The sequence below is a fragment of the Schistocerca piceifrons genome, chromosome X, assembly GCF_021461385.2.
Source record: "Schistocerca piceifrons isolate TAMUIC-IGC-003096 chromosome X, iqSchPice1.1, whole genome shotgun sequence".
NCBI classification, from domain to species: Eukaryota; Metazoa; Arthropoda; class Insecta; order Orthoptera; family Acrididae; genus Schistocerca; species Schistocerca piceifrons.
In genome coordinates, this window is record NC_060149.1 from 482,995,814 (window position 1) to 484,149,246 (window position 1,153,433).

The 1,153,433-nt window shown below is 43.0% G+C and overlaps 1 protein-coding gene and 1 pseudogene across 5 annotated transcripts; both read right to left on the reverse strand.

Annotated features, from left to right (window-relative positions):
• Positions 1 to 48,593: 48,593 nt before the first annotated feature.
• On the reverse strand, positions 48,594 to 593,566 carry LOC124721924 (carbohydrate sulfotransferase 5-like). Of its 5 annotated transcripts, none has more exons than XM_047247078.1 (8): positions 593,542 to 593,566; positions 208,549 to 208,654; positions 153,178 to 153,328; positions 134,401 to 134,546; positions 105,119 to 105,354; positions 96,768 to 96,966; positions 85,114 to 85,293; positions 48,594 to 51,371 (listed from the first exon to the last, which is right to left on the reverse strand). In XM_047247078.1, exons 1-8 carry the CDS (start codon positions 593,549 to 593,551, stop codon positions 51,053 to 51,055), a joined length of 1,347 nt encoding a protein of 448 aa, XP_047103034.1. In that variant the 5' UTR covers positions 593,552 to 593,566; the 3' UTR covers positions 48,594 to 51,052. The 5 variants fall into 5 exon arrangements, with proteins under 5 accessions (XP_047103034.1, XP_047103033.1, XP_047103035.1 ...); XM_047247079.1 differs by lacking the exons at positions 208,549 to 208,654; positions 593,542 to 593,566 and adding exons at positions 340,399 to 340,516; positions 360,528 to 360,697 and having other exon boundaries at positions 48,595 to 51,371; XM_047247077.1 differs by lacking the exons at positions 208,549 to 208,654; positions 593,542 to 593,566 and adding an exon at positions 185,901 to 186,618.
• On the reverse strand, positions 220,118 to 220,234 carry LOC124723936 (annotated as a pseudogene).
• Positions 593,567 to 1,153,433: the final 559,867 nt, after the last annotated feature.

Below are 1,153,433 nucleotides of genomic sequence, written 5' to 3' on the forward strand. Positions count from 1 at the left end.
GGTTCAACAACTTATAAGTGATCACAGATTTAAAGATAATGGGATTGGTAACTTTTCTACCAAGGAGACTTGACACATGGATCTCCTGTATAAAAACCTACAATTAATCCATTAGCTTCACCACTGATAATTACTGCAAATTATTACTGAACTTGCACATTAACATCATTACAGTGCACTATCATGAAGCCTTGTTATTTCTGTGTCACTTTTCTACTATAGCAAATGATCTGTACATAGCACTGCAAAAGATATCAAAAAGTTGTTCCCCCATAACGCCCTGCAACCTCAGGTTGGGCTCACTACAGAGTATACAGAGAATAATGACAATTTGTCTAGGCCATAATATCCCATAAACAGTGAGGTGAATCAATGTGGGACACTAGTCAGTTTTTACAGACGTAATACCAGGAACATGCCATGGCGTATGTTCATCATTATAATCTTGCCAGCATTCACAACCTAATTTCGGAAAATCGGACAAGGGCATCCTGGACGGCTGGACTGGAGTTTTTGCCTTAGTGTTCACAACCTCAAATGTCTTCCAGAGCCTCTGGTCACATCTACATTTGCCTGTCAGACTAACTCAAAAAATGCTTTGCTCAGCATTTTTGGCAAATGACCAGTTGTCCTTAATTGTTGAGAAAGAATTTATATGCTTCATATACTTTGTGATAAAAAACTTTAATTGAATACTCACAGTTTACCATGTTTACACTAACTGCAGCTCTGTGTCTACCAAAAGCAATTGAACTATTCAAGAACAGCAAAGTTTTGTCTAGTAAACTATAGTTAGGGAGCAGTCTTAATAAGTAAAACAGTTACTTTCCTAAAACAAAAAAAATCGTGTACTGAGTGTTAAAAAAAGTGTTGCATGCTTTGACAAATGGTAGTACTCATTGAGACAAGAAAAATAAGTGCAATAAACATGGGTCCAGAAATGCATAATTTCCGAGATAAGTACATGTTTATAGGAAGGGCTGCGTAACTCTTGGTTGTGGACATTAGCACAGTTGTTGCATTGGCGTCCAGTCAAATGTGTTGGCAGGGTATTATGATGTCTTACTCACAGTACTTTACCTACCATTAGGCTGCTTGCAGTCAGTTGTGTGGTTCAAGGTGTTTTATCTTCGTCCAAATGTGGATTAACTTACATTTTAGTGTTATTGTGCTGCTTGTATGTACAAATGGTGTAGTACATTTACATTTTCTCTCCTCCACCACTTGTTAGCAATGGAAGCCTATTACTCGACAAGTGAAATGGTGGATACGATTTTCTGCTATGGTTTAGCAAATGGACGTAGCCTGCATGCCTGTGCTCTCTGTGCTGAAAAGTATCCACAGCGCAGAGTGTCCTATGACAACATGTTTGGCAGACTTTTCCAGCATCTGAGGGACACATGTAGCCCTCCACCTCAAAAGACTGACAGTGGAAGACCCTACAGAGTCCACATGTGTGACATGGAGGAGCGTGTGCTACGTTCAGCGGAACAAACCCCTGGGACCAATGTGCGACATTAGCAGCGTCAGAATATGTATCTTACACTCTTATCTGGAAGGTACTTCATGAACAATTAATGTACCTATATCACTTACGTGCGTTCAGGGCCTAAGGCCACAGGAACATCATGGTAGATGGCAGTTCTGGCAATGACTGTTGTAGAAGTGTGCCGCAGATCCACTGTTCACATCTAAGATTTTATTTACTGATGTGGTAGGGTTCACAAGAGAGTGTGACTTTCCATAACCAGCATGTATGTGCAGATGTAAATCCAATAGCAATTCATTAAAGAGGGCATCAACACTAAATCTCAATCAACTTATGGGCATCAACACTAAATCTCAATCAACTTATGGGCATCAACACTAAATCTCAATCAACTTATGGGCAGGTGTACCTGCCAACAGATTAATAGGGTCATACACGCTACCACAAAGGTTAACTGGGCCATTGTTTGTACTTTCTCATTAAAGTATGGTCTACATTGCTGTAGGCTGTACCGTTGCAGCAACAAACACAAATGTGGTTCATACATGATGTCACACCAGCACACTTTCGATACAATGTGTGCGAAGATCTTGGGCAGACACTTCATCATTGCTAGCTAGGTCATGGGGGCCCCCACACCTTGACCTGCTCGTTCCCCAGACCTCAATCCCCTTGACTTCAAATTATGGGACACTTGAAGGAATTGGTCTACGCCAGGTCAATAAACAATGTGCCGACACTACAGGGTCATGTCTTCAATGCATGCTAATGAATACAACAACAAGGTTAGAGGGTCTCGGGAAAACACAAGAAGGGCTTCAGTCACAAAGGGTGCAGGCCGAACGCAGGAAGAACATCGATACAGGAACCATTGGTATAACAGTTGTAAATTGTCCTAGCTGTGTTTTGAAAGTACCAGAGCTCCAAGCGCTAATAGAAAACACTGATGCTCAAATCGTTATACGCACTGAAAGCTGGCTGAAGCCGGATATCACTTCAGCTGAAATTTTTCGAAGAACCTTACGGTGTTCCGATAGGATAGGCCAAACACGGTTGGCGGTGGCGTGTTTGTTGCTGTTAGAAGTAGTTTAACTTGTCGCGAAATTGAAGTAGATGCTTCCTGTGAGTTAGTATGGACAGAGGTCGTTGTTGGCAACCGGAATAAAATAATAATTGGATCGTTTCACCGACCTCCCAATTCAGGTGATACAGTTGCTGAAATGTTCAAAGAAAACTTCAGCTTGATTTCAAACACGTACCCGACTCATTCGATAATAGTTGGTGGTGACTTTAATTTATCCTCGATATGTTGGCGAAAATACATGTTTAATTCCGGAGATACGCATAAAATATCATCCGAAATCGTGCTAAACGCATTCTCTGACAATTATTTCGAGCAGTTAGTTCATGAGCCCACGTGAATAGCAAACGGTTGTGAAAACACACTTGGCCTCTTAGAAACAAATAATCCTGAGTTAATAACGAGCAGAAAAACTGATACAGGGATTAGTGAACACAGGGTTGTCGTAGCGAGATTGACTATAGTAATCCCTCAATCCTCCGAAAATAAGCGAAAAATACACCTATTCAAAAAAGTAGATAAAAATTCACTTAACGCCTTCCCGAGAGACAATCTCCACTCATTCCAAATTAATAATATAAGTGTAGGCCAAATGTGGCTTGAATTCAAAGAAATAGTATCGGCAGCAATTGAGAGATTTATACCAAATAAATCAACAAACGAAGGATCTGATCCTGCTTGGTACACAAAACGGGTTATAACACTGTTACAGGAACAACGAAACAAACATGCCAAATTTAAACAGACGCAAAATCCCCAAGATTGGCGACTTTTTACAGAAACTCGAAATTTAGCATGGACTTCAATGCGAGATGTTTATAACAGTTTCCACAACGAAACTTTGTCTCGAAACCCGACAGAAAATCCAAAGAGATTCTGGTCGTATGTGTAATATGTTAGCGGCAAGAAACAATCAATGCCTTCTCTGCGCGATAGCAGTGGAAATACTATCGAAAACAGTACTGCCAAAGCAAAGTTACTAAACACAGCCTTCCTAATGCCTTCACAAAAGAAGACGAAGTAAATATTTCAGAATTCAAATCGAGAGCAGCTGCCAATATGAGTAACGTAGAAGCAAATATCCTCGGAATAGTGAAGCAACTTAAATCACTTAATAAAAGCAAGTCTTCTGGTCCAGACTGTATACCAATTAGGTTCCTTTCGGAGTACACTGATGCATTAGCTCCATACTTAACAATCATATATAACCGTTCGCTCGACGAAAGAACTGTACCCAAAGACTGGAAAGTTTCACAGGTCACACGAATATTCAAGAAAGGTACTAGCAGTAATCCACTAAATTACATCTACATCTACATTTATACTCCGTAAGCCACCCAACGGTGTGTGGCGGAGGGCACTTTACGTGCCACTATCATTACCTCCCTTTCCTGTTCCTGTCGCGTATGGTTCGCGGGAAGAACGACTGTCTGAAAGCCTCTGTGCGCGCTCTAATCTCTCTAATTTTAAGTTCGTGATCTCCTCGGGAGGTATAAGTAGGGGGAAGCAATATATTGGATACCTCATCCAGAAACGCACCCTCTCGAAACCTGGCGAGCAAGCTACACCGCGATGCAGAGCGCCTCTCTTGCAGAGTCTGCCACTTGAGTTTGCTAAACATCTCCGTAACGCTATCACGGTTACCAAATAACCCTATGACGAAACGCGCCGCTCTTCTTTGGATTTTCTCTATCTCCTCCGTCAACCCGATCTAGTACGGATCCCACGCTGATGAGCAATACTCAAGTATAGGTCGAACGAGTGTTTTGTAAGCCACCTCCTTTGTTGATGGACTACATTTTCTAAGTACTCTCCCAATGAATCTCAACCTGGTACCCGCCTTACCAACAATTAATTTTATGTGATCATTCCACTTCAAAGCGTTCCGCACGCATACTTCCAGATATTTTACGGAAGTAACTGCTACCAGTGTTTGTTCCACTATCATATAATCATACAATAAAGGATCCTTCTTTCTATGTATTCGTAATACACTTTTACATTTGTCTATGTTAAGGGTCAGTTGCCACTCCCTGCACCAAGTGCCTATCCGCTGCAGATCTTCCTGCATTTAACTACAATTTTCTAAAGCTGCAACTTCTCTGTATACTACAGCATCATCCGCGAAAAGCCGCATGGGACTTCCGACACTATCTACTAGGTCATTTATATATATTGTGAAAAGCAATGGTCCCATAACACTCCCATGTGGCACGCCAGAGGTTACTTTAACGTCTGTAGACGTCTCTCCATTGATAACAACATGCTGTGTTCTGTTTGCTAAAAACTCTTCAGTCCAGCCACACAGCTGGTCTGATATTCCGTAGACTCTTACTTTGTTTATCAGGCGACAGTGCGGAACTGTATCGAACGCCTTCCGGAAGTCAAGAAAAATAGCATCTACCTGGGAGCCTGTATTTAATATTTTCTGGGTCTCATGAACAAATAAAGCGAGTTGGGTCTCACACGATCGCTGTTTCCGGAATCCATGTTCATTCCTACATAGTAGATTCTGGGTTTCCAAAAACGACATGATACTCGAGCAAAAAACATGTTCTAAAATTCTACAACAGATCGACGTCAGAGATATAGGCCTATAGTTTTGCGCATCTGCTCGACGACCCTTCTTGAAGACTGGGACTACCTGTGCTCTTTTCCAATCATTTGGAACCTTCCGTTCCTCTAGAGACTTGCGGTGCACGGCTGTTAAAAGGGGGGCAAGTTCTTTCGCGCCCATGTCGTTAACGCCGATATGCAGCAGGATTTTGGAACATATATTGTGTTCTAACGTTATGGATTACCTCGAAGAAAACTGTCTGTTGACACACAGTCAACATGGGTTCGGAAAACATCGTTCCTGTGAAACACAACTAGCTCTTTATTCACATGAAGTGTTGAGTGCTATTGACAAGGAATTTCAGATCGACTCCGTGCTTCTGGATTCCGGAAGGCTTTTGACACTGTACCACACAAGCGGCTTGTAGTGAAATTGCGTGTTTATGGAATATCGTCTCAGTTATGTGACTGGATTTGTGATTTACTGTCAGGTCACAGTTCATAGCAATTGACGAAAGTAATCGAGTAAAACGGAAGTGATTTCTGGCGTTCCCCAAGGTAGTGTTATAGAACCTTTGCTGTTCCTTATCTATATAAACGATTTGGGAGACAATCTGAAAAGCTGTCTTAGATTGTTTGCAGATGACACTGTCGTTTATCGACTAATAAAGTCATCAGAAGATCAAAACAAATTGTAAAACGATTTAGAAAAGATATCTGACTGGTGCGAAAATTGGCAGTTAACCCTGAATAACGAAAAGTGTGAGGTCATCCACATGAGTGCTAAAAGGATTTCGTTAAACATCTGTTACACGATAAATCAGTCTAATCTAAAAGCCGTAAATTCAACTAAATACCTAGTTATTACAATTACGAACAACTGAAATTGGAAGGAACACATAGAATACGTTGGGGGGAAGGTTAACTAAAGACTGCGTTTTATTGGCAGGACACTTAGAAAATGTAACAGATCTACTAAGGAGACTGCCTACACTACGCTTGTCCACCCTATTTTAGAATACTGCTGCGCGGTGTGGGATCCTTACCAGGTAGGACTGACACAGTACATCAAAGAAGGGCAACAAGTTTTGTATAATCAGGAAATATGGGAGAGTGTGTCACAGAAATGATACAGGATTTGGGCTGGACATCATTAAAGGAAAGACGTTTTTCCTTGCTACGGAATCTTCTCACGAAATTCCAATCACTAACTTTCTCCTCTGAATGCGAAAATTTTTGTTGACACCGACTTACATAGAGAGAAACGATCACCACGATAAAATAATGGAAATCAGAACTCATACGGAATGATATAGGTGTTCGTTCTTTCTGCGTGCTATAAGAGATTGGAGTAATAGAGAATTGTGAAGGTGGTTCAACGAACCCTCTGCCAGGCACGTAAATGTGATTTGCAGAGTATCTATGTAGATGTAGACGTAGATGAACCATATGTATGAGTACTTCAAACTGTGCGTCATTCCTTACAGCAGAAGGCAGAAGGGTCCATTGTCTTGAATGGGGGCCACATTGAACACCTCCCGTAAACATGTGTTTATTGCGGAACGTAAGCATTTTCGGATCCTTGTTTAGTGGACATATTTTTCCTGTTCCGATGAGTGCTACCACCTATCGAAGTATTCGACACATTTTTTTGAACACCTTGCCTATACAGACCACCTACAGTAATGGACCTGGACTTAAATCACAGTCATACCATGTCCCACAGTAAGCAAATGCCGATCAATATATTCAGATTTGTATTGGAGATTCTCATTAGCCACTACATTTCTCAAGAAAACATAGTAATGTTACAGTTCACTCCTTGTTATCCATTATGTGTATGCCCTACTACCATTTCATAATATTTAGTGTTGGCGTGTCCTCTGATCTACATAAATTTTATCTTCTTTCCGATATATTCGTTTTCTTTGGTAGCTTTCATGATGTCCATGAGCAGTGGATTCTTGAGATTGGCAGGTGTCTTCAAGTCTCGGAGCAAGCTTCTTTAGTCCGCTAAAATCAAAATGTTTCTTGCTGTGAGGGCCTGTGAATAAAATTTAAAACTACTAGTATAGCTATAGCTATTGCAGAAAAGCTACAAGTTTCACTGGAATGCGATACCAATTCCTTGTATTTTGTGCTTGATCTAAGGAAAGCACAATCCACTCTACTATTGTCTAATGTTTTGGAGCCGTCGGTATAAATCTGGACACATTCCGGTAAATTGCAATCCACTCTACTATTGTCTAACGTTTTGGAGCCGTCGGTATAAATCTGGACATATTCCGGTAAATTATCAGGAATGCAGGTTTTTACTAATTGTTCTCCACCATTAATTGTTGTTATTGGGAGGTAAAATACGTCAGCTACTGAAGTTATTTCGTTATACTGGTATTCTGAATTAGGACATGTAGGCGATCTTTGGAGGTAAGGTAAAATGTCCTTTAGGTTTCTGAACCTTGTACAGGATTCTGATTTTAGGGCAGAGTTTATGCTCTGTCTATTCATATCTTGTTGAAACCACTGTTGAGTTTCTGTACCAATAGGTGGTCAGTTACAGCAAGTCTTCATAAACGAAATATATCCGACATTAATTTCCATTGTAGGACATTGGGTATTTGTTGGCATGAACATCAGCTAACAATGCATTTGTTGGCATGGAGCACATAGCTCCTCGGCAGGTTCTGATGCAGCTACACTGGAGTTTTTCTAGTTTCCAAATTGATTTCCAGTTACCTCTGGTGAAGAACATGCTTCCACAGTCGATTTTGGATCGTACGAGACTCCTGTACGGTAATATGTTATGATACGCACCCCACCATGCTCTTGTGACCGAGCGCAGCACGTTTCACTGTCAATCATTTTGTTATTCTGACCTGGGTGTAAGACTGCGAAAACAAATCTGCAGTCTACGGCTATGCGAGTAATATACAAGGAGGGATTGCAGTATTTTTCTATTGTTTTACACCTATATTCGGGTCTGTCTTGCCTTCACTAAACTATCTGTGTCTTACTGGCCCCACATGTGCACTCAACTAACAGTGTCAGATTTGTTGTCAGCGGCAGTTACGGTAGGCCTGTAAATAGCCGCAATTTCCTGGCTAAAATAGTTTCTGAATATAGACTCTGTTACTAAAGCCTTCGTTGTGAGGGGTGTAGGGGTCATGCCGTCCTCATGGACATGGAATAGAGAGTATATGCATTTTATTCTGTGTCATGGATCTGCTCCGTCAGAAGTCTGTGGTTATGTTTCTGTCCTTTAGAGAACGGATTCTTGTACAATATACATCAGACGTCATTAGGGACGATATAAAACGAGTTCTCACACAAAAGCGTTGTCAAGTTGAATGATCAGTGGCGACTAAATCCTGCTTCAGTGCCAGAACACCTATCTTTCTTCCCCTGCGTATCTGTTTATACGGTGCGGTAGTTAATGAGTAGTATACATTTTCAGACGTTTTCGTTCATTAAAACGAAAAATAAAATACTAACTTTACAGTAAGAAACTCGTACCCCACGCTTTATCACTTTACGCTAAAATTTTGTTCACATTTAGACAGAAATTTTTAGTAGACATGTGAGATAAAATTTAGTTATTCAGTTTTAAAACCCATTAGAAAGTTAGCTTGCAACATTTGATGTATTTTTATAGTACTGAAGATCCCCTAAAAAGTGTTAGTGGTAGTGTTCAATCAATGCCCATTTTAGCATTCATATACCCGCAAAATCCACATTTGGTACTAGTATGTGGTCTGCATCCAGAGGAACCATGGCGAACATAAAATACACTAATCGTATGAGAGACATGAAATCCTCTTACAAGGAAATCTCCCCATCACACCCCCCTCAGATTTAGTGATAAAATGGCCCAGTGGATAGCCCGTCAAAAACTGGTCACAGATCAAGCATGAAAACAGGAAGAAGGTCTACTGAATTACGAAAAAAGAAGCAAAACAAAAACAGTGAACGATCCAAGCTCAAGGAACACAACATTGAGCGAGTTGCAAGAAGCATGCCATCGTGGTGTTGGACAGCAACATGGGCGATCCATATCCAAATCGCCTTTGTGGCCCTCTTTACTCATAAAATTATGAATTTACCATTCAGTCATTGATGTGTCTGTTCTGCTTCTGTAGTCTTGGTAGCTATCATACTATACACTGGTTATGGAATATGAGTCATATGGTCAGAGTATACATTGTGGAGAAAAATTGAGTCACGAAATTTAAAACCTGGATAGCTGATGCGAGAAGGAACCAAAATTACCAATGTTGTGTAGGTCAACAACGTATGATTTTTAATCTACAGAAACTTGGCGCCACACTCCCCAATTGGCAGTAAGATTGCCCTATTGGTGGATGCTCTGGACAACGCATGACTGCGAATGCATTGGCTGCCAGAGATCGTGATGTATCCAAGGCAGCTCCTAACCTCGGTGGCAGTGCACCAGCCTTCCACTCTGGAGGCCCGCGGGCAGAATCCATCGGGATCCCAACACATCCATTGTACTTCCATGATAAGCTGTACTAGGAACAAATGCGTCAACAGCTGTTAGTTCTGGTACAGAAAATCTTTTATAAACTGTGTCGGCCCTGAAAAGGAACTTTTTTGTAACTAGGACATTGTTTACTTAAAGCTGGTGCTGCAACTGGCGACCCTCTGACGCGACACAAGCTTGTTAACGTCGAACGATGTTTTGCTGCACTCTTTCAAAGAGTCCTGGCATTGCCCTGATGTGATTGGCGGCAAGTTGAATGTGATCCATTAATTTCTCTTCATTTCTAGCTGGTTCATGTCCAGGTGGGTGAAGTAGAACCTTGCACAATTCACACAGGACAAAGTGTGTCTCGTGATCGCAGGGGCCATGTCCTACGAGCACCCCTGCCGTTGAAGAGTTCATTTAAATATCCACTCACAACATGACTGTTATGTGTGGGCGCCTCATCATCCTACAACCACATGCGTAGCCATATGTCCAGGGGAACATCTTCCAGCAGGCCAGGTAGAGTTTCTTGCAAAAAGTGAAGGTAATTGAAACGTCCCCTTTGAACAATTATACATGACTGTCCTTAAACTGACACACAATATTTTTAGCGCAACGCAATCTGACTTTCAAAAATCCCTACAAAAGAATGGCCCTGACTAACATTAACCTATTCCTTTCACAAATCACTTACCTTACCAAAAATCTTCGTTACTCGAACTACTGCAATACAGCGAGCGCCACTACTGCCAGCTAAATAAAAGATTCAAACTACTGAAGGCACTAACTACTGATAGGCATAGTTAGCAAATGAAAGATTTTGATAGAGAACGAACAATGTATTTACCTTAATAGTGTTGAAAAATCATAATATACATAGCAGTTCATGACATCGAGTCTTACAAATTTCAAAACTCCGCCATTTCTCTCCCCACATCCAACACTGCTGGCGGCTCACCTCCAACTGCGCAACGCTATGCGCTGTTCACATCCAGTTGCCCAACACTACAATGGCAGACAACAATGCAAACTAGCCACAGACTGCACACAGCACAGCCAGTGATTTTCATACAGAGCGCTACGTTACTTTGCCAATAAGAAAACATAAACAGCCTACTTACATTATTTGCCCCGGTAAATCAAGGAGGTAGATGGACCAGCCCAAGCAGATGGTCACCTACAACCCCTGCCAAAATGTTGAGTGAAAATCGTTCCTGGTGTCCGCGGACGCACGTGACTTGAGGATTTCCCCTTGCCCAGTGATGAACATTTCGAGTGTTGTAAAGGCCATCCCGATGGAAGAGGTACTCGTCGATAAACAATACAATGGCGGGAAAGTCGGGATCTCACGCAACATATCGCAGAAACCACCGGCAAAACCCTAGACTGTGTTCAGAGTCTGCCACAGGATTTAGTTCTTGGACAGGGTGGAAACTAAGTGGATGCTGGCCGTCATCCATCAAAACCTCCCAGACTAACCGATGACTGACCCCCATTTTGTGTCCAAGTACTCGACTACTTGTTGTAGGTACTTCCTCGACGTGCTCGAGAACAGTCTCTTCAAACGCAGCATCCCATCATGTTTGAGGTCTTCCAACATCACCACGATATCCCGCTAACGAGCCTGTTTCCCCAAATCGCCCGTGGATTGCTGTAAACTTTGCCAGTGTGGGTGACATCTTGCTGGGTACCGTTCCTCATACAACTGACGAGCTTTATGCGTGTTACCATCGGTTAGTCCATAAACAAAAACCATATCCCGTTGTTCTTCAAATGAATACTGTGCCGCCATGCTTACTGTATGACTAAATTGCAGGTGACGTGTGTGTACTTCGAAGCAAAGCTTACGTGTGAATGCCTCTGACGTGAGGTGTAGACAAACAGCAAGACCTATTCAACACGTGTGCATATCACGTTGAGGCAGTGACTGGACGAGGGACGTTTGTATGTGTGAACCGACAACCGTGGCTCTGCCCTTCAACCAGCGAACGCCAACATGGCGATCCCACGGCCAATCAGAGCGCGCAGCACTAAGTTTCTGTAGTTAAAAATGGTGCGTTGTCGACCTACACAACATTAGTAATTTTGGTTCCTACTGGCATCAGCCATCCAGAGTTAAAATTTCGTGACACAATTTTTCTCCATCCTGTATTACTGTCACAAGCAAATGTGATGAATAGTGAGAGTAGGCGAGATGCTGCATAGACCTCACACTGATATGAAAACAACAAATAACGAGTGTGAATTATTTTCAACAAAGGAATTCAAGAGTTAAAATTTCCAAAACTGAACACAAGAGTCATGACATGTGGTTCTTGTGTAGAACGAATGGGAGGTACGTACGTCTGGAGGTCCCTTCCTTCCAACTCACTGGTGCAAACTAACATTACATTTGAACATACCGAACAGACATGTCAATGATCAGATGGTCAGTTCATAATTTTATATCGTACGGGACTTGTGACACTAGCAAGGGAAACTCCATCGCACCCCTCTCATATTTAGTGGTAAGATGGCCCAGTGGACAGACCGTCAAAAACTGAACACAGATCAAGCATGAAAACCGGAAGAAAGCATATCAAACTGTGAAAAAAAGGCAAAATCTAAACAGTGAACCATCCAAGTGAAACACCGAGTGCATTTGAATAGCCAAGGAGTTTTGGTCATACATATGGGGCATTAGGGGATTTAAACACGAATCTTTCCCTTGGCCATTCTAATGTGCTTGATGTTGCACATCTTGCACTTGGACGGTTCACTGTTTCGATTATGCTTTTTTTTTCACAGTTCAGTACAACTTCTTCCCGTTCTCATGCTGTGTTCACTTCTTTTTGATAGGCTGTAGACTGGGCCATGTTACCACTAGATCTGTGGTCGGAGGGGGGGGGGGGGTGCGATGGGGAGTTTTCCCTTGTTAGCGTCACAAGCTCTACGCCATATACAAAACCACATTTAGATTATAGTTTTAAAGAGATGCAAGCAGTTTCTCTGTAATTTCATCTCTAAAATTTAACTTCACTTCATGTGGCTACTGGGGGTTGGGGGAGGGGGGACTGAGGGTTAAATATCAATGCAAAACAAAATATTTGCCATTAGGAGTAATAACGATAGAATTAAGTTCACATGAATTGCTTCATATGCCCAATAAAATCCTTGACAATAAAAATCTCTCTACTTGAATCAGCAGGTGCCTTGGCCAGTAACATTATTACTTAGCAAAATGTCTTTTCCCTCTTTAAATATACTGTACATGGTTGTAATATATCCTAAGAAAAACGATGAAATTTTCACAGATACTTAGTGCGATATCGTCTCAAAACAGCATGTTTTCGTAGCACGTTATTTGCCAGAGCAGAGTGGTATCCTATAGATCACCTTCATGTATGACTTGCAACAATAAAATTTCCGTTCATAGCATTTAACTTGCAATTAGTGATATAGTGCTATAATTTCTCACGTGAAAAAATAAGAAGCCCTCCTCCAAACCGAAAGTCTCTTGTTAAACGAAAACAAAACTTTTGTAATAGATAGGGGCAACTTAGTAGGGTAATGCACATATGGAAAATACTGATCTAATTTTAGAATAGTGACAACTGATAAAAAATTAGTTTTCGTATGTAATAGTTTTTGACAGAACCAAGAAACCATCGCTTTTTTTGGGATCGAACACTCACATATAAAACAGCTTCAAATGTCCGATTACTCTACAAATGAGTTCAAGTGTTAAATATTTGACGTTAAGCTTGTAAACAAGAAATAGTTTAGAAAATGTTTGAAATTGTGTTTAAAGGTTGTTGGAAATCGCTTAGTGCTCTGATTAAGAAACGCTGAATGAGTAGAGTCTGGGTAATTTGGGCTCTGTTTTAAAGAAAAGCTACTCTTCCTCGCATCTAAATATTTATGACGTCATATCTCCTGAACGATAAATTCAAGCCTAGGCATAGGGCTGTGTGACGTTAGCAAAGTAGTTGTGTCTGTGTAGAGAGCCTGTACGTATATAGGCTGTCTATGTTTGTGTCAAAGCCCTTAGATCAATTCTTTGACAGAGTAGTAGGGAAGCTTTTAGTAAAGTTAGGGTGTGATCACTGTTTACTTTACACGAGTCTTCGGTTGTTTTAGTGCAATTTATAAAATGACGAAGCATATTTGGTTCATGGCTACCATCACAAGGATCGTTGCAGAGAATGCAAGTACGAATTTCTGCATACCAGAGAGCACTCTGACAACAAAAACGGTAACAAGTGGCTGCAGTCCTACAAAGAAATAGCTGCAGCAATCAGCTGCATTCGAGTTGGTCCACTGTGGATGATGTTAAGTTTACATACAAGGATGTGGAAAGGGATGGATGTGTGAAACGCCAAGTGTGTTCAAAGTACACATAAGTGAAATAAGTGTGTTTATTTTTCTCCAAAAAACCTAACATAACGTTCATGAATTCCTCATTGGGTGATATAATAGCTCAAATGATTCTGGACTAATACGTAAAATGGTACATTGTGGGGTCCGAGTACTGCGGTATATTGAAAGCTGGAATAACTTTCGCCTGTTGCTAAAAATCTGTAGCAGAAACAACATAAATGATTTAGGAAATGTAGCACTGCGCCTGTTACGTATATTTTTAAGATTTCCACAAGAGTTAGGGAGAATTTATTCTCATGGTCAAGTAAAAAATTTGACAGTGGTGTTTTAAGCGATATTTAGGAAAACCGCCCAAAAGAAATCTGCCATATTACAGTTGACCATAATAACAACTGCAGGGCAAGAGAGGCCGAACAACACTCATATAAACACCACATAAAACACCTAGACCTATGTGATTATTTCCTTTTGAAAATGAGAATAAATTATCTAAAAGCGTGATATTAAGCGTCAAAAATTTCGTATTACAGAGTTTCATTATTTAAATCATGAACAGCACTCTTGCAGACTTTCCAGAAACATCGATTGCGATGAATGAAATTAAGTAATGGAATTTTCCAATTGAGTATCCTGCATGCAAGTATGAGTGGCCACTTTCATGAGGGCGAACTGAAATGCTTGTTCATTCATTCTCAAATAATTTTTGTTGTTTTTTACGTTTCCACACTGTAGCTCACGAAGCAAACTCTGGCCTCCACTCTCTATCCACGGTTTCACCCACAATCGCTTCCACTTCTGTCTTTTCCAACAGTGCACCCACCACCAATTTATGCTGTTTTGAACTGTTTGTCATTCATTTCTGAACAACTACGACGAAAAATTTTACGATCGTGTAATAGCTAAAGTGAAGTAGTTTGATCAAAGAAGTTTCACAAAATCTTTGACAAAGCATGTGTTTCTGTCGGCTAGCTGTTAACACTACATTGCTGATGTCAAACAGTTGTGCGCTTAGGCCTGTATTTATCGAAGGCCACGTCCTGAACTACATGTCATACAACGAGACAACGTTGCAAGTACATTCAGTGCTGTGTAAAATATGTTGCAAATAGAGGTACTAGCCGAGAAGTAATAAAACGTCATGCCCAGTTCAAAAATTTTCTGAAAGAACAGCGAAAATCTTGTAAGTGTTAAAGTTCTTCCTTTCATCATTTTTTGGGGGTTGTCACTGGGAAAAAGAGTCATAAAGATTTGAAATTATGTTTAAAGTTTGTTACAAGGCACTAAGTGTTCTCATTGTCCAAAGCAGATGAATGTAGGTGAGGTAATCGGTATATCGTGAACAATGCTGCCTCAAGACATATATGCAGTTTCTAAAGGTTGTAATTGTATTACTGTGTAAAACGTTTGACGTCAGATTATACCTCTCAATGAGTAGTCCCAAAGTATGCCAGAAATTTAATTTTTTTTTAATTTCGTCAATAATTATAAGAAATATTGAAAATAAAATTTTTGTTGCCTCTGGAAGCTGGAAGAGAAGCAACGGACAACTGGTATTTTGGACCATCAACCGTGAAACAGGTTAGCTGGTTAGTAACATAGATTTTGTTAAATCACATATTTATAATTATACACATGAAACTACACAGGCCTCCAAAGGCCACGTAAAGAAAGTATTCAATTTAATATGATTTAATGTAGAGTTGTGTATTTATGTACGACACTAAAGTGTTAGTTTCTTTAAGAACATACTTGCCACTGTAAGGCGTTAGCATTTTGGACACCGTACATGTCAGGTGCCCTAGTTTTACGTGTCATATATAGTGTCGCAAGACTCTGGTTTTGCAACATGGAAAGGATTTTTATGAGCGTATTTCACTTGTATGAGATTTCATACACTGGGCATTGAGAGTGACGACAACAACCCCCTTATGTAAATTTGCATGTTTAAGTTAGGTAAAAACGGGGTGGAAGCATCACCAGAGGGGAAGCCAGTTTTAGTTAGTCATGTTGTGACACAATGGCCTGCAGAGCCATAGCCTAGTCAAGGTCAAGTGCAGGTGACACGCATAGCACAGAACTGGGAGAAGAACAGTATACCACGTGAGCAGCGCATGAGGATGTAACTTACCACTATTGTGGATGATGCAGTGTTAATAAGGAGGGTGACATACCTGGCAGTTCACTTGAAAGCCAGCCAATTATATGACACTCTACTTAGCAAGCCTTTTGCTGATTGGGCAGCCATGGCTACTAGAAATGAAAGAGCCACTGTAGAGGGAAGGGAAGTTAGGTTGAGGAGATGCACAACTCCCTAGTACAAAGGGCGCTTTCCCTTGAGACGTCGTCGAGTGTGGTCGGAGGACATATCTCTTTGACATGACGACAGGGAAAGGAGATATACTGTTGTGAACATTTTGTGCACCCGGCTCCAAAATTCAATCAAGAGCTGACTGAATTCTTCTCTCCTGAGCGAAGAATGAAGGGAGCCAATATAGTTAAATTCTTGCAAGATTAGCGAGGGCAGTGTAACACATGGCTGGACAGCCTTGCATGTGTGTTTAGCCATTAAAAGCAGACTAGGGTGATGTTAACATTTATCGCTTCACAAAAACTTAGGACAAGTTTGCTGATATAGAATCAGCCAGGCTCAGTGTAGGATTTTGATAGATTTGCAGATCCGATAACACATTGCAGCAGCCTAGACGACGATGCTGTGCAACACAAGGTAAAGAACGCAGCACACCACTGAATGTAAATGTTGTGTCACAAGCCAGTTTTTACTCCAGTGGTACGAAGCTGAAAGTAGAACGACCTGTTCTCTTTGTAGTATTTCCCGAAATTAACGTATTTCCTTCATGCGTTCGATGGCCATGTATGATTAACATTTGTGGTGAAAGAATAAAATTTGTTAGAGCTGGTAAAATTGTTCAGCTCGACATTAGTACAGTCTTCCACCAGAGTGTCTTTCTCTCAGTCAAAATAATTAACCATCCTGAATTTTGTGATATTATTGATCTTTTGTATTTTATGTTGATGGAGAAATTTAATAGCAAGATCCTCTTCTCTGAACAGGCGATTCCTGAGACTGCTCTTGTGTATTGTAATGACTCAATATGTGCAAATGTAATTCCAATAAATACAATTATAGAGAATAGTTGTCATCTGTTCTAAGATAGAGGTCCACTTCTTACCTCATTGGAATATTTTAGTAACACTGATGGCAGCTATTCTTCGTAAGTCTAGACCCTTGGTGAGTAAGAGCACATATCCTTACAGGACGGGTTCGAGCTGCCTTACACACGCTGAGTGGAATCGTGCTCACAGTGGAGGAACAGAATTCACTTATTACCAGCCAGAGGCGTGTTTAAATAATCGTGACCCTACCAGGATGGTTAATTATTGAATTAATTGACAAATAAAATGTTAAGAAAGCACTGAATTTGACTGTAGGCCTATACAAAATTCATACTTCGAGCTTCTATATGTCAGGAGAAGCATAATTTAAAGTACATGTGTGACACACTATCAGACTACACACATTTATCTGGATTAATTTAACTGAATTAAGACTATTTCACAATACTGAGTAATTTTGTGTATTTGAGCAGTAGTGATCCTAGTTAAGCTGGCACTTGCTACACGATATATAACAGCGTTGTTACGTAAGATTTGTTCCATCGCATGTGTTGACTGATATGGCGCTGCAAGGGGTTGAATATATTGGGAAATTGGACCAAGAGAATCAGAATCAGATAGGATATTCAAGCTTTTCTGGAAACACATGAAATCCTATGATCGAATGTTGACTAAATCCCAGGCAAGGCAGCGTAGACACAAACAGGGGTTACAGGGGTTGCAGGCTAGGACAGAAATGACAGAAAGCAACAGGATGGAGGCAAATCAGGGAGCAGAAAAACTTGATCATGACGAAAATGAGACGCAACACTTTGAAAGTTGTGACTCACGTGAGATACAGCAGGACAGAATGGTAGGCGAAGATGTTGTCATTTCATCACAGCCAATGCAGAGTGAAAGTCTTACAATCTTAGAGATACACGAAGTAATGGCGGTAGTGACAGACAGGCAGAAAATTCTAGCGACAGAGAACGAGAATCTAATAATACGCAGATGGAACAACTATTACAGAACGCGAGTAGATTCAATCCACATATGTCAGTGCAGGGAGACAGAAGGAGTGTCAGTAATCCTATAATTCAGTGTGTTACAAAAAGGTACGGCCAAACTTTCAGGAAACATTCCTCACACACAAAGAAAGAAAATATGTTATGTGGACATGTGTCCGGAAACGCTTACTTTCCATGTTAGAGTTCATTTTATTACTTCTCTTCAAATCACATTAATCATGGAATGGAAACACACAGCAACAGATCGTACCAGCGTGACTTCAAACACTTTGTTACAGGAAATGTTCAAAATGTCCTCCGTTAGCGAGGATACATGCATCCACCCTACGTCGCATGGAATCCCTGATGCGCTGATGCAGCCCTGGAGAATGGCGTATTGTATCACAGCCATCCACAATACGAGCACGAAGAGTCTCTACATTTGGTACCGGGGTTGCGTAGACAAGAGCTTTCAAATGCCCCCATACATGAAAGTCAAGAGGGTTGAGGTCAGGAGAGCGTGGAGGCCATGGAATTGGTCCGCCTCTACCAATCCATCGGTCACCGAATCTGTTGTTAAGAAGCATACGAACACTTCGACTGAAATGTGCAGGAGCTCCATCGTGCACGAACCACATGTTGTGTCGTACTTGTAAAGGCACATGTTCTAGCAGCACAGGTAGAGTATTCCGTATGAAATCATGATAACGTGCTCCATTGAGCGTAGGTGGAAGAACATGGGGCCCAATCAAGACATCACCAACAATGCCTGCCCAAACGTTCACAGAAAATCTGTGTTGATGACGTGATTGCACAACTGCCTGCGGATTCTTGTCAGCCCACACATGTTGATTGTGAAAATTTACAATTTGATCACGTTGGAATGAAGCCTCATCCGTAAAGAGAACATTTGCACTGAAATGAGGATTGACACATTGTTGGATGAACCATTCACAGAAGTGTAACCGTGGAGGCCAATCAGCTGCTGATAGTGCCTGCACACGCTGTACATGGTACGGAAACAACTGGTTCTCCCGTAGCACTCTCCATACAGTGACGTGGTCAACGTTACCTTGTACAGCAGCAACTTCTCTGACGCTGACATTAGGGTTATCGTCAACTGCACGAAGAATTGCCTCGTCCATTTCAGGTGTCCTCGTCGTTCTAGGTCTTCCTCAGTCGCGAGTCATAGGTTGGAATGTTCCATGCTCCCTCAGACGCCGATCAATTGCTTCGATCGTCTTCCTGTCGCGACACCTTCGTGCTGGAAATCTGTCTCGATACAAACGTACCGCGCCACGGCTATTGCCCCTTGCTAATCCATACATCAAATGGGTATACTGGATATAGGCAGAGAGATCCAAAGTACACTTAAGTACAATGAGCAATTAGACACTATTCGTAAAGAGGCCAAAGAATCACAAGAAGAAATCAGGTCGCTAATGGTGGAACAAAAGAAACACAAATGGAAGGAGAAAAAGTTAACCAATATCTTGATTCATTAGCATGGAAAGCTGAGATCAAAGTATGCCAGATACTTGAAGACAATCACATCCAGAAAAGAGTGACAAAAGCCGTGCTGAAGAGGTTTGACAGCCGTATTGGCAAAATAACCGCGAAAAATGAACAACAACTCATGCAGCTTTGTAGTGAACTGAAGCGAACAATAGAAGCACGTACGGACGTTGGCAGTGATATTGAAGAATCCATTGTGTCTGTAGACTTGGTGGTATAGCAAAAATGACCGTACTTAAGAAGGTAAAGGAACTTTCATTATCTTTAATGAAACAAGCCGAATGTGCGTCGAAGAACATAGAACAATTACAGGTTCGTGTAGATAATTTACAAGAAAAAGAGAGTACGGCACAAGAGCTTCCGTGGAACAAAATATCATCAGTACAAGGTGCACCCAAGCCACAAAGCAACCATGAGACGCCAGAAGAATATGGAAAACCGACGCGCCCAACACAGAATTTTTTGCACCCGAACGAAACTCACTAACAAACATCCAGCACAAGAGGGTGCCACCAAATACTACAAGACACAATATACATGTATTATAAACTGACGACATCCACACAATATATATTGTTCCACGGATGAATAAATAAAAATAAATAAAAACAAGAACTCAAAACATCAAGTGATGAGGCAATTACTGCCAATTGACAAGAAAACAGGACTAGATTACCAAGAATGAAACTTAATTACTGTTGGAACATTTGTTCAGAGTTTGTATCTCTTTGGTACAATCCCAAAAAGGCAAGTACTGCCTGCTTTGCACTTAGGAGATCTTTCTCACTGTACTGCTCCACAAACAAGATTGACAGCATACTTTTATCCAATCTGCCCTAGAGCATTTTCTTTCTAAGCAGTGCAGCTAAGATCTAAAAATTGTCCATTGTAACATTGAAATTCTAATACTTACATCCTAAACCATTTACTACCTACTGGTACTTATGATTAATAATAAAAAGTGAATTTACTAGACACTGATTTGATTTACGAATTTTCTGAATGTCGGGCGAGACATTCATATGAATACTTACCCGGTATTTCAGCATCTTGTTTTGCAAATGGAAATTTCCCACAGTATCTCCAGTTTTGCTGCAGTTCTCTTCCTGTTTTTTGGCGAGTTTCATCGCTATATACTTTAGTGACTAAAACTAAAGTTCAATAACTCCATTACTTAATATCTCAACATGTTTAAACGAGAGCTACCTTTGAAGAAGTCTTCCAACAACCACTACAACAGTCCTAAGTTGCAGACAACACAGCTATGAAACTAAATCTGCTATTTATAATGTTCATGAATAGGCTACAACACTATACGTGCAGCTTGAGTACATACGTCACAATATTAAATAAACCCTATACATTTCTATTCTATGAGAAAATATGTTATTCTAACTACAATCATTTTAACCGAACAGCTTATCTGCCAGCCAGAATGCAAATGTACATTACTTCTTTTGTTTTCTCTCCAACAATATTGCGTTTTGCCTTTCATCTCTTAGAAATCACAATAGCACACAACCTATTGCTGAGTTACTACAACAGTTCCATGCAACATCTACCAACTCGACGAAAACAATAACAAACACAGATCTTTCTGTCCGCCAAAAATTTCGTCTTCAAAGTTAACACTCGCAACGCCTTCAACTGGATGTGGTAACTTCTGTGAACTACGTCACTTACCGTGTTTCGCTGTCGCTAAAATCTTGTGTTCTGCCACAGGGTATATCAGTCATACGAAAAGAGATACCGTATATTGGTCAGTAAAATGCTTATAGTTACTTACGTGAAATTGAAATAACTGAATATTAATTTGACACCTCAGACCAGATTTTACGTGCAAAAAAATTTCGTACGTCGTTGAGTATTTTAACATGGGGTTCCCAGAACTCCTATGATGCTAATGGAGACGCTTTACAGCATACGGTATTTCTCCGTGCTGTGTCACTATATAAACCTATGTTTTCGCCTCACGCCTCATTATAATTGTACAACTAGGATAACTTTGGAGCTCTGTATCTTGGAATTGGATACAGATATCAAGGAAATTTTCAAGGCTGTTTGACATCGGAATCTTAGGAGCATATCATAAAAGTTTCAGCTGTTTGCTATGCATAGCCGTCTCGGAAGCCACAACTCTGTTTTGGTGTGAAAAAAATGTTAAAAAAGCGCTATTTTACAGGTTTGCTGGGCAACCGTCCATGAACTTGTGGCGGTCATTGACCACCGGAATAGAGCAGAGTGGTATCTCTGCGCACTGACACGCTCTTAGGACGTGGGTCTTGGCGCGCGCCTTTGTGCAGTGTGTGTTTATGATTCGACTGGTGACGCTCGCGAGGCTTGTTTATGTGTGTATATGTGTAATTGTGCAGTTAGAATAAATACGAGTTTCATACAAGTGGTGTTCATGTTATTACGGCAGCTAAGCGACCAGATTCCCATAGTGGTGATCCCGGACTTTTTCGGTACGACCACAGTATGCGCGTTTCTCATCTTTCCTCCTGCCACTGTTATGCACCGATGAACCATAACGTGGTTTGTGACCTGGGGCTCATCATGAGTTTGCTGCAATTTAATTCAGGGGGGAATTGCTGGTAATTCAGCCATCGATGGCTCCGACTACAGTGTTAAACCCGTGTGTACAGCATAACCGCGTAACCCCACTAGTACAGTCCACACACCTTGGGCCACACATGTTGCAGTGTATCCAAACACGTGGCAGTTTCCGGACTTCATACCGCAGGTGAAACAAGAACTTCCCTCACCACATTGCTCAGCAACATCCCGTATGAATATGTTACATACCAGCCCGACTCACGACCAGGTACTTTCGCCCTAAGCGCATACCAACATACATACCAACATACATACCAACAGCATGCAACCTCGTTTGCAGCAGCTGCGGCGGCCGCGCCTACCGCATTTGCTCTCGCGCCGTGTGTGTCGTGTGGTCAGAGGCCTAATTGCGCTACAGTACAGACACTCGACCCTATACCAGTTTCCGGGCCTCCGCTGCTCCCCCATCGCTATCTTCCCACAACGCCACAGCAGCCACCTGTAGGGTGGTTTCCGAAGCAGCCAAAACTACAGAAGGACAACGCTATATCATGGTTTGTGTTAGTGGACAATCCACGGAGTGTGGGGAGACGACACATGTTTCATTTGTTTAATTACCCACCTCCACGACGAACCGGACCTGGTCAGTGACGTATTGCTCTCGCCACCAAGCCAGCACAAACATGCCATCGCAAGAGCTCGCATCATCGAGCACTTATCGCGCCCTCCAGCAGAAGCCATACACTACATAATTCACGACGTGCCAATAGGGGACTGTACACCTTCACAACTTTGGCGCCATTTAAGGGCCCAAGTGGGCAAGGAGCAACTCCTCGACCTCGCACTCTGGGCGTTGTGGCTTGTGAAATTACCGCCAGACCTCCAACTACACCTGTTGGCTTACCAAAACGCCGCTCTAGAGGAATAACTACGACTGGCAGACCAGGCATATTCCATCATCAAACATCGCCAGGTCGCATCCTCCTGTTTTTCCGACACTCCGAATGTTGGCAACACTGCCGTCACATCTACTAAGTTTCACCGGCCGGCCGGCAGAGGCCGGGCGTGCAGCTCACAGCAACAGCCGATGGAGCCCACTGGTGGCCAGACAGCCGTACTTGTTATGGTTCCTCAACCGGTTGCCCCGCCTACCTCCACGCGGGTGCAACAGAACACACCACGTGACGTTGCCGTCTCGCCGGCTCTGGCACAACACCCAGCATACCCACTATGCTGGTATCATATCACGTTTGGCGACGCTGCGCGTTCTTGTCGCGCACCCTGCAGCTACCCAAACAGGAAGCGCGAGTCAGAATAGGCGCCACGGCTCGCACCGGCAGCTTAGTTCGCCAAAAACATTATCGACTGACCACTCCTGCTGCCCACCATGCCGGCAGACTGTACATCCATGACAGGACGAGCACACTCTATTTCCTCGTGGACATGGGTGCCAATGCTAGCGTCATTCCTAAGTCGAGTGCCCCATCTTCGACATTGACGCCCGCTGTGCTACTGCGAGCAGCCAACTATTCCGCAATTCGTGTCCACGGTTCAGCCGAACTTCAACTAAATCTCGCACCTGATTTACGCTGCACCTGGACATTTTGCATCGCAGATATCGACTGCCCTGTTATCGGTATGGATTTTCTGCATAACTTTGGGCTCTCGCCAGACCTCGAGGCAGCAGCCCTCCTGCAGCACGCTTCCGGCAACAGGATACCAGGGATTTTCGCCACCTTCCCACCGCCCCCTGCCACATACTGTGATACCTTGCCCACTGTGACAGCCGAATGCGCCCATCTCACGACAGAGCTCTCCGCCACACGACAGACCTCTCCGCCACCCGGTCGCGCCTGACAACCCAGCGCCTCGAGATCACCGACCTCCATGCCAAAAACATGCGCCTGCAACAGCTGATCACCGCCACGTCAGCCGAACTGTCATGCACATGGGAGGCAGCAGGGGACGCTTCCGCACCAAGGGGCTACACCCACGAGAACTCCACCGAGGCGCAGATACCTCCACAACGATGCATTTTCCCACAGGTCAGTGACATTCCTACCTCTAATGTAGTGCGTGTTACCCCACCTAGTCCCAGTGTGGCTTCCCAGGGTGTCCCACAGGTGATAGGCGCGATTACGAACGGTACCTGTCACCGTTTGAACACCACGGAAAGCCCCCCAGTACGCAATAAGGCTCAACGCCTTAATGCCACCAAATTACAGCATGCAATAACCGCTGTACAGGAGCTGTTAGATTCAGGTATTATCCGTCCATCCAGCAGCAATTGGTCCTCGCCTATCCATCTAGTGCCCAAGAAGGACGGTTCATTTCGTTTGTGTGGCGACTACCGACAGTTGAACGCCAGAACGATTTTAGACAACTACCCTATACCAAACATACAAGATTTCGCCCAACAACTCCATGGTGCACGCGTTTTCAGCGTACTTGATTGCCGAAAAGCGTACCATCAGATCCCCATGTACCAGTACGATATCTCTAAAACAGCAATTATCACCCCTTTCGGACTGTACGAATACTGTTATATGCTGTACGGCCTCAAAAACACAGCACAGACTTGGCAACGGTTTATCGACTCCACCTGTTCTCACTCCCATACTGTTACGTGTAATTGTCGACATTCTCATTTCATCAACTACCCTCGAGGAACACAAACAGCACCTATCAACAGTTCTTAGTATTCTCGCCGAGAATGGAGTCCAAATCACCGACGATAAATCTCAGTTGCGGTGCGCTAGTGTGACATTTTTTGACTATACTGTTTCCGCGGAACGGACCCGCCCCACGTCAGACAGAGTCGCCTTTATACGCGACCTCCCCCTGCCCCAGACTTACCGCGACCTACTTCGTTTTTTAGGGATGATAAATTTTTTCCGGCGGCACATCCCGCACGCCGCATCCCTAAGGCTCCGTTGACCGATGCACTCATCGGAAAGAATACTTCAGGGCTCCGCAAGGTCCTGTGGGGCGACGACATGCGACGCGCGTTCGACGCACTAAAAACGGCACTAGCGAAGGCTGTCACGCTCGCGCACCCGGTATCCGACGCCCCAACATCAATCACAGCTGACGCAAGCGACGCTGCTATCGGCGCTGTGCTCCTGCAGCAGGTGGCAGGCTCCACACAACCACTACGTTTCTTCTCGCGGAAGTTGTCAGCCTCCCAGCGTAAGTGGTCCACTTTCGAACGAGAACTCTTTGCTATTAATGAGGCAGTTCGGCATTTCCGAGAGGACATTGATGGTAGGTCAGTGACCATATATACAAATCACAAACCGTTGGTGGACGCTGTGTGTAATCCCACAACCGACATTCCCCCCCGCCGTTTCAGACACATGGACCTAATATGTAAATTCATAACAGACATCCTTTATATCAAGGGTGCGGACAACATCGTTGCTGACTACACGTCACGGGTCGGTACAATCTCGTTTTCTTCGGACTTCGACGACCTAGCTGCCCAGCAACAAGCGGATGACGACATTCAACAGTTACTGAATAGCAAGTCCACCTTGCTCTCCATTGAGCCCTGCTGAATTCCAGGTTTGGCCTTACCAGTCCTCTGTGACGTCTCCACAGGTACAGCCCGCCCCCTGGTACCGGCCACCTTGCGCCGTAAGTTATTTGCCGCCATCCACGACCTAGCACATCCCAGTATTTGGGCTACCACATGCCTCATAACAGAGCGATTCGTATGGACTGGGGTTAGAGCAGACTGCAAAAACTGGACACGAGCATGCATATCTTGCCAACGTGCTAAGGTCGGCCATCACGCATACCCACCGTTGGGCTCGTCTGAGGTACTGAAAGGCAGGTTCCGTCACATCCATCTTGACCTGGTCTGACCACTCCCTCCTTCCGAGGGTTTCTGATACATTTTATCTATCATTGACCGTGTTAGTTTGTGGATGGAGGCGATTCCAATAACAGACATTACCGCCGACTCTGTTGCACGGGCCTTCATCGACTGCTGGATCACGCGGTTCGGTTGCCCATCTTCAGTCACGACGGACCAAGGACGACAATTTGAAGCTGTGCTCTTTGGCAAATTATGCAATCTATGTGGTGCAAACAAATTACGTACAACCGCCTACCACCCACAAAGCAATGGGTTGGTCGAGTGCTGGCACCACAAATTTAAAGGCAGCGCTCATGTGCCACAACAGATCTTGGTCCGAAGTCCTCCCCTGGGTACTACTAGGTGTCCGTTCGGCTTACAAAGACGATTTGCAAGCCTCCCTAGCAGAATTGTTGTATGGGGAACCCCTCGTCCTCCCAACACAATTCGTCGAGGATTCCGATCCTCCCCCGCTGTCAGAACTTCCAACTCTTATAGAACGTGTCCAACACTTCGCCGTGAATGTACGCCCCCTGCCCCCATGAGCACGCATGGTCCCTTGTGTCTTCGTGCACAAGGACCTACACGTTTGCGATTATGTGATGCTGCACGATGATACAGTACACCCCACACTACACCCGCCCTACTCGGGCATACACAAAGTGATAAGCCGCTCGCCGCAGACCTTTGACATTCTGTGCAATGGTAGAATACAAACAGTGTCCGTCTCGCGCCTTAAACCAGCTTGGTGAGGCAACTTCAGAATACAACTTCCAACCCAACCACAGTCTCGTGCCACTTTCCATCTTTAATACCTCAAATGCGCTGAATCCCCCCTCTGGCACCCGTGACGCATGTGAGGATGCGTGTGATGATGCGTGTGACGCCACTGGTTTGTGTTCTCCCCCCAGCTCAGAGGTTGCAGGAAAGGTCGCGTGTGAAGGTTTCACCCCTCCCTCCCCTCACCTTAGTGTTTCCGTCGACCGGTCGACGCAGACCGACGACGCCAGCATCGCCGTTTTCCACGTTGATGTGTCACCTTTTTCGGTTGAGGACCTGTCTCTCCCGCTGCAAGATGGTACACTGTTCGTCCTGCACTCCCCCCCCCCCCCCCCCCCCCCTCGCACATTGGACGATCCAGCCACCCAGGTTACACTCCTATGCACGTTTGTGGTACCGACAGATGCAGAGGAGGTGGGAATCACTGCTTTGATTGACGAGGATGGCCACCTCTGCATTCGCGTGCCACGCACGGTACACCACACCCCTGCATCGCCGGGCCGCTTGATCCCAGTTTCCCGTTTCGGCCACCCGCTACGCTCACCGGCGTAGCACCGTGACTTCATCACAATGGACCGATCCCCACGCCAACCTACATCACCTCCTCTCACCGTGCTCCGCACTGGAAAGGGGGTGGGGGTGGGGGGGCCTCTGTTGCGATCATCGACCACTGGAATAGAGCACAGTGGTATCTCTGCACACTGACACACTCTTAGGCTGCGGGTCTTGGCACGCGCCTTTGTGCAGTGTGTGTTTACCCTTCGACTGGTGATGCTCGCGAGGCTTGTTTATGTGTGTATATGTGTAATTGTGCAGTTAGAATAAATGCAAGTTTCATACAAGTGGTGTTCAGGTTATTATGGCAGCTAAGCGACCTGATTCCCATAAACTAAAGGTTCCCCCTTAAGCTCATCAAAGCCCACTGTAGACCACATCAAATGCAAAAGGAACCAACCGATTTGCTCCATTTGCCTAAGCTCTAGGAAGGGTGTAATGTTCATATTTTGACCCCGTACTGTAGGACAGTGACACTAAGATGATCTCTCTGTTGGGTATACAAATAGTTCCTATTGCAGGGACCATACAAAACACACCACCAATAGAACCCTAGAAGAATTTTGATTTCATGCCCGCTGTCTTGGAACACATGGGTAACCATGTAACTACAAGCATACCGATTGCTTTTGAGCAATCTGAATTCTTTTTGTCATCTCTGATAGTCACATTGTTAAATATCAGGCACTTTGGCACTAGTATTTCAAAGTGCTTTACTGACAATACCAATGGAGGAATTCAGAAATCTTACCAGTAATCCACACGCTTACAAATCAAAACTGAAGAGTTTCCTCATGGGTCACTGTTTCTATTCTGTTGACGAGTTCCTTGAAAAATTAAGCTGTTTCTTATGTTATATTGTTGATTGCATTCACATAAACTTATGGCCTGTCTTTTTTGGTTTCATAAACATTTAATTTTATCTGTTATTACTTTCATGAACTGACACATTCCGTGACCTTGGAGATTTGCTCCTCAATTTGGTTCTACGGAACTTGAATTGGAAAAAGAAAAAGAAGGATGACCAATAAAATCATTTTCAAAGAGGGATAACACACCTTCATGAGGTTCTACGGAACTTGAATTGGAAAAAGAAAAAGAAGGATGACCAATAAAATCATTTTCAAAGAGGGATAACACACCTTCATGAGGTGATTTGAATATTTTCATCATTAAAAGTCCTATGAAGGCTTTCATTTCAGTATTGTCATTATCTCTGTAATTGGGTGAATTACTTGTTGCCTGATACTGTGCCCTTGTATTCAGTTCCACATTTGCATGTAAAACTGTTTCATCTAACTCGTCATCATCAAATAAATTCTCCCATATTAGAGCAATAGTAGCCCTTTGCCCAAAAAGTCAACTTCTAGCTGCTAGTTCACGCTTTCCTTCCTTCCAAATGTTGTGCTGAGGCGTTTATCTTGTTCTAGCAGGCTCAAAATGTTTCCATTTGAAATTATTTTGCCACAAAAGTACTGTTTTCACTGTAAGGGGTTATCTGTGGTGTAGATCACACCAGGCTCTTCTTTCAATAAAGCATTTTCTTTACTAGAAATAGTTGCTAAGATTTGGAAGTTTTAAGCATATGAAAATAGCAAAAGAACATTTTTCATTTGACCTCCTGTTTCAGGCTAGAATGAATACAATATGTGAGAACCATTACATGGACTCCTGAAGTATTTCGGAAAGTGTTGCAAAAATAATATAAATCGGGATAAATAAAAGCATGAGTCGCAGAAATAAACTGGTACTAATTCTATGATGTTTACTAATATAATAATATTTTGAGAGTGTTTTGTATGATTGACATTTGAGCTGGAAGTGATTTTTTTTATTTATTGGTGAATATGTTCATGATGTTTTACTGTTGTGAAACATGAGATCATATTCTGTTGAGAATAAAAGTACTGTGGTTCATCAGAGAAACCATTTACATACCACCATTGGAGGTTTGATAGGAACACAATCTGTTAGGAGCAGTGTCATACATATTGGGGATCACATGTTATGAGCTACTAGTTGATTACCCAGAATTGCCCTGTTACAAATTTATCCTAATTCCTAAGAGCCTAAGAACATTTATTTTAGTTCCTTCAGAGAGATTCTAGTGGTTCTAAACATGGCTTTTAATGACATTGGAACTGTCACCATTCAGCCTAGTGACCCCAAGAAATATGATTTCTAGAAAATAGAGACTTGGAAACCATTCAGCTGACCATAATGTGTAGTATTGGTGATAGTGTCACTGGTTTTTTTGTGGGCTATGGTAAAATGGATATTGTGTCTCTATTGTGCAGCATAGTCCCAGAAAATGATTGCTACAAAATTAGCTCTATTTGACCATTCAGGATTAGCTCCAGTTGATCCTAATTCCTGAAAGAAAAGGAAGAAAGATCTTTACAATATGTTAATTAGGGTATTTCAAGATATAATGATTCTTTAAAGTGCAAAGAAACACATTAATACTTAATTAATTGGGGGCATATTGTAGTGACAGGTACAGTGCGTCTCACCAACAGTATCGGAAGCTGGTGACTGCAGGTGTAAGTTAGACTAATAAATGAAGTGAAAATAATGACATAAGTACACTCTGGTTAAGTACATACTATGCTGAACAATCATAACACATTTAAATTTTATGCTGGGCTAAGACATCACTTGAATCTGTACCTTTCAGTGACATTACTGTTTCGAGAGCATCATTCACCTTCCAATCTATAGCTTCAACTAACTACTTCTTACTTTTTGCCCATTTTACTCTTAACAGAGGTTACCCTTCAAGTATTTTTTACCATGAAACTGAATAACTGAGTTGGTGTATGAAGTGTGTTCATTGTGGAAAGACAGACTCCAAGTGTGGCTCAAATTTTAACTGAAAGTAGCAAAGAACAGCAGAACTGAATACCAATATGGACTCAAAAGAAATGAGATTGGCAAGTGAACGCCTATTCACTTTAAAGTAACTCAGCAAATAAGCTAGCCACTTATTACTAGTGCCCACTTACTCTTCATAGCTTTAAAATAAAATCATACGGCAATATACACAAAATCACACATACTGAACATATTGCAAAAATTTCAGTTTCGTACTAGAAACAGGTGACCGACAAACATCGTACAAAGTTAGGACAAAGGAAGGTATACCTCTTAGTCTTTCAAAATTGATCTTTTTTCCTATCCTTATCAATAGGGTATCATAAAGTACGTACATGTATTTCTAAAAACATCAGCAGGAATGAGTAAGTGTGAGCTGAATAATACTCTCCCACCTCACCTGTGCAGGTAATATTTTACAAATAAGTGAAAAAGAAGGTAAAAGAACAGACACGCCAAATTAGAGACTAATTCAACAACAGTTCGCTGCAGAATTTTTTATCATATTCTAAGTCTGAATATAATAAATTTTGTTGAGAGAGAAAATCTTCTATCTACAAATCAACATGAGTTTAGAAAGCAAAACTCAACTTGTCCATTTCTAACATGATAACCTGTGAACCATGGATGGAGAGCAATAGGCAGATATCATATGCTTAGATTCCTGGACAGAGTTTACCACAGAGTCCCACTACTAACAGTTAACAAATCTTAATACAAAAAAGGTTCTTAGACATGGGAGTGGCTTGTAGATTTTTGAGTAATGGAACCTATTTAATTGTCTTGGACAGAGAGTGTACAGGTATCATCAGGATGAAACATGAAATAGGACCACTGTTGTTCTTTATATACAAATACAGTCTGACGGATAGAGTGAGCAGCAGTCTGTGAATTTTTGCTGTCAGGAAAGGGTTGTTGTTAGGTAACTATTGGTGGGTACTGGATGACTTGGTACAGAATTTCAATTTGGTGTGATAAATGACAGCTTGGTTGAATTGAGGAAAAATGTATGTTAATGAAGGTGGGTAGGAATTAAATGAATTGATCATGTGGCATTATATGGTGGGGTTGTCAACTGCATAATGCAGTGGTCAGCAAATTCATGACCAGTCAAAAGAGCCATGTGTCCACAATACAATAATTGAAATTTCTTTTGAGAGCCAAATTTTTTAAACTTAAACCATGTAGGTAGATATGTTGTTACTAATTTAATTAGGGTACTGTACTCCTAAGCAGGTGTTTTTAAAAACCTTCTCAGTTTGACTGAGATCCACACTTGTCTTCTATATTTGTTTCATCTACCTTCTTTCTTTCATCATCTCTATATGTCCAAACAATCTTAACATACCTTTCTCAATACTCGACACTAATGCTTCTTTCACTTCACAATGCTCCCTAAAATTAACTTAACATACTTCACTTAAAACTTTTAAATCTTAGTTAAAGTTTGGGTACATTGAATAAAACTGGATATCGTGCTTAGTAATTATATTATTTATTAGTAAAATTAGACTGTAAGGTAATCATAAAATTCAGTCATGGCAGTGTCTGGCAGAAAGTAATGTGAACAATTGCTTTGCATCTCCTTGGAAAGTTTGAGTAAATAAGGTTTCCATGTCCTTTTTTTTATTTAAGTTAAGATTCCTGGCTATATACAGAGTTTTCTTTACACTAGAAAACTTATGTTAAACTGACACATTCCACATCATCGCATAATGTCCTATTCATGATCTATGGAACAAGTACTAATGTAATGTACGTAATGAGAGTTATTGTTTACATGAACACAAAGACCTGAATGCAAATACTAGTCTTTTTGGCTGATTGTGTATCAGGAATACAATTATAGGTGTCAAAAATCAACATATCTTCACTTCAGAGCACTGGCCTAAAGATGTACACAAACACTAACTAAGTATTAAAAAATAGATTTAAGAAAACCAGTCGTATCTGAAAGTATATTTATTTTTTTGTTATTGCACAAGCTTAAATATCTTTGTCCCTATCATTCACTTATTTTTGACTCATAGTTATCATTAAATCGCTTTGCAAACGATCCCTTGTTAGTTCATTATCTCCTTTTTTTTAAAGTGAGGTTGCATGCTTTTTTCCCATGAGAAACAGTTCCACACTCTTTGATGGAATAGTTATTCCTTCCACTCCTTCATATTGCATTAACTTCGACATGTTAAAAGTACATCACATGCCTGACTTAGAAGCATTATTCATTCCCACATTTGAAAACATTGTGACAAGAGGAAAGACCAGTGCAAATGTCAGTGAGTGGAAATGGTCTTAGTCATCTACTGTCCTGTATGATGACACTTCTTCAAAATAGACTCACTCAGGTCGAAAACAGAAAATATCATTTGCGCTGCACATGAATGACTGCACATGGTATTTTGTAGAAGAATTACACTAACAGGCCAAATGTGGCTCCCGAGCCACAGTTTGCTGACCATGCCTAGTGCAAGTGTTTTTATTTGATGCCATTTCACAGACTGCATCAGTGATGACGATGACAATGCGACACCCAGTTCTCAAGAGGATAAAATCTGTGACCTGGGTGGGACTCAAACCCAGGAACCCCATGACCTAGAGGTGGCAATGTTAGTCACTAGACCATGAGCCATAGATTTGGGTAGGAATAACAATCTGGTAATATTCAAATACAGTGTTAATGGTGTGCTGCTTGACACTGTTACATCTATCAAATATCTAGGTATAATGTTGCAAAGCAACGGCTAAGATTTTTTGGGAGAATTCAAGGAGAGTGTTGCTCATCTGTAAAGTGTTTGGGATCCCCTCTGGGATGGATTCAAGGGAGATATAAAAGCAATTCAGAGATGTACAGCCACATTTGTTATCTATAGATTTGACTGACATGCAAAATTAATGAAAATGCTTCATAAACCCTAATAGGAATATTTAGAGGGAAGAAGTATTCTTTTCATGAAAAGCTATTGAGGAAGTTGAAGAGAACAGGTATTTGCAACAAACTGCAGAATGATTCTACTGCCATCAATATCCACTTTGCATAAGGATTACAAATGCAAGATATATCAGGCCTCAGCTGTTTTTCTATCACTTCATTTGTGAGTGGAACAAGGAAAGGGAATGATTAACAGTGTTACAGCATACCCTCTACCATGCACTGTATGGTGGCTTGCAGAGTGTATATGTAGATGTAGAAAAAAGGATACAACCACATCAGTTTACACAGAAAAATTATTGTGAAAGTGGAGCTACAAATTGAGGAGGGGATAACAGTTCGTAGTATAGTTGAACAATGAAAGCTGTCTCATTAGTTATCTGATATTCAGTGGAACAGAGAGCTTTAAATATTGGTAAAGAACATTTGTTGAAAGTAAGAGCTATTACATTAAAATTAATGTGAGATACTTGGCAGGATATTTTAGTTTTGCATGCATACTATGAAACAGATCATTTAGACAAAACTTCAAAATTAGATGCTGTAATACTTATGTAAAAATAGTTTACATGAGTCTTTCAGTGAAAGTGATTTCTACCAATCTTTCTGTACAGTGTATTGAATAAAATCTTTTCTGCAAAATACTGTAACTCTCAATAGTGGTTAAGTGTGCTCACAGTGTTCTACATCAAGGAAGACTACATGATCATTCATTGTAAGATTAGTGTGTTTTTCTGTGTAGCATTTTGTATGTTACTCATTTCTGCCTATTTACATTTGCCATCTTTTTACCTAGCAGTTGAGTTCCTGCTATCACACTCAAAGAAAGCAAGCCCTCCTTAGATGACTGACTGAGGTGTTCCCTGATGTAACCAGGTCACTGGCTGCAGGACAACTGCTCAGAGAAATACCAACAGTCATTTATTCACTCCTGTTCTTCCATAGAGTCACATTTCCAGGCAGGCTATGTAGGCTGTGCCCTAGGGGCAAACACCACAAAGATCTGAAATAAGTCTTTGTTTTAATAACCATAAGAGACATGGATGTAATTATTTTTATGGGCTTATTTGACTGAATTTTTCAGTTGACTGCTGTTATGAATTAAGTTAATATTCATGCCTCAAACTTCATGTCCTCTCGAGTTGAATTCTCAATGGAGTTCGATCAGATGTGTGATGCTGGAGATAGGCAAAGTAACTAATACCTGTAAAATAATCACTAACAGGATTTTTACAGTATAAATAGGCATGGGAAAAACTGACTGGTCAAATAAAACTGATACCAGTATTTTAGTTCTGAATAACAGATATATTTCGGTATTTGGTGGGACTCGATAATAACAGGTTTTATTCCATTTTTTCTTAATAACTCGGTAAAAAAGATCCAGTGGACCTGACTCACCCTTTCATTACTCTTCTCCAAAGGATGAAACAGACAAATGAATATTTGGTCGAACGGTTGGCAGCTATCACACAGTTGGCACTGGAGTTTACCAGACATCCCGCCCAGATTGACACTTCCATCTGCAACATCTGGCCCACACTGCCACCATTCCAACAGTTTGACAGAAAGGTAGAACCATGGTCCTGCTACATTGCAAGGATGGGACAACATATCCTGGTGCATTATATCTCAGGTGATATGCAACAATACACTTTCCTCCTTGCTAACACAGCCCTGTCTGTGTACCAACACATCCCACAACTACACCTTGAGGTGGCCCTCATACCCTACCTTATGCTATGCTGAAATCTAGTCTGCTTAACTATTTTGATTCACAAGTTCATGTGGTGGCAGCATCCGACAAAATGTTTAGCTGTCATGAACTTTCCTCTTCATTGTACAGGAAATGGATTGCATGACTCCAAAGTCATGGAATTGTCACTTCCATTTTGACAGCTCACACAGTAAACAGTTCTACTCCTCATTGTTGGTACGAGACATGGTGTTGGTCCATTCGCCTGATGAGGCTTTGTGCCATGACCTTCTGAAGCTGAAAGATCCCTCCTTGGAGGTGCATTTACCCATGATACACGCCTTTGAGTAGTCTACTTGATCATTGTTAGCCCACAACAGCCAAATTCCAACACAAACTGGCTTTAGATCGAGGCCAGTGTCATTTCTGGCTCCTCCCTTCCTGTCCACAATGCTTTATTAGCCACCAAGGGCACCATTGCTGCTTTTGCAAAGCAAAGTGCAGTGCGTGTGGTAAAACCAGGCATAAGGCAGAGGTGTGCAATTCTTCAGCAGCCATGAATGTCAACTGGACATATCTTTCACTGGTGTTGCTTTTGTCCAATCTATTCTCCCATTTTCCAAAAACATTAATGTCTATTTCCATTTATATGCATATTGTTCTGGTCAAGCTGCAAATGGACACTGGATCCTCTACTAACGTTATTGATTAGTCAACATGCTAACAGATTGTTCCCACTCCCTGCAAAATGTTGATACTCCATTACACAGTTTTGCAACGATTTGACGTCTGTCATGGGGGCTTTCACAGCTTCAGTCCCACATGGCCCGCATATTGGTGGTTGTGGCACCAGGGGCCTCCAGTCTGCTGGGTGTGGACCTTGGGACTGCAAATTCATGATATGGAAGCCACTGTCAGTGCCATCCTGAAGGGTTCATACAAGGCTGAACTTCTGTCCAGGTACCCAGCTGGTTTTTCGTCACCCTCATCAGACATCTCTGACTTCAAGGCCCATGTGACACTCCTCCTTTCAGCTGTGCCCAAATTTTGCATAGCTCGAACTGTCACTTATGCACTTCAGGATAAACTATGCGTGGAATTACAATACCTGCAGGATGACAGGGTGCTGACACTGGTGTCCAGCAGCCACTGGACAATGTCCATCATCGTCATCAAGAAGTTCAGTGGAGGACTGAGTATCTGTGGAGACTTTAGCACTACTGTCAACATCTAATCTGTGGCCGAGTTCTATCCTGTTACCAAACTGAAACATATTCTTGCTAAACTGGGTGGAGGTGCAAAGTTTTTGCCAAGATAGACTTAAAAGATGCCTACCTCCATTTATCATTCAACACCAAATCCCGTGTCATCTTAGTGATCAACACATCTTTCACACTCTACCCATACAACAGACTTTGCTTCAGTATTCCCAGTGCCCCAACTATTTTTCAAAGATATTTGGAGCAGCAGATACGAGATGTCCGAGGCACCATTAATTATCTTGATGGCATTCTGGTGGAAGGTCACTCTGTCGAAGATTTAGCCAAGAATTTGGACACAGTTTTTGCAGTGTTTGACCATGTTTGGCTCTGTTGTAACAAAAAAAAAAGTATGACTTTTTTGTGTGACATGCTGAATAGTCAGTGCACTGGGAATTTGATCTACACCCCACTATATTGATGCTATCCGAGGTCTGCCCAAGCCAAGAGACAGGTCTCAACTCAAAACCATCGTAGGACATTTAAACTACTACTGCCATTTTCTTCCCGAAACCACTGCATATTCTCCTATGTAAAAATGTACAGTGGAACTGGACACCCCAGTATGATACAGCATTCCATAATCTCTGACACCCCCTCCTCCACCCCACCTGCCTTACCACCTATGATCCTTCAAAGACTCGGAGTCTTGCTGGTGATGAATCAGACTATAACATAGGGGGCAGTATTCTCACATGTGGTTGACGGAGTGGAGAGGCTGATTGCTTTTGTGTCAAAAACTTTGTTATCAGCTCAACACAACTACAGCCAAATCAAAAAGGAAGCATTGCTCATTATCTTTGGTATCAAAAAGTGTCATGACCATGTGTACAGCTGACAATTCATATTGTTCACAGGCTACAGGCCACTCCCACCCTTATTGAAGTCCACTGTGCCCGTACCCACAATGACAGCTCACCGGATCCAGTGCTGAGCTCTTTTTCTTTCTGTGTACACCTACAACATTCAGTTTCCATCCACGGCTCAGCATGTTAACACCTGTGTGATGTGTTGTAGTTCATGAAACAAATTTGGTCCATGCATCAAAAGACACTCACATGATCAGGCCCATAGGCCTTTTTGGTTTGATGCTAGGAACTCTTTGTGGTCAATAGCATCATCCACCTACGGGGAGACAACAGCACAAAATGCTTTGTCATCCCTCGTGCATTCCACAACTGGGTCCTTGGCCATCTACATGAGGGAAGGGGATGGTCCTCACCAAACACCTCACCCACCAACGTGTATATTGGTGGGGCATGGACTATGCTACAATGCCCATGGTGGCTGCCTGTTATACATGCCAAAGCAAACACGCCACCCTGGCTCATTACTTTCCATGGCATACCACCTCCAATACTTGGTCCTGAATCCATCTCAACTTTGCCAGCCTCTTCCTCGGCACCTCATAGCCCATGGCTGTTGACGCAGGTACAGGTTTTCGTTATGTTACCTGCATGTTCTCCACATATTCTGCACACACCATCAAAGGCTGACACGAATTTTTTCCCTAGAAGCCCTCCCGGACACTCTGGCTACTGATAATGGTGCTCAATTCACCTGTTTGAAATTTATATCCTTGCAACCAGTGACATCACTTCAGTCCACACTGTGCCTTGCCATCCAGCCTCGAAAGGCATAGGCGGAATGATTTGTCCACAATTTTAGGACAGAAATGTCCAAACTTTGCCGTCACCACTCTCTTGATGATGACCTGATACATCAACATCCATGGAGGTTCCAGAGGCAAGAGGAATGAGCAATGCTGTCACCATAGACTTGCAGACATGTGCAAAGTGGGGAGAACCCCAATGCCCCCTCCTCCCTCCATCAGAGCATGAGATGACAGAAGTCATGATGTCCAAGTCGAGAACCATGACAACGTCCAGTGGTGAGGTGGGGGCAACACCACTGCAGGCTGTGGTTCCTCTTGTGACATTGAACCAGTATGGGGTTTTCACTACAGCTGGAGTGCCAACAGAGCTGTTGCCAGAGGCTGTGATGGCATAGGCTCCTCAGATGGTGGCATGGAACCCTCATGGGTAGTGGTATCCAGTGGGTGCAGTGACCAAAACCATGCACCCAGACTGCTGTCCCTAGTGTAAAATCTGGTACACCAGGACATGACAGTGGGTGGGATTCAGGATGGAGGAAGTGGAACAATACCCTTGGCTGGTGTCCTTGGAGAAGCTCTGCTGAGCTACAGAAACCAATGGGCCTCATCAGAAAAAAATTAATGCCCCTTTGGTGGGGAAGTCTTGCAGATATTTTTTCATCTGGGTCATAAAAGTATGAACTATGTGCTCAGCCTACCTGTTAGATTGTGGGTGAAAGGGAGGGGAGTGAACATGGCAAATGCTTAACCACATATAGAAATCATGAAACAGCAGAGACAGGAACTGGTGCCCATTTTCAGAAATGAGAGTAGCTGGAAGAGCATCCACAGAAAAAAATTTTGAGGGCTTGGATAGTGGCTTCAGTAGTGACCAAGGGGCACCAGACCATGTACAGAAAACATGAAAATGCATCAATAATAATCATCCAAAACACATTCAAAACAGATCAGCAAAATCAACATGGATGTGTTCCCAGGGCTGTGCTGCTGGAGGCCATGGAGAGAATGATGACCTGGAAGCTGCCTGTTGATTAGCACACTGAGGGCATGCAGCGACCAAATGTTCCAGCTCTCCGTCAATGCCAAGCCAGTAAACATTTCTGCTTGCCAAGGTTTTGGTAGAGAAACTCCCCAGAACCCATTATGTAACAGCTGTAAAATCTTCCACTGCAAATTCCTGGGAATGACCACCCGGGGAACTGCATGATCTGTGAAGAGGAAGAGGACCCCATCTAAGACAGAGATGATGGTGCAAGACGAAGTAGTTGTGAAGTGGATGAAGCGAGTGGCCTGGAGGACAAGAAGACCAACCCTACTGGACAAGGTGGACTAACTGCCTGAGGCTGGGGTCAGCTGCTGTTGCCTTGGCAACTTGAGCACTAGTTGTCAGAAAACTGTTTACAGCTTGGTGGGAGGGAACATCCAATAAAAACACCTCAGGGTCCATGTCAATGGACAGCCCAGATAAGACGTCTGCCTGTCATGGTGCCCCTTGTGGGGGAAAATCAATCTCATAGTTGTATCTGGAGAGGATCAAAGCCCACCATTGCAACCTGTGAACTGCCTTATTGCGGACCTGGGTGGATGGTTAAGGGCTTGTGGTCTGCAATTAATTTGAATTTGGTGACATACAAGAAGAAGTGAAATTTGGCTACTGCACATGCAATACCCAGTGTCTCCTCCTCAGTTTGAGAGTACTGGACTTGTGCTGGACTGAATTTTAAATGGAAATGCCAGTGGTTACTTTGAGCCATCTGGTTCCGATTAGTGGGGACCTCTCTCACACTGTACTGTAAGATGTCAGTAGCCAAAATGAATGGTTTGTTAGGTTTGAAGATAGTTAAACACGATGCTGACTGGAGATGTTCCTTCAGCTTGGTGAAGTCCTGGTCACACTTAGGAGACCAGACAAAGAGAGCACCTTTAGGTAGAAGGAGAGGCAGTGAATGTGCAATGGTGAATGCCCTGCAAATGAACAGGTGGTAATAGGCAATTTTACCTGAAAAAAGCCAGCAGCTCACGCAACAACAAAGGATATGGCAAGTCTGTAATGGCCCTGACAAGACTCTCAATGGGTTTGGCACCCTGCCTCAATCTGATGTGGCCCAGGTACTCAATAGTTGTTTGCAAAAATTTGGACTTCTGTAGGTTGCAGTGCGGACCCATGACCAGGAGGTTTTGGAAGATGGCCAAGAGGTTGTGCAAGTGGTCACTTGAAGTATGTCCTATAATGATGATATCATTTAGGTACTCAAAGCAGTGTGTAATATTGGATGTGACCTGTTCCAACTACCACTGCCGGCCGGTTTGGCCGTGCGGTTCTAGGCGCTTCAGTCTGGAACTGCGAGACCGCTACGGTCGCAGGTTCGAATCCTGCCTTGGGCATGGATGTGTGTGATGTCCTTAGGTTAGTTAGGTTTAAGTAGTTCTAAGTTCTAGGGGACTGATGACCACAGATGTTAAGTCCCATAGTGCTCAGATCCATTTGAACCAACTACCACTGAAAGACTGTGGGGACACTTGCCATTCCGAAATAGACTGTTGGTATTGGTAAAGGCTGACAGGGATGTAAATGAGCATGATACACTTGAACTCTTCATCCATGGATAACTGTTGATCTACTTCAGAAAGATCAAATGTAGAGAAAAATTCATCTCCTGTGAAGCATGTGAACAGTTCATTACAACATGGCAATGGGTATGTGTCGGCCACAGACTGTGAATTTATGGTGGCCTTAAAATCACTCAAAGGCACAATTTGGCAGAGGATTTCTTCACGAAGACAAATTGTGTGACCCATTCACTAGAGGAAATAGGAACCACAGTCCTGGGAGAGGTGAGCTGCTCCAGCTACTTGGGAGTGGAGGGCCAGTGGGATCTGACTGGCATGAATAAATCCAGGGTAAGCAAACTGCACCAAGGTTATGTGGACTTGAAAGTCTGTGGTGCATCTTAGGTCTTCCACAGAGATATCCTCAAATTCTGAGCACAGAGATTCCAAAGACTGATAAGGGACTTCAGCAGATACTAATTGTATGGAGTCCATGACCTAAAAGTCAAAGGCCTGATTGGCATCAAACCTGAGAATGTTTGCTGAACTAGCATTTTGAACAACAATAAAGGTAACAAGTCACTGATTTATGGGTAACTTCCACCACAAATTGGCCAAGCAAGGAGATTTGCTGTTCACCATATGCCCTGTGGCACCTGTTTACTGGTTACAACTGAAGACAGCCGAGGTCTGAACATTTTTGGGCATGAAGCAGCGAAACTGCTGAGCCAGTGTCTACCTGCAAGCACAGTTGTTGTGAGAGAACAAAACTTTGATGAAAAGCATGTTAGAATCAGGATCAGGAACCTGCCCTGACACCAACATTTCCTGAATATCCTTATCCATAATCTCTGATGCTGCATTCTGTGCTATTGAGTGGCAGACTACTGCAATGTGGCCTTTTTAACAATACTTACAACAGATAGTTGGAGACAATCTGATCTGTTGTGTTTGGTGTGACATGATGCACACTAAGGCAACAGGGAGTAGTGGTTGGAATGCTTATATGAACTATACAGGAACTGCAGAATTGGCCGGCTTGCACCACAACAATGTCATCCTCACCGGATGCAGTGAACTCAGCCTTGCCACCCTGTACCACTATGACATTGCCCAGGCTTCCAGTTGCTGACCAGTGCCTTGTGAGACTTCATACAACTGAGCAGCTGACAAAACCTCTTGAAGGGAGGGGTTCTCTAACTGGAGAGCCCATTGTCTGACTTCCTTATCCATGGTACAGTGGGTGTAACATCACCAACCATGGTGTCTGATTATGACTCTTGGATTGTCTGTGAAATGGCACTTGTGACGAAGGCTGGGGAGGGTCATATACCAGTCACAATAAGATATATGGGGCTGCTTCTTGCATTAGTAACATTTAGTCCTAGTGGCCACAATGTGCATGTGCCTGCGATAATAGGAAGATAACAATGAACATAGGGTCTCAAACAACAATGAGAAAAGTTCCATCAATGGGCCTAACTGCCGCAGCACCTGATACAAGGTGAGAGAAACCCATGACAAAAGCATGACATACCTCCACATCTGTAACATGGAAAGCATGAAAATGCTGCTGTAGGAGGTGCTCGTACACCTTCCACTTCTCAGAGAGCAATGCTGGCAAAGCCTCTTGCTTGACTATGATGAGGCCCTTCTGTTTCTTCACCTGTGTTTGAATCAGGGACTCCATGTCATGACAAGATGCAAAATGAAACTGCACAATGAAAAACACATGAAGATATTACCTTACTCATTGCCAATGTATTCTAATCCCACAAGAGAACACCACACAATGACTTTAAAAGTCTACAAAACAACTTATTATAATGGATACACTAGACTCAGAGTGGTTCACAAAGGCATTCTGATAACACGTATGCAGAGGTAAATGTTTAACTGAGTTGGAGCTGGCCAGGACCATCTCTAAAACCTTTCAGCTAGCAGGTAGAGTGCAGAGATGAGAGGCTGCACATGCATCCATGAGTGGCAGCCTCTGACAGTTGTTGAACCTCTAGCTGTGTCTATCAATTTCTGTGGTGTGCCTTACAACTGCACACCTAGATCTCGGGTGTGGAACTGTGTGGTTCATCACAGTTTGAATTTATTTTCAGAAGTCTTTCCCCAGTTAAATGTGTGCTTAACACACTGAGCATTGGACTGCTACATTCAATGCCTTGTGATCACTAATTTCAATCAGTTGGTTGAATTAAATGACTCATAAGCTTTACATTGCAATTAATTTCCATGTGGTCTATGTTGCTCCTGATAGGGTAACTCCCAGCTGAGGGACTCTATTGGGATTACAGAATTACAATAGAATCAAACAGCAGATGATCTTATGATTGCTTCTAGTAAAATAACTTATATTATAGATGAAGGAATACATTGGCAGTACACAGAGTTTCTTGCACATTACACAGATAGACAGAAGTACAGAAAAAAATGCAGGGAGGTGTACTTTCTGTTACATTTTAATATACTGGAACATGCTGAAGTATTTTATCTGTAGTTTTTGACTACATTACTCAAAATATGAGAATTTAAATTTTGCTTCAGTATAATACTTTATATTTGAAGAACAGTGTGCATGTTTTGAACAGAGGAAACTTGCCCATGTATTATGAGAAATTAACTCACTATACATACAGACATTCATGAAACATCCTGCACACAGTAGTCAATACGATCACCCTTCTAGTGGCTGCAACGAGGGTAGACTGGGTTCATAATCCTATTCATTTATGTGGTATCATCACCACCAATACCATGCCATGCAGTCCCCTTCTACAAGTTGGCAGTAACCCATGTAACTTCATTGCCAATCTGCAGCTGGCTCTGTGCACACCCTCCTCTGCTCTCATGTCCAGCACCACCATAGAGCTGACTTAAAGGACGCTGCACCAATCTAAGCTCATCTCAGTCTGTTAGTCAAGTTCTGTCTGTGTTCTCAAAGTGTTATCAGTTAGCATATATTGGTATTGTGTATGACAAACCTCCCTATCTCAAGGACATGTGTTGGACTGTATTCAGGATCTGCTGTTACTCGAATTAAGTAAAACGAATTACTTATACACTACATGTTCTTCTCATTACGTTTGCTCTCTGTCAAAGAACCCATCAACTCCTTGGAATCCACCACCAAGCTGACCAAATGCTTTAAGTACATAACAGAAAACGTTAATCACTGTTGTTGGTCACTGTTGTTTGGTGAACTATAAGGAAACTCGGATTGGGTTTATAAATTGTTGCCACTGTGTAAAACCACAGCCTGACAAACAATTAACCACATGCCCATCTTGGCTGTGCTACAATCTGAAGACAGCACTCTATCAAATTTTCCTCAGGAAATTGATACCTTAACTCCATTTCACCACATTGGCTCTACCAGGAATCTTCTCTCTCTCTCTCTCTCTCTCTCTCTCTCTCTCTCTCTCTCTCTCTCTCTCAGTATTAATTGTTACTTTCAATAATGCAGTTGTTGGCTACGTACAAATGATGTAAGTGAACTGTAGCACTGCTGGTATGTAAGTGCTAATTTTGTACATTATAGTGCCATAGTTTGTATATGTATCACAAGTTTGTATAACATAACTGCACCACTTTCTGTTTTGCAAGCATATTAAAATTTTAAAAATTCTGAAACAATCACTCACAGAATAGAATATAACACACTAAATTACATGTATACTAGATGTCACTAAGAAAAAGAAACCATTGGGAAAAGTATCATGGCATATTTCACAGACTTGACCATCCTTCATCAAAACATGCAATTAATAAAAAAATAAAATACAACAATTTGAAGATGAGCTCCAATCTTTGAACTGCACTGTTGTATGCATCACTGAGAAGTGGTGTTGAGACACAAAAGTCCAACATCTAGTATTATCATTGCATGAAAGGACAGACTCTCGTCATCGGACTACTTCAAAGAAAGTGAAGACACACACATTGAAATACCAGCTATTGAATTAACAGGGCTTGACAACACAAATAAGTTAATCATTTTCCATGTGTATCGATCTCCAAATGGTATTACGAACACTTTTTTCAATAAATTAACAGAAGTTCTAGGTACAGTCTCAAATCCTAAAGTTCGCAAAATTTTGTGTGGAGAGATAAACATAAATATCATAAACGTAAACACAAATATCATAAATGAAACAAACAGCACCCTCATAAATAGGGTTCTGAGTTTTGGCATGGTGAAGTGGACTGGCAGGGCGAGATATAACAGAAGAAGAGGAAGCCTGTAGAGATGAAGGTGCAATTATATAGTGACTGAAGTGGTATGCATGGGGACAGGGTGGAGATGGGTATTGGACAGAAGCTAGCAGAGACTGAAATGAGGAGTACTGTGGGATCAAATTATGTGATGTAAGGATAATCCCACCTATGTATTTCACAGAAGCTCAAATTTGAGTATGGAGATTCAGATAGCATGGCTTTGAAATCAAACACAATGTGTTCAGCAGCATATTCTGTCACTGGATATTCGACTCTGCTCTTGGCTGTAGTTTCGTGGTGGTCATTCATTTGAGTGGACAGCTGGATAGTAGTCATGCTCAAATGAAAGGCTGTGCTGAAGTTCAATAGAACTGATATATGATATGATTGCTTCCACAGGTGGCCCTGCAAGTCACAGGATAGGATATCCCTGTGGCAGAACTAGAATATGACATTCTGAGCGGGTAAATAGGGCAGGTCCTGTACTGAGTGATATTGGAGTAGGTGTGGACTTGTCTGCCTTAACTACTGTAAGTTGCTACTCTTGCTACTTCTATTATTCATATTCCACTTTTCATTGTCATATTCATTATAATGTGGAACATATCCCTATTTTACAAAGCCACTATACCACATTAGTCTTTCCAGTGTTCATTTCACTGATCATTTACAAAGCTATGCTGAAGCACATTAATCCAGTGATAGTGACCCCCGCCTGCCCCCTACTGCTCATCCACTCTTGTACGTGGACAATTGAGAAAACATTCTGTGGAGCAAAAAGGCTAATAAGGAGACGAGGTGATCGGAGATGGAGATGAGGCTAAGAATGGACAAAGTCTTCTTCTTCTTCACGCAATCAGGCCCAGAGGACCGCGCGCCACCACAGTTAGAGCTCTCCATCCGTCTCTGTCTTCTGCTATCTGTCTCCAGTTTTCCGTTACTCCCAGCTGCAACAGGTCTTCTCTCACTCCATCGATCCACCTCTTTCTAGGTCTTCGCACTGGTCTGCTGCCTGACGGGATCCAGTCCATTGTGATTTTGGGCCATCTTGTTGCCTCCATTCTAACAACATGTCCAGCCCATTGCAGTCTTTTGCTTCTCATCACTCCCAAGATGTTAGGCTCCTTGTAAAGCTCTTCTAATTCAGTGTTATGGCGTCTTCTCCATTCTCCAGTAGTCTGATCTCTGACTGGTCCAAATATTTTCCTGAGGACTTTCCTTTCAAATGTTAGCAGTCGCTTAAGGTCTTGTTTTCGAGTGCTCCAGGTTTGAGAACCATAAAGTACTACTGGCATTATTAATGTCTTATACAACTGTAGCTTTAGTTGTTGCGAGACACTTCTACATTTTAATATAGGGTCTAGAGAGTGATAGTATCTGTTTCCCGCCTGCAGTCATGCTTTTATCTCTGCTTCAATTGATGTTACTTCTGTAAAAAATGATCCAAGGTATTTGAACTCTTTCACATGTTTATACCTGGTGTTGTTCACAATTAAATCTTGAGAGTTCTGGATCTTTCTTCCTATGGTCATATACTCTGTCTTTTCAGAGCTAATTTGTAGACCGATCCTAGCTGCCAATAACTCCAAGGTCTGGATACTTCTCTTCAGGTCTTCTTGTGTGCATGCTAATAGCGCAATGTCGTCTGCATAGGCCAGATATGTAATGTGTTCATTACCAATTTGAATGCCCTTGACGTTTTCTTTGTTGAAATCCCGCATTACCTTCTCAAGTGCCAGGTTGAAGAGGACAGGTGATGCCCATCTCCTTGGCGTAATCCTGTTACAACTTGGAAGCTTTCTGTCATTTGATTGCCTACCTCAACCTTAAGTTTTGTGTCATTTACGCATACCTCTACCAGTTTGACCAACTTCTTTGGTATACCAAACTCTGTCATAGTTCTAATCAGGCTAGGTCTATGTATACTGTCGTAAGCCTTCTTGAAGTCTACAAACAGGAGATGTATCTCTCGTCCGTATTCGTACATTTTTTCACAGACCTGTTTTAGGACAAAAATCTGGTCCGTGGTTGTTCGCCCTGCCTGGAAACCTCCTTGGTATTCTCCAATTATGTCTGTTACTATAGGTTTTATTCGTTCTAATAGGCAGTTGGAGAAGATATTATAACAGGTGTTGAGTAGCACTATGCCCCTGTAGTTGTCACATACGGATTTGTCTTTCTTTTTATATATGCGGCATATCACAGCTACCTTCCATTCCTCTGGTATTTCATGTTTTACCCAAATTTGCTCGATTAGCTTGTGGATTTTGAAACAGAGGATTTCGTCTCCAGCCTTGAGAAGTTCAGCAGGAATACCGTCCTCACCTGGACTTTTACCATTCTTAAGGTTTTTTATCTGGTTCCTTATCTCTTCAATGGTGGGTGGAGGATATTCTGGGTCTACTGTTGCTGGTTCATCAAACTCAAGTAGTTCAGTTGGTTCATCAGAGTTTAGTAATTCTCTGAAGTATTCCATCCATCTTCTTCCAATTTTTTGATCTTCTGTTAACATTCTTCCATTGGCATCTTTTATAAATCTGTGTTGATGGTATGTCCCTCCTTTAAAACTTTTCACTTTTCTATAAAGTTCTTTATACCTATTTCCATGAAAGTCTTGTTCAGCTTCCTCCATGATACTTTTAACATATTTTCTCTTTGCTTTCCTCAATGTGGCTTGGGTCTGCCGTCGTGTTTCTTCAAACTTCAATTTTTCTTCTTCTTGCATATTGCTTTGTATCCACAGTAGTTTGGCCCGTTGTCTCTCGCTGATAGTTCCCTCACACTCCTCATTGAACCACACTCTTTTTCCCCTAGTTCGCTTTGGGATTACTTCTTGGGCTGTTTCTTTAATGGTCTCTGCAATCGCCTTCCAGTTCTGATCTACCACAGTATCTCCTTCCTCTTCATTCAAAGCCTCAAAACGGTTTGTTAGTGCTATCTTGAAAGTTCTTCTTATATTATCTTCAGTCAGACTCTCATGGTCATATCGAGTGACTCTTTGCATTCTTTTGTGCTTCCTGGCTCTCCATATTGCTTTCATCCTTCCTCTGACAAGGAAGTGGTCTGATCCACATTCCGCACCTCTTGCCGTTCTAACATTTTGTATCCACTTCTTTATTCTCTTCTCTACAATTAGGTGGTCAATTTGGTTCACCATTTTCCCATCTGGAGACACCCTGGATCCTTTATATATGGACAAAGTGAGGAAATAAATAACCCATGCCCTTGCCAAAAGAACCATCCTGGTATTTGCCTTAATGGATTTAAGGAAACCATGAAAAACATAAATCAAGATTGCCATAAAGCAATTTCAACACTGGCCTTCCTGAAGGCGAAACGATTGTCTTGATTACTGTGGCACCTTGCTCAGTGTTATCCATTAAATCATTAAAATCACTGAGTAAGTGGTTAAATCAAATTAAATTGTCAATATTCTTGAAGTGCATAAGCAATAAATGTGGTGTGAAAAGAAAGAGAGAGGCGCCTTCGGGGCCTGAGTAGTGTAAGCAGATGAAAAATAGAAAATTTTCAATATCTTAAAATACATATCACACTAAATGGTCTACAATAGCACTTAGGATGCTGATAATGGACTGTAGCAACACTGTGACTATCTTATATGTAAAACTGCTATAGCAAGAAGAAACACAATTTATGGAACATAGTACTTTATAGAGCAACACGTAAGATAGAATGAAGTGCAGGCTGTGCATAGCACTGAACACACCGACTGGAAAATAGTGATACAGGTAACAGGATAGCCAAGGACTCATTTGCAATTGTTTAAATACTACCGGTTTTTTGGCAGTTCAACAGAGCATGCCAGGGGGCCGACCTAGATGGTCCCCATAAGCGAGCCTGTAAACTATAGGATGCACAATCTCTGAAATTGCCCATGTCATGAGTGAAGGTATACCAAAAATAAACTATAGCAAGTAAAAGAAATAACAACTATTTATGTAAAAAAAATTTATTCTATTTCCAAAATGAAACTTAGTGTGTATTTATATTCATGTGGTGTACTAAGATGATAAATATCTATCATACGCAATGGATTTTGAGACATGAAATCACATATAATAGGAATGAACACAACATTTTGTTTTCAGTGTCTACTTTTATTTGAAACTGATCTCAGATAAATTTTGTTACTTGAGAAGAGTGTCTCTTGATTACAAAAGCATTCTTTTGAATTTGGGTAACAACAACCACAATAAAAAATTAACACATGCAGTTTGATAACAACTTCCTGTCAAAACCTGACATGTCAATTTATTCTCCACACAATAAAAACTTCTATGGAAAGTTTCTTCTAAAATCGACTGTACATAACCATTTATCATGGAATAACAACACAATGTTACACAAACACTTGTTTTGACAATATTTATTTTTTTCTTGATTTTGCAGGTTACACAAACACAACAAAAATTTAACAAATTATAGTTCAGAAAGCTTGAAAACATGAAATTTACATTGACTCAAACCAGCATATGTAGGAAAAAATAAAGTAACTCCCTAACTAAAAAAATGATTATCGCCAATGCAAAAAATAACATGCAAGTTATCCATTAAAAAAGATTTTTTTTCTAGACCAACAGTCTTTTAATATATCATTAATACTTTCATTATTGTGTTTATTGAACCTAAAATATTGAAGCCTATATTAAAAATCAATGGAAATGTTATTGAAGGCACTCTTCACACTATGGCAGTGTTCTATAAGGCAGGTGTGGATCTACATATACAACCAGAAGAGTAAAAATATGGAGGCTGCTTTATAAAAATCAACCCAATAATTCCTCACTTTTATTACATCTGAAATACTTAATTGGTATCTTGTCTTGCTAATAATGATGTTATTAGGTGGCTAGACATTGCAGTGTGTATCGAAGAAACACATTACAGCTCTTCTGGGAAACTGGAGTAGATTAAATACCTACTTCATTTGTCGCTTCAATTCCCTAAAGCATGTAGTACCTAATACTTTGAACTAGAGTCCTGGAAGTTACAGTAACCGTAAAATATGCACTAGTAAAATGACAAGGTCAGTGCCAGTTTTGGTAAATTCCTATGACATTAGTTTAATAGCTCCTATATGATGAAAAAACTGTCAATAAATCTCTTCCAGTATTGATAAAAACATGAGCAAAAATTGTAATTTATTCCAGTTACAATAAAACATTATACGAAATGCTAACAATGGGCCAGTCCACAGCTGTATTTCTAAAAAAACACTTGTTCAACAACAAATAGCACTGTGAAAAGTAATTCCTTTCAGTCTTGCACAACACTGCTAGTAACTGTACATATTGCTGTATTGTAATTGTAAGTATTGCTTATTGCTCTAGCAAGCATACAATATTCTAAACCCAGTGCTGATATCCAACTCCCAGATCAAAAATTTCATGAAAACTTTTAAGCTGTGTTTTACTTTTGACTCTATAATGTGTGGCATCCACTAGAGGATTCTGAGTGACAGTAAAAACAAAACACATGTCAATTCAATGTTTGATAAGAAAGGACAGAAAACAAAATCATTCTGCACTTTCACAAAGAGATACAGAATTGTAAAACTGAAGCTTTTACCAACACTCAATAATCTGATTATTAAAGTATCATTATACTTTTTAGACGACGTATTATATGATCAACTATTTCCTACGCAAAAAAATCAAGAACAAGAAGCCCACATGACAATTTAATGTCACAGAATAAAACTAACTAAAATCAGTGGAAGTAGCCATTTTATTTTGGCAGCTTTACTGTGTCATGTAAAAAAAAAAGGTCAATTAGGAGAACATCAGATCTGGAAATGTGTAAATATTTTAATAAAACTGCCATCCCTTCCATATCAATTGACTACCAGGGAGTACTATTATCAACTGTGAGAAAATATGACCAATTTAATTGCCCATACAATACAATAATAACATGTAATTTATATCTACAGCTGCCAAACATTAAAATTGTGATAATCAAATAAATAACTATGTCAGCAATGTAAAAATGGCCCAATCTTTTACTCCACTCTCAGACATTTCTTATGAGCACTGTATCATTAGTCTTTTATGTTTGAAAACTTAGTATAATAGTTCTGTTAAATAAGAACTACAAGAGAAATGATATAATCCATATCACATGACATGTCTCACAATATGTTCTAAATGCTAGCAGATTCCCTAAGTGCCATCACAGACTGAACAATTTTATTGCAGATTCCCTTTGTCAGTTTGAGATTGTCCAAAACAGAAAAAAGGACACCTCACTCTATGTTTACAACTACTCTGCTTCACATATAACACACAACAGTTCAGATAAAAAGAAAATTCAGGTATACTCAGACACGGAGGGAAAAGCTATTGGCTGATATCATTCTGACCAGCAAATATCTGATTATACAAAAAGAAGTTGTCCAAATAAAAATGTACTGGAATGCTCGCAGAAATAACAGTTCATTATTTCAACGCTATGAATTACCTTTCTTAGCAGTGTTCTAAGGCAATCTCTTCAGTATCACAACCACAAAATTGTGCAAGGCACTATGCAAGCTTGTAGTCACTCAGTGGATTAAACTCACGTTGATGTGTGGAGTTAAATGCCTCCACATATCCCCAAGAATCCATGGCTTGCTTGCAGTGTCGTTGTATAGCACGAACTTCCAGAAACGAAAGATCTTGACGCCAATGGAATGGAGCGGATTTCGAATTACGATATGTGCTGGAAACTCCACCAACATCCACTTTTGTATGTGTATCAAGGAACTTTTGAACATTTGGGTGGAAGTCCAGTCCGAAAAACTGGAACAGTTCTTTCACACTTCTGTAAGGTGTCACTGATAGGTCTTCATATCTCACAACCCTGCAGAACAAAGATTTCAGTAATATAAGTCTTCACAATTAAATTTACACAGTAATTTTGAAAGCTGTTGGTAATCAATATGCTCAATATGCTGTTACTGATTTGCCACTCTTTGTAAGGAACTGCAGTCTTACTGGGCCTAAGTAACGAAATACAACGTACATAAATTTCCTGTCTTTTTTTGGTTTTTTTTTTTTTCTTAAGATACATTGAATGATAGAGCAATATCTGACTCCCTTTCACAGCAATTAATATTAATCTAATAAACATTTGTAGACAATACAAAAGTTCTTATGAAATGGATGTTTGACAGATATTACCCATGTGCCCTGAATGATTGTCCCTCTCAACCTAGCTCTCTCTCACACATTTTGTATCAGTTAGGCACCACAGCATGAATGACATGTCTCCATTCCCTCAAATACTATTCTTTGCTTTAAAAGCTGAGAAGCTGAGACCTTCCTCAGGTCATGGTCATCTTTAACAGTATACTTTTTTTTCTTACCTGTACCATCTGGATTTTAGTTTTGGTACTGCAATTTAAAAAAATGAAAGAGTCAAAAACCAATGAGATACACAAGTGGGTAGTACTCATTAGAAATAATTACAATTTGAAAACTGATTTTTTTTAAGTGAGTCCAAATACTGAAGTTCTGGAGATACAGTGAATGATCAAAAGAGGAACAGTTATTGTGTTCAGAAGATTGTTGTTCATTTTCACTGATCTTCACTTTTTCACACTCTTTACTATTAAGTGTAAAACGTTGCTACTAAATAATATGCACATTGAATCCAACAATTTTCTGATCACCATCTTAACTATCAGGTAAAATGGAAATATTACTATTAAAGCAGTACTGGTACTATTACAGTTCCACTTTGTACCTTTATTTTAGTTGAAAATTTTTCTTCCCCATAGCTTTGTAAAGCTGTACAACATGCCGAACTATACAAAAATATGTTAGTCTGAACCTGATTTCATATTCTTCAATAAGCATGAAAATAAAAATCTTGAATGCTGGTGCTCTACAGCTTTTAGATATTTGTTAAATAACAGCTTCCAAACACCATGAGAGGCACTTAAATTGTTTATTAATCAAACCAGTACTTGGGTGTATAACCCAAGTTCAGTGATATCTGATACAGAGGAACAAACAACTGTATGTACTTCAATTTCTACAAAATAACAACTTTATACATAATAGCAGAAACATAAGTCTACTTACATTATGTATCTCTATAGCAAAAAGCCAGCTATAATTTCTTATGTTGTTCAGCTATGCATAAAGAAAGCAAACAACCATGTGGATACCTAGAACCTGATTAAAACCATGTCTGTGTCAATATGATAGGATATGAAATCCATTCTACCTCATAGTACACATGTTGATGTGTACGTTACTGTTGTCAAATCTTAGGCAGTGACAAGTCTTCATCACATCTGACATAACTTTCATGTAGTGTAAACATGGAACTGACACATCAAAGAGTCTATATTACATGTCTTTTGTTATTTCTAAGAACATACTGCCAACTCCAGCATCTCGGGCCAGAAGAATCTATATTACATGTTCTTAGAAATAACAAAAGACAAATAATAATATCTAGAAATGTCATGGATAAAATATGTATTTAACAACTTGGTACACAACACAGAACTCCACAGTGAGAGGAAAAAGACTGTTCCTCTGATTTGTCATATCAAGTACAGGTTTGACTTAAACTGAACTTTGCCCAACTATTAAAACCAGTTTCACTGATCTGGTGCTGGTATTTACTTCAATATGAGAAAAAATTGTGCACAGTGGTAACACCAGTTCCCATCAGATCACTGAAGTTAAGTGTTGCCGGGCTTGTCTAGCACATGCATGGGTGACTGTCCAGGTCTGTTGCCAAACTGGGGAGCATTTAGTCCTTGTGAGAACAACTGAGTAGTTACCCAATTGGAAAGTAGCAGTCTGCTCATGAAAAATGATAATGGCTGGGAAAGTGGTGTTTAGTTTAGTTTATGAAAAACAATTGTGTTGTGCTTCAACAACTTCAGTTACTGGTACCTAGGGTATGGCAAGGCTTAGAGGGTGGAAGATGGTCAGCAAGAGTGTGAGGCAGTTAATGTCATTGAGTGCCCAATGAGTAATCAAAGAGGATTTGTTTTTGAACAATCAAAGTGTTCAAACAATATTCTACTATGATGGTTCATAATGTTAAATTATTTCCTGAAAGGGAGAATTCAGAATGTTGTCTTGAATGAAGAGTCACTCACAGATACATAAGTAACATCTGGTGTGTTTCAGAGGAGTGCAATACAAATATTGCTGCGGATGTTACACAATAATGAGTTAGTGGAGCATGTTAAGTGTAGTCCAGGCTTTTCTCAGATGATGCAAAGAAAACTCTACCCATAAAAACTGCCATTTATATCAAGATAGACGTAAACAAAATATTAGGTTGGTGTACAGACTGACAGTTAGCTCTTAATGTAGAGAAATGCAGTCATATATTTTATGAAACATAACTGCATAGTATCATTTGACTATAGGATTAATGGATTACAACAAGACATGTCATACAATAGTTTGGTATAAAAATGTGTAGAGACAATAACTGGAAGGACCACATAGGCTCAAATCATAGGAAAAACAATTAGCAGGCTACAGTGCTTCGGTAGCATACTGAGAAACTAAACTTTATTTGTAAAAGAGGTTACTGTAGTAACCAAAACCAACTGCGGGAACGCCTTGGGCTGCGGATCGGAGCCGCCAGGCGGGGAACACGCCGGCGGTGGAGCATGCACCACCGGGTAAACACAGGACGAGTCGGGCGACAGACCAACGACAACTGACAACAACCGACCACAACTGACTACAACCGACACAACAATGAAGAGATAAACAACGGAGGCTTGTGGAAACCACAACACCAAACACCAACAGTAAATCCACTCAGAACCAGAGCCAGGCAAATGTCAACAATGAGCAACGACTAGAACGCAGTACTGCCGAGATAGAAACGAAATCCAGAGCGAGTACCAGACTGACTGGACCAGTGCAGAGCAGGTCCCTATATACGAAACCGGAGGGAGCGGCTATTGGCCGCTGTCTGCATGTGGCGTAGCAGTGGCGCCCTCGCTGCGCGAGAGCTGCTGCGCGGAATAGCGGCCGCGGAGGCGGAGCCCTCTATGGGCTGACCACGTCCATTTGTTCTCGCGCGTGTTCGATTTCCGCAGCGGAAGGTACTAGAGTTACATACAAAAAAAATTCTATAGCCCATACAGAATACTGCTCAAGTGTACGGAACCCGTATAGTTCAGACTAAGAGGAAACACTGAGCATATGCAAAGATGGGTATTACATAGTTTGTTTTAGTGGCAGAAATGTTGAAAAATGTTAACTGGCTGACACTCTAAGAAAGAAGCTGAAAAATGTAAGAAAAACTACTTAGAAAACTTCAAGAACTCTCTTTTGGGTAATAAACAATGAATATTCTTCTGGACCCTACTTATCTATCCTGTAGATATCATGCAGGTAAAATTAGGGAAATAATAGATGAGCCATCCATCCATCTGTAAATAGAAGATGAAAAACTCTTAATATATGGTGCCATTGAGAGTATCCTCAACCATGTACTTAACACAGACTCACAGAGTACAAATGTAGGTACAACAACTATAAAAAGATATCAAATTCTTGCTCATAAGGAGTCAGAATCGGCAGCAGGATGAAATTCAGCTACTGTGAGCCTTGCCAACAACAAGACTTATAATACTATCCCAAAATGTCAAAAATCATGTTGGGAAATCGATCACTATGCACACAATCTATAGAATGTAGCCCATTAAAAAATTACCAATAACTGTTTTGACTATTGTACATAAATGATTTGGTCTTAAAAAATTACCAATAAATTTCACATTTTCAGATGATGCTTTGGTTTGGAAATATTTTTTATCTAAAGTACAGTGTTCTGAAATCCAGACAAATGATGAAAAAATCAGTACTTGATGGAGAGTGTAGCAACCAGTCTTTAATATAGGCATTTAAAACTCAATGTGCATAAGTAGATGACAATTTCTCATATCATTTGAGCACAATATCAGCAGTCAGCCAACAAAATAAATTAAATAGAATGGCTAGTGAAACTAATATGAGATGGAATGAGAATACAAAACTTTTAGTTGTAACGATACAACTCAGATTCCAAGATGATCTGTACTAAAATTATAAAACTTAATCTAATGTCAGCTGCATCTTTTACAATCAACTAGCTGAGTACTGCGTGCTGCCTGGGTACATATTTATTTCAATTATAATAGTCCACCTCCTCCTACCCCCTCTCTCTATCCACCTTCTCCTGCCCCTCTCTTTATTCACCTGCTTCTTCCCCTCTGTCCATCTGCTGCTTCCCCTATGTCTATCTCCTCTTCCCCCTTTCTGCCCATCTTTTCCATCTCCCTCTCTATCTATCTCCTCTTACCCCCCTCTCAATCGCTCTCCTTTGTTCCTCCCCTCGATAACTGTCCATCTGGTACTCCCTTTCTTTCTTTCCATTTGTTTTTCCCACCTGCCCCTGTCTATCTGCTCCCACCTCTGTCAACGAGCTCCTTCCCCCTCTGTCCATCTTCTCCTCCCAACGTTCTCTCTCCATCTCCTCCTCCCCCTCTCTCTATCTATCTCCTCCTATTTACTTTCCCTGTCCATTTCCTCCTCCCCCTCTCTCTGCCTATTTCCTTCTCTCTCTTCCTCTCCCATTCCATCAGGAGATTGCTGGTACTAATCCCCACAGTATTTCTTTCCAGACAGCAAGTATTGTGTGTACCATGTTTGGTTGAAATCGATCAAGGGCTTTAGGAGGAGCTTTTTACTTATGGCTTTGCCCATATACACATGTCACATATATTTAATGTATTTCATACATATTTGCACAAATATTTCACCTGTATCCCTAGTGAATTTCATCCTGCAGTAATGTTTTCAGGCAGCTCAATTTTTGTGATGTCAAATCCAGTGAACTATGTGTCATACAACGATATAGTTTTGTGTGTACATCCAGTGGTGTACGTGGATACAGTCGGTGAAATGTGCTGCACACAGAGTTAATAGCAAACAACTAAAAAGTTAAAACATTGTGCCTGATGCTGCAGATTTTCACACATCTCAGTGTTTATGACATCATATTTCCTGAATCATGCATTGTACAGTGATATATTTTTGAAGATGCATTCAGTGGTATATGTGAATACTGTCTGCAAAATCTGTTGTTAATAGAGTGAGTAGTGTAGAAATAATAAAACTAAAGGGTCATGTCTGGTACTGCAGTTTTACTGCACGAATAGCAAAAGCGTAGCAAGTGATAAACTTTTTTCCTTTCACAATTTTGTGGTGGGGGATCAGTGAGATGAAGTTCTCATAAAGCTATGAAATAAGGTGTAAGGTTTGTTGCAAGTCATTAACTGCTCTCACTCACAAATACTCCATTAATATGATCTGCCTATTTGCATGTCATGAGCTGTGCTTCTTTTTCACCTCTGCACCCACCCCTTTGAGAGATAGGTGGTTCCTACCATTTACAACAGTTCTTTCCACACACTAGGTGATGCGTGTACCAAGTTTAGTTGAAATTGATCAATTGGTTTAGGAGATGATATGGAACATACATACATACATGCATTCACTTCTATAATATGGTTGGTTGGCTGATGTGTTGGTTGATTTGATTGGGAGGGGAGGGGGGTGGGGGGAGGAGACCAGATAGCAAGGTCATTGGTCCCACAATACAAGACAGCAGAAACTAAGGGAGGAACAACACCAACAGCACAGTCCAGTTGATGGGCAAGGAATACAGGCAAACAAAGAGGCAGAAGGAATGTCAGGGCAGCAGGAAGAGTAAAGAACAGGAGAGGGCAGAGGTGGGGAGGAAGGACAGCAGGGGTGCCCTAGAGGCACCAGTACAGTCGGTGACCAATCTGAATCCCCACACCATACCATGATCTTGACACAACAGGGTCAACACCAGGAAAAGAAGCCACATGGAAAGGGGAAACAAAATGGCAAAAAAGACTAGATAAAACTTACTGAAAAGGGGGGAAGCCTGGCTGGCATGGAGACAAAATTGAAGGACTCCCAGAGCAATGCCAGTGCTAACCAAGTCTAGAAGGAAATTCAGGTACTTAAATATGGGAGGATAAATCACTTTTGCAAAGAAAACTGAGGACAGATGTAACCACACAATGGTCATCCATTAACACCTAGTAGGAGAGCAGGAGGGCATGTACAGTGCTAAGCACCAAAAGATGGGAGCAGTCCAGCAAAATACAGATCACGGCCCCACAGTAGTTACAAGGGGGTGGGGGATCATTACAAAGTAAAAAACTGTGGGTCAACCAGGTATGACTGATATGAAGATCGCTGAGAATGATATATTCTTCCTGGGAAAGGCAGAGGGGAAAAACACCACATGGTTGGTGTCCCCTTAATCACATGACACCTATTAGACAGGGGGTTCCCCCCCACCCCAAGAGTTGGCTCCCAACTCTGTGAAAGTAATCTGATGTGAAGCTGCAAATCTGCCCTTGGAGGGGCCATGGAGAATGGATTGAGCTGGCTGCTTCCCCCAGCCTGATGACTGACAAGCCCATTAGGCAGGATACCCACATGGCCAGGAATCCAAAGGGAATCAGCCAAACAAGCAGCACAGTCAAGATCGGCAAGAAAGTTGTGGACAGCACAGACACAGGGATGGTGAAAAAAAACACCAGTCAATAGCCTGAAGACCACTCATCAAGCCAATACATAACAAAACTTGGGTAAGGGAGAACTGTTTAACAAAGCAAAGGGCCTGGTAAATGACTATCTATTCAACAGTGAACACCCCACACGTTGCAGGTGAGAGATAATGTTCCATGCCAACAGAAGATGTGAAGGCATATCCCATGTGATTGGTGAATTTAGAGCCATTGGTGGGGAGAAGAAGAAGAAGAAGAAGAAGAAGGAGGAGGAGGAGGAGGAGGAGGAGAAGAAGAAGAAGAAGAAGAAGAAGAAGAGGAGGAACAAACAATGAGACACCACTGGAGCGATTGAGATTTTTGGACACCAGAAGAAATTTATTTGAATCCGGGGCCAAGAACTAACCAAGATTGGGTGTTCAGGAGAGAATGAAGGGGCAAGACAAAGAGGGAAGATGGAAATCACAGCACAGAAAATCAATGTGGAGCCCAACCAGTGAACCCATTTGAGGGTGAAAAACAGGTGGATGACATGACGTGGCCACGAAAAGAATAGAATACGAGGGGCAAGTGAGGATATCAATGGCATAGGAAACAAGGAGCTGGAACAGCTGAACAAAATGGGGGGAGAGGGGTGGGGGGGGGGGGGGGGGAGGATCCCACAAAAGTCTATCAACAGGGTTAGCATGAAAGGCACTGCTGGCCAAACAGATATGATGATGGTGGACCAGGTCCAAGAGGAGCAGTGTGAAAGGGGCAGCTGAGCCATAAACTTGAGAACCATAGTCCAGATAGGAAGGAACTAAGGCTCAATAAAGGCAGAGAAGAATCGAATGATCCACACACCAAGATGGGTTGGCAAGGAAGCAAGCACATAAGAGTTTATGGAAACAGCCGGTCTTCAGAAGGCAGATATGGGGCAACCAAGTAAACTTATTATCAAAAAGAAGAGCCAAGAAATGGACCATGGTCAGGCATTGGGTATTGATGTAGAGACCTGGATCAGGATGGACTGTAGTAAGATGACAGAAATGCACCATCCATGTTTTAAGGGGGGAGAACTGAAAACTGTGTGAGAGAGTCCATGAGGAATCGTACCAGATGGCACCCTGGAGCTGTCCCTCCACAGCGGCCAATGAATGGGAACTAGCCCACATATAGAAATCATCCCCATACAGAGCAGGGGTGGCCACTGGTCTGGCAGAGGCCATGTGTCCATTAACAGTGATGAGGAAAAGAAGGACACTTAACACAGAACCCTGTGGAATGTCATTTTCCAGGATTTGTGGAGAGCTTAGGACAGTGCCAGCATGAACTCAAAAAAACTGGTGGGACAGGAACTGGTAAATAAAAACTGAGAGAGGACCTGGAACACCCCATTCATGGAGTGTAAGTAAGAGGTGATGGTGTCAAGCTCTGTATAGGGTTTACAGAGTTTGAAGAAAACTGCAACAAGATGGCGGTGTTAATAAAATGCCAGCCAAACTGTGGTTTCTAATCAAACTTTGCTCAAACTGATTGACTGGGAACAATTGAGGGATGAGGTATCCTTATTAGGCTTGAAGACAGGAACTACAGTACTGTCCCTCCAGTGAGAGAAAAAAACACCTTGGAACTAAATATGTCTAAACACCCAGAAATGATATTGTAGTTGTGGAGGACTGAGGTTTAGAAGCAATTGGTAATGGATGAGATTGAGGCCAGGGGCTGAATCGTGGGAAGAGAAGAGGGCCAGAAGAAGTTCCCATTTAGTAAAACATTCATTGTAAAATTCCATCTGACAAGGGGTGAAACATAAGTGGGAGGCTTCAGCTTCCTACTTCTGGTGGAGGAAAGCAACCAGATAGGAGGCTGACGTTGATGCTGTTGCAAAGTGGATTGCAAGATGTCCCATGAGAACTGATGGATCCGTACAAAGGCCACCCACGAGGGCAAGGCCAGGGATGGAAGATGGCTGCTGGCAACCTCGGAGGGTGTGGAGCATAGCCCATACCTGCAATGAATAAAAAGAAGAACCTAGGGAGGAGACGGACCATTCCTAACACACCAACTTGCTCTGTTTGATTAAGTAATATGCTTTGTCATGAAGGCTTGTAAAGCTAATAACACTAGCAAATGATGGGTGCTGCTTAAGGCATTTAAAGGCTTGAAAGTGATCATAGAGTGCAATGACAATCACCATACTTAACTACAGAGCCGAATGGTGGTGAAAGAGGCCTGTTGAGTACCAGACAATGCTGGTGGTGCGAATAATTGTATTGGACATGTCACAGATGACTGAATCACTACAACCTGACAAAATTTGATAAACACAACCTGGGGGTATATAGAGGCCAATCAGAATGATTCAAAGCCTGGTGGGGTAACACTAACAACATCTATGAGGGTAAGTCAATTATTATCCGCGAAGTAGTTATAGAATTTTATTGTAATCAAATAGTAAACTTTCAAGAACATCATTTTTTTGACATAGTCTCCTTGCATTTCAATGCAATTGGTCCATTGTTGTATGAGCTTCCTGATGCCCTCATAAAAGAAGGTGTTCAGTTAAGCTGCGAGCCAGGAATGCACCGCTTCTTTCACTGCCTCGTCCAAGGCAAATCAACAGCCTCGTAATGCCTGTTTGAGAGGACGAAACAAGTGATAGTCAGAAGGGGCAAGATCGGGACTATATGGAGGATGATCCAGTACTTCAAATTTGAGTTTCTGGAGCATTTCAGCAGTGTGGACTGCAGTTTGTGGATGGACAATGTTGTGCAACAACACAACACCTTTTGACAGCAACCCTCAGTGTTTGCTTCGAATTGCAGTCTTTAGCCTGGCAGTAGGCATCTCACTGTAATGTACACTGTTTATTGTTGTGCCCCTTCCCCATAATGTTCCAGTACTGGGCCTCATCCCAAAATACCGTAAGCATCAATTTTCCTGTGGACAGATGGGTCTTGAACTTTTTCTTGCACGGCAAATTTGGATATTTCCATTCCATACTCTGCTGCTTACTCCCCAGCTCGTAATGATAGATCCATGTTTTGTCACCAGTAATGATCTTGTCTAAGAAGTTGTCCCCTTTGTTACCATAGTGATCCAAATGTTTCTAGCAGATGTCCAAGCACGTTTGTTTATCCAACTGTGCGAGTTGTTTTGGGACCCCTCTCACACAAACTTTATGAAACCTAAGTCTGTTGTGGATGATTTCGTAGGCAGAACTGTGACTAATTTGCAGATAATGTGCCACTTCGTCAATAGTTAACGGTCTGTCAAAGAGAATCATTTCATGTGAACGCTCAATGGTTTCTTCATTTGTGGCGGTAAATGCTCGTCCAGCTCCTTCATCGTGCGTAACACTTGTGCGACCATTTCTGAGTTTTTCAATCCATTCGTAGACACCCCATTATGGCAAAACACTGTTCCTGTACCGTATCAAAAGTCTTCGATGAATTCTGGCCCTTGATATGCCTTCCAACCACAAAAAATGGATCACTGAACATTGCTCTTCTTTGGTGCAAATAGACAGCAGAGCAGCTACGATTAACAGCACGGCAGCGATAACGAAACTAACCTAGCAGCTTGAAAATTGCAAAGATATAACAACAAATAAACACAGCATGCGTCATCAACGTAAAATGACAATACTACCAAAATAAACAAAAATATAACTAAATTGCTGATAATAATTGACTTACCCTTGTATATGGGCCGACATGCAAATGTCACCAGAAACCCTCAAAAGACCAACCTGGTTCCAACAGAAAGCATGGAATCCATGAAGTGTTGGTGAGTGAGCATCAGTAAAATGAGATTCCTGGAAAATGACACCAACTGTGGAGTAAAAGGAAATAAGGGACTCTAACTCTGGAAGGTGACTGTAGTATGCAAGTTCCATTGAATAAGCACGGAATGGGGGTCCAAATGGAATTCAAATGGGCTGAAGCTGGTGACACCACTGGGTCACCAGCTATCACTACCAAGGACAGGGTGACGTCCACAAGCAAGAGATCAAACAGGTTGCAAGGGGGCAGTCAGCAGCTGTGGGGGCACTGGAAGAGCTCTGCTCCGGGACTTAAGCGTCTTCCTCTTCTTCTTTTTCTTCTTCCCTTTCATGGATCAAGGAGGGCAGGACCCAAAAAGAGAGCAGGCTTCAGCAAGATCTGGAACTGAGTAAGAGCAGGTGACCTTGGAGTGCACAGACTGTGGGTCCTGCAGCTGACTTGCAGGAGCAAGCCTTCAGTCTGGGAGATGCAGGGGCAAGAGTGGTCCAGGTAGGGTACCCATTACTGGTAGATGCTGAAGAAAGGGGACACTTCTCCAGTTGGGTAGGGGGAGCAGCATCTGGACGGGAGGGTGTGAGAACTGTAGGGGAGGGGTGAGGAGATGTGAGGTGGGCAGGACTGGGATAAGGACGAGGAAGGAGTAGGAAAGGACATAACAGACACAAACCTAGATGTGAGGGTGAAGATAGTTATATTTCTGGCAAGCCTCAGTGTAGGATAAATGATCAAGGGGATTCTATTCCAGTATCTTTTCCTTCCCATAAACTTGGCAATCCAGTGAGCATAGTGAGTGATGGTCATGATAATGCACACGGGCAGCATAACACAGAGCTGTCCCTCAGGGAGTGGATGTCCACATTCACCACATAGAGTGTCTGCTCTACAGCGGGAAGACATGTGCCCAAAATGCAAACACTGAAAACACGTCATGGGTGATGGGATGTACAGCTTCACATCACATGGGTAAACCACAATTGCCGCCTTCTCTGTGAGGGTATCCCTCACAAAGACCACAGAAGCACCAGTACTGATTTGATTGTCCTTACAGCCTTTCTGAACAAGCCAAACAAAATTAATATCCCACCATTTGAGACTAGAACAGAGTTCCTCATGAGTTTGAAAATGAGGTTTCTCTGAAAATCGACTCCCTGAACTATATCCAAAGATTGGTGAGCAATAATGGACATCAGGATGTTGGCAAGATGGTCAAAGGCATGAAGGGTCATAGACTGAAAGGCAGAAGTAGTTTTGATCAACAGCGAAGCCGACTACATCTTACTCACAAAAAACCCCTGGCGTGTGAGGTTGTAAAAGGCCAATGATGTTTACAGTATTCGATGCCCCACATAATGTCTACCAAGCAACCACAATGTTGGCTTCTAATGGCAACATGGGGCAGGACTGGAGGTATCCAATGATGAGCACAGCATGAGACTATGGAGCATAGCTTAACTGCTCAGTCGATGAGTAACTCACAACAGTGCTAGCAATATTGATACAAAGCAGAGCAATGTCAATGATAAAGAAGTAAATATTGCATTGTATCTACAACAGCTGTCAAAGTTGACATTTCACCAGAAAGTAACACAAGGAATTTTAGAGAGTGAGGAAGAAGTGGCTGCTAAAATATTAGCGTTTCTGTAGGATGAACAGTTAATGATGATGATACCTGCTTATCTAGTGAAAGTGATATTGAAACAGGTGTTGAGCTACACAGTTCATTACCCTTGTCGGACAGGGAGCCACAAATTCTGTCTCCAGTGAAACATAGTAAAGGACAATTGTTGTCCACGGAGCAGGTCCTACACATAATTAATGTATATGGAAAAAAAGGGGGGGGGGGTTATGAACAGATTTCAAATAAGTCTGCAGCTATATGACCATGTAGTGCATAAGAAAAACTATGGATATTCAAGTGAGGACAAGGTGCACTTGTTACAAAATCTGTGTTTGTGCATTTCAAGGATGCTTGATACAATTTACAGGATGTGCATGATCCTACTACATAATGCACATCAAACGGGACACAATACAAATAACAGTGATTTCAAGGAAAGCTATGGATGGTTGCAGAGATTCAAACAGTGCTACAGACTTGGAAGACATAAGATAACAAAAGTTCAAACAAAGCATCAACTTGACAATGCACAGTAAACTATGAAATAATCCCATCAGTCAATAAAGAACTTGTTTTCAACTCTGAACAATCAGGATTTGATGAGGAAATGCACATGAAAGGGATCCTGGAAATTAAAGGTAGCAAGACAGTTGTATCAACATCAATTAATATCAATGCCATAATGCATTCATTATGCTGACTGTTAATCTGGATGGCGAATTGGATGGAAGTTATTTATTGTGCTGTGAAAAGTTGGAGGTGCTCTGCCCCTTACGATTCTTTATGGTGTGTGTGATCTTACAAGGGCAGTAGGGAATATTTATGTCACAGCAAGCAAGAGTGGGAAAATGAGTGTAAGCAAACTACAGCTATGGTTTGAGCACTGCTTTTGGTGAACAGCTGGTCAAAATAATTGCTTTTGCTTGATATATGGTCTGTGTATAAAAATCATACTCCTTTAGAGCAACCTGTAAAGTGTGTGACATTGCAATTCATATCACCTGGAACTACTGGACAAATTCAGCCTGTGGATGCTTGTTTTTCTGTGCCTATAAAATATATCATCACACTAGCCACAGCTACACCTTAAAGGATAGCCAGTTTCATGATAAGCTCCATGACAGACCATTTCACAATTGGCTGCATGCCATCACATTCAATCAGTTCTCATACACTGTTAGTGATATGACTGTATAGGCATCTTTTAAGGGTGGATTCCTAGCTGAACAGCCTACATGGTCTGTAACTCATAAAGAGTTTGCCCTTGATCTTGATGGTGTGAACCTTTGTGATCACGGTAGCATGCCATTTTTCATTTGGTGTTGATGATGCAAGTTAATGGTTTGTTTTGAACATTTATTGAACGTTGATAATGTCCATTATGGGAAGTGTAATACATACATCACATAGAAGGTTGATCTGTCCCTCCAAGACACCCATTTCTGTCATCCCCCTGATGCACATGGTGAGTTGTTATTAGTTAATATTTTTCCTGTCATAACTGTTAACACAACACTTGCAAAGGAGCTTTACTAAAGATTGAACTTGTGACCTCGTACTCAATGGGTTACTTGTTACAGAGTCCACTTTGCCAAACTTTGTCTTTGATAGTTTCCATGAAAAATAATGGCTTGGCAGAGGTAGAAAAGTCCCCATCAGTCATGGTGCACAACAGGTAGTGGGGAAAGGGTTTCATCCCAAGCTGGAAAGCCTGGCCCTCCTCTCAGGGGGTAGCCAGGGAAGGGGAGGCTGCAGAGTCATAAGAAGCAACATTGAAAGATACATTCCCAAACAGAGAGATGGCCATGTAAGAATGGCCAGTTTTTTGAAGCTTAACGCATTTAATACGCACAGTGTTCACCCTGATGCCACCCACTCTGATCAGGAGTTCTCTAGGCATACAGAAGGAAGTAGCAGCTCATGTATCAGACGTGTGATTCTCCTGTTGTCAGGGGGCTCAATCATAAGGGTACATAACAACCCCACCACATGGACTGTCTACTGTGCTGGTTATACAGCATTAAAGGATGTTTGGGAAATAATGGATGAGGCAATAAGGCCATGTGCTGAAAATGCTAAATAAGGTGTTCTTCCACAGATGGTTCACGCTACAGAAACAAAATTTAGAGGGGGACGTAAAGCCCCAATGGGATACCAAAAATGCTGAAAAGGAATGGAGAAGAAAAAAACAAGAGGAACAAAACTGTAAGAGATAGCAGAAACCAGGAGGATAGCCCAGCTAGGACACCAAGAGAGGGAAAGAAGAGGGCAAAAGGAAAGGAAATGCATCTTGGGAAGGAAGAATGGGCTGTAATAGTTTGGGGCCTGATGTGTGCCATGCACGAACTTACGAAATAGCTGTGAGCCCTCAAAGGGCACTTTCATAATACATATAGATGCCAAACATGCTTAAGTATGGGCAAAGACTGTAGTATTCTCCAACTGTGTTTGGCCAGCCGGAGTGGCTGAGTGGTTCTAGGCACTACAGTCTGGAACCGCGCGACTGCTGCGGTCGCAGGTTCGAATCCTGCCTCGGGCGTGGGTGTTTGTGATGCCCTTAGGTTAATTAGGTTTAAGTAGTTCTAAGTTCTAGGGGACTGATGACCACAGCAGTTAAGTCCCATAGTGCTCAGAGCCATTTGAACCAACTATGATTTATGCCCATTCTCTGGATAGTGTTCATCCATGGCTGACTTTTCCAGCCCCCAGATGACAACATGCTTCCTCTGCAATGTAGAATAATATAATGTGATGAATGGTACACAACAAAACTATCACAATTTGTTTTGGCAAACCTGGTCATGGAGTAATATTATTAAGGAGCTCTGAACTCTGCACCACCTTGCCCATATTGTTTCCACTGACAGTATCTGATATGATATGATCTGATGGTGAAATGGTACTGCACCAGTTTGTGGATCACATGGGTAGGTTCACCCAAAAATTAAATTTAGTGTCAAGACAGAGTGGGATGGCAAACAATGTTTCGTGGATGTGCTAATCAAATGGAAGACAGTTGGCTGGCTTGACCATTTGGTATATAACAAATGTACCCATACTGACCAGGACCTGAACATGCACAAAACAAAGTTGTCTTGAAAATTTTAGCACATAATGTAAATATAATTCCTGAGGATGAGCATATATAGTCTGAACCTCAGCATTTGATGTTCAAGTACAGTGAAAATGGCTACACCAAAAAACATATTGTTGATGTTTCAGATGCAACTGAGGACGGACATTTCATGAGACAGCATAAGAAGACAAGATGGCAGCATTTTTCTCTCTACTGTGTGGTGACAACCCAAAATATAGAACTTTTCTTAGGTGACTGTCTACATCTGTTAAGTATTTTGAAAAAAGCATATTTGTGCTATCAGCTGTAAAACTGTACATTTACTCTCTACTAGTTTCAGTGGGTAGATCACATATCTAATGAGGAGGTATTGAATAGAATTGGGGAGAAGAGGAGCTTGTGGCACAACTTGACTAGAAGAAGGGATCGATTGGTAGGACATGTTCTGAGACATCGAGGGATCACCAATTTAGTATTGGAGGGCAGATGGGGGGTAAAAATCGTAGAGGGAGACCAAGAGATGAATACACTAAACAGATTCAGAAGGATGTAGGCTGCAGTAGGTACTGGGGGATGAAGAAGCTTGCACAGGATAGAGTAGCATGGAGAGCTGCATCAAACCAGTCTCAGGACTGAAGACCACAACAACAACAACAACAACAACAACAACAACAACAGTTTCAGTTACAACAACCACCTTTACAAAAGAAAAAACAGTATACATCAATGAATCAAAAATACATTTTTGTCAAATACAATGCAACCAACTGTAGAATGTGACAGTTATGGGGCAGTTGTGGGGCACAGAAATTCGTGATGGCAGGTGTTCCCAGCAACTCATCTTGTCCCCCCAGCTAGAGGCCAAAATTCCTTTACAAGCAGCAACTGAGAGCTCAACTAACATATCATTCGCCGAGCGAACACTGTTGATATCTTTCTTGTGAAAAGTTCTGGAACCTGCTTCCTCTCTACTGGATTGGACTATTCACTGCTATAAAGACTATCAATTACTGCACTGATAACAACTTTGTGACAATGAACTAAATATCTGGTATTATACTTACAATGTCAAGTTTGCTCACATTTGCTGACCCAGCTCTTTTACGTTACATGAATTTTAACTGTGTTCTGTTAGCAGTTTAATTGTGAATTAATAAAAGCTTTGCATTTTAGTAACAAGGAACTGGACAAGAATGTACAAAATTCTCCTCTGAAAGGCTCCATAAGCTTCTGCTATTTCTATATAGGCTCTTCTATCCTACTCAGTTCTTCTCTCCTACTCTGCATAGGCAGAACATGCTTTACAGTAACTTACACTGGTGGTAATGTAGAGACCAGTGGAACAAAACAGATGGCTCTGGAGGTAAATAACAGTAGAAACTAAGAAGTGAATGAGTAAAAAACACAAATGCAGAGTGCAGTAAAGTTATTTTAAGTCTATACAACAATCCAGGAAGCAATCCTAATCACAAAAATAAATCAGAGAAGGTCAAAACTCTACTACTCAATGGTGCATAACTAAAGGCTTCAGTGGCTAGCGAGAGGCTGACTAGCAATAGCCAGGGTGTGGTATTTAGTGGCAAACACTTCGTCAGACGATGGAGCCACCTGACGTACTTGCCGTGGCTGTTGATCATTGTACGGGTGCATGGGGTGGCTGCCTGCTGGAGGCTGAGTGCCTCTGATGTGTTGTCCCTATTGTTACTTGGGCTAAACAAGGAATCTGAATCACCATCAGGTACTAAAACTCTCCTGTCTTTGATCAGTACACAGGGCTGAAAATGAACTGGACTGTGCTGATTTCATCAAGGAAGGGGAGAGAGGGATGCAGAAATTCCTGCCAAAGGCTTCCACAGTAGATCCCCATCATGGTTGGCTGGGTAGGGAGGCAGCATTGTCTGTGGGGGTCCTAAAAAATGATGAAAACAGTCTGTGGGGAAGCTTGGGTCAGCCTACATGGGAGTAGACGTCTGATGTGGCAGAGATGGGACCAACAGGTTGGTCTATATGGACACCAAGGCCAATAATGACCTCCATCAATGTGGGGGGAGGGTCCACCAGTGGCAAGGGTGGGAGTCAGGAGCATCATACGGGGAGGAAGGAGCTCTACCTCCACCACCTCCCATTGCTAACTTCGTGTTGATGCCTAACATGATGGGAGAGGTTGTAGTGGTAAGAGGCAGGATGGAAAGTTGGCTTGTTCCTAGAGTGGTCATGGATGGCACACTCAACAGTTAGTGGTGGAAGTGAAAGGGAGGGGTAGGGGGTGGGGAGTAGTGGGTATGTCACACTGAGGATGGTGTGGATTCTGTTGATGGAGCAGCTTCTGCTTGCTGTTCTCAACCTCAAATATCTGCCTCCTCCTATAACGAATGATGACACCTTGGGTCCCGATAGGTTCTTGCTGAAAGTACAAGCCCAGATGTGGGAACCTACACTATAATATGTCTGTGTGTGTCTGTGTGTGTGTGTGTGTGTGTGTGTGTGTGTGTGTGTGTGTGTGTGTGTGTGTGTGGTGGAGCTAGGCCCAGCAGGTTGAGTAAGGTGTGGGGTCTGCATCTGTGTAAAAGTTTGGCTGGGTTACATCCATTTACAGGGGTGCACCAAGCTGATGAGTGCTTCCCTGGAGTCAGCTGCCAACAGTAGTATGCGGGTCTGCATCTTGAATAAGTTCGGCCTCCGAACTGGATGTGGAATGGAAAGGGGGGATGGTCAGGGGCTGACAATAGTCCTTAAATGAAATGCAGATGCCGTAAACTGAGGGCCATTGCCAGACACCAGAATGGGAGGTGCCCCCTCTATTGGAAATATGATGGCCATGGCATGGGTACTAGCTGCAGCAATAGTTATAGCCATCAATACAACATGTGGAAAGTTGGAGAGGGCATCAACAACTTAGCAACCGAACTGCTCCCCAGAATTGACTAGGGAAATCACCATGCACTTTTCACTGGGAGTGGTCAAGGCAGGGCTAAGGACTGAAATACTGTGCTGGAGCCATATGGTTGAGGACACAGGCATGGCATTTGTGGATAGTGCATACAATTGCAACATAAGTCAGAGGCCAACACAAATGATACTACAAGGGTTGACTGAAAAGTAATGCCTCCACCTATGTAACTCTTCAACAGTTGGCAGCATTGATATGCAGCAGGTACTGGCTTGTTTCGTAGCCTCTTCTCTACAGCTCCAGTTGGCAGAAAGCCTTAGCATTGAACGGTTTTGTTGTTACAGTGTAAAGTATGGAACATTGCATAGACGGTCGGTCAATGCGATTTAAGCAACGTACAGTCACTGAATTCTTGACAGCAGAAGGTATGACCCCAAAGGAGACTCATCAGAGAATGAAAGTAGTTTATGGTGACTGTGTTGATGTGAGTACTGTGCATCTTCATTCTCGTAATGCGAGAGGAGTTCCTGGCAAATTTCAAGTCTGTGCACTTTCATTTCAGGAGTCAGCATCCGGGTACCCGTCGTGCACAGATCTTCTGATAGTCAAGCAAATCAATAACGTGACCCACAGCTTCTTGTGAAATGCTGATTGTGCTTGCAATTTTTCTCTAAGTGATACAATTGTCCTGAATCAATCTGTCAACATTTTGCTTGTGAAATTCGGTGGTTGCTGTCACAGGACATCCAACTCTTTGTTTGTCACACAGGTCAGATGTTCCCACCTCAACATCTTTAAACTTACTCACCCAACAGTGCACAGTACTCATCAACACAATCACCATAAACTGCTTTCATTCTCTGATGAATCTCCTTTGGGGTGACACCTTCTTCTGTCAAGAATTCAATGACTGTACGTTGCTTAAATCGCATTGACCGACCGTCAGTGCAATGTTGCATACTTTACACTGTAACAACAAAACCGTTCAATGCTAAGGCTTTCTGCCAACTGGAGCTGTAGAGAAGAGGCTACAGAACAAGCCAGTACCTGCCAAATATCTATGCTGCCAACTGTTGAAGAGTTATCAAGGTGGAGACATTATTTTTCAGCCCACCTTTGTATGCTATTGCCTTCATTCTGCACATTCCCAAATGTACAGTGGCATTATGCCTGTGACATAAGGAAAAATAGGTGAGCCATTGTGGGTCAGTGTCCTCAGGCAGGTAGTGCTCCTGTCAACACCAGAACCATACAGCAGACAACACACTGTGGAGTAGCAGATCACAGGCCATTTCTGATGTCACTTTGTGTACCACAATTGGAAATTTTTCAAGGGTAATTTGCCGATTTGTGTCTACGGCAAAACAAAATGCCTCATGTCTATCAAATTTGGCATCTGGACTGCACGGCAAGTGGGAAAGTGAGTCATAGTTGGAGAACTGTGTCGTGGACCAATAATGGATCGCATATGTATAGTTACTGAGGAACAATGCCCACCATTACAGTTGTTGCATCATTTTATCATGAAGTTTTGAATGAGGACCAAAAAGTAACAAAAGGGGCTTTTGATTTCATGATCAGGTGAAACTTACCACCACAAAGATATATGTGAAACCTCCCAGTGCCATATCTGATAGCCACTGCTTTGTTTTCTATTTGTGAATTATTCATCTGCACCACATTTAATGTTTTAGGTACAAATGCAATGAGCTGTTCTGTGCCATCGACATATTTCTGGGGCAGCACGGCATCAATGCCACAATCCGATGCATCAGTTGCAGTCATTAAACATGTGCCCGGATGGAATGTTGGTAAACAAGGTGTCAACTTAAGGCTCTTTATAAATTGCATGAAAACGCTCTGGCATGCATCTGGTCACACAAATTTAACACCTTTTTATGCAGTTGATTGAGAAGATGGGAAATGTGGCTTACATTGGGAATAAACATGATGTAATAATTTATTTTGCCAAGGAATGACGGTGGTTCTTTGAGGTACTTAGGAGCAGATAAGTTAGTTATTGTGTCCACATGATCCTGTGTGGGTGTGAGCCAATCTCTACTTAATATATGTCCCAAGTACTGGATACTTGGCTCAAGAAAACTACATTTGTCAAGCCGACAACACAGAACACGTTATTTGAGAAGATCAAACAACATCTATAGCTGCGCAGATGCTGCTCCCGTAAGGCTCCAGTAACTAATACATCATCTAACTAATTAACACATCTGGGAATACCTTGTATGAGTTGCTCAATATATCTCTGAAATATTTGGTAGGACTTGCAACACCAGATGGCAATCTATTGCAACACCACATGCAAAATGGTGTATTAATCACCAAAACTTGTTTTGTCTGATCATTTATAACCAATTTAGAGTAGGTATCAGTGAGCCCCCAGCAAATTCAGCCAACAATTCCTCTGGCTGGGGAATGGGATACAAATCAACATTTGGTTTAGCATTAGTGGTAGACTTAAAATAACCACAAATGTGAAGTGATACATTAGGTTTCTTAGTGCAGAAGTGAACAAATAACCAAAACAAGTCCAAAGTATAGCAAATACAGCTTAAGCAGAGATGCTGAGTTGTAGACAGGTGACACACTAGTGTGGCTCCAGCTGCAACAGGCTGTGGTCATGTGTGTGTGAGTAGCATGTGCATGTGTGTGGGGGCGGGGGGGGGGGGGGGGGAGGAGGGAGGGGGGGTCTGTCATCTGTTTTTGACAAAGGCCTTGTTGGCCAAAAGCTTGTGACAGGCTTTTTGTTGTGCCTATCTATGACTCAGCATCTCCACTATATGGTGAGTAGCAGCTATCCTTTCTATAATATTGTCACACACCATCCTGGATTTTCCATTGTTTAAATACAGCCTAAGTGTAGTGAACAGTCCAGGGTGCACTCTAAATCACAAATGTAAATCAGGCAATGTCAAAACTGTTGGCACATAACTAACGGCTTCAGTGACCAGTGAAAGACCAGCTAACAACAGCTGGGCTGTTGTATTTCGGGACAACTATGAGCCAGAGGGCCACGCCACCTGACATGCTTGCTGTGCAGCAGCTGCAGCTGCTATGCCTTGTGTGCATGCAAGCAGCAGCTATTGCCAGGAGCCTGAATATCTCTGTCATGTTCCCCCTCTCAATGCATGAGCTAGGCAAGGAATCCAAATAACTGCCAGATACTAAATAAGCAGAACCTGTCCCAACCCCACTACACAATAATTTTAATCTTATAGGTGATGGCTGAGGCACCTGCCAATAGCTCAAGAAGTTGATTCAAAATGACATGACTTGAACACCAAGAGGATTTTATTTAGGCACTGTTCTATGAAAGGCTTTTAGGAATGTTAATGAGTTTGTTTCAAGACTGATGAAACACCACAATCGCAATATATGAAATTTAGAAAGAGCTAAAAAAGGAAGTTGTTATGCAATATAAAATAACAGCTCTTTTAAATTGCAAGATACTGCTTCTAAGGAAATACTAGTACTCTCTGTGAACATGTTGCACAAAGCTCAAAACTGCAAAATTAGAGGTATTGGGACTAGTCAAAAATGTCTGTGAATACCTCTCGCATAGAATTAAAAGGTAGGTCAGCGTTGGCCGTAATATTGATGTTTTATTGATAGCAGAATCAATTTTCGATCACATAGTGATCATCTTCAGTGCTGCACAAATTAAACTCAGACACTGGTATCAAGTTATCAATAACCAAAACTGAGAAGTGATAACAACAATCAAGTTTTGGTCGTTGTGCACACATCACTCCATGGAGTTGCCAATCAACTTCTCATGTAGTACACAGTGGATGGTAAAATCAAGTCTCATAAGAAGAGTAGACCAAGTCATATGCAGCACAAAAAACTGCAAAACAAAGAACAATGGGTATACAGCTGTGGGAATTTGCTTCTCTTGCAGAAATTTTCCACAGAAGTTCACAAAATGTTGCTGTAGCCAAATCATGGAGGAGATTTCTTCACCCTGGCAACCCTGGTTTCATCATTCACACAGTTCAAGGTGGACTCAAATATGACAGTCTAGGTGTCCTGATGAAAAAAGAAAATAAGATCATGATCAGCAGACTCCAGGTTAAGAGAGACCCTGGAGTTCCTCCTCACAGTACATCATCAGTCCATCTTAATCTAGGTTCTGAGAGCCCCAATCACACCCAATAGAAAAAAGGAACTTATGGTTCTGAAAGCCAGTAGTCATGGGCACTGACTGAAGGCCCAATATACTCATGACCCATTTTTTTCTATTTTTGAATGTTCTAATGCACTAATTTATGGAATTAATGAATTTTAATACTGGAAATTATACTGCATATGTTGACAAGTGGAGTAGATGGCCTATCAATGCACTCACTAAGATGAGAATGCTAAAAGAGAGGTCATTCTGAAATTCATTCAGAGAGTTTATTTTAGGTGTTTGGACCATAATTCAAATATGTTCTGAATGTAAAGGAAAATTGGAATTGCATGAAATATCATACTACACAATGATGTTCAGAATGAAGTATAGCACTTACATACACTCTGGATATTGATAAACAGGCAAATATCACACATCATCTGTAGAAAGTCCCAGTTGCCTTCTGACTGCTGTACAGCTTGTCAAATCTACTGTTGTACACTTTAGTTTATTATGATCATTCCATGCCCAGTGAACTGCCATTTTCATGCTATATGAGAGTGGAAAAGAAGCCCACCTTAGCAAAATGGGGTCTGAAGGATGAAGATCCTTTGCAATAGCAGTCAGGTTGAAGACATGCAGTGTATTTTAGAGTATTCTGCTTGTCCCTTCACGAATACCATCAAAGATCTGAACAAAGCAAATAATTTGTAAGTGATGTAGCCAGAAACAATGAGATATGTATGATTACCAGACTTAAGAAAAGAAAATTAAGTAATCAATGCGGAACATAAGTAAAATAAAATCAGCTGAACATATAGGTAAAACATAGCTGATTGATATGGAAAAGTACCATGCAGATACCTTATATTTATGTTTTGGGTGGACATATATTTAATTTTGTAACAGAAGTCACAACAGAAGATAAATAAGAGAAAAAGAGGGGGAGGGGGGGGGGGGGGGGAGAGAGAGAGAGAGAGAGAGAGAGAGAGAGAGAGAGAGAGAGAAATACAAAGTTACTGAAAAGGATGTTTGCAGCACAAATGGCAAAAAAGGCAAAAAACAAAACACAGAAAAAGAACAAATATATATTGAAATGAAACTACCAATATTAATTTACAACACACGAACATCTCTTGTATCCAACTTTTTTCCAACAATTTTTATTAGGTTTATGACCAGGCAACTGACAAGAACTTTAGAATTTTTAAAACAAAACAGCAGAGAGTACGCAATACAATTACAAAGTAGTTTCATTCATAAATGGTTATCCTCATTGTGTTTCCCTAAGAAATGGTAGTATTTACAAACTATCACACTGTTCGTAGTAACTATACCTGAATGAAAGCAAGAATTATGGACATAAAAAATTAGGCTTGGTTTACATCTGATGGTTGTCTACCCCTGCACAAATTCTTCAGAAAGTGTGCTGTATATTTGCAATGAGAGGCCTGTGACTATACACCACTGACACTCATCATTCTTTGCATAACAATGGTTATTCATTAAAGTCCTGTTTGTCCATCTCAGAAACATTTTCCCAGTTAATGAATGCATCCATGTCAATAACAGTTTCTACTATCACTTCCTACCATCCAAGTTTTAATATCATTTGTTGGGTTCATTAAATAATTTTCACCTCACTGTACACTGTTAGTCCTTTTTGCAGGTGATCAACTATTTTATCCAACCACGGCAAACAAATAAAAATTCATCACCATGGAAACTAGTAAAGGATGTTGTTGTAAAATTTAGTAACTGATTTTGCACAAAAGGGCTAGCTTTAAAATTAGGAAAAAATGTCATTCATCCCCACCAAAGGACACAACTGCTACTCATCATAAAGATGACATGTTGAGTTTTAGATAGGGCACATCGAAAAGACTGTAACACACTGAGCTTTTGGTCAAAGCCTTCTTCAGAAAGGAAACATATACACATTCATACAAGCAAGCACACCTCATGCATACATGACCACTATCTTGCTGGCCAGCCCCCATTCTGGCCAGACGGGCTGGAGTTTGCAGTCGTGTGTGCACAAGGTGTGCTTGCTTGTGTGAAGTTTCCTTTCTGAAGAAGACTTTGGCTAAAAATCCAATACATAACAGTCTTTTCATTGTACTTGTCAACAGATCAATGTGTCATCTTTGTGGTGAGTAGCAATCTATGCTTTTCATAACATTGTTGATATTCCAACCTGGACTTTTCACTGTTTAATAAACATGATAGAAATTTCAAAGTTCTTGGGTGTAACTTTTGATGAAAACATAAACTGGTAACACCAGTTGGTAGAGCACTTGCCGTGCAATTAATTTCCAAGTTCAGACATACAGAAATCAGTAAGTTAATGTATTTTACATATTTCAGTTCACTGATGAGCATACAATAACAGTTTGGGGCAAATCTGTTTGAAAAAATAATTAATTGCACAAAAGAAAGTAATCAGAATTGTATTACATATCTTAAGCTTGGGAAAGTAAACCACAGCCTCAAAGTGTATTTATTCAGTGGTGAAACTTACTGTCAAAAGTCAATTTGACTTTGACTGTAATAGAGCCTTTCAAAAATATGATACAATAAGAACAAATTCTCTCTGACATCCTCTCATCAACAAAAGTTTGCCACAGAATACAATGAACTACAATTTTTCATGCTTTTGGTTCTGTGGAAATTGCAGTGAAGAAAACTTTTACCGTTTATCCTTAGAAACCAAATATCTGACAGACATTAACAATATCTACAGTTGCATCTACATCTACATGACTACTCTGCAACTCTCAATTAACTGCCTGACAGAGGTTTCTTCAAAGCTGGAATGAGATTTTCACTCTGCAGTGGAGTGTGCGCTGATATGAAACTTCCTGGCAGATTAAAACTGTGTGCCGGACCGACACTCAAGCTCGGGACCTTTGCCTTTCGCGGGCAAGTGCTCTACCAACTGAGCTACCCGAGCACGACTCACACCCCGTCCTCACAGCTTTACTTCTGGCAGTACCTCGTCTCCTACCTTCCAAACTTTACAGAAGCTCTCCTGCGAACCTTGCAGAATTAGCACTCCTGAAAGAAGTTGGTAGCGCACTTGCCCGCGAAAGGCAAAGGTCCCTAGTTCGAGTCTCCGTCCGCACACAGTTTTAATCTGCCAGGAAGTTTCGTATCAGCGCACACTCTGCTGCAGAGTGAAAATCTCATTCTGGAAATATCCCCCAGGCTGTGGCTAAGCCATGTCTCCGCAATATCCTTTCTTTCAGGAGTGCTAATTCTGCAAGGTTCGCAGGAGAGCTTCTGTAAAGTTTGGAAGGTAGGAGTTGAGGTACTGGCAGAAGTAAAGCTGTGAGGACGGGGTGTGAGTCATGCTCGGGTAGCTCAGTTGGTAGAGCACTTGTGTGCGAAAGGCAAAGGTCCCGATTTTCAGTCTTGGTCCGGCACACAGTTTTAATCTGCCGGGAAGTTTCATCTTGAAGCTATTTCTCTACTGTTCCACTCTCGAACAGCATGCAGGAAAAATTAACACTTAAATTTTTCTGTGTAAGCTCTGATTTTTCTTATTTTATTATAATGATCATTTCTCTCTATGTACGTGAGAACTAAGAAAATATTTTTGTATTCCAAGTAGAAACAAAGACTACCATCCCAATTCACATATCATATTCATGACACTCTCTCCCCTATTTTGCAATAACACAAAATAAGCTGCTCTTCTCTGAACTTTTTTGATGTCCTCTGTCAATTATATCCAATAAGGATCTCACACACAGCAGAAATACTCCAGAACAGGATGGACAAGTGAAGTGAAGGCAGTCTCTTTAGTAGACTTGTCACACATTCTAGGTGTTCTGCCAATAAAATGCAATATTTGGTTCACTTTTCCCACAGCATTATCTATGTTATCACTCCAGGTAAGTTATTCATAATTGTAATTCCTAAATACTTAGTTGAATAGAGAGCCTTCAGATCTGCATGATTTACTATGAAACCGAAAGCAAAGAAGGGAAAGCAGAAAGGTGGAAGGAGTATATAGAGGGTCTATACAGGGGCGATGTTCTTGAGGACAATATTAGCGAAATGGAAGAGGATGTAGATGAAGATGGAATGGGAGAGATGATACTGCATGAAGAGTTTGACAGAGCACTGAAAGAACTGAGTCGAAACAAGGCCCCAGGAGTAGACAACATTCCATTAGAACTACTGACAGCCTTGGAAGAGCCAGTCCTGACAAAATTCTACCATCTGGTGAGCAAGATTTATGAGACAGGCAAAACACCCTCAGACATCAAGAAGACTATAATAATTCCAATCCCAAAGAAAGAAGGTGTTGACAGATGTGAAAATTACCGAACTATCAGTTTAATAAGTCATAGCTGCAAAATACCAACGCGAATTCTTTACAGACGAATGGAAAAACTGGTAGAAGCCAACCTCGGGAAAGATCAGTTTGGATTCCATAGAAATATTGGAACACGTGAGGCAATACTGACCCTACGACTTATCTTCGAAAATAGATTAAGGAAAGGCAAACCTATGTTTCTAGCATTTGTAGACTTAGAGAAAGCTTTTGACAATGTTGACTGGAATACTCTTTTTCAAATTCTAAAGGTGGCAGGGATAAAATATAGGGAGCGAAAGGCTATCTACAATTTGCACAGAAACCAGATGGCAATTATAAGAGTTGAGGGACATGAAAGGGAAGCAGTGGTTGGGAAGGGAGTGAGACAGGGTTGTAGCCTATCCCTGATGTTATTCAATCTGTATATTGAGCAAGCAGTGAAGGAAACAAAAGAAAAGTTCAGAGTAGACATTAAAATACATGGAGAAGAGATAAAAACTTTGAGGTTTGCCAATGACATTGTAATTCTGTCAGAGACAGCAAAGGAGTTGGAAGAGCAGTTGAACGGAATGGACAGTGTCTTGAAAGGAGGGTATAAGATGAACATCAACAAAAGCAAAACAAGGATAATGGAATGTAATCGAATTAAGTCAGGTGATGCTGAGGGAATTAGATTAGGAAATGAGAAACTTAAAGCAGTAAAGGAGTTTTGCTATTTGGGGAGCAAAATAACTGATGATGGTCACAGTAAAGAGGATATAAAATGTAGACTGGCAGTGGCAAGGAAAGCATTTCTGAAGAAGAAACATTTGTTAACATCGAGTATAGATTTAAATGTCAGGAAGTCGTTTCTGAAAGTATTTGTGTGGAGTGTAGCCATGTATGGAAATGAAACATGGACAATAAACAGTTTGGACAAGACGAGAATAGAAGCTTTCGAGATGTGGTGCTACAGAAGAATGCTGAAGATTAGATGGGTAGATCACATAACTAATGAGGAGGTATTGAATAGAATTGGGGAGAAGAGAAGTTTGTGGCAAAACTTGACTAGAAGAAGGGATTGGTTGGTAGGACATGTTCTGAGGCATCAAGGGATCACTAATTTAGTATTGGAGGGCAGCGTGGAGGGTAAAAATCGTAGAGGGAGACCAAGAGATTAATACACTAAGCGGATTCAGAAGGGTGTAGGTTGCAGTAGGTACTGGGAGATGAAGAAGCTTGCACAGGATAGAGTATCATGGAGAGCTGCATCAAACCAGACTCAGGACTGAAGACCACAACAACAACACAAAATTTAACAGATTCCTTTTAGTCATCATGTAGATGACCTCTCACTTATCATTGGTTAGAGTCAATTGCCACTTTTTGCACCATACAGACATCTTGTCTAAATATTTATACAGTTGGTTTTGATCATCTCATGACTTTAAAAGATGGTAAATGACAGCATCATCTGCAAACCATCTAACAGGGATGTTCAGACTTTCTTCTACATCATTTATATAAATCAGGACCAGAAAAAGGCCTTTCTTGGGGAAAGCTGTGTTTAAATTCTGTTTTACTTGATGACTCCATAGCCACACAGTTTGATAAGAAGTTGCTTGTGAGGGCTGGTGTCAAAAACTTAATGGAATTTTAAAAACATGGAATCAGTTTGATACCAAATGTCACCAGCACTCATTACTTCATGTCAATAAGCAACTAACCATGTTTCACAAGAACAATATTTTCTGAAACTGTGCTGGCTGTTTCTCATTAAATTACTTTCTTCAGGGTAATTCATTGTGTTTAAACATAGTATTTGTTCCAAAATCCTACTGCAAATCACCATCAGTGACATGGGTCTGGAATTCAGTGGATTACTTCTATTTCCTTTCTTGAATATTGTTGTGACCTGTACAAACTTCCAGTCTTTATATACAGATCTTTTGATGAACAAGCAGTTGTATATGTATATTGTATCAGCATACTCTTAAACGAACTGAAGCCTTGCATTTACTATGTGATTTAAGCTCCTTCACTACACCCAAGATATCTACTTCTAAGTTAGTCATGTTGGCAGCTGTTCTTGATTTGAATTCTGGAATATTTACTTCATCTTCTTTGGTGAAGGAATTTTGTAAAACTGTGTTTAGTAACTCTGCTTTAGTGGCACTGCCATTGGTAATGTTACCATTGCTATCGCACAGTGAAGATTTTGATTGTCTCTTGCCATTGGTGTACTTTACATACAGCTATTTTATCTTTGGATTTTCTGCCAGATTTCTAGTCAGAGTTTTGTTGCAGAAACTGTTAAAAGCATCTGGCATTGAAGTTCATGCTAAGTTTCAAGATTCAGTGAAACATGACCAATCTTGGAGACTCTGCATTCATTTAAGTGTGGCATGCTTTTTTTGTTACTTCTGCACCAGAGTTCTGACCTGTTTTGTGTATCACGGGGGATTGGTACAAACACTTATTAATTTATTTGGTATGTATCTCTCAACTGTCTTCAATATTATTAAAGTTAAAGATTAAAGTTGTTTCTGCTTAACAACTTCTTCTTTCCTACAGAAGAATACTTGAACAGAAATAAGCAATTAATACTTATTTATGATAACAAGTGTGTGTGCAACTTTTGTTCAATTGACACATCCCACATCATAAACCTTACTGCAAATATTGTCTGTAGGATACATAACTAAGAATGAAATTAACTAAACAACCTTCTGTGTCTATCTAGTGTAATTCCCTAGGTGAACTCAGCACTGGTTTTCGAAGCAGACACAGAGTGAGGTGACTCAGTGGTTAGCACACTAGACTGATATTTGAGACAATTGTAGTTCAAATTCCCGGCTGATCACCCAGTTTTCGTTTTCCAAGATTTCCCTCAATTGCTTAAGGCAGATGCTGGGATGGTTCCTTTGAAAGGGCAAGACTGATTTCCTTCCTCGCCCTTACCTAATCTGTGCTAGTCCTCCATCTCTAATAACCTCACTGTTGATGTGACATTAAACACTAATCTTCCACATTCTTTCTTTGAAACAAACACACTTCTATTTTTCAAAAATTCTCTCTCTTTTACATATAAAGGAACTCCTTGCTTTGACTGTCTTACATTCATTCAAAAGTTTATTCTTAACATTAATTCTACATTTAGATCTATACCTACTTCTGTACTCTGCAAATTACCTTGCTGCATGTGGTAAATGGTACTTTTTGCTTTGCATACTACTTTCATGTCACCCCTTTCCTGTTACAACGCAAATATTTTGTGGGAAGAACGATTGCTGGTAAGCCTCCATATCGGCTTGAATCTCCCTAATTTTCTCCTTGTGGTCTTCTCATGAGATATATGTAAGAGGGACAAATAGATTTTTTTATTCTTGTACAAACACGCACTCTCGGGGCTTTAGCAATTAACTGCACTACGATGCAGAATGCCTTTCTTGGAGCATCTGCCACTAGAGTTAGCTGATCATCTCTGTCACACTTTCATGCTTGCTAAATGAACCTGTAATGAAACGTGCTGCTCGTCTTTGGATCATCTCAATTTCCTCCATCAGTCCTATCTGGTACAGATCCTATACTCATGAGCAATATGCAAATATTGTTTGAACAAATGTTTTGTAAGTTATTCCCTTCAGTGATGGACTACATTTCCTGAGGATTCTGGTACCTTCTTTTCTGACAGTTAATTTTATGAGGTCATTACATTTCAAATCAACTCTTAAATATTTTATGGAAGTAACTACTTCCAGTGATTGTTCTGCAAGAGTGTAATTGCATAATAAAAGGTCTTCTGTCCATGTATTCATAATACATTTCATTTGTTTATGTTGAGGGTCAATTGCAACTCCGTCCGCAGCTCGTGGTCGTGCGGTAGCGTTCTCGCTTCCCACGCCCGGGTTTCCAGGTTCGATTCCTGGCGGGGTCAGGAATTTTCTCTGCCTCGTGATGACTGGGTGTTGTGTGATGTCCTTAGGTTAGTTAGGTTTAAGTAGTTGACCATAGATGTTAAGTCCCATAGTGCTCAGAGCCATTTGAACCATTTGAATTGCAACTCCCTGCACCATGCATTGATCGTCTGCAGGTCTTCCTGCATTTCACAACAATTTTCTAGCATTGCGACTTTCCCATATATGATGGCATCATACATGAAAAGCCTTCGGGAACTGTCAACATTATCTACTAAGTCATTTATATATATTGTGAAAATTAATGGTTCTATAACACTCCCCTGGGGCACACCCAAAGTTATTTCTATGTCTGAAGACTTCTCTCTGTTCAGAACAACATGCTGTGTTCTGTTTTCTAGAAACTCTTCAACCCAATCACACAGTTTGTCCGATATTCTGTACACTTGCATTCTGTTCATTAGGCAGCAGTGCCAAACTGCATCAAATGCATTCTTGAAGTCAAGGAGCATGGTATCTACCTGGGTGCTTGTATCTGCTGCTTTCTGGGTCTCACAGATGAACAGAGAAAGCTGGTTTCAGACAATCATTGTTTTTTGAACCCATGTTGGATTGTAAAGAGGACTTTTTGGCTTCTAGAAATGTAATAATACCTGAACATAAAAAATATGTTATAAAATTCTACAACTGACCGACATCAGAGATATAGGCTTTGTGCACCTGGTCTTGAAAATGGGATTGACCTGTGCTTTGTTCTAATCATCAGGAACACTTCACTCTTCCACAGATCAATGGTACACTGCTGCAAGAAGAAGGGTGAGTTTTTCACATACTCTACCTATAATTCTATTGGTATCCCATCAGATCCAGTGCCCTTTCCCATCAGATCCAGTGTCCTTCCTTCGGTTGAGTGATTTCAGTGGCTTTTCTATCCCATAATCACTTATTTCAATATTGGCCATTTTTTCATTTGTGTGACAATTTAAAGGAATCACTTCAGTGTGATCTTCCTCTGTGAACCACACTGGGAAAAAGACTTTTAGTAATTTGGTATTTTTGGTGTCATCCACAGTTTAAGTGCTATTATGGTCACAGAGACTCTGGACAGATGGCTTTGATCTGTTTACCGAGTTAAAATAAGACCAGAACATCCTATTATTATCTGTCAAGTTGGTAGACATAATTGTACTTTCAAATTTGTTGAATGGTTCATGCCTGGCTCTCCTTACACTAATTTTGGCTTCAATTAATTTTTGTTATCTGTAAAGCTTTGGCTAAGTTTAAATTGGCAGTGAAGGTCTCTCTGCTATCACAACAGTTTTCTAATATGGCTGTCAAACCACAGTCAGCCTTTCCATCCCTCTCAACTTTTCTCTGCACATACCTGCCTGCAGTCTACTGCATTATGCTCTTGAATTTTGTCCATTGATATTCAACATTGATAGTGTTGGAGATGAATTTCTTGTGCTGACTGCTCAGGTAATCTGAAATCCATTTCTTGTCACTCTTGCTAAGCAGAAAGATCTTCCTGCCCTTCGTTGTATTCCTACTTACAGCTGTACTCAGTGATGTTTTAATGGCCATAAGATCACTGATTCCCTGTTCTATGCTGAATTGAAAGGTTTGGGTCTCTTTGTCTCCAACAAGTCTAAGATATTATCTTCATAAGATTTTTCTCTGGTTAATTGCTCAAGGTAATTTTTGGGCAAAGCACTTAGAATAATTTCACGCGGTTTTCTGTCCCTACTATCATACCTCATCACTTCATTTCTCAGTCTATAGATGGCAAGTTAAAATCTCCACCTGGAATAAGGAAATTGATGCAAAATATTCTCCTAATGTCCCCTCAACTATTCTGCTACGGCTGCTGCTGAGGCAGGGGTTCGATAAAAGCATCCATTGAGCATGTTTGATCCACCTTTAACACTCGCCCCCACGCAAATTATTTTTCTCTGGTTATTTGCGCTAATCTCACTAGATGTTATTGTATTTTTTATGGCTATAAAAATGCCTCCACCACCAGCCTTAAACCTATCTCTGCGATATACCGGGTGATCAAAAAGTCAGTATAAATTTTAAAACTGAATAAATCATGGAATAATGTAGATAGAGAGATACAAATTGACACACATACTTGCAATGACATGGGGTTTTATTAGGACCAAAAAAATACAAAAGTTCAAAAAAGTCCGACAGATGGCGCTTCCTCTGATCAGAATAGCAATAATTAGCATAACAAAGTAAGACAAAGCAAAGATGATGTTCTTTACTCGAAATGCTCAATATGCCCACCATCATTCCTCAACAATAGCTGTAGTCGAGGAATAATGTTGTGAACAGCACTGTAAAGCATGTCCGGAGTTGCGGTGAGGCATTGTCATCGGATGTTGTCTTTCAGCATCCCTAGAGATGTCGGTCGATTACGATACACTTGCGACTTCAGGTAACCCCGAAGCCAATAATCACACGGACTGAGGTCTGGGGACCTGGGAGGCTAAGCACGACGAAAGTGGTGGCTGAGCACATGATCATCACCAAAAGACGCACACAAGAGATCTTTCACGTGTCTAGCAATATGGGGTGGTTCTAATAAAACCCCATTTCATTCCAAGCATGTGCGTCAATTTTTACCTCTCTATCTACATTACTCCATGGTTTATTAAGTTTTCAAATTTATTCTGACTATTTGATCACCTGGTACATTCCAATTGTAAATCAGAACTTAATTGCTACTGACATCTGGTTCCAGCCATTTTTTTTAAATCCCTGGACCTATGTTATCATTGTTATTGTTTACAGGCGAGATTAGTTCCAGGACCTTTCCATAGATGCTCTTTCATTTAACTAATACTATATTAACATTTTCTTTCTCCAGTCTTCTGTCACAAATGTTATTCTGCCTGGACTCAGAAGGTATCTTATCAGGCCTGTGGTGGGATGTCTCTATCCTAAAAGACCTATACTTGCATGCCAACATACTCCGCTACCCTATTTCATCTTGTTTCCTTTCAATCTGTTGGTAGGAAACACACTTACAGTCTTTGTTGCACTGAATATGAGTTTTTAGTATGTATCTATTCATTCAAAATATTTTTTACTTTGTTAAATAATTTTATGCATTGCGAGACACAACAATATTTCATGAACATGAACCTTGAAACACAAAAATAGCTAAATAACTGTGCATTACAACTTTAAATCAACTACTTACAAAACACTTCTACAGAGAATGCCATTAAATAGCAATTGGCATATTGTGGAAATCTGAGTTTATAAGCATGTCAGTATACTGATAAACTAAAAAAAGGGACAAACCTGAAATGATTGGGATATTTTACAGCAAACTCCTTAGCAGATTCATAATCAGCAACGAGATCACTGCACAGAATCCTGGGTTCACTACAGTCAGGACTTCCCGGACACCATGAGCGATGCTTACGAGACTGCAAAGTGCCACGAGGATCACGCACCAGCAGCAAAACTCGTACATTCAGACTTAAAAGGACAAAGAAGTGGCAATTAATTTCCTCTCTGGTACAGTAAAGAAAAGTTAAGGAAACAATGTGATAACAGGTTTATCTGATCAATGAGAGAGAGAAATTGTCATTAAAGCATTGGAAGCATCTTATAGACAACTGGTTATTTAAACTGCAACACCATGAAGGATAGAAAATAATAAAATTTCATTCATTGTGTGTATACATTGTGGTAGGAAGAATGCATGATTAATTTTTTTAGGTACAAAATTTAGTACACACTTCAGCCACATCTAGCAGCCACAAACAGCTCCAACTCAGCTAAGCATTGAGTCAAACTGAGCTTGGATGACATATACAGGTCTCTTCAATTCTGGCCCACTTCAGTTTTATGCAAGAGTTGATCACTCATAGAGGCTTTTGAATTGTGGTATGTCAGTCTTTTGCCAGCCCATTAGCACATGTTTTCAATGTGTGAAGGACAAGTAGAATTCGCTGGCCAGGGCAGCAGACACACACACACACACACACACACACACACACACACACACACTGTATTAAGATTGTCACGACAGTGTGCGCATAATGTAGTTCTGTGTTATTTTATTGAAAGATAAACCTTGAAATTGTGCAACAGCCACTGGCCTTAACTCTTCATAAATGTAACACCTGTCTCAAAATTAGTGGCTGTGTGAACCAGAGGTGATTGTGCTGTGTAACCAATGACATCCTCTAGCATCAGTTCAGGTGCTGGTCTCATGTGACAATGATGAACACAATCTGGCAATGTTTGTTCTCCTTGGAGCCTCTGCACAAGGATATGTCCACTGTGATGCTGCAAACAAATCTGGGACTCGTATGAAATATGATGTGAAGCCACTCATGTATCCAGTGATGTCATCGGCTGCACCAATGTTGTGTATCTCTCCCTGCTGCTGCGTGAATGGAAGCCGCAGCAACTCTGTGGTGCTCCAGAAGTCAAGAACACTTGTCCTTCCACAAACAAGCTCACTTCCTGACAAAAGATATCCGACATGACTGTATGATTTTGCACAGCCAGGCAATCAATATGTCTGCCCTCTCAAGTATTAGCTGTGTATGGCCATTGAAAGCCTGCATGACATTAACTATGGGTGCATCAACATTGTATCAGGATGAGCCAAGGGATTCCAATTGACATGAATGGCAATTTACAAGAATGATGACCATGGCTGCTGTTGAATTCTGGCATGTGCTAGTTGACATTTCTCGTTTTACATGAGGCATAAAATGATATTCTCACAAACAAACAACTTTCAAATGCGATTTTGGAATGAGAAATGTGCTGTGTAACCTTTCCTTACATACAAAACATAAATGGTGTAATTGCAATATATTATGTGCAGTTGTGCTGGAATGGCAATCATTTGCATATACAGGCACAGTAGTACACTTCATGCCAATCTGATGTTTGTTGCATGCCGTCTTCACAGTGTTGCAGTTTTAATGGCCAGCAAAGTATATTCCTATTGACACTTAACTCACATGTCTACAGCTAAACCATAGAATTATTGTTAAATCTCTTTCTTTAAATACAGAAATAAATTTAGTGCCATAATTGTATGGATGTTTGCTACATACAGGCACATATTAACAGACAAAGTGAGGAGTTAGAACACTCAAATCTTTTGTCTGCAAGTTCATAAATGAGAGCAACATAGACTAATTAATTAGTTTTGCTTTAAAAAATGGTGACACTGATATTTGTACACAAACACATACTTCAGTAAACCATACGAATCTTTTTCAGCTCTTGACTAATCAATATACAATCCATGTAATTGCAATGAAACTTTGGCGAGTTGTTGAGCACCTATCTACTTAGTTTTCCGAACTGGTGCAACCATTTTAACAACAGGTGCTCTGTGTCATTTCAACAACGAAATTTTAGCAAGTTTTTGTGTGTAGGCCCACAACAACTTCTGACTTAGTACATGCAGCTTACAACAGGTGGTGTGTCAGCCATTTTAACAAATGTGTATATTTCATATTGTTTAGCAGCTGTTCTTGTGTTGTCAGTGTATGAGTGTGCATGCATGGCATAACTGAATTGAATGAAATGCAAACAGCTACATTTCAGTTTGTGTGTGACATAACATGTGGGGCTGATCACGAAACTCCAATAGTCAGTCAACATAACATAACAGATATCACATGCATTTTATTTTCTTTGTCCAGATGATTTTGTATTAGTCATCACAAATTATTATTTTTACTGTAAAATCAATTATGGCAGCCACATAAAAAGTGAATGGCTGACCTACATCTAAAGCCTGAGAGAGAAAGACATCAAGAGCTTCAGTAACAGGAAAGCAACCGGAAGCAAGACTGGAAACATTTAGAGTATGCAATGCTGAAGTCCATTTGTCTGAAAGAAACAAGCAATGTGATGAAATACTGGAAACTGCTCGAGGAACACTGCATGCTGATTTACATCTTGGTGTGTTCCATTATTATGCTAACTATGACTGCGGTCTTCATCCAGTGTGATTACTGGAAAAAATGGAATAAATTGTGTGTGCCCTGCAGTGCTCCCAAATTTAAGACTGAAAAACAAGTACTGTGCTGCATGGTTGGGAAATTGGAGCTGCCAGAATCACATTCACTACCCAAATCATTATCAATGTTGGTATCATGTGACACAAACCAATTGAAACATTTCTTACCGAGCATACACAAGTAAAATTAATGTTTCTAAATGACATCATTTGGTGCAACAAATATCATGCATGAGAATTACATGACAAAATTCAAGGTGCAAGGACAAATTTTTCACCATCACTGATCACTACCACCATTCACAAATTTCTTCAAATTTATTTCACTGATGAGCAAATAAAGCAACATTATTGATTCAATACTGGCACTAAACAAGGAACTGCTGCTACATTAAAAACTTTATATGCTGAACACAATAAATTAATTCAGTTTTTCAGAACTGCAGTTGAGTAAACACTAGCTGATGATAACAATATTGTAATTAGAGCTGACAAAACACATAACAGGCAACATGAAAGATAGTTCAATGTACCAACATTTGATGAAGTGGCAGTCATTTCAGTTGGTGAAGAATTTAACTCACGTGGTACAATTCTTCATCACAGAAAGGATGATGTTCAGAAAGTTTCAGAAACTCATCACTCATATGTGGACTCCAGTATCCAATTTTATTTTGGCAAGGAGAAGATATCATTTCATCATCAAATTGAGGAATCAACAAATAGACAAGGGAACAAATAAGAAAGACAGAAGTATGAATTATTATTCATACTGATTGATGATTTCATGAAAACACAGAAAATCATATTTAGAAATGTTGATAGTTGTTTCGTCAATAGATTAGCTATATGTATGCAAAAATCAAAACCCAACAACTCATTTACATTCAATTAAATCAAACTAAGTTGTTCTCCAAACAGGGCATTCATTTAAGTGATGCAGTTGTTAATGATGGCAAAGTGAATCCAGGTGAATTGGGAAAAATCGTCATATTACTGGCCATTTTTACAGGGAGTCCATGGCTCATGAATGACTATGCATGCAGTGCAATGACATATGTTCATGCATACAGCCACCCAGATTAGATTATTTCATTCACATAAAATCATATGTGGGCTGATATAGAAGTACTTTTGTTAACTGGACAATCGTCTTCAGATGGTCATGATATTTACACATTTTTATTCAAACAAAAGTTGAAATCTTTAATTAATTTAATTGTCAAGCCTCATGTTTTTGGAGAGATACACTTTAGTATGTATTCCACTGAATGACCAAAAAAAGAAAAAAAAACGGGGATGGCCACATGCACACATTTTGATCTGGTTGATCAAAAAAGTCACACCACATCAAACTGATCAAGTCATCTCAGCAGAAATGCAAGATGTTAACACTAATGCTGACTTATTTGAAGTCATCACCAATAACATGATTCATGATCCACGTGGCTTACTCAACAACAATTCACCATGCACATCTGTTGGGAAATGCATGAAGTGATACCCAAGAGACTTACTTGATGAGACTATCAGTAATAATACAAATTGGTTGCACTGTTCCTGTCATACGATCAACTCCGCATGCTCGATGGAATTTCCAGAAAGCCGACTGGATGAAGTTTTCAACGGAACTGGATAAGACCATTCGATGGACACCTCCATCACATAATAACTATCAATGCTTCATTGGTGCAGTAACAGCAACAGCTAAAAAGTGTATGCCAAGAGGATACCGAAAAGAATATGTTCCAGGATGGAACGAGGAAAGTGAAACACTGTACCAATACTTCCAGCAAAGTGGTGACCCAGAGATAGCTACGGAACTATTGTCCAGCTTGGACATGTCTCGGAGGCAGAAATGGGCAGAAACAGTCAAAACTATGGACTTTACCCACTCGAGCAGGAAAGCATGGAGTCTTCTGAGAAAACTGGGAGGAAGTGCACCAGCATGCAGAAAAAATTCCAAAGTAACACCAGACCAAATTGCTTCCCACATCATTACTACCTCAAGAGTACCTCCTGACAAGAAACATACAAGACATATCAGACGACAGCTTTGTGACCTGAAAAAGAAGGCATCTCCCTCATCTGAGTATACCCATCCCTTCACAGTTTCAGACATTGACTCTGGACTGAAGGACCTCAAACCTCTTAAGGCAACTGGATTCGATGGTATCCATCCAGAATTCCTTATCCATATGGGAGGAAAAGCTAAGAAATGGCTGGCAGAATTCTTCATTGACATCTTGCTGACTGGTCAACTTCCATCTGAGTTTAAAAAGGTGAAGATAATATCTGTTCTGAAACCTGGCAAACCCAGCAACAAGGTAGAAAACTATCGCCCCATATCCCTACTCAGCTGCTGCTACAAGCTTTTTGAAAGGCTAATATATAACAGAATAAGTAGCACTATCTTAGAGAACGTTCCAGTTGATCAGGCAGGCTTCAGACCAGGGCACAGCTGCTGCGACCAAGTATTGTCTCTCACATCCTTCATAGAGTCAGGATACCAAATGAAGCACGAAACATCTGTGGCATTTGTTGATCTAACTGCCGCCTTCGACACTGTGTGGAGGGAAGGCCTTATCCACAAATTTCTCCACATCATACCCTGCAGAACAATGGCTCGACTGATTAACAGCATGCTAAGTGATCGGAAGTTCCAGGTAATCAATGGAAGCAACATAAGTAAGGAGAGGAAGCTGAACAACGGATTGCCTCAAGGATCAGTTCTCTAACCCTTACTGTTCAACCTATATCTATCTGATCTACCTGACACTTCGTCCAGAAAATACTGCTATGCCGATGGCCTGGTTCTAGCCGTCAAACACCAGGAAATGAAGACAACAGAAGAGATTTTAGCCAATGACCTGTCTGCATTAGACAATTACTTCAAAATCTGGAGACTCCAACCCAGTGTGAGTAAAACAGAAGTGTGTTGCTTCCATCTAAATAACCAGTTGGCAAACGTAAAACTGGAAGTAAGTTTCAGAGGCAGAATTATTCGTCACAATTGGAACCCAAAATATCTTGGTGTCATCCTGGATTGTACACTATGCTTCAAACAACACCTTCTTAACTTAGCTCAAAAGCCGAGGACTCGAAACAACATCCTCCATAAGCTATGCGGAACTACTTGGGGATCTTCAGCAACCACCCTGTGAACTTCAGCTCTGGGCTTGGTATACTCAAGTGCTGATTATTGTGCACCTGTTTGGATGAATAGTCATCATACAAGGCTTGTTGATACTCAGCTGAATACGACAATGCGCATAATATGTGACACAATCAGATCTACTCCAGTTTATTGGCTTCCACTGTTAACCGGTATAATGCCTCCTGATCTACGCAGATGTACTGCCCTTATGAGAGAATTCCACAAGATCTCCAGGAATTCTTACCTACCCGTGCATAGCGACCTGCCACTTTTAAATTGCAAGAGACTGAAATCACGTCATCCAAATCTGTGCGATGCTGCTGACATGGTTGCTAAGAATTTCAAACCTCTTTAAGAATGGAAAGGTCGGTGGGAAGCAGTGACAGATGTGCACCTGCATAACATCTTCTCAAGTGCTAAAGTTCCAAGTGGATTTGACTTACCACCAAGACCTGGTCTACTCTCAACAGAATCCGTACCAGCCATGGGCGATGCAGGGATGCTCTCTTTAAGTGGAAGAAGCTGCCTGATCCAGCTTGTGACTGCGGGGCTCCATACCAGACTGTTCACCACATTGTCAGTGAATGCAGGATTCAAGCCTATCACGGCGCCAAAGAGGACTTCCTGCTAGCAACTCCAGATGCAGTGCACTGGATTGAAGGACTGGATATTCAGTTGTTTGTTGTGTGTCAATATGTACATATGTATATGTAATTTCATGATAGGTCTGTATTAGCCATATGCTAAATAAAATATCAGTGACATTGCTGTATATCCTCTGTATCAGTGATGGTCAACTGAAGTGGTGGCAAATTCATCATTTTAAAAGTACAGAGCAATGATGCTGAAGTCAGTAATCACTGAGTTGTACCATAGTGACAGGTGCTCTTGAAAGTGTACATAGTACACATCAGTGTCAAGTATTGCAGTTTGGTGACATTGATCAAATACATTTGCAAATATGTTAATAAAGGATGTAATATGGCAATTTTGGAGTGATAAATTCAACTGTCTGTCTCAATGAAACTTATTGCTACTAACTGCCACACTACATTAGTAGCAATGGTGCAGTATAGTGCATTTTATCATTTCCAATCCATGCACAACATCCAACAGCTGTTTATGGGCCGAGCACCTTGATAATAGACAGATTTTTGCTTCACTACAGAAAACGCACATGCAATGGCATTGTCACCACCTCCAAGACTGTTAACTGCACTGTTCTCACTGTGTGAATATGACAGCATAAGATGCTACTTCATCCTGAAGTGTGAACATACAACACACGGAATGCACCGGCGAACAAGTTTCAATATTACAAACAAGGTAAAGCAGTCACAGAGCAACTCAATTATATTTGACCATCATATTAGGCCATCTGTATGCTATTCACGCAAACAATGCAGAATGCTACAACTTGCAATTACTATTAATCAACATATGTAGACCTACACTGAGAAGAACTGAGACCAGTAAACAATCAAGAATGTCTCACTTATAACGAAGCTTGCCAAGAAGTGAATGTCTGAGAAATGATGCAGAGTGGGACACTTCAGTCACTGATGCATCAAAAACAGCTGAACCACAACAAATATGCACATTATCTGCAATCATATTGAAAATGTGCTTCCCACTCATCTTTGAGAAAAATGCAAAGACTACATGAGTAAAGACATCTTACATTGTTTCCCTCTATGAATAAGAATCTGGACACTCAATTCATATGAAATGTATATAATGTGGCATTGGTTTGAATTAAGTAAACTGGCAATTGCTAACACAGCCCTTGTACATTTGGGAATGGCCATGCTGAATTGATCTGAAAATGGCCTTTTCAATTGTGGTTTACTATCAGAAACACACTTTGATCGTTAAAATGAAACTTTCAAAATTGGCTCCAAAACAATGCATAGCATATGACAGAATTATGGATGAAATTAAAAGCCAAAATTGCAGCTTGTATTTCCTAGATGTGCCTGGAAGCACAGGCCAAAGTTATCTTATTTCACTTATTTTGGAAACCATATGCTTATGAAAAACTATTGCACTGGCAATTGCATTATCTAAAATTGCAGCAATTCTGGATGATGGCCTAACAGTGCATTCAGCACTGAAATTGGAAATGAATATGAAAATCAATGAGACACCAACACAAAACATCAACAAAAATTCTGAAACAGGTTGAGTACTCCAATCAACTCACTACAAAGAACAAATGTACTGTGGTGTGCAAGAAAGCAGTGGAAGTGCTTCATCATGCACTCAAAGGCATGAGAGGAAATGAATGGCTCTTCAGTTGTGCATTCATTTTATTTTCTGGTAATTTTCAACAAACTACTCTAGCAGTCATACTGCATTCAGCAGCCACTGATAAAGCTACTGCATGTCTCACAAAATCTGTTTTATATGGTTACACATAAAAAATTGACTTTGAAGACCAATATACATGTATGACTACAACATGATGCATCTGCTGATTGTTTTGTAAAGCATACACGAGTTCATTCACAAAATTTTCCAAATATCACACTGAATTTAAAAAAAATCATGAGTGGCTCACTGTATGTGATATATTAGAGGCTAAAAACAATGGCAACACTGCCATCAAGCTCAATATTCACAATGAGATACCAAGCAAAGTGACAACATATTAGCCCATTAATACTGTAATGAATCAAAACTAAGTTGTTACTTATCCAACTGAATTCTTGAATTCACTTTATTTGTAAGGGGTGTCACCATCTATTTTAATATTAAAAACTGACATGCGTATCATTTCTGCGAACCATAAATCCACAACTTTGCAATGGTACCAAGTTTTCAGAGGGAAAGGTGATGAAAAATATCATCAAAACTACAATTTTAAGTGAAAAATTTGCAGGAGTAAATGTACTGGTGCCATGTATCTCAATGATTTTGACAGGCATGCCTTTTGAATTCAGGTGCAGTTCCTGGGGTGACTCTCATCTGCAGTGACTATCAAGAAAGCACAGGGCCAATTGCTATGAGTGTTTGGACTAAATCTGGCAATGCTTCTCACATAGGCATCCGTAGGTGGCCTGTTCACTTGTCAGAAAACCAATCTGATTTATTTTTGTATGCATCAGACAGACATACAAAATTTTTTGTGTACCCAAAAGGCCTTTGACAATCAGAATTTACACACACACACACACTTTCGTCTTTGACTGGAACTACAACACCTGCTGTGTACTCGCAAGTGGTGTATAAATATCTTACAAATTAAAATTATTATATGAAACATCTGTATGAATTGCCTTTGATAAAAGCAAAGAAGGTGTCTGGTTTTAATCTTGATAGTCTGTATGATTTTAAGTAGCAGTTGAAGTCACAGGCAAGGCCTAATCCAGTGAACTGAATATGTGTGCAAAACCAGTATTTCTTGATTTATATTCAGATTTACATCCCTCATTGTTATCTGCATAAAGTATGCTTATTGGTGATGATTTGGAGAAAGGAAATGGTATCCACTTCTATACTTTTCATTTTTGTAATATGTCAGTGGTAGAGATATTTCCCTCTGTTGGTTGTCAATCAATGTTTTTGTGTGCCTTCTTTTCCCTTACTTACTAGTTTTTTCTTCTGAAGCAGAATTCATTTATACCTAAAGATAACCATCTACCATATTTACTTTCAATGCTACAGCAGTGCGTAAGATTTTTTAACATTTAATTTTATTAGAAAAGACAGGAGTAACATTTCAAAATATAAAAGTCTATGGTTCAGAAACCAGGAACTTCTGCCAAGACCATTTAGAAAATCCCTGGCTGACCATAGAATTACCTACATATGTTAAGTTGCAGTCACTGTCTTTCTTCATAATGAAAAAAGGTCTTCACATGGATGAACTCAAATATATCTTTCATTATAGCATCCATCTACGAGGGAACAAATACAATGCTTCAAATCAAAAACATGCACTACCAATGTTAACAGCATTAACCAAGTTACTTTGTGTAAGCTGCACCTGTTTTGAAACCACAGAAAGCTAACAGATCATTATTTTACTTCAATAAATAAACTATTTAATACATCTCTTAATGTAAAAGCTGGGTTTTCTATTATTTATCTCCCCCTCTTTTTTTTTTTTTTTTAAAAAAAAAAAATCTGTTCGTCAATGAATTTATATTAAAAATGAAAAATTAAGTGCTCACTCACACCTTTTCATGGTTCTAAATGATATAACATAATTTTCTCACATGTGGCTCTTCAGGACCTTCATATTTTTATCCTGAGATTAAGGCACATGGACTAAAAGTCATCTCACTCAGATTTAATAAGCATTTCTTTTTGCATCTCTCACATTCAGAGTTCCAGAAATGTGAAGAAAACTGAAATAAAAATAGAAAAAGAAGACTCACACACTTAGATTTAAGCTACTGTATTAATTTAAAACAGTTATTGTGCTCTGAGAACCTACGTACAACTGGTACAGATATCATTAGTGAAGTTCCTGCAGCAAGAAGGTTTTTCCTCATTAGTACAGATGTAATACTCTTATAAAATTTGAAATATAAAAGACTTTTCATGTTACTTGTGTAGTAACACTAATATTTTACATAAGATGAAGCAAAGTAAATGTTGGTACCTCTGAAGCATGGCACATAAAAAGTAAACTAGATGGCAAACACTGTAATTACAGAACTTCATGTTCAGAAATGTGGAATCATGAGGAGTAACAAACTACCCACTTTCATGCAAACTTAGTATACAGTTAAAACAATTGTTGAAGTGCACAACATTGATGTAGTTAAGTTAATAATCTGTTATTGTAAAAATCTTCTAGAAGCAACTGATGCAAGACTACATGACAATAGAGTTGACAACAGTCTGCCTACACGTTCTCTCTGTATTGCATGGTAACTGTAGCTGTTATCCTACGTGTCTCACATTATCATTATTTTTCTCTTTTTTCTTTGCTGTTCATACATTTATTTTGACCTTTCTTAATAATTTATTCTATCTTTCACTTTTCTCCCTACAAATGACTATACTTTATAGCAGTATTGGAAGTGTTGATGGAAAAAATTGACCTAGAGGTAACACTATTCCTATTTTCAGTTATATGGGAACTTAATAGTCATGAAGTAATTACTATAATCGACCTAATGAACAAAGGTACTAGCTCATGTCTTGCGACATGTGAGTACTGAAATTTTTCATAAAGACGTTACTGTTCTACATGATGTCACTACTTAATGAAAACTGAATCACCAGACATTCTGTTCAGTGAATAGTAACGATGCTGGCAAAAAATAACCTGAGGAATAACATATGTGGAAATCTATTATTCCTAACTGGCATGCTGATTAACAGTTTCACTCTCTCATCAAAGCCTGGAAGGCAAAGACTATAAAAGACAACATCATGTTATTTATCGTTTGATCATGAATATCCATCACTGTATACTGTTTTCTGAGCTACTTAGCCTATGTTTCCTCTAAATTCATCTTTTGGGAAATTCTTACTTTTAAAAAAAAATAGAAAGAAATACCCTGCTGCCAATTGCAATCATATATGACTGATAATCTAGAAGAAGCTTGTTTAGGATTGCTACCTAAGAAGTTTCAGAACAAGCAAAGCAATATATGTTTTAAGATGATTATTTGGGAAAGGTCATATGGTCTCTACAGAAAAACTTTTAAAGTTACTATAAATTATCAAAATTAACTGTAATGTGTTGCCTACACTGCCTTTTATCAAATATTCTTAAAATGACCATACGATAACTAATGGCATTAAAAACAAACAAATTTATAAGAACGTGCTAGAACTCACCTTTTGTCAGCAAGAAGGCGTTCAGCAAGGCTTAACTTTAGTCGTACAGTCTTCATGCTCTGAAATGGGAAGAGTCGACAGAATGGGTTTAGGAATTCTGGCAGCCAGCACAATGAAGGGTGCTGCTGACATTGCTCCCACAGCCGAGTATTGTGGGTAAATAACCACACATGATATTTTCCATATTCGAGGTAGTGATCTGAAATTATACATAGAGTTTCACTGCACTGCTTAAGGAGGAATATTTTTTAAAGTTAAAACAGTTTGTAAACTATGACCTATAAAGACTTTTTTCTATGTTTTTATTTATTTATGTGATGCATGAGATGTAGTTATATTGAAATACCTCAGTATCTCAACACAGTAACATTTCAGTAGCACTTATTATCAGCATATAAACATAATATTCAAACCACAAAAAAAAATTAATTTTATATAGCAAGTTTTAGTGTTGGCAGTTTTTCTTTTTTCAGCAGATACATGCCAAGAAAGTGCATGAGGAAACATGTTGGCCGGCCGAAGTGGCCGTGCGGTTAAAGGCGCTGCAGTCTGGAACCGCAAGACTGCTACGGTCGCAGGTTCGAATCCTGCCTCGGGCATGGATGTTTGTGATGTCCTTAGGTTAGTTAGGTTTAACTAGTTCTAAGTTCTAGGGGACTAATGACCTCAGCAGTTGAGTCCCATAGTGCTCAGAGCCATTTGAAACATGTTGAAAAAGGGAAAATTAATGACATTCAATCATTGCAACAGCTATCATAGTATTCACATGACAGGGTTTGGAGGAAGCAAAAATATCCATATCAATATGGCCAGAAAATTTTCCGCAAAGCCTGAGATACAGTTATGATGAAATATTTAGGTCAACAACACAGTGATTTTAAATGTGAACGTTTTTGTTAATGCTTTACTGTGACTGTTCTTATATCAAATGATACAATGAATTTACTGTTATCAATAACTGTTTATTTATTTCCATGGTGTGTTTTGGATATTTAAACCTTCACCATCAGGTGAACTTATGAACTTATATGTATGAATATGGCACATATACCCTACGACTTCAAGAATAGTGATATGACACTGATTACAACACTGACAGGTGTGAATATCGAACCAAATGGAACAACAAGTTTACTGTTACTGATCACAATTTATTTAATTCACTAATGAGTTTCAGATGTTTAAACCTCCATCATCTCATGGATTCATGTGGATTAAAATGACATGTAAGAGTTGTGTGACGACTATCTTTCAGTACATGGCTCATAGTTTTTTATTTATTTATTTATTTATTGTTAGCCCTGTAGATCATACAACTTGTACAGCAAAGCATATCATGATAGGGGACAAGTCAATTTGAAAATTATGTTAAGATGGTGTATGATGAGAGATGACAGTAGTGGTACATAACTCGCGTAGCGGAACACATATAGGATATATAGACAAAATATAAAAAAGGTGGTGTGTGATGAGAGATGACAGTGGTGGTACATACTACACATAGCAGAATACATATAAAAGATACAGACAGAATACGAATAACATAAATAATTAAATTGTCTTTCTAAGTAGAAATGCCTACAAGTGAATAGACAGCTTATTACAAGTAATTAAAATTTTGTTTCAAGAAATTCATGTATGGAATAGAAACAGTGATTTAGTAGTAATTCCTTTGATTTAATTCTCATTATTTTTGGGTTTTTGCTTCTTTTTATGTCTGTTGGGAGGTGGTTGTAATTTTAATGCCCTACACTTAACCACATTCACATATAATTTTGTGTTGTGAGCTACAATTTGTAATTAGGTTTTATTTCTAGTGTCATGTATGGTGGTCTACATTTCTGTGGAGCGATTCCAAGTGCTGTACTGTAAAACAAGCTAGTTCCATTATATAGATGCATAGCAGTGACAGGATTTTTAACTATTGAAACAGTGGTTTACAGTGTTCAGTTCTTTTTTTACATTTCATTATTCTTACCACCTGTTTTTGTAAATTACGTGAGGATCAGAGCTATTTCCCCAAAAGATCAGGCCATAGCTCATGACAGACTCAAACAGGACATGGCACACCAGCTTCAAGGTATCTATACTGGCTGTGTCTTTCAATGATCTTAATAGATAACAGGCTTTATTAAGCTTTTGTGACAGTGCCTCAATATGTGGTTTTCAATTTAGAGTGTTACTGATGGTAAGTGCAAGAAATTTGGTGTCCTGCCTGTTTGTAATGTCATCTTTGCCAAAACCTGTAACTGCATTGAAGGGGTAACATTTTGTCTAGTGTGGACGTTCATACTTACAGATTTTTGAGTATTTATGAGTAGTCCATTTGCTTCAAACTAAGATTGTAATTGACAAGTAGTTTCATTGACTGCATCCTGCAATGTGTCACCTCTACTGGTTAACAGGATATTTGAGTCATCGGCATACAGAACAATATGAACAATAATAACAATATGAAAAGAGCAGGGCCAAGAACAGATCCCTGAGGGATGCCTTTTGTTGTATGTACTGTATCTGACCTTCAGTGCCTGGATGTCTTCGATTTTCTTGTCTCTACATTTTGCCTTCTTTCACTAAGGTAGCTATGGAACCAATTGTGGACTACACCTCGAAACCCATACATCTGGAGTTCCCTAAGAAACAGCTTGTGGTTGACCATGTCAAATGCCTTGGACTGATCGAGAAATATACCAACAGCAGGTTGTTTATGGTCAATGAAACTTGAGCACTTTTCTAGAAATGCATACAAAGCATGTGTGCTGGGCCTATTTTTCTGAAATCCATACTGGAAAGATGTGATTATGTTGTTAGAGTTTAAAAATATTTCTAATCTAATTAACATACAGTATTCAAATATTTTTGAGAAGGCAGACAGTATAGCAGTTGGCCTATAATTTGCTATGTCCATTCTCTGAGTTCAAATGGCTCTGAGCACTATGGGACTTAACATCTATGGTCATCAGTCAGTGTCCATTCTCTCTCCCTTCTTGTAGAGAGGTATAATTTTAGCACGTTTTAGCTGGTTTGGAAATGTTCCCTCTGGAAATGAGGTTTTTATTGATGGGGGTCCACTGATGTCATTTGAACACTTATGAAGTAAGAAGCAAAGTATCATATCATGCCCTGCAGAATAAATCTTTTAACCCTGTTCTTAATAATATCTTCAATTTCATACAGTCTTGTATGAGATAGGCAAAAGGAGTTCAAAGGTGTATTGTTTCTGAGAAGATAATGTACAATGTTTGGAGAGTTAGTCATGAGATTTGTGGAAAGAGAGTGTACAGTATTTGAAGAGTTGGTTGGGAGATTTGTGGAAATTTCTGAAAAATAGCTGTTGAATTTATTGGCAATTTTATGTTCATTTTCAGTTTTTTGTCCTTCTATATTTAGTGTGATTTTATCCTCTATCCTTAACTTTCTACCAGTCTGTTAATTTACTATACCCCGGATGGTCTTACATTTGTTGGAAAAACACCTAATTGTTTAATCATTATGAGCTTTATTAGCCCATTTGATAAATCTCTGGTGTGTGGTTTTGTAATTTTTATATTATACCTTGAACTCTTTGGATCTGCCACTGTCCAGTTTGCTAAGTGTGTGCAGCAGCCTCATCTTTTCTGATGGAGTTTTAATACCTCTTGTGACCCACATATTCTGTTTTTTGTTAGCAACAGTCTTTGTTTTCTCTGGGAAATGGCAATTAAAGAAATATTCAAATATCTGCAGAAAATTGTGATAATTTTCATTGGTAGTTGAAGAAGTAAATACACTTTGCCAGTCTTCTTTCTTTAAGCTAAGTACAAAGTTATTTATGTTACTATCACTATAACTTCTACACTTAAAAACTGTTTTCCTGTTGGGAGAACACTGAGTGGTGGATTAAAATACACTGTGATTTGAAAAACCAACATCTATAATTTTTACAGTGCAATCAGTGTTAGTAGGAACCTGATCAAGAGAGCTGTTTAATCTCATTAGACATATAACTTTCATATTTAAGTTGAATGTCACCATTAAATTTACTAATTGCAACTTTTGAGCAGATTCTTCAAGGAAATCGATGTTTACATCAACAAATATTACGGTATTATATTTTTTTTATTGTGACATGCTTTTTTTTAGCAACAGAGCAAAGTTTCTGAGGAAGACAGAAAATTTACCACGGGGTGATCTATACATACACATTATATACATATTTCGGTTGGCAAGTACTATTTCAGGGTCTTTGTCTAAGGAATACACTTCACAGGGATGGAAAGGTTCACAGCTAATGCTAGTTCTTATGTAGATACAAGTTCCACAACCTTTGTAATTTTTCCTAGAAAAGTGGTGAACTAATCTGAAATTTTGAATATACTGATAAGGTAATTCTGACTCCTTTAGCCAGTGTTCACTAATACACAGTAAGTGCATGTCTGACAGAACATTAGTATCACTCATAAGATTTTCAAGTTCACTTACTTTATTTCTCAGTCCTTGTATATAGTGACAGTATATGTTAAGGTTATCACATTCTTCTATGTGAGGAAGATTTATGTCTGCTGCATCCTCTTGCAAAAGAGGTGACTTGACCATACAAAATCTTCATTATTAGCTGACATTTTTTTCTTAATTTTTCTTGACTATCTTCTCGGAGATATTGAGATCTTGCTGCTTGAAGCTGTACTCCCATAAGAACGTGACTCTCCAATGATGAATATGATGTAGTAGGAGTATGTTGTAATCTTGTAGACTTTTCTTGTTGAGCTGTTGTTTGAATAGCGGTATCCCAATTTTGCCTGTGTAATAATTCGCTGCCAGTTTCTTGTGTTTTGTGGGCGATGTTTTCCTACCTGCTTCTTCATTAACTGCATGTGAATTTTTTGACGCACCTGTTTCTTTTTCACCCAATAGTACAGTTTCATTAGGCACAGGTGCTTTTAGTGAGATTGGTGGCATGGTGTTTTCATATAGTTTGGACGTTTCTGTTAATACTGCATTAGCAAGTACATGTTTTCCTTGGCGGTTTCTGTACATTCCATGGCGAGTAAAGTAGCTTCTTTCTTCGGAGCTAATGTCTAAAAACGTGACATGTTTGAATGCTTTACAGATTTTTCGAAACTTTCTGTTTGTGAAACTTAGTTCAGTATTTACAAATGAACTTTTTATTACGTCATGTCTGTATAGAATGCTAACAATGGTCGTTTTTTGTTGCGAAATTCTTTCCAACGTTTGACGCAATGCTCTGGCTGCATTTTTTGACTCAATTTTATATACATCATTAGCTCCAGCAATAACTACACTGACATCATTTGAGTGTGGATTGTAGTCTTTAACTATTTCCTGGAGGGGAGCCCCGGGTTTTACAGTTCCTGTAACAAAAACTCCCATTGCTTATTCATAAGAATAGTGGCCAAATCTCGCCCATGGCTATCAGAGAAAATGCGAATTTTTGGTTTTGTTGCTTCTTCTCTCAGTAACTTGTTTCGTCTATCTGGCCATAAATCAAGTTTTAAGCCATTTACCACACTTCCAATGCCTTCAGAGTTGCTCTGTATAGGCTACTATTTGTTTGCTTCTGTTTTGAAACTTTGGGAGGCACAGCTACATCACTTAAAATACTTGACCTGTTTGCAATTTCAGTCTTCTTTTGTGCATGTTTCTTGTGCACAAGGAGTTGAAATGTGTTTGTCGTATTTTTAGCATATACTGAAGCACTTTGTCTAGCGCAAACCGTTTCCGTACTGATGTTGTAAATAGCGCTTTGTTCATTTTCCATACATGAAGAATTTATATCGACACTCAGTCTATTCATTAGTGATTCAATACCTTTAATATAGTTTTTAGCCATTACGAGTTGTTCTTGCAGCGCATCTGAGACGGATTCATCAATACCGGCATTATGCTCTTTGATTGCACTACCTTGTCCATTGCACAGAACAAAGCCACATTCACAATGTGCGTTTATCACATGTACATTCTTCATGCACGATTTATGGATCCACAGATGTGTGAAAGAGCATAAACGAATACCACTGTAAACACTATTTTGACAGTTTATGCACTTTAAATCGTATGTAACTGGCTTCTCTACAGAACACTTTACTGTTATTTGCATACCCGACGCCATCTTGTCCATACTTTTTGGGAAGTCTTTGAAAGGGTGAACGAAAATATAAATGTGGAAGTTGAAGGGCCTCCAATGGTCACAGGCTCCCTTTGCTGTCACATTACATCACATACAGCTATCTTTTTAAACAATGAATGGAGCAGAGAGGCATCTAGAATCTAATATATATGGAACATACAGCAAAGAAAAACATTATTCTGATGAATGACTAAAATGAGTATGGTATAACTGATAGTAGGCTAAAATTGACTGATTAAATATGCTACAGACCAATCTGCTACCAGAACCTTTGTTTGGCATCAACATTCATTGGCTTCACCAACTCACAACCAAATAATCTCCTTTCAATCTAACTTAGACATGGGACTACACTACAGATCAGTCTGTCACCACAACCAAATCAACTGATTTCGGCTGAGTGCCAGTTCAGCTGTACTCATTTCAGCAACTCATTTCCTTTGGAGCAAGTATTAAAGCAGGGTTAAGATATTTGGTTGCATAAATGAACAGAAATATGTCCAGGAGTAAAATGACTCATTCCATATCATTACGATTTATCATGCAAAATGATCCATGGAATATAGAACCAACTAACTAAATAACTAGATTGTTTTCTGTCAAGTTTACATACCACAATATTTTTTGTCATTTAGAATGGACTCAGACTGTTTTATATCATGTTTATATACTTGGATCAGTTTAAGGATTTCTCGTTTCTTGCCTTTGGGTTGAATATGTATAATATGTAAAATGTTGATACTTTTGTTATTAACATGGCGTTTAATGTCATGCAGCTGAGTGGCTACTGCTGATGTGTGTGTGTGTGTGTGTGTGTGTGTGTGTGTGTGTGTGTTTGTTTTCTCTTCTAGATAGTGCCACAAGTTACCCCAAAGTTGTAACACAACACATACATGTCACATCCATTCACATAAATCGACCTGGTGATGGAGGTTTGAACCTCTTAAATACATCATGGAAATAAATAAATAGTTAAAGGTAACAGTAAACTTGTTGTTTCTTTTGTACACAACAACATGTCAAGTTTGCTTCCGCTGAATACGAATAAAGTGCCTTAAACATTGTGACTCCCTGTTCAGGAGGAGGATGTGAGATAAGACACAGCTTGATGAATAAAAAGATTATTCTCTCACTCAATAACCATTTAAATTATCATAAAAATAAAAAAAGTCGAGAATGTTGAGGTGTTTCCAAAAGCTGCATAGCCATACAAATGCACTTTATTTGCAACTATTAGTTTCACATCAGTACAGACACATCTTCAGGTTTATCTGTCAAGAATACAAATCACAGTCCAATTTTTTTTTTGAAATGGTAGAAGTACAGAACCACCAACAATGTTCGCATTCAACAAAAAACAGTGACATGTACTAACAGGGGGTTATATTTTTACAGTGTAGGTGGACAATTACAGAGTCCCAACATTCAGGAAGTTAATCATATTAAAAGTGAAATCACAATGGTGGGTCATCATAATAAAACTGAGTACATGCAAAAGGTATTTGTGAAGATGTACAAAGTGTGACTGCTGAATGAGCCAGGCTATTATTGTTGTTCACGATTCTTAAATTTCTGTTATCATATTTAATACTAGTAATTGTATGTATCCAATTGTTACCATTCGAATGTCTTAAACACAAAAATACTGCATAATTATCAAAAGGACAAACAAAAACACAAACCAGCAAAACAAAAACCAAAACATAACTATTTACTCGCCCCCAGTATTCTAAATTAAAGTATGTCTGTTCACTGTTATACTAATGTCTGTACAACTAGTGTTCTGCATGTTTTATTGTCCTAATTAAGGTCTGTGCTTATGTAATTTTTGAACTATGAAAACCACTGTAGATAAAAATTAAGTGGCACACAGCGGTACAGAATTATAGTTTACAAAATGAGATAAGTATTATAAGTAGGTGAAAAAATGATAATCTGCTGGATAATTACATTTCATATCTCAATATAAAGATTTCAGCAGTGTTAAAAGATAATCTTTCATAAATTAAAATCAGTTTGAACTCACAAAATTTTCTACGTAAGTTTAAAAATGACCACAGGACAAATTTCAATATTTGAAAGTTAGTTTGTTATACATAAGGCACTATAATGTTAAATGACTCATGTGAAGTTCAAACAGTTAATTGTTTATATTTTAAAGTTATTTATGTAATGTATTTAAATATACAGTTTAATAAGCAGCGAACAGAAAAAGTTTACATACCTAGGCCTGTGTAGTTACAGTTGAGCAAGGCCTTCAGTATTCTTACAGCTTCACTCGCTGAGGGCTCTTCTCTGATCCGAACAATGTCGTAATCAAGAAGTGGTTCATAATGGTAGAAGTTTCCAGGGTGACTGTTCAGAACATCCCCCAAGAAAGTCGAACCTGATCTCCAGGTTGTTATAACTAGGTTCCTAATTGGTTGGCCTCCCAGTTCTGGCACAAGATCTGCAAGCGATCTGAAAACAGAAGTACTTCTACAGTAACCTACCGAGTATTCTACTTCCAACCTGCAGGAGATATGTAATCTTTTTCTTCTCAGGCAGAGTTATTAAAAGACTGTACATATCTGCATGTAATTTCTTGACTGATTCAATAATAGATCCATATGAAACACATAACATCCATCTCAACGTAGGTAAAAATAATTGACAAGTAAAGACTGTTCAGCTCTAGGGATATGGTATGTGAAAGTTGTGTACTAAAATAACATATGTATAGAACTGATAACTGGTAACATAACTACATAACCAAGTAGCTGCTGGATTCAACCTCTGAAGTGGCTCAATAATTTTTCCCTTGGACATCAGAAACACTAAGATTTACACAAAATTGCACATTAAACTCAGACTCAAAAATATATGTCGAGAATTGCATGGAACTCAAATATATTAAGGACATTCTGATGATTTTCACATCATTTTTTTCATAATTTTCGCTATTTGGGGATATGAAAAAAAATGTAAATTAGAGAACACCTGAAACTTAGATGACAGTTAATTTCTTGACACCTATTCCTCATATGTGCCCATGTAACATACATAAAATCCACACTTGATCAAGGTGTAAGATAATAAATATATATAAGATATATATCTCATAACAATAAATCTACAATGGAGTTATGATAATACAAAAAATTCATTCACTGTTCTTAATTGTTCTTTGTCAGTGCAGATATTCAAAAAATTATCATAACATACACCATATGCTTTCTGATTTCTGTTTTAGCCTGCCCCTGTTACACTTATAATGCTCATAATCATGAAGGAATGCAGCTGTATTGATATGTACATTGTTAAAGGGAAGTCATGTATTTCTGAAGTTCAAGTCAATCACATTTTAGGAAAATACATAAACCACAAGTTCTGATGTTGCTAGTCCTAATACATTACTGTGGGTGTGCTGCTGGTGAGATAGGTTGCAAGATGCCCCCATGTCACAGTAATTAAATATTATATACATCAGTGCAAAATACATATCACATACAATAGCAATTGCTAAAAAAAATATCATTAAGTATATTATTTCTGAATACACACTGAAGTTAATGCATTAAATGTAAATATGTGTGGTGTGTGTTCTTTCAGACATGTCTGAAAGAACATACACCATTTTTTATCCACAAGCCACTATGAATTAAGACACGAAGGAATTACAGACACTGGTTGCAAGTGGGCACTGATTTAAATTAATGGGGAAAGTTGAAAATTTGTGCCAGTCCAGTCGAACCCAGGTCTCCTGCTTATTAGGCCTCGCCTTAATCATATATGTGTGTGTGGGGGGGGGGGGGGGGGAGGGGGGGTGGCTTAGTGGCCAGAGCATCTGCCTAGTAAGCAGGAGATCTGGGTCTCCATCCTGGTCCGGCACCAATTTTCAACTCTCCCCATTGATTAGGCAAGGACAGCCAATGATACCTTCAGTGTGGATGCACACCAGGCTAACACTCACGGGAATTGGTGAACATATTGCGAGTAATGAGGATAATGGGCAAGGGGCCATAAATTAGTAGTGTGTGGTTAAGTTGAGAATTTGGGTCTGATGGGAGGAGTGTTAGGCTAGTCCCTGCAGTTGTGATGGCCCTTGTGACCAGATGGATTAGTGGTCAGAGCATCTTCTGAGTAAGCAGGAGACCTGAGTTGGAATCCCAGTCCGGCACAAATTTTCAACTTTCCCCATTGATTTAAATCAATGCCCACTTGCAGCCAATGTCTTTAATTCCCTTGTGTCTTAATTCATAGTGGCTGCTTGATCAACCCCAATGGTGTCTGTTTTTTTGTACGTGTCTGAAACAACAGACACCACATATATATAACAAAGACAAGGGTAGCCAATGATATCTTTAGTGTATATGCACACCAGGCTTGAACTCTTACAGGAATCGGTGAAATGCCGAGAGTAATGAGAACAGTGGGCTAGGGTCACAACATTGGTAGTGTGTGGTTAAGCTGAGAATTTGGATCTGACAGGAAGCATGCTAGGATAGTCCCTGCAGCTGTGATGACCACTGTATCCAGATGGATTACAAGGGAAACTCCCCATAGCACCCCACTTAGTTTTAGTGGTAAGATGGCCCAGTGGATAGCCCATCAAAAACTGAACACAGATCAAGCACATAAACAGGCAGAAGTCGTAATGAACTGTGAAAAAAGAATCAAATAGAAATAGTGGACGGTTCATACTCAAGAAGGTCAACATCGACCATATTTGAGGAGCTGCCCAGTAATGGTTATGTGGTCACATTGATGACTGTGAAGGGGAAAATCCGTGTTCGAATCTCCCTCCTGCCTAATTTTTTTTCTCACTAAATTATGAACTGTAAATCTGGTCACTAATGCATCTGTCCACTGTATTCAGATTTGTGTCTGTGCTAAGGTGTGACGTCCATATGCAACAGCAAAGTGTAAGGAAGACACCTCCTATTGTAGGTACCTCCTATTTGTTCCCCACAAGTACCACATGCTATGACCCCTGTATTCCATTTTCCAAGTTTTGACTCTTTAACGCTTAACATGATTCACATTTTTTTTTTTTTTGTTGCTTTTATTTCTGTGAGAGGTCTATGCAGCATCTTGCCTGCTCTCACTATTCATCACATTTACTTGCAGTGATAATATATTCTTACTACATGACTCATATTCTATAATCAATGTATAGTACGAAAATTGCCAAGACTACAGAAGGAGAACAGACATGTCAATGACTGGACGGAAAGTTCATACTTTTGTGAGAAAAACATGGGGCACAAGGGAGGTCTCAACAAGATCTGCCACTTTGCATTCCAACACTGCAATCATACAACCATGATGCAGTGATTCTTCTAAATTGCTTGATGTTTCACATCTTGAGCTTGGACCATTCACTGTTACTATTTTGTTTCTTTTTTCACAGTTCAGTACACCTTCTCATGTTATCATGCTTTATCTGTGTTCATTTTTGATGGGGTATCCACTGGGCCATTTTAACACTAAATCTGAGGGGGGGGGGGGGAGGAGGGTGATGGGGAGTTTCCCTTGTTAGTGGTTAGAACACCTGCCTAGTAAGCAGAAGACCTGGGTTCAAATCTCAATCTGTGAAAAATTTTCATTTTTCCCCATTGATTTAGATCAATGCTCAATTGCAGCCAATGACTGTAATTCCTTTGTGTATTAAATATAAACAATTTTTAATCATTAATTATTTACTGCAGTTCAGTGGTTCTTATAATATGTCAACTATTGCACATATTTAATTGTTACAAACCACAGCACGTTTAATGTTCCAGTTTGTTTCATATTCCAGGGGTCATTTCCATGATAAATTGTAATGTTGCAGAATGAGATATTTTATATTCATATCACTAATATTTTGTAAGTATTGCTACCAGTACATGCTGACCACTATAAATTTTCTTTTTTTTTTTTTTTTTTTTTTTTTTTTTTAATGACCTACAGATGTGAGTTAGTAATTCCTATGTCACAGGGACAAAAATAGAATATATGACAGAAAAGGTGATTGTCCTCTGGGTAGAAAACTGTTTTTATTTTTAAAATACTTGTGTCCTGAGTATAAAATTGTCTGCAGAATATAATTTACGAACAGACTAGTGGGACCTATATGTATTACCTAGAAACTTCATTTTAGTTCCATACAATGCTCAGCATGATTCTTAACATTTACCAAAATAAAAATATTATAGTTAAAAATAAAACGTTATGGTAACAGTTACCAGTACTACCTTGTAATTGTGGCTGTGCCTCAGTTTTACAAAACAATTCATCAGATTAAAAATTAGCCATTTCTGAGAGAGAAGAGATTCCTCACATATATTTAGATACATCCCTCTCCCCTCAAGAAAAACACAATATCTCTCTCTCTCTCTCTCTCTCTCTCTCTCTCTCTCTCTCTCTCTCTCTCTCTCTCTGTCTCTCTCTCTGTCTCTCTCTCTGTCTCTCTCTCTCTCTCTCTCTCTCTCCCTCTCCCTCTCTCTCTCTCTCTCTCTCTCTCTCTCTCTCTCTCTCTCTCCCTCTCCCTCTCCCTCTCCCTCTCCCTCTCTCTCTCTCTCTCTCTGTCTCTCCATTTTCACTGTAAATGGTAGTGTGTTCTCTTAGCAGTGATACCATAATATGATTTTAAATTCTGAACAGAAAAAAACATCTACACAAAATATGTTGTTTTCAGTGCTTTTTATGAGGAAAGAGGACTGACATTTGCTCACAGATGACATAGTATGCAATGTCCGGCAACTGCAAATCTCCATATATAGATGTCTTGTCACACAAATGTGACCATCTGTCAAAAGCCTGAATAACCACCTGTTCCAGCGCAGACTGCTGCAAGACATGCAGCAAGAGAGTCAGGAAGGTTCTTGAGGTTACCAACAAGGATATGGAGCTATTCTGACTCCAGTAGTATGGCCAGCTGCCTAGGTCTCTCGGTTGAGGATCCATGGCACAAACAGTCTGATCGAGGTGGTGTCACAGATTCTCAGCTGGGTGTAGATCCAGGGAGTTTGTTGGCCAGGGAAGTATGGTTAATTGATCCTGGTGCTCTTCAAACCATGCATGTACACTACAAAATGTGTGACACATTGTATTGTTCTGCTGGTAGATGCCGTTGTGCAGAGGAAAAACAAACTGCATGTAGGGGTGGACATAGCCCCCCCCCCCCCCCCCAACACCACCCCAAGGGTAGAGGTATACTTGTGTTGACCCACTGTGCCTTCCAAAATGATGATATCGCCCAGGGAATGCCGTGAGAACATGCCCAGATGAAGACTTGCACGATGCTTGCTTTTAGACGTTTCATGCCAAAGACACCAATCCAATGTAGCATATAATATGATTCATCCGTCCAGTTGTGGTACTGGTGTGCAAATTACAGCCTTCGCCGCCGATGAAAAGCAGTCAGAATGGGTGCGTGAACCAGGCGCCTGCTGAAGAAGTCCATATGCAGCAACCTTCGCTGAACAGTTGTTGAAAAGACACAATCGGTAGCCCCTTGTTCCTTTGCATGGTCAGTTGCACGTCTATTCACACATACACATATCAAGAGCCGTCGTTCACTCCTGTCAGCATGAACCGTGGAGCACCACAGTTGCCTCAGCGCCAGTTTTGGATAGCGCCATTTTTCCATGCGCGGTAAGCTTTAACTACGGCGAAAAGTGAACAGTTTACATACTTAGCCATTTCGGAAATGGTTCCACCCTTGGTCCGGAAACCAATGATCACAGTATTTTGGGCGTGAGAAAAATCACTCACTTTCCGCATTAGGACAAAAACTGTTTTCCACGTCCCAGTGAAACAATTTATATACCCTCCACTGCTAGTGCTGCCATCTGCCCTCTGTGACTGGATGCATGTTGACGTCGAAGATAGGCGGTTGTCACATTAATGTGACTGGACACAAATACTGACGGAAAAAAGTCGCAACAATAAGGAGGAGTTGTGCGACATAAACGAAAGTTGGTCGGGTGACAAAAGATATCAATTCAAATTTCACGTTGTTCGCATGGGAGTTGCGCTAGTAGCGCCACTATGAGGATGCAAATCAGGTTTGGTTCAACTACACGCTGTAACGCTCGTGAGAGTTTGTTAGCTTTGGGATTGGACGTGGTGAGTTGATGTTAGTCAAGAATGCCTTTAAGGCGACAAAGACGCCATTACCAACACCTTACTGGATTTGAACGAGGTCATGTAATATGGCCACGAGAAACTGGAAGTTCCTTCTGTGCATGATTGCTGGCAGAAGTTGTCACGAGAATGTACGATCGCAAGAAGACCGGGCTCCCGACAGCCACGTGGCACTGCCGAGAGGGAGGACCATCGTGTTCTGCGTATGGCTCCGGTGCATCGCACTGCATCTACAGCAGCAATTTAAGCAGCAGTTGGCACCACAATGACACAACAAACTGTTACAAATCGGTTACTGCAAGGAATGCTCCGAGCCTGGCGCCCTGCATTCCACTGACCCCAAACCAACGCTATTTGCGACTTCAATGATGTCAACTTAGAGATGATTGGAGGGCAGGTTGGAGGTCTATTGGATTTTCTGATGAAAGCTGGTTTTGTCTTGGTGCCAGTGATGGCCGTGTGTTGGTGAGAAGGAGGTGATCTGCAACCAATCTGTCTGCGTGCGAGACACGCTGGACCTACACCTGGAGTTATGGTCTCGGGTGTGATTTCAGCTGATAGCAGGAGCACTCTTGTGGTTATCCTTCGCACCCTGACTGCAAATTTGTAAGTCAGTCTGGTGTTTTGACCGGTTGCGTTGCCATTCATGAACTGCATCCCAGGGGTTTCTTTCCAATAGGATAACGCTCGCCCACAAGCCGGTGCTGTAACCCAATATGCTCTACAGAGTATGGACATGTTGCCTTGGCTTGCTCAATCGCCAGATCCGTCCCCAGTCGGACACATATGGGACAGCATCGGACAAAAATGGTTCAAATGGCTCTGAGCACTATGGGACTTAACATCTATGGTCATCAGTCCCCTAGAACTTAGAACTACTTAAACCTAACTAACCTAAGGACATCATACAACACCCAGTCATCACGAGGCAGAGACAATCCCTGACCCCGCCGGGAATCGAACCCGGAAACCCGGGCGTGGGAAGCGAGAACGCTACCGCACGACGACGAGCTGCGGACAGCATCGGACAACTCCAGCGTCATCCACAGACAGCATTAACCGTGGTTGTATTGACCGACCAAGTGCAAGTAGCATGGGACTCCATCCAACAAACTGACATCCACCACCTGTACAACACAATGCATGCCCGTTTGCATACTTGCATTAAACATTCTGGCGGTTGCATCCGTTATTAATGTACTATACACTTTTGTGATCGCTTATCTCGCGCTTGCACTTACCTGTGATCTAGCAATGTTAATCCCTTAAATATGATACATAGACAAATGCATCCCCGAAATTTCATGACTCTACATGAATTATTTTTTGTTGTTGCAACTGTTTTCCGTTGGTGTATATTGAGGTTCCTTTCAGTTTCATTCACAGATATCGAAGACAATTTGAAGATTTCAGCCCAAAAACCGATTCTTAGACTTTTATAAAAAGAGTTTTTATGGCAAGATTGGGAGGATTTCTGCTTCCAGAACTTTTGTTTCGCTATTCTACAAGGAAAATCAGTACCCAAGTATTCGCGCTGTCGTCCTTTGAGAACACCTGATGTCTGTCGTCAGTCCGTCCTGATGTGGCTATCACACACCTGAACACTATCCTAATTCCACAGGCGCAGAGGAAGCGCATTGCAAGCAGTTTCTTTCGTAAAAAACTGCAATTTCCTATCACCGTACCGGTACGATAACTCGATGCCCATCGTATGTGTCGCCTGTCACTAAATCTAGGATCTTCAGCAGTTTTAACTTTTTTTTAATGTTTGCAAACGACTAATTATCCAAAGAACTTGGAATAAACATTTATAACAATGATTGTATCGTATTGTTTTGCACCCTTTCTCAGCGTCAGAACCATTTGTAGAATTTCTTCTCCGCGCCTTTACCTCTTTGATGACCTACTTTGTTCATCATATCTCTGAGACTCACTGTAGAATATTCAGATTTTAGCTTGAAAGAGTTTGCAATTCACCTGGACTGTGATGCGGACGAGATATTCTGGAAATGTGTGTTGTCTGATCTAAAATAAATACAAAATTGTCGGTAATGAACAACAAATATCTGCCACAAAATCAAGAGCACTTAATATAACGTCGGGAAAGAAGTGTGAAGATATAAACAATACTAAAATATACTTGGGTAATACGAAGTAAACACAACAAAAAAATGTAGACCTCCCCAAAGACCGAGTAGGAGCACGCCGTTTAGCTAGTGCGTACGTGTTCATTATTTAACGAAAGATGAACGAAGACATTTTACTGCCATAAAACATTTTGCTATTCTGGAAACAGCGGGTGTTTAGTGAGCACGTTCTCATCATGAGGCTTATACTTTACTACAAGGGTTGGGCAAAAATACCACACATTAGCAAACTTAAAACGGTGCATGAATCCCCTTGGCATTCAGAACAGCTTCCAGTCGTCTCGGAACGGATAAATACAAGTCGTGTACAGTTTTCAAGAATATCGTACAGCACTGTTCCTCCAAATTAGTGGCAAGTTCAGGTAAAGATAATGGAAGTGGCTAGCGATCATGCGCCCTTCTCTCCAAAGTAGACGACAAAGGCTCAGTAACATTGAGAGATGGCGACTGTGGCGGCAGGGAAGATGCGACAATTCATCATCGTGCTCACAAAACAGGGGCCCTGTCGTCTTGGAACAGAATATCACCATTGGGTAACAAACACTGTACCATGGGCTGGACCTGATCAGCCAAAATGGTCACATAACCCATGGCAGTAATGTGACATTGCATAGTAACCATGTTGCCCAAACTATCACCGAACCCCACTCCTGGGACGTGAACTTGACCAGAAGTTTTAAACGGTGTGAAAGAAGACATATCCGACCAAGTGTCATTCTTCCATTGCTCCATAGTCCAGGTTTTACGACTTCGGCACCACGTTTTCCTGTTACGGGCGTTTGCATCGCTGATGATTCGGAATTCCCGCTCGCCCTGAGATTCCTTGCTTCTGGAGCTCCCTTCATGTTGTTTTGGGGCTGACAGGGATCGCGACTACGACATTCAGTTCTAAAATGACTTTTACAGCGGTCGCCCTCGCACTTTTAGTCACAATCTTCCTCAATGACCGTCGGTCACGATCTCTCAACACACTCTCAACATACAGTTTCGTCCGCGCTGTGACTTGGGGGATGATGTTTTCCCGCTTTCCACGTATACGGTATAAATCTTCGATACGATACCTTGGTTACAGAAGCACTCACCTTACGAGCTCCAACAATTTGCCCACGTTCGAATTCACTTATCTCCGACATAATGCACTCATAACTGCACAGGACACTCCTCTGATCGCGACTGACACTTGCTACGTACTGTGGCTACCTTACAGGTGCCGTTCGTGCCCCAATACAACAGCGCAAGCTGCAGACTTGGCTAGCATCTGCATTTATGTTCAAGCGTGAATTTCTCGCGGTATTCCCATGTTTTTGTCAAACCACTGCATGTATAAATGGTAGCTACAACTTTGTGTCGTGAAAAGTCGTTCTGAAGAGGAAACTGATCGGAGAAATAAACAATATGAGAACTACAGTGTTCATAAATGTTTACGTAATGCAATAAGAAAATACAAAACCTTTTACGGCACACACATTAACCTGCTTAGTATTTCAGCATGTTGTTAAAATGCGGCAAGTTTTATATTGTTTTATTACTTGTTTTTGCACCTATGCAGCCGGCCGCTGTGACCGAGCGGATCTAGGCGCTTTAGTCCTGAACCGCACTGCCACTACGGTCGCAGGTTCGAATCCTGCCTCGGGCATGGATGTGTGTGGTGTCCTTAGGTTAGTTAGGTTTAAGTAGTTCTAAATCTAGGGGACTGATGACCTCAGATATTAAGTCCCATAGCGCTTAGAACCATTTGAGCACCTATACAACAAGCCCAAGTATGAAATGCAGGAGAATGCTTTACTGAGGACACGGGCATGCACTACTCCTTTTCACACTTCTTCATTTCCTTCATACAACAGACACTGGCACAGTGGTGGACCTCCTTTACCGAAATCTATGCTGGACATCGTGCAACATGTTGTTGTCTTCAAATGATTTTTCATTACAGATTCCATGACTTAATTCAATACATGAATTATTAGTATTCACATGTGCTTAATACTTCGTTGTACACTCCTGGAAATGGAAAAAAGAACACATTGACACCGGTGTGTCAGACCCACCATACTTGCTCCGGACACTGCGAGAGGGCTGTACAAGCAATGATCACACGCACGGCACAGCGGACACACCAGGAACCGCGGTGTTGGCCGTCGAATGGCGCTAGCTGCGCAGCATTTGTGCACCACCGCCGTCAGAGTCAGCCAGTTTGCCGTGGCATACGGAGCTCCATCGCAGTCTTTAACACTGGTAGCATGCCGCGACAGCGTGGACGTGAACCGTATGTGCAGTTGACGGACTTTGAGCGAGGGCGTATAGTGGGCATGCGGGAGGCCGGGTGGACGTACCGCCGAATTGCTCAACACGTGGGGCGTGAGGTCTCCACAGTACATCGATGTTGTCGCCAGTGGTCGGCGGAAGGTGCACGTGCCCGTCGACCTGGGACCGGACCGCAGCGACGCACGGATGCACGCCAAGACCGTAGGATCCTACGCAGTGCCGTAGGGGACCGCACCGCCACTTCCCAGCAAATTAGGGACACTGTTGCTCCTGGGGTATCGGCGAGGACCATTCGCAACCGTCTCCATGAAGCTGGGCTACGGTCCCGCACACCGTTAGGCCGTCTTCCGCTCACGCCCCAACATCGTGCAGCCCGCCTCCAGTGGTGTCGCGACAGGCGTGAATGGAGGGACGAATGGAGACGTGTCGTCTTCAGCGATGAGAGTCGCTTCTGCCTTGGTGCCAATGATGGTCGTATGCGTGTTTGGCGCCGTGCAGGTGAGCGCCACAATCAGGACTGCATACGACCGAGGCACACAGGGCCAACACCCGGCATCATGGTGTGGGGAGCGATCTCCTACACTGGCCGTACACCACTGGTGATCGTCGAGGGGACACTGAATAGTGCACGGTACATCCAAACCGTCATCGAACCCATCGTTCTACCATTCCTAGACCGGCAAGGGAACTTGCTGTTCCAACAGGACAATGCACGTCCGCATGTATCCCGTGCCACCCAACGTGCTCTAGAAGGTGTAAGTCAACTACCCTGGCCAGCAAGATCTCCGGATCTGTCCCCCATTGAGCATGTTTGGGGCTGGATGAAGCGTCGTCTCACGCGGTCTGCACGTCCAGCACGAACGCTGGTCCAACTGAGGCGCCAGGTGGAAATGGCATGGCAAGCCGTTCCACAGGACTACATCCAGCATCTCTACGATCGTCTCCATGGGAGAATAGCAGCCTGCATTGCTGCGAAAGGTGGATATACACTGTACTAGTGCCGACATTGTGCATGCTCTGTTGCCTGTGTCTATGTGCCTGTGGTTCTGTCAGTGTGATCATGTGATGTATCTGACCCCAGGAATGTGTCAATAAAGTTTCCCCTTCCTGGGACAATGAATTCACGGTGTTCTTATTTCAATTTCCAGGAGTGTATAAACGTTTCTGAAGAATGGTTCTCTCCTACCTGGTTTTATAAAGTGTGTGAAAGAAACGAAAAAAATCATTTATCTATTACTGTGGCTACTAGTTCTGCACTTTCCAAAATAATTACCTTCAGTACAGCACATGACACACCACTGGTATTTGGTTTCTCTGTAAACTTGTATGTCTCCACGATGCGCATAACTTCATTAGGATTCACTTCTTCAACTACATTATGGTACAGTAGCTATTTTCCAGTTTTCATACCAAAACTCGGACTCAGGGTTACAGTTGTTTCTCAGGTATGCTGCAGTATTGTTACACATATGGACTGTGCACCGTGACATGCATCTCAAGAAAATTGTCAAACTACTACAAGATTACAAACGTTTCCTTTGTCTGATACCAGCCGGCCGAAGTGGCCGTGCGGTTAAAGGCGCTGCAGTCTGGAACCGCGAGACCGCTACGGTCGCAGGTTCGAATCCTGCCTCGGGCATGGATGTTTGTGATGTCCTTAGGTTAGTTAGGTTTAACTAGTTCTAAGTTCTAGGGGACTAATGACCTCAGCAGTTGAGTCCCATAGCGCTCAGAGCCATTTGAACAATTTTTTTTGTCTGATACCCACTAGGATATGCAGGTAGCACCCATTCAATTATTTCCTACGTACAGATTACGGTCATTCGCAGCCGTGAGGGTGGAACTAAATTATGTTGATCGCCCGCAAAGAATCTAACTCCAAGAATAATTTACATGTGTGGTGTCTGTTCTTTCGGACATGTCCAAAAGAACAGACGCCATTCAAGACACTACTGCCATACACATGACGAAAGTGCAATTTCGGCATCAGCTGCTATCGGGCACTGAAATAAATCCAATGACAAGTGAAAATTCATGCCGGACCCGGACTCGAACGAGGATTTCCCACGTATTGCGAGCGGTCACCTTTAACCACTCTGGCTATCAGAGCACCCTTCCCATCCAACTCAAGTTTCCATAGGTGGCACACCACATACGTAGTGTGCAGTGTCCATTACCATCACTGCTCGCAGCCTCAAATAACGATAAATTCAGTGTGGATGCACTGTTTCTCGATCTCTTGCTGGAGTCAGGTGTGGCTGGGAGCAATGAGGATAATGCACAGGGGACACTACTTACGTAGTGTACGACATATGCGAATATGGGTTGGACGGGAAGTGTGGTCGGGTGGTTAAGGCGACCCCTCTCGTTAAGTGGGAAATGCAGGTTTGCGTCCCCGCCCGGCACAAATTTTCACTTGTCGCCATTGGATTTATTTCAATGCCCGATAGCAGCTGAAGGCAGAATTTCTCTTTAGTCACCCAAGAATAATGAGAACTTTTAGCTTCGATCCATGCCATCTGATATTACGAAACTTTAAGTATCATAGTATGTAAAAACATGTGCCAAGCAATAGTCGTCACATATTTTTGTACTTTACGTAATGACAACACATGCCTTATTGTTTTGAATGTTTAGAATATGTTCCCCCCGTGAACCATGGACCTTACCGTTGGTGGGGAGGCTTGCGTGGCTCAGCGATACAGATAGCAGTACCGTAGGTACAACCACAACGGAGGGATATCTGTTGAGAGGCCAGACAAACGCGTGGTTCCTGAAGAGGGGCAGCAGCCTTTTCATAGTTGCAGGGGCAACAGTCTGGATGATTGACTGATCTGACCTTTTAACACTAACCAAAACGGCCTTGCTGTGCTGGTACTGCGAACGGCTGAAAGCAAGGGGAAACTACAGCCGTAATTTTTCCCGAGGGCATGCAGCTTTACTGTATGGGTAAATGATGATGGCGTCCTCTTGGGTAAAATATTCCGGAGGTAAAATAGTCCCCCATTCGGATCTCCGGGCGGGGACTACTCAAGAAGACGTCGTTATCAGTAGAAAGAGAACTGGCGTTCTACGGATCGGAGCGTGGAATGTCAGATCCCTTAATCGGGCAGGTAGGTTAGAAAATTTAAAAAGGGAAATGGATAGGTTACAGTTAGATATAGTGGGAATTAGTGAAGTTCGGTGGCATGAGGAACAAGACTTTTGGTCACGCGAAAACAGGATTATAAACACAAAAGCAAATAGGGGTAACGCAGGAGCAGGTTTAATAATGAATAAAAAAATAGGAGTGCGGGTAAACTACTACAAACAGCATAGTGAAAGCATTATTGTGGCCAAGATAGACATGAAGCCCACGCCTACTACAGTAGTACAAGTTTATATGCCAACTAGCTCTGCAGATGACCAAGAAATCGAAGAAATGTATGACGAAATCAAAGAAATTATTCAGATAGTGAAGGGAGACGAAAATTTAATAATCATGAGTGACTGGAATTCGGTAGTAGGAAAAGGGAGACAAGGAAACGTAGTAGGTAAATACGGATTAGGGCTAAGAAATAAAAGAGGAAGCCGCCTGGTGGAATTTTGCACAGAGCACAGCTTAATCATAGCTAACACTTGGTTCAAGAATCATAAAAGAAGGCTGTATACATGTAAGAAGCCTGGAGATACTGACGGGCTTCAGATAGATTATATAGTGGTAAGACAGAGATTTAGGAACCAGGTTTTAAATTTAAGACCTTTCCAGGGGCAGATGTGGACTCTGACCACAATCTATTGGTTATGAACTGTAGATTAAAACTGAAGAAACTGCAAAAAGGTGGGAATTTAAGGAGATGGAACCTGGATAAGCTGACTAAACCAGAGGTTGTACAGAACTTCAGAGAGAGCATAAGGGAACAATTGAGAGGATTGGGGAAAGAAATACAGAAGAAGAAGAATGGGTAGCTTTGAGGGATGAAGTAGTGAAAGCAGCAGAGGACCAAGTAGGTAAAAAGACGAGGGCTAGTAGAACTCCTTGGGTAACAGAAGAAATATTGAATTTAATTGATGAAAGGAGAAAATATAAAAATGCAGTAAATGAAGCAGGCAAAAAGGAATACAAACGTCTCAGAAATGAGATCGACAGGAAGTGCAAAATGGCCAAGCATGGATGGCTAGAGGACAAATGTAAGGATGTAGAGGCTTATCTCACTAGGGGTACGATAGATACTGCCTACAGGAAAATTAAAGAGACCTTTGGAGAAAAGAGAACCACTTGTATGAATATCAAGAGCTCAGATGGAAACCCAGTTCTAAGCAAAGAAGGGAAAGCAGAAAGGTGGAAGGAGTATATAGAGGGTCTATACAGGGGCGATGTACTTGAGGACAATATTATGGAAATGGAAGAGAATGTAGATGAAGACGAAATGGGAGATAAGATACTGCGTGAAGAGTTTGATAGAGCACTGAAAGACCTGAGTCGAAACAAGGCCCCCAGAGTAGACAACATTCCATTAGAACTACTGACAGCCTTGGAAGAGCCAGTCCTGACAAAACTCTACCATCTGGTGAGCAAGATGTATGAGACAGGCGAAATACCCTCAGACTTCAGGAAGAGTATAATAATTCCAATCCCAAAGAAAGCAGGTGTTGAAAGATGTGAAAATTACCGAACTATCAGTTTAATAAGCCACAGCTGCAAAATCTTAACACGAATTCTTTACAGACGAATGAAAAAACTGGTAGAAGCCGACCTCGGGGAAGATCAGTTTGGATTCCGTAGAAATATTGGAACACGTGAGGCAATACTGACCCTACGACTCATCTTAGAAAATAGATTAAGGAAAGGCAAACCTATGTTTCTAGCATTTGTAGACTTAGAGAAAGCTTTTGACAATGTTGACTGGAATACTCTCTTTCAAACTGTGATGGTGGCAGGGGTAAAATACAGCGAGCGAAAGGCTATTTGCAATTTGTACAGAAACCAGACGGCAGTTATAAGAGTTGAGGGACATGAAAGGGAAGCAGTGGTTGGGAAGGGAGTGAGACAGGGTTGTAGCCTATCCCTGATGTTATTCAAGCTGTATATTGAGCAAGCAGTGAAGGACACAAAAGAAAAATTCGGAGTAGGTATTAAAATCCATGGAGAAGAAATAAAAACTTTGAGGTTCGCCGATGACATTGTAATTCTGTCAGAGACAGCAAAGGACTTGGAAGAGCAGTTGAACGGAATGGATAGTGTCCTGAAAGGAGGATATAAGATGAACATCAACAAAAGCAAAACGAGGATAACGGAATGTAGTCGAATTAAGTCGGGTGATGCTGAGGGAATTAGATTAGGAAATGAGACACTGAAAGTAGTAAATAAGTTTTGCTATTTGGGGAGCAAAACAACTGATGATGGTCGAAGTAGAGAGGATATAAAATGTAGACTGGCAATGGCAAGGAAAGCGTTTCTGAAGAAGAGAAATTTGTTAACATCGAGTATAGATTTAAGTGTCAGGAAGTCATTTCTGAAAGTATTTGTATGGAGTGTAGCCATGTATGGAAGTGAAACATGGACGATAAATAGTTTGGACAAGAAGAGAATAGAAGCTTTCGAAATGTGGTGCTACAGAAGAATGCTGAAGATTAGATGGGTAGATCACATAACTAAAAAGGAGATATTGAATAGAATTGGGGAGAAGAGGAGTTTGTGGCACAATTTGACTAGAGGAAGGGATCGGTTGATAGGACATGTTCTGAGGCATCAAGGAATCACCAATTTAGTATTGGAGGGCAGCGTGGAGGGTAAAAATCGTAGAGGGAGACCAAGAGATGAATACACTAAGCGGATTCAGAAGGATGTAGGTTGCAGTAGGTACTGGGAGATGATGAAGCTTGCACAGGATAGAGTAGCATGGAGAGCTGCATCAAACCAGTCTCAGGACTGAAGACCACAACAACAACAGTAGAATACGTTCTTCCAGATTACAATCTGGAGGATACAATAGTTGCCGAACGGGGTTAAAAGATGTTCTTGAACAGTTTTATGAATATAAAAGAATGGAGAATTGGTATGAGGTAGCATGTCGGTCGAAAACCACCTTTGCGGAATGGTGTGCCAGGAGGTGCTGCTGCTCCATAGTAATTCACATCCCCATATCCCAAGTGTCGTAACGCAGGAGTCGGAGACACTCGAGCACTCGCCCTGTAGCCCTGATCTCTCCCCATGCGATTACCACGCCACCAGTCCCTTAAAAAAGACCTTGAAGAGTCTACGATTCCTGTTGGACGAGGATGTACAGTAGGTAGTTACGGACTTCTTCACGCAGCAGGACACGGTGTTTTACCAAACGGGTATCTTCAACCTGCTGTGTCGGTGGGACGATTCCCTCAATCGTCACGATTTTGTGTGATTGGAATACCCACTTTGAATTGTAAAGACTTCAAACGGAAACTTTTTGATCGCCCTTTATATTTAAATACACATGAGAAGGGGTAAAAGCTAAACACTGTTGTTCAGTGACAATTATACATACATTTGCTTCACCAGCAATTTAAAAAGTTAAAGTTCCGCCTTCTGGCACTAGACGGGCCAATTGGTCCCGACCGACCGCCGTGTCATCCTATGCCAATGGCATCATTGGTTGCGGTATGGAGGGGCATGTGCTCAGCACCCCGCTCTGCCGGTCGCTGTACGGTTTCATGACCTTGGAACAGCTCTAAGCTGGTCGAATTGCACCTTAGTTGGTCTCACGAGGCTGAGTTGAATCCGTACCATTCATCCCAGCAGCATAAAAGTCCTGGCAGTACCGGGAATCGAACCAACCCCCCCACCCCTCTACCCCTCGCCCCATCCTTCCCAAGCCCAGTATAGCAGTTTGCCGTTCTGAGCACTCAGCTACGGAGGAGAACATACGATCGAATCATCGGAGTTCAACGCTTAATCCATGGCTCAGCTCAATAATACAATGGTCTCCTGGACTCGGCTGTTTCGTTTTATCAGAAAAATACAGTGTGGTGGCTACATTTTGTTGTTAGAACTTTGCCCCTCCTATTTTCTGACGCCTTTAAAAAACTAATCGCTCTGGTAGGCCAAGTTTCTCATTATTTCTTTGCTATTCTTGACTTCTAGCTCCTCAAGAACAAAACTGGACAGTGTCTCAGGTTTTATAATTTGTTTGTACCGTTCACAATACAGAGAGACAGCTGCCTCGTAGCATAATTATGTAGATAGTACGACAGGAAACTAAAATAACTACTATCCACCTTTTTTTTCCTTTCGGGAGAAGATATTCCAGTTCCATTTAGCAGGTTCGAATCTTGCCTCGGGCATGGATGTGCGTGATGTCCTTAGGTTAGTTAGGTTTAATTAGTTCTAAGTTCTAGGCGACTGATGACCTCAGCAGTTAAGTCGCATAGTGCTCAGAGCCATTTGAACCATTTTGAAGTTCCATTTACTAGTGAGCCGCATCCCATATCCTGTATTTTTACAAACCAACAATTTACGATACTGGAAGCACATTTCGTCGCTTTTTTCGCAGCCATTCTCCCTTTTCTTCTTCTGAATGTCGGTTACCTTAATATCCATCGACAAATCACAGTAACCTCATCATGTATTACTTTTCTGCTACCTCTTTCTACGCATGCATTACGAAGTAACAAACTGTACCACTTGTAGTGGAACAGAGATTTAACTATTCACGTGACTCAAAATGTTCCTTCATCAAGCTTATCCACAACTGACTTTTTACAGTAATAAACACCGACTTGTTTTGGAAGACGCATCAGCGAAAGTGCTGGAGAATTTTCTGTTGCTAATACTGCTTCATGGGATCAGTAAGAAGTATTCTGGTTTTCATACTATGAACTCAATGGAGACTACTCCACTTAAATACATCGCCACCATAATAATGAACGTGACTGGGGAGTCGGAAAAACAGTGGGACTACTCTGTGCTGCCCGAGGAAGCTGGAAGGCCGCAAGGTTTACATGGTAGCCTGAGTAGCAAATTCAGAAAGTAATATCCTCTAAACGGAAAATTGTAACCAAAGACTGCTTTTAGGAATCAAAACGTCATATTATTTTTCTGGTATTCTACGTCTACAGTTACAGTATGTAAATCACTGAAGTGCATACGAGACGGTTCTTCCCATTGTACCACGAAGTAGGGCTTCTTCGCGCATAGAACGCGGGAAGAATGACTGCTTGAACTTCTATGTGCGCCCTCTAATTAGTGTAATCTTCCATATTAAACAGAGAATAGGGAAGGAACGGGAAGGGCTGGATGGGAATTCGTGACTTCCAGCCGCACGGGCCATTGTGGTAATGCAATGGCGAAAGCTGAAAATTTGTGCCGGACCGGTACTCGAGTCCGCATTTACACTTCTCATGAGCGGTTGCCCTAACCGCCTTTTTTTTTTTTTTTAGGCTCCACCACACGCAGCTTGAGGAGACATCCGAAATACGATGGAAACAATGGGACCCAAGGGGTCTCAAACTCGCGACCCTACATCTCCATTTCGCAACGTTTACCACTTTTTTTTACTTTCCCTTTCCAGTTGCTGCCTGCAACAATTTTTTGTTTATTTTTTTAATATAAAAAAAAGATCAACAGGGCCACCGAAATGAAATAAACTTTGTAACAATACATATGAAAAAGGGCCATGACAAGGACTGGTTAACTCAACCGATACCTTGACGACGAAATACAGGATTCAACATTTTGGCGAATAATTCGTGATGCCGTGGCAGGTGCAAATACTTCCAATATGCAGTGACCATATATCGGCGGCAGGAGAGTAAGTTCCTGCAGCACCGCTTGGGGCCATCCGAACAAGGACCCTGACCGATTCAATTTCCAACCTTTCGCACGCTGCAGTGCACCGTTCCTCGTTCACTAATTCCCAATCGTCAATTATTGATTCCTGTAAGAGTTCGGACGATATTAACGTATCCGCACTCAAACAAATGTCAAGGAGCCGTCACGCTCCAAGAGTTCCGGAACCTGTACATAAAATTGGAATAGAGATCAACATAAACATCATTTCCGCCCCTTTTTTTTTATTGCTCATGAGAACCACACATTGCATGTTGTACCATCGTACAGCGAGACCTTCAGAGGTGGTGGTCCAGATTGCTGTACACACTGGTACCTCTAATATCCAGTAGCACGTCCTCTTGCATTAATGCATACCTGTATTCGTCGTGGCATACTATCCATAAGTTCATCAAGGCACTGTTGGTCCAGATTGTCCCACTCCTCAACGACGAATCGGCATAGATCCCTCAGCGTGGTTGGTGGGTCACGTCGTCCATAAACAGCCCTTTTCAATCTATCCCAGGCATGTTAGATAGGGTTCATATCTGGAGAACATGCTGTCCACTAGTCGAGCGATGTCGTTACCCTGAAGGAAGTCAGTCACAAAATGTGGACGATGGGGGCGCGAATTGTCCTCCATGAAGACGAATGCCTCGCCAATGTGCTACCGATATGGTTGCACTATCGGTCGGAGGATTGCGTTCACGTATCGTACAGATGTTACGGCGCCTTCCATGACCACCAGCGGCGTACGTCGGCTCCCACATAATGCCACCCCAAAACAGAGTACGTGATACCAATACTGAGCGGTCCATTCGGCATGTTGTTGGGCCCATTTGTACGGCGCTGCACGGTCTCGTGGTTGCAAAGATGGACCTCGCCATCGACGTCAGGAGTGAAGTTATGCATCATGCAGCCTATTGCGCACAGTTTGAGTCGTAACACTACGCCCTGTGGTTGCATGAAAAGCATTATTCAGCATGGTGGCGTTGCTGTCAGGGTTCATCCGAGCCATAATCCGTAGGTAGCGGTCATCCACTGCAGTAGTAGCCCTTGAGCGGCCTGCGCGAGGCATGTCATCGACAGTTCCTGTCTCTCTGTATCTCCTCAATGTCCGAACAACATCGCTTTGGTTCACTCCGAAACGCCTTCACACTTCTCTTCTTGAGAGTCCTTCCTGGCACAAAGTAACAATGTGGACGCGATCGAACCGCGGTGTTGACCGTCTGGGCATGGTTGAACTAAAGACAACACGACCCTTGTACCCCCTTCCTGGTGAAATGATTGGAACTGATCGGCTGTCGAAGCCCCTCCGCTGCTCATGCATGGTTGTTTACGTCTTTGGGCGGGTTTAGTGACATCTCTGTAAAGTCAAAGGAACTGTGTCCGTGATACAATATCCACAGTCAACGTCTATCTTCAGGAGTTCTGGGAACCGGAGCGATGCAAAGCTTTTTTCATGTGTGTTTTTGAGTGGTGTCTTTTCTGTTGGACAATCAACAATTCGCGAGCAGAATAAGTCGGAAATTTGAGCCGGTTAGGAACGGTGTCTGGATGGCAGAAGCGGTTAAGGCAACTGCTGATGAGAAATACTGAATCCTGCTTGGAGTCCCGTTCCGGCACGATTGTTCAACTTTCGACATTGCATTACCTCAATGCCCTCTGCGGCTGAAAGTCATGGATTGCCACCCACCCCTTCCCTTTCTTTCCCAATTCTCTGTTTCATATAAATGTATGCACCAGCCGTGTCATCACGAGTGGTGTCTGCAGGACAAGTCCGAAACGACAGACACCACTCAAATATATAGTCTAATCTCGTCTCCGCGTCTCTTATGGGAGCCAAACATAGCGGTTGTAGTACATTCCTAGATTCCTCACTTAAAGCTGGTTCTTGAAACTTTGTAAGCAGGCTTTCACCAGATAACTTCTTGGCAGGTTAAAACTGTGTGCCCACCGGGACTCGAATCTGAGAGCTTTACCTTTCGCGGTCAAATGCTCTACCGACTTTTATATATGTATATATATTAAGGAATGGACGGGTGGGGGCTCAGGGTGCAGAGTAGGCCGGGGTCGAAACCCGAGGCCTGGCCATAGTGTTCCTCTCGCCGCCACCAAGCCTATGGAGCACAGGAAAGTGAGAGATTCAGGAATCGACATAAATGGAACGTTTTGTTGTTTATTTATTTCCATGTTATGTCGTAACTTTCAATGTTATTATGAAATTATGTGGAACGTACTTCATCCACACAGAAAAAATAAAGTCTGTGCAAAAGAAAATGAAAAAGAAAAAAATTAATAAAATCCGCGCATTTACGGAGCGCTCTCCCATCCGCGGAGGTCGGAAGTAGAATCGATCATAGGCGGCATAAGCTCAGACACCGCCTGAGGAGGGGTTGGTGCCCTCAGCTGGAGGCACCCCCCCCCCCCCCAACCTGAGTGGGGGTCTAACAAAGAACCCTCGATGACAGCTGGCAAATAATGTTCGGTAGCATGGGGTATGTTCCAGTGCTGCATGGGCTGTTTGTAAATAGGTCCAGAAGTCGTGACGGGATTTAGGTCCCTCACGGAGTAGGTATCCTAACGCCAACCCCTTGACCCACGTAATGGCATGAAATTTGGTGGCGAGAAAATGTTTGTCCTCTGAGTATAGAAACATTCGCGGTTCGATCGTGTGTGGTGGCACTTGGAGATAGAAGGCAGTGATCTGCTCCACGAATCGCCAGACGTCGTGTGAAGAGGCGCAGGTTAGACAGTGGTCATCAGTGTCGAATTGCTGGCAAAGGAGTCAAAGAGGGGAATCCGACAAACCAATGTTGTGCAGTCGCTGTTTTGTGGCAAATTTTCTGTTGACTATATGATACCTCATTGCCCAGACATATGGTATTTCACACTATGGACTACTGGATGGTGGGATGTTTGGTCTCAATAACATTATTGGGAACACAGTGCAAAAGTAGGCCGCAAAAATCCTTGGTCCTGGGTGGACACACATCTGGGAGACTGGTGAGTTTGTCACTGTAGTCGACGAAGAAGGTCGAAATGTGAGGCAAATGAGGCACGATGTGACAGACACACACTGGTGGTGGGGTGGACGCAGGTAGGAGGACCTCAAGTAAGTTGCGTGTTACAGATGTGCCCCATCTGGTCCCCTGTCTTCTCATGGTACTCATATACAAAACCGCAGCTTGCATACAGACACTGATGAGTCCGAGGCCACCATTGAGAACCTTCACGATGTGGACCAATTGTGAGGCCACATACCCATTGAGAAACGTAATGCGTTGAAGTGTGTCCTGGTGGCGCAGGAGATTCTGGCGGATAATGTGTAACAGGCGATGGAAATTCGTTGCCACTGTGCGTGTGACGGTGGGATAAAGGTAATGCCGAGATACTGGAACGTTATCACGAGTGGTAGAGGTGCCACTTCACCTTTCTGGAGGCCTTGTCCAATGTACATTGCAGAAGATTTGGCGACATTCATGGCATTGCCAGCGGCAGCGCCATAATGTGTAATCAATTTGAGGACTGCTTGAATCTCAGAGCTCGAGAGGATGAAGAGGGGGAGGTCATCAGCATATGGGCGACAGCGGAAAGTACGATGGCGAAGGGTGAGGCCCGAGAGCTCGGTTGCCTGGCCCCCAATGAGGGGCTCTAGGGCAAAAGCATACAAGACTGTAGAGGGGGTCACCCTTGCCGAACTGAATGGCGGATCGGTACTGGACGTGGTAAATGTCCATTGACTTGGACTCGTGAACTAGCACTGCTGTAAAGTCGCTGGAGGACGTCGTTGAACGGAGGGGGGATGCCCATGCGGGCTGCCACCAAAAACATAAAACGGTGGTGCACTTTATCGAAGGCGCTATCGAAATTACAGCGACGACCGCTGCACGGAGTCTGCAGGCTGCCGCCATCACAACTAAGTGGCGGCATTCCCTTGTGGCAGTCTGTATGTTAACCTAGCCCCCCAGGGCGTCGTTTGCTCTGACGAGAGGACATGAGGGATTATTGTTCAGAGACGCATGACCAGTAAGCGGGCGAAAATCTTGTAATCAGCAATAAATAGGGTGAAGGGTCTATAGCTCATGACCATCAAATCAGAGGCTGGTTTGTGGACCAGAATGATGATGCCCTCAACAATGGCGGGGACTGCTTTGACATGTGTCATCTGGTCTTGAAACATATTCATCCACCACACTGCCATGAGTTCCCAGAAGGCTCAGTAAAATTCAGCTGGTCGCTCGCCTTAGTTCTTTTCCGTTCCAATTGGTTGTCTGGGGTTGGCCGCTGAGTATCCAAACCTTGGAGAATCATATACTAGGAGTCAACAGTGTTGCGATATCTGTCGGCCAAGTCCTTCCTGTATCTCATCAGTGTTCTCCAGATCGCTGGTTCGCCACAGTCCGTCCATCACGCCAATGATGAGCTGCACATGGGAAGGTGTCGTTTCCAGGCTTCACAAGTCTCGATGACTTGCTGGCGACAAGTCAGGTCATGCAGATGAGAAGCATTTAGTTTCCATGGCGTACAGCTGCGCCATACAGATTGGAGTGGAAGAAGAACCACAATGGTCAGAAGAGGCCACTGGACAGCGTTTGGTGCCCCATATCACAGATCTAAGATTCTGTGAGACATAAATATGCTATCTAGGTGGCTTGTGGAATGATTGGTAAGAAAGGTATGGCCAGAGCAGTCGCAATTTTGGACTTCCCTGGTATCTTGGAACAGGAGGTCCTGCACCACTATATGTAGTTCCTGACATGTAGTATAGTGTGTAACATGAACTTTTGGGTGCAGAACGCAGTTAAAATCACCTCTGAGCAGGCAGTGTTTGTATCGCCCTAAAAATAGTGGGGCGATGTTCTCAGAATAACGCTGGGCCCATTCATGTCGTTGGTCAGTGCCCAAATGGGGATAGACATTAATGACGCGTGTCCCCATAGCAGTGAGTGCCATGCCCCGAGCTGACGGAAGGAAGATGACATTGGTGACAGAAATCCCATCGCAGACGTAGATGGCCAGTCCACAGCCCATGGGATCGCTCATGGAGGAATGTGCATATAGCCACTGATATTCGGGAGACTGGCCAAGTGAACTTCCTGCAAGAGGGTGGTTCAAAATGGTTCAAATGGCTCTGAGCACTATGGGACTTAACTTCTGAGGTCATCAGTCCCCTAGAACGTAGAACTACTTAAACCTAACTAACCTAAGGACATCACACACATCCATGCCCGAGGCAGGATTCGAACCTGCGACTGTAGCGGTCGCGCGGTTCCAGACTGTAGCGCCTGGAACCGCTCGGCTACCCCGGCCGGCGCAGGAGGGTGAAATCAATATCAGAAGCCCAGAACATATCCTGCTTCTTCTTCTTAAGTTGCAAATCCTAAGATTGATTTGCAGCAGCTCTCCATTCAGTGCGATTGTCGGCCAGCCTCTTCAATTCCGTGAAACTTCCGCATCCTAGGTCCTGCATTATCTGGCTTATGTACTTTCTTCTAGGTCTGCCTCTTGCCCTTTTGCCCTCCACAAGGCCTTCCGTTATAGTGTGGAGAAGACTTTCATGTCTCAGAATGTGTCCCATCCATATACCTCACCTCTTCTTGACCGTCTTCCAAAGAACTGGAACTTCCTCCGCTCTCCGCAGGACTTCTTCATTTGTCATCCTGGCCGTCCATGGAATTTTTAACATCCTTCGCAGACACCACATTTCGAATCCTTCAATCCTTCTTCTTTCGTCCTCTCCAAGTGTCCAGGTTTCGCTGCCGTAGAGAAGCACACTCCCAACAAAGGTCTTTATTAACCGCTTCCTTAACGACAGACTTATCACATTTGATGTGAGGAGTCGTTTCCTTTTATAGAATGCAATCTTTGCCTGATTTATTCTACTTATTACATCTTTCCTACTACGACCATCTGATGTTATTCTGCTTCCCAAGTAGACAAAGTCTTGTATTTCTTTCAGCTTCTCTCCATTCAGCCTTATATTCGTAATTGCTTGATTATTTTGTTTGCTTGCAACTAAGATTTTTGTTTTTGACTTATTAATTTTCATGTTGTACCGTGTAGCAAGAGTGTTTTCCATTTCCTCCAACACTACTTGTAATTCTTCCTCATTTTCCGCTAGGACAGCAATGTCATCCGCAAAACGCAGCATATCAACTATTTTTCCCTGGATCCTGATCCCATTAGCTTGTCCTAACTTTTCTCTGACCTCGTCCATTGCTTTCTGTATGTACATATTAAAGAGGACAGGGGAGAGTGCACATCCCTGTCTCACACCCTGTTTAATTTTTGCTTGTTGTTGATGTTCCCCACATCTCACTATTGCCACCTCTTCTTTGTATATGTTCCATATCGTTCTCCTGTCCTTGTACTTAGCTCCAGTTTCCCTCAATATCTGGAATAGTTTTTTCCATTCAACCTTATCAAAGGCTTTTTCGAGGTCAATAAATGCTATGTAGGTGTCCTTTCCTTTTTCCATTCTTTTTTCTATTATGAGCCTTAGGGCCATAATGGCTTCTCGCGTACCTCTCCCTCTTCTAAAGCCAAACTGGTCTTCTGTGAACATGCATTCCACGTTCCCTTCAATTCTTCTGAGGAGGATGGTCGTCAACATTTTTGATGCATGTGATGTTAGGCTGAGGGTTCTGTATTGTGCACACGATTTTGCTGGCATTTTCTTTCGTAATGGAACAATAATACACTTTTTGAAGTCCTCAGGCAGCTCTCCAGTATCATATATTTGGCAGATTAATTTATACAATTTATCTTTTATTTCTGTTCCAGCTGCTTTGATGATTTCTGCAGGCAATGAGTCAATTCCTGGTGCTTTTCCGTGCTTAAGTGCCTGTAATGCCTGATCAAATTCAGACCTTAGTATGCTGTCTCCTAGTTCATCTTTATCTACTTCGTCCTCACTTTCAATCATGTCATCTTGTACGTTGCCTCCATATAATTTCTCTAGGTATTCCTTCCACGTAAGTGCTATATCTTCATGATTATACACCATCTTATTATCCTCTCTTATTAGGGCATTACATCTAATCCTTTGTCCTCCTGAGAAGAAGCGTTTCACTGTTTTGTATGCTAATTCAAGGTTCCCTTTCTTCAGAAGGTCTTCAACTTCTTTGCATCTGTCTTCAAGGAATCTTTCTTTTACTTGCTTCAACTTCCTGTTGATTTTGTTCCTAAGCACTCGGTATGCCGTTTTCCTGCATAAGGCGGATTTTCACCCTGGAACATATAATGTTGGTGTTGATGGTTGCTATCTGATAGGCGTGTTGGCAGATCACTGGAGGCTGGTCCACTCTGGCGTTGGCGGAAGGACGTGGGTGTCGTGGTGGAACGTCATCCCACTCGCCCCCAAGGGGTTCTGGGGAGAGTATGGCTAGTGGAGCAGCACCGACGGCGCAGGGTCCCGTAACGGCTCCTGCTCCTCGACCTCCTCGTCGTACCATACCGTAGAGGCGGGCACTGGTGTATAGTCTACTTTGTCGTCAGAAGATGGAGTAGTGGTTCGTGGTGTAGTTTCGGCTGTGCTATGTTCATCAAATAGTTCAACGTCCCCATGGTGCTTTGGGGGTGGATGTAGCTGTGCTTACTTCGACTCCTTCGGTAGTGGCGGATTCGGGGTATTGTCGGGCTCATTTGTGGCGTCCGGGCGGCATTGCAAGATGATAGGAGAAGCAAGAGCAGCAGCACAGGTCACCAGTAGCACCGCAGGTTGCGACGCAGACGGTTCTACGGCGGCTGGAAGTTGCGTAACACGCCGTTGTAGGCATTCGGATGTAACTAAGGTGGCCTTCTTTGCTGCACCGGGAACAGGTCTGAGGCTGGCCGTCATACATAATTATTGCACGGCATCCGCAGAGCTGAAGTATGATGAGACGTGACTTCGGAGATCAATGGTGACCTGTCGGGCGCCGTTTAGGACACGATATGTCTGACACTGTGTCCAATTCTCCGCAGTATGGCCGTGGACTGTGCCGTATTGCCAGCCGGGGTGGCCGAGCGGTTCTAGGCGCTACAGTCTGGAACCGATCGACCGCTACGGTCGCAGGTTCGAATCCTGCCTCGGGCATGGATGTGTGTGATGTCCTTAGGTTAGTTAGGTTTAAGCAGTTCTAAGTTCTATGGGACTGATGACCTCAGAAGTTAAGTCCCATAGTGCTCAGAGTCATTTGAACCATTTGTGCAGTATTGGTGGAGTGCTGCAGGAAGTTCGAATGGCAATTCGAAAATGCGTATCGTACGCATACCTAAGCCCGCGTGGTCGACGGTTACCGCCCCAACATTGCCATCAGCATGACAGAAGGCAACCCCTGTTTGGTCTCGCGTAGGATGCGTTCGCACGCCGCGTCATTAATGATTTTAACATAGACCGTGCGGCTGGTCCCGGCGGAGGTTCGAGTCCTCCCTCGGGCATGATTGTGTGTGTTTGTCCTTAGGATTAAAAAAAAAATGGTTCAAATGGCTCTGAGCACTATGGGACTTAACTTCTACAGTCATCAGTCCCCTAGAACTTAGAACTACTTAAACCTAACTAACCCAAGGACATCACACACATCCATGCCCGAGGTAGGATTCGAACCTGCGACCGTAGCGGCCGCGCGGTTCCAGACTGTAGCGCCTTTAACTGCTTGGCCACCACGGCTGGCTGTCCTTAGGATAATTTAGGTTAAGTAGTGTGTAAGCTTAGGGACTGATGACCTTAGCAGTTAAGTCCCATAAGATTTCACACACATTTGAACATTTTTGAACATAGACCGTGCTGCTCACAATCGACAAATGTATTCCGATAATATCGGTAGCCGGCATCTTCACTTCCTCTCGCACAAAACGCTCCACCTCGAGCGCTCTGGGTCAGGTATAATCGTTGCAGAAAGTAAATCGGGGTGTACGGTTCGCCATGTATCGTAGACAGTAAGCCGGCACGGAACGAACGGCCGTCAGAATGTAAACAAGACGAGCTCGCTCTCCGCACACGGAAACACTGGCGTGTCCGCTGTGTTGCCCTTACAGCTTTACTTCTGGCAGTACCTCATCTCCTACGTCCATTCATAGAAGTCCTCTGGCACACCTCAAATGGTTTTGAATGGCTCTAAGCATTATGGGACTTAACATCTGAGGTTATCAGTTCCCAAGACTTAGAACTACTTAAACCTAACTAACCTGAGGACATCACACACATCCATGCCCGAGGCAGGATTCGAACCTGGGACCGCAGCAGCAGCGTGGTTCCGGACTGAAGCGCCTAGAACCGCTCAGACACAGCGGCCGGCTCTTGCACACCTTCTCCGTCATATCTTTTCTTCCTCGAGTATTAGTTTCGCAAGATGGGCACAACTTTTGTGAAGTTTGAAAAGGGAGAGAGAGGACTGTCAGAAGTTTAAGCTCTGTTGGCGGGTCGTGAGTCTTGCTCGGACAGCCCAGTCGATAGAGTACTTGCCCACGAAAGGCAAAGGTCACAAGCTTGAGTCCCGGCCTGGTATACAGGTTTCATCTGCTGGGAAATTTGATGTCAGTGCACACCCAGCTGCAAAGTGAAAACTTATTCTTTCACGAGATTGTTTGCATCTATCTTGAAGCGTCTGCCAACTCCGTGTCGCTCTCCCACGCGCCCGACAAACCTGTGACCACTCCTGCTGCCATTCTTTGTCTACGTTCAATATTCGATATTGTATGATACTTAGCAAATTGCAGGTTATTGTCTGCTGCGAAACGATGGGTACCTCCTTTCAAGTCGTAAACGTGTAGAAAGTCATAAAGCAATAGTTTTTAACATTAAAGGCGAATGCTGTGTTGGTTCCCATCCAAATCAGTGAAGCATATCACTACATCACGAATTTCTTTTCCTGTGTATTTCACGTTTTTAGCTAGCCTTAAAGGTCTGGGATGAGCACACATCGACTGATCCTACACTGTAGAACAATGAAGTATTCTGATTAAAAATATCATCTTTAACTGAATCAGAATCACACTGCAAATAAACACTTACTATTCTAAGACACATATATTCTTTTCTGTGCTTGGTTATTATCAAGGACAAACGTCATGTAAAATCACAACAAAAACAAATGAGACTGTTCAGGATTCGCCTTGTCAGCGTCCATAAGCAGTTAATAACTGGTAATAACGAATTTACTACAAATAACTTCACAAATATGCACATATGCGATAGATCATCAGAGGAGAAGTTACCTTGCTGTCACGTTGTATAGTCCGTTTGGGTACTGGTAGTCCTCCATCTCTGCACCTATGATTTGCCTCATTTCTGAGACCACGTCACTGATCTCCTTCGTGTAGTTTACGGGTTCATCGATATCAATTTCATTGCTGGACCATTGCTGTACAGACAAACATGACAAAAATTAGAAAGAGATCTTAAAATTTCTTAAAAAGTTCTTGTCAGTCATCATATGATAATTTAAATTTAAAAAACGTTTCGGACCTCCTTAAGCAAATCATTTCTGAAATTTTTACACTAAGTGTCATAACAAGTATGGAAAGAAACTAATACACAGTTTGACATACTTTGTTTGATTTCTTTCTATAACGTTCTGCGGATTTATGTTCTGGGATTACTCATTCTTAAGTAGGATAAGGATACTGAACGGGTAATTCAGTACGTAAGGGGAGATAAAAATCTAATGGTCACTGGGGATTGAATTGCGGTTTTAGGGGAAGGAGAAGAAGAAAGGGTTACGGTAGAGTATGGGTCTGGCAGTAGGAATGAGAGAGGAGAAAGACTAATTGAGTTATGCAATAAATTTCAGATGGTAATAGCGAATATTCTGTTCAAGAATCACAAGACGAGGAGCTATTCTTGTATAAGGCCGGGAGATGCAGGAAGATTTCAGTTAGATTACATCGTGCAGAGATTCCGAAACCAAGTATTGGATTGTAAGACATACGCAGGGGCAGATATAGACTCAGATTACAATTTCGTAATGATGAAGAGTAGGCTGAAGTTTAAGAGACTAGTCAGAAAGAATCAATGCGCAAAAAAGTGAGATGCGTAAGTACTGATGAATGAAGAGATACACTTGAAGTTCTCTGAGGCTATATATACTGCGGTAATGAATAGCTCAGTAGGCAGTTCAGTTGAAGAGGAATGGATATCTCTAAAAAGATCAATAACAATAGTTGGAGAGAAAAACGTAGGTACAAGGAAGGTAACTACGAAGAAACCATGGGTAATAGAAGAAATACTTCAGCTGATCGACAAAAGATGGAAGTACAAAAACGTTCAGAGAAATTCAGGTATACAGATACACAAGTCACTTAGGAACGAAATAAACAAGAATTCAAGGGAAGTTACGTCGAAATGGCTACATGAAAAATGTGAAGAAATCGAAAAAGAAATGACTGTCGGAACGACTGACTCGGCATAAAATAACCTTCGGTGACATTAAAAGCAAAGGCGTTAATAAAGAGGGCGAGGGGAGTTCCACTGTTAAATGCAGAGGAAAGCGTATCTGTTGACGTGTTAGAAGAAGAACCAGGAGCCGACAGAAAAGAGATAGGAGATCCAGTATTAGAATCAGCATCTAGAAGAGCTTTGCAAGACTTAAATAAGCCACATGGAATGGATAATATTCCATCGGAATTTCTAAACTCATTGGGGTAAGTAGCATCAAAATGATTATTCACGTTAGTGTGTGGAATGTATGAGACTGGCGATATACCATCAGACTTTGGGCAAAACATCATCCACACAATTCTCAAGATTGCTAGAGCCCACAAGTTCGAGGAGTATCGCACAGTCAGCTTAACTGTTCGTGCATCCAAGTTGCTGACAAGAATAATGTACAGAAGAAGGGACAAGAAAATTGAAGATCTATTAAATGACGATCAGTTTGGCCGATCTGTAAGTAGGACCCAAGACAAGGCCAATTATTTCTGTAGTTGGCACGAATTCATCGAGATTGGGCCGTGCATGAATGGAAACGTGTCGCCTGGTCGGATGAAGCTCAGTTCCTGTTACACCAGGTCGATGGTCGCGTCTGGATATGCCACTAGCCAAGTCCGCTGTTGTTCGAAACAAGTACCGCACTACTGACGCAGGCTGGTGGGAGCAGTGTTACACTAAGGGGGACATTCACCTGGACATCCCTGGGAGCTTTGATAGTAATCGAAGGCACCATGACAGCTGTGGACTACAAGAACAATACCGTGTACTGCCTTTGTTCCTTCATTCTTGATGTCTTCACCAACAGTGATGATATCTTCCAATAGGATAACTGTGTGTCGCACGGCCAGAATCTTGCTTCAGTGGTTTGAAGAGCATAATAGTAAAACTCACGCAGATGTCTTGTCCAACAAATTCGCTTTATCTGAAACCGATGGAACACATTTGGGACACTATAGGGCACCAGCTCCATGCCCACAAACCACCGTTGTGTAAACAAATGGGACTGCATTCCAAAGGTGGACCAAAGTGGCTGGTCATAATGTTTTACCTCATCAGTGTACGTCGCTTATTCGCAACATTATTGCATAAACATTTTTCAAATTCTTTTCTATTAATATTTTATTTTACAGGGAAAGAATATAAGATACACCTTCATCTTTTACTTTCTTTGTATTTAAATTATCTAAAACAGTTTCCCAAACAAATTATTTGCGTAGTTATTCTACGTGAGATTTTAAGAGGTTTTACTTTCCCTAGTGGAAGTAATATGTCGTTGGACAGTTTCCTGATAACTTCATCAACATTCAGCTGTTAGTCATTTATCATTACGTTTTGATCTGCTTCAATAAAATTACACAACAGTCTTTTACACCTCAAAGCATCATTTCATATTGTTGTTTTTGGTGTGATCCAAAGAAATATCTTTAAAATCTTTGCGGCATATTGCAAATTTATACACTCTCAAGTAAAGTCAAACTTGTTATCAGAATGTCCACGATTACAACTGGTGGAAAATTTTGTAATAATTAAAATCTCTGTAGCTATCAGTACTGAAAATGTGATATTTCTATAGAGGATTTGTAGCAGTGGTACTAATAACAGTAGTAGCGGATCACTTTCACTAGAACATTTTACATGTCGTGATATTACAAAATAAGAGCAAGAAAACGTAAATGATATAAACAGGCATGGACATATGTAACAGCCTATTTGTTAATTTATTTACACACCAAGTTCCGTAGGACCAAGTTAAGGAGCAAATCTCCAAGGTCATGAAACGTGTCATTACATGAAATTACAACATATAAGTAATAACAAATAAAAGTAAAATGATTATGAACCCGAAAAAAGTCAAGCTGGATTCATTTTTAAGACGCATCGTGAGCTTTATATTAGGATGGAGAGAGTTACACGACCTCTTCACGCGTTTTAGTTCCATGTGTTCGCACCACTAACGTGTCGCCCATGTAAACGCAATCAACAATATAACAAGAATCAGCGTAATTTTTCAAGAATCTCCTAGACAAAATAGAAGTAGTGACCCATGAAGAAACTCTTCAGTTTCGATTTGAAAGCGCGTGGATTACTGCTAAGATTTTTGAATTCTAGTGGTAGCTTACTGAAAATGGATGCAACAGTATACTGCAAACCTTTCTGCATTCGAGTTAAGGAAAAGTGATCGAAATGCAGGTTTGATTTCTGCCGAGTATTAACTGAGTGAAATGACAGTAAGGAGTATATATACATATATATTGAGAGGCCAATGTCAAAATACCCAGACTCGTGAACAGGGGTCGACAAGAGGTTCGTGAACTTAACACCACCTATTGCCTCAACCGCCCATTTCTGAGCCAAAAATTTCTTTTTAGAATGGGAAGGGTTACACCAAAATATAATACCATACGACATAAGAGAATGAAAATAAGCAAAGTAGACTAATTTTCGTGTTAACAATCACTCGCTTCAGATACCGTTCGAGTAGTAAAAATGGCAGCATTTGTCTTTGAACACGATCCTGAACGTGGGCTTTCCACGACAGCTTACTATCTATATCAACACCTAGAAATTTGAACTGTTCAATTTCAGTAATCATATGACCATTCTGTGAAATTAAAACGCCAGGTTTTGTTGAATTGTGTGTTAGAAACTATAAAAGCTGAGTCCTGCGAATTAGCGAACAAATAGTTTAGTAAGGATAAGTCGACGGCGATGGTCTTATGGTACAATCGTCCTGGCATTTATTTGAAGTAATTAGGGAAACCTCAGAAAATCGGTATCGTAAGGGGATTAGAGCCTCCATTCTCCTGTATACAGGGCTAGTCTGTTAAGAACAGTACAGCATGGATAGATTTATTCCAAATTACAATACTGTTTCGATTATACATTTTTGCAATGAAGTTACACTCCTGGAAATTGAAATAAGAACACCGTGAATTCATTGTCCCAGGAAGGGGAAACTTTATTGACACATTCCTGGGGTCAGATACATCACATGATCACACTGACAGAACCACAGGCACATAGACACAGGCAACAGAGCATGCACAATGTCGGCACTAGTACAGTGTATATCCACCTTTCGCAGCAATGCAGGCTGCTATTCTCCCATGGAGACGATCGTAGAGATGCTGGATGTAGTCCTGTGGAACGGCTTGCCATGCCATTTCCACCTAGCGCCTCAGCTGGACCAGCGTTCGTGCTGGACGTGCAGACCGCGTGAGACGACGCTTCATCCACTCCCAAACATGCTCAATGGGGGACAGATCCGGAGATCTTGCTGGCCAGGGTAGTTGACTTACACCTTCTAGAGCACGTTGGGTGGCACGGGATACATGCGGACGTGCATTGTCCTGTTGGAACAGCAAGTTCCCTTGCCGGTCTAGGAATGGTAGAACGATAGGTTCGATGACGGTTTGGATGTACCGTGCACTATTCAGTGTCCCCTCGACGATCACCAGTGGTGTACGGCCAGTGTAGGAGATCGCTCCCCACACCATGATGCCGGGTGTTGGCCCTGTGTGCCTCGGTCGTATGCAGTCCTGATTGTGGCGCTCATCTGCACGGCGCCAAACACGCATACGACCATCATTGGCACCAAGGCAGAAGCGACTCTCATCGCTGAAGACGACACGTCTCCATTCGTCCCTCCATTCACGCCTGTCGCGACACCACTGGAGGCGGGCTGCACGATGTTGGGGCGTGAGCGGAAGACGGCCTAACGGTGTGCGGGACCGTAGCCCAGCTTCATGGAGACGGTTGCGAATGGTCCTCGCCGATACCCCAGGAGCAACAGTGTCCCTAATTTGCTGGGAAGTGGCGGTGCGCTCCCCTACGGCACTGCGTAGGATCCTACGGTCTTGGCGTGCATCCGTGCGTCGCTGCGGTCCGGTCCCAGGTCGACGGGCACGTGCACCTTCCGCCGACCACTGGCGACAACATCGATGTACTGTGGAGACCTCACGCCCCACGTGTTGAGCAATTCGGCGGTACGTCCACCCGACCTCCCGCATGCCCACTATACGCCCTCGCTCAAAGTCCGTCAACTGCACATACGGTTCACGTCCACGCTGTCGCGGCATGCTACCAGTGTTAAAGACTGCGATGGAGCTCCGTATGCCACGGCAAACTGGCTGACACTGACGGCGGCGGTGCACAAATGCTGCGCAGCTAGCGCCATTCGACGGCCAACACCGCGGTTCCTGGTGTGTCCGCTGTGCCGTGCGTGTGATCATTGCTTGTACAGCCCTCTCGCAGTGTCCGGAGCAAGTATAGTGGGTCTGACACACCGGTGTCAATGTGTTCTTTTTTTTATTTCCAGGAGTGTATTTCATAATGTAAAAAGCTAAAACTACACTCTTCATTCACTCCTCAACAACAGTGCCCAAACTACACACACTATTCGCTGATGCAAGAGTATGACGATGATTTGTTTTTATTTTGTGTACTGCAGTTTCCCAATTTGTTTTCTTGTAACTTAAGTTAACAACCTTAAATAGTGAGCGAGATGTTGAGCTGTGGAAGAGTTGCAGTGTAAAGGATATGTGTAAGGTTTCACTGAAGAAAACACTTTAGTGTGCAATATATTAGCATTACCTGTATCGGGTGGTAATAATTAAACTAACGGTATTCCGAGAGCTGCAATGCGGGATAATACATCGCAGGACACTGAAACATCGTACGTATGTTCATTAACTGGTGACTGTTGGTATAAAGCGTTACGAAGGTTGAAGTTTTCCGTACGAAATGCAATGGCTATTGAGAAGAAAAGTCGTGCACTGTTGGTAAAGCTGCTTTATCAGAACAACAGCAACAGCAGGGCTGCATGCGGGAATATGGCCGACAGAAACAGCTACGAAGAGGCTCCACGTGGATAAGTAGACTAAAGAATATGATCAAGAATACGCTATTGTAGTGCCTGCGTTATTCTGAATTACGATGCAAAGTTCCTTTGGACATGCATGCATGTCCAAAGGAACAGCCACTGCGGCGACTACAGCCGCTATGAAATACATTAAATGTAATCGTAATTGCGAATATGGGCAGCCATCAGCTCAGGAACGGAACGACAGCAGTGACAATAATTTGTGCTGGCCCGGAATCGAACCCGAATTTCCCGCTTATCGTGAGCCGTCGCCTTACCATTTGGCTATCCGCGCACGAGTCACGGCCAGACCCAAACTTCCGTATGTCGCCAGCCATGCATCTGCAACATGCATGCATGTCCAAAGGAACTTTACATCGTAATTCAGAACAACACAGGCACTGCAATATCGTATTTAGCCACCGACCCGGGCAAGCGACTTCCAAGTAAAATGTCTCACCTGTACGGGAATATGCGTAATGGATGTACGAGTACATGTTGTAGATGCATGGTTGACGACATATCGAAGTTTGGGAGTTGCCGTGAGTCGTGCGACGGCACACGATACGCGGGAAATCCGGATTCGAGTCCCGGTCCGGCACAAATTTTCATTGCCGTCGTTCCATTCAACAGCTGATGGTTGTCCTTGTTCGCATTTAGTGTGTGATCAAGAAGGTTGAAGAAAAAGATGAATCAGGTGGTGCAGCAGGAGAGCGAGACGGCCAATTTTCATGGCAGTTGTTGATGCAGCTGCTGTAGCTGCAATTCTCTCTCTCATTATCAACAGCTTAAAAGATTTTGAAGTACGTTTCACACCGGTATCCCTACAAATTTCAGAGTGTGCACCAAATGAAGCCCCCAAGATGGGCTGAAACACCGTGACTTTGCCCTTCGTTTTTGGCACACACGAAAATGGATGACATGTGGCCGAGGAATATCTCTGAATGAACGAGGCACATTTTACTCTGTACGGTACCGTGAATTCACAGAAATGTTGCATATGCGGTTCTGCTAAGACACATGTGCAGGAACATTCACTGCAGACAGCTTATGTGACTGTGTGATGTGGTTTCACAAGCTTCTTCATTCTCGGGTTGTTTTTCTTCCAGGAGATGACATCTCGCGGGCCTGTTACGTACACAGTGACATCTGTTGTTGTACCTGTCTCCTTGTGCAACACGTGATTCCAGCTTTGCAAGAGCGCAACTGTGTCCACATCACTATTTTCAGGCAAGATGGAGCGATATCATCTGTTGCTTGCCATGTGAAATATTTGCTTTGAGAAACCTTTACTAACGACCGCACTGACTCTAAGCAATTTCAGGATGTGTGGCCTTCCAGATGCCCCGACCTAAATCCATAGGACTTCTTGTTGTGGGGATATCTGAAAGATGGTGTCAATCAGGGATTTGTATGCATTCTTTCCGATCTGCAGCGTAGCATACGACGACATATCGCTCTGATTACACCGCATATGCTGCGAGCAACTGTCGACTATGCCGTGTTACAGATGAACCATGTTGTTGAGTTAGGAGACAGTGTTATAACTTAAGACCATATGCTCATAAAAGTGTCAGAACAACAGTTATCATTTGTTTGATAGTTCCTCCCCTTTTCCTGCACCCCGCACCACATTCTGACTGCCTACAGCGCCATTTTTTCATCTGGTTGGTTGTTTCGGGGAAGGAGACCAGACAGCGAGGTCATCGGTCTCATCGGATTAGGGAAGGACGGGGAAGGAAGTCGGCCGTGCCCTTTGAAAGGAACCATCCCGGCATTTGCCTTGAGCGATTTAGGGTAATCACGGAAAACCTAAATCAGGATGGCCGGACGCGGGATTGAACCGTCGTCCTCCCGAATGCGAGTCCAGTGTCTAACCACTGCGCCACCTCGCTCGGTTTTCACCTGGTGGCAGAAAGTGGAACTACTACTTATTTCAGCATACTCCGCGAGCGGATCGATTAATGAACATACCTACGATGTTTCAGCGTCCTGCTATGTAAACAGGACGCAATGCAGCGCTTGGAACACCGTCAGTTCAATTATAACCACCCGGTATTACGTTTTTTTACCATATCAAATCTCTTTGCTACGTTAACAATCTTTTATTGCATAGACTGTATTGTTTAAGAAGTACTTTTTAACTGCCTTTTAAAAAATAAGTTTTATAATCTCTTTATTCTACTTAGGAAATTTATTCTAAAATTTTAAGCACTGCTAGTTTTCTGTTTATTTTTCTCAGTTCAGCGTGGATTTTTTTCTATAGTCATAACTAAAGATGTGTTTCCAGTAATTATGAAGGTTCTTGTATTCATATGATGTAATGAATACCCTCAATATTTTCAACTTATCTTTACAATGGCTCTGACTACTATTTTTAGTAGTTTCTATGTTTAGTTGTTTCACCATTCTAATAGTGCTTCTTTTATAGTTTGAGGGCTGTGTTCATATCTGTCTATACATGTATTCAGTAATTGAGATTTGAGTGTGCATATGGACAGTATGTAACTAAAAGACACTGAATGTTACACAGTGAATATAGGACTCTAAATGAGTAAGGATATTCTATTTGCTAGTATCTTTGCAAAAAACCACAACTGACAATCTAATCAATGTTAATTCATCGATATTTTGTTTTGATTATGCAATCTACAGAATTAACATTTACACTTGATGTAACAGTGATGTTTACCTTCTATAAATTGAAAGTCACGGCATTTGTTTCCTTTGTGCTCAGGGTAACTTTACTGCATACTGAAAAATTGTAAACTTTCTCTAAGCTTTCATTTACTTTCTCTGGAAGGAATTCTCTTGTTATTTTGCAGTGACTATGTTTGCCATGATCAGCAAATTATAATTTTTCCCCATAAACTAACATTCTGGTTCTGATAAATGTTTCACCACGAATTGGACATTACTTGAGGCACATGTTATTTCCACTCTTTGTATTGCATCTCACAGGTATGATAGGAATCAATGAGCAAAATCTCTTATTCCTAAGGACCCCGGCTTATTTCTGATCAACAGTAAAACGTTATGATATTGCAGAGCCTGTGTTGTTCCCAATTACGATGCAATGTTCCTTCGGACATGCACGCTTGTCCGACGGAACAGGCACTGCAGCTGTTATGAAATACATGAAATGTATTCGCAGTTGGGACTATAGCCAACCATCGGCTGCAAAATGGAATGATGACAGTGAACATTTGTGTCTGACTGGGACTTGAACTCGGACTTCACGCTTAAGGCGAGTGGACGCCTTACCACTATGCTATCCGAGCATCACTCACCGCCAGACCGAAACTTTCATACGTCATCAACCCTATGTCTACAACCTGTACTTGTACACCCATTAGATATATTTCCGTACAGGGGACAAATTTTATTTGAAAGTCGCTCACCTAGTGTCAGCGGAGAAATACGATACAGCAGTGCCCGTGTTATTCCGAATTATGATGCAATGTTCCTTCGGGCATACAACTTAGGTACTGCAATATCGTATTTATCCGCACCGGGCAGTTGACTTTCAAGTAAAATGTCTCCCTGTACGAGAATATACATAATGGATATACGAGTACAGGTTGTAGACACATGGTTGACGACATACGGAAGTTTGGGTCTGGCTGTGAGTCGCGCTCGGATAGCCTAATGGTACGGCGACCTTTCGCGGTAAGCGGGACATCCGGGTCCACGTCCCAGTCCAGTACTAATTTTCATTGTCACCATTCCATTATGCAGATGACTGTTGTCCATATTCGCAAATGCGTATACATTTCAGTTAAGTACTGGACAGATCTGAAAGTATGTGAGATACACTTTATAGGTCTGGGATGATTTTCAAATACTTGATGTTACCCACTTGTTATGAGTTACTGCTATTGAAGTGCTTACTTTTGGATTTTTTTAAAGTAGCAAATATATGATGTTATTTGTTCCTGTTTTAAGAGTACATGAATGAAATATTCATAATTTCTTTTTACTTAAATTTCTGTTTTGTAATTATGGTATAAATTCATGTATTTTCTTTTCTTCTAGCTGAAATTTTCTTTGAAATTCAATGGCAAGGACTTGTGACTAAAATATTTTTATTTCTGTATATTAATTAATTATTTTGTGAAATTTCTGCCAGTTTTCCCTAAGTAGTAGGCAGGGCAACTGGGGCACCTTACTTCATACACTCCTCTGCTGTTGAATTTTTGGGTATCTGTTTTTATGTTGTGGACTAGTAAGGGTCCTAACTTATTAGTGTACAATGCAATAGCTACTTTTCTTGATGAGTTAGCTATTTTTTGTGATATGAGACCTATGTATCGGATATTGTCAAATATTTCCTCTTCTTTCTTAATGTGGCAATTTTTAGTCTTATTTTTGTGTGTTTAAATTATCAATTGTTTTGGCTTTGTAGCCAATGTTAATGGTAACACTTTTTATTGTGTCCAGTTCTGTCCTAAGGCCGTTACCTTCTAAGTGAAGTGAGTGTGCTTTGAGTAACATTGACCTACATGCAGCATGTTTGTGTGTGATGGCATGATGAGTTGTCTATTGTTACGTCTGTGTATGCGTGTTTTCTGTGGGAATTGCTAGCTTCAGAAGCTGCACGTAGTCTTACGCATATGGCAAATTCCAATCTTTTCTTGTCGTCACAAAGCAAATTTATCATGAACAGACATTTTTAACGAATCAACAGCTTTCACCATCCACTTTGCATGATGGATAGCCCTAGGAGCAGAGAAAGTTACTTTATGAGATGGGGCTATGACGAGAGAGATCACAGCGAATTCTAAAACTACAATATGATCTTCTCTAGGGTATTGTTTCATCCAAGTATCCTGAAAAAAAATCGAGTATGTGAGACATACCGACCTAGTGCAAGTTTTCCTTGACATTTCTATGACGCTGTCTGTCCAGTCATGACTGGTAAACGACACGGGTCTAGTAATAAAGTAATATGCTGTATTACAGTCTGGTATTCATTAATGCTGATCCTCAAGCAAAAGTTTTGACATATTTCTAAGACTGATACCTGTGTCTCTCAATTCTCATTTTTGAATCGACGCTTTTTCCCATTTAATCTCCATTTCCCACATATACAGAGTGGTACTTAGAAGCACGTTTAATTTACATATCCGCAAATTGTATAAGAAAACTACATTGACGGGGAAAAATCGCAACATTTGGAGGTCTGTTGTGTTTTCTGTTGAAAGTTGGTTCTGCCTCAGTGTCAGTGATGGTCATGTGTTGGCTAGAAGGAGGCAAGTTGAGGTCCATCAGCCAACCTATCTGCGTGCTAGACACAATGGACCTGCACCTAGAGTTACGGACTGGGGAGCGATTTCGTATGGCAACAGCATCACTGTCATGGTTATCCCATGCACCGGGATAGCAAATTTGTACATCTACATCTACATGGATACTATGAAAATCACATTTAAGTGGATGGCGGAGGGTTCTTCGAACCACCTTCACAATTCTCTGTTATTTCAGTCTCGTACAGCGCGCGGAAAAAACGAACACCTACTTCTTTCCGTGCGAGCTCTGATTTCTCTCATTTTCTTATGGAGATAGTTTTTACCTATGTAGGTCGGCGTCAACAAAATATTTTCCCATTCGGAGGAGAAAGTTGATGATTGAAATTTCGTGAGAAGATTCCGCCGCAACGAAAAACACCGTTGTTTCATTGATCATGTATCATTTCAGTGACACTCCCTCCCCTATTTCGTGACAATACAAAACGTGCTTCCCTTCTTTGAACCTTTTCGATGTACTCCGTCAACCCTATCTGGTAAGGATCCCACACCGCGCAGCAGTATTCCAAAAGAGGACGGACAAGGGTAGTGTGAGCAGTCTCTTTAGTAGATATGTTACATTTTCTAAGTGTCCTGCCAATAAAACGCAGTCTTTGGTTGACCTTCCCCACAACATTTTCTATGTGTACCTTCCAATTTAGATTGTTCGTAATTGTAATTCCTAGTTATTTAGTTGAATTTACGGACTTTAAATTTGACAGATTTATCGTGTATCCGGAGTTTAACGGATTCCTTTTAGCACTCATGTGGGGTGACCTCACACTTTTCGTTATTTAGGGTCAAATGACTCTGAGCACTATGGGACTTAACTTCTGAGGTCATCAGTCCCCCAGAACTTAGAACTACTTAAACCTAAGTAACCCAAGGACATCACACACACCCACGCCCGAGGCAGGAGTCGAACCTGCGACCGTAGCGGTCGCGCGGTTCCAGACTGTAGCGCCTAGAACCGCTCGGCCACTCCGCCCGGCTATTCAGGGTCAATTGCCAACTTTAGCACCATACATATATCTTTTCTAAATCATTCTACAATTTGTTTTGATCTTCTGATGATTTTACTAGTCGATAAACGACAGCATCATCTGCAAACAACCAAACACGGCTGCTCAGATCGTCTCCCAAATTGTTTATAATTATAAGGAACAGCAAAGGGCCTTTAACAATGGCTTGGGGAACGCCAGAAATCAAGTCTGGTGATTCGAATTGTTGTGCTGCCATTCCCGTACAGCATTCCAGAGAGTATTTTGCAACAGGATAACTCTCGCTCACATACCGCAATTGTAACCCGACATGGTCTACAGAGTGTGGAGGTGTTGGCTTCAATTGCTCGATCACTACATTTATTTCCAGTTGAGCACGTATGGGACATCATCGGACAACTCCAGCGTCATCGACTACCGGGACTAACCGTCCCTCTATTGACCGACCAAGAGCGACAGGCATGGAACTCCAACGCACAAACTGACATCCGGAACCTGTAGAACACACTGCATGAACGTTTGCATGCTGGCATACAACATTCTGGCGGTCACACCGGTTATTAATTAATAGCATTTCACATCTGCAATGCTTCGTCTCGCTTTTACATTAACCTGTGATCTTGCAATGTTATTCATTTAAATATGTCATACAGACAAATGTATTCCAGAAATTTAATTACTCTACATTAATTATTTGTTGGAGTCGAGATTTTTTTCCGTCAGTGTATTAATGTTTGTGTTTCAGATGGCAGTATATTTCCAGTTATTTGACGTGAGAATACAAAAACGAATAACTTACCAGAGCCGGCCGGAGGGGCCGTGCGGTTATGGGCGCTGCAGTCTGGAGCCGGACGACCGCTGCGGTCGCAGGTTCGAATCCTGCCTCGGGCATGGACGTGTGTGATGTCCTTAGGTTAGTTAGGTTTAAGTAGTTCTAAGTTCTAGGGGACTGATGACCACAGATGTGTTCGCGCCATGGAACCTAGCTCAGGCGGTCACGGCACTGGGGTCGGCACGGCTGAACATCCCTGTCGGTACCTTGCACGACCTGACTCTCTTTCTGCACGTCTCGCAGCGGTACACCTGCAATAAGTGGTTACGAAGGCTTCTGACAGGCAGTCATATTAATGTGACTGGGAAGTGTAAGCGATGCTTGTAATGTTATCCTTAAGGGTCACTAATTTTTTGACCGGTGAGTTTCTGTTATCTACCATAAATTAAATGAGGACATTATACTTGCTACATCTGCAAATTTCACCCAAAAGTAAAAGACTGCTGCGATTGTCCTCGTTGGGTCCTAAGAAGAAATGACTTGGCTTGCTCTGCCTTGACCCATTACATCAAATGAACAATGTGATCTGCAGAATGAGATGGCATTCTGTTACGATAATTCAATTAACTACCTATTTACATTAGACAATAAATGGATTTATCGTGCACAAGTAATATTTTGTAATATGAATTGTCTGGAGTTTCATACTGTGAAGGCCTAGAGGCACACTTTCCCCTTATCTTGTAGAAGCTGATTTCCACACAGCACATTTTTATATGGAATGGAAACAAACTGGGTTGTTTAATTTCACCTGGCGAGGCGAATTTGAAGTCTTCCATGGCTTGACTATTGCTTTGATTCAGGATCGTAAGCATAGCACCAAGTTTCGTTACTTTTGATGATTTTCGAAAAAAGTTTGAATCATTTCTGGACTTTTCATTCAAAAGATCTTGGTGGTCTTCTTTCAAAGCACAGCATGCTTCCACGCACCCTTGTTTTTGTTCATCAGTCATCAGCCGTGGCACGAATTTGGCAGCCATACTTTTCACTCCCAAATCTTCAGTCACAGTTCGCTGCACTGAACACAAAACATTTGACACTATAAATTCTGCCGGAACTAGTCCTGATTTTCTTCAGCGACAGCATTCGACTTAGACTCTGGAATGTCCCTTGTAAGGGCTCCTAGCAGCAAGACGAGTGCTACAACAGCTCTGCACACCCAAAAATTACCAAAAAGAGCAAGGACGATTAAGCGTTTAGGCTCCTTCAAAAACGTCATTAGAGACGGCACTTGAGCACGGATTGGACAAAGACTGGGAAGGAAATCGGCTGTGTCCTTTCAAAGGAACCACACTGGCATTCGCCTTATTCGATTTACGTAACTCACGGAAAACATTAGTTTGGATGGCTGGACGGGGATTTGAACCCTCGGTTTTCCCGAATACGGGTCCAGTGGCTTATCAAGTGCGCATCTCGATCGATTTTAACGAAAGGCAATACGTCTACGAACATAAAATGCAAAGTTAAAATTCAAATGGCCACTGCTGAGATACTTATGTGGTATACTATGTAACTGTTAAAGTAAATGGCATCAGTATTGTTGAGGAAATTAAATAAGTGTGTGAATATGCTCTGAAACAGTTTGTCTTGATTGAAGGGTAGTCCAACACATAGCAGAGTTATAACATTCAGAGATCCAATTACTGCTTCTCGTTCCGTCTCCGTCTTCTCTCCTGCCCTCTCCTCTGCGCAGCATTTTACGCTGGATAAAGGCATGGCTAGAAGAATGAGATTCAAGTGTGAAGACGATGGAAATGGAGCGGGCGGTGTGTGTACGGCCGTGGACTCCACTGCCGACACGGAATTCAGCCACTTGTCTAGCACATGGTTACCCACAGCGAAAAACGCCTTCACCAAGGGGGAAAAATGTTCAGAATTTTATTTACAGAGAAATTCTCAACTTATTATTTCAGGAGTTTTCTGAAATCTACGCAAGAAATAAGTATTGACAACATAAAAAAGAATGACTTCAACGTTCGGGTTTCTGCAAGAAGTTTCTGAGGCTGAGTGGAGGGGCACAGTAGTTAAGGAAATTGATTCTTACTCGGGAAAAGCGAGGTTCAAATCCCCGTTCGACCACATATAACCAATTTAAGGTTAAATTCCTTCCACGTCTTTGCGTGCCGCATTTTTGTGCACTATCTCAAACGATCTCGGTTTCATCTCTCATCGTCCTCGAACTTAAGTAGTTTTAAAGAATAAGGAAAAGACTAGATTTCTTCCTTAGGCAATCTGAAATAACTATAAGAAATCGTTTTCGCAGGTATTCACTTCAAACTGTGCATGCCCATTAGTATATAATAGCCCACCCTGCTGCTGTTCTTGCATACTTTAGATTTTGTTAACGAATAAGTATGTACAGACTTTCGATGGAGTAGACAAAAAAAATGAAGATATATCTTGCATTGAAGTGGAAAATACGATGTAGGAGATTGTATAGTAACTGTTACTGCAACGTATAACAAACAAATATTATGGATTTTCTAACTGAATCGAAATCTCCTATTCCGTCCTGAGTTATCCGAAATTTGCGATGGCATATAGTTTTTTTAGCAATGTTTATTCTCATTTCGGTCGTACAGTGCGAAATGGGTGGTCTTCATATAAGTACTTTCAATTCGTAAATATTTATGAAATTATACTCCTTTCCAAATTTGTTTATAATATTATTACAAATTTTTGTGAATTGTTAAAGCCGGCCGTTGTAGCCCAGCGGTTCTAGGCGCTTCAGTCCGGAACCGCGCTGCAGCTACGGTCGCAGGTTCGAATCATGCCTCGGGCATGGATGAGTGTGATGTCCTTAGATTAGTTAGGTTTAAGTATTTCTACGTCTAGGCGGCTGATGACCTCAGATGTCGCTTGTGAGCTACGAAAGAGACACCAATGTTTTCTTGTTTACCAAAATACGCATTCGTACATGTACTCGGCACTTAAAAATGGACGTGCGTCCGATACTTATCATCGCTTAAAATTAAATTAAATTCAGAAGGTATCCATTTTGGTCTTCAGTCCTGCATTGTCTTCTTCCATATTGATATTATTATTGTTGCAATAAAAGAGAGAAAATATTGCGCCGGCCGCGGTGGTCAGCGGTTCTAGGCGCTCAGTCCGGAACCGCGCGACTGCTACGGTCACAGGTTCGAATCCTGCCTTGGGCATGGATGTGTGCGATGTCCTTAGGCTAGTTAGGTTTAAGTAGTTCTAAGTTCTAGGGGACTGATCACCACAGATGTTAAGTCCCATAGTGCTCAGAGCCATTTGAACCATTTTTAGAGAAATTATTTTCAGGTGGCCTAGTAAAATGAAGAGGTACTAGTTTCATGGGATCACATGCCGCCATATTCAGCTAAAACAAAAAAAGAAAAAACTGCCAAATATTTGTATATTTGTGGCTAGGAGTGAATTTCTTCTATTATGTCTACACTGGAAATGGTACTGTTGTGTATGGCGACTCTTGCATGCACGCACGCACGCACGCACGCACGCACACACACACACACACACACACACACACACAACACACACACACACACACATACAGAATTGATTACTGGGCATAAAAGCTCGTAGTAGGCACTGAGATAATTATAAGCGTACAAAAGGATATTGAGCTGTTAATTATCACGTGCTATGATGATCAAATCGAGATAATCGGAATGCAAGTCAGTGGGAATAAGGGGAACTAAGACAAGTTTAAGTAGCATTAATTGTGACATTGAAATTTTGCAGCGCAATACACCTCAAATATTGCAACAACTTACACAAAAAGAATGAAGCACCCAGAAGACATGGTCGTGTGTCAAGGTAATTTTATACAACAACGTGAGAACAAATACACTCGCCGTAAGGCTTCCGGTCGACCACGTCTGACCACCACAGTGGAGAATCGCCGTATTGTGCACCACATACATCTTAACCTCTTCTTCACATCTGCACCTGCCATCCGAGAACAATGTCGGACTTCCTTCAACGTTTTGTGTCATCCTTCACCACTGATCGGAACTAGAAGCGGCATGGCAAGGCAATTACAGTCCGCCGCGCGGGGTAGCCGTGCGGTCTAGGGCGTCCTATCGCAGTTCGCGCGCCTACCGCCGTCGGAGGTTCGAGTCCTCCCTCGGGCATGGGTGTGAGTGTTGTCCTTAGCATAAGGTAGTTTAAGTTAGATTAAGTAGTGCGTAAGCCTAGGGACCGATGACCTCAGCAGTTTGGTCCCATAGTCCTTACCACAAATTTCCAATTTTCCAATTATAGTCCCATCCGTAGTATGCTGTTAGCACCATAACACAAACTGTTTTGTTTGGAGTTGCGCCGGGACCGGGATACGTGGACTGCTGATGAATGGCGTCGCATTGTGTTCAGCGATAAATCGCGGATCTGCATTACCCTGGATTGTCCGTCCCCGGTAGCTGAATGGAATCGATCAACAACGAACTTAAACGGATGTCTTACGACGTCCGCCCCGAGCAGATGCAACAAACAAAATCGAAAAAAATGAGATTTAAAAAAATAAAAAAATGGTCAGCGTGACGGATTGTCAATCCTCTGGGCCCGGGTTCGAGTCCTGGCTGGGTCGGGGAATTTTCTCCGCCCAGGGACTGGGTGTTGTGCTGTCTTCATCATCATCCTATCATCCTCATCGACTGCTGGTCGCCGATGTGACGCCAAATTGAAAGACTGGCGAACGGCCTGCCCGACGGGGGGCCCTATCCATACGATTAAATAAGTAAACTATCCTGGATGACTCTCGTCGAGGAGTATGGCGGCGATCTGGAGACAGATCCGGCTCTTCCAATTGTTTTGCCGAAGCAGTGCGGTATGACTCGTGGTGTCGTGGTGTAAGTCGCCATAGGATATGATTTCAGGTCGACGCTGGTAGCGACTGAAGGAACTATGGCGGCGTAACGGTATGTCACAGACATCCTGCGTTCTCTTGGGTTACCTCTCATGCGATTGTATCACGGTGCCACTTTTCTACAGAACAATGCTCATGCACACATGGCACGTGTGTCTATGAACTGCCTGCGTGATGCCGAGATACTCCAGTGGCCAGCAAGATCCCCTCACCTGTCCCCGATAGAACACGTGTGGGATCTGCTGCGACTTCAACTCCATTCGAGTGCCAGTATGCAGGATACCCAGGACCAATTACAACAGTTATGAGCCAGCTTGCTTCAGGAGAGGAAACAAGAGTTTCATGACACCCTTTTAAACTGAATTAGTGCATGCATCCTGACCAGACGGTGTGCAGCATCACACTGATAAGTGGGCTCATAATGTCAAGTTCTTTGTAAATTTGACTCGATTTTGTAATCACTGAAATAATATCACACATCCTCATAACCTGTGAAGTTTTATATCGTTTCTTCCTACCGCTCTGGGTGATTTACTTTTTCTCGGGCATGCAAATAAAAGTGGTCAGTTTCGGAACCGAGGACGTGATTGCTTGTAAAAATCATCCAGTTTGAAACTCTACCATGGCATCGTCACCCCCTCCCATCACAATCACCACTCCCCCTCTCCTCTTCCCTGTTCTCGACATTCTCCAGCCTACGGAACCGCTAATGTGGAGTGGGGACTGGCCTCACCTGAATGGTGCGTCCGATGTCGATGAAAGGGGTGCGCTCCATGTTGGCGGTGCTGACGAGTCTCTGGCTGGCCAGCAGCATCAGCACGCCGATGGAACAGATCAGCGCCACGCCGCACACGCTCCTGCGCCGCGACATCCCCTCCGCCTGCCTGCAACGCAAAGAAACACTTCGCTACTCTCTCTGGCCTTCTGCTAGACTGCTAAATCTTCGCATACGCTACTGATGAAAGGATCGCTTGTACCTAGCATGTAATTGATTCAATTTGATATTAGACTTCGATAGAATTCAAATACGAAATTGTTTTGGAGATGCCTGGTGAACTTAAAATGGGAAGCCGGAAAAAAGGAAGAAAATAAATAGACGATGACGACGAAGATGACGACGACGACGAGGTTCTACACGCGAGAGTGCTTCGGTAAATTTCAATCTTCTAAGTAAAGAAAGGAGGTTAAGGGTTAACGTCTTGTCGACAACAAGCTCGTTAGAAGTGAAAAACAGTCTCGGGTTTGACAAGGACGGAGCTGGAATTCATTTGCAAGATTTCAAGCAAACCATTAAGATATTCGCCGTACATTATTCAGGAAAACTGCAGTTAAATATAGACAGCCGCACCGATTTTTTGAAACCCGCCCATCACGTTTTGCGAGTCCATTATTTGTCACGTGGCTTCGTTATTACTGTACAAAACTGTAAAACAGCTTCAATGGCTCAATCGTCAGTTTCACACAGAGATCAAAAAGACGTCATGGAACAAATAGAATGGCGTAGAGAGAGTCATATTCTTTATTTACAGTCGCGAAAGAGCGAGGAAAGGGAACGACTAACAACTTTACGAAATATCTTCCACCAAATCAGGGCTGTGATTTAGTGTGAATTAGTTTCTTGAGAGGTAATAATGGGGACATTGTCTTGTTTTTTGCTCAATGCTCGTTTAGTAAACAATAGTGTAATATTTAAGCAACGTTACATTTATTGAACTTCGCTTAGATTTGCCTGTCATAGATAACGCAGAAAAAACTCTCTATAGTCTCTACACTCCTTTCCACAACGAATGAAGACACTTTTTTGTTAATTTTGCTATCGGGGAAACTTGTTAACAACTATCGAGCGAGGTAGTTCAGAGGTAAAGGCAAACGCAGTGTTCAGATACCATCTGGTCTTCCACATTTTGGTTTTGCGATGTTAGCGTTAAGTCTGTTAAGGTAGAAACCGGCATGGTTCCCCCGAAAAGAACTCGGCCGTTTCCTTTCCTAATCCTTGCGCGATCTGAGTTTTACTCCGCGTCTAATGACCTCATCGTCAACTGGACGTTAAACGACGATCTTTCTTCATGTCATGTTCTTCGCCACGGAAATGTAAACCACAGGGTAAAGAATTAACTTCTGGAGCAATGAATATCTTGAGACACATGTTACAGTCCGAAAAGGACATACACTATGTGATCAAAAGTATTCGGACACTCCCAAAAACATACGTTTTCCATATGAGGTGCATTGTGCTGCCACCTACTGCCAGGTACTACATATCAGCGATCTCAGTAGTCATTAGACATCTTGAGAGACCGGAATGGGGCACTCCGTGGAACTCACGGACTTCGAACGTGGTCAGGTGACTGAGTGTCACTTGTCATACGTCTGTACGCGAGATTTCCACACTCCTAAACATCCTTAGGTCCACTGTTTCCGATGTGACAGTGAAGTGGAAATGTGATGGGACACTTACTCCACAAAAGCGTACAGGCCGACCTCGTCTGTTGACTGACACAGACAGCCGACAGTTGAAGAGGGTCGTAATGTGTAATAGGCAGACATCTATCCAGACCATCACACATGAATTCCAAATTGCATCAGGATCCACTGCAAGTACTATGACAATTAGGCGGTAGGTGAGATATTGTGTGATGTCCTTAGGTTAGTTAGGTTTAAGTAGTTCTAAGTTCTAGGGGACTGATGACCATAGATGTTAAGTCCCATAGTGCTCAGAGCCATTTGGACCATTTGATTTGGTAGATGAGATAACTTAGATTTCGTGGTCGAGCGGCTGCTCATAAGCCACACATCACGCCGGTAAATGCCAAACGACGCCTCGCTTGGTGTAACGCGCGTAAACATTGGACGATTGAACAGTGGAAAAAGTTGTGTGGAGTGACGAATCACGGTACACGTTGTGGTGATCCGATGGTAGGGTGTCGGTATGGCGAATGCCCGGCGAACGTCGTCTGCCAGCGTGTGTAGTGCCAACAGTAAAATTCGGAGGCGGTGATGTTATGGTGTGGTCGTGTTTCTCATGGAGGCGGCTTGCACCCCTTGTTGTTTTGCGTGACACTATCACAGCACAGGCCTACATTGATGTATTAAGCACCTTCTTACTTCCCACTGTTGAAGAGCAATTCGCGGATGGTGATCGCATCCCTCAACACGATCTAGCACCTGTTCATAATGCACAGCCTGTGGCGGAGTGGTTACACGACAATAACATCCCTGTAATGGACTGGCCTGCACGGATAGAACACGTCTGGGATGTTTTGGAACGCCGACTTCGTGCCAGGCCTCACCAACCGACATCGATACCTCTCCTCAGTGCAGCACTCCGTGAAGAATTGGCTGCCATTCCCAAGAAACCTTCCAGCACATTATTATTATTATTATTATTATTATTATTTAGCGTATGTGGTTTTCAAGTACAAATGGTTTCATGCTTAAATACATACAGACAGATAAAGATAAAATCAACATACATTATAACACATAAATAATGTCTCGTCTCATGGACATTCAATTAAGGATAAAGTAGGCATACACAGGTTGTTACAATAAGGTATCTTGTCATAGATAAGATAAAATTATCATATAGAAATTGTTGCTATGAGGTCATCCAGGAATCACATATATGTAATCTATAGAGTCTCTTTAAAGTTCTACCACTAGGTTTTCCATTTACTCGACAGCTGCAGGGGAGGCTGCATAAAGTTCTCGAATAGATCCTTTAAACGCACGTTTAGGGCATTCCTGAATGATGTGCTGGATCGTTTGCTCTGGATGTCCACAACCGCACTGTGGTGAATCTCTTATGCCCCATCTGCAGAGCATCTCGCCACTGCTGCCATGACCAGTTCTGAGTCTGTTGAGTATAACCCAAGTTCTTCTTGGCAGGTCTGTACCAGGTAGGTTTCCACCAGGTGATATTTCATTGCAGTTCTTGCATAGTCCAGTCTGAGACCATTCATTTTTCCATGAATCCACAGCATCGTAAGACGTAGCCATAAGGTTTTCAGCTGTTCTCCATGGTGGTCTTCTAGATCTTAGTCGGGAAAGATTTGGGGCAATGTCCTGATGGATTGGAAGGTTGGTATTGGAGGAGATTTTACGCCATTCATTAACTAAGGCGGTTTGCCGCCTAAGATATTGTGGAGCTATACTGCAGAGAACAGGAAGCCAAGGTAGTGGGGTGGATTTAATGGTCCCAGTTATGGTTATCATGGTATTGTTTAGTTGAGTATTGTAACGGAACATATTAAAGGCTTTACTTTACCGAAGTATGCGATACCCTCCAAATTCAACCAGTTTAACGGGTATTTATGATTATAGAAAAGTTATTGTGTATGTTAACAATGATTGCACAACATGTCTCCATAAACAGTCAACCCATTAAATTATACTGAATAACTGACCCACACAAAAGTTAATATCACTAGATCACTGATACAGCAAATGTCATCATGTAAAAACACTAAGTTCATCTTAAATAATTAATATGAAGTACGAAAAATAGTGGCCAACTTAGGTATTTTGGATCTCCTTAAATAAAAATCACCCTGTGAAACCTATTTGTTCACTAGGAGCGTTTTCAATCAGTATTCACGTAATCAATCCTATTTTAGACGAAAACCAATGTAATTCTTAATAATTCATGTTACTTACTTATTTATGCAAATTAGAGAAGTCAACTGACAAACTTATAAAAAACGGCCTTTTTGTAACAGAGAATTATTCTGTCAAGTCAACAAATCTGTCATTTTCATAACATGTTAAATTATGTCACTCGATGCAAATTAATAACTTATCTGCACAAATTATGATAACAGATGTACATGTGACATAAACTATATCTCTTTTTAGTAGTTCTTTGACAAGGTTATAAATACGAGCAGCAAGAAGGGTTGAGGAGGCAGTCGGAATGTCACTTTGGTAAAGTGTGTTTCTGTGTTATTGTTTGAGATGGATAAACAATGCAAAGAACATGTAAAGGAAGTACTACTTTGTGTTTGGTGGACAGTGGAATTAAGATGGCCACCAAAGTAATAAATATTTGATGTTTACATATGTGTTGGTTTCGCTCGTTCTTTATCATCAAAAGCACATAAAAAACACGGGACCTCATGTTTTTAACCCTAGACAACCAGATTTAGAGCCAGCATCAGCATCGAGACACAGCAGCGATCCAGCAAGCAGCAGCGATTACTACAATGCATTTTAATGGCGCCCACCTAACATCAAGCGCTAACAAACTCAGTAAATGGGAGTGAAATAGTGCGATTACAGCAATTAGCAATATCAACGACTAGGCGACCATTACAGTATCCACTTTAGACGTGTGGCTGCTGTTAAGCCAAACAGGGCTGCAATACTCCGGAACAGAGTATACCAGCGCTACAAAAGAAATCTTCAGAGTATGTACATCAGCTCCCCAGCTAGTATTGGCGAGCTTTTGAATAATATTATTTCTTGTACGTATCTTAGCAGCAGTATCTATTAGGTGTGGTTTAAATGTAAGCGATCTATCCAATTTAATACCAAGATATTTTGGGTTTGGGTTATGCTTTAACTTTCTACCAGCAAGGGTAACGTCAAGGGACGGGGTTGCCTGTTGGTTGTTTAAATGAAACACTGTAACTTCTGAGTTTATTGGGTTAGGAATTAATCTCCAAGATCTGAAATATTTACCCATTACTCCGAGGTCTTGGTTAAGGGAGTTTTCACACTGTTCAAAACTTTCATGTTGCACAGCCAGGGCCATGTCATCTGCGTAACAGAACCTCCGCGCATTTGTTGTTGGTATGTCGCTTGTGTACACATTGAAAAGTAATGGTGCCAATACAGAACCTTTTGGTAAGCCGTTGTTTGAAACAATGGTTCGACTCTTCTTTCCTTCTAGATGAACTTCACATGATTGAACGTATGCCTGCGAGAGTGGGAGGCTACGGGTGGGCCAACACCATATTGAATTCCAGCATTGCCGATGCAGGGCGCCACGAACTTGTACCGATGCAAGGCGCCACGAACTTTTAAGTAATTTTCAGCCAGGTGTCCGGATACTTTTGATCACATAGTGTATAATTTCACCGTTTGTGTGCACCTGTCAAGCGTTGCGAGGTACCTCTAAAATGTGAAATCATGCATTTGGATAAGGAGAGTAGAAGCGAATGAACCTCAAGCCCCAGACGTCTGAGGCAGAGTTGGCAGGAAGTCATTGGTGTTATTTTGCTACTTGCTCTCCAGATTTGTGTGGCAGCACAGGAACGTCCCAAAGATCTTTCGCACATTCTAAAAACTTCGACTATGTCAAATGAATAATAAAGAAGATACGGAAGGGGGAGATATGGGGGCGGAAGTTTGCGTACGTGAAATACGAAATTCCTTGCTACACAGGATGTCCAGAGAGAAATTGTGAATATTGAGGAATATCACAGGTACGATCACTCGAAGCAAAAAATTCTCAGCAGAAGAGATGTGTTTCGCAGTAGCGAAGTATACTTTTTCTTACACTGAGCGATACTATGCTCTCAAAATATAGAAAGCAAAGAGCTTGCAGTAGAATAGATTTGTTCACAGCTCTTAAGATATGCATTTTACAGTCCCTGTTTACTAGACCTTTTGCTTCGAATGATCGTTCCCGTCATATCGCTGCATATTAACCATTCCTCGTAGGACACACTGTAAGACGGTGACGAGCTGGCATTCGTGGCGGCGGTGAAGGGGTATCAATGTTCATCTCCAGAATTCGACTGGTAAGAGGCGTGTGATGTGAACATACGGTACGGAGTATAATCTCATAGTCTACATAACGGACGGGGAATGGTTAGGAGAAGAACACCAGCAGGAAGTCATAAAAATAACACGGGCGCCGAAACTAGTGATCGCGTGAAATCTAACTCTTGTTTTCACGTAAAATTTAGGACTGTTCTTGTAAATGGGGAATTGAGAACTGTGACGTATATCGACTTCTGACGAGTCTCTCGCAAACACTACCACACATGTTACAATAATAAAAGAAAATACCTTCCAAATAAACATATTTGTCAAACAGTGAGACTGGATTGAGGATTCTGCAAGCAATGGAAAAAATGATCTAGATCTGCATTTGTACTCAGCAAGCCTCATTATGATGTGTAGCAGAGAGTACCTGGTACCACTACAAGTCCATTTCCTTCCCTGTAACACTCGCAAATAGAGGGAGAGGAAAACGAGTGTCTGTATGCCTCCGTACTAGCCCTAATTCCTCTTATGGTCTCTTTTAATCCTTAAACCAAATGTACGCAGACGACAGTGCAATCGTTCTGCAGTCAGCCGGTTCTCCAAATTTTCTCGACAGCGTTCCTCGAAAAGAGCGTCGCCTTCCATTCAGGATTTCCCATTTGAGTTCCCGAAGCATCGTCGTAATACTTGCGGGTTTGATCTTGCAGCCCCGTTTGAATTGCTTCAATGTCTTCCTTTAATCCGACCTGATGTGGATCTCAAACACTCGATCAGTACTCAAGAATGGGCTACACTAGTGTTCTGTTCGCCGTCTCCTTTACAGATGAACCATACTTTCCTAAAATTGTCTCAATATACCAAAGTCGACCATTCGGCTTGCCTACTACAATCCTTACATGCTCGTTCCATGTTCCCCCTGTTCCACTCAGCCGGCCGGAGTGGCCGAGCGGTTCTAGGCGCTTCAGTCTGCAACCGCAAGACCGCTACTGTCGCAGGTTCGAATCCTGCCTCGGGCATGGATGTGTGTGATGTCCTTAGGTTAGTTAGGTTTAAGTAGTTCTAAGTTCTAGGGGACTGATGACTTCAGAAGGTAAGTCCCATAGTGCTCAGAGCCATTTGAACCATTTTGAAAGTAATTGATTTACGTCACAGAAGTGCATGCCACGAACAGAATACTCACACTTGACCAGCTCGTGTTGTCTTCTGAGCTCAACAGCATTTGGTTCATTTTCATTTTTCGTTGTCTGCGCTAAAAACCCAATGCCACTCAGCTACTCACTAATAGACATATTTATTTTCATGTCAGATGATTGTAACAGCTGTCAAGAATAAACAAATGGCTTTCCTCCAGTTCTAGCTTCTTTGTCGTCTGAATTGATATCAAGATTTCTAGGAGGCTTTTTCTCCCATTCGTTTTCGTCACATATTCGCGATGTTTGTGAAACGACTGTGGAAACAAAGCCTATGTCTGTAAGGTAATACCAACATTTTAGTAGAACAAAAGAAACCAAAGTAGTTCGCTATTAGACCCGGGGGCACGCGATGACAGCTCACCGAACCTCTGGCGAAGGAGTTGTTGGCTTGCGGTATCGGGGGACATGAGTTCAGCACACAGCATCTCGAACGTTAGTGTTGGCTTTCGAGACCACAGCCATTACATCTCCTTCAGGTAATTTGAACCATTTGTTCCACTCACGAATGGCGCGTGGCAAGAATGCCTGTCGGTAAGCTTCGTATTAGCTCTAATTTCTCGGTGTTTCGCATAGTGGTCATTTTGCGAGACATATGTGGTCTAAGTAGCTTGGTGCACGATTCTTAAGGGAATGTACTATCTCTAAATTTCAATAGCGAACCTTTACGTGATGCACATCACCTCTCTTGTAGCGTCTGGCACTGGAATTTTGTTAAGCATCTCCGTTTTGCTCTCGCGCCGACTAAACGATCCAGTGACGATACGAGTCGCTCTTCGTTCCATCTTTTTAATATTCTTATACACACACAACAACCATAAACATAGGCACTGGATCTACTTCCGTGGAGTGTGACGAATGTCTTCTATGATCATATACGTAATCTAGTACAGAACGAGACTTACCACGAAATGTCGAATTGATTCCAGTAGAACTCATTGACGCGTTTTTTTTAACAAGGTAAGTAATTTTAATTCACATTTCTGAATGTCGCAAGTGATGGACATTAGTCCATTCTGAATTCAGCTTTATTACACACTGAAGCGCCAAAAAACTGGTGTGGGCATGCGTATGCAAATACAGATATATGTAAACCGGCAGAATACTGCGCTGTGGTCGACAATGCCTATATAAGACAGCAAGTATCTGGCGCAGTTGTTAGGTCGTTTGCTGCTCCTACAATGGCAGGTTATAAAGATTGAAGTGAGTTTGGACGTAGTGTTATAATCGGCGCACGAGCGATGGGACACAGCATCTCTGAGGTAGCGACGAAGTGGAGATTTTCCCGTCGACCATTTCAAGAGTGTACCGTAAACATCAGGAATCCGGTAAAACATCGAATCTTCAAACCTGCAGCGGCTTGAAAAAGATCATGCAAGAATGGAACTAACAACGACTGAAGAGAATCGTTCAACGTGACAGAAGTGCAACCCTTCCGTAAATTGCTGCAGATTTCAATGCTGGGCCATCAACAAGCGTCAGCGTGCGAACCATTCAACGAAACATCATTGGTGTGGGCTTTCGGAGCCGAAGAACTACTCGTGTACCCTTGATGACTGCACAACATGAAGCTTTGCGCCTCGCCTGGGCCCGACATTCGCTGTGGCCGAGCGATTCTAGGCGCTTCAGTCCGGAACCGCGCTACTACTACGGTCGCAGGTTCGAATCCTAGGGGATGGATGTGTGTGATGTCCTTAGGTTAGTTAGGTTGAAGTCGTTCTAAGTTCCAGGGGACTGATGAACTCAGATATTAAGTCCCACAGTTCTCAGAGTCATGTGAACTCTTTTTTGATGACCGAAAACATGTTGCCTGGTCGGACGAGTCTCGTTTCAAATTGTATCGAGCGGATGGACGTGTACGTGTTTGGAGACAATATCATGAATCCATGGACCCTGCATGTCAGCAGGGGACTGTTTAAGCTGGTGGAGGCTCTGTAATGCTATGGGGCGTGAGCAGTTGGAGTGATATGGGACCCCTAGTACGGCTTGATACGACTCTGACAGGTGACACGTATGTAAGCATCCTGTCTGATCACCTGCATCCATCCATGTCCATTGTGCATTCCCACGGAGTTGGGCAATTCCAGCAGCACACTGCAACACCCCACATGTCCAGAATTGCTACAGAGTGGCTCCAGGAAAACTCTTCGAAGTTTAAACACCTCCGCTGGCCACCAAACTCCCCAGAATGAACATTATTGAGCATATCTGAGATGCCTTGCAACGAGCTCTTCGGAAGATATCTCCACCTTACGGATTTATGGATAGCCCTGCAGGATTCATGGTGTCAGTTCCCTCTAGCACTACTTCAGACATTAGTCGAGTCCATGCCACCTTGTGTCGCAGCACTTCTGCGTGCTCCCGGGGCCCACATGATATTAGGCAGGTGTTCCAGTTTCTTTGGCTCTTCAGTGTATTTCTGTGGGCCAGTGACCTTCCTGCTGACGTGGCATGATGTTGTTCGTGTTGCAGTGTTTTAACGGGTTCGTGTATTGTTTTCTTAAAGACAGATAGTAAACAGCCCAACATTTACACAGGTGTGTATATAGAAAACTGCCTAAACACTATACTTCGGCTGGATATTGCACTAAAGCAACGGCTACTAATCCAGCGTGCAGATTCAACCCGAGTCTGGCACACATCTGTATGTCTGTTTATGTGTTATATTACAGGAGCAGTTCTTTGTTTACTAGGTAATATTTTGCAGATTCCACATTTCTGTATTCTGTTTGTACCTGGAGAGCTCTGTTGTCTGGAGTAGCAGTTCACGACGAGTAGATGGCGTCAGACATTCTGTAGTCGTACGATATTGCAGTGTTTGTGATGTTAACAAGAACGATGCAACGTTCCTTCGGACATGTATGTATGTATGTATGTATGTATGTATGTATGTATATCCGAATGAACAGGCACTGCGGCGATTACAGCCGTTATGAAATACCCGAAATGTATTTGCAGATGCAAATATGAACAACATCAGCTGTATAAATGAATGATGACAGCGAAAATTTGTGCCCGACCGGGACTCGAACACGGATTTCCCGCTTTACGCGAGCGGTCGCCTAAATCGCTTTGGCTATCCGTGTCGACTCACGGCCGGACCCAAACTTCCATATGTCGTCCTTCCTGCGTCACAATCCGTACTCGTACCCAAATTATGTAATTCCAGCACAGGCGAGGAGATTTTAACTGGAAATTGCTGCCTGGTATCGGCGCATAAACACGATATTGTAGTAGCTTAGTTGTTAAGGAGAACGATGCAGCTTCCTCAATGAATAGTGAACATATATCTGAGACTGGACAGTTCAGCTCAACGGTCACTGGTGTCAGTGTGGTTATATGGATACCTAAGAGTGGAAGAAGATCACATGGCTGATAAAAATGAGCTGAGGACTGACCCATCTGTGTGACCTAAGCTGTTTTTAGCTTTCGTTAATGTCGTTTAGAATTTCGGTGCCAAGCCTTCATCGAAACGCACTCAGTTCTTACAGGTGACGAACTTAAGCAGGAAAACCTCAGTCGCCATACATTTTTGAGCTATAGCTCAACTTACGACGCAAATGACCGCGAGCATTGCGCTTTCTGGCAAGTGAGAAAACTGAGGGCTAGTGTGCGCAGCAGCAACGTAGCCTACTTACACTTTAAATGAAGCAGGAGACAGAGCCTCGAGAATTCAGTGCTCTTGGGATTGAAAAGACGTCGGAATTGGCTCAGGAGAACCTACGACTAATAGTAAGATCCTGAAGCTCGTACTGTGACACTCTTTTGGCCGAACACCCTACTACTCGGCTCGTTTATTGATAACCGGGGACAATAAAATAATGGTAGTCCAACATGCAGTCGAATCATCACACAGCATATGAAACGTACTTCCTAATGCTGCATTTGCACGCTTAACGACAAATCGTCAGTGTATTGTAGTTTTACAGAAACAAATTTGTTTCAGATGTCAAGAGTAACAGCAGAAATCACGGAATTATCGGTGGAAGGCGAAATGTCAGACAGACTTGAATAGTGTTTCCTGTGAAAGAGAGTCTTCAGGAAGGCGTTGTTGCACATCGTTAGCCTCATGCAGGTCTTGTTACAAACCACAGACAAAATACTTCAGTAGACAGATCTAATTTCCTATGCTGCGATGCTGTATGAGGTGCATTTAAGTTCTAAGGCCTCCGATTTTTTTTCTAATTAACTAATCACCCGAAATCGATGAAACTGGCGTTACTTCTCGACGTACACATTTTTCACAACGCTGACGCCATGATTCCATGGCAGCGGCGAAGGCTTCTTTAGGAGTCTGTTTTGACCACTGGAAAATCACTGAGGCAATAGCAGCACGGCTGGTGAATGTGCGGCCACGGAGAGTGTCTTTCATTGTTGGAAAAAGCCAAAAGTCACTAGGAGCCAGGTCAGGTGAGTAGGGAGCGTGAGGAATCACTTCAAAGTTGTTATCACGAAGAAACTGTTGCGTAACGTTAGCTCGATGTGTGGGTGCGTTGTCTTGGTGAAACAGCACACGCACAGCCCTTCCCGGACGTATTTGTTGCAGTGTAGGAAGGAATTTGTTCTTCAAAACATTTTCGTAAGATGCACCTGTTACCGTAGTGCCCTTTGGAATGCATTGGATAAGGATTGCGCCCTCGCTGTCCCAGAACATGGACACCATCATTTTTTCAGCACTGACGGTTACCCGAAATGTTTTTGGTGGCGGTGAATCTGTGTGCTTCCATTGAGCTGACTGGCGCTTTGTTTCTGGATTGAAAAATGGCATCCACGTCTCATCCATTGTCACAACTGACGAAAAGAAAGTCCCATTCATGCTGTCGTTGTGCGTCAATATTGCTTGGCAACATGCCACATGGGCAGCCATGTGGTCGTCCGTCAGCATTCGTGGCACCCACCTGGACACTTTTCGCATTTTCAGGTCGTCATGCAGGATTGTGTGCACAGAACCCACAGAAATGCCAACTCTGGAGGCGATCTGTTCAACAGTCATTCGGCAATCCCCCAAAACAATTCTCTCCACTTTCTCGATCATGTCGTCAGACTGGCTTGTGCGAGCCCGAGGTTGTTTCGGTTTGTTGTCACACGATGTTCTGCCTTCATTAAACTGTTGCACCCACGAACGCACTTTCGACACATCCATAACTCCATCAACACATGTCTCCTTCAACTGTCGATAAATTTCAATTGGTTTCACACCACGCAAATTCAGAAAACGAATGATTGCACGCTGTTCAAGTAAGGAAAACGTCGCCATTTTAAGTATTTAAAACAGTTCTCATTCTCGCCGTTGGCGGTAAAATTCCATCTGCCGTACGGTGCTGCCATCTCTGGGACGTATTGACAATGAACGCGGCCTCACTTTAAAACAATGCGCATGTTTCTATCTCTTTCCAGTCCGGAGAAAAAAAATCGGAGGCCTTAGAACGTGAATGCACCTCGTACACTTCCTGTTTCCCTGCGGCAGGGATACAGCGGTCTAACTTTTAATAAAAGTTGCAACATTCGTAAACAGTAAGGGATTATACGAGGATTTGCTGAGAAGTAATGCCTTCGAATTTTCTATGTGAAAACTCCTACAGCTTTTTAAATAAAACATTATTAACATTCTACATCTTCGTTCTTCATGTCTACATATTTGCAGTCCTCTGCCGCTAGATGGCTTCGAATTGTAGTGTGCAACATGGCGATGTGTAACGGAATTATGTCGGTGCGCGTAATCGAATTTCGAATTCGAAGAGTTCGTCCACATATGGCGTCTCATACTTGGAGAGCACAATTCAATGCAATTCCGACTAGATAGTTTCGTGTGGAAATGGGGCCACATTATTGTTGGAAAGCTATGGATGATCCCAGGGCTGTTGACATATTCCGTCAGATATTTCCAAACGCATTAGTAACTTTGATAGTTTTTCAAACCAACGTGTATTAGAAAGAGTTTTGCTCTAAGAACTAGTCAAGAAATAAGAATACTACTGTAAATCAATCTGTTGAGAATAAGAAATTAGATATGCTTCACAAACTGTCCTAGTGCATCTACGCTTCGTGACAGCTATGTAGTATTCCTAATGACAGTTAATCGTTTTGTAGGATTGGTTAGTAATTTTCATATCAACCTTAGACAGGGCACCCTATTTAGTTTGTTGGTTCATTGCATGCTCCTTAGGTCACATTCACGGTAAACCTTACAATGCGCAAGTTGACGGTTGAAAAAAATATTGCATAGACAATTAAAAAAAACGTCTCGCTCTAATTTACAGATTTATGGCTGAAGACCGAAGTATTCCTCTATGGTATAGAATGTACTGGTAAAGACAAATAACTGTAATATTCTTTTGAAAACCCTTCTGCTGCCTGTTAGAAGTTTTATTTCCATGGGTAGATTGTCAAAAGTTTCATATTTGTGGAATTCACTCCTTTCTGTACCAATGCTAGATTCACTAGTGGGAAGCTAACATCATTTTTCCTTCTAGTATTGTATTTACAAATATCTCTACTACTTAACACGAAAGTTTTCTGAGTATGGTACAGTGTAATATTGCAAAAAGCTTTACTTTTACAGTATGAGTCGATACCATACCAAGAAAACTTCTGTATTAACTGATTCTGGCCGTCGAAGCCTAGGCAATTATCTCTCTATTAGGGAGACTGTGGTTGGTTGACATAGGGGGCTAGTCAGTCCACAGCTTCTATTTCCTGCCACCACGAGTGCTTTCAGCGTGATATTGGGGAATGTATATAACAGTGCACCATCCACCGAAAATTTAGGCGGCTTTGGAACGTCACGAAGGAAGAACCGTTATTTCATCGTTTTTCTGACTGCTGATTGAATTTTTTCATCGTATTTCTTTTTTTTTTTGTTCTGGTGAGCATGTAGATCGATTTGAGGTGCTAATAGTGGCGATTTTCGAAGAAGTGATTATCTGTGGTTGCACGCACGAATTATAACCTTTTGTATCTGATGTCTGGAATTGTGTGATATCCATTAAGTTTTTTGATACCACCGTGGCGCTTGTTAGTATAATTAGATATGAGGTCAGTTGGCGTAGCTATGACAGCTCGCCCCTCACCTATATGAACTAAACCCTCCAATATTGTTCATTAAAAGATATTTTCTGTAAGAAATGAATACAAACACATCACCCCAAAAGAAATTTGTCCTTTGCCCAATGTCAGACTACGACATCAAATCCCCCGTGGAAAAAAAGAGGAAGTTTAGTGCTGCTCTAACAGACAGTACTATCAAAGACAGAATCGCAGCTGAGTGGGTCAACAAGAAAAAAGCTATGTAAAGTCAAGAAGGGCGACATGACTAAGGCTGGTAAGTCGAAGCAAAAACAACTTCCTTCAAGTGTTATTTGGTCGTGAGGAAATATTCCACAAAAAAAAAAAAAATAAAATAAAATAAAATAAATAAATAAATGAAATTTCATAAACCAAAATCTATGCCCACTAGCCCCTATCTCCACTATTCTCAAACTCCAATGGATTGTTGACACTGATTTCAACAATGAAGAAATATATACTGGGAGGCTTTAATTAATGGTCACAATTGCTTAAAAAAATGCCTAGAGGATGTACCAGGTGATCAAAAAGTCAGTATAAATTTGAAAACTTAATAAACCACGGAATAATGTAGATAGAGAGGTAAAAATTGACTCACATGCTTGGAATAACATGGGGTTTTATTGGAACAAAAAAAGTTCACAAAATGTCTGACAGATGGCGCTGGACAGCAAAACGTCAGCGACTGCGCATGACAATCGTGTATGCTGTAATGAGAGAAAGAATCAGATGCGCCAGCAGTCGCAGCATGTTGACGTTACCTGAAAAGGCGCTTTTAGTGAAGCTGTATTATCAGAATGGGGAATGTGCTAGTTCAGCGTTACGATCCTATCGCCATAGGAAGGGGATTCGAACGGGTAAAGGTCCGTTGACAAATGCAGCTGTGGCGAGAATGATTTCGAGGTTCGAAGCCACGGGTTGTTTAGACGATACCCCGTAGTGGCCGACCGAGCACAAGGTGTAATGCTGCTGAGACAGTTCAGGAAGAAATGGAGACTGTAGCGGGTTCGTCTATGCACGGGGAAGTCAGCGCTCGTGCAGTCGCACGTCACACCGGCATTCCATACACTACTGTTTGGTTGGCACTGAGGCGTACCCTCTGATGCTATACGTACAAAATCCATCGGCATCATGAACTGTTACCTGGCGATTTAGTAAAGCGGAGGGCATTTGGGGTGTGGGCGTTTCAAAAGATGGCGGAAGATTGCGATTGGTTGAGTAACGTGTTGTGGATCGACGAAGCTCATTTCACGCTCTGAGGGTCTGTCAACGCCCACAACTGCAGAATTTGGGCTACCGAAAATCATAGAACTGTCGTGGAAACTCCATTGCACGACGAGAAAGTCACGGTATGGGTTGGATTTACCACATCTACCGTTATCGGGCCTTTTTTCTTCGACGAAATGCGTGATTCTGGTTTTGTAACTGCTACCGTGACGGGTGAGAGGTACGCCGATATGTTACAGAATCGCAGCATCCCCAGCCTGGCTGATAAACACCTGCTGGAACGTACGATGTTTATGCAGGATGGCGCTCCACCCCATATTGCTAGACACATGAAAGATCTCTTGCGCGCGTCTTTTGGTGATGATCGTGTGCTCAGCCGCCACTTTCGTCATGCTTGGCCTCCCAGGTCCCCAGACCTCAGTCCGTGTGATTATTGGCTTTGGGGTTACCTGAAGTAGCAAGTGTATCGTGATCGACTGACATCTCTAGGGATGCTGAAAGACAACATCTGATGACAATGCCTCACCATAAATCCGGACATGCTTTACAGTGCTGTTCACAACATTATTCCTCGACTACAGCTATTGTTGAGGAATGATAGTGGGCATATTGAGCATTTCGAGTAAAGAACATCATCTTTGCTTTGTCTTACTTTGTTATGCTAATTATTGCTATTCTGATCAGATGAAGCGCTATCTGTCGGACATTTTTTGAACTTTTGTATTTTTTTGGTTCTAATAAAACTCCATGTCATTCCAAGCATGTGTGTCAATTTGTACCCCTCTATCTACATTATTCCGTGATTTATTCAGTTTTCAAATTTATACTGACCTTTTGATCACCCGGTGCATATGTGAACCCCATCACAGTTTCTTTTTTGTAGTGAATATTTTTCGCCTGAGTGAGGAGTTACCGCATAATATCAACCCATAGGACGACAATGAACGAAAACTGTGAAATATGTTAACATATACACTCCTGGAAATTGAAAAAAGAACACATTGACACCGGTGTGTCAGACCCACCATACTTGCTCCGGACACTGCGAGAGGGCTGTACAAGCAATGATCACACGCACGGCACAGCGGACACACCAGGAACCGCGGTGTTGGCCGTCGAATGGCGCTAGCTGCGCAGCATTTGTGCACCGCCGCCGTCAGTGTCAGCCAGTTTGCCGTGGCATACGGAGCTCCATCGCAGTCTTTAACACTGGTAGCATGCCGCGACAGCGTGGACGTGAACCGTATGTGCAGTTGACGGACTTTGAGCGAGGGCGTATAGTGGGCATGCGGGAGGCCGGGTGGACGTACCGCCGAATTGCTCAACACGTGGGGCGTGAGGTCTCCACAGTACATCGATGTTGTCGCCAGTGGTCGGCGGAAGGTGCACGTGCCCGTCGACCTGGGACCGGACCGCAGCGACGCACGGATGCACGCCAAGACCGTAGGATCCTACGCAGTGCCGTAGGGGAGCGCACCGCCACTTCCCAGCAAATTAGGGACACTGTTGCTCCTGGGGTATCGGCGAGGACCATTCGCAACCGTCTCCATGAAGCTGGGCTACGGTCCCGCACACCGTTAGGCCGTCTTCCGCTCACGCCCCAACATCGTGCAGCCCGCCTCCAGTGGTGTCGCGACAGGCGTGAATGGAGGGACGAATGGAGACGTGTCGTCTTCAGCGATGAGAGTCGCTTCTGCCTTGGTGCCAATGATGGTCGTATGCGTGTTTGGCGCCGTGCAGGTGAGCGCCACAATCAGGACTGCATACGACCGAGGCACACAGGGCCAACACCCGGCATCATGGTGTGGGAAGCGATCTCCTACACTGGCCGTACACCACTGGTGATCGTCGAGGGGACACTGAATAGTGCACGGTACATCCAAACCGTCATCGAACCCATCGTTCTACCATTCCTAGACCGGCAAGGGAACTTGCTGTTCCAACAGGACAATGCACGTCCGCATGTATCCCGTGCCACCCAACGTGCTCTAGGAGGTGTAAGTCAACTACCCTGGCCAGCAAGATCTCCGGATCTGTCCCCCATTGAGCATGTTTGGGACTGGATGAAGCGTCGTCTCACGCGGTCTGCACGTCCAGCACGAACGCTGGTCCAACTGAGGCGCCAGGTGGAAATGGCATGGCAAGCCGTTCCACAGGACTACATCCAGCATCTCTACGATCGTCTCCATGGGAGAATAGCAGCCTGCATTGCTGCGAAAGGTGGATATACACTGTACTAGTGCCGACATTGTGCATGCTCTGTTGCCTGTGTCTATGTGCCTGTGGTTCTGTCAGTGTGATCATGTGATGTATCTGACCCCAGGAATGTGTCAATAAAGTTTTCCCTTCCTGGGACAATGAATTCACGGTGTTCTTATTTCAATTTCCAGGAGTGTATATCCCCAAAGTTGCAAATATTCTCATGGCAAACGTAGCTAAACCTAAACTTTTTAGTAGGCCTAGTATATGGATTTTTCAGTTTAATTTCTGAAAGGCCGCTCCTTTTCCTTAATTAGAACTTTTATTAAGTTCACACGACCCGTTTTGGCCTTTATGTTAGGCGTTTTCAAATGTATCTGAAAGTTATGCTGTAGAGAAACAAAATCAAGTCATAAATTTACTATTTGACTTTGGTTTTCTATACACAGATACAGGTGATATGCAAAATAATGTGAACAGTGGCAGTAATTGGATGGTCGTGCTTGACGGTCAACAATGCTCGTAAGGCACGTGTTGCGCTGGACTCTGCTTGTTCAGTACATACTAGGCATCAGTGTGGGATGTTTACGAGTAGTGCACACTTCGTATCTGCATTCAGAGGCCGAGATCGACTTGCAATGAAAGACCTAACTGAGTTCCAAAGAGGGCAGATTATGGGAGCCTGATTAGCTGAGCATCAGTAACCAAGACAGCCAACTTACTGAATACCTCAAGAGCAACTGTTTCAATAGTCATTACAGCCTACACGGAACATGGAAATACATCATCGTATAAATGTAGTAGTGGGCGCAAATCAAATATAAATGACAGAGATCGTCGTACACTAACACGACTTGTATCAAAACAAACAAAACTACGGCAGCTAAAGTGACTGCAGAGCTCAATAGCCATCTTTCAGACCCCGTATCCATCGACACTGTCCGCCGAGAATTCCATAAAGCGAATATTCACGGACGAGCTGCTATACCGATGCCATTAGTGACGACAACCAACGCAAAGAAGCGTAAAACATGGCAGAAGCATAAATCCTGACAGCTGATCAGTGGAAACACGTCATATGGTCCGACAAGTCAAATTTTTCGTTATATCCAACATTGGGCCAGGTTTACGTCTGGAGAACGCCAAAAGAAGCCTACAATCCTGATTGCTTGATTCCAACGGTTAAGCATGGAGGTGGAAGTGTGATGGTGTGGGCAGCCGTATCATGGTATTCTGCCGGTACGATCATTACTCTCAAAGGTCGTGTTACAGCCAACGCTTATGGTAACATTTTGGGTGATCAGGTGCATCCCATGATTGAAATGTTGTTCCGCAACAATGATCCCATATTCCAGGACGATAATGCACCCATTCACACAGCCAGGACAGTACAATCGTTGTATGAGGAGCATACAACTGAACTGCAGCGTCTTCCCCGGCCAGCACAATCCCCTGTGGGCGGTATTGGAGCGCAGACCCAGGAGCAGATTTGTTCAAAAATGGTTCAAATGGCTCTGAGCACTATGGAACTTAACATCTGTGGTCATCAGTCCCCTAGAACTTAGAACTACTTAAACCTAACTAACGTAAGGACACCACACACATCCATGTCAGAGGCAGGATTCGAACCTGCGACCGTAGCGGTCACGCGGTTCCAGACTGAAGCGCCTAGAACCGCACGGCCACACAGGCCGGCCCGGAGCAGATTTCCGCCTCCCTCTTCACTATAGGAGTTAGAAGAGGTTCTGATCGAAGATAGGCATAATATTCCACCGGAGACTATGCAATCATTCAAAAATGGTTCAAATGGCTCTAAGCACTATGGGACTTAACATCTTAGGTCATCAGTCCCCTAGAACTTAGAACTACTTAAACCTAACTAACCTAAGGACATGACACACATCCATGCCCGAGGCAGGATTCGAACCTGCGACCGTAGCAGTCCCGCGGTTCCGGACTGCAGCGCCTAGAACCGCACGGCCACCGCGGCCGGCATGCAATCATTCTATGCCAGTATTCCAAGAAGAATTGCAGCTGTGTTACGGTCAAATGGGGGTCGAACCTCTTTATTAATAAACCGTTCCCAATTAAGTACAGGTGCTCACATTATTTTGAATATCCCTTGTACACTTGATAATGGCCTAATATCAGGGGGAGAACATGTCGTATGAACTTAACAAAGCTGCAATTAAGCATCTGAAGCGTCTTTTCAAGTGAACAACAGCTGCGGAATCATCATCATCCAAATATGGAGAAACTAATAATTAATCTATATGAACACCTATGAACTTAGTACTGTATAGCCAGTTTATTTTATACATAGCGTTTTTTATACGTATCGGTAAAAGAGAGTGGATATTTTTGAGAGAACAAAATTGAATGATATGTATTTTTTCCAAGTTTAAAGGTAACCTATCTGTGCAAAACCAATTATAAATTTAACAAAAAGGTGATCATGTATTACACGGTCCAGTCACATTAATGTGACCACTGCCTATCTTCAAGGCCAGCGTGCAGTAACCACTCACAAACGTCAGGTGGCAGCACTAGCAGTGGAGGGTATATAAAACATCTCGGGGGAGGCGGATAACAGTGCAGTTGTAATTACGAAACGAAGCGATTTATCTGACGTCCAAAGGGCATGGTTATTGGATTTCGGGCCAAGTGTGAGGGTATATCCGAAACGACTTATTTTGCACACTGTTTGCGTGCCGCCGTCGTTAAAGTATGCCTTGCAGGGCAAAACGGCGCTAGCCAAAACCGGCGCTGAGGTAACTATGGTGCACCACAGGCCATAGATGACACGGGTGCACGACGGCAGCGGAGATGTGTACGGGAGAAAAGATGGGAAACCGCTGACAACTGACGGCCCAGATGAACAAATTGGTTAGAAACAGTGTCTCCTCAATGACTGTTCGTCGAACGTTGCAGAATATGGGCCTCCGCAACAGGCATCTGGTTCAAACACCCGTACTGAGTGCAGTTCATCGGCCTCTAAGGCTGGAAGTTTCAAGCCGTTACCGCAAATAGACGTCCATTGATAGATGACAGGTAGCCTTTTCAGATAAATTACGTTTTATGCTTCATCGGACATTTGGCCGTTGGCGTGTGCGGCGAGAAGCGTCTGAAAGCGGACACCATGCAACCAGGAGGGAGCGTTATAGTCTTTGTGGAATGTTTTCATGGGATGATCTCTTCATTTCGGGAGGCACAATGGCACGACGACATCTTCCAGCAAGCACCATGTCACACAGCCCGCTGTAAACGTCCCTCTCTAAGAGCACCAGGGTGAGTTTATCGTACACCCGAGGCCACCATAATCCTCGGATTTAAACCCAATCGAGAATTTCTGGGACCACCTCGATCGAGCTGTTCGCGCCATGGCTCGTCAACAGAGAAACCTAGCGTAGCTGGCCACGGCGCTAGAGTAGGCATGGCTTCACATCCCTGTCGGTACCTTCCAGAACCCCATTTACTCTCTTCCTACACATCTCGCGTTGCAGAAGGTGATTATTCAGGCTTTTTACAGGAGGTCACATTAATAAACCTGGGAAGTGTAGTTTCCTTGTTGATATTTATTGGCTTGGCCTACCAATAATGATTTTACCATTTGGAGAAAAGGATTAATTCGTCTCCTGATTCCAATGAAATGTTCAATCACAAAAAATATTTGTTTCAGTTTACAGCTGGACCTTTTTTGCCACTGACTACAGTTCTCGGTACAAGTACCATCATCAGGTCATCCTCTGGGACGCAGTCATCAAGCTCGCTTCCAAAGTAGGTGGGAGAGTAGGCAAAATAAAAGTGCGATTGTATACTGAAACAGTTTTTTCTGTTTCTGTTGGGGGTGTTCCAACCTATAGTATGTCAGGAATATGAAATCGTAGATAATTAAAATAGAGCAAAAACAGCAACAGGTTCGTATTCGAACACTTCAGAACGCCAATTGTGATTTGTGCGAATGCAGGTAACGTGGTGTCCCTCTTTTATTACCCTAACGGCGTGTTTCCGAAATAAGAAGTAAACATGGCATACACTGAACCATGTATCAGATAAAAACTTAACTTCTCTAACAGAACAGCATGACTGGTACTGTCAAATGCCTTCTATAAGTTGCAGAAGAGCCACAACTGACGATATTACACGATTTAAAATTTTATTATGTGCTCCGTGACTGAATAACAGGTGCATAGCTACGGTACGTTATACAAAATGAGACCAATGCTCAACAGTCCTCCTGCAATGCAAGTAAAATGCTGTTAACTTAGCCACAGAAGAGTATAATAAAATTAAGAAGGTGAATTGTTATAAAACAATAAGAGAAAGATCTCTATAAAGCCGGGATATAAAGTGAGGATGCTTTGTGAAAAAATAGGAATAGTAGGTGATACAATTTAGAAATCTTTTGAAGAGTTCATAATTTTCAGTCTTTCTCCTGAACTTGATAACAATTTTTGTCACCTGTACTTCGGTAACTGCTTCACAACTACAAGTCCTCGGCGCAAATGCGAGAAAGATTTATCAACGGTTGTGAGAAATTTCAGCCAAACAGGATATGCTTGCCAGAATTGAAAACTAGTAAGAATTTTAATAGGGATGATATTGTTTGACACGCCAGTGGGAAAGATATCTTATTTTTAAAATGAAAGGATAAAAGTCAGCTCATGTCTCGTCAAATTTTCATACCGCCGTCAAATTTCCACCATGGTGAGGAAAGAATGCAGCATAAAGTGTTTTGTGCAGCCCTAAGGACTATAGTGCCAACACGAACAATGTAGAGAAACTTGAGGAGGTGAAGAAATTCTGTTAGACAAATCGAAATAGTAAACATGGTGTCACGGATTGTTTTTTCATCTGCTTGATTCCAGTATAAACAAATTACATACAATGGAACGAACTTGAAGGTTCTGAAAAACAAAACGTCAAGTAGTCTGACAAGTCTCGCATCTGACAGTACATCAGTGAAACCAACAAAGACACCCAAGATGAAAGTTCTGTAGCGTTGTAAATACCTGCCAGATAGGACAACACTTCATCATTATGCTACCTGCAGCACTAACAAAAAGCATTTGCTGACTCACCTGATGTACTCATAAGGCAAGGTGCCCCTGTGCCTCAGTAACAAGAAATATTGTTTCAAGAGTTTTACAAAACAAAACCAAAAAAAAAGTGAAGCACCCAGAAGGGGAGGAGGAAACGAAATTAAACTTCACGGGTTATGAGCGTATTCGATGTTATTTCTATGATTAAAAAATCTAATCAAATTTACAAAGAACATTGCAGCACGAGCCCTCTGTCCTGGCTGCATTCACTGATTCGGTAGTGAAGGATGCCATAAAGCCATTGTATCCTCTCGTGAGGTAAAATGGCTAACAAATGTTGTTACTGATCCTTGGTATCATTGATACTGACACTGGGACGGAGTTGACGTCCGAGCTGGTCCAACATACGTTCTATCAATGAGAGATCTGAGGATCTTTCTGGCCAAGGGAGTACCTCAACATCACGCGGACAGTTCACAGGGACACCTGCCTTGTGTTTTCGAGCATTATCCTGTTGAAAAACAGCACTACGATACTGTCGCATGAGAGGTAACGTATGAGGACAGAGATTGACTGTGACGTACCGTGGTGCCATCAAAGTTCCCTCAATCACTGTTAGGACTGATCTGAAGTCATACTCGATGGCTACCCACACCATGGCAACCTGATTAACACCGTTGTGCCTCTTCTAAACATTGAAATAATGGCACCTCTCCCCAGGTATCCACCATAATCAATGATGACCGTCATCCGCGGTGGTGAAGACCAGCGATTCATGGCTTAATACGATAAGACGCTGTTCATCTGCAGTTCATGCTTCGCGATCACGGCACCATTCCAACGCAGCCGTTTTTGTTGTGGCGTTAACGGCAGACGACGTATGGACGGTAATTCCCTTATCTGGCTGCTGCTGATTTCCGACCAATGGTCAGTGATGGGATAGATTGTTTGAGGGTGTCTATTACTTGTTCACTTATGGCAGGTACAGGGGTTACGATGTGCTTAACGCACAATATAGCGATCCTCACTTGTGATGGTCAGAAGTGGCCGACCAGAACCTTGACAAAGAGTATGTTTGCTATTACGTTCCCATACAGTGTAAAACTGAGTGCCCCACATATCTACATATTGCACGATTCAACCAGCCGGCCAAATGGAGACAAAACTCTGTGTCACAGGAGAACGTAGCATCTCCATGTCCTTCACAGCGATCACTCAACATCTATACTGTTCCCGCCCCTCATATACTCTAACAGGCCTGTTAACAACACTGAACACGAACAACACTAATGTAACCGTTTCACAGAGACTTACAATGCTAACATTTACTTAACGGCCGGTAGTGTGTACGCGTGCAGAGTTACACTGACATCCGATCATATCTTCTGGGTGTTCACTATTTTGTCATGTAGTGTATATAAGAACGTTTATTCGCTGATCAATTTTTGTTAATTCTGTAACACAGTTTGCAATAAAATAACAATTCCTTTCAAATCTCAGAATCTCTAGCCCCATCTTGCACTATGATAACGCATATATACCAAACCCATTAAATACAAAATTCCCTATCGGAGGTTAATATAATTTCTACCACTCGATCGTAAATAATATACTCTTTTCGCAGAATACAGGAAATAACCTGTGCTTTAAATATATAACACTGTCTCCTGCACACTACCGGCGGCACCGACCGACTCCTCGGGTTAGCGAGCTGCTCATACCTCCACGACATTCTTTTCAAATGCCGATGTTTTGGCCATTCAACCTCCAGAACAGAAAGGCGCTGTGTTTGGCCACTTCTTGCTCATGTTCACAGTACTACCGTAAAGTGCTGCTGCCTGTCGGCCCTTTCAGAAGTTTGCTCCCCAGAGGGTACTAGGAAACACCAGCCTTTCTGTGTTGGGAAACACTTCTTTGAAGGTCATCTAGTCGGGACAGGCCACCACGCGTTAGCCAGGTTAGTGGAATCCAGTCGTCTTCTTACGGCTGCAGATTAACCGCAGTGTTACAGTCACTGTGCATCCGGCTCTGTCGCTCATTATAGCAGCCAGCACTCGCCGATAGTCGAGGCCAGCAAATGATCCGTTAAAGCATCATGTTTCACTACCATGTAACATAGCTAGATGAAACTTGGACCATAATAAAAAGAGCAATTACAATACAGAACAGAAGATAACTGAAAGAAATACGCAATGGGACAAACAGAAATGACACTTCTATTCAAATACAATAATTACACTGAAGTTACCGCGATTCATGATGTTCTCCTGCACATTAAAAAGGCGGGACACGTTTTTTTTAATAGGGTGTGTTATGACCATGGACAGCAACACATGCTCACCAGTGTCCTCCCACGCTGACCACAAGGTTGGTAGGGGGTTTTGTGATAGACAGTTCAATTACTCCACCAACGCTGTTAACAACTGCTCGACGGACATTAGTGCATGTGGACGTTCTGCAATACATCTCCCTAACGCGTCCATCATGTGATCGATGGGATGTAGGTTGGGGGAATGGGCAGGCCAGTCCATTCACCAAATATCCTCTCGTTCCAAGAGCTTCTTCACCTGCGCTGTTCGATGCAGTCGCACATTGTCATCCAGAACAATAAAGTCATGAGCGAATGTACCCCTGAAGAGACCAACATACAGAAGGTCAGTGTAATAATAAGGTTGACCGCTGAGTGTACCGCATTTAAAGATTTGGAGGTACGTACGCCGGTGCTACATTATGATTCCTCACACCATAATACCTGGACCATCAAAACGACCATTTTCGACAATATTTCTGAGTGCATTACCTGTTCCCACCTCTCTAACGAAGTCAGTATTAGTGGATGGAGACCATGCGTGAAACGAGTTAGGAACTGAAATCTCATCACTCGATCTGCCAGAAAATCCTAAGTGATTTTGATCTTACGTTAAACCAGTAAACGGATCAAAGTCAACTCTCTCGACACACTGTGAGCATAATGGCATCGAAACGGAAGGTGAAAGAAGGTGAAAATACTAACCTCATTTCCCCAAAATTGTTTGACTGCAGTTCCTCCTGTAAAACGTCGTCCGAACTTCAAAATAACAGATATTGTAATAAGTGAAAACGGGACAGAAAAGCAACTGAAATCGCTCAACAGGGGAAAGGTCGCTAGCCCTGATGGGACACCTGCGCGATTCTAAATAGAGCTTGTGAACAAACTTGCTCCTCTACTAGTAGTGTACCGTAGGTCGCTGGAGGAGCAAAGCGAGCGTTTCTAGAGTGTGGAAAAAAAAGGCGGCCATTTCGGTTTCAAGAACGGGCATCGAATATATGCACAAAACTGTAGATAATTTCACAGCAGGGAATATGAACCAATACTCACAGCTCTTAAGGTACGCATTTTAGAGTCCATGTTTGTTGCATATTTTTGTCTTGTTTTGGTCAAAACTACCACCTCTCAAACTACAGATAACATTTTTTAAACGAACTGGATAACGTAGGAAGTTACATGAGGTTTTTCGTGGGAGATGCTGTTGCACACAGAGAAGCTACAATACTACAGAACTGTAGTGAAATGCAAACTGACCTGCAGAAGATTTGTGCAGGGATTGGCAGTGAACCCTCAAAATAAACAAATATATCATATTGCGCATAAATAGGTAGAAAGAACCATTACAGTATGGCTATACGATCGCTGAACAATCGCTGTTGGCATTAACATCCATTAAATGTCTAGACGTATGGGCACGGAGCGATTTACACTGGAACCACCTTTAAAAAAAAACACAAAAAAAACAAAAAAAATAGGCGCACTAAGGCAGATGCCAGACAGATATTCATTGGAAGAATACTCAGGAAATGTAGTCCACCCACGAAAGAGGTAGCTTCCAAAATTCTCCTTCGACCATTACTTGCTATTGCTCATCAGTCTGGAAGCCGTATCAGATAGGTCAGAGAGAACTGAAAGAGTAAAGCAGGTTGTATTAGTAGAGTTAAAGTGTCGCTGAGGTGCTCAGCCAACTCCAGTGACAGGCGCTACATGAGACGCATCGTGCGACATGGGGTGGTTTACTGTTAAAATCCCGAGAGCTTATGTCCCCTGAAAGGTCAACCAATCTATTGCAACCATCTACGTATGTCTCATGGAAACACCAAGAAGGTAAAATCAGGGAGATTCCAGTTCACATGGAGGCTTACCGACAATCGTTCTTCCCACGGATCAATCACGACTGGAACAGAAAAGGAGGAAGTGACTGTAGTACAAAAAGTACCGTCTGCCACACACGTGTTTTGTTGCTCTGTGTTGTATTGCCCATGAGGCATTATTTACAGATAGTTTCTCCGTATTTGTAGAACAACGATGTTTGCTGTTTGATCATATTGGATGTTAATGAATGTGTTATCATCTTGATATGCCGTTCATCACAATTGCAACAAGATATAAGCTTACTGGAAAAATTACACTGGTCAGCTCCACTTATTTCCGGCGAATAGCTAATTATATCACTTCTGGTATGTTGAGGCTTTTCACCCTCTCATATTGCAACCAGTCTCACACCAGCGTCCAGCAGGTGGCATACACAGCAAGCCCACTGGTCACCTTTGCAGACGACAGAAAGTTTCACGTGCTTGCCTGGCCGGCAGGCGGAAGCTACAGCGCCACGAGGAGTTGGTGGCTTCATGGTCTTACTTGCCTCTGCAGGGCCACGTCACCAAAAATAGGTCCAACAATATCCTGGCGCCTCCACGGCACTTAGGCCTGCGCCCAGGCAGTGTCAGGCCAGCCCAGTCCTAGTGGGCTCTCTGGGCCAGGCGCCGAACACACTTAGGAACCATCGAGCCTCCAGTTCCTCGACGCCCATCTACCTGCCGCAAGTTGTCACTACGGGGAGCAGCCAGTGTCATCGTTGGACCTCGCCGAAATGTGGCCTCTTCTGTGTGGATTTGTGTGAGCGTTGGCACTAGGCCGCTGCTGTGTTGTGCTAATGAACCTTCCATTTATTTGTGAATCCAGAACTTAACTTTGCTGTTCTGTTACTAAAAACTCTTGTGCAAAGTACTATGAGTATTATCCATATTCTTGAAGTATGCGTCATTACTCAGAGAACATCATTAATATTCTAAGAAACTGACAAGTCACGGATGGGACTTTGATTAGTGGGATTTGATCTGTGTCTCAGAACAAACCATTAGTCACCTCTAATCGAACGCATGAAATAAAGTGCATTATCATTCATTGTTTTGCTAACTACACGAATCAATGGAGGCAGATATTTCACTGAGGCACGCATCAGAAAACAATCGGTTTCGTCACAGAATGCAGGTTGTCTGTTTGCGCATCTGACCTGCTGGTTCACTCAGCAGGAAACTGGACCACAGCATGCTACGTCATCGAGGCTCGCCCGCTATTCCGTGGCGTTCGTCACGCAGCCAACCACCAGGAACAACATTTGCACCCCTGTCGCGAGTCTGCCAGTAAGACTGCACGCGCCGATGCACACAGGTCGCCATCGGTTTACACATGAACTACGGCGGTTTATTTAGGCAGCTGCCCAAGCTTTAGAACTTCTGTTCATCTGCTGCATCGTTAAAATCATCATCTAGTACTCTGTGCACGAACTACCTGAGTGTTCAGCTGGACTCTGCTTTGGATTTACTGTTATTGGATTACTTGTATCGCCTGTGATCGTACTTGTGCTGCCAATAAAATAAATGTTTGTTTCGTATTGACTCACTGTGCAGTAGTCACTACAACCAGTCGCCTTGGCGCTTCTCGAAAGAAACATGTTTCAACCATTTCTTTTTCCCAGCAATAGCACATGCACAATAAAAAAGGTCTCATTACACCCACCCACTAAATAAACTAACTCCACGATCAGATCCAAAGGACCTCACAATGCCGAACGGCTGCCTTGCCATCCTTTACAATTCCCAGTACACCGAGCTCTCGGCCGACGTTAGCTTTCCACACCTTGGTCCGTTACTTCTCGATAGCTATTGCTTCAGTTATCATCACGAGGCTGAGAGAACTCCTTTTGAGTCCTCCGACAAAGGAAAAACCTCTGGCAGTACCAGGAATTAAACCTGCCAGTTACACGCACCGACCACTCACATAGAACCTCTTGAGTGCGAGGCTGCAAGAGACCAATGATGTTTAAGGCACTCGACGCGCCGCATATTGTCTACCTTGCAACCACAGTATTGGCTACTAATGGCAACAGGGGGCAGAACTGCAGGTATCCAATGGTTCCGCACAGTATGTGGCTACGGAGCGTAACTGAACAGATCAGTCGACGGGCACCCCACATCTGTGCTGCAGTGCTAGTGGTGTTGATATAAAGCAGAGCAATGGCAACGATAAACAAAGCAAACATTGCATTATATCTACAACGACAGTTACCGAAGTTGATATTTCGTCAGATGGGACCCAAGCAATTTCGCAGAGTGAGAGACAAGCGGCAGATGGAATATTAGCGTTTCTGCAAGATGTGTCAGTATAATGTGTGGTGTCGTAAACGCTTGACTGTGCGGACAATGTACATGAGTAGAACAATGATAACAATTCGTGCTTAGCAAGTGAAAGTGATACTGAAACAGTTGTTGAGGCATGTAGTTCATCATCCTGTCGGCTAGGGAGCCATAAATTCCATTTTCAGTGAAACGTAGTAAAGGACAATCGTTTCCAGAGAACGAGTACTAAACGTAATTCCGTACATGGAAGATCATCCGCAGCATAGTAAAAAAAAAGTTATGAACAGATTTCTAAAAATTCCGCAGCTTTGTGACCGTGTAGGACAAGGTACACTTGCTACAAAAACTGGTGTTTGCGCGTTTCAAGGATACTCGATACAATTTACAGGATGTGTAAGATAATGACCTACTACGTTATGCACACTACATTGTGCGCGGCATACATTAAAGTGATTTCAAAGGAAGCAGTGGATGTTTGCAGAACTTCAAACAGTGCTACAGACACGGTAAACGTAAGACAACGAAATTTCCAACGAAGTGTCAACTTGACGATGCACAGCAAACTGCAGAATCGGCCCGAATATTTGTAGAGGAGATAAAAAAACTTATCCCATTGTTCAGTAAGGAATTTGTTTTCAACTCCGACCAGTCGGGATTTGACAAGGAAATGCATATGAAAGGAATCCTAGAAATTAGAGGTACCAAGAGAGTCGTATCAGGATCCACTTACATCAATGCCTTAACGCATTCGCATACAATTATGCCGACCGTTAATCTGTATGATAAATTGGCTGGAAAGTTATTTATTATGCTGCGAGAAGTTGGAGGTGCTCTGCTCCCTACGATTCTTTCTCGCGTGCGTGATCTTGCAGGGGCAGTACGGAGTATTTACGTCACAGCAAGCAAGAGTGGGAAAATGAGCGTAAGAGAACTATAACTACGGTATGAGCACTGTTTTTTTCCAATAGCTGGTCAAAATAACTTGCTATCGCTTGATTCCTGATTTGAATATAAAAACCATACTCCTTTATAACATATTATCCCCCCTGAAATGTGTGTGACATTACAATTCATGCCAACTGGAACCACTGGACGAATTCAGCCTCGGGATGCTTGTTTTTTCTGTGACTATAAAACATATTATTGCACTATCTGCAGTTACGCCTTAAAGGATAGCCATTTTCACGTTAAGCCCCACGACAGACTGTTTCGCATTCGCTTGCATGCCATCACATTTCATCAGTTCTCTTCACCCTATTACACCAGTATGATTCTGTATGCAACCTTTAAGAGTGGATACCTAGCCGAACATTCTGCACGGTTTGTAACTCCCGAAGAGTTTGCCTTCCATCTTGATCGTACGATCCTTTGTGTCACTGCGGCGCCCCATTTAATACTCTGTACTCATGGTGCAAGTTAATGCTTTGTTTTGAACATTTCTTGAATGTCGACGATGTCCATATTGTGGAGTATAATACATACTCCCCATAGAAATTTGATCTCTGTACCTCCACGACACTCATTTTTCTGTTACCCTCCTGATGCACGTGGTGAGTCTTTAGCAGCAAATATTTTTTCTGTCATAATTATTAACACATCAGTTTCAAATGAGCCTTATTAAAGATTTAACTTGCGACCTCGCATTCAATGTGCTCCTTGTCAGCTACGGAGGCGCACTACAATCACCAAACTACTTCCAATGTGAGACGCTAGAAGAAAGGTATGGCTGGGCGGGTGGTAGGAATGGCGATCCTCCACTGCACATCGTAAGGTAGCTTTTGGAATACGGACTTGGATCCTACATTTATAACAAGCCAGTCATGCAAGCTCCGAAAGGGTTGCCAGTCAGAATATACATGCACCATGTTGTGGGAAACAAGGAAAATAATCATTTCTAGCCAGGCGGGATTAGCCGAGCGGTCTCAGGCGCTGCAGTCATGGACTGTGCGGCTGCTCCCGGCGGAGGTTCGAGTCCTCCTTCGGGCATGGGTGTGTGTTTGTCCTTAGGATAATTTAGGTTAAGTAGTGTGTAAGCTTAGGAACTGATGACCCTAGCAGTTAAGTCCCATAATGTTTCACACATATTTGAACATGTTTTGAATCATTACTAGCTGTTAACGGTAGCTATGATGAGTAACGGTAAGTAAGTAATCTATTTTACCCGCAATACCGTCAGCACGTCACACGTCTGCCTGTTCGCGTACGTGTACCATGATGCACCCCTCCCCACCCTTCCAACTACCCCAACACACGACGACGTTTAATGCATACAGCGTTGCGGCGCATGCGGACGTGAATGGGCACGTGTTCGCATCTATGTATTGTGCTGCTGAAGTAGCTATACATTATACAGAGTGCACATTATGCAACAAATTTAGTAATTGTTTAACATGGTTTGTGTTCACTGATGTAAAACAAAAGTGCTCCATGCCGTATTTCAGACGTTTAAGTGTCGACTTTATTTATTTATTTATTTTTACTTTATAAAGTAACCTACGTTCTTTCTCAGGGTTCAAGCTGTCTTCACAACAAGTGTCACGGAAATTGATTCAGCGGTTTAGTCATGAAAACGTAACAGAGTTACTTTCGCACGTATTATATTGCAGTGTAGAAGTGTGGATTAAACACGTTAAGGATTGCATAACCATTCTATTCATTATGTTGGAGAATCGTATTATGTACACCACATCAATCAATAAAAGCATTTTCACAAATATGATGTAACTCAAAAGCCAAAGAATGAATAGCTTTTTCAAAGAGTAAATATATTTCCGTAATTCGCGTAATATTCTACAAATCATTAAATATTTTGTACTATACACTTTCTAAAGTAGGCTATGTTCTTCCTCGTCGTTCAAGCTATCTCTTTGCCACATTTAAAGAAAATCCGTTCAGCGCTTTAGTCGTGAAATGGTAAGAGACAAATACACTTTCACGTTTATAAAACTTTAAGTTATATTTTTTTTGTGATTCGATTTTGATGAAATGAAGCCTATACGGTGCTCCAGGCTAAACTTATGTCACTTGTGAAAACCCCTGAAAATTCGTCAAGTGGTTTTGGATATCAGCGTGTCCCGACAGACAAACAGACAGACACGACAGTTTTACAGTAATATTATTAGCATAAAAGAAGTGTAAATAGCTTGAAAAAATAATTCTTTTTTCTTAGGACGTCGAGAAATTCTATTTGTATAAGTTTTCTGTACAATGATCACACAAGAGCAGGTTAAAAGTGCTTCCACAAAATTTCTATATGTGTTGTACAACAGCAGCGGCAATAAATAATAATTCAAAACCCGAGTCACGAGGCTGTCCTGCAGTTTTCGCTACCTGGACGGCAATGGATGAACTCAGTCGCTGCCAATTTAATACTTGCAACCTAGAATTTGAATATGGATGTTTCTGAAACACACTACATTATCAAGGTAGGATATTTACCCTTCCTTGAGCGTTGTGAGAAGTCGTTGGGATGTCTGAGATGAATTACTGTGTAGTGTGCGGCTGTGGTTGTACTGCTACGGAGAATTGCCAAAATGAAAGAAATGGATGGGATGAAACTTGTTGATGGCACATACCTCTCGATCTTGAATAGCACCAAGCAGGCGACGAATGTTGGAAGGACCAGCATTAACTGTGGTTTAGGCCTTATGATACAAGGAACAGTTGAGAGGTGTAGGATTTCTGTGCGACACTGTCCATTCATTTGGTAATCAAGGCACAGTGCGTCACCCCCTTCATTATCCTTGGTGGCCACACAGCTATTATAACGTAAATCCGCAATCAGGCCTCTGGAACACGTGCTGCGGACTGATGTCTGTGGGTGTTACTGGACGTCAGCAAAGAGTAACATGTGGTTAGCACACCGCTCTGTTAGTCATTACAGTACAGTTTACCAAACCTGAGGCCTAAATTTAGGTCCTCCACTGTCACCACAACGCAAAGTACACCCAAAGCCAGTCCTCCTAAGACGTAAAACTCACTGACGCTACCGTGAATCGAAGCTGTGTCCTACGCCTGGCATGCGGACGGCCAAACCGTTGAGTTAAGGATGCGATCACAAATCAAAGGAGGTGAAAGCTTCACCCTGGATTCGAATCTGTTACCACAAACCCGCGTGTCGCTGCAATGACGCTGGATAACGACCTCGGTTAAGTAGGTGCTGCGAGAAGACTGAGCTGGCGTAAAATTAATCAGCACCCAAGAACTGTTTCGCCCCGGCAAAGTCTTCCATTACGAAAACGAGCATATCCTAACACACCCCAGATTCCTTAGACACGGACGGCACTGCGAGCTAGACGGGTCTGGTCTGATGACGGAGTGGCTCCCGACCCGCCCGCAAGCCGCAGGAGACGTGTCCATTACAGCGGCTGCCACCTGCAGACGAGCTGGCGATCGCGCGGGAACCAGTTGGCGCAGGGCTTCTCTCCAATCCGGGCTGACCGGTCAGCGACTCGCGGCTCCGGGAATCAGAACCGAGGCAAGGCGGCTACCAGCTGTGCGCCCGCTTTTTGCCGCAGCCACCACCATATAACGCTATACGAGCCACTCGTTCCTCTCGGTTTTCTCTCGCATATGGCCGGTGATGGGGACGGCAGGTGTCCCAGCGGCTTTGACAACAGCCCCTTCCGTGTTCTGTCTCGGCATGGCTGCAACTGTTGAAAGCCCAGCCTGTGGGTTACAACGACTAGCTGCTGACAATTAACATAAACAAGTACAACATCTCCTGTATACTTTACTGGTCTAGCACTCCTTCCTCTAGGAGCGCTAGGAGAGCAAAGTATACAGAACGGCTTCCGTGAAGTTTACAGAGTAGTACAAAGGACTGGCAGAATTGATGCTGAAAGGGCGGATTGTGATTCGTGCCTGGATGTTCAGTCGGTAAGTGATTTGTCCGTGAAAGGCAAGGTTCCAATATCGATTTCGGATCCGGCATGTATCTTTCATTTGCTAGATAGTTTCAATTCTTGTGTATTGTTCGCCGGTTGGGACTCTTACCAAGATGGGTTAACGGAAGTGGTGTATAAGATTTAAAGAGGAGCTGAAAGCTTAGTCAGGGGTTTGGTTAGCTAGCGTGGAAGCGACAGAGAGAACTTCATCAAACTCCAGTGTGAGACGTTACAACAAAAGCACTGCGCGTCTTGGAAAGCGTCAGTCTCAAAATCAGGCCTTGTGGAACACGTGCTGCGGGCTGATGTCTGTGGGTGTTACTGAACGTCAGCAAAGAGTAACATGTGGTTAGCTCACCGCTCTGTTGGTCATTACAGTACAGTGTACCAAACCTGAGGCCTTCATTTAGGTCCTCCACTGTCACCACAACGCAAAGAACACCCAAAGCCAGTCCTCCTAAGACGCAAAAATCATTGACGCTACCGTGAATCGACGCTGTGTTCTCAAGAAATATATTGCTCCCTCCAATGCAAAGGGTGGTCCATACTTGTCGAATCGCCTTTCTAAAACTAACACAGGTGGATAAAACAAATTTAAAGTCAAGACTAAGGGTGAGACAAATGAAAAACAGATCGAGGGAATAAATTAAGTAAGTAAGCTGTTTACTACTTCACCTTAACTGTTAACACATGTATGCCAATATGAGACAAGAAGGTCAATGCCTTCATGCAAAAATGATTACCGTTGGCTATGGAACCATGATTGTACCCAGGAGTGCACCTTTTCGTCCGAACGAAATCGACGGTAAGGAACGTTTATCTTCAGAGCTCCAAAAATATGGAAATCGCATGGGGAGAGATCGGGACTGTATGCAGGATGTGTAAGGGCTTTCCATCGAAACTTCTGCAGCGCAGTCTGAACAGCCTTGGCAACATGTGGACAGGCAATAACCTGCAACAGAATGATGCCGTCCATTAACAATCCTGGGCGTCTGAACTTGATGGCGCGCTTCAATTTTTGCAAATTGTCCACGTACCGCTGTGCGTTAATTGTGGCACTATGTTCCAGAAAGTCAAAGAGTAGCTGGGGCTTGCAGTCAAACAAAAAGGTCATCATGACTCTCTTGGAGCTAGCGTGCACGGCCTTGGATTTTTTCGGTGGGGGTTAATCCACGCGCTTCCATATCTGGCTCTGACGCTTTCTCTGCGGCTCAAAATGGTAACACCATGTTTCACCTACCGCGACAGTACGGAGCAGGAAACGATAATCTTCATCGTCATACCATTCCAGGTACTTCAGCGTTATCGATATTCTGTTCAACTTCCCGTCAGGCCGTGGTGAACCCACTGCGCATTGACGTTCCGGAACATCAGATCTTCTGTCATGATAATGTGAGCAGTACCGCGAATGATGCCCAAAATGAGCTAAATGTCTTACACCGTCCGCTGGCGGTCATTTCTGACGGCAGCATCCACCACAACAACGAAAGAAGAGGTAATGACACGATGAGCCTGTCATGGTTGACTGCTGTCTTTCAGTGACACCCGACTTCCTCGAAAACGTTCAATCCACGCAAAAAACACGCGCAAATGACATACTGTGTTCGCCATATACAGCAGACATTCGGGCACGAATTTCACTTCCTGACACTCCTTCTGCAAACAAAAACCGTACTATATCTCCATGTTCCTCTTTCCCGGACTCCATAGTGACGCTGGATGTACACACGAGTCGTTGACCTCAGCTCAGACACATCTAACAAACAATTAGTACAATGGTGAACGTTCGCGCTGTTCCCAGGTGAGTCCAAATAGAAGGCACTTCTGCAGGGCAACTCAAACTTTTTTGGTCAAACTGAAACCGTTGGTAGTGGCGTCCACAAACGATTATATTGAGATAGGGAACCAATTGCCGGCAACGGATATTTATTGTGTTATGGACATACACAGTGTACGCCGCATACGAACAACGTAGCTCGTAGTAACTAAGGCGTTCAGATAAAAAACGGGACTTGTCATGATTTTTGGGGTGTATGAGTTATTACTGTAGTTGTTATTTTCACACGATTCCAGATCTGTTGGTTCTAAAATGGGGTTTGTTGAGTGTTTTTTTTCCTATCAAACCGAGTGCTGAAATTTCGTTTCGTGCAGAAAGAGGACCTGAACAGAGACAAGTCCCTACACTGCACGAAAGAACTCCGGGCGTGATGGCAACACTGTAGCGGGATGGAGTAAACAGCTGTGATATTTCGAAATGACTTCGGTGATAGAACCGTCAGACGAATCCGGAGACGATTTACATGGATTTATAAAGAAGAAACGATGCCCTGAATTGTGGGAGAGAAGTGTGATAAAACAAAAGAAGGTCAGGGTTTGGAGCGTATCAACTAGGAAGGACAGGGAGAGATTGCAGTTACATAGTCATATAATGTTCACTGTTTGTATTCTCTGCACTTAATACATCGACGGAAAAATGGTAATACCAAAAGATAATTAATGTAGAGTAATAAATTTTGGGCATGTATTTATCTAGGTAAAATACACTCCTGGAAATGGAAAAAAGAACACATTGACACCGGTGTGTCAGACCCACCATACTTGCTCCGGACACTGCGAGAGGGCTGTACAAGCAATGATCACACGCACGGCACAGCGGACACACCAGGAACCGCGGTGTTGGCCGTCGAATGGCGCTAACTGCGCAGCATTTGTGCACCGCCGCCGTCAGTGTCAGCCAGTTTGCCGTGGCATACGGAGCTCCATCGCAGTCTTTAACACTGGTAGCATGCCGCGACAGCGTGGACGTGAACCGTATGTGCAGTTGACGGACTTTGAGCGAGGGCGTATAGTGGGCATGCGGGAGGCCGGGTGGACGTACCGCCGAATTGCTCAACACGTGGGGCGTGAGGTCTCCACAGTACATCGATGTTGTCGCCAGTAGTCGGCGGAAGGTGCACGTGCCCGTCGACCTGGGACCGGACCGCAGCGACGCACGGATGCACGCCAAGACCGTAGGATCCTACGCAGTGCCGTAGGGGACCGCACCGCCACTTCCCAGCAAATTAGGGACACTGTTGCTCCTGGGGTATCGGCGAGGACCATTCGCAACCGTCTCCATGACGCTGGGCTACGGTCCCGCACACCGTTAGGCCGTCTTCCGCTCACGCCCCAACATCGTGCAGCCCGCCTCCAGTGGTGTCGCGACAGGCGTGAATGGAGGGACGAATGGAGATGTGTCGTCTTCAGCGATGAGAGTCGCTTCTGCCTTGGTGCCAATGATGGTCGTATGCGTGTTTGGCGCCGTGCAGGTGAGCGCCACAATCAGGACTGCATACGACCGAGGCACACAGGGCCAACACCCGGCATCATGGTGTGGGGAGCGATCTCATACACTGGCCGTACACCACTGGTGATCGTCGAGGGGAGACTGAATAGTGCACGGTACATCCAAACCGTCATCGAACCCATCGTTCTACCATTCCTAGACCGGCAAGGGAACTTGCTGTTCCAACAGGACAATGCACGTCCGCATGTATCCCGTGCCACCCAACGTGCTCTAGAAGGTGTAAGTCAACTACCCTGGCCAGCAAGATCTCCGGATCTGTCCCCCATCGAGCATGTTTGGGACTGGATGAAGCGTCGTCTCACGCGGTCTGCACGTCCAGCACGAACGCTGGTCCAACTGAGGCGCCAGGTGGAAATGGCATGGCAAGCCGTTCCACAGGACTACATCCAGCATCTCTACGATCGTCTCCATGGGAGAATAGCAGCCTGCATTGCTGCGAAAGGTGGATATACACTGTACTAGTGCCGACATTGTGCATGCTCTGTTGCCTGTGTCTATGTGCCTGTGGTTCTGTCAGTGTGATCATGTGATGTATCTGACCCCAGGAATGTGTCAATAAAGTTTCCCCTTCCTGGGACAATGAATTCACGGTGTTCTTATTTCAATTTCCAGGAGTGTATGTAAGTGATTAAAATTGCAAGATCACAGGTTAATATAAGCGCGAGGTAATCCATTGAATTGCTGGTACATTAATAACCAGTGTAACCGCCAGAATGTTGAATGCTGAGTCTACAAGTGATAATCGAAGAGATCGCTGTGTTATAGAGAAGTCTACGGATACCAGTGACTGTATGGTGGCCCCTCTTTCGATTGTACAAGAGGTGGGATTCTTCCCACACGTCGGTCAGGGGTCCGGAAGAGGTCGTAGTGTAACGGTGAAACTCCTAACAAAAATAAAGGAAAACAGGAAATTTACATGTTTGAAGGTGTTGTGATTTGACATGTTAACTCTCACATGTTACAAGCAAAGGCATTAAGAAGGATATTGACTTACATTATACTGTCTGTTTTGATACTTATGGTTTAATTATGAATGTTTATACAAGTAATAGCAATATGTAAGAACATGTTGAAATGATCAAAAAGAATATTTTGCTTGAAAATAGACTATTTTTTTAGTGGCATGATATTTATGATAAAATGAGTGTTGTTTAAATCAAAAAGAGAATATGTTAGTCATTTTCTATTACAGTTTTCTATTATTTGCCTTTTTCTATGATTACAGATTATGGCACAAAACTGTCTTCTGCTTGATGAGCATGAGGGACTAACTATAAGGTTAGTTACTGTCAATCCCTCAATCCTTCAAATGGGTGGCCGCCACTCTCAGTGCATGTATTTGTGCCGCACTCCCGCAAAGATCCCGGATGTCTGTTGTACGCAAGAACATGGGCAGGGTGTGAACAGCGTACACCCCAGACCACCAAGGGCTCATGCTGTCTCTCTCTTGATACAAATATACCAGGGATCTCTGAGAGAGTGCGGCAGAACTACTTGCGCCGTTGCCGTGCATGCACTGAGACTAGCGGTCGTCATTTGAACAACTTGAATTGGAAAGAACACACAGAAAATATTGTGGGGAAGGCGAACCAAACACTGCGATTTGTTGGCAGAACACTTAGAAGATGCAAAGATCTATTAAAGAGATTGCCTACACTACGCTTGTCCGTCCTTTTTTGGAGTACTGCTGCGCAGTGTCGGATCCTTGCCAGACAGGATTAACGGTGCACATCGAGAAAGTTCAAAGAAGAACAGCACGTCTTGTGTTATCGAGAAATAGGGCAGAGAGTGTCACGGACATGATGCAGAATTTGTGGTGGACATCATTTAAACAAAGGCGTTTCTCGTTGCGGCGGGATCTTCTCACGAAATTTCAGTCACTAACTTTCTCCTCCGAATGCGAAAATATTTTGTTGACACCGACCTACATAGGGGGAAACGATCATCACAAAAACATAAGGAAAATCACAGCTCGCACGGAAAGATATAGGTGTTCGTTTTCTCCGCGAGTTGTTCGAGAGTGGAATAATAGACAATTATTATGAAGGCACTTCAGTGTGATTTGCAGAGAATCCATGGAGATGTAGATTTTGATTACCATGAGCTACGTTGTCATTCGGTGTACGCTGTGTGTGTCCATAACACGATAAATATGACTTTCAGACCACTGGTTCTCTATCTCAATATAATCGGTTGTGGACCCACTATCACCTGTTTTAATTTGACCCAACAGGTGTGAGACACCCAGCTGACATACACGAAACTGCGTTACCAACGTCCGCGCCATGCTCGTTCTACAGTATGTCTCGTTTTCATTTCACTGCTCCTTACAGTATGACAGAGGAGAATGGGAAAACCTGTGAGGCTATGTTATTAACATGGCGGCCATTTTAGAGGACATCTAAGTAGCTAAAACCAAACCAATTACTGTTGCATGATTGGACTTAATTTGTAATGTTATAAGGCATGAAATCTCAGTATATGTGAGCGATTATTTTCTTCGCCGTCAACAGAATACGTTTTTCTTTGGTTCTTGATTTATGTCCAATTCCACGTCATTTACTTAATTCGTAATAGCATTGGTCTTGCAATTTTGAATAGCACTTTTTGGTGAGTTTAGCAAGAGAGTAGGCGGTATCTGAGCTAGGATAGGAGTCAGCAACAAATAACAGTTTCATGGAAGGCGGTTAGTTCGAGATAACTAATCACGATTGACTACAAATAAAATTCAAAGCTATACTAAAACTGTAGTTTTTAATCTCCAAACACACTAATGCTGCGACTATACACTAGGTACCTCTCACCTATAACGTAATGAACTGAGAGCGTACTTTGTATGGGATTTGTACATATTATTTTGCTGTCAGGTAGGTAACGTTCAGATACATGCAAACACTTTCTGTATTCTATCTGTCTCTGACGCTTAATAGTACGAAAGAAAAACATCTTGAATTGAAAGTGCAACAATATTGGAAGCTTTCAAACCCCGGAGCCTTCCGGCATTTTCAGTTGGTAGAAGAACAACAGTGAACGGTTATACAGTTTAAAGATTTCACGACAGAAGACATTGGGTACACTTGCTACTAGTCAATATCAATTGCGTGTTCTGGTTATATTGAAACTGATGCTAAATTGTTCCTCATGTTTCTATGTATCGTATAAATTTCATTTTATTTGTTTCCGAATTTTAACTATTTTTCTGTGTTGCGTTTCTGAGCCGAAGGCTGAGAACCAACCTAGAATTTGGCTACACGAGTGTGGAAAACCGCCCAAAAGCCATACTCGGGCTGCCTGGTGTACCTGACCTACAGTCGGTAATCTGGCACGAATCTCTTTCACCTCCCTGTCTTTCACGCCAGCCTATTTCGATTTAAAGCTATACGAATAGGTCAAGTCCAAAGTAGTCTGTGATAGAGCAATCTGTTGTAAAGATACGTTTCCGACCATTTCTCATCTGTGCGTTACCAGTGATAGACAGGAACTTCTGGTTTATCAAGTCTTGCAAATGGACTGCGTTTGACGAGCCTATTTCCCATGTTCGCCGCTGGCAACGATAAGCGTTCACAGCTCTGTCCTATATACAGTACGGAACATTGCTATATGGCGTGGGCAAACACATTTCTAGCGACAGTAAAGCGTGACAAACGGCCGTTCTTCAGCAGACCACAACAGAGCGACCGTAGGAGTCTGTCGATTCAGAATCGATCATACATACCGTGCCAGGCAATGACGCAAACCCACTTGCAAACGGACGCTGCCTACGCGGAATTTCGGCACACATAGAACTATGACGCGAATGACAAATGCTGAATATTGCCTGACTCAGACTTTCTGCGAATTACATCTATTCGCTTGTTTTCGGATGCTGTCATACGAAAGAGCAACAGAAAAGTTAACAACGGGCGTAGTGTTGAAGGAAGATTGAATAATTCAACTGAATAATTCACGTACGGTCAAATGGATGGGTATGACTGAGATGTACAGAGATACCAAGAATGTTGCGCTAACCTACAATCAACAGCGTCTTCTTGGAGTAGCCTCGACCACATACGACAGAACGTATCGGAATTCCTACCAAGGTCCGAAGATTTTTCTACTCCGTGATCTAGGAGCAATAATGGTCATTTCTCATATCTCACGTTTTTGAAACGATGTTGGAATAACTTCTTGTTGTGTAACCAAATTTTCTCTCCCTTAAGAAACGCAGGTGTCTAGATTAACTTCTCATCACGTGAAATACTGTTTTAACGGTGGCTTTGAAAAAATTACGAAAAAGTTAAAAGGACATACAAAATAGCTGCAGTTTTATAAAACTATGCAGGTTAATGAAAAGCCGCTCCAATCGCTTTTCATTAATTGAATACGCAGTTGCGGAATCAACACCCTTCGCACGTGGGGGAACTAAAGAATATTCATGCCAATGATTCTGCCTTTGCGATGGGTCTCATGAAATGTATTTCTTTTTTACTAAAACACAGAAATTTATTGAACAGTGGTCTTCTATTCTCTATCAATTTGACAGTTTCAAATTGTCGCTGACATTCACATCTAGTTTCCAAATTACGCTAGCATAGACTCAGATTAAGCATGGTAAGGATTCCTCGTGCTGAAGCACCGTTCGATGCTAACATTATACTGATGTTTAAGTAGTATTTTGCACCTTATGTCACAGCTGCACATGATTATACCTAGCTGTGTACTGCAAGAACTAGGACATATATGTAAATATACAGGCAATACGTAGTAATTTTCCCACGATAGCACTTCTCTGTAGACTGCAAAATTCCCTGTCAAAAATTCGAGAGATCAACTGACACTGTTTGCTATTACTACTCACATTGCGCGTGTTGTTATAAGGGCACACATAATTATTAGAGGTTCAGTAGCTGCATCAGTGTGTAACGTGAGAAGGGAGTCTGTGTTAAGCAGCTCTTCATAACTGTTTCTGTTTACTTTCAACCCAGTTGAAAATAAATTAAAAATTTACGCTTACAGCAACAATAGCACAGGATAAATTTTCTTTTCATATTATAAAATTTTACACTGGATCCCACACAAATCTCAGCGCCATAAATCTATCAAGAGATTGTCTTCGACTATAATTCCATTACCTTGTGTAGCCTCCTCTGGCTACAACGAAGTCCTGCAGTATTGCATAGTGACGATAGCAAGACGAGTCGGCTATACCGTTACTTCCACCTGTTGACGCGAATGGTCAGGTGGAGTCATGGATAAAGTAGATGGGACCAGACGCCGACTAATAATGCCCCACATGGACTACAGAGGGGCCAGTTCTAGTCATTGTCCTGGAGAGTGACACTGACGAACATATTGCAGAGCACGTTCAGTAACGCTAGTAGTGTGTGTGCTCAGACATTGTCCTACGAGGCGAGACTATCTCCCTGGTGTTGCAGGAACGGCAACAGAATGGTTTATTTGATGTGATGTAACCTACAGTGTTCAGTTTCCTCTCAAAAAACCCCAGACTTGCACCGTCATTGGAGACAATAGTGTTTTAAATATGTGCACTACTTCGCGTGGGTTTGAAGGGGGACTTGGTGACAGTGGCAGATATGGATAGTGCAAAAATCTCAGGAATTTTTCTTCTGTTTATTTTTTGTTTTGTTTTGCAGTGTTTTATACCGTCTCCAAAGTAATCACTTCATTATCAAACTGGCATACGTACACGACAATTCCGAAATACACATCGAAGTTGAGGCGCAGACTAATTAAATCCGTTGGCAATTTCCAAGAAACGCTGCCATTAAAGTCGTGGCCTGCTTGCGAGCGATATATATCGAACAGTCGACTCTCGATGCGGTTAATACGGATATTGTTTTCTGCTTTGACAATGGAACGTCGCGCAAGAGTAGTAAAACGTGGTATGAGAGTAAATATTTCTGTTTTTATATTTTCACAACTTACGACTATCTGGTAAATCTCTCTCCTGCTAGACTCTCCCAATTTTCCTAAAAGATGTGTAAAACGTGTATCATGGATACAGCAAAAAATGATTGGTGCCTACACCAGACACAGTATTGTGCACGACGACGATATATCTGATGAGTAAAGTAAACGATATTATTTATTTCACTGAGTGAAAAAATTGCGAATACTCACTCTTTTTAATGACTATCTGTTTTCAATGAGTTCGTCTTTTGTCGTCTCTCTTGTCAATATCTCGAGAGTCGAGCCTTCGCAACATATCGCTCGTAGTGAGGCAGCGGTTTCGATGTGCACCGCTTCTTGAAAATTACCAATTAGTTGAGCTCAGATAAAATCGCTCAAACTTGACCCCTTTTGATCCACTGATAGGTAATGACTTGCCTCTTATTATGTGCAACGTATTCCAAAAACATACATGAAATTTAATTAAATGTTAATGCATTAAGAGACTTTGGTAGATTGCTAATGGAGATGGCTCCACATGAGGCTAAGACAGTGTTCTTAATTTGGTGTCTAAACTTTCATGTTATGTGTAGACGGTAATGCAGGCCTATTCACGCTTGCGTTGTTACCGAATCAAAGTCCCCCAACCAACAGCTTATAGGGGACGCGAAGGATGGTTAACTGCAGCATCTGTGCGTTGGGAACAGCCGACTTTCTCCATTTGGCACATCTCTCCATATGCAATAAATTGTGCGAACTAACAGATGCCCTCACCATAAGCACTGGAAATGAAAATGAAGTGTGATCGGAGACATCACAGACTCCACAAGTAATGTCGCTATTGCAGTGGAATCGATAGGGAGGTGGCCGATCTGAATACTGCAGCTCGAAAAAAATTTCGACTTCAGTTGAGAAATGTAAGTTACCAGTTGTCATCCATCCAATTCATGATAATCTGATTATGAACCAATGTTCTAGTCTAAAACCTAGGTCTCTTCACAAAACCTCAGAGAGGGAGGGCATGTGGCACTACTGATGGCATTTCATCTGTCGGAGTAGAAATTCCCAATGCAAATCGTTAGTCTTACTTCTTTGTGCAAATATTAATAAACAAATAAAACATCCTTAAAATTAATGTCTAATGTACGTATAACACATCATTTTACATGGTCTTCATGATTCCTTTCATGTGTTGTGGTCTTCAGTCCAAAGACTGGTTTGATGCAGCTCTCCATGCTACCCTGTGCTGTGCAAGCTTCTTCATCTCGAAGTACCTACTGCAACCTACATCCTTCTGAATCTGCTTAGTCTATTTGTCTCTAGGTCTCCCTTTACGATTTTTACCCTCCATGCTGCCCTCCAGTACTAAATTGGTGATCGCTTGATGCCTCAGAACATGTCCTACCATAGGATCCCTTCTTTTAGTCAAGTTGTGCCTCAAATTCCTCATCTCCCCAATCCTATTCAGTACCTCATTAGTTACGTGATCTACCCATCTAATCTTGAGCAGTCTTCTGTAGCACCACATTTCGAAAGCCTCTACTCTTTTCTTGTCTAAACTATTTATAGTCCATGTTTCATTTCCATACATGGCTACACTCCATACAAATACTTTCAGAAAAACCTTCCTGACACTTAAATCTGTACGCGATGTAAATAAATTTCTCTTCTTCAGAAACGCTTTCCTTACCATTGCCATTCATACTGTATCATCAAACTACTATGCTCCACACCATTCATATGTAATTACTTTAATTATCCTATAAGAAACAGGCGAAATACCCTCAGACTTCAAGAAGAATATAATAATTCCAATCCCAAAGAAAGCAGGTGTTGACAGATGTGAAAATTACCGAACTATCAGCTTAATAAGTCACAGCTGCAAAATACTAACACGAATTCTTTACAGACGAATGGAAAAACTAGTAGAAGCCAACCTCGGGGAAGATCAGTTTGGATTCCGTAGAAACACTGGAACACGTGAGGCAATACTGACCTTACGACTTATCTTAGAAGAAAGATTAAGGAAAGGCAAACCTACGTTTCTAGCATTTGTAGACTTAGAGAAAGCTTTTGACAATGTTGACTGGAATACTCTCTTTCAAATTCTAAAGGTGGCAGGGGTAAAATACAGGGAGCGAAAGGCTATTTACAATTTGTACAGAAACCAGATGGCAGTTATAAGAGTCGAGGGACATGAAAGGGAAGCAGTGGTTGGGAAGGGAGTAAGACAGGGTTGTAGCCTCTCCCCGATGTTGTTCAATCTGTATATTGAGCAAGCAGTAAAGGAAACAAAAGAAAAATTCGGAGTAGGTATTAAAATTCATGGAGAAGAAATAAAAACTTTGAGGTTCGCCGATGACATTGTAATTCTGTCAGAGACAGCAAAGGACTTGGAAGAGCAGTTGAATGGAATGGACAGTGTCTTGAAAGGAGGATATAAGATGAACATCAACAAAAGCAAAACAAGGATAATGGAATGTAGTCTAATTAAGTCGGGTGATGCTGAGGGAATTAGATTAGGAAATGAGGCACTTAAAGTAGTAAAGGAGTTTTGCTATTTGGGGAGCAAAATAACTGATGATGGTCGAAGTAGAGAGGATATAAAATGTAGGCTGGCAGTGGCAAGGAAAGCGTTTCTGAAGAAGAGAAATTTGTTAACATCCAGTATAGATATAAGTGTCAGGAAGTCATTTCTGAAAGTATTCGTATGGAGTGTAGCCATGTATGGAAGTGAAACATGGACGATAAATAGTTTGGACAAGAAGAGAATAGAAGCTTTCGAAATGTGGTGCTACAGAAGAATGCTGAAGATTAGATGGGTAGATCACATAACTAATGAGGAAGTATTGAATAGGATTGGGGAGAAGAGAAGTTTGTGGCACAACTTGACCAGAAGAAGGGATCGGTTGGTAGGACATGTTCTGAGGCATCAAGGGATCACCAATTTAGTATTGGAGGGCAGCGTGGAGGGTAAAAATCGTAGAGGGAGACCAAGAGATGAATACACTAAGCAGATTCAGAAGGATGTAGGTTGCAGTAGGTACTGGGAGATGAAAAAGCTTGCACAGGATAGAGTAGCATGGAGAGCTGCATCAAACCAGTCTCAGAACTGAAGACCACAACAACAACAACATCCTATAAGCCCTGAAATGACAGTTTTACTATTTCATCTATGTGGAATATACTATGTTACGGTTACAATATTATTAAATAGTACTTAAATACATCACACGGTGCTGACTAAGCTGTTTGTGATGTTATTAGTTTTCCGCTCCTGACAGACAAGTTATTGTAAATATAGAATGTGTAGTTACATCAAAGAAACAGCATTGCTGAATGTTAATCTAATGATACTTCACTTGTTGCATCATATCTCTGCATTTATGAGAAATGTTCACATCAGTGTTTCTGTTAATTAGTAGCCTTTCAACGTTGTATTAATCATCGTACAAAGAAGTTTTTTTTTTAGGCAGGTGAATCGTCTCTCATTCTTTAAAACTGTGTATTCACATTCAGTGTATCTCAAATGGATCAACTACTTTGTTCGGTAAATGTAGCTACATTCATACACATACTCCAAAAACAATTCGTATAATACATGAGTTTATTTTTAAAGGGTGTGTAGATAGTGGAAAATTGTCAGAATGAAGTACAATAGGGACATGGACTTTTTACAGTGAAATGGAGATACAATAAAGAAACACAGATTTCCAGTTACATAAACATAGTAAAACATTCAAAAGTGCCGGCCGCGGTGGTCGTACGATTCTAGGCGCTGCAGTCCGGAACCGCGGGACTGCTACGGTCGCAGGTTCGAATCCTGCCTCGGGTATGGATGTGTGTGATGTCCTTAGGTTAGTTAGGTTTAATTAGTTCCAAGTTCTAAGGGACTGATGACCTAAGATGTTAAGTCCTATAGTGCTCAGAACCATTTGAACCATTCAAAAGTAGAGATAGGCAATTTAGAATGCAAAATAAGCATTTGTGTGCAACACTGAAAATGATACTATGAACATGGAATGTTTTGGATACTACTTAATAGGTCCTCTTTTCCTCTTTATCATCTCTTGCATTCTCCTTGTCACAGATTTCACAAGGGATTTTGTGGTTAGCTTTGTAATTTTACGCCATTCCTCTGGTAGAGCGTTCTCTGGATCATTTCAATTGGATGTTTGATGATTCCTCATATTTTTGTCGAGTACATTCCACAAATTCTCTATTGGCAAATTCTCCATTGGATTAATGTCTGAGGACGCGTTGGTGTCGGCATCCATTGGGGACTGTTATACAACAGCCAAAGACTTGCATATAGAGTTGTGTGACACTTCCTGGCAGATGAAAACTGTGTGCCGGACCGAGACTCGAACTCGGGACCTTTGCCTTCCGCGGGAAAGTGCTCTACCATCTGAGCTACACAAGCACGACTCACGTCCAGTCCTCACAGGTTCACTTCTGTCAGTACCTCGTCTCCTACCTTCCAAATCTGCCAGGAAGTTTCATATCAGCGCACACTCCGCTGCAGAGTGAAAATCTCATTCTAGAGTTGTATGTTTTGGATAATTATTTGTGTCAAAATATAATCCCCATAAAGATTCATATTATTCACACTTTTGGACAGATGTGTTTTCGGGATGTTTATGTAAACCTTGTGCTCCATAATTACATCAATAAAACACAGATTCTCAACACCTTTTGCACTCATGCAGTCCCAGAAAAGTACTGAACCTCCTTCATGTTTAACTAAGGCTGTTATATTTGTCTCTTCGAGTTCAGAATTCCGTTTTCTCTACGCTGTGACTCGCTCAGTTGGCTTAAACAGCTCAGATCGGCTCTCGTCATTAAATACATCCTTCTTACATAAATCAAACCAATCGGATTTATGATTTCTTGCAAAAGAAACTCGCTTACTTCTGTTAATTGAGACTGATGTATGGTTTCCTGCGTGCAGTTCGACCTCCACACCCAATTTCATAAAGCACATTCCTTACAGTCTGCGCTGAAACAGACTTTCCTGCGTGGATCTGAACTTCTAGGTTTGCAGCCCTTTGTTTTGGACTTTTCTAGATTTGCCTAAGTAGCTGTCCTTTTTCAATCTCCGACAGAAATGCGGAAGGACCGCTTTGTGATTAGTTTTCGTAGGTTTTGTTCTGATTAAACATTTGTATAATAGTCTTCACTGTACTGGTGGGTCTGCCAATAATTTCTTCAATTTCTTGAAAAGATTCTCCTTTTCGAAACAAACTTTTGTCGTTTCGCGGCATTTTCCATACGTATTACCATAATTCTTGAGTATCAATAAAGAGCTTTCAATCCAGAGAGGGAACTATCCAATACAATGGATGAAACAACTACATAAGGAAAGGGAGAGGATAGCGTGTTATCTATATCTATACTACTAATAAAAATGTAAAATCTTTGTGTCTGAACACAATAATCTCCAAAAATACTAGATGAATTTTCACGAGGTTTTCACAGGTAACTTGAGCGTAGCTTAGGTCAACGAATAGGCTTTATATCACCATAATCGGATGACGACAAAAAAGGTATCGTAATTTAAAGTTTTATCTACGTGACATAGAGTAACATATTTACTGTTCGAAAAAGTTGTTTACTCTTTGACGTTCAAACGATATATGTTGAAATGCTTTTATTGACATATGTTCAACGTAACATGATTCAACGTAATGAATACAATGATTATACAATCCCCAACGTGTTTAATTCGTACTTCCATATCATTATTATTAATTGAAAGTAACTTTGTTACATTTTCAAAACTAAACTGCTGAACCGATTTCGTTGAAATTTGGTACGGAAATAGTTTGGACCCTGAGGGAGAACGCATGCTATTTTAGAAAAAAAGAACCATAAGAGTGTGAAGCAGAGGACTGAAAATCTGTTTTTACATCAGCGATGCGCGCTCATGCCCAGTCCTGTTCGCACCTCTGCACGCACCGCTCGGCAACGATGGACAGCTGACGTTGAACTTACATCAGCTTACTTACTCATCATCATTCATCATCTCGAAACTACTACCATACACGCGCAGCCACAGGTAACGGCTAGTTTCTAAATATAGGTATTAACCTATGTAAGGGAATTGTTATTGATCGTTTCTCAGCTGTATTTTTATGATTGTGCTTGTTATATTCCATACGCTATGGTCGAGTGCTTTTTGGAGTCAACGTAGCTGCGGTCCAGAAATCGTCGAGTTTCGTTGCTGGTGGGGTATCCGTTCGCTGGGGACAACGAAATATACTGGCCCTGCAACGAACTTGTGACGTCAAACTAGTCGGCTTGTCCGCCAGCCTTCGCGAACCCTCGACTCCGTACAGAGCCCACAGGAAATCAATATTTAATTGAAAAGGTTCCCAGTAAAGGTCTCAATTTCGTCGTGTGCTATCGGGGCCTTGCATGCATTTAAACACACTGTCAAGAATTATTAAACTCGTCTGAAACAGGTAGTCGCTCTTCGCCGGAGACGATTGGTGGCACTCGTAAGACCTGCAGTGTCACGTGGTGTGACGTATGTGCCACGGCCTGTCTTTCTCGTGGGCCTCGCCGTTTGATGAGTGAGGTCACGCTCGTTACTGCGCATACTGGTCTCCGCCACGCTGCACGCTTCATCTGAAAGCTCATGTCCTATAATCACGCTCATTTATCAGTTCTTAAGGACTCAGTGAGATTCTTGGTGCTTACATTCGACGAAAGACGTACTTGGCTACCACATGCGAAAGAACATAAAACAAGATTGCCGAAACCACTGCACATACTAAAATCTTTAAATGGAAGGAAACAGAGAGCCGACAGAAATTTTTTGCTTCATTTTTATTGAAGTTTCGTTCAGTCCCCTCCTTTATTACAACCACACTATGTTCGGATCTGCATAATATTCATAAGCGAAATATTAGATACCTTTCATCTTGCGGGTATAATATTAGAGCGTGAATGCATGAGAGATCCATCAGCAGAGAGGTAATTTTGGATCGCAGCCAAGAGTTATCTAATAGACTTAGACGTAGCATGCATCAAGTTTTTGTGAAATGACTATAGTAGGTCTCCATCCTTATTATTGGAAAAGCCTTGGGTTTTTATGTAACAGAGAACATTAAGTCCTGTAACCAAAATCATATTTTAAAGCTGAGATTTTTATTTCACGAAGTTTTACGAAAATACCTTAAGTTAAAGTTTCATATACTGACACATTTAAATTGGACAACAGTCTTGTCTTCACAACAATATTCCATGATAGTGTAATCAAAATTCGTCTTCTGTATGAATTTACAGTCTTTGTTGGTGAACGTCATACAACTTTGAAGACACTCGATCAAATGCAGCCTGATCGAGATTTGAAATTTCTCGTCTGTTCCTATTCTCTGTTGTACAGTCGGTTCAGAGCTTGTACGCAGCCGAAAAATTATTAAAAATAACGAGGACACCTTTGGCAAGCTACATTAGCAACAGTAGCCAGTACCGTTCTGCTATGTACCTGGCCATGTGCGACTAGAAGGGAACGATGTAGCTGTTTAAGTGGTGAAGAGGCTTGTGGTGAACTGGCCATGGTGCACTGTGCCAACTCCGTGCACGTAGTTGAGGCAAAGAGTCTAATATCCATGGGAAATCACTTGCATGTGCATGAGTGACAATAAGCTTCGATTTTTGAAACACACAATAAGACCAAGGGCTTCCAGCACTCATTTGAAAGGGCGAGACTTGTTTGCCTGCACTTCCGCTTTGGCCACAAATAATTAACACACGATCTTCTGCCCCGGTTCGACAATTCACCTGTGTGTGATTCTTTCTTCTTATTTCACCTATAAAAAACTAAATTCGGCGATCAGGCCCTGAAGACCAGGCGATGTCGACTATTGTAAGGCTAGCTTTTGGTATAAATGGGAACTTCACCACCATTCTGAAAATGATACGAGGTTTGTTGTATATATTTTAATTTTTGTTTACTGCCAGATCCCTCACGCAAAACAGAAGGTAAGAGATTGTAACGTATTTCACAACGACTGGTCCATCCTCTATGTTGTCACAACCAGATAGGTGAACATTTTCTTTCTGACAGAGAGATAGCGTTGATATCAAAAATTTGTTTTTGTTTCGTTGGTAATTAATGAAATGTTGCAGGTCAAGTGTAAATTTGATCTGGTGAATGGTGTTGTTTACAAGGCTTTCCAAGAGGTCGGCTGCATGTGTTTAGTTGGAGAAAAAAAATGTGGACTACTATACCATAAAATTGTTTTGAACTCTACCACCAAAGAGAAATCATCAGACCTTAGTGAACGTTTGTAATAAGTCTGCTCCTTCAGCTTCAACAATTCGAAAATGACTGGCTGAATTCAAAAGTGTCCATAGGTCTCTTGAATATGACAGAGTCGAAAGACTACTCTCCCAGTAATGCAACTACAGTGGAAAGCATTAAATTAAACCATTTGTTTCCGCAAAACCTATTTTTATTTAACAATTATTATTATTATTATTAGTGGAGGTGCTAATTTCAACTACACTGTCATTTAAAAGTGAACCATATCTTCCAGGGGTATATTGGCAAGCATGTAATTTTATTAGGGAGTACGCAGTACTGGCCAAACATTTAAAAACATTTGAACTCCACATTAGAGAGTACACCAGAGTTCCATAAGGTCAGCCTTCGAGCAGGCGGTAAGCGGCACATCCACTGCCACTGAATTAATAGATTTTGATGAAAATTGTCACACCTTAAGAATACAGCCCACCGTCGAAAAACAGATTGCTTTTCCAATGGGAAATTAAGTCACTCTCCGAATTCCAAGTGTTATCACAGCTACATAGATGTGTATTTGAACAAAGTACAGTAACAAGAAAAGGTGGTGATGAGCTTGATGTCTACATTAACACATAAGCACCCTAAGGCAGTGCACGGTGCGTGGCGGAGGGTACTTCGTACAGATGACACCGACTTTGTGTCCTATTCCATTTGCGTACTGAACGATAAAAATATAGCTTTTTGCAAGCCTCGGTACGCGCCCTTATCTCTCTGCTATTATTGTTACTGCTCTACGTGAGATATATCATGGGGGCAGTACGAATGTCTCGTTTCTTCCGAAGATTCCCATTTAAGTTCCCTGATTATCTTTGTTACACTTACATATGAGCTGTACTGACTGATCAGGATCCGAGCAGAGCATCTCTGAATTCGCTTGATGTGTGCTGTAATGCCTAAGAACTTCCAGCGCTGGAACATTACTCTACAACAGGCCACACTAGCGCCTTGTACGGTACATCATTGACAACTACATGGAACTTTTCCAGAATCGCTCCAGGAGTTCTAAACGTTCCACTTGCCTCCTGATTTTACGTGGTTGTCCCATTCCATAATGTTTCGTAGTGCTACCATCGAATATTGAAACGATGTGACATGCTCTAAAAGTTTGCCACTAAACTTGTAATGGGGTCTCTAACATTGTCTTATACTTAACCACGTTTATAGAGAACTTCAGTTCACTGCGCCAGGTCAAGTTTTGCCCATATCGTCCTGCAGTTCCTTAGGATCATCCAGCGGCGATACTTTCCAGTAGGCAACAGCATCGTCAGCGAACAATCCGATGACGTTGGTGCTAGTCCAATCAGGTAAATCGTTTATCATTGTTGATAACAGTAGAAGTCCTTTCACACTTCTATGAGCACAACCAATATTAATTTAATTTCTATTGAAAATTTTCCCTGCAGTATGGCGTAATGAGTTGTATCATGTAAAACTTCTTAGATACAGTAACATATTTTTAAAGACAATCCGTTGGTTATCAGCTGATAATATGATACAGTGTCGAACGAATTTCGAAAATCTAGGAAGACAGACTGAACATGATTACCTGCGTCAGCCTTGCGTCATCTGCATGTATTCTGCAAGACGTCGTGTGCGAAATAAACCAGGTGCGCTTCAAACGACTGCTTTTCCCGAACTCCTGCTGGTTCTTTCAGAGTACCTTCTTTCCTGCCAGGAACGTCGTAATTTCAGAGCTCATAATATACTCTAGAATTCTGCTACGGATGTCAACGATATTGTGTTGTATATCTGTTCACCGCATCTTTGATGCTTTATAAAAACTGGAGTGATTTGCGAATCTTTGCAGTCACGCGAGACACTTCGCTGCGCGAGAATTTCTCAAGTTCGGAAAGGGACTAATTCCGCCTACTATTCCGTGTGAAATGTAACAGGAAATTCGTGAAGCCAAGAAGCCTTGGTTGCTTTATTTTCCATTCCTGCAAGGTTTTGGAAATATAATCACATAATTACCGCTTAAATTACCCTGTGAATTTTTCTATAGTTTCGGAGAATCAACAACTGAAACAAACAATTGAAATTAACTGGAACGCAGCCGTACAAGACTTTTAGTCAGACACAAGGGGTGATCAAAAAGTTTCTGTCGGCAAGGGATTAGTGTGGCATCCGTGTCCTTTCAACGTGTGTGCGGTCAGTACGGAAATGTGAGCTATGCGTCCAAACAGGATCAATGTGCTGTCATTCTTTTCTTGGCTGCTGAAGGACAAACAACGGTAGACATCCATCGGATAATGGAGAATGTGTATGGGGCAGCATGTGTACCGGAAACCACTGTTGTGGACTGGTACGCAACAAAGGCTGTTGCTGCTTCACGTTAACGCACGTCCCCATATCGTAAATGTCATAACACTGAAGTTACGCCAACTCAAGTGGGAGACGAGGTATCATGTATCAACATATCACTACGGGCGTCTTAAAGTTGGCAACAGAATTGCAAGTTCCTCTCAGACACCGAGAGCAGTCGTGTGAGATCCGGCGGACCCAATGGAGTACGCCCGCTGAGTCACACCTCCAGCGGCTCCCTACCATGAGCGCCCTCTGCCGCTGCAGTATAAGATGCTCAGTGACAGTCACACAGCCCACTAGTACTCTGAGCTATTTCGCTATGTGACATTTCGCAGACGCCGCCTAGTCGTGCTCTAACACCGTCATTTGTGCTTAGTTCGTGGAACCTCATCCTTGGTGCTATTGTATTGGCTGGACTCTGTTTCTTGCTGCATTATTTGTAGTAAGTCGTCGTTTGCTTGGAAATAAATCTTCTGTCTACTATGTTATCTTGTTCGATAATTATTTCTGTTCCTGTCCAACTTTTCTACGGCGACAATTGCCACACCACTCTACTACCAACCTCTCCTTACCATCTGTAGGGAGTCGCATACAACTGAAGACACTCAAGCACCCATCCTACAGTCTTTGTCTCTCCTCATGCGATTTAATGTCTGCGGTCCCTGAAAAAGGGCCATGAAGGGTTGATAAAGTATAGCAGGTAGTTACAGATTTCTTCAGGTAGCAGAACACAGTATTTTACCAAACAGGTATCTTCAACCTAGTGCGTCGGTGAAACGATTCCCTCAATGCTCACGGCTATTTTGCCTCACTGTAAGGCCTCCGAACGGAAACTTATTGATCGCCCCTTATTCTACGTCTGCTACTACTTTGTACAATGCGTCATTGATTTCTTAAGCTACATTCGTTGTTATTTCCATTAAAGGCATCAGCATATTGGAGTATCAACGTAACTGCTTCATATTGCTACAGAATGTAAACGTTGAAGCGCTAGATCAACTCTAGACCGTCATAAGAAACAGAAAATTCAAGAACGAAACCATTATAATGTAGCGAATTAGACAACAACACCAAACTCGCTACGAACACCACTGCCAGCATCACCACTGCCAGCATCACCACTGCCAGCATCACCACTGCCAGCATCACCACTGCCAGCATCACCACTGCCAGCATCACCACTGCCAGCATCACCACTGCCAGCATCACCACTGCCAGCATCACCACTGCCAGCATCACCACTGCCAGCATCACCACTGCCAGCATCACCACTGCCAGCACCTCCACCGCGAATGATTTATACTACAAGGAATAAATAATATTTAAGCCTACTAGAGACGACCGTCACCTCTCGGCAACTGTGGAACGGCTGCCCTTTACAGCTTTCTCCAGTACCGACACTACATCTAGCTAAATCGAAGCTTTGGCAGTCAGTGCGACGTGAAGAATCTAGGAAGCGGAGGCGTGCCGACTCGTGGACTCACCTCGCAGCGGTGGACCGGCGCCTGGCGTGGAACCTGAGGGGCGCCACGGGCGCGTTCATTTCTCCCGCGTGCCGCTCTCGCATCGCGAACGCCCTGCCGCGCTCATCTGCAAAACAACCACCACAGCTGATGCTTACGCTCAACCTCACCACCGTCACAGTCACCCACCAGCCCTCCATTACGGTTTCCTGCGCTTCTGCAGTCCCGTCAAAGCGTATATACCGATTCAGTGGTACAAACCCTAAAGTTGACCCCTAGCGTTGGTGGGATGTACTGAAACACAGAGGCGTGGATCTTCCTCTGTACTCGGCATAGTGCGCCAAGTGCGAATCTGTGATGATTATTTGCCCAACGTAGTGCTGCCTGTTTCATTATAGTTTACTGGGCGGATACTTTTCCATATTGAAGAAAAACCGCAGCAGCTGTTGTAAATCCTCTATCAACGGCATTTTTCAATCCTTTAATTAAAGATTTACAATATCTGCAGCGATTTTTATTCAGAAAAGTTGTTTGTTTCGTTAAGGATCATTAAGCAAATGACAAAAAGTTCCAGAACATTATATCAACACTTGTGCTCCACAAACCACCTTAACGGTGTGTGGTGCAGAGCGTTTCCGGTACCACAACTGCTTCCTTCTTCGTTTTTCCATTCACGAATGCTATGAAGGAAAAACGGCTGTCAAACCTCCATGCGAGCTCTAATTTCTCTAATTTTGTCGTCGCGGTCATTTCGTGAGAGGTATATGGGACGAAATAACATGTTGTCCGACTCTTCTTGGAACGCACACTTTCTCATTTTCATTAGTAGTCTTCTCAGTGATGCACAGCGCCTCCCTTGTAGCGTTTGCAACTGGAGATTGTTTCCGTAATGCTCTCCCCCTTGGTAAACGATCCCCTGACATTATGTGGCACTATTCATTGAATCTTCTCTGTCTCTTCTATTAATGCAACCAGGTAAGAATCCCAGACCCACCTGTGCAGTTGAGTTACAGTCTGCTCTTGGCAGCAGCGAGGTGTGGTCATCTCGTAAGCGTACTGCCAGTGGAGCTGTGTGTAGGCTGTCATTTACTTCTGAGCAGTTGCGGGTTGTTAGGTATACGTTCTAAATACGGCGCAATCCTATAGATCGGCCACGATCAAAACCACTTCTCAACAGGATAATGCCAGACAACGCTCATATGAGACTGAACGATTCCTATGAGACCACCTGTGTCTGAATCCCCTGGAAATCGTTGGCATCCACTTCTCAATTATGGCCAGTGTCATTACGTCAAGATGACAAATGCCGACGTGTGCACAACCGTGGTGAACAAATTCGCAAACTCACTTAAGTTCAAACAATCCAATGGTCACACTGTGGTCGTTACAGTGGACCAAGCGGACCTGGGCTTGCACACCCTTAGAGTCTTTGAACTCCTCTTTGAGATGGCAGCCGATGTCAAGACTGCAACCTTCTGACTGTACGGAAACGTGATAAGCCATGTGGTTGAGAAATGGCAGACGTTTGAGACTTACAAGGTGTACAATGGTGTTTACGCAATAAAAATCGAACCGACATAATACGTACCATCCTACCTGCTCATTGGCACTTGCTGTACTATAGTGATGTAGGACGGCCAACTGTGCACATATTCTGGGTGCAGCCAGAAAGGGCACGTCAGGTCGGTGTCTATTCAACGCCGACTAATACAAACGCTCATCGGAGAATCGGCGCCACCGGCTGCGGCGACGATCTTCCCCCTCACCTACATCACAGCAGCGGCAACAAGCCTCATGAACAAAGAAACCACCGATTACCTACGGGTGCTGACGTCCTGCGAATCCAACGAGGTCACGACCCAGATCACGCCGCCACCTCAGGCGAAGGTAACCCTGCAACACCCCCAACTGACGTTAATGGGTGAACCTCAAGAAAATATCGACGTCAATGCGGTGCCGACCTCGGCGTTCCGCACTGATGGAACAACAGTGACCGATCAACACCGATACTCGGACACGGAAACTCATGTTCGTAAGCAATGATCACCTCGCAAACGTAAAAGGCGACGGCGCGCGGCATCGAACTATTGCCTCTTCCTCACGATGGAACAGGAAAGCGACGGCGTTGAAGAGGGCATGGAGGACATGCCCACCGTGGGGGCGGGTCTACCTAACATCTTCCACGTTCAAGAGACATTAGCTGTGTAATAGAAGAGGTCGGGAAAACTGGCTACGTGAATCTCTTGCAGGAGAGTGATGTCTATGTGCGCGGCATGAAGCTTGTCTTGTAGCATGGAGAATATGGCGCGTACTGAAAGCGTTCAGGTTGATTTTTGCCAGCCTTCTCTCTGCCACAGGTGGTGTCGTCATGGACGACGATAGAATGTGATATCGTCGCCAAAACGCCGCTGACTCACTGCCACTTATTTGGTCACTGGAGCGGTAAGGGCACACTGGATGTCTCCTATCTTCTTCCTTCTCTTGTGAATGAGCGTCACATTCAACGTCGTCTGCGTCTATGCAACTTTCAGAGGTGATAGTATAGATCAAAACAAGAAAAAATGTCTAGTAAACGTGGGCTCTAAGATGCATGCCTTAACAGCTATGGGCACTTGCCCAGTAGAAGACATATGTTTCACATTAGCGAAGATGAACAAGTGATCATACCTCTCAACGTATGCACTTTAGGGCCTTTGTAGAAGAGATGTGATTCACAGTGGCGAAGACCAACAATCGTTCAGAGCTCTCAAGGTATGCATTTAAGAGTCCATGTTTACTAGACATTTTTCTTGTATTGGTTCATACTACCACCTCTGAAAGTTGTCTACCCAACATTCTCGGTAATAACAATACCGATTCATGCATTTCACTATCAGCGGTATCGGAACGATTTTCGCCTATATCTTTCGACCCGGTCGTTTCTGGTCCACGGCCTCTTTACCTCAACTTTATACATTTACCTTTCTCCATCATACCCGAAAGTTGGTAACATCGTGCCGCGTGTGGTAGCCGCATGGTCCAAGGCGCCTTATCACAGTCCGCGCGGCTCCCCCCGTCGGAGGTTCGAGTTCTCCCTCGAGCATGGGTGTGTGTATGTCCTTAGCGTAAGTTAGTTTAAGTTAGATTAAGCAGTGCGTAAGCTTAGGGACTGATGACCTCAGCAGTTTGGACCCATAAGACCTTACCACAAATTTGGTAACATCGTCACCATTCACCCTGCATGCTTCCCATATGTAGCATGAGACTTTTCACACCCATACGGCGTAATAACATAAAGAAACTACTAAAATATCAGGCATAAGTAATAACTTGATGACAGAAAACTTACGGTTTACTGATCGACGTAAGTGAAATCGAAACGCCTGCACGACGTTGACAGCGGCAGAGAGTGACACGATTCGGCATAGAGTCAGCTTCGTCGCCTTGCCTTGCTGGCTCATCTAGGAAAGTAACGTTCTGGATGCGTTCGACAAACATTTCTGCCATCTGAGGATTTGCGTCATTCTTCTGAGTTATAGGATTCTGGAGAGCTCTACGACATGAAGAGTCATACATTCGCTCCAGTTCCTAAAAATATCACAGCGCCGTCAGTGTTTCAGCTGTGGTCTGTGTCCGGATGACACCTGCATTCGACCTTAAACACCACTGATAACATTTAAAAAATATGCTGTTTCAAGGTATCGGAGCACTTAAGACCTGTCCTCAGAATGTTGTAAAAAGTCAAGCTGTGGCACGTCGATAGTTAAAAGTATTATAATGTCATAAAGTACATAGTAGGTTGGTTGATTAGTTTTAGGTTTACGGCGCTCAACATCATAGATATTAGCACACATCCTTTGAAGTGCAAAGGTATGGACAGAAATATAAACTATTCTAAATGTTTTACCCAATCAATGGCACTGTCCAGCTCCACTGATTATGCGAAAGTGAAAACTTTGTTTGCTTTCAACCATAGATACTCTTCGCAGAAAGTTCATAACAAAATTACTGCTAAAAGTTTCTCTTAAGACATTTTAAACGCACTTGAATCCACAGTTTTCTTCGAAGTCTTCATCGCAAGTCTTCGACAATTGCTAATAATATTAATATATTATTGTATGTTCATTTTCATGATGTATATTCTGTGTGGCTGCTCGACAGACATAGGCAACAACTTCTGCAGGAGAATACTCAGCCCGTAGATAACTTCGGCACGGACAATCTTTGTCATCTGACATGGTTACTGAACGAGGCAGCGCAGTGGCAGCACAACGTATTCTTATTCGGGAGGACCACGGTTCAAATCCCCGTCCAGCCATCCAGATTAAGGTTTCTTGTAAGTTTCCTAAATTACTTACGGAAATGAGGCAAATATACTTATAAATTTTTATAAAAGGGCCTCAGATGCAAGTACTATCAGCATATTGCAGCGTGGTATAATGTGGAATGTTCTAAGATATCTTACAGTGAAAAGAAAAACTTTGATAGAGTAATTCGTATGAAAAGCCACGGTTACGTAATGCTTTCCAGCACAGTCGCCGCAGCAGATTATCTTTTCCACACCTCCAATTCCTGTTCTCCTTGTACCTGAAAGTTTCCAAGAATCTATAAATGTGAGGTCAATTATTTGGGATTTTGCTAACATCAATAATTAAACTGTTCATAGACCTGAATCAAATTATTATCTCAGTTTGAAAGGTACTGCAGTTTATAAATTCCCCAACGTGATATAAACATCAAGCTGCTGCACAGAATTGTTGATTTAAATTTTCATACTGGTCTAAATTACTTTTGCTTAAATTACTGCTTCACTGTTTAACTTAAGTGCTACGCGTTTCTGTATGTGGAAAGTGCTACTAAAAGTGTTGAATGATATCACAGTCCTAGGGTCCCTATATTCTGGAAACTGTTTTGATCTGTGGTTGATTAATTTTCATTATAGAGATATTTTGTTTATTAAGCTAGTAAGTTAGTAAACGTTATACTTTGGAACGTTTTATTGCTTTGTTAATGCTTCACAGAAGCGAATTTTATAGAAGCTGTGAGTCACTGAGGTTTTTAACATAATCGCTCCCAATTCCAAGTCTAAGGATTTACATATTATTTCTGAGTTCTGAACGCAAAGAAGAAATCGGTATTGGCATGTACTCTCAAATTATTAGTTCGAGGTGGACTGGCGAACGTTTTTGTGTAGTCAGTTGGATATTCTTCCCATTGCTTAATGAACCTAGGTTCGAATCTCGTTTAAAGCTTTATTCTCTATTTCTATACAATGCAATGTTTTGAAACGAAGTTAACAGTTCGATATATTTAATCCTTTAGACACACGAACACATTCACGTAATCCTTGAAAAGGAGTAAGACTTATTAATTTGCATTTAATAAAAGAAGTGCCATAGGCTACTTTGGAGAGGAAACGGTCGGTTTCCGTTCCTAATCTGAGCTTTTCCTCCACGTCTAATGAGAACATTTACTTTCATGTTTTGCATAATGAAAGCTCGCGTGCCATGCGAGGATCGGCGACGGAACAACGAGATTGGAGACACAGTTCTGGGAGACGTCGTGAGGTATTATTGACATTGGTACTTTCAATCGCGTCTCAAATGTTGCCACCTCTTCTTACAGTGTAGTAAGAAAGGTCAGCGTGGCGATCAGTTCGCCGAACTTCACAGCATGCATTAATAAGGTTACTCTCCTATGTGGTATGACATACTGGTGTCTCAAAGTCGACAATAGAACTGCAGGTTTCTGTTAGACGCCTATAGCAGTCATGTGAGGACTCGGCAGTCATATGGGCCCACCGGGCGTCCAGTGGCTCTGTACTACGACCACCCTCTGCTATCACGATACAGGACGGCTGGCGGCAGTCATACACACATACCCACTTGGAGCCACTTCGGTACGTAATGCTTTGTGGGGCTACACAGACGCCGCCAGGTCACGGCTCCAAATCCAGCGTTCGTGCGTAAGTACAGAGAGCCACGTCCTTGTTGCTCTTGTCTTAGCTGGACTCTATTTCTCGCTGCATTATTTGTGATGAGTCTTTGTACGCTACGAGAAATACAAGTTAAGTAAATCTCCTGTTTACTGTGTTAACTTGTTTCCTAATCATTTCTGTTCTTGCCCAGTCCAAAACATTCTAGGATCCATATTGTTGCATGCTTTCTTACAATCGCCACGGAATATCGCACTAATATGAACTAATACTGATGGCGATACTGTCTTTGAACGTTGCTGCTTACGCTCAGCGCAGTGAGCAGAATTTGTCTTCTACTTCTATTTATGCTTATAAAATCAAACATGTCTTGTTTTTATCTGAATAATAAGAAATAATGATGCTGTCAATAAACTCGAATAAAAAGAATGCTATTTATGGAAAGCAATTTATTAGAGAGAGAATACCAACTCAACTGGAGGATGTAGGGAGGAGGCAGCGATGTCCTTGTCAGGGGAATAACCCGGTTTTCGCTGAAGTGTTGTAGTCACTGAAAACTGAATCAAGCCTGCTGTATACGGTTTGAGGCCGATTCGCCCCAACTGCAGGGAACATGGAGCCCAACTGTGTCTGGGTCCAGAAATTTTTGGGTGTTTCTAGTACAAAGGGCATGTTATAATGTGCGTCTCATAACGAAAAAAATTTCAACCAAGATAAGTGTCCGTACACAAAGATTTATATTTTAAAGCGATACTGTGACTTACTACATCGTAGTTCTCAGCTACAGTTATTCGAAAGAGTGAATGCTGACCTCTGGAAAGCCGGTATTCGATTACATCTCCGTAATTTACTTTACATACGATCTTTTTGAAACAGATGAAAATTGGAATTGCATGTTTTGAGCGATCAATTTTCTTTATTTTTAACGGTTAATGGGATCATTCATCTAAAAAATTACTAAAAATTTATTCACAGTTGCGAATATGATCCACCTTCGGCTCTACATTGGAATGACAACAACGAAAATTTGTACCGGATGGGCACTCGAACCCGGATTTCCCACTTCACGCGAGTGGTCGCCTTAAACGGTTCAGCCACCCGAGCACGAATCACGGCCAGACCCAAACTTCCGAATATCGTCGTCCATGTGTCACAACCTGCACTTGTACGTTACGTATTTTCCCGTCCAGGAAGGATATACTGTATTTATTGACAGTCGAGGGCCTAATATTGGCGAATAAATACGAAATAGCAGTGCCTGTGTTAATACGTATAAAACAGAACTCAATGTGAGGGATTTGTCGCAGCAGTTTATTTAGAACAACTTGGGCCATGCTTAAGCGTAATACTCAGAAACCTCCAAAAATATTAGGTCGAGTAGATTCAAACCACGAGATCACCTCGCTCTCCAATGACCTCAGTATCATCGAAGCGCTAAAATTAGCATAAAATTCAACAACAGCATCTACAGCACTTCTTACGATCCATTCTTAAAAAAACTTTTACAGTATTTGGGAAAAGGCTCGAGACGGAACACCACCTCAGCTGCTGGTGGGTGGGGAACCACTCGGGCGTTGTCTGCTCAAAGGAGACATTCCGGCACTGCATTGAAGTTTCTTGTACAACTGCAGCCCTTACCACACTACCATGAAGTAAGAAACCGAAGACAATCAGTGAAGCGCTCTAGGTGTGCTAATCGATCGAAGACACTACGAAAACGTTAGGCAGAGATACGGGAATCGCTTGAAGAAAAGCGAAGTTCGTGTCGTTAAGTGTTCACAGATAAATTCTGAGATTCACTGTTTCAGACAGACTGAGAAACAGATACTCTTAACACATCCTATACTTCATATTGGTGCTACAAGACAGGATGAGGGCGATAAAGATGCTTGCAGAGGAATAAAGAGTCAGTATTGTCTCCACGACATCGATCAAAACACAGAGGGCCAATAATAGTTTGAACAGCCCTCCACAATGTACTCCACAGAGCCTGCTCGAATGAGGTTGCAAATGTGGGAGAAATTTGAGGGACCGCCTGTATATTTCTGTATTACAATACACAAATGTTGTCACTGCCTTTAAAAATTATTTAAAACGGACAAACATAACACGTGAAAAATAAATGTAGATGTTTAGGCCTTCAACTACAACGCTCTGAATTTGGAGACACAGCGCCTTTCTCGTCAACAAAGGTCCCAAAATTCAATGAAAATTTCTAATGGCCGTTTCGTGAGCAGCACTTACCTGGAATGGTCAGAACCTCGTGTAAGGCCTGTTCTCACTAACGTCTGTTGGAAAAATACAGCAGCAAAATCTTTCTGTTCCGCTATCCGCTTTGCCAGTTTGCAGCAGCATCCTACTGGTACTGTCGCTGTACCACGTCACCCACGTCCGGAATAACAGTGACTCACACTGGCGCATTAGAAACTTGCAAAAATAAAGTATGCCGAGAAAGAAAAACAATGAGCTTTCGTAGCCTTGCATTAGCTGTATCAAGAAATGCAAAGCTTCTTCGCTCTCCCAAGGTCTCAGTTCGATTAAGTAAAACACGAAAGCAATGGACGTGACATTCAGCTTTCGCCTGTTGTGTCCAGTGACCCACACCACACCTGCTCTTGCACCACGCGTCTCTGCTACCGACTGTTCCTTCGTGCTCCACTTCTGTGAACGAAACCTAACGGTAACCTCAGTATATGGCTATTCTTAGTGTTGCTGCCCTCGGGCAATCTTTCCACCTCTGACTGTGGGTGTACATCAAACCTGGCCAAGATTTGCGCTTTACGATAGCAGCCGAGTGTGCTCAGCAGTCCGACTTCCCCATCACCGCGCCATTCAGAGTAGATGGGTGAATGAGACGGCTACGTGCCGAAGATTACACTCGCGCGAAACGTAGGTACATATTAAGTGATCGTAAATCCAGCATAAAAATATGGAGTGAGGAATAGCGGCCGGCCGAACTGTTGTAGAAATATATACCATCAGCTGTTATTTTTGAAAACTTTATCTATGGTACTAGTTCCAGTGCCACAGTAGCGTCTTCTTCAGGTTTCTATATGGTTACATAAAATACTTAAAACATAAATGTGTAAAATAAGTTCAATAATATAATAAAATTGTTACATCGAATAGATACAAGTAAATAATTAGGGTCTATGAAATAAAAATAATATGAACAACAGTATTTCATAGACATAACGTATGAGTACATCAGATCTATAAAATCAACTAGGAAACACAATGGTGTCATAGTAATGGGATGTAAAAAACCTACATATTCTACGTACAAGATGTGAAACACATTTAGTAAAATGTCAAAAATAAGAAATATCGTAAAGAAGGTGTAATAGGGACGGTGTAAAAAGATGTGGTTACAGTGTATGAAAAATATATACAAAGTAGTAGTATTGAATGATAGTAATTAACCGAAATATAGAACAGTTCAACGTAGGATTGTGTATAATGTGAGTGCAGCGTCAAAATGAATAATTCCTTACGTTGAAAAGAAAACAGGAAAAATCATGTACAAAAATAGGACAAGCCATGTCGTGAAAACCATATACAGTAAGATGGTACACATGCAAAGTAGGGTGAAAACATGTAAACATCCTATCGGTAAGAAAGGTATGGAGTACTTTTCAAGATATACACTGATCAGCCAGAACATTATGACTACTACCTAATAGCTGGCATGCGAACTTTAGCACGGATAACAGCGGTGACGCGTCGTGGCATGGAAGGTCGCTGGAGTTGGCACCACATCTGCACGCACAGGTCACTTAATTCCCGTAACTTCCGGGGCGTGGGACGATGAGGTCTGTCGCCACGTTCAATCACATCCAGATGTGTTTGATCGGGTTCACATCTGGCGAGTTGCGAGGCCAGCACATCAATTGGAACTCGCCACGCCGGCCGCGGTGGCCGTGCGGTTCTAGGCGCTGCAGTCCGGAACCGCGGGACTGCTACGGTCGTAGGTTCAAAAATGGCTCTGAGCACTATGGGACTCAACTGCTGAGGTCATTAGTCCCCTAGAACTTAGAACGAGTTAAACCTAACTAACCTAAGGACATCACAAACATCCATGCCCGAGGCAGGATTCGAACATGCGACCGTAGCGGTCTTGCGGTTCCAGACTGCAGCGCCTTTAACCGCACGGCCACTTCGGCCGGCGGTCGTAGGTTCGAATCCTGCCTCGGGCATGGATGTGTGTGATGTTCTTAGGTTGGTTAGGTTTAAGTAGTTCTAAGTTCTAGGGGACTGATGACCTAAGATGCTCAGTCCCATAGTGCTCAGAGCCATTTTTGAACTCGCCACTGTGCTCATTGAACAACTCCGTTACACTCCTGGCCTTGTGACATGGAGTATCATCTTGCTGAAAAACGCCACTGCCATCGGGAAACATGATCGTCATGAAGCGGTGTACGTGGACTGCAACCAGTGTACGATACACCTTGGCCGTCATGGTGCCTTGCATGAGCTCAACTGGACCCATGGTTGCCCACGTGAATCTTCCCCAGAGCGTAGTGAAGCCGCACCAGCTTGGCTCTGTCCTGCTGCACAGCTGTCAAGGAGCCGTTCTCCTGGAGGACGACGGACTCGCGCCCTCCCATCGGCATGACGAAGAAGGTATCGGGACGCATAAGACAATGTAACGCTCTGACACTGTGCCAAAGTCCAGTGCCTATGGTCACGTGCCCATTTCAGTCTTAGTTGTCGATGTCGTTGTTAACACTGGTACATGCATGGGTCGTCGGCTGTGGGGACCGATCGTTCAGTGTACTGTGTGTTGAGACACACTTGTACTCTGCTCAGGATTGAAGTCTGATGTCAATTCCGCCACAGTTCGCCACCTGTCCTGTTTTACCAGTCTGCCCAGTCTACGACGCCTGACAACTATAACGAGGGGTGGCCACCCAACTCCATGACGTCTGCACGTTGTTTCACCTCGGTTTCGCCACGTGTTGAAGACACCCATCACAGCACTCCTCGAACACCCGACAAAACGTGCAGTTTTCGAAACTCTCGTGAGGAGCTCTGGGCCATCACAATCCGATATACTGCGCGCCTTCCCCATTTTCTACACGGACATCACTCTCACTGATACTACATGCGCCTTGTGTGTGTCTGACAAGTAGTTATTCCTCTCCTTGACGGGTTCATATCGATAGTAGGTCGGTGGTCATAATGTTCTGGCTGATCAGAGTACGCATGCATGTTCTAAGTCTCTTCCTAAACCACTAGACAGATTTCAACCAAACTTTGTACACATATCACTTTCGGCCTGGAAAGAACCGCTACGGGGTAAGTACCACCTATCTACCAACGCGGGATGAAAAAACAGTGTAGCCCACGACGCGCGAATACCCATATTTTATTTATCCAGTACTTGAGAATAAGAGCACTTAGTGACTTGCAACATACTTTACACATAATTTCCTGCCATTATGAATCTTTCTCGCTGACATCTCCCACAAAATAGCACTCCGTCTTCAGGCCACAAGTGGCCCATCGGACCATCCGACCGCCGTGTCATCCTCAGTTGAGGATGCGGGTAGGAGGGGCATGTGATTAGCACACCGCTCTCCCGGTCGTCATGATGGCTTTCTTTGACCGGAACCGCTACTATTCGGTCGAGTAGCTCCTCAATTGGCATCAAGAGGCTGAGTGCAGCCCGAAAAATGGCAACAGCGCATGGCGGCTAGATGGTCACCCATCCAAGTGCCGGCCACGCCCGACAGCGCTTAACTTCGGTGATCTCACGGGAACCGGTGTATCTACTGCGGTAAGGCCGTTGCCTCTCCCACAAAATGATTAAACGAAAAAAGTTTATCAGTTACCTATTCGCTGTTCGTGAAGTAAAACCACCGCATGAGGCATGAAGTTTTAATTTACTACTTCTTTACTACTACATGTATTGGCACCAGGTTTTGGAGACAGTATTCACATATAGCACTAAATGTACAAATAAAATCATACAACATAACCACACATAGTTCAGAAGATATGACGTTGTAAACACTGAGCTGCGTGAAAATGAAACTGCAGGGCGAATTTCGCTAGAGATACGGGTGAAATATGTGTACAAACATGTGTGAAACATGTTAAATGTATGTAAAATAGGTTTGATATCTGCGTACGCCACAAATGCCACGGTTTATAAACTTACCGTAAACCTCTGGAACTGTTTCAACCTCATTGTTACGATCTGGAAAGAAATACGTTGAGGGTAAAAACCAGCAACCTCCTATTGGATTGGGAGTGATAACGTGGAGAAAGATAGGTGGAGGAGGAGACTGACAGGCAGAGAGAGGGAAAGAGGGGATGGACACAGATAGGGGGTAGGAGGAGATGAGCAGAGAGAGGGGTAGGGGGAAATGGACAGAGAGAGGAGAAAGGAGGAGATGGAGAGAGAAAGGGAAGACGAGGAAGTGGACAACGACTGGAGAAAGAAATGGGCACAAACTGAGAGGAGGAAGAGATAGGCAGAAGAGGCGGGAGGAGGAGATGGACAGAGAAAGGAAATAGGTGCAGATGGACAGAGAGAGAGAGAGAGAGAGAGAGAGAGAGAGAGAGAGAGAGGGGGGGGGGGGGAGGGAGAGCAGGTAGGAGGAGGGAATTAGTGTTTAACGTCCCGTCGACAACGAGGTCATTAGTGACGGAGCACAAGCTCGGATTAGGGAAGGATGGAGAAGGAAATCGGCCCTGCCTTTCAAAGGAACCATCCCGGCATTTTCCTGAAGTGATACAGGGAAGTCACGGAAAACCTAAATCGGGGTGGTCGGACGTGTTTTTGAACCGTCGTCTTCACGAATGCGAGTTCAGCGTGCTAACCACCAAGCCACCTCACTCGGTTAGAGAAGCAGGATGAGATGAATAGCGAGAGGGGGGAGGAGATGGACAGGGATAGAGGGGACGATGAGATGGGCAGAGATAGGGGAGGAAGAGATGGACAGATATAGGACGAGAAGGAGATGAACAAAGAAAGGGTGGAGGATCAGATGGACAGAGAGAGGGGTAAGAGGAGATGGACAGAGAGAGAGAGAGAAAGACGCAGGAGGAGATGAGCAGAGAGTGCAGAGTGGAGGAGGTGGACCGAGATAGAGCGTGAAGGAGTTGGATAGAGTATTAGCATAGCTGGACCATCATCAGATGGCTTCACAAAGTTCACAAAATTGTCAAACCACTTGGTAAAAACAAGTATCCGAATCCTGCTATTAGGGTATGAAGCTGAATTTATCCTAAAATGAGATACTGTGCCTAATACCCGATACTGTCATAAAACTCGTAATTCAACACTTTTAAAATCAGGGATTCTCGACCGTATCCAGCTTCGTAATGGTCTTATCATCACTTACCATCCCTCAGGCGCTGCGACATCTACCGATATTTCCCAATAACGCTGAGCACTTTGTTGGACAGAATCTACTTGTGTCACATTAGCGAACTCTGCCATAAAAGGCATCTTTCCTCTATATTCAAACTCATTTGCAATAATGACAATAGCTTCTGGGCAAATTAAAAGGAATGTCAGATCAGAACATATATTATCACCTGGTAAATGGAAATAAGCGAGTGGTATCGTTGCCGGGAGGCCCCATTCGGGGAAGTTCGGCCACCAAGTGCAAGTTTTATTTCTGTTGACGCCACATTGGGAGACTTGCGCGCCGGTGATGAGGATGAAATGATGATAAGGGCAACACAACTCCTAGTCTCCGAGCGGAGAAAATCTCCAACCTGGCCGGGAATCGGACCAAGATCCGCTTGCATGGGAGGCGAGCAAGTTACCACCCAGCTAAGCAGTCGGACTGTCATCTGGTGTCTGTAGCTTCATAACCACAGACTACCGAAATGACAGAGTTCTATTTTCCATGAAAATTAGGGAGCAAAGGAACATAATTTCTGTTGGAAAACCAGATTCTACGCTTGTCCTGTAAATTGGAAGGTACTGCAGTTTCGTACTTACGTACCTCATTCGGATCATTTTACATGTCCAAGCAGATTTTAAAAAATATTATCGGACAGAATTTGAACTTCTTATTCAGACTCATTACGCTGAGTAGTTGAACTTATTTTTCTCAGTATTTTCGTAATTTTACTTCGAGATCAAACTTCATGGGCTCATCGTCAACATTTATTCTCTCTTACTCTGTTTCATCTTAAAGTTGTTTTTTTCTACTGCATCTTCTTTCCTGATCAACCTGCTACTCCTGTGAAAAGTATTATGCATAAAATTTGGACTGATTATGTTTGAAATTCAGACGATACTGAACTTTAGTGTTCCCAAATAAAGTGGCAAAGATATTTCTCTTGAGCTTGGTGCTTACATTTGAGTGCGCAATTTGAAGAAAAGTATATCATTCCCAATTTCATTCGTGGCAAAGAATTGAATACTTACTCAACTAGTTGCACTCTGATACATTTTAAATACGAGCTTCGTAAAAGATAAAATTTTTCAATATATCTGAGTGATCTAAAATCACTAACTCCTCAAAATAACAACATTCTCTCACTGTTTTAAAACGAACGCCCTTAATGAACTTTTATCAATTTTGTTTAAATTTGCATGAGTTTTGTTACCTCGTACTACAATACTTCTCTTGCAGACAAAAAATAATATGCACCAATGTCGTACTCATCGTGACAAGAGTAGCTAACATAGAAAGTCAGTGGGCACCTACTACGACCTGAACTTAAAAAAGATTGGCCCGTAGGCGGAATCCAACTTCGAGTCAACTATAGACAACCAGGCAGTCTGACCGTGAGTTACTTGCACAGTAATTCTAAAGCCTCCTTCGAATCACATATTGCACTACAGGTCAACTCACTACACATTCCGCGATCGCTGTCGACGTCCTATAGTTCCGTGTACACACACATACAAAAAACACATTGTAGCAATTCAGATTCGGTGATGAAGTACGACCTAGAGAAAGTATGCCCATTAACAGGAAACATCACTGTCCCTGTACATCCCTATACACGTCGGCCAATTACACTCGAAGACAGAAAAACGACGCACCACGAAGGAATTATCCGAATGGGACGGAAATCGATAGAGGTGGGCCGGCCGGGGTGGCCGTGCGGTTCTAGGCGCTACAATCTGGAACCGAGCGACCGCTACGATCGAAGGTTCGAATCCTGCCTCGGGCATGGATGTGTGTGATGTCCTTAGGTTAGTTAGGTTTAATTAGTTCTAAGTTCTAGGCGACTGATGACCTCAGAAGTTAAGGCGCATAGTGCTCAGGGCTATTTGAACCATTTGATAGAGGTGGTGTACATGTACAGACAAACAAGGAGGGTAAACATTGGATGAATGAACTGTGGAGAAACGTTGTGTGGAGTGAGGATTCAAGGTACACAATGTGGCGATCCCATGACAGGGTGTGGGTATGGCAAATACCCTGTGAACGTCATCTGCCAGTGTGTGTAGTGCCAACAGTAAAATTCTGAGGCGGTGGTTTTATGGTGATGTCGTGTTTAAAGTCACATACAGGGTATTTCATAGTCTTTGCGAGAAACGTACTGTTAGCGACCGTTGTTTCGGACCTCTTGGTAAGTATGGAGGTGTGATTACGCATGTCAATCACATCGCGATTACGGGCAGCATGGGGTTCACGCCTGAGCCTCAGGACGTGCGCTAGCAGCGCATGTCGGGTGTTTCAAGCGTCAACTTCGCGTCTCAATATCTCGGGATGTAATGGGAATATTGCGATGCAATCGACGCCATTGTGTATGTGCTTTGTCATGCTATGGATTGCTGAAGAAAAAATATAGGAGGTCCATTTAAAAAAAACATAAGTTTGTGTTAAAAAACACATGTGCTTTCGTTTTAGACTGTTTCCAAATATGTACATTCATGGGCCCCAGCCCTACACTGATACCGGTGAAAGTCGTTTTCCAATAGCTGTTATTGTTCCAGAGATATTTTGGGTGGACAAGATAGCTGGGACACCCTGTGTGTACATATATACAGGGCTATTACAAATGATTGAAGCGATTTCATAAATTCACTGTAGCTCCATTCATTGACATATGGCCACGACACACTACAGATACGTAGAAAAACTCAAAGTTTTGTTCGGCTGAAGCCGCACATCAGGTTTCTGCCGCCAGAGCGCTCGAGAGCGCATGAGACAAAATGGCGACAGGAGCCGAGAAAGCGTATGTCGTGCTTGAAATGCACTCACATCAGTCAGTCATAACAGTGCAACGACACTTCAGGACGAAGTTCAACAAAGATCCACCAACTGCTAACTCCATTCGGCGATGGTATGCGCAGTTTAAAGCTTCTGGATGCCTCTGTAAGGGGAAATCAATGGGTCGGCCTGCAGTGAGCGAAGAAACGGTTGAACGCGTGCGGGCAAGTTTCACGCATAGTGATGTGAAAGATTCAGTGTTTAAACCTCCTCTACCAAGAAACGTGCCAGAACTGCGAGCTCGCATCAACAATGCTTTCGTACACATTGATGGGGACATGCTGCGCCGAGTGTGGGAGGAACTTGATTATCGGCTTGCTGTCTGCCGAATCACTAAAGGGGCACATACCGAACATTTGTGAATGCCTAAAAAAACTTTTTGAGTTTTTGTATGTGTGTGCAAGGCATTGTGAAAATATCTCAAATAATAAAGTTATTGTAGAGCTGTGAAATCGCTTCAATCATTTGTAATAACCCTATATATATATATATATATATATATATATATATATATATATATATATATATGTATGTATAATGGGATGGCGATATGCACCTATACAAATGTCGGTAGTAGTAGTAGTAGTAGTAGTAGTAGTAGTAGTATCGCATACAGAAGGCGTGAAAGGGCATTGGGTAGTGCATTGGCGGAGCTGTAGTGCGTACTCAGAGTACTCTGAATGCGGGATGGTAGTGGAGCTAGACGCAATGGACATCTGGACATTCCATTTCGTAAATCGTTAGGAAATTCAATATTCCGCAATCCACAGTGTCAAGAGTGTGCCCAGAATACACATTTTAAGCATTACCTCTCTCCACGGACAATGCAGTGGCAGATGGCCTCCACTTAACGACCAAGAGCAGCGGCGTTTGCGTTCAGTTGTCACTGCGTACAGACAGGCAACATTGCGTGAAATAACCGCGGAAATCAACGTGAGACGTACGACGCACGCATCCGTTAGAACAGTGCAGCAGTTTGGTGTTAATGACCATTGGCAGCAGACGACCGACGCGGGTGCCTTTGCTAACTTTTCGACATCGCCTGCAGCGCCCTTCCTGGGCTCGTGACCATATTGGTTGGACCCTAGGCGACTGGAAAACTGTGACCTGTCCAAATGAGCCCCGATTTCAGCTGGTAAGGGCTGATGGTAGGGTTCGAGTATGTCGCAGACCCGACGAAGAGACGGACCCAAGTCGTCAACAAGACATTATGCAAGCTGGTGGTGGTTCCATAATGGTGTGGTCTGTGTTTACATGGACTGCATCCTCTGGTCCAAATGAACCAATCATTAACGGGGAATGTTATATTCGGCTACTTGGAGACCATTTGCAGACATTCATGGACTTCATGTTATCAAATTACGATGGAATTTTTATGGATGACTGTGCACTATGTCACCTGGCCACAACTGTTCGATTAGTTTGAAGAACATTATGGACAATTAAAGTAAATGATTTGACCACTCAGATCGCCCCTACATTGGGAATAATCGAGAAGTTAGTTCGTGCACGAAACCCTGAACTGGCAACACTTTCACATTTATAGATGGCTATAGACTCAATATTTCTGCAGCGTACTTCCAACGACTTGTGAAGTCCATGCCACGTAGAGTAGCTGCACTACGCCGGGAAAAGGAGGTCCGACACGGTATTAGGCGGTAACCCATCACTTTTGTCACCTCAGGGAATAGCGTACTACACATTTACATTCTGGAATTACTCATTATCCAGTATAAAAGTTACCATTTCTCAAAAGATATATGGTGAGTATAACATGGTGTGTTGAAGTATGAATGTCTTGTAGACAACTGTGTAAAGAGTTAGGCATTTAACCCGAAAATACATTGATTCTCTCACAAAATCTGTGAGTAATATATATAAAGGGACAATGAAATGGGAACGAGACAGATGAGAGATGGGGAAAAGTAAGTAAACTGTTTACTATGATATATGAAAAACAAATCCTATCGATCGAATGCAGCATTAGTAGTATCCTGCCTGACAAAGTCACGTCGTTTAAATATCTAGGCAATACGTTGCAAAGCTATATGAGATGGAACGAACATGTGAGAATTGTAGTAGGGAAGCCGAATGGTCGACTTTGGTTTATAGGGAGAAGTTTAGGAAAGTGTGGTCCATCCGTAAGGAAGACCACATATAGGACTCTATTGTGACCTATTCTTGAGTAATGCTCGAGTGTTTGGGATCCGCATCAGGTCGGATTATAGGAAGACATCGAAACAATAGAGAGGCCGGTAGCTATATTTGTTACCGGTGGGTTCGAACAACACAGAAGTGTTAACGGAGTTTCTTGGGAACTCAAATGGGAATCTCTGGAGGGAACGCGACGTTCTTTTCGAGGAACGCTACTGAGAAAATTCAGAGAACCGCCATTTGAAGCTGATGCAGAATGATCCTACTGCCGCCAATATACATATCCCCGTAATGGCCACGAAGGTAAGATAAGATGAATTACGGCTCATACGGAGGCATATAAACAGTCGTTTTTCCCTCGCTCTGTCTGCGAGTGATGCAGGAAAGGAAACGACTAGTAGTGCTACAGGGCATCCTCCGCCACGCACTGTACGGTGGCTTGCGGAGTATGCGTGTATATGTAAATGTACAACTGTTAATACATTTATCCCACTGTGAGACAAAACGGTAAATGCCTTCCTTCGTCCGAAGCAAATTGACGGCCACGAATATCTGGGCTCCAAAAATACGCAAATGGCATGGGGAGGGATCGGGACGGTATGGAGGATGTGTCAGGATACCCAAGCGAAACTTCTGCAACGTAATCGCAAAAACCTTGGCAACATGTGGCCGGGCCCATATCCTCCATACAACCCCGATCTCTCGTCATATGAGATGATGGTTCTTCGTAATACGAAACTGATGTGAGGAGACACTCCTCTTTATCCGTAACTGCAACTATACGTTTAAAGGACTGTTACTCCTGGAAAAAGGGGTAGGTAAAGCTTGTGCGACGCCGGCCACCAGCGTTCCGCTGGAGGCAGGCTGCCACGTAATGAGGAAGTCCGGCTGACTGCGAGGTCACGCGACGAGGGCCTCCTTTCGCTCCAGCTGTGTTGCTGCTTCTTCCGACAGCTCACGCTACCTACCGCACCGGGAACACTATCGAACAGTTTCAAAGTCCGTCAGTGGGCGTCCATGCCAGCATGGTAACCTTTAGAGACAAGGCGTTAGCTTCTCATCAAGGCTACAGACCTATGGGACCTTTTATATCGTGACTTTCTTGCAGCTTGAAGAAAATCTGGGAATACGGCAGACACACACACACACACACACACACACACACACACACAGAGAGAGAGAGAGAGAGAGAGAGAGAGAGAGAGAGAGATGAGATAGTGAGAGAGAGAGAGAGAGAGAGAGAGAGAGAGAGAGAGAGAAAGAGAGGGGGGGCGGGGGCGGGGGCGGGGGGAGAGAAGAGAATGTGTAATTAGTTACACATTCCACGAGTCACCTGCAAGATATATAAGTTATTAACTTATTTTATATCGAAATACGTCTGCATGCTGGCCATTTACCGGTGAGTAGTAGTATTTTTGCACAAAGTAATCTGCAACTTTCTGTAACTAATAATTCTTTTGTGGTTTGGGACTCGATCAGGAATAAATCTGAAGAATGAGTTTTTCCATGAAATGTTCGCTATTTAAAAAAAAAATATTTTCTAGGTATTTAGAATCTCCCCTTTAAAATAATGTTCAAAAAAGTGAGATAACGGGCACAGATGTATTTTAAATCGCTTATATAGACAGCCCATGTGTGGTGTTCCCTCACAGTCTTAACGAATCTGGAAACAGACCTCAAGTCCTGCCTTACCAGAGATAATACAGACCAAAAGAGTGTTACATTTTGCCGGCCGAAGTGGCCGTGCGGTTAAAAGGCGCTGCAGTCTGGAACCGCAAGACCGTTACGGTCGCAGGTTCGAATCCTGCCTCGGGCATGGATGTTTGTGATGTCCTCAGGTTAGTTAGGTTTAACTAGTTCTAAGTTCTAGGGGACTAATGACCTCAGCAGTTGAGTCCCATAGTGCTCAGAGCTATTTGAACCAAGTGTTACATTTTCTGTTGGTTACACTGTAAGACACGTTTGCTATTGATTTTACGCTTATTGTATTTTCTTCATGAGTAAACGCATGTGTGCGTTGTTAAAATTATACAGGGTGTTACAAAATGGTACGGCCAAACTTTCAGGAAACATTCCTCACACACAAAGACAGAAAATATGTTATGTGGACATGTGTCCGGAAACGCTTACTTTCCATGTTACAGTTCATTTTATTACTTCTCTTCAAATCACATTAATCATGGTATGTAAACACACAGCAACAGAACGTACCAGCGCGACTTCAAACACTTTGCTACAGGAAATGTTCAAAATGTCCTCCGTTAGCGAGGATACATGCATCCACCCTACGTCGCATGGAATCCCGGATGCGCTGATGCAGCCCTGGAGAATGGCGTATTGAATCACAGCCGTCCACAATACGAGCACGAAGAGTCTCTACATTTGGTACCGGGGTTGCGTAGGCAAGAGCTTTCAAATGCCCCCATACATGAAAGTCAGGAGGGTTGAGGTCAGGAGAGCGTGGAGGCCATGGAATTGGTCCGCCTCTACCAATCCATCGGTCACCGAATCTGTTGTTGAGAAGCATACGAACACTTCGACTGAAATGTGCAGGAGCTCCATCGTGCACGAACCACATGTTGTGTCGTACTTGTAAAGGCACATGTTCTAGCAGCACAGGTAGAGTATTCCGTATGAAATCATGATAACGTGCTCCATTGAGCGTAGGTGGAAGAAACTAAAATGAGCTCTAACACGGAAATTATGCGTTTCCGGACACATGTCCACATAACATCTTTTCTTTATTTGTGTGTGAAGAATGTTTCCTGAAAGTTTCAAAAAGAAGGTACGTCCCACTGTAGCAATCAGTGATTCTTCCAGTTTCATTCTCGTGCGGAACGCAGGACGAATGACTGCATAAAAGGCCTCTGTGCGAGCTGCAATTGGTCTAATTTTATCTTCGGGATCCCTGCTGGAGCAAGGCGTTAGGGTTGCGGTATATTAAGAATGTTTCACAGTAAGTAGGCTTAGAGGGATTGCTTATGGCAGTCTTCAAGAGCGTACCAGTTCAGTTTCTTCGCCATGTTTGACACTCTCCAACGAGTTAAGCAAACCTCTAACTATTCGTGCAGCCGTTCTTTCTGTACGTTCAATATTCCCTGTCAGTCCTACCTGGTACGGGTACCGTATACTTGAGCAATATTCGAGGATGGGTTGCACGAGTGTTTTTTAAGCAATATCCTTTGTAGATAGATTGCATTTTCCTACTACCCTAGCAATGAACCGAAATCTGACACCCGCATTACCTACGACTGAGCTTTTGTGATCATTCCATTTCGTATCCCCACAAACTGTTACACCCAACTATTTGTATGAGTTGTGACTGATATACAATAGTCGCACGACACTATTTTTTCGTTTTGTGAAGTGCACAATTTTGCATTTCTAAGCATTTTAAGCAAGTTTCCTATCTTCTGAACAACTTTTTAACTCATGTATAGATCTAACTGAATATTTGCGCAGCTTTTGTCACAGAGTATTCCATTACAGATAACTGCATCATCTGCGAAAAGTTTGAGGTACTATTATTGTCTGCAAGGTCATTAATATACAACAAGAACAGCAAGGGTTCCAACACACATCTTTGGCGCACACCTGAAGGTACTTCTAAATCTGCCGAGATAACATTCTGCATCTGCATTTCTCAATCTTGTCACAAATTTCGCTTGATACCCATACAATCGTACTTTCGATTATATGCGTTAGTGCGGTGCTAAGTCAAATACATAATTAGGTAAACCACTAAATATTTTCGTAGCAGCATTAGTTAACACTTGAAGTAAATTTTTTCATTCTAGTATTGCAAATCGGCCTTGCCACAGTGGTAACACCGTTTCCCGTCTGATCACCGAAGTGAAGCGATGTCGGCCTGGCTAACACTTCGATGGATGACCATCTGGTCTGCCGAGTGCTGTTGGCGAGTGGGGTGCACTAAGCCCTTGTTAGGTAAACTGAGGAGCTACTTGACTGAGAAAATGAGGCTCCGATCTCGTAAACTGACATACGGTCGGGAGAGCGGTTTGCTGACTACATGCCCTCCATATATGAATCCAGTGGCTCCTGTGAGTGAAGACGACACGGCGGCCGGTCGGTAGCGTTGGATCTTCATAGCCTATTCGGGCGGAGTTTAGTTTTACAATTGCAATTACGTAATTGCATGGTACGCTTTTGTGCAATAACAATTTCCTTTCATGAAAGATGAAATACCCGAGAAAATATTCCCATCTGATGTTATTGAATGAAAACATACAAAATATATTGTCCTACTAATTTATTTCACCCCAAGACACACAATAACGTGAAGTACAAACAGAAGTCATTGTGATGAACTGTTTATTTTTTAGTACAAATTTCAGCATCTACAGCAAAACGTTTGAAAGTTCTGCCTTAATTACTAACTCTTGCCTGTTTTTTAAGTTTATCACCTGAGTAGTGCAGGTAAGCTTCTGGGCCACTGAGTGAAAGAGTGTCACTCTGAAAGAACAATCAATCATATCCGATAAATGTAAGGCTCTTTTGTCAAAAATATCAGCGTATAAACGAAATATTAAATCAAAGCACCACGTTGCTTGTGACAGAAACTGAGGTAAAGTTATGGGAGAAAACTTATCACAAACGTTCTCACGCCATTCTCTGCTCATTCACTGAGCGATAACGTCGAGGCTGTAGAAGGCAACTTATGTACGTTATCGAAATTAAGCGAACATGGATAATTTATGAGCAGTTTTTACACTAGTTCGAGGAAAATGTTCGAAAACGTATGGTAACAGTTATTAAAACGACAGAAGAATTATATCAGCACGATTGGAACTAGAGGGAAAGCCACGTGCTGTGAGAAAATTTATCACCAATTCCAAAGTGTTCTATAGATGATATCGAAATTGCTCCCTCTCATGCACATTCCAGCTCAATGGCATAGACGGATTATTGTGTTACGTAGTACAATGTAAATCCCTTATAACAACTGTTTAAAAATAAAATCCTATTTTAAAGTGCTTCCCACAAAAAATGGGGGGGGGGCTAGATACTGTACATACAGCATATAAACTCCTGGAAATTGAAATAAGAACACCGTGAATTCATTGTCCCAGGAAGGGGAAACTTTATTGACACATTCCTGGGGTCAGATTCATCACATGATCACACTGACAGAACCACAGGCACACAGACACAGGCAACAGAGCATGCACAGTGTCGGCACTAGTACAGTGTATATCCACCTTTCGCAGCAATGCAGGCTGCTATTCTCCCATGGAGACGATCGTAGAGATGCTGGATGTAGTCCTGTGGAACGGCTTGTTATGCCATTTCCACCTGGCGCCTCAGTTGGACCAGCGTTCGTGCTGGACGTGCAGACCGCGTGAGACGACGCTTCATCCAGTCCCAAACATGCTCAATGGGGGACAGATCCGGAGATCTTGCTGGCCAGGGTAGTTGACTTACACCTTCTAGAGCACGTTGGGTGGCACGGGATACATGCGGACGTGCATTGTCCTGTTGGAACAGCAAGTTCCCTTGCCGGTCTAGGAATGGTAGAACGATGGGTTCGATGACGGTTTGGATGTACCGTGCACTATTCAGTGTCCCCTCGACGATCACCAGTGGTGTACGGCCAGTGTAGGACATCGCTCCCCACACCATGATGCCGGGTGTTGGCCCTGTGTGCCTCGGTCGTATGCAGTCCTGATTGTGGCGCTCACCTGCACGGCGCCAAACACGCATACGACCATCATTGGCACCAAGGCAGAAGCGACTCTCATCGCTGAAGACGACGCGTCTCCATTCGTCCCTCCATTCACGCCTGTCGCGACACCACTGGAGGCGGGCTGCACGATGCTGGGGCGTGAGCGGAAGACGGCCTAACGGTGTGCGGGACCGTAGCCCAGCTTCATGGAGACGGTTGCGAATGGTCCTCGCCGATACCCCAGGAGTAACAGTGTCCCTAATTTGCTGGGAAGTGGCGGTGCGGTCCCCTACGGCACTGCGTAGGATCCTACGGTCTTGGCGTGCATCCGTGCGTCGCTGCGGTCCGGTCCCAGGTCGACGGGCACGTGCACCTTCCGCCGACCACTGGCGACAACATCGATGTACTGTGGAGACCTCACGCACCACGTGTTGAGCAATTCGGCGGTACGTCCACCCGGCCTCCCGCATGCCCACTATACGCCCTCGCTCAAAGTCCGTCAACTGCACATACGGTTCACGTCCACGCTGTCGCGGCATGCTACCAGTGTTAAAGACTGCGATGGAGCTCCGTATGCCACGGCAAACTGGCTGACACTGACGGCGGCGGTGCACAAATGCTGCGCAGCTAGCGCCATTCGACGGCCAACACCGCGGTTCCTGGTGTGTCCGCTGTGCCGTGCGTGTGATCATTGCTTGTACAGCCCTCTCGCAGTGTCCGGAGCAAGTATGGTGGGTCTGACACACCGGTGTCAATGTGTTCTTTTTTCCATTTCCAGGAGTGTACATTGTATAGTTTTCTACAGGTACATCCTATAGCAAAATGCTTCATCTGTCGTTTATAACCCCTTGACCTACAACCACGTGTAAGAATCGTGGTCCGGTATCTGGGCGAAATCTATCACGAGCCTAGCCCGTGGTACGTCGGTCGGGCGAAATGTAAACTTCACGGGTCTGGGCCGTGGTATATCGGTGGGGTAAAGTTTGTACGAAAAATGAAAAACGTAGCGAAACAATGTGGGATTGCAAGAGATGCAAAGTTCCATTATCTGTACCCATATGTTTCGAACAATATAACATCCTTGAAGATTATGGATTGGTGTCGTTGCTTTTTGTAAGAGTGCTAATTATGTGAAGGATGTTTTCAGGAACTGGATGGTTGGTTGGTTGATTCGGGGGAGCGAACGAAACAGCGAGGTCCTCAGTCCCACTGCATTAGGGAAGGATGGGGAAGGTTGTCGGCCATGCCTTTTCAAAGTAACCATCCCGGCATTTCCCTGAAGCGATTTTAGGGAAATTATCAGTACCTGGAGATATGCGGTATTGATTTATATTATATTGTATTAACTGACAATAAATCTTTTGTGGTATTTCTAACACAATTATTACATGAGCTAGTAATCACTTATAAAATATTTCACAAAATTAAACCAGCTGGATTCTTCACAAGTACATGCATTCCGTAAGTCGTGCGCGACTGGCACAACGTCGGATCGATTTGCCGAACCGTAGAATGGCTCGACGGCTGTGCGATCGTGTTTACATTTTGGACCCGCACCGTTGGAACTTAATTCGTAAGTTAAGGGGTTCACCGCTACATCTACATTCTGCAAAGCACTGAGAAGTACATAACAGAGGGTACCTCCTATTGTACCACGTATTACAGCTTCATTCCGTTCCACTCGCGTATGGAGAACGTGAAGTATGAGTATTGAAAAGCCTCTGAACGCACTGTAATTAGTCTAACACACACATCAAAATAAAGTTTTGAATCCCCCCGGTTCCCAGAACTCCTGAAGACAGACGTTAGTTGTGTATATTGTATCACACACACAGTCCCTTTAGCTGCTCAGAGATATCAGTAAACCCGCCAAAAGATGTAAACAACCATGCATGAGCAGCGCCTATTAGACAGAGGGGGTCCTACGGCCAATCAGTTCCAGTTATTCCACCAGGAAGGGGGTACACGGCTCGTGTCGTCTGTACTTCAACCATGCCTAGATGGTCAGTACCGCGGTTCGATCGCGTCCGCATTGTTACTTTGTGCCAGGAAGGGCTCTCAACAAGGGAAGTGTCTAGGCGTCTCTGAGTGAACCAAAGCGATGGTGTTCGGACATGGAGGAGATACAGACAGGAACTGTCGATGACATGCCTCGCTCAGGCCGCCCACGGGCTACTACTGCAGTGAGTGACCGCTACCTACGGACTATGGGTCGAGGAACCCTGACAGCAACGCCTCCATGTTGAATAATGCTTTTCGTGCAGCCACAGGACGTCGTGTTACGACTCAAACTGTGTGCAATAGGCTGCATGATGCGCAACTTCACTCCAGACGTCCATGGCGAGGTCCATCTTTGCAACCACGACACTATGCAGCGCGGTACAGATGGCCACAACAACATGCCGAATGGACCGCTCAGGATTGGCATCACGTTCTCTTCACCGACGAGTGTCGCATATGCTTTCAACTAGACAATCGTCGGAGACGTGTTTAGGAGGCAATGCGGCCAGGCTGAACGCCTTAGACACACTGTCCAGAGAGTGCGGCAAGGTGGAGGTTCCCTACTGTGGCATTATGTGGGGCCGACGTACGCCGCTGGTGGTCATGGAAGACGACGTAACGGCTGTACGATACGCGAATGCCATCCTCCGACCGACGACAGTGCAACCATATCGGCAGCATACTGGTGAGGCATTCGTCTTCACTGACGACAATTCGCGCCCCCCATCGTGCACATCTTGTGAATGGCTTTCTTCAGGATAACGACATCGGTCGACTAGAGTGGCAGCATGTTCTCCAGACATGAACCCTGACGAACACGCCTGGGATAGATTGGAAAGCGCTGTTTATGGACGACGTGACCCACCAACCACTATGAGGGATCTACGCCGAATCGCCGTTGAGGAGTGGGGCAATCTGAACCAACAGTGCCTTGATGAACTTGTGGATAGTATGCCACGACGAATACAGGCATGCATCAATGCAAGATGACATGCTATTGGGTATTAGAGGTACCGTTGTGTACAGCAATCTAGACCACCACCTCTGAAGGTCTCGCTGTATGGTGATACAACATGCAATGTGTGGTTTTCATGAGCAATAAAAAGGGCGGAAATGATGTTTTATGTTGATCTCTATTCCAATTTTCTGTAGAGGTTCCTGAACTCTCGGAACCGAGGTGATGCAAAACTTTTTTTGATGTGTGTAGTACCTTGACGGTCCCAACGGTAACGACACGTAGGGGGCTGTAATACGTATATTCCTAGGTTCCTCACTTAATACTACTTCTTTAAAGTTTGCAAGCAAATTTCAGCACGACAGTGAGCGTGTATCTTCAAGCGTCGCTCAGTATAGATTTTCCAGGCTCTCCTTAACACTCTCGCATCGGTCAAACAAACCTTTAGACCATTCGTGCTACTTGCACATTCCGGCATAATAACATGGACTGAATGGTGTGTTTTAGGTGATCGAATTAAAGTAGATTTGAGACAATAATTTATCAGACGTAAAATCTTGTTTAAGATGGATTCCGACAAAAATTGGGAAACTCGTTTAGGTGTTCTCCCACAGAGACTCCGTTTGTAACACAACTTGCTCTAAATTGAAACTACGAGAGAGAAACAGAGAGAGCGAGCGAGAGAGAGAGAGAGGAGGGGGGAGAGGAGGAGCGGGAGAGGGGAGGGAGTGAGTATTCTGTAGGCAGTTTCACTCCAGCGGTGATACATAAGGACACAAATTCTGTCATATAGTTTTTTTCACGCAGGTCCTCTTGTCACACCAACTTAGAACTTGGTAGATCACACAATGTTGATCATTTGTACACTAGCCTATCTCGGTTAAGAACTTACACTTCCAGATAGAATCATCATCAGTGACTTTCACATTACACGACGAACCCCCATTCTTTCTGATTTTCTGCCATTTTTGTTGCTGTGGCGTCATCTAAAGAGCGAGGTGCCAAGGGAAGGTCGGCACCTCGCGACGGAACCACAATGGACGTCCGCCTCGGTAGCTGCCGAGTCAGCACGGAAGACAAGCTATACGAAGGGGCCCGGGTTCGATTTTCTCCGCTCTGGGACAGGGTATTGTGCACTCCTTACCCTCATACTATCACAACTGGTACGAAAATCGCCTGCATGGCGTCATATGACAAGTCTGAGCCTATGAAACTTCGCACCAGCGTGTGGTTTGGCCCTAATGAATGTTGTGAATTGTCGAAACACATTATGGTATATTATACTATTGAGATGTCTGTACGGGCACGTCCTGAAAGCCAATAAAATGAAAAAAAAACACAAGGAAACGTAGTCGCTGCCAGAAGTGACGACAATACGCTACCGCATCAGCACGTTTGCTTACGTCTGACGAGGAGAACACGGCAAGTGCCATCTCCCAGTTTCCCACGAAATTCTCTCTGTGGAAGAGGAGTCAAAATAAGCGAACACGTGTCTCGGATTATTTGTAGATACTCGACTGTTTCTTTAAAAACGATGGTCAAAATTTTCCGGGTACTTCAGGTGCCTTTTGTCGCGCTATATGCACAGACGAAATGGCGACTCAGTGGTTAGCGTCGCAGTTACTTAATTTTGCGCTCCGTATTCGAAACCCGATTATTGCTTTTATTTATTTTGTTTCATTTTCACGCGTTGGTAATATTTTAGTGGCAAACCATGCGTAAAGGGTCACTTTTTCGAAAACTGGCGCTTTCAGTTGATTATCAATCAAGGCATACAACAGGAATTTCACGGAAAACAGTTTGTAGGGAAGCAGCCTACTCACGCCGTAGTAAATTCGGATCAGTCTTTCCAATGTGTGCCAGCCAGTCCGCTGTAACTAGCTCTGACGTCATAAATGTTGCGCAATACTTTAAAAATCAAGCAAATAACCTGAAACGGTTCTAGCATGTCAGGAGTAATACTAAATCAATATGTGTTGAATGTCAGTTCAATAACTTTAACCATTTTTGAAATTTGGACGTTTTTCTGTAAAAATCATTGGCGCAACAGAAAAGAGGTAGAGACTTAAAAATTTATATTTAGATTCCTTTTTCATAATAATTCAATAGAAACAGTACTTTGGACTTCATTAATTGAAATTTTAGTGGAAATTCATGATTCTCTGGTTTTTGTTTTAAAAATTAAGGAAGCAAGATAAATTAAGTAGGCTAATAAATAAGGCTAGGATGTTTAAATTTAAGTAGAAGGGAGATGCGCTATGATTATAAAGATGTGAGAAGTTTCAACTGAATGACTATAAAACTATAGCGATAGCATATCTCCAAAGGGCAAGTTCAGAGCTCGTCTACTGCGTTTAGTGTTGTTGTTGTTGTTGTGGTCTTCAGTCCTGAGACTGGTTTGATGCAGCTCTCCATGCTACTCTATCCTGTGCAAGCTTTTTCATCTCCCAGTACCTACTGCAACCTACATCCTTCTGAATCTGCTTAGTGTATTCATCTCTTGGTCTCCCTCTACGATTTTTACCCTCCACGCTGCCCTCCAATACTAAATTGGTGATCCCTTGATGCCTCAGAACATGTCCTACCAACCGATCCCTTCTTCTGGTCAAGTTGTGCCACAAACTTCTCTTCTCCCCAATTCTATTCAATACTTCCTCATTAGTTATGTGATCTACCCATCTAATCTTCAGCATTCTTCTGTAGCACCACATTTCAAAAGCTTCTATTCTCTTCTTGTCCAAACTATTTATCGTCCATGTTTCACTTCCATACATGGCTACACTCCATACGAATACTTTCAGAAATGACTTCCTGACACTTAAATCTATACTCGATGTTAACAAATTTCTCTTCTTCAGAAACGCTTTCCTTGCCATTGCCAGCCTACATTTTATATCCTCTCTACTTCGACCATCATCAGTTATTTTGCTCCCCAAATAGCAAAACTCCTTTACTACTTTAAGTGCCTCATTTCCTAATCTAATTCCCTCAGCATCACCCGACTTAATTAGACTACATTCCATTATCCTTGTTTTGCTTTTGTTGATGTTCATCTTATATCCTCCTTTCAAGACACTGTCCATTCCATTCAACTGCTCTTCCAAGTCCTTTGCTGTCTCTGACAGAATTACAATGTCATCGGCGAACCTCAAAGTTTTTATTTCTTCTCCATGAATTCTAATACCTACTCCGAATTTTTCTTTTGTTTCCTTTACTGCTTGCTCAATATACAGATTGAACAACATCGGGGAGAGGCTACAACCCTGTCTTACTCCCTTCCCAACCACTGCTTCCCTTTCATGTCCCTCGACTCTTATAACTGCCATCTGGTTTCTGTACAAATTGTAAATAGTCTTTCGTTCCCTGTATTTTACCCCTGCCACCTTTAGAATTTGAAAGAGAGTATTCCAGTCAACATTGTCAAAAGCTTTCTCTAAGTCTACAAATGCTAGAAACGTAGGTTTGCCTTTCCTTAATCTTTCTTCTAAGATAAGTCGTAAGGTCAGTATTGCCTCACGTGTTCCAGTGTTTCTACGGAATCCAAACTGATCTTCCCCGAGGTTGGCTTCTAATAGTTTTTCCATTCGTCTGTAAAGAATTCGTGTTAGTATTTTGCAGCTGTGACTTATTAAGCTGATAGTTCGGTAATTTTCACATCTGTCAACACCTGCTTTCTTTGGGATTGGAATTATTATATTCTTCTTGAAGTCTGAGGGTATTTCGCCTGTTTCATACATCTTGCTCACCAGATGGTAGAGTTTTGTCAGGACTGGCTCTCCCAAGGCCGTCAGTAGTTCCAATGGAATATTGTCTACTCCGGGGGCCTTGTTTCGACTCAGGTCTTTCAGTGCTCTGTCAAACTCTTCACGCAGTATCATATCTCCCATTTCATCTTCATCTACATCCTCTTCCATTTCCATAATATTGTCCTCAAGTACATCGCCCTTGTATAGACCCTCTATATACTCCTTCCACCTTTCTGCTTTCCCTTCTTTGCTTAGAACTGGGTTTCCATCTGAGCTCTTCATATTCATACAAGTCGTTCTCTTATCTCCAAAGGCCTCTTTAATTTTCTTGTAGGCGGTATCTATCTTACCCCTAGTGAGATAGGCCTCTACATCCTTACATTTGTCCTCTAGCCATCCCTGCTTAGCCATTTTGCACTTCCTGTCGATCTCATTTTTGAGACGTTTGTATTCCTTTTTGCCTGTTTCACTTACTGCATTTTTATATTTTCTCCTTTCATCAATTAAATTCAGTATTTCTTCTGTTACCCAAGGATTTCTACTAGCCCTCGTCTTTTTACCTACTTGATCCTCTGCTGCCTTCACTACTTCATCCCTCAAAGCTACCCATTCTTCTTCTACTGTATTTATTTCCCCCATTCCTGTCAATTGCTCCCTTATACTCTCCCTGAATCTCTGTACAACCTCTGGTTCTTTTAGTTTATCCAGGTCCCATCACCTTAAATTCCCACCTTTTTGCAGTTTCTTCAGTTTTAATCTACAGGTCATAACCAATAGATTGTGGTCAGAGTCCACATCTGCCCCTGGAAATGTCTTACAATTTAAAACCTGGTTCCTAAATCTCTGTCTTACCATTATATAATCTACTTGATACCTTTTAGTATCTCCAGGGTTCTTCCATGTATACAACCTTCTTTCATGATTCTTAAACCAAGTGTTAGTTATGATTATGTTGTGCTCTGTGCAAAATTCTACAAGGCGGCTTCCTCTTTCATTTCTGTCCCCCAATCCATATTCACCTACTATGTTTCCTTCTCTCCCTTTTCCTACACTCGAATTCCAGTCACCCATGACTATTAAATTTTCGTCTCCCTTCACAATCTGAATAATTTCTTTTATTTCATCATACATTTCTTCAATTTCTTCGTCATCTGCAGAGCTAGTTGGCATATAAACTTGTACTACTGTAGTAGGTGTGGGCTTCGTATCTATCTTGGCCACAATAAGGCGTTCACTATGCTGTTTGTAGTAGCTTACCCGCATTCCTATTTTCCTATTCATTATTAAACCTACTCCTGCATTACCCCTATTTGATTTTGTGTTTATAACCCTGTAGTCACCTGACCAGAAGTCTTGTTCCTCCTGCCACCGAACTTCACTAATTCCCACTATATCTAACTTCAACCTAGCCACTTCCCTTTTTAAATTTTCTAACCTACCTGCCCGATTAAGGGATCTGACATTCCACGCTCCGATCCGTAGAACGCCAGTTTTCTTTCTCCTGATAACGACATCCTCTTGAGTAGTCCCCGCCCGGAGATCCGAATGGGGGACTATTTTACCTCCGGAATATTTTACCCAAGAGGACGCCATCATCATGTAATCATACAGTAAAGCTGCATGCCCTCGGGAAAAATTACGGCTGTAGTTTCCCCTTGCTTTCAGCCGTTCGCAGTACCAGCACAGCAAGGCCGTTTTGGTTATTGTTACAAGGCCAGATCAGTCAATCATCCAGACTGTTGCCCTTGCAACTACTGAAATGGCTGCTGCCCCTCTTCAGGAACCACACGTTTGTCTGGCCTCTCAACAGATACCCCTCCGTTGTGGTTGCACCTACGGTACGGCTATCTGTATCGCTGAGGCACGCAAGCCTCCCCACCAACGGCAAGGTCCATGGTTCATGGGGGGGCGTTTAGTGTAATTAAATTAATTCTCTCGCCCAAAATATTTAACTTAGCCACGTCAAACTTTTATTATGATTACTTACCTGTGTGCTGAATGCGCATTTAAATTGAGAGCTTCATCGGCCATCAGCAAAAGAAGCTATGATTTATTCAGTAACTTAATGTGGTGCATTACTAGCCCAGCGGCTAGTCGGGAGAGCCGATTTGATCAGGCGGTACCTTAGCCGTCCGCACCGCGGCTTTATATATAAGAACGCTGCGCGAGGAAGGAAGGCCCCAGTTCTCTCCAGACGCTGTATAGCACACCATCTGTGTCGGGAGTCGCGCCGCGTCGGTATCATTGCTATAAACAGCCTCGGATGCCGTATTAAGTTACTCGGGATACGCGTAACCATGAAATCATTTTCGAGTGAAGTGTTAATTCTGGGATGACTTTAATAATCTATCTTTAGTTTGCGTGTGTCGTATTTTCACGAGCCGCCGCGGGACAGACATTCTACCATTATTTAGCGTGGCGTTTGATGAGCATTATCGTCAAATTATGGCGAGCATTCACTTAAACATTTAATTTGGACAGTTATAGTTGCATCAGCGCATTAGACTCTGAACTGCTCTGTTAGTCAGATTGTGTGGATTCCGTTTTTTTCATCTGTGACTTTCAGAATACAGAGAATTTTTACAAAATCGTTTTTTGATTATGAATCCCAGACAATCTCCTAATTTCTCAGAGCTATAAGATGTAGCTATAAGTGTATTTCTCAGATGAAGTGGGCAATAGGAATTCTAATTACCGACTTCACGTTTTGCTAATCACTTTCTGGTTGCCAATACTGTAGTTAGAGAGCCAGTGTTGAGAACGGCAAAAGACAGCATAAATAATAGGAACTGGTTTTGCATTCAGGAGCATTTATATAAACAATTAATTTCACCCGCCGTCCCACATATGGTTAATAGGCAGGGAATTGCATCTTTTCTACATTACAAACAAAACATTTGTATTGAATAACAACAATAAATATTCTACCAGCCGTCCCACATACGGTGCATCGGCCGTGAAGTGTTTCTACATAACATTCTACGTTTAAACAACAGATTAAATTTCAACCAGCCGCCCCACAAGTTTCCAATAATTTTCTTTTTTTTTAAATTCATTCACCTGACATACAGTTAGTAGACGTATAAGGAGAACGTTATATCAATATACACTGTAAATCATTCGTGCAGTAATCTTCTACATACATTGGTATATAAACGAAAAACAAAAATACAAGTAATACTCGGGTTTCGAATACAGGGCGCAACATTAATAAGGCGCGACGCTAGCCACTGTGCCATCACTTCATCTGAGAATATCACGCTGTAAAAGGTATATAAAGTACCTCGAAAATACCTAGAAAATTTTACCTTTGTTTTTTCACAAACGGCCCAGTATCTTCGGATAAGCCGAGATACATGTTCGCTTATTTTGACCCCTCTTGCACTGAGTGATGTTTCTGGGAAATCGGGTTATGTCACTTGCCGTGTTACCCTCGTGAGTGCTGTCTAAGACGAGAGCTTTGTCTTACTACCGAGCCGGCAGGGCGACAATTGTATTATACAGAACTCTGCATAGAAGTTTACAGTCAATTTTATTCTGTCAGAAGCAACTCGTTTCTTGTTCTGTATCAAGCGATACATTAATGTTCATTCACAGTACAAATACTCATGACGTTCCTGTGCACATGGATTTTTACATAGTTAATAACTTCATCTTGTTAAAATTGTAATAAATTTATCTGATATTTTAAGTATTGTAGTATCATATCGGAATCTCCAGGAGTAAACGTAAGATGGTTCAAATGGCTATAGGCACTATGGGACTTAACATAGTAAACGTAAGAGCCCACTACTGTAAGGACGAGTGTTATTTGGCTGGTATAAAGTTACCTTCTTGTTGCTTGTCTGGTTTGTGTTATAATACAAGAAAACAAAACCGTTGAGAATAAGTTACATACTGATTCCTAACGTCTGCTTTACAATCTTTTATACCACCAATTTTACAATCGTCTGATAGTGCTGCTATTGCAGATATACTAATAATGAATGACATGTAATAAATATTACACAGAAAAGTCATACAATGCTGTAAACAGACGACACTTGCTTCCCCAACGAGACGTTTCGGCCGTTTGGATACTTTTCATTTTCATCGGGAGTTTATTTATGACAGAGAACGACCAGTATAAGAGATTGTCTCGGCTGCTTCTAGTTAAAAGAGTAGAAAAAGAGAGGAATTTTAGGGTTGAACGTGTCACCGACATCGAAGGTACTGACAGTGAACAAGTTCAGTTGCATAAGAATGAGGGCTGAAACTAGCCGCGGCCTTACTGAGAGGACTATCAAATTATCATCTGAAGTCCTTCAGGAAATCAAAATAAAATTACGTGTATCTGGACGGTCTGACGATCATCTGCCTCTCAGTTCTTCTGAACACGAGTGGCTAGGTAGAAAATGGAGGGTGGGGGGACTAGGGAGTACAAAGGATTAAACTATGATGGATAAATGGTTAAAACCAATGTGAATCTGCTTATCAGATAATATAGTTTTGACACTAAAGTGAAAAATGTATTGGACAGCTAGAGAAACTTGATGGTGGGTGTGGGACATGAAGAGAACTATATGTTTTGGAGGACTATGGATTGAAAAGAATTTTCTTTGGCTTTTGAAGTGGGACGATGGAAACTGCAAGGATGACAGGACAATTAATAGAGCGTATGGTAACACCTATTTATGGGTTTTTGAAAGAAGATTTGGAACTGCATTTGTGAGAGCATATAGGATGGGGTTCTTTGCATGTTTACAGGTAGGCAGGCGCACCAATTGTAAGAGTGCTGAGACTTCAATGTCAAAAATTTCTTTTCATTGTTACGTTTGTTGGTCTGTCAGTTGGTCGGAGGAGAGGGTCATCGGTCTCAATCTAAGCCGGCAGAAATCAAGGGAGGAACAACCCAAATCGCACAGTCCAGACAAGGGGATGGGATAACGGGCAAACAAAGAGGGAAAGTGACGTCAGGCCAGTAGGAAGAGGAAAGAACAAAAGGGGTGTGGGTGGAAATGGGGAGAGCATTAATGCCCCATAAACTTTACACGTGGTGGGGCACAAGCACCGACACCGATCCATCCGGACACCCACACCATCCCATTATCACTATACAACGGCGACAACACCAGAGAAAGGAAACACAAGAATTGGGGAAACAACTGTACAACACACCAGACAAAACGTAGGGAAAAGCGCAGAGAGAACCTGACCGGTGTGCAGGCAAGGTCAAGGTCTCCATAACCAATGCCTACGGTAACTGAGGGACTCAGATTCCAGAGGAAAATTGACGGACTTAAACCTAAGAGGACAAACAACTTTCGTGAAGGAAAGAAAGGACAGACATAACCATGTGAGGGTCGTCCACTAACACACTAACACCCGAGACAAGGAAGGTAGGAAGGTATATTTAGTGTGAAGGGCCAAAAGATGGGGCAGTTCAGCAAAAATAAGGATCACCATGAGGGGAGCCCTGCAACTACTAAGGGGGGGGGGGGGTCACTGCAGAATAAAAAATTAGAGGTCAGCCTAGAATGGTCAACATGAGGACGGCAGAGTATGGCACATTCCCACCAGGAGAGGCGGATGGAAGAACGTCAAGTGGTGGGGTCTCCTTTACCGTGCAAAGTTCCAGGGAGAGGACGATGAGCTCTGAAGCCACGTTCAATCAAATCCCACATGTGTTGGATCGGGTTCATATCCAGCGAGTAGGGGGTCCAGCGCGTCAATTCGAGCTCGCCACTGTTTTCCTCGAACCACTCCATCACATTCCTGACCTTGTGACACGGAGCATTATCTTGCTGAAAAATGTCCCTGCTGTCGGGAAGCATGATCGTCATGAAGCGGTGTACGTGGTCTGCAATTAGTGTACGACACTCCTTAGGCATCATGGTGCCTTGCACGAGTTCCACTGGATCCATGGATGCCCACGTGAATATTCCCCACAGCATAACGGAGCCGCCGCCAACTTATCTCTGTCCCGCCGTAGAGGTGTCAAAGAGCTGTTCCCCTGGAAGACGACAGATACGCACCCTCCCATCGGCATGACTTAGAATGTATCGGGACTCATAATGCAATGGAACGCTCCGCCATTGCGTCGACGTCCACTGCTGGTGGTCACGTGATAATTTCAATCGTAGTTGCAATGTCGTGGTGTTAACAATGGCACATACACGGGTCGTCGGCTGCCGAGGCCCATCGTTAGCAATATTCGGTGCAATGTGTGTTCAGACACACTTGTACTCCGCCCAGCATTAAAGTCTGATGTTAGTACCACCACATTTCGCCGCCTGTCCTGGTCTTACAAGTCTGTCCAACCTACGACATCCGACATGTCTAATAAGGGGTGGGAGCCCATCCGTACGACATCTGGACGGGGTTTCATCTTTGTTTCGCCACGTGTTGAAGACACCACAGCACTCCTCGAACACCCGACAAGTCGTACATTTTCGTAAATGCTCGGTCCGAGCCTCTGGGCCATCACAATCTACCATCGGTCAAATTCAGATAGAACGGGCGCCTTTCCCATTCTACAAACGGACAACACGCTCACTGACACTACATGCGCCAAGCGTGTGTCTGACTAGCAGTCATTCCTCACCAGGTGCCGCTGCTTTCGCCTTGCCGGGTTTATATCGATAGTAGTTATGTGGTCGTAATGTATCACATGGTCTGCAGTAGTCTGAATGTCTGCCTGGTATCCTCTACGTTCTTTTCGCCAGAGATGAATGTTTGCAGCTGCCTACTCGGTTACTTTCTAATCATTATCCTTCTGCATTTGCCAAGCAGAAATAAATTTCTACCTTTCTTAACTTTATGTTCGACACCAGCGACCAGTGATGTTTTAAGAGCCTTGTCGTCGATTCCTGTATCTGCGTTTGCTGAATCGAGAAACGTTCAGGCTAGACCCAATACGATTCTCTGGCGGGAGGTTGCGTCACCAGCAGCTCTTAGTAATTTTTGGATAATACATTTAAAACAATGTTGCAAGATGTCTCGCGGTCTAAACTCGCCAATCTCCCAGGCTAAATACGACAGGTTGATATTACTAGGGAGCGTTCATAGAATTTTTGTCTGTACCGTTCCAAGCTGAGACTTGAGATGGGTGGTCGATAGTAACATAAGATTAGTATTTTAGTCCCGCGTCTAAATATAAAAAGCTTATTCGTATTCCTTCAATGCTGAGATACATAAACAGCACCAAGAGGATCGCCGAAGGACAGTTGAGTACCAACAGTATAACTTGTCCTTGTACCACGAGACCCTGCAGTGGGATATGGTGTTTAACTTGGGGTATCACGAACGAATGTTATTCCCTCTTTTCTTTAGGAGCTTACACTGTCTCCTCTCCTCCACTTTCCAATACTGCAGATGAAAACATCTTCCCACATCACGTTTCCCAGCAGCAACGTCCTTATTGTGCTAATGGCGTTGGCAAACTTATCTTTGAAGATTGCTTGACCACCTATAGATACTCTTAAAATCGATTTGCAAAAAACACTGTCGGACAGAGAAAAAATAAAACGATTTCTTTCAATATAGCAGGAGAAAACCATTGAAAACTACACTGAACTGACAAAAGATATGGGATAACTTCTAATACTGTGTCGAACCTCCTTTTCCCCGTCGTAATGGAGCAACTCGACTTGTCATGGACTCAATAAGTCTTTGGAAGCCTCTGTAGAAATACTGAGCTCTGCTGCCTCTATAACCGTCCATAATTGCGAAACAGTTGCCGGTGCAGGGTTTTGTGCACGAACTGACCTCTCGGTTACGTCCCATAAACGTTCGATGGGATTCATGTCAGGCAATCGGGGTGGGCAAATCGTTCGCTCGAATTCTTCAGAATGTTCTTCAAACCAACAGTGATTAATTGTGGCCCGGTGACATGGTGCATTGTCATCCATAAAAATTCCATCGTTGTTTGGGAACATGAAGTCCACGAAGGGCTGCAAATGGTCTCCAGGTAGCCGAACATAACTAGCTCCAGTCAATGTCCGGTTCAGTTGGAACAGAGGAACCAGTTCATTCCATGTAAAAACAATCCACACCATTATGGAGCCACCGCCAGCATGTACGGTGCCTTCTTGACATCTTGGGTTCATGGCTTTGTGGTGTCTGTGCCACACTCGAACCGTACCATCAGCTCTTCAGCCGTCGGCACACGGACCGTGCATCCGAACGTTGAGCATGCCGAGTTTCTGACGTCACAGCGTGAACAGCACGTTCTGGAGTCTTTCCGACCGTGCAGAGCAATATCTGGCATGTAGATATTCTGAGCGTGCGTCTGAGCGTTGACCAATAAGATGGCACAACGCCCCTACGTCACACGCACGCTGTCTCCCTTCAGTACAGAGTTGTGAGGCGCTATATTGGCATTCATTTCAAGCCTATATGTATATATGCCGTTTCTGAGCACCAGCAAATTGAGAATCACAGGAAAACCCGTTGTTAACTGTGTGATACGTTCCAATAAAATAATGAGAAACATCATAACGTGGCAAAAGAATTATTGTAACTTGCGTATTATGAGAGTAGGCTATTTGAAGGCAGTAACACACTGAAGATCCACTCAAAACGCATTGTTCTTGGTACAATTTGTCATAATTAAATTTCAATTAGTAACGTATCTACGATTAAGGTTTTAAGCAAGGGGTAACACACTATGATAAGATGCGATAGGTGTGTTGTTGGTTTAGCGTAAGGAGTAGTGTCACTGTCCATGTACTCAGTTGTTTGTTGGGGCGGTGGTTCGCGGTTTGACACTACCAAAAATTTTTTTCCTAACATTCGCGTTTTTTATTAGGTTCTGATACTTTATTATTAGTTTAATATAAGTATATACTATATTATTTGATGTTACGTAAACATAAGTTCACCTTGTTTTTAGGGGTGACTTTATTCCATTGGCTTACTCTACAGGACAGCTTGCGCTACTTGTATAAAGATATTTTGCTCCTTTTCCTTTTACGCTTCGTAATTCCCATGTTGCAAAGATTCTGCTACTGGGTAGGAACAGTGATCAAGTAAGACTGATCTTGGGGTTTTACTAAAATGTGGGAATGATGAAATAATGTTTATCTTATGCGGAGAAGTATTCCAAATTTGTACCGCACTGTTTGTAATGGAACTTTTATAAGCCTGTGTCCTTACTGATTGGACATCGTACTTTCCTTTTCCTGGACGACGAAGGAAATGTGCGTTTTAATGGAGCTAATGTGGGAATTTTACGTGCGCCCGTTGAGTAAACAGTGTGATTTACGAACTAGAAACATCCCTCAAGCGCCACTGGAGTGCGTTGCCATCGCGTATATCACGTTGGCGCACACGTACCGTATGCACAAGTCGCATCGTTCCTGAGCGTTCAGCAGCACGTTGAACTTGGCATGCTCAACGTAACGTTCGACAACACGGTCCGCGTGCTGACGGCTTTACCATCTGAAATCGAGCACAGTTCGCTTGCAGACGCGGAAGTGTTAAGACGTGCTACGCGGTCGCTCTTCCGTGTGACGCTTGTGTTTACCTACTACTGCACGCGCGTAACAGCTTTCGTTTGGAACGGTTTTCTGTTAGGCACATTAACACCTGACATTACTATCGGTGACAGCAAGCCCCGCCATGTATGGTGGGGTGTATGGAGAAGGGGGTGGTGACTTCGACGCCCCTATGGGACAACATCAACAACAACCACCTGCCCAGCGGCTATATCCAGATGCAGCACCCTTACCAGCTCCTCCAGGAACTACATTGGACAAAACGACGGCTGTGATCAGCCACTCGTTAGCAGTTGTTCGGGGAGAATCTGGAATACAGCCGGCAGAAGAGCATATGGATTTATCGGAACAGGATTCCTCCAGCTTCTGCGCTACGAGAAACAAGCGACAAAGTGAGGTCAGTCTGGATTTAAGAAATTCCACAACCTTCATAGCAGACGCTGATCAACTCTTACCTGTAACTGACGTTTCAAATGTAGCTTAACCCCCCTGTAGCAACTGCTTCTGGGCTCACTCCTAACCAATATGCTGCAACTAACACCCCTCCTGTGGGACCTGCACCTACTCCGAGGCCTCTCAACTTTTACAAACGTACAAATAGGCGACCATTCGTAGTTTATATGGAATATTTGGACAAAAACTTAGGCCGCTTGCACCCTATTGCACTAGGGAAATTATTGCATATTTCCTTGCCAGAAGTGAAGAATTCTATCCTTAACATCTCTTCAGCAGGAAAAACAAACGTTAAGGTGGAACTGAAAACCCCAGACAAGGCTAATTTCCTAGTTACCAGTGAGGTATTAAAGTCAAAAAATATAGAAGTTTACATTCCTTCCTTTGTTGTCCATAAGCTGGGAGTAATCAGGAAAGTAGACACCAACCTTGAAGAAGCGGAGATTTTGGAAGTCGTACAATCTCCCTTCCCTGTTGTAGGCGTTCGGAGGTTTACAAAGAGATATGGTAAAGACCAAATCGTTAAATTGCAGACCTGTTTGTTAACCTTCGACTCTCAAACCTTACCGGAAGCCGTGTCTATTCACGGAACAAGATGTCCCGTAGACCTTTATGTACCAACTGTCAGGCAGTGCTTTAATTGTCTCCGTTACGGGCACATCAGCAAACAATGTCGATCTCAGATGAGATGCATTAAATGTAGTGGTCCACATAATGTTGAATCCTGTGTCTCACCTATCACTATTTGCGCTCATTGCGGGGGACAACACGGACCATTCCTACCCGGAATACCATATACGGCGACGAGCTCAAGAATTAGCTACGTTCAACAACATTGACTTCAGGGATGTGCTGTCTATTGCTCGTATGCCAACCTATGCATCCGTCACCGGGGTTCAACAACATCACTTGCCGGCTCCGATCATTCCTGCTCCAACAAATTTGAGCTCTCCGGACTTTCAAAACCCACAACTCTTCCCGCCGCTGCCCGCCGCAAGCATGCAGAGTCAACAATGCGGAAGTGGGGACGCAACTCAGTGTGCAACTGTGCCCCATCAGACACACGTCGCTTACCGGCCTCCCCGGCGGCAGGCGCAAGTAAACAACCGAAGTAACGTTCGTGAGTGGTCTCAGTACCGCAGCCTGTTATATCCCATGCAACATTCATTCACTCCTATCAGCCAAAATCCATACCAGCCTGCTGCTCACAGATTAGCAACCCCACAAGCGCCGAATCAACGACAGCCTCAAGGTCATGCTAAACTTATAGATAAGATAATAAATGTGATTGATATTGTCATGCAAAACATGAGACAAAATAGTACTATGAACAATTCCGATATCCGGCACCTCGTTACTGGCATATTTCAATCTCTCTCTCCCTAAATTATGGCGGCTTTAAAAGTATTGCAGTGGAATGCGAGATTGGCTAATTCTAATAGAGAAAGCTTGCAACGAGAACTGTTCGTTAAGTCAGCCTGATATCGTTCTGTTATGTGAAACTTGGTTCAAATTCGAACGAACTGTTCGCTTTCAAAATTATTCTATAGTAAGAGAAGACCGTCTCGATGGGTGGGGCGGCGTAGCTATACTGGTAAAAACTTCGCTGCCGCATCGACCACACCCGTTACACGTACCTGTCACCAACCTTGAATTAGTTGCTGTGGAGATACGAACTGCCCACAAAATCTTTACAGTTGTCTCGTTGTATAACGCTCCCCACCACAGTATCGTGGAAGATGACCGGAGACAATAAGTCAGCTTCGTCCTCCCTTTATCGTAGCTGGAGACGTGAGTGCCCACCATGTAGCGTGGGGAGGAGACGTGACAGACAGGAACGGCAGGACCTTGATAAGCGTCATCGAAGGTAATAACCTAGTGATACTCAACGATGGCTCTCCTACTATGATAACTTCACCTCTCCGTAGACCCTCCGCAGTTGATGTAACTCTCTGCACCCCCTGCTTTACTGAAATATCTAATTGGTGCGTTAAAAAGGATTCAATGGGATCCGATCATCTCCCAATAGAGTTTCAAATTAACATCAACGTCGATACTACGCACATCTGTTACTCTAATAGTACGTGGAAAATCAAGGAAGCCAATTGGGCCTCTTATAAGGAAACGGTTCGCCGGGCACTCGCAAATACGAGACGTGAGTTACGGGACGAAGATGCATACCCAGTTTTACTCAATGCAATGAACGTCGCAGCTGGCATCAGCATCCCTAAGAAAAAAGTGTTTACAGTAATGAAGCACCGTTCTCCTCCTTGGTGGAATTCGGAATGCTCTCGGGAAGTTGCGAAGCGACGACGCGCCTTGAAAACCTATCGTCAGAATCCTTCATTGGACAACTTCTTGGCTGTACAAAAAGTGAATGCGCGAGTTACCAAATTCCTGAAGGAAACCAAGAAGGACAGTTGGAAACAATTTTGCCTGTCCCTAAATAATGAAACCAGTATGGCAAGCATCTGGCATAAAATAAAAGCTTTTAGAACAAGAAGACTGTCTTCCTCCCCTCCTGCTACCACGGCCTGGTTAGAGGAATTCATAGATACAATCGCTTCTCCCACGGTGCCATTTTTAAACCATCGGTTCCCTGCTGAAGAAGACCGCTATCATGTTCTCCTTCGTCTTTTCTCTATAGAAGACCTCAACGAAGCTATTAAAGTATCGAGCGACAGTTGCCCTGGCACTGATCACATACATTACTCTATGCTTGCACACCTGCCTACAAAAGCGAAAGACTTCCTCTTGAACATTTTTAATCAGTACTGGATGAAGAAAGACCTCATATCAACATGGACGACGCAAGTAATAATTCCAATTCTCAAACGTGGTAAAGATCCAAATGTCGGTACTAATTATAGACCTATTGCCTTGTCGTCGTGCGTTGGAAAAACACTGGAACGAATGGTAAAAAGGAGACTAGAATGGTGGCTTGAAAAAAGTAATTTGTTGTCTCGGAGTCAATACGGCTTCAGAAAAGGCAAAGGGACCATGGATAACCTGTTTTTGCTTAATATGAATATCACGTCAGCCTTTCAAACGAAAGAGACAGTAGTGGCAGCTTTTCTTGACGTTAAGGGTGCATATGATCACGTACAAATACCGAAACTCTTGGACAAGCTGGCAGGATTCGGAATTCCTTCACGGATGATCTACGGTATCAGTACCCTGATTACTCAAAGAACGATCTACGTCCGTTTCAAAGGTACCATGATCGGACCTTTTTATGTCTCCCAGGGCTTGCCGCAAGGTGCAATTTTAAGTTCTCTCCTGTATACTCTATATACGCACGACCTAGAACGCATACTTACTCCCCCCACAAAAATCCTACAGTATGCTGATGATATATGTGTTTATTCTACTGCTGCTTCATATCTTCAGGCCAAAACGGCATTAACCACAACCATCGCACACATCGATGAGTGGCTCTCTATCAATGGGCTGGAGATCTCGGCTGAGAAATCAGCAGTCGTTCCCTTCTCCAAGTCGACGACAGCTCGCACTGAAGATCACATTATCTGTGGCAAGTACACCTTCCAAATAAAATCTCACGTTCGATTTCCGGGGATGATTTTTGACTCTCGGTTAAGCTGGGCGCCCCACATCCGATCCACCGTTACCAAGTGTGAAGAAGGTTTAAATGTAATCAGATCACTCACTCGTGTCTGGTGGGGAGCGCACCAGAGTGTTTTACTCACCATGTACCGAGCGATAATTCGATCTCGATTAGACTATGGCTGTCAATGATTAATCTCTCCAAATTAGATACTCTTCAATATAGAGCCATTCGTACCTGTCTTGGAGCCATGCGATCGACGCCCACCAACGCCCTTTTAATTGAAGCAGGGGAGATGCCCTTGAGCATTAGGCGCCAAATGTTATCGGACAAATTCTACATTTAAGGCATGGCCATTATGGACAGTTCCGTCTATCAAAGTAGAGACTGCATTTAGCGACTGTGGATTGCATCCCACAGAAGGAATAAAGTGCCAGCCGTTTGTGCCAGCTTTGACACTTGGTCACCTGTCATACATTCTATACGGCGTTCAGCGCATCTACCTGTTTTTGAATATGATCTTCAAACGCTCTGCTCTCAGATCCCAGTCCATTATTTAAGTACGACCTGGCTGGACAGTACTAATGTCAACGTTGGCTTCAATCGTCTCGTTCAAGCACAATGGCCGGGTTTTCTCTGTGTATATACCGATGGCTCCTAAATTCCGCAAGAAGAGTGTACAGGATGCGCTTTTTTCTGCCCTCAGATCCAGATCCGCAAAACCTTCAAACTGCCTACGAACACTTCTGTTTTTGCGGCGGAGACAGTGGCAGTTTTGCAAGCACTTAAGTTTGTCTCTAGCACTTCCTTCCCCAAGATATTGATAGTATCTGACTCGCAAAGCGTTCTTAAAAACATTCAGTACAGTCGATGGAACAAAACGACCAACAGTTATATCTTGGATGTGATATCTGAATATATTCGCAGCACACGCACGGGCCGGACGATCCATTTGTTGTGGGTACCTTCCCACTCTGGTATCGTCTATAATGATGAAGTCGATGCATTAGCCAAACAAGCGGCAACGTTAGGCACCGTCCTGGATCTGCAGCTTCCTTATACAGACTACTTACGTGCAGTCAAGGATCACGCAAGACAACAATGGCAGGAAATGTGGAACGTTTCTCAACAGACAAAAGGCGGTTATTACGCAGTGCTACAACCTCGGATTCCTTCACAGCCGTGGTTCATGAGGACACATCTGGACCGATCCACGATTTCTACCATTATAAGACTCCGCTTCAATCATGCCTCTTTCCCACAGCATCTACATCGGATCAACGTTTACAGTTCACCAGCATGTGAGTGTGATCCTGAGTCGGAAGCTGATGTCAACCACATCTTATTTGTGTGCCCCAAATTTGACCGTGAACGGTTGGTCTTTTTGAAGATATTGCTGAGTATGGGCTACCATCTTCCTCAATCAGCTTCTTCTCTTTTGTGTGCTAAAGACGTTCGTCTATATAAAGTGATCGTTAACTTCATCAAGAGTACTGGTCACAATCTGTAGGTTTTAATGGTGTACGTCAATTATAAATATGTCTTGCTGATGAAGATATTTCAGAATTGGTGTGAATTGTAAGCCAAGACACTTTTAATTATTTTTCAATTCAATTCAATTTTTAAAACATTATGTACAAAACTGTAACAGTTAAGCTTTTTATTCTTGTAAATATGCATTTCTGTATTTGTTTATTCAATTATGTGTACATTGTCACTGTGTTGCCGATGGCTAAATTGAGTACACACTCAAAGGCCAAATAAAAAAATAAAAAAAAAACTGAAATCGAGGCTCATCTGACCGGGACATGGGGCCGCAGGCGAAGTTCTGTTGGCACAAAGGCACTCGGATCGGTCGTCTGCTGCCATAGCCCCGCCAAACTTCGTCGCACTGTCCTAACGGATACGTTCGTCGTACTTCCCACATTGATTTCTGTAGTTTCCACGCAGTGTTGCTTGTCTGTTGGCAGAGACAACCATACGCAAACGCCGTTGCTCTCGGTCATTAAGTGAAGGCCGCCGGTCGGTGCGTTGTCCGTGGTGCGAGGTAATGCCTGGAAGTTGGTATTATCAGCACACTCTTGACACTGTGGATATCGGAATATTGAATCCCTAACGATTTCCGAAACAGAATGTCCCATGCGTCTAGCTCCAAATACTATTCCATGTTCAACGTTTGTTAATTCCCGTCGTGCGGCCATAATCACGTCGAAAACCTTTTCACATGAATCACCTGACTACAAATGACAGCTCCGATAGTGTACTGGCCTTTTATACATTGTCTAAACGATACCACCGCCTGTTATATATGTGCATATCGCTATCCCATGACCTTTGTCAGTTCAGTGTCAACAAATCGTATAAATAGCAGGTGATTGTTTTTTATGTAAATAAGAGTACGGGTAATTTATTTTCTTCGGCTCTGTTGTGTGGTATTGGTTTATAGATGACACACAGTAGCACGAAAGTGCCTAGTAAGGGTCAAAAGTAGAATATTATATCGTTGTCTAAAAAGCCAAACATTATTGTAGTAACAACGGAATTGCATTACCCAAATGGTTGTAAACCTATTTAATGAAGTTTTCAGGGAACTTGTAAAAATAAAATTCGCAGCATTGTAAACAACATCTTTCGGAAACAGGTCAGTTGGGACTGCCCTGACTACAATCTCTTTGGTTCAAATGGCTCTGAGCACTATGGGACTCAACATCTATGGTCATCAGTCCCCTAGAACTTAGAACTACTTAAACCTAACTAACCTAAGGACAGCACACAACACCCAGGCATCACGAGGCAGAGAAAATCCCCGACCCCGCCGGGAATCGAACCCGGGAACCCGGGCGCGGGAAGCGAGAACGCTACCACACGACCACGAGCTGCGGACTACAATCTCTTTACTAAGTCAATTCAGACTCTGCGAAAGTGAGAGAATTCTCATACACAAGTTTGAGCAACGTGTCAAATTTTTTCGAGCTGGGTTAGTGGAATGGGCAAAAATAAAAACACATTGCATTCAAACTTTGCATTTTTACAACGTTATCACGGGAGAGGAAATGCAGTCGCGTCGTTGTTATCGGGACGTTGACGAATCATAAAAAGTCAGTCGACGTAGTTACTTTTAGTCAACAAACCGAGTAACGGAGCTAATTTGAAAAATACAGACAGCAATACAAAGCAATGGCGACTGTGCCCCGACCCTGGAAGAGACTGGGCTGGCACAGCACTAGCTGATTTCACTTACAAAGTCGTCAGTGAAGTACATTATTACAATGCAATTATTTTCACCCGGAAAGTATTTGCCAGGCACAAAAAGCTGCCTATTAAAATGCAGTATGGAGACTTAAACAAGGTTACCTGTCAACTTTCAGTGTTTTAAGCTTCATGGCCCTTTTTCGCTAGAGACCTGCTGGCATATTACGTTGTTCTGGACGCCCATCACGAAGACTTGAATACATTGCCGCTAATGTATTTTCAGGAAGTGAGATGAGACCTGCTCTCTGGCTTGCTTTCTCTCTCTCTCTCTCTCTCTCTCTCTCTCTCTCTCTCTCTCTCCCCCCCCTGCCTGCCTTTCCCTCTTCCTCCCTCCCTCCCCTCCATCCCTTTCTCTCTCTCACTCCCTCTCTCTCGCTCTCGCACACACACACACACACACACACACACACACACACACACACACACACGACTAATTACGTGATCGGGCGATGCCGGTGGAACAAAGAAACGAGCTGAGGAGCACAAAGAAAGCCCGCGATTAATTAGTGGCTTTAATAACGGATATGCCTCGCACGCTCGCCGTTATGTGTCAGCTGGGGCAGCCGGCATCTCGCCTCAATACATCCGTGTCCCCTCTGCTGCCTCCCATCGTTATCTACAGATATAACCTAAACTGGAGCGTAACACCACAGAAACCGAAAATCGCAACATATGATGAGCCAGATAATGTGTTGCGCGGAACATCTACACGTAGAAATTTTTTTCGAAAAATCTCCTGCCAAGTCAGAGAACGAGCTGCGTGTGTAATCAAATTATGTACCTACGGAAATACGACGGTATATGCAGTGAGCGAAAATAGTACACGTGTTTTTCTTTATCACTCTTGCTTAATGGTGAGAACTGCGTGAGCTCAAACGTAGCATGGTTCTAGCTCTCGCAAGTTCGGACATACTGACAGAGACTTCACAGAGCTACTAGACTGTTAGCGATGTTACTGTGAGGTGTAGATCTCAGGAAATTAATAGATGTTATCACCACTCTCGCAGACCGAAGAATATGACCAGTTGAGCTACTCTTCCGGAAAAGAATGCAACGCCCTCCACGGCAAGATCATTTTATTGACACGTGATGTGACAGGTAGCTCATCATTTTAGGAATATACGGTAACAAATTCAGACCAAATGAAAAACGCGTATCACGGAAAAAGATGCTGAAACAGTCGCAAAAGACGGCAACGTAGGCGTGTATTTTCACATGCAAATGATCACAAAGGTTCGAATGGCAAGCATATTGCGCCTTTTTTTTGCATTTCGGCAGTGGTTCTTGTAGGCTCTGAAGAACGAGTAAGTTCCCGCTTCATTATATCCCGGGTTCAACTGGCGAGAGATCTTGTGACCTTGTTGGCCGGGGCAGTTGTACACCACCAAGAGCACGCTGAGTCTCAGCAAAGGTATGTGGACGTGGTTTGTCGTGCTGAAAGAGCACATAACTTTCCTGTCGAAAAAATCTGCAATGTAGCGGGCACTGGTTACTTTCCCTTCAGAAACATCAAATCTAACCACGAGTTGCAATTGATGACCGCCCACGTGATGAAGCTTGGGGTGAAACCTGTGTCGTGGGCGAATGCAATGCGACATAGGCAGTCATGTGGACTACGCCGGACACATGTACGCCCGTCATTCGCATACAGACAGAACCCACTATTATCACAGATGATAACACGGTCACCAGATTAGCCATGTTTGGCGGCGTCTTGTTGTGTGGTAGCCTGGCCAGAGCTACACGTGGTCTTAATCGTACTGCAAGCAGACGGTTCCCAATGGTCCTTGGGGGCACATCGTGTGTAGCATGAATCCAGATTTCTATCCTGGATGTCGTTCGGTCGGCCAACGTTTCTCTCACAATGTGTCAATATTGATATGCGTCTGTACTGCGTGGACCTCCAGGATCTGGTCTACGGGTGTGGATTGGTCCATAGACCACTGGTGAAAGCAGCGACACGCCACCGATACATTGTGCCCAATATATGCAGCAATCCGCCGTTACGTCCCTCCAGCTCCCTGCAGACCAACAATGTGACCCTTTTCAAATGGTTTAAGTTGTTCAACAGGATTAAGCACTCGTCGGGGCGGCATGGTGTACCCTAGAGTGAATTTTGCACGCACTGTTTACATCTGTAGTCTGCACAGTTACTGCCTGCAGAGCCAAAGCAGAGGGTGCACAGTCAGGCCTAGAGAGCGCCGTGTGATTGTCGATGACCATGACAAATGAATTACTAACCCTGCGGCCCCTCAGTAAGCTCATATTCTACCATGGCGCCATTGAATTTTTTCCAGCAGTGTATGTAGTGCACCGTACTACAGAATCATCAGAAATATTTGTCACCTACTGTAGATAACTCTTCTGGATCATCGGTACAGAAAATTAGCGAGAGGACGGTCTACTGAAAGGCGACAGGATGCAGTTTTCATGGTAATGGTACTATCCAGAAGGCACTGATTCCCAGAACGAATGTCCAGCGTACTTAGAATGATGTAGACAAGACTGTCATTGATCAGTAGGGAAGCAAAAATAAGTGGATTTGCTGGGTGAGATTGTCATTTTAGTCATGTGGCACCATTGTTGGAGTTTCTCTATGGCTCTCTCAATTTTCGGTTCTATGTCTTCCCGGCTGCGGCCGCCGACCAACTTGAAGAGGTCATATGGACGAAGGTGGATTTGGCCAATGTTTGGCGAATGGTATTTACCGGAGTGTTTTATGGCGACAGCAAAATTCTATATTGCTGGTTTTATGACTTACGGCTGTTTCTCTTTTTTCTGTGTTTTAAGTCCGACCGTTAGTATTTATGTTTATGGAAAAATAAACGCCGCTCCTCAGACAACAGTATGCTCCCAAAATGGTGGTAACAACCTAGAACTGGTTCTTTTCCTTACCAGTGAGGTACTTTCACGAGAGATAAGGAATTTGGGAAACTAAAACATACTGAGTTATCTTGCTGAGACGATTCTCCTGCCCAATGGTTCGTTTCCTTTATCAGTATTATGACGTAACAAAGCCTGGATTTGTATATGTATTGCTTTAAGGTACTCGCGATGACTCTATACATTAGGATGACAAACATACGGCTAAAAATTGAAGGAATAATAACAAAGGTGTCCTTTTCAAAAGAAACGTTCTGATATTCGCCTTAACTGATGCACGTGGACCACGGAAAACCTAAATCTGGATGGCCGATGGAGGATTCGAATTACGCTACTCATGAAACCGATTCTAATGGCTTAACCGCTGCGCCATCTCTCTCGGAAAGAGAGAGATTTGGGTCGCAGATGTCTGCCAATTGCTAAAGGTAAAGGAGTACGTTTTACATATCCATCAGTCTTATCTTTTGAGGTAAATCTGCATGATAGCACAGGATACATGACTGTGACTGGGTACGGGTTGGGTATTAGGTGCATTTAGAGAATGTCCTCACTGTGTAAATGAGTTACGTAGTTGTATACGTTTTGCGTTAAGACTCGAAGTCTTTTAGGAGAGAATGTGATGTGTAATTCTTTTGGAAGGGAACATTACTTTACTGTTTAAAAATTCAAATTTAAGAACTACTGTTATATTACTGAAAACGAATAACATATTTAGGTTTTCACTATTTACGTCGAACTATTGAAAATGTGTTCACAGGGTCAATATGAGCAGTTGTCAATTGCTCAAATATACTTTCGAATATTCTTATTTAGTTCTTTTAACGAAAGAACTGTTAGAACTATTCTAAACCGCAGCTTTTATTTCCTTTGACCCTTATTGTACAAATTCCGCTTCTGTCTAGGTGGGCATGAGCAGCGAATCCACAAAGTACAACTAACAGCTTAATCTCGAACGTCACAGAGTTTAATGGACTTCTGTTACGTTGTAGAGTGCCAACAATAATGAGTCTCTCGTTATATTCATTTCACACACCTAAATAGCACGCCGTTAAATTAAGGAGAGTATGCAGAAAGTTGCCCTACAATTGTTAGCCCCTTTTGCTGGTATAATGTTGTAGCAGGATATCACTTGTTCAAATGGCTCTGAGCACTTATGGGACTTAACTTCTGAGGTCATCAGTCGCCTAGAACTTAGAACTACTTAAACCTAACTAACCTTAGGACATCACACACATCCATGCCCGAGGCAGGATTCGAACCTGCGACCGTAGCAGTCCCGCGGTTCCGGACTGCAGCGCCTAGAACCGCACGACCACCGCGGCCGGCGATATCACCTGTTACCGGCCTACCATTACGAGGGACTATCTTCAAGCAAAGTACACTGTCCAGTGTGAGAATTGCAGCCCACAGGAGACTCTTGTTTTTTCTGATACTACCTCCCAAATATAAGTGCGCATTCCCGATCTAGTGCTCGAATAGCTGTCTGACAGTAAACAGCACGTTATTTGACTTCGGTGCTTACATGGCAGCAGTCTTCACAAAATAAATTGTGAAACCATTAATTGCTTAATCGCTATCGCGTAGGGAACAAAGGTAACATAATTTTCTGTAAGCGTAGGCTAATATTTTTCATGCGGTGAGGTGGTGCAGGAGTAGTAGAGATGAGACACGGTGATAATATTGTCATCGGTGCGCTGTTGTAAACACTTTCCTGTGGAAACTTATAACACCACTTCGACTGATAGTTATCATGTGGCGACATGTGGCGAGCACAGTTATCACTACATTAAATAACGAATTTAAGAGGCGGTCCACACATTCTTTTGTGAATCACCAGCCACTGCTCACTTTCTGATCGATAAGAAAATCAGCAATATGGGTGATATGAAAAGTGCCAAACAACGTGGCTGAGTACGGCCTCTTCTGACACGTGTGGTGCCATGGCGCACTCGCCAGGTTTTTGACCAGAACATCGTATCATTACTCGCAGCAATGCTTAACTCCTGGAAAGGAACGTGTGTAACGAAATGGAACATGTTCCACAGAATGCGTATTCACAGCACAATATTCGGAGTAGAGATTCACGCTATCTGGAACGATTTATTACAGTGTGTCATCAGGCATACTGCGATGCCTACCGGCTGTTTTCTAAACGAGGGAATTTAATACTGTGTACTGGCTCAAATGGCTCTGAGCACTATGGGACTTAACATCTGAGGTCATCAGTCCTCGAGAACTTCTTAAACCTAACTAATCTAAGGACATCACAAACATCTATGCCCGAGGCAGGATTCGAACCTGCGACCGTAGCGGTCGCGCGGTTCCAGACTGAAGCGCCTAGAACCGCTCGGCCACCCCGGCCGGTACTGTTAACAACATTTTGGTATTGATTTCGTAATAACTGTGGCGGACTGCTAACTGAAACTGTAGTCAGTTCGCGTTACCGATAGATATTTTTTAATCTCAAATTTCACTCCATTAGGTGGCATCTTTCAGGGTGCCACTTCTTTTTGAATGTTTAACAGTATTTGTGCCGCCACTGTCAGAAAACTCGGACTAAGGTGCTGCTTTCTTGCAAAACTTTCATTAAAAATTATTAACTCATCAAAGCGAATGTTTGGTGCCTTACACGTTTCTGCCGTGTCACAATGAACATGTGTTACTCACTATGATTTGCTTATTCATTTTCACAAAGAGAAGCTGTTTCAGCCTTGTGAAAGTACTAACCTGACGTAGATTAGAAGAGGTACAACAGTCCAAATTAGGTTGTCTGGACGAAATGTGAAGCCCTTTACTCTCCAGAACGAACCGAACGCTCAGCGAGTATTATTGGACCTATTACATTCGTACCATCGGGTGCGTGGCGTTACAAGTTTCTACGTTCACAATGGACAGCAGAGTAGGAAGATGGTATGCGTCTAAACATAAGATACGGCATTTTGTAACCATGTCAACACAGGATGTTAGAGAGTTGCGATTTATCTTATGCGCTAGCACAATATCATTGGCTTTCATTCGTTAAGTTTCCTAATGGAGCAGTGTAATTTCTATGAGAGCAATTGAACTGAGAGTTGCTTTATACTTTGATTTTCAAACGTTCACAAAAAGACAGTTCAGAATATCGAATGAGTTATAGTATGATTTCTGTGTTGTTTCTCAGAACAAATGTAACCAAAAGTATGATGCATTTGGTAAATAGTGTATAATTTTATAATTTTTAATCATGGTAAATAGAACGGCATTTTTCTTCCATACGGTAAATTCCTTAAGAGAGTGAAACTACTCATTTTGATAATTTTCACAAGATTCACTTTATGCGGCGTTATTAAAATTAAATTCTCCACCTTTGCACAAGTTCTTTGGGTCTCTACACGAAATGTACGCGTCTTCGAATCAGTAACTATAGAATTTAGTGAACAGTGAACCGTTAGAATAGGGGGGTAATAGTGTTCCGAAAAGATTGAATCTGTCTTTCCTAGTCTCCAGCTCCTCTCATAGTCCGGTAACCTAACTGGGCCCATCCACATGTCACCAAGCGTATATCGAGTACACTGCAGAAATTTCGCTGGAAAGCCCTTAAACATTCCCCATACAGTCCTGATCTCTCACCATGCCATTTTCATACCTTTGGAGCCCTGAAGAAAGGGAATCGCACCCATTTCTGAATCAAGATGATTATGCTCCTGCAAATTACAAAGACCAGTGCTTCGTGGTTCGAACAAAACTACATCCCTGCTAATTACACTGACTTAGCGCACTGAATGTCTCTGGGATGACGTTGTGCGTTACTTGTACGCTAGATAAATTCATTCAGAACCCAGGTAACGACTATTCACCACGCTTCAGAAGGGATGGAAACAAAATTATGCCCTCAGTGTATCAGGACTCCATAGGTCTTACTCATTATGATTCTAAATAATTGGTGTCTTTGAAACGGCACAACGGGTGTCCGGAGATTCTGGCCACAAAAGGTACATCTCTATTTTGTTTTTCTGCTTCGTTGTAACGGTGTACACGTGCCTTGTGAAAAACGTAATAAAAGAAGTCAGATTTTTCCGACTGCGCTACTGCCGAACTGACACGCCGGATGAAATTAGCTTGTGCGTGAACGTAGCATCCGCCGAACTGCGGTTTGTGGTGGGCGCGTCCAAAATGTTTTGATGTGTGGTGCGCAAAGACAAGCCGCTAATAAACACGGCAGCGACTCTCTGTATTCAATACGCCGCCTCCGGACCCGCGGCTTCTGAATCCTCTGCCTGCAACACTAGCTTACTCCTATCGTACAGGCGTGCCAGTCTCTTCTGTTCCAATACACTCCGATCACCCATTTGTAACTGCGTAGAGTGCTAACAAATAAGACATTCGCATGAAAAGAGGCCAGAGGGAAACAAAAGATGCATTTATGTATATTTACATATGAGTAGTGTCTATGCTGTCGCACTTCTGTGATAGCGTGACGGCTCCATGATATTAGCTTCAGTGTGGATGCACTAATATCGTCCGAAATCTTACGGGTATCAATTATTAGCGAGTTGGGGGTTAACGGACGAGGGACGCTGCATTGCAGCGTGCGATTAGTTGGAAATTTGGGTCGGTCGGGAACCACGTCCGGATGGCCGAAATGGGTAAGACAACGCTCATGAGAAACGGTAAATACAGGCTCGAGTCCCGGATTGGCACAAATTTTCATCTTCCACCATTGCATTTCCACAAGGCCTAGTGCGGCTGGAAGTCACTGTTTCCCACCCTCTCTCTCTTTCTCATTCCTCTATTTCATTAGCATAAGACACATTGCTACTGTTTTACTATCAACTGGCAGTTGCAGCCTTCTAGCACTCATGCTACTAATTCCAACCCATGAGCATGTACCTAACTGAGTCAATAATAAACTGTTATTTGGTATGTGAAGAACGAACTAATTTCGACTGGCTAGGAGAAAATTATGTTAAGATATTTTTTTCGTGATATACTTCAGACGACAGCACTCGTTCAAAAACATAATTTCATCCTTACTTGGAAACTTAACGGATGCTTACAGCTTTTCACAAAATTAATGAAGGACAAAGCAGAGACGGCGAATTTCAGAGGGAAGAGTGCGGGACAATGAGGGAAGTAATATGAATAGACAACGGAGACGCTACTAGAGGGATACCTCTTACATTCTCAAACACAATGATGTAAGAGAGCAATCACACAATAGAAAAGAAAAAACAAAACAAAACAAAAAAAAAAACCGGAGAAGTGCGAGTAGTACTCGCGCTCTTAGGCTCCCGTACAAACTTAATTATGTATATAAATTGTTCATCTATAGTTTTTGATGAGTGAATTTGCGAGTATTAAAATATATGACAAAATGGCCGTATCTTTTGATTGCACTGACTTAAAAACTTAAACTTTTTACGCCGCCAAGGGCCTGTAGTCTTACGTAGTTGGCATAAATTTCAACTGAACACATCTACCCGTTCCGGAGAAAAAAGGGGTCTCAGCAGACGGACAACAAAGTGATCTTACAAGGGTTCCGGTTCTACCGATTGAGGTACGGGGCCCTAAAAAGGAAGCCAGGCATTAATAACTAGTAGACGACGAAGCTGTCACAGTTGGAGAAGCCGGCCGCGGTGGTCTAGCGGTTCTAGGCGCTCAGTCCGGAACCGCGCGACCGCTACGGTTGCAGGTTCGAATCCTGCCTCGGGCATGGATGTGTGTGATGTCCTTAGGTTAGTTAGGCTTAAGTAGTTCTAAGTTCTAGGGGAATGATGACCACAGATGTTAAGTCCCATAGTGCTCAGAGCCATTTGAACCACAGATGGAGAAGAAGCTCTGATTGAGGTAGGAATGGGAAAAATTCGGCCGTATTCTTTTAAAGGAACCATTGTAGCATTTGTCTTCGACGATTTTGACAAATAAAGTAAAACCTAAATCTGAATGACTGGACCTGGATTTGAGCAGTCCTCTCAAATTTCGTAGTTAGTTACGTGTTCGTGTTCAAATGGCTCTGAGCACTATGGGACTAAACATCTGTGGTTATCAGTCCCCTAGAACTTAGAACTACTTAAACCTAACTAACCTGAGGACATCACACAACACCCAGTCATCATCACGAGGCAGAGAAAATCCCTGGCCCCGCCGTGTTCGTGTTATCAAAAATTATTCTTTTATAACTGTCAAGATAATAGCATGTACATCAGCTACAGAATTCGACAACTACACTGGTAGGCACAGAAAATGCAAGTCTGCAAGGATCCATGTTGAACCAACTAATCAAAATCACATAGTACAGCAACCGGAAGCTGTAAATGATGGAACTGACGTCGCAGTGGGGGCAGTGGCGTAGTAGAAACGTGACAAATAATTCCATTTTGCAGGTCACAAAGGCCGTCAAGAGGCAATGTTCTTCCTGGAACCACATGCATTAATCGTCCTGCACAAATGATGGCAGAGAGGACTTCGTTCATCTCAAACAGGCGCTAACGGCGTCACGGGGACCTCACAAATATCGAACCAGGGACGTGGCTAGCTGTACATGAAGGGTGTTATAAGAAGTATTTCATATTTTAACAAATGGTAATATGAATCAAACCAAGGAAAAAAACTAGTAAACATTGGTTCTAAAATGCATAGCTCAACAGTTATGTGCATTTCTACATCTTCGCTACTACGAAACGCATCTCTCCTACTGCAAGCTCTTTGCTATTATGAACGACCTACAGAATGCAGTAACCAAATGTAGAAACATTCTTCAGTTAAAAATGGTTCAAATGGCTCTAAGCACTATGGTACTTAACATCTGAGGCCATCAGTCCCCTAGACTTAGAATTACTTAAACGTAACTAACCTAAGAACATCACACATATCCATGCATGAGGCAGGATTCGAACCTGCGACCGTAGCGGTCGCGCGGTTCCAGACTGAAGCGCCTAGAACCGCACGGCCACTCCCGCCGGCGAAAGCAAGTTATTTTGACTAGGTATTGGCAAAAAGCAGTGCTCATACCGCAGTTGTAGTTGTCGTACGCTCATTTTCCCACTCTTGCTTGCTGTGACGTAAATATTCCGTACTGCCCTTGCAAGATCACGAACGCGAGAAAGAATCGGTGATTCACATGAAAAGGCTCTGGCTCTGAGCACTATGGGACTTAACTTCTGAGGTCATCAGTCCCCTAAAACTTAGAGCAACTTAAACCTAACCAACCTAAGGACATCACACACATCCATGCCCGAGGCAGAATTCGAACCTGCGACCGTAGCAGCCGCGTGCTTCCAGACTGAAGCGCCTAGAACCGCTCGGCCATCCCGGCCGGCATTCTTCAGTTATTTTCCATGGATGCGGTACGCACTGAACATCTGTTAGTATTATAACTGCAAACGGTATTCACAGTTCTGGATAAGTGCAGCACATACATTAGTTCTAATGGAACCAGTTTGTGTTCTGATAAGTCTGTGAAATATTGTTGTGCCGTAGACGGCTGAATAACTATGCAGATCGTCCCCTTCGTCCTGGATATTTTGCAGGATACAGGCACGGGCTCAACGGGTGCATCCATTTGCCAGCCCATCACAGAATATCATCTCTCTTCCGTGGGGAGTAATAAGCTTCCATTAAGGTCCTAATTGACAATAGGACGGAAACCGAAGCGATCGAACATTATAGCCCGTTTTAAGTGCAGAACCGTGAAGCCGTAGAAGTGCGTGTGTTTATGTTCTCTCTTACCAGTACGCTCCTGGTACTGATCCCAGACACTAGACCAATACTTTAAAATTGATAGCGTAGCTGATTTACGTAAAATGCGTCGAACTCCATCCATCTGGAGCTCTATTATGCATAAAAACCACCCGTTTCTTGTTCTTCTTAATCGTCTGCTATTACAACACTTTCAAATCTGTTACTGCACACGGATAAGGGGTGCTAACTTCCTCCACATGGGCTCATCTGGAGAAATCTTGTGCACTTGGATGGGCAAGGACTCGCCAAGGTCCATTTATTCACGAGATGCGGACTTCAGCGGTCTAGTCCTGGTCAGCTGCAGATTAAATCGGTAATGGCACTGCAGGGTGGGTTGGTCAAAGACAGTGCGAGGGGGCCTTTCAGTCTTTAATTTTATCCTACGAGTGCGAGAATGCTCTGTGACTTCCATCCGCATAGAGATAGATAGTAAATTATGCATTATGCTTGAGGTGCTAGAAATATGTAAAGTCCTGTCTGGTATAGTTTGACGATGTATATGTTCGAGAATTAACAGCGAATATACGTACTGCACAGTCATCTATCTATATTCGCAATGATACTCGCAAAGTAGAGAATGGGCGGTTTAGCGATGATAACTGAAATTGGGAAACATCCTGTCACATCATTTGTCAGTGGTGAAATTATTGTAAAATTGCTAAAAATTGTTCGCATTATGCTTAATATTACAGTACATCGACGGTGTCTTTTCCATCCCATCTGTCCACTGGTACGCTGTTGGTCACCACATAATGATTGACTGACATCGTTTCTTTGAGATGGAGGGGCAACACCATCTGGGTATAGTTAGCACCAAAACATTGATAGTGTACATAACTGCAATATGAGGAATCAGTCGAAATGGAACGTCGAGGAATCAGCTATTCCGTCACTGTGACGGATGAGTTTAAATCTAAAGGTCATCCAAAATGGTTCAAATGGCTCTGAGCACTATGGGACTCAACTGCTGAGGTTATTAGTCCCCTAGAACTTAGAACTAGTTAAACCTAACTAACCTAAGGACATCACAAACATCCATGCCCGAGGCAGGATTCGAACCTGCGACCGTAGCGGTCTTGCGGTTCCAGACTGCAGCGCCTTTAGCCGCACGGCCACTTCGGCCGGCTAAAGGTCATCAATCACCTTCGGACTGCAGTTTGGAAACGCTCCACAACGCCGCCAAACTCTTAAAGTTTCCTTATGTTGTAACTGTCTTTTATTTAAAATCATCCAGTGTGTGTGGTGTGTTATGGTAGCAGCAGTAACGACATAATTTACACCATGAGATGTCTGGTTTTAGTCACATGTACTCGCTGCCGGCACGCAGGCGGTATTTGTTTTCAATATATGGGGGGAGGCAATGGATCAGAACGTGTTAATGTCAGTTTATAACCTGACACAGACCCCGAAGTGTTGGCGAAAATAACGAAATGTATGGCAGTGTACAAAGCGTGTTACAGTAGAAAAAAAAGCAATGTTACAAACAACAGGCCGGCCGCGGTGGTCTAGTGGTTCTGGCGCTGCAGCCCGGAACCGCGGGACTGCTACGGTCGCAGGTTCGAATCCTGCCTTGGGCATGGGTGTGTGTGATGTCCTTAGGTTAGTTAGGTTTAAGTAGTTCTAAGTTCTAGGGGACTTATGACCTAAGATGTTGAGTCCCATAGTGCTCAGAGCCATTTGAACCATTTGAACAAACAACGACACAGGGTCACAGGGAGCGTCTCTTGCGACTTACAATATAGTCTATGGGATACGGCCATCCTCCTACAGTACAGGTGATGCAACTTTAAACTGGTCTGTGCAGTGGTTCAATACCTGTATATTTAGTAACATCGTCACATGTACTCGATGCCAGAACGCAGACAGTATTTGTTTTCAATATATGGGAGGGGAGAGAGGCAGTGAAAATCTTATCAAGTTCTCTGTCAAATGAAGTTAGTGGAGCTTTCATAGTTCGTAATTTTTCTCTGTGGGATAGTAGAGAATAACGATCACAGCATGTTGGAGTGATAGAGGTGAATGGGCCCTGAGGGACACGAATCTGCTTCGACTGCAGTATCTGTATGTAGTTTGGGGACGCACCACAATGGTGCAGCAACATCCTCGTCCTTCTCCCAGTTCTCATACTGTCTTTTCTACTACCTTGTGCTGCAGGAGCAGGCTTCGTTTGGCGCTGACTTTACACATTATACACTCTTAGCGAAGCTACTAAAACTTCTTCCCATTTCCACCGAATGGTCAAAACACGGTCCTGTCACACTAACTCAGGTTTCTACATGGGTTGGATATAGCTCTCTCCTACTTCTGCTCAGTTCCGACTTAAATTGGAACGATCACGTGCGCAAAGTTTCAAGAGGCATGGGGACTACCTAAAATAGGAACAATAGGTTAACCTCTAGGTTAATGACATGCCAATCAAAGGCGAACAATAGGCTTGCCCCTGAGTGGACATCTGCCCCTGATGTAGGCAACCGGCACATAAAAAATGCGCCAGCTCTCTCTTTGTCTCAACTACTACCGTTTTCATCACAGTCACTTAAATTTTAAGACAGAACTAAGCCTCATCTTTTGCTAAAATAATTTATAGGCAGTTTAAAGTAGGTATGATTCAAGATGTCCAGTTGTGAGTGCTTTTGCTTTGATAATCACCCAGATACAGAAAAAGATGGAGAGGTCAGCGAGAATATTAATACGATACTTCTAGTAGGGCAGAACAGCTGTCGTGCGAAAACAACGAACCATTGTTTGAGCTATCTGACTACGCAATATAAGGCTATCATTTACCAGGTCCGAGATATATAAAAAAAAGAAAGGAAACTTAAGTGTTGGTATGAAACGTGACGAGAGTTTCGAGCCTTTCCTTTTTATTGGGACTGGTTCCTTTGGCACACTGTCGGGCAACAACGCGTTCACCGGGTACCAGGTGGGAGGGCTCCGCTGGGACACGCGTTCCTTTGAGAAAGTGCTGCATGGGGACTGCGTCGTGCTGGGATAGGGGTGTCGAAAAAAGTGAGACTTGGCGGCGCGCATGCAAATATATGACGTCGGTGGGTGTCGGAATGGCCGATTGTCGGCCGCTCGTTGACCCAGTTTAGCGCCTGCCGCCTGCGAAGGCGCTGGGGCGGGGCGACCGGCCGCTTCCGGCTCCAAGCTTCTGCAGCACCTGCCACAGCGCCTGGGCTCAGATGCAGCTTTTCGACTCGTATTCCTCAGACTACGTCTTCTACCCCTCGTTTCTATGTCGAATTGTCAAATATTACATTGGTATGACGCAACACTGACCCTACGATGTATCCTAGAACGTGTGTTCAAGAAAGGCAAATATAAGTTTGCAGCATTTATACATTTAGAGACTGTTTTTGACAGTGTTGACTGGAATGCACTCTTTAAAATTCTGAAGGTAGCAGGGATAAATACAGGGACCTAAAGGTTATGTACAACTTGTACAGAAAGCAGAGGCAGGCGTAAGAAATGAGGAATAAGAATGGGAAGCAGTAGTTGAGAAGGTAGTGAGATAGTGTTGTACCTTAACCCCCTGTTATTCAATCTGTACATCAAGCAAGCAGTATAGGGTACCAAACAGAAATTTAGAAAGGATATTCAAATACAGGGAGAAGAAATACAGACTTTGGCAATGACGCTGTGATTGTATCAGAGACAGCAAAGTAGCTGAAAGAGAGCTGAAAGGAATGGATAGTATGTAGAATGAATAATATACAATTAATACTGAAAAAAGTAAAGTAGGGTAATGAAATGTATCGAATCAAATTAGGCATGCCGAGGAATTTAGATTAGGGAATGAGACGCTAAAAGTAGTAGAAGCGTTTTGCTACTTGGGCAGCAAAATGCATAATGATGGCAAAACTCGAGAGCATTTAAGACGCAGACTGACAATACCAAAAAAAGGATTTATGAAAGAGATAAATATATTAGTATCGAATATAAATTTAAATCAAGACACAGAGGAATTAAAGACATTAGCTGCCAGCAGGCATTGTTTTATACTAACGACGAAAGTTGAAAATTTGTGCCATTCAGTGCACATGCACACCAAGCTCGAACTCTTATGGGCATCTGCGAGATGCCGCGAGTAATGAAGCTAATGAGCAGGGACACTACATCAGCAGTGTGTGCTATAAGTTGATAATTTGAGTATAACGGGAGGCGTGCTACGGTAGCCCGCGCGGTTGTGGTGACCACTGTCTGGATGGCATAGCGGACAGTGCATCTGCCCAGTAAGCAGGAGACCCGGGTTCGAATCCAAGAACATTTCGGGAACCGCACGAGTTGTCGGGTGTTCGAGGACTGCTGTGGTCAGTGTCTTCAACAGATTCTGAAACCAAGGTGAAACGAAGTCCAAATGTCGCCGGGCTGGGCGGCCACCCCTTATTACAGATGTCGGACGTCGTAGGCTGGGCAAACTGGTAAAACAAGACAGGCGACGAAGTGTGATGGTACTAACATCAGACTTTAGTGCTGGGCAGAGTACAAGTGTGTCTGAACACACGTTGCACTGAACATTCTAATGATGGGTATCCGCAGCCGACGACACATCCATGTGCCAATGTTTACACCATGACATCGGCAACTACAACTGAAATGGGCACATGACCATATGCACTGGAAGTTGGCACAGTGGCAGAGCGTTGCATGGGCTGGTGAATCCCGATACATTCTTCATCACGCTGATGGGTGGGCGCGAGTTCGTCGTCTTCCAGGCGAACAGCTGCTTGACAAGTGTACTGCGGGAGGGAGACAAGCTGGTGGCTGCTCCATTCACGTGGGCATCCATGGGTCCAGTGGAGATCGTGTGCGGCCAATGAGTATCGTATACTCGTTGTAGAGCACGTACACCCCTCCATGACGATATCGTCTTCCAGGCGAACAGCTGCTTGACAAGTGTACTGCGGGAGGGAGACAAGCTGGTGGCTGCTCCATTCACGTGGGCATCCATGGGTCCAGTGGAGATCGTGTGCGGCCAATGAGTATCGTATACTCGTTGTAGAGCACGTACACCCCTCCATGACGATCATATTTCCCGACGGCAGTGGCGTTTTTCAGCAGGATAATGCGCCATGTCACAATGCCAGGTGTGTGATGGAGTGGCTCGAGGGACAAAGAGGGTGAGTTCCAGTTGATGCGTTGGACCCCAGCTCACCAGATCTGAATCAGATCCATCACATCTGGGATCTGATTGAACGTGCCATCAGAGCTCATCGCCCCCCTCCACGGAATTTACGGGAATAAGGTGAATTTTGTGCGTAAGGGTGGTACCAGCTCACCAGATCTGAACCCGATCCATCACATCTGGGGTCTGATTGAACATGCCGTCAGAGCTCATCGCCCCCCTCCTCGGAATTTACGAGAATAAGGTGAATTTTGTGCGTAAGGGTGATGCCAGCTCTCTCCAGCAGTCTACCAAGGCCCCATCGCTTCCATGCAGACCGGCTATTAGATAGGTAGTCATAATGTCAAAATCAGTGCATATAAATTTAAATGTTAGATAGCCTTCTATGAGGATATTTGTCTGTGTAGCCTTTTACTGAAGTGAAATGTCGATGATAAACAGTTCAGATAAGTAGAGGATATACGCTTTTGAAATGTTGTGCTACACGACAATATAGAAGATTGCATGGGTATATGGAATAACCAAAGACGAGGTACTCAGCCAAACTAGGGAGGAAAGGAATGTATGGCACAACTTGACTACAATGAGGGAAGCATTCCGGCATCATCAGTTTGGCAATGGAAGGAAGCGCGCAGGACAAAAATTGTAAAAGATGAGCATGGCTTGAATACAAAAAGTAGATTCAAATGGGTTGCACAGGATCTACTAGCGTGGAAACCTGCATTAAACCAGAACAATGATATACTGCCAGAAAAAAATGCAACACACTCTAGGACTAAATAATTTTTTTGGCAAGTGATTAGGAAAATAAACAAATGACAAATTCAGACCAAATAAAACTCTTGCACAACTGCGTCGATATTGACGTGTGTCTGTATTAAGTGGACCTTCATAACCTGGTCTACGGGTGTGGGGATGGTCCACAGACCATCGGTGAAAGCAGCGACGCACCAGCGATACAATGTGGCCAATGCGTGCGGCAATCCACCTTTACTTTCATACAGCTTGCCTCATGCTCACAATGCAACTCCTTTCATTTGGCTGAAGTTGTTCAACACGACTATGCACTTGCCGGCGGGGATGGTTCTACCATAGAACGAGTTTTGCGAACGCTGTACACCTCTGAACTCAGCACAGCTACTGCCTGCAGTAGAAGTAGAGGGTGCACAGACAGGCCTTCTGAGCGGCAGCTAACCGCCGATGATCGTGACAATTGAATCACTAACGCTACAACCGCTCTGTAGGCACATGTTATGGCCTGGTGCAAATTACCGCAGTCCTTGAGGGTGTTGCATTTTTTCCGGCAGTGTAGAACAAATGATGTTGTTAAAAGAATCAACTCCCGCCTCTGTCGCTGTGGTGCCTAAAACTTGAAGACGTGGTTTAATCTCGAACGAGAGTGAGCGCTGCCCAATTTCGGTGTGGAAGTAATTTTTCCCACGGATAATTGGCAACTAATGTAAAAAAAGAGAGTACTGCTTACGTTTAACAACCACAACACAGTATGTCATTCTTAACGGAGAGAAATCTTCGACGTGTAAGTCGTTTCTGGCGTAGTCCATTGGGGAGTTACAGGACCACTACTGTTCACTTACCTCGTTCTACCGACATTTGAATACTGCTCGTGATCCTTGGACCCGTACCAGATAGGACTGTTAGAGGAAACAGAGAAGATACAAGGAAGAGAAATGTGTTTCGTCACAGGTTCAGCTAGTAAGCGCGAAAGCATTACAGAGATGCTCATACAACTCCAGTGGCAGACACTATGAAAGAGGCGTTGTGCATTACGGTGCGGAGAGCGACTGTTCTTAGACGAGTCAACCAATATGCTGCTCCTTCCTAACGTAGGTCTCACGAGAAACCCATGAAGGTAAAATCACAGAAACAGGAGCTCACACGGAGGCTTACTAACAGACTCTCTTCCTGCGCATCATTCGCTACCGGTAAAGGAAAGGGCGGAACTGACAGGGGTACATAAATCACCCTCCGACACACACCACGAAGTGGCTTGTCGAGTGGCGCCTAGATGTAGAAGTTTTCTAAGCACCAGACTGTCCATTTCCGAGTGATTTATTGTCTCTGAGAGCTCTACAATCAAGTCTTCAGAACAGTTTCAGAAAATAGTGCCTTCCACCGTAGCCAAGTGCGTTATTGCGTGTCCCAGTCGATCCGAGGGTAGACTGTTTCGACACTGGTGAACGTAAAAGTTGTCGCCATAGATACTTGGTCAGCAAGGAAGTAGAATAAAGTTTAAGAGTATCAGACGTGCGACAACGTCCTAGACTGAATTCGAAACGTTTTAACAGTGTCTGGCTGAGCGGGGGATGTGGCACTGTGGAGTGAGATTCGTCTGCCAGGTGGGGACGTTGAGCTCAGCGACAGATTGAGTACCATTCGAGAGGAGTAATCTATGTATGGACGTCTTTTTTCACCGTCTCCATTCTCTCTTACATCCTCATCAACTAAACCACTCTTAATAGTCATCTTCGCGATACAATTACAAGTGAGACACACTGATTATATTTCACAACGGAAAAGTGGCCAACGGGGCCGAAAAAAGAAATACATCGTATTGTATGTTACTGAATGCCTTAGAGACATCCTAGCCAATAACAATATTAAAACCAACAACTATAAACCACAAGCCACATTACAGTGCGTGGCAGAAGGTTCTCCGTGTATCACTGTAAGCTCCGTTTTCCGGTTCCAGTCGCGAATGGCGCGCTAAGGGTACAACTGTTGATAGGCTTCTGTGTGAGCCGAATCTGGAATTTTTCTTCCAAGGTATCTACATACGATATGCGTAGGAGGAAACAATATAAGGATTGACTCTTCTAGGGGCGTACGCTCTCGGAATTTTGAAAGTAAACTTCTTCACGATGCACATCTCTCTTGGATTGTCTGCGACTGTAGTTATATTTGCATCGCCGTGACAACATTCACAGCGCGTAAAACAATTTATAGATGTGTGTGGTTAAAATGAGCTAGAGGATATTTGAATTACGATAAAATGAATTGTTATTGTTTCTGGAAATATAGAAAGATGCAGAGTATAGCGAAAGCCTCAAACCAGTAACTCAATATGGCAGATAGATCGCTTTCAAAAATAGATGGCATAGCCATTCTGTACACGGCACAATCTCCGATCCGTCAGTTTAGAAAATTACTCTGATTTTATACAGAACTTTAAAGTTTGTTTGAGATTCAACTAATCGTCACCAACACAAAAGAGTAAGTCCCCTGTCAAACATGCGGACGTTTCCTTGACAGTCTATAAAATGTAGTTTTCTGATAACGGCACGTCAAATGCACCAGGAAATGGTAGGGCCTCTCGCCAAGACACGTGCTCTATTTCCAGTTTTGTTACAGTGTTTTCATACAATCTACGTGATTCGTTGGATCTTCTTCAGGGCCGAGTTGTTTATTTATGAGTCTTTTGCATAACTGATTTGAGATTCTGTAGAAAACAGGGGAGTGATTGAAAATGGAAAGCATTGGACCCTGTCGTTTTGCACTGGTTTTTCCGTGTAATATTACCTTAAATTTATTTTATATTGCTGCTGGGTGTCTGTTAGTTATGGTTCCCATAGACCATTTTCACGATATAGTTTTCATATGCAACCTGCCACGTGAACATGAGTTATGCATTTTTATTATTAAATATAACTGTGTATTCTACAAGTTCCCGGGCCAAAGATAGACGTATGTGAGGGCAAGCCGCGCGGGATTAGCCGAGCGGTCTGTGGGGCTACAGTCGTGGACTGTGCGGCTGGTCCCGGCGGAGGTTCGAGTCCTGCCTCGGGCATGGGTGTGTGTGTGTGTTTATCCTTAGGATAATTTAGGTTAAGTAGTGTGTAAGCTTAGGGACTGATGACCTTAGCAGTTAAGTCCCATAAGATTTCACACACATCTGAACATTTTTTTTTTTTTTTTTTTTTTTTTGGGAGGGCAAGGCGGAATACTTTCCTTTCTAATACTGTGTCTGTTAATACAATTATTACTGACACTCTTCAGTGTACACTACCTGAACGAGTGCTGCGGTTTGATCGTACTGAGTTTAACGTAGCGTTTCACTAAATCTCTGTTCAAACAGCGCAGTATTCCACTCTATAACAAGATCCTTCAAGCTGTCTGCAATAGTTGGTGCCGTTTGATAAAGTTCAACCGCGACATTGAGTTACGTGTATTTAGAAACATGTGAAGTCGGAGACCTTTACATGGAAAGTCGGCAACCCAGGCAATTAAGACTGTCCCGAGAGGCGTGCCAAGCCTTTGTCGTCTGAAGACGAATGTCTGCTTCACTGCGCGAAATGTTGTGCAGCTGTGGCAGCAGGCTGCTGCTGTGATGCGGAGGTGGGTGGCGATGAGAGGGGGGGGGGGGGGGGGGTTTAGAGGAGAGGGCGCTAGGGGGACGGTCGTGACAGACTTGCTGCTGGCTGTCTCATACCGCCAGCTTTCCTTTATGTTTGCTCCAAAGCGTTCGCGTGGTTAAGCAGAAAACACAGCGAATCATATTTATGATGTATAGCAACAGCTATTCACAGCTAAGTGATCTCCTTTTTACCTCTGTTCCATCTGTACTAGATAGGAAGGTGTAGAGTGCAAGTGAGGACAGTTTTCTATATAGGATATCTGGTATCCAGTCCCATTACGCCATTGCATTTTAACTAACACCTTTGGATTGAGGTTAAAGTACATCATCTACCTAAGGACGACATAATATCTTGGCGCTTAGGTCACGAAATCCAAACATCCGGCCTTTCCTAGCACACAGCTGATCGCATCGGGTTAGTCAAAAACATAGCAAACTCCGCCCAAGAATAAATGTTTCAGTCAGGGAGTAATGTGTGTTCTGTGGATTTCCTTATTTCATATTTTTGAATCTTTTGTTGTTTATGAGAAATCAACTTGCCGTTTAGCTAACCAGATGATGAGACCCCTAATATCCACCATCATGTCGGCCGATGAACAAGACCAATGACCGATAACCCGTCATCCGTGTTTGACTCGTGTCTAGTTCATTTCATTATAGCATGCTATTCGAGATGGCCTGTTAAGTAAACCCGCGTTAAACTGTATATGTTTAAACAAAGCAATTTCTATCGAGAGCTGGCAGCCGGGAGGAGCGCAGTTTCGTCTATCCTCATTAGGTACGTCATTGCTCCGCTAAATCATTTCAGATAACATCGACTCAGCAGGTTTCCATCGCCACGTGGTATCGTCGACGCCTCATTAAGCGGAAGTCCGTATTCAGAGATAATGAAACGCAGTGCATTAGGCTCACAACGTTTCAGTCGTGACTGCTATCCGTTTAGAATTTAATTCAACCAAGAGGTCTAGTGTTGCATGATAAAATCCTCCGAGCCCAGAAGACGATCATTAGAGACGAATCACAAGTGGCAATGTGACTAGAATAGGGAAGGAAATAGGTCGTATCCTATTGAAAGGAAACATCCCGGCATTCGGCTTACGCGATTTAGGAAAATCCCGGTCCTACGGTCTTACAATCGCGCCTCTTCGCTCAATGTCCGAGTTAAAGTGTCACCTCCTGAACGGGACTGTGGGCCCGCCACGGATCGAATCCGTCTGGCGGATTAACGACGACGACGACGACGACGAGGAGGAGGAGATTAGTGTTTAACGTCCCGTCGACAACGAGGTCATTAGAGACGGAGCAAAATGTCGGATTATCGAAGGATGGAGAAGGAAATCGGCCGTGCCCTTTCAAAGGAACCATACTGGCATTTGTGTCAAGTGATTTAGGGAAATCACGAAAAACCTAATCAGGATGGCCGGACGCGGGTTTGAACTATCGTCCTCCAGAATGCGAGTCCAGTGTGCTGACCACTGCACTACCTCGCTCGGTATTAACGACGACGGTTGGTCTCTGGATGAGGTTTCCAGACGGTTTCCGACAGTTCACTGTGTCAATACCGGGCTGGTACCGAAGTCCCGCCAAATTTACACGATTCGCAAATACTTAGAAAACTTTCAACCACTTTCATATGAATAATACTAGACGCAGACTGTTGATGTGCTCATATTCCGTCCAAGGAGGTAACGAGGTGAGGAGGCATCCGGCTGACCCTTAAATTAACCATCCTGAATCCGTTCATCACAATGCGGAACAAAGGCACAAGCAAATTAAGAGGAGGAATGTAGATCACACAATATATTCTTACTTTTGCTAGTGAAACTTTTAGTGAAACCATTTTACTTTACTCAGTGTTTTGGTGAAAGCAATGCCTGGCGTCTCGAGACATCTACGTGGCAGCAAAGCCAGTGTACTCGATTTTGGGTCTAAAAGCTTCCGTGACATTTAGTTGGCCAGTACGGGAGTTTTTCAAGGCCTACTGCACATTGGCAATAAATTCCAAGGCTTTGCTCCGCGTGTCTCGCCCCCGGCGTCACTAGAATGTTTGCCGTTCGGCCCCACACAAGGTTATCCCTGTTACGCAGAGCGCCGGCTCACGGAACACCGTGGTGCTACAATTTTGTCTGTTAGGCTTTGGAACAATTGAGCGCAGCAGTCACACCAACTTTGGTACGTATTGAGAAGGATTTTAGTCTCGAGTGGCCATTCTGCTTAAGCCTTTCTCCGACACTGAAGCGCCAAAGAAACTGCTATAGGTATGCATATTCAAATACAGCGATATGTAAACAGGTAGAATACGGCGCTGCGGTCGGCAACGCCTATATAAGACAAGTGTCTGACACAGTTTTTAGATCGGTTACTGTTGCTACAATGGCAGGTTATCAAGATTTACGTGAGTTTCAGCGGGGTGTTATAGTCGACACACGAGCGATGGGACACAGCAAATTCGAGGTAGCGATGAAGTGGGAACTTTCCCTCACGACCATTTCACGAGTGTACCTCGAATGTCAAGAATCCAGTAAAACAAAAAATCTCCAACACCGCTTCCGCCGGAAAAAGATCCTGCAAGAACGGTACCAACGACGACTGTAGAGAATCGTTCAGCGTGACAAAAGTGCAACCCATCCGCAAACTGCTGCAGATTTCAATGCTGGGCCATCAACAAGTGTCAACTTGCGATACATTCAACGAAACATCATCGATATGGGCTTTCGGAGCCGAAGGCCCAGTCGTATACCCTTGATGACTGCACGACACAAAGTTTTGCGCCTCGCCTGGACCCGTCAACACAGACACTGGACTGTCGATGACTGGATACATGTTGCCTGATCGGGCGAGTCTCGTTTCAAATCGTATCGAGCGGATGGACGTGCGGTGTGGGGCGTGTGCAGTTGGAGTGATATGAGACCCCTGATACGTCTAGACACGACTCTGACATGTGACACATAAGTAAGCATCCTGTCTGATCACCTGCATCCATTCATGCCCATAGAGCATTCCCACGGGCTTGGGAAATTCCAGCAGGACAATGCGACACCCCACACGTCCATAACTGCTACAGAGTGGCTCCAGGAACACTCTTCTCAGTTTAAGCACTTCCGCTGGCCACCAAGCTCCACACACATGAACATTACTGAGCATACCTGGGATGCCTTGCAACGTGCTGTTCAGAAGAAATCTCCACGCCTTCGTCCTTCCATCGATTTATGGACAGCCCTGCAGAATTGATGGTGTCAATCCCCTCCAGCACTACTTCAGGCATTAGCCGAGTCCATGCCACGTCGTTTTGTGGCACTTCTGCGTGCTCGCGGGGGGCGCTACACGATATTAGGCACGTGTACCAGTTTCTTTGGCTCTTCAGTGTATATTTTCCTGGCTCATATGAGGTAAACGTCATCGGCCATTGAGAATCACAGCATTACGTCCTCCCATTCCCCGGCAATAGAGTGTCAGTATTATATCATACTGGACAAGGGTAGTGAAGGAAATCTTTAGTGGCATTTATTAAGAAATCGTACGAATATTCGTCTCAAGTGCTCTGCTTAACCTCTCAATTGTGGTTTGGGTTCCCTTCGGTATTGCTGTCCCAAAACATCGCCGAAATAAATGGAACCTGTAAACGAAGACAACTGTCTAAGTACACTTACATGCAATCAGACAGCCGCCAGGATCGTCGTATTGTAAGGACAACAGTGTTAGAACTCAGAGCCACCACAGAACAGACAAGAAAGGTTGTGAGCTCAGACGTGTCAACAGAAACTGCTGCGATCCGGTTGTTAGCAGTGGGACTACGTGCACGCATACCTGTATCCAGTCTTGCACTCACGCCACAGCACTGACGTGCACTGCTCGACTGGTGCCGTCAGAGTATCACTTGGGAGATGGAATGACGCGCCGTGGTCTGCAGCGACGAAAGCAGATTCTGTCTGCACGCAAGTGATGGTCGTTTGCGCATACGACATAGACCTGGAGAGTGCTGTCTTGTAGTGTGCATTCGTCCGAGTCACACTGGCCCCGCCCTAGGCCTTATGGTCTTTTCATGGTTCAAATGGCTCTGAGCACCATGGGACTCAACCTCTGAGGTCATTAGTCCCCTAGAACTTAGGGCTAGTTAAACCCAACTAACCTAAGGACATCACACACATCCCTGCCCGAGGCAGGATTCGAACCTGCGACCGTAGCGGTCTTGCGGTTCCAGACTGTAGCGCCTAGAACCGCACAGGCCACACCGACCAGCTATGGTCTGTTGAGCGGTAAACTAAGACTCTCGTTCACCTTTGATGTTTCTGGAGGGACACTAACCAGTTCTCGGTAAGTGCAGAATGTTGTTAGACCCTGGTGGCCGAGCGGTTCTGGCGCTACAGTCTAGAACCGCGCGACCGCTACGGTCGCAGGTTCGAATCCTGCCTCGGGCATGGATGTGTGTGTTGTCCTTAGGTTAGTTAGGTTTAAGTAGTTCTAAGTTCTAGGGGACTTATGACCTCAGCAGTTGAGTCCCATAGTGCTCAGAGCCATTTGAACCAATTTGAACTGTCAACCTCTAAAAGGACGTACTAATTTTTTCGGCTGCGTATACGTATAGGTCCGTTGAACCAGAATGAAGAAGAAAATTAATTTACAGAAGTCATATAAAACATAAGTAAGGATGGTCAGAGGGAGCATTAACCCTCGTCCTCGAGTATGAGTCCAACGTCTTAAACGTTGCCTCATATCTCACTTTCTTCCCTGAGAAGTACAGAAACTAGTCAATAAATCTTCTACAGTCACGTTATCATGCGTAACGTTCTAGCTCAATAAATACACAACGAACGACATCCTCGCATCGTACAAGAGATTAATTTTTTCTTGGGTATAGGGTAACATGTAACATGTTACAGGGAATATGTCACCGGCTCACGCTCAAGAAAATGTCTTGATTCAATATGCGCTGCTCTTCGTTTGGAACTCAATCGCGTGTTCTCTTTCTGTCCCCGTTTTGCGGGTGTAAGTCCAAAATAAAATCAACAGCCTCACCTTTCTGAGCGAAACGAAGGACGGGGAACGGATACGCAAAATGTCCTTAACAGAACGAAAAGGAATGAATTCGACGGAAACACTCTAAATACGGCCTTTCGATATGGCTGCATCTTTCCTAGTTGAAACATAAATGCTTTTCTGTCCTTTGTATAATTTACTTTAGCAACTTTAGCAGTTAGAAGTCATTTGCAACTGAAAGAGTTTGTTCTTATAGAGAAACGGATTTCACCTAATCACTTAAAATATCTTCAGTGATTTCCTATTAATTTGAGACTGTGTCTAATCGAATGGTGCAGGCATCTTCCGCAGAATACCCCATGGAAAAATACAGCACAATTAACAGAAACCTCGGATGACGCCTGAAATGACCAGTTGAAACAGGTGTGGGTTGCAGCAAATAACAAATTTTCAGTTTCACATAATGACTAATTATCAAAAGACATCTGCATAAAGATATCTGTATGCATTCTGTTGTTGCGCGAATTAGTGGCCGCATTGTTCTAATGATGCGGCAAATGTTTTTGGATTGATCTGAATCTATAAACGTATCAAATGTCTACTTATAATATCCTGAAATACAAAAAGAAACTCGTAACCTGTAACAGCAGATGATTTGGCAAGTTTATGAGAAATGATTTCCAAATAACGATGCGAATTACCGTATCAAAAGCTTCGCTATTACTGTTCCGTGTGGCTCAATGGCCTTGTGCAAATCTTTCAACTGGATGCTGCTTCGGCGACTTACGTGTCCCTAACCTACCTCTTAACACTGCCACGGAAAGGGGGTGACCTACAGTAGTGTGGCGAATCTTCACATCATCGAGAGGGAAAGGCTAAGTTAAAGGTATTGTGAAATATTCCGTGGTCCGATCGGGACTCGATCCCCTTTCCCTGATAAGACTGCTGGAGTAGGTTAGGAACACGCAAATCCCCAATGTTGCGTCCAATTGAGAAACTTGCACCAGGTCGTTGAGCCACAGGGAATAATTATTATTATTATTACTGCTGAGTGGCGGTGTTGTATATGTTTGATCTGATGAACAATATCAGGAATATGTAGCTGTTTACAATGCAGTATTTACCGATGATATGTATACCGTAATCCCGGAAACCTTCGAAACACACATATATGCTAAGTTCATATAGCAGGATAACTCTGGGCAAAATAGAGTTTCGTAAGCTCTGTGGTTCATCTGAGACTTTCCACACATTTAACCAGGCTTATTTGGGGCTAGTTAACCATACAGAATCCAAATACATATTTAAGAAACGAATTTCTGAGAAGTTAATTTGGGGTATCGTCTTACAACTCTAGGAGGCTAGTTGGTGCTCACATTTTTTTTTTTTTTTTTTCGCGCAGTTAAACGTGTCAGTTGTTGAAACTCAAGTATTGCTTGGTACTGACACTTGGTTTAGACAATAGCGGTGTGGCACATCGTCCAATGTCTTTTCCATCGATTCATATCAGCATTCACTTTTTAGGTAATTTATGTAAATCACGGGCATTCTAAATCAGGGAGAACAGACGAGGCTTCCAGCCCCGTCAGTTTATCTGAACTAATACTACGCCTTTGTCGGCATTTCATGTTCAGTTGTACTTTGGGAAAGGTCACACAACTTCAGTAGTTGCGCACAAACGAGTTCAGTTATTGTGGCATTCTCAAAACAAAGAACGTTAGTTCAGGACGTGCATTTGGTTACGAAATACATACACCAAAAGAGTTTTGCATCACCTCGGTTCCGAGAGTTCTGGAACCTCTACAGAAAAACAGGCCAGATGGCGTACGATGTCATACTGATAAATGGGCGCTTACTATCAAGTTCTTTGTAAATTTGACTCGATTTTTTTAATTAGCGCAATACCATACATAGCCCTTTAATTTGTGAAGTTTCATTTCGTTTCTCCTCCCCTCCTGCGTGCTTCACTTTTTTGTCAGGCAGTGTAATACGAATTAACACTGAAGTCATAGAATCAATGAATGAGCTTTTATATCGAGAGCAGTTAAGCGCATTGATTGGATGATCGTGTGAATAAATCAAAAGAAGTGTTCAAATGGTCTGATGTGCTTCTACTAAACGAATTTTTTATTTTTTTTTTTAATGAAGCGTCCGAAGCGTTTGAAAATTAGAGTCACGATCGATTTGCACTACCAGTTTTGAGTTGTCATAGTGAGATATGGACTTTTAAAGCGAAAATTATGCAAAAACTGATGGATGCCGAGCAAACAATGGAAAAATTCCGCGTTGGGAATTAGTATGAGACACATACATAAAGATCAATGCGTTAAGGAACGGACCGGAGTAAAAGACGTAACTACAACTGCAATGAAATTTCAGTGGAGTTGACAAGGAAACGTAGCCACACGAATAGATGGTAAATGGACCAAGGGAATTCTTTGATGGATTTAGAGAGAGTAGGGAAGACCGATATGACGGCGTAAAGGGAGGTGGGTGGACGACGTTAGAAAACATGCTGCAGCGGCATAGATGCAGACTATATGCGTGGAAAAGTCTACATGAGGCCTTTATCCAGCATTGCACGGCAGGTGATAACGTTTATATAGCAACGAAGTACAAGGGCGTGCTGAAAAGTAAAAGAATTTTTTATATGTAAACTCTTAACGCTTTTTCAAATAATTAAACGTTTTCAACATTCTACATTTCTACTTTTCATGTACACACATTTATTTCTCAACATAGTCAGCCTGGAGACGAACATTTCTCCCAACGAGAGGCCAGTTTGTTGATACGGTCACTGTAGAGTGTTTGACTGTTGACGGAGCCACAACCTCATCTATGCTTGTACCTCTTTATCACTATCAATGTGAAGTCCTCGAAGACATTCTTTTTAGTTTTGGAAACAGACGAAAGTCGGAAAGGGCAGAGTCGGGACGGTATGCATAATGACTAATGACAGTGAACCCAAGGCGTCGGATTGTTGCACGTGTCGATGCGCTCGTGTGTGGTCTGGCCTTGTTATACTGAAGAAGAGTGTGCTTAATGTGTGGGCGAGCTCTTACAAATCTGAACTCGATTACAGCACGCCCCAACATAGTTACGTTACAAAAAAATGGTTCAAATGGCTCTGAGCACTATGGGACTTAACATCTGAGGTCATCAGTCCCCTAGAACTTAGAACTACTTAAACCTAACTAACCTAAGGACACCACACACAGCCATGCCCGAGGCAGGATTCGAACCTGCGACCGTAGCAGTCGCGCGGTTCAAGACTGTAGCGCCTAGATCCGCTCGGCCACCCCGGCCGGCGTTCCTAACAGTCCCAGTTATTTTGTATGGAATTAAGATCGGGTGATTTACCTGAACAGTTGAAGTGCGATAGGATAGTTGACTGTTCATCAATTCAGGAACGTATGTGAGTAGTCACGTGAACACAGCTGCTGACATCTTGCAATATGGGAGTGCCCACAGTGTACTCATCATATACACTCCTGGAAATTGAAATAAGAACACCGTGAATTCATTGTCCCAGGAAGGGGAAACTTTATTGACACATTCCTGGGGTCAGATACATCACATGATCACACTGACAGAACCACAGGCACATAGACACAGGCAACAGAGCATGCACAATGTCGGCACTAGTACAGTGTATATCCACCTTTCGCAGCAATGCAGGCTGCTATTCTCCCATGGAGACGATCGTAGAGATGCTGGATGTAGTCCTGTGGAACGGCTTGCCATGCCATTTCCACCTGGCGCCTCAGTTGGACCAGCGTTCGTGCTGGAAGTGCAGACCGCGTGAGACGACGCTTCATCCAGTCCCAAACATGCTCAATGGGGGACAGATCCGGAGATCTTGTTGGCCAGGGTAGTTGACTTACACCTTCTAGAGCACGTTGGGTGGCACGGGATACATGCGGACGTGCATTGTCCTGTTGGAACAGCAAGTTCCCTTGCCGGTCTAGGAATGGTAGAACGATGGGTTCGATGACGGTTTGGATGTACCGCGCACTATTCAGTGTCCCCTCGACGATCACCAGTGGTGTACGGCCAGTGTAGGAGATCGCTCCCCACACCATGATGCCGGGTGTTGGCCCTGTGTGCCTCGGTCGTATGCAGTCCTGATTGTGGCGCTCACCTGCACGGCGCCAAACACGCATACGACCATCATTGGCACCAAGGCAGAAGCGACTCTCATCGCTGAAGACGACACGTCTCCATTCGTCCCTCCATTCACGCCTATCGCGACACCACTGGAGGCGGGCTGCACGATGTTGGGGCGTGAGCGGAAGACGGCCTAACGGTGTGCGGGACCGTAGCCCAGCTTCATGGAGACGGTTGCGAATGGTCCTCGCCGATACCCCAGGAGCAACAGTGTCCCTAATTTGCTGGGAAGTGGCGGTGCGGTCCCCTACAGCACTGCGTAGGATCCTACGGTCTTGGCGTGCATCCGTGCGTCGCTGCGGTCCGGTCCCAGGTCGACGGGCACGTGCACCATCCCCCGACCACTGGCGACAACATCGATGTACTGTGGAGACCTCACGCCCCACGTGTTGAGCAATTCGGCGGTACGTCCACCCGGCCTCCCACATGCCAACTATACGCCCTCGCTCAAAGTCCGTCAACTGCACATACGGTTCACGTCCACGCTGTCGCGGCATGCTACCAGTGTTAAAGACTGCGATGGAGCTCCGTATGCCACGGCAAACTGGCTGACACTGACGGCGGCGGTGCACAAATGCTGCGCAGCTAGCGCCATTCGACGGCCAACACCGCGGTTCCTGGTGTGTCCGCTGTGCCGTGCGTGTGATCATTGCTTGTACAGCCCTCTCGCAGTGTCCGGAGCAAGTATGGTGGGTCTGACACACCGGTGTCAATGTGTTCTTTTTTCCATTTCCAGGAGTGTAGATGTAGAAGAAAGTGCGACACTTGGTCACCGAGAATTCTGAAAGGCATGGGCACATCCAAATAAAGCAGATCCTTTCTGCCATTCTGAAACGTCTGCAAGTCGACCCATCTTACTGCGCTGATTCCTACAACAAGCAAGTACATTAGCGCCACTTGACCGCTGTGGCTTACATCATTGGACGGTCACATGACCGTCTGGTTCCAGTTATACCTCAACTACAGCACAAAAAGCGACTAGTGTACTTCTTTTAAGTAAGTTGTTGGTATCTTGTCCGGTGAAGTTAATTTTCATTTCTCTCTTAACACTGCAGAAAAAATTGCTAGTAATTCCTTTAACAAAATCGTACTTTTACAAGTAACATGGAAGCTTTTGCGTGTGCAAGAAAAGTCAAGTGTAATTTGGACCACACACACACACACACACACACACACACACACACGACTTGGGTACACAGAAAACCGCAGACGAAAAGCAGACGCTGACACAGCCACAAAAACAAAACAATAGACGATAAAACCAAAGTGCACGAGCTGAATATGGATTTATAAAAACATCAAAAAGAAAAAGTTTGGTATGTCAGTGATGTGCAGTCTGCCAAGAATCGAAAGCAGAACGCATGGAAAAGATGTACGAGCCACAAGACTGTGAGTAATAGCACCAACTTTTTAAAAAAATGAGATGTTTATGACCTACATCTACAGGCATATTTCGTAAGCCACCGTATGGTGCATGGCAGAGAATACCTTGTACCACCACTAGTCATTTCCCTTCCTGTTCCAGTCTCAAATAAAGCGAATGGTCTGTACTACTCAACAGTGTTTGACGAAAAGAACTTCGTCTTCGCTCCAGAGACTTCACTTCAGTTCACGAAGCATCTCCGTACTACTCGCGTGTCGATAAAGCGTGTCGCTAACAAGTTTAGCAGCACGCCTCTGTGTTGCTTCGCTCTCTTCCTTTAATCCAACCTGTTGTGGAATCCAACAACACACCGAGCGAGGTGGCGCAGTGGTTCGACACTGGACTCGCATTCGGGAGGACGACAGTTCAATCCCGCGTCCGGCCATCCTTATTTAGGTTTTCCGTGATTTCCCTAAATCACTCCAGGCAAATGCCGGGATGGTTCCTTTGAAAGGGTACGGCCGACTTCCTTCCCCATCCTTCCCTAATCCGATGAGACCGATGACCTCGCTGTCTGGTCTCCTTCCCCAAAACAACCCAACCCAATCCAACAACAATTCTCAAGATAAGTCGCACTAGCGTCCTATATGAGTTCTGCTTTACAGGTGAATCACAGTTCCCAAAATTCTCCCAATAAACCGAATTCGACCATTACCCTTCCCTAACATAATCCGCATGTACGAGTTCCATTCTATATCGCTCCATAACGTTACGCCCAGATATTTAGACACAGTGACTGTGTCAAACAGGACACTAATAATGCTGTATTCGAATATTACGGGTATGTTTTTCCTACTTATCTGCATTAAATTACATTTCGAGCCAGCTGCCATTCATCACACCATCTAGAAGCCATCGTGTGTCACCCAACAGTCATTCAGCGATGACATCCACCCATACACCACAGCATCATCAGCAAAGGATCTGATGGTGAATCCAAACACTCGAGAAGACTCCAGATTGGTCGCACTAATGTTCTATACGCGGTCTCCTCACTAAACCTATTTTTAAGGAAAAGCACAATTGTTACAATGGCCACTGAAGATGCTTTGTAATAAAGCGAAACGCATCTGGTCGAAATAAGACTTTTATTACATTCGCAGTAGTTGAAATATCTTCCATATTACCTGTAAAATTGTGACTGCGGAAGGGAAGCAACAAAAACAAACAACAGCGTACTTTTAGCTTGTTTGCAAAATAAAAGGAAGATACACAACTACAGACAAGCTTAGCGGAAACTGGACGTGCTGGAGGTTTCTATATGTGTGGACGGTTCTACGGCAGTATGCTGAGGCGCAAGGCAGCTGCCCCAGATGTTCGACTTACCTAGCAGAAGCAGCGTCGGCCCCTGGGGCGCACGGCTACGTGGCGCTGATCCCTGCCGAAAGAACTGAGCTGGCAGACGTGTGCGGCGTTCCTTACGTTTAGGCGCTCCACCGCGCAGGGGATGGCGCCCGCCCCCCACCCCCCAACCCCACCCACACAGTGCTGAACTGAGGGCGCGTTCAGGTCCGCAGCGAATCTTCCACTTCGCAGCGGAGTGAGCGCTGACCTCAAACTTCCAGTCAGATCACTACGGCGAGCCGGACCATGACACGAGCAAAGAAACTACTATACAGGCGCGACTCGAATCCCGCCCCTTACCTTTACTTCGGCCAGTACCTCATTTCTTACCTTCCAAACTTCACACCTTGCCGTACTAGCACTCCCGGAAGAAAGGATATTGCGAAGAAATGGTTTAACCACAGCCTAGGGGATTGTTTACAGAATGAATATCGAGCGCTGCAGCGGAGTGTGCGCTGATTTCAGACTTCCTGGCAGATTAAAACGGTGCGCCGGACCGACTGCGCAACTCGACAACATAAAGCAGTCTCGCTCCACCCTCGTATATCGCACCGTTGATTAAGCGCGCATCGCATGATGCAATTTCTTAGTAGTGGCACATGGAGCAAAACCCGGGGATTGTTCTTTGTCCTACCTACCGTATAGCTAAACAGCGAGCCGAAATTAATGAACGACTGGACTCCTCGTATAAAAAGTATAAGAAAAGTTTTTATCAACATAGATCCGGTATTCTTTATTACATGTAGTATTTAGCAAGCAACTGCTCAGTACATTTTTCATTTACTGCATTTTGCGAATGGTCTCAACAACTCACATAGGTTCAAAAGTGCTCACCACTTCAAATCTACAGCTGGGCCGCAACTATTGGTGATCACTTGTTTACGACCTCAAGCTACGCCATATAGGTTCATAACAAAGAAACTAGGAGTGTTTCTAGTGTAACACATTACACGATTGGATGCATAACATTCCACACACTGTCACGAGATGTACTTAACGAGGGATGGCATCCCTACATATTCCAGTGTGCGTGCCTGATAACATCTTCACGTGCATTGACCTGGTCAGAGGATAGGTAGATATGAATGAAATTGCTTTGACTCCAAACTCATTTGACTTAAACACATTGTACGAGTTGCTGTAGGATAATCTTAAGTCGTGATTTTATGTAATACTTGTTAGTGGTGAAACATCTCTTCGTGGGATCGTTGTGGAAGCGCGGAATACAGTACACAATACGCAACGTATAATGGGGACGGGGTAGTCACTACCCTGGCTAGCTGAAGCCTGTATTCAATCAGAAAGAGGTTTCTTGGAACACTTTGTGTGAGGTGTTCTGAAATGTAGCAGAAATGCAGCAAGTGACTGTTCCTCTACCGACATATTATGCGTCACTACGAAAGGAGTTATTTCGGGACACACATTCTCAAAGGCATTTATTCCTATTTTTCATAAGAAATCCAATCTCTTAATACTGCACACTACTATCTGTACAGTAGAGACGTTCTCGCGTGCATATGCATGGATTGAAACGTCTGTGGCACTTACAGCAGTGCTAGAAACTTCAGTTATTTACAGAACCACACATAGATTCAAAACCAGACTGTACGAGGGCGTGCTGAAAATTGACGCCTGCGAATTTTTTTTGTGAAGGCACTTGAAGCGTTTTAAATAAAACAAACGTTATTACTATTCTACATCTTTATTCTTCATACCTACATATTTATTTCTCAACATAGTCATCCTGGTGATGAACACGTTTCTCACAGCCAGAGACCATTTGTCTTGTTAGTATACTTATCACTGTACAATGCTTGATTTGACTGACGGAGATAACACCTCATCACTCCTTGCATTGCTTCGTCACTATCAAAGTGAATTACTCGAAGGTGTTCTTTAAGTTTGTGAAACGGATGAAAGTTGGGTGGGGCCAAGGTGGGACTGGAAGATGATCGATGGCAGAACTTGTCCTCACAAGGGAACCTCCCCATCGCACCCCCCTCAGATTTAATTATAAGTTGGCACAGTGGATAGGCCTTGAAAAACTGAACACAGATCAATCGAGAAAACAGGAAGTAGTTGTGTAGAAGTATGAAAAAAATAAGCAAAATATACAAGCTGAGTAGTTCATGCGCAACATATGCCACATCAAGGAGAACGGAATCTGAGGTGCGCCGTGGCCCCGTGGTTAGGGTGAGCAGCTGCGGAATGAGAGATCCTTGGTTCAAGTCTTCCCTCCAGCGAAAATTTTAATTTTTTATTTTCAGACAATTATTATCTGTCCGTTCGTCCGTCCGATGCGATCACTTTTTTGGGAGTGATTATCACATCCAAAAGAAAACCTAAATCGGGCAAGGTAGAAGAACCTTTTTACCCATTCGCCAAGTGTACAAGTTAGGTGGGTCGACAACATATTCCTGCGACGCACATGCCGTCACCAGTGTCGTATCGAATATATCAGACGTGTTTTCCTGTGGAGGAATCGGTTGACCTATGACCTTGCGATCAAATGTTTTCGGTTGCCATTGGAGAAGCACGTCCTTTCTTCTACTAATCGCACGGTTTTGCGGTGCGGTCGCAAAATACAGACACTAAACTTATTACAGTGAACAGAGACGTCAATGAACGAACGGACAGGTAATAACTTTGCGAAAATAAAGAAAGTAAACTTTTTACTCGAGGGGAGACTTGAACCAAGGACCTCTCGTTCCGCAGCTGCTCACGCTAACCACGGGACCACGGCGCTTTTAAGCTCACCTTCTCCTTGATGTTGCTTATGTTGCTCATGGACTACTCAGTTTGTATATTTTGCTTATTTTTTCATAGTTCCACAAAACTTCTTCCTGTTTTCTCGATTGAGCTGTGTTCAGTTTTTCAAGGCCTATCCACTGTGCCAACTTATAATTAAATCTGAGGGGGGTGCGATGGGGAGGTTCCCTTGTCAGTATTTCATGGTGCGAGCACATGTGAAGCTATAGCTCGAATATAGTAACTCTGTTACTGACATCGGAGTGTTAGGGGAAGTGAGTGGTGGGAGATCATGTTACTGGCGTGCAGAAAGCCATGCTTGATACGGCTCTGCGTGTATCTACGAAACAGGAAGTACAGCGCGCAAGCCGCGCTAATTAAACCTAACTAACCTAAGGACATCACACACATCCATTCCCGAGGCAGGATTCGAACCTGCGACCGTAGCGGTCGCTCGGTTCCAGACTGTAGCGCCTAGAACCGCACGGCCACTCCGGCCGGCAAGCTTAGTTAAAACATTTTTCTAAGTATTTCAAAATCAAATTAGCGCTTCGTAACTCTCAACTTTAGTACAACCGTAATTATGATCTTGACAAAAAAGATATAAGTTTATATTTAAACATGTTACATGCTGTAATTTTTCAAATAAAATAATACTGGTGCCCTTATACAGCAATCAGTATTATTATTATTTCTAGAGCCGTAGTACACTGTCCAATCAGATTAACGTGACTACCTATAAAATACAAGAACAACCACCTTCTGCAGCGCGGGCGGCTGCGAGACGTACAGGTAGAGAGTCAATAAGGTTCTGGACGGTACCGACAGCGTTGTCGAGACATGTAGCCTCAAGTGTCGAGATCGGCTGCGCTAGGTTTCTCGGTTGAGGATCTATGGCGCGAAAAGAAATTCTCGGTTGGGTTTAAATCCGAGAGTTTGGTGGCCAGGGGAGTACGGTAAACTCATCCCGGTGCTCTTCGAACCAGGTACGTACACTGCGAGATGTGTGACGCGTTGAATTGTTCTGCTGATAGATGCCATCGTGCCGCGGATAAACACACTGCATGTAATGGTTAACATGGTCCCCAAGGATTGACACATACTTGTGTTGATCCATTTGTGCCTTGCGGAATGACGAGATCACCCAGGGAATGCCACAAAAACATTTCCTCAACCATAACTGTTGCAGGGTGTTTACTTACAGACGTTTCACGCCATGCACGCCAACGGTAATCTGTCGGATGGAGCATAAAACGTGATTCATATGAAAAAGGCACCTGTCGCCACTCAGTGGACGTCCAGCTGCAGAGCTGGCGTGCAAAATCCAGCCTTCGTCGCCGATGAACTGCTGTCAGCATGGATGCATGAACCAGACGCCTTCTGCGGTAGCGCATGCGCAACAACGATCGCTGAACGTTCGTTGAGGAGATACTGTTGGTAGCCCATTGGTTCATCTGGGGAGTCAGTTGCTCAACAGTTGCACGCCTATTCGCCCGTGTACGTCTCCGCAGTCGTTGTTCACCTTTGTTGTCGATGTCCCGAGGAACACCACAGTTGCCTCGGTGCCGGTTTCGGATAGCACCATTCTGCCATGCACATTATACCGGGTGATCAAAAAGTCAGTATAAATTTGAAAACTGAATAAATCACGGAATAATGTAGATAGAGAGGTACAAATTGACACACATGCTTGGAATGACATGGGGTTTTATTAGAACCGAAGAAAGACAAAAGTTCAAGAAATGTCCGACAGATGGCACTTCATCTGATCAGAATAGCAATAATTAGCATAACAAAGTAAGACAAAGCAGAGATGATGGTCTTTACAGGAAATGCTCAATATGTCCACCATCGTTCCTCAACAATAGCCGTAGTCGAGGAATAATGTTGTGAACAGCACTGTAAAGCATGTCCGGAGTTAGGGTGAGGCATTGGCGTCGGATGTTGTCTTTCAGCATCCCTAGAGATGTCGGTCGATCACGATACACTTGCGACTTCAGGTAACCCCAAAGCCAATAATGGCACGGACTGAGGTCTGGGGACCTGGGAGGCCAAGCATGACGAAAGTGGCGGCTGAGCACACGATCACCACCAAACAACGCGCGCAAGAGATCTTTGCAAACTGCATCAGGATCCACTGTAGTACTATGACAGTTAGGCGGGAGGTGAAAAACTTTGATTTCATGGTCGAGCGGCTGCTCGTAAGGCGCACATCATGCCGGTAAATGCCAAGCGACACCTCGCTTGGTGTAAGGAGCGTAAACACTGGACGAATGAAAGTGGAAAAACGTTGTGTGGAGTGATGAATCACGGTACACAACGTGGCGATCCAATGGCAGGGTGTGGGTGTGGCGAATGTCCGGTGAACGCCATCTGCCAGCGTGTGTAGTGCCAACAGTAAAATTCGGAGGCGGTGGTGTTATGTGGTCGTGTTTTTCACGGAGGGGGCTTGCACCTCTTGTTGTCTTGCGTGGCATTATCACAGCACAGACCTACATTGATGTTTTAAGCACCTTCTTGCTTCCCACTGTTGAAGAGCAATTCGGGGATGGCGATTGTATCTTTGAACACGATCGAGCACCTGTTCATAATGCACGACCTGTGGCAGAGTGGTTACACAACAAAAACATCCCTGTAATGGTCTAGCCTGCCCAGAGTCCTGACCTGAATCCTACAGAACACCTTTGGGATGTTTTGGAACGCCGACTTCGTGCCAGGCCTCACCGACCGACATCGATACCTCACCTCAGTGCAGCACTCCGTAAAGAATGGGCTGCCATTCCTCAAGAAACCTTCCAGCACCTGATTGAACGTATGCCTGCGAGAGTGGAAGCTATCATCAAGGCTAATGGTGGGCCAACACCACATTGAATTCCAACATTACCGGTGGAGGACGCCACGAATTTGTAAATCATTTTCAGCCAGATGTCCGGACACTTTTGACCACATAGAGTTAATCTGACTGGACTGTGTAGCACTGTTACGAGTATTTTAATTATAATAAGTGGAGTGTTCTTCTTTCGAAAAATTTACAATCTAAGAACCAACAGAAGAACTTTAAGTGTCTCTCTTAGCAAAGCTATTATCCGCAACCGGAATCGAGAGAGAAATAATTGACATTGAAGTGTATTTGGGCGTATGGTGACTGTAATCCAAAGGACACGATTCAACAACACGAAAATGCATGCATTCACTATATTTTTGTCACAGTTTCGAAGCTTGACGTGTTTCACAGCTAAAATTCCATGTTCAAGACGTACATTTTGGTTTTTAACGGCATGTCTCCTCCAGTTTTACTCCTTGCTCAAATAATTTTGAAGGAAATATTAAGTTACGAAAGGTGTCAGCATATATCAAATATTTAATTGCAGAGTGAATATGTAAATTAAAGGTGATCACTGCTGTCAGCTGCAGCAGGACATTACGCGGAATCAGTGGGGACGAGAGAAAACGTGTGCCAGTCCGGGATTCGATCCCAGGATCTTCTGCTTACTAGGCAGGTGCGTTAACGACTGCGCCATCCGGGACACAACCTTTCCGCAACTGCGTGGACTATCTCGGCACGCCTGACAGCCTATCCACATTCCCACCGAGCGCCACCTGCCCGCAGTCCTTGTGCATTTCACTCTCATTCGCTACTCTGAGATTCCCATAGGAAGTCGGACGTATTTGTGCATCCGCACTGAAGAAGGTTGATCCATTGCCCAGCTAGGTGTATCAATTAAATGAATGCGTGGTGTCTGTTCTTTCGGACACGTCCGAGAGCACAGACACCACGCATTCATATAAGGGTGATAAATATCCTTTATGAAACTCGCTGGCTGGTGAAAACTGTGTGCCGGGGACCTTCGCCTTTAGCGAAAAAGTGCTCTACTCACTGAGCTTTCCAAGCAAGACTCGCGAACAGCCCTCACAGATTTACTTCCGCATATGCAGAAGAACTGTGAAGTTTGGGACATAGGAGATGAGGTACTGGCGGAAGTAAAGTTGTGAGGACGGGTCGCGAGTCACACTTGGATACCTCAGTCGGTAATTCCCGTAAAGGTCGCAGGTACGGCTCCGAGTGAAGCGCACAATTTTAATCAGCCATGATGTTTCAAATCAGCACACATTCCGCTGCAAAGTGAAAAATGATTCTGGAATATCCTCTAAATTCCATAAAAAATTTCAAATTACGATACACAGTTTTCAAGTAATGCAAGTGTGCTAAGTGGCGAGATTTTTCAATTGGTCAATCGTTGTTACATTTTTGTCAAGAGACACACTGAAACAATTATGATTTTTATTTTGACGAAACAACGCACTTTTAATCTCATTCGTGTGTCACTATAAAGAGGAATGCACCGAAATTATTCTTGTTAAAGTTTGCAGTGAAAACCGTTGCAAAACGACGCTGGAAAATGTGTTATACTCGATCGTCGAGACTAGCGGCACAGTGCTGTTTCACCTATTTCGCTACATAAAAATCACGTCACACGCTGAACTTTGCAATTAGCATGTTTTCCTGCCTCGTCCTGTCATCAAACTCGTTTTAGAAGATCTAGACTGTCGTTATAAAGGGACATTTCGTTGAAAAAAGCCGTAGATGCTTCAATATTTCCGCAAAAAAAGTTTCAAGCATTAACCACACAGCAAAAGAATTGACTCTTGCCGTACTATGACCTGTCGACAGCCTTGTTTCGATATGTTAAACTATTTATGGAATCTACGTATTTCCATGTTGTACGGGACACTCAGTATACAGAGTGGAGACGCCTTATTATCATTAAATACTTTAAAAGACAGTAAACGAATATATTTAGTGGTTTTCCGTATTTTACATTTACATTTCACACGTACCGTACGTGAACAGAAACAACACAGCATAAATATCGAAAATGGTATCCTAAAAGCAGTAAACATCATCATTGGGTGTATGCATTACAGTTCTTTGCAGCTGTTTATGTCCTTAGCATCCATTTAGAATAACACTTCGGCGTAGGCAGTATTTACAAAGACATAAATTGCGCGTTTTTGGATATAGCACTTTGCTGTTCGTGCTAGGACCTTCAGTATCTTCACGTTGTGGCGTGACTCTGTGGTACTGTGGCCAGAGCATCATGAATCGCTGTCGCTAGAATACAGCACAGGACATCACTCAGGCTGTACACATGTAGTACATACTACGGTATTGCTCATGACCGAGACGGGACTCAAAGTAATGCTCATACAGCCATCGTTAACAGGCAAGGCGCAAAGAACCGATTCTTCCATCTTAACACTACAGATTAAAACACACAGGAACCGCTACACAAGATGCTCTTGGAAGCGAATAGAAACTGCTCTCAGTTCAGGACGTGCATGCTCATTGAGGTAATAGTTTTCCAGGTTCCTCTCTCGACGTTGTACACAGTCCGCAGCCTGTTGCCTCACCTAACCCTCTGGAACGGATTGAGACTGGCGCGTATGACACGATCCGGACGCCAAGAGTGCCCAGCACCAATCCCCTCTACCCTTCCCACAGCCAACTCCGCTTCCAAACACGTGCCTCCGTGATCGAGCTGTATCGGAGCATGGCTTGTTTCGCAAAAACGGTATTGTTGACTGGGGGGAGGCTAGTTTCCGTGTGTATGTTGTCCGAGAGAATTGCGTTCGATCGCGTTAGCGTGCTCGTGCCTCGTCGTATCTGGCCTATCTTCGGCACGCGCTCTGCATCTAGATATTGTCCCGCACAGAGCTAAATCCGGCCCGTTATTACGTGTTAGCCACCCCCTGGAACCTGACGTCATTTTTCCCTCATGACTAACATCATCGAAGGCGGGCAGAAGAGTGCAGGCGAATGTCATAGGTGAAGACACCATACTATAGATGTGGATTCGAAGTCACAATATGAATACTAAAACTTGACGTTGAAGAGCATGAGGGAAAAGAGAGAGAGAGAGAGAGAGAGAGAGAGAGAGAGAGAGAGAGAGAGAGAATCTGCGGCGTAATCGAAGGGTACGTACTGGAGAAAAAGTAAAAATACACATAAACTAGCTTAAGTTTCCAGAGTATGATGATAAATGCTTGACAATAACGTTAGCTGCTAATTTTTAGTCTTTAGGGCCAGCAGGACAATACTGTCTGATAACGACATGATTATTACAGTAGATGCACAAAATAGCTGCTTACAGTAAGTTATCTTTATTCTCGACAGGTTGCTTCGACTTTATCGCCATTTTCAAGTACGTGCGATTACAATCTTGGTGAGAACATGCATGAATGTGAATGTTATTTACAGTAAAGCAGCTGTATTGTACTCACGTCTAGACTGATGTGACGTCCATATTACGTCGTTAGTAGACTGTCTTATAACTGTTATTGTTTTAATAAGATGGTAAATGATGTCAGTATGTTGAAAATAAAATGTTACTTACGATGTGAAAACAGTTTGGCAGTTCCACTCTTACGACGCTATATGTTTACAAAGATTGCAAACATCTCTCTAGACGTGAAAAATCAAAATCACAATGCTGATACCATCGAAAATGCAATACAGATTCTGCATAGACACCAAAAGGGTCGCAATGAACGTTCTTTAAGAATTATAAATCTATGTGTACACGAGAAAATGCCAACAAGAAATATTAAACGAACGCACAGAATTTAGACGCAACTACTATCTCAGAAACTTTATTGAACTTTTAGAACACGAAAATGGAAAAATCGGAAGTAACATGGGCAACAACCAAAGGCAATCATAACAAATTTTAGTTAATAAAATAATATCGCTGTTCATCTGCACAGTCTGTCGTGAATAAAGATTACTTATTATAAGCAACTATTTCGTGCATCTACTATAATAATCATGTCGTTCGCTGCTAAGATCTTTCTCAATAACTTGTACTTACAACAAATAAGGAAATTTATGCAGCTTGAAAATTGCGTTGGTATCACGATGAGCAACTCAATTTATTAATAAAGGTTTCCCTCACAGCTGAATATGTTGTTTTATCGGTGACTAGTTTCGAATATTTTCGTTCAGTCTCAAACGATTACCTACACAAGAGGGCACAATATTATTAAAGAAAACATGAATGCAAATTGTTTGATTACATAAACAATCTTCCAGCATATGCACTCGTTACAGCAGTGCACTAAACCTTTTACCACATGCCTGCCTTTATAATGTTTGACTGTACATAATTTCGATTAAAAATATAATAGATTCGTTCTTAAATCAGATCAATATAACAAATTTGATTTGGCTGTAATATAATTTTCTTGGTATATTCAAAATCCGATAGGAGTCTTTGATTCTTTATACATTAAAATTTTAATGCATAAACAACTGAAGACGCCTATCGGATTTGTAATGTACCAAGAGAATTATATTACAGTCAAATCACATTTGCTATACTGATTTTATGTAAGAACTATTATACTGTATACTCCACGAAATTATATACAGTCACACATTACAAAAGATGGTATGCCATAAGATCTGTGCATACAAAGTACTTGAAGGTTATTTATCTAGTTAAACATTTTGTATTCCATATTTTTAATAATATTGTAGCTTCTAATATGGACAATGTTTTGAGAATGAACTAAAATGTTTGAAACTAGTCAGCAATAAAAATAGTATTTGTAACTGTGAAGGAAACCTTAATTACTTCATTAAACAGAAAACTGTAACAACTGTCTTCCAGTGACACTGTTGCAAAGAACGCAAGTTTCTCTATTCAAAAATTCTTAAAGTTTTTGAATAACATGTTTCTCTCATTAAATAAATTATTCTATCACGTGTAACGTGGCCTAAGCGATGCAGGCATTCGAGAAGGAGCTAAAAGTGAACCTTCGATTTAAATTGAAAATTAAAGACATAAAGAAGAATTTTTCAAACAGTGTTGCTGTAATACCAACTTGATAGTGACAGAAACTAAAATCCTGAACACACAAAAATACACGAAATTTTTTCTTTGGCAGATTTATCACACCGAAACGAATAAAAGAATGACATGCATGCATATATCCAGAATACAGTTATAGGAATACAGTGGCAGATCAGAGGTGAGTGAAGCCAGAATCAAAATTAAAAACCTCCGCTTTACGAGACTGCGACGATGCAGCATGTAGGCGAAGAGGACCGGCCGTCTCATTTTAGTACCTACCCTTATTTGTCATTACTTTGGATTGGCACTGCATGGCAGTCATAAATTTATTCACTTAAATAGCATGATACTGCTTTCATTTCTTGAACAGGTTCTCATCTTATTTCGAAAGATGAAAGACGAGATACTAGGGGTCAGGTCAAATGACATTTTCAGACCAGAGACGGCCCATTCATCAAACCGTTTCTGCTGCTTATCTCCAATTTACAGAAGCAGCAACAGTAACATTAACTATTGAAAAATGAGGAAGATCAAAAATCCTACACGTAGATGACCTGGGAGAAGAAATTTTACCGACTCTCGAAGAAGATACAGACATCAGTGCAAGATAGGTCCTAGCATGTGGTTCATCTCGTAGTACAACATGGAAGTTCATTAGCAAACAACTCTGCAGAGCGGGCAAGATCTTCCGCTGGCTTCCCAGCCACCACGAGAAAACTTTCGTCAACGATTTGCTGCTCAATTTGCCAACCCGTTGGTCGTCTCTTGTATAAATACTACGTGACAAGAAAGTGAAGCGCCAAGAAGACACTATGAAATATCAGTGCAGCTTCTTTCACGTACACAACAACGACAGATACGTATATGATTCGAGATGCAGAGGAAGAACAACTACCATAATGTCGCACTGCGTTCAGCGATGAATCACGGTTCTCTAGTACTCTACGTTACCATCGAGGGCGAATTTAGCGGCGGCCTGGGCATACGTCCCATTCTGGCAATGATTTGGAGAGGCACAGAGGTGTTACTCCTGGCATCATGGTGTGGTGAGTCATCGGGAATGACTTCAAGTCGCAGCTGGTAGTGACTGATGGAACTTCGGCGGCAGAATGGTACGTTACGGCCATCCTACGCCCGTATGTGTTACCTGTCATGCGACAATATCGTGATGCCGTTCTCGAACAGGTCAATGCTCGTCCACACATGGAGTGTCTCTACGAACTGTCTGCCTGATGCTGAGGTAATCTCGTGGCCAACAAAATTCCCAGATTTGTCACTGTAGGACATGTGTAGGACCAGTTCGCAAGTCAACTCCGTCCCAGTGCCAATATCCAGGATATAACGGAATAGTTACAACAGTTGTGAGCCAGCTTGCCTTAGGAGAGGATACAACTGCTATATGACACCCTTCCCATCCGAATCAGTGCGGTCATCCAGGCCAGAAAGAGTGCAACGTCATACTGATAAGTGTGCTCATACTGCCAAGTTCTTTGTAAATTTCACTCGATTCTGTAATTACTGAAATACTATCACGTTCCCTCTCACACCGTGAAGTTTCACTTCGTTTCCTTCTCCCGTCTGGATGTTCCACTTTTTTGTCAGGCAGTGTATATCACAAACATTTTTAAGTGGCGGTGTTGCAAAATTTCGCAGGAAATACTTGCAGACTGAAGAAAATCGTGAGGAGACAATACAAACTATTCATGAATATCATTTTAAGAAACGTCAATTGATTTGGCTGTGTAGTCATTCCATATATTTTCCCAACAGTCTCACAGGTCATATTTCCAAAAATATTCTGGAGAACACTCTTCCATACATTCTGCAGCATGTGTCTTTGCCAGTTAGGCAACACAGGTCTCTAAACTTTTTGTAATATTGTTAGAGCTGGCCAGTTACACGTTTCGACGTTAATACTACCGATATTTATCCGTGGGACCTCACGAAAGAATTAATTTATACAATGGGCATTCAAAATTTGGAAATGCTCTACTATGACACCGTCTCAGAACACTGAACATCGTTTCAGAGATTCAGATGGATGTTACAGTTGATAATTCGACTTGTTCATGGTGCGCGTAGAACATACTTCAAACTTCCTGGAGATTCGAACTGTGCGAAGCAGGTGGTCTCGAACGTGGAAGCTCACTTTTCGAGGGCACTTACCTGCTGAGCTATCCACGCACGACTCAATTTCACCAGTACTTGCCTCCGGCCGTCCAAACTTCACCTAAGCTGTGCTGCATATACCGTGGGACCGGTAGTCTTGGAAGAAAGAATAATACAGAGAAATGATTTACCCACAGCCTAGCGGTTTGTTTCCAGGTCTGTGGATGGGTCGTGTGTCGTACTTAGGGTCCCGATCTGGCATACAGTTATAATCTTCGAAGCAGTTTTACAAAGCCGCACGCTACGCTGCAGAGTGAAAGATTCATTCTGGAATGTTGATACTTATCTTTTATTGTCGAGGGGTCGACATTGTGAATAATTACTATGAGCTCACAATTTGAAGAAAATATGCAATGTAGCAGCCAGTAGCAACAAGCATATCTCAGAAAATTAGGAGGATGTAGATATTAAATCATTACTTCTACTGCGAAGTAATATAGAAGAATATCTTATTCACTTTCCAGCAAATAGAGGGAACATCTGCCACTCAGGTGGGTCCATTTTGTTTCCAGTTCAAAATATGATCGTCTAATCTTCATATAACTGAAGAGCCAAAGAAACTGGTACACCTGCCTAATATCGTGTAGGGCCCCGGCGAGCACAGAGAAATGTCGCAAAACAACGTGGCATGGACTCGAGTAACGTCTGAAGTAGGGCTGGAGGGAATTGACACCATCAATCCTGCAGGTCTGTCCATAAATCCATAGCAGTACGAGGAAGTGGAGATTTCTTCTGAACAGCACCTTGCAAGTCATTCCAGGTATGCTCAATAATGTTCATGTGCGTGGAGTTTGGTGGCCAGCTGAAGTTGTAAAACCGAGAAAAGTGTTCCTGGAGCCACTCTGTAGCAATTCTGAATGTGTGGGGTGTCGCATTGTCCTGCTGGAATTGCCCAAGTCCGTCGGAATCCCGTATGTGTCACATGTCAGAGTCGTATCTAGACGTATCAGGGGTCCAATATGACTCCAGCTGCACACGCCCCACATCATTATAGAGCCACCGCCGGCTTGAGGAGTCCCCTACTGATATGCAGGGTCCATGGATTCATGAGGTAGTCTCTATACCCGTAGACGTACATCCGCTCGATACAATTTGAAACGTGGCTCGTGCGATCACGCAACATGTTTCCAGTCATCAACTGTCCAATGTCAGTGGTGACGGGCTTAGAGGAGGGGTAAAGCTTTGTGTCGTGCAGTCCTCAAGGGTACACGAGGGGGCCTTCATCTCCGAAAGCCAATATCAATTATGTTTCGTTGAATGGTTCGGAGTCCGCAGCTCGTGGTCGTGCGGTAGCGTTCTCGCTTCCCGCGCCCGGGTTCCCGGGTTCGATTCCCAGCGGGGTCAGGGATTTTCTCTGCCTCGTGATGACTGGGTGTTGTGTGACGTCCTTAGGTTGGCTAGGTTTAAGTAGTTCTAAGTTCTAGGGGACTGATGACCATAGATGTTAAGTCGCATAGTGCTCAGAGCCATTTTTGAATGGTTCGCACGCTGACACTTGTTGATGGTCCAGCATTGAAATCTGCAGCAGTTTGAGGAAGAGTTGCACTTCTGTCACGTTGAACGATTCTCTTCAGTCGTCGTTGGTCCCGTTCTTGCAGGAAGTTTTTCCGGCCCCAACAATGTCGGAGATTTGATGTTTTATTGGATTCCTGACATTTGAGGTACACTCGTGAAATGGTCGTGCGGAAAAATTCCCACAGCATCACTGCCTCGGAGATGCTGTGTCCCATCGCTTGTGCGCCGACTATAACACCACGTTCAAACTCACTTAAATCTTGATAACCTGCCACTGTATCAGCTATAACCGATTTAATTACTATGGCAGACACTTGTTGTCTTATATAACGTTGCCGGCCACAGCGCCGTATTCTGCCTGTTGACGGATCTCTGTATTTGAATACGCATAGACAATTTCTTTGCGTCAGTGTACAATGTTCCTTGTGGTTTTCTTAACGAACTTAACTACCATACTTCTCCATATAGCTTAAGACAGATTTATCCAATCGCGTTTGATATCCCTATAAACGCTAGTATTATAATTGTAATCATTTTAATGTGGCATGTTATCGTATAATCGTTAACACTAATACTTACCTCATTGTCGTACTACTCCACCAGAAGGACTCGTCACGAAGTAGGACATTTGCTGCATTCCCACTATATAGACATCTCACTTTTCTATAATCAACTTGTTTTTCTTATTTGCTCTCCTATGCTACACTGGGGTGCCCTGTTGTTTAAAGATTCTGTGGTTGTGCTTTTGTATTGTGAAACTAATGTAACTGGGACATTTTGTGTTGTACGATTCAGTTAGCCTCTTTTTGTGGTAGTTACAGTTAAATTACAATCATGCTGTAGTGCTCAGTCACAATTAGGTCGGTTTAATTCTTCTGTAAAATAAATGGCCTTGAAGAGCAGGACACGATCTGACGAACTAAAACTTATCAAGTAGTATCCGCGATAAATTCAAATCTTATTGGCTCGCCATGGAACCGTTACGTCAGATATTAATGATAAGTTTGGTTTCAGTGGATGTTGGCCAGCATCGGGTTCCACCTTCAGACATAGTAAAACCTCTAAGATATTTTGATGATATATCAGAGTTCAAACAGCATTTCGAATCCCGTCTGTGTCAGTGGCTTGGGAGAAAGTCAAATATGTGCACCATTACATAGTCATCGGAAACGAATGGATATTCATACAACCGGTCATGCTAGGCATTGAGCTGTCCTGGCGTTTGGGTAATTATCAATGAACAAACGCAAATACGCACACTCAGGACACAAGAGCATTAGAAAACGCTGCAGCTACATTGCATAAATAAGAGAAAGTTTAGCTTACGCAATATGAAAATGGAAATTTAGTAATCGTTCCTTCATGTTACTTCACATATGGAATATGTTTATATTATTGCGAGTTAATCGTTAAATTATAGTATTAACCAAAAATTGCCTGCAAATATCTGAGGACAATACCTAAAACTTTGATGGAAAGCAGCGGATTGTACCTCTTACATATTGTTCCCACATCAGTCTAGTCACAATTCATTTCACCAATCTTTGCCTTTAAAATCTATACACTGAAGTGATGAGCCAAAACATTACGACCGACTGCTCAATACTGTGTTGTTCCACCTCCGTAACGCAGTACAGCAACGATTCTGCGCCACATGCAGTCGACACGTCCTTGACAGTTTCCGGTTGCGTATGTTACTAGATGTCTACACGCTGATCACGCAGTTCCCGCAAATTTCTGGACAGTGGTTCGTGGGCGTGAGCTGGCGCCCAATAGCGTCCCAGATGTGTTCATCGGGATCAGCTCAAGCGAATAAAGCAAATATTGTGTGCAAAGCATCGACGTGAGTTCACTAGCATGCTTGTAAGACCACTGTAGCACTATCCTGGCCTTGCAATACGGGCAGTTACCATGCTGGAAGATTCCTTTGCTATCGGGAAAGGCATCTAGCACGAATGGAAGCCGTCATCAAGGCGAATGGTTACTCGAAAGAGGCACAGCTTCACGACCGGAGGCCAGTAAGGACAGTATCTGGCTGGCTACCGTGGACACATCTTTGTTTCTCCATGGATCTACAGTCAATAAACCCGCAAGCACCACGACTGCTGAATTCTATGCTCGATGTTGGAAAGTTTTTGCTGGGTCGTCTGTGTAAGACACGATATTCTTAGAATTCACCTAAACCAAGCCCAGGGCCAAGTTGGTGGGCTGAAGGCATATATTTCTCTGACGTGTCATTCTGGAGGCAGAAATATGTTATTCGATAGGGCAGATGTTTGATATACAACATGGAGTAAATCAGACACCACTTGTAGACTCACGTAACATTTAGCTGAGTGAATGCTTTACAGAGTGGCTCTTACTTTCAAGTTTGATTTTTTTCTTTGTGCTACCTCCAGGTTTGGTTCCATTGCACAGCAAAATGAGTTGCGTATATTTTGGGTTCCATATGAAAAGGAGAAGCCTTGTTACGTGGCCATTATTAGATCACAAAATATTACACTGAAATAGCTTTTTGATCAATTACTTTCAAATAAATTATCAAATTTGTTGTATTAACTACAATAGTTCAATCTATGTACAATGTTTGCAAGGCAAATACGATGAGATAAATCAAACTTTCCTTCACAAATCCTTATTCTTTGATGAAATCTCTGTTTTGTACCCTGGAAACTTAAAGAGTGATATTCGGATACAACCTAACGCAAAAATTGCTTCTGTTACTCCTTTTTTTTAAAAAAAAATTATTTACTGTAGTCCTCCTTGAGCTTTCAGTTCATCGATCAGACGCAGGGCTTTGATGAGATCTTTGTTTTCAAGCCACTGCGAACGAACCGTCTTAAGGAACTCATCACAAATATCAAATATAGAAAAAAATAGTCTTGTTTTATTAGAAGCAAACTGTTCAACCCCAGTATTGGGGATTTTTGAGACTTGATCTGTCCTTACTTTAAACCTTTTAATATTTTCGTCTGATGTTACTGCCTCACGATTCAATGAACTGACAGTTGTTATTTTTAAATCAAAGGACAAATTAAGATCAAAGAATGAAAAGGCAACAGATTCAGGGGATAGGGACCATAACTGCAGTTCATATATCGTGCTTAGACTGCAGAAGTGGCACAGAACCACGCTTCGACATACACACTGACAGTGAAAATACAAATACCACAAAAGTGCATTCTCTTCTTGTGGTGTTAGTTCAAATTCATCCTACAATACAAACATTTTCCATCACTAAGTAGCTTTCGGCATCCACGTTACATGATGGACACCCCATGGAGCACGGGTATATATTCCACGACATGGTGCCTCGCCAAGAAAGATAGGAATGAACTCCAAAGAGTTCGTATAATCATCTCTAGGTTATTGTTCTCTCAAAGGATGTTGAACAAAATCGAGTATTCGAGACGCATGGACTTAAATCAAGTAGTCGTTGATTCTTCCGCACTAAACTCCAGTTCTGAACCTGTTAACAAAGATTTCAATCCAATAGTTATAAGTTTTTTAAAAAGATTTTTAGTGGCGGGTCTCTGCTTCTAGAACTAAATTCTTCTCGAAGACACTTTTGAGAATGATTTCGTATACGTGATGCCTGAAAAGTAAATACAAAGAGTCTTTTTATGCAAAGTTTTCAATGAAGTCACAGGCATCTCTAGAACTTCCCGTACATGACGCTGTTGTCCAAAAACTAATATTTTACCAAAGGACTGCAAAATCCATTTTTGGAAGAATTTAATACGAAGCTGTAGCCTGCTATTTTCCAGTCACAGATTGCAATGCAGGCACTGCATGCAGTTGTTTCAGTATCGTTACTTGTTAATTTAGGTAGTAATTTAGCATGCCAACGGAAGGCAGCAGCCTGCAATTTCTTATTCTTAAATTGGTTCATGATTTCAGTGGCCTTTTACTCGCGGGTTTCCTCTTCAAAGTAGTGAATAGAGCTACCACTGACTACAAAATCTTGCATATCATAAGCTACAGCCTAGACTGTAGCTATCAGGGTGTAAACTATTACACTGTCACAGTCCCTCGATTTATCAAAGGAAACTCCAAGCTTGACAGTTATTTCTGCTTGGAGTCGTCTTTTGTTTTTCACTTATGGAAACGGAATTTTTGAGATAGTGTTGCTAGTCTATATTCACGGAGCTACTTGGAACTCAAGTAATGTTGATTCAACACTACTTGAATCTGACCTCACCAGTTCTTCAAGTTGGTGAGAAAAAATGTGATAAGAAAAATTTGAATAACAGCAAGTTAAGCGACTGAAATATGAATAAAGTTGACAGCACTGAATGAACTACGAAGGTTCCTGTAATTTTATTTCCAAATATACTTATCAAGTGAAACTATATGGTTCCAGAGGTCTTGACAAGTCTCAAATATCTATGACTGAAAATTTGCACCAAGGTCGGGATTCGAACCTGGCTCGCTTGCTCACTAAGCAGATGCGCTAACCACCACGCCACACAGGCGCAGTGGCTTTGCACAACTGCACGGATTACCATAGGACACCTCCCTCCTCAGTCCAAATTCCAATTTACGCCTCAGCCCGCTTGGTATTCTCCCTAACTCGAACGGAATTGGTTCAAATGGCTCGGAGCACTATGGGACTCAACATCTTAGGTCATAAGTCCCCTAGAACTTAGAACTACTTAAACCTAACTAACCTAAGGACATCACACACACACCCATGCCCGAGGCAGGATTCGAACCTGCGACCGTAGCGGTCCCGCGGTTCCGGACTGCAGCGCCAGAACCGCACGGCCACCTCGGCCGGCACGAACGGAATTGCAGAGGCTCTCCAGTTGTACTAGAGTACCATCTCAGCAACGAATGATATGCGGTATCCTACCTGTAACCCAGTCATAGGTGCTTTAAGTGAAACTGTATGGTTCCAGAGACCTTTACAAGTCTCAAACATCTATGACGTATATGTGCAGACCCGGGTTCGAATTCCAGCCTTGGTACAGATTTTCATTCGTCACGGATATTTGAGACTTGGAAAGGTCTCTGGAACAACATACTTTCACTTGATTAAAGCAGATATGCCTGTTTTTTCCGGTAGGATCCAAATTTCATATTCCTAGATTTTAAAAACGCATTTGACACGGTGCCCCACTGGAGACTGTTAACGATGGCAAGAGCATACGGAATAGGTTCCCAGATATGTGAGTGGCTCGAAGACTTCTTGAGTAACAGCACCCACTACGTTGCCCTCGAATGCGAATGCTCATCAGAGACGAACGTATCGTCAGGAGCGCCCCAGAGAGGTGTGATAGGAGCACCGTTATTTTCTGTATACATGAATGATCTAGCGGACTGGGTGAGCAGCAGTCTGCGGCCGTTTGCTGACGATGCTGTGGCGCACGGGAAGGTGTCTTCGTTGAATGACTGTAGGAGTATAGGAGATAGACAAAATTTCTATTTGATGTGATGAATGGCAGCTAGCTCTAAATTTAGAAAAACATAAGTTAATAAAGATGAGTAGGAAAAACAAACCCGTAATGTTCGAATACAGCATTAGTAACGTGCTACTTGATACAAAAAAATGTTCAAATGTGTGTGAACTCCTAAGGGACTAAACCGCTGAGGTCATCGGTCCCTTGACTTACACACTCCTTACACTAACTTATGCTAAAAACCACACACACACACACACACACACACACACACACACACACCGATGCCCGAGGGAGGACTCGAACCTCCGGCGGGAAGGGCCGCGCAATCCGTGACATGGCGCTTCAAACCGCGCGGCTACTTGACACAGTCAGGTCGATGAAATATCTAGCAGTATCGTTGCAAAGCGATATGAAATGGAACGAGCATATAAGAATGTTACTACGAAAGAAGAAATGGATGTCTTCGATTTATTTGGAAAATTTTCTGAAGGTGTGTTCTATCTGTAAAGAAGATGGCATTTAAGACACTACTGCGACTCATTCTTGAGAACAGCTGGGTAAGGACCACTAAGATAAGACAAATTAGGGCTCGTACGATGGCATATAACTTGTTTTTTTCCCGCACTATTTGGGAGTGGAACAGGAAGGAAAATGACTAGTATTGGTACAGGGTACACTCTGCCAAGTATCTATGGTTGCTTGCGAAGTATGTATGTAGATGTGAAAGCGACTATTCCGGAACCTGGAAACCAGTACCCTTTGTAGGCTGCCTATCTAACAGCTTCCAGGGACAACAAAAAGTTGATTTTCAGTACTTCGTGTGATTATTCGCCGAATATAAAAATTTAAAACGCTTTCATAATCTACTCATTAAGAGGTATACTCTTACGCTAAAAGCTTAACACGACACATATTAGAAACCGTGCGTTTGTCTTGAGGCAGAGTAACTGAAGGCACGAAAGTACCCGGATTTTATTCATACGGTGTTTGAGAATGAGAGCATTTAGCGACTTCCAACAATCCTTAAACATAATTTCAAACCTTTACGAAACTTTTTCTCAGTGGAACTCCCAACAAAATTATGAAAGGATAAAAGTTTATCGCTTAATATATTTACGCTATTCATGCAATAAAACTAGAGCATCAGGCATGATGTTTCAAAATACATCATCTGATAAGTCAAAACGCGGAGTAAAATGTGTGCTGAGTTATCGTGACGGACGGTCATTGAAGGGTATTGTGACGAAAAGTAAGAGGACGGCAGCTATAAAAGTCACTTCATAACTGAATAGAAAATCGGATGCACATAATTACCGGCCAATTTCACTGACATCGTTTTGTTGTAGAATCATGGAACATATTTTGTGTTCAGACATAATGACCTTTCTAGACTCTGAGAAGCTCACCTGCAGAAACCAGCACGGTTTTAGGAAACAGCGGTTATGCGAGACACAGCTGGCCCTCTTTGTGCATGATATACAACAGGCTCTAGATACCGGCTCCCAGGTTGATGCCATATTTCTCGACTTTCGAAAGGCATTTCGACTCAGTTCCGCACTGTCACTTGCTACAAAAAGTGCGCGCTTTCGGTCTATCCAGTGACATATGCGGTTGGATTGAAAGTTTGCTAACAGACAGGGAGCAGTATGTCGTGCTGAACGGGGTAACTTCAACAGAAACAAGAGTACTTCAGGTGGCCCCTGGGGAAGCGTAATAGGTCCTCTGCTTTTTACGATTTACATAAACGATCTGGTTGATGGTATTGACAGCGGTCTTAGACTGTTTGCCGATGATGCTGTACTCTACAGGAAAGTAGTATCACACGAAAATTGTGAACAAATCAATGAGGATTTGCAGAAAATAAATGCGTGGTGTAATGACTGGCAGTTATCTCTCAGTATTAGTAAGTGTAACCTACTGCATATAACAAGGCGAAAATCCCCATTAATGTATGAGTACAAAATAAATGATCAGTCTTTGGAAGCGGTAACATCAGTCAATTATCTGGGTATGACTATTCGAAATGATCTCACACGGAATGATCACATTACACAAGTAACGGGTAAGGCGAACTCTAGATTGCGGTTTATTGGTAGAATCCTAAAGCGATGCAGTCTTTCAACAAAGGAAATAGCTTACAATACGTTAGTTCTTCCAGTCTTAGAGTATTGTTCGTCTGTATGCGACCCTTACCAATTGGGTCTGATTCAAGAAATTGAGAAGGTCCAAAGAAGAGCAGCAAGATTCGTGACTGGTACATTTAGTCATCGCGAGAGCGTTACAAATCTCATAGAACGTTTGAAGTGGGACACACTTGCAGATAGACGACGCGCTAAACAGAAGGGGCTGCTCACTAAATCCCGAAATCCAATCTTCACGGAGGATGTAGAGCATATATTATTACCACCAACTTTCAAATCGCGTAATGATCATCATTCGAAGATAATGGAAATAAGAGCTCTTACTGAGGCATTCAGACAGTCGTTTTTCCCTCGTGCGATTCACGAGTGGAACAGAGGGGGGGGGGGGGGGAAATATGACTTTGGGGCGAATTGTGCCCTCCACCACACACCACTTGGTGCCTAGCGGAGTATATATGTAGATGTAGAATCTCGCAGTCGCGAAATCAATCACCATCAAAACAACACGAAGGGTGGGTTCGAGACACAGGGAATAGCAGGGCGAGCGGGAATTCCAAATCATTAGCGATGCAAACACCCGCAACAGGAAAACGTGGTGCCGAAGCCATAAAACCTGGACTTCGGAGCAATGGAAGGATGGATGCCAGATGCTCGGATAAGTCTTGTTTGACGTTGTATCCAACTTCTGGCCCAGTTTACGTCCCAAGAGCGAAATATGGCGTGGATTTGGTGATGATTTGGGTAGCCATATCGTGGTATTCCATGGGCCTGATGTTGGCTCTTCAAGATCGAATTGCCCCCAAGGATTATGTGGCCATTTTGGCTGATCAACTCGATCCTATGGTAAAATATTTGTCCCCCAGTGGTAATGGTGTGTTCCAAGACGACAGGACATTTGTTCACAGAACTCGCATCGTCCAGGACTATTTTTGTGTGCACGAGGACGAATTCTTGTATCTCCCTGGCGACCATAGTCACCAGCACTCAATATTATTTATCTTATGTGGTCTACTTTGGAGAGAAGGATGCGTGAACGCTATGCACCTCCATCAGTGTTACCACCACTTTTCACAGTTTTGCGGGAAGAACTGTACAAAATTCCCCTGAAAACCACATGAGACCTATATTTGTCCATTCCGAAACGACTGTAAGCTGTATTGGATGACATCAGTTTTCCTATACCTTATTAGGCATGGTATGTTTTACGTTTTTGCTGATTCCATGTTTTTGGCCACCCCCCGTAGGACCGTTGCGATGTCTACTTCGAATACTGGCTGGCTCTGAGGTCATCAGTCCCCTAGAACTTAGAACTACTTAAACCTAACTAACCTAAGGACATCACACACATCCATGCCCGAGGCACGATTCGAACCTGAACCGTAGCGGTCGCGCGGGTCCAGGCCGCAGCGCCTAGAACCGATCGGCAACCCCGGCCGGCTTTGAATACTGATTTTCTAATTTAACCCAAAGGGTTTCACGAAAACACTGCCTCTTTCTCCAACGACAACCACTTTAGTTCCCTCATAATCTCTGGTACCCTTTAGTAAGGACAGTCTCAGTCTCTTACGGCTCTAGCAGCGTACCCACGAATTTTTTCGATAGCTCTCCCGTCTGGCCTACCTGCTAAGCGCTCCAAACATTGGAAAAGTACTTTAGAATATGTCATACTAGCGATAAGTATGTGTTTATCACAACAGGTCCGCTGCGCTTTCCTAAATTACTTCCACGGAAGCTACTTGTATGTGGCATTCCTCCTATGAAGTCAAACGATGTGATAGGCTGGACCAATGTTCCAGTCAGAAACTATCAGGTGATTCCTTTCTTTTATATAGGATTACAATCTTCGACTGTGTTTAGATCTAGTTCTGTTTCGAAGAAAAAAAAATATTTCACCTCGGTGTAATACGTTCTGTTTGCAAGATGGTCGTCTGAATCGAACTCAAACTCACTTGCATGTGCTGGTTCAAATGGTTCAAATGGCTCTGAGCACTATGGGACTCAATTGCTGAGGTCATTAGTCCCCTAGAACGTAGAACTAGTTAAACCTAATTAACCTAAGGACATCACAAACATCCATGCCCGAGGCAGGACTCGAACCTGCGACCGTAGCGGTCTTGCGGTTCCAGACTGCAGCGCCTTTAACCGCACGGCCACTTCGGCCGGCTACTTGCATGTGCCCCTAGAGTACTATACAGAGTGGACATCTTCATATCCCTTTCACTGACTTCGCGTAATAGTTCAGTACCTCATTTCCCGAGGAAATTGTCAACCGTAAGTGACACAGGGCAATCAAGGGATGAAGAATCCGCGACTTTAAAGACCCCTTCCTCCATAATGAGTGCATCGTTTCCATGCTGTAGCTCGTCGGTTGCTGAGAGGCGTAAGCGCCTGCAGTGGGCGTTATTAGAAGAGAGGAGCAGCCGTCCGCAGGCACGGCAGTGCGGCATGGAAATGAGGCCATCCCACACCTGCAGTTGCCGCTGCAGTGCTGGCGCAGTGCTGGCCCACCGCCGGCCGCTGCCAGCCCCCCCGCGGCACATCTCAGCTTAGCTTCAGGCTGCACCTGATTTACTTCACCGCGAAAACGCCTCTCTTTTTAGAACCGTGTGTTTCTTCGGTTTTACTCATCAGAAAAGGCGTATTCGCGACTGGCACGGGAAAGAGGATAAATCACACTGAGAACAGACGTACCCTCCACGACGTACAACGCACGTGGCTCGCTGAGATAAATGTAGATCTATATTTGATTTCGTTCTATTCAAGAACGTACCTACCTGTGATCTGTTACCGTAATTTGCCGTCGTTTAGATACTGACACTTGAGGAGATTTCTTACAGAAAACGAGATAGTAATGCACACTGTCATTTACTATTTACTAGTTGCCTATGACAGTAGGTACGCTATTCTTTCTGATGAAAACTCAAAACAGGGGGTGGCATGCATACACACTGAGTTCTTACAGAACGTGCTAGATAAATAAGTTAGTACATTATTTACAGCACACAAACTCCAAAACAAGCCAATTTACAGGTATAAATGAAGTCTTTTTTTTGGTTCGCCTTTGTGTCTTTCGGTAAAAACATCAAACAATTGTTTACTGCCGGAAGAAAATCTCAACACCAAAAAATAATTAATGTAGAGTAATGAAATTTCAGGAATACATTTGTGTAGGTAAGATATTTAAGTGATAGCGAGATCACAAACTAATGTAAAAGTTCAAATGTTCAAATGTGTGTGAAATCTTATGGGACTTAACTGCTAAGGTCATCAGTCCCTAAGCTTACACACTACTTAACCTAAAGTATCCTAAGTACAAATACACACACCCATGCCCGAGGGAGGACTCGAACCTCCGCCGGGACAATGTAAAAGTGTAGAAGCCACTAAAAATGTGAAATGCTGGTACATTAATAACTGGAATAACCGCCAGAATGTTGAACGGAAGCATGCAAACGTGCAATCACTGTGTTGTATAGCTGCCGAATGTCCGTTTGTGGAATGGAGTTCGTTGCCTGTTACACTTGGTCTGTCAATACTGGGACGGTTAAAGCCACTTGTGTATGACGCTGGAGTTGTCCAATGTGCCATATGTGGACAGATCTTTGTGACGGAGCAGGCCGAGGCAACATGTCGACACCCTGTAGAGCATATTTGGCTAAAAAAATGGCATGTGGGCCAGCGTTATCTTGTTGCAAAACACTCTCTGGAATGCTGTTCATGAATGGCAGCACAGCCGGCCGTTGTGGCCCAGCGGTTCTAGTAGCTTGAGTCCGGAACCGCGCTGCTGCTACGGTCGCAGGTTCCAATCCTTCCTCGGGCATGGATGTGTGTGATGTCCTTAGGCTAGTTAGGTTTAAGTAATTCTTAGTCTAAGGGACTGATGACCTCAGATGTTAAGTCCCATAGCGCTCAGAGCCATCTGAACCATTTGAACAAATGGCAGCTCAACAGGTCGAATCACGAGACTGAACTACAAATTTGCAGTCAGGGTACGTGGGGTACCCACGAGAGTGCTGCCACACGAAATCGCATCCAAGACCATAACTCCAAGAGTACGTCCAGTGTGTCTAGCACGCAGACAGGTTGGTTCAAATGGTTCAAATGGCTCTGAGCACTATGCGACTCAACGTCTGCGGTCATCAGTCGCCTAGAACTTAGAACTAATTAAACCTAACTAACCTACAGACATCACACACATCCATGCCCGAGGCAGGATTCGAACCTGCGACCGTAGCAGTCGTGCGGTTCCGGACTGAAGCACCTAGAACCGCTTGGCCACTGCGGCCGGCAGTTTGGGGTCAGTGGAATACATACTACAGGACGTCTGTCTCGAAGTTGTCCTTGAGTAATCGATTTGTTGGTTTGGTTTGGTTGTTTGGGGAAGGAGACCAGACAGCGTGGTCATCGGTCTCATCGGATTAGGAAAGGATGGGGAAGGAAGTCGGCCGCGCCCTTTCAGAGGAACCATCCCGGCATTTGCCTGGAGTGATTTAGGAAAATCACGGAAAACCTAAATCAGGATGGTCGGACGCGGGATTGAACCGTCGTCCTCCCGAATGCGAGTCCAGTGTCTAACCACTGCGCCACCTCGCTCGGTAATCGATTTGTAACAGATTGTTGTGTGACTGTGGCGCGCACTGTTGCTCAGCTTGCTGCTACAGATGCAGTACGATGCGCCAGAGCCTTACGCCGAACACGATGGTCTTCCCTCCCGGTAGTGCCACGTGGCCTTACGGAGACTGGTGTTCGTGCGACCGTACATTCTCGTGACCATCGCTGCCAACAATCATGTACAGTGACTACATTCCTGCCAATTCTTTCTACAGTATCGCAGAAGGAACATCCAGCTTCTCGTAGCCCTATTACACGACCTCGTTTAAACTAATGTGTTGATAATGGCGTCTTTCTCCCCTTAAAGGCATTCTTTAGCTTTTCTAGAAATTCTAGATCCACAAAGTGTGGGGACGCTTAGCTTTTGACAACCGCAAATGCTCGCCCAACAGAAGTCCGCAAAAGAATCATGACCAATGTGCAGTTCAAGCTGAAAATGAGACTAAACCAACAAAATACAAACACGTACTTAAATAATTTCGAATTCGTGTTTTACTATTTCTTCCAGTGTACAGAGTGCCGACTTCTTCCAGTGTACTGAGTGCTTATCAATTACTCGTTGATACAAATACCATGATAACTTCAACGAAATATGTAAATTATAAATTTGATGTTACACGAAACATAATAAAGTAATCGGGCTCGACCGACCGCCGTATCACCCTCCGCCAATGGCATCACTGGATGTGATGTGGAGGCGCATGTGATCAGCACACCGCTCTCCCGGTCGTTGTGCGGTTTTTGACCTAGGAGCCGCTACTAATAGGTCGAGTAGCTCCTCAGTTGGCCTCACGAGGCTGAGACACGTCACGTAACACAGTGAATAAAAAAACTTTTAACAATTACCCAGTACACTCTTAATTTAACCCCCTGGGCCGGCCGGAGTGGCCGTGCGGTTCTGGGCGCTACAGTCTGGAGCCGAGCGACTGCCTCGGGCATGGATGTGTGTGCTGCCCTTAGGTTAGTTAGGTTTAATTAGTTCTAAGTTCTAGGCGACTGATGACCTCAGAAGTTAAGTCGCATTGTGCTCAGAGCCATTTAACCCCCTCGTAGCTTTCACAGTTTCAAGTCCATCCGAGAATACATGCAACGTGCTACGGGTCGGTTCTACTTTTAAGGTCCTACCCTTCACAGTTCTAATACGTTCTTAACTTTCTCGCTGTAAACTATGTGTTCATTGTAATGCCACGTAAACAAACCTATAGATTAATATCCAGTACCCATTTCCACCAGTTCACCTGGAAAACAATAATGAAAGAGCCCTAGTGAGAGGGCTCTCCACCAAATTGAAAAAAATGTTTGTTTGCATTTCTTGTACGTTGATGATAGCATACAGTTCAAGCATATTAAGAAAATAATGTCCTGTGACAGTACTCTTACTGACAAAAGCCGCCTATTTGACGGTTATTTGTGAGAGCTCATCCACATGTAACGTGGTGCTGTTTCTAACGCCTTCTGGAACGACACGAGGATTCTCAGAAAATCCTAATCCGGCTGTAGTGTCTACTCTCAAAAAAAGATAGAAACTAAGCTGGCTTATTGTTAAAGAAAAGTTGCTGAGGACTTTTCATCTCTATTTATCGGGGTTACAATGTCTTTTGCAAATTTGACACGATTTGGATTATTGTCAGCTTTGATTTCCTGCAACATCCGAAGTCTGTACGCTTACACACTTGATCGTTTTTATTTTTTATGAACTCTTAAGTGTTTATTTTTGAATGGATAGTTATCGAGTAGTATACTACATTGGTTGCTATGGGCTAGTTTTTAATTTCCATAAAAACTTCAGCGACTGTTATTTACGTGGATTCTTAGTAAAATGTCTTATGTCAATTCTGAACCCTGGCATAGTTATTTTCCACGTTCAGGTGCTGATAAGCTCATTTTCAGTGCTCCTAAACCACAACCATTCAACAATTAGCGTACGCACGATACTTTCTCTTAAATGATCGACATTTATAACGTTTTCTCGCAAAGAATCACATAGCTCCATATTGTCAATTGCGCGCAACAAACTTTATGAGGTGTTCACTTATTTTATTTCTACATAAAAATATAATTTACGGACAGCTTGCATCTTTTTGCTGGGGCTGTAGAAGTTCAGCTCGATAGCGATTATATATTTGAGCGATATTTAGTTGTCAATCAGTAACTTTTGAGTCAATAGTTTACCTACTGGATGCCTTTCATTCGGATGTCACCAGATTCACGGTATCGTCATCACTGCGCGTCTCCTTACTTCCTCTTTATATTATACAGAGTGCGGCGCTTAATTCCGGACAAATGAAACTTTTTTATAAAAGCAAATTTATTCAAACAAAATACAAATGAAAACGGAAATCGTTTTACATATAAGTAGTGGTATCTTTCAAGAGTAACATTACCCATAACCCTTCAGATGCAAGGACCGCGTCCAATGTTGTCCTGAAGCGATCACACGAACTCTTTAAAACAGCGCTGTCCGCGAATACTGCTTCGATAGCGGTGCGTAGAGATGCGACATTAGGGAGCCTCATCTTACTGGTAACTCTTTCGACTACGCTCCAAACATAGGAGTCGAGGGGGTTCACATCAGAGATATTTGGGGCCCACAACTTCTTTGACCAGAGCATGTCAACGTTATCCGACAGCCGGTTTAGGAGTAAATGGCTCGTATGAGGTCCTCCTCTGTCATCCGACGCATTGTTCTCTCGCTGAAATTCAATACTGACGCCAATTTCCTTAGCGATTGCTCCGGGTCCTCCGAAATCAGCACTTCAGCCTTTTCGATGACCACCGCATTTCGTGACACGTGTTTTCTCGAATGAGGTTTCCTCGCCGGGGTGGCGGAACCTTCCTCAGGCCACTCCAAGGCATTATACTTCGCCATAACATCGTCACAGTTGATCTCGGGAATCCGAAGATTCGAACTATTTCAGTAGGCGGACGCCCAGTGCGAAGACTTTCGATAATCGCGGCTCTTCGGTTGTACTCCGCACTTTTCCGTAACATCCCGGCCATTTTGAGGTCCTGAATGTTTACTAGATGCCTATGGCTTTCAAGAACGCCAATCTGGACGTCTGGCGGAACTACGATATGTCGGGAAATTCTAATTGAAATTTGTCCCGATTTTAGTGGCTCTGAGCACTATGGGACTTAACATCTATGGTCATCAGGCCCCTAGAACTTAGAACTACTTAAACCTAACTAACCTAAGGACATCACACAACACCCAGTCATCACGAGGCAGAGAAAATCCCTGACCCCGCCGGGAATCGAACCCGGGAACCCGGGCGTGGGAAGCGAGAACGCTACCGCACGACCACGAGCTGCGGACTGTCCCGATTTTAGTGCCGCACGCTGTATATTGCGTATTCTGTTACATCAAATGGTTCAAATGGCTCTGAGCACTATGGGACTTAACATCTGAGGTCATCAGTCTAAACCTAACTAACCTAAGGACATCACACACATCCATGCCCGAGGCAGGATTCGAACCTGCGACCGTAGCAGTCGCGCGGTTCCAGACTGAAGCGCCTAGAACCGCTCGGTCACCATCGACCGGCTCTGTTACATCCCATCCATTTCAGCCGCACGTCTACAATAAACACGGTGAGATGAAAAATGTCGTGGGATACCTCCTAATGTCGTGTTGGATCTCCTTTTTCCTCGGCGTAGTGCAGCAACTCGACAAGGCATGGACTCAACAAATCGTTGAAACTCCCCAGAAGAAATACCGAAGAATGCTACCTCGAAGCCGTCCATAATTGCGAAAGTGTTGCCGGTGCAGGATTTTGTACATGAGCTGACCTCTCGATTGTCTCCCATAAATGTTCGATGGGATTCATGTCGGGCGATCTGGGTGGCCAAATCATTCACTCGGCTTGCCCAGAATGAACCCATACGGCGAACTGTCATCCATAAAAATTTTATCGTTGTTTAAGAACGTGAAGTTCATGAATGGCAGCAAATGGTCTCCAAGTAGCCGAACACAAACATTTCCAGTCAATGATCAGTTCAGCTGGACCAGAAGACACAGTCCAATCCATGTAAACAGAGACCACACCATTATGGAGCCACCAGCTTGCACAGTGCCTTGTTGTCAACTTGGGTTCATGGCTTTGTGGGGTCTGCGCCACACTCAAACCATACTATCAACTGAAATCGGGGTTCATTTGACCAAGCCACGGTTTTCTAGTCGTCAAGGGTCCAACCGATGTGGTCACGAGCCCAAGAGAGGCGCTGCAGGCGATATCGTGCTGTTAGCAAAGGCAGTCGCGTCGGTTGCCTGCTGCAATAACTCATTAACGCCAAATTTCGCCGCATTGTACTAACGGAAACATTCATCGTACGTCCCACAGTGATTTCTGCGGTAACTTCACGCAGTGTTGCTTTCTGTTAGCACTGACAACTGTTGGCAAACGCTGTTGCTCTCGGCCGATAAGTGAAGGCCGTCGACCACTGCGTTGTTCGTGGTGAGAGGTAATATCTGAAATTTCATATTCTCGGCACACTCTTGACACTGTGGATCTCGGAATATGGAATTTCCTACCGATTTCCGAAATGGAATGTCACATGTGTCAAGCTTCAACTATTATTCCGCGTTCAAAATCTGTTAATTCCCGTCGTGCGGCCATAATGACGTTGGAAACCTTTTCACATGCATGACCTGATTACGGATGACAGCTTCGCCAATGCACTGCCTTTTTATACCTCGTGTACGCGATACGACCGCCGTGTGTATACTGGTACAGGTACAGGTAAGTGCACATCGCCATCCCATGACTTTCGTCGCCTAAGTGTAAATCATGTCCTTGATGCGCTGGACCTTTTATAAGTCGTGTTACATGGGTCATTAGTCGTCTCTGTTGTTTTTTATTCTAACATACTTTTTTGCATTGTTTCCGTCGTACGTTTATGATTTCTAGCCGTTATTCGTTCTGCAGCAACCGAACTGCAATCATGTGATCCTGGAAATACTGTTGTCAAACGAACAATAACTATAATCGTAAACTAGTACGTGTAATACATGGCAAAAATACAAAAGTTTCAGTAAGAGACCAAAATAATTCTAATGACCGATCTAACAAAACTCTGAGTAGGTCCACTGCAACAACTACAGCAGTCCGCTTTCGTATAGGCGTCTGGCTAAAAGTGATATGTAGCCAGAGAGATCACAAAATGCAACCAAACGGAAAATAATTAAAAGCCCACTGATTATGCTACAACTATGGTGAAACATGTTTGGGTCAAGAAAAGAAACATAATAAAGCTCTGTAAATCTTTCACCTGTGATTGTACATAACTTTATTCTCCACAACTGAAAATGGTTAACCAGCCGGAATTGCAGCTGACGACAACAAACATATTAATGGTTTAATTTAGAAAATACAGCGAGTCTCTGGACCCAGTAAATAAGAAATGCTAGGAGGTATTTCCGAAACTTCCGCTACAGTCGGAGGTTCGAATCCTGCCTCGGGCATGGATGTGTGTGATGTCCTTAGGTTAGTTAGGTTTAAGTAGTTCTAAGTTCTAGGGAACTGATGACTACAGAAGTTAAGTCCCATAGTGCTCAGAGCCATTTGAACCAATATATACAAAGATAATTCTAAGCAATGAAGGTCGATTCTCATATCTGTATTCCAGTGCTAGCATTTCCTTATGTAAACTGGATTAATTTCCGACCTGCGTACTTCCGGATTTTTTGCATTCTACAGCAAGAAACTTTTGATGGTATTTACGAGTACAAGTCGACGCACTTTTTGGGTGGTTGTCGCCTATTGCTGATAAGTAGCATAAATTCGTATTTTTGTCTTATTCTTCAATTGAATTTAGACAAATCTAAGTACTTTAATGTTTTCAAGTAACTGTAGACGGTGACAGCAAGCATGCTCACACCTACAGACGATAGAGTCGGTTTAGCTGAATCAGAACGCAGCCGTCAGGAAGTCACAGAAGTCATTAGTACTATCTATTCGGAAAAATAATAAATAAAAAGAGAAGATGAAAATTTAAATCTTGGTATGTAAAAAAGAGCTAATAAAAGGAAAGATTAATATGACCCTACATCCGAAAGAAGGTGGTTGCAAGTATGTCGGAACGTCGGCACATATTTTATTATGTCTTGGTTGTGCTGTTATGTACGTTTACATAGGCCGCGGATGTCTATGGTTTCATGCAAATTCCATTAGTTACAGGTAGCTGAATAGGATGGTTGATACTGCCATGAGATTAAATACAGAATTTCACAACGTAAAGCATTTAATAAGTAGACCAAGAGCGTTAATTCAGACATCACCATGAAGAATGATCTACAAATTCTCTGATACCACATAACGATGGTTTATCGAAAATGATTGTGAATAAAGGTTTATTTTATCAGCAGCTCCTGGTGGTTCTTATATGTGAATTTCTTCAAATACGATTTTTACTACGCTGGCGGGAAAAAAAAACTCACTAGCAAGAAGGAGTTCTGCGATATAAACTAAATTTGGTAAGCGCATTTCTACATATGAAAGATGATGTCTGTTCACATTTCGCCCCACCCGCATAAGAGTGGCGCTAGTAGCGCGACTATGATGATGCAAATCAGGTTCGCTTTAAATACTCGCTGTAACAGTAGTGAACGTTACTTATCGCTGATATTGGATGTCGTGAGTTGATGTTAGTCAAGACAGCCCTTAAAATGATAAAGACGCCATTATCAACACTTGACTGAGTTTGAACGAGGTGGCGTAGCAGAAATACGGGAAGCTCCATGTTCATTCGGCGATAGTGTAGAAAGACTTAGCAGGAACGTAGCCACTGTACACGACTGCTGGGAGCGGTGGTCACGAGAATGTGCGGTCGCAAGACGTTCGGGCTCCGAACGGGCACGTGGCACTATCGAGAGGGAAGACCATCGTGTTCGGCGTATGGCTCTGGCGTATCGTATTGCGTCTGCAGCAACAATCTGATCAGCAGTTGGCATCACAGCGACACAACGAACTGTAACAAATCGGTTACTTCGACGACAGTTCCTAAACAGACGCCCTGTGTCGTGTATTGCACTGACCCCAAATAACCGCCATTTGTGACGGCAGTGGTGTCAAGCGAGAGCGCATTGCAAGGCAGGGTGGAGACCTGTTGTGTTTTCTGGTAAAAGCTGGTTCTGCCTTGGTGCCACTGGCGGCCGTATGTTGGTTAGTAGGAGGCCGTTTGAGGGCCTGCAACCTACCTGTCTGCGTATTACACACACTGGACCTAGATCTGGAGTTATGACCGGCGTGCAATCTCCCATGACAGCAGCAGCATTCTCGCGGTTATCGCAGGCACACGGACTGCAAATCTGTACGTTAGTCTGGTGATTCGACCTGTTGTGCTACCATTCCTGTTTTCCAACAGGACAACGCTCGCTCACATACTCTTTTGTAACACAACATGCTCTACAGACTGTCGACGTGTTGGCTTCGCCTGCTTGATCATGAGAGCTGTGTCAAATCGAGCACGTATTGGACGGCATCGGGCGACAACTCCAGCGCCATCCACAATCAGCATTAACCGTCCCTGTATTGACCGACCGAGAACAACACTCATGGAACTCCATCCGACAAACTGTCATCTGGCACCTGTACAGCAAAATGCATGCATGTTTGCATTCAATATTCTGGCGGTTACACCGTTCTTAATATGCCAGCATTTCACATGTTCAAAGTTTTATCTCGCGCTTACATTAACCTGCGATCTTGGAATATAAATCACTTAAATATGTTACCTAAACAAATGTATTCCAGGAATTTCATTACTCTACATTAATAATGTTTTGTGTTTTTTTCGTCAGTGTATTTCAGACGTCCGTGGTCACGCTCACGGATAGGAACTATGTAGGGAATGGCACTACTACATTCTGTCAATAGTACGTACGTAAATGTTTCTGAAGGTATGGAAAATTTACTTTAAAGTTAACGACAGATTTTTATCGCCGAGTAAATGGTACATTTTGTTTTTTTCTCCTAACTACCATTCAAAAACTGACAGAATAAAGTCATAAATAATGTTCATGTTTAAGCTTTATTACCAAGTAAAATACGGTTTTACAGTGGATTTTCAGGAATGGTAGGCCTAGATAGTTGCGATATTGTTTCATTACACCATCGACGATAAGTCCTGTAGTAAATCACAATCGTCAAACTTTTAAGCGTAACAGGGCCAGAGCACTACATAAATATCGGTGTGGGAAACAATTAGATGGGGGATCATAAAAAACTATCTTCGAGGGAAATCTGATACAAAATTCTCGTTCCGAACGATTCCTCGATGAATGTAATAACTACCTAAGGGTCCAAGGAAGAGCTGCGGTGTGGATAGTCACAACAAGAGCGTTACAACTGTGCTCAGCGAACTAAATTACTGTAACGCTACAGAAAAGGTTGCTGTGTACCATCTCCTAAAGTTACGAGAGCGGACTACCAATGCCGACTGAACAAGCATATTACTTTCCTGTCACGTACATGTTATATAAGGGCCATGACGCTAAAAACAGAGAGCTTAGGCTTCATACGGAAGCTTACCGACAGCGATTGTTCCCTCTCACCAACTGCGAATGGAAATGGGATGGAAGTTGGCGATGATACGGATAACAGTGTTTATCTTTTACTATACGCCCGAGCGGATTGAAGAATGTAGTTGTAAAGGTAGACATGACCTGATTTAAAATTTAGAACAAATTTTCGCTAGATTAATTCATGTTTCGCTCCTGCGGGTTTTGATTGTCCACACCAATAAAACGTCATTGACATTACTAGTTCATAAAAGAGCCAACGACGAATAAGGTTTTCACTGAACGAGGTGGTGCAGTACTTGAGGCAGAAGACTCTCGTGTTTTCCCTGATTTATTCTCATAACTCCGCCGGTTTTGGTGATGGATCCTTTCAAATCCCTGTCTTATTGAGCTAATGTAATTGACTAAATGACCAAAGATCAAATTGCAAGCAATCATGTAAGTACTTTAATTCTTTGTTTACACAACTACACGCCAATAAGCGATGAAAATACTTCGAAAATAGAAAAACCCCGAGAAAATAAAACAAAAAAAGATTCTGATATTCCCTTCATTTCTGTCTCAGTCAGATTTATAGTTTAAAATATTACTGCGAACAAACTGGGTTTCTGATTGCTCTTCGTCGTTTAAGAACAAGCTGAGAACGTCCTAAAATATCTGGAAAGGCGGCAGCACAGCATTGCGCGAGTGTGTTTGCTTGCGTGTCTCCATGAAAGCGTCGAAATGAGGCCAATGTCGCCGACTGCTGCTGGCGCAAAGCTGGCACTGACCCACGCTGGTATGAATGTTTGCCCTTGGCTAAGCCGCTGGCACCCGGAACGTTGGCAAAACGTGACCCAGGCAAGCTTCATCTTCGGAGACATCCATGCATTCGGGAGCATCGCACTGGGTTCGCCGTAGTGGCGACCATTTTATGTATACGTCTCTCCTATGCCTGCTAAATCGCGGGAGTAAATTTCTCAATGACTTCTTCACACATACACGAGATTCAAGGCACAGTGGCCTTTTCTTAAGACGGTGGCGAAGAGCTACAATGCATTATTATTATTATTATTATTATTATTATTATTATTATTATTATTATTATTATTGTCTGGCTAGCCATTAAAAATACTGTTACAAATTAATACCAAATTAATTAGAAATTGCAGCCATTCAAGTCAGGGTAGCAGAAATCAGAGTGACAGCTGGATGTATTAATGGCAAAGCAGAAACGTTTTCTCCCTTCCTATTAAATTCACAGATTACGCACAAGACGAAAGATTGCCAGTATCCGTCGGTATATTCCCAGATTTCTATATTTTCAGCCTACAGGCCATTACACAATGTGGAAGACTGACTAGTATTGGTACATGACGCCTCGAAATTATAACGTTAAAATTCTCCATAATAGCTTGCGATTTTCTTGTAACGTCTTCCACTGCACTTCCTCGACCGTTTATTTGAATGCTAATTAAACGAATCTGTGACGAATTTTCTCGTCCTCTTCCGTTATTACAAATCGATGAGTCCCGCCAGAATGAACAATAATCAAGAATCAGTTGTCGAACGTACCGCCACTCCAGTGCCATGGAGGCAGACTCTTGACAGTGGTGACGATAGACGGTTATTCATAAGTACCTCTGAGGTTTGAGAAGACGAAAACTACAGAACATACAGAAAAATACCTAGTCATGGTACAAAGTACGCGTAAACTGACGTGAAAGAGACGTTTGTGATGCGGCAGACACAAATTGTCCTGATAGACGCGATAACAACCCGGTTTGGACATCTGTTCATTCAATGTCTATCTGCAGGCGCGAACTAATTCAATGAGACAATACGGAACGCCGGCTGGAGTGGCCCAGCGGTTCTAGGCGCTTCAGTCTAGAACCGCGTGACCGCTACGGTCGCAGGTTCGAATCCTGCCTCGGGCATGGATGTGTGTGTCGTCCTTAGGTTATTTAGGTTTAAGTAGTTCTAAGTTCTAGGGGACTGATGACCTCAGCTGTTAAGTCCCATAGTGCTCAGAGCCATTTGAACCAATACGGAGCGGATGATTCGCCTACATGTTCTGAAATGCATCCTCCTAGTACAACTACGTCATGGCGCGTATTACGAATAGAAAGCTGGCGGGATGCTCTAGCCACTCGTATGTGTCATCGTCGTGTAAGTCCCGCAGCTTTCGCACTGTTTCTTCTGAAACCCCGCAGGTACTTATGAATAACCCTGTAATATTTCTACGGCTCATAGTTCGCCTTCGGCCGCCGCAAGCCTAGGGATGACGGCAAACACGTCACGTGGAGATGTCTGTTATGCATCTACCGGAATGATGACAATGAAAATTTGTGCCTGACCGGGACTCGAACCCGCACTTCCCGCTTCAAACGAGCTTTCGCCTTAACCGCTTCCGCCATCCGAGCACGAATCACGCCCAGACCTAAACTTCCGTATGTCGTCGTCCATGTGTTACATACAACCTGCATTCATATGTTACGTATACTCCCATCCAGGAAGGACATATTTACGGAGAGTCAAGAGCCTGGTGTCGGGGAATAAACAGGAAATAGTAGTGCTTGTGTTACTAATCAGTAAAATGCATGCATGTCATAAAAACACACATTGCATTGTAATTCTTAGTAACACAGTCACTGCTGTTTCGTATTTCACAGTATTTCGTTACCAAAGAAACAGTTACGTCGTTTTTCGAATACAGCTATTACCTAGCTTTATGGACCAGGCCGTTCATTTGGAATTCTGTTGTATTGTGTGCTGTGTGCGAAGATTCTGCCTTCGTTCATAGGTATTTATTCGGGCTAGTAGTCGTAATATTCGCATTCTATTGTGGTTGAACGTCGATCTTAGTTCCCAGTGGCTACTTAGTTCGCGATAGTTACGTGTCCAGTTTAGCGTTGGGCTACGATACTTAAAGGTCGAATGATAATTTTGTAAAAAACGTCCTATGTCGATTTTTCAAATTAGTAATAAATCCAAGTTACGCTGTAAGGTTTTGCACGGCAGAGATTTCTGGCTATGTCCGATGCCCAATTATGAAGAAGTCTATACTGAACGGAAGAACCGCATTCTCGCGCTTCATCAATATTCGCCATTATACACTACTTGATTATATTGAACTGCAGTGAACAATTTCCTTTGTAAACTGCAGAGTTTTCTTTTTTTTCACAAAGTCCAGTACGCTTTTAATATTGCTTTAGCCTTCAGTTTAGGGTATCTTTTCAGGAACTTGTCATATATGCTGTAACCTCTGTCGTGATAATCATTGTATATGTTATCTAGTGTGTTGTCATCAAACACAATGACGACACTTTCGACTTTAAGGTCCTTATTATGAGAATGTTGGCACTCACTTTCACTGCTTCCGTCGCCTCTTCTCCAACTTGCCGTACCACTACCGCTTGGGGTGAGTTGTTCGCCACGGTCATCACTAGCATTAGATTGTTATTTTATACCAGAATATATGCCAATATTTCATCATCTGCACCAATAGCATTTTAGAGAAGACGAGTTCGTCCTGACTTTATCTCAACTAATCGCAATACATAGCAGGGCTTGAGTCGAAACCAGCGCTGTATCATTGTAAGAGGTACAGAGGCAAGCGAATGTGCCGGTATTTACCCCAGTTCACTACCACCAGCGCCACGTTATCATAAAGCTTCTGTGCATAGTATAAAAAGGACTGCACCATAATCAAAAAGCGAAATTAAAAATTAAAGTAACTTTTCCAAACTTTGCTAGTGTATGCTTCAATATATTAATGTCAACATTGTGAAGTCTCAGAATGATCAAACGAATATGTTTCGCTAAATATACGAATTTAAGAAAAAAATAAGTGGCGCTAAATAACGAAGCTAGAAAGCTAAAAACTGCTCAAAATGTGCAAATGTACGTCACAATTAAACGTTACAAGCCTCAACTTGATCAGAGCCCTCTTTTGGTCAAATTCGGCGTTTTAAGGAAAAACTGAAGACGCTATACATCAGACTATGAAAGATGAAAATTCGTATGTAGCCTCAATTTGATCTTAGTCTTATACCTGTAACTACAATAAGCTACCTCTACTAGTGTTCAAGTTATTTACTAAAACACCAAATTTGTAATGAAAATGTGCTTTTTCATAATAGATAAAGTATCATTTCTATTTGTTATGGGAAGTTGTAATTACAACATTCGATTACATTGATGAAATAATACAACTGCACCAAGTTTCAGCACTTTATTGTAAATAACAATAATTACAAGGAATCTCACGGGGCAGTTCCGTCCGAGAAAATTGAAATGCAGCTACCTGTGCTTAGAGCGGTTGATAGCAGATGTTTCGTTCGGCGTTTCGCTGCGCCCATTTATAAACACAACCACAGACGCAGTGAGAAGAGACACTTCGCACGAGATATCAATCTGTCTGCGTCAGTCAAACGCCTGCGTGCGCTGTGTCTCCGATGACGTCAGAGCCAGGCAGCTACAAAAAGCGTTTTCTGTAAAGTCGGAGGTGAACTTGCGAGAACTGTACGCCGTCGTGAATCGTGTATCTTTCATGGAAGTTGCTGTTTGTGTGTCGCCCGTCATGTCGACAAAACCGCGTGGGAATTTGAGAAATTATCTTCACTTTTAAAGTGAGCAATTTACTTTTGGTGATTAGAAGTCAGGGCGATAGACCATTTTCCCTGGAACTTCCCGCAGAGGTCGCCTCTAAAGTGTTAATAGTGCTGTTTCCGACAGGGACCAAAAAATCGTTCAAATGGCTCTGAGAACTATGGGACTTAACATCTGAGGTCATCAGTCCCCTAGAACTTAGAACTACTTAAACCTAACTAACCTAAGGACATCACACACATCCATGCCCGAGGCAGGATTCGAACCGGCGACCGTAGCAGTCGCACGGTTCCGGACTGAAGCGCCTAGAACCGCTCCGCCACCGCGGCCCGCCGACAGGGACATTATTATTATTTCTTTCTTGTCTCAGACGTTATGTATGGTTAAAAATGGAAGGTGACGCGGACCTTGATCAAGCGTGACTTCCTTTTAACTGTACGGCATATGTTACATTGCATTTAGGAACTTTCGGGTAATTGAACAAGTGTCAATAACTACAGATTTCTGTAGTTGTATATATAAGTTTGGATGTAGCTGTATTGCATTGATGTACTGGTGGATATTGTGTGGTATGACTCCTGTAGTTGATAGTATAATTGGTATAATGTCAACTTTATCCTGATGCCACATGTCGTTGACTTCCTCAGCCAGTTGGATGTATTTTTCAATTTTTTCTCCTGTTTTCTTTTGTATATTTGTTGTATTGGGTATGGATATTTCGACTAGTTGTGTTAATTTCTTCTTTTTATTGGTGAGTATGATGTCAGGTTTGTTATGTGGTGTTGTTTTATCTGTTATAATGGTTCTGTTCCAGTATAATTTGTATTCATCGTTCTCCAGTACATTTTGTGGTGCATACTTGTATGTGGGAACATGTTGTTTTATACGTTTATGTTGTAAGGTAAGCTGTTGATGTATTATTTTTGCTACACTGTCATGTCTTCCGGGGTATTCTGTATTTGCTAGTATTGTACATCCGCTTGTGATGTGATCTACTGTTTCTATTTGTTGTTTGCAAAGTCTGCATTCATCTGTTGTGGTATTGGGATCTTTAATAATATGCTTGCTGTAATATCTGGTGTTTATTGTTTGATCCTGTATTGCAATCATGAATCCTTCCGTCTCACAGTATATATTGCCTTTTGTTAGCCATGTGTTGGATGCGTCTTGATCGATGTGTGGCTGTGTTAGATGATACGGGTGCTTGCCATGTAGTGTTTTATTTTTCCAATTTACTTTCTTCGTATCTGTTGATGTTATGTGATCTAAAGGGTTGTAGAAGTGGTTATGAAATTGCAGTGGTGTAGCCGATGTATTTATATGAGTGATTGCTTTGTGTATTTTGCTAGTTTCTGCTCGTTCTATAAAAAACTTTCTTAAATTGTCTACCTGTCCATAATGTAGGTTTTTTATGTCGATAAATCCCCTTCCTCCTTCCTTTCTGCTTAATGTGAATCTTTCAGTTGCTGAATGTATGTGATGTATTCTAAATTTGTGGCATTGTGATCGTGTAAGTGTATTGAGTGCTTCTAGGTCTGTGTTACTCCATTTCACTACTCCAAATGAGTAGGTCAATATTGGTATAGCATAAGTATTTATAGCTTTTGTCTTGTTTCTTGCCGTCAATTCTGTTTTCAGTATTTTTGTTAGTCTTTGTCTATATTTTTCTTTTAGTTGTTCTTTAATATTTGTATTATCTATTCCTACTTTTGTCTGTATCCTAGATATTTATAGGCATCTGTTTTTTCCATCGCTTCTATGCAGTCGCTGTGGTTATTCAGTAGGTAATCTTCTTGTTTAGTGTGTTTTCCCTTGACTATGCTATTTTTCTTACATTTGTCTGTTCCAAAAGCCATATTTATATCATTGCTGAATACTTCTGTTATCTTTAGTAATTGGTTGAGTTGTTGATTGGTTGCTGCCAGTAGTTTTAGATCATCTATGTATAGCAAATGTGTGATTTTTGTGTGGGTATGTTCCAGTAATATTGTATCCATAATTTGTATTATTTAGCAGGTTGGATAGTGGGTTCAGGGCAAGGCAGAACCGAAAGGACTTAAAGAGTCTCCTTGGTATATTCCACGCTTAATCTATATTGGCTGTGATGTGATATTATCTGAATTTGTTTGGATATTAAGTGTGGTTTTCCAGTTTTTCATTACTATGTTTAGGAACTGTATCAATTTAGGATCTACTTTGTATATTTCCAATATCTGTAGTAACCATGAGTGGGGTACACTATCAAAAGCTTTCTGGTAATCAATGTACGCGTAGTGTTGCGACCTTTGTTTAGTTTTAGCTTGATATGTCACCTCTGCATCTATTATCAGTTGCTCTTTACATCCTCGTGCTCCTTTGCAGCAGCCTTTTTGTTCTTCATTTATAATTTTGTGTTGTATGTGTCATTAATTTCTGTGTAATGACTGAAGTTAATATTTTGTATATTGTTGGTAGGCATGTTATGGGGCGATATTTTGCTGGGTTTGCTGTGTCTACTTGATCTTTAGGTTTCAGATAAGTTATTCCATGTGTAAGTGTATCAGGGAATGTGCATGGGTCTGCAATGTAACTGTTAAATAATTTAGTTAGATGTGAATGTGTTGAGGTGAATTTCTTAGCCAGAAATTTGTTATTTTATCTTTTCCAGGGGCTTTCCAATTGTGAGTAGAATTAATTGCTTGGGTGACTTCATGTTGCAAAATTATCACTTCAGGCATTTGTGGTATCATCTTGTATGTGTGTGTTTCTGCTTGTATCCACCGTGCATGCCTGTTATGTTGTACCGGGTTTGACCATATGTTGCTCTAGAAGTGTTCCATGTCTGTTATGTTTGGTGGATTGTCTATTTTAATGTGTGTGTTATCTATTGTCTGGTAAAATTTCTTTTGGTTTGTGTTGAATGTTTGGTTTTGTTTCCTTCTATTTTCACTTTTTTTGTATCTTCTAAGTCGTTTGGCCAATGCTTGTAATTTCTGCTTCTTTTCATCTAACTGCTCTATCGCTTCTTGTTGTGAGATTTTACCTAACCTTTTTCGTTTTTTTTCTGACATTTCATTTCTTATAAATTGTGTTCGCTGTCCGATGTCTTTTCTCAGTTTTTCTATTCTGATATGAAGCCTGTGTTGCCAGGCTGGTTTTGTGGGTTTCTTCTGTGTGTTGGTTGGTTCTGACCTCTGCCTAGTGTGTATATTTAGTGTAGTGAGTGCTCCTATATAAACCATTAGTTTTAACTCTTCCATAGTTGTGTTTTCATTTATTTTGTTGTGTATGATTGTGTTGATAGTTTTTATCGTTATTTCGACTTGTGGGTTATTTGGCGGTCTATGCAAGAATGGTCTAATGTCTGCATTTGTGTCTTTGTATTCTGTATATGTCAGCTGAAATTTTTCTTCTATATCTAACATGTGTGTCACTTCATGTTCTATTTGTGCTTGTACTGGCGGCTGTCTAAAGATTTCGTTTTCCTCTGATTGTTTAATGGATGCGTGTTGTTCTTTGTTTGTTTGCTCTGGGATGTTTGAGTCCATTACTGTATTTTCTTCTTCTTCTTCTTCTTCTTCTTCTTCTTCTGATTGCACATTATTTTGTTCCAGTATTTGTTGTACTTGTTGTTTGATGTTTTCTGATTCTGACTGGGGTATCCTGTTATTTTTGATTATTACACGGATCTGATCAGCTAGTCGTTGTTCTGTTAAAAATTTTAATTCTGGTTTATCTGGTAATAAATGTTGTGTATACTTGTGATCTGTATCCAGTTGTGTTGGTTCCTAGGTTTGTTGCTTGGTAATAACAGAACATGAGGTGTCCATTAACTTCATCTGACCATCTCATCCTCTGTCTTTGTTTTCCTTCTAGGGTGGTTGCAGGAAGCATATCCTGCAAAACACCTCTATTTGGATTTGAATCTTTTCCAGTTGGCTAGCAGTGTCGTTACCATTGTGGGCGGGCATAGGATTCAAGCGTCGTCCCCGACCATGACGGCGCTTGTCCGAGGCTTCTTTATTTCTGTCCTGAATCAACTAATCACACTAAAAGGGGGCTTAGCCCTATTAGTGGTTTGTTCTTTTCGTCGCCTTTTACGACTGGCAGAACATACCGGAGGCCTATTCTTTTAGTACTTATTATTATTATTATTATTATTATTATTATTATTAGTAGTAGTAGTAGTAGTAATTTTATTATACCCTATTTTGTGCGAGTGAAATTTTAGTGAACGTATCAATCAGTTAAAACTCGAGACTTTTATTTATAGTCATTGTTCCTGATCAAAAATGTCTCTGAGCACTATGGGACTTAACTGAGGTCATCAGTCCCCTAGAACTTAGAACTACTTAAACCTAACTAACCTAAGGACATCACACACATCCATGTCCAAGGCAGGATGCGAACCTGCGACCGTAGCGGTCTCGCGGTTCCAGACTGAAGCGCCTAGAACCGCACGGCCACACCGGCCGGCTGTTCCTGATCCCACTGAGTAAATAACGCAGGTAGGAACATTTTCTTTCATTCAGCACAATGAGTAATGTGGACTTGCAGTTAGGAAATTATGGTCAGTATGTTCTCCATCGCTTTTTGGCTGACAGTAAAAATAGTTTTCAGGCTCTTCTAAACGACGAAGATTATTTACGCGCCGCCTTGCAGGTTGATTGCCGAACTCTGGCCCACCTGAAGCTTCACAACACAATTAGCTTCACAAAATGTAACTTCATTTCATAGCATACTCAGCAGCCTTTAATGAACGACTGCAGAAGTTTGCAGATAAACGAAAATCGCCGGTGCAGTAAGGAACCTTTAAATGATTCCTCACGGAATTGTTGTGTAAATTTGTTTGTTCCAGCCCAAATACTTTCCCTATTAGAAAATGAATGGACATAATTTAATTCCAAAGTGATGGACGGAGAGGAATTATGGGAAAAGCCTAAACGTTTTGTCAATTGCTCTCTGAAGAAGTATTTGCCGAATTAAGTTTATTAAGGACGTAAAAGACACACCGTGGCTTAATGACAACATTTGGAAAATGCAGAGGTTGTTCCACTTTCGGCAAAAAAAGTGGAAATGTCGACAGGCAAACGTTAGTAGAAATGCCCGATGCATAAACCACCTGCCGCCGTCATACTCTTAGCGAAAGATCTTACTGAGCACGAGAAAATTCAGGTCCTATGCTAACTCACTGGCTTGTATCCAGTAACTCTTCGACCACTTTGGTGTGAGAATAGAAGACAGTGAAAGAAAAGTTGAAGTTTTAAATCTCGCTTTTAAAAAATCATTCACGCAAGAAGATTGTACAGACATGGGTAGCATCGTTTGATCGCCACAAAACCTCCATAAGGAGTACATGGAACATGTAAATAAGCATACCTTGCGTTGTAAAGCAGCTGAAAGTCGCCACGTCCAGATGGAGTCTCAATTCGGTTTTAAAGAGAGTACTCCTCGGCACTGACGCCATACATAGCCTGCATTTAATGCATTTCGCCCAGCAGAAAGTACTAAGTGACTGAAAAAATGCCCAGGTGGCTCCCGTATACAAGAAGCGTAGAAGAACAGACCCACAAAATTATATACCAATATCCTTAACGTCCGTTTTTTCAGAATTCTTGAGCATATGCTACGTTTCAATACAAGAAATTTCCCTGCGGTGGACAAGCTTATAACAACAACTCAACAAGGATTCAGAAAGCATCTCTCGTGCGGAACTCAACTTGCCCTTTTCTTGCACGATATCCTGCGGCACATGGATGAAGCGCAACAGGTGGATAGCGCATTCCAGTATTTCCGGAAAGTGGCACACTGCAGACTGTTAACGGAGGTCAGATCATATTGGTTCCCAGTTATGTAAGTTGCTCGAACACTTTTTAGGTAATAGAACCCAGTATGTCATCCTGGACGGTGAGTGTTCATCGCCAACAAATGTATCACCAGGATTCCCCAGGAAAATGTAATTAATCTGTTTTTGTTCTCTATGTACATAAACCATATGACGGACAAGGTCACAGCAGTCTGCTGCTGTTTGCTGATGATACAGTGGTGCACGGGGAGGTGTCGTTTTTGAGTGACTGTAGGATACGGTATGACTTACAACTTCTATTTCATGTGATGTATGTTAATGAAGGTGAGTTAGAAAACCTACGATGCATTGCTCGGAATACAGTGCTAGTAGTGTGCTGCCACGTCAGTTACATATCGAGGAGTAACGTTGCAAAGCGACATAAGCTGGAACGAGCGCGAAAGGCCGGTTGTAGAGACAGCGAATGGTCAACTTCGGTTTGTTGGGAGAATTCTAATACACTGTAGCTCATCAAGGAATGCGACCTCGAATAAAACGCTAGTGCAACCCATTCTTGATTATTACTGGAGTGTTTGGAATACCCACGAGATATGATTGAAGGGATACCTCGAAGCAATTCAGAGGCATGCTGTTACTGGTAGTTTCGATCATGACGCCTGTATGAAGGAAATGCTGCGTGAATTCAAATGGACACCCTTGGAGTGAAGATGAAGTTCCTCTCGCGAAACGCTATTGAGGAATTATGTTTATCATATAGACAACAAAATTACAACTACTGGAGAATGGCTGCAATTTTATCAGGAAAATGTAGAGAAACAGCATTTGCGACACACTGCAGAACGATCCTAGTGCCACCAACATAGAGCTCGCGTAAGGGTCGCGAATACAAGGCACGTACGGGAGCAAGCAGACAATCGTTTTTCCCTCGCTTCATTTGCGAGTGGAACAGGAAAGCAAATGACAAACAGTAGCCATGCACCGTATGGTGGTTTATAGAGAATGTATGTAGATGCAGAGTCTGTGAAAAAAATTTTAATTTCATCTTGCCTTTTTACAAGTCTACATCTACGTCTATACACATAATCCGCAAGACACCGTATGGTGCGTGGCGGATGGTACGTTGCACCACCACTGATCATGTCCAGTCCTGTTCCACTAACAACTAGAGCGAGGGAAAACGACAATTTATATGCCTCCGTACGAGTCCTAATTTCTCTTATCTTATGTTCGTGCGCCCTACGCGAAACGTACAACCTACATTGGCGGCAGTACGAACGTTCTGCAGTCAGCTTCGAGTACCGGTTATCTGTACTTTCTCAATAGTGCTTCACGGATAGAACGTCGTCTTCCGTCCAGGGATTCCCATTTAAGTTCCAGAATCGTCGGCGTAATACTTGTGTGTTGATCGAAACTACGGGTAACAAATCTAGCAGCCCGCCTCCGAATCGCTTCGATGTCTTCCGTTAATCTGACCTGGTGGTGATTTCAATCACTCGAGGTGTACTCAAGAATTGGCCGCCCGCCTCTGAATCGCCTCGGTGTCTTCCTTTAATCCGAACTGTTGGGGATCCCAGTCATTCGAGCAATACTCAAGAATCTGTCGCACTAGTCTTCTACATGCGGTCTCCATTCCAGATGAGCCACAGTTTTCTGAAACTCTCCTAATAAGTCGAAGTTGACCATTCGCCTTCCGTACTACAATCCTTACATGCTCTAACCCATTTCATATCGCTTGCTACATTACGCCTAGATATTTAATCGACCTGATTGTGTCAAGTAGCACACTGCTACTGCTGTATTCCAACACTACGGGATTGTTTTTCCTACTCATCTGCATTAACCTCCATTTTTCTACGTTTAGAGCTAGCTGTCATTCATCACATCAATTAAAAATTTTGTTTAAGTTATCTTGTACCCTGCTACAGTCTTTCAATGACGACACCTTCCCGTACACCACAGCATCATCAGAAGACAGCCGCAAAGTGCTGTTCCCCCTATCCCTCGGATCATTTATGTATATAGAGAATGACAGCTGTCCTATCGTACTTCCATGCGGCAATCCTGACGACACAATTGTCTACGATGAAGTCTCTACGGGAATCTTAGGGAACCATGGCCAATACTGACTCACTGAAGAAAATCGCAGTCCACATCAGCAGTGTATTTATTTTGGATAATAAACGGTTTGGCCGGTAATTCCCTGAAATCAGTTACACAGTTCAATAATAAGCGTTTTGTTCATAAAAATATGTATGTAATGTCAAGCTTTTTCTCATCTGCCATTGCGGTGCCATCATGACCACCGAGCATCCAGACAGATGACTGACCGATATTAAGTGGATCCAAAACTGTCTTAACGTTTGGTAGCAACTCGGTAGTTAAAATCTTGCTTTCAAATTCACTGATAATTTCCTGCATACATTCCTTTACACTTGTTTTGACTTTGTTCAGTTAATGTTTGTCAGCAATTTTTCTGTTTCACATAATTTGCTAAGCGGTACTTCTGTTTTTGCAGTATATCCCTGTAATATAGTCAGGAAACTATAAGCCCTTTGCATCCCTTAATATCTTTTAAGGCGGCAGCGTGTAAGCACGTGTCCTTAAATAATTCTCAATTTGTGCCACATATTCTCCTCTTACTTCTCCACAAAACTCAATGTCTGCTACTGGTTGTTTAGTTAGATTTTGATAATTTTATTGACGCCCTCGTTAAGCAGAAATATCTTCTTGTTTTTCTTAATTTTTAGTTTAATTCTAGCGATCTATCAAACTATAACAATCTATGATGGCTGATTTGCATCTAAGTATTCAGTGAATGGAAAGGTTTGACGATGTTTGTTACTAGAATTCGTATTACGCTTCCTTGCGAGTGTGTTGTCTCATCAACTAACTGTTCAAGACACATTCTGGAACATTTTTAGATAACAATTTTGCCCGATAGCAGAGGAGTTACTGATGTTTACGTCTGCTGAAGGCGGCTATTGCTACTGCAGTCGCATTGCGGGTTGATCCTGCAGAGCCTTACACAATGATATTTCTGTGGGACTTTAACATTCTTAACGTTTGTATCTCGGTTACTTTTCTTCTAAGATAATCAGGAGCAGTGCTTCTTAAAATAAGCAAACACTGTAGCGTCGAGGATCTCTCTATGGAGAGAAGTCTTCCGAAGTAAGAGTGATTTCAGGTGTGCCGCAGGGGAGTGTCGTAGGACCGTTGCTATTCACAATATACATAAATGACCTTGTGGATGACATCGGAAGTTCACTGAGGCTTTTTGCAGATGATGCCGTGGTATATCGAGAGGTTTTAACAATGGAAAATTGTACTGAAATGCAGGAGGATCTGCAGCGAATTGACGCATGGTGCAGGGAATGGCAATTAAATCTCAATGTAGACAAGTGTAATGTGCTGCGAATACATAGAAAGAAAGATCCCATATCATTTAGCAACAATATAGCAGGTCAGCAACTGGAAGCAGTTAATTCCATAAATTATCTGGGAGTGCGCATTAGGAGTGATTTAAAATGGAATGATCACATACATTTGATCGTCGGTAAAGCAGATGCCAGATCGATTCATTGGAAAAATCCTAAGTAAATGCAATCCGAAAACAAAGGAAGTAGGTTACAGTACGCTTGTTCGCCCACTGCTTGAATACTGCTCAGCAGTGTGGGATCCGTACCAGATAGGGTTGATAGAAGAGATAGAGAAGATCCAATGGAGAGCAGCGCGCTTCGTTACAGGATCATTTAGTAATTGCGAAAGCGTTATGGAGATGATAGATAAACTCCAGTGGAAGACTCTGCAGGAGAGACGCTCAGTAGCTCGGTACGGGCTTTTGTTGAAGTTTCGAGAACATACCCTCACCGAAGAGTCAAGCAGTATATTGCTCCCTCCTATGTATATCTCGCGAAGAGACCATGAGGATAAATTCAGAGAGATTAGAGCCCACACAGAGGCATACCGACAATCCTTCTTTCCACGAACAATACGAGACTGGAATAGAAGGGAGAACCGATAGAGGTACTCAAGGTACCCTCCGCCACACACCGTCAGGTGGCTTGCGGAGTGTAGATGTAGATGGTTTCAATGATACTTGTATTAACTTCGTTTAGCTGCACGTCAACCTAGCTACGCAAAAATTTCAAGCCGAACACATTATTTCCATGAGAGGTGATAATGACAGCCAAAAGCAGAGGACGATCATTTTTTTCGTCCGCATTTGCATGAAATGAGGCACAGAATGGTGAAATGGTCTGCGTATTGGTGAGTGCCGTTGTTGTTCTCGACAGTACCTGCATTTTGAACTAGTGAGGGAAATACTCTAAGGATCTGAATGAGTAGGAAAGACACTAGCGCTCAGTCCGGAACCGCGCGACTGCTACGGTCGCAGGTTCGAATCCTGCCTCGGGCATGGGTGTGTGAGATGTCCTTAGGTTAGTTAGGTTTAAGTAGTTCTAAGTTCTAGGGGACTGATGACCTCAGAAGTTAAGTCCCATAGTGCTCAGAGCCATTTGAACCATTTTGAAAGTAATTGATTTACGTCTCAGAAGTGCATGCCACGAACAGAATACTCACACTTGACCAGCTCGTGTTGTCTTCTGAGCTCAACAGCATTTGGTTTACTTTCATTTTTCGCTGCCTGCGCCAAAAACCCAATGCTACTCAGCTAATCACTAATAGACATAGTTATTTTCATGTCAGATAATTGTAACAGCTGTCAAGAATAAACAAATGACTCTCCTCAAGTTCTAGCTTCTTTGTCGTCTGAACTGATATCAAGATTTCTAGGAGGCTTTTACTCCCATTCGTTTTCGTCAGATATTCGCGATGTTTGTGAGTCGACTGTGGAAACAAAGCCTATGTCTATAAGGTAATACCAACATTTTAGTAGAACAAAATAAACCAAAGTAGTTCGCTATTAGACCCGGGCCGGCCGCGGTGGTCTAGCGGTTCTAGGCGCTCAGTCCGGAACCGCGGGACTGCTACGGTCGCAGGTTCGAATCCTGCCTCGGGCATGGATGTGTGTGATGTCCTTAGGTTAGTTAGGTTTAAGTAGTTCTAAGTTCTAGGGGACTGATCACCACAGATGTTAAGTCCCATAGTGCTCAGAGCCATTTGAACCATTTATTAGACCCGGGGGCACGCGATGACAGCTCACCGAACCTCTGCCGAAGGAGTTGTTGGCTGGCGGTATCTGGGACATGAGTTCAGCACACAGCATCTCTAACGTTAGTGTTGGCTTTCGAGACCACAGCCATTACATCTCCTTCAGGTAACTCCTTTTTTGTTGAATACATCATGGGAGTGAACAGTTATCAATGTGTTACAAATATTTACTATCAAATACAGTCTTGATCACAATTTATTTATTACGGTGACCGGTTACGACCACTACTGTGGTCATCTTCAGACCAATGAGTAAGAACCTCCTTCTGCTGCTTCTACTAGTGATTCTCCAGCAGGAGGAGGTTCTTACTCACTGGTCTGAAGATGACCACAGTAGTGGTCGAAAACGGTCACCGTAATAAATAAATTGTGATCAAAAAGTAAACTCCTTTTTTGTCCTATGGAAGCTGAGGAACCGTGTTTACAACCTTCTTACCAAGGAATACTGTTTGGCACGACAAGGGATGGAAGCTCAGGTATTCCTGTGGCACAAGAACATCTACTGAGACAGACCAGCGGCACAGATACGCAAATCAGAATTTAGATGTTTACTAAGAAGTGTTATTGCCAGTAATAACAACGGGGAATCTCTTAAAATAACTAATGCCAAGTTGGTTGGTATGGCCATTTTCCGCACCAGCTATAAAAATTTTGTGTTCCTTTACAATGGACAAATCTGCCTCTTTAGCACTGTAACGTCTATATTTTTAATTCTGATTCACGTTCGCAGCTACTGCACAGTAACGTCTCTCACAAGACGTAAGTATCTTCTTGGATATTTTGCGGCTCCTAACCGACGTACATTCCAGAAATAGCTTTAAAGCTAGAATTCCTAACATAGAAAATGTCAATAATGTTGTATATTCTTTGATAATAAACCGAACTGCTCTTTGCGTGCTACAATGTACATATTTTAACATAGACGTCTTCTGATTCAAAAGACACCTTCAGTCAGATTCTGGATATTACACAATTATTGGTAACCCTAAAATAATGACGCATTTGAAACACTTCACGTCTTGATTATTACTCAAAATGTTCAAATGTGTGTTAATTGCTAAGGGACCAAATTGCTGAGGTGATTGGTTCCTAGACTTACACACTACTTTAAACTAACTTACGCTAAGGACAACACACACACCCATGCCCGAGGGAGGACTCTAACCTCCGGCGGGAGGGGCCGCGTTATTCGATTCGTGATTATTACTCAAAACGGAAAAGTTCTCACAGTCAATTTTCTTTTTATCTGTCCTGGTGTGATCTTCAGCTAAGAATGTCATTTTCACTACATGTTCCTCGAACTGACGTTAAAATTAATGATACTGAACACGTAGCAAAATCTCACCGAAAAGAAAATCAGGCAAGTTCGATGTGGATATGCGGCAAATTCTCTACAGTGAAATCCGATTCTCAACCTGTGGACACATGTAGGAGAATCAGGGTAGTCGTACGGATACGTAAAAAGAAAATTGGCTACAAGTACCACTTAATTTTACGTATAAACAAAGACATGAACTGTTTCAGTTTCGTAATGAATGTTTTACATCTATAACCGACGTTTGGTAAAACCTAAAATTACGAATGTGTCAGAAAATACACAGACGATGTCTTTTAACCAAATGGTGAAAAGCGTCTGCATTAAAAGTGTTCACGATTCAGCACGAAGAGAGCAACATTCTTTATTATAAAAAAACCATATAAATTTAACAGAAGTTTTTATGTTAAGACTTCTAATTTCAGAGTTATTTCTAGAATTTACTGCGATCAGTAAGACGAAATATGCTACATTAATCTAGTCTCTCTAAGACACTTACCACTACAGTAGCTGTCAACGCATAGTTTGTGTGTTTAAGATTTTCGTGTACTTAGCTAAAGGTGAACATCCCATAAGCTGTATACATCTGCGAAATGTTCAGACCACAAATAGATATGATAAATGTAACAACCGATTACAAAACTCACCAAATTTGGAAGCAAGTAGTTGACCTCATTTGTGGGCAAAATAAGTTTCCTAACGGGGCGCCAAGCTACTTGCGTTTCATACAACCACACTTCGTAACCCGTGGCAGACTCTACTCACCTGAAACAAAGGAAAAAAAAAACATCAGCAAAAAAAATCTAAGGATAAGTGTTTTTATAGCCTCCCCACTTTCCAGGCTACCAGCGTATGTGCATGGTATGGTATGTATCTGTTATTAAACGCATTATACCACATAAGCATAACACGACTGTACTGAATCCATTACAGACTAAGATCCTAATTTGCACTGGAACCTTTTTAATCCGTAGCTTAAAACTTTTGCCGGCCGCGGTGACCGAGCGGTTCTAGGCGCTTCAGTCCGGAACCGCGCTCCTGCTACGGTGCTACATGGATGTGTGTGATGTCCTTCAGGTTGGTTAGGTTTAAGCAGTTCTAAGTCTACGGGACTGATGACCTCAGATGTTAAGTCCCATAGTGCTTAGAGCCATTTGAACCATTTAACAACTTTTAGTGTTGGGATTTACGAAGGATACAGTTTATTATTTGACTGCTTCTTATGCGCCTCAGCTGTTAACAAGGTCTTTAATCTTACTATATCAAATACTGTGGGTTCAATACATGGTTCCATATATGCTTCGATAGATGAACGCATGTCTGAAGGACACTGCACAGTACACCGTAAAAACACAGACGCTGCAAAATAGTGTTACATGTCTAAATAGGCCGCGACAATAATAAATAAGTGTCTCTCTGTGCGGCAATCATGGCAACTGTGGAAGTGCAGGACGTGGACACATGGTAACATGTGGAGATTTGGGTCGATCCAGGAGGCGTGTTCAGATAGCCAAAGTACAGTCTGCTTTAGGCAGTGGTCGCGTACGGACCGGCTCCACGCGCCCGACAGCGCACCGCAGTTGTTTACTTCCGCGTCGCGGTATTTCGTGTTGTGTAGCGTCCATTACTACTGCACCTCATGGCGCACTGTTAATGCCGAGCGACACTTAAAGTAACATACCAAGCCGAACATGCTGGACCACGCGCTATGAAATTGAACAATTCATTCGCGAAGAGTTACGTCTGGACCCCTAGGAAGAGATAGGTATTAACTTCTCTATCACTGTCAGTATAGTTAATATTAAGATGACTACGGAGGAAGCATCTGCTAAGGTAGTTCGACAACACGCACACGGACTCAAGTTCAAGCATTCTGATGGGCATATTCGAGAGGTAACGGTAGATCACGCTGGTTACGGTCTTCGAACAATTCGGGTTTTGAGCTCCCCTTCGAAGTGCCACAAGACGTGATCGTCGAAGCTTTCCGAGCCTACGGCAATGTTGCTGGGCACATTGCAGAAAAATGGCAGACGTTCACGACATACCACGTGTTGAATGGTGTCTGCCAAATCAAAATCTAACTCTCCAAACATGTACCATCCTATCTGCTGATTGGTGGCGTGAGAGCCATCGGTAAGTATGATGGCCAGCCGCGGATGTGTGCCGGTTGCCGACGTTTACTCCAGGTCCCGACCGGTGACGCAGCTCCCAATGCGACGGTCATTTCTTTACCAGATAGCTACGCCACAGCCGTACGCAGCCCCCATGCGTCACTTCAGGAAGCTCCTGTTCTCTCCTCCACCCCCGGCACTCCCCACTGGAAATGACGGTGCTGCCACGGCCTCACCGGCACCATCTCTTCCGATGGCTACAACACCACTAACTCTGCAGAGCTCAATGACCAGTCTGTCCGCTGCGACGGACATCGATGTGAGTGCGGTGCCTACCTCTGCTTTTCTTCAGACAGGCGCGACCTCGGACATTGAACGTCAACATTCTGATACAGAACAGCACCTCCGAAAGCAGCGGTCACCCCGAAAACGGAAGAAGCGAAGTCAAACTCCAGCCGACGACACACTTCTTCATGTGGCATCACAGGCAGTGGAGTGGATACAAGACAGTGTTCTCCCTTCGAGCGCCCTGCCAACAGGAGTGACCACTCCTGATGTCCCATCTGAGAAACGATCCCACCCAACAACGATGGATTCGATGGAGGGAGAGTCTCTGGACCCCGCTACAGCAACGTCACCACAACTCTCCCTCGATGAGTGCGACAGTAGCTTGCCACCTATTCCAATCTCCTGGGCTGGTGATGTCGACGATGGAGCAGATCGCGATGGTGGCCCTCCCGCCAGTCAGTGCCCCTTGCAGGTGCCTGACCCACCTTCCACCAAGTTACTGCGGCTACAGTGACTGTGTCGGATGTTACACGCCAGCCGGACATCTCTGCCGGAACATCTGTGCCAATGGTGGGAGCGCGCCCACAACACTACCGCATCGCGACGATGAATCTGGCCACCATTCGGGCTTCTCACGAACTGACAATGTTCGGAGAGACCATTTATGCTGCTGATGACGACATTGCCCTCCTCCGAGGAGTGATCGTCGCTAATTTCAACGCCCCCACTGCTACACAGCACAATCTCCTATGCTTCTGACAACGGTAGTGGAGTCGCCTTCATCTTCGGTTGTGGACTCCCTGCTAAAGATGTAATGTACCTTCCTAATGCTAGAGGCATGACTTTCACGCTGTTCGGCGTCCACATCCTCAATGAATATGCGCCGTCCGGCTCCAGTCGACGTCGTGACCGACACATTTTCTTTGCTGACGAAGTAACGCCGCTTTTTGAGGGTCTCCTGGATGAAATGGTCCTCGGTGGTGACTTCAACTCCACATAAGGTCCTGCTGACCAACTTCCGCATCATTCCTGTGTGCGGCCTTCTCCGTCATCATCGACAGACTTCAGCTTGTTGACACATGGACAAAGGTTCATGGCACCCTTGCAAGTTTCACATATTATACGGCGCATTCGTCCAGCCGCCTCGACCGTATACGTCTCACACATTCTCTTGCTGCCAACACACTACATGCCGAAATATGGCCTTTGGCTTTCTCTGACCACGACGCCTACATTTGCGATGCCGTCCTCGTCCGCCAACAGGTGTGGCACAGCCGCGGCCTGTGGAAATTAGACTTTTACCACCTGACTGTCCCTGAATGCCGACGGATCGTTGAGGATGCGCTGGCCCTCTCTCGTCGACGTCGCCCCGCATACACATCCACTTTATCCTGGTGGCTATCCTGCACTGATGGGATATGGAAAAGACATCAAAGCTTGGCAAGCGAGCACCATGGACTTTTATTATGCAGTGCTTCGCGGCTGCACTCTGATGGCATTCTCTCCTGTCCGTCAGACGATAGCGCATCGTGGTAAAGCGTAGATCACTTCACTCGTGCGACGACGCTTGGAAGGGACCCTTGTCAGATCCTGCACCCATGACCATATGCCTCACGAAACGCCATCGATGTACCACCTCCTCACAGAACGCCGTCGTTGTCGTGGAACTCTCATCTACGACCTCACCGATGTGGAAGGACGACGATACACTACGCAATGTCCCATTTGTCACGCTTTCTATTCTCATTTCCGCCGACTGTACGCTGCCGTCCCACATCCCTCGACTTTAACTGAGGAGGTAGCTGCACTGACTGTCAACACCAGGCCTGAGGATGTGGCTCAAGAACCTCAGGAACAAGTGACCTCCGATGAAGTCCTAAATGCTATCAAAGTGGGAGCTGCCAACAAGTCCCTGGACCTGACGGCCTCCCCATCGAATTTTACAAGTGTTGTAGTTATCTTTTGATACCTATTTGGACGTCCATCAGTCGTGAATTGATGTCACCCACGACGACGATCCCAGCCACCTTCCTTGATGGGGTCATCATTCTGGTCCCTAAGCCACATGGGCGATCACGGATCTATGTTTACTGGACCATCACTCTACTCAACAGTGACATGAAAATTTTTACCCGATTGTTGGCCTCACGACCCAAGAAGGCAGCAAGATACGTCACCTCATTTGATCAGACTTCGCTGGGCGGTGACAACAACATCCATACGGCCCTTTGCCGTTCCGGGGACATGATCGCGCTCGCGTGGTCGCAACATTTACCTGGCGCATTAGCATCGCTTGACTCCAGTCACGCATTCGACCGTGTCGACCATACCTTTCTGAAATCGGTTCTCCAACACATGGGTTTTCCGGCCCTTATAGTAACAATGGTAATGCGGTCTTGAGCGGGGTGACTTCAAGAATACTCTGTAATGGTCGCCTCACTGCACCTCTAGCGATCGAGCGCTCTGTCCGACAAGGTTGACCACTTTCCACGATACTGTATGCTTTGGTCCCTACTCGAGGGGCTTCGCCAACGCCTGGTCAGTATAACATTGAATGGGCACCGCTTCTGTTGTACTGCCTATGCTGACGATCTAGTCCCCTACCTCCGCAATGAAGACGATGTTCGCGCGGCTCTGACTTGGGTGGCAACGTATGGGGAAGCATCGGGCAGTTCTCTTAGCATTTCCAAATCGAAGGTTCTGCTCATTGGTGAGCGTCTAGTTGAGAGATATGTCGCTCTTCTAAGTGTGGCCACCAGTGTCCGCTGTTTGGGCATTGATTTTATGAATGACCTCCGTGGTTCAGCGGCAACCAACAGTAGAGGTCTCCTCCGAATGATCAGGGCTGACCTTGTGGACCACCGCCTTAGATCCCTCGACATTGTACAGCGTGCGCAATACGTGAATGTTTACCACGCCTCACGCATCCCACATGTGGCACAAGTGTTCCCGGTTCCGATTACCCTCGCGCGTTGTATGTTGGTGGCGATGGAATCCTTTGTCTTTACTGGGATGTTATTTAAAGTTCAATATTACTCCTTTGCCCTCTGTGGGAGCGTGGTGGAATGGGATTATTCTATGTGCCAGACAGAGTTACGGCACTTTTTGTTAGCTCCCAACTGAAAGTCTGGTGTCGCTGCCCGACAAGCCTGACCGGACTGCTTTTGTATGAATACGCGCCAGTCTCCATGTCAACCTCAGTGATGTTATCAGACATTCCATCCCCCTTCTATCACTGTCGGCACTTCTTTCTTGAATTAAGTTACATCCTGCACTCCTTACCCCTTCCACGTATACTCCAGACAAAGGCTGTACACGACACATTACACATGTATCGAACCCCCAACCCCATCGAACACAAGTTTCCCCAGATCATATGGCGCCGTGTGTGGAAAGCGGTGCATGCTGGTCATCTCGACACCAGCGTTCAGTCCACATGGTATATCACCGTCAATGGCAAACAGATCAACCAGTTTCGTTTGCACCGCATCCGCCTCGCTGACACACCCCTCTGTTTTCACTGTGGTGTGGAGGACACAGACGCTCATCGATTCTCATGTGGTCCGTCGTCTGACGTCTGTAAGCTCGCCCAGCGTATCTTGGCTTTCCTTACCCGGCAGACACCTGCTCAGATGACTTTCCTGACGCTTTTATTCCCGGATGTGATACATTACCCCCGCAACAAAAACTAACGCTGTGAATGGGATACGCGGTCATACGGTCCTCCACCTTTTTAGCCCCGATGAGAAATCAGAACTAGGCTATTGGACGTACTTTAACGATCGACACTGTGCAATTGTTCGCAACCCCAGATACAAGCAGTTCAAATGGCTCTGAGCACTATGGGACTTAACATCTGAGGTCTTCAGTCCCCTAGAACTTAGAACTACTTAAACCTAACTAATCTAAGGATATCACACACATCCATGCCCGAGGCAGCATTCGAACCTGCGACCGTAGCGGTCGCGCGGTTCCAGACTGTACTGCCTAGATCGGCTCGGCCACACCGGCCGGCTACAAGCAGTACTTTCCAATTTTCTACGGAGCGCCTTTCATGACCCGCCTTCCAGTTGGAACTTCCAAGCCATGAGATGCTGATGCTTTTTTGCTGACATGATGTTCGGAACATACTACAAACGGAGTCTTCATTAAAATTTCAAGAAGACACGTTTGGATGTTCCGTCAATCGGAAGGCCCTAGCGACTCCTGGAATTCTGGTACATAGACTAAAATAATTAAAAAACAATTAATAAATAAGAAGAATAAAAAATTACAAATAAAAAACAAATAAATAAATAAAAGGAAATAAAAATATACACAGACAAAACGCAAAAAGAAACAAAAAATGCAAAAAATAAATTAAAAAACAAAAGCCCTTACACAACTACTTCATTTTCATCGCTACATTCTATGTTCTTGCCCCCTACTTTCTTTTTTTCCCCTGTAATAATAGGTTAGTTGTTTTGGGATAGGCGTAGATAGGCGCCAACGCCTGAAGAGTTGCATTATATTTTATTTTATTTATTTATTTTCTTTTTTTTTAGGACACAAGTGGCAGTGGCAAGTAGAGATTTTTTTGTAGTTTCTCTTTCCTGTCCAGGGGCGAAAAAACAAAAAGTTCTTCAGACGACCGCCTGGGTAAAGTGGGAAAACCATGTTCGGGTCCTGGTCCGGCACAAATTTTTATGTATCACTAACAAATTGTGCAGATCATGTCTAATCATATTCGGAAATGTGAATACGTTTCTTCTAATTGTAAATGCCTCTCCTTGTTTTTCAGTAAACAGGTTCCTCACTGTGCCTTCAGCGTACAGTCTAATAATACAAACATAAATTCAAAAAAAAAAATGGTTCAAATGGCTCTGAGCACTATGGGACTTAACATCTATGGTCATCAGTCCCCTAGAACTTAGAACTACTTAAACCTAACTAACCTTAGGACATCACACAACACCCAGCCATCATGAGGCAGAGAAAATCCCTGACCCCGCCGGGAATCGAACCCGGGCTTGGGAAGCGTGAACGCTACCGCACGACCACGAGATGCGGGCAAACATAAATTCAATTAAGACACTAATCACGTACCGTTTTTCATATAGGAACAGATGCGTTCTTCATCAGCTTATTGCTTACAGTGCATGGTGAAACACAGATTAGAATAAAGGTGAGAAAGATCTGAAGCTAATTCCAAGTATATAAAATTCTAAATTTTCCCTCGGCTACCTTAAAGTTATGATTGCCCTTCCGGCTCGCCTCTTTTCGAAATGCATACAGTATGTGTGTGCATATGCACAAAACAAATGTGTGTGGTGAACTGGATCACTGGGGTATTTCATTGCCATACACAAAGAAGACGGAAGATATAACTGTTTAATGTCACGCCGAAAATTAGATGATTATAGATGGAATGCAGGCTCACAACGGACACTGACAGGGCAGGAAATCGCTGCAGTCTTTCTGAAGAGACATGCGCGCCGGATTAGCTTTCGATGGTTTGCTACAACAACCAGCGGGATGTAATGTAAGGTTTTTTGGTTCACTTGTCTCGTCGAGACTAATTCTGGGCTGGTTCCCATCGTTACGTCAAAGACCATACACTGAGCTAAATTTCGAAAACACATAGATCAAAGTTTACAAGCTTCGCAGACATATATAGCAAACGACTTTAATTTTTTAGGATAACAGACGAAGGTGGCCCTAGGTACGGTTTCGGCCCATAGAATTAAAATAACGTCCCCATGGTCGCTTGTGATGCATTGTTGGGCACTGTCACAAGTGGGACACCCACTGCAGAAGACAAATGTATCCATCGAGAACTGTTAAAGAAGCTGCGTCTTCCTAACATATGTGAACACCCCCTCCACCCCCCCCCCCCTCTCCCTCTCCCTCTCTCTCTCTCTCTCTCTCTCTCTCTCTCTCTCTCTCACACACACACACACACACACACACACACACACACACACACACACACACACACACAACATAGGCAAGGCGTGACCGAAAGTATCCAGTACTTATCCGAAATTGGACTAACTTTTGCCTTGGGTTTGTCTCGTGCTTTGTCCTTACTAAAACCTTCGAAAGTCACAGGCAAAGATGAGCTTCATTTTTCCTATACAACGGGTGTCTCTTCATAGTGGGGAGCAACAGTAAGAGAAATATTGGTCATAGTGCTCTTTCATATGGTCTACGTACGCTATCACTACGTTTCATGTGCTACATAACTTCGTTGTGTGTACATCACTCTTCTTGCAACATTTAAATGATTTTCAATAATATACACTGACGTGACAAAGGTCACGGAATGGCGATATACACATGTACACATGGCAGTAGTATCGCGTACAAATGGCATAAAAGGGCAGTGCATTGGCGGACCTGTCATTTGTACTCAGGTGATTCATGTGAAAAGGTTTCAGACGATTTTATGGCTGCACGACGAGAATTAAAAGACTGTACGGAGTATCCATGTAGATGTAGATGGAATGGCAGTTGGAGCTAGACGTATGGGACATTTCATTTCGGATTCAATATTCCAAGATCCACAGTGTCAAGAGTGTGCCGAGAATACCAAGTTGCAGCCATTACTCTCACCACCGACAACGCAATGCAGATGGCCTTCACTTAACGACCTAGAGCAGCGGCGTTTGCGTACAGCTGTCAATCCTAACAGACAAGCAACACTGCGTCAATAACTGAAAAAATCACTGTGGGACGTGTGATGAACGTATCTGTTAGGACAGTGCGACGAAATTTGGCTTTAATGGGCTCTGGCAGCAGCCGACCGACGCGAGTGCTTTTGCTAACAGCACGACATCACCTGCAGCGCCTCTCCTGGGCTCGTGACCATATCAGTTGGACCCTTGACTAGAAAACCGTGGCCTGGTCAGATGAGTCCTGATTTCAGTTGGTAAGAGCTGATGGTAGTGTTCGTGTGTGGCGCAGATCGTACGAAGCCATGGATCCAGCTTATTAACAAGGGACTCTTTCAAAGCTGGTAGTGGCTCCTAATGGTGTGGGCTGTGTTTACATGGAATGGACTGGGTGGTCCAACTGAGCCGATCATTGACTGGAAATGTTTATATTCGGCTAATTGGAGATCATTTTCTGCATTTCATGAACTTCATATTCCCAAACAACGATGGATGACAATGCGCCATTTTTCCAGACCAAAATAGTTCGCGATTGGTGTGAAGAAAATTCTGAACAGTTCGAGAGAATGATTAGCTACCCATATCGCCCGTCATGAATCCCATCGAGAGGTGAGCTTGTGCACAAAATACTGCATCAGCAACAATTTCACAATTATGGACGGCTATAGCGGCAGCATGGCTCAATATTTCTCTAGGAGACTTCCAACGACTTATTGAATCCATGCCATGCTACACTACGCCTCCTGAATGGAGGTCCTACACGAGATTAGGAAGTTTCTCAGGACTTTTATCACCTGCAGTGTAGATAAGAAGTTAAACAAATTTCTAACTATTAACAAAACAATACTAAAATGTGATGAGCAACAGAAATGTAAAACCACCCTCACGATAAGCATACACAGAGTAATCTCGCAATTAGAAAACATTGTGTAGCGCGATGTGGAGATAGTTCCTACGCCATTCACCACTCACTCAGTAATCAACCGAGGGCCCTGGCCGAAGTGCTCAGATAAAACGACAACGCCTCCAAATATAACAATCAAAACTATTGCGCGCCGTTGATTTTTTCCTCGAGAGCACGTTGGAATCAGCAACACATGCAGGAAGAAAACATATTTAGTAAGAGAACATGCCTATGGAGGCATGAGTTATCTTAGAAATGATACATGGGCACCAATAGTTGGATGTAAATCGGTGCTGTACTCAACGGGTAACGGAAAAGCCCTAAGGGAAAAGACGTGTGTATTGCTCTAGCAGGAGAGTTAGGGTGTAGTGTGCAAGGGCCGAAATTTAAGAAAACTGAGCTGTAGATCCTTCTTTCCCCGTATGCCTGATTACGTGTTTCACAAATTTGCAAATTTCGCTGAAATCTTTGATAAAAGACGTTATAATGTACAGCCTTTGACATGAAACCTGGCCGCCAGCCGGATGCCGCAGAGACTAAATGGATGAAATGGCTCTGAGCACTATGGGACTTAACTTCTGAGGTCATCACTCCCCTAGAACTTAGAACTACTTAAACCTAACTATGCTAAGGACATCACATACATCCATGCCCGAGGCAGGATTCGAACCTGGGACCCTAGCTGTCGCGCGGTTCCAGACTGTAGCGCCTAGAACCGCTCGGTTACTCCAGCCGGCGCAGAGACTAATCCGAGTAGTCCACTTAAGGTGTCAATAAAACTGGCCAACCCTCATAATTCAGGAAGTGGTGTCTTCCACTTGACGCGTTGTAATGTTGTGTCTGTTCCAGGTTTAGTGGCAAACGTTGCGCAACGTACACGCAAAATAGAGTGTTTGAGGACAATGTTAAAAGTATCGGTCTGGTGGAAACTAAAACGTGATGTGCTTCATTTTCTAATCTATCAGTAATACCAAAACTTTTCAGAATCGTTTCCGTGAAAGATCTCATGACTGAGAACGTTTTACACTGGAGTGTTCCCTCGCGATTCATCTGCCACCGAACACCGTTCCCCTAACGTCGGGCTGCGTCCACTCAATTGATCGGAACGCGGCGCACATTGAGCTCCTTTTTGCTCTCGCACTGGCAAATATAAAATTGTCTACTATTGTAGTTTGATTTTCCGTACGAAATAACTTCTATAAGCCTAGTTAACAAGGTGCAGTTACACAAGACACGTTGGTTGCTACGAGTGTATTTATCAATTGTCATTTTTTTATTTGAAGTTCTGTAAGGAGCAGTCAGGTGAAAACGAGATAGATAAAAAAAGCAAGTACACTGCTTATTGTTTCAAAATAATCGCCGTAACTGTTAATATATTTGTCCCACTGTGAGACAAGATGAGTATCCACTGACTTATCTCAGAACAGGACATGACGGAACAAGCTAGAAGAACTGGATTTCAAATCAGCAATGATTGCATACTGCCCTATATGTTGGAATGGAAGCATCTGATATATATAATGACATCAGAAAACTTAAATCGAACGAGGTTTCACACTTCTACAGGAGTATCTGTGAATCGATCCGAAATGACACAGCAATGCGACAACTCATTACAAGGGGATAATTTTTCGCTAACGGTGTTTGAGGATGAGAATCTTAAATCGCACCGATTCACATCAGGTACCGACAAATACTGAGATCACGGAACTCCAGTACTCACATACATTAGTATTTTTACAGAATAGACAGCGCTACAATAGGCAGCAACGATACTTGCTTCTGAGAACGTGAAGAAAATTTGGAACCAACCTCCGTCCTGGTACCCCTATGTCAGTTATCAATATTAATGGTAAAGGCACCAGGTTCAAAAATGGCTCTGAGCACTATGGGACTTAACATCTGTGGTCATCAGTCCCCTAGAACTTATAACTACTTAAACCTAGCTAAACTAAGGACATCACACACATCCATGCCCCAGGCAGGATTCGAACCTGCGACCGTAGTGGTCACGCGGTTCCAGACTGAAGCGCCTAGAACCGCACGGCCACACCGGCCGGCAAGGCACCAGGCATTTGAGCAAAGCCGGCCGGAGTGGTCGTGCGGTTCTAGGCGCTACAGTCTGGAACCGCGTGACCGCTACGGTCGCAGGTTCGAATCCTGCCTCGGCCATGGATGTGTGTGATATCCTTAGGTTAGTTAGGTTTAAATGGTTCTAAGTTCTAGGGGACTGATGACCACAGCAGTTAAGTCCCATAGTGCTCAGAACCATTTGAACCATTTGAGCAAAGTACGCTGTATTGTCGCTTCGAGAGAGCTGTTGATACTTACGTAAACGCTAAGAGTGAGACAATAGCAGACGGCTCCTAAGGAAAGGTAAGTCTTAAAATTCATCTACCTTTATGCGTCCACAAAACTAAAACGTGATTCAGCTCTGAATCTGCTAAAGCAAAGTAGTCAGTGGAAAGAGGACCATAATGCAACATAAAGTAATTCTGTTCGTTTCTGTGTTATACATGTGACAAGCTCCCTGTGCTTTCATGAAATACAGAGTTGTAATCATTTACACCTATAAATAAACAGTAAGGTGCACAGTGGAGGCTGCGTTGTACCACTACTAGTCATTTCCTTTCCTGTTCCATTTTCCCAGAATTCTCCCAACAAGCAAAAGTCTAACATTTGACCTCCCTACTACTCGTTCCACTTGATATCGCTATGCAAGTTTACAACTTGGTATTCGAGCTCCTGTACTGTGTCAAGCAGTACACTACTAATACTGTCTTCGAACAGTACAGAATTGTTTTTCACACTCATCTGGATTAACTTACATTTTTATTAGTCTGGAGCAAGCTGTCATTCATCACACCGACTAGAAATTCTGTATAAGTGATTCTGTACCCTCCTACAGTCACTCAACGTCGATACTTTCCCGTATACTACAGAACCGTGAGAAGACAGTAACACATTGCTGCTCACCCTATCCGTCAAATCGTTTATGTATATTGAGATCAAAAGCGACCCTATCACACGTGCATGGGTTCTATTTCTTAATAAGCCTTGGAGCCACTCACATATCTGGGAACTTATTCCATATGCTCGGACCTTCCTTAATAGTTTGTAGTGGGGCTTCGTGTAAAATGATTTTCGAAAATCTAGGAATGTGGAATCTGCCTGTTGCCCTTCATCCACGGTTCGCAGGATACGGTGATGGACAAGGAAAACCTGAGTTTCGCAAGAGCGATGCTTTCTAAATCCGTGCTGACTTTTGGACACAAAATTTTCTGTCTCAAGAATGTTTATAATACTCGAAGTCAGAAAATGCTCAAGGATTTCGCAGAAAACCAATGTTAAGGATATTTTTCTGTAATCTGCTGGTCTGTTCTTGTACTCTTCTTATGTTCAGGAGCTACCTGCACTTTTTTGCAGTGGCTTGGGATTTTGCATTCTGCGAGAGATTCGAGTTAAATGCAAGATAGCCGGCCGAAGTGGCCGCGCGGTTCTGGCGCTGCGGCCTGGAACCGCGAGACCGCTACGGTCGCAGGTTCGAGTCCTGCCTCGGGCATGGATGTGTGTGATGTCCTTAGGTTAGTTAGGTTTAACTAGTTCTAGGGGACTAATGACCTCAGCAGTTGAGTCCCATAGTGCTCAGAGCCATTTTTTTTAATGCAAGATAAGTAAGGAGGAAATGCCGTACAGTACTCCCTCTAAAACCGAACTGGGATTCCATCCGGATCTGGCGACTTATTTGTTTTCAACTCTTTCAGTTGTTGTTCTACGCCAGGGATGTCTGTTACCATGTTCTCCACACGGGAGTCTTTGAGACGGTGAACCGACGGTATGTATGTGCGGACGATCCTCCAGCATTAATAGTTTCTTAAACGGGAAATTTAAAGCTTCAGCTTTTCTTTTGGTGTCTTCTATTGCGATACCAGACTGGTCGACGAATAGGATCAACAGCTTATTTCCTCTTTCCAGCATAAATACTCTCCCAGCTTTCTCGAAGGATTTATTAACTTCAGTAACCATCATCGCTATGGTGACATAATGATCACCAATCCCTGTCTCTATACAGACTGCCAATAACGTCAGGCCTGTTTGCAGCTACATGGTGCAAAATATTTCCGTTGAGTGTCAGTTATTGAACTACCTGCTGAATACAGTTTTCGAAACTCATATTGACAGCTACTTCGAAGACTGTGTGTCCTAACCACCCGCAATAAATCCACAGACACCCCAGTTTATACTCGGCAGGTTAAAGTCGTCTCCCATTAATATTGCATGATACGTGTACTTCCGCGCTACTGAGCATAGACCTTCTTTGAATGATACCACGACTATTACGGCCGAATCAGGTGGTGGGTGGAAACATCCGATGATTAACTTGAGTTCAACTAGGCCATTAACTGTGTCCGGATAACTCATATTCACACTTAGTTTCAACGTCGATTGACAAGGTATTTTAATCGACTGCAATGAATGCTCCATCTCCTATGGCACCTAATGTGTCTTTTCGATATACGTTCCATGCCTTGTTAAAAATTTCGGACCTTTCTGCTTACGGTTTCATCTACCTCTCGATCCAGAGAATAATTTGAGCACAACTTTCCTGGAGGACTGTAAATTCAGCAACTATGATACGAATGCTTCGGCAACTCACTGTTAAAATTTTTGCATTCAAAGTATCTTCTGTTTGTACGCCACCTTATTTTGTTGTATGCATATCGACTGTCGATTTTTCATCAGAGGAGTTTATACTATTGCCATGCCTTAAAATACCCCATATATGACGAAAATTTATCATAATATAACATATCCTCTTCCTCCAGAAAAGTTCTTTACGCACGATACCCCGACTGTCAAAAAAACAAATCAGCACTGTTTTTATCGTTGATTTGCTCATTCGAGTCTTTTCCGGTGGAGGAGATGTCTCAGTGTCCCACTCCTCACTTTGTCGCTTTGTCTCAGGATCAAACTAAAAAATACAGTATTCATCACCTGTGAGCACACGACTCAACCATTCGAGGTCATTGGCAATCCTCTCAGGTAGATCAACGCACGCGTTTGTTCCATTGTCCTCCTCAAGAAGATCAACGCACACGTTTCTTCAATTGTCTTTCTGCTAAGGTGTGACGTTTTTCAGAACCATTTTGCCACAACCTTTCGCATGTGCGAAAATTCGGTCGAAATTTGATGTACGGTGAAAGTGTTTAACAGGTCACCTATAATCCTTACTGTTAAACGTCGGTCTGATCTCACAAGAGCACGCATACGTTCGACGTTTGAAGTTGACTGTCTCCTTGGGCAATGTTCATCTTTAAGTTGTTCTCGGTCTTCCAAAACCGATTTGTGCCAGAGAAAAACTTGTGGTTTTGATACGGAATATTCCACATAGGCCTGTTTCAACTTTTCAGGGGTCATATTCGCGCATTCCCTATCTACGTATGTATTAAACTGGGGACCTACAAAAGACGGAGGAACGTCGTCCCGCCGTAGCCCTCAGTGGTTCACAACTCCACAACAGGCCACATCCCCCCACCCCCTCCCCCCGGGAACGTCTTATACCAGACGTTTTGCATGGTAGAATAATTATGGTGCACGCATACGTGGAAACTGTGTTTGCGCAGCAATCGCCGACACAGTGTAACTGGGGCGGAATAAGGGGAACCAGCCCGCATTCGCCGAAGTAGACGGAAAACCGCCTTAAAAACCATCCACAGGCTGGCCGGCACACCGGACCTCGACACTAATCCACCGGGCTGCTTCGTGCCGGGGACCGGCACGCCTTCCAGCTCGGGAAGCAGCGCGTTAGACCGCGCAGCTATCTGGGCGAGCGGATTCCCTAAGTTAAACATAAAAATTGCTAGCATAAAGTTGCTCTAAATTCTGTTGCTCCATTTTCGTAACATATAACAAGAACACATCTTCACTGATGAATTTCTCAAAAATCACGCGATGACCGTACGGAGCTGAAACTCGGAATGAGCATCTGGATGGGATGAACACACCGGTCTACACAAGTAGAACAACATAGTGTTGCCAGATCGCTTGCAGTGTTGTTAGTCTCATTACTATTCTCACACACCTCGTGGCTCCGTACTGTCGCCTAATGAACAAAATAAGAAATTTCGGATTATCAGACCAGCTGCATGATTGAATTGCAGAGTTTCTGGCAAACAGAACCCAACATGTCATTCTCAACGTAGAGAAATCTTCAAAGGTTACTGTATCATCAAGTGTACCCCAACAGAGAATTATTCAAATGGTTCAAATGGCTCTAAGTACTATGGGACTTAACATCTGAGGTCATCAGTCTCCTAGACTTAGAACTACTTAAACCTAACTAACCTAAGGACATGACACAAATCCATGCACGAGGCAGGATTCGAACCTGCGACCGTAGTAGCAGCGCGGCTCCGGACTGAAGCGCCTAGAACCGCTCGGCCACAGCGGTCGGCAAAAGAGTTACAGGACCATTACTTTTAACAGTACTTATTAAATACCAAGTTCCATGAGGCTCTTCGTGTTGTTGTACACTGAGAAGTGCAATGGTAGAAAAGTGTACCGAAATACAAGAAGACCCACAGTGCATCGAAGCTTGGTGCAGAGACTGGCAGTGGGCCCTCGACGTAAATAAATGTAACGTATTTCGCATAAATAAACAGAAAGACCCATTACTGTAGATATTACGATTCCAGAAAAATCACTGGAAGCAGTCACATCCATAAAATGTCTAGGAGTATGCGTACCGAGCGATTTAAAGTGGAACGACCACATCAAACTAACCGTAGACAAGGAAGATGGCACACCGAGAGTCATTGTGAGATTGTGTAGTCTGCCCACAATAGAAGTAGCTAACAAAACCCTCTTTACGCCAATTTTTGAATACTGCTCGTCAGTCTGGGATCCGTACCAAGTAGGATTGATAAAGGGTACAAAGAAGATTCACAGAAGAGCAGCGAGTTTCGTTACAGATTTATTTAGAAAGCACGGTAGCGCCACGGAGATGCTCAGCGAACTCCAGTGGTAGACGCTCCGAGAAAGGAGTTCTGCATCGTGGAGTAGGTTACCGGTATAAGGCTGAGAGGGTACGTTCCTAGAAGAGTTAATCAGTATATTGCTGTCACCTAGGTGTATCTCTCAAGAAGATTAAATAAGAAGGTTAAATTACAGAGATGAGAGCTCACACGAAGGCTTACCAGCAACCGTTCTTCCCGTGAACCATTCACTACTGGAATACTGATACAGTGAAGTGACAGTGATACAAAAAGTAACTTCCGCCACATACCGTAAGGTGACTTGCGGACTACAGATGGAGGTGTGAATGGATGGGGTAATCTGTTTCCTATCTTTGTTGGCAAAAACTCACGCACTATACATCACCAATAAAGTGGCTCGGCCTAAGCAATTTCGAGGTAGTGAGAACATCACTCTGACATAGTTCATCAAAGTCATTCACCTTAACGTTGATCTACAGTTCCAACACACAACATGCCGCTTTTGCACAGCACCAGCAATTTCACTGCACTACACGGATAAGGAGTGCTAAATAGGGTTCCACAAGTTGTGAATACACTAACATCAATTCTGAAAGTGCATCACTAAACTTACCCAGTTACACTTAACACAGTTCTGTATATACTGATTTACTAGCGGCAAGGGAATATTATTTGCTGACCATTACTGAAGTTGTAGGTCCCAATAACTATATCGAGTTCTATTTGTGAATACCGCAATCGTACTATCGTTGATTCAGTCTTACGCGGTTGAACACACATTTCTGTCTGTCTAAACATATTAAGAAAATATGTGAGAGTTCGTGCTGTTGTTGGTCTGACAGTATCGTAAGAGTGCGTTAATATTTCTCCCGTATTCAGTCACTTCCTATTCACTAGATTTTATTACAGCGAATTACTCTAAAATAATTCACACGTTTGCCGGCCGGTGTGGCCGTGCGGTTCTAGGCGCTTCAGTTTGGAACCGCGTTACCGCTACGGTCGCAGGTTCGAATCCTGCCTCGGGCATGGATGTGTGTGGTATCATTAGGTTAGTTAGGTTTAAGTAGTTCTAAGTTCTAGGGGACTAATGACCTCAGATGTTAAGTCCGATAGTGCTCAGAGCCATTTGAACCAATTCACACGTTTCCGACTATTAACATTACATTAAAAACACGCTTTTCACTTAATAGCGGCGCCTGTGTTTGTACACCGCGGTCGTCCGCCCCCACGACAGACGCACAGACTCACTCAGACCAAGACTGCTAGCGCACAGTCGGCGATAAAGCCAAAACGCGGTTACCCTTCTACTTTAAGTACCTTGCGTGGTGACAGTGTCATGCAGCACGAAACAGTGTGGGCGCGTAATTTCAAATGTTCAAAGATAAGACTATGTCGGAACGGTGGTACGCTTACACCCTCTGCAAAGCTACAGTAACTTAATCATATGATGATTATTATGAGGATATGAATGTAACATATCCTGTGCTATTAAGTTTATCGTTGACGCAAACAATGCACTTCAGGAAGTACAGCAAACAAAGAGACTAATCGCGCCACTTCTGTGTGAGCCACAGCCTGGTTAGGACATAAATGTAGCTTATCTCTACTCGAAATAATTTCAGAATGCAATCGTGGAACACAGTAATAGTCCTGATGCATATTTATATATGTGGCGAGCAAAGTGAAGTTGCACTCTTCATTAATAAGTAGTGCGTCAGTTAATTTGTACTTCATCAACATGATCTACTCATTGTCCGATCCCAAAGTAGATTACCAAACAGTATAAAGAGGAAACCAACTACCGTCACCGCAGAAGGTGTAAGAGCAGGTGGTACGCTTACAAATGGCGACAGTTGCTCCAGATTGTTGATTCAACGCAGTCTTCGGATGAGTCCGGGAAATTAACATAGCAATACGCTGCGTGAAACAGCGGCACTTCGTGTAGAACTAAATGCAACATTGTTTAGGAATGATTACAAAAGAAGCTGTGAACTCTGTTAACAAGCTGTAATTCATCGATGACATTTCTAAATTACGTATAAATGTGAATTCTATTTTTTTTGTTATGGTTTTAGGGCGCAAAACTGCTACGATCATTAGCGCCCGGTCTGTGACTTAGGAAAAGGTAAAAAAACGAAACTGGAAACCAGCAGCAATGGGAACGAAACTTAAAAAATTATAGAAACTAAAAACAGAAGGAAAGCTTAAGAAACCACTATAAACGGGGGGTTGGTTGTCCCAAAAAAGAGCTTCAAATGACTGACGTCATCTCACTGGCACTAATAAACTCGAGAACGCGATCGGCTGAGCGCGTGTCATCTGCTAAAATGGAAGATATATCAGGCGACAGCTGTAGACGGGCGCTTAACGGAGTAAAATAGGGGCACTCAAGTAAAAGGTGTCTTACCGTCCACAGCTGAGAGCAGCGGGGACAGAGTGGGGGTGGATCGCCACTTAAAAGATGTCGATGGCTAAAAAGACAGTGTCCTATCCGGAGTCTAGTTAAAATTACCTCCTCCCGACGACGCGTTCGGGAGGAAGAGGTCCAAGCACAGGGAAGAGCTTTCACGTCCCGCAATTTATTATTGGGGAATGTCGATCAATGTGCGTGCCATAAAAGAGAAACACGACGACATAAAACACCCCGTAGATCGGCGAAGGGAATCATGCGAATAGCTGGCTGAAGAAGAGAGACTGCAGCCTTTGCCGCTATATCAGCCGCCTCATTTCCACAGATACCAACGTGTCCTGGGATCCAGAGGACGCCCCCCAAGTGAATTCTAATGAATGGTAACTACGGTGCACATTATTATAATAGCCGATGCAACGAAAAACTGAAGGAAATTGTTTACCAAGGAGGACAGCTGAATATTTCAGCTAATCCAGAACAGACGTTTAAATTAGCTGGTTCCACAAATTTTGAAACAGGAGCCAGTAGCATTTGTGAGTTAGGTTCAATGACAGCAGTTAGTCAGAAAATGAAAACGAACATTGCTACTGCCCGCACAAACCAAACTAACACTCGGCGCGGTGGGTGATGGGAGCGATAGGAAATGAGAAATAACATCAGCCGCCTCGCCGAGTGTCAACATGGTTTGCGCGTACAGTACCAACCAGTTAAATGTTCGAAATACTGCCAGAAATTAAAAACTACTGTCAGGAAATGAGTCAAGACATTAAATGGAGACGTCAAGAAATTGAAAAAAAAATGCAAGACTGTTACAGTAAACTGTGGATTGGAACTGGTAGTGTCTGATTGTAAATCACCAACAAATTTAATCGAAAGCACGATGATGCACGTTAGTAGCACCAATGCACTCTGGTGGCCGTTCTACCTGTCACAGTGAACTGAAACTCTAGTCATTTACATACCAGTCGATGGTGTGCACATGTACGAAGTTACATTGACAGCCGGCCATGTCTTCTGTGAGCTTCACTTTTTCTGTCAGGAAGTGTAGTTATATGATGAAATATCTATGAACGAGAATCTCACTCTTCAAAATTAGTCTCTAGCAGTGCTACGTCCTCCAGCTACTCCTGTACCCAACCAGGCAGGCAGAAACGCATACAGTGCGTTTGTACTGAAATTAATGTTATAGTAGAGATCATAAACATCCCAAACTGCACTGTCACGAGTTTAATATACACGATAAAGTTCAAGATAGTACAAACTGATACGTACAGTGCACTTCACATGCGAATGTGTTTGATGTAGTTAGTATTCAAGAGCCAGCAGATAGAAATATTATGCTACAATGAACACAAACTATAATTTAAAAAGTGTTGCCATAAAGAGTTACGTAAAAGATCATAACGTTTTCTTACTATGACCGCTTCTAACATACAGCACTCTGAAGGCTACACTGGCACGACGTGTTGGCAGGCAAGCGCTGGTAGCCTTTCGGAATTGTCCTCGTATGCTAACGTATCTTTACACTCCCTCCCGCACTACAGGCAGAAGCAAGTAAAGCAAAGTCTCTGAACGTTGCTCCTCTCGTGTCTGCTTACCAACTGCCAAGGGCGTCGGCACACGCATGCTTATTCTGTGGACCTCACGCGTCGCTCTTCCCCACACTGCACGAGGTCTGGCTGTATAATAGCAGAGTGTACCTCAGTTCTGCAATTCCTTTCAGGATTCAAAACAATGTTAGGGAGGTGTGGTAACAATACAATACTCTAAAGAACACAGGACTTAAGCAACAAGATATCGCCTGACGCTGCTTATGGACCCAGTAAATATGCTAGTGCAGTACAAAGACTTATCTCATGTATGCCAAACAGCAGATTGTGTATGAAACTGCCAACTTCTCCAAACGATTTACAACAGTGGAGGTCACTGCAGGTCCGATGTGAACAACCCACAACTTGTTTTCTATGATTATTGGACAAAAACGCAGGTCTGCAGGGTACTAAAATGGCTATCCAGGCAACGCTTCGAGTTTGGCACATAGCTGTATTTTGACCATTTCAATGTATACGGTAGTCACCTTTTAAGTTTTTACAGAAGATATATTTGTAGCGCTGCTGAGGTTTAACGACACAGCAATACCAAAATTAAAATTTGTAGTTTTCTTAAACAAAAAATGGCAGTTCATAAATTGGCCGAATAGTTTGTTTATAGTGAGCGTGTTGTAAAAAACTGTAAATTTCACTTGAAAGTTGCCGTTGATGACTTTTTTTACGATTTTCGCAAAGGCCAAATTCAATAAAAATGCAGCGAATCGCTTTGTTCTACTTTTGATAGCCAATCACCTTCAGAAAAATCTGTTTAGCACTGGATAGCAGAACTTCGTGGTGGCTGTGCATCCGTCAGCGATAAATTTCGTGAAGGTCGACTCTTCAGGGCCACATAGTGTATGAGAGGGAGAATCGCGCGTGCATCAACGCGCTCTTGGTTTAAGGGCTCTCCTATTCGACTGTCATGATTTATTTAAAACCCACGTCTGCACTTCGTGCCACCACCGTAAAGCTTATATTTTTCTTGTTGATGTTTATTTCTTCAGAAAGAAAAAGCGTGGGTCTTTGACACAGGATTCTTGGGCTGTGATTGGGCCGGCACCTGTTTTTGTAAAATCTCCGTAAAGATTATATTTTTCTTGTTGATGTTTATTTCTTCAGAAAGAAAAAGCGTGGGTCTCTGACACTGGATCCGTGGGCTGAGATTAGGCCGGCACCTGTTTTTGTAAAATTTGTAATTTGTACTTGTGCTCTGAAATGTTCTGATATGGATCTTCCTTACTTGTAATATTTCTTGACCTTTCGTGGTTCCTGGTGTAGTCACGTGGGTCTTATTTCAACTTGTAAGTTTTATATGCGTGTACATTGAGTATTTTCCAGATTGTAAAGTTTTAAATAAGCTTCTACTATCTTCAAACTATACAGTATAAAAATAATGAAATTGTAAGGTAGTTCCCCACAACGTCCACGTTGGCTACGAAAAGGGCGGTAAAGCAAGGGCATGCTTCAGGGCAATAAAGCAGCAGTATTGATAATAACAGCACCACATGAAACGCCCAAAATAGCTGCAAGGGTTCGCGTTACTTTCAGATCGATGCCAATTTCGCTGGCAAGTAAACGCTAGGATGCTTCATAGGATTTTCCAGCCCGGTCGCCGGCCGGTGTGGCCGTGCGGCTCTAGGCGCTTCAGTCTGGAACGGCGTAACCGCTACGGTCGCAGGTTCGAATCCTGCCTCGGGCATGGATGTGTGTGATGTCGTTAGGTTAGTTAGGTTTAACTAGTTCTCAGTTCTAGGGGACTGATGACCACAGATGTTAAGTCCCATAGTGCTCAGAGCCATTTGAACCATTTGAACCAGCCCCGTCTGATACAATGCGGGGGGGTGGGGGGTGGGGGGGAGGGAGGGGGGGGGGGGGGAAGGAGAGGGAGGAATGTTGAATTATGAAACCATATCCTAGCTGCGAGTCAAATGTGGCTGTGCCGCTCAAGTCTCCATGCATTCCGTGGACTGGAGGAACTAGTCGTGACCAGGGGATGTTGTCGAAACAGGTGTAAAATGTTCAAATGTGTGTGAAATCTTATGGGACTTAACTGTTAAGGTCATCAGTCCCTAAGCTTACACACTACTTAAGCTAAATTATCCTAAGGAAAAACACACACACACACACACACACACACACACACACACACACACACACACACACACACACCCATGCCCGAGGGAGGACTCGATCCTCCACCGGGACCAGCCGCACAGTTCATGACTGCAGGGCCGAGACCGCTCGGCTAATCCCGCGCGGCAAACAGGTGTAGCGAAGGCACGTGCACAGTGTCTTCGGTCTGATAACAAGGGTTGTTACTCGTCAAGATGATGTTCCACGGTACCACCTTCAAGTTAAATGTTTATTCTAAAATGCTGTAATAAATGCATCAATCAGTCCGGAAGTAAAATAAATAAATAAAGTCTTCAAAAATGATAAATAACAGATACTTCCACAGTATCAAGTCTGATACCAGCAATGAAGAGCTGCCAAGAGGTTTGCGACATGCTTCACAATTTCAGTTTCCTCGAAGTATGTTCCAAATGTTCATCTACTATATTTATGACCTTTCAGACAGCATTAATACTAATTTCAGACTTTTCGTATATATTGTTATTTGTAATTAAGTATTCACTGAGCAAGCTGGACAGATATTCATTCAGGTCCTGATAATATTTCACAGTGATACATAGATTGACAACTTGCTTTTAAATGTTCATACATGTAACACTGTACACTTCATTAAACCATAAAACGTCGTATCCTGTGGCTACAATACTCAAGAGTCACAAATGGAGTTAGTCCATGCATACAAATACGTAGGTATAATAATACTCGTATGTAAGAACATGAAATGGAACAGTCGCATTATCACAGTCGTAGGTAAAGCAGGTGGCAGACTGACCCTCCTTGATACAATTCTAGTGGAATGAGGTCAGCCTACAAAGGAGATTACTCACACAACACTAGTGACAGTGAACCACGTTGTATAAAATTGTTCAAATTTTGGACCGGTACTGAATAGGACTAAAATGGGATGCTCAGAGTGCACAGAGAAGGGCAGCTCAAATGCTCACATGTTTGTTTGACCCATCGGAGCTCATTATGGAGATGCTGAAAAAACTAAAGTAGCAGACACTTGAAGAAAGACGCAAAATATGCCGAATAAGCTTACTGACAGTGCTTCAGGAACACGATGAATCTAGGAATATACTGCAACCCCCTGCATATCACTCCAGTAGGGATCGCGCTCACAGGCGTTTAAACAGTCATCCTTTCCGCGCTCCAGACGTGAATGGAGCGGGAAGAAACGCTGAGACGTGGTACAAGGAGAAATATCCCCTGCCATCCACTTCACGGTGGTTTGCAGAATACGGATGCAGATGTAGAAAATCAATTGTAATTCCAAAAACATGGATTATTTACGCAACACGATTGAAGAGTATCGTCTTGAGACATAGGCATCCTTAGCCGTATTAAAGACTGCAGTATTGTATATTCCATTTGTCCCTGTCGTCATCTCGTGCTCTAGTGGCTAACGTTGACGCCTCTGGGGCCCGGGTTCCGTTCTCGGGCGGGTCGGGGATTTTCTCTGCCCGGAGACTTGGTGTTTGTGTTGTCCTCACCATTTCATCATCATTCGGGAAAGGGCGAGACTGGACAGTGTACAGATTGGGAATTTGTAAGGGGCGCTGATAACCACTCTGTTGAGCGCCGCGCAAAACCAAATGTCATCATCACCCATTTGTTCATGATGGATTCCTGACATTTTAACCGAATCTAAAATACAGGATCGTGTCAATCGGTGTAAGGAATGGTTCAAAAAATCCGTACACAATTTCGTAAGAAGAGATGAAACATGGGTATATTCATAAGAGCCAGAAACTTAAGAGTTTCGACAAAAATATAAAAACACAGCGAGAAATGCATGTTTCAACATAAATGCATGTGCTAGCCAAACCTTCTGGTTGTGCTGTTGTATTTGACCACGGAAGGAACCCGTTAAATATCCGCAATACGCTGTAAGTGACATTCGTGGTCATAACAGTGTTATTTGTAGTTGTGAGTTCATTTCGACGGAGCTAAATGAATTCATAACATAGCAAATTGTTGGTGCACGTATGGTGGGTGCTTTCCAAACGAAAGCAGCCAAAATATTTGATATTTAAAGGGCATCGGTTCGGAGATTTATATCGCATAACAGGGAAAGTGGAGAAACTTCTCCCACTAAGTCACAGCGCGGACGGAAGTGTGTGTTAAGCGACCGGTCACTGAAGAGAATTGTGATGAAAAGCAACAGGACGACAGCTGCAAAAGTCACTGTAGACCCGAATGTCAAACTCGCGAACCCTGTCAGCACCAAAACAACACGAAGGGAGTTCCAGAGTCAGGGAACTGGAGGGCAAACTGGAATTCCAGAACCATTCATCAGTGATGCAAGTGCCCGTAACAGGAAAATGTCGTGCCCAAGTCATCAAACCTGGACTTTGGAACAATGGAATAATGTCATTTGATCGGATGAGTCTTCTTGCACACCGTTTACAACTTCTGGGCGAGTTTATGCCACAAGAGTGAAACATGGCGGGGGTTCAGTGATGACTTGAGCAGTCATTTCGTGGTATTCCATGTGCCCCATGTTTCATATGCATGGTCACATTGCTGCGAAGGATCATGTGACCATTTTGGCTGATCAGGTCCATCCAATGGTACAATCTTTATCTTCCAATGGTTGTTCTGTGTTCCAAGAGAACAGGGCCCCAGTTCACACAGCTCATATCGTCGAGGTCTGTTTTTCAGAGCACGAGAATGAACTATAGCATCTTCCCTGGCCACCACAGACACCAGATCTCAATATTACTGAGTCTCTGTGGTGCGTGATCACTATCCACATCCATCATCATTACCGGGTCTTGCCGCAGTTTCGCAGGAAGAATGATGTAAGAATTATTTGAAAATTACACAAGACTTGTATCCATTCTGAGATCACTAGAAGCTCTTTTGAACGTCACCGGTTTTTCTACATCGTAGTAGGCATGGCAATTGTTTGTTTGTGGTGTTTCCACATTCTTGTCCACCCTCTGTAATTACCAATTAACTGTTTCATTGTCCCAAGAGGCAATGAAACAAGTGGTTCGCTCACAAAGCACAAAATGGTACATTGTTTCTTTGGTTACACTGCATACGTGGTATGCATTACTTTACAAGATCGAACAATAGTTAATATTGAATGGTATACTATTTGTTTGGTACAAGTCATCGGTGGGATTAGGGAATATCCGAAAACATTGTATCATTCTTCAGCATGGCAATGCCAGCTCTCACACAGCACGCCGAGCAGCTGATTGTCTAACTAAGAAAAGCGTAGAGTTAAAGTCTCTGTGCCTATTTTCACCTGTTTTATTGCATAACGACTTAGTTTTGTTCCATTATGTGAAACAAAATATGCGTGGGTAGATAATTTATCACAGCTAAAAGCTGTAGACCTTTTCTAAATCATGTTTTGTGGTACCAACATATGATTGGAATTTTTTTCCACAACAGGTTCGCACGCACTGCAAGCAATAAGACGATTTGTATCAAAGAATCTTTCCTTCATTGTTTTCGTAAAAAAATCTTAAAATTCAGCCTATGTTTATGACAGAAATCGGCTGTTGTATGTGCATAGACGAGTTTTAAAAATTTTATTTGCAAGTGACAGTACTTGTTTCAGACGTTCAGTTAACACCAGAAAAGAAATTATGTTTTGCAAGTAAGAAAGACGAAAGGACTTTTTCATGTGAAGCAAAAGGCTTTAATGGTCTTGTGAACAGACGAATCGAGTTAAATAAAAGTAATCAACTCAGTAAAACCGCCAAGAAAGGCTACTCATTCGGCATCTGATAGTGTACTGCTATCGTTGAAGTGATTTCGCCCAGACGCCGGAATTTGTCAGTTTTTTTTTATGGTAGCCTTCTCTTATCAGTGATGTGGAGATATGTGAGGAACGGCATTCCACGTTAAAATATGTGTGCCCTTTCGGAACACCCCTCATGAGGGACTCCCAGTCAATCATTTCATACGAATTTACTTTTACCCGAAACATACTGGGAGCAGCCGATTTACAGTCGCCATCCCGCTTTACATTTCCTCCATATTTAGCGAACCACGCCCACAGTTCCTGCAGACAAACCCACGGAATTCCTTTTTTCATTATACAGTAAGAGGTGGTTAATATAGGTGTCTTTAAGTTTCTCACCGACAGTCCAACACTGAAATTTGCCAAGGGAAATTTGTATGTCGTCGAACTGAGTAGGTTAACCTAGTGATCTGTACAGATCAGTTTGGTGGCGTTGGAAAAAGACCAAGAATTGAGAATAATAATTTTTTATATCTCAGAGTGACCTAAGTTAAATGATAACTGTATCAATTATAGTTATTACCATTTACGTATTTTTGAATTTTTTGCCCTTTCCTTTGGCTCTATAAACAGCTCCTCGATCCATTAGTTTTGTTCTCGTTGTTGTTCTTACCTTCACGAAACTTCATCATCCTTTCACTAGGGGTCTATCGTCTTTCTACTGTCAACATGTTTCTGAGTTCCATATTCCTTTGTGTCTTGTGTAGACGTGAACTTCTCAGTCGATCTTCTGCGCTGCGTGCATGTGGTCTGTTTAGATGCCAGAGGGTGAATAATGACTTTCGTGAGATCCTGTTGGGTGTGGGGTACCCATCGTACCGCGGTTTGTCAGGTCCTGGTAGCGGTGCGGAAGATGTTCTTCATCAGTCTTGAGATTTCGTTTCGTGCTAAACCTCTATAAGATTTCAGACATCTTTTTCATGGAATGGAATTGTATTTTTCATTCAGGCAATACAGTACTCCAGAGATTTTACGCATTCAAATACCGCCATGGATTTTGCATCAATATTTTCCTCAATATCTGTCGTTCCATTTTCCCCATGGTGGTTAATGACCTTTTCTTAACTGTATAGGGTGCTTCTGGGAAATCTGTTATTACTGATAGTAATACCATTATTATTATTGATATTAATATTACAATGATAATACGGTAGCAACGGTAACTACAGTTACGATTTTCTATTTCCACTGAGATTTATTTGAAATTGGTATGTCTGTCATCGCTACGCACATAACCACAGAGCAGCCTTCAGTTGGTATAGAAAGGAAGGGGAAATAAATCGGCAGTGCCTGTTGAAGTAATTATCCTAATATACTACGGAAGTGATTCCGAGAACCATGTTGTTGTTGTTGTGGTCTTCAGTCCTGAGACTGGTTTGATGCAGCTCTCCATGCTACTCTATCCTGTGCAAGCTTTTTCATCTCCCAGTACCTACTGCAACCTACATCCTTCTGGATTTGCTTAGTGTATTCATCTCTTGGTCTCCCTCTACGATTTTTACCCTCCACGCTGCCCTCCAATACTAAATTGGTGATCCCTTGATGCCTCAGAACATGTCCTACCAACCGATCCCTTCTTCTGGTCACGTTGTGCCACAAACTTCTCTTCTCCCCAATCCTATTCAATACTTCCTCATTAGTTATGTGATCTACCCATCTAATCTTCAGCATTCTTCTGTACCACCACATTTCGAAAGCTTCTATTCTCTTCTTGTCCAAACTATTTATCGTCCATGTTTCACTTCCATACATGGCTACACTCCATACGAATACTTTCAGAAATGACTTCCTGACACTTAAATCAATACTGGATGTTAACAAATTTCTCTTCTTCAGAAACGCTTTCCTTGCCATTGCCAGCCTACATTTTATATCCTCTCTACTTCGACCATCATCAGTTATTTTGTTCCCCAAATAGCAAAACTCCTTTACTACTTTAAGTGCCTCATTTCCTAATCTAATTCCCTCAGCATCACCCGACTTAATTAGACTACATTCCATTATCCTTGTTTTGCTTTTGTTGATGTTCATCTTATATCCTCCTTTCAAGACACTGTCCATTCCATTCAACTGCTCTTCCAAGTCCTTTGCTGTCTCTGACAGAATTACAATGTCATCGGCGAACCTCAAAGTTTTTATTTCTTCTCCATGAATTTTAATACCTACTCCAAATTTTTCTTTTGTTTCCTTTACTGCTTGCTCAATATACAGATTGAACAACATCGGGGAGAGGCTACAACCTTGTCTTATTCCCTTCCCAACCACTGCTTCCCTTTCATGTCCCTCGACTCTTATAACCGCCATCTGGTTTCTGTACAAATTGTAAATAGCCTTTCGCTCCCTGTATTTTACCCCTGCCACCTTTAGAATTTGAAAGAGAGTATTCCAGTCAACATTGTCAAAAGCTTTCTCTAAGTCTACGAATGCTAGAAACGTAGGTTTGCCTTTCCTTAATCTTTCTTCTAAGATAAGTCGTAAGGTCAGTATCGCCTCACGTGTTCCAGTGTTTCTACGGAATCCGAACTGATCTTCCCCGATGTTGGCTTCTACTAGTTTTTCCATTCGTCTGTAAAGAATTCGTGTTAGTATTTTGCAGCTGTGACTTATTAAGCTGATAGTTCGGTAATTTTCACATCTGTCAACACCTGCTTTCTTTGGGATTGGAATTATTATCTTCTTCTTGAAGTCTGAGGGTATTTCGCCTGTTTCATACGTCTTGCTCACCAGATGGTAGAGTTTTGTCAGGACTGGCTCTCCCACGGCCGTCAGTAGTTCCAATGGAATATTGTCTACTCCGGGGGCCTTGTTTCGACTCAGGTCTTTCAGTGCTCTGTCAAACTCTTCACGCAGTATCATATCTCCCATTTCATCTTCATCTACATCCTCTTCCATTTCCATAATATTGTCCTCAAGTACATTGCCCTTGTATAGACCCTCTATATACTCCTTCCACCTTTCTGCTTTCCCTTCTTTGCTTAGAACTGGGTTTCCATCTGAGCTCTTGATATTCATACAAGTCGTTCTCTTATCTCCAAAGGTCTCTTTAATTTTCCTGCAGGCGGTATCTATCTTACCCCTAGTGAGATAGGCCTCTACATCCTTACATTTGTCCTCTAGCCATCCCTGCTTAGCCATTTTGCACTTCCTGTCGATCTCATTTTTGAGACGTTTGTATTCCTTTTTGCCTGTTTCACTTACTGCATTTTTATATTTTCTCCTTTCATCAATTAAATTCAATATTTCTTCTGTTACCCAAGGATTTCTACTAGCCCTCGTCTTTTTACCTACTTGATCCTCTGCTGCCTTCACTACTTCATCCCTCAAAGCTACCCATTCTTCTTCTACTGTATTTATTTCCCCCATTCCTGTCAATTGCTCCCTTATGCTCTCCCCGAATCTCTGTACAACCTCTGGTTCTTTTAGTTTATCCAGGTCCCATCTCCTTAAATTCCCACCTTTTTGCAGTTTCTTCAGTTTTAATCTACAGGTCATATATAGATTGTGGTCAGAGTCCACATCTGCCCCTGGAAATGTCTTACAATTTAAAACCTGGTTCCTAAATCTCTGTCTTACCATTATATAATCTACCTGATACCTTTTAGTATCTCCAGGGTTCTTCCATGTATACAACCTTCTTTCATGATTCTTAAACCAAGTGTTAGTTATGATTATGTTGTGCTCTGTGCAAAATTCTACCAGGCGGCTTCCTCTTTCATTTCTGTCCCCCAATCCATATTCACCTACTATGTTTCCTTCTCTCCCTTTTCCTACACTCGAATTCCAGTCACCCATGACTATTAAATTTTCGTCTCCCTTCACAATCTGAATCATTTCTTTTATTTCATCATACATTTCTTCAGTTTCTTCGTCATCTGCAGAGCTAGTTGGCATATAAACTTGTACTACTGTAGTAGGTGTGGGCTTCGTATCTATCTTGGCCACAATAATGCGTTCACTATGCTGTTTGTAGTAGCTTACCCGCATTCCTATTTTCCTATTCATTATTAAACCTACTCCTGCATTACCCCTATTTGATTTTGTGTTTATAACCCTGTATTCACCCGGCCAGAAGTCTTGTCCCTCCTGCCACCGAACTTCACTAATTCCCACTATATTTAACTTTAACCTATCCAATTCCCTTTTTAAATTTTCTAACCTACCTGCCCGATTAAGGGATCTGACATTCCACGCTCCGATCCGTAGAACGCCAGTTTTCTTTCTCCTGATAACGACATCCTCTTGAGTAGTCCCCGCCCGGAGATCCGAATGGGGGACTATTTTACCTCCGGAATATTTTACCTCCGGAATATTTTACCCAAGAGGACGCCATCATCATGTAATCATACAGTAAAGCTGCATGTCCTCGGGAAAAATTACGGCTGTAGTTTCCCCTTGCTTTCAGCCGTTCGCAGTACCAGCACAGCAAGGCCGTTTTGGTTATTGTTACAAGGCCAGATCAGTCAATCAGCCAGACTGTTGCCCTTGCAACTACTGAAAAGGCTGCTGCCCCTCTTCAGGAACCACACGTTTGTCTGGCCTCTCAACAGATACCCCTCCGTTGTGGTTGCACCTACGGTACGGCTATCTGTATCGCTGAGGCACGCAAGCCTCCCCACCAACGGCAAGGTCCATGGTTCATGGGGGGGGGGGGGGGGGGGCATGGGAAATCTAAATTACCGTGGCAGGACAGGAATTTGAACTAGTTTCCCTCTTACAACATTTAAGTGCCTTAATTACAGTCCATTTCACGCGAAATGATTGTATTCGCTACAGCTGGGACCTTCTCAGTCTGTATAAGAATTAGAAACGGACTCAGTCGTTCATTTGTTAAGAAATCAGCCCTGCAATCCGAGTGTTTAATGCAAACCATGCAAAACCTAAATCCAAATATTTGAAATTGTGGTTTACACGTATAAGAGTTCGTTCTCTTAATTACACGCCATTTCATTCGTCATCAGTAGTTACTTCTTTGCTATGATGGACTGCGTTTGGGAATTAGTGGATTATAGAAGTGCGTTACAAAACAGGCTAGTCAGTCAGCAGCCACATATTTGCTGCACGTTTTGGGCTCCCTTCAAAGAAAATGTTACCTAGGGTCAAGATGTTTTCTGTATTACACTGCTGGCCACCGTAAATGCAACACCCTGAAGTAAGCATCCGAATCAAGTGAAATTTACACCATGGGTTTGCAGCGATGAGATATGCAACTGATTAGAATTTCAGCGCAGACGCACATCACGCGCGCCTGTGGCGCCACCTCATAGCGCCATTTAAGGCTTGGCGATTTCGACGTGTGTACGTTCGGCACGTGTGTTTACCTTGTGGTTGTTTCACAAGACGATCAGTTATGCCTCGTAGACAACAGCGAACATCGTTTGATCAAGTATCCGAGTTCGACAGAGGAAGGATAGTGGCTTACCGAGATTGTGGATTATCATACAGAGAAATCGCTAGTCGTGTTGGACGAAACCAAACAACTGTAATGCGGATATGTGACCGTTGGATGCAGGAGGGTACGACGGACCGACGTGGTCGATCGCATTCACCTCGGTGCACCACTGCACGTGCTGATAGGCAAATTGTGCGCATGGCAGTGACGGATCGCTCAGTGACATCCCGAACCATAGCACAGCACATTGCGTCTGTAACGCATCATCCAGTGTCTGCGCGTACCATTCGACGCCGTTTACAGCAGAGTGGTCTGTCCGTAAGACGTCCATTGCTTCGTCTACCATTGACGCAGAACCACAGACGTCTCCGTCGCCAATGGTGTGATGACAGACGGATGTGGACGGCAGAATGGAATGACGTTCTCTTTACTGACGAGGCACGCTTCTGTCTGCAGCACCACGATGGTCGGATTCGAGTGTGGAGACACCGTGGAGAGAGGATGCTGGACAGCTGCATTGTGCACCGCCACACTGGTCTTGCACCGGGTATTATGGTATGGGGCGGTATTGGATATTACTCTCGCACGCCTCTAGTACGCATTGCCGGTACTTTAAATAGCCGGCGCTACATATCCGAGGTGCTGGAGCCAGTTGTCCTTCCTTACCTTCAGGGCTCGGCCACAGCCGTATTTCAACAGGATAATGCGCGACCACACGTGGCACGCATTGTCCAAAGGTTCTTCGTCAATAACCAGATTGAAGTGCTTCCCTGACCGGCTCGCTCTCCGGATCTTTCGCCGATAGAAAACATGTGGTCCATGGTTGCTCAACGAGTGACCCAGATTACATCCCCAGCTGCCACACCAGATGATCTTTGGCAACGTGTGGAAGCTGCTTGGGCTGCTGTACCCCAGGAACACATCCAACGTCTCTTTGACTCAATGCCGATACGTGTGGCAGCGGTGATCTCCAACAATGGCGGCTACTCTGGCTACTGATTCTGGCAGGAACCACATGTCACAGACGTCTGTAAACGTAATCATTTGATACTTGGTCAACATGTTATCTACAAAATAAATTTTGTTGTGCTACCTCTTGTCTTTCTTGGTGTTGCATTTACGGTGGCCAGCAGTGTATGTTGATAAATGAACGATGTTGTGCAGTTTTAGGATAACTTGTAGCAATTAGAGCTAAAGGTTTTCTAAACATATATGTTCACGTACAAGGTATAGTTATTGGAAGAAAGGAAGGAACACAACGGTTTAACGTCCCGTCGACGACGCGGTCATTATAGCCGGACTGAGGAAGGATGGGGTATTAAATCGGTGGTGCAAAAGTTCAGTTTCAGAAAGAGTCTGATATTTTCACAGGTGTTCGAAAGACGCAGCGCAAGTGCTCGCGGATTCGACACATATTCACGAAGACTGGGACCCAAATTTCTATTCCACCAAATCACCATTCCGGTACTGGTCTTAAGCTATTTAGGGACATCACAGAAACATATATGTAGATCATCGGACAGGAAATTGAACCATCGTCTTTCGAAATACGACCCTAGAGTCTCACCACAGCGCCACCTTGATCGGTTACAATGCTTGGAGGAGAAGCACCTTCCCAGTTTAGCCAACAATATGCAAAGCAGACAGAAGTTATTTAGTTTAAGAACATTCCACATGTACATGAAATATCAAGGGAATGCAATTGAACACGTAAATCCGGACAGAGAACTGAAGATGATAATCACTATCATCTGTAATTCGTTTTCTCGCTTTTATCACTACGCCACATCACTCGATAAACATTTATTATCTACGTTATTAAACTATTCGGAAACAGGATAGCACCTAAGTGTTCAGTCTCAGAAAATGTCAGGTATTTTCACAGGTGATCAAAAGAGGTAGTGCAGGAGTTCGCAGATTCGACACATATTCGCGAAAACCGGGACCCAAATTCCTGTTTCACCCTCAGGAATTACCTGTCACAGGTATATTCTAATTCACTTCAGAAAATAGTGAGGTTTCTCCACGCTGCCTAGCCATTAGCCGGACGAATGCCACGCCCCCTGATCTGAGATGCCACAGGCGCCATGGGTCACGTGGAAAAGTGACCGCCCGCCTGCAGTTGTGCCTACTTTATACGGAATGGTAGACGAGTTCTTGCTGAGTTGTTGTATCGGTCCAGTCTAGATGTCTAGTATCGACAGAGTATAGTCGCAAATTTCTTTACGAAAGTAATACTTCAGGACTGGCCTCAAGACTTATGTTTATGTCTTCACTCTGAACAGTTGAAGTGTTTGACTTATCACTGCTTTGTCAAGGACATGGTTTTGGAATCCTTCAAGGAGTCACTGTACTGAAGCTAAGTATAATACAATTCGGAAAAAATAGTACACCTAGAAAGCCGACGTTGATTTTGATCCGGTGACAGCGTATGCCACCTGAGGGATAATGGATGTACTGAAAATGGTTTCAACGTCGTCCGCCCACAGATAGCGTAGTGGCATTACCTACCACAGCGCTGCCTGTGTCTACCCTTTAATGGGGAATGCTCACGGACAGAAAGTTCAGTGTGATACGAACGTATGAAGCAAGCAGTCAACCAGGCTACGGGGACGCACTCGTGCTTCCTACAGCCAACTGAGCGAGTTTGAAAGGGGTCCAATTGCGGCCTTCCGAGTGGCGGGATGGTCGTCTCTGAGAACTGCCACACAAGTTGGACGTCCTACGTCAGTTGCGCAAAGATTCTGGTATCTGTGGTTAGGTGAACATTCTCAAACCGTTGACGACGTTCTGGACGTCCACGGAGCGCAGACGAGCCCCCTCCCCACCCCACCCCCCCCCACCCCCACCCCCGCCGCTACGATCATCGTATTGTAAGAGCACCAGATAGTACAGCTACCACAGTGTAGATAAGAGAGCTTGTGAGCCCATTCGTGTCAACACAAACTATTGCGAAGCTGTTATTAGCAGAGGGACTATGACACGCACACCTCTAGCCCGTCTTCCACTCACGCCACAGCATCGACGTTCACGGCTCGACTAGAAGATGGAATGGCGCGCTGTGGTCTTCAGCTATGAAAGCAGGTTCTGCCTGCACGCAAATGATGGTCGTTTGCTCGCACGACACAGACCTGGTGGGCTATGTCTCGTAGAGGGCATTCGTCCAACACACTGGCCCCACTCCAGGCCTTATAGGTTGTAGGGCGATGAGCTGCAACTCTCGTTCACCTTTGATGTTTCTGGAGGGGACAGTAACCGGTTTTGCCGTCCTTGCAAAAGGAATGTGCCGTGTTGTTCCAACAGAATGAAGCTCGCCCACACACTGCCCGTGAAACTCAACGTGCTCCGAAAGATGTGCAGCAACTTCCCTGGCCATCTGTACGATCGACTGAATGCCAGATTCAGAGCCTCTATGTCTCCCGTGGAGGATACATCAAGCACTAATATGAGTGTTTCCGCATGGGTCGATACCTGGTACCCCAGAACCCCTTGTGCTATTGATCTGTAAATGTAATCATTTCGCATACTCCACACAACAGAGTGTACTCATTTTTTCCAGCAGTTTATATTAATTTCTCAGAGCTTACGTTGTTTCACTCCTTTTTCCGCCTCAGAACCCACACACTGTCCTGACAGGAAACGAGTACTTTTGGCAACGAGATCACTTGGCTTCTTCACTGCCGGGTTGAATGTCACCTGTTAGCGTTGCAGGCGCGTGACGCGCTAAGGAAAATACATAGTATAATTAAACCGGAGACGAATGGGGAATTTTTCCAGCAAAGATACGGGTCGCAGATTGGGAAATCCATAAGCGACTTTGACAAGAGGCAGATTGTTATGGATCGGCGACTGAGAACGATTATCTCAGAAATGGTGAAGCTAGTCGACTAATCGCTCGATACTGTCGTGAGCATATCTAGAAAGTAGATGGAGCAAAGTGAAGCAACGAGTAGGCGACTAAGTCTTGGACGCCCACGCCTCGTCACACAACTAAGAGTTCTGGGGCATGCCCGTTCCGTAAAGCAGAATAGGCGCCGATCTTTGGCAGATCTAATGACAAGAGTAGGTACAAGTGTTTTGGTGCACACCATTCAGCGCACATTGCTGAAAGTGGGGCTCCGCTGCAAATGACCTCTTCCTGTCCCAATAATTACCCAAAGACATGGTCAGTTGCGACTGTAGTGGGCAAGGGCTCATCGACGTTGGACCGTGGGACAGTGAAAAGGTGTCGCCTGGTCATATGAATCACATTTCTTGCTACACCTGGTCGATGGTCGTATCCAAATGTGTCGTCATCCAGACGAGCGGCTGCTCGAAACATGCACCGCGTCATGGACGCAGCCTCGTGGGGTCAGCTCGGCTCAGGTTTAATAAGACATATGGTAGTAATCGAAGGCACAGTGACAGCTTTGGACTAAGTGAACATTATTTCGGATCACAAGCATCCCACTATGCTTCATATCTTACACAATGGCGATGGCGTCTTCCAGCACAATAACTATGCGCATCACAAGGCCAGAATCATGCTTCAGTGGTTTGAGGAGTACGATAATAAACTCATCTTAACGTCTTAGCCAGGAAAATTGCTTAATCTGAACCCGATGGAATATATCTTGTGCACTATCGAGCGCCAGTTTCGCGCCCACAAACCACCAGATTATAAGTTAAAGGAATTGCGTGGCCTATGCATAGATATCTTATGCCACATACCACAGGATTATGGAATCCATGCAGTGCAGAATCGCTGCTGTGTTGAGTCTCAAAAGTGGACCAACACACTATTAAACAGGTAATCTAATTAATTTGGCTCATCGGTGAACTTTAAACAATCCACAATTAATTTCGTGATGCATTCTTGTGTAACTGAGCTCGGTTAATTACTAAAATTAAACATAAGATATGTGATAAGAACGCTGGTATGTAGGTATGGTAGATGGCTGTTTGATGAAGATCAAGAATCAATAGTAATGCATTCAAAGAGATGAGAGCTACTGACATGCTTTCGAACAACAATCGGCAGTATCCGATTGTAACATTATTCGTTAATTTCTGGAGTCTGTCATATCGCTTGGAGAACGATGATGAATACTTTAAGGAATCTGGGTATTTATCCAGTATTTGGGCCATTATGAGAGGCCTGACACCTGATATTGAACAAAATCGGAGACAATCCTAACTAGTCGGTATAGTCTAAACGAAAGTATGTCAGAAAAATTGAAGGAATTTAAAAAGAGCTCGTTTGGATAATAGGGATATTTAGAGAAGGTGGACTATGCAACAGTTCTATTGTCTCGTATAACCCGGGGTGGTGCAGTGGTTAGCCCACTGGACTCGCATTTGGGAGGACGACGGTTCAAACCCGCGTCCGGCCATCCAGATTTGGGTATTCCGTGCCTTTGTTAAATACTTGTACATTAAGGCGAGTTCTGGGCTGGTTTCCTTGAAAAGGACGCGGCCGATGTCCTCCCCTACCCTTTCCGAAACAAAGTTTACGTTTAGCTGCTATTGTCCTTATCAATTCCTTATCTTCAATATGCACCGTCTAGCACTGCGTTTCTCTACATTTCGTACCAGCTGGCTTTTCTCATCTCGGAAAGCCTTAGATGTCACGATGACAGTTCTGAAGAAATTTCGGCAGTGTGTCCTGTCTGGTCTAAGGTACATTTCGTCAATATCGACCTTGATACTGCTTTTCACTATCGAATTAAGGACGTTACTAATTAACTTATTCATTTATATTACTCCAGGGGCAACGGTTGCGCATTTGTCCGCGAACTTCTACGTCTAGGGGTTTCAGTCGTGTTGCACAAATCATATTTTTATAGTCTAGCCGAAAAATTTTGTGCAAGATTTCTTCCTGTTTTCGATACAGGTCAGCGAGGTAACATGTTGCGAATGCATGCAACGACACCGAGTTGGTGGCAGCTTCCTAATGGTGAATTTTAACATTTCTTGCAAATTATTTCTTTGTGCTTATCATATATAGTCTGGAATTTTGTCTTATTTTTCCTTCCTCTTTATTATGTTAGTCCTATAGGTCTACTCCATTTTACTGCGCCTGTACACCAACGTATTTCAGTTTATTTCCGCAATTTTTGTTGTATATTTGGCGTATATTTGAACTAACATTTCTTGCTTTGTTCTGCTACTTCTGCTAGCACAATAAGTATCTATTTTGCAATTACAAAAATTCTCTGGCATTACGACCAATCCATCCTTTATTGCTCGGCAGTCAATTAATAATACGCACATCTTTGTCCCATAACTTTGTGGTTGGAATATGGCACTTGATTCTAATATCTTATGCCACTCCGATGAAACACTTCAGCAAAGAACTGGCCACCCGAATGCTGACAGTCTATCTCATTGTGGAATTTCTGTTTTGATCACAAATGGGCACGCTGAAGCGTCCTTGTATTTTACAATTGGACTTCGCATTGTTTCAGAATTGAAGTTAATGTTAATCAATAACATATATGTGCCAGTTCTGCAAGAATGTTAAACATCACACCACAGTCGATGCCAACTACTACTACTGCTATTACTATTATTATTCTTATTATTACTTCTGGTGTAGTATAACAAGGCAGTCCCTGTAAATTAACCAATTAGTCATCAGGCGTCGAGCAATATTTCGTGTCATCAGCAATTTACAACATGTCACAATATAATTTCAACGTAAATTTGTCGCTCTGTGGGAAACACAGTTAATGAAACATGTCTTGTGAACAGTAACAATGCGATAAGCATTCTGTTACAGAATGAGAAATTTCATTTACGTCCTCATTATATATATGTGAAGGCTACATAATTTCTGGCGGGGAGGCGTATTTACACCTCAGGATATTCTCTACAAAACTTACACAAGATGTATTTTAAACCATACCAGAAAAGCAGAATACTAAATTTTTCGTAGTGTTATCTATTCTCTGGTTACAGTGTGGCGGCGGCCCATAAAGACAAAGTCTGCAGTTGAGCGACGAACCACTGGTTTCTTTTTCGTTCAGACCGCAAAGCGAGGCACGTGCTCAACTATCCACGGAATTACCAATTATCAGGGTCGGCTGCGGCGTCTCCGCTTCCGCGCGGGCGCTGCGCTTCGCTGTAATCTGATTTCCGGCTCTCAACGCCCACCGACCAAGAATTCCCCAGTTAGAGTTCGATCCACCGCTAGCGCGACACCCCGCTCAAGATGCGGTTATCGTCTCCTGGTTAGGACTTGCAAGGCTGCTCTCCGTTTGAAAATTTAGTTCCCTCCTTTCGTAATTTGTAGAACATTGAGCCGATGGAAAACTGCGAGAACCAGCGTCGGCTTTGCCGAAACTAAACGACGATCACTGCTACGCATAGTATAGCACACACCAGTAAGATGGTATAGTTTAAAATAATTAGTTTCCGAGTTTTCAAATTCGTGAATAACTCCTACTATCTCAGTTCCAATACTGTTTGAACAGCTTCATTAATAACCTTGCGCAGCACACTGCCTAATAATTTGGATAACATACTACCACTAGCAGTGTGTTGAGCGACGCAAGTCATGCACGTTTTACTGTGCGTTCACTAGCGAACTCAATGAACATTGTACTGATCAGTGGTGCCAATTTCTTGCATCCACGCTCGCCTGAATTAAGCCCATTATAATTCTTAATGTGGTGTTACATCAAACTGGTGATTTGCAGAACGTCTGTCGAAAGAAGCCTCTCTCTACACTCGAGCTGAGGAAATACGTGAGTGTACATACCACCTCAAATATAATCGAACACGTTCAGACCACATTATAATAGCGAACTGAAATCTATACACAAGTGGAAGAAGGGCGCTTCAACGATTTGTTTGATGTTTTTCTAACCACGCGTACAATGTAGGAAATAGCAAGTGTATCAAACAGTGGTTCAACTGATATACGAGTAAGTACTATGTACATTAACCTAATAAGTAGAAAAGTAAGCATTTCTGGACCCGTATTGATATAAGTTTTTCGTCTTATTTTTACACGAGGAATCCGATTTCTAAACTTTGCTCGCAATTTTTTTTTTTTTAAACCTCATACTGGTGCGGTGATGGTTTTTAACTGTTGCTGAGCCATCCCTATCTAAAGGACCAAATCTTCTGTTACTGATAATTTTTATGTTACAAAGTGACCAATCTAAGCCTCTCTGGCATGGAAATATTCTCAACCTGCGAACAGGACGAGAAATCCGCAACCAGGACCGTCAAAGAAACAAGTTTAGCATCTCCATTCAGCTCCAAACAGAAAATTACAATTGTTTCTTGGAACGATGCTGCAAAACGCTAACTGAACTTCCGTCCTGAGTGCGAGAAGCTGTCTTTACCAATTCAGCCAGTCGCCTGCTTGAACCGAGGACCACCTCTGAACTATACGACAACCGTCACTCCTGCCAACAGTAACAACGTTTTGCAGCCAACTGTATCAACTGCGTTCAATACCCGCCGGCAGAGCCTCCTTCACAGCAGATAATTTCCATGAGTGGTCCGCCTGACGTTGGATTTCCCGAAGACCAGCAAACCCGCCACCTGCGCTTGTACGGACTTTCCAGAGACATCAGGCATATTCCCAATATTACAGGCGTCTCGTACTGACTCAAACGTATTCTCATCTACGTGGAAGACCTCAAACCTGTAATGCATAAAGTGACATCCGAGAGACCAATAGCCACTTTTGCCTTCCGTCCAGAGACTCGAGACCTCACAGCTGTTCTACATTCACCCTCACGTGAGCGTGAACCGACAAGATGAGGCGTCTGCGACATCAGGATTCTAGATGACGCCAGACCAACCGGAGATGGCACCGTTTTCGTTGCAGTTACCTCAACGCGACAGCACCCCAGGGCAGTAGCCTGAAATTTGCAGACCGTGGCCAACAGCGCTTCCAACTATTTCGGAACAATGTCCAATTCCTCCTGCTTCCGTACACAACAAGTGCAAGCCATATCCATATTTACTTAAGTTTCTTCTGAATTTCGTGAAACGCGGCGTTTCTCGTAAACTTTCGTTTCAAAGTTGATCAGCATTAAATACTTCACTAGCTAAAGTTGATTTACAAGTACAAACTTGCAGAATACGACTACAGCATATCCTATTTAGCGCTCGACGATAGTGGGATACGTAATAGCTAATTTTGCTCTGTGATTTCATACTCTGATGTATCTGGAACAACACCAAAATCGGAAACAGCTAGTATCTTAACAAAAGCACGCCGTGTTGACTCCCACTTTCCGCAACGCCTTTGTACAGAAAATTCTGAAAGATAAACCTGGATTGATACAGCAATAACAATGCAGTGCAACCCTAAGAAATTCCATTTTCGTATGAACCATTCCACTTACAATACAGTCTTACATTAAGTACGTGACACCGTGAAGTTGTATGACATCTTGCGGCTGCATCATACCTCTGCGCAGCAATTATTTTATGTAGGATGTGTGTGTGTGTGTGTGTGTGCGCGCGCGCGCGGGGCGGGGGTCCTCCTGCCACGTAGTGTCGCTGTCGCTTTTTGTATGGCGGATCTCCGTAAGAGAATGCCGCCGTCTAGAGTTGCTGGATTTCTGCGAAAAGCAGACCTAAGAGGCCCCTTGATCCTATAAGTACACTTGGCGTTGCAAGTCATTCTCAAGCACCTGCTGACGCCAGATGAAGTAGCCTTTCTTTGGCATGATACATTGCCTATTTGCCAATGAACTCTACTATATCTTGACACTCAATCTCATTCCACGAATACTCATAAGGAGGTAAGAGTTCCTTTCAGTGAGTACAATGACGCAATGTCCAACTTACAGCGTGCTACCTAGCCTGTCCATTCTTTAAATTACTTCAAACTGGCCAAGTGCTGGTATGGTTCCTGATCCAACCTCTTCATCACTTTGAAAGTCGAATGCAGGAAGATTGTGGTTTAAAAGATCTTTGGCGATTAAATTCATTGAAGAGGGAGCACCATTCCCGATGGAGAACGAAATCGAGTGTGTCCTTTTGAAACTAATCATCTGGGCATTTGCTTCAAACGATTTAGGAAAACCATTGCAATTGAAAACAAGATGGCCGGACGGGCATTTCAACTGCTCCCCTCCCAAATGCGAGTGCAATGTCTTACCACTATGCAACCTCACTCGCCGAAACTTGAAATTTCAGCCATCACAAGACATGATGAGTTGAAATTGGTCAGTGATTTCTCATTCACTATTTGGAAAGAGGGGGTGTGGCTACAGCTGAAATAATTACATGTGTCCAAAAAGTTCCGAGACTGATTTTATTCCTAGCGTATAAGCGGCATCAGCGCACTAACTACGGTAGTAGCTTTAACTGACAACTAGCCGGCCGAAGTGGCCGTGCGGTTAAAGGCGCTGCAGTCTGGAACCGCAAGACCGCTACGGTCGCAGGTTCGAATCCTGCCTCGGGCATGGATGTTTGTGATGTCCTTAGGTTAGTTAGGTTTAACTAGTTCTATGTTCTAGGGGACTAATGACCTCAGCAGTTGAGTCCCATAGTGCTCAGAGCCATTTGAACCATTTTTTAACTGACAACTGTAAACAACAGATGTGCATTCAACTAGTCAGTTGTGAGCAGGCAGCGCAAAGCAGCTGGTGTGCGACAGCAGTGTGTCTATGTTGCGTCACAAATCGCAATGGAGCAGTATCTCTGAATCAAGTCTTCAAGACAACTGAAGAAGAAAATCGTGTTTGTAAAGTTTGTACCGCACAAATTGACTCCCGAACAAAAAACAACGAAGCGTTGATGCCAGCCGCAAACTGACTGAAATGCAAAACGCGGACAGTTGTTTTCTGAGAAAAATCATCACGGGTGACGAGACACGCTGTTATCAGTATGAACCTACCACAAAACGATAAATGGCGTTTTCTGGAAGAAATGATTACGGGTGACGTGACTTGGTGTCATCAGTACGAACCTACCACAAAATGATACAGCGCAGAAATTCATATAAAGAGTCAACACTTTGACGATATAACCGACATTCCAGCGAATGTAACATGCGAGTTTAACAACACCGCAAAGGAGAACTTTTCTAATATTTCACATGATTCTGAACGCTTTGTGTTGTACTCAAGGGGTGGAAGACTATGAAGAACACCTGAAGCATTAAAACTAACATCTTAACTTTTCAGCACACCCTCCTATATTTAATTTCTGTCCTCTCATAACAACTATAATCGGAAGCATTGAGTGTGTATGCGTGTATTAAACGGAATACGTACCAGTACATAACAATTCGATCTGAACGGACACAGGTGACATAATGGAGTGGTTTGTGAACAGCCAAGTTAGAAACGAAGTTAGGGCACACTGCGGCCAGGAGCAAGGGGCAAAGGTCATGAACTTCGGCCATTGAGGCGGCATTCACATGCATATTACACGCGAGGTGACAAGCCCTCGGCGACCGTATCCCAGTTTCTAAGGGAAACAATTCACGCTACACTACATAACTCGTTAATGTGTCGAGAGTTAGGATGATATGAGTAAATTTCAAAGGAGAACGTCCCTTAAATGATTTTACCAGTAAAACGTTATAATTGAAATGCGAAGTGTATAAAAAAAGTATTCGGACATGAATTTATACAGAGCTGCCAGCAACCATTCTTGATAGAGATAGTGAACGATCATAAATAGATTAAAAAAATTCTGCTCCACGCCGCTTACGTAAAACATAATAAAAGTCAGGGAACATATTCACGGCACATGTGTCAGATCAGAATTAATCTGAGTTAGAACGAACAAGCGAGCACTTTCGAGCGGGCGTCTTAGGGAAGACAGTAGTTTAAAATACAACACGGTCAATCTCAGTTGAATTTACAGTGATTTTAATAAACAGCTTCAGAGTGGGTCAGAGATAAAGTATCAGACTACAAACCCAAAAATCATTCAGGATTTCTATTTGTCATTTTTCACTTCTTTCACGTCTGGCATTGTTTGCTGATGTGGAAGATGCCGAGCTGCACGTGTTTCGGAGTCAATATCAAACTGTAGATCCCTCTGTATCTGGCTGAATAAGTCAGTTCAAATTTCTGAAGAAGGCAAGGACATACTGCCTCCAATATAATCATGGTTAGTGAAACAGTGTGGTGTTCAAACCAATCTTCCGCTTAATGGCAGATTTTCTTCCGCTTAATGACAGCTTTACTGTACTTCACAGACTAGCAGATTTGTTATTAAAGCAGACATCATTAATTAATTAACAGAAAAAATACTCGATATCCATAGCAATATCACGTCCGGCAAGCCTGTGTCCATTGGTAAAAGAACGAAAAGTTACCAGTCATACCGAAGGCGTTGTGCATCATGGAGAAGTTACTGTAGAAATTTTGAGTGAGTACTTTCCGGGAAGAGTCAGACAACATGTTACTTCCTTCCACATATATCTAAAGAAATGACCACGACGAGAAAACTCGAGAAATTGCAGCTAACACAGGGGCTTACCGACCCTCATTCTTACCACGCGCCATTTGCGAGTGGAGCAGAGAGGGGGGAACAGTTAATGGCACTAAGAATTAGTACCCTCCTCCACACACCGGTCGATGGAGTGCGGAGTATGACGTAGATGACGATGTTACGGATATGACAGTGGATATTAAACTGGCGTACGCTGGCGCTAGCACACCATGCGGCACAGAGGTTATGGGAGTATCGACAGAGGCCACTGACAAGACTCGCTGGAATCGGTGTCGTGGGGTTTCCTACCGTGGGGTTTGCTACCGTGGAGTTTCCTACCAGCAGTGGCGCGCTAAACCTGTCAGAGGCCCGGGCTGGCAAAACAAATTGAGGCTCCCCTTACTTCCCCCTCCCACCCTCCTCGCCATACAGGAGTTCCCCGAGAGTTTCAAACGCAAACGGAAGGAAGTCCCACATTGCTTATCATCTTCATTTTGTGTCGTGATAATTTACAAGGTATAATGTTATTTTGCGTAACACTGAAAGTGATTACTCTCGTAATCTCGTTGCTATTATTCAATAGCTATGTTGCCCCTTATACGACAGAAATCATTACATGATTTCTGTTGTTCGAATCTATTATTTATGTTTCGCAACTAAGTCGGCATAGAGGGAGCGGGGTGTATAAAAATGAATCCCTATTTCCCAAACCAAGAGGAAGGTCACTGTCTACATAAAACTTCGTTCAGTGCATGGTGGAGGGTACTTTACTTACGGATTTCACCAAAAACCACAGTGTTGCTCCGATCTTGATGAAATTTTGTTCATTTGATCTTCAAAACAAGGGGAACCTCACCGTCTACGCGAAATTTCACGCGGTGTGTGGTGGATGGAGGGTACCTTACAACAGAATTACACACCGTTTGACTGATCAGCTTGGGAATTGGCTCATGTAAGTATGTTTTCGTGGTGAAGGCATTTACAAAAGCCAACGTATGCTGGATGGCGGAGGGTTGGCCTACCTTTAAATAAATTCAACATCGTTTCGTCAATCAGCATGAAAGTTGGCAGATATACGTATTTTTTCATAGACAGTGGAAGAGGAGATGGCATGACAGGCGGAGGAGGAGATATACGGAGAGAGGAGAACGCGATGGGGGCGGGGAGCGCCGGCCGGTGTGGCCGTGCGGTTCTAAGCGCTTCAGTTTGGAACCGCGTGTCCGCTACAGTCGCAGGTTCGAATCCTGCCTTGGGCATGGATGTGTGTGATGTCCTTAGGTTAGTAAGGTTTAAGTAGTTCTACGCTCTAGGGGACTGATGACCTCAGAAGTTAAGTCCCATAGTGCTCAGAGCCATTTGAACCATTTTTTGGGGTGGGGAGGGGGGAGGAGGTGCATCCAGAGAAGTGAGAGAAGCAGATTAAAAGAGAGAGGGAGCAGCAGGTAAACAGAGAAAGGGGGAAGGTGGTGAATGACTAATGGAACACTGTAATAAATACATAAATTAGGGGTGTCATTGTGAATTTGATGTACTATTAGAAAAAGCAGAGGAGGAGGTGGACAGAGACGGGAAGATGGATGAAAAAGGAGAGGAGGACGGAGAGGAGGAGGAAGTGTTGCGAGAGAGGGGGGCAGATGGAGGAGATGAAATGAGAGACGGATGGGCGGAAGGAGGGGGTGGATAGAGAGACGAAATAGGACTAAATGGACAAGAGAGATGAGGAAAGAGGGGATGAACTGACATAAAACTGGGATGAATAAATATCTGGGCAACGCCGGGTTTACTGTTAGTAATTAGATAAAGATTTACGCGACAATGGGCGTGTTCATCTGAAAGAAATTACAGAATATTTTCCTATGGTTAGATGCGGCGTTTAAAGTCTCGATAACTAGAGTCTTGTTCTTTATGTCTACATATGATAAAATTCGTTGCTTAATATAGATGACTCCACCAAAGTTCATCTAGCTGGAATTTCATCTTTATAAAGTGAACTACATAATAATCAGCTGAAAAATACTCCTGTTGGAGCACAATAAAGGCAAATATGATCGCATTAAAAGACTCTGACAGAAAAGTGGGCAACCAGCTGTCTGAGTCTTCATTCCGCCTTCCTCACCAAAAATTCTGTGAGCTTCACAGGACGAGTGACCATGTTATGTAAGAAATTAGCCAAGTAAAATTTCAGTTTTGTTGAGTTAAAAATTCAGTAAATAGCAGATTTTGTATTAGAACTTCAGAAATACCGTTAAAAGCGTACTTTTGTGAATGAGATCCACCAAATACAAATAATTAGTTTCGTATGACATATATGACCACAATCGGCAAGTTAACTATGCGAAATTATTGATGCTGGTAAAATGTGTGCTTTATTTACACATACCGTTTTGAAACAACAATATTTTTAAAGCCCACAGCAAACTCCAGAATTTTTCACACAGAACATCACGGTAAATTTTTTATCATCCAACTTTTCGAGTCTCTAGACCCCCTCCATGGTGACGCTCGTGTTTCCGACTACAAATACTCGTAAATATCGTGACCGTGAACATTCCGACTGACATGAAAATAAGAACATCCCTTCACATTTTATCCAGGCTTAGGACTGGCTATGCACGTCGTACATAGGCATATTTAAATGTTTTTTTTTTAATTTTTTAATTTTATTTATTTTTATTTATTTTTTGTTATTTTTGTTGTTCAAAATTACAGTAGCAAATTAAAGACCTTTTCTCCTTATCAATCGTAATTCCTTATTCAATTTTTTGTAAAAAGGCTAGAGATTTTAAACACCTTTTTAAATCTCCAGAGTCTTCATATGTTTTCATAATGTCTTTTAATCTTTTGCCAAGATCTATGTACCTTTTCTTTCTTTTTTGATGAGGTAGGCCAATGGAATCTTTTTTAATTTCAAAAATAGCATTCACTGCCTCCTCCTCCAGCTTCTGAATCAGAACGTATACATTTGGATGTTTCTGATTTATTGAGGAGTCCAGTTTTCTATGCCAACCTTCGACAGCATTCGTCGTTCTGTCTCGTTGGTTAAAAACATTCCACATTTCAATAGATATGTTAGGATTTTCCATCCACTGATCAACCACATAGTCTGCAAATGCTGTGATCTTCTCTTCACTGGGCATTTGTTCCATTATTAAAATCCACGCTTCATCGACAGTGTTAAGTGGAAGATATGCCATTGCAGCACACATGCGACAAAACAATCAGACTTCCTCCTTACCCCTGTAGTCTTCCGTAAATCCCAGTTCCTGTATCTTCTTCCACAGACACTGGTTAAAGTGAAAATTACAACCGGAAAGTTGTGTTTCAGGGAACACTGAATTCATTGCTTTAATTGTAGCCATTTCAAAATCTAGCACTGTAGTTTTTGGTGACCGCCCAGGCATCTTACATTTCAATCCAGAAAAAAGTCTATCGTATGAATTTTGACTTTTGTCTGGCAGCAAAGCAAATAAAACAGGAAATATCTTAGTTGCCTCTTCTGTACTTCCGATGTCGACATGGATTGTGTACAATTGTTTGAACTGTCTCGAACAGCTGTCAAATGTCCCATCCATAAGTACAGTTCCATTGTCACAAAGGACTTTCTCTGCTTCTTCACAAGCAAATACTAGAAGTCTTTTGCCTGGAACAGAGCCATCATCAATCTTCAAAAAACTATTACCTTCCGTTAATTTAAAAAGGTCTTCGCTAAGGTGAATTTCCGAACTAGAGCCAGGGTTCTTGGTTGTCTCAATAGCTCCTCTTCTCGCCTTACACAATTGAGTGTTGAAGCTGTCATCATTCGGAATATTTGCCACGAATTCTAACCCTTTATCTTTCAAATCTTGAAATTCCTGCTTAAAAATTTGGGCTACAGGCACTGTCTTTTCTTCACGAGCTCTTTTTCTGCAATTATGACGTCTTTTCTTTATCTCCACATCTGTTTTGTCAGGTGGACAAGAATGTTGGTGTTGAGCAACGATTTCATCATTTGCAATTTTTAAACGACCTTTGCACCTACTCCGTTCATAATTGATGCACATCCAGTTCGTATATTCTTCATTTTTCCTATGAATACGGTAGTGATGACCATTCTTGATAAGACACGGCCGCCCTTTCGTTGTTGTTATCACTTCCATCGTGTACACTGCATAGAACAGAAGTCGCATAGGAAAACGCACGTAACGAAAGTTATCGACGACGACACTGTCTGAGAAACGGTGAGAACTCCTGCACTGAGGGTGAGCGACTGGGGTAGAGAAGCAGTGGGGGAGGCTCAGTTCGCAAACACCTCGTTAGGGAACCGGTTGCTCAGGACAGCTTCGCTACCTGCTGCACCCCTGTAGGAAACCCCACAGTAGGAAACCCCACGGTAGGAAACCCCACGTAGTCCTGGAACCATGCCGCCAACGCCCTCTCAGTCGCCAGTATTTAGGATCGGGTTTTAGTCAGTCAGATTAGCCAGTTAGTTCGAGCCTGTTACGCCAGTTCGAGTCTGTACGCCGTGGAGTTCCAGCGTGTCACCGAGACGGAGCCGAAGACTTAGCCTCAAGCACAGAGACAGGCAGCACATAGTAACCTTATAGTGAACACAGTGGACTTCAACAGCATTGAGGCTACGTGGGCTATACAGAAGAGACTTTGTACCACAGCACATGGAAACTTAAGTAGCTCTTCCTTTATGAATAAAGAACCCAGTTATTAACTGCGTGCAGTTTGTGTTATAGAACGAGGATACCGACCACCAACAACATCCTCTCCTTGCTTCCCATGGTACAACTCTAGAGAGACAATGAGATAACATAAAAGCGGCTAACGAGAATACAACAGATATGACAGTTAAACGGATATGAGAAAGCAGCTCAATAAAGATGTCAAAAAGTCGTGATTAGTGTAAAACAAATTGACATTTACGCTCTTTTTAGGGGACCCCGAGATCAAAATTCTACTTCATAATAATTCTTCGAACAGTAATAGCACTCGCTAACAGTATTCATTAATGACATATGAAGCTTAGCGTAACCTCAAAAATTTTGTTCGTGTTTCTGGGTAGTCATTGGCAGAAAAAGCAAATGAAGGGTAAGGATGAGAAGGACCGTTCGTCCGAACAGCGAGAAGCTGTTGCAGTTCATCATGGAATGGGGAAAAGCTGTCAGTACATCATCGACACGCTACAGTCAGAAGATTCGTTACAGTCACTGTGAAACGATTTAGGAAATTATATCGTCTGAAGTTCCCTCGCCATCCAGGAGGTTATACCATATTTACACCGCGAAATCATAAAGAACACTGTTTCAAGGAAAACCGAACATGGATCGCGGAAATAGAACTATAGGAGACAATTCATCGTTAAGAAATTCGGATGGTGCTACAGAGCTCTCAGTTTCATATTCACGATACTCAGCGCACGCGCTTCGTGATTAAAAATAACAATATGAAATGTTGCAAATTTAAGACATAGCGAGGTGAGAATGGTAAGGAGTGCTTGAGTCAAGAACTGTTTTCGCACAGCATGTTCAATGATTTCACCGGCAGTAGCATTTGTGAAAGAAACAGAAATCAAAGCTGGATTCTGCCAGTATGCAGGTCACTGTATAATACGAACACGTTGGTTCGTACATATCCAGCTTAAGTGGTTTCTGACACTATACTTAATGATGCAGGATATCTGGGTATTCTGAAGGGCAATTCGAAACGCAGCGCTCACAAAATAAGTTCTTCATGGAGGTTCAGATTTTATCACGACGGTGGATCTGAACACACCTTTTACGTTAAAGAGTTTGGGCTTCGTTAGGATTGAGATAAGTTGTCGTGTACGCTTCTCCTGTCTGCTGACCTTAGTACTACATAGCATGCATTGAAAAAAGCGGACAAAAGAACGAGTAAACGTTCAGTGATTTCAAGTAAACTTACAAGACATACTGCAAGAGGAATTGGCAAAACTGTATGGTGATTTCACACGGGAACTAAAACAGAATATGACATGTAGGCTACACAAAGAGCTCGAAGAGACTTCGTATTAATTTTAGTTTCTGTTGCACATTACGTCTTCGTTGGCGATTTTTAAAAAATAAAGTCATATAAAATAGTGAATTCTTTGGGTTGAAAACATGCGGTTTATATTGGATCTTTCTCTACACTGAAGTTGCCGTTTTCACTATGTCAGTATGCTGTTCTTTATTTCTACTACATTTTCCGATATATTGTCTCTCAAGCACCCCACGTCTGAATTACTCGGCGAGCCGCTGGAGGAGCGCGCGTAATGAGACAGCTCAGCGGGCCATATTGTACACCACGTAACGGGACATCTGTGACATTAGCTTCGGAATACATAATGGTCCACAAAGAAATGTAAGCAGTATCCGTGCGCATCGATTATCGTAGGAGCGGGAACTTGCGTGTCTGCATGGTAAAGCTCCGAAGTAAGAAAACGACGGAAAATGTGTGTGTATGGTCGATACTACTAGCTGAGCAAAGCCAACCATAAAATTGGCGTAGGCGATCCATAACTGCAGTAATGTTCATCGCTCGACGTAAGAAACGTTGTAGCATGGGTAGTAACGCAGAGACAGGTGTTTACTGGTGGTAGGTTTTTCAATGAAATTTTAAACTGTTTTACATGGCACTGGTCGACATTACTACTATAAATATTATCGAGTATATCTTATCTCATTTGCTGTGCGCGCTGCAATGTTAACACTCTAACGATTTCCGGTTACACTTAAGAGACGGCTTGCAGACATATCTTGACAAGTAAAATAGATACATATATTCCCCAGGCAGATACCGATCCATACTACTTTGGAGAAGTGGCATACTCTGAACACGAACAGTTCCGTAGTGATTAGTACTTTAGCATCACACTTCTGCGATACACGCATAAAAAAAAGAAAAAGTCAAGAAAATATTACCTCTAAAGACCTAACACTAATGTTGGAAATCTACTCAACAAAAAATATTCTCGATTGTTCATTCTAAAAGCAAATGAAAGCTTAGCTCGGATACGAGAGCAAATTATCGATCATGAGTCTTCTATTTCCTAAAACAAATAAGGCTTGGGAGCATTTTCCCAACCCTGTTATTAATTTTACACACAGTTATTTTCAACTGGTGAAATTTAAACCATGTGAAGTAGTAGCCCCTAAGAGTTTTCTGTAGGCGTTAACGACTCCTATTGAATAACACTCATAATAATAACCACGCATTCACAGAAAAGAAAAAGAAAATGTAAGAGATATTTTGTACGCTCAGTCACGACAGACCACGCAGTTTTCTAAATTTTTCAACGGTTTCTTTCATTCCTTTTCACATTTTGTTCGTGTCGCTCCGCCGTACCATGCCCACTCTTGTTCCGCTCTTCAAGGAAGAGGTAACATTCGTAAAGGCCAAAACAAGACTTTAGGCGCAGTGGGCAAGCAATTCTGAGTATAGTCTGTATAAGACCCATTGTATGTGGGCTGAAAATGGAGAACGAACACCACTGTCCTAACAAACTGTATGAAACAATTCAGAAAGACGAACCCCAAATAGGTCATCACGCTTGACCATCGATTGTTCATAAGATGCATTGCTTTTAAGTCAGGGTATATAGTCATTTTATACAGCAAGTTTCTTCCTCGAATAAACACATTTCGTTTGTTCTGTTTCTGCTCAAAGCAGAACCGCAACCATTCTGCTGCTTTATTATCTTCCAGAATCCTCACCAAAGAGCCCCATACCTATTTCAGTCTGTCGCAGGTATTCATACATACGGACGCAAAATCGAGGAAATTTTTGGTTACGAAATCATTGTACTACAGTGCATGTTAGGTCCAGAACTAGTCGTTAGTTCAACTTTGACTGTTATCATCTTTTTTAATTGGTGTTAGTGCGGCAGTCAGACATACTAAGCTAAGGTGTCTTGACTTATCACACTGAATGTCTTAAGTATAGATCTTTGTCTAATGGATAACCGTGATGAATACTTGTGCATTTTGTATTGTGCACTGTAGTGTCACAGGAAGACAAGGAAGATAGATATTTAACGTCCAATAGATAAAGTCATAAGGGAAACAACATAAACGCGGACTGGGCAAATAACGGGGAAGGAAATCAGTCGTGGCCTTTTTAAGGATACATCCTGGTATTTGATTAAGCGATTAACTGAAACCACGGAAAATCTAAATCTTTATGGTCCGACGGGAAATGGAATGGATGTCTTCCGGAAAGTGAGTCCATTGTCTTACCACCAGGCCATCTCTCTACGTTTGGAGAAGATTACAGATGTTTGACTCCGCTAGTGGATGGAAAGCTGCAGTCAGTTGTGACTTGATGGAAGAAGTTTGTATTTGAACTTGTGGCAGAATATGAGATTGGGAAACATCTCCCGAATGCGAGTCCAGTCTCTTGATTACTGAGCCGAGGAGCTCAACCAGTGTAGTGTCATCTACACTCACATACACTGACGACCCAAAACTTGACGACCACTGACCAACGCGAGATTCGCCATCTGCTGGCGTCTGGGCACATGACATGGTAGTGAAATTAAATAAGCACAGCAAAGAGGCAACTGGGGAAATCCACTAACATAAGCAACTTTGAGAAACGGCAGATTGTTATGAACCAGCGCCCGAGAACGAACATCTCGGAAACGGTGAATCTGATCTGCTGTTTGCGTCCTAACATCGTGAACATCTATGGATAGTGGTTGAAGGACGGTGAAACCACGAATATGCAACAAGGTATTGGACGTGCATGTCTCATCGCAGAACGTGGGGGGCAGAGGCTGGTCCACTCTGTAAAGCAGGATAGGTGGTAAATCTGACGACAGATTACAACGCTGGTGCAGACACAAATGTTTCTGAACACACCATTCAGCAGTGCACATTGTTGAACATGGGACTCCGCAGCAGATGACCCTTGGGTGTTCTCATGTTGATCCAACGATACTGTAAATTACGATTTCAGTGGGCACGGGATCATCCTTATTGGACCGCGAATCAATGGAAGCGTGTCGCCTGATCGGATGAATCATGTTTCTTGTTACATCAGATCGATAATCGTTTCCGGATCTGCCATCATCCAGACGAACTGGTGCTTGAAATATGCACCGGGTTACGGACGCAGGCCGGTGGGGGGCAATATTATGCTATGGGGACATTCACCTTGGCTTTCATGGGACCTATAGTAATAATCGAAGGCACCATGACAGCCATGGTTTGCGTGAATGTTATTGTGGACTTCCTACATACCTTCAAGCTTGATGTCTTCCTCGATGGCGATGGCATCTTCCAGCAGTACACTGTCAGTACTCCAGAGCCAGAATCGTGTTGCAGTGGTTCCAAAAGCGTGATGGTGAACTCACGTCGATGGCTTGGATACAATATTCGCAGGATATGGACCCAGTGGGAAACATTTATGACGCTATCAGGCGTCAGCTCACGCCCACAAACGACCGGTTCGTAATTTACAGGAATTTTGTGACATGTGTATAAACCTCTGGTGCCACATACGTATCTCTTTAAATCTACCAAGGATTCTTCGAACCCATGCCACACAGAATCACTCCAGTGCTACGTTTCGAAGGTGGATCAACACGCAGTTAATCTGGTGGTCATAATGTTTTGGCTCATAAGTCTACATCTATACTCCTCCAGCCATTTTATGGTTTGTGGCGGATAGTACTTTGCTTACTACCGTAATTTTTCCCATTTCCTGTTCCAGTGGTCAACGGTGCCCGGGTAGAAAGCTTGCTGGTAAGCCTTCATGTGATCTCGAACACTCTAATGTTACCTTCCTGGTTTCTTTCGCTAGATACACGTAGAAGGAAGCAAGGTATTGGTAACTCTTCTAGAAAAGTACGGTCAGGGAATTTTACAGTAAACCATACTATGATGCACAAAGTCTCACTTGTAAAGTCTGTCACTGAAGTAGGATGAGCGGATCCGAGGCGCTTTTGCAGTTCCAAAACGAACCTGTGACGATATGTGCTGCTCTTCTTTGGGTCTTTATTTCCTCTGTGAATCCTTTCTGTGCAAGTACCACACTGATATGCAATATTCAACTATCAGTAGAACGAGGGTTTTGGAAGCTAACTCTTAAGGGGTCCAGTACAGATACTAAGGATTCTGCAGATAACTCTCAGTGTGGCATCTGGCTTTCTTACGATTATTTGTTATGTGATCGTTCTACTTCAGATCGCTCTATAACGTTTGTGTCTGCATTGTTATGAACAGTCATCGACATAAAAAGTAGGAAGCAGACGAGCTTAGTGTCCACATACGATGAGCATATCAATGTCAAATGCGTCGTTTACTCCCACGCCGGTATAAACTGGTCTAGATCAGAGGATGCTGACGCACGCCTGTGCGGTAGCCTTCGACTCAAAGGTATCCAGTTCGAATCAGGGTGATTGGAGACATTTTCACTGTCAGTGTTTGGCAAGCATGGGGAAGAGAGGTGGTGGTGCATAGTTCCTGATGACTAGAATTTGCGCTACTGTCCAGGATTAAATTCGAGACCTCTCCACAGTGTCTCATAGAGAGAAGGTAAGGCAATCCGTCCGTCGGATGGGAAACGTTAAGGTGTTATTTCAGTTGAATAGTACTAGTTCACATACCATCGTATGGTAAAGCCTGGGCTTGGTGAGTGTCGAGCTATTATCAGACTACAATAATATCCGCAAACAGACAAACCAAGAAATAAGTAAACATGTTTCCTGAAAAAGTTATGGGAAAGAGAGTTGAACATGGTAAATATGTGCCAAAATGTGTAATTATAAAAGTTAAGAAACAGGAGATATCCATTCTTTCAAAGTAGAAAAGCAGAAAATCTCTTCCACATAGAAAAGGCGTTGAGAAGAGAGATGCATACAGCTAGCTATCACACATGCTTGGCAGTGACGGAGCATGCTCAGGATTAAACGCATGGGGTAAAGGTAATTTTAAAGTGAAATTATGTAGTCGGGATGCCGACACGTTTTATTGAGACAAACAGTGTCACTTTTAGAAATGTGTGAAACGATGTTATTTAAAATTCGCGGCACACAGCATCGCTCTGAACTAACACGAATTTATAAAACAACTTAGAACTAAAACTCATCAGCACTTTTGTTATTTAGGCAAAGATTTTTACTGATTCACAGCAGAATAAAGATTTGTACACCATTAGTTCGTCTGTGTCACGTGCAGACTTCCTCATCGCAACACGTAGGTGTTACTCGTATGGAGGCGTAACTCAGACTCCTCGTTGCGCGAGCCAGATCGGGTGTGAGGTATCACGGTAAAGTATGCCACAGCGTCTCCTGTAACGGTGCGTAGGCACATTCTCGCACTGCGATACCAACTGTCGTCCTACGTCATCAGCAGCTTGCTATACTGACTCCTGCATCACTCGTCACTTCTGTCTGCCCGAAATAACGCCTTAATAACGCATCGTTCCCACAAAGAATAAATGAAATGCTGGATGCATAATTTAGGTGACATGACGGCTAAATAAGTGAGAAATATTAGAGCTGTCCAACGGCCAACACGTCCCTCTTCCAGAGACTGTCAGCAAAGACCTGAAATACTTTCTGGTACATTCGTCGCTGTTGAGATAGCGGTATGTTACTGACCTTATCCTAGGCGTACGGAATGTGTGTGATGTCCTTAGGTTGGTTAGGTTTAAGTAGTTCTAAGTTCTAGGGGACTGATGACCTCAGATGTTAAGTCCCATAGTGCTCAGAGCCATTTGCACCTAGACGTACGAAGAATCTATCCTGCACATCGCGGCTTTGTAATACAGCGTCGTAAACTTCATCAGGAAATTATACTCTGCTCACAATGAAAACGCAAATATGCCTAAGATAGTATGAGACAAATAAGGTTTATTATCTCATGGACGTTTAAGGTAAATCTTCTGAAATGTGAGCAATAGAGAGGTCATATTGATTTACCGTTTAAGTAGTTTCTTTTGTCTTTAAAGTCTGATAATACTTTCATCCTCTGCATTACCATTTTTCCATCCCGTTGAAAACATAATAAAACGGAAAATACTCTTCATAAATCAAATAATTTAGCTCCTTACATTGATAACAAACGATAAAGTACTTTATCTTTACGTAAATTTAAGAACTTCAATAAAAAGTGCGTGGAAGATGTCACTCAAAATGTTACAGGAACCAGTACCTACAGACATTGCATAAAATATAACAAGTAAACTTACCGCTAGGAATAAAGATGAATTTAAATATCGATTCCAATGAGGGAAATCAGAGATTTACATAAAAAGACATGTGAGTTGTTATTTCAGCTAAGAATTTTTTGTGTGTTACGCTTTAGGAAGAATAGTAAAAATACCAAATGCTAACACAGTTTGCAACAGAAAATTACCTTGAAAAATGTGCTCATATTTCGTTCGGTATGAAGTTATGGCTGTCGGAACGATAATGGTGCAACATATGCATGAAGTAGATCTATCTCTATTATATAAATGTTGACCGAAACATCGCACAAGGGCTTCGTCAAATAATCAACTATTCCTTCCACTAAAAGAGTTTTTCTAACATTTGTGGACTATAGATCGACCGTGACTACCATATTCATTAGTATAACTGCTTTCTCTCGTTGATATTTAAGAATGTGATAACGAACGCGGAGAAGTGTACAGAGTAAGCTTAAATACCAAATACGAAGACGATCTCAAAACAGTGAAGAACGCTACTTGGAACAGAGCTGAAAATACCGTGAAATTGGTACTGAGGATTTTAAAAAATTAGTTTGAGCTTTAGATAACTGCCCGATGATTTCTGAATCAATAAACACGTTAATTCTGACTCTTAATCATGTCTGTGTGATTTCATTACAAGTAACATTTAAATCACTTTGACTTCCTGCCTATTGAAAATTGCGTAAATGTTTTAGTGTTGGTGCATTTTACCATGTCGTTACCCACACTGCTGGTTAATCATATATTACGAGGTAACGTCCGTTGGTAAGGGAAAACCTATTACAAGAACCTAAAATCTACTCTTTTTTATTACTATTCTATGTCACAGCTACTGTGATTTAAGTATTTCTATAATTCCCTCTCCAAACTAAACTCCGTCCCACAGAAGTCGGAAGCTCCAACTATACTTACCGACCGCCGTGTCATCCCAAACCTAATGTCATCAGCCGGCAGGTGTGGCCGTGCGGTTCTAGGCGCTTCAGTCTGGAAACGCGTGACCGCTACGGTCGCAGGTTCGAATCCTGCCTCGGGCATGGATGTGTGTGATGTCCTTAGGTTAGTTAGGTTAAAGTAGTTCTAAGTTCTAGGGGACTAATGACCACAGATGTTAAGTTCCATAGTCCTTAGAGCCATTTGAACCATTTGAACCTAATGGCATCATCGGATGCGATGTGAAGGGGCATCGGGTCAGCGCGTGCGCGCTCGTGTGTGTGTATGTGTGTGTGTGTGTGTGTGTGTGTGTGTACGTGCGATGCTTAAATGCAATGATGAGCTTCAAATCATAGCATGATCCGCGAATACGATGTTTTTATCTAAACGGATGAGTATTGGTTGATGTATAAAACATTTTCCTACTACATGTTGAATATACAACTTTTAATAGCACCACATATGTTTTTCAGAAGCATTCAAGGCCCCAGAAGTAGTAGCATTGTGCTATGATATTTATCAATGTTTGCAATTAGAAAATTTTTAAAAAATCAGCGGTGATGTGCTATATCAGAGTATCACGCATTTTCAATGACAATAGATTTCAAATCAGCACAGGAGTTGCTGCTGTCAGTGAGTTTAAGTCCATATCAATAGTCCTTGAATGAACATTGTAAAGGGATGCAATAGACATTTGATAGTCGAGTACCTCGCGAAATGCCATTTCTCACATCAGGACATAGAGCTGCATTTCTTCAACAATCAAACAATACAGGAACTGACTGGAGACGTTCAGTATGGCCGGCCGCTGTGGCCGAGCGGTTCTAAGCGCTTCAGTCCGGAACCGCGCTGCTGCTGCGGTCGCAGGTTGGAATCCTGCCTCGGGCATGGATGTATGTGTTGTTCTTAGGTTAGTGAGGTTTAAGTAGTTCTAAGTCTAGGGGACTGAAGACCTCCGATGTTAAGTCCCATAGTGCTTAGAGCCCTCTGAACCATCTGAACGTTCAGTATGGCACGACGATTTGCGATTTTGCCTCGTTTCAAATCACACTGGACTTTGAGTGCAATGACGGCCCAGTGAGCCGTTTAACCCGCAGTGCTGATGATATAGTTCAGGGCGGAAGCCTTCCTAATGTTTAGGGGGTGTTTTTCGTACCGTGACTAGGGCCCACCCAGTCAGGTTACTGTGGATATGAAATATGATGTTTATTTCAGCATTCTAGGTGACCACGTGTTGCTCTTTTTTCTACACATTCATGATGATCATGAAGTTCTCATTCTCGTATTCTAAGGTGACAGCAACTGTGCTCACAGAACTGCATGTAAACGTTCCTGGTTTGGCGAACACACCGGCATCCTGCCGCACCTAGATTGGCCCGCTAAATCATCCAACGTTCATTCCACAGAAAATGGCTGCTACTATTTGGAACAGCGGGTGCATCGTAACCATCCCCGCAATTTTGTTGGTCTGCAGGATATAATCATCAGCTGCACATAGTAAACCTGAAGACACTTGTGGACACTCGTCCTCGCCAAACCGAGGTCATTATCACGGCTAGATGTGTTGTTACGTGTTATTAACGTGACCTCTTCTGGAGGTAATAATTCTTTTTTCCGGTGTGCTAATTAGGTTCGTTAGTTTAAATATGCAGTTGGTTGGAAGAGTACAAATCCCAGTAATAGTAATAATAATAATAATAATAATAATAATAATAATAATAATAATAATGTCTAGTCAAAAACTGACATCGTGAGGCAAAGACTACTCGAAAGTTCAGGTAATTTTCTACCGGCAACAGAAACATCAACCAAGTAACCAGGCGGCTGAAATATTGGGAAGTATGTAGTGTGATGCTCTAAACCGAGTGTGCTTCGAATACAGGAGTGAATTACTGTTAGTTTTCGTTTATTATTCTGTGCAATATGAAGTATTTCTGTATTAGACGTCAGCCGTTTAGGAGCGACGCAGGTTCTCCGCGGTACCATGCGTCCAAGAAACTTTCAAATTTGGAAATTTGTGGTAAGATCTTATGAGACCAACCTGCTGAGGTCATCAGTCCCTAAGCTTATGCACTACTTAATCTAACTGAACCTAACTTACGCTAAGGACACACATGCCCGAGGAAGGACTCGAAACTTCGACGGGAGGAGCCGCGCGGACCGTGACAAGACTCCTCAGACCGCGCCACTACCCTGCGCGGCAAGAAACTTTGATCACTACGGGAAAGTTTCGATATTTGATTGCCAACATAACGAAAGACATCAAGCAAAAAAAAGAGTGTGCCATCTGATGGTAAAATAACCGGTTCGGAACTGGTATCAGATTTGCTAGTAATTGAGTATTAAACAATGTCTGGATTCTGTATTTATTATTAGTAACAAGTCTGTGTTATTAAGTGGCTAACCCAGTTCATGCTTCATGGTACAGGGTCTCAGTTGCAGGATGCCTTCCAGGGGCAACAAAAACCAAATTTTCAATAGTTCGTATAATTACTAAACGAATTTAAAAATTTTAAATGCTGTTATAATATGGTCGTAAGAGCTGTAGTTTTATATCAAAGATTTAACACAGTAACGAAACCATTACAGTTAAAATCAGTTTATATGTCATGAGGCAAGTGCAGTTCACGGCGTGCAAACTACCAGACTATATCCACCCAGTATTTGACAACGAGATCACTTTGCGGCCTAAAAAAAGTTTACACACAGTTTTACACCTTCAAGAAACTTTTTATCGCCGACCCCGCTCCGCTCCCCCACTCACGCCACCCCACACACAATGATGAAAGAAAAAAAAATGGCTCTGAGCACTATGGGACTTAACATCTGAGGTCATCAGTCCCCTAGAACTTAAACCTAACTAACCTAAGGACATCACACACATCCATGCCCGAGGCAGGATTCGAACCTGCGACCGCAACAGTCGCACGGTTCCGGACTGAAGCGCCTAGAACCGCCCGGCCACCGCGGCCGGCTGATGAAAGAAAGAAAGTAAGTTTATTGCTTACTACATTTTCGTTGTTCATGCAGTACAGCTTCAGCATAAGGTATGACGTTTTAATTTATCACTTATCACTTCTTTACTACTAACTCTATTCGCAACACTTTGCAGACAGTATCCACATATACAACTCCACTGAACATACCCGCAAAAGGCTATCGTTGTACGACACGTAGCTCAGGAGAAACGACGTCGCAAACACTGAGCTCCGTGAAAAAGTAGCTTTCGCTTGGAACGGAATGCAAATTATCCACAGTATACTCATCCAGTGTTCGATAATGAGAGCACTTAAGAGACTTCGAACAAACTTTAAACATAATTTCAAGCATTTTCTCGACTTTTTCTCGCTTGCACGCTTAACGTCAAATATTTGACACATTAACTCATTTGTAAAGTAATCAGACGTTTGGAGCTGTTTTATACAGGGGAGTTCGATTCTTTAAGGAATTGGGGGTTTACTGGTTGCTACCAGTAGCCGGTAAATTCCAGATTGAGAGAAAGTAACACGTGCAAGTGCGGATGGCGTGGATACCAGAGAGGTGCGGGAGCAGCGGCGTTGCGAGACAGGTTTCTGCGCTGCAGACGACAGGCGAGCGGCTCGTAATGGACAGAGATACGGTTGTAAGTAGGAGTCGTGCCTCCGCCTGGCAGCCAAGCGGCACCGACTCGATACCGGAGGCACGCGCCACCTGACATTTCGCCGCACGCTAATCTCGCGCCACGCTCTGAAAGCCATCTTTCTCGCCTCGTCCCTCTGCTTCTCACGGCTGAGCGTGCTCAAACCTGACTACACAGTGACTAACGGAGATATACGCTTGCTGGGTTTATTCACTCGGGTCTGTACTGCTCACCTTCTTAATTACTAACGGATTTTCCAAATCTTTAGTCTCAAAATAATGCAGACAACAGAGGATTCTAGACTAGTATTGTAAGGTGAGGAGCTAACGGCCGGAAATGAATATTTAATTTTTTTAGTGATATGAAACTCACATATACGTCTACATCGACTTGCAGACGCTGCAAGCCACCGTATGATGCGTGGCAAAGGGTACCCTGTGCCATTGATAGTCATTTCCTTTTCTCTTCCATTCGCAAATAGAGCGAGGCAAAACGACTGTCTATATGCCTCCGTACCAGCCCTAATCTCTCTAACCGCATCTTCCTGGTCCTTCCGCGAAATGTACGTTGGCGGCAGTAGAGTCGTCCTGTAATAGCTTCAAATTCCGGTCTCTAAATTTTCGCAATAGTGCTCCTCGAAAAGAACGTCGCCTTCCCTTCAATAATTCCCATCCGAGTTCCCGATACATCTGAGTAATACTTGTGTGCCGTCCGAGCCCACTGGCAACAAATGTAGCAGCCGGCCTCTGAATTGCTTCGCTGTCTTTCTTTAATCCGAGATGGTGCGGATCCCAAGCACTCTAACAGTACTCAAAAACGGGTTGCAATAGTGTCCTACATGCGATCTTCTTTACAGATGGCCGGCGGTGTGGGCGTGCGGTTCTAGGCGCTACAGTCTGGAACCGAGCGACCGCTATGGTCGCAGGTTCGATTCCTGCCTTGGGCATGGATGTGTGTGATGTCCTTATGTTAGTTAGGTTTAATTAGTTCTAAGTTCTAGGCGAGTGATGACCTCAGAAGTTAAGTCGCATAGTGCTCAGAGCCATTTGAACCAATTTTTCTTTACAGATGAACCACATTTTCCTAAAATTCTGCCAATAAACCGAAACCGATCATTCGCCTTCCCTACTACAGTCCTTACATGGTCATTCCATTTCATATTGATTGTTACACCTGGTTATTTAATCGACATGACTGTGTACATTATCGGTTTGTTTTTCACTACTCATCTGCATTAATTTATATTTTTCTACATCAAATAACCATCTCATTCATTAACAGTAAAAACGATCTACATAAACATACAAGCTCTGCAAACGACTGTGAAGAGTATGGCAGAGGGTACTTACCATGGAATAAAATGTCAGGACTGTTTCCCGTTCCAATCGTATACGAAGAGCGGGAAGATTGACTACTTAAATGCGTCTGCGCGTGGTGCACTTGGTTTCATCGTATCGTTATAATCGCAACTGGAGCAATTCGTTGTGAGGGCGACGAATATCTCTAGATTTTGATCCTGTTGATCCAACGTCATCGTCAATCACATTTGCACTGGGCACGGGATCATGAAGATAAGACCGTGGATCAATGGAAACGTATCTCCTGGTCATAAGAATCACACTTCCTGTTACACCAGGTCGATGGACGTGACCGGATACGCCGTCATGTAGGCGAACGGCGTGTAGAAACACGTGCCTTGTGATGGACACAGTTCAGTGGGGACAGTATTACGTTATGGGGAATATTTAACTGGATTTCCAAGTGACCTGTGATAGTAATCGAAGCCAACACAAGAGTTGTGGACTAAGTGAACATTATTTCGTACCACCTGCATCCCTTCGCCCTGGATGTCCTCTCCGACGAGGATAGAATCTTCCAACAGGATAACTGTCGACGTCATAAAGCTGGAATCTTGCTACAGTGATTTCAGGAGCATTATAGTGAATTCACGTTGACGTCTTTGTCACTAAATGCACCTGATCTGAATCCGATGGCAAACATTTGGGACGTTATAGGGCGGTAGCTCTGCGCCCAGAAACCACTGACCCATAGCTTATGGAAATGGCGTGTTCTGTACGTAGACACCTGGTGCCGTATACATCTGGAAACCAAAGAAGTATTCGAATCCATGTCATAGAGAATCACCGGCCCCTGGTCATCCTGATTTAGGTTATCCGTGATTTCTCTAAATCGCTTCAGGCAAATGCCGGAATGGTTCCTTTGAAAAGAACCATCCCTAATCAGAGCTCCTGTTCTGTCTCTAATGAACTCGTTGTCGACGGGACTTTAAACACTAATTTCCTTCTCCTTCTCCTCACAGAGAATCACTGCTGTATTGCGGTGCAAGGATATTAAGAATAATGCTTTGGCTCATCATGGTATATAGTACTGAATATACATTATGAGAAATGAGATGTCAGTTTTACTAACAATGTGTTAAGAAATTTCCTCATTCTTGCCGAATGTGGGCAATGACTTCTAGCAGAAACAAGTGGCAACAATACAGAAGGAATTTACGATGGAGAAGAAGTTGACAGGGCAGAGGAAGAACAAAATACATTAGAGACAAATTAGCGGATTAGATGGAAAGAATAAAACAGAAAAAATGGGAATGACAAAACAAAACTAATTTACATTGTGACAGAGATACTGGTTCAATGTTGGGCGGAAGAAAAACAGCTGCTATATGTCGAGAGCAATGCTACGCCGATAAAGTTTTACTCTCCTCTTGAATGTATGTGGCTCTGGATAAGACACGTGTTACAAAGTGGTTGTTACATTGGAATATGGCTGAAATGGGGACGTGGATAGATAAAGATTTTATGTTATGCAGAGGTAGAGCCAATTTTCTGCCAGTACTCTCCACACTGTACTCGTGAACGTGTGCATTTTACAGGTAAGCCTATGGGTGCTTATTCATGACTGTTCTCCCGCACGAACCACGTTCTACAGTATTATCAATTCTTTGTCTACGACCTTGGATTGCTGATTGCTGTCTGTAATAAATATCTACCAGTTAGGATAACATCTTCTGTGAAACTTTTCTCTGTACGGGCACTGCACCCCGACGCACCATACATGCATATCTGCTAGTTCATGAATGCGTAACACTATCTCCGAAAACCAGCAGTGAATACATCACATTGTATTGCTTGTCGAGGTAACTCCATCAACATCGATGAGATCGGCAGTTGTTTGTTATAAAAATAAGTAGTTTAGAAAAACACGCCTGACACTCCTAGGTCATCCTGCAGGATGATAGCTTACCCTCCGTAACGCGTGAAATACTCAGTTTCCGATCATGGATTCTTATCTCAAAATACTCACTTAACTTCAGCCGCCTGTATAGCTTTGTCGCTTCAAGTCCTGCGTGTACAAATAAGCTGTTTATCTACCGTTTGGGATATCGATATACTCAGACGGGTTATCCCTAACTTGTTATTCCTTATCGCGGGAAAATTTATTTACAGAAAGCGAAGTTATAAGCTGTAAAAAAGGGAAGTGACTGACACGTTTGCCACTTATTTAACGTCATAAACGGTCGCTTAGACAGAAATATGCTGTACGAGACAAGAAAAAAAAGCAACATACGAAATGTATTCGCAGATGCGAATATGAACAACCATCAGGTGTATAATGGAAAATTGGTGCCAGACCGGGACTCGAACCCGCATTTCCCCGTTATCGCGAGCGGTCGCCTTACAATTAGGCTATCCGAGCACGACTCATGGACAAACTCAAACATCTGTATGTCTCCAACCATGTGTCTACAAACTGCACTCGTACATCTATTACGTATATTCATGTACAGGGGAGACATGTTAATTAAAAGTCGCTTGCGCGGTTTCAGTGGATAAATATGATACTGCAGTGCCTGTGTTGTTCAGAAGTACGAAGCAAAGTTCATTCGGACATGCATGCAAGGACTTTCGCCGAAGAACACTGCATCGTACTTATGAACAACACAGGCACGTCAATATCGAAACGTAAGGAGGAAAATGTACTCAAAGGAAGCTGTTACCAGAGCGTAATGTACGGTTATATTATACCCCCAACGCCTTTTGACATCTATACCACTGATTTAGTAAGAATATGGACGGAAGACAACGCCCATCTTGGCACAAAACTTTAAAAACCACATACACTTACACTATTCGATGCATGTAGTCAAGTAATATCCTCAGAAGTGAAGATTAACTCCGAATGTCAGCATAAAAACAGCACCAGGTAAGAACCAATTACAAGTTGAAAATTACAGCTACTGAGACTAAAGTAAGTGCGTCCTTGGTAATTGACTGAATTCCATGCGTGTTTGTAATGGACGGGATAACAGTGTTATAAATGGTTGAAACAGCTCTGAGCACTATGGGACTTAACTGCTGAGGTCATCAGTCCCCTAGAACTTAGAACTACTTAAACCTAACTAACCTAAGTACATCACACACATCCATGCCCGAGGCAGGATTCGAACCTTCTACCGTAGCGGTCGCGCGGTTCCAGACTGAACGCCTAGAACCGCTCGGCCACTTCGGCCGGCGAACTACTACTCGTTGTTCTCATACCATTGCTCGGTAGTGCCCTCAAAGTAGAAAAATAATTGCTTGCATAAAGACCAGAAGTGAACCAGCGCGTTACTGACTTGTTCAATTTGTGAAGCTCTTTCTGCTGAATAAATTGTGCAATTTTTCTGTAGTTGCGGTTATATCTTTGCCTATACACGCACATAGCAACTGCAGCGGAATGCTGCGTGCAACTTCTAAAATTTTACTATTCGTACCACCTATTTCTTCACGTGTTCCATGCATGCAAATTTAGCACAAAATGCTTCTTGATGTAGAGAACAATGTCTGATAATCGTTGAAATGTTTCTCTTTCATTAACAACTAAATCTTTAATTGTTTTTGCATGGTAGTGTAATGTAGATTCATAGCAAATTTGCAATACCCGACGATTTTGCAGCTGCATAACAGATATTGAAAATTCTCATCCTGTCTTCCGTCATTTCCATTGAGTTTCAAACGCTTGTGACGATAGATCGCTAGACAGCCCGTGCTTGTGCTAACAGCCACTGAACCTGTGAACGACCGTCATACCTTGATCAAATAGCAGAGGGTAAACAGCGTGACACCACGATTCCGCCGAAATGGAGAGAGTTGCGCAGACCGAAAAATGTCACACCTCAGTACAAACCGGAAGTTGCGTTGTACTGGATGCTTCCGAGGAGGATCGAGCAAATCCGAGACAGGTCGTGCCTCAGCCCGGACATGTCCAACATATCCGGCTCGCGTGTGGTTTGCCGTGTGCTGGCGGGCCCTGCTATTAGGGTTTTGTTTCTAACGATACGAAACCCTAGAAATGATCGTACAGCTTCGCGCTGACGATGGTGCCGAGCAGTGCTGTCAGTCATTAACGTGTTCCCACCAGGGTGAAACACACTGAGGTGACAAAAGTCATGGTATACCTCGGACTTCCTTTTGCGTGGCGTAGTGGTGTAGCTCAACAAAGCATAGACTCAACAAGTCTGGAAGTCCCCTGCAGAACTGTTGGGCCAAGCTGCGTCTATAGCCGTCCATAATTGCGAAAGTGTTGCCAGTAAAGGATTTTGTGCACAAATCGCTCGAAATGTCCAGAACGTTCTTCAAACCAATCGCGAACAACTATGGCCCAACGACATGGCGCATTGTCATTCACAAAAATTCCGTAGTAGTTTGGCCGCAAATGTTCCCCAAGTAGCTGAACATTACCATTTCTGGTCAATGATCGGTTCAATTGGACCAGAGAACGCAGTCCATTCTTTGTAAACACAGCCCACACCATTGTGGTGCCATCAACGGATTGTACAGAGCCTTGTTGACAGCTTGGGTCTATGGCTTCGTGGGATCCATGTTACACTTTAACTCTATCATTGGCGCATGGTGTGACCGCGTGGTTGAAGGCGCCATGTCATGGTTTACGCGGCCCCTCCCACCGGAGGTTCGAGTCCTCCCTCGTGCATGAGTGTGTGTGTGTATTGTTCTTACATAAGATAGTTTAAGTAGTGTGTCAGTCTAGGGACCGATGAACTCAGCTGTTTGGTCCCTTAGGAATTCACACACAATTTTTAAAATATATAAAAAAACTGTATCATCAGCTCTTAGCAAACTGAAATCGGGACTCATCTGACCAGACCACGGCTTTCCAGTTTTCAAGGATCTAATCGATTTGGTCACGATCCCAGAAGAGGCGCTGCGGGCGATGTCGTGCTATTAGCAAAGGCACTCGCATCGGTCGTCTGCTCTCATTGACCATTAACGCCAAATTTTACCGTGTCGTGACCGGCCAACTCGTCCAATATAGTGTGCCTAGGAAGCTGTTTTCTCGGATAGCTTGATAGCTAGGCAACAATTCAAGCAAATCATATTGATGGAGTTCATTACAGGAAATGAATTGACAAAACTTAACTTAGAGGAGTTACAATGAGGTTTCGCAAGCAAAGGGCGACACGCAAATAATCAATGCCCTTCGACATATACAATTTACATGGAAGCAAATGATACTGTTCACAAGTCACTGCTCGTCTTCCAGTGAGGCCACGGCTAGTGCGGAGCGGCGCTTATATACTCTTCGTATAGGGGCCGCTCCTGTCGTGGTGCGGTCCTAATCAGCGTACTATTGGCTGACGTCGTCTCACAGCCTTCTCTGCTGTTACGTTCTAGACCACGTGCCGGCGCTTGATGTTACACCGGAACACACACACACACACACACACACACACTGACCTAACGGATGCGTTCGTCATACATCCCACATTGATTTCTGCGATTATTTCACGCAGCGTTGGTTGTCTGTTAGTACTGACGAATCAGCGTAAATACCGCTGCTATCGGTTGTTAAGTGAAGGGGTGGCCACTGCGTTGTCCGTGGTAAGAAATGAAATTTGTTTTTCTCCGCACACTCTTGACACTGTGGATGTTGGAATACTGAATTACCTACCGATGTCCTCAATGAAGTGTCCCATGCGTCTAGCTCCAACCACCATTGCCCATCGTGTGGCCATAATCACATCGGGAACGTTTTCATGTGAATCACCTGAGTACAACTGGCAGCTCCACCAATGCACTGTCTTTTTATACTCCTACCTTCTGTAAGCGCTACCACTGCTATCTGTGTATGTACATATCACTTCACCACTCCGCCGCCCCAAACCAAACCCAGGGTTATTATGCGGTTCGGCCCCCGGTGGACCATTCCACTTACAGAGGGCGGTTGCTGCTGACAGAACGTACAGTTCGTATTAACCAGATCGCCAATCTCGTGGAGCGCATGCCATTTCGTCACATCGTCTGTGGATTGTCTCCCACGACTCTTTAAAAATTATTGTAGCGCTCACGATAAAATGGAACTCTTCCAACAACACGACCTGCTGCTACCCCATGTTGGTGGAATCCCTGTGACGTATAGTATTGTTGGTTCAGAGTCCATGCAACCCTATACGAAATAATTCTTCTGGTTAGCAGATATTCTCTACGAATATCAAGTAATCCTTCCTCAGCTACTGAGATATCGATCCTCTGCTATCTCACAATTAGTTCTGATATGAATGTTCTCATTCCGAAATTCTAACTATCGTAGATTCCACTATGAAACTGCTGCAACATATTATCATCATAACAAATTGCTGAGTCTTACGAAGTAATAATAAAGACAAGTCGTGAGGATCCTGCGCGTAAGTATCTTGAAAAGCGGACCTATTTAACGTAACATCGAACTCGTACAATATTTCGGAGAATGCTGCAAAGCTAAGATAGGTGAATGCATATTCTGCTGTCTTTCCAGTCTTTACGTAAGGTAGCTGTAATTAAATGAGAAAAATGATGAGTTTATGAACTCTCTTGAAAACGAAGACAGTTCACAGACTTGTCATAATAGATGAGCCGTATACGCAATCCGACTAGGAAAGGAAGATAAGCAGTGCAAGTACCTACATCTGGTGACATTCAAACTATGATATATCGAATTCAAGTCTGGAGAACGATAAATTGTTTGCTGAGTCTTTAGATACTGAGTGCCGTTTTGTTAAGACGAATCAGCACTGCAATAAGGATGTCTGTACGCATTAAGGATGTCGTCTATACAGATATATGCAGCTACAGTTACAGGTAAGAAGACATGTTGGACTGTGCGTCCCCGCCCACTTCACGGCCGCGTCCGTAGCCCTCCCTTTCACGAATGTGATAGGCCGGATCCAAAAGCGTCTGTTTTCACTTTGCAAACTACATCGGGACTCATCTGTGAAGAGAATGGTTTTGCTCGAGCGGTGAGCAGTACAAATGTGCCTATTCATTTGCCATACATATTCCCTCCGTCAAGCCTTCTACGCACGATGTTCGACGGTATCACCCTTTCGGTTACTACAGTAAGTACAGATCATCGTTAAGAGCCGCGCGGGATTAGCCGAGCGGTCTGGGGCGCTGCAGTCATGGGCTGTGCGGCTGGTCCCGGCGGAGGTTCGAGTCCTCCCTCAGGCATGGGTGTGTGTGTTTGTCCTTAGGATACTTTAGGTTAAGTAGTGTGTAAGCTTAGGGACTGATGACCTTAGCAGTTAAGACCTATAAGATTTCACACACACATTTGAACATTTGAACTCGTTAAGATGGGTCACTGTGGTGTCTCTTGGAGCGTGTAACCGTAGCCATCGTACGTAGTAAAGCGGCCGTCCCCAGCAGAATTTTCTGCTTGTTCATTGTGTGGTTGGAAACTGTTGCCACAGTCCATGAACAACAGCAGATCGGAACATTTTGCCAACTGCACAACTCTGAATTGTAACGTCTTCCAATTTACCAATGGACATCCGTGCCAGCTCTTCCGATAAATGACGCGTGTACGCCACTTGAGGAAGTGATCTATACTAAGTGTGTCTTGTCACACTCACAGCATCAGCTTCTGGTCGTTTTACTCTTATAAACACAGACTGAATCTTTCACTCAGCAGCGGAGTGTACGCTTCCGGCGCGTCTCACATATACAGTCTCTGCTATTGAAGAATGACGAGAGTGGACTACATTTCCGCTTGTCGTAATTTTATGCGGCGCTACTCTTCTAGTAAGTTCTTAACTATCAAGCGTAAATTGCTGTGACGAGGGCTACTTTTTTCCAGCCTCCGATGTGTTGCGTAATGGAAACCACAGCGAAAATTAAAAAAAAATATTTATAACATTTAGCTTCATCTTCTAGCTACTTCTCAGTGGCTGTTTTGTACGAGAGCTATTCGAAAAATAAAGTCCGGTCGGTCGCGAAATGGAAACTACAATGAAAACCAAAAATATTTCATTTGCAACAGTTAGTTACACCTTCCAGCTACTTCTCTACATAGTCGCCGCTCCGAAGTAGACGTTTGTCGTAGCGTTGTACTAACTTTTCAATAACCCCGTCGTAGAAAGCAGCCGCTTGTGGTTTTCGCCAATTCTATACGTTAATCTGCTGCTCGTTGTCTGTGCCAAAATGCTGTCATAGCTAGCGGTTCATGGGAGCGAAGAGATGCAAATCAGAGGAAGCCAAGTCCGGGCTGTATGGTGGATGATCAAACACTTCCTATCAAAAGCGCTGCAGGAGCGTTTTCGTTGCCCCAGCAGTACGTAGCCGAGAATGGTCTTGAATAAGGAAACGCGTTAGAGTTTCGTTATGTGAGTTGCATGCAATCAGGCCAAAGCCCTCAGCAGGACTTCACACTTGGCGAGATACACTATCTCCTAGGAATCTTTACGTGCTCACAGTAAGCTCGGAACTGAAAAATGCGACATTAAGCGATAGACGGCCATACTAGAGACATTTCGCAACATCTGCGCAAAGCTTCACAGAATTTTCACCGAGGTTTTAATTTCGCGACCGATCGCTGGCTGGAAAAAAAGCCCTCGTACACTTTTATCAGTTATTGCTGTATTTCAGGGTTCTTCATAATTTATGAAAACACATTTAGGTAGGAATGTTCCCAGAGTGAATCTGAATATTTAAAAATTTACTTTGATTTGTATGAAGTTAGCGTACAATCCTGCTACCCGCTAGTGTGTAGAAGCAGTTCTCACAGTTTTATTGGTGTCTACTGACGCGTCACACGGATTAACTGATTCATTTACAGTCTATACAATTTCGGATGTATCTAGAGTATTAGAGGATGAAAGTGAGCGAAGCTCGTGTGAGATATTCGCACAGTTTCCGCAACAGGTTGGTGGGTGTCAAGGCTGTGTGTGGCTGTCTGATTACAGCAGAGCATAAAGCCGGGCTGCGGCATGCGGTCTGCGGGTCACACAATTCTCCCACACGCCGTTCTTTTTTAATCCAGCCGTCCGGCTGCATTTCCCAGCCACAGCCTGTACTTAATCCCAAGCCTATCTCTGGAAGCCGTATGAGCTCACTCGCCCGCAATTACGCACGCTTGTTTGACAAAGAGGCCGCCGTCGCTTGTGATCTTCGTCCAGTACAGGATAATCCTGTCGCTCTATTTTTTTTACCGTAGTTACAATGCCTTTCTGTGCGTGGCTGATGTGCCTTTCTGGTCATCGAATCTTTAACAGACAATAACTCAGTTGCCACGCGGAGTGGCCGCGCGGTTTGAGGCGTCATGCACGGACTGCGCGGCCCCTCCCGCCGGAGGTTCGAGTCCTCTCTCGGACATGGGTGTGTGTGTGTGTTGTTCTTTGCATAAGTTAGTTTAAGTAGTGTGTAAGTCTAGGGACCGATGACCTCAGCAGTTTGGTCCCTCAGGGGGAAAAAGAACCTCAGTTACGTTGCGTCCCGCATATATGGTTCCGATTTTGCGACATATAACCCAGACACAGATAGTAAATACACCCGTGTATCAAGCAGGGCTTAAAAATATAGCGATGAAGTGGCAATGTGTGTTTGCACATGAGGTCAAAGAGATAAGGAATGTGGTCTCAATTACGCAGTCCACCTACACGCAAGTGTTGACGCTATGCTTCAAATATCTGCTGTGTCTAGCGCATCAAAAGTAAAGTACTGCCCATGGAGTATTTGCAACTCTAGAATAGCACACCGACAAAAATTTCTCAGTACGCAAACTAGGACCCGTCAACGTCTATATTTATCCTGCGCGAATCACTGTTAAGTGTGGGGCAAGAGGAAAGAAATACCTCAGACCAGCCGTTCGGGGCCGACTGACCGCCGTCTCATCCTCAGCCAATGGCGTCATTTGGATGCGGTATGGAACGGCGTGCGGTCAGCACACTGCTGTAGCGGTCGTTGTTTGTTTTGCAGACTTTAAGGGCCTGGCAAAAATCACTTTTAAATGTGGCGTATGTTGAGGCTTTTTACCCTTCCATTTACGAATGAAACGTGCAAAGAATAACTACTTGAATATCTCTGTACGAGCTGTTATTTACCAAATTACCGCCACGGTTTCTGTGGGTTGGGTATGTACGGAGATAAAATATACGTGCAATTTTTGCTCTAAAACACGGTATCAGTTTCCTCAACAGCTGCTTACTAGGTGTACGGTGGGTTTATTCACACGTCTGCCAATGAAGATGTTTCTAAATTTATGGTAAACTGTCTCGTCATTAAAAAAAAACCTGTGATCATTTGCACTGTCCTTCTCTGCATACTCTAGATGTCACCTGTTACGTCTGAATTGATATTATTTCCGTAAAAGTGTGGGCGCTGCAAGTTATTTCTACGCAATACCGCTTTCTTTACCCGCAGTTGAGCCTATGTAGTCGTTTCACCTCATATCACTGTACATCGTTATTCCATGATGATTGCATGACTTTACTGATTCTGCTGCAGTGCAGTGTCTGAGACACAGCGTTGACGATCAACAGCCGCATTCAATTCTACAGATGATGCTGAACCATAATCACAGTCTGCGACTTCATTCTTTATTAATTTTCCTTGTGACTCATTAATCCTGTGGTTTCTCTCCATTAAGAGCCAGCTGGCAGTCTATGGAGCAGGCTAATATTTTCTCGCGATCTAATGGGATGTTATTGCAATTCTTATCACTTAGAATTTTCTGATGAACAGCTGCAGTAACTGCGAAAATCCGGGACTGATGAGCAGTGGTACACTTTGCCTAACTTCGATAACGGAATATGAGTGCGTCGAAATTACGTTAAGGGAATTGCTCCCTCTTGCCTGCAGAGCACCATTTAGCATGTGTTGAAGATATTCTGATGTGAGGGATACATGCGTGGGATGGAACGCGCCTCTTGGTACGTCACCAACCGTTTCTCACTGGTGAACGATATAGGAACCCAAAGTCGGTTTACGTGTATCCATTTGATCAGTAACAGCACTTTACAGGCATCCCTCAGTAACACAGTGCACCCATTGTTCTCGAATTGTGTCAAAATGGGTGAAGAGTGCGAGATCACCTTACCTCAATCTCACTGAGGCGCAGTACGGCGTGATGTGTGCATCTCCGGCCCACGTCCCATCTTTCTCCACGACCTGTGTTCGGCGGATGAGCGAACATGAATCACGTTGGCACCACAAAGCTTCCGGTATCTCTTGGAACCGCGCTATGAAGCGTCGTCTCGAAGTCAGTTTCAAAGGGGGGTGCGACACGTAACCATGTATATATATATGTGTGTGTGTGTGTGTGTGTGTGTGTGTGTGTAATTCAGCTGCTCATTAGAGTAAGTAGATAAATCACGTTTAGGCGGAGTGCTCTGAACTACTGAGAGGACTTTCAGCGCCGAATAAGAGATATGGAAATGTGTCACAAGGAAGCCTTACAATTTTATTTGTAAATTTGGGGCTTAGGGTTCATTCTTTAGACCTAGTGGAAGACTTTTCATAATGTAATATGCAAACGTGTCAGCATTTCCTGTACAGTGGTTTACGAAGTACTTGCTAGTGGAAATAGTTTTTCTATCTCGCGGTGTTGTACTTACGCACAGGACGAAGCTACAGCTTTGTACAGATGTAGTCATAACTTAATATTTACTAACAACAACACACCCGCAGCCTTTAACCACGACGCTCGGTTAACGCAAATACCAACAAGGTCTCCCAAAGCAAGCACATATATCCCCAGGCTTCCTTTAGCTAGATATAGGAGGTAACTGCGATAATCAACAGACGCTTGATATGAAAATAATTTCGTTACTGGCTTTCGATTTGGCGTCGCACATATGGTACGTCACACCATCTCCTAAACGCGCTTCTGTGGATTCTGATAAGAGTTCGCAGCACGCATAACTTATGGAATCCATGAGAAGACCATCAGGGATTAAATTAATCTCTTCCTTGACAGCTGCCGCATCAAATTATATGAGTGCGTAATTCGATATTTATGCCTGCGGTGTTTGTAGTTTCTAGGGCTCTAGCGTATTTACCTGCAGCATTTCTGGTCCGAAACGTGCAAGTTTTCCAACAGAAAACTTTTCGAAAGAAGAAAGTAACAAAAATCGGTACGTATAAGGTCAAAGCTAATGAAGTAGTACGAGACAACTACAAGACATAAAAAATGGTTCAAATGGCTCTGAGCACTATGGGACTCAACTGCTGAGGTCATTAGTCCCCTAGAACTTAGAACTAGTTAAACCTAACTAACCTAAGGACATCACAAACATCCATGCCCGAGGCAGGATTCGAACCTGCGACCGTAGCGGTCTTGCGGCTCCAGACTGCAGCGCCTTTAACCGCACGGCCACTTTGGCCGGCTACAAGACATATTTCATACACTTAGAAAGAACTTTTTTAAAACGAAAATATAAATTTGAACTTCACCATTGACACAGTTTTAATCTTATGCAATAGACTATTTAGATTAGTAGTACGTCTGTGCCAATTCTAGCATACTTTGCACTTAAATACGGTATAGAACTTTGAGACACCACCGGCATCAAGCAAAACGCTAGTGTGGGTTGACTACATGCAGGGGCAATAACGGCACAATTCACGATGGCAGTGAGCCGTGCCCATCCTTATCAATGAAGTCATCGTCATGCGACAAGCCACAGCCTCCCCCTTCCCTCCCCACCTTTCTCCTCAGATCAGAGGCTAGTATTTTAGCAGCCACTAAAATGAAACAGCCAATCACAGTGTAGCCCCAGAGCATTCATTTTGGTCAAAAGTACTCGAACAAACTAATTTTTTCCGCGATGTACAAAAATATTTTATCATGTGAACATTCAAAGATCGTTGTCTGTACCATACCTGACGTAAGGCACCCTCAAATTAAATATTTTCCACATCTAAATTGTTCTATGATGCTTATCAAGTGTCACAATGCTATTTACATACACATGGGTGCACAAAGACACTACCGCTGATCTAACTTACGACTTGAAGTGCACTTGTCAACGAGAATGACCAAAGTAGACAATGATATTCTCACGTCTAAATTTGTCAAAAACTCATCTCTAAAACCGATACCAAAAGAAGCCTAGCACTATAGTGACCCCATGCTAACAAATTACCTTCATCTTGCAGTTCAAAACGTTTGTCAGCTTCTGCTGTCATATAGTGGGAACTGCATGGCACTTCGACGAAATAGCATACTGAACAGTAATAATACATATTTGTACAGGTAAGAAATGAGAGTTGTCATACTTTCAACTATACTGAAACATTTATCTACATCTACGCGATTACTCTGCTATTCACAATACAGCGCCTGGCAGAGGGTTCAATGAACCACCTTCAAGCTGTCTCTCTACGGTTCCATTCTCGAACGGCACGAGGGAAAAACGACCGCTTGAATTTTTCTGTGTGAGCATAGATTTCTCTTATTTTATCGTGATGATCATTTCTCCCTATGTAGGTAGGTGCCAACAAAATGCTTTCGCAATCGGACGAGAAAACTGGTGATTGAAATTTCATGAGAATATCTCGTCGCAACAAAAAACGTCTTTGTTTTAATGATTACCACTCCAACTCACATATCATGTCTGTGACACTATCTCCCCTATTTCGCGATAGTACAAAACAGGCCGCCCTTCTTTGAACTTTTTCGATGTCATCCGTCAGTCCCACCTCATGCGGATCCCATACCGCACAGCAATACTCCAGAATAAGGCGGACAAGCGTGGTGTAAGCAGTCTCTTTAGTAGACCTGTTGCAAGTCCTAAGCGTTCTGCCAATGAATTGCTCCATCCACAACATTATCTATGTGATCGTCCAATTTAGGTTATTTGTAAATGTAATCCCTAAGTACTTAGGCGAATTTACAGCCTTAAGATTTGTGTGACAATATAGCAAACTCCATGCTAGGGTATTAACTTCATGTTGCAATACAAAACGTTTGTCATCCTCTGCTGTAATGCTGACGTACATCATCACGCACTGGAAGCTACAATGCTGAGCAAGCAAGACTTCACAGTTGACACGAACAGACAGGTGCTCTGAAAAGTAGTAACGTTCTAAAACCAGAAACTGACAGTGTCTGTGCCATAACGTGACTATTGTTGTCAGCTACTGGACTTTAAAACTACCGAAAACATGGCTGATACAATTGTTTGGGAACGATAGTTTACAGGGTGACTACCACCACCCCAGGTAAGTATACATACACATCATAGCACAGCCTCCCTTATGACACTCAGCAAGTTACAAAGAAGCCTGAGTAGTTCTAACTACTTCTGGCTGGATCCAATGAGTCACATCGTATTGTTACAGCAAAACTGTAGGAAATTGTCCTCCAGTATAATTACAGTACAATGTCACCGTTTCCAGTGTAACCTATTTCGGCAATACTTGTTTCAACGAGTAATAATTTCTGCAATAACATAGGTAGTTACAATTTTTCTTTTCTTTTTTTGCTGTAACTCTAGGATTTGTGACCTTAGGTGTGCATGTCAGTACCTAATCCATGATATCTAGCCACATCCCTTTTACTATGATTTCATCACGGCATGTAAGTAAATGGCCTTGACCAGATGATGTCAAAACCCAAGACGGAGGAATTCATGATGTCAATGTTGAGTTACACTCGTTATGAAAATTATACAGTCGATCAAAGCACTGGCCTTTAAAACGAACGCCTCCTTGACATTGTGGATTCCGCCACCTTAGATTGTTGTGTCATGTGTTAATCAAGGTCAATGAATCATGAATGATGTCATGATGACATTACAGTCAATGTGGTGTGGTTTGTGACATCATGGATAATGTAAAGACCTGCACATGTGGTGTCACGAAACTAAGTTTTACAGTAAAAACATTTTAACAGGCCCATGTTAAAGCAGGAATTGCAAAAAACTATGTTACAGAAAAGATGGAAACAATCCATGTTGCAGCAGAAAATGTGACTTGTCTTGACGAAACAGTTGCACTGGAAACGTCTAGCCCTGGAAGAGGCTTACACTGGAAAAGGGTTACACTGAAAAATGGTTACATTATAGGACAATTTGTTAGAGTTTTGCTGTAATGTGACGATCTGACTTGTCAGAACTACATGGGACTGTTCAGAACTTGCTGAGTGACATAAGCGAGGTCATGCTAAGTTTAGTATGTACAGCCCGTGCTAAGATGTGTACATATGTCAGCTTTGTTAATCATAGTCACCCTGTAAATTGACCACCATTGCCCCACCTTATAAACTGAACACCAATGCTCCACAATAGTATCAACCATGTGTTTAGGGTAATGGTAGTCACCCACTGCACATACACCCTGTCAGCTACTCGTGTTACTATACAGTTTTAAGAAACAGTAGCTGACCCCCCCCCCCCCCCCCAACCTCCTGTAATTGACACCCCCAGCAGCTGACATTCACTGAACATACATACTGTCAGCTCTGGTGTTAAAATACAGTTTCAAGTTCCAGTAGCTGATACCCACTGTCAAGTTACAGCATATACGCACTGTAAAATTATGGAATATGCACTGTCAGCTTCAGGATTCAGAATATTATTTCTGTTCTGAATGCCTGTTTGTTTGTGTCAACTATCACGGCCTTGCCTCCTTAGTACTGTAATTTCTGTTGTGTGACAGCTTAAGTTAGCATTATCAGTAGAAGATGAGAAACGTTTTGTACTGCAAGCTAAAGTTAATACCATAGCATACTGTTCAGTATGCTGTTTACTAAAGAATAATGCAGTGCCGACTGCATGACAGCAGACGATGACATGTGTTCTGAACCACAATATGAAGTTAATACCTTTCCACTGGGTCACTACAATGTTTGTTTGACTCTGATATCAGTTTTAGAGACCAGGTTTTTGACAAATTTAGACATGGGAATAACATTGTTTACTTTAGTAATTCTCAATGCAAGTGCATTTTAAACTAAGTTAGATACGCAGTAGTGACAATGTGTGTTCTTTAATGTTATAGAACCATTTCATATGTAATATGATGAATGCAATGCATGGTACAACGATCGAACTACGCTTGCCAATTAACACATAATTTATTTCAGTTCTGCCAATGTGTATTTTGATGAGTAATACAAACAAGTTAGATGTGGATGCTTGCAAAGTGTGGTACACATATCGAACACTGGTCGTCAGCAACTGCTGTTTAACCTACAAATTTTATCAGTAGTGCTAATAAGTCAACCACGTGTATTTTTTCAGGCTTCTAGAACAATTAAGTTAAGTCAGTAGAGTCACATGTAGTTTGTTGTCAAAGTCTTACATATTTTGAGAAATAATTTTGTTCTGGTGCAAAGTTCGAATTGCGATCAAAGTCTTAAGCAACCTACACATTTATTTGTAAGATAAACGCTTGGCGGTTTCCTGGGTATTACTCGAAAGGTGTATGTATAACAACGCTTGTGAAACTTGTAATATGTTTAAGAAATGTAACAGTGTGTGTGTTGGGGCTTATGGGCCCTCAAAATCAAGAAATGTAACAATGAAGCTAATCTTAGAAGACACAGAAAGATGGCGCACACTTACGCCCAGCAGCTTCTCTTCTTGGTGAGCGAAAATGTCAATACTGCAACAGGCACTGTGTGTGATTAGTCGTCACATAAAACAGAAACGTCAAAAAGCGTGATAGTACCCCTTTTTTACGTGCGAAAGTGTAATATCACCACGTGAGTGAGTTTGAACCCGAGAAAGTATTCGGTTTCCGGTAAATGATTGCTCCATACTCTTACAAGTATGCTGCTACGATAGAAAATAAGAACGTCGTATACAGCGACGTGCGGGTACATGACCACGAAATGCATCCGCCGGCCTCTGTGGCCGAGAGGTTCTAGGCGCTTCAGTCCGGAACCGCGCTGCTGCTACGGTCGCAGGTTCGAATCCTGCCTCGGGCATGGATGTGTGTGATGTCCTTAGGTTACTTAGGTTTAAGTAGTTCTAAGTCTAGGGGACTGATGACCTCAGATATTAAGTCCCATAGTGCTTAGTGCCATTTGAACCAGTTTTTGAAATCCATCCACTGCAATGGATAATATGCATTATAGCTTTCCTCTGCTTGACGGTAACGAAACGCACGTGCAGTTTCGATCATAGCGTTACCTCTACAGTGAAGTACTGTTACTGGGCTGGAGCTACGGTGTGACGTTGTCTGCTGGGGATTGGACTGTGCTACTGCGTCGGTTCCACAAATGTCTCAGGCTACAGTGGGTTCGTGAACGCTGTCACTGCAGTACTGAGTGGCAAAAACTTTGTGTTTTCGTTAAGTTGTCCGATATACCGCGACTGGAGGGAGATCTCGCACCCCTATTTCTGGAAACTACACATGCCATATTTCAGCAGGATACTATCCATTCACAAATGGTGAAGAATATGCATGCCCTCTTCAAATAGGCACAGTTACCACTGCTTTCCTGACCTGCACTGTGTCGCAAATCAACATACCAGCGTTGCAGTTGGTCAGTAGTTTGTTCGTCAGGTTTTTTTCCAGCAGACACTAATATTTTGTGGGCTTTTATACAAACAATAAGGACTCTGATTCTGCAAGAATGTATACTGGCCCTTTGATATTCCGTGCCACTACTTCCTAAACTCACTAATCACGATCTTCTGCACTACACTGTTACTCTTAAGATAATAGACTCACACTCCGCGAAAAATTGTGCCAGTGGGAACGAGTTAAAAATTATCTCCAACTACAGCAGCTTTTTAATATACACTTGCACATGAATCCTTATAATCAAGAACTGTGAACGAAGTCGTTGAGTCGGCATGTCTAGAAACAACAATGTGGGAAAATCTGCAGCATCAAGAAACCTGTACTATGCCTGAAAATGGAACAAAAGCTGCCATGAGAAAATGGTTCAAATGGCTCTGAGCACTATGGGACTTAACTGCTGAGGTCATCAGTCCCCTAGAACTTAGAACTACTTAAACCTAACTAACCTAAGGACATCAAACACATCCATGCCCGAGGCAGGATTCGAACCCGCGACCGTAGCAGTCGCCTTTATAGCGGCAGAAACGCCATTATCAAAACCTCACTGACTTTGGACGAGGTAACAGGGCTACGAGAAGCTGAATGTTCCTTCTACGATATTCCAGAAAGACTTGGCAGGAATGTCGCCAGCGGTGGTTACGGGATGTATGGTCGCAAGAAGACCGGGCTCCGGACGACCACGTGGCACTACTGGAAGGGAAGACCATAGAGTTCGCCACATGGGTATGGCGGATCGTACCCACGGTGCGAGTGATGGCCTTGTATTGGTTAGAAGAAGACCAGTTGAGGGCCTGCAACCAACCCGTTTGCGTGTTGAACACATTGGACCTACATGTGGAGTTACGGTATGGTGTGTGGTTCCGTTTGACAGCAGGACGACTCTCGCGGTTATCCCACGCCACCTGACTGCAAATCTGTACGTCAATCTGGTGATTCAACCTGTTGTGCTGCCATTCATGAACAGTGTTCCAGGGGGTGGTTTCCAACATGATAACGCTCGCACACATACAAGTTGTAACCCAACAAGCTGAACATAGTGTCTACATATTGCCTTGGCCTGCTCGATCACCATACCTGTCTCCAATCAAGCACATGTGAGACATCATCGGACGACAGCTCTATCGTCATCAACAAACATCATTAAACCTCCTTGTTTTGACCGACCAAGTGCAACAGGCATGGAACTCCTGTACAACGCAATGGAAGCACGTTTGCACGCTTGCATTCACCAATCTGGCGGTTACACCGGTTGTGCCAGCATTTAAAATTTGTAATGGCTAATTTCGCGATTACATTAACCTGTGATCTCGCAACATTTATCACTTAGGTACGTAATGCAGACAAATGTATCTCCAAAATTCCATTACTCTATGTTAATTATCTTTTGGCTTTTTTTTGTCAGTGTATTTTGGAGCCGGGCTGAATAATTAAAGGTCTGTGAAATAGCAAACGGAAAGTGACATATTGGAGTAAATATTAGATAATTAAGCAACCCATGAGTTGTAACCGTTCGCTACAGGAACTTAACAGGAGAAGAAAGGATGTAGAGCGTTGCTGGCCTCTCTTTTGGACACTGCGTGCCAGAGCAGAGTTCTGAGCCAGACCGCGGCCAGAGGAAGCAGCGTGACGGGTTGCTCAGCGCATCAACATCCACCGGACACACGCCACGCCACGCCACGCCGCCTCCCACCTACCCACGCCCCCACAGGCTTGCTGCAAACTGTCAAATAAACCACAAGTACGCGTTTCTTTCTAATGTCCACAGCACATACCGAGCCAAATCTGTTCACTATATAGCAGATCAAAACTGTTTCTGTGTTGCTAAACGGTTATCGTGAAATTTAGTTGATTCCAGCACAATAAATGATCATTTGTACCTGCTCCCACACACGCACTAGAGACAAATTGTACGTTGCTTTACAATAAATATGTTACCTATGTGTCCTTTAATGAAGCGCATTTTGGGGTTATTTACAGATTTAGGAGACTTCATGAGTTGGGTCTCGCGTAAGCTTCAACGACTCTACACCCAGTCAGAGTGCATGAAAACGAAATTGAGCAAAACAGTCGAAAGTGCAGTGAAAGTGCACTTGACGTCAAATAAACATAATAAAAGAAGTTAACACACAATACAGAAAAACCAACTAACATATCAGTTTACACAAAACCAATAAATAAACTATTGTAAATATGTAAATAACGTTTTGGATGATTAAAAACACATCTAAGACTCCAGAATTAGCTGAAGAGAAAAACAAAACTTTTTAAAACAAGTGTCTGCTAGGTTGTGGCGTATAATTTGTGTCTTGTAAAAAAGAATGCGATCATCTACCAAGTTACGGATGGCGGTGGAAGTGGCTCATCTTAGAAACACAGCAGCAGGATAAATGCCTCATAAACGGGCACTTTCTGCTGCGAAAATGTGCTTTTTTCGCAGCCTGTACTGTATACATGACTAGAAAGAGCTACTCTTTGCAACAGAGAGGGATTAGCGCCCACATTTTTCACGTAAAATTGATAATGATTTAGCCGGCCGCTGTGACCGAGAGGTTCTAGGCGCTTCAGTCCGGAACCGCGCTGCTGCTACGGTCGCAGGTTCGAATGCTGCCTCAGGCATGGCTGTGTATGATGTCCTGAAGTTAGTTAGGTTTAAGGGGAGCCGGAGGTGGTCAAATCCAAAAAATTATGAAGTTTTTTTTGCTACCGAAAATTAATTGGAACATTCCTCTTTAATGTAAACTTTGAATTATTGTTCTACTCGCCCTAGAAGTGGAGTTATTATCATTTTCCCCCACGCCTGCAGAGGAAATGGGCGGCCGCTGAATGCATCTAACACCCTCTCGTGACTTCCTGGCGAACTGCTTGGGATTTTCTCGGCCTGTTACGCATACTGCGCCGTATGTTACGCATACAGCGAGTGTGCAAGGTTGGCTACATTGTTTTCTGTGACAAATGAAGCGCTAAGAGCGCGGAACATCGTCTCTTTGCTGTTTACCGTTTCGAATTAGTTCAGTGTTGCGCCTGTTGTTGGTAGTATTATACTTCTTGTGTAAAGCGTTGTTCTGGTTACGATGCCACGTTTTAGTAACCGTGTATATAAGGAGAGGAAGAATGTGGGGAAAAGAGAATTAACACTAATACCAAGTTGCGAAACTACAATTACTGGAACAGTGCGTTCTTCTGCTAAGCAACACATGGCCGGCCATAGCCCTGTGACATCTTCTAGCAAGAAGCTGACTGGTGGAAGTGACAGATTTCGTGAATATGTTAGTGACAGTGATGATATTAACGAAGTACTGAATATTGGATTATTATCTTCTGTGCTGAAACAAAGTGTTCTGTGCAAAATGTGTTCAAGTGTAGGAGTGGGACTAGAGATAACAAAGCACTTTGGTTTTGCTTGTGAGATGAAGATAATCTGTGCATGTTGCAAGTATCAAGCGACTTTCTACAATTCACATGCCAGTCTCTTTGGTGAAAATGGACGATCTAGAGTGTTTGATGTGAATGTTCGACTTGTGTATGGTCTTCGATCCATTGGAAAAGGGTCTGCTTCTGGTAAAAGGTTTTGTGGTATTATGAACTTGCCATCTCCTCCAAGCAAATTTGGGTACTACTGTGAACTGGTAGGATCCTGTGTTGAAGATGTGGCTTTGAAAACCATGAAGGAAGCAGTGGAGGAATCTGTAGAAATGAATGGTGGTTCTAGGGATTTGGTAGTGGCATTAAATGGTTCCTGGCAAAAGAGGGGTGATAAATCCCTGAATGAGGTTGTAACTGCTACTTGTGGTGATAGTGCAAAAGTGATAGATGTTGCAATATTATCAAAACATTGTAGGTGCAAAAATAAAATCAAAGGAGACCACAGTGGAACCTGTGAGGCAAATTTTAGTGGATCAATGTAAGTGGATGGAGTGAAACAAATTTTTGAACGTTCAGTTCCCAGAGACAATGTTAGGTACAAATACTACCTTGGGGATGGTGACTCCAAAGGTTTCAAGACTATAGAGGAACTGAAACCATATGGAAATGAATTTGTAGTTGAAAATTTGGAATGCATTGGGCATGTGCAAAAGCGTATGGGTGCACGGCTTCGAAGGCTCAAACAAACTTTGGGTTCAAGTAAGCTCAGTGATGGAAAGACAATAGGAGGGAGAGGCAGGCTTACTGATGAGGTGATTGAACGTCTACAGAGATACTATGGGTATGCTACAAGGCAAAATACTAGTAATGTTAGTGACATGCATTGTTCCTTCATACTGCCTCTTCCAATGAATACCCTCAACACAGCCGGTGCCCAAAAGATTCATGGTGCAAATATAATGCAAAAAAGGACTATGACCACAAACATGGTTTGCCAGCAGCTGTGATAAATGCAATAAAACCAATTTTTCATGACTTAGCACAGCCAGAATTGTTACACAAAGGTCTACATGGAAAGACGCAGATCCTAATGAGAGTGTAAACAATTTGATTTGGAAAGTGATTCCTAAAAGGGTGTTTGTAAGCATAAAAACACTGCACTTTGGCATTTATGATGCAATAGCAACCTACAACCAAGGGAACAGTGTGAAGTGTGAAGTTCTGAAGGCATTAGGATTTACAACTGGGGTGAACACTGTACAAGCACTAAGAAATATTGACAGAGAAAGGATAAGAGTTGCAGAAAGAAGACAAAGGCATATGAAGTATGATGGAACAACATGCCAGAAAAGAAGACAGAAAAGGAAGCGTTTGGAGGATGAAGAAGAAGACCCTGATAATCCATCCTATAGTGCAGGAATGTATTGAGAAACTTTGATAGCCATTTCCCGTAAATTAGAATTTTTCGAATATAAGGAACATTTTCTCAAAATTCACTCAAGCTAGAGAGATGAAATTTTTATACAGCACTCCTAGTGGTCAAATTTACATTGTAACACAGCCATTTGACAATATGTTCAGTAGTTTCATTTCAGTTTAATTATAAAGCAATTATTTGTAAAAAAATGTGTCATTAATAAAAAAAATAATTGGAAGGAAACTAGAAAAGATACTCCAAAATCCCTCAGTCATAACTGCAATACTAAACCACTCTATATGTAAAAAAAAATTAAAATTTTTCTATTTGGTAGTTTATTCATAAATGTTCCTCAAACTTAGTGTTATAACATGGACAGCATAGGCACCTCCGGCTCCCCTTAAGTAGTTTTAAGTCTAGGGGACTGATGACCTCAGCTCTTAAGTCCCATAGTGCTTAGAGCTATTTGAACCATTGAGCAGAATGGGTCGGTCAGGACAGCTCAGTAACTTTGAAGGCGGACTATCATTCGATGTCACCTGAGTAACAAATACTTAAAGGACATTTGAGCTCTTCTAGAACTACCCAAGTCGACTGTTGGTGATATGACTGCGAAGTGGGAAGGCGTAGTAACAACTACAACTGAACAAAGACCACGCAGACCTCAGATAATGAGGGACAGGGACCGTCGAGCATTGCCGAGCGTGGTTGTAAAAAAACGCATGAAATCGGTGGAAGGAATCACACGTGAATCCATCTACCACAAAAGCTGTGCGAAAGGGGCTAAAGAGAAAGGGGTACATGAGTGAGTAGCTCACAATAAGCCATAAATTTATGAAGTCAATGGTGCAAAGAACCACGCCACTGGACAGTGGATGACTGGAAACGAGTGATTTGAAATGATGAATCACACTGTATCTTGCCGCAATCCGATGGAAGGGTTTCAAATGGTGAATGCCTGGAGAACGTCGCCTGACATCATGTGTAGTGCCAACAGCGAAGTTCGGAGGAGAGTGTGTTACGGTACGGTGGTATTTTTTGTGATTAGGGTGTGGTCCCCTTATTGCGGTTATGAAAACGCTAAACCGGAAGGAATGAAGACGTTTTACAGCATTGTGCACTATGTGCAGCGGGGTGACATTCGGAGACGTAAATGTCTGTATTAGCATGACAGTGGACCGTGTCATAAGGCAGCATCTGTGAGGCAATTGTCTGTGGACAATAACATTCCTCAAATGGGCAGGATTCCCCAGTGTCCCGACCCAGAACACATTTACGATGCGTTACAGCGTCGACTTCGCTACAAACCCAAGCATCCTACATCACTACCTTTTCTGGTTTAGGTTCTTGTAGAAGAATGGGCTGCTGTTTCTCCACAGACATTCAGACACCTCACTGAAAGTGTCGACAGCAGAGTTCAAGCCGCCATAAAGGCGAAGGGTGGACACATCACTTATCAATATCCGCTAATAGGTGTCCGGATACTTTTGATCAGATATTGTACGTCCCTGACCTCAAAGAAAGTGATTGTGGAAACCAAGATAAACCTACATATGGAAAGCACTGCCAAAATCTGAACCTCACTGCTCTTCAATAAGAGTCCAGTGGCTTATTAATCACTGCGCTATCTCGATTTGCAGCATCTTATTGGCGTGATCGCATGTGTTCTGCAAGAATTCATAAAGTGTCCACAATGTTATCTCATAGTTAATTCTTCATGCGGTTTGAAGAGAAGTACGACCACGTTTGGATTATTCGCCCGTTGCTTGATTGTTAAAATGAAGGAACCGATCCCTTATAATTAACTGCTAACTCAGTATGATTTTTCATTTACGAGAACCCATCAAAAGAAAAAAAAAAACGAACTTTATGATGACACGGTATTACACCTTACCCACTTAAACGAAACTCAAAAGACACGACTACTTTAAAGGACAGTATAACAAAAGTACTACTAAAAATGAATTCGGCAGTTGCGTTACCTTATTACGCAACATGTAAGAACATAACGAGAACAAAATGTAAGTTTTATCTCTGTCAGAGATCGATATCTATTCACTTTTCCTTTGCAACGGAAGTTCTGGCTGCTGCGTAAAACCCAGCTCAACACAGAACCTAATGCGAAGTCGTCTCATTAACAGAGCACAGAAGATCCTCTCTGATGATTAGACCGGTGCTAAACATTAAGTGGAGTACGTTTTCCTAATGCCAAACAGCGCTTTCGAAAATTAGCATGATTATTAACCATAATGAAGGAAGTTAATTGGATAGGAAAACAGGAGCATTGCTACGTGCTCCATTCTCTTCCCACTACTATCTCTGTTTACTGGCTGCCTCTTTCATAGTTAATTATAGTCGTGGGATTCTCTCCGCGAAATCCGGAACTCGTTACTCTTTTAGCTCATCCTGTGTTCTTCTAAAGACTCTAAAGCTGCTTCTGAATAAAGGACATTCTCCATGGGACGGAAACGAGGACCGTTTTAGTCTCGGGTCGTTTCTCGTGATACAATTGGCTCTTGTATCATGCTACAAAAAGTTGTCCATCTAGCCTGAGAAACGTTTACATCGCTTGCGGCTAGGTGGGTGGTTCGCTTTACAGTTTAAAGTAGAGCTGACACAGAACAGATGCTTTTCCCGTTAGCACCGGCTGAATGAAGGTGACTGAACAGGTCTTCGCTTGAACGACCGCATTTCCTGTTATATACAACAGTCACGTTTAACAATAGAAGAACGAGGCAATCTTACAGCGCAGTAGCCTGTATGGGAGTCACTTTTTATCACGTTAAGCACTATTTTCATGAGCATATTTCGGACAGAATCTTGAAAGCACTCCAGCATTCGTATAGGTACACGTGGATGTCAATGAAGGACTGACTGTACACTGCCGCACTTGTTCTGGTCCGACGGTTACGTATTCAGAAGCAATCTGTCTCTTACGCGAAATATATCGGTGAGCGCATAAAAATCGTTACTGAGAGTTTCGTTTCGGCGAAGAAAATTTCATCTTCTTTCTTAAATAACCATTAGAGAACTTCAGCATGTTACCTCAAATGGAAATCGCAGAAGATACTGACGATATTTCAGTTGCAAGAGAGATATGATACATTGTTGAGAGTTTAAAGGACAGCACTGAGCTGACAGGGGAAAAAAGACAAAAATAATGGCTTAGCAGAAACCCTTGGATAACATGGGAGATACTAAATTTCTGTGATGAACAGAAAGAAATATAAAAATGCAGCAAATGTGGTACTTAAATTGGAAAATAGATGCCTAAAAATGAAACTGACAAAGTGAAAAGTGGTACGACGAGACTGGCTACAAGAGAAGTGAAAGCCGCAGAAGCACGAATGACTATATGGAAGGTTTATTTATTTTCCGTATGCTGAACACCATACACTGAAATCTACTGTACGCCAACTGTAATAAAATTTAAAATTTAAATATGTTTTGTCCAATAATCAGCTACACAGATAGCATTATCATTAACTAGTTGTAAATCTAGCTTATGATGAGGTTGGCGCACGTCAGTAGGTGATCAACCGATTGGAGATTCCTTTAGTCACACAGTGGTTCCCCATAGAAGTAGCCCCATCGGGCAGGGTTTGATAAGCTTCCATGTTGTGAAGGATTTGTTACTTGCAGCTGTGAGTTCTTCCTTCAGCTCCAGGATAGGATTTGGTGTTGCCTCCTTCAAGTCTCATCTCTTCGACGGTGACGATGATTGCTCTGACGACCAAAGGAAGCACTTTCTTGAGCGAAACCACTGGGCTGTTGGAGCCTGTGTAGAGGGTGACGGTTATCTGTCATCCGTTTCTTCTCTCCACCTCGGCAGCTACTTGCCGCCGTATACTGGTAGGGAGATATCACTATGAGAGGGTAGATCCTCTCTGTCGGCGTGGGCCTCAAACATCCTTATATGATGATTCATCTACGGCCACATCACTGTGTTTTATGTGGGTCGAATTCATCCACACAACGCGGTATATTCAGCTGCCGACAAACTGAGAGCAGTGACTGTTGTTCGATGCAATAGTGGGTCAGCACCCCAGCTTGGGTTGGTCAGTTTACAAATGACATTATTCCTAGCACTTGTCTTTTGCTTAGTGTCCAGACACTGCTGTTTAAATGACAGAGTTCTGTCCAACTTCATATCTAAGTGTTTTGGAGTGTAACAGTGCTCTAGCTCTTGCCCTTTCCAACTCACATGGAAGGTAAAGGTCGCTTTAGGACAGTGATAACAAAAATTAAGTTTGAAGAAAGAGTAGCAGATGTATGAACATGAAAATCTCAGACGGCAAGTCAGTACTAAGCAAAGAAGAGAAGGCTCAAAAAGGAAAACTAAGGTTTAAGTTCCGTCGAAGACGAGGCCGATGCCAAGGGGCTCAAGCTCGGATTGATGAAGGATGGGTGAAGGAAATGGGGAGTGCCATTTCAAACGAACCATTCCGACATTTACCTAAAGCGATTTAGGAAACTCTCAGAAAATCTAAGTCTGGATGGCCGGATGGGGGTGTGAGCCGCCGTCATCCAGAATATTAATCGAGCCTCATCACTGCGTCACCTCGGTCTGTAAAATCTGAAAGATGGAAGGAGTTTTTTAATAAAAGGGCTACATAGTAGAAAGAAACTTTATGACAATATTATGGAAAGAGAAGTGGAAGAGGATGAAATTTAGATGGATAATGCGATACTGAGAATAGAAGTGGTCGAAGCTCTGAATGACTTAAGTCAAAACAAGGAAAATGGAGAAGGTGGGAGAACCAACCATGACAAATAAATAAATAAAATATGCCACCTGGTACGTAGGATATATAAGACTGGTGAAACTGTGTCAGACTTCACGAAGAATGTAATAATGCCAATTCCAAAGCAGTTGTGAAGATCACAGAATTATCAGTTCAATAAGCTATAGTTGCAAAACTAAAATCATCTGCAGAAGAATGAAAAGAGTGGTAGAAACTAATCTGAGTGTAGCTCAGTTTGGGGTATAGCAGTACGTAGTAACACGCGAGACGATACTGACCCCACGGCTTATCTTAGAAGATATATTGCAGAAAGACAAACCATCGTTTATAGCATTTGTAGATACAGGAATACACTCCATGAAATCCTGAAAGGAAACTAAAGTTTTGTGCAGAAATCAAACTGTAAGTATCTGAATCTAAGGATGTAAAAGAGAGGCAGTAATTAAAAAGGGCGTAGGTTATAGTTGCAGTCTGTCCCGTCTGTGCATAGAACAAGCTGTACAAGAAACATAGGAGGAATTTGGAAAGGTAGTTAAAGTTCAGGGAGGATTAATAAAAACTTTAAAGTTTACAAGTGACAAGATAAGGGAAATTAGGGCTCATATGGAGCCATGTAGGTAGTCGTTTTTCCCTCGCTCCATTTACGAGTGGGGTACGTTCAAATGGCTCTGGGCACTATGGGACTCAACATCTGAGGTCATCAGTCCCCTAGAACATAGAACTACTTAAACCTAACTAACCTAAGGACATCACACACATCCATGCCCGAGGCAGGATTCGAAACTGTGACTTTAGCGGTCACGCGGTTCCAGACTTTAGCGCCTAGAACCGCTCGGCCACAATGGCCGGCAGTGGGGTAGGAATGGGAATGACTAGTAGTGGTACATAGTACCCTCCGCCATACACCATACGGCGGCTGACGGAGTATGCAGATGTAGATGTACACTTGACTACATTAGGCAGGTATATATGGATGTAGGGTGCAGTACTTACGTACGAATGAAACGATTGGCACAAGAACGCAAGCGCGGAGAGCGCCTTCGAACCAATCTTCGGACAGATGACAACATGGTTGAAAAGGTCTACTCCCGGAAGCGACTAATATGAATAATATGGCAGATAATTAAGATAATAGAGTCCACAGTCCCTGGCATTCTATCAGGAGACAATTCAAAAGGCAGTTTAGTAGACGTAAGAGTTTCCATTCTCAGTAAGTCCGAGCGCTGTCTTCCAACCCAATAGGATGTGTTGGAAGCCTTATCGTCCCTCATGTAATCCCGTCGCCATTGTGATAAATGGTATCAGAAATCAACCCATAGCTAATAGCTCCAGTCTGATACCTATTGTGGGACAGTTCCCCACCAGAGCAGAATCAGACATAATAGATTTAGGGAACAGAATTGGGAGCACTATTTCGGGCAGTCGTTTCCAGAATCTTTCAGTAGAATGCTCATCTAGCCATAGCCTGTTAAGAGACCTCCAAACGCAAAACAGTTTTGCAGCTACCATTTTGGAAAAGTGACACACATATCAATTTCAGAGGGTTCGCTTTCGTCAGGTCTGATAGGTCAGACGGAGGTGTCGCTGTCCTACTGCATAAAGATTTTACGTTATGAGAAGTGCGGATCAAGTGGCCCACTGCAGAGTTACAAATAGCAGTACTGCGAATTAAGCTACGGACTATAACATTCATCGTGTTATCGGGATATTCCTTTACAAAAAGCAAGGTAAGAGGAGCGGAAAATCACACAACGACGTTCCTATCAAAGCTACTTCTGGTGCTTGCTGGGGATTCCAACGACCACAGTCCAAGTAGTCGGAATTCTTATACGGAAGGCTCAGGGTGAATTGAAAATAAGCACCTTGTAATTCTCAGTGATAGCTCGCTTACCCTTCTGTCTCTCCCCTACAAAAGCAGTTCTGTTGTACACCTCCGGTAGGCTCTTCTACATTTACCAATGTCATTATTACATAACATATTAGGATCAGATCATTTCCTTATTATTCTGACGATAGGAGCAACGACGGGAGACCTGAAAATTTTCCCCAGTAGCCATTAGCACGTCAAGAAAGGAAACTGGAACTCCTACAGAAAACAATGGATGATACAATCGGCGAAGTACTAGAAACGGATGTAGCGCACTAATCTACTTCATATTCGTCAAGGTATTAAATGAGGCTGCAGATCTCTTTATGCCAAAACGACATGTAAGTTCGTTTCAGATTAGGAGCTTAGTGACATAGTGGAATATAGAATGCTCATGAGTAAATGCCAAACCTCATCTGACAGGCTACAGTGCCACTCTAGCCCCCTGCACTAGGCATGCCGAATCGAAGGGTTTTCAAGGGGGTTGCTTGTCTGTGAGTGCCTACGGCTTCGTCAGAGTTTCTCTCTGCACCGGTACACTTTTACAGTGCTGAGCAAAGGCGGGCGGGCGACAGCGAGGGTGTTACCAAACTGGTTTTTTTTATAGTCACACATGTGTCAATTTCACACACTCCAGTGATCACCTAACAGGGGGGCGCGAAACAAGAGTGCCGAAAAAGCACAAAAACCCTTTGTTGCTTTAGACCATTTTCAAATTCCGATTGAACCGTTTTGAACGGTCCCTAGTGATTCCACCGTGTACACCACGCCAAAAATTGCAGTCGCGCTGCACTCAAAAGAGGCGCGATCACGTTAATTGGGGTTGCCGGGCCACGGTATTGTCAGAGAAGGATTGAAGCGTCCGGGGGTGTCAGCAACGTCAAACGTTGTCACGAACGCCGTCCTGTTGCTCATCGCAATGCCAATTGTCCTTTCCTACCGCGAAACGCGTGGGAATGAACGCCCCGCCACCCTGCGGCTTTTTCTGCATGGCAATGTCTGTGAAATGCTGTCCTCGGTCAGCCATAAGAAGAACGCGTGATTCCAACGCTGGGCGTCGCGGTTCTGAACTTCACCACGGAGGCATCAAAAGAAGGGATGAAATGTGGGAAGAGGGGTGCGACGATCTTCCCATCGTGTGACAAATCCACTGTGGCGGTGGGCAGAACTGTGGTGAAATTTGGTGCCCGTGTGACATCCTTAACTCACCTTACAACTCAGATGAAGTTCTCTGGCCTTTTTTATCGCATGTGTCGATACCATGCCGTTTCAAGCCCGAGAGTCACGTCGCAGTGTGTCACGCTTTTGCAGCATTACAGAGGAACGTTGCAGGCAATTTAGAGCCAAATTTCACACTTCTATGTCGCAATGGGAAACAGTTACGGGGTTTCCACAAAGTGATCCTTTAATTGTGTTGCGCAGCATACTTGAGAGATACGCATGATAGCTTGTCGGTTCCTTGCGTCTCCATTACTATTATTCCACCCCGCAAGCGTAGCATCCGTCCATTTCCTGCGCTCACAGTTTTAGCTGAAAGAGTACAGAAAGTGCTGATGTCTTCGATGAATGGATTATGTTCACTATCCCACGCTTTCTAACCTGCCACAGCGGGTATTAACGATAGTCTTACAAATCTGGATGAAAGTCGGCCCTGTTCTTGACTAGACAACTCAAATAATCGTTTTAGTTCTCGAATCTGAAGCAATGCCTGTAAGTCTATAGTTACCCGTTATCATTGCGTGTCGGGAAAACCCCAGAGGGGTTTATTCACGCACTTCTAGATAAGTGGCTGGAATCCGAAAACTTACATTCACAAAGTTATTTTGGTATTTGAAAGGGAAAAGAAACGCTAGACTGTCTCTCTATCTCACACTATGAAATTCGGGTATTCAACAATTGGTAAATTTCACAGCAGTAATTACTGACGTCAAGAGTGCATATGATAATAGCCTATTCATATTTCGATTCCATTCCAAAAATTAAGCGGTATGGGCATTTCAAATGATTCGCGTCTGACGTTCAAACATTCCTACCACACGGAACCACACAGGGTGTAAAAAACTACGTACACAAATTTGTGGAGTTACTAGACTATATAAAAGTAACACCTTAGTTATGTGACAGAAATGCCACACGTGTATCCCTTAGGGCAATTATTACAATTGTTTCGACTGCTTTGTATGCAACAACTTGACATCGGAATCTGATTTGCAACACTATTACATCTTACTGCTAGCAAAATAACTTTTCATAACTGACAGCAGAGTCTAGGTCGCTGCATTAACAATTACATTATTAGTGTTCATGTTATGTTGTGTTTACATGAAAGTTTCTACTGATGTTTACAGCTTCTTGATGGCTGAGTACACTCTAACCATGCTAGCTGACATGATTCTCATGTATGCATGCATTTTGCACGATGCAACATTCGAGCGGCAAGCGACCTGCATGCAGAACGATTTCCTGCGAGCAGGTTACCATATCATGTCACATCTAAAGATTTGATGCCTGTCTTAGAGAAACAGGAACCGTCGGACCAGACCGACGGGAAGCTGGTACACATCGCAGCATGCGAACTACTTAGTTTGAGGAGGCTGTGTTACAGCGAATTGAGGACAACCCCAGCAACAGCACTTTATTCATAGCCAAGGAACTAAATATCTCCACGAGACAGACATGCATCCACTGAAGTATCAAAAGGGGCAATACCTATCAACTGATGACTCTCCCCGGACGTCGAATTCTACCAATGGTATCTTCATTAAACTGTAAACATCCCTGATTTCCAAACATGCGTTTTGTTTATTGGTGGGGATGCCTCCACAAGGGAAGGAATATTCAATATCCATAGCAGTCACACACGAGAGTTGTAAAATCCTAAGGCAACTCGTGTGTTTCACCTTAAACGGAGATTTAACATAAATCTATGGGCTGGAACAGGTCACCATCATCAGATCAGGACGTATCTTCTGACTAACACGATCGGTGGAGAAAATTACGGTATATTTCTCCATGACGTGCTATAGGAAGGTTGGAGAATGTACCACTAGCAGTCAAGCAAGTATTATGAAACCGGCATCTTTGGCGTTGATGTCAGAAAACATTAAAAGTTTTCGCCAGTTGTTTGATAGAGAGGGGTGGGCCAGAACTCTGAAGGCTACCTTCTCTCAACCTCACTCTTATGGATTTCTTTTTGTAGGGGGAGATGAAGCGTTCATGTACCTGACACCGACAGACCTCCATAGCAGCTGGTTGCCCGTTTGGCTGAAGCTGCAGCCATATTCGTGAAACATTTCATTTTTGAGCATTTTAGACAATCATTATCACGCAGATGATAGCTGTGCATTAATGTAAACGGGCGCCATTTTCAGCAGCGTCTCTAAAACAGTGTTCATCAAATGGCCGTTTGAACACCTTCTCTGAGTGTGAAACCCCTATCATAGGGGTGTTCACCCAGCGGCTCGCGGGCCACATGGTGCCCAAAGGAAGTATCAATGTAGCCGATGAAGCGAGCATGTATCTCACGACTGGTATGAAAAAAAAATTCCATAAAACTCCCTTTATGTAAAATTACGAAAACTTGAATATTTCCGAACTGAAACTCCCGTCACACGATGCTATTTTCTCGTTGGTCCATCCTTTTTTTGTGTTGAGTATTAAGTATTACGTGCGGCCCAAAAATATTCCTCTTCTTCCATTTTGGCCCAGGTAAGCTAAAAGGCTGGATACCCCTGCCTTAATGGATCCCTAGAGCGGAAACGGTGCACCAGTGACATTTTTTATTACGTAAGTAAGTTTCTTTGTATCTCCTCAAGTCCCTCTAAAATTTCGTGTATGTAGCTTTATAGCACCACTCGGCCTTTTTTTCAGTTTCAACAATGTTTGAGTTTGATTTCGGCTTTCTGAGCAGGCACATTATTTGATTGTGACAGGCACATGTGATCATTTTATAAAGAGTGTTTTGCCATTTTGATGTTTGTTATTAAGATCAGACACTTTCAGTACACCCTCAGTAGGTCAGGCTTGAGAATAACCAGATGGTTCGAAACTAGTCGCCAAACATACGCACTCCAACAGTGACGCATCTGTTATCGAACGCTTCATGAATTACTAGTTCCCTGAACAGTGTCCCAAGGCTCAATTCCTTGCTCTATTCCATTTTTAATCTACCTGCAAGATAAGGCCGAAATCATTTCAACGGGAGAAAAAACTCTCCAGTAAGCAGATGATCTGTGAACTTTCTCTGCACATCGATAACTTTATGTAGTTCATTTCAGCCGCAGAAGGATACGATCAACCATCTGAAGGGTTTTATTAGGAGGCCTCTCCTTCCCGCTGATGACCAAAGTGAAGTTATTAGGTATAATTTTTGACAAGCGCTTAACATGGGCTGACGACACACATAATGAAGAAAACGTGAAACAGCAGTAACGCAATAAGATCTGTAGCTGGAACTTCGTGGAGCGCGAACTCTTTCATTCTTTTGATCATGTACAAGGATCTGGGCAGCTCTGACATAGTCTGTGGTTGTTTCATATAAGAAAACGCTGACAGATATACACTTTCAGAAATTTCACATGGTACAATTTCGTTGCCCGCGGACACCTCTTGAAGCAATGCGTTGGACTCCGACAAAATTACTAGCAGAAGCTGATGAACCACCGCTGAATTTCCGACGTCAGTACTAGACGAGAAAATTTATTTGCCACGAGAGTTTCTGGCCCCATAATGAACTTTAACCTACCATCCTCAAGATATGGGTATAGAAACCACCCGAGAAATAATTGCCAGGCGATTGACGCCTGCTGGCCGGTGTGGCCGAGCGGTTCTAGGCGCTTCAGTATGGAACCGCGCGACCGCTACGGTCGCAGGTTCGAATCCTGTCTCGGGCATGGACGTGTGTGATGTCCTTAGGTTAGTTAGGTTTAAGTAGTTCTAAGTTCTAGGGGACTGATGACCTCAGATGTTAAGTCCCATAGTGCTCAGAGGCATTTGAACCATTTGATTGACGCCTTTCGTTCAGTCATAAAGGTCAATACTGCACTGTGATCGTAGGAGTCATTAAAAACTCTCCTAGGTTTTGAAAATTTCATGTGTGCAGCAACTGCTCTGGCACGATTGCACACTAAAAGTGGTACAACTCTATCCCCTCTGCATCTGAAAGCCATCAAGGATAACAGTTTCTGCGAGGAAATGTAAACCACTCGCTAGTTTCTTGCAGTTATTTCGAAGAAAAGCAAAACCGCTTACTCCAAAACCTTCCAACAAGTACTTCTGTTTTAATGCCACGAAAATATTGAAATACAAAGAGCTATTTTGATTTTATGTGAGACAGTCACGTGTGTTTATAAAATTTGACGCACTATCAGTGGTTACATAAACACTTTCATCTCCAAGTGTATGCTGGCTTATCACTGTTAATTACCTTGTTTATTTTGTATGTAGTCGGTATAATATCAGGATCCTTGTTTTTGAAGGCCAGACATAACATTGCGGGCTGCACATAACGACATCTGTAGGAGCAGCTGAATCACCCAGTATACGGGTATCTGTATCAAGCTGATGGCAGTATGATTCAATAAATCCAAGCACAAAATAAACAAATAAAAATTCTGGAGGCGCGGGCAGCGCAGCGCAGCACGGCTCGGACTGGCCCGTTCGTGAGTGTTCCCCTAATCTGGAGCTAGTCTACACGTATGCAGTCCAGACAGATGAAGTCTGGAGGACTCGGGCCAAATGGGCCGTTGTGTGTGACGCCCTTCAATGAAGCCTTTTTTTTTTGTAATTACGGTAATTGTTACAGGAATCGCATTCTACAACGTCAGTTTCCTTTTCTTTCTTTCTTTCTTTCTTCTTCCTCAACTGTTCACTGTACAATATCTCCCACAGTATGAATCTGTGTTAAAATAGCAAATAAAAGCTTAAGATCGCATTTCTATCTCCATGGCTTTTGGCCTACAACTTGCTGATGTATGAGTTCTTGCAACTCGCTATTTGATTCGTTCATCGAACCGCTCTCATTTCTTTTTCTTTTTTTCAACTTAATTACTATTCACTATGCTGAACAGCTGCAAGGGAAAAAAAGTTAAAACACCCTTAGATTATAGTACTCATGTAGTTTCAGGATATTTAATAAAAGTATTAACCAAATTAATAAATACCTTTCATATTCGCGGTCTTCATCAATTTATCTGGCACCATATACACTGAAGCGCGAAAGAAACTGGTATACGCATGCGTATTCAAATACAGAGGCAGAATACGGTGCTGCGGTCGCCAACGCCTATGTAAGACAAGTGTCTGGCGCAGTTGTTTGATCGGTTACTGCTGCTATAATGGCAGGTTATCAAGACTGAAGGCAGTTGAACGTGATGTAGTCTGCGCATGAGCGGTGGGACACATCATCTCCGAGGTAGCGATGAAGTGGAAATTTTCCTGTACGACCATTTCACGAGTGTATCGAACATCAGGAATCCGATAAAACATCAAATCTCCGACAACGCTGCGGCCGGAAAAAGATCCTGCAATAACGGGACCAACGACGACTGAAGAGAATCGTTCAACGTTACAGAAGTGCAACCCTTCCGCAAATTGCTGCAGATTTCAATGCTGGGCCATCAGCAAGTGACAGCGTGCAAAACATCATCGATAAGAGCTTTCGGAGCCGAAGGCCCACTCGTGTAACCTTGATGACTGCGCGACACAAAGCTTTTCGCCTCGCCTGGGCCCGTCAACGCCGACATCGCACTGTTGATGACTAGAAACATGTTGCCTGGTCGGACGAGTCTCGTTTCAATTTGTATCGAGCGGATGGACGTGTGCGGGTATGGAAAAAGCCTCATGAATCCATGGACCCTGAATGTCAGCAGGTGACTGTTCAGCTCGTGGAGGCTCTGTAATGGTGTGGGGCGTGTGCAGTTGGAGTGATAAGGGACCCCTGATACGTCTAGATACGACTCAGATAGCTGACACGTACTTGAGCATCCTGTCTGAACACCTGCATCCATTCATGTACACTTTGCATTCCGACGGGCCTGTCCAATTCCAGGAGGACAATGTGAACCTCCACATTGCTACACAGTGGTTCCAGAAACACTCTTCTCGAGTTTAAGCACTTCCACTGGTCACCAAACTCCCCAGATATGAACATTATTGAGCATGTCTGGGATGCTTTGCAGAATGCTATTCAGATGAGATCTCCACCCCGTCGTACTCTTACGTATTTATGGATAGCCCTGCAGGATTCATGGTGTCAATCCCCTTCAGCACCACTTCAGACATTAGTTGAGTCCAAGACACGTCATGTTGCGGCACTACTGCGTTTTCGCGGGGCCCTACATGATATTAGGCAGGTGTATCAGTTTCTTTGGCTCTCCAGTGTAGTCAATCAGTTAATAACAAGATGTTTTTAATTAGCATAAAAAGGAAACTCTGTACAAATCAAGGGTCTTAAATTTTGCAGACACTGCAGTAATGTGAACAACGCGGTTGATAAATCTGTAAATAAAGGTAAATATACCTAGTATGGAGAGCTGCATCAAACCAGTCTCTGGACTGAAGACCACAACAACATACCTATTGCAGTGGTTGGAGGGGGAAATTCTCGTTCTGATTTCCTATGCAGCTACAGCGTTCGGACTGATGACATGGTACACATAGTCACCACTGGAAAGAGATTTAGTAAAAAACACAATGTGAGACACATGACAGATTACTGCTGTGTGTACAGCAGCTAGGACTAGAACAGATCTTTGTCCGTCAAAGGCTCCTTCACCAGCTGAGCAGCTTAAAGTCTCACATATTTCAGTTTTCATTACGATGCACTGGTGGCTCATTTGGATGCACATGAGAGGTGGAAACAGCTGCTGCTTTGTTGAAAGAATCATCCCAGCATTCACACGAAGTAATTAAAAAATAATAGATAATTTATATCACAGAGGCTGAATACGGATTACAACACCGCTCCACCAGAATGAGAGCTTTGTGTCTTATTTCCTTTCAAGGTTGGGAAATAGTTTTAGTCTGCAGGTGACTAAATATCAGAGAAATCTCCACGACGTATTGGAAATACCAGGCATCTTTTTATCAAGCAGTTTATCAGGTGCTATAAAGTATGTGACAGCTACGTGACTACTAACAAGGGGAGGCCACGACGGTGAGATCACGGGCGCACTTCAGAGTTTCTACACCCTTAATAGGCAATTACAACAACATAATTGGCATATGCACTACTCTGGCAATTCCGAGAAAATCGCAAGAAAAGCTTTACACGGCTATTATGTAAGTGATGCATCGTGCGTAGGTGCTTGCCGTCAGAGCTCGTGGTGGTCACGGGGTTAGCGTTCAAGGTTTGTAAGATGGATGTGTGTGAGACGACGGTTCTACTAGCGCTCAAACATTCAAAAAAATTTGCACCTATACTATTCCCTCTTGCTACATTAGCAACATCTCACCACTAAGTTGATTAACTGTCAAATAAGACTTGCCTCTGTGTCTGCAGCTCGAAGCGCCAAGGTGCATGTATGAGAGATTTCGCAATTCACGATAGGCATATATTTCCAGGAAAACTCTATGCCTTTCTTCATGTACTTGTCGACAGTTATAAATATGTTTGCTGTAATCATTAAATTTAATTAAAATGAGTAAGCAGTCAAATAACATGAAATTCAATAAAACCTCATTCAAGTACAGATGTCTTTTTTTAATTATATCGCCTCTCAAATGTGATATAAATTAAATAATATGACCAGTGATGACAAAAATACAGCTTAAAAATTAAGTTTGAGTGGGAACCGAACCGTCACCTCTAACGTTCGTCTTAGCAAGCTCGAGGTTTTCCGTGATTTCCCTAAATCGCGCAAGGCAAATGTCGGGATGGTTCCTTTCAAAGGGCACGGCTGACTTCCTTCCCCATCCTTCCCTAATCCGATGAGACCGATGACCTCGCTGTCTGGTCTCCTTCCCCCCAAAACAACCAACCAACCAGCACAACCAGCAAGCTCGAACGCTACCCCCCCCCCCCTCCTTTTTTAAGAAAACCTCCCGCGCCCAAAGGGAAGTGTGGAGGCAAAGCGGGCAGGGGTCGCAATCCGAGGCCTCGCCACGAAGTTCCGTACCCATCCTCTAGGAACCAATGAAAGTGTAGGGAATGTGGAGTAGAGGTGCAATGAACATCGTTTATTTATTTATTTTGCTTTTGGTTCTTTTTTTTTACTTTTATTTATTCATTTATTTTTGTCATTAATACCACCGAGAATATCAGGAAACCGGCGTCATGCGAGGAGCGGTTCGCAGCAAGTCGTCTGTCTAAGAACAACATTCCGATTACCAATGAATATATCGGTTCTAAGTGTGGAAGAGGCGGGGATCGACTCGTCATGACAGGAACATTCCATCTCTGCGGTGGGTTAAGGAAAACACTGTAGAAGAAATCTGAGAAAAATTGTCTGTATTTTGGATTGCGGACAACTGCACAGTGGCGTCCATTAAGGAACTGCCAAAAGTCAAGGACGCATGTCTCGCCATCAGCATACAAGTAGTGTGCTGCGTGTCCACAAATCCATCTCACAGAGGTCGTCGTTGCTTGCGGGAAGTATCCCGCTTCCGGAAAGAGGAGCAGTTGAGTAGGTATCTGATGAGAAGTCATACGGGTACTTTGGGACAACATCCGTCGCACCAAGAACCAGAGACATCTCGCCGATCTGCACACCAGACGGTGCTCGTCTGTGTCCATAACATCACAGTCGACACACAACCGAGTGTCGCTAGGTGAATCCTGTGAAGGCGTGACCGGAATACTTGCTTCCCATTGACAGCAAGGTACCATGCAGACTGGACGTCATTGTCAATATAAGGAGCGCACACCGATCGCCAAACGGCACGACAGTCGACGAGGGGAAGCTTCCCCTTAACCACATTCGGTGACCTGTGCTGCTGAAGGAAACCATAGATAGCCTTCGTGGATGTCAGCTGCGCCGGCAGTATCACAGTACGGACGTAGCTCAGTTCAAGGAAAATGTGGCGGAAGTAAAAGAAGAGCCGCGGGACTTCCTAAAGTTGGATAGGTGCTGCGAGAGGGCGAGTGCAAGGGCCTCCAGCAATAGGCTGGTTAGGCACGTAGGACTAAGGCGCCACAACGTAATGTGAGAACCAATGGAAAGGACTACCACTCTGTCACGCACAAGATACAGACCTAAACCGCGCCTGCACCGCGGGAAGTGAGGGTTTCGTATCTTATCTTGAATAGCAAGCCCTGGCAAACAGACGAACCCAATGCCGCTAGCATGCCGCGGGCCACGGATGGCGGAATAGGAATTGTATGTGCCACGTGGGGGATACGTGACGCCAAATATACATTTACGTATTGTGTGCGTTGCAAACGATCGAGTGCTCGTAAACGGTGATCTAAGAGCCCCGCTCGTACTTGGGAAAGTAGACGTCGGCAGTCGAGGGCAATTGTCCGCCGCAGATCACTTGCGAAATCGAGACCTAAGCATCGGAGAATATCAGCTACATGCAAAGGAGCAGCATTGTTCGCAGGAAGTCTCTCACCTATAGCCATGGGGCTCCATTTGCGGTCGTTAAGGCTGCTACCAGAAGCTTCGCCGTAGGTGGTAACCCATGCCAGTGACTGACTCCCTGACCTCAGCACCGCTACGAAGAACGATGACGAGACCGTCTGCATATGCAGTGCAGCTGAATACATGGTCACCGAGACACATCCCAGAGAGTCGTTGACGGAGGCCGCATAGCAACGGTTCCATGGCGAATTCATACAACAGTGCAGGGAGCGGGCAGACTTGACGCACTGATCGACGGATAGAGACGGGAGTACTAAGACTGCCATTGCAGAGTACACGAGACCTAGCTCCACGAAGGAGGCGCATTACGACGTCTACGGTTGTATCAGGGTAGCCCATGTTGCGGAGCACCCCTTCCAGGAAGTCGTGATCGATGCGCTCGAACGCCTGGCTGAAATCAAGAGCTACCGAAAGTCCAGGCATACGACGTGCGTGAGCAAGAGCGATTATGTCCCGATAGTGGCAGAGGGCAGTGCAGATGTTACTAGTACCTCCCAGAGCAATCTGATCGGGGAAAACCACGTACCAAGCTGTCCGTTCAAGCTGCGCAACCAACAGCCGGGTAAAGATATTTCTATCGCTTTTGAGTAACGTCAAGGGGCGGTAATCCCATATCCGTGAGGTACCCCGAGGCTTATGGACGGGAATGAGGAAACCATCGGAGAAACCGCCTGGAATCGGCACGAAAGGGGAAATAAGGTCCTGACAAATTTGCATCCGTCGCATCCACGGGAACCGAGACAACGCAGAGTATAGAGACCGCCGTAATGTTGGCAAGGCGGTGACGTTGTTCAGAATACAGTGTACTGTAATGTGCATGGAAGTCGGACCCGATATCCCGTTGGATATCAAAACTCTGCCCATCATCAGTCGTAAGAACGTTAATAAAATTCCTCCGACGGTGCCGGCGTTCCGTTATAACATGATACGTGGATGGACGTTCTTGCACTAAACCACCGTGTGAGCGCAACCTGACCATAGCTCCTTCAAGATGCCAGCGAGAGAGCGACATGGGCTGTGCTTTGGCACGATTCGTCATCGCCTTGCGCTCTGGCGAAAACAGCATCACAGTACATTCCCGGAGAATGGTGATATACACACATCAAAAAAAATTTTGCATCACCCCGGTTCCCAGAACACCTGAAGACAGACGTTGGCTGTGGATATTGTATCACAGAGACAGCCCCTTCGACTGTTCAGAGATGTCACTAAACACGGCAAAAGATGTAAACACCCATGCATGAGCAGCGCTTATTAGACGGAAGGGCTCCGACAGCCGACCAGTTCCACTCATTCCACCAGGAAGGAGGTACACGGCTCGTGTTGTCTGTAATTGAACCATGCCTTGACGGTCAGTGCCGCTGATCGATCGCGTCCGCATTGTTACTTTATTCCAGGAAGGGCTCTCAACAAGGTAAGTGTCCACGCGTCTCGGAGTGAACCTAAACGATGTTGTTCGGACATGGAGGAGATACAGAGAGACAGGAACTGTCGATGACATGCCTCACTCAGGCTGTCCAAGGGCTACTGCTGCAATGGATGATTGCTACCTACGGATTATGGCTCGGAAGAACCCTGACAGCAACGCCACCATGTTGAATAATGATTTTCGTGCAGCCACAGGACGTCGTGTTACGACTCAAACTGTGCGCAATAGGCTGCATGAAGCGCAAATTCACTCCCGACATCCATGGCGAGGTCCATCTTGGTAACCACGACACCATGCAGTGCGCTACAGATGGGTCCAACAACATGCCGAATGGACCGCTCAGGATTGCCGTTACATTCTCCTCACCGATGAGTGTGGCATATGCCTTCACCCAGACTATCGTAGGAGACGTGTTTAGAGGCAACCCGATCAGGCTGAATGCCTTAGACATACTGTCCAGCAAGTGCAGCAAGGTGGAGGTTCCCTGCTGTGGTGGCATTATGTGGGGCCGACGTACGCCGCTGGTGGTCAAGGAAGGCGCCGTAACGGCTGTACGATATATGAATGCCATCCTCCGACCGATATTGCAACCATATCGGCAGCATATTGGCGAAGCATTCGTCTTCATGGATGACAATTCGCGCCTCCAACGTGCACATCTTGTGAATGACTTCCTTCAGGATAACGACATTGGTCTGTGGCCAGCATGTTCTCCATACATGAACCCTATCGAAGGTGCCTGGGATAAATCGAAAACGGCCGTTTAAGGACGACGTGACCCACCAACCACTCAGAGGGATCTACGCCAAATCACCGTTGAAAAGGGGGACTATCTGGGCCAACAGTGCCTTGATGAACTTGTGGATAGTATGCCATGACGAATACAGGCGTGCATCAGTGCAAGAGGACGTGATACTGGATATTACAGGTACCAGTGATACAGAAATCTGGACCATCACCTCTGAAGGTCTCGCTGTCTAGTGGTAGAACATGCAATGCGTGGTTTTCAAATGGTTCAAATGGCTCTAAGCACTATGGGACTTAACATCTGAGGTCATCAGTCCCCTAGACTTAGAACTACTTAAACCTAACTAACCTAAAGACATCACACACATCAATGCCCGAGGCAGAATTCGAACCTGCGACCGTGGCAGCAGCGCGGTTCCGGTGCAAAAATGGCTCTGAGCACTATGGGACTCAACTGCTGAGGTCATTAGTCCCCTAGAACTTAGAACTAGTTAAACCTAACTAACCTAAGGACATCACACACACCCATGCCCGAGGCAGGATTCGAACCTGCGACCGTAGCGGTCTCGCGGTTCCAGACTGCAGCGCCAGAACCGCGCGGCCACTTCGGCCGGCGCGCGGTTCCGCACTGAAGCGCCTAGAACCGCTAGGCCACAACGGCCGGCTGAAGTAGTGGGTGTCAGCGAGTTACAGTTAGGGGTGCTTGTGGGAGTGTGAGATGAGTTACATGTGAAAAAAAAAGAGCGAAATGTTCGCAAGCCAAAACTTTTCGGAAATTTTTTGAAGGTGCTGAGAAGGGTAGAATGAGGCAGCTGTTACCCCACTTTTCCATCAAAGTCTTTCAATAAACAGCCGCATGTTCGACTTTTTGAGTTCTGATGTGGGAAAATGATGAAACACTGATACCGACTACACTTAGTTCTCTGCTTGTGTATGTCCGATAAGCTATGCAGTTTCCACGCCCTTTACCGTTTCACGTATGACAGAGCCCGGCTGAGATTCGAATCACGATTCCTCTGTGCGACACTCAAGTGTCCTGAGCTGCTACAGTACGTCCTCTGCGAGGAGTCACGCAAACCAGCACACTCACGCACACCACTCTGCCGAAAACGAGCTACACGGAGCATAGAGCACGGCACTTAACCCTCCAACGGTAAGGTTGGGGTTGGATCTGACCCCAGCGAGTCTGTTTTGTTTATAACTCCCCACTCCCTTTTCTGAGAGCGCTGTGGTTCCAGCTACCCTACCAGCCAGTCGTCCCGAGAACGCCGAGGAGGCCACGTCAGTCTGGTGAGGGGTCTGCAGCTACCCTCTCTATCCGAACCCTACATTACCCGCGCTCGGGTTGGATCCGACCCCACCTTACAAGGTTAGGTTAGGTTAGGTACGTCACACTTATTAGTTTCTTTTGTGGGGAGGATTTAGTTTCTTACTAAAATGGCGAATCAACTCCTTAGAACTCCTGAGGAGATATACAACGAGTTTCTCCGACAGGAGGCTGAGTCAGAGGATGGCGACAATATCGATGCAGAAAATTGTTCAGAAACCACCTATTACATTATGTGTACAAATACATTTATTATTGAGAACTTTATATTTCTAAACTGCTGACATTATAATTGTTTTCTACAAGTAGTAAGAGATGTTTCTCATTTAGTTTCTATCTGTAGAATTTCTAAAGCACTCAAGTTTCTAGTTGATGGCTGAATCTATTGATTTTTACTATGTTTTCAACAATTTTATAGAGAATATTTCTATTAAGGTATTTTTTTTGTAATCAAATTCCTATTTTTTCCAAAGTACTTTATATTCTTATTTATTGACTATAAAAATAAAAAACTTATTATAACAAATATTGTGTGTTTAATTGATAATAAAACTTTTTCCCATTATTCATTTTTTATTTTACCCCGAAAAATCGATATTTGGAGGGTGAGGTCTGATCCAACCCCACCTTACCGTTTATGTCAGGAAACTTCACCTAAAACGCCGCTTTCACACTATACGGTTTTGACCGTACGGCAAAAAGCCGTACGGCTGTAGGTGTGAAGAAATGTATGGCGCCTTTCACATTATACGGCGACGGCAAAATGCCGCTGCCGTGCCGTGCTGCAGCCGTGTCTTGCCACTACAACAGACGGTCGCCGTACGGCAAGTTCGACAACAGTGGCCTACGTGACTAAGTGCATGCTTTCACACTGGACGGTTTTGAGCCGTACGGCGTCGACTAGTTCGTTGTAGTGTCGTTTTATTCATTTGTGTTTATTCTTGTTTACTGAAAAGTGTAGAAGAATGGATGAAATTGATACTGAACTTTTGATAACCTTGGTGGAAGTAAGACCTGTTCTGTGGGACAAAACTCTAGATGCGTATAGAGATCGTATTGCTACAAAGAATGCTTGGCGGGAAGTTTGCGTAGCACTGAAGCAAGATTTTGATGAGATGGAAGACAAAGATAAAAATGCGTTTGGTAAGTATTTATTTAATATATTAATATTACATTTAATACGTTTTAAACAGTTTTTATTTAACGTTATAAATTTTATTCTAAAAGTAAATCGTTTGTTTATAAGTAAATTACTGCTACCAGTCACGTTTTTTTTGTTTTGTTTATATTTTGCACGACGCGTTTCGGGAAATAATTCCCATCCTTAAGTGCGTTTTTCTCTAAGTTTTCATCATGTGTGGTGTCTTTTTATGTGTCAGGTCTTGCATTCTGTTTTCTTTACTGTAATTTATAAGAGAAACACGCACAAGACCTCACAAATAAAAAAACACTACACATAATGAAAACTTAGAGAAAAAAACGCACTTGAAGATCGGAATTATTTCCCGAAACGCGTCGTACAAAATATAAACAAAACGATTAAAAACGTGAGTGGTAGCAGTAATTTATTTATAAAGAAAACTATTTACTATACAGTCGCAGGCTTTCACAAACAATCTACAAAAAGGAAAAGGCTTGTTAATTTATATCTTTGACATCTGCCATGACACGCTTCCAGCATTTGTCATAAAATATTTACAAAGAGTGTTCCTTATGGCGTTGGCTGTCAGTCCTCCTCTTATGTTGGCATCTTGGGCTAAGTCTTCCAAACCAGTGAAGGATGTGGTGTCTTCAATTATAAATCCATCTCTCTGACGTACAAAATTGTGTAAAACAATGCAAGCTTTAACCATTTTTACTGCAAAATCTGGATGAACATTTAAAGGTCGGTGAAACAACCGCCACTTATTGGTGAGGATGCCAAAAGCACATTCCACATACCTCCTTGCTCTGCACAAACGGTAATTAAATACACGTTTCTCAACTGTCAAGTTTGTTCCCCCAAAAGGCCGGAGCAAATGCGTGTGTAGGCCAAATGCTGCGTCTCCCACGAAGAAGTAGGGTACTTTTGGACCTTCCGTACCAGGCAGACATTGGACGTCTGGAAATTCCAGGGAATTACTTTCTATTGACTTCCATAAACTGGACCGTCTGAACACTGAAGAGTCACAGTCTTTGCCATAACTTCCTACGTCGACATAAATGAACCTGTAGTTGGAATCCGCTACAGCCATCAGAACCACAGAAAAGTATTCTTTGTAATTGAAGTACATTGATCCGCTATTAAATGGGGCAGTAAGACGGATATGTTTTCCATCCACCGCTCCTAAGCAGTGGGGGAAATTAGCAGTACGTTCAAATCCAGCCGCTATTGATTCCCATACCTCTTTGGTCGGTCTTTGTATACATTCTTCCCGCAGTGATGACCAAATTGCTGTGCATACATCATTAACCACTTTACTTGCTGTAGAAATCCCAATTCTGTACTGGAAATGTAAGTCAGTGAAGGAACAACCGCTTGCCAGATACCTGAACAAAACGAAAAAAAATCAGTGACATTTAGTTTGCAGTGGACATTTTTTGTTACAGTTTTGCTTTTTTCTATACAAAATTAAAATGTTTTCATACAGTTTTGTTTTCTTTTGATGTAGGTATAGAAGTAATACGGAGGTGGACCAATCTACGAGACTCCTTTGTGAAGTCAAACATAAAAATTCAAGCTGCGAAAAAAAGTGGCTCAGCAGCAAAGAAAATGAAAAAGTATGTATATTCTGATCAGCTGCAGTTTCTAAAAAAGCTGTATGATGCTCGAGAGACGGAGGACAGTTTTCAATCGGAACGCACCGCCAGACTGGAAGAAGATATAGAAACGCAGGGCTCCGTCGAAAATACTGAGAATGTTTCTGGGCCATTTGATACAGCACCCACACAACAAACATCCAAAAGCGAGTGCCATACAAACAGAAAACATAGAAAACCTGATGCAATCGAAATGAAAATATTACGAGCTCTGGAAGAAGACAAACCTTGCAGCAAAATGTCATTTTTACTTAGTCTGAAGCCTCATCTGGAAAAATTTGATGAACAGGATTATCTTCAGTTTCAGATGGGAGTCCTCAAAGTTATAGAAAATATATATGAAAGGAGAAATATATTGACAGCTCAACCTCCTCCATTTACCCATTACACACCTCCCATGCCCTATAATAATAGATTTCAAGCTTATTCTTATTCACCTATGGAAAATGCTGCTCCAATATCCTCTTACCATACGCATCAGATTCGTCCTCCTCCAGCTGCACCAAACCCAACTACTTTTCTCGAACAACCATTACAGACTTCTCAAGGTCGCAGTTCTTATCAACGAATTAATAAAGTGCCACCACCATACCCTTCGCCTTCCACAAGTAGCCATGAAGGCCCACCATCAACAACGCAGTTCTACAACGTTTTTGCAGAGAGCCTGTCGCCACAAAGTGACAGTACAGTCAGTCCTGCTACAAACTCTTTGGTTTCAACTGCTGATATTGATATTGACTTTTCTACTTCATAATCTGAGCGTAATAAAAATGTAAAACACAAATAAATAAGTAAATAAACAGAACTAGTTTTTATGTATTAAATTACCTTAACGTGATAGCCAGCATTTGAACAGGTTGGATGCAATTGCGGAATTGTGTGTTTTGTCGTTGTAACACATCCTTTAGTTTTCTATGTAATTCGTCAAACCAGGTAATAGACATTCGGAAATAGTTAAAGAATTTATTTCCGTCGTTCCTCAAATCTTCAAAGAGTGTATAAAATAAACCCACTTCGTCTCTTCTCTGGTTAATGGGGTGTACCCACAAAAGACGACCTTTTCTTTTGCGGCGACGATGAAGCAACCACAAAGCAACAACTCGTTTACGGTTCATCTTGATACACACATTAAGCAAACTGAATAGACACCAACAACTGGTCACGTCAAAAAGCCGTGTAATGTGAAAGCAACACAGGCACGGCTAAAACTCGTACGGCTTTTTGCCGTACGGTCAAAACCGTATAGTGTGAAAGCGGCGTAAGGATGTGCCGGCGTGGCTGCAGCCACAGCCGCAGCTGGCCTACTTCTCGGGCGCGACGACCTTCCTTGCCTGCGCCGCAGCTAACTGGGGCGTGAGAGAATCCGCCACAACTGAGAGCAATCCGGCCCGTTACAGCCACTTTACAACTTGACCCTCTAGAACATGCACGCTTTTTATTTCGTGAATGGTTGAAGATATACAGGGTGTTTCAAATTTGCACCGACAAACTTCGAAGGGATTTAGATGTTGTCTTGAGCAACAAAATAAGGACCGGAACCCGTATTCGGAATCGTCGAAGTTAAAGGCGCCAGCGCCTACATATCTCGTCTTTTTGCTTTCCGCGTTTTGGGCGAAGGTACTATGGACCAAAAAATGAAATAATGAGCAGTTAACATAGGTCCTAAAACGCATACGTTACGAATTATGAGCACTCGTTCAATACAGGAGGAGTCTTCCACAGTAGCGAAAACGAACAAGTGCTCATAGCTCCTAAGGTATGCATTCTAGTGCCCATGTTTACTCGACATTTTTTTCTTGTTTCATACCATACCTCTGAAAGTTGCCTAACCTACAGCCTTAGCAATAACAGTTCCGGTACACTGTCAGAGGTATCATAACAATATTCGCTTATAACTTTCGACTCGTTCGTCTCCGCACCAGGGCCCCTTACCTCAGATTGATACATTTATCCTTCGCCATCTTCCCTGAAAGTTTGTAACATTATCGCGGAATCAATTCCAATCCCAAAGAAAGCAGGTGTTGACAGATGTGAAAATCACCGAACTGTCAGTTTAATAAGTCACAGCTGCAAAATACTAACGCGAATTCTTTACAAACGAATGGAAAAACTGGTAGAAGCTGACCTCGGGGAAGATCAGTTTGGATTCCGTAGAAATATTGGAACACGTGAGACAATACTGACCCTACGACTTATCTTAGAAGAAAGATTAAGGAAAGGCAAACCTACGTTTCTAGCATTTGTATTGACAATGTTGACTGGAATACTCTCTTTCAAATTCTGAAGGTGGCAGGGGTTCAAATGGCTCTGAGCACTATGGGACTTAACATCTGTGGTCATCAGTCCCCTAGAACTTAGAACTACTTAAACCTAACTAACCTAAGGACATCACACACATCCATGCCCGAGGCAGGATTCGAACCTGCGACCGTAGCAGTCCCGCGGTTCCGGACTGAGCGCCTAGAACCACGAGACCACCGCGGCCGGCTGTGGCAGGGGTAAAATACAGGGAGCGAAAGGCTATTTACAATTTGTACAGAAACCAGATGGCAGTTTTAATAGTCGCGGGTCATGAAAGGGAAGCAGTGGTTGGGAAGGGAGTGAGACAGGGTTGTAGCCTCTCCCCGATGCTATTCAATCTGTATATTGAGCAAGCAGTAAAGGAAACAAAAGAAAAATCCGGAGTAGGTATTAAAATCCATGGAGAAGAAATAAAAACTTTGAGGTTCGCCGATGACATTGTAATTCTGTCAGAGACAGCAAAGGACTTGGAAGAGCAGTTGAACGGAATGGACAGTTTCTTAAAAGGAGGGTATAAGATGAACATCAACAAAAGCAAAACGAAGATAATGGAATGTAGTCGAATTAAATCGGGTGATGCTGAGGGAATTAGATTAGGGGATGAGACACTTAAAGTAGTGAAGTAGTTTTGTTATTTGGGGAGCAAAATAACTGATGATGGTCGAAGTAGAGAGGATATAAAATGTAGACTGCCAATGGTATGGAAAGCGTTTCTGAAGAAGAGAAATTTGTTAACATCGAGTATAGATTTAAGTGTCAGGAAGTCGTTTCTGAAAGTATTTGTATGGAGTGTAGCCATGTATGGAAGTGAAACATGGACGATAAATAGTTTAAACAAGAAGAGAATAGAAGCTTTCGAAATGTGGTGCAACAGAAGTTTGTGGCACAACTTGACTAGAAGAAGGGATCGGTTGGTAGGACATGTTCTGAGGCATCAAGGGCTCACCAATTTGGTACTGGAGGGCAGCGTGGAGGGTAAAAATCGTAGAGGGAGACCAAGAGACAAATACACTAAGCAGATTCAGAAGGATGTAGGTTGCAGTAGGTACTGGGAGATGATGAAGCTTGCACAGCACAGGGTAGCATGGAGAGCTGCATCAAACCAGTCTCAGGACTGAAGACCACAACAACAACATGAGAACTAACCTAAATTAGTTACAAACTACAGCGTGCACATTCTTTATTCAACATTTAAACGTCACTAAGATATTCGTATTTAGGTTATGACATGTTCGATATGCCTGCCATCATTGGCGATGATGTGGCGCAGACGAATAGCGAAATTCTTTATATTCCACTGAAGTGTCGGAATATCGATGCTGACGATGACCTCCTGAATGGCTGTTTTTTGGCTCAGCAATGGTTTTGGGGTTATTGCTGTACACCTCGTCTTTAATACAGCCCCACAAAAAGGAGTCGCATGTGTTTAGATCCGGATAATATTGTCACGTAGAAGACGGTGAATTAGATGAATGACGAAGACTAACTTCACTGAACGAAGGTTTATTCAGCACTTGCACATACAAGACCGCGGAGCGAGCTGCCTCCGGCCAGAACACATACAGTATATATACAGCTACAGAACATTCCAGTACAATGATATTTCACATTTGTGGATACTTCTAGAATGTACTCGAACCGAATATAGAAATTAAAATCGTACTGTCCATGTGAGTTTTGAAGTCACGACCCTCCATGCAACAGTTAAGTATCATAACCACCACACCACGGTGCTACTCAGCGACTACTGCGACACTGCTCCCTCCTTAAGAGAACAGCGTCTTGGTGTTAGTCATCCTAATCTGGGAACGAGTCATCGGTCTTGCATACTCCGACTCCCGATGACCGATGCTCGCCTTGGCGGTGATCTTCTTAGAACTTCTTTTACCGCTACGCTCTTCGTCACATTTCCGTTTGTTGGCTGTCGCTGGAGCTTCGAATTTACCATGGGTTACAGGATCCTTTTAGGGCCTCATTCGAAGGTCGTGGACCGTATCTCTGATCTTTCGTCGTCTTGTGTCGGGGTCGGGGTCGAAATCTTCAACTTCATAAGTAACATCAGATAACTGTCTTACAACCTTATAAGATCCAAAGTAGCGCCTGAGGAGCTCCTCAGAGAGACCGATCTTCCGAACAGGAGTGAAGGTCCAGACGAGGTCACCAGGCTGGTAAACAACAGGGCAGTGTCTCGCGTCATACATTCGGCGATCGTTTTCTTGAGCCTGCAGCGTGCGGAATCGAGCAAACTGCCGAGCTTCCTCAGCTCTGGTTAACACCTGGCCGATGTAGTCGTCATCCACGTCATCGAGATGTAACGGAAACACAGTGTCCATCGTCGTCGTCACCTTATGCCCATGCACCAGGAAAAAGGGCGTAAATGGTTCAAATGGCTCTGAGCACTATGGGTCTTAACATCTGAGGTCATCAGTCCCCTAGAACTTAAACCTAACTAACCTAAAGACATTACACACATCCATGCCCGGGGCAGGATTCGAATCTACATCCGTAGCGGTCACGCGGTTCCATACTGAAGCGCCTAGAACCGCTCGCCCACAACGGCCGGGTGAGTGGGACAGGGGGAACATGGAACGAGCATGTATGGATTGTAGTAGGCAAGCCGAATGGTCGACTTTGTGTCTTGTTTGGCGGTGTTGTAGGCAAACGTCACGAAAGGTAGCATCTCATCCCAGTTGCTCTGCTCAACATTGACGAACATTGATAGCACGTCGGCCAAGGTCTTATTAAGGCGTTCAGTTAGGCCGTTAGTTTGCGGATGGTAGGTAGTCGTCATGTGATGAGAAATGTTGCACCGACGGTTCATCTCTGTCACAAGATTCGATTGAAAAACTTTCCCTCGATCCATAATTAACGATCTTTGGGCACCGTGTTTTAATTCAATGTCTTCACGATGAATCTGGCTACCTAGGAGTGCTTCGACTGTTTTCACGCGTTATGTAATGGCTTAGCGTGTCAGATAATCAGTGCAAATAATAATCCATCTATTTCCACTAGCAGACATTGAAATCGTCCGAGGAGGTCAATCCCAACACGCTGGAGAGGTGTTTCGGCTGGTGGAATTGGTATGAGTCGGCCACGTGGTTTCTGAGGGACTGCCTTTCTCCTCTGGCACTCTCGACAGTGCGACACATAGTGACGGACACTCCTAAATAAACCTGGCCAGAAAAATCTCTTGCGAATTCCATCGTATGTCTTAATAAATCCAAAATGTCCGGCCTCAGGTGTGTCATGGAATTTCTGTAGAACATCTAAGCGCATGTGTTTAGGAATCACTGGTAGCCACCTCTTTCCAAACGGATCAAAGTTCTTCTTGCAAAATAATCCATTAACTACCTGAAATTGTCCTTTCACATCCTCTGACCGATTTAAGGCAAGCATTATTTGAGATATCTTGGCGTCCTGCTTCTGCTCACCAGAGAGATCCTGGAGTGCAGCGAAACAGTCACTATCTTCACCAAAGTCTTGATGGTCTTGTACAGGGTTTCTTGAGAGACAGTCGGCATCTTAGTGTTCTCTTCCACTTTTGTGCACTATAGTAATGTCATACTATTGAAGACGTAGTGCTCACCTGGCGATCAGCCAACAAAGTGAATGATGATCTGTAACAACTGTGAATGGCCTTCCATAGAGATACCGTCGAGATTTGCACATGGCCCAGATCACAGCAAGACATTCTCTTTCTGTAGTTGAGTAGTTTCTCTCAGCTTTTGTAAATGTCCTAGAAGCATAGGCTACAAGCTTCTGTTTTCCATCCGTACTTTGCATCAGAACAGCACCGATCCCATACCCACTGGCATCTGTGTGTAGCTCTGTAGGTGCTCTCTCATCACACACACCAAGTTCAGGGTCAGTAGTCAGAGCTTTTCGCGGCACATCGAAAGAATCTTGAGGAGCACCATCCCACATAAATTTAGCATCAGCTTTTAACAATCCTTGGCGTGGCCTGGCTTTGATACAAAAGTCTTTGATAAAACGACGGTAATAAGAACATAATCCGAGGAAGCTTCTCACATCTCTAATACTTTTAGGAATAGGAAATTCCGTTATAGATCTCACATTTCCTGGGTCTGGCCGCACACCTTTGTTTGACACACGATGGCTCTGAGCACTCTGGGACTTAACTTCTGAGGACATCAGTCCCCTGGAACTTAGAACTAACCTAATTAACCTAAGGACATCACACACATCCATGCCCGTAGCAGGATTAGAACCTGCGACCGTAGCGGTCTCGCGGTTCCAGACTGTAACGCCTAGAACCGTTCGGCTGACACAAGATGTCCAAGTGTTTTGATTTCTTTTGCTCCAAAGAGACACTTTCTTGGATTAAGTTTCATTCCGCCTTGTTGGAGATTCTTAAGTCAGTCCTTTTTATATGTTCATCAAATGTCTCTGAGAACACTATAATGTCATCTAAATAACAAAACCACATCGTCCACTTCAGGTGACATAGAAGATTATCCATCATCCGTTCAAAAGTTGCTGGTACATTACACAGACCACACGATATTACCTTAAACTCACACAGGCTCTCAGGGGTGATGAATGCAGTTTTCTCACGATCAGCCTCATCTACTTCGATTTGTCGGAATCCCGAGTACATGTCCACGGTTGAGAAAAACTTAGCCCCCTTCACAGAATCTAGTGTATCGTTAATTCGTGGAAGAGGGTAAACGTCCGTTTTTGGTTATATTATTAAACTTCCTTTAATCGACACAAAAGCCCCAACTGCCATCTTTCTTCCTGACGAGGACGGCTGGTGACCATCATGGGCTCTGCGAAGACTGAATGATGTCATTCTTCATCATTTTCTCTACCTCGTCGCGAATTATTCGACGTTCCGTTGCTGACACAAGGTATGCGCTCTGGCGTATTGATTGATGGTCTCTAGTGCTAATCCGGTGCTTCACCGTCGATTTGTCTAATGTGCTCTTCATCTGTGGATTGAAGCATTCAGAGAATTCTTGAAGAATGGCAAATAGCTTCTTCTGTTGTTCCTTAGTAAGATATGGTGATAGTCGAGCTAGAAGATCTTGTCTCGTAGTGGCAGCGCTAATTTCGCCCACATACTCGGCATGGGAGGTTTCTATGACGCTCAGCTGTTCTTCAACTGCCGGCCGCGGTGGACGAGCGGTTCTAGGCGCTTCAGTCGGGAACCGCGCAACTGCTACGGCAGCAGGTTCGAATCCTGCCTCAGGCATGGATGAGTGTGATGTCCTTAGGTTGGTTAGGTTTAAGTAGTTCTAAGTTCGGAACCTGCGACCGTAGCGGTCGCTTGGCTCCAGACTGTAGCGCCCAGAACCGCACGGCCACTCCGGCCGGCGTTTTTGTAGTGATCGACGGCGTAGGATTTCTCTCTTCGGCGGCCTCACCTCCAAAGAAGGTCGCACCCTTTAGTTTTCCAGGTTGCGGCGGCTAGGTGATTGGCTCGAGTTTTAAAAAGGCGATGGAGACCTTGATCGACGTGCTGGGGAGCGTCCTCTCCAGGGGCTAGCTTGCAGTGATGGTGACCTACATCGTCCTGCAACCACATCATCTTGTTTATCTTCGTCGTCCGGGAGTTGGCGTCGGCTAAGATCGGTATCCTGTCTTCTGGCGCGGGCGTCAACAAATATCCGCCGCCTTTCTCAACAACAACACACCACATGTCCCGGTCGTCCGCAGTGGAAACATACTAGTTGGTTATCCTGGGTCCTCCAGACGTCAGTCTTCCTTGGTGCTCAAACAGGTTCCTTATGCGGCACTGTAGAAACGTAACTTCGCCTGGGTCTCGACTTTTTCACCGTTTTAAAGGGAAATGAATGACGAGAGATTGGTTTCAATGTCTGTTCAACTTCCTCCCTTATGACCTCTTGAAGCGTCTCGGTTTTTTGTTCGCCGTGCAATCCAAGTGCCTTCTGAACTTCCTCTCTCACTATCTGACGAAGAACACTTGTGAAATCAGTTGCTTCCTCCACCACAGATATCGAGACGACGTTTGGAAGTCGTTCGAACTTCTTGCTTGTAATCCTTTTTTGATGCATTGTCTCGATATACTGTCACCATTTTATGAAGTCACTGCTGTCGAAACTTCCTTCAGGAGTAGGGTTTGACACATGTCCTTAGCAACACCCTTCGTGAGATGTGCAATCTTACCTTCCTCCTTCAGGATCCACTATTTTACACAGCTCCAAGACGTCTTGAATGTAGGATGCTGTAGTTTCTCCTGGACGCTGTGCCCTGAACTTTAATTTATCTTCAGCCTCGCACTTCTGTCGTTATGTGTCGCCGAAATACTTGCGCATTTCCGCCTGGAATACTTCCCAGCTTGTGAACTTCTCGTTGTTCTCATACTATTGCTTGGCAGGGCCCTCAAAGCAGAAAAATTTATTAGTGAAACACACGGTGTCATCCCATTTGTTAAATTTGGCTATACGCTCATATACCTTCAGCCACTTATTTGGATCTTGACCATCATCACCAGAGAACCCGGAAAGATGTCTCATGTGGTGACACACCGTTGCTGTCACAGTAACGTCCTCTTCTTCTTCTTCTTCTTCTTCTTCTGTCTCCGGTAGATTTCGATCTGTTGAATATGGCTCGAACTCGGGTTTCTCGCCACGTAAACGGCGGCTCTGTCGTGGCCTGATGGCAGCCATTGGGTCGTCGATAATGTGCGCTATCACAAGTTCCAATATCCAGCATCTCCAACAGAATAATGTCACGTAGAAGACGGTGAATTAGATGAATGACGAACACTAACTGCCGGCCGGAGTGGCCGAGCGGTTCTAGGTACTACAGTCTGGAGCCGCGCGATCGCTACGGTCGCAGGTTCGAATCCTGCCTCGGGCATGGATGTGTGTGACGTCCTTAGGGTAGTTAGGTTTAAGTAGTTCTAAGTTCTAGGGGACTGATGACCACAGCAGTTAAGTCCCATAGTGCTCAGAGCCATTTGAACCATTTTTGAACACTAACTTCACTTAACGAAGGTTTATTCAGCACTTGCACATACGAGAGCGCGGAGCGAACTTCCTCCGACCAGAACAAATACAGTATATGTACAGGTACAGAACATTTGACATCTGTGGATACTTCTAGAATGTACTCGAACCGAATATAGAAATTAAAATCGTACAGTCCATGTGAGTTTTGAAGTCATGACCTTCCATACAACAGTTTAGTATCATAACCACTACACCACGGTGCTACACAGCTTCTGCTGCGACAATATGGCGACAAATCGCGGCCCATGCCCGTGGCCTCAAGGTACTCCAGAGCCAGAATGCGGTCCCCAAAGTGCTCGTCTAAGACATCACATCAAACACTCTCCTGCTTCGAAGGGGTCGCGCTCCGTCTTCCATGAAAACTTTTTGTCGACATCAGGGTCACTTTGGATAACTGGATTGAAATCAGCTTAAAAAACCTTCACGTGCCATTCGGTAGTCAACGTGCCATCAAGGACTATCGCACTGAGTATTCCGTGACTGGACATAACACACCACATAGTCATCCGTTAAGGACGAAGAGACTTTTCGATCGCGAAATGCGGATTCCCAGTCCCCCCAAATGCGCCAATTTTACTTCTCGAAGAACCCATAAAAATCATACTGGGCTTTGTCGCTAAACCAAATCATATTCACATTGAAGTCCTGTTCGTCATTTCTGTGAAATTAGTGTTGGCGAAACACAACCGCTGTTACATCGCCTGGGGCTTAATGGCTGGAGGGTTTGAATTTTATATGGGAAGAGATGCAGGTCTTCAACAACAATTTGTCGCAGTGTCTCTCGGTTGATTCCCACCTGTTGTACAGCTCGTCTGATCGATTTACTGGGGCTGGTTTGAAACACAGCGCGTGTTTTCTCGATGTTTTTCACACTTTTTGGGCGACCGACACTGCCAACACTGTCATCACGATCTCTACCTGTCCTCTCAAACTTGCGAATCAAATTCTTCATTGTTAGCACACTTGGACCGGTTGTCTTCTGCTTGAACTCGGTCGCAAACTTCCTTTGAGCCGTAGTTGGGCTGTTGTTGCTCACATAGTAGGCCTTTACAAGCGCTATACGCTCAGGCACGCTGTACTGTGACATGTTCACGTACAAATGGCCGACAACAACAAATCGCGTGCGCATGAGCATACTAATTTCCATCATACCTAGCGGCCATCCGTGCAATTTGAACGTCCTAACGAAAACTGTACAGAAGTTATGACGATTTTATTTCATATAGTTCAGTAATTGTCACCCTGAACATGCAGATACGGGCGCCGCTGCATATGAACTAAGACGCTCTGTAGCTTCAGTGGATGATGTTTCCAGAGACGGGCTTCTATCCTCATTTTCTTCCTCAAGACACCTTCTACATCCCCTCGAAGTTTGTCAGTGTAATTTTGAGCCGGCCGTTGTGGCCAAGCGGTTCTAGGCACTTCAGTCCGGAACCGCGCGACTGCTGCGGACGCAGGTTCGAATCCTGCCTCGGGCATGGACGTGTGTGATGTCCTTAGGTTAGTTAGCTTTAAGTAGTTCTAAGTTCCAGGGGACTGATGACCTCAGATGTTAAGTCCCACAGTGCTCAAAGCCATTTGAACCATTTGTAATTTTGAAATATCCTGTAGAAACACGGTTATTGACAAACGATATTACCCGGAGGGGCACGTGATTTTATTGTATGGGTAATATTCTTATGTCTTGTGTCAACTCAGATACTGAAGTAAGTGTGATTTTCTTTCTACTGGAACAATAAGTTGTTGAGGAATTCTGTCGGAAGACTGGTTTGATGCAGCTGTGCATCCTAGTCTATCCTGTGCAAGCCTCTTTCTCTACTGAACCTACAGCGTGATTCGACTTCCCCTAGCGATGTAGTTTTCTGCAACCCAACATATTATACCTGGCTTTCAAAAAAAAACGACGCACGAGATTTCCATTTTAACTCGCTCACTACAGCCAAACTATTAGTGCCGCAAAAAAAATGAACCGGAACATTCTGTAGGAAATGTAATGCAGTTAATTCTGTACTGGGATACGTTTACGCTGGAGGCTACTGTTTTCGAGCTATTCAACAATAACGTACAAAGGTGACCTTCAAATGCAGCTCCACCTCCACACTTATCTCCACCAGTCAATACTTCTAATATGTTGTTCGTGGCACTCTCTCTTACCACAGCAGAAAAATTTCCGCCTACACGAACTATTTCCGATATTTGACCTTTTTTAGTCTCTTCTGTTTGGGCTGTAACGTCACCAGCATAGTCAGCTACTTCGTTAACATTGTTAATTTAAACGCGCCCATAAGGGTAATAGAAGAAAATTACTTCTGTAAACGTCATGCTAAAATTAATTACGTTGATAATTCGATCAAAACTTAATTCAAATGGCTCTGAGCACTATGGGACTTGACATCAATGGTCATCAGTCCCCTAGAACTTAGAACTACTTAAACCTAACTAACCTAAGGACAGCACACAACACCCAGCCATCAGATCAAAACTTAACCCCTACAAATACGGTAGTTTCATAGTCAGAAGGCCTGACGAATACAAGGCTTTAATTATTTATTTTGTGCTGTTAAAATTCACAAAAGTGTTACGTAAAATTTACACAAACGTCAATTTCATAATTTGTACGCGCTTAGCTAAGCCAGTGGCGCAATGAGGCCAGTGAATGAAGACCAAAAAAGGTCGAATATGGCAAATAATTGGTGCAGTTGCAAGTTTTTGTACAGGGGTAGGAGATAGTGCTATGGAAAACATACTAGAAATCCTGACCGGTGAGAGCTGAGTGTGGGAGTGGCGTTGCGTTTGAATGTCACTTTTGTAATTTTTTCTTGAATTACTCGAAAACAGCGACCTCTTGTGAAAACGTATCCCAGTACAAAATTTAACTTCATTAAATTTCCAGCAAAAAATCCTGTTCTTTTTTTCTGTAGGAATAATAGTTGGCCCGTAGCCAGCGACAGAATATGAAAATCTCCCGTGTTGTTTTTGAAGGCCAGATATTGCATTGTGGGTTGCATAAAACGACGTCGGTAGGGGCAGCTGAATCATTCTATATTCCATTTGAACATGCTTACTGCAGCTCAGCCTCGATCTCGCTCTACAACTTTTATCCCCCCCCCCCCACCCCCAAGACTCTTTCCTCCACAACCAAACCGACAATTTCTTCAAAATGTGTCTCAGATTCCTTCTTTTACTCAAGTTGACTCTTAAGTTCCTTGTTTCCCCAATTCGATTCAGTACCTCCTCATTACTTATTCGATCTACCCATCTATTTATTCTTCAGCCTTTTTCTGTAGGACATTTCAAAAGTTTCTGTTCCCTTCGTATCTGTACAGTCTGTCGTCCACGTTTCAGGCCCGTGAAAGGCTACACTCCAGACAAATATCTTCAGAAAAAGAGTTCCTGGTATCTTAATTTATATCCGATATTAACGAATTTTTCTTCCGCAGAGACGCTTTTCTTACCATTGTCAGTCAACATTTTATACACTTTCTACTTCGACCAGCGGCTCTTGTTTTTCTACCCAACTAACAAAACCCATCTACTTCTTTTAGTGTCTCATTACCTAATCTAATTCCTTCAGCATTGCTGGTTTAATCCCACTGAATTCCGTTATCCTTGATTTACTTTTGTTGATATTCATCTTACAATCTCTTTTCAAGACGCTGTCCGTTCCATTCAGTTGCTCTTCCAAGACGTGACAGAAGTACAATATCACCGGCAGACCTCAAAGGTTTTATTTCTTCTCGCTGCATTTTAATCCTCTTTCCAAACTTCTATTTCGTTTTCTTTTCTGCTTGATCAATGTAAAGTTTGAATAACATCGGCGAGAGGCTTCAGCACTGTCTCACTCCTTCCTCAATTACTGATTCCCTTTCAAGTCCTTCAACACCTATTAATTGCAGTCTGTACAAGGTATGGATAACTTCAGCCGGCCGAAGTGGCCGTGCGGTTCAAGGCGCTGCAGTCTGGAACCGCAAGACCGCTACGGTCGCAGGTTCGAATCCTGCCTCGGGCATGGATGTTTGTGATGTCCTTAGGTTAGTTAGGTTTAACTAGTTCTAAGTTCTAGGGGACTAATGACCTCAGCAGTTGAGTCCCATAGTGCTCAGAGCCATTTGAACCTGGATAACTTCCTCCTTCCTTCCACGCTATTTATTGAATTACAAAAAGTGTATTCAGGCCAACACTGTCAAAAGCTTTCTTAAAATACGCAAATGCTATAATCATACGTTCACTTGTCATCATCCTATCTTCTAACATAAGTCATACGGTTAGTACTGTTGACAGGTTCCTACATTTCTCCAAAACACTAATGTTAATGTTTCACAACCATGACTTATTAAATTGATGGTTCGGTAGTGTTCACACCTGTCAGCACCCACCTTCCTTGAAAATGGAATTAGTACATTCCTGTTCCAGTCTGAAGTAATTCCGCCAGCCTCATATATCTTGCACGGCAAGTGGAATAATTTTCTCATGGATGGCACTTCTACGGAACTCGATAATTAAATGGAACGATATACTATTTTAACTGCATTGAAAAGCTGTTGAAGAAACGAGTACAGCAATATAATGCATGTTAATGTTGCCGTCGAAACTCTTCACATAAATATTCGAAAACGAGTGTAAGTTAAAATGGTAAGGCAGTCAGACTTGCATGTTGCGATGTAAACATCGCTAACTGATGTTCTGATTCCAGGCTCTGCCGCTGTCCCATTCCTTTCAAATGTTCTCTTAAACATGAGTATTGAGAAAGATCTGAAATAAATTTTCCTGAGCACCTTGTGATACGCTGGATTTTAGCACATTTACAACAATCGTAGCTGACCTTGTATTTTTGTCGTACGAAGTGGGGACAGGGGGACATACACTTCTTTCAGTAGAGCAACCTATGGCCTTGCTACAGATATAAGCACTGACAACGGGACCATCACCGATTTTGCTGAGTCGGAGGTATGTTTTGGAGGAGTCTGTCCTGAGTACCTGGCTAGCAGCTTTTCGTGCGACGGCCCCTATTTTCCGAGAAAATCGAAGTTGAAGTTTTATGCGCGTCACTTACACTACTAATGTTAATTATATTTAGCCCAAACGAGCGTAGCGCAGTAAGTAAGGTTTGCAGTTATCACGCCGGCGGTACTGGTTCAGTCCTGACTGTATACTTTTTCTTTTCTTTCTTTTTCAATTTTATCGTACAAAATATCATTAAATATTATATGTCATACAAAATTACTCAAAAATAGTCATTTTCGCCATGGTAATTTTACTAATAAATGAATCATTACAGTACACTTACATCGATTCCCGTGCTTGAACAGAATTCCGGATGGTATTTGACACAGAAGCAACCGAAAAACATATTCGTAGAGCACAGCGCACCTTCAATGAAAGCTAGAGCGTTGCGGGCACGGATTTTCCGCATGAGATATCGGTAACCACTCTTCGTTTAAATTCAAGAAGATTGTTGTTTCTTCGACCAACTTCGACGTGAGTTACGTGTATTTGAAAATTCTTGTGGAAACATGCGCACAAAATCGATGAAGGGCTAAAGAATGTTCTGTTATGCAATCTTCCCTAGAAGCTATTTCTCTATTAGTGTTTAGCAGTTTTGAATGTTTTTCGTGAAAACGTTAACCTCTATGTAAAACCAAACATCACACGAATGGCACAGTGGAGAACATTTGGGTGGAAAAAATTGTACGGTGCGGACACGTGCTTTTCTTTTACCGACGAGCCGGCCGTTGTGGGCGAGCGGTTCTGGGCGCTTCAGTCTGGAACCGCGCGACCGCACGGTTCGAATCCTGCCTCGGGCATGGATGTGTGTGATGTCCTTAGGTTAGTTAGGTTTACGTAGTTCTAAGTTCTAGGGGACTGATGACATCAGATGTTAAGTCCCATAGTGCTCAGAGCCATTTGAACATTTTTTTTTTTTTTTACCGACGAACATTTGATCGTATCGTATCTGATTAGTCTGCCCTCCTCAGGTATGTAACAGGTAAAGAAATTTTTCTTGTCTCACGTACTGAAGAATGACGGAGTTTAAAAGCTGTTAGTACAACGCACTCGTGAACTTGCTTGATTTTGTGCAGATTACAATTACATTTTTGTAATTTATGAAACAACTCGTCAACTACTTTTTGAACAATCCGACCAAATTTTTCGGATGGTTCCGGCATATATAAGAAAAGGTAGGGAGTATCTTTCCTGACGCAGTTACAGCATACCGGGCTTTGAAGGGATGACTAAGTTTGTTCAAACCTTTCTTCTGCACAGGGACGGTTTTCGCTCCTTGTTCCGTAAGGGATGTATCGTACGTCAATTGATAGTGACAGCAAGGTAGCTTGGTATTAATTGCATAATCCAGGTCAAAATTACGGATGACTACTTTCGACTGTGTCTGGAATCCTCCCGCAGTTGTATATACTAGTTAATGGTATTCTGTACTATGAAACTGAACAGGAAAAGAAAAAAAAGCACAGGGAAAGGATGGGAACTCACACAGCCAGAGAGGAAGCCGTGAACTTTAGCCGCTGCGCTACGTTTGCTTGGTCGATATACACTCCTGGAAATGGAAAAAAGAACACATTGACACCGGTGTGTCAGACCCACCATACTTGCTCCGGACACTGCGAGAGGGCTGTACAAGCAATGATCATACGCACGGCACAGCGGACACACCAGGAACCGCGGTGTTGGCCGTCGAATGGCGCTAGCTGCGCAGCATTTGTGCACCGCCGCCGTCAGTGTCAGCCAGTTTGTCGTGGCATACGGAGCTCCATCGCAGTCTTTAACACTGGTAGCTTGCCGCGACAGCGTGGACGTGAACCTTATGTGCAGCTGACGGACTTTGAGCGAGGGCGTATAGTGGGCATGCGGGAGGCCGGGTGGACGTACCGCCGAATTGCTTAACACGTGGGGCGTGAGGTCTCCACAGTACATCGATGTTGTCGCCAGTGGTCGGCGGAAGGTGCACGTGCCCGTCGACCTGGGACCGGACCGCAGCGACGCACGGATGCACGCCAAGACCGTAGGATCCTACGCAGTGCCGTAGGGGACCGCACCGCCACTTCCCAGCAAATTAGGGACACTGTTGCTCCTGGGGTATCGGCGAGGACCATTCGCAACCGTCTCCATGAAGCTGGGCTACGGTCCCGCACACCGTTAGGCCGTCTTCCGCTCACGCCCCAACATCGTGCAGCCCGCCTCCAGTGATGTCGCGACAGGCGTGAATGGAGGGACGAATGGAGACGTGTCGTCTTCAGCGATGAGAGTCGCTTCTGCCTTGGTGCCAATGATGGTCGTATGCGTGTTTGGCGCCGTGCAGGTGAGCGCCACAATCAGGACTGCATACGACCGAGGCACACAGGGCCAACACCCGGCATCATGGTGTGGGGAGCGATCTCCTACACTGGCCGTACACCACTGGTGATCGTCGAGGGGACACTATAGTGCACGGTACATCCAAACCGTCATCGAACCCATCGTTCTACCATTCCTAGACCGGCAAGGGAACTTGCTGTTCCAACAGGACAATGCACGTCCGCATGTATCCCGTGCCACCCAACGTGCTCTAGAAGGTGTAAGTCAACTACCCTGGCCAGCAAGATCTCCGGATCTGTCCCCCATAGAGCATGTTTGGGACTGGATGAAGCGTCGTCTCACGCGGTCTGCACGTCCAGCACGAACGCTGGTCCAACTGAGGCGCCAGGTGGAAATGGCATGGCAAGGCGTTCCACAGGACTACATCCAGCATCTCTACGATCGTCTCCATGGGAGAATAGCAGCCTGCATTGCTGCGAAAGGTGGATATACACTGCACTAGTGCCGACATTGTGCATGCTCTGTTGCCTGTGTCTATGTGCCTGTGGTTCTGTCAGTGTGATCATGTGATGTATCTGACCCCAGGAATGTGTCAATAAAGTTTCCCCTTCCTGGGACAATGAATTCACGGTGTTCTTATTTCAATTTCCAGGAGTGTATGATTAACGTTACGGATACAGGAGGTACGCATATAACTTCAAGCTCGATTTTCTGGGAAACTAGGGGCTGTTGCATGAATAGCCGCTAGCCAAATACTCAGGATAGGTCCCGCTACAACGTAACTACGATTCACCAAATTCTGTGATTAACGGGTTTGATGGTACTCCTTGTGAGCTTGGAATTAGGGCCCTACTTGGCGAAAATTTTAACTCCAACAGTAACGCCAATACTATCACTGTACACGATTTTTCATGATTTTTCGGATGCCGTTAAAAATTCGATCGTTCCATTAAAAAAATAAAATAAGTCACACTTGCTTCTACATCTCTGGTGATACAAGAGTGAAGAATATTACCCACATCTTGAAACGTTCAGGTAATAACAAAATGGGTACTGATCTTCGGTGGCTCACCTGCACAAGGCAAGGTGTTGCTGTTGTATGATGAGGCAACTATGGTGAAATGAAGAGGACAGCTGGCAAGCGGTAGGCCTGAAGAACTGCATGAAACCTACTCTAAGGCTGATGACCGAAATAACGACCACACTCATTATAATTATTTCCCGACATTGTTATTCTTCCCCCCACCATCGTATGATTCACAAACAATATGGAAAAAGTTAAAATATTCCTACGGAACTTTTAACAGCTCACTGGCATATGGACGTTAACCAAACCTTCAGTATCTAATCAAAAGTATCCGGACACGCCTATGTAATTCGAAACTGACCACTGCATGTCACGAGAGACGAACCTACCAGATTAAAAGGAGGCGGGAAGTATTGTGTTGTCAGCGGAGAAGCACGAACGGGTGGGTCAGGACAGCTCAGTGACTTCGAACGTGGACTAGTGACAAATTGTTCAGGGAAATTTCAGCCCTTCAAAAGCTGCTCAAGTCGATTGTTGGTGATGTGACTGTGAAATGGAAACGCAAAGGAACAACCACAACGAAACAAGGCAATGCAGACCTCATGGACTGACGAATGCGGACCGTCTAGCATTGTGGAAGGTGTTCGTAAATTGCATGAAATAAGCGGAAAAATTAACTCTTAAATTTCAAAGTGCTACCAGGATTCCAGCTAGTACAGTGACGGTGAGTAGGGGGTTAAGGAGAATGAGGCACTATGGCCGAGCGGCTCCTCGTAAGCCAAACATTTCTGTTGTCAATGCTAAGCGACGTTTGAGACGGTGTGCAGAGCGGCACCGGACAGTGGATGACTGGAAACGAGTGATATTGAGTCATGAATCGCGCCATTTACTGTGGCTATCTGATGGGAGAGTTTTGGTTCGGCGAATGCGCCGAGAACGTTACCTACCATTTGCAGCGCCAACAGCCAACAGTGAAGTACGGAGGAGGTGGTGCCGTTACGGTATGGGGGTGTTTTTCGAAAGTAAAACGCTAAATGCGCAAATATATGAAGACATTGTACACCTTTGTGTACTACGGACAGTAGAGGAAAGAGTCCGGAGACGATGATTGTATCAGTATTACAATCGGCCTGTCATAAAGCAACATCTGTGACTCAACTGTGCGTGGACAAAAACCTTGCTGTAATGTACTGACCTGCCCAGTGTCCCGAACTGAACCCAATGGAACATTTTAGGGATGAGTTAGAAAGTCGACGTGACTCTAGACACTATCATCCAACATCAGTACCTTCTCTGGTTTCGGCTCTCGAAGAAGACTGACAGTCATTCCTCCACAGACACTCAGACACGCCATTGAAAGTATCTACAGCAGAGTTCAAGCCGTAATAAAGGCGAAGGGCTGACACACCACATATTAATGTCCACAAAAAGGGACAGCACACTTTTGATCAGACTGACTATGTAATTATCAACTAGCTAAATCCACTGTATAGCGCATGGCTGCAAATCGTGTATCCTTATTTCACTGGTGGATGTTACCTTAGAAAATGACCGTGAAACTTCCATAGAGATGCCGCCACAGGCTTTATTTGATGAAAACAATACGAGCGACAAATACTCTTAATACAGACTGTATGCACACGTGTAACTTCATGCATATATGAAGTCGAACATTAATATAAACCAGTTACAGTTATTCACAATAGCAAAAGCGAAGGATTAAATGTCGAATAAAGCTAAGGGGAATCCATTAACTACGTGAGGTTTTATTTTGAAAATTTGGACCTCCTCCCACCTTGTCGAGATCTGGTGAGATGTGGTGGGACCCCCGTTTCCCCCTCACGTGAGGTTTACCCTATTATTTATTAATAATGAAATTTAATATGTACTTTTTTTTGCTACCACTAAAAATATCTAGTAGGTGACACCTATTAGGTAAAACAAAATGTTACCCGTTATAATAATGGATCAACTTTGAATCACAATGTGCTAACAAACTGTTCACCATCGCGAATGCACATCTCCCCATAAATGAAGACTTTACAAGGGGCTTAGAAAAGGTGGAACGTTTTTGGGACTAACTCGATAATTTAGTTAAAAAAATTCCAGAAAAACACAAGTTCTACTTACGGAGGACTTCAGTGCCCACACAAGAAATGAGAAGAATCACAAAAAAATAGTTGGAAACTACCCGCAAGTAACAGAACTAACCAAAATGGCATCAGACAGGATTATGCCACGACACATCATCATCCTGAAATCCACAGCCTTTAAAAAGCTACCTCGAAAACAGAAAACATGGGTCTCACCAAATCTAAACGTAGATGAATTCTAACTCGATCATGTGGCCATCAAACTGAAGTTCCATAACGAAATACAAAATGTCAAAGCCCTCAAAGGAGCCAACCAAACTCAAGATCATCCCCAAAAGGAAAAAAGGAACCAACACCCGAAAACAAGGAAATACGATACAGGAAAGATAATAAACTCCAAGGAATTTGCCCTTGCAGTCGAAGATATGAAAAACCAAAACTGGGATGAAATAAAAGAAAGCCTAATAAGTAAAGCCGAACAATTAGCTCCCATAACGAAAGCCAAAACACATGCCTGGCGGATACAAGAATGTGATAGACTTCTTGAACTAAGAAGAAAATCATGGCAACAGTGGTGATCACGGAAAAATGAACGTAACAGATAAAACTTCTTAAAAAAACGAAATTTAGTGAGCAAAAATATCAAAATAACAAAAAAGCGAAAGGTGACCAACACTTCTTCCAGATCAAGGAAGACTTTATCAAAAACAACACAAGGAATTTTTATTTAAGCAGAAAGTAACCAGCTACAGCCCGACGATCCTACAGCTCCAAGACAAAAATGGAAATATTGCCCACAACAACAGGGAAACTTGAAAAATATTGACAGAATGTTGCAGAGACCCTCCCAACTGTGAGGAACCCACAGAAAAAATTGACTTTAAGTCCTCAAAAATAACCAACCCAAACTCTGATCCACCCTCTACCGAGGAACTACAGTCATATCAAATCCGAGAAACCATACAGCCTCGGGAGGAAACCAAACCACAGCTGAACTTTGGAAAAACGACAACAAAAATGCCATAGACCCTCTCCAAAACTTCTTTGAATAAATCTCGATTAATGAAAGAATGCCAGATATTTGGAAGACGGCTCTTATCCACCCACTCCATAAGGCAGGGTCTAAAACTGGCCTCAACAACTACAGATGGATTTCTCTCCTAGACGTAACGTACAAAATATTCTCTGAAGTCCTACTAAATGGCGCAGAATCCCAGTTACACCATAAACTTGGAGAATACCAAGCGGGTTTCAGGAACGGAACATCCTCCCCAGAACAAATCGTAAACCTCAAAAACCTCATGGCCTATTAAAAATCAAGAGCAAAATCGTATTTTATCACTTCCACTGACTTTCAGAAAGCATACGACTGAATAGACGGGAATCCGTCATCTCTATACTAAAAAAATTAAACCTCGACAAGAAAACCACAAACCAAACCGAAGAAACCCTTACGAACACATACTCTAAAGTCAAATTCATGGGAGTACGCTCCGACCCTTTCGAGATAAAAACTAGTGTACGGCAAGGAGATGCTCTCCCCACTGCTGTTTAACTGCGCCCTAGAAAAAGCAGTCAGAGAGTGGAAGACGAAGATCCGTAATGGAATCCGTCGGTAACACGAAAAAAGGTATCAAAGTCAACTGTCTGGCCTTTTTAGATGATATGGGCCTACTAGCCGAGACCTGGGAGGAAGCCAAGGAGCAGACCCTCAAACTACAGAAGTAAGCTGAAAAAATAGGTCTCAAACTCTCCCCTGAAAAGATCAAGATAATGACAAACACAAAAAACACCAAACCATATTAATGTGGGAGAACAAAAAATAGAGATCCTCAAAGAATACAAATATCTTGGTGAATTGATCAGCTGGAATGTCCTAGAGAAAAAAAGCAATGCAATCTAGAAGAAATAAAGCTGACCTGGCCCTCCAACTGACCAAAAACACATGTAACAAAAAGTCCCCCTCATGGAATACAAAAATAAAACATTACAATAAAAAATCAAACCGGAAGCCCTCTATGCAGCTGAAACCTTGTCCATCACCAACCATGACCTAGTTGAAAGACTGGAGATCAAAGAAGGGAAGATATTAAAAAATCCTTGGTCCTACATTTCACGACAACAAACTAATTCACATAAAAAATGTAGCTCTTCACCAAACAACTGAAAAACTCTCAGACACAATAAGGGAAAGAGGAATTGATTTTGCTGGACACATCCTCAGAATGAATCCAAATAGATTAAAATGTTTTTTGATTACTTCTGCAACAACAGAACCCAACCAAACTGGCTTAAGGAAACGCAGAAAGACTGAAGAGAACTCCAGATCACATAAAATGTACTCATAATAAAAAGAAACAAAGACAAGAAAGAGAGATTACAAGTCAAAATGAAAACCAAACTAACAGTCCAGATCTCTGAAGAAGAAGGGAAAAAAAACAGTACTGGGCTAATAGAAAGACACGGAACTTTAAAAATTGACTGATTTATCGTACTTCAAAGCAGAGTGAAACGAAACAAGAAGGATAGATCTTCTCTGAATATTCTCCGCCATTTGGCAGCTTTCAAGACAAATAATTTAATTATACTCGTCACACCGCATCTTAAACGTAGTGATCATTTTCATCTTTAATTTCACATAAAAATGTGGTACCTAGATGTAACAAGTTTATTGAACAGCGTTTTTAACACATAATTCAAAATCCTTTATTTTAAACATGCCAGTCCTGAGTAGTTTTCGGACGGCCAGACAGATAGACGGACAAAAAGGCTCCATGGCACGTTTATTTCGATTTGTCGGCATACTGATTAACATACGCATTATAAAAGTTTTGATACAAATTCATTTTGAACGCAGTAAAATCGGCTTTATATGCATTGCGGAATATCACGAGTATCTCACTGACAGACACGCAGTGATTTTGACCGGCGCTTCCGGGAATTGCCGAAATGAAATCTGACACTTGTGCGGCATTTGTTTCAGATAGGAGAAGCCCGAGCATGCACACGTGAAAAGTATTCTGTTTAAAGAGACCGTAATGATTGGTGGGCACTTTAATATAGTCTATGCTCGCGAGTAGTTTTATAAAACCAAATGTTATCCGTTATGATAATGTATATTCTCTGGATCAAACCGTTGACATGAGATTTTCATTTCCCCCTCCTCTTAAATGAGATATGGTCAGATTTTACCGGACCCTCCCTACCCCCCCCCCCCCATCCACTTTGAGCTTACGTAATTAATGGACGTCCGCTAATTAGAAAACTTCAAGAACTGTCTTTACGGCTGCAAAGGGATATTCATCACACGTGACTTTATAATGACCTAACAACAACTCGCACAGAGCAGTACGACCAATACTCTTCACAAGCTTCATTCGTGAATAGGCCGAAAGGAAACCTTTACATATGGCTGAATAAAAATGCTGTATGTCACGTACTTTATTGTATATAATATAGATACGCAGGTAGACTCCCCGTTCTTTTACAGCTATGTACGCTGATCGCGCTGGATAAGTCTGTCAAAAAGCTCTGAGCACCCTCTCTACGTCAGTTTTAAATGGCTCTGAGCACTATGGGACTTAACTTCTAAGGTCATCAGTCCCCTAGAACTTAGAACTACTTAAACCTAACTAACCTAAGGACATCACAAACATCCATGCCCGAGGCAGGATTCGAACCTGCGACCGTAGCAGTAGCGCGGTTGCGGACTGAGCGCCTAGAACCGCTAGACCACCGTGGCCGGCGCCAGTTTTACATATATAGTAATTATATTTGAAAGTATAAACCGATCAGCGCTACTTAACTTTGGTTAGGCTGAAACAATACACTACTTGCAACAGTTGATTCTCCGCGTAAAAATGATGCACACTGATGACACATTGAATTAGAGAGAGTTATCACGCTGTGGAAATCAGATCTTTGTCCACATGAATGGGGCCAGATGCATTAGACGTCCGATCTCCAAACTTGTACAGACATTGCGCTTATCATTTTGATTGTTTCGAACCGCCCCCATGGCCAACTGTTATCTTGAACCGTGCGTGAATAACGGAGCTCGTGCCAGTCTGCAAGCTGAATTGCATTCGTGGACAGGCAGATCACTTTCCATTTCATTTCTGGGCGACACAGGCTTTTGAGCACCAATACCTTCCAAAACCACACGAGTATCTCTGGTAGCTCAAGCCATTGTCCATAGAGATTACGCCGCCCAATATACGAAACATAACGTCTGTCATCAGCCCTAATAGGTCAGTTATAGAGGGGCCTGCTGCAAGACAATGTGTCCCCGTGTATTCCCGTAGTTTTCAAAGTTAACAACTTGTGTGTCTGGGAGAACATGGTAATCCCACATTTTTCCCCGTCCAAGACCCTAGTGGAGAGTGATTCCCATTCTCTCTTCCGACTAGTTGTGAAGCGTCAAGTTTACATCTGTGTTGTGCGAATAACTGACAAGTTCTTATGTAGTGTAGTTTTGCGTTACATAATTAGGTATGAATGTGGAATGAACGGGAATGAGAGGATTAAACACGCTGTGAGAACATGGCTTAATCTTTTCGAATAACTCCGAGGGGGGTCACAACCAGTAGCGACTCATATCATCTCTCCGTGGGACACTGCGGGAAGGTCTGTAATGAAACCCACAGTCTCATTACCATAAAATTTATGCCACTGCCTTTCCTCCCGTTGCCATCCATATGGCTACGCAAAAAAGAAAAGAAAACCATACCCGTAGTCTATGTGTCATTTTTCTTCCTTTCTCGTGCTTTTATTTTTCAACAATATGCGCCAGTACTTTCTTTTATATCATACATATTTTCGTTAGTTCTTTCGTCGCTACGAAGACAGTACAAATAGAGAGGAGCTTCACAAAAGCGCTGGACAATCGGGCACACAACAGTGTACCAGGGCATGGAACAATAGTACTCTCGGAGACCAACTGAACACTTCGGTCTGGAATGAAGTGTTGCTGCCACAACGTTTGGATAGCATTGTCGGCTATACTGTGGGGACGTAGAGGAGGGAGGTACCAAAGCTGACTACGGCCTGTAAACGGGAAATTCCTCTTCAGTGAGTATTGACGAAGTGTTCATTGTTTTGTTTCCCAAAGGGGTTGCAATTTATCATTCAAAATTCCTCGGCGTTAATAACATCCATTCAGAAGTGTTTTACTGATTTTGGCGTCAGGAAGGTCATGCGGCCACTGACGGCCATTAATACTGGCAAAAACTGTATTACACTGACGAAAAAAAAATCTTAATACCAATAAGGAGTTGTGCGACATAAACGAAATTTGGCAGGCGTGTTTCTACGTCTGAGAGATAATAAGAATTTAAATTTAGCGCCAGTCACATTAGGGTGGCTCTAGAGTGCCACTATGTGGATACAGATGAAGTTTGCTTTATATACACGCTGTAACTGTCGTTAGCGTTAGTTACCTTTGAGAATGGACGTGGCGAATTAATGTTAGTCAAAAATGCTTTTAAGGCGACAAAGAGGATATTATCAACACATCACTGAGTTTGCACGAGGTCGTGTACTAGGGCTACGAGAAGCTGGATGTTCCTTTTGCGTTACTGCAGAAAGGCTTGGAAGGAACGTAGCCACTGTACATGATTGCTGACAGCGGTGGTCACTAGAATATAAGGTAGCAAGAAGACCGGAGACCGGGTTCCGGACGGCATAAGGCACTACCGAGACGGGAGACCACCATGTTCGTCGTATGGGCGCATCGTAACTGCACCTGCAGCGGCGATCTGAGCAGCAGTTGGCACCAAAGTGTCACATACAACTTTTACAAATCGATTACTTCAAGGATAGTTGTGAGCTAGACTTCCTGTAATGATAATTCCACTGACCCCAAACTACCACCATTTGCGATCTCAGTGGTGGGCAGTGCAGGATGGAGGTGTGTTGTCTTTTCTGATGAAAGCTGATTATGTCTCGATGCCAGTTATGGCCATGTGTTGGTTACAAGTAGGCCAGTTTAGGGCCTGCAACCAGCCAGTCTGCGTGCTAGATACCCTGGACCAACATCTGAAGTTATGGTCTTGGATGTGATTTCGTATGACAGCAGGAGCACTCTCGTGGTTATCCTACGCACACTGACTGTAGATTTGTACGTCAATCTGGTGATTCGACCTGTTGTGCTGCCATTCATGAACAGCATTCTAGAGCATGTTTTCCAACAGGATAGCACTCGCCCACTCACCGCTGTTGTAACCCAACATGCTCTACAGAGTGTCGACATGTTGTCTTAGCCTGCTAGATCGCCAGATCTGTCTCCGGTCGAGCACATATGACACATCAACTCTAGCGTCACCCACAGCCAGCATTAACCGTCCCTGTATCGACCAAGTGCAACAGGCATGGAACTCCATCCCACAAACTGACATCCGGCACCTGCACAACACAATGCACGTACTTTTGCATCTAGCATTCAACATTCTGGCAGTTACACCGTGTATTAATCTACCAACATTTCACATTTGCTATGGATTATCTTGCACTTACATTAACCTGTAATCTTGCAACGTTAACCACTTAAAGATGTTACCTAGACAAATGTATTTTATTACTCTACCTTAATTACTTTTTAGTGTTGCGAATTTTTTTCCGTCAGTTTACAATGCCGACCCCCATATGGAAACGGGAAAATGAGAAGTAGTAGTAGTAGTGGTTCCAGAAGTAGTAGTAGCAGGAGAAGAAAAACAAGAAGAAACAGAAGAAAAAGAAGAAGAAGAAGAAGAAGAAGATGATGATGATGATGAAAGAAGTATTTTACTCTTATCTTGGGTATAATAATTGCTCTTTGTAGGTGAACGGTAGCCTTCACATGGTGGAACTGATTTCGATTACTGGTGATAGCACCAATTAAACCTGACAGTCATTATTGCAATGGCATCAAATGAAAATGTTTGCACCAAGCTTGAGCCAAATGATATTTATTATTTATCTATTTATTTATTTACTTTCGTTACAGCCGTCTATGGGCTACGTTTACACAACTTCCCTCATTTTCTAAAGTTCTCTTCCTTCCTCTTTCGCTAGTACTCCATCCGTTGGCTCACTAGTGCACGTTCTTCTGGCGAGAATACTCTGTTCTTCCTCGTTTTCCCCCTAGAAGAAATCCTTCACCTCTGCAACCTTTTTCCTAAAGATCTACCTGTTCACAATTTCTTCTGCCGTTATCCCGCATTTTTCTAGATCCCAGTGCACTTCTTTCACCAATGGAACTTGTGTCTTCTTGTTCTCCTGGAAGAGAAGAATCTTGCTAGCGAGCCTCTCTGATTCCATTCTTTTAATATGTCCATAGAAAGACAGACTTCTTTTCTTCATTGTGGAGGTAATATTTTCAAATCGTTGATATAGTTCTTGATATGATCTTAGACGGAACGTAAATTCATTAGATATCTTTCTGGGCCCAAGAATGTTTCTAAGGAATTTCTTTTCTTTCTTTTCTAAGTCTGAAAGTCCCTTCCTGGCTATTGTCTCAGATGCATATAAACATTCAGGTTTCACGATGTGATGTAGTACTGGAATTTGGCCTAGTATGAGAGTCATTTAGATTTGGACGTGTTCTGACACAATCTGAATGCTATTTCCATTTTTATTGCTCGTTTTTCAATTTATGCCTTTTCATTGTTGTTTGGAGTCAAAATCTCCCCTAGGTACTTGAACTTCTGAACTCTTTTGATGTCACCAAACTTGGTCCTCATTGTCCAGACTGGATCAGTGGCATTTATGTTCATATATTGTTCCAGACGAGCGGTTCTAGGCGCTTCAGTCTGGAACCGCGCGACCGCTACGTTCGCAGGTTCGAATCCTGCCTCGGGAATGGCTCTGAGCACTATGGGACTTAACTGCTGTGGCCACATCACAAACATCCATGCCCGAGGCAGGATTCGAACCTGCGACCGTAGCGGTCTCGCGGTTCCCGACTGTAGCACCTAGAACCGCTCGGCCACTTCGGCCGGCCCTCGGGAATGGATATGTGTGATGTTCTTAGGTTAGTTAGGTTTAAGTAGTTCTATGTCCTAGGGGAATGATGACCTCAGATGTTAAGTCCCATAGTGCTCAGAGCCATTTGGCATTTTTCTTATATTGTGTCTTCTCAAAAGGTATTTGCAATCCTGCTTTCACTGCTGTTTCCTTGAGGACTTCAATCCGTTTAGCTGCAATTCGCAGATTCTCTGCAAAAAACACTATATCACCTGCAAAGGCGAGGCAGTCAAATGTAAGCCCAGACTTTTTGCGGCCTAGCCTGATTCCATTTGGAAAGTTGAACTGACCCATTTCTTTTCGCCATAACCTGATAATTTTTTCTAAAACGCAGTTGAACAAGATCCCAGAGAGACTGTCTCCTTGTCTCAAACCTGGTTTGATTTCAAAGGGCTCTGACAGCTCTCCCAAAAATTTAATTTGTGATTGGGTGTTTGTTAGTGAGTGCTGAATAAGTCTCGTTGTCTTATCATCTATTGCAAATTCTTTCAGCACTTCTATTAATGTGTCTCTATCTACGGAGTCGTACGCCTTTCTAAAGTCCACAAATGTCATGATCACTTTCTTATCAGCTGCTAGTGTCTTTGTTTTGATTAAGGTTTTGATGGTAAAGATCTGCCTTCTACACGATCTTCCTGTCCTAATTGTTGATCTACGTGTTGTTCTATTCTATGTTTGAGAGCACTGGCAAGGATCTTGTATGCTACTGGTAGAAATGATATTCCTCTGTAATTATTGACAATGGATTTGTCTCCTTTCTCGTGCAATGGGTGGATGACAGCATCTCTCCATGCTTCTAGGTTCTCTCCCGTGAGCCAGATTTTTTGAAAGAGGCTTTCAAGTCGTTCCAGGAAACTGTCTCCTGCGTACTTCACAATTTCTGCAACAATTGAATCTTTGCCAGACACTTTGTTGTTTTTCAAGCCCCTGATGATCTCTCTTATTTCCTTTATATCTGGTGGGGTAGAATCAGGAAGTTTGTTTTGTGGTTTCTGGAAGGTTAATTTTTCTGGTGGTGGGTCACAGTTGAATAACTCTTTGAAGTATCTAGCCAGTGTTTGCAATTCTGTTTCTTGTTCATAATCAATTTGTCCTGATCATTTTTGAAACAGATGTTGGGTGATGAGTAACCTCTAAGTTTGGATTTAAATGTCTGATAGAAGCTTCTGGTGTTGTTGTTCTGGAAATTCTCTTCTAGCTCTTTTAATTAATCTCTTTCAAACCTTCGTTTGGTGTTCCTAAATACTTTTGTTGTCGTCCTCCTTTGGGTTTTAAATTCTTCGAAGTTCTGTTTGGTAGAATTCCGCTTGTTCCAAGCTTCAGAACGTTTCCGTAAGGCATCTTCACATTCATCATCCCACCATGGATGTTTCCTTTTCTTAGCAAGTAAAATTGTTTGTTTCGCTGCTTCCTGAATCTTCTGAGCCATTTTGTCCCACTCGTTGGAGTTTAACGTGTCAAATCCATGCTGATACTTCACAACTATTTCTTCACTAACTTTCAGTTATTCAATTCTGTACGTCTGTATTCTGAGGGTTTTCCTTCTCCGATTGCCAGGGATTGGTTTCGCTTTGATCCTTGTGAGCTAATGGTCGGAATCAAAATTCGCACCTTTCAGCACTTTGACGTTCATTATTTTCTTCGGGCTGGTGGTCGCTACGTGGTCAATCTGACATTCTCCTAACATGGGATTGGGTGATCGCCATGTTTTCATCTGCTTTGGAGCCCTCTTAAACTGGGTGGCCATAATTTTCATTCCAAATGATTCACAAACATCAACCAATGTTTCATCATTTCTGTTTGTCCTTTTGTGAGCTACATATTTGCCCACAATGTTCCGGTGTTTTCCTTCTTTTCCAGTCTGTGCATTGAAGTCCCCCATGAGGATCTTGACATGCTTGTCTGGGATTCTGAACAGTTCTTCGAGTTGTGACCAAAATTCTTCTACCTTGGCGCTTGGGCATTGAATATGGTGTATAATTTGTTTCCACTTGCAAGAGTTACTACAGACAGTCTAGGAGATGGAGATCTGAACTCTACTATAGATTCAGTTTTAGGATTAGAAATGAAGAAGGCCGTTCCAAGGATTAACACTGCATTCTTTGTTTTCTCTATTTTCTTAACCTTGATAGCTGGTCGTTCTTTCAGCATAGCTGAGACGTCATCTGTTGTGAATCTTTTTTCTTGGACTGCTAGAAGTTCGATTTTGTATTCATCAAGTATTATTTATCTCTATACATTATAATAAAATTTTTGTTATTATAAGTACAGTGTGGGTCGCAAGTAGCATTGAACACGTGTGAAAGTAAACGACAACCGAAGTAAAAATTTTCCACTGAGGTTAATTACGAATGTATGGTTACAAGCAGTCACTGACTTCCGTATGAAATGTTTTCCTAGTTAGTACGTATAACTGCTTTTCAAATGTAAACTTTTCGATTAAGTCTCCATCTAATTGTGCTCAGATGCCATCCGAGGCTTGTCTTACCTTGCGCAACGTTCGAGAATGTGGTACACGCACGATGGGAGCACAGCTGTATTTCGCTGTTGATTTAAGACGCCATCTAACGCACCAATGTGGTCCACGATGGATAGGTCAAGCACAGTTTGCAACTTGGCCTCCAAACTCACCTGAACTCAAACCTCTGGTCGTCTCAAAAGTGAAGCCTACAGCAACTCCCTTTGATTCGATCGTAGAACAGGAGCAGTCTTCCCAATACTTACAAGATGATCGAGGGGTGTCTTAAAGAATAACTCACTGCACAAACGAGTGCTGTATAAGTACCTCCACATGTGAGGACGACACACGGAACAGCTCTTTTAACGTAATGTTGTACAACAAAATTGTAAAATGTGACGCGATGATTTCTTGTTAAGTTAGGCCTTAGGCCTTTCACGAACTTTGAGCCCAATTACATGGATACTTAATTAAAAAGATTAAGTCATTTCGTAAAGGTTCGTTTGCGGCTCCATGTTTACTGGAAAAGTTTTTCTTGTATTATCGTATACTCTCACCTGTGTCAGATTCTGCTACTAATTATCGTACACTCCGTATACAGATTGTGAACCAACTTAACGCCCCACGCGATCCCTTGTGTCGCTTGGTTCGTAAACCGTACCTGTTTCAACGACACGGTCATTAAACTTTTGAGTACCAGTGATTTTTGTCTCAAACCACCATTTTATCTTTTTTTTTTGAAGTACCAGTGCCTTCCGCACGGAACCACCGGTGCAACTGACTTCTAGTGGTACACAGAGGTACTTCTACGAATGTAGTAGACGGTAAGAGCCACATACAGTGATCAAAGCAGCAGTCGGTGCAGAGATTGTACTACTTGATTGTAGGTGATGATGACATGTGGTTTGTTTTATAATGGTCATATTGAGGAGTTCACTGACAGCGAAAGTATGTTTATTTAACGGTATTAGAAAGTAAATTTGAGTTTGTACTAATGCTTTTATGTGATTTCGAAATTAAGCCACTGAAGCTTGCGTACTAATGATATCAATGCACTAAATTTTAGGCTCATTTTTGCTTGTTATTGAGGACTAATTAGTTTTACGCATTATGAGTTAATGTACATTTCGAGATTTGGGATTGTGTCTAGTAAAAATGCCAAATAGCATTCGAATATATGTCATGAAATGATGAGTGGTTGAAAACAGTAGCCCACAGTGCTTCCAAAGTGAAACCTTCTCCTTACAATAACTGATTTTTTATTTTTGCCGAGTTGTTCTTATATTCGTTGCTTTCTATGAGTACAGAGGTCAATTTTTTGAAATAATTTACAATTAATTTCTTTTTACATTTTTTGGGACGCAGAGGGTTAAAGAGCGAGCACGAGCTGGGACTGGGAAGGATACCGCCCGTTTCCTTTCAAAGAAACCATCGCGGCATTTACCTTAAGCGATTTAAGGAAACCATGGGAAAGCTATATCTGCACGGCGGGACGGGGATTTCAATCGTCGTCTTCCAATTAGGAGTCCAGTGCTTCCCCAGTGCGGCACCTCGCTCGCTGTGTACGTGAACGGGACGTAAGTGTTGGAACAAGAACAATGGACAGCCTATCTCGTCCCGGCAAACCGGCGCTGAGTTCAGCAGCTAAGCGCTCCCGTTAAGTTGCCTGCCGCTAGGTGTATCACTAGCGCGTGACTTCGTTCACGGCTGAACGATAAACAAAGTAAAGTGACACAAGGCTGAAACAACGGTACTCTTCTCACGGTGTCTCGATCGATTTAGCAATTAGTGAATTAACTATGGTCTTTCACAGCGTAACTTCAAAGAACACTGTAATGAACTTCATCATAAGCATTTTAATTACTGCTAGGGCTTAACATAATTTAAATGAGAACCGTATCCCTCTTCTAAGCACGTAACGAAACTGAACATTAACAGTATGCTGATACAAAAGCTCCATATTTAGCAATTATATACAACCGCTCGCTCACAGTAAGTTCCGTACCTAAAGACTGGAAAATTGCTCAAGTCACACCAATACCAAAAAACGAAAAGAGGAGTAATCCGCTGAATTACAGACTATATCACTAACGTCGATTTGCAGAAGGGTTTTGGTAGATATATTGTGTTCGAACATTATGAATTACCTCGAAGAAAACGATTTATTGAGGCATAGTCAGCACGGATTCAGAAAACATCGGTCTTGTAAAACACAAATAGCTCTTTATACTCTCGAAGTAATGAGTGCTATCGACAAGGGATGTCAAATTGATTCCATATTTTTAGATTTCCAGAGGGCTTTCACACCGTTCGTCACAAGCGCTTATGGAATATCGCCTCAGTTGTGCGACTCGATTCGTGATTTCCTGTCAAAAGGTCACAGTTCGTAGTAATAGACGGAAAGTCATCGAGTAAAAAAGAAGTCATATCCAGCGTTCCCCAAGGAAGTGTTATGGGCCCTATATTGTTCCTGATCTATATTAACGACATAGGAGACAATCTGAGTAGCCCTATTAGATTTTTGGTTGATGCAGCTGTCATTTGCCGTCTTGAAAAGTCATCAGATGACCGAAACGAATTGCAAAATGATTTAGATAAGGCATCTGTATGGTGCGAAAAGTTGCAGTTGACCCTGAACAAAGAAAAGTATGAAGTTATTCACATGAGTACTTAAAGAAATCCGCTAAATTTCGATTACGCGATAAGTCACAAATCTGAAGGCTGTAAATTCAACTAAATACTAAAGGATTACAGTTACAAATAACCTAAACTGGAACGATCACATAGATAATGTTGTGGGAAGAGCAAACCAAAGACTGCGATTCATTGGCAGAACACTTAGGAGGTGCAACAGGTCTACTAAAGAGACTGCTTACACCACGCTTGTCCGCCCTATTCTGGAGTATTGCTGTACGGTGTGAGATCCGCATAAGGTGGGACCGACGGATGTCATAGAAAAAGTTCAAAGAAGGGCAGTTCGTTTCGCACTATTGCGAAATTTGGGAGATAGTGCCACAAACATGATACGTGAATTGCAGTGGCAATCATTAAAACCAAGACTTTATCGTTGCGACGGGATCTTCTCATGAAATTTCAATCACCAGTTATCTCCTCCGATTGCAAAAACATTTTGTTGGTACCCACCTACATAGGGAGAAACGAACATCACGATAAAATAAGAGAAATCAGGGCTCGCACAGAAGAATTTAAGTGCTCGTTTTTCCCGCGCGCCGTTCGAGAGTGGAACGGTAGAGAGATAGGATAAAGGTGGTTCATTGAACCCTCTGCCAGGCACTTTATTCTGAATAGTAGAGTAATCACGTAGATGTAGATGTAAAGAAGAATCAGCTACGATTTCAAAACTGTTCAACTAACTGCAATGCAATAAGGCAGCACTGTACAGCAGCCAGATAAAAGCTTCGTATTACTTTAGTTATGTTTTATCATAAAGACAAGAAAACTTCCGTTTTTCCAAATGAAATTTATTCTAGAGTACCAGACATATTTCACCTATTAATGTTAAGCCTCTTCAGTGCTATTCGTTTTTGTGTCCTGTTCATGCAGCCATTTGTTGTTCTATATGTGTTAAATGCAAATGGTGTAGGTTTCTGCGAGTAAATATTTCTTTGCACATAACCTATGCTATAGAAAACTGCATATGTTTGGCACATAACCTATACGGTAGAAAACTGCACATGTTTTCTACATTTTAGGTTAGCAGCAGAGAAATACGCTACTGGCCATTAAAATTGCTACACCAAGAAGAAATGCAGATGATAAACGGGTATTCTTTGGACAAATATATTATACTAGAACTGACATGTGATTACATTTTCACGCAATTTGGGTTCGTAGATCCTGAGAAATCAGTATCCAGAACAACCACCTCTGGCCGTAATAGCGGCCTTGATACGCCTGGGCATTGAGTCAAACAGAGCTTGGATGGCGTGTACAGGTACAGCTGCCCATGCAGCTTCAACACGATACCACAGTTCATCAAGAGTAGTGACGCGTATTGTGACGAGCCAGTTGCTCGGCCACCATTGACCCGACGTTTTCAGTTAGTTCTCTTAGGTTGTTCGCAGATGATGCTGTAATTTACCGTCTAGTAAGGTCATCCGAAGACCAGTATCAGTTGCAAAGCGATTTAGAAAAGATTGCTGTATGGTGTGGCAGGTGGAAGTTGACGCTAAATAACGAAAAGTGTGAGGTGATCCACGTGAGTTCCAAAAGAAATCCGTTGGAATTCGATTACTCGATAAATAGTACACTTCTCAAGGCTGTCAATTCAACTAAGTACCTGGGTATTAAAATTACGAACAACTTCAGTTGGAAAGACCACATAGATAATATTGAGGGGAAGGCGAGCCAAGGTTGCGTTTCATTGGCAGGACACTTAGAAGATGCAACAAGTCCACTAAAGAGACAGCTTACACTACACTCGTTCGTCCTCTGTTAGAATATTGCTGCGCGGTGTGGGATCCTTAGCAGGTGGGATTGACGGAGGACATCGAAAGGGCAGCTCGTTTTGTATTATCACGTAATAGGGGAGAAAGTGTGGCAGATATGACACGCGAGTTGGGATGGAAGTCATTAAAGCAAAGACGTTTTTCGTCGCGGCGAGATCTATTTACGAAATTTCAGTCACCAACTTTCTCTTCCGAATGCGAAAATATTTTGTTGAGCCCAACCTACATAGGTAAGAATGATCATCAAAATAAAATAAGAGAAATCTGAGCTCGAACAGAAAGGTTTAAGTGTTCGTTTTTCCCGCGCGCTGTTCGGGAGTGGAATGGTAGAGAGATAATATGATTGTGGTTCGATGAACCCTCTGCCAAGCACTTAAATGTGAATTGCAGAGTAGTCATGTAGATGTAGATGTAGATGTAGGTGAGAGATCTGGAGAATGTGCTGGCCAGGGCAGCAGTCGAACATTTTCTGTATCCAGAAAGGCCCGTACAGGACCTGCAACATGCGGTCGTGCATTATCCTGCTGAAATGTAGGGTTTCGCAGGGATCGAATGAAGTGTAGAGTCACGGGTCGTAATACATCTGAAATCTAACGTCCACTGTTCAAAGTGCCGTCAATGCGAACAAGAGGTGACCGAGACGTGTAACCAATGGTACCACCATACCATTACGCCGGGTGATATGCCAGTATGGCGATCACGAATACACGCTTCCAATGTGCGTTCACCGCGATGTCACCAAACACGGATGCGACCATCATGATGGTGTAAACAGAACGTGGATTCATAGGAAAAAATGATGTTTTGCCATTCGTGCACCCAGGATCGTTGTTGAGTACACCATCGCAGGCGCTCCTGTCTGTGATGCAGCGTCAAGGGTAACCGCTGCCATGGTCTCCGAGCTGATAGTCCATGCTGCTGCAAACGTCGTCGAAATGTTCGTGTAGATGGTTGTTGTCTTGCAAACGTCCCCATCTGTTGACTCAGGGATCGAAACGTGGCTGCACGATCCGTTACAGCCATGCGGATAAGATGCCTGTCATATCGACTGCAAGTGATACGAGGCCGTTCGGATCCGGCACAGCATTCCGTATTACCCTCCTGAACCCAGCGATTCCATATTCTGCTAATAGTCATTGGATCTCGACCAACGCGAGCAGCAATGTCGCGATACGATAAACCGCAATCGCGATAGGCTACAATCCGACCTTTATCAAAATCGGAAACGTGATGGTGCGCATTTCTCCTCCTCACACGAGGCATCACAACAACGTTTCACCAGGCAACGCCGGTCAACTGTTCTTTGTGTAAGAGAAATCGGTTGGAAACTTTCCTCATGTCAGCACGTTGTAGGTGTCGCCACCGGCGCCAATCTTGTGTGAATGCTCTGAACAGCTAATCATTTGCCTATCACAGCATATTCTTCCTGTCGGTTAAATTTCGCGTCTGTAGCACGTCATCTTCGTGGTGTCGCAATTTTGGTTCAAATGGCTCTGAGCACTATGGGACTTAACATCTGAGGTCATCAGTCCCCTAGAACTTAAACCTAGCTAACCTAAGGTCATCACACACATTCATGCCCGAGGCAGGATTCGAACCTGCAACCGTAGCAGTCGAGGGGTTCCGGACTGAAGCGCCTACAACCACTCGGCCACCACGGCCGGAGTCGCAATTTTAATGGCCAGTAGTGTAGTTACTGGAAGAAACATACACCACCACGTTCATTTAGCACATATAGAACAAGAAATGCCTGCATGAACAGGACACAAAAATGAATACCACTGAAAATGCCTAACATGAACAGGCGAAACATATCTGTTACTGAAGAATAAATTTCAGTTGCAGAAGACAAAAATTTTCTTATCTTTATGATAAAACATAATTTATTAGTAGCAACCTAGGAAAATGGCTGCAAACAAGAACAATATCATAAAAAATTAATGCTACGACTCGTGAACTGCTGTCTATGGTAACAAATGACATGATCGTTCGTGAAGATATTTAATTAATATTTAGGGCGGTGTTTAAATCCCAGCGTAACGTCGCTTTAGTTTCGTTTAGTTTAGTTTGTCTCTTGTACTACGGTCCGCAGCTCGTGGTCTCGCGGTCGCGTTCTCGCTTCCCGAGCGTGGGGTCCCGGTTTCGATTCCTGGCGGGGTCAGGGATTTTCACCTGCTTCGAGATGACTGGGTGTTTTTGTTGTCCTCATCATTTGATCATCATTCATGAAAGTGGCGAGACTGGACTGAGCAAAGGTTGGGAGTTTGTACGGAACCTGATAATCTCGCAGTTGAGCGCCCCACAAACCAAACCATCATCATCATCATCATCATCATCATCATCATCTTGTACTACGGGTTATGTGTACGCCAATTTGTGACGTGGGGCACGTTAATATTTTTAAAAATCAGTATATCAGGCACATTACTGAAAGTACACATACAAAATGTTATGCTTTTTATACAAGGGGCTGTCAAATGAAAACGCGACACAGGGACAAAAGCAAATGAAATGTACATTATTTCAAAAGTAATCGCTGTAACTTTGCAAAAATTTATCCCACTGTGAGATAAGACGTCAATGCCTTCGTGGAAAAGTGTTTGCGGTTGCCTATGGAACCATGATTGTACCCAAGTGTGCACCTCTTCGTCCGAGGCAAATAGTCGGCCGCGAATGTCTTTTTTCATGGCTCCAAAATACGGAAATCGCATGAGGAGAGATCGGGAGTCTGTGGAGGATGTGTAAGAGCTTCCAAGCGATACTTCTGCAGCATAGTCGAAAAAACCTTGGTAACATGTAATGTAACACTATCCTCCAACAGAACGATTCCGTCCGTCAACATTTCTAGGCGTTTGGGGTTGATGGCGCATTTCAGTTTTTGCAAAGTGTCCATGCGGATTTCCATTGTTTTTCGAGTCCTGAGGAAAGACATTCGTGGCCGTCGATTTGCTTCGGACGAGGAGAAGCGCGCCTGGGTACAACCATGATTCCGCAGGCATTCGCAATCGTTTTTCCATGAAGGTACTGACCGTCTTGTCCGACAGCGGGAAAAAAGTATTAACATTATGGCGATTACTTTTGAAATAATACACAGATTACTTACTTTATTCCATTTGCCTCGCTTTCATTTGATTATCCGTTATAGAATGAACGGTATTTTTGAGTCAGCTTTGGGCAAAATAAGTTTTCTACAGTAAAGATGTGGTTTAGATCTACACTAGTTTACGTGTACGCAGTGGACGCAGATTCCACAAGACAATGTTCGACTCAATCCACCCATCCTTGTCCATATGCACTTGTCCGCTGTAGACGGGACTTCAGTCACATATCTTTCTTTCTCCTGCAGCGACTTAGGTGGAAGAGAGGCTATTTTGCGCAATTTACTGCGTCAGCGTCTTCTGTTACCCAATATTAGCCATACGTCTCAAAGTAACAGAACTGATATAGTAATGAAGAGCCAACCACAGCTAACGAACTCCTCGTCTGACAGATGCAATGGTGCGTGAAATGAACTAGTATCGATGCGAAATCACGAATACACCACGAGGAATATAAACACATGCCATTCCTGAAGTAGAACGTTCTGCATTTATGGACACAGTTACAAGAAGAGTGGTTCAGTGGCATCAAATCATCAGCGTCATCCATATTAAGCGCGAAAGCTGTAAAAACTATTAATATAGCTTCAGACATCACAAGATATACACATAAGAACACATTAAACCAACAGATAAAGTTCCACGGCTGGTCTCAGTACCTGCGATCTCATGTGGGGTGAACGTTAGTTTTTTTTTTTAACCGGAACTAAGTCAAGTTCAAAAGTTTAGGCTGGAAATAACTGTTCTGCCAACACACAGTATAGGCACCTCTTACAAACTCATGACGATACGCCCGACGCCGGTTCCTGTACAGAGGGGGGGAGTCTCTCTCTCTCTCTCTCTCTCTCTCTCTCTCTCTCTCTCTCTCTCTCTCTCACACACACACACACACACACACACACACACACACACTTACCTTTATGCAGTCACATCTGCTACTTGTAGAAGCTACAGATGACTCACCTGGAACAAAGGAAGAATATTATGTTAATCTTTAGTGATGTATGCCCTGTGTGAGACATTTACTACCGCTACACTTCTAATATGTTTTCGCATAATAACACTATCTTTATGTGGTGATTTTAACAGTATTACGTCACCGCCTTCGAGGTTGTTACTTAAAGTTACCAGTTTAGCTGCGAATAATTGCAAGAAATAAATGGTATGTTAGTCCTTTAACAGTGTAACACCGTTTACCACTACGTATTTTCGTGCTTTTGTAGATTAAATTAAACACAGAACAATGAAAGACCTCTATGATTATATTTTGAGCAGTACATGTCGCCACTAACGGAACGCAAAGAAAAATGAAGACGCAGACAAAATATTCACATAAACGCCCATGGCTGGGCACAAAACTATGACTCCTTCATTACCAACGGAGCAAAATGGCGCAGTTGTAACCACACTTTCGGGAGGGCGATGCTGGAATGGTTGGTTCGTTGGAAAGGGCGCGGACGATTTCCGTTCTCACCCTTCCCTAATCCTAACTTGTGCTCCGTCTCTAATGACCTTCTCAGCGCAACATTTTATCTTCCTTCCTTGGTTACCAGCAACTCGTCCTAACGAGTACAGTTAACCACACTAATGGATAACATTAACTCCAATAACATTAACAACAATAATAATAATCCAGGAACCTGTTACGGTGTCGTAATAGGAGGAGAGGTGTACTCCTACGTGCGCGTCCCTCGTGGCGGATAGGGGGTCCTCACCAGCTTGCTGGCGGACTTGAGCGAAATAAAATAGCTCTCGCGAACCAAACACACATCCTATCAATCTCTTTTTTTTTTTGCCATCCATAATTCATTCATCACCTTTCCAGATCACATCTGGAATTGTAAGCCCTGACCTTGGTCAGACACTTGATCATTGATCAGGCAATCAAACAAATATGAGGAGTCTTCTATTGAAAGAATCCATCGGTTTGGACAGTCACGACGAAATTATCCAAGCGAAGACACCATTCGGATACGGTGGGATGTCACACAGAGGACAAAGGCGAGTCGGAGCGCCTAGTGATGCACTGAATGAACAGACAAATGTGCAACATATTCCACACAAGAAGGTGCCAAAATTTAACAAACCAGGAAGATTTTCGTATTCTGCAACAGTAAATATTAATTCTTTAAGGAAAGTTGGTAAATTGAAACATTTAACAGGTGTCTTAGATCAACAGAACATAGTTATCACAGCCCTTAAAGAGATACGCAATACTGACCAGGACCCGATCGAATCAGGAGGATATCGACTTTATACGGGACCACCAGGGGAAAGGGTAATAGAAAATGTTCCCTAGTTCGGGGTGCGTTTCTTGGTACATAATAGAATATTCGATTCCATTGAGGATTTTTCATTCACATCCTCAAGAATGGCATTGTTAACAATTAAGATGGAAAACAAAAGATAGACACTGATAAATATTCATGCTCCAACTAATGTTAAAAATAGAACTGACTAGGATTGAACGGAAAAATTCTGGGATGAACTTGATCAACTAGTAAGGACCATGCCGGATACTAACATTAAAATTCTGCATGGAGACTGTAATGCCAAGATATGACGAGAGAATAAATTTCGAGGTGTGGTGGGGCGATCGCCAGCGCATAAACTTACAAACAAGAACGGGGAACGGTTAATTGATTTTTGTACTACAAGTAGATTGGTTCTGAAGACAATAAAGTTTAAGAGAAGACCACATAAGTTAATGACATGGAAATGCCCTAACGTCAAGCTTGGAGGGTTCCAGATAGATCATGTGGCCATGAATCAGAAATTCCATAAGGAAATCTATAATGTTAAAGTGCTGCGTAGCGCCCATGTTGATTCACACCACTACATCTCAAAAATTAAAATCAAACTGACACCTAAAAGAAAAGGCAAACCTCAAAAGTTAGATATAAAGAGAACATATGAGCCTAGTTATATTATTAATAATCAGATGTATTATGAGAGATCAAGAATACCTTTAAGATAAAATCTAGGGGCCACTGTCAAGCGATTAAAAGCCTTGGCTGAAGAAGTAGCTCCTGTACGGAAACGCAAGAAACATGCTTGGTGGAATAAGGAATACGATGTAGCGTTTCAACATAGACACAATGCCTGGTTAAATAACGAACAAAAGAGAACTGAAAGCTCCAGGGAGGAATTAATAAATGCTAGACGATCAACCGCCAAAGAAATTAGATGGGTCAAAAGGCAATTTCGTAAGGACTCGCTAAAATCTATCGAGGATGCGGCAACAGCCGGCCGGTGTGGCCGCGCGGTTCTAGGCGCTTCAGTCTGGAACCGCGTGACCGCTATGGTCGCAGGTTCGAATCCTGCCTCGGGCATGGATGTGTGTAATGTCCTTAGGTTAGTTAGGTTTAAGTAGTTCTACGTTCTGGGGGACTGACGACCACAGATGTTAAGTCCCATAGTGCTCAGAGCCATTTGAACCATTTCTATCGCCACAAGACAAGAGATTACTATCAGATATTCAAACAGTACCAGTCGAAACACACTCCACCTACTCTTATGATGAAGGATACAAACGGAAAGGTAGCATTTTGCAAAAACAGACGTAATGTCTGATGGGATGCCGCAATCACTGGTTATACAATATTACTTATAATGCGTCTAGATTGCTAAATATTTATTCACATGACCGGTTTCTGTTCCTCCAGAACGATCTTCAGATCTGAAATTTCGGTAACAGGACTAACCCGTCCACACACAGCAACCTTCACATGCTGCGTCACATAAACGCATATGTGACGCAGCATGTGAAGGTTGCTGTGTGTGGACGGGTTAGTCCTGTTACCGAAATTGCAGATCTGAAGATGGTTGTAGAGGAACGGAAACCAGTCATGTGAATAACCATTTTTGCAATCAAGACGGATTATGAGTAATATTGGAAAGGTGGCACATAACAGTTATGACTATTCAATTACATCGGCTAAATATTTCAAACAGTTACTGAATAGCGGGGAACCTGAACATCATTTGGAATTTGACCGCTATCCAAGAAACAAAACACATTTAGAAAGAGTTATACCACCACATCTAGGTGAAGTACAAGCAGCTATTAACTCACTTCGGAATTATAAAGCAGCAGGTGAGAACCAACCAGCGGCACAACTTTGGAAATATGCAAATGCAGAAACTATTCTGAACTTACACAAACATCTTACTGACATTTGGAATACTGAGAAGTTACCAGAGGAATGGAATGTTGCAATAATCCATCCACTACACAATAAAGGAGATAGATCAGATCCAAATAATTATAGGGGTATATCCCTGCTGGATATTACTTATAACATTTTTTCCAATGTTCTGTACTTCAGAATTCATGGACAGCTTGATAGTGAACTAGGCGAATTTCAAGAGGGCTTTCGTCCAGGACGAAGCTGTCCTGATCAAATTATTAGTCTCAAATGGATAATGAAACATCAAAGGGTCAGGAACAAGAAGCTGGTGATCCCCTTTGTCGATTTTAAAAAAGCCTACGATAGTATCCATCGTGCCTCTCTACTGTAATTCTTAAAGAATTTGGTTTACGTCGGAAACTTGACAACCTCGTTGCAGTCACCCTTCGAAATACCAAAGCTAGCGTAAGGTTTCGAAATGAATTCTCTGAACGTTTCGAGATTCATACTAGCCTTCGACAAGGCGATGGATTGTCTCCATTATTGTGCAATTGTGTGCTGGAGAAAATCATGTGTGAATGTAACAAGATATTCCCACCATGTGTTAAGATTGGAAGAAAGATTCGACTTAACTGCCTTGCACTTGCAAATGATTTGGGGCTGTTAGCAAACAATATTGACGAAGCAAAGGTTCAGATAGAACAATCACAACGATTAGCGGCAAAGGTTGTATTGCAAATTTCGTTTGAGAAAACAGAAAAGATGCCCAGCTTCCCATTTGACACATCCCATATCATACTCCATAATGATCGAAAAATTAAAGTGGTAAAAAAGTTTAAATATCTTGGTGAGATTATTACCTGGCATGCTAATAAAAGAGCATCAATAGATAGTAGAACATTAAAACTACAGCGAGCGCAGAGAACCACATGGTCAACCTACAAAAAACGATCTCTCTCAATAAATGCTAAATTTCGACGTTACTACTCCGTCGTTAAACGGGAAGCAACATATGCAAGTGAAACACTAGTGAAACTAAATACTCCAACAACAATGACAAATTGCAGAAAGTTGATAGAAGAATACTCCGAACAATCATCAGTAAAAAACATCAAGTTAATGGGCAGTAGAGACTTTTGTCCAATTCAATAGCGCATAAAGGAAGTGAATCCATTATTGATACAATGCAGAAAAGAACTATTGCATTTTTCGGCCACATATGTCGCTTACCAAATACTAGAATCATGAAGCAACTTTCTGACTATTTCTGGAATAGTAAAACCAAAAACATCTAGTTTAAAGAAGTACAAAGTGATCTGCATGAATTGAACATCACCACACACCAAATTCAACACAGAGAAGAAAAACTGCTTCTGAAGCACACATACACACAGCTGACATTCAAGCCATCAGAACGAAAGAAGTATGTCATATCTGCAGAAGAACGAGCAGCCAGATCACAGTGAATGAAGAAATTTTGGGAAACGAAGAAATTGCTGACTGCTAAGACCTAAATTGTTCATTGTAGACTCTGTTGTACTATTTTTGATTTTAGTGCTCCAATGTGGGAGTAAACTGTGTAAACAAATAAATAAATAATAACTGGATTAATAGAACATTATCTCACACCACGGATTCTACAAATATTGCAGAATGGCTTTCTCAGTGTTTTCAAACAACCAGGAAGTTTTATGCGTCTCATTCTGTTCCCCGTCAGAGGCAGAAGATCCAAGCAATCCCAATTTCTGTTGTGAGTCTTGCCTCTACTCTAGGGATGGGAAAAACCGGCTGGTTAAAACCGATACCGGTATTTTAGTTCTCAATAATTAGTATTTTTCAGAGTTTTGTGGTATCAGTTATTACAGGTGTTTTCTACTTTTTACGAGCAACAGGGTAAATAAACCGAAACGTCTATTATCCATAGCACTAGTGCTAAATTTTTTGTTTTTAAATGAAATTTTTGTTGGTCGGTTGAGTTGGGGGAGAGGACCAAACAGCGTGGTCATCGATCCAAATTTTTTTTAGACAAATCATTTTTACTCATAAAATTTTCATTGCTTTGTAGTATTGCGTTGTTATAGAAAATCGGAAAAGCGATCAGTACTATTTTAATAACAATGCAGACAGGAACGAGCAACAAACACATACCATAAGAACTGGTACAGCACTGCTGAGGCAATAACGTACCTGTTACGATGTAGTGTGGCCTATTATATGGTAGCGCGTACATGCATTGTGCAAGACTTGCCCATTTGGTCTACATTGCAGTTTCTCGCTGTCGCCATTAGACATCAGTTATATTACAGAGTGGCACCATCACTAGTCTGGAAGTATTTTACAAAGTGTGGTACCAGTGAAGCTCAATCCTCAATTTGCCTTCAAAGGTTAAAAACGGAGCAGCCACAACAAACTTGGGTCATCATATAAGGAGAAAAGTTAAAACTTAACATATCGTTCATAGTTTATAATAAAAACAGAAACTAACTGATCTGCTGCCTGAGCCTACATAACATGCCTTTACTGCTGGTATCCCCTGAAAACGGACAAATTAACACGAAAAATAGACAGCTATAAACATAGCTGACAGCAGCAACCGAAAATAAATTTTTAGTATATAAAGTATATAGTCAACCAGTTGCATAAGGTTAATGTAAACACAGTTATTCAACCTCAGTTTTCACCCTTTTGCACTGCCTATTCGTAATCCTCAAATAATGGCATGATCCTCGATTACAACATCATTTTTCAGCAAAGTTTCAAAAAATTTGAATCAGTAGGAGAATACTGTGATGTCTGTATTATTCAACCACTTTCAACTTTCAGAGGAAAGCAGTGAACGGTGAACGGACTAAGTTATCTTTTATTTGCCTATTTAATTCAATATTTTGATTCTATATATCTTGAAACTGAGAAAATCAAATTTTTTTTATTCTTTGTTCGATTTCTACGTTTAATACAGGAGATAGCATAAATTAAAAACCTATAATCGGTTGCTTCTGACGCCTGTTATTTTGAGTGATTTTAACAGTTGTTACACTGCCGTTGGAAAATTCGATACAACCGAAACCTGTTGTTTCAGCGCTAAATGCCATCACTCTGCACATCCTTGCCCCTGTGTGTTCAGTTCCTTTTGTCGCGAGGTAAATGGGAACCATTTGACAGATGCATAATTTAAAACAGGAAACGGTACTTAACTATCACCTAATCGAACCGTTTCTTGTTTCGGTTTTCATTCGCGTCCGGCCAATTCGCAAAAATGACTATGGCGTTGTCAATAAAAAGCGACGTAATTTCAGTTAGTTTCTGCTATGTTTTAGTTAACAGGTAGTTACAGGCTACTACTGATTGTTCTGCAGGATTTACGAAAGACTGTTATGTTTGCACTCTCCGCGAAAGCATAATTTCTTTTGCCTTGTAACCGTCTGCGAGCAGGATTTACATGCTCAGAAACCACTTTGTTCAAACAGCATAAAATAGTAGTCCCAGTACGAGTAGGCGGGTATTTTTAGGAAAAAAGCAATTGCGAATAATATCTTGAAACGAGGTTATTTTGGTTACAAAGGATGAGTACTTAACACCGTTCTCATCATTACATGCAAATCGTTTACAAAGCTCCAAAGTTTGTCACCCACCTAGAACTAAACGCCAAAGATCTAGTCTCGTTGAAAGATTCCAGAGAGCGTCCACAGAAAACAATATTTTCTACTGTGTGAACGCTAGTCCACATACGAACGGGTAGGAATATATGCCCGTGTTTGGCCAGCGTATTTCGCAATATGATAGTCGGGCACATCGTCCAACGCAAACTTCGGCCGGGGTACCGTGTTTATTGAACGCGCGAATGTAGTTACAAGTGCAAACATGTCCACCTAGCGCGCGTGCCGAAAGAGGCTGCCATGTGGCGCATGCGTTTACCCGCTGTCTCGGTGACGTAACACGATATAACCGAGAGCTTCCACGCTTCAGAAGGGACACGAACACCTGTGTCTACACAAACTAGTTCCGCGGTGCTGCGGTTCTCCAGAATTTTTCTAGATCTCTGCAGGAAAATACCTTCACCGTAATTTGGAGAGCGACCACTCTTTCAGTATCAAATTCATACACGAATATTACTCCTTTTTACGACATTACTCTTTTGATTAGTTTTATGTCTTCTTTTTCGCCTTTTTCCACCTTGCATTAATTCTTTCCGTTTCTGCATATTGACGACACACAGCATCATTTATAAAACGTTTTATATGTTCGTAATCTTTATCTATCTTTACAGTTTTTCCCTATCTCTTACTCCCTGCACTGCGAAGTTAACCATTCCAGAATTCTTTGGCATGTATCTAATTTGTACGGTCTTTCGGTCTGACATGGTCCTTTTTTTCTTTTTTTAACAGCGTTTTTCCCCCGCTGATTCCTTCTAGTACGACTTCAATTCGTACTTCGTCTAAAACGTTTAGAGCCCTTTACTGCAGTAGATCACACAATGTTTTGCATCCATAAACGTCTATAAATATTAAATCACAGGAGTTACTGTTATAGTTGTTGTTGTTTCAAGCAATAAGCTAACGTTAAGAGCAGACACTAATCCTGTGTCTGCCAATGTCTGAAGCTGAGAGAGTAAATGTAATGAGCTAAGTGGTTTACCTCAAGCATTTCTGGAACTGTGTAAGATATCGCAATTCAGTTTCCACCCAGATGAAATGTCAGGAAGTCCTCACTAAACGACATATAGTCTCTTTTCATGGCTATATGTAGGGGAACACAGAGATTGGAATACATTCAGCTAATAATTAAGGACGTAACTTGCAAGCGTTACTCTGAGATGAAGAGGTTGTCACAGCAGAGGAATAAACCAGTAAGAAGACTGATTACTAAACAAATAAATAAAAATGTAGAGATAAGGGTATCAACGTCACCTTTTCAAGTGGCAATACAGTAATTTCTCTTGGTAGTATGATAGTTTTACATCACCATCTACATACATACTCCGAAAACCACCGTACGGCGCTTGGCAGAGGGTACGTTGTACCACTGCTGGTCATTTCCCCTCCTGTCCCATTTCCAAACAGAGCGAGGGGAAAACGAAACGACTGTGTAAAATCTTCCGTACAAGCCCTAATTTCTCGCATCTTATCTTCATGCTTCTTACGCGAATTGTACGTTGGCGGCAGTAGAAGCGTTCTGCAGTCGGCCTCAAATGCCGGTTCTCTAAATTTGCGCAATAGTACCTTACGGAAAGAGCATCGCCTTCGCTCCAGGGATTCCCATTTGAGTTCATGAGGTATCCCCGTAATACTAGCGCGCTGACCGAACCAAACAGTAATAAATCTAGCAGCACGCCCCTGAAGTAGTTCTACATGAGACGAATTCAACGGCGTTTCACACTTCAAAACCCAAATACTAATTTCGTAGCAGTTACAATACTAATAATTTTATCTGTTTTGAACATGAAACCGATTGCAGTCTTACGCGAAAGTTCGCGACTTAATACCCAAATAAGAAGAGTATTGCACCGTCGCGATGCCGGTATAAAACGAGCGAAGAGGAAATCCAGTTTTCATTCTGTTTTGTCATTGACGTGTGTCGAGTGCTGGCTAGTTTTGAAAGTAAATTGCCTTTCACAACCGAAGAGACATCCGATATGCTACTTCTTTACGGATAATACAGAACTAACGCGAAGGGAACAGTTGAGGTGTATGCACAACGGTATCTCGACAGAAGGCGTCCAACTGCGATACTACGCAAAGGGTAACAAGCAAGCCTGCAACTAGCGGAGCGAATGAAGTAGATGTTCCGAAAGCTGCTTCTTATGAACCACATCTTAGCTCCACAGAAATTTCAGGTAACTCTGGAATCAGTATGCCCAGCGTCGTTTGCATTCTGTGCGGTAACAGCTTCCATCCGTATCATGCGCCACATCACCAGCAGATTAACGAGTGGAACTGCAAGAGATGCATCCAGTTCTGTCGCTCGGTTCTGAAACGACATCGGGACAACGGCGTGTTTCTTCAAAGGATTCTCTTTATTAACGCAACTACATTTACAAATCATGGGAAGTTGAATGTAAGAAATACGCATAACTGGAACGCTGAGTGTACGGAATCGCTGAGGCAGGTTGAACATCAGAATGAGTTCACTGTGAACGCTTGGTGCGGGATTATTGGAGAGTATTTGATTCGTCCTTGTTTCACTGAAGAAATCTTAACAGGTGAAATACAGAGAAAATTTCTTGCCAAAATGCTACCAGCTCTCGCAGAGGTACTATCACTTGAAATTCGTAGATGTACAAGGGACGCTCAATAAGTAATGGAACACATTTTTCCCCGGCCAACTTCGGTTGAAAAAATGCGGACTTTATTGTGGGACATGGTGGAATATTTCCGCTACAGCTCCTATAGTTTCACGAAGTCCCGACACGTGGCGACGTTATACGTAGCCTTCATGACTGGCGTCTAGGATAGAGACGCGTTAGAGAGCGGGTCCAGTGTGTGTGTGTGTGTGTGTGTGTGTGTGTGTGATCGCCCTAGGCAGCTGTGCTCCGGCCAAGGTGCGGCTACAGTTTAGACAAACAGCAAGTAGTACTTGTGGTGCTTGTCATTTATCTCGCTTTGTTCTGTAGGCCGCCGGCATTACGACCTTTTGTGTTAGCGCAGAGCTGCCACCTGGAACACTCAGCCACGTGCTCTGCTGGCTGAAGCCTCTACCACCAGATCAGCGGGAGGCTGCAGTCGAAATAGGCGCCGCACGGACGTGGTAGCAGCTGGCCGTTTGAAAAAGCTTGTACCCCACCTACGGTGAGGTGAGGCAGGTAGAGGGAGGGATGAGGGGAGGTAACATGCTTCTAATTTTGGTAATCCCTGACCGTACGTCGAGGAGAATGCACATTCAATTGCCACCCCTCTCTCCTGGTGCGATCTTTTGAGACAACGATTTTCCCTAGTCCCCCATACATTTGTAGCATTGGGTTCCCGGGTTCGATTCCCGGCGGGGTCAGGGATTTTCTCTGCCTCGTGATGACTGGGTGTTGTGTGATGTCCTTAGGTTAGTTAGGTTTAAGTAGTTCTAAGTTCTAGGGGACTGATGACCATAGATGTTAAGTCCCATAGTGCTCAGAGCCATTTGAACCATTTGTAGCATTGCTACCCGTTGGTTATGAGTGGTGCCGCGCGGGATTAGTCGAGCAGTTTAAGGCGCTGCAGTCATGGATTGTGCGGCTGGTTCCGGCGGAGGTTCGAGTCCTCCCTCGGGCATGGGTGTGTGTGTTTGTCCTTAATATAATTTAAATCAAGTAGTGTGTAATCTTAGGGACTGATGACCTTAGCAGTTAAGTCCCATAAGATGTCACACACATTTGAACTCATTATGAGTGGTGGTTTTATCATGAAAATTTCGATGTATAATTAGAACAGTGAACCATTTTCTATCGGTTGTGGTAGCGTGTGATGGTTTTCCTGAATTTCGTTTACCTGAGCAATGCAGCAGGAGGCGTCTGTAGCGAACTCTGACGTCAAACAGCGGCAGATACAGTGCTTAGCTGTATGCATATAAGTAATACACTTATTAAAATCGTCTCTGTCCAACACCAGAATCTCTCCAGTTGAACACAATTCCTCTCAAAAAATATAGTGCTTTACACTCCAGCCTTTTTCCCGCCAGCTTGTAGGTGAAGGGTAGAGTTTGAGTATTGTGGCGTCGCAACTAGTGCGCGATCGCCCATTTGTGTATTAAAAGCTTTACTTCGGAATGTATGTGGGCTGCAACGTAAGCCGGTAGAGTATTATATGGCCAGTAACGGACGAGTCCTGCAGACTGACGTCACGACCATCTGTTGCAGCTGCGCGTGTGAAAGCAGTGGAGTAGCGCTGGCAGGTCACTTACATTATACGAAACTAAAAATATTAATAACTAATAAAGGAATAACCCGAGGAACGTCATATTTGATGTACAACCTTCTGTTGTGAAAACAAACAATATGTCAAAGTCTGAGATCAAAAATAGTTGTATTTTGGAAGTTAGTAAAATTCCAAAAAAAAAAAGTAATTTTCCGACAGTCAAGAATTTAAATAAATACAGTGATGTAATAGTTCACCTTCAGTGACTATGTACGATGATCTGATAATACTTTCAGTGTTCATATATAAATTTGGAAAGTTTTTAGTTTCAGAAAACCTCTGTGACTTTTCTATAATAATAATTTCAAGAATTCTAAGTAAATATGTGTCTTGTGTGTTAGAGTGCGTGTGAATGAGAATGCGTGCGTGAGAGTATGTGGGACGTTCGGCATTACTAAAAATTATTCATGTAATTCTCTACAGGAACTGGCAAGTGTTCCAACTCTGTAACGTGGGAACGAGTCCGCTAGTGGTTCCCCTACTAGTGAATGTCGGATGTCCAAGTATGTATGCTTATGTATAGGACAGCCAGAACATTCGCGACTACATAATAAATTTCCAGATGTAGAGTAAAGCTTATAGTTCATTTTGTTTTGTTTATTTAATTAGAGAGTTTTGTGTTACTTAATTTGATGACGTCAATGAGCCTAGAGAAGTGGTTGGTGCTTGCTAGATTTTGGCGCGAGCCGCGTCCTAGAATTGAGTTCTCATTGGTCGTAAGTGCTGACAGCCAATGAGAAGCGAGACGGTTGGCCGCCTAGAGAGGAGATATAGTTTTGAGAGTGGGAGAGTGAGAGGAGAGTCGCGATCTAGCTTTGATTGGAGGCGGTTATGCTGGATGTGACTTTTCGCATTATGTGTAAGATGAAGTCTTGGGATGACTTCCGCTTTATGGTCCAGTGTTAATGGTATCTGGTAGTGACCAGAAACTGTTTATGAAAACTTTAGAGTGTTTTGATCATTTGTTCCAACGAAAATCGCGAGTGAACTTTGAATTATATAGCGTGGCGTTACTGAGTATATTCTTACTGAGTATTTTATGGCGAGCATAAACTTTAACTAAAGACAACCACTGAATATCGAGTACAGAATTAATTGGCTGATCATTGACTGTGTTACAAGTAATTGATTTCGGGATTTGGGAAGGTAAGTTCTGGCTGTTTTAGGTATGGTGATAACTGTGAGCAGAAACTTTAGTAATTTTCGTAAATGTGGACTGATGATCTTGCTTAACGGCAATAAAGAACTATTTAAGGTTTAAATTTGAACTTCATGTTTAAAGTACGAGTGACATCCCCTTTCCGAATCATTTCTTTAAAGTACATAGAAAATTTTCAGCAAATTTTACTCATAGCGGCCGCCGGCGTGTAGCTATGAGGTTACAGTTTCCTCAACACTGCTTTTCTGTGATCTCGTAAGTAGCTGCAGTCAGGAGTTTACGTGCGAAGATCTACCGCTGTAAAGAGGTAGGTGAACAAAAATTATAAAAGATATTGCATTGCAGTAGCAACGTATAATTCGTCGCAATTGGTGCATCGCACGCACGCACGTAAAAATCCGTCGCAGTATGTGTGCCACTAGTTTCGAATGGTATTGCGAAATTTTTTCCCAACAGGATAACAGCAGTTGCATGGCATCGTCAGTTTTTGAGCTATATTGCGATTTTAGGCCTTGTTCTCCTTCATCTGAACAGTTTATATGTGTTAGCAGGTGCACTTGGGCTTTCTGTCCAGAATGCCTGGGGTTTGTGTCCCAGGAAGGGCACCGCCATTTTTAATTTGCTGCCAATTCCCGGTTAAAAGGGGGGGGGGGGGCGGAGTGTTGGTTTGAGATATCATAGCCCCAGGACAAGAAATTCGCGCCAAAATTTGAAATTCCCACCAAAATTCGAAATTCCCACCAACAGTGTAGGTGGGGAGGGGGAAAGGGAGAGGTGGGGAGGGGGAGGGGCCGGGGGCCCACGTGCCAGCTGGGGAAAGCACATGATGTCATCCAGGGGTGGAGGTCTGGGTGGGTGGTGAATGAAGGGGTGGGGGCAATTAATTGATCAATTTACTTAGTTTACTTTTCAATTTGATGTTAAAATAGCACGAGTGCCGCCGTCTCCCTAATACTAGAGATTGCAATATTTAGAATTTTATCTGTTTTGAGCATGTAACTGATTGCTGTCTTGTTATACAGAACTGTCATGCCAAGGTGATGGGACGCTCCAGCGAGAGACAGCTAAAAGAGCCTACTTACAAAAGTGGAAAACTATAGTTTAAAACTGATATTAGTGACACTCGGTTACACGTGGCTGGACCAAAACACCAACAGGAAGACAAAGAACGTTACATCTGAGGATGATTCACCAATTACCTACGGTAACAGCTCTGCTCTTGTTCCTGCCAGATCTTTGAAAAATAAAAGTGAACGTCAAAAATCGAATGGATTTGTAAAACAGAGAATTGGGTTGTACAGGTAGTGAAATAATAACTTCGTATCGTGAGTTTAATGTCAAGATACGCACTTACATTATAAAACTGCAACAGCAGCAATAAGAAAACGACGAATGTACGTGGTCGTAAACACTTCCTTAAAAATCCTTTGAGTTTACTCCAGACAAAAGGTTCACTGGCGTCAAATCAGGCGAACATAGGAGCGGACTGGTAACGTCTTTCTGTCCTGTCCAACGACCAGTAAAGAGTTCGGTGAGCGCTTTCCTAGCCAGAAGCGAGCAGTAAGACAGGCACTCATAGTAGTTGTGCCATATACGAGCGGGGGCTCAGTAAGTAATGAGAAAGTTATTTCTGAGACGAGGTTGGTTTTATTCAGGATTCCAATACACTATAATATTCCTCATTCCTTACAGGCTCCAAAACCCTGTTTTTCAACTTAATGTTTGAAATGGCTCTAAGCACTATGGGACTTAACATCTGAGGTCATCAGTCCCCTAGACTTAGAACTACGTAAACCTAAGGACATCACACACATCCATGCCTAAGGCAGGATTCGAACCTGCGACCGTAGCAGCCGCGTGGTTCCGGACTGAAGCGCCTAGAACTGCGCGGCCACAGTGGCAGGCTTTTGCAACTTAATCTCCGTTCAATGCGACAGCCATGCGCCATCTTTCTGTGAGGGTCTGTTTGACCGCATAGGAACAGTCTACTGGTCGACGACTGAGCCAACGTCTTGCTGCACCAAGAACCATCGTCCACGTACTGCTTCCCATGGAGTGCATCCTTCATTGGACCAAACAGACGCATGTCGGAAGGTGCGAGACGAACAGTCCAATGAAGTTTTGTCGGCTCCTGTCAGATGCGCAAACTTGTGTGACGGCTTGCGTTGTAATGGAGAAGAAGAAGTTCGATTTCACTTTTCTGTAGACGAACACGCTGAAGTCGTTTCCCAATTTTCTGAGCGTATCACAGAACACTTCAGAGTTTATCGTTGCATCATGAGGAAGGATATCAAACAGAATAACCTCTTCAGAGTTCCAGAAGACCATGCCATGATTTTATAGGCTGAGGGCGAGGCTCTGAACTACTTCTTCGGAGGAGCGGTGTTCTCTCGCCACTCCATGGATCGCAGTTTTGTTTCTGTTTCGAAGTGATGAACCCACGTTTCATCGCCTGTGATGATGTTTGACAAAAAATCGCCACCAACAGCCCCGTAACGCGCAGGCAATTCCGCACAGATGGTCCTTTAAGGTCTTTTTTTTATAATCTCATTTTGTTCGCTTTTGTTCGTTGCATCTGCTCGGGGCGGATGTCGTAAGACAACCGTTTAAGTTCTTTGTTGATCGATTAACTCTGTTTTTTTTTTATTACAGAGGGCACCTTACCCTATGACCGAACGCGCTGAGCTACCGTGCCGGCAATCCGGTAGGCGGCAAGGAAGCCAGCGGGCACACACGTTTGAATACCCCCAACTGGCGGACGAGTGTGTCAGCACTACCCTCACAAGCGTCCAATTGCGGAGCGAGGTGTTCGATTGTGATCCGTTGTTCACATCGAATGAGACTGTCCTCACTGTCCAACATTTCAGAAGTCACAGCTGTGTGCGCCCGGCCGGCATACTAGGCATCGGACATGTTTGCGCGACCTTGTTGCGATCATGACAGACGCCTCGCCCAACGAGTCACCGCGCTTTTTTTCACTGCCACATATCCGTAGAATTTATGCAAGCGCGTAAGAATATCTGTGACGCTCTGGTTTTCCACCAAAAGAAACTGAATGACTACTTTCCGCTTGTAAAACACGCACACACACACACACACACACACACACACACACACACACAGACTGGACCCGCTCCATACCCTCAACCACATGCCGTTGTGCAACAGAACACCTGCATTTAGCTTCAGTGCACCTCCATATATATATACACTCCTGGAAATGGAAAAAAGAACACATTGACACCGGTGTGTCAGACCCACCAAACTTGCTCCGGACACTGCGAGAGGGCTGTACAAGCAATGATCACACGCACGGCACAGCGGACACACCAGGAACCGCGGTGTTGGCCGTCGAATGGCGCTAGCTGCGCAGCATTTGTGCACCACCGCCGTCAGTGTCAGCCAGTTTGCCGTGGCATACGGAGCTCCATAGCAGTCTTTAACACTGGTAGCATGCCGCGACAGCGTGGACGTGAACCGTATGTGCAGTTGACGGACTTTGAGCGAGGGCGTATAGTGGGCATGCGGGAGGCCGGGTGGACGTACCGCCGAATTGCTCAACACGTGGGGCGTGAGGTCTCCACAGTACATCGATGTTGTCGCCAGTGGTCGGCGGAAGGTGCACGTGCCCGTCGACCTGGGACCGGACCGCAGCGACGCACGGATGCACGCCAAGACCGTAGGATCCTACGCAGTGCCGTAGGGGACCGCACCGCCACTTCCCAGCAAATTAGGGACACTGTTGCTCCTGGGGGTACCGGCGAGGACCATTCGCAACCGTCTCCATGAAGCTGGGCTACGGTCCCGCACACCGTTAGGCCGTCTTCCGCTCACGCCCCAACATCGTGCAGCCCGCCTCCAGTGGTGTCGCGACAGGCGTGAATGGAGGGACGAATGGAGACGTGTCGTCTTCAGCGATGAGAGTCGCTTCTGCCTTGGTGCCAATGATGGCCGTATGCGTGTTTGGCGCCGTGCAGGTGAGCGCCACAATCAGGACTGCATACGACCGAGGCACACAGGGCCAACACCCGGCATCATGGTGTGGGGAGCGATCTCCTACACTGGCCGTACACCACTGGTGATCGTCGAGGGGACACTGAATAGTGCACGGTACATCCAAACCGTCATCGAACCCATCGTTCTACCATTCCTAGACCGGCAAGGGAACTTGCTGTTCCAACAGGACAATGCACGTCCGCATGTATCCCGTGCCACCCAACGTGCTCTAGAAGGTGTAAGTCAACTACCCTGGCCAGCAAGATCTCCGGATCTGTCCCCCATTGAGCGTGTTTGGGACTGGATGAAGCGTCGTCTCACGCGGTCTGCACGTCCAGCACGAACGCTGGTCCAACTGAGGCGCCAGGTGGAAATGGCATGGCAAGCCGTTCCACAGGACTACATCCAGCATCTCTACGATCGTCTCCATGGGAGAATAGCAGCCTGCATTGCTGCGAAAGGTGGATATACACTGTACTAGTGCCGACATTGTGCATGCTCTGTTGCCTGTGTCTATGTGCCTGTGGTTCTGTCAGTGTGATCATGTGATGTATCTGACCCCAGGAATGTGTCAATAAAGTTTCCCCTTCCTGGGACAATGAATTCACGGTGTTCTTATTTCAATTTCCAGGAGTATATATATATATATATATATATATATATATATATATATATATATATCACAATTGCGAAGATAATACATGTCCTCTTTCCACTAAAATAGACACAGTCCATTTTCTTTTAGTTTTATGAGCAAAATCAGTATAGTTTTTACTTTCGACTGCAGGATACAATTCACATCTCTCTCAGCCCTCCCCCTCCCCCCCCCCCCCCCCCCCCGACTCTCGCTGTTGCTGATTCTAGATGACTAAACGACAGAGGTCACTGTGATTTCTTGGGGTTTGATGGACGAAATTACACAGCTTGAGAGACTCCCTGATGTTCAAATCATTGTAAATAAATTGTCATGCACAAGTGTATTATAAGAATTTCAGATACGTGAAATAACATTACAGAATACAGCCTTTCACATCATCTCCTCATACAGGTGCGAAAAGAGTGTTTCTATACCCTCAACTATTTAGTTTCAACTTCTTTTCAAGCTCACCCGACTACGAACTTTTCCTATCGGAAATACATGCACATGGATCACTGTATATAGGATATGTCTTAGGATTTTTGATACATAAGCGAATGAGACAAATCGTTAAGAACTTTTGCATATACATTTACATACAGAAAACAACTCTTTCCTTATTTTTGTTAGGTGTAATTTTAATAATATCCAATTTAATTTTTAACTTTTAAGTGAAATCTACATCTAAATCATCTATTTCTTTCTACAGCCAGTAATTTGAGAAATACAGAGAAAGTATGTCCTCCAATTCCGTTATATATCAAATTTTTAATGTAAAGTAGTTGTTCTATGGCTTTAACAATTAGTTCTGCTCCTTCCTGCAGTTCTTCAGGATGACAGCATTGCCGGCCGGAGTGGCCGAGCGGTTCTAGGCGCTACAGTCTGGAACCGCGCGACCGCTACGGTCGCAGGTTCGAATACTGCCTCGGGCATGGATGTGTGTGATGTCCTTAGGTTAGTTAGGTTTAAGTAGTTCTAAGTTCTAGGGGACTGATGATCTTAGAAGTTAAGTCCCATAGTGCTCAGAGCCATCTGAACCATTTGATGACAGCATTCGGTGACTTCAATTTTTCCTCGATGCAAGAAATAAGAGGAAAAATTAAAATCCCCAAATGCCCTTATCTAGAAGAACTGTCGGAAGTAACAGAACTAATTGTTAAAGCCATAAAAGAGGTAGTTAACGGATGATTCAGATGTGGATTTAAGTTAGAAGTTAAAAATTAAATTGGACATTATGATAACTAAACCCAACAGAAATAAGGAAAGAGTTGTTTTCTTAATGTAAATATATATGCAAATGCTAATAAAGATGTGGTACTAGTACATTTGCTTGTCTTATCCGCTAATCTGCCAAAAATCCAAAGACATTTCCTATATACAATGATCCATGTGCATGTATTTCAGATGGGGAAAGTGGGTCGTGAGGTGACCTTGAAAACTAGTTGAAACTAGGTAGTTGTAAGTATAGTAATCCCCTTTTTGTACCTATATGAGGCACACGCTACACTCGAGGAAAACATAGTTTGTCTGTTGTCAGGTCATGGTAGAGAGGTCCACTTGCAATTCTCCACAGCTCACCAAAACAAATTGACATTTTGCTGCTTGCTCACAGGGCCATGTGGAGGTTGTGGAGTGGGCACCTGCACTGGTCATTATCAAAGACAGGGAAAAATGTTCACAACTCCCTGCATCTAATGCCTGGCTGCTATAACAACAGCAATATCTCCTTCTCTGTTATACTCTGTATTTGGGATATAATAGAGTTTTTTTATGGTGACAGTTCATTTCATCAACTGATCAGCATTGTAATCAGAGAGGGAATTTAATCACATATTTCCCCTATCAAAAGTATCCGAAAGTATAGAAACTGTCGGATCCCGTTTCAGAAGACTCGTCCGGCATTCAGTTTGAAGACGTTGGGTGCCTTTCCAGCTCAGGAGATTACGCCAACCTTAGTATGGGTACGTTCACTCCTCCTATTTCACTAAAAGCGCAGCACAATGTTGCTCTAATGAATGGAGTCAGACTGGTATAGTAAATGTGCGTGCTCGTTCCAGTTGAAGTTAGTAAACAACGCTTTAGCAATTTCTAATACATTTTAAATATTCATCAACCCACGCAGACACATCAATCATTAATCATGTAATTGACTATCGTTTGATGAACACTTATTAAGCATCGAATTAGTCAGGTGTACATACCAGTTATGATGCTCTGGTTGGGAGCTAATTTCTGTTTTCTGTGGATGAATACAGGAACACGGAGCATGTTTTGTTCGGTGACCATATCACAGAATGCGGGCTCTTGTGTTTTACAACCCTAGTTTGAGAGAGTCTTGGTGGAATACTAGACATCTGCTACGCTGTCAATGTGGAAGATGAGGTTAATTGTAGAGGTCACCACCTGTAGAAAGCTGTTTGGAAACGCTCCACAATGCCGCAAACTCTTCCAGTTTCCATATGTTGCCATGTCTTTCACATTTTTCTCAATGAGAAACCTCGTGTCTGTTTTATTTCTGTGATCCAGTGTGTTGTTGGAGCAGTATAGTTTACACATACGATGTTCAGCTTTCTGTGAGAGCCAATGGATCAAAATGTGTTATTGTTGGTTTAGCACCTGACACAGACCTCAAAGTCATGGTAAAACAACATAGTGTACGGCACCGTATAAACCTGAAGTCACAAACTGCTTGGATGTGTTACATATGAGAACCAATGTATTAAACTACTTACGAAAGAACAACACAGGATCTCTCTCTTGTGACTGACCACCTGCTCCAATGGAGTGATACGTGTATATGTAATCTGTCAAAATGCGGGTGATATTTGTTTTTCAATGTAACAGAAGAGAGAGACATGGTATAATCTTATACGAGTTTCTATTACAAAGAGTGGTAAGACTGGTCAAAGTTTGGATGCCGATAGTTCGAAGTTCTTTATCTATTCTGATTGTTACAAAATAACGATGAGGAGTGCTCTCAAACATACTAAATGACTAAATACTGATCTGTATCGGTATTTCATATATCTGAAATAAATGTAATGCCCTTGTGCATGACAATTTGTAATTTGAACACATGGAATGCTCTGAAACTACACCGATTTTGGTATCATAACTAACAGAAATTGACTGTATCTATTCTCATTGTATCACGGCTGTTTTTATTATTATTGTCACGATTGCATATTTAAAAATAAGTGTTACTGCTAGTTCTGTGTTATTTCATACTTCAAAACCTCTAATTATAAAGTAGACACCACTTGAATTATAGTTCATTGAGGAACCTAGAAATGGTAGTGTTCTCCCCGACATGTGACTGGATTGCGTGAAACAGGCTGTTCTGTGACGATCAAATTGCTTATGAAACTAGAAATCAAGAGTTTACTGATACTGCAAATGATTGTCTGCTAGAAAACAGAAACTTTACACACAGGTAGCTAGAGGCGAGTTCTGGAGCAGAAAAAGTCAAATGTAATCACACATACAATATGTGTTATCGATGTACAGAAGGAATCTTGCAGGGTTCTCTTTTAGATGACATTAGGGGGTTCTGTTACAAGATTTGCTCACACGATATGTTTCATAATCGCCAGTGCGATACAGCAGCACATTGGTAAAATGGGAACTGCCATAGTCTACAAAACAGCAACATCCTCTTGAATTATAGCTTGCTGTTGTCGAATATAAAATGATCGTATAGGTGGCGCTCTGTAAGAGCATGGATTAGCCATGAGGCTTGCCATGATAGTCCGTGCAACTGTGATAACACTGTGTCCTGAATGGTGCAGTGGTTACCGTACCTGCCTGGTAAGCAGGAGATCCCGGGTTCGAATTCTGGTCCAGTACACATTTTCACTAAATGTCCTGCTGGAGCTGGCAGCAGTGATCCCCCTTCAATTTACATGTAAAAGATTGTGTTTTTTCTGACATGTGAGCAAAGGGCGTGAAAGCCTGCATCCTGAAATGTTTGTAATACACGTGCATGACAGTTTATTTACAGACAATGATTCGAATGTGAGGGACGCTCTCAGGCCATATAATTTCGTCCATCAAACTGAAAGAAATCACTCTGACCTCTGTGGTTTGGTCATCTGCAATCAGCAGCAGTGCAGTAGTTTTTTTCACTTTCTTGGATGTCATAAAATAACGGGAGGTTGAGAGAGAGAGAGAGAGAGAGAGAGAGAGAGAGAGAGAGAGAGAGAGAGAGATGTGAATTGTATCCTGCAGTCGATCGTAAAAACTATACGGATTTTGCTCATAAAACTAAAAGAAAATAGATTGTGCCTGTTTTCGTGGAAAGAGGGTACTTATTATCATCACGATTGTGTTTTCTTTTTTTATTAATAGATGCTCACTTGCAGAAGGTGCACTGACATTAAATACAAGTGTTCTACATCGCAGAATGGCAAGTTGTCGCCAGTGGGGAGCAGGTTCATTGCGTGTGTGGTTGCCCTAGCAGCGGTGCTCTGGCCAGGGCATGGCTACATTTTAGACAAACAAGCAAGTTTTACTTGGGTGCCTGTCATTTATCTTGCTTTGATCTGTATGCCGCCAGCTTTATGGCCTTTTGTATTGTGCAGAGCTGCCGCCTGGAGCACCCAGCCACGTGCTCCATTGGTCACAGCCTCTGCCACCAGACCAGTGGCGTGAAGAATTTGACAGAGTACTGAAAGACCTAAGTCGAAACAAGGCTCCGGGAGTAGACGACATTCCATTAGAACTACTGATAGAATTGGGAGAGCCAGCCCTGACAAAACTCTACTATCTGGTGAGCACGATGTATGAGACAGGTGAAATAAATGGTTCAAATGGCTCTGAGCACTATGCGACTTAACTTATGAGGTCATCAGTCGCCTAGAACTTCGAACTAATTAAACCTAACTAACCTAAGGACATCACACACATCCATGCCCGAGGCAGGATTCGAACCTGCGACCGTAGCGGTCACGCGGTTCCAGACTGAAGCGCCTTTAACCGCACGGCCACACCGGCCGGCTCGCTGTCTCTACACTAACGCTGCCGATAAGATCAGTCCTGTTTGTAACTATAGGGTCTAAAATGTTTTAATTACGTGTGGTCTGTGTAAGCAGCTGCTCAAAACTGTTTTCGAAAAATGTGTTTAAAAGTACTTTGCAGGACTGTTGTACCCCTGCAATGAATGCATAGACGTCCCAGTCTCTACTCGGTAGGTAAAAGTCGCTTGCAACTAATAATGCATGGTCTGAGTATTTTCGCGCTACTGACAGTAGACTTTCTCTGAATTACTGTAAAACTGTCACAGTGAATAATTAACTTCATTTCATCTAGACTTCTTAAACGCCGACAGATAACTTCACTATCAGACACAAGTTCTACATCAACAGCGATAATCTTTTTGTCACCTTCAATGAACGCTCCCCCTCCTAAGGCGTCAAATCAGCATCTGTCTCTTTGATATGCATTCCATGTATCGCTAGATACATTATAAGGGAAAAAAGAGAGAAAAAGGAAAGAAAGGAAAAGAAAAACCGACGCTCCGCGAAGGAATTGCCTGTATGGGACGGAACCGGTATAAGTGATGTAGATGTGCAGACAAACAAACGATTACAGTCTTTTTTTTTTTAAAAAAAAAGATGATTTATTGAAGAGTAAGAGCTGCTCAAACTGAGCAAGTCAATAACACGTTGTCCAACTGGCGCGTTAGGTGGCCAAATTCGCGAGCTGGTTGGAGGGTCCTTCCCACAATGCTCGAAGCGTTCTCAATTGGTGAGAGGCCGGCTACCATGCTGGCCAAGGTACGGTTTGTCGTGCACTCTCACCGTGTGCGGGGGGACGTTATCTTGCTGAAATGTAAGCCCAGGATGGCCCGCTATGAAGAATAACAAAAACGGGGCGTAGAATATCGAGGACGTATAGCTGGGCTGTAAGGGTGCGGTGGATGATAACCAAAGCGGTCCTGCTATGGAAAGGACCATCACTCCTGGCTGTTGCGCCATATGGCGGGCGACAGTCAGGTTGGTATCCCACCGCTGTCGAGGGCGCCTCCATACACGTCTTCGGACTGTAATCTCATTCGCTGGAGTAGAATTATCTTCTGTGATGAGTCCTGATTCGAACTGAGCCGTGATGGCCAGCAAAGATGTGCCTGGGAAAGATTCTGACAGCGTTTGGTTACCAATCTGAGCGTCGCCCGCCATACGGCGCGGCACCCTTACAGTACAGCAGTTGGTCAACGATATTCTACACCCGGTTTTATTGCCCTTCGTGGCAAGTTATCCTGGACTTACACTTCAGCAAGATAATGTCCGTCCGCTTGTCAAACTCTACTTTGGCCCGCAAAGTCATCCGACCTCTCCCCAGTTGAAAACGTTTGGAGCATAATGGCCAGGGCCCTCCAACCATCTCGGGATTTTAACGATCAAACGCGCCAGTTTGACAGAATTTTGCACGATATTCCTTAGAAGGGCATCTAACAATTCTATCAATCAATTCCAAGCCGAATTACTGCTTGCATAAGGGCCAGATTTGGATCAACCTGCTCAATTTCTGATGCTCTTTTTCTTGAACAATTCATCCCACGTAACCCAATCGACCAAATTACACAGGTAATAATATTGCCTGGTACAAATCTTTCAATTGGGCAACATTTCGCCAACTTGAGTGTCTCTAACACACCCCAATAATCAAAAAAATGTCCAAATGTGTGTGAAATCTTATGGGACTCGGCTGCTTATGTCATCAGTCCCTAAGCTTACACACTACTTAACTTAAATTATACTAAGGACAAACACACACACACACACACACACACACACACACACACACACACACACACACACACACACACACACACCAATGCCCGAGGGAGGACTCGAACCTCCGCCGGGACCAGCCGCACAGTCCACGACTGCAGCGCCTTAGACCCTCAATAATACGGCCGGGGAAAGGGGACTTACAGTTTCATGTGAAAACCGAATCACGTGTCGTTCCTGGCGAATCTTCACATCACTGAGGGGTGAACGCTAGATGAAAGCAGACTGAACCATTCCGTGGTCCGATCGGGATTCGATCTCACAACATTTCTGTTCTCAGCCACGTGCTTTACCACTAGACCTGCAGGCCCGAATATTATACAGGTGAAAGTTCCTTCCACCACTGGGATTCGAATCGGCTACATCGGTAACTGAATGTGACGGCAGTAAAGCAATTTAGCGGGCTTAGCGATGGAGCCAGTTGTGGTAATGTTACTGCAGCTAACTGATGCAGCTTTTGTAACGAGATCCCATGCGTATCGTTGGGCGTATCATATGTGGCGCATTGCTTGACCAGCGCCCTCAATTTATCACTGCCAGCGAAGTTAGTACACAAATTCCGCTGACGCATTGCTTGCGAACTACTCACGTCGCATTTGTGGCCGTTGTGTTAGTGCGTTCACTAAGCTGTCAGCAGTGAAACATTTCCAACTTCTGTTGACGCATTGATTTCGGTACAACTGTATGATAGCCGAGAAGTGCAACCATTTAACATCACAAGTACAAATTTTTTGAAAGTGGTTTTCGTGCTGCCAATCGAAATAACTGAATATATTTCTACCTTTTATCACACTGTATTCAGTATTTTCCATTATATTCAGTGAATTCATACATGAGGTTCATGTCGACAAACTCGTTGTCTGTAAACCTACTTGTACTGGTTTGTATCACTGTTAACTTACAATTAACACTGCCGGAAAAACAAACCCGACACAGAAACGAGCGTCCGCAGCTCGTGGTCGTGCGGTAGCGTTCTCCCTTCCCACGCCCGGGTTCGATTCCCGGCGGGTCAGGGATTTTCTCTGCCTCGTGATGACTGGGTGTTGTGTGATGTCCTTAGGTTAGTTAGGTTTAAGTAGTTCTAAGTTCTAGGGGACTGATGACCATAGAAGTTAAGTCCCATAGTGCTCACAGCCACTTGAACCATTTCTACATCTACATCTACATTTATACTCCGCAAAACACCCAACGGTGTGTGGCGGAGGGCACTTTACGTGCCACTGTCATTACCTCCCTTTCCTGTTCCAGTCGCGTATGGTTCGCGGGAAGAACGACTGTCTGAAAGCCTCCGTGCGCGCTCTAATCTCTCTAATTTTACATTCGTTATCTCCTCGGGAGGTATAAGTAGGGGGAAGCAATATATTCGATACCTCATCCAGAAACGCACCCTCTCGAAACCTGGCGAGTAAGCTACACCGCGATGCAGAGCGCCTCTCTTGCAGAGTCTGCCACTTGAGTTTGTTAAACATCTCCGTAACGCTATCACGGTTACCAAATAACCCTGTGACGAAACGCACCGCTCTTCTTTGGATCTTCTCTATCTCCTACGTCAACCCGATCTGGTACGGATCCCACACTGATGAGCAATACTCAAGTATAGGTCGAACGAGTGTTTTGTAAGCCACCTGCTTTGTTGATGGACTACATTTTCTAAGGACTCTCCCAATGAATCTCAACCTGGTACCCGCCATACCAACAATTAATTTTATGTGATCATTCCACTTCAAATCGTTCCGCACGCATACTCCCAGATATTTTACAGAATTTTACAGATATTGAACAGAAACGAGCAGTATTGAATGCAATATTAGGGCAAGAGCAAAGTGGGCATTACTGTTGTTAATAGCCCGTAATATGAGTGTACAGAACAAGTTTGTTTCCAAAAGAAAAAGAATACCGTCGACATTTACCACAAGCTTCCGAAAACTTTCGGAGGTTGTTCAAGGATTATTTCCTTAATATTTTGGCATATGGGACCCACTGTCTCCGGTGGCTCGACTTGTTATAGGTACTGAATGCACTGCGATAAAGGACGTAAACATATTCAGGTATTTGGATTGTCAGCAAGAACACCGCTTCCAGAATACGTAGTTTCCTTGCAGAAATGATAATTGTGCATTTATTCATCGTTTTAGGACATTACTCATTGAATGTCCCATTAACATAAGACGTGTCATTGAAATACGTGCAACTAAATTCATATCATTACAGAAGTCGAAAATAGCGACATTATTGACCTAAAGATTACAGTTCATTCCGATGGAAAAACGAAAAAATTTCAAATTACAGTACATGACATTTTCGGATTTAAGCAAGACGCCACATAGACGATTCATGTTGGCAGTGACAACATGTCAAATGTGGTAATGAATCGTTGCTTTTATGGGCATGAGCACACATATCTAAAATTAACAGCTATTTTAACACGACACAGTAAGATGTTCAGGTGTGTGTGCATTCCTAAGGGACCAAACTGCTCAGGTCATCGGTCCGTAGACTTACACACTACTTAAACTAACTTATGCTAAGAATAACACACACACCCATGCCCGAGGGAGGACTCGAACCTCCGGCGGGAGAGGCCGCGCAGTCCGTGACATGACACCTCAAACCGCGCGGCCACTCCGCGCGGCCACGACACAGTAAAATAAATACGAAAGTTCCATGCACTTCAAATTTGTTACCATCATGAGTATACGCAAATACGTATATGTACCGAACATGTAAGTCTGAAATAAATATGTATGTTGGAAATACCTTCTTCTCTAATCCTGTTTCATACAAGACACGTGTATTAACGTCCGTAAAAGTGGCAATTATAATTTTAATTAGTAATTTTACTATCTCTTTTTAAAATTGTTTTAATAACAAGGTGTGTTTTTAGACTAGTACGTGTGTACGCCCAAAAAAGCGGCGAATATTTGCCATAGTTCAGTGATAGTAATGTTTTTTTGTACTACATTGTTTAAAATTAGGCTTGATGAGGTAGTTTCAACCAAAGTGCATATCGATAGGGCTTTTGTCTCGCTGGCCGGCCGCGGTGGTCTAGCGGTTCTAGGCGCTCAGTCCGGAGCCGCGCGGCTGCTGCGGTCGCAGGTTCGAATCCTGCCTCGGGCATGGATGTGTGTGATGTCCTTAGGTTAGTTAGGTTTAAGTAGTTCTAAGTTCTAGGGGACTGATGACCACAGATGTTAAGTCCCATAGTGCTCAGAGCCATTTGAACCATTTTGAACTTTGTCTCGCTCAACAAGAAATGACAGGTCCTGCTGTTTAATCTTTGAATGTATCTGGCCACAGAGTTGATGTTTACTGAACACTACCAGATTACTCCATTTGATGTATGACGGCGGCGCTATTCACAGCCCGATATTTGTAACGGGTGGTCCTCGGCTATGTAATGCAAGTTACCACGATGTAAATTGAATCAGTACATTTATCTTACTGTATGGTGATGTAACACATTGTATTTCCATAGTTTTGAAGATGCTCGCGTTGGTCAGTGAAACATGGAACAATAAAAAAAGCTACATGCGACTTGTGGCTGTTCCACATCTACATCTACATCCATACTCTGCAAATCACATTTAAGTGCCTGGCGGAGGGTTCATCGAACCACTTTCACAATTCTCTATTATTCCAATCTCGTATAGCACGCGGAAAGAATGAACACCTGTATCTTTCCGTACGAGCTCTGATTTCCCTTATTTTATCGTGGTGATCGTTCCTCCATATGTAGGTCGGTGTCAAGGCAATATTTTCGCATTCGGAGGAAACAGTTTAATTTTCTGACTATCGCTGTTCCCCTGCAGGGAAATGAGCGTCCTGGCTGAATAAATAATCTATTCACGATACGGGTAGATACGATATTACGACATTACGGAGTAATTTATGCGATGTGATGAGCAATATAAGAAAAACTTCACAGTGTTTATGGCACATGTTAGAGTTCAACGGTAGACAAGAAGGTCTCTGAAAAGAGAAATTACTTGTCTGTGTTATTCGATTTTAAAAGATGCCAGAATAAATGAGTAATAACGTGCCAAGCACAAGAAATAGTCGTGAAGAAGGTTTACTACATTACATAGTTATAAAAAAAATATACAGATATTCACATGTCTATTTTTCCACTATAGGATATATTATATTATGAGAACAGTGTTACTGAAAAAAAGTTCTCGAATACTGAAAAAAAGTTCTCGAAAGCGTTTCACTGCTGCAAGATGTCTCGCGGGTGACAGTTTTCCCCACTTGTGCCTACGTCCGTCCGTCTCTCTCTCTCTCTCTCTTTCTTTCTCCCTCTCCCCCCCTCTCTCGACCGCAAACACGACAATGTTGTCACCCTTGCAAGGTCGTGACCTGGCTTTGTCATCACAGCCACCGACCCTACACACAGACATGTAAGCCACGGAAACTTCGCCCTGATGAATGGTTGGCACCAAGCAATGTACCACACTGGAAGTGTGCAGGTAAGTGCTTTGCTCCACAATCTTTGGCTGACGCTCAGATGGCAACATGTTTATTAAAAGCTGCGTCGCTAATCATGCTGAAGCGTAACGGCCGGCTCACATCAAGGCTACTTGCCAGTTACTGATTGCTCGCGTTTATCACATACTTCGTAAAAAAAAAGTAAAGAAGTACCACGAAGAGATAATAATCAGGGAGAGATTCGACACACTGTCATCAAATAATATATGCATTTCTGAATGTGGCATAAGATGAGGAACATCTAGGATGTATACGAGTTCCTAAACGGACCGCTGGGACGCACGTTACAATGCCAGCAGGTAAGACTAGCCACCTTGTTCGGTGACGTCGTTCGACTTTCGAACATTTACAAACTGTTTGATTACGATATGTACCCTAATAATGACCACACATGCTGCTACGAATGGTTCTAGAATCTGCTTGTCATGTTGAAAATGTTAATAATAAAAAATACGCCGAACACAGTACAATGCACCCAAACCAACCGAAGTGCAGGGGAGTTATTTACCAGGAATTCATTCCTGAACGGCAAACACTGTATAAAAAATCGTAATAGGTGTAACCACGACATTATAGTACACGATTGGGATCACAAGGTGTATGCGCAGTAGCAAACCGCGACGCGGAGTGGCCGAGCGGTTCTAGGCGCTTCAGTCTGGAACCGCGAGACCGCTATGGTCGCAGGTTCGAATCCTGCCTCGGGCATGGATGTGTGTGATGTCCTTAGGTTAGTTAGGTTTAAGTAGTTCTAAGTTCTAGGGTACTGATGACCTCAGATGTTAAGTCTCATAGAGCTCAGAGCCATTTGAACCATTTTTGAAACCGCGACGCTGCCGTTGGAGTGAAACCAAGCAGTACTCAGTAGCCTGCAATTGCTGTAACTTTCTGTGTGGTAACTGCATTTACTAGCGAAAACAGGGTTGTGTACGTCAGTATGAACTTTTGTTTATAACTGGCGATTGAGAACAGAGTGATGCCGTAATTATCAGTATATTGAGCGATATTTTAGAGTAACTTTTTAAGTGGAAAATAACGGTTTGGTACGCGATCGCCAGTTGTACTGATCACAGCAGCCAAATAAATAAGTTAGGATTTAAGTTTCATACATTTCCTAAAAACTATTAGACGAAACGAAAATGGATAAATGCTTGTAGAATGCAGATCTGTTTTCAGGTGAAAAAGCTCGTGACTGGACGAAAATGCTCGTTTCTGCCCAAAACACTTTACTGATTCGGTTGGTGAAATAGAGCTGGAAAGTGAACTGTTGTATATTCATGTGAAATACAAGTTGCAGACTAATGCTGTTTCAACTCAAAATGTACCATCCTCCAGTGCAATGAGAGAAATATTGGGACATAAAAACGAAGTTATCGAAACAAGTAGAAGATATTTTAACGTAAATACGGTACTAACTGATGAAGAACTTACTACTAGACAAAACGTTAACTGTGAAAACAAACACTTATGGGAATGAGGGTGATACCCTATCACGTAGGACATGCAAGAATGAGAAATTTGTTTCGAGATACGGTTTTAGAACCGTCATCTTCTGAAAACCAAGACACTTATTATCTGCGCCAACAATCAGAAAGTACGGAAACAGTAATAAAAACCTTAGGCAAACAAATGGAGATTTACAGGATCGACACTCTCGATGTAGCGCTGTGTTACTGAAATTAAAACATGTTCAAAATCTGATTCATGGCTTCTTTTCTGTCAACAGCAAGTGGTATGAAAGGAGGGTGTACTAACTTATCAGATGAATTCGCAATTGCGAATAATGACTACCATCAGCTGTAGAATGGAATAACGACAATGAAAATTTGTGCCGGACCGGAACTCGATTCCGGATTTCCAGCTTATAGCGAGCGGTCGCCCTACCATTTGGCTATCCGTGTACGACTCACAGCTAGACCCAAACTTCCATATGTCGTTGACCATACGTCTAAGATCTCTACTCGCACATCTATTATGTGCATTCCCGTACAGATCAAACGTTGTGCTTGAAAGTCGCATGCCTGGCATCGGCAGATAAATTCGATATTGCAGTGCCTGTGTTATTCTCATAACGATAGAGTGCGCAATTGCGAATTCATCTGATGTTATTCGTAACGACTATGGTCGCGGCAGTGCACCGTCATCGGAGTAACACAAACACTGCAATATCGGTGTACTAACTGGTCATATGAAGATACCTCAAAGGTTGCCACTTTACGTTGCCTATCTTACAAAGCGATAGCTTTTGTCAGGACTTCGCCGTAATGTGTTTCTTAAGAACACGCACTTTCATCAAAATGAAAGCTATCAACAAGGAAAAAAAATGCAAATCTAGCAATGGAACTGAGAGTGAACAAAGACAAAAACTGAAAAAAGTTATAACAAAACTTTCCACAATAGAAAAAGAAAATCTGTTAACTCAGTTAAAGAGTTTATAATGACATTATAGGTGGTTTCTACGCACTACAGGTCTACAAGGCCTAAGAACGTGCGAGTCTCTTCTACCATAAAAAAAAAAAAAAATCCAGTGCCCTCCGAGATGGTGAAAGAGGTCTTCATCCTTACACTAACATTTCACCGACCGTAGAAAAAGTAATGTAACTGATGTAAAGCTTAATAATAATAACAGTAAATACCCTAAAACATCAAAAACCTCGCTTACATTCATACCTACATATGAGTTAAACACATGTGCAAATAAGCTCAAATGCAGTGCGGCGTGGCGAAAGGGTTTACGCCACGGTGACGTTACAGCTCACAGCTCGCCTGCGCGTGACCCCTGCCGCGTATCCGTGGGTGTAACTGAGGTTCGATGTTTGAAATAAAGCGCGCTTGTGCATCCGGGCTACACGTAAAATAAAGGTAGATAGGTTATTCCTGGTAACGATCGTATGCACGTATGACACAGCGTTTCTCGTTCCCGGCAGCCCGTTATTCATTCTGTGTTCAGCAAGGCGTAGAGCCTTAACGTACGGCAGTTAGTACCAGAGATCTAACCACGGCCTGAGACTAACAAGTAGTGACAAGAAAAGTGGCGACTGCAATCGTGCCGACCACGAAATCTGCCTTTGTGGACCAAAATCGTTATTCGGGATCATCGTCGTACACTTGCAGTCTATTTCGGAATTTCCGTGAATACTGTAAATACCCACGAACAGCATCTAGCATACAAGAGGTCCCATTTATCTTCACCACTCCCAATAACTTTTTTCCCAGAAGCAAAAAATGGTTCAAATGGCTCTGAGCACTATGGGACTTAACTTCTGAGGTCATCAGTCCCCTAGAACTTAGAACTACTTAAACCTAAGGACATCACACACATCCAAGCCCGAGGTAGGATTCGAACGTGCAAGCGTAGCGGTCTCGCGGCTCCAGACTGTAGCGCCTAGAATGGCTCGGCCACCCCGGCCGGCTCCCAGAAGCAAAATAAAAAGTATCAAGCAAATGTTGTTTAGCTACCAGGGAGATATTGACAAACATAACTGACTTTCTTGCAATCTTATTCGTTCCGAAAATACGAACAGTAGTACGTCTTTCTTAAAAAGCTGCCTATATTTTTATTTGGTATTCCACTTCTCCTCAAAGCCTGTTGGAAAAGGTATCACAGTGTAACGTTCACGTTGACATGGCGTAACGTAAAACATAACACGAAACTGACTGACTGTCCTGTACTACACCGCTGAGTCAGTCAACTATCTTCAGTTGAAAGTAAACTTCTACCTTCTCCTCGTTGGGGTACACTGCACTCCATGGTTTTCCAGTTGTTTGGCGTCCAACCAATATGGTCACTAGCCCAGGAGAGTCGCTGTAGGTGACGTGCTGTTAGCAAAGGTACTCGCGTCGGTCGTTTGTTGCCATAGCCCATTAACGCGAAATCTCGCCGTACTGTGCTAATGGATGCGTTCGTCGTACGTCCCACATTGATTTCTGCCTTTATTTCACGCAATACTGCTTGTCTTTAGCATTGACAACACTATGCAAAAGCCGCTGCTCTCGGGAAGGCCGTCGGCCACTGCGTTGTCCGTGTTGAGAGGTAGTGCCTGAAATTTGGTATTCTTGGAACACCCTTGACACTGTCGATCTCGAAATATTGAATTCACTAACGATTTTCGAAATGGAATGTCGCATGCGTCTAGCTCCAACTACCATTCCGCATTTAAAGTCGGTTAATTCTCGTCGTGCGGCCATAATGACGTCGGACACCTATTCGCATGGATCATCTGAGTACAAATGACAACTTCGCCAACACACTGCCCTTTTATACCTTGTGCACGCGTCACTAGCGCCATCTGTAACTGTGCATATCGCTGTCCCACGACTTTTGTCACCCCAGTATATAATGCAAATCAGACTACCAAGGAACATTCTGCTGGTAAACGCTTTGCAGTTAAGAGGTACCCCCACAGTGCGGAAGGGGATTGTTTCATCGAAAGGTGGCTGCAACGTATGATGACAAGCTACTCAAAGTACTGTCAAGGTAAAAAAAATGCCACAGTGATCCAGGTCAGAGATAGAGCAACGTAAGTGGCAAATTGTATTTATTATGTGTTTGTAAAATTATCATTCTACGGTGTATTTTTGTTTTTCATTATAAATTATACTCATTACCGGTAGATTCCCCACAGTGAAATTGAAGAATAGTGGGCCTCGATTTCCCATTATAAAAACACATCGTGATAAACTTCAAATGAGCAAGACATCACTGCAGCTTCCCCTGAAGAAATTGTGTGTTCTTCCTCTAACAACCAATATTTACTGTGCACTGGCTGCCTCTTGTTGCACATTTGGGTCTTGGAAAAATAGCTCGAACTGGCCATTTTAGGCCGTCAGTCACAACCAATTCTCTGTTCTTGCGCACATTTCACATTTAGCTTTTTTTCCGTTAAGGGCTCTTCAAAATTAAAAAAAGAAACCACAAACTTCTGCAAAACATTACCAACAAAATTAAATATTTCCATACAAAATATTGCAGTTCATATCGTAATAAACAAGTACAGTCCATTGCGTACGAACGTAAGGAATTAATTGTTTGTTCTTTTTTTTGTCAGCACATTGTGAAGAGATTCAAACCAGGGTTTAGCTCACAGTCGCTTTTGTCACTTTTTGTTACTCGAGACAGAAGAATGCAACGAACTTTAAAATAACATGCGTCAATATTCTGCCACAGAAACAAACGACCTTTTTTATCTCACCTTTCATTCCCTCCCCGAGAGAAGAGAGCGGGCGCGTGGAGAACTTGTTTGTTTCGAGCCTTGCTAAAGTTGGCACTGGGGCAGGGGGATCCCAATCAGGCTATAAACACAAACAAGCCTTAACAGTATGTCACAGAAACAAACGAAATGCCTTCTTCCCTCACAGAATGCGACAAAAATCTGCCACAGAACCAAACAACAGAGGCTAAAAAAAAACAGTATTTCGGGTTTCAACAGACCATAACAATGTCACTAAAACGAACGCTGTATCGCTTTCGTTCCGAGCTAGTCGCTCTCATAAATGATCAGGTCTGCGTGGTTCACTTATTGTTGTGTTTTAGGATAAACCTAATTTGAGTTAAATATAAAGAATTGTTCTATAATTATCATTTGCGGTGCTGTCTATATTTAAAAAATTATTTTAAACTGGTAAGTTCTCGCATTGTTGTCAAAGTTAATAAATGCTACAGCCTACCTGATGATTATGCCAAACAGTTCTTTTCCGTGTTCTCACACAAACTGTACACAAATAATGGAATTTCTCCAGAGTACCATTTGTATAACATTTTCCACTTTTCCACTAATTGTTTATTTGGCACGCCTATTTTATTATCAGGTTTTGTTTCTTTTGTATGTCCATCTTTAGTTTCACTGGGACTAGGACTTCGTTACCTTTTATTCCTTGAAACAAGTATATCTATCACTTCTTAAAATTCACAACCATGCTCATTGCTCTTAAGGTACGCGTTTTAGAGCCCATACGTAATTGGCTTTTCTGTTAAGAATGATCATTCCTGTCATATCCCTGAGTATTAACCATCACGTCTGAAACAACCTGTATATGTAAAAATAGTGAAGAAGGGGAAATTTACTCGCACTACTCAACACTATTAATGCTAACAGGATATACTCTGGCAGATTCATATTCATGTGTTGGAACTTTGGATAGGCATGGCATTTATAAGGGCAAATGCTCCTCAATTGTTACTTATGGTGCATTTGTCATGACAGGAATTCGAGCAGGAATGCAAAAGGATTTTAAAAATAGTTACCCCATATATTATCTGTACAGTGTGTGGCTCTTCAGTTAGCTCTAGCAGTCAGTCACGCAGCTGAATCCTGCTCAGAGCTCTTAAAATTTCAAGATATTATGAACAGAATTTCTAGTTACTTTGAACAATCAAAGAATTCCAAAACATTAAAAGAGACTAGCAGATTTAGATAAGATATGAGTATTTAATATATTATATCCGAAAAATTACAGAAATTATGATGACTATGGCAATAAGAAATCAAAGAAATATATATACTAATTAATTGTGCCACATCTTAAAAACAAATGATCTTTGACTGGAATGGATATTGTTTAATGGAATGAATTCCAAAGAGCTGGCAGAGTTCATTTATGTTAATAAGGTAAGTGAACAATTCCCTCTTCTGGATATAATTACAGAATACGGCACTAGTAGTCCCCTGCACATAGTTGACTGGGAGTGAGGGGTTAGTTGCATGAACAATATAAAAACACAAATCAGAAATCGTCTTTCTGTGGAAAGATTTAGTAAACTGCCAATGACTGAAACTGAAGGGACAACTTGTAATGACTTTGATTTTTTAAAAGGCATTAATTCTGTGTAGTGTGCATAAATCAGCATAGAAAATTTACTTTATTGTGGATGTGATGTGGTATATATGGATCTCTATATCTGCAAAAGTTAATTTAACAAAGTTATAAAATTTCATTTCACAGATTACTTTTAGCTTGAAATCAATATACACATATTTCACTTTTAAAACCCTCATTAATGGTAAAATTTATACAATTTTCTACTAGCAGAATTTTGTAGAAACTTTTCACACTTTGCGCAAATGTAAATTTTGATTTGTGCATTTCCGCAACATTATTTTACTTTATAGCTTAAACCCTGTATTAGACTCTGTACCAGTGAATCTCTGAAGTTTTTCTTCATTGCCTTATATACCCATCACGGTTTTATAGAAGGAGTAGTCGACATTGAATTATTACGTAGCTACTCTCCGAAGTAGAACAGGATTGTTTCGAAAACGTTGTTGCGTTATGAGGTCATTTCTAAATTAAAGTAATTTATGGTTTGTTTATTAATTTAAACGCCTCTCTCAAAAACGTCCTTGATATACGTATTTGCACGTATTTATTTCCTTAATTCATTTTTGGCTGAATGTGGTCACAATGTATGTTCCAAAATTATTCAAATTGCAACTGTTAAGATAGATTATTTAGCACAATTATTTCGATTCTTCAGATTATTTACGTAGTTTATGAAAGTAGGTTCCTCTTCTCCAATTCTTTCAGATCTCTCTTACGTCTAATGTACGTTTCATGATACCGCGCACTTGGAGATTTTATTAAGTTTTATTTACTGTTGCTTACAACCGCCGCCTAGAACTTGGGTTTTATTTTCACATAACTACGGAAATTTGCACACATTCGCATCAAGATTTACAATGCAGTTTACCAGTTCCAATAATTTGTTAAAAAAAGAAAAAAGAACCCAAAATTCTTAACCCAACCTACTACATTCGATCATCATCCACACTACCGTTGTAGCAGATGGGTTATTGTCAGTTTCTAACCGTCACCACTGGGATTCCTCAAGGTTACCGAAGTCGGCGAATCCTCGATGACATTCACTGCACTCACAGTATTCACTTCAGTACTATCACGTACAACTGGGTTTCCTCTTACAGTCCTTTTATTTTCTAAATATTTTCTATTCCACCCCGGATACCTTATTTACTACTTCATTCAACAGGTGCCATTCTTCTTCGTCTCAAACAATGTCACTCTGAGTCCGCAGATCTTAATAAGTAGGGCACTGTAGTACGATATATTAAGACGTTTCAATGTCGCCATTTGGACACATATCTGTTGAACGTTTCTTTGCCGGCCGGAGTGGCCGAGCGGTTAAAGGCGCTACAGTCTGGAACCGCACGACCGCTACGGTCGCAGGTTCGAATCCTGCCTCGGGCATGGATGTGTGTGATGTCCTTAGGTTAGTTAGGTTTACGTAGTTCTAAGTTCTAGGGGACTTATGACCACAGCAGTTAAGTCCCATAGTGCTCAGAGCCATTTGAACCATTTTGAACGTTTCTTTATCCTATACAAATATTCAGGGTATGTTTCACCGCCTTTTAGGCAGTGAATCAAGCCTCTAGATGAATTTACATGTCTCATAAGGTCCTCGATTTTAGGAAACATATATTCTGCGACCTGTTGTGATATTAGCCCAGCCTCTTTGTCACTGACGCACTTTCTATAAGTTTAGCTCTAGTTTGGGTCTCATTACGTGTCCATTAATTTCTCTAACATTGGGAAGAGCCTATTTATGAAGCCAGTGAGGAGAACCTCTTTATCTGACAGTAATATCTACATGGCAAAGGCCTAGAATACCTAATAAAGTGTCCATCGGCTATATCTGAAAGGCTCCTGTGAACCTCAGTAGCACACTCCTTCATGTACACCTTACGCTTGACTTGTATCGATTGTATTGTAGCTTGTGTGGCCAGACACTGTAACTGCAAACCCTATAACAGCAGCGAGGATAGCATCATGAGGAAGTCTAAGGAGTTGCGATGGGATCATAACGTGAAAGGTCTCACTCTTAACAACTTGCGCCTACCTTTAGAATCTTTCTTGGCATATATAAGAGATATGAATATAGAAGTTACGCTTCTCATCTAGGTGTACGCTCAAATACATACCTCACTGCGGCGCCCTGAGGCTCCCCCAGTTTTCACAGCTGGAGTCTAGTCCGCGAGCGGGAGAGGCTGCCTTTGAACAGCAGGTAGTCAGTCTTATGTGCTGCGATTTCCAGTTTATTGCCTGGGCACCATTTTTGGCCCTGAGCAAGAACATCACACACTTTCCAGCTTGGCTCTTGAGTCCTCTGCCATCACAACCAGCATGACATTGGCATACTCTATGACTCGTGACGCTTGGGGTTTTTTATTCAAAGTTGTTAACCATGGTAACAGCCTAAGGTCCCAGAAAATTGGTACACATACACTGAAACGTCAAAGAAACTGGAATAAGCATGCGTATTCAAATACAGAGATATGTAAACAGCCAGAATATAGTGCTGCGGTCAACAACGCCTATTTAAGACAACAAGTGTCTGGCGCAGTTGTTAGATCGGTTACTGCTGCTACAATGGCAGGTTATCAAGATTTAAGTGAGTGTGAATGTAGTGGTACAGTCGGCGCACGAGCGATGGGTCACAGCATCTCCGAGGTACCACTGAAGTGGGGATTTTCCCATACGACCATTTCACGAGTGTACCTTGAATATCAGGAATCCGGTAAAACATCAAATCTTCGGCATCGCTGCTGCCGGAAAAAGATCCTGCAAGAACGTGACCAACGACGACTGAAGAGAATCTTTCAACTAGACAGAAGTGCAACCCTTTCGCAAATTGCTGCAGATTTCAATGCTGGGCCATCAACAAGTGTCGGCGTGCGAAACATTCAACAAAACATCGTCGATATGGGCTTTAGGAGCCGAAGGCCCACTCATGTACCCTTTATGACTGCACGACACAGGGCCTTACGTCTCGCCTGAGCCCGTCAACACCGAAATTGGACTGTTGAGGACTGGAAACATGTTGCCTGATCGGACGAATCTCGTTTGAAATTGTATCGAGCGGATGGACATGTACGGGTATGAAGACAACCTCATGAATCCATGGGCCCTACATGTCAGCAAAGGACTCTTCAAGCTGGTGGAGGCTCTGTAATGATGTGGGACGTGTGCAGTTGGAATGATATGGGACCCCTGATAGGTCTAGATATGACTCTGGCAGCTGACACGGGCGTAAGCATCCTATCTGATCACCTGCATCCATTCATGTCCATTATGCACTCCGACGGACTTGAGCAATTCCAGCAGGACAATGCGACACTCCACACGTCCAGAATTGCTTCAAAGTGGCTCCAGGAACACTGTTCTGAGTTTAAACACTTCTGCTGGTCACCAAACTTCCCAGACATGAACATTGTTGAGCATACCTGGGATGCCTTGCAACGTGTTGTTCGGAAGAGATCTCCACCCCCTCGTACTCTTACGGATTTAGGGACAGCCGTGCAATATTCATGGTGTCAGTTTCTTCCAGCACTACTTCAGACATTATTCGAGTCCATGCCACGTAGTGTTGCGAAACTTCTGTGTGCTCGCGGGGGCCCTACACGATATTAGACAGATGTACGAGTTTCTTTGGCTCTTCAGTGTAGATACCTGTGGAAAACCCTTAACCAGTCCACAGTGCACCCTTCACAATAATCTCTGTGGCGGGCAAACATTACGGATCACCACAGATCGTCAAATACGCCCGCAATGTCAACCACGGTACCTACCACATCTTTGTTGTGACTGCGTGTCGCATAGAACTATGGACCGGCACTGGAAGTGTGCTTGGACAGCCGAAGTGGTTAGGTTCAAATGGTTCTAATGGCTCTGAGCACTATGAGACTTAACTTCTGAGGTCATCAGTCCCCTAGACTTAGAACTACTTAAACCTAACTAATCTAAGGACATTACACACATCCATGCCCACGGCAGGATTCGAACCTGCGACCGCACCAGCAGCGCGGTTCCGGACTGAAGCGCCTAGAACCGCATTCACATCAAACTCTGAACGAGGTTATCACAGAGACGGTACTCATGGGCAACTGAAGCTTAATAAATTGGGCGTCAGCATCGACAGAAAGTGCCATTGAGTGTGCAAGTGTACTGATAACAAACGGCGCGTGGTTTGTTGGCCGACTGATTAGCTGCCAAACATCGACGAATTTTTTTTCAATTTATTGATTATTTATGCCGACAAATTTTGTCCATCAGCTTCTCTCTTTCATCTAATCAGGCATTCTACATATTTTACATCACAATCGTTACAACAAGCACGTTGTAAGTTACATCTAATATCAAACACAACATTTCGAGATTACTAGGAGATAAATAGTGGATATAGTAGTTGTTAGAGCACACAAAAAATCACAATTTATATTATTTCATAATAAGAAGAACAATGAAAAAAATGACAGGCAGGTAGACAAATTATGAACGCTGTCAGCAATGGGCATGAGAGAAGGAAAGGAAGAGGTAGAGATATGGGCGTGGACGAAAGAAAAACTGGTTGTTATAATAAGGGTTTCGCCTAACAGAAAATACTGCACAAGATATACAGCTTCCGGACAAGGTGCCGTACCCGAAAATGTAAAATAAAAAATTGCATACTACTGGTTACCGGGCAACTATGCCTAGTACGGGACATCGAAAGAGACGAGAAAAGCTTTGAGGACTGCTAGTATTAGATTACAACGGAACATAGCAAATTACGGAAACATCAGAAAGGAAACGACGACATCGTAGGATTCTTGATACAAGATATGCCGTTCTACGTTGGAAAATTTTGAAGCAAATGGAGGTCAAAAGAAAAATCACAGCGGCAGCGGAAAGGAGAAGATACAAACGAACATACAGACGCTACAACGAAACCGTATTAATAGGGGCAGATCCCAAAGATAGCAAAGAAGTTGTATAACAAGTAAAAGGAGTACCCTCACAGTTTCCATATTGTGGAACGAAAAGTGAATGTCTTTTTGTTAGTATTATGCTACTGTGCGAAATGCTATAAACAGTGAAACAAAATTCTGTAAACGGGACTGCTTATCATACTACAAATCCAAAAATTCGGTGTTCATTCTGAAGTCAGGATTTTTTGTCTTACTTTTCTCTTTTTTACCTCTGTCGATGACTTCGGTAGGCAAATTTGTTGAAAGGTCGAAGAAAGTCAAGGGTGATGCTATTTCCAAGTCTACCTAGTAAAGCACTGTGGTGATCAAACCAGCCTTCGGAGTGATGAGACCTTTACCTTAAAATTCAAATGGGTGACACATTTCGGTCATAAGGCTTAAACGCAATGGCGACGACCAATAGGACACCTAGATTGTAGCACAGATCTGTGGCTGTCGTTGTGACGCTGCGCGCTGCGTTGGACAGCCCTGGCGCTCCTTCAGCACCAGACTGCCAGACAGCCAAGCTGCCCTCTACAGTCTGCGGCGGAACCTGTTTCGTCTCCAGCGTTGCAGTCCCGTAACGTAATCTGCACTTCTACGCACAACTTCTAATTTATTTGCGGGACCGAACGCCGCCGGCTTCACGTCGACCGATGACGGCAATGAACTCAATAATAGAAGCAACGTAACGTCGATACGTGATCCTTATGTTTTCTTTTTTTTATATTGGTGAGCTCCGAGTAGAAACTTCATGGCATCGTCTATGTTTTGAGATCTGTTGTGCTCATAACATGGACGTAATAGCAAACTGTAGAAAAAGGACGTACGTAAGTAAGTTGCACAGGTTAGAGACTTGAAACGTCACAGCCAGAATCTAAATGGCACGTTTCTAGTATCTCCTGTAGGATTAAATTAGTACCGTGCAAACAACTTCATTCCCAAATAGGTGAATATCATACTGGTTTTTGTGATAGTCGATCTTGCACAGAGCAAATACACTGCCCCAAGATCATCTTGTCGGAGTTGTGGCGAACATCCCTGGGTTGCCATCCTAGTGGACCTTCGAAAGCCATATGATTCGATAGACACGCAGAGCCTGCTCTCTACACTCCGAGAACTGAGCCTAAATGAGAAGACCACCAGACTAATCCTGGCCACTCTGGGGAACACCACCTCCAGAAGTGAGCTCTCTGAGCGTTTCACCATTCAAACGGAAGTTACAAAGGAGATGACCTATCGTGGATGCTCTTCAACTGTGTACCAGAGAAGATAATCAGGGAATGGGCTTGCCCCTGCCATCGGAAACTGGAATGAAGACAAGATACAAAAATGATAACCTAATGTGCCCTGCCCGTCCTTAGCAGATGACCTTGTCTTGTTAGCCAACAGTATAGAGAAGGCTACTCACGAACTACAGAGTCTCTTCAGCATGGCGGCTAGAACCGATATGAAAGTCAGTATACAAAAAACTAAGTTCATTACAAACATAAAGAGAGCCTCATCTGCAACACCACTTTAAGGGAAAGTCCCTACAGTCAAGTACTTAGAAGAATGGGTTTCACCACATGAGGGGAAAACTTGGCAATAGATATCAGATGTGGCAAGCTGGTGAGGATCTACCACTCCTGAAAGAGCATTTACATCTACAGGTACCTTCCCATGAAACTTGAACTCAAATATTACAACTCAGTAGTAAGGTCCCCCGTATTTATACGGCTCTAAATGTCTCTTGATGAGCAGGAAGGATCCATTTAGGAACCTACGGTGAAAAATCCTAAAGAGAATTCTAAGGCCAATAAGAGAAGAGAATAGCATCTACAGGATCAAACACAACAGCGAGCTGTACCGTCTCGAAGAAGATATCGTCACATCTTTGAAGAAAACCGACTGGTGGAGGGAAAGCCTCCAAGAACAAATGGATCACTACAGTCAAATCATACCTGGAGCAACGTGAAATTTCACTATAAACAATACAGGACCGGTCGAAATTTCAGCAGATTACTCTACAAGAGGTATTCGTAGTGTTCCTTGCCTGCAAAAAGAGCACAGGACCCAGCAGACTGAAGCGGACAGAGGAGAGGAAGCTTGCTCACACATAGAAAATGATAACTTTCTGGGCTAAAAAGAAACAGAAGTCCCCTTATAGAGTCAAAACGAGCTCCGTGGTCCTACGTAGGCCCAAATGAAAAGATCGAGTACCGAGCGAACTTAAAAAACCAAGCAGTCGGGAGGACGACGGTTCAAAGCCTTGTCCGGCTAACCTGACTCAGGCTTTCTGTGATTTCCCTAAATCGCTTACGGCAAATGCCGAGATGGTTCCTTCCCAAGGGCACCGCCGCTTTTCTTCGCAATCCTTCCCTAATCAGAGCTTGTGCTCTATCTCTAATGACACCCGTTGTCGACGGGACGTTAAATACTGATCTCCTCCAACTCCTTAAAGTCGAAAATGGTGTTAGTGTAGAGATTTGACGACATGAAAGTGAAATAAATGACTTCTAGCAGAAGCGTTATGTTGTTTAAGCAAAAAATAGAACATTTAGAGCAATCGTTTAAGAATGATAAAAAAATCTTCTTTTGCAGTACATACAGTTAAACTTGCTTCAACGTTTTCATTTTTATCTGTTACGCTAGTTTCTTTCGAGTCTGCAAGTTAGCGTGATTACCACGTTAAGGTTCCGCAATCGATACTCTGTGATACCAGGGATTTCTCCTCCGTGAGGGACTGCAACGACGTTCATTCAGCCTGAGAACAATCGAGGAGCTGTCTGAAGGAGACGTAGCGCTCTGGTTTTGAAAGCCGACACTAGCTGGGGGGAAAAGCGTTGTGCTGACAAACACATCCACCGAACGCTATTCCCCCCACCCCTCCCCCCAATTAACGCCCGTGACAGGGTATAAAAGAAATCTATACACTGCCGGACAACGGCGCAACACACTTTTAACAACGCTAGAATCGACGTGCTTCAAGACCAAAGTTTCTTTGTCAAACGGTAACAACTTTCATGTCATACAACAAAATGGAAAACTTGTCTGCTTTTTTCACTGTTATTTTCATGTCGTCATAAAGTGAAAAAGGACTTAGAACACAAACTTGTGTAGTTCTACAGTTGTGAATATGATTATTTCTACGCAGCGTGTCACAATAAACGTCAGCACACCAGAAGACCTTTAAGAAAGAGATCCAAAAGGTCGAAATGGATGTCAGCGTGGTGTCCAGCGTCAAATAATAGTATCGTCAACTGCCATAGCGAGTAAACTGGGCAACTGGCATTGATTTCCACCTCCGACCAGAATATGAATGTAATTCGAAACATGTGTCTATACATGTTATAGACTAATCCACTAGTATTTATTTATTCCCGTGGTTCACTCCATGGTGCAAGCATTTTACTATTAACCACGAATTAGTTTTTACTGCTGATAATTGCAGGTGCATAACAGCATTTAAATATTTACTCTGCAAGCGACCGTAACATGCATGACCGATGGTACAATATTAGTGAATTTTTATCCTGCTCCATTCGAGCATATGAATCAAGGCATACTTTCTGTATGACTCGGTACAGGACATACTCTTTTTCGTCACATGCACTGCGATAGATACGATTGAAGTGGTACAATTATTGCACAGTTTTTGTCTAATATACATTCTCTACATTTAGCCAGCACAGTTTTGTGAGAAAAACGAAGCCTGTCTTCCGAATAGTCCTATGTAAGACCTAGGAGCATCTCTGTTAGAACTTCGTATGGGCTATACGGAACTGTTGCAATTCTCGTAGCATATCTATTAATTCGATTAGGCTGTCATTTCTACCTCATAAGGACACATCTAAATAGCCTAATATCTGATAAGTCGTAAATGCTTAACAAGAAAGGTCGGTCGAATGAAATATATTTTTTTTCTTTCAACGCTATAATCAAGAAAAGATTTCGCTGCTCCGACAAAAGAAAATACATCTATATACAGTCGTGACGTCACCCAGACTTATTGACCCATCTTACTTTTTTGTCGTTAGAACAAACAAAGGAAAAAGTGGTCACTACCGTTATGATATCGCTTGACTTTGGGTACTGCCATTGTCGAAACATTTCAGTTAGCTTTCGGAATAGGTGATGGGTGTGTCAAAATCAATTAATTATATGTTGAAATCAGTGATTTTTGTGTGAAAATCGTTTCGTGTCTTTTATTTTTAAATGTACATACTATAAATTTTTAAGCCCAAGGGCAGGTAACTCTGGACACTTTCGCTTGGAATAAAGCTGGAGCTGCTTAGAACAGTTAACGAAACGCGAAGGTCGACAACGGAAATTAGTAAAGCGTTTAGCATTGCTAACCCCACAATGTCGACAAATATTAAAAATAGACATTAACTTACGGCAATTATTAATTTCTTTATGTTCGGAAAATGCTGTTAGTCCTCAACTGCATATCTAATTAATGAAAGGCCACACCAGTTGCTGTTATGTACTCACGACCAGTGTCGGCCTGTGCCATTAGGAAGTGACGTCATTTGACAACAGCATAATCTTCACATCCACTTGAAGGTGGTCTGGACGTGAAGGAAGAAACTGGTCGTGACTTTAATAACGTACGTATCAGCAACTGCAGCTGCCTTTAATTAATTACTTAATTAATTATGGCAATGTTTGCGCGAAGTACGTTCGAGTCTGAGCGAAAACGTATGGAAACAGCTAAATACCAAAATGTGGGGATTGCGTTGCTTGTTTGCTTAAAACAAACTATGTCTCAAAATACTCCCACAACAGGACCTTCATTGCTGGAAAGGGCAAAAGAAATTGCAAAACAAATAAGTACTAACTTTGTGCAAATTCAGGTTGGTTAGAACGTTTCAAGAAGAGGAATAGCACAGTGTTAAAATATTTTCCGTGCAGCTAACCGAGTTTGAAGGTTGTAACTGCAGATAGTTTTCAGTCTATGTGCCCTTCAATACTTGAGCAATATGGTGTAAAAGATGTCTTCAACGCCAACGAAACTGGATTATTATACCACTGTTTTTTCTGAATAAAATTTTATCGTTTGAGGGACAATCGTGTTAAGGGGGAGGAAGAGAGGGACTCTCTGAAGAATGAATATGATATTAGTAAAATACAATTCGGATGCATCTGTAAACTACCCTCCATTGTCATTGCGAAAAGTATAACACCGCAGTGTTTTAAATTTGTAAAAAATTATCAGTCTAATTCTAGGCAAACAAAAAAACTTGGATGATGGCCACTATCTTCACAGACTGGATTCTCAATTTAGATTAGAGATTTTTACGAGAAATGCGCAATGTCTCAATTAATACTGATAACCGTCCAGCACACTCTGATATTAAAATTAAAGCAATAATGTTTATATTTTTGCCTCACGAAACCTCAAGTGTCTTACAAACACGTGATAAGGGCATTAAACAAATCCTAAAATTTCACTGACGAAAGAAATTGCTGCAAAAATATTTAGTTGCTATTGATGTAACACAAGATTTATCCATCAATTTGTTGGATGCATTACATATGTCGCATTCTGCATAGAATTTGGTGGAGCAAAAGATGATTAATATATTTTTTCGCCAGCGAGATGCTCCAAATTATCAGATCGGCCAATAGTGAAATTGAGCCTATATTTAATGAAATGTTTGGGAAAGCTTCTACATTGTCAGACCATCCTACAGAATTTCTAGATCATTTTGTCAGACTTCGATCACGAGGAAGAAGAAAGTTTTTACCTGGGAAGTGTTTTGGATGCCCCTCGCTCTGGTCGTCCATTAAACCAAAGGGAAACATGTACTTAAGTTAGCACATCAGTTACACGTTCAAGCTGAAACTCGACCAGAAAGTTTGCTGAAAGGCTTTGGAATTAGCGGGAGCGCAGTGCAACTCCACATGAAAATGGATACTCCACCTGCTAAAACGGAAGGAAATGAAGGCGTATCAAACTGTGCAAGGTTAATGGTGGCGCACACTTGGCGATTTTGAACAAACAACTGTGTTGTTAAGGTTACAATGAAATAATTGCAAGGGTAAAGGAACTTTCTGGCCTGTGGTATGAATAATTTAACATATTTTAACATAAAAAAAATATTTCGGAATGAGCACCTTAGCGGTCCTATTAGGTCCCTTGGGATACATAAGATCTTCCGTTCGTAATTCGTATTCCAGTATGAAGTACTGGTTTCTATTAGATGCACTGAGGAACCAGAACATCAGGACCACAGCCCACCGAGCTATTTCTGGACAATGTCACCCAGTGGCGTTGCAGCCACTTGATCCATTAAGAAAATACACTGGTCAGCAAAACTTAAAGGACGAAAGTAGCTCTCTCTTTATGTGTCACTGCCAAGTAACATAGCACGATGAAACTTGGACCTTACATAGAAAGAACTGTTACAGTATAGCACAGTCCAGTACAGTACAGAAGGTAACTGAAAGAAATATGTCGTGAGACCAAGAGAAACGAAACTTTTATTCCAGGACAATAGATAGACAGAAGTCACTGCTGTCCATGATAGTCCCTTGGACATTACAAAAGATGAGACATGGCTCTTAGTAGTGTGTTTGATTACCATAGACGACAACGCACGCTCGGCAATGTGCTCCCATGCTGGCCACGAGGTTGCTGAGGAGATCTTGCGGCAGGGCTCTCCGTTTCTCCACCAGCGCGGTTGCTACTGCACGATGGTCGTTGGTGCGTGTGGAAATGTTGCAATACATCTCCTCAACATGTCTCACACGTGTTCAGTGGGATTTAAGTGGAGGGAACGGACAGGCCAGTCTATACGCCGAGTATCTTCTCGTTCCAAGAACTCCTCCACCTGCGCTGTTCGATGTGATCGTGCATTGTCATCCAGAAAAATGAAGTCAGTGCCGAATGCATCCCTGAAAACAAGGACATGGGGAAGGAGTACAGAGCCGACCGGTATGGCCGTGCGGTCCTAGGCGCTACAGTCTGGAACCGCGTGACCGCTGCGGTCGCAGGTTCGAATCCTGCCTCGGGCATGGATGAGTGTGATGTCCTTAGGTTAGTTAGGTTTAAGTAGTTCTAAGTTCTAGAGGACTGATGACCACAGATGTTAAGTCCCATAGTGCTCAGAGCCATTTGAACCATTTTCAAGGAGTACAGAGTTGCAATAACTCTGACTAGTGAGTGTACCCTGTTCAAAGATTTGGAGGTTAGTACTCCCATGCAACGTTATACCTCCCCACACTATAACATGGATGTTCGTTTTCTCCGCGAAATGTTCGAGACTGGATAAAAGAGAATTATTGTGAAGATGGTTAGATGAAACCTTTGCCAGGCGCTTAAAAGTGATTTGCAGAGTATCCATGTAGATGTAGATAAGCATCTGGACCACCAAAATGGTAATGTTCCACTGTGCTGGATGTATCCTTATACGGAAAGAGGTGGGAACACGTAATGGACCTAAGAACATTGTCCAACATGATCATTTTCTTAGCACAGGTGTTATGATGTGTGGAGGTACAATTTTTCATGGACGTGATGACTTGCACACATCTGAACACGGTACAGTCGCAGGTCAACGTCCTCGTGACACTGTCCTCCTCCCCTTGTCCGTTTTTCAGAGATGCAGTCGGCTCTGACTTCATTTTGCTGGACGACACTGTACTCTTTCTCCATGTACGTGTGTTCAGAGGTGCATTCGGCTCTGAGTTCATTTTTATGAATGACCGTGCGCGACCGCATCTAACAGCGCAGATGGAGGAGCACTTGGAAGGTTGGAACGAGAGGTTATTTGGCGAATGAATTGGTCTGCCCGTTCTCCCGCCTTAAATCCAGTCGAGCACGGGTGGGATGCGTTGGTGAGACGTACTGCAGCGTTTCCACATCAATCAATGATGACCCAGCAGTTGTCAACCGCGCTGATGGAGAAATGGAACGCCCTACCACAAGAGCTCCTTAGCAGCCTTGTGGAGAGCATGGGAGCGTGTTGCAAAGAATGCACTGCCGTACGTGGAGCTCACACAACCCATTCAGAACCGTTCCGTCTTTTGTAAAGTCCAGGGGAGAATCATAAATCGTGATGATTCAAATATAATTATTTTCTTCTAATAAAACTGCTATTTCTTTTCGTCTCACTGTGTATTTCTTTCAATTATCTTCTATATTATACTGTAGTAGTCCTTTCTATGTATAATCCATGTTTCATCGAGCTATGTTACTAGTGATCCATCATACGAAAATTACTTTCGTCATTAAGTTTTGACACCAGTGTATATAAGCGAATCAGACACGAATGGGGAATGATTCTAGCTACGATACAGGTCGCAAATGGAGAAATCCACTGACATAATCTAATTGGACAAAGAGTAGGTTGTTATGGCCCAACGCCTGGGAACGAGCGAATCTGGTCGTCTGTTCGCGTGCTGTTCTGTCGTGAGCATCTATGGGAAGCGGTTGACGGACCGTGAAACCATGAGTAAGTAACAAGGTTTTGGACGTCCACGTCTCATCACCTAACGTGGAAGTCGGAGGCTCGCCCGCTCTGTAAAGGGGGGTAGGCAGCGACTTGTGGCAAATCGGACGACAGGGTACAATAGGGTGCAGGCGCAAGTGTTCTGGAGCAAACCGTCCAACTCACTTCTTGAACATGGGGCTCAGCAACAGGCGACCTTTACGTGTTCCCATGTTGATGCAGTGAAATCGTAAACTATGATTACAGTGTGTTCAGGATAATCGAGATTGAACCATTTATTAATGGAAACGTGTCGCCTAGTCACGTTTCTTGTTACATCACGTAGATTGTTGTGACCGGATACGCCGTCATCCATGCAAACAGCTGCTCGAAACATCCACCACACTAGGTACGCAGGCCTTGTGGACAATATTATGCTATCCATCTACCTATCTATCGCTTGAGCCTTGTCCCGCAGTTACGCAGGGTCAGCCATCGTTAATCGGATTTGGCATGTTAGTGGTTAACGGGTGGCCGGATGCCCTTCCTGCCGCCAACCCGTACCCCCTGGGATGGAATTATTGTACCCCAACTGTCTGCGTCGAGTGTAATCCATGCAATAGTGCGAATGTGTTCAGATGTCTGCGAGCCGTGTAACGGAGGCGGGACCAGCCCGGTATTCACAATCTCATTTTGTTTGCTTTCGTTCGTTGCATCTGCTCGGGGCGCGGGGCGGACGAGGTAAGACATCCATTTAAGTTCATTGTTGATCGAGTAACTCAGTTTTTTATTACAGAGGGCAGCTAACCCACTGACCGAACACGCTGAGCTACCGTGCCGGCGAAAAACCGTGTTACAATAATTTGAGGAACATGACAGAAATCTCACGTTGATGTCTTACTCGCCAAATTCGCCTGGTATGAACCACAGGGAACATGCCTTGGAAGCTTTCGAGCATCAGCTCCGGGCCCGCAAACCATTCGTTCGTAACTTACGGGAATTGTGTGACCTATGCGCACACATCTGGTGCCACATTCTTCTGGAAACCTACCGCCGACTTGTCAGATGTATGTCACGCAGAACTGCTGCTGTACTGCCTTTCAAAGGAGGACCAAGACTTTACTAAGCTCATGGTCATACTGTTTTGGCTCATAAGTGTATGATCAAATCTTGTTATCAGTCGATAGTGTGACCAAGTGTAGCTTTGAGTAAATTGAGAAAGAAAGATTTTACCTATTCACTCGCATATGCTGTTTGTAAACTCACGTATATTAATAAAATGTGTCGCTTTTCAAACGATTGGTTTTCCCTAACGCCAGGGAAAAATTATACACATGATCGCTGGGGAAGAGTTTTAACGCTTTTGCTATCTAATACAGCTCCAATGCCGTAACACTGTCAGAAGGAGTAGCAGTGACAGGTCTTTACAATCCATCACTTAGGGTCATCATCTCGAATGCACACTGCTCTTTCCAAGGTATTTTGAGCACTGTCAAGGTAGGTTCTTAGTCGTCTTTCCTTCACTAGCAGACTGACATTCCCTCACTTGAATGAAAAAAAAAGATAAATAAACACTGGCAGTTATGCTGACAATCTGCATTTCCTATGTCAAACAGCACAAAGTTCTGTTATGTTCATATTCATTGGAAGCGAAGTACAAAAACAATGACTATAAATTTCTCAGCCTTTGCCTATTACTGCTGGGGATTGCCAAGACGTCATGTTGATAACAGTCCATTGATAACTATCATTATTTGCACAATCAGTGTGGGAAATTATGTTCCGTAGATAACTTATCGCAAGTGAGCTGCCATCCATCGCACTCAGCGAAAACACTCTCTAAATCGATCTGCACTTCTTGGTCATGCAGCGGCAACAAGTTCCTCTCGAGGTGGAAACATTTAAGGCTATGTTACGAACTTGGCGGCAATTTTAAAAGCCGTGGTTTTTCAAATGGAACGAGAGTCATGTTACACGTTATGTTGAAAGTGTATTATTGAATAAAAAGTACATAGTGCATTTAAAAAAGACATACTCCTATTCATATCTTTGTAACGAACAAAGATACGAGAAAGGTAATGATGCTCGTTAATGTACATCTGGTACCTAAAAACATTTTGTATTTTGCTTCTGGACAAAAAGTTATTTGATTTGGGGCGATCAAAATAATTGGATGCCCTATTATGTAATTTCGAAATTGTGTCCCACAGCGCTAGGCTAATCTCGAAACGTCTGCGAGCTGACCTGCATAAAAGGAATAAGACCATGGTGATTTCTGTTCGTCCGGTGGTTGGGGTTGTTACCTATGGGGCTCTCTTAGTTTTCCGTTAGAGAAGTTATAAGTAATAATATCCATGTACAAGGAATAGACAGCTGGATGAAACCAGAAGTGAACAGTGGCGAAATGCTAGATTCCGGTTGGAGTGCTGTATGCCTATACATCGCAAAAACTGGCTAGATGCCTTTGGTGGCGGCGATAATATCTGTCACGTACTGCGAATGTGAACTGATCTAGGTGAAGGTAACCACTGTATATGGATGCTTCTATGGACCATCTGCCTCAGGAGCTGTAGACGTGAGCGACTCAGAGTAAACGTTGGAAATACCGCGTGAATTTCCTGATCACGAGACTTCAGTCTTCCAGCTACAGAATGGAAAAGACATGCAACTACAATGGTTCGAAACACGGCGATTCGTGGGAGATTATCTGAATGGATATTCTGAAGATTACTTCGAGTAATTAGAGAACTGATTCGTGAGCAAACGTTTTAAATCTCTTAATAACAAACAGACCACAACGTTTAGAATCAGTTAACGTAGATAAAGGAACCAGTGGATATAAGGTTGTTATAGCATCAGTGTATACAGGTGCTAAAAGGAATGTTGAGAACGTTAGGAAAATACTTTTCCATGCATTTGCCACTGAATATAATATAACCATCAAATAATACCGCTGTGGACGAAGTTGTGAAGCACAAATGGATAAAATTCAAAAGCATTACACGACAAGCTTTAGAGATATATATGTCGTTTAAAATTGCGAGGCATAGTTAAGACCGGCCGTTTTTCAAGAACCAAGTTACAAATATGTTACGAAAGCAGAGAACCTACACAATATTCCGTTACAATAACGTTAGTACCACCATCATCTCTCACATAGTTTTTTTATTTAAAGACTCTTTCACAATGCTACTTTGACAACAATAAACTGTCATATACAGCCACACGCCAAACTGAGGTTAAAGAAAACGTGCGTCCTCATGCATTTCAGTAAAACTTGCTGTATTACTCGTCGTAGCTAAGAATAATGTCAGTTGTAAACACTACTCAGTCTGTCAACATGCCTAGGAGATTAATTTCAAGCGTATACCGCGCATGGATAGTTACTTTACGGCAAGAAGGATTGTCGCCACGGATGGCTGTCATTTGAACATACAGTCGGTACTGTGAATCACAAAACATTGAAGATCTGCCTCATAGTAGTTCCCCTCGGTCAACAACACTCGCTGATGACCGATACCTTTAAATTGTGGCTAGTAGGGACCTCGGAGGAGAGTGCACTACAATTGAGTGCTGCCCCTTTGGAGACAAATAGTAGGTCTGTGTCACATCAAAAAGTGCGTAACCATCTCCACAAAATCAGTTTGGTCAGTAGGCGCCCATTATGAACAACAGTACGTCCCACCACCCTCCCTCAGCACCACAGAACGCGAAGAACGCTGAGAAGCGAACGCCTAGGATTGAATCTGGAGCAATGGTGTCGGTTCTCCAGGATTTGTCCGTCGCGTGATTCGCATGGAAGAGAGTGGGGGCGGCCAGGCACCAATGCACATCTCAGGGAAGCAGTCCCACGGGTCCAGCAAAGAGGTGGGTTTGTCATGTTTTGGGTCAGTATCGTGTACAGATGTCGGACATCTCCCACCGCTTTCGAGGATGACTTCAGTGCTGTGAGGTTCCGCGACAGGATCCTCAAACCAGGATCCAGCCATAAAGTCAATATTTGGCGATGGCCTTGAAGATCATAATAAGAGAGTACATCACATAAACTTTGTGAACACCTTCCTTCACAAGGTGGGTTCAAATGGTTCAAATGGCTCTGAGCACTATGGGACTTAACATCTGAGGTCATCAGTCCCCTAGAACTTCGAACTACTTAAACCTAACTAACCTAAGGACATCACAGACATCCATGCCCAAGGCTGGATTCGAACCTGCGACCGCAGCAGTCACGCGGTTCGGGACTGAAGCGCCTAGAACCGCTCGGCCACCGCGCCCCGCAGGAAAACAACAGCAGACTTCACCATATACAGCTCATCTTGCCACTCAACAACACATACCATATAAACATGAAGCATACAAGCACTAGTTAGCAGAATCAATGATAAACCGATGGATAAATATGTGAAACACGACGAACTCAGCACGGTCAAATGAACAGCTGTGAAAAATAGTTACGATGGCACACTTACTGACAACCTCATACAGAAAGGAAATACGGGTAATAAACCAACTACTACACAGAACATACGAAAGAAACACCCTGCCCGCATAGCATTCAAAAGCAAACTTTTCTATAGAACTGGAAATACTATCTGACTTCACAACTTTAACATCGCTTTCACAACACGTAACAAACAGTAACACACAATGAGACACAACTTAAACTCACAGATGAACACACACAATAAGGCATTTGCAAAACAGCGTGTAATACATGAGAAGTTCTCTATGTAGGTCAAACTGTGAGAGACTTCCAAAAAAGTTACAACGAACACATAAACGCCTATCACACAAGCAATTATGCTGAATTAGCAATAGCTGTCCGCGCTAATGACAACGGCCATCCATTCCAGGATAACGTAAATGATCTTCATACATTACATAAGATGGACATGGAACATCAAATAACTTGTATAAAGAGCTAGAAATTTTCAGTCATGGTACAGTACGTGATTACAGGTTGCTAAATGGTAACCTAGTACGTAACAACGTAAATTTCTTCAAAAAAATTTCCAGTGCTTGTTCAAAATGGCTCTGAGCACTATGGGACTTAACATCTGAGGTCATCAGTCCCCTAGAACTTAGAACTACTTAAACCTAACTAACCTAAGGACATCACACACATCCATGCCCGAGGCAGGATTCGAACCTGCGACCATAGCGGTCGCGCGGTTCCAGACTGTAGCGCCTAGAACCGCTCGACCACCTCGGCCGGCTCCAGTGCTTGTCTTATTAATAATAAGTTAACTAAAAATTGTTTCAACATTATTGAATGGCCAAGAAATATCAAATAAATATAATTCATAATGTTTAACATGTAATATGGCAAACACGCTTGTATAAAAAGAGACTGCATTGTTTATACTATCTTAGAAATCGAAATAAGTTTATCTTGAATATTGAGAGTCTTTGAACTGTAAACATCTGAATGTTAAAGTGCTAACCGATGGTGTGTTTATAGTGACAGACGAATAAATTTCCAGCAAAAATGTAAGTAAAGACATTAATGAAATTATTTAAACATACAACTCACTGATGGCGCACAATGAAATACATGAATCTGCTGTACTGGATTAAGTTCCCGTCCATAAACTCACTGACACACCCAGCAGTTATTCGTCACCACACTTCAGTTTAATGGAATGTACGTGTAGCTGGAAAGCACCTGATGATGGCAGCATGCTGCCGAAGTGCATTGTGCTAATAAATATTTGAAAAAACGCCTGAAGCAGTAAAAATTATTTTATAAATATGATGCTGAATATTACCAAGCAGCAGATTTTCATTTCAGATAAGAGGATTTTCTAACAGACTGCTTTTATTTTGTTTTTTATTTCGTAGTTAAGCTTTTTTAAAATTTCATAGGGCTTATGCTCTCTTTTCAGCTTCTCTTGGATCTACGCCCACACAAATTCGCAAATATGCAAGTGGAACAGAACTTAATTCGGGCAGTTTAAATTTAAGCGAAGTCAGATCCTAGTTGACGATTACAAGCTGAACGAAGCCAAAATTAGCGTAAAAGTGCGTATACGTACTACTAGCACATTTGTGAGCTGTCCAAGGAAAAACTGACGCGGAGAGACTCACCTAAGCATTGCAGTGCGGAGACTTTACGAGCTCAAAGAAGTGCCATCCCCATTAACAAGGAAACAGCACCACCATGATCTCATACTTTACGGATAAAAGAGGACACTCGCAAGATATCAGCTCCAGCAATCAACGCCGTGCAAAAATTTGGGCCACAATTCTGATAGGATGCAGTTACGCCCTTGTGAATGTACAGTTTCTAAACTTGGCAAGCCGGCCGAGGTGGCCGAGCGGTTCAAGGCGCTACAGTCTGAAACCGCGCGACCACTACGGTCGCAGGTTCGAATCCTGCCTCGGGCATGGATGTGTTTGATGTCCTTTGGTTAGTTAGGTTTAAGTAGTTCTAAGTTCTAGGGGACTGATGACCTCAGCAGTTACGTCCCATAGTGCTCAGAACCATTTGAACCATTAAAGTTGTCACTCGCTCCGCCCCACTGCAGCTGACTTACGCCCGAGCACGAAGGACTGTACGGCGGTGTCAAACCAGAGTCCTATTTGTGGGATGCTGAAGACGAGGGGAGAGGAACATGGAGAGGTCACGTCTACGCAGAGTGTTCTGATATCTTGTTTGAGAACATATGTTAATTTACTCGAAAAATATGAGTACATAACATGTAAACCTCATGCACATGAACGTTCAATTTCATTTTAACAATATTCACGCATTGATATTGTGCTGCTCTATAGAAGCTTCAGAATGAAAATGAATAAACCTAAGCAACTAAAGAATTATTATGTAATTAAGTTAATGATTTTCGATTTCCAATTTAAACACGCCAGTGACGTTGGAAAACATAGTGTCTTCTGGAAATGTACTTCACTTTAACAGCATTATCTTTAAAATCCAAGGAAAATAAGGCACAACGCCGAGGTTAATGATTAAACAGCTTTAATGACACTTCATTCTTTTCATTCATTTACACTACATTTGTGAATAGCAACACAAAAATGTTCAAAGCAAAGATATCTCTGGCATCAGCTGTAGGTTACAAACGGCGAACTTGGACACAATGAATAAAGCATGTTCCTAATGTCGAAACATCGCTATACAACACTTCGCGCTCGGGCCTTAGGCGGCTGCGGTGGGGCGGAGCGAATGACAAACCACCGGCGGCGGCGTGCGTGAATTTTAAAAGCTGTACGTTCATAAGGTCACCACTGCGTCCTATCAGAATTATGGTCCAAATTTTCGCGCGGGAACGTCTGCTGGGGCTGATGTCTTGGAAGCAGGCTTTTTCCTCCTTAAAATATTGGGTCAAGTTGGTAATGTTTCCGTGAAAGCCTGAGCGCGCCTCTCAGCTCGCCGGAAAAACCGACAACAGGTGGCTCACGCTCCTTAACGGAAGCTAAGCGAAAAGCATTCAGTGAAACTGCAACTAACTTTCTGGCACCTGATATCCTGAGTGTACCGGCACCGAAACAGATGATGACCTAGAGAAGGCCGAAAAACTGAAATCGGTCTTCCAAAATTGTTTCACTGCAGACAATTCTAACACAATCCTTCCTTCAATCATCGCACGAACGCCTAAGTGGCAGATGACAGAGAAGTTATCACGCAAAAGAAAATCAACTAGAATCTCTCAACAAAGGAATGACTTTGGACCTCATGAGACAGCTGCACGATTCTAGATACCTTATGCGAAAGAAATTTCTACCATTCTAACAGCAGTTTATCGTAGGTCGCTGCAGCAAGGATAGATACTAAGCAAAATGAAGAAGGCACAGGGCATTCCCGTATTCAAGGAGGATCCTCGAACAGTTGCATATAATTACGTTTGTGTCGTTGACGTGAATCGGGTGTGGAACTAAAAAAAAAAAATAAAAAAAACACCGTTTTACCCTCACGTACCTTTCGACAGTGAAACCCTTCCCTGTATAAATCAACGTAGATTCCATAAACAGATATCTTGTGAAACTAAACTCGCTCTGTTCGGCCATAAATTCCACAACATCGTTGACAACGGCGCCCAGGCTGACGGTGTATTCCCTCACTTCCGGGAGGCATTCCACACAGTTATGCAATGTCGCTTACTGCAGAAACTATGAGCTTACCGGGTATCTGGTTAGACTCGTGACTCACCACTTCACAGCAGATGGAATTCAACAGGCCTATCTTAACGGGCTGATATCGTTGGATGTAAATATAATTTCGGCAGTATCTTAGGGAGTGCTACATGATCGTTAATGTTCACGACATATCGGGTGTCCCTCCAAACAGTCGTCAGGCACATTTCTTCTTGTGTTTCGGCAGATACTTGCAGTTTAGTTAATGCAGTGTGTAACGGAAAGAGTAAATTAGTTTCCTGTTACGAACAGAACGACTTCTGAAGTAGAATTATACGGCCCATTCGATGGAGCGGTCCCAAATAAATCTAGCGCAATATTCGTTTTATAAATATGTATTAACAGGGACGTTAAAATGCGAAGAATAAGCAGTACTCCAGCAGCGACTGAGTAGCGCTTCTGTCCGCACTGACTGCTGCCTTTATTCTTCGTGTTTTAATGTCTCTGTTAACACATAGCAATGAAACGACTATCGCACTAGACTAATTTGGAACCACTCTATGGAATGGGCACTTTAAAGATCATTTTGTTCATAACAGGAAACTAACCTACATTTCCGTTGACACTGGAAGTCGCATATAAAGACGAGATAAGAAGTATTTGTATGGGGCAAGTCCAGCTATAAATCGCAAAAACGAAATTGCAAATTTATACTGAAACTCAAGAGCAAATGCTTTTGACTACTCTTAGAAGTGACACCCTCTTTATGGATGACTTGGTAGACAATGTCGTGAGCTCTGTGATGCTTCTCGCGGAAAATGCTGTTGTACAGAGGAAAACTCTAAAGCCACAAAACTGTAGCGAAATGCAAAAAGACCTGCAGAAGATCTGCGCTTGGCCCAGAGTCTGACAGTTGACTATCAACGTAAATAAACGTAATGCATTGCCCATAAATAGACGGAAAGGTCACTTACTGTTCAATTACATGATTGAAGACAAATCACAGGAAACTGTGACAACTTTAAAGTACTTAGCAGTAACTTTTAGGAGCGACCCGAAGTGGAATGAACATTTAAAACAGATGCAGATGCCAGGCTTAGAACCATTGTAAAAACCCTAAAGAAATGTAATTTATCCACGAAAGATATCGCTTACAAAATAGTTGTTCGACCGATTATTGAGTACTGCTCGCCAGTCTGGCACCGTTAACAGGCAGGATTAATAGAGGAGACAAAGAAGATCCAACGTAGAGCAGCGCGTTTCGTCATGCGTGCATTTAGTAAGAGCGAGAGCGTTACGGGGATGTTCCTAACATTATAATGGCAGACGATACGAGGGAGATGTGCTTCACGTAGTTATTTACTGTTTAAATTCCGAGAGAGAGTTACAAGACGAGTCAGGCAGCTTATTACTTCCTTCTACGTACATCTTCCCAAGTGACCACCTCGAAAAAATCAGAGAAATTAGAGCTCATATGGAGCTTTAGCGACAATCATTTTTCCTACGTAGCATTCGCGAATGGATCATTAAAGGTGGAAAGTGATGGTTGTACCACAAGTTTCCTCCACGTATGGAAGATACAGGGTGAACCAGCACTCCACTGACAAACTTTCATAGGCTGATCAGGAATGTCGTTTGGGTATTTTGGTATAAGGGACCCACGATCTCTGGCGGCTCTTTAGAGTGTTACTATTTTTAAAAATTTGAAAAATGTCGTATTGCCGCCTTGAGCTGCTGGTAAAATAGTTTATTTATACAGTCAGTCTGGCCTTCATCAGGTTTATGAAAAGTAATCACAGCATCATGTTAGGCGGAATATCAAATCGTTATCGTCAGGTGGTAAAACCATGATTAATACATTATCATCATATGGTTATATAAGTTACGTATCTATAAAAATTGTGCTAGGGAGAGGGCCAGACGACTGAAACTGGTTGTATAAATTAAGCATTTTACCAGCAGTTCAAGGCGGTAATATGACATTTTTGAAATACCGGGTGATCAAAAAGTCAGTATAAATTTGAAAACTAATAAACCACGGAATAATGTAGATATAGAGGTAAAAATTGACACACATGCTTGGAATGATGTGGGGTTTTATTAAAAAAAAACAAAAAAAAAACACCCCATATTGCTAGACGCTTGAAAGATCTCTTGCGCGCGTCGTTTGGTGATGATCGTGTGCTCAGTTGTCACTTTCGTCATGCTTGGCCTCCCAGGTCCCCAGACCTCAGTCCGTGCGATTATTGGCTTTGGGGTTACCTGAAGCGACCGACATCTCTAGGGATGCTGAAGGCCAATATCCGGCGCCAATGCCCCACCATAACTCTGGACATGCCTTACAGTGCTGTTCACAACATTATTCCTCGACTACAGCTATTGTTGAGGAATGATGGTGGACACATTGAGCATTTCCTGTAAAGAACATCACCTTTGCTTTGTCTCACTTTGTTATGCTAATTATTGCTATTCTGATCAGATGAAGCGCCATCTGTCAGTCATGGTTTGAACGTTCGTATTTTTTTGGTTCTAATAAAACCCCATGTCATTCCAAGCATGTGTGTCAATTTGTACCCCTCTATCAACATTATTCCGTGATTTATTCAGTTTTCAAATTTATACTGACTTTTTGATCACCCGGTATGTAAGAACTGTGGGGAATCACCACTTGAAAAAAAAAATTGCATTTAGTATGGTTTGTTGCCCCTATTTGCTTTGTATATGTACTGCAATGAAAATAGTGCACAACAGTGCAAATTATGTCTTGTTTCCATCCGCTCACGGAACCTCCTGGTGACAACAGCAATCCCTTCTTCGACTCGTAGCCCTCAAGTTTGGATTCAGTACTGTTCGTTTCTGTCTAAGGTTTTATCTTCCGGTAGCGTTAGTTCTGATACATAACATTACTATGGACAGGTTTACTGATGAAGAGTTTGCCGATATGCACCCCGTGTGTGGGCTCACTGCAGCAGTGCCAGAGCGACACAACGACATTACGCTGAGCTGTTCCAGTACCGACGCCAAGCACATCACAGCACTTTTACGGACGGGGGTTGTATTTATTACTCTGTATTGTTCATTGTGTGATTTGGTTATTTCATATACAGACTTCTTCACAGTTGTGAAGGCATTTTCACGGATATAAGTGTGATTACGGTAACAAACCGAATAAATGATTATTACTTTGTTGCATTGTAACGAGTCGCCAACCATCGTGGGTCTCTTTTTACGAAAATACTCAGAAGGTATCCCTGAATAATCTCTGAACGTCTGTCGGTGGAGATTAAAATAGATTCATTGGAAATAGTGGAGTTCTAGTTTACCCTGAAGCTGCATGATGACGTCAGGTTTCATTCCCAATTCCAATTACGTTGCTATATTCAACTGTAACCACAAAATCGCAACACTAGATTCTGCAAACATTTCATTCATTCGCCCGAATTCTATAGTTATACAACTCATATACCGTTCATACACTGTGCCAGGGTTGGCACTGTGTAAAGAGGTTGGCAGTATTTCTTCCTCCTAGACTCTTGATATCGCTTGTGAGGCAGGTTCTTTATCAGAGAGACGGAAATGAGGAATGAAGAGTTAGTTACGGATTTGTGACTGGCAGTGCTGGTTGTTGATGCCCTAGCACTGCCAGGGTTGGCACTGTATAAAGAGGTTTCCACCTCCTAGACTCTTGATATCGCTGGTGAGGCAGGTTCTTTATCAGAGAGCGAGAAACGAGGAATGAAGAGTTAGTTACGGATCTGTGACTGGCAGTGCTGGTTGTTGATGCCCTAGCAGTGCAAGCGCGGTCCGGGTGGTACTGGAGCTGTGGGTTGCCTGTGTGTGTTGTAGCGGCCACTAGTCCAGCGGATGATAAGAAGGAAGAGTGTGAATGTATACGATGTGGAACTACTCGTGCTCTTCCTATGCTCCATCTTAAAGGTACTGATATTTGTGACAATCTGCGAGGAATAGTAGCACATCTTGTGCTGTGTGAAGTTCTGTCAGCGTTGCTTGCTGTGGGCATTATTTGCTAACTAGTTTTGTAAGTCAAGCTAACTCGTGCCATCTGACTGTTCTGTGACGCGTTTGAAGCTGTACGCTGTCTGTTATTATCTTAACTAGAGACAGAACTGAACTCCTTTGATAATAACATTTGTCATTTCTGCGTGTCAATAAGTCTGTTCCAGGGTACTGTTAATTTTTGAAGTTGCCATGTACTAAAGATCTGTCCTATGTAGAAAGCAATGAAAAGTGACACAGTTCGCACTTAACCAGGAAAGCTATATCTGGCATATGTTTCAGTATTATGAAAGTTTGGTATAGACCTGTGTTTTACAAAAGGTACTGTGCATGTAAAAGTTCATATGATCATGATATTATCGGACGCTGGAATATCATCCATTGATCGGAAAACGTTTTAAAGCTTAACCTTAATCTGGTTTTTAAGTTCTGCGTGTTAACATGTGGTTACAATGATGTTTAAAAGCTGAGTGGTCAGCGTGACAGACCGTCAATCCTAAGGGCCCGGGTTCGATTCCCGGCTGGGTTGGAAATTTTCTCCGCTCAGGGACTGGGTGTTGTGTTGTCGTAATCATCATCATTTCATCCCCATCGACGCGCAGGTCGCCGAAGTGGCGTCAAATCGAAAGACCTGCACCAGGCGAACGGTCTACCCGACGGGAGGCCCTAACCACACGACATTTCCATTTTCATCGTAAGCAATTAGTTTTCATAGCAGACTGCCATTAAAGATCACTGGCCAGTTTTCTGCTAGTAATACAGTGTGTTACAAAAAGGTACGGCCAAACTTTCAGGAAACATTCCTCACACACAAAGAAAGAAAATATGTTGTGTGGACATGTGTCCGGAAACGCTTACTTTTCATGTTAGAGCTCATTTTATTACTTCTCTTCAAATCACGTTATTCATGGAATGGAAACACACAGCAACAGAGCGTACCAGAGTGACTTCAAACACTTTGCTACAGGAAATGTTCAAAATGTCCTCCGTTAGCGAGGATACATGCACCCACCCTCCGTCGCATGGAATCCCTGACGCACTGATGCAGCCCTGGAGAATGGCGTATTGTATCACAGCCGTCCACAATACGAGCACGAAGAGTCTGTACATTTGGTACCGGGGTTGTGTAGGCAAGAACTTTCAAATGACCCCGTAAATGAAAGTCAAGAGGGTTGAGGTCAGGAGAGCGTGGAGGCCATGGAATTGGTTCGCCTCTACCAATCCATCGGTCACCGAATCTGTTGTTGGGAAGCGTACGAACACTTCGACTGAAATGTGAAGGAGCTCCATCGTGCATGAACTACATGTTGTGTCGTACTAGTAAAGGCACATGTTCTAGCAGCACAGGTAGAGTATCCCGTCTGAAATCATGATAACGTGCTCCATTGAGCGTAGGTGAAAGAACATACTGACGAAACTAAAATGAGTTCTAACATGGAAATTAAGCGTTTCCGGACACATGTCTACATAACATCTTTTCTTTATTTGTTTGTGAGGAATGTTTCCTGAAAGTTTGGCCGTACCTTTTTGTAACACTCTGTATAAGGGTAATTGTGTTCTGTGTTAGTACCAAGTTTGTTAGTGTAATTGAATGACATTTTAGGAAAGCCATGCTAGTGAGAAGTTACTATTTCAAGATTCATGCCACTCTGACTAGTGACTATAATCTTGTGCTCAGATTCTCGCATAACCTTATCTGCTTCAGAAATTTAGTTGCACCTGTGTGATGCTGTATTACTTACGGGATCTTACAGAAATGTGGCTGTACTGTGATATCGAGTCTGTAAACCTGTCTCATTGAAGTACTCCTGGTTAAGCTATCTGCGTTGGATATTGTATTTAAGCATGTTTATTTATTTCTGGTTTATCCAGACGGTTTGCCTAGTAATGATTTATGTGCATCTTTTTAAACAAGTTGAATTTATTTCTTCTTAATATTAATAAGGGCTAAAAATCCACTCATTATCCTAAAGGTGTAGTTTTACCGGTACAGCACAATGAAGTAAACGGCAAAGCGCCGCCACCAGAGCCTCGTAATTAGCACTACTCAGGCCTCCTTAAACTATAATGTTACTGAACCATAATTACACGGAATCATTATTAGATTCCAGTTTTACAATTTAGGTCTTTAGAGGTTGCTTTAAATAATGCCAGACGGAGCACGAATGAGTTTTTAAAGAATGTTTTGAACGATCCCCTTCACAATCCACGTGAAATCCAGCCGATTACTTGGTTTCTATTCACTGTGATGGTGTGAACTCTACACAGAAGCAGGGCGCAAAAGTAAAATCATTAATATTAACGTACATTTAAGCATCGAAACGTACGTGCGCATAGTCACCATTACTGTGTTATCTGAATTCAACTGCGGCAAGAGAAAGAATACTGGCAAAAACGAAAGAGAAGTAAGCTGTAATACAATGCAGTCCCTCGAGTTGCGCGTGTAAAAGAGCAGCGTTCCATTGTGAAATGTTTCCTACGTTACTATTATTCTTTTAAATATAACTGGTATCTGGCGAAGAGGCCATACAGCCAGTTCATTAATTTTTGTGTCCACATTGTCCTCATACGTATTCCTGGAAGATTGTTGGAAATATACATGAATCATTTACCTTCAACACGCGCGCGCGCGCACACACACACACACACACACACACACACACACACACACACACACACACACACGCGCGCGCGTGCTCACACACACACACTCTTCCGCGAAGATATTTAGTAACTACATTTAGAACGAAATCAGATGGCTCTGAGCACTATGGGACTCAACTGCTGAGGTCATTAGTCCCCTAGAACTTAGAACTAGTTAAACCTAACTAACCTAAGGACATCACAAACATCCATGCCCGAGGCAGGATTCGAACCTGCGACCGTAGCGGTCTTGCGGTTCCAGACTGCAGCGCCTTTAACCGCACGGCCACTTCGGCCGGCTACATTTAGAACGCACCTCATGCCCAGGAGGGAACTCCAACTGACGACCTCCGCTTTGTAAACCACCGACCACCGCGACTAGGGAATTATAAAGACCTGGCGACATAGAGAATCGATATGAAATACAACCGGTATATGGTGGTATTACCCGTTCTCCCAAACTTCCAAAAACGGTTCCTCACACTCCGTGCACGTCGAATAAGGAAAGAAAGAGTTCAGTACCTCATAGACATCTGGTTTGTTAGGAAAGAATATTGTCTCGCTATGGTAAGGACTGGGGAAGAAAATATGTGACCGCGTCGGAAGAGCCATCTCAGTATTCCCCCGAGGCGGTTTAGAGAAACAATCGAGAATCTAAATCAGGAAAGTCGTAATCGCCTTGTCACGCGAACTGCCCTCACGAGAAAATCCTATATCGCGCACTGCCCGACTGAAGAGAGCAAAGTGCTAATCTAAATCGTTCTGTGTCTCATTACACTTTGCGGAAAAGCTAAAAGAAGCAAACCCATGCCCTGTTCCACAGATGCAAGAAACTTCGGTGAACTGATCGTTACTGAGAGCGGTTTTCATACTACTCTACTAGATTACTCCTAGTTTCGTCCAGCTTCAACTAAAACTCAATAGTATACAACCTCCAATGCAAGTTTTAATCATATTGCGCCAAAGATCACAGAGAAGCTTGCAAAATGTGAATCTAACTTACAGAACGTCCCTGCAAATATACAACCTTAAACGTTTATTTTTTTCCAGAATCGATATTTTGATTTTATTTGAAGGGACAACCAGAAGCAGCTATTTACAAATCAACCGGAAGCTAATCTAAATTAATGACTGTAATTAAGTCAGTTTGTCAACATAAGAGTCTTTCTTTCAGATTACATTGCACGATTAATAATGCGCTCTTTCAACTACATCTACATCCCTGCTTTGGACATGGATAATATAACACATACAAATGATGGCTCTAACAATGTTTGTGAGATATCAGGTGGTGATAACCTGTGGGAAAACATCGAAGTAGAAGTAAAATTCCTAGTATTCAACGGAACGAAACCTGAAGACTTGAGGCACTTATCTTGCTGACAGCAGTAGTCAAATAATACTTCGTCTCTGTACCACAAAGAGTACCATTCTAGAACATATTTACCTTTAAATTAGCAACAGAATGACGACAATGAAAATTTGTGGCGGACCGGGATTCCAACCCGGATTCCCCGCTTACCGCGAGCGGTCGCCTTACCTTTTTTTTGTGCTACTCTCATTTTGTTCGTTATCGTCCGCTGCATTGGTTCGGGGTGGACGTCGCATGACTCCTGTTCAAGTTCATGGTTGATCCATTTACTCCTTGTTTTTATGACAGATGGCAGTTAACCCTCTGACCGAACACGCTGAGCTACCGTGCCGGCCCATTTGGTTATCCGTACACGAGTCATGGCCAGACCCAAACTTCCATATGTCGTCAACCATGCGTGTACAACCTGTACTAGTACATCCATTATGTATATTTCCGTACAGGTGAAAGTCGCTTGTCCGGTGTCGGCAGATAAATACGATAGTTCAATGTCTAAATTATTCTGTATTACGATGCAAAGTTCCTTTGGACATGCATGTTGTACCTTTCTTATGTCCTACTACAGTTTCGTCCGTACAGTGTTAATTTGTGAATCTCGAAGGTGCCTTAACCTATGGACGTGAATGTGAATGTTATTACAATAAAGGTACAAATTTTCATTGTCGTCGTTCCATTCTACAGCTGATGGTTGTCCATATTCGCAATTGCGAATACAATTAATATATTTCATAACGGCTGTAGTCGCCGCAGTGCATGTTCCTTTGGACACGTATTTACGTCCAAAGGAACTTCGCATCGTAATTCAGAATAACACAGCCACTGCACTATCGTAAAAGAAAGGTACCGTTTGACGCCCTTTGAACGAAGAGGACATTAGAAATGGAGGTGTGAATCAGTGGCAATATGTGATATACGTGACAGAACAGTACGAGGCTATTTAGTGTCTGGAACAGTGCAAGTAGGCGGAGGCCTTGGGGACAATGGCTTGGTCTCTGCGTTACATGCGTTTAACACACAGCATTAAAGAACGTATGAGCACGTCTGGATGACAACACGTGTAGCTGGAATACTCGCACATTATAGACAGGCATTAGTGAACACGTTGTGGAGCAAGTGCTGAAGGCCTTGGCGGTATTTCACAGCTGAGGGTAACATTCCGCGAGGGAGCAAACATTTAAAGGCAGTACTGTCAAGATCTATCACCCAGTGCCAGGGTCGTTACATTGCCCTGAGTGTTCGTGACATGTCACCATTATAAAATCTGACCTGGTTAGGGAATTGTCTGCCGCGACCGAGACACACCTTCATGATACCGGAACATACAGAACTATGTTAATGTTAAACTTTAAAGGCCGTCCATGGCGGGCAGGGTGAGGTGCTGGTGGTGGGGTGGGAGGTAAATTGCGTTTCCTCGTGAGTGTGAACAGACAGAAATGTTCTCTAGCTTAGCGTCGGATCGTATTATCTAAGCTGCACAATATTTTCGAGAGGGACATGGTCGTCATCTTCAGGTGTGACTTTGCCCAGTTGTTTCGGTAGCCGAGCCACAAGCAGCTACCGTCCCACATCAAGATTACGAGCAGCTGTCCCGTGGAACTATCGTGCAGTTTAGCTAATGCAATTCCACGCTACGTCCGAGAAGCTTTCAAGGAGTTACTTCGTCGGGAAAGCCTCGATCAGTATGAACGGACTTTGGAAGCAGAGGATATAAAGCACATCATTTAATTCAGTTTATTCGCGGCATTCAGTTAGGGATAACGACGCAAAAATGAAACATGACGACGATAATTTCCATATTCGGCGAAATTTAGAAATACGATCACAATTGTCTTGCTAGGAGTGTAACAGAAAGAATAACTGAGCGCACGGCTGAGAGAGTGTAGTATTCGCCGTTACGTCAACTGGAATGCATATGGTGTGAATTTGGCACGTTGATGCATCTTTTCTGCAATTCAAACGTCCCCTCCTAGGTATTAAGATAATTAGAGAAATCACTCAAATATATGGAAAAAGTTAGCTCACAGAATAAATGTAAACACTTGGACGCCTTATAGTACCAACGAGACGCAGATGGCAGAACATTGGGTTTTCAGGAACGACAACTTGAGGACACTCAAATTTTATGATCTGTGGCGGCAATTTGTTAACAGACAGAAATTTCCGGTATAAACAGGGAGTACTGTTGCCACACTCCATATTAATGGTCACCAGTGGGAGCTCCGTGATAACACAGGCCCAAGCCTATCTTAATCTGAAGACTTCACAATGGGAAATCCGTCTGATCTCCATACAAAGAAGATGCTACGTTCATAAAATTCGTTATCAAGCAGATGTTGAATTCCTGGATCTATACAATGAAACCGGCCAGAGAAGACAAGGAATATCGGGATTCGCTCAACAGCTGGTGTCGTAGTCGTCAATAACACGAAGAAAGAAACTCCCATGTAAACACCTCCTCCGCCGCAGTATGACAAAATACACTCCTGGAAATTGAAATAAGAACACCGTGAATTCATTGTCCCAGGAAGGGGAAACTTTATTGACACATTCCTGGGGTCAGATACATCACATGATCACACTGACAGAACCACAGGCACATAGACACAGGCAACAGAGCATGCACAATGTCGGCACTAGTACAGTGTATATCCACCTTTCGCAGCAATGCAGGCTGCTATTCTCCCATGGAGACGATCGCAGAGATGCTGGATGTAGTCCTGTGGAACGGCTTGCCATGCCATTTCCACCTGGCGCCTCAGTTGGACCAGCGTTCGTGCTGGACGTGCAGACCGCGTGAGACGACGCTTCATCCAGTCCCAAACATGCTCAATGGGGGACAGATCCGGAGATCTTGCTGGCCAGGGTAGTTGACTTATACCTTCTAGAGCACGTTGGGTGGCACGGGATACATGCGGACGTGCATTGTCCTGTTGGAACAGCAAGTTCCCTTGCCGGTCTAGGAATGGTAGAACGATGGGTTCGATGACGGTTTGGATGTACCGTGCACTATTCAGTGTCCCCTCGACGATCACCAGTGGTGTACGGCCAGTGTAGGAGATCGCTCCCCACACCATGATGCCGGGTGTTGGCCCTGTGTGCCTCGGTCGTATGCAGTCCTGATTGTGGCGCTCACCTGCACGGCGCCAAACACGCATACGACCATCATTGGCACCAAGGCAGAAGCGACTCTCATCGCTGAAGACGACACGTCTCCATTCGTCCCTCCATTCACGCCTGTCGCGACACCACTGGAGGCGGGCTGCACGATGTTGGGGCGTGAGCGGAAGACGGCCTAACGGTGTGCGGGACCGTAGCCCAGCTTCATGGAGACGGTTGCGAATGGTCCTCGCCGATACCCCAGGAGCAACAGTGTCCCTAATTTGCTGGGAAGTGGCGGTGCGGTCCCCTACGGCACTGCGTAGGATCCTACGGTCTTGGCGTGCATCCGTGCGTCGCTGCGGTCCGGTCCCAGGTCGACGGGCACGTGCACCTTCCGCCGACCACTGGCGACAACATCGATGTACTGTGGAGACCTCACGCCCCACGTGTTGAGCAATTCGGCGGTACGTCCACCCGGCCTCCCGCATGCCCACTATACGCCCTCGCTCAAAGTCCGTCAACTGCACATACGGTTCACGTCCACGCTGTCGCGGCATGCTACCAGTGTTAAAGACTGCGATGGAGCTCCGTATGCCACGGCAAACTGGCTGACACTGACCTCGGCGGTGCACAAATGCTGCGCAGCTAGCGCCGTTCGACGGCCAACACCGCGGTTCCTGGTGTGTCCGCTGTGCCGTGCGTGTGATCATTGCTTGTACAGCCCTCTCGCAGTGTCCGGAGCAAATATGGTGGGTCTGACACACCGGTGTCAATGTGTTCTTTTTTCCATTTCCAGGAGTGTATTATGACCCCCTGTTTAACAACGTCTATCTCTGAAACGCAGTTCTGCAGCGATTCTGCGTGGCATGAATTCGTTGAGACCTACGAAGGTTTCCGGAGTTAGGTGGCACCAGATGTTAACGCAAAGGTTACACAATTCCCGTAAGAGGCACATGGTTTGTGGGCGCGAAGCTGACGCCCAATGCCTTCAAAGATGTGTTCCATCTGGTTCATATCAGGCGAATCTGGTGGTTAAACATGAACGTGAGTTCCCCATCATGCTCTTTAAATCATTGTATAACTATTTTGGTCTTGTGACACGGACAGTTATTTCATTTGACGACGCAATGGCCACTAGGGAAGCATGAGGGGGTGCAGATTGCCCGCAATAATGTTCAAGTAGTCCGCAGCAGTCACAGTGCCTTCGATTACCGCCACAGATCCCATAGCAGCCCACCAGAATGTCCCCCATAGCATAACACTGTCTCCGTCGGCCTGTGTTCGCGGCGCGGTGCATGTTCCGAGCAGTTGTGGTCTAGATAACGGCGTGTCTGGACACGTCGATAGCGCGGTGAAACGAGAAACGTGAGTCACCCGACACGGCGATACGTTTCCTTTGATACACGAGTCAATCTCGATGGTCCCGTCCCCAATCCGATCATACTTGATATTGTCGTTGAGTCAACATGGGAACACGAGGGAGTCATCTGTTTCGGATCCCCATGTTTAACAATGAGCGCTGAATGGGGTGCTTCGAAACACTTTTGCCTGCATCAGTATTGTAGTATGTCATTAAATCTTCCACAGTTCGCCGCCTATTCTGCTTTATAGAGCGGGCAGGCGTCCGACCTCCACGTTCTGTGATAGTGAGAACGTTCAACACCCTGTCAACTACTTGCGGTATCACGGTCCTTCAACCACTTTCCATACATGCTCACGACAGTAGCACGGGAACACACGAACGTCTTCGCCGTTTTCGAGATGCTCGTTCGCAGACGCCGAGTCACAATCTGCGCTTTGTCAGAGTCGCTTGTATCAGTGAATTTCCAAACTTGCGGATTGTACCGTCGCTATAATGATTCTCCACTCATCTCTGCTCTATTCATATACTTTCCTCATCACGTTACGTACCCGCAAAGCTACCAGGCGGCATTTAGTCCGCGGAAGCTGTGGTCGTACTGTTTCCACTTATCAGTGTATCTTATTAATATTCTTTATTCACAAAACTAGTTTCGCTTGTCACCACTCTTTATCAAGTGTAATATCCAGAGAGCAGTTCAAGCAGAGAACACGCACACTTGAAACGACCAGTCACGAAAGTGTGATAAGATTGCAGGTGGTGAGGCGGTGATTACCTGGGAGTTTCCTGCTTAACTACGATGGGAATATTTCCCATCCGGCAGAGTGATAAGTATTTTAACTGGCAAGCAGCAGTAAAGAGGAACGGGATTAATTCATCTTTAAAGCTGAAGACAGAAGGTCCCCGGAGCGACTAGTCGACTCCTGAATAGACAAGATACCTGCTTAAAGGTACCTGTTGCTGCAGATGAGTAGCCATCGCTGTTTGCGGTGTGTTCGGTGTTGTGCTCTTCAGTTAGAAAACGTATCTCGTGCTAGTATATTCTGTGCAACCCTCTTCATCTCCGAATAACTACTGCAACGTATGTCCATTTGAGCCTATTTACTGTATTCATCCCTTGTTCTCCCTCTAAAATCCCCCCCCTCCCTTGATCCACACACACACACACACACACACACACACACACACACACACACACACACACACACACACACACACACACACACACACCATCACACTTCCCTCCAGTACCAAACTGACGATTCCTTGACGCCTCAGAATGTGTCCGGTCAACCAAGCTCTCCTTTCAGTGCAGTTAGGCCATAAAGTTCTTTTCTCCCCAGTTCTGTTCATCACCTCCCAATTATTTATTCGATCTCTACCCACCTAATTTTCAACGTTTTTCTCTAGCACCAAGGTCAAAAAGCTCCTATTTTACTCTTGCCTGAACTGCTTATCGTCCACGTTTCAGCTCCATACAAGGCTACACTCCAGACAAACTCAGAAAAGTCCTCCTACCATTTAAATTTGTATCTGATGTTAAAACAATTCCTCTTTCTCTGAAATGCTTTTCTTGCCATAGCCTGGCTGTATTTTATATCCTCTCTACTTCGCCCATCATCAGTTATTTTACTGTTCAAATAGCAAAACTCATTTACTACTTTAAGTGCCTCATTTCCTAACATAATTATCTCATCTTTTGATTTAATTCGACTAAATTCCATTATCTTTGTTTAACGATGGTTTATGTACGTTTTAAATTCTCCTTTCAAGGCGCCATTCATCCTGTTCAACTGTACTACTAAGTCATTCACAGTATTACAACGCCATCAGCATATATCAAAGTTTTCAATTCCTTCCCCAAATTTTTATTTGGTTCGAATAACATCTCAGATAGCCTACAACGCCGTTTCACTCCCTTCTTAACCACTGCTTCCCTTTCATGCCCCTCGACTCTTACAGCTGTCGGTTGGTTTCTGTACAAGTTATAACAACCTTTCACTTCCTGTACCTTTAAAAGTCCAAAGAGTATATTCCAATTAACACACTGTCCAAAGGTTTCTCTAATCTAGAAGTGCTATAAACGCAGTTTGCTGTCTTCAATCTATCCTCTATGATAAGTCGTAGAGTCAGTACTGCCACGCGTGTTCCAGCACTTATGCACAACACAAACTGATCTTTCTGGAGCCGACCTCTACCAGAGTCTCCATTCTTTTAAAAAGAATTGGTGTTAGTATTTTGCTACCATTACTTGTTACACTGACAGCTCTTTAATAGTCACACCTACCACGCCTGCTTTCTTTGGAACTGGAATTACTACATTCTTCTTCAAGTCTGAGGGTATTTCACCAGTCTCCAACGTCTTGCACACCAGATGAAAAAGTTTTGTCATGTCTGATTCTCCGAGAATCTCAGTAATTCTTGCGAAATGTCGTCCACTCCAGGGACCTTGTTTAGATACAGATTTTTCAGTGCTCAGTCCATTTATTCTCACAATACAATATGTTCCATCTCATCTCCATCTACTTCCTCTTTCTTCGTATAGTACTGCTTTCAAGTTCATTTTCCATATATATCTCCTCTATATATTCCTTCCACCTTTCAACTTCCCGTTTCATGCTTAGCATTGGCTTGCCATTTGAGCTCTTGATATTCGTACAGTTTATTCTCCGTTCTGTAAAGATCTCGTTAATTATCCTATAGGCGGTATTAATCTTTCCCCTATTTATACATACTTCTACAGCCTTCCATTTCCCCTCCAACCATTCCTTGCACTTCTCGTTCATTATTAGATACACTCCTGCATTAGCCTTATTTGATGCTCTGTTTACAGACGTTTACTCATCTGGCCAGAAGTTCTGTTCATCCTTCCACTGTACTTCACTAATTCCCTCTACATCTAACTACAGTACGACTTCTTAACATCTACACTCCTGGAAATGGAAAAAAGAACACATTGACACCGGTGTGTCAGACCCACCATACTTGCTCCGGACACTGCGAGAGGGCTGTACAAGCAATGATCACACGCACGGCACAGCGGACACACCAGGAACCGCGGTGTTGGCCGTCGAATGGCGCTAGCTGCGCAGCATTTGTGCACCGCCGCCGTCAGTGTCAGCCAGTTTGCCGTGGCATACGGAGCTCCATCGCAGTCTTTAACACTGGTAGCATGCCGCGACAGCGTGGACGTGAACCGTATGTGCAGTTGACGGACTTTGAGCGAGGGCGTATAGTGGGCATGCGGGAGGCCGGGTGGACGTACCGCCGAATTGCTCAACACGTGGGGCGTGAGGTCTCCACAGTACATCGATGTTGTCGCCAGTGGTCGGCGGAAGGTGCACGTGCCCGTCGACCTGGGACCGGACCGCAGCGACGCACGGATGCACACCAAGACCGTAGGATCCTACGCAGTGCCGTAGGGGACCGCACCGCCACTTCCCAGCAAATTAGGGACACTGTTGCTGCTGGGGTATCGGCGAGGACCATTCGCAACCGTCTCCATGAAGCTGGGCTACGGTCCCGCACACCGTTAGGCCGTCTTCCGCTCACGCCCCAACATCGTGCAGCCCGCCTCCAGTGGTGTCGCGACAGGCGTGAATGGAGGGACGAATGGAGACGTGTCGTCTTCAGCGATGAGAGTCGCTTCTGCCTTGGTGCCAATGATGGTCGTATGCGTGTTTGGCGCCGTGCAGGTGAGCGCCACAATCAGGACTGCATACGACCGAGGCACACAGGGCCAACACCCGGCATCATGGTGTGGGGAGCGATCTCCTACACTGGCCGTACACCACTGGTGATCGTCGAGGGGACACTGAATAGTGCACGGTACATCCGAACCGTCATCGAACCCATCGTTCTACCATTCCTAGACCGGCAAGGGAACTTGCTGTTCCAACAGGACAATGCACGTCCGCATGTATCCCGTGCCACCCAACGTGCTCTAGAAGGTGTAAGTCAACTACCCTGGCCAGCAAGATCTCCGGATCTGTCCCCCATCGAGCATGTTTGGGACTGGATGAAGCGTCGTCTCACGCGGTCTGCACGTCCAGCACGAACGCTGGTCCAACTGAGGCGCCAGGTGGAAATGACATGGCAAGCCGTTCCACAGGACTACATCCAGCATCTTTACGATCGTCTCCATGGGAGAATAGCAGCCTGCATTGCTGCGAAAGGTGGATATACACTGTACTAGTGCCGACATTGTGCGTGCTCTGTTGCCTGTGTCTATGTGCCTGTGGTTCTGTCAGTGTGATCATGTGATGTATCTGACCCCAGGAATGTGTCAATAAAGTTTCCCCTTCCTGGGACAATGAATTCACGGTGTTCTTATTTCAATTTCCAGGAGTGTATAATCAGGTTATACCAAATTTGTCAACCACTGCGCAGCAAAAAGAACTCTGTATGCACGACTGCACACGAGTCATATGTCTTCCTTACTTCATGTATTTTAAGTTACGTTCCACCCTGACAGCAGTACCTGACAGGGTCAATTTTGTTACGACAATTTATATACATCATTAATGGCGACACTGTCTGTGTTTATGGAGGAACTGCGTTTATTATAATACAACGTGCTTCAGGCAGTGTCTTTGACGATTTGCAACCGTAGAAATCATGAAATGGATTCACATACTGTGAATCTATATTGGCATCAACTACTCGTGACAAATGAAAATTTGTGCCGGGCCGGGTCTCGAATCCATATTTCCCGCTTGTCATGAGCAGTCGCTTTGACCACTTCGGCTATTCAAGCTCGCCCCCAATACCGCTCCAAATCTCCATGCGTCAAGCAGTCACAATCCAAATTCTCACAAATTCGTGGAACTAAGCATAGCAACCCCTAGAACTTAGAACTACTTAAACCTAACTAACCTGACATCACACACATCCATACCCGAGGCAGGATTCGAACCTGCGACCGCAGCGGTCGCGCGGTTCCAGACAAGCGCCTAGAACCGCTCGGCCACAGCGGCCGGCATAGGAAGACATGTTATATTGTACCGTCATTTTACCCGCGCCAGGCGTGATCTTATCATTAATGGCGACAGTACCTCTGTTTATGCAGTACTGCAGTTATTGTAATACAGTGTCATTCAGACATGGATGCCTGTCTGAAGGGACAGACACTGCCTTTGACGAATTGTAGCTGTGGAAATCTTGAAATAGGTTCACAGCTTGTGAACGTGTATTAGCCTCAGCATCTCAGCCTACCTGATAAAATCGCACCTAAACTACGCCCGAACACGCAATGAATGCCCAAGGGTACCGACCGGCCGCTGTGTCATCCTCAGCCCGGAGGCGTCACTGGATGCGGATATAGAGGGGCATGTGGTCAGCACACCTCTCTCCCGGCCGTAGGTCAGTTTACGAGACCGGAGCCACTACTTCCCAGCCAAGTAGCTGCTCAGTTTGCCTCTCAAGGGCTGAGTGCGCCCTGCTTGCCAACAGCACCGGCAGACTGGATGGTCACCTATCCAAGAGCTAGCCCAGCCCGACAGCGCTTAACTTCGGTGATCTGACGGGAACCAGTGTTACCACTGCGGCAAGGCCGTTGGCGATATAATCACACCTAGCAGGGCTAAAATGACTACATAAAATAACATTTGTCTACTTATGTTTAGTTTCACGAATTTGCAGGAATTTGGGTTGTGACTGCGTGACGCATAGAAGTTTGGACCGGCACTGGGAGTGTGCTTGCACAGCCGAAGTGGTTAAGGGCTACAACTCCAGACAAGCGGGAAATCAGGGTATGGGCCAACTCTTTCAGGTTACCGTAAACATGACCCAAGATGCTTATTTCAACATTTTCGGAGAAGAAGATTTACTACTCATTCTACATTTTCAAGGTGAGTATTCTGTGGAAGATGACAACAGCATTGTTCTTCAGGACTGGTTGCATACGTTCCTGCTTCCCCATAAAAAATATGTGGGACTATTTTGAACAGCGAGTGAAACGTAACAACCAACAACCCTGAAACTGGGAGCTTCTACGGAATCTAATCAACAATGACTAGCTTCACCTCGATGTGGCATGTATTTTCAAGAGGGGGTGCCCCACAGATCTTACATATTGGAAAAAAAATGTCATATTACCGCCCTGAGCTGCTGGTAAAATACTTTATTTACACAACCAGTTTCAGTCGTCAGACCATCATCAGGTTCGTAAAAGTATTCACAACCTCACGTTCGGCGGAAGGATATGGTATAGCTGAAAAACGACTTGCAGGCTTCTTCTACGCCGAATTGAGGTCATTATCAATTTTACATGCAGTGTTACACGGTATTAGCCATGTCTCTTGAGGATGGCCAATTTTTTTTGCCCAGTGTGCTTAGCTGATGCCATGTATCCTAGTATTTAAATTCAATGTAACTTACTTCTGAAATGTAGTAAAGTGAATATTCAGTTGGTTGCGCTCTGCAAAGGTAGTGGGCCACGTCAGCTCTAGGATTAGGACGTAAGACAGATTATATTTTTCTCGTGATCATGTCAGTCGCTGACCATAAGCAGTACGGCCAGGCGCAAGACAAGTGAGGCGGGCATTCTCGCTAAATCGTGTCAGAGCATTTAGCGTGGGCGGAAGCGTGCTTGACGTCAGGGCGGCGGAGGCGGTGATGCAAGACGCGGCCAGCGTAGTGTACCGCTACGGCTCGCCGGCCCGCGCCGGTCGTCGACACGCGTGGACCTCCCGCGCCGCTACGCGCATGCGCCACCGGCTTCCGCCAAGCTGTCGTCATCCGCCAGCAGTAAAACGTCTTCTAAACAGACGACAAACATATGTTCAGCAGGTCTGCGCCCTTTGTGAACGTGCCGTTGGAGTTAGTTCGTACCACGAGAGTTCGGCGCGAACAGTAGCACAGTATTGACTGAACTAACGTTCTGACAGTGACCGCGCTTCCTCATCGTCACCGATTTCGTCCAAATTTATGGTATAGCAGGGTTTGGCCAGAAATGAAAGTGACAGAAGTTAGAGCTCCAGATGGAGAAAAAATAGCATTTTTGTGCAGGTTTGGCGGGGCACGAGCTATTTATGTTAGCGTGGTTTTCCGCCAGTGTTTGGTGCAGTGGAAAGACTTGAAAATGGTAATCAGAGGGTATTGCGGTCGAGTCACTGTGTGGGAACATTTTCTTTTATTTTCAGCTTTTACGTTACTTACCCTGCAAATAATCCGAAATAATGCACAATATATTGATTTATTAATATTTTCATGAAATGTATCAACATTAAACTCAAAGGAAACATTACAATTGCATACTTCCAGGAAGAGATTGGAAAGTGTTCATGACTACTTCGTATATAAAACTGGAAGGGAAATGAAGACCCATGCTTCTTGACAGGACGTAGGGGAACGATGCGGGAGACCCACACCACCACACTAGGCAAGGTCCTGATGGAGGTGATATGCCGTTGCCTTCCTCCGACCGTAATGGGGATGAATGATGATGATGAAGACGATAACAACATCCAGTCACCTCGGGGTAGGTGAAAATCCCTGACCCCGCCGGGAATCGAATCCGAGAGCCCATGGTCGGAAAGCGAGAACACTATCGCGAGACCACGAGCTGCGCAATATATAAGATTACATTCTTTTATTTTAAAGCTGATGATTTGCAAGTGCTCGGGCGATACTCATAGTAAAAACAGGGGAACCTACCATTCGTGTGCTGCAGCCGAGGACTGCTCGAAGGTCAAAATGAAACTAACGGAATCCGAAGTCCAGTACGCTTTAATTAGAATTTCGTTTGGGGAAATTATTTGCAGAGCCCCCGTCGACAGTGTAAATACAGTCTCTTCTTGGAAATTAATTGCAACCCCGAATATTCTTTCGTCTTTCCTTCTCATGCCTGTTATGAAGACACTAATAAAAACAATATACTGCGCATTGTTTCGGTTTATTTGGAATGTAAGTAACGTAAAAATTGGAAAAAAAAGTTCCTGCGTAGGGAGTCGACCCCCACAAGCCTCGGGTAACCATACGCACGTTTATGCAAGTGGGCCAACAGTTGCCTGTAAACTAGGTTAACATAAACGGCTCATGCCTCGCCTTATCCGCGCCAAAGATGCTACTTTTTGTTAAATGCTTGGCTACTCCCACTACTGTCACTTTCATTTCCGGCCAGACCCTACATATAACATAAATTTGGACGAAATCGGTGATTACGAGAAGACGCAGTCCCCTTGTGAGTCTGTAATGAGAGCTTCAGTTTGTAAAGGAATGTTTGTTGACACTAAAACTTGTGACAGAATGAAAGATGTGTGTCGAGCTCATAGTAGAAGCGATATCTTTGACCTTCGGAATCAGTATTATCGACGTCGTGGTCGTAAACCTGGCCACGGCACCTCACGTTGTGTCGAGGAAGGCCATACTTGGTTCACAGCCAAGGAAAACGGTCTTGACATGAGCGGGCAATGGTCAGAGCTCAACTCGCTGGCAACACCTCACCTATGCCGCTGTCGTTTTGGCTATTGCAGCTGTAGGTAGCGTGCCCGAAACGCTGCTTTCAATTAATAAAGTATTCAGTAGCTGGTCGTTCGAACTAGTGTCCGGGATACCTTACAAAATCGCCGTTTTACCAAAAATGTATTCACTAAACAGGGTGAGGCAGCAAATGCAAGCCAACCAAAATATATGCAGGTCGTGTACCAATGCTCAAGGTGAACATTTTGAGCACTTAAAAGTACAGAAATAATAATAAACACCTGAGCCGCTCCTGCGTTAAATATCTGCATACATTTGGTACAGGAGGGCAAATGTTTGGGTGACTTCTGACAGCGGGACAGTGGTTTGCTGCACGGTTATCCTAAACTTAAAAAATTAGTCGCGTACATCAGAAAATGTGCCACGTTGTCCCCCTTAAGTTAGTGAAAACCGCACCTAGAAGTGCACTGTTGACCCTTAAAATTGCTACACCATACTGGCGGTAAACAGCAACGTCAAACTGGTACGGAGTGTACTATATGTGTACTATATGCTTGGATGTGTAACTGATCAAAATTTCAGCGCAACCGCACAAACCAGGTAAGAGTAACGCCATCGACATTGTGTATATAAAGTTCTTCATTCATAAATCGTTTGTGTGTGGGATAATCGTATTGTTCCTTGTTTAAGAAGGAGAGAAGTCTACAAGCACGTGTCGCAATTCATGTGCGACGTTATCATGGATTGTCAACACTGTAGCTTATTGATTCCCTATATTGCTGCTTGCGCTGGTGATCATGCAAATATGTAATCTATGGGTTCAGAGTGCCAACGAGAAGGACACATTATTTTGTCGGCTGTCCAGGATCGTTAGTCACGCTACAGTCTTTGACATAATGCCTTACTACCAGCCGGCCGCTGCTGCAGAGTCGACGCTTGGATCGCTAAATTACGGCACCAATAAAACTCACCACGCCTCCGAATTCTGAGTCCGGGAATCTGCAAGATTTGGCAATACTGAGGAATCCGAAATTTTCTGCAGGAAGTTTTGTCTTCCATTCGATCTGTTCTAGTGGCGTATCTGCTCGCGGTAAACGTCGCGCACTGTAGACGCAAAGTAGCGAGTTTAACTCCATTCCTTCCTTTAAGTTATTGAACCACACTTCGTTTATCTACCTAAAGTATCAGTCCAATGCAGGCTCAAAAGTAATTTCCTTCACAGCTGTGGCTGGGTGAGCCTGCCTGTGGCAGTGGAGGTGTGCGAATCTGTCTGCTGGTTGCTGTCAACAATGCTCAACTCAGTCGGTGAAACACCTTTCTGTTGTAATCAGAACGTACTCAACTGAAGGAGTTATTGATGTACAATGGTTCATAATGTTGCATGCAACACGAAAAGATAACCTGAAATTCATGTTCGACCGCAACTTTATAGAACTGAATTATTTTGATAATAAATGATGGCTCGAGAAACTGGTGAAAATCAGCTTTATAAACGTAGTAGGCATCCATGTTTAACTTCTTAACTGTGTTGTGTACGTAAAGCTGAACAGTACCGAACTCTGTGACAAAATAACTGGATCCTGGGTGGCAACATGAGTGAAACTGCCATGATCCATGCATGACTTGGTCTCCGTACTGTCACTAGCTACGAATTTCTATTCGAAATAACCGTTGACCAAACGAATGCAGTGATTGCCCCCCTATGGCAAGGTGTAAATAGTTCGCCAAAAAGTGGTTGTCTGTCCATAAACTTCCAGTTCTAAATGGTGTCAGCCAACTCGAAGTAGACTTGCACACACACATATCCCTTCGTATACAATTATACGTGGTTACCATGCAATCATCATGTACGACGCTCAGCTACGAACGTGCGAGACATGCAGTACAATAGGTCACGTCTGCGTGCAGTAATTTCAACGGCGAGTTGTGCAACTTCCAGTTTGCGAGATGTATCACTCCCGATGATAAAACACTCCTCATAAACATATGCAGCAGCAGCAGCAGGCGGTCAGTACTCGAACACTGAGACCCCAGATGCAACTTGGGTAACAACTTTCTCATGGAAATTGGTGATCCCAAAGAGACAGTAACGCCTACGGAGCAGGACATAAAAACGAACATAGGTGCGCAAGGGCAACATGGCTCACAAAAGGAGAAAGAATCCAACACTTTCTCCAATAAGTACGACAGCCCGACCCAAGAACCAAAACCTGCCACTAGGAAATCTGAAAATACAACAGAAAGATCCTCTCCAAAGAAGGAGAAGAAGCGATTCCCAGCCCATCACGGCAGTGAACAGATGGTTGGACTACGCGCGAAAGCTAAAATAATTGGAAACAAACAGATCGAGCAAACATCTGATAACAACAACATGAAAACGAGTGCCCCAAACGAAATTCAGCGCAGATAAAGTTCTTCCACAGTAAGTCCAGCCGCCAAAGTATTTAATGAAAGGAAAAACTTCGTCATTGACCTACGTAGAGCGGATAATTCTTGTGAGAAAATGGCAACAACAAAGGAACCACGCAAAGTAACGTCAACAAAGACGTAGGTAGACGAAACAAACGAAACAGACGAGGACGAATAAATGATGGAGATACGTGAATCAATAGGAAAAGCGCCACCAAACCAATAAATACTCCAGATGAGGGGAGGAGGATACCGCTTACCTGTAACAGAGATCAGGAAGAGGAAGACCAAACAGTCTCTACAATGATGTATATTAACAGCACCCAGAAAAACAGGGCATGAACGCACAACAAGCGTATGGAGTTGCCACAGCAAACATCTATAAAGTACCTTTAGCACTACGGTTAAGCAATGTCCAAGATTTTTTTATATTACACAGTTCACATAGCCTACAATGCTATATTTAATACGGAAAACGGAACGGATATGGGAGCGGCCATACAAGAGAACGAATATGAGTGACGTCGCAGAAAAACTGTTTTCGTCCTTTCACATAGTCTTTGTAGGCAAGTTCTCAATAAAATGTAATAATTACTGACAATATACACTAAAGATTACAACTATACAATTCATTAAGTAAACGAATAATGCATAGTTATGTATCTATCGATTTTTTGCTATGGATACAGTTGCTTCTGTTATGTTCTGAAGCCCAAGACTGCGTGTCAGGCAATATGGAATACTTTAAATTCCTGTGCAAGCACTGAGAACAAAGACTGCAATTGTGACTTCTGCAAATACTTCAATCATCTCTGCTACATGAACAAATAATTGTTTCAGAACTTTGTTTGAAGTTAATAAACATAACACATATGTTACCCGACCAAATTATTTTTGCTTTTAAAAATTAAAATTACGAGGGATCTCAGAATTTAAAACTTTTCCCGGTGGTAAGTTTTTCAAATCTTATTACGAGAAATACAAATACATATCGTCAAATAGTTGAAGTTGATAGCAAAGGTTGTTTAGTGGGTAAGAATGAGTTTAATTTGGAGTTACAACTAGAAAATTAAATGTAATCCCATAATACCCGAACTTACTGTATGCAAAAATCCCAAAAATAAGTCACGTAAGAAGTTCAACTTTCATATGGGAAGTACAGTACAGAAGTTAGATCACAAAGAAGCAGTTCTGCTTTACAGTTTATTTTCATCATCATTTTAATATACTGCAAGTTATTTCTTTTTAAGTCACGTAATTATTAGTTATCTCGTCAAGAAAACCGTATTTTCTCAATACCTTCCTTTTAAACGTTCATCACATATGAATGATGTCCCTTGCTGCTATGCAAGAGAACATTTTAATTTACTTTCTACGAAGAAGAAAAAAATTCATTACCTTTTTAGATTAAAAAATCAGTACTTCATTTAGCTTCAGTTTTAATCAGGATATGGCACTTTTAAATTGTCTCACAAATCGTTGTTTCACTTGTTTATTAATACTGTTTAAAAATGGGACATAAGAAGGTGCTAAAACAATAAACATTAAAACTACTTAGCTATCAGGAAAAATTACAATGGATAAGTTCGTTGATAAAGGCATAACTGGAGAGCGTAAGAACGGGACAGAATGTGTGACGAGGAGGCCTGATATATACATTTTTAAAAAACTGCCCAAAGTGACTGCTCGCTATGTGGAGGGCCTGGGTTCGATTTCCATGCTGCCAGAGATTTATCCAAAATAAAAATTATGGCAGCAAGAATATATTTCTAGTTTCCAAAGCTGAAGTGTTTCTTGATGGGTCCTGGAAGTGAGCAGAACAGCTTGCTACTGAAAGACGCGGCCGCTGAGGGCCGGAAATATACGCCAATGAGTTTTCTTCTAATTTCTGCATCACCGCTTAGGAGATACAGCATAGTTACGTACTTTATAGTTACTCATATGCACCGACTGCAAACTAAATCTTATAAATGAATAACTGCTGCTGTTATTATAGTTTTTCTCTACAGATTAATTTAAACGAAGAAGCTCATTCGCCAGACGCGTTTCACGTTTTTGGAGCATCTCCAATGTTTATGCTATAAACATTGAGTTAGTAACACATATTCTGATGATTATAGGCTTGAAACAGGTCCTCAAAAAGAGACGCCGTCATTGACCCTAACCACAAAATAGATGGACATTAATGAAAATGTAGCACTGATTACAAAACGTTAACATCCATAGAGAAATTCCGTAAGCTACAAATAATATAAAGTTTCTAATTTATAAAGTGAAATGCACATAAAGTGCAATGAACAAAAAGGCTTGCTGCGAAGGTATAAATGAAACCAGAAAATGTGAAAAGGATCAGAATATGCTGACAGTAAAGACTTCAATAAGTTTTTCTTAAGCGAAGCTGTCGTTCAGACTATAGTAATCACAAGAACCAGAAGTAACTTCCATCAATAATGATTACAAAAGAATCAGTGCAAATACTTTCAATTTGCAGTACAGTTATAACAGATAGAAACTGAAACAGCAGTTATAGCTTCACCTAACTGTGTGTGGAACACATATTCAACGCAACGTCTTGCAACTGGTGCAGTTTGCTCTTCATTTATTATCCGTGGGTTCATACTGATGATCCTTATGAAAAAGTTCATATGAGAATTATCGAGAGTAATTTTTAGAACAGATTTGTTAAGTTAAATGGTAATTAGCATAACAGCTCTATGCTCATGGTGCTGAAGGGCTCTCTGAAACGAGCTCCACGTTGTTTGGAGAGTAATTTACACTCAGCGTTCAGTTAACAGTGGTAGTTGTCAGCCGGATTATAGCCCAGACTTAATTACTACCATTACACCACACAACACCGGTCAATCATACGCTAGTTATTCAAATACGAATTCATTTCTTCCAAAGAAGATTTGACAAATCGTTGCGGAGGTGATAAACATGAGTAACAGAACATCATACCACCATACATTTCCCATGCCGGTCGGAGTGGCCGAGCGGTTCTAGGCGCTACAGTCTGCAACCGCGCGACCGCTACGGTCGCAGGTTCGAATCCTGCCTCGGGCATGGATGTGTGTGATGTCCTTAGGTTAGTTAGGTTTAAGTAGTTCTAATCTAGGGGACTGATGATCTCAGCAGTTAAGTCCCATAGCATAGTGCTCAGAGCCATTCCCACTGCCACCCCCCCCCCCCCCTCGCCCAACTCATTTAAGCTCTTGATTTCGCATTGAATATAATCTTCGACGTAAATCTCATGTTCTGTGATCTAAGCATAGGTCTCAGTTTCAGCTAAGCCCATCTGGCGAAGAGATGTTACCAAAAAAAAACCTTACCGTTGGTACACTTGGACACAGTGGATATTATCATGAACTAACTTCACGAAGTCATTAAGAATCTGGAAAGCGCTAGAGCAATGGATTTCGATGATATGGGAGACGAATCAAATAAGTATTTAGAGACCAAAGCAAAATGCATTCCTTCCAGAAGCTGAAAGTACATAAAACAGATATACGAGGGCGTGCTGGAAAGCATTGCCTCCGAATTTTTTATGTGAAAATTCTGAAAGCTTTTTAAATCGAACAAGCAGCATTAACGTTCTACGCCTTTGTTCGCCATGTCTACAGTTTCGCAGCCGCCTGCCGCTTGATGGCTCTGAATTGTTGCGTGTAACACGGCGGTGTGTAACTTAACTAGGTCAGTACGTGAGAAACAACATGCTTTAAGCGCATTTCTAACCGCAGAAGAGTTCGTCCATACATCGAGCACCCTCTCCTTCAGCATGACAATGCCAGACCACACGCAAGCGCTGCGACACTGCGACATCTGCAACAATCCGACGCCTTGCGTTCACTGTCATCGATCATCCTACATACAGTTCCGACTTGGTCCCATCCGATTTTAAACTGAATTTTGGGAACTGAGAATCTTGAACGTAAGCAGGTAGCCATGAGGAAGCACGTAATATGAGAGTGCACACATAAAGGGGAACGTGTCAAAGCTTATTGCTCCAGCACACAAAGCAAATCGCGTATATGCATCTTAATCACAGACGAAGTTGCCACGAGCATTCGACCACGAAATGTCTTCACTAAAGCAGACTGAATGTACAGATGGTTGCTTCCACGAGGATGGAAACCAACACATATATAGGGAAATGGTGGCACTGCATTGTTGCTAGTCACGAAGTGGAGCAGACTAAGAACTGCAACGAAAAGGGGCGGAGAGGATGTAAAAAATGGCTCTGAGCACTATGGAACTTAACAGCTATGGTCATCAGTCCCCTAGAACTTAGAACTACTTAAACCTAAGGACAGCACACAACACCCAGTCATCACGAGGCAGAGAAAATCCCTGACCCCGCCGGGAATCGAACCCGGGAACCCGGGCGTGGGAGAGGGGATGATGTATTTTAGCAGTTTTGTAACCTCGGACACAGCACAGCAATGTGTTCCATCCCACAGAAAAAGGTCCCTGTAGCCAACGCGATTGGAAAAGGGTCACAATGCAAACAGTTTCTACTGCTTTCGGCCGAGGGAGCAGCTTGGCCTCCTAGCGCTCAGGTTTGCAGCAATGAGGGCGCCAGTTCCCCGACCGTGGGCGGGATCAGTGTTCCTACGCGCAAATGTTGCTGTGGCCTAAATTCGAAACTAATAGTTGCCGAACTTCTACTGATTTTTACCATTAAATGATTGGTGATCATGAAAATTTCTCCGCCTCGACCATTCGCCATTTCTCAACTCATGCAAGCTATAGGTGGTGTCAGGTTGCCAAGGAAAATAGATTTTAGTGCGCGAATTGGCAGATTAATTTGACTGACTTTTTAATTAATTGATTTATAGGTCCATGCCTACTACCACTGAACTCGTGGTCACCTATGCAATAGGAATCTGTGATCGGAAACGTGGCTATAAGTTTATTTAACTCTCTTTCTTTGTAAGGGATGAACTGGACAGCTGTTGAAGGCTCTATGTGTCTCAGAAAAGTCTCCTGCTTACGCCTTATCTGTGTATCACCAGATCACGGATTTAATACGTGTCACTGACGTACTCTTCGAGACTTGCCTTAGTAACTCGATGTCCCAGTCACATATGTCAAAGCAGCTCCGTTGTAATACGGTATGAGACCTCACTACATGATACTCAGCTTGGTGGCGATACAGATGGGTAGTATGTGCTGCTATGTGCGGAGACTATCCAGATGCTACACATTTGTCATGCAGTACTGTCGCAGTTTTTAACCGTGGTGCACCAATAACGATACTTCATAGGAACGCTCGATGAGTGAACTGATCATACTCAAGTAGAAATTCTTATTGCTTTGAACTGTAGCATGCAGTATCTCTGCATTCGACTTCTTAATCTGGTCCATTGAATGAAAACAAATGGCTCAAATGGCTCTGAGCACTATGGGACTTAACATCTGTGGTCATCAGTCCCCTAGAACTTAGAACTACTTCAACCTAACTAACCTAAGGACATCACACACATCCATGCCCGAGGCAGGATTCGAACCTGCGACCGTAGCGGTCACGCGGTTCCAGACTGAAGCGCCTAGAACCGCACGGCCACACCGGCCGGCGAATGAAAACATCACATGAAGGTACAATGGTAGCAGTTCATCACATTTGTCAACTTCTGAGACTTCCGCAATGTGAAAAATCATTCATGCTAAAACGATTTTCTTCAATCGTGAAAATAATTGTCTGTGTTTTTCTCCGATAGCACTCGACCCACACACGGCACACGTTTCGAACGGTCTCTTCTGTTCTCTAGTATACAAAATCCAATATGTAACTGCAAGACAAATACCAGAAATTCAAGTACATAATGACTCATGATATATGAATTCACAATAATCTACTAGCCAACATGTCATTCAAATATATATAGTTATAACTTATACCTAATCAAATTTTGTATTATGAAACTTCTAGCTAATATGGTAATTTCGAGTGTGGTGACAAAAGTAATGGGATAGCGATATGCACATGTACAGATGGCGATAGTATCGCGTACACAACGTACAGAAGGGCAGTGCATTGGCAAAGCTGTCATTTGTATTCAGGCGATTCATGTGAAAAAGTTTCCGATGTGATTATGGCCTCACGACGGGAATTAACAGACTTTGAACGCGTGGTGGTAGTTGGAGCTAGACGATGGAAATCGTTAGGGAATGCAATATACCGAGAACCACAGGGTCAAGAGTGTGCCGAGGAAACCAAATTTCGGGCGTTACCTCTCACCATGGACAACCCAGTGGCTGACAGACTTCACTTGACGACCAAGGGCAGCGGAGTTTGTCTAGAGTTGTCAGTGCTAACAGACAAGCAGTACTGCGTGAAATAACGGCATAAATCAATGTTGGACGTACGACGAATGTACTTGTTGGCAGCAGACGACCGACGCTAGTGCCTTTGCTAACAGCACGACATCGCCTGCAGCGCCTCTCCTGGACTGTCACCATATCGGCTGGACCATAGACGACAAAAAAACCGTGGCCTGCTCTGATGACACCTGATTTCAGTTGGTAAGTGCCGATGGTGGGGTTATAGTGTGGCACAGACCCCGAAGCCATGGACCCAAGTTGTCAACAGGGCACTATGCAAGCTGCTGGTGGCTCCGTAACTGTGTCGTCTGTGTTTACATGGAATGGACTGGGTCCTCTGATCCAAGAGAAACGATCATTGACTGGAAATGATTACATTTGGCTACTTGAAATTATTTTGCAGCCGAAGAACGGTGGAATTTTTATGGATAACAGTGCACTACGTTATCGGGTCACAGCTGTTAGCGACTGGTTTGAAGAACATTATGGGCTGTTGGAGCGAATGATTTGGTGACCCAGATTGCACGACATGACTCTCATCCAAAATTTATGGGACATAATCGAGAGGTCAGTTCGTGCACAAAATCTGGCACTGGCAACATTTTCGGAATTACGGATGGCTATAGAGGCAGCGCGGCTCAATATTTCTGCAGAGAACTTTCAGCGACTTGTTGACTTTATGCCACGTCGAGTTGCTGCACTACGCAGGGGAAAAGGACGTCTGACACGATATTACGAGGTATCCCATGACTTTTGGCACCTCAGTGTATACTGGCATGATGCTAGAGCACGTTTCAGGTTTTCTTCTATCTCATCGAAACACACTCCCTGCGCTGTGATGACAAGATCTTCGGCGTACAGGAAGTGGGGCATGTAATTTTGTGCTCGTTAGTATTTGATACATAAAAGGGTTGGACAAAAATATGGAGAACCAACGTGAAAATGCATGCTTGAACATTACTGCTGATGTTAGCCAAGCCAGGGGGTTACGCTGTTGTATTTGACCACGAACGGCATCTGTGGGACGTCCTCAATATGTTGCAAGTGTCTGTCATACTGAGATCCGTGTTCTGTGTAGTTTTGAGTGGATTATGTAGAGCCGGCCGCGGTGGCCGACCGGTTCTAGGCGCTTCAGTTCGGAACCGCGCGACTGCTACGGTCGCAGGTTCGGATCCTGCTAGGGGCATGGATGTTTGTGATGTCCATAGGTTAGTTAGGTTTAAGTAGTTCTAAGTTCTAGGGGACTGATGACCTCAGATGTTAAGTCCCATAGTGCTCAGAGCCATTTGATTATGTAGAAAACATGTGAATTCGAACGTGAGCAAATTGTTGGTGCTCGTATGATGGGTGCTATCTGCACCAAGAATTGAAGATTTATACCGCATACAGGTACAGCGGAAAAACATCTTCTGCTAAGTCACAACGCGAGGAGGAGGACAAGATTAGTGTTTGACGACCCATAAAGAGGTCTTTATAGACGGAAAAGAAGCTCGGATTAGTTAAGGCTAGAGAGGGAAAGCTCCCGCGCCCTTTCGAAGAAACCATCCCTGCATTTGCCTTAAGCGATTATAGGGAAATTATGGGAAACCTAAATCAGGATGGCCGGACTCGAGTTTGAACCGTCACCCTCCCGAATGCGAGTCCAGTGTGCTAACCAGTGCATAACTCCGCTCGGAGTCACAACGCGGACGAAAGTGTTGAGGGATCGTGACGAACGGTCATCGAAGAGGGTTGTGACGAAACATAAGAGAACGGCAACCACAAAAGTCAGTGTACGGCTGAATGTCGCACTCGCAAAGCCTGTCAGCACCAAAATAACACCAAGGGTTCACCATAAGCAGGTAATTTCAGGGCGAGCTAGAATCCCAAAAACGCTCGTCAACGAGGCAGATACTCGTAACAGGAGAATGTGGTGCCAGGGCAATAAAACCTGGACTAAGCAGCAATGGAAAAAAGTCATTTGGTCGGATGAGTCTTGTTTCATGCTACTACAAACTTCTGGCCGAGTATACGCCTGGCGTACCCCGTCCCAAGCCTACGACGCAGACTGCTTGCTGCCAACAGTGAAACGTGGCGGGGGTTCGGTGATGATTGGGGCAGCCATATCGTGGTATTTCATGGGCGCCATGGTTACTCTGCAAGGTCGCATTATGCCAAGGACTATGTGACCAATTTGGCTGATTATGTCCATCCCATCATCCCATGGTAGAATATCTGTTCCTCCATGGTGATGCTGTGTTCCAAGACGCCAGGGTTCCTGCTGAAAGAGCTCGCGTCGTGCAGGACTGGTTTTGTAAGCACGATAATGAGTTTTCGCATCTCCTCTGGCTGTCACAGTCACCTGATCTCAATATTATTGAACTGTTGTGGTCTATTTTGAAGAGGAGGTTACATTATCGCTATCCCATTGTTACCTGAACTTGCCATTATTTTCCAGGGCGAACAGTATTACTTTCTTGAAACTCATACAGGACCTATATTTAACCATTCTCAACGACTGAAAGTTGTTTCGAATGCCAATGCCTTTCCTACATCGTAACAGGCGTGGTAATGTTTTTGTGTTTCTACATTTTTGTCCTCCTCTTCTATATGTTTCCAACATGGACGAACACTGGTTTCAGATCTTTTATGACGAATAGATGGAGTTTTCACCGTTTTGATCGTCCTGTACGCAGAATCTCTTGGACAGGTCACGAATTTTTCTCAAATAAATCAGGTTACTCTGTTATACGCCAACGGCCTTGCCACAGTGGTAAAGCAGGTTCCCGTCAGTTCACCGAAGTTAAACGCTATCGGGCTGGACTAGCACTTAGATGGGTGATCATCCAGTCTGCCGAGCGCTGTTGGCAACCGGTGTGCACTCAGCCCTTGTGAGGCAAACTGAGAAGCTACCTGATTGAGAAGTAGCGGCTCCGTTCTCATAAACTGACCTACGGCCGAGAGAGCGGTGTGCTGACCACATGTCCCTCCATATCCGCATCCATTGACGCCTCCGGGCTGAGGATGACCCAGCGGCCGGTCGGTACCCTTTGGCATTCGTTGCCTGTTCGGGCGGAATTTAGGTGTGATTTTATCAGATAGGCTGAAATGCTGAGGCTAATACACGTTTCCTGAAGTTTTCTGTTTCCAGTCACTGACAAGAAAATGATTATCCCGTATCAGATATGACCTTTCATGCATTCAGTTGCAGGCTTCCCTTCAACTATAAGGAATGAATTAGTTGGTTCAAATGGCTCTGAGCACTATGGGGCTTAACATCGGAGGTCATCAGTCCCCTAGAACTCAGAACTACTTAAACCTAACTAACCTAAGGACATTACACACATCCATGCCCCAGGCAGGATTCGAACCTGCGACCGTAGCGGTCACGCGGTTCCAGACTGAAGCGCCTAGAACCGCACGGCCACACCGGCCGGCAATGGATTAGTCATTTGGTTTTCAATGTCACAGAAATCAACAAGTGAATATATACTTCTGCCACAAATTATTTTGGAGACAATTTATACTTACAAATACCTTACTTCAATATTGAATCTCATTTACATATCTATCATTCATGTTGTGGTAATCACCAATAAATTAAAAAACCTTGCAAGCTTTTTAAGTTCTTCTAGCATTCAGCAGCATTCGAAAAGCCACTACTATAACGTCATTTATTTCCTTCAAGTACACAAGCTTATACGAAAACCAAAAACTGCTGGACAGTGCTGCCTTCCTGTGTTCGTCCTTGGCACGATGAGCGCGTTCCACTCGCTGTTGTCTGAGGCCGCCGCGAGGCATGAATCATTCACCTCAGGCTTCTAGGCCAGCTGCAATTGGAGAACACACGAACTGTTACCGCGAACAAACTTTCGGGTTTACCGAGACAATTGCCCGTTTAATGACACCGACTAGTGTCTCTCAGAATTCAGGATATATACGCCTGTGGTTCGTAGCGATTTTGTACAGCGTCTGACTTCCGAGAGTGTTATTTTTGTGCTTTTTTGTTATTTTTCCATATTTCAGTTGCTGTGTTATCGGAAATGGTTGAAAATAGGAAAATTATGCTTCAAATGGAAACAGTTCGTCTGTCGATGAATTACAGGAAGAATCCAAGTCCTTATTCACGTTGCCCGGCTCGAAACCAAAGCTACGCCTGCCAGAATCCAATTACGGTTTCTCTAAAACACTTCGAACAGTAGTACAGCTTTCATAACTACGATCACAACAGAGGTATAAAATTGCTTAAGTGTTCACTGTGGACTGAACACTTCTCAGCTTTCATAAATAGTTCAACCTAGTCAATCAGTTTAACGGCGAGTATCAGACGGCACAAATGTATCAACACCCATGAATGTTCATCGACTGAATGCAATGACACAACTTGGGACTACTTTGTGGTGCCATCAAAAGAGAAAGTTTGAATAACTTAGGCACAGAGGAAGCTGAATAATTCAAGGCCAAGAGAAAGTTAACTGAGTGTACAAAAAAGCAGTTGCATGTTCCAAGCCGGCCGCGGTGGTCGAGCGGTTCTAGGCGCTGCAGTCAGGAACCGCGCTGCTGCTACGGTCGCAGGTTCGAATCCTGCCTCGGACATGGATGTGTGTGATGTCCTTAGGTTAGTTAGGTTTAAGTAGTTCTAAGTTCTAGGGGACTGATGACCTCAGATGTCAAGTCCCATAGCCATTTGAACCATTTTTGCATGTTCCAAAATGCGACGAACAGCCTATCAGGATAACCGTGCTTGCCACGACGACCTGCCGATATGCAAAATGTCGCGTGTCTGGTTGTGAAGGACACGATTTTAATGCAGAGGTACCCCGCCTGGGCGGTGTTCTACTTCTTTATCTATTCTCCGCAAGCTATCTTGCAATGTGTTGCACAAAGTACGTATTGTAGGAGTGCTCTGTATCACCCTTATTTCTCTACCGTTGTCGTCATTACGTGAGACGTTTTTAAGCGGAAGTATCCGTGCCTTGACTCCTTTTGGAAAACGGGCTGTCGTAATTTTGTAAGGTGCTCCGGAACGAGCAACACATTTAGTGTTGTCTCTCTAACTTCAGTTTATTGACAGTTTCTGTGAAACTCACGCTCTTGCAAAACTAATCTGTGATGAGTCATCCAACTCTCGTTACTATTTTCTCCACCTCTCTCACTAATCCAACTAGATGTGATTCCCAGACCACTGAATAATACTCAAGAAATTGCAGCAGCACGAAAATTTTGTAAGGGGTTACTACTTTCGTGGGTGAATTACGCTTCCTTCAGTTTCAACCAGTAAATCTGTGTCTGGCATCTGCGATCCCGACTGGTGGTCGTTCCATCTTCTAGTAAGTGATCGCTGGTAGCATAGTCAAACGGTATGGGGCCCTTTCGTGTATTCTCTACATTTCATTAATTTATACCAACCTTTGTAACAGACGCCGATCATCTTTTACTATCTTTACATTTCGTAACGATTTCTTGGCTACGTTGCCTTCAGATACATACGGTATCTGAAACTTCCTGGTGGATTAAAACTCTGTGCCGGACCGAGACTCGAACTCGGGACCTCAGCCTTTCGCGGGCAAGTGCTCTACCATCTGAGCTACCCGTGCACGACTCACGACCCGTCCTCATAGCTTCAATTCTGCCAATACCTCGTCTCCTACCTTCCAAACTTCAAACAAGCTCTTCTGCGAACCAGTTCCCGAGTTCGAGTCTCGGTCCGGCACACAGTTTTAATCCGAAGTATATGTTCGAGACTAACTTCTATTTATCATGTTTATACTGAGAGTTTGTATGAGAGAGAGAGAGAGAGAGAGGGGGGGGGGGGATAGAGTCGACGAGTTGGTTCTTTTTCTTTTTTGGGTTTGGGGGCGGTGTACTAGCTGTTAGCGAGTGGTTGAAAACTTTGGTGACACCTGGATGAGTCAGTGTAAAGATGTTGGTGCTGTTATTATATTGGACAGTATTATTATATTAATCTCTTTTGCGAACATTATTCTATTATTTCACCTATTAGTGTAAATAATGAATTGCTTGGCATGCGTACTTAGTCATTCAACAGGATTTTCCCTTCTGCTTTGGTTTTCTGTATGTTGTAATTTTCTTGCATGGTTAGGAGGTGTTTTTTATTGTTGATTCTAATTATTTTCATGTCATCTTTTCTAGTGATTGGTTTGTGATCATTTTCTCTTAGGTGTGCTGCAAATATGTAGTAGTTTGTCCCATATTTCCAGGCTCTCATGTGTTCTTTGTACCTGACATCAAATGTTCTACCTGTATGTCCTGTGTATGTGCCTTCACAAGTGTTACACTGTAGTTGATATATACCTGCTTTCTGGTATATGTCTGTTTTTTGTCAGTTTTGAGGTGTATTTTTGTATAGAATTGTCTGTTGTGTATGCTATGTTTATTCCCTGTCTTTTGAAAATGTTGGTGATTTTATGGGTGAGTTTGTGTTTGTATGTCATTGTGTACCATTTTGTTTTTTCTTTCATCTTTTTCCGATTATCCTGTGTAGTCATTATGGGACTGCGTGTTTTTGTTTGGTTCTGTTGTGTTGTTGTCTGTGGTTTGGAGCTATCTGCCTTTACTTTGCTTTTAATTTTGTTGTTTAGCTTTGTGTCCGTGTTATTATTGTAACAATTATTTCATTATGTTCAGTTCTTTTTGGTAGCTTCCTCTGGTGAGTGGTACTTGTGTTGAGTCTATGGAGCATGTGTCGAAGTGCTGCTTCCTTTTGTGCGTGTGGGTGGTTCGATGACTGGGGAATGATAATGTCCGTTGCATTGTGGTTCATCTATTAAGCAAAGGATGTCATCCATATTCCTGAACCAATATAATACGTTGTATGCTTTTGCTACTATTTTTGTGAAAATGATCTGTTCAGTGTGGTTTAAAAAAACATTTGCTAAGGCTCCTGAAACTGGGGACTCCATTGGTAATCCGTCTTCTTGTAAATAAAATTCATTATAGAATTGGAAGTAATTTTGTTCTGTTATGAGCTTTATTAATGTGCGTATTTCCTTAATCTTTTCATCAGGGAGTTGACTATAGGTTTTCAGTTCCTTATCTATAATTTCTATTGTTTCTGATACTGGTGTGTAGGAACACATGCTTTCTATATCAAATGAGAGGAGTGTTGCTGTGTCTGAGATTGTTCTGTCTTCTTGCACATTGAAATTTTCAGACAGTAATTTTAACATGCATCCTGCCAGCGTGTAAGTGGGGGATTTACTGAAATCCAGTATTGGCTTCACAGGAAGATTCAGTTTGTGGATTTTTGGTTGGCTTCGGAGGATCGGTGCAGTGGGATTGATCTGTGTCAAATTTCTTTTCTCTGTGTTATCCAGTATGATGTCAATATTTTTCAGAGTGTTTTTTACTTTTGTCTGTTTGTTGGGTCTGACTTTAATTTTGTAATGTCTTTTGTGAGATTAATTCTTGTGTTTTTTCAATGTATTGTTCTTTGTCCATTAGTACTACTGTGTCCCCCTGGTCTGCTTTTGAAATGATAACATTTTCATTTTTAATTTTTCCCCAAAGCTTTCTGAGTGTAGCAGATTCTATGTTTTTGTTGTTTTTGTGTTGTTGTGTTTTTATACTGGTTATTATATTCTGGATTTCATTTTTAAGGGATTAATATAATAAGTTTTCAACCACTCGCTAACAGCTAGTACACCGACCCCCCCCCCCCCCCCCACAAACAAAAACCAATTCGTCGGCTCTATCCCCCTCTCTCTCTCACCCATACAAACACACGGTATAAACATCATAAACAGAAGTTAGTCTTGAACATATACTTCGTTAGATTGCCAACAAATAGGTAAACATACCAAAGAGGATGAAACACGTAATGGAGTCGCAATATTTACGAAGTGAAAAACAGTGTCCGACGAAATAGTTGTATCGAGTGACAAATGAACAATAGTACACCACAAAAAAGAGTGAGAAACATGGTGAACAGTGTGAGGAAGGCCAGAACACGAAGTTGTGATTATATTGCAGTGATGAAAGTGGTAGTGCAACCTCCGGCCCAGACGTGAGGAAACGCAGATCAGCAAAACGTAAGTAAGTACTTTTTTACAAAAAATCGCGAAGTGAACTGTTTGATAATCTAAAACTAACAAACCTGTATCGTTATAGATCCCACTGATGATGCCTTAGAACATGAAAAGGCGAAACGCGTATGGTTCAAAATGGCTCTGAGCACTATGGGACTCAACGGCTGAGGTCATTAGTCCCTAGAACTTAGAACTAGTTAAACCTAACTAACCTAAGGACATCACAAACATCCATGCCCGAGGCAGGATTCGAACCTACGACCGTAGCGGTCTTGCGGTTCCAGACTGCAGCGCCTTTAACCGCACGGCCACTTCGGCCGGCAACGCGTATGGGATAAATAAAGTAACTAGCAGCAGGAAAAGGCAGTTTTATTTGCAAAACAAGTATTTATATGCTTGCTGCGAAGGATGGCCACACAGACAAATTTGATATTCGGTACAGAACTTAACGGGCATTTCAGGAGCTCCAGTGGGCTTTCCTCTGATATACTTGAGCCGATTTTCAACGCTGTGCTAAGATATTTTTGTATCTGTCATTTTCGCAACTGCGTTGAGATCTTCAGTGAAGTAACTTAGGAAGACACAGTTTTGTATTTCAGCCTTTATTTTATCAAATGGTTCAAATGGCTCTGAGCACTATGGGACTTAACATCTATGGTCATCAGTCCCTATAACTTAGAACTACTTAAACCTAACTAACCTAAGGACAGCGCACAACACCCAGTCATCACGAGGCAGAGAAAATCCCTGACCCCGCCGGGAATCGAACCCGGGAACCCCGGCGTCGGAAGCGAGAACGCTACCGCACGATCACGAGCTGCGGACTTTATTTTATCATCCTCTATTTCGGCGCCACCAGTATGAACGAGAATATGGGCATTTTATTTTGTTCCATACGGCCGGAAGAGCAGTGTTCTGACCACATGCTCCTCCAGATCCGCATCCAATAACGCTTATCAGCTGAGGATGACATAGCGGTCGGTCGCTATCGTTGGACCTTCCCGGACCTATTCGGAAGGAGTCGGAGTCATTTTGTTTCACTGAGCGATATTTCGTACCACTAGGACTTTTTAGATCGTTTTGAGAAGTCGACAGGTAACAACATGCTTTAGAAATCACTGAAAGCATTCTCGTCGCTGTCCTTAGTCTTGTCTTGCTTTCATTTAGTCCTTGTTCTTCTGCAAGAATTCGATTTTTTTTCGATCTGTCGTACAGCTTTCCCTGTGTCTGTAGTGACTTTGAAATATTTTCATTTAACCAACGCTAGTGCTACCCTTCTGTCCCTATCTTCCGCGGCATGTATTTAACTGCCATACGTTTACCAATCTGTGCAGAAATTCTCCTTCCGCATTCTACTCCCCAGAGCTGAATATTCGCTGCTGACTGCTCGAGAATTTTCTGATAATTTTCTTGTCGACGTTGAGAAATAATCACAGGCAAGCTGTCGCAATAACCACATTGCACGTACTCATTCAGGGACCAAATATTACTGCTATGATAATTTTAAGGCGAGAACTGATTCGAAACTTTCACATGGAGTGTTCTGGGCAAACTACATGCCTGGCTGCCAGAGAACCAGAAGGTCTGCTTTCTGTATTAAACTGGGCCAAGACAAGCATTTTTCATCCTTTATATTTCAATAACACGTTTGAGGGCGTACAACAGCATATTAGGATCTTTCAAAAAATTTACCACTACACAATAAGTACACTACGTCCCCGTATTAGAATGTCTTAAATTTTCTGTGTTGATTTGGTTACAAACAAAGATGTTAGTCATCTGTTACATCCGTTATAACCAAAACAAGATGCATCCGTGCTCGGTGCAGACGGAAATTGCATCCCTGTCACGACTTATCAGTCTTCAAATCTACCGACAAAAAATAGTAAGGCATGAATTAGAACAAAGCAGAGAGGCATCCCGGTCAAATTGGTCTACTTTAATCGCGAACCCGCACACTGACTGGTGCTTGGAATTCTGGCTGCTGTGAGTGGGGTATGCTACACAACAACTTTCCCTTTGTCAGCTGTGCACAAATCGGGAGACTAAACCTAAAGGTGCTAGTGAATTGCATAAAATATATGGAAGGATCCGATAAGAACAACATATAAATTAAATCAAAACTTGAAATATTAAGATAAATAATGCGTAACAAGTCTAGACCTAGATTTATTTAAATCATTGTATGGCAGTAAACAGAGCACACTCAGCTTACTGTCTCACCTACTGAATGAGATCAAATGTTTTGTGCAATCGTCATTACCTTTCGCGTTTTTTCTCCGTTCAGCGAACTTCGTACATATAGACGAATGAAGGAAGAAACAACGGATAGAAAGTAAGTTGGCAGGTAGGTAGTTAGGTAGGTAGGTAGGTAGGTAGGTATGTAGGTAGGTAAGAAGCACAGCGTGATTTTCTGTTTCCTTGTATGAGCCACATGTGTTTTATTACAAACTTTTCGTACTGAATTCGCCGGCTATTTATCACAGGTTTTCTTTCGTTTAATATTTAGCTTATTTTTCACTTACATCTAGCTTCGCACTCAAGATAATACGTTTCCGAATCGTATAAAATTTTTCATGGTTTTTAACGGGTCGTTTTCCTTGTGGGACTTATCTGAGAAAGGAAATTGCAATCAAACCAACATTCAGCTGTATGACACTACAGAAGGATTTAAACTACCGTCAGTAAATATAACTTTGCGACACCTTTTGCTCTTTCAGACTGGTGAATTATGTACGACTCCGACTCACTTCACCTACCTAGAGGGAAATACTCGTTCATCAGGTAGAGTAATGCTCATTCTGTTACACAAAAGAAGTAGTTCATTCTGTTATACGAAAGAAATATAAGAAGATACGCGAAGCATATACAGTAACAAATCAAAGATTTCCCACAGTGAATCGAAGGTTAACCGTACAGCACGCTGGACTTAGAAGTAGTCACGAAGCAGTCTATTCGTGTAACGAGCGTTTGTCACAGCGGGCGCTACTTTGAGTGGTGGCGCCAACTAATCAACTTATGCTACAGAGCACCAGAGAGAAATGTTTCAAAGTTCTCTCCGGTCTGTAACAAAGCCAAGCGTGTGTACACAGGCAAATCTAATTTTCTTTCTAATTCATTAATCCTGATCCTTCTGCCTGTTCTTCCTAGCGATTGGGTGCTTCTCTAATGCAAGGTCACTTAATAATCCTGTGTTTCGCCCTTCGAATTAGATTGCAAGAAATTAGAAAACATGGATTTAAGCCCGCTTGTCCAGTATACACTTTTCGACAGTGAAGTTCCGGTAATTCCATCGGCACTGCCTGAGTAAAAAATAAATGCTTCATGGTATAGTTAAATACATTCCCACCACGTTAAGTAAGTATAAAGGAAATTTTAATGATACCACTCACAAATTTATAAGTAATGTCTGCTACAAAGGATTATCTAAATTCTTAAAGTTCGTTCATTATATGAAAACACTAATCATCCAGCGTCTCCATGTTGGTAACAGCACGTGTCTTGATGTTCGGAAACTAAATTAATGACTTGATTCACAAAAATGTACTGTAGATTTAATACCTGAAATGTTCCTTAAATCTGCAGTGACTTCACTGTTTTGCTGTTGTTAGTTTCTACTGTATATGAGGTAAAAAGAAATACCCAAGCGCATCTCATTTAACTGTCTTTAAATGTTGAAATATTTAATGTTTAGTGAGGTAAACAGGCACATAATTAACACAAATTGTTTTATCACGGATTCTTAAATGTAGGTCTGTATTGTGTCCTAAAATATTGTCCAAAAATGCTGAGGAAATATATTAATTTGTTTCCAATTTCGCTGCCATAGCCATTCGATTGCGGAAAGACAAAAGAAAATGAAAACTATTCATACCCACTAATGATCTACAAATTCAACTTTCACCTAACGCTGGTACGAAAAGAGGAGACACAGAGTATTTTGCTTGGCGGTGGTAGCATCATTTGAGCCTCCATCTGAGATCAGACATATATCCAAAATTCTGTTGAAACAACTCTATGGTGCAGTTAAATGACAAAATACTGCCGCAAGTTTTATGTTACTAATTGTTTCAGAAACATAGCCTCACGAGGGCTCAGATAATATTACTTCAGGCATACTCTGGATGTTAAACTTACATAATACAGTAAAGCAGAACTTTGAAACCAATACATTACTTGAACCCACACTGAAGTAGTTAAGGAAGTGGCACTACGATAAGGTGTGGAGCGCTATCACCCTGTTATTTTGTATGCTGATTCCTAGTCCACGCAGGGCAATTTAAGATTTAAAGATTCCTCTGGATTTTCTTTCTTTTCCTCAGCGAATCTCAGGATGCATCGATACTAAACATTTCTCTAGAATAATCAAGCAATCGTTTTGAATTTAAATATTTGCTTTAAGAACGACGATTGTTGCTGTCAGTCAACGTTTAAATGCTACCGAAGAAATCTAGTCATGTTGCGAAATACTGCATCGCCCATATGGCGTCAGCAAGAAGGTAATTGAGGGTACCTTCATTTACACTCAAGCTCTGGTTCTACTCTTCTGCGTCCACCGTAACCATCTTAATACGCAGCTATAAGTCGGTCACTTTCTTCCTCCCAATATTTCCCTCTCTACAGACCTTGAAACTTGTGTGGCTTGCTCAGCACTACAGATAAAAAAGACAAAAACTGCAGCCTTGCACTGAGCCAGTTCATATACAGGTCGGTCCATCTAATCTGGAGAAACCACGAACATTCTAAAAAGTATTATTGGAAAAAAGCTTAGGAAATAATTCCTTTAGTGTATTTTACTAAACGTTTCATTCAGGATTCAACTGCTCAAAAAAGTTTTGCGCCACATGTATATCTGCGAATGCGCGTTAACTTAAATACAGGAGTAGTAGGCAATGAAACTTACGAAAACAAAATATATGTTTACTGTGAAATAAACATACAAATAGCCGAAATACAAGCAGACTGTTCGTGTGTGCACATATTATACACGTAAAATTTTAACCATCCTGATTTGTATGAACTGTACGTTGCTTCTCTACAACATAATTTTTTAGATCAACTTAAAAATCGCCTAATATAAATACCGGAATCAGTACTGTACTCAATAAAGTTCTCACCGGCAACTGGAGCGGTTTTTCATTAATTAAGCAAACAGTAGCAGAATCAGCACACGGAGAAATTAATAATTTAATACCGTGTTGCTCCACCTCATACAGTGTAGTCTGTTCGGATTCTCCATGACAAGCTGTCCACAAGGTGGTTGAGGTGCTGCTACTCGAACGTGTCCCATTCATCGACGGTGACCCTCCTGGGGTCAACAAGGGTGCGAGAAGGGTCCTGCGAGCCCGGTCTGCGAGTTTCAACTAGTCCCAAGCATGCTCAGTTAGCTTCATGTCAGCGGATACCACAAGTTATTCTACTTGGTTGTCAGCAGCTGGTTGTCTTGTGGTTAACGTCGCTGCTCTCTATCACAGGGGCCCGTGTTCGATTCCCGCCGGTATCGGGGATTTTCTCCCTCGGAACTGGGTGTGTGTATTGTCCTCATCATTGACAAATCGCCGAAGTGGTGTCAAATTTTAAACAACTTGCACTAGACAGTCGACATCGCCAGACTGGGACTGCCATAAGTACGTTTCATTTTTTTTTTCATTCTGATTCCCACCTCCTGGATGAAGGTGATCACGGAACTGGAGATGTGTGCTCATGCATTATCTTCTTGAAAGACGAACCCATCAACGATATCTTTGACTCTATGGCTGGACAATAGGTGTCAGGTTCTTATTTCGAAACATCACAGCACGCAAATTAGTCTCGGAAGTTATGAGCATCCGATATCTGTACATGATACTGGCCCAAAAGATGAGGAACACACCACTCTTAGCCCTTGGAACTGCAAGTCGGAGACGCACCGTAGTACCCCTGGAAGCTACACACTCTTCTAAGACATTAATCACGCGACGGACAAATCCTGAATCCGTAGATGAAGAGAAACCGACATCACTGATCCAGATTTAAGCTCAAGTGTTCCGTTAGCCACCTTCTTTTTGCCCTACGGTGCCGGAGGTATGTACAATTGTTTGTGCCCTACAATAGCGGTTGAAAGTGCGAATATCGTCGCTGTGGTGAATGCGTACTAAACGGGACTTTTCCTATGCTTATAGGGCTTCTTGCAGTTACGCAACCATGCGCGCACGGCCTTGTATTGAATGAACCCTTCGAGACATGATGACAGACTTAAAAGTGCACACAATCCGTATTGCATCGTTCACGACTTAACACACCGCACGCTCTACTCAACTGCACTGAGAATGGTGGTTTATTTTTACGTGATAATTTAGAAAGTGATTTCTTGCGGTCTAAAGTGCATTGGGAATTAGCTTACCGATAAACATAATTATATAAAAAATCACAAACTATGCAAGTCGTAAGGGCGATGCAAAACAATTTTCGGGCAGATTACGCTGATGTGCAAAAGTCATGGGACACCTCCTTTCACCCGGCGCAGTGCAGCAACTCGACGTGGCAAGTCGTTGAAACTCCCCTGCAGAAATACTGAGCTATGCAGCTTCTATAGCCGTCCATAAATGCGAAAGTGTTGGCGGTGCAGAATTTTGTGCACGAACTGACCTCTGGATTATGTTCATAAATGTTCGATGAGATTCACGTCGGTCGATCCGGGTGCCCAAATCATTCGCTCGAACTGTCCACAATGTTCTTCAAACAAACTGCGAATAACTGTGGCCTGGTGACATAGCGCACTGTCAGCCATAAAAATTCCATCTTTCTTCGGCAACATGAAGTCGACGAATGGTTGCAAATGATCTCCAAGTTGCCGAACATAACCATATTTAGTCAATGATCGTTCGAATCGGTCGGCTGCTGCCATAGCCCATTAACGACAAATTTCACACTCTGTCTTAACGGAAACGTTCTTCGTACTTGCCACATTGATTTTGACGGTTATTGCATGCAGTGTTGCTTGTCTGTTGACACTGAGGACTCTTCGCAAACGCCGCTGCTCTCGGCCGTTAAGTGAAGGTCGTTGGCCACTGCGTTGTCCGTGATGAAACTTAATGCCTGAAATTTGGTATTCTCGGCACGCTCTTGACACTTTGGATCTCGGAATATTGAATTCCGTATCGATTTCCTAAAAGGAATGTCCCATGCGCCTAGTTCGAACTACTATCCGGCGTTCAAAGTCTGTTAATTCCTGTCGTGTAGCCATAATCACGATGGAAATCTTTTCACATAAATTACGTGAGTACAAATGACAGTTCCGCCAATGCACAGCCCTTTTATGCCTTGGGTAGCGATACTACCACCATCTGTATATGTGGTTATCGCTATCCGGTAACTTCTATCAAGTCAGTGTATTTCTGAATGAACACCACTTCTCTAATCACGGTACTTTCATGGAAACTTCTTCGTTTTACTGACTACTTCCTCCATCCATCCATTGGGTCCATCTATTTGTGATTTCCCAAGGTTGGTTTATCCCTTTGTACCGATACCCAAGGCGTAAATTATAGTATATCGTGTCTGCATATGTCATATTAATTTTCCCTGAAGGATAAGAAGCTGAAGTAAAAAATAAAAAGAGAAGAGAGAGAAGGGGCCTAACGGACGGTTGACAACGTGGTCTTTAGAGATGGAGAACAAACGGATTACACAAAATTAGTGAGGGATATCGGTGTGTTCTATTAAATGAAACCATCTCATCATTCACCTAAAGTGACTTTACGCAAACCACAGAAAATAAGAATTAGAAATATGGACAAAAGTTTCAACCCCAGTCCTCCCGAAAGCGAGTGCAATCCCCTATCACTGTGCCACTTTGCTCGGTAAGCGGAAAATGATGAATAAGTATATCTGAAGACCTACAACTGTTTTAACAACACGGTTCTAGACAGTGCAGTGCTATGGCAGTTTGAAACGTCTGGAGAATTTTACATGAGAATGTGAAACTTTCGGCGCCGATGGCACCGCCGATGAAGCTCAACGTACTGATCCATCGTTATCTTTTCTTGCACTTAGCTACTGTTACAAGAACTCTCGAATCAATATGGTGAAAATGTTTTTGCGTCTGCTGTCTGGTCCATACACATCTCCCAGAATCAGTCACTCAGTTGGAGACATAAATGGTAAAATAAAATCGTTCCATCGTTAGTTTGGTATGAATTGGATAATCCACGAAGAATCCAATCAAAAGAGCTGGATAGTTATTTGTGCTCCGCTCTGACAGAGTTAAACACCTCGTCGGATTGGATTACTTATGTGGCTTAGAGCTAGTGAACTTTGCCCTGAAACAATACAAATTACAAAAAACAATACGCAGCGGTATAATTTCTGCTAGCATCTCGTAAATACATAATTGTCTTCTACTTCTAATCATGCAGCGTTATCACCCCTGTTCACTGAATTATGGTTTCAATTTGTTCACAGTTCGTTAAATTAATCGATGGAATAGCCAAGAAGTTATGTAGAGAGTACCGTACTCGTTTTATTACGAGCGTTTTGAAAGTCAAGAAGAAACTGTATCACAGAAAAATAAATCACTGGTCGAATTACTATTGAGAAATAATAAAACTGCCTGTCGCTAGTAGTAAATTTTTTGCTTACTTTGAAATGTCTAGGACGGAAGAGACTTGAGGTTTCCGCCATATAACAAAGTTCTTAAAGTCAGTTTAGATGTGGAGACTTCTGCTTACAGAGGCTGTTAAAGCAGCGTGATTGGCAAAACGTTTAAAATAAATGGCTTGCATTTGCCGATACTAGTAGCAACGTGAAATTTAATGCCTCCTTCACGTCAACTAAAGGCAAAATGGGCCATAAATTAACGAGAATATCCCTTACCGTTCAGTCACGACATGGCATGTGAGTAATCGCTTTTATGCAGAGTTCGAATTCTAAACTAGTATCTGAGATGTCCTTTCCCGAAGAGACCCGTAGCGGTCGCTTCAAATACCACTCGATGCTGACATTTAGCTTAGACGCTGAGTCAGCTGCGACGCTTCAATAGAAGAAGAGCCTCCGTCACACAATGCTGTACAACGACATACGAATGGTCACTATTTCCAGTATGTCTGGAGTGGTAAGGAACAGTTCATCCTTCAACGCGATGTAGGCTTTTACGAATCTTATTCCTCTTTCGTATATAAATAGCAACTGTCCTTCGAGCCCCAGCAAGCCTTCATCTACGCCTACTTGACTACTCTGCAATTCACACATAAGTGCCTGGCAGAAGATTGATCATCATTTCTACCGTTTCACTTCCGAACGGCGCGCAGGAGAAACAAACGCTTAAATCTCTGCGTGCGAGCTCTGATTCCTCTTATTTTATTATTATGATCATTTCTCCCTATGTAGGCGGGGCGCCAACAAAACATTTTGACACTTTGATGAGAAAGTTGATGAGTGAAATTTCATGAGGAGATCCTGTCGCAGCGAAGAACGCCTTTGTTTTTTTACGATTTCTTTCCCAATTCGCATATCATGCCCTTGGCACTCTCTCTCCCATTTCACGATAATACGAAACCACCTGGCCTTGTTTGAACTTTTTCGATATCCTCCGTCAATCCTATCTGACGTGGATCTCACAATGCACAGCAGTCCTCCAGAAGAGGGTGGACATGTATAGTGTGTGCAGTCTCTTTAGTAAATCTGTTGCATCTTATAAGAATTCTGCCAATAAAACGCTGTCTTTGGCTCGCCTTATCCACAACATTTTCTATGTGATCGATGCAACTTAAGCTGTTCATAACTGTAAACCTAGATATTTAGTTGGATTAACAGCTTTTTGATTTCCGAGATTTATCATGTAATGGAAATTTAACGGATTCCTTTTAGTTTTCGTGTGGATAATCTCATACTTTTCATTATTTAGGGTCACCTGACACCTTGCATACCATACAGATATTTTGTCTAAAGCACTCTGCGACTGGTTTTGCTCTTCTGATGACTTCACTAGATGCTAAAGGACAGAATCATCAGCAAACAATCTAACAGGGCTGCTCAGGCCAAATCGTTCATATATATTACAAACGGCGGAGGGCCTATAGCACTTCCTTGGGAAAAGTTAAGTATCACTTCTTTCTTACGCGATGACCTTCCGTCAGGTGCTACGAACTTTGCCCTATCTGACAGGAAAACACAAATCCACTCGCACAACTGAGACGATTCTCCATAGGCACACCAGTTGGTTTGAAGACGCTTCTGAGCAACGGTGTCAAAAGCCTTCTGTAAATTTAGAAATATGGGATCAATTTTATATCCCCTGTCGGCACCTCTCATTACTTTGTCTGAATAAAGAACTAGTTCTGTTTCACAAGAACGCTATTTTCTGAATCCATGCTATGTGTCAACAGATAGTTTTCCTCGAGGTAGTTCATAATGTTGGAACACAATATACATTCCAAAATCCTACTGCAAATAGACGTCAGTGATATCGGTCTGTAATCCAGCAGATTACTTCTATTTCCTCAGCAAGAGTTACAGATGAGTATAATGCGACTGGATGGAATTTAACTGTCTTGCCAGAGTCCGAAAACTTCTTCCTATTAGTTACGATCGAAACAATAACCCACGTACTAACAGTGTGAACCACTATGGCTGCAGGCAAAGTCAATTTATAAAATTTAAAAATGATCGTGAGAAGGCGCAAAAAGACACTTTATCAGACTTCTCCCGAGCTAATTTCACCTTCAGAGAAAATTTTCCCCCATTTCAATAACAGTGAAGAAGATAGGACAGATAATATTCTGAACATGTTATCAACTGAATAGTGGAATGAATACTGGTCCGGTGTTTATACTCGTATTTACAGTTACCCTAGTTCCTCTAAATCACTACACTCGAATTGCGCCAGCATGACGCGAGCATTAAGTACAGCAATATCTGATTGCTTACTTGAATTTGTCACTTTCCCAAAAACTGGTAATTTTTCTACCATTCGCCAAAATAAATGCCATGTACTTAAAATTAAACTCAGTTCCAAAATACAACAACCTTAACCAAGTTTGTAGAGTCGATTTTTTAACGATGATGAATGTTGAGAAAAGTTGTACTTTTCGTTATAGAAGAAATAATGAAATTTTCTGCTAAAGAACAGTGGTTTTATAGTGATGTTTAAATACCAAAACTGCTCTAAGCATGAATATAGAGGATAAAAGACCCGGTTAAAACACGGTGGAGACGAAGATTACGGCAGAGGAAAATCGAAGAACGTTATACTGCGTTTGTGAGAAGATGAGTGCTGTGAACATATTAGAACAAGTATGTATTCGTCTTTTATTAAATGAAGCAGGCTGTGTTTGAAAATTAATCCAGTATCTGCGAAGAGCACTGTTTTGCCACAAACTTAATATAGCTTATTGTCTCAATTCTAGTGCTTATAGATCGTTAATAGCCTACGCAGCAACAAGCAAAGAAATTGTATATGAAACTCTTTCCTACCCTTACTTAGATCATTTCTAGGTGTTCCGAAGAAGACTTGATTTAATCTAGTTGTACAACAGTACTGGCGACAGGATGCATTGCTAGCTTATGTGCCTTAGCCCTTGCCTTCCAAAATGAAGTGATTACATTTGGACAGTTTTAAATTCAATATGTTTAACTTCGTATAACAAAGTATGAGCTACAAGGATTCTAATGAAGAAACAACTGTAGCATCCTATAAACTCGTATTAGAGCTTTACAACAAACGGAGGGGCAACTGATCATGGTAACTTGCCTTCAGAAAATCTCCATATGTCGGTAGTTCTGTATTTACTATATATATTGAAACAAAAATACAGGCAGTCTGTAGGAGATTGTCGATGCATTACATTTTACTGAAAATTACTATATTTTTGTCTATGAATTATCAGTAAAATGAAGTTCCGCTGTCTATACTTAAATATTTACCTTGTTTATCTTGTACTGTTTAGCAATTTATAGAATAGAAGACGCTATGTTTAATTATTTGGGAGGTTGAAACGTCACTGATTTAGAAGATTTTGTTTATACCAAAATCCAGCTTATTTCTAACCATAGTCCTCTTATAACTCAACACACTAACAAATTCATTTATTCTCAAATAGGCCCAAATCTAGAGAACAGGAGTTTCGACGATGGTAATTTAAGATGTATACGGAGGAAAATTGCTTTGGGCCCGAATACTTTCTTCACGGTTAGATATTTTAACTTTTTTCTTATTTCTAGTGAAGTTAATGCATTTCAAAGGCATAATGTAGAACTGATATTATTTCTCGATTATCTAATGAACAACGCTTACTTCTTGCCAATTGCAAAACACATCATCAAGACTTCATTAGCGGACGAGACTATCGGCTTCTTGGTTAGACGCTCGCAAGGAAGAATTTAACTGATGGTTCCTTGCTCTAAGACTGTAATCTAATCCTCTACGAATTGTGTTGTGGACATTAAACGACAATCTTACTTCCTCCTTTTACACAGGAAGTTTTCCATCAACGCCGCATCAAGTGTGACGCTTGCCCTCCGAAGATTAAGGAGACTGCACTGTGTGCCAAAACCACTTACAGCTGATACCTTCGTCGCACCTAGTGTAAGTACACAGTATTAAATGACGATTCACCTATTCCCATATCTTCAATCGGCGGTGGTCCAGCTTATCACTTAATTTTCTTGGACATGTTTCCTGTTAAGATCTCAGCACTGGACCTCCCGAACGGTAGACAGCACTCGTGCTGCAGTGATCACTAAACGAAGCTGAATCATCTGTGGGCCAAACAAAACAACGGAGCAGAGTTCCTTTAACAGTTCGTTCCTTTTGCGAATGTAATGATGTTTCAACTTAAGAAGTCGTGCTTTATGAGGAGAATAAATTAACTTTTTCTCTATTACAGGGGAGAATACACCCATGTCTGAGTGTCGGTGGTTATCAACGCAGCCCTAAAACACAGATCTGAAATAACTTCTGTGGGTATATGTTTTAACGATGTTCGAAGTATGAGGTAAGATGAAGCATTCGAGATGAATTAGATAGCAAGTTAAAGATTCTGGCTCTTCAAAAATAGCTCTTTTGTGCTTGTTTGAGCGAGGTATTAACATAGTCGCGGCTACTACTTTCTTTGTGTAAATTGCTGACCCGCAGTGAAAACAACTAAAAAACAGAAAATTTTTGGCTTTATAAATGTTCCTTCAGCTCATAACAATTGAATGGAGGTTTTTACAGAATGTAGGTTCGGTATTAGTGATACAATTAATTTAACGATTACAAGTACACCGTATTCACAGCATATACAATACTTGGCCAAAAGGTAAGGACTCCACACTCCAGGCGCTTTTGATGACCTCGAACTGTGCATCTGAAGCATAATGAATCAACACCGCAAATATAATCATTCAAACAATAGTTACTGTAGAACACTGCGTGAGTTTCAACAGGATCACAAGTTCGAACATTCCGTCGGATAGATTTCAGAGAAGGTTAGTGTGCCCACCACGCCTATTGAAAGTTGAGTAAAGGTTGCGGCCACACTGTAAATACTGTGATGGCGGTGGGTTAATGTGCGAAAATTTTCCTGGTTTTCGCTTGATACATAAGTTTTGTTGGTTTTCGCTTGATACATAAGTTTTGTTCGATATCTACACAAATTCAGGTGCTCATTGAAGCTATTTAGTCTAAGTGACGATTTGTTGACAGACTTTTTGTGTATCAGCATGAAAATGGTGTTGCCCACCACTCGAGGACGATAGCACCGTGGTTCGATGAAAGTCAGATGCTTTCGCTGGAACTGTATACAATATTCTTAGAATGGACCAGAACGCCGACTGTGTTGCAGATCAATCCGTAGAAAACTACGACAATTTCAGAAAGACTGGAAACCAATGTTGCATTAACTGTATCAGACCCAAGTAGGTATCCTTCCCTGATGACAAACACTAACAACAGTAGCAAAATTCGGTCCTAAAAGCTATCAACTACATGCCTGCCCTCTTCCCTACATGCAGCAGTGTACCTTTATGTTTGCTACATAAATCCAATCACTAAACGGTATGCTACTTTGCAGAATCTATTTCATAATTTTCATCGCGACGGGGTCTGTAGCTGCGATAAATTTTCTGAATGACGTCGCGATGCCTTCAGCTCTTTGTTTCATGTACGCATGTACGATTGTACAATTTCGCCCTTCGCTCATTTTCAAGTATGTAGAGCGGAAGCATTATACATGGGATGCATTAGTGTCACTTGTGATTTTAACACAGGAACAAGTCTATCTACGCGCATTATAACTTACTTTATGGGCGATTCTTTGGTGGTACATTGTGCCATGTACGCCCTTTGTCACAAAATAAATTAGAAAGACCTACTAAATGGAAAAGTCCTACACAACTTTTACCAGTTCTACGATGTAGCATCATCATGTTTTTTGCTCGCGTATCATGTCATTTCTGGAAACCCAGAATCTACTATGTAGGAATCAACATGGATTCCGGAAACAGCGATCGTGTGAGACCCAACTCGCCTTATTTGTTCATGAGACCCAGAAAATATTAGATACAGGCTCCCAGGTAGATGCTATTTTTCTTGACTTCCGGAAGGCGTTCGATACAGTTCCGCACTGTCGCCTGATAAACAAAGTAAGAGCCTACGGAATATCAGACCAGCTGTGTGGCTGGATTGAAGAGTTTTTAGCAAACAGAACACAGCATGTTGTTATCAATGGAGAGACGTCTACAGACGTTAAAGTAACCTCTGGCGTGCCACAGGGGAGTGTTATGGGACCATTGCTTTTCACAATATATATAAATGACTTAGTAGATAGTGTCGGAAGTTCCATGCGGCTTTTCGCGGATGATGCTGTAGTATACAGAGAAGTTGCTGCATTAGAAAATTGTAGCGAAATACAGGAAGATCTGCAGCGGATAGGCACTTGGTGCAGGGAGTGGCAACTGACCCTTAACATAGACAAATGTAATATATTGCGAATACATAGAAAGAAGGATCCTTTATTGTATGATTATATGATAGCGGAACAAACACTGGTAGCAGTTACTTCTGTAAAATATCTGGGAGTATGCGTACGGAACGATTTGAAGTGGAATGATCATATAAAACTAATTGTTGGTAAGGCGGGTACCAGGTTGAGATTCATTGGGAGAGTGCTTAGAAAATGTAGTCCATCAACAAAGGAGGTGGCTTACAAAACACTCGTTCGACCTATACTTGAGTGTTGCTCATCAGTGTGGGATCCGTACCAGGTCGGGTTGACGGAGGAGATAGAGAAGATCCAAAGAAGAGCGGCGCGTTTCGTCACTGGGTTATTTGGTAACCGTGATAGCGTTACGGAGATGTTTAATAAACTCAAGTGGCAGACTCTGCAAGAGAGGCGCTCTGCATCGGGGTGTAGCTTGCTCGCCAGGTTTCGAGAGGGTGCGTTTCTGGATGAGGTATCGAATATATTGCTTCCCCCTACTTATACTTCCCGAGGAGATCACGAATGTAAAATTAGAGAGATTAGAGCGCGCACGGAGGCTTTCAGACAGTCGTTCTTCCCGCGAACCATACGCGACTGGAACAGGAAAGGGAGGTAATGACAGTGGCACGTAAAGTGCCCTCCGCCACACACCGTTGGGTGGCTTGCGGAGTATCAATGTAGATGTAGATGTAGATATGTATTACTGTAATGCGAAAGATCATGAAACCATACAGAAGTTTTTACCCGATTTTCATAGTTTTCAGTACTGTATCATTAATGTACTCTGATTTTATATATAAGACCTTTGTAACAACTATTAAACAATGACGAGCTCCCACAATAAAACAACAAATATTTGTAAGTTACTTAAAAAAATTACGTACTGCCACACTTACACAGATGATGAACTACAGTTAAATATTATTAAGAACAAAGACGTATGTAGCTTAATTACCAAATTTCTATAAAATAATTAGAATCTTCCTAGTGTAAGTACGTTAAAAACATTGACCTTATATATAAGAGCTTTGCAGCAACTGCTCGAAAGTAACGTACTGCTAAAATAGCGAAAAACTTGTTCTACTTTATTTCGTTACAATTACACGCAGTCATAGGAGCAAGGACGTACATACCATAAATACCACTAAAGAATCCTTCATAAAGTAAGTTATAACACACCCACTAAATCTAGAGATATGACTTGTTCCTATGTTAAAATCACAAGTGACACTAATCTATCCAATGTAGAATACTTCGGATTTAGATAATTCGAAATTACATGGGGCTGAAATTGTACAATCGTAGATGAAATAAAGAGAACTGCAGCTGAAGGCACCACGAAATCATTCAAAGAAGCTATTTCTTCTACATACTGGTTATGCTTTTCATCATAATGATGATTTTGCTGATGTGCACACAGAGGACAGTTACAGCGTGCAAAACTTTATTGTACTGAATTTATGGCGTCAAGTTGTGCTTTTGTTAACGTCAAAGTTTCCGCGGTTCTCTAGCCAACGGCTACTCCTGACCCCTGACAATGAGGAAACGCCTGCTTTGGGTCGCAAATGAGGAAGTTCCATGATAGTGGCGCTACAAGCGACAACAGTGCGATGATTGCCAAACGCAGCCTGGTCTCAAAGGGGCTGTCCCGTATCCCGCATCACAGGGTACACATTCACTATCCCCACCGTCATTATGCAGCGTTTGCCAACTATGTAAATATAATACTGCCTTTCACGTGTTTTTTTTTCACCTCGGTATACGTTAAACTTAATACAGCTGCCATTACGTGCAACAAGCTACGAACTGCGTTTATTTAACATGTCAGTGAAAGCCTAATATAAAATGAATCTCATCCCAAAGACAACACATGCGATGTAGCACACATTTTGTCTGCGGTGTGATAGTCCATCGAGATATGCAGAAAAGCATCCATCGGACAGTACGACTGCGGTGCTAGTAGTTCGAAGCTATGAGGGGCTTATTTAGTCATTGCTGCACAGCACGTAAATTGCAAGTGAAAGGCAAACACCAGACTTCGAGTCTCAGCTCGGCAAGTAGCTATAATCTATCTGGAAATTTCAGTCCAAGCTGCATTAAAATAAATAAATTTCTTTGTGTTAGGTTGATTTCGGTACGTTCGTTTTTATTTGCTTGTATGTCGGTTAATTTCATTGAAACCGACATCGTCAGGGATTTTCTTGACTAACAATACGTTTATTCATTCCGGGTGCCACAGCCAGGAATGGATTGGAAGATAATTCCGTTTTCCACCCTTGCTGTTATAAGATCACAGTCATTCTTACCACGATTAGCTGTTTTTGCTTGTAAGCAACTGTCCTTCGATAACCGTTTCAGTTTGATACACAGAGCATCTTTAAATAAAATCCTGCAGAAGCAACACATCAAATACAGTGTTTCTTCTTATACAGCGACACAAAACTTTGCAGAAAATACTGAATGAAACGTCTCTGGTTCAGTAATGGCTTTGGCTATGATTCTGGGTTTCTACTAATGAGAGACAACTAAGCTCCTTGTTTCAGTTAAATTTGCCGCAAATGGCTATTGGGGTCATCAAACTCGAATCATGTGCAACATGCCTGGAAACACAGGTCTCTGTTGGGAAACAGAGCTTAAAACATCTGTCACGTCGCTGGCGAGCATATTTGGCAGCAAGGAGTTATTATATTCGTTATATGGATGATTTCCAATTTTGTACTTTTCGTTAATATTGTATCTAAGGCTTCACAACCTTTTTATTCGTGTGTACGCTAAATACCATGTGATTAAATTTCACCCTTTTCGGTAGTAATTACAACGTCCTAATCAGGAAAATTACATGTTCATATTAATTGGTTTCATGTAAATTTTATATTGTAAACAGCAACCAGCCCCAAGTATGGTTCAAAAGGATTTATTTGAATCAAACTATGACCGGTTTCGGATATCTTACAAATCCATCTTCAGATGGCTGTTACAGGTTTTCCTACTCTCTTGCTGGGCCCACGCTTTGTACTCGTTATTGGTTTACTGCACTAGGATAGACGAAGGTTTTTTGTTCACAATTCGGTAAAATTTAGTAGAGTCTTAGTTCTTTTGACCTCTAGCAAAACATTCATGGAATGGTTTTAAAGTCAGTAAAACGTGAAATGTGGTGAAAAAGTTTGTGTGACGGAATCGGCCTGTGTTTTTGTTATGAATTTTACAATTAAAAAAATTGTGGACGTGCACTATGTGCGTGCTGTTCAATTCACCAGACAACTCTTTAAACCATACCATTCTGAATTTAATGGCAGCAAACACGATAAATATTTACGTCTACATCCATATCATACTCTGCAAGCCAACTAATGGTGTGTGGCGGAGGGTACTTTCGGTACCACTATCTGATCCCTCCAATCCTGCTCCACTCGCGAATAGTGTGTGGGGAGAATGACTGTCGGTAAGCACCTGTATTGGCTCTAATTTCTCGAATTTTCTCCTCGTGGACATTACGCGAGATGTATGTGGGGGGCAGTAATATGTTGTCCAACTCCTCCTGAAAAGTGCTGTGCCGAAATTTCAATAGTAAATCTCTCCGTGATGCACAACGCCTCTCTTGTAACGTCTGCCAGTGGAGTTTGTTTAGCATCTCCGTAACGCTCTCTCGCTAGCTAAACGAACCCGAGACGAAACGCGCCGCTCTTCGTTGGATCTTCTCTATCTCCTCTATGAGTCCTACCTGATAGGGATCCCAGACGGATGAACAATACTCAAGAATCAGGCGAACAAGCGCCTGATAAGCCACTTCTTTCGTAGATGAGTTACATCTTCTTAAGATTCTTCCCATGAATCTGAGTCTGGTGTGTGCTTTTCTCACTATCTGTTTTATGTGGTCATTCCACTTAAGATCGTTCTGGGTAGTTACGCCTAGATATTTTACAGCAGGCGCTGTCTCCAGCTGTCTGAGATCAATAATGCAAATTGTACAGTAGTGGATTTCTTTTCCTGTGTATGCGCAATATGTTACATTTATTTACATTCACGGTCAACTGCCAGAGCCTGCACTATTCGTCAATTCTTTGCAGGTCGTTCTGCAAATTCTCACTATATTCTGGCGTTGCTAATTCGGTACAGTCAACTGCATCATGTGCGAATAGCCTTAAAGAGCATCCAAGGCTTTTTACTGGATCATTTATATATATTGTAAACAGCAACAGTCCTATCACACTTACCTGTAGTACTCCGGATATTATCTTTATGTCTGTCGATTTTGTTCCGATAAGAGCGACGTGTTGAGTTTTGTCTGCAAGAAAGCATGGTCCAGCTTTACACGCATGGAGGCAGTACAGACTTACGCAGTACGTTGTTTTGAAGCCAGTGTGGATGCAATTTTAAGTAGCCCAAAACATTTGCAGACTACTGTTTACGAGTGCTTCTTATGTTACATGATGGATGTTGTGAGAGTGCAGTATAATATTACTATTTATAATATAAAACGCAACTACAGATTTAATGCTCAAACTTAATATCATCATTATGTGAAAAATATACCTTATTGTGCTGATGTACTGCACACACTGTTTGGTATTGTTTATGGATAATACCTGTATGAGTGATCCTAACCATTCCGTATCTTTTAGGCATGGCAACAGACACCAAAAGGAACTGAGAGACTTGCCGTGATAATCTTATCAGGTTGGTATAGCGCATACGAAAATGAAACAGAAATGTTGGGGGAACTTAAATAGGAATCAATGGAAGAAGTACAACGTAGTTCCCCTGAAACCCTGTTGAATAAATTTTGGGAATCTGTACTCAAAGAAGCTGTGCGATATTTATGCTGCCGTCAACGTGTATCTCGCGCAGCGATCATGAGAAAAAGATGAGAGAGATTAGAGCACATAGGTGTATAGAAAGTCATGCTCCCCTCGTTTGACACGAGAATGGAACAGGAAACAGAATCGATAGTATGGTACGATGTATCTTTCGCCATCCACCGTGCAGTATCCTGCGGAGTATTTATGCAGATGTAAATGTAAAACTGATAGGCCACCATGAAAGAATTACTGAGTGGACGGAATTTTCATTACTTTGTGAAACGGCTCTGTAAATAATGAATCACCGTCTCGCCAAATAGCGGCGAAAAAAGAGCAAATTATTATTTTAAAATATCGATAAAACGCTGCCACTCTTCTTTTAGCACGCTGTATACAGACAACCAAGTTCCGCTCAGCACTCTCACCGTTGTTAACAATTTGGCGTTGTTAGGTACTTCCAGCACACGTCAGGCGAGGGATTTAGTGTAAGCCAGCCACCCGGCCATAACACAAGGCCCCTTCGAGGACGACGCTCTGTCTCCCGCTGAGAGACAAATGGCCGAGAAACGGTCGTCCCCACTTTACCTAACTGGCCTTCTCGTCGCCCAGTCGCTTGCTTCCCTCTCTTTCGCGTCGCCGGAAATTTAGTTTTACTGTTTATTCGCATCAGTCCCGGTAACCAGTAGCGCAGTGTGGGAAAGGGAGGGAGGGGGAGGGGGGGGGGGAGGGAGGGCGGGAGAGACATGGCCCCAGGCGCCACAGATGGGGGAAGGGCTGGAAGGCAGCGGCCACGTGGATAATCCTGTCTGCAGGGTCATTACATCACATAACTGTATAGTCATATAGAATATATAGGTACTTCTGCAGAATTGAAAGGCAATTGGGCAAGTGCAAGTGGTTCAAAAGAAAACAGCAAGATTAGACCTCAATAAATATACTGTAAACTGTGGCTACTAGAGCATTCAAGGTTATCTTTAGCCCAAAAACTAGAAAAGTCCTGCTCTGTTGTCAGAGAGAACAGTTACTGATGAGAGTGTTAAAACTATGATCTTCTGATGGGCAGAGCAATGTCTTTAGTACACACAAATTTGTTAGTTCATATACTCACCACCAGAGGCTTTGTTGTAGCTAGTTCGTCACAGCGAAAAATTATTGTTCTTCTATTCTTCAACTTTCTTCTATACAGGTACCACCAAAGGATACAGGTTGTTGGTGTCTTTTTTTTTCAAATTTCGTACCTCTTACAACTTTATCCATAATCAGTTTAATGTTTTTATAAATTACACCAAACAAAAATGTTGATTCAAAAACTTTACAACACAACATGCAAAATAGGGTTACTTGCACTCAAAGTTTTTGTCAACTGATCTGGGCTCAAGCGACTGTGAATCATAGATGTAACCTCTACAAAGATAGTGGAACATCATTTCGAAAGGAGAAGAAATCCAAGGAGGAAAGTACCAGGAAAAATGAACTGGCTATACTAAAGTCTGCAAAAGTTCCTTCGAAGACCCCAGAATCTACGCCACAGCCATTAGGAGTAGTGGAACAAAGCCATTTCTTCAACAAATAATTTATTCAAAAATATCTCTGACCACTATGGGACTTAACTTCTGTGGTCATCAGTCCCCTAGAACTTAGAACTACTTAAATCTAACTAACCTAAGGACGTCACACACATCCATACCCGAGGCAAGATTCGAACCTGCGACTGTAGCGGATGCCCAGTCAGGAAGAGCAGTTGATGGGTAGTTTTGAAGGAGTATTTTCAGGAGCCAATGAGATTCAAACTTTGACTGAAAGTTCCAGAAATCCCTTGTTTGATTGTAAGGTTGCGTGATCTGTGACGTAACACTTGTTTGTCTCTCTCTCTCTCTCTCTCTCTCTCTCTCTCTCTCTCGCCACCCGGAAGGTCTTTGTACTGGACTCGTGGTCCATTACAAGGCACCTCATTCAACAACGGACAACACTAACGACTGCTTGTGCAGTGTACAGTGGTCCTACGCCATTTCATAAAAGCATGCACGGTGGTGCGACGCAGTATTCGAATCTTCTGCTGAATAGTGAAGTATGTTTCGTGATTATTATTACCATGGGGTGTTGTTTTTTTTCTCCCAGGTAGGACACTACATTGTGTTTATTAGACACACGACATTTTCTTTTGCAGTTTTCTCATCTGTAGGACTGTGCCATGAATTCCACTGTCTTTTGAAACACATGGCCTAATAGTGCGAGTGTTCCTACTACACAGTGTCCACTTTGGACTTTAACTTAGGGGAATAAGTCAGGGCTGCTGCTTGGTAGTGCTGGCATTGTGGAAGGTGGCAGTATGCTCCGACGGAAGATAGCAGTGGCTACGGATATGATTTGCGAGTTGGAGTGGTAATCAGACGTTTTTCATTCTGGGACGTAAATGATAATAACAGACTTGTTTACTGGGTGAGACAATACTTAGAGGAAATGTAACGTGTGACATACTGCTGTACAGAATTTTCACAATACTTTAGCAATGTGAGAGCGTGTGTTTGATCAGTCGCTATGAATACCAGGAAGAATATATGTTTAGGAGGGGGTGGTCAGCAGGCAGATATTTTGCTATTGTTCACAAGGCCGCCCTGTGTCAGTTTGCAGAAAGCATTTCCCATAGTGTTTATGAATGTCCCTGACGTCAGAACACTTAATGGTTCATGAGATATTCTATAGAGGAATTTCGTTAACAAAGAACTGTTTGGTTTTACAAGTATTATCTCACTGCCTCTGCTGCAGGTGCTGAGAAAGCTTTTAGCATCAACTGCAGAATGATCAGAAATAGCCTGCTCCTCGAAGTTTTGACAATGGGAAGGTTAGAGAGCTATCTCTCAGAAGAACTTTGACTGTGAAAATGATCGACACAGTCCATTATTTATGAACAGAGAGGATCTCTGACCGCACATCGCCAGCTCAAGCCCCCCTCGCCCCCTTCCCCCCCTCACACGCACAGGTTTTGCAAAAGTATGCTATTGGACTGTTTGCTCTCATCTGTCTATAAACATGAGTCTGATAGCATATTTGTGTTTGGATCGTGCGGAATGGACCACATCACTCTTGTGAGGTCACAACAGCACTCTGCATGCTGTCTCACATGGCAGCCACTTTGAGCGCAGCACTTAATGCCTTACTGTAGTTCCGCCGGCAGCTGTCGGGTATGGTGACGCTCCAGTGGCGGATATAGAAAAACCTCAAGGAGGGGGCTCTAAAGGTATCTTGAGCTACCTTTACTTTTACCATGATAAAAAATAATCAAGTCAAAAGCAAATTTTAAGAAAGTTTTATTTAAAACGATTATACCCATATAGAAGACAATGCCCTCTTATGATATAAAAAAGTTACGATTGTGGTTCTCTTCCTTAAATGATGACATGTATGCGCCTATTCTTCATGGCAAATTGGTTAATTACATCGTCAATAGGACGATCAATGTCAGGGTGAGTGTTCAACAGAGCTAAACCATTAAGTGTCGGCCGGAGTGGCCGTGCGGTTCTGGGCGCTACAGTCTGGAACCGAGCGACCGCTACGGTCGCAGGTTCGAATCCTGCCTCAGGCATGGATGTGTGTGATGTCCTTAGGTTGGTTAGGTTTAATTAGTTCTAAGTTCTAGGCGACTAATGACCTCAGAAGTGGAGTGGCATAGTGCTCAGAGCCATTTGAACCATTTTTGAACCATTAAGTAGATCCTCCATCATTGTTGACCTCAGCCATGTCTTTGTACGTCGCAATGTTGAAAAACTTCTTTCTACTGTAACAAGAGATGCAGGTAGACAAGCGGATATTTTGTACAGCGTGTGCAAAGTAGGAAGGTCAGATCTAGGACAAACAGATAACACCTGCATAACAGAATCACGATCATTAAGGGCGTTTATGCTCGTTTGCTTGTATTGAAGAATCTCTCGCATTAGTCTCTTTTTAATCATAAAGAGTGATTCTTCTTCAAAGAACAGTAGTTCAGTTAAGCACTGATTCAGTTTATGTGCCAGATCATTACCATCATGTTTCAGTAGTTGGGGGGGGGGGGGCAAAAGTATGTTGAACTGTAAATGATAAATATTTTCTTCAGCAAAACGCGTGGATGGCAATGCAGGTGGCCACGCAAGAGGGGCGCCCCCTCCCTCCCCCCCCACCCCCATATGTATTCGCCACTGCCATGGTCAGCAGCATACGTGGCAGCCCCAGTTACAAGCTACAGTCGTCGGCAGAGCATCAAGCGAGCCATACCATTACCCAAACACAATGCATCACCCCTCCCGGCAGCCTGGAACGTTATGCTGCACCACACTGTGCGTTACATACACAATTACAAGCATCACATGTATTAGTTTTTAACCTCAGCTGAGCTAGCACCCAATAATTTACAAAGCTTTTTCGTGTTGTTTTTATATCAAACAGCAGGTGGCTGTAATTTACAGATGAAGTGGTGCTACTCATCGTGTGATCGTTTTTGGCATGGTGTTGTTATCAATAGCAGGTCTGATTTCTCATCATCACTGCAGTTTTTTTTTTTTTTTAACACTCCACAATTTCTATGCATATACGAGTTTGGGGGTTGTTTCAGTTATCATTTTAGGCTGAATCTTCTTCTTGCCAATACAGAAGTTGAGCAGAAAGATGTATTTTGACTTGTAGGTGTAGGGAGCATCCTATGAAGAGTTACTATTTATTCTGAGTCTGCCTGCTATTAGTTTCGAGTGGCATTGTGAATTTTTTCCAGTAGGGTAACACCAGTTGTGCGACATATTTGAGCCATATGCGATTTTAGGCACTTGTTCTTTTTTTTTTTTTTTTTTTTTTTTTTTGTTTGTGGTTTTAGGGCGCAAAACTTCTATGGTCATTAGCGCCCAGCCCGTGACGTAGAAAACAGGAAAAAAACGAAATTTAAAATCAGCAGCAATGGGAACAAAGTCATAAAATTTGAGAAACTAAAGGCAGAAGGAATGCTTAAAAATCCACTATAGAAAGGGGTTGGTTGTCCCCCAAAAAAAAGGCTTCAAATGACTGACGTCATTTCACTGTCACTAATAAACTGTAGAACGCGGTCAGCCGAGCGCGTGTCATCTGCTAAAATCGACGATAGATCAGGCGATAGCTGTAGACGGGAGCGTAACGGATTAAAATAGGGGCATTCAATTAAAAGGTGTCTGACCGTCCACGGCTGAGAGCAGTGGGGACAGAGTGGGGGAGGATCACCGCTTAAAAGATGTCGATGACTAAAAAGACAGTGCCCTATCCGGAGTCTAGCTAAAATTATCTCCTCCCGACGACGCGATCGGGAGGAAGAGGTCCATGCGCAAGGAAGGGCTTTCACTTCCCGCAATTTATTATGGGGAAGTGTTGACCAATGCGCATACCATAAATGAGCAACTCGGCGACATAAACCGCTCCGTAGATCGGTAAACGGAAGAGACTGAATAGCTGGCCGAGGAAGAGAGACTGCAGCCTTGGCCGCTATATCGGCCGCCTCATTTCCACAGATACCAGCGTGTCCTGGGAGCCAGAGGAACGCCACTGAGACGTCCCCCAGGTGGAGCAAGCGCAGACAGTCCTGAATCCGGTGGACCAGAGGGTGCACAGGGTAAAGAGCTTGGAGACTGAGGAGAGAGCTGAGAGAATCTGAGCAGATTACGTACTGTATCCGCTGATGGCGGCGGATGTAGTGGACAGCCTGGAGAATAGCGTAAAGCTCCGCAGTATAAACCGAACACAGGTCGGGAAGCCGGAAGTGATTTGGGGTGTCGCCAACAATATAGGCACTCCCTACACCTAACGATGTTTTCGAGCCATCGGTGTAAATAAATGTGGCTTCCGTCATTTGTGCACATAGAGCAGCAAATGCCCGACGGTAAACAAGTGTAGGGGTACCATCCTTGGTAAATTGACAGAGGTCTCTGAGCAAGTCGATCCGGGGACGGAGCCAAGGCGGTGCTGTACCCCAAGTTGTCAAGAAGGTTTTAGGAAAGCGGAAGGAAAGAGAATGGAGCAGTTGACGGAAGCGGACTCCCGGGGGTAGTAGGGAGGAGGAGCGGCCTGCATACCCGACATCAAGGGAGGCGTCGAAAAAAAGGTCATGGGCTGGATTAGCAGGCATGGAAGACAAATGGCTAGCATAACGACTCAGAAGGACTGCCCGCCGATTGGATAGCGGAGGTTCAGCAGTCTCAGCATAAAGGCTTTCCACAGGGCTGGTGTAAAAAGCTCCAGACACTAAACGTAATCCACGGTGGTGGATAGAGTCGAGACGCCGAAGAATAGACGGCCGAGCAGAGGAGTAGACTATGCTTCCATAATCCAATTTCGAGCGCACTAAGGCGCGATAGAGGCGGTGAAGGACCACTCGGTCCGCTCCCCAAGAGGTGCCATTCAGGACACGGAGGGTGTTAAGGGAACGCAGACAGCGAGCCGAAAGATAGGAAACGTGGGAGGACCAGCACAGTTTTCTGTCAAACATAAGACCCAAGAATTTAGCGACGTCGGAGAACGGAAGGTTGACAGGACCGAGATGTAAGGAGGGCGGAAGAAACTCCTTACGTCGCCAAAAATTAACACAAACGGTCTTACTGGGTGAGAAACGGAAGCCGGTTTCGATGCTCCACGAGTGGAGGCGATCGAGACATCCTTGAAGACGTCTTTCAAGAAGGCTGGTCCGTTGAGAGCTGTAGTAGATCGCAAAATCGTCCACAAAGAGGGAGCCCGAGACATCAGGAAGGAGACAATCCATAATTGGATTAATGGCGATGGCAAACAGTACAACACTCAGCACGGAGCCCTGGGGTACCCCGTTTTCTTGGGAGAAAATACGGGATAGAGTAGTGTTCACCCGCACCCTAAATGTGCGCTCTGCCATAAATTCGCGAAGAAAAAGGGGCAGCCGGCCTCGAAAGCCCCAAGAGAACAGTGTGCGGAGGATGCCTGTCCTCCAACAGGTATCGTATGCTCTCTCCAGATCAAAAAATATTGCTACCGTTTGGCGTTTCCGGAGGAAATTGTTCATGATATAAGTGGAGAGAGCAACAAGATGGTCAACGGCAGAACGATGTTGTCGGAATCCGCATTGGGCTGGTGTTAAAAGACTGCGGGATTCCAGCCACCAAGCTAAACGGTAATTCACCATACGCTCCAAAACCTTACAGACACTACTCGTGAGAGAAATGGGGCGATAGCTAGAGGGGAGATGTTTGTCCTTTCCAGGTTTCGGAACGGGAACGACAATAGCTTCCCGCCATCGCCTGGGAAAGGTACTGTCGGTCCAAATTCGATTATAAAGGCGAAGGAGGTAGCGCAGGCTATGGGTTGATAAATGCAGCAACATTTGGACATGGATACCATCCGGTCCTGGGGCGGAGGAGCGAGAAGAAGAGAGTGCATGTTGGAGTTCGCGTATGGAGAAAACAGTATTGTAGCTTTCGTGATTTTGAGAGGAGAAAGCAAGATGTCGCACTTCCGCTGCACGTTTCTTCGGGAGAAACGCTGGCGGGTAATTTGAAGAGCTCGAAATCTCAGCAAAGTGCTGACCCAATGAGTTAGAAATTGCGACGGGGTCCACTAAGGTATCATGCGCGACAGTGAGCCCAGAGACCGGGGAGAAACTAGGCGCGCCTGAGAACCGTCGAAGCCGACTCCAAACTTCCGAGGCGGGAGTGAAGGTGTTAAATGAGCTAATAAAGAATTGCCAGCTTGCCTTCTTGCTATCGCGGATGACGCGACGGCATCGCGCACGGAGCTGCTTATATCGGATACAGTTGGCCAAAGTTGGATGGTGACGGAAAATGCGAAGAGCACGTCGCCGCTCACGTATTGCGTCACGGCATGCCTCGTTCCACCAAGGAACTGGGGGGCGCCGGGGCAATTCGGAGGTGCGTGGTATTGAACGTTCCGCAGCTGTGAGAATAACGTCGGTAAAATGTGTCACCTCATCGTCGACGCTGGGAAAGCGACGGTCATCGAATGTCGCTAGAGACGAAAAAAGTGTCCAATCGGCTTGGGCAAACTTCCAGCGTCGCGAGCGCAGATATGGCAGTTGAGGCTGCAGTCGAAGGACACATGGAAAGTGGTCACTCGAGTGTGTATCATCAAGGGCGAACCATTCGAAGCGCCGGGCTAGCGGAACAGTACCGACCGCAAGGTCCAAATGAGATAAATTTGCCGTGGAGGCAGACAAAAACGTGGGGACCCCAGTGTTGAGGCAGACTAGATCCGCTTGGTGGAAGACGTCTAGCAATAGTGAGCCACGTGGACAAGGATGTGGAGATCCCCAAAGCGGGTGGTGGGCATTGAAGTCCCCAACCAGCAAATAGGGGGGTGGAAGCTGATCAAGAAGATGAAGGAGATCAGCTCGTGCCAGTGGTGTAGACGATGGAATGTATACCGTACATAGAGTGAACGTGTATCCAGAAAGGGAAAGACGGACGGCGACAGCTTGGAAGGAACTGTTTAAGGGGATTGGGTGATAATGGAGAGTATCATGGAGCAGAATCATGAGTCCTCCATGGGCTGGAGTGCCTTCGACAGAGGGGAGGTCATATCGGACGGACTGAAAATGAGGGAGAACAAAGCGGTCATGGGGACGCAGCTTTGTTTCCTGAAGACAGAAGATGACCGGCGAGTAGGATCGTAAGAGGATCGACAATTCATCCCGATTGGCGCGAATGCCGCGGATATTCCAGTGGATAATGGACATAGGGTGAACATAAAATGGAGAAACGTGACCAAGGGTGCTGTCAACTCAACAACTGCTCAGAGCTTGCGACCGACAGCATGGAATGGCATTCAGTCGAAGGCAGAAGATCCTGATCCATAGGTTGGTCAGGAGCAGCTCCTGCCACCAACGATCGGCCAGTTGACCGGCCACCAGCAGTGCGCCTCGGCGACACGGAAGATGGCCGAGGGCGATTTCCGCCAGGTGGTGCTGTAGTTGGGACACGCCTTGGCGGAGAAGGAGAGGAACTGTGTTTCTTCGTAGCCTTCTTGGAGGTATGATGTTTAGATGAAGGAGGAACCGATGGTTGTGAAGTTGCAGTACGTAAAAACTCTTCACGAGAATGCTCTTTTTTCGAAGACTTGGCGTCTGACTTTTGGGCTCGAGATTTAGCAGAACCCGACGAAGGGTGAGCCATAGAGTGGGCAGGCGAAAGTGGTGAGGTTGAACGGGCGATCTTTGCGCTGGCCGATCTGACGACCGTGGTACTAAATGCGAGGTCGCAAGTCTGCGTGGCCGCCTCCTTTGTTGGCCGAGGAGAAGCAAGGACAGTGCTGTATTTTCCTTTCTGAGGCACGGTGGGCTGTCGACTGGCGAGTAACTTTCGAGCAGCAAAAGTCGACACCTTTTCCTTCACTCTTATTTCCTGGATGAGCTTTTCATCCTTAAAAACGGGGCAATCTGGAGAGGAAGCAGCGTGGTCACCCATACAGTTGATGCAGTGTGGGGATGGAGGTGGACAAGCACCCTCATGGGCATCCTTGCCACACGTAACACATTTGGCCGGATTGGAACAGGACTGGCTGGTGTGATTGAACCGCTGACATCGATAGCAACGCGTAGGGTTTGGGACATAAGGGCGAACGGAAATTATCTCATAGCCTGCTTTGATTTTTGATGGGAGTTGAACTTTGTCAAATGTCAAGAAGACAGTGCGGGTTGGAATGATGTTCGAGTCAACCCTTTTCATAACCCGACGAACAGCGGTGACGCCCTGGTCAGACAGGTAGTGCTGAATTTCTTCGTCAGACAATCCATCGAGGGAGCGTGTATAAACGACTCCACGTGAGGAATTTAAGGTACGGTGCGGTTCCACCCGGACAGGGAAGGTGTGGAGCAGAGAAGTACGCAGCAATTTTTGAGCCTGGAGGGCACTGTGTGTTTCTAACAACAGGGTACCATTCCGTAATCTGGAACAAGACTTTACAGGACCCGCAATTGCGTCGACACCTTTCTGAATAATGAAAGGGTTGACCGTGGAAAAGTCGTGACCTTCGTCAGACCGAGAAACAACAAGGAACTGTGGCAACGATGGAAGAACCGTCTGTGGCTGAGACTCAGTGAACTTACGTTTGTGAGCAGACATAGTGGAAGGTGAGGAAACCATTGCGGAAGAATCCCCCATGATTACCGGCGTCTCCGATGGCGCGCTCCTCCCTTGTGGGGGCCCTCACCGAGGGCACACCCGCCTTAGGTGATTGTTCACACCTCAGGTCACACCTCCCGACAAACGGACGGAGGGACCAATCGGCACTTTCGGAAGGTATCAGCTCGGGTAATCACCCCTCCCTGGGCCTGGCCTTTACCAGGGGGTACGTACGTGTCCTACCTGTCTACCCGGGGCGGGGAATTACGCGTTACCCCGTCACCGGCTACGCATGGAAGTGCGTGGGTCGGCCTTCAGACACGCACAGGGAGGAAGAAAGAGAAAGGGAAAGGAAAGAAGAGGGGGTCTCAAACGCCGCAGCGGAGAAAAGGGTAAAGAGAAGAGGTAAGGAAAGGAGAAGGACAAGGGAAGGAAGAAGACATACAAGCAAGGAAGAAGAAAAATGCGGTACATTTACAAGCGTCCGTCTCCGGACGTAGGCACAAACCATACTCCCAGAGGGGGAGAAAGTGAAGGAAAGAGCCAGAGGTGAGGGGGGGGGGGGATGAAGACGGGGGATGGGGAAGGATGCGGAAAGGGAAGGTATGCAGCCCGGAAAGGAAGGAAGGCCACATTAGCTCGGGGCCCCGTGCTCGCTACGCACGTATCCACAAAAGAGTTGTGGATCCCCTGGGGGGAGGCACTTGTTCTGTAGCACTAAGCATATCGATGTGTAATTAGGAGCGATCTTTACTTCAGTTTCACACCAAAAATAAATAAAGTACATTAACTTAACCTTCCTCTCTAGCAGTTGGACAGAGACTGACCATTTTCTACCATTTCCAGGAGCAGGGTGGTGGTGCTGGGCAGTGGGTGACGTCTTAGCAGTGGGGGGAGAGGTGGGGAAGTTGGGTTAGTGGAGGTAGCCCAGCTGACCTTTACCTGCCAAAATTTCCCACCCTTTCCAGGGACTGGAGGGGGTAGGTGACATCATAGGGGTGGGGAAAACCGCCAGCCGGAATGGCCGAGCGGTTCTAGGCGCTACAGTCTGGAACCGCGCTTTGTGATTGGCTGCATCTGAAATGTGGTGAGTCTATAAAGGCCCCCCAACAAACCTCCCTCATCTTCATTCTGCTCTTGTCTACTGTGGTGGCTATAGTTATTTTTGTGTCTGTTTTTTCTTTTTACAATGAAACGCAGCAGCAACATCTCCAACGTTAACGGCAAGTGCTGTAGATTTGTAGAAGACAAACTACCATATAAGTATATAAATTTTTTTCCATAGATCTCTGATTATGGTGCGGAAATAAGTAAAATTCTGTGTGTTAAATCCTATAGTGAATTTTTCGCAAGTAATTCCGTTTAGTTTCGCTCATTACAGCACAGCTTCAGGATTTTATTCTGTAGTGTGAGGAGAGAGAGGAAAAGGCGGAGGCTGGACCATGGCAGACTCTTCGGCCTGTTCCTGTTGAGCTCCAGCCTCGTGTGGAAAACCTACAGCCAGGACTGCCTTGTAAACATTTATAAAAATCTGTAATTTGTTCCTGTTGCACTTGTAGCAGCGGTCTGAGGCTCAAAATTTTATTTCATGCTTGTCCTTGTTACAGATTACATGCCAAGGATGCTGGCTGAACTGGAGGCTGCAAAAAAACAACAGCAACAGCCTCCAGCTGAGAATAATCAGCTATAACAGTTGCATAAGTACAGAAAAAATATATCTGTAGTAGCTGTATAATCTTTCGGCATATGTGAGTGTGTGTGTAATTCAATATTCAAAACAAAAATATATATTTTGGCTTGTTACAGCAACCATTGTAGAGTCGCTTGAGTTTGTAGACAGGCAGCTAGATACTGTTAACCAGTAACAACAAGAGCTGAAACAGCCCCCAGTAGACAATGAGACATCAGAGCAGCCTCGTAAGTAGGAATAAACAAATTACTGTATTGTTAAATATATTTTTTGTGTTCATAGTCTAGGAGAGAGGAGGTAGTTCTCTAACAAATCAGTAAGTTGTTACAGCCGCCGGACGGGGTGGCCGAGCGGTTCTAGGCGCTACAGTTTGGAAACGCGCGACCGCTACGGTCACAGGTTCGAATCCTGCCTCGTGCATGGATGTGTGTGATGTCCTTAGGTTAGTTAGGTGTAAGTAGTTCTAAGTTCTAGGGGACTGATGACCTTAGAAGTTAAGTCCCAAAGTGCTCAGAGCCATTTGAACCATTTGTTACAGCCCTCGACTTCCGCATGGTTTGCCGGCAGCTGTGAGACAGTTCAGCACCCCACGCTTTTGATCTGTTGGTATACACCCCAGCGATCACCATCTATATTCAATGTTGCAGTATTTATGTGGAAGACCACTTCATTCGGAAGCAATACCATACCTCTATTTATAAAGCTTCTATGGTTTTTAACATGGATATCGTTAGCGATACGTGCGCTGGTAGAAGCAAGACCGCCTGTTACGGTAACATAGCCGATGCAGTCGTGGTTTCTTAATAGCTGGTCGCTTTTAAGACGATTACGTCTCTGTTGCTAAGACACACTAGCACCACTAGCATGAAAAACAAATGAGACATGTCCGCCCATCGCGAATTTTCGCTAAATACTGTTTGCTATAACGAGGATTCAGTTATTGGCGAAGTATTACACTTAGTAGGGGATATGTAATAGATTCCCTGTGATCAGCAGGCTTAAAAAGTATGTGTTCTGTGATCAGTATTCCGACATGTGCAAAGAAAAGTACTGTCGTAAGGAAGGTGTGGATTTGACATGGAAAATTGTGATAGCCGTAAGAAGGATGAAAGATTTCTTTACATGGAAATTTATGTCTAGTCATAAAGAGGATATAGATATCTATATTTCCAGAGCCACAGTCGTCAGGAGGGGATATTTCTGATACTTTTCTCGTTGTCAAATATCGTCAGATTGTGATTGCAATCGTAATATTTACTTGTACGTAAAGTGATAAAATATATGTGGCTCGTTTCCTACGACGATTCTGCCTAGGGTGCAAGAGCGATTGTTGCGGCGGTAGCCTGTGAGCGGAACGATTGACATTTCCGAACTGGACGGGCTGGAGTACAAGAATGCAGCTGACCTAACCCTGTCGCCCTCTAGACGGGTAAATAGCGAACTCTCTGGCATTCGTATTCGTTAAAAAAACATGAGGAATTACCAGTTCCCTCTATTTTTTCGAGTTTTCACGTAAAGATCTTTGCAGATGAGATAAGTTTCTAGTTACTCAGTGGGGTGCAACACGTTCCACCTCGCTGCATCTCGTTAAGGTTTTGGGTTTCTAGACAAATAATTTCCACTCTTTATCTTCGGAGTTATACTATGCAAGCGGTCGGTAGCATACTGATATGTGCTTGATATCAATAACTGTTGCGCATATGGTATGATGTTCTGGCAAACCATGTGAAAATACATATTGTAATCCCATAGTATGGAGATGGATGTAGAAAGCATGGCAGCAAGGCAGCAAGCAGTTTGGGGCGGGAAAGGCTAAAATCTTCGTGCCGAGGGGAAACAGCCCAGCCCTTGTATAGCAGTTCGAGGAGTGACCATTCTCCGTGGAGGATGCTCTGATCACGTGTTGGCCCAGAATGTGTGGGAGGACAGTTGACTCGTGACTGTTGGCCACGGTGGATGACCGAGAGACCTCGCTGGAAATATCTTGTGCTGCGACTATATGTACGGTCATGTGCTTATGTATTTTTGGGATATGGTTGTCTTCGCGGTATATGTACGAGTATCTAGATGTCGACAGCTGTATGCAGAAGTGATGATTTTCTATGTTGCAGTATACGAATTGTGTTTACTACATCGATATGGTATGTGGCGATATAGTCCAACTGGAGATCAGTTTCATCTTGAAAAATTCAAGCTCTCCCGGACAGTAGCAGATCAGTGTAATTGAGGAAGTGTCTTTCGCGGTAGTTTCCCTATTTCATGATCTGTAGACCATTTTGTAGGGTTTAACTGTCAGTGCAATATGGCTGCTGTATGTTTTTTTCTCGATCTGTACAAAATAGCGTTCCCTCTGAAAATCTCATAATATGTCAGTCTGCAGAAAAAAATGGTGGTCAGTGCTCCCACACAGGCAGCAGCATCAGCAGTTTGGCGGGAAAATACACTAAACGCCAATCACAATGCTCCATTCACAAGACATGCCTTGTGCGTGGCATAGTAGCCTCTACAGACAGGTTCGAACAAGTCAGGGTATCTCCAGAAAGTTCTGTGACGTCTGAGAGTAACGTGATGTCTTCTTTGTTCAAGTGTTCGGAGACATGTCAAAGCAGACCATCCATCTCTGGTGGGATGCTGTCCCTGATCCGCCATTGTGGCTTTAGAACATTTGCAGACCAGCAGCTGTAGGACACCGAATATTTCAACCATTTCACTCGCCTGTAGGACAGTGCTTCGAATTCTGTTTGTGTAACTGTTCTGATTTTCCCGTTTGTGCTTAGATACCAGTGAGTGCTTCAGGAAGTGAGGAAAATAACGTCCCTGACCCCAGCAGCAGCAAATATGAAACTAAGCCCAATCACTGTTTCAGAAAAGTGATGAACGTCACAGCGGCTGTAGGACTAAGAAATTTGCAGCTAAAACTCGAAAAGTGGTGAGCGTCCAGTTTAGAGTTACAGAGATATTTATTTCGACTTCCAAACATCTTCGTTTTAGTGTGTAAAATCAGATATTGAAGCTGGTACCGGTTTCTGGATCTGTTTACTACAAAATGGCGTGAATCCAAATCAAATGGCTCTGAGCACTATGGAACTTAACATCTATGGTCATCAGTCCCCTAGAAGTTAGAACTATTTAAACCTAACTAACCTAAGGACATCACACAACACCCATTCATCACGAGGGCGCGAATTGTTTCAGGGAGGTTTCAAAAGTGTGCAGCAAACGTTTTAGAGTCTCTGTTCAAGTTTGGCGGTTGTGGTATTCCTCGGAATAAAACGTGTAAAGCCGGCCGCTGTGGCCGAGCCGTTCTAGGCGCTTCAGTTCGGAACCGCTCTGTTGCTACGGTCGCCGGTTCGAATCCTGCCTCGGGCATGGATGTGTGTGATGTCCTTAGGTTAGTTAGGTTTAAGTTCTACGGGACTGATGACCTCAGATGTTAAGTCCCATAGTGCTTAGTGTCATCTGAACCATTTTTGAAAACGTGTAACTGTCTAAATATTTTTGCGTTATCTGCAGAGCTCTCTCTCTCTCCCCCTCCCTTCGCCCTTTCTTAGTTCCTGTGACACTTCAAGTTGTGTATATGTCAATATTCCGCACATTCCTTAAACACCAGAAGTAATAAGTCCTGAAGCAGTTCATGTCCAACGACAAAGGGTATCTGTAAACCAGGGGTGGGAAGGAGGAATTCCATGGGTATTTCCAGTGTGACACGAAGCATGCAAATGCTCCTGCGGCTGCTGTGTGGTGTCATGAGGCCAGCAAATGGCCTCTCTTCCAGCAAAGTGTGGTGACTCTGGGGTGAACGTCTTGCCTCTTGCACTTCAGAAGAGTGACTGGACTTTTATCGAATGATCTACTGTTACAGTACCCGCATTTATCAACATGAGTTCTGAAGTGTAACAGCCCCATCCTGCTGCATGTTCATTATTTGATGAAATGTATTCGTCTTCTCCAAATATCATTGCTATCAACACAGTCCTCAGATGCATGATCATAGCTAATACACTCATTAAACTACTCCTCCTCCAACACAGACATCTCATCCAGTCCATCCTCCCAGTCCAGCAGCTAGACACAGACTGAGTCATTTTTCCGCCATTTTTCCCCAGACTGTTACCTTGGGTTGCGTTTCGGGAGGGGTGAGGGGCAGGGCCAGCAACTCCCTCTGCTGGTGGTGGTGTGAACTAGGTCAGTTCCACTCCGGACCTCATGGTGAACATGCTGGATGGTGCTAAGAAGTCAAACTGTTTAAATAAACAGTGCAGACAAAATAAGACATATGTCCATCCTATCTGGCAGCTCAACACAGACAGTCCTTTTCCTGCCAGTTTCCATATGGGGGAGGTCAAGAGTGGGGAGGGGAAGGTCAGGAGTGGTGGGGTTAGGTTGGTGGATTTTGCTGTGTTGACCTATTTTCCCGACAAAATTTGAACTTCCAGCCATGACGTCATTTCAACGTTGCCACATCTATGGCAGCCATCTTGGATTCGCTATCTTGAATAAATATGGCAACAATGCAATGTGGAGTGACACCCCTGTTGCCCTACTACTACTGTTCATGACTGGTTGTCGAGGAGGAGACATTACTTGCTGCAGCAACTTTCAGTCAAGCATTCTAAGAATAGTGCAGAATGAGAATTCCTAGATCGCTGCAAGGATGTACGGAGAAAAGTTTTGCAAGACGTTTCATTGTAATTGAAAGAAATTTATCGCCATGCATAGAAACTTGAGACACAAATATCTTTAGTCCATAGAGAACTAGCCATGGTTCTCGACAAAGAAGTGTTCGCACAGTAGAATTTGGAGAGAAACCGTTAGGTCATGTGGCAGAAGTTTCATGAAGGAATTTTTCAATTTTCCCATGAAATGCACACTTCGAAGTGCACAGTGGAGAGTACTGGTGGACAGCAAATTAGCTCCTTTACGTAAGCAACGTGTGAAAGAGACTGAGCCAAACGATTTCGAATTCACAGTTCATTCCTGTCAATGGGTTATTCAGCGCAGTACCGCAATGCTGATCTTCCTACGGTTTATATTGTTCACACATGAGACCTCTTCAAACGAAGATGGTGTTGTTAAATGTCGCAAAAGCTATGGTGAACGGACGAAAATCCATAAGCCACGCTCGTCTCCATCGACAAGTAGGCTGGCATTGTACAGCATCTCAAATAACGAAATCTTATCATCTCCTACCCCTTTCGAATGATAACGTTCCCTGGAGTTCATTAGAGATGTGCTAAAACACTTGTTTAATAGAAAGTAATATAAAGATTCTGAAGATAGATGACAAGTGGTTTCTTTACTGAATTAGCTTAGTGTATGAAATAAAGAAGCAACAACATAGTCTAAATATCAGTGCATTATTTACATATGCCAAGTATCACAAGCAATTTTTTTCACAAGCAATTTTAGTATTGTTCTCTTAACGAAAAATAATAAAAGGTCTCGAACTGCTCGTGATACGCTTCGACATATCCGAAAGAAGTTGAAAGAACAATCATAAATTATGACCAAATGAACATGACCCTGAAACTGTACATATTCCACATTAAAGTCAGTGTCCTTCGACAACTTTCTCATGGACAAGCGCCTGAAATCGGCATGTTTCGAATTTAATGTCATCCCAAACCCTTCACACGATGACAAGTGCCCAAAATTGGCGGCAGTGTCAAACCGACACTGACGGCAAGTGAGTATGAGCGGTTTGCACCTACAGTATGTTACAATGGAACAATCTGTGCAAGTTATTGCTCATTCATAAGCGAATTACACAATAGTGCTTTCACAACAAGAGCAATCTATATTGATAGCAATACTAATGTGTTCTCCTCATTTGAGAGACCGTAAATATCATATATATATATATATCAATGGGGAGTGTAGGTGCACTGGAACGCAACGAATTAACGGTAGTTAATCACTGAAGACACTGAAATACATTTCACAGATTGAAAATGGCGCTAATTTAAGTTGGTAACTTTGTAAGGGAATTGAGATCAAAGCATAAACATACACAATAGTGCTTTCACAACAAGAGCAATCTATATTGATAGCAATACTAATGTGTTCTCCTCATTTGAGAGACCGTAAATATCATATATATATATATATATCAATGGGGAGTGTAGGTGCACTGGAACGCAACGAATTAACGGTAGTTAATCACTGAAGACACTGAAATACATTTCACAGATTGAAAATGGCGCTAATTTAAGTTGGTAACTTTGTAAGGGAATTGTGATCAAAGCATAAACATAGTATCCATCACTCGCTAGATAACAGAAATCAAGTACGATAGTCAACAATAGCACGAGAAAACAACAGTAACTGCAGTCTCGGTCCGTAAATGCAAAAACAGATAAGTATTAAGTAAAGTAACTGGTACCTCTATATGGCGAACTATTCCTGAAGCCTACAACCACCATTACTTTCAGAATTTAGCAAAAATTGCGATTAAATGTAAAATATCTTACCAAGTCCGCTGCCTCCTTGCCCTCACTCGTCAAATGCCGCGATGCGAGCAGGAGACGACGAAGGGAAGGCCGAAATCTTAAATTCCGGGCTGCATACGATTTCGTGCAGGAATATCTTGTTACACTGGCTCAGTTTGGGCGTTGCACACATTTACAAATATATGACACAGAAACAAGCAGAAATGTTAATCTAAACTGTTGCAGACGGATAATACGTCACGCCCTGACCGAGTTTCACATAATTTCTTCATTGACGACACTGGCGAATTAGCTCGTTCGTGAATGCGTCAAACAGACACTCTTTATCACAAACGACAACTAACAAATCGTTGGCGCGCGTGGTGTGATCCTTCGCCTTCTGGAGCGCTTTAGAGCCTGTATCACACTGACGACCGATAACAGAGATACCATGGCACAGAGTATCTTCTTAAGCAAGTAATTAGCTAAGCCTAGAGTGTGTTCAGTTACGTGTGATATGGTGCGGCGCACGCGATCCCGCTACGAGACGTAATTGTAGGCGAAGGGACAGTGAGCAGGGATCAGGGTTGGCTCCAGGGATTTTGCCGACTCATGCAGAATTTTCGAGCACACCCTCCACCTCCACCCCCCCCAGCCCTCCCCCTCCTTGCATTTTCAGACACAGTCAACAGTTTTCACAATATCATTCCTCCATGAGGTTTCATTTTTGCGTACTACACTCACTCACACGTCTTTTTGACGTGAATACGTCTTTAAAACCAGAGCCAGGTATGGGGCACTAGTCAGTGAAATAGATATGAAAGATTTACAGTGAAATAGATTTTGAGTTCTAACTCCAAAATTAAGTTATATCACTTGCAAAGTATGCAACCAGAATCTGTTCACTTCCTCCCGTTGCTTGAGCAGATGGAAGCGAGCGGTGCGAGACTTTTAGCAACCAACTCAGCTGGGTACTGCATTGCCGAACGTATAGTCGTTTCTGCTGTACAAAGTAGGACAGCAAGTGACTTACATAAAAATGCCGTATTTGATGAAAAAAGTGTATAAATTGTCAATGTCTATTTAGTATTATAGTACATAGAGGAAAACGGCTATTGTCGAATATCGAGAAGGCATGCTTTCCGACATGCAACGATCATTATTTACGACTCAAAACAAGCAGATCTGAAAGCACTTCCATTCATTTTACAGAAAAATAACATTTGTATGCTAAATAAAGTCGTTAGAACGCACAGAGTGTAAAATACGACGGAACTGGATAAACAGTTAGTGCATTTTACTTGCTTCAGTTCAAGAATAAGCTTTGACGGGTTTTCCCCATATCTTAAATATTAATACCTACTGATTAAGGCTTCTACATCGAGAAAAAAAGGAAGAAGTTGCAAAGCCGAAAAAAATTAATTTAAGGATCGTGAGAAGGAGAGCAATTCTTCCAAGCTGACGCAGGTATATTTCAAGTGTAGTGTTGGTGCATGTTAGAAACAGAGTTGCCAACACTAACAGTTGCAGTCTTTCACAGACACAACCAAGGTGACTAACCCCAGCGTTTCCTTTGTCATAATGCAATATTGAAATCTGACGAATGTCCCACATAGAGACTCATTTACTCACAGGCTCACAGAACACACAATAACATAAATATTGATTTTAATAGTTCTTTCTGAAGTTATTCTAGATTTCATACTACGAAAAATGTAGTAGGGTATTTGAAATTTTTAAATTAAATTTCAATTAAATAATTCTATACCCTGATACATTAGGTAAGTATTTCAACTGACAACCAAAAACAAGTCATAAATGTCCCCAGGAGAATTTACTTTCTTAAGTGTAGATTTTCTATCTCCGAAAATATGCCCGCTAGAAATCTCAGATTTTCACACCACCTTGCTATTAAAAACAAAGTGCAGTACACAAATTTTGAAAGCAATTCTACAAAAACTACTATCCTTTATTTAGATTCTTATAGGCGGTGAATGTACGCGTTCAGTAAGAGACATTGAATAGCTTTTCCACGGCAGGCAGTGACAGATGCACGTGTGTCTCCCGGGTACGCCGCTAGATGTCAGCCCCCGAAGTTACATATAGCAAACTATCCTAAAACAAACGTTTGCTCCAAACAACTTGCGACGGTACATGCCATTGACAATTTCCAGTAAGACACTAGACTTTATGAATGATTTATCTTTACAACTTATTCTCATAGTTCCTCATTTACACAAATCTTTCATTGTCATGTTTAATACATTTGTTTGGAATTATATTAAAATGTATGATTTTGCCGGCCCCAAAACCCATCTGCATTGGGCGATGTCACAGTTCGCTTCCCTATCCCACTGTCCTTCCCAGATTCGCAATAATCCGCGAGATAAGGTCCTGGCATCACTTATCACAGCCCTGCAGCAATTCAATTGGCCCCGGATACATTCGAAGACCCGACCAATGGACTAGAAATCTGCACCGCTAACAATCTCCATTTTACCTCCAACTAATTCTCTTCGGCGCTCTCAGAAATTTCGACAAAAAAACAGGTCGCGGGAAAACAGTTCAAAGATATGAAGTTCAGAAATTCACACCGAACTCAGACAGTCCAGTTTCCAAAGAAACAATACGACTTAATTCCACTCTAATAAGCCTAGCTATTACCGCTTGCTCGATCATCATCCTCTACAGTTAACTGTAATTTGCTCGACCTAAAACAAAGTTGCCGTCGGATAACCACTCTAACGTGGGCTAATTAATGGTACCTCGACTTCGGAAGTCACAAGTACCTTTCCGTAAATCTGCTGCCGCATAATCAGGTTAAATGAACACGCCTGACAACTAAATTCAAAACTATCGATAACACTCCGCGTCCTGGACCCACCTCCACACCCCACTACGGTCTACGACTCCTAGATATCCGCAACTGTACAAATTTCTTAAAAATTTAGGCCTCTCACGCAGTCAGCGCAGTCGTTACAGAACGATTGGCGTTTTTCTCCTCCACAAAAATTCTCATAAGTTCAGCAGCATTTACAGCCAGTGCGAACTTTTTGTCCAGCTCTACGGCCTAGCATAAAAGCTCGTAACCTAATTTTATGAACTAATTATCAGCTGACTTTCCGTGAATTCATGAGAAATCCTTTAAATGCTGGTTGGTGTAAGGGTTATCCCTGAAACTTCAAGGAAGAATGCATCTTGCAGTGAAAGTTTTACATATCCCACTATGCACCCGGCCGGTGTGACCGAGCGGTTCTAGGCGCTTCAGTCTGGAACCGCGCGACCGCTACGGTCGCAGGTTCGAATCCTGCCTCGGGCATGGATGTGTGTGATGTCCTTAGGTTAGTTAGGTTTAAGTAGTTCTAAGTTCTAGGGGACTGATGACCTTAGAAGTTAAGTCCCATAGTGCTCAGAGCCATTTGAACCCACTATGCATTGATTTGGGAGAAATATCACCATCCCTCTTAAGTCTGCCGTCAGAGAGAGTATCTCGACCCCCATTCGGCACAGAACATCTTCCGAGTATCTCGCTCAGGTAGGCACCCATATGGATTACGACATTCCTCGCGCTTTTTCCCTTAAGCCTCCCTCACACGGAATGTTTATCTCACCGTGAAGCACGCCAGAGGTGGTATCCGAAGTGGTTGCTGCACGCTCTGAAACGACTTCCTACGTCTCACGGAACGTCCTCCTCATCGTGATTTGCGACCGAGCGCTCGAGCGCTCTCCAGTGGCAGTGACCAGCCCCACCTGGCGCACTAAAGACTCCATTTCCTTACGAAAATGGACGCGTGTGAAACAGTTGCGTTAAGTTTGTTATCGATAGTCGAAGAAGAGCTGAGAAAGTCGTGCATGAGAATCTGTCGCCCAGGCTTGAACAGCGAATTGATGGAAGAGGAAAACTACGTATGCTGCACAACGATCTGAAAATACATATGGTACTAGAACACGCTATTCGTTATCTCAAATGAATCTTCATCACATTTTCAGCTTTAAACTGAATACAGTAAAAGTAAAATATTTAAAATCAGTCTGTACATGCGTGGTATCCATATTCTCCATGTGGTACTATCTACGATTACTCTGACAGAATGTACATCACATAGGCTTCAAGATCGAGATTCATTTTGAAATTTCATTCAAATAGAAGAGATTTTTTCGAATCTACTCACCATCACTGAAAAAGATATTTACCGGCAAGATATCGAAATGGGCAATCCATAAAACCAAGAAAGAAATTTTCATAATAAGAAAACTTTCCAGCGTATAACTGGGGTTTACTATCTGACAGACTGCCTTAAGATTTCTGATTACTGGGGACCATTCCGTTCGTTGGCCACTGCAACAACTATTGCACCAAATACATTATTTATAATACATAACATAGAGTATTGCAGATCATAGATCTATTAAACTAATAATAATCTCTCAGAATCCCTTAGAAAACGAAAGATAAAAAAAAAACTGTATATAGCTGAATGCAAACTTGGTATCTTTCTCTTCGTGGTTCAACACGATATAAATTACGCTACAGTTTCAACATTACAACAGAGTCTATGTTACATCGTATACGATTTTTACAAATGTCTACAGACAGTAACTACAGCATGGAAGTTAAAATTCGAAAAGCATCAAATATGAGAAGCTTTTGATTGCTGATATGTGGTTCATAGTCATATTATTATTATAACAAATTGTACTAAAAACGAGGCGTTTTCGAGAGATCCTCGACGCGCTAGTTCTTTATAGCCTGAAAGTGAAAATTTGAAAAGCATCAAATATGAGAAGCTTTTGATTACTGTTGTGTGGTTTGCAGTCATTTTATTATTATAACTAACTGTACTAGAACTTCATATTATTTAATCCAATCTGGTGTCTCCTAAGTACTGCTAGTGACGTAAAACCGAGAGTGAATCCCATTACCCACGTTCCTCTCCATGAAGCAAAAATCTGAATGGCAGATTCTTCATGCTTCGCAGTGTAGCGGAACGCAAAATTCCACGCTGTGACGTCACCAGTTCCTCGTCCAAGGACGTTTCCACGTCTCGTGAGAGGATGCCTTTGCTGGCGTTGAAGTTGCCGTGGTTAGGAACCAGTTGCATCTAGAGTAGGTAGTGTAGGTGGTGTACTTTTTTCAGACCAGTGATCGAATCTTGGAATCTTTCAGAAATAAGTTGGGTTGCTACAGGGCTTCATTATTGACACTGGAGTCGTGAAAGGTACAACCTAATCTTCCGAGTCAAAGCGAGGCTGGCGACCTATATTTAGAATGATTTGGTAATGTAGCAGACAAGAGAATTAATGAGGGTGCGCTAATAAAGGTTTCCGATTAAATTGGCTGAGCAATACGTCACGTAATTTGTTTCGCGCGCCGCTCAACGCCAGGAATGTGTGGATTCAGGACGCCAGTGTGTCTTCGGTGCAACGCCAAGGAGGTACCAAGGCACGAACGAAAGGAACATTTTAAGAGTGCCATTGCTAATGTTTGGAAACATGTGCCAGCTGCAGTGCAGTGAAAAGAATTCTGTGTGCATGACAGTTATGGACTGAGACAATCACAGTCTCCACTGTGACCATCATGGCAACGCACCTGTCACGTACGGAAACCTTTTTTGCAGTTTTTGCTTATTTCCGATACCCTTTTTAAGAAATCTGGTTTTTCATTTACACAACACTGCAGTGCGTACCAATGGAATCCATAAATCAGTAAGTATTTGTATCTCCTTAAATAAATCATTTACTAGAAGAGCTTTTTCTTCAAGGTACGACTGTTCTCAAAGCCTCAGTGTACATCCGACGACGCTTTGTGCAGATGTGTTGCACAGTGTCTGTAGAACGCCCACCGATCGCGTCACGACGCCCTCTTCAGTTCTGAATTCACAGTGAGCATGTAAAGATGCCTAGAAAATGGTGTCTCCTGCACAGTAAAAATGCCTGTGAGGGATTTTACCTGATTTCATGCAGCCCACACAGCATAACTGTCACGCATTTCCCATTTCATGACAGTTCTCGGCGGCACGCTGCAGGGACAATAAGGACGCCGGCAGCGTTTTCGATGGGAAGTGTTAGATCACCCACGATACAGCCCGGACTTCGCTCCCTCTAATTTTCTTCACTGTTCACATGAACCACTGTCTATGAAGACAACATTTCGGCACAGACAACAACCTGCAGATCGGCATAGACAATTGGTAGAAAGCACAGGTGGCAGCCTTCTATGACGAGCGTATTGAAAAGTTGGTAGAATTCTACGAGGAATGTCTCAGTCGGAGCAGCGACAGTTATGCTGTGTGGGCTGCATGAAATCAGGTAAAATCCCTCACAGGCACTTTTACTGTGCGGGAGACACTATTTTCTAGGCATCTTTACATGCTCACTGTGAATTCAGAACTGAACAGGGCGTCGTGACGCGCTGGAAGGTGTAACTAACGGTTGCCAACAAAACATTTTTGATTTTGATTGTGTTTCCCATTTCACGACCGACCGCACTTTACTTTCCGAGTAGCCCAAGCATATAACAGGTATTGAGATTAATGCATTTATCTAATTATCTCTCTAGACTAAACGCTGTTTGACAGACCTCGGAAGGCCCAACGACCGACGTGTCATCCTCAGCCTAATGGTGTCATCGGATGTGGATAAGGAGGGGCGTCGAATCATAATATCCCTCTCACGCCCTTTGTCAGTTTTCGTTACCTGGAGCCGCAACTATTCGGTCAAGTAACTCCTCAATTGCCATCACTAGGCTGAATGCACCCGATAGGTCAACAGCACATGGCAGCGCAGATGGTCACCGATGGTACCAACCACGCTCGACAGTGCTTAACTTCTGCTGACTGACGGGAACCGGTGTATCCACAGCGGAACGGCCGTTGAATAATTCTCTCAGTATACAAAATTTGACAAATGGGCACTGTACTTCGTCGGAGTTGAATAGTTTGGGGTGGCTCTGAGCACTATGGGACTTAACATCTGAGGTCATCAGTCCCCTAGAACTTAGAATTACTTACACCTAACTAACCTAAGAACATCACACACATCCATGCCCGAGGCAGGATTCGAACCTGCGACCGTAGCGGTCGCGCGGTTCCAGACTGAAGCGCCTAGAACCGCTCGGCCACACCGGCCGGCTGAACAGTTTGGGGCGAGGTACTTTTTCATCTGCATTAAGAAGCGATAATAAAGCTCATCTGAAATGTACCAACAAAAATCCTTGTGAATAACTTTCTCAGCCTACCACCCACCTTCTTTTCAATTCTGAGCACAAGTTGAGAACGTAAATATTCCTGGAACAATAGTTTCCCGCCAAGTGAGAAGTTCGTGCTGTCATTCGATTTCTTCATGCTGAGTGATTCCGCCTGATTTCATGCAGACTACATATCATAACTGTCATGCGTGACAGCAAAGTGCGGCTATAGTGCAGGAACTTTGAAGCACGATGTGCAGTGGTTCACGATGCAAGCGGTCAGAGAAGGAAGCGATTGTCAACCTATGATCTTGTTCGACGAGGGGATCAGACGATTCGAGCAAATTGTCTACGTATGGCAGTTCAGAACAAGCGAAGAGGAATGTTGCCATCGTGCACTGTCCTCCTTCATGACAATGCTCGGTCGCACACTGCAGTCGCATCGAAGACTCTCTTGCAGTGTTTTCGATGGGAAATGTTTGATCACCTGCCAAACAGGTGTCTGATTTTCATTTGGTCACATGAACCGCTAGGCATGAAGAGAGAGTTTTGTCACAGACAACGGGCTGCCGACCAGTTTAGAGAACTGGCAGTAAGTTTGCAGAATGCTATGGCATATATGTAAGTCGGAGCGGCGACTATGTAGAAAAATAGCTGGAAGGTGTATGTGGTTGCCGTCCCGTGACCGATCGGACTACGAAAACAAAAATAGCACTCGTATTACCACTTTGTTAGTGTAGTTCATGTCTTCTAGTCGCGCATTAAGTCACGGTGTTAGGACTTGCTGCAGTAAAAATGATGAATAATGCGAAATTTTAGCTCGCGTGACACAGCCATTAGGAATTCTGTTTGTTACAAGGTGATGCGTGGCTAATCTGGGTCAGCTACGATAGCCGAGTGTCAAAAGTTGGAAAATGAAAGTTATCGCATCGTAGAGAAGAATCGATATGCCGAAATGAGTGGAGCGGGAGCCATTAGAGAGACGGCATGCGCCGGTGTGATGACAGGGCAAGACCGCGGGGACCAGTGCCGCAATTAATTAAAAATGCCGCCAGCGTCGCGTCGCGTCCACATAAGGCAGCACAGACAATGGCGGCGGTTCGTCACGCACGCCTCACTCCTAATACGACAGCGGACAACTGCCTGCGTCCCCAGCTGGCCGCTTCGGCGCGCCTGGACAACAAATTCGTGAGAACCCAAGCACTTCGCCCAAAGAGGGAAGTTGCCGCCTGCTTCCCCCTGCTTTACTACTTCTTCTGAGTTTCTTACGGCTTCCCTTCAGCCTTCCACATATGTTTGCCAAGTTTCTGAGCAGAGGCCTTTCTTGTCATATTCTTCTCAGCTACGTTGACTCACTCATCACATTTAACGTCCGACATTACACATAGTACTTTTTTCTCTGCTTGAGACATCGGGAAATTCAAGTTCCAGCAGTAATAATAATAATGTACATATATTATAAAACATATGTATGTATGTATCTGTGTGTGTTCCACATCTCTGTATCGATTTCAAGAATACAAGTACACATATTACTTACTGTCAGGAAACAATCGCTGTGGGGGTAAGAACCATCTACCTATCGTAGTTCAGGAGACATTACTTCAAAGACACCGATCTTCGTGAAAAACTGCCGCAATGTGCGTGATGTTTAAATTTATTACTTCTTTGCTACCAACTCTACTCGCAACATATTTTGAAACAGCATCCAAATATGCCGCCGAATGTACCAACACAAATATATCACTGTACTACACGTAGTTCAACAGATATGACGTCACAAACACAGAGTTGCGTGAAAAAATGCCCCACCATGCATGAAGTTTTAATACGTTCATTCTTTACTAATAAGACCCTCCTACAGTCGAGTCAACATAAGAACTTCCCTAACGTTTAGTGGTGCTTTTGACAGCTTTCAACTGCGAAGCGCAAACGGCTGTAGACGAAAACAATAGCCGTCTGTAAAGCTGAGGATAAAGTTCAGCTAGTCGTCATAGCGAGCGCATACCGGATCGTATACGAGGCTAAAATCTATACAGTTAAATGGATTTATTGCCTCGGACGGTCGCTGGTTCCGCTGGCGAGGATGTAAAATGTTGAAACAGTGCTCCGCGGCGTTTGTTAGAAGAAGTACCGTGCATGAACCATCTAAATGCTGAGGCTAAATCCACGTCACACTCGGCGGCGGCGGCGGCGACGACGACGACGACGCAGTGCTTCGAACCATCGCCTCCAGGCAATGTATTGTCTGTTTTAGTAGTGCAGGTCACATGGGCCAGTATTTACGGAGTTTTCTTTTGTCACTAAACTATAGTTTAATTTTCGATAACGACAACACAGGGGTTCGAATCATCGCCTGCAGGCAATGCACTGTTTCCTTTCGTACTCTAATCACATGGGCCGGTATTTATAATTGTTATTTTGTCAGTATAGCTTAAATTTAGTATGGGTACATCTTGTTATTTGACCAAAGTCATGCTACCTGTGATAGGTTCCTGGTTCCGATCTTGTAATTTACCTACCTCCATAGAGCTTCATAGGTATAAAAATAAAACTGTTTTATTTTCTTAAAAAAGACTAAGAAATTTCTGTTATCTTGAAAAACCATTTGCCGATTGAGTCTAGTTAAAAAGGTTCCTAATTTAACTGTTGCACAATGTTGTAACTGAAGTCCAGTTTCATGGAAAGTTAAATCCATGCATTTTATAAAAATGGATGTGTGTGTGTGTGTGTGTGTGTGTGTGTGTTCCACATCATCTCCTGAGCCACCGGACCGATTTCAAGCAAACTTGGTACACATATACCTTATTGTCAGGTGATAATCGCAGTGGGGGTAAGAACCACCTACCTATAAAGGGGTAGGAGTGTGAGTGAATAAGGAGCGTCGCTCGCGATGCATGAATTACCAGTTTATTTACCCAGTATTTCAGAATGAGAGTACTTAGTGAAATGCACCAAACTTTACACATAATTTCAAACCTTTACAATTTTTTTCTCTCTGAAACCGCTACAAAATCACGAAAGAAAAATGTTTATCGCTTATTATTTTTCCGCTGTTCATGCAGTAAAGTACCGCATGAAACTGTAATTTATTACTTCTTCATTACTAACTGTAGTCGTGACATTTTACAGACAGTATGCACATATACCACTGAATGTAAGTGCAAAATTAAATCACTCTACAACACATAGTTCAGGTGATGTGACGTCATAAACAATGAGATGAGTGACAAACTGCCGCATCATGCATAACGTTTAAATTTATTACTTCGTCGCTATTAATTACATTTGCACACATTTTTTAGACAATATACACATATGCCGCTGAATGTACCTACAAAATTATATCGTTGTATGACATACAGTTCAGGAGATACGTCGTCATAAACACTAAGCAGAAGGCCAGATGCTGCGTCGTGTACGGGCGTGGACGCACAGCTATAAATTAATAGTTGGGCAACGCCGTGGTTTCTCCTCTAGTTTTAATACAAAAGTTACTTTTATATTCAAGAAACGTCCATGATAACTGGTGAAATTATATTTAGCACGTCACTGCTTGCAAAGTGTGGCAAGTGTATGTTTGTTTAAGTGTATTTGTGAATGTGAAATGTGTATGTTAAAAAAAAAAGTAGGGCAGCAGATTAACTTCCTCGGTTACTTTAGACGTTGTAGGCGAGTGTTTTCTGATTATTTAGTGTCTCACAGTGTAGAACATAATCAGTGCTACAGGTAATTGTTGATTCAATAGTTTTCTCACGAAATAGTTAATCAAAAAATCTCTTCGTCCAAGCCTCGAAGGCCCAAGGGATGTCGGACCGACCGCCGTTAACATCCTCTGCCTTGCGGTATGGAGGGACACATGATGAGCACAACGCTCTCCCGGCTGTTTTCCCGACTTTCGAGACCATGGGGCCGTTAATTCTCATCCAAGAAGCTCCTCAATTGGCATGACGAGGCTGAGTGCATCCTGTACCAGTTCTCCTGCCAAGTAAAAATCCTCTGCAATGCCGTGAATCGAACCGGGGTTCTTCACATGCCACCTATCTACGCTGAAAATTCACTTACGGAGACGGTCCAAACAGTTAACGAGAACAGTTAATTGGTCACTGAAATTTTTGGTTTAATTATTAAAATTTTAACATTCACTAAAAAGTATCCTCCGCCACACACGGTGGGTGGCGGCGTATCGATGTAGATGTAGATGAACTGGACTTCCAACCTTAATATTTTACCTTGCAAGAACTCGTACTACAGTATTTTGTGACCTAACAGGAACGATTTACATTTCGCACTGTTTTGTATTCTGATTACGGTGTGCTTTGGAGAAGATTAGTTAACTTAGAGTCCGACTGTATAAACTAATAATCAGCAAAAATGGTTCAAATGGCTCTGAGCACTATGGGACGTATACCCTGAGGTCATCAGTCCCCTAGAACTTAGAACTACTTAAACCTAACTAACCTAAGGTCATCACACACATCCATGCCCGAGGCAGGAATCGAACCTGCGACCGTAGCGGTCGCGCGGTTCCAGACTAGTGCCTAGAACGCTTGGCCACTCCCGCAGGCAATAATCAGTAACACAATCAAGGTGACTAGAGACTTTGAAACTGCAACAGCAGAAATGAATGCACTAAGAGAAATACCAGAACACTAAGTTTGCAGCTGTCTATTGAAAAGACGAGACTACAGTCAATATAAAAAATAACACAACCAAACGTGTGATTCATTGTAAGGAATTTACAGAACCAAATGAGCCACATAAAGAGGCACTATTAACAAAAGCCACAAAAATAGGAATAATAATTGTAAGTGTTCTCTCTCAGCGAAACTGTTTACTAAAACAACTAACTAACTAAACTCCTCCCGAACGGGTCATGAAGGCCCAACGGTACCGGCGGCCGCCGCGTCATCCTCAGACCACAGGCGTCACTGGATGCGGATATGGGGAGGGGGGGAGGCATGCGGTCAGCACACCGCTCTCCCGGCCGTTATGTCAGTTTCCGCGGCCGGAGCCGCTACTTCTCAATCAAGTAGCTCCGCAATTTGCCTCACAAGGGCTGAGTGCACTCCGCTTGCCAACAGCGCTCGGCAGACTGGATGGTCACCCATCCAAGTGCTAGCCCTGCAGGACACCGCTTAACTTCGGTGATCTGACGGGAAATGGTGTTACCACTGCGGCAAGCCCGTTGGTTACTAAGATAACTAACGGCATATTATGGCGCGCACTGTTTGTATGTCTGTGAAACAACCTGTTTATTAAGATAACTAACGGCAGATCATGGTACGCTATGTTTGTAAGTCTGTGAACGTGTCGGTAAACAGCTTTGTAGTCTTGGTTCAAATGGCTCTGAGCACTATGGGACTTAACTGCTGAGGTCCTTAGTCCCCTAGAACTTAGAACTAGTTAAACCTAACTAACCTAAGGACATCACAAACATCCATGCCCGAGGCAGGATTCGAACCTGCGACCGTAGCGGTCTTGCGGTTCCAGACTGCAGCGCCTTTAACCGCACGGCCACTTCGGCCGGCCTGTAGTCTTGGTAGATGATTCTACTCCTCCTCAACACGAGAGCGCCGGCAACTCTGTGATTCGATTACCTGAATTCCTATTCATCTGTAAATCTGTAGTGTGTCACTTTTCCGCCAAACGTAAAGGAATCCTCACATACTATAAATGAGAGTCTAACCGTAGAGGTAAGAAAACAATGAATTTAGCATGAGTCACAAGTAAGTCGATAAACTGAAGCTAAAAAGAAGAGTCAGATGTCATTTTCGTTTAACAGCTCGAAGGGGTAATTCAACTACATGTTGTTGGAACAAGTCGTAATGTTCCGACAAGCCGTGAACGAAGTATTCCTTGCGATTACAAGAAGTCGTGGTTTCAGTGGCTATGCATATTATTTGAATAAATCGATTTACATCTACATTTATACTCATGTCTCCTTACAATGCGTGGTGGAGAATATTTCGTTTACCGCTGTCACTTCCCATTTTCCTGCTCTGCTCGAGAATGATTCGCGAGAAGAACGATTGCTGGCAAGCCTCCGTGTGAGCTCAAATCTCTCTAATTTTACCTTCATGATCTTTTTACGAGATACATGTAGGAGGAAGCAATATATTCGTTGACTCTTTTAGGAACGTACACACTCGGAATTTTAACAGTAAACCTCACCATGATGCAGAAAGCATATCTTGTAGCGTTTACCATTGGAGTCGACTGAGCATCTCCGTGACGCTTTGGCGCTTACTATATGAACGTGTAAAGAAAAGCGCTGCTCTTCTTTGCATCTTCTCTGTTTCCCCTATCAGTCCTACCTGGTACGGATCCCACACTGCATGCAGGATGTATTGGTCGAAAGCGTGTTTCGTAATCTGTCTCCTTTCTAGCTGGTTCACATTTCCTGAGCATTCTCCCAACGAATTTCAGTCTGGCATCTGCCTTACCTGCTACAAATTTTATGTGGTCGATCCATTTTGAATCGCTATGTGCGCATACTTCTAGATATTTTATGGATGTAACTAGTTCCAGTGATTGTGTGCTGTGACTTGTATGTCTACAACAGCTTCATCAGCCCCATCCACCAGGCTATTTACATCTTCAAAAGTTACGATACTCTAACACTCGCTTGAGGTACTCCCGACCTTACTTTTACGTCTGGAGATTCCTCTCCGTTGAGAATTACATTCTGTGCTCCGTTTACTACACACTCTTCAGTCTAATCACATAGCTGGTCCAATATTCCGCACGCTCGTATTGTATTAATTACGCGGCAGTGTGGAACTGTATCGAACGCCATCCGAAAGTCAAGCAACACGGCATCACCTGGGCGCCGGTATCTATTGCTTTGTGGATCTCGTGAACGAACAGAGCGAGTTGAGTTTCGCACGATCGCTGTTTTCTGAATTCATGTTGATTTCTACAGAAGAGATTTCCGGTATCCACAAATCTTTTATACGCGCGCATAAAATACGTTCCAAAATTGTAATACAAACTGACGTCAGATATACAAGCTTTGGCAATGTTTAAATTTGCAGTGAAGCTACCTTTGCTTTCACAGTAGCTTTCTAACACGGCTAACGAACCACGACGGGTCTTTTCCACGCCTCACAAATTTTCTCGCCAAATTTCTCTCGAACATGCATTACACAACACTGTTGAACATTGTCCATTAATACACAACAGTGTCAGTGCTGGAGATGAACTTTTCATGGTAACTGCTCAAGTAATCTGAAATGTTTCTTGTCGCTCTCACTAAGCAGAAAATCTTCCTATCATTTTTTTATATTCAGATTCACAGCCGTATCCACTGATGCTGTAACGGCCTTATGACCACTGATTCCCTGTTCTACATTAATTGAGTCGAACACGTCAGACCTGTTGGTGACGAGGAGATCTAATACTTTGAATGTAAGTACATAAAACTGCAACCAGTCACTTCTTTGAATATTTATTTTTTATTCCCTAAGCTGGTTTTCAACCTTTTAAAGTTCATCTTCAGATGGTTTTCCCGAAGTTACATATCTATTTCTAGCACAATGCTGGGTGCTGTCTTTGTGATAAGAGGAGGGAACATGCTTTAACGTATCGCCATGAGTATAGTTTATCTGTCGGTATGGATGCAAAATTTAGTTTTGTACTTACTACGACAGTATGGGCGGCTTTCTTCTGTTAGTGTCCATTTGTCTGCCTCCATTGTGAAGGCCAATTGGTACATCACTTCACACACTTGTACAAAATATGTATGCATTTACACTGTGATAGCGAAACTTTGCCAGCATCCAGAATGTCCTATACAACTGTTGCTTGTTACAAAGATCTTAATACGAAGATATGACATTCGCGTACTTTGGTCGGAGATGTTATATGTTTCTGCTTGTACGGATTAAAGTCGATATACGGGCAAAAACAAAAACATCTCTGAGCAAAGTAAGCCTATGTCATATCTTTGTATGAAGATCTCTGTAACAAACCACAGTTGTTTAGCACATGCTGGATCCTGGCAAAGTTTCGCTATCACAGTGTAAATGCATACATATTTTGTAATAGTGTGTGAAGTGATGTACCAACTGCCCATCACAATGGAAGAAGACAGATGGACACTAACAGAAAAGCGCCGCCCATGCGGTCGCAGTAAGAACGAACCTAAATTTTGCATCCATATCGACAGATAAACAACACTCATGGCGATACAGTAAAGCATGTTCCTTCTTCTTGTCACAGAGCCAGTATCCAGCATTATGCTAGACATAAATATGTAACTACTGAGAAACAATCTGAAGATGAACCTGAAAAGGTTCGAAAACCGGTTCATGGAATAATAAATAACTATTCAAAAAAGTGACTGGTTGCAGTTTTATGTATTTACATTCAATTAACAGTCACGGGTTCTAAAATATCCGTAATGGATAAAATTAATCTGATCTAATACATTATTTCCACAAGTCGGTTCCCTCGTTAGCTGCTCTAAATAATTTTGGGATAAAGCATCAAGAACAGTTTCGCATAATTACCTACCCCTACTACCCGTCTTAAAGACTTGCATCTACCAGTCTCGAATGGGAGGTTGAAATCTCCCCTCAGTACTATTACATGACCAGAAAATTTATGCGAAACCTTCTTCGACTTCTCCCCGATATATTCCGCCACTACTGCTCCAAGTCAGAAGGGGGGGGGGGGGTGAGAAGGGGTCTATAAAAGCAACCGAATAACACGTGTTATCCATCTATAACACTTACCCTCATCCAAATTATTCCGCATTCGGAATCTGCATTAACGTCACCAGACATTATTATAGTTTTTACGTCTACAACACGCCTTCACCACTGACGTTCAACCAATCGTGCGATGAATATTCCAATTGGAATTTAGAATTTTAGCGATCGTAATATCAGACAGCAGCCAAATTTCTGTTCGCTGTACTATGTGGGCATCGTAACCTTTTATAAGCGAGACTTGTTGTGAGACCTTCCCATAGACGCTCCTTAATTTAAGTTAGAGTAAGAAGTGTATAAGCCTAGGGACCGATGACCTCAGCAGTTTGGTCCCGTAGGAACTTACCACAAATTTCCAAATTTTTACGTTCTGTTATGAGAACGATGTTGCGAAACGCTAACCCCGTGAGCGAGTCTAGCTGTTTTCGCCAGAGCAGCCAGCTGACTGCAGGAACAGAGGACGGTCTCTGAACACAGGCGGCAGACGCCATACATGTCAACATGAACCAAGATTTGCAGCCAGGTGCGCCGGCCAGTGTAGCCGAGCGGTTCTAGGCGCTTCAGTCTGGAACCTCGCGACGGTTACGGTCGCAGGTTCGAATCCTGCCTCGGGCATGGCTGTGTGTGATGTCCTTAGGTTAGTTAGGTTTAAGTAGTTCTAAGTTCTAGGGGACTCATGACCTCAGATATTAAGTCCCATACTGCTCAGAGCCATTTGAAACATTTTGCAGCCAGGTGCATCCAGATGGCTCAATCGCTGCTGGAAAAGCCTCCACCACACCACGGAGGTGGCCTCCGCAAATAGGCAGAGTGGAAACTAACCTCCTTTCCCGACTTGCTCACTATTTCCCGAAGGAGCCCAATCACCTGTCTTACACAGGAGCTCCCAATAACAAGCAATCACATCCTCTGCGCTTGTTCGGACTTTTCAGGAAGATCGGCCCCAGTCCTAACAGGTGCTGGCTCAGATGTACTTTCACCAATGAGCAATACCTCAAACCTGTTTTTAAGCCGGAGGAGGACAACCATGCGGACAGTGCCCACTTTCTCCTTCCGCACAGAGATTCGCGTCCACGCCACTGTTTGTCAGTTATCGTCAGGCAAGTATCGGCCATCCGGAACGCGCAAATCTGCAGCACTGCGACTTAAGGGATCCCAGGCGACACTGTAGGCTGCAGACGAGCCAAAGCATTTCTCTCAGACGCCCCAATGGCACCGCAGCCCAGGGTAGCAGCCTGAAGCCTGTCGACTGTGGCCAACACAGCTTCTAGATGTTTACAGACAGTGGTCAATTCCGCCTATATCCGTGCACAACAAACACAGTCCCTACCCATCTTTAATTTTTGTCTATACCACAAGCAATATAATTCTAACCCAAGGAGTCGCTGGATACAATCTAAGTTCCGCTGCTACAGTACCACCGGTTTTTACTACATTCGAAAGTCAGCTCACACAATACAGATGCTCTAAATTTTACGCAAAAACTTAAATTAAGTTATTATACACTATTTCATATATTAAAATAAATAGATGCAATTCACTTCTCCGCTAAAGCACGTGAGAACAAAAGCTAAACTAAATCCTGTGTATAAAACAGAAACTGCTGCTGTTGTTGAGGGTGCATCTGTTCGACTTTGTGAGTGCCGCTACACTTCATTTTTTTCTCTATTATTGGCCGGTTTCCACCAAACGGTGTACTTAGTGAACATAATAATAAATGTAAATGAGGAAATGGAAAAGGAGAAACATGTACGTGCATATGTAACATGGTTCTAGATTCAAGTCTATCAGATTTATAAATGCAAAACACGTCCTACTGAATGAATAAACTTCGTTAACCAGTTTTTTTATTACGAGGTCAGTCTTCAACTGGTTACCTACTAGATTTGCACAATGGCAAAATGAATTTAGGTGTAGACTGAAATCACTATAAATTGCAACATAGTTCCCAGAATGTGGCGCCAGTTTAGAATCAGACATTTTCTGTCTTATAATGGTAAAGCACCCGTCCAAAAAACCGAGGACCACTTCTACCACTGCTGCTCCCTACGTCCATTTAAAAGCCATTCGATGGTAATTAACTGTAATTTTTTCAGCTAGTCATATACCGGGTGATCAAAAAGTCAGTATAAATTTGAAAACTGAATAAATCACGGAATAATGTAGATAGAGAGGTACAAATTGACACACAGGCTTGAAATGACATGGGGTTTTATTAGAACCAAAAAAATACAAAAGTTCAAAAAAGTATATTGCTAGACGCGTGAAAGTTCTCTTGCGCGCGTCGTTTGGTGGTGATTGTGTGCTCAGCCGCCACGTTCGTCATGCTTGGCCTCCCAGGTCCCCAGCCCTCAGTCCGTGCGATTATTGGTTTTGGGGTTACCTGAAGTCGCAAGTGTATCGTGATCGACCGACACCTCTAGGGATGCTGAAGGACAACATCCAACGCCAATGTCTCACCCTAACTCCGGACATTCTTTACAGTGCTGTTCACAACATTATTCCTCGACTGCAGCTATTGTTGAGGAATGTTGGTGGACATATTGAGCATTTCCTGTAAATTTCTCTGCTTTGTCTGACTTTGTTATGCTAATTATTGCTATTCTGATCAGATGAAGCGGCATCTGTCGGACTTTCTTGAACTTTTGTATTTTTTTGGTTCTAATAAAACCCCAAGTCATTCCAAGCATGTGTGTCAATTTGTACCTCTCTATCTACATTATTCCGTGATTTATTCAGTTTCCAAATTTATACTGACTTTTGATCACCCGTTAGCTACGTCAATGCGTAGTTATACATGATGCCTCTCCTAAGAGACGTCAGCCATATTTCCTCTGACGTTTCTTCAAATATTTGCAACTAATTTTTTGCGTTGTGTAGCCCGAGTTAGCCCAAACGAACACTGCTCGTCACGTCTTTCATACGATGCCCCGTGTTGACGGAGAGCTTCCGTTTATTTCTCGTTATGAGCAAAATAATTTTTAAAGCGGAATTTTATGTGCCCATTCGATTAAGCGGTACCAATTTAATCTAGTGCGATATCCGCCTTATCTTACATAATAACATGGGCTGTAAAACACGAAGAAGTACCAGTACTCCAGCAGCAACAGCAACGCCCTGGCCCACGCTGGCTGCAGCAGCGCGCTATTAGGTCGCTGCTGCAGTACTGGTTATTCTTCGTGTTTTACCGTCCCTGTTAATTCCTATCGACAAATATAATATTGCACTACACTAATTTGAGGCCCTTCCATCGACTGTGCACGTAAAATTCCGCTATAAAAATCATTTTGTTCGTAATAGGAAACAAACTGGCGCTTTCCGTAGATAGTGGGCTTTGCATGGAAGACGCGATGAGCAATATTTGTTAGGGCTAACTACAGCTGTACACTGCAAGAAAGACACTGAAAATATCTGACGAAACGCCAGAGAAAATGCACCTGACGACTCGTAGGAGAGAGACCCTGTATAGTATGAGCGACAGTGATGTTAAGAAATAGTTCCAATTTGGATAATGCAATGAAGAGAAATTAGAATACTCATCTTATTTCGTGAATGTATTTGTGGAATTAACTTCTTCTTGCCTAGGGAATGATGTAAAGGTCCAGGTTTTTAGAACACTACTGAAGATATTTATTAGTATTTTCTTTTATTTCACACCCAGGTATGTTCGTAAAACATTCCAAATGCGTTTTCAATAGATATTGCAGTTACCAACAGAAAAAGTCGTACTTGGCACACATTCTATCAACAGCACAAAGACAAAGCTACAACTCCATGTCCAGACAAGGCTATAACACTCGAACCCGTGACCAAGTCTACCTTCGGCGTGCATGACGAACGATATTGCAGCATGAAGTTTTATACTGTTCTAGAACCAGCAACTGGTCAAATTAACTTTTGTACTTAATTTTCTGCTTACATGACTCAACAGTTACAAAGAAAACACACCACTTGAGGTTAGTAAAATATATAAAAAACCATTATTATTATTATTGTACATAAGTTTGTAATAGAGTTTTGTGAAAATTACAGCGTTTGCTACATCGTTAAAATAATAAAAAATATTTTTTCTTTCGTATGACTGTTTTCTATGAAAACTTGAGTCTGCTTTCGAAAAATTATAACAGTTTTTGATAATGAAAAGTTATGAGAAATATCGTAATCAAAGTACTTCAAAGTGCGAATTATATGCCATTTATGGTCAAATAAAGTAAACTGAATTTATAATTTAATCAACTCCTTTTAAATTCAAAAATAAAAATAATGTTCCAAAGAAGGGCATGAAAACTACGAAAAGTGTGAAATTTAAATAAATATTTTCGCACTATACACCGATCCCACAGGCTCGCCTTCCCTACTTCAGACTTGCAATTTTAGGTAAAACTTAGCTGAAGAAGAGTGAGATCGCAAATGTCGGCATACAGGCTTAGCTTCGTAATATACTATTGATCGAAGATCCCCATAATTCAGGTTCGTTATACACTGGAGCTTTGTTCGTAGGAAATCATTTGCTTGAGTGACCTGTTCAAAGCCCACTACTGAACTCTGTTAAACCCCAAATATGATCCGAGGCGACTATCTTTGAAATGAACTAGACTTTCAGTTTCGTGCAATTCAAACTTACCATAAATTTGGAAACAGTCATTCAACAAAAGGAACGACTAGAACAAATTCCGCATTCTGTGTTTTAGAATTTGGTGGAAACCTTTCCCCGAGTAATAGCAGCAAAGTGGGAGTATACACACTATTAGTTACCTTGCAGCCGTCTTTCCACTGAAGATACAGAATTTCTGTCACATTGTGTGAAATCACACTCGCGCTCGCGGCCACACACTATTAACGATGAGCGACGTATCAGATAAACTACGTAACGTAATGCTTCGCTGATTTAATCGGAAACGTTTATTGGCGGGCCCGGATTAATTCTCTACTTTGCTACACTATCAAATCAGTCAAAATAATGGTCGCTTTGACCCGCGAGACAGGGTTAAACTCCTCACAAATCAAAAGTCAATAATTAAGAGCCATGTACCAACCTAACTAGTTTCATGAAAGATTTCGAAATGGAACCACTGAAATGGCACATTTTCATGGGAATGCACTACCGATTCTTATACACTCTTCGCACTGAAAAATTAACTTGGTTGATCACTCCGGGTTACCAACTACTGACTTGAGAAACATACGACATTACCTACAACTGCAATGGCTGTCGGCCCACTCCTCGATTTCGAGATCTCTAGACTGTTCCACGAAATTATTACATATTTATGCCTTTCAGCCAATCCGAAGCTGGACCAGAATGTAGGCGTTTCCACTGGTCATTGGCCGCGGTGGTCTAGCGGTTCTAGGCGCTCAGTCCGGAACCGCGCGACTGCTACGGTCGCAGGTTCGAATCCTGCCTCGGGCATGGATGTGTGTGATGTCCTTAGGTTAGTTAGGTTTAAGTAGTTCTAAGTTCTAGGGGACCGATGATCACAGATGTTAAGTCCCATAGTGCTCAGAGCCATTTGAACCACTGGTCATTTCCTGCTTCCGTTTATAGCGCTGTTGTACGTTGCTGCTTCCTGGTAGGAGACTTTCAAATGTTTGAGTGTCATGAATGTTAGCAAATACCAGTGGTCACAGGAAAATTATTCGCCCTTAAAATCCGCCCAGTAGGTTCCAACCACTACCCATTTAGAAGGATTAGGGAAAGACCGCGCGTCAACTTCAGGCTGGAAAAAAAAAAAAAATCTTCCCCCTGCAACCTGAAATTGGTCGAGGCTACTACAACAGCAAACGGGCTGGCACCCACTAGCGGTCAAGAAGTGGTTTGTTAACAAGTGCAGTACCGCTCATATTTCACTGTATTCTACCTTAACCTCTATTCATTACTCCCCATCTCCAGCTTACTTGCACGCATTGCTCGATAGGGGGACAGAGAAAGTAAGTGACCTCCTCCCCTCCCCCCCCCTTCCTTCTCTCTCTCTCTCTCTCTCTCTCTCTCTCTCTCGTTTCTCTCCCTCTCTCTCCCTCCCTCTCGCTTCTCTCCCTCTCTCTCCCTCCCTCTCGCTCTTTCTTCACCTATATTAATAATAAAAGTGTAAAACTGGCGTGTCTGTCTCTTTAAACAAGCTAATTTCCAAAATTAATTGACGAAATTTCATGAGGTTTTCACAGGTAACTTGAGCGTGGCTTGGGGAAACTAATGGCTTCATTTCATCAAAAGTCGGATCACAGGAACAAGATATCTTAATTTAAAGTTTTATCTAAAATCGTCTTGTCTCTCTGTTTGTTTGCACACATTAATTTGCAAAACTACTAAATGAATGTTGGGTCTGGTGGTCTAGCGGTATCACTTGGGCCCCTTCTTCGAAGAATCGTCACTCAGTTACAAGGGTTGACACACTTGGGCGAGACGATCTCGGTTTGTGGATACGGGTACGATGTGATGGTGTTTCTCCATTCTCCCGCTAAGATTTTATTGCTCAAAGCTACGTTGGAAGCCTTTTACCTTGTATCCGGTGCCCGCATCAACGAAGGCAAATGTCGATTGATGGAATTGCGAAGTTTTGACAGTCGATAGAAATAAAAATTTGGTAGTTATAATTGATGGTTCTCTACTCCAAATGGCTACACTTAATTGGAAGTCGGTTGCGGAGAAGATACAACGAGCAATTCTGGAACATGAACGGCGTTCCCTTAACCTGATCCAGAAAGTTCGGATCCTGAAGACCTACGTCTTGTCCAAAGCATATTACATCGCTCAGATCTTTCCCCTTTCCGCGATGATGGCTACAAAGCTGAAACAGCTGTATTGACTTTTTTTTTAATGGAAGAATCACACTATTCTATTACGATTGGAAGTGGTTTCGCGTGCGTGTTCTCTCGGGTGTTTGGGGCTTCCCGATATTAAAAGGAAATGGTGTGTGTTATTCGTTCGGCGTACCGTACTATGTCTCACGCAGTCCATACGGTTACGTCTACATTATTTTGGTTTGAGTCCGGGCAGTCTTGATCAGCTTGTCTATGTTGGTCGAGTGAATTTCTCGTTACAACATGTCCGTGAATTTCATATTGCTGTCAGTTACTTGGGGAATGATATTCTAGAGAGACAGCATCTCACTACATTTTTGTTAATGCGCGGGTAGGGATCATTTGAAGCGACCCTGTGGCACTGACATAGCCGCAAACTTCTTGGAAGATAGTGTGGTTTGATCTTAGCCTTCCTGTTGAACCAATGGTAGTGGTGTCCTAGTGGTGTCAAGTGGTACACAACCTGTTATCCACCAATGAGCGACTATTTCATATTTGACTTCGTTTCACGGATCAATGCAATCGCTGTCCCGCCATAGGCATGCTACAACATAGATTTATCTCTCCTGGTCACGAAGCGAACTGGCACTGGCTTAAGAAACAATTAATAATTTTAATTCGATCAGTTGAGACTGCCTTTTTGGCTGATGTCACACGGCATCCAGACTCTTACTACTTCCCGAAGGTAAAATCAAAAATAGTTGCATAGCTGTTGAGCCACTATGTTCATTACATTGTAGATGGAGGGCCGATAGAGACTCACTCACCTTTCACCAATATATGGCTACTGCATACTGACAATATGTTGAACCTTCTATTTCATCGTCAAGGTATCGGTTGAGCTGACAGTTCCTTGTGGTATTCGTTTCATGGCCTCTTTCTAAGTGTTTCTTTACGTGGTTTACTTAACTTTTGTGATCCTGCTGGTCTTGTTTCCTTTAATTAATGAAAAATAAACAAGCAAAAACCTGTTAAATGGTTCAAATGGCTCTGAGCACTATGGGACTTAACTTCTGAGGTCATCAGTCCCCAAGAACTTAGAACTACTTCAAACTAACTAACCTAAGGATATCACACACATCCATGCCCGAGGCAGGATTCGAACCTGCGACCGTAGCGGTCGCGCGGTTCCAGACTGTAGCGCCTAGAACCGCTCGGCCACTCCGGCCGGCAAAACCCTGTTACAAGCAACGAATGGAAAGGAATTTTTTAATTATAAAAGTAGCAGTGCCATGTACGATTAACTCCGACCCTGTTTTTTGGTAGCAAGTTACACGGTTTCGAAAAAGTGGTATAGCATGTGCCTGGAAAATGAGAGGTCGGGAGATTGAATCTCGGTCGGACCATGCGTTTTTCATTCTTCGTTTTAACCTAGCCTTCACCTCTCAGCGGTGAGGAGTCGCCAGAAACGACACGTGGTTCAGATTCCACGTTAAACCGTAATTCCATTTTATCCAATTGGAAAACTGGAGTAGGTCAGGGACATGTAAGCCGCCGAGGTGGCGTCCAATTGAAATAACTGCACCAGGCCATTGAGCCACACGAAATTATTATTATTATTATTATTATTATTATTACACTACTGGCCATAAAAATTGCTTCACCACGAAGATGACGTGCTACTGACGCGAAATTTAACCGACAGGAAGAAGATGCTGTGATATGCAAATGATTAGCTTTTCAGAGCATTCACACAAGGTTGGCGCCGGTGGCGACACCTACAACGTGCTGACATGAGGAAAGTTTCCAACCGATTTCTCATACACAAACAGCAGTTGACCGGCGTTGACTGGTGAAACGTTGTTGTGATGCCTCGTGTAAGGAGGAGAAATGCGTACCATCACGTTTCCGACTTTGATAAAGGTCGGATTGTAGCCTGTCGCGATTGCGGTTTATCGTATCGCGACATTGCTGCTCGCGTTGGTCGAAATCCAATGACAGTAAGCAGAATACGGAATCGGTGGGTTCAGGAGGGTAATATGGAACGCCATGCTGGATCCCAACGGCCTCGTATCACTAGCAGTCGAGATGACAGGCACCTTATCCGCATGGCTGTAATGGATCGTGCAGCCACGTCTCGATCCCTGAGTCAACAGATGGGGACGTTTGCAAGACAACAACCATCTGCACGAACAGGTCGACGACATTTGCAAAAGCATGGACTATCAGCTCGGAGACCATGGCTGCAGTTACCCTTGACGCTGCATCACAGACAGGAGCGCCCGCGATGGTGTACTCAACTACGAACCTGATAGCACGAATGGCAAAACGTCATTTTTTCGGATGAATCCAGGTTCTGTTTACACCATCATGATGGTTGCATCCGTGTTCAGCGACATCGCGGTGATTGTATGGGATGCCATTGGTTACACGTCTTGGTCAACTCTTGATCGCATTGACGGCACTTTGAACAGGGGACGTTACATTTCAGATGTGTTACGACCCGTGGCTCAACCCTTCATTGCCGGCCGTTGTGACCGAGCGATTCTAGGCGCTTCAGTCCGGTTGCAGGTTCGAATCGTGCCTCGGGCATGGATGTGTGTGATGTCCTTATGTTAGTTCTAAGTCTAGGAGACTGATGACCTCAGATGTTAAGTCCCATAGTGTTTGGAGCCATTTGAATCTACCCTTCATTCGATCCCTGCGAAACCCTACATTTCAGCCGGATAATGCACGACCGCGTGTTGCAGGTCCTGTACGGGTCTTTCTGGATACAGAAAATGTTCCACTGCTGCCCTGGCCAGCACATTCTCCAGATCTCTCACCAATTGAAAACGTCTGGTCAATGGTGGCCGAGCAACTGGCTCGTCACAATACGCCAGTCACTACTCATGATGAACTGTGGTATCGTATTGAAACTGCATGGGCAGCTGTACCTGTACACGCCATCCAAGCTCTGTTTGACTCAATGCCCAGGCGTATGAAGGCCATTATTACGGCCAGAGGTGGTTGTTCTGGGTACTGATTTCTCAGGATCTATGCACCCAAATAGAGTGAAAATGTAATCATATGTCAGTTCTAGTATAATATATTTGTCCAATGAATATCCGTTTATCATCTGCATTTCTTCTTGGTGTAGCAATTTTAATGGCCAGTAGTGTATTATTATTATTATTATTAACGAATTTTCATGGGGTTTTCACCGGTAATTTGAATGTAGCTTGGAACAACATATAGATCTTATTTGATCACAATGCCAGTGGCCTTGCCATAGTGGTAACACCGGTTCCAGTCAGATCACCGAAGTTAAGCGCTGGCGGGCTGGGCTAGCACTTGGATGGGTGACAATCCCGTCTGCCGAGCGCTGTTGGCAAGTGGGGTGCTCTCAGCCCTTGTGAGGTAAACTGAGGAGCTGCTTGATCGAGAAGTAGTGGCTCCGGTCTCGGAAACTGACATACGGCCGGCAGAGCGGTGTGCTGACCACATGCCGCACCATATCCGCATCCAGTGACGCCTGTGAGCTGAAGTTGACACGGCAGCCGCTCAGTATCGTTTGGCCATCCAAGTCCTGTTCGGGTGGAGTTAAGTTTAATTTCACAGTAATCGGAACACAAAAAAAGATATAAAAATTTAAAGTGTTATCTAAAATCGCCTGCTCTACTTAGTAGTCCGAATTTTTAATCATCACGTCGCAATACATCAAAGAACCAATAAAAAGATGACGTTGTTAGTTTCGTAATAGATCAAAGAACCAACAGGCGGCTATGTTAGCTTTTTTTAACCGAGTGACAAACGCATTTTTGGAAGTTTACATCAGTGACAGAATAAAGCAATGGAATGGTATTTTTACGAATACAAATTATCAGCGTATTTGCTTGGCTATGATATACGGATTTTCTGATGTCACTTTGTGTATTAAAAATTTACCGACGTTGCTTTCCTTCTTTCGACAGGTTTTATTTATATTCTTTGCTAGGAAAAACGGATTTATTAAGTTTGCTTTGTGCTTTGGGTGTCTAACAATTATATTTTGATTTCGTTTTGTTTACGAATAGAAATGCCTAGAAAACGACCTGCATACATCTGAATGGCTAAAAGACTGAGGACTATGTGGACTCGTGAATCCAATGAAGATTGTGAGGTGAGACTTGCTGCGGCTCGAAAATATCAGACTTTAACTCACTCTTTGGAAATTCCTTCCGAAAGCAAGGCACGGCGTAGCTGTTATCGAGAGCGTCATGCGTTATCTCGCTACCCAGAACCCTTCCCTCGCAGAGGTTTAAAGTTAAACGTAAGTATGAATCTGGTGACATACTATCAGACTTTCGGAAAAATATCATCCACACAATTCAGAAGACTGCAAGAGCTTACAAGTGTGAGAATTATTGCACAATCAGCGTAACAGCTCATGTATCGAAGTTGCTTACATTAATAACGGAAAAGAAAATTGAGGCTATTGTAGGTGACGATCAGTTTGTCTTTAGGAAAGGTAAAGGCACCAGAGACGTAATTATGACGGTGCCCTTGGTAATGGAAGAAAGACTAAAGAATAATCAAGACCCGTTCATAGGATTTGTCGACTTGGAAAAACCGCTCTGCAATGTAAAATGGTCCAATATTTTCGAAATTATGAGAAAAATAGGTGTAAGCTATAGGGAGAGACGAGTGACATACAATATGTACAAGAGCCAAGAGGGAATAATACGAGTGCACGACCAGGAACGAAGTGCTCGGATTAAAAGGGGTGTAAGACAGGGATGTAGTCTTTCGCCCATACTGTTTAATCTGTACATCAAAGAAGCAATGATGGAAATAAAAGAAAGATTCAGAAGTGGCATTAAAAGGCAAGGTGAAAGGATAACAATGATACGATTCGCTGATGACATTGCTATCCTGAGTGAAAGTGAAGAAGAATTACTCGTACATGATCTGCTGAATGAGTACAGACTATGGACTGAGAAAGACGAAAGTAATGAGAAGTAGCAGAAACGAGAACAGCGAGAAACTTAACATTAAGATTAATGGTCACGAAGTAGATGAAGTTAACGAATTCTGTTACCTACGCAGTAAGATAACCAATGACGGACGGAGCAAGGAGGGCATCAAATACAGACTAACACTGGCAAAAAGGGCATTCCCGGCCAAGAGAAGTTACTATTATCAAATGTAGGTCTTAATCTGAGGAAGAAATTTCTGAGAATTACGTTTGGAGCACAGCATTGTATTATAATGAAACATGGACTGTGCGAAAACCGGAGCAGAAGAGAATTGAAGTATTTGAGATGTGATGCAACAAACGAATGTTGAAACTTAGGTGGACTGGTAAGGTAAGGAATGGTGAGGTTCTGCGCGGAATCGGAGAGGAAAGGAATATGTGGAAAACACTGACACGCAGAAGAGACAGGATGATAGGAAATTTTTTAAGACACCAGGTAATGGCTTCCATGGTACTAGAGGGAGGTGTAGCGGACAAAAGCTGTGAATAACGGCAGCAAATAATTGAGGGCGTAAGTTGCAAGTGCTATTCTGAGATAAAGAGGTTGACACAGGAGAGGAATTCGTCGCGGGCTGCATATCAAACCAGTCAGGAGACTGAAGACACGAAAAACCCTGTACAACAAAATTTTGATTTAACTTGGCGACTACTGACAACAACTGTTTATTGAACACTTTGTCAAGGAAGCTGTCCTCTTACAAGTCCTCCATTTCATACAGTTTCCTTGAGACCAACTGTACCAGTCTTAAATGCCCAGCATTGGATAATACAATATGTACAATACCACGGTGACAACAAAACATTACCGCCTTAAATCATCATCCAGTACTAAGGAAAGTAAAGTAGTCACCAACGCAAATGGTTGTTAAAACGCATCAGTTCTAAACTAGGTACGGTCCAAACAGCTATGTGGTATCCCTTTGCGTATTTTAAATCCGAAATTCGACTCACACGATCCTCGAGAGTACCTGCAATTTAAGGTGCTATCCGATTGTGGTGCAACTTTGCCTTCGTTCCGTAGATAAATCTTTGAGTGACTACTTGCTAAATGAGTCGTTTACTTGGGGATAACTAACACTATGGTATCAAAAGAATCCGGACACCTACAAAAACATACGTTTTTCTTATTAGGTGCATTGTGCCCCCACCTACTGTCAGGTACTCCATATCAACGACTTCAGTAGCCATTAGACATAGTGAGAGAGCAGAATGGGGCGCTCCGCCGAACTCACGGACTTTGAACTTGGTCAGGTGACTGGGTGTCACTTGTGTCATACGTCTGTACGCGAGATTTCCACACTCCTAAACATCCCTAGGTCCACTGTTTCCGATACGATAGTGAAGTGCAAACGTGAAAGGACACGTACAGTACAAAAGCGTACAGGCTGACCTCGTCTGTTGACTGACAGAGACCGTCGACAGTTGAAGAGGATCGTAATGTGTAATAGGCAGACATCTATCCAGACCATCACACAGGAATTCCAGACCCCATCAGGATCCACTGCAAGTACTATGACAGTTAGGCGGGAGGTGAGAAAACTTGGATTTCATGGTCGAGCGGCTGCTCGTAAGCCACACATCACGCCGGTAAATGCCGAACGACGCTTCGCTTGGTGTAAGGAGCGTAAACATTGGACGATTGAACAGTGGGAAAACGTTGTGTGGAGTGACGAATCACGGTACACAATGTGGCGATCCGATGGTAGGGTGTGGGTGTGGCGAATGCCCGGTGAACGTCGTCTGCCAGCGTGTGTAGTGTCAACAGTGAAATTCGAAGGCGGTGGTGTTATGGTGTGGTCGTGTTTTTCATGGAGAAGGCTGGCAGCCCTTGTTGTTTTGCATGGCACTATCACAGCACAGGCCTACACTGACGATTTAAGCACCTTCTTGCTTCCCACTGTTGAAGATCAATTCGGGGATGGCGATTGCATCTTTCAACGCGGTCGAGCACCTGTTCATAATGCACGGCCTGTGGCGGAGTGGTTACACGACAATAACATCCCTGTAATAGACTGGCCTGCACGGAGTCCTGACCTGCATCCTGCAGAACACCTTTGGGATGTTTTGGAACGCCGACTTCGTGCCAGGCCTCACCGACCGACATCGATACCTCTCCTCAGTGCAGCACTCCGTGAAGAATGGGTTGCCATTCCCCAAGAAATCTTCCAGCACCTGATTGAACGTATGCTGCGAGAGTGGAAGTAGTCATCAAGGCTAAGGGTGGGCCAACACTATATTCAGTTCCAGTATTACCGATGGAGGGCGCCACGAACTTTTAAGTCATTTTCAGCCAGGTGACCGGATACATTTGATCACATAGTGTATCACGAGAGCACAGATGGATGAAAGTAAACAGCAGGCTTAGGCTGGCTGGTGGAATACTTTGAAACTACAGTTAGTCTGCTAAAGAGGCTGTTCGTGATATGCTTGTACGGTTTGTAATCGAATAGCCATGAATTTTTAGGACACATATCACCTCGAACTATGAAGGTTAATAAGAATACGTATGAATATGGATAGAGTGAATGACCATAACCATGTGTTACTTTTGTGAGAGTACCATAGATGCTATGGAATTTGCAAGTAGACCAAATACATTACGAAAATTACCGAATAAAACTTCATGAAAAGCTTTTTAGGACCGCATCCAGAGACATTCTTCAACCTTCCAACTATTTCCTCTGTAGGTACCATGAAGATAAAATGAGACTGACAGGTATTTAAGCAGTTATTCTTCCTACGCTTCATCCCTTAGCGGAACGGGAGAAACCCTAAACACACTGTCTAATACGAAGTATCAGTTCGTCCGCCTCGGTATCTGCGCAGTCAGCGCGGCAGATTGCTAAGCCAAGGATCCCTGGTTCGATTCCCGGCCGAGTCGGACATTTTCTCCGCTCGGGGACTGGGCGTTGTGTTGTCATTATTTTCGTATTGTCATAATTGATATTACTATTGTGATGGCTGAATGGGCACGGCCCGAAAGCCAATACATTGAAAAAGTACCAGTTTCGATGTACTTGATTTGAAGAATACTGCTCTATGTGAAAGTCACGTCAAGTGCCGTAAGAAATTGTAGAGATCACGAGAAACTAACTCTGTCCGTTTGACGTTGTAGCCTGAAAGGCGCGAAGCCGTCAAACGACATGGTTCAGTAGCACCAGCGAAGAGGAAAAAGGCAAGAAAGAGAAACATTGTAAATAGGTGTACAAGACCTATAGAGGTCGATTCACAGTTCACTACGCGGAACAGAGCGTCTAGACATTCCACAATACATTTCAAATGGCGGCATTTACAAAGGCCGTCAACGAAACGGAACTGAACGGGACGTAACGCCAAGGCAGCTTGGAAAAAGGTTTTGACGTTGACACTGGCGGGGGGGGGGGGGGGGGAGGGGGGGCATGGCGTCGTTTGTTATAGTTGTGGATGTGTGCTTTTGTTTCTTCTCAGACATATCACTGAAATTGTTCCCAGCAGAGTTCAAGCCCTCATAAAGCCGAAGGGTGGGCTCGCCCCACATTAATGTCCGTTCAGAGGTATTCTGTTACTCTCGATCAGGTAATGTATTAAGATGCACTATTCTAAGCCATATATTTTCCGTGTTCTACTGCATTAATTACCTCTAAAGAGTAACAACGTTGAATATTGAAGATTGTAGGTTGAGATTTGTTTCTTGTTTGCTTCAATTATATGAATAACTCATGTCGCTATCTCCTCATTTCATTGCTGTAAAGTACTGGCCTCATCGCCTGTGGGAATATGGATAAACTTTATCATGTATTTTACTCTCCTCTGAAGACAAATAATACCAAAGAATAAAGCACAAATGTACCGTGGCCATATTGCATCTCGGTCTCAGATTGGAGCACTGTTTTGCCGCTCAACACTTTAGTTGGTGGGATTATCGTCTCTGCCCTTTTCAAAGGAAGCATACCTTTACTTGCCTCGAGCTATTAAGGGAATCACGGAAAAACCTAAATCTGGATGGCTGGCCGGCCGAAGTGGCCGAGCGGTTCTAGGCGCTACAGTCTGGAACCGCGCGACCGCTACGGTCGCAGGTTCGAATCCTGCCTCGGGCACGGATGTGTGGGCTGTCCTTAGGTTAGTTAGGTTTAAGTAGTTCTAAGTTCTAGGAAACTGATGACCTCAGCAGTTAAGTCCCATAGTGCTCCGAGCCATTTGAACTGGACGGGGATTTGAACCGTCGCCTTCCAGAATGCGAGTCCAGTGTGCTAACTACTGCGTCACATCGCTCGTTAAGAAGTAAGACGGCGTGTTCATTAGAGGTCATATTATTTTCTCTTCCGTTGGTAGTTTGGGCGGTGTTCTCATTTCCTGTTAGTCCTGTTTTGGTTATTACTTTCTGAGCGGGAGTTTCCTTTCAAGGTTTCTTCGTCTCATATTGGTTCTTCTAGATCAACCGTAAAAGTTTGTCTCCTCACAGAAATATGCTGCACACATCTGGAACTCTATTGCTGTCGATGAGAAAGTAATAGCGTGGGTTGTAGAGATGCTCGACAAACTCCAGTGGCAGATGCTAGAAGAGAGGCGTTATATGTCATGGAGAGGTTGAAACTCAGAGAGAGTACGTTCCGGGAAGATAAGCACAACAATATTACTTTCTCCCACATACCACTCGCGAAATGAAAACGATAAATTTCGAGAAATTAGAGCGGAAACAGAGGTTTCGTGATAATCATCCTACGAGATATTGGCGAATGTGACATGGAAGGAGGAATCATGTTAGTGGTACCAGAATTAGCCTCGCCACTCATTGTCGGGTAGGTAGCGCATTATTGTTGTGCTTGTAGCTCTACATGTATATTTTGTTGATTGCTCTGTTTCCGTGACACACTGCAGAAGTTCGTTTGAGTATTCTTGCACACGAGGCTATAAATCTGAAACCGAGCGAGGCTTCAGCATTGACTCGCATTCTGGTTTAAATCAGCGTCCGACCATCCTGATTTAGATATCCCGTGATTTCCCTAAATCGCTCCTGGCAAATGCCCCGACGGTTCCTTTGACTGGACACGGCCTATTTCCTTCCGTATCCTTGACACAACAAGAGCTTGTGCTCAGTCTCTAATGACATCGTTTTCGACGGGACGTTAAATCCTAATCGTCCTTCCTTCCATACATCTGAAAGCGAAAAATCATTTAGATTTTAGTTATCGACAGAAGTAGGACCTGGTTCATATACAAAAATAAGTAAAAAATGTCTAGTAAACATGCGCTCTAAAATGTATTCCGTAAGAGGTATGGGCATTTGTCAATTTTCGATACTATGAATAATATCTCTTTTACTGCACAGTCTTTGCTTTCGATATTTTGGGACGAGAAAGTATTGACCAAAACAAGAAATAAATTTCTAATAAACATTGGGTCTAAAATGCATATTTTAACAGCTATGAGCACTTATTCATCTTCGCTTGAGTGAAACACATCTCTTCAATTGAACATGTGCTTATAGCTCTTAAGGTATGCATCTTCCGGCCCATGTTTACTACACTTCTTTTTTCTTGTTTTGGTCCATACTTCCTCCTCACAAAATGTGAGAAGCAAAGAGCTTGCAGAAGAACAGATGTGTTTCATACTATCCAATATGAACAAGTTTTCATATTATGCGGACAGCATATCGTGACAGTCGGCCGCGACCGTAAACAAAACTGAACTTACGACTGCCCAAGAAGAAGGAGCGGTGCGGGCCAATAAGGGCTCCCCCCCCCCCCTTTCCCTCTCGGTGGGCTGCCATCCTACGTCGGCGTTCTGTGCTTCCTCGAAAGCAGAACTAACATAACGCCCCTAGGGATCGATGATTTCTTTTGTTGTGATGAAAGTCGTGTTCGAATATCTTTATGCACCTGGATTAGTCTCTTCACTCATTTCAAAACAATAATAATAATAAAAAAACAAGAAATCCACGCCGGCCGGGGCGGCCAAGCGGTTCTAGGCGCTACAGTCCGGAACCGCGCGACCACTACGGTCGCAAGTTCGAATCCTGCCTCGGGCATGGATGTGTGTGATGTCCTTAGGTTAGTTAGGTTTAGGTAGTTCAAAGTTCTAGGGGACTGATGACCTCAGACGTTAAGTCCCATAGTGCTCAGAACCATTTGAACCAAGAAATCGACAACATAAAGCAACCTAGAATAGAAAAATCATTTGGTAGTGGCTATAGCGCAATTGTTTGCTGTGGTTGGCAGTGATACTCCAGGCCCGATCTCTACCGGTATCTTACGAAACCACTCCCCACTTCAAAAAATGGTTCAAATGGCTCTGAGCACTATGGGACTTAACTTCTTAGGTCATCAGTCCTTTAGAACTTAGAACTACTTAAACCTAACTAACCTAAGGACATCACACACACCCATGCCCGAGGCAGGATTCGAATCGCTCGGCCACCCCGGCCGGCCCCACGTAAAACTGCCACGATATAATCTCTGCATAATACCTCTTAAGGTATGCGCTTTGGTGTCCTAGTTAACCAGACTTTTTTTCTTGTTCTGATGCAAGGAATATGTCCCTGAAATTTGTCCCTTTTTTCTTTTGGGATACCCTGTATTCATAAAATGTCAAAGAATTCCAGTTATGTACTGAAGTCTGTTCTATTGAACAGAAAAACACAGTTTTTTGACGTTATTTTCTACTTCGGAAGAAATAAAAGAGTAAGATAAAAATCTGTATTTATTGGCATCTTAATATTGTTTGCAGTTTTTGTATGTATATCTTGTCTCTATTAAATAAATGTCGATATTCTGAAGTCTTTGGATTACACTTTTCCTGTTGTTTCAATTCTCAGTAGTTTTCCATGCAAACTTAGTCAAGAAGATATGTTATAAATTTGGTTTGGCCATTAATAAGTTGATCATTGTTAGTTTCTTAATTCTGAGACTATTTTCCGACTTTCGGAACTACGGATAACATTTCATAACCTCACTTCCAGTATTCGGTATTGGGCCAAGCGAACAGACGTCATGCTGACGTTCCATCTAGTGTGAAGACACCACCGTGTGACGGTGTCCTCGCCTTCCATTCCGGTGACGCCCAGTGTGAATCAGCTTTATCTCAGTGGGCTGGGCAGACGTTCCGCGCTAGTCAGAGTGTTGCGGGTGTGGTAACACTGGATGCGGCTATCGGTCGCGGGGCCCTTCGCGTTCGCCATCTGGTGGGGCTGTGCTTCTGCGAAGAGCCGGCAGCGTTTAGGGAGACAGGCGGGACGCAGTTTGGGCCGCAGTGCGGCTTGGCGCGGCTCCCCGGCCGACTGCACTGGTCGATTCCAGAGGCACACTGCGGATGCCCTCACGATACGGCCGCCGCTGCTTCCACGCCGCGCTGCGCCGCGCCTGCTGACACGCCTCCGTGGCTTGTTTTTTTTTCCCCTCCTTTCGCTGGCGTCCGCATCGGCGCTGGGGAGGGAAGAGCTTGGACTCGGGCGGGAGCGCGTTCCTCGTGGGAGACGCGGAAACGGGGCCGGCACGAAACGAGGAAGCGGCCGGTGGCGGCGTCGGGCCGTGTCGCTGGCAGCTTGTCACTTGCAATCCCCGCGAGATGACACATATCGATTGCGCGGTCGCGTTGTCGCGCGTGGCGATACCTCTCGATACGTCAAACCGTTGTTTGTGCCGGCGTTCTGCGCCGCCTGGACACGTGCAACTGTCAGCCAGATATTTCCCAGTAACCGACGAAAGGGGGAGAGGCAACGCGGATCACAAGTGTTACAGAGTTCGTTGGCTACTCTATTCCTGACCCCACAACGTGTTTCTACCGTTACGTTTCTAAAATGTTCGCCTCGTGGACAGCGGAGTAACCTCGAGATTTCATACGCGAACCTGACTTCAGCAGAATGTTTTTAAAACATGGACTCAATTGATCTCATAATACTCTTATGTTGCACTTCAAAACAACGTTCTTTTTACGCTTCTCGTCTACTGCCTACAGTCCGATTAAAATTACCTGACAAAATCTTTCCAAAGCTAAGATCGCATAAATTATTCTTTATTTACAAACAACCGGTTTCGACAGACTTTGCTGTCATCTCCAGGTCTGTATCATAGCGCATATACAAGGAATATATCTCACATCACGAGTTATGATGTAATATTTGTCATAAGAGATTTAGTTTGGCATTATAAGAAACGGAAATGGAACTGTGAATTTACATACCTTCAAAAATGTATGTTATAAAAGTGTCCATTTTCAGTTGGACCAAACTCCGAGTTGTCATGTACATAAAATGCAGCACATTATGTACAGATCTGTCACAAATAAAACATTTAAAATCTGAAAGCTCCTTGTGCACATAGCCATGTCCATATACGTAAGGCTTACAGATGACTGTTACGTCATAAAAAACACAGTACACAATAAAATGCGCAGTAACACATGTTAACCTTAGCTGCACATAGCTTAATCACTGAAGATCCACTTTAGACGGCGTGAAAGGTGCAAATAAAGATCACAACAAAGTCTGTTGCAACCTGTTGGTGTAAATATAGAAATATGTGTGCGATTTTGGCTTTAGGAAGTTTTTACCAAGTAAAATACAATACTGGCCATTACAATTGCTACACCACGAAGATGACGTGCTACAGACGCGAAATTTAACCGACAGGAAGAAGATGCTGTGATATGCAAATGATTAGCTTTTCAGAGCATTCAAACAAGGTTGGTACCGGTGGCGACACCTACAACGTGCTGACATGAGGAACGTTTCCAACCGATTTCTCATACACAAACAGCAGTTGACCGGCGTTGCCTGGTGAAATGTCGTTGTGATGCCTCTTGTAAGGAGGAGAAATGCGTACCATCACGTTTCCGACTTTGATAAAGGTCGGATTGTAGCCTATCACGATTGCGGTTTATCGTATCGCGACATTGCTGCTCGCGTTGGTCGAGATCCAATGACTGTTAGCAGAATATGGAACCGGTGGATTCAGGAGGGTGATATGGAACGCCGTGCTGGATCATAACGGCGTCATATCACTAGCAGTCGAGATGACAGGCATCTTATCCGCATGGCTGTAACGGATCGTGTAGCCACGTCTCGATCCCTGAGTCAACAGATGGGGACGTTTGTAAGACAACAATCATCTGCACGAACAGTTCGACGACGTTTGCAAAAGCATGGACTATCAGCTCGGAGACCATGGCTGCAGTTACCCTTGGCGCTGCATCACAGACAGGAGCGCCTGCGATGGTGTACTCAGCGACCGATCTGGGTGCACAAATGGCAAAACGTCATTTTTTCGGCCCGGGTTCGATTCCCGGCGGGGTCAGGGATTTTCCCTGCCTCGTGATGACTGGATGTTGTGTGATGTCCTTAGGTTAGTTAGGTTTAAGTAGTTCTAAGTTCTAGGGGACTGATGACCATAGATGTTAAGTCCCATAGTGCTCAGAGCCATTTGAATCTTTTTTCGGACGAATCCAGGTTCTGTTTACAGCACCATGATGGTCGCATCCGTGTTTGGCGACATCGTGGTGAACGCACATTGGAAGCGTGTATTCGTGATCGCCATACTGGTGTATCACCCGGCGTGATGGTACACGACCCGTGGCTCTACCCTTCATTCGATCCCTGTGAAACCCTACATTTCAGCAGGATAATGCACGACCGCATGTTGTAGGTCCTGTACGGGCCTTTCTGGATACAGAAAATGTTCGACTGCTGCCCTGGACAGCACATTCTCCACATCTCTCGCCAATTGAAAACGTCTGGTCAATGGTGACCGAGAAACTGGCTCGTCACAATACGCCAGTCACTACGCTTGATGGACTGTGGTATCGTGTTGAAGCTGCATGGGCAGCTGTACCTGTACACGCCATCCAAGCTCTGTTTGAATCTATGCTCAGGCGTATGAAGGCCGTTATTACTGCCAGAGATGGTTGTTCTGGGTACTGATTTCTCAGGATCTATGCACCCAAATAGAGTGAAAATGTAATCACATGTCAGTTCTAGTATAATATATTTGTCCAATGAATACCCGTTTATCATCTGCATTTCTTCTTGGTGTAGCAATTTTAATGGCCAGTAGTGTCAATTGCTCCTTCTAATTTCTCAGAATGCGAAAATTCAGTCATCTTACATGATAGGTAATGTCTGTCACTTACTACTGTAGTATTGCCACATCGGCTGCCGATCACGGTTATAGGTGACACGCAAGCGCAAGCGCCCGCACACACACACACACACACACACACACACACACACACACACACACACACACACACGGGGTCACTTCACAATAATGTGTAACGCGGAGCAATGCTGGAAATGGCCGCCGCAGGTATGTCGGAAACGCGAGATGCTCTGTCGACAACTGCGGCATCGTCGTGTTCTGCGGCCTTGAATTTAAACTCATTTACTATGATAAGCACACCTTCGTAATGTGTAATGTACCCGAGAAAACGGCGGTCCATAATCTGCGCCAGAACTAAAATCACGGTCTAATTGTTCGCGGCGATTAAAGCTAACCTCTACAAGTAAACTCGAGACAGAAACAATTCATTTTCAGCACTAAAACGAACTGTAATTTGTTGCTATCATTGGTTACCTGAAACTATCCTCACACTAGCTACACGGACTGCCGCGTTACCAGCTGATGAGCACTCCTCGTTGGCACTTGGTTACAGATTATAGGAGACACAGGCGGATTCCAAACGAAAAAAGAATGATAGGAAGAAAAATAAGAGCACATAAAGTCAGTACGATGATGGCAATGACGCAGCAAAGAATTATAAAAAATGCGTTTAAACCAATTAATAATTATTTTTATTCAAACTGTTTTGATTATATTTAGAAATAAAAACGCTTTGCAACATTTGACGAGGTTTGAACCTACGAACTTCCATATGTCATGTCTATACGCCGACCACTGCGCTACGCCACAACATTACGTTGCATTTAACAAGCTTTGGCATACATTCTCCTGTTATAATATTCTCAAAAAGGACTTTTCTTACAGCAGCGTTTCTCACAGTTTTTAAGTTTCACTCCTACTGTAGCGTCTACATGGGTTGCTATGAGACGAAATGACAATTCTGGCAAATTGTAAGCTCAATAGTTGGTCTGGACTTGTATCTACCAAGATATGTCATAGTTCCCTCTTTTCATCCAGCTTTAGAGTCGCCATCATCAGTCATCATTGTATCGGTGGTTTGAAAAGAAGATTTTAAAGTAAAGCGAAGTCGTACGTACTGCAAGGATTTAAACTAGTCCATTTAGTACACAGACAGGGAGTTATCAAATGTTTCAAATGGCTCTGAGCACTATGAGACTTAACATCTAAGGTCATCTGTCCCCTAGAACTTAGAACTACTTAAACCTAAGTAAACTAAGGACATCACACACATCCATGCCCGAGGCAGGATTCGAACCTGCGGTCGTAGCGGTAGCGCGGTTCCGGACTGAAGCGCCTAGAACCGCTAGGCCAAACCGGCCGGCAGGGAGTTATCGGAAGAAAGATAATTCTATTCCGTGGATTTAGGGGACAGTAATGAGCTTCTAGATAATTTCATTGCCTCCATCACCAAGAAACACTATATTCTGTATCCAGTGTGATATTACTGAGTTACATTCTGCCTGATCCTCCTAATCAATTTACGCGTGTGATGTGCGTTTGTTTCTTCAGAGAACCCACGGACACTTTCTTTCCCATTCAGGTCCAACTCGAGCTACTCCTGTGTCATGTCCTTTTTATATTGTGTTCATCTTACATTTCAAGAAGGAAGACACGAGCGCGTATGGGTCGGAAGGAGACAATAGTTTCCCCTCACGCGTCATCCGTATAGAACGAAGAAAGGGATCCATATCTTCTCCCTTGGCGGGTTGGCGAGGGTCGGAAGGTGATCGGGTTTGTCTCACCATGGATGGGCCCTGGGGAAACTCCACGTTTGCTCTGATCACAGTACCGGCTCCATCCATAAACTACTCCGTAAATTATTTCTCAGCTCTGGCATCAGTATTGCCTTCAGTGCCTCAATTTTACCGCTCCTACGTACATTCATCATTAGAACACGTTTCTTGCTGGCGTCATTAACTCCAGATAAACTCTCCCTGGACCGAATGACTGATGACTTTTCTATTTAGTCCCTTAACCTCGTGTCAAAGAGACGAAAGGGGTCAACTAGTAATAGTACCACGTGCAGAACAGCACCGAGAACTGACCATAAAAAAAATAGAACGGCGGTATAAGAATTAACACCTTCGTCAACAATAAGTAGCCTTTCTCTGTGTCCACTTTCATCGCAGAACCGTTTCTGCAGTGTCGTTCCGTCCACGTAGCGTCATAAAGAAACCACTACTACGGAACCGCTAACTTTGTTTGTATGGAAACAGTAGGCTTTGTTAACTTAACTGCCGCCTACAGAGCTCTCGCCAGTTCAGCAGTGGAGTACTTGCTGCTACTGCGCAACGGTACTAAAGGATCTCAAAGGAAAGCGAGCGGCTGCTGAAGGAAACGTATTTGATCGAAGGTGTTCCTTTTTTGGCGATTTCGGCCAGTTGAGGTCAGGAGTGAAATGCGACGATGGAGGAAGCAAGCAAAATTGACTTATTTTATTTCCGCCAATGATCACAAAACTTTTGGCCCTTAAACTAACGGTTTCGGTCAACAGTGACCATCTTCAGATCTGCAGCGAATTATGGGAAATGAATTACAACTAGTGGACAGATTACATCTCAAAACAATAAAATATACCATAACGAAAAATAATTACTTTTATGGATGTGGAAACATGCGCTTAAAATATGTCAAGGCATGCCTGTTTTATAAAATGTCCTAGTATAATAAAGTCGTAGTGACATCGTGACAAAATATACACAAAATAAGTTTATCATCGTCGCACATATTTAAAAGATAGTGTAAACTAAGCCGCAGTGCCGACGTAGTCGTAATGTCAATAGCGTTACCGTTCACAGCAAACTGCAGTAGAGTAACCACAACATATATTTGTGCCGTAAGTTCATTAGTTTGTCGCTACTGTGAGTCTACACATATTCATCAACTATAAAATTGTACAGAATGAAATAAATGAAGACTACAATAGGTAAAGTCTATAGCTGGCTTGCTAAACGTGTAAGTTATTATAGTGGTAAAATTTAATAATTAAAAACAAGAATAAAGTTAAATTTAAAATTGTTAAGAGGAAACAGTTATGTGATAATATGTGATTCTGAGACGCTCTTGCCGGCCGGAGTGCCCGAGCGGTTCTAGGCGCTACAGTCTGGAACCGCGCGACCGCTACGGTCGCAGGTTCGAATCCTGCCTCGAGCATGGATGTGTATGATGTCCTTAGGTTAGTTTGGTTTAAGTAGTTCTAAGTTCTAGGGGACTGATGACCTCAGATGTTAAGTCCCATGGTGTTCAGAGCCATTTTTTTTTGAGACGCTCTTGTGCTCATCTTAGATAAATATAATAGCGTACACACGAACAAGCTTACAGAGCTAATAAAATAATATACAGTTTATAGAATAACTAGGAAAACAAGCAATTTGTTATGAACAGTAGCGCTACTGGCAGTATGATAGCGCCGCACTGTGACCTAGGTTACACCATATTTTAAATATGTGCGACAATAGCAAGCTGATTTTGTGTATATTCTGTGACGATGCCATTATGGCTTTACTATATTAAGACATCTTATAATATAGGTATGCCTTGTCAATTGTAAGCGCATGTTTCCAGATCGATGAAAGTAGTAATTTTTCGTTTTGGTCTATTTTGTTGTTTTAGAACGTAATCTGTCTATTAGTTGCAATTCATTTCCAATGTTTTGTTGCAGATCAGAAGATGATCATTGCTGATCGTAACCGGTAGGCTAAGGACCAAAGGTTTTGTGATCATTGACAGACATAAAAGAAATTATTCTTTATTTCATGGATCACTGTTTTAATCCGCGACGGTGCTGGGGATGTGTAATTTACTTCATCCTCCAGCGAGTATTTTTGCCGCTCCCCAGTAAACTTGAAAATGTGCTGGCGATTTTGGTGGCAAATGCATCAGAGATATTGATGTAAGGGAGCTAGTTAACGAAATAGTTGAGTTCATGCTTCAGGTGAAAGAGCTAATGAAATGCACTGACACAGCCTCCAACTTGGATATTTTAAAATTTTTGAAATTGTGTATTAAGTGATGCTTATCCAAAGATCGAAACAGCGTTGAGGATAATTATGACAGTGCCAGTGATTATGATGATATTTGATTGGGAGGGGGGGGGGGAGCTCAAATGCGCGGTCATCAGCGCCCGTACAAATTCCCAATCTGTAGACAGTCCAATCTAGCCACTTTCACGAATGATGAGGACAACACAAAGACCCCGTCCACAGGCAGAGAAAATCCCAACCCGGCCGAGAATCTAACCTGGGACCCCGTGACCCAGAGCCACCAGACCACGAGCTGCGGACCAATGCCAGTGACTGCAGCATCTTGTGAACACAGTTTCAACAAATTCGAGATTATAAAAAAATTGATATAGGTCCAGTATGGATGAAAGCAGACTGTCAAATTCAGGTACAAAATCGATTGAATACCACACAGCTGCTGAAATTGACTTCAATGACTCAATCAGTTAGTCTGCTTCGCTCAGTAAAGGAAATAGAAAGTAAAATTATAATGAAAGCACGATTCAAGGAAAGGGATATTTTCTCAACTCATAATTACAGCCTTTTTATCTTGTGTTTCTAAATAGTAATTTGAGGAGCATAGAAAATCTGGTATTTATAATACATCGTGCTAAAACATTACATTAGCCACTATAAACAGTAAGGTATAGATTTTAATTTACTTACAGTTTTTTTTTGAAATCTGACTCTCTACAAGTATACATTAAATTGCCCGCCCGTCTAGCCGCGCGGTCTGACGCGCTGCTTCCCTAGCGGAAAGGCATGCCGGTCGGTCCTGGCACGAATTCGCCCGGCGGATTAGTGTAGCGGTCCGGCGTGCCGGCCAGCCTGTGGATGGTTTTTAAGGCGGTTTTCCATCTGCCACGGCGAATGCGGGCTGGTTCCCCTTAGTCTGCCTCAGTTACACTATGTCGACGATTGCTGCGCAGGCACTGTCTCCACGTACGCGTACACCATAATTACATTTGGGGTTACACTCGTCTGGTATGAGACGTTCCCAGGTGTTGGGGGGGGGGGGGGTGTCCACGGGGGGACGAACCGCACAATAACCCTGGGTTCGGTGTGGGGCGCCGGCCGCGGTGGCCGAGCGGTTCTAGGAGCTACAGTCTGGAACCGTGCGACCGCTACGGTCGCAGGTTCGAATCCTGCCTCGGGCATGGACGTGTGTGATGTCCTTAGGTTAGTTAGGTTTAAGTAGTTGTAAGTTCTAGGGGACTGATGACCTCAGAAGTTAAGTCTCATAGTGCTCAGAGCCATTTGACCCATTTTTTCGGTGTGGGGCGGCGGCGAGGTGGGTGGATTGCTGTGACCTGTTGTGGAGTTGTGAATCACTAAGGGCTACTGCAGGACGAAGCCTCCCCGTCGTTTCTAGGTCCCCGGTTCAATACACAATACACAAACACAAATACATTAAATTTGTTGTGAGCAATATTTTTCATCAGTATAGTTCATTCGAGTGACCTGACCGGAGAGCCATGTGTGTTAAAGGGTCGCTTTCGGTCGCCTGCCACGCGTCGAAACCGCGTGGCAGATTAACGACGAGGGTCGGTGTGTCGGCCAGCCTGCAGGTGGTTTTCAGGTGGTTTCCCACATCCCACTTGGTGAATGCCTGGCTGGTAACCAAGTCCCACTTCAGTTACACATTTAGACAAACTTTCACATGAATAACACTACATCCAGATAGTCAGAGTACACATATTCCGTCCCAGGGGTAACAGGGTAGCGACAGGAAGGGCATCCGGTCGCCCCTTAAGCTAATCGTGCCAAATCCGTCGCTAACCATGCTGATCTTGAGCCAGTGCGGGACAATGGCACGAGTAAAAGAAGAGCTCATTTAAATAATATTTTATACAAATATTTCATTATTATTAAACCTACTTACTTAATTGTAAAATTGTATAAATCTGCGTACGAAAAAATATGCAGTTTTTTTTCGGGAACGGAAGGGGGAAGTGGGCGGTGCTTCGGTAATTCTGCCAGGTCGTAGGATCATCTCTGTACGGCTCGGAGCAAGTGTCCTCACAGTTGCAATGGTGTGATCTGAGGAGGTTATGTATATAAAATAAAAATGTTATCTGAATACCGAAGAGATCAGTAGAAGGCTATCCGGAACGAGGCTGAGCACCACGAAATATAGCTCAAGTGAAAGATAGCCAGCAGCTAAGTGCGACACAATAGCAACGCCGGTTAGCTATGATTTGGGAATTAGAAGATTGCCGTGTTAGAGGTCAGACTGTTATCAAAAAGGACATAAATAGTCTTCCTTACAAATTTTCTGCTGCGCACGAATTCAAGCCACTAGGTCAACTCGGACATGTTCAATTTTGCCTATGGTTTATGAATGAAGTGATATCAGGTAATTTGTTGTGCTCTGTGTTTTTTATTTCTTCAGATAAGATTTATTTCAGCCTGCCGAAAATGTGAAATCACAGAACACGCCCCATTATGCACCAGAAAATCCTAACACCAACACTGAACAGCCGTTACGTAATTCTGGGTGGTTATAATTAAAGTGCAGCTATAGATGGAGGACCAATGTAGCCTGTAATTATAGTATGGCAGCGAAACTTGGTAGATATACTAAGGGGCTAATGCGGAACCGATTTACGCTCGAAAATAATTACTTCGAACTGTGGTCACCGGATGTAAATCTGGCGCTGTGAATGCAAGAATGACGTATAGAAATGTTTCCATATGTAATGGATTAGGAGCGGGATATATGCAGAAAGGATCAAACAAGTGAGAAAGGTGTACTGTTGATGTTGTTATTAACCACCGTTTACTCAGTTTTTATCAATATGAGCACCGGAGACGTCGCCGAGAGGCTGCATCCGTAAAAAGACGTGATCAACAGTGGCTCGGAGCAGTTCCGGTGGAAGCTGAGCAACGTGTTCCTGTATACTGGCCTTGACATCAGGCAGAAACCGACTGTCCCAGGTAATCGCGCGCTTTAGATAACCCTAGAACCAAAAGTCACAATGATTCAGATCAGGTGATCTTGCAGGCCAAGTATCTGGAAAGTTTGCATTAAGCAGATATTCTGCTGGGCGAGTGACATGAGGTGTTGCCACATCTTGCTTGAAAACAATGTTTTCCACACAGCTGCACTCTTCTAACGCAGGATTCACATGTTATACAAGGAGGTCTCAATAACGAGCAGACATCACAGGACATCTGACAGGTCTTCTGGGTGTATTCTCTTCAAAGAAGAACGCACCACGAATAAAGGTGCTTGTGAATCCACACCACCTAATCATATACGGCGAGTGCAATGGCTCTTCGTGCACAACATACGGTTTAACAGTACCCCATATTCGTCAGTTCTGTGTATTCACTGCATCCCGTAGTGCATCACTCCACAGCATATTGCCCGGCCACATGTCATCTACTTCGATCTGTGTCAGAACGTTGCTATGGATCATGAGGATTCAGTTGCTGCACCGTCTGTATCTTGTACGGATACCAGTGTAACACAGACCGCAAAAGTTTCCGTACTGTTGACCATGGGATGGACAATTCTAGTGATACTGCACGAGCACTAACACTACCTGGGGCATGTGCTGCATGGTCAGTTACAGCAACAGCAACCTTGCCAATAACTTCCACCGGCATAGGACGCCTTCCTCTTCCAGATACCACACCAAGCTCACCCGTGTTTTCGAATTGTATTATCATCTTCTTTGAAACATTTAATGATATCGGATCTCTCAGACCTTTCAGTCAGCAATACCCTGTCAATGCTGCGCTGTAATTTCTGCCCTTCACATAAAGCAGTTTCGCTAACAGCGCACGGTCTCTCTTCTCGATAGCCACAGTGTTCACTCACGTTATGGCTTGGGTAACTGACAACGTGGATGTCATACCGTCATGCAGTGTACAGAGTCAGATCTGCACTTGGTGGCCATAGCTGGAACTACTGTTTTCCAGCGTAAACCGGTTCCGGATTAACGCATTACCATATCTACCAAGTTTCGCTACCATACGATTATTACGGCCCACACTGGACCTCAGTGGGAGCTGCACTTTCATTACAACCACCCGATATAACGTAGTAACGTGGTAGTTTGGTTGATCTGATACTTGTGCCGAGTTCCCTAAAATACACAAATGAGGACAGATGCCACAACAAATGACTATGGCAAGCTGTACAGGATGAATAAGTCACAACTTGCACCCTTCTTACATCGGGAACCGTTCCAAACATAGAAACGAGATTTTCGGACACAGAACGGTACGATTTTTCGCAGCATTTTTAATCCAGTTATCTCCTTATCAAGCTAGACATTTATAAAAGTATTTATTTAAACAAAATGATATATTTTTAGCGCCATTCGAAAGATCTTTAATAGACGAGTACAATGGGTAATTTTCAAGAATGATTGACTATCGAACGCGCACGATATTGGCTTGGTTCTAAAAGGGCCAATGTCAATATTTGTCAAAATTGGTTTTATTGGTGTACACCATATAGTTTCACATGCTCTTCATAATTTTGAAACGGCCAATGTCTAAGTCACATATGATGAGAGATACTGGGGTTTTAAGTTGTAAGCCCCAAAAGGTTTTATCAAGTTTCCAATCGGCATAAACGGGCCAATCTTGACATTGGCCTTTTTACCTGACAGATGGTTTCAACAACTGAAACAGTGCTATGACATTCGACTTAAATCTGGCGGGAATACACAATAATAAGAGTTGTTCCTTTAACAATTCCCCTTACTATTTTGCTGAAATGCTGAACGTTGTAAGGCTGAAGTGGAACGACAGCAACATTTGGATTTAGACCAGGCTGCTTACGATCAGAAAGACAGTGATAAAAAGCAAACTGAGCAGAATTCCAATATAGTAACCTTGGCCTTTGATTTGCAGAAATGTCTATCCACTCCTTTTCTACGCTGTGGTGTGGCATTTTACAAAAGACAAATTTGGACCTTCAACTTGACAGAATGCTCTCCAGTATGTTACATTTGGAATGAGACAGTGGCAGGAAGAGGTGGCCAAGAAATAGCTTCTTGTCTATATGATTATTTGATGAAACTCGCCAACGAAATTGTTGAGGTACACCTGTACAGCGATTCGTATACCGGACAAAACAGAAATATTTTTATTGCCATCATGTGTCTAAGAGTAGTGGAAGAATTTATGATTCAGGTAAGACGTTTGCAAATCAACCATAAGTTTCTTGAAGTAGGACATACTCACTTGAAAGCTGACTCAATTCATGCAGCCACTGAGAAGACAAAGAAAACAACAACTGTTGAAGTAGAACTGCCAAGAGACTGGGCCAAATTAATACGCATGGTTCCCCGAAAGCCACCCATAACTGCAATAGAGCTGGAACAAAAGGACTTCTACAACTTTAAAGACCTGATGAGAAGTCATTGTCTGCGCAAGAAAATTAACACAGAAGGGAATCCTATTGTTTGGAACCAGATAAAATGGATGAAGTATCAATCAGGTATCCCAGGAATTGTCTCCTACAAACATAGCAAGAGCGTACCGTGGTTATGGCAAAAAGGATTGCTGCCGGCGTCTTGTACAACACGGGGAATAGCGCATGAAGAAGACGTGGCTGGCGAGTAAAGTAAACATTCAAGATGATAGATCTGAATAGAAATAAAACTAGATGCTTGTCTATGCCAAAACTTGCACCTATTTCTGATGCCATCATACCCATTTCCTTTCGTACATCAATGTAAGCAGTCGTCCATTCTACATGCAGTTCAACTATTACCTGAGAGCCCGATGAAAGAGATAAACAGATATCTTACGAAGGGGAGGATGAGGATGGTGATGATGACGGAAACCAGTGATATATTTTTTCTCTCCCCTTTTACAGTATCAACCATAGTGTATGCAAATTATTTGTATGATATTAAGAATTGTGAATAAAGTTTCCCCTGATTACGAGACAAAACAGTGTTTTCATGGTTTACGGTGATAAAATGTGATTTTTGGAACATGTAACAGTTACCATCAGTTATTAAATTCTAGAGTAATGAATAAAGTGATTTAATTAATGAGTACAAGGACATATTTATCTTAAAATTACTTGTTTCTGGTTATTCAGTGTACCTGACCCTGATGTCCAAAGGGCCAATGTCAAATAATTTAAGAGAGTTCATGATCTTAAAAAGGGCCAATGTCCTCTTAAGTCCTTTAATTTTGAAATTGAAAATTCTAGAAATTTATTATTTAAAAATAAGCTTTAGTTGAGATGATTTACTATATTGATAGTAAAAATAGCTCCAAATATACTGTTAATAGTTGTCACAAAATATTCAGAAGCTTACAACTTAAAAGTAAGGTTCTTGACATTGGCCCTTATAGAACCCAGTCACAGGTTATTATATCTAACGTGTGACTCTGTCGACCTCACGATTCTGGTGGCTAGAGTTATGGATACAATTTACAGCCAGAATGAGATTTTCACTCTGCAGCGGCGTGTGCGCTGATATGAAACTTCCTGGCAGATTAAAACTGTGTACCAGACCGAGACTGGAAAGTTGGAGACGAAGTACTGGCAGAATTGAAGCTGTGGGGACGGGTCGTCAGTCGTGCTTGGGTAGCTCAGTTGGTAGAGCACTTGCCCGTGAAAGGCAAAAGTCCCGAGTTCGACTCTCGATCCGGCACACAGTTTTAAACTGCCAGGAAGTTTCACTATTTACAGCGTTCACTAGACCAACGACAACAGATGAACATTACTAAGTTACAAATTACAAATGAAAGTATTAACTTTACTTACTTCACTCGTCGGCCACGTCTTCTTCATGCGCTATTCCCCGTGTTGTACAAGACGCCGACAGCAATCCTTTTTGCCATAACCACGGTACGCTCTTGCTATGTCAGCCAGAAATATCGAGAGAGTATCAGGAGTGTCAATTTTTCCACGCAACTTCAAGTTGTGGAAATATAGCTGTTGGAAAAGTTAGAGAGTGTCCCTGTCCACAGGCGTTCGATGTTCTGTGTGTGAATAGATGGGTCGACAGATGACACAAGCTCAACAGAATGATTCACAAATTCATGTTGAAATCCTTTTTTATTTAAGGCGTTGTATGACTTAAGGCCGCCTGTTATCTTTTGTAAACTATACCACTGTTGCAGTAACATGTACACGCTGGTTCCAGATTTGTGTGCCGGTAATATAAAGTGCTTTGTCACAGAGACAAAAGTTTTCTTCTCCCTTGAATAAACTGTAACTGTAAGCCACTTGCGGGATTTTGTTTCAATGCCGTCAAATACACATAAATAGGATCAACTTCATTTTTCAACGGTCGCCCTTTCTGGTATTTCCTAGTAGCTACATGCGATTCTTCTGTTTCGACAACCTTGCTTTGTTCACCGATTGGAACATTTTCGTTCGTGACTATGAAGTGACAGACTCCCCGGCAGAAACCGTAGTAGTCGTACACGGTGTCCGTTTACAATTGTGTTTCAGATGCTGTAGCTTGTAACGTATAGTCTCTTACCTAACAAGAAACTAAAACGATGCTTTTCTCGATGGATGACTTTCCTTTAGATGTACTATTGTGACACTGAGCACAGTACAAATGCAAAGGAAAATCAGCAACCACAATTTTATTGCAAAGTTTCCCGGAGTTGAGCCCATGACATTCTACATAATTCCTGCTATCCTACTTTTGGAAGCAATCCCAAGTCCCAATAAAATTTCAAACGACTTTCCACACTACATAACCGAGGAGTTAGATTTCGGCATTTGAGAATATCGGCACTCGAAACTGCAACACTTTCACTGATTGTTATTCACAGCCCAAAGCGATAAGCTGTGTACACCTGGAAACGCACAAAACATTTACCATAATTCGTGCCACCAGAGTCGTATGGTCGACATCGCGTCGAATATTCGATATATACCGTTAAGGGCCTACGAATTCGGGAGGCAATCATTCTTGGAAATAACCCTACAATGATATTACGGTTATCAATGTTCACGTTGAAAATTTTCACAAAAATATCCCAGAAATGTGATAAAATTGAAAGACAAGGCAACTATAATTAGCAGTTCTGATGTAAACAGCACCAAATTGGGCTCTCGCGACAGGTTTCGCCGTTGTGTCAAGCCTTTCGACTGTTTATTTGTTTCCACAAAAACAGTTTTCTGAAACATCAGGATGCAAACAATTTTGACACGACTTTCCTAAGACCAATCTGATATGCTTTAAGTTTTTGTGTAGTTGCAGTTACATCAATAGTAGCTGACCTATATTTGTCTTGTAAAGTAGGACCGAGAGGAATTGAGGTCACTCTTGGTAGCGTACTCCTCCCTCGTTGCTGCCTGTAACGGCAGGGCCTGGTGGTGTTTACACCGCAATAGCCGATTACCGCAGCCTTGACCTTAAATTTTAGCTCATTTCTTGGATATTGCTGCGAAGAGTGTCAACGCCAACACTGACAGGATTCATATCGCTAAAGAGCTTTCAAATGCCGTTAAAAATTATATACCTTACCGTTAAAAACAGTACTTGTTTCAACAGCTCATCTGATAAGAGTTAAGTGGAGTAAGTGTGGAATAAAGTACTATCATAAGCCGCTGTTCTGCAACGGCACTGTGCTTTTCTACTGCTGAATATGCTTCTCCAGTCTGGTACAGGTCATCTCATGCCAGACAAGTAGACATTGCTCTCAACGCAACCTGCAGGTTGATGACAGGTTGCTTAAGACCTACCCCAACTGATAAGCTCTACTGCCTGGCTGGAATAGCGCCACCATTGGTACGCAGAACAGTGGCTGTCAACAAGGAGAGACTGAAAGTGGAACAGGACAGTGCCCATCCACTGCACGGACATAATCCACCACAGCAACGGCTGAGATCGCGAAAGAGCTTCCTGAGAACATCTGAGAAGCTCACCATTTCACCAGAGAAGGCAAGGCTGGTGTTATGGAAGAAGTCGACGCCTCACCTGCAGACGTCAGAAGCTGAAGAACTACCACCTGGACACAACGAGAGCTGGTTCGTGTGGAAATCTTTAAACAGATTACGATCAGGAGTTGGACGACCCAGAGACAACCTGAAAAGATGGGGCTTCATAACAGAAGATACGTCCTGTGATTGTGGACAAGAACAAACCACAAGCCACATGCTCCAGTGCCTTTTGTGCCCTACATCCTGCACGAAGATTGATCTCCTGCAAGCCACTCCAATCGCCTAGGAGGTTGCAAAGTACTGGGCACACACATATATATGAATTTATCTTGAACAACTCACGAAATAAAAGGGGTACAATTTTCAAGTGATTCACCCAGTTTATTACGTGAAAAGGTCCTACAGAACATAAAATTCTGAAAAACAAGATCTGAATCAAAGTGTCCACTTTTGCATAACAGATAAATCTGAAGTCCCACGAATTAAGGATGGTGTTTGGAGTGCAATTTCTGGATTGATTTTATTTCGACCACCCTGTATGTAGTTTTGGTTATTATTCATTATCAGATAACAGTCTCTCGAGAACATCAACTGAGATCTTGGACATCAGAGTTATTATACATCATAGTTCGATTAAAATTACTTGATACTTGACACTCAACACACTGGAGCTGGTTTCCTCCAATCAGAACCATCAACGTCACGCCCGAACCGCTCGCCACTACCAAACTACCACAGCAATTGGTCCGTTCACTTCCAGTTCCTTTTTCGGCATTCTTTCTTGACGTGTTTGTGCTCCGAATCACGAGTCTGGACCTTTTATTTCGTATTTCACCACACATGATAATCACACCAAAGAAAACAACACACACACACACACACACACACACACACACACACACACACACACACACACAACACGATGCTGATGAAATACTCAGGTTTCATACACAGCGCTAACAGAACACTACTGAGTACTTTCGCATAAGAGGCCATTCAGCGCCACATATACAGTTACGAAGGTTGCAATTCATCGTTACGACAGGAGCATCATGGTCATGAATATAACAAACTGCAACTAGTCGTCTTACACAACAGATATTTCAGTCATTTTGTTGGTGTACAGGCACAATACAACGACCACTTTTGCTCGTTTCCTTCACTGGAAGCGCGTAGCAACTCAAAAACATGCAGATAAATTTTACTCACGCTTATGACGATGTCTGAACAAGTAAAGCGTATCTCACCGCGAATGATTTGGGCCCAAATTCACATATGACCAAACATGTTTGAAAAAAGTGGTAATACTTCTCTCAAGAACTTATCAAGCTGCATTCAGGTTATAGGAACCGTCGAGTTTGTCTATATCTTAGCCGAGGACTTTTTCTTGACGAACGAATTTTTCTGCTTCCAAAAACATCTTGTTGAAACCTAAATGCATAGGAATGATTTTAGATGCTTTAATTAAGTCAGCGCATCATAATGGAGAGAACTAAAAGCAAGATACATTATCTTTTTACTTTAATAAGACACGAAATCTCATAGACAACATTTTATTCTGTCATATAGTGGAGCAGACGCTGAGACAGAAGACCACAACCTATTCCTAGATACATGGACATCGCCATTTATCTGTAGACGTTGCCCTATACGTGTATACATCGCAAGGCAGCTGGTGATGTGTGGTGGAGGGTAATTTTGGCACCACTATCATTTGCTCCCTTCCCTGTTACATTCGTGAATGGTCTGTGGTAAGAACGACCATCAGTAAAACTCCGTATGAAATTACTCTGATTTTTTCGTCGCGATCGTTTCACAAGACATATGTAGGAGGAAGCAATAGGTTGCCTGACCTTTTTGGAGCGTACGTTATTCGAATTTCTAAATTAAGCTTGTCCGTGATGCACAAAGAATCTTCTGTCGTGTCTGCTGCTGGAGTTTGTTGAGCATCTCCGTAATGCTCTTTTCTCGATCTTCTCTCTCTCTTCTATTTATCAAATCCGGAAAGGGTGCCAGAATAATGAGAAAACTCAATCTGTTGAACAAGTGTTTTGTTAGCGATTTCTTTCGTAGATGAAGTACATTCTTCCGCAGAATTTCAGCGTGGCTTCATCTTTTGTTACAACTAGATTTTTGGAAATTTAGTTGCGTTTCTGGAATCAAGAAATATATAAGTAATGCTTTCTTGATCAGTTTTACGAAGTTTCATTAATGCGTAATAATCACCACACAACAATCAAGGTCGTCATCTTATCATAAATAAATAATGGGCAAACACTGAAAAGTGAACATATTATTTGAACTATATTAATTTACTACAATATAAAAATCTGCTAACATATTTAATGTCGCCCTCGTCATCTCATTACATTAGCAAAGAAACAATAAAAACAAGAAGACTGCTAACTACAACGTTTATGTTGAAATGCCAATGCTGAATAATTTAAATGAAAATTTTCAGCTTAGAGATGTGCTTTAACTGTGACACTTTGAGAACTAGAGCTGTCAGATCATGAAAATATATAGATACAAATAGCATCAGATGTTTCATCCAAATGTACAAGGGCGTACTGCAAAGTAAAGTCAACTAATTTCTTATGTGAAAGCCCTTAAAGCTTTTTAAGTAAAACAAACGTTATTAAAATTCTACAGCCTTGTTCTTCATGTCTACATATCTGCAGCCCTCTGTCGCGACAGGGCTCCGGATTGTAGTATGTAACATGGAGATTTGTAACGTAACAATGTCGGTGCGTGAGAAGGAGCGTATTGTAATTAAGTTTCTAGCCGCAGAAAAGGTCCACACGTGGAGTACCCTCTCCTTCAGCATGACAACACCGGACCACACACGAGCGCTGCGATATCTGCAACAATCCGACGCCTTGGGTTCTCTGCCATCTATCATCCTCCATACAATCCCAACTTGGCCCCATCCGATTTTCATTTGTTTTCAGAATTTAAAGAACACCTTCGAGGAATTCACTTTGATAGTTATGACACGGTGCAATCAGACGTGATGTGGCTCCATCAACAGTCAAACATTTGACAGTGACGGTAACAACAAAACCGGTTTCTTCATTCTCTCGTTGGGAGAAACGTGTTCGTCGCTTTGGTTCAAAATGGCTCTGAGCACTATGGGACTTAACTTCTAAGGTCATCAGTCCCCTAGAACTTAGAACTACTTAAACCTAACTAACCTAAGGACATCACACACAGCCATGCCCGAGGCAGGATTCGAACCTGCGACCGTAGGCGTCGCGCGGTTCCAGACTGTAGCGCCTAGAACCGCTCGGCCACCCCGTCCGGCTCGGTTTGGTGACTAAGTGGATAGATAAATACGTAGACATGAGGAATAAAACTGCAGAATGTTAATACTCTATGTCTTACTTAAAAAGCTTTAAGAGTTTTCACATAAAAAATTCAGAGGCATTACTTTTCAGCACGGCCTCGTAGTAACATCACAGCTCATTGGCTTCCGTCTACAAATGTCAGTGTTGACGAGGACTAAAGGCGACGCGCAAAGAGAACGTTCTTCGTTATCACAAAATTCTTTCAAAATCTTTAGAAATAGATCTTTGGTGTACAGTGAGAGAGAAGCGTACGCTGCTAATTAGCTGAATGAGCCAACAGTGAGAGAAGCGCACGTTGCTAATTAGCTGAATGAGTGAATGAAACAGCTGTAAAACGACAACCATAATTTAAGAAAACAGAGGGGCATACACTATATCACGGGCTGTCAGCTGCACATACCATTAACAAACAGATACACTTAATTATCAGTCGAATATAACGACGGTGGTAAAGTCTTCTTAGATAAAACGTTGTCAGCCTTCATTACTATCAGAGCGCCCTACTCGTTTTCTTCGATAGTGTAGTTAAAAGCACTTAACATGACTGCGTCAGCGACTGTCGTAAACAAGCTAATACGGGATACCCACAAAATAATCGTCTCACGGAATTAACACTCTGTTGTGAAATTACTTACAGATATGGAAAGTTGTTTGGTTGATTTTGCTTTCGAAAGGTAGCGAAACAGGACTTCGTTACTCTATGACTGTCATCCGGCAATGAAATAGTGAACAAAGAAGCTGGAAAAGTGTTTGAGGCCAGAACCGTATTTATCAGATGTCAGCACTCAGTATGTTAACGCTGGATTGATCATATAATAGTACGATAATATTCCAGAAAACTGCTGACAGTCTCATGCATATCATAAATATTATATCCAGAAAAGTTGATGGACGCAGATCAGTTTTCTGCGACAGAGATTGTTTCTCTGTATTACTATATATATATCTGAAACAGTTTCTATTTGATTTGCGAAGAATCATTGTTACATTTACAGAAATACATCCTCGTGTATTACAGAATTTACCACTACAATGTCATCTGCCTAGATGACGTAACCTGATTAGTCTCAAAACCATATACTCGTATCTTCCGGAAAACAAATGGTTGCTAAGGGAAAAAAACCGTAGTGCATTCCGTTTCTGTCACAGAACTCTCGTAAAAATGACATTTTGGTCTCGCAAGACGATGTAATAAACTCTAAATTCTAAGCTTTTACATTTCTTTGGGATCTGCGGGAACTACGTGCTACTGTTGTCAGTTTCAGAACATCTCCACTGTGATTGTGACTGGCACTGCAATGCGGATGATTATTTATTTTCACAAATTGTTTTCTTTTACCTACAACAATAACTAATTTTATGTTGCAGCAGTTCTGGATGAATAGACAGCAAGGGCTGTTTTATGCCTTTTTGAATGTCGTGAATGCAGCACCTCTGAGTACGGTGGCAACTCTGTACACACGTAGGGCAGAGACATACAAGACAAATTGTGAACATCGTGGTAGTTGGAGCCATGACCTGTAAAATGAATGTATACTTCGATTGCTCCTTGAGAGTACATAAAACAGCGCATTCAGTACACACAGATAATTCTACAGCGTACTGTGTTGACGTTTCCACTACAGCAGAAAGATTTGTCTCCAACTGAACAGAGTGGTACATGATTCTTGTCCGGTCTGTCTTATCGACGACGTACGTCGACTACCAGCGACAACAGGTAGAAGTAGCGTAGTACACTATCTACCAAGATGACATCTAGGACCTCTATGATCATCTGCATCCGCTGTGGAGCTACAGGAAGCTACACAAACTGAAATCCAAGGCATACGTCCATAGGTGTATGATTCTGTCATTACGCTCATTTGTAGCTTAAAACTGCTGTAGTATTTCATTATAACTTCATTCAAACGGAACCATTGCTTCAAGAAATGGATGTAGTGATAATGTAATTTCACGGCTAAAAGGAAAAGATATACTTTATGATTGATCCTCGTCTCCCTCAGATTCCACAACTAACACATGCAGCTAGTTAAATAAATATCTACAACGTAACTGTGCGCTTTGTCTTCTCTCGCATATACCAAACATTGTTAGGGAGTGAAGGCAGCTATAGGACCAGTAAAAATCCTACTCCCCGTTCCCCGTCCCTCTGACCGAGGTTGGATGCAGGAGCTTGCATTGTTCAAGAGATATTTCATCCGAATGTACCATAAGAAGTGATACTGAACGGCCAAATGTTCAATACACTACTCACATAGATGCTAAGACAGGCTTTCGAAATCTCAGCTGCAACTTCTCTTTCATGCAGCTCCTCAGTTCCTCCTTTCCAAGCTTTCTAATAAGGAAATATTCCACAGTAGTTGAAGGGATCGATTCTAGTTCCTCCATGTGGCTATCAGATATATTTACTGCACTGCCACGGAGGCAATTTTACACATTTAAATTACCGAGCTACTTTCGTGTTCGCGAGAAAAAATATTGCTTGAAGCATGTCACCGAACGTTACGTGTACAGCTGGTGAACGTTCTCTTATTTGAACCGGAATAATTGAAGCAAACGGAGAGTATATTGAAGAGAGCGTCTGACCCAGCATCTGGCGCGCGGTTACGGACTTCGTTGCGCGCAGAAACCGTCGCGCACCGTGTCTTATTGTTACGAGTAGATGCACAGCCTGTGCTGCGCCTGGCGATTCCGTTAAACCAATTCGCCGCGTGCGCCTGCTAACGGTCCAGCCCGTTTCCCGTACCAGTCGCGTTTCCTCCTCATCCCCTGCGCTTCCAAGTCCTGCCATGCCTTCCATCCCTCGCAGAGAAGGAGTACAATGCATGACGAAGGGACTGTTCTTTGACAAGCATGTTGGTGAAAGGTGCTGCTGAGCGCATCACTGCTTTCTGCGCTCGTTACAAAGTAAAAGGAGTAACTTTGACTGCTGAGTTAAGAACAAGTATTTTTATTTGCTTGTGTCAACGCCACATCGCTCGTATGCTGTAGATCAATTACAGAAAAGGAGCGTATGTGCCCGCACCGTATTTTATTGTCTGTCTTCTATTAATTCCATACTCATCTGTAACAACACAAACCCGTTATTTTACTGCTCATGCAGTCATCACAACCATCTCACTTGACGGTTCAGAAAATGTCGTGCAAAACAGACGAAATATTCCATGTTATGGATTGCACAAAGATGGTGCACGAGTTCGCTCGTAGCTTTTTCAAACGAACCATCCGGTATTCGTCAAAATTAATCTACACTGCCAAACGAGAATTTGAACCCAGCCGCCGGCGACGGTGGCCGAGCGGTTCTAGGCGCTACAGTCCGGAACCGCACTGCTGCTACGGTCGCAGGTTCGAATCCTGCCTCGGACATGGATGTGTGCAATGTCCTTAGGTTAGTTAGGTTTAAGTAGTTCTAAATCTAGGGGACTAATGACCTCAGATGTTAAGTCCCATAGTGCTTAGAGGCATTTGAACCATTTTTGAACCCGGCCCTTCCGAATGCGGATCCAGTGTCGTACTGCATCACCTCGCTAGATGATTTGTTCGGGGATAGGTAAAGACAAATTTCCTCGACTAGCACCTTCCCATGAACAGAAATGACAGATATCCGAAATGTCCCAAACTTTCAGTGTCGAAGTATAAAACTGTCTTGGATTTATTAGTATATTCTGTTATTTCATTTGGTTCCTCTACCCTTCACACATAGCATACATTGCTATCCATATCCAGTTGCTTCCTACCTCTCAGTTTGAACACGTGATATTCCATAACTAACAAAAATGGACAGGCATGGCAGGAAAAGTCATATAAATTTACACATATCCATAACTATATTGGCTATGCCCGTTACTGTCGAGCAAAGTGTTAAACAAAAGACAAAAACTTCGTGAACATTCATTAGAACTATTTCTCCGTGATCCATTCTTCTTAGGTGGATTTTGGGTCGTTCAGTGTATTTAGTAATAATATATGTGCAGGATATTTATCTGTGATGGTCATACGTATTTTATCATACTGAATTCAGAATTATACAGGGTGAATCACCTAAAACTTGCACCGCAAGTATTGCGGAAATGGAAGTACTATTGGTGTGCGGTTTTCAGAGAATGGATTGGTAGTCAGGGGCTAGCATTGTTAGCCAATCAATCGATTGTAGTAACAAATAGAAAGTGTATTTTTTGTGCAAACATGCACTTTTAAAAATGTAACAATGCCTGTTGACTTCAACAAAATAAACGTAGGGTAAGTTAGAATATCAGTAGTGTTTGTTGCAAGATTCTACTGCGGGTCGTTTAAGAGAGATCGTTTTGAAAAGTTCCCAAGCCGACACTTGTTAGGCCATTCAAACTGCGTAGTTGTTTGGTAAGATATTACATTTGCTTACAGTGTGCTTTTCTGTTCCTTGAGTGCATTGCGACTTGCTAGTCTGTTAGCGCGAGACAGCCCAAACAATAGGTCGTGGATGGACGATAGTATTTACCAATGCAGAAAAAGCCAACATGCTCATGGTGTATGGAGAGTGTAGGAAGAATGCAGCTGTTTCTTGTACGGTGTATGCGGCAAGATATTGCAACAGACGTCAACCACATCGACAGTTAATTGTCAACCTCTTCAACCAGTTACGTGAAAGTGGTAGTGTAACACCTAGCCAACGTAACAGAAGGAAGTCAGTGACGTCAGAAGAGAGGGAAATTAATGTTCTTCCTGCTGTTGCAGTTAATCCGCACTTTAGCTCGGGAGCACGAGGAAGTGGCATGAGTCAGGCAAGTGCCCTAAGCATTCCACATCGACATAGCTTCCATCCGTATCACATCTTTCTTCATTAAGAGTTGCGTGTAAACGATGGGAGAATCGTGTTAACTTCTGTCCGTAGGCATTAAGACAAGCTGGTCCAGATAAATTACGTATCTTGTTTAGTGATGAGGCCACATTTACCAGTCATGACCACGTAAATCACCAAAACATTCACTATTGGTCTGCTGAAAATCCCCGTTGGCTTCGTTATGTGGAACGTCAGCGTCCGTCGAGGGCACACGTGTGGTGTGGGTAGTGAACCACCAGCTCATTGACCCGTTTTTTATAGACGGAACACTGAACGCTCACAAGTATAGCATCCTCCCGGCATACCATCTTCCACGGAAGTACCCCTGCAGACTAGGAGAGCCGTGTGGTACCAACACGGTGACTGCCCAGCCCATAGTGCACGAAGTACTACAGGATATCTTCACGAACTGTTTCCAAATCGTTGAACCGGACACAGACGACCTGTATCTAGGCCGGCTCGTTTCCCGGATTTGAAACCTGTAGATTTTTTCTGTGGGGAAAGCTGAAAGACGCTGTCTACAAGAACATACGAACTACAGCCGACAATATGCAATGTCGTATTACTGCAGCCTGCTCAGACATCACCGCTGAAATGCTAGCATGTGTGCAACAGTCGTTCCATACCAGATTGGAAGCGTGTATTGCCGCTATCAGTGATCATTTTGAACACAACTTGTGATGGTCAGTTGTCTTGTTACCGGTCAGAATCCACATAATTAGTGTATGCGCTTGTGTTGTTCTGTAGTGTGCGCTACCACAAGTATTGTACAAGTGTCGGTGTGGGAGTCTTTCAAAATACGATATCTCGTAAACGACCCGCATTAGAATCTTGCAACAAACGCCGCTAATATTCTAATTTAACCTACTTTTAGTCTGTTAATGCCAATAGGCATTGATACATTTAAAGAAGTGTATGTTTGCACAAAAAATACACTTTCTATTATTGCAATCTGTTGATTGGCTAACAATACAAGCCCCTGACTACCAATCCATTCTCTGAAAACAGCACATCAACAGCACTTTACATTTTAGCAATATTTGCAGAGCAAGTTTTAGGTGATTCATCCAGTATAACTACTTCCTCACACGTCTGTACAGCTGTCAGAATCAGTCAACTATGGCGTACATCAAGCAACTCAAACAGCGTACACATAAAGGACCAATTGTGTAAACCAGCTTTAGAAGTGGCAAGAAGAGTCACTACCAACAGGCGTAATGACGTCGGAGAACAAATGTCACTGTAGTAGAAACTTCAGAAATTTCCCATTTTAAATGCGTTTGAGCTCAGAGTACACACAACAGTCTACTTTTTCTGGATACTGTCGCTGAAACTTAATGTTCATACACCACATGACAAAACAAAAGATGCAGCATCTACAACACCTAGTTGGACGTCAATGAAAATTTTTACACCCATACACTAGTTGCAATTCTCTGTGACGGCTGGAATATTCACCAGAGTGCATTAGGTTGTTCTAATTCAGTGTTGTTACCGGCCCTGGTAGGGCAGTACCGTGAACAGCGCCAGCTGTTGAGTGACCACTGTGAAGGACACGGATATTCCGCGTACTCGTATGAGACCGTGGTATCAGCATCTCACAGCGTTTGAAAGGGACCTCATTGTGGGTCTCCAACTAGCCGACTGGTCGAATCGAGAGATATCCAGATTTAAGGGGCGTTCGGATGTGACAGTGGTCCGATGTTGGACTGCGTGGGAACTTTGATGATCATCAAGGTTCCGGTCGAACAAGCCTGACCACCACAAGGGAAGATCTCATTATGCACCCAGAACACCGCAAAACTTTCACATCTGCACCTGCAAAGCGAAAACAAGTAATGGAATCTCTGTAAAATTTTGTGACATCCCGCTCCATTGGTTGAAGACTAGTAGCAGCCGGACTAGGAAATTACCGTCACATACGTACCCTGCCATTAACACCACAACACAAACGCCGTGACGGGGAAGCATGGACTACTGACGAATCGTGTCCACCGCGTTCAACGATGAATCGCGGTTCTGTACTACCCCGAATGACCACTGTCGGCTAGTATGGTGGCGACCTGGGAGAGTACCCACACTTCAGTGTTTAAGCACAGCAGTGTTACTCCTGGCGTGGGGAGCCATGGGGTATGACTTCAGGTCCCGGCTGGTAGCGATTGAGGGAATTCTACATAATACTGATAAGAGGACTCGTATTCCCGAATTCGTTATAAATCTGACTTGGTTTTGTAATCACTGAAATAACATCAGAGAGCGTCGCAACTGGTGAAGTTTCCTTTAGTGTACTACTTCCCTACTAGATGGCTCACTTTGTTTCCATCAGGGAGTGTATATTTGAATTGTGGAAATTCTACAATTCCTTGTTCTTAGTGTAAGATCACATTAGCAGCGACTGTAAATAATCAGCTATGGTATTCCCGCAATGCCACTGATAGGATTTTAATGTGACATGAGAGGAATAATTTCCACAATACTATTAAGAAGGAAGGAAGATTAAGATTTAACAGTAGCACAAGCTCGAACCGGGGACGGATGAAGACAAAAATGGCCGTGCCCCTTCAAAGGAACAATCCTAGCATTCGACTTAAGAGATTTAAGCAATTCACCAAAAATCTACACGTGGATGGCTGAAAAGGGATTTGATCCGCTTTGCACGGAGTGCTGCTTCTTCTGTTTCTTTGATAACAGCAAATTTTCTGCGGTGAATTTCCCAGTAAGTAAGATCTAGTAAATTTCTAGAGCACTCTATTCGTGTCATCGAGAGTTGCTATCTTAGAGACAAAAGCAAACATAGTTCTATTAATAATTGGTGTTTTTTTTACTTTAGTAGATAAGAGGATTATGAAAACCAGGTTGATCGTTGTTTTTCTCAGCCCCCCTGCGTCTATTAGTGTGGATGAAAATATATTACTTGATTTCTGTTTTCATATACTTTGATATATTGCATCGCTGAATATTATTCCCAAACAGGGATAAACTAACTCTGAACAGTCAAACCGTGATTGTGCATCAGTCCAGCGCTTAGATATTCAGCGGGCTTTCCACAGAGTATGGCACTCAAACCTCTATAGCAAATTGACAAAACTCCCCGTCTCATCACAAATGACCCAACCGGTTAAATCTATACTCGATGACAGGCCTACTGGATAGCTATTGCGAATAAAATTTAATGCCTGCCAGAACAGTAAAAAATTTAGGAATTATGATGAAAGCAACTCCATTATGTGCACTGCACAGAGACGTCACAACCAGCAATGCGAACAACAGACTAGGATTAACAGGCCTGGTCAAAGACAGAACAAATAGGGCACACACGAAACACTAGAGCATACTTGCAGAATGTTCTTACATGCCTACAGGAATACAGTAATATCAAGTAAAAGACTACCACATCGAACTCCAAAGAGAACAGGGTCAACATATCAACCCAGATTAGGCTTTACACGAGTGTCCCTAATCCGTATGGCAAATACAGGAGTTATGATATACCTCACACCGATTTAAGTTTTACTCTATGATAGCGCACCTGCTCGCGTAAGGCACACGAATGAAAGAGAAAAAAAGGCCAATTTCTGTGAAAGTACATAGCATTGCTTGTCATCCGAAACTACGGCGTGTTGTGGAGAAATCACTACAGGTACACAATGTCGAATTAATATTATGGGATGTAAACAAGCAACAAAAAAGTTTGTACTATTATTTTAAAAGTCCAGCCACGAAGCGCATTCCAGTTAGAAGACAGAGTATGATTAATATCGTTGGACCTATATCAGAAAGGTCGTATGGGAATTTTAGACTTAGACCTCCCAAACTGCATTAGATTCCTCAGTTCTTAATAGCAATTTCTGTGAAAGATTGACTGTATTAAGTTGAACCCGTTAAAATAATATGTTACACAATTTAAGTTTTCAGTTACCAGGATTTCGGAACAACAGAAACATTTGACAGTCGGCAACAGAAACCAAAACATTGCATTAAAACAAGCGTTCAGTGCATAGTGCTGTGGAATGTGGAAAAAACAGCAAATGGGCGCTCATAGGAAGAAGAACAACACCAAAAATGCAACAGGAGCGTAATATGTAAGAAACTGTCTACGCAACCTGTAAGTACAGTTCAAAACATTACTACTTAATAGGAAATACCAACCACCAGAACTGTTTATAACCTATAGGCACAGTGACAAAAATGTAAATAAAATAGCTAACATATGTACATATTCCAGGCCACTGATGATGCCTTGCAGAAAATAAAGGCGAAACGCGTATGGCACTAAAATTGTGTTTTATTCAGTTGCTGTCAGACGGTCCATAAGTGAAAATTATCAATATACCGTAGTAACAGCAGTCCTATTTGATAATTTATACATAGAATAATACTTAGATCACCTTACTTTCTATAAAACTGAATGCACTTATACAACTAAGAATAAATCACCTGCAACCTCTTACATGAAATCAACAGTTGTAATTACAGAATTACTTCCTTTCAAGAAACACTCTACATTAAGTAACTAAGACACTTGCATAACCTCTCGCAAATTGCAGGTTACGCGGCCATATGCGTGTCATCTGATAATGGAATTGCAATTAGAGCAGAACTTCATTCCAGAAATCAATAACAAGAGAAGTGACACAATTACGAGTAATGACGTGGGACAGTAGGTAACGCCACTAGTTTACATGTAACACAAGTGTGTTCTAATGATAGGGCACACTCTCGCTAACTCAGAGGCTTCTAGAGACAGTCTGCGACCAAACTTAATTTACCATGACTCAGCAGACGTCAACAGTAACAGTAACAGTTGGTAACTTACAATGTTCTTCGTGTCAGGTAGAACGCTATATTAATCCTTTGAGCACAAGTGCTTTCTGCTTCAAACCATATTTTTATTAATTTTGTTTTGAAGTACCTGTGACTTTCGTTTGACACTGCCGATGCTGCTGCAAGACAGGGACATCTAGTGGTACACTGAGGTACTTCTACGAATGTAGAGCATCGCAGCAGTCACCTACAGTTTTCAAAGCAACAGTTGGCCCGGAGATTGTGCTACGTGATCGCAGAAGGTTGTGACAAATCCTTTTTTTATATATAGTGACGGTGAAAGTAAGTACACTGCCAGAAAAGAATTAGTACAACCTTTTAGACGTTTACAATTCACTCATGACTTATTTTTGCAGCAGTGCATATGCAGTACATGAAATGGTTACATTTACAGATCAATAGCACGAGGAATTCTAAGATACCAGGTATCGACCAATGCTGAAACACCCATATTAGTATGTAGTGTAGCCTCCACGGGCGGTAATGCAGGCGATCGTACAGAAGGCGAATACTGTCCTGGGATACCTTACTCCATGCCTGCTCGACCTGTTCACGCTGTTCTGTAAGAGTTGTTGGTTAACGAGTCGCACGAGTCACTTCTCGTCCCATCGTATCCCACACATGCTCCCTTGGAGACAAGTGCGGCGATCGTGCTGGCCAGGGAATTTGCTGGACGTCTCACAGAGCACGTTTAAGTTTCACGGGAAGTGTGTGGGCGCCTGTTGGACAACATATCAGATTCCTGTTGCAAGAAAGGCAAAAGAGCGGCTCTTACAAAATTCTGCACGTACCGAGCGTTGGCTAGCGTCCCCTCCACAAACACCATAGGTGAACGGAAATTGAAGCTTATCGCACCCCAGATCATACGGCCTGGGGTGGGGCCAGTGTGTCACTCTACGGGACAGCCCCCACCTGGTCTACGTCGTACACGCAAACGAGCATGACTGCTTTCATCGCTGAAGACCACGGCGCGTCACTTCATCTTCCAAGTGATACTTTGACGGCACCAGTCGAGCCGTGCACGTCGATGCTGTGGCGTGATTGGAAGACGGGCTAGAGGTGTGTATGCTCGTAATCCCACTGCTGATAACCGGTTCGCTACAGGTCGTGTTAATACGTCTGGGCTCACAAGTCCTCTTATCTGTGCTGTGCTGTCTGTACAATCTGCCGCTGTTGCCCTTACAATACGACGATTATGGCGGGTGTCTATGCTGCGTGGACATCCAAAATTCGTATGCAAGTGTGAGAATGTTCATGTTACCACTGATACCAGCGTCGATGCACATCTGACGCAGAACGTCCAACTTGTGTGACAATTCTCCGAAACGATCATCCTGCCAATCTGTAGACCACAATTTGCTCCGCTTCAGACTCGCTCAGTTGGCTGTGGAAACATGATTGCGTCTGCATGGCATGGTTGCACCACACTGAGCCTTCTCGATATGAGCATTCTCTATTAAAGGTACACACAGATGGCGCTCTGGTAGCTATGGCACTACGCTATGTTGGCGGACGTCGTCGAATCCATTATCATTACATCTACTATTCCGCAAGTGGCACATGCCGTCATCGGATAAAAATCCACGTCGTATTTCCATGTGTACTAATTTTTTTCGGCAGTGAACATCTATGCATATGGTAAGGTAAATTTGAATTTGTGCTACTTTTATGAGTGGTTTCGAAGTGAAAGCAGTGAGGCAGTATGTATTTTTATATACATTTATTAAATTTTATACTAATTTTTGGGTGTTATTTAGAACTATAATTTGTTTTAGGTATTACGAGTTCTTGGAAGTTTCGAAAAGTGTGACTGCGTCTAGCGAAAATATTAAATTACTTTCAAATGTATCGCATGAAATGATGGGTAGCTGAAAACTGTATATCCCAACGGCTCCAAAGTGAAACGGCGTGCTCAAAACAGTTGTTTACTTTTTGCCATTTTCTTCTTGTGTTCGTTGCTTCCTATGATAAAAAAATAATTTTGTGAAAAAATTTAAATTTTTTTTTCATATTGTAGGGATCTCAAGGGTTGAACCGAAACATCGTCAGCGCTATATGTAGATTCTAAACGCTGCCTGTGTAAATTGTACGTGTTCTGTCGGTAAAATGCCAATGACAACCGCCATGCAACAACTTGAAGTATTGGTTGCCGCAGCAGTTCATCTCTGTAAGAACACAGTTTACAGCAGCATTACGGTGTATGCCTCTGCAGCCGCCAAACTGAGGAAACGATTACATGTCTCTCAGGATACAATACAGGGGGCGGAAGATTATCTACAACTTATAAAGAAATGAGACTACAGTTTTAAGAATCGAAGGCCATGAAAGGGAAATAGTAGTGAGACAGGGTTGACGCCTATTCCCCGATTTATTCAATCTGTACACATAACAAGCCGTACAGGAAACTAAGGAGAGATCTGGAAAGGAAATGGAAGTTCAGGAAGAAGAAATGAAAACCTGGAGCTTCGCTGATTGCATTGTAATTCTAGCAAGGTCGGCAAAGTACTTGGAATATCAGCTGAACGGAATTGACAGTGCTTTGAAAAAATGTTATAAGAAGAATATCAACAAAAATAAAATAAGGGTAATGGTCTGTAGTGTAACTAAATGAGGAGATGCTGATGGAATTGAACTGTGAAATGCGACACGAAAAGTGGTAGCTTAGTTTTGCTATTTGGAGAGCAAAAGAGCGCATATCAAACACAAACTGGCAATTACTGACAAAGAGAAATATTTTAACTTATGAGGTAAATTTAAGTGTTAGTAAAAAATTTCCTAAAGTAGTTGACTGATGTGTATCTATGTAGAGAACAGAAACATGGATGATAAGAACTACACGCAAGAAGGGACTAGGAACTTTTAAAATTTCGTACTACATAAGAATGATGAAGATAACGAGGTGGACAGATCGGACAACTAATTAATAGGTACTGAATCGAATCGAGAAGAGAAAAATTTATAGCGCAACCTCAATAAAAAGAAGGGGTCAGCTGATAGGGTACTTCCTGAAGCATTTGGTGTGATCAGTTCGGTAATGGATGAAAGTGTGTGTGTGTGTGTGGGGGGGGGGGGGGGGGTAAATACTGTAGAGTGAGACTGGCCTGACTACAGTACGGAGGCTGATGAACGGCGTCGCAGCATGTTCAGCGAGGCATCGTGGCTCTGAACCACACCGAATAACCACCGTCGGCGAGTGTGGCGGCAACTTCGGGAGAGGTCCCATTGTTCCACTGTTTTGGCGAGGCACGGCGGTGTTACTCCTGGCGTCATGGTGTCACGGCTAGCAGTGATGGAGGGAACTCTGACGGCTCAACAGTACGTCACAGGCATCCTGCGTCCTCATGTGTTACCTCGCACGTGAGAGGATAGTGGTGCCATTTTTCCGTAACACAATACTCGTCGACGCGTGGCACGAGCCTCTATTTACTATATGCGTGATGTTGAGGCACTCACGTGGCCAGCAAGCTCTGCCCCCCGACAAAACCTCTGTGGGACCATCTAGGAAGTCAACTCAGTTCCCGTGCAAGTACCCAAGATATCGCTGACCAGTTAAAACAGCTGTTTTCTAAATTGTCTCAGAAGAGGACCTATACCCTTCCCAACCGAATCAGTCCACAAATCCTGACCAGACAGGGTTCAGAATATGCAGGTAAATGGGCTGATACTGCCAAGTTCTTTATAAATTTGAATCGATTTGGTAATCACCGAAATAACATCAGATAGGCTTCCAGTCCGTGAAGTTTCACTTCGCTTCCTCCTCCCCTACTCGGGTCTTTACATTTTTTTATAGGCAGTGTATTTTGCACAACTCCACAGCGAACGTAAGTACAAACGGGTGGCATATGCTACTGGATCGCAAGGATTATTCTTAGAGCCACTGAATTGTCTCTTACGGAAGTGGTGTTTAGTGCTTGCGCAGCGGCGGAGCAAAGGTCCACTTGCAATATGACGACAGCCAAGGCCGGCGGTCCCTCCTTGACACGGTGGAAGGGATCCTTACGTCATACCAGTAGCGGTTCGTCGACTTTATCCGGCCGCGACCGCTGCAGAGAATTCAGAGAAATTCAACGTCAAGGCAGTTCTACGATTATTTCTGTATTGTAGCTGTGCTGTAGCCGAGACAGTCGTAAATAAGGGGAAAAGAACACTAAAGGTAGTCGGACATTATGAAACTGATGAATACTCGGGGATCTGTATCCGTAACCTTTTCTGAACGTCGAGCGAAATGTCTCAGTAATCAGCACACTGAAAGAATATTTAGGAGGCCTTTGGTTCAAAACCGTCTACGGTCATACATATTTCGATTTTCCGCAGTTTCTCCAAATTTGTTATAGAAAATTCGAGTATCATTCCACTGAAAACGATACGGTCGATGTCTTCTCGTTTCTTCTCCAATCAGAGAATTTTGCTCAGGGTCTAACGACCTTCGTAGCCGACCGGAAGTTAAACCTTGGCCATATTTTCTGTTGGAGTGGGGGCATATTAAGTGAAATAAGGAAATGTGTGTGATTCAGTCTTCTTTTGAGGGAACAGATTCAGCGGACTACATGCTTCAATGGAACAGAGTTCGAATCCGCGGCTAAGAAGAGGCATGCGTCTGACAAGATGCCAGGAGTATGAGAATTTTTGTTTTTCAGCAAACCTTTCCAGGAGAATATTGACGTGGTCCTCAAATTTTGTACACACCTTAGTGTCGACTATTGTGCACTCTACAAAAATAAACGCGCACACGTGTTCACAAAAAAAGCTATAAAAATTAACGGCGTTAATGTTAACTTCTCTGACGTCTATGGCAGCAACAAGTTGCACAAGAGAGAGAGAGAGAGAGAGAGAGAGAGAGAGAGAGAGAGAGACGCGTGGTTTAGCGTCTAGTTGAGTCAGTGCAAAACCAAATGGAGAAAATTTAGTGCGGAATCAATCGGCCGTGACCTGTTTAAGAAAACATCCCATCAATCCCATGTTGAGAGCCCTAAAAACAGCAGAAGGAAAAGAGACATAACAACAAAAGGAAACTGCAAATTTACCGGTAACTCACCTCAAGATACTAAGCACTTTTCTATGTTGACTGTTGACTGAAGGGGAGCCACAGCTGTTTCCTCAAAATGACCACGTCGGATTACTCCGTCAATTTCCTTTTATTTATTTATTTGTTAATCTCGTATAGTTCAAATTCATTAAAGACGGCGAATTACCTCCGTTGGAAAAGACTGAAAAGAGCATAGGAATCGGGACTGACGAAATAATCAAACAAGCATGCAAGTGAAGTTATTCAGCCGGCTTCCTTGGTCTCTCAGTGAGGGGGGTAGCGGGCAGGGCGGTCATCAGGTTTCAGATTTTCAAATGTGTCTCACCTGATTACACAACTACGAGCCTATTATGTGTGATGCTTGCAAATCAACAGCAAAGCCACTGTAATAAGCAACTGTTGCTTCAGAGTGTCATACTAGCAAAAGGAATTGCAGGTAATTTTTATAGCCAAGAGTAAAGTCATATTTTAACTATCCGTCAGAGTCAAAGCCGTTACAGACAGTGCACTAGTTTCCCCATAATCAATCAGAAAGACGTTATTTAACCTTCATAATGTGCATTTCGTGGAGTGATCCTTGTTCCAGGAAATGATGCTGTTGCAGCTTTTTTTATTCTAAAGTGGTTTTACTTACGCAACTTTATCGCAGCACTGCTCCAGCCAGCAGAATACGCTGAGTTTGAAGATGCATAATTACAGCTCGAAACATGTCGCATGAAGTTTTCAATAAAATTATACGAGTGTTGGACTCTCTTTAAATTCTAAATAAACCACGTTTATCCTCACAGTAAAAAAAAGGTCAAAAATCATTGCCAACACACCTTATCGCAAGGGCACACTTCCGATCAGGTTGCAGTCATCTATCTTTTGCTTTTTGAGCGAATGTCGCACGCTCTATCCTCTTCTGGTTGTTGACGACAGCAAAGCCACAAGAATTTTCCGTCAAATTAAGCCTATAAACTACAGTTACTTTTAAAATTTGGAGACATCCTCAACTTAACGCTCTTCCTCACTCCACTGTATTTTTTACGATCCAGAATGAGTCTTCCACTCTGCAGTGGAGTGTGCGCTGGTTTGAAACTTCCTGGCAGATTAAAACTGTGTGCCGTACCGGAACTTGCTTTCGAGGGCAATGCCCTTACCGACAGATATCTAGGCAAGACCTAGAGCTTGAACTCTGATTACTTAGCGCTATGCTTTCATCTTTATAGTGCATGTCGCTACAGCATATTAACGTAAATGTAGCTCGTAATCTACTACCACACTCATCAAAAAAATAATTTGTTGAAACGTATTTGGTTACACGTCCCGTAATGATCTGGACTAGAACGAGAGAAAGTTGAATACGATGGACTATTTTTATTTCGCCTCGCAGCAGTTCCAGTCTCAGGAGTTTACATTTCCGACATCCTCTGGAATGTTTATTTTAAGACTGTTCGGTAGCAGCACTAACAGGTCGCTGGCGTCTCCTCTTCATACCGAGTATATTTCAGACAGACATACTCTCATCCACACAAAACAACTACTCTTCCCTCCCTCTTCACTCCTTCAAATAAAATGCAATCATGGGGAGTCCAGGAGGTAAAAAGTGTATCAGTTTACTATCGCTGATAGACTCCACGAACACTGGGAAGAGTTATAGCTAATCACTTTCAAATGCATGTACTTTGACGTTGCTTAGGTTTGCAGTTGAATTGAGTATTCAAAGAACTGTGACTGACGCACGAACAACAGGGACTTAACATGCATTGAGAATAAAAAATAGCGCATTGAGAATGGCTAGCTACTAGCCAAAATCTGGATTTGCATACTAAAATCTAAAAAGGACGACTGATTGCTGTACTCTATAATTTATAAGTCACGTACAGTCGCTGAGTTCATCCACTTTCCGAATGGAAGGTAACCTGATGAGTAGTTTATTACCAAAGCTGTCCTGTTCATTTAGAGCAATACATAGCGCGCTAGACTGGAGACTGAAGGCGACAGATTTGATTAGAATTCACGCTCCGGACCAACAACCGGTGGTGCAGTGCACTTGCAGTCCTGGATATGGGCGTATGTTACCACCGGCTCAGAAATATACTACGTGTGGATCCCTAAAATGAGACGAACGACCAACAGATCAACAGATAGGTAGATGTACAGAGAAAGAGAGAGGGAGGGAGGGAGAGAGGGAGAGAGAGAGAGAGAGAGAGAGAGAGAGAGAGAGAGAGAGAGAGAGAATCGAATTTCAAAGCTAAACCGGTGAAAAAAGAAGAACGATTGGTGAGTAGGTTGACAATTTACGTCCTTTCAACATTATGGTATTTGGATATGGGGAACACTAGCTCAGGTAGGAAAAGAAGGCCAAGGAAATTTGTAATGACAGTGTTAAAGAAACTGCCCCAAAAGTCAGCATAGGTGATTTATAAACTACTTAAAACATAAACCACTGTGTCTGAGCCAGGTGATGGAAGAAAACCACTTACAGCATAAACCACTATGTCCGAGCCTTGGATCTGGAGTATGCCCAACACGAATACGAGTTCAGTGCCCCGCTACGTTGAACTGTCAGTCTTCCGCACGAGATAATTAACTGCAACCTATAAAATGTTAATGATATTGTTTATAATTCGAAACTATAATTTTATGCGACATATATTGACAGCTGTGCAGTGTGAATAACATGTAACTTCAATGGAGATTGGCAACGCTACAGCACGAGACGTCTCGATCGAAAACTGCTAAATGAACTCCTTCGTAAGAAAGTTACATTGATTTCCAGATTTTCACTTTGTAGTGCTTTAGCGACAGTTACTGTCCTCAGATTGGTCAACCGATGTACTTCGAAGAATTTTTCTAATACCTTATGCATCAGGGCTACACTAATAAACTCTGAAGATTGATATGCCATGCATAGAGCATCGTTTTATCTTTTGTAATTTATGCATCTTAATATATCACTTATGAGTTACAATGTCAGGATTTTGTTTAATTTCATGAAATTAATTACTGATTCGTGCATATAGTTCAGATGGTGGTAACTGGAGTGACGTATACCATATTTTTGACACGCTACGAAGAAAAATATCAACGGCTGTTAAACAAGGCGAACACGTTGACTACACACGAACGGTCCTGCCAGACCTACCCGATGTTCGCCAAGGGCAACAGTTAGCTCAGCTGGGACATTAACACTGAGCGCACATTTTGCTGGGACCAGAGGTTGCTGTGCATAAGAAGCGGTACTGTGTCAGAAGCTTCGTTAGTGTGGTTTGCTGAAACTGGCGGGAAGCTGCAGCAGTAATGAACTTATAACATTTATTCATGTCAGCCAAAATGTCCCCGGAAAACCTCTATTGGTGAAGTATACAGTACTGGCCATTAAAATTGCTACACCAAGAAGAAATGCAGATGATAAACGGGTATTCATTGGACAAATATATTATACTAGAACTGACATGTAATTACATATTCACGCAATTTGGATGCATAGATCCTGTGAAATCAGTACCCAGAACAACCACCTCTAGCCGTAATAACGCCCTTGATGCGCCTGGGCATTGATTCAAACAGAGCTTGGATGGCGTGTACAGGTACAGCTGCCCATGCAGCTTCAACACGATACCACAGTTCATCAAGAGTAGTGACTGGCGTATTGTGACGAGCCAGTTGCTCGACCACCATTGACCAGACGTTTTCAGTTGGTGAGAGATCTGGAGAATGTGCTGGCCAGGGCAGCAGTCGAACATTTTCTGTATCCATAAAGTCCCGTACACGACCTGCAACATGCGGTCGTGCATTATTCTGTTGAAATGTAGGGTTTCGCAGGGATCGAATGAAGGGTAGAGCCCCGGGTCGTAACACATCTGAAATGTAACGTCCACTGTTCAAAGTGCCGTCAATGCGAACAAGAGGTGACCGAGACGTGTAACCAATGGCACCCCATACCATCACGCAGGGTGATACGCCAGTAAGGCGATGACGAATGCATGCTTCCAATGTGCGTTCACCGTGATGTCGCCAAACACGGATGCGACCATAATGATGCTGTAAACAGAACCGGGATTCATCCGAAAAAATGACGTTTTGCCATTCGTGCAACCAGGTTCGTCGTTGAGTACACCATCGCAGGCGCTCCTGTCTGTGGTGCAGCGTCAAGTGCAACCGCAGCCATGGTCTCCGAGCTGATAGTCCAAGCTGCTGCATACGTCGTCGAACTGTTCTTGCAGATGGTTGTTGTCTTGCAGACATCCCAATCTGTTGACTCAGGGATCGAGACGTGGCTGCACAAACCGTTACAGCCCTGCGGATAAGAAGCCTGTCATCTCGACTGCTAGTGATACGACGCCGTTATGATCCAGCACGGCGTTCCATATCACCCTCCTGAACCCACCGGTTCCATATTCTGCTAACAGTCATTGGATCTCGACCAACGCGAGCAGCAATGTCGCGATACGATAATCCGCAATCGCGATAGGCTATAATCCGACCATTTTCAAAGTCGGAATCGTGATGGTACGCATTTCTCCTCCTTACACGAGGCATCACAACAACGTTTCACCAAGCAACGCCGGTCAACTGCTGTTTGTGTATGAGAAATCGGTTGGAAACTTTCCTCGTGTCAGCACGTTGTAGGTGTCGCCACCGGCGCCAACCTTGTGTGAATGCTCTGAAAAGTTAATCATTTGCGTATCACAGCATCTTCTTCCTGTCGGTTAAATTTCCCGTCTGTAGCACGTCAACTTAGTGGTGTAGCAATTTTAATGGGCAGTAGTGTAACAACAAACGTATACGAGTTTTCAGTGGTCACACATGAGGCTATTCCGCCTGTTAAAATAATCAGAGCAGGTTAAGATGCCTCATCTGCGAATAACATATTGCACTGAGGTGACAAAATTCAGAATGTAATGATATGCGCATATATAGATGACGGCAGTATTGCGTACACGAGGTATAAAAGGGCAGTGCGTTGTCATAGCTGTCATTTGTACTCAGGTGATGCATGTGAGAAGATATCCGGCGGAATTATGGCCGCACAACGGGAGTTAACAGACTTTGAACGCGAAATGGTAGTTGCAGCTAGACGCATCGGATATTCCATTTCGGAAGTCGTCAGGGAATTCAATATTCCGAGAGCCAAAGTGTTAAGAGTGTGCCGAGAAAACCAAATATCAGGCATTACCACTCACCACGGACAACGCAGTGGCCTATGGCCTTCACTTAACGATCAAGAGCAGCGAAGGTTTGCGCAAGTTGTCAGTGCTACACTACGTGAAATGACAGCAGAAATCAATGTGGGACGTATCCGTTAGGACAGTGCAGATAAATTTGACTTCAATGGGTTATGGCAGCACGATATCGCCTGCAGCGTCTCTCCTGGGCTCGTGATCATATCCGTTCTACCCTAGAAGACTGGAAACCCGTGTCTTGGTCAGATAAGTCCCGATTTCAGTTTGTAAGAGCTGATGGTAGGGTTCGACTGCGGCGCAGACCCCAAGAAGACACGGACCCGAGTTGTCAATAAGGCTCTGTGCAAACTGGTGGTGGTTCCATAATGGTGTGGGCTGTCTTTACATGGAATGCACTGAGTCCTCTGGTCCAACTGAACCGATCATTGACTGGATTTGTTGTGTTTGGCTACTTGAATGCCATTTGCAGCCATTCATGGCCATCATTGTTACCAAACAAAGATGGAATTTTTATGGATGAAAATGCACCTTGTCACCGGGGCGCAGTTATTCGCGATTGGTTTGAAGAAAATTCTGGACAGTTCGGGCGGATGATTTGGTCACCCAAATCATCCGACAGGAACCCCATAGAAAATTTATGGGATATAATCGAGAGGTCAGTTGGTTCGCAAAATCCTGCACCGGCAACACTTCCGCAATTATAGACGGCTAAATAGACAGCATGGCTTAAAATTTCTGCAGGGGACTTCCAACGACTTGTTGAGTCCATGCCACATCGAGTTGCTGCACTACGTCGGGCAGAAGGAGGTCTGACAAGATATTCGGAGATATCCGATGACTTTTGTCAACTCAGAGTATAGTATATGAACTACTGCCAGAATTCCATACGAGGTGCGATATCGGGGGGTGCTAGTGCCTGTACCTTCTGAAAGTGGTGCACGTTTAGGCGGTAACAGCGCACCATGCAAGAAACCTGTGCCTATAGCATTGTAAATCCTGACATTAAATTAACCAAAGTAATACCATCAACGAGTGAGCAAATGGAATACCACAGACTAACACAAGAACGCCTAAATGCATGTCATACCTTCCCACCGTGAAACAGACGCAGTTCCGAGGGGAGAAACGAGAACAGAAACCGAAGGCAGAACCGTGTAGGTTTGAAGGCCCTACGATAAGAGCGGGACAATGGGACACCCACATCATCGGCCGACCACCGACAGGTCCATCCCCCAGCCCATGTTAAAAGATAGAGCCCTCCAGAAGAACGGTATAGATCTCACGATAACACTTAAAAGGGCCACACCGGCTGCAAGTTTTAGCGTGAGACTATACGCGTCTCTGTTACGTAGCAAACATTAAAAACATTGCCCCACCACGAAAAATATAACGTTTCTCATTGGATAGACACCATTTTTGTAGGCGGAGCTTAAGGTTAACATTGAGACACTGATTGGTCAGTTGAAAACACAGACAGATACCTTTTTCTTAAACCAACTTCGGTAAACAGTAGTAAAGATAAGTTCGAGAGGGTTGATACCGAGACGGCGAGGTGTGTGGAGCTGCGCCGTCCGCCGCCCCTGGCGCTGCCTAACCACCGACAAGGTAATTAACGCACGCGATGCTGCATAAAAGCGCATAAGGCTTCACTCAGAACTGCAGAAGTCTCATGTTACATCCCTTTTTTACGTAATACTAGTGTCGATCGTCAATTAAACTTCGTGGTATTCACATTTGCTACTTGAAGTTAAAACTTGAAACGCGATGATTTTTTTCTGTTATATAATTATTGAGAAGCCACATCAGCCACTGTAATTCATGACAAGTTAAGTAAGTAATTAAAGATAATTGAGGGTCACTGCAGACCATTTTTGGTAGTTTTCTCTTTTAGGAAACTTAATTTCAACCTAAATTATAGATGTGATATGGCATAGTTCATCCTTCGATCCATTATAGAAATTGGAAACCCATTCAGGGAATATTCGTTCACATTTCTGTTGAACGCAGTTGGTTTTTATCATCCTGTATTAAAATATTTCCTTTCGTCAATAGTACAATTTATAAACAATGTTTTTTGAGTAGAATAAAAAATTCCAATGGTAAACTTAACTGCTTTTTCGACTTTATTTTACCAGCTAACTAAAAATAGGAAAGCTAAATTTAGTTAGTATTAAGATTCTTTTATAGGGAGTGCAGAGGAGCTAACGCTGAAATCATTAAGTATTTGATTATATCATCGCTAGTCGCACTGAACTCTTCTGAACTCTACATGTCATGTGTGGTCTGGCGTCTCCTTAACAGCAACAGGTCCCAGGTTCAAACGAGTCAATTCCCTAAAAAACACGCTCAGAGCGTCGTTGCGCGAAAGTGGTAGGGAGACACGACTTAGAACAGACACCACACAGAATGTTAGAGCATGTACAAGAGCACACATACTAGTGCACTCCTAAAACAATCTGTCACAGCATCCTAAAAATCCGCTGTTCACACTTGGTCTGGACGAAGGCATTCTGTATCTGGACAGCGTCGATACGTACATCGAAGGTACCGAGGTGCTGACTTCTACTTCTTAGGAAGACGGTGCTAGTAAGCATTACGAACCAATTCCCTGTGCCACAACTTTATACGTAATAATGTTAGTGAGCTTAAACAACTCGTTATTTCTTCAACTGCCAGAACCTCAGACGTGGACTACAGATAAAATAACTCTAAAATCTTAGAAGCAACACAACTGGATAATGAGGGCCCGTTCCTTAAAAAAAGAATGATCGTTTGTATAATCCAATGACCCTCAAAAACTGCCGTTAAGGTAATGAAACAGCTTGTATACCTTTCAAAACAGAATGGAAGTGAAAAACCGAAGAACACGGTCTCTTAAGGGCTATGAATGTTAGAGCTTAACGTCCTGTCGACGGTGGGGTTCCTAAAGACGGAACGATACCTTGGAATGGAGTAGAGTGGGGAAGGAAATCAGTTGTGTTCTTTGCCATTTCCTTTAAGCGATTTAGGGGAAACCACGGACAACCGAATTCTGGATCGGCGAACGGAGATCTGAATCGCCGTCTTCCAGAAAGCGAATACATTTTCTATCTCTGCACTGTCCGCCCCGGTAGGTGAGTGGTCAACGTGACAAACTGTCAATCCTAAGGGCCCGGGTTCGATTCCCGGCTGGGTCGGAGATTTTCTCCGCTCAGGGACTGGGTGTTGTGTTGTCCTAATCATCATCATCATTTCATCCCCATCGACGGGCAGGTCGCCGAAGTGGCGTCAAATCGAAAGACCTGCACCAGGCAAACGGTCTACCCGACGGGAGGCCCTAGCCACACGACATTTCCATTTCCATTTATCTCTGCACAACCTCGCTCCGTTTTAATGGCTGTTAATATTCTAAAGAATAAAATAATCCGTCTAACAATTGGCCAAGCATAGGCGAAAATGGTGTCTGCATCACTGTCTGAAATCCAGAGCCGTAGCAGTAACACTGGACACATCATTAACTCATGTAGAAGACAATGTTACTAGAGTACTTGACAATATCGCTGGAAATGAGTATAGCTCAATGTCACAGTGAGACTATGATTACAGCAGGAGCAGCTGTTACACGTCGGATAATCGTTATTACGCAAGCTTGCTAACTGCAGTACCCTCGGCGGAAGCGTGTCATAACCGTGACACTCACGCAAGGTCATAGCTTTTTTATAGACCTCGCAATCTTGAAAGTACAAATAAGAACACTCCAGTAATTATAATGGAGTGCAGACTGTGAAGGCTTAACGATGCTACATAAATCTCTTCATAGTTCCCCTGGCACGAGCGCAGTGAACGGTTTTTCGGACAGAAGTTGGACACAAAGCCACAATCCACCATACAGCAGTAAAAGGATATATGCGTTCCAGCTCTGCAGCTTATGAACAAAAGAAGTCTGAAGACATAACAGAAATTACCAATATGTCAGGGGAGACGGAAATTTAATTGGGACAAGTGACTGGAATTCGATAGCTGAAAAGGGAACAGATGGAAAAATAGTAGCAGAATATGAATGAGTGAAAGGGGAAACTACATGGTAGAATTTAGCACATAAAACAATTTAACTACTGGTAACATTCTGTTTGAGAATAATGAAAGAAGATAACATACGCGGAAGAGACCTGGACACACCCGAAAGTTTCAGACAGATTACATAGTGGCAAAGCAGAGGTTTAGAAAACAGATGCCCTCCGCCCCCTCTTTGCATCTCTATTTTATTTGTAACGAGAAGAAACAGTAACAATGAGATATGCTTAAGAAATCTGTAGAATCCGAACGACATGCCATGATGGTAAGAGACACAACTCGCATTATGAAGGAAAGCTATTCAAATCTCCGTGCGACAACCCAGATTTAGTTTTCCCATTGTTTACTTAATCTGCTTCAAGCAAATGTGGGGATGGTTCCTTTGCAAAAGACAGCTCTCCTTTCTCAATCAGAGCTTGTAATCTATATGTAAAGACATCGTCGTCGGTCAACGTTAAACTCTAATCTTCCTGCCTTCCATGATACCTAGAAATCATTTTCGACTGAACTGATGTTTACAATGAGTACTCTAACAGACTTGCTTTCTTTCCGGCAACAAAACCGAAATGAGCGAGAAGGAATGTCAGAACATCAAGTTTCAGAGTTTTAAGTAATTCACCGATAAGCCCGTTAAGTTTTGGAGGTCTGGAAACTTTCTCTCGCGTCCAGTGCTTAGCAAGTGAAAGCGAGACTGGAACGAATTTGGCGGGCAGCACGAGTAACACAACCTGCACACTCGGATCAGATGCTGCTCCAACAGGAATTGGCTGCGTGACGTAACAACGAGCAGACTAGCCAGACTAGCACAGGGAGTATTTGTGTCGATCGACGATCAAGTATCTAATGTTCAGACCGTGGTAGTGTCAGCCTCTAGGAGAAATTCGCTCCTACTTGGCTAATTCAGAGCTGCCAACTGAATCTGCAAGGGGTTCAGTTCTCTCTAAATATTTAGAGAAATATGACGGGCGCTCATACTTGCGTTGGAGTAGATATAGCTTTCGTCCTGTCTGCACTAGTTGTCGCAGGTATACAGTACGTACCACCAAAGCTGTGAACGGGACATTTGTCTAGCAGCTAAAAAATTACTGACTGTTTTTGTTGCTTCCTTTTTATTTCAAGGAAGTTATTTACAATTAAACTGCAGAATTATTTATAAAATGAAGCACTTAAGTGATTGACAAGAAATTATGAGCAACGAAAGGGCATCATTTTAGTGAAAGAATGATATGAAACTTACATTTACATGATTCGCTTAAGAGCTGGGACATCGAATTAAACAAACACCTTTGATAAAATGGAGCATATATATTTTATTAATAATATACATCCATAGGCTCCGTTGTGAAGGAAGGAAGAATGGGGTTGAACGTCCCGCCGTTGTCGAGGTAATTAGAGACGGAGTACAAGCTCGAATTGTCTCAAGGGTGGGGAAGGAAATTGCCGTGCCCTTTTAAAGGAACCATTCCGCCATTTGCCTGTAGCGATTTAGGATACTCACGGAAAACCTAAATCCGAATGGCCGGAAGCGGATTTGAACTCCAGAATGCAAGTCCAGTGTGCTAATCACTGTCCACCTCGCTCGGTGCTCCGTTGTATCAAAGGTGATTGTTTAATCTGATGTCCTAGTTATTCTGCGAATCATGCCAGTGTTAAAAATTCAAATATGTGTGAAATCTTATGGGACTTAACTGCTAAGGTCATCAGTCCCTAAGCTTACACACTACTGAACCCAAATTATCCTAAGGACAAACATACACACCCATGCCCGAGGGAGGAGGACTCGAACCTCCGCCGGGACCAGCCGCACAGTCCGTGACTGCAGCGCCTTAGACCGCTCGGCTAATCCCGTGCGCCATGCCAGTTTTAACTTGTCACAAATGTTTGTCGCAGAGTAAAACAATGCGATCACAATTATTAATTTAATCGCATATCGTATTTTTGTCGATTTTCCAAATTAGAAAAGAGTACAGGAAATGCCCATATTCCTAACTGTCCGGTTAGTGTCGAAAGAGATCACCTAGAGGTATCGATTTCGATTAATTATTATCTTCAAATCTATTTAAACGTACAGGAATAAAAATATATGACACGAGTTACAAAAAATGTAAAAAAAAATCCATACTCGGCTTTCCTTATAACATCATCATATGTAAGTGTATTCTTTCGATGGTTACAAAACTTTGTATTGTAGTTTTAAATGTTATTCATATTGACGTTACTCCTTTCAATTTCATATATTTCTTTTGTAAACATCTGAAGGCCATCATAATTAATCGACTCGACCACCTTTTCATTTTTTGCGATAAATAATTGAAGAGTAAAGATACATGTTGGAAAGTTGTTACCTTTCAGTACGAACATATGAGTACCGTTCAGACTTATTTGTTGTACGAGTCGGCTCCAAGACATGAAGTGAGGTAACATCTATATGAACTGAAATGCCAACGAGAAACTCCCCATGAAGAAACAAATGCCGGCCGTGGTGGCCGTGCGGTTCTAGGCGCTCCAGTCCGGAGCCGCGCTGCTGCTACGGTCGCAGGTTCGAATCCTGCCTCGGGCGTGGGTGTGTGTGATGTCCTTAGGTTAGTTAGGTTTAAGTAGTTCTAAGTTCTAGGGGACTGATGACCACAGCAGTTGAGTCCCATAGTGCTCAGAGCCAGCCAAGAAACAAATCAGCTTCCTCCTTACTCCAGCTCGCGCATCAGCATCAGATTTTATCGCACTACGCACGCATGTAGCACGTTACAAAACCTTCTGATTGGAATCGTCACACGCAAGACAGTAATAGGCTCAGCTCCCCTGTGAGCGTAATTTTCTTATCTGAACTACGCAAGAAATTATGGTATCTTATCCTCTGTTACTATTTAAGGTGTGACAGGCAGTGTTGGCTGTTTACTTCTGTTGTATAACACATCAGCCTATGTTTTTGAAGAGCTATTTCATCGACCAATTTTGCACTTATCCCAACAAGATAACTCTAAACATTAAATGAAACTGGCGGAGGAGGGGGTGACTAATTTTCATCCGGCAATCTAGGTTTAAGTTTTCCGAAGTTTTCGTACAATTATTCTTTTTTTATACCTTTGTTCCGCATATCGCACGATCAGCATTGTTCGTAACGGATATGACATGGTTAATTTAATGGCTGGATGTCCTTCTTGTCGCCACCTGTTACCCCCGGGACGTCATATGTGTACTCCAACTTATCTGCGTGTAGAGTAATTCATGAGAAAGTGGGTGAAAGTTTTCTAAATGTTTGCGAATCGCGTAACTAAGGTGGGACTTTGGTACCAGCCCGGTATTCACACGGGGGAGGGGGGATGTGGGAAACCACGTAAAAGCCACATCCAGGCTGACCGGCACACCGACCCTTGTCACTAATCCACCGAGCGGATTCGAACCGAGGCCGGCGCACCTCTCCAGAAGCTGTGCTGTAGCATACACAGTTATCCGGGTGGATTCCTATGTTTTGCCTCATAAATTTAGGATTATGTCGACATGCTCCCTTTCAAAATGACATGGGTGATTTCCTTCCTTATTCATTTCCAATCCAAGTTTATGCTCTATTCCTCGTGACTTCGTCGCTGATTAAGTTAAAACCTAATTTTCCTCCACTCCTCCCTTACCCTACTGTTTCGCTCTTTGATAGTAACATTACTGAATGAAAATACTCCCGATTTATAATACATGGTGGTCTTGCGTTACCGATGATATTTAGTAACCAGCTAGTAATGTAGTCAAACGTTACGTTGCCATGAAACATTACCAACGATTCATTCTTCTGCCTCTTGTTACATCCCTTCGTTTCTTTTAAACAATGACTTGTCTCTTCTTCTCATGGAAATGGTCGGTTATAGTGTTGTCTGTTCGCTTGAATCAAATGTTCAAGTGTGTGTGAATTCCTAAGGGGCTAAACTGCTGTGCGGCTGGTCCCGGCGGAAGTTCGAGTCCTCCCTCGGGTATGGGTGTTTGTGTTTGTCCTTAGGATAATTTAGGTTAAGTAGTGTGTAAGCTTAGAGATTGATGACCTTAGCAGTTAAGTCCCATAAGATTTCACACACATTTGAATTTTTTTTTTTTGACTGAACTGTCATCGGTCCATGGATTTACATACTACTTAAACTAACTTATGTTAACAACAAAACACACACAACCATGCCCATGGGAGGACTCGAACCTCCGGCGGGAGAGACCACGCAATCCGTGTATCGCGCCTCAAACCGCGCGGCTTCGCTTGAATCGGATGTAATTGCTGTTCTCATGACGGCTGATAATTGGACAGAAGGACATAGCGGGGTGGAGCACTGGTTAGTGCACTGCACTCACTTTCTGGAGGCAGCGATTCACATTCCCGTCTTGTCACCCATACTTGGGTTTTCTGTGGTTTCCCTAAGTCGCTGCAGGCAAATACCAGGATGGTTCCATCGATAAAGGCACGTCCAATTTCCTTTCAAATCTTCCCCAACTCGAGCTTGTGTTCCATTGTCATCGACAGAACGTGATACCCTAATATTCTTTTAATTTTTGATGAAAGGCTCCCACAGAATTAATGTCACTTTATATGCATAGTCGCTTCTTCATGTTCCTTTTACTTCACCACTACCTGAGAGCATTCTATCGAAAGGCAAGCTTTTAATAGGAGCATGTCCATTACTGGATCAACCTTCAGACTGACGGCTGCTTCATTTACTATACGCATGTTACCTTTACAGAAATTCCATACCTTAACAACATTTTTATAAGTTACAAACTTTAGGAACTGAGCAAGGTAATCAGCACATCATACAGCATATCACATCCCTAGACGGACAAAATTCAATCTGATTGCTCATCGAACCCTAGTCAACGGCTAATGTGACATTTACACCGCATTGAACACTTCTTTAGCTGAATGCTATCACGTTAGCCACTTAAGAGTAATTTGTGCGTTGCATATGCACACTCAACGTGGCGGAAGTTCCATTCAATGGCGACTGAGATAAAAGAATGCTCACAGAATAAGTTACACTAAATCGATTGAGAGTAAATATAAAAAAAGACAGTGGATGATACACATTTAGAGAGCTAGATAGACTATAACGCTTATGTAAAGGTAGACGAAGTATCGACATTTATTATGAATGTACTGTTGCATTTTAGAGGCGGTATCTGTTTATTGGCGGCCACTGACAAGTCTTCCACGAGACTGCATAACCTTAAAGACAAATTATGTTTGATTAAGTCTCTCAGAAAAAGTATTCAGTAATATAATGAAACATCGTAAAACATACATATTTGTATTAAAGTCGATCTAGCACAATAAAACACACTGAACAAGAGTGCGTTGTCTTTATTTATTTTCTTACGATAACTAACGCAAACGCCTCAAAATTTAGTTACCGTCTTCTGCCAGCCAGTGAACGACATCAGAATAGTTCAAATGGCTCTGAGCACTATGGGACTTCACTTCTGAGGTCATCAGTCCCCTAGAACTTAGAACTCCTTAAACCTAACTAACCTAAGGACACCACACACATCCATGCCCGAGGCAGGATTCGAACCTGCGACCGTAGCGGTCGCGCGGTACATCAGAATGTCCATCATTCTCTGATATGATCATTAGCAGGTAAAACCTGGTAAGTGCATTCTGAAATGTTTTTACGGTTGTTATCGCAAGAAGATAATTAGTTAATCATTTAATCTCCGCTGAGAAAATGTCTATTTTTCCTTACTGCATTCTCTTATCGCGAAAAAATGCTGGTGAATACGATTTGCTTATGCGTTTTCTACAGGAAGCTGCTCGAAACAAGTTATTTTCATTTAGCCGCACGGCTACCCCAGGCGGAGGTTCGAGTCCTTCCCCGGGCATGGGTGTGTGTGTTGCCCATAGCGTAAGTTAGTTTAAGTTAGATTAAGTAGTGTGTAAGCTTAGCGACCGATGACCTAAGCAGTTTGGCCTCATAAGATCTTACCAAAAATTTACAATTTATTTTGATTTAATAGTTTTATTTAGAATACGAACAACCGATGCTACCTCTCGCATCACACTTATAAACAAGATGTGGGACAGATGGGTCTTTCCAGGTTTTGAAAATATTTCTAATTTCCCGAGTGGAGACACACATCATCTCATCGTCAGCGGGAGCCCCTGATGGCGAGATGATGATAATCTCGCACTGGATGTGGCTTGTCTTCAAACAGTAACAAACACGACTGGAAAAACATAAAAACTCGTACCTGCATGTAGACAACCACTATGTTGCGCGCTTGGTTGGCGTCGTTAGCAAGTGATGGCTTTTTGGACTCCTTACCTGAAACAGACAAGAGATAATAGGTAAAAAACAGAGAAGGCTGAGATATTAATAAACCTTCTACATAGTGTGTACCGTAAAACATTACTGATAGTGACAGAAATATATGGACGTATCAAAAAAAAATGGTTCAAATGGCTCTGAGCACTATGGGACTCAACTGCTGTGGTCATAAGTCCCCTAGAACTTAGAACTACTTAAACCTAACTAACCTAAGGACATCACACAACACCCAGCCATCACGAGGCAGAGAAAATCCCTGACCCCGCCGGGAATCGAACCCGGGAACCCGGGCGTGGATGGACGTATCAATGATTTCCCGCAGATAGTCGGCACTTTTAACAACTTCAGAACCAGGAAATGTGAACGTGCTCAGTGAGCAAGACATTACATGTCAGTCTGAAGTAGTCGGCACTTTTAACAACTTCAGAACCAGGAAATGTGAACGTGCTCAGTGAGCAAGACATTACATGTCAGTCTGAAGTAGTCGGCACTTTTAACAACTTCAGAACCAGGAAATGTTAACGTGCTCAGTGAACAAGACATGTCAGTCTCAAGTAGTCAGCACTTTTAACAACTTCAGAACCAGGAAATGTGAACGTACTCAATGAACAAGACATTACATGTCAGTCAGAAGTGTGCTGTTTTTAAACCCTACTCTTCCGTCCTTCCTTCTTATAGCATAACCGGTCTACTGAAGAAGTATTAAGAACAATATAACGAGACGTAATAACGCATATTTCATCTTCAGCTTGCAATCTGAGACTACTACATTCACCATACTCAACATATCTTGCACTAACGGGGTACTGGGGTCAAAGATTCGCCAACGACGCACTCTTTGAAACGCCTGTAGTCTGAAACATCGAGCCTAAAAAGAGACGCATTTAATGTCCTGGTATCTCTTTAGAAGTGTTGAGCATCAGATGGTGTCTAATCTAAATACTTGGACACTGTTTTTACATTCAGTTGCCATTTCGTTCTAGTCCCTAGTTTCATTTGCCATAATGTAATATCTCTGCATATCATCAAATTGCTGTTAGTATCTGTGTCTCAAAGGAGACCAATACCAGAAAGTTCAAAAGTTATGGGTTGCAATTACTTAATTGTTCTCACGTGATGCCATTCGCGCCATTAGCTACCGCGGCGATAAAAACCAATCATTACTAGTATTGACAACCAGAGAAAGCCCACGGAAGAATAACAGAGTCGTGGTGGGCACAGCAGCTGCCCCTTCGAGTGTAGTTCACTCCCGTCTCTCTCTCTCTCTCTCTATGGCTGGAGTTTATCGGCTTGCGCTTCTCGAATGCCAGAACGCGAGGTCAACGCTGAGAATACGCGGCATTCCGCCGCTTGGCAGTGTCTGTCGCCTGGAGCCAAGCCCCTACAACGAACAGCATGCAATCTAAAGAGCAGTAATATGAACGTGTTCTTTGTTGTCTAATAGGTGCCTACATCTTTATCAATAAGCTTTAAAAATATGTCATTAAAATCTTCGTCTTTTCTTTTAAGGTAAGTCCCTCATATTCTCATGTTAATTAATATTCTGGAGCTGGTATGCGGTCACGATCGTCTTCCTAACTTGAAAAGAAGTTTCCGCTTCCTCCAGTAGATAAATTAAAATGGCACTCAGAATTTTTACCACAGGACCTCCATAGTACTTCAGATTCTAGAATGACTCACATTGCAAATTAACTGTGCGTCACCACGATCATTAAAAACGTTGCAAATTCTACCTCTGCCACAATTTTACTTTAAATGTTTACCTTAAATTACATTACGAAACACTATAAACCTTGCGGAGATGGCTAACCGTTTGGGGGTCGGACTGCCCTGCTATCTGAGGGCAACGTTTTCCGAGTGCGAGTAAGGTTTAGCTTACCTTTTTCGGTAGAACTCTCGGGGCGTTGACCAGAATTATGATCAGACCTGTTGTACGAATTTGTTTTCTTATGAAGTGAAAATGTTTCCCTCATTATTACTATTATCTCATAAATTATAGGGAGCGATAAAAAAAGTTTTCATTCGAAGGCCGTACAGTCTAGAATCGGTATTCCAATCACGAAATTTTGTGTTTTGTAATGGCTGTATACTTAAGAAAGTAAAACGGCAACTAGATCTGCAGAGTGATTATGTACGCAAAGTTTGTTTTTAACTGATTGTGTTCTGTGTATTTCCTTCTACTGCATACAGTGGAATAACGTGCGTCAGTAACTTCTTAGTTCTGGAGACTATGGCAGTTTTAATTCATTCCAGCTTAGACGATGTTTATAAGCAGTCTACTCACTTATTTTCTACAATTGAGAAGTAGGCGCTGAAACTGAAACGTGGCCGTACTTATCTTGGAGATAATCCACGTGAATTACGTCCAAAAAATTGTAATCAAAGATAAAAATATGGCAAAACATGCACGATCCGCTGTTGGATGGGCAGCGATTAAAGGTTTACGAAATAGCTGATACCATAGCCTTCTCGGAAAAAAATTGCCTTACATCCTACACGATGATTTAATTACGAGATTGCTTTGTGAAACGTGGGTGACTCGCTTGTTGAATGCTGACCGAAGGACAACGCGAAATCGACTTTTTCTCGGCAATATTTATAAGTTTTAAAAGGAATACAACTGGTTTTGTGCGGTGGTTTGTTACGGCGAATGATACACGGGTCCATCACTTCAAGGCACACATGAAATGGAATCATAGCAGTGGATAGAAACCTTACCCAAACAAAACTGAAGTCATTTTCATATCGCTTGTAATATCTGGAATTCAAATCGATTCTTCTAACTGGTAACTGGTGATTTTGCGATAGAGTCCAAAAATAAGCCCACTTTTGATTTAATGAAACAGCGGTGGAATACTTTTTTCGTGATCACAACCTAGAAATGCCGTATGTCACGTAAAAGACAATAGTGAAATACTATCAAATGTTGTCTGTAGCCATTTTCCTAATAGCCCTTTAGCCGAGCTGCTGAGAGGGAAAATCATAAGCTTTCAGGCCGAAGATGGCCGTTCTTCTGAAATAACCTCCGTAGACCACAAGAAGTTGATAATTGACGTATATGAAACAACAGATGAGGCAAAATTTGCAGCAGCAGATGCATTCTGATACGATGACATTCAAGCTTGATAAAGGGGGCAAAAGAATGACGTGATTCTCAAGTACGTTTTCAATAGTCGTATTGGTAATAAAACTACATGTATCAGTTGCATCTTTTGGGGGAACACACGGCGAACAAGCTGAATGACAGTGGTGTACGATGTAGAGAGGAGTGTGAGGAGTTCAGTTTAAATTTTTTCATTGATTTTCACACAGAAAACCATACGTATAATATACTTGAATTCTAACTAGGAGAAACTTGCAATAAATAGTTGACTATGTTTTATAAGGTTTGACATGGTCAAGTATGTAGAAAAGCGATTTTAATTTTCAACATAACCTTTATTTGTCTCGATAGCGAGTTTATAAAATTATGTAGCCGGTTTCGATGGTGCTATCAAATACCTTCAGATCTAAAACAGCCAGAAAAAATACTTTTCATAAAAAGTTATACCTACTTACAAAACGTAGAACACAAAAACAAAAGTGACAAAGAACATATCACAATATATCGTTACAGACTGTAACACGTTACATGTTGTACAATCAAGTATTGAGGCATTAAAACTACTGGCTGTTCCTTGATGCTGCTATTTACGATAATACGAACGTACACCACTGTAGACACCATTACGCAATAAGATTTATAGAATAAAAACGAAATTAAACAATATACGAAAGAATACTGACCGGTTAACTTACAGTAGTAACCACGTTCGACAACTGAAGATAATACAATGCGGGCAGAGTATATAAGAAGATAAAACATTAATTCTAATCGACAAGCTGCTAATTGATAATGGAAGATGCTTCTTAGTAAATTACAAAGTATTTTAACAAAAAAATTCTAGGTACAAACAAAGGAATGTTGTACTATCAAAAAGTTCACTGCACATCAGTAAATAACGAAATAATTCTGTACGAATAATAAATTGTAAAACCGTCGTGTCTGTCTACTTGTCTGTTTGGACACATTATTCTCCAAAACTACAAGACTAATTTTCTATGGTTTCCACACGTAACTTCAGCGTAGCTTGGGGCAACGTATAGGCTTTATTTCATCTTAATCGGATCACGAAAAACGAAAATCGTAATTTAAAGTTTTAGAAATCGGCTCATCTTAGCAGTTCTGATGTTTATTTTAATGACAGCGTAATACACCAAAGCAGCAAAGAACCAATAGATGGCGCTGTTACTTTTTTTACCCCAGTGACAGAGTTATTTCCGGAGGTTTACGTCCGTAACAGAATTAAGTGCCGCAGTCTAATGTTTACGAATACTAACATTGAATCGACTTGGCTCGGATACACAGATTTACTGATTTCGCTTTCTATACCAAAAATTTAAAGAAATTGCTTTGCTTCTTTCGATAGGTTTGATTTATATTTGACTTCTTGACAAGGAAAAATTAATTTATTGACAAAGTGATCCTATACTGGATCCGCTTTTACCGACTGAGGTAGGGAATCCTAAAAATCGACAGTATGCAAAGGCCCTTCTTTAATTTCCGTTGTTTAGAACGGGCGTATAACTAATTAACAAAGAAAATGTGAAACGAGAAGGACAGAATTAGAACGCTGCGTTACCGGTTAGTTCATTGTAGCCACCAGGGGCGCTTTCTTCCGGCGCGCTGTATTTCGTGGTCGCCCCCAGTCGCCAATGTACTGTGGACGAGTTCAGAGAGGCCATGTAGAAGTAGTCTCGCCCTCTACCCGTCCTCACACGAGACAGTAAGCGACAGAATTTCTGGAGTTTCTTCATGTAAGTGCATCAAGTTTTAACTCACGACGTCAGAATATCGGGTCACTTGAGCAACTCCTCAAAAATGTTAAAATGCTCGTTGTTATTAAACCCGTACAGTTTGTTTACAATCTGTTGTGGAAAACGCTTTTTCCTGCTTAAGATTTCGGTTTCCTCTAACACAACGCGCCGTCCTCCTTTACGTCATTAAAAAGCACCAAAGCAGCTGAGTTACTTACGTTTCAACCGAGTTTGCAGTGTTTCCCTTCAGGGCGGTTGACAGCTGGATACTGGTGAATGTCTTCTCTTTATATACAGTCTCAGTTATCTGATGACTACTGACTTTACGTATGTGAGACGTCAGTGGACAATTTGAGGATAGGTGCTATGGAGGGGATAGCTGTGCAGTAGGCTTTGGCCTGTGCTATTTTGGTATGTGATAGGTTGGCAATAAATAAAGAGGCAGGCTATCGCCTGTGCAGGTCTAGTAACTGACTGGTATGCAATAGCAAATCGGCAGCTTGTACCCAGTGGTAATATTTTCCCGCAGCAAAGCATTACAGGCGCACGGCATTCTCTCGTGGCCGCTGTTAATACTGTTAAACTCGGGTCAATTGGTGCTGCTTACTGTCGAACACAGGCGGTGCGCTGGGCTGGAATCGCTAACGGCCAGGCCGTAAGTAACTTGTCGCTATCCTCCCTGTTCCTACTGTTACAGTTTTTAATTTTTTCAATAGCCTGTCGTTATTTTCCACGGCTGCCGAGCAAATACGCGACTTTCTTAAAAATAACCTTCGAGAGTTGCCTATCGGTCACTTACTAGGGCAGCAACAGGCAATAGCCTGCCGATTCTGGCCGAGCGGTTCTAGGCGCTACAGTCTGGAACCACGCGACCGCTACGGTCGCAGGTTCGAATCATGCCTCGGGCATGAATGTGTGTGATGTCCTTAGGTTAGTTAGGTCTAAGTAGTTCTAAGTTCTAGGGGACTAATGACCTCAGCAGTTAAGTCCCATAGTGCTCAGAGCCATTTACACCTGCCGATTCGCTATTGCCTTCCAGTCACCTACCACAGTTGCCTTCCCATCACCTGGTAAACTGGCAGAGGCAGTAGCCTACTGCACGGCTACGTTCTTCTATAGAACCTGTCTTCAAATTGTCCGATGACATCCCAGATAAGTGACGTCAGTGATTAAAAGATGACCAAAATACAGAGTAGAAAGGGAAGTGTCCATCAATCAACCATCCTGAAGAGGACCGTTGCAAAGTCGGTCGAAACGTCGACAATTCAGTTGCTGTAGTGTTCTACAGTGATGTTTATTTTATTAAAAAACACGTTTCTTCAGTTGCTGTATTTAGCACCGACATGTTTTGTTCTGTGATTGTTGTAGAGATTATTTTCGACTATTTGTGTACCAAAGGCTGTTCAATTTTGAGAATACGAATGCTGTTTTAATGTTTTAAACGACAGCCCCTTCTGACCTATGTAATACCGATCAGTCACTTCACTTTGTACACTCAATTCAAGAATTTATCACTTTTAGGTTCAGTCTTATGCCAGAGACGTAGTATCAAAATAATGTTTGTTTGCAAACCTAATGTAACGATTGAGTTTTTAAAACATTGCTTTAACTTTGTTAAATTTTTGTCCTTACATGTCACAGCACTACACTTCTGCAGATTTTATTTTCTGGGCCTTTTTCGTGACTGGTCTACCTAGATGAGATTCATATTGTCTTGATTTTTCTATAAGTGTAAGTAACAAATAAGGTTTTATAGTTGTTTACTAGAGAAATCTGCTTCAGTATACTGAGTTCCTTACTCATTTCGCTTGTTATAGTGGTGGTACTAGAACAATAGAGTGGAAAAAGCTATTCGACGGTAAAAATAACATGAATTGGCGTTTTCCACGTTGGTGCAAGGTTTTTGTTTTAATTCTGAAAACTGGTTATCTTGTTTTACATTGTAACGAGTAAACAAACTGAAGAACAAGCGAATGATATGACAGTAACAGACGTCTGCACAAAATTCCAAAATGTGAGGAATAACGAAACATTTGGTCCTGGAGGAATATCTTTAGAGCGGGTAAAGATTTTCCCGTGAATGGTATTGCAGCAGCCTCCAACGTACGTATGAATGGACAGGAAATCCGCGAGGAATGGAAATAAGTTTGTATAATTTCACCAAAAAGGAAATAAAATGTAAGATTGCAAGGGCTATATTACATTTATTTCCACTGAGTTTCTGCGACGATAACAGATCCTGGCCGCTTTCCTTTTTAATTCTACTATATATCTCGGATATTTTTGTGAAAAGTGTCAGCACGAACACTAACGAGAGATACATCAATGTACTCGTCAAATTTAAGAATATCTGAATGTCGTTAAAAAAGTACATCTCTTCATTTAAATAAACATACTTATTTCTATACTTCGGTTGACAATTACGTGGTCTTCTGCCTACATTCATTTTCCGAAAACCTCGTTTCAAGATCTTGAACCTTACACGAAATAAAAGGGGTGCAAGTTTTTGGTGGTTCACCCGATATTACTTCCACCAATATTATGTGCATCTGCAGATGTTCACAGACACACACGTTCTGTGGCCACTGACAAAATGACAGATCTTGTAGGAGGCAACTGGAACAGCAAAAACAGAGTACATGTACTATCTTCAAGTAAGGATAGAAGGCAAATTTCGAAACGCGTTATGATTTAAATAAAAAGTGAGAAACAGTAGTCAAGTTTCTTCTATTCCTTCAGTACCGGTTACAGCTGTCATTAGAACTGTTGTGACTTTCAAATTAAATCTATGACATGCAATGAAATGTTAAGTCAGGATTGTCTGTGATACTTTAGTGCGATAACACTTCTGAACGAACACAGTACCGTATTCGTTCTGATACAGCGGAAAACTTAAATCTGGGTGACTGTGGCGATTCAAATGCTGCTTCTCCCGGATAAGAGTCCCTTGTCTTAATGAAAGCACCACCTCTTTCAGTATCTTGTCTGCAACCCCTGCCTTTCTTGAAGCGGACACTAAATGGAAGCTAAGAGTATAACGACTCGTCGACTTAATGTAAGACGGAGCATTGCGTCAGATGGACCAAGACAGATGGAAATTAGCCGTGGCCGTATTGAATTTATCATCAGGTGATTTACCAAAACCATTGAAACAGATATCCATTAGACCGATGACGGGTATTGTTGTGGTATCCAAACGGTGGATTGCTTGCTTTTCTCCATGTGAACATACCATGCACATGTGGCTTCTAACAGGACATAAGTTTCAATTGGTTCTCGCTGATGTTGGTATTCGCACAGCTTGTGCCGAAAACTGAACTATAGAGCGACAAAATGTTTCCAAAGTATTTTATATGGCTGAGTGCATTCAGGGAACTGTATGCACACCTTTTTTCGGCAATGCGCAATATAGCACAGCGCCCCCAATAAGGCTACAGCATGCAGCAGATACCTTTGTGCAGAAAGAATATCAACTCTCTCAACATTTCGCAATATTTGGGAAAAATAGGTATCGTTGCATCAAAAAGACATGAATCGAATCAGCATACAGTGGAAATGTTTAAGTTCTGTAGTAGTCAGCCAGCGTTATTGTACAGTCTGCTCCAGAAAAAATATTCGTGTAGCACACGATTTTTAACATTGTCCATTCAACTATTAACAACTTTCAACATGCCATATATGTAGATACAGACAATCCAGATACTGTATCCCCCCCAGGGGGCTCGCCACTCTTGGGTGGTTTCGTGCTTGGCTACTATGGGGCCCCAGCCTTTGCAGCACTTTTTCCCTTCCGTGCTGCATGTCTGTCCTTCTGTCCTCTTGCTATTCTTTTTCCCTCCCTTGGGGAACATGTCTGGGGCATTACTGGGAATGTTCTGCATTCTGTCGCTGACGTGCGAACAATCTCTATTTTGTTTTTGGGTCACTTTTCCTTTCATTGTTTCCCTTCTCCTCTCGTTCTCTGCTTCGGCGATAGAGGATCCTTTACTTCCTTCTTCCCCCCTGTGCGCTCCTGAAAGCTCGCCCACGCGTCTGACGCGTAAGAGGTGACTTGGTAACACGTAATTCCCAGCCCCGGGTCGACAGGTAGGGTTTGCACATACCCCTTGGTACAGGCCAGACCCAGGGAGGAGTGATTGCCTGAGCTGTAACCTTCCCAAATTGCCGATTGCTCCCTCCGTCAGGTGTTCGGGAGGTGTGATCTGAGGTGTGAACAATTACCTAAGGTGGGTGTGCCGCCTTGTGAAGGGGACCTCCAGATGGATGGGGCGCGCCATCGGAGACGCTAGCAACCATGGAGGATTTCCTCGTGATGAGTCAATCATCCTCCCCATCGACGTCTACGAAACATAAACGTATTGAGGCTACTGATTCGAAGACCCTTCCCGCTGCACCGCGGTTCCTTGCGGTCTCACGTACTGAAGACCGTCAGTCATTTGCCACGATCAATCCATTTATTATCCAGAAAGGTGTTGATGAAATTGCTAGCCCTGTGAAGTCCTGCTCTCGTTTACGGAATGGCACTTTCCTTTGAGAGACAGCTTCTTATTCTCAAATATAACAACTGCTTGCTGTCTCGCTTCTCCATGGCTACCCTGTTTGTGTCACGGCACATAGAACTTTGAATTCTTCCTGTGGTGTAATTTATACCAGGCTGAATAACAGTCTGAGGCCGAAATACAATCTTACCCCTCTGATCAGGGTGTCATGAAAAAGGTCGATTCCTCCTTGGTGCCCACCCACACTCTTTCCCTCACTTCTGATGGGGTGGTGCTGCCATCCAAGATCAAAGCAGGCTGTGAAAGTACCACAGTCCAGCCGTAAATTCGGAATCCGATGCGCTGCTACCAGAGTCATCGTTTCAACCACACTCGGAACATCTTGTCGACACCCAGCCACACGAGGGCGAATGTCCGCCTCCTTCTCCCCGCTGTATCAACTGCAATGGCGGCCATGCCACCTCCTCTCGGGATTGTCCCGTGTATTCAGATGAGCGGGTTGTTCGAGAGATTTGGGTAAAGTAGTCAGTACCTCACAAGTTACTGGCTAGTCGTAAACCTCGTGTTCTCCCGTCCGGCACCTACAGTTCCGTTCTTGTTACCCCTCGCTCCATGAAGGACATGACCACGTGGACATGCGACCTCAAATTCGGCTCTGAGGTTGTGAAATCGCCCAGTGTCAAGGTCGCATCGCCATCCCCCTGTGCAACAAACTGTCAAACTCTCGCCTCACAGGGCGATGCCAACCACTACACAACCAGCAGGCAGGAAAGGACAGACGGAGTACTACCGTGGAGACTTCCTCCGTCCCTCCAGCCAAACAACACCCAAGACTTCCTCTAACCAGAAGGGCTCGAAGAAACCCGCTAAAGACAAATGGTCTTCTCCTACGCCAAGTCGAAGATTCTGCTCCACGGTGTCACCACGTGGTCCCTTAGCCCAGCCGGCCTCTGTCTCGCCACTGTGCACCACCAACCGTTTTTCAGTGTTTGACTCCACAGACCAGCCGCACAAGCATGCAAATGCTTCTGCGGACCCCTTGGAGCAGGATTCTCCTGCTTTTGTGCCCTGTAGTAGCGACTCTACACTGGCTTTCAATTGGCAGCGCCGAGTTCACCCCCCTGCCCCTTACTTCTCTTCTCTTCCTCCTCATGACTGTCCTCCAATGGAACATTCACAGCCTTCAGTCCCACAAACAGGATTTACAGCTGCTTTTAGCATCACAGCATCCCCTTGGACTCTGCCTTCAGGATACGAAATTTCGGCCTCATGACCACTTTCAGCTTTCACTTTACTTACCGATTCGTTTTGACCTTCCCCCGGAGGTCGGCATTCCATCTTATGGGGGTGTCACGCTGCTCATACTGGTTGACCTTCATGATCAACCCATCTCCCTGACTACCCATTCTCAAGCTGTTGCAGTTTGCCTTTGCCTTTCCTGCCTGACTTTCTCTATCTGTACCATTTATGTCCCTCCATCATTCGCTGTCACCAGGGCAGACTTCCTTCAGCTTATTGGGCAGGTACCCTTCCCCCCCCCCCTTCCCCTGTTTTTGCTACTCAGTGACTTTAATGCATATCATCCCCTTTGGGGTTCTCCCAGGACCTATCAGGGGTGCCCTCTTAGCAGACCTCTTGAACCAACTTAACCTTTTCTGCCTTAACACTGGAGTACCCACTTTCCTTTCAGACTCTTTGCACACCTATTCCCATTTGGACCTATCCTTTTGCAGCGCCCAGCTTGCCCTTCGTCTTGAGTGGTCCATTCTTTCTGATGCCTACTAGAGTGACCATTTCTTGTGTGCTCTCTGTATGCTGACTTCTACCCCATCTGCATGCACGCCCAAGTGGTAGCTTACTAAGGCTGACTGGCAGCTTTACTCCTCCCTGACGACCTTAGAAAGACCAAGATTTCCCCTGTTGTGATGTCCAGGTGGACTATCTCACCAATATTATCCTTACTGCTGCAGAACTTTCCATTACTCGCACTTCCTCTTTACCATATCATGTCCCAGTCCCTTGGTGGATGCATGCTGCGGCGCAATTCGCGCACGGAGACGTGCTCTCCGCGATTTTAATCGCAACCCTACGCTGGAAAACTGCATTCATTATGAACAGGTGTGTGCAAAGTGCCATGGACTTCTTCGGGATAGCAAGTGAGCTAGCTGGATTTCATTCACTAGTTCTTTTAACAGTTCCACTCCTTCCTTTGTCGTGTGGGCCGACCTCCGATGGCTCTCCGAAACTAAGATCCAGTCCCCAATTTACGCCCTGACAGTTGCCGACGATGTCATTGTGGACCCTATTGCTATCTCCAACATCTTTGGCCGCCACTTTGCGGAAGTTTCGAGCTCTTCCCACTATCACCCTGCCTCAATCCATCGGAAACGAGTGGAGGAGGTTCAAATGGCTCTGAGTACGATGGGACTTATCATCTATGGTCATCAGTCCCCTAGAACTTAGAACTACTTAAACCTAACTAACCTAAGGACATCACACAACACCCAGTCATCACGAGGCAGAGAAAATCCCTGACCCCGCCGGGAATCGAACCCGGGAACTCGGGCGTGGGAAGCGGAAACGAGTGGAGGCGGCTTGGGCGATACCCTTCTCTTCTCACAATCGTGAGTGCTACAATTCCGCCTTTACTCTGAGGGAACTAGATCATACTCTCAGTTCATCACGATCCTCCGCCCCAGGGCCAGATGCCATCAACATTCAGATGTTGCAGCACCTCTCTCTTGCAGGCAAGAACTTTCTGCTTAACATGTACAACCGCATCTGGGCTGAGAGCGTATTTCCTGGACGCTGGCGTGCAGCAACCTTCATACCCACACCTAAGCCTGCTAGGGACGAAAACCTTCCTTCTAGCTACCACCCCATCTCTCTTACCAGCTGCGTTTGTGAGGTGATGGAACCTATGATTCATGCCTGACTGGTATGGTGGCACGAGTTTTGCAATTTACTGATGAATGCACAGTGTGGATTTTGAGCCCAGGTTCTGCACCCATGTCCACCCATGTCACGAATGGTTTTATGCGGAAATTCCAGACTGTGGCCGTGTCTTGCGATTTCGAGAAGGCCTACGACATCTGCTGGAGAACTGGTATCCTCAGTAGTCTTTACACGTGGGGCTTGTGTGAGCGCCTGTGCTGTTATCTTTGGGCATTTTTACAAGACCGAGTTTTTAAGGTGCGTGTGGGTTCTGCTTTGTCGGACACGTTTATCCAGGAAAATGGTGTGCCTCAGGGTTCCGTCCTGCGCGTCGTCCTGTTTGCTATCGCCATTAACCCTATAGTGGCCTGTCTCCCACTGGGCATCTCCAGCTCTTTGGCCGCCACGGGCCTGTCTCACTGAGTGGCGCCTTCAGCACTGTCTTCACCGTCTTTACTCCTGGAGCATCGACAATAGCTTTCGCGTTTCCCATGACAAAACCGTATGTTTGAATTTCTGGCGACGCAAATGGTTCCTCCCACCATCTCTCCATCTTGGTCCTGTTGCCCTTCCATTTGTTGACACTACGAAATTACTGGGGCTCATGCTCGATAGAAAAATCTCTTGGTCCTCCCATGTATCTTACCTGGGAGCATACTGCACGCGGTCCCTCAATGTCCTATGTGTAATCAATGGTACTTTCTCGGGTGCCGATCGGACCACCCTCCTCCGTTTGCACTAGTCTCTGGTCTGTTCGAAACTCGACTATGGGTGCTTTGTTTGTGCATCTGCACGCCCATCCCTTTTACGCCATCTCAGCACTATCCATCATCATGGCATCCGTTTGGCCATGGGCGCCTTTCACACCAGCCCAGTTGAGTCTGTATGCTGAGGCTGCTGAACTGTTATTGTCCTACCGCCGTGACTTTCTCCTCAGCAGGTATGCATGCCATTTGTCTGCCATGCATGGCCACCTGTCCTACGTCTCCTTCTTTGATGATTCCTTTAATCTTCAGTATGGGGCTCGTCCTTCTTCTCTGTTACCTCCTGGAGTCTGCTTTCGCTACTTGCTATGGCGGCTTAACTTCACGCTACCTGCATCCTTCCCAGTGGGTGTGAACCCTTCACCTTGGTTTCGTGAAGTGGACCATGTTAACCTTGGTCTTCATTCGCTTCTTAAGGACACTACTCCAGCCTTGGTTTATTGCCTTCTGTTTCGCGACCTTCACATGGAACTTTGCGATAGTACCTTTGTATACAGTGATGGCTCTCAAACTGACTGTGGGGTCGGGTGTGCCTTCGTCATTGGCACCCATGTCTTTCGATATCGGCTTCTGGCACATTACTCAATATTCACACCCGAGCTTTTCGCCTTGTATCAGGCCACGGAGTACATCCAGTGACAAAGCCTTCCCAATTATGTCCTCTGCTCAGACCCACTCAGTGCCCTCCAAACTCTCTGTGCACTGTACACTGCCCATCCATTAGTGCAGTGGGTCAAGCAAAACTAACACTTGCTCACTCTTGGTGGGCCAATGCCGTGTTTCTGTGGGTCCCTGGTCATGTCAGTCTGACAGGAAACGAGGCTGCTGACGTTGCTGTCAAGACTGCAGTCCTAGTTCCTCACTGTTAGTACCTATATTCCCTCCGACGATCTCTGCGTTGCCGTCTGTCAGGAGGCGGTGTCCCTTTGGCATTGCCAATGGTCCTCACTTCATGGGAATAAGCCTCACCTGGCGCCTTGGACGTCCTCTCGGCACTCCCGCAGGGAGGAGATTATGTTAACTAGGCTGTGTATTGGGCACTGCCTTTTTAGCCATCGTCATTTGATAAGTGACGCTACCACACCACTTTGTACACATTGTGCCGAAATTTTAACTGTCCGCCACTTCCTGCTGGAACGCCCCCTTTTTTTTTTTAACAATTTACATTCCGGCTTGGGTTTGCCGTCAGAGTTATCAGCCGTTTTAGCGAATTACGCACGGGCTGTAGATCGCGTTTTACTTTTTATCCGCTGAAGCAATGTGGCAAAGGCCATTTAATTTTTAGTTTTGGACTTCCATTTCTGTATGGTGTTTTTTTGGCCCTTTTTCTACGAGCCTGGTTTTAGCTTTCTCCTATTCGGTCCATTGGGACTGACGTATAGTCGTTTCCCTCCTCTCTGTGTTTGTGTTCTGTAGTTTTGACTTCGGAGACTATGACCCCCGTTGTTTTTTGCGCCCTAAAACGAAATAATACAAAACAGACATTGTATACTGATGTGAATGTGGTGGTAACGCCCTTTCGATGGTTTCATACGTAGCCTACCATGACATACACAGACAAGACGTTGTTTAACGTTGTTAGCAAAAATCTCGATAAATTCTTGACTGATTCGCTTCGAACTTTCATACGATGCTCCAATAAATTTTCGAATATATATCCTAAGAGTCGTCTGGCGCATTTTCTCTGACATTTCGCCAGATATTTTCAATTTCGTTTTCCCAACGTGTAGCTGGAGTCAGTTCAAATAAATACTGCTCAAGTTTTTCACCTGACGCCCGGCGTCGGTGGAAAGCGTCAGTTTGTTCCCTATACAAACAATCATTTTTAAAGTGGAATTTTACGGGCCTATTCGACAGTGGTCCCAAATTAGTCTAGTGTATTATCTGTTTTATCGGCATACATTAACAGGGACAGTAAAATACGAAAAATAATCAGAACTCCAACAGATACAGCACCGTCTTAGCCCATGCTAACAGCTACCGCCATGCAGAAGCGCCGCTAAGTCACTGCTGGTGTAATGATTTTTCTTCGTGCTTTACTGTTCCTGTTAACACACATCGATAAAAAGGAATCGAACTACAAAAATTTGGGACCGCTCAAATAGAACAGATGGATAAAATTCCGATTAAAAATCGTTTTGTTTGTAATGGGAAACAAACCGACGCTGGGCATCGTATGAAAGACGTGGTCAGTAGGATTTGTCCGTGCTGAGTCAAGCTATACATTGCAAAATCGAAATTGCAAATGTTTGCCGAAACACCCTGTATAATATAAAAAAAGAGAATGTTGTTTCCAAAAAAAACTCTAATAATTCTTACGCCATTTCCTTGAAGTTTTTACGTGACACACAACCAACATTTGCAAAGACACAGGCTACATAAACCCCTGCAGATCCGAAGGTTAGAATAGGCCCAAGGTATTCCTGCCTGTCGTAAGAGACGACTAAAAGAAGTCTCACGTTTTGGCCTTTATGTAATGGTCCCCTGTAGTGTTTGACGTCCATTTTTCAAAATTTTCCCGAAGAGCGAGCCAACTGAGGAAGGGGGCCTTACATGGTGCATCGTGTCCATAATGCGCTGAGATCTACCGCATCCTTCGTTGACGTGGATATGCATTTCTGCTCATTCTCCAACTGTTGGGCGAGGTCACCCTCCTGGGTGCGTATTTTTCCACCAACTGTGCAGTATCGTTTTCTACGCTGACGATGATAATGGACCTGCTTGCTTGGTTGCACCTGATATCCAGCACAGTAGCCAGTCCATTGTGGTGAGGCCGCCATGTACTCTGCTGGTTGTAGCCCCCTAACAACACAGGGATTGATCTGCTGATACCTCCGCCGTAAACTCCCCACGTATGCTGAGGAGTAGATGCCCATCACCCTGGGGCATAGGAACTCCCAACAATGGCCACCCTGATAGGTGACCCTTGCTGTGGCTGGGTGGCGCCCGTGGGGAGGGCCCCTGGTCAGAGTGGGTGGCATCAGGTCGGATGACACATGATGCAGCATAGTACATCATCTCTTGCTGGTGGTCAAACACCAGCACTCTCTAAGCATTTACGGGCTAAAATTCAATGCACAGAAGTATGACCACAACGTTCTACCAATCGTTCAATTTCTCACGATATAAGTCTGCACCGTGATCACGGAGCCCTTCGATAACCGCTGTGTGAACGTCCTCACAGTTGGAAAATCTCTTTCCCCAGATGTTCTTTCAGCTTGTGAAAAAGGTGGTAAACGCAGGGTGCACCATCTGGACTTCGAAAAGCATCACCCACGCGTGTGCGGCCTTGGTTAAATTGTTGACACCATTTTACTACTGTTGGACACGACACTGCCTTCGGCCCATTCACTGCGAGAATTTCACTGTGAATCTGTGCAGTTCAGATGTTTCTCCCACAAGAATCGTTCTGTTATGCGTATTTTAAGTTTGGAACACGTTCCCAGTTGCGATGTCATTTCAGTCGCACACTGTGATGTACCTGTTATCCGTACGTAACAGAACTCTCTCTGCGCGAAACCGGGATTACGTATTACCTTCTAACAATGCGCCGCTCTCGTTGCGCAGTGATCTTTGAGTGGGACGACACGTATAAGTTATGTACATATTTGAGTGGTGTCTGTTCTGCGGCACATGTCCGCAAATACATACACTGAAGAAGCAAAGAAATGGGTACACCTGCCGAATATCGTGTAGGGCATAGAATAAAGGCTTTCACGACCAGATGACATAGCTGCTGGTAAACCTTTCGGGATGTGAGGTTGTGGTCCAAGAACTCTTCTGTTCCTGACGTTTCGTCCAGGACTGCGCTGGACATCCTCAGAGGCGCTCCTCCACTGAGTCTTGCCAGTTGACCGGTCGGACGTCCGAGAGCGACATAAATACTGTAGGAAAAGGAGCGTGGTCAAAGTAACACGTAATGAGCAGACATAATCCTAGTCAGAGATAAAACTTAATTATCGGCTGTCGTCTTGTCAAAGATAAAACTGCCCAGCGATTCTTCTATTTTACAGAAACATGACATCAGATCGGTCTTTAAACTAACAAAGAAAATAAGTACTCCGATCTGTGAAGGATAAACGTCCTCCTCTGTAGACATGTGGTGTATACAATATTCCGTGTGCGTGTGGTAAAGTTTATATTGGAACTACCAAGAGGAGCGTGAATACACGGCTGAAAGAGCACAAAAGTCTTTGCTGACTAGTAAAAATAGAGAAATCAGATGTAGCAGAGCATCCTCTTCAATCAGGAAACCACGAAGTGAAGCTTTTGAAACAAATTTTGTCTACAACGTCAAATTATTATTCATGACTATATAGAGAAGCCATTAAAATTTACAAGTATCAGGATTGTTTTAATACGAAAGAGGAGGTAATGAAACTTAGCGACTATTGACAGTAGCTCTGCAGAATAGCTAGACAGTTTTATCTTTGACAAGACGACATTCGGTAGTTAAGTTTTATGTCTGACAAGGATTATCTCCGCTCAACACGTTACCTTGACCACGCCCCCTTTCCTACAGTATTTATGCCCCTCTCGGACGTCCGACCGGTCATTCGGAAAGACTCAGCGGAGGAGAGTCTCTGAGGATGTCCAGCGCAGTCCTGGACGAAACGTCAGGAACAGAAGAGTTTCTTGGACCACGGCCTCATATTCCGAAAGGTTTACCAGCAGCTATCGTGTAGGGCCCCACAGAACATGCAGAAGTGCTAGAACACGACGTGGCATGGACACGACTACTGTCTGAATTAAAGCTGGAGGGAACTGATACCATGAATTCTGCAGAACAGTCCTTAAATCTGCAAGAATACGAGGGGTAGACATCTCTTCTGAACAGCACGTTTCAAGGCATCCACAATATACCAAATAATGTTCATGTCTAAGGAGTTTGGTGGCAGTGGAAGTGTTTAAACTCAGAAGAGTGTTCCTGGAGCAACTATGCACCAATTCTGGACGTGTCGGGTGTAGCATTGTTCTGCTGCAAATGCCCAAGTCCGTCGGAATGCACTATGGACACGAATGGATGCAGGTGATCACACTGGATGCTTACGTACGTGTCACCTGTCAGTCGCATCTAGATGTATCAGGGGTTCCATATCACTCCAACTGCACACGTCCCACACCATTACTGAGCCTCCACCAGCATGAACAGTCCCCTGCTGAAATGCAGGGTCCATGGATTCATGAGGTTGTCTCCACATTCGTACACGTCCATCGGCTCAATTCGATATGAAACGAGACTCGTCCGACCAGGTAACATGTTTCCAGTCATAAACAGTCCAATGTCGGTGATGGCGGGCACAGGCGAGGCTTAGAGCTCTGTGTCGTGCAATCATCAAGGGTACACAAGTGGGCCTTTGATTCCGAAAGCCCGTGCCGATGAGGTTTCGTTGAATGGTTCGCACGCTGACACTTGCTGACGGCCCAGCATTGAAATCTGCAGCAGTTTGCGGAAGGGATGCACTTCTGTCACGCTGAACGATCCTCTTCAGTCGTCGTTGGTCCCGTTCTTACAGGATCTTTTCCCGCACTCAGCTATGTCGGAGATTTGATGTTTTACGAGATTCCAGATAATCACGGTACACACGTGAAATGGTCACACTGGAAAATCCCCGTTTCATCGCTACCTCGGAGATGCTATGTCCCATTGCTCATGCGTCGATTATAACACTACGTTCAGACACACTTAAATCGTGATAACCTGCCGTTGTAGCGGCAATAATCGGTCTAACAACTGCGCCAGGCAATTGTTGTCGTATATAGGCGTTGCGGACAGCAGCGCCGTATTCTGCTTTTACATATCTCTGAATACGTGTGCCTATACCAGTTTCTTTTATATGTGTGTGTGTGTGTGTGTGTGTGTGTGTGTGTGTGTGTGTGTGTGTGTGTGTGTTGCATATATGCGCAAGACGCCCTCTTTACTTTTGTTTCAGTGCGGAGCACTCGTATCGGCCCTCGTCCGAACTAATACGGAAATCAATAATTTGCGAGTAGGGGCTTAATGGACGATGGACGTAGCATTGTACCTTTGAGAATTTGGATGGGACGGAAAGCGGGTCTGGGTGGCCGAGGCTTAAGGTAACCGTTCTAGAGATTGCAGGTCGTGAGTTCCCACTCTTCCTTTCCGCTTCTTTCCCCATCCTCTATTTTATACAAATGTGTAACTTCCTGAAGTCCCTACATAAAACATGCTTGTCTCGCTGGTATTCATGGGGATGAACCGTGGTTTTCGAGCTGATCAGGTATTTTATTTTATATTTTTTCTAACTTTCTGACAAATAGATCACGTAACGATAATTACACGATTTTTTTATGTGTCGACTTCTAGCACTGTGGAATTTTCGAGCAAGAAGTGTTAATCGTTTCTTGCTCGTACGCTACGTTAGTTCTAGCTGTACGAGCACTGTAAATACTGACACGAAAAATGGCCAGACTGGACTGTAAAGATTGCGAATTTGTACGGGCGCTTATAATGAGGCCTTGGAGCGCCGCACAAAACCAAAATCGTCATCACGAAAGGCATCGGAATGAACAGAAAAGAATATCTGCCCTTTTACGAACGAAATGTTTCACTTACTGAAGCACTGATGATTAATCACTTCTACACAGTACGAACTGAACAATGCGAGTACTGCTCATGGCAAGACTCGGCTGTTACCGAGAAACATGCTGCACTGGTCGAGACACTTCGCTCATAAAAGGAAGGATCGAAGTTAATATCCCTGCGTGAGCGTTCTGATTTATACAGGATCTTAAAAAAAAAGTGTCGAATATTCTGAAAGGCTGTAGTATCTACCAAAACAAGAAAAAGTCTTGTAAACGTGACCTTTAAATGCATACCTTAACAGCTGTGACCACTTTTTCATTCATTGAACAAGTGCCCATAACTCATAAGGTTTCCATTTCACAGCCCATGTTTACCAAACCTCTTTTCTTGTTTTGGTGGATACTACCGACGCACAATATTGGACACCTTTTTAACACCCTGAATTTACCATAGTTAATGTAAACCACTTCAGGCAAATGCTCGAATGCGTCTTCCAACAAAGAGACCATCAATTCCCTCCCCCTTCTTTCGTCATCTGAGATAAGTTATCGATATAACGTTGAAGAGAAGACTTTCTTTTTTATTTCGGTTATGACGCTATGTCCTATATAATACGTGCACACTGCTTTATATTTTTGTGTTTGTCCTAAATTACTTCATCTGTACGCCAGAACAGTTTCGTAAAACGGCAAGGGCTATTTCCCTCCCCAATACTTCTGGAACTAACACATATGTTTAACGAACTCAACGTGGACGAAACGTTAAACACCAAATTCTTAGCTTCTATAGAAGACAACCCGTGATTGTCACTTTCGGGGAAAAAGAATACAGTAGTTAATGGCTTGAAAATTATTCTACAGTTGACTCTTGATGACGCATTTTTGATTAGTGCAGCGTATGTGTTCATTAACCTAAGTTACAGGCTGAAATTACACACTGGATTGTAACTTGAATCCACATACCCTCATGCAGTTTTGCTATTATATTATTATTTCTTTTATCGTCATGTAAGGCATCTCGATTTTATGGACCTTACATGAGCTTGACCCATAACAGTACGATACAGTATGACATTCTCAGAAAATAATAATTATATCAACAAAAAGCAATTGCAGTAATCTCATGTACCAAAAACTAACAAAACAATACCTACCAATATAAGAACAGGGACATGCGTAAGTAACTTAAAGTGAAACGCATTTTGGAGACGAAACGAGCAGGTGGTTAAAGGCATTGGAAAACTCCACTTAACAAGAGAACGGTGAGCTTCAGCACAGAAAGGGGTAAGGCCAGAACAACATATTGTTCCTTTAAATGTAAATATGGCTGTGACCGAGAGTAAGTGGCTGGACGGCTTTAACAGGGCTAGGCAGCGACCCGGCAAGTAAAATAAAATTCACCTCTAACGAGACGGCGATTGGCAGAAGCCATACTGAGCGATGTAGACGCGACATGCTGGGGGGATCCTCATTATATAAAAGCATTTTGAGAACTAAAATTTCTAAGAAATCTCTCTCGTCTCGCGGCGGACCGCACAAGTGTGTGTAAAAATAGCCAGGGCGTTGAGAGCTTTGCTTCTGCGAAGTGTGGGCAATGTGCTTCACGAATCGTGGCAACAGATAGCAAAGAGTTAGTTAATTATTCCCGTGGGAATTTTTGCGGGCAAAGAAATTGTGCTTGTCGCTCCAACCATTAGCGAGTGTGCAATAGCCATTATTTCAACTAGGGAAAAATTAACATTCTAAGGAACGCAGGAAAGTTGAGACTGAGTGAATTCAGTCAAGGTCAGAGTAGGGAATTAGCTTTTCACATCCAGCACGGAGACGCCATTGCAGATCGTGCTTGGGAAAGTACCATCGCGAATTAGGCCACAGTTGAGTCGAGATTTTGCTCACTCCAACTTGTGTACGCTTTGACCATTAAATATTGACCAACTATGCCATTGTAGATGTAAGTTAGCTGATGAAGATTTTTAATAATTATTTCCTGTGATAAAATTTTTGATATGTAGACATAATGATTTATTAATCGCCAATTCAATATGTCAAAGAGTTAAATATTTTGTTATTGAGTGTTGGAAGTAACTGAACATGATTGTTGTGTATCATTTGAGCCCTGAAAGCATAGTGATAAATTATATGTAGAATGAAAAAGGGAAGAGTTGTTTTGTCTTTCTAGAATAGATCACAAACTTTCACTTATATTAATTTATGCATTCTAGTTACGTGACAGCAGCATTTCTAATTGCATTTAATATTTGCTGCATTTCAGGGCCAGGTTCATATTTATCTAGAATGTCTAACACCCTGGGCTTGAGAAGACAGTTAAGATTTTTTTGTCCACTTGCACACTATTCACAATTGTTAATGTGCAGTCTGATTCAGGAGCCATATGTTGTCAAAGGTCATGCCCCACACATGAACATGTGTGATTGCATTACTTGGCCCTTACTTGATGTACAAGTAGGTTATAAATTCCTGAAGTAATAACCCAACTGGAAGCGTGTAGAGCAACGATTAAAGCACTGCATACATTGATGGACATTAACAACATTAGCCGGAGAAATTCTAACAAATGTATCTTACCAATGTCACTTCTCACATGCTATCGTAACAACACGTATCAGACAGCTTGCCGTGCTCCACTGCATAGAGCTTCTCCAGGTATAAGGTCAGGACAAGTACATATGAAGACCTTAACATCAACTAACAATACAGGCAGTGCTGTTAAGAACGTGTAGAACAGGAACAATCAGCTGCATTACAGACAACGTATTAAATTATACAGGTTGTTGAAGGAGACTCGGTTGTATGGGCAGCTTAGAGTTAAGAGTTCCTGTAAATAAGTATAAAATTTTGGATGGTTGACATTGACGCATACATTTGCGAATCGTGTTTGGTAGATCTGAAAGAAATTGGCAACGTTCGGGACTTTTATTTCAAAAGCAAACCGGACTCCAGATTCATGCAGACGGTCTTTAGAAATACAAACATTCAAAATAATATTTACTTTTAAACATGTTGACTAGGTGACATATTTGTTTACGGTTTTTTCTGTCAAAATGCTGTCTCTGTTGGTGAAAAACACAATAAAATTTTTCCTGATTCCATGGTATAGCTTTCGTGAGCGTTTAGTACTATATTCATATGTCCAACGAACTTCGTGAAAGTGAAGCAGTTTCCCGCCTAGTCAGTTCTGAACGTGCACATGATTAAAATGTCGGTGAGTAGAAGCTGTTCTTTAATGGATACAGCCCACTACTACGACGAAAGTGTGGTCAACATGGCATCTCATCAGGAGAGGGCACAGCACGAACACGTAAGCAATGAAACTGGATGGTTAGCATGTAGGTAGGTAAACGACCTAGGTCTGTTGTCTAGCCAAATAATCGTCTTACAGAAGTGTCGTATAGGAACTTACTGAAAATGAGTTGCCATTGTTTCTTTGGCTGTAGGACTGATTATTTGTCCTCAAAATTCGCAGACAGATAAACTGTCCACACTAGCCACGGTCATTGCCAACCGAGGGCATCGGACCTTATGCCGATCGATTTTTGTTCGTGAGGACAGACAGGAATTCGTTCCTTCCTCCGTGTGCGGTGCTCAAAGACGTCCACAGATACGTTACACGCAATGTTCACAAGAGTGTATGGATTGATGTCAGAGATAGAATTTTAGTAACTTTAAGCTGTTGAATTAAATTCAGTGAAGTGAAATGGTGACGGAATCAACGAAGATGCAGTGACATGAATTATCAGCAAAAACATTTCAAAGATACTGAACTTGGCTTTAATGAACATTTCGTGAGAAATGAAAATCAGTGCCAGGAAAAAAAAAAAATTGAACATTAGCGAGGAGGTGCAGTTGTTAGGACTTCGGATTCGCATTTGGGAGAAAGACGGTTCAAATCTCCGTTCGACTATCCAGATCTAGGTTTTCCATGATTTCTCTAAATCTGCTAAAGAAAATGCAAGGGTGGTGTCTTTGAAAGAGCACGGCCGATTTCCTTCTACGTCCTTGCTAATTCGAACTTCTGCTCCGTTTCTAATAACCTCGTTGTCGACGGAACGTTAAACTTTATCTTCCCTCCTTTTTCCGTAATTCGAAACTCGATCTGCTTATAACTAGCAGTCGCTTTAGCTATCAGGTTATATCTAATTTCTAGGTCCAACTAAAAATTCTTCTTGTCAATGTTTTTCTCCACTAATGGTTGACTGCTGTAACCAGAGGTTCTCCCATGCGGTATTTGAGAATAGAACGGATTTTCACATATTTTATTACGCTACATCTAATTCAGTCCACATACTTCTCTATGACAGGGCAGGTCACGATTCTTCACCTACTGTTTTCATATGGTGCTATTCCCATACATCGCGTAGGAGAACCCCTGTTTGTGGTTTTTCGTAAGTAATAAGAATAGTTGAGTAAGGTCGGGGAGGTGTCCTCCGACCAGCGTAATGTTTAAATCGAATGTTCGCGGACAACAGGAGATTCATTTGGTATTATGCGCTATCGATACCATGCTGCGCCACTCCATGTTAGTTAGCAGAAACCCATGCGCTTCCCACTGCCAACCTGCGGCGGGCTGTGACACACCCTCTCTTCAGGCCGCGACGACGACGCTCCTACTGTTAGGCTAGTTTGTCTTTCTTTTAGTTCAGCTCACTCCGTCCAGTCTACGCGTTGTCGCTCAGTCACTGTTACTGTGAAGTTCGAGTCGGCCTCTCTCAAGGATTTGCGTTGTATATTGCTCTGGACTTCCTGTTATCCAAGTTAAGTAAAAGAAGTTTATGAAACCCTCCCTCCCACTCCGTCATAAAAACCGTCATCTTCTTGGATCCTCCATCTTTACGACAAAAGAATTCCAGTTTGAGTCCTATTTTGGCGCCAGTTTTCAGTTGTAACGACACGTTTGTAAGTTGTGTGTGTTTTTGCAGCAAGAAGTTGCATTAGTGATTTATTTACGTGCTACTGACCATTTCTGTGAGGTTTCTTTTGCACATCACGTCCAAAGACGATAGGAAACAGAAGTGCCTTTGTTATTCAAAAGTACCATGTAATCTTGCTTCAGACCCGAATGCATATCCGAAAGAACACTGCATCGTACTTAATAACGCTGGCACTACTATTTCGTATTTATTCGCCAGTACCAGCCCTTCGACTCTCAATAAGAATGTCCTTCTTGGACGGGACTATACGTAACGTACGAATGCAGGTTGTGACTAATGAAGGACGACATATGAAGTTCGGATCTGGTCGTGATTGGTGCACGGATAGCCGAAGCGGTTATGGCGAGCGCTCGCGTAAAGCGGGAAATCCGGGTTCGAGTCCCGAACCGGCACAAATTTTCATTCTCATTCCAATATACAGCCGATGGTCGTCCATATCCGCAACTTCGAATACATTACATGTACATCCAAAAAGTTTTAACTCAACGCTCACTGATACCTGGGACAATTTTTATACCAAGGTCGCAGCTCGAAACTGTGAATACTATCGCCTCCTTTTGTGAGAGTTACCATTCCCCACGAAACACTCAAAGACCGACACTCTGCATTTAAAAAGAAAGCGCATTAATTGAACATCTTCGGTAAGCAGAAAGCCGTAGGAGATCAAACGAAGCGCTGTTGGGAGTCGGAAGACAGCGCCGTCAATAATAATAATAATAATAATAATAATAATTATTATTATTATTATTATATTAATATTATAAACGCACGACAGAGGCCGGCTTCTGCCTTGCGGGGCAGGGCACGTGACGTCCGGAGCAGTTGCACCGTAATAGGACCTCATTAGTACAACGAGATACGAGGGCGCCCCTCCAGCTAACAGCTGCGCCGCGCCGCAAACCCCCAGCCATTCTCGTGAGCAGCCGACGCGTAGAACAATGCGCGCCCGCACTCCGCCCTCTTCGTGGCCACTTCAAAGCGCAAGTCAGCACACCTCGCCGCAGGCAGCAACGGATTGCAGATATCGACGCGTTAGCGTGACGCTAACTTGGGTGCGGGTTTGCTACTCTATCTTCAACTCCCAATCCATCTCTCTCTCTCTCTCTCTCTCTCTCTATTATATATGGGAGGGTGAGGGGGCAGGTTAAAGGTGTAGGAAGCCTCAAATGCTACTAATACGCGACATAGCTAACTTCTAAGTCACGAGGAACCGCGCAAAGTTCGAGACGAAAGCATAAATGTTTCATGTGAAACACCCTGTTGGCTGTTGTACATAATATTCTCATAATGCACGTAAGTAAAACAAAGCAGTTATAAAATTAAAGGTTGATTTGGAACCTAGAGTGATTTATCGAGCATGGTCCTATTGGGAGTCATTTGCCCTTGCCTCCTCCGCGCCGCGAACAAAGGTCAGCCCGGGCACGGGAAACACCGCCAGTACACATTGGTAGCTTAGTAAAACCTTAGCTGTGATTCCTGCCTCATTGAAGAGGACATCGTACGTATAGTAACACAGTGTGATAAATACAGTCAATCAGTCAAGAACAGTTAGACTCTATAATATTCTAAAACTTAAGGATTATTTCTCTCTTACAGATGCTCCTAGTTCCTTGAATAGGTCCGTAGATAAATTTGTCATTACATCCGACTTTTTAACAGGGAACATTAAAGTTAGAAAATACTTAGTTTCATTATGAATTTCATATTAAAAATTTGTAGCTTTTATTGTAATGATGCTGTTAAACTAATGTACTTTATCGACTTTTATCACGCACAATTGTTCGCTTATCTTTATACAATTTGTTTATGTAATACATTGTGTTTTAAATGTTAAGATGTCAGACAAATGTCTCGTTGCTTTCAATATGTGACTTAAATGTATCTGGTGACGATTTTTGCCTAAAACCAATAAATTAATAAAATGAAATAATAAATAAAAATGCTTATTAAAAGGTCGCTTCGACTAATGAGTTGCTGCACATTCTGGTGATATTTACATGGTAAGAAATTTGGCACTCGATAATACTCCTGTCCATGCCCAGTGGCTAGCGTGCTTTCGCTTGATCCTATAGAGTACCCGACAGGCAATACATGTGCCCTCCAGAGCCGTGTTTCTGCAGGATCTGAAAAACAGATCACAGTCAGCCCCCTTGGCCGGCCGGAGTGGCCGAGCGGTTCTAGGCGCTACAGTCTGGAACCGCGCGATCTCTACGGTCGCAGGTTCGAATCCTGCCTCGCGCATGGATGTGTGTGATGTCCTTAGGTTAGTTAGGTTTAAGTAGTTCTAAGTTCTAGGGGACTGATGACCACAGATGTTACGTCCCATAGTGCTCAGAGCCAAGCCATTACACGACTTCGTTCAAACTCAGTGAGGTGTTGATAGTAGCGTCTTTGTCGTCTTAAAGGTATTCTTGACTAACATCAACTTACCACGTCCAGTCTCAAAGGTGGCTAACGCTCAAGCCCGTTACAGTGTGTATTTACAGAAACCTGATTTGCATCCTCATAATGGCACTACAAGCGTTACTCTTAAGGGACTGGTGCGATATTTGAATAGAGATCCATCTTTAAAATGGAGAAATACGCCTACCAACTTTCGTTTGTCACACAATTCCTTCTTGGTGTGACGATTTTTTACCGTCAGTGTAGATTAGTAACTTTTATTCGTATACTCCACGAATTAAAAACCCGTTTTGCTTAATACAATCTGAATAATATAGCTTCAGGGTGAAGGGATCACGGATGGGATAGGAATGGAGAGTAGTGGGGGAGGGGGGGAGGAGGGAGGTATGTAACGTTGGATGTTCTGGCAACACGACTGGACAGTTTACATCTGTAACATTTATGTGGTGAGATAGCTAATGATAGGACAGTACCAAATAGTAAAAAGTGATTACAACTGAGGAAAGGACAAACCCAATTGCGGAGAGGCTATAATGCTAATGGGTTTGTATACTGCCGTCCTCTCACTACAGTCCAGTCATGCGTTCTGTTGGAAGGTGAGAAGAGTTAGGTGTGGGGAGGTGACAGCTTCGGCCATCAGTTTTCAAAGAGGAATGCGGTCGAAAGTCAGTGCTTCGTCATAAGTGTAAAACAAACAATAAATGAAATGAAGTACACTTTCGGTACTGATCGTGGACTTTGTTGGGGAACCATTATACTGGCATACCCATTACCCCTGTCTGTATTCCTTAATTTAAAAAACCAAAACTACGCTAAAACTGAGTTACTTCCACAAACTTTCAGTTAAGTAGACGTACGATATGGCTGGAAAGTACCAGAAACAATTACTGCGTACCAAGAACCACAGTCTGAGGTGATTTTATTAAGACTGTCTAGGTGTGCAAATAGTTTCCTTTTTGATAAGGAAATAAAAAACACTGAATACACCCATACGATTACTCTTCAGTTAAATATGACGTCCAACTGAAGGAAATAAATCTTCTGGACACATTATCAATCACTGAATCACTTTTGTCATTTTAATAAGAACAGATACCAGCAAGCAACACTACAAAATTTTCTACACAGCGCTGCCTTGTGCAATAGGCGCCAGGCGAATGCACTGAGTGACTTATAATTGTAACTTACGTGGGATTAGAGGTGGCAGGATACTGAAGGAGGAGAGGGGAATTAGCCGTTTCGACACATTTTCCTTCTCAGTATGGTCTAGGTTAATACACGGTCTGCTATAAAACGGTTGTGCTGTAGCACCGTACGTTAAACTCATCGCAAGGGGTGTTTTATAGAAGATCACTCGACGGATTATCCAATGAGGACATTCAGAATTACCTGTCTGATCAGGGCGGAACGGACGTACATCGCGTCATGAAACGGGTTGAAAAAGAAATGGTACTGACCCTTACTCTCTTCTTGACATTTGACTGAGTTCAACTTCCATCCAACGTTAAAGTAGGATGTGAGATCATTTCAGTTCGCCCTTACTCCCCAATCCTACGTGTTGTTATCGGTGTCAGCGGTTTAATCATATCAGCCAGTCGTGTTCCAATATGGCCAAATGATTCAAATGGCTCTGAGCACTATGGGACTTAACATCTGTGGTCATCAGTCCCCTAGACTTAGAACTACTTAAACCTAACCAACCTAAGGCCATCACACACATCCATGCCCGAGGCAGGACTCGAAGCTGCGACCGGAGTGGTCTCGCGGTTCCAGACCCAATACGGCCAAATGCGTTACATGTGGCAGGGATACCCATGAGGCTGACAGTCCACCTCAATCCCCTCGTTGCATCTACTGTATGGATGACCACGCTGCTTCCTCTAGAGATTGCCCTATCTTTAAAGATGAAAGAATTATTCAGGAAATCCGAGTGAAGGAAAAGTTGTGTACCTTTGCTGCTCGTAAGTTATTGGCCAGTAGAAAGCCCACTGTGCTCCCAGTGGGTAAATACACCACTGTTCTCGCCTTTCCTCGACCTACTAAGAAGATAGCCACACAGTCGTCAGATCGCCCAGTCCAAAGATCGCCCGTTCAACCTCCCCACTATCACCCGCTCACTCTAAGGCCCGACCTTCATCAGCTCCGCCATCGTCGTTCTCCCTATGCCATCTGCTGTGATTCTTTGAGCGCCATTCAGAGTCTCGATGACCCATATTCGAACCACCCTCTCATGTAACGAATTCAACGGTCCCTTCAGTCGCTAGCTGATACCGGCGTTCGTGTCCTTTTTTGTGGATTCCTGGCCACGTTGGTGTGCCTGGGAAGGAAGCTGCTGATGCTGCGGCCAAAGCTGCTGTCCTCCTGCCTCGGACGGCTTCCTTTTGAGTCCCATCAACTGATGTTAGTGGGGTTCTTTTGTCGGCGCGTTTCATCATTGTGGCATGAGGCTTGGTCCTCTCTCCATGAAAATAAGCTTAGGGCCATCAAACCGATCCCGACGGCTTAGACGACCTCCTCACGCCCTTCCCGGCGAGAGGAGGTCATTTTGGCCAGGTTGCGGATTGGGCATTGCCGATTTAGCCACCGCTACCTGTTGTCCGGTGACCCCACCCCACAGTGCCCCTGTGGTCAACCATTGACGGTGCGCCATATTTTATTGTCCTGTCCCCGTTTTATTCACTCTCGTGTTGTCCTGTGTCTACCGTCTACCTTACAGGAACTTTTAGCTGATGACGCTCGAGCAGCTGCTCGTATCCTTAGTTTTATTACATTGACAGACATGTCCAAAAAGATGTAACTCCTTTATTTTGTTTATCTGCGTCTTTGTCCACACCAATGGCAAGACCCAATCTCCTTCATCTCTTTGGTCAGCTCCCACCCCCCTATTTGCTGGTTGGGGACTTCAATGCCTATCACCTGCTTTGGGGATCTCTGCGTCCTTGTCCGAGAGGCTCCCTATTGAGTGACCTCTTCCACCAAGCGCATCTTGTTTGCCTCAACACTGGGGAACCTACATTTTTGTCTGCCTCTTCGTCAACCTTCTCTCATTTGGACTTTTCGGTTGGTACTGTTCAGCTAGCTCGGCGCTTTCAATGGTTCATTCTTGCTGATCCACACTCGAGTGACCGTTTTCCTTGTGTCCTTCGATTACAGCCATAACTGCCATTTATGTGCCCACGAGGCTGAAAGTTTTCCCAAGCCGACTGGACACTCTTCTCCTCTCTAGCAACATTTGATAACCGTCCATTTCCTAGCATCGACGATCAGGTCACTCATGCTACAGAAGTTATTCTTAAAGCAGCGGAACGTTCAATATCTCGAACCTCCCCTTTGCCCCAGCGCCCCCCAGTTCCTTGGTGGAACGAGATGTGCCGTGACACTATACGCGAGTGGAGACGTGCTCTTCGCGTTTTCCGCCACCATCCTACTTTGGACAACTGTATCCGCTATAAGCAGTTACGTGCACGATGCCGTGGCATCATCTGCGATAGCAAGAAGGCAAACTGGTACTACTTTACCATCTCCTTTAACACCTTCACTCAATCATCTGTAGTGTGGAGTCGAATTCGACGGTTATCTGGCGCGTCTAGTTTCTCCCCGATCTCTGGGCTAACTGAAGCTCAAGATACCTCAGTGGACCGATTCACAATTTCTAACTCATTGCCTCAACATTTTGCTGAGATTTCGAGCTCTTCCAATTACCCGTCAGCTTTTCTCCCGAAGAAACAAGCAGCAGAAGTGCGACCTCTTGCTTTGTCCTCTCAAAATCGCGAAAGCTATACTGTCTTTTCTATGCGGGAACTTCAACACGCACTCTTCCTCTCGCTCTTCCGCCCCAGGACCGGATGGCATCCATGTCCAAATGTTGCTGCATTTATCATACCGTAGTCTGCGTTACCTCCTTCACCTTTATAATCTAATCTGGACTGACAGTACCTTGCCCAGAAGATGGCGGGAAGCTATCGTCATTCCTGTTCCGAAACCTGGAAAGGACAAACATCTCCTCTCTAGCTGTCGCCCCATCTCTCTCACGAGTAGTGTATGTAAGGTGTTGGAGCGAATGGTAAATTGCCGTTTAGGCTGGTGGCTGGAGTCCCGAAACCTTTTAACACCTGCCCAATGCGGCTTCTGAAAGCATCGTTACGCAGTTGACCATCTTGTTGCTCTCCACACTTATATCATGAACAACTTTCTCAAGAAATGCCAAACGGTAACTATATTTTTTGATCTGGAGAGGGGATACGATACCTGTTGGACATGCAACCTCCGCACACTGTTCTCTTGGGGCTTTCGAGGTCGGCTACCCCTTTTCATTCGTGAATTTATGACAGAGCGCACATTTAAGGTGTGGGTGAAAACTGCTCTCTCTCGTACCTTCTCCCAAGACAACGGTGTTCCCCAGGTCTCCGTGCTAAGTGTTTTACTGTTTGGCATCGTCATAAAACCAATTATGGACTGTCTCCTTTCCGATGTCTCGGGTTCCCTCTTTGTCGACGATTTTACAAGCTACTACAGCTCTCAACGGACCAGCCTTCTTGAACGACGTCTTCAAGGATGTCTCGATCGCCTCCACTCATGGAGCATCGAAACCGGCTTAAGATTTTCTCCCAGTAAGAACGTCTGTGAAAATTTTTGGCGTCATACGGAGTTTCGTCCGCCTTCCCAACATCTAGGCCCTGTCGACCTTCCGTTCGCGGACGTCGCCAAGTTCCTGGGACTTATGTGTGACAGGAAACTGTGCTGGTCTTCCTACGTTTCATATCTTTCGGTTCGCTGTCTGCGATGCCTCTACCCCATCCGTGTTCTGAGTGGTACCTCCTGGGGAGCGGACCGAGTGGTCCTCCTCCGCCTATATCGCGCCTTAGTGCGCTCGATATTGGACTATAGAATCATAGTTTACTCTTCGACACGGCCGCCAATTCTTCAGCGTTACGACACTGTCCGCCACCGTGGACTGCGTTTAGCGTGTGGAGCTTTTTACACCAACCCCATTGAAAGCCTTTACGCTGAGACTGCTGAACCTCCGCTGTCCAATGGGCGAGCTGTCCTTCGAGTCGTTAGGCTGTTCATCTGTCTTCCATGCATTCTCACCCGACCCATGCCCTTTTTTTCAACGCCTCCTTGGATTTAAGGTATGCAGGCCGCCCTTCCTCTATACTACCACCGGGAGTCCGCTTCCGTCAACTGCTACATTCACTTTCCTTTCAATTGACAAATGGGGTACGGCGCCACATTGGCTTCGCCCCAGAACCTGCCTTCTCCGTGACCTTTGCCAGCTTCCCAAGGATAGTACCCCCCCCCCCCCATACTTTACCGTCGGGCATTTGCGGCTGTATGCGCACAAATGGAGGAGGCCACATCTATTTACTCTGACGGATCAAAGACCACATTTTGTGTTGGGAGTGCCTAAATTATTGGCGATACCCCTATTAGATTTCGGCTTCCCGACCAGTGTTCGGTTTTTACTGCCGAGCTTTACGCTGTTCTCCAGGCTGTCCAGTACATCCGTAGCAATAAGCGAATGCGGTATATTATATGCTCGGATTCGCTCAGCTCACTCTTCAGCCTCCAAGCTCTTTATCCTGTCCACCCTCTGGTCCACCGAATTCAGGACTCCCTCCACATGCTCCACTTGGGAGGCGTCTCTGGCATTCCTCTGGCTCCCAGGGCATGATGGTATCCATGGAAACGAGGCAACCGATATAGCGGCAAAGGCTTCAGTCTCTTCTCCTCGGCCCGCTGTTCGAATGGTTCCCTTTGCCGATCTACAGAGCGTTTTATGTCGTCGTGTTGCTCTTTTATGGCACGCACATTGGTCTACACTTCCCGATAATAAATTACGGGACGTCATACCTCTTCCCTATGCTTGGACCTCTTCCTCTCGCCTCGTCGTCGGGAGGAGGTCATTTTAACTAGAGGCCGGAGAGGTCACTGTCTTTTTAGCCATCGACATCTTTTAAGTGGCGATCCTCCCCCTAATTGTTCCCGCTGCTCTCAATCGTGGACGGTGAGACACCTTTCACTTCAGTGCCCCTATTTTAATCCGCTAAGCGCCCGTTTACAGCTATCTCCTGGTATATCTTCCCTTTTAGCAGATGACACGCGCTCAGCCGATCGCGACCTTGAGTTTATCTGTGTCAGTGAAATGACATCGTTGAAGCTCTTTTTAGGGGAAAACCAACCCACCTTCAATAGCACTTTTCTAAGATTTCCTTCCGTTTTTACTTTCTCTCCTTCTTGAGTTTCGCTTCCATTGCTGCTCATTTGAAATTCTGTTTTCTACCCTTCACTAATCCACAGAACGCGCGCTTCTGACCGTAGCACTTTTGCGCCCTAAAACCATAACAAAAAATAATCTTTGATATTGTGAAACAAATATTTCTACTGCAAGCTCCTTGCTTTCGATATTTTGAGTGGTGGTAGTATGGGCCAAAATGAGCAAACATTTCCAGTGCTTGGAGCACTTAACTTCGCTATTTTGAAACTTCCTACTGAACAAGTGCTCATTTCTCTTAAGGTATGCGTTTTAGAGCCCATGTTTACTAGACATTGTTGTCTTGTTTTGGTCCATACTACCACCTCTGAAAGTTTGTCTGTGGAGTTCTGGTCCACCCTATTTGTCCTCTGAGTCATGGCTTTTGAACCACACTGTATGAATCAACTACATCATTACTATACTGAAGCAGAAAATCAAAATACAAGCTCTTCAGTAAGTTCTTTCACCCAACTGGTTACTTACTACGAAGAATAATCATTGATTTAACACAAACAGGGAAAATTAACTAACAAGCTGACGCACTTGAGACTGTATAGTCAGTTCAGACATTTCAGCTAAAAAGAATTATTGATTTGTATTTTAAACACGTGTATAAAAACTGTATAGGCCTACTGCATGTGAGAGAGGAAAAAGAGAGGAAGTTAGAGATGCCGATAAAAATAAGGTGACATGACGAAGGCAACACGAAAGTGAAACGAAACGCGATATCTTCATTGTTACCTATCAGAGAGAGGCGTAGACGCAATACACGAACGCACAGAATCATTACGACAAAAATATTACAGAAAAACGGGTCATATGGCAGATTCAGAGATGAACTTTATTGAAATTTAAATGCGAAAGTGTGGAGTGAAAGTAAAGCTGTGCTCAACCTGAAGTTGGTTTGAGCACAGTGAACTTTATTACGTATGCGTACTGGAGGTGGTATGCCATTGCCTTCCTCCAACGTCTGAACTGTCTTACCCAGCCAGTTATTGGGGAAGCTACAGTTTAACGTGCACTCTGAAGAAAGATCCAACTTAGCAGTTTTCACATTTACAAAATACTCCCACAGGTTAAAGAAGTGATAACCGACAGAAGAAATTCCTAGGAACGGCTGGTGATCGAATACTGGACCATTGGATTTTTAGTCTTACAGTTAACCACTTACCCATCGAACCGAGGTAGTTTGCAAAAATTGAGTAAAACTCTTAAACCGTGGGATTAATCAAACACGCAGGATACCGAAAGACAAAATCAATACCAAAATGAAAAATCTATCGATTGTTCCAGCTCGTATCAGTGCAACGTATGTGACAGCCGTCAGCATTTGCTGTCCCCACCGCTTCGAATCTATATATTTAATGTTGCATGTCCGAAAGAACATTGCATCTTCACCTGTACGAGAATATACATGATGGATGTAAGAGTATGGGTTGTAGACGCATGGTTGATGACATATGGAAGTTAGGGTCTGACTGTGAGTCGCGCACAGAGAGCCAAATTCTAAGGCGACGGCTCGCGATAAGCGGGAAATTCGGGTCAGGCACAAATTTTCATTGTCGTCATTCCATTCTACAGCTGATACTAGCCCATATTCACAATTTCGAATGCATTAAATGTATTTCATAACTTAGTCGCCGCAGTGCCTGCTTGTCCAAAGTAACTTTGAAACGTAATTCAGAATAAAACAGACACTGCAATATCGCACCAAATTAATTCTGCGTCCAGCAGGAGAAACAGGTCTAAACCTGTTCAGTCAATAGGAGAAAGAAAATTAAAACAAGCCAAAGGTATTGAATCCTCGAGTAAAATAAAACGCATGCTACGGAAACACGATATCAGACCATTGTTCCGCCTGACACGGGAAATTAAAGAAATGTTCTGTTCAGCAACAGACTGCCTTTGTTTGAGAGTATCTGGTATTTGCAAAGTCGCGATGAAAGTTATTAAAGGCAAACAATCCGCAACGGGTCCGACAGCTATACTGAACCTAAACGCCACATCTGTCAACTTGGTGGGTCGCTCCTGCTGCCATTTTTCCGTGCATGATAATTAAATATCATTTTTAGAACTCCATCTCCTGAAAAATACAAGATTTCGTTTTTTACTCTTTACTCAAACATATATCGACACTTCTGTGTCATCATGATAGGTCTAGTTTTATTTCTAAAACTGCATCAATGTTAAAGATGGAACTGTACAGGTTGGCCTTCTTTTCCTAAGTTTCGTTTTGTGTATGAGAACTTGCGAAACTAGATGATAGTAAAACAAGAAAGTTTGAAAACCAGTATATAAATACAACTCACAAAAAGAAACACAATAAAGATGTGGAAAAACATGACATGCTGTCAAGCCATAAAATTAGTGAAACTAGGCCAACCTGTATATCATCTTTAAAATTAATGCGGTTCCAGGAATAAAATACAATCTATTGAAGATGACAAGTGTCATTAAGTATTTGGGTAGAGAATAAAAAGTTAAAAAATCATGGTGTCTTGCAGTAGATGGAGTTTGAGAAACGAACAGCTACATTAATTTCAGAAACTTCGAAAAGTAACGGATAGAGCTCTCATCCGAAGATCCTAACTTATGCTTTGTCTTAACAGGACGCTCTAATAAATAAAGGGGTAAAAATTCGGATGTACATCAGTAAATCTAACAGAGACAATTGCTGTAATCTTCATGAAAGAGAGGGGCTGGGCGCTAGAGACGAAATTAAAAATTTATTTCAAAGAGAAGTAGTGCTGTGGGCGGTTTCCGTTCTCCTTCCGCCCCGTAATTCTGGCACGTGTGGGAAGAGGGCCTGCACTCGCTTTCGCTGTCCATTTCCCGCATTTTGCATGCAAAATGCCTCAGTCTAACAATAAGTCGGACCATTGCAGAGAGAGAGAGAGAGAGAGAGAGAGAGAGAGAGAGAGAGAGAGAGAGAGGAAATACACACATCAAAAAAAGGTTTTGCATCACCCCGGTTCCTAGAACTCCTGAATATAGACGTTGACTGTGAATATTGTATCACAGACACAGTCCTTTGACTGTTCAGGGATGTCACTAAACCTGCGCAAAAATGTAACCAATCATGCATGAGCAGCGCCTATTAGACGGAGGGGGTCCGACAGCCGGTCAGTTCCAGTCATTCCACCAGGAAAGAGGTACACGGCTCGTGTTGTCTGTAGTTCAACATTACTTAGACGGTCAATACCGCGGTTCAATTGTGTCCGCATTGTTACTTTGTGCCAGGAAGGGCTCTCAACAAGGGAAGTGTCCAGGCATCTCGGAGTGAACCAAAGCGATGTAGTTCGGACATGGAGGTGATACAAAGAGACAGGAACTGTCGATGACATTCCTCGCTCAGGCCGCCCAAGGGCTACTACTGCAGTGGATGACAGCTACCTACGGATTATGGCTCGGAGGAACCCTGACAGCAACGCCACAACGTTGAATAATGCTTTTCGTGCAGCCACAGGGCGTAGTGTTAAGACTCAAACTGTGCGCAATAGGCTGCATGATGCATAACTTCACTCCTGGCGTCCGTGGCGAGGTCCATCTTTGCAACCACGAGACCGTGCAGCGCCGTACAGATGGGCCCAACAACATGCCGAATGGTCCGCTCAGTATTGGTATCACGTACTCTTCACCGATGAGTGTCGCATATGCATTCAGACAGACAATCGTCGCAGACGTGTTAAGAGGCAACCCGGTCAGGCTGAACGCCTTAGGCACACTGTCCAGCGAGTGCAGCAAGGTGGAGGTTCCTTGCTGTTTTGGAGTGGCATTATGTGGGGCCGACGTACGCCGCTGGTGGTCATGGAAGGCGCCGTAACATCTGTACGATACGTGAACGCAATCCTCCGACCGATAGTGCAACCATATCGGTAGCATATTGGGGAGGCATTCGTCTTCATGGAGGACAATTCGCGCCCCCATCGTCCACATTTTGTGACTGACTTCCTTCAGGGTAACGACATCGCTCGACTAGTGGCCAGCATGTTCTCCAGATATGAACCCTATCTAACATGCCTGGGATAGATTGAAAAGGGCTGTTTATGGACGACGTGACCCACCAACCACGCTGAGGGATCTATGCCGATTCGTCGTTGAGGAGTGGGACAATCTGGACCAACAGTGCCTTGATGAACTTATGGATAGTATGCCACGACGAATACAGGTATGCATTAATGCAAGAGGACGTGCTACTGGATATTAGAGATACCAGTGTGTACAGCAATCTGGACCACCACCTCTGAAGGTCTCGCTGTATGATGGTACAACATGCAATGTGTGGTTTTCATGAGCGATAGAAAGGGCGGAAATGATGTTTATGTTGATCTCTATTCCAGCTTTCTGTACAGGTTCTGAAACTCTTCGAACCGAGGCGATGAAAAATATTTTTTTGATGTGTGTATACACATCGGGCCTGGCAGTCAGTCAGCTCCTGTCGAAGAAGATCATGAATATCTTCGAAAGCACTAGTTTTAAATAACACATGAGGTGACTTGAGCAACGAGAGGCTTTTATACAATTCATGTTTAGTTGTGGAATCCTTACCCGTTTTTTACGACAAACAGTCTTACACAATCAGGCTGGAACTCATCCCCACTGAGTACAGTACATCCGAAAATAATGAATAGATTTACGGCAATTGTGTGAATGCATATACGTGTTCCGAGTCCTAGTAAAGAAACTAGCAGTATACACCTTATAAATAACATTTTTGTTGGTATTATCGCTTCACTTTTATATTTAATATTACATATTAAATGGCTAAACAACTTTCAAGAAACCAAACAACAAACACAATCATAGCAGGAAATAGCCCAGAGAACTAGCATTAAAATATCTTTCGAAGAAACAGAAATACCGCTAACGGAACCGCCCCTGGCAAACGGAATTGGAAAACACGATGTAAAAATTGTTGAACAGTTTAAAGACCTGGGAGAAATAACACACAACCTCTATCAGAAACCATCACGGCCGATCTGAATAAACAAACTGACTAGGACACGTCATGTTACCAAGAACATACATAACAAAGGATGCCTCTCAATAGCCACAAAATTGAAACACTACAAAACAGTCTCACAGCTGCAAATAACGTATGTTGGCGAAATTATATTTAAAACAGCTAACACTGTATCAACAGACAGATTACTCAAAACAGGAAGGAGGATAGTGTAACATTTATGAATAAAAAGTGCCAAAAAGACGGAGATCGGAGAACAGCTTCACATGAAAACAGTATACAATGAAATAGAACCAGTGACAAGTACAATGAAAAATAAACGGATCTCTTTCCTCGGGGCCACACGGGGTTGCCTCGAGTCCTCCCTTGGGCATGGGTCTGTGTTTATGTTGTCCTTAGTGTGAGTTTAAGTTAGATTAAGTAGTGTGTATGCTTAGGGGCCGATGACCTCAGCAGTTTGGTCCCATCAGACCTTACCACAAACTTCCAATTTATCTTTCCTCAGACTTTTGATGAAGACAACAGGAAACATAATTACCAGGAAAATAATTTAGAAGTTATGGGATAGTAAGAGCGGCATTAGATGATCGCAGAATCAAGCAGGACATGATGAAATTGCAAATTATGATGGAGGATTTGAAAGTCAAGACAGACACGCTGAAGATACTTCAGGACAAACATATCACACTCCAAATATCCCCTCCCATCCATCTCCCCCCACCACCTCCCTCTGCCTATCCCTCTCCCTCTCCCTCTCCCTCTCCCTCTCCCTCTCCCTCTCCCTCTCCCTCTCCCTCTCCCTCTCCCCATCCCCATCCCCATCCCCCTCCCTCTCTCCATCCCCTTCCTCTCTCACCCCCTCATGCTCTCGTCACCCCTCCACCTCTTCCTTTTACACTTGCCCTATACTCCATACCACCTTCTAAAATCTTCTTCTTCCTCCTCCTCCACCACACACTACTCATTACCTCCTCTCTCCCCCCTCTCCCAATACATTTCATCTTGTTCTCTCTCTCTCTCTCTCTCTCTCTCTCTCTCTCTCTCTCTCTCTCTCCCCCTCTCCCTCCCTCCCCCCCATCTCCTCCTCTATCCATCTCAACCTTCCCCATGCATGCCCATCTGAATGTATAACCCCTGCAAAAGAGCTCGATAAAGCAGGTTGGTACTACATCCACAACATGTCTATGGTGCAGCACAGTCCATATGTCAAGGACTTGGAAATCCATTTCTCCCCATGATGTGTAGTCTGTCATGTAAAGCAGGCAGATAAAACAGGTCAATACTACTCCAACATAACAGTTCTGTTGCAGAGGGCATCCTACCTGTTGTTGGCTAGAAAATCGTTTTTTGCTGCTGACATTTGGTTGCCCTCAAAAGTAGGTCAGTAAGGCAGGTCGTTACTATTCCCTCACAACACACCTGCCATGCAAGGCAGGCTTCACAGTATGGAGTTACAAAACATGCATCTCTGTGTCTTCATAAACATTAGAGCAGGTAGAGTGTTCAGACTCCTATGTCGGTCCTCTAGGGGCAAGGAGCTTGTGTATCGGTTTTGGCCCACTTTGGTCCAGGGGACTATGAGGGGTTCTTACATAGATATAATGTGCAAACAGGCAGAATTCAGTGCTACTGTCAGCAACGCCTGTATAAGACAAGAAGTGTCTGGCGCAGTTGTTAGATCGGTTACCGCTACTACAATGGCAAGTTATCAAAATTTAAGTGAATTTCAACTTGGTGTTATAGTCGGCGCACGAGCGATGGGACACATCATCTCCGAGGTAGCGATGAAGTAAGGATTTTCCCGTACGGCCATTTCACGAGTGTACCGTGAATATCAGGAATCCGGTAAAACATCAAATCTCCGACATCGCTGCGGCAAGAAAAAGACCCTGCAAGAACGGGACCAACGATGACTGAAAAGAATCGTTCAAATTGACAGAAGCGCAACTTTTCCGCAAATTGCTGCAGATTTCAATGCTGGACCATCAGCAAGTGTCAGCATGCAAACCATTCAAAGAAATATCATCGATATGGGCTTTCGGAGCCTTGATGACTGCACGACACAAAGCTTCACGCCTGGCCTGGGGCCGTCAACACCGACATTGGACTGTTGATGACTGGGAACATGTTGCCTGGTCGGACGAGTCTCGTTTCAAATTGTATCGAGCGGATGGACGTGTATGGGCATGGAGACAACCCCATGACTCCATGAACCCTGCATGTCAGCAGGGTACTGTTCAATCTGGTGGAGGTTCTGTAATGGCGTAGAGCGTGTGCAGTTGGAGCGACATGGGACCCCCGATACGTGTAGATACTACTCTGACAGGTGACATGTATTTAAGCATCCTGTCTTATCACCTGCAACCATTCATGTCATTGTGCATCCCGACGGACTTGGGCAACTCCAGCAGGACAATGTGACGTCCCACACGTCCAGAATTGCTAGAGAGAGGCTCCAGGAACACTCTCCTGAGTTTAAACATTTCCGGTGGCCACCAAACTCGACAAGAACGTTACTGAGCATATATGGGATGCCTTCAAATTTGCTGTTAGGAAGAGATTTCCACCCCCACGTACTCTTACGGATTTATGGACAGCAATGCGTGTTTCATGGTGTCAGTTCCTTCGAGCACCACTTCAGACATTACTCGTGTCCATGCCATGTCGTGGCAATGCTGTGGGCTCGCGGGAGTCCTACACGATACCAGGCAGGTGTATCAGTTTCTTTGGCTCTTCACACAGAATTGCAGAATATGGGCAACGGAATGTTCGCTCACACATCAAGCACTACTGCTTCATTCTGCATTCTGTGTAGTGTGGGCTGACGGCAGCATTCATCGTAGTCCTATATTTTTCCGAGGAGATGGGTCCTGCAGGTCCCGTCACAGGTAAACGGTATGAGAATCTTTTGCATCAGCCCTTAAACAGCGTGGATGTGGTTATGAAAGATGGCATTCCTCCACACATTGCACAGCCAATGGAGGAGCTGCTGCAGAGGCAATCTGGAAGTACTAAAATTATGAGCTCCAGTAACTTATGGGAATGCAGAAGTCGCGTCGTCAACATCCGCCGATATTTCGACAAGTGACCACCCTGTCATCTTCAAGGCTACACTGTAGCAAGTAAGCGCTGTACAAGGGAATATAAAACCTCGGTTTGCGGAGAAATTCTGGAAAGGTACATCCTATGGAATATCAAATACGGAAATACTGGGTTACACTTCCAGCTACTGGAATAATATTATTAAGCAAGCAGCTGAAATTAAATCAGCAAGTAATCTTGTGAACAGTGATGGATTTTTTTGCTTCAAATCTGCGTGGAATCCTGCGCTAGCTCTCTCTCTCTCTCTCTCTCTCTCTCTCTCTCTGTCAAAAAACAGACGGACAGAGTTAGTGCTACCTCATCCACTATTTAGTAATTTTAATGTAACTGGTAACGTGGGGACTACACACATCCCAACATAGAAAATAGTCAAAAGGTACGGGAATAAAATAAATGTTTTGTTGGTACATCAGAGTAATTTTATTCATTTTACTTTGGATAAATACAAAAAACTAACAAGAAAGAACCTTGCTTATGAAACTGAAAAAACAAGCGGATGTCAACAGTAATCTAAAACAATCATTCTTCCAACAATAATTGTTCAATAAAGTTTACTTGTAATACTGTACACGGACTGTCAGTATTCGACTAAAGATGCGTTAATCACATACTTCAAAGTTAGTTATCACATTATCTCAATCAGGGAAATTTTCGGAAATAAGAACCGTACACTGAGCGCAGATGGACACCTTAAACGTGCACAAAGGACTTCAGTTTTGCGATCATTTTGCCGTGGGCACATGTCACTAACTTAACTGATTCACTCTGTCATTGCACAACAGGTACAGATTCTTTCAAGTTCCAGCTTGCTATCAGTTACATCTCACAGGGTACGTGGGTACTCAAAAGTCTCGTGCGTAACGCTGGCCCTACTGGTTCCTCGGCAAGCAACTTCACAAACTCAGTTCTATTCTGCACTGATTGGCTGGGAAAGCAGAAAAGAGGACGAATGCACTGACTAGGCTGACGTTGATCATGACAAAGGATACAGCAAATGGCCACCAATTGGCCCGATTGCTAATGGAGTCCATAGCACAATTTTCGTCAAGGGTATCAACGCGTCCCTTAGTGTTTTATAACACGGCAATTTTCGGCTTGTTGGTAAAGGCATCTGTATTTTCACTATGGCGCATGAATGGTACTAGCAGGGCTGATTTATTTGTCTTTGGTAGTATTGATGCCAGAATTACATCTTCGACAAAGCCGTACAAGCGGGACATTTCTGCATAGTGTTCCCACTTAGATGAGGCTATTCTTCCTTAACTTGTTCGCCACTTCGATCGAAGCAAACCAGTCATCAACAGTCACATTCCGATTTGTAGCAAAAATGCGTTCTGAAAGCCACAGAACAGTATATGTTGGTTTAGCAGGTTTTACCTAATCTGCCGAGACGAGGATTTCATCCCTATCATACTCCGAGTAAATATATCCACTGAAGGAATAATGTGTTCTAGTGTTCTTTAGGACCATTATTTACAAACCATTCTTACGAGGTTTGTTGGATGTGTTCATTTTAAACGTGCACTTGGTTCTGAATCCCACGAGCAGGGTTGGCAGATTTTTCTAAACCAAAGTCGGGATATTTTTTTCGAACATGACACTTTTAAACTGAACAAAAGTGGAATTTTTAACGTGTCTGTAACGTCAGTTTCGCCTCAGTGAGAGACACTAACCTATGAGAGGCACAAAAGACAGTAAGCGTTCTAGCTAATCGTCTTTACCTTTGTGATGTTATGAGTAACCTCACTGCCGCGTGGTCTAAGGTGCTGTAGTCATGGACTGTCTGGCTGGTTCGAGTCCTCCTTCGGGCGTGTGTGTGTGTGTGTGTGTGTGTGTGTGTGTGTGTGTGTGTGTGTGTGTGTTTGTCCTTAGGATAATTTAGGTTAAGTAGTGTGTAAGCTTAGAGACTAATGACCTTAGCAGTTAAGTCCCATAAGATTTCACACACATTAAAACATTAGTAACCTTACTCCATTCTTCATTAAAACTGGTTTTCAGTTTCACTTCTTGCTTCTCTTTCGGTTCTGGTACTTCATTAGTTTCGCTGACGGCGAATCAAATTATTAAAATGCTTCACTATCAGTAACAATAACCAATTGTTTCGAACGATATCTGACTCGCTACTGAGTTCGACGGATGTTTGCTGACTGCGAGTCCTGCCCCACGTTCATTGCCATCGTACGGGGTGAAGAAGCCACAGCTGCTTTTGAAAGCAGAAGTCAGAGTTGAAAATCTATTAAATGATGTTCACAATCGAAACTGAAATCGCATATGTTTCGGTACTTCTATTAAAGGTCGTAAATGCAACAGTTATGTACACTTATCACAAGGAAAGGAAGCACACGAAATGGAGTGAAGTACAACACACAGTAACAAGGCACACAACAATTGCTTCCACAAAGGAACGCAACATTGGCTGCAGCCAGAAACAAATCACTATCGGTCGAAGCTTATCGACTTCTATTGCCTGAGGACTTTTTTGTCTAAAAGTGACATTTGTGGTCATCGTCATACAGCGATCGTCCAACTTAGTCGAGACTCTGAACAGCTGTTGACTAAAAGTCATGTAGGAATAAGAGCTGCATTTTAACTCCAATTACATTTACAAAGAGTGCCTCTTAACTCGTATAATGAACAGAAAATATTGTGTGACACTAATGTTTCGATGTAATTGGGATTTTTATGAATCCCGACGTGGTTTATACGAGAGTCCGGTTTTCAACAGAAAAATCGGGACAATCCTGCCCTAATCGGGAAACCTGGCAACCCTGCCCACCAGCACCTCATCAGTGCATGCATACTCCCTGAATGAACTACAATTTTGGCAGCTTTTTTTATGAAACGTTCGAATAACCAGGAAATTGGTGCTGTTAGCTCAATCTTTTTTCTTTCCTCTCTATCAACTACGTTTTCAAATCGAAGGCACACTAGGACATATATGCGCTTCAGTGACATTCCGCACCGAAAGATGTTCCTTACTGTTCCACTCGTGGAGAATATTGCACCCAGGTCTTCATTACTAGAGTTAAAGACAGCAGAAAACATCAAAAGGCCATAAAAAGCCTTTAGTTTCTCAATGGTCACGTAACTGTAGTCAGCTCTGCTTTCATCGGCAAGCTTCTCTCTAACAGATAAAAGCTTTTGTCCTAAGAAGCACTTCCTCTATCATTCGTTCTGTGGAGAATAGTTTCAATGTTGATAGTGGTGTACAATTCGGCGCGAGCGGCTTTGCACGTCCTATGATCCCTGGAATAAGCGTTACGATGTCATGAGCTCTGGTGCAGGTGTTCTTACGTAGTGCTTCAAAGGTCCATTTGAATCCATTCTTCCCAAAGCAACTCTTGGGTGGTCCTTTCTCCTTGTGAGAAGTAAGTTCATCATGATATTCATTTGAATGGGACATCATGGTTTGTGAGTGGGGAACAGTCCTGGTTGAAGGCGATATACCAGAGTCAGATATCCGTTGAGAAGTGTCCTCTTCATCTCAGAAAAGCTTTTTTCGGGTGCAGTGTTGCGGTCACTTTCAAAGTCAGATGGCAAGATTCTCCCATTTTCACTGCTGAAATCGCTGAATTCACTCTCTTCACTCTGAAGTTGCGCTCTAGCCCATTCCTGTTATCTTGGGTCATCTCCTCTAATGATGTCCCTCAACCCAGGCACAAGTTTCTAAACGCTTGAAAATAACGCTCAGGATAACTACTTAGACAGTCGGTGCTTGCAATAAGAAACTACTCACCTTCCGCACTGTGATCACTGCGACGTTCGAAAAGCAACCGACTTACAGAGAGGTAACTAAGCGCATGAGTCCCTGCGCGCATCTGCTTCACACAGGTTTGTTTTTATTCAAAGGCTGGGGTAATGGCAACCACCACATCACCAAGGAAAGGTTAAATTCCCTTGCACAGCGATTACCTGCTGCAGTTTTGCCTCTAAAATGACAAGGTGGTCACCTGTAAAATTTCGGCGGTTGTTGACGACGTCACCCGGTTGCTTTCCCGTAAGTTATTTGAACATTGTATACACGGGAGAAACTCAGGTCTCAGAGAACCAAGAGCCGTCATTTCCCTACAGCGTGGCCGCCCAAATCACCTGATCTTAATCCGTGTGACATCTGTCTGTAGAGTTATCTTACAGATGCTGTGTTCAGTGTTCAGACTACAAACGTAGCTGAATTGAAAACACTCACTGTGCAATACATCCTGAACATGACTCCTGAGGGACTCCAGTCTGTTGCGGAAAATGCCGTTTCTCGATTTCAGCTTGTGGCAGAAAACGGTGACCAGCATACTGAACATGTATTGTGCCAGTCTCACGACAGTTACACACAAATTTCATTATTGATTTTTATGCGACTATTTGTCTCAGGACTGTTAAAAACCGACTCCATTGTTGTCTTTTATGAGGTTTTCACCTCCGGACAGTTAAAAATCGACGTCTTATCTTTATATCCGGCTTATGGCTCAGTACAGTTAAAAACAGATTTTTTCCAATGCGATATGGTACGATTTTGCATGGATGATTGGCTTATTTAACTAACTGTTGAATGTCAAATTTGTGCTGTCATACAAAATTGTACACTACAGTTAGTATAATGTGCAACGCACACCGTAGCCGTCGTATTGCGATTCATTTGTCATTTGGAGCCGAACCCACTTAGGTTATAGCGTTTACAGCGCTTTAAAGTAGGCAAATTCTCTTTAATTTTTTTGTTTGTTTCCGTAACTTTCGCCTTTTTCCATAACATTCCGTTCATAACTGACGGGTTTCTGAGCAGCGGCTTTAGCAGCATTTTGAACTTGGAAGTTTGATTTAATCTCCCCGTATAATGGTTTTACTACAATGTTTAAACAGTGCGAGAAGACAGGCGTAAGTGAGTAGAAGTCAAATCCCAAGTATACGCAGAGACTCAGCCCTAAGCGCTTACACTACATTAAAACACAGTTGGAGCAATCCCTTGAGAATATGATACGGCAGTCAGCACTTGACACTGACCATAGCGAACTCGGCCGAAAAGTCATGAGAGTTTAACCAGTTGACGAAGTTGTAAGCCCGAGAAGATGTTATTACCTTTTTACATTTCCTTGGGAAGAAATAGTATGTCCTAAAACCAGAGCTAATCTTATGGACTATGGCGCATAACAGAAGCGAAAGAGCGCCATAACAAATATTAGGAGCTGAGCAAAGCCCAGAAATGAAGACTGCATGAATATTTATTTTTTTGGTTCTCCTTTACTATTTGATTTTATATCGGAAATAATTTAATTTTTGGAATTTAAAAAATGGCGTTTATGAAGTAATAACAATAGTTTTGAGTTCAATGTATAACAAAAAATAAGTGAAATGGCATGACGGTATGAATACTTTTTTGACCATAGTAGATACTGAGTAATCATTACACAGGTTTGTAACGTAATCTACCTCTTTTCTATAGTCGAACAATGAAACTTAAGCGAAAGCGTAAACAGCTCTTTATTTTCTTAAGCCAAACGCTAAATTTAATATCATCATAGATTTAGCTGCCTGTCAGATTCGTACCAAGTTGGTTAAATCAGGAGAGGACCAACAAGCACTGACTGACACTGTTGTTTTTTGCCAATAACAGCCGACGTTGTCATTTTTCCAGTATTCATTTAGTATCTAATGTACGACTTCATATTTAATGTAAATGAACAACTAGTTACTTCGACTTTAACACTTCAATTCTGTGTTAAAATCCATAACTACAACAATGCCCAATCGTTGGTACTTGGTCCAAAATGAAACAAAATCTAAAACTTAAAAAAAAAAATTTGAATGTTTCTTCGCTATTTCGAAGAACAGCTGTCGCGTTCCCAGATAGTTTTCTTTTCTTTTTTTCCACATGTACATCAGGTACGTGTAGCATTTATCAATATAACAATTCAATTTTCTTGTTGAAAACAGTCTGTTACCGTTTTCATTAGTAGTCTCTTATCTTCTTCTGTTCATCAATCATCATTAATAGCAAGCTATTCGCTGCTACCCGTGAAGCCATTTTCTGTGTTCGTTTTCTGTTCATATACTGTGGAATTCAACAAGCAGCACTTTGGACTGGAAGCGGCTGTATCTTGTCACGTCCTGTCTGTTTCGCTTTTCCGTGTAATATTTACAGCTTCTGCTATCTCTTTGTAAAAGCCAGAGCATGTTCTTGCACCCTGTAAACAGTTGCACGATAATATAGTTGTAGGTTGTCCACTTACTTACTACAAAACAGCAAGTTCTTCAGCACTACCACATTTCCCTGATTATATACTGTGTTACACGTTACACAGACTGATAACTCCTTAAAAAGTGAACACTGATCGTGTGCAAACACGTTTAACCTGCCCAAGCAAAGTGTGAGTCATGCGACGCGGACAGCAACACGCAGCGTTTCGCTTGGAATAAAAGCAAATGAACTATTTTCGTGCCCAGGATAAATGAAAAACGGCACATTAAAAGTAGCCTTCAGTTCTTAACACTATCCCCCACCAGGGGAAATAGTATGAAAGAAGAGAGTAAAAAATCTCGTTGAGTATAATGGATATCATTCAGCTAAAAAATTGACCATGGTCCATTCTGATAGCTTTTGCTTTGTCACACAGTATTTTGTTCAGAGTTTGGTGCCCAGTGCAATGATGATCGTGTCCACTAATCTTTCACCACGTGATTCCAGATGCCAGCAGAGTTTACACATATATGCATAATGAGGAATGATGTTACTTCCTGCTAGTTATCAACATTATTTTGAAGCATATAACTTTTGATAAGGGGCATCACGTCTGAAAATATTTCGAACATGCCTACCCACGACCTACCGTACGTAAACACCAGTCGAGTAAATCTCAGTCACAGGACTCCACTTACAGTCAACAATGTACAGATGGTATGCGGCTCCACAAGATATTTCAGGTGATAGCAGTGGACAGACACGCCACACTACAATGGAGGAGAGCAGCATTTATAAAAAGTGGTACTGCGGAGTTTCACGGTGCAGATGCAACCTTTCCAAGAGAATAGCTCTCCTAAAGACACGGTACAGTGCACAGAGATTAGCATTGCGGCAGGAATATCACCATTCGGCAGTAGGAACATGGGACGGGATGCCTTGGCTCATTAAAAACTGTACTTTTCGGCACGAGTACGTCTAAAGACATATGGAACAATGTCTCTCTATTGCTATAATAGTGCATTGAGACAGATGATACTACTCTTGCACGGAAAACGTTTATGAACACACGAGCTCTCTTAAGAAGACGCTATGGCGTTGTCGAGAGGCATGCGTAAGTACGGACTGTGAACTTCTCTCTGTTGTGGGCGGCTGTTGAGCTGTCAGGTGCCAGCACAGCTCGCCAACACTTCCGGTGTCCATGTCACAAAGAGGTGCTGACATAAGCAGCGCAAATGGAGTAACGACGCGCTCCTAGTTCCGTCATCCTTATTAAACTGCCTAACAGTACAAAAGCACTGCTCAAGAGACAAATCTCATGAAAATCCTCTCTCTCACAAATTACGACCTTGTGACAGCTGCAGTTAACCACTTACGCCTTCGACAGTTTCCTTATTTCAGAAGCAAAATGCTGTGCAGCATCTGTTCGTCCTTAAGAGACCTAAGTATTCCTGGATCACTGTGTGCTTCTCGAACGACTGCATTTACAGTAATTTCTAATACAAAATCGCAGTCGCTTGTGACGTATTTAGTTGCATCCGAGAGCAGTACTTTAGTTATCATTGTTTTGCAGTCTTCGAGCACCAAAAATCAACTACTTCCACAACTAAGAAAAATAGCACATAGTGGCAACGACGATTTCCTTATAGCTACTTATCAATAATCATAAAATTAATGTTTGCTGCTGCTATTAAGAAAATAATTAAAAGAACATCTTATCTGCTTTATTGTACTTCTAAAACCGATGTAAATTGAAGGTAATACATCAACGACATGCTGTCTATAAAAGTGTGCATTTTGAATTAGTACTGTATGTAACGTTACCGTACAATTTCGCTATCTGGCGACATACAAGACATTTTAAAAATAGTGACAAGAGGCATTATTATTTAGAACATGCACTGCTAGCACAATAAAAGATTAAATATGAAACGGGATCGCTAATGTTAACAAATCAAAGCTAATTTTCGGATCCTATGGAAGAAACAGAAATGTTCTGAGAGTTGTGGAATGGTATCTGTTGTCGCTGCATTACTCTAAAAGACACACCGGACCAACTGACTTTCCTTATTCCACATTATTAATGTTACAGCAAACCTAGTCGCCCTTTTTTTGAAGCAAGGCTGTTTTTAATGTTCCCTTGATAATAAATGATGTGTGTGTGTGTGTGTGTGTGTGTGTGTGTGTGTGTGTGTGTGTGTGTGTGTGTGACCTGTGGGTCAGTTCCCTGACCCAGTGACCAGTACAAGGCCAATGTGAACTTTTTAACGTTATGGTTGCCGTGTATCACGCGACGTTGGACTCATAATTTTTACATACGAAGCTGTTGTGCTGACACATTGTTCTCACACGGTCAGGAGTTGAAAACTGTCTACTGCTGCCGACAGGTACTTGGGACGCACGCAACACGGATAAATGCAGGTTGTTACGGTAATGATGGAAGTTTCACTTGAAGTACTGGTACTTCAAGTTAGTTCTCATAAAAAAATAAAAAATACCATTCGCTCTATAGGATATTCGCAGTATTTCCCAGCCAGCCGTGTCACCCACGCTCGATAAGGCGAGTAGCAGTAGTAGTAGTTGTAGTAATAGCTTTATCCATCCGTAGATCTCTTTTTACAAGGATATACGACTTGTAGGCTTTACAGAAGCGTCCAGGGTTCCTATCCAGCTCCTATCGTGGGTATGGGTATGATACTGCTCTATGTACTCATCATTTATCAAATTTCTTGTCTCGCTTCGCAGCAGCAGCTACGCATAAAGCTGACAGCTGAAGAGATCCATTGTGATCGCAGTGTTAATGAGACTTCGAATATACTAAATCAACTAGCAGGAAACTACAAATCTGTGTAAAATTGCTTCCATTTACTTCATACTGCCTGTAAATCTAAGACAATATACCTATTCCTGCAAAAATTGGAATTGTGTCTGTTGTAATCGTCAGGCAACGGAATGAGACTTCATTATCAGGCTAAGATGATTAAGTAGGTACACATGGGGAGGGAGGGAGGGAGGGAGGGAGTGATAGAGAAGGCAGCATTGTGAACTCTACCACACCTGGGCACCTTATCTTAGGAACATCGACAGTTGGTTGGTTGGTTTGGGGGAAGAGACCAAACAGCGAGGTCATCGGTCTCATCGGGTTAAGGAAGGACGGAGAAGGAAGTCGGCCGTGCCCTTTCAAAGGAACCATCCCGGCATTTGCCTGGAGTGATTTAGGGAAATCACGGAAAACCTAAATCAGGATGGCCGGACGCGGGATTGAACCGTCGTCCTCCCGAATGCGAGTCCAGTGTGCTAGCCACTGCGCCACCTCGCTCGGTGAACATCGACAGTCCTACCGTATAACAGTACTGATTTCAAATAAGGTAACGAGAACGAACGACACACTAACAGTCCCTAGCCTCTTGAGACGAGATTACGGAAGTGTAATAATCAGATTCCGATTCTGAGGCAGAGACTTCATTCAATTTTTAGTCTATACAAACTGACGGCCGAGCAATTAGAACGTTATCTTAGCTGATACCAGTTGTAGAACCCTCGTACAGTGCTGTTTCCGCAAGCGCTGTGACTAGAGGCCTTTGTGTGACTGTAATTCGAGGTGGGAGGGGTGTGTACCCTAATGTGAGCTGCAGTAAAAATTCTAGACGCAAACTAAATGTTGCGACCATTGTTCCTGTCCTCCGTGATCGCTGAAGTGTTAGACTTTCCCAGGCATTTTTTCCAACAACAATTAAATTTGGAATTAGCTTTTGGAAAGTCCTAACATGAGGCAGCACATTCCACAGTCCGACTGGCAGAAAAGTCTGAATGTTTAAATGATTTTTCGGAGTTGATTGGATGTCTCAAAATCGAACAGTCATGTGGCAGCTCTCCTGCACCCTCGTGGGCCCTTTGAGGCAGAGGTCATGTTCAAAAGTGTTGCATATTTCAAGTCGGGAGTTAGGAACAGAGGCAGACAGTGATCGATAAAGTTATTTGCTAGTAAATAAAGCTTTCTGAGTACTTCTCGGATATTTGGGATTCGTATCAAGACAGATTAAAGGAAGATATCACAGCACTTCAAAGGCGTGCTGCTAGATTTGTTACTGTCAAGTTAGATCAACAGGCAAGTAATATGGAGATACCTCGTGAACTCAAATGGGAGGGAAGATGATGATCTTTGTACGAAACACTATTGAGAAATCAGATTCTTCATTTGTGTGGCCATATTGTCCGTAGTTGATTTATCATTCCTGAGGGTACTTTTGTTCTATCGTTACAACTACAAGAACATGGAGTGTTTTTCTCACCAGACTCGTTTCGCTTAATTGGAGTAAACCATCATCAGTGGTTGTAATTAAAGGTATTTATCCCCCACCCCACGAGGAAGGCCCATAGCTCTTTCGTGTGTGTGTGTGTGTGTGTGTGTGTGTGTGTGTGTGTGTTTCGTGCAGAGGTCCCAGAGCTACTGTAGCCTTCTTTCTTTTCCGGGCTGCTTTACCTTCTCCTTCCTTCTCCCTCCCTGTACCTATCCCTTTCCCTTTGTCCCTTTCTTTCCCTCTCTTGGTGTTCTTATTTTTGTCAGCCTGGCTATTCTACTGACTTCGCTTCGTCTTGCGGTTTTGGTTTGTTTGCTTTTCCTCCTCCTTTCTGGCCATTCTCTTTTGTTTCCCCCTCAGGAGTTCGACATCCATCTCTAAAACAGAAATCTGTAGTGTGAGCCAGAGTGAGAAGAACTCACTTTGCAGCATCTTAGCCATGGGGTGCTCTCCCTCTCCCCTCTCCCCACCTCCTCTCCCCTCTCCCCACCTCCTCTCCCCTCTCCCCACCTCCTCTCCCCTCTCCCCACCTCCTCTCCCTCTCCTCTCCCCCTCCCCCTCCCCACCTCCACTCCCCCACCTCCTCTCCCCCTCCCCCTCCCCACCTCCTCTCCCCCTCCCCACCTCCTCTCCCCCTCCCTTTTCCCCCTTCTCTGCCATAGCCCTTTCACCTCCCTTCTAGGTCACCAGCTCAGTAGCCAGACTGTGTGGTGGGGCTATTATGTACCCATCTGGCTGAGTCGCTCGACCCAGCTCCTGGCAACAACCGTCCTGCCACGCAGCTGTTGCTGTGGCTGGGTGGCACTCATGAGGTGAGCCCCTGTTCAGAGTGGGTAGTACTAGAGCAGAAGTTTGACATATGAAATGTGTTAAATTCTCTAGCTGCTATTCTGTAGCCATGTCTCTTCCTAGGAACAGTTATATCTCAGTTCCTGTTTCTCCCTTCCCAGACTTTCTCTCCTTGGCTACTCCTGGGATGAGGGCCAGTCCCGCCGGCTTCGGACAAAACCCTTTCCCTGGTTCCTGGTCTGTGCCAGGACTTACGGCGAGGTTTTTGCACCACCAAACCCCTTTTCTTTATGGAACACATTATGGACAAGTTCGGTGAAGTTGAGACCTTAAGCAAGATAATATCTGGTTCCCTCCTTATAAAGACAACTTCTGCCAGTCAATCAGCCTCCCTCCATGCCTACGACCATTTAGAGGACAACCCAGTGAATGTCACTCCTTACAAGTCGCTCAATATGACACATGGTATAATTTTCCATAAGGACTTTCTTCTCCCTTCCAATGATTAACTTAGGGCTAATCTGGAATGACGTTGCGTTCATTTCGTCCAGCATGTCCACAGAGGCCCTAAGGACCATCGTGTAGACACTGGCGCATTCTGGCATTTTAGCAGGATGCCCTGTCAGAGAAGGTTACGTTACGGGTATACATATGTGATGTCACACATCCTCGCGATGTCATGCCACTCCCATCTGTGGCACCTGTGGCCACTCTTCATATGGGAAGCCCTTGCACGACACTGCCTAAGTGTGTAAACTGCTGTAGTTTACATTCTCCCCACTGACCAGAGTGTCCAGGGTATATAAAGGAAAAAAGAATCCAGGAAATATGATCCTTGACTCTCTCAGCTACTTTAAGGTCCAGAAGAAGTTTGACAGACTCCACTCTGTGAATCTCTCTTTGCTTCAATTATGTATTCCCCTCCTTCTCAATCTCATCCTCTTGTCTGGCTCCAACTATGGACAGGGCTCCCTCTCATATGCCCTCCCCAATGGTTTAAAGATGGGAAGCCTGTAACCTCACATCAGATGAGGGAACCATGCTGCGGGGGCCCCAGAGTTGCATGGTCTCAGTTCAGTCCAGACATGACTGCCATCTATTTCCTTACTGATAATACCTCCTCAATCCATTTGAGGGAAAAGCAGCAGCAGCACAAGTTCAAGGACAAGGCTTCCCTGGTATCCTGGGGGCTTCGCCACCACCACCACCACCACCACCACCACCACCACCTCCTCCTCCTCATTCCGAATCAGACCCAGTTTTTATGGATGTCACCCCATCCTCGTTAGTGATGGCCACTGACCTGGTGAAATGACATCCCCTAAGCTTTTTTTATATGTAACACATACTCCAGCTACATGATAATGCAGTGGAATTGCAACGTATATTACCAGAAATACAACTCGTTTCCTCTTATTCTGCATTCTGTCTTGCTCTTCAAAATATGGACTTCCATGAAGGCCACTCTCCAATGTTTTATGGTTATTGGGCATTCTGCCGTAACTATGCGAGCCCTGCGATAGCATCTGGAGGGATCTGCACTTTGGTTCACACTGATATCATTAGTGACTGGATCCCCCATTCATACCAATCTAGTAGCAATAGCGGTACAAGTGCGAACGACCCCAGCAATCACCATTTGCAATGTCTACCTCCCTCTCAGTAAGCCACTTCCTTATGTTGACCTGCCTGCCTTAAAACATCAACTCTCATCCCCGTACAACCTCCTCAGGAACTTCAATGTACACCACCCCTGTTGAGGAGTGCCAAGTCGTCTTGTAGTTGACCAGTTTATCACAGACTTTGATTTGTGTCTCGTCAATGACAGTTCCCTCCCACCTACTTCAGTGTCGATCACAATACCTTTTTTGCTATCGATCTCATGATCTCCTCCCCTGCTCACATGGCTTCCCTACACTGGTCATCCCATGATAATCTTTGTGACTATGACTACTTTACAGCGATTCTATCATTCCCTTGCCACCGCCAGGCAGACAAGCCCCCATGGTGGGCATGCTGCACAGCCAATAGGTCTTTATATATGTTCACTGTGCACTTTGACACCCCTCTCTCTCGGTTTGCATTGATATGGTTGTGCAAAACATCTCTTCCACTCTTCTTCATGCCACTGGCACTACGATCCTCCTATCCACAGGTCCCCCTCATTGTTGATAAGTACTGTGATGGACCTAGGGCATACCAATCGCTGCAACAATTTAGACGACACACTTCACAAACCAACCTTATTGCTTTCAAACGTCTCCATGCAAAGGCTCGCTACCTCACTGAGAAGAGTAAAAAGGAATGCTGGGAGTGCTATGTTTCCTCCCTGGGAATGTATACCTCTTTATTGCATGTTAGGCCCAAGCTCCATGGCCTTCTGGGCCACCAGCGACAATCAACTATCTAGGGTATTAGCCTATAAGGTACTCTGTGTACTGATCCATTGGTCCTTTCAGAACACCTTGTGACACATTTTGTGGCAGTGTCAGCGTCCTCTTCCTATAATGCTACCTTTTTCCAGCAGAGAAACTGGGTTGAACAAACCCCCCTCTGTTTCAAAACCCACCAAGTTGAATCATGTAATGAACCCTTCACTGAATGGGAATTCTTGTAGGCTCTTACTTTTAACAGGATATGACCATAGGCCCAGATTCCATCCACAACCACATATGACCCAGAGGCAACATCTCCTCAGGGTCTTCAACTGCATTTGGCACACAGGTGCCTTCCCCTCACAAATGCGAGACAGAATAGTTATCCCAAACCTAAGCCCAGGAAGAACCCAACCTGTCATGACAGCTACCACCCGACTAGCCTGACTAATGTACTTTGTAAACTGCTTGAGAGGATGGTTAGCTTCCAATTATGTTGGGTACTCGAATCTTGGGGCCTTTTCTCCCCATATCAGTATGGCTTCTGAGAATGATCTACAATTGACCATTTACGCAGATTGTAAACAGCAATCCGACAGGCCTTAACTACCCGTGGAAACATTGCCACAGTCTTCTTTGACCTACATAAGGCATATGACATGGCTTGGTGCCATCACATTTTAGTTACCCTGTATAATGGGGGCTTTCGTGGTCCCCTTCCGATTTTTATCCATGAGTTTTTATACCACTGGCTCTTCCAAGTTCAAGTTGGTACTTCACTCAGCACCCCTTGAATACAGGCGAGCTGGGTCTCTGGTTACCCCAGCGTTGTATGTCGACGATTTTTGCATCTGGTGCAGCTCCCACTCGGTAGCATCTACTGAACGCCATCTACAAGGCGCCATCCGATGGGCCTCTTTCGGCCCTCTCCCATGGCTTCAACTTCTCTCCCTCCAAAATGCGTGTTATGCATTTTTGCCATCGAGCCGCAGTATACCCAGATTCATAACTTTATTTAGGAGACCAGCTCCTAAATGTTGTCGCACAGTCCCGTTTCATTGCCTTATTTTCGATACAAAGCTGACGTGGTGGTCCCATATTGGACACTGAAGACTACATGCATGTGGAGGCTTAATGGTCTCTGCCTCCTGGCCCAAACATCTAGGTGTGCAGACCGTGCTAGTCTTCTCCGTTTATTTGTGGAATCATGTAGTATATTCACAGCAGAGCTGTTAGCCATTGACAGGCCTCCCTCCACAGTGTTTTAATACGTACCGACTAAACGAGTAGCTTGCAGGATATAGACCAATGCTACTCTCGTCACCCTTTGGTTTCTCCTATCCACGACCACCTCTCTGCCATTGGCCGTGCCGCCTGCTCCGTTGCCTTCCTCTGGGCCCAAGTCATGTGGGCATCCCAGAGAATGAACTGGCTGACCATTTGGTTAGAGACGCTAATACTTACCCTCCATTCCCTTTCATTATTCCAGGTACAGATACACATCAAATTTATCTTGCACAGAAGTGGAGAGACATCTGATACACTACTGCTCTCAGTAATAAACTCCGCACAATCAATGAGACTACTACAGCTTGTCACTCTTCCTTCCACTCCTCGGAAGGAGTCTACTATCTATGCATCGTTCATACTAGGCTCACCCATTGTTCTCTCTTGTCTAACGAGCCACCTCCACAATTTGGCTGTGGAGCCAGATCGACGGTGACTGTTCCCTTCTTTTAACCCTTTGTACTAAGTGTAGCCTTCCAGATTCCTTGTCTTTAATTTCAGCAGTCGATTCACGGATGGTTGAACTGGCCCTCAGTTTCCTACATGAAAGTGGTTTTTCTTTTCAGTTACAAGGTTTTGCTTTGCTCCTGGAACAGGGCAGGGTGATTGTGGATGGGGCCTCTTTGTGTTTTCTAGATGGAATGCATGACCACTCCCCCATGAAAAGACTCCTATATCCCTGTTTTTTCCAGTTTTTAAATTCGGCCTACCTTTTTATGCCTTCTACTGTGTGTGTTTTAACTTCTTTGCTTTATAGTTTCACCCCTATGTCTGGATCCGCCGATTTTTAGCGGACCCTCTATCTTAGGCACGTAACTTTTGAATCGCGGGACTGATGACCACGCTGTTTAGTCCCGTAACCTCCATCAATCAATCAATCAATCAGTTGAAGATATTCACAATTTGAGTTGTTTTCTAGATCGAAAGAGAGTTCGTTGTTTTTACCCTAGTTAATTTCTGCTTGGTTTTTCGTCTACAGCAGGAAATTCCGTCTGGTAGCACATCGTTAGTTTCTTTCTTCGTTAGGCACTGATACATGTGGTCTAATTTTACACTGCTTTTTAGAACTGTGTATTTTTTACAGTGAACAGCGGTGTACTAAGAAGCATGCTGTGTAAAACGTGTGTGGCACAAGGTACCCTCCGCCGTGCACCATACGATGGCCTGCGGAGTGTGATTTAGATGTAGCTGAAATTATTTAGTTATTTCTCAGTGGATCAAAGTTGTGAGGAAGGGAAGCATATGGAATCATTTGAGAGTATGGCATATGCGTTTAGCACAGTCATTCAGAGGCTGCTGATTAGCCTAGGCATGTACTATTGTCCTTACATCATCTGAGTTCTATGTGAGAGCCACGCCCTCCAACCAGGAATGAAGTCGCACATGCCATAAGCGATCTGAAGAATAATAAGGCAACTGGAGAAGATGGTATAGCAGCCGAGATGATAAAGTGGGGAGGCAACAAAGCAATAGACAACATGACTAACATAATTCACCAGATCTGGAGAACAAAGAAGTTGCCAGAAGGATGGAAGAATGCAATTGTAGTAACAATACACAAGAAGGGGGACAAGAGAGATGCAAACAACTACAGAGGAATATCGCTACTAGAGGTCGGATACAAGGTGCTGTCAAAACTATTGCTCAAGAGAGTAGAACAACAGGTAGAAAGTACCGTTGGCGGCTACCAAGCGGGATTCAGGAAGGGAAGAGGTTGTGTAGAACAGATATTTATCCTGAAGCAACTGATAGAACATAGGGCCTTAAAAAACAAAAAGACAGTAATAAGCTTCGTGGACTTCACAAAGGCATATGACTCCCTCGATAGACAGACTCTTTGTTAGGATCCTGTAGAACAGAGGCCTTGATGGAACTACACAAGAGCTCATAAAAGAAATTCTGACACACAAAAGCGAGGGTGAGATTCAGAGGAGCACTCTCAGAAGAATTTGAGATCCAGACTGCTGTTAAACAGGGAGATGGATTGTCACCACTGTTGTTCAATATAGCACTGGACGAAGTGATCAGGCAGTGGAGAGCAATAAACGAGGAAATGGGAATACGAAAGACCCATGTGGGGGACAAAAAGGACAACAGGGCTCAAGTGGACTGCCTAGCCTTTGCAGATGACATAGCAATTGTGAGATGGAAGAAGACGCAAAGACAACTCGACAACTTAAGTAAGGTAGCCAGAAAGGTGGGATCGCCTATAACAAGACAGACATTAAACACCACTGAAAACTGGGAAACACCGTAAGGCACTGGGCAAATAGTGGACAAATTTAAATATCTAGGAGAATTTATAACAGGAAGGAACAGGAGCAAGGAGGGAATAACAGAGAGGATAAAGAAGATGAGGTCAGTCTTCTGCATGACGAGAGAGGTATACAATAAAAAGAATATATCCACAGAGGCAAAGATAAGCCACTAAAAGTCAACAGTGAGGAATGCAGTATTATATGCTGCTGAGACGATGACACTAGGAAGAAATGGGGCAGAGCAACTAGAGAAAGAAGAGAGGAAAATACTGAGAAAAATACCAGGTCCCAAAAGATGTGTAGAGAGGTAGATGCGAAGACCTAGGGAAGAATTGTACCGGAACATGAGAACAATATCCGGGGAAATCAGACTCAAAAGGGCAAGGTATGCTGGGCATGTAGTTACGATGAGTATGGACAGACTGACGAAGAGAGTGTGGGAAACAACAGGGAGGACAAGGGGAAACACAGGAACCAAGTGGATTGTTGAACTTCGGAAGGAATGGTTGGAATTGGGGATCAAGGTCCAAGGAAAGGAAAATTGCAGGAACAAATATACACCAACAGATATGCTGGAGATCAATGACAGAGAAGAATACAGGAAAAGATTAGAATGTCACTAGTGGAGCCGCCAGGAGAAACGGAAACTGAAGATCTCGGAAGAAGAGCAGGAGAGGAGAAGAAGAGGAAAATGCAGTCAACGAAGGGGCTACCCGTGGTCCTACAGAGGCTGCAACGCAAGAAAAAATGGTCTATAATTTGTCATTTGTGTGCATCTTTAATGAGCGGTAATTTTCAAGAAAAACTAAATCATCAATGTAATCCTTTAATTTCTAATAAAGTTACAACCTACCGTCTTACTAAGATAGTTCTACCAATGCTTGGTGGCATATCTGGCATCACGTTTCTTGCAGCGAACTCGATCAGCTGCCATATTCTCAGCTTCCTCCCAGTTCATATTTATGCACTGGAGATTCTCCGCGAAAGTTCATTTCCAGGTTTTGAGAGGTCTTCCTCTACTTCTTTATCCATCCGTTGGTTTCCCAAACAGTGGTGATTTGAAATTCTTCCATGTTTCACGCATAGAACGTTCCCCACAAGCTTCAATCTTCTTTCAGAAACGATTTTATGCCGACTGCACACATCACTTCTGGTCAGAATTGAAATGTGGTTCTGAAAATTATCCTTAAGCATCATTGGAGAAAAACATTGAGCTTGAGTGCTGATTTTTCTGACATTTTCCGGGTCTCGGATATGTGAATTGCCATCGGTAAGAAGACAGAGTACAGCAGAAGCTTTATGCACCTGGTCCCTCAATGTCCTTCATGTATTGAGTGGTACCTCTTGGGGGGCTGACCGGACTGTACTCCTCCGCCTCTATCGATCTCTTGTCCACTCCAAGTTGGGTTATGGATGCATTGTCTACTCCTCTTCACGGCCTTCTATCTTACGCTGTCTAAATACAATACACCATTTGGGGATCCATCTCGCCACTGGTGCCTTTCGTACTAGCCCTGTTGAGAGTCTCTACGCAGAAGCCGGTGAACTACCACTGTCCTATCAGCGCGACATCCTATTCAGTAGGTATGCGTGTCGGCTTGCTTCCATGCCAGGCCACCCAACCTTTGACTCTTTTTTTTATGACATTCTTGACCGCCAGTACAAGATGTACGTTTCTTCTCTGAGGCCTCCTGGCGTCCACTTTCGTCACCTGCTTCAGCAGCTGCAGTTTACACTTCCTGCCACTTTCCGAATGGGGGAGAGCCCTCCACCACCTTGGCCTCAGACACAGGTTTGTGTTTGTTTTGACCTCAGCTCGTTCCCGAAGGATTCGACTCCCGAGCTGACCTATCGCTGCAAATTTCTCGAACTTCGCTCACAACTTGCCGATAACATATTTTTGTACACTGATGGTTTCAAGTCCGCCCACGGCGTTGGCTGTGCTTTTGTCGTCAGGGCTGATAAGTTTCAATACCGACTTCTCGACCAGTGCACATTTTTTTACAGCAGAGCTTTTTGCCCTCTATCAGGCTGTTCACTACGTCTGTAGGCACCAGCTCACTCACTGCCTGATCAGCTCTGACTCACTCAGTGCCCTTCAGAGTCTAGACGATCCCAAACCAGTCCACCCCATCGTTCGACGGATACAGGACTGCCTCCACTTGTTCCCGGATAGGGGAGCCCAAGTGATGTTCATGTGGGTTCCTGGCCATGTTGGCTTCCAGGGAATGACGCTACTGATGCTGCAGCCAAGGCCGCCATCCATCTCGGTCGGCCCGCCTCTTACTCTGTTCCCTTGCAAGATATTTGTACTTTTCTCTATCACCGTATCACGTCACTTTGGCGTGACCATTGGTGCTCCCTTCATGGGAAGAAACTTAGAGAAGTGAAACCTCTCCCAACAGCCTCGTCGACTTCCTCCCGGACATCTCGCCGTGAGGAAGTAATGTTAGCTCGGTTGCGAATAAGGCACTGCCGCTTTAGTCACTGCTACTTGTTGAGTGGCGACCCTGCACCCAGCTGTTCTTTCTGTAGCCAGCCATTAACGGTCAGACATTCCCTGATCCTCTGCCCCTATTTTAGCCACTTACGTCTCAGGGTCGGGCTGCCGCCTGCTTTGCCTGACATTTTAGCAGATGACATGCGAGCTGTGGCTCGCGTTTTAAGTTTTTTAAAAAGCAGTAATATAGCAAAAGAGATTTGATTTTTACCTGGTGACTCCAGTTTCCTGTCGACGTGTTTTAGATACTCTTCCATAACGTCTTGATGTTTTAGATTTGCTTTTTCTTCCTTTTTGTATTGGACCTCGCAACGGTTTTTTCCCCCTTGCGGTCCCAGCATTCTCTGCTTCTTTACTGGGTGCTGATGACCTTAGATGTTTTGAGCCCTAAAATCCCACACAAAGTCCAGATGGTAAAGTATCCCTGAACGTATTGGCTACCCTTTGCTACTTGTGGGAGATTTTAATGTGCATAACCCCTTCTGGGGTGGCGCCATGCTTACTGGCCAAGGTAGGGAAGTTGAGAATTAACTGTCACAACCCGACCTCTTCTTCTTAAATACATGCGCCTCCACACATTTCTGTGTGGCACATGGCACATATTCGGACACTGATATCTGGTTTTGCAGTCCTGGCCTTCTCCCATCTACCCACTGAAGAGCACAAGACGACATGTGTGGTAGTGACCACGTCCCAATCTTCCTGTCACTCCCCTGGCGTCATGCCCACGGATGCCTACCCAGATGGGCTTTAAACAAAGGAGACTGCGAAGCCTTCACCTCGGCTGCCACCAGTGAATCTCCCCCACATGGTGCCATCGATGTTGTCATTGAGCAGGTCACTACAACGTGGAAAACGCGATCTCTCGACCTTAAGGGTGCGCCCAGCGAAAGCAAGTCCCTTGGTGGTCGCCGAAGTCGTTGAGGTTATTAAAGAGCGTCGGCGAGCTCTACAGAGTCATAAGCAGCATCCTTCCCTAGAGAACCTAATAGACACTAAGTGGCTCCATGCCCGCATTCCTCAGCTTATAAAACGACGGAAACAGGACTGTTGGGGGAGGTATGGGTCGACCCTTAGGAGCCACGCATCACCTTCCCAAGTCTGGACAGAGATCAGACGTCCTTTTGGGTACCAGACAACAACAGGTGTCCTGGCATTAACGTCAATGGCGTGTTATCTACCAACGCAAACGCGATTGCCAAGCACTTTGCTGAACACTATGCTCGAACCTCTGCATCGGAGAAATATGCCCCTGCCTTTCATATCCTCTAGTGGCGGATGGAAAGAAAAATCCTCTCGTTCACTACACGCCACAGTGAACCATATAACACCCCATTTACAGAGTGGGAACGCCTCAGCGCCCTTGCACTTTGCCCCAACACAGCTCCTGGACCAGATCGGATTTACAATCAGATGATTAAACCTCTCTCGTCTGACTACAGGCGACATCTCCTCGTCATCTTCAACTGAATCTGGTGCGATGGCGTCTTTTCATCGCAATGGTGGGAGAGCATCATTCCAGTGGTCAAACCTGTACAAAACCCGCGTGATGTGGATAGCTACCAGCTCATCAGCCTCACCAACTTTCTTTGTAACCTGCTGACACGTATGGTGTGTTGGCAGTTGGGTTGGGTCCTCGAGTCACGTGGCCTACTGGCTCCATGTCAAGGCGGCTTCCGCCAGGGTCGCTCTACCACTGATAGTCTTGTGTCCCTCGAGTCTTCCATCCAAGCAGCCTTTTCCAGATGCCAACACCTGGTTGCTACCTTTTTTGACTTACGTAAAGCATACGAAACGGCCTGACGACATCATAGCTTTGCCACATTGTATGAGTGGGGTCTCCGGGGCCCGCTTCCGATATTTCTCCAAAACTTCCTGTCGCTCCTTACTTCCCGTGTCCAAATCCATGACTCCCATAGTTCCCACCATATTCAGGAGAATGGCGTTCCGCAGGGCTCCGTATTGAGTGTGTGTCTATTTTTAGTGGCTATTAATTGTCTAGCAGCAGCTGTAGGGCCGTCAGTCTCACCTTCTCTGTATGCGGACGACTTTTGGATTTCGTACTGCTCCTCCAGTACTGGTGTTGCTGAGCGGCGCCAACAGGGAGCCATTCACAAGGTGCAGTCATGGGCTCTAGCCCACGGCTTCCAGTTTTCAGCCGCGAAGCCGTGTGTCATGCACTTCTGTCGGTGTTGTACCATTCATTCTGAACCAGAACTTTACCTTAATGACGATCCAGTCACTGTAGTGGAAACATATCGATTCTTAGGACTGAAGGACTGGTTTTCGATGCCCGAGTGACTTGGCTACCTCACCTTCGTCAGCTTAAGCGGAAGTGCTGGCAGCACCTCAATACCCTCCCCTGCCTGAGCAACACCAGCTGTGGTGCAGATCGCTCTACGCTGCTGCAGGTCTACAGAGCACTTGTTCAATTCCGCCTTGACTATGGGAGTCTGGCTTACAGTTCGGCGGCGCTCTCAGCGTTGTTTACTCAATCCAGTGCACCACTGTGGTATTCGCCTAGTGACGGGAGGTTTTAGAACGAGTCCAGTGTCCTAGTAGTGGCCAGACTCCCCCCAACTGTACGCCAGTTACGTTGCACACGTTCTTACTTCTCCTGTGCATCCGAATTACCATCTCCTTTTCCCAACCACGGCGGTTCATCTCCCGCATCGGCAGCCCAGGTCAGAGCTTACGATTGCGGTTTGCCTCCGGTTCCTTCTGTCTGAACTGGAGTCCTTCCCGTTACCACTTCTCCTCAAGGTCCATTCATATACGCCTCCATGGTGTACACTTAGACCACAGATTCTTCTGGACCTTTCGCATGGCCCTAAGCACTCCGTTAACACTGCGGCTCTTTGCTATCACTTCCTCTCGATTCTCGACATGTGCCAGGGCCATGAAGTGGTTTACACCGACGGCTCGATGGCTGATGGTCACGTAGGCTTTGCGTATGTTCATGGAGGACATATTGAACAGCACTCCTAGCCAGATGGCTGTAATGTTTTCACTGCAGAGCTGGCGGCCATATCTCGTGTTATTGAGCACATCCGCTTATGCCATGGTGACTCATTTCTCCTGTGTACTGTCTCTTTGAGGAGCCTACAAGCTATCGATCTGTGCTACCCTTGCCATCCTTTGGTAGTGACCATCCAAGAGTCAATCTATGCCCTGGAACGGTCCAATCTTTCAGTGGTGTTTGTCTGGACCCCAGGTCACGTCGGAATCCCAGGCAACGAATTTGCTGACAGGCTGGCCGAACAGGCTATGCGGAAACCGCTTCTGGAGATGGCCATTTCCGAAGCTGGCCAGCGTTATGTCTTACGCTGCAGGGTTTTTCGGCTTTGAGAGAAGGAATGGCATCACAGCAGGCACAATAAACTGCGTGTGATTAAGGAGACTACGAATGTGTGGAAGCCTTCCATGCAGTCCTCTTGCAGGGAATCAGTTGTCTGCCGGCGCCGCATTGGCCATACGTAGCTAACGCATGGTTACCTTCTCCCTCGTGAGGATCCACCTTGCTGTCGCTGTAGCTCACAAATGACGGTTGTCCACCTCTTGTTGGACTGCCCATTTTTAGCCGCTCTGCGGCGGACTTTTAACTTTCCCAGCACCCTACCTTCGGTGTTGGGCGACAATGCCTCAACAACAGCTTTAGTTTTACTTTTTATCCGTGAGGGTGGGTTTTATCATTTGATGTAAGTTTTAGCGTATGTCCTTTGTCCCTCTGTGTCCTCCACCCTAGTGCTTTTAGGGTGGAGATTTTAATGTGTTGCAGAGTGTCTGGCTTCTCCTTTTTATTCTCATGATCAGCCAGCCATCGTAATCAACTCTCTTGTTTTGATCTCTTCTACATGTTTCTTGCTTCTCTGTGGTTTTCTTGTCTGATTTTGCCCATTTTAGTGTTTGTCGCCCTTCTGTCATTCTTGTGGTTTTCTCCTTTCTTCCAGCTGTTTTTTTTGTATGTCTCGATTATTTTACTCCCGCCCTTGCAGAATTATTTTAATCGGAACGAGGGACCGATGACCTGGCAGTTTGGTCCCTCCCACGTTCTTTTAAACAAACCAACCAACCAATGTGAAATCCACTAAATTCGGTTGATTTAAGGATCGCAATCAACCGAACGTAATGGAGTTAAAACAATGTACAATTGAACATAATTTGTTTCTATGCTACTATGTGCTTCACTGTTACTATTCCATGGAGAATCAAACTTCTCTTATTTATTTATTTCTTAGTCATAAACAGGTGGTAGCGTTCCCTTAAGTCTATTTCGCCTTCATGTAGTATTGTAAACAAAGATGATATAAATTTTAAGAGTTCCGCTATTACATGCAACAAAACAGTGAACTTGTTAGGGGCTCTCTTGTTAGGTAATGGAGCTTCGCAGGGGAGAATGTCCCGGAGTGCTTGGTGTTAGAGACGCACGCAGGTATTCTACCGCTCAGAGAACGGAATAGTCTTCCGTTGCCTTCCACACCTTCCTACACCTGGGTAGTAAGGAATACAGAAACCGTGAATTGTTCATGTACGGAGAGGCATGAAAGTGATAAGGTTGCGGAGGTCTGCGTTTAAGTTTTCATTCATATTCCGCGTGAAACAGACATTTTTGCAAGTCCCTACGGCTAGTTCAGCACGCCGCAGAAAACATATGTCCTTTTTCTTCTTTCTCGTTTCTGTTTCTCACCCCTGTTGGCAGGGTTTGTTAATTATGGGCAATCGCCCAGCCGAGAGTTGGCATTTACTTTTGTTTTTATTCTGTGTTCCTTACAGTATTTTCTTATGTTATTACTTACAATAAGTTGTACCATACGAAAATACTGTAAGACATAAGAGAATATAAAGACACTCTGTTTCAGAGTGGTCAATATATACAGAAAAAAAGAGACCAACAAATCAAATCTAGGCCCCAGGGGGTCCACAACTCTTTTGTGGACACATGCGTAGCGAGCACGGGACCCCGAGCTAATGTGGCCCTCCTTCGTTTCCGGGCTGCATACCTTCCCTTCCCTTCCCTTCCCTTCCCTTCCCTTCCCTTTCTGCATATTTCCCCGTCCGCCATCTTCGCCCCCCCCCCTCACCTCTAACTCTTTCCTTCCCTTTCTCCCCCTCTGGGAGTACGGTTTGTGCCTACGTCCGGAGACGGACGCTCGAAACTATTCCAAATTCCTTGCTTTCTACACTTGCAAGTCCTCGTCCTTCCTCTGTCCTTCTCTTTTCCTTCCCTCTTCTCTTTGCCCTTTTCTCCGCTGCGGCGTTTGAGACCCCCTCTTCTTTCCTTTCCCTTTCTCTTTTTTCCTCCCTGTGCGTGTCTGAAGGCCGACCCACGCACTTCCATGCGTAGCCGGTGACGGGGTAACGCGTAATTCCCCGCCCCGGGTAGACAGGTAGGACACGTACGTACCCCCTGGTAACGGCCAGGTCCAGGGAGGGGTGATTACCCGAGCTGATACCTTCCGAAAGTGCCGATTGGTCCCTCCGTCCGTTTGTCGGGAGGTGTGACCTGAGGTGTGAACAATCACCTAAGGCGGGTGTGCCCTCAGTGAGGGCCCCCACAAGGGAGGAGCGCGCCATCGGAGACGCCGGTAATCATGGGGGATTCTTCCGCAATGGTTTCCTCACCTTCCACTATGTCTGCTCACAAACGTAAGTTCACTGAGTCCCAGCCACAGACGGTTCTTCCATCGTTGCCACAGTTCCTTGTTGTTTCTCGGTCTGACGAAGGTCACGACTTCTTCACGGTCAACCCTTTCATTATCCCGAAAGGTGTCGACGCAATTGCAGGTCCTGTAAAGTCTTGTTCCAGATTACGGAATGGCACCCTGTTGTTAGAAACACACAGTGCCCTCCAGGCTCAAAAACTGCTGCGTACTTCTCTGCTCCACACCTTCCCTGTCCGGGTGGAACCGCACCGTACCTTAAATTCCTCGCGTGGAGTCGTTTATACACGCTCCCTCGATGGATTGTCTGACGAAGAAATTCAGCACTACCTGTCTGACCAGGGCGTAACGGCTGTTCATAGGGTTATGAAAAGGGTTGACACGAACATCATTCCAACCCGCACTGTCTTCTTGACATTTGATTGTCTTCTTGACATTTGACAAAGTTCAACTCCCATCGAAAATCAAAGCAGGCCATGAGATAATTTCCGTTCGCCCTTACGTCCCAAACCCTACGCATTGCTATCTATGTCAGCGGTTCAATCACACCAGCCAGTCCTGTTCCAATCCGGCCAAATGTGTTACGTGTGGCAAGGATGCCCATGAGGGTGCTTGTCCACCTCCATCCCCTCGCTGCATCAACTGTATGGGTGACCACGCTGCTTCCTCTCGAGATTGCCCCGTTTTTAAGGACGAAAAGCTCATCCAGGAAATTAGAGTAAAGGAAAAGGTGTCGACCTTTGCTGCTCGAAAATTATTCGCCAGTCGACAGCTCACCGTGCCTCAGACAGGAAAATACAGCACTGTCCTTGCTTCTCCTCGGCCAACAAAGGAGGCGGCCATGCAGACTTGCGACCACACCTTTAGTACCACGGTCGTCAGATCGGCCAGCGCAAAGATCGCCCGTTCAACCTCACCTCTTTCGCCTGCCCACTCTATGGCTCACCCTTCGTCGGGTTCTGCTAAATCTCGAGCCCAAAAGTCAGACGCCAAGTCTTCGAAAAATGAGCATACTCGTGAAGAGTTTTTACGTACCGCAACTTCCCAACCATCGGTTCCTCCTTCATCTAAACATCATACTTCCAAGAAGGGTACAAAGAAACACAGTTCCTCTCCTTCTCCGCCAAGGCGAGTCCCATCTACAGCACCACCTGGCGGAAATCGCCCTCTGCCGTCTTCTGTGTCGCCGAGGCGCACTGCTGGTGGCCGGTCAACCGGCCGATCGCTGGTGGCAGGAGCTGCTCCTGACCAACCTATGGATCAGGATCTTCTGCCTTCGACTGAATGCCATTCCATGCTGTCGGTCGCAAGTTCTGAGCAGTCGTTGAGTTGACAGCACCCATGGTCACATTCCTCCATTTTCTGTTCACCCTTTGTCCATTATCCACTGGAATATCCGCGGCATTCGAGCCAATCGGGATGAATTGTCGATCCTCTTACGCTCCTACTCGCCGGTCATCTTCTGTCTTCAGGAAACAAAGCTGCGTCCCCATGACCGCTTTGTTCTCCCCCATTTTCAGTCCGTCCGATATGACCTCCCCTCTGTTGAAGGCACTCCAGCCCATGGAGGACTCATGATTCTTCTCCATGATACCCTCCATTATCACCCAATCCCCTTAAACAGTTCCTTCCAAGCTGTCGCCGTCCGTCTTTCCCTTTCTGGATACACGTTCTCTGTTTGTACGGTATACATTCCATCGTCCACACCAATGGCACGAGCTGATCCCCTTCATCTTCTTGGTCAGCTTCCACCCCCCTATTTGCTGGTTGGGGACTTAAATGCCCACCACCCGCTTTGGGGATCTCCACATCCTTGTCCACGTGGCTCACTATTGCTAGACGTCTTCCACCAAGCGGATCTAGTTTGCCTCAACACTGGGGTCCCCACATTTTTGTCTGCCTCCACGACAAATTTATCTCATTTGGACCTTGCGGTCGGTACTGTTCCGCTAGCTCGGCGCTTCGAATGGTTCGCCCTTGATGATACACACTCGAGTGACCACTTTACATGTGTCCTTAGACTGCAGCCTCAACTGCCATAGATGCGCTCGCGACGCTGGAAGTTTGCCCAAGCCGATTGGACACTTTTTTCGTCTCTAGCGACATTCGATGACCGTCACTTTCCCAGCGTCGACGATGAGGTCACACATATTACCGACGTTATTCTTACAGCTGCGGAACGTTCAATACCACGCACCTCCGAATTGCCCCGGCGCCCCCCAGTTCCTTGGTGGAACGAGGCATGCCGTGACGCAATACGTGAGCGGCGACGTGCTCTTCGCATTTTCCGTCACCATCCAACTTTGGCCAACTGTATCCGATATAAGCAGCTCCGTGCGCGATGCCGTCGCGTCATCCGCGATAGCAAGAAGGCAAGCTGGAAATTCTTTATTAGCTCATTTAACACCTTCACTCCCTCCTCGGAAGTTTGGAGTCGGCTTCGACGGTTCTCAGGCGCGCCTAGTTTCTCCCCGGTCTCTGGGCTCACTGTCGCGCATGGTACCTTAGTGGACCCCGTCGCAATTTCTAACTCATTGGGTCAGCACTTTGCTGAGATTTCGAGCTCTTCAAATTACCCGCCAGCGTTTCTCCCGAAGAAACGTGCAGCGGAAGTGCGACATCTTGCTTTCTCCTCTCAAAATCACGAAAGCTACAATACTGTTTTCTCCATGCGGGAACTCCAACATGCCCTCTCTTCTTCTCGCTCCTCCGCCCCAGGACCGGATGGTATCCATGTCCAAATGTTGCTGCATTTATCAACCCATAGTCTGCGTTACCTCCTTCGCCTTTATAATCGAATTTGGACCGACAGTACCTTCCCCAGACGATGGCGGGAAGCTATTGTCGTTCCCGTTCCGAAACCTGGAAAGGACAAACATCTCCCCTCTAGCTATCGCCCCATTTCCCTCACGAGTAGTGTCTGTAAGGTTTTGGAGCGTATGGTGAATTACCGTTTAGCTTGGTGGCTGGAATCCCGCAGTCTTTTAACACCAGCCCAATGCGGATTCCGAAAGCATCGTTCTGCAGTTGACCATCTTGTTGCTCTCTCCACTTATATCATGAACAATTTTCTCCGGAAACGCCAAACGGTAGCAATATTTTTTGATCTGGAGCGAGCATACGACACCTGTTGGAGGACAGGCATCCTCCGCACACTGTTCTCTAGGGGCTTTCGAGGCCGGCTGCCCCTTTTTCTTCGCGAATTTATGGCAGAGCGCACATTTAGGGTGCGGGTGAACACTATTCTCTCCCGTACTTTCTCCCAAGAAAACGGGGTACCCCAGGGCTCCGTGCTGAGTGTTGCACTGTTTGCCATCGCCATAAATCAAATTATGGATTGTCTCCTTCCTGATGTCTCGGGCTCCCTCTTTGTGGACGATTTTGCGATCTACTACAGCTCTCAACGGACCAGCCTTCTTGAAAGACGTCTTCAATGATGTCTCGATCGCCTCCACTCGTGGAGCATCGAAACCGGCTTCCGTTTCTCACCCGGTAAGACCGTTTGTGTTAATTTTTGGCGACGTAAGGAGTTTCTTCCGCCCTCCTTACATCTAGGTCCTGTCAACCTTCCGTTTTCCGACGTCGCTAAATTCTTGGGTCTTATGTTTGACAGAAAACTGTGCTGGTCCTCCCACGTTTCCTATCTTTCGGCTCGCTGTTTGCGTTCCCTTAACACCCTCCGTGTCCTGAATGGTACCTCCTGGGGAGCGGACCGAGTGGTCCTTCTCCGCCTCTATCGCGCCTTAGTGCGCTCGAAATTGGATTATGGAAGCATAGTCTACTCCTCTGCTCGGCCGTCTATTCTTCGGCGTCTCGACTCAATCCACCACCGTGGATTACGTTTAGTGTCTGGAGCTTTTTACACCAGCCCTGTGGAAAGCCTTTATGCTGAGACTGCTGAACCTCCGCTGTCCAATCGGCGGGCAGTCCTTCTGAGTCGTTATGCTAGCCATCTGTCTTCCATGCCTGCTAATCCAGCCCATGACCCTTTTTTCGACGCCTCCTTTGATGTAGGGTATGCAGGCCGCTCCTCCTCCCTACTACCCCCGGGAGTCCGCTTCCGTCAACTGCTCCATTCTCTTTCCTTCCGCTTTCCCAAAACCTTCTTGACAACTTTGGGTACAGCACCGCCTTGGCTCCGTCCCCGGATCTACTTGCTCCGTGACCTTTGTCAATTTCCCAAGGATGGTACCCCTACACTTGTTTACCGTCGGGCATTTGCTGCTCTATGTGCACAAATGACGGACGCCACATTTATTTACACCGACGGCTCGAAAACATCGTTAGGTGTAGGGAGTGCCTATATTGTTGGCGACACCCCAAATCACTTTCGGCTTCCCGACCAGTGTTCGGTTTATACTGCGGAGCTCTACGCTGTTCTCCAGGCTGTCCACTACATCCGCCGCCATCAGCGGATACAGTACGTAATCTTCTCAGATTCTCTCAGCTCTCTCCTCAGTCTCCAAGCTCTTTACTCTGTGCACCCTCTGGTCCACCGGATTCAGGACTGTCTGCGCTTGCTCCACCTGGGGGGCGTCTCGGTGGCGTTCTTCTGGCTCCCGGGACACGTTGGTATCTGTGGGAATGAGGCGGCCGATATAGCGGCCAAGGCTGCAGTCTCTCTTCCTCGGCCAGCTATTCAGTCGCTTCCCTTCACCGATCTACGGAGCGGTTTATGTCGCAAAGTTGCTCATTTATGGCATGTGCATTGGTCAACACTTCCCCATAATAAATTGCGGGAAGTGAAAGCCCTTCCTTGCGCTTGGACCTCTTCCTCCCGAACGCGTCGTCGGGAGGAGGTCATTTTAGCTAGACTCCGGATAGGGCACTGTCTTTTTAGCCACCGACATCTTTTAAGCGGCGATCCTCCCCCACTCTGTCCCCACTGCTCTCAGCTGTGGACGGTAAGACACCTTCTAATTGAATGCCCCTATTTTAATCCGTTACGCTCCCGTCTACAGCTATCGCCTGATCTATCGTCGATTTTAGCAGATGACACGCGCTCAGCCGACCGCGTTCTCCAGTGTATTAGTGACAGTGAAATGACGTCAGTCATTTGAAGCTTTTTTTGGGGACAACCAACCCCTTTCTGTAGTGGATTTTTAAGCATTCCTTCTGCTTTTAGTTTCTCAAATTTTATGACTTTGTTCCCATTGCTGCTGGTTTTCAATTTAGGTTTTTTACTGTTTCCTAAGTCACGGGCTGGGCGCTAATGACCATAGAAGTTTTGCGCCCTAAAACCAAAAACAAAACAAAAAAATATCAAATCTACTGCAACTAAATATAAGAATAATCACAAGGAACAACGTATTCATAAAAGCTGTCAGTAATGGAAAAAAACACCCTAGAACATGGGCCGCAATGAGCCTGCGAGCTCTTATTCGGCCCACCCTTCCTCTAAGGGAAGTGAATGAAAAGTGAAAAAAAAAAACCTTAAATATGGAAGGGTGGGAAGTAGTTAACGCCACATGTATGTGCATCGTATAAATTTCTTTCTGTGTATATCGTATTTTTAATTGTGTGTGTTCATAAGGTGGAGACGTGGCATCAACACGCTATTTGCTTCGAGTTTACCACTCCGGTCGGAGTGTTAGACGTACGGTCGTTAATCTGGAAAACGAATTCCATTTAGGTCAACCTACCTCACTGTTTCCCAAGCGAGTGATATATTTAGCTATACGACCAGAACTTCAATTTATCTCAAGTCGTTGGCGATCATCTACGTTAGTGAAATCGAAAGATGAATTCTACAGAGCTACGATCATTTCGCTGCAGTAAAAAGATTCTGCAATTACAAATCCCGCAAATCAGGTTTAACACTTAAACAAATGATGAAAGAACAAAGTCCGCCTCGGGAGCTATGTGGTCAGCGCGGCCTACTGCTAATCAAACAGGCCCGAGTTCGATTCTTGGCCGGGTCGGCGATTTTCTCCTCTCAGGGATTGGGTGTTGGGTTGTCACGTTCGTATCGTCGTAACAAAGAAAATTGTCTCCAACACACCGTCTTATCGTTTTTACATTACTGAGATGAATGGTCACGAACCGAAAGCCAATGAACAAAATAAACTGAATGAACAAATAAACGAGCGACCAAAAGTCGTAGTTTACCTGTCGTAACCCGACCAATAGCCACGTAGACTCTTCTGTTGTTGGCTACCAACTAAGCTGAAATGGTAGCTCATACCATCATTCATCGTTCATTTCGAGCCGACAAGTTCCCTCAGCTGTTCACGTCATTACGAATTTCATTCGTATTTCTTTCTGTGGATATGAGCCCTTCTTCAATGCATGAACTGGTCACTTATTCGAATTTTGGACTACCGAGATCCAGATTCCCTTGCGGCTAATTTGACTTAGATTTTTCTAGAGTCCCCTAAATCACTTCAGTTCTAATGGCGGGTGGTGCCTTGTACAAGGCCCGTGTTGATTCTGTCCCTTCCCATCCTCCGCACTGGCGCTTCTCCTTTAATGACCTCAGAGTGGGTAAGGTATTTACTTTTTGTACTATGCCAAGAACTAAATCAATTATAAATCCGTTACTTCATGGCGAGATTTACCAAGAGCAACGCATTTCGTAAAACCAAGGTTGTGTTCCTGGATCGTGCAAAGACCACTCGACTCCAGAATCCACATGCATCTAGCGACGTGCTCTGCATGAGGTAATTTATGCGATGCATTGCACCACTGAGTAGCAAGGAAGGGTTTATCGTTGGATTCGCTGATACGTTTATAAAATGGGTGTCACGTGCCTTGTTTTAACCCACTAAATATGCTTAAAATTGTCACTTCTCCAACGCCAGTGACAAATAACTTACTGTAAAGTATTTGCTATCGGAAATTCGTTCACTGAACTGGAGCAGTGTGCGTCGCTAGAAGTCAATACACTGCTCCGAACTGTTTCTAACAAATTCCACAGAAATCTCCATGAAGAAAAAAACTGGGTAACAGTTCAAAGCTACGTGGATTGAAAACAGCACCAGCCCGCAGCCTCATTATATCTGAGTGCTTTGTTTAGATGTACCGTTATCACCCCCGCGAGTTAGTAGATTCACTGCAAGCAGCCAGCATGCTTCCGACAACGTGCCACTGTGTGTACCCCATTCGTTGTTGACGTTGACGTCGACGAAAGGTGAATCTTAGAAGTGGTACCCTTTGGCTGGATAGCCAAATCGCCGTGCTTTACACTTGGGCGTCACTTAATGTGGAGTCACATTAAATATTTGTTGTGTTCCAAACCTCTGGAAAGTGGTAGAACATTTTATGGGTAATTCGGATTTCAAAATTTTCAGCCCAACGTCATTAATCTTTTCCCATTCCCTACATATGCACTTTCTGTACCAGTGTCGATGGTGGCAATTCTGTGTTGTTATGGGTTTAACAATGTGCAAGTAATATTACAGTTTGCGACGTCTGCCTTTTTTTTAATGCAGTTGTTTATTTCATTCTCTACATAATCCCCCGAAATTTGTACGTAATAGTTCTCCAATACCTAGTATAATGGATTGAATAATTATAATTAAATTTAGAGAAATCGGTGTACCACTACCCTGCACTGCGTCTTCTCCAGGGTAACGATGTAGCTCGCAGCCGGAACTGCATGCCACAGAGAGTTATTCAGACGGCTTATTCACACGGCTTCCCCGACGCTAGTGCTGGCGAGTTACGTCTTGTTTCGTAACAACGCGCAGAGCTCATTACAGACGCTGTGCTGCTTCTCACATTTTACCGAGATCGATACTGGTATACTAGTTCCATATACGCTTCCCTGCGCCGAGTAACTCTGTGGGGAACCTGGCAATGCTGCTCGAGGCAAGAGCGTGAAGGGCCAGTTGTGTATAGCCTGCATTTCACCTAACAAACGTATATTCATATACTTCTGGAAAATTGCCACACGAACAAACTTTTGCTATGGGACTGTCTGGAAATTTACGAGGAAATGTAAATGCAGAGCGAATTAGATTATTCCAGCAGGCAAAGTTTGCCTGAACTGGACGGCGCACTGTAACTGTCTGTAATAACTACGCGCAGGGTAAGAATTGTAAATTTTCAGGGTGCCAGTGAAACATAGCCACTGGGCCCGCAAACTGCTCTAGTGGTAGCGATCGTTACAACAGCTCAATTGGAAGTACGCGCATATGATGTGATACGAAATGAAATTGAAAATCAAATGGCTGTATGTATGACTCATAAGATCTATGGAGAATTAGCACGTATACAAACTAACTGGCGCCATGGAAACGATGGTATTAGGCGCATATTGCATATAAAATACAATGTACTGTAGACACTCGTCTGCTAGCGGTAAACGTTACGTAGGAGATCGGTACGCCTCGTCAATCCTTTTCAGTCATGTCTTTTTTTTTTTTTCTTCACGTCAGTTTAACCTGACTGTTAAAACCGCTCGAAAAGAAAAACGGCTTCTTTCAAGATTCATAGAATCACAACATTAAAATAAACAGACAAATAAAAGAAAACAGAGTTCGTCCACCGTTTGCTGCTTTTCTCGAAAGGTGATAAGTGGTTGAATACTGAAAAAATCCTGTATTCTCCCACTGGTTCTAATTTTTTGAAAATCTGCTCATAAATCATGGTATAATCAGGGATCATACCACAATTTGGGCATTATGAATAGTCACAGCCAAAGGGTGACAACTGAGGCTGAAGAACTGTTTTTTCTGTTAATATGTCCGGTTTCAAGGGCTAGACTAGATAAAGGCATTATGTAGACACAGGTAGCAGATCAGCTACTTCCTACTTTAATTGCGTACTACGAACGAACTGTTGTTAAGTTTCCAATTTTTTACTGTTACCAAATTCCCTTCCTCTTTTATTTCATAGAAATGGCAGACAAATCTTTAATTTGTACAGAAAATGATGCACTGTACTTCACTGCTAAGTCCCTTCGAAAAATTTTTACAGACTAGGGTTGGTGCCATTCTGCAGTACAACGGATGTCTGGCGATGACAGCGAGAAACCACGAGAGGCAAGCCTTGCTCACTGTATGTAAACGTGTACATTAACCCACCACACGAGACACACGGCAGCAGGGACGTTACTGTCTCAGTAATGCTGTACCAGTTCTTATGTCATTGTGTTTGTTACTCATTCTGTCAGCATTAATACTAAAATAGCAGTGATGGCTTTTGCCATTTTCTATAATAACGCAATATTTCAAGCCAATGCAAATTTTAGGAATAATTATCTTTTTAGAAAAGTTTACTTAAAAATAAAAAATTTTAGCACTGTTTCTATGGCTAATTGTAATTTCGTTTTTTTCTCGGCTTTTCGTAAAAATAAAAACACCAAAAAAACACGCGTTATTCAGAACCGAAATACCGGTATTGGTTTCAAATCCCAGGTTTTCCCCATTCTTACGAGAAACAAACGTGATAAGGCGGCAGCAAGAATTGCCGGTTGAGATAAGAGCTCTGTATATAAGGAAAGAAGACGTTTGGACGGCGTCCGGCATCAGTAGTCGTGCAGCTGCTCGAACAACAACACTGGACGGCGAACAGACATGGCACGCGATAGAAGAAGATTAGGTGTTCTCGCTTGACGGTCTTTAAGACCATTGATAATACAGTAGTGACGTTGACTAGTAATGTTGCAGCACAAATTGTTCTTCATGGCCCGTCGTTTTTTGTCGGATGTGTTCTTAATTTTACAATGGAGAATCGCCCTTTAAACCATACTGACACGGACTCATTTTCATTTATCTTAAGAGGATTCCTGGTCCTCACTTGCAGTGGCAGATTAGTACGAACGATCCATGTTTCAGTTGTCCACCTCTGCTACTTGGAAGGTGCGATAAGCAATAATATCTCTGCTATTAAATGCCTTCAATCCTGCTGCAGCACTGACTTTGTTCAACTAATCAGCTGAAATATTTCTGAGATTTCATCGTCCGGCGATACACTTGTATAAGTCAATATTTGTACAGATGTCGTTCGTATCTGAATAGAATCTGTATGAGATGTTACTCCTTAGGGACACATTCAGATCCTGTTTAAATAAAAGGTGACTATAATTAAACTTTCGCTACTTGAGCCAGTGTAGAGGGAAAACTATTTACCGTATGCGTAACTAACTATACATGGATGATGATCAGAATGTGTGCTACAGATACGCGCTGTTAGTAGTGTGGTGTCGTGAGTGGCCGTTAGGCGTCGGTACTGGTACGGCGACGTAGTGTTAAAACGCAAGCATCAATGTGCATAACAGTTGCAGAGTCAACATGGGTCTCGACAAGGTGAGCAAGACTTTACTCGTACAGCTGTTTTATCAAAACAACGGCAATTGTGCTGCTGCTCTAAGCGATTATGGACGCATTAAAGGAATATAGACAGATCCCCTTTCCGTACTGAGGTTGCAGAACACGTTTCGAAAGTTAGAATTAACTGGCGATTTGGGAATTGTTCTTGAGAGATGCCAACGGTCAACTGCGCCACAAACTGTTGTAGAAGCTACTGTTGTCACGACTGAGAATGCTGGACGAAATTTGCGATAGTCAAGCTGTTTACGAGCTGTGTCACGACAGACGAACATTTCATCGCCCACAGTTCGAAAAGTGTTGCGAACAGTTGTGAAATGGCAATCTCTAGTGAGGGTACAGGCTGTCTAGGATAGAGAGGGTCGTCATACTGAACGACACGTGTAACCTGGAACGTAAACATGGTGCGAAATAGCAAATTTTACCCTCCCATTTGGAAATTAGCATGTTTCTTTCAATTGTTTATTTCTCTTCTGCGTGTCCTCACAAATGTTTCCAGTAAGCTTCATTGCCCTACGTTCACTAATTTCATGGGGGCCCTCTCAAGTAACGAAAGTTTAATTATAACTACCCTGTATTATTATCGCAACGCAATGCACACTTAGTCTGGGAATGTAATATATTACTGCTGAGTTTATATAATCTTACCCGCGAACGAGGTGATGCAATGGTAGTACACTTGACCTGCATAAAGGAGAACGAAGTTACAGATTATCTTCTGTGATTTCCCTAGACCACTTAGGGCAAATATCGGGATGGTTCCCAAGAGAACAACGCGGCCGATTTCGTTATCCATCCTACCCCAATCGGAGTCTCAGCTCCGTTTGCAATGACGACGCCGTTGGTGGCACGTTAAAATCTAATCCTCCTCCTTTAAATCGTACCCCTGTGTCTCGATGAAACTTATTTTTATTTATTCGACGACTGCTGTTAATTTATTTCGATATTTATATATTCATAAAAAGTCTAACATTTACATTGACACACACACACTTCCAAACGGTACCGAGTGTGTGACGACAGTACAAGCAAAGAGGGCACGAGGAGGAAGCGCATTCTCTAAATGGCAATTAATTGTTAAAATAAATTTACGGCTATCTTCGAAAAAGTTAGAGAAATGAATGATAAGCTACGCATCTCCTTATTAGCCCATAAAAGCAAGTTGCCTAGTTCAAAAGAATACACAAATAAAGCGCGTTTTCGTCGTGTAGACAAAAGTGACGTTGCTCTGTGCCCTGTCTTCGGTTGAAGGAGCTCATGTGTTTCCTAATGGCAGAGGTGGAGTTAACAAGAATACAACCATTTTGCCTGCATTGGACGAACTTTCTATCTTTTTCGTCTGAAGCACCGAACTTTTTCAAGACATCACTTCCCTGTAATGGAAGACATTTGCAGTTGTATACACTGTATCGCTTAATTTTCCGTTTGTACCCTCCAGAGCACGACAAAGAAAAAGCTTCTTTAAAAGTCGTCTAATGCTGACAATAGCTCTTTCGCACAGTTAGTGATAAATTACAACAGCAAGATCATGCACTCGGCTTCCGTAGAAAATAATCTCTGCACGGGAAGAGAGTGAGTCGACGAGTAGGAAGCGATCGTAGCGCCATCATTCTCAGACTCGTCATACCGGTGGAACTTAAGTGGGTACGAAGGAGCCACTATATTACTGATGTAACAGCGGCACCTTTATTTCTAATGTATCTAACCATCGACATTAGACTCGTACTCGCTCCTTTTCTGGTCTCTGATAGGAAGGTTGCAACGTCACAAAACAGTAAGTAAGTACAGGAAACCTGGAGAAGATTGACGATTGGTGAATGGAATAGCAGTTGACTTTGAATATAAAAAAGAGTAGTACTTGGCGCACAAATTGGTGGAGAGATCCATTACTGTTCAATTATACCATTGGTGACAAATCGCTGAAGCAGTAACTACCGTAAAACACCTAGAAGTAGCTTTCCGGAACGACCTAAGGTGCGATTACATAAAGCTAGTTGTAGGAAAACCACGTGGTAGTTTGAAGTTAAGTAGGAGAGTCCTAGGGATATAATGCAATTACGAAAGAAAGGGGTTACAAAACACCTGTTCCACTAATTCCTGGTCGTTTCACCTTAGTCAGGGAACCATACCAAGCACAATTAATATGAGAGGGAGAAGATACACAGAGGAGCGGCGGTTCAGTAAGCTCAGTAGCGTTCATCGAACTCCAGTGGGAAACACTGAGACTGGTGCTGTGCATCTCTGTCAAGTTTACTGATAAAGTTCCGAGAGAGTACTTTTCAAGAAGGATCTCGAACCATACTACATCCTCCCATATAGGTCTCGCGAAACGACCGCGACGAGAAAATTATTAGAGAAAGTAGAGGAGCTGCGGAGCCTTTCCGACAGTCGTTATTCCATGCTCCAGTCGTCAGCGTAGCAGGCAAGCAGGGAAATCTTAGTGGTACTAAAGGCATGCTTGTGGCACTCGTCGTAGAGTGGTTTGCGCGGTATAGATGAAGACGTAGACGTTCTGTAACAAGTGCGATTTGTAACAAATGAAACACAAAAACAAACTGGTTTTTCCACGTCATCAGCAGACGGCTACAGGCGAAAACAACAGCCGTCTACAGAGCTGTGACAACAATGAGGGGTTGCAATAGAGGCGTTTATAAAATCACATTACGTGATGGGTAAAACACACACACACACACACACACACACACACACACACACACACACACACACGAGACGGAGGGAGGGGAGGGGAGAGAATAATTTTTATGCAAGCACTCCCTGTAATGCCCGACGTTGCTCAGGATATTTAATATCTGACGCGCAAAGTGATCGGCCCTGTGCCTTGTGGACCTATATCATAAAAATAACTGTGAGAAACGGACTAAAACATCTTCTGGCTATACGTCATATGTAACAACGGCAACTAATAAAGAGTTTGCAATCAAGTTTCTGACAAGTACTCGAGCTTTCACACGTTCCGCGAGCTAGTGTGATGGTACTATTTCCGAGACACACATCGCCACTGTAGTTCATTCTGGCGATAGGAATGATAGTTTACAATGATATAATTTTTCATTAATTTTCGTCATTGTTTGATCTGAATGTACGAGAAGTGAATCAGCCAAGAACTTTGATGGAAATCGGTGCAATACTTTTCGAGATGTTTGGTACCAACAGAAACGAAGACTGGAAAATTTGAGAATAAGAAGAGGTCGACAACATAAGAAAATATTCTTATGGCATTACAACAATATAAACTGGAGCAGTAGTTTTGAAAGGTAGTGCTCCTGGCATCTTCACCATCCCATCGACTTTGGTATCACTACGAAACGTGCGCTGACGTCATGATTTGACACTACGCAGGGTCTAAGATGACAAGGTGGCCGGCAGGGCGGTGGGCCGTCGCGTCTGACAGGGAGTGAGGGTCGCTAATGATGAGAGGGGAAGCGGCAGGCCCGCAAGAACTGAGATATGGGCATCCACATGTAACAAGCAGAAGCGGCTAAGTCGACACCTGTAGCAGCTAGTAGCTTCAGCAAGTGGCATCAAAAATGCAACTGCGGTGGTCGTACCAGCTTTGTACATGATTACGGCCGCTCGGGCGACTACAGCTGGTTGTGTGAACAACGTATCGTTTGGTCTTACGTACGAAACTTTTTAACTAATCGAGCTACGGGAATACCAAACACAACAAAATGACACTGTCGCAGAGATAATTAAAATGAAATCGTGCTAGAATTTCTACGACAAAGGTTCAAAGAACTACGCAGATATTTATCCTGTACATTTTTATAAATCATCTTTACTCTCGAACGGGTAACGACACAGGGTCAGGATACACATCAACAGTACATCAACTTCCTGTGTTGGTCGATAATGGGGTTTTTATGTGACAGCAATAATTAAATTTCAAAACACATATATTAATCAAGGTCTTGCTGAATACACTTACAAAATGGTCTAAATGGCTCTAAGCACTATGGGACTTAAATCTGAGGCATCAGGCCCCTAGACTTAGAACTACTTAAACCTAACTAACCTAAGGACAGCACACACATCCATGCCCGAGGCAAGATTCGAACCTGCGACCGTAGCAGCGGCGCGGTTCCGGACTGAAGCGCCTAGAACCGCTAGGCCACAAAAATACACTTACATTCACACGTAGTAAGTGAACAGGATATAGTAATCCTAAGCATCTTGTAACTTATTTACTACAGAAACATTATCTTATGATTCTAAATGCATTAAAATCTGATCGTTCCTTTGACAATTAATAAACGCCATTGCAACTTAAGACTGGTGAGTGCAGTAATTTCAAAGCATCTCTAGAAACAGTGGGAAAAAATTACTAAACTAATAGCCTGGTGTGCGAAACTTGAGGAAAGTAAGTGTAGCTTTATGTTTTACTGCAGGTAACATAGCTCGGTGAAATTTCGATAATACATAGAATGAACGGCTACGGTAGGTACAGAAAGTAAGACCAGACACAGATAGAACTGCTACAGTATAGTACAGAAGGTAACTGTAAGAAATATGCAATCAGACGAAAAAAAGACACTTTTATTCAAAGACAATAATTACACTGAAGTCACCGCGATTTACGATAGTCAACTGGACGTTACACAAGACAAAACATGTTTCTTAATAAGGGGTGTTACCATCACGGACGGCAATGCATGCTCCGCAACGTGCTTCTCCTCTGGCCTTCTTGTGGTGGGGCGTTCCATTCCTTCACTTGTGTGGTTGACAACTGCTGGAATGTCCTGGGTGCATGTGAACATGCCACAATATGTCTTCCCAACGCATCCCACATGTGCCCAATCGGGTTAAGTCTGGGAGAGCTAGTAGGCCAGTCCATTCGCCGTATATCCTCTCATTCGAAGAACACCGCCTGTGCAGTTCTACGCGGTTGAGCATTGTCATCCATAAAAATTAAGTCAGGACCAACTGCTTCTCCGAAAAGACGCACGTGAGGAAGGAGTACCGTACAATAACGTTGACCGGGAGGGTTGACCGTGTTCAGTGATTTGCAGGTTAGTACGCGCATGCAACATTACGCGTCCTCACGCCATAACACATCACCAAAATGATCATGTTCGACAATGTACCTAGATGCAATACCTACTCTCATACGGCGAGAGGTGCCATTTCTGTTACTGTCATTGTGTATTTCTTTCAGCTACCCTGTGTCCTACACTGTAGCATTTCTCTATTTGTATGGTTAAAGTTTCATCGAGGTATGTTACTTTCGTCCTTAAGTTCTGCACATCTTTGTAATTAATGCCTATCAGCTTTATAATTTTAAAATACGTTATTACTGATGCAACCATTTTACCTGCCCTCCTGACTTCAGTCTTCCATTACTCATGTAATATTAACGAGAAAATAACACGATGTTTGATATCGAAACTATCGTTGTGAAAACACGCATATGTTCATGTCTACCGTATGTGTTAATCGTTATTATTGTAAGATTTGAATCGCTGATCATTCTGCACTTTCAAGAAAATAAGACTGCCATTAAATTTTATCAGACTTCGTCGTGTCCTTTTCAAAAGAAACATCCCAGCATCTGCCTTTAGTGATTTACGAAAAACTCAGAAAATCTAAATCTGGATGCCCGGACGGTGATATGAGCCGCTGTACTTCGGCTAACGCTAGTCCAGTGTACTAACATCGCGCCAGCTCGCACTGTAACGTATTAAGCCAGCGAAATGTGTACGTGTAGTACACAGTACGCTATTACGTCTCATAATTAAAAATCGGTTACTAAATAACAAAAAAGCGATGATACAGAGGACTGACACGCCAAGTAACTGTATCAGGCGTCGTGATGGTAGCATCTACCTTTAACTTCTCATCGTATTGAAATTGTTAGTAACGAAACGTGTTGTCTGACATTTATTAGCACAGATCTGTCTTTCCCTTTCCTAGCGCTTCTCCGTTGTACCGACCCACAATTTTCCAAGATTTAGAAAATTTCTCTTATTTAACTCTGAGGCCGGATGCCTTCCTGTCACCACACCTAAAGGAACGTAGAACGCCTACAGAGATACACAGGGTGTTCGAAAATACCCTGTACAATCTTCTAGGACTTGTAGAGGCGAGTGAGTACATAATATTCTGAATAGGAACCCATCTCCGAAACCGTGCCGTTTCCGTTCTACGACCGTTTCAATTCAGATGTGTAACGCGTCCAAGTCTGCTGAGGGAAACAGAAAATTCTGAGTTGCTTGTCCTTCCTGCAAAACGTGTTGGACTCATTCTCCGAAATAGTGCCACTGAATGTCCGTCAGGAAATACGGTCGCAGCATGATAGTGCACCACCTCACTTCTCAAGTGCAGTTACGAGACATATCGATAGACGATATGTTGTTCATTCGATTGATTATAAAATTTCAATAGCATTTACGGTCTATATTCTCACAACATAACGTTAAGTAATTAAAGCTTAAAAAAATCATTAAATATCAAGATCTGGTCACGTGATCTAAAACGCTCTGTTACTGACTGATGCTCTGATGACGTCATAGACTAGGAGTAAGACGAAGCTACACGTGTGCTACAGGAACGTTACCCGAAGTTACGAAGTTTTTACGTACCTTTTCTGCAAACAGTTTAGTTATTCAGTGATGGAAAACGCAATTACAACTTTTAAGTAACAATAGAAAGCAATTTTGTGAACGGTGACACTGGAAGCTTTGCGAAAGTGGATGCGTTTATGCTCCACCCGTTTAGAGCGGCGGTATGTGCAACGACGGACATTCTTTCCCCTGTTCCCTGCAACATCATTAAACTCGCTCAAAACTAAGGAATTGAAGGACTTTTGCAAATGGGTCCGCATATTATAACTAGATTGTCGACTATCAGTCATGAGCTGCGACCCAAAACACAATAAAATGACTCTTGGCCAAACTAGTGCTGATTTACTTTCTAGAAGACACTCAGCAGTGATTCTGCATTCGGCAAGCGTTGGGCGGTGCAACGGATAGCGCATCCGACTGCAGTTTAAGAGGTCTCATGTACCAATCCTGGAAGGGGCATATATTTTTAAAAGTTTTTCAGGAAATGAGAAAAGAGCGTTAGCAAGAACTGATTGCAGCACTTGTTTCGATTGTGGGACGTATTATATATAGTATTATTTATAGCTTCACGTTAATTTGTCTGAGAAATGGGCAACAGAGGGTAAATGCATTTACTTTGCGAACAAACAATTCACTTATCTGGAAAGCATTGTTAGTAGTGAAGGTATCACCACACGAGCACATTAAACGAGGTGTAGGACGATGTTATACGGAGAGATATAAAGCGTGTACAACATGCAGGTGACACAAAAAAAGGGCTCTGATGTTTGTGAGTGTAAACAAACGTTAGCGTCTGCAGCAAACTTACTTCACCTTTATATACGATGATGAAACTGCAAAAGTTTAAACACTAAGGATCCTAACTGGACAGTAAGAAGATAAAACATTGTTTCTAATAAAGTAAAAAGGGTGTGGTCAGACTAGGTAGAAAATATCTTTCTGAACGTGACGTGTGTGCATGTAAGCGCATGTAAACAACAAGGAAAACATAATACCCTGTTTCTGATCGGTGTGTTAAAGTTTTGTAATTGTGATTCGTTTTTCGTATAAGGAGACTGTCGAGTAATTTCAAAAATAAGTTAGAATGATCTTCCGGGTTAGACTGGAATCAGCGATCTATGGACATAATCATAAAATTCGGCGGTCTACCGCTCTAATAACTGTGCTACCGAATAATTCAGATGTAGGAGGGTGAAACGACAATTTTCACTGAGTTTAATTTCGCTATCCTTCGTTGTAACAGTGGGAAAGCATATCTCGGGCTTCCGTGAATGTTAACTTCACAGTGCAGCACATTTTTAATGAAGTTAGTGAACTTCTGCGTCTACATGCTGGCAATTTGCCGATACAAAAAACCGCATTTTACGCATCTCTCATTCCCTGGAACACTCAAAAACAACTTTCCAGGAGTTTTTATAGATGTATTTGTACAGCGTGGTATTACACACCGTTTGTAACCCATTTTCCGAATGGTAAATTCCGAAACAAGACATCACTGTGACTTTGCATTATGACAGCATTATGAGCAGCGAGCTAGCCAGTGATGTCACAGACATCACATGATTCGATTGGAACGTTTTAGTGGGCTTTCAAATTACTTGACTTTCATTTTCGTTTTTATAAAAGAACACCTAAATTCATAAGGGAAGAAAGCCTGTTAGGAGCAAAAAATGACAATCAATTTAGACGATTTCCAGAAGATAGTGAAATACCGTATTCCTCAAGCAGAAGTGGATGAGTTGCATTGAAACTGTCTTTGAACGGAAACGGTATGTTTCCAAACACGCGTTGTTATTCAAAATACGATGTGCTCACTACCCTCTAAAAGTCCTATAAGTTTGTAACGGGAATTTCCGAACACCATGTATACAGGCGCTCAGACAGCGAAGTCGTGTACGCCATCCGTCTGCGCATCGTGTAAACTTTTTTCTGTGTGTTGCCGTATTTAACGGCTTTATATCGCGTTTTTAAGGCGGGGATTGGTGACTGGGCCGGCGTTAACGTAAATGAGCGTGGAAAATCGCCTACAAACCACGCTCTGACTTGCTAAGTAGCAAAGCAGTAGTCGTTAGCCGGCCGCGGTGGTCGAGCGGTTCTAGGCGCTTCTGTCCGGAGCCACGCGGCTGCTACGGTCGCAGGTTCGAATCCTGCCTCGGGCATGGATGTGTTTGATGTTCTGAGGTTAGTTAGGTTTAAGTAGTTCTAAGTCTAGGGGACTGATGACCTCAGATGTTGAGTCCCATAGTGCTCAGAGCCATTTGAACCATTTCAAATAGTCGTTAATTCGCCGCGCGGATTCGATCTGTCTCCCTCACCTCCATGCCTCGGGAGCTAGCCGGTGCTCGTAGAGCTGTACGAACGGATCATTTATTAACACAGACACAGTTTTTCCAAACTGGACGTCAGCCCACTTCATTAGTATATACGTCATAGATAGAGGTCTACGCGGATGTAAATATATGCTAATATTTCCGCGAAAATCAGCAGTAATAATTACTTTGTTGTTGAAAGTTAAAGGACATTGCCAGTATTACAATTTTTGTCTATTTATGTCATGTGCTATAAATAGTAATTATTTCCGTTTGAAATCATTATTACGTATTTGGGACGGAATACAGCTAAATTGACTTCAATGTACAGCTATCTCTACTGGATAGATGTGTTGTTGGCATCAGTAAGGGTCAAAGATGGCGACATGCCCTTCTTTCTGAGTTCGGGCACATTTACACGCGCGTCCTGTTTCCGCCGTGTCAGTAGCTGCCTAGTTTCTGTCGTTCCTGTTACGTTCATAGTAACAGGCGTCACTTCTGTAACTGCCAAAAGGCTCTTCTTGGACATTCCATCCACTGGAATCTTCGTTTCATAGTCTGACTGTTGTCTGTGTGTCACGTAAAACACAAATATTTCAGACATAAAAATCAGTGAATTTATCAAAATTCCTATTAAATCAGTTTACAAGTACTCAGTGCAAAGTTTATTACACTGAGAAGTGTAGCACGTTAACGTCTGCCAACATTACGGTGAATTAACGTGTATTTGATAAGTAAATTATAGGACTCACTTTTAACAGTATGCGATATGTAACAACTTGTAACACGATCTCATTTGAGTTGGAAATGAATTCGAACTGTTCCTCATCTACATCTTCATCAATTCTCCTCAAGCAAGCTAACGGTATGTGGCGGAGGGTACTTCTGATACTACTAACCGAACCTCCCTTCCCTGTTCCACTCCCGAATGGCGCGTGGAAAGAATGATTGTTGATAAGCATCTGTCTTACCTCTAATTTCTCAAATTTTCTCGTTGTGGTCATTTCGTGAAACGTAATTAACCTTCAATGGAATATAATTTAAGAGTTCAGAGGAAAATTTAGGGCTTCGACGTACGGAGCAGGTTAAAATGGCTAACAAAACACTAAAATCCGTCGATGCGGGTATCATTTTTCTTATCCACAGAGACGTCAGGTCATGGAAGACAATGCAGGACATAGTTTATTTTTATTTATTTACTTATTTACATGTCTAGTTCCGAAGGATCAAATTGAGGAGCAAATCTTCAAGGTCATGGAACGTGTCAGTACATGAAATTACAACATTAAAGTAATTAGAAGGATTGACCCCTGAGGAAACTCAGTTTCGATTTGAAAGCGCGTGGATTACTGCTAAGACTTTTTTAATTCTTATGGTAACTTACGGGAGATGGCTGCAGCAGTATACTGCACACCTTCCTGCAAAAGAGTTACGGAAGTACGATCCAAATGCAGGTTGGATTTCTGTCTAGTATTAATTGAGAAAAATCTGCAAATTCTTCTGAATAAGCTGTGAATGGCGTGTTTTGATAGCCGATTAATGGATAAAATAGGAATAGAAACCACGAATAACATAACTGCATGAGTACATGTCTGATACGATTTTGTGGCCCGCTCACACATCACGCAGAGATCTTGAGTTCTTCATTATGTTCGAGTACAAAACCCGAAAAACAAAATTCACTGATAAACATTCATCAGTAACAGAGTAAAAAACAGCCTGTAGCATTTCTATAACTTTCCAGTTTTGTTGCATCACTGACATCCTGGCCTTTGTCAAAACTGAGCCAACCGTCACGTTTGCGAAAAGAATATCCATTTATGTCAAAACAGGAAAAAAACAGCATCGTCTCACTTGGGATCTGAGTTGCTCCACTGCCTGCTTTCCTACCTGCAAAGAAAACCAGTTCTCCTGGCGTAAAGGGTTTGTGGCGTATGAATGCCATGTGAACCTCTGAGCTAGTAGCGCGATGGACACCCCTGCGGACAGAGCGGCTGTCCTCTGCATCCCTTCTGGACCGCAGGCAGTTGCCGCAGGCCCTTCTTATCTCATATCCGCTTTCCTCTCGGGGAGGAGTTCCCAAACACACTACTCCCTAACCAATACATTAATTATTAGTTTCCTGCAACGAAAGTATTACGATACACAACATACGTTTCTGTTGTGTACTGCTTCTCGAGTGCTTTCTCGTGTATCTTCTGCTCATATTCGCTTTCTGCTGCTACATATACGAAGCAAAAATCAGAATAATAAACGATTTCTAATTGTACTCTTCTCGAATATTTAAAATTCTTCTTCACTTGTAACTGCGGAGGAATCTACCGAAAATCGTAAAATTTCATACGAAAATAAAAAACAAGCATAATCATGATTCCACTACTCCTAAGTCGTTCCCATTACCGTAGCCGGCGTCCCTAGCACAGGCTTGCTGGCGCATGGCCAGTGGCATCTGGTTCGAATCCCGATGCTAAAGTGGCGTCCGTTTGAAGAACTTGTACTGTACACTCAGTTGCCGTAAATAATTCTACAACATAAATAAACCCCCGTAAAATAATTTCTGCTGTGGTACAACTTTATATTGCACAACACATGTAGTACAAATGTCACCCTTTGGAAGACAAGTTGCTTGTGCTATTTCTCCAGGTCTCAGATACCGTATCCGTTCTATTCGCTATTACGTCTCTGTTTCTCAATAAATGCCAGACTCCAGAACAAAGCAGCATGATTCAAACATCTGCCAGTACCTGGATTTTTCCGGCTCTTTCCGTTCCTTTCTTCTCCGCACAGGACCAAGCGACACAAGCGGCCGCTTGGGGCGACAAGCTGACGAGAACGCCTGGGCCATCCCTAGCGAAAAATTTACACACAGTGTGTGTCCCAATTAATAGCGCCGTAATTAACAGCAGAAACAATTCACTTCTACCCTCATTATTTTATTTTTTAAGGTATTACGAAGACCCTAAGGAAAACTAATGTATGAGGAAGTGCGGGTAAAGGTGGGGGACAGAGGGGGGGGAGGGGGGCGCAAATGATACGTCGCTTTTGTGGAAAAATTACTTGGAACCGGCCCTGAATCTGGAAATGATTTTCAGTGTAAAAAAAAAGGCAAAGTGCACCGGTGTTCCGATGTTAGTTCACATTGAACCGCAAAACCCCAGTTCAAATGCCGGAGGACACCAGGACCATGCAGTGGGCTTCAAACCAACTATCCGGTTACAGATATTTCCACTTTACTATTATATCGCAATGAGCACATCTGTCAAAGTTTAGTATTATCGTTGTTTTTATTAACATGGCCTAGATACTATGTTTTATTCCGGCCACAATTTAAACAGAAAGGCGTCAGCTGGCGATGGGGAAACGGAATATGATGTCCTAAAAAAAAAGAATAATTATAAAATTTCAAGCGATACATATGTTTCACTTGGTAAATAAAGACAAGGCAACATGTATAGTTCATTAGTAAAAAGACCACCACCTGTCAAAGCGAAAGCTTTGCGTTATCTGTTGCGAAGCCACCATACAACTGTCTCCTGAATCAGTACTGAAACTGTTATATATCAGTTGAATGTGTGATATATTTACCGCAACATGTTCCTGGACTACACAACCCCCTATCAAGCGCTATAAAACAGGGAAACACAAATAAGTGGATCGAAATATTACACATACTGACAAACACACAAATATATGTGTACTGTCCTGTAGTACAACATATTTAAAAGCTGCGACGCCATTAGGCACCGTCAGAAGTAAAAAGGCAACAGAAAATGTTCATTGTCAAAACTCTTACTGCTACTTCCTTTTTAATTATCTCGGTGCCTAATAGCATAGTAACTTCAAGATATGTTATACTGCAGAACACTGAAGAGCCAAAGAAACTGGTACACATGCCTAATATAGTGTAAGGCCCCCGCGAGCACGCAGAAGTGCGGCAACACCGAAATGGGATGGACTCGATTAATGCCTGAAGTAATGTTGGAGGGAATTGACATCATGAATGAATGCCGGAGGGGTGTCCATAAATTCGTACGAGTACGAGGGGGTGGAGAACAGCACCTTGCAAGGCATCCCAGATACGCTCAGTAATGTTCATGTCTGGAGAGTTTGGTGGTCAGCGGAAGTGTTTAAACTGAGAAGAGTGTTTCTGTAGCCACTCAGTATCAATTCTGGACGTGTAGGGTTCGCATTGTCCTCCTGGAATTGCTAGAGTCCGTCGGAATGCACAATGGACATGAATGGTTGCAGGTGACCAGACAGGATGCTTACGTACCTGTTACCTATTAGAATAGCATCTTAGACGTATCACTCCAACTGCACACGCTTCACACCACAACAGAGCCTCCACCAGCTTGAACAGACCCCTGCTGACATGCAGGGTCCATCGATTCATGAGGTTGTCTCCATACCCCTACGCGTCCATCCACTCGATACAAGTTGAAACGATACTCGTTCGACCAGGCAACAAGTTTCCAGTCATTAACAGTCCAGGCGAGGCGTTAAGCGTTGTGTCGTGCAGTCATCAAGGGTACACGAAAGCCCATATCGATGATGTTTCGTTGAATGGTTCACAAGCTGACACTTGTTGATGGCCCAGCATTGAAATCTGCAGCAATTTGCGGAAGTGTGTTGGTCCCATTCTTGCAGGATATTTTTCCGGCCGCAGCGATGTTGGAGATCTGATGCTTTACCGGATTTCTGAAGGAAAATCCGCATTTCATCGCAACCTCATAGCGATGCTGTGTCCCACCGCTCGTGCGCTGAATATTAACACCACGTTCAAACTCAATAAAATGTTGATAATCTGCCATTGTAGCAGCAGTAACCGATCTAACTACTGCGCCAGACAACAAGTGTCTTATATAGGCGTTGCCAATCCGCAGCGCAATCCTAGTCATTTATCAATATAATAACCTCAAACACGGCTGCGTCACTCGTTCACTATAATAGTTCGCTTATAAATTTGTAGAACACGAAAGATGGAACTGTCGCTTCGAGCAACACTCACGAGTAATATAATCGGAGACTGTTAGAAATATAACTGCTGCCGCCACGGCGAATGGAACAGTCCAGAATGTCGCGCGACTGGGACAGCCTCAAACATTGAAAGGAGTATCAGAGTGGAGAAGAAAAGCTATAATCAACGCATGTGATCGGTGTCGGATCGTCGGTACCGGAGTCACGGGGCGCCTCATCTCGTAGGTTGTTCAGGCGTCAGGTTTTCCCGGTGGAACTCTGTCAAGGGTGTGCCACGTGTACCTCAGTTCGGCGAAAAAGTCGAACGGATGTTGGAAAAGATAAGAATATATTTTTTCTTAGAGTGCCACGAAACAACCTGCAGACGATCTGAGCAGTCAGCTTGAAACATTCAGCTCAGGTAACAAGGGTGTATAGCACAAGTATATGAAATCAAAAGTATTGTATAGTATGCTGGGGGTTGGGAAAGACCCGTCGTCGTACATCATCTTTTTTTTTCAAATTCGAATTTTAATTGGGAAAGAGATTTCATTCGTTTTGAGTCTGAGCTAACAAACGACCACGCTGTTGGTTTATGCATATTAGGGCTCCATCACATTTCAATCACATAGTTCGAGATGTACTACCCTATTGTAACAGATGTGTAAGTAAGGGAGAACCAGCTCCCTGGCGTGCAAGCTCCACCGACCTTAATCCTGTGGATTTTGTCTGTGTCTACTTAAAACAACTAGTTTATCTAGCATTTACTCTTAATTCAGTGACGTTTATCAACGTGTTGTGGAAGCCTGTGAAATCTTCAGAGAACGTTGTGCGGGGGTTGTAAGGGTTCGATAGGTATAGAGGCAAGTGGTGATTATTTTGAACATTTGTGAAAAGTTGTTTTTGAATTGAGAACATTGTAAAATGTGTTTCATTGAATAATTAAAAAACGAGAGATGTAAGGACATTACTTCATATGTGAAGTTTCTTGTTTTGTGTGATAAATCCGCTCTACAGGCTTGTAAAGCTATTGTAAAACATTTCTGATACACCCTGTACAGGGGTAAAGTTTACTACCCGAGAGTACATGTAGAAGAATCAGTTGATTACGAGGGGACAATAGGAGTACAAGAAAGTTCCACAAATTTGACACCTGGATATCACTGAACGGCAACGATACATTCTGGGAAGCAGTACAGGAATTTTGTGTAAATACGTAATATACAGTGAAAATCCAACAGGTGCTAAGTTTATTCAAGGCTATCACAAACGTATGTGCATGTATACACTGATACCACTTTCGCAGACGCGAAGTATAGGTGGAACTCTTGTCGAGAAAATAGTCATCTCGGCTTTATACTCTCAGGTTGCGCATTGTCTTTTTTGCTTCATTTTGTTATAACATATATTTCTTTCACTTACAAGTTTTTTTTTAGGCAGGACTTTTCCTGACATCTGTCACATACTAGGTCTCAGTTCTTAACCCTCGATATATGAAAAACTTTTTTAATATTATTTTTCAAATTTTACAAACTTTTAATATTTTATTCTATTGCTATATTAAATAACTACAAGACAATGGGTTGCTATAGTACGTACGTAGAGTGTACGTAAGAATTACTGAAGAACTAGATTTAAAATTGTCTTGATGATGAGAAATGGTCCAACTTTAATAAGGAGCTGTACACAAATGGGTGCTCCAATAAATTCACTTTTGGTTTCATCGAATGCAGAATTTATCTCTCCATATCTTTTTTATGAACGACATTACTGATAAGTGGGTTAGTTTCAACGATATTACCAAGAAAACAGGTTAAAACGAAAATTTTTCATGAACATGTAAAATTGGTCCAATTTTGAAGAGCACTAGTATGGAAACGGGTGGTCCAAAAATATGCGGCTGGTCCCATTCAATGCAGAATTTCATGCCCTACAATTTTTAATTCTGCTATGTTTTCGATATTGTGAGTTATATACGAGATATAATTAAAAAACCGAAAAATACCCCTTTTTCGGGTACATTTTTGCCCCCCACCACTTTTACACAACTCCGTCGAGGGGGAAAACCTAGGATAGTCGTACTGGGACACAAACGAAGCCATTAAAACAATAAAATCTTTTGTAGCAATTATTTACGATCTGAATGCTAATTCTACTGGACTATTATGGTACATTTTCACCCTCGGCTGTCACTACTCCGCGTCATCACCGACCTGCCCATTTTCTCATTTCTCTGTCCTCTTTCAATATACGAATCTCTCACATTTCATTTGCTTATTACAACTGATTTCTCTATTTTTTTTTTTAAATTTAGATCTCGAAGCTCAAAGCCAACAAGGGTTATTAACAACGTTTTAAAAGTGGCTCGGTGGTAAAACGCAAGATTACAGATCCAAACATCTGGAGTTTAATTCCCCGTTGGTCCTAGGATTTGCTTGTGTCACTTATCCCTCCTTTCACAGTAGACAATGTTCGTTGATGTGAAAAATGCCAAGGTGCGACGTGGTTCGGAGTCCACGTTAAACTGAAGGTCCGCCTATAAATGACTAAGTCAGTTCAAAGGTCGGAAAATGGCAATGGCATACCACTTCCAACAGGACCATTCCTAGTAAGGCAGTGTGGTGTTCGAACCAAAGCTCGAGCTGATAAGAGCTTTGTTTTTTTAATGTGTAGCAAAGACAAAGTATGTAATGATAAATTTTGAACCCCTACTCATGATCGACGAGGCACTCGACCTCCGCTGTATGTGGAGCGGCGAAATTCCAAGAGAACGGAGGACAGCTGCTAAAGAAGATGGCTAGAGTGAAATTAGCCCACATAAAGTGGAACGTACGAGCTTTGGTACATATCAACTTGTAAGGATTTTGGTTGGTTGGTTGGTTGGTTGGTTGGTTGGTTGGTTGGTTGGTTGGTTGGTTTGGGGAAGGAGACCAGACAGCGTGGTCATCGGTCTCATCGGATTAGGGAAGGATGGGGAAGGAAGTCAGCCGTGTCCTTTCAGAGGAACCTTCCCGGCATTTGCCTGGAGTGATTTAGGGAAATCACGGAAAACCTAAATCAGGATGGCCGGACGCGGGATTGAACCGTCGTTCTCCCGAATGAGAGTCTAGTGTCCAACCACTGCGCCACCTCGCTCGGTACTAAGGATTTTGCAGGGTAGGTTGTGCTAAGAAATTATTAAGAAAAAAATTCTAAACGTTACGTCGTCTCCGAGTTAATTAGCATTGACGTTAGCCAATCAGGCCATTGCTCGCGCAAAGTCGAGCGCCCAGGCCAGATAAAAGAAATAAGTGTCAGTTGGTCTCATACCGTATATGACAGCGCACAAGACTGCTCAGCCTTTGGCTCTGGTTCGATCCTTACTACTGTCCCATGTCCAATTTTTCAAAATCAAATGAAGAAAACGTTTGCCGACACTGTCTCTGGCGGGCCGCTTGAATTTGCCGCGCGCAGCGGCCTGATTGGCTAACTTCAATGCTAATTAACTCAGAAACAGCGCAACGTATCGAATCTTTTTCTTAACCAATATTTCTCAGCACATCCTACCCTGTAACACCATTACAAGCATTTCAATTTGTTTCTGACCACCCTGTATACTCCGCAAGTCCGTGTGCGGTACATGCCGGAGGGTACATGGTACCAGTATTATCAATTTTCTTTCGTGTTCCATTTGCGTATTGAGCAACGGAAAAATGACCGCATATCTCCGTAAGCGCCTAATCTCTTACCGCATTCTCATAATCCATACGCGAGATATAATTTTGGTGACACCATAATAGTTGAAATTTTCTTCGAATACAGGTTCTCTAAACTCTACGATAACTACTTCACCTTTTTCCAATGATTCACATTTTTTAACCATATGAAACGCCTCATTATGTTTAGCAACACTAAACAAAAGCTGCTGTCGTTTCGGACACAGTCAAACATCACATTGTCTCAAGATATCAACTGGGAAAAAGTTTCCTGGAATAGTCTTGCATTTTTTTGTTTCCTTTCGTTGGAACTGATGATTTGCTGACGCTGTGGTACATAGTCGCTGAAATTGAAGTACATGTATCTCTTCTTCCTTACAGAATAAGAGAAGCGTTTCTTTCAAATTCTGTGTAAACTCAGCGGACGATTTACATCTGAAACAGCAGAAAGATTGGAAAGCAGTGGAGTTATGCAATCCTGTGATCCTGAGCTGCAGTTTCCGCGCACAGGTAGAGTGAAAGTTGTAGTAGCATTATTGTCTGTCAGTGCTGTCCCACACAAAGAATCCGGCCTTCCATTGCCCGACGAAGTTGTTTTTTCAGACACAATAATGACTGTGTTTTAAAATTAACGTGCTTGATCGACAGCGCGCGGGCGGAGAACTCCTCAAAGGATGTTCGAAATTTGCATCTGCAGCGTGTCCAGAACAGATATGGTTAGCAAAAAATATGAGCATATCATATCAAACCATAGCACAAGGAGTTGACGACATGACAAAAGACAATGGCATTTCACTCATAGTACGATTAAAGGAATGTGTATTTTTCAGTTTAGCTCTCGATGAAAGTGCTGATGTTACAGTTGGCTGTCTTTGTGGGAGAGATGACAGAACTACACTGTAACTGAGGAATTATTTGACTTGGGTTCAATGAAAGGTACAACAACAGGACAAGACGTATATGAAGATGTAAGAAGTTGCATGGAGAAGTTTCATCTTCAAGGCAAAAATATTTTTTGCTTACGAACATTTGGTCCGCCGTTGATGACCGAGGGAACAAACGATTTGTGACTATGACGAATAATAGCACGACACACAAAGTTGTAAAACAACACTACATTATTCACGGAGAACAGGTGTGTGCCAAAGTTCTCGATTTGAAGAACGTCATGAAAAAGGTAATATGGACTGTCAAAAAGGTTCCAATGGCTCTGAGCACAATGGGACTTAACTTCTGAGGTCATCAGTCCCCTAGAACTTAGAACTACTTAAACCTAACTAACGTAAGGACATCACACACATCCATGCCCGAGGCAGGATTCGACCCGCGACCGTAGCGGCCGCGCGGCTCCAGACTGTAGCGTCTAGAACCGCTCGGCCATCCCGGCCGGCCATATGGACTGTCAATTTCATACGCGGAAGAGGGCTAAATCACAGACAATATTAGACTTTCTTGTTTGAAGAACGTCCGGTACATAATGATATCACATATTATAGAAGAGTTCGCTGGCTCAGTAAATAGGCAACGCTCATACGATTTTCCTCTCTGTTGGGAGATACAAAAATTTTTTTGACTGGTAAAGGAAAAAAAATTCATATTTTTGGAGAGTAAACGATGGCTGAATGGTCTGGCTTTTTCTAACTGACATAACTGTATCTCCCGCCGACCTAAATCTAAAACTCCAAGCTAAAAATCAACTGTGTGTAGAAATGTACGGACATATCCAAGCATTTATTAAAAGTAAATAAATTGGTACAAAAACTGTTTTTAATTCAAAAAAAATTATTAAAAAGCGTATCTTGTTCAAGAAACAGATAGCGAAAAACACAGTTGGGTCATTGGGAGACCAGGAGGAGGAGGAGGAGGAGGAGGAGGAGTACGAGGAGATTAGTGTTTAACGTCCCGTCGCCAACGAGGTCATTAGAGACGTACAAACTAGGAAGGAAATAGGCCGTGTCCTTTCAAACGAACCATCCCGGCATTTGACTGAAGCGATTTGAGGAAATCATGGGAAACCTGAATCTCGATGGCCGGACGTGGGTTTGAACCGTCGTACTGCCGAAAGCGAGTCCACTGTATTAGCCACTGCGCAAATCTGGTCTATGCGAAATCGAGACAATGGATTTGGACACGTACGTACCTTTGCTGCAAAAAATGAACGAGTTTGACAAAGATACACAGATTTTAGAAACCACGCTACCTTTATTAAAGTGTTACAAAATATTTTTGAAGTTGATTGAAGACGCCATGTTATAACTACAAATGAAGTTGACTGACATGAAGAGTAATGAAAGTCTTAAAACTTCCTATCATAATTGCCTGCAGAAGAGAATGATCGAATTTTGTAAGAAATATATGAAACCCTATCAGTATCCAGATCTATCCAAGTTAGCAATTTATTCGGAAGCACATATATCTCCTAGAATTTTTTCACGAATGAAAGTTATACAATCTAAAACGAGATCTTCGCCAACAGACCGTCATCTGAGCTCAATTATTAGAATGTCGACATCGAAAATACCTCCAGATACTGAAGAACTGTGCAAGCAAATAAGATCTTACTTGTCTCAGTAAGTTTTCGTATTATTCATTTCATTAATTTTAAGTTTCTAATGTTCTGATATAAAGATATATTGCCAGCCTACCTAGGAAAATCGTATTTTATTTCCTTTGGTGTAGATTCCTTCACAAAATCTTTTTTGATCTGGCCCGCCACAGTGATAAAAGTTTGTAATGTGGCAGATTTCATAATTTAGGTGGGTACCTCTGGCGAAAGTATTAGGAAGTCAAATGGCTCTGAGAGCACTATGGGACTTAACATCTATGGTCATCAGTCCCCTAGAACTTAGAACCACTTAAACCTAACTAACCTAAGGACAGCACACAACACCCAGTCATCACGAGGCAGAGAAAATCCCTGACGCCGCCGGGAATCGAACCCGGGAACCCGGGCGTGGGAAGCGAGAACGCTACCGCACGACCACGAGCTGCGGACTATTAGGAAGTCGAAGTAAAATAACGATGTGTGTACAATAAAGAATGGCCATATTCGAGAATGCAGTATGCATTCCACTGTTCTAGTTCCAGTTTGCGCCGTCTGCGACTGAAAGCGCGTGTCGAGACCTTTCTAGTTTCATCTGAAGCAAGAAAGTACGTAACATACCGTGAACAATGTAACTTGAAACTGACTGTTCGTCTCTGCAGTTTCCATTAACTGAGGTCTCTGCAACGTCACAGGTATACTGAGCATCTGTTATTCCCTGCAGAAAAGTTCGGAGATGATATGCCTAAATACTACAAGTTGGTTTAGTTGGTTGATTTGGGGGAGGAGACCCAACAGGGCCCATCGGATTATGGAAGGAAGTTGGCCGTGCCCTTTCAAAGGAACCATCCCGGAATTTGCCGGACGCGGGTTTAAACCGTCGTCCTCCGGAATACGAGTCCAGTGTGCTAACCACTGAGCCACCTCGCTTGGTAATACTACAAGTGAGACTACGAAGATGTACCCGGAGCTCCAGTTATCAATCTCGTATGAAAACATTTTTGGTGTCGTCGTGAGAGAAAACGCCTGGTAACGTTTACCAGTACACATGTAGGTACTCGACATTTCGCTACGCGCCACTTACATACAGGTACCGAAAAAATATAATTTTATAATAGGTCAATACCGACACCGTAACAGTAGGACGTATTGTGCAGTTTGGCCGGCCGATGTGGCCGTGCGGTTAAAGGCGCTTCAGTCTGGAACCGCGTGACCACTACGGTCGCAGGTTCGAATCCTGCCTCGGGCATGGATGTGTGTGATGTCCTTAGGTTAGTTCGGTTTAAGTAGTTCTAAGTTCTAGGGGACTTATGACCACAGATGTTGAGTCCCATAGTGCTCAGAGCCATTTGAACCATTTTATTGTGCAGTTTGCTTGAAACTGAATACATTCTTGGAGGAAAATGAGGATTTTCGCTCATAATTTACAATGAATCTGCATTAAATCAGCCGATCCAGATAGAAAAAAAGGAGAAATTTACCGGGAGTTTCTTTACCAGGGCCATAAAAAAGGCAAATTGATGGGATTTGTCATAAACTTTGTTGCTCGTACGCAAAAGAAATGTAAACGTTAAACCGAACGTTCAAATTATTATTGTAACTAATAAAAGTAATCACGGAACACAACCGACTAACAGAAATAAATGAAAATCTACAAGAAATTTCACGAAGAAAAAAATACTACCTAATGGATCAAAATTCAGAATCCTTACCCACCAACACAAATTCATTGTGTAGCCTGCCTGACAATACATAATGGACTGCATAACGGAAAAGGAAACACATCGACGGAGGAAGATACGATGAAAGACAAAGAAAGTAATACTTACGTTCAAATGGTTCTGAGCACTATGGGACTTAACATCTGAGGTCATCAGTCCCCTAGAACTTAGAACTACTTAAACCTAACTAACCTAAGGACATGACACACATCCATGCCCGAAGCAGGATTCGAACCTGCGACCGTAGCAGTCACGCGGTTCCGGACTGAAGTGCCTAGAACCGCTCGGCTACAGCGGCCAGCTAATACTATGTTAAAGGAGTTCAAATGTATTCTTCCGTTTCACACAATGAAGAAAAATATTGATCGAGAACTGCTAGAGATAATGGAAGGGATGATCCTTTCATCTATTAGATAACAAAGAAATTCATTCAAAAGAGAAAAGAACAACGTCGATCACACAATAACCAGTCAAGCCTTCTAACGCAACGACTGATTCATAGTCATTGTACTACAAGCGACACGCTTGTGTACATTTGTTGTAAAAAGACTTTTTAGTGTCGTAGACATCGATACATCACAGGGAAAGCTGTTCATCTCTACTCCTACAAAGCCAACAAACGCTATAAGGTACCCACTTCAAATAGAATGCCGCCCTCGACCAAAACAACGTGTCACCTGGAACAGAGTTTGTGGTAAACTGATACGAGAATTACTGAGAACCGATAGTTCGTTTGAACTCGATAAGATTACACAAGCAGAATTCCCGTTGCATGTTGTTCATTGTCGACTCTGAAAACGTATTTGCGTCGTCTTAGTATATCAGGCACACAAAATACATTAGAAAAAGAAAATTTTTATGCTAATATATACTTTATAACATTTTTCTTGACACGGAGACTTTATGCTCAACATTATAAAAAATGGAAGTATCGATTAAATGTAACCCCAAATTACGAAGATTTTCTAATGTACGTAACATCATCAAAACTAGTTGCTCTAACTACTGGCGTTTTACTGAAAACACGATGAAAATGTTCGAAGTATACTCTTCGTGCTGTTAACCATTAGGACAGTAACGCTCGTAACAGAAACCATAAATTTTCAATGTGTATGTTACTAGTGAGAATATTGTACTCTAAAGCATGCATACAAATGCCGAAACAATTACAAATTCTGCAACAAACATGCTGTAATTTTGATTGAACTACAACGAATCTCTGTATAACAGATATACGTGAAAAAGAAAATTAAACTAGTGGTAATTCTATTTTTCTCAACACACTTTCCTCAAGATAAGTCTATTACTAACTGTACTCAATTTTTAAAAACAAGGGGCATTGTGTCCGGAGAAAGTTATGAAAAAATGCAACGAAAACAATGCTGAATTTTCTTCCTTAATTCATGACTTCAGCATTGTTTGCAAGAATATATTTGGCAACCATTGACAACGAATATGCAACCTAAAAAGTCACTCGAACGAATCACATTCACATTTTAGATGATGATGATGATGATATGATGATCAATAATGCTGTGCCGTCACTTGTACAAAGTTATGTGGCTTTTCTGAATCATCAACAAACAATGATAGGAGGATTTAATCTTTCGGAATAGGAGGACAACACGCTGAGAAGAAATTGTATCGTCACATGGATTTTTTCCATTCTGCACACGTCCTCGGTCACGAAGGTGGATTTATTACCCCCATCATAAAAAGTTAAGCATATTTCCAAATTACCCACCAATTGTCTCTACGGACGTTCCTTTTGTGTTTATGTAGGAAGGCGGTTGTGTGCATAATGTGAACCCTTTCGTCGTTGCCAGGGGCCGTGCAATCACGGCTTCTAAACAAACGCACTACACTAGAGCTGAGTTCTTGTGAATGTACAGTTGTCCGTGTGCCTCGAATTGCAGCACAATGCTTCGGAACAGGCTCCCCATTGCAGACCGTATCAAAATCATCACACTGACGGGACAAAGTAGGAGACAAGTCAACGTTGCGAATATTGTTCACGTTAATCAAAGGGTTGTCTCTAGGCTGGGGAAAAAGTTCCAGAAAACGTATTCAATAGCGGATCGACATCGCAAGGGTTGTCTACGCATAGCTACAGCAGCTCTGGGCCGATGTGTAGACACATACGCACGGACACACCCTACGAAGACAGCGACTACTCGCGCCACGAGCTTCGAGAAGCCACAGGGGCTACCGCAACTACCCAAACTTTGCGCAACAGGCTTCATGATGCCGAGTTTTACAGCCGAAGAGCTCTCAAGACCCCACCACTCATTTCACGCCACAGCGGTATTCGTCTAAGATGGTCTAGAGCACAGCAACTTTGGACTCAAGACCAATGGACCAAAACGCTATTCACAGACGCAGTGCGAATATGCTTGCACCCTGAGGCGAACGGGACAATGCAATCATCCCTCAATGACTGTGGAAAGTCACCAACATCCGGTTGCTCAATCGTATCCTGTGTAGGTACCGTGTATGGCCGACGCACACCACTCGTTCCAGTTGCAGGCAACATGACTGCCGCAGTGTACGAACGCAACATTCTCCGACCCATAATCAGAGGTTTTGCAGAGACTGTGGAAGAGATGTTCACTCTACAGGATGATAACGCCCGACCTAATCGTACTCGCAGTGTGTGTCGGTATCGGACAGGACGCGAGGTCCGAAGAATGGATTGACCTCCATGCTCACAGGATATGAACTGCATAGTGCACGCAAGGTGCTTCCTCAAGAGAGCTATTTCTAGTCGTCATCGTCCTCCATTAACGATTGACACTGTCAGTAATGCTGCCATTGAGGAGTGGAACAATATGTAGCAAGACGCCTGCACTAAGTTGGTACTAAGAATGCCGGAGGGTTCGTGGAGGACCTACACGTTATAGAACAGAGCACTGAAAACGCAGTTTTATGTTTTTTGATGTTACGGAACATTGCAATTTTTTTCAAGTAATGTTCCTTTTTCATTTCATAATTGGTTCAAAGGGAACATAGGGTAATTTTCCTTAGTGTAATATTCTGTATTATCAAAAAATACAGTATAAGACATCTCTCTCATTTCAAGATATGAAAACCAATTATATACTTCACTTTTTTTGATGGGTGTATATTTAATAATTCAGAAATGATTATGGAGGAACTAAACTGTTTTGTGTATTCATAAACACTCGATATTGTATAGGCCATATATGATACGGTTATTTCGAAAAAATAATCGTTTAAAAACTGCACTTATAAAACTATGAAAATGTGATGTTTTGGTTTGTTTCTCGCAGCCGTTTACAGGCTTTCTGTTAAAACTGACAACGGCACGAATTTAGATTTTTTCCGGCAACAACCAATCAGAACCAGGATAGGAGAGCATTCAAAACATTATACTGATAACGATCATGAATTTACGGATTTCACACCTCTGCTTGCTTACACAGACTTGAAGCAAGAGATTTACTGGGCGTAAATGAATCAAGATACTATCCTCTAGATATAGTTTATGTTGTTGTTGGTTTCAGACCTGAAAATTTACCTTTGAAAACTTTTTTACAAGCCAATGTATGGAGTCCCTGGCACTGTCGTAGAAAAAATAAGCCTAGTCTATCTTGTTCGTGTTAATGTCACATCAATAATTTTTTGTTTCTTTCCTTTTTTATATTATGTCTTATCTAAAGTGAGGTAATTTGGAACAACTGTCAATATTTTATATTCACTCAAAAACAAATGAGGCTAGCTGTGATGAAGACGATCACTGTTGCGTTGATAACAACAGTCCAGTAATGATCCAAAACTGAATTTAATGATCAATGAAGAAAGAATATCGGAAAATATAACATTTAGAATTTCACAATTCACTAATTGTGAATGATTTTGTTGTAGTGTCCCTGAAGTGCGACGAAGACTCAAAGAACGAAACTTAAAACGGGTCGGCTGCTCAGATTAAAAAAAAGAAAAATTATGGCTACTGGCTTTTTGAGGTGTCCAATCACTGTATTCTTAGATTCCTTAAACTTTCTAATACAGTAATTGTTAATTTTACATTAAACTATTTTTATGGTTTTTAAAAACGTTTCTACATCGTTACTACTTACACCTGACGTTTTTACAGTGTGATCTAACGTCAGAAACAGAAGTGTTTCAAGAAACCTCCTGCTAAGATGTAACTTGAAACACCCATATTTTCCTACTATCGTAATAGTAGAATTCGACCTATAATCTTTTACCTCTCGGGAAACTCAATTGGGAGCATGCCTCAAAATCTGGAATAAATTTTACTGTGTTTCCATTCATTGTAGTGATGCAAGATGGCTTCAGAGTTCAAAAGTATTTCAAGTAACCCCAAAGGACGGTAGCTTCTTTTTTTTCTACACAAGGTTAAATATGCAGCAAGCTATAATATACATGCACGATCACACGTACTCTTGTGTGTACAAGGAGTATACTACCATCATAACTTTTGAGATAATTTTGGCGGAATAGCTTGAACTTCCGGCGCTTCCATCGATTATAACTAGAATCTTCCGGCAATAGTGATTCTCTTGCCTCAGATCAGAGCAGGCAGGCAGAGGTGTGAAATCTGTAAATTCATGATCATTATCAGCGTAATGCTTTAAATGTCCTACCGTCCTGATTCTTATCCGTAGGTGTCGGAAAAATTCTCTACATTCGTGTCGTTTCCGTTAACAGGTTTTCTGTTACAACTGACAGCGGCAAACAAAATAAAATGCCAAAATAAAAGTTTCATAATAATCGTTTTTTAAAAGATTTCTTCCAAAATCGCCACATTATATATAGCCTATATAATGTCGAGTCTTTCTAAATACACAAAACACTTTGGCTTCTCCGTGATTATTTCTGTACTATCCGTGGACGAAAATCAGCACAGAGTGGAAAAATTAATGTGGTGCGATTGCCACTCGAACGGAAATACGTACTGCGAGAAATTATTGATGGACTTCAATGAAATCCTTAACTTTCAGTGAAACGTGCGCAAATTGAATCGTAAAGGGCTGTTTCGTATACTTTAATGACAAAATCAGCAGAAGTACGTCCGCTAGAATAACATATTCCTAGAATTGAGTCCCGCTTCGGCACACTGTGGTAATCCGGCATAATTGCGAATGGATGTTTGTTGTTCACAGAGAAGTTCTCATAACTGCACGACTATCTCTACACTTACCGCGTTTCTTGTCCACTTTATTCGTTACAAATCGTTAATGCTCTATCAATTTGCTGACAAGAGCGTTACCGAGTTAGGCAACATCGTTTATTATTACTTTATGGAAATCATTTAAATAACTATATCATGTTTCTGTTAGGACATGACATTAAACCAGATGTTTGACTCAGGAGAAAATTATCAGCGTCCCCAGACACAGCATGTTGACGTAAAAGCGTCAAGTTACGAACGAACAGCAACGCGCAAATTATACATATTTAAGTATGCAGATGAATCAGAGGATTAATGTTACAAAACTAAACAATACAATGACAGCTTTCTTATTTCGTGCTTCACATCACGTGAAACAGAATATTGTCGCCACTGACGTGGCAACAATATAGACGGCTTATGTATTAGACAAACTTTACTCTTATGGCACGAATGCAGATTGTCTTGACGTGATGTGCGATCGTTTGTGGCTTCACGCAAGGCTGGCTAAAAGGCGCGCGAGGCTCGATCAACATATACTTAATTCCATAAAATAAATGAAGGTAGAGTCTAATAAATTTATTTCACTAATTTAATCTTCACAGATGCTATGTACCAATAATTGTGTGTCATTATCTAAGAAACATAATCATCACTCAAGAGAAACTAAGCATCACAGTTGACTCTTGCCGGCTCCATTCGCATAGCAAGTAAAAACCACTGTTAACGAATAATAACAAAAACTAAAATGAAATTTCTGGAGCAGCACATACTTAGGCAGTAAATACACTGAACTTGAAAGGTGACCAAGTTGATCTTACTCTTGTCTTTACAAAGTGAGAAGAGTAGGTTAGCATCTGTTCCAAAATTTGACACCACTCTAATCACCAGCAAGCAGAACTGTCGTTTGCCAGCCGTTGCGGACCCTGAATTGTACACACTGTCTCGAAACTGATTTTTTAAATTGCAGCTCACGTTAAAAATTAAAATGTATTGTGTTTTAAACTCTGGATACGCCAAAATTTCGTAACACAGAACGTAGTTCTGCGCCACACTGTAATGTGTCGCGACACACCATTTGATGCGAAGGTATCAACAAACGATTTTTAGGCTAGCTTTGTTAACAACTTTACATCAAGTAGTCCGTAGACAATACTGTAGCAAGTTCGTAATAATGCACAGTAGCCCGCAATGCAACAGAAAATGTGAATAAAATTCTGGAGCCTGTTTGTAATACATAAAATGCGGGTTAATAAAACAGAATTATATCGAATGTATTCTTCAAGCGTTCAAAATACGCATTATTTTATGTCGATTATCTGATGACCAGTGCTTTAAAAATGCTGCATAATCATTCATGGATAATCCGAAACAGAGTTATTTCCTTCAATTCCAAACTGCTAACGGTAAATTTTCCCTCCGAATAAAAACAAAAGGCAGTGCGGTGCGGTGCCTGTAGCATGTGCTAATACGGATAAACCGTCTCTGGCTACGTGTACACTCTAAAATAGAGGAAGTTCTTCTGCTACCGCCTTACCAGTGAGGAGGAAGAGATGAAATACAACGTTCCTTTGATCTGTGCCTCTACAATGAACTCAGAAGACTGATGGACAAGCGAGAGAGAGAGCGCGAAACGATCCTGCGAAACTTTCGACACTTTCCCGCAGACCAACAGCTGATAGCCTCCCGTGCCACTCGCCGCCGCACACCTCCGAGCGCCTCACCTTATACGAAAATCGCGTCGTACACGGGAGTGGCAGTACCATTGGATATCATCACAGCTCCAGTCCGCGCGCTCCCCTGCACGCAGGCGCAGGACTTCGCGCACGTGCAAACAGCCAATCAGGATGCAGGAAGAGAGAGCGCGGTGTTGGATTCTCGCGGCTACCGACCTCTGCGCGGTCTATCGTGTCCGCCTGCGATAGTGTCGCTGACAACAAGCGAAAGACTACGCGGCACATTCTTCCAATAATTCCCACGCGAGCTGTTCAGACGTGTGGGTAACACGAGTAAAATACCAATATCCACTCCGTGAGCATGTAAATCATCTACTTCCGAGATTTTATGATTGAGCTTTACCAATATAAAATATGATTTCCACAGCTTGAACAACAGTTTATTTAAATATATTACAAATACATACATAGAACACATGTTATTTTTGAATGATACATAAGTCAAATGCCATAAACGAGTTCATCTTTCTAAGGTAGTACGTGGAGATGAATAACAGATGATTTAAGTATACCTGTTCTTCAATGCTACGAACGCTAGAATTAGTAATGCTTCTGAATAAAAAAAACAAAAAAAAAGACAAAAACCTTTTGAAGCCACCGCGGACGTTAGCTTATCACCTCGCCTTGTTGAAGCCCTTAACACAATTTAGAGTGACGAAAATAAATAAAATAAAAAACCTACGATGGTCTTCGACGAAACGTAACCAAGTTGGCAGTAATTGTCGTTAAATACCATAAATCAACGAGACAAAGAAAAGCAGGCAGAAAGGTGTATAGAATGAGTCTTATTTCACCCATCTCTGTTTTTGATAAGACTAACGAATAGGCCTAAAGACTATTTCCATTGCGTGGGACTGAAAGGCTCTGGACTTCGAACGCCAAATGAACAGTTAATCTTCTCAGGATATTGCAACCTCAAAATCTTCAGTTCGGTTAGTTGCAGGAAACTTACGACAAACAAATGACGATACAATACCCGAAACAATCTTAGGAGTTTGCACAAATATTCACAAAGCATAAATTAATATAACTCTTTTTAGAATTAACTAGGTGTGCTTTTCTTCTTTTTCTAACAATTTGATGGCAACTGCCATAGACTCAGTAAAATATGGTCATTTCGGAAGTGTACTGCTATTCTGACTTACCAGTTTTGATGTACTAAAGTACAGCTAACGCCGTTATTAATGGTGAAATGCTTTGCTACATAAGGCGTTGTCACGTGCAGAGGAGGAGAGGTATCGCAAGACGTTTCGGAGCATGTGGCCAGATTTGTTGTTACCCAGTACACCTCTTAGCTGCTTCATTTCAGATGCATGTACGAATTTGTCTGCGAGAGGCAAATTTGTATTTATTATAGAACTGTACGTAACTTTTATATAGGCCAACAGGAAAACTGTAATGCGAGCTGCAAAATACTGCATATCGGTTATTAAACTTGAATTTCATTCTCCACCGGAGCATGTAGCCGTAATCAAATTACTAAAGAAGCAAAAAAAACTCAGAGAACAGCCCACTGCCCATGCTGATTTATCATATAACTAAATTTCTCAGGAGCTGTCATAGTCATCCTTCCACCACATGTTACTACCAAACATAAAATCTCTAAAAAAAGAACAACAAAAATAGCAGTCATAATAGTAATGTCTCAGTGGCAGCGAACTACCACGGTACGGATCAAATTTCTGCTGTGTATACATAATTCGAGAGCTAAGTTATCAATAAGTGCAGCACTTCTACAGTAGCTAGGCTGTGCTACTACTGTAGCTCCGTTCAAGTCATGCATGTGCAAACGAATTATTGAAGAATGAGATATTATGAAAGAGTTTTAAGCTTGTAAGGTCACAAACAAAATGATTAATTTGTTTGGCAATATCTAGTTGGTGGATACACTACAGCATCAAAACGGCTCTGAAACTGTCTTGTAATTTTCGATTCAATACACAACGCGTTAATTTTTAGTTCAACAAAAACAAGTAAAAAGTTATTTCCGAAACCTATATGAAATATGTCTTGCTGTAACAATTATTTATAATAAACAGCAATATTTTGACATCTTGAAAAAACTCAGTCCATCACTATTTCAAATTACATGTGCTTATAATGTTTATAGCCTCACGCACACACACACAGCAATTTAAATCTGAGTAATATAACTTCGTAACTAACCTGTAGGGGCAGATGTATGTAGTTATTCGATGTGAAGTTCATGTGGTAAAATATTGCGCGAGTGCATAACACAGTTCTCACAGGAAACATAAAATGCTCTTTCGTTAGTACACAACAACACTCCTCTGCACCTCAGACCTCGCAATTCGCGTCTGGCACTAAGTAGTGTCGCTACTCGACACCAGAGCGGCAGCACGGCGGCAACCAGAGGTAGTACCAACATAACAGACGAGCCGCAATAACGGCAGACGGACGCGGAGGTTTTCTCACTGGTGGATAGCTTCAGGATTTTATGTGTGTGTGTGTGTGTGTGTGTGTGTGTGTGTGTGTGTGTGTGTGTGTGTGTCCACACACAGTTAATCGCCATTTCAACACCGGCGAACGTTAAGAATAAGCTCCCTCGGAACAGTCGCTCAATCACAGCAGCAGCACGTAACAGTTTTCGTCTGCTATCAAGCTGCTGTCAAGCGATTCAGTTCATAGAGCAAAGAATATGTTCTTATTTTTTTAAATATTTTTATTGGCTTCTAGCATACAAACTTTCTAGCCATCACAAATAAATGTACTGACACACATAACAAGGTAACATTTTTTTCTTCGTCATACATACTGTTTAGGGCATACATTCATATGTTTTCAGATGAAAATTATTGAAATCTGATTACAAAACACAGTTGACTGCTAAAAATTTATTTGTTAATTAAGTTCTTTAGTTAAGTTCAATTCATTTTAGATTTTTAAGTCTTCTTTCGCTAGAAACCGGGATATGGCATCGTATGTACTCCAGGTTGTGTCTCCGAGAATTGGGATCGTGCATATGTTTTTACATACTTACATTCACATCGCCGCTGTACGCCATATGCCACTCAAGCATGCTCTGCCACAACTCATACGCACGGTGTGAATAAAATTAGGTTTCAAATTTAGCTTTTCATCGTTTACTTAAAACATTTCGGATTACACAGTAAGAACCATACGAACGTGGGAGTAAGCCCAAGGACGGAAGAGTATGGTTTAACGCCCCGTCGGCATCGAGGGCCTTAGACATGGAGCACATAGTCAGATTGTATCAAGGATGGGATAAGAAATTGGCCGAGCCCTTTCAGCTGGGATGGCAAAACCCGACCGGTTGAAACTGATACCGGTATTTTAGTTCTGAATAAATGGTATTTTTCGGTGTGTGTTTGGTGTCGGCTATAAAAGCTGTTTTTATTTTTTACGAATAACCGAGCAAAAAAGAAACCGAAATACCAATTAGCCATAGCAACAATGCTAGATGTTTTCCTTTTTAAGTAAACCTTTGTTTGAAAAAGACCTAATTTTTATTTGTAAAATTTGCATTGGTTTGAAATATTGCGTTGTTACAGAAAATGGGGAAAGCGATCAGCGCTATTTTAATAAAACTGCCCAAAGAAACGACTAACAAACATATGGCAAAGAATTGGTACGGCATTGCAGAGGCAATAGCGACCTATTGCCTTTTGTCATGGCTTAAGGTACGTGCAGTGTGCAAGACTTGTCCCCACTGGTCTATACGGTAGTTTCTCGCTGTCGTCGCCGGTCATCCGTTGTACTGTAGAGCGACATCAGCTCTAGCCTTGAAATATTTTTACGAAGTGATGTAGCATTGAAGTACAATACTTCGCTTGCTTTAAAGATTGGTCTGCCATTTCCATTAAATAATAAAAGAGAAATGAAATTACGCTAACAGTAACAAATCACCCGAATTTTGAGAAGTACTTCATTCAGAAGGGTGCTGTGGTTTCGTTTAACAGTAACTGTGGGAGAAAGAGCGCGCTTGGAAAAATACGTAGAGGTGCTACAATCCCTCGAAACGGAGTTCCGCGAAAGATTCCAGGTAATTTACCGGTAAATCACTAACAGCAAAATAAAATCGGTTTTGTTAAAGGTACAAGTGTAACTTTACATTAAAAATAATAGTCCACAGTACATATTTATTAAAACATATCGCCTTTTAGCATTTCAAATCAGTTTTGTACATTCCTTACATTTATAAACGTTTTTTTATGTTTTTGTTACAGGATAGTACTAACTAGCAGCAAATATTTGATGTGTTCGTAAAACCTGTATCGATATCAACTGAAACTGAGCCTCCGAAATTACATTTTGAACTAATCGATCTGTAAGCCGATGATAGCCAAGGGATTTACACTGATCAGCCAGAACATTATTACCACCGACCTACTATCGATATAAACCCATCCAGATGATAGCAGCGTCACCTGGCGAGGAATGACTACTAGACACACACACACACACACACACGGTGCATGTAGTACCAGTGAGCGTGCTGTCCGTGTGTAGAATGGTGAAGGTGCGCGATCTATCTGAGTTCGACCGATGGCATACTGTGATGGCCCGGAGGCTCTACACGAGCATTTTGGAAACTGCACTACTTTTCGGGTGGTCGAGGAGTGCTGTGTTGTCTTCAACACTTAGTGAAACCATGTCCAGACGTCGTTGGATTGGGCAGGCATGCCTCATTACAGACGTCGGATGTCGTATGCTGGGCTGACTGGTAAAACAGGACTGGCGGCGAACTGTGGCGGAACTAACCCCAGACTTTAACGCTGGGCAGAGTACCAGTGTGTCTGAACACACAGGGCACCGAACACTTCTAACTATGGATCTCCGCAGCCGACGACCCATACCTGTGCCAATCTTAACACCACGACATCGGAAAGTACGGCTGAGTTGGACTCGTGACTATCGGCACTGGACGTTGGAGCTTTGCATGATCTGATGAATCCCTATACCTTCTTCATCATGCCGATGGGAGGGCGCGAATCCGTTGTCTTCCAGGGTAACAGCTACTTGACACCTGTACTGCGGGATGGAGACAAGCTGGTGGCGCTCCATTATGCTCTGGGGCACATTCACTTGGGCATCCGTGCGTCCAGTGGAGCACGTGCAAGGCATCATGACGGCCAAAGAGTATTGTACGTTGGTTGCGGACCGCTTACACCCCTTCATGACGAGCATGATTCCCGACGGCAGTGGCATTTTTCAGCAGGATAATGCGGCATGTCACCAGGCCAGGAGTGTGATGGAGTGGTTTGAGTAACACAGTGGCGAGTTCTAATTGGTGTGCTGGCCCCCAACTCACCAGATGTGAACCCGAAGGAACCCATCTGGAATGTGTTTGAAGATGACGTTAGAGCTCATCGCCCCCTTCGTGGAATTTCTGGTAATTAGATGACTTGCGTGAATATGTGGTGCCATCTCCCTTCAGCGACCTACAAAGACCTCATTTCTTCCATGCCATGACGCGACGTCGCTGTTATCAGTGTCAAAGGTGGACATACCGACTATTAGGTAAGTTGTGATAATGTTCTGGCTGATGAGTGTATTTTACAGTGCCAAAGATTCGCTCGAATTCTAGCAGAATTTCTCGAAGGAAGAATTTCCTAAGCAGTACAGAGGAGCAACAAAGCTTATTTGTATGTTTGGCTCCACATATGCACGTGAAAGTTTTTTTTCTAGTTCGTCTTGTACGAAAACAAGATTGCGTGCAAGTATTTTTGATTGTAGTTTAAAAAATGGTCAAAGAATTGCTGTCAGCCAGATCTTAGTAGCATAATTACAAATAAAAAAGGAGAAAATATAAAAGATAATTTTCTATAGAAACCAAATTTAAAGTTATTATTATTTAAATCTTTTTGCACCTGTAGTCTTGTCTCATCAAACTAAGCTCTCCGCCCACTGCACATAAACATTTGACAATGACGAAGAAAACACAAGTGAAGTTTGAAAGATACAGTCGGCGGAGCGAGCGAAGCAAGCCTAAGGGGTGGGAGGGAGGGAGGGAGGGAGAGAGAGAGAGAGAGAGAGAGAGAGAGAGCGCTATTGTGCCGCGCGATGCGCTGGTGCACACCCCCTGAGATGCTTTGGGAACTAAAATGGGAATTGTTGGAGGGAAGGCGACTTTCTTTCGAGGAACACTATTGAGAAAATGTAGAGAACCGGCATTTTTGTGACTGCAGAACGATCCTACAGCCGCCAACATACATTTCGCGTAAAGACCACGAATTTAAGATACAAGAAATAAGGGTTTATACGGAGGCACGCGTGTTTCTTGTAACTGAAACCGTCAAATTTTTTTTATTCCTTGTCCGATTTCTACGTTTATTACAGGAAATAATGGGAATCAAAACCAAGAACCGGTTATTTCAGAAACCGGTTATTTTGGGAATTTTTAACAGTCAGGTTAAACCGACGTGACAAGAAAAACTATATGACCGAAAACTAGTTGTTTGAGATAAATGCCATCCCTACTTTCAAAGGAACCATCTGCCTTGAAAGATTTAGGAGAATCACGGTAAACCCAAATTTGGATGGCTGGAAGCAGATTTGAACCGTTGTTCTTCCGAATGCGAGACCCCTCCGCTACCTTGCTTGGTGAGCGTAAGCCAAGAAAGTAACAAGTATCTTATTGCTTGTATCTTAAACAGAAACATTCATCAATAACATCAAACAAGATTAGTTGATTTTTCAAGTCAGTGTCTGTATTAACTATAGTACCAAATATTTTCACATTTACACGAGGAAAAAACTGTGGGTTCATCTATGAGCAGATGCTCAAGTGAGGTTGAACCCTCTTTATAATACAAGTTCGGCTTCACGCATGCTTCCTTTACGACCTAGATGGGATTCATTATTAATTATTTTGTTATCCATTATTAGTTTATTACGATACCCTTATCAATAATGTCGATCACAGCACTGTTAAAGCTGACTCACTATTAGCTTCTTTTCGATTACATCAGTGGAGGAAGCAAACATTCGTCTAGAACAGAGCTCTATGAAAATTGATAAGGTATAAAATTTCGTCAAACATGCCATATCAAAATGTAAGCAGATCTGGACATTGTTGCCGGCCGCGGTGGTCTAGCGGTTCTTGGCGCGCAGTCCGGAACCGCGCGACTGCTACGGTCGCAAGTTCGAATCCTGCCTCGGGCATGGATGTGTGTGAGGTCCTTAGGTTAGTTAGGTTTAAGTAGTTCTAAGTTCTAGGGGACTGATGACCACAGTAGTTAAGTCCCATAGTGCTCAGAGCCATTTGAACCATTTTTTTGGACATTGTTACACCTCCCGTAATAATGATGCAAGCTGTCAAAAGAATAGAGTAATTTACACGCATCTATGTAGAATTAAATTCTATAGTTTGCACAAAACATATCGTCACAGAAAGTGTCAGCTTTGCACATCCTTCTGACTGCTAGTCAAAAAACTGATATGTATGATTCATCTGAAAAATGAGCAGAAGTCTGCGCTGTGTTGCCCATTTAAATGCTGTTTCCTTTCTTAATTTAATGTCACCAAAGAGCCGTTACGCTACTTCGTACGAAAGTATGATCTTGTGTTAGCATTAGTAGAATCAGAGAAATGCGTCAAGTCACGTGTCCATGTGGCTGAAGGACATGATCCGACATCAACTTAATCACCACCATCATCAAGTTCTATCACTGTCTTTAGTCCACCGTGGCACATTTCAGTAACTCATACTTGATGCACTCCATTATTATCTATTCGTCTTAAAAATAGTTTACGTGAGTCTACCCCTGTTCCTTTATCCAGTAATTGGACTTCAAATAGACGTTAACCACCTGTTATGTCTCAGTATATGACATAAAATTTTATCTCCCCTTACCGTTTTCTGGGAAAACTCGTTTCTTAATTTTTTAAGATGTCTTGATTTGTTGTTCTCTAGGTAGACCCCACCCCATCGACTCTCCTGCATAAGCAGATCTGTGTCGCTTTTAGCTGCCAACTTTCTTTCGCTGTCCACGGAAAAGACACTTAAAATTTAACTTAGCCATCCAGACAGGTATCTGCATTTGTGACAGGGGAGAGAGAAAAAGAGAGAGAGAGAGAGAGAGAGAGAGAGAGAGAGAGAGAGAGAGAGAGAGAGAGAGAGAGAGACGGGGGGGAGGGAGGGAGGGAGGGAGGTTTAGCCCCATATTTCAGCCGTAGATTCACCATCCTCTAACAATCGAAATGCTGACAGTGTGTAAGTAGGCTGTTTAGGTTTTATTATTGGTAACGTGACGTAGCGCTCTGTATGAAAATCACTGGCTGTGCTGTGTGCAGTCTGTGGCTAGTTTGCATTGTTGTCTGCCATTGTAGTGTTGGGCAGCTGGATGTTAACAGCGCATAGCGTTGCGCAGTTGGAGGTGAGCCGCCGGCAGTGGTGGATGTGGGGAGTGAGATGGCGGAGTTTTGAGAGCGGATGATCTGGACAGAGACAGTAAATTTGTAAGACTGGATTCCATGAAATGCTACATATATTATGACTTTTGAACACTATTAAGGTAAATACATTGCTTGTTCTCCATCAAAATCTTTCATTTGCTAACTATGCCTATCAGTAGTTAGTGCCTTCAGTAGTTAGAATCTTTTATTTAGCTGGCAGTAGTGGCGCTCGCTGTATTGCAGTAGTTCCAGCAATGAAGATTTTTGTGAGGTGAGTGATTTGTGGAACGTATAGGTTAATGTTAGTCACGGCCATTCTCTTGTAGGGATTATTGAAAGTCAGATTGCGTTGCGCTAAAAATATTGTGTGACAGTTTAAGCACAGTCATGTATAATTTTTCTAAGGGGACGTTTCAAGTGTATTAGAATTCTTCGTCACGCAAAGTGTGAATAGGAACCCAACTAACACTGGAGCTGAAAACGACTATCTATGGAATCTGTCTGTCAGCGTAACACGGAATGCAATATTTCAAGTGACATTAACGAAGCATGTTCTGAGTTACGTTAGTTTTCTTTTCTCTCTTTCAACTTGAAATGTGTGTAAATCTTAAAATTGCGTTTTCACTGTCCTTCATGAGGAAACAGTAGTGAACCTGTCAGCATATGCGTAATTTACATCGATTTCCGTTTATTCTAAAGCTGTATAGTTACGCTTAAGAGAGCTTATCCCATTCAGGCATTGATTTCCGTCAAGGTAGGAAGGACGACGGAAGTCAGCAAGCACGTAGCTCAATAATTAGTTGAACTTACAAGCTGAAAAAATTAGGCTTAAAATTCCTCTACGGTTTTCCTGATGCAGCTGTTCAGTGCTTTCCGTAAATCATTCTAAACTAAGGCAGAGATGGTTCCTTAAACGCCTCACGTGTACTTCATTTCGCCAAACTAGTTCTACTGAGCTAATATCGTATATCTAACGACTTTTCCTCTCTTCTAAAATACAGTCACGATAATAGAGAAGAATAAAAATACTGTTCAGAACTTGGCATTAAGCCGACAATGAACTCGTATGCTAACCTGTGGACCATATTGCAAATCGCCATGACATCTTTCCATTACAGTCCCACCCTCGCTTCCCACTACATCCATAATACCTCCTCTTCCATTTTTTACAGTTGATGTAAAGACACAAGCTAATATCCACCGAAATTCTCGTCCGAGATTTCTCTGTTAAGTAATTCCAAGTTTCTGAATTATTATTGCAGTTTAAGTGATTTATAAAGAAAAGTGCGTTAAATATTGAATGAATGTTAGAAACGACGGATTACTTTAAAAACAGAAATGATTGAACCAATAGCAAAAAAAAGTTTCGCGTATCGTTCTAATGACATTAGTGCAATTGTTGCCAATGGTGGACGTTGAGCCGGCCGAAGTGGCCGTGCGGTTCTAGGCGCTTCAGTCTGGAACCGCGACTGCTACGGTCGCAGGTTCGAATCCTGCCTTGGGCAAGGATGTGGGTGATGTCCTTAGGTTAGTTAGGTTTAAGTAGTTCTAAGTTCTAGGGGACTGATGACCTCAGATGTTGAGTCCCATAGTGCTCAGAGCCATTTGAACCATTTTATCATTAATTGGTCGCAAGAATTAAGATATTAGTGCAACGTCATCTACCAGATACATAGGTGAGCCAGAACGCAATCTGAGGACATGATTTCGTATCAATTTAGTCCACTGATGGGACAGTTCCTAAGTCCGTCACCTCTTAATCTGGGGGGAAAATACATATACAGGAGTGATTGCTGCTTGAAGAGATGTCTCCGTACCAGATTAGCCGAATTAATACCTTTTTTTCTTTGTTAAATTTTTTCTAAGTTAAATTGCAGAACAAAATCGTCGCTGTTGATGCGACGACATAGTTTATCCATTTTACTAAGACATGATGCTGCGTACTCATCTTTCTCTTGTCCCAAGTGAGAAACATTGAGTCCAGCTTCTGGTTAAGTGGATTTCGATAATGGTACATCTCCTTAAATACGCTCCGCAAGGACTCCGGCTATTTCGTAGTGTTTTTTATGATTTCCATTCCTGTTCTGTCCGGTAGTTGAAAGTTGAAAACATGATTCCTTCCACAGGCGTGCTAAACTACGTTATCTTTGCTCTAAGGTCATTGCAGAAGATACCTGGTGGCACTGTAAAATCGATTCACAGTTACGGATTATCGATCGAGTCGTGGCGTTGTGTTGTAACGTTTTGACGAATTTACTATTTGTCATCTTCAGGCGTAGTCTTCACCTGAATATCAATAGAAGGAAACTCGTCGAAACGTTCCGATAATACGATACCACGACTTATTACCCCGACTACTCTGCGATTCACAATAAAGTGTTTGGCAGAGGGTTCATCGAACCACCTCCCCCAGGGGACTCACCACTCTTTGGTGAGTTCGTGCTTGGCTACCACGGGGCCGCAGCCTTTGCCGCATCTTTCCCTTTCCGTGCTGCATGTCCATCCTCTTGCTGTTCTTTTGCCCCTCCCTTGGGGTACATGTCTGGGATGATTTCGGGAATGTGATCTGCATTTTCAGTAGCCTGACATCAGAACAGACCCTCCACTGTTTTTTTTTTGTTCTTTCGTTTTTTCTTCATTCCTTTTTTCTTCATTTCCCTTCTCCTATCCACTTCGGCGTTCGAGGTTCCTCTTTTTCCTCTTCCTCCATGTGCTCTCCTGAAGGCCCACCCACGTTTCTGACGCGTAGTTTCTAGCCCCGGGTCGACAGATAGGGTTCACACGTACCACCTGGTACAGACCAGGTCCAGGGAGGGATGATCGCCTGAGCATGTTCTCAGTTGACGTCTACTAAACGTAACGATTTAAAGACCCTCCCAGCTGCTCCTTGGTTCCTCGTGGTTTCACGTACTGAAGACGGGCAGTTCTTTCCTGCAGTTAATCCGTTTATTATTCAGAAAGGTGTTGATGCAATTGCTCAATTGCCGGCCCTGTGAGATCCTGCTCTCGTTTACACAGTGGCACTTTGCTTTTGTAGTCTCCTTCTCATTGTCAAGCACAACAACTGCTCGCAGCTTCGCTCCTCCGCGGCTATGCTGTTCGTGTCGACGCCCATCGAACGCTGAATTCTTCGCATGGTGTTGGTTACACTTGGCTGCTAGATGGTCTGAAAGAGGCAGAAATATAGAGTTACATCTCTGATCAGGGCGTCATTGCAGTCCATTGGGTGATGAAAAGGATAGATGATTAGTGCCCACAGGCACTTTTTTTCTCACGTTTGATAGAGTACTGCTTCCAACTGAGATCGAAGCAGGCTATGAAGTTATCACAATCCGAACTTACGTTCCGAAACCAATGCGCTGCTAACAGTGTCATCGTTACGAAAATACTCGACTGTCCTATCGACACCCGGCCTAATGTGTAACACGTGGTAGGGATGCTCACGAGCGCGATTGTCTGCCTCCTCCTCCCCACTGTATCAGTTGGAATGGCAACCATGCAGCCTCCTCCCGAGTTTTTCTCGTGTATCTCGATGAGTGGACCGTCCAGGAGATATGGTTGAAGGAAAAAGTGCCTTATTCTGTTGCTCGCCAGTTGTTGGGTAGTCTGAAATTTTGCATTTTACCATCCGGCACTTACAGTAACGTTCTTGCTACATCTCGCTCCATGAAGGACATGGCCACACCGACATGCGACATCAAATTCAGCACTGCGGTTGTAAAATCGCCTAGTGTCACGATAGCATCCTCGTCTATTCTCTTCCAGCTGTGCAATAAGCCATTTCATTTTCGCCTCTCATGGAGAAATCACCTTCTACACAACCAGCAGGCCGTGAAGGACAGAAGGAATACGTTTGCAAATACTTTTTACGTTCCTCCAGCCAACAAACACTTCAATGGTCATCTACCAACCGCAAAGGTTCCAAGAAATTAGACAAAGGCAAACGGTCATCTCCTCCACCGACTCGGAGATACTCTTCAAACAGTGTTGCCACATGATACACTCACCCGGCCGACCTCTGTGTCGCCAGGGCATACCGTTAACTGTTTTTCTGCCGTTGACTCCGCAGACCAACTGAGGAAGAATGCCGACAGTTCTGTAGATCTCATGGAGCAGGATTCTCCAACCTCTGCACCTTGTAGCAGAGTGTCTTCGAAGGCTGGGAATCGGCAGCCGCCGAGATAATACCCTTTATTTTTTACCACCTTCCCTTTCCTCGTTATGACTCTCCTCCAACGGAACGTTTGCGGCCTTAGATCCAACAAGGACGAATTACGGCTGCTCTTGGAATCGCAGCATCCACTTCTCTATCTCCAGGAAACAAAATTGCGTGCTCTCGACCGCTTTGACCTCTCGTATTTCTTTCCGGTTATTTCTGAGCGTCCCACCGAGGACGGCGTTCCCTCTCATGGGTGAGTCATGCTGCTCATCTTGGATGACGTTCATAGTCACACCATCTCCCCGAACACGCGGGTGCAAGCTGTTGCAGTCCACATTTCCTTCCCCACTTCTCCTTTTTCATTTCTTCAGTTTATATCCCTCCGTCATTCGGTGTCACCAGAGCAGACTTCCTCCAGCTTATTGGTAAACTCTCTCACCCCTTTCTGCTGCTCAGTGACTTCAGTGTGCACCATCCCATTTGGGGACTCTTCCAGAAACTGTCAGATGTGACCTCTTGGCTGACCTTCTCAATTAACTCAACCTCATCTGCCTTATCACTGGAGCACCCACATTCCTTTCAGACTCAACACACACGTATTCCCAATTGGACCTCTCATTCTGCAGCCCCCAGCTTGTCTGTCATCTCGAGTGATCCATCCTCTATGACATGTGCTCGAGCGACCATTTCCCGTGTGTTATTCGTTTTCTGACTCCTACCCCACCTATGCGCAAACCCAAATGGTAGCTTTCTAAGGCTGACTGAGGCTTTACTCCTCCCTGGCGACCTTCGACGAACGACTTTTCCCCAATTGTGATGACCTGGTAGAATACCTTACCAGCATTATCCTAACCGCCGCAGAACATTCCATTACTCCATCCTTACCGCGTTGTGTTCCTGTCCCTTGGTGGACTGTGAGGTATGCCGTGACGCAATTCGTGCATGAGGACGTGCTCTCCGCGTTTCTAACCGTCATTCTACAATGGCAAACTGCATTCGTTATAAACAGTTGAATGTGCAGTGTCGTCGAGCTCTTCGGGATAGCAATGAAGCTAGCTGGATTTCATTTACTAGTTATTTTAACAGTTCAATTCCCTCTTCCATCGTGCGGGCCAACCTCCGACGGCTCTCTGGCATCAAGGTCTATTCCTCAATTTCCTGCCTGGCCGTAGCAGATGATGTCATAGTGTACCCTACTGCTATCTTCAACACCTAGGATCGCCTTTTTACGGAGATGAGCTCCACTCGCTATCACCCTGCCTTCCTCCATCGGGAACGAGCAGATGAGGTTCGGATCATATTCTTCTCTTCTCAGAATCGTGAGTGCTACAATGCTGATTTTACTATGAGGGAGCTAGATCATGCTCTCATTTCATTGTGATCCTCTGCCGCAGGGCCCGACGATGTTAACATTCAGATTTGCGGCACCTTTCTCTTGCGGGCAAGCATGTACAGTTGCATCCGTAAACGGTGTGCCTCAGGGTTTCGTCCTGAGTATCGCCGTCTTTGCTGTCGCCATTAACCCTATTATAGCCTGTCTCCGCTTCATGGGAACAAGCTCCCCAGCGGCTTTGCTGACCACCTCTCGGGTATCTCGCCGCGAGGAGATCATTTTAGTTAGGTTGGGTATTGGACACAGTCCTTTTAGACATCGCCATCTGTCAAGTGGTGGTCCGCCGTCACTTTGTGCTCATAGTCCTCACCCTTTGATGGTTCGCCATTTCCTGACGGATTGCCCTTTTTTCAACCACTTACGTTTTAGCTAACGACGGGTTGTCGACCGTGTTTTACTTTTTATCAATTGTAGCAATATGACGTAGGATATTTAATCTTTAGTTCCGGACCTCTATTGTACTTATTGCGTATTATATGGCCCTTTCTCCATGAAAAAGTCCCTGTTCTTGCCTGTCTTTCTTTCTGTCAATTGGGTTCAACGTGTAGTCGCTTTTAACTCCTTTTTCGTCTTTGTGTTCCACGTTTCTTACATGGGCGCGTATCACATAAGTTGCTTTTGCACCCAAAAACAAAACAGTACAATCGAACCACCTTCATGCCATTTCTTTACCGTTCCACCCTCGAACAGCGCGCGGGAAGAACGAGCACTTTAATCTTTCCGTGCGAGTTCTGATTTCTCTTCTTTTATTACAATGACAATTTCTCCCTATCTAGATGGACGCCTACAAAATATTTTTGGGTTCAAAGTTGGAGATTGAAATTTCATGGAAAAATTCTGCCACAACGAAAAACGCATTTGTTTTAATGACAGCCACCCCACCGGTATCCGCGTCATGTACGTGGAACTCTCTCTCCCCTGTTTCGCTATAATACACAAGCTGACCTCCTCTGAACTTTTGCGATGTCTTTCGTTAGTCTTATCTGCTGCGGATCCCACACCGCGTAACAATGCTCTTGAAAACGACAGACAAATGTAGTCTAGATAGTCACCTCAGTAGACCTGTTGGATCTTACGTATGTTCTCTCAATAAACTGCAGTCTTTGGTTCGCTTTCCCACAACATTATCTGTGTGACCGTTCGAATTTAAGTTATTCGTAAGTGTAATCCCTAAGCGTTCAACTGAAATTTACATTTGGGAGATTTATCGTGTAATCAAAATTTAGCGGCTTCGCACTTTTAATTATTTAGAGTCAAGTGCCACTTTGCACATCATACAGATATCTTGTCTAAATCATTTTACAATTGTTTTTGATCATCTGATCCTTTACGAAACGGTAAATGATAGCACATTTGATAATCCACCAGCATTTCATAAATGAAAATCCCCTAGAACACGTATATTCACATGTTATTTTTCAGTTTGCCTCACATATTTTCAAACAGATCTTCGGAAACTAAATAATAATAATAATAATAATAATAATAATAATAATAATAATAATAATAATAATAATAATAATTCCCGTGGAGGCCCAGGAAAAGAATAGGCCTCCGGTATCTTCTGCCAGTCGTAAAAGGCGACGAAAAGAACAAACCACTAATAGGGCTAACCCCCCTTTTAGTGTGATTACTTGGTTCAGGACAGAACTAAAGAAGCCTCGGACAAGCGCCGTCATGGTCGGGGACGACGCTTGAACCCTATGCCTGCCCACAATGGTAACGACACTGCTAGCCAACTGGAAAATGAATTAAATCCAAATAGAGGTGTTTTGCAGGATATGCTTCCTGCAACGACTCTAGAAGGAAAACAAAGACTGAGGATGAGATGGTCAGATGAAGTTAACCGACACCTCATGTTCTGTTATTACCAAGCAACAAACTTAGGAACCAACACAACTGGATACAGATCACAAGTATACACAAAATTTATTACCAGATACCCAGAATTAAAATTTTTACAGAACAACGACTAGCTGATTAGATTCGTGTAATAATAAAAAATAACAGGATACCCCAGTCAGAATTAGAAAACATCAAACAACAAGTACAACAAATACTGGAACAAAATAATGTGCAATCAGAAGAAGAAGAAAATACAGTAACGGACTCAAACATCCCAGAGCAAACAAACAAAGAACAACATGCATCCATTAAACAATCAGAGGAAAACGAAATCTTTAGACAGCCGCCAGTACAAGCACAAATAGAACATGAAGTGACACACATGTTAGATATAGAAGAAAAATTTCAGTTGACATACACTCCTGGAAATTGAAATAAGAACACCGTGAATTCATTGTCCCAGGAAGGGGAAACTTTATTGACACATTCCTGGGGTCAGATACATCACATGATCACACTGACAGAACCACAGGCACATAGACACAGGCAACAGAGCATGCACAATGTCGGCACTAGTACAGTGTATATCCACCTTTCGCAGCAATGCAGGCTGCTGTTCTCCCATGGAGACGATCGTAGAGATGCTGGATGTAGTCCTGTGGAACGGCTTGCCATGCCATTTCCACCTGGCGCCTCAGTTGGACCAGCGTTCGTGCTGGACGTGCAGACCGCGTGAGACGACGCTTCATCCAGTCCCAAATATGCTCAATGGGGGACAGATCCGGAGATCTTGCTGGCCAGGGTAGTTGACTTACACCTTCTAGAGCACGTTGGGTGGCACGGGATACATGCGGACGTGCATTGTCCTGTTGGAACAGCAAGTTCCCTTGCCAGTCTAGGAATGGTAGAACGATGGGTTCGATGACGGTTTGGATGTACTGTGCACTATTCAGTGTCCCCTCGACGATCACCAGTGGTGTACGGCCAGTGTAGGAGATCGCTCCCCACACCATGATGCCGGGTGTTGGCCCTGTGTGCCTCGGTCGTATGCAGTCCTGATTGTGGCGCTCACCTGCACGGCGCCAAACACGCATACGACCATCATTGGCACCAAGGCAGAAGCGACTCTCATCGCTGAAGACGACACGTCTCCATTCGTCCCTCCATTCACGCCTGTCGCGACACCACTGGAGGCGGGCTGCACAATGTTGGGGCGTGAGCGGAAGACGGCCTAACGGTGTGCGGGACCGTAGCCCAGCTTCATGGAGACGGTTGCGAATGGTCCTCACCGATACCCCAGGAGCAACAGTGTCCCTAATTTGCTGGGAAGTGGCGGTGCGGTCCCCTACGGCACTGCGTAGGATCCTACGGTCTTGGCGTGCATCCGTGCGTCGCTGCGATCCGGTCCCAGGTCGACGGGCACGTGCACCTTCCGCCGACCACTGGCGACAACATCGATATACTGTGGAGACCTCACGCCCCACGTGTTGAGCAATTCGGCGGTACGTCCACCCGGCCTCCCGCATGCCCACTATACGCCCTCGCTCAAAGTCCGTCAACTGCACATACGGTTCACGTCCACGCTGTCGCGGCATGCTACCAGTGTTAAAGACTGCGATGGAGCTCCGTATGCCACGGCAAACTGGCTGACACTGACGGCGGCGGTGCACAAATGCTGCGCAGCTAGCGCCATTCGACGGCCAACACCGCGGTTCCTGGTGTGTCCGCTGTGCCGTGCGTGTGATCATTGCTTGTACAGCCCTCTCGCAGTGTCCGGAGCAAGTATGGTGGGTCTGACACACCGGTCTCAATGTGTTCTTTTTTCCATTTCCAGGAGTGTATATAGAATACAAAGACACAAATACAGACATTAGACCACTCTTGCATAGACCACCAAATAACCCACAAGTCGAAACAACAATAACAACTATCAACACAATCATACACAACAAAATAAATGAAAATACAACTATGGAAGAGTTACAACTACTGGTTTATGTAGGAGCACTCACTACACTAAATATACACACTAGGCAGAGATCAGAACCAACCAACACACAGAAGAAACCCACAAAACCAGCATGGCGACACAGGCTACAGATCAGAATAAAAAAACTGAGAAAAGACATCGGACAGCTAACACAATTTATAAGAAATGAAATGTCAGAAAAAAACGAAAAAGGTTTGGTAAAATCTCACAATAAGAAGCGATAGAGCAATTGGATGAAAAGAAGCAGAAATTACAAGCATTGACCAAACGACTTAGAAGATACAAAAAAGTGAAAATAGAAGGAAACAAAACCAAACATTCAACACAAACCAAAAAAAATTTTACCAGACAATAGATAACACACACATTAAAATAGACAATCCACCAAACATAACAGACATGGAACATTTCTGGAGCAACATACGGTGAAACCCGGTACAACATAACAGACACGCACAGTGGATACAAGCAGAAACAGACTCATACAAGATGATACCACAAATGTCTGAAGTGATAATTTTGCAACATGAAGTCACCCGAGCAATTAATTCTACGCACAATTGGAAAGCCCCTGGAAATGATAAAGTAACAAATTTCTAGCTAAAGAAATTCACCTCAACACATTCACATCTAACTAAATTATTTAACAGTTACATTGCAGACCCATGCACAGTCCCTGATACACTTACACAAGGAATAACTTATCTGAAACCTAAAGATCAAGCAGACACAGCAAACCCAGCAAAATATCGCCCCATAACATGCCTACCAACAATATACAAAATATTAACTTCAGTGATTACACAGAAATTAATGACACATACAACACAGAGCACTTGCCCACGAAAGGCAAAGGCCCCGAGTTCGAGTCTCGGTCCGGCACACAGTTTTGATCTGCCAGGAAGTTTCATATCAGCGCACACTTCGCTGCAGAGTGAAAATCTCATTCTGGAAACACAGAACAAAATTATAAATGAAGAACAAAAAGGGTGCTGAAAAGGAGCACGAGGATATAAAGAGCAACTGATAATAGATGCAGAGGTGACATATCAAGCTAAAACTAAACAAAGGTCGCTGCACTACGCATACATTGATTACCAAAAAGCTTTTGATAGTGACCCCACTCACGGTTACTACAGATATTGGAAATATACAAAGTAGATCCTGAATCAATACAGTTCCTAAACATAGTAATGAAAAATTGGAAAACCACACTTAATATCCAAACAAATTCAAATAATATCACATCACAGCAAATACAGATTAAGCGTGGAATATACCAAGAAGACTCATTAAGTCCTTTCTGGTTCTGCCTTGCTCTGAACCCACTATCCAACATGCTAAATAATACAAATTATGGATACAATATTACTGGAACATACACACAAAATCACACATTTGCTATACATGAATGATCTAAAACTACTGGCAGCAACAAATCAACAACTCAACCAATTACTAAAGATAACAGAAATATTCAGTAATTATACAAATATGGCTTTTGGAACAGACAAATGTAAGAAAAAAGCATAGTCAAGGGAAAACACAGTAAACAAGATTACATATTGGATAACCACAGCGACTGCATAGAAGCGATGGAAAAAACAGATGGCTATAAATATCTAGGATACAGACAAAAAATAGGAATAGATAATAGAAATATTAAAGAACAACTAAAAGAAAAATATAGACAAAGACTAACAAAAATACTGAAAACAGAATTGACAGCAAGAAACAAGGCAAAAGCTGTAAACACTTATGCTATACCAATCTTGACCTACTCATTTGCAGTAGTGAAATGGAGTAACACAGACCTAGAAGCACTCAATACACTTACACGATCACAATGCCACAAATATAGAATACATCACATACATTCAGCAACTGAGAGATTCACATTAAGCAGAAAGGAAGGAGGAAGGGGATTTATCGACATAAAAAACCTACATTATGGACAGGTAGACAATTTAAGAAAATTCTTTATAGAACGAGCAGAAACTATCAAAATACACAAAGCAATCACTCATATAAATACATCGGCTACACCACTGCAATTTCATAACCACTTCTACAACCTTTAGATCACATAACATCAACAGATACGAAGAAAGTAAATTGCAAAAAGAAAACACTACATGGCAAGCACCCGTAACATCTAACACAGCCACACATCGATCAAGACGCATCCAACACATGGCTAAGAAAAGGCAATATATACAGTGAGACGGAAGGATTCATGATTGCAGTTCAGGATCAAACAATAAACACCAGATATTACAGCAAACATATTATAAAAGATCCCAATACCACAACAGATAAATGCAGACTTTGCAAACAACAAATAGGAACAGTAGATCACATCAAAAGTGTATGTACAATACTAGCAAATACAGAATACCCCAGAAGACATGACAATGTAGCAAAAATAATACATCAACAGCTTGTCATACAACATAAACTAATAAAACAACACGTTCCCGCATACATGTATGCACCACAAAATGTACTGGAGAATGATGAATACAAATTATACTGGAACAGAACCATTATAACATATAAAACAACACCACATAACAAACCTGACATCATACTCACCAATAAAAAGAAGAAATTAACACAACTAATCGAAATATCCATACTCAATACAACAAATATACAGAAAAAAAAACAGGAGAAAAAATTGAAAAATACATCCAAGTGGCTGAGGAAGTCAAGGACATGAGGCATCAGGATAAAGTTGACATTATACCAATTATACTTTCAACTACAGAAGTAATACCACGCAATATCCACCAGAACAACAACGCAATACAGCTACATCCGAACTTATATATACAACTACAGAAATCTGTAATTATTGATACATGTTCAATTATCCGACAGTTCCTAAATGCAATGTAATATATACTGTACAGTTAAAAGGAAGTCACGCTTGATCAAGGTCCGCGTCACTTTCCATTTTTAACCAGACATAACGTCTGAGAAAGGAAAGAAATACACTCCTGGAAATGGAAAAAAGAACACATTGACACCGGTGTGTCAGACCCACCATACTTGCTCCGGACACTGCGAGAGGGCTGTACAAGCAATGATCACACGCACGGCACAGTGGACACACCAGGAACCGCGGTGTTGGCCGTCGAATGGCGCTAGCTGCGCAGCATTTGTGCACCGCCGCCGTCAGTGTCAGCCAGTTTGCCGTGGCATACGGAGCTCCATCGCAGTCTTTAACACTGGTAGCATGCCGCGACAGCGTGGACGTGAACCGTATGTGCAGCTGACGGACTTTGAGCGAGGGCGTATAGTGGGCATGCGGGAGGCCGGGTGGACGTACCGCCGAATTGCTCAACACGTGGGGCGTGAGGTCTCCACAGTACATCGATGTTGTCGCCAGTGGTCGGCGGAAGGTGCACGTGCCCGTCGACCTGGGACCGGACCGCAGCGACGCACGGATGCACGCCAAGACCGTAGGATCCTACGCAGTGCCGTAGGGGACCGCACCGCCACTTCCCAGCAAATTAGGGACACTGTTGCTCCTGGGGTATCTGCGAGGACCATTCGCAACCGTCTCCATGAAGCTGGGCTACGGTCCCGCACACCGTTAGGCCGTCTTCCGCCCACGCCCCAACATCGTGCAGCCCGCCTCCAGTGGTGTCGCGACAGGCGTGAATGGAGGGACGAATGGAGACGTGTCGTCTTCAGCGATGAGAGTCGCTTCTGCCTTGGTGCCAATGATGGTCGTATGCGTGTTTGGCGCCGTGCAGGTGAGCGCCACAATCAGGACTGCATACGACCGAGGCACACAGGGCCAACACCCGGCATCATGGTGTGGAGAGCGATCTCCTACACTGGCCGTACACCACTGGTGATCGTCGAGGGGACACTGAATAGTGCACGGTACATCCAAACCGTCATCGAATCCATCGTTCTACCATTCCTAGACCGGCAAGGGAACTTGCTGTTCCAACAGGACAATGTACGTCCGCATGTATCCCGTGCCACCCAACGTGCTCTAGAAGGTGTAAGTCAACTACCCTGGCCAGCAAGATCTCCGGATCTGTCCCCCATTGAGCATGTTTGGGACTGGATGAAGCGTCGTCTCACGCGGTCTGCACGTCCAGCATGAACGCTGGTCCAACTGAGGCGCCAGGTGGAAATGGCATGGCAAGCCGTTCCGCAGGACTACATCCAGCATCTCTACGATCGTCTCCATGGGAGAATAGCAGCCTGCATTGCTGCGAAAGGTGGATATACACTGTACTAGTGGCGACATTGTGCATGCTCTGTTGCCTGTGTCTATGTGCCTGTGGTTCTGTCAGTGTGATCATGTGATGTATCTGACCCCAGGAATGTGTCAATAAAGTTTCCCCTTCCTGGGACAATGAATTCACGGTGTTCTTATTTCAATTTCCAGGTGTGTAATAATAATAATAATAATAATAATAATAATAATAATAATAACCCATACTACACTCACAAGCCAAATGAACTGGTCAGTTTCATAGTTAGTCGCATCAATCTGATTTCTTTCGAGATCATCTTTTAATTCAACGTGGCTGTGATCCCGAGCTCCAGAACAGCAATCAGTATTAGATCCCACTACAACTACATTTTTATGTGTACGTCAATACTCTAAAAGTCACCTTAGGTTGTACGGCGGAGGTTACTTTGTGATCCACATTCATTTCCCCCTTTTCCTGTTCCTTTCGCGAATGCTGTGCAGGAAGGACGAGAATGAATTCGAATTTTCTTCGAATTTATGGTAACGGCCAACTCGCGAGATGGATGTGGGAGGAAGCAATATGTTGTTAAACAATTCTCGGAAGGTGCATTTCCTTAATTTTAACACTAAAGATCTCCGTGACGTACGATGTCTCTCCTGTAGCGTCTACGGCTTGAGATGGATGAATATCTCCGAAACGCTCTCGTACCTACTAAACAAGCCCGTGAAAGAAAAACGTCTGAATCACATTCAGTTTTCGATATAGGTCTTGAATCCAAGTAGTACACTGATGTACAGTATGTTGACGAGGACCTATAACTCCATTACAGTCATCACCTTGACATAAAAAATTCTGATAATCATTTTTAGGAGTCCTGCAGTTGCAAGTGATTGCACCTATGACCTGTAGAATAGTCACCCGACGGCTTTCAGTCTCGGTCATGTAGATTGCCACACAGTGCGTAAACCACCAGAAAGAGAGCAATTGAAATGAAGCAAAATGTTCACTATACATGTAACGAATGTATTGCTCGTTCGTTTTGTGGTTTGAAGAGAAGTTTGCCACGTGTCTGCCATATATTTTCTTGATTTTGTACTTACCTAAACGTTGTAGCGTCAGTAGCCACTGACAATGGCTTCACTTAAGAAAGTCTGATTATACTGAAAATTGTTGTACTTGATAAGACCGAAATCATGACAGTAATACAAAATAAAGTAGTTCGTACAGTTAAATGGCGGAAATACCTTTCAAACGAAACAGAGAAGTTTGACTTTGTATTTGGCCTATACGTCTCTGAAACCTACTTTGTTCAGTAGATATAAAATCGATTAATTACGTGGTGTTAAAAAATCAAAACAATATTCACAGCTCCGTAGAAAAAAGGGAAGGAACTAAGGAAGGTTAAGATCATTAGAAACTGAGCACTAGCTCGAACTGATTCTAGGATGGGGAAGGAAATCGGCCGTACCCTTTCATCGAATCATCACAGCATTTGACCTGAGCGATTTAGGGAAATCACGAAAATCCTAAATAAGGATGGTCGCTTATCGATTTGAACAATCCTCCTCCAGAATTCAAGTCCAGTGTGCTAATCACTGCGCCACCTCGCTGGGTCACCGTTCTGTCACGCACACGTAAAGACAAGAGGACACTGTAATAATCAGGCAAATAATGCATCTACCTGTAAATAAGCGATACATGAGATTTAAAAATTATTACATACCGGCTGAAAGCAAACATCTTTTCCCCTTAACGTTCCTGTTGTTGTGTATTGTTACAAACACATCAGTTGTTGCACTTTCACTTTAGAGACTGTTTACTGCCTAATATGATTATTTTTATTCTTTATAAACATCGTGACGTCGAACTGCTTTAGCAAACTGACAGCACAGCACTTAGTGATATGTCACATCAGATTTCTTGTTACTGCCTTAGTAGATGACGTGGCTACTTTTGTTTTATGTAGACCATATGATATAAAATTAGATCAGCAAGGAACAAAATTGTAGCTGATCATATCTAGTAGACATCTACATGGATTTAATGAAATGAAATTAATGAAAGCTTCGGAAGAGTTAAATTCAGCCAGATTGTAGAACTTACCAATTGCGCGTCGTAACTACACTCCTGGAAATTGAAATAAGAACACCGTGAATTCATTGTCCCAGGAAGGGGAAACTTTATTGACACATTCCTGGGGTCAGATACATCACATGATCGCACTGACAGAACCACAGGCACATAGACACAGGCAACAGAGCATGCACAATGTCGGCACTAGTACAGTGTATATCCACCTTTCGCAGCAATGCAGGCTGCTATTCTCCCATGGAGACGATCGTAGAGATGCTGGATGTAGTCCTGCGGAACGGCTTGCCATGCCATTTCCACCTGGCGCCTCAGTTGGACCAGCGTTCGTGCTGGACGTGCAGACCGCGTGAGACGACGCTTCATCCAGTCCCAAACATGCTCAATGGGGGACAGATCCGGAGATCTTGCTGGCCAGGGTAGTTGACTTACACCTTCTAGAGCACGTTGGGTGGCACGGGATACATGCGGACGTGCATTGTCCTGTTGGAACAGCTTGGTCCCTTGCCGGTCTAGGAATGGTAGAATGATGGGTTCGATGACGGTTTGGATGTACCGTGCACTATTCAGTGTCCCCTCGACGATCACCAGTGGTGTACGGCCAGTGTAGGAGATCGCTCCCCACACCATGATGCCGGGTGTTGGCCCTGTGTGCCTCGGTCGTATGCAGTCCTGATTGTGGCGCTCACCTGCACGGCGCCAAACACGCATACGACCATCATTGGCACCAAGGCAGAAGCGACTCTCATCGCTGAAGACGACACGTCTCCATTCGTCCCACCATTCACACCCGTCGCGACACCACTGGAGGCGGGCTGCACGATGTTGGGGCGTGAGCGGAAGACGGCCTAACGGTGTGCGGGACCGTAGCCCAGCTTCATGGAGACGGTTGCGAATGGTCCTCGCCGATACCCCAGGAGCAACAGTGTCCCTAATTTGCTGGGAAGTGGCGGTGCGGTCCCCTACGGCACTGCGTAGGATCCTACGGTCTTGGCGTGCATCCGTGCGTCGCTGCGGTCCGGTCCCAGGTCGACGGGCACGTGCACCTTCCGCCGACCACTGGCGACAACATCGATGTACTGTGGAGACCTCACGCCCCACGTGTTGAGCAATTCGGCGGTACGTCCACCCGGCCTCCCGCATGCCCACTATACGCCCTCGCTCAAAGTCCGTCAACTGCACATACGGTTCACGTCCACGCTGTCGCGGCATGCTACCAGTGTTAAAGACTGCGATGGAGCTCCGTATGCCACGGCAAACTGGCTGACACTGACGGCGGCGGTGCACAAATGCTGCGCAGCTAGCGCCATTCGACGGGCAACACCGCGGTTCCTGGTGCGTCCGCTGTGCCGTGCGTGTGGTCATTGCTTGTACAGCCCTCTCGCAGTGTCCGGAGCAAGTATGGTGGGTCTGACACACCGGTGTCAATGTGTTCTTTTTTCCATTTCCAGGAGTGTAGATCAATTGTGTGTATTTAACGCTAAGTAGAGAGATGGGGGTAGGAGTGGGATGGGAGGTTTTTGAGGCGGGAGGATGACTAACGTGGGCATGATAATGATGACATAGCCAAAGGTAATGTTTGTAGATCTACGACCTGATTCATGATGTTTGCAGGAAGGGACCAGCAAGGTGGCAGTGACTGACATGGGCTTCATATTCAACTGGAGTGGGGTTGAACCTCAGATGACAGATGAAACGTTAAACACTATCTTTTCTGCCTTTCCCTTTCAGCAGGAACAAAAAACATCAGTTGGTGGCAGGGGGCCCTATTCCTACATCTGGATCTATTTTCCTTCTCGACAAGCCATCGCACTGTGTTCCTTGTAGGATATATTATACTACTATTAGTCTTCTCCTGCACCTTCCATTCCCCTGTCGATGCACCGATGCCGACGGGGAAGAACAATGTCCTGTTCGCTTTTGCACAAATCCTAATGTTTTCCTATTTCTTCGGTCTTTGATCGATACGTTTGTAGAGAGGTACAGTATGTTCTTAGAAAATTTGTGGAAATAATCTCTAGATATATTATTAGCAGATTTGAGGTGAAACTAGAATCCTTTATTGTAAGATGCTTCAGTAGAGTTAATTATGTCCGTGCTACTAATGTAAGAACTAAATAAACTTTTACAGAAAATTTCCAGCAAATTAGAAATCTGTGCTTTGCCATTTGCGTGTAATGCTCCTTCAAGATAAACTATCCAGCCACGTCTCAGTGACCTAATCAAAGCATTAATTTGACCGTAACTTGCTCCTTCTTCCGTAAATGCTCTGAAATTCTTCTGCATACCTTGTTGGACCAACATCCCTCCGAGAAATAACGTGGCGGAGAATGGCACAGTTACAGCTTTTGGGGAGGTCAACCACGGATCACACAAATTGTGGATAACAGTAACAACTCTTAACAACCAATAACCATTTAAATTATCATAAAAAGTATAACAATTAAAAAGTCAAGAGTGGTACGATGATGAGGTGTTTCCAAAAGCCGTATAGCTGTATGAAGGTACTTTATTCGCAACTACCGCTTTCACGTCAGTACAGACGCATCTTCAGGTTTATCTGTCAAGAACGCAAATCACTGTGTGAAATTTTTGAAAAGGTAGAAATACAGAACCATAGTGTTATTACTCAACAAAAAACAATGCCAACTACTGAAAATGGTTATATTTCCATAATGTTGGTTGGCAGTTACGGAGTCCCATCTTTCCGAAGGTTATTCACTTCGAGAGTTGAGCCGCATTGGCGGGCTGCCACAATGAAATTGAGTACACCCAACGGATGCTTATCAAAATGTGCAAAGCATGACTGCTGAATGAGCCAAGCCTACAAAAAAGCGGGAAAAAACAATGAATAGGCCACTACTGTGAGGGAGGATAAAATGCCCAGAAATTAAGTAACGTCTAGGGAAATTACTACAAGTACACGGGAAACATCATCCAAAAAATTAGTACTCTAGAATGGAAGCGAAACGTTGAACATGGATGTAATATATCGAATGAGGTGTTATCCCATAAGCTATTTTCCAGATTTCATCTACTCTTGACGTTTTAGTTCCGTACCATCGTATTATTTTTTTGATGACGTTTCCCGTGTACTTAAAGGATCCTCCATAGACGTTAGTTTCTAGGTGTTTTATACCCGTTCACATTGGTGTACCATTATTTGTTTTTTCTCTCCGCTTTTTTTCTAGGCCTGGCTCATTCAGCAATCATGTTCTGGGTGTACACAATTTTATTATGAAAATCAACCAATGTCGTTTGACTCTTAACGTGGCTAAGTTTCCGAAATTGCCCATCTACGAGGTAAAGTCAAAAATTATCTACACTTTTGCCATAGCGTTTGTTACTTCGCGCACGTTGTCTTCTGTCCTCGCACACGCAATTGTTATACCGTTGTGGTAATGCTGTGACTGTTTGATCTTATTTCCGCCATAGTTCTTCCTTCTGTTATAGATATATAGCATGGCACCAAAGAGGAACAACGGGCGGTGATCCGATTTCTCTGTCGGAGGGTGTCAAAGGAGCACACATTCATCGCAGACTATCATAGCAATATGGAAGAAATGCACTAGCATGTAAAACTGTGTTTTTGTAGCTCGAGAAGTTTGAAAGTGGTCGAACAAGTGTAACGCATGAAGAGGGATCGGGATGGCCATCGATCTCCACTGCAGATGACAACATTCAGCAAGCTCGCTAGATGTTTCTGGTGAATGAGGCAGCATCCGCTTTGAACATCAGCCATGGCACCGCCCATCACATCATCCACGACGAGCTCGGTTTCCATAAGGTCTGTGCACGGTGGGTACCAAGAAAGCTTACCGACGACCAAAAGCTCACACGTGTTACGGTCTGTCAACGCTTACTCAATCGATTAAACAACGAAAGTGATGAATTTTTGAGCAGAATTGTCACCGGAGATGAAACATGGGTGCTCACTACGAGCCTGAGTCACAGCGCCAGAGTATGCAGTGGAAACACCCTGGATCGCCGACGAGGGAAAAATTCAAGATGGGGCCATCCGCAGGAAATGTTATGTTAACCTTGTTTTGGGACTCACAGAGGCCCATACTGGCAGAGTTCATGGAAAACGGAACGACTATCAACAGTGCAGGGCATAGTGAATTGTTGGGAAAGAAGCAGAAGCCAGAAATTCGCACCGAACGCCGAGGTTTGCTGTTGAAAGAAGGTGGTGTTGTTGCGTGACAATGCACGGTCACACACACGGCCCGTTACACTATGAAACCACCAACAAGATGAAATTTGAGGTATTGGAACACCCTCCCTCCTCCCAGACCTTGCTCCACGTGACTTTTACTTGTTTGGGCCACTTAAGGAAGCTTTGCGTGGTCGCCGGCTTGCCTCAGATGCGGACGTGCGAACTGCGGTGCAAAAGTGGCTTCACGGCCAACCGAAAACCTTTTATTTGGAAGGAATACGTCAGCTCGTTGACCATTGGGCCAAGTGCATTGAGAAGGAAGGAGATTATGTAGAAAAATGGAGTGCATTGTGTATCGCTAGCTTCATATTAATAAACGGTGGAATGAAAAGTATACATAATTTTTGACTTGCCCTCGTACAGTATGAAATAGAGCCATTGTGAGTACTTGGCATTGTTTTTTGTTGAATGTCAGTACTATGGGTCCGTATTTTTACCATTTCAAACATTTCACACAGTGACTTGTAATTCTGACAGATAAACCTAAAAATGCGTTTATACTGACGTTAAACCGGTAGTGGCGAATAAAGCACCTTCAAACAGTTATGCGGCTTTTGGAAACACCTCATCATTCTTGACTTTCTAATTGTTATAATTTTTATGATAATTTAAAGGTTGGAGTGTTGAGTGTTGTTATTGTTTCGAGAGGTACTTTCACATTGAATCCTCCACTTCGCAGCGGAACATTTCCACTGAAGAGGATGTAATCTGTTTCGAATCCCTGACCAGTATAAAGCTTTAGCATACCACAATTGTTCATTACAACGTACTATCAATTGCGTAGTGAAAGGTTCATTCTGTTAACTAATCATTGATAGTGCAATTGCTCTTCGACTTTCCCCATTTCATTAATTACGCTACTGGCCATTAAAATTGCTACACCACGATGACGTGCTACAGACGCGAAATTTTACCGACAGGAAGAAGATGCTATGATACGCAAATGATTAGCTTCTCAGAGCATTGACACAAGGTTTGCGCCGGTGGCGACACCTACAACGTGCTAACATGTGGAACGTTTCCAACCCATTTCTCATACACAAACAGCAGTTGACCGGCGTTGCCTGGTGAAATGTCGTTGTGATGCCTCGTGTCAGGAGGAGAAATGCGTACTATCACGTTTCCGACTTTGATAAAGGTCGGATTGTAGCCTATCGCGATTGCGGTTTATCGTATCGCGACATTGCTGCTCGCGTTGGTCGAGATCCAATGCCTGTTAGCAGAATATGGAGTCGGTGGCAGGAGGGTAATACGGAACGCCGTGCTGGATCCCAAAGGCCTCGTATCACTAGCAGTCGAGATGACAGGCATCTTATCCACATGGCTGCAACGGATCGTGCGGCCACGTCTCGATCCCTGAGTCAACACATGGGAACGTTTCCAAGACAACAACCATCTGCACGAACAGTTCGACGACGTTTACAGCAGCATGGGCTATCAGCTCGGATACTATGGCTGCGGTTACCCTTGACGCTGCATCACAGACAGGAGCGCCTGCGACGGTGTACTCAACGACGAACCTGGGTGCACGAATGGCAAAACGTCATTTTTTCGAATGAATCCAGGTTCTGTTTATGATGGTCGCATCCGTGTTTGGCGACATCGCGGTGAGTGCACATCGGAAGCGCGTATTCGTCATCGCCATACTGGCGTATCACCCGGCGTGATGGTATGGGGTGACTTTGGTTACACGTCTCGGTCACCTCTTGTTCGCATTGACGGCACTTTGAACAGTGGACGTTACATTTCATATGTGTTACGACCCGTGGCTCTACCCTTCATTCGATTCCTGCGAAACCCTACATTCCAGCAGGATAATGCACGACCGCATGTTGCAGGTCCTATACGAGCCTTTCTGGATACAGAAAATGTTCGGCTGATGCCCTGGCCAGCACATTCTCCAGATCTGTCACCAATTGAAAACGTATGTTCAATGGTGGGCGAGCAACTGGCTCGTCACAATACGCCAGTCACTACTCTTGATGAACTGTGGTATCGTGTTGAACCTGCGTGGGCGGCTGTACCTGTACACGCCATCCAAGCTCTGTTTGACTCAATGCCCAGGCGTATCAAGGCCGTTATTACGGCCAGAGGTGGTTGTTCTGGGTACTTATTTCTCAGGATCTATGCACCCAAATTGCGTGAAAATGTAATCACATGTCAGCTCTAGTATAATATATTTGTTCAATGAATACCCGTTTATCATCTGCATTTCTTCTTGGTGTAGCAATTTTAATGGCCATTAGTGTAATTATTCTAGTCTGATATGCATTCCAGAGATAACAGGTTCGCAAAACGAACGTTTGGATATATTCGACGCTGTCTTCCTTGAACAGGCGATACACTTGTTAACGAAACCTCTGCCAATGAATATCAGTCTTTCATTTGTATCACTCCTAAAAGTCTTACGTAGTTATTGAAGATATTTTAATTACGTCTTTGCAACTACTAGAAAATGCGTGTTGTTTCACCAAACGCATTTCGTGTTACTAAAATAAGAAATCATCAGCGGCCTAGACTGAAAGATATTTCCAAATTGGATTTGTTTCTAGATCGAAAATCAGTTTGTTAAAAAGATCTAACGACATTTCATAACTGGTTTTGCTTACATCAGCAAACGCCCTCTGCTCGCACGTTTTTGAGGCATTCAGTCTTCTGTTACTGTTGATTCTGGCCTAATCCCATATTCCTTTGCAGAACTATGCATTTCTCGATGTTAAACGCACCAAAATATATCACGACTACTGTCTATCTTTCTGGCTACATAACCCTCTTGTGTTTTGTGGTGTTATGTGAGTGTACAAGCTGTGGCGGGAGTTTAGATCAGGAGTTTCCCGCAGCAGAGCACGCGGCTGGTGGTTGCTACGGGGCCGTGGCGAGCGGCTAGCGTTTACGCGGCCTTGGAAAATTCCGGGAGGAAGCCTGGTAGGGGCGTGTAGCGCCGCGTCTGCGCTCTTGGAGAAATTCATATGCCAGAGAAAAGCTGATAAAAACAAAACTAAGAGCGTCACGGGGGGTGCGAGTCGGCACTCATGGACAGAAAAATATGTAAAGCTAAATTATCTAGACGCCCCACAAAAATATGTAATAGTTTAAATGTTATTGTTGTCTTAAAAATTGTAAATTTATGAAAGTTCAAAAGCTAATATCTCGGCGATGTTTTGGCCGATTAATATAAACAAACTGTCTACGGATGCGGCTAGTAGAGCTGCATCGAACAGTCATAGACGATTTAGCAGAATATGTACCATTTTTGAATAAGAGGTCGGAATAAGGGATTCGACAGAGAGAAACTGTGGTTTTAGCTATAAATAAATTTAAAGAGACGAAACTAGCGGCAGAATTCTAAACTTTAAAGAGGTAGATGGGTAGTTAAGTATTTACTTTTATTTGTATATTTATGTTTAGTATAAAAAATCCGGTAAAAGCAAAAGCACGCCACAAGATCATTACTCGTGAGAAAACGGTGACACATACAAAAGTTGAACTTTAAATTGTTATTTCCCGGAAAATTTCCATATTTTTCAATATGCCACATGTGTTTTTATATTTAGTTTTAGAATATTAGTAATTTTTGTCAAACATTGTTTTGAGTTAGGCAGTCGTTTCGAGGGTGGATAGGGCGGCCATCTTTGAGGAGTTGGTTTTGAGCGACGCTGAGAGCCGGACATGCCACGCATCGGGGGATAGTTGTGGGTTGGTAGTCACGTTCGGGGACAAGTATGTATGTAGCGACGGTCGAGACCGATCAAGTTGAGCGCAATATAGTGTCTTAGGACAGCAGACATCAGCGTATTTTGTGAACTGTGAACAGAATGTCGAGTGCCGTGATCGCGACATACGAATTTTATAGTGAAGTATCGTAGCATCATTTATTAATGGCCGCCTTTATGTAAAAGCCCCCCAGACTGCATTTTAAGTGTTCAGTGAATATACTGAAGACATTTGTGGAAAAATAAAAATAAACTACTTGCTCAAATTACAAGTCAGCGTGAGTGAAACAGTATTTTTAAATTTCACCGTAATACCTGCCTGCATTGTTTATATATATTTCAGCTTGAAAACTGAGTTTACGATAGGTGTGAGCTGGCACGCTATGACGAAAAACGTAGCCAAACACTGAGACAGGCCACATCTCTGGGTCACTCAATTGAGCCAAGTGTAACAAATATATATATTAATGCCACAGCACGTGGGGCCTCGAGCCAAACTATTCAAACTTAAATGGGTAGTGCCCAGTGCTGTCGTAGTTACCAATTTTAATGCAAGTTTTTTCTTTGATCGACAAATGTACTCTCTCTCTCTCTCTCTCTCTCTCTCTCTCTCTCTCTCTCTCTTACTCATTATGTTATTGTATAATTATAGTGTGTAAAAAAATGAAGATGTAGTGACGAAGTTGAAGGTTTAAAGGGTGAGTACGTTACATGAGGGTGGAATGGGAGCTGAGGGGGCGGGGGGGGGGGGGGCGGAAGAAAGATGACTGAACAGTGTATGCCAAATAGTGGAATGAAGAATGTTCTGGAGAAGGGGCGAGGAAGAAGTGAAATGAAAGTAGAGTGAGAAAGTGAGGGATGGAAGAGAAAAATGATTTCTTCTTTCGTTATGTGATTTTCAGTTATTCTGTATAGTGTCTGGTTCCTATTTTTTATCAAGTCATTGTCTAGCTGTTCACTTTGGGTTAATGCTTTCTAGACATCGAAATTTTTCTTGAAGTGGGTGCAGGTGTCTGTCTTCACTGATTTCTGTGATGTTCTTGTTATGCTTGGCCTATGGTATCCCTGTTGAAGATGATTTGCAAATGTTGAGTGATTTGTAGTGTACATGGTTGTTACAAATAAACTTTCGCTACTTGGGCCACTGTAGACAGAAAAATATTTACAGTATGGGTACCCAATTTTATAGAAACGATGTTCAGACTGTGAGCAACAGGATTTGCGTTGTTAGTAGTATTAGTGTCATGACTTCCCGTTAGGTGAAGGTACTAGTATGGCGACGTAGTGCTGGAACACTACCATCAGTGTGCATTACAGTTGCAGACAGTCAACATGGGTTTGGACAAACTGAGCAGGGCTTTATTCGTAAAGCTGTTTTATGAAAACAACGGAAGTAGTGCCGCTACTCTTTGTGAGTATCGACGCATTAAAGGAATAAGAAGAGGTTCTCTTCCCCACCGTTGTTGAAGAATATGATTTAGAAGTTGAAATGAACTGGCGATTTGGGAATTGCTCCTGCGCCACAAATAGTTCAAGAAGTTACTATTGCCATGGCTGATAAAGCAGAATGCCATGTGTTATCTTCAAGTAGTGTACGAGCTGTGTCATGACAGCTGAACATTCCACGTTACATCGTTGGAAACGTGCCGCGAACAACTGTTATATGGTACAGTATCTCTAGTGCGGTTCCGGGCTATTGTGGATGCAGATGATAGTCACGTTAATCAACGTTAGTAACCTGGAACATAAACATGGAATGCAATTAACAAATGTTTCCCTCTCATGTGGAAATTAAAATGTTTCTTTCAATGGTTTAATCTTTTTTTTTTCTTTTCGCGTGTCCTTATGTTTCCACAAAGTGGAATTGTCTTGCAATCACCCGTTTTTTATAGGGGCTCTCTCAGGAAGCGAAAGTTTCATTATAACCATCCTGTATTTCCATGCCCTGATGGGCTCTTTACACATTGTACCAAATGTCCTGCCTGTCATCCAAACGTATTTTTCAAAGTCCCTGCAATGGAACAGATTGATGGTATCAGTCTCGTTTTGTGTAGGAATATGTTTCCGGATTGGGTTATTTGTTTTGTAGACGATGTTTACACCTTGTTTTTGAATATATTACCTATTTTGTATGTGAATTTATTGTGGTAGATCATTCTACGTCATTTTATCTTGATTGTGCTGCTTGCAGCATACGTGTTGGTGTGATTTGGTTTCTTTGTTTCAACATTTCTGCCTTTATTTCTCAGTTAAGTTTATCTAGTAGTGTTTCTTTGTAGCCATTAATACTAAGGGTGTCTGTTTTATAGTATCTAGGTCTGTCTGATAGAATTGTTTAGAGCAAACACATTGAATCTGTTCAACTTGTGTCTGATTGCAAATTGTTTGTGGTTTTGTAGGTGCTTTGACGATGAATTTATTATTGTCTGTTGTTGAAGCTTTTCTGTCTATGTGAAAGGTGGTGTTTGATGACTTAAGTCATGGTTTTCTCCAGAAAGTTGAGTATGTTTTCTTGTCCTTATTTTGCAGTAAACTTTATGATACTGCGTCTAGTGTTTGGGGCTTCATGTAACTTTTATTTTGCAATGAAGTTCATCTACCATGCGTATTATGTAATTTATGTACCTGTACCAGTAGATGATTATGTGGGTAGCTTTTCATTGCTATTGCAACCTGAAATATTAGTTTAACTATATGATACATGAAAATGTTGGCTAGTGTTCCTGAAATACGTGAACCCGTCGGTAAAACGTCTTCTCGCACGTAGTATTCCTGATTAAATTCAAAATGACCCAACACACATATGGCAAATAACAGAGAAAGAGTACATCTCTAGACCAAAGAAAAAACTAGGGCTAAAATTGGTAACACTTCACAAAATACACGAGGCATATCTAGCCAGAAACAAGTAGACAGACAATAGTGGCTGCATATGTGGTGCATTTCACATCGAGATCTGCAAAGCAGTATGGGACTAGGCAGGAATGAACCGGACCAAAAGACGGAATAACTCAAAAACGTGCTAGCAGATGACGTTTCCAGAAGTGAGCAAAAACCAGACATGAAGTACCGTAAGTAAAATCAACATCTCGTTTAATGAAATATTTTTAAGTCTGGAAAGAGAACCAATTTATAAATATATTCTCATTATAGACCACTGATGATGATGATTTACTTCAATAAAATGAAACATTCGTGGTGACAAAACACGCGTTTTCTTGTAGTTGCGAAGACGGAATCAAAATACGTTCAATAATTCTAAAGCGATTATAGACAATGTTGTCTCTCACATGAGGAATCTTACGTAGTGCTTTTATTCTGCATCAATTTTTCCATCCGGCTGGTCCCGGCGGAAGTTCGAGTCCTCCCTCGGGCATGGGTGTGTGTGTTTGTTCTTAAGATAATTTAGGTTAAGTAGTGTGTAAGTTTAGGGACTGATGACCTTAGCAGTTAAGTCCCATAGGATTTCACACACATTTGAACATTTTGAACAAATTTTTCCATCGAAAAGGAAAGAGGACTTCCATGAAGTAGCGTGTGTGGAATGACGTCTACTTAACAGGACATACGGAGACATTTGGAGAGGTTAATCGGGAAATGCGAAAGGTATGGGCGTTCACGTGACTTAACACCTCTAGTCTTTTAACTGTGGAAAAAAATTAAGTGTCCTACAAGTGAACATGGACGACTCCTGAAGACGTGAAATGCCATATAACAGGGGCCTACGCTATGATAAGTCCAGATGAAATTTATCGTGCAGTAGTGTCTGTCTGGAATCGCTTTATAGGATTTATTAGTGCTCTAGATCAACATTCGGAGCACTTGAAATGACAGTAGTAACGGTAAACACACGAACCGTACCTGAGTTACACGTTTGTTTTCATTTGGTACAGTAGAGGAGACGTTCGTAGACATCTTCTTATGGCTGTCGTGGGCTTCCCGACCGTGAGCTTTGCGACCCGTGATGTCAACGTGGTGTTTTCGACTACAAATAGCCGTCCGTTTTCCGACAGTCGAAGGAAGCCGCAACAATGCGGGAGGCTCTGTCGACCGTTCTGTATGTAGAACATTTCTTCACATTTTAATCAGGTTTAGAGCTGGCTATGCATGTAGTACATAATCGTGTTTAACCCTTTGATCCCCAGTGGTCTCTGCCTCAAACCACCATTTTATTATTAATATTATTTTTTCTTTCTTGTCTCAGACCTTATGTCTGGTTAAAAATGGAAGGTGACGCGGGTCGACAGAAGCATCCGATCCCACGCGTCGGCTTTGACCCGTGACGTAAGGGTGTTGTCGTGTGTGACGCCATGACGGCGCGGAGTTTGGTTTGAGTGTGGCTGTTCAAATGGCTCTGAGCACTATGGGACTCAACTGCTGGGGTCATTAGTCCCCTAGAACTTAGAACTAGTTAAACCTAACTAACCTAAGGACATCACAAACATCCATGCCCGACGCAGGATTCGAACCTGCGACCGTAGCGGTCTTGCGGTTCCAGACTGCAGCGCCTCTAACCGCACGGCCACTTCGGCCGGCGAGTGTGGCTGTCTCCAGTTCTGCTTTATCTTATTTTATTTACTTTTCTGATCTGTTCGTTCTATCTCGTGAGATTTTTTTTTTAAAGACAAAAACACTAATCAGCTACTGAAGCATCTCTATCTTCTATGGGTTGCAGGGGTTACGACCCCTGGGGAGGTGGGTGGATATTCATGCGTGGCTGCCTTCACTTACACGTTGTAGCTACGCAAGGCGTCTAAATTTGTTTATATTTAGTTTGCCCCCACCCAAAACACCCCATTTCCCGCGCTTGTCCCGTTAGTGTCATTAGGCTTCTTGTGGAAAGTGTGTGTGTTTGTTTTTGTTTCCGCCATATTTGTGACGTCATGGGTCAAAGCAGACGGGTGGGATCGGACGCTTCCGTATTTCCGGTGACGCGGACCTTGATCAAGTGTGACTTCCTTTTAACTGTACGGTATATGTTACATTGCATTTAGGAACTTTCGGGTAATTGAACATGTATCAATAATTACAGATTTCCGTAGCTGTTTATGTACGTTTGGATGTAGCTGTATTGCTTTGATGTACTGGTGGATATTGTGTGGTATGACTCCTTTAGTTGATAGTATAATTGGTATAATGTCAACTTCATCCTGATGCCACATGTCCTTGACTTCCTCAGCCACTTGGATGTATTTTTCAATTTTTTCTCCTGTTTTCTTTGGTATATTTGTTGTATTGGGTATGGATATTTCGATTAGTTGTGTTGATTTCTTCTTTTTATTGGTGAGTGTGATGTCAGGTTTGTTATGTGGTGTTGTTTTATCTGTTATAATGGTTCTGTTCCAGTATAATTTGTATTCATCGTTCTCCACTACATTTTATGGTGCATACTTGTATGTGGGAACATCTTGTTTTATAAGTTTATGTTGTAAGGCAAGCTGTTGATGTATAATTTTTGCTACATTGTCATGTCTTCTGGGGTATTCTGTATTTGCTAGTATTAGTATTGTACATCCGCTTGTGATGTGATCTACTGTTTCTATTTGTTGTCTGCAAAGTTTGCATTTATCTGTTGTGGTATTGGGATCTTTTATAATATGCTTGCTGTAATATCTGATGTTTATTGTCTGATCCTGTATTGCAATCATGAATCCTTCCGTCTCACTGTATCTATTGCCTTTTCTTAGCCATGTGTTGGATGCGTCTTGATCGATGTGTGGCTGTGTTAGATGATACGGGTGCTTGCCATGTAGTGTTTTCTTTTTCCAATTTACTTTCTTCGTATCTGTTGATGTTATGTGATCTAAAGGGTTGTAGAAGTGGTTATGAAATTGCAGTGGTGTAGCCGATGTATTTATATGAGTGATTGCTTTGTGTATTTTGATAGTTTCTGCTCGTTCTATAAAGAATTTTCTTAATTGTCTACCTGACCATAATGTAGGTTTTTTATGTCGATAAATCCCCTTCCTCCTTCCTTTCTGCTTAATGTGAATCTCTCAGTTGCTGAATGTATGTGATGTATTCTAAATTTGTGGCATTGTGATCGTGTAAGTGTATTGAGTGCTTCTAGGTCTGTGTTACTCCATTTCACTACTCCAAATGAGTAGGTCAATATTGGTATAGCATAAGTATTTATAGCTTTTGTCTTGTTCCTTGCTGCCAATTCTGTTTTCAGTATTTTTGTTAGTCTTTGTCTATATTTTTCTTTTAGTTGTTCTTTAATATTTCTATTATCTATTCCTATTTTTTGTCTGTATCCTAGATATTTATAGCCATCTGTTTTTTCCATCGCTTCTATGCAGTCGCTGTGGTTATCCAATATGTAATCTTCTTGTTTAGTGTGTTTTTCCTTGACTATGCTATTTTTCTTACATTTGTCTGTTCCAAAAGCCATATTTATATCATTGCTGAATACTTCTGTTATCTTTAGTAATTGGTTGAGTTGTTGATTTGTTGCTGCCAGTAGTTTTAGATCATTCATGTATAGCAGATGTGTGATTTTGTGTGTATGTTCCAGTAATATTGTATCCATAATTTGTATTATTTAGCATGTTGGATAGTGGGTTCAGAGCAAGGCAGAACCAGAAAGGACTTAATGACTCTTCTTGGTATATTCCACGCTTAATCTGTATCGGCTGTGATGTGATATTATCTGAATTTGTTTGGATATTAAGTGTGGTTTTCCAGTTTTTCATTACTATGTTTAGGAACTGTATCAATTTAGGATCTACTTTGTATATTTCCAATATCTGTAGTAACCATGAGTGGGGTACACTATCAAAAGCTTTCTGGTAATCAATGTACGCGTAGTGTTGCGACCTTTGTTTAGTTTTAGCTTGATATGTCACCTCTGCATCTATTATCAGTTGCTCTTTACATCCTCGTGCTCCTTTGCAGCAGCCTTTTTGTTCTTCATTTATAATTTTGTGTTGTATGTGTCATTAATTTCTGTGTAATGACTGAAGTTAATATTTTGTATATTGTTGGTAGGCATGTTATGGGGCGATATTTTGCTGGGTTTGCTGTGTCTACTTGATCTTTAGGTTTCAGATAAGTTATTCCATGTGTAAGTGTATCAGGGAATGTGCATGGGTCTGCAATGTAACTGTTAAATAATTTAGTTTGATGTGAATGTGTTGAGGTGAATCTCTTTAGCCAGAAATTTGCTATTTTATCTTTTCCAGGGGCTTTGCAATTGTGAGTAGAATTAATTGCTTGGGTGACTTCATCTTGCAAAATTATCACTTCAGGCATTTGTGGTATCATGTTGTATGAATCTCTTTCTGCTTGTATCCATCGTGCATGCCTGTTACGTTGTACCGGGTTTGACCATATGTTGCTCCAGAAGTGTTCCATGTCTGTTATGTTTGGTGGATTCTCTATTTTAATGTGTGTGTTATCTATTGTCTGGTAAAATTTCTTTTGGTTTTTGTGGAATCTTGGGTTTTGTTTCCTTCTATTTTCACTTTTTTGTATCTTCTAAGTCGTTTGGTCAATGCTTGTAATTTCTGCTTCTTTTCATCTAACTGCTCTATCATTTCTTGTTCTGAGATTTTACCTAACCTTTTTCGTTTTTTTTTCTGACATTTCATTTCTTATAAATTGTGTTAGCTGTCCGATGTCTTTTCTCAGTTTTTCTATTCTGATATGAAGCCTGTGTTGCCAGGGTGGTTTTGTGGGTTTCTTCTGTGTGTTGGTTGGTTCTGACCTCTGCCTAGTGTGTATATTTAGTGTAGTGAGTGCTCCTACATAAACCAGTAGTTGTAACTCTTCCATAGTTGTGTTTTCATTTATTTTGTTGTGTATGATTGTGTTGATAGTTTTTATTGTTGTTTCGACTTGTGGGTTATTTGGCGGTCTATGCAAGAATGGTCTAATGTCTGTATTTGTGTCTTTGTATTATATATATATATCAGCTGAAATTTTTCTTCTATATCTAACATGTGTGTCACTTAGTGTTCTATTTGTGCTTGTTCTGGTGGCTGTCTAAAGATTTCGTTTTCCTCTGACTTTAATTGATGCATGTTGTTCTTTGTTTGTTTGCTCTGGGATGTTTGAGTCCATTACTGTATTTTCTTCTTCTTCTGATTGCACATTATTTTGTTCCAGTATTTGTTGTACTTGTTGTTTGTTTTCTGATTCTGACTGGGGTATCCTGTTATTTTTTATTATTACACGGATCTGATCAGCTAGTCGTTGTTCTGTTAAAAATTTTAATTCTGGGTATCTGGTAATAAATGTTGTGTATACTTGTGATCTGTATCCAGTTGTGTTGGTTCCTAGGTTTGTTGCTTGGTAATAACAGAACATGAGGTGTCCATTAACTTCATCTGACCATCTCATCCTCTGTCTCTGTTTTCCTTCTAGGGTGGTTGCAGGAAGCATATCCTGCAAAACACCTCTATTTGGATTTGAATAATTTTCCAGTTGGCTAGCAGTGTCGTTACCCTTGTGGGCGGGCATAGGGTTCAAGCGTCGTCCCCGACCATGACGGCGCTTGTCCGAGGCTTCTTTATTTCTGTCCTGAATCAACTAATCACACTAACGGGGGGTTAGCCCTATTAGTGGTTTGTTCTTTTCGTCGCCTTTAACCCTTTAACGACTGGCAGAACATACCGGATGCCTATTCTTTTCCCGGGCCTCCACGGGAATTATTATTATTATTATTATTATTATTATTATTATTATTATTATTAATTACCAGTTTATTTGGCATGGAAATACCGATGCTGACTGCAAGCGGTACCCTGTGGTGTTTCTACAAATATAGTGCAAGACAGCAGTAGCTAACAGCGTTCAAACCGACAGTCGGTGCGGAGCGTTTGGTTTGTTGTTGTTGGATTTTGTTACATAATTTACTTCAGATGTGGTTTATGCATATTGATCAAATTGAGATCATTGCCAGTGAAAGTAAGTATATCTAAAGTTATTACAACGTAAATCTGAGTTTTTACCACAGCTCTTGTATGTCCTTTCGGCAGGAAACCACTGCGGCTGTATGCACTTTTACAATTGATTTTGTAATTGAATGTGAATTTATTAAATTTTAGGCTCATTTTTACTTATTATTTAGGACTATAATTTGTTTTAGGCATAATGTGTCCAGGGAAGATTCGAGACGTTAACCATTACCGAAGCGTCCGTCTTTCAGAAGAAGAAATTCAGAGTGATTTGGATGCAGAATTATCTGAGGCGGAAAGTGACCCTGAGGATGCTTCTGTGAATGGTCTCCTTCGGGCAAGCCAATCAGGAACTAAAGCTCCCTTGCCAGGTCCTAAGCTACTAATAGAAAAATCACTTCATGAACATGTTGATGACGACAGTAAAGATGGGCCCGCCATGATAAACTCACAAATAAGATGGTTTATATCGTACAAATTAGCAGCTGTGCATGACTTTTCTGAAGAGGACGGACCGTATGTTGATATAAGCTGTGAATCTCCCGTGAAAGAATTTTTGAGTTTGTTTCCACAGGAAAAAATAGGAGGTTGATAACTGTACGTCCTAGTCGTTCCAAAGTGAAACAACCTTTATAAGAAAATAGGTTTTTTACGTTTTGTCAATTTCTTGTTTTCGTTGATTACAATGACAGTATAGGTTAATTTTGTGAAAATTTTAAAAACGATTTTCTTTATATTGTTGGGTCTCAAAACGTTAAACTTTTATTTTTATTTTTGCATTTTTATTATTTTTTATTTTTACCTGTTTTCTTTATGCAATATTACTGTAACAAATGACTACATTTTCTGTTTTATTTAACGAATTTTAATTTCTCACTCAATTTTTTGTAAGAAATCCAGAGATTTTAAACATTTTCTTAAATCCCCCAACTTGTATACAGCGTGTACCTCTTAAGAGTTATCAGGCGCATTTTCTGTGGTGTTACAGCAGACATTTGCAATTTTTTTTTTTTTTTGACTGGAGTCAGCCCAAACAAACACAGCGCCATCGCCGGCCGGAGTGGCCGTGCGGTTCTAGGCGCTGCAGTCTGGAACCGAGCGCCCGCTACGGTCGCAGGTTCGAATCCTGCCTCGGGCATGGATGTGTGTTATGTCCTTAGGTTAGTTAGGTTTGATTAGTTCTAAGTTCTAGGCGACTGATGACCTCAGACGTTAAGTCGCATAGTGCTCAGAGCCATTTGAACCATTCGAACCACAGCGCCATCACAGCTTTCACGCACTGCGCAGGTGTCAATAGAAAGCTTTGCTTTGTTTCTCGTTACGAACAAAATAATTTTGAAGGCGAAATTTTACGTGTAGATTCCATAGTGCTGTCCCACATTAGTGTAGTGCGATATTCGTTTTATCGATATGTGTTGACAAGGACAGTTTATAATGTCGTGTGACTAAGACCGCTCGTAGGGTGCAAGTCTTTAGATTGCGCGTCGATGGGGATGAAAAGATGATGATTAGGACAACACAACACCCAGTCCCTGAGAGGAGAAAATCTCCGACCCAGCCGGGAATCTAACCCGGGCCCTCAGGATTAACAATCTGTCGCGCTGACCATTCAGCTACCGGAGGCGGACGACAAGGACAGTAAAATACAAGGAGCGACCAGTACTCCAGCAACGGACAGCACCGCTGTGACCCACACTGACTGCTGCCGCTATGGCGCAGAGCTGCCCAGTCGCTGCTGGAGTATTCGTTATGGGCTTGGTTCAAATGGCTCTGAGCACTATGGGACTCAACTGCTGAGGTCATTAGTCCCCTAGAACTTAGAACTAGTTAAACCTAACTAACCTAAGGACATCACAAACATCCATGCCCGAGGCAGGATTCGAACCTGCGACCGTAGCGGTCTTGCGGTTCCAGACTACAGCGCCTTTAACCGCACGGCCACTTCGGCCGGCAGTATTCGTTATTTTTCGTGTTTAACTATCCCTTTTAAAACACGTCCATAGAACAAATACCGCATGAAGCTAATTTGGAACAGCTGTATCGAATGAACACGTAAAATTCCGCTTTAAAAATTATTCTGTTTATTAAGCTGAAACAAACCGACGCATAAAAAACGTGATGAGCAGTATCTGTTTGGTCTGAATCCAGCTGCACATTGCAAAAAACCAAATTGCAAATATCTGCCGAAACATCAGCCACAATGTGCTTGAGGATTCTTAGGATGTTTTTCAATCTTCCGTCAAGATGTACGCATTTTGTTTTTAAAGGCAGGCCAGTGGCATCTTTTTTAATTTGAAATACGCCATTTACTGGTTCCTCATTCAGCTTATGCATTAGACAATATACGCCCTTATCTTCTGATTTATTGAGGGGTTTAGTTTCCTATGACAATCTCAGACAGTAATCGGGGTCCTGTCCCGTTGATTAGCATTCCACTTTTCGCATGGTGTATCAGAGGTTGCCATTGATTGATTGGCCATATAGTCAGCATATTTCAGACCTTTTTCCTACTAGGCATTTCCTTCATTATTTAAAATTAACGATTCAACAACCAGTTTGGAGGAAGATGTGCCACTGCAGCACAAATGCGTTAAAACAGTCGAACTTCTCCATCTGTGTATTCATCCGTTAGTCACAGTTCTTGTATTTTCTTCCACAGCCGTTGGTTGAAATGAAAATTACAACCAGAAAGAGATGGTTCGGGGAACACCGTTTTCATAGTTTCCATAGTAGCCATTTCAAAGTCTAGCACTGCAGTTTTCCGTCACCATCTTGGCATAGAATTTTAAATCCAGAAAAGGTCTTTCATACGTATTTTGACTTTCGTATGGGTGCAAAGCAAGTAAAACAGAAAATAGCTTCGTTTCTTCTTCTGTGGTTCTGAGGTCAACGTGTACTGTGTAGAGCTGTCAGACGTCGCGACCATAAGAAAAGATCTATTTTCACGCAAGATTTTCTCAGCTTCTTCACAACCGAATTCCAGGATTTTTTGTCACAAATAGACAGATCTTCAATTATCTAAAAACTATTGCCTTCAGTTAATTTCAAAACATCTTTGCTCAGTTGAGTTTCCAAACTGGTGCAGAGTTCTAGATCATCCCAGTAGCTTTCCGTCTTGTTTTACACAATGCAGTCTTGGAGTTCTCATAATTTGGTATATTTGCGACGAAATCCAAAACTTTTATAATCCAAATCTTGAAATTTCTGTTTAAAAATTTGGAAAATACACTGTCTTTCATTTGTGGGCTCTTTTCTGCAGTTAATCGTTTCGTAACTTGGCTTAACTCAACCGTGCGGGAGGCTCTGCTCGGAAAACACACGGTGCAAAACTCCTTGGTCGGAAGTCCCACGGTACTTGTGAAAAGTACACGGTGTCGGAAACACCACGGCCGGAGAGCCAACGTAATCTTCTGCTGATGGCAAGACATTGGTTAGCGGCATTTTTACCTTGTTATTGCCTGAGCAAGATATGTTAAGTCGTGTGAATCCTCTTCGAAGGCTTTCTGCAATGCCACATAGGAAAAGATAATGTTCGATTAAAAAAACTCATCATCGTAATTCGGCAGCTGTAAACGTGAAAAATTACTTGCGTACGTTGAAACATGTCAGTCTGGAGGCATTACAAAATGGTTCAAATGGCTCTAAGCACTATGGGACTTAACATCTGAGGTAATCAGTCCCCTAGACTTCGAACTACTTAAACCTAACTAACCTAAGGGCATCACACTCATCCATACCCGAGGCAGGATTCGAACCTGCGACCGTAGTAGCAGTGCGGTTGCGGACTGAAGTGCCTAGAACGGCCGGCGGAGCCATTGCAGCATTTCATTTTGATTACTTTTTTCACTCTTCGATAACACAGCAGTTTGGTTATGTTTTCCTCTGATCACGTGATGCAAGATTTTATATTCAAATTGGGGCACATATGATGACAGAGTTCATAAAATTCCTCTAATTACGTCATTCTGATTAAATTGGTATTGGGCTGGCGTGTTTACTAGGCTCTTAAATTGAAAGGATGTCAATGAGCTTTTACAGCGTCGGGGTGTCGTGTTGGCCGGCAGTAGCAGCTTGCCTGTCACGAGTTCTAAAGCTTTGCCACGACAGAGGGTGGCTACACCACTCACTGGAGCAGGGGCAGCGGTCAGTCACCGGTCTGCGCGCAGAGCACCTCTGGCGATGCACGCAGGTTTTTTTTCGCAGAAACTGAGCAGGCGTCTGGAAAACGGTCCGAACAAAACAGCCCATGGTAGTCTGGAACAAAGGAATCGCTGCAACTGCAGGGGACCTGTGTATTTCGTTACGGTCTGTTTTATTGATCAAATTGCCCCCTGTAGCGCTTGCTGGGCACAGGCCAGAGGTTACTCGTAAACAAACAGTCTACGAGTGGTTGGCTCGCGGGATAACATCACCAGGTACGTGGGGGTGCTAGCTTGTGAAGTAGTCGGCCCGTTTTCTTTTTGAACAAGTGCCGCCTCGTCTTCCTGTCGCCAGGACTCGGGGGTTGTTGGACTGTCTCATATCATACTGAGCGGCAGATGCTATGATTGGTAGGTGTCTGAGAAAAATGGAGTCGGAGTCAGGCGGTTACTTTGCAGGAGAATGAAGTATGAGCTTGATCGCACTGCTCTAAGCTGCAACATTTTTCAATTGTTTTAGTCTGCAATATTGTAAATATTTCGTTAAAAATTGCAAAATTCAGAGATTGGCTAGCGGAAAAAAAGTTTTCAGAGAAGAGAGGACAAGGTTGTCACGCAGCGCGCTATTGGGAGCTCGTCTAACAACCTTTCGAATTGGCAAATAGACAATTTTTGGTAGCTTCTCCGCCTCATTCGTGGTCATTCTCATCCTGGTCGCTCTTCTGAAGACTCCTCTTTGAGACTTCTGCGAGGACTACTTCTGGGACGTTTCAGCTGCGGATGACTAACTTTGGCCTCTGCAACTGCTTAGTATGCAGTCTACCTGCTTGTACTTCAGTATAATGGCAAGTTCAAGCTACCAGTGTAATTGCGTGTTGATGCTGTCGAGTCACTGTTAAGAGCATTTCCCTAAAGTTGAGAGGATCCTATTCCAGATAACGTTGTGCACGATAGCTCGCACATGACTAAAGGAGTCGGGTTGCTGCATGTGTTTTCCCTTACCCCACAATCACTGACTGCAATCCGCATGTCCGATTCAGAAGTGTGTGTGTAATTCTTTCCGGCAGAACGCGAGTTTAATAGCAGATGCTTTTCCATTTTCCTCTCCCATGGACGTTGCAGCTCAGTATTGTCTTACGTTAATTGGTGTATTGTACAGATTCTATTGTCCAAATTTCTCTTGTTTTTTTATTTTGAAGAAGTTGAATAAAGCATTTTTCGTTTCCCTCCTGCATTTTATAGTAATAAGTATCGGTCAAAATGGGTCAATATTATTTGATATCTGTAATTAGCTGAACTCCTTAATTACTTTAATTATTATTCATTTTGGCGAGGAACACACACACACACACACACACACACACACACACACACACACACACACACACACACACACACACACACACACACACAGGACTCAATTGTGACGGCCATTAATCTCCCAATCGCTTCCGTTGCGCACAGTGTGTCACACTAAATGTAAGTCAGTGGGGGCGAGAATTTGCATATCCAGAGAGTTCATTCCTTTCACATCACAGGTACAGCTTCCTTATAGCGACAGCACAGTGGCGCCGCGAGTTACCACGCTCGTCTCACGTCGGGGTCTTGTAACGTCAAGAGATTCACCACATTGTCCGGCATAACTTAACGAAAACTACAACTCGATATGTTTACGTTTACTCGCTATGGGTGTAGTTTGGATCCAATGTATTACCTGCCACATGTTGTATACTACAGAACTATGCTGTATCAATTTTTTTAAAAATACGTGGGAGGAGGCCTGATTGGCAAAAGGAAAAAATCATTAATCGGGACAATGCGACTATCAACAAAAGATGCTTTGTTAATAATATAAATTAGCGATTTGAAGTATTAATAGAACGTTTACCGTTAAACTATGTGGCTGTGAAAACATTTTATCTACAAACAAGAGGTTATGGCAGCTATAGATGAATATTAGCAAACATTTTGGAATTTGCTTATTGGAGAATCGCTGGACAAAATACATTTAACTATAAAGAGCATACGTTGAATAATAAGAGCTGTTTTGGTCTATAATTCTCAGTTGTTCATTTGTAGACTGAGAAATTTTGACACTGCTACAGCGCATGACGTCCGTCCACCTTAAATGGTCACGCTATTCCTCTGTTAGCTTGAAACTTCCCCTTTGTATGCAATGAATGACAGTGCTGGAAAAACTCTTACGTTATTTGATTTTCAAACAGCTGAGCAAAACTGAACGTACTCAGACAGTTCTCTCTTTTCTTATTCTGATCATCACTAAACTGACACACAATATTTTTAGCGCAACGCAATCTGACTTTCAATAATCCCTACAAAAGAATGGCCTTGACTGACAATAAGCTATACCTTTCATGAATCACTTACCTCACAAAAATCTTCGTTACTCGAACTACTACAATACAGCGAGCGCCAACACTGCCAGCTAAATAAAAGATTGTAACTACTGAAGGCACTAACTACTGATAGGCATGGTTAGCAAATGAAAGATTTTGATAGAGAACAAACAATGTATTTACCTTAATAGTGTTCAAAAGTCATAATATATTATATCACTTCATGACAATCAGTCTTACAAATTTCCTTTTTCTGACGGACACACGTCCAGATCGTCGGCTCATAGTAACCTCTCAGAACTCTGGCATCTCTCTCTGTCTCTCTCCACATCCGCCACTGTTGGCGGCTCGTCTCCAACTGCCCAACGCTACGCGCTGTTCACATCCAACTGCCCAACACTACACAAGCGAATATTCCAACAATGAGTCCAACCAGCCACAGACTGCACACAGCGCAGTCAACGATTTTCATACAGGCACTACGTGGCGTTACCGACATAAAACCTAAACAGCCTACTTACAAGCTCTAATCGTCGCACTCTCTGTTCGGCAGACTGTAATCACTATTTTGCAGAATACATTTTCATAAAAAATTCTTTGGATTTGGCTATGGCGTCACATATTCATTCTCTGATCGTCGTCTATCGTATTGTGCACGTTTACGTGGTAACAGTTTTGCAACGTCCTTGAAGAAAACGTCCAGTGCTGAAATCGGCCGGTAATCCGTGATTTGTTAAAATCAAGAGAAGAGCATTGATTAAAACTTTGGAAGAACGTGATTCACGTTGATAATCGGTCGTAATTAGATATTAGTTTGTTTCCGTCGGTTGCTTAGTGCAAATGCCAGAATGGTTCCTTTGAAAGTGATAGGAACGATATCCTTCCCCATTCCTGGCTTTATAAGAATGTTTCTTCCTCCTGTAATGATCTCGTCATCGAATGGACGTTACACCCTAATCCTCCCGCCTTGTTTCCTTTAGTACTGAAAATGATCAGGCTTCTTACAAATATTCACCAATTTGAAAGAATTTCTATCGGCCATTCAGCGTCGAAAACAGAATTTTATGAAGACATGGTATTCCAGATTTTACGCATGTGAACCAAATACTCGTGATCCGCTACTTCAAATATAGTACAAACAAAATTATTTCGCACGTCTACCTGAAATCTTAGTTACATCACGCGCAACACGAGTGAACACAAGAAAATAGCATTCCATTATCTGTCCATCATTGTGATAGGGCGAGAACTTTTTTCTTGCCATCGTACGCTCTATTTCAGAATATTGAAAGGAGATGTATTCCGTTTTTCTTATTCTATGACTGAGGACAACTGTGTAAGTTGAAAGAAATAGACGGTTTTACACAGTTTACAATGTGACAATGTTAAAACAGTTGTCAGGATATCGCATCTCATCAACATCAAAAAGTGAAATACTCCTAAATGTAACAATATTAAATATTAACTCTCAGAAAATTAAATTATCCTGAACATGACAATACTAAAGTTTAATTGGATGCTTCTTTACAAAATTATTCTTAAGATTTCGGTATGATGTTGGTCAGTACTAAGATAAATCATCCGATTCCGGTTCAAAGTTCGGTAATATTTTTAGGATGACAATCAAGTCCATGGTGGACGGTTAGTTATGTGAAAAATTAAGCAAAAGATTACCCAAGATCGCTCGAGCTTACAGTGGACGCAAGCTGGTGAACCAAGAGGTCTTTACCTCTGCATGCGGTATTTTCCTTAAGCTGCGATTAGCTGTCATCTGCTAGACTGCTCTCTCCTCTGAAATTCCTATAAAACTAATTAAAACCTTTGCTGACTTTTTCAGCATAAACTCTCCCCATGTTTCTCGTTATGTGAGAACACATGTATTTATCCCTAGTCTTAAAATAAGGCTATATTCACGCGCATGGCTGGAGCAGCATGCATATTATAAAGCCCTCTCAATTCTCACAAGAACAACTGACTAATTGGCTGGTTCGTTTCTCTACAGTTGGAGCTAAACGATGCTACAGCTAATTTCTAGCTCGATGTCAGCTGCTGTGAACGCAGTGTTCACACAAATTACTCCACTGCGTCATACAGAACATCATGCGCTCCGTTCTGCACTAGAGACCAGTTCAGAGCAGAGTTTGCAAAAACAGACATAATGTCTTATGGGATAACGTCAATCAGTGATTTTATAATTTTACTTAAAATCCGTCTTGATTGCAAATTTTTTTTATTATTCATATGACCGGTTTCGGTTCATTCAGAACCATCTTCAGATCTGTAAAAATAATTATGCTAATTTACTATTTCACGAAAGCAAATCTTTTTCATCCTATCTAATCAACATCAAATGTACCAGAACGTACCTGATATTTCAGTTACAGGAGTAACCCGTCCAAATCCAGCAACTTTCACAAGCTACGTCACATAAAATTGGTTGGCAGAGTGCACGTCATTTATATTAATTATAACACCATTACCGACAGGTGGCGTCTGGTACATTTGTTACATTCCATTTGCACATACTGTATTCAGTAGATCTTTTTTATATTAAAAATATTTAATTAAAATATGTAGATGTCAAAGCTAAAATCTGTACTTGTCAGGATTAAAAAACAGTAAAATTATCATTTTTATACGATCTAAAAGGCATAGGGCGATTTATATATCTATGGTGCTGGTGTGAACTTGTTTTCTTCTACGGTCTGCTTCCGTGGTTCCCGCCAGTTTGGTGTTGTGCCGCGGTCCGCTCAGTCGTCTGCTGTCCATCGCCGCGGGCAAGAGGGCCGCACAGGAGGGCCTCGTCAACGACGCCAGGCGTTGCACGCGTCTTCCGGCTTCTCCACCGCGCACCATCTCTCATCCCTCGGCCTGGATCTCCATACGCAACAGTTGTCATCTTAGTAGGTCGTCATAAATGCTAAAATAGGCGTTATGATTGAATTCGCTTTGTTCGTTGAGGATTAAATCCGGATCTTTATTTTTGTGGGTGTATATTTCGATCTCTTCTAAAATGTTAAGAAACCGTCCCTTATGAGCTCTATGCTGGATGTCTAAGTTGTTTTCAATATTCGTGACTGAGTGCTTTGTCGCAGCCATATGCGCCCCAAAAGCTGTTTTGTTTTGAGAGTAGGTGTACTCCCTGAATCTGGTTTCAAAGTTTCTACCAGTCTGCCCTATATATTGTTTACAGCAGTCATTACATTTGATTTTATATACACCTGAATCCTGAAATTTATTCCTACTATTACATATTCTATGCCGGAGCTTCAATTTTAACGTGTTATTTGTTCGGAACCCTATTTTAACGTCGGATTTACGAAAGCATCTTTCAATTTTGTCTGCAATTCTTCCATTGTAAGTGAGAGCTACATATTTTTTCTTGTTGTCCCTCTTAACTGCTACTTGACTTCCATCTGTTTGTTCCATTTGCCTCTTCTTTATCTTCCTATAAATATTCATCACCTGCTTACACGTATATCCGTTCGCTACGGCCACTTGTTTTAAATTACGTAACTCCTTTTCTACTTCATGTTGGCTTAGTAGCCTGTATACCATCGAAGTAAAATATGCCCATTTGTATCGAGGTGGGTGACAAGAGCGCTCATTGATAACTAGATCTGTACACGTAGGTTTTCTGAATATGCTAAATTCATGCTTCCCATTTTTCTTTATTAGTGTTAAATCTAAGTAATCTATACGGTTGTTTTCTTCAAATTCCATGGTGAATCTAATTTTCGGGTGTTGAGAGCTCATTTTTTGTACTAAGTTTTCGATATCATTTTTATCTCCTTTGTATAATAAAATGGAGTCGTCCACATATCTCCCGTAATATACAATTTTCTCAGCAGTATTAGGATTTTCATCAAAGAATTTGTTTTGTAAGTGATTTACAAAAATGTCAGCCAGCGTCCCAGCTAAACTGTTCACCATTGCCAGCCCGTCTTTCTGTTGATAAATTCGATGGTGTACAGGCTACTAAGATTGCCACTAAGCCAACATGAAGTAGAAAAGGAGTTACGTAATTTAAAACAAGTGGCCGTAGCGAACGGATATACGTGTAAGCAGGTGATGAATATTTATAGGAAGATAAAGAAGAGGCAAATGGAACAAACAGATGGAAGTCAAGTAGCAGTTAAGAGGAACAACAAGAAAAAATATGTAGCTCTCACTTACAATGGAAGAATTGCAGACAAAATTGAAAGATGCTTTCGTAAATCCGACGTTAAAATAGGGTTCCGAACAAATAACACGTTAAAATTGAAGCTCCGGCATAGAATATGTAATAGTAGGAATAAATTTCAGGATTCAGGTGTATATAAAATCAAATGTAATGACTGCTGTAAACAATATATAGGGCAGACTGGTAGAAACTTTGAAACCAGATTCAGGGAGTACACCTACTCTCAAAACAAAACAGCTTTTGGGGCGCATATGGCTGCGACAAAGCACTCAGTCACGAATATTGAAAACAACTTAGACATCCAGCATAGAGCTCATAAGGGACGGTTTCTTAACATTTTAGAAGAGATCGAAATATACACCCACAAAAATAAAGATCCGGATTTAATCCTCAACGAACAAAGCGAATTCAATCATAACACCTATTTTAGCATTTATGACGACCTACTAAGATGACAACTGTTGCGTATGGAGATCCAGGCCGAGGGATGAGAGATGGTGCGCGGTGGAGAAGCCGGAAGACGCGTGCAACGCCTGGCGTCGTTGACGAGGCCCTCCTGTGCGGTCCTCTTGCCCGCGGCGATGGACAGCAGACGACTGAGCGGACCGCGGCACAACACCAAACTGGCGGGAACCACGGAAGCAGACCGTAGAAGAAAATAAGTTCACACCAGCACCATAGATATATAAATCGCCCTATGCCTTTTAGATCGCATAAAAATGATAATTTTACTGTTTTTTAATCCTAACAAGTACAGATTTTAGCTTTGACATCTACATATTTTAATTAAATATTTTTAATATAAAAAAGATCTACTGAATACAGTATGTGCAAATGGAATGTAACAAATGTACCAGACGCCACCTGTCGGTAATGGTGTTATAATTAATATAAATGACGTGCACTCTGCCAACCAATTTTATGTGACGTAGCTTGTGAAAGTTGCTGGATTTGGACGGGTTACTCCTGTAACTGAAATATCAGGTACGTTCTGGTACATTTGATGTTAATTAGATAGGATGAAAAAGATTTGCTCTCGTGAAATAGTAAATTAGTATAATTATTTTTACAGATCTGAAGATGGTTCTGAATGAACCGAAACCGGTCATATGAATAATAAAAAAAATTGCAATCAAGACGGATTTTAAGTAACATCAGAGAAGAGTCCCCACAAAATTTCAGTCTTGTCATTCTCATAGTCGAACTGTCTCCCCACCTGGGTTCTTTCGTTCTTCACGTCACAGCTTTTTCGACCAATAGGAGCGTTCCTCTAATTTTGTGGAAACATTCTCTACCAATCGCAAGGGCCCTACCATTAAAATGCGTCGAAACTTCGGTTCTTTACTCCTTCCTAGTGCGTTTCCACCAATCGGACGTTTTGTGCCCACGCCAGACGTCAAAATGCATACATTGTCTCTCACATGTGTACCACTCACTGGACACGTAATCGAAAATGCGTCATTGGTCTTGTTAGTATCCATTTGGAATTCTGAAACACAGTTTTTAAAAGCTTTGTTTCGTGTCCTCCCTCAGATGGCCCATTAACGGCTCTCCACTTTTGAGTTACCTGGACGGTCGTTGACCTGGCTTGGGATACCCCTTTAAGTGATTTCCGTTGTAGCTCCCGTGGGGCGGTCTTGCCTCTGCTCTCGCCCCTCTGAATTCCAAACTAAAACGCCTCTCGGTGCTTGTAGCACATTAAGCTCATCGACATGCATTATGTAGGAACACTGTGTTGATCACTGTCGATAGTGTCATCCCTTTTTGCATTACATACTGATAGGAAAATTTGCTCATAACCGCCAAATTAAGTTAGGTGTCATATTCACCTTCCCGTTACCATGTATAAAGCTCTCATGTAAGGTGCAAATCTGACCTTCATTTATTCATCCACCTTACAATATTTACAATTTTAGAAACATCAGCTTACATGCCACATGCTGAAAGTCACTACCCTCAGTGTGTTACCAATAATCCTAGATCAGCACTATATGCTATCTATAACTGTGAAATCACAAATTGTAGGACTGGTATGCCATACTGACCCCATACACACGGGGTGTTAAAAGTATTCCATATTTCAAGAGGTGGTAGTATGAGCCAAAACAAGACGAAAATGTCCAAGTAAACATGGGCTTTAAAAAGCATAACATAAGAACAATGAGCACTTCTACATCTTCGCTAGTGCGAGATCCATCGCTTCTGCTGAGAGCTCTTTGCTATTACGAACAATCTACAAAATGCAGTAAACAAATGAGTACACATTCCTCTGTTTTTTGTTCATGGATACAACATGCATTAGCCATCCGTTAGTGTTGTTACAGTAAACCATTTTCACAGGTCTTAGTGCAGCGCATACCTTAGTTGCAATGGGACCAGTTTCTGTTTAGATAAGTTTGGGAAATGATTTTACATTGTAGTTTTGTCTTTCCACTTACCTGGACAATGGAAGCCCATTATTCTACACGGGAAATGGCAGACATGATGTTCTGTTAAGGTTTGGTAAATGAGAGTAACCGTCGAGCCCGTGTCCTATACGCCGAAAAATATTCAAAACAGAGGGTATCTATGTACACAGCCTTCTTTCCCAGTGGCTAGTAGGCTCTGGCTCTGTAGCTCCAACAACGGCGGATTGTGACAAACCTCGTACCATTCGCACTACAGTTGCAGATTACCGAGTATTGCAACGAGTGGAAGAAGATCCTGGAAGTAACAGAATAATGTGTGTTCATTTGTTTGCGGCAGTATGTAGGTCGTTCGTGATAGCAAAGAGCTTGCAGTAGACGAGATGTGTTTCTCACTAGCGAAGATGAGCAACTGCTCATAGCTCTAAAGGTATGCATTTTACAGCCTGTTTTTATTGGTCATTTTTGTCTTGTTTTGGTTCACACTAGTTAGGCTGACATTAATGCGAAGATTGTTTTGAGCATCACAGTGCTTTACTACCCATCGTCGCGTTGGAAGCGTATGCCTTTGTCTTCGTCCGACTTTTGAACTGTCGTACCAACCCAGACATATGGGGACTTACAGTTTACCGAGGATTCCGAACTACGGTGTAATTCGGGATTTTTCTCATCAACAAACACTGTCAGAGATGAAAGAAGTGCTAAGCGGAGGATAAAAACCTTAGGCTTGACCAGAGATCGAACTCGAGAGCTCTGGATTTGTAGTCTGGCATTTCACCACTAAATCACCTCTCAGAATATGGAATACTTTCTTGAATAATCTTTATATACTGACTCGTATCGTCCACTTTAATCTTGATATTTCATCTCCCACTGTTCGAAGTTTCCACTGGTTGCTACCATTAGGCCACCAGTGAAAATTCACGAAAAGAAATGTTCTTCTGTACCTCTGCATATCTGCTTATGTTTAAAGAGAGAAGGAAAAGGAAGGAATATTAGAGTTTAACGTCTAGTTGACGACTAGGTCATTAGAGAATGGGTTTAAGCACCTCTATGAAGGAGGGAAATCGGAGGGTTCCTTTCCACAGAAACCATCCCAGCTTCATCCTTGACTGATACAGGGAAACCAATGAAATTGCGAACCTGGTTGGCAATGTTTAAAGCACTACCTGCACCAACTCGCTTGGTCGGAAGTTACCAGTTGCCATACCAAATGCTCATGTTCCACAAATGCTCATCACTGTCACACTAGATCTTCTGTGAAATCTTCTCTCTATAAACTCTTGCGTCTTCGAGGACAGTTTTAGAAAGCTGCCGACCCTGCTTAGTAAGCATGAGATCCCTGGTTCGAATCCCGATCCGCACACATTTTTACTCGTCGCCGCTGACGCCGCAAAAAGTCCCGATGCAGCTGACATCAATAGTTCCTTCTTTCATTTCTTTCCTTCCCCTTCTACTTTTATTTATATAATCTGCAATGGGCGTGCCTAATTTAGAAGTTATTACAGTGAGAAAATGCAATAACTAAAAACACAAAGTTACATTTAAATTTGTTAAAAGGAAATTAAGTGATACTATGTAATTCTGATACGCTCTCGTGGTCGTTCTAGATAAAAAAAAATACATACCCGAGAACAAGCTTATGGAACTAAAAATAATGCAGCATAGGCGAGAAGTCGGAGGAACTTAACGGCCAGAAGGCTTCACGTACCTTGCGACGCGCCGTTCCAAGAAAAGTAAAATAAAATTTTATAACAGTCACTTAATAAGATTATCTTGATAATGATATGTATTAAATAGACAAAGGAGGGACAATCAAACACGAGAATAAACCGAACAACGTAAGGAAATGGAGCAATTATGTGTGTACTCTATACTACGTAACGCTATGACAAGATATACATCCAATAAGCGTTCAATAAATCTCGCGTTTCATTCTCCCTTCCCTGTTAATGTAAAGCACTTACTGCCAAGGTAATCTTAAGTGAATTTTAAATTATCTTTATTCGTGTTATTAATTATGTATTTCATCGTTGTAAGAACTAATATATTTGGCAAGCTTGCTATAGACTTTACCTGTTGTACTCTTCATTTATTGCATTCTTTACAATTTTATATTTGGTAATTATATGTAGACTTACAGCAGCGACATCTAAGGAGCTTATGCCACAAACATATGTTGTGGCTATTGTACTGGAGTCTATGAACAGTAGCTCTGTTGACAGTATGACTCCGCTCGCACTGTGGCGTAGTTTATACAATGTTTTAAATGTATACCACGATGCTAAGCTGATTTTGTGTATATTTTGTGAATATGTCATTATGGCTTTATTATATTAGGGCATGTTGTAAAACAGATATACTTCGTCATGTTTTAAGCACATGTTTCGACATCCATTAAAGCATTAATTTTTTTTATTGGGTATTTTATTATTTTAAGATATAATCTGCCCACTAGTTGTATTTCATTTTCTATGTTTCGCTGCGGATCTGAAGATGATTATTGGTGACGGAAACTGGTAGTATAAGAACCAGAAGTATTGTGATCACTGACGGAAGTAAAAGAAATTTATTCTACACTTCCTGGATAACTGTTTTCATCCGTGACCATGTCACTGCTGGGAAAATAAAGATATCTAGATATGACACGATCATGGCTTCTGAAGGCCGCGCGAATTCGACAGAAGGGGAAAATTATTCGTATTTCATCACAAAAATAATTTCATCTTGTACAACACACCGACATCAACGAAACAGATACGTAGTTTTGAGGATCGGACTTCAGACTCCTCCTGAAAACGTGAGCATGACTTTAACAATCACGTGCGATACATCGCAGCTGTGATGAGCTGCAGATCTGCAAATAAGAGTGAACAAAAGTGGAGCCACCTCTACTGCGTATTCAGTAGAGCATCTAGGCTTTCATTCGACTTGTTTAACACGTTGTTTGCAGTCTGGAAGCCGGCGGCCACTGCAGCCGGCTATGCGGCGCCGCCGGCGATCTCGTCATAGTCAACGTGTAAACATGGAAGCTTGGGCTGAACTAAAGCTTACGCATCGAAACGAAGAGTTTTGTTTGGCCACAGTTGTAAGCTGCCAATTAATCTTGTCGATGCGGGTCTCCTTCGTACAGACAGATTGTTCCTCGACTTGAGATGGCAATAACATAGGAACAAAGGGCGTTTTGTGTTCTCCATTGCAACAGATGCAATTAAACGATTTATTTTCTAGTTGGTCTGCAGTATGTATGAGGTCGAAGAATGACAAATATATATTTTTTTGGTACAGGTTTCTGTTTCCTATTTATCTATTAATTTATTCTCTCTGATACAAGTTACATGACTAGCTCGTTTCGGCATCTTTATATTAAGCGTACCTGTGGAGGTGGTGTAGTGGATGTAATATTGTTCGTTACGACTTTTATTTGCGTAATCACGGTAAAATTATTTTGGACAGCTTTTTAGACGTTCCAGCTCAAGCGATGCAATATGCTTACAGTGGAATTCCTATTTCGCAGGAAGTCGGTGATTACGTTTAATTTCTCAGAGAAAGTGTGTTGTGATTTGTACGTAAATGATGAAATGTTCTGTTCTATGTTTATCGTGAAAATTGGCCCTTTACCTTTTATAACGTTAATAAAATTTTCAGGGTATTTTTTATATGTTTAAAATCTATTGGTTCGTTAAAGACGTCTTCTGGGTATTTTTATTTGCGAGTGTAAATTTCCATTTCCTCCAAAATGATGATTGTATGTCCTTTAGGTTCTTGGTGTAGAATTTTTATGGTATTTTCAATATTTTCTGCCTTATGTTTTTGGCTTTTAAAATGCAATTAAAATTTGGATTCGTTGCTTTCACAGTTTAGTGTATGTTCTTTAAATCTAATTCCGAAATTCCTACCTCTTTGTCCGATATAAAATTTATTACAGCCCTCACAAGAACGTTTGTAGACGCCTGGATGTGAAAAAGTGGGAATATTATTTTTTATTGATCGTGTTTTTTATTTTAGTTGTCCTCAATAAGTTTTATATCCGATAAACAAGTAGGAATTTCGGAATTATGTTTAAAGAACGTACACAAAACTGCGAAAGCAACCAGTCCAGATTTTTTTGCACTTAGAAAGACAAAAACATAAGGCAGAAAATATTGAAAGTGCCCAGAAATTCTACACAAAGTACCCAAAGGACATACAGTGAACATTTTGGAGGAAATGGAAATTTACGCTCATACAGAGAAATATTCAGTAGACTTAACGGGCAAACATATATTAAACACAAAGTATTTTGAAAATTTTATTTACATTATAAAAGACAGAGGGTAAATCACCACTATAAATACAAAAAACAGAGCCACAAACACACTCTGAAAATTTGAGCGTAATCACTGACTTCCAGCGAAACAGAAATTCCATTGTAAACATATGACATCGCTGGAGAAGAGGCTGTCAAAAATAATTTTACCTCTGATAAAAACATAGGAAAGAAGGCAACCTAATTTACGCTCAAAGCTGCAATATGGACAACGTCTTACCAGCTAAGACGTAAGCATGATGTGCCAGACATAGACATGGACTAACACAGACGTAAGGAACAATATTATACCTCTTATACCATCTTCAGAGGTACGCTTGATAATAGCAAAACGCAGAAACGAGCTCATCATGTAACTTGTATCATTGCGAGTAAATAAATAGTGCCGCAGAGACCTGTTCCGAATTTTTTTTAAAAAATGTAATTTTCATAGAGGGTATGGCACTGTATCACCTACAGCGTTAGGGGCGTACGGATAGTGCATTGCACAATTGACCGCTTAGTCAACTTGATCTCACGAAAAGGCTTTTTTTCTTTTTTAGGGGGGAGGAGGATTGGTTTTGAAAGACCTCGTGTATGTGCCACCCGTTACAATAACGTTTCGGAGACTTCTAGTCCACATAGCAACTGCTGTTCCTCAAGAAATCCAGACGTGCTCATAAAAGTATGGAACGAGTTTGATTATCGTTTGTAAGACTGTTGTGCGTCAGACGGCACAGCGAACATTTGTGAATGGTAAAGGAAACATTGATCCTCAACGTAAACAAAAGATTTACCACAAAGCTGTATGGGCATTCATGTAAAAGATATAATCTTGTTGAAGATACAGCCTTACGAAAACAAAAAAAATTTTTGAAACGCTGTGTATAAAAGGGAATTCGTCGGGATTATGTGGCTTGCTTGACTCTGAAAACTGATTTTTTTTCACTTATACAGATAAAAATAACTGCATCTTCAACATTCGCATTCGTTGTAGCCTAAACAAAGTAAGTGTAATACGGTTGTCATATGCGACAGAATTTAATAAGCAGCAGAATGCAGAATTTCATTCGCTGTGCTACATGTTGTAGTGGTACAAATTTTCTCCATTAGTAACAGCACACATAATTTCGCCTTCTTTGATGAATCTGCAGACAGAAATTTGCTTTCGAATTCGTCTTAGAGTTCTCCAAAGCCATTCAGCTTGTGGCTACCCACAAAATAATGAGTTGCTGTAGATCTTTTACGCCGCTCTCGCCTCGTCCTTCGCAGCTTATCTTTCTTGATAGTGTCTCGCCGCTGGTGGCGTTTACTTAGGTTATCTTTTTCTTCTTCAGAGCTTGCACGCGGAGGAAGGCCCTGCTAATGATGAGAAATTCTTTGTGAACTACTTTTTGTAGTTTTGTGGTCTGACTCCTCACTGTCGTCGCAACGATCAGTTATGCCGAAGGGGGAGAGAATAACTTCACGCCGACAGTCCCACTGAGGAGAGTCGCGTTCGCCATCTGACTGAGAATCGTGCTGAGCTTTCTTATAAGTGCATTAGTACGTCAGCTGTTTATGCATTGTGATTCCGAGACGCAATTTGATTCTGTATATGCCTAGGCGAGTGTAGAAAGCTGACTAAAAATCAGGCTCGTTGACGTATGGGAGCGAGGATCGTTCGTCTTGTACGTGTGTGAGATCCGGAGTAGGTTCTCCTGTGTCTCACTACGTAAGGTACAACCTGTTACGCAGAAAACCTTTTGTATTCTATATAAACAGGCTACTTTCTGAAGATGTAGCACTTTTTACACTACTTATCTATGTTCTGGAGGCCGGACGGAGTGGCCGTGCGGTTCTAGGCGCTTCAGTTTGGAACCGCGTGACCGCAACGGTCTCAGGTTCGAATCCTGCCTCGGGCATGGATGTGTGTGATGTCCTTAGGTTGGTTAGGTTTAAGTACTTCTAAGTTCTAGGGCACTGATGACCTCAGATGTTAAGTCCCATAGTGCTCAGAGCCATTTATGTTCTGGGAAGAAGCTACAGAAATGTTCCCATTATCAGCTGCTCCGCGCTTCTCTTCTAATGGAGACTCCCTAACGTGTCACCAACAATCCGTCATGCATTTTCTTTTAGTACTGAGTTAAAGTTGTGCACAGCTGTCAAATTTGCTGTGACTCCTAGCAAATCTGGCTGTTATTTTTTTAGTGGTATGTTCTTAAACTATCATACCTATTGCCGATGTCCATCATGTTCAGACTTAGCATAATCAGAAACACCAACACGGGAATGAAGAAGCAGAAAGAGAAGAAACGAGCATACTGTGCACAGTCTCAGCATCAGCTTAGTCTGTCATCTTTATCGAACATACCGTATTAGCCATTACCTGGTGTAATTTAGGACTATAGCAGAGAACATAAATCGAAATCATCATGTTGAGCTATGAAACCGACTGAACTCTTGTGCTTAACGAGCGTACAAAGTATCACTAGAATTCCTACACTTCTCGAGATCACGCCTTCAGAAGTGGGTGACTATGATATATTCTGCTGAGGATGAAATAGTACGCATTTCGCAGATAAATAGGTAGGTAGGTAGGTAGAGAGAGAGAGAGAGAGAGAGAGAGAGAGAGAGAGAGAGAGAGAGAGAGTCAAGTCCACTGCGGCCGTAATTTAATAACAAGGAATAGAAATGTTCTTAGCCAGGATCTTTTTTTTCAATTTATTGGCTTTTGGGACTTGCGCATTTAGACATTTCGCTAGTGGACTGTCAGTTACGACCATACGAGCGTAAGGACAACAAACCAACCAGTTCTGGAGGGGAGAAAATATCCGGCACCGCCGGGAAACGAACGCAGGTGCCTTCCCTTGGCAATCCAGCACGGTGACTGCAGAGCTACAGAGACGTACAACGCACGATTTAAGGTTTTATAAAATACGAAAGAAAAGTTCCCTTGCGGCACACAAAACTGTTGTCTGTCACAAAATCCAGAGTTAACTTGGGGCACAAATCCTATTCCAGGCTTCTAGAGGTTGTAGGGGGGGAATTACTAGATAAAGTTTTTATAATGAACATATGTCCAGAAATTCACTCTACGGATGTAAAATAATTGTAAATGTCGCATTACTTTCAAATCTCCCGTTTCACAGTACAAATGAGCTCTGATCTGTGTGTTATACAAGAGTTCATCCACGTGGTTATCTTCTGTTCGTCGCAAAAAAGGTACCTGTGACGCATACTTTCATACTAAGCGTCCACAAACCCTGGTATGTGCTGAATAATTTCTGCTGCCGCCGGAATTCATGCAAGGAGATATTTTTTCGACTGGACAGGACTTGGAAACACATGACTCATCTGAACCTGCAAGAAAAAGGCAAGTGGCGGCCATGGTGACCAAGGAGTTGGTGCGGCTTGACTTATCAGCCTTCACCCTATTTTAGGTTGAGATGTTTGCAGGCGTCACTTGCAAAATGCGCGGGTACGCCATCACTTTGGAACGACATTAAATGTCGGGGTGTGAGTGGCAAATCTTAGAGTAACTCCACCAGTACCTCTTGCAAAAATGTTGAGTATCGGGGACCACTTAGGAGGTAAGGAAAAAAAATATGGCCCAATGAAACCACAATCTAAAATTGATACATTAACGTTGTTAAGATCAACGAGGATTGCGCCATGGGGGTTTTCGTGATCCCAAATGCGACTTCAGCGTTTCAAAACAGCCTCTCTGCTGAAGTAAGCTAATCCGTAAAAGAAATACGGCTTCGAAATGATAACATGCTGACAAAGTGATGTAGAAACTATCTACAGAAGTTTACACGTAGCGGAAAAGCTCCCGGAATGTACGCACGCTCGTTCTGTCGGCGGTAAGAGTGACATTGACGCTCGCTTGGGGACGAGCCATGTTTCGGGTACTCGTCGTCAGGTTTCCTTGCGCGTGACGAAGGACGATCCTCTTCAAAGTCGAGACTGGGGCGCATCCGTGCAGCACCATAGTCAACACTCCTAGTTGCGAACTTAACAATTTTTCGCAGCCATAGTCGTAGTTGGACGAAAATGGTGTGTGACCGACTGATGCGATCTGGAAAACTTCTTCCATACAAGCTTTGTGCAGCTCTACCAGACGTCCACCTGCACCGTGAATTATCAACATCTCTGAAATTACAATGAAATGAATACCCCTAGCTGCATACAGGCGTTGATACAAGTCAACGGGGACAGTTGAAAATCTGTGCCCAGACCGGGACTCGAACCCGAGATCTCCTGCTTACATGGCAGACGCTCTATCCATCTGAGACACCAAGGACACAGAGGATAGTGCGGGGACTTATCTCTGGCACGCCTCCCGTGAGACCCACCTTCTCAACTTATTGTCCCGCACTATATTCATAGTGCCCTGCCCATTACACTCATTACCCTCGGCTTTTTGCCGATTCCCGTAAGAGTTCGGGCACTGTTTGTGCATCGGCACAGAACAAGATGGTCAAAAAAATCTTCAAATGGCTCTGAGCACTATGAGACTTAACTGCTGTGGTCATCAGTCCCCTAGAACTTAGAACTACTTAAACCTAACTAGCCTAAGGACATCACACACATCCATGCCCGAGGCAGGATTCGAACCTGCGACCGTAGCGGTCACGCGGTTCCAGACTGATGCGCCTTTAACCGCACGGTCACACCGGCCGGCGAAGATGGCCAAATGGCCGGTAATATATATATCTGACATTCTAGCTGCTTTACGACAGATTGCAAGTGAGCAGAACGCTGAAGCATTGATTGTAAATTGAGGGCACATTACGTCAGGGGACTGAAGACGGCGCCATCTGATCAGTTCGTGTGCGTACCGTGAAGTGGGAGAGCTGAAACCGACCCAATCTTCAAATTTATTTTGTATTCAAACCTTAAGTTTCCAGAAATGCGTTCCTTATCGAAACTTTATCTACTAAGGCCTCCCTAAAACCACTGGGAGCGTGAAACACCCTGTACACGTACGTACGTACGAATGCTTGCTGGAAAATAATGCCTCCAAGTCTTGTATTTGAGAAATCTTAAAGCTTTTTAAATAAAACAAACGTTATTAAAACATTCTACGTCTTTATTTTTCATTACTACATATTTATTTCTGAACATAGTCACCCTGAAGACGAAAACACTTTTCCCAACGAGAGACCAGTTTGTTGATAACGTCACAGTAGAATGCTTGACTTCGTTGACGGAGTCACAACCCCACTTCTGCTTGCATCTCTTCACTACCATCAAAGTGAAGCCCTGGAACGTTTTCTTTAAATTCTGGAAACAAGTGAAAATCAGATGTGTTCAAGTCGGGACTGCATTGAGAATGATAGATGACAGTGAGCGCAAGGCGTTGGTTTGTTGCAGATGTCGCAGCGCTCGTGTGCGGTCTGGCATTGTCATACTGAAGAAATGCTCCATATGTGGAAAAAGTCTCAGCTGTTTCTTACACACCATCATAACTGGGTTACGCACTGTCATGTTACCCATGCTACACGCTACAATTCAGAGGCCTCTAACTGCAGAGGGCTGCAAACATGTAGACATGCAGAATAAGGATGTAGAATGTTAACAACAATGATTTTATTTAAAAGGCTTTAAGATTTTTCGCATAAAAAATCGGATGTATTACTTTCCAACACGCTCTCGTATATGGGTAAAACAGGACGCTATCATGAAATTTAAAAAGCACGTCTTCATGATAGTAACGAGCTATTATAGCGCACACAAAGTTTATCATTGAACAGCAGACTTGAAGATGACAATTGGAACAAAGGTGACGTAGTTCTCGGGAAGCCTTATTGGGTAACCTTACACTGCTGCTGTTGTGCATATCGTGTAGGGTTGCCGAGAATGGGGTTATGCAGACAGCCATTTTTTTCCACACTGCACTCACGCCTGGAAGAGGAAAGCGAATGACCAAATTTGCAACTGCGTACCCTGAGCCATTCCCTGTACACTGGAATGAAAAATGTGTGTAGATAACTTAAAAGCTGTGAACCAATGGCTAATTACAAGCAATGGCCTGATAGGAGAGGTGGTACTCTTTGTAGAGGCTGTTCTATGAACGTCACAGTATTCATTTAGTGGAGGTGCTGTTGCAGAGGTTCTGCTGTAGAGTCCCTTTTAGGTAATATTTTCATTCATAGTTTTAGGTTCATTTCTATACTGTTTACAAATATTTCTAACACTTCGTGGAGATAAATTATATTCCATCACTTCAGTTTTTGTGGAGTATCTCAAAATTTGTTTTTATGTTTTCGAATGAGTGTCCAAATTCGTGAATTAATGTTAACTCTCCCAATAGCCTTTAATTCATAGGTTTTAACTTGCTGTTCCATGTTGTTTCTGTGGAACTAAACAACTGCTTTGCTATAAAAAGAAATATTTTTGACGTCCCTGCAACTGATATTTATTTAATCACCATTCGGCGTGTGTTTAAACGCATAGACTACTCCTGTACGTAGTGGTATTCAAGCCCCGATAGTTTGAAGATATGCACGATATACAAAAAAGCGATAAGTTTCCTTGTGAACACATTGTAGGGGTATTGCTTAAATCTCTGAGAGATGGACGTCATTTTATCTCTGGTTGCATCATTCAGTTGTTGCCTTACAACTGCCTAAGAAACCGAAAGTTTATTCAAGATTAAATAAATAACTATTGCTGAACATTAGAGAAGTGTTTACAAGTATAACAGTCTGAAAGCGCGCCCTTTTATTTATATATATATATATATATATATATATATATATATACTGCTGGCCACCGTAAATGCAACACCAAGAAAGACAAGAGGTAGCACAACAAAATTTATTTTGTAGATAACATGTTGACCAAGTATCAAATGATTACGTTTACAGACGTCTGTGACATGTGGTTCCTGCCAGAATCAGTAGCCAGAGTAGCCGCCATTGTTGGAGATCACCGCTGCCACACGTATCGGCATTGAGTCAAAGAGACGTTGGATGTGTTCCTGGGGTACAGCAGCCCAAGCAGCTTCCACACGTTGCCAAAGATCATCTGGTGTGGCAGCTGGGGATGTAATCTGGGTCACTCGTTGAGCAACCATGGACCACATGTTTTCTATCGGCGAAAGATCCGGAGAGCGAGCCGGCCAGGGAAGCACTTCAATCTGGTTATTGACGAAGAACCTTTGGACAATGCGTGCCACGTGTGGTCGTGCATTATCCTGTTGAAATACGGCTGTGGCCGAGCCCTGAAGGTAAGGAAGGACAACTGGCTCCAGCACCTCGGATATGTAGCGCCGGCTATTTAAAGTACCGGCAATGCGTACTAGAGGCGTGCGAGAGTAATATCCAATACCGCCCCATACCATAATACCCGGTGCAAGACCAGTGTGGCGGTGCATAATGCAACTGTCCAGCATCCTCTCTCCACGGTGTCTCCACACTCGAATCCGACCATCGTGGTGCTGCAGACAGAAGCGTGCTTCGTCAGTAAAGACAACGTCATTCCATTCTGCCGTCCACATCCGTCTGTCAACACACCATTGGCGACGGAGACGTCTGTGGTTCTGCGTCAATGGTAGACGAAGCAATGGACGTCTTGCGGACAGACCACTCTGCTGTAAACGGTGTCGAATGGTACGCGCAGACACTGGATGATGCGTTACAGACGCAATGTGCTGTGCTATGGTTCGGGATGTCACTGAGCGATCCGTCACTGCCATGCGCACAATTTGCCTATCAGCACGTGCAGTGGTGCACCGAGGTGAATGCGATCGACCACGTCGGTCCGTCGTACCCTCCTGCATCCAACGGTCACATATCCGCATTACAGTTGTTTGGTTTCGTCCAACACGACTTGCGATTTCTCTGTATGATAATCCACAATCTCGGTAAGCCACTATCCTTCCTCTGTCGACCTCGGATACTTGATCAAACGATGTTCGCTGTTGTCTACGAGGCATAACTGATCGTCTTGTGAAACAACCACAAGGTAAACAAACGTGCCGAACGTACACTCGTCGAAATCGCCAAGCCTTAAATGGCGCTATGAGGTGGCGCCACAGGCGCGCGTGATGTGCGTCTGCGTTGAAATTCTAATCAGTTGCATATCTCATCGCTGCAAACCCATGGTGTAAATTTCACTTGATTCGGATGCTTCCTTCAGGGTGTTGCATTTACGGTGGCCAGCAGTATATATATATATATATATATATATATAGTGTGTGTGTGTTAATAAGCATAATTCTTCCCGTCAGAATCTATATTCAAGCCCTGATAATTTCGAGAGATGCAGAATATATACATCTAATGCCCCAGATAACAACATGTTGATGTCATCTAAATCGTAAATCAAATAGAAAATCACCACAGAACTCACGAATGAGTGGTCCTTGGAGGAGTAGTTAGATATGCCCACGGGCTTTCCTAGAAGCATATGCAGATAACGAGCTATAGCCACTTTTACCATACACTGCATGGGAAATGAGTTGCGTGAGAGCCCGTGCAGTGCCAAACTGTAGGCAGTTTGCAGAGGTATAAGTACTCGTGGGGAAAATTCTGTGGGCTTCGCTGAATTTTAGAAAGTTCGGAGAAAGTATCTGTTGTGACGGCGAGAAAACTCGGGCATCCTCCCCTACAACCGGTGGCGTTTAGGAACAGCGTGGAAGATAGCCAGGAGGATACACTCCAGGTTCACTTGAGCAGTTTCCAGTGTGTAGAGCAGAAGTTGCGTATGAGCAGCGCCTTTCCCGCTTCGGGTTACTTTAAGTGTGGCTGTTAGCTGTATGAGCAGTAGTAGCAGGCAGCCAGATGCAACCCAGAAAAATTTTTCTGGCGCGCCCAAGCTGCCGGACTCCAGGACGCGCAGAGCATTCTGAGTTGGCTGGGGCGGAGATAGTTTGCATATGAACGGTGTTTACGTTTCGTCATTTTACTGTTTCCTCTCTGTTCAAAACTCTCACGTCAAATGAAAACAAAACGGATTTCTGTGTCAGGGAGCAGTCAATTGAATTAAAATACATTCACATACTCAGAGGACTAAAATACGTTATTAGTTTGTTTCTGATTTTATTTTCACACTATTAGCAATCAAACATTAATCGTCTTGCAGAACAATGAAGTTTTTTTCGGTTTGCGAAAGAAATTCAGCTTTAATTAATGTTTTCCAAAGAGGCAGTCAATTAATTTGAAACAAAGTGTTTCATTCCGCACTATGGCTAGTTTCAATTGTTTGCTCGATTTCAAGTGCGCATGTTCATGGCATTACGCCATAATAAAGAATCAGAAGATAATACAGTACTGGTACTCTAAGAAAACTGGCACCCTGAAAACCGCATTGAAAAACTTAATACCATGTAATTTAGTGTGAACGTGAACCTACGAATGTTCACTTTAAGCCAAGTTATGCGTTTTAATACTGTTTACTAAATTCCATTGCTCTTGGAGTATTCACTGATGTCCTGTTTCTTCTTTTATAACAAAAATGTTCAAATGTGTGAATTCCTATGGGACCAAACTGATCAGGCTATCGGTCCCTAGACGTACACACTACTTAAACTAACTTATGCTAAGAACAACACATACACACCCATGCCTGAGGGAGGACTCGAACCTCCGGCGGGAGCGGCCGCGCAGTTTTTTTTATGACATAATGTAAGATCTTGTACTGGTATGAAAATAGGTAAATATTGAGAGAGGACGAGTCAGGCGATTGAGGAAGTCGGCAGGTCGTGTTGTCCCTCTGCCTATAGAGTTTTTTTGGGAAGCCTCAGGTGATCAGAAGAATTTTAGAATGGAATGCAACATTTATGGTGGCTCTGAAATGGTATCTGTTGGGACACAAAAGCACTTCTCCCAGTTTAGACAAGGCCCCTGGTCGGACATGCTGTAACATTCGGCCCGTCCAGATAATGACCTCTGGGATAAATGTGTTGTTTACTTCAGGCCTAAACAGAAACTCAAAACACGCTACCTAAAGTAGTTGTGAGGAAAACAAGGCACGAGCATAACGTCTCCTTCGTGCACAGGAATTTACGAGTCAGGATTGGCTCCTTCTCCAGAAAAGAAAAGAATACTGTTAACTTCGACTAGGATTGGCTGGTCAGCAGAGCAGATGAGCTAGAGGGGAGACATGGTGTCGGTAGAGTCTTGTGATTGCCACAAACCCTTGTGGGGGCAGTGGCGTAAGTGCTTTTGGGGAGTTTACTGAGGTTTGATGGAAAGGGAAGAGTGGAGAAACATGGTCTTACGGAAAAAATGGTTCAAACGGCTCTGAGCACTACGGGACTTAACATCTTAGGTCATCAGTCCCATAGAACTTAGAACTACTTAAACCTAACTAACCTAAGAACATCACTCACATCCATGCCCGAGGCAGGATTCGAACCTACGACCGTAGCAGTCGCGCGGTTCCAGACTGTAGCGCGTAGAACGGCTCGGCCACCTCGGCCGGCCACAGAATCAGTTTTTCTACTTGTTCTCAGTTGCAGAAACGTAGTATAACTTCTGTGTAGAATAAATGCATCAAAGTCTATTAATCGTTACATAATTTCAGACTGCGTTATCTATGTTTTTGACAGATCTTTGTGTTTGCCAACCAGTAGCCACCCTGTGGAGTGCTAATTGTTTGTACATCTATTCATGTTGTCAACATTTCACGATTTATTTGTTATCTCGCTTAACTTGTTGTGTTGTCCTATTTTATGATCAATAAACTTCTGCCGTAATTTTTTATAAAAGATTAATCTCATGTTGATGTATTAATGACCCATCAATGATTGTCTACAACAGTGACAGGGCCACCATTTCATTAAATGCTGAGGGTGGGATCAATTTAGCACACGCATGTCCAGGTAGGCAAGTGGAAGGCTGACAAATTACAGTGACTGCTGTCAGGACGTAAACTACCTGTGAGCTGTAGCCTTTCATATCAAAATGCAAGTCAAGTGTATCCATGCAATTTCAACTTGAAGGCAACTAAGCAGGCATATTTTTTTCAGTAGTATTGAATAAAATATTTTGCTTCAAATATATTGACAGTATTACCAGAATTTTACAAATCTATCTTCCGTGAAACACGATGTTTTTTGATCACAAGACATGTTTCGACACCTGTCTGTTGCCTCCTCTAGGTTTGACGTTATTTCTTAATTTGTGTTGTTTACGTTTTAAATTTACAGGATGCAGTTATTTCGTAGATTACAGACTGGCAGCACACCGTGTTTTATCATTGTTAACTATCCACACGGCTTTAGACTTATTCTTAGAGTAGAATACAAACTGCCAGTTGCAGAGTTCCTTGGCTTCACAGTTAACACTTAATTATTTATACGTTTTAAAATAGTCATGAAATAACTTATTATCCTTCGTTTAGGTGTATACAAGCAACTGTTGTTTTTTATTTCTGCAAAATTTTTGTGTTCTTCTCTACTAGTTTTTCGTAGTGCTGTGAAGATGGAAACGTAATTTGAAATGCTACAAATCGGTATTGCACAGTACGAATAAATAAATCAGTGTTGAAGTCATCTCATAGCAAAATATTAGGGTACTTAGAGTTGTTGAATCTACTTTTGAAATGAATATTATGACAAGAACTGCTTCCTTATTTGTAACTTATTTCTTATGTGGACAGGATATGATAAAACAACTGCGCCAAGTATAAGAGCTCCATATGTACCCTCTGAAAAACATGGCGCGGTGCTACACATGGTCACTTGAAATTCAGTACGCAGGAAATTCCAAACAAAAATGCGACGAAAAACGTATGAGCAGAACAAATATCCAGCATGCGCTTCCTACGTCATGTTAAGGTGCTGTTTTGCTGTGAGTGCCCGCCCTAGCGGTCGGTAGTAACTGCCAGCCGTTAACTGCCGACCATCACTGCCTGTGTATTTCATTGAAACTGCCCACTGCGGCGGCCACGCCACTCATTGTGTTGCCTCTGTAAAAGGGAGCTGTACGAGACTTTTGGAGAACGTGGCAGAAGAGGAAGACGAAATTATGGTGATGCTTACACGATCTTACCAAACACGGAAAAGTGAAGGAATTTATGGTAACTTCGTAACCAGCCACTTGAAAAACTATGAAGAGAGGTTCAGGATTTCTTTTAGGCTTAATTCATCTCAGTTCGATTTTGTTTAAAGCTTGGTGAAAGAAAATATAGCAGTCCAGTGCCAACTCCAACAGACGGTGATGAAAAAATGGCAGTGGCTTTACGGTAAGTACCTGCATAAAAACATACGTAATCATCGACATCGATTTTAAATGGCCAGTACTGCATTTCTATGAAGTAAGATAAAATCCTATGAAGATAGTAGATGTACATGGAAATGACCCAGTGCTTGTTGTTGTTTGTTGTTTTTTGTTTTTAAGTTATCTTTACATTGTGTTTACATTATTATGAGTAATTTTCAAAAGTAGTAGCAGTATCACCTGCCTGTGGTTCGGCTTTTGTTATGGGGTGAAAGGGTACCCATAGTCTCCAACCGACGAAACATCTAATGGTTGTGAAGTTCATTCGAGCGGAGACGGAAGTGAAGAAGAGCTGGAAGAAATGATGGTGACAGCTGGCGGCATTCAAGTTCTGTAACGTAGCTTAAAATGTCAATTTTCGCTTTATTAATGAGGTGGCGTGGCAGTTCCCTAATGGACCCTGCGATGCTTCTCATATATAGCCCATCATCATCTTGGGGCTGCCGCATTTCCAACCGTTGTTGGCCCCTTTTGTTGACTGAATGCCAGTAAGTTTTCCTCGATCTGCGAACTGAGAAGGAACAGCTGGTTCAAATGGCTCTGAGCACTGTGGGTCTTAACATCTGAGGTCATCAGTCCCCTAGAACTTAGAACTACTTAAACTTAACTAGCCTAAGGACATTACACACATCCGTGCCCGAGGCAGGATTCGAACCTGCGACCGTTGCGGTCGCGCGGTTCCAGGCTGAAGCACCTAGAACCGCTCGGTCACACCGGCCGGCAGGAGCAGCTGGCACTAGGTGTGTTACTAGAGGACAAGGAAGCAATGGCTTGTAGAGCGTCACGCCCAGTTTCATCAGTATTTTGTACGTCTTCGTCAGGTGGCAGTTGTTTAACATTTGTCGAGTCCTGCAGCGGAACACTACAAAAAGAGGACCGCTGCCTTTCATCATCTCTCAGATAACTTAGTCTGTTAACAACGCCCATGTCTGATGAACTTCGTGCTGCAGAACCCGTGTGCAATTCCCCTTTTCTGACTGCTTTCCAGTAGTTACGTCTGATGTCTTTCCACCTCTTCCTACACTTGTTACTTAAAAAAGAAAAATACCTTTTAGTTCAAAATGTTCAAATGTGTGTGAAATCTTATGGGACTTAACTGCTAAGGTCATCAGTCCCTAAGCTTACACACTACTTAACCTTAATTACCCTAAGGACAAACACACACACCCATACCCGAGGGAGGACTCGAACCTCCGCCGGGACCAGCCGCACAACCCATGACTGCAGCGCCTCCACCGCTCGGCTAATCCCGCGCGGCCCTTTTTAGTTGTGTAATTATTACATTTTTTATGTTTCATGTGGAAATGAAATAAGTCCCATGCTTCTTTATAGAGCGTAGGGGAACGATGCGGGAGACCCGCACCACCGTACTAGGTAAGGTCCTAATGGAGGTGGTTTGCCGTTGCCTTCCTCTGACCGTAATGGGGATGAATAATGATGGAGATGACACAACACCCAGTCATGTCGGGGCAGTTCAAAATCCCTGACCCCCCCGGGAATCGAACCCGGGACCCCGTGCTCGGAAAGCGAGAACGCTACTGCGAGACCACGAGAGGCGGACATGTTTCATGCATTAATGATAATCGTGGTTTGAGTTACAGGTTTCTAGCTACGGGTATAAGAGTTTCGTCTCGTTTGGGTATGATTTCCGGATATCAACAAGAGACGTGAGCATCATAGTTCGTAAAACATTAGCTTTGTGCAGACACTTGGTACCTATCTTTCTGCCTCCTCTATCTCGAGTGTCTTCCCGGAAAAGTTCGAAAGAATTTTGTACTCTTTGCGGTTTCGCAAACTGTCGTGTTGCTATTGATGGGAAACAAATAAGGGTACAATGTCTTGGAAAATGTGGTTTTCTTTTCTGGAATTACAAAGGTTACGTCTCCTTAGTATTTCTGGCATTGGTTGGGGCATACTGCAAATTAGTTGCGATAGACTTTGGTTCGTATGGGAAGGCGGGCGACGGTGGCATATCTAATAAGACGGCAGTGAGGAAAGGGATAATGAATGGAGACGTATTTCCAGCAGATGAAGAGTCTCCGTTGACTTAAATCAAGATGCTGTTAATTATAGTTGGCGACGTGACTGTCCTCAAGCCTTACACTCGCTAGGCTGTTTAGCAAGATAAATCAAAAGTGACTTTCAACTATAAACTGTCACGAGCGCGCCGTGTATCTGAAAATGCTTTTGGACTTCTGTGTCAGGGATTTCGGGAGCGCAAATGTAAATCTACAACCTAAAACATTTGATAAACTCATTACAGCTTGTTGCTACACAATCTTTTCAGTGATATCTATTTAGAGAAAAAGGGGCGACCCTTTTATGAACTAGACCAGGTCGGGAGTTTACCACAAAGCCTGACTCCGTTGCCTGGAAAGCAAGCTGAAGGATTTCAGGTACGAGATACATTCAAGTATTACGTATGTGAAAATACAAATGGGAAAGAATCAAGGCTCAAATAAAGGAAATAACTATCCTACCACTCACAGTTACTACAGTTGTAGTTGTTTGGCAACAAAAAGAAAGTTTCAGTATTGTAAAATTACGTATCACAGTAGGAAAAAACATAAATAAATGATGTTTATATGTAAAAAGTCTTACTATCTTTTGTCTTAGCTTCTCTTATCTTCTTCCATGCCTTATCCTTTGCCATCAAATTCCTGAAACCTATATGCTTATGATCATACAGTACAGAGTATCTACTCACATACTCCACTAACTGGTCGTCGCCGTCCCCGTCATTCTGAAAACCTTTCTTCGACATTGTGCGTTGTAGCCTCTTGCAGTTGCCACACAACTGGCAGTCGCCATGACGTCACGATCGTTGACTGCGAAGGAGTTACAGCGACATAGGGTCTGTTGCTTTCCCTAATAAGAGTAGTCAACTGCCGGCTGTCGCAGTGAAATAGTACCTTTAGCTGCGCATGCGTATAGCACCTCTTTCCTGGCGTGCTCTGGCAACTGTTCAACGAACATTTAGTGTTCACCGTTCAGGACCGCAGGGGTGACGTTTCTTCGCGGAGATACCGAGACGTTTCCGGCCCAGCTTGGCGCTTATTTCGCAGTTTTGTTCAAGTGTCGCGGTTAGCATTTGCCCTGCTTTTCCTCTGCTTTATTACAGAACGTGAGTTTCCTTTTTTTTATAGGAAATTTTTGTAAGATACTATGATTGGACCTCCTCCAGTATTATGGCATTTGAGAGCTGCTCAGACTTCTGAAAAGTCATTTGTTTGTTGAGTAACGGTCTTCCACATAGCATTCCGGTGCCTTCAGTATTTATACTGCCCTTTCAAAAAAGAGGAATTTCGTCTCACAACTGATAAATGTAATTCTGTTCGTAATTCCGCCATCAGTAATTTTTCCCTTGACATCGTGAATTATCTTTTCAGTTTACCTGGATGTCCGCCGCGATAGCTGAGTGGTTGCTGGCACTGTAGCTCAGCGTGTTTGGTCAGAGAGCTGGTTGGCCTCTGTAATACAAAACTGAGTGGAAGCATCAACAAACGAACCTGATTGGATGTCATGTGACGTCCTCAACGACCAAACACAACGACCAACAACGAACAAAATGAAAAAAGAAAAGAGAAAAGTGGTCAGCGCGGCGGTCTGACACGTCAAGGGGCCCGGGTTCGATTCCCGGCTGGGTCAGAGATTTTCGCCGTTCAGGGACTGTGTGTTTTGTCCTCACTATCATTTCATCATCACCAGTGGAAGGCAACGGGAAACCACCATTGGAATCACTTCACTAGACTCTCATGCGGTGGAACACTCTGACGAGGTTTCCCCCACGACAAGACCTGCCGTAAGGCAGAACACAAAGTTCAGTTAGTTTTTTACCTGGATGTGTGTGTCATTTTTTAAAGCTAAATACATTAGTGGTTAATTTTAAAGAATATTGTCTTTTGACCTACAACTATCTGATGAAGCGACAGTTTCTCTCTTAATAAGTTCTCAGTCGGTTCTATATGACTGAACTGCGCACTCGGCATTCTGGTGTAAAACAGGTACCATTATTAGGAATATTTTTGATCATCAAGTGAAGTTTGGGTGGTTTTTTAAAGATTTTTAAGTTTATTTCTGTAATTAAACTTCACTTCCACCTACACTGAGCAGCGTGAGTGATTATCATTGCCAATGTCATTCTGTGGTGTTGTAAACCTAAAAGGTGTAGAACAGCTTGTAGAGTTAACTCAAATCAGATTTCGCTGATGTGGCAAGCAGCCTGCACTCACTGCTGCCAAAGCCCAGTCTACTCACACGAAGCCGACAGATGTGGTCGAGCGGTTCTAGGCGCTTCAGTCCTGAACCACGTGGCTGCTACGGTCGCAGGTTCGAATCCTGCCTCGGGCATGGATGTCCTTAGGTTAGACAGGTTTAAGTAGTTCTAAGTCTAGGTGACTGATGTCCTCAGATGTTAAGTCCCATTGTGCTCAGAGCCATTTTTTTAATGATACGAACCACAACGAAGAATACGCTCAAGCCCTACATTACATGTCGGCACTGATCCAGAATTCTCTGGTTTTGGTTTGTCAATTTAGCCGCAGTCAGAATGGCACAAGCCTATAGAATGAGTTGTAGTAACCACTTTGCAATTACCGCATTTCTTAACTGCAATTTTCAGTAATGGCAGCTTTAGTTATAGTTATTTGTGTATGTTGGGGGTGTTTTAAGATGGATGTCGTTTTACGTCACATTTGATGAATAGCTATTCAGCGTGTGGCGACTTCATATATGTTTATATCCTTTTTTGTTCGCGGATTCTATTGTTTCTCCGCAGATATTTAATAAGCGAAAGACCAGTTCATTCTTCAATGAATTACGGAATCGCCAATATAGCTCGTTCGTGTGAAATGAGAAGCATCACGCTGGACGAGAATCCGTTAGAATTCGGCACTAATTTTGAAGAATCTCCCGTGTTGGAATTAGTTGAAAAAGAAAATGTGCCTGAAACGCAGGAGAATGTGAGGGTCTGTGAAACAAGTAGCGGCAGTCAGTCAAACGAAAGAGAAATCAATGTGGCACCTAGTCTGTCCATGGCACCATGGGTTAGAACTGTGCTGGAAAATGCAGAACCCGGTATAAAAAGCAGACGCCAATAGAAAAAAAGTAGAAGCCGATACGAAGATGATATTGGAAAATGTGGAAGCCGATAGGAAGGAAGCAGATGGGAATAGGAAGAAGGCAATAATGGTGAAAAAAATTTTTCGAAGAAGTTGAATGAGATAGGTCTCACATCCCAAATCATTAATAAACGTATAGAGGATGTCAATAAAACGATTCAGAGTGGAGTAGTCTTTGCCAGGCTGAAAATAACACAAAGAAACTGGAGGATGTTAACTCTTTCCTCGCTAAGAAAGTTAAAAAGATAGAGAACACAAACAAGACCTTGTACAAAGAGTGCAAAGTTTAGAGAAGCGTACGATTTCGGAAGCGACAGTCAGTTCATATTATGGAATCGGAAGATTTTGTCTCACTTGGGACATGGAAAGAGAGAGAAAGAGATAAGATGATCGTGTGTGATGGAACGACTTTTACCATTTGGAGAGAGCCGAATTAGAAATGAAAATGAAAAGTTAGTTTTACGTGCGATAGCTTAACGTCGAATGGGTCAGCTCCGTCGGATATAATTAGGGAGGAATCCGTGGTTTCTGCTCCACTATCTAGATCAGACCGAACTTTCGATGGGAAACATTTCTTATCATTAAGAAGACCTTTAATGTTCCATGTGGGCGCAGTGCTTTATGTAAAAACATGGTTATCTCAGTTCAAATCTAGCCTGCCGAAGCACTAGCCCGTCAACGGCACAACTGGACTCATGACAAGTCATCTGTCCGGTGAAGCATCTGCTAACGTTTGAACGGCTGTCTAGAGATGCAAGTCTGTCAAGGATTTAGAACCCGAAATAATGAAGGTGTACTGCTAGGTGGCTGACGAACACAAGGTGCATCTAAGCATACCTAAAGCTCCGGCCCTGGCGGTGTCACGTTTCACGTCGTACGCGATGTACTTTCACATTTTAAAGCGAAACCAACGTTTGGATAACCCATACGTAAGCGGGGAGTTAATATAATTCTTTATCAACTCGATGCCTACCTAACACAAGCGGTCGCTCATGGTACTGATTCTGATTGACATCGACGAATACGAGTGAGATGAGCGTATTTCAAGGGAGAAATACGAAAGAAAACAAAACGAAAATGACTACGACAACGAGCACGCAAACGTAAAGACAGGGAAGAGTGGCAGTGGCTATAGGAGCCACGATTCGAAACCCAACTGGCGTAATAAGAAGTCTCGGGATTTTGAGAAGAAAATCGAAACAAAATAGTGGGATGTCGGCGCAGCCAACGGAGCGAGAGAGTAGGGCTCAAGAAATGGATCAAATACGAATCCCTACTCCAGGCCGAAACCCACATAGTGTTTAGTTCTGTAGTTAAATGTTCTTTACCCATAAGTTGTATATAGCATTAGTTTTATTACTCCAATGATGTTTCCGACTGTTGTAGATGAAAGATGGAAACAGAAAGGCACAAGAACGACCGGCAAGTTTCGGACAGTTCTGATAATGGAAGGTTATGATTATTTCAGATATAGAAGAAACCATAGCGAAAGGTAACATTTCATAAAGTATCATTTCCTGCCCTTTTTAAAACTGTGCCTATCAACTATTAATACGGTGCATCATACCTGTGTATATGATTGTCAGGTCCTGAAGTATCTTGTTATCATTGTTTATAATGAATCGGTTTTTCTGTTGGGGGAGACATGGGTTCCCAATCACGTTTTAGTAGGGGTTTGGGCAGGCATCTGGCATTGTGCAGTTGTTGTTGAGAGAATGCTTTGTTCATGTGTTGAATGTGTAATTCTGACCTTCACCGGTAAAAAGAGTTTTTAATTCGCCAGGGAAGATGATTTTTCTTGGAGATTTCTATTGTCAGCCTCTAGTTAGAAGATACTTAGCGCTAAGCGAGGCTTGACAAGATTTATTTTATAGTGCGATTTACGCTCGCATCTCCTCTCCCCGTCAGTTAAATGACGCATTGCGCAAAGGCAAAGTTTATAATTGTTGACCTCACCAGTTCCGAATAGGGGAAATAATTTGCCTCACGTTTGTCAAGCACAAAGATAGATGAAAAATTAAAAATGAGAACACGAAGTATACAAGGTAGACTTAAAATTTTGGGGAAAACATCACTCTTAATATTTTCCCTTTCGCTAGCCTGTTAATAACTACATTTTTTATTCAGTTCATGAGCAGAATGTCATTAATCCATTTTTTACAACGGCTATTCTTCAGCTATAGAATTTGCACTGATCGAGGTCGCTTACAAAAAAAAAGTGTTGTAGCAAGACGAGCGATGATGCGCTTTGCTTATTAGAGTTTTCGACGTGTTTCATTAGCATGAGATAGTGAGGCCTCCCCGTCACTGTTACGGAGGTGGGTGACCAGCAACGAAGTGCCGGAGAACGCTAGCTGAAGCTAATCCCCGTCCTGAACGAGCGTTGTGCGGAGCACGGGTGTGTTTGACAACACCAGGCTTGTAAATATTACAAATACGTATTCCAAACTTACAGGAAACCACCATCATAGACATCAAACATACATGCTTCCTTCTGCCACCCCAACGTCCTCAAACTAGCAGCATACCGCTCAACGATTCATAGAGCTCTAAGAACCCCACTGAGTGATGAGACCCTCCAGAATGAAATAAAAAGCATAAAGTAAATAGCTGCAGCTAATGGATATAAATCTTCACTAATAGACAATTCAGTTAAAAAATGAAAAAGAAAATGAAGAAAATAAGCATCAAGAACCAGAAAAATACATTAACTACATGCATTGCCTTCCTCAGTAATATATCCCATAAAAACTGTCAGTATCTTCAAGCGACAAAAAAAAAATCATTCCAAATAAACAACAAATTTTGCCAAAGACTTTCTCATAACCTAAAAACCAGTCAATATAAATTTTCGTCCTCTGGCATATATAGTAGCGTATGTAGTAAATGCCCAGATCATTAAATACGTCAAAAATGCTATAGCTTCCACAACAGTTTCAAAGAACACATCATTCAAATCTGCCATAGCTTCCCACATAATAGATACAGGACAGCTATTTGACAGTATAGGAAGCAACCTTGAAATACCACATACACAGAACAAAGGACACAGAATGTCTCTGTAGAAAGAATTAGAAATCTGTATCTATTCAACGACAATAGTGAAATAGGCTCAACCAACTTCCTTAAAAGCTTTGACAAACTGCGTAAGGCATTCTCGCAATTTACAGTTTCAGTGAATAGGAATTAATGTAACCACTCCCATTCATTTCTCAATAAGTTCAACTTACAAATGTGTTGAAAGGGTATAGTGCTGCTCGACATTGAAAATAGGTACAACATTCTTCATTATTCTTGTCAGAACAACATATTTTTTCTAATAATAACTCAGTTTCACTTGATACACCGAAGCCGGATACCAATGTGGGAAAGAAGGACAATTTATTTATTTAATTGATCACATTGCACTCCGACAAAATAAATCCCTATATCCAGTTTGGTGAGATCTGCGAAATGAATGAATGAATGAATGAATGAATGTATGGTCGTCTGCTAACTGCAGATAGTGAATGTGCATTATATGATCATCTTTGAGACGGTCCTTTGGTCACCTTTGGTGGAACCAAAGAGATGAAATTTACTTAAGCTTTGAGCACCTGAAATGTGGCTGACCCATACAGTAACATGGTGCTCCCCCACCTCGACGGAGGTGCGAGCTGACCTGAAGAACGGCCATGTTTTCAGCACTCTGGCGCTGGATCTTGTGTTGGTAAGACCTGTCTTAGGTGTGCTCCGTAAAGACAAAAGAGTGGAGAAAATGGAATGCATGTGAAATACTTAAGAGTAGTTCGGAATAATTATTTCTCTATTTCAGGAACTTTCAGGGGAAGAATTAAATGACAGGCAGCTAATATTAAGGGGATCCTAGTAATCTTCGGAAGTGACCAACGGTCACAGTGAAACCACGTGTAGCAATAAGTTGGAATACTTGCGAGTGCTGGTACTAAGTTGGAATACTTGCGAGTGCTGGTACTAAGTTGGAATACTTGCGAGTGCTGGTACTAAGTTGGAATACTTGCGAGTGCTGGTACTAAGTTGGAATACTTGCGAGTGCTGGTACTAAGTTGGAATACTTGCGAGTGCTGGTACTAAGTTGGAATACTTGCGAGTGCTAAAGTTAAGCTGAATTACTGGCGTGCGTACTATAAGTTGGAAATGTTTAAGAAATGGCGTGTGCGGGACTTGAAATTAGAGACGAGCACTTCCACGTGGTGAGTACCGTGTGAGTCTCAATCTGGGTATGAGACAAAGGATAAAGAGAAGTGCTCGTCCAAGGTATCAGTTGAGGACTCGCGTGTGTGACGAATATGATCTTAGTATTACTTTCGGTGTTATGTTTCCGTGTGACGCTGGATTCAAACTCTATTATTCAGAGAGAAGCAAGGTGAGTCAGCCATCTATCCAGCAACGCCACTTGGCTTGCATTGCACAGGAAGACGTGCATCTATCCTCCAGGGTACGTAGTAGAAAAGAAAAGTTACGAAGTGGGGCAGTGTCGTGTGAAACTTGGATGAATACTAATTGAAGTGGGAAAGCTGAAAGTGAAGTGATTCTAACGTTGTGATGTATTGTATGTTGGCAGTGTGATGAATATCATGTAATTCAAGTATGTGTGGTTTGCATGGGAGAGCAGCAAGATAGGTTCAGAGGCAGTGTGTTATGCATGTTCCTTTTTGTACTGCTCGGTCTGGAGGAAATTTTCGTAATGATGGGTGTGAGAGTCGAAGAGTGAGATATAGCAAAAGATCCACCATCCTATCCAGAAAGAGCACTGTAGCGCTAGATAATTACGAGACCATAAGATAGAGAATCACCAATGTAAAGCCATGCCCACTGGGCCGAGTTTCTCATGTGTAATTGTAGTATAAAATGTAACGGTGTGTTTAGGTTATCTGTGAATCATAATAGAATTTATCTTAATAAGAAAGATAGTGAAAAGAAAAAGATTGGTGGCCTTGTTCTTCGAATAGTGTGTTGTCATGATATCCAGAATTTATAATGTGTGCGCCATTCACATTCAGTGCGATGGCCACGTGTTGATCAAAGCCGTTGGGTAAGAAAGAAAATGTGGTATTGCCAGAGCGTAGTGAACAGTCAGAGTTGTGTAAATTACTAATAGTCAGAAGTGCGTTATCCGTTTCCGTAATATTTAAACAGGAGAACAATTTTTAGCTTAATTGTGGGTACTAGAGCTCATAATCAATCATTAATGTGGCTCAAGAAATAAGAATAGATCCACTCGCTTGGCAGACCATTCATTTTGCAGGCCTGACTGCTTGATGTCACAGTATGAGCAAGGCATGTGGGTGCCTCTCAGTGTGACCTGTTGTAATACTTCTATGTATAAGAAATTAATATTTAACAATTGAAATGTGCACATGTCCATATTATTGTGCAGCCAATTTACTTTCTTTAGGAAAACAAAAACATTTTTATGCAGGAACATTTAATCATTTATCTTTTTATCTAATGTAAAAAAAGCATATCTATAACATGTACAACGTCTTTGAAGTAACAATGTAAGCATAATGTGCAGTGGTGAGGAGATACATCAGACAGCAGTATTCAGACTTTTTACGAGTCTACCGTCTCTACCTGCACTGGTCTGCTACCGTGAAGAGACTTCTGTACTGTTCACAACCACCAGATACGTAAATAAACAAGTCTCCACCTGAAAATCTAGGTGTGAACCATCGAAACGCGCAGCGGCAAATTAAACAAGGTAGTGACGCAGAATCGGTTTTATTTTTATTTGTAACATGTTAGGCGCAACAACCTGCCTCTGGCTCTCTTCAGCGCCTGAATGTGTGACGTATGGAGTAGCCACGTGACATCTGTCAGTGGCCCAGAGCATGTTGACAAGGGGAAGGCCTCAGGCACGGCCAACCGATTCGGCTCAGATTTGGCAGGTCGCTTGTGTGCAACCTAAAACGAAGGAATCTAAGATATTTTGGGTCAACACCCCCGCGTTTTTTAGAAAATCACCCCTGAAGGTTATGACGCACAATCGACAAAATTGGCGGGATCGTTAGAGAATTGTAAGTAGAGCATTTTTCATCATCACGTATGTGGTCCGAAAACGCATACTTTTCCAGAAATCCTGGTAAGAATCTTTTACAACTGTCGCTTCTGTACCCACAGGGTAAACGCATTTCGCCGATAGCACTTACAGCGCAACGGCTAACGTAACCGCCTGGGAATCGGAGAACACGAGTTCAAATCTCGAAGAAATCTAACGGATGTTCTTATTTTCGTTTGTATTTTTTCCGTATCCCAATTGATAGCGATAGGAGGGTTAATAAGGTAAGTAAATCAATAAGGAATGATAATAATAAGGTAGGCAAATAAATTTCTCAAACCTCTTGGGATAGTAAACAATTAAAATGTTACTCCAGGTCACTTTACAATAGCTCTTCCAGTCACTGTTACGTGTTCCTCCCTTTTCTTCGAACAATTAGATGGATGGTACTTGTCATACAAACATTCGAAACAAATATACTCACGGCACCAAGAACATCTAATGAATGCAATCTTTCAAAAAATGGTTCAAATGGCTCTGAGCACTATGCGACTTAACTTCTGAGGTCATCAGTCGCCTAGAACTTAGAACTAATTAAACCTAACTAACCTAAGGACATCACACACATACATGCCCGAGGCAGGATTCGAACCTGCGACCGTAGCGGTCGCTCGGCTCCAGACTGTAGCGCCTAGAACCGCACGGCCACTCCGGCCAGCAGCAATCTTTCGACAGCTACACTGTTCCTTCCGAAGAGTCGGCGGAAAACAAACTTGGTTTACATTTAAAAATGTCTTTTTTCGGGAATTAATTTTGATGCGTACCACGCATACGATATCATTGCCTGAAAAATCGGTGCTGAAAGTTGGTTATGAATTATGCTGTGAATAGTTATTGCATCCGTGCGGTTGAACAATTTCCGCTGGGTTTCCAGAAGCACACTGCAATTCTGAAGCCTGGAAATAAAGTTTTTAACCTGGCAATGGAAATAAATATCACACGGCTGGCACACAGGTGTGCAGTTTGGCGGTACTACTTTTACTGTGCACGTCGGCTGACCCTCGCCATCTATAAACATTGTGTCATATATTGTATTAATTTGTCCACTCCAGGTATCCAATATTAGACGTAACTTGTTATCAAAAACGTATGGTTTTAAAACATTCGCAAGAAATGTTCTGTAAATCGCATTCGTCAGTTTCCCGGATTTGGAGCGGGTAATGTAAACTTTCTTCAACGAGTCGGTTAAACGATTGCCCTCTTCTATAACCCGAGGACCAAATGTAACATTCGTTTCTTGTAAACACAGGAAAACCTTAGGCAACACTTTTCCAGAGGCTGTGATAGCATATTGCGCCGTGTACTACCAACTGCGATAAGGGTTTGTTTTTCTCCCTAATGCGATAACGTGCGTGGAATGTGTTGTGGATTGGCAAGACAGCCAACCCACTATGAGAGGAAGCCGAAAGGCACGCTTTTTAGCTCATGCAGGCTGGCGTGAGGTCTGGAACAGGTCAAGGAAATGAGACTAGCAAAAAACGCACGTAGCTGCTGGAGTACGTAACTTTAATCCATAATTGGTGAACATCGCTCTTGACGGTACATGTTTTACAGCATCAATAGTAACTGGTAATGGCGCCTTGCTATGTCGTAGCAAATGACGTAGCTGAAGGCTATGCTAACTATCGTCTCGGCAAATGAGAGCGTATTTTGTCAGTGAACCATCGCTAGCAAAATCGGCTGTACAACTGGGGCGAGTGCTAGGAAGTCTCTAGACCTGCAGTGTGGCGGCGCTCGGTCTGCAATCACTGATAGTGGCGACACGCGGGTCCGACGTATACTAACGGACCGCGGCCGATTTAAAGGCTACCACCTAGCAAGCCTACCTCCCCCACAAATCGGCGTACGGTTGTGGCATAAGGCTTCCGCCCGCCGTGGGGAGGACCCCATGTTGACGTATGCGAGGTGGGGAGCTTAACAACAGGTGAGGCTGTGCCACACGCACCCTGCCATTCGGACCGAGGGGAGCTAGGAAACGCCTGGAAACCTGCTCCAGGGTGCACGCCAACATGCAGTGGATGCGCCCGCTGAGAGACAGGAGGGGCCGAAGGGTCGACCTCCATCGGGCCGGGGCACCAGACGGGTGAAGACGACATATGGTCCGGAGCGGGCAAGAGTTCCAAGGCGGAGGTCAACTGGTCACGGGAAGCTATCGGCGGCGCGTGACCCAGGGAGGCGCCCGGCGGTTGCAGCGACACTGCGGGCGTCGCCGGCGGGAGAACAGGCGGCGGCGGCGGCGGCGGCGGCGGCGCGTCGCCACGGGGCAAAATGGAAGGCAGCGTCGGTAACACCTGGGGCTGAGGCGAGCCAGTAGATGGGTCCCCAGGACGCTGACCGGACGGCACCGTCGCTGAAAGTAGACGGGGAGCGGCAGATCCCGTGCGACGACAGAGGCGCAGCTGATTGAGATGCCGACGCACCTCACCAGAGGCCCCCAAAACCAGATACATCGCGTGGCCGAGGCAGCGAAGAATGCGCCCTTCGAGCCAACGCCGTGAACCTCGATAGTTGCGGTAGTAGACAACGTCGCCTGGAGCAAAAGCAGGTGTCTGCCGCTGCACAGGAAACTGATGCGGCGGATGTAGCAAAGACATCAAGGTTCGATGAGGGCGACCGTGGAGCAACTCAGCCGGCGAGCGACCATCTCGGGGCTGAGAGCGATACGAGGACAAAAAGGGCAATAACGCGTCCTCCCGAGAATGCGACTCTTTCAACTTCAACATCTGTGACTTGAAAGTCCTGACCAATCGTTCAGCGGCACCGTTTGACTGTGGCGAAAACGGCGCGGACGTCAGATGTCGAATACCATGGCCTTGCAGAATGACAAATTCTGCGGACATGAATTGTGGGCCATTGTCAGAAACAATAGTCTGTGGAAGACCTTCAACGCAAAAGATAGCGGATAACGCTTGGATGGTGGCAGACGACGTCGTGGAAGACATCCGGACAACAAAAGGAAAATTACTGAATGAATCTACCACAACCAACCATCGAGCATTCCAGAATGGACCAGCAAAATCGATGTGTAAGCGTTGCCAAGGGGAAGTGGCTTTTGACCATGCAAAAAATTTCCGCGGTGGTGCTGATTGTTTTACGGCACACACCATGCAAGAAGAGCGAATCGATTCCGAACCAAGTACAGTGCTGACGAGCAAGTTGTTTCGTTCTCACTATACCCCAATGTCCTTGGTGGAGAAGCCGTAAGACAGAGGACTGTAACGAACGTGGGACCACGACCCTGGACTGATCATTATCAGAACGCAACAGCAAAACACCACGTCGTACAAAAAGTCTCTCCTTGTGAGCAAAAAATCGGCGAACCAACGGATCCCCGATCCGTGACTTTGACAAGGGCCATTGCGTAGCAACAAAACGCAGAAAGGTAGCAAGGACAGGGTCAGCAGCTGTGGCTGTAGCTACACGACGAAAATCAATCGGAAACGATTCGACCACGTCATCGGTTTCCGCATCAATGAACATGCAAGCAAGTTCGGAAGAATCGAATGCTCTATCCTCAGCAACAGGCAAACGGGACAACGCACTGGCGTTTCCATGCTTAGCAGTGGACCGATACAAGATATCGTAGCGGTACTGTGAGAGGAAAATAGACCAGCAAATGAATTTCTGCGCTGTACGTGGAGGTACAGGCTTGGTCGGATGAAAAAACGGTGTCAAAGGTTTGTGGTCGGTGATGATTGTAAAGTGACGAACATACAAGAAATCATGAAACTTTGTAACACCAAATACGAGAGCCAATGCTTCTTTCTCGATCTGTGAATAATTTCATTGTGCAGACGAGAGCAATTTGGACGCAAAGGCAATAGGGCGATCGTGCGATCCATCTTTGTGCGCAAGCACAGCACCGATCCCGAAATCCGATGCATCCACCATCAACAAAAGGGGCTTCTGGGGATCAAATGGTGTAAGGCAAGTATTGGAAAGCAACGCCGATTTCAACTGGCGAAAGGCGCGTTCGCATTCCGTTGTCCAGACGAACGGAACACCCTTACGGCGTAAGCGATGAAGCGGAGCTGAAATGGAAGAGGCATGTGGCACATATCTGTTACAGTAATTTATTTTTCCCAGCACACACTGTAGCTGCTTCAAATTCTGCGGCGAAGGCAAGTCTTGTATGGCATGGAGGTGCTCTGGACTGGGATGTATGCCTTGGGCATTGAGTACATGTCCCAGATAGGGTAAGTCACGAGCAAAAAACACACATTTGTCCTTCCGCAAGTGAAGACAATTTTGTCTCGAGACCTGAAATAATGTTCTGAGATTGGCTAAATGTTCTTCTTCCGTCTTTCCGGAGATCACAATATCGTCCAGATAGTTTGCTGCAGTAGGGACCGACGCACAAACAGTTTGTAGATGTTGCTGAAAGAATGCAGGGGTGGATGCACACCTGAACGGCAGTCATTTGAATCGATACAAACCAAGATGCATGTTAACCACCAAGATACGCTGGGATTCTTCGTCCACCGATATTTGCAAGTACGCATCTGCTAGGTCCAACTTCGAAAAATATTTACCCGGGCACAGTTTGTCAAAAAGATCTTCCGGGCGGGGTAAAGGAAAAGTTGCAGTCACTAGTTGTGGATTCACTGTTGCCTTGAGGTCCACACAAAGTCTCAATTTCCCAGAAGGTTTTTGCAAAATTACTAAAGGTGATGCCCAGAGAGAAGCCTGCACACGTTCAATTACACCTTGTGATTCCAAATCGAGTAATGTTTTTATGAACTCATCACGCAATGCATGGGGAACATTGCGCGCTCTGAAAAATTCCGGTTGCGCGTTTACTTTCAGTTCCAAATGTGCTTTATAGTTCTTAGCACAACCAAGGCCCGGTGCAAAAATGTCTGCAAATTCTTCACATAGACGAGAAACACTGTCCGAAGGCACAGTCTGGTTCACTGATAGGACCTGATTGACTATATACAAGTTAAAGAACTGAAATAAATCGAAACCAAACAAGTTCACTGCAACAGAAGAACGAAGGACGTAAAATGACACAAGTTTCGTTTGTCCTTTGTATGTTGCAAGAAGGCTGCACTGTCCTAACACAGGTCTCGCTTGTCCTGAATAACTACTTAACATTTGCGGCACACAACGGAGGTGTGCCCAGCTGTTTGTATGTGTCGTGATTGATCAGTGAAACTGCAGCTCCGGTATCGAGCTGGAACGGTATCACTTTGCCGGTAATGTCCAAGTCCACAAAAAGTTTATTGTCCTGCTGACGACAAGAGCAACTGTCTCGTGCATCGTGAAGTGACACTGGTACAAAATCACTTGCGACTTGACGGGAGTGCCGGCGACGTCGACGCACACTATTGTTGGGATGAACACAGTCACTGTTAGAGAGAGTGGCACTGGGTGGATTGGAATGAACTATATGAATTTCCATGGGTGATGCGTCGCGAGCCTGAGTATCCTTGGTTCGATTCCGATTCCGGCGCGAAGCAAAAGGCCTGGAATGGTTTTGAGCTTCCGATCGGAGCTTTTTCTGGCAAACACTTTGAACATGTCCTTTTTTATTACAGAAAAAGCAAATAGCCTGGCGTGACAGGCAATTCTCACACGAATGTCTATTAGCACACCGCGGGCATGATTTCACTGCATTTGCTTGCTGGCGCGGTGCACGTGGCCGAGAGCCAGGCGGCTTTGGCGCGGCCGGGTGCGAGGACTGTTTACTGTTCCGTGCAGCTCGCACGGCGGGCCGGTTAACCTGACACACGGGTGGCGAAGTTTCAAATGATTCCTGAGCAAAGTCAAGTGTGTCCTGCCGATCCAATACGTCCATCACTTGTTGAAGGGAGGGATTGACTAGTTTCAAAATCTGTTCCCTTATACGAACATCAGAAACGTTCTGTGCAATTGCATCACGTACCATAGTATCTGAATAAGGGAGTCCACATTCACACTCATAAGCACAATCCCTAGTAAGGCCTTGCAAGGTTGCAACCCACTCCCTATTGGTCTGACCTGCCGTACATTTTGTACGAAAGAAGGTATACCGTTTGGCAACTACATTGACTGATTCTTTGAAATATGCATCTAATGCAGACAAAATTTCGTCATAGGACAGAGTTGCTACGTCGCGTCAGGGAAATAATTTGACTATCACACGGTACGTGGTCACTCCTACGGAGGACAAGAAGAAAGGCTGCCGCTTGTTACCTTGAATTCTGTAGGTGGCGAGATGGAATCCAAATTGGCGTAACCACTCCGTCCAGCTTTCCAGTGCAGCATCAAAAGGATGAAAAGTTGGTGCAACTGCGTGTTGTGGCTGCTTGAGCGGTGGAGCGGCGGCTGCCGCATCGTTTTGCATTGCACGTTGACCCTGGACGAGCTGTCCAAGAGCATCCAGTAAGGCCTGCGTCTGCTGATTCTGTAAGCGATAAAATTCGGACAGTACATCTGGAGATTACACAAGTAAATCAGGGCAGTATAGTTACGAACGCGAATTGGCCTCGTCGCCAAATGTTGTGGATTGGCAAGACAGCCAACTCACTATGAGAGGAAGCCGAAAGGCACGCGTTTTAGCTCACGCAGGCTGGCGTGAGGTCTGGAACAGGACAAGGAAATTAGAATTTAGAAAAAAACGGATGTAGCTGGTGGAATACTTAACTTTAATCCATTAATGGTGAACGTCGCTCTTGACGGTACATGATTCAGTATCAATAGTAACTGGTAATGGCGCCTTGCTAGGTCGTAGCAAATGACGTAGCTGAAGGCTATGCTAACTATAGTCTCGGCAAATGAGATCGTATTTTGTCAGTGAACCATCGCTAGCAAAGTAGGCTGTACAACTGGGGCGAGTGCTAGGAAGTCTCTAGACCTGCAGTGTGGCGGCGCTCGGTCTACAATCACTGATAGTGGCGACACGCGGGTCCGACGTATACTAACGGACCGCGGCCGATTTAAAGGCTACCACCTAGCAAGTGTGGTGTCTGGCGGTGACACCACAGAATGTTCACCCGATACTCGCATCCTGTTTGATTGGTGTTGATCACGTAATCACGATTAAAACCAGTGACGCCATTTGCGTGCTGTAAAGAGCCGCCACTTTCTGCATATCTTCTATATTTTGTACCTTCTTATGAGAGACGTACTTAGTGACGTGCAGTTGACGGATTTTATACATCGATTTGAAATTTCTTGCCCGAGTTAATGATGCAGCAAACGCAAAATCATTGTTGGCCGTATATTGAAGTACTGCGCCTACAGCCCATTCCTGAAGTTACGACAACGAGATTCGACAAATCGGTCGTATGTCCACTTACTTATCGCCTGGTATTTGTCGTATCTTGTCCCTCCTTTAACGATATGACTTCCCCACAATTTCAAGTCCTTCTTCCTTTTCGAGGCTGTGGTTGCTCCATTCTTTTGCAGTGTTTGTAAGTTCCAATTTGGATGATTCCTGGCTAGCGCTACCGCCTTTGCTTTTGCTTCTAGGCGTATAGCGCCGTAGTTCAATCGTTTAGTAACCGGTTCGTAATACTCATCGGGAACAGATGAAGCACATATTCCCAGTGACGTGGAGATTTCCAAAGTGTTATGACCATTTTGCGATTCACTAGTCGGGATGTCTTCTACTGAATCACCTTCCGCTTCGTCTTCGTGGTATAGTACTTCAATATCAACAAAAGTCATTTCGTTCGTCAGCTACAAGAACGCTCGACTACAGCCGCTCCTATCAATCTGGAACGCCGAGAAACACAACTGCATTGATAATGCATCTGTCTGGCAACACTTTTACAAACCAGAACACAGCGTCGGTAACTTCCCGCATGCCATCGTCTGTGATAGGCTCCCAACTATATATTACAGCGCTAGTCGAAGGGTGTACATCCACCATTATTCAGATTACGCACTTGAAGGATATGACACAACAAACAATAACTAGTTACTACGGCATAAACAGACGAGCTAATTACTACAAACTACATACAGTACTCGTCATATGTTACATACGGAAGAACACTGTGTTCATTCACAAAACGTATTTCATTCGGCGCATGAACGATGGAAAAATCACTACATGTATCCGCGAGGTTCGCGGCAGCCTAATGACGGAAAACAACTCTTTCCGATTGACTTTTATAAGGCTCGTGCTGGACACCTTCACTCTTCCAGGTTCACAACTACGATATGACAAAGAGGCAACCGGGACAACATAAATCTCCCCGCTTGCATTCTGTCCCGTGCCTCGCTATAAACAAGCGTCGCGGGGTTGGCTATCTGTGACCCTTCGTGAGGAATTCGCTGCACTCTTACTCGGAGTTGTTTTCATGTGGCAAGGCTTAAATGTTTAATACTTATTAACTCACGGCGTTTGGGAAATTAGTTTGCCTACCTCATTATCATTCCTTATTGACTTACTTACCTTATTAACCCTCCTATCCCTATCAATTGAGATATGAAAAAATACAAACGAAAAGAATAACATCCGCGAGGTTTTATCGAGATTCGAACCCTGGTTTTCCGATTCCCAGCCAGTTACCTTGGCCGTTGCGCTATCGGCGCTGTCGGCTAAATGTGTTTACCATGTGGGTACAGAAGCGGCAGTTGTAAAAGTTTCTTACCTCGATTTTTGTCCGCCCCCGGTATCTGAGTGGTCAGCGCGAGAGGCTGTCTATCCTAAGGGTTCGATTCCCGGCTGGGTCGGAGATTTTCTGGGTGTTGAGTTGTCCTGATCATCATCATTTCATCCCCATCGACGCGCAAGTCGCCGAAGTGGCGTCAAATCGAAAGACTTGCACCAGGCGAACTATCTACCCGACGGGAGGCCCTCGTCACACGACATTTATTATTACCTCGGTTTCTGGAAAAGTATGCGTTTTCGGACCCCGTACCTGATGATGAAAAATGCTCTGTTTACAATTATCTATCGATTCCGCCAATTTTGAGTCGATTGTGCGTCATAACCGTCACGGGTGATTTTCTCAAAACCGCGGGGGTGTTGACCCAAAATATCTTAGATTCCTTCGTTTTAGGTTGTGCTCAAGCGACCTGCCAAATTTGAGCCGAATCTGTTGGCACTATCTGAGGCCTTGCCCTTGTGAGACGGACGTCAATAATTTTACAAAAAACTCTCATATACAGCTGTACAATTTGTTAATTTTGCATATCCACATGACGCAAACAACACTGTACTCAGTGACACTTGAATCTGCACCAACTTATTTATAATTTTTTTTAATCTGAAGGACCAGTGATGCTCCTGTTAAGTGTGTTAACTATTAAATTTCCTTATTTTAAAAAAATGTTGATAGATAAGTTTTCGTCAAATTGAAACATTGACCATCTAAAGCGTGCATTCTAATCATGTTACGAAAGATAGTTTTATATATCCGAAGTGCAAAAACTCACAGAAAAGTGCACCCTATTTTCAAATGAAACTCTTAATTTTATACCATTTTTAGAAATAAGCTCACAAAAGCAGAAGCTGTGCCAATGGCACTATTGTTTTAATTTTTATTGCTATATAGGAACTGAGTTGCACATATTCCATTAATTTGTTTATTGGAAGACTGCTAGGAGTTCAGAGAGAATGCGGCCACAGGTAACGGTGCTCCCAGGCCGGTGTCCCACACAGCACCTTTCCATAGATGTGCGAACTACGAGTGATCCTTGGTGGAGTAGTCAGAAATGCCCACGAATTTCCCTAAAAGAATATGCAAATAATAAGTTAGCACCATTTTTTACCGTACATAGCATGAGAAAACGACCTGTATGAGAGCCCGTCAAGGGACAACTTCTTGTCAGTTTACGCAGATAAAAGTGCTTGTGGAGAAATTTCTGTGGGCTTCCCCTGCATTTTAGGAGGTTCAGAGAAATTCTCGATTATCACGGTGGCAAAACACGCGGATCCTCCCACCCAGCTACTGGTGTTTGGGAGAGGGGTGGAAGATAGCCAGGCGGACACATTTGGTGTGCACCATTACTCGGAACAGCAGGGGCGACATTTCATCACGGAGAGATCGAGAGGTGGCCGGCCCAGCCTCGCGCTTTTTTCACTACTTTATTAGAGTAAATGTCCCATTTAGCATTTGAGCTGCTTTTCCTTTGAGCAGCTCACAGTTCACGAGTCCATTCCGCAACGTGATTGTGCTTTTAATAGTAAATCTTTTGCACTGGATCGCGAGTCGATGTTCTCCAGTATTATTAAAATTGCGAGCTGTTCAGACTTTGGAAAGTCATTTGTTTGTTGAGTAGCAGTCTTCCACATAGCATTCAGGTGCCATCAGAATTTATACAGCGCTTTCAAAACAGACAGAAATTTAATTTGGTACATCCATTCTTGCTTTGCGCAATAGTAGGACAACAGCCAATAAGTATGTAAAAAATATGAACACCACCATCAGCTCTAAGTTCATCTCCCATTTATTTTATAGGTTACCGGTTTCGGCGATATAATGTGTCATCATAGGGCCCTCTGTCCTAGATAGTGGCTAAATTCTTCAGGGACAAACGCATACATAAACATCATATGTGAAAATGACCAGTCTTTGCACCAGCTTATGCATGCGTGACATTAGCACATGACATCATCTCAAACACAAAGTAAGAAGTGTTGTCGTGTGATAAGGTCGCGCATGCATGAGCTGGAGAGACGACTGGTATTTTTACTTGCGACATACATACACTGTTCACTGGAAATTTCAACCATATTTGGTATAGAGGTTCTGATGAAGGTGTATTATATCGCCGTAACCGGTGGCCTACAAAATAAATTGGAGAAACTTACATCTGACGGTGTTCTTGATATTTTTTACAAGCAGAAGTTTTGTCTCACTACTGATGTGATTATGTCTGTAATTCCATGTTCAGTAATTTTATTCCTTCTCACAGTAAATTGTCATTTTAGTTTACCTTGAACTGTGACACATTTTTAAGGATCAATACATTATTGGTTAATTTTTACGAATAGTACTACATTTTGCCCTATAACTGAATGATGAGACGACCCTTCCTCTCTCAATAAATATCACAACAGTTGGTTATGTATGACTGCACGCTGACTGTGTCGGCAGTCTGGTGTAACACAGGTACCGTTATTAGGAACATTTTTGATTTGCAAGGAAAGTTAATAGTTTCACTTCTTTAACGAATTTTTGAGTCATTTTGGTAGATAAACTTCACTTCCATTTACAATGAGCAGCGGAAGTGATTATAATTGCCAGTGTCATTCTATGGTGTTGTAAAGCTACAAGGTGTTAAGAGTTAAAACGTGTTTGGAGTTCGCAAGTTTGGCAAGCAGCTTGCAGTCACTACTGCCGAAGCCCGGTCGACTCACACGAACCACTACACGCAAGCCCTACATTACAGTGGATCATAGATCCATCGAAATAAGGAGTGAGAATACGTAAAAAAATATTTCGTAAACAATAGTCAGCAATGCAGCATATGTCGACCTGCGTTTATTAGAACCTGAAATCTGTAGCATGCAGAGAATACTGTTTATTATTAATATTTCCCAGAAGCAACTCATCACACGTGTGCTTATTCCTGAGTGCATGTGAGTCCTGTACTCAGCTCACCCCAATAACAAGTTGGCGCCAGAACAATGTGACACACTCAACGGACTGAAAGCTAAGAATAATAAGGTTCGTAGCAAAATGAAAAAAGCTATTAACAATCAGTATGTTATCACTAAATAATTTAACTCAGTCCGAACTGGCTTCGGGAGGCCCAGTGTTACCACCAACGGCCGTTTCGTCCTCAGCCGAGAGGCGTCAGTGGATGCGGATATGGCGAGGCATGTGGTCAGCACACCACCCACCTGGCCATTGTCAGCTTTAGTGACCGGAGCCGCTAGTTCTCAATCAAATAGCTCGTCAATTGGGCTCAAAAGAGCTGAGTGCACCCAGTTTACCAACAATGCTTGACAGATCCAAATGGTCACCCATCCAAGAGCTAGCAAAGTCCGGTAACGCTTAACTTTGGTGATCTGAAAGGAACCGGTGTTACCACTGCTACAAGGCCGTTGGTCATTGCCAATAAATACAAGATGATTTTACATTCCATATAGGGATATTTCAGCCTATAACTCCAAGATTTACATTTACAAGCAGAAGCAAAATAGTCTTCATAATGCATAATTCCGACAGCTGGAAAAAGTAATATTTGTACTTAAGAGCGTAACGTCTTTGAATGTACAATAACATGAAATAATATAAAGTATATGTAATGCTATAATCAGCCTCCAAAGATTTAAGCACTAGAGATCTCTGTGCTCTCTGTGCTTATATTCCACTGTGCACAAGCACACATCCCGAAACATAGAGGAGGAGTGATCTTCACTAAACAGTGACAAACTAATCTTGCCACGGAAACTATCATCATAAAATTGTAATTATTTCACTCGATTCTCATGGATTGTAGTATCTGCATATCGGCATAGACCTCCATCGGAAAAAGGCACCGTTCCTCTCAACATGAGAACACAACACTGAGTAGCTTCGACGCCACAACAGTGTGTCAGAACAGAAAGTGTCCAAGTGATGTAATAGGAGATACCATTAAAACGAGCAGAACCACATACACCAACACCTGCAGATCAATTCTATTGGTAGACACCAATACGGACTTCGAATGACTTCAAACCGTCACAGTAGCCAAAAAAAAAAATGATGTTCTAGAGCTTACATCGACTGATAGAAACTAATTAGAGCAGACTATATATATATATATATATATACGAAAACAAGATATAATGCGAGAAAATGGAAGTACAGAGCAAATAGGTACCTTTCAGGTTCTCATTTTCTTTCCCTTTGTCTATTTATATCTCATGATTCTATTGTTTAGAAGTGGCACACGGCTGTGGTAGCACACCAAGACCATTTTCATTGAACTGAATATGCCATCACAAACCTCACGATCTCGATATAAATCACGGAGAATATCAAACACATATGTCATTCAGCGATGAATCGAGGAGAGGATACATGACTCTCTGCCTGTCAATTCTGAGCCAAATGAGGCGTTGTAGATTGTGAATTACCTGCATTACGATCTTGTCTTTTCATTAAAAAAATCAGTGAAGCATTTGTGGTTCACGAATTAAATGAATTCATGTATTATATCACAGCTGATATAGGCGCGTTATGCTAATTCTTGTACTAGTGAAAAGGTTGACATTGGAGGTTGCATGCTTCCGCCTCAATATGAGGTAACCCAGAAAGGAATTCATTATAGTGACACCGAAAGCGTGTACCATATACATCAATGATGCCATGTATAGGATGAAATGGTAGAAAAGTGCCTCAAGAACACAAAAGGTACAGCAGTCTATAACAGAAAACAAATTAAACATAAACTATAACTAAGTGAAAGGTAATCAAGTATGCTGATATATACTATATGTATGTTTTTGGATAGGGTCCGCCTTTAGAAAAACACATTTTTTGTTTTTTAACCCAAACATGTTACTCTGCAGTTGCAGCATGTTCAGTGGGCTTTTATTTTCCATCTGTTAAAGATAGTGTTCTTTGCTGTTTGTATACATGTAGCTATTAGTTTTTAAATCGTAATTACAGATATTTGAAAAAGCGCACAAATTAGGAATTCATACCTTTTTACCACATGGTGTAGTTTTTTGATGTGTTTCTACAGTGACCGTTTTTTTGCACAGTTTGTAATTTGCAGCCGGCCGGGGTGGCCGAGCGGTTCTAGGCACTACAGTCTGGAACCGCGCGACCGCTACGTTTGCAGGTTCGAATCCTGTCTCGGGTATAGATGTGTGTGATGACCTTAGGTTAGTTATGTTTAAGTAGTTCTAAGTTTGAGGGGACTGATGACCTCAGAAGTTAAGTCCCATAGTGCTCAGAGCCATTTGAACCATTTTTGTCATCTTCAACCACTTATACCTTAAAGTAGACAAATTGTTTAAGCCAAAATTACGATTTGAAAACTTGTTATTTCTATCTCTGAAATTACTTTATTCTGTGTGTGTCTATTTACATAATGTTTCAGCTGTTACTTTTTAATGCTCTTCTGTGTTCTGTGTATCTGGTATTAAAGTTTCTTTAAATGCTTGTCTGCTCTTTAATACCAGATACACAGAACACAGAAGAGCATTAAAAAGTAACAGCTGTCATTCCACATTTGCTGAACACCTCATGGACATGAAACGTAACCTAACAAACATCAGTACGGATTTGAAAATTCTCAAATGCAGTATCAGCCCCCCCCCCCAAAAAAAAAGTTAATAATTGACTAAAATTATCAGATACAAAAAAAGCCATAGTAGAAGGCAAACAAGTGATAAATGAATACACAGCTCTCTGCAATGGTACTCTGTTCTCTGCCCTCAAGGAATTATTAGACAAGACCAACCAAAAGAGCTCTCACCCAACCCCTCACCCCCCCCCCCCCCAACGCAAACACCCAGGAACTACTTCAACTGTTCTATGTCAGCCATATTGTTTTTACACCTTCAATGGTTCCACTACCCGCCATGTTTGTTTTTACAGCTGGTAAAGCAGTGAAACCATTACAGTGGCAACTCTATATATAATGTTCGACAGTGATGAAGATGATTGAAAGGAAAATTTAAGTGAAACATTATGTAAATAGACACACATATAGAATTAAATAATTTCAGACATAGAAATAACAAGTTTTCAAATCGTAATTTTCTATTAAACAATTTGCCTACTTTAAGGTGTAAGTGGTTGCAGATGACAAACTGTGCAAAAACCGGTCACTGTAGAAACACAATACATCAAAAAAAACCACACCATGTGGTAAAAAGGTATGAATTCGTAATTTATGTGTTTTTTCAAATATCTGTAATTACGATTTAAAAACTAAAAGCTACGTGTATACAAACAGCAAAGAACACTCTTTGTTTTTAACAGATTGAAAATAAAAGCCCACTGAAGATGCTGCAACTGCAGTGAAACATGTTTGGGTTAAAAAACTAAAAATGTGTTTTGCTAAAGGCAGACCCTATCCAAAAACATACATATTGTTAAAGCAAACACGGAAGAAAAGAGCTTCAACCCCAAGATGATTAATGATATATACTGTTTGGATGTATCTATTATTTGAACGTTTATTCTACGTATTTTCTAAGAATATATTTGGACGTCTTACAGTCGACTTGTGTAGAAGACAGTATCCGTCACACACATGAGAGGCTCCATGCAAGAGAAATGAATCATGTTATTTTTGTTGGCTGTGCTGATAAAGCACCAAAGATTTATTGGACTGTGTTGAACACAATCTTAGTATTCTCCCAGTCATTGAAGGTTATCAGTGATAAAATCGTGCTGAGGTATCTCTCCAGTATCACAAATAGTCACAGTCTAGAAGTAAGCAGGATTAGCCGAGAGAAACAACAGATAATTTCTGTATTCTACAGAAGGAGATTAAAGGACAAAATAAGATTTAACTTGTCAGAAATGTAGACGCGATTAACATAACCTCCTATCACGATTTGGAGTTGTGTATGTTCTTGAACTTTGTCTTCTGATTGGTCGAGTAGTTCTCCACTTCCTTTCACCTTTGGAGGCAATAAGAAATTAAGTCGATCCGCCAAAAGCATTTTACAAGGGCAAAATGAAAACGAGACAGAGTGAAAAAATAAGTAGATAGGTAATTATTTCAAAAGTAATCGAACGAAGAGATGCCTCCCTGGATTGTCATGGTTCTGTAGGCAACTTCAAACATTTTGCGACGAAGGAATTGATTGTCCTGTCTCACAGTGGGGTAAATGTATTAACAGTTATGGCGATTACTTCCGAAATAATGAACAAACTACTTAATTTCCATGTTTCTCGTATTCGTTTGTTTGTACGTTAAATTTCTCTACACAAATGAGCATCCTAACTTCATAATCGACTTAAGTAAGAGAGCACACCTGCTGAGACGTGTGATAATGTGCTCGAATTTTCTTCAGACTTGGGAATGAAACTTACAGCTAATCTTCGACAACGTTACGATGCACATTGAAGATCTAGTACCAGCACGTCTCAGATATTTCTGTGTGGAGTTCATACTGTGATTAGATGTCGTGAGAGCTGAAATGAGGTCTGAGATGCTTCATTGACAGTAATTAATTTATTTCAATGTCTTCTCCTCGCCCTTCTCACACAACCGTTACAGACGTTTCATTGCACTGAACCTACGTGGTAGTAGACACTCAGTGAGCTAGCAGCACATGATTTGTATACAGCTCTCTTATCCGCTTTGCTCGGCAAATCTGTACTCTGAAAATGTTTATCACCGCGAAATCACAGAGCTGAATCCGCTGTTCACGATTTTATTGCGATTGGTTAAGAGCGAGCAATTCCTGGTGCATCGGAGGGAAGCACCAGGTGATTGTTTCATTGTACAGGAGTCCATAAAAATAAGATGCTCTTATTATTACAGTACACGCAGGTATAGTGTACGTTTGTGTTTTTTTAGATGTCGGTCCTCATGTTGCGCAAGAGGACACGTCATGGAACATCAAACACCGGATGGTCACAACTTTTTCCAAGGCTTTTTAACACAATGAGATACGCTGCCCAGTGCAGATGAATCATCTGGAAAAGGACTGTAACAAAATGTATAGGAACACTAACACATCATTTACATTGCTTAATGTAGTCCTAAAATTTGCGTGCGTTGACTTCTTGCGGGTTTCAACGTTTCACTGTTATTTATCTGCCGAACGTTACATGAAGAAAACGTGTACCCGTTTCACTTAGAACACGTGCATTACCTTCACGTGGAAATTCACTGGTTAAACACAAAAGGTGATATGCTTTCATAATGATAATAAGCAGTAATAACCGTTCGTCTCGGGGACCATTCGAGCTAGACCACACGTGCATATGAATTATATTGCTTCAAATGATCATTCCTTCGATCTTCCCTTACCTAGTGGACACCCTGTACTGGAACTGTATCAGTAGTATACACTGATGGGCCAAAACATTGACCACTACCCACCACGAGGTTGAATACTTTCTGGTGGGATTCGGGCACTTGGAAAGAATGTAAGCGGAAGAGAGAAATTCGGCAATCATTATAGCAAAGACAAGGGCCACAAATGCGGAAATCCACTGATATAATGGGTTTTGACAAAGGGCACATTGTTGTGGCACTGTGCCTGGAAACGAGAATCTCTGAAACGGTGAAGCTGGTCAGCTGTTGACGTATTACTGTCGTGAGCACCTATGGGAAATGGTCGAAGAATGGTGAAATACTGCTTATACTGTGTTATGGTGTTGGAGGTCCACGTCTCATCACAAAACGTAGAAGTCGGAGTGCCCCCCACTGCGTAATCCAGGATAGACAGCTATCTGTGGCACATCTGACGACACAGTACAATGATTTTTCAGGCTCAAGTGTTTCGAAGCAAACGGTTCAAATGACATTGTTGATCAAGAAGCTCCACCTCACACGACTCCTACGTGTTCCTGTGTAGACACAACGACACTGTCAGTCATGATTGCAGTTAGCACAGCGCCACCGAGTTTTCACCGTGGATCAGTAGAAACGTGCCGCCTGTCGAAAGAATCTCATTTCTTGTTACACCAGGTCAATGGTTATGTCCTTCCACGCCGTCATCCAGGCGAATGGCTGCTTTAAACGTCCAACGCGCTACGCATGAATGCCGGCGAGTGCAGAATTATATCAGGTACACTAGTTGGGCTTCTGTGGAACCTGTGGTAGTACTCGAAGAAACGGTGACCATGAACTACGTGAACACTATTGCTGACCAACGGCATTCATTCATGGTTGACGTCTTCTCTGAGGGCGATGACACATTTTAGCACGATAACTCTACGCGACACAAGACCAGAATCGTGCTGTAGTGGTTTGAGCGGCATGATAGTGAACTCACATTGATGTCTTAGGTAGTAAATGCACCTGATCTGTATCCAATGGAAGACATATTGGGCGCCAGCTGCGTGCCCACAATCCAATCCCCTAATTTGCGGTAATTTAGTGACCTGTGAATAGACATCTGGTGCCATACGCTTCTGGAAACATATCAAGGACTTGCATAACCCACACCAAGCAGAATCGCTGCTGTACCGAGTTTGAAAAGTGGACTAACACACTGTTAAGCATGTGGTCATAATGTTTTGGCTCACTGGAGTACATCGTCACTGTGGCAACAGCCACCGATAGTAGTGGCGTGCATTACAACACTAGGTGCTACACCCTCAGACTGACACAGGTCGTTGAAGTTTCCACTGAGATGAAAAAGACAGTTTGTTCTTAAACCAAAATCACTCCAATTGAAATTTGACGAGCCTGTCGCGAAACTTTAGGATGTCACTATTTGAAACAAATGGAAAAGAACTTAAATATTTCCTTTACAGGTAAATTACTGTCTCCGTTAAACATCGCATGTAACAGCCCCATGACTCGCAGCTCTTAGTGCAGAAGTCCCTGCAGCGACCTGCAGAATAGCTGGAGAGTTTGTGTGTGGAAGACATAAGACTGTTTCGCAATGACACGATAGTCTTGGCGGTAATTTCACGGAAGCACAATAAACTGCTGGATACCCCGACACGTACAAACATGGAGCTGCTATGCTGCAGGAAAGTTCGGAGAAGTGCAATAAACTCTCTGGGCGGCTCTGGGTTGTCTCGCAGCGGAGGCACTGGCGTCTGGGATCTATAAACACTCGAGTCCCAAGTACTGCACGTGCACACTCTGTCATGACAGTTATTAGAAACTATCAGCTTAAACATGGAATGTTGGATGGTCGTGTGTGAATGTCATTTGTTGATATGACACAATATGACACGTGCTGTTTCAGCAGAAATAAGATATATACGCAATGAGAATTTGTTGTATATAAAAAACTTTGTTTGCCCCATTAGATTAATACTTGTTCCATACATCATGAATACAGCACTTTGTAATGATCCTGAAGGTGTCAGATTAACGTAAGTTTTCTTTACACACACACACACACACACACACACACAGTGGCCGTGCGGTTAAAGGCGCTGCAGTCTGGAACCGCAAGACCGCTACGGTTGCAGGTTCGAATCCTGCCTCTGGCATAGCTGTTTGTGATGTCCTTAGGTTAGTTAGGTTTAACTAGTTCTAAGTTCTAGGGGACTAATGACCTCAGCAGTTGAGTCCCATAGTGCTCAGAGCCATTTTGAACACACACACACACACACACACACACACACACACACACACACATTTTAATTACTACTTCATATCTGGAAATTCGTCTATCGAGTAGAAGGAGTTGTGTGGCGGTGCGAGTAATGATATTGCGGCGTTAATGTTTAATCACTGTCTTTCGTCGCACTGTTCACTACAAAAGTTCCACCTACCTCAGTACGGCGTCTAATCACTAGCCCGTTTCTCTGCATACGTAGGTACTGTGCAGACAACGTTAAAAGCTGCGTTGATGAAAAACATTGTCGATACTTACGTTGCAAAGTCCACGTAAACTCTAGTAGCAAGCTATCCTGTAATATCTTATGACAGTTACCGGGAGGAGGGCGATTGGCTCATCTCTCTAGTAAAAGGTCAAAATTATGAAACGAGTTTGTTCTCTTAGTTCAACAAAAAACACCTGCTATCAGCACGAATTCACTTAACTAACAAGATCACTGTTCTCAGTTCACAGTCATGCAATACATTTCACACGCAAAGCAGCCAGAAATGCAATTAAGTTCGACCCGAATTATTACGTGATCTACAAATACTCCACTGCTATATATGAATTTCACATTCAGTCCTTTTAAGTGGATTTCTATTAAGCAAACTCCTTGTCAAATATTCCATAAACGAATACGAAACATGCCACGTGGAATTTTTACTAAGGCCGAAAGTTCACACGCGGTTCGCTTTCCAACAAAACAATCCAATACCTTCCAAAATTCACAAAACTGTCCGTAAATGCGACTGCTATTACGACCACACAATCTGGGCGCGAGAAGCCAATTATTTCTTAATTTTACACATAATAAAGACGGAAGCGTTCAGCATGACCTGCACGTTCCATACCCGACTAGCGACTCCTGTTCAGTCTGCTTCTCTTCCAGTGTAACTACCTAGCAGTGCGCGGGAACTGCTTAACTCTGACTGGTTGATCAAAATGATCAGTCAATCAGGACTATACTTCGAGATTATTCTCGCGCCAAAACTGTACAACGCCAATCACTATTCACTGATGCATTTACGTCATTTCAATATGCAAATATTAATATAATGTTTAACAAAACCAAACGAATAGAAAACTACTCTTGAAATAAATTTAGAAACTTATTACCCTGCAAACAGCTATTCTAGCTGCCTCCTTACAAAAGCAAGTACACTTAGACATACGTCATCAGCAATGTGGATGAAACACAACTTTCTTATGATAGTTTCGTAATGGTGTATACAATATAATATTGAAGGTTTACGTATGTCCCACATACACACTATCACTCGTTCTCATTCATTCCACATCAACAAAACAAATAATTAATATTTTCTTGAATTTTTATTTTACAAAAACGAAAAGTAGTTATAGTTTTTAAATGTGAAAATCCTGATAAAATAGTGCTGTCCATTGAGAGTCCTGGAAATGTTTTCTAATGATAGCAAAACATAAACTATTATGAATCCTAACTAACTTTAATCTTACAAGTGTCGGTTGGGGGTGTTTTTTAAGTAAATTTCTCTAACTCCAAAACTGTGACAGGTAGAAAAATGAAATATTTATACAATATTCTTTTGAATAACAGAAGGTAGTGCACCGATTTTTAACTAGATTGAATTATATTTATTTATTTATGCATTTATTTTACCTGGCAAGATTAGGGCCTTCAGGCCCTCTCTTACACCTAACCAGGCATACTCAGATTCAACAAATTTCAGTGTCTACAGAAAATTAGGACATATAACACGTTATACAGTATTAATGTCAAAGAAAAAAATAGAGATTATAAAAGTAGTACAATGATAATTATAACAATCAAAAAATAATTATAACAATCAAGAATAATAAAAATAATAATAATAATGATAATAATAATAATGACTATGTATATGAAAGTAAACATATTTTTCTTATATGAGTGTCAGTCCTATTGCTAGTTGGGAATTTTCTCGTTATATTCTTGCAGCTTGTGAGTTATTCTCATCAAGCAGAGACATAAGACGATGGAATGGGGTGAAAGAGATATAGAAGAGGTAGATAGGTTAGAGGAAGAGAAATAGAATGGTAAAATTCGAAGCTATGATGGAGAGGAGAAAGAAAAAGATGAGGGGGAGGGGGGGGGGCACAACAATGGTGCCTCTACCGTCCCTAATATGTAAGTCTTAAGTTCCCTCTTGAATGTTGAGTGGTTTTGGATAAGACGCAGATCACAGGGGAGCGCGTTCCATAGTCGTATGGCTGAGATGGAGAATGACACGGAGAAAGATTTTGTGTTATGTAAAGGTACAGCCAAGATGCTAGACGTATCCGATCTGGTATTGCGGTTGTGGAATGATGATAGGTGTTTAATGTGAGAAGATAAGTATTGGGGGCACCAGTGGCTAAGAAATCGATGAAGTAAGCACATCGTGTGGAGATCGCGTGCCTTATGTGGGCGTATCCAACCTAGCTGGGAGTATGAAGGACTGATATGATCATACAACCGTATGTTGCATACGTATCTAACACAAGCATTCATCACTAGCTCGAGGCATCTCGAATTTTCATTATTTGTGCCATGTTGAACTACATCACAGTAGTAAAGATTAGGCAAGACTAGTGTTTGGACTAATTTTTGTTTAACATGGGTTGGAAATATTTTTCTAAATTTTTGAATTGCATGTAGGGAGGAGAGCGATTTCCGGCAAGCTGTGACTGTTTGTTCTTCCCAGTTTAGGTGTTCATCCAAGATTATTCCAAGGTCTTTTACTGTTTTTTGGTATTATAGTTGGGTACCACTGAGGAGTATTTGAGGGACTGTTTCGCGAAAGTACCGACTGATTAACTTTGGATGAGATATAAGTATGACCTGGGATTTCTTGGGGTTTAGTTTCAGACCTAGGTTCTGTGCCCATCGAGAAACAGAGCAAAGATCTGCGTTCATACTCGCTACTGCGTCAGCAATGTTCTTGGGGCTTGCACTTATGTACAGTTGGATGTCGTCGGCATATAGATGGTAGTTGCAGGAGTGAATCACTGAAGAAATATCATTAATGTACAGTGAGAAGAGTAATGGACCAAGGACGGAGCCTTGGGGAACTCCAGAGCGCACGTTTTTCCATGATGACTTTTCCGACCCACAAATGACTTGTTGACTTCTGTTTTTGAGGTAGCTGTCGAACCAGTGTATTGCGCTGTTTGAGAAATTCAGCTGCTTCATTTTAATTAGTAATATATCAAAGTCAACTGTATCAAAAGCCTTGCTAAAGTCAAGCAGTGTTAGGATGGTAGCTTCACGTCTGTCCATAGCATGTTTAATGTCATCAGTTACTTTGATTAATGCAGTTGCTGTACTATGGTGCTTTCGAAAACCTGACTGATATTTGTCGTGGATGTTATGAGTTTTGAGGTAATCCGTCAGCTGTTCATGGACGATGTGTTCTAGGGCTTTAGATATTGCAGGAAGTATGCTGATCGGCCTGTAGTCACCTGGCGACTTAGGGTTGTCAGTCTTGGGTATAGGTTGAATTAAGCTTTGCTTCCACTCAGTAGGATATGTACTACTGACAAGAGACAGGTTGAAGATGTCTGTGATAACTGGAGTAATAGTGTTTATGACGTTCTTAATCATGCCAATGCTCACTCCATCATTTCCTACTGCCTCGGAAGAGATTCTCATAATTGCCTTGTGTACTGTGCCGGTAGTGACATGTTTTAGGAAAAACTTGTCTCTCGAGAGATTGATATCTTGGGGCTGGTAATTTGTCGCTGCGTGGCAGTTTACGGCTGTTGAGAAGAAATCGTTTAATTCTTCTGCAGACGCTTGATAAACAGCGTCAGATCTTCGCTTCCCTATACCGAAACTGCGCAGCTTTTTCCACAGTGCAGCAGGTTTTGATATGCCGCATACGACAGAGCGGGCATGTCTGATTTTGGCATTCCTCACGCTTTGCTTGGTTCTATTTCGGAGTTTCCTATAAGCTTCGTACGCCTCGGGAGTTGGGTTACGCTTGAAGGCCCTATGTGCAGCATCACGTTCATTCATTAGCTGGCGTAATGCAGTGGTGAGCCACGGAGCGGGAGCTCTCTTTACCTTGACAGTGCGTTGAGGAGCATGTTTATCATACAGTGCAATAATTTTGCGACATAATTCCCGAATTTTTCCGTCTAAAGTCGGTTCATTGCTTATATCATGCCAAGGGATGTCTGAGCAATCCTTTTGAAGAGCGTCATGGTTAACATTTTTTAGGTTTCTGTAGGTTACCAGGTGAGATTTTTCTTTGGTAGTATGTACTGAGTAATTTAAGAAAATCACGTCATGAGCAGAGAGTCCTGGAGCGGATGTCTGATTGGCGCGAATTATTTTATCTGGTCGCTTTGTTGCTATTATATCTATGAGTGTATGGCTGTGTGGCGTGTGATGAGTTGGGTCCAGCGGTGCTAAACTCATATCATTGGAGTGGAACAGTCTCCTAAGTTTTTCTGCAGAGGGAGATTTTAACTGTAAGTCGATGTTTGTGTCGCCCATAATGATTATGTGTTCATACAGTGTCACGAGCGAGGACAGGGCAGACTGAAAGGAGGACATAGCACCGACGTATGGAGGTTTATAGATTACTCCAATTAGCAGTTTCTGATTTGATGTATTTATTTCGAAAAACAAGAACTCTGCTTCTCCTTCGAAATAAATACATCAAATCAGAAACTGCTAATTGGAGTAATATAGTTTATTTAGATTCTTAGGGGTTTGAGTATACAGTTTCTCAAAGTGACACGGATACCATTTCTCACGGCTAGCTTAGCGACAGATGCGAATGACTCATTGCTAAGACACAACTCGCGGTCACCTTCACAACCAACGGCTCCAATGCTACGGGCTGTTCTGCAAAGTATCTTACTGCAATAAAGTGATCTTGTATTGACTCACGACATCACAGTTATCATTCAGAAATTCTTTTAATTTGTTTTTAAATGTTGGTTGGCTATCTGTCAGACTTTAAATGCTATTTGGAAAATGGCCAAAGATTTTTGCGGCTGCATAATTCACCCCTTTCTGTGCCAAAGTCAGAACAAGTGTTCAAAGGCTATATTTATCAGTGGTGTTATGCTATTTAATGTACAGAATTCTATGTACTGTCTTTTCTCAAATTTAAGTGAGAATCCATTTGCAGAGAACAACTTTACAATTTTCTGAAAAACATTATTTACAATTTCCTCAGCTGATTCTTGTTTCTTGGGTGTGATTCCTATACTTGTATCATCAAGAAAAAGAACTAGCTTTGCATCTTCAAGAATAATAAGTGGAAAGTCATAAATATATATTAAGAACGACAAGGGACCCAAGACTGAATCTTGTAGGACACCATTCTTGATATCTCCCAAGTTAGAGGACTCTGCTGCTTTTTGTAGACTATCTGTACTGTTAATTTCAAACTACTGCATTTTTCCAGTTAAATATGAAATAAACCATTTGTGCAGTGTCTCACTCATATCACAATACTCAAGCTTATCTACAATAATTTTGTGATTCACACAGTCAAAAATCCTTGGAGAGAGCACAAAGTATCAAAATGGGTGATGTTCAGTTATTCAAAACATTTAATATTTTATCAGTGAAAGCATATATAGCATGTTCTGTTGGAAAGTCTTCCTGAAAATCAAATTGAAGTTTTGTTACTACGGTACTTAATTTTTACAAATATGTAATGCTACTCTTGAACATTACTTCTTCAAGAATTTTGGATAAAGTTGTCCGAATTGTGATTGGGCAGTAGTTTTTAACGTCAGACATATTCCAGTATCTAGAAAAAGGCCCTGTTTCAGTGAGCTACAACATATGTGGCTGGGATTCCTAATTTCTGTTAGGAACAAGCTTTTAGCACTCTGTTGGAAATGCCATCAATTCCATGTGAGCTTTTACTTTTGAGTGAATTTATTATTTTCCTAATTTCAACAGGAGGGGTGGGTGGGTTGAATTTCAATTTTCTCAAATAGCATAGGTATTGCATCTTCCGTATACTCTCTCGAATTTTCGAATGAATAGCTGGATCCTATTTTTCCTACAATACTTAAAAAGGATTATTAAAAATATTTTCTACTTCTAACTTTTTGTTAACAAACTTTTCATCGACTCGAGTTTAATAGAAATACAGTTTTCCTGTGCTCCCAGTTGCCTTATTTCCCTTTTAACAATTTCCCGACTTGTTTTAATTTTATTATCAGATAATACATATTTCTGGACTTTTTAATAACTTCTCTTAATACAGTGCAGTAGTTTTTTTTTAAATGTTTCACTGTTACTGGACGATTACGCCTTATAGCTATAAGATACATTTCCCTTTTCTGTTCACAAGATATTTTTATCCTGTTAGTAAGCCATGGTGTTATAGATGTTTTCTTACAATTGTATTTCACTGTTTTCTTAGGGAAACTGTCTTCAGATATACTTACAAAGGTTAAATTTCAAATTAGTATCAGTCCCCCCCCCCCCCCCATGAACCATGGACCTTGCCGTTGGTGGGGAGGTTTGCGTGCCTCAGCGATACCGATAGCCTTACTGTAGGTACAACCACAACGGAGGGGTATCTGTTGAGAGCCCAGACAAACGTTTGGTTCCTGAAGAGGGGCAGCAGCCTTTTCAGTAGTTGCAGGGGCAACAGTCTGGATGATTGACTGATCTGGCCTTGTAACACTAACCAAAACAGTCTTGCTGTGCTGGTACTGCAAACGGCTGAAAGCAAGGGGAAACTACAGCCGTAATTTTTCACGAGGGCATGCAGCTTTACTGTATGGTTAAATGATGATGGCGTCCTCTTGGGTAAAATATTCCGGAGGTAAAATAATCCCCCATTTGGATCTCCGGGCGGGGACTACTCAGGAGGACATCGTTATCAGGAGAAAGAAAACTGGCGTTCTACGAATCGGAGCTTGGAAAGTCAGATCCCTTAATCGGGCAGGTAGGTTAGGAAATTTAAAAAGGGAAATGGATAGGTTAAAATTAAATATAGTGGGAATTAGTGAAGTTCGGTGGCAAGAGGGACAAGACTTCCGGCCGGGTGAATACAGGGTTATAAATACAAAACGAGATAGGGGCAATCCAGGAGTAGGTTTAACAATGAATAGGAAAATAGGAATGCGGGTACGCTAGTATAAATAGTATAGTGAACACATTATTGTGGCCAGGATAGATACGAAGCCTACGCATACCACAGTAGTACAAGTTTATATGCCAACTAGCTCCGCAGATGACGAAGAGATTGATGAAATGTCTGACGAGATAAAAGAAATTATTAAGATAGTGAAGGGAAACGGAAATTTAATAGTCATGGGTGACTGGAACTCTTGAGCCGGCCGATGTGACCGAGCGGTTCTAGGCACTACAGTCTGGAACCGCGCGACCGCTCCGGTCGCAGGTTCGAATCCTGCCTCGGACATGGATGTGCGTGATGTCCTTAGGTTAGTTAGGTTTAAGTAGTTCTAAGTTCTAGGGGACTGATGACCTTAGATGTTAAGTCCCATAGTGCTCAGAGCCATTTGAACCACCATAGCGTTCAAACAGGGATCTGTAATGGAGGTGCATTCCAAGCAGTGAACTGTCATTGAGTTTCTTTTGGCGGAAAAGCAGAGCATCGCAGATAATCATCAGCGCTTGAAGAATGTCTGCGAAGATCTGGCAGTGACCAAAAGCACGGCGAGTCTTTGGGCGAGGCGTCCGTCATCATTGCAACAAGGTAGCGCAAATCTGTCCGATCTACCGCCTGCCAACTGGCCACACAGCTGTGACTTCTGCAATTGGTGGAATGTGCGGACATTCTCATTCGAGTTGTTCAACGAATCACAAACACCTCGCTGCCCAAGTGGACGTCCCTGTTGGTAGTGCTGACACACTTGTCCACAATGTGGGGTACCTGAAGATGTATGCCCCCTGAGTTTCTTGCCGCCTAATGGATGATCATAATGAGCAACGAGTTTGGCCCAATGAAGGATGCATTCTGCAGAAAGCAATACGTGGATGAGGGGGAGGTTATTGAGACAGCAAGACGTATGCTCCGACGATTAGCAGTAGATTGGTACCGTGTGGGCATACAGGCGCTAGGATTTGTAGCCAAAAGGATGGGGAATAACATGGTGTATTGGAGTCCCCAATAAAACGAAACTGTTTCCAGAAAAAGATGTGTTGCATTACTTACTGAATGCGCCTCATAGTTATCTAGCATATACGACTAGATAGCTCAACAAAACCAATGATATTAAATTTCTTTTTTTTTTTAAACTGAACAACTTCATAGCAGTCTAAATCATGATTAGTATAACCAGTTAGTCTTTGGTCAATTAATAAGTAGCACTTCCTTGTTCAGTTAAGATCAGTTAAGGTAGTACACAGTATAACTCCGTTTCCAAAAACTGAGCAATTCATTAACATACTGCAGATAGCGTTAACGTAGAACAATTATTAAACAAACTAGACAATTTAACCGTCCCACTATAATTTCCTTTTCTGTTACCAAGTCGGGTATCCAGGCAGCCGTCCCACAACTGCCGCTTATATGTCAGTTTGGCTGTTACCTTCCTTCCACTTTCACACTCAAACAGAACCATGGACTGCTCCGAGGATTGTTGGAAGGTGTCTGTCGTTGTAACCGCACTGCATTCCACACAGAGCTCCATCGATGTTAATACGTCTTGCTGCAACCTTCACAAGGCGTAAACAGACACCGCAAGGGGCCAGAAGTTCAAATATTCACTCTAATGGCCTCGTTACAGATACAGCTTCTAGCTCCACTATCATCGCAAGCCGGCGCCTGCCCGGCCGACTGTCAAGAAGCAACTCCCCGCTGTCTTTCCTACCGGCCGTACACTCTCTGCCCAACAGACACACTCAATGTACACTCAAGCTAGGTTGGTTGGTTGATTTGGGGAAGTGGACCAAACAGTTACTGGCCTTATCGGATTGGGGAAGGATGAGAAGTATGTCGGCCGTGCCCACCAAGCTAGCCAAAGAACTTCCGACAGAAATCACAGCGCCCAAATTGGCACAATATAAGGCCCTACTAGAGATGGTACACCCATGCCTTCCTCCGACCTTTGAATTAAATTACCCAGCCAGTTACAGATGCAGCTTGACCTTTTCCTTTTGTTTCTTCAACTTAACAAATCGCTGTTACAAGTGACAGGAGCTGTGAATAACAGAAAAAAAAGAATCGACTGAGGGTTGGCATACGGACCTTCGAACTGTAATCCGACACTCACCCATGTGTTCTTTCTTTATGTTTAAGGACTTCATACGTCCCTCTACAGCCAAGCCTTTCGCCTGTCACCGAGCGAGGTGGCGCAGTGGTTAGCACACTGGACTCGCATTCGGGAGGACGACGGTTCAATCCCGTCTCCGGCCATCCTGATTTAGGTTTTCCGTGATTTCCCTAAATCGCTTCAGGCAAATGCCGGGATGGTTCCTTTGAAAGTGCACGGCCGATTTCCTTCCCCATCCTTCCCTCACCCGAGCTTGCGCTCCGTCTCTAATGACCTCGTTGTCGACGGGACGTTAAACACTAATCTCCTCCTCCTCCTCCTCCTCCTTTCGCCTGTCATAAAGCGTTCTTCGGGCAGTTTCCTCTGGTAGGCTTCAGTAAAACATCTTTTAACGAATCTTCTTCCATTTACTAATTATAAAATAATTGCGCATGAGTGCAACAACGCAGATTAATAACACAGAAGAGGATTAGGATTGCTGGCTGCAGGAAGGTAAACAGACTATGCTACAAACATTTATATTCACAAAACGTGTTTGGGCCATGGCTATTAACCCAGGGTACCCGTTTCAAACCACTGTCACAAAGTAATTAATGTTTTTTAATCGTAACTTATGACGTATTGGATTGGTGCATAATTTCGTAGCGTTTCTTCTTTCTATTGATATTCCTGTTGTTATGGGCTTGTAATTCATTCTCACTTTTAATTTATAGTTCACTGTTGCTATTTGAGTTAACATATTGTCATTTTGTCACTTGTAAATAGTGAGTGGAGCTGTGGACGCTAGGAAATGGAGTGCAACGTGAGAAATCGGAACAGTTCCGACATATTCTGCTGTTTGAGTGCAGTAGATGAGTGACGGCAGCGGAGGCAGCAAGAAACGTTTGGGCTATGTATGGGATAATGCCACTGGACAGAGCACGGCTAGAGAATGGTTTACTAGTTTCAAGGACGATCGTTTCGACATTGGTCACTCTCCACAACTGGGAAGACCTTCGGGGTTTTATGAAGGTCATTTAAATGCATTAATCAACAATGGTCCACGTCAGTGTACTGGAGAACTGTCAGATGTGATTAACTGTGGTCATTCCACGAACGTGTGATATTTGCATGCAGTGGGGAAGGTTAAAAAATCGGGTGTGTGAGTACCACATGCTCTAATCCAAAATCAAAAAAGTCAATGTGTGGCCATATGTGCATCTCTGCTTACTCGTCATCAGTTGTTTCGGGAACAACGTTGACCATTTCTATCCTGTATTGTTTGTGGTGACGAGAAATGGTGTCTTCTTGCTAACATAAGGAAAAGAAAGGAATGACTGAGCCGAAACGAAGCAGCAGCAGCTTCCCGCTCAAAGACCTGTGCGCGTCCACAAATAAAGTTGCGCATCTGGTGGAACAGTAACGGTGTGGTGTACTACGAATTACTTCCCCCAGGTGTGACCCTCACTGCTGACATTTCTTGTCAATAACTGAGACGTCTTGCAGATGCAATCAAAGAACAACGAGCAGGAAGATTGTGTGAAGTGATGCTACGCCACGATAACGTTCATCCGCATTCTACTAGACTGACAAAAAACCGCTGTACCAGAGTTGGGTTGGGAAGTCATTCCGCACTCACCTTATTCACCTGATCTTGCGCCTGTAGATCTTTCAGCTTTCCCGGTCTGTATGGGACAGGTTTCAAGGAATAACCTTTCCGGATCAAAATCCCTTCGAGAATGGTTCGACCAGTTCTTCATCATAAAACCATGTGATTTCGACAGTCGGAGAATCAAAAATTTGCCCCAGCGTTGGTAGACTCTTGTAGATAGTAAAGGAGAATAGTCGTCAACAATATAAAGTCTCTGTTGCGTTGTGTTTATTAAACTTACGAAAAAAACACTACTAAGATTTGCACCAAACTAATAATAGTTGCGGGCCACTGTGGCCAAGCGGTTCTAGGCGATTCAGTCCGGAACCGCGCTGCTGCTACCGTCGCAGGTTCGTATCCTGCCTCGGGCATGGATGTGTGTGTGATGTCCTAATGTTTGTTAGGTTTAAGTAGTTATAAGTCTAGTCTGATGACGTCAGATGTTAAGTCCCATAGTGCTTAGAGCCATTTGAACAATTTAATAATAGTCCTGCGGGATCTTAGTTATTGCTACTAGGAACCAACCAGCACTTTCGCATGCGGGGTATAATGGGAGGGCATTAGTCGATTACCAGGCTGTGGGTACTGTGTCCTGGTGATGAGGATTCGTGAAACTGAGCACACTGTCGTGCTGCGTGCCGCGTGAGGTGGCGGCGGGCGCATTCTTGCTGGAGCTGACCACGGCCTGACATTTTGAGCACAGAAGCAGTCTCAGAGCAGTAGCGACGATATTTCTGCTCTGTAGTCTAGCGATGAATTCTCTATTCTGGAATTTCTTAGTTCCGCCGCCTGAAGTGCCACACTACGACGATCTCACTCCTTTCATTCCGCACAGATTTCTCTAGGTGTGTCCATTCATTAGACTGGACAATGGTTCAAATGGCTCTGAGCACTATGGGACTTAACTGCTGAGGTCATTAGTCCCCTAGAACTTAGAACTACTTAAACCGAACTAACCTAAGGACGCCACGCACATCCATGCCCGACGCAGGATTCGAACCTGCGACCGTAGCGGTCGCGCGGTTCCACACTGAAGCGCCTAGAGTCGCTCGGCCACACCGGCCGGCTACACTGGACAGCTTAGGTGGTTGTTCTCGCCGTTCGAATTATTTTGCTATAACTTCACTAGCTGTTGCGTGCCGCTCTCATTTCACACGGTGAAAATACCGCACACACTAGAAATCATTCTTTGTTTGGAGAGGTTTCGCGTTGCCTGAAAGCTGTAAACGTCTCGATTCCCATGAATGTCTAAGTTTTAATCTCTGCCTTCGGGAAGCCTCTATTTCTACAAACGTCTGCTCTCGCTCCAACCTAACAATGTGCGTACGGTCTTTGTCGGGTCGGGTCAGGTCGGTCGGGGCATACAATAGCGGCTGGGGTGGGAAGGGGGACGGGGGGGGGGGGGGGGAATGCAGCCTCATTCTCGGCTTCTGGCTCCAGGCAGCCACGGCCACTTCTATCTTCCGGAGGCAGACGTCTCGTCCTTCTCATTGAATGGCCGTTTGGTGCCAACCTGCCGTTGCCGAGAGGGGGAGAGAGAGAGAGAGAGAGAGAGAGAGAGAGAGAGGGAGAACGTCCTGTCCCTCTCATTGTTCTGGGTCGGTTGGGCGTGTCTCCAGACCGTGTAATGTCATCATTAATGTTCTCTTCTGACACATAATTTGTTTCCGAAAAACACAGTGTAATGCATCCTAGGTAACGATTAGCTGAAGCAAGTTTGATTGATGGTCTCATGTTGAGATGTTGGAGGGCTTCCTGATGTCTTGTAGCGATCCATTCGCCTCGCCAGTGCACTTAACGGATACGGGCCGACATTCGGCTAATGCATTTTGTACAGGCTGCGGCATACTCTCGGATACATTTTTGAATCCCTGTCCTTTGCTACAAGCCGAGGCAGTGGTTTTGGGGGATAGAATAAGTAGGTGCATATACCAGATGTAACAACATGTCGCCACTAAAATATCGTCTGCAATGGCTTGGGCACTCCCACTACTATGAGAGACAACTTGGTGGGAATATAATTACTGATGTAGCTCACTTTCTCATAATGGTTCAAATGGCTCTGAGCACTATGGGACTTAACTCCTGAGGTCATCAGTCCCCTAGAACTTAGAACTACTTAAACCTAACTACCCTAAGGACATCATACACATCCATGCCCGAGGCAGGATTCGAACCTGCGACCGTAGCGGTCGCGCGGTTCCAGACTGTAGCCCCTAGGACCGCTCGGTCACTCCGGCTGGCAGTTCACTTTCTGCACAAGATGCATAACTCTCTTGTTCTTCTGCAGGAGTGCTACGCGAATAACATATTTCTCTTCCAATTCAGCTTAACTTATTATAAAGGCAAGAAATGTATTCGCACCTGCGAACACCATGAGACTTCAGCTGTGCAATTTACTGGTGTCGTATGAAAATTTGTTCCGGCCGGAACTCGAATCCGGATTTCCCGCTTCACGCGGGCGCTCACCTTAACAGCTTCTCCTATCGGAGCATGTTTCCAGGACCTACCTAAACCTCGATAAGCCATCACGAGTCCACGTTCTGCACTCGCACAATCGCAGTCATTCTCGCAGTGGAAGAGACTACTTTATTGTTGTCACAGCCTTTGCCTAGGCATGTAAATACTATTTGCTGTGTCTTTGTTTAACGTTCTATTACTTAGTGTCCTTCACACATGATTTTTTATACGTCGCCAATAAATCGCACAGCTGGAACCTCCACGGTATTCGCAATTGCGAATATATTTCTTGTATTTCATACAGCTGTAAATCACGGCAGTGTCTGTTCCTTCAGACATTGCATAGTAGACCATTAAACACAAATGGCTCTGAGCACTATGGGACTTAACACCTATGGTCATCAGTCCCCTAGAACTACTTAAACCTAACTAACCTAAGGACATCACACAACACCCAGTCATCACGAGGCAGAGAAAATGCCTGACCCCCCCCCCCCCCTCCAGGAATCGAACCAGGGAACCCGGGCGCGGGAAGCGAGAACGCTACCGCACGACCACGAGCTGCGGACATTAGACACATACATTGCAGATAGTATAGTGATTAATAAAGGGTTTGCAGTGATACACATTCCGAGTCTTTAGTGAACCTCCAACTTGTGGAAGTAAGGGAGATGGTAATAACCCATTGTGAGGCCTAAGGAGGATTCGCCTACTTGACTAACATTAGCTGTGCGCCGCCAGTATTTTCACATTATCTTAAAACTGTCCTTATTGCTTATAGCTTCTCGTTGTTCTTCGGAAGGACGCTGACGTCATTTGCATATACCATTGATAGGACCCTGCGTGGTGGCGCAGTAGTTATCACACTGAACTCGCATTCGGAAGGACGACGGTTTAAATCCGTGTCCAGCCATCCTGATTTAGAATGAGATTTTCACTCTGCAGCGGAGTGTGCGCTGATATGAAACTTCCTGGCAGATTGAAACTGTGTGCCCGACCGACACTCGAACTCGGGACCTTTGCCTTTCGCGGGCAAGTGCTCTACCATCTGAGCTACCGAAGCACGGCTCACGGCCGGTACTCACAGCTTTACTTCTGCCAGTATCTCGTCTCCTACCTTCCAAACTTTACAGAAGCTCTCCCGCGAACCTTGCAGAACTAGCACTCCGGAAAGAAAGGATACTGCGGAGACATGGCTTAGCCACAGCCTGGGGGATGTTTCCTGTGAGTACAGTGGAAATTATATCTCCAGAAACCCGAAACTTTATCAAGGTCACCATGTGGGACGTGCCTGAAGTCACTGAGTTACTAGAAACGTATCTTGTCTGTGAAGATCTCTACGTGAATACTCGAAAATGGAGGAAACTGAGAGTTCCACTCGTATTTTTTTAATGAATACCAATGTCACTGATATAACAAATTCCAGATCATTATTGCATTTTATAAAGGAAACTAACGTGTTTCTCACGTCTACAGAAACAGCAACCGTCTGTTCCACCTGTTTTTCACAAACTAGATGCATGCAACACGCATCACAATCGACGTTCTCTCAACCAAAGAAACACGGGAAATGAGCAGAACGGCAGTACAAGCAGTCAGCTGGTCAATATACGTGGGAGTGAATAACTGTTTACCACAGCCACTCGCCCATATTGAATCTTGTCAAATTTCCGTTGACTCTACTCACAACATGCACGATTTGAAGGCTGCTCAAAACATGCTAAGTATTAGTTGGCTATTCAGCCGCCTGGAGGGCGACATGGTTAGGTGAGCTTCATTCTTGTACCCCAGCCTCTCCAGTTAGCCGGCCGCGGTGGCCGTGCGGTTCTAGGCGCTCCAGTCCGGAGCCGCGCTGCTGCTACGGTCGCAGGTTCGAATCCTGCCTCGGGCATGGGTGTGTGTGATGTCCTTAGGTTAGTTAGGTTTAAGTAGTTCTAAGTTCTAGGGGACTGATGACCACAGCAGTTGAGTCCCATAGTGCTCAGAGCCATTTTGAACCTCTCCAGTTCCGGAGGCTCGACGACGGCTCCCTCCGCAAGCCATGAATATCTGCCACAGGGTACCTCCGCCACGCATCCCCGCAGACCAGGTAGAATCGTTCTAGGAAAGCAGCCATATATTCATCACTGTAATTACAATTAAATATTACGTTTGCATCCTCAATCTGATGACATTCGACAATGAGCAAAGGATCGGAAATATCCCTTCTGACAACTGTGGCTCCGGAAATATCAAAATCTGTACATTCTTATGACGACATAATTTTCCATGCAGAAAAATCTTTCATTCCCCTTATGGCTAACGATGTGCTGAAATCGCGGATTTCCACGTGAAATCCATACCTTCCCCACGACAGAACGGAGCCATTTTCTTTGCAGAAGTCGGAACAATGGATGGACTTGCCTTTTTTTTTTTTTGCGAGTGGTACCGTTGTGTCTTAGGAAGAGAGACGTCTTCTTACGAGCGACGAGCTACTAAAAACAACGTCGCAACCGCTATATTACCGTCATCCTGCATAAAAAGCGGTCCTGGTTCTACAGGGACACAAAAGTATCGTTAACGATATCCATGTCAAAAACTATACATGTATTATAAGTCAAAGTCCGGCATATTTTCCGACTGAAGTTGTATCTTGCAGTCCCACAGCTGGTAATACATATCTCTTGATCTAAGGACACAATGCATCCCGCTGTCCACCGACCTGCAGATCACGTCTGTTTCCTGTCCTACGTGACACTGGCCAGGGCCGAGAAGCTGTAAGCAGCGGCGTGCTCGGGCTTGCGTCAATCCCTCCCCATGCAAAAGCACAGTTCCTGTTGCGTGGGAAATACCTCAGTCTTCTGTCTTTGTGGCACACAGAGATCACACGTCGTGGAGCCGGCAGCAGACGTTAAACCACGCTGCCTTCATCCCTGAGCCATCTACAATACTTGCCAGACACAAAGATATACAGAAAACAGCGCAAATGCACAGCAACTGTAGAATATGCGGTTGGAAGAAAGCGGATGGTACGAGTACAGTGCTATACTATGCCGCCCGACGGGTGAAATAGTGCATTTGCGCTAGGTGTTGACAACTGTACTAAATTTACAAGCAATTTTAGAATACATTTCGAGAAGTGGTGTCGTGATCGCACAAACAGAGGTGATATAAATTCGACAAAATACGTATAAATGGAGGACAAAATGTTCCGAAACGCGGTGAAATTGTGGGAATACGAGCATGTCTTCTGTCTGGTGCAGGAAAATTCTTACATTTGTTGTATTTGGGGACGACCATGTGGCAGGAAGAAGAATACGAGAAAAAGTTGAAATGGACGCACAAGGATCCGGGGAAACTGTCATTTTTCGACGACAGTGATAAGGCGGCTGGAATAGGATGTTTAACATGGATAATAACCAAATGCAGAGTAATAAATTTATACATGTCGAATGACAAGCCCAGGTGTGACCCCAAAGTTCTCGGCTACCACCGTAAGATTTTTATAAAGTATCCTTGGCAAAAGAGCATTGTGTTAATAGCTATGGGACTGGAATATACAACTACGAAATGGATCGCGTGTTTGGCCCTGTGCAGGATCGGTGAGGTATTTTAAGCCCCAACAAACAATATTTACATGTGCTTCTCTGCACTCTCCATCAACCACAATCGAGCGGTGTCAGCAAACAAATACCTCACAAACAGTTGCTGTATGCTTTTTTAACAACATTCTGCTGTATGTCTGTTGAGATGATAGGAATACATGCAGGTTGACTACTGTCTTTGATGCATTTCTGGAAAAGAGAACCATCTGCATTTAAACTGACTTGCATGTGCCTTAAAGGATGATAGAAAGTGGATTGAGTGGTGGGTTTAGATGACCTTATAACGAGGTATGATTTAATGGTTGACTGATGCAGTCTAGAGAGAGGGCGTTGTTGGTGCGGGTTATTTATAACGCATTTAACCATTTTTTCCTTTATTATCTCAGGGTGTTCCAGTTGTGTAGGGAAAAAAATGAAATTACCGTATGGCATTGTTGGCCGGGACGTCCCATTCGGGATCGGCCGCCAAGCGCAAGTCTTATTGTAGTCGACGCCACATTGGGCGACTTGCGTGCCGATGATGAGGATGAAATGACAGTGAGGACAAGACAACACGCAGTCCACGGGTGGAGAAGATCTTCAATCCGGTTGGGAATCGAACCCGGGCCCACTGCGTAGGCGGCAAGCACGTTACCACACAGCTAAGCAAGCGCACAGTTGTGTAGTATAACCTGGGTTCGACTCGTGTGCAACTGTGTGTTCTGTGTATGACTTAGAGCACTATCTACCTGAAATCATCAACAGCAAGCATATCCAAACCACAGTCATCAGTGGACTTCCAATTCATGTGTGATGAAACATATCCATTGATGAAAAAACTGTTTCAGCACTCTCCTCTAGACGAACGAAGATTTATGCGACATATTTCATTCCCCTGCTGCATATTGGGCAAAAGTCGAATATTTAGTTTCGTAACTACAGTGATTCTAAGTTAGTTGCAGGTGTTTGTAAGGTACTCTGTCCCCGTGTATACATCTGCTTGCCAGATGTCCTGTTTAAGTGGTTAGTGGCATCATGGCATGTAATTTCGTATATCAAACCCGATATTACAAGTTCGTCTGTTTCCCTCTAAGAGGCATTCTCTATTGCTGAAGATCATTTTATAGGACTATGCGGCGCTATACACTTCTGGAAGGCTATATTGTGCATGTATCACAAAGACCCTGTTTTTTTGTTCCTTTGGTGTGAAAGGAAGTAGTTTCATCTTCTTAAAATTTGTCACTGTAGTGAGTGGGATAGAAAACTGGCAGGGCTGATGTGTATCAGGTGTTAGACGTGTATTTCGCGGGATTAGCCGAGCGGTCTAAGGCGCTGCAATCTTGGACTGTGCGGCTGATCCCGGCGGAGGTTCGAGTCCTCCCTCCGGCATGGGTGTGTGTGTTTTTGGAGCTCTATCATATAAAACCCACACATTTCTTCTTAACCGCATGTTACGTCATCGCAACACTCTCATGTCTGCTATACACCGGAAAGGGGTGCTAACATCTTCAACATGCGCACATCTGGATGGTTTCTGTGCACTTGGGTGTGTGCCATGAGTAAGATTGCTGTGGAACAGCAGTTACGAACTCGGCTCGCTCTGTTCATTCACGAGCGTGTTTACTAGAAATGGCTCTGAGCACTATGGGACTCAACTGCTGAGGTCATTAGTCCCCTAGAACTAGTTAAACCTAACTAACCTAAGGACATCACAAACATCCATGCCCGAGGCAGGATTCGAACCTGCGACCGTAGCGGTCTTGCGGTTCCAGACTGCAGCGCCTTTAACCGCACGGCCCGTGTTTAGTAGACTCCTACTTCTGGTCAGCTGGAAATTAAGTCGGTGGCAGTGTTGTAGGGAGGGTTTTGTCAAAGTCAATCCCAGGAGATCTTTCAGTCTCTAACTTTACCTTAAGATCGCGAGAATGCTCTGTGACTCCCCTGGATTCTGGAAACACAGGGATCCTCTCTTGCGACTGGTCTGTGCAGGCGACTTCGGTCACTGGGTGGATCAATACCTGTGTATTTAATGGGAGTCAGTGCATATGTTCCATACCAGTATGCAGACGGTATTTGTTTTCGATATATGTATGGGAAGACAGGAATGCAGTAAAATCTTATCGAGTTTTCTACTGTATGACGTAAGTGGTGTTTGTATAATTCATAGTTTTTATTGCCGGCCGCGGTGGTCTAGCGGTTCTAGGCCCTCAGTCCGGAACCGCGCGACCGCTGCGGTCGCAGGTTCGAATCCTGCCTCGGACATGGATGTGTGTGATGTCCTTAGGTTAGTTACGTTTAAGTAGTTCTAAGTTCTAGGGGACTGATGACCACAGATGTTAAGTCCCATAGTGCTCAGAGCCATAGTTTTTATTCTCTGTTGGATGGTACAAAATAATGGTAATAGAGGGAATGTTTGGACTGCAGTAGTTGTATGTAGTTTGGAGAGGCACTGCAATGTGGTAGCAAAGTCCTCATCCATATTCTCATTGTCATAGTATCTTTTTCTGCTAGTACCTCATGTTTTAGGAGAAAGCTTCGTTTGGCACGGCCTTACACAGCGTACACTGTTCGTGGAGCTACGACATGTTCCCATGTCCACCAAATGGTCAAAACACGGTCCTGTCGCATCAATTCAGCTCATCATGTTTCCTCATGGCTTTCAGAAGGTGGTAGATATGGCACTCTCTGACTTCTGCTCAGTTCCAACTTAAATTTGGACTATCACATGGGTAAATCGGCAAGGAGGGTGGGGCAGAGACTGAGGAACAGTTACAAGATGCAGAGGGACTGTTTAAAACCTTATTGGAATTTTACTGTATGGGATCCTTAGAGATAGGTTCGAAAAACGTGACTCGCTTTGAGATATGAGTGTGCCACAAATATAATTCACTGGTGGTTGTAATCATTAAAAGACAACTCCATAGGATCCAACGGAAGTATGAGATTGAACGGAGAGCATGTATTCCGAGTCAAAGACAGCATAACCAACGGAAAGTGTAACACTATAGATGTAAAAAGCCAGTGTATTAGTCATAGGATTTTGTTCATTTCTTATGACCTCAATCAAGCGCTGCATTTTTTTTAAAGGAATTAGTCACATAACACACGATGTATGGTATTTGATCATTCTCAACCAACCATCATCCTCGCTCACCTACAACCCAGTGGATACATCACAGAACTTCTGACATGGCATCAAGATTGAATGCATTACAAATACTGTTTGTTAGCATGAGAAATATCTAGCTGCAGCATGGGGATTTGCAAATACCTACGTAATACCATGCATTTCTAAAGACTGACTTTTTGAAGTCGGTGAGAAGGGTGATTTTATTACGAGCAAAGTGCATCCGCACTTTCTGTGTCTTAATGCACACCCCAGCGATCACCGAGTATAGTTGATGTTGCGGTATTGGTGTGGAAGACTGCACGTTTGGAAGCAATATCTCGATTTATAAAGCTTGTATAGTATTTAACATGGATATCGTTAACGATACTTGTGTGTGCCTATAGAACCAGGACCGCTTTTTATGCGGGATGACAGTAACATAGCGGTTGCGACGTTGTTTTTAGTACCTAGTAGCTTAAAAGACGATGACGTCTCTCTTCCTAAGACACACTGGTACCACTCGCAAGAAAAATAAACGAAACATGTCCATACATCACTGATTTTCAGTCAATATTGTTTGGTGTCACCAGCATTCAGTTACTGCTGAAGTATTAAACTTATTAGGTGATATGTGATAGATTCACTGTGATCAGCACCCTCATAAGGCATATGTTTGGGTGTATAGTTACTGTGGTCATAGCTCCGACATGTGCAAAAAAAATGGCTTCGCCCTGTCGTAAGGAAGGTATGGATTTGATGTGGAAATCCGCGATTTCAGCACTTCGTTAGCCATAAGGGGAATGAAAGATTTTTCTACATGGAAAATTATGTCCAGTCATAAGGATGTACAGATTTTGATATTTCCAGAGCCACAGTCGTCAGAAGGGGTATTTCCGATCCTTTGCTCATTGTCGAATGTCATCAGATTGAGGATGCAAACGTAATATTTAATTGTAATTACAATGATGAATATGTGGCTGCTTTCCTAGGGCGATTCTACCTGGCCTGCGGGGACGCGTGGCGGAGGTACCCTGTGGCAGATGATATTCATGGCTTGCGGAGGGAGCCGTCGTCGAGCCTCCGGAACTGGAGAGGCTGGGGTACAAGAATGAAGCTCACCTAACCATGTCGCCCTCCAGGCGGCTGAATAGCCTGCTAATACTCAGCATGTTTTCGGCAGCCTTCAAATCGTGCATATTGTGAGTAGAGTCTGCGGAAATTTGAAGAGATTCAATATGAGCGAGTGGCTGCGGTGGACAGTTATTCACTCCCATGTATATTGACCAGCTGACTGCTTGCACTGCCGTTCTGCACATTTCCCGTGTTTCTTTGGTTGAGAGAACGTCGATTGTGATGCGTGTTGCATGCATCTAGTTTGTGAAAAACAGGTGGAACAGACGGTTGCTGTTTCTGTAGACGTGAGAAACACGTTAGTTTCCTTTATAAAATGCAATAATGATCTGGAATTTGTTATATCAGTGGCATTGGTATCCATTTTCGAGTATTCACGTGGAGATATTCGCAGACAAGATAGGTTTCTAGTTACTCATTGACTTGAGGCACATCCCACATGATGACCTTGCTAAAGTTTCGGGTTTCTGGAGATATAATTTCCACTTTTTATCCTTGGAATTATACTGTGCAAGCGATTGTTAACATACTGCTATGTGCTTGATATCGAGAACTATCGCGTAAATGGTATGAAATTCTGGCAAACCATGTGAAATTACACATCTTCTTGTAATCCTAGAGTCTGGAGATGGTCACAAATAGCTGCAGAAACGACGACAGCAACTAGGTCAGATTGGAAACAATACCATCAGCGGACGCCTTTGTGCCAGGGAGGAACCAGCCCAGCCTTTGTACACCACTTCAAAGAGAGACCGCTATCCACTGAGGACGCTCTAATCCCGCATCAGCCAAGCGTGTGCAGGGGCAGTTGACTCGTGACCATCGGGCAGTGGTGGATGACCGACTGACCTCGAGGGAAATAATGCGATTAAATACGGTGCCTGTGCTTATGTTTCTTGGGATCCGTTTGTCTTCGTCGTTTATGTACAAGTGTCTGGTGGTCGGTAGCTATATGCAGGATGCAGAAGTGATGATTTTGTGTGGTGCAGGTTAGGAATTGTGTTTACTTCATCGATATGGTAAGGTGGTACAATCGTTTGTAGTGATATAGCCTGGTTGGACATCGGTTTGATGCCGAAAAATTACAGCTTTCCTCCTTAGTAGCAGAGCAGCGTAATTCAGGAAGTGTCTTTGACGGTAGTTTCTTTATTTCAGGATCTGTAGACCATTTTTGCAGGGTTTAACTGTCAGTGTAATATCTGTTAGCGCAGTCTTACATTTAGTTCCTGTAACATCTTGAGGATATGTATGTGACAAATTCCTCAATTTGCTTAAACACCAAGAAGTTTAATAACTCCTGAATCAGTTCGTGTTCAACAACAAGGGGTATCCGCGTGCCACAAAGAATGAACGCGCGACAGGTATGAGGAGAGAAGTATTTCCAGTGCGACAGGAAGTGTTTAGCGCATGGACCTGTTGTTGCCGGTTGTCGGTGTCAAGCCGCCCAGCACAACCTTCTTCCAGCGGGCACAACCCTGGTGCAGGGAACGTGCGCGAGAAAGTTTTTCGGATATATTTAGCGCGATCTGGGACAGCGTAATTGCAAGGTTCCTTTCGCTATCAGAATAAAAAAAAGTACAACGATTGTTTAACATCGTCTAAATTGTTTAAAACATCAGTGTCAATTCAAGATGTATTGCGATTTCATAAACGAATAAACAATTTTCTTAAACAAATTTTTTAAACAATATCTTGTGCATGCTATATTAACCTACTGTCGTGTGGTCTGCCCAGTCCAGCAGTTAGACAGAAGCTAATTTCGCGTCATTTTTTGCCCAGGCCGCCATTTTGGATTATGTTACAGGAGGGGGAAAGTGGAGGTTCAATAACGCCCTCTGGTGCTGGTGTTGTGGACTAGGTCAGTTGGACTCCTGACCTCAAGGTTAGCACACTGGATGGAGCTACTGTTTTGTACTTTATCAATGGCAACTCGAATTGCTTAAATAAACAATATATCGCACTGCATACAAAATACGTCTATCCTATCCATCAGCTCAGCACAGATTGAGTATTTTTCCTGCCAATTTCCAGATGGTGGAGGGGCAGGGAGGGGAGGGGAAGAGGTTCAAATGGCTCAAATGGCTCTGAGCACTATGCGACTTAACTTCTGAGGTCATCAGTCACCTAGAACTTAGAACTAATTAAATCTAGCTAACCTAAGGACATCACACACATCCATGCCCGAGGCAGGATTCGAACCTGCGACCATAGCGGTCGCTCGACTCCAGACTGTAGCTCCTAGAACCGCACGCCACTCCGGCCAGCTGAGGGGAAGAGGGGGGAAAGGGAGAGGGCTAGAGTGAGGTTAGTAGAGGTGGCCCAATTGACCTACTTTCCCGCCAAAATTTGAACTTCCCGTCATGACATCAGTGCAATGTTGCCACATCTCTGGGCGCCTTCTTCGATCCGCCATCTTGAATAAATCTGGCAACAAAGCAGAGTGGGTTGACGCCGCCGTTACCTCTTTACTGATATGTCCACTGAAGGGCCATCAGATGTAACTTTAGTGAGTGTGTGATTTCGCTGTTGCAGGGCTTTCTATCCATAATATGGATGAGTTTGCTTCTGCTCTTTTTTGTGCACGGTATCTATCTTAGAAGTCGGAGTATTTGCTCTTTTTTCTGTATCTGATTCTGCAGAACTTGGCTGGTTTTATCACAGTCGAAGTCCATCTACGGGGACAGGTTTTCATTCTGTTTCTCTGAACTCACTGACAGTGCATACACTTTTGGTGGCTGGGTGACTGACACTTTCTGGGTGGAGGAGGATTTGTTTGGCACAACTGCTCGAATTACGCAGTAAGTATGATGAAACGAATATAGGTTGCCAAAGTTATGCAACGATGGAAAGGCTTGTGCAGGATAGACTAGACTGGAGAGCTGCAGCGTCCAGAGTGTATACCACAACAACAACGGCAGCCTAAATTACGTTAGTTGAGGAAGGTACTCAAGTATAAGTAATGTCGACATCCGACTGTGTATGTTTCTTTACGTCTGTTCGGTTAGTTCGAATGCCATTATCCAAACTGAAGTGCTTGCTGTTGCACCATCTTATACACTATAAAACTGTGCCATAAGAAATCAGTGCATGCTGAAGTCGGTCACGTGGTACTGCGAAGAGCATACTGTATAAGCGAACTATATGCAGCCCACATCCGACATCACTGGTTGTTACTTTCCATATTTCGTAGCTTTGATGCACAATTTGGGTGTTCCGTTTGTTTTACTCATTATCTGTAAACGATTTTCGTGAACAATTAATTTCACACAAATCTCATTTGCATGGGAATATTATAGTAACTCTATCACTTCCGAATCATACAGAAGTGTTTCATCAACTCACCAGATATCTACGTCACTAACTTGAAGCCATGCTTGCGATCACTGTACAGCTTCGGATTGCTGTAGCCATAGTTAACGAGGAAGTATGTACTAACAGATCTGTAGACAGCAAGCGTCGAATCGTTCATACGCGTGGCCGGGTGTTCACCGACAAACATTATGTGGTACGGCCGGAAGCCAAAACGAAGCTGTCATTCATTTAGTTACAAGGTAGCATGTAACTACATCAATCGGTTGTAGTAAATTAGAGAGTGGTGCCGTTATTTATAGGTCTATCGCCAGTGGCGGTTCCCGAGTATACGTTCTGGGTGTTCAGAAATTTTTAGATCCAGAAAAAATTTGAGAGTGTGAAAGTAATAGAATCTACTGTATAACAGTAATACTTATCAAAAAGAATATTCAGCTGCAGCCACCGCCAGTAAAAATAACAAGAGTAAAAATAATAAGATGCATAACTTATCTGACAAAAGGAAGAATTGTTTTTGTGGAATTTTGTTGATTCGTACATGATTAAGTACACTTTAGAGAAATAACGAAATAACGTGCAAGCTTTTCCAACTCTCCATTTCGCATTTCTGTGTAAGTGGATGTTTTCGTACTTTTCCATTTTTTCGGACTAATGCACAATATCTCTAACAGATGTATTAGCTCACGAATTTACTACCGAGCAGAAAATCAGGTGCTCTTACGCTGCACCCACACAACTACTTGTGCTAACTGGACACTTCCTTGTAAGATGATGGCTTGTAGTCACGCTTATTTGATTTTGTCACCCTCTCAGAGAGATTTTCACTCTGCAGCGGAGTGTGCGCTGATATTAAACTTCCTGGCAGCTTAAAGCTGTGTGCCGGACCAAGACTCAAACTCAGTACCTTTGCCTTTCGCGGGCAAATGCTCTACCGACTGAGCTACCCAAGTACGACTCTCGACCCGTTCTCACAGCTTTACTTTTCTGTTAGCGTTCAAAATAGATTCAACATAGTTCATGTTTACACTGCACACGAAAGCCAGTCCCCCACAGTAAACAACCAACTCCAAACACAAAGTGCCGTTAGTGGAAATGATTAAACTCCAGAAGTAATGTCTACTAAGATGGTCGCCGACCGAAGTGGCCGAGCGGTTCTAGGCGCTACAGTCTAGAACCGCGCGACCCCTACGGTCGCAGATTCGAATCCTGCCTCGGGCATGGATGTGTGTGATGTCCTTAGGTTAGTTTGGTTTAAGTAGTTCTAAGTTCTAGGGGACTGATGACCTCAGACGTTAAGTCCCATAGTGCTCAGAGCCATTTGAAGTATTTACTAAGATGGTCACTTGACTAGAATACAAAAAAATGGCTCTGAGCACTATGGGACTTAACATCTGAGGTCATCAGTCCCCTAGAACTTAGAACTACTTAAACCTAACTAACCTAAGGACATCACACACATCCATGCCCGAGGCAGGATTCGAATCTGCGACCGTAGCGGTCTCGCGGTTCCAAACTGACGCTCCTAGAACCGCTTGGCCACGCCGGCCGGCACTAGAATACAAATGAGGCGCTGAGATGCATAAGGGCCTAAAGTACGGCACCGTCGATCCCACATTTAAGCGAATATCAGAGAAACCAGTAATACAGATTTGCTTGGGTTTTCATTTGGTTCAAGCTCCAGAAGTACAACATCGAGCACAGACGAAGAGCCGTGGCGTCGTGGTTAAGTGGTGACTGAGTTGGGCTACAAAGCGACCAAGCCCGTGGTGTTCAAATCTTCATCGTGCCATTATTTCTTCTCAAAATTATGAACTGTTCGTCCTGCCACTGACGTGTGTGTTCGTTATATTCAAATTTATGGCTGTGTCCTGGTATAACGTCCATTTGCAACAGCGGGGTATAAGGAAGAGACTATAATGGAAGTTGATTCTGCACAACTACTCTGTTGGCAGCCGAAAGGAAGTGGCTTCCGAACGGAAGCCGCGAAGTTTGATGACAAGGCGACAAGTGAACCGAATCATCCACCGCAAAACATGTCTGGTGTTTCATACACGGAATTAGTGACAGTAAGCGTGTCATATGCTAGGAATCTCTTATCGACACACCTAACTTGTACCCCTGATAAGTGAGTGAGATATGCCTCCTAGCCTAATATAAGTGTTCGTATGAATGTAAATATGATCACTCTCATAGAAATGATGAACATATAATAGTTTGTCACATAAAAAAATACAACAGTTTCACAACCACACAGTTTTCCCTGTGCTCTATCAAATCATATGTTTTTAACGTTCTTGAAATTGTGTTCCGTTTTAAAAGTTTTGACTCTTGAATTCCTTTGTTATAACATTGTTCACACTCGTTTATTTGTTGTTTTCATTTCTGTAAGATATCTATATGGTGTCTCGCCTGCTCTCACTATTCATTGCATTTACTTTCGAAGCAGTGTAAGCTTAGCACATGACTTATATTCTGTAACCGATGTATAGTATGACAGTTGCCAAGACTACAGAAAGAGAACAAACACTTCAATGAACGGACTAACAGTTGATCATTTTGTGAAAAAAAGTAAGTAAAAAACTCGCATGAGGGAGTTTTGAACACTGTTCATCTGCCTTATAGTCCAACACCGTGACCACTTAACGACGACGCTGTGGCTATGGAAGTACGCTCGATGTTCTACTTCTTAAGCTTGGACTGTTCGTTGTTTCTATTTTTCTTTTCTTTTCACAGTTCACACCGTTTTCCTGATTTCATGCTTGATCTACGCTCAGTTTTTTATGGGCTATCCACTGGACCATCTTACCACTAAATCTGAGAGGGGTGCAATGGGGAGTTCCCTTGTTAGGAGTGTCTGTCGTTTCCGAGTTAATTAGCATTGAAGTTAGTCAATCAGGCCACTGCACGCACAAATTCATGCGGCCAGTCAGAGACGGTATTACCAAACGTGTCCTTCGTTTCTTTTCTAAAATAGAACAACAGAGCGATACAAAAATTGGACATGAGACGATAGTAAGGATCGAACCCGAGGCAAAGGCGGAGCAACCTCGTGCGCTATTATGTACACCATGAGAACAACTGACACAAATTGTATGCGGCAGGCCGCTTGAATTTGCGCTCGCAGCGGCCTGATTGGCTGACTTTAATGCTAATTAATTCGGAAGCGGCGCAACGTATCGAATTTTTTCCTGAACAGTTATTTCTCAGCACAACCTTCCCTGTAACACTCTGACAAATTTTTCAGGTTATTTGTGACCATCCTGTGTGTGAAACTGACGATTCATAATAATATGGAAATATATAGTGTGTTTTGGGTCTTGGTCGCACATGTTCTCACAGCAGTTGTACTACCGCATATTACACTTTAGGGGTGTGGAAGTGGCCCCAGACAACCTTGATTATACACCCCAGAATAGTTAATAGCACACTGATGCACTAACAATGTGCTTAGGAAAGTGAATCAGGTCATGGTAATGATGATGATGATATGGATAATTATTGAACACTGTTATTCAGATACCGTGGCTAAGTGGTCAGTGAGTACGATTATCGTAAGATTTGAGTAGAGTCCGATGTCTGGCGCTGACAAACAAATTTCAGTGTGCGACCAGATTGGAACGTTGCTGGATTAGTTTCGTAAGGAAGGAAGGAGGGAAGAAACATGAGTGCTTAACGCCCCGTCAACACTGCGGTTATTAGTGACGGAGCACACGCTGAGATTTAGGATGAAGAGAAAGAAAATCAGATGTGCCAGTTCAGGGGAACTATCCTCGTATTTGCCTTAAGCGATTTTGAAGGGTGTGTTTATGTTTGTAATGGTTTCCGATGCAGCATCCATTTGTACTCGCAAATAACCATTTTCTTAGCCGATTTTGGAAAATCTTTCGCAGTTATTTTGGTTGTGCACTTTGCTAGATGTTTATTCAGTGTGGTGTTTTCACTGTTAATTTGAAGTCCGTGTAAAGTGGCAGTTTGCAATTTGGCTTTCAAAGGACGACCATGTAACACTACCTGTAGCCGTCAATTCGACGAGGAAGTAAGTCCAGAAGTTTCTTAAGATACGCCATTTCCAACCGAAACGTCATTGATGACTAGATTCCATTGAGCTACCAAACTGCGGAAATGTTTCACCACCTATTGCAAAGAGTCTCACACATTTGTATATCATTTGGCGGACCAGTTAAGGTTTGATAAGGGTCCTTAGCGTTCGTCAAACTGGGAACAACACCCTCATCATGAAAATATAGAAAAGCGGGAAACGTTTGGTCGCTAAGCATGCTTTAATGAACATCCTGCTTCATGTTCACGCAACTTGCACGAAAGGGCTCAAATCCGGTACGGAAAGGAACCTCAAAATATCATAGAACCACCTCCAGCGTGCACTACACCATCTAAATCATTCGGAAAGAAAGTCGTTGCAGTCGTCTACAATGTCTGTCGACTTGGATCTTTCTATAGCCACTGTTCTTAGCCGTATTGCGAGTGGCACATCATTCCTTGTAGACACGTTCGTGAGTCCACATTGATTCACCAAAAAATAGACAATTTTATTCTTCGTGTGGTAATGGTCACGCCCAAACATGATAGCTTCTTGGCGGTAAAATCTTCTGGGTTGTTAGGCCACGTCATATTTCTTTCATATGATCAAAGTTTCGACCCTTCCCCGGAGATCTTCTTGATTTTGTGGAGTCCACGACCAGTGTCGCGTTCCTTGTAAAATTTAGTTGTCCTACGCTCCTGATGGGTAAAATTCCTGTGGCGATCGTCGTTGGATAGAAGCGAAATGGACTGAGCAAGAGAGGGTAAATGTTTACCAAAAATATTATTATTCGCAGAGGTAGATGTTGTTTGAATTGTTCACGCACCATGGCCGCGTATTCACTTCCTTGATGATGGGAAGTGGCGCTACCACAAGCCTATAGCCGTCCTCTCTGTTGAAGTTACATTCGTTCTTAGAAATCCAAATCGCTTCTCGGACTTTTCTTCTATAAATGTTGGTTTCCTTAGCCATCACACGTACGTTGCTTCAATCTAGCTTCTTTCTGCCATGCTGTTACGTCTTCCAAGTCGATCCATCTTACTGCGCTGATTCCGTACACATTGTTCAACTGCCATGGCCGATGATAGCAGTTCTACACCATCTTTAGTGCAAGAAAACGAGCATTGTGATTTATTAAGGTGGTGACTAATCTTTTATCAATTGAAGTTATTAACAGAGCCTTTTATGAAGAATCAAAAAGCCTGAAGGCCGAAAATAAGTGGCGATCTATAGGGTCGACCCCAAGGACATCTGAAGTGCGTGTGACCGTCTTGTATGAGGCGTCTCTAATCAGAATTGAAGCGGGCGCGTGAACAGCAGTATACGGCACATTTCACTAAGTTTACGGACGTGGGAAACATACGTGTGCTCCCGAAAATAATGACAGAGCAATTGTTTAGCAACTTAATCCCCTGTTGTCCATATTCCTAGCATAGAACTGTAAAACTGGATTTAATAATGTAATCTAAGAATATTTTTGCAATAATTTTTGTTTCTTGTATTGAAATATTGCTTTACAGCTTTAGATATATTTCGTGATTCCATGTCAAGGACGATGACCGTTCAAACCCGTGTCCGACCATCCTGATTTAACTTTTCCATGATTTCCCTAAATAGCTTCAGGCAAATGCCGGGATGATTCCTTTGAAAGGGCACGGCCTACTTCCTTCCTTAACCCGATGGGACCGATGACCTCGCTGTTTGGTCCCTAACCCAAATCAACCAACCAGCCACTCATGTCACGGGATTTCTTGACTGAATATTGTAGCGCCCAGATTTATGAAACCAACATGAATGAAGCGTAATATGAATGTTGCGTCGGTGGGAGAATGAGTGGCTGGAAGTGGCACACAGTAAGCTCCTTCTAGTAAAACCCACAGCGCGGCGGTGGCGTACGTTCTTCCAACCACGTCGACGGGACGAGGTCCTTCTTACTCGTCTTCACATAGGCCACAGCCCTATGACATATGGCTTCTTGCAGCGGCGAGAGAACCCTCCATTGTGTGGTGCTTGTGGGGTCCAGATCACTGTGCACCACATTTCATTGGACTGCGTTTTATTTTCCGACCAGCGTGCCACGGCGGATTTGTCGGCGGATCTGCCCTCTATCTTAAGTAATGTTGAAACGAATGTGGTTAGAATTTTAAAGTTTCGTGAATCGTCCAACGTTTTTCCCAATATTTTAGGGAGATTGTTTTAATGTGTTTTTTGTAAGCAGTCGGCCAGTCACATTTTCCTGTGCCTTTCCTTTAGCTCCTCTGTCGTTTTGTTTGTGTTTTAATCTCCTGCATAGCACATTTTAGTATTTCTTCTTTGCCTTAGGGCGTATGTTAACATTCTTGCAATTTTATCCACATTCGTTTCTTTTAATGTCTGTAAGGTTGCTGATAATCTAGCCGTTGCTCTAAACACTAAACACACATACACATATCACACATAAAAGTTTGGTCATACAAGGTGTCCCAGGAGGAATGCTCAATATTCAGGGACATGACAGGGACGATCATTCAGAGCAAAAGAAGTCTAGGGAACATGGGCTTTAAAATGCGCACCTTAAGAGCCATGAGAACTTCTTCAACTTCTCTTCTGTGAAACAAATCTATTCTACTGCAAAATCATTGTTTTTCATATGGATAAAAAATTTCCAGTAAACGAGCTATGAGAACTTTTTCAGTAGATGAGATGTGTTTGACAGCAGCGAACATGATCAAGTGCTCATAACTCGTAAGGTATGCACTTTATGGCCGTCGTTTACTAGACATATTTTTCTTATTTTGGTCTATGGTACCACCTCTCAAAATGTGGAAAGTAAGGAGCTTCATTGTACTGAAGATGAAGAAGTGCTCATAGCTCTTAAGGGCCGGCCGGTGTGGCCGAGCGGTTGTAGGCGCTACAGTCTGGAACCGCGCGACCGCTACGGTCGCAGGTTCGAATCCTGCCTCGGGCATGGATATGTGCGATGTTCTTAGGTTAGTTAGGTTTAAGTAGTTCTAAGTTCTGGGGGACTGAAGACCTCAGATGTTGAGTCCCATAGTGCTCAGAAACATTTGAACCATTTGAGCATTTTAGAGCCCATGTTTACTAGACTTTTTTATTTGAATGATCATATTGGCCATTCCTCCTGAGACATCCTGCACACTGAACGAGTCATCTTGCACGTTTCGAGTCACTAGTCACATTCCAAATATTCGTAAAAATATCCAGGATCTTGGTCATATCAAGCAGAACCTCCACATTCCGTTTCATTATCGTGAGTGGTCCAGTGCAGAGTAAATTTCTTCCGTCTAGCTGGCTCAGTTATTTTCGTGCACTTAATGGTTTGTGTCAGTAGAACGTTAACTTGAACTTAAATTTCATGTCTTCATATACCTTCTTAAAATAGTAAGTGGATTACCAACGTGGCCCTGACGATAGAAATAAACTACAATTTCTACCACGTTTTGAAACGTATGTGAGTTATTTCCTTCATTTTCATGCACACAAAGAAGGTCATGCAACAATTTCAAACATATAGCATTCACTTGATTGATGGCTGTTTTATAACAGTTGCTTATTATGCTTAACTTGGAGTTAGAGGCTTACATGTCTATATTTACGGTATTGTTTACAAGGCATACAGTACCAGTCAGCAAGTTGCTCATACAGTTAGGAACATTGCAATACTCGTATCGTATCCGGCGTTATTCCACTCACCTTCGTTTGCTGTTTTTGCGCTGGGGCCAACTTCCCTTTTCTTCGTGTGTGCTCCAGATCAACATTTCAGGCTGTCTTCCTTTCAATGTCTTCCCACGGGTCAGTGTTAATTTTTTTTATTATCACGCGTTGTTCACGTATTTAATATTAATAGAACTCACGTTCACGTTGCTGCTGTTAGCGATGTTTGCAGTATACAACGTTATCCAGCGGACAGCATGCAGAAGATCCGCTTGGGGTTGCCTTACTGCTCCCCCGGTTACCGTTTAGCATAAGAGAGTGTCCAAAGCAGCATTATTCCATCAGAAACACAACATTCAACAAAATGTGCCATACAGCATTATACATGCGTTCACTTTATTCCTCCAACGGGAATCCGATGGCTCCCGCTTGCAGTGAGTCAGTGTGGCGTGGTGGATAGTACTGGTGAAGCTAATAATTTATAAGTATCAAATTTAATGAGAGTGACGGTGGCTTCTGTGTCTAGCTACAAGCTAGTCCGTTTATAGAGACTGAGGTGAAGGCTGAGTTTCTGCTACGGAACAGAAAAACTATTTGTTTACTCTCACATCTTAGGCTGTGGCGGCCGACCGAGGTCAGCTGATGCACAAGCGGAAATAGCGTGGCCACTAATATCGCACATGGTGTACGCATGTTGCCGGTATCTGCAGTCCCAACTATAAAAAAAGAAAAAAAAAAACATCATCTCCATAGATGGATACAGGAAGCAGCTAGTCTACTCGGTACTTCAAAAACTTGGCTGGTTGACAGCTCTTGACCGAGCGTCGAATCAATTAATTTTAGTGCTCCTGCCAGATACGTTCCTCTGGAGTGTGACGAATTATACTGTCCCTAACAAGGTACTGCCGCTTAGTAGTAGCCAGTGGCGAGCTGTAGGCCCTCAGTTACAGGAAATTCTAGGCTCCGAGTTCCATGCTCCCAGTATATTCATACCTAGTTCAGGGCTTGGTCATATGACAGAATTTCAAGGGTCTCTATGTAAGGTCTTCACAAAGGAGCATCAAATAGTAATAGTGGGAAGGGCGGGTCACAGGGTACGCCGGGGCAGAACGTACAAAATAGATGGTGGCTTGCATATGATAGCTTCCTTCACGCGTGACAGCAAGGTGCACTTTCTTGAGTAGTTTTAACGTCATGATCAGCCACGAATCAGCCATTCTGTGAAGTGTATTGGTGATGAGGTGGAAATGCACTGATGGTGGCTTACTTCCTCTGGTACCTGTTGAGGCAATCGGTAATTGCCTTTTGACTGAGCAAAATCTACGCTACAAAAAGTAGGGAAGGGAAATTGGTAGGGTTTATTATGGAGGACACGGTGGATGAGCCTCGGGTCACCTATGGTCAGACTACTGCTATAATAAGTAATAGAGCTAGAGGTTTCTTGCGTTAAATGTAGAGAATAGTGGCAACAGCACAAAACAACATTGGCACAAAAAAACAGGCATATAGAAAACGTTCACCAGAAATAGCAGCAGCCAAGCAGACGGCAACAAAAGAAGAGCGATACTACCATCACATTTGGAGGAGTGTCGCACAACACCAATAAATTAATAAAATAATGAACGGACAAAAGGACAGAATGAACAAATTCTTTAACATAGTTGTACCATAACGTGCAAGGTTTAAGTAACTAAATGCGTGAATCAGAAATGTTTCTAAACGGTTATGTGAGTCAGTGCTTTACAACAATGATCAGTGGTTGAGAGAAATACAAACAGGCACTGCTACAGTTTCTGCGGACGTTGAAATGATAAGCTTCGCCTGTAGGTAAACCTATCTGTGTGGAATTGTATACGTCTTTATTAGTAAAGGCTGTGCGTCGAAAGAAACACAGGTGAAACGCATTAAAAAAGACTGAGAGTAGAGTGTGTGAACTAACAGAAAACAAAATTGTTGTTAGAATGAGATTTTCACTCTGCAGCGGCGTGTGCGCTGATATGAAACTTTCTGGCAGATTAAAACTGTGTGCCCGACCGAGACTCGAACTCGGGACCTTTGCCTTTCGCGGGCAAGTGCTCTACCAACTGAGCTACCGAAGCACGACTCACGCCCGCTCTCACAGCCTTACTTCTGCCAGTATCTCGTCTCCTACCTTCCAAACATTACAGAAGCTCTCCTGCGAACCTTGCAGAACTAGCACTCCGGAAAGAATGGATATTGCGGAGACATGGCTTAGCCACAGCCTGGGGGCTATTTCCAGAATGAGATTTTCACTCTTCAAGGTTCGCAGGAGAGCTTCTGTAAAGTTTGGAAGGTAGGAGACGAGATACTGGCAGAAGTAAGGCTGTGAGACCGGGCGTGAGTCGTGCTTCGGTAGCTCAGTTGGTAGAGCACCTGCCCGCGAAAGGCAAAGGTCCCGAGTTCGAGTCTCGGTCGGGCACACAGTTTTAATCTGCCAGGAAGTTTCAAAATTGTTGTTTTATCTATTTACAGATCAACAACAGGTAATTCTATATCGTTTTTAGAAAAGCTGGATGTCTTTCAAATGAATTTCATTGTCAAAATCAGAACAGCAAGCACTTAAAGGAGTCAAGTGGCCAGCCGATTTGACCGAGCGTTTCTAGGCGCTTCAGTTTGGAACCGCGCGACCGCTACTGTCGCAGACAGCCAAGCCACTATGAGGAAGACGAAAGGCACGCGTTTAAGCTCACGCAGGCTGGCGTAAGGTCTGGAAAATGACAAGGAATTGAGACTAGCAAAAAAGGTACGTAGCTTCTGGAATACTTAACTTTAATCCATAATTGGTGAACATCGGTCTGACGGTACATGCATCACAAGATAAATAGCAAATGATAATGGCGCCTTGCTAGGTCGTAGCAAATGACGTAGCTGAAGGCTATGCTAACTATCGTCTCGGCAAATGAGAGCGTATTTTGTCAGTAAACCATCGCTAGCAAAATCGGCTGTACAACTGGGGCGAGTGCTAGGAAGTCTCTAGACCTGCCGTGTGGCGGCGCTCGGTCTGCAATCACTGATAGTGGCGACACGCGGGTCCGACGTATACTAACGGACCGCGGCCGATTTAAAGGCTACCACCTAGCAAGTGTGGTGTCTGGCGGTGACACCACACCTAGGTTAGTTAGGTTTAAGTAGTTCTAAGTTCTAGGGGACTGACGACCTCAGAAGTTAAGTCCCATAGTACTCAGAGCCATTTGAACCTTTTTTTTTTAATCGAGTTATTAACTCATTAATCGCTTACAACCAATCACCTTATAGCATAAGACACCACCAAATATATGCAGGGAAGTGAAACAACAATTGACCAGATTTTATTGACAAACAGATATATAATTATGACATTCGTTGTCCGACACTTTTTTCTTTTAAATGTGCTCAGTAATAACGGCAGAAAAAATGAAATCAATCTACAAGAAGAGTCATTTATGAAAATAACTACAGGACTCTCAGTTGCATGCTGCAAAATACATGTAACTTGCGGAAAAGTGCCAAAAGTGCCCCAAGATAATATGAACAAAGTATTTGATTCATTTTTCTGTAAGTATTGATATTTCTTGGCATTGTATTCCAGTGAAGGAAATAAAACTTACGGTAAAGTCAAATACATGGATAACACGGGAACCAGGAAGTCATAAGAAACTCGTAGAAATCTTAATATGGTAGCAAAACAATATGCAACTTTGAAACAACTTGTGAGAAGCTATAGTAATATTGATAGTACAGTTGTAGTAGCAGCAAAATTGATAGCAAATGACAACTGTCAAACAAGGAAGTAACAACATGAAATCAGGTGGAAAAGTTATTAATAATAATGTGGGTTTAAGTGAAGGAGGACAATAAAGTCAGCATAAGAAGTAAAGGAAGAACTGTTGGAGATACAACACAGATTGACAACATATTTAATGAACAATATGTGAATTACAAAAATCAAAAAACCAATAAAGTTAAGTTGTTAAAGTAACCAAAAATGAAAATACTATGTTTCTGTATTTAGCGATAGGAAAGAAGTAAGAAACACCATCGATAAACCAAAAAAAATAAAACATTCTGAAGTCTTCAGTGTATTCCAGAAAAGTTCATTAAACTAATTTCAATTTGAAATATTGGTAACCTTAGGACATAGCAGTACTGCCCATAGTGGAAGAGTAATGGAACTAACATTCATAGAACAAAAAGCTGCAGTAGTAATAATTGTATTAGTATCAAGTAGGACCCACTTATGTATTAAATGGTGGGTTGCTTGTGTATCATGTATCGAAGAATAAAGAATTTTCTTTAAAAAAAAAAAAAACTAATTTCAAGACAAAGAGATAATTGATGTACACAATGTGTCATTCAGCACAGTAATATTCCCAAAAGACATTAAACAACCTATACATAACTATAGACTAGTCTCAGTATTATCCTGCATTTCTAAAATACACTCCTGGAAATTGAAATAAGAACACCGTGAATTCATTGTCCCAGGAAGGGGAAACTTTATTGACACATTCCTGGGGTCAGATACATCACATGATCACACTGACAGAACCACAGGCACATAGACATAGGCAACAGAGCATGCACAATGTCGGCACTAGTACAGTGTATATCCATCTTTCGCAGCAATGCAGGCTGCTATTCTCCCATGGAGACGATCGTAGAGATGCTGGATGTAGTCCTGTGGAACGGCTTGCCATGCCATTTCCACCTGGCGCCTCAGCTGGACCAGCGTTCGTGCTGGACGTGCAGACCGCGTGAGACGACGCTTCATCCAGTCCCAAACATGCTCAATGGGGGGCAGATCCGGAGATCTTGCTGGCCAGGGTAGTTGACTTACACCTTCTAGAGCACGTTGGGTGGCACGGGATACGTGCGGACGTGCATTGTCCTGTTGGAACAGCAAGTTCCCTTGCCGGTCTAGGAATGGTAGAACGATGGGTTCGATGACGGTTTGGATGTACCGTGCACTATTCAGTGTCCCCTCGACGATCACCAGTGGTGTACGGCCAGTGTAGGAGATCGCTCCCCACACCATGATGCCGGGTGTTGGCCCTGTGTGCCTCGGTCGTATGCAGTCCTGATTGTGGCGCTCACCTGCACGGCGCCAAACACGCATACGACCATCATTGGCACCAAGGCAGAAGCGACTCTCATCGCTGAAGACGACACGTCTCCATTCGTCCCTCCATTCACGCCTGTCGCGACACCACTGGAGGCGGGCTGCACGATGTTGGGGCGTGAGCGGAAGACGGCCTAACGGTGTGCGGGACCGTAGCCCAGCTTCATGGAGACGGTTGCGAATGGTCCTCGCCGATACCCCAGGAGCAACAGTGTCCCTAATTTGCTGGGAAGTGGCGATGCGGTCCCCTACGGCACTGCGTAGGATCCTACGGTCTTGACGTGCATCCGTGCGTCGCTGCGGTCCGGTCCCAGGTCGACGGGCACGTGCACCTTCCGCCGACCACTGGCGACAACATCGATGTACTGTGGAGACCTCACGCCCCACGTGTTGAGCAATTCGGCGGTACGTCCACCCGGCCTCCCGCATGCCCACTACACGCCCTCGCTCAAAGTCCGTCAACTGCACATACGGTTCACGTCCACGCTGTCGCGGCATGCTACCAGTGTTAAAGACTGCGATGGAGCTCCGTATGCCACGGCAAACTGGCTGACACTGACGGCGGCGGTGCACAAATGCTGCGCAGCTAGCGCCATTCGACGGCCAACACCGGGGTTCCTGGTGTGTCCGCTGTGCCGTGCGTGTGATCATTGCTTGTGCAGCCCTCTCGCAGTGTCCGGAGCAAGTATGGTGGGTCTGACACACCGGTGTCAATGTGTTCTTTTTTCTATTTCCAGGAGTGTAATTGAAAGAGTGATACATGAAAAGTTATGCAGCTTTATGAGTAAAAATGAGTGGCGAGGACAGTGGTGGCACGGACATACTTCTAAGGGAAAGGATTGAAGCGTCGGACGTGATTCACCTTCTGTCGGCGCGCGGTGTCACGCCGACGCTCGGTGCAGTCCGTTTGGTGAACGTTTATGCGCCGTCAGGCTCATCGAAGCGCCGAGAAAGGACTGTCTTCTACTCCGAGGGGGTGACCTTGCTAATTCAAGGAAATTCGGAGCATTACATAGCGGGCGGCGATTTCAATTGTGTTCTGCGGCCAGAGGATCAATACTCGCCCTTCATTCCCTGCCAAACGTTGCACGCACTGGTATGACAACTCGCGCTGCAAGACACTTGGCTCTCACAACACGGCGCCAATCGCGGATACACGTACCTTACCAGCCACTCGGCCAGCCATTTAGATAGGGTGTACGTCTCACGAGGGTTCCGCGCGGTGATAATTGGCGCTGAGGTATTTCCAACGGCCTTTACTGACCACCAACTTTATGTCTACGCTGTTGATTTGCCTCGACAACAGACGAGACGAAGAAGGGGATCATGGAATTGAACGTTTCCCAACTCCGCGATGGAGCCTGCCGCCGTGAGATAGAGGGTTTGGCGCCGATGCCAACAGCGCAAACGAGCTTACAGTTCCACATTGACGTGGTGGTTTAGTTGTGTCAAACCTGCCATACACCGGGCATTTATCGGCTATTGCAGAGAAAAGTCCGGCTGGGAACGGACGACTTCATAACTTTATTACACGGCATTAAGGGAACTGGCAATTCTACCGCCGTCACCAGACTGTCAACGGACCGTCCAACGCATCAGAGCCCGCCTGCGCCAACTCACTGCGGTGCAGCTGGAAGATGGCCTTTATGGCGAACGAGCATCGCTGCATCGCACAGTAAGAGAAAGACGTCAGCACAAATGCATGCACATTAAACGGCGGAAGGAAGAAAGGTTGTGACACAAACAGATACTGCACAAGCCTTCACCCAATACTACTGAAACTTCTATGCCGTGGGCGCATGTAACAACGTGGGACTGGAAGACATGCTGGACGACATGCCAGCAACCGTGGATGTGCAGGACCACGACTCGCTTCTGGCAGACGTTACGTGGGACGAACTGGCTACGACCGTGAAGAGCGGTGCCTTGGAGAAATCACCTGGACCTGATGGGCCCCCTATTCAGTTTTACAGCTCCTTATCCGGTCTTACGGATGAAACAGCGATCACAACGTATAAAGATACTTATGAAGCTCACCTTCCAACTCCCCACCTAATTTACGAAAGGCATCATTATCCATGTGACTAAACCTAACGATGGGCAGCCCCCGCAGGGCTATCGACCCCTGACTTTGTTAAACACCGATTATAAGATTTTTACACTCATCATCCGTGCCCGTCTGCAGTCCATAGCCAAGGATGCAACACACGCCGTTCAAACGTACCTAGGTGGAAAGAGCAATGTTCACACGGCATTGGGATCGTATAGGGGTGTCATCGCACTTATGTTGGCCTGCAACTTCCGGGGAGCCCTTGTCACGGTTGATTTCGACCATGCCGATCATAATTTTCTGCGTGTGGTCGTGTATCGCATAGGCCTAACCCGCGTGTTTGTCGACATAGTCCTGCGCTTGATTCACGGGGCACTTTCGAGGGTAATGGTGAACGGTTACTGATCGGAACCTTTGCTATCGAACGTTCCATGAGGCAAGGATGCTTCTTGTCCGCCGTTCTATTTGCAGTAGCCCCCGGGTCAGCCCTGTACGGCCTTCGCCCAGGATTGGAAGGCATCTGTTTACCGAACACGAGGTTCCGATGTTGAGCATATGCCGACGATGACGTATTACTGGCCAGGTCAGTGGGTGACATGCAGACAGCACTATGATGGCTTCATCAGTACGGTACTGTGGCGCCCAGTATCATCAATCTGCGGAAGACGAAGTATATGATGGATATGGGCAGAGGGCTGGCCCCGGGAACGACAGTACCCGTTACTAAGGCACCCTCGCTCAATGTTTAGGGGTACTCTTTCATGGCCATATTCAATGTAGTGCAGTGACACATATCGCCGGTTGTTAAAACAAATACGTGTACTGGCGCGACTCCACACTGTACGCGCGATGGGCATGTTCCAACGTGCACTGTACGTTAATGTCTACTTAGCTCCAAAATTAAACCGTTTCGCCCATGTGCTGCCGACGCCCATTACAACTGCTACGAGGCTATAAGCTGCATTAGGACATTTTGTGTGTGCTGAACTTGCTTTTAAAATTCGTCACGACCCCTTGATATTAACCTCACATTAAGGTGGCGCAACTCTGACCAATGTCAGAAACAGAGCACGGGCACTGTTTCTTGGAACGATGCGCCTACTGTTGCATTCTGAGAAAGTCAACCTGACAGGCACAGTGATAGACAAAATTGTGCCACATTCGCTGCATCCTCCAGTCCCTGTCGGTCATATGTCGCCACCGCGCGATCACATTAGGACGTTACTCGTGGACTGTAGTTATTTCCTGGATGACCTGCGTTCTACACGATCGCCGACGACGAAGGACTATTACCGCCAATTGCAAAGACACCAACACGCCAACGTAATTGAAAGGCGTTACCCCGCCGTAGGATGGAAGATACTATGGTGTGCGATCCATCTATTCTTTCTCCCTCGGAAGTTCGGGCTTCGTGGTACGTCATAGTGAATGACAGATTCTCTAATCGCCAACAATTGTACTCCATTCCTCTGGTCGACACGCTTTCGTGCCCACTTTGCGCAGTAACTGATTCTGACGCACATCGGTTGACATGTGGTACAGCAGCTGCATATTGGCTGCTTACACAATGAATGTTCGCCCTAATCTTACGACGGCCACCCACGGCGGTTGATTCTGAAGCTCTATTGTACCCGGAAGACGTCTACTTCCCAACCTTTCGGACAAATGCAATCGATTTGATTAAAAGCATGGCCCCGTACTATTTCTTCCGCGACTGTAACAAACACGTTTTAGATTATTGGTCCTTTCTGCTGGACAAATGCACTGACTTGCAATGAGGGGCGACATACAGTCCTATTTTGTCAACTATCTGGATTCGTAGTTCATGGACACTCCGGCTAGCTGCGGTGCTCCAGGTGCGAGAAGAGATAGATGACGAACTATCACAATTAAAGACCGTTTTCACCCTATTTACACAGGGGAGTGTACTCCTTATCATATGAGAAGACGACCTGGACAATCTCCGTGCTCAGCTGTTGTAGGGCTTTTTTAATCTAGTTATAATGTAGCCACTTTGTCATTAAAACCAGAATAAACCTTGGGGAGAGCGATACAGTGGTCAGGCTTCGAGTAGCGATCCCTGCCCCCTCTGCCGCCATTCTACACTCCAATACCATAAAAAAAGAGGCGGTACGTCGCGTGTTGTCTGCACGCAACCTCTTAGGGTCGAAACCACTCGTTACCTAAATTTTTAAAACTCTTTTCGTCTGAATGCTGAAGTCCTGTGTGTAATGGTAGCACAACTACAGTCCGTTTCACTTTCTGACGTACCGGTAATAACTGGTCCACACAATAAAATTTTTAGGAAAGATTTCTCGGCAGATTGCCTGCCTTTGAGCGCCACATTCGTCAGAGCTCTCAGGGGTTATTTCCTGGCACCTGGTAGCGACTTCCACAACGGCACCTCGCTTCCTCGTCCTTTGTCGAAACTGACAGCTGCCGCTGTACAAAATGCTTTATTATTATTATTATTATTATTATTATTATTATTGAGCGATGCTCTACAGACAATGTATACGATTTGCTTTTCACTTTCGACAGTAATGGAGGCGGACGTCCCGTTTTAATATCATGAGTATTATAATACACTAATATACAAGATATGAGTACCGCTTAAAATTGTTAAAGTATGTGATCCAGTCAGTGTACCTCACTGCTTTGTTTCATGTTGTTACAGTAATAATGGCTAATGTCTCACTTCTTTTCCTTTTAACGTTGATTTTTCATGCAACTTTTTCGTCAGGTGATCGGATGTTTTCGTCAAGCCACAGTGAGTAACTGTGGTCTAATGTGGTTTAATGACGTTGTTTAATTTCATACGGTAAATGAATGCTTTAAACTGTGTGAATACCTTGCAATCTATGCTCTATACCAACGCAGGGAAAATGCACGTTTTGAGGTATACGTATGGTTTCATAGAGAACTTAAAGCTGATCAAAGTGGTATTTGAGGTACTCAGTTAGGTTTAAGCGAACAAAATTGTCCATCTTTGAAGCCACACATATTAGAAGGAAGCTGGTAAAGCCAAACTCAGGAAACGTGTGCAGGGGTGCCTATTTTCTATTACCAAGATTTAGCGCAGACGAACAATGTTTTCTTCATATCATTTCCTCTGATACATGGGTCCTATGTGACGAACAAAACTCAGATGCGTATCGTTGACGCTCGAGTTGAAGTTCTTCAGAGATGTTTGTATAGTGAAGCAGCTTGGTATTCGCGAAGCACATATCTATGACTATTAACACGGCTTACTGAGTCGAGCTTATCAGAAGAATTAATGTATAAATGTTTTCTTCATATTGTGGTAAAGAAATTCTTCTGACAGTTGGCAGCTCCATTAAATAAGATGGACATAATGGACGCACTGGACCACAGTGTGATTAGAACTGACAACTCACAGCACCCCTGTATCGCAATACGAACCACTGAGCTAACAAGACCCTACCTGCAACAAGTCTTTCTCGTTGCGGTATTGGTCGCTGCCCCTCAGAATTCAACGTTAAAGATAAAAACAGATGTCACTTACGTGAGATGCGGCATTCCTGGAGTCCAAAAATTAATTAAGCTCTCTCAGTTTCTCATTTTACACGAGGGTTATGTAGGGTAAGTCATCAAAGTGGAAAGGAAATTCCAAGTGAATTTAGCAGAACAGTTCAGGATATCATGTGGAAGTGAGGGCATTACCACAGGGTTACCAAGCATTTGCAACGATGTTGCCAATTTTTAACTGTACTATGGGTAGGTATGTAAAGAAATGTTTGTCGCGCTCGTCCTATACTGTCTCTCAGAGGGGAGACGAGATCGCATCTGGTTTTTATGCAGCGTTATCTTCTGATAATTCCAACCTGCACCTTTATGGTTCTCTGTATTTAAGGGATTCAATCAGATTTAATTAGAATTCACCCTTTTTGAAACTTTCTGGTGTAGGAGGTGAGTGTTGACGCCGATGTTACGTAATTTCAAAAATGGTTCAAATGGATCTGAGCACAATGGGACTTAACATCTGAGGTCATCAGTCCCCTAGTACTTAAACCTAACTAACCTAAGGACATCACACACATCCATGCCCGAGGCAGGATTCGAACCCGTGACCGTAGCGGTCGCGCGGTTCCGGACTGAAGCGCCTAGAACCGCTTCTTCACAGCAGCCGGCACGTAATTTCAGAATAGGGATGGCAGAAGTAGTGATACGAGGTGCATTCAAGTTCTAAGGCCTCCGATTTTTTTTCTCCGGACTGGAAAGAGATAGAAACATGCGCATTGTTTTAAAATGAGGCTGCGTTCATTGTCAATACGTCCCAGAGATGGCAGCACCGTACGTCAGATGGAATTTTACCGCCAGCGGCGAGAATGAGAACTGTTTTAAATACTTAAAATGGAGACGTTTTCCTTACTTAAACAGCGTGCAATTATTCGTTTTCTGAATTTGCGTGGTGTGAAACCAATTGAAATTCATCGACAGTTGAAGGAGACATGTGGTGATGGAGTTATGGATGTGTCGAAAGTGCGTTCGTGGGTGCGACAGTTTAATGAAGGCAGAACATCATGTGACAACAAACCGAAACAACCTTGGGCTCGCACAAGCCGGTCTGACGACATGATCGAGAAAGTGGAGAGAATTGTTTTGTGAGATCGCCGAATGACTGTTGAACAGATCGCCTCCAGAGTTGGCATTTCTGTGGGTTCTGTGCACAAAATCCTGCATGACGACCTGAAAATGCGAAAAGTGTCATCCAGGTGGGTGCCACGAATGCTGACAGACGACCACATGGCTGCCCGTGTGGCATGTTGTCAAGCAATGTTGATGCGCAGCGACAGCATGAATGGGACTTTCTTTTCGTCGGTTGTGACAATGGATGAGACGTGGATGCCATTTTTCAATCCAGAAACAAAGCGCCAGTCAGCTCAATGGAAGCACACAGCTTCACCCCCACCAAAAAAATTTCAGGTAACCGCCAGTGCTGAAAAAATGATGGTGCCCATGTTCTGGGACAGCGAGGGCGTAATCCTTACCCATTGCGTTCCAAAGGGCACAGGTGTATCCTACGAAAACGTTTTGAAGAACAAATTCCTTCCTGCACTGCAACAAAAACGACCGGGAAGGGCTGCGCGTGTGCTGTTTCACCGAGACAACGCACCCGCACATCGAGCTAACGTTACGCAACAGTTTCTTCGTGATAACAACTTTGAAGTGATTCCTCATGCTCTCTACTCACCTGACCTGGCTCCTAGTGACTTTTGGCTTTTTCCAACAATGAAAGACACTCTCCGTGGCCGCACATTCACCAGCTGTGCTGCTATTGCCTCAGCGATTTTCCAGTGGTCAAAACAGGCTCCTAAAGAAGCCTTCGCCGCTGCCATGGAATCATGGCGTCAGCGTTGTGAAAAATGTGTACGTCTGCAGGGCGATTACGTCGAGAAGTAACGCGATTTTCATCGATTTCGGGTGAGTAATTAATTAGAAAAAAAAATCGGAGGCCTTAGAACTTGAATGCACCTCGTACTATGATAGCGTGCTGGAAAGTAATGCCTCTGATTTTTTTATGTAAAAATCCTTAATGAGTCTTAAATAAAAAGACGTTATTAACATGCTACGCTATTCCTCATGTCTACAAATTTGCAGCCCTTTGTCGCTTGAGGATTCCAGATCGTAGCGTGTAACATGGCGGTGTGTAAGGGAACTATGTCGGTGCGGTAGAAACAGCGTGGTGTAATTTCGAATTCGAAGAGGTCGTCCGAAACCGGAACACACTCTCCTTCAGCATGAAAATGCCAGACCACACACGAGCGCTACGAAAACTACAGCATTCCGAAACCTTGTGTTCACTGTCATCGATCATTCTTCACACAATTCCGACTAGGCCCCATTCGATTTTCATCTGTTTCCAAGGCTTAAAGAACGCTTTCGAGGACTTCATTTTGATGGTGACGAAGCGGTGCAGACAGAAGTGAAGTTGTGGCTCCATCAACAAGGTCAAGCATTCTACAGTGATAGTTTCAAAAAACTGATCTCTCTTTGGGAGAACTGAGATCGTCGCTAGAGTGACAATGTTGAGAAATAAGTACGGAGAAATGAAGAATAAAGATGTAGAATGTTAATAACGTTCGTTACATTTAAAATGTTTAAGAACTTTCAAATAAAGAATTCGGAGGGATTACTTTCCAGCACACTCTTGTAATATCCGCTCACGGAGCATACGTCTTGTGAGATATTGAGGTATACAATTTTCCATAATGATTACAGTTTCCCCAAAATACAAACGAATAGAACACCTACTTTTATAGATTTCAACGAAACATTATTTTAGTGCTATAAAAAGTAATTAGAAATCGACGTTGCCTCAAAAGTCATTGAACAGTAGGATACAAGCACTTTGCACCTCGACATCAACTGCGTCTACGTCCGATTTTGTGCCACATCTAAATAGAATTTCCACGATTACCACGAGAATGCAGATGTATTTGGGTGTGGATGAAAGCAAGAAGAAATGCAGTAACCGGGGCATCAACACTAGTAGAACGATCGGAGGACACGTGGAACGTGTTTTACGTCTCTCGGATCCCCACGTTCGCACCCCCACGGTGATGTCCATTACCAAAATTCTCAAACTGTGCGATCGAAGCAAGCACGGCCTGTAGCTGTGAAGGGTCACCAACTCAGTTTGCATCTCAACACAGCAATCACAGTCCCTATTCATACTGAAGACGGATTATATCTACAGCACACAGCTATTAACGCGCTAGATTGCGCCTTGTAAGCACACAAACATACAAGATAGTGAAGAATTAAACTAGTAACCATACAGGTAACTGAAAATAAGCCGACCGGTTTGGAGCTCGTAAAAATAATTGACAAATGAACGCTGTACTCGCCTGTCCAGCTGCAGAATCGTAAGCAGCCGTTTTTAACGACTGTCTAACCGACCAATAGAGAACATAAACTGCAGATGCGACCAACGTGCAATTCTGCGCATTCATACCTTTTTCACCTTGAGATCTACACACATAATGCCTATTAATTAGCCTATTCATTGCTTTCATGAGGTTTCTCTCTCTCTCTTTTGGTCCGTAAATGGACAATAATGGTCCCTTCGAATCTTTCCAACAATATTGCTTCGTGTGTTGTTGCTTGGTCATCGTAGAGCAGGCTACTATGCTTCTTCTCACAAGGTGCTGGATCGAGAAGACTTATGAACTGTATTCGAAATCGAATGTCACAACTGAAACACGCACTTGATTACTCGGAATTTCCATGTTTGTTTGCGTAGCTGCGCAAAGACAAGCAAGAAGAAACCTTAATTTATCCACGAGTGTAACTCATTCGAACAGCAACAGAACACAGTTATCAAACATAGTCTTCCATTTATAATTGTAACACTATAACCAGCAGCTGAGCCAATGGCAAAACATAGCCACGGCCACAAATTCGTATCTGGCTGCAGCAGTGGCAGAGTCCATACTACATATTCGATTGTTGAGTAACATACACTGAAATGCCACCTTTCACGCTGGAAAGCATAAAAAATTAGGAACTAGATTAAATCTAATTCAGTGCCTTAAATAGAGACAGCCTGAAAGGTGCCATCCGAAGGTACCAGGAGATACGGCTATATAAAAACCAAACACACTCACGTCTTCCCTTGCAGAGTTTGTATAAGACAAGTACGACAAGCATTTCTTTACATAGCTGTCCCTATCACAGCTAAGAATTTGTATGGAAAACCTGTGACAGTGCGTTTACTCTCGCGTGTGGCCCTGAATTATTCCGCTAAATTCGCTTGGAATTCCCTTTCCACTTCGATGACTTATTCTACGTAACCATCATGTAAGATGAGACACAGAGAGAACATATTTCATTTTTGGGCTCCAGGAATGCCGCATTTCACATGAGTGACAACTGTTCTTATCTTTAACACTGCGTTATGAGGCTCAACGATCAATATCGCAATGAGAGTGAGTTCCTACCGGCATATCTCGTTAGTTCAGTGGTTCTGTACAGTCTTGAGATGCAAGGGCTATGTAAGTTGTCAGTTCTAATCAGACTGCTGAGCTTTGTGTTCTAGGTTCATTATGTCTGTGTTATTTCACGGGGCTGAAAATTGCTGCAAGAAATTCTTTAACAAAATGTGAAGCAAACATATAGGCACCCCTAACGACGTTTCCCGACGCCGGCTTTAGCAACTTCCTCCCACTCTGGTTGGCTTCAAAGACGGGCAGTTTTATTGGTTTAAATCAAAGTGAATGCCTTGAATATCCATTTCGATCAGTGGTAAATTCGCCAGGAATCCATACACGGACTTCCAAATGTGCAGTGTGCCAGCGTTAGTACAGAGCATACACTACAACTTACTTACATAGTTTAACGCATTCCTTTATACTAAGAAACAAAAAACGACATTAGAACACTTTTTCCCACAGTTTCTGTGGCTTGACGAATACGTATCTATTGCTGATGAAAAAGTTGTATGAATAATCTCTGCTGAAAGGAAAAGGAACGAAATGTAAAACATTACTATTGTAATAATATTAAACAATGCAATGAGGCATTCTGATTGGATCACAAACAATAATATTAATTTTAAGAGATACTCATGTCTTTCATATTAGCACAATAAAATACTCATCATATTAAAAGGGATCGTCTGCTTCAGTTGCTATCCAGCGTGAAATGCAAATCGTAGACATGTTTGTAGAGCGTGACTCAATAACAGTAAAGCTTTTTGTACTATCCAGAGAGATGAGCGGCAGCTGTGAGTTTCGACAAAGGGCAAGGGAGTGAGGTGGCGCCGTGGAAGTCTCTACCAGGTGTCAGGAAATAACCGCAGAGAGCTCTGGCGCAGTTTGCCGAGAAATCTTTCGCAAAAATGTTATTGGAAGGAACTGTTATTACCGGTAAGTTAGAAAGTGAAATAGATTGTAGTTGTGCTACCATTACACACAAGACTTTAGCATTCAGACGAAAGGCGTTTTAAAAATTTAGGCATCGAGTGGTTTCGACCCTAAGAGGTTGCGTACGAACCACAGGCGTATACATAGCATAACAGCTCGAACAGAAGACAAGACTTACTACAGGAACTGCAGCAATCTACAGTATTTCCAGTTTGTGCAGACAGCCAGACTTCGATTATTATCAACGTAGCCATGTTATTTGTCCCATGTCGCGATCGGCGCAGGATTAGACTCTACGTCAGCCGGGCACCATTCAGGTTTTATGTCAAAGACTGTGCCTACTGTATTATTCCATCCCAGTCTCTATGTAACAGAGTCAGACATCAAACAGAGTAAGTGCATTTTAGGCGTAAGTACTTGCCGTTCTTAAACAAGCTAATTATCTCAGAGAGAAAACAATTACAAACAAAATATGTTTAACTTGTCTGTTCCTGTTGCTTCCTGCTCATTGTTTCGGATCATTTTGTTATGTCATAACTGAAACACATTTCTTCCCCTTTATCGTCATTTATTATCATCAGATCAACTGTTCGCGACGCAATTTCTACAGACAAATGACAAGCATCTTCAAGCGAATGACCTGTTTTCTATCACGTGGTAAGTTAATGACAGACTGGGAGGCATTGTATCTTTACAACCAAAAACTAAATAAGGACTTCAGAAATTGATGTGAAAAGTGCATGTTTACAATTACACATTTCCCAAAAGAAATTTCTTGAAATAAAAACTTTTTAACTTCAATAAACTTAGAATTAGCACATCAATATTGACAGCAATGTACGTTGATAGAAACTCGAGAATTAGGATTAGAAGAATGTAGAATTGGTTATTCAAATCTTATTCAATTTAACACAAGAATATCCTAGAATATGAAGGTCGTTACCATCAGTAACATTTAAGACAAACTGTTCGTGAAAAAAGGCAATTGGTGTTCCAAAAATTGAGAAACGAAGGTTTCAATTGATATATGTCAAGGTTTGTATAAATAACTTTCACCTGTGTAAAAACATTAGATAATACATCCTATTCCTTTATTTTAATATGAGTGATGAAACATTATCGCTATATGCCAAACATCTGTGTTGTACCTGACTGCAGCTGAAAACAAATGCGTTTATTTGTTACGAAACGTGCTGAACGAAAAATTAGTTTTATGTGGTCACATGTGTCGCATAATTCAGACATAAGTAAGTATCGAGAGTTTTTTTTATAACCATTGGTTTTGATTACTACAGCAATGGAAATTTGCCTCTATCCAGATGCATTTTAGCAACAAGGCTATAAATCAGAAATGTGTGCTGTGTAAACCTGCAATAACATTCAAAGCTTTGCCTGCAAAAATAAAAAAAAAAATTAAAAACACTGGGCATATTTAAGAATGAATTGAAGAAAGATGTTAATATCAAATAGCTTCTAGACCATTGAAGGATAGATAAATATTATTCACACTGACACAGGCCTACCTCTTTGCTTAAGAATACATGTGACGCCTTTCACATAAAGAATGTTTCTGCTGCTGCTGTGTTCTGATTATTTCATACTGTTGCTGTAATGCGATATGAATTAGAACATAAGATTTCATTGTCCCTGTATACAATAAAAATAAAAATTGGTTTGTATGTTATATTAGCTACAGTCATCAAAGGATGAATAAATGTTGTTACTGGTCAGGAAATCAGCATATGACTTTCTCCATTGACGTTAGCACACCTTAATCACTAAGCAGTATACCTCTGAGATTGCTTTTTCTGGTATTGGATCTAATGTGCTGTGTAACTGCAAGCAGAAATATACGATGTTATATCTGTTTTTCCTATGTCGTGAAGAAAAATGATTTTGTTAGAATCTGTTACGTAGATTGTTCTTTGGAAAAGGTCGTGATGTTGCAGGCTTGAGTTATCGTTAAAGTAACAGCGAGAATAAGCCGTCTCAGTTAATAGTCGTTATAGATAGGAACATGAATACATTACACATGAATATTAACATTACTATTATCGGCCTTCAAACTCAAAATCATTTAAAGATATGAATAATAATAATTCTTTAGTGAAGGGATTTCATAAGTAATGCGCGAGCTATTAAGTACTTCAAATAGTTATCAGTTTTAGTAGCGTAACACAACAGTTACCTTTAAACTGAACCGTATACGTGAAGGGCAAGATCAGAATGAGAATGCAAAATGGCTGACCATTTCTTTTATGTCGAACAACGACATATTACATAAATTCTTCCAAGTTTTTGCGGCTTTTTTATTGACTCTTTATTAATTCGTTCTACCGTATATGTCTATCACAACCATACAGCTCGTTTCAGTATTTTTACCATTGTCAAGGCAGCATATATGTTAGTAGTTACTTGTTTAACGTCTCAGATTTTATGACGTATAACACACATTGCATACTGCAGCCTTATTTTGATTATTTCTCAGTGCTATTGGTCACGTTTATATGAGGGCGGACTGAAAAGTAATATGTTCGAATTTTAATGCGAAAACTCTTAAAACGTTTTCAATAAAACAAAGGTGTTGAACATTCTACATCTTTAGTCTTCATGTCTACGTATTTATTTGGCAACGTAATCACCCTGGAGATGAATACATTTCTCCCGAGAGACCACTTTGTTGATACCGTCACTATTGAATTCTACATCCATCTCTACACTTACGTACATACTCCGCAAGCCACCGTACGTCGCGTGATGGAGGGTGCCATGTACCACAACTAGTCGTTTCCTTTCTTGTTCCACTCGCAGGTAGAGCGAGGGAAAAACGATCGTCTAAACACTTCCGTACGATCGCTAATTGGTTCAAATGGCTCTAAGCACTATGGGACTTAACATTTGAGGTCATCAGTCCCCTAGACTTAGAACTACTTAAACCTAACTAACCTAAGGACATCACACACATCCATGCCCAAAGCTGGATTCGAACCTGCGGCCGTAGCAGCAGCGGATCGCTAATTTCTCGTGTTTTATCTTCGTGGTCCCTACGCGAAACGTATGTTGGCGGCAGTAGGATCGTTCTGCAGTCAGCTTCAAATGCTGGTTCTCTAAACTTTCCCAGTAGTGTTCTTAGAAATGAATGTCTTCTTCCCTCCAGGGATTCCCACTTCAGGTCCCGAAGCACATCGGTAACACTTGCATGCTGATCGAACCAACCGGTAACAAAATCTAGCAGCTCGCCTCTGAACTGCTTCGATGTCTGCTTTCAATCCAACCTGGTGCGGATCTCAAACACACGAGCAGTACCCAAGAACAAGTCACACTAGCGTCCTATATGCGGTCTCCTTTATAGATAACCACATTTTCATAAAATTCTCCCACAATCCTACCACAATCCTCAAATGCTCGTACCATTCCAACCGAGCGAGGTGGCGCAGTGGTTGGACACTGGACTCGCATTCGGGAGGGCGACGGTTCAATCCCGCGTCCGGCCATCCTGATTTAGGTTTTCCGTGATTTCCCTAAATCGCTCCAGATAAATGCCAGGATGGTTCCTTTGAAAGGGCACGGCCGACTTCCTTCCCCATCCTTCCCTAATCCGATGAGACCGATGACCTCGGTGTCTGGTCTCCTTCCCCAAAAGCAACCCAATCGTACCATTTCAAATCGCTTCGCAGCGTTACGCCCAGATATTTAAACGACGTGACCGTGTTAAACAGGACACTACTAATGCTGTATCCGTACATCACGGATTTGTTTTTTCTAGTCATTCGCATTAACTTACATTTTTCTACATTAAGAGCCAGCTGCCATTCATCATACCAACTAGAAATTTTGTCTAGGTCATCTTGTATTAAGCAACAATCACGTATCTCCGACACCTTCTTGTACACCGCAGCATCATTAGTGAACAAACGCTGATTTTTTTGACGGAAGCACATCTCACCACTGCTTGCTTCATCACTATCAAAGTGAAGTTCTCGAAGCTGTTCCTTAAGTTTTGGAAGAAGACGAAAACCGGATGAGACCATCTCAGGACTGCATGGAGGGTGATCGATAACAGTAAACTCAAGGCATCGGACTGCTGAAGATGTCGCAACGCATGCGTGTGGTCTGATATTGTCATTCTGAAGGAGAGGGTGCTCCATGTCTGCACGAACTCTTCTGCGCTTAGGAACCGATAACAACTCGCTGTTTTTCAGGCACCGACATAGTTACGTTACACATCGCTATGTTACACGCTACAATCTGGAGCTCTCTAGCGGAAGAGGATGGCAACTTGCACCAGGAAGCGGGAAAGTCGACCACGTAATATGCATGACACGTAATACCTCAGCAGATATTGCAAGCAGAATTAAAAGTTCGGAGGCATTACTTTTCAAGACGCCCTCGTAATAGCATTCATATAGCACTTATGTATGTTTCACTTAAGTGCTATACAGATCCCATAATAAACGCGATCAATAACACTGAGAAATAATAAAAAATACCCTCCAGGTTGCAATAAGAAATTTACTTCATGACATTGGAGACGTAACACAAGTAACTACTAACATATACTCTCATTTGACAATGGCAAAAATGCCGGTACGAGATCGTCTTGATAGACATATAACAAATTAATAAACTGTCAATAGAAAATCAGCAAAAACTTGGACTTAATACGTGCTGCAGGCCCATGAGGAAGGTCCTTTCGGATTTCTTTTACGATTGTAACTAACCAGTGAGCAGTATTACAGGACGCCAGCAGTTCGATCGCTTGGGCAGTAGCGCCTCTGGAATACTGTACAGTCGCTAACAAAGATCTCAAACAATTTATAATGATACAAATTATAATGATACGGTATTTTACATGGTGGAATCCAAGTCTTTCTGAAAATACATGATCGTTAATTGCGAAAATGTTCCAACATTCTATACAAGCGATAAAACGGTAGTCACAATGTGCACCAGTATCAAGAAGGCGGTTAAGTGCTGGTGGAGACATTGGAGGTAGGCTGGCCGGTCTTCCCTGCCACGTTAGGACGCTCAGAACTGTGACGGTAATTGCTATACATGCTATAGTGGCTGTTGCGTCCTAGCGTTCCACGCTAACTCGAGAGCGTGGAGTAGGGGATCAGTCTACTTTTGTGGCGTTACTTCTCCAGGATTTCGTCATTCACTGAAAGCATTTGTCAATTTTCGTCGCGGATGAAATAATCGTCAACAAATTTCTCTTACTGCAATCAAACATACACACAATGTGTGTCAACAACACACTCTAAGGAATGCTTAAATTTGTTCGTACAGAGGATACCAGTCCTTACACAAACGTTGTCCAATGTGCAAGTTACGTTAGAGAGCCCTATTCAGAGAAGTGCAGAGACAAAGCCAAGTCGTATTATGCAGCAGCAGGGATACCACAGGCATTCCAGAGGTTAATTTGAAGCAAAGCCCAAAGTGGAGGTCCAGTGATGTGCGCCGACAGCATGGTGTCGGTGTCCTTTATTGCGTCCAGCCCGTGTGTCACGTGGCGCCAAGAGCGGGAGGCGGGCAGGTCACGTTGATTTGCATGGGCTCGTTAGTGCCAATAGACGCCGAGCTTCGTCTGCTGCGTCGTTCGGGTCGGATAACAGACTTTTCCCCTTTTGTCTTTTTCAGCTCAAAATTGCTTTGAACATAATGAACTGCATCCTCAGTTTTTCATAATAGCAATTCGGAAAGCACGAAGAACATAATGGATATACAGAAGTATTTTCCTTCGTTACTGTCTGCAGTGAATAACGATAAAACATAAATGGTGTAAAATTAATGTTGTAATTTTGACGTTATTAGCTAACTTGTTCATAGGTGTTTATGTAATGAAGAACATTTTACATGAGTAAATCCTTGTCAAACTCGATCTGTAAGTAATTGTTCAACTGTACAAGAATATATGAACTCTTCCTTCTCTACTGTTACGTAAGCGTTTATTTTAACTGTTCCTCCTTTCTTTTCTTCCACAATTATCTTATCGTTTCTCTGTATTATTCTTTTCTTTCTTCTGTCCAAGTATTTGCAGTCTTCTTTTTGAGTTTTTCGTGGAAACTTTTGGAATATTGCAATTTCTTTCTGAGTGGCTGTCATTCTTCAATTTCCTGTGGAGTAATTCGGAGTTTGTCTACCCTTACAATTTATTTGCACTAATTTACCGATACAGGTCTGTTGGGATTCATCCTTTAGACGTGGACAAGGGAAACTATTATTCTTTTCCTAATCGTGTATGTATTTTTTTTCAGTATGAGTACAAAGTTAACTATTATGATGTCTTCTGTATTGTGTTTGCTCTTTAACTGGTCTTTCCGTGGCTTGCAATGTTTCCATTATCGCCTTTTTGTCTAGAGTTAAACATTCTGGTGCATAAAGTGCTTCTGGGCGAATAACTGTAGAGTAGTGTATAAGTTTAGCATTCATCTCCATCTACATATATACTCCGCAAGTCACCATACAGTGCATGGCGGAGAGAACCTTGTATCACTGCTACTCACTCCTTTTCCAGTTATATTCGCAAACTGAGTGACTGTCTTTATGCCTCCGTAAGGGCCCTAATATCTCTTATCCTGTCCTCACGGTCCTAAGAAAAATCCACGTTAGTAGGAACAGAATCGTTCTGCAGTCTCTAAATTTTGTCAGAAAAGTTTCACGAAAAGATTGTCGTTTTCCCTTCAGGGATCCTCATTTGAGTTCACGAAGCATCTCTGTATACTTGTGTGCAGATCGAGCCTGCATGTAACAAATTCAGAGACACGCTACTGAAACACTTCGAAGTTTTCCTTTACTTCTACCTAACGGGGATCCAAAATACTCGAATAGTACTCAAGAATGGGTCACATTAGTGTTCTATAAGCGCTCTCCCATTATAGATGAGCTACACTTTCCAAACCTCCCAATAACCAAAAGCCACAATTTGCCTTCCCTGCTACCAACCTTACGTAGGGGAGAGCGGAGCTACAAGTTCCGATTTTTAGTTAACCTCAAAATTCGTTGAGAATACTTGATTTTAGTGTTCATGCGATGCAATCTAAATTAACTTATACAGGGTGGTCGTAAATTCCCGTTACAGACTTCTAGGACTTAGAGAGGGGAGTGACTACATCGTATTTTGAATAGGAACCCATGTCCGGAAACGTCATCCAACGAAACTACTGAGCGTCAGAATTATAGGCGCGGGCGTCTGTAAATGTACGTATACACGGGGTGATTCCGTGATGATGTTACAGACTTTCTAGGATGATGGAAAACGATAAATGTGTTAATTTGAAGTAAGGATCCCTGTACCGGAAACGAACGACTCGAAAGTTATAAACGAAAACCGTTCTTATACCTCTGACAGTCAAATACATGTACCGGTTCTTGTGTTGCGAAGAGTGTAGGGTTGGTAACTTTCAGTGGTGGTGGTGTGGACAAAAATGAGAAAAAATGTCCAATAAACGTGGGCTCTAAAGTGCGTACCTTAACAGCTATGAACACTTGATCAGTAGAGGAGATATGTTTCACATTAGCGAAGATGAACGAATGGTCATAGCTCCTCAGGAATGCAATTTAGAACCCACGTTTGGTGGGCATTTTTTCTCGTTTTTGTCCACACCACCACCACTGAAAGTTACCAGCCCTACACTCTTCGCAACACAAGAACCGGTACACATATTCAACAGTCAGAGGTATCAGAACGGTTTTCGTTTATAACTTTCGACTCGTTCATTTCCGGTACAGGGATTCTTACTTCAAATTAATACATTTATCGTTCTCCATCATCCTAGAAAATCTGTAACATCATCACGGAATCAACCCGTTTATACGCACATTTACAGACGCCCGCGCCTATAACTTCGACGCTCTGTAGTCTTGTTGGATGACGTTTCCGGACATGGTTTCCTATTCGAAATACAATGTACTCACTCCCCTCTACAAGTCCTAGAAGTCTGTAACGAGAATTTCCGACCACCCTGTATATGTAACTTTGATATTAAGACAGTAATTTGGGTCATTTGTTGTGAGATTTTTTAGTAATAATGTTTTATTGCCAAAAGTCGTAAAATAGCAACTTACCCCGAATAGGGCAAATTGTTAACAAGTCAGGGTAAGTTGTTACCATATTTGTTAAAGCTATTATTTGTAAAATAAAAAACAATAAATGATTAAACCATGTCTGTTTATTTAAGTAATAATCAGCAATGTCGTACGAATCATCAGGTAAACATTTGTATGTTGTATAAGAAGTAACTCTAACTTGTACTTAATTGATTATCAACCCTTTAATAATTAACAGCTTATCAAATAACTTGTAACTACTCAGCCTTGTTAATTCAGTCTTCAATCATATTGTCCTTGTCTTAGGCGAGAATATTACCATATTGCCGTCATAAGCAGAAAACATATATACTTATAATTAAATAATCATCAGGAGATATATCACAATCACAGTTCGGGAATAGGTGCGTTAATAAGGCTTGATTCTGCCTGGGTCCAGTTCTTACATTCGTGACACTGAACCCATTACTCCACAGAACGTGAATTAGAGCGACTGTCACAGCACACTAGACAATAATACTCTAAACTGCCTTCTTCATTCTCAGACCTTTCACTATTCGTTTGTAAGATCTGTCGTTTAACAGACTTCCCTTTGCCTTTTTCTTTTCCATTTCCTTGTGTTGTTTTACCTTTTTCTTTATTTTTTCTCACTTTTTCATTGTTGATGTTCACTTTCATTTTCTTGCTTTGCTCTTCTGCTAAGGTTTGTTTTACTGGAGTATCGGTTAAAATAGCGGGATTTTCTAAGACGTCTCTTTTTTGTTCCAATCCTTTGGCTGTGCCTCCTGAAAAGAACGTACTGCTTCAGGAGAGAAAGGGACTTGATCTTCGAGTTGTTCTTCTTTGATGCCAGAAGATGCAGGCAGTTTGATAACCCCTGATGGCCCTGGTGCATCAACGATTTGACTTGTATCTGCACTAATGTTTACAATTTCAGATGCCTTAGCATCTATGCTAGTTACAGTCTCTGATACTGCTTCCAACGTATTGGTGATGACGTCATGCGAAATGCCTAAAACGACATCTGATGCGTTTACAAAAGCTAAAGGGCGATCTGTAACATACGATGGAGCATAGTCGTTTTGTGTAAAAACATGGAGTCATAAGGGAAATGCCAGCTTTTCTGAACGCGCTCATTACGTTTATGGGAGTCACTGTACGAGGTAGCGCGTATCCAACATTTTCTGGGAACTCATATATCGACATTGTCTTGCTAGGATTATTGCGTAGCCAACTGTCCTGAGCTTTTGCACAATAGCTTATGAACGATGCATTTACTCCAACATCCAATGGCTGTAGGCGGCGTGTACAATGAGGTGGGAATGACAGCATTATAATGGAGTTAGATTTCGCTTTTTCTACCACATTGATATCAGTATGAGACTGGTGATTATGGAGCAACAACAATATTATCTGCAGTTGATGGTTTAGTATGTTTGATAAAATGATCCATATATTTCATGAACTCCGTAGCTGTCATCCATACTGAACCGTTTCCTGCGCCGATAGATTCCGGTGGTCCGCTTTTTATAAACAAATCTTTGTATTTAAGCCATGGGAGGAACTGCATGACCTAATGCATTTACTGCCACTTCCACTGCAACCAATGCCCCTCGTTCAGTAAATACTATGGCTCCAACTTGCTTCATTCCCTTCTTGGCAATAATTTTCCTCGGCTTTAGCACTGTAGTAACGCCCGTTTCATCTAAATTATATATTCTTGGAGGTGGAAATTTATATTTATCCAACACTGTGCTCAGGTTTGTTAAAAAATTCAGTAACATTGTGTTTGTTAAACAATGTCGCCCTGCTGGCACTTGTTGACTCCAGTGTTCTTATTGACAGGTGAGGATATCTTTTTAAAAAGCCAGTCAGCCAGTCTGGAACAGCTTTTTTATTTTCGTGCCACGATGGTGCAATATTGCGAGCATTGAATTTCATTGCACTTTCGTACGCAAACTTTTTGACGTCTTCTGGCGGAAGACCAAAGAAAATTGAAGCACATTGCAACAGACATTCTGCTAACTTACCTTCCTGTTCTTCAGCAAAGACCAGTCTTACTTTTTCGTAACCAATCGCGATATTTCCTACCCCAGATATTAGCTTTTTGACATATCTGTATAAAGTCATATGACAGATATCTATTTCTTTGGCAACAGTTTTTATTTTTCTGCCATCGTTGAGAACTGCATCTGCTGCTTCTTTCACCAACTCCTGTGACACAGAACCTCGTGTTGTTGTTCGAGTATACGTCCTCATACTACAAAAGAAAAAAATAACGATATTTATATTCCATTGGTGGTACAGATGAATTGGGGCAAGTTGTTCCGAGGCCACAAAGCGTCCCCAAAAAACGGAACATCTAGTCCCAATCACACATGTTGAATTAAAAGCAAGATATTGGTTACGTTACAAAACATAGGTAATTTACGCATCGTGTACCAAAGCAGTAGGTAAATCCTTCCAATAAAACAGTGAAACACTAAAGGCTACTCATTAAAATTTGTGATTTAGATCAAAAATACTAAATATGAAAATATTTACTAACGTGAATCAGCGAAGCATGTGCTGTCGTTCCGATGTTCCGGGACCACTAACCTGTTTACGATGGCTGCCGTCGGTGTGCTGTGGCGTTTCATTTCACTTCATATTCATATCTCTTTCCCTTGCAGAGTTATTTCAAGCGGAACAGCTTACCTCGGTAACTTCTAGCCCCGCTCTTCCCTACTCGTCCCGTTTCATATCGTTTTGTGATGTTGACGTTACGCCGAGATACTTAATAGACGCGACTGTGTCAAGCAGCCCGTCGCTACTACTGTATTCAGACCTTACGAGATTGATTTTCCTACTCATCTCGATTAACTAAGTTTTTCTACATTTATAGGCAACTACCATTCCATCCACCAAACAGAAATTCTGTCTAAGTCATCTTGTATTCTTCTACAGTCACTCCACGACGATACGAGCGTTGAGGGATGTTGACGCATTATTATCTGTATCCTTAGTGAGGTGGTACGCCATGTTCATCTTATTAACTCGTGCTTGAATGGCTTTTTTCTCCTAGATTCTTGAATTTGTCAGTTCTCTCAAACATTCCTTATTCAGTTTTTATTGTCTTGGGAGTTGTCTAAAAATTTCACCTAAATTTGGTTTCCTCAAAGGGGATTTGTAAACCTGCTTTTTCAGCTTGTTGTTTCAGCAATGCTATCTGTCTGTTGGTTGTTCTCATTAAGTCCGAAAAAATAACTAGGTCGTCTACAAACGCTAGGTAATCTATTTGTAAGTTGTTCCTTTTGCAATGCCGGCCGAAGTGGCCGTGCGGTTAAGGCGATACAGTCTGGAACCGCAAGACCGCTACGGTCGCAGGTTCGAATCCTGCCTCGGGCATGGATGTTTGTGATGTCCTTAGGTTAGTTAGGTTTAACTAGTTCTAAGTTCTAGGGGACTTATGACCTCAGCAGTTGAGTCCCATAGTGCTCAGAGCCATTTGAACCTTTTGCAACCTAATCAAACTCCCTCACTGATTTTGCTTTCTACTAATGACACTATCGATTCCCTTATCATTTTTTCTAGAACACAGTTACAGAACAGAGGATTGAGACAGTCTCCCCGCACGTCTCCAATTCTAATCTCAAAACAACAAGATATTTCTTTTATCTAAAACAGCTGGTGAAGGCGGGTTCGGACAACTGATGTTTCGGATAACCGTCCGTTTATGAAAACATACTGTACCAGTGTTAGGGACATGAAACATAGAAGCACTGAATTAAACACAAAACCCTACTTACTTATTTCGTGTCACATGTCTTAAAAAACAACACAGAGAACTGACTAAACAGCCTAGTATGAAAAGTAATGACCATTATAGTAGGCCTACAGTCTAGGAAAACAAGTCCAGAACATGTTTTTGCTTCAGAGTTTAGACCCTTTTTTTGCAAACGTTTTAAAGGCAGCTCACAGAGGTTATCGCGTGCTTCTTCTTGTTATAAACACTTCATATCCATCTCAAGGCATTGCAAAGCTTCCTCGCTGTATGCTGCTTATTCAGTACGATCTTTGTCATAAGGCTCCTCGCCGTCGCAAGCGAAGGTTTAGACGACACCACACAACAGCACGGGCCAATGAGATATACGGGCCCTGCAAGGAGCTTGTGACGTCACAGTAGTCGGCATGTCCGCCACACTACTTAAACTGTCGGCTCCGTGTAGTGCCCACGGGAAATCAATGCTTAATTGAAAAGTTTCCCAACAAAGGGCTTAATTTTATCGTATGCAATCGAGAACTTTCAAGCATTTAAACACGCAGTCAAGATTTACTAAATTCGTCTGAAACAGTTACTCACTCCCTGCCGGAGACAGCTGCTGGCACCCGTAACCCCTGTGATGTCACGTGCTGTGACGTATGTGCCACGGTCTGCCTTTCTCGTGGGTCTCGGAACAGCAGCAGCGGCCGTTGGCAGGAGTAGGAAATAGCCGATCGGCTAGCGCAGCGCCAGCGAAAATTCTACATGGTGTGCTCACAAATTTGAATTTTCCTACTGGAATACTTTCGGCTAAAGGATGTTTTGGTTGATCAGTATTAGGGTAATAGATGCTTTGCTGAACGTAGCTTTCCCTGAGCATTGTGACTGACGGACGTGGTAGTAACAGAAAAATGTTAGCACACGAAGAAAGACGTCAGTTCCTGGCGCTGCGCTCTTCATACGAACTACCGTCGAATTCAAAAACTCAGAAACAGGCGTCAAGTTCGCTTTGTTGTTCATTTGTTGCGACTTTGCCAAAGTCAATGATAAAGCAGATACTGTATAAGGAATCAATTACGCTATATAATGATGAAGTTGTGTTCATTCGTGGCTGGATCCTCTGATTTTCGGTAATGATTAGGTGATCCTTATAGTACATAAAGATGCAGGTCAGCCAAATGATTTGATGTAAATGTGAGCTCGAAACAAAAACTCCAAACATATGCAAAGAAATTGGAACCTTTATCAGGAGTAAAGAGGCTGAAAATGCTGAGATACGAACGAAGTCGAAGGAAATGTCAATGTACCACAATATGTGGCTTCTAATGATTAGTAGCTACAAATAGCTTGGTTAGTTTAGTCAGGAGTCACAATAAAAAAAAAGGTGAATTAGCATTATTGTGGTATGTAGCATAAAAATTATGCAGAAGAGCTTTTCGTTTTGTAGATATACTTTCTAAAACTTATTGCAGTGGGAAAACAACGCCAGGTACAATACCATGACGAGAAGTATCGTATGACTGTCAGCAAGGCTGATCTCCAATTTGCAGTTTTCTAAAGGTGCCTCGTTGTTTTGAGGGGACTTACGTACTGGCAAATAGTAGCTCTCAGGCAGCCATTAACGCTCAAAATCGCAATAACAAGAAGACAGTCTCAGCTTGGTGTCACGGATTTCGAAGCCTTTTCAGGATAATAAAATACTCGTTAAAAGTAAACTAAAGTCTCCCCCCCCCCTTTTTGGCCGCCAACGCTCAGCCGTTTCCGAAGAATATCACCCTACTACTAACCGCAAGACCGTGTTCGAGCCCCAGCACGGATGTTCTTTTGTTTACTTTTCTTCTACTATCGAACACGGACGTTCGGTTGGTAATAGAATGCTTATCCTATGAGCCACGCAGCCTCAGCGATAGATTATGCAACTGTACGGGTGTACGAATCACGTCACGTTATTCAAACTCATTTTTCTCGCAAAAGGCAGAGTGTTGGCGGCCAAAAGTAGCGGCCAGCAGGTTACTTACGAGTACTTTCTAATCCTAAAAGGGCTTGAAAATCCGTGACCGCAAGTTGTGACGTTCTCGTTGTTAGAGACTACAGCACTATCCGCTCAGTACAGCATATGTCCGCTCACCGAATCCTCTATGATGTATAATAGATGGAATTGTTTCGGCTCTTCACAGGAAGAGCTTTATCGGTGCAGCGTTATCGCCATACCAACAGATGGTAACGCACCATAAACAGCTGCGTCAGCCAAAGAACAGCTTTCTGCATCTATCGAATACTTTTCATAGTTTTCTTCCATTTCAAAGAATTGACTCGATGAAATTTTCTAAAGAACTCTGCTGACATTCTTTTGAGGCACTTAGTAGCTGGCGAAATGGAAAGGGTAGAGGGCGTCCCAGTTCTCAATTAATTTGATTCTAGAGAAGGCACGAAAGTTTTCGTGGAGGTGTCAGTTTTATTACAGGTAGGTCAACTGTTCCTTTTACACCGATCACGAAAAGAATTCATAGATCCAGATATTAATAATTCTTCTCTGTGTGCTAAGATACTATCATCAAAAGAAGTCTTTTGTGCATAGTTCAGCAACATGCAGACATTTAGGTACATCATTCATTTCTTTCTTCTCTATAATGCTTAAACTACTGAACATAACAAAAAATCGCAAACATATGATGTGCAAATATTTCTAGATTATAAGTTCTCTGTGTGAATTACTTCGTGTAAGACAAATCCTGTATTTATGGAGCCATCTTTTCGAGACGACCTATGGCGTCACATACGTGTAGCGAAGTCCATAAGAAGTTTCTACCGTCATAGATTTAAGAAGTCGTATGCTATGATAACGCAATAGCTGACGTGTTACATTCATAAACTTCATTGCTGTTGTCGTCATCGTCGTCTCATTTCCTAACCTGTTTACGACAGCATGCCTGATTTAATTGGCCCAAATGTCATTACCCAAGTTTTACTTTTAGTGTTGATCTTATAATCTCGTTTTATAACACTATCCATTCCCTTATATTGCTCTTCTGAGTCCTTTGTTTCTGACAGGATTACAATATGCCTGACAAACCTTACAGTTTGTATTTCTTCTCTGTGAACTTTAACTCTTTTTCCATATTTCTAGGCTACAACCCAGTCTCATTTCTATCTCGACATCTGCCTCCCCTTCTGTCCTTCATCTCTTATGACTGAAGAATGGGTTCCATAAATGTTGTAAATAATGTATTGCTATCTTTAAAGACTTTTTATGGCAAAAATCGCGTTAAAAACCTTTTTTATTGACCGATTTCGACAGTAAGAATGTCATCTTCAGACATTTAATTTTTTTATGTTGTACGTGATTTTCCATTGTGCGGACATGACGTACAACCAAAAGATGACAGACTTACAGATCGAAGTTCGTCAGTAAAAAGTTATGAACGCGCTCTTGCCTATAAAAATTTTCTGTAAACTAAATACAAATCGCTCCTTCTCATTGCGAAAAGCTTCAGTCCCATCGCTCTCTGTATTTCATCCTTGCTACCTCAAAAATTTCAAGGAGGGCATTTAAATCTACTTTGTCAAAAGCTTTCTCTAAATCGACAAACGCCGTTCTCCAACCTGTGACCTAGGACAGGTCGTAAGGGCAGTACTGTCTCATGTGTTTCTCCAGAACCCAATATGATGTTCCCCAAGTTTATCTTTTACCACTTTTTTCATTCTTCAAAAAATACTTATGTAAATATTTTCCAACCACGACTTATTATACCGATGGTTTGGTAGTTTTCATACCTGTCAGCACCTGCCTTCTTTCAAACTGGAATAATTATATTCTTTCTGAAGTATGACGATATTTTGCCTGTCTCATGCATCTTGCACACAAGGTTGAATAATTATGTCATGGCTTTCTATCCTAAGGATCTAAATATTCTGAGGAGATGTCTTCTACCACAGGGACCTTGTTCCCAATTAGGTGTTTCAGTGCTCAGTATCAGATCGCCCATCGAATTTTCACCTACTTACTCTTCTCTTTCTATAATATGCCAGTGCTGAGCTGAAGCCCGTCTGGCTACAATGTGTCACTACGGTCTAAACGGTAAATAGATGTACTGAAAACAAAATCACTTAATAATTTTCAGAGGTAACAATATTTTATAATAGAGTTATCTAAAGAGGTCAATAAAACAACTTGAACAAAAATATTTCCGGCGTTATCTTATACTGTATGTGATAAGGAAAAAACAGTAATAACCATTTCACAACAGCACTGTGCCCGTCGTTTATAAAGAGTTAAATTGTGTTCCGACCGTGAACTCGAATCATGAACACTGCCTGTAAGGCAGTTCTCTCGCTTATCAGTAGTACAATTGCGACTGACTGACCAACAAAGAGAACTCTCTGCCCCAGGATCCCTCCACTTCTTACAAATTCAGGAAAGGGTTCTGCAGGGATGCGATGCGGCAAGTGGCCCAGAAATTTGCTACAGTGGATAGGAGCCAACAACAGTTACAGCAGTGTGTTAGTTCGTTGCTACTTGTTCTACCCTAGCTTGGGCTCCTTGTCCAATGACACCGACGTCGAAGGTATGTTTAATTATAAACAAGTGATCTTCCTTCGAATTTTGAGTACAAAGTCGTTATGATTGTTGTCCCTATTTTGTTGTGAAAGGTAGGTTGTCTATATTATGCGCGCTGATTTGAACTACTAGTGACACAAGTATGAGGTGACGTAATGGTAGTGCCAGTGGGTTGGTATACGGGAGAAGTGGAGTTTATCTCTCTGTCAAAGCATCCAGATTTAACTTCAATAGATCAGTCCACGCTATCTCTCAGCGGTTCCTTTACAAAGGGTCTCCCGTTCTTCTCCATTTGCATTGGTGGTTCACCTCTAGTGACCTATCTTTCGAGAAGGCAAACTACGACTTTCCTACATTGCTATGACTAACACTGTTTTCAGACTTGCATACAAAACGTCGTTGTCTTTTTGAGAAGGAAGTAAGCTTAACTGAAGATGGTGTTAGAATACTGGTTAACATTTTCTTCGAGTTCAGTAACAAAGAGCAAGTAACAAGCACTTAATAAATTTTTACCTCAAAGTGTCCCTCTTCGTATTTTGTGTTTCAGACCATTAAGCGAATTGGTAGACGGGCTTGTTAGACGACGGGTGACCTTTCAACTTACTACAAATTTTAAGGTAAATATTATGTAATCTTAGGGATGCTTTAATTGCAGAAATATACCACGAGAGAATGCGACTGGCGTTCGGTCTTTTGCCGTCCAACAATTCGTCATCAACCTTTCCTGTTTTAAGCATGAAATAAAATTCAAAAAACTCAGTAAATTTTATGTGCATGAAAAGGACTTTGTTATGTGATGGAAATGAAATAAGACATTACAGTATAGATGATAATAACCTCAATTATTCAACTAATTTGAGTACAAGTTTTAGCTTACATGCAGTTTACAGAACATCAGAACAACAAAGGTGAATCGGAGACAGAAGAAAAGAGAATATTCTTGTTTTTCCGCACTGTTCAAATGGTTCAAATGGCTCTGAGCACTATGGGACTTAACTACTGTGGTCATCAGTCCCCTAGAACTTAGAACTACTTAAACCTAACTAACCTAAGGACATCACACACATCCATGCCCGAGGCAGGATTCGAACCTGCGACCGTAGCGGTCACGCGGTTCCAGACTGTAGCGCCTATAACCGCACGGCCACTCCGGCCGGCTTCCGCACTGTTAATTACTTGCATTTACAAAGCGGACATATAGATTATAGAGCAACACGAGTGGATAAAAATGATACAAACGTCTTATCTCTCCATGAAAGAAAAAACATTTTACAAAGAACGATCTTTGAAATTGTGAATTAACATAAATCTTCGTTTATTTCAATAGTAACATTTTACTATCTTTCGAGAAGGCAAACTATGACTTTCCTGTGTTCTTACGAGTAACACTGTTTTCAAACTTGCATACAAAAACTGGAACTGGTCTAACATTACTTTGAGGAGCACCAGGACGCATTTGAATGTAATTAGCTCATACAGGATGTCCCAGGCGAATTGGTCAATATTCAGGGATATGACAGTAACGATAATTGGAAGCAGAAACGGCCAGTAAATATGGGCTCCAAAATGCTTACCTAAAGCGCTATGAGCACTTATTCAGGAGAAAGGAAGCGTTTCACAGTAGGGAAGATGAACAAGTGCTCAAAGCTCTTAAGGTATGCATTTTAGAGTCCATGCTTATTTGAATTTTTGCTTCGAATGATCGCTGCTGTCATATCCCTGAATGTTGACTATTTCTCCTGGGACACCCTGTGTAGCTTATCCTTCCTGAAGATTTATGACAGTTCCAATATATCCTTTTGGTATGAATGGTTTTCTTTCTCTGTTTGTTAGTACATGTTCAAATACCTTAATTTCCTTGTACAGATACATCTTTTAATAATTTATAATACCTCTGACTTCCAACTAACAAAGAGTGCTTATTCTACTGTGTATACAATCATAGGCAAAGGAAAACTGCGCGTAAGACTTTTTACTACAACTGAATTAGATAGAGATTAACGTTAGTAACCAATCAACACGACGGCCATGTTTATAACGTAAAAGAATTGATCAGAATTTCTGCATCCAGTTTGCCAATATATGTTAACCGCTGTGCTTCCTTCTGCGCGTGACACAAATATGCTCACCGGATAAAATATTAGTAAAAAAGTAGCACCTGTTCGGTTTGAAACATTACAGATGACGTAGAAATGGCACCAGATGCTCATGTGAAGCTCCACCACTATCGTAAGGCATGACAGTGAAGTAATATCTACGTACATATCTAAACGTGTGTTTGTTATCTGTTCTTCAGACATTTCCGAAAGAACAGACCTCATTTTTATGACACAGGAGCGGTATATAGAAAATGAAAGAGAAATTTTCAAATCTCAACTGCGTATAGCCATTGCATTAAATGCAACGGCGTCGTGTAAAAATTTGTGCTGTACATGGACTCGAACACGGATGCTTTGCTTCTCTAGAATGGTTGCTTTATCCGCATTTGTTTGCTGATATGAAACTTCCTGGCTGATTAAAACTATGTGCCAGACCAAGACTCGAACCCAGGACCTTTGTATTGCGCGGGAAAGTGCTCTACCGACTTTTTTATGTCTTCCTTGTAGAGAACAAAAGTAATAAACACTTACTACATGAGAAAGATGTTGCAGGTGATCTGAAAACAAATAAAAACTTCCAGTGTTTGAAAATAAAAGACGGCGCTCTTCATAAAATAACACAGTATTAATTGAAAAGGTAAATAAAACTTAGAAGACGAGGAGAAAAGAGAAGCGAAAGAAATTAGGAATACTTTCTGCGCCATGCTCCACTTTGGCGCGTCATCAGAACAACGTCCATTCTACCATTGATCATTAGAAGGGGAACGTGGGAACGTCCAGTCTTCGCTGGCACGTTTCGTTGAGATACCAGCTCGGAGGCGGGTTGGTGAAAATACTCAGTAAATAGTCCGCGAAAGCGGCCCGATAGTGTCTATGTCGGCGAAGAGTGTGGTGATGTACTTGGAGGCGTGTCCAAAAGTCCGCCGGATTGACGATGTCGTCCTGGAAGATGTAGTTGACAGCCATGCCACTGATCCATGTGATGGCGTGCCACTTAGACGATGGAAAGCAAGTCGTGTCAGGATATATCACCATGGTAGGAGAAACGTGATGTGGGGGTACTCGGAGGTAGAAGGCCACAATCTTCTGCACGAGGGTCCAGACAGCTGCTGCTGACCCACACTCAAATCGATGTAAATCTGTATCTTCGACAATGCACTTGAGGCACAGGGGTGAATCCACCAGCGCTGTCTTGTAGTATATTTGCAATTGACAAGAATGTACCACGACGCGGTGGTGTTGAACCGTCCCCTTAGAAAAATTAATGAATTACTGTGCTGATAAACCTCTTAAGTTATTTGATTTTCAAACAGTTGAGCAAAACTGAACGTACTCAGACATTTCTCTCTTTACTTATTCTGATCAACACTAAAATGACACAATATTTTTAGCGCAACTCAATCTGACTTTCAATAATCCCTACAAAAGAATGGCCCTGACTAACAATAACCTATACCTTTCATGAATCACTTACCTCACAAAAGTCTTCGTTACTCGAACTACTGCAATACAGCGAGCGCCAATACTGCCAGCTAAATAAAAGATTCTAACTACTGAAGGCACTAACTACTGATCGGCATAGTTAGCAAATGAAAAATTTCGATAGATAACAATGTATTTACCTTAATAATATTCGAAAGTCATCATATATACACTCCTGGAAATTGAAATAAGAACACCGTGAATTCATTGTCCCAGGAAGGGGAAACTTTATTGACACATTCCTGGGGTCAGATACATCACATGATCACACTGACAGAACCACAGGCACATAGACACAGGCAACAGAGCATGCACAATGTCGGCACTAGTACAGTGTATATCCACCTTTCGCAGCAATGCAGGCTGCTATTCTCCCATGGAGACGATCGTAGAGATGCTGGATGTAGTCCTGTGGAACGGCTTGCCATGCCATTTCCACCTGGCGCCTCAGTTGGACCAGCGTTCGTGCTGGACGTGCAGACCGCGTGAGACGACGCTTCATCCAGTCCCAAACATGCTCAATGGGGGACAGATCCGGAGATCTTGCTGGCCAGGGTAGTTGACTTACACCTTCTAGAGCACGTTGGGTGGCACGGGATACATGCGGACGTGCATTGTCCTGTTGGAACAGCAAGTTCCCTTGCCGGTCTAGGAATGGTAGAACGATGGGTTCGATGACGGTTTGGATGTACCGTGCACTATTCAGTGTCCCCTCGACGATCACCAGTGGTGTACGGCCAGTGTAGGAGATCGCTCCCCACACCATGATGCCGGGTGTTGGCCCTGTGTGCCTCGGTCGTATGCAGTCCTGATTGTGGCGCTCACCTGCACGGCGCCAAACACGCATACGACCATCATTGGCACCAAGGCAGAAGCGACTCTCATCGCTGAAGACGACACGTCTCCATTCGTCCCTCCATTCACGCCTGTCGCGACACCACTGGAGGCGGGCTGCACGATGTTGGGGCGTGAGCGGAAGACGGCCTAACGGTGTGCGGGACCGTAGCCCAGCTTCATGGAGACGGTTGCGAATGGTCCTCGCCGATACCCCAGGAGCAACAGTGTCCCTAATTTGCTGGGAAGTGGCGGTGCGGTCCCCTACGGCACTGCGTAGGATCCTACGGTTTTGGCGTGCATCCGTGCGTCGCTGCGGTCCGGTCCCAGGTCGACGGGCACGTGCACCTTCCGCCGACCACTGGCGACAACATCGATGTACTGTGGAGACCTCACGCCCCACGTGTTGAGCAATTCGGCGGTACGTCCACCCGGCCTCCCGCATGCCCACTATACGCCCTCGCTCAAAGTCCGTCAACTGCACATACGGTTCACGTCCACGCTGTCGCGGCATGCTACCAGTGTTAAAGACTGCGATGGAGCTCCGTATGCCACGGCAAACTGGCTGACACTGACGGCGGCGGTGCACAAATGCTGCGCAGCTAGCGCCATTCGACGGCCAACACCGGGGTTCCTGGTGTGTCCGCTGTGCCGTGCGTGTGATCATTGCTTGTACAGCCCTCTCGCAGTGTCCGGAGCAAGTATGGTGGGTCTGACACACCGGTGTCAATGTGTTCTTTTTTCCATTTCCAGGAGTGTATATATCAGTTCATGATATACAGTATTACAAATTTACTCTTTCTGATGGACACACGTCCAGATCGTCCGCTCTCAAAATTCTGCGATCTCTCTCCCCACATCCACCACTGCTGGCGGCTCACCTCCAACTGCGCAACGCTACGCGCTGTTCACATCCAACTGCCCAACACTACAATAGCAAATATTCCAACAATGCAAACCAGCCACAGACTTCACACAGCACAGTCAGTGATTTTCATATAGAGCGCTAAGTGGCGTTACCAACATAAAAACCTAAACAGACTACTTACAGTGTCAGTGGTGTGGTATGGTTGGTGGAACCTGGGGGTGATGTGCTTCGACGGGGTTTCGGGGTGGGTACTTTCGGAGATGGCGGTAGATATCGCGGGTTATCGTCTTCCTCGGTGCATATGCAGCTGTATTCAAAAAAGAAACGGCCGATGTGCGGCAAAGGACGTGGGATGTGTGCCAAAGACGTCGGTGGGTGTCTCGAAACAGGTGCGAGCTCGGTGGTCAACATTCCAGTAAAACTAGCATTTTGGCTTTTCCGTAACCGGAGCGTAGTATTGGTGTGATTTGCCGTAGTCCTGGCTTTCACGTTAACCAGATCGAGGCCACCATCCCGCTTCGGTAAGGTGAGAGCTTCATAATGGACTTTTAAGATGTGTCCAGAACATATAAAATACCCGAAAACCGCCAGTAGTCTGGCTGCCATTGTCGCAGTGATGGGCAAAATCTGCGCGATGTGGGGTATCCGGACTGCCAGGTGGGTATTGACGAAAGTGACTCTCTGGTACATATTCAGCGGGCGTAGTAGCTGATTTTGTATGTTGGCCCGGATGCTTTGCAGTAGCGTCTGAGAATTGATCGCCGAGGTGCGGCGAATGTATCGCGTGTACACCAAATCGAGACAGCGAAGGGTGCCCACCAGTTGAAAGGGGACGACGCTGTCTGCGGGAAGGCCGCGGCCGATATTCATGGCAGCTTCTAAGCTGGTCGTAGGTTGTGTTCCAAAAATGAACAGCTTAGAAACAGAAGTGATGACAATTTCTGCAGGACCTTACCATCATTTTGCAGATAATGCTCAAGCACGTACAGTGCAAGCTGTTACTGACTTATTTGACTGATGGGGCTGCTAAGTGCTATACCACCTACTGCACTCCCCTGACTTAAGACCTCGTGAGTTCAACTCGATTTCTAAACTGACGGAAACACTTCACGGCATTCGCTTCAGAACTGCTACAAATTCGTCGGGAAATATAACGCGCCGCTCGAACTTTCAACACAACGGGCACTGCTAAGAGTATCCTACGACTTCCACATCGCTGTAACGGGTTATACACAATGCTGGTGACTACTTTGAAGGACAGTAAAATTTTGAAACACGTATCTATTTTGCACGAGCTGTAAATAAACAGTTACTACTATTAAAGTTCCAACCTTCGTAATTTAAAACAACGTGAACCACCAGTTTTTCAGAATTGCCCACCGACTTGGAGTAGCTCTGAGTGCTGAGCCGTTGAGGTCGCAGTCCCTGGATTCTGAAGGTAAGATGGTTTGAATGCATCCGCCAGCAACCTTGAAAAATTTACTCACACACACACAAACACACACACACACACACACACACACACACACACACACTTACAACCCAAACTGAAAGGTTACAATTTTATCCGAATTCCACAAGCAATCCTTAAATGTATGTATGAAATACTGACAAGAGTATTAACATGTTCGAGGGAAATTCTTGATTCCTGTGTACCGGCTCCGTAAGTAGCTGAACTGATTGTCTTCGCCGGCAGGAGTGGCCGAGCGGTTAAAGGCGCTACAGTCTGGAACTGCACGACCCCTGCGGTCGCAGGTTCGAATCCTGCCTCGGGCGTGGATGTGTGTGATGTCCTTAGGTTAGTTAGGTTTAAGTAGTTCTAAGTTCTAGGGGACTTATGACCACAGCAGTTGAGTCCCATAGTGCTCAGAGCCATTTGAACATTTGATTGTCTTCTGTATGTAGTACAGCCAAAGTATGTGTTGTAGACTTCCTGGTTCACCACACAGCCGCAGATTGGTCATGGCATGGCATGGATTGTATAGAGATGTCGGTAATAGCTGTGGTAGAGTTTCAAAATAGCAGTGGTCCTTACGAACTGTCTCTTGTTTCTATGGCAGTTGAATTGCATGTCCTATTCCACTTACCAGCGTACCAATGAGCCTTGATAAATGTGTGGGGATTTGTTTCTCTTGTGCAGACTCCAGTCTCTCACGTCTTGTTCCAATTTGCTGTTGGCCTTGTCTCTGACTACTGTAATTAGATCATCCGCTAGAACCCGTTGCTCATGTATCTCGTTCCTTGCCGTGCTCTTTGCTAATTGGTCGGATTTCTCATTCACCAAAATCATAGTGTGCCTCTTGGAATAGACAAGTGACAAACACTGTACCGTTTCTTCGCAGCTTTGATACAGCAGCAGCTGTTTAGTACGATAAGTAGCAACTCTCTCTGCAGTTACCATCTTATGTTAATGTTTGCACCGCGGAAAGCGAGCCAGTTATTGCTACAGTACAGTTTTCTGTGATGGTCTTGCTGTATTTTAGTACTCTTTCAATGACTAGGGGTTTAGCCATGCAAGCGGACACCTTTTTGATAGGCTAAATAATCCACTCTTCTTGTTTATTTTATGTCTGCATGGGCACAGCCGACAGATTCATCGTATTTAAACTCGTAGGTACACACACACACACACACACACACACACACACACACACACACACACACACACACACACACACACACACAAACACCCTGCACGTACCCATTTTTGGAGAAGGCTTTCTAAATTGCTGATAGTAATTACTGGATCCTTAGAGAGGTGCACATTATAGCGCACGTCCAATACCTGGTTAATATTTTCAAACTGTTGCTCAAATGGCTCTAAGCACTATGGGACTTCACATCTGAGGTCATCAGTCACCTGGACTTAGAACTACTTAAACATAACTAACCTAAGGACATCACACACATCCATGCCCGAGGCAGGATTCGAAACTGCGACCGTAGTAGCAGCGCGGTAAAATGTTGCCAAAGTAGGGTAGCAGTTGTGTTCTTGGAATGAGGCTCTTGTACTGGCTTAGCGTTAAAAGTGACTCCACAAGTGGTGGTGTTATTTATGGGTCCAGAATCTGTTGGTGTAGCATCTCACTCTGAGGTCACAAATCGTGTATATAATCTCATCCCCAAATTGTTGTTCGTGTTTCAGAATAAATTTCCTGTTGACGTATTTCCTACATAATGATAAGGGTACTTCCATTGTTAACTGATTCTTCTGTCATTTCTGATAGAAATACATCATAATAAAAGAAAAATCACTATATTGCTTGCGTTCTACATGGTTAATTTATTGAGCTAACCGGCTTTCGGCTTACAAGGCAATCATCAGACTTTAACACACTATTGTCGAGAAACAGATGACAATTTCTGTAAAACAACAGTGGAATAGATGTTACACTTCTAGACTGAGGCACAAGTTAAAGGAAATGACATCTTTGAAAGTATGGTGATAATGAATTTTAAAAGGTAAAAAGTTGAATAATAAATAAATATAAAAGGAACATTAACGCTGAACTCGAAAACCGTGCCTATATAACAGATTACATTAATAAACAAACCGAGTAAAGCAAAATAAAGTTAGTACTAGATGGGGCAATTTCAAGAGGTATTAAACATGGAAAGTGATACAGAAACCAATTAAAAGAAGGAATTAACAAATACAACTACAGAATATATCGATTAATAGGCAAACTCAGTCAAATAAAAAGAAGTCAATAAATACAGAAAATGGAGAAATATGAAGGAATAGACAGTGTAGGAAGTAATGGGAAGCTGGGGGGATTATGAGGAGTTCAGAAAAGGAGAAGTGTTAAACTGTTTGGCCGTTTAAGATTAGCTCATGACTGTGGGTAAGATGTTTGCTTGTTTCCAGGACTTCCAGTAAAATGAGATTTTCCCTTTGTTTGCTAAATGAAGGAAATGAGACTGTGACTGGTAGTTGTGGCCCTCACTCAGTACATGCTCAGCCAATGTGCAGTTAGAGTTCTGCAGTCTCCAGCTGCGTTCATGTTCAGCCAGCCTAGTTGCTATGTCTCTGCCTGATTGGCCAACACAAAACTTATCGCAGTCATGACGAGTAATTTTATACACCACACTGTTGTCTAGTAACTGAGTTTTATCTTTGCCACTGAAAATCGCATTAGCACCACACCGCCAATGATGTCATTTAGTATATGATTGTGCCTCCATCTAGACGTGTAACACCTTTCTCAGTGTTGTTTGCAGACGTTGTAACTACTTCGGCGACAGTAGTCCATTAGAGTCTGATGATAGTCTTGTAAGCCGAAAACCGGTTAACTCAGTAAATTAATCCTACAGAACATAAGCAAGGTGGCACTTCCATTGTTTCGACTAATAGAGCGTTCATCAGAGTGAATCTTTGAGCTCCCAATCACAGTGCTTTGAATTGACACCTGTCGCGTGTCTACAGAAACTGCATGGAAGCTACGCCATACATCATGTGGGGGTAATCTAAGTAACGTCACAGGCGCACACGATGCATACGTAAAGCTATCAGAATTGACGCCCACGCATTTCCTGCTGTAGCACGAAGTATATTCAGATCGCTTTCACAATTCGCCTTGATGTGGTCTATGTGTTGGGACCATCTAAGTCTTTTATCTATAATAAGGCCTAGATATTTAACATACTCCCTAAGGGTAAGTACCTAGGTGTACTAATTCAATCGTTTTAATCCCGCGTCGTCAGTAGGTGCTTACTGCTGACTTACTATATGCAATTTCAAGTCCGTTCACCTGCAGCTAGTGTCCGAAGTTGTGTATTGTAGCATAAATACATAAATCGTCGTCGTATTAAAGTACTCTAATCTTTCCTGAGAGTATATTTTGGCGGTCGCTTGTATAAATGTTGAACAAGGGGGATAATACTGGCCCCAGTGCCACCCATGTACGGGTCGGCCAAGATATGATAGTGCCTTGATTCGAGAACATTACTAACCTCCTTTCTGTAGTATGGAAATAAATCTGCAGACAAAATATGTGGCAGCTGCATGTTTCTCTGTTTTTGGTTAAATCTTTGCAAGTCACCTTATAAAATATTTATAAATTATACAATGATTTTTTTCGAATTTTCACAGACAAACGAAGAGTGGGAAATGGACAAATGGCCTCAAACTGACCAGCCTGAGGTCGATTTTTGAAAACAAAATTGCTTGGAAGTAATCAGGGGAATTAAGAAAAACGTAATTATTCATTTAAGAGAAAATTTAAATACTTCACGAAAAAATTTAGCTGTGTAAATGAAGTGTCAAAAAGTACCCCTCTCAACGCTTAACTATTTATCTCATAAAAAGTTTCACTCGTGTGATATTTAACAGTCAAAATGGTTTCTTTCGCGTCAAGTACTTAATTCAGGATATTTCGTTAACAGTAGATGCTACGAAAACAAATGATATGTCAATTCTATCATGATTTCTGAAGAAAACATGAAAATAAAAGAAACTGAAAAAATCGCTGAAGTTTTTTGTGAAATGATTTGTCTAAAGGTAAGGAATTAAAAATATATTGGAGAAACATTTGACGTTCCCTTTAATGGTGCTCGAAATCATATACAACAACCGATGTGCGTCAAAAGTTTCTCTAAACCCTTTATGGTTCTTAATTTTAGAGAAATCATTTCACAAAACATTTGACTGACTTTTTTTCAACTTTTTGTGCGCGTTGCTTAAATCCGTATACAATTTCATTAATTATTTATTCGTGGGAAAACATATCTGGACGTCCATTATGAGGTGTGATAACATTTATATCATCTCCTGCCTGCGCCGGAAGACTGGTTGAAAACTGGATATTACTTAAGGAGGCTCTACGTACTGTTCCAAAAACCTTTTAACCACACGCTGAAAACTTCTTGTGCGCACATGACGACAACAATATTAGTCTGTATGAATCGGCTAGCATGGTGTCTTTCCTTTTCTTTAAAACTGGCACGATACGTATTGTTCTCGTGTCTGGTATCTTATATCTATCCTTTCACAATTTGTCTAAAATGTTTACCAGCGTCTGTTTGCCCCTTGAGGGCAAGTACAGAATCATGCGATGGCAGGTGTTATCCAGCGAGGAGGCTGTACATTCGGATAATGTGGTGGTTATTTCTAGCACTGTTATGTAGAAAGGTTGCATAATCATCGGTTTTTACTCGGTCGGTCACAGTCACGCTCTCTACCGCAGGCGGGGTTAACTCTGACAATACTTCCTCTGTCACTAGATAGTTTGTCAGTGCAGAGGGCCATGCATCCATAGCATTACAGAATACTCGTATTTGTTTCGATATTTTCTCTATTGTATTTTGATGATTTACTTATTACAGTCTTCCGCCCACCTGCATCTTTTCTTTTTCTTTTCCTCAAGCCTGATACGCTTTAAACCGAACTGAGTTTTGCTCCGTACTCACTATTTTATTAGCTCTTGGTGCTTAGATCCCTTCCGAAATTGTTGCCTGAATTCCTCATCCCACCATGGAGCTACCTTCCCCTTCCTTCACCTTACGTGCGTTATGTATGCTATCGTTGCCACCGTGGCATTTTTGACAATATGTACCACCCCTCCGCATTATTACTCTACATCTGTGGACTCAGTATATTAAGATTTTTTGCATCTTCCCCCTCATAATGTTTCTTCAAATGACCATTTTAATAATCCAGACGTATTGTCAAACACTTCGACATTAATTCCTATCATTGTCATACTGGAAATGTATCGTAAAGTGTCCCGAACACCGTGTGTCTTGCAGAACCTACCGTATGTCAAGGATGGTCGGCCCAGTGGACGCTAGAATCACATCTACCGCCGGCTGGACTTAATCTGGTGATGATATTTTAGCCGCATAGCCGTCATTCAGAATTACCAACTTACTTTCGCGCAATGCATCAAGCACGGGTTCGTCTGCCTGGTCTGTTCTACGCTTCCCCACTTTGTACCAAGACCATTTAACTCTCCCGTGATAATTGGCGGGTATCTGATCTTGTCCAACAGTGTAGGGAAGGCGTGTTTGCTGCTGCTAGTTCTTGGGACTCGGTATACTACTACAACGGATGTTTCAGTGTTTTTTGTTCGTGTTCTAATAGCACATACCTCGAAGGGGTTATTTCCAGTCGCTTTCGGGAAGACAACGGTTCAAATCCGTTTCCGGCCATCCTCATTTAAGTTTTCGTGATTTTTCCTAAATCGCTTGAGGCAAATGTCGAGATGGTTCCGGTGAAAGATCACAACTGATTTCCTTCCTTATCTTTCGTTAAGCCGAGCTTGTGCTCCGTCTCTAATGATCTCGTTGTCGACGCGACGTTAAACAATAGTCTTCCTTCCTTCGTTTCCATTATCTATACGTAGTTGGTTGAATTCCGCTCCATCTTTGATTAGAATTTCAACACCCTCATCTGTCTTTACGGATCTATTTCTGGCATACATAATTTCTCTTCCATCTATAGCTACGTTTCTACCAATATTGTAATATGAATTTTATATTCCTTCAAGAAATACCACAAGTTTCCCCTGTTAGAAGATGCAGACTGGACGATCCAAATAAAACCCTGTCCAGTTTTTTTATCCATTATATTGTACAATATTAACGAAATGTGCCTCAGTCACTCTCGCAATACGTTTTTTCGAATCCTTTTGGACTGGTGATGGATATAGCGCATTTCACTTAGATTGTCAGTAAGGTTTACACTAACAAATGACACCGGTCGGAGTTGGTTCTGTACAATCGAGAGTTTAGGGATCGGTATCCCGTAGTACAAGTCTGCATCTACATCTACTTCTGTACTCCGCAAGTCATCTTACGGTGTGTGGCAGAGGATGTATTATGTTGCAGTGTCACTCATAAACTTTGAGAATTTTCGAATATTTTTTCAATCCAAATAGTCAGTCTGTCTTTTCTCCACAGACTGAAGTAAAAAATTATTTTGTTTCAAAATTTCTTGTAATGTTAGTTTGTTTTTGCGTTGCAACAGGCAATAATTTTCTTTTGGGAAGTATTTCATCATATTCTAGGCTAAAATAGAGAAGTCTAACATTATTTTGAAAATTTTATTGACATTTGAAATTATTACTAACTGACAGTGCTATCAGACGTTGAGATGACCTTGAGGTCCCGATTTTTGCGACGCCGCTATAGTACAGCGTCAGCTGTAGTAGAAGTCGTAATTGTAGTACTGCCTACGTCTATAAAATTTTTAATGTAGACAGTGGCAACGTCAGGAGAAATGAACATAGCCGGCGTTTAAATTAAGACAAGAGGTTACAATGTAAGAAGGAAATAATTGTGAGTAATACAAGAAACTCACTTCTTTTAATAATATAGTTTAAAACATTCATGATCTCAGTTGGATTTCGTCGTAGTTCATTGGACAGGCATTATGTACATGCTTATGCGGTTGGTTTTACTCATCAGTGCATAATGGAAGCATACAGCTGTTCAGAATCAATAAACTCACGTTCGAAAATACCCAAAATACACTGAAGTGATAAAAGTCAGCCAGCCGGTGTGGCCGAGCGGTTCTAGGCGCTTCGCTTCAGTCTGGAACCGCGCGACCTCTACGGTCGCAGTTTCGAACCCTGCCTCGGGCATGGATGTTTATGGTGTCCTTAGGCTAGTTAAGTTTAAGTAGTTCTAAGTTCTAGGGGACTGATGACCATAGATGTTAAGTCCTGTAGTGCTCAGAGCCATTTGAACCATTTGATAAAAGTCATAGGATACCTCCTAATATCACGTCGAATCTCCTTTTGCTCGTCGTCGTGCAGCAGCTCGACGTGGCATGGGTTCAGCCAGTTGTTGGATGTCCGTGCAGAAATAATGAGCCATACTGCCCCTACAGCCGTCCGTAACTGTGAAAGTGTTCCCAGAGCAGGATTTAGTGCACGAACGAACCCAAGATTATGTCCCATAACTGTTTAATGAGATTCATATCGGGTGATATGGACGACCAAGTCACTCGCTCGAATTGTCCAGAATGTTCTTCAAACCAGTCACGAACAGTTGTGGTTCGGTGACATTGCTCATCGTTATCCATAAAATTCCATCTTTGAACGACTACAAACTGTCTCTAAGTCAATGATCGGTTCACTTGTACTAGAGAACCTAGTCCATTGCATGTAAACACAGCGCACACCCTTATGGAGCCACCACCAGCATGAACAGTGCCTTGTTAACATCTTGAGTCCATGAATTCGTCGAGTCTGAGCCACACTCGAACACTACACTCTGCTCTTATTATCTGAAATCGAGACTCATCTGACCAGGCCACGGTTTCCAGTCGTCTAGCGTCCAACCGATGTGTTCAGGAGCCCAGGAGACTCTCTGTAGGCGATGTCGTGCTATTAGCAAAGGCACTGGCGTCGGTCGTCAGCTGCCAAGCCCATTAACGCCAGATTTCGCCGCACTGTCCTAACGGATACGTTCGTCGTACGTCCCACATTGATTTCTGAGACTAATACACACAGTGTTGCTGGACTGTTGAAACTGACAACATTACGCTAAGGCCGCTGCTGTCGCTCGTTGAGTGAAGGCCATCGGTCACCGCGTTGTCCATGGTGAGAGGTAATGTCTGAAATGTGGTATTCTCGGCACATTCTTGGCACTGTGTATCTCGGAATATTGAATTCCCTAACGATGTCCGAAATGGAACGTTCAATGCATCTAGCTCCAACTACCATTCAGCGTTCATAATCGGTTAATTTCCGCCTTGCGGCCATAATCACGCCGGAAACCTTTTCAGGTGAATCGCCTGAATACAAATGACAGTACTGCCAATGCACCTCCCTTTTATACCATATGTACGGACTACCAACGGCATCTGCATAAGTGTATATCGCTATCCAACGACTTTTGTCATATCACTGTATAAATGAGTATTTGAATTACACATGATTCGTTAGATCATTATTTTATGCTGAGGGCTACAGGGGAGCACTTCTATTTTATCGGCCTGTTTAGTTCGCAGCTTTTACCGCCATTCATGTCTTTTTGTTTCAGATATTTTGAACAAATTTTACCTTCTTCCAGCAGTAGCTAGCTAATGAGAACTGTACCATTCCGATCGTGGGGTGGAGGACTCGTTTAGAAGTTTTCCGTTTTTTGTTCGAGTAGTTTATTCACCCAAGCAACGAAGGCCTGTAAACAGTGGAAACAGGCTACCTGAAAATAGTTGTATTCGAGTTATTTGGTGACACTTCCAGCTCTCCATAGCCGAAATGAAAGTCTTACTTGATAATTTGAGGAAATGAGAAAATAGCTATTGAAACTATTAATCCAGAGTTCTCAGAAAAAAATTCAGATGTTAAAATTCCCTTGGTTTCGTACACACAAAATATTAACATTTCACACGAATGGTATTCTTTCCCTAGTACCTGGCCAAGTTCAGACTCTAAATTGTATTTGAAATTCCTTTAACTACAGTTTTGTCTGCATTACACATCGTCCAGACTAGTCAGAGATATTTTTGATTGCATAAATGTGAACAGCGTAACGCTCTGCTCGACACGCAAATACTGAATACGGTTGGCGGGAAAAAGAAAAGAATCTCACGAAACCATAACAGATGAGGCAAATAATCATCTGATATTCAAACGAAAGTTAATTTTTCTACAGTGCGAATCTATCCCGACCAAAGTCTCTCTCGCGATACCTTATTGTTTCTCCACACACAGCCATTCGAGGCTTACGCTCACGGTTGCAGCTACCGTCACAAGTCAACACGTGGCGTGGCTCTAACATACTGATCGAATTCCATCTGCAGACTGACTAACACTGACTCTGAATACACTACTGGGGTTGCTTATGTGCCCTCAATGCGGGTGGCAAACGAAAACTTCGATTCTTGATCGCTAACACACCCAACTCTGTGCTTGAAAAGAACCCTCCTGCTACCTTAAATTTATAATGACTTTCCAAATTTGTGTTATATCTGCCCCCTGAGTTTTTCTTACGGCAGACATATGTTTAAAGAACTTTTTATTTAAATCTTGATTCTACATTCCAATAAATACAGCTAGTACGGTTTTTGAAACAGAACTTTCAGTAGTCATTATCCTCCGAATTGTGCCTTCTTTCACCGCTGTATGATTTAATTATACATTAATTCTCTTCAAAACTGGTATATATTTATCATATTATAACCAGGATATGGTGCTGAAATATCTATGTAACAACTTACGTCTAATTGGTAGATAATCCGTGACATTATACATTATTCTAATCCAAAATTTCGATTCCTTGCAAAATCTGGAAAATATTAAAGATAACGGAAAAAACCCCCATAAAATATTTTTATACTACTACAAATTTAATACAAAAATTTCGCCTTTGTAGTTTTAAATTTAGCACACCTAAAACTTTTGTAAAAACATCGATTTTTGTGGGAGCTGTTGATCTCACATAGAACAATTATATTCGCGTTTGCGAATAAGTTGGAAGTCCAGCAACACTTTATTGGTGTCAATAAAAATTTGTGCCGGACAGGGACTCGAGCCCAGATTTCCCACTTTGCGAGTCGTCACCCTAAACGCGTCGGTTATCAGAACATGCTTCCCAGAGGACCCAAACTTCCATACGTCACCGTTTTGTCTACGTTTTATACTAGCACAGAGACTGTGAATTCCGGACGGGGAGGGACGTATGATTAAAGCCACGACCTTATTTTTAGGCATGAAGTTCTATATTGCAGTGCCTGTGTTGGTTCGATGTACTCTGCAATGTCCTTCAGGCATCCATGCATGCATGTCTGAAGGACGCTGCAGAGAACATCGAACCAACACAGTCACTGCAATACAGGATGAACTGATACAGTTCAAACTTCGGATTAACTAATTTTACATCTATCTAAACCGTTTTAGTAGCAAATCACATTATTTTACGTTATAAAAATTTTTGATGTGCTGTTGCGGGGTCCTGTGCTTCATACTCGGGCAAGCAGTGTGCATACTTGTTCCAGCAAAGGAAATGAGGGGATGAGAGGGGATCTCTCACTCTCTCAGGCACCCTGCACCTGTCGCTAGCTGCACAGTTCACATGCTTTCCCACACGAACTCGTGTAACGGAGAACTGCACCTCTTTCTTTATATGATACACAATTTTGTGCGTCATACTTTTCACAGGCTTAACGATTTCCTGACTCATTGTCAAAAAAATTTTTTGTCTTAAGAAGCTCGTGCTAACAGTGTTTGGGTCAAAATGGCCTTCATAATTTCTGTGTGCCGAAATTGACTGTCTGATTCAAACTTCGAGGAAGATTTCGGTTTTTAAGCTAAGAAAATAGTGACTGTATGCTCCCTTTAATGTTTCTTTGCAGCAGTTAAAAGCTGATTTTGAAAGAGCCGCACAGAAGTAATGACTGACTAGAACGTACAGTGAAACTTTATGACAAATTAAAACTGTATACCAGACGGGGAATGGCGCTTCATTCGTGTATCAATAACTTGCGTAGATTTTTATCTCGAGCAATGGTACAGCATTAGAGCACTCTCACTATGCACTGTCTGCAGTACAGGTCTCTGGCCGGGCTGTGTAAATGAACCTTTCTGCAAAATATTTTTGATATCAAACTGAAGACATTTACGAATCTAAAAGCAGTACGTACCTACTGGCAACAGATCAGTCTTTTGCAACGATACATGTTTCAGTTTGTAGTGGGGCACTTGAATTTGAGAAGAATGGGACTCACATTACTTCAGGTGAATTGTGTGATGCTTTCCCAAAAAGACTACGATCTCTTCTGTCTCCCATTTCTTCAAGTGCTTCAGCTCTCCGTCTTTAATGACATTGAAAGAGAACAGACGTTAAAAGCAATCCCTCGTTTAATCTAGATCAAAAAGGATTTTGTCACTAAACAGCACCTACAATCTAGATTCACTTATTGAGACATCTTCCCTGTTATTCCACTAGACCCGCGAGAAGAATGTTTGTCAGTGCTATGCTGAAAGTGTTTCGTAAATAGTGTAACAATTTTATCCTGTGATACGAGTACATTTTCGGAGTACATCTTGCATGAATCCTCAGAAAATCGCCTCTTCCAGAAGAGAGAGAGAGATGAAACTTGGGGAGGGGGGATTTTCTGCGTTAACGCCTCATAAATGCAGTATATACGGACTGAACTGTAGAAGAAGGAAGGTTATTGTTCCGGTGGGAAGGTGATTAGTGACCATTTTTAATGAGAGAGGGAAAGAGGAGCTGAGAAATAACGGTAGTGGGCGAATTTTGAGAGATGAAACGAGCTCTCGACGAAAGACTGTGGAAGAATAGGTACAGATGAGAGGTGGCGCAGGAGGAGGAGTAATACGGGGCATGGAGTGGAGCTTTTAATTAGTGGAAGATGGAAGAGAGGAAGATATCGACAAACTTCAGGGAAAAGTCATGACCTGGTACTTAGAAGAAGTGGAGTTTCTAAGTCCCAGCAGAAGTGGAGTTTGATGAAGTGCTGGTGGTATAAGGAGGTGAATGTCAGTGCAAGTCAACGGAGTAGATCATCTTGAGTTTACGGTGCGTAACTGTTGAAGTGAGGTTCATAAAACTTTGTCCTGAGTGTCGAAGGAAAGTTGAAACAAGTGGCTTTTCGTGTAGGTAAGGGAGTTCAATACAGTCGGAGGGAGCATTTCTTGTTGTAGTGAGATATATTGCCTGTTAATCTAACAGTTTTGAGCCTTTTTCGAGGTTATCGCGATCCTAAAGAGAATTGGGTACGTCAGTGTAGCGGCTCCCGTTTAGGAAAAGACTTTTCCATCTTCGGAACCAGGCGCTAGAGAAGCAGAACAAGGGCATACAAGTAGGGAATCACTGTCGGATTGTCCCCAAACATGTTATAAACAGTTTCTTACCACAAGGTCACTGATAACGTAAGACTTCTGGGGTGTGATGTTACACCTAAGACAATTGCATGTGGTATATTCAAGTGAACCGCCCCCCCCCCTCCCACTCCCCCTCTTCTCCTGAAGAAACGCTGCCATGCTCACGCACGTATGTGGTATATTGGAAGTCAGAATGTAACACGATAGCAGCCATGTCATCGCCCACAGCTATAGGGCGGGTGTGTGTGTTACATTCAAGGTCAGGATATAAGCTTATACATCATGGGAAATTTCATAACGTAAAATCTGTGAGAATATGAAGATCACCATCCCATCTTCTGTCTGGAGCAATGTGATTCAAGTACCCCTCCCTCTTTTATTACTAGAGCAAATCTGTGGGCTTTGTTACTCTTGTTCTGTATGTTTTAGTGTGAAGAATGCAAGCGGCAGAGTTATCCTACTTAAAAATGGTACGACAATTTGACATTGTATTGTGTGGCTGAATTTCTATAATTTTATGACATCATGGCATATTCTCTAAAATGATGGACTATTTTGAAAACCTTGACCAGTAAGATGGAAGACTCCAACATATTCATTACAAAGTGTGTCACTGTTTCTAAATTTAGTTCTTGGGACTCAGTTAATGTTTTGCATTTCGAATTCTGCATCATGACAGGAAATTTTAGTCCATCCTTTCCTCTATGCTGATTGTTTGTGGCAGTATGTTATCCTGATTAAAAACCATAATTAATGGTCCAAAATGGACACGTTCAAATTTTTCATCTTAATTAACACAATTAACAGAAAAATATTGGGATTTTTTTCTAAGCGCTCATAAGCTTGCACACAATTATTTTTTCCTGGAACACGTGCATAAATAAGAGATGTTCGAATATTTAACAACTTCTGTAATGTATTATTTAACAACAAATATCTTCCTGCTTGTACTTTCTGCAAGCTCACTGATGAAAGATCATATCCCTCCATTACTATTTACTGGTATCTTGGATGGCTGAGGAGAGACTGCCGTGATCTGAAACACACTACCATGTCCCTACCATCCACGAAAATCCTTCACTCCCCACTTTCTCTTTGGACTAATACCAACGGGACTCCCCCCTTGAGAGTTGGTACGCCACTCTCTCACTTTAACAACACTGACAGTCAGATTAATATTCATATTTTAGGTCAAGATCTCGGTGTTACCCAGTACTGCATTTGGTATGGGTGGTTTATGACTTTTTACATGAGGAAATTGTGGGCAGAATGTTCATATAACTGCATTGTAGCCTGTAGAGAACTGGTATCCGAGGGGCTGTAGTGGAGACGACAGAGAACGGGGAAATATATGGATTGCAGGCTATAAATGCAATTTCCAATGATCTGGCAGTGCGAGTGATTTTGGGAAGTAGCGTTTTGTGAGTTGTACCTGCAGAGGGACTTCAGGCCCTGGCACTCCCCTCTTCCCTCTTAGGGTCTAAGCCGGAGGGCGCCGGTTCGCAAAACATTTTACCTGGGCTAGGCAGCAGACAACTAGGAAGGTGGCCAGTCAGCGGAAAGTGGATGGAGGAAGCCATTTAAGAGAGAGTGCTATAATCTGAGCTTTTGTGCAAATAGTGAGACGGTCATAAAACTCCAAGCATTGAAATGTTACAAGCTTGGATGATGCCAGGAAGCCACCAGGTTCTTTTAGTAAGCAGCAAAAACATATATTTCATGGGCACGACTAAGCTTAACAACCTTCTTTCAGAAACTGGAAATGGTTTGCTTGGAAAGATTAGATCTCTCTGTAAATGAGGGACTGTGGTCCCATCTATGTAGACATTTTTTGCCGAAACATAGCCATGCTTACCGTGAGAACAAAGCCTCTCTTGTATAAAATCTTCTTTTTCAGCAAGAGAGATTTTTATTCGCTGATTGGCTCCTCTCAGAATATGGAAAGCAGTGACTTGCTCCCCAGGGTGGCGAACCCCTGTGTCTGAATTGGCTGCCAGGCCAATAGAACAGCCAAAAGGGAAGGTTCAATGAATAGAGGATATTTCTATTGGTTTTCTACAATATGGAGCGTTTTTTTCCTTATTTGGCTCCTGTACCGAGGCTTTGTGGAAAGTGATTGTGATTATTTGCCTTCTTTGTGTTTGTGGTCCTCCCCTGGTGGAGAGATTGAGGTCTTTCCCTAGTGGGTGACTTTTGGTCTGCAACTTGTGGTGGACTAAGAGCCAGTGGCAGTTTCCAGCTGTACCGATACTAGACCTGAGTATCATCTCGGACATATTGTGTTTCACGAGGGTGAATGTACTCTTCCTGAGTCGGCTGTATGAGGTTTCAAAATTCCTGCACGCACAGTCGTGCCTGTGAATCAAACTAGTTTGGCCAGAACAGCTATTAGGTGCACCTCACACTGAAATCTGACGGGATTTCAGGGCTCTGATGGAGAATTCTCCGTGTTCTAATAATCAGGACGCCAGTCCGCGTGGCTCATAAATTTTCGTGGGCGCGTCAGAATATTACAGGTGCCGCAGCGCGCTTCTCCTCGCCCACAGCGTGCTGTATTCTGCTGCCGCCAGAATCAAAGTGAAAGGGTACAGTATTGCTGCACTGATGTAGGGTTGTTAAATGATATTTACAGCTCCCTGTTCTCTGGTGAACTATTGTTTGTGGTGTACTTGATCTCAGTTGACTCCATTTGAATAGAGTTGGGCCTCTCAGTAGAATCATGTAAACAAAGTCCGATTACGTTGTAGAAGGGATCAATTTTGGGGAGAATTGGTATAGTTCCCACCCCAATGAACGCTTTGCCAATCAGGCACCATCAGTATATGCGTTTGACATGTGTGTATTAAAATTAGCACATCGTCGTATTGTCAGATTTACTATAATTTAATAATCTCATTTCGTTTTCTCTAAGTATTGCAAACACATACGTGAATGCGAGTTACTTTAATGTTTAACAAATTCCACAATGCATTGCTCAATAACAAATACGTTCTTATTAAAGTACCAAGCCTCAGCATCCCTTCATTACTAGTGTGTGGCACCACTATAAGGATACCTCAGAGACGTCTGACACTATAGGATTATAGTACATTTGTAAGAAACTGCAAAAATCTCCGAGTGTGTACACCCACAACACATCGCTAAATTTCTGCTGTAAGCAAATTTCCCCACAGACGTAAGATGGGAATAGCATAGACAAGCACTTTATAAAAATACCACTCAAAATCGTTTTTCTAATCGTCTCTGGTGTGACGTACTAGGTAACTGCTGAGAAGAAATTACTGCAAGCTCAAACAATCGCCAAATGGCATGTGCCAACAGGCGTCAGGTATGCTACGGCCGAACGTTAACTTCCTTTAACTCTCTCCTTCTGTGCTCTGTCCTCTCTCTGTGAGCCGCAAGCTGCCAGAGATACCAGTAACACCCAGGATTACAATTATCCCTCGCTGGCATGAAAGAGGAAGCGATAAGACGACACCTGCCGAAGCGACCACCTCCCAGCGGACACAAAGCACAGGCAGCCTTAAAACGATCTAAAAAGAATTATCTATGAGCTGACGGATTAGTCCATACTATCTTCTTGTGTAAGTGTTTGTGTTTAATCAGCATAGAGTTTCTTCTGCGTGTTTACGATTATTGCCTTTGTCGTCTCTAACTCGTTCTTGTTGACAGACCAAAAAGTTGTATGTTACTCTTATGACTCGAACATTACAGCGGATAACTGCTAACAACTGTGAAAAAACCTAATTCATACATATCTTTGCAACTAGAGGTAAGAAAACAACTTCAATTGTGCAGCTAATTCAAGACTCACCGAGCGAGGTGGCGCAGTGGTTAGACACTGGACTCGCATTCGGTTCAATCCCGCGTCCGGCCATCCTGATTTAGGTTTTCCGTGATTTCCCTAAATCGCTCCAGGCAAATGCCGGGATGGTTCCTCTGAAAGGTCACGGCCGACTTCCTTCCCCATCCTTCCCTAATCCGATGAGACCGATGACCACGCTGTCTGGTCTCCTTCCCCAACACAACCAACCAACCATCAAGACTCATTTTTGAGGGTGCTTACTCTCTCGTAATCGTTGTATACATTTTAGTGTAACATAGCATGAATGATACCGAAAAAAAGACCACTCGAAAGTCGGAATCATTTTTCCAGAAAAATGGCATGTACGTGACAAGTAGTTCGAACTTTAGACCGGTTTGGACAGGTAATCTAATTTATGTTACGGTGGTTTATTACTAATAGCGAAGTGTAGTGGAACTGTAACACGTGCTGGTACGTGTAATGCATCAGCTAGGCAATTTGCAACTATGGGTGAACTGTGTTGATACGTAACTATGCTCGTCTTCACCTTCCGTCATTTTCACACTACTACATTAAAATCATCGGGTTTAAAGTGCTGGCCGTAAATATTTACCTCGAATCCTACTAGAAAAAAATTATACAGTGGGAATAATAGGGATTCGCGGTAGAAGCTGTAGGAATTTAATGTATACACAGCATATAGGTGAGGGATAACGCCAGATATATGTAATTTATTAGTGGAAAGATGGGGAATTGTAGACACGTGGTGTCGAGACGAAGCTACAGGGTGTTTCAAAAAAGACCGGTATATTTGAAACGGCAATAAAAACTAAACGAGCAGCGATAGAAATACACCGTTTGTTGCAATATGCTTGGGACAACAGTACATTTTCAGGCAGACAAACTTTCGAAATTACAGTAGTTACAATTTTCAACAACAGATGGCGCTGCGGTCTGGGAAACTCTATAGTACGATATTTTTCACATATCCACCATGCGTAGCAATAATATGGCGTAGTCTCTGAATGAAATTACCCGAAACCTTTGACAACGTGTCTGGCGGAATGGCTTCACATGTAGATGAGATGTACTGCTTCAGCTGTTCAATTGTTTCTGGATTCTGGCGGTACACCTGGTCTTTCATGTGTCCCCACAGAAAGAAGTCACAGGGGTTCATGTCTGGCGAATAGGGAGGCCAATCCACACCGCCTCCTGTATGTTTCGGATAGCCCAAAGCAATCACACGATCATCGAAATATTCATTCAGGAAATTAAAGACGTCAGCCGTGCGATGTGGCCGGGCACCATCTTGCATAAACCACGAGGTGTTCGCGGTGTCGACTAAGGCAGTTTGTACCGCCACAAATTCACGAAGAATGTCCAGATAGCGTGATGCAGTAATCGTTTCGGATCTGAAAAATGGGCCAATGATTCCTTTGGAAGAAATGGCGGCCCAGACCAGTACTTTTTGAGGATGCAGGGACGATGGGACTGCAACATGGGGCTTTTCGGTTCCCCATATGCGCCAGTTCTGTTTATTGACGAAGCTGTCCAGGTAAAAATAAGCTTCGTCAGTAAACCAAATGCTGCCCACATGCATATCGCCGTCATCAATCCTGTGCACTATATCGTTAGCGAATGTCTCTCGTGCAGCAATGGTAGCGGCGCTGAGGGGTTGCCGCGTTTGAATTTTGTATGGATAGAGGTGTAAACTCTGGCGCATGAGACGATACGTGGACGTTGGCGTCATTTGGACCGCAGCTGCAACACGGCGAACGGAAACCCGAGGCCGCTGTTGGATCACCTGCCGCACTAGCTGCGCGTTGCCCTCTGTGGTTGCCGTACGCGGTCGCCCTACGTTTCCAGCACGTTCATCCGTCACGTTCCCAGTCCGTTGAAATTTTTCAAACAGATCCTTTATTGTATCGCTTTTCGGTCCTTTGGTTACATTAAACCTCCGTTGAAAACTTCGTCTTGTTGCAACAACACTGTGTTCTAGGCGGTGGAATTCCAACACCAGAAAAATCCTCTGTTCTAAGGAATAAACCATGTTGTCTACAGTACACTTGCACGTTGTGAACAGCACACGCTTACAGCAGAAAGACGACGTACAGAATGGCGCACCCACAGACTGCGTTGTCTTCTATATCTTTCACATCACCTGCAGCGCCATCTGTTGTTGAAAATTGTAACTACTGTAATTTCGAAAGTTTGTCCGCCTAAAAATGTACTGTTGTCCCAAGCATATTGCAACAAACGGTGTATTTCTATCGCTGCTCGTTTAGTTTTTATCGCCGTTTCAAATATACCGGTCATTTTTGAAACACCCTGTATATTCCCCTACACGTGTGCCATACTGCATCAACAACATCCATAGTGGAATTATAGCTGGCAAGCGCTGGGATTCGTATTGAAGAAAAATGAAGAACCTATGGCTACGTCATGTAAAGTGGAGTACACGACGTTAAAATACTTGTTCGAATGGATCAAGTGTCTCGACTATTACATCAACTTTGTGGATATGATGCAAGATCTCACTGAATTTTATTTAAAAAATAGTAATATATTTGGTAGTGTTTATTTTACGTGATACTGTGGACGTGAGGGGAAGATAATTTGTTTTTTTGGACGGCTTAAGATGCATTAGACATATACACACATTCGCTGGTTTCCTCAGAGACTGCCATATCGTATCACCCGTAACTGCTCCCGCTACAAGTCCTTTAGAGTGGGTTAAGGTGCTGTTGCCTCGTCCTATCTAAGGTGGTGACTGTGCGTCGTGTCCGTGTAGTCCGCCACCACAGCGTTTCTATTCAGCGCCTGGGCTGAGTAAGTGCGCCACCGTCCGCACTCAGCCAGCGCCCCGGCTGGCAAATGCGAACACGTCGGGCCGCTGTCAGGGGGGCCTCGTCCACTTGCATTTTGCTCACCATACGCAAATGTTCTCGAGTCAGACTAGCTCTGTGCCTCCAGTTTCCAGTGATAACACTCCATGCTTGGACAGTTAATAGTGGTTAATGTCTCTCTAACCTTGTCATTACTTAAAGTGCAGTTATCAGTCGACGTAATTTTTGTATATGTAGTGGTTTGTCAATAAAAAGTGTAGATATAACAGTTTTCGAGACGAAGTAGTTCGTTCTGTGCGTCTCTTTCGCGAGTGAAATAGATCCGGTTTGTTGCTAAACCAACAGCAGCTACAGCTTGGGCATTTCTGGTAGAGGATCCATCATTGCAAACAGCTTTCCGTTTGTCAAGGACTGCACCTGAAGCGTTTCATTTGATTCGAAAACTTTCGCAGTGCAGGGACCCATCAGTGTTCCCATTTTCTGAAATGTAACTTGTTTAGTGCTTATTATCTTAAGCAGACTCACATGATGGTTTCCCGCGTGGAGTACCAAAAGAGCAAAAGCAGCAGAAGTAAATAGGCCCGTTCTATCAGTTGTGGGAAGCCGACCTCCGTGGGCTAAGCGGGAAGTGTAAATTTGTGTGTTCTTACATCCAACAGTCGTATGCCGATTCTGATTCGCAACGTGGTGTTCGTTCTGTCCCAGACAGAGGTCTGTCAGGAGGCGCTGTGGTTAGATGATCCAACGGTTGAGGATGTTTCGGCTATCGCTAAGGCTTTCGAAGTGTCAGAACCTGCGTCTGAACAGTCTGAGGATGTCATGGACGTTGCGTCAGTGCGCTCGTTGGCACAACATCGGCGGCATTCTCTGATGCCCTCGAGTTGTTCCTCTACTTCAGTTGGGTCGCAATTGGCTGTTGCTCTTTCCCTCCACGGTTTCCCGTCGGGTCCTGTCTGTTTCTGTGTACATACCACGTACCGTTGCTTGCATTGGTGCGAGTGTGGGAGAGAGGAAAGTGTCAGATGCAAACGTGCGGGTTGCCGCCCCTTCAGGGGCAGTGTGCGGGTTGCCTACAATTAAGGGGCAGTGACGTCAGCTGATGACGTGCGTACCGTTAACCAAGTTGGCGGCTGTGACGTCATCTGATGACGCGATTGACGTCAGCTGATCACACGAGTACCGTTACCCAAGATGGCGGGAGAGTGCCATGTCCTCCCTGGTGGGAAGTTCGAATTTTGGAGGGAAGATTGGTCAACTGGGCACCTCTAATAACCTAAGAAAATGACAGGAAAGAAAGGGCACTTGGGCTATCTCTACTAATTTAAGAAAATGATGGGAAACAAAGGGCTGCTGGGCTAACTCCACTAACCTACCTCACCCGACCGCCACCTCTTCCTACGAACTGGGGGGAAAAGGACTCAGCCTGTGCTGGACATAGGTCTTTATTTTCAGTATTTATTTCAACAATTAGAGGCAGTACCACCACTAAGTGTGTCTGCCATGGAGTCCTGGCACATCATTCTCTTTTGGAAATGGGCAGGAATTTCGATGTTAGCTTCCATCCTAGCTTACTCCTCCAGCTGAGGGGAGTTAGTATGGTGTTGCCCCCACTAGAGTCTGCTCATGATGTGATTCAATTCGAATACAATTTGTTTAAATTTCTTTAAATTTGCTTAATTTGTATAAGATTTTTAAAACTTCTTTAAATTTGTTTAAATGTGTTTAAATTTATTATCTACCTACAGAAGTGGCAGCTTAGTTAGAGACTGAGATGTTAGTGCTTGTCCAGCTGTCGGTGTTCAATTAGCGAGATGTTGGTACCAGGCAGGGTGGGTTTTAATACTTGTATTTCATGCACTCATTCAGCTGAGGAGTGGATCCACAGCTCACTGCAAGTAGTATTGAAGCGAACATTAATGCTTGAACATACGAACAAGAAGAATACGGTTCTGCAAATAAATGCTTTGCATTAAACATGCATTACACAATGCATGCAAGCATCTCTCTCTGCTGGAACTGTCTGTCATTTCTAAAACCTGCATATAAGCTCCAACCCCAAAAGAGACAACTTCCTCCGATCCAGCATGATGAGAAGCTGCACTAGAGGGTCCTGCATCGTACTGCCTTCCATCGTATGCACCTTCCATTGAACAACGCACAGGAGACATCCCAGCGTCAGTGCAAGAACAGATGGCTAACCGCGCTGGTGTGGATTTTCTGGATGTGAAGATACCAACCTCTAGTGCACCGTCACCTTCACTATTCGCCTCATGCTATATGTTAACAGTGAGCGGTTCAAAACGTCTTCATCTAGGAACTGAAGTTTCACGAAACGTTAGCTTGTCATCTGTGTTAGCGCTCGAAAATGTGCCTAAAAATATTAAAGTTCGGTTTTCAGACTACGAATGGGATGAATTCTGTCGCGCAAAAACATATATCAAGAAGCATATGACTACAGAATATGTTCTGTCCCACTCCTAACAAGACATCTACTGCAGCGGCCTAACAGTGAGTATATTAGCAATGTATGATGATGCTACACTAAGAGTTAACAGTGCCGAGGGACAGAGTATTTACATGCACCGCTCGATTGTTGATAACTTTGTCAGTCTAGATTCGGTGATAACTACTACGATTGACAGACTAAATAGATGGCTCCCATATGTCCAAGCCGTATACAGTGATATCTATAACTGGCTTCACACATGCAGCATTCACGTAGAAGATACAGATCATTGTTTTAGTACCTGTGTAAGTGCAGTGCCGAAGTCTTGTGCTATTCGCCGAATAGGTATGGAAATTGTTGAACTCAGATTTACTAATGGAATACCAGACTATTGCAATGCGCTGATAACATTGCGAGATACACGTGCAGAATTTGGGGGACATACGAATCAGCTATTTTCCAAATACTCTACTCCTGTTGCACTGATTGGAAAAAAAGGGGTTTTTTCGAAGTTGATGATAATGGCATCGATAACTGTAGATCGTGAATAAATAAATATATTCATAATCTCAAATTTGTGTTACTTCGCCATACAAAATGATCCTACATAGAAATGTCACACACGCACCGTCCGAATGGAGACGGCTGTTGCAATGCGGAAATGTAGTTGACTTAACAGTGTAGTCCTCTAGACGACCGAATAGTGAACTAATACTTAGTATGTGTTGGGCAGCTTTCGTGATCAAGTGGAAATCTGACAAGATTGAATATGGACGTGTGTTTGCGCTGGGCCATTATTCTCTCGCATGTAAATCGTTCTTTTGGCTGCTTCTTTGCATTTGACTTCTTTATTTAGGTGGGAGAAGTTCGATTGTGGTGTGTGCATCTAGCAGGTGGAAGACACGTTTGCCAGTGCTCTAGATATGAGAAACACCGTATTTGACTTTGTAAATTATAGGGGGTGGTTTGGAATCTGCTACATCACCGACATCGGTATTCACGAGTGGAAATATCCTTTTCCTCTATTTTCTTTTTCGAGTTTCCATGTAAATGTCTTCATAGACAGTCGCACGTGAAAAAACTTTACCGACTTTTGCTCATAAAACTAATTGAAACTGGACATTGTCTATTTTCGTGGAAAGAGGACATTTATTTTATTCGGGAATGTTTTTTTTAATAGTTGCTTAATTATAGGAGTCAAGTTGGCGTTAAATAAATAATCGAGCGCAGAACGGAGGGTGAGTTGTCTACTATACTGTGACTCTCGTCCGGTCCCAGCTAGAGCGTCCTACGTGACGCGAAACGAAGTGTTTTCCATCTCAGAACGAGAGCCGTTGAGCGGCTGTGTCAGCGGCGCCTAGTAGGCATTAGGGCTGGCTGCGTCACTATACCTTTATACGAACAACATGCATTTGCGGGAAAGACGTCCTTTTATCTCTATACCTGCTATTGTATTGGTGAAGGGCGATCGTAGCGATGCAGGCGGCGGCATGGTCCACGGGGCTTTCACCTTGGCGCCGGCCAGCACGGAATTTCAGCTGGGCGCCGCGAGGAATTTCGACTGAGCTGTGAATGCCTTATTGGTTTCTGTTAGCTGGGCTGTAGGGTGATTTTTAGTAGGGGTGTCTAGTGAACTCTGGCATCAAACGGGGATAGATGCTATATACTTGCAGGTAATACACTTTTTTTTAAACTCATCTCTGTCCAACACCAGGATCTAGTCAGCTGAACGTATTTGAGACAAAAAATAACAAATACTGCACCTTACATCCCAGCCTTTTTGCCCCTAGCTTGTAGGTGTAGGGTAGAGTTTGAGTGTTTCTCTAGCTGGTTTCGAGTGGTATAATTTTTTTCCCAGCAGAATAACACAAGTTATATGGTATCGTCAGTTTTTGATGTGTATTACCGTCCATGTGAAGCACTATCCATATAGTTGTGTAATTAGGTCCGATCTTTCTGATTAATTACGTAATTAGGATTGATATTTGCGTAAGTTTTGAGTGGTATAATTTTTTTCCAGCAGGATAACACCAGATGTATGGTATAGTCAATCAAATGGTTCAAATGGCTCTGAGCACTATGGGACATAACAGCTGAGATCATCAGTCCCCTAGAACTTCGAACTACTTAAACCTAACTAACCTAAGGACATCACGCACATCCATGCCCGAGGCAGGATTCGAATCTGCGACCGTAGCGGTCGCGTGGTTGCAGACTGAAGCGCCTAGAACCGCTCGGCCACTCCGGCCGGCTATAGTAAGTTATTGCGATTTTAGGCTGTCCTTGTGCAGCGATATGTATATAATTGTGTATTTAGGACCGATCTTTGTGATTAATTACGTAATTAGGATCGATAATTGCGAAAGTTTGGAGTGGTATTGCGAATTTTTTTTTCCCAAGAAGGATCTTCATTGTCATCGCAAGACCAGTCACCAACAACAAAGTCCTTGTGACGAGGGTGTTTCACCCAGACTGTCAAGATACCTTCTGTCTTACGTACTGGCGTGCAATAGGCTTTTATGTAGGATCATTTTGTCACAAAATGCGAGTGTAAACGTGCGTAATCGTGCATTTACGTGCGTAAACGTGCTTTTACGTGCGTAAACGCGCGTGACATTTCTATGTAGGATCATTTTGTCTAGAGAAGTAATACAAATACAAATATGAGATTATAAATATATTTGTTTTTTCACGATCTACAGTTATACATGCCATTATCATCAACTTCGAAAAAATCACTTGCTTCTTTTTAATCGGTGCAACAGTAGTACAATATTTGGAAAATAACTGACCCTTATGTCCCTCAAATTCTGCACGTATATATCGCAATGTTATCGGCGCATTGCAATAGTCAGGCATTCCATCAGTAAATTTGAATTCAACATTTTCCACATCTATTCGGTGAATAGCACAAGACATCGGCACTGCGCTTATACGGGTACTAAAGCAATGATCTATATCTTCTATGTGAATGCTGCATGTGTGAAGCCACTTTTCGGCACATTTTAGAACACTATCACAGTTGAAAAGCTACTATCTTGTGAAACTTCAATTCCTATATGAAGACGTTTTGAACTGCTAACTGTTAACACATAGCATGAGGCGAATAGTAAAGGTGGCGGTACACTGGAGGCTGGTATCTTCTCATCCACAACATCCACACCAGTGCGGTTAGCCATCTATTCTTACACTGATGCTGGAATGTCTCTTGTGCATTGCTCAGTGGATGGTGTGTAGAAGGAGGCCAATATGATCAGGACCCTCTAGCGCAGATTCTCAGCATGCTGGATTGTAGGCAGTTGTCTCTTGTGGGGTGGGAGCTTATATGTAGGTTTTAGAAATGACAGACAGTTCCAGCAGAGACAGAAGTTTGCATGCATTGTGTAATGCATCTTTAATGCATCTCTATGCAAATCATTTATTTGCAGGACTGTATTCTTCCTCTTCATATGTTCAAGCATTAATGCTCGCTTCCATTCTTCATGTGGGAAGCTGTGGGGACAGTACTTGACTGTATGCTTACAGGCAACATGGCCGCTAAACTCCTCCCAGTCAGACGCCAATAGCTCCTCAACAAAACATATAGGATTGTGATGGGCAGCCGCTCTTCAGTGGTGTATATCGAATATGCTTCTACTGAAGCGAATTGACCTCAACTGTCGGCCTCTTCCGTTTTTGAAGAGTGAATGCTTCATGTTGGATATGTCGACAGTTGGCACATGATCATGGGCATGTATCGGTCACGACGTGCATCTTGGCTCCATCCCTCTGCAGTGTTGCAATCTGCTAAAATGAATTCTTCAGCTTCTTTCTCCTACACTCTTCCATTATCATACTCTTCCATACCTCATGAAGTGAACAGTGGCTACAGTCCTCCTTCAACTGTGTACGTGTAATCTGGCTGTCGAAAGCTGCTCTATCCTTCACATTCATCTCGATGATTGAACACATACTCCTTCGTTGCCAGCAACTCAACAAGCACTGACAACTCAGGCTCTTGTTTTCCGCCATTGGCGCCACTAGCATACTCTTGTGACGACAACATCGCACTAACTACCCTCAGCAGCAAGAGTGAGGATTTAGAGCTAAATTCCCCCCAAAATTCAAATTTACTGCCCATTTTCCATGCGCCATATTGCAAAAAATCAGAAAAGGGGGTGGGGGACTGCCAGGTGACCTGTAGAAGCACATAATTCAATTTCCTGCCAAAATTCAAACTTCCCACCAAAAGCCACCATGTTGAATAACGGTAACTGTGCCATCAGGTGACGTCATGGCAGCCATCTTGAATGACGTCAATCGCGTCATCAGCTGACGTCACTGACCCCTAAGGGTAGGCAACCCGGTTGTGAACCTACAAACATATCATCGTTGGGTCGACCAGCTCTGTACGCCACAAATCGTCGGTTGGTCAGTTATGGGAATCAGCCCATTCCTGTTCTTGAAGAGTTCACCATCGACGTCGAGTATCAACACGCCTCTGGCAGCAGACAGTGAGCTAGTGTAGAATATTTTTAGTCTCGGTGCATTCCATTCTTTGGGTTTCTGACATCTTAATTCCGGCTCTATTCCATTCCAGAAACTAGGCGAACTCTGCCTTGAGTTTGGTCCCCTGTTTTCGCCAGGCTTGGGGACGGCAAAGAATTTAGTCACACATCACCCTCAAACCGACGGTCATACGTTAATTTTGTCGTACTTGGCCCTCCCCCTTCCCTCTGAGATCGCCAATCGAGAAAATTGATAACTTAAAGGGCCTGGGTATCATTAAACCTGTCGCTTCTAGCCAGTGGGCTACGCCACTGATTGTCATTCGCAACCAAATTGTTCAAATGTTCAAATGGCTCTGAGCACTATGGGACTTAACTTCTGAGGTCATAAGTCCTCTAGAACTTAGAACTACTTAAACCTAACTAACCTAAGAACATCAAACACATCCATGCCCGAGGCAGGATTCGAACCTGCGACCATAGCGGTCGCGCGGTTCCAGTCTGTAGCGCCTAGAACCGCTCGGTCACCTCGGCCGGCCACAGAATCACAGTCTTTCCACTTGTTCTCAGCTGCACCAACGTAGTATTACTTCTGTGTAGAATAAATCCATCAGAGCCATTCGCAACCCTTCAAGGGCACGTCATTTATGTGATTTCATATCCTCCATCAACACTTACTCGGCAGCGGATTCTTATCTGATTCTGTAGACCGACGAAGTCCTCGCGAATGTGGCGGGTGGCGAATGTTTCTCGAAAATTGAATTGGTAGAGGCATAACTACTGCTGCGTCTGGATTCTGCTTCCTAACATATAATTGTTACCAACACGTCATCTGGATTGTACCATTACATTCGATTGCCTTTTGGTACTGGGAATGCCACCGCTGATTTTTAGAGAATACTAGAACATTTAATACACGACGTCCCCTGTTGTGCAAACTGTATAGATGACATTATTGTCACAAGGCCATTGTGGCAGAAGCATGGTGGCAACCATCTTACTCTTTACACTTAATTGTAAGAGGCAGCCCTTAAGTAAAACCGGCAGAAGACAGTCTTTCTCAGGCAGAACTAGAACATGTGGACCATTTTTTTTTTCGAAGAAAGCAATCGTTCTCTGCATCATCTAGCCGCTATTGACAACATTCCTAAACCACGAAACTTGAAAGAACTCAAAGCGTTTTCGGAAAAAACCAATTATTCAAAATTTATGCCCAGTGCAGCGGATGTCATTCATTCTTTAAACAACCTGCGAATGAAAGGTGTTCCTTTTGTTGGTCCTTTTGTTTGGTCTGCTCAGCTGTGACACTGCCTCCGCCCACGTCGAGTTGTTACTAGTACCTTGCCGTGTCTCAGTAAAATGGTTCAGATGGCTCAAAGCACTACGGGACTTAACATCTGAGGTCATCAGTCCCCTTGACTTAGAACTAATTAAAACTAACTAACCTAAGGACATGCCCGAGGCAGGATTCGAACCTGCGACCGTTGCAGCAGCGCGGTTCCCGACTAAAGCGCCTAGAACCGCTCGGCCACAACGGCCGACGTGTCTCAGTACCTTTACTCTGGGTAAACAGTTGTTTCTTGCAACAGACGTGTCCCACTATGAACTTGGGGTGGTTTTCTGACAGAGAAGCTGATGGTGCGTAACGACTTCTGGCATATGGCTAAAAGATGTTGACAGCAGCTCAACACAATTAGTCACAAATAGAGAAAGAAGTATTGGAAATCGTCTGTGTGGGCTGAAAATTATAGCTTGCGCAGGATACGGTGGTCGATGCACAGTGACCAATTTTCGTCCAAAGCGCTGGGCGAGTTCATTTGTTCAGAAGGGGAGGCCAGTTTTCTGTTTTTCGGTCGGTCAGCGATGACAGAATTGAGGCACACGTCCTGCAATCTTTCTCAAACGATTTTACAGAAACTACTCGGCAAAATTTAATTTTTGCTTTACTTATAGCTTTATATGTCAAGCTCACGATGATGTGCCTATCATTTCGTTCATGGTCGTTGGTTTTGTGATATTTACGTGAAGGTGAGACACTGCGCGAAAATCGGAAAAGTGTGCAATGAAAGATAGAGTGGCTATGATTTTGCTTTTGGTACGTATTACATGATATGTTGTTGCGTATGAAATTTTGCTAACATATTGAATTTTCCTTTAGACTTGGGCAGAGGTACCTATGTCACCAATCTCGAGAAAATTGATCTGATGTAGCACACTCATTTGCGATCGCGCCGCGCCAGCGATAAAGCCAGAGTGAAAATTCACAACATTTCTCGTATTTAATAAACGGTTGCATGTATCGAAATGAGATTTTTGGCAACGATACTACGCAAAGAGGAGAGTATTTTACCATATAGTTATTATATAAAACTTAATTATCTACCGCGCTATTTCAATAACTACAGACTTTATCGGTGAAAGAATGTAATTTTTAAGAGCCATCGGTAGCTGGAGAAACAAGAAATGCTATGGGTTTTGGAACAACATATGAGAAGACATTGTATGGTTTCTTGTACAAATGGTGTGCTTTTTCGTAAGCTGCTGACTTTACTCTTACTCATCTTAATAAACCACTGGTTCAGAATTCTCTCGCAATTGTCTGCACAACATGTGAGGTGAGACAGTATAAACACCATTGTTTTGGCAAAAGTATCAAATTTCGACATGAGAGCCAGAGAAATGTGTAGGTTTTACTCAGAATTCGCCACTCACGACGCTTCTCTGAAAGTTAAAAGTGGTTAACTAGCCAGGCGAAAATAAATAATGACATTCCCCCACAACTCTCTGATCGACCCCCCAACAGTGCCACTCCCCCCACGTTTCCCCAGCTGTCGGCGCATGTAGCGGTCACGGCATTTTTGCGCGCACGATACACTTTTAACTTTATGGACACAAATTTCATCTGATCACCGACCGTAAACCGCTTGTGGCACTTTCCCGTCCTCGTTCTCGGATTGTTGACAGGATCGCTCAGACTTGAGCAGTAGGCTGTATTTTTGAGTGCGTATCAGTACGAGATTCGTTAGCGTCCCAATGCTCGTCATGCCAGTTCAGATGTGCTGTCACACTAACCCGCTGGTCTTGACCCAGAACGGGAGATGTTCTCAAATCGATGATCATGTGCAGCAGGTGTTTGATGGGCTCCCAGTCACAGCAAAGAGCATAGAGAAAGCCACTCATCGAGATTCAGTGGACTGTCAGGTGTCCCATTTTTTATCTAAAGGCTGCCTAAAACGGCTGTCTGCTAAGGAGTCTGGACTGCACTACAATATTTTCCTTCTACATAATCGGCTGGTGGTGGTTGATGGAATACTCCTCCTTAGTGCAGATTTGGACAATGTCCGAATTTTCATCCCATATGTCCTGTGGTCCCAGATTCTTGCACTTCATAATGGCCACTGGGGCGTAGTTGTTGCTTGGTTGGTTGGTTGGTTACAAGTTCCATAGACCATCTGAACGATTCTTTCATCAAAATGGTGTGGGACGAGTCAGTTCACAGGATATGTATAGATGATTAGTGCTAACGTTAATGAAAACAGTATTTTATTCTTGCTCATGCAACTACACTAAAAACAGTTTTTACTGGCTACCAGTTTTTAAGTAGAAATTCGATAGTTGTCGGGGAAGTGATTTTAAATTATTTTTAAAACTTGGTTCGCGACCTGTCAGACGTTTTGTTATTGGACAAATGAAACAAAAAATTTTATTGCTGTATATTGAACTCCGCTCTGAGCCACTGACAGTTTTAATAATGGGTAATAAAGGTCATTTTCCCTCTAACGTTGCAGGTATGCAAATCACTGTTCTTATCAAATTGTGATGGATTATTTATGACGAATTTCATGATCAAATGTATGTATTGTGGCGGCACAATTAAAATGCCTAGCTCATTGAAGAGGTTCTTACGTGACGTTTGTGGCTGAACACTGCATATTATTTTTTGCTCGCTTTTGTGCAATCAATACTTTCTAAATAATGAGCTAAGCCAGAAAATTATTCCGTATGACACTACTGAGTGGAAATACGCAAAATGTCAAGAGGTTGATACGTTTGTTTCCAAGATTAACAACTACACGAAGAGCAAAGATAGCTGAACTTGACTGTTTGAGAAGCTCAGTAATGCGCTTCTTCCAGTTCAGGTTTTCATCAATATGTACACCCAAAAATGAGGAGCATTCTGCTCTAGTTACTCACTTCCACTCATGTGCAACATCAGTTGTTAATATGACAACTCATTATACAGAACTGAATATAGCGTTTTTTTTCGAAATTTAGAGTCCATTGTGGGAGAACTACTTAATAATTCTTTGGAAAGTATAATTTACTAACCCTTCTGATGCGTCCTCTCTAATGGAATTTATTATAGCACTAGTATAGTGAAAAAGAAGTAGTTTTGTTTACTGAATGTTAAGTGGAAGGTCATTCACGTATGGGGCGTATAAGCAATAGTAGTGGATCCAAAAGTGAAATCTATGGTATTCCCTTTTCGATTTTACCATAGTCACTAAAATTTTCTACCTTTCTGACGTTGTTTGAATTATTCAGTACAACCTATTGGGTTCTGTTTATCAAATATGATTCAGACCAGCTGTGTGTAAAGCCATCAATTCCATAAAATCTGAATTTTCTAAGAGTATCATGATCTAAACAACTGAAAGCGTTGGAGAGATTACAAAAAATACCAACAGGCGGTATATTATAATTTAAGGCATATATTATTTGATGAGTGAGTATATAAACAGCATTCTTAGGCCAGAAAACTTTCTGGTACACTAACTGCGATATGCCAAGTAAATTTTTTCCGTTTAAGTGTGTGACTATTCGTGAGTATAAGACTTTTTCGAATATTTTGTTAAAAAATGTCCATAAGGAAATTGGACGATAATTTAATTCTGTTACCTTTCTTGTGGAGTGGTTTAATAATTGCATATTTTAACCTGTCTGGAAAAATACCCTATGCCGGTGATGCATTACATATATCACTAAGGACATTTCTTATTGAGTTGGAACAACATTTCAGAATTCTGTCTGAAATACCATCAACCCCACGAGCTTTTTTTTGGAATTTTTATAACTGTATTACTTTAAGTCAAGGATGTTGATACTACTCCTAGTTACTTAGATTTGTGGAATGACATTAACATATTCTCATACTTCAGCTGAACCATTTAATCTTATATTTGCTGCTAAATTTAGAAAGCGATTGCTTAAAGTACTTGTAACATGCAACTTGTGAATTATCAGCCACAACAATGTCATTTCGTTTATGGAATCTTGTACATTGACTGACTGTCATGTCTCCTGTTTGACAATGTCTCGTATAGTTTTAATGTTATTAGCTGCATTATTTATTCCTATCAATACATACATACTTCTGATTATTTTGAGGACTTCCTTTAAAACAATAGTTTTTTATAGTATGCAAGCATACTCGGATCTTGACTTACTCTGGCCTCTACATAAATTTCCCCCTCCCTCTTCCATGGGATTTTAATTCCCTTAATTATCCACAGCTTACTTGTTTCTTTAATGGATCTTTTGGCTTATTTTTTAGAAAAGCCACTTTCAAATACTGACACAAATTTACTATGCAATAAATTGAATTTGATGTAAGAATCTCTTTCTGCATATGCCTCATGCCGTACCACTCCTTTTAGCTTACTCTCGAAGCACTGTATCCTTCTCTCATCGACAAGCCTTCGGATTGTAAGGTGCTATACTGTTTATTTCCATCAACCTACATGAAATGCTAAGAGGCATTTTATTTGTTAGAACGGCATTGAGTCAGCGTTAGAGGAGGTTGTCCGCGCGTGCAAACAGTGTGCCAAGCGTCAGGCAGCCCCTCCTTGGCCCACTCCTGATCAGTCGTGGGACCGCGTCCACATCGATTTTGAGCCTCCTTTCTGTCATTCCACGTGCTTAGGAGTGGTGGATGCATTTTCAAATTATCCGTATGTCAAATGCATACATTCCAGTTGGACGTAAGTTACTGTGCGAGGTTGGCCCACAATTTGCCTCAGCATTGTTCTGAGATTTCAGCCGTCGGAACGGTATTAGTCACCTCCCGTCCACACCTAATCAAATGATGAGGTGGAACATAAGGTGCGTACATTCAAGATGCAGTTGGCAAAGATCCTGCCGAAACGGTGCTTCCTTTGTTCCCAAGCACCTACTGGACCATCCCACTCAATTTCCGCAGCCCAGCGTGGGTTGTCCACGGCCGACAACCCTGGACGCTGCTACACCTGTTCTGTCCTGGGCCATGACTTGTGGCTTGGCCGCACGCTTCACATCGTGGTGTGGGTGATTATTTGGCTTCACACTCTTGGTTGGCGGCTGGGACGGGCGCCGTTACGGCTCGGTATACACGCGGCCCCTACCAGAAACCATGTACCATGGAGGCTCCTCCCATGGATGTGCCAGTGGGTGCCGACCACATCGAGATGGAGACGCTGCTCGCCTCAGACAGTTAACCAGTGTCTGACAGCGGCTGCCCGGACGCCATCTCCTCATCAGAGCACTAGGTGGATGTTTCTCTGTCGTAGCTGCCTCCGTCTCTTGCTGCCACATGGTCCACAGAGCCCCTGTTTCCGAAATGCCTGCACCCTTGGCCCTAAACCTAATGGTCATGCCCGTTTGGATATCAGATAAATCGCTCCGTTGCCGCATTACGACAACGGCTACACTGTTTCCCACATCCCCGTAACACGCTTTATATATCCTCCAGTGCTTGCATTGCCCCGTGTCATATGAGAGTGGTTACTGCACTTTGCCATCAATCACAGACAGTGGTCACATTAACGTGGCTGGACTGTGCATATTTAGCCGTGCTGTCATTCCACAGTTTGTCTGTTGAGAAGTAATAAGAGTTTGTAAACTGGTCACATGATAATGTATGTAATGTGTGCTAAAATTAGAATACAAATTGACACTACTGATGAAAATCTCATTAAATGACTAAATGGTTTATAAATTTTTTGTGGGTGTGTGAGTGTATGGGTGTAGCTAGCCTACTGCTCTAACATTACGAATAGCTAATATTATACATGGAAATACGTAACAGTTCCACTGCACCACACTGATGTGAGTGTAACATCGTAAAAATACTTACGAATACCCGTCATGATCGATCTAATCTATAACTTTCACTGACATAACATGTTTTGGGAAGTGATTCAGATTTTCAAGCTCGTTTTTTGTGGTGTGTTATGTAAAAACCTTACCAGGTTGGATTAACAGTTGTGACACACGATTGTGTGGGGTAAAATTATGGTGCAGGCTACCTCAGTAGTATGTTCCCTAAGAAAAGCCAAGCAGTGGAGTTTCGCGACTATGTTCTAGTTCTTCGATGGAACCTTATTTTACTGCAGAGATGTTGAGGAATTTCATAAATATGTACAAACAACTATTGGACTGAACTCTGAAACTGAAGAATTCTCAATATTCCTGTGCGCCTAAGAAATGGGTCTGTCTATAAAACAACTTTCTTCTACTGCCAGTCTTTTTAAATACCGTGTGCGTATCGATGGTAGACACATCCCATATTACATCTAACGTTAAGAGCTTCTTAAGAATGTAATTTTTCTGCTCAGTAACAAAAACACTTGCACAGACAGCAATATTTCAAGATGGGCTTAATTTTAATTGACGTTGGTAAATTCTGCAGTGAGCTAAGTGAAGCCAACCGCTTACCACAGGGACAGAGGGGTAAGTAGCACGGCCACTGTGGGGTTAGAGGATATGAGAGGAGGAATGTTTTATTTGTCTGCTGACAACGCACCGACGTGCGCGCCTCGTATCGATCAGCTGCTATGGTTGGTTACGTTTGAAACAGAAGTAGCATGTATTCGTGAATGTGGGTTATATAGATAGTCATCTTCAAATATTTGTACATATTTGTAGCAAAGACTATAAAATTAAATTAAGGCTTTTCTAATGCAACACAGAGTTGAAAAAAATGGTATTAAAATGTAGTAAGACTGAGATCGTGCCTCATATTGTATATTATATTCGAATATAAGTACAATTACTGTTAGTAATCAATTGATTATACGCCCACACAGATATCACAATGCACTTTGTCAGGAAATTACAGGATCATAACTTTGGGGTCGTCGAGACGGGACGGCAGGCAGAAACCTGAAAACAAAACAACACACGAAGTGTTACGAACTCGGAGACCGGTGACCAACTTATGACGCCAGCACTATCGAAAATCTATTGCCGGCTGCAACAGTAATTTACGTAGGTTACTAATTAATCAGATCGGTACACGTACGTCCCATAGCAGCATGCCACAATGTCAGTTTTAGCTCTTGAACATAAACATTTGGCCATCACGGTTGTAAATACTGAAGCGGAGCATTGTAAGATGTATCATGATAAAAACAATGTTAAGAATTTGGAAAAATCTAGTGAAATCCATTGTCTCCATGACAGTAAATCTGATAATACAAATAAAACCTATACATCTCTGCTAACAAAAGAGAGACATGACTGTCTTGCTGTTAAGAGAACAGCTATATGCTAAACCTAAGGGCATTCAAAGTGACTGCTAGATAATACCATGTAATCAGAGTTACAAGTTTGCCACTGCTTACAAACGTATGTATGCATTTTTTCTTTGCGAGTGGGGAACGTCTTTGCCTGCCTCCAACTGTCTGTAGCGGAAACGATTAACAATGCATTGCAAATTTACGTGGATCCCTATGCTCGGATTAGCTGATATGGACTTCGTTTTTAATGACACTGTCGTACATGGGACGTTGTCAGATCTCTTGCTGTTCTAACGATACAAAAATGACACATGAGAAACGGGAAAGGAGGATTCGAGGTAAATCTTGGCGTCCAGCACTTCAAATCTGATTATTTTATTGTAGCAGATGGAAAATAAGAGGAATGTAAAGACGAGCATCGTTGTACCCATCGTTACAAATTACCTACCTAATACGTAACACGTAACAATGTGTGCTGCAATTCCACTACGCAATGCTATTGGTAATAAGACACCGTATAATACATTAGATTACCCGTCTGGACCGATCTAAAATTCACATTGTCACGTGTTTGCCACATCGCGGGAAAAATGATTATTATTTTAAAGTGTTTTTCTCGTGTATCACTTGTGATGTGTTACACACAATACACAAGGGTTATGAGAGAGACAGCACACACAAAAATGATTGTTGAATAATCCACGCAATTGTTGCTACACACATACCTTTAGTTACAAATATATGTATACACGGACATTAGATTTTTTGGTTAGTCGTTCTTCGCTGTCGTGTAGGAGTCATAGGAAACTAACAGCAAGAAAAATTTTTGAAAATTTGTGGGAAGTTCCTGCAGGTACCTAGGCTTACACACTACTTAATCTAGCTTACGCTAAGGACAAAACAAACAAACACATACCCACACACACCCGCACACACACACACACACACACACACACACACACACACACACACACACAATGCCCGAGGGAGGACTCGAACCTCCGACGGGGTGAGCAGCTCGATCGTGGCAAGGCTCCCTAGACCGCGCGGCTACTTACAACAAGAAAGAGTTAGAGATGATAAAGACAATAATCGGAAACACATAGAAGAAAACGGAATACCTTAGTAAACATAAAGAATTGCACCAGAAGACTGTGTGGGCAAATCGATCAGCTCACAGATATGCTCAACGGCATACATGATACGTGAAATTAAATAATTTTTAGATCGTTTTTAAGGCTGCCTGTTTTCAGTGTTCGTTTGGTTGTAGATGCTTCGGCAAGTGCCATCCTGTTGCCTCCTGTTTTCTGCCAGCGAGTGATAATTGTAATCGAGGGTGTTACTGGCATCTCTGACTGTTTGCCATGCACAGACAGCGGACAGAACATGGAGGAAAAGAATTTAGGGAGTTAACGTTCGGCTGTTGCTTCCCAGGCGACTGCCCTCACGTGTCGGTTGGAGACACTTATTTTGGCGAGAGACACCTGGCTGATTGTTTGAGATCGGGGCAGTTTCTTCTCAGCCAGATACCGGGTGCATCACGCCGGAGACGATTACTCATACATTTTGAGTTGGTTAGTATTTTTATAAATTTCTTGTCCATGTTATTCCCATCCTATGTTTGTGGGGAAACTGCTTACATTGTGAATGTAGCGTTCGGTTGAGGGTATAGATATTCGAATTTTTCTGTAGTTATGTACGAATATACTGTAATACGTAGTATCGGATGACTGAAAGGCAACCATATAGTTGGTCGGTTGGTTGTTTGGGGAAGGAGACCAGACAGCGTGGCCATCGGTCTCATCGGATTAGGGAAGGAAGTCGGCCGTGCCCTTTCGGAGGAACCATCCCGGCATTTGCCTGGAGTGATTTAGGGAAGTCACGGAAAACCTAAATCAGGATGGCCGGACGCGGGATTGAACCGTCGTCCTCCCGAATGCGAGTCCAGTGTCTAACCACTGCGCCACCTCGCTCGGTAACCATATAGTGACGTCACACACTAATAATGCAAGGGGTAATACAGACTTCGTACTTAGAAGAAAGCATTTGTTGTTAAATAATGAAGTGTCTATTTACGTATGTATTTTGGAATACTGACAGGTGGTCATGTTTTTTTGTTCTTGCAGAAAATGCTATGATATCATTAAATTATAGTAATTCTGCCAATGGGACAGTGTGCCCATTGTACACACACTATGACATGAGACACACATTAATAAAGTAGGGGCGATGTATATTTGGTATGTTTAAGTATTATGTTGTGGTAGGTTAATTTTACTTACGTGTGTACTTACCCTTTTTATTCTGCCTGGGGGCACTGGTTGATTCCCGCCGCTGGTGATGCTCCATTGTGGAACTGTTACTACGGTGAACAGACCTCAACTAATGCAGTCCACATATCGCTCTAGTAATAAAAGGGGGAGGGCGAAGGGGAGAAGTTTGATTCTTATTGGTTCAGAGAGAAAGTGGAAAGAAGAGGATTCTCGTAGGTGAAACGGAGGTGAGAGAGTTTCAGATCATCGCATTCTCTCCTCAGCCATCCAAGATAACAGTAAACAGTGGTGAGAGGGATGTGATCATTCGCCAGTGTGCTTGCAGAAGGTACAAGCAGGAGTGTATTTGTTGGTAAATAAAGCAGTGCAGAAATTGTTAAAAATTCAACCATCTCGTATCTATGTATACGTTTTTTGGAATAGTGAGTGGTGCATGTGCTTATGAGTGCTTATAGAAAATAATCGCCAATACGTCGCTGCTAGTTGTTTTATTAAGATGAAAAGACTAGAAACACTGCGCTACCCATCTGCACACAACATCACCAGATTTGCAGTGTGATTTGAATTTCGCGACCGATCAGACGTTGGAAAAAAAAGCCCTCGTACATACAGATGTAAAGTTGTAAGCGTAGACTTGATAAATAACAGAAATGTCACAGGAATCACCATTATCTTCGATCTGAATCGCCATGGTGAACTGTTACACGGCAGGTTTTATCTTAAATTGTCATTCAACGTATTTTAGAATATTATGTGCTCAATCTCATCATTGTAGTCATCCTTTTATACTGCTTCGTAATTGCAGGCCATATTAAGTACCACCAGTAAATGTCCTGTTTACTACCGTCTTTTCACTTCTTTTCTTATGGTAGGGGACTGAAGAATTGAGAGCCTATGAGCTGACTGTTAGATCATAAGTGTTTTCTTAAATGAACGAACAGAGTCGTAAAAGTTGTTAGCCCAGGGCAGAGTTTCAACCTCAGGTAGCCACCACATCATTCACATCCCCCAATGCCACGCACTGCGGGTGGTACACTACGACAGCTATCAGCCAAAGAAAAACACAGAATTTTTTGGAAATTCTTTTAGAAAAATAAAAAATCTGGCCAGACGTCGCTTTCCGAGGCCAGGGTGAGAACTGCCGCTTGCCTCAGGGGCCACGCTGCGGAATAACATTCTGTTTAAATTTCTAAATCAAGCGTTGGTACTGGTTCATGGCATTGTTTTCTGGAGAGTCGTGCTTTTTCATGCACGTGTATGAAGGACTTCTATTATTCGCCAGCTTCAGACTCGTATCATGGCGTGGGAGAGGTCTCTTGGCTTCTTCCTCATGCCACAACACTATTGGTCAATAACAGAATCCACAAGAGTGGGAGTTTGTTTACCCTTGTTACTAAATTTTACTGGATGGAGCTCACAGTGTCTGCTTCTACTGGCTCCCAGGATTCCTGCTTTGACAGAAAGAGCCAAGTGTCACAGCTTAAGATAGAAGACACGGGCCACAAATACATAAAGTTTTAAATGGCTCAGATCACAGCCAAAGCCTCCTTTTTCTGTGGTCTAGGAAATGGAAGAGTAAAGACTTGATGTCAGACGACTGATAAGATGAGCATATTATAGCTTTACCTGTCTCGGTTCTGACTGGGTAGAGCTTTACAAGTTTGGACCAGACTTCCAATATGACCACTATATAAACCATTCCTCTGTTATCATGCTTTAAAGACACGAAAACGCCAATCGCCGCTAAGTTCCATAAGTGGGCAGTAATAATAGGATACGATTGTACTTTGCATCTCTCGGTGCTATATTTATTTCGCTGGCCAACTGTACAAGTTCTTAACTCTTTTCTGATAATCCTACTAATCCATTTATAGTAATAATAATTTTGGAATGAGCCAAGCACTTTTTTACTCCAAAATGTCCGTATATCTAATCAATATACCACACCACTTGATGTACAAATTAATGTGGAAAGCACACTCTTCATCTCATTAAACCTTTCTTACACCTGTGAAATAGAACTCCCTTATACATCTACCACTGTTGCTTACAATTTCCATTACCTACGAATAATACTAATTTTGTTCTTATTTTGTTCATCCAACTGTCTCTCTGTTGTGCTTCCTTTGATGTGCGTCATTAGCCTCTACGTCCATGCAGTTAACATTTTCTTCCGTCCCTAAAGGTAATCTCGATAAAGCATAAGGTACCTTGTTTTACTCGCTTCGTGCATACCTAATTTCTAAGTCATATTCCTGAAGGAACAACGCCCATCGAATCAATAGACTATGCAACAATTTGCTGTTCATTAGAAATTTCAACGCCTATGATCGTAATACGCCACTACTTTATGCCCATGTAGCAAATACCTAAAGTTTTAGATGGCTCAGATCACAGCCAAGGCCTCCTTTTTCTGTGGTCTAGTAGTTTTTCTCAGAAGCTGTTAGCACTCGACTCGCGAAGGCTAACGTTACATTGCTCAGCTCACCATCTCCTTGATACTGTTCCTCGAAGATCTCACATCCGATACCATATGCGAAAACATCAACAGCAACACCAAATTCTCTAGTCAGGTCCGGATGTCCTAATACTTTTTGCATTACATAGTTCTGTTTTAACGTGTTCCCATTCCTGTTGACACATATCACACCATTATCATCTTTCCTTTTTTTTGTAAATCATTTCGGTTAACACAAAACGTAACCTGACCAGGGACATACCTTCTATAGAACACAACAAGGCCTACAAAGGATTTCAGTTGCTTCTTATTTCTTGGTGGAGGACAGTTCACAATAGCTTCTAAATTTTTCGTATCAGGACGAATTCCCTGCGGCATCACCAGGTGCCCTGTATCTCGCTACGAAATTAACTGTTACTCCCTTAGACGCTAATCGTTGTAAAACTTTGTCAGTCAATGTCATATGTTCCTCCCAAGTTTTTGACACCATTAAATTCATCGTCTACTTACACATACAGCTTTGTAGTAGTTCATTTCCTAATGCCAAATCTAATGCACTAATAACCTCAGCTACTGATACGTTCAACCCAAATGCTAATACCTTAAATTGATAGGAACTTCCATCGAAAAGAAACGCAGTATGTTTACAAGATTCTTCTGCAGGTCTGACTTCCTAGTAACCAACAGTTAAGTTGATGGAGCTCAAATACTTAGCGCCATGGAAGTAGGACTAACATCTCTTCCATAGGAATGGGTAGATCACATTCAACTTCAGTTATCTTATTTACAATTCTGGCGTCCAGCACCAATCTAATGCCTCCATTTGGCTTCTTAACCGCTATGATGGGGCTATTATAAGGGCTATCTGACCTTCCTACAATGTCCCAACTAATCATTCTTTGGATTTCTTTCCATACAGCTTCGTGAAGGTTTAAGGCTATGGGATAGGCGGGGGGAGGGATTCTCGAAAAATATAGAGTGAGGCTTAATCTTTAACTTGCACTCATATCCTTCGATTACTCCCGGTTTCTCATTAAACGATGCTTCACTTCTCATCAGCAGTGCTTTAAGCTGACTCTTCTGTTCCGCAGTTAGGCTCAACGATTCGGAACACTTTTCATCTACTTGTTTCTGCCGGCCTCAGTGGCCGAGTGGTTCTAGGCGCTTCATTCTGGAATCGCGCTACCGCTACGGTCGCAGGTTCGAATCCTGCCTCGGGCATGGATGTGTGCGATGTCCTTAGGTTAGTTAGGTTTTTGTAGTTCTAAGTTCTAGGTGATTGATGACCTCAGATGTTAAGTCCCATAGTGCTCAGAGCCATTTGAACCGTTTTTGAACTTGTTTCTCCCAATCATTATTGAGATCTGCCATTTCTCTACAGTCGTCTTGGTCTTCGTTGATAGGAATATTTTTATCTATCGGTTTTTCTCCGTTCTGAATCATCGCTCTTTTATAAAGGAACCCATCTGTACTCATCCTTAAGCTTTACACGCAACCATTCCATTTGAAAATCTAACAGCACACAATGTATCGTCAACCAGTCCATTTATAACAGTACTGGCAGACTGAGAACCGCTACTACCAGCATTGACTGTCCCAGTATTATTCCAGAAATATTAACTGTTAATAACAACTCTTCTAGTTTTCTATCTTTCGTCCCTCTAAAACCGAATATGTACACATTAGTAACAGGGAAGGATGGACATTGCCATTGACTCATATTCCTCTCCCAATCTCTTTCTACAATAAACTGACTTGGCTTCCCGTATCCAGCATAAAATTAATCTTTCGATTATTCACTAAACCTTGGCCGACTATTATGGATACCTTTTGGATGCGGTTCTCACGTGATTCGAAAAGCAATTCTTCATTTAAAAGCTTCTGGTCCCTATATCTCAGGAAAGCGTTTCGCGTATCTTCATTAACGTGGGGTGGACCTTCGACTGGGGTTGCCTGATACCAACCTGACATCTCTTTGATAATCACCATCGTATGGTTTTGATTATTTGATACCTTTGTACTCGGAGTGGAATTGCTCACTGCATTACTTTCGCTCCGAACTTTATCAGACTGACCGCTATAACTATTGCATCCGTTTGACTGATGGTCATAGTTCTCATAATTTCTAATTTGATTATTGTGGTTATCATTCCTATCCCATCATCCCGATAAACCTCTACCTCGTGGCCAAAAACTATTATTGCTCCTATAATTTCCGTTTCCATTACCATTATCATATGAGTTTCTTTGTTATTTTCAAAATCCGTTTCATTCATTACCATTATTCCTACCATTATCTCTTACCTCAACACAGTTGGACGTTCTGGTACCTGGATTTTCTCTAGATTTCTTTAAATAACCTAACTGGTCTAGTAATTCAAGCAACTGTTGGGGCCTGAGTGCACTTTTCTCCAATCAGTCAGTCGCTCCCTTAATCTGTCTGGCAATGGTGCAGTCGGTACTTCAGTGAAATATTGCTCATTTACTGGCTCATCTAAATACAGAGCTACGTTGAGGTGATACTCCACGGAATTTCTGTATCGTCGCCAAGTCTCGTGATACCTGTGAGGACCAAATAATTCTAATCTTAGTTTCCTTTGCGTATTCATAGACCAGTACTTGACTTTAAAAGCATTAATGAAAGCTTGGCTTTAAAAGCCAATTTGTCTACGTTAAGCATAGCGTACTGTGACGCATTTTCCTCATTGTGAGTTGCAATACATTTAACACATCTATCATGATCCCATGAAGTGGGCAAAGTTCCCTGGAACGATTTCAAAAAGATAACAGGATGTACAAATCTCGTGGCCTGAACTTTGGGAAATGACTACTGCCATTATATACGCCTAACGTAAATTCTTCGAGTATATCAAGTATCATGACTAACTTTACATTTAAAGCCATTACAAGAAACCCTATTCAACAACTCGCGGGTAGAAGAGCCAATACTACTGTTATTGTGTGAACTAATATGCCTCTACTACATTGAGTTTGATCCCCCTGACTTTTCCTTGGTTCACTTTCCGCGTTTGGCTTTTTGACAGAAGCATTAACTTTTGACATCTTAATATCCATTTGTTTTACCTTTTCTAGAATCCAGTTTTGCTTTTTCTCTGGTTTATCGAATCTATTAACTGTTGTGATCTCTCTAATATGCAATCCGTTACCTTGTTATACCTCTAAACTATTTTGTAACCCTATCATTATTGGCTTCAGACCTATCGTTCACATCTTGTAACAACAAATTCATACATGACTCATGAGATTCCTTCATTTCTTTCAAAGTTCTCCTTATTGCTGTTACTTACTGCTAACTTCTTCATACTTTTTGTTTACCTCACCGATTTCTCTCAACAGCTTACTCTGGGTTTCTTTAACTTACTTCAGAATTTTGTCTGTATTCTCCCTATATTTCTTAGCCTCTTTTCTGTCTTTCTTAGCCTCATCTTGGCCTTTCTTATTGCCTTCGCTATCTTTGCTAGCCTCCCCCCTCCAGACCTTAAGTTCTTTCATTAAGTCTAGGTCCATTTTTCTAATTATTCCAAATCCTTACTCAGTATCTCTATAACGTCCTCAGCTCATGAAGTACCCACTAATAAATATCCTCAATAGTGCAAAACTTGAAATATTGGTTGATCGATTTCACTGTATGGAATAATTTTCAAACAAATTAGACAATGTGTGGAATGTTGTTTATTTAGACAATTTACAGGATACAAAGTGGTGTATGGAATATAGTTAATTTAAAGAAACTGCCAGGAAATCGATTGCAGTAGGGAATATTTAAACATTTGCGGCGCTTTTTTATTCTGACCGTGCATGGAAACCCTGAGTAGGCTTAGTTAATATTAGCCGCCAGAGTCAGTGATGTTAAGGTTCTTATTTTTTATATTAGTCAGTTCTCGATGCACACTGGTGTCTAAGCACAGATGGGAAAATCAGAACAATTACGTATCTAACAGTTCATGACATATTTGGGAACCCACCACCACTTTTTGCAGACGAACAAATTAGTAGAATCTCAGCGGCCAACTATTTTGTACAGATTGAGAAACGTATATACATATTGCACAGACCGTTATCCCTGTGAAAAGAGTCTACAGATCATGAATGGAATGAAGTGCGGTATAGGAGCCACCGTTTGGGGTCTCCTGTGCGTGTGTCTGTCGTCAGGGCACCGCCACGAGGATTAAAACCACCCAATGTCCTAATTGAAGATTACGTGACTAAATACCGCCGACCACTGACCGCATTTCGGCCTCCTTTGATCGTGTCCCCCAAACGAAGCATAAAGAGGCGGAATTCTGTTGATTAGGAAATTCCAGACTTGTTTTCTGTCTCTGTCTTTCTCAAGAGGCCACTCCGTGTTTGTCTGTGTGAACCAACGTCTCTAAACATGCAGACGGAGGTTTTCATCTCTCCTCAGAATACAGTGTACATATTGGCTAATGCTGCAGACGAAGGCAGAGCTGACTCAATTTCGATGTCAAAAATAGAGTTAAGTAATTCATTTGAACTACGATATCAAATTAATTGTTTAACAATTTACAGTAGTCATATAGATCGCTTACAACACTCACTTCCACCTTGCGATGATCCTTCTTCGTAATAAAACATGTTTTCAAGGTCTGAATATCACGGACAAACATTATGCAAATCAAGTAATGAAATTTCCACCACAAATACATTGTAGAGCTCAATATATACGAGTCATGTATGCACCAACGTCTGAGAGCACGAACACCACCGTCCACCACATCCCAGCATTCACTTTAATCAATTTTGGGAAATCACTGGAAATCTAAATCTGGACAGCCGGATGGAGATATCCGCCTTCCTCCCAAATGCGAGTCCAGTATCTTATCACCGCTCCACCTCGCTCGGAAACTCTTCGGGAACCAAAGCCCTAATTTAATGAATAAATTGCGTGTACTTAAATGTGACACTCCTTTACATGCTTGGGACTATCAGGTCATTTGTACCCCCATATGAAAGTTTTTGACAAAACTTCTGTTGGAACAATTTGTAACTGGCCTGGGACCTGCCTGTCTGCTGCAGTTTGGTTGGCCACATTAAATACGTACGCTCACTGTCATTTAACTACACCCATGAGTAACTGATCGAAAGAAATTTCCACGTAATACATGTCAGTTACTCTGTTCTTACGCTATACCGTGCACATGCAGTTCGACTAGTCACTGGCCTTTTCAGACTGTACAAACATATCGCAATCTCTCCCTCCCTCTCTCTCTCTCTCTCTCTCTCTCTCTCTCTCTCTCTCCCTCCCTCTCCCTCTCCCTCTAGACATTAATCACGATTCCATGGTTTACACACTACAGGACGACTCCCATCAACAGTTCGATAAATGTTTTATTGATATGGCATGATGATATTTCCATCAGCACATCGTCTAGCTTAAGATGGGGAGGAAAATCGATTGCGCCGTTCCTAACACACCGGACAAAAAAATTAGTCCCCACATACTTAGGAAACATCGCGCTAATACCGTCTAATACAGGTTCTATCCTTGATAATGGCCTCAGTTTGCCGAGGAAGGAAGCCCATAAGTTTATTCAGACGTGAGATATTCAGTGTAAGTCATTCACTGATGATTAGATCTCATAGAGCAACCAAATTATGGGGCTATTAACTACTGTGTTTCACCTGCTCATCCAAATGATCATCGGCATTTTCTATGGGATTGAGATCTCGTGATGTAGCCGGTCAGTCGACGTGAGATAGGGTCCCTGAGCGTTGGTAAAATCTACGTCTATATCCGCATGGCTACTCTGTAAATCACATTTAAGTGTCTGGAAGAGTGTCTATCAAACCACCTTCACACTAATTCTCTGTAATTCCACATTCAAACAGCACGCGGAAAAAGGGACACCTATATCTTTCTGTGCGAGCTTAGATTTCCCTTATTTTATTATGCTGACTGTTTCTTCTTATGTACGTCGATATCAAAAAAATATTATCTCATTCAGAGGAGAATGTTGGTGATTGATGTTTCGTGAGACGAGCTCACCTCGACGAAAAGCACATTTGTGTTAATGATTTCCAATCCCAATCCTGTATCATGTCCGTGACACTCCCTCCCCCATTTCTTGGTAATACAAAACGTGCTGCCCAAATTAGAACTTTCTCCACGTGTTTCGTTAATCCTATCTGGTAAGAATTCCACACCGCGCTGCACTACTCCAAAAGAGGACGGATAAGCATAGTGCAGGTAGCCTCTTTAGTAGATCTGTTGCATGTTCTAAGTGTTCTGCTAATAAAACGAAGTCTTTCGTTCATCTTACGCACATTATTTTCTATGTGTTCTTTCCAATTTTAGTTATTCGCAATTGTAATTCCTAGGTATTTAGTTGAATTTCCGGCCTTTAGATTTGACTGATTTATCGTATAACCGAAGCCTAACCGATTTCTTTTAGCACTCACGTGGATGATATCACATTTTTCATTGTTTAGGATCAGTTGCCAGTTTTCTCACCATACAGATATCTTACCTAAATCGTTTTAATCTTCTGATGACTTTACTGTGCGATAACGACAGCATCATCTGCAAACAACCTAAGTCGGCTGTCCAGATTGTCTTCTAAATCGCTTATATAGATAAGGAATAACAGAGGGCCTAGAACACTGCCTTGGGGATCGCTAGAAATCACTTCTATTTTACTCAGTGCCTTTCCGACATTACTACGAACTGTGACTTCACTAACAAAATTATGAGCGCCGTCGCATAACTGAGACGATAATCCATAAGCTCCCAATTTGATTACGAGCCGCTTGTGAGGAAAGGTGTTAAAGGCCTTCTGGAAATATAGAAATGCGGAATCAATTTGAAACACCTTGTTGATAGCACTCAGCACTCCGTGTGAGCAAAGTGATTGTCATGTTTCACAAGAATGATGTTTCCTAAAGCCGTGTCGACTATGTGTCAATAGACAGTTCTCTTCGAAGTAATTTACGATATTCGAACACAATACATGTTCCAAATCCTACTGTATATCGACTTTAATAATATGGGCCTGTAATTTAGTGGATTATTCCTATTGCCTTTCTTAAATACTGAAGTGAACTCGACAATTTTCCTGTCTTTGGGCACTGATCTTTCGTCGAGCGAGTGATTTTATATGATTCTTAAGTATGGAACTACTGCATCAGCATACTATGAAAAGAACCTAATTGGTATACCATCTGGAAGGAAGACTTGCTTTTGATAATTGATTTAAGTTGCTTCACTACTCCGAGGATATCTACTTACTTACGTTGGCAGCGGTTCTTGATTCCAATTCTGGAATATTTAGTTCGTTTTCTTTGGTGAAAGAATTTCAGAAGGCTGTGTTTAGTAACTCTGCTTTAACAGCACTGTCATCGATAGTATTCCCATTGCTATTGCGCAGAGAGGCATTGATTGTGTCTTGCCGGTAGCATACTTTACATATGGCCAAAAACTCTTTGGATTTTCTGCCAGGTTTCGAGACAAAGTTTCATTGTGGAAATTATTATAACCTTTTGAATGTCCATCCTTGTGATTGAAGATCTGGGGGACTTCGGCCTTTCACTTGTGCAAGATAATGGAACACCTACAGATGACCTTATGGCATTTATTGAACGATAAATGACATCTTAAGGACGTCTGTAGGTGCTACATTTTCTTACACTATTAGTAGCGTCTCGCATTGAAGTCCGCCCTAAATTTCGAGCTTCTGTAAAAGATCGCCTATACGTGGGGTTTTGCGTTCGTTTAAATTTGGCATGCTTTCTTCGTTGTTTTAGCCACAGTATTCTGATCTGCTTTGTGTGCTGTGGGGAAACAAGAGATGCGTCATTGGAAAGATACAGAGGCGAATGAGTGTGTCGGGACCTCGCCCAGTCCACTGCTAGTAGCGCCACGTCACCACAACGCATCTGTGCGTAGCACACAATTATTGCACCACAATTTAAGAGTGGAATTAAAAGCAGCGTGTGCTTTAGTATTTTAATTTGTAAACTGTCAAATCTCAGAATGATCAGGTCAGTATTTTCCCAAATAAATCGTTTAAGAAAAAAAAATGACACTAAATAATAAAGCTAGAAACCCAAAAATTGGTCATAATGTGCAGATGTGTCAAAATTAACTTGTACAAGTCTCAACGCGAAAAAAGAAATATTTAGGTCAGAATCCGCGTTTTTAAGAAAAATTGAAGGCGCGAAATATGAGACTTACAAATATGAAAATTTGTGTCAAGCTTCAGTTCAACATAAAAACATTAATTATGTAACCCATTGAGCTACCTTTAATAGTTTTCGAGTAGTTTCTAGAAAACTAAATTTTGAATTAAAACATCCCTATTTGTAGTGGATTAAGTATCTGCTATATTAATGGTAGAAAGTTTTGGTTACAGCACTTGATGAAACCTATTAAATAATAGAGCTATAACAAGTTTCAAGACCTGAATTCTAAATAATATCAAATGCAAGGTCTGTTAAAGTTGTAGTTCAGAAGTCTGGATCTACTGTCAGTTCCGTTCTGAAAATTCTGGACGGCAAGGTTTAAATGCAGGCAAGCTAGAACCATTTCTGTGATTTTATCCAACTTCACTACATGCATACAAAAATTACGAAGATTCTAAAGTAATACACAACAATGTTATTGTGGTGTCACCGCCAGACACCACACTTGCTAGGTGGTAGCCTTTAAATCGGCCGCGGTCCGTTAGTATACGTCGGACCCGCGTGTCGCCACTATCAGTGATTGCAGACCGAGCGCCGCCACACGGCAAGTCTGGTTCCTTTGAAAGGGCACGGCCGATTTCCTTCCCCATCCTTCCCTCACCCGAGCTTGCGCTCCGTCTCTAATGACCTCGTTGTTGACGGGACGTTAAACACTAATATCCTCCTCCTCCTCCACTGTACGATCCCCGCAAGGCAACGCCAGAGTGCGTGCTGCCTCGAATGACGTCAGAGACACTGTTGCTAAACGCTTATTTTCAGTAATAATAGAAAGTGAACTCGCGAGGACTGTACACCATCCTGGATCGCTTAGATTTCGCAGAAGTAACCGTTAGTGTGCCCGCCCGGTTGGTCGTGTGGTCTAACGCACGGCTTTCCGGGCGGGAAGGAGCGTCTGGTCCCCGGCATGAATCCGCCCGGTGGATTTGTGTCGAGGTCCGGTGATCCGGCCAGTCTGTGGATGGTTTTTTCGCGGTTTTCCATCTGCCTCGGCGAATGCGGGCTGGTTCCCTTTATTTCGCCTCAGTTACACTATGTCGGCCACTGCTGCGCAAACAAGTTCTCAACGTACTCGTACACCACCATTATTCTGCCACGCAAACATAGGGGTTACACTCGTCTGGTGTGAGACGTTCCCTGTGGGGTCCACCGGGGGCCGAACCGCACAATAACCTTGGGTTCGATGTGGGGCGGTGGAGGGGTGAAGTGGACTGCCGTAGTCGTCGTGGGGTTGTGGACCACTGCGGCTGCGGTGGGGACGGAGCCTCTCCGTCGTTTCTAGGTCTCCGGTTAACATACAATACAATACAATACAACTGTTAGTGTGCCGCCCGTAATGTTAACAAATCTGCGTGGCAAGGGGTGACAGTTATTTTCCACTTCTGTGGCGAGCAATTATTTTGATTATCTGAAGTCAGGACGAAAGACAGTTTAATAGGAACTTACCGTAGAGGCCGCCTCTGAACTACTCACAGTGCTGTTTAGGATAGAGTGATTTATTGTCAGTATTAACGTAATGAATATTACAGTGCAGAGTGTGTGAAACTTTACTAAATATATCTATCAATTAGAACTCAAAATATTCATTTATAACCATAGTCGTGATCCCACTGAGCAAATAGAGAATAGAAACACTTCTTTCAGTGGGCTTGACAAGAATGTGGAACTATGGCCACTATGTTCTCTATCGCTTCCTGGCTGAACACAGAAATAGTTTCCAAGCTCTCGTAAAAGACAGCGAACAATATTCCAATATTTACAGCAATTTAACAATATTCTAATATTTCAAATAATTTCTCCTTTTACTTATGACTGAATTATAGATATTATATTAACATTATTATTATTATTATTATTATTAACCCGCCGCTCCACAGTACCGTGGGGGATCAGTTGCGCCTTTTGTTAATTTATTTGGAATAAATCTCAATTGCTGTCGATACTGTTGATTTGAATTCAAGCCACATATGGTCTACACTTACAATGGTAATTTGGAGGGAATGAAGATTGTCTCTTAGGAAGGCGACAAGCAAATATTTATCTGCCTTTTTGTAGAGACATATTTTTCGTTTATGTTTCGTAGATTTGGGAGTTACGGTATTCCGTCTCGCTTTGACAACCCTGTGTTCACTAATCCCAGTGTCCATTTTGATGTTCGTTACTAGATCAGGATTGTTTGTTGCGTTGAGGTCAAGTGCGTTTTCACAACCGTCTGCTATTACCGTGGACTCATGAACTAATTACTCGAAATAATTTTCAGGGAAAGCCTTTAGCACAGTTTCAGATCATGTTTTATCCGTACCTCCGGATTGAAATATGTATTTTCGCAAACATATCGAGGGTAAATTGAAGTAACCGCCAACTAGAATTGCATGAGTCGGCTCCTGTTTGAAATTAGACTCAGTTTTTCTTTGCACTTCTCAGCAATAGTATCATTAGACTTGGAGGTTGGTAATAGCATCCAGTTATTATTTTATTCCGGTTGCTGCGAATGACTTATATCTATACCTGCTCACGGAACTACCCTACTTCAATTTCTCCAGGAGCGATGTGTGCGTCCGGTCCAGTGAATACACCTGTTGCCATCTTGAAGAATGGGAGTGTCAACCCCTCGCTTATCATCAAGATGTAGAAGGTTGCACAAAACTTGGTTTCCGAAAATTGTGTATTAAACACACGTTCATGTTCACGGTAACCTGAATGAGTAGCCTCACCTCATGGTACGAGAAACAACTCCAAAATTTCACAGAATCAGCCCTGTGCCAAACTACACCCTCCACGAACTACGGATTAAACAACTGGCCGGTCTTTCGGTGCACTCGGTGACATACAACATACTACACAGCTCCAGTCAGCTACTGGCCAGGTTCTTTGTTGTTTGGGGCACTGAAGATTTCGAGCCTTGAGCAGTGAGCAGTGGCCTTCTGCGACGTATTGGACTCCAAAGGTCCATTACATACAGAGAATTTCGCAATGTTGGCTCGAAAACTGGTTGAGATGTATCTGAATTCACTGACAGCACTAATAACACTGGAGTTTGGAGCCAGACATCATTGATAAGCCGCGATACTACTGTCCCATCCCTGTAGGTTAGCCGGCCGTGGTGGCCGAGCGGTTCTAGGCGCTACAGTCTGGAACCGCGCGACCGCTACGGTCGCAGGTTCGAATCCTGCCTCGGGCATGGATGTGTGTGATGTCCTTAGGTTAGTTAGGTTTAAGTAGTTCCAAGTGCTAGGGGACTGATGACCTCAGAAGTTAAGTCCCATAGTGCTGAGAGCCATTTGAACAATTTTGAACCTGTAGATTAGGATCTTTTTACGACCCCTGTTCTTACCCCTGTTAAATTGCTGTTTGTGGTGCACGATTTTTTGCGTGCTCAGTGAATCGCCCAAACACTGTGTTTCCTTTCAGCCAAGCCATTTTGCCACGCATCCTCGTACAGCCGACTGTCACAGACAACACTGCTTTACTACCGTGAGTTACGCCACCAGTGGAGAACATATGACCGCCAGGTACTAGATCTACATTATGTACATAGCTCCAAAGGACCTTTTAAGAATGTAACGAACATTTTGTTCGTTGATTGTATCTATGAATCGTATTAACTTTGTTTCTAAGTGTTGAATTTACCTGTTTGCATGTTACTTTTATGATGAGCATGTAATGTGTCCCATTGTGGCCTCCGGGTTCCAGAGGGGTCCTCTGTCAACAGGGGTCAAATATCTCTTGTAGGAGTCGTCAGTAGCAACTTCTGTCGTGTTTCTGTTGATGCAATCAATTTTTTTGTGTGCAGCTGGAGTCACAAGCACACAAAAACTGTTCATACGGCATTTCGTACGATCTCCAAAGTTCAAAGAAAACTTCATTTTGCTCATAATTATAAATAGAAGTCATAAATTTTGAATTGTCACCGCAGTAAAAATCTAGCTGCAAAAGTGAATCTTGGCGATGATGATAGTCCGTCTCTCCGTGTTCGTCCTCAAATGCGACACATTTTTCCCAACGATGGTAACTTGATGGAGACCTTGGTTGATAGTATGCGCTCCTTTGAAGGTTTGCCATTTACTAATGTACTATCTTAGCACCACAACATGCAGTCGCTAAAAACACTCAGGATCGCTTTGCCAGATGATAAATGGGTTCTCGTCTTCTTCGACTGCTTGCTTTTTCCACTGCTTACTCTCCTACTTTGTGTCGGTTCAAATGGTTCAAATGACTCTGAGCACTATGAGACTTAACATCTGTGGTCATCAGTCCCCTTGGACTTAGAACTACTTAAACCTAACTAACCTAAGGACATCACACATATCCATGCCCAAGGCAGGATTCGAACCTGCGACCGTAGCGGTCACGCGGTTCCAGACTGAAGCGCCTAGAACCGCACGGCCACACCGGCCGGCCGTTGTGTCGAAATTATAGTAATACAGTCAGGACTCGTCAATGGTGATCAGATGGCCAAAGGAGCCATTGACATTGGCCCGACACAGCAGCAGTGTTTCCACTGCTGCTTCTGTTGGCGGGTATTTTTGAATGGATCTGAGCGGTGGAGGAACTCAGAGCGCGACGACCTCTGTCGTGATCAAAATGTCGCGTAAGAGCCGGCCGATGTGGCCGAGCGGTTCTAGGCACTTTAGTCTGGAACCGCACGACCGCTACGGTTGCAGGTTCGAATCCTGCCTCGGGCATGGATGTGTGTGATGTCCTTAGGTTAGTTAGGTTTAATTAGTTCTAAGTTGTAGGAAACTCATGACCTCAGATGCTTAAGCCCAGGCCGCGCGGGATTAGTTGAACGGTCTATGGCGCTGCGGTAATGGACTGTGCGGCTGGTCCCGGCGGAGGTTCGAGTCCTCCCTCGGGCATGGGTGTGTGTGTTTGTCTTAGGATAATTTAGGTTTAGTAGTGTCTAAGCTTAGGGACTGATGACCTTGGCGGTTAAGTCCCATAAGATTAAGAAAAATGTTAAGTCCCATAATTCTCAGAGCCATTTGAACCATTTTTGTCGCGTAAGACGTTGAAAACTGGCCCAGGACTGTTTTTCACTTTTCCCACTGTCTCTTAGTTGAGATACGCTGGTCTTTGAAAACCTGGCGCCCCACTTCTCTTGTCGTTCCCGGTCCTTCCCAGAAAGATGGTTTGCCACTTTTTTTTCGTCACTCCGACCTGTTTGGGAATACTGGAAACGTCTGAGAAACCTAAATACTATGATATATTATGACGAATTGCTGCTATGACCTCAGAATGGAGTACTGCAGCATTATTCCCCTTCAAATGCAGAAAACGAATTATCGCACGTTACTCCACTTTATCAATTGTGGTGGCTTCTCTAACGGTATGCTACGGTACAGTGGCGCGGGGATTTCAGCGAGTACCATGACTGCAAACAAACAAAAAGTTAATTGTGTACCTTTATTTTCTTGAGGTGTCATAATACCCTCATATTTGTCCGGCGTGATTCTGATTTCAACCATATTTACTGGCTTTGAAAGTAACAATCGAATTATCCGTGTTTTTACGACGACAGAATATGGCTACTATGCGATGTGAATATGTAGACCAGGCCTAGGCAGCCTTTGGTGCCCGGTGGGCTAATTCATTTACTTACCTAAGGTCGTGGGTCCCCTCGACAGCAGCGCTCCTGGAGCATAAAGTCAAAACTACAGTCTCTGACGTTAATATTTATGGAGAAACGCACTGATATTAATGACACACCTTTCACTACACTCCATGCCAAGAAATTATGCCTGAAAAACTGCGTTTTACAGACTACATTCGTTTGATGTTCACCCGATCTTCAGATGTTTACATTTATTTATTAGTCGAATATCTCCCTCGATGAGGTCAGTCGCTGACCGGATCCGACCTGCGGGCCACCGGTTGTTCACCCATGATGTAGACAAAGCGGCATGGCATTGTTGTGTGGCCATTTAAAACTCATTTCGTTGAAGACTTAGTTGTATCGCCAAACAAAAGAGGAAATACGTGGTTAATTTGCGAACGCCAGTATTATGAAGTGGTAGATCAAGTCCAGAAAGCGAAAAGAAAAACTGTAGTTTACATCGTTTTCACAAGTCACAATATTTGGAGAATTCATTACAAGTCAGCAATCTGTGTTTCAGTAACACTCTGTGGGAGCTGTTCTACCTGTAAAAGTCACAATATTTGAATTATTCCATACAAGTCAGCAATTTGTGTTTCAATAACACTTCTACCTGTAAAATTGCGTCTTATGCATTGTACTTGTTGCTTGAAGTACAGTTCTACATACTTCATACCGAACGTGAAACAGGTTGTGGGACAGATAGAGTATTTGGAGTATGGCCAACGAAATAATTCATAATATTTCTACAGCAAATGAGTGTACCATTACTGTGGATGAGTCAGAAAGAGTTACAGACTGGTACGCCACATTGTAAAGCTAAATGGAAGGTGAACATTTCCATTATCCTTCATCCGACTGTATATATAGTAGTCATTTGATTATGAGGAAGTATCAAATGCCTTTGACATGCGCGAGCCATAATTTACGTGCGCAGGAAGTGTAACATGAATTAAGGGTCGAGCCATCTCACCACGCATGGTGAATCATCACAGCCTTAGAAACTAGATAGAGCCCACCCTAACTCACATGTTTTATGTGAAGTCTAGTTGCCCATGACCTATTAATGGTTATGTTGTTAAAGCCTGTTCAGTTTCATAAAATCAATTACGTAGTATCTAGCAATATTCTGTCCCTTAATAACTGACCAATTACTGTGAAAAGTAAACTTGTTCAGAGGGGTCTGAGAATGAAAAAGAGCAATACCTTATGGACAGCGTGACAGTGTATTTTCCTCGATCGATGGACGACTTCGCTCCGTCACGCAAGGCGAGGAAACAAGGGGCACGTGACGGCTCTTTAACCGCTGCCTCGAAACGTGCCTAATGAACAGAAATGTGCTTCCCGGGTTTCTAGGTTTTACCGTTGACTGTCGGCTCCTCCGCCTACCATTCCAACCGCTGTGAAGTGACAGTTGTCTCTTTATCTTCCTCTCCCTCTCTCTGCCGCGTCGTTTTGAATCTATTGACATCATGTCTTTGTGGAAGAAGAGTTCCATTTTAGACTTACGTAAGCTACATTTTGGTAATGACACTAGGCAGGCCATTGCAGCGGAATTTGGTGAGTACACAAGCCTACATCTGAGCGAGGATTCACTTGAATGTTAGCATAACACGACAATGACGTAAATCAAAAGGCGATCTTTCCATATTTAAGCTTGTACATGACCGCTCGTAACACCGTAAGTGAGAGAGACGTGGGTAGTTAACTCCAGCCTGACAAAATGACCCTTGGACGACAACAAATGGACAACTATTGCAAGTTAACAATGACAAGGAGGAGCTGCGAGTATTACTTGTATCCGACACCTGTCAATATAGTACACACAAAGCGTTCACCTTTCCGCAACGCGCTCAAGACATAGGAAAAGTCAAGAAACTGTGTAAGTGTGTTCTCCGTGAGACCGATAAATACTGAATAGTAGATGGTGCCTCATCTCTGAAGGGTTTCGTTATCTTCTTTCACGAAACAGGGAATTAAGTTATTGCGTTAAATAATAACGAACGGTTGACACGAAGTTGATTGGTATTAGGCTGTAAGAGGCTTAACCAGAAATATCTGAACAAGATAGAGAAACGAAAGAATTTCTTACGTGCTCTGTTTTCATAACATGTTGATGTATCATTAGCAAGCACTTTTCATTATTTTTCTAAAGAATTAACAATGAGTACCGTACATTTTGTGAGTCTGCTCCCGTCTCTCTAATTTTTTCGAGTTTGTTAGAATAGTTTCGCTTGTTCTTCCGTCAACTTTATCACCGTCTCTTGAACTGCATCGTTCCCGGGTATTCCTTCTGTTCTGTTGAGTAATGGCTGCGGTGACTGTAACGTTCCGCAAGATAGAGCAAACCCCTAGGGCCTAGATGGTGAGCACCTCGGGGGGATCCCTCACCAAAGGCCGATTTCGAAGTTAATTAAGCCGGACATTCTGAACTGGGTGCTTGCCAACATCACCATCTTCCTATACAATATTCTGTGTGCGTGTGTGTGTGTGTCTGTGTCGTGACAATAGTTTGGCTCGGCTCGACGGTGAACCGTTGTGCATTTCAGAGAGAGAAATTTTGCCTTAACCTCAACCCCAGCGTGAACAACGGGCTGATGAGATCTATGGATACTGAGGTCAAACAGTCGACAGTAGTTAATTTCTGACACACTGGGCTAGACCCCAGTTATATTACATTTGCGCAGTCGGAGGAGATCCGCGGCGAGGAAAGGGTAATCAAGAGTCAACCCTGCCATGAAAATGAGCTAACCCCAGGAAGAAGAAAAATAACAGTTTCTTATTCTGCAGCTCTGACCATTACCTTATGATGTCTTTACTGGAATACAGAAAGACGAATGTTAAGACTGAGAATTAAGTGGAAGTACAATTATGTATTAACCTAAGGTGTGCTGCGAGTGGTACACAGAATTTGGATGGACAGAACCAGCTCTATCACACGTCTTCATGTGCTATGGTATTTAGTACAGGGGAAAGGGGGGGGGTTACGTTGGGTGGAATGGGCTTTCGTTATTTATGGAAAAGTCCCAAGTTCTAAATTAAGCATCTGTGTCGAAAAGTACATAACCACGCTATGTAGCGTTTTAATATATGTGGGATTTGTACACTTTCTGTATTGTGTTATTCACTGACACTGACACGACAAGCATGCGCAGAACGACCATAGATGAGTGCACACGAGAAGCCAGCGAGGGCAAACACGCGTTAATCTCATAGTATTCGTTTCGGACATTGTCACGGATGGCTGTAGCAGGACGTCTGCAAGGATAAGAGGAACGCTACGTGCATCCGCAAGTCTTTTACTGATATCTACGTCCGAGGATAACAGTAAAACGTTTTTACCCAGGAGCTCTGGCAGTAGGCTTCTGTCTGGCGTGAACTATCGCCTGCTGAAGTCGGACCCCATAATTTGCATTCCATAATCTATGAATGTATTGATCGATAATGACATTTTAATACAATATAGTCTACCATACTCTTGATGTGTCCAGTATGTTAAAACATTCTCGTAATTAATGACACGGGTTTTGAAAACTTTTCTTTGGAACGTTTCCACAACAGTGGGATCTCAAGTGAAGTTGGGTTTCAGATTGTTGAAATATCTAACATTCTGTAAAATGCTACTCGTATAGTTCGCTTATTAAACATACGTTACCTCACCGTAATGTTAAATCATGATAACGTACTATACTTTGCAATTTATTACCGTACTATACTTTGCATTGAGTAGAGCTACTTGTAAATGTATTTAAGAGATAAGTTGACAAACACACTGCTTTTATAGTGACTAATATGTTGTATGTAACAAACAAAAGGAGTAATACCATGTAAAAAAGATTTCCATTGATGTAGTGTCCTAACAACTTTCATGTCATTTGTGGCAGCATTCGTTAAAAGCGTAAGTGGTCTTTGCTTAAGCACACATAATGTGAATAACTTATTCAAACGGAAGGCCGTAGCTGATGGTATGGAAATAGGGTGCTCGTGTAAATGTTGTATTAAATAAGGAGAATGGGGAATCTTTTATTTATTAATTTATATAGAGTGAGTGTGGAGGAATGGTACAGGTTTTGAGGGTTAATAGTATTAGTGATTCTGAAAAAAAAAAAACTTCTGTGTGGACATATGCCCTATTCCGAACGGTTTCCGATGTAGAACACATTTGATGAACACTGCTATTTATTTTCTGTATAATTCAAACATTTGCATTGTTTACAAGGTTCCGCATTATTGTAGGGGAAGTTGAGACGAACAATTTGATACAGGACACTTTGAAACGTCTCTGTATAAGTCGCATTACTGACTTTCAGTGTAGATACCTGCTTTTACATTTCTCAACAGCATCGCTTATGTGACGGTGGTTCTGTAAATTCAAACTGAGAGAAAGATGATCAGCTGGATGATATATCTGGCAGCCGTAGTGATATTTCAGTATGGTACTAAATCACCATAGCTGATTTGTATTTCATATCTAAATCATCTTCCACATTAGCTAGATACATATTAGGAGTTTAATTTGGTACAGAAAAGCAATCGTCATGTATTTGCGTTGTCACCCTATGTTTTCCTTGTCCCATCCCTCTGATTGTCGGAATGGAAGAGTGTTTGTCGTCTGCTGGAGTGTCTATATTTCTTTGAACTTATTGTAAGTTTACCTGTATGTGGGGACAGATTAGCTAGCTTTTATGTGTAGCAAAGGAGAACTCTTCTGGATCAGAGAGACACCTGCGAGCGATGATCTGTCGCTTTTGTTATGTTGGCATAGGTAGGAAGTTCATATTGTTTGTGCGCAGGCTTCCGGTCCGCGTTAGGGACTTGGTGAGTAGCGAGCAACCTCGCTGTTCTGTGAATCGTCGAAAGGTAACATCTAGTTTTAGTCCTTAGCGTTGTAATTTTGTGCATGTATAAGTTTCAGCTTAACTGAGTTCTTAATTCATTTGCTAGCAGGTTTCAGCTGCTATGGAATAACTCGAGATACCTTTCGTTGGCAAAAATTGAGAATAATTTTTTTTTTGGAATTTTTAGCAGTGTTTTCCTTGTGCTCTACAACTTTGTGATTGTGTACACGAGGCCAAGTGGGTCTATGAGAATGACTAGAGTCCTGAATCAATCTTGAAACTGATTATGAGCAGTGAGATTAAATCCTGAAACAAATGTATAGTTGAAGGCACTGCCGAGTTTCAATGACTCAACCGCTATTTATCCAATTCCCTATCGAAGCTCATCCAGACCAGCTTAGCTCACACGTATATGGGTATTTCAACCGTTAATACCGGGTGTCGCGATTTCGCATCATACCAGTGCTGTGCTAATAACTGGTAGGTTAATTTTTTTTTGAATACCAGTGCCGGTAGATGCTGATTCTTCTTGAAGCTACCAACGCGTCTGACAAATGCTGCATTCTCCTGAGTGTTTCAGGTACCTCTAAAGCACCACTATTTTCTATTTTTCTCTTGCACCTAGAAATTTAATCGGGCATTAAGGGGTTAAGAACATTTCAGAAGCTGATTCTCCTACAGAATTAATCAAGTATTATCAAGGTATATCAAGTCCGCCCCGATAGCTGAGTGGTCCGCTCAGGAACTGGCTGTTGTGTTGTCTTCATCATCACTTCATCCCCTTACGGCGCGCAGGCCCCCCAATGTGGCGTCGAACGTAATAAGATCTGCACAGAGGCGGCCGTACATGCCCCGCGAGGGGCCTCCCGGTCAATGACAGCAAACGCTCATTTCCATTTCCAAGGTATATCAAAATTCCATAAATTTTTCCTCCATGCTGTTTGTTTTTCCTTGCGCGATGGCAACTTCCAGCAGGGCAGTGCAGCGTGTCACACAGCTCGCATTTTACATACGTGGTTCAAAGAGCATCAGAATGAGTTTGCTGTATTCTCCGGCCACTAAACTCCACGGATTCAAACCCAATCGAGACTCAGTGGGAACATCTCGATCGGACTGTTCGCGCCATGGATCCTCAACTGAGAAACCTAGCACAGCTGACCATGGCACTGGAATCAACATGGCTCCACATTTCTGTTGATACCTTCCAGAAGCTAACTGAATCTGTTTCTGCACGTCTAGTAACGGTCGGCAGTGCAAAAGGTCGTTATCAAGACTTGACACGTGGTCACATTAATGTCACTATTATGATTAATGACATATGAATAAGAGAAACAGTTAATGGAAAGATAACTAATCGAGTATCGTAAAAACAAGTTCTACAGTATAATGCAAATTGCAAGACAAAGTATGAACTAAAAGAAATAATTGTCGTAAATCGATGATAGCTGGTATTAGAATTACACTTTTACAGAACTGGGCAGCAAAATTAAAGGGTCAGCTTTCAGGTACTTCATTATTTTCTTCCATTTCAAAGTTCGAAGACCCGCTCCAAAGTGCCAGTAGCCAAACTCTGTGATGGTGTAAAAGCGTGGTATCCTGTGACGTCACCCTCGGGGTCGGTGACGCTTCAAACAACAAGGTGTCGACACACGGGAAAAAAATGCCAGAGTTCGGAAGACCATTTGTGGTGTAAGACGGGTTAAAGATGTCATACTGGCACCACATTTCACTTCAATTCTGCATAAAGCCTTCGTGGACTTGCCACTCCGTGGAAAGGTCGTCACACCTCCTTTTACCCACATCTCCCCCCTACTCTTGCCGCCTCTGTGACGGATATTAGAAACGCGACTCCCAGCATTGAAATAAATCAGTATACATACTGGTGGCCAAGGAACACATTTCAGACACAGAGCCTCACAGAATCGACATGAATAGCGCTCCGGAGGTGTCATAAATGGAATCACTCCTTCCCTTGGGGCATACATTTTCCCATGTTTCGTGCTTGAAAACGACAGTTTACACTTTGATGTGCAACAGAACAATATTCCTCAGAACTTTGGACGCTGCTGACAGCGCCCCCCTCTCCCAGGACGATTTAGCCTATCTCTAAGAACTGAAGTTTTTGCTCTGGAATACAGTGTGAAACCACTAGGGACTGTATAAAACCATTCGACGAACTATGAATGCGTTCCGAAAGAAGAAAAAGTTGTATATGCTTTTTCATCCCTCCTTCTTCGTGTCCTCCTGTGGTTTACGCACGGGGAGGTGCGACACTGTCACACAGTTACACGCAGGAGCATGAATAAAACAGCATCGATTCCCTCTAAGACCTCCCCCCACCCTTCCCCATCATTTCGGCAACACCCACAGTGTCACTCTCACACTTTTGTTGGCCACTGTACTGAGGCAACCATTTATCAATTGCTTGATGCCAGCAAGTGTAGGCAGCTCCCTCGACACTTCTGAGATTTCGCTTAAGGCCAGCGAACACTAGTGGAGAGGTGTAGAACCACTTGGCTGTTTTGTTTTGATCCTGATCAAAAGGTTTTATTACAAAGAAAGTTACACATTCTTATTTTAATCATTCTTTAATGGTTTGAATGAATTTTCAGTTATAGGTAACACCAACTCTAACATTAATGACAGCCTAGCATCAGTGAGTACAGTTTGGGGTCAGTGACTTGATGTAGACCTGTGGGATGTTGTTCCAGCTGTTTTGTAACGCATCCGGCAATTCCTCAACTGTTCATGGCTGGGGATGTATACCCCTTAGCCTTCCACCCTCGAATTCCCACACAAGTACAGTTGGCTATAAGTCATGGCTGTTGGCGGACTATTAGATCATTAGAATGCCCGCTGCACAATGAGACAGTCTGGGTGATTTGAGGCCAAACATTCCCCTGCATCAACATGAAGTGTGGTCCAAATACTGCAGCCTCCAGAATGATGGATGTTCAACGATCTCATTCTAGGAGTGCTGGATGTTCAGTGCTGGAAGTGGCAGAACAGTGAGGGGCATTTTCCTGTATAGTCTGATAACTCCCCAAATCATGGCAGATCCTCCCCTTGAATGTGCTCTGTTGGGAAATGACGTCTGGCTGATTCCTCGCCTCCTCATCGTGATGACAAACACAGATCTGGCTATCATGTCCATCACCGGAGATATGTGACCCATCTATGAAGAGAACACATCACCAACACTCCATACCCCACTATACATGCTGTCTGGAAAATTGCAGCCCGGCCGTACAATGTGCACGAGTCATCTGGGATGCCTTCGGTGATTTGTACAGGCGAATGTGTGATTTCCACTCCCATCGCTGAACTGTCTGCACTGACATCACTTGACCAGTAGTAGCAGCATGGTGACTGGCTAGAGTCTGTCTATTGATCGTTGGTCTCAGACTGCCTGCCACCAGCAGTGTTATCCTCTCATGGTATTGTGCAATAACCATGACGCTGACGTGCACAAGCATGATAAGGCTTGTTTCCTGATGTCGTTGTAGCACCCATATTACCACGCTCTTTGACATGCCTAGCACATTCACAGTGTACCGCTGTGACCTGCCTACTCGAGACAGAACAACAGTTTGGCAAACCACAGTGGCAGACAGATATCTCAACACCATAATTCTCTGAAGCAAAATAAACATTTAAGTTCTTCTGCGCTGAGATGAGCCAGAGGTGAAAGGGCACGGTATTATTCATAGTGTGCCGTGAGGTATATTTGTGTGTAGTGTTATACAAGTTCAGGAAGATTACAATAAAACTAGTTACTTATTATTAATGTAACAGGAGGTTTTAGTTAATCACAACTTTTCCCGGCTATTAATCGTTGTTTTGTTAAAGAAATTTCCACCTGGGAACGTATAGCAATGTTGTCTGTCAAGTAGTGTAAATGGCACCAAGTTCATTCACAAAAGGTATCATATACAACCAGAAAACAAGCTAAATATATGATACGTAATCTGAACTAAACAAGAGTAATGATTTTTAGTAATTTCAGTGCTGTTGTTTAAAAGACTCTTTGCCAGTTGGAGATCGTTTATGGAATCTAACGCTACTGTTACTCGTGGTGGCAACACTTTTCTTTAAGCAAAATGAACAGTTTTCTCACACGTACACAACACTAATGTATTTTTCTGTCAAAATGTTTCTTAAAAGCTGTTACGAAATAACGAGGCTTCATACATCAACAGATAAGGATTTATATGTAAAATGCTGTTTGCATTCATAGAAGTTCATGTATTCATAACCTAATTGGTTCTCGGCCACCAATACACAATTCTTACCGCAGTTATGACCAGCAACATTTGTGTCTGCACAGAAAATAAATTTGAAACTGCCATTGCAATATTTCACCAAGATGGCGGCTAACATAAGACAATCACTTATCGATTCTGGTTCAGACTGTGTTTTGCGCCTAATAAATAATATATACAGGGTGAGTCACCCAACGTTACCGCTGGATATATTTCGTAAACCACATCGAATACTGACGAATCGATTCCACAGACCGAACGTGAGGAGAGGGGCTGGTGTAATCGGTTAATACAAACCATACAAAAATGCACAGAAGTATGTTTTTTAACACAAACCTAGGTTTTTTAAAATGGAACCACGTTAGTTTTGTTAGCACATCTGAACATATAAACAAATACGTAATCGGTGCCGTTTGTTGCATTGTAAAATGTTAATTACATCCGGAGATATTGTAACCAAAAGTTGACGCTTGAAACCTCCGACGTTCAGTTACGTGTTGTAACAAACACGGGCCACGGTCAGCGAGCAGCATCTGCAGGGACATGTTTACGATGACGACCGTGTTTACGAGTGTGGCTGTAGTGCACTGTTGTGGTTTGGTCTAGCTGTCGCAGTGTTCGCATGTAGCGCTTGCTGCTATTGTTATTCTGCATTCGTCTCCGCACGCAGACCAACTGTAGTACACTGTGTTACCAGACGTCTGTGATAGTGTAGTGTTGTAGGAACCGTGACCATGGTGTATCCGAACTCTGAAAAGGGGAAGATGATACTCATCTATGGCGAGTGTCGACGAAATTCAGCTGAAACCTGCAGGGAGTATGCAGAACGGTACCCGGACAGAGAGCATCCAACGTGCCGCACATTGCAAAACATCTACCGCCAACTGTATGCAACAGGTATGGTCGTAGCACGCAAACAGGTCCGTAACAGGCCCGTTACAGGAGAAGCGGGTGCAGTTGGTGTGTTAGCTGCTGCTGCCATGAACCCACACATGAGTACACGGGACATTGCGAGAGCCGGTGGACTGAGTCAAAGTAGTGTCATGCGCATACTGAATCGTCACCGCTTTCACCCGTTTCATGTGTCGCTACATCAGCAATTACATGGTGATGACTTTAATCATCGAGTGCAATTCTGTCAATGGGCATTAACAGAGAATGCGTTGCAGTTCTACCTGTTTACCGATGAAGCGGGTTTCACAAACCACGGAGCAGTGAATCTACGAAACGTGCATTACTGGTCCGTGGACAATCCTCGCTGGCTCAGACAGGTAGAGCGACAGCGCCCGTGGACTGTAAATGCATGGTGCGGAATCATTGGCGACCACCTCATTTGTCCTCACTTCATTGCAGGGGCCCAAACAGATGCAACTTATATCGCGTTTCTACAAATTGATCTGCCAACGTTGCTCGAAAATGTCCCACTGGAAACGCGTCGACGTATGTGGTATCAGCATGATGGTGCACCTGCACATTCCGCAATTAACACTAGGCTGACCCTTGATAGGATGTTCGACGGGCGTTTCATAGGACGTGGAGGACGCATAAATTGGCCAGCCCGTTCTCCTGATCTTACACCTCTGGACTTCTTTCTGTGGGGTACGTTAAAGGAGAATGTGTACCGTGATGTGCCTACAACCCCAGAGGATATGAAACAACGTATTGTGGCAGCCTGCGGCGACATTACACCAGATGTACTGCGGCGTGTACGACATTCATTACGCCAGAGATTGCAATTGTGTGCAACAAATGATGGCCACCGCATTGAACATCTATTGGCCTAACATGTCGGGACACACTCTATTCCACTCCGTAATTGAAAACGGAAACCACGTGTGTACGTGTACCTCACCCCTCATGGTAATGTACATGTGCGTCAGTGAAAAAGACCAATAAAAAGGTGTTAGCATGTGGACGTATGTGCTGTTCCAGTCTCTTCTGTACCTAAGGTCCATCACCGTTCCCTTTGGATCCCTACGTAAAACGGTGCTCTCCGATACACACGATCGAACAGCGGAAGAGTGGTACTAATGCGTCAACTTTAGGTTACAATATCTCCGGATGTAATTAACATTTTACAATGCAACAAACGGCACTGATTACGTATTTGTTTATATGTTCAGATGTGCTAACAAAACTAACGGGGTTCCATTAAAAAAAACGTAGGTTTTGTGTTAAAAAACATACTTCCGTGCATTTTTTTATGGTTTGTATTAACCAATTACACTAGCCCCTCTCCTCACGTTCGGTCTGTGAAATCGATTCGTCAGTATTTGATGTGGTTTACGAAATATATCCAGCGGTAATGTTAGGTGACTCACCCTGTATATATAAAATCTTTTTGCACCTTTACTATGTGCATTAACATTTGAAAATATATCTCAATGTTAATACCTTAATATTCACCATTTACTAATAAACTGCATTGTAGATCAATAGCGCTAATGGCTGTGCTCTTTTGTTGCTGAGCAGAAAAGTAAACATTTATATAGGACGAGAACTACAATGAAATAAAACTCCAGACAAAGAAGATTCATTTCAGTAACACATAAACTCAATTTTTCATATCAGTTAGCAACATAACCATACTTCAGTACAGTTTTTTATACACCTCTGTGTTACGAGACATCAACCACATCCTATCAGTACAACAGTTCGAACAAGAAGAAGGATTTAAAAAAAATCATAGATAACAAGAGACTGAGACTTTCATTATCTCCTTACATGGGTATTGTCTCAGATACAATTTTTTACAAAATATTAAATTATGTCGTTGACAGTAATTATTTACTATTTTACTAACGATGAAACGCCTTTTATCAGTATCACGAGAAAACGATCAAAGTTAAATCTCTTTCCACACACAATGCTGTCGTGAATATTGTTTGGAATAAAATATAGGCTTGGATATTACAATAGAATGCTTACCAAGCACTGAAAACACTGACGCTAACATAACGAAAAACACACCAAACCATGTGAAAGCTGTCTGCAGAATGATCTGATTGAGCATCAAAACAGAGAACTGCGCCATCTACACTGTTTGATGTGGCTGCATGTTGTCATCCATAAGAAGGAAGTAAAGACTGAACGCAACTCTGAAAAGAGGCACATGGAGAAAGAGTACAGTTTCAAAATAACCGTGGCAGGTGAGTGTAATGTGTCAAATTCCATCTCCCATACTTGATCCACTGCATGGACAACATGTATGGATGAAAATACATACTTAGCTGCACTCGCAATGAAACCTGATGGTGTATGAGGATGAAGTGTATAAAGATAAAGGTGTAGTTTTTTAAAAAAATTGTTTATTGGTCGCCCAACTTGAAAGTGATTTTACATTATCTGAAGTGCACTTATTGCCACATCTCTTCATGGTTAGAGACATATACACAGTCTTTGCTGGCCTAAGGAGGTCTTATGGCACGCATAACTGCTCTGGCGCAACCATCTGAATAATAATAATAGTATGTGCATGCGCAGCCAATGAATCTGCAGCAGTGCACAAACATCCCATTCTAGCAGCATAATCACACTTCAGATACAACGAGGTAGTAGATTAAATTATAAACATAGCAGCCCGAATAATAAAGATATATGCACTAAATATATAATTACAGTGAATTTATTGCCTTATGCAAAGTGAAGTGTATAAATACACTGAAGAGCCAAAGAAAATGGCACATCTGCCTAATATAATGTAGGATCCCCGCAAGCACGCAGAAGTGCCTCAGTACGACGTGGTACGTATTCAACTAATGTCTGAAGTAGTGCTGGAGGGAATAGACACCGTGAATCCTGCAAGGCTGTCCATAAATCCGTAAGAGTACGAAGGGATGGAGATCGCTTCTGAACAGCACGTTGAAAGGCATCCCAGATATGCTCAACAATGTTCATGTCTGGGGATTATGGTGGCCAGCGGAAGTGTTTAAACTCAAAAGAGTGTTTCTGGAGCCACTCTGTACCAATTCTAGACGTGTGGGTTATCGCATTGTCCTGCTGGAATTGTCCAAATCCGTCGGAATGCACTATGGACATGAATGGATGCAGGTGACCAGACAGGATGCTTACTTACGAGTCACCTGTCAGAATAGTATCGAGACCTATCAGGGGTCCCATACCACTCCAACAGTACGCGCTCCACACCACTAAAGAGCATCCACCAGCTTGAACAGTCCCCTGCTGACATGAAGAATCCATCGATTCATGAGGTTGTCTCCATACCAATACACGTCCATTTGCTCGATACAATTTGAAACGATACTCGTCAGACCACGCTACATGTTTCCAGTCATCAACAGTCAAATGCTGGGGACAAGCGAGGCATAATGCTTTGTGTCATGCAGTCATCAAGGGTGCACGAGTGGGCCTTCGGCTCCGAAAGTACATATCGATGATGTTTCATAGAAAAGTTCGCACGCTGACACTTGTTGATGGCCCAGCATTTAAATCTGCAGCAGGTTGCGGAAGGGGTGGACTTCTGTCACGCTGAACGATTCTATTCATTTATCGTTGGTCCCGTTCTTGCAGGCTCTTTTTCCAGCCGCAACGATGTCGGAGATTTGATGTTTTACCGGTTTCACGATATTCACATTACAGTCATGAAAGGGTCGTACAGGAAAATCCCCACTTCATAGCTACCTTGCAGATGCTGTGCCCCATCGCTCGTTCGCTGACGATAGCAACACGTTCAAACTCACTTAAATCTTGATAACTTTCCATTGTAGCAGCAGTAACCGATCTCACAACTGCGTCAGACACTTGTTGTCTTAATAGGCGTTGGCGGCCGTAGCGCCGTATTCTGCCTGTTTACATACCTCTGTGTTTGAATACACATGCCTATACCAGTTTCTTGGGCGCTTCAGTGTATAACAGGTGCAAACAGTGCATTTGTTACGGCATTATCACATCATGCACAGCAATGTTCGTAAATATAACTGTTACATACGTTGTGTTCATTAAGAACTCTGGTAAAAGTTACTAACTCCTGTGTAGTGATGTATGAAGGCATACATGTGTAAACATAATGGATACAGACAGTGTGTTGTCCAGAACTGTGCATTGAGACTGAAGTGCTTGTCGCACATACATCTGTGTCAATATTCACTCTGTGAAGCAGTTGTGTCAGGGACATTGTGTCTGTACCTTCTGCAGCACTGGTGTCCTCTGCTCTGACTGGGAGGAAATATGGTGGGGTAGTAACCCATTTGTCGGATTTGACTAAGCCGCAGACGTTAGCTTTTCATCACTGGACTGCTAATAAGATGCACTTTCGAACTCCTATTCACACAGCTGACAGGTGCAGGAATAGCTACGAAGCATCGGTTTTCTGGGTTTTCTGATGGAGAAACGGGCAAGCGCTCACATTTTTATGCCAGTAGGTACTGCAAACTTTGCATCTATGTACTTGCTCATTGTATAACTGCAAGCTAATAATTTTTCTGTTGGAGATGATAGTGTTCTGTCACTGTTAATGGGACCAATGCACTACATTTCCTTATCTCTGACTCAGGAGGAGGGGGACAGCTGGTTGAAACTTGCTGGACCGGCACCGTTAATGGGGGAATTTTAAGATTGTAAGTACTCATCCATATGTATCTTGATGTGTGTGACTGATATGGTTATCAAGTATAATTCTTCTTTTGTTCTCCCTTGTAGACATTTTCAGTGATGTTTTGGAGTCAAGTATGAACGCAGTTGAGCCCAGCCACTGATTGTGCTCTCCCTGGATATGACCACTCTGCAAGTTGACATCTGAGATGTAGGCAATCTGGTGGCTGCACATCATGTTGAGTCGCAAAAGGATCCTCCAACATGTATGTATGTATACAAGGTCTTCTGGTGTGTAACTGCAGATATTGAGATCATTGGTACCTTATGTTCTCACTTCAATGTTTTAGTTGCTTTTTCTCTGCATCCAACAGTCTTCCCACAAACACATCACATGATTTACTACCTTAAGTTTTCCGCATAGTCGTAACTGCACCACTAAGTGGACTACACGTGTCAGTATAGAATAACTGTTTTGAGGCCACGTGTCCATAATTCAATACCTGACATGCTTCCCTGGGGGTTATAAGCATTGATGGCATGCTCTTGCAGTATATACTTGGAGGTTCAAACAAACCTAAAAACATGCTACTCCTAATAGCTGTAATTATTAAGCTTCTAATGAAGTAAATACTGATTTAATCTTGTTCAGTACACTGTCCTCAGTCGGCAGTAAAAACACCCCATATGCAATATTTTTACGTGTGATACTTATAAGAAGCAATTTCTAACAATACCATCAGCTATAATTTCATTATCAATTTATTGCCATCGGTTTTGAAGATACACTCCATCCTCATCATGTCTAAAAGTAATATAAAAGCAGCTACATTAGCAACACCGTAACATCAAAGCAAAATTGTATCTCGAATTAGATGAAATTAAATAGTCATTCTGTTATTTAAAAACACTCTATACACAACCATAATAAGTGTATTGTAAAAGACTATAATTAAGCACAGGTAATTATCAAGTTGTACTGTGGATGTACTGCTAGGCAGTTGGGCACTATAGTAAAACTCAATGACTGTGCAAACAATTTAGTGTGAAAATAGAAATTAGTACCAATACAGAATCAAGAGCCATTACAGAACCAATTATATATGTTCTTCCAAGGCTAAGACAATCGAAACAAATATACATCACAATAAAGAACATAATTAGAAATATACGGTTAATGACATCATGCAAATAAACATCCACTAATCTTAGGGATGATACCTGCATACTACAACATTACAAACATACTCTAGTGGTATGAGGTACATACATCTGTCCATCTGGCCTTTATTGTAACCAGCAACGAAAATTAAAATGTGTGTTCATGTACAGTATAGAAGCTATAATAAAATACCTAAAGAGCTAAGCAAATAAAAAGGACAAGACCAATCTTAAGCTTGTAGACGCTAGTATAAAGGCAAGATAGGGAGAAGAAGACCACCTAATGAAAATGTGAACTATTCATCAAAACTGTCACTCTGTTGCGTCAAAAGGTAAAAGTAGATCATGTAGGCATGACATTATTACTAAAGTAAAATTGGTAAATTATCGCCAAGAGATCTTTTGTAGCTTCAGTAATTTGATTATTAAAGCCTAGAACTTCTGCAAAACAATCTCTCATATCATATAGAACTAACATCATTATTCAGTTACATAAAGCTATTGCGCTGAAACAGACAAACACAAGTCTATTGCACGCTTGTAATAAAGCATTCTTTGCAGTCGGGCCTATAGGAGGTTTCTACATAACATGATATTCCTTTTAGAAAATTCAGCTTCCGCGCGCGCGCGAACACACACACACACACACACACACACACACACACACACACCTTATAGGATCCAAACAGGGTTGTATTACTAAGTCAACGTCACTCGCACATGTAACAAACAAAATCTTTGTATGACGCTCTAACAGGCTCTTTTGTTTTTCGTAAAAATCTCAATTTTGCCAGTCGAAACAACATATCCGTCCCACGACGATCCTACTCCTGCTCCAAAGTGTTAAACAGGTACGGTGCTTAGCAACATGAACTTAAAAATACGCTTAGACTAAAACAGTCTTGCGGTTTCTCCACCCACCTGCTCCGCCCGTGAAAATTAACTCCGAATGAACAAACTCTAGTATATTTCGCGCTCACTATATACGCCACCGAGTGTTGGCTGGATTTACAAGTATCGAAAATACCAAAATCTTTCGTGGAAGTGTTGAAATCGATAGACCAAAAATACTGTAGGGTTTTTTTAAATTGTAATTACGCCATTTATTCATCGACAAATACGTAATGGCTGGAGACTTTTTTGCAGTGCGAAAATGACACTCAGCTGGTACAAGTGTGGACTTACCATAATTTTTTTTATACACCTATAATTGGTAGCCAGAAATGTTATGCTGCTGCTTGAACGTGAAGGTACCGTGGCTTATGTTCAGACATACGTTTGTTGGAAGTAATCAAACTACTATTCACGTAAAAACAAAAAAAGATTGCGTATGTCTAGTCGTAATGGAAGGAGAGATTGGAACTGGTGAATTGTGTTTTCAACGCAGTGAGAAGTATATCCGAACGTACGTGGTGATAGATTCATTTCGTAAACAGCTGCACAATATAGCAATGCAAGTGTTCAACTGGACCTGCCATAGTGTACAAACAGGACAGGCAATACGGCTGTAATAATACGTCCCGTCATCGGCACCCCCTAAGCGTACCCTAGCATTTTCCTTGTTGTTCTGTCGGTAGTGATATTGAACACAGTACACCAACCCGCGTCGGTGATGCCTTTCCAAGCATTACGTGCGTGGGTGTGGTATTCATTATCACATAGTGCTGGACACCTGTCCTTCATAATACTTGTTTGACAGAAACTTGGCAGGATGCAGCACCTTCCAGAAGCGCTGATTCGACGACTTTGTCAGATAATTTTCTAGGACTCAGGAGTATAGAGACATATAGCCTGTGTGAGTGTAGGTATAGCATATTTTTTTCGAGTGCTGTACAGATAGAAAAGATAACTGCACTGTTTGTGTAAAATGTGTATATATTGCAGCGTAAAGTTGCTGTGGATTATGTTGTGGCATAACGACAGAAGATTAGTGTGTGTCCTATCTTGAGGGACGTAAAGATTCAGGACATCGATAACCGCAAGGGTATGAGAGAGATTTTTTTTACGTGGAAAATTATGTGCGCTACAGATACTGAGACTCGTTCTAGAACCACAGCTGTCAAGAGGAGACATTACCTGTACATAAATCTGTGTCAGGCTGCAGCAGCAATCGTAATATTTTAGTTAGACTGGTAAATTTTTTCCTGGCCTCCAATATTCTTGTGAGTCTTGTATGTATTTGGTGATCTGTAGGCAAGTTTTGCGGGTTTAACTGTCAGTGCAATGTAGCGATCTGTGCAAAATAATTTTGCCACTGAAAGTCTCGTCTGCAGAAAAAAAGGGCGTATGGTGCTCCCACACCTGTAGCAGTGGCAGTTTAACGGGTAAGTTAAGTGAGGATGGGCTGTACCTCAGGAATGCATCCTGTGCTATTCTGGGAAGTATTGAAACATCTCTCTCTCTCTCTCTCTCCCCACTGGACCCTATGCGTCATCACGCCAGCAACGGTACCTAGGTGAATACGTATTTCGACAGGAATTTCTCAGGTGACAAGTATGAAAGAGATGCTGGCGCCTCATCCTTGTGGGACCCGAACGGTCGCGTCGTAGCTTCGTGGGGACCGCCAATGCACCCTGACTCCGGCGTTGGCGTCGGGCATCGGGCGTCGGGTGGCGGGATGTGTTTCTTACTAGCAATCTTTTGTTTAAACTGTATTGCAACTACATCAACATCTACATATATACTCCACTAGCTACTAAGCGGTGTGTGGTGGAGGGCACTATTCGCGCCAAAGTCATAATTCCCGTCCTCTGTTCCACTCACGGATCGCTCGAGGGAAAGACGACTGTCTGAACGCCTCAATACAAGCCGCAATTTCCCTTATCTTTGAATGGTGATCATTGCACGATATTAAAGTTGGTGGTAATAATATATGCTCTATATCCCCGGCGAAGATAGGATTTTGGAATTTAGTGGGCAGCCCCTTCTGTTTAGTGCATTGTCTATCTCCAAGTGTGTCCCACTTCAAACTTTCAATGAGATTTGTAACACTCTCGCTATGGTTAAATCTACCAGTCACGAATCTTGCGGTTTTACTTTGGACCTTCTCAATCCCTTGAATCAGACCCAACTGGTAAGCCTCTCTCCCCCCCCCCCCCCCCCATACAGATGAAAAACACTCTAAAACCAATAGCATGCCGCGAATTAAAAAAAAACTGCCCCATACATGTGAAGAATATTGATTTAATTAATTTGCATACATTTTTTTATATCAATGTAGTGTTAGCGGTACAATAGTTAAGGGGAGGCTGTGTGTGAGTGGGCGACATAGAGCAGAAAAGCAGGCTAAGTGCAAAACACTAAGTTAGTTTGAATAATTTTTATGTAAAACGCAATATAATAGTTTAAGGGTGTGGTTGTCACAGAAGGATGCGCCAGAAATGGCGTCCAAAAACATGTGAAATTCGAAAACTGTACCAGAAAATTGTGGGAGGAGATAACTAATTACTTAATTTGGCATCAAAGGCGGTACAATAGTTTAAGGATATGAGGGTGACATGGAACACCACTTAACAGAACAATAGGTTAAGTGCCGACAAAGGGCCAAACATTTGGTTAAGACATCCAAAGTACAGTGCCAAACATTAGGTTATACAGCATGTTTGCCCCATCTAATTGCTTCTTGCAATACCTAGATGTTTCCAAACAGCAGAGAATGATGAGCAAGAGAAATCCAACCCCCACAAACTGAATTTTTTATAAATAAACAATATACCCTTTCCATATATTCAATACATTGTCTAAATTGTTTAAGCAATATTCCATACATAGCAACCCTACCAGAGGGGAAGAGGTTAATTAAGTAATCAAGCAAACTAATAGTAGTGATAGAGGCTATTCCAATAACTCAGACCTGAATGTGTACCTGTAGCAGTGAGGGGGAGGTTTCCTGAGGGGTGAGGGTAGTGGGAGGGGGTGGAAGAACACTATGTTAAGTGCAGTGACATGGAAAAACCACTTAACAGAACAATAGGTTAATTCAGACCTGAAAGTGTACCTGTAGCAGCAGGGGGTGGGTTCCTGAGGGGTGTAGAGAGTGAGAGGGGTGGGGGAACAATAGGTTAAGTGCGGCGACATGGAAAATCACTTAACAGAACAATAGGTTAAGGACTTGTCAATCTAAGGAGAACAATAGGTTAAGGACCTGTCAAACAAAGGAGAGCAATAGGTTTGGCCCTGAGTGCATACATGCGCCTGATGTAGGCAACCCGCACTAACGAAATGCACTGGCTCCCCTGTAGCACTCCTACTTCTGTGGTGATCGCACACCATATTAAGAACCACATCCCATCTTTTCAATATTCAGGAGTGATTATAATACACTAATCTACTAACGCAGTCTGCACATTTATTATACGTGGATTGCAGGTAATACAGCGTGATGAATAATAGGGTAAATGGCCTCATCAAAAATTAAAAACAAAAAAGGGTGCAAGAATATTATTTCGGAATTATCCCCATGTGTGCATTACAACGAAGCCAGCACAGATAAAAACAAAGAGGAGCTGGTAAGGATAGGCGTGACGGATCATTTAAAGATCTCGCGTTCTACTGGCGATATTCGTTTATCCGCAAACCCCTGCTGTCGTCCATTAGGGCCCACTGAGTATGCAATGCAAAATTCGACCCTTGCCTGCCACTACAACAGTCGATACAAGTAGAGATGGTGTAGCTTGCATGTGAAGCTACATTTTATAAAGTTATTTTTGTAGTGAAGCGCCAGATGGGTCGACGATTGGTTGAGACGAAGTTACGACAAACTCTTATTTATGTAGGTGGTATGGGTGTAGCAGATGAATCATTTGCATGTTTTCTGATATGTTTTACAGGGCAAAATTTTATCACAGGTTAGAAACGGATATTGTTGCAACACCAACACATAATTATGATGCTAGTGATGATAATGAACACCTCACTGAAAGCAGTAGTGATACGTCAAGTTCGAGAAGTGATGGAAGCAGTGAAAGTTAATTCCATCCCTCTTCTGATAAAAAGTCTAAAGTCGAAAGTGTCATCACCGTGTTTGATGAGAACACACTAGAGAACACATGCAATGATCGTTATGTCAGAGGTTCCAACACATTTGACAAACACCTGAAAAGATATCCTACTAAAGGCTGAAAGCAACATTAAAATCGTACTAGACTATGTGGCAAAGAAAAGAGAAGGCAATACAGTTTTGAAAGGGAATCGTACGCTCTGTTCTATATCGTCACGCAGCTGTAATGACGAAGCCGGTCGGGGTGGCCGAGCGGTTCTAGGCGCTACAGTCTGGAACCGCGTGACCACTACGGTCACAGGTTCGAATCCTGCCTCGGGCATGGATGTATGTAATGTCCTTAGGTTAGTTAGATTTAAGTAGTTCTAAGTTCTAGGCGACTGATGACCTCAGAAGTTAAGTCCCATAGTGCTCAGAGCCATTTGAACCATTTGTAATGACGAACTTTGATGAAGCTCATGATTGCCGTTCTTCCGTTCATTATTAGCATGTACAACATTGGGCATCGGACGTAGGCAGAAATATCGGGTGTACAAACTTCCCAGCGTCAGTGGAAGTTATTACTCATTTGAAAAAGGACTTTCGCCTATGCTCGAAGCACGAAAATATAAGGACGTGGAAGAGATGAGTCAAAGAGCTCAAACATTTGTTACTGATTTCAAAGCGATATCACGACAGGAAACATGCAAATAGGTTCTGTATGGAACTGTGATCAGGGTCAGTTCAATTATGAGCTTTCTTCCTAAAGAGTGATATCTATGAAAGGGGAGAGAAACACTGTCTCGACGTTTGAATCAGTTCACAAAGCAACATTCAATCGATGTTACTAGATCAGTTGACGAATGATTGCCAGACAAACTCTGTATATGCTTCCAAGAACCAAATGGGAAGTGTGGACACTGTGTGTCAAGGGAAATAGAAAAACGGTGCCCTCCAAATGCCTTCGTAGATGCAAGTGTGAGCGGGAAGATGAAAAAAAAAATAGAAAATTTTTTTCTGTCAGTTTTGAATCCACATTTGCCGACAATGTCATTAGTATTTTGTATCTCCTGGTCTGGACATCAGGATGAACAAGTGCTACTACAAGCCTCTGGAGGAAAAGATATAATTTTAAAAATTATTCCACATAAAGCTACAAGATATGTACAACATCTGGATGCGTATTTCTCCAGCCAATATAAAGTATGTGATGATGATGTCCCAGACTGCTTGACAGAGCGTAGGGGACGATGCGGGAGACTCGCACCTCAGTACTAAGCTAGAACCTAGCGGAGGTGGTTTGGCATTGCCTTCCTCCATCCTTAATGGGGATGAATGACGATGATGAGGACGACACAACAACACCCGGTCATCTCGCGGCAGGTGAAAATCCCTGACCCCGCCGGGAACCGAACCCAGGACCCCGTGCTCAGGAAGCGAGAACGCTGCCATGAGACCACGAGCTCTGGACATAAGGTATATGGCAATTGAATGATAGACTTTCTTAATCTACGTCTCAATAAGATGCAGCCAAAACTGCATGGCAGATTCATTATCATTAAAACGAACTCGTCATTTACAGTCAATTATCTGCATAAATATATAGACCAATGCTTCTGGCCGAACGCTAGCGGCAATATTGGCGAACCTGCGGACAACTTCAAAAGTGTCATAGACGTGGCATTCAGTATTGATATTGTAGAATGTACAGTTATGACACGTGATCAAGTTGCTTTTCTTCCCTGTGCGTTTTTTAGTCATTAGTATTGCTTTGAGAATTTTATTGAATGTTCTCAATTGAACTTGTTCGTAAGAATCTGATTTGCGTTTGTCTTCTAAAAGGAAGTCTGCGTGACATCTAGCGCACGTTCGCAGAGCCTTGTAGAAAATCGACACACACCAGCACACTGAGAGGTACGTGATGGTTCTGTAACCAAAATATCATACGAATATGTTTGTTCGAGAGCAAAACCTTTCCTTGTGAGAGAAGCCCAAACATAGTCCCGAAACGAGTTCTATCAGTATGAAAAAGAAATATAAACGTATGAAATAATAACTTTTTGAAAGTTACATGTAAATATTTTACGTAAATAGGGTGTAAAAAACTACGTATGCAATATTTTTATGTTTACAGAAGATAAAAAGAAACATTATTTTCATGAGACAAAAACATCACAGGTCAGATGTACCGGTTCTCCGTTAGGGGTTCATGAAGGTCTAGACGCTGGTGATGATCAGAGGCCATGTTAAAACTACCACGTGACGAATATCGTTTTAGATATGTTAGTCGTCTGTTCATATTAACACACAGGTGTCATCTCTGTGCTAATGATTGTTAACACGTTCAAAACAATAAGATGTTTCACGAATCATAGCAACCAGCTCTTAGTGAGTGTCTGTCGGTGTTTCATACACCAAACGCTTCACACCCTCCTCGCCTCCCACAACAAGAAATCCATAGGAGTGACGTCGAGAGAACGTGGTAGCCAGGGTGCTGTCCTCCCCTTCCATTTCAAAAAATGGGGAAACATTGTCTAAATATTCTCTGACAACAACAGCAAAGTGTGGTGGAGCCTCATCATGCTGGAACCATAATCTTTGCCTGAGTATTAGCGGGACATTTTCCAAAATTTCGATAGCCCTTCACATTGAAAGATACAGCAATTTCCTCCATCGAACGTGTTAAGCAGAAGTTATGGCCCAATGAGATGATCATGAACAGTCGCAGACCACATATTTATGGTAAATCTGTAGCTGAATGAATACACGAGTCGTCTTGGGACATTTAAACTCTTAGAAACAGCTACTGTGGCTTAGAATATTTCTTCCATGCCAAGGCAGCCTCGTCAGGAACCAAAATACACATTTGGAAGTCAGGGATGTTTAGAGTTTGGTGCAGATACCTTTGGCAGAATTACGCGCGCTGGGGAAAGTTATCAGCTGATAGGATCTGTACCTTTCATACGTGGATAGATGAATGCCCGTCTCGGGGAGGACGTTCCACACATTGTCGTTGGAGGTATTTAGTTCATTAACCATAAATAGTGTGCTGGTGCTGGGGGTGTCATCAGTTCTAGGTGACATAGCTTCCTCAGACTGAACAGTTAGCACACTGCGAGGTCTACCAGTTACCCCTCACTCTGTTCTAGGTGATCGTTTTCAAGAAGACAGCCATCAAGTCTTTGAAATTTGACACGATTTGGTATCCTCCTCCCTGGAATTCGTTCTGTATACAGGAACCTGCTGCTCGACTTTTGCATCGTGCATTCCCATAAATGAGGTGCATGTCAGCTAGCTCGGATCGAGCGTAGTCAGCCACCAAGAACCTACAAATATCAGCAGGAACTCTCATGTAAGCACAACACAACACACACAATAACAGTGTAATTGTTTATCCAGGTACATGGATACTACCAGCAGTAATGAAAACCTCCCCACACCCATAAACACACACACACAGTGTGTGTCAGATACACATCTCGAAACCTGAAACCTAGACAATGTTCAAAACTCCCACCCGGTATACGTTGCTATTTGCCATCTTGTTTTTCGTATCTTATTAACAGTGACACAGTGCAAATTTTAAAGTATAGTTTCGCAGTGAAGAGAGTGTGGAAAAATGTGGAAAACAGACGCAGACACACAAGAACGGACACACGCTAACTTTCTCATACAATAAAATAACGCAAAGACAGTGTCGTAAATTTACAAAGTAAACGTGTTTCTACGGTTGCAGTCGAGAAACTATGAAAGATAAGCAGCTATAACTCAAAGTACAGAAAGTCACAGAAACTACTGCATGTATTATTCAGATTTATGAATACTTTAATTGCCGGCCGCTGTGGCCAAGCGGTTCTGGGCGCTTCAGTGCGGGACCGCGCTGCTGCTGCGGTCGTAGGTTCGAATCTTGCCTCGGGCATGGATGTGTGAGATGTCCTTAGGTTAGTCATATTAAAGTAGTTCTAAGTCTAGAGGACTGATGACCTCAGATGTTCATTCCCATAGTGCCTAGAGCCATTTGAACCATTTTTTGAATACTTTAATTAAATACAATTTTGTCATATGATGATATGATGGCGACCGTGGCTGTTGTTTGGAGACAAATGTTGATGGTGTTAGGACAGCAACCAGCCACAAATTTACTTTCAGTTCCTTTATTCAAAGGGTACCGTTACCGGTAAATGCATTCCCACTGCATTTTTATTGTTGCACACGTAAATTGTTCTCACTGAAAGTGAAAGTGTTCGGTGAGAACAATTTACGTGTGCAACAATAAGAATGCAGTGGAAATGCATTTACATCTGTTGGACGAATGTTATGAAAACACACTCCAAACCGACGTTTCACGACAATTAATCTGTAAAAAACACACCACGTGTCATAAAGAAAGCGTGTAAACCGTCTGAGGATGAATCACAACGATTCGAAACCGGTAACGGTACCCTTTGAATAAAGGAACTGAAAGTAAATTTGCTGTCCTAACACCATCAACTTTAATTAAAAACTGAAATTCTATATGTGCTGATAGTGCAAGCAATTTTTCCTGTTATTTAAACCCACTGATGATATTGTAACTTCAGCTAAGCGTTTCTGGGCAGAAATGAAGAAAAAACTGTGTTTGCTTAAGATGGAATCTATCCAAAAACAAATATATTATACATCAATTTACACAGCTTCAGTTATAGTTAATCCATCACTGTTTAGGGAAACTCCCGATGCTAACCCCTTGACGTTTTGTGTTTCTCTGTCCACGATATCGTTTGCACTCGTATACTGCAATGGTAATCTCAGTAACAACATACGTTACAAATTAATAATGTTATCAGGTTTAATTTAGCATGAAGTTTATCGATAGGAGCGGCGGTAACGCGGATTCAATTTCGTAATACGTTAATAATTTCCGTCAACTTCCTAAATTAGTGGTTAGAAAGGCTTCCCGCCTTGAAAAGGTCGAGAGCGAGCGTGAAAAGTGCTTCATTAAATGGCTTCGTAAGCTTGACGGCTGGCCACCCTTAATTAAGCTTCGACGGGAGGCGACAAGTCGATTCGTTGTAGCCCCTTGGTGCTTAATTAAGCATGCTTACGTCTCTGTTTGGGAGTGGAAAGGGCGGCGGCTGCCTGCAGCAGGTTTCAGCCAGCTGTCGCACTGCGACAGGAAGCCGCTCCTAAAGGCCACGTCACGGAGTCATTCATACCTTATGTAACGCTAGCCATGGTAATTTAGTTCATATACAACTTATATCTCTCATAGATTCTATGTTTTATATAAATTAACTCTTTTTTTTTACTTTGGCAAGCTGCAGAATCCTCTCCATTTTCATCTTGAAAGAATTTGGTACTCTTCAAACGAAAATGTGTCTATGTTACTAATAGTTAAAACGGTGACCCGGTCTCCGCAGCAGGTTGCCTATCTTACGGTTTCCAGAAGCAACAAAAAATTTGATTTTCAGTATTTCATATAATTATCGACCGACTTTAAAAATTTAAAATGCTCTCATAATTTACTCATTGAGAGGTACAATCTTACGTTACAGGTTTAATACAATAAATCAAGCATTAAAGTTAGAAACTGTGTATTCGTCTTGAGTTAATGTAATTCGTGGTGTGAAAATTACCAAACTACATTTGTCCACTATTTGAGAATGAGAGCACTTAGCGACTTCCAACAAACTTTACACATAATGTAAAATAATTTAAAAAGTTTTTCTCGCTGACACCTCTAAAAAACAAAAGGAAAAAATTATCGCTTACTACATTTCCGCTTTTCGTGCAGTAAAACTTCTGCATCAGGCATGACGTATTAATTTATTACTTCTCTACTACTAACGCTATTAGTAACACATTTTGCAGACAGTATCTACGTATACCACTGACTGTACCTACAAAATTACATTACTGTACATACATGATACATGGCACCATAAACGATGAAATGAATGGAAAACTTAGTTTTAACTTTTCCGATTACTCTGTGGCTGAATAATCCAAAACTAAAAAACAAGTATAATTACAGTTTCGCTTCTTCAACCATAAAAGCTTTGCACGCTTAACCTCAACTTTGCAACACATTAACTCATCCAAAAAGTTATCAAGCATCTGAAGCTGTTTTACTGATGAGAATCTATTTTTTAAAGAATTCGGGTGTGGGTGAGTATTACTGTTTCTATCTAATCGACTTCCTGTCCTTCGGTGTTGCTAGAGTTTAGAAGAACTTTTGTTTCGGTACTAAGCCGACGTCTACTAAGTAAGACATACACGAATATGCTGAGGTGGCCAGGACACAGCGTGTTAAACAGGATGGAAAGTCAGCGTCAGATTCAGAAGAAATATTTGCTGTTTCACAGGGATGCTGAACCAGGACCGTTATTGTGAATGTTACACACTGACTTAGCACACATCATTCGCTGCAATCTCGGATGTTCCATGGATGATGCGATGAAATTATTTTTCTTTTTTGTTATTTCATCCCCCCTGGCCCTTTGTCTGGGTTGTAGGAGGGGGGGGGGGTTCTGTAAATGGTAGATTCAACCCACTCTAAAAAAAGGACAACTAAAACTAAACGAGACGAAAGAAACACTGCCATAAAGGGGAGATACTTACAAGGAAATTAATAAGTTTGTAGATGTATGTATGTTTTTTTGTATAAGAAACATGGCTTTCTTAATTTAGAACTTAAAACAGTAATAATAAAATGTAAAACGAAAAACAATAAGGGAAAATTTAAAAACGATGTTAAGCACTGATCTTGAAAATAGGCACTTCACTGTCACTAAAACTGCAAGGAAAGTGTATAAAGTTTGCCTGTTACTGAAGGTTGGACGCTGAAGAGGGTAGGGGAGTGGGGTACAAGGATGGAGGACTGACGCATAGTATCAATGGAGTTGGGGTATCGATAAGACCATAATTTGAGGGAGAAAAAGGATGTAGGGAATGAAGGGTGAATGGGAAAAGGGATAGGGAAATAGGAGGGGAGACAAAGGGAACCCTGAGGAGATGGAATGAGTCTGGTGAAGTTATAGTTGTTGGGATGGGTAAATGTCTGGACGGATTTCACGGCCTAGGAAAGGGAGGCGGCTGAATTTTTTTGGGAGTGTATTGCGGAGTGTGTAGGGGTGTAAGGTTGGTGCATGTGTTAAATGGACTCACGATAGCGCACTGGGAACTGAAATTAGAGGGGACAAAGTACCAGTGTTAAAGTCAAGTCTGCGGATGTTGTAGGTTGTACAATGGTGTTCGATGTAAGTGAGAAGAGGCGGAAATTTGATGAGATGAAAAAACATTCATGTGGGGGAAAGTAAATGTATGCGGAACGCGAGGTGGAGAACATAGTGTTCAAGAATCTGAAGGGACTTATGGAACTGACATGGGGCGGATATCTATGCAACATCTACATCCATACTCCGCAAGCCATCTGACAGTGTGTGGTGGAGGGTACCTTGAGTACCTCTATCGGTTCTCCCCTCTATTCCAGTCTCGTATTATTCGTGGGAAGAAAGATTGTCGGCATGCCTCTGTGTGGGCTCTAATCTCTCTGATTTTATCCTCATGGTCTCTTCGCGAGATATACGTAGGAGGGAGCAATATACTGCTTGACTCCTCGGTGAAGGTATGTTCTCGAAACTTCAACAAAAGCCCATACCGAGCTACTGAGCGTCTCTCTTGCAGAGTCTTCCACTGGAGTCTAGTGTATTGGAGAGGATGGCGTGGCGTGGAGGACAGTGGGGTGGTGCAAACCCCTTGTTCGGCCACTTAGTAGTTTTAGTCTATTGTCGGCTTTCTGTTGGATAGTTCCTAAGTGAGTTTTCCATGTTAGTTGGCTCTGAGCACTATGGGACTTAACATCTATGGTCGTCAGTGCCCTAGAACTTAGAACTACTTAAACCTAACTAACCTAAGGACAGCACAGAACACCCAGTCATCACGAGGCAGAGAAAATCCCTGACCCCGCCGGGAATCGAACCCGATAACCCGGGTTCCATGTTAGTTACTAGTTGATGTTTAGTACTAGGTATTTTAGTATATTGTTTAAGTAGATTGGACGGTCGTAAATGACAAGGTAGACGTCATGGAGGCGAGAAGTGCAGGTGGTTCGTCCTATAATTATAGCTTGGGTTTTGTAGGGGTTGCTCCTGAGGAGCCATGGGTTACACCAGATAGTAACCTGTTTGAGATGAATTTCGACGGATCGCTGGGACGTCTGAAGAGTCGGATAGAGGGAGAGGAAATCGGTGAACCAGCATACTGAAGGAAGGTGGTTTGGGCGTACCAGCAGAATAGTGGAGATAAAGGAGAGGGGAGAGTTTGTAGCCTTGGGGCGTACTCACACTAGGATGTAAGGTGAGCGAACTGGCATTGTTAGTAATAACAAAGGATGGCCGATAACATAGGAGGGATGCAATATGGCGGAGCCTGTAGCTCGAAAAGGAATTCCGTACACAGTCATAGACTTTTTCTAGGTCGAAGGCGGTGAAATGTATAAAGTTTTGTCCAATAAAATTGTTGTAATAGCTAGTTAGATCTTGACAAAAATCACAATAGATCACGTAGCGGTAACAGTCTATTAAGATTTAATTGTTGTTTATAGGGAAACTGCAGGTTGCCTACAAAACGGGTCACTTATACGGTCGTGGAAATTTGTTTAAACGCAGGTGGTTATTTGTGGAAAAATATGTTTGTTTATGTATTTGGCATTGCACGCATTTTCCCGTATAGTTTACAAAAAAAAAAGCAAAACAAAATACATTCTCATTTTGCCATTAGCATTAGTACTTCAAAAATTTAAAGTAACAAGACAAACTTAGGAGTCGGAAAATGACGGAGCACAGCAATCAGTCGTCTTTTCCTTTCAGGCTTTAGTAAAGCGAATCTAGATTTCGGCTAGAGAAGAGTCATTATCAGTGCACTTCTTCATAGTTTCAGTACAAGTCCTAGTACGTCAATTCCATGTTGTTCGGGCTTCTGTCACAGTTCATTCAAGAGCACTCAAACTTACGAGTGGAAACTGATATAAAGGCACTTATGAATTGTCAGAATAACCTAACGTATACAGTAAACAGATCACAACTACGACCTAGTATTTAGCCGAACCTCCATAGATTTTAGTAACTTGGAAAATCTTCTTCGGCATTTATTGTATAAGGGCAGTGATCTCTCCATCCGAGAATGAGGTCCACTCCATTCAAATTGCAGTTTTCAGCTCGGCCACAGCCTCATACTGTCGTCCACTGCGACAAACAAGTCGTGCTAGGATCCTCCATAGATTACAGAGGTCTACAAAAACATTTTTTGTCAGCTGTATGAGATATTTTTACTGAATTATATGTTTTAGAACGCGCTGATTTCAGAAGTGATGTCCATTTTTTTCTATCACATAAAGTTTATTTACAAATTCAAACACAAAAAATTGGTGAAAGCACTCGTTTATTCAAAATTATCAAACATAATATTTTTTTACAACCAACGAAACATTATTTTGAGACTTATAGTAACAATATTATACTTCCATGTTTTTTATGAAACCTTTTCTTCTTTTCCTTGATACTTCGCAGAGTCCTTTTCCGATTTCCATCTTTAGTTTCCCGCTTAAGCATCCAACAGTGGTCAGCAAGCATAATGACATCCCATCTTCCTTGGTACCGTCTCTCGATATCATGGACATCCTGGTGAAACCGCTCCCTCTGTTCTTCACTGTAACCTCCCAGGTTTTCAGGAAAACTGTTTCTGTGGGAGTGTAAAAAATGGACCTTGAAGCTCATCTTGTAACTTTGAGCTTCGTATGCTGCTGGCATCCGTTGAACAATGGTTTTGTAGTCAAGATTCTTAGTATTCCCCAAAAACTGTCGCACTACATCCTTGAACGTTACCCAGGCTTCTTTTTCCATCTCATTCATACTTTTCACAAAGAGGGTGTCGTTTAAGAGTTTTCTTATTTCGGGGCTAGTGAAAACTCCCTCTTTCAACTTTGCTTCTGACAGCTTCGAGAATTTTGTACATAGATATTTAAAACAGTCCCCATCCTTTTGCAGCGATTTTACAAATTGTTTCATCAATCCCAATTTGATATGGACAGGGGGGCAACAAAACCTTTTCTGGTGGTACCAAAGTAGTATTGAAAACATTTTTCACTCCAGGTTTTAAAATTTCTCGCGATGGCCAATCACGTTTAGTCCAGTGCTGTTCTCTGGCTCTACTATCCCACAAGCATAATAAGCATGAGTATTTAGTATAGCCTGCCTGCTGACCCAAAAACATCGTGAGTATTTTGAAGTCCCCACAAACCATCCATTGATGGTCCTGATATTTTATTTTTTCCGGGATAATGGGCAAATCCTTATAGTTTCTAAAATTCTGCGTGGTGTCTGTTTGTTCTATATCGTGTATCCCTACCACTTTCGCGCAACGACGCTCTGAGCGTGTTTTTTAGGGAATTGACTAGTTTAAACCTCGGACCTGTTGCTGGTAAGGAGACGCCAGACCACACATGACATGTAGAGTTCAGAAGAGTTCAGTGAGACTAGCGATGATATAACCAAATACTTAATTATTTCAGCGTCAGCTCCATTGCACTCCCTGTAAAGGAATCTTAATACTAACTAAATTTAGTGGAAGGGGTTCAAGGCTTTCCTACTTTTAGTTAGCTGGTAAAATAACGTCGAAAAAGCAGTTAAGTTTACCATTGGAAATTTTATTCTACTCACAAAACATTGTTTATAAATTGCACTTTTGATAAAAGGAAATGTTTTAATACAGGATGATAAAAACCAACTGCGTTCAACAAAAATGTGAACGAATATTCCCTGAGCGGGTTTCCAAGTTCTACAACGGATCGAAGGATGACCTATGCCATATCACATCTATAATCTAGGTTTAAATTAAGTTTCACAAGAGAGAGAACTATGAAAATGGTCTACAGTGACCCTCAATTATCTTTAATTACTTATCTAACTAGTCGTAAATTACAGTGGCTGATGTGGCTTCTCAATAACTATATAACAGAAAAATCATCGCATTTCAGATTTTTACTTCAAGTGGTAAATGTGAACACCATGAGCTTTAATTGACGATCGACACTAGTATTACACAAAAAGGGGGTGTAACAGATGAGACTTCTGCAGTTCTGAGTGAAGCTTTATGCGCTGTTATGCGGCATCGCGTGCGTTCATTACCTTGTCGGTGTTCGTCAGGGGGCGGCGGGCAACACAGCTCCGCTCACCTCGCCGTCTCGGAAGCAACTCTCTTCTAACTTCTCCTTACTACAATTTACCGAAGTTGGTTTAAAAAAAAACTATCTGGCTGTGTTTTCGTCTGACCAATCAGGGTCTCAATGTTAACCTTAAGCTCCGCCTACAAAAATTCTGTCTATCCAATGAGAAACGTTATACTTTTCGCGGTGGGGTAATGTTTTTAAAGTTTGCAATGTAACAGGGACGTGAAAAAGTCTCACGCTAAAACTTGCATCTGGTGTGGTCCTTTTAGTGTTATCGTAAGATCTATACTGTTCTTCTGGAGGGCTCTATCTTTTAACATGGGCTGGGGGGTGGTCCTGATGTAACAGATACGTGAAAAAGTCTCACGGTAAAACTTGCGGTTGGGGTGGCCCTTTTTGTGTTATCTTAACATCTATACTGTTCTTCTGGCGGGCTCTAGCTTTTAACATGGACTGGGGGTGGTCCTAGCGGTTAGCTGGTGACGTGGGTCTCCATCTGTCCCTTATCGTAGGGCCTTCCAGCTTAACACAGTTCTGCTCTCGGCTTCTGTTCTCGTTTCTCCCCTCGGAACTGCGTCTGTCTCACGGTGGGAAGGTATGACATGCATTTAGGCATTCTTGTGGTAGTCTGTGGTATTCAATTTGCTCACTTGTTACTCGTATTACTTTGGTTAATTTAATTTCACGATGTGTTCGGAGCTATGTGACGTACTACTGGATTTGCTTATCATGTCAGGGTTTTCATGGAAGGTGTTGGATTTGCCTGGCACCTTACAAGTTTTCGCCCATATGCATAGAATGTCCCATTGGAAGCAATGCAAATTCATTTCCATTGTACAATAATACTACTTTAAGACTAGTTTTGGAGGAATCAATGAATAGGCGCCATTCAGATGAGTCATACTGCATATCAAAGCAATGCATGAGTCCTTCCACATCAATTTTTTATTCTTTGTTTTTATAAGGAGAAAATAAGTAAAATATTGTTATTCTTTTATTTTTATGAGGAGAAAATAAATAGCATATAGTTTTAGTGTTTATTATGCCTTACTTTTGTTCTTTATATACTGTCCATTTCAGAACTAATGACTTATTTTTATCGATAGTCTATTTTTTACTTAAGTCCGTAGTCAATGACTCTTATTTTGTAGTTTATTAGCTGTCTGGTGTGCTTAACTTATTTAGTTTTTCACACATTTCTTTTGCACAATTCCTACATCACATAATTTGATTTCACACATTCACACAATCCTATGAATGTTTAAGCATGAGGTTGGCGATGTTTTTGCACGAAGGTGGTGGACTTGAGCGAGATGGATGTGGGCAAGTATTTGATGTACAGCTTCGTTCGTCATTCCTTGTTGGCTTTGCAAGTGTGTGTTGCTGTTGTGGAGGTCTCATAATGGAATGGAGCTGTGAGTGCAGAATCTCGTGTCGTGGTTTATTGGCTTCGTATGCGTGAAAGTCATCGTTATGTGTCGCTGAAAGCGGTCGTTTTTCGTTGTAATACTTCGCAGACGACTAGTTTACAATAGGGTAGGGATTTGGGAAGGTATGTCGTCTATCCTTCACCCATTTTCTTTCTTGATCTCAATCTTGCGAATCTTCAACTTCTGTTCTTCCTGCTTTTTCTCTGCTTCTTACTTGCTTCTTGGTTCTTCTCTGGGCAGGATATGGGAATATTTATTGATAACTAGTTGCTTTGAAGTTCTCCTCTTAGTAACAGTTTGATAAATTGTTTGGATATGTCATTTCTACTTTGTGGACGTTTTCTTCAGTTTCGTGCATCAGCGTGCTGTTTAATAGTGGTAGTGTGACTTTTACACATTTTTTTTGCCAGTGGTGGCTTGCCCAAGCGGTCTTCTCGTCGGGCCATTTTTTGCTCGCTCCGCTGGGTCAGGGCGTCCCGGGGTTTACGAGTGGTGAAAGTCCGGTGTTTGCTTCTCAGTCCCTGGACCGGTCCTTTCCATGTTCCGCCACTCTGTGGTTCCCTCTTCTGTCCCAGCAGGGTTCGCCACCATGTGGTTCAGCAGATTTACTGCCCACTTCAGCTACCCTCTGTTGGTCTCGCTGTCCTTTCCCTTATCTCGACGCTTCTGCCTGTAGGAATCGTGTCTTGCTAATTACGTCCTTTTCTTTCTTGATACTTCTCGCGTTGCAACTTGTGGGCCGTTGCATCTGGTCTTTGTTGGAGTTTTTACAATGGTTCTCACAAGAAGTTTTATTTATAATCATCTAACATATGTCTAGTACCTACATTGTTTTACACCTTCTTAAAAAGCTTTACAAATTTTGGCGCCCTTTGCATGTTACAATTCTAAGATAGTTTGAGTCTTAACTTCTACAAAAATCCTCAAATTCGTTTTTTTATTTTTTGTGTAGTGTCGTGGTTATAGCATTTTAGTATTTGATGCTGTTAGACTATCTACACTTTATCCCTTCACCTTAATCTATGGTACTATTGGTGTTATTTTTGTTTTTGTTTTCATTGAAACTACTTTCTTTTTCCCACCTTCCTCTCACTTCATTCTTCTTTCTCCTGATGATCTTATCTCCAACATAATCTTGAAATACTGTGCTGATTATTTACCAGTAATAAAATTAATCTCCAAACTTGTATTGAAAGTGTTTAATACTGCCAGTCTTAGGTAAAAATACCTCTGCTTTATCTCGTAAAATACCCTCCAATTCTCTTTTACTGTGTTCCGAAATAGCTTGAACTTCTTGCAATTTTTCGTCGATTTCTTTATGGACTTCTAACATGAGTTGAGGCGATTCCCCCTTTTGTGCATACCATTCTAATTCTTCATCCTCTTTATCTAGCATCATTCTTAATTGTTTGTTTATGGCTGGTATTTCTTCTAATTTTAGGTTTTGCTCAAAGAGAAGTGTGACATTCCTGAATGTTACGCTACCTTTCCCCATATCTAATATCGCTCGTCTCTCATTTAAAAAAATCTGCACCTATAATCAAGTCTACAGTTAGTTTAGGTATAATCACGAAGTTGGCTTCGATCTTTTGACCTTGACACGAAAGAGTTAACCTTGTTTGTCTCGTAACTTCCGCAGCATTGTTTCTAATAGGACCTCTTACTTTAATCTTACGTGTTTTCAGAACTGGCAATTCCTCATTGGCATTACACTGCATGAATAAATTTTCTGAGATCGCAGTCAGTTCACTTCCGCTATCAATTACAATATTGACTGGGATATGTTTTACCATGGCCTTCACAATTGATTGAATTTGAAAGGGATGGTTCTGTTCTTCTTCTTCTTGCATCAACGAATCCTCTACCGAATCATACACGAGTCTTTTCAGGAATTTCCCTTGTGAATTCGAACTTTCTGCAGGATAAGCTTCGACTGCTACTTCTCTCTCTTTTATTTCCTCTTCTCTATTTCTTCCTTCATTTACGCTTTCTTCAACATCCTCTACTTTTTCCTCATCCTCGTCTATCTTCTCCGTCTTCGTCGCTACTTCCACGTAATCGCATCTAAATGCTCTAATTATCGCTTCATAACTTCCTTCATTATATACGTTGGGTTGTGTGCCCACTCGTAACTTATTTTCAACTTCTGTCGACTGCACATTATCCTCATTGAATTCGCTTTCCCTGGTTTCCATCTCAAATAGCTCTGCAATACTCATTACTTCGTCCTTTCCTCCTACATTCATTGTGCATGCCTCTGGTAATTCATCTTCCTCGTCAGTATTCTCCCAATTAATTTCGTCCCAACACGATATTGTTATTTTCTTGTCTTCGTTTTCATCTGGTCCCTGCGGATTTGTTTCTTCCTTCACCTCTTCTCGTGATAAGATTTTTAATTCTCTGTTCAAGGTGCTGCAATTGTCCTGGGTCGATGTGTCATTCTCTTTGGCATGGGCGCTTAGCTGTCAATTCGAACGTTTATCGGGATTTGGTGGTCTTACGTCCTCCACTTCTATCTGTATTCTATTTTCTTGTTCAGCTTGTTGATAGTGGTTTCTTTGTTGATAATTTGTCGGTCTATTGGTTCTCCAGTACCCGTTCCAGTTGTCGTTATTCCCTCTGTAATAGTTGTTGCCGTTCCTGAGTGAATTATAGTTATTGCCATATTCTCTTCTAAATCCATAACCGGTTCTTTGTTGAAATCTATTGTCGTTTCTTGGTGCGAAGTTATCACATGGTTCGTAATTATTGTTTCTTCGTACTGTGTCTTGTGGATTCCACTGCTTTTTGCTTGCGTTTTCACGTGCGCTTCGTCTTTTTCTTGCGTCATCTTCCGAAAATATGAACTCTAGTTCCCTTAGAATACCTTTAAACGCTTCGACGTCATTGCCTCCGCGACCTACTAAGGATTGCTAGTATTTCAATGGTAACTTCATCGCGCATAATTTAATCAACTCTCCGTCACTGTATGGTACACCCAAGCATTGATTTTTCTTTGCCATTAATTCGAAAAATTACACGGGACTCTTCTCTCCTGAATTTTCAAAATATGGGTTCTGTAATAATTCGTATTTCACTCTGTTCTGTGCTTCACTGGACCAATATCGTGAGAGAAACTTCTCTCTGAAATCTTCGTACGATCGGCATGTCGCTGCAACATTCTGCATGGTTTCTGCGACTGTTCCTGACATGTGTGCCCATATAAAGTCTAATTTGTGTGCTAGCGTCCAGTGTTCTGGTAATCCTACTCGGAATTGATCAATAAAAGTTCGTGGATGTAATGAGTTTCCTTCTCGAAAGTGTTGAAATTTTCTGACTGTGAGAAAATGATCGTTGTCGTACTTCGTCATAGTTCCATATGAAATTCGCGATTCTTCGCCACTTTTGTTTCTGATCATTTCTCCCGTCGTTCTTTCCGGTTGTGGTAGATCCATTGGATATTGTCCACTGTAACTTTCGTCTACCCTTGCGTAGTACCGTTGGAGTGGTACGCAATAATTTTCTTCCATCGGTTGTGAACGTGTAGCTGAATGCATTGCACTGTACTCTTCGCGACCTGGCTTTCCATTGTCACGTATTGGTTGGGTATCTTGTCTGGCTTTTGCCACTTCATTGCACGATCCAAACTGTCTTGAAACATACATTTGTGGTTCTGCATGTGTTTGTGGTGCCGTTTGTACATCAAGAATTTCGAAACGTGTTTGTTGCTGTGCAGGCTGTCTGATTTCACGTGTGTTACTTTCTGCCTGTGATTGGAATCGCAAATGCGAAATATCTTCGTTAATCGCTTGTTTTTCCGGTGCTGTTACAGATACGGATGTGGTTGCAGACTCTGTGCTTGTTCGATCCTGTTCACTACGCTCTTCAATGGTTTGCAACAACTCTGTTCGCAATTTCTGAAATTGTCGCTTCGTTTGCGCTTCTATTTTGAGTATGCGGTTATCATATCTTTTCAGCGCTGCTTTTGTGATACGTTTGTGTAACACACTGTTTTCAACAATTTTACGCGCTGTACCTGCTGCTTGTCTAGTAATTACGCTTATCTGTTTCTCTAGTTTTTTGAATTCTCCCTCTGTGTTGTTACGTAATGTTTTGATCTCGTCCTGAATGTCATTACGCAATGTTTCTACGTCCGCTTGTATCTTGTCAATGTCTGTTCTCAATTGATTGTGATCTGTTATTAAGTTTCCTATCACTTCTCGAGATTCTTTTGCCTCGTCTTCAATACGACTTAGGTGTAACTGAATTTTTTTGTTTTGTTCTTTAATCTCACGCATTTGTCTCGTGGTTTCTGCAATCTGAATTTGAATTTGGTTCGCTATGTCTTTATTTTGCCTTGTCATGGTTTCCGTAATTTGTTGTAATAATTCTGCCAGATTGGTGGGTCCTATTGCGTTTTCTTCCGACGTCCTACGCTCTGTGTTTTCGCCCACGTGTTGGTTCGCAACCGATTGCATTGAACCGTGCTGTGACACGTTTCTGCTCGCATTCCTTGTACCCTGTGGTAAGGGAGCTCTGATTATTTGTACTATGGGTTCTACGTATTCAAGACGCAAGTTAGAATCCTCATCGACTGTCTCTCTACTTTCCTGCTCCTCTGTCGTATGCTGACTTACGTTTTCTATGCCTTGACGTACATTATCCTCGTTGTGGTGCGTTATATGTCCTATTTCTCGCGATACTGCATCGTCTGTTGTACTGTCCTCTATTCTCTGTCCATTTTCATGCTAGGTCTCTACCTCAATTCGGTCAAGGTCTCGATTTGCCGTTGCTAATCTTTCCGAACCCCTTATTTTCTGTTTTAAAAGCAATTCACGCGCCCTACTTCGAGTCAACATGCGCTCATACGATCTCACGCGTTTCATAAACTTTTTGCACACACTACTTGACACTTATTATACCCAAGACTGACAATCCATTCACTTACTTGTTGGGTCAGAACCAACTTGTCAACGATGTATCCGCCACCTGCGCGCTTGAATTGAGGAGAAAACTTATTACTAACAATTTTTAAAATTCATAACTTAAATATGCTATTGTCTCTGCTAGAATGTCTCACTATCTATCGCTGCAGCTACTGATTTCAACTATTTATGCCTTTCAAAAAAAATTTTTTTATTACGAAAATTTTTAACAGGATATTTTCCTGACCTAGTTAGGCATGTGGTCGACCTTCAATCACGGTATTTTACCATTCAGGCAGGGTCACCATTTTCTAACATTCTGCGTGGTGTCTGTTTGTTCTATATTGTGTCTCCCTACCACTTTCACGCAACGACGCTCAGAGTGTGTTTTTTAGGGAATTGACTAGTTTGAACCTGGGACATGTTGCTGGTAAGGAGACGCCAGACCACACATGACATGTAGAGTTCAGAAGAGTTCAGTGAGACTAGCGATGATATAACCAAATACTTAATTATTTCAGCGTCAGCTCCACTGCACTCCCTGTAACAGAATCTTAATACTAACTAAATTTAGTGGAAGGGGTTCAAGGCTTTCCTACTTTTATTTAGCTGGTAAAATAACGTCGAAAAAGCAGTTAAGTTTACCATTGGAAATTTTATTCTACTCACAAAACATTGTTTATAAATTGCACTATTGATAAAAGGAAATGTTTTAATACAGAATCATAAAAACCAACTGCGTTCAACAAAAAAGTGAACGAATATTCCCTGAGTGGGTTTCCAAGTTCTACTATGCATTGAAGGATGACCTATGCCGTATCACATCTACAATCTAGGTTTAAATTAAGTTACTCAAGAGAGAGAACTATGAAAATGGACTACAGTGACCCTCAATTATCTTTAATTACTTATCTAACTTGTCGTAAATTACAGTGGCTGATGTGGCTTCTCAATAACTATATAACAGAAAAATCATCACGTTTCAGATTTTTACTTCAAGTGGCAAATGTGAACACCATGAGCTTTAATTGACGATCGACACTAGTATTACGCAAAAAGGGGGTGTAACAGCTGAGACTTCGGCAGTTCTGAGTGAAGCTTTATGCGCTGTTATGCGGCATCGCGTGCGTTCATTACCTTGTCGGTGTCCGTCAGGGGGCGGCGGGCAACACAGCTCCGCTCACCTCGCCGTCTCGGAAGCAACTCTCTTCTAACTTCTCCTTACTACAATTTACCGAAGTTGGTTTAAAAAAAATTATCTGGCTGTGTTTTCGTCTGACCAATCAGGGTCTCAATGTTAACCTCAAGCTCCGCCTACAAAAATTCTGTCTATCCAATGAGAAACGTTATACTTTTCGTGGTGGGGTAATGTTTTTAAAGTCTGCAACGTAACAGAGACGCGAAAAAGTCTCACGTTAAAACTTGCAGCTGATGTGGTCCTTTTAGTGTTATCGTAAGATCTATACTGTTCTTCTGGAGGGCTCTATCTTTTAACATGGGCTGGGGGGTGGTCCTGATGTAACAGATACGTGAAAAAGTCTCACGGTAAAACTTGCGGTTGGGGTGGCCCTTTTTGTGTTATCTTAACATCTATACTGTTCTTCTGGCGGGCTCTAGCTTTTAACATGGACTGGGGGTGGTCCTAGCAGTTAGCTGGTGACGTGGGTCTCCATCTGTCCCTTATCGTAGGGCCTTCCAGCTTAACACAGTTCTGCTCTCGGCTTCTGTTCTCGTTTCTCCCCTCGGAACTGCGTCTGTCTCACGGTGGGAAGGTATGACATGCATTTAGGCATTCTTGTGTTAGTTAAAATGGTTCAAATGGCTCTGAGCACTATTGGACTCAACTGCTGAGGTTATTAGTCCCCTAGAACTTAGAACTAGTTAAACCTAACTAACCTAAGGACACCACACACATCCATGCCCGAGGCAGGATTCGAACCTGCGACCGTAGCGTCTTGTGTTAGTCTGTGGTATTCCATTTGCTCACTTGTTACTCGTATTACTTTGGTTAATTTAATTTCACTATTTATTCGGAGCTATGTGACATACTACTGGATTTGCTTTTCATGTCAGGGTTTTCATGGAAGGTGTTGGATTTGCCTGACACCTTACAAGTTTTCGCCCATATGCACAGAATGTCCCATCGGAAGCAATGCAAATTCATTTCCATTGTACAATAATACTACTTTAAGACTAGTGTTGGAGGAATCAATGAATAGGTGCCATTCAGATGAGTCATACTGCATATCAAAGCAATGCACGAGTCCTTCCACATCACTGCAAAAAACTAAATTTCCTTCTTTTGAGAAAAACTGGGTAAATTCTTTTTCTCGGTGTCTGTTCCATGAAAATGAGGTGCCAGATGATAGAAGGTTTTTTATTTTTTAATCTGCAACCTAACAGTCCGGCTGCATCCTTTGAAAGAACTAAATCTCTTACTAGATCTGTGAGCTCACTTTGAGAAAATAATTGAGGTCTTTCATCTTCGTCTGAAGAAAAATCTGAGCTTGAGTCACCCTGAGGAGGTAATGTAACTTCGTCCTCCAACTCTCTCGGATATTAATCAAAACTGGAAGGTGGCTGTGGGATAGGTATTTCAGAGCTATGGGGCACTGGACGTATAGCTGAGTCAAGGTTAGGATAACTTGTGCTTCTTTTGTTTTTTGAATTGAATCCCTTTACGTCAACTGAACAGAAGTAGTAATTAGTGATATGGTTTTTCTGCTGACGCCATATCATAGAAATTCCAAATTGAAATGCATTTTTCTTATCCTTAAACCACAAACGAAGATCTTCTTCACTTCTTCTGCACACCTTATGCGGGGCACATGGTTTAATTGATCACCAAGTTTTAATTTAAAGTAAGCAATATAAACTTTCCTCACAAAATCACTTACGTTTCCCTATTGACTTTTAATAGTGTGTTCACCACAGATACAACAAAAACTGTTTCGAGAAATAACACAACCTCTTGTAGCCATGACTAGACAGAAACTAACAGCACTGTTCACTTGAATAGCAATATGACTACTGAGAGTTTCTCTTCATTTCATGCGAGATACAAATCGTCATATGACTTGTCGCAACACGATAGAACTGAACAACAAGATTGTATGCATTTGCTTCTGGTGCCCAGGAGTTCACGGTAAAACCTGCAAGTGGTAACAAAGAATAGTTAACATTGTAATTTTTTAAAATTTAAGTTTATTTTATTAATTGTAATTGATATCATTTTTAATAATTATTAAATTAAAAACAACACATAGGTTTATTTGTAATGAACATAAATACTGCAATATACATAAAAATCTATGTGATAGAATTTTTTGAATATTTTTCCTGTTTTTGGGAGGTCAAAATTTATAAGAAAATGTTAAAAAATCCAATGCAGTCTTTTAGTCGCAGACCTGTGTTATCCATTGGATTTAAATCCGGACTTACGGATGGCCAGCTCAGAAGTGGAATCCCTTCATCCTGAAACCACGACTTCGTCTTGGCAGGCCTGTGAATCCCAGCGTTCTCGTGTTGGAATAGTAAATATCATCTTAAAATTCCTCAGAGATAAGAACCAATTCAATTTCCAGCATTCCAGTATTATCATCGGACTTCATTTTGTGGTGCAGCCGTGCTAAGTTGGATATGCCTTTAGCACAAAATGCTGCCCAGAACATAACGCCGTCACCGACGAAGTTTCTACTCATCCGAACGTGTTCATCTGTACAGAGATCATGTCAGTAATACAGAAAACTATCTGGCCCATCAAAGCTAAACTTCTTCTCATCACTGAAAATTACTTTTTTCCATTCTACGGTCCACGACATATGTTCGTCCCCAAACTTCATTCGAGCCTCCTAATGTGCATTATTCTTGAGTGCCAAATTGGCGTCGTGATCCAGGAGTTGTTTAACGCGTGCGGAAATGTCTGATAACCACATATCAGCCACGATTTGAGAGGAGCACAAGCCGTTGACTTTTGCTTTACGCAGAATCAAACGGATTCTGATGACGACAGTTTTCGTGTCTGGCCATATTTGCCACACTGTGCACCCAGTTTGACAAAATTAACAATAATATAACTGGAACGCCCTAATTTCTTAGCAATCTGACGATTAGATAGGACCATTTATTTGTAAGCCTTCATACTTGCTTGTTCTTCACCCGACAAAGGCTTTCCACGCGGCATTTTAACAGTAATAGCCGTAGACATTACCAGACACACTTCAAAATTGTAGCTATAGCTAACTGTTGCCATTCACCTCTGTGCACATCATATAACGGACCTGCATTTATACCACCTTCCGCCCCTTCCTACCCAAAAGGCCGCCTTTTTTCAATTTTCAAGTACTCGGCCTAATTCTAATGGTGAAATCAGAATGTATTTTGTTTTTCTTTATTAGAAATTGTATGGGAAAAGAGCATGTAATAAGAAATATGTAAATGAACATGCTTTATCTACAAATAAACACGTGCATTTATACTAATTTCGAATCCTGCCTTGGGCATGGATGTGTGTGATGTCCTTAGGTTAGTTAGGTTTAAGTAGTTCTAAGTTCTAGGGGACTGACGACCTAAGATGTTAAGTCCCGTAGTGCTCAGAGCCATTTGAACCATTTATACTAATTTCAACCACTATACGAGTCAGATGTGTGGAATCCATATTAGTTCCAACCAACAGTGAACATCAAGCGCAGGCAGTGAAAGGTTCTGGAATAGTTATAAGCTTGTCTGGCTAGCGGGAGAGTGACATTACGGATATACTGAAAATCTTTAATTGGCTAACGCCCGAAAGAAAATGCTATATATGTGATGGACACTTGCATAGAGAATTCCAAGAATCGGCTTTGTCGGCAGAAACCACGAATAATCGTCAGTGCTGGGAGTGGGCGGAGAGGCTTCCAAATTCCTATTAGGAATATTTAGGAAAGATTTTCCAGTTTTAACACTTTCCTGATGGCCAAGGCAAATCTCGATCGGAACCCGGCGATGAGACCTATTTTTCATTTATTTCTGGGAAAATGTCGTCGACATAAGAATAAAACAAAAATGTGTGTGTTTCTGTGTTTTGGGTGAATGAGAGGCGGAGGGAGGAAATACGCAATGGGAGGGGGGACTGTGGGCAAGGATGGTGAGGGGGGAGGAGGAATAGTAACAGCAGCACACCCGTGGTGGCAAACAGTGTTATTGGCTGCGCTGCCGAACAGACAGATGTAATCTGATTAACGAATGTAGTTAGCAGAGACCCATGTAACTTCAGAGCGGGACTACTGTTTATTGAAACTTTGACTAGCGCGCCAGTCGTTTTAGTGTTCGCTATCGCTAGTGCCACGCACACGTACGTAAAGTGGCGGGACTTCACTCTAGCCCCTTATCATCAACTGAAACAGTGCATTCGTAGCCTGACGGCCTCCAGGTCATAATAAACAAAGTATTTGAAGAAAACGAGAAAGAGGAAGACGGAATGCAAGAAATTAAGTCCCGTAGGCGACTCATTAATTAAAGACGAAGTACAAGCTCTGATGTGACAAATAGGAGGGATTACATCCGTAGTATGCGTATCAAAGAAACCTTACGCGGCTCAGGGAAACCACGAGATATGTGAACTTGGATTGTCGGACGGAAATTTGAATCCTGCCCCTCCCGAATGTGTCTTTGTCTTCATCATTGCTCAAACATGCTCTGTTATATCAAGAGATAATAGAATGCCAGAATTACGCTACAATTTTTTTATTACTCTCCTTCTGTATGTTTACAGTTTAAGCAATTTAGCAAGCTGCTATCGAATCAGTAACATATCAGCTCATAAAATTCCACAGATTATTATATATTTTTGTTGTCGATTTTATTGTTGTTGTTGTTGTTGTTCTCTACAGCCTGAAGACTGGAGAACCTCAGCAACAACAACAACAACAACAAGAAAGACGGTAGTGCATCCTGTGCATGCCTTTTCATTTTCACATAGCTACTTCAATCTGCATCCATTTGAACCTGATTAAGGTAGGCAAATCTTGACCCTGTTTACATACACATATTCTGTTGGCACGAGGGATGTTTGTTCTTCCTTATTCAAAAGCTTAAAAATTAAAAACTGAAATTTGTTATAAAACTGGACCCTGTATCTGCCTGCGAAACATAACATTAATGTTAATTTTTTTATTTATTTTTTATTCGTGTCAGAAGCACCATGGATACAGGAATGTAAAAAAAAAATGAATAGCACACAGAAAAAAATTAATTACAGGCATATGAAAATATATATAAAATATATATACAAATGTGTGTGCACAGAAACAAAATGTTATAGGCATTTGGCCCATAAGCGGGCTACGTCGACAGCATTTGGGGTTGCCAACATCAGATCCTCTAAAGTGCAGTGTGAAGGACATTCAGGGCAGTTATACATGTGCTGGGTCGTCTGCACCTCTCCACAGTTGCAGAGATTAGATGTAGTAGAATATCCCCACTTCAGAAGGTTATCTCTTGACCGTGCAGTGTTTGTGCGTAGCCTGTTTAGTGATCTCTAGACCACCCAATCCTCATCGTAACCTGGTGCCAATTCTTCCTTTGGTTCCATCCAGTGCCCTTCTCCGGACCGCTTCCATCTCTCCACCCTAGATCCAGGTTGGTCGCTAAAATCTTCGGTTGCTCTGAGAAAACTGCGTCTAGATTTCAAGCGTTTGGTGGCTGGCTGAGTTTTGTGGAGGGGGTGGCTCTCTGCCATCTCAGCCCTCGCTCTTTCACTATAGGCTGCCGCTTCTCTTCGCACTGCAGGAGGTGCAATCCCAGCAAGATGGTAGAGCTTGTGTGTTGGCGTCGGTTTCAGACATCCAGTGACGAGCCTGCAGGTCTCGTTCAGAGCAATGTCGACCTGTTTAGCGTGGGTAGAGTTGTACCAGACACTGCTTGCATATTCGCCTGCTGGGAAGCAAACTGCTAGTGCTGTGGTCCTCACTACCTCTGGCTTTGCGCCCCAGGAGGAGTTCGTTATTTTCCGAAGAATATTATTTCTGCCGCTCACCTTCATTTTGGTGTTAATACAGTGCTGTTTATACGTCAGAGCCCTGTCTAGGGTTACTCCTAGGTATCTGGGGTTAACGCAGTGTTCGAGGAGTGTGTCCTTCCAGAAGACACGCAGCTTACGGGATGCCTGCTTGTTACTGAGATGGAAGGCGCAAACTTGTGTTTTGCTAGGGTTCGGCTTGAGTTGATTGTCGGCGTAGTACTGACAGAGCATGTCTAGCGCATCCGTGAGCTTTGTCTCAACATCCTCAAAGGAGTCACCCTGTACGGCCGTAGCACGGTCATCGGCGTAGATATAGTTATCCGTACCAGCTGGCAGTGGTTGATCGTTGGTGTATATGTTAAAAAGTAAGGGTGCCAGTGCGCTGCCCTGAGGGAGACCATTTTTCTGGGCCCGCCACCTGCTATGCATCCCTTGGAAATCCACAGAGAACCTACGGTTCTCTAACAGACTTCTAACTGTGAATGTGAATTTAAAGTCCCTGGAAATGGCATACAGCTTCTTCATTAGCAGACGTAAGTTGACGGTGTCATATGCGGCTGTCAAGTCTATAAAGGCGACACCGGTTATTTTCCGGTTCTCATAGCCGTCTTCAATCAGCTGCGTGAGGTTAATTACCTGAGATGTAGTGCTTTTCCCTGGGCGGAAACCTGCTTGTTGGGGGATTAGGTAGGGTTCTATGGCACTGGAGAGGCGATCCTGGAGTATTCTTTCAAAGATTTTAAAGATATGGCAGAGAAGTGATACGGGTCGGAAATTTCTGGGGTCATCAGCATTTTTGCCTGGTTTTAAAATGGCAATAACTTTAGCCTTCCTCCAGATTGTGGGAATCTGACCTGTTTCCATGCAATTGTTAAACAGTTTCAGTAGTCATTGTTTAACGTTGGGACCAAAGTGTTTAATCTGTTCAACAAAAATCCCGTCCAGGCCCGGGGCCTTCCTTAGCTTGCATTTCGCTATGGCTTTGTACAGATCTGCCATTGTGAGAGGGGTGGCCAGAGTTGAATTTTCTTGGTGTTCAATCCTGTCTATTTTGGTCTCCGACTTCCTGATTCTGGTGTCGGGTTTCCCATTCTTGAGAAGCTGGTGGGCTATTTGGTCGGCTGTGACAGGAGCATGTCCTGGAGAGAAAGTCGGGTCATTGTTGAGACGTTTAAGGAGTGTCCAGGCTTTCTGACTGCTCCTTTTCATGTCCAATTCCCCTATTGTCCTCAGCCATTTCTCTCTCCTGGTTTTAGCTAGTGACTCGGTTAGCTGCTCGCCCGCAGTGATAGTTTCCGCAGATAGAGGGTTTGCGTCAAACAGTGTCAGGTATTGCTGCAACTGATCCTCTAATTCTGGCGTAAGGCCTTCAACATAATTGTTTCTGCATCCTCTAGGGATCGATTGCTTGGAACACCACTGCACAGCCTTCACGAAATTGTCATAGAATCTTGGTTCAGGTGGTAGGTTGTTTACAGAATCTTCCATGAGGTTTTGAAAGGTTGACCATTCTGCTTTCTTAAAATTGTACCTACGGCGAAAAGGTACGCTATGGGGTTTAACAACAGATGTGATCTGGCACATTATTGGACGGTGCTGGGTGTTTGGTATTGGTGAGCAAACTCCTTTTGAGCATTGGGACGTTACTTGATGGCTAACGAAGATGAGGTCCGGGTTATAACCTCTCCCCCATCTGCCACTGTTGTAGGAAGCAGGCAGTTTATTGTCATGTATCAGTTTTAGGTTGTTTAGCTTTGTAATTGATGGTGGCAGAGGAGTGTGTCTCAGCCACGAGTGAGGAGGAAGGGACGGTAGAGCCGGCGGAATTCATGGAGAAGAAGGACGGTCTGTGCAGGAAGGATTAGACAGTGGGGATGGATAGGTGTAGTGGGAAAATAGGCCGTGACAGTGTCAGATATTGTCTTCTAGAGAAATGATGAGGCATGAACTATTTCGTCAGGATGATGAAGGGGAGGGGGTGGCTTCTGACCTGGGTGTCTATGGATTCCCGGTAGACTTTTCAGTCGACATGTCAGTGGTCGTGAACGACGTTCGGCGGGGTGACAGGGTGTGGAGCTAGGGGAGGAGGGTGAGGGGCAAAGGATATGGTGAGAAGGATTGGGAGGTAGTCATTTCCAGTGGAATCTAGAACTTCTGCAGAGGTACATCCAAGGAGGTTGGGGGAAGCGAGGACGCCATTGGAGGTGGTGTTACTTTCGGGGTGGTAGAGTTGCAGCCATTGTTGTTGAGGTCTGTGGCAATCATGTAGGTGGAGAAGGTGCAGTCGCTATGGAAGAGGAAGTCATAGGGGATGGGAGCATCAGTATGGACGCATATAGTGACACAGGTGAGAGTGTGAGCAGGGAAAAAGACGCTGAGGATAAGGTGTTCAGTAGGGTGATTGAGAAGGGTCTGTGGCTGGTCGGGGATATGCTTAAGGTGGCCAATAGTGACCCTATCTAGCGCTAAGGGGCGGGGATTAACAGTATGGTGAAGGACATAGGGAGGAGTGCATACAATATGGTGAGGTTGGAGGAACGTTTCATTGATGGTGAAGGCGTGAACCTGGTGCTGGGACAGGGTATGCATGAATAGAGGCTTGTTGGCAGGGAAGGAGCAGATGCTTTGATAAAGGAGGTGATACTGTCGTTGCGCCAGGGTGGAGAGAGAAGAAGGGGAAGGTGAAGGGGAAGGAGGGGGGCGAGAAAGGCTTAGACGAGGGTCTCGAGGTGGGTGAAGATGAAAGAGGCTTGGTTGTGGCAGTAGGTTGCGTAGGTGTTCAGGTGACAAACGGAACAGCCAGTGAGGGAGATCTGCAGGCGTGGGAAAGAGCCGATGTTTTGAAGGATTATTGTAAGGAACTGGATGATGTCAATGAGACGAACAGAGGTAGGAAGTAGGAAACGAAAACGATGATCGGGGAGACGACAGTGAAGACGACGAGGAAAACGAAGACGACGACGACGACGAAGACGAAGATGAAGCTTCGATGTCATCTCAATTCTCACTAAGATTCCTCCTTTGGTCTCTTTGTTACTCATCGCCAATAAGTTCACAGCCCATATAACAGCACTTTTTCATCATGTCCTTCTCTCAACTTACTTTTTATTTACCAATGAATATTTTGAGCAGACTTACGGTGTTGCCATGGCCAGTCCCCTCACCCCTCTGGTGGCAAACTTTTTTATGGAAGACTTTGAGGAAAGGGTACTTGATTCGGCAGAACTTAAACAGAGAGTCTTCTGGTGACATGTAGATGACACTTTTGTAGTGGGGACCCATGGTAAAGAAGAACTGGCATGCTTCTTGCAACATCTGAATTCATTCCACAAGAAAATACAGTTTATGATGGAAATAGAGAAGGACAGTTGCTTACTGTTTTTGGACGTCTTAGTTGCTCTGGATGCGTCATTAGGGAATTCTGTCTACCACAAACCCACGCATACAGACCCTTATCTGCAAGTGTCTAGCTGCCATCATCCTTCACAAATTACCGGCATCCTTAGAACGTTGCTGCTTCGGGCTATTCCTGATGGAGACACCCTTACAAACGAGCTACAACATCTACAGTCAGTGTTCAGTAATAATGGTTACTCTCCACATCAGATTAGTACAGCGCTAAGGAGGAAGAAACGTGACCATCCACGAAACGAAGAAGATAAGGAGCTGTTCAAGTCCAGGACGTTCCTTCCACACGCTGGCAACTTTTCATCTAAAGTAGGCAGGATCCTAAGGAAACATCAAATTATAGCAATCCACCGACGAAAATTAGTATGCTTCTCTGTTCAGTAAAGGACAATTTGTGTCTGCGGAAGGCTGGCGTTTACAAAATTCCTTGCCAGTGCTGCAAAGCTTACACAGGTCAGACGACACGCACATGAATGTGTGTTGAACATGAGCGACACACTCGCCTTTCACAGCCCAGTAAGTCGGCCATAGCTGAGCATTGTATTTCTTTTTTTCTTTATTGCATTTCGATTCCTCCCCACCGAGGGTGGGGGCGGGCTGCCAGCAGCGTAATAGGCCGCTTAACAGCCAACAGAAAAGTTGAAAAACGTAAAGAGAATATAAACAAATAATAAAAACAGTTGATAAAACGATGACATTGTAAAAAACTGTAAAACGGTGGAAAGTTGTGGAATTTAAAATATAAAAACATAGCGTTGACGATGCGGATGAAGACACACAGTAAGTACACAGGCACAATTAAGAAAAAAACACGGCGACAGTCTGGTTTCTGTTCGAACGAAATAAAAAACACAACTAGCGGCAGTATGGTGGCTGTTCGTAACACTGACAGGGGATGCACAACACTGAACATTCACTTTAAGCAGCACTATAGAGTATCATGATGATCTCTCCATTGGCAAAAGATTCCGGAATAGTCCCCCATTCGGATCTCCGGGAGGGGACTGCCAAGGGGGAGGTTACCATGAGAAAAAGATGGAATAATCTACGAAAGGATAACGTTCTACGAGTCGGGGCGTGGAATGTCAGAAGCTTGAACGTGATAGGGAAACTAGAAAATCTGAAAAGGGAAATGCAAAGGCTCAATCTAGATATAGTAGGGGTCAGTGAAGTGAAGTGAAGTGGAAGGAAGACAAGGATTTCTGGTCAGATGAGTGTCGTGTAATATCAACAGCAGGTGTAGGATTCGTTATGAATAGGAAGGTAGGGCAGAGGGTGTGTTACTGTGAACAGTTCAGTAACCGGGTTGTTCTAATCAGAATCGACAGCAGACCAACACCGACAACGATAGTTCAGGTATACATGCCAACGTCGCAAGCTGAAGACGAACAGATAGAGAAAGTGTATGAGGATACTGAAAGGGTAATGCAGTATGTAAAGGGGGACGAAAATATAATAGTCATGGGCGACTGGAATGCAGTTGTAGGGGAAGGAGTAGAAGAAAAGGTTACAGGAGAATATGGGCTTGGGACAAGGAATGAAAGAGGAGAAAGACTAATTGAGTTCTGTAACAAGCTTCAGCTAGTAATAGCGAATACCCTGTTCAAGAATCGCAAGAGGAGGAGGTATACTTGGAAAAGGCCGGGAGATAAGGGAAGATTTCAATTAGATTACATCATGGTCAGAAAGAGATTCCGAAATCAGATACTGGATTGTAAGGCGTACCCAGGAGCAGATATAGACTCAGATCGCAATATAGTAGTGATGAAGAGTAGGCTGAAGTTCAAGACATTAGTCAGGAAGAATCAATACGCAAAGAAGTGGGATACGGAAGTACTAAGGAATGACGAGATACGTTTGAAGTTCTCTAACGCTATAGATACAGCAATAAGGAATAGCGCAGTAAGCAGTACAGTTGAAGAGGAATGGACATCTCTAAAAAGGGCCATCACAGAAGTTGGGAAGGAAAACATAGGTACAAAGAAGGTAGCTGCAAAGAAACCATGGGTAACAGAAGAAATACTTCAGTTGATTGATGAAAGGAGGAAGTACAAACATATTCCGGGAAAATCAGGAATACATAAATACAAGTCGCTGAGGAATGAAATAAATAGGAAGTGCAGGGAAGCAAAGACGAAATGGCTGCAGGAAAAATGTGAAGACATCGAAAAAGATATGATTGTCGGAAGGACAGACTCAGCATACAGGAAAGTCAAAACAACCTTTGGTGACATTAAAAGCAACGGTGGTGACATTAAGAGTGCAACGGGAATTCCACTGTTAAATGCAGAGGAGAGAGCAGATGTGATAGAAGAAGAAACAGGAGTCGATTTAGAAGAGATAGGGGATCCAGTATTAGAATCGGAATTTAAAAGAGCTTTGGAGGACTTACGGTCAAATAAGGCAGAAGGGATAGATAACATTCCATCAGAATTTCTAAAATGATTGGGGGAAGTGGCAACAAAACGGCTATTCACGTTGGTGTGTAGAATATATGAGTCTGGCGATATACCATCTGACTTTCGGAAAAGCATCATCCACACAATTCCGAAGACGGCAAGAGCTGACAAGTGCGAGAATTATCGCACAATCAGCTTAATAGCTCATGCATCGAAACTGCTTACAAGAATAATATACAGAAGAATGGAAAAGAAAATTGAGAATGCGCTAGGTGACGATCAGTTTGGCTTTAGGAAAAGTAAAGGGACGAGAGAGGCAATTCTGACGCTACGGCTAATAATGGAAGCAAGGCTAAAGAAAAATCAAGACACTTTCATAGGATTTGTCGACCTGGAAAAAGCGTTCGACAATGTAAAATGGTGCAAGCTGTTCGAGATTCTGAAAAAAGTAGGGGTAAGCTATAGGGAGAGACGGGTCATATATAATATGTACAACAACCAAGAGGGAATAATAAGAGTGGACGATCAAGAACGAAGTGCTCGTATTAAGAAGGGTGTAAGACAAGGCTGTAGCCTTTCGCCCCTACTCTTCAATCTGTACATCGAGGAAGCAATGTGGAAATAAAAGAAAGGTGCAGGAGTGGAATTAAAATACAAGGTGAAAGGATATCAATGATACGATTCGCTGATGACATTGCTATCCCGAGTGAAAGTGAAGAAGAATTAAATGATCTGCTGAACGGAATGAACAGTCTAATGAGTACACAGTATGGTTTGAGAGTAAATCGGAGAAAGACGAAGGTAATGAGAAGTAGTAGAAATGAGAACAGCGAGAAACTTAACATCAGGATTGATGGTCACGAAGTCAATGAAGTTAAGGAATTCTGCTGCCTAGGCGGTAAAAGTAACCAATGAGGGACGGAGCAAGGAGGACATCAAAAGCAGACTCGCTATGGCAAAAAAGGCATTTCTGGCCAAGAGAAGTCTACTAATATCAAATACCGGCCTTAATTTGAGGAAGAAATTTCTGAGGATGTACGTCTGGAGTACAGCATTGTATGGTAGTGAAACATGGACTGTGGGAAAACCGGAACAGAAGAGAATCGAAGCATTTGAGATGTGGTGCTATAGACGAATGTTGAAAATTAGGTAGACTGATAAGGTAAGGAATGAGGAGGCTCTACGCAGAATCGGGGAGGAAAGGAATATGTGGAAAACACTGATAAGGAGAAGGGACAGGATGATAGGACATCTGCTAAGACATGAGGGAATGACTTCCATCTTACTAGAGGGAGTTGTAGAGGGCAAAAACTGTAGAGGAAGACAGAGATTGGAATACGTCAAGCAAATAATTGAGGACGTAGGTTGCAAGTGCTACTCTGAGATGAAGAGGTTAGCACAGGAAAGGAATTCGTGGCGGGCCGCATCAAACCAGTCAGTAGACTGATGAAAAAAAAAAAAAAAAAAAAAAAAAAAAAAAAAAAAAAAAAGAAGAAGATAGAGGCGACACGGTTTAAGATGGGGGCGGGAGGAAGGACCCAGACCGATGAGGGGGAAAAAAGGGGGGGAGGCGAGCAAAATGGGAGAAACCGATGGAGGGAGAGGACATAGAAAAAAGAGGAGAGCAGGATGGATGCAGAAAGGGTTTGGGAAGGTAGTGGAGGGAAAAGCAAAAGTACTCAGGGGAGAGCATTGTATTACCACAGGACACTATGAATTATTCTGCTACAAAAATCTTGGCTCGGGCGAGGTGCTTTTGCGAGTCAGTAATTAAAGAATCTGCGGAAATACGCCTAGCACAAAATCTTGTATATCAAATGGTTCAAATGGCTCTGAGAACTATGGTACTTAACCTATGAGGTCATCAGTCCCCTAGAACTTATAACTACTTAAACCTAACTAACCTAAGGACATCACACACATCCATGCCCGAGGCAGGATTCGAACCTGCGACCGTAGCGGTCGCGCGGTTCCAGACTGAAGCGCCTAGAACCGCTCGGCCTCACACGGCCGGTTCTTATATATCGTCCTTTCAACTGGACAAGCTTGGAACCCGGTGATCTCTTCAACTTCTTCTGAGCGAAAACATTTTATTCATATTGAGATGTCTGGTGACATCTGACGTTTGCTTTAGCGACGCGAGTGCGCTTTTCGAAAGAGAGCAGACATATAGTTTCACGTTCCCGCATGCGACTGTGCGCCACAGATGAACAGTATTTGCAGAAGGCGCGGATTTCGATAGAGGATGTTCCTGTGGCGGTCGTCAATGCGCATACGTTTCCGCGCCAGTTTTTGCTATGAAGCCGACACCGTGAACTAGCAGCCTCCAGTGGCGTACACTCTCTTGAAGATAGCTGGACAGTTAACAGCCGAAATATTGTGGCAAGAAGTCAGCATGATCTGGTTGTAATCCCGAAACCTCATAGAATTATTTAACTGAGCAAATTTCACGTCACTGAATCTATCTCTGGATCCCATAAGCATAATCTACATTATGTTTACTAGGTAAGACAAGATTATGTCTACTAGGTAAGACATACATCACAATTGTGGATGCAGTTATAATTCGTAACACTTCGCTGTTAGGATCGGGTAATAAAACTTTCCCCCAAACATTGTATCCGTATGGTGAAAAAAATATCGATCTGGAATTTTTCGGCCGGCCGAAGTGGCCGTGCGGTTCTAGGCGCTACAGTGTGGAACCGAGCGACCGCTACGGTCGCAGGTTCGAATCCTGCCTCGGGCATGGATGTTTGTGATGTCCTTAGGTTAGTTAGGTTTAAGTAGTTCTAAGTTCTAGGGGACTGATGACCATAGATGTTAAGTCCCATAGTGCTCAGAGCCATTTGAAACATTTAAATGTAATTGTCTTTTACAAAAATGTTTTGCAGCTATATTTGTGAATACTTACATTGAGCTTTCGAAAATCCTTTTCTGAAGTTAATAACTGGTCCAAATGGAATATTTTATTTGTGGACTTTCGGTAGGGAATTCAGAGTGGGTGCCTTTAGATTTTCCTGTGTCATTCATTTTATCTTTCGTGAATGTATCTTTATTAATTTTCAGTGTTTGTTGACTGTTTTTGTGGTGTGGTGTGCGCACTGAATGACCTTCGGTACACACACCATCAGATTATTTGACTTGTCGCTCTAACGAAGTAGGCGAGTGTCAGCAATATGTCTCGTGGTCTTATCGTGGCGTGTTTATCTTCTGCCGTTAGGTCAGACGATAGAAATGCCACTTGCACACTGAGAGCAGCAGATCGACGCTGACCAACTTTAAACAGAACTTGATTAATTTTCACACACATTTATTAAAATAATAAAAAGCATAGAAATAACTTAACTTGGTTTTGGATGCTATTTACAATTGACAATCTGAAGATCCTTTGGTCTTGGTACGTTAATCTTATTCTCACATATCTCTGATACTAGACAAAGTGTCTATACATTTCTCTTCATGGCTATGTACAGGAATATGATAAGCTTATTAGGCGGAAACTGAAACTTGACTATAGACTAATGCAGACTAATACAGACTAAGGCAGACTGACTAATCGGAGGTCTGTACACTCTTTATAATACCTCGCGCGTTCAGGTATGTGTGCGCGAGTGTGATCCGCGAGGAGAAAAGGTTCTACGTTAGCAGCAATCTCATTGGCTGCGTTACATATTAATACGCGGATCGGCGGAAGCAGAATTTGGTCCGACTCTTAAGGCAGCGCCATCTCGTAGTGCGGAGACGGACGAGCGCTGCGCCTGCGCTGTTGTGCTTAGCGGGGCGCGCTCTAGTGGGAAAGTTGTGTACGCGCTGACTACGCTGAACTATGTACACAACATGTGGCAACCTGCTGTTGAGTCACTGGTCAATGTGGTGATATTGTTGCCCTTCATAAAATCTCGTGTTTTATCTGTGTAATCCTTTCCATTCATGACCACAATTATATTGTCTTTTTCTCCCTTTCTTAGTATGGTATTGTACTGAGTTGTCTTTTTTTAGCTTCTTTCATGTGATTTTTTTCAGGTGTTGTATTATTGGAGATTATGGTGGATTAGTGTGTTCTGATTATTTGTGTCTTGTCTGTAGTTACTAATTATCGAGCTCAGCTGCAGTTGGATCAATGAGGATCCATGACGGGAGGACGTTGATCTCAACTCTACACCACAAGTCAACAAATCTGAATGATCCATTAAATTGTATCACTCTATACTCTACACTGCTGGCCATCAAAAATGCAACACCAAGGACGACTAGAGATATCACAGCCAAGGTGGTTTGGAAGATAACACGTTGTACAAAGATCACATGACTGAAGTACGAAAGATGATGAAATCAGTATTGAGTGTTGCCGCCATTGCTGGCTATAACCGCTGATACACGCCTTTGCACTGATTAAAAGAGACTCTGTATGTGTCCATGCTGCTACCATACTTTGCCAAAGTAGATATGGTGTAGCAGCGGGTGATGTATCCCAGGCCAGTCGTTCCGAAATCATCGACCAGACGTTTATGATAGGCGATAGGTTGGCAAAACAAGGAGGCCAAGGCAGCAGTGGAATTCGATGGGCGACGAAGAAGTCTTGAACATTGCGTGTCACGTGCGGTCTCCCATTATCCTGTTGCACTGTGGTTGTCGGCATGCCGCGTACCACTGACGAGTCCTGAGAGGGAGTAGGAATGACTGCACGAATGCGCGTCATGGAACTCGCTAACAAGGTACGTTAACAACAACTTCTGCTAGTAGGCCGCCTCCTCTTCACTTTCTTGGTTGAAAAGTAGGCTACTGAGTAGGTTAGAGTGCGGAATTCGGCAGGAATTTCGGGGATCCGAGGAGGATATCATAAAGCGGGAGATAGGATTATTATTACTGGAAGCACCCCCTGGCACATTCCCTATTTACAAGTCTATCTACAAAGTGTTCAAATGGTTCAAATGGCCCTGAGCACTATGGGACTTAACATCTGAGGTCATCATTCCCCTAGAACTTAGAACTACTCAAACCTAACCGATGGACATCACACACATCCATGCCCGAGGCAGGATTCGAACGTGCGACCGTACCAGTCTTGCGGTTCCGGACTGAAGCGCCTAGAACCGCTCGGCCACCACGGACGGCTCTCGTGGTATAGAGGCGAGCGTGCCAGCCTAAGTGTCGACAACATCGGATTCTTCTAAGTCCAGCCCCTGCCACACAGTGACACTCGCTAACCTCTTCCCGATGACTGTGCAACAAAAAGACCCTTCCAGTAGGGTGGGTAGCCTTTTCATACGTGTCTTTGCGCACGGCCCCATCCTTCTGGAAGATTCTATCCTTACGTATAAGGAGGGGCTGATCACGCGGGAACGCGTGACACCGGCATGGCGTACACGCATGATATTTCTACACTGACTGTGTTCAAAGGTCGACTTCCCTCGCTTACTCCGAGCCCCGTGATGCTACAGAGTCCGTCCTCGTTGGCAGAACAAAAAGTAAATAGTGGCTGCGTCCGGTCACGTACGCGCATTTGCTGCTCTGGCTAAGAATTTATGTTCCACTACACTACTGAATTTAGCTTTTTTTCTGCTATTCGCGCCACCTCCGTTCCCCAGGAGAAAATTTTGTAAGCTCGGACTTGCGAGGTAGCAAAATTTTCGTTCTCTAATATCAGGTTCCAGTGAAACTTAACAGGCTTTATTTTCAGTTTGTTTTCCACATTACATACATGTACATTGATTGACCTGTGTACCTAAACTCTTACTTGCATGACATCACGTACATAAGGATCAAAATTTATATGTACAGATATTTGGGTCTTTTTGACAGATTCACACATAGTACATAATTAGACATAGGTTATTATTCGACGTTTTGCATTTACATACACGCTTGTCATATTATTTTTCAATATTTCACTCAGTAGTACATATTATTACCTCGTTTTTACATACAACATTACAGTTTTGCGAAGTATATGTTAATGTTCAAGGTTTCACACATATTACATTTTTATACGGTATATTTTGATACTAAAGATTTCACAAAACATTGCATTTTTACACAGTATATTTTGTCCCTTCCTAATTTATCTTTTGTCAGTCCTGGGTACTAATGGCTCCACTATAGGTACAGGTCATTCACTCTTTTTGTGAGTTGTGGTGTCTCCACTGCACTCTGTCGGAGAGGGAAGTACGTCCTCATGCTCTCTACCTCTCTACGTTGTTTAGAATGTAGGAAAGGAGTGTATCGTACATTTCCTTTATAACGGCTATCAGTTACCACTCTTTTGTCACACACACTTTGGTACAACAACTTCCTCCCTCTTCACACAATTTTCTACCACACCTTCTACAACACTTACAATAAATACATGAACAACATGTTACAATCATTATGCATATTATTACTGACCCCAAGTATCCCCACATGGAATACGTTCTCTGTGACCATACTCGGAAGGTCGTTCGTTGCTGGTAAGTTATTTCATCTTGTAGTTCATCTATTTTATGATTTGCTATCTTAAGATCATATAAATGTCTTGCGATATACTCTAAAGCTAACACTGTGGTTATTTTGGTGATTTCTTGCTTCTAATCATCTATTATACAACAATCTATGCCTAAATTTAACTTAGGTACTATGTCCTTCTTACTGATATTAGTACTAATAACATGGTCCGCCTGCAGCATGATTTGCGCACCATACTCTTTACACTGGCTTCCCAGTGCCTCTTATAATAAAGTCGTTATGGTGTAGTTCATTACACAATCTGGCTAAGCCCTCATCCTTAGCTGCGACATACAACCATTCATTGTCTTTATCTGCATCCAGATACTGTCGTTTAATACAATATATTTTAGATTACAATCTTTTAATCTTTTGGAATTTCTTGTATTGGTTGTAGCACGCGAGCTTCATATCAATCGTGGTCATAAACTGACATTAGAACAAACTTTTGTTTGAAAATCTGATGTCTCAGCGTGACTGTTTTACAGTGTAATTGGCCACTGGAGAGTAGCGCATACTGTCGTTTCGCATCATCGATAATTAGATAGTTTTTCTCAAGCGCTATGTAAGCGAACAACATCTTTGCCTTATCATACTCCGCGGGTAATGGCCATATTCTATGTAATGTATATACATTAATATCCACTAATGGTACATTTAACATATAGCTTAACGTATTGCTGGCTACAAATACGTCTAAATCTAATATACGAAGGAACAGATACCCTTGGTGGGTTCAACGGGGAGAATTGCTTTTCAAGTCCACTTTTATTAGCTCTACATACTTGACTACTTGTACTGAATTGATTAAATGTGGCTCCAACAGACCTTCCTGCGCATTTACGATTGCAGAAATCAATAAGTCGTATTCTCATTCAACTTCATTAAACATTCCTGTAATATGTATTAACTGTACGGTGATAGTTATGAGGATAAGAGCTTGCTATATCTTTTTGCTAATACTTTTCTCATAATCCCCTACATGCATACTCAGTTTTCTTATCCCTTCTGCAATTATCAGAGTATTCTTGGTTACTACATTAAGCGTTTCATTTACCCCTGTCAGATAAGCTCTTACTATTGTTACTTGTTCTTTGGACAGCCGAAACAACTCCCTTTGTTGCTCTTCTAACACATCTATTTTAGCTTTGAAGAATGCTGCATCGTCCAAATCTAATGTACTGAGCAACACTTTACTCGACCCTCCGATAAAGTTTAATATTCCTCTTCTAGTCCTCGTTAGTTCATGCCTGGCCAGCTGGTCAATCAACCCTTTCGATCCTGTGATTTTGCTTAGATACCACTTCACAGTTTGCCGAGTGTTCTCACACTCTCTGGTGCTTATTTTCACCTCATTCAGCTTACTTATCGAATGTGTGATCGATCTGTTGGCTAGCACCTGTGTTTGCTCAACTTTTTCATGCAGCTCTAGGAGGTTACAATAGCTAACAACACTCCACGTAGTACTGTACAAGCTGACTATACCCTGTTTATCGTAATAAATCCCTGGAGAGGACTGGAATTTCTGTACTCGTACGTCCTGCGGTGGTATTTATCGTCTGCAAGGCCGATCTGCAAGATACTCCCGATAATGACTGTCACCCATAGCGCCTTCAACCCTGACATCTGCAAGAGAAACGCACTTGTCACTCCTTTGCTCTTATATTTTCTGTCTCCTCTCTTCTTTCACATTACAGCCCTCTAAGCAACTTCCCTATTTGTCTCCAGTAAAATTCCTTTAGTTGCCTGGCATACATTTCGTTCCTTTCATCCTAATTATAACGTTAGGTCCTTGCACATCAACCACAGTAAATGGTCCTCGCCACTGGCTATCTACTTTCTCTGGTCGTCCCCTGCTCACGCTCTGGTCATACGGCAATACACGATCATTCTTTCTAAATTCCTTTGGGTTTTGTATCTTATCATAATGGCTCTTATTTTTCTCCTTGCGTTCTTGTGTTGCCATAGGGGCAACCTGGTGTTACATTTGCTTCCACTGTTGGAGCTCAGTCACATAATTCTCATAATTGTAGATCACATCTGCTGGTTTCTTTTGTATTCATCCTGGTAAATTGCACTTTCTGCCAAAAAAAACAACTCGAACGGGGTGTAACCCGTGGTACTGTGAGAGGTAGTGTTGTATACAAAAGTAGTGAATGCAGTTCATTCGTTAAAATTCGTTTGACCCTTATTAATATAATGTCTTAGCATCTCGGTCAGGGTACGATGTGGACGCTGTAATTCTCCATTGAACTGAGGATGGTACACTGTCGTCTGAATCTTTTCTGTCCTTAATAACTTACAAATTCTCTTCATAGTATCTCCCATGAAATTACTTCCCATGTCACTCAAGAGAGCTGTCGGAATCCCGAACTTTAAAATTATGCTCTCCAATAATTTACACGCGACCACATCAGCGTCTTGCCAGTCGATTTGTTTGGCTATTACAAACTTCGTGAGAGAATCCTGAAATGTCAAAATATACCTGTTTCCTTATTGGGTAATTGGTAATGGATCTACTAAATCAACGACACCATCTTTCAAAGATGAATTTAGGGGTCGGAGTTAGCTCTAATGGCTGCTTAGTCCTTGCCTGTGTTATCTTGTTTTTCTGGTAACTTTCACACGCCCTTATGAATTTTTCATTGTCGGCTTTCATACTGGACCATGTACAATACTGCTTTATTCGCTCACACGTTCTTCTCATTCCCTGATGTCCACCCATTGGAGATATGTGCATCTCCTTTAGTACTGACAATTTATCGGCGACACTCAGGGCTGCTTCTCCGCTTATCTCGGTCGCGTCAGGTGTCTCTCCCTGGCTCGCCACTTTGTTTGCCTCTACTGTCTCCGCTACCTCACCGCTAGCTGTCTCCGTGTTCGTCTTCCTCATGGGCGCTACCTCTCCCTGCTTATCACCACCCTTTTCCTTCTCATCTGCGGCCTTCTCAATCGCTAGCTGTGGTTGTCTGGCATCTTCCACGACACTTTGAATACATGATAATGCATCTGAAATGCGGGTTTGTATACCCTCCTCATACAGGATCTGATAATCGTATTCTTCCAGCTTCAAGCGAAACTTCATTAGTCTTGACGACGGATCCGTAATACTTCCCAACCACACCAGTGGTTTGGGGTCTGTAATTATTTTGAACTTTCTTCCGAATAGATACGGTCGGAAGTATTTAACTGCCCAGACTATCGCAAGCAACTCCCATTCTACAATACTGTAATTCAACTCTGCCTTGTTAGGCGTACGTGATATATAAGCAATTGGCAAGTCCTTTCCCATTGAACCTTGGCTCAGGTACGCGCCCAATGTGTACTTGCTCGCATCTGTAGTTACCACAAATTCTTTAGTGAAATCCGGGTACTGTTGAATCAGTGGACTAACTTCTCCTTCAGTTGTTGAAATGCTTCTTCCTGTGCCACCCCCCATACATACGGAACTCCTTTCTTCAACAGCTCATATAGGGGTTTTTAAATTTTACTAATATTGCTCAAGAATCGTCTGTAATACCAGATCATTCCTAGGTACTCCTTTAACTCCGTAGTTGTCCTCGGCTGGGGATACTTCTCTATCGCCGCTACTTTGGCGGGATCGGGTTTCAGACCCTCCGCCTGTAATACACGCCCTAGTAACGCAACTTCCATACAGAGAAACTCACATTTGTGAACTTGCAACATCAGGTTTGCCTTTCGCGGACGGTCAAACACTTCTTCGAGTCGGGCATTGTGCTCTTCTAGTGACGTACCCTCGACTACAACTTCGTCTAGGTATATGAATACTTTATTGCCTCTTACGCCCGTCAGCACTATATTCATTAATATCTGAAACATGGATGGAGACGTCTTCAGTCCCATCACCATCTTATTGTATTCAAAGTGGTCGATAGAGTACTAAACGCTGTCTTTTCCCGATCCTCATCGTCCATCAGTACTCGATAGTAGCCTTTAGCGAGGTCTAGTGTTGAGAAATACTTTGCTTTCCCTATGCTATCGAGTATTTCATCGATTCTGGGCAATGTGTAAACCATATTCAATGATATATCGTTTAATTTCCTATAATCGGCAACTACTAGCCACTTTTGTTTTCCACTTGCATCGGACTTCTTTGGCAATAATATGAGAGGAAAATTCCATGGGCTAGTACTTGGAGAAATTATGCCGTCAGTTAACATTCCCTCTATCTCTATCTGCAGTGCTCCTTGCTGCGCTTGGGTAATTCGATGCCTCTGATTTATGATCTCGCCTTCTGCCTCATGTATCACTACTACAGTAGTGTGCGTGATCATGTCTCCCAGTGAATGAAACACATCATTATATGCTAAACATAGCTCTTCTATTGTTACTCGCTCTTCCCGATTTAAGTGTGAGATATGCATATTTTCTTTTAGTAAGCTCTGTCGGATTTGCTTTCCTTCCTTCTTCTCTGGCGATTTACGTCGGACTTTATAACTGCTCAGGGGTGGGACTCTTTCTGCTAACACCTCCGGTGCAGTAAACCGGACCTCTTGTTTTGTGGTATTTATTGCACTTGTAATATACGTTCCGTTTCGAACAGTCACTATGGCTTCCGGTATATAGAACCCTAGTCTAATTTCTTGTTTTGGGATTACCGCTTCGGTCCTAGTTCTTGCGTCACTCGAACTTTTTGAAATCTTTCTTTTGGCCCGATTCTTATTTCCCCAATGTCTTCTGGCGCTTGAAATATGTCACCCTCACTTGTACTGGCTGTACTTTGCTTTTGCAGTCCTCTCGTTTGCATACTTTTCCAGGAACTCTCGTACCAACAACCCATCAAATGGTAAATCGATACGATAATTAACGACTTGGAATTGTGGCATAGTGTCCAGTCCGGTGACATGTGAAGCACGTTACTGGTTTTGCTCTAGTGCACGGGGGAGTGTGTCCCATCAAGCTGCATTGCATACATCGTACTGGCGGTGGACACTGCGCTCGCAATCCGTTCCCTTTGAATTCTCGGATACCTATTTCCTTTATGGGCAGCTGACTACGTTTTGTTTTTTGGGGGACCTCCGTACAGTGTCTGCCTTGTGGCCAGTATATTTCTGCATGCATTCTCGCGCTATATGCCCTTCCTTACCACAACTAAAACACTTCGCAGTGGCCCTTTTCTCTGTCCAGTTTACATTTACTACTCGGCACTTATCTCTTTCGGACGTTATCACACACTCTTGTGTAGCCGTTAAGTCAATGACTTTGGATAGTGTTATTCTTTCTCTTTGAGCCCGCGTTACAGTCTTGATCCTGTCATTGTGTAACCCGTGAATAAATACACCTCGGCCTAACTTCCCTATCAAAGAATTGCTCCCCACAACCTCTTCAGCTTCCATAACCCCCTTATCTCTTCTCTGAAATGAAATGGCATGGTGTCCACATGAGAGCCCCATTGAGCCACAATTTCTCTTTCCCTTGCCTCCGCCACACACTGTCAGGTGGCTTGCGGAGTATGGATGTAGATGTAGATGTAGATTGAACATACTACACGTGCAGTAATCAATAGTGTGTTTACTCTCATAGTTTTTTTATAAAATTGCCCTCACGGCGGACCAAGTTTCTGTGTGGTCTCTAACAAATAATTTACTGCGGGCAGAGCCTCTTATCTGTCCAATAATAAATCTCAGAAATACTTGCTTAGCATTAGGGTCTACTAGATTAAAGGCATTATGACAGTTATCCACAAATTCTGAAATTTTTCCCGTCTCCATCAAACTTATGAGGCACTAGTTTAGTAGCCTCGCTGTAACTCAGGTGCAGCCTGTTCTCATTTCAGTTTACTTCAGCGTCGTATCCCATGTTTACTGACCATGTTTGTTGCGCTGGGCGAGGTGAGCGCTGTGCTCATGGTGGCGGTGCAGTGTTCTGCCCGCAGCCCCCATGGTGTAAAGCCTCTCGCTGCTGTGGTGGCGGGTAGCGACGCCCCTCTGGCTCTGCAATGGCGCCTTGCGACTCCCCTCTGGCGCTGTGATGGTGCGCAGCGACGCCCCTGTGGTGCTGCGATGGCGCGGTGCGACGTCCCTCTGGTTCTACGATGGTGCGAAGTGATGTCCCTCTGGTTCTACGATGGCGCGGTGCGACGTCCCTCTGGTTCTGTGATGGTGCGGAGCGACGTCCCTCTGGTTCTGCGATGGCGTGGTGCGACGTCCCTCTGGTTCTGTGATGGTGCGGAGCGACGTCCCTCTGGTTCTACGATGGCGCAGTGCGACTTCCCTCTGGTTCTGCAATGGTGCGGAGCGACATCCCTCTGGTTCCGCGATGGCGCGGTGTGACGTCCATCTGGTTCTGCGATGGCGCGGTGCGACATCCCTCTGGCTCTGCGATGACGCGGTGTGACGTTCCTCTGGTTCTGCGATGGCGCGGTGCAACGCCCCGCTGTTTATTCCTGCACTCTAATTAGTCGATTCCTCCACCCAGCGGTACTAAAACCAACCCCACATGTGACACCAGAAAAGTCTGCGTCCCACTGATGAGTCCCGAGAGGGAGTAGGAAGGACTGCATGGACGCACGTCATGGAATTCACCGACAAGGTGCGTCGAGAACAACCTCTGATAGTGGGCCGCCTGCTCTTCACTTGCTTGGTTGAAAAGTAGGCTACTGAGAGTACAGAACTCGGCAGGGAGATCTGAGGAGGATATCATAAAGTGGGAGATAGGATTACTATTGATGGAAGCACCCCCTGGCACATTCCCTAATTACAAGCCTATCTACAAAGTGTCTTCATTTCGTTATAAGACTTCCTATTCTTCCCTGAGCCTAAGTCTCGTAGTGCAGATGGTTCAAATGGCTCTGAGCACTATGGGACAACATCTGAGGTCATCACTCCCCTAGAACTTAGAGCTACTTAAACCTAATCGAAAGACATCACACACATCCATGCCTGAGGCAGGACTCGAATGTGCGACCGTAGCAGTCGTGCGGTTCGGGACTGAAGCGGCTAGAACCGCTCGGCCACCGCGGACGGCTCTCGTGGTATAGAGGCGAGCGTGCCTACCTAAGTGTCGACTACATCGGAGTCTTCTAAGTCCAGCCCGTGCCACGCAGTGACACTTGGTAACCTCTTCCCAATGACTATACAACAAATAGACCCTTCCAGTAGGGTGGGTAGCCTTTTCATAGGTGTCTTTGCGCACGGCCCCATCCTCCTGGAAGCTTCTACCCTTACGTATATGGGCGGGGCTGATCACGTGGGAACGCGTGAAATCCACATGGCGTACAAGCATGATATTTCCACACTGACTGTGTTCAAAGGTGACTTTTCCTCGCTTACTCCGAGCCTCGTGACACAGTCACGTATGTCTCTGAAGGCTAATCCGGAATCTCTGCAGGCCATTGTTCCTTCTCGGACGAAATCCGAAACGTGCTAGAAAGACGCTCGCTGTCTTCTACGAGGCATACTGAAGCTGCTTACGCAAAACTACAGCACGAAAGAACGATCCCAGTATGTCCACACAGCCGTCTGTTCTCCCATTATATAGCGCTTGCCGGTGGCGCTACAGGCCCGCGTAATGTGCGCCTGCGCTGAATCGCTAATCATGTGCATCTCTCGTCGCCTAAATCGCATGCTGAGAATTTCACATGTTACATGTCGGGTGACCAGCAGTGTATCACATCATCAACTGATGTAAAAGGGCACAAGCGTTATAGACCTGCCTTTCTCCTTCCGCAAGAGAATTTACAACCTGAATAAAACATATCACGTGCTCTCAGTCATTTTCTACACAGCAGACACATGCCCAGCAAACCAGTAGCCAAACCTTGAAGATCAAATCCAATAAAATGATATACACGGATTAAAATATTTATCACTGTAGTATCTAGACTTCAAAATACAGAACAAGTATTTGCTAGAAAATCTGCAAGAGATTTACACAAAAAAGATTTATTTAAGCAAACGCATATTATTCTACACTGTAATGATCTCACAGCAATCAGCTTCTATCCTTGTTCATTCTAATCAAGTACTGGATTGTTATAACTCAAGTGCAGTTACTTACTGAGGTCCATTGTAGACTGTAATTATCAGATGGCAGCGAAATATGGTACATATGCTAAGCGTTAATGCGGAACCGATTTACGCTGGAAAACATATTAGTTCCACCTGTGGCCATCAGGTGCAAATCTGGCGCTGTACACTATTTGCATGACAGTATCACACCCACGATGTCATTTGACAAATCATAACGTGAGTGAATAGTATGCTATCGAGAAGAGATAACGAGCGCTGCTAGTGAAACTGTTTTATGTGAATTGCAGAAATTACAGTGCTGCATTGCGGAACTATCGCCGACTGAAATGCCTGAGGGCCGGCCTGATCTCATTAAATGGGTTAAAGAAAATGTAATGAGATTCGAAAACATGAGTGAGTTTGTTGTGACACCCATGAGAGAAAAGCTTCCTATCCCAATGACGAGGTTGCTGTAACTGGTCATGCAGCACGTGGCCCAGGTGGTGCCAGTGCTCGAGCAATGTCACGAAAATTGTTCATCGCATGGTCAACAGTAAGGAACGTATTGTGGTGTATTTTACACTCAGAAGGCCTGTCAGGTGAACTGTGAAGTCTGTACGTTATAGAAACCTCTTTGTACAGCATGTGATTCCTGCTTTGGAAGAGCGGAACCGTGTGGAAACCACTGTTTTCATGAAAGACTGGGCAGCACATCATTTCGCTCGTCCAATGTAAGATCTGCTTAATGCAACACTCCACGAACATGTTATTTCGAGAGGTTTTCCAGATGCGTGGACTGAAAGATCATCTGATATGAATCACTGTGCCTTTTGGCTTTGGGTATATCTGAAAGAACGCGTTTACAAGGGACACGTTCGGTTTCTGCCTGATCTGAAAGCCAGTATGCAGAAAGATGTTGCTCAGTTTCCACCGGAACCGCTGCGAGGAGCTGTTGATCACGTCGTACTACGGATGCAGCATCTCGTCAACGTCTCTGGTGCTAATTCTGAACAAATTATTTAAGCAGCAGTCAACAATAAAATCAAAATTATGCCTGTATCACATGTTTGATCTTTTCTGCCCACATCCCGTTCCTAATCCATTACATATTGAAACATTTCTATACGCCTTTCTTTCATTCACAGCGACAGATTTGCTCCTGGTGGCCAAAACTGTAGCTAATTTTTTTCCAACGTTAATCGGTTCCGCATTAACACATTGAATATCTGTCAAGTTTCTATGCCATATGATAATTACAGCGCTCACTGGGTCTATGTGAGTAGGTGTATTGGATCATAACCAGCTAATATTTTCAAAGAAAATAGTTGTCATTGTACATTTAAATTTCAAGGAGACAATGCTGACTGTACCACAGATTCCAAAACCTCATTTAAATTCCTGCCCTCTCCTGTTTCAATTCGCAGACTTCTTCTAATAAGTAATCATTTATAAAGTGGACTACCGTTTAAAAACGAGTAAAAAATGAAAACATTACCATAACATTATCCCAGTTTAACAAGGCAAGTACAATATAGCCCCCAAATAATATTTTACTCTTCAAGATGCACTTGCCTTCTAAAGTTATTCACAATTCAATCTAACAAAGCATTTTTCTCCAGTCTCCTATGTACTTTACTTTTCTAGTTTATTATTATTGCCTGTAGCATGTACAAATAATTAAACTTCCATACCCCAAGATGTTTACTTTTAGAGTAATGTCTAAGGTAGAAGCTCCATTAACTCTTACAAGACACACACCATTACTTATAATGAAATACTAGTATGTGCCAAACTGATGAATGCTTCTGTGAATGAAAAGTTCCTGACGGGAAATTTAAAATATCATTCATTAAATAAAGAAACAGTGTCTATTAAGCAATACAGAGAAAAGACATCCTTTTCTTTTAGCCTGGAAGGGTCAGCATATGTACAGTGGCTTCAAAATGCCTTTTACGTATAGTGGTGGTCATTTAATACCACATAAAATAGCCTTGATCAGAGATGGCCTCTTACTAATAAGTAAGTGAAGAAAGCCCCAAAAGATTATTATGTGAACTGACTCCCCTTCACATATGATTAGATACAGACTCGCATACTTGGCGCAGCAGATATTCATTGGCACCTGAAAATTTTTACTTCTGTTAACTGCGCAAATTTCTCGTCGTTGAATGTAAATAACCTGAATCCCAAAAGCATTATATAGATCACGCCTAGTAGGCAAGACATGTACCATAATTGTGGATTCATTTATAAGTTATAACATGTACTATTATGATCTAATAGTACCATGTTCTCACAAGACATTGTATCAGTACGGCAAAACAACTGATGATTTGGCGTTCTCGAGGTAAACTTATCTCCTAGAATCTATAAACAGTCTATTAAACTTACAGACATCTTTTATGTCTGTATAATTCGTACGCCATGGGAAGTGGTCATCATCGAACTAACGATTAATCTGCGCAACACCAATTCTTTTATTATTCCTCTACCAGGTATCAGTGCAACGCTTCATAGTTAGTTACTGCCCCCAACATGAAACAGTATGTTTCATTTAATTAAACTGCTGAAGGAATGAAATGTAAATAAAGATATGACATTCTCTTTTGAATTGTGATTATTAAATCCCAAAGAATATTGATATTTAACGTCACACAAACTATAAATTTTGTCTAAGTCATCTTGTACCCTCCTACAGTCACTCAATGACGAAACCATCCTGTACGCCACACCATCATCAGGAAGCAGCCGCAAATTGCTGCTCAGCCTGCACGTCGGATCGTTTACGAATATAGAGAAGAAGGGCGGTCCTATCACACTTGCCTGGGGCACTCCTGACGACACCCTTGTCTCTAACGAACTCCAGCCGTCCAGGACAACGGACTGGGTTCTGTTACTTAAGAAGTCGTCCAGCCATTCACATATCTGGGAATTTATTCTATGCGCTTGTACCTTCGTTAACAGTGTACGGTGGTGGAACGTAACAAACGCTTTCCGGAAATTTAGGAATATGGAATCTGGCTTTTGCGCTTCATCAGTGGTTCTCAGGATATCATGTGAGAAAAGGACCAACTGAATTCCCTACGAGTAATGATTTCCAAATCCATGATGCTCATCCGTCTCAAAAAATGTACTGTATTCGTACTGATAATATGTTCAAGAATTCTGCAGCAGATAGATGTAAAGTGTAGTGTTGACAGATTAGCCAACACTGCGTTGAGAGAGGAGGCCGAAATGCACGCGTTTAAATACAAGCAGAGGTGAGGTCTGGAACAGGACAATGTCTTGAGAATTGCAATAAAGTACGAAAATCTTGTAATACTTAACTTTAATCCATAATCGGTGTACATCGCTCTTGTACAGATATAATCTCCATTTTTACTATACACTGATAATGGCGCCTTGCTAGGTCGTAGCCAATGACTTAGCTGAAGGCTATGCTAACTATCGTCTCGGCAAATGAGAGCGTATTGGTCAGTGTAGCTTCGCTAGCAAAGTCGGCTGTACAACTGGGGCGAGTGCCAGTACGTCTCTCTAGACCTGCCGTGTGGTGGCGCTCGGTCTGCTATCACTGACAGTGGCGACACGCGGGTCCGGCGTATACTAATGGACCGCGGCCGATTTAAAGGCTACCACCTAGCAAGTGTGGTGTCTGGCGGTGACACCACATAAAGGATATAGGTCTGTAATTTTTCGGATCCGTTCTCTTGCCCTTATTATATTCAGGAGTTACCTACGGTTTATTCCACTGGCTTGGGACTTTACATTGGGCGAGAGATTCGCGATAAATGCAAGCTAAGTAAGGGACCAGTGCCATAGAGTACTTTCTGTAGACTCGAATTGGGAGTCCGTCTGACCCTTGCGACTTATTATTTTTTTTCAGCTGGTTCTCTACGCCAGGAATGCTTATACTGTGTCCTCCATATGGGTGCCTGTACGACGGTAAAACGGCAGTATGTTTGTACAATCCTTCTGCGTGAATGATTTCCTATCCCGAGATTTAAAACTTCATGTTTCTGTTCCCAAATTGGTAATTAAACCACAGTGGGTATTTTCCGTCCTATTCCATTTACTCGACACATACTTCTCCAGAGCGCGATTTACAAACCGTTTAAATTTTGCCCATAATTCATCTGCGTTCATGATACTGGAACTAAACGCTGTCCATTCATTTTCTAATACGGATGTCAAAAAGTGGCACTTATCTTCTCCTTATTTGACGCCAGTGGACGTTTTATTTAGGGTATACTTAAACACGAAGTGTATGGAGAAGTCTGGATGACTCAAGAGGATATAAAACATGGCACTGTTGCAGTACATTCAATGATCTCGAATGAATGTCTACTCCATGCACCAGCGACGGCATACCTGTATTACCGAGCGAGGTGGCGCAGTGGTTAGCACACTGGACTGGCATTCGGGAGGACGACTGTTCAAACCCGTTTTCGGCCATGCAGAATCAGGTTTTCCGTGATTTCCTTAAATCACTCCAGGCAAATGTCGGAATGGTTCCTCTGAAATGCCACAGGTGATTTCCTTCCCCTCGTTGACACGATCAGAACTTGTGCCCTGTCTCTAATGACCTCGATGTCGACGGGACGTTAAACTTAGTCTTCTTTCACTTTTCACTCATTTATTACAGTAGTTGTTTGACATTTCGATGACTTAATCACATGAATGGAATGTTAAGGAAGTGTTTTTAACGACATTCTTTGTTGATATCCTTTCTCTTGCCGTTCCGGATTTAAGTCTGCAATGTAAGTATGTATCCTGACACTAAAATTATGACGTGAAACTTTTATTCAGCAATCTTTATACTTCAATTACCTGTTTCATAAATCCATTCAATTGTTGATGGAAACCTTTCTATCAAGGCTATGGAAGAAACAAAAGCAGATCTGTTGTATTAGTTGATTGGTGGATCATCATTAGACGTTTATTCCTTTGCCTTCCAGTTTATAAATAAACTACACTACTGGCCATTAAAATTGCTACACCACGAAGATGACGTTCTACAGACGTGAAATTTAACCGACAGGAAGAAGATGCTGTGATATGCAAATTATTAGCTTTTCAGAGGATTCACACAAGGTTGGCGCCGGTGGCGACACCTACAGAGGGTAGTCTCTAACCGATTTCTCATACACAAACAGCAATTCACCGGCGTTGCCTGGTGAAACATTGTTGTGATGCCTCGTGTAAGGAGGAGAAATGCGTACCATCACGTTTCCGACTTTGATAAAGGTCGACTTGTAGCCTATCGCGATTGCGGTTTATCGTATAACGACATTGCTGCTCGCGTTGGTCGAGATCCAATGACTGTTGGCAGAATATGGAATCGGTGGGTTCAGGAGGGTAGTACGGAACGCCGTGCTGGATCCAAACGGCCTCATATCACTAGCAGTCGAGATGACAGGCATCTTATCCGGATGGCTGTAACGGATCGTGCAGATACGTCTCGATCCCTGAGTCAACAGATGGGGGCGTTTGCAAGACAACAACCATCTGCACGTTTGCAGCAGCATGGACAATCAGCTCGGAGACCATGGCTGCGGTTACCCTTGACGCTGCATCACAGACAGGAGCGATTCTGTTTACAGCATCATGATGGTCGTATCCATGTTTGGCGACATCGCGGTGAACGCACACTGGAAGCGTGTATTCGTCACGCCATACTGGCATATAACCCGGCGTTATGGTATGGGGTGCCATTGGTTACACGTCTCGGTCACCTCTTGTTCGCATTGATGGCACTTTGAACAGTGGACGTTACATTTCAGATGTGTTACAACCCGTGGCTCTACCCTTAATTCGATCCCCGCGAAACACTACATTTCAGCAGGATAATGCACGACCGCATGTTGCAGGTCCTGTACGGGCCTTTCTGGATAAAGAAAATGTTCGACTGCTGCCCTGGCCAGCACATTCTCCAGATCTCTCACCAATTGAAAACGTCATAATACGCCAGTCACTACTCTTGATGAACTGTGGTATCGTGTTGAAGCTGCATGGGCAGCTGTACCTGTACACGCCATCCAAGCTCTGTTTGACTCAATGCCCAGGCGTATCAAGGCCGTTATTACGGCCAGAGGTGGTTGTTCTGGGTACTGATTTCTCAGGTTCTATGCACCCAAATTGCGTGAAAATGTAATCACATGTCAGTTCTAGTAGAATATATTTGTCCAATGAATACCCGTTTATCATCTGCATTTCTTCTTGGTATAGCAATTTTAATGGCCAGTAGTATATTAGCTGCTTCCAAGTTGGAGTACCTCATCAGCCTGATGCGACAGTTTCGTATGAAAAGACGAACTTCCGAATAAGACAGCAGTCGGTTTCGTGATCAAAATAAATAAATCCTAAGTTGATGTATTGCCTGTTGGCTTTTGTCTCGGGATTTTCTGCCGGTGTTTCCTTAACTGTTTTACCGACATTTGGCGAACTTAATTGGAAAGCCATGTCATGGGTCCACCCTCCGTTGCTGATGGCGGATCAAAGAACCCGAGACAGATGCCAACCGGCAATACACCAACAAGTGGCCACGAACGCCGCGACAGTCTTACAAATCTTAAGCTAGAAATACGGTCATTTCTTCAAAACTACTAATCGGAATTTGAAGAGCGTAACGCCACTATTTCATCTCTTTTAGAGCTACTATCCTAGCAGCAAAATATAATACCATTTGAGAAAGCTAAAAACCAATATCTTCGTAATTAATATAGCTATTAAAAGAGACTATGTGTCATTTAGTGAGGACTTTTTCACAATTAATTTGGGTGAAAACAGAATTACGACGTCTTAAAAAAATATCTGAGGTGAACAGCTTAGCTGAATCACCATGTATACTCTATATAGGTAATGTGTTTGCGAATAACCATCACTGTTGTAGATATAAAATTAGGAAGATGGGTGGCTGATGACGTGTTTATGTTGTATGTGTGTTGTAGGTGATGACCTAGTTTCAGCAATATACAGGGTGAACGCGAACTCCAGCGATAAAATTTCGGTGTTGTTTGGGCACTTTTCTGAATTATTTCGTAGAAGAGACTCATGGTCGAGGGTGGTTCATCCGAGTAACTTCCTTTTCTTTGATTTCTTACCTCTTCTTTCCTTTGTATCGGTATTGCACCGAAAACATCTGCACACTAGTGCAAATGTCGGCAGTATTCGCTGTGTATTTTGTTTGGAAACAAACTTGTTCCATTCACTCACGGTATTTGATGTCGACAATAGCAATGCTCTTCACACTCAAGCTTTCATTCAGTACAGCTCGCTTCTTTCTCGGGTTTCCTATCACGACAGTGTTGCACTTCGACTGTGTGGATAGGTTTACTGATAAAGTGTATCTGTATATGTAAAAGGTAACATATAATCCAAAATAAAATACTTTCTTTTTTATTCCTCTTGTGTCTTGTCACTGGAACGATTCATTCATAATTAACAAACAGAATTTTAATAGTGTGTCAACAGTAGAGGAGCAGAAGTATTGTGTTCCATTCACTTTATAATCCTGCTGCCTCGGTTATGTTGTTCGTTACACACGATATTGTTCTCATATTAAAGTGAAGAAGTGAAGAAGTAAGCCTCGAAGTGATGACGTTAAAAACTTTCACAAGTAATGTAGAAGGGTAAATGTATCATTTTGAGGTTCGGAAATTCCCTTCGGAAACAACCGATTCGGAACTTAGAGGCGAAAATTGTCGTGATACCCTCTGAACGTGGATCTCTTCGACAACAGGTTATTTCCTTTCCATATTTTGGCAGGAGGTAGTATGGACCAAACAAGAAAAAAATGTCCAGTAAACGTGGACTCTGAAGGTCATACTTTAAGAGCTATGAGCACTTGCTACTGTGCAACCCATCTTTTCTACTGAAAAACTGCTCATAGCTCTTAAGGTTTGCATTTTCTTAGACTCCATGTTTACTAGATAATTTTTTTCTCGTTTTGGTCCATACTACATCCTCCCAAAATATGGAAAACAAAGAGCTTGCAGTAAAAGAGGTCCACTGTCAGAAGCATCTGTACGATTTTCGCTTATAACTTTCGACTCGGTCGTTCACGAACAGGATTACTTACCTCAAATTGATACATTTACCCTTCTCTATCGTCCCTGAGAATTGGAAATAACATCACCGAATCACCCTATATAAAAAAAATCTACATATTTACGTAAAAATGGTCGGTGTGTCAGGCCTACAACCGGAAACTGCAGCCGGCCGGAGTGGCCGAGCGGTTAAAGGCGCTACAGTCTGGAACCGCACGACCGCTACGGTCGCAGGTTCGAATCCTGCCTCGGGCATGGATGTGTGTGATGTCCTTAGGTTAGTTAGGTTTAAGTAGTTCTAAGTTCTAGGGGACTTATGACCACAGCAGTTGAGTCCCATAGTGCTCATAGCCATTTGAACCATTTGAACCGGAAACTGCCCGGAAAAAGAAATGATTACAACTTGAAAGTGTGATGGGACGCTACCTGAACCTTGTGTGCTTGTTCTTTAACCGAGTTTCATTCAGCCTTGCGTTTCCGAGATAACCTGAGGGAGACCGAGGCTACTCCTCACTTTACTGCTACGAGACACCAGTTTTTTCTTCAGCTCTGCGTCACAGAGTTACCATAAAGTAGAAAATTCAATTTTGCAGTCTTCGGAGATTACACTCGGCGAAACTTCTGCCGTCTTCTGTGCCACATCTGCATCTGTTAGTGTACTCTGGAGTTCACACTTAAGTGTTTGGCAGAGGGTTCGTAGAACCACTTTCAGATTATTTCTCGACCATTCCTCTCTCGAATAGCATTTGGGAAAACTAAACTTGTAAGTCTGTCTGTGCGAGGTGTTACTTATCTTATTACATCATTATGACCATTATTAATTTATTCATCTGCTATTTTCTTTAAGTCTATTATCTAAATACAATAACAAATCAAATGCTGCATGTGAATTGGTATATACGGATTTAACATAATATTTTAACATAAAATTTCAAATGTTTTAGTATGATTCAGCACTATAGTGCTTAAGGAAAACAATTTTCATAAAATTTCTACTTAGAAACAGAAATAAAGAAATAAAAATAAAGTTAAAAATATAAATACTTCCCTTTGGGCATCTGGCGGACAGATATATACTCATCCAGGAGACACATGCTACTGGGACTGTCTCCCTATATAGATGAGAGTCATCAATATGTTTTGGCATTAGGAGGATAAGATTATAATTTCGTGAAAAGATCTTGCCGCAGCGAAAAATGCATATGTTTTCATGACTGACATCCCAAGTCGCTTGTTATTTAAGTGAGACTCTCGTCCCTGTTTCATGATAGTGCGAAACGACTTGGCCTTCTTTGAACTTTTTTCGATGTCCTCCATCAATCCTAACTAGTTAGGATGCCATACCGTTCATCAGTATTCCTTAAGATGAGAGACAAGCTACTGCAGGCCGTCCAGTTACATGGAGATCACATGGCCATCGGATTTTTTTAAATTTTTATATTTATGGTAGGCTACATGAAGTTCAGAACTCAAATGTCAATCAACCCAAAGGAGTTCGACGCAAATCTCGAAAAGTCTCGATAAAATCGTCTTTGAAGATTTCCGAGGAATTTCAGTTCACTAAAACCAAAACCTTTGGTGACATTAAAAGCAACGGTGATAACATTAAGAGTGCAACGGGAATTCCACTGTTAAATGCAGAGGAGAGAGCAGATAGGCGGAAATAATACATTGAAAGCCTCTATGAGGGTGAAGATTTGTCTGATGTGATAGAAGAAGAAACAGGAGTCGATTTAGAAGAGATAGGGGATCCAGTATTAGAATCAGAATTTAAAAGAGCTTTGGAGGACTTACGGTCAAATAAGGCAGAAGGGATAGATAACATTCCATCAGAATTTCTAAAATGATTGGGGGAAGTGGCAACAAAACGACTATTCACGTTGGTGTGTAGAATATATGAGTCTGGCGATATACCATCTGACTTTCGGAAAAGCATCATCCACACAATTCCGAAGACGGCAAGAGCTGACAAGTGCGAGAATTATCGCACAATCAGCTTAATAGCTCATGCATCGAAGCTGCTTACAAGAATAATATACAGAAGAATGGAAAAGAAAATTGAGAATGCGCTAGGTGACGATCAGTTTGGCTTTAGGAAAAGTAAAGGGACGAGAGAGGCAATTCTGACGCTACGGCTAATAATGGAAGCAAGGCTAAAGAAAAATCAAGACACTTTCATAGGATTTGTCGACCTGGAAAAAGCGTTCGACAATATAAAATGGTGCAAGCTGTTCGAGATTCTGAAAAAAGTAGGGGTAAGCTATAGGGAGAGACGGGTCATATACAATATGTACAACAACCAAGAGGGAATAATAAGAGTGGACGATCAAGAGCGAAGTGCTCCTATTAAGAAGGGTGTAAGACAAGGCTGTAGCCTTTCGCCCCTACTCTTCAATCTGTACATCGAGGAAGCAATGATGGAAAGAAATAAAAGAAAAGTTCAGGAGTGGAATTTAAATACAAGGTGAAAGGATATCAATGATACGATTCGCTGATGACATTGCTATCCTGAGTGAAATTGAAGAAGAATTAAATGATCTGCTGAACGGAATGAACAGTCTAATGAGTACACAGTATGGTTTGAGAGTAAATCGGAGAAAGACGAAGGTAATGAGAAGTAGTAGAAATGAGAACAGCGAGAAACTTAACATCAGGATTGATGGTCACGAAGTCAATGAAGTTAAGGAATTCTGCTACCTAGGCAGTAAAACAACCAATGACGGACGGAGCAAGGAGGACATCAAAAGCAGACTCACTATGGGAAAAAAGGCATTTCTGGCCAAGAGAAGTCTACTAATATCAAACATAGGCCTTAATTTGAGGAAGAAATTTCTGAGGATGTACGTCTGGAGTACAGCATTGTATGGTAGTGAAACATGGACTGTGGGAAAACCGGAACAGAAGAGAATCGAAGCATTTGAGATGTGGTGCTATAGACGAATGTTGAAAATTAGGTGGTCTGATAAGGTAAGGAATGAGGAGGTTCTATGCAGAATCGGAGAGGAAAGGATATGTGGAAAACACTGATAAGGAGAAGGGACAGGATGATAGGACATCTGCTAAGACATGAGGGAATGACTTCCATGGTACTAGAGGGAGCTGTAGAGGGCAAAAACTGTAGAGGAAGACTGAGATTGGAATACGTCAAGCAAATAATTGAGGACGTAGGTTGCAAGTGCTACTCTGAAATGAAGAGGTTAGCACAGGAAAGGAATACATGGCGGGCCGCATCAAACCAGTCAGTAGACTGATGAAAAAAAAAAAAAAAACTGAAACCCAGTTACAACGGGCTGATCGGTTCACTCGGTAGTGTTGGAGAATTTGACTCAGCTAACCAATGGGTCGGTGGTCCTAATCTCGCGATGGTCTTTTCTCCGTTTTATTTTTTCGTTCAGTTGGAATGCCTACAGGGTACATGTATATAAAATTCATCAAATATATGTTAATTAACACATATCTAACCATCATTTTTATGAAAAATGTATGTCTTCTGGTTTCTAATTACGTATCGCAGACACTGCAAATATATATTTTTAATTTGTAATGTTTTTTTCTAATTTAAACAATACTTATTAACAATCCTTTATAAAATATCGATAATTACGTATTTATATTTCCAATGAAAATAGGAATTTTTGATGCACTATTTAATTAGAAACAAGAAGGCGTGCATTTTCTATAAAAATGATGATTACATGTATGATAATTAGCATGTATTTGATGACTTTCATACTTAAACGGTGTAGTTATTCGAATTAAATGAAAAAACAATTAAGAAAAAGATCATAGCGAGATTCGACCCAGCAAACCATTGATTACCCGATTCTCACTCTCCAACGTGGTGCACATAGCCTAAAGAATCACCTTAATTTTTGTGAATTAAAGTACTTTGGGAAAGTTCACAGTCGATTTTTTCGAGAATTTTGTAGAGCTGCATTGAAATGTTTGGGAAATTGATGTTTAAGTTCTGAACTTCACGTGGCGTAAATATAAAGAATAACAAAAATCAGATTGCCGGGAGGTCTCCTTGTAAGCAGATTTGTTGCACCTTCTAATTTTTCTCCCAATAGAAACCAGTTTTGGTTCACCTTCGTCACAACATTTTCTATGTGATTGTTCTAGTATCAATTGTTTTTACCATGCAAATGCTCTTTCCTGATGTGTTAAAAAATGCAGGATATCCCGGTGGTACTGCTCTACACATCTATGTATCTGCTTGAATCTACGCATAACGAAGATACATAAAAGCCAGAAAGAATATTAAAGGCACGGCAAAATTATCTCGGTGTGATACATTGCATGTTGCGTATATACTAATATATTTTCATACTGAAATTTTTGAGCAGGAGCAGGAGAAAATGTGAGTAGACACTTTTAAAGTACTAAACATCATCCAATAAACAACAAACCGCACCAAATATTTCTCCACACCAAAGATTCACAAAAATGTTACCAATGTCCACGGGTCAGGCCAACTGTACAAAAACAACAAAAACACATATGGCACATAAATACAAACCAGTCTCTGCTCATAGCAAGACAAGTACAACAATAGTAAGGCCCAAAAAGCGAATATAATGCCATATTTACCGGAGTATACATTTTAAAGTTTGAATTCTAATAAGACTTCAATGCAGACGATATCCTAACATCCCTTATGATTGCAGATGACGTGGTGTAGTAACTTCGATTTCGGTTGGCAGCCATAGGACACTCAATATGTGAAATAAAAGGTAAAGAACATCCGTAATTTAAATAACAACAAAATCCGATGTAACATATTTCCTAACCTATATGTAATCTGTATATATGTATTTCAGAAAAATAAAAGAAAAAGGCCACTGAGGATACCACAACTGTAGTGAAACGTATTTGGGTATTAACGTAAATCGATAATTGTGTGTAAATATGGTTTTCGGGCGAGACGTCGGATGTCGTTGTTAAAACTCCACAATATTCCGTCGGCGCAACTGATCGACATCTTCAGATGAGGCGAACACACTACTCAGGCTGTGTTTTTTTCCCCTTTATTGTAATTACATCGCCCTGTTCCACGTGAGCAGGGGTAGGTTGGCAGCGGCATATTAACGCCGCACTTCAGTTGAGCGAAATATACAAATGTAAAACAGGGAGATTTTAAAAATGACAAGGGGATAAAATATGAAAGAAATACACAAAATAAGGAGAAAGTTAACGAGAGACATTGTCACAAGTTAAAACTACAGAGAGCATAAATAAAAGTCACACAGGACAAAGACGTTGAAGAAACATGGGCGGCACTTATAATACGATGAAAACATAGGCCGCAGCATTAAACCCGCACAGTACGAAAATTTACAAGTTAAAATGGGGAGGACCTGCCAAGGGAGGGCAGGCAGAGGGAGGGAAAAGAGGAGTGGGAAGGGGGGGTGTTGGAGGAGGGGGAGGCAGGGGGGGGGCAGGGGAGGAGGATCTGGGAGGACACCAAGGTAGAGGGGATTGGAGCGGGGGGAGAGGGAGCAACCTGATAAGGAGCGCAAAGACAAGGAAAGGAAGGGAAAGGAGGAAGAGAAGAACAGGGGGAAGGGGAGGGTAGTGTAGGAGATGGGATGTGGTGAAGAGAAGGGAAAGGAAGGAGAGGGTGCCCTATGGAGGAAGGCAGAGGAAGAGTGGTATCAGATTTGGAAGGAAGGACAGATGTCAGGATAAAGCTTATCATCCTGGATGGGGAGATGGTGAAAGTTTCTTCGGGATAGGACATGGAGGGTGTGGAGTAGAAGGATGGGTGGGACACAGTGGTACAGGTGTGGCAACATACAGGGGATGGAAAGGAGAGGAGACACCAGGGGGTGAGGGGGATCGAGTTGATGTAGAGGATGGGGATGTGTTCTAGGTGAGTAAGGATATTTGGGAAGATGAGTAGGTCATAGAGGATCCTCTTGGGGGATAGAAGACTGATATGGGAAGCAAGGTGGAGCACATGGATTGGAAGGGATCTGTAGAGTTTAGGAGGGATAGAGATCCAGGCAACACTGGCATGACAAAGGGTGGGACAGATCAAGGTTTTGCAGGTATGGAGGGTGGTGTAATGATGCAATACCTAAGTCCTGTTGGACAGGAGTTCCAGAAGGTGGAGTCTATTACAGGCTTTGTGTTGGATGCTAAGGAGATGGGGGTCCAGGTGAGTTAGCAGTCAGGGCGTGGCTAAGGTATTTCAAGATGGGAGGAAGGTGGATAGTCCAGTGATGGATGGTAAGGTAGAAATCAAGCAGCCAGAAGGAAGAGGTGGTGCAGCCTATGATTATTTCCTGGGTTTTGGAAGGGTTTATCTTCAGTAGCCACTGGTTACAACAAGTGGTGAAATGGTTAAGGTGGGTTTGAAGGGAATTCTGGGGCCGTTGATGGCTAGGATAGAGCGCAAGGAAGGTGGTGTCATTGGTATATTGAAGGAGATGGATAGTTTGGATGGGGGTAGGTGTTGGGAATATCACCATGGTACAGGAGATATAAAAGAGGAAAGAGGGCAGATGCTTGGGGTGCACCTGCTGTGGGTAGAAGATACAGGAATCAGTGTTATGGATGGTGACATAGGAAGAATGGTGCAAGAGGAATAGCATGATGAGATGGACATAGTTAATGGGAAGGGTGTAGGTCTGAAGTTTGAAAAGGAATGCTATACACGGTCATAGGCCTTCTGAAGGTCTAGGGAAACAAAAATGGCCAAGTGACAGAAGTTGCAGGGAGAGGAGATGGGTGAGGTTAAGGAGCTGATCTTTGGCAGAGAAGGAGGGCCAGAAGCCGCACTGGGTAATAGGAAGGAGGAGGTGTTGATGTAGGAGGTGATGGATGTGGTTGGAGGATGAATTTGAAAACCTTGCTGAACAGTGAGGTGAGGCATATGGGATGATAGGAGGAGATGTCAGAAGGGGGTTTGTTGTATTTAGTGACAAGCAGGATGTGGGAGGTCTTCCACAGGTTGGGGTGGAAGCTGATGGAGATGATGATGTTGTACAGGGTGGCAAGATTGGCGAGGAAGGAGGGAGGACATTCCTTCAGAAGGCGGTAGATGATGCAATTGTGACCAGGGTCAGTGTTGTGTTTAGTGCAGAGGATGAGTTGAATGTTGTGTGTTATAATGAGAGTGTTTAATCAAGTCTGCCACATATGGTCCAAGCACTGGAAGCTAGAAGCAAGAGGTGGGACAGTGGTATCAGTACCATTTACAGATGGTGGGGAAGAGGGAGCAGTCAAAGTGCGGATCGTCAGGGATGGAGAAGACATCAGAGAGGTAGGATGCAAAATGATTAGCCTTACTGTGATTATCAGGGAAGGGGCAGTTGTCATGGAAGAGTGGGTAATGTGGGGTGGGGTTGCTGCCACTAAGGCAATGGAAGGCAGATTAGTACTTGGAGGAGATGACAGGGAGGGTTGCATTGCTTCATGTACATGTCTGACGCCAGTTCTGGCGTTTCTTCGCTGTCAAAAGGCTATGGATGTGTGTCTGTATTTGCCAGTGGTGAAGGAGTGTATCCCAGTCATGAGTGTGGAGGAAAGAACGGTAGAGTCGGCAGGATTCACAGACAAGAAGTACAGCCTGTGGAGGAAGGGTAGGTCGATGGGAATGGATGGCTTTGGTAGGAATTTGGGCACCCACAGCGTCAGGCAGGGTCTTCTCGAGGAGGGAAGAATCATGGGTGATATCATCAGTGTGTTGGAATGTGATGCGTGACTTCGGACCTAGGTGTTGATGGATTCCCAGAAGGGGTTCTAATCAGCCCTGTGGTAATCATGAACGACTTTGGGATTGATATCTGTGTGGTGATCATTAGGAGGGCGAGGGTCGAAGGAGATGGTGAGGGTAGGGACGTGATCACTGTCAATGGGATCAAGGACTTTCACAGTGATGCGCCCAAGGAGGTTGGGGGAGGCTAGGACGACATCAGGGGTGGTGTTACTTTCAGGATGGGTGGTCTGGGGGAGGGGCACTATATCATCTTGGATGCAGTCAATAAACTGATGCCAATGCCGGAAGTTTGTGGGGTCACAGCTATGGATGTTGAGGTCTGCAGCAATCACATATGTGGAGAAATTGCAATCAATATGGAGCAGGAAGTCATACAGAAATGGGAGCAGTGGGACGAACATAGATGATGGTACAGGTGATGGTCAGGATGGGGAGAACGACACTGAGGGTAAGGTGCTCAGTAGGGTCGTTAAGCAGGGGTTGTGGTCGGACTGGGATATGCTTGATGTAGCCAACCTTGCACTAAGGGTAGGCATTGTCAGTATGATGGAGGGCATATGGAGAGGTGCAGACAATGTGGTAAGGTTGAAGGAAGATTTTATTGAGGATGAAGGCATCTACGTGGTGGTGGGACAGGGTGTGCATGAAGAGAGGCTTGTTATCTGGGAAGCTGCAGGTGTTTTGGTAAAGGATGCTATTCGGCTGTCATACCATGAAAGAGGACAAGGGAGAGTTTGGAGGGGAGAAGAGATTAAGATGAGGGTGTCTGTGTATGTAAAGATGAAGTGTGACTGGGTGTGGGAGTAGGTGGTATAAGAATTAAGATGGAAGACAGAGCACGTAGCAAGGGAAATCTGCTGGAGGTTGTGTGGGCACTGGAAGGGATAGATGTTCTCTAGGACTATGGTGGGGAAGCGGATGATGTCTTTGGCAGTAGGGAGTGGGCAGAGAGAATTGTTGGGGTGGACTGGCTTATCTATAGGACAGAGGGAGATGGTGAGTTCAGGTTTGCTGGGAGGCAGTTTAGCTTTACATTTGTAGGAGTAGGTGGGGTGAGCTTCACTGCAGGTGTTGAAGGAAGGAGGGGAGTCAAGATTGGGGCATTATTTAAGGAAGTGTAGGGCTTTGCAGTGAGAGCAGATGTGGGAATTTTTGCAGGCAGAGGTGAGGTGGTCACTGTAGACAAGACACTTTTGGGAATGGTAGAACTGAATAATGGATCAAGATGTGTCAATTTTATGGTGGCAGTTGTATATGACGGTTCTCTCAGCAAAGAGGAGAGCAATGGAGTAGGTGGACTCAGTGAAAATCCTCATATGGAAGGTGGAGCTGGAATCATTGGAATTTAGTGCCAACAACACCTCTCCCTCCATGACCATGAGGATGTGCTTCATGATCATAGCAGAGGACAGCAAGGGTGTTGGGGCTGACAGGGAGAGGAGGGGATATGAAAGGAGTTGAAGGTCACATGGGGGGGGGGCAAAGGAGATACAAGAGATCTTCTGGAGGAGGTCTGTGTGGAAGGATTAATTGGGGGACTTAATGAGCACAGAGTACTTGCAGGGGATAAGTTGGCAGATGGGGGCATTGGGGACATACTTCCTGATCTCAAGGATGAGCGTGCAGGTTTTGAGGAACTTGGGATTGGGGTGAGAGAGGAGGAAGGTCTACACAGCAGGGGGTTGGGAGGTGATAAGAAGACTAGTTTCCAAGGGGTCAGAAGGGTTGGGTTCAGTCTGCAGTTTTTTGTTGGAGGGGGCAGGAGCAGAGTCTGCACTGGGGCATTAGGGGGCTTTTTGATGAGTCTGGACTAGGAAGGAAGTCGAGGTATGGGGTTAAGTAGGAGGTGATATGGGGCAAGTCCTTCCTGAGGAGTGGCGGCACCAGAAGCTCATGGTGGCAGAGAATTATCGAGCACGGCTACAGTGGCCCAGTGGGCAATGACCTGGACATGCAATGTGTGAGGTGGGGCATATGGCGACAGGGGAGAGGAGGGAGATAGGCAGGGTGATTGACAGGGGTGGAGGTGGTCTGTGAGAGATGGGAATGTACAGTGGAAGAGGAGGACTGGAAGGAGACGGGGCTGGACAAAGGGTGGAGGGCCTGAAGAAAACCTCCAGGTTATAATGGTGGAGACTGGGGAAGGGGAGGTGTAAATAATGGTGGTGGTGGAGTATCAATGGCGGGGCGTCGGGAAGAGGGGAGAGGAGGGGGAGCCTACCGGCGATAGGTGTCGCCTGCGTAGGAAGGGGATGATGCGGCGACAAATGGCGAGGACGAGAACACCAATGTAGACTGAGACGAGAACGATGATAAAGACAGCGATGGCGACGGCGGCAGCAGGCACTGTCCAAGAGGGCGATGAGTCCCGGCAGCGACTACGGCAGTGGTGGCGACGGTGGCGGGGAGCTGGCGGTGGCAACGAGGCAACAGGCAGCGGCGAAGGCGACGAGGCAGCAGCGGGAGGGAGCAGCGGTGGGCAGCAGGCGACAGCGACAGGCTCCTGGCGACGGGCAGCGGACCCTGACTGAACGGGGCACAGACGGGCGGCGGCGACAACAGCAGTCACTGGCGGCGGCGACGACAGGCAGCTGCGACAGCGCCGGGCAGCGGTGAAGACGCTGGAAGAATGGTATATCGCTCAAGAGGGCAGTTCTGGCAAACAGATTGACGAGGGTGGATGCCAGGCGGTGTACGAGGCCTCCTGTTTATGACAATCAGAAAAGAAATTGCATAGGCGTGAAGCCGCCAAATTTCGGTGACCAATAGCGCAGATATGCAGATCGGTAGAGAGAGAGAGAGAGAGAGAGAGAGAGAGAGAGAGAGAGAGAGAAGAACTATGCCACCTGCTGGACGGTGAAAGCACGCGCAGAGGCTTGTCATTTGCACTGTACGCTCTCGTCGGCCGCTCCAGCCCCTCTGTCGGGAGCCGCCTGCCGAAATACGTGAATACGTTGGCAGTGCCCGTCCTCGTGGTTGTCAGCCAAACATCTTTGTGGCCACTGCAGCGTCATCACTCATAGGACCAACGTTCTTTTCTGTGTTTGCTGTGATGTTAACATGGCCGTCGCTGGATCCCATGCTGTACTATGTCCCTGTTAAGTATGATCTTGGTGTAAGAAGGCCTGGTGTCTATAAATATCCCTGTAGCTGTGGAATGTCATTGATACCAGAAATTTCAATATGTCTAGTGCTACTGCAGCGGTCTTCTTAGATACTGAAAGGGCATATGATAAGGTATAGGGAGAACAACTAATTCGGAAATTGGAAGAACTGATGTCGATACCCAATTGTTATGTGAAACGTATAGTTAGTTTTTATACAGAGAGGATGATTGTTACAGTAGAGGGCCAGTCGTCTGATACCCACTTGGCGCAGGCGGGGTAGCCTCACGGATCCGTTTTATCTCCAGTACTCTTTAATCTCTATGTAAATGACATGCCAATTGTCACAGGGGTATAAATTGCACAGTTTGCTTTTATCACCAGCGGAAGTCCCTTGTCACCCATTGTGGCCAGTCATTTTATGGAAGATTTTGAGGGGAGAGCACTTCAGAAAGCGGAGTTGAAACCGACGTGCTTTTGGCGATATGTGGATGACACCTTTTTCATATAGCCCCCCAGCACTATGTCGCTGGATTCATTTTAACAACACCTAAATTCTCTTTATTCAAACATCAATTCCACGATGGAGATGGAGAAAAACGGAGAACTACCGATCCTGGACTTGTTCGTGCAGAGAAAAGAGAATGGCACCTTGCCCTATGCTTTGTACCGTAAACTTACACACAAGAATTTACATTGGTCCACAAAGCGCGATCCATATCGGAATCTGAGAGCTTGTCTGATGAGCTACGCCTCCGTACCTTAATTTTAGAGAATGGATGTTCTGAACGGGAGAATCGCCGTGCCTTACGTCCGGCGCGTGTTAGAGGAAGTGAGGAGCTGGAAGAAAGTAGTGAACAAAGATGAATGGTCGTTTTGCCATACACCGACAGTATTTATTCGAAAATAGGAAGATTATTGCAAAAACAAAAATTAAATTCGTCTTTCGTCTGCCAACAAAACTCAGAGCTCTTTTAGGCACAATGAAAGGTGATCCTAATTTAAGAAGGCCTGGTGTCTATAAGATTCCCTGTAGCTCAGGGATGTCATACACTGGACAAACTTATCGCACCGTAGAGGGAGGATGTATCAAACGTCGGAGAAATCTGCAGTACTGGACATTGTATGAAATACGAAAACACCGAAATTCTGTCGTCAACGTTTTCGCACTGGGACAGTATTATTAACGAAGCAGAGAAAATTCACAGCTCGACTAATTTGCTTAAGAGGGACACAGCATACCAACTCAGCGCTGGACATGTTAAAATCACAGCGAACACAAAAAAGAACTGTTTGTCGTACGACGGATGACGCTGCGGTGGCGACATAGATATCTGGATGACAACGGGGATACGCCAGCGTGAACGCGTATTTCGGCAGGCGGATACCGACAGAGGACGCTGGGGCGGTCGACGGCAGCGCACGGTATGACCGGCACGCCTCTGCGCGGGCGTTCATCGTCCGTCAGGTGGCGTAATTGTCTCTCTCGCTACCTATTTGCATATCTGCGCTACTGGTCACCGAAATTTGGCGCATTCATGCCTGAGCAGTTTCTTCTCTGATTTTCATAGACACGGTGCTTCGGTCACACCCTGAGCAGTGTGTTCGTCGCACCTGAAGATATCCATCAGTTGCGCTGAGGAAATATTGTGGAGCTTCCACAACGACATCCGACATCTCGCCCGAGAACCATATTTACAACTAGTCTGTCGAGAAAGCCTCAGACAACAAAATAATTATGTATTTGAAAAAGGCGGACCCATCATTATATCATTATTAGTATGATACCCTTCTTGTGCACTGCTGTCAGTGCAATAAATGCTTTCTTTGTTTACCTAATGTCTACTAAATATGACATAATTATAGAATACAAATTGTTATAAATCTAAGAGGATGATACCAACAAATTCACTAGGCGAGTCGTGTATAGTAATCGTCTTCTACTGGAGACTGTAGGATACAAACAAAGGTGGTACAGGTGACGGCTACACTCTTGTTTGGGTGCATACACAGTCTTCGGCTTACTTAGATTTTTAGGACTCTGCACTCCGCATGATCGGCCGGCTGCGGTTGCCGTGCGGTTCTAGGCGCTTCAATCCGGAGCCGCGGGACTGCTACGGTCGCAGGTTCGAATCCTGCCTCGGGCATGGATGTGTGTGATGTCCTTAGGTTAGTTAGGTTTAAGTAGTTCTAAGTCTAGGGGACTGATGACCTAAGATGTTAAGTCCCATAGTACTCAGAGCCATTTGAACCATTTTTGAACTCTGCATGATCACCGCTGCTGGCGGCTGATTCACCTGCAAACAATTGACTCGCACTCGCGACGAGGTAACCAGAAAGTCGCTCGTGTAAAGTAGACTTCAGGCTGAAGTGAGTACTTAATGTAACAAGCCTATATTTTGTTTATTATCTCTAGTTTTTGCCATCACAATTTAATGTGGATTATATTTTTCATTCGTTGTTTAGGGAATCAAGAATTAACTATTGTTCATTATGCAATATTTATTTAACAATTTGCTTTGTTGAAACTGTGTTTACATAAAATTATTTTCGTTACATATCAATGTTTTTAAAGAACTGATCTCTTTTGTAATAAATTTATGTATGTGGTCTTCAGCCACGGAGGGAAAGGATCTACTAACCCTTTTGGGAACATTTTTCTTGCCTTGTCGCTCAGTGCGTAAAGAGACTTGCATTCAGTCATGGTTGGACAGTGGTGCAATGCAGTCGACGGTATTGTACACAACAACCAGCTAATTTTGTGCAGTGAAGTATTGCGGAATGGCGAATGGAGTCCTCACTTTGGTGCATTTAAGGTAGTAAGTCGTCTCAGATATGCAACAGTTTTTCAAAGTTACATCTGTGTCGTAATTGCTCGCACCACAAGTCCAGCAAGCATTGTGGCCAAGGAATGCAATACGACGAGCAGCAGCTACATGTTAAACAAGAGACGTGAAGACAACGTAATATGTTAACTGCTTCAGTTAAAAAGACAGGAACGTTTTCCTTTTCTGCTTAGATATGTGAAAGGAGGATCAGTTACGTTAGGAAAAGATGTTTGTTAATTAGTTCTTGAAAATATACTAAGATGATGTATAGTAATGTGTGTTAATATTACCTGAAAGCGTACCATTTCCTTCCTCCCTTCTCATCTTCCAAAGTCTTATCAATAATAATTAGAGGCATTAAAAATAAGTGTTTCTGCAATAACTCTAATATAGCGTAATTGAAATATAATTGAAGTGTCTCAGCAAACAGAAAAAGTGATTACTTAACTTATTAGACAAACGTTTTGCTCATTTATTGGAATGGCCGCTTTACCATAGTTCGTGGTTAATTTGACAATTAAGATCTTGCAAGTTCAACGTAAAATGGTATGGTTAATTACTGATATCATATCTCTTTGAATAAAATCCGTAATGTTAGTAGCAGAAACAGATTTGTGCTTGCTTGCTTCATATTTTCACTAAAGTGAAATTGTAAAATTTCTAGAAAAATTCTGCTAATAATTTTGAATGTATAAACAAAAACAATTTTTGTCCCCTTAAGATTAGTTGCTGATTTATTTAGCTAATAGTACGTTTTTTTTCAGTTGGAAAAGATATAAGGTAAGGTTCTACTGATTCTCGTCCCAGTGTTAAATACAATCACTGTGGTTTAAGGGTTGTTTCAATCTCATTTAACTCATAATTAAGGTAAGGAATACAGTGTGTGGATAAAATATTATAGGGCGACCCAACCTAATATCTGCTGAACGCTTTGGAATAATACGCTTGCGCCGGCCGATGTGGCCGAGCGGTTCTAGGCGCTTTAGTGCGGAACCGCGCTGCTGATGCCGTCGCAGGTTCGAATGCCGCCTCGGGCATGGATGTGTGTGACGTCCTTAGGTTAGTTAGGTTTAAGTAGTTTTAAGTCTAGGGGTCTGATGACCTCAGATGTTAAGTCCCAAAGTGCTTAAAGCCATTTGAACCAATAAAACGCTTGCCTTAATAATAAAGCAGTAGTTTTAGGCCATGTGCACATTTTTTTGTTTAAAGCCATTAAAACCTTGAGTACAAATGAATCACTATAGTGCCTATTTGCCGGAAAATGAACTTGTTCTAATGGAGAGTTACCGCGCGAGTGTAAAGGCACGACACGACACACAGAAGTTGAACTCTAGTTCATAAAAATAGCACAAGCATCCACATTACATTTGGCTTCCTGGTAAAACATAAAGTTGAAATTAAAATTTAGAAGAAAGTAAAATTTGAAACGATCGTATTACAAGTAACCTAAAATAATCACATGGTTTGGAGTTGCCTGTCGTTTACGCCACTCGTAGTGACATTTTGTGTTGCTTTTGTAACTGATCGGATCATCCTATTCAGCGTAACACGAAATCTGTCGAGGACTTTGTACTTGGAGCGCCTAATCTAACCTCTTGTTAGCACAGTGTTGAAATAACTGAAGTAACGAAGTGAATTAAATGTATGTATCCGGTTCTTTACTAGAAAATGAGAGTGTACTATGGACCAGTTCCATTACAAATAACCAGTTTCTTTGTTCTACGCAGACAAGTGGCTTGGATCTGCTGGGATAGTCGGACGAGTATCTTGTAAACCGAACCCAGTGAAATTTGCGCACAGACAAGGAGTAGGAAACTTCCGAAAGCTAAAACTAGCCCGGCAGGTAGAAGACGGGCGGACTTTTGAGTGGTGTTTCAATTTACAGCAACAACTGATGAAGAGATCTGGAAATGCTCAAAAAACATAATTGTAATGCGAAAATTTTTACAATCGGAAGTGATCATAATTTTTCGTTCCCTCTTCTTCGACTGATTCAGAGTCTTACGTGCTTGTAAGCGAGCGTCATCTGAAGCTCCACATTGTTGAACATTTGATCTAAGCACCTTACTGTCTTTGGTCTTGAGCATTCCACGGCAAGAAGTTGATTTTTGTTTGGAACAGCGCCAAATCACAAACGTATTAACTTTGGTACTCTTTATGATCTACGACTAAACTTCATAACGACCACTTAGCGTACCGCAGATTGTCATTGACACTTCCATATTGTGTCTACAGATTGGACATTAATCAAATTGACAAATTGCAGGGACGGATTATTGAGTGGAAATGAAGGAAGAAAGGTCCTATGAACATGCGTCCGGTAATGGACGGTGTAGTTGCAACGACAGACTCGGGCATGGATGTGTGTGATGTCCTTAGGTTAGTTAGGTTTAAGTAGTTCTAAGTTCTAGGGGACTGATGACCTCAGAAGTTAAGTTCCATAGTGCTCAGAGCCATTTGAACCATTTTGATGCAGGTAGGACGTGACTTAGTGCCAGGTAGTTTCCAGGAGTAGTGGGCGCAAATTTCACAACCTGTTGTATGGGCGAAAATTTCACTGGATGCTGTTGTAATATATCCGATGTGGACCTACGTGTCGGAGAACATTAGCGTCCTCATTCTTGAGCTACTCGCTTCGATGGGACGGTGATCAGACGCGGATCCAAGGAGGACGGCTGGTGAGGGTTGTTACTAATCCCCCCAGGGCATTTTGGTAAAAGCAATTATATTTTTACAAATGTCAGTCTCCAAATATGTAATCTGAGTTTTGGAGAGTGAATTAGCATAAAAAATAAGTGTGCCGAGAAATTCTACAGAGTACAAATTTTGTTTAGGACGGGTCGCTTTGCAGTAGCTTGCGTGAGGGCTTGCCCACGTTGACAGGCCTGCGGCCTGACCACCTACAGAGAACATTCCTTCCAGGTGGAGGAACCCATTCACTGGCTAGCCGACCATCCAATCAACAACAAATCCGACATCGTTCGCGGGTCCACACGTAGAGGCGGCAGACCACAGAGAATAGAGTTAAGGCAGGACAGAAAGGGATACCACTAAGCGAAAAACTGTGAGACTGCCTTCTCGAATATAGATGGAAACGTCTGAGGCACAGCATTATTTCACTTACACGCAAACAAAGCCCCAGTCTGCAGATATGTATTCAAAATTGTAATGCTAAATGAAATACTAACAAAGGTGAATGCAAACTTCCATTTTATATTTTGTACATTATGACATCGTCCATGTTGAGAGAGTTTCTTGCTATTATAATCCCTAAAGTAGCTAGCTAACACACGTACTTCCCAAATTTTAGGACTAACGTTATTTAAATGCTGCATTTCTCTGAATCGCATAATCTTGGACGTTTGCTAAACCGATATGCTGCTAGCCGATACAAACAAATTATTAAACAGTTTATTTATTATTCTGGGCACCTGATACATGTTAAAAGTGGATATGAGGGAAAGCTATATTTTTGGAGGGAAGGCTGGAGACAGCACGAAATTGTTAACCTCCACTTTCCTCCCACCACAGAAAAGGAGCTTAGATCCACACCTGGCGGTGATCAAAGTCTCCCACCAATACAAAAAATACTTATCTTTTACCGATGGTTGCATTTTCTTAAGCTGTGGAGAATTTGCCGTTTTTCTCTGCAGTATTGCGATGTGTGTACTAATTGATCACTTTGAAACCAATGCTGTGTTCTCGAAACTTGATTTCTTTATAATGGAGTCGAACTTCCCTGCCTCGAGCAATAGAATAATACAGACTCCTTTATCCTGAGGAAATTGCTCTTAGTGTGAAAAAGTGTTTTAGTTCGTCCGAGAAAGCTTTTGGCAGCGTCTGTGGGTTTACATTTTTAATTAATTTTTTATGCCTCACAACGACCGCGGACGGAAGATCTTCTTGATCCCAGATAATACGCCACCTTTACAACCTTGTAAAGACGCATCTCTTGGAGGCGTTATCGATATACGTTAGGACTTTTTAATGGCATTATCTTCTGTGGCATCTTCCTATAGAATAAGTGTTTGATAATCAGCCGGCCAGAGTGGCCGAGCGGTTACAGGCGCTACAGTCTGGAACCGCACAACCGCTACGGTCGCAGGTTCGAATCCTGCCTCGGGCATGGATGTGTGTGATGTCCTTAGGTTAGTTAGGTTTAAGTAGTTCTAAGTTCTAGGGGACTTATGACCACAGCAGTTGAGTCCCATAGTGCTCAGAGCCATTTGAACCATTTTTTTTTTTTTTTTTGAAAGTCAGCAGCTTCTGTCATCAGATGATGTACATTTTCTCGTTTTGCATATTGTAATGGAACTTATGTATAGGGCGAGTCACGTAAGACGTAACACTCCTATTTCGTGAGTGGTTCCACAAATCCAAAACAAATTTTTGACAAATGATAATACGCTAAGTCGCATGTAATTTGGTACGTGATAAATAATCCTAACTTTTTGCGTTGATCGAGATATTGAAGCGAGTACGATTTTTCAAAATATAATGGTACACTTTCTTAACTGCACCAGAAAGTGCTTGAAAAGACGAGTACAGTGATATAACGCTTGTTAATGTTGAGGTTGAGAAATATTCTAAAATTGAAAGGTAAGTCTGTCGGACTCGGTATTTGCGTTGTAAACACGCTCATGTTAGGCTACGTCATATTATCAAGCCTTTCGACTGTTTAGTTGTCTGCAGCGCAGAACTAACGGGAAATACATCGTCTATCGTCGGTTCACTTCTATACAACATTCCTTGCATGGTTCAAATGGCTGTGAGCACTATGGGACTTAACATCTATGGTCATCAGTCCCCTAGAACTTAGAACTACTTAAACCTAACTAACCTAAGGACATCACACAACACCCAGTCATCACGAGGCGGAGAAAATCCCCGACCGCGCCGGGAATCGAACCCGGGAACCCGGGCGTGGGAAGCGAGAACGCTACCGCACGACCACGAGCTGCGGACATTCCTTGCATGCTGACATGTATACCAGTGAGGAGAAGTTAGACATGCTACTATTATACGGCGAATGGTGGCACTAGACGTGTTGCCAAAGAATGTAGGATTAGCCAGAGGAGTGTCACTCGCATCTTGCATAGACATAAATTTTGCTCTTATCGTCTAAAACCGCATCAGGCACTCGGAGGACGTGATTTCAACGGTCGTACAGAATTTTGTTTGTTTGCTCTGTATTACATGGGCGACGACACTACGTTTTTCCAACGCGTGCAATTTACTTACGAAGCACCGTTTAATAACCACGGCAATGTAAATTTACGTAACATGCACTACTGGGAAGCTGAAAATCTACACTAGGTTCGTCAGGTACAACGACGATCGTGAATCGTATAAGTAAGGTGCGGCGTCATAGGAAATTCCATTGTGGGGTCTTACTTCGTCCCAGGGATGTTAAATGAGATTTTCTTACGAACATTTTACCTGTTCTCCTAGAAGAGGATAAGCTGGATAAGCGACAGTGTATTTAGTTCCAAGATGGCGGCTGCCCAGTTCACTCACCCCGTGTTGCGACGCAAATAGTGAATGAAAAGTTTCCTGTCCGTTGGATAGGTATTTGTTGTAGTACATTGCCTGTCAAGTTTATTGATTTGACTCTTCTTGATTTCTTTCTATGTGGACCACTAAAGGATGCAGTTTATCATGAAGCTCCAACTACGACAGACGATATGCACCATCGAATTTCCACACCATGCAACGACATGTCATCCAATGTACTTCCATCTGCTCATCTATCTCTCCAACGACGATGAAAATGTGCCTTGCAGTCGATGGCAAACAACTTGGGCGCATACTTAAGTGAAGTGTGAAACTACGTATCGCTAAGAAAACTACTAATCTTGTGGGTGTAATATCGTCAGCCATTTCGAATAAAATGTTTCGTTTAATTAAAGCGCCCTGTTACAATTTCGAGTAGTATTTATAGACACGTTTTTCCCACAGCAGGTGGTTTACTTTAAGAAACATTTAGGCGTCTCCAGGAAAATACAGGTCACGTAATTTTTTTTCAAATCTAAGAAAGTTAATACCGTAGTTTCCTTTTTTCGTCGAGGAGGAGATTAGTGTTTAACGTTCCGTGGACAACGAAGTCATTAGAGATGGAGCACAAACTTGGATAGGGAAGCATGGAGAAGGAGATGGCCGTGCCATTTGGAAGAAACCATCCCGGCATTTGCCTTAAGTGATTTAGAGAAATCACGGAAAACCTGAATCGGGATGGCTGGACAAGGGTTTGAACCGTCATCTTCCTTGAAGAGGGCTGTTTATCATTATGAAGTATGAATGATTGACGTTTCTGTTTCGATTTTGACTTGTACGCAGCAACGGAAAGGATTAAATGGAAAACTGCCTGACAAAACTGTTGTTTTTTTTCCCCGCAAAATCCTGGAAATGAATACACATCTGAAATAGCTATCCTAAGCCCTCTTTGATACGCCACAAGGTAGCCTCTGTCGTATTCCCACATAGAAAAATTACACCTGATCCTATGTCTGTGTCGTATACGAAATGAGGTTTTATCTTAGAAGCGGAGGCCTATGTTGCTGCACATAACGATGGAGCCTCGCATAAGAGTCGTGCCTGGCAATGTTTACCCCGCAATAGCTGAGTCTGGCCAGATTACTTTCTAGTCATCGTACATTTCTCGCATTCTTTAGTGAAGAGTTTCAACTTCAACATTAACAAGTATTATATCACAGTACTCGTCATTTCAAGACCTTTTGAATACCGTTAAAAAAAAGCAAATCATTCTATTTTTTAAAAAATCATATTTGCTTCAGTACCTCGATCGTCGCAAGAGTTAAGACACTTTATCAAATACCAAAGTACATACCCCTTAGCGTACTGTCATTTGCCGAAAATCTGGGCCGGCTAGAGTGGTCGAGCGGTTCTAGGCGTTTCAGTCTGGAACCGCGCGACCGCTACGGTCGCAGGTTCGAATCCTGCCTCGGGCATGGATGTGTGTGATGTCCTTAGGTTAGTTACGTTTAAGTAGTTCTAAGTTCTAGGAGACTGATGACCTCAGAAGTTAAGTCCCAAAGTGCTCAGAGGCATTTGAACCATTCCAAAACTGGTTTCAATATCTGGACCCGCTATGAAATAAAATGGGTTTTACGTCTTACGTGACTTACTCTGGATAATGCTTAAGGGTTTATAGGCAGGACGATATAAATTCTTCTCGAAACTGCGTCTTGCCCTCAATTGCTCTGTGACTGGGATGCAGTACATGTCGTAGTAGGATGGCACGAGTGGTTTGCTGTTCGCGTGAGTGCGTGCCTCATCACTTCGTGTGGGTGACAGCTGTAGGGACAAAAGGCTACGTGCTTCTCGCACGAAGCTTGTACAACTCATTTTTACAAAGGTGTAGACTGCTAAGACGCCGCTCTCGTGTTCGCAGGTCGGACTTACACAGCGGTAGCAAACTCTTGCCGTAACTGTGACAGGTTTAATTGTTCTCACTTACTGTCACAAGGGACCTTTTCTGCATATCGTCAGTTTATGCTATGGCCTTTAATTTGCAAGAAAAATGTTTACGGAAAACTTAGAAATTTATTCATTCAAAAGCGTTTTTGACGTTTATAAAGACTCGTTTCGGATGTTCTAAGTCATTATCACACAATGATTTATAATATATTCTGACAACAACGGCGACTCTAAACGTTTGTCATTCTGGAGGGAAAGATAAAGAAATTTTTGGTATAACTTTCTTATACAGTGTGTGAACGATGTTTATTTACAACGTACACAGTACTATGGGTAAAGAGGGAACGAACAGATTGATATAGTTCACTTGTGGCCTATCAAGCCGAGAAATAGTCTCAAGTTGGCCTAAGGAGCCACCTGAGCTACAGCGCATGCGCACCACCCTACATTTTGGCTGAAATCGTCCTTTTATATTAAAAACCCCTTGTTCTTGCACTTAAAAAATGTAATTTTGACATTTGTGTAAGTTTTACCTCAAAATATTGTGAATTTTTAGAGCATAAATTTAGTAATTAAATAGTTTTTTGACATAAACGTTTTCTGATTATCGTACCGCGTCATAAAACGAACGTGGCCTTTTTCTAGATTTACTGATGAGCTTTAGGTAACGGCTAAAGCACATGAGTAGACCCAGAAGAAGGCCACTGTAACTGTGGCCGAAATGTTGGTTTTCCCAGTACCGTTACGTACATTTTGACGCGGTGCGATACTCAAAAATATTTTATGTCAACTGCCTCTGGCCGCGGAAGTCTAGGTAGTTATAATACACTCCTGGAAATGGAAAAAAGAACACATTGATACCGGTGTGTCAGACCCACCATACTTGCTCCGGACACTGCGAGAGGGCTGTACAAGCAATGATCACACGCACGGCACAGCGGACACACCAGGAACCGCGGTGTTGGCCGTCGAATGGCGCTAGCTGCGCAGCATTTGTGCACCGCCGCCGTCAGTGTCAGCCAGTTTGCCGCGGCATACGGAGCTCCGTCGCAGTCTTTAACACTGGTAGCATGCCGCGACAGCGTGGACGTGAACCGTATGTGCAGTTGACGGACTTTGAGCGAGGGCGTATAGTGGGCATGCGGGAGGCCGGGTGGACGTACCGCCGAATTGCTCAACACGTGGGGCGTGAGGTCTCCACAGTACATCGATGTTGTCGCCAGTGGTCGGCGGAAGGTGCACGTGCCCGTCGACCTGGGACCGGACCGCAGCGACGCACGGATGCACGCCAAGACCGTAGGATCCTACGCAGTGCCGTAGGGGACCGCACCGCCACTTCCCAGCAAATTAGGGACACTGTTGCTCCTGGGGTATCGGCGAGGACCATTTGCAACCGTCTCCATGAAGCTGGGCTACGGTCCCGCACACCGTTAGGCCGTCTTCCGCTCACGCCCCAACATCGTTCAGCCCGCCTCCAGTGGTGTCGCGACAGGCGTGGATGGAGAGACGAATGGAGACGTGTCGTCTTCAGCGATGAGAGTCGCTTCTGCCTTGGTGCCAATGATGGTCGTATGCGTGTTTGGCGCCGTGCAGGTGAGCGCCACAATCAGGACTGCATACGACCGAGGCACACAGGGCCAACACCCGGCATCATGGTGTGGGGAGCGATCTCCTACACTGGCCGTACACCACTGGTGATCGTCGAGGGGACACTGAATAGTGCACGGTACATCCAAACCGTCATCGAACCCATCGTTCTACCATTCCTAGACCGGCAAGGGAACTTGCTGTTCCAACAGGACAATGCACGTCCGCATGTATCCCGTGCCACCCAACGTGCTCTAGAAGGTGTAAGTCAACTACCCTGGCCAGCAAGATCTCCGGATCTGTCCCCCATTGAGCATGTTTGGGACTGGATGAAGCGTCGTCTCACGCGGTCTGCACGTCCAGCACGAACGCTGGTCCAACTGAGGCGCCAGGTGGAAATGGCATGGCAAGCCGTTCCACAGGACTACATCCAGCATCTCTACGATCGTCTCCATGGGAGAATAGCAGCCTGCATTGCTGCGAAAGGTGGATATACACTGTACTAGTGCCGACATTGTGCATGCTCTGTTGCCTGTGTCTTTGTGCCTGTGGTTCTGTCAGTGTGATCATGTGATGTATCTGACCCCAGGAATGTGTCAATAAAGTTTCCCCTTCCTGGGACAATGAATTCACGGTGTTCTTATTTCAATTTCCAGGAGTGTATTTACGTCCGGCCTGATTAGTACGAAATTACTGTCGTTATAAGGGTTATATTTAGATCGATCTGTAAACATAATTAGTTCTTGCGTAACATTTACAAAAGTCTTTTTATTTTAAAGTTTTCATCAGGTAAGAACCAACAGCCATTAAGTACTTTAGAAAATGCATTTTAACCATCAGCTGTTTTATTTGATCGATATATCACGTATCGGTTTCGGTCATAGACCATCATCACAGGATATAAGGTAAAGTAGATCAGTTAAAAACATATCCTATTTTCCACACCATTAAGGTTGTCACATTGAAACCACCCAAACAACTATCGTAACCCGCCCTTGAATGCTCCAAATAAAATAGGCACTGTGTCATAGAAGATAGTCAGCTGAGTATAAGTAAAACACTTCTATACATATAATGTAGATTGACACTTGTGCTTCCATTTCAATTCTTCTTTGAGTCATTTATATTCACTTTTTTCTCTGAGTCATTTATGTTCACTGTCAATGATACTGCAATTCTCAGCTTTAGTCTGATTTTAGCATCTGTTGGAACAAAATTTGAAGAAATTCATCTTTTGATGAAGGAGATCGCATTTGTACATTTTATCAATTTCAGGTTGCTTCTATGGTAAATTGTCCATTTGACTTGAAACACTACTAGATATTTTCGTCGGTATTGCAAGAACGGGTTGCGATGGTAGTTTGGGTGGGTTTAGTGTTCAAATGGCTCCGAGTTCTATGGGACTTAACATCTGAGATCATCAGTCCCCTAGAACTTAGAACTACTCAAACCTAACTAACCTAAGGACATCACACACATCCATGCCCGAGGCAGGATTCGAACCTGCGACCGTAGTAGCAGCGCGGTTCCAGACCGAAGCGCCTAGAACCCCTCGGTCACACAGGCCGGCGCTGAGAATCTCATTGAGTATCTTCCACTAGTCGAAAAACGACACGGGTGCAACAGTTACAGGTGGGCACAGCAATGAAATGACATAAATGAACACAGATATACAGGATGTTACAAAAAGGTACTTCCAAACTTTCAGGAAACATTCCTCACACACAAATAAAGAAAAGATGTTATGTGGACATGTGTCCGGAAACGCTTAATTTCCATGTTAGAGCTCATTTTAGTTTCGTCGTCCACCTACGCTCAATGTAGCACGTTACCATGATTTCATACGGGATACTCTACCTGTGCTGCTAGAACATGTGCCTTTACAAGTGCGACACAACACGTGGTTCATGCACGATGGAGCTCCTGCACATTTCAGTCGAAGTGTTCGTACGCTTCTCAACAACAGATTCGGTGACCGATGGATTGGTAGAGGCGGACCAATTCCATGGCCTCCACGCTCTCCTGACCTCAACCCTCTTGGGTTTCATTTATGGGGGCATTTGAAAGCTCTTGTCTACGCAACCCCGGTACCAAATGTAGAGACTCTTCGTGCTCGTATTGTGGACGGCTGTGATACAATACGCCATTCTCCAGGGCTGCATCAGCGCATCAGGGATTCCATGCGACGGAGGGTGGATGCATGTATCCTCGCTAACGGAGGACATTTTGAACATTTTCTGTAACAAAGTGTTTGAAGTCACGCTGGTACGTTCTGTTGCTGTGTGTTTCCATTCCATGATTAATGTGATTTGAAGAGAAGTAACAAAATGAGCTCCAACATGGAAAGTAAGCGTTTCGGGACACATGTCCACATAACATATTTCCTTTCTTTGTGTGTGAGGAATGTTTCCTGAAAGTTTGGCCGTACCTTTTTGTAACATCCTGTAAAAGTTAAAATCGTCATTTATTGGAACTGTTTGTTGGGACATCAGTGCTCAAACCTCGTGCAGCCACTATGAAAATAGCAGTGTTCAAGTCTACGGCTAACAGTTCAAATGATACCTTCCACTAATTGTGAGTTATCTTAAAAATGTTACGAGAATGAGCGGTCATCTTGTAACTCATGCGTCACAGCCACTTTCATCAGCCACTGCCAGTGACACAATGCCCTGCATCCTGTCTGTAGACAGCCGAGCAAACCCTCTCTCTCTGTGGCGCGGATATAGGGGAGAGGGAGGGGTGTAACATTATGGTCATGATCCTGACACTTTCCCAACAATACTTTACTAAAAGAGCATAAATTTTTACGTATATTGATTTCCAAATACAGTGACGGAAAAACTGCAAGGCCAAGAAGGGGTTATTCCATGTAAACAAAAGTTGGTAGGCGTGTTTCTACATCTGAAAGATGACGTCTAATCAACCTTCGCGCCAGTCGCCTGAAGAGAGGAGCTAGAAGCGTCACTACGAGCATGTAAATCAGATTTGCTTTAAATATACCGCTAAGCGAAGCTGATGTATTTCAGGAAGACTTGGTAGGAATGTAGCCACTGTAAATGATCGCTGGCAGTGATGGCCATGAGAATGTGCGGTCGCTAGAAGAGCGGGCTCCGGACGGCCACGTGACACTGTGGAGAGGAAGGGCTATGGTGTACAGCGCATGGCTGTGGCACATCCTATTGAATCTGTAGCAGCACTTTGAGCCTCAGTCGGCATCACAGTGACGCATCGAACTGTTACAAATCGGTTAAGTCAAGGACAGCTCCGAGCCAGACGCCTGGGTATTCTGATGAAAGCTGATCCGGCCTCGGTGCCAGTGATGACAGTGTGTTGGTTGGGAGGAAGGCAGTTGAATCAGGATAATTCTCGTGATTATGCCACGCTCTCTGACCTGACTGCAAAATGGTACGTCAATATGGTGATTCGACCTGTTGTGCTGCCACTCATGAACAGCATTCCAGGGGTGTTTTCTAACTGGATGACGCTCGCACACATACCGCTGTTGGAACCCAACACGCTCTACACAGTGTCGACATGTTTCCTTTCGCTGCTCGATCACCAGATCTGCCTCCAATCGAACACATATAGGGCATCATCGGACGACAACTCCAACATTAACCGTCCCTGTATTCTCAGACCAAGTGCAACAGGCATCAAACATCATCTCACAAACTGACATCTGGCACTTTTACAACACAATGCATGCACGCTTACATGCTTGCATTCAACATTCTGGCGGTTACAACGTTTATTAACGTACCAGCATTGCACGTTTGCAATGACTTGTCTCGCGATTACATTAAGCAGAGATCTTGCAATATTAATCACTTAAATAAGCAACGTAGACAAATATATTTCCGAAATTTCATTAACAAACAGTAATGAAATTCTAAACACAGATTGGAATGTACACCGCAGAGACAGGCTGGACAGTGAAGGGGGAGGCGTGTTTATAGCGACAAAAAGTGCAATAATATCGAAGAAAATTGACGGAGATCCGAAAGGTCAAATAATTTTGGTGAAGGTCACGGTTAAAGCAGACTGAAACATGGTAAGTGGATGACCCTATTGGCCCCCTGGCTCAGCAGCTGTTGTGACATATCACATGAAGGAAAATTTGGAAAATATTTCGAGTAGATTTCCCAACCATGTTATAGTTTCTGGTGGAGATTTTAATTTATCAGATAGAGACAGGGAGACGCAGACGTTTATAACGGGTGGCAGGGACAAAGAATCCAGTGAAATTTTTTTAAATACAGTATCTGAAAACTACCTTGAGCAGTTAAACAGAGAACCGACTCCTGGCGATAACATATTAGACCTCCTGGTGACAAACACACCCGAACTATTTGAAACAGTTAACGCAGAACAGGCAATCAGCGATCATAAAGCGGTTACAGCATCGGTGATTTCAGCTGTAAATAGAAATATTAAAAAAGGTAGGAAGATTTTTCTGTTTAGCAAAAGTGACAAAAAGCAGATTTCAGAGTACTTGACGGCTCAACACAAAACTTTTGTCTGAAGTACAGATAGTGTTGAGGATCAGTGGACAAAGTTCAAAACCATCGTACAATATGCATTAGATGAGTATGCACCAAGAAAGATCGTAAGAGATGGAAAAGAGCCACCGTGGTACAGCAACTGAGTTAGAAAACTGCAACGGAAGCAAAGGAAACTTCACAGCAAACATATACATAGCCAAAGCCTTGCAGACAAACAAAAATTACACGAAACGGAATGTAGTGTGAGGAGGGCTATGCGAGAGGCGTTCAACGAATTCGAAAGTGAAGTTCTATGTACTGACTTGGCAGAAAATATTAAGAAATTTTGGTCTTATGTCAAAGTGGTAGGTGGATCAAAACAAAATGTCTAGACACTCTGTGACCAAAATGGTACTGAAACAGAGGATGACACACTAAAGGCCGAAATACTAAATGTCTTTCTCCAAAGCTGTTTCACAGAGGAAGACTGCACTGTAGTCCCTCCTCTAGATTATCGCACAGATGACAAAATGGTAGATATCTAAATAGATGAAGAGGGATAGGGAAACAATTAAAATCGCTCAAAAGAGGAAAGGCCGCTGGACCTGATGGGATACCAGTTCGATTTTACATAGAGTACGCGAAGGAACTTTCCCCCCTTCTTGCAGCGGTGTACCATAGGTCTCTAGAAGAGCGCAGCGTTCCAAAGGATTGGAAAAGGACACAGGTCATCCCCGTTTTCAAGAAGGGACGTCGAGCAAATGTGCAGAACCATAGACCTATATCTCTAACGTCGATCAGTTGAAGAATTTTGGAACACGTATTATGTTCGCGTATGACTTTCCTGGAGACTAGAAATCTACTCTGTAGGAATCAGCATGGGTGTCGAAAAAGACGATCGTATGAAACCCAGCTCGCCCTGTTCGTCCACGAGACTCAGAGGGCCATAGACACGTGTTCCCAGGTAGAGGCCGTGTTTCTTGACTTCCGGAAGGCGTTTGATACAGTTCTCCACAGTCGTTTAATGAAAAAAGTAAGAGCATATGGACTATCAGACCAATTGTGTGATTGGATTGAAGAGTTCCTAGATAACAGAACGCAGCATGTCATTCTCAATGGAGAGAAGTCTTCCGAAGTAAGAGTGATTTCAGGTGTGCCGTAGGGGAGTGCCGTAGGACCGTTGCCATTCACAATATATATATATAAATGACCATGTGGATAACATCAGAAGTTCACTGGGGCTTCTTGCGGGTGATGTTGTAGTATATCGAGGGGTTGTAACAATGGAAAATTGTACTGAATTGCTGGAGGATCTGCAACGAATTGACGCATGGTGCAAGGAATGCCAATTGAATCTCAATGTAGACAAGTGTAATGTACTGCGAATACATAGAAAGAAAGTTCCTTTATCATTTAGCTACAATATAGCAGGTCAGCAACTGGAAGCAGTTAATTCCATAATCTATCTGGGAGTAGGCATTAGGAGTGATGTAAACTGGAATGACCATATAAAATTAATCGTAGGTACAGCAGAGGCCAGACTGAGATTCATTGGAGGAATGCTAACGAAATGCAGTCCGAAAACAAAGGAAGTAGGTTGCAGTACACTTGTTGGCCCACTGCTTGAATACTGCTCACCAATGTGGGATCCGTACCAGATAGGGTTGATAGGAGAGATAAAGAAGATCCAACGGAGAGAAGCGCGCTTCGTTACAGGATCATTTAGTAATTGCGAAAGCGTTACGGAGATGACAGATAAACTCCAGTGGAAGACTCTGCAGGAGAGACGCTCAGTAGCTCGGTACGGGCTTTTGTTGAAGTTTCGAGAACATAACTGCACCAAGGAGTCAAGCAGTATATTGCTCCCTCCTACGTATATTTCGCGAAGAGACCACGAGGATAAAATCAGAGAGAGTAGAGCCCACACAGAGATATACCGACTATCTTTCTTTCCACGAACAATACGAGACTGGAATAGAAGGGAGAACCGATAGAGGTACTCAAGGTACCCTCCGCCAAACACCGTCAGGTGGCTTGTGGAGTATGCATGTAGATGTAGACGTAGAAGTACTTTTTGCTGTTGTGCTCTTTTTTCCGTTAATCTATTTCAGCTTATTTTCGGATAGTAAAGTGTCAGGAAATCTAAAAATCTGGAAAATGGCGAACATTCTAAATGCACAGGAGACTTGTTAGTTGCCTCCCTGAGCGATGGCCAACTTGGGTTTATTTGCGAAGGCTGACGGTACCTGCTGCCAAAGAATCCGAAACGGTTGGTCAGTGCCCAGGTGGAACCTCCAAATCACACGGAGTTGAGCAAGGCAAGACAAAATGGGAAAGACGCTCTAGTAAGAAAAGGATTGCAGAATGTCTGGTTTTCCAGAGCGCAGGTGGAAACGGTGAAAATATAAAGAATTCTCTTGCATTTGCACCGTCACGTACCTATACTCTGCAGATCTGTGCTCACAATCTTAGAAGTACTTTTAATGGTGAGGGTACATTCAAATTTTACACCGTATAAATTATGAGAATGTCAAAGTTTTGAAAGTTTGTTTCTATTATAGTTCTTAAATCAGTGCATGGCACAGATATTTCTTGGGTATTTGGACAAATACTTTTAAAATGATGAATTTCTCTGAATTACAATTTCTTGGAAGTTAAGATGAAGCGATGACTAAGCACTGACAGAACAAACTTCATTATTATATATATATATATATATATATATATATATATATATATATATATATATATATATATTATTACTATTATTTTGCTTGCACCATCTAGGAGCATGTCAAGACTTTTTAAATTTGGCAGTGAACTTTCCTTTCTTTGAAGGACAGGTCTCATTCATTCTTTCTGAGTGGTCTTGCTTATGCTCCAACGTCCAAGGGGCACCGCATCTTCTTTTTGGTAGCTCTTCTCGGTGTAACCCGTTCGTCGCTATCTTCTTGCAGAAGAGATCCCTGTCATATGCATCTCCGGGTTTGATTTGTAGGAGTTGGAAGTCTTCTTTAGTTTTTATGAATCTGGACGTTGCCATTTGAATGAAGAAAGTGGAAGGTATTCTTAGTCAGACTGTTCCCGTCATTTTGTTTGTAGTGACCATAAAATCGTACAAATCTTTCATGGATTTGGTTTTTAATTTTGTTGTAATTTGCAGGAGACTCCCTTGTTGGATCTATTTTGGTGGGTGTCATTTTTGTAACTGGACCTCTTGATTACCCTGACGATTCTGCGCCCTTTTTGCCCCAGTTCTCCGAGGAGGCCTGAGATCATCTCTCTCTCAACCACCTCTCCCATAGAACTGACCTCTGGATCCGCGTCTGTAATCTCTCTCTCTGAAAGTGCCACACACTCCAACTGCCATCTACATGCCAAGTATTTAGGTAAAACAAGGCTTGGAGCCTGTAATATCTCCTAATGCTAATCATCTGCTTTCTTCCGTTAACCTGTTGAAATGGCTCTGAGCACTATGGGACTCAACTGCTGAGATCGTAAGTCCCCTAGAACTTAGAACTACTTAAATCTAACCTAAGGACATCACACACATCCATGCCCGAGGCAGGATTCGAACCTGCGACCGTAGTGGTCGCGCGGTTCCAGACTGTAGCGCCTAGAACCTGTGTCCGCCCCGATAGCTGAATGGTCAGCGTGACGGACTGCCGTCCTAAGAGGCCCGGGTTCGATTCCCGACTGGGTCGGGGATTTTCTCCGCTCAGGGATTGGGTCTTGTGTTGTCTTCATAATCATTTCATCCCCATCCGGCGCGTAGGTCGGCCAGTGTGGCGTCGAATGTAATAAGACCTGCACCAAGGCGGCCGGACCTGCCCCGTAAGGGGCCTCCCGGCCAATGACACCAAACGCTCATTTCCATTTCCGTTAATCTGTAACAATTTGACGATTTGTACCTTCATAAAGTCAATGCACCTCGTTACTGATGCCAAATGGTTTGAGGATCGGCCTACCGACGTTAGGGTACTTGTGTAGCTCCCTGCATTTGTCTGATTTCAATCACACTGAATACGTCTGAGACGGCATCAAGCGAAACGCTCGCTGATTTGGCGCAGCACCGGCCCGTCTCCTTGAAAAGTGGCTGTCGACTGGGTGATGACGGATTAAGACGGTTCTCCAACACTCCAGTGTCTCGTGGAGTCGGTGCCACATCATATCTCGGGCGACAGCCAGTAGATAGGTGGAGGTACGCGCTACTACGTATGTGTCTTCAGTTCAAATACTCGTTGCTGTAAACATACACACACACACACACACACACACACACACACATAATCACGTGCACTCGCAAATACAGAAGGAAACTGTCAAAAGATAAGACATTGGCATACAGAAGTCACTCATGAGATCTTGTACAGCGAGCAGTGACCAGACAGTCCATCCTAGAGGTTCATATATGATCGGTGGTTGATGAAGTGTCTGCAGGCATTCATGGCACCCTTTGCGTTAAGCCCCCACGTTGGTGGTATTCTGGTTACAATGGGATCCGACGCTACGATAAATTTCGTGAAAGATATGTATCTATCGCACTGGCTGTTATTGTTGGGATTAAGCTATTCCTTCATTTTACGTAGTTCACAAATATGTTGTTTTGGCCTTGTGGCCATTTTCAAGTGTGACTTAGGTAAGCACGTTGACTGTATCCCGAGAATGTACGTTCAACGGGTTATACTTTACGGTTTAGGAAGGCAGCACAGCCGAAAATATGTACACTGAACAATATAAAATTAAAGGATGGTTTAACCACAACAGTAACAGCTATTACAGCATACTGATATTATTCAGGTCATTGTCGGTAGTGATAGCCGTTTCCCTTTATAGCCCACACTTAGCGGGGGGCATAGTTGCATAAAACATAAAAAAGAAGTGAATTAAATGTAACTATTCCATGCAAAATGTTCGTGAAATCGGGGGAAGCACCATGATGAATCCTACAGTAACATCGCAGTTAACTTCTCAGTAAAGGATGAATAAATTTCATACACTGTGTGATCATAAGTATCCGGACACCCCCATAAACATATGTTTTTCATATTAGGTGCATTGTGCTACTACCTACTGCCAGGTACTCCATATAAGCGACCTCAGTAGTCATTTGACATCGTGAGAGAGCAGAATGGGGCGCTCCGAGGAACTCACGGACTTCGAACGTGCTCAGGTGATTGGGTGTCACTTGTATCATACGTCTGTACGCGAGTTTTCCACACTCCTAAACATCCCTAGGTCCACTGTTTCCGATGTGATAGTGAACTGGAAACGTGAATGGACACGAACAGCACAAAAGCGTACAGGCTTACCTCGTCCTTTGTCTGATATAGACCGTCGACAGTTCAAGGGGGTCAGAATGTGTAATAGGCAGACATCTATCCAGACCATCACACAGGAATTCCAAACTGCATCAGGATCCACTACAAGTACTATGACAGTTAGGCAGGAGGTGAGGAAACTTGGATTTCGGGTCGAGCCGCTGCTCGTAAGCCACACATCACGGCTGGTAAATACAAAACTACGCCTCGCTTGGTGTAAGGAACGTAAACATTGGACGGTGATCCGATGACAGGGTGTGGGTATGGCAAATGCCCGGTGAACGTCATCTGCCAACGTTTGTAGAGCCAAAAGTAAAATTCGGAGGCGGTGGAGTATGGTGCGGTCGTGTTTTTCATGGAGGGGGCTTGCACTCCTTGTTGTTTGGCGTGGCACTATCACAGCACAGGCCTACGTTGATGTTTTAATCACCTTCTTGCTTTCCACTGTTGAAGAGCAGTTCGGGGATGGCGATTGCATCTTTCAACATTATCGAGCACCTGTTCATAATTCACGGCCTGAGGCGGAGTGGTTACACGACAATAACATCTCTGTAATGGCTTGGTTCAAATGGTTCTGAGCACTATGCGACTTAACTTCTGAGGTCATCAGTCACCTAGAACTTAGAACTAAGTAAACCTAACTAACCTGAGGATATCATTGCAAAAACAGACATAATGTCTTATGGGATAACAGCAATCAGTGATTTTATAATGTTACTTAAAATCCGTCTCGATTGCAAATTTTTTATTCATATGACCGGTTTCGGTTCATTCAGAACCATCTTCAGATCTGATATTTCAGTTACAGGAGTAACCCGTCCAAATCCAGCAACTTTCACATGCTTCACATGTGACGCAGCATGTGAAAGTTGCTGGATCTGGACGAGTTACTCCTGTAACTGAAATATCAGATCTGAAGATGGTTCTGAATGAACCGAAACCGGTCATATGAATAAAAAATTTGCAATCAAGACGGAAAGTAACTGAGGATATCGCACACATCCATGCCCGAGGCAGGATTCGAACCTGCGACCGTAGCGGTCGCTCGGCTCCAGACTGCAGCGCCTAGAGCCGCACGGCCACTCCGGCCGGCTCTCTGTAATGGACAGGCCTGCACAGAGTCCTGACCTGAATCCTATAGAACACCTTTTGGATGGTTTCCAACGCCGACTTCGTGCCAGACCTCACCGACCGACATCGATACCTCTCCTCAGTGTAGCACTCAGTGAAGAATGGGCTGCCATTCCCCAAGATATCTCCCCGCACCTGATTGAAGGTATGCCTCTGAGAGTGGAAGCCGTCATCAAGGCTAAGGGTGGGCCAACACCATTGAATTCCAGCGTTACCGATGGAGGGAGTTACGAACTTATAAGCGATTTTCAGCCAGGTGTAGAAAGATAACAACATATTGAAAAATCTCACGTAACAAATAAGTAAGGAACGTTAGAGTTCAACGTGTTGTTTATTAGTGGGTGGACAGGGGGGAGTGCTAAACCGCGTACTGCTCTTATAAATTCTCTTATGTTTTGGTATTGGGGTTGAAACATCACAGTTACATTTCAGAATGTGAAACTGTTCTACAGAAGTCTGTGGAGGACGTTCAGAGATAAGGGAGCAACGTGTGCTGTCAGAGCAAACTGTTTCCATTCTGTATTATCGGGCTGATAAAGCATATCAACTGTGGCGTAGGGGGTAGGTAGATAAGTCACAACGGCGAGAATTCCATTCACACGGACGTCGACAGCGGAGCGTTGCGGTAGGATACGGGAGAGAAGACAGGCGTTCACAGCAAATCATAACGGGAGAGATAACGTGACACCAGCTACAAGAAAACAGTTTCTTCGTACCTGTTACACATGCATTTGATTATCTATAACACTTTATTTCTTTTTCATCAAATTTCTTTATACTTTACCTTGTTGTAATATGCAGGGTTAATCATCCAAAATTAACACATCTCGTATTGCGTCCACCAATCAAGATATCGAAACGAGGTTTTCGACAAGTGATAGAATGAAGAGAAGAACGTAGTTTTGTTTCATATTTGGTCCAATTAACTCTTGTAATAACCGAAATAATCAAGCAAGTATATCTTTTAACGACACGATGTATTTTTACCGGCATTCGAAAGCTCTTGAAAAGATGAGTACACTGATATAAAGCTCTTTGATGTATTCATTGAAACTGTTCCCATAACTATCCGATAAGTGTGACAAAGTTTAAAGACAAGGTGGGCGGGCGCCGTTGTTATATAGAGCAAGAACATAGCCCTACATTACTAACGTATAACTTGATGCTATTTCAGCAATTACAAAAAAATGTTCAAATGTGTGTGAAATCTTATGGGACTTAACTGCTAAGGTCATCAGTCCCTTAGCTTACATACTGCTTAACCTAAATTACCCTAAGGACAAACACACACACCCATGCCCGAGGGAGGACTCGAACCTCCGCCGGGACCAGCCGCACAGTCCATGACTGCAGCGCCTGAGACCACTCGGCTAATCCCGCGCGGCCAGCGATTACAAAATCGATTCAAATTTAGAAAGTAATTGGCAGTGTGGGCACACTTATGAGTGGGAAAGGTGTCATGAAGACATTGTATTCTCTCCCGAAGCAATCTGTCCCACAACTGTTGTAACTGAACCTTGATATCCTAGATGTTGGCGCTAGGTCGGGGTTGACGTCCGAGATGATAACCGCGTGTGTGGACGAGAATTGTCCCGTTGACTAAAGCCCCACGATACTGTCGCATGAAAGGTAACACATGAAGACGTAGGATGTCCATGACGTATCATTGCGCTGTCAGAGTACTCTCCATTACTACAGCTGTGACCCGAAATCATACGCGATGAGTGCTTACATCGTGACGCCTCGCTGACTATGGCCATCAGGGGAATTGTACAGCTGCGATTTATCGCTGGTCACAATGTGACACCATTCATCAGCAGTCCATGCTTCCCCGTCATCATACCACTCCAAATGCAGCTGCCTGTGTTGTGATGTTAAAGGCAGCCTACGCGTAGGACACTAATTCCCTTCGTGGTTGCTGCTAGTCTCTGATCAATGCTGGGCGATGCACAAAATGTTACAAGGAATAAATCACGTGTTCTCGGATGGCAGTCGCAAATGCAAAGGATTATGACGTGCTTGGTACACAATATGGCGATCGACTCTCGTGGTGGTCGGACGAGGTTGAACGGAACCTTGTCGCCGAGCGTGATTGACCATGCATTCCCATGCAGTGAAACATCGGAACACTGGCACATACGAATGACACAGATACCTGGATACTGCACAATTCGACCAGCTGGCCAAAGGGGGCTGCTGATAATGCTCTCTCAAACGAGTATGCGGCATATCCGTGTCCTTTGAAGTGATCGCTCAACATCTCAGGCTGTTCACCTCTCTTATATACATTATCAAGACTGTTGACGACACTAAACACGAATAATACTAATGCTCTCTTGCGGCCTTTCTATCTGTGGCAGGTAATTGCAACTCTAATTATTTTCACACCCGCCGATTGTGTGTACGAGTACGACATCACATTGAAATCCGACAATGTCTACATGGTACACTTTTTATTGAATAGTATACACATAGTGTTAGCTTAGATTGTTTTGAATCTGACTGCATACCGACCACTATCGTATCAGAAGCGGCTTAGGAAAACTATGCAGTCTGGTCATATTAACGTGAGCACCTTTTACAGCGCGGACCGCTGCGAGACGTGCAGGAAGAGAGTCATAGAGATTCTGGAAGATACCGGCAGGGAGGTGAAGCCATGTCGACTTCAGTGTCGTGGTCAGCTGCTTTAGGTTTCTCGGTTGAGGAGCCATGGCGCGAACTGCTCGATCGAGGCTGTCCCACAGATTCTCGATTGGGTTTACATCCGTGGCGTATTGTGGCCAGCTGTGTGCTATCTTGCGTTGTCCTGCTGGTAGATGGCACAGTGTCGAGGAAAAACAAACTGCATGTAGGGGTGGACGTGGTCCTCAAGGATAGATTCGTAGTGCCTTCCAGAATGACTAGATCACCCAGGGAATGTCACGGAAACATTCTCCACACCGTAACGCTACCTCCTCCGGCCTGCATCCTTTACTTTCAGACGTTTCACACTGTACACGCCAACGGCCATCTGTCCGATGGAGCATAAAACGTGGTTCATCTGAAAAGGCCACATGCCGCCACTCGGTGGACGTCCAGCTGCGGCACTGGCGTGCAAATTCCAGGCTTCGTCGCCAATAAACGGCGGCCAACATGGGTGCATGAACCATCCCGCTGCGGAGGCCCATAGGCAGCAACGTACACTGAACAGTCATTGAGAAGCCACTTTCGGCAGCCCCTTGGTTCATTTGAGCGGTCACTTGCTCAACAGTTGCACGTCTGTTCTCCAGTACACATCTCCGCAACTGTCGATCACACCTGTCATTTGGGTGTGGCCCGTAGTGCACTACAGCTGCCTCTCCCCTGGTTTTGGATATCGCCATTTTACCACTCACGATATCTACATCTACATTTATACTCCGCAAGCCACCCAACGGTGTGTGGCGGAGGGCACTTTACGTGCCACTGTCATTACCTCCCTTTCCTGTTCCAGTCGCGTATGGTTCGCAGGAAGAACGACTGTCTGAAAGCCTCCGTGCGCGCTCTAATCTCTCTAATTTTACATTCGTGATCTCCTCGGGAGGTATAAGTAGGGGGAAGCAATATACTCGATACCTCATCCAGAAACGCACCCTCTCGAAACCTGGCGAGCAAGCTACACCGCGATGCAGAGCGCCTCTCTTGCAGAGTCTGCCACTTGTGTTTATTAAACATCTCCGTAACGCTATCACGGTTACCAACCTTGTCATCACTAATTCTGTAACTATTCCTGCCATTCTCAAAACTTATTCTCCAGTTAAATTCGCTATCCCTGCCATAATCACCAGTTTAATTATCCCTCGTTTATTCTTCGTTCAGGCGTTATTACGTGTTCATACAACACGTTTTACACACTATTCCAAGTATAGAACTTAAGCGGCTGCCAACATGGAACTGTAAAACTGGCCCTTAGTAGCGTAGCAAAATGGTTCAAATGTCTCTGAGCACTATGGGACTTAACATCTGTGGTCACCAGTCCCCTAGAACTTAGAACTACTTAAACCTAACTAACCTAAGGACATCACACACATCCATGCCCGAGGCGCCGTCGAAGAATGAAGAATGTGTATAGGCAACGTGTCTGCCGAAAAACACCAACGTGGAATGGCGCACCATGTTCACGATAACGCACGTCCACATATTGCAAATGTCGTAACGTGGAAGTTACACCAGCTGAAGTTGGAGACCCTCGAGCATCCGCCATCTAGTCCTGATGTCTCCCCATTCGATTATCACGCCTTTCGTTCCCTAAAAAAGGCCCTAAAGGGTGAACGATTCCTGTCGAACGATCATGTGCGGCATCTTCATGCAGAAGGATACGGTGTTTTACCAAATTGGTAACTTCAACCTGGTGCTTCTGTGGAATGATTGCCTCAGTGCTCGCGGCGATTTTGCGTGATTGGCTTACCGATTGTACACTGTACGGTCCTCTAACGGAAACTCTTTGATTGCCCCTTATGCATACCTGAGTATTCAGATCATTAGCATTTCAGCACAGTTGCACGGAGTAGGTAGGAGTAACGCCATCTGCTTTCTGTATATAAGGAAAGGTTATGCTGCTTGCAGATGGATCTGATTGAGAGATCACATTGAATTGTCGGATGTTTGGGAGAAAATTGTGTTATGCCTGGTCTAAGAGAGAGCAAAGTCTACCAGCACGTACGGAATTCAACTGCGATAGAATCGTGGCCTATCTAGACTGCAAATAATCATTCCTCGATATTGCTGCTCGAGTTCATCGGGATTCCATGACTGTCATGCGATTATGGAATTGATGGGTTCTGTTGAGCCAGAGGAAAATACACACGCCTCTGGTTTGTTTTGGAAGGAGAACAGGTGACTACTGCACCACGTAGAATGTTAGTTCCCTTATTACAACACAAATAAGAAGAATTACTTACCTTGTACAACTCATTTCGACAAGAGTATTGTATTTACAGATCATTTGATACAGACAAAGTACACAGTCTCACTGAGAGTTAATGTAACAACAACTATCACGGTGAGTTCAACTTAAAACATGTATCACACACCTAGCCTACTAGAAGACGATGATGTCATCTTAGTCGATGATCGTGGACTGAGCCGAGTTGTCCTGTACTCGGCCATAAGTGGAAGATCGGATTCTGCGACGTAGTGAAACGTTTGTGGGCTTGGCTACGCCGGTGTCCCTCATTCGTCGATGCCGCTTGGAGCGACTGTCTTTCCTTGTGGTTGCATTGCGAGGTACCAACATTGCTTTGGCACCTCGCTCTTTGGACAACACCACAGGTTCAGGAGGGCTATACTCAGCGTCATGCAGAATTTCAGTAGCCCCAGTTAATGATGTTCCGGAGGACAAACATATTTTACACTCGGCTGTGCAAGATCGTTCAGCATTATCACCTAACTTTTGTCACCAAAAGGGCTCATTTGTACCAAGACAAGTATCCACATGGAAAGTACGACGACGCCTGGACCGCCACTGATTGTCAACACAAGGTCCACTGCTGCGGCTTTCCTCGATGGGACGAGAGAGTGTGGCGCGTCGACAGTTGTGCACCCAACAACAGCTCTGAATACGTGACTGCCACCACGTCGTCTTCTCATGTGAATCCCGGTTCTGTGTACAACATCACGATGTAGGATTCGTGAGTGGAGGCTGCAAGGAGAACGAATGTGGCATACTTCATTTGTCATTGTCATGCGGGCTCAGCACCTAGTTTGATGGTATGGGGTGACAATGGGTATACAGCGAAAAACTGCATTTTGCTTGTTCTATCCCGACCTACCTCGACACGGAGAGTGTTCGTCTGTTGTCTTGGCCAGTGAGTTCTCCCGATCTCTCACCCACAGAAAACGTCTGATTATGAGATGCCAAGATACCGAAATACCAGTCACTACTACGAGTTATGAACTCTGGCATAGAGTTGATGTACCAGTACCTTTTGCTCAAGCTCAATTGTCCGCAGCTGGTGGTCTAGTGCCTAGCGTTGCTACCTCTGGATCACGGGGTCCGTCCGGGGACTCGGTGTTTGGCTGTCCTCGTCATTTCATCATTCAGGAAAAGCAGCGAGACTGGGCAAAGAAAGGACTGGGAATTTGTACGGGCGCTGATAACCGCGCAGTTGAGCGCCTCACCAAGCTAAATATCATCATTATCGTCATCATCGAGCTCATTGACATTCGATTTCCAGCCGAGATGGAGCCGTTGTCGCTGCCAGATGTGACATCCTTGTGTACTAAATTTAGTATCCTCGGAACCCCCAAATTACCAATAAATTTAATCGTTTCTTGTTCCTACTTTATTGTATACATACAGTAAGCAAAATTTCGTCATTTGCTATACTTCCTGGAGTTGCAAATTCAATTGCCAGCAGTTATATTAAAAAGGGTGTAGGTGTCTCTTAAGGGGAATGTAACGGAAAATGTGAACATATATTTAAAAAATCATTACAGCCATATTTATCAATGTACAAATCTAAAATTTTTCATGTGTAAAACAGGAGAGCTGTACAAAATTTTGAAAAACACAGCCCTCAGTCGCGAACACAATTAATTTGTGATCTAGGTTTCGGTGTCCCAAGGGATACCGTCTTCGGACAAAATTAAAACTAAATGTTACAGCATAACGTTCCAAAAAATACGAAAGCTGCGGTCATACCTCACAGTGTCAGATAGTCGGAATTAAAATAAAATGCAACAGAGGTGCAGGCTACTAGGGGCTCTCATGTGTCCTCTGCTACAGTCAACTCAAAACTTTAAAATAAAATGCAACAGAGCTGAAAGACACTAGGGGCTGCCATGTGTCCTCTGCTACAGTCAACACAAAACTATGACCGCAGCTTTCGTATTTTTTGGTACGTTATGCTGTAACATTTAGTTTTAATTTTGTCCGAAGAAGGTGTCCCTTGTGACACCAAAACCTAGATCACAAATTAATTGTGTTCGCGACTGAGGGCTGTGTTTCTTAAAATTTTGTATTATGCAACAGTCGCTGATTGACAGCCATGTTAAAAACCTCAAGGGAGCTGTGTTTTAACGGAAAAATATAATAAAATATGCTGGGTTAATATTTTGCCAGAAATTTGAATAATGTTTTTATTGTCTTTTTTATAAAAATCATAACTAAAATTATAATCCTGCAATTAATCTGAAAATTTTATTGTAGTGTCCTCAGAAGGTTATAAGACCACTTAACGGCAGTTATTAATTTATGGTACAAATTGTATTATTAACAGAGTGTTTAATTTTACACATTCAAAATTAACTTTTTTTCTACATACAATCACATAAAAATCAGAATGTTATTGCAGGATCTCTTATTTTTTAGTTCCACGGGGACAGCAACACGATCTGAACAGTTCCTGAAAATTTTATAGCATTAGCACATATCATTTTTGAGAAGAGGCTTCTAATGACGTGAAAAATGTGAAACAGAGACAAATGAGGTTCTAAGATTTTGTTCTCATACTTCTACATGTAATAGGCTCACCTCATTTTTAAAATCCTTCATACTGAAATTCCTCATCCTCCAGGTTTCTCTTCTTTCCTCTTCGAATCTCCCTGGCCCGTAATTGCAGGTAAGACACTGATCTGTTAGCTTTCTTGACCCTGCTCTCGTCAATGGTGTAAAATATTTTTGTTGTAAACACACAAGGCTCGATACCAACTCTCTTCAGCAGTTCAATTCTGCCCTTATTTCCGTTATTCTAACACAAAACTACACTTATTTTGAGTACTTCAAGTCCAAAGAACGTACTTTTTGACCATCTAATCCAAATTAAATTATTGAGGTTTTCATTTGCATTTTGTGCCTTTTCCATGAAGACAATTCCTCAATAAATCAGGGTTTCCAAGAAACCTGAAAGTGGGCTTAATTGCGTTCAAAGCAGGTTCTTGTAATGAGTGTTTATGTGAATACGTCTCATATTTGTTGTTGAACTTACACCAATCGTCTTTCGGACACAGACTGTGCATCTCAGAGCATATGCTAACCTAAAATTTCATAGGTACCAGTGTCAGATTTTTTGTAGGAGGAAAATGAAAATTCACAGAAACACGAATTACAAATTAGTTTAAAATCACAACCTATTCCCACTCTTCTTTCTTCAACAACAATCATGCATTCCGTATTTTTACAAGTAACCCAGGAACATGAAAACCTTATAGCCTGGCAGAGAAGCTCTAAATCAATAAATCGAAATCCAGTGCAATCCATATTAACATCATTCACGCACCTGTACAATTCTCCTGTCCCAAGTTTCCAAGCTGAAGCTGAAAGCTTACGTTCTTCATTTCGAGCTGCTTCCTCTTTTTTGTTGGTAAACCGATTTCCATGGCACCTATGTTTCCATTTTCCACCACTCATTATGCATAAATCTTGACTTCCGCGTAAACGTGTGTGAATTCAACCTTCCACCTTGTAATATGTGTTAGTATTGTCAAAACGTAAATAAACCACATGGAAGAAAGTTTGCAGGCAAAGATATAGATGTCAGCCAGAGATATAGGTGTCAGCCAAAGATATCGAAAGAAAATAACCTTCACACTGACAAAAATTCCGCTGAAGCAAGCAGTTTCCCAAACGTCGGAAAAGGTGGGAGTGGCCACCAGTGCAGAGTAAACCAGTTTATCAGTTTAAACGCATTTCTAAAGCTGCTATCATGATAAAATTCACACACAACATAGATTAAACTGTGTAGATCAAGAAAATAATATTTTTGAAAATTTGATTTTTTGGACCAAAATCCTTTACGTCCCCCCTTAAGTGGGTTACAATACCGCACTGCGGCAAGAACACTGACACAAATCAAAAACGTACTACTTGAGATAAATCGACTTAAAGAATTCTATAAAACCTATATAGAAATAGCGTAAGCTTCCTTTCCTATATAGAAATAGCGTAAGCTTCCTTTAAGTTTAAAGTAAGTAATTTTGCCATTAAATTCCAGCACAGTCTTTGCAATAGTGATATGGACAGGCAAAATTAGTATGTAAGTTAAAATAAAAAAATGAAAAACAAGTGACACTGTTGTATTAGAAAAGCACAAAATGCAAAATAGTAATTTATGAAAATTAATACAATTGAATAAGGAACATCAATCAGTTACAGTTTAAGGAACACAGTTTATGAAAACATAGAATCATAAATGATCTTATATAATGTAGGAATACTTTTCACCGAGAAAAGGGATTCAGTATAAACTTTTTTTTATAGCAGAAATATCAAATTTTTTTCCTTGTACGCTGCAACGCACGAGATTTCGTAATATTTACAACAGCTGTAATCATGAAAACAGTGTCTGTTCGTTCAGAAATCCATGGATGTAATGTAAGATACAGATACCGTGTAAACACTGGAATCGTAATAGTCAATGATATTAAAAAGTGTATTCAACTTACCTTTTATATGAAAAGTTTCACAACTCAGAAGTGCCGCTCTTCTAGAAGTACTCATGCACACGTGCCGGTAGCTATTCTGAGATGCACTGTTCTTGCCGTGGCGAATCATGAAGTAACCTACAACTAAACTGACACAACTGTCCTGAAGTGGACAATTTGTGAGAGGGCGACGTAACGTTTTTCGTGCACATAGGGGCACTTCACACGTATTTTTCAGTGACACAAATTGAAAACTGCCGCTTCTCTGACTTGCGTCACTTTTCTTTCCGATGTGCGATGTGTTCCTAGACTAAGCCAGAGATATATTGATGGGACAAAAGAATATGACCGCTGCCCATTGCGAGAAAGAATGCCGCCTGATGACGGTGTGGCCATGTGATGCGGTTAGGAAAGTTTATAAGAGGAGTAGAGACGAATGGGGAATCATTTTAGGGACGATGTGGGTCGCAACTGGGGAAATAGGACGTAAGAGATTTTGACAAAGGGCATATTGTTGTTGCCCGGCGCCTGGGAACGAAACCACGAGTGGGGGACAAGGTGCTGGACGTCCAAGCCTTATCAGAGAACATGGAGGTCGAAGAGACGACTCCTAGGAGTTCCAAAGTTGTCCTAACAACACTGTGAATCACGAATCGACGAAAAACGTGTCGCCTGTTTGGGAGAATCGCGTTTCTTACCACAATAAATCGATTGTCGTTTCCGGACACGCTGTTACCCATGGGAACAGGTGCTCAAAACGGGAATTACGCCACGGACGCAGGCCGATGGGGACAGTATCATGCTATGAGAGGGATTCACCTGGGCTCCCTGGGACCTGTTGTAGTAATCGAAGGTACTGTGATAGCTGTGGACTACGTGAACATTACTGCGTGCCACCTTCATCCCTTAATGCTCGATGTCTTCCCGACGGCGACGGGATCTTCCAGTAGGATAGTTGTCCGTATCACAAGATCAGAATTTTGCTACGGTGGTTTGCTAAGCGTGATAGTGAACAGACATTCATGCCTTGTCCACCGAATTCACCTGATCTGAATCCGATGGAACACATCTGTGACATTGCCGACGCGACAACTTCACGTCCACAAACCACCAGCCCATTATTTGCGTGATTTTTTTGATCAGTGCGAAGACATCGAGTGTCACATACTTCCATAAACCAACGAAGGACTTGTCAAATCCATGCCACGCAGATTCGCTGCTGTATTGCATTCCAAATGTGGACCAACACATCATTAAGCAGGTGCTAATATTTCGTTGGCACAGCAGTGTCTATCATTTCCAGGCAACCTTTGAAGTCAGCCTTACTGTCAACCATGTTAGTGTGTTGAGTGGGAAGTAAATACAATTATAGTTAATATTTATTCCATAAGCTATTGAGGTGCACAGTATACAAGACAAAATTTCGCCGACTTTTAAAGATAGTTCAATGATCGCCGCTTGGCCGTCCATAACGTATGGATTGAGTTCTAGTTAACTATCAATACCTGGTGGATACAAAGTGGAGTCTGCTGCTTTTATCATGAATTCTCGAAAGCACCAAGCCAACATTGTCCCGTCGTTGGGACTTCGCTATTTTGATTTATATGTCGACAATGTAAGTATGGAGACAGACAAGAGGTACCATTCCCAACAAACTATGCACGTGATACAGAAGGTTGGCAGTTGTCTAGAACAAGAATTGTTCTAACTTCTCTTCGCAGGCTAGCGACGACTTTTTCTTGCTAGTGATTTTTCATATTGAGTTTGCTACAAACTATAACAAGAGTTTTATTTACATACTAGCAGAGTAGCTGGCGTTGCTCGGGTATGTATTTATTCTAGTCATCTATTAGCCCATTCCTTCATTTCCCCTCTTACCGTCCACCTCCTGCACCACCTCTGTCTGGTCACCTCCTCTATGCTCCACTCTCTGTCCATGTTTTCCTGCCTCTCTCTCTGTCCATCTCGTCCAACCACTCTCTCTGTTCATCTACTCCACGCACGCTCTCTATCTATCTGCACCTTCCCTTCTCCATTTCCTCTTCTCCCCTCTAATTCTATATCTTCCTGCCCCTCCCTTCATTCCATCTCCTCCTCCCACTCTCTCTGACCACCTTCTCATCACTCCCTCTCTGTCCATCTCATCCTCCCCCCTTCTCTCTCCAAGTTATCACCACAACCCCAGTAGGAGGTTGTTGGTTCTTACTCTCACAGTATTTCTTTCCAGATAATATGTATATGTGTACCAAGCTTGGTTGAAATCGATCCACGGCTTAGGAGGAGCAGCTTTGCCCACATATGCACATGTCGCATTATTTCACATACACACACCAAAAAAAGTTTTGCATCACCTCGGTTCCGAGAGTTCCGGAACCTGTACAGAAAATTGGAATAGAGATCAACATAAACAGCATTTCCGCCCTTTTTATTTCTCATGAAAACCATAGGTTGCATGTTGTACCACCATACAGCGAGGAATTCAGAGATGGTGGTCCAGACTGCTGTACGCACAGGTACCTTTAAAACCCAGTAGAATGTTCTCTTGCATCGATTCATGCCTGTATCCGTCGTGGCATATTATCCACAAGTTCATCAAGGCACTGTTGGTCCAGATTGTCCCACTCCTCAACGACGAATCGGCGTAGATCCCTCAGAGTGGTTTGTGGGTCAAGTCATCCATAAACAGCCCTTTTCAATCTATCCCAGGCATGTTCGATAGGGTTCACGTCTGGAGAACATGCTGGCCACTCTAGTCAAGCGATGTCGTTGTCCTGAAGGAAGTCATTCACAAGATGTGCATCATGGGGGCGTGAATTGTCGTCCATGAAGACGAATGCGTCGCCAAAATGCTGCCGATATGGTTGCACTATCGGTCGGAGGATGGCATTCACGTATCGTACATCCTTACGGCGACTTCCATGACAACCAGCGGTGTACGTCGGCCCTACATAATGCCACCCAAAACAGCACGGAACCTCCACCTTGCTGCACTCGCTGGACAGTGTGTCTAAGGCGTTCAGCCTGACCGGGTTGCCTCCAAACACGTCTCCTACGATAGTCTGGTTGAAGGCATATGCGACACTCATCGATGAAGAGAACGCGATGCCAGTCTTGAGCTGTCCATTCGG

Bases quoted from the DNA above. Each gene is read 5' to 3' on its own strand.
- LOC124721924 (XM_047247077.1), bottom strand. From the start codon at position 186,028: ATGAATGGACAGTGTCGCACAGAAATCCTACACCTCTCAACTGTTCCT. The intron at 134,547-153,177 runs GTGAGGCCAGTC...TTGTCTGTACAG, and splicing joins ACATCGGACGCACCATTCAG to CAATGGTCCAGCAATGAAAT. The intron at 85,294-96,767 runs GTGAGTTCTAGC...TGTCCTTTTAAG, and splicing joins CGCCTTCTTGCTGACAAAAG to TCTGAATGTACGAGTTTTGC.